Source organism: Phasianus colchicus, chromosome 2, assembly GCF_987193195.1.
Source record: "Phasianus colchicus chromosome 2, bPhaCol1.hap1.1, whole genome shotgun sequence".
NCBI classification, from domain to species: Eukaryota; Metazoa; Chordata; class Aves; order Galliformes; family Phasianidae; genus Phasianus; species Phasianus colchicus.
The window spans coordinates 28,953,067-30,106,499 of NC_143437.1; the positions used below are offsets into that span (position 1 = coordinate 28,953,067).

Here is a 1,153,433-nt window from a genome sequence, read left to right on the forward strand (position 1 = left end):
TGTTCAAAGAAGTTTCTTCCAGAAGAAACAGTCCTGAAATTCATCCTTCATCAGAAGTTTGAGGACAACAGGATCAGCCAAGGTATCTTTAAACCACTGAATTACTTTATAAACAGCTTGTTTGTGTCTGTGTAAATTATTCTCCTATTTATCACAATGGTATATTTTCTAGCCTTTGAAACAAAGTGAGCTCTTTTAGGCCTATTTATGTTCATTATCTGTTCATGTTTAGGAACTTTTAGGGACTGTAACAATAGGTGAAGAAACTGGAGAACCCTGAATCCTTTGATTTGCTACATATAAACCACATAAGGTGATTTGTGACCTTGATTGCAGGCCAGGGTGTAATTTTGGTCCTTTCCAGGTGGCTCAGATTTTTTCTGGAGAAAATCTACTGGATCAGTCATATATTACATCAGAGCTGAGGGAGGAGATCATAACTAAAGGAATAATCTTGGAGGTCACATTCAGATCTGTATTCAAAATACATTTTGTGAGAATTCATTCCTTAGATTTGAAACTAAATGCACTCTTGTTTTGATGTTGGCTGGGAGCACAGGAACTATAGGGCCTCGGAGTAGCAGTCAGTTTCCAAGTTTAGCTACTCTTAAGAGTAGTTTTTTTCCTTTGAGATTTCTTATTTCTAAATTTTGTGAACTCAGGTTTTACTTATTTTCATAATCAGAAGAACATTAAAAAAAAAAAAAGAAGAAGAAGAAGGTAGATCAGACACTGAGTTTTGTCATTCTGTCATTAAAAGGGATTAACCTGCTAGCATTGTTATTTTGGCATACTGAAGATACCTTATCATATATTGCCTGTGTCTCCCAAAGTTCTCTTCAGCTTTTTATTTCCCATTAATTGATTTTTGGTTGCTTTTTTTTTTTTTTTTTTTTCAAATAATAGTCATTGTAAAGATGATAACACCTCTGAAAGGTATTTAGAAATCATTTCACTCAGCTAAACAAACAGGATACATTACTAACATTACAATACTTTAAGTAGGAATACCTGAAGTATAGAAGTAAGCACAGCCTGACAATTCTAGTGTATCCATTTTCAAAACATTCAGAAAAATAGAATCCTAAATTTAAGTCTAAATTGACACTTTTTCCTTAAGGCACAATATTTCCAGCTAAGTGCCTCAGCTAGAATGCCTTGTTAAACTGAACAGAAAGAGCAGACGGGGATGTCAAGAAGATTCAGTGCTTTATTTGTTCATTGATAACTTAATAGTTTAGTACCTTTAGAAATATATTTCAACTGTGAGAATCTGTCTTAGACCAGCTATGTGCATACGTTTGCATCCATTCCTGAAAACCAGAAGCCATTCTCTTGGACTGGTAGAAGTTGGTCTTATAAACTGTAACACAGCAAATATCTGGCTCTCTCAACAGAGAGCCCTGCTAGTGTTACAGGCTGTTGTGCAACCTCTCAGGCTCACCTACCCATAATGTTTCTCAAGGAATAGAACAAGTTGTATCTTTTAATTATGGAAGACAGCACATAGTTCTTGGTGGATACTCCTAAAGTCATTTTCAGTCACCCTCAGTGCCAATTATGAGAAGGTCTTCCACCAGTAATAAATAGATTGGACATCTCTGTTACTTCAAAGCAGTTTGGTTCATAATGTTAGTACATATCAATGCCACTCTAGCTTCTAGTTACCACATTTCATTTCATCTAAGAGAAACCGTGCAAAGCACCAAGGCTTTGAGTCCTTGTGTATTGTACATCTATTCTAACTTCTTTCTGTTCTCTAGCCACAGCAACAGAATGGTCCTGAACAAATTAAAAGATCTTCTGGGAGTTGTCCAACATACCCTTCGCTGTTCACAGTGACGAGAGGCCTTCTGTTGCCAATCAGTCTTTCTCTTTTGGGTGGGATGTGGCTAAAAACTCAGTTCAGATGAATGCTACAGGGGATTTCCCAGAAGATAAGAAGGGAAACATTCTTTTCAGTTATTTCCTCTGAGCATTATGTCTTGCTCAAAGGCAGGTAAAAAACAATCCTGATCACAAAGTAAGGATATCTGCATTCAGAACATTTTTATGGGAAGGGAGCTTTACAGAATTGCAGTCCTAGCCACATGGCCTTCTCATCGTGAGCGTGTGTGTATGTGTTTTCTTTCAGAAGCAGTTTGGCATGGATGATTCTAGCTTTAAGGATCTTCCTACAAAAAATACGCTAGCTCAGCTAATTTTCAGAGCATGACAATCATTAAAGCTCCCATGAGTGAGCCTCCAATACTTTTTTAGCTAATGATTAACATGAGCCCCTTCCCCCCTTCCATATGTGGATAAAAATGGGAAATACAGAGACTGAAAGCAGCAAGCATGAGCGGTTCCTTTCCTAACTCCATGGACTAACAGGTGTTCAAGTGTGGAATCTGACAGAGTTCAGGACTTTCAGGCAAGGGAGTGAGGGGGCTGATCTTTTTAGGGTAAAAAAAGAAAGAGAAACTGTTCTGTGACCAAGCTGAATTCAGGATGTTTATGAACTTCATCACCCTACTTTCACTGCTACCAGCAATGTTTGTGTGGTACAGATAACTGCAATTGAATGTTTCATTTATTCAGCTTCATAGTCTTCTTAGTTCTGGAGATTCTGTTGTAACCAGAGAGTTTATAGTGTTTTCTTGTACAGAAGTCTAGCGTTTAGAGTAAGGCTTTATTTGTCAATACTCTCAGAGTCTTTTCATAGCTCTACATTCATCTCATTTAATGGGTAAGTCATTAAGCCAATTTTATTTCAGCTTCCCAGCCTGGAAGACAGTATCTGATATAGAGGGGTTGTGTCCAGATTCATTTGTTTGACTGAGATCTCTGGATAAAATTATTTTCATTAGAGGAAGATACTATGATTCACATACTTATTAAGTCATAAATATTCTCTATTCTGGATAGAGAAAAGATGAGGAAGGGTAAAAATTGCCTGTTAGTCTCATTTTTATGGGCATGCTACCCATATTTTCTGTTAAAAAGATCTCCAGCACAGTAGCTGGGAGCATTGCTGAATGATTTCTGGGTGGCCAGGGTAGTACATATCCTGTGAGCATAAACTAGTAAGTACTGAGCAGGGACTGGCAGCAGCAGCATGCCCTTCCTCACAGTGCCCAACTGGCAGATCAGCTGGACTCCACTGCTGGTGCTAGGGTATCTCTTTTACCTCCTCCTGGGTGCTATGGTGTTCCAGTTGCTGGAGAAGCAGGCAGAAACCCACTCTCGGGACCAGTTCCACCTGGAGAAGCTCAAGTTCCTGCAGAACTACACTTGCTTGGACAGGCAAGCCCTGGAGCAGTTCATACAGGTAAGAGGAACAGGCTTCCATCATTTTGGCTCAAGCATTATCTTTGTTAGAAGCGATGATACTATTTCGGCCAAGCATGTCATAAGTTGTTCTTCTGTCCACAATATTAGAGGACTAACTGTCCAGCAGAAAGGCAATGCTTTCTTAAGCCCTTTCATGTATCACTTTATTTTAGCATATTCATGAACACCCAAAAAATGAAAAACTTCTGATGAAACTTCATGTTACCTTACAATAATTTCAGCTTCATCGTTTGTAGCCCCCTCATTAATTATTGCATGGGAATATTGCATGGGTAGAAAAAGCTCACAAAAAGTAGGTTGTCCCTCTACGGTGCTTCTACCCAAACCTGTGCAAATTCTGCCCTTTCTTTCTACTTGAGATTGTCTATTGCCCATGAATCACACACCAGAAGCTGTGTGATTTGTCATTCACAGTAAGTGCGAAAGAGCTCTTAGCTCTTATTCAGTATAGGTTGTCAATTAATAGCATCTTCAATTACATTTTAATCTATTCCTCAAAACAGGATGGAGATGAATTGTAAGCCTTTACTTGGCATTATTATGGACAAATTCTCTTATTCTAGTATTATAAGAATTGGGCAAAAAATCCTTGAATTATCACTTTCTTCATGAAGAATAAATGGATTTGAGGAAACGGTGAACTTCCAATCAAAAAGGGATCAGAAGGCATCCGAACTCTGTCTACAAGGGCAATGATCTGATGACTAATACTCTGATATATTTCTTATGGAATATTTGGCTTTTTCCAAAAAAGGACTAGAGTTTTCAAGAACTTATATGCCTGAAAACATGCCTGTTTCTTTCCAGCTACATCAGTTGTTCATGTTATCTGTCCTTCCCTTCCCTCTCTGGTAATGACAGTAAAGAGGAAGACTCTGAATCTCACTCTAAACCACACTTGGATACTTTATAGAATTAAAAGGCTTAGTTAAATCTCTGCTACTGTAGAAACCTTAAGGAGAATTCACAGACGTCCAGATTCTCTTTCCTCCAGTGGAGCTTTCCTTAGCCCTGCCAGGCCACTCAGACTACCGCATTTTGCTGCATCTCAGCTGAATCAGATACATTTCACTTGTCAGCTGTTCCAGACAAAACCAGCTGAGGGCACCAAATTATCATACACAGTGCACCAAGCCTTAATGTATTCAGCACTTAACCTTCCGGTTAAAAGTGGAGGTGCCCTCTCACTATCATTTATAATCCCTCTTAGGAAAGTTGTCCAGCTCTTACTAATAGTATGGAATTGAATTCCTTCCAGATTATATCTCTAACTAATGCAGGGGAGCAAACCTTTCACTCTACATTTTAACTGTATGGTTAAGGAGACCTATCCATCAAGACAGGTTCCAGCCTAAAAAGTGAGTATTCATGCTGCGGTGAGACATTTGGCAAAGTTATGGAGTTTGTGATGTGGACTTTAAAAGTGACATCTAAGAAAAAAAGAGGTTCTTGAAATTCCAGCCCCTGTGCAGATGACAACCTGTTTCAATCAGAGAAATCCTCAGGGAGAACACAGGAACACATTAATCATTAAGGCAGCTAATAAGATGTCTGATACACAACCAGAAGCTAGATCTCTTTTGCACATAGCAGTTTGATCATCTGTTAAGAGCTATCTGGAACAGCTAATCTCCAGACCACAAGAATCTTGATATTGATTAAAAATTACTGGGAACTCATAGCCAGAAAGAGTAATTCATCTTCACTAGTATTTACATGGAAAAGATAAAAGAAGCATGCTCCTCATGCCCTTCACCACTGGTACAAGCACACATTTACACATGCCCAAGTTTAAATTTGGAATAAGATGACTACACCAGGGAAGGAAAGGAGCTATATGTATTTTTTTAAGGCATAACTTCACTTTATATTCCAAGTTTGATGACCCTAAGGACTCCCTTCATTCCTCTCCCCTTAGCCTTCGAGTAGTATGGAACTGATTCTACTTCAGTGGCCAGTTCCCTGTTGATAAGAGTTCAAGTTCTTGGCCAGCTCTATTTCAGAGTTTTGCCATATCAGCATAAGACCTCTCTCAGGTCATTTTACTTAAGCTCTGCCCTGTTATCTGCACTATTTACTACTCTGCTTGCTCAAGATGGAAAGTAATATCTACTTATCTGCTGTATTTTTTTCTGACATTTTTCCTGTTGATGTGTAATGTGTGGCTCATCTTTGCTCCCTTGACCTCTTCTGCCTCAGGTCCTCATGGAAGCATGGGAAAAAGGGGTCAACCCAGAATGGAACTCTACAAATCCCAGTAACTGGGACTTCAGCAATTCTTTCTTTTTTGCAGGAGCTGTTGTCACTACTATAGGTGAGGTACTCTCTCTTCTTATGAATTGGGGTTTCCCCCAGTTGTCCTTCAAATCCCTGAGAAAAATAAAATGAGTGTACAGAATACACCTACAAGATGATCTTGACTACTGCAAGCTATATTTTCTTACATATTTCAGACAATATCTATTCTTGTGTATTCATCATCTTTGGTATATGTGATATGACTGTGTATATGCACAGCAAATTCTGAGGTCGCTTTGGAGTACTCAGTTGCATTCACTACCAAATCAGACTTATAGGAAATCATGGTATTTGTTCAGAGTGGCGTTTTCCACATTAAATGTTCTCTTAGCAGTATTGAATGCATGGCTCTATCATAAGCTATAGCAATTTGTAGGCAGAATTCACCGTACAAAATCATAGGCCGATGGGTCCTTGGAGCTTAATGAAAGAACTTCCAAGCCCAAGAAATGATGGCCCGCAGACCAACTATGAAACCTTTTCTTGTAGCTCTTTTTTCTTCTGTTCCAGGCTATGGTAACCGGTCCCCCAGCACAGTGGCAGGACAGGTCTTCTGTGTGTTTTATGCCTTATTTGGAGTGCCACTCAACTTGGCCTTCCTTAACCAGTTGGGGAAAGGCCTCAACGCTCATTTGATTACTCTGGAAAGATGGGTGCAAAAGCCAGGCCATGACCAGGTACAGCATGAATCTATCATTTCTTTGCCACTAATAGAAACTATTTTCTCAGGGAGGTAGTGCAGCTGCTAGTTTGGATTTCCTTGAGTGTGTTTACATCTTTTTGATGTAAACATTGCCCTCTATATCAGAAAATTGATATGCTATATTTATCTATGATAGCTTTATAGTAATTTGCTTTTTCCTGAGGGACTCCAGATTTGCATTTTTAAATGCTGATTCAGCAAAACTGTTAAGCAAGCATAGCCTCAATTTTGGGAAGGGTCTTTAAGTTCTGCTGACTTTAGCAGAGCGTATTCATATACACACATTGCTGAATTAAGTTCTTATTATCTAGCCTATGCTAGTATCTGACCCAGAATCTAGGTCTACATTGTGCAAAGACAACTTACTTTTATTGGCCTGCTAATCTGGCTTGAATTACTTTCCCTGATTGTGCCAGTAATTTAGTACTTCCTTCCTTTTTTTTTTTTTAATGTAAATAAGCCATCCTTCTCTGTAGTTACAGTTTGTTAGTGAGTCACTGAATTAGTCCAGATGTATTGGAATACGGGAAACACTGATAATATGAAATATGTGAAGGTCATCTGTAACAAAGTTAGTGAACATTTCTGAGTAAAAGGTTCAACGCATTGACCCCTTTAGATACTGAAAAGGGAGATTAGGTATGTTAGATATTTTGAAACATTTCAGATTTGTCTCATGTATCTTTTTTTCCTCTTTCTCATTTGTATAAGCCACTGAATTACTGCATTCTTTACATACACAGGGAAAGATTTTCTGATATATAGGTACCATCAAATGCAGTTGATTTATACAAGCAAAACGTTTCTTAACTGCCTTATCTATGCCTGTTCCTCAGATACATGCAACTCTTCCACCACAAGTGGAATACTAGTATATCTGGATCTTTCCTGAGATTTTTACTGCAATTTAGGGATGTGATTTTTTTCTTTTTCAAAACTTGAGTTATCACTCAATTTTTGACAGAACTCCTATGATCAGATGAAGCTTTGGAGCTTTATCTGCTTCTTCATTATGAAGAGCTGCTACCAGGAAACCATTTCACCTCCTTATAAACACAATTTAGTTGTGCTTTCGGAAATCAGTTAAAATCAATTCTTCCTTCCTGACTTACTCTCCTCTACCTTGTATGTTGCTACTAGAGAATTCTTAAAAGCCAGGACAGTATGCAACATTGTGAATTTCAAAGCTTTATGCAATCTTCATTATCTAATTGAGTGCAATTACACTTCTGGAATAAGCTAAATGAGAGCAGAAATCAACTACAACATGCTGGTAAGTAATTCTCAAAATGCTTTGCGAATCAAGGTAAACGATTGCCATGAGTTTCCATCAGACTGTGCAGCACTAGTCAAAAGTTCACCAGAGCCACGACTGTGTTCCCTGGTAACCCACGAGTTCCTGGTCCTCACTCCTTAGACAAAACCACTGAGCCATTCCCCTGTCCATGACCCATCCGCAGACCATTCCGTGTGTCTATCCAGTACAGCCACATATGTTGTAACTTAGCAGGCCTTAACATCTCCCAAAAGACAGACGTTTGTAATGAGAGACACATATCTACTCTGTGCTGACAGAAAACAGCCCTGCTATGAATGCTTCTAAGTTTAAAATAAAAGCCGGCAAACTGACTTCATTCAAATTTCATCCAAACATATTTTTGGCTAAGCTCTTGCAAGCCACTTTATAAATCTTTGGAAGCAGTCACAGCAAAGAGAATCCTAATTTGTTCTTGCCAATCTTTGTATCATGAGCTTGGTGCTATTCCTGAAAGACTGGATCCAAGTGATTACAAGAGCATCTCCATTTAAATTGAAAAAGTAAAGTGAACATTTCACTCGAAAGGTTCCTATAGTAATTTTGAAAATATGACTCGAGCACACTTCAAAAGTCATTGCAAAAAGCTTTAAAACATCTTTCTTTTTTTCCCATTTTTGAGATATACACTTTTTAAATTCATGATTGGGTACAATATCTATGTGAAGGATAAACAGCAAGGTCAGCCTGTAGTTCACAGAAGCATTGGTTTATCCTTCTCTTTTTGGACACAGCTCTGAGCAGCAGTAGGTTTGTGCTTTAAGAGCAAAACAAACCCAGTAATGTCCACTAGACAGATAGTCACTGCTGTTTAGCTGATATCTTCCCTCTATCTTTCAGGTGTTTCAGAGACTGGCCGTGGCTGTCTTCCTTACTGCAGGGACCTTGCTTTTTCTAGTATTCCCACCACTGGTTTTCAGTTATGTAGAAGGTTGGAGCTATGGAGAAGGCTTTTACTTCACCTTCATCACCCTGAGCACCATTGGATTTGGGGACTATGTAGTAGGTAATAATGAGGATACACATGGTTAAATTTTATCTTTTTGCCCACATTCTCACCTAGTGGGAGGAACTTTGTTGATATTAGGTATTCTAGTGAAAGCCTAAGTACAGAGAGCAGAGATAACTATTGTCCTATAAATATGGTATGAGAGAGAGAGAGTGCTGATAATAATGAGGTAATACGTGTCATGGGCATTTTTTCTCTTAAGCAGCTAAGCTGAAAGTCACCATTTCATTTGATGTATGACACTGAATACTCATTCAACAGTGACCAAACTGGTATGATTGTGATCCATGGGTGACAGGTGGAATATGAGTGAAATCTCTGAAGTCTTTGAAACATGACATCCTCTCCTAACAGTTATTTGTTTCAGCAAGTGCCTACCATTCCCAATACAAAAACCTGTAAAATATGAAACTCTCAGTGCTGACAGTGGGAAGAATATTACAAACAACCCCCCGTGGAAATAAATGAACCCTTGTGAGAGTATGTAGTCTTCAAAGATCTAGGCTGAAACTTAACAATAGAAACATATGAGGTATCTTTCTATGCACTAAATGGATGGCTGTGGTGCTGTCCTGCATCCATATCAGCTGCACCGATTAGCCATTTTGTGTAAATACCAAACTAGGGGTTAAGATTTCCATAAGCACTTAAAATGGCTACATTTTTCAAAAAGTATACTCCAAATGATTTTGAATGCTGGCTAATGAAGTATGTCACAATACAAAAGGTAATGAGTATATCACTGTGGTAGAAAACGAAATATTTTAAAGTCAGATGAGAACTCGTGTGGGTTGCTTGAGTAAAATTTGGCTAATGTGGATTCAGCAGTAGATTTCTAGCATGGATTTTTCTTTGTCAGCAGTTGGAAACACTCAGCTTTGTTCTGTCCTGATTAACTTTAGATTTTTCTCTTTTTATTATATAGCCTTAGCTCCAGAGATTTTATGCCAACTTTTCAAAGCTAAACCTGAGATTCGGAACAAGAGGAAAAATAATAATAATGCCCCTAAATTACACAAACTTGTTAAGCTTATACATTTGTGTGGGGAAGGGAAGGTTATGACTGTGTGTGTTGTCTATCAGACCAAAGCAGTCAAGATTAACCAGTGAGGTTTCCTGGATTTTTCAGGCGCAAACCCCAACAAGCACTACATCCCACTCTACAGAAGTCTAACTGCAATTTGGATTGTTTTTGGCTTGGCCTGGCTGGCCTTGGTCTTCAACGTGGGAGCTGATTTGATGGAAAAATTCCTTCAGCTCAAGTGGCACAAGCCTGACTTAAGCTTGTCAGAAGGATCCCCAGCCAAACTGGAAGATGAACCTGAGCAGCCCAGGATCCACATACCTACCTGAGCAAAGTACACAGAGCAGTCTTGAGTGAGCACCTTTCATCTACATCTCCCACTAAGGAAGCTCTGTGGATGAAGGATAAAACTACATGTTGCAGACAGTTTCTGGAGGAAGAAACTTTTACACACACTGTCGAGGCATCAGCCAATTAAGACCTCCAGAGAAGTAAGCATACATGGTAAAGCAACTTTCTAAGATTCATTTTGTATTTCTCACTCAACAAAGACAACTTATCTCAAAGTAATCAATTACTATCCTTTCCCTTTTTGTATTGGAATCCTGTTCTTACGGTCATTCATATTCAAAAAATCCAAGGTGAGTGAGTGCCTCCCAACTCCCATGAGAAGTGATGTCACTAAGAATCACTGGTGGATAAAGTCAGGTTCAGAAGTCCTCTTTCATTTCCAATTAGAAAACAAAGGTAACCCCAGAGATAACAATGGCAATGACCACCTATTTAATGGCATCCATTCAGTTAAGATTTGTTTGATATCATCTAAAACTAGAGGTTTTCATGTAAAATGATAACATTTCTTTCATGCCTGAGCTAACATGCTTCTCTCTTAAATTGTATAGAACTTTTGTGTCTATCCAGCACCAGCTAAACTGTTACACTTCCATTTAGAGTTAAATGACAGGCCAGAGATGGTCCTTACCACAGTTCATTTCACAGGCACCTGAAAACAACATGTTAAACTAAATCTCAGTGCAAGCAAAATTCCTTATTTCCAGTCAGATCACTATTATTACAGCCTGACATTTCCTTGGGCTAGTTCAGTGAAGACTAGCATGCACAGTATAGGACTGATGCTGTCCATTTACCTCTAAAGAAGGCTGATAGGCTCTTGTGTTAAATCTGATCCTCAGTCACTCGTGTGGCATTGGCAGTGGAATAGACAAATTGGTTTTATCAGTTATCATAAGCCAAAAGTAACAGCAGCCATTTCCAAAGAGACAAAAAAGCCACAGAAGTTTGCCCAGGCAGCTCATAGCAGGCTTGCCACTGGGATATGAAACTGTAGTTATGCTTCATACTAAGTAAGCTGTGGAAACTTGATTAAGCAATTATGTGTTCACTCTGAGCATCATACTTGATTGTTTGTAATCATCACTAACACCTTCTGTGGATATGCTCATAATAATTTACATGCTGCTATTTGTTCATTTGTTCAATAAGTGTGCCTTATGAACCACCAGCAAATCCACTTAAAACTCATATTAAGTGGAACTGTAATGTAAAGTGTGACTGAAATATGACTGGGCATGCAAACTAGCCCCAAGGTAGCCTTTGACTGGCAGACTACAGTAACATCAGATGTCAACATTTCAGCAGATACTTTGGTATTTCATTTCAGGGAATTGTCCATAGATCACAGAATCACAGAATCACAGAATGGCCAGGGCTGGAAGGGACCTCAAGGATCATGAATCTCCAACCCCCCTGCCACACGCAGGGACACCAACCTCCACATTTAATGCTAGACCAGACTGCCACAGGCCCCATACAATCTGGCCTGGAACACCTCCAGGGACGGGGCATCCACAACCTCTCTGGGCAGCCTGTTCCATCACCTCACCACTCTCTCTGTAAAGAATTTCCCCCTGATGTCCAACCTAAATCTCCCCTCCCTCAACTTAAAACCATTTCCCCTCATCCTGCAGTTATCTACCCTTTCAAAGAGTTGATTCCCCTCCCCTCTGTAGGCTCCTTTTAGGTATTGAAATGCTGCAATGAGGTCACCCCACAGCCTTCTTTTCTCCAGGCTGAACAAGCCCAGCTCCCTCAACCTGTCTTCATAGGGGAGGTGCTCCAGTCCCCTGATCATTTTTGTGGCCCTCTTCTAGACTCTCTCCAACAGCTCCCTGTCTTTCTTGTACTGGGGGCTCCACACTTGGATGCAGTACTCCAGATGGGGTCTCACAGGAGCAGAGTAGAAGGGAACAATCACCTCCCTGTTCCTGCTGGCCACCCCTCTTTTGATGGAACCCAGGATAGCATTTGCCTTCCAAGCCGCAAGGGCACACTGCTGGCTCATGTTAAGTTTTTCATCTATCAAGACCCCCAGGTCCTTCTCCACTGGGCTGCTCTCACGGACCGCTCCTTCCAGTCTGTAGGGATGCCTGGGATTCCTCCAGCCCAAATGCAAAACTCTGCACTTCGCCATTTTGAACCTCATCAGGTTCACCTGGGTCCACCTTTCTAGCCTCTCGAGGTCCCTCACAAATCTCTTCTCGCATACTTGTTGTCCTAGACTTTCACTTCTGAGTAGAGTCCAGCAGGCTCTTGCATCTGGTTCGGTGCTTGTTTGCTTTCTTTCTGCAGTGCTAATTACTGACTCCTGCTCAGTGCAGCTTGGCTGTCAAATCTGAAATGCCAGCATGTTAGAATGCCATCTATAGCTTATTCATTTGATTTGAAAACTGAGCTCTCAAATGTTTATCCATCTGAGATTTCCTTCACATCTTACTACTTCTTACTTCACAGATTTTATCTCTGTCTCTGCATTGATCTTCCTCAACAGTTCCCACAAATTTGTGCAACAGTTTTCTTTGTAGCCTGGTAGCAGACAGTTTTGTCCTGTCTAGCTTTTTGTATCTTCACAAATCTCCTGAGAAACACACTTTCTTGATATTCTCTCTTCTTAGTAATGTTTGTGTAGGCACTTGATAGCATCATCACCATCATTATACCCTATACCTCTCTTGTGTCATAAGATACTTCTGGCCCACTTGTGTGAAAGACAAAGTTAAATTCTGCTGACCTTCATATCCGGTCAGTTTCTTTCACCTCTCCTTTTTCCATGCCACCTTGCTTTATCTAATCACAGCCAGCCATAAAACATGTGGTAGTCTAAAGGTGATGATATAAACTGTTTTATAACATGTTGCATGCCATAAAAAATGATAATGAGGTTTATCAGAGAAACAAAGCATGTGTGGACTACTTACTGGCAAAGAGTTTGTTAAAACCTTTCTTACCTGACTTCCAACAGCTCAGAGTTTGAGCTCATTTTACCTCACCCCCCAAATTGCTCCTATACTTCATACTGGTTTTGCAAAGCAGCAGCATGATGAGACTATCTTCTGAAATTTTTGCTTCTACTGCTTTTAGCAAGGCTGACAGTAGCTACAGTAGTTCACAAGCTGCCTGCCAGAAGACTCAATAAATGAAAAAATAAAACCAAAAACCCACCAGAGAAAAGAAAAAATAGCATATGGCCACACTGGGGGAAAAAAAGAGGGAGAGAGAAGTTACTGCATTATGCAAGTGACAGAAAATTCTTGCATGCTGTCAATTTTTTCAAGATCCTGAAATCCTAATGGTCATGCACATCCATAATCATGCTTCTTTGAGATACATACTGCTGGAAGCTTTAGCCCAGTTTTTGTGCATGGAGGATCAAGTGCTTTAATACCCATCCGCTAACAAAAAGATGGTCAACAAGCGTCATCTGAACAGCTAAGAGAGATAATCTGTGGAAGAACTATGTGGTTGTAAGGGCTTACCAAGAGCCAGAGGAGTGCTCAACAAGACTCTTGCTCCTTTAACAACTCACTTTACCCGTGGTGCAACCCTGCACAGAATGGAGCTTGCACAACCAGCAAGAGATGCTCAGCTCGACTGCATGAAGTCTTCTTCTGAAGCCTATTTGCTCAGCCTTGAAGCCTGTGGCAGAAGCAGTGCCCATATCCCATTGATGAAGTTGAGGAGCAGCACACTGTACTAAGCGACTATCACAAACAGAGCAGGGCAAGAATCAAACCTCCTTTCAGGCGTACACGTATCCTTTAACCCAAATCAGTAAGCCCTTCCTCATCCACCAATGCGTTGGAACCTTCCAGACAGCACCAAATCATCGTCTGCAGATATTTGTGCCAGTCTCTACGTAAAATAGAAGGCTAACACATGTGTATCCCTTCCAGATGTATGCAGGTCACTCCAAAAGTAATGCCTGCTATTTATTTCCATGGAAACTAGTTGATAGAGCAAATTCTCAGTTACAAAACGCTATTTTTCAACATAGTCACCACCAATAGCTATGCATTTTCACCAGCAATGAACAAAAACCTGCATGTGCAATCATAAGCTTCTGTGCCAGTAGAGGTGACCACCGCTGAAATGCACCACCCACTGCCTCACTACGCTCACATCCTCTGTTTGGTCTCCAGAAATGTTCATCAAGTATCAGAAGATGCCAATGGGTGCCATTTTTTCCACACTGAGGAATTCAGACGCACCTTTGCTTCATACATACTTCCATGTCAGATGCCTTTGTGTCAGACTGAGCCTCTGCTGCCATCTGTCACACAGCAACAGCATATTATGTTGTGGATATTGGTGGGAAGGTTCAACTTTTTCTGCCGTATTACCAACTTCTGTCTCTGATGTTGTGGGCCAACACAAAAAAATAGGAGGCATTACTTTTGGAGCAACCCATGCACAATACATTTACTAATTGCAAAGTGACATTGCTGAGAATACTCATGAAAATTAACCAGACATTTTGTTAAAATGTTATGTCATTCTTCCAAGATATATTGTGAATTTTAATCTCTTCCTCCCCAAATTCCTTCTAGCAAGCACATGCCCGATGCCCTGGGTTTTCATGCAGTCCTACAGCTGCAAACCCTGAGCCTCACCTGTAATTTGTTTTACTTTATTTGACTGTAAATATTAATCAGATATGTTCTACGTAGTAGTGTGCTTTATACAAACTGATTTTAATGTGGTTATAGTGTGAAAATGCTCTACTTCTGTATCTTGAATGAAAGAAAACAGTGTATCTGCTCTTCAGTTTCTTTCCATCTTTTCTTTCTCTGGTGTATTATTAGTGGGATTTTTTTTTTTTTTTTTTTTTTTTCAGTTTATGCATCATTCAGTAATGAAAACGTTGAAAAGGCAAAATTAAGCAGCAAGTATTTTGAATTTTCACTTGTTTGTTTTTCAGCTGTGTTGATGACATATCCTAAGCAGGAATTGGTACATCTTATGGTGTTCTACCAGTGAAACTTTGCCAGTCTTACACTGGCAGAACCTTGTATGTGCAATTCTGAATCTTGTCAGAAATACCATGAGCTTATGATAGACAGCCCAAAGCATGCCCCAGAAAACATCAGCACTTTAGCAGACCTGTCCCAGTGCTGCAGCACATGTTTGAGCACTGCCTGGGATTGTTCAGTCCTGAGAAGAGGAGGCTCAGGGGAGACCTTACCTCTCTTCAACAGCCTGAAAGGAGGTTGTGGTGAGGTGGGGATCAGCCTCTTAGGTAACTGTGATAGGACAAGAGGTAATGAACTTAAGTTGTGTTGAGGAAGTTCAGGCTGGGTATTAGGAAAAATGAGGAGCAGTGAGGTGCTGGTATGGGTTGCCCAGGGAGGTGATGCAGTCACCATCCCTGGAGGTTCAAGAGTCGTGTGGATGTGGAATGTAGGGACACGGTCAGTGGGCATGGTGGGCTGAGCTCAAGGCTGGACAAAATGATCTTAGAGGTCTTTTCCAACCGTAATGATTCTGTGTTTTTATGAAACACTACCGTGGCAATAAAATCATGGAGCAGTGTGAAAACTTTTCTGCTCAAAAGTTCAGCAGTTTTGTTCCACTTTATTCATTTTCTGCAATAAAATATGCAAATTACAAACTTTCTGTACACCCACGACAATTTGGTTGGTTGTCACTATCCATGCAAGAACTGAGTGGCTCTTTTGATGTTGTCCTTACAAGAAAATAAGGGCTCAAACAGAGGTGTACCCATATGAGGGTACTCAAAGGAAAGCAATGACAAGACTATCGCACGAAATCCTTCCTCTCCTGTTCACCTTTACATCTACACCGGTGCGTTTCCAATGGCTTATACGAAAGAGTCGTTATCGGAAATATCCATTTACTGCCTTTAAAACTGGCTCAGCAGCTGTGCCGAAGGATGACAGCGTACCCACAGCCGGCAGTACTGGAGCGGCGCAGCTACCGGCGGCAGAACCTGAGCAGCCGCATCCCTGCGGGCTCCGTGCGCCGCCGGGGGAGGGCGGGGGCCGGGGAGGGGCCGGCCGGGCTCTGCCTCCTTCCGCCCCGGCTTCTTCTGCCCCGCGGGCGACGGCGGCGGCGGTAGTCATGGGGGTGGTCGTGGGGCGGCGGAGACGCTGGGGGGTGCCGGTGCTGCTTTTGGCTTACCTAGGTTACGTGGGGCTGGGAGCCGGCGTGCTGCAGGCGCTGGAAAGGCCGGCCGAGGTGCGGGCAGCCCGGCGGCTCCTCCAGCAGCGCTGGGAGCTGCTCGCCAACCACACCTGTCTGCAGGGGCCCGCCCTGCAGCGGCTCATCCAGGTGAGCTCCGGGCTGCCCGAGCATCAGCTCGTACAAGGGCTTCTCCCCGTCGCCGCTGTTCTCGCAGGAGTTGCGGTGTTGCTGGTCTGTAGGTGGCGGGTCCTGCGGTGGGTACGTGGGATGAATGGCAGGGAGGTCTGGTTCGCTGTTGAATTAATCAAGTATGAATTATATGTAGCCTCTGGCATGTTACAAGTGAGAAATTCCAATGGCTTTGGCGTGCTATGTTTAACTCATTGTTGTAATTAGTTTTTGATATTTTTTTTCTTCTGATTTTCTGTTCCTTAACTAAGGGGAAATGGAAAAATCCTGATAAGGAGCCACCTGAGTCACATTAGAAAAGCTTCTGAGAACATGTGGAGGGAGGCTGCAGTACATAAAGGTGGACCAAATGCAATCTCACTGAAGTAGCTATATTTTATGATGCAGAAATGTATGAAATGGGATAGATGTTTTTTGCCACCTTCTATAAATAAGATTGAAGGGTGCTGGACATTTACACAAACCATTCCAGTTTTGGATGTGCTGGTGGTTGATTGTGTACTGCTTATTTTGGTCTCTCTCTACCTCAGATAGGAGCTGGTGGGAAGAAAAGATCGGGGGAGGGTGTGTGCTTGTTGGTGGCTGGAAACGTGGCTGGTCATCAGAGTTCGAAGGACCTAAAATCCTAAAATATAACTATTTACACTTTCCCCCCTCTCCTCCCAGTAGAGAGAAATTAAAAATAATAGAAAGCCATCCAGTAGATAACTTTGTTGGGAATTTCACTAATGCCCCAGCAAACAAAACTGTGCTGATACCTATGTCTCATCCCTTGACTTTCTGATTGGCAAATTCTCTCAAGCAGTCAGTTGGTCCTATGAAGTTGGTCCCTTGAAAGCTACCATGGTCTACTCCTATTGTTTGTATTGTGTGCTGTGTACAGCCCCAAGTGTGGGATGTAAATAATCTTTTGAAATACTTGTCAGAGAGAAGGGATAAATATATTAGAGCAGACCAGCCTGGCATTTCATAGAGGTGGCTGGAAGTTGAGTTTAGTTCAGTGCTGGCACACAGAACAGTGAGTGTGGGCCTGATCTGGGACCTCTGGGGGCTTCCCTTGGTGAATGGCAGCAACATGGTGATGGCAGTGGGCAGAAGGCAACTACAACTGAATAGGCAGCAATGTCCTTTTAATGGCGTTCTCATGGTGTTTCCCTGCAGGATGACCCCTACTAATTCTTGGTACTGTCTGGTAGTCACATGAGAAGGAGAACCAGCGAATCCCTTTAGATGATCTATTGCTTTAACATGTCAAGTCAGTATTTAATTATGACCTGAGCAATCTAGATGAGGAAGATAAAAGAAAGTTTGGTTTTATTTTAGCATCTGCGCATGCCTTTGTGTTTTGAGAAACCATACCCAGTTTGAATGGCTTCATGTGTTATTTTTAATAACTTTCACAGTGAGAGATTAATCTTAAACAGATAATCCACAGGATTGCCTATTTTCCTGCACTCTTTTCTCATTTCCTGCATGGCACTGTTTATTTACTTTAAGTGTGCTCAAAAAAATGAGATTTTTTTGTGTGCAGTGAATTGCTTAATGCAGAGTTTAATACAGGCAACATCATTACTAGCCCTCTTCAGATAACAAATGTATTTTTAGGTACACTGATGATTATTTGCCAATAGAGAAAGCCTATAAAGAGTGTGGAAGCATAAAGCACTGAGTAAAATTTAATAATGAACTGTCTGTAATGTCAAAGCAATTTTCTTTTAGCCTCCTGGATAATTCTGAAATCTAGGTTTACTTTAAAGTGCATAGGAGCCAATATAGAATAAAATCCCAGTTTGCCAAAGCAATGTGCAAATACAATTTTACAACCTGTTTATCGCTTAGATCCTAGTTACCATCCACAATTGGCAATCTACTCTTCTAGCCCTTGCCTAGACAGAGAGCTCCTGCTTTGGGGAGCTGACAGGAGAGTGTGCTGTGAGGATGGGCAGGAGGAAAGGTGAAGGAGACCAAAGCATGCAAGGAGAGCTGGACAGTGAGTTCTTGACCTGTGACCTCCATGGCTCACATCTTTCTGGGTCAGAAACAGTTGCCTAGTTAGGAAAACAAAAAAATGGGAAGAGTTGGAGATAGCAGACCAATAACAAACAGGGGGAAAATGTGTTGGCTCAGTGTGTGACTTTTGTAGTTGTGGGGCCCTGCTTCCCACAGCTGTTTTTCTGCATGACTCTTCCCCTGCTGGATTCTGTAGTTCTATGTAACAGAGGGTAGCACATGAATATGTTTCATATATAACCACACAAAAATGCGTGCTTGTGTGTTACTACCTGTGTGTAGGGAAAATTGATCTGCATTTTTCTTGGCTTTCATTATTTATGGCTGGAACAAAGGGACAACTGCTGTACATCCAGTAACTTAACATCTACTGAGGGAAGGCGTGTTGGGGTTTGCTGACCTGTCTGTCCCTTGGCCATTTTTGTGACACTTAAATGAAATCTATAGTATGAACACAAAGAAAAAGATCAGGAGCAAACAGCTCCTGAGAAGCTGCTAAGCAACATATAGAGTGGGTGGTATCTGGTTTGTTATAAATGTGATGATCTTTATTTTAAAGTGTGAGGTCACATCAAAGGAAGCTCTGAATTTTGCAGAAAGTGGAAACAAATGCCATGTGACAGATTTCAGGTGATCACTGTACTGAGGGTAACTGGACTCCATTGGGAGGGAAGGAAGTACTTAAGAGTCTTGGTCCAGGTAAAAGTGATGCTAGTTCCAGATGTGAGAACCTTCCAGAAGTGTCCAGTGAGTGAAGCTGTACGCAAAGAAGGCACTTTTTTTATGGTCACATCACTTATAGCTGAGGTGTGTGGGGTTGGTCCTAGACACAACACTCAGCTTGATGCACTTGGAGCCATAGAATCATTAAGATTGGAAAAGACCTCTAAGATCATCCAGTCCAACTGCACACCCACCACCACCATGCCCACTAACCATGTCTCCCAGTGCCACATTCACATGTTTCTTGAACATCTTCTATCCTATGAAGAAAGGTTGAGGAAACAGGGCTTGTTTAGCTTGGAAAAGAGAAGGCTTTGGGGAGACCTGATTGTGGCCTTCCAGTACTTGAAGGGAGCATGTAAACAGGAGGGAGAATGGCTGTTTACAAGGGTGGATAGAGATAGGACAAACAGGAATGGTTTTAAACTGAGACAGGGGAAGTTTAGGCTAGATATTAGGACGAAGTTTTTCACACAGAGGGTGGTGACGCACTGGAACAGGTTGCCCAAGGAGGTTGTGGATGCCCCATCCCTGGAGGCATTCAAGGCCAGGCTGGATGTGGCTCTGGGCAGCCTGGTCTGCTGGTTGGCGACTCTACCAGTGGAAGGGGGGTTGAAACTAGATCATCTTTGAGGTCATTTTCACCCCAGGCCGTTCTATGATTCTATAGTGACCCCTCCACCCCTTCTAGAATATAAGTCCCTGTTTTACTGCCTTGGTGAAGAATAAGTAGCTCTGGTGCAGCCGAGCTGTCCTCCAAACTTGGTGTTTTTGTCACTGGCTACAGATACAGATTTAGTTACAGTTGCTCTGCTTTTCAGCATTTCTTTAGTTGGAAGATTGTCCGTATGGCCAGACTTGCAGTGCTGCATTTTCTGTGTTGGGCTGTTACTGTGATGTCCTTTTTTGCAATCTTTTCTTTTTTTTCTATAACTAATCACTTAACAGCTGTTTCCAGTATTTATTATATTGTTCTATATGCTTTCTAACATTTTAGATGCAAAAAGTTACTTAAGCCATGTTATCTAAATAAACAGGGAAGAAGAAAATCAAAGCTAAGCTTAATGGAAATAAATACTTTTTCATCTAGCAAGATTTAAGGTGTAATGTAAAAGACCTAATACTAAAGGGCAGGTCATGAACTAAAAGCCTATAGGTGGGTATAGATACTGTTATCTCCAGAGTCAACAGCTGGAGCCACCAGGTTAATGACTACAAGAGAAGTAGTTCCCATGTGACTGAAAGATCCTCATCTATGCTTTGACTTGCACTGACATTGAACTGACAGAGATTTTTCCAGCTGTCAGGAAATACAGCCCTGCAAATGTAGTTTAATAAAGTCATCTTGCATACAGGTGATACAGCAGAAGTTGACTGTTAAGGGGTGAGCATCAGAGATCCCTGTTGGTGCTAAGAGACTTAATGCAACAGCACTGGCTGTGTTGTGGAGCAGTGATATATCTGTATAGGGCCCACTTCAGTCAGAATCTCCATCAGTGTGTTGCAGGTGAAATAGAGTTGATCAGCTATAATTGCTTTTTCTAACGTATTATCAATATGTATTATACTTAGGTTGAATTATAGCCAGCACACTTTTTTCCTCAGATCCATATCTGAGAGAAATTAACATACCCATGATTCTTTCTAATTAACAGTTACTAAGAGAATGTGCAGACCCAGCTGCAACAGTAAAAGTGCTTCTGCTGATAGAGCTAACTTAGTTCAGTGGAACTGACACCAATTACGTGAGCAAAACTGTGTGTATTTCTTTGAGATTTTTGTTGTTGTGTTGTTTGGGGGGAGTAATTATTTGACCAAATTTCAGGTTATCTGAAAGACATGAAGTTAAGGAAACTCAGAAATCCAGCATCCATAATGAATCTTGTGCCTGTTCTTCTGTTAGTCTGTGTTCAAGTAAGCTTCCACTCTGGGAAAGGAAAGGAAATCAGAGTTCATGCCTGGGAGTGGTGTAATCCATAATCTTTTATTAAATTATTTTGAAGTTAACTGACCCTTGTCCTCACAATCTGAGATCAAGATTAACATTGTTTTGTTCTGATTGCAGCTAGAATTCTATGAAATGTGAATGGTGTTTATATAGAAACGTTACATAGAATTTCCAGAGCACAAAGATTGTGAGATGATATTTCATCATTGCTCTGAATGGTAGTTTGGTGCCTTGGAAATACCTTCTTTAACTCATTGATAGACTGTGAAGGTGAGGAACTGTTTGCATTGTTTCAATTACAATTTTCGAGAGGCCGTATGCTCCCCGGAGAAGCTGGTTTGTATGAATGTGTAAGCTTCAGCTAGGCTTGGGGATGAAGTTTCACAGAATCACAGAATTGCCAGGGTTGGAAGGGACCTCAAGGATCATGAATCTCCAACTCCCCTGCCACATGCAGGGCCACCAACCATCCCACCTAATGCTAGACCAGGCTACCCAGGGCCCCATCCAATCTGGCCTTGAACACCTCCAGGGATGGGGCATCCACAACCTCTTACAGTTTCTTACACTGTATCTCATTTGCTGTGTAGTCTGGCCAAAATGCCATAGTTTAGAATCACAAGGGCAACTGCAGTGACTGGAACTGTGGTTTATAATAGGGTCATTCTCCTGACTTCTTTTGCAGTACTCTTCTTCAGTAAAAAGTGGTTTTTCTCTCTATTGTCCTGAAATAAGAGACAGTGCATGATTCAGGAGAAGCCTGGATCTTGTAGATATGCTTGGAATGGTCTTGATCTTCTGTGGCATCATGTTAGAATCATAAAATCCTTACTGTTAGAAGAGATCTTTAAAGGCCATCTGGTCCAACCCCCATGAAGTGAACAGGGGCACCAACAGCTCCATCAGGTGCTCAGAGTCCCGTTCAGCCTGACCTTGAGTGTCTCCAGGGATGGGGAATCCACCATTTCTCTGGGCAACCTGTGCCAGTGCCTCACCACCCTCACTGTAAAAGACTTTTTCCTTATATCCAACTGAAATCTACCTTCTTTAAGTTTGAAATCATTTCCCCTTGTCCTACCCCTATGTTCCCCTGTATTACTTTGTATCTTGTTATTAGAACAGAAGCAGATAAGTTCAAATTAATCTAATTAATCATTTATACAAACTTTCTTGCTCTAAATTTTGTGCTTGTTTGTTTTTTTTTGTTTTTCTGTGTAGAGATGAGAAATATAGTCTTCCAGAGAAAGTAAAAATTGCAAGGAAGACGGTGTTTCTGTTCACATATACACAGGAGCTCGTTCGTTGTTGCTGGCTTTAAATGCCTTTTCAGAAAGCTTTACCCAAGTTCACCTGTAGTTGTGACTTGGCACAGGGCTGAAGGATGAAGTTTACAGTTGGTGTTAAGAAGAGTAGAGTAAATAATGTTTCTCCCTTTGGCAGCACATGGTAATGAGAAGCCAAGCTGCAGCCATAAGCTGCTGCTGGTGGTAGAGCGGCTAACTTGTCATATGAGATTTTAGAAGAGAGAAGTACATCAGATGAGAAAGCTGGAAGTTGTCCCGAACTGATAACACAGCATACACTGTGAGCAACAGGGGGGTGGGAAACAACGACTTAGGGTGCAGCTGAAAGTAAGAATGACTCCACAGCAAATAGAAAAAGAATAAACCTACATTTCTCAAGGGAAGAAAAAGATGTAACACAGACACATCAAAAGAAAAGTGAATTCTAGACTGTGTGCATTGATCTTCTGGAGATACTTAAATAGGCTGTCTCATTCCTCACTTTCTTCCTTTTTTTTTTTTTTTTCTTTAAGAGCAGAAAAAGTTTTTAGAAGTGTAAATGATACAGATGGTTTAATTTTTGCTATGATTGTAGCTGTGTTGGGTTTGTTGAGACAAAGCTGTGCGGAATGGTTTCACAGGTGCAGTGAGACATTCATTGTCAATCATTTGTGGAAGTACAGTCCTGAAGCTGAATAGGGCTTGAAGGCAGTCAGGCTGCAGCAGTGGTTTTATTTTTATTTTAATTTGTGTTTATTTAACTGCAATAAGGAAATTGGAACACTATATTGTATTGGGATACTCCTTTAGAAAGAACCAGCAATGATTATTCTTACTGACAGTGGAGAAAAGGAAAGAAGGTTATTGCCATCCTAAAATAAGTTTGCTTTGTGGTAGAGAAATCCATATCTTCCTCATGGAGTTCCTAGTGAGACTGAATTAAAGGAGGAAATTTCTGGCAGAAGGACAGATAAAAATAGGCTTTGATTTGCAACAGGATGTAATGATCAATCTAACAAAAAGCATGCACTTGCAAGCATTAGTTCGTTATGTTTGTAAGTAAAAACTTCAGAGCTGAGCAAAACCAAGTGGGAGACTGCATGTAACTGTTCTGAACCATGTTTTATCACAGTTAGTCAGGCAGACAACTGCATTTAAGTGGACTACTGTAAATGGAAGTCATGGTTTTTTTTTTTTCTAACCATCAAATATGATAAGATTTGATGATAGAATTAGGCTTTGCATGGCACTGTCAAGAAACAGAGCAGCCTCACTGATAGAAAAAATGTAGCAGCTTCCAAATGAATTTTCATTGACTTATGAAGCCCTGTTAATCTAGAAGATCCTAATTTAAAGATCCCATAGCAATTAGCTCCATAGAGACTTCTATTGAAGGTTATATGCATTGTTAGCTGAATATTTGCAGTAGTCTCTGTTACCCATAAATTATTATGATTATTTTAGAGGAGAAAATAAGTACAGAGAAGTAAAATTCCTGTGTTATCTAGCTTTTCTGCCAGTAGAAACCAAAGCAGAACTGAGTCCTGAGAGTGGTTTTTTCCTGTTTTAACCACCTGCTGCTTCCTTCCTGCTCGTCTACTTCTGAACTAGACATGTGACATTTCAAGTTTCCGAAATAGCAAGCCCAGATTTCACAATTTCGATATTGTGGTGATATTACAGTTGAACAGTTGGTGATATTAACTGATGCATTAGATCAGACAGATATCCACTTTTGAAAAACTGGATTTGGGACTGTACCTTGGAATGCATCAAGTCTCATTAGGTTAATGATTTCTGTCATGTCTAATTAAGAGAAAACAGAAAACCTTTAGGATTCCCCCCTCTCCCTCCAAATCAATGTAAAGCAAAGTGAAAAATGTCTATAGTTCTCAAAGCCACACCAAAGGAACCAAGCAGACGTGACCTTATGAATATGTTTCAGTTCTTTAAGAAGTTTTGAACCCAGCAACCGGAACTTCTGTTTTCTTGTTTGCTTAAAAAAAAAAAAAAAAGCAACAGAAAGGAGTCGGTAATTTTTCAATAGGGAAACCAGAGAGGATTCAATTGCCCTGACTCTCTCTATTTATAGAGAGAGTGGTGAGGTGCTGAAACAGGCTGCCCAGGGAGGTTGTGGATGCCCCGTCCCTGGAGGTGTTCAAGGCCAGATTGGATGGGGCCCTGGGCAGCCTGGTCTAGTATTAGGTGGGATGGTTGGTGGCCCTGCGTGTGGCAGGGGGGTTGGAGATCCTTCATGATCCTTGAGGTCCCTTCCAACCCTGGCAATTCTGTGATTCTGTGACTGTTTATTAGCTGGGTTTCTCCAATGTGTTCTATCAAAATGATGAATCACTTCTAATTTTTCTTATGAAAAGAGCACTAACCAAAAGTAGATGTCTAGAGAAGCTTATTAAGTTATGGCAAGTACACACTGATATATTTCCCTGAATACTCTCTCATCCTCCACTAGTTTGTAGTCTGGTGACTTAGTGTGCCAGAAGTAATTTCTGTGTATTAACAGCCATTTATGGATTTCTTTCATGAATATGCCTCTATCAGCACACCTGTAGGAAGTCAAGCTCCATCAGTTTCACTTCTACTGTCCTCAGGAAAATTAATCTTTTAAATTTTGATCATTGTTGCTGTGCTTCTGACGCTGATTCTGGGTATTATAAGTATCCTTATTTCCACCCTTTAAGAATCCCTCCATTGAAAGGGTTGCATCAGTAGCTCTTTCTTTCTACGAGTGATGAACTTCAGGTTTCTGACAGGAGTGAGAGTTTATTCAGGTGGGTTTGAATTGTGTGAGTATTCAGACATTTCCATATCAGACTGTGACAAGCACAGTAATCCTCACAGCTAATCATGTCATCTGGGTGTTTGATAGCATGATCTAACAGGGAAAGGCAAAAGATATAGCCAGATGCTTACAGCTGAAGGCACCCTTGAAGACCTCCTGTAAATATGTGAGGTGTCTCATTCCCGGAAGCAGCAGGCACACAGAAAGCTCAGTGCCTGCACGTTGTCAGTGAATGAGTTGTGTTACCTTCCTGCTGAGCTGAGTGCGGGAATGTGGTGCCATTCTGTGCAAGCACTTGAGCCTTCCTGCAGCCTCTTAAGCTCTGTGTTTCCTGGTAGCAGCATCACCTCAGGGGAAGTTAACACAATGACCTGAAGATATTTCAAAACAGTGCAGTCAGGAAATGTGGCCCCCAGGAGTATAAAATAATTCTTGAAATGTCAAGGGAGACATTGGAATCTTCAATGGGTGACAAATCTGTTGTTTTCTCCCCACATGTACCCTCTACCCATGAAACTAGGGTATAAATTTAAAGATAAAAGGCCTGTTATTCTTTCACGTTTTCCTTGTGTGGCTTGTGATCTCAACAGTCCTATGTATGTTGTCTTGAAGACACATATTCCAGCATATATTCCTGCTCTCAGATAAACTTTAAAAAACCCTTTGCATACAGTGCATTTTCCATTCTCCTGCCTGATGTCCTATTGATATGAACTCAGCAGTTGACACCGTTACACAATATCCAGTTTTTAAAGCCATAACCTTAAGAACTAGAGAGATTAGTAAGAAACTGGCCAAATTTGCCCAAAGAAACAGAATTCTTGACACAGAAGACAGAAATCAGCAGGTCTTCTTGTAGGACATCATATCACAGGAAGTGGCAAGCCACAGGAGCCAAGGCATTAAATGCTTGATTTCACATCATTGTATCACTTTCATTCCCTATGATTTGGGAACAAGAAACTGGACACTTGTAATCACCCATGATCTTAGAGCTATTCCTTGCTTTCTGTGTGAGAACTGGTAACTCTGCAGAGAAAGAGATAATGGTCCGTGTAAAGACGCTGATTGGGCCTCTGTAAACTGCTTTTAATTCATAGCCATGTATAATTTCAGAAATCACTTATAGCTTAGTATGCCTTCACCAGTAAAGCCAATTTCTAATGCAAATCTAACCTGAGAATAATTCCATTATTATGATAATCAATGATAGTATCACTTATAGATGCTTTATCAGCAGTTTTATAGATGGTATAGGGATAGTGTTATTCAAAATCTGCATGTCTTCCTCAGAAGTGATGAATTTTATCTACTCCTAACTACACTTTGCATTTAAGGATAATCAGCTCTTAAGGATTTTCTTGGTCAGTGGGTGTGAAATGCTTAATGTACATGCTGTGACTAACTCCGTTGAATATCTTTGACTTTATTGGTATAAGAAAACATAATTAGGTGTGGGCACTGCTAAAATGTCTGATACCTTGCTTTACCTTAATTCTGTACATTTCACCATAGTGGAATCCTTCCCAGCTGGACTGAACAAATTTGGGCATTGTACTATTCCAGTCTAAATTTACTTTATTCATACTTACAGCCATGGGGTAGGGACAAGTCATCCAAAACTAGTAGACTGGTGACTTTGTATTGTTTCCATGTCACATCTTAAAACACGTATATTTCTCTGCAGTGTATGCAAAGGTTCTAATATGTACAGTTTGTGTGCATGTTTATTTACTGCTCTGGGGAATCTGCCGTCAGAACATCCCATCTGGAAACAGCTTGTTTTCCTATGAATATACTGTAGGGCAACTGGGCTTTCTGTAGGCATTCCTTGCCCTCCAGTCTCTTCCACATTCACCTATATGATCTACCACTTGCAACTTCCTGCTGTTCTGTAGTTGGTTTCTTTTCTTACAATCAGTACACTGTTTTTTGGCTTTCCAGAACTCAGAGCTCTTTGGTCTCTGAGACACGGGATATCTTCTAATAAAAGGGAAATGTTATAGTTCAAAGCAGTTGTATTTAGCCAGCGCTAGAAATGCCAGTCACGTGAAGTTGCCGTAAGGGAGTCTGTGGGATCTCATGTTATTGTCTCTTTGCAGGGTATCATCGAAGCCTACAAGAGTGGTGTAACCATCCAGGGAAACACCACTAGCCTGGGCAGGTGGGACTTCAGTGGGTCTTTCTTCTTCTCCATCTCTGCAATAACAACCATTGGTAAGAGTTTCTTGCCGATTGAACGGCCTTATAGGTGGAAGCGAGGCAAGAATGAGGACATGTACTATTAGACACTGTTCGGCTCTTGGGGACTTCATGTTGCTAGTCTATGTCATAGCACCATTCTCAATGGGTGAGCACATAAAAATTTATCTCAAGAAACAAGGAATGTTTTCTCAGTGCCAGTATAACTACCTCCATCTAGATGCAAGGATAATTAGCTCAGTACGTACCTCTATTAAGTTCCTCAGGTTTTTTGGGTTTGTTGTTGTTGTTGCAAAGTAGTATTGCTTCAAGGTGATGCAATACTCCCTATACCTCAGAATGGCAGGGACCTCTGGAGGTCACCCAGCTCAGCTCCTGCTCAAGCAGGGACGCATAGAGTGGGCTGCCCAGGGACATGACCAGGCAGTTTCTGAAGATCTTCGAGGAGGAGACTCAACAACCTCTTTCCTTGTACTTTCTCATCTCTTTCTCCAAGCTAGTTCTGTCTGAGAGGTACAAGGTGAATTGTGCATTTAAGTGAGCTTTCTCTCTCACAAAGAGAGAGAGAGAAGTATTTTGAAAAGCTTTTATTCTACTTGCATTGGATGAGAGCCTGTGTGTTTGGGTGGAAGTCCCACAGTTGGATAAATGAAACAGTTCAGTTAAGTTCCAGCCAATGAGTAATGCAAAGCTATGAAGAAATGATGGAAAGGGGAGAATGCAAACAATAAAATGGATTTATGCACAGTGTAACTTAATGCAGATACTATTAATTATTGTCAGTGCAATATCTCCAGTCCCCAAAACATTAATAACTTTCTCAGACATCTTTTCTCACTACGTAACTCAGCATTATAATAATTGGGGGGGGGGGAGGGGGGGAAGAGAATGTGGTGTGGGGAGAGAATCATTCAACATATGTTAAAAAACAAACAAAACCTAATGTATCTCTTGAGTTACATCACACCTGTCAGCTCTCTTCTGTTTCAAATGCGTTTTAGATTTGAAATTTTCTTTGTGCAACCAGGTGAAGCTTTATTTTGAATTTTCTCTGACAGTTCTTGAAGATGCATTGATTTCAGAACATTAAGTCTCAAAGCAAGAGCCGAGACAGAGATGGTCATGGGTTGTTTTTGGTGTTGTTTTTTTTTCCACTTAAAATTCCTGTGAACTAATTTCTGTCCAGGCCCCACCTAGACGCTTTCCTGTGCGACCTGCTGTAGGGAACCTGCTTTGGGAGGAGGATGGAACTCGATGATCTCCGGAGGTCCCTTCCAACCTTTACAGTCCTGTCATTCTGCGATCTGCTTTTTTGCACGTGTTTTGTTCTGTGTGATGCCTTACCACCAGGTACGGGCTGCACCAGATGATGGCAGTGGTGCGTCACCAAACGGGGCTGCACGGGCTGTGGCTTTTCCAGTGTGAAGCCGGGGCGCTTCGTTCCAGCCTCTGGCACAGAGCGATGTCCGATCAGAGCTGCTTTACTCCATCCTTAATCCCGATTCGTTTCTAAACTGTCAGAATTACTCTGTTTTACCACGTTTAAGTTAACATTCAGGAGAATCAAATTTGTCATGTTCAGATGTAAGGGTTTTTGTGATGCTGGCAGAGATCTAGACTAAACACCTGCTTATGTTTTACTGATGTAAAGCTGTGTTTTTAGGAGACTTGCTAATGACTTTGTGATTGCTCAAGTCACCTCTACAAAGAGAACTTGGAACTGTTAGGCCTTGGATTTTCTTGTTTAGGCTGTTATTGACAACAGGTTAGTACATTAACACTGTAGGTGATGATATGTTGTAGAAGTGAAAAGCACAGATTCTCAGAGCTTCACCTTGAATCTAAGTTAACTCTCTACTTTGCTCGTGCAAGTTTTTGAGGCAGTCACTAGTGCAACCTCACTGACTTGAACATCACTGCCTGGTGTGACTGTCCTTCTCAAAGAACTCAGTGAAGTTCAAAGGAGTGATGCTCCGTATGGAAGGCACAGCTATGATGGAAATAGCACGATGGAGTTGTTTTGATTTTATTTTATTATTTTATTTTTTTTGAGAAGGCTGTGCTGAGGCTTTCAGGCTACGTGTGGCAAGGATGAGCTTTTCCCAAGCTGCAGGTATGGAACCACTGAAAGCAGGTTCAGTTCTGCAGAATCAGTGGGTAGTAGTTCCAACAACTGTCTGACAAATGCTTTCTGGCAAATGGCTTCAGAAAGAATAAAGCTAAAATGGTAGTGGAGAAAAGAGATTTTGAAAACCTTAGGGAGGCAGAGTAAAGATTGTGGTGCAAAATCTGCAAGGTTCTACTCCATGTGTTCAAGTTGCTGCAGGTTTTGGTTGATTGGTGTTTTGGTTTTATTTTTGGGCAGCTTATTTTTCATGCTCTCTCTCTGCAACTGATGCTGTTTTTCATCCCTGGCCTCTTATGTAGTGTAATGTCTTTGAGGCTTTTACATCAGCTGTTTTTTGGTTTGTTTGTTTGTTTTCTTTAAACTTCTCAAATAGCCCTACCAAAGCCATTATCTTTTACCTTATTCCCTTTGCCTTGAGATGCTCTTTCCATTCTATCAGCTCCTGGTTCTGTTTCAAGCTCTTTGCCTCCTCCAGAAGGCTTGGTGTGTTTCTATGGAGTCCTCACCAGAACTTCTCTCTCAGCTACAGGAAGGGATGTTAGCTTCATGCTGGCTGGGGGTATCAGCTGCTTTCCTCACTGATACAGTCGATACCCTTGTCATTCACGATGCAGTCTCTTCTATGTTATCCCTTTGTTCCACTTAAATCAATCTCATCTATTTCCAATAGCAATTAAAAGCTGCCCATAAATTTTGCTTAGAAAAAAATGCAAGATTGTAACTTGCAGGCTGGACATGCTTGGTACTCTAATTCTGAAGACTCAAAGAAGAGATGTATGTACCAAAAGTTGTTGTTTAAAGGAAGGTTCTAAGTCCAGGTAATTATTGATCAATCTCATAAATTGAATGGAACTGCAACTCTGCCCATGGTAGGGAGTTGGAAATAGATAATATTTAAGGCCTCCTGTAACTTAAGCCGTTCTATGATTGTAATTTTTCATCACGTGGGATTGATAGTCCTGGCCTTCTGTCAGTTCCTTCTCACTGTTTTGGTATTCTTCATTGCCTCCTTCATTACTGTATTTACGTGTTATATCATCCCAAGTACTGTATGTTATCTCATTTTCAGTAGGAGATTTTTCTCTTTATCCTGAAGAATAACCTTGAGAGTAACAGTGAAAGTGATTAAGGAAAGAGAAGCTAATTTTCTGTTGGTTTTATCCCTCAAACATCCTTATCCTCTGCTTGCTCTCTTCCTGGTTATCTTGGACTACCAGTGCACAGAGGTCAAAGCAAGTTCAGAGTGGGGCACAAGATTAAAGTTTAACACCACAGGGTGGTGAGGTTGTTGTTGTTAGATGGAAGGGAAAGGACTTAAGATTGAGGTTGTTTGTGCTTGCATAAAAGAAGGAAGAATATTTTTCTCTCGTAGCCCAAGTATCTTCCATTATCTTTGGTGTGTGGATGCTGTTACATAGTGACTCTTCTGCTGGCAGTTTTTGTGAAAATGTATTTCTGTATTTTCCCTCAACTGCAATTTGGTGAGTTTGCAGATGTCTTTCGACTTGCAGAGGATGCTTTCACTCCCTCCTTTCCCTCCCCCCATTCTAAGTGCTTTTTGCTTAAGATACTATTTTATAGCTGAGCAGTGAGAACTGGGTCCAAGCAAGCCACCCATTGTCAGTAGCAAGAAGTAGCAGTTGCATTGTCCAAACTGGGGCACTGTCATTGGAATACTGTCATGGGAGTGAAGAGAGAGATTTTCACTAATTCTCTATTAATCACACCTCAATAACTTCCTCTTAACAAGTCCTTGGAACCTCTGAATCCCATATGAGATGAATGTGTACAAGTCCACAGGGCTGGGTGACATGCATCCCAGGGTCCTAAGGCTGATGTGGTTGCTGAGCTGCTGTCTGTCATATTTGAAAAGTTGTGTCTGTCAGGCAAAGTCCTTAGGGATTGGAAAAAGAGAAATATCACTTCTGTTTACAGGTAAGGGAGGAAGAATGATCTGGGGAACTACAGGCCAGTGAGCCTTACCTCTGTGCCTGGGAAGATCATGGAACAGATCCTCCTGGAAGGCATGTTAAGGTGTATAAGGGATGAGTGGGCGATCCAAGACAGCTAGCACAGCTTCACTAAGAAAATGTACCTGACCAATCTGGTGGCCTTCTATGAGGGTGTGACAGCATTGGTGGATTAAGCCAGCTGATGTCGTCTACCTGGACTTCTGCAGAGCCTTTTACATGGGCTCCCACCACATTCTTATCTCTAAATCAGAGAGAGATGGTTTTGAAGGGTGGGCTATTTGGCAGATAAGGAATTGATGGGAAGGTCACAGCTGGAGTGTTGTGGTCAGTGGCTCTATGTCCAGGTGAAGGTAGGTAATGGAGTCCATCTTGAATCTGGTACTCTGTAGCATCTTTATCAAAGACATAGATGATGGGATTGAGTGCACCCTCGTCAAGTTTGTTGATGATACCAAGCTGAGCAGTGCAGTTGATACAGCAGAAGAAAGGTGTGCTGTCTGGAGGGGCTTTGATAAACTTGAAAGGTAGGCCCTTTTGAGCACCAAAAGGTTTTGCACTTGGATCAAGGTAATCCCAGGTTTGTGTAAAAACTGGGAGACGAACTCCTTGAAAGTAGGGATTTGGGTTGATGAAAAACTTAATATTTGCCAGCAGTGTGTGCTTGCAGCTTGGAAGACCAATGGTATCCTGGGTTCCATCAGGTGAGAGATGGCCAGCATGGCAAGGGAGATGATTACTCCCTCTATTCTGCCTTCCTGAGGACCCACCCGGAGTACTGCGTCCAAGTCTGGGGCTCCCAACACAGGAAGGTTGAGGAGCTTTTGGAGAGGGTCCAGAGGAGGGCTGCAGAACCTCTCCTATGAAGATAGGCTGAAGGAGCTGGGCATGTTCAGCCTAGAAAAAAGAAAGCTGTGATGATACCTCATTGCAACTTCCCAATATTTAAAAGGAGTTTATAAACATGAGGGAAATCAACTTTTCACACAGATAGATAGTGATAGGGTAAGGGGGAGTGGTTTTAAACCACTGGGAGAAGGGAGATTAAGTTTAGATCACCAGGGAGAAGTTTTTTTACTGAGAGTGGTGAGATGCTGGAACAGACTGCCCTGAAAGATGGTGGATTCCACATCCCTAGAGGTATTCAAGGCCAGGTTGAATGAGCTTCTGGGCAACCTGTTCTAGTACCAGATCTGGAGGTTTGTGGCCCTGCCTGTGACAGGGAGGCCGGAACCTGTTGATTCTTGAGGTCCCTTCCAACCCAAGTCATTATATGATTCTACATACAGAAATGTAGAGGAAAGCTAAGCTGGGCTTACTGAAGCTGTGTAATAAAGCACACATGTGAACGTGGATCTGGTCATTTAGAAATGAAATCACTCATTTTGCATCTTCTAAGGACTGTAAGTTAGACTTCATTTCAAAATGAGCACACCTATACAGGATAATTCAGCTGCTTCTATGAAAATGCTTGTATCTTGACCTCTGTAGTTTTTGAGCATCCCAGTATATCCCTCGGGGCAGTCATGTACCAGGTGACATCTTAGTTTGTGAGGAATGTGACACTGCTGATGTTGTAGTTTGTTTTCATTTCTGAAGTTGATGCAGATCTTCTGATGTATAGCCTGCAGTAGTATCATTCAATTTACAGTAACTCTCATTTACCCATTCCTTTGTGAGGTGTCTAGGAAAAGAGATTCATACAGAATCATTGGATGACTTGGGTTGTAAGAATATGCAGTATATACGATGACGTGACATGAATACCTATTTTTCTAGGCCAAAGGCAAGGGTTGATCATTAGCCAGATATAAATTGCTCGCTATTTTACGGAGTCTAAATTTTCATGTGCTGCTCAATCAAACACTATATCCTGTATAAAAAGCTAATGGAATGTGGCATTTTTTAAATATATTTACAGCAGTTACTCACCAGATCTTTGAGAAATTGTCTTGAGCCACTGAGCCCAGGAGTGCCAGGAAAATCATATGCAAAGCAGGTCTGGTGTTGTGCTAGACATCTCAATACACATTGGACCTTCATATGTCATTGAATGTGCTGTTCTATATTAAATGTACAGCCTAACTGATGATGCTGTCCATTCAGCAGCACAGTGTGGGATCTCTAAAATCCTGAAGGCAGTTGTGCTTCACTGAGTGACTTCACTGAGCACCATTCTTCCTCTTTTTTCCTGATGTATTTTTTCCCTTTCTACAGAGATTAGATAGCCTGAAAGCTATGGTTAACAAACAAGCAAACAAATAAAACTGTCCAAGCCTTTCTATAGCTTTTCTTAAGTTGATATGGAAGGGAAAAAAGAAAAAGAAACTAAACCTGTGGAATGTCTGGCTGTAGTGTACGTGGCTTGTATTCAGACTTCAGCCTTACAGTAAATGTATCCCAGCTCTGTATCCTGGCTCTAGATGCATCTGAAAATCACCTTAAATAGCATGAAAGAGGAAAAATTGGAACCAATCCACTGAGATGTGGCACAGTCAGAGTGACACAAATCATGCACATTGCTCAAATTCACTTGCATGGCAACATGTAACAGATTTATTTGCCTGCATGTCTATCGTTTATCACACCTGGTAGTCTAGAAATGGTGAAAGCCAGCAGAAGTGACTCAGTAATTACATATAGTGGAGGGAAAAAGTGTATAAGCTTGTAGAGCTGCTCATAAGTGAAGAACTCTGTATTGGAGTTAAAGCTGCTCTACAGTCTTAATTTAGCCCCTTTGTTTGACTGTATTTCAAAACAACCCTTATTTATGTAACAGCATCCCATTCTTTCCCAGGGGCTCTGCACCTTCCCAAGCACAGACTGTTGGAGGCATTGCTTTGGAGATGCATTATGTGATAAGATGTATGTTAAAATCCAAGTCCCATAAATCATTCAAGCCTAAAAGTATTAGAGATGAAGCCATCCAGATTGGAGAAGAAAAAAAAAGTAGAATTTGTGGAGGTAGAAAGGAGGTGAAAATATTTACTGTAAGACAGTTTACTGCCAGACTCTTTTCTGGTTTGGTTTTGTTTATTTAGTGTATGTGCATAATTAACTGTTTGTGAAGTCATCTCTAGTGGGGTTTTTTTTGTCAGCATAGAGCTTGGTGCATTATGTCATCTGTTCACGATAGCATGTCGTTCTATGTAGCTGGTTGGTGATTTACTGCAGTCAGCATGGGGTGGAGATTAGTGAAAGAATGGGAACCCCATGCTTCCAACAGTGGATTTTTGTACCCACTTCTTTCCTGTGGGGAGCCCAGCCTCTGGACTTCTTCCTTCTTTTATCCTAGGGTTGCACCACTTCCAAGCACGGTAGCAATGTGTTACTGTGGGGAGCACCTCCAGGATTGTACTAAGCCAAAAAATTATGTGTGGCTGGGAGGATGTATTCATGGCAAAAATAGAAGTTTGGCCTTGTATATAGAGATACACAAATTATTAATGAGTAACAGTGATTTTTGTAATCTAGTGAAAGCTATAGGTCTCTAAGTAGCTAAGTCAGTATTGAAGTTTGCATCACATGCTGGTCCTTTCTCTGAATTAAAAACACTCTCTGAAAGAAACTGAAGTTAGATTTGATTTGCTTGTCGCATAAACCACTTGAAGTTATGTAAGTGTAGGTTTGCAAGTTTACGGGATATTTTAAAAATCAAGTATGGAGAAAAAAACAAATATTGCAGCAGTGCTGCTGAAAATATGATGATCTGAGCAATGATACAAGTAAGGTTCTGCTTGGTGGGCAGCATCTTTTTTAGACCAATTGATGCTTTAAAAAAAAAAAAAGGAGGGGGGGGGCAAACTTTCAAATGTGCTTCTTTCTTCTTTATGTTTGAAACTGAAGAATTTTACTTGAGCTAAATATATAATTTTTTAAAATTTATTGACTCATGGCAAACAACTTGACAATAAGGAGTATTTGATGCTTGTGGAACAGGAGTATAGGCAAGGAGGCAGTGGTAAGTTCACTAGTCCAGTGGGACAAAGGTAATATTACTAAAACATTATTGTTTTGATTCAGAGACCTTCTGACAACGATACAGGATCATTTACCAGCAAACTTGATGCCAACAATGATTACAAAAATTGAACTAAACGGATGTTTTGCATTTACGTCAAATCCTAGCCAGGGCAGTGGGTAGGGAAGAGGAAATTCACTGGTAAATGGGAAAGGAACTAAGTAAAGTTGGCAGGGGACGAAATGTTATTTTCCAATCTACAATAGGATATGACAAACAATAGATGTAGTTTACAGTTATTTATAAAAACAAAAAAAAAAAGATCCTTTTGGAACAGTAACCTTCTCTAACTTTAGTAGAAGATGGAGGTTCATTCTTCTAGAGGAGGAGAGCAAGCAAGGAGAATGTTTCAGATTTAACTCCTGATTCCTCCCTATCCAGGCTATGGGAACCTAAGCCCCAGCACTACAGCTGGTCGAATTTTCTGCATCTTGTTTGCACTCTTTGGGATCCCCTTGAACCTTGTCCTCATGAATGAAATTGGACAGCTGATGTTGTTAGGGGTTCAGCGTAGTGCCCATCACCTAGAGGAGATGTTTCACTGGAAGGTAAGCAATGGGGCTAGGCATACTGCACTCTTAAATTCGGGGAGAGAAAGAATACTGTCTAGTATTTTTGATCCTCTGACTAACAAGGACATACCTTCTTGGCCAAAAATGCAATAATGCTCAGGAATAACGGGAAATGAATAAATTTGGTTATGACAGTCCTATGAGGTGTCAGATAAGGTAATTTATTAGCTGATGGAACTTCTGTGATTAATGGCTTCCCTTCCAGCAAGAGAATGGCCAGAGCCTTAGAGCCATTAACAATCTGAGGATAGCTAGTTTGCTTATCAGTCATGGTTGGAATTACTTATTTAAGTTGCATGGGAGCATTTGTGAAATAAGCTCTAAAATGTATGATTTTTGGACTCAGAAAAGGATGGCCAATTTGTGTTGACTGAGAGAGCCACACGGTTTATTTTAGTGTAATGCTGTGACTATTTGTGTTCTTACGGAGCTTGATATCACCTTCAACTAGAAAATGAGCTTTGCTTTCCATGACATCTTTCCTGCAGTTCTTTGTGTTGTTGCTGTTGTTTTGTTTTACTAGATAAAAGCTGCCCTGCTGATGAAGACCTGTGCACTAGTAATGGGGTTGTTATTGTTCCTCCTGCTACCTCCCTTGTTGTTCTCTAACAAAGAAGGATGGACTTATGAAGAAAGTTTCTACTATTCCTTCATTACTCTCAGCACTATAGGATTTGGAGATTATGTGATTGGTGAGTAAATGTAATTGCTTTTACCTACTCAACATCAAAGCCAAAAATGCAGCATATGAAGTTCTCACCTTGGTAGTCTTACAGCACCAATAATCCACAAGTGTAATGACAAATCTGTTGTAGTAGGTGTTGTATAGATTGGAGAAGGCACTATTTCTGAGATAGGAATGCCATGTGTGGAAAAACAAAGCAATCATTTCTGTGTCAATGAGTAATCTTTCAACATTTGGGTGATCTATCTGTTGAGTGAGTGCGACACTGGACTGGAGTGCTGTTTTTTAATCACAGCAGTCACTGATCACTTGGCACACACCACTGCACTAGCAATGTTTAGTTTTAAAGATGCTACTCTGCATTACCATTAACAGAAAGTGAGCATTTCTCAGTTGAAACCCCAAATAAAACTTTCTAGAAGCAACTTTTGTCACTTAAACATAGACTATTAGGCACCAAGCACCATCTAGTTTTGGTTGCCAAAGCATTTTGTCAGAGGAAATGGGTTTGGACCTATGCCTAATGAATTTGCTGAAACACAGGACACACCTTTTTGATAAAGACATTAACTTTAAATTGATTATAGAAACACATGCACGCCTGGATGCCAGAAAGACAGACTAAAACATCTTAATAATGATTCTTTATTTTCATCTCTTTGTAGTGCTTGCTTGATGCTTGAACAGCTTAAAGGTGGTTAGCTGGTCTATAGTGCATCAAGTCCTGACTAGAGCTTGTCTAGATACACTTAAACTAGCTTGAATCATGTTAGCTTGGGCAAGGGTATCCAAATGGAGCTTAACAAAAGCTAGTCACTTCATTCTATAGATGTTTCTGAACTCTGCTGCAGCAAATTTCACTCCATTTCTGATTAATTTTGAAGCTCCTCTTTAGTATACTCTCTCACTTCCAGATATGCCTTCACCTATGCGGTAGCTTTGTACTACCATAAATGCATTGGTTCATATGGGAATAAGTGAATACATATCAGTGACCTGTAGTATGTAAAGACCAGACAATTTTGGCCTTACAATCTTCTTTGTAGTTTGTGACTCCGTATAAAACTAAGTGAAGCCAGGGCATGCATTCATGCTATATTTTGTGACTGCCACACCGTCTCCCCAATTAATGCGATCCCTGGCACTATTCTGGACCAGGTACAATTTGGGGAGTATCACATGTTGGCAGTAATGCTCATCGTCCCCTTCTGCTGCTCTGTCTTTGGTGAAATAAAAGCCAGACAATAGCACCTCAATTTGGAGTTATAAAACTGGCTGTAGAACACATTAATTAGTAATATTGATGTAGCTTCCCCTACTGGCTCTGAAATCCATTAATGTACAGTCAGTAAGCCCCTCTATTAGAAGCATTTTACTGTGTAGGTCCTAAACTGCTTCTCAATTTCTCCTCCCCAAGACTGCACCTATCAGATGATCTTCTAGGAAGACCAAATAGTCATTTTCTCTTATTTTCACATATTATTTAGAAGGTAAGAATTTTTATACCTTTTGAACCTGGCATTGGTGAAAGATGCTTGTTTGCAGGTTGAATATAATACTCTCTATGACACATTTCACCTTGTAATAGAAAGCCAGGCCAAAGAGCAGTTAGGACATAAGTGCTTGGTAAAGTCCAAGCATTTTTCAGCTACTAGTGGTAATCTCAGAATGCCTTGCAATCCCATTATATTGAAAATAAAATAAAACATTATGTATTAAAAACTATGATAATACAAAATCAGTGGGTGCAGTGTAGCTCCACTAACCAGTTACTACTTCCATAATCTTATAGACCCTAACAGTTCAAGGACCACAGTTTGGGACTCACCAGTCTTGGCAGGTGAGTCTAATTCTACGACAGCATAGAATTAGTACATACAACTGGTCACAGATGATAAACACCTAAATACCTGCCTCTGTGGATGTCCCTTATCAACCTAGTCCTATGTATAAGTTTCACTGAGACTCAGTTACAGGGTGTGAGCTCCAGGCTTATGGAGGCACTGTGTCATATATGTTACCTCCTCACACCCTGTCCCCAGAAAATCATGTGCTCTATAATATCTGTCATGCTGCAGGTATTCACTTGCAGATTTACAAACTTTTTTACAGTAAGGAAAATTAATAATGAGAACTGATAAGCAGTAGAGAAGAATCCATGCAGAGACTGCTGCAACTGGTTTGTACTTTGTGACTCTCTTGAGGTTTTTGATCATCCCATCCTGCTCTACAAACACAGCCCAGTCACTTCATAAGACTAAGCTCATTACTTTATTTTTGCCTGTATTATTATTTTTAGTATTGCTAAAGACATCATCCTAGCCTATAGAAGCCACTTAGCACTAAACACTGTGGGAATGCAAACCAAAATGTGACTCTGCTCCAAAGGGATCACTGACTTTAACTGAGCAATCAGACAACATGAACAGATAACATAATATAAAGCTGTCTTTAAAGAGAATTTACAAGCAGGAGGTGGACCCAATTTTTTACAGTTTGACAGTGACAGAACAAGGGGAAGTGGCTTTAAACTAAAAAAGGGAGGTTTAGGTAAGATGTTAGGAAGAAATTCTTTATTCAGGAGGTGGTGAGGCATAGACTGCCTGGAGGTGTTGTGGATGTCCCATCTCTGAGTTATTCAAAGCCAGGCTGGATGGGGCTCTGGGCAGCCTGATCTGATGGTTGGCAGTCCTGCCTGTGGCAGGGAGTTGGAACTGGATGATCTGTAAGGTCCCCTCCAACCTAAGACATTCTATGATTCTAAGGTTTGGCTGTAGTCAGAAGTTTTTGGACTGCTTTGTGTCCCTTCCCTCACTTATGCCAGGCTCTGCTTGCAGGAAACCCCTGTTAGATACTAATACAATATTGTAAAGCTGAGCAAGTGATGCATGGAAAAAAAAAGAAACTGTACTCAAAAATGAACTTATAAACAGCTCTGATTTGGGGTTTATTTTTTTTTTTATTATCTTAATAGTTCTTGGTCCTGCGTAGGTAGGAATTGCTAATATTACATCATATTTATCTTCTTTCTCTCTGCTTTACTTGAAATGCCTTCTTTGAGGCAGTCTTCAGTCAATGTCAAAATGTTTGTGATGATTCTTTTGTAGGGATGAACCCAGACCGCACCTATCCAAGCTGGTACAAGAATGTAATCTCTCTTTGGATCCTCTTTGGGATGGCCTGGCTTGCACTGATTATCAAATGTTGCATCAACTTACTGGAGAGCTCCAGTGACTTCTGTCAGTGCAACAGGAAGAGCATAGAGTTGTTAGAAGATGTAATGGATGATGACAAAAAGAATATGACAGGACTTCACAGTGTGGAGACCTGCAATGGCAAAGACACAAAAGCAGGAGGACCAGGTGGATGTCACACCCACACAGATTCTACGGAAGCACTTTAGAGGAGAAACATACCTTTGGTGTCTCTCACATTCCAATACACCAGAGATCACTGCTTAGAAATGTGGGAATGGAGCTGCCCTGATGTTCACACTGGGATGCAAACCTGCTTGTTGAGTGTGAAATGCTTCTATTCTGAATTGAAAATGGCAGCAAAGTATCTCATTTGTAGCACCACCAAGAATTACCAAGAAGACTCTTGACCAACCAAAAGTAGATTTTTTCAGAGATAATACCTACATTCCCACCTCAATATGAGGTAAACTTTGATATCTGCACCAGCACTGCCCACTGTCTCTTTCTTTGCAAACAAAGTTTGTGTAGCCTCCAACTGTATATATGGTATTTTGCAAATACCACAACTGGAAAAGGAAGCATAATTTTATGCAGAAAGAAAATTGTATGTTGCCAAAAGGCTCAGTGGAAAAATATTCTTTTAAACAAGCTGGCAGTGACTACAAATGAGCACCATCACTATGTGTTTGTGCTTGCCAAAGGTGGTAATATATTTTTGCTATCAGATCATTTGTACATGAATAGCAATAAGGCAGAGATTGTAGAGGTGCTTAATAGAAATTGAATGTTTGGTTTTGTTAGGGAAATTTCTACTTCAGAGGTCCACTAATATTAAAAAAGATAGTAGGCAGTTGGTTGTTTTTTTTTTTTATTCCAAAACTTATGCAGGATCATTCTTTGAAAGTATTATGTAGACTAGATATCATCTAAATGCAACATTTCACTTGGATGCATTTTTTTTCTTTTTCACATTTTGGAAGTTGGAAAAGGAAGAAGAGGCAAGAGCTGCTTTAATCAAAAAACAAACTTAAGTGCCTTCAACGTGATCAGGAGAGATGCTCTTATCAGGAGCTTCAGATGACATAAATGAATACTGTATTTGCTTGTATAGGTATTTTTATAAGCACAACTGTAATGCAAAGCCTGATCATTTGGCACTTCTGTCAATCATGAACTGAAAAGTTTTTAAAATTTCCTTAAGTTCTCAGAAATTTTGAAAAATTATGCCATTTTAAGAGGCCCAACAGCGTCTAACTCCTGCTGCCATTCATATACCGATATCTGTCTTGTTTTCTTATTCCTGTTATGGTATTTGCATTTGAGAGCAAGTAGCATGACTAACTTCGAAGGCTTGACCACAGGAGTAAACCAGAAGGAAGCATTTGGGTGAGCCTAAGCTTCTGCATTGGTCCAAGATCTTCACATAGAGAGAAGAAAGTGGACAGAAAGCATAAGCTGTTGGATCATGATACCCATGAATTAGGAATATACACAACTGGGCTTCCAGCAATGCAGTGAGTGAAAACTTTGGTCTTCGGGAAGACAAGTTCTGGAAAAGTTATCATGAGAAAAATAGTTTCCCAAGTATGCCAGTCTGAGCTTCAGTATGTTGTGGAATTGATTGTAAAAGAAAATGCAAGAAAGGAATCTGCAAGATCAAACTAAGACTGTCAGCCTTTTTGTCATCAGCTTTTTACCAACTCTGTAGTGATAAATGTTCTCTCAAGTACTTTTTCAATAGACAGCAAGAGGTAAGAAAGGAAGTTAGCTGAAATTTGAAGTTGTAGTTGGGAAATTGATGCACAATAAATAAAACTGATTTTTTTAAAAAAAACATTGGATAATTCCTTAACAGCTTTCTGCGAAATCTTTTCTGCTCTCCTATGTTTGTTCTCCTGTGTTTTGTTTTGTTTATTTTCACTGTTGGATGTGTACAATTTAGTTTTTACTAATGTTCATAATGGGTTAGCCCACAGTAAGGCTGAAGTACAGTTTTTAAACCTAAGTGAGTCACAATTGTACAACATAAAATGTGATACTCTTTTGCATCACCTTCCAGGTGCAAAACTCAGCAAATATTTCATTTCATAAAAGCCAGATGTCCAGGGGATAATAGGAGTTTCTGCTGTCAAGGATGAGGATGGCTGTGCTAAATCTATTTAAGGTTTAATTTGGAATGTCACAGCTCTGGGGATTTTTACCAACTCTGCTCTTGCATTAAAAGACTTAGCTTGAGAAGAGTTTCCTCTATTCAATTTAAATGTCTATTATATTAATCCCATGTATTTCAAAACTATGGTGTGTTTATAGAGTGTGAGTGAGGTGTTCTAAAGTTCTCTAGAGATTTGGGCACCCCATGCCTACTGAAGTTTAAACAGCTGCATGCCTTAGGACAGCTAATATCGCTTCTGAGAGCTGAAAGGAGAAAGAACTTCAGAAGTAGTCCTGAAAAAGGAAAAAACATTCTTCATAGATCTTAGTGCTTCCACTGTATGTTAGGGTTCATCAACAAACCTAAGTATGGGGCTGAGTCTCAACATGATTCAATATCTGTACCAGCAAACCTTACTGATTCACTTCCTTCCTCAGCTGTACTGATCTATTACCCAACAGCTTCCCCATGAGCGTAGTCCTGCCACAAACTCTCTGATACAGCATACCTAGTGGGAGGAGGCTTACCTGAACTGCTAATTGATCTTCCAGAGCTCCAAGCTGCCTGCTTGTGTCCTAGACCACATAAAAATATGAAATAAATTGGCCAAACAACACCCTGCCTGAGTTCTCTGGTGGCCCAGTAGCATGTTGTCATTTATAAGTAACCTTTCATTGACAGTTAATTGGCTGGATTATTCCCTCTTATTCCCCACAAACTGCTGTGCCTCTCCCCTTTCTGTTCTTTATGAAACTGTGCTGTGGTTAAATGACATGGATGAATTTGTTTCCAGAGGGGTGAGGAGAAAATGGAATCTTGCAACATCACAAAAACATCATCACCAATGTGTCTACTCTACCAAAATATGAAAGGTTATCTACTCAAGGGTAAAACAAAGAAAACAAAAGCATGGTGCTGTTATCATTCTTGTCATGGTGAACCTTCAGTCTCCCGTAATCTCCATTGGAAAATTACCAACGCTTCTTGATTATTATTTTTATAACATCTCTTCCTGTTGAAATAAAAATGCAATTTCCATTAGTGATTTCAGGCTAGGCTTTCACTTTCACAGTTATTCAGTAGTGAATTCTTCCCTGTTATTCTGTGTTTTTCTTATAGAAGAAGAGGAGATGGAAACAGGTTTGATTAGTAATAGTAGTTATAAATATTTATGTAACATCAATATCCAAAGATTTTTTCACAATCACAAAGAGCATAATGCCCTTCTGACCTTTGTACAGTTTCCCAGGAAATGGGCACTTTTAAGAAACACCTTTAGCTGCTCCCCCTTCCCTACCCACCCCCCACCCCCCCCTTCAAAGAACAAATCCTGGTTTCAGCCTCTTTTTCATGCTGGCTCTTTCAGTTGGTCCAAATTAGGTGTTTACCCTCGGGGAGAGTTATGTCCAGAAATATGTACTAAGATGCTACAGCAATATAGTAAGACTGATCAGAACTGTGTTTCTAATAATCTAGTTGACTACAGTATTTTAAGATCCTTATATTAAAACAAAAAGCAGAGCTCTTTTTCTATGCTAATCTCTGGGTTAAAAAAAGAAAACAATCTAAGATGTTATTTTTCTCTCCATTGTGGGCTGATGAGATCTTATCTTACAACTGATATCTTATCTTAGAGCTGATATCCAGCTCAGGTTAGAGCTAAGACTGTCTGTCCTGGAAAAGAAAAAGCTCAGGGATGTCTAATCAATGTCTACATGTTTCAGAAGAGAAGGTGCCAAGCAGATGGAGCCAAGCACTTTTCAAAGGTGCCTGGTGCCAGGACAAGAGGCAATGGGCACAGACTGGAATGCAGGAGGTGCCAATTGAACATCAGGAAGCACCTTTTTACTGTGAGGATTATCAAGCCTTGGCACAGGTTGTCCAGAGAGGTTGTGGAGTCTCCCTCCTTGGAGATGCTTGTAAGTCATATAGATGTGGTATTGGACAATTGGCTGTTGTGACCCTGCTTGAGCAGGGGTTGGTCCGGATGAGCTCCAGAAGTTCCTCCACCTCAGCTGTTCTGCATTCAAGTTCAATCCATCCTGCTGCTCATAGTCCATGACTGTTACTGGTTTGCAGCATCTCTTTAAACATACAGCTCGCACTCACAGTAGAGTGAGCATTTAGTTTGTTCCACAAATAAATATTCTAGCTGATAGAAGAGGGGAATACAAAGAAAAACATATTTTTCAATATATTTATGTTGTGGCTCAGAGAACATGTGCTTGGTAGTATCTCTCCTTGAATTAATCTTGTGTGAAATGTATGACTCCAAACCTATTGCTAGAAAATAAGGTTATTTCTCATGATTTCTTGTTCAGCCTTCTTTCTAGTCTTATTTCTGCCTGATTGCTCTAGCTCCTGAGGGAGTTCCTTCACCATTCCCAGGCTAAAATCAGCCCTGCTCCTCTTGCTTTTCTTCTGTGTGCTCAGACTCTTCTGTGCTACACAGAAGGAAATATGTCCTGCAGTCCTCTTCTGTGCTGTATCATGACCAGCATAGAATTAAAGGCAAAGAGAAGGAGAGAAGCAGAGGATCTGCAGGATTTTCTGCTCCAACACTCTTAATGAAATGAACTTTGGGATCCTGACTCTGGAGAGTGTTGAGATCTTCCCATTTTCTGCATGAGCTTTGAGCTTCTGCTCTTCTCCACAAGAGGAGCCAAACAACCTCAGATATCCTGGTTTTAAAGTCTTCGTAATTTGCTGGAAAGCTACAGCTTTTTGTCAGATATGCTCCAAGATCCTTTAGTCTCTGGAAAACCTAAAAGAATTAGCAATACTTAAAGGCTTCAGTTAAAGCCTGAAGAAAGGTTGTAGTGATGGATTCACACACGTTTGTCTTCCTTCTGAGACAGCATTAGCTACAGTAATCCGGGAAGTACTGTACTGCAAGCAGTGATCTGGGAAACTGAGAAAGAATTAGTCTTTTCCTGGGGACCTCTCTGGAAATCCTGCATCTCTGGATGTTTTATCTGGCTTTTGTGTTATTTTTGTTTTTTGGTTTTTGGGTTTTTTTTTTTTTTTTTGTCAATGATACTGTTACCTCTTGCATTCAAAACTGAATTTTTCAGCTGAATAGCAATATTAAGGCTTGTCCCCAAATCCCAGGTGAGCACTTTCTGAGTAGCTAGTAGCAATTTTAAGAAGGTCTGTAGTCCATTAATAGGGAATGTGTCACCTGTGGACATATTGCCACTGGAGGGCCCTAATGATGCCAGCTGCAGTACAGGACTGTGGAGTGTGGTTGAGCTCTGCTGCATTCGGTTCAGTTATGTTAGACATGAATGATCTGTTTTAAAGAGTGAAGCTCTACATACAGATGGAACTGTGAAATGTCATTACACAAATAAATGACGCACAGAAAAAGAAGTCAAGCTGTGCAGTCTCTGGGTAGGTGAGCAGGTTTTGCACCTATAATCTTGCACACTGCTTGCTTCACAATGAGAGGGAGCTGTCAGGGACTGCCAATAGGAGCCGTGCTCCCAGCCTTGCCCTGCCTTATCACATTTCTAAGCAAAAACAGCTGATTAAGCAGGGTCTGGTGGACTGACCTGACATCTAGTTTCAGATCTGCTTAGAATGGGATCATTTGTTGATTCATGCTCAGTAACAAATACAGGCGCTAGCTTTCAAGTCTGCAGCCCCGGACCCCTTTGCTCAGATGGGCACTGGTTTTGTTTAACAGTATGCTAATTCTGTGGGTCACAGCACTTCTAATCTGAGCAATGAGAGATGTGGAAACTGCATACAAGGAGACGCATGCAGTAAAGTAGGAGCAGGTTTTTCAGTGCAGTCAGTTACGTGTATGGGAAACAGTGAAGCTGAATGAGGGCAATATATGATCATATTGTAGGAACATGCTGCTGGACTAATTCAAACCTTATCTGCACAAGGAAGTGTTTGCCTGTTCACTTCAATTGGTATCATTATACCAGGAAACCCTCCTATCAAGTATAATGCTCATACTACTTTTCCCAGGGAAATACAGGCTTATCTTATTGGAATAACTCCTGCATTCACTCTCTGCACCAGCACAGTTAGGCTGGCAAAACGTGGCAGAAGACTAAATTCTCTCTTCAGCCTTTTATCTCTATAACTCAGCTTTGACACTCTTAAGACAGAATTAATTTTCCCTATCCTGTAGCTCCCAGAAATACCGGCAGAAGTCACTGCTTAAGATTTGTACAATTTTTTCAGAAATAAGACTGCATAGATCACACAAGGCAACTCCAGCCTTGCCTTATCCCATCAATTTCTAAATCTTCCTTTCTGTTAAAACGCTTTTGTTTAACTTGAAAAGACTTTATAATGCTGCAGATTTATTTATGTTAATGATCAGGCAAAGAATTCATCTCATCTGATATTATGCATCTATATATAATTTGATCAAAGGCACCTTAAAGGTATGATTCATCCAACCCACCTTTAAGATAAGACAAATTTCACCTGAACAATGTATATAACTTTCAGGCATTTCTATAGGCAGCCTTGGCATCATGCACATTTAGGAGATGGATGAGTCACATTCAAGAGATCTTTACTCACCCTGCATCTAAGCCACCAGTTATTCTTCTTCCATGTTGATGGAAATAGCGCAATCACTTTTGCTTTTATTTTAGGTCACTTTCACATTTTGATGTTCAGGCACTTGGCAGCTGTGTGATGTTTGATTTGCAAAAACTCTCAGAGGAAAGCTCAGCTCAAGCCAATCATTTTCTTTACAAAAATACTAAGACAAACTTTTTTTTTTTTTAACCTTTATCTTTTATTTCCTTTTTTGCTTTTTTTCTACTTTTTCACCCCAAAATGTAAGCTCTGGGCTCAAACTACGTATCCCTATACCTTTATAAGTTTGAAAATCTTCTCTTTCCACACTGGCATTTTTATGTGGTTCTGTGCCTGATTTTGTTGGAGGTGGAAGTTTTCTAAAACACTTCTTTAACAACGCAATCATTTGGGAAGCTGGAAAACACATGATCATGTCTATGCCATGCAATACAGGTGTATGGACTAAAGCTGACCTTTTCCTTCCCAGCTTGCCATGCACATAAACACTTTGGAGAAACTAGATTTGGCTTAAAAGCAGTAGGGCTGTTTGGAAAGACCCTTCTTCCTATTTGCTCTGCACTCTGGCTATCATGCTTGTGCTGCTAGCTGCAATACTGCTGGTGTAGGCATCTTTGCACCCAGGATGCACTGTGTGCTGCAGACACTGTAGCGTGCATCACTTGAAACTGCTGTCACCCCCATTCATTAGCATGCAACGGAGAGTTCTGATCTTAAGAGCCTTCATGTGCTCCTAATGTTCTTTATGAGGTACCACAGGGAAGGTTTAACGTCTGCACTGACTAAATTGATTAAAAAAGCCACATGTCACTTCAACCACTTTCCCACTGAGAAGTTCCCAGTTAAACTGTGGCTATCTCAGAGGATGTTTGCCGACCCAATCTGTATACTTCCTCCCTCCCTCATAAAATCTACAGATTAAGATAATGGAAGGACACGAAATACACACCGGATTCCTGATGGGATAACTGAGCAGATTATAAGTATCTTTGGACAATGTAAACTTCTACAGTCTTATGCTAGCCAAGAATGTAGGCTTACAATCACATTTTCAATTGCATTGGAAGTTAACTCATAAATGTATGAGATTTAGATATCAGGGAAGTCACAGCTGTTGTCTTTCTCAAGCAGGAGTCTTGGTAGGAGCTCTGGATTCCTCCCATGTAAGCCCCAAATTGAGAATAGTGTTGTCTTACATGTTCCTGGTAGATGAGGGGCACATCTGTTTTTCACTCGTGTCCATGTTTTCTTCTCCTTTGTGGATGCAGCTGCTGCAGCCCTTGAAGCAAAAGTAGCCCCCTGCAACACAAAGCAGGCACCAGATCTGGACAAGACCACCAACCTGTTTGAAATAGTTCAGTAGTTCCTTGCTGTTTTTGTTCAAGGAATGTGTCACATGGGATGTGTGCATTCTTATTTGCACCATATGACCTAAATCACAAGGGTGCTTGTAGGCAGCCAATGAGCCAGTTACAACCCATTGACAAATTCATCTGTACTCCGAGTAGTTTATCTTTTATTTTAATCAATTTTTTTAAAAGGTGTATTCATATATATATTTTTTAAGTGTGTTTATAATTTATATATATGAAAACATTTTAAAATATGTATTTATTTATAATACAGTATTCAGCTGTTAAAAATGGGACAAATCTGATTTATAAACTTAGTTTTCCCAGTTATTTTGAAGACAGAGATAAAAACAAAGTTTCAAGAATACTTGAAATACTTGATTCTTTCCTGGTTTTCTATGTTCCATGCAGAGACTAATGAAAGGTTTTACTGTCCAGTATCTTTTGAGTCTGGATTTGTCCTGCATAGGATAATCAAGACATGGTAAAAGTCATAGTAATTTTAGCACCAGCAAGGATGAAGGAAACAGGTGAGAAGCAGTCATCTTGGAGATAGCACCATCAGACACCAAAAGAAAATAGCGTCATCGCTGGGGGCTGTTGTTTTGTTTTTTTTTCTTTTCTTTTTTAAATAGATGCATTAAATGCTTTAGTCTCTTCTGTTTGTTTGTTTGTTTCAGCTAAAAGGTTTTCCATCTTTAAAGATAATTTTCTTCACAGTGTTTGAGGTTACAGAAGTCTGGTTGGGCTGGTTTGTCACTGCACTAAACTGTCAATAATAACAATAGAACACTGTAATTCATGGAAAGTGCCAATTTAATTGGAAATATCAAATTTTCCATTTCCTGTATCTGTGAAATGTGATTTTAAATATAAATGAGTGTCATACCCAAGGGGATGATCCAGATTGATTCATTTAAATTAACATTGCCATCTAAGTGAATGCCCTTGTGCCATTTTCTAAGTGATTTTTAAGGTGGATTCATAGGGGAGCGGACGGATGAATGAGCAAGCTCAGGTGAGACCTGAGCATAATGGAAGGGTCAGGATTGCCTGACCAGAAGAGAGAACAAAAGGACCGAGCTGCTGGATGAGTATAATCTCACTGGACATCATTCACTGGAGATGCTAGTGATTGCTTACAGTGTTGTGATGGGGATAGTAAAAATCTGTAGCAAAATGCATGGATGGCAATTAAACAACGATGGCAGTGACATTTTTAGATCCAACTCCTTACTTTTTATCAGCTCACGAAAATACAAGAGATCCTTCTGGGACTTGAAATCAGTTCCTGTCCTTCTGAGACCGTGGCTAATAGAACTGCTGAAGGCTCCTTCCTGACAACTCCTCTGCTTCCAGGGCCTCTCCCTCAGGGCAGAGCACGTATTACAAAGCCCACACTTGACATCTCAGTATCTACTGTTTTCCCAACCAAGGATGCTTTGTATAGCTGGAGTCTGGTGATTGCTGTATAGCGAGGCAAGTAATACCAGTGGCAAAGTGCATTAAAGTTGATGAGGCAGTGGTGAAACCTAGCTCACCTTGACTTCTTGCATGGTTTATAAAGTAAGTCTGAAGGCAGGGTGTGTGGCGCACACTTTATACAGCTTCAAGCAATGTAGATTACCCAGGCTGTAAAAACCATAGGTTTCCTTTGAATGGCTTCCATGCAACAGCCATAAACATAGGCCTCTTTCCACACTATTCCATTTATTGTGGTCAGGTTTAGGCCTGCTGTTTTCGCACTGCTTATTGTTATTGGTTTCAGAGGTGGTAAAACAAGGACAAAACATGCCGTTATTTACAGCACACCTTCAGTATAGCTTCCTTTTTCTTCTTTTTATACATAATCTTCTACAGTCTTGCAACAGAAAAGTTACCTTATCCAGGCCTTTTCTGTCTCTTGTAGGAATTTTCTGATTGTCTGGGAGGAGGAGGTGTTTCTGATGATACCAGATAGACATTTGAAACTTTCTAAAGAGGAAAACATATGTAATGGAAACAACAACCTTCCCTTGGAAAGAAAAGAGTATTGTCTTATTTAATCAACACAGAATCACAGAATCATTGAGTAGTTAAGTTGGGAAAGACCTCTAAGATCATGCAGTCCAATCATCGACCCATCCCCACCATGCTCACAAACCCTTGTCCCTAAGTGCCACATCTGCACATTTCTTGAACACCACCAGGGACAGTGACTCCACTACCTTCCTGGGCAGCCCGTTCCAGTGCCTCACTACTCTTTCTGAGAAGGAATTTTCCCTAATATTTAACCTGAACCTCTTCTGGTGCAACTTAAAGACATTAACTCTCATCCTATCACAGCCGCCTGGGAGACAAGGTCAACCCTCCCCTGTCCTCAACCTCCTCTCAGGCAGTTGTAGAGAGCGATAAGTCTCCCCTGAGCACCCTCTTCTTCAAACTGAACAATCCTAGTTCCCTCAATCACTTCTCATAAGACTTGTGCTCCTGATCCTTCACAGCTTTGTTTTCCTTCTCTGGACACACTCCAGGGCTTCAGTGTCTTTCTTGCAATGAGGAGCCCAGAACTGAACAAGTATTCAAGGTGTGGTCTTACTAGTGCCAAGTACAGAGGGATGACCATCTTCCTGCTCTAGCTGACTGCATTATTTCTGATACAAGCTTGGGTGCCACTGGCCTTCTTGGCCATCTGAGCACTCTGCTGGCTCATGTTCAGGTGGCTGACTAATACACCCACATGCTCCATGCAGCTTTCCATGAATTATTTGATCAAGTACTGTTTATACTGAAGCAGAATGTCTCAGGTGGCTTGTGGCTATATATGAAGAAAAGGAGTAAGGGCACTCCATTACAAATGACCATCAAGGGTCATGTAAGACTCCTATACAACCCCATGCAAGTGCAGATGGCCAGGGGAAGTAGCCAAAAGAAGATGGATGGTTTGTGTTCATGATTTTTTAACCTGAAGAATATGTAGGTAGTAGGTGTTTCTTCTGTATGAGATAGGCAAAGTGAATTTATTGCATAAATATTGTGAAGGAACTTGCATTGTTATGCTTGATTTTTGGAAAATTCCACTGGCACAGAGGCATGAATAAAAAGCAGTAACTCTCCAGTACGTGTGGGAATTTTCTCATTGCACACTGAGTAACTTCATGGACACCAACGAGAGTATGGAACTTTACAAGCTCTGTTGCTCTTCTTAGGCAAGTCATATGTACTAAATATTCAGGGTTATTACCTTTAGGTGATCTGTGAATGCTGGGTTATTTGGACACTTTTGTTGTTACAGAACTGCCCTCAAGAACTGGCTGTACAAAGGTTTTTATTGTAATTGTATGTTCATGAACACTGATTTACCCATGGTTTAGTTTATCATTCCTGGGTCACTTATGAATGCTCACACATGCTCACGAACATAAACCAGCTATCTGCTTGGAACATACTTTTCTGTTGTAAAAGCTTGCATGCCTATTTGTGAAAGTCTGGCAAAAAAAAAAAAAAAAAAAAAAAAAAAAAGATCTACATTCATACACCCTGCCCCTGCTTCTTTGCCTGGATTACTCGAAGCAGAATGTGTCTTCCGGTAACTTCAAAGGGGAGTTGCAGGAGGAAAGGTGCAAACCGGTGAAGTGGAAGATTGACTGGTAGTTTAAAGGTCTGGATTCTGTTCTCCATTTTCAGTTTGACCTTCTGCCTGACCCTGGGTCCTCTCTTTGTCCATCTCGTCTGTTCAGATAGATGGCTTTCACTCATTGCCTGTTGCTGGATGTAAGTACTCAGTTAACAGAATCACAGTTTTAGAGCACGTCTACACTGCAGTCTTTAATCGTACTCCTGCCTTTGCATTTGTTTAAATCCCCTGCCGGGCATGCAAAAATCTCACTTGCATGGCTTGGATTAAGTGATAAAGCTCGAGCTATTCCCGGTTGCTAATCGGTGAATTCCTGAGAATGGCTTTTGTTGTGCATTCTTCGGTTGACAAAAGCCATCCGTGACTGGTGATTTGAATCTCTTTTCTAGTCAAGGCAATAGAGGAGTTACTTTTCTTAAAGCTCCAACAATATTTAAGATAATAAGATTCATCGCTTTCTGTTTGTAACATTATGCTATTTTTTATCGATAAACAATTATTACTGAGTAATATTAAGAATTTCACATCCACAAATTAACACTTCTGCTGCCCCTAATTCCTCAGCTGGTGTAAGAAGTCACTGGCTTTGCCTGTTCCAAAGCTGGCTCAGCCGATGCCAATTCCGCTAATGAGTCGAGAGGTAGGAACACCCACCTGAAACCCTTTATCTGGCCACAAATGTTGCTGTTTCCTGACACCATTAAGTAGGCATTTCAGAAACTCAAGATATCGATCTGACCAGTGTTGTGTTCTGTCCGTGAAATAAACATCAGTTATTTAACGCAGTGAATGAATCACTCTTTTCAAAGTCATTTGGCCCTGGATTATAATTCAACCCTTATCCGGAGCGTGAACCAGGAACGCGACTGATGACCAGTGTTAAAGAAAGTAAGTGGTGTTTCCTCATTCCTCTCAAGCTGCTACGGTAAAAACTGATGTTGTAGATTTTGTTCAATTTGTATTCTCGTGAGCTCCCTTTTCTTACAAACCAGAGGCTGAGTGCTGTTACTAACATCATTAGAAATTATGTAAACCGAGAATGATCCCTTCCACAGAACAGGGTGGAGAGCCCAAATTTGCAGGTAGTTGGCTCTTGAATGGTGGGTTCCCAGGTCATGTTAGCTAGGGCTCTCCTTATATCAGTGAAACTGGAATTTCGGCTGTTGTTTGTTGTCTTTGTCTATGTTCTAGGCTCTTTTATGGCTATGATAATTAAGTCTCGGATTAGTTCTTGGAATTGTTTCTCACCACGGTTTTGCACTGAGCCTGAGATGTTTGTTAAGCTAATTTTCAAGGTGCTGAAAACTCATCATATTTCCTTATTGTATCTGCTGCAAATAGACGTTATTTCCTGAAAGACTGGCTGATAATAAGTCATCTGAAGAAGGCCGCAAATTCAATGCACAAGGAGGAATAAAACTCAGAATTCCTGTTTCTATTGCAGCTTTGTAACTCTTAGAATAATTTGCTATTATCTTCCTTGTCATAACTTAAGTTCTACAGTCATTTTTCATGCTGCAATGAAAAGCTAAGGCAACTTTTTTTTTTTTTTTCAAATATGCAAGGTCTCCTTTTATTCTGTTTTGTATGTCAGATCAATTCCAATATTCAGATAATCTTGTACTGGGAAAAATCCATGATTAACTTCAATCTAGATTAGATTTTTAGTTATGACTAAATCAATGCAAACTAAATTATAAGCTGATGATGTTACAGACACCTGGCAAGTGGAGTCACATGGGTGAGATTCACCAACTAATGTAGACTCCTATTTCTGAATAAGTCCTCCTGATAATTAATGGAGAGAAAAAGGAAGACGAGGCTAAGGCATGATGCATTTCATTCCTAGACTGCTGATGAAAAGACTGCAGATAGATCTCACTTTAAAAGTATCTATTTCCATTAGCTATGAAGTAAGCTTAGTGTGACTACCTCGGATAGCAATTTACATGATAAACATCCCAAGTTGAAGGAGTTACTACACAAAAGGTGAGTACATGTGTGGAGGTCACATTGTGTAGTGAACACTATAGTGTCAGACAGTTTAGAAGGCATGATGTTTGCAGGACTGTGGATATTGCCCTCTTGCATGACCACAGCCAGAAGCTCTGATGCCTATGGGAAGCTTACATTTGCCAATAACAATATTTGCAAGATACCTGCCAGGACAGTAAGGCATGGTATTGACTGAAGGAGGTCTGGTTATTCACTAAGAAAGTTAATTGAAGAACAAATGTCAGCAGCATAATGTGATGCAGAAACTCAGAAAACAAAGTCCTTTAGTCAGACTTTGCATGTTTATAGGATTAAGGCACTCTGCCTGTAAATGCCTCTATGTCAATGGTGTTCCCCCACCATATGTGAGCACTCACATATGAAAGAACTTGATTTTATTTTTCCCCCCATTGACATGTTTCATTTGCTGAACACAGAATGAGCTAGTCTTATTCCAAAGGTGATGGAATTGCCTGAGTGGTATTTTGATTCTTCCAGTGATTTCCATCTATCTCCTCTGTACTCTTCTTCAGCCTCTGCTCCAAACAGCATTTTTTTCATCCTAAAATAAATCATTGGTTAGCAAATGCTTAATCTGCAAGGAAGCTGTGGACTTTCACTCTGGAGAACAGAAAACCCCATCTGTATTCACCATAGCTATCGCAGGCAGCAATAGCTGTTAACATTGTGAAGCTAGATATGTGCTACTGTGGCTAGCTTGTGCTGAGCTCTTTAACGCTGATGATACCAAGACTAATACCTGCCAATGCTCATGCTAATAAGTCTGAAGTTAGTTTGAGCACTGCCACATGAGTTTCTGAAACCACAGCTCAGGCACTTGCTAAGGTTCCTGCCTATATGTTTTTAGATATTTTTAGGTACTGACTTGTTCTAGTCAAACAGGTGAAGGCAAAGGAACAAAACAAGCTCTACCCATGAAGCACAGCTCTGCTGCTAGAACTGCATTGACATGAGAGATGTTGGCTGGCATGTCTGCCTGGTTCAGGGACTGCTGCTCTTGAGGCCTTGCCTAGGCAGATATTCAGGGCTGAGATCTGATAATCATCTGTAGTTCTTCAACAATCTAAATCTTGTGCAATATCTTAATTACCAGTATGATCTGATTTCCTCTGATCATCTAGAGCACCTTTTACATATACCCATCTAAGGACAAGCTAGTTAACAGACTAGAAAAGATCTAAGCCAGTAGTTACCAAATTATGCATTTGTGGGCTAAGCAATGAAAATGAGACTTGTGATAGTGTCCATCACACAACCAGAGGAGTATCTGCTGCAACTACTCTCATGGTGAAAGATGGACATGGCAGTGAGCCCACAATGTGGCTTGTGAGCCAGCTGCAGAACATGCATTGGGATCCCAACCAGCAGTTTTGGATGTTACTTTGGAACACCTACACAATGATTGGTATCAGGAGCTTGTAGCCCTCACTCCAGTTTTAGCTCTGCTGTATAAACCTTACTTAAGCAAAGGAAAAAGAAAGGGAGGGGGGGGGGGGGAAAGCAGCCAATCAAAACCCACATGTATTCCATAAGAACCATTACTTTAGTGAGGGTCTATTAATGCTATTAGAGACTTCCTGAGAGTGCAGAGATTTGTCTGTTAACAATAACTTTATGAAATGTTCATTATCACCACCTACCTACCAAGGGAGCTAGCAATTTCACCGTCTTTATTCTTAGCTGCACATTATACCTTCTTAACAACATTTCAGAAATAACCGCAGGAAGAACTGAATCACACATAATTTGAACAATTAGAAGTGACAAGTTGTTTTCTCATCTAGTAAAATATGTCCATTTGGCATACTTTGCTGTCTAGCAGAGTTCTTTTATTCACACCACTCTGTCAGTCTCTAAGGAAGACAAGCTATTATTATGATTGCATTGAAGAAATGGACATCTCTGCTTTCAACAAAATTAATATATTGAACACACAGCAGTCATTATATAGAACCTGAATTTATTATCATAAAGCAAACCTACGAAACTGAAGACACGAGGCTCAGCCAGGTGAGTCCCTGTGAAAGACCTCCCTCCTTGGTCCACAGAGTTAGCCAGTCAAAATGAACCAGCTCTCCTCCATGAAGCATCTCCTGCTTATAAACTGGACCTTGTAACAATGTTTGTTCCCCTCAGTCTACACTTACTGAACACTTAGGTACTTTGAGTAGAACGCTCCATGTCAGAGATGGCCCAGACGAAACAGTCCCTGAGTCACAGATGCTATGCGGACTTATACCAGCCATGTTTTTTCTTTCCATCTATGAACAGTCAAGCTTAAGTTTCTTACTACTACCTTGCTCAATCCACTGTGGAAGCTGAAAGCAAGTTGGACCTATAAAGCTTTTGTGAAGCAGAGCTCCTATGAGTCTTCTGTGTGAGGAACTACCATATTTAAGATTCTATATTGCTTTTAGAAATGAACTAATGCCTCATTTGTAAAGGTACATATGTGCCTGAAAAGGCACATAAGTGGTTAGTAGATATTTCCAAAATCCTTTACTATCTAACTTCTACTGAATCAAATATCAGCCAGATCATTGAACGTTTTGAGAAACCCAAGATATAGATTTCAGTAGCTGCATAAATTTACTTTCTTGGCCTTCATTATCCCAGAGATGAAATAGAAGCTATCAGTACTGTCTATTTCCTTGGGGATCACAAGATTCTGCTAGAGTATAAACTGAACTGGAGTATGAGCATAGCTAAAGAAATATTAGAAGATCTGAGGGTGCTGAAAACATCCTAGTTTCTCATGTCTCTTGTCATAGGGAAAAGAGGAGCGTTTCTTTTTACAAAGATTTTTTTTCTAATTCTTACATACTAGTAGTTTCCTGCCTTCACCCATCTATCTCTGATTACCTTTGCTCTGCTCCTCCCACCTACCACATACACAGTTTATCTCATCCCATCCTCTTGGATGGTAATGGAAGTTAATTAGGAGTTAGGAGACAGTATGGCTCCTTTCTCCTAATTCCCTGGGCACTGGTACAGTGCTTGTAATTACCATATCTTCAAATTGCATGCTGGATTATTTTAGGAGGTGAAAAAATGTTGTTTATTTGATATCAGCAAATCCCATTCTTTTCTGCTTGATCCAAATACCTTTTTTTTTTCCCCCCACATTTTCCTATTTTCTAGGTGCAAATCAAACAAGCTCTCATTGCATTCTCTCTTAACAGAAAAGCAGCGTGTAATTACTGAAAATGTAGTGGTACTTTATTGTCCCCTTCTGTCCTGGGAACGTAAGCTCAGAAGAAATCAATAAGTAATAGGTATCCACTTGCTGGTGTGTCAAATCTGGATGAAGCACATAAATATAGATAGATTCACTTCCATGGTCCCAAAGGGAGAAAATTTTGTGCACTGTTATGCTTCCTTGCACAAAATGTAGTGGCTACAGTGTGAAAGATCTGCCTGGTAACCAGAGTTTCTCCCTTTCCACAGATTGTTAATCATATTAATCATAATTCTTCGCAGATGAAATCTTTGGTCAGTAGTCCAGCAAGTAATTTTGCTAGTACTTTGATTCTGTAATGTAACATTGTTGAACCCATGGAACCACCATCCTTCATTTTCATGAGAGGCGATGGGTATTGATAGACCAAATAGTTTTCTAGATCGGACTGAAGAGAATTCACCCCAACAAACGTAATTTGTCCCCTCAGCAGCAAGCGTTCTTTCATTGTTGTTATTAAACAGGATTGTAGCCTATTCAAGTTATGCAAAAAAAACCCCAATGTATTTAGATGTCTATGAATTTGAATTGGCATTAGGTTACATATGTGGATTGGGAAGGGTGGGATGAGAGGTTACAGGCTTTGCAGCCAGAAGGAATTGGATGAAGGAATAGGAAATTATAGGAGCTTACATGACGTTACCTGCTGCCATGGAATCCAGGGATTTGGAAAACAATCCTTTGGAAAGCAGTGAGATTCTCAGTCTGGTCACTGGATGCACATACAAAGCAATCTAATTTTAGGCAGGCACAGTCACTAGATGTGCTTACCCACTGTCCTACAAGGAATGATCAAGACAATTTAACATTATCCTTCTGGATAATACCAGCCTTCTTGCTTTCTCTTTTCTTGAGGCAAGTCATAATTTACAGTTATACCAACAATGGTCACTGCAGCCCTGTGGCAGTTGGATTACAACTCTGAAAAATACATAAGGTATTAAGCAAAAACTACACCCCTTCTCTACCACATATATTCTGAAAATGGTTTAAATTGCTAAAAGTCCCTAGGATTTCCCCATATCAGATTTCTAATCTGGAAAGCCTACATAAGACTGTGAATTTTGTCTATCACTTATATAGTTGTAAATGACTTACATTTTTGTGTGATAACCTAAAAATCAAAAGCTATGATACAAATTAAATCTGATTCACTCCTTACTGAATCCTAAAAGCTTTTGCTGGTGGGTGTCATCTTTACTTCCTTACATACTAGTAGTTTCCTGCCTTCACCCATCTCTGATTACCTTTGCTCTGCTCCTCCCACCTACCACATACACAGTTTATCTCATCCCATCCTCTTGGATGGTAATGGAAGTTAATTATGAAGTAAGAGCTGCAGTACAGCCAAAGCTGTGTTAAGAACATTGTAAGTAGGAGGCATTACTTTTGGAGTACCCCTTACATTAATGTATGTAAGTGATTTTTTTTTTTTTTAATGGTAAACATTTACCGTTAGCTGAGGAATAATCTGACTGGTGGCAGATTTCAGTTCCTCCTTTTCTCAGTCTTTACTGTCAGAGTCTGTATGCCTCATGGCAAAGTTTGAAGGAAATGAACAATGCTAAGGGTAGAAGAAGATTAAGTAAGAGATTGCGTAAAGAAATGCATCAGCATAAGCAAGGGACAAATGCAAGTCCTTGGAACAGAATGGCATGGATCCAAGGGTTAGGAGGGAGCTGGTTGATATCATTGCAAGGCTATGTTTTATCATATTTGAAAGATTATGTCAATTGGATGAGGTCCCCAATGACAAAAAGAAAGGCAAATGTCCCACCCACCTCCAAGAAAGGCAAGAAGGAGGGCTTTTCTTAGCAAGAACCTTGCCAGCAGTTATTCTATTTAATATTCATGAGACTGCATTTGGGGAACTGTTAGGGGAGGGAGTCCAGCAGAGCGCTGAAAAGATGATTGAGGCTGGGGCATGTGATGTGAGAGGAGATACTGAGACAGAAATGTTGACTGAAAAGAGAATGGGAAGGAGAAAACTAACTGCCACCTTTCCATACAGAGAAGGGATCTATAGGTAAGACAGATCTTTCTCTCAGATTTTCTGGGTAAGGTGTAAGAGAAAATGAACAGTTTACAGTAAGGCAAGCTCTGACTGAATATAAGGAAAGAAAACTCAGTGGTGAAGATGAACAGGCACCAAGAAGCATTGGAATCTAAGCCCAATTTTCATAACTTATCTGAAAAAGGCCTGGAGCAACCTCACCCAGCCTAGAAGCTTTCCTTGCTACAAGCAGGCAGTCAGGTCAGGTAGCCCCTGGGTGCCATGCAGCCTGATTTAGTCTGTAATTCTGTAACTGTTCAACTTTTAATGGGCTCATACCCATGTGTACTTTCAGAGAGTAAAAAAGAACAATCAGGAAAGTATCCTTAACCATTAAGTAACAAATTAGTTCCCTTTGCCATATTAAATCAAACAAGAAAATTAAAATACTTATTACTTAAAGAGACCAGCTATATTTTGTGCTCAGCTTACTGTTGCTTGGGGGATTATGATTCTACATTAAGAACTCTCACAGTATCACTTAATGTGAGAATATCTTGTGAGGCACCTTTTGGCTTTTTAGCAATAGTCTAAGTTTATTTATGATGACTGGAACTTCTCCCACTGTGTCTGAGTGCTTTCAAATGTACAGAAGTCCGAAGTAAAGCTGGTGATGGCTCAGTGAGGAGATGATGATTTCTGTTGTGTGGAATGCAGTATCATTAGTCACATCTGTGTGCTGGCCTTCAGCTGGGATCTTCTTTTCCTGCAATTCCAACATTACACTGCATCATCAGTCAAAGCTGTTCACTTTTAACTTCAGAATTAACAAGTGTCCAAAGTCTCCAAATCCACATAAAAGATGTGAACCTCTAAGGATTTTTCTGACATCTTCTTTTGAAAGCTCATCAGCTCATTCATTTTAGAATTTTTCCATTATGGCAGTGAATATGCTAAGGAGAATGAAATCAACACAGCAGACATTCGAAGTTATTGATTAAAAACACTGCTCCCTAATATATCATGGTATGGGCATTTACCAGCAAGTGTAATTTTACTAATATATTGAGGCCAGTCTATAGCAAAGTCTCATAGGAAAACCATCTGGTTGCACATCTCCATGACTTTCATGCAGCAGAATAATTTCATCACTTTCAATTCCACTTTCAAATTTCCGTTCTGCAAGTTTCTGTAGGAACATCTTGTATGCACTCACCACCCACACAAATGCATACATATGCACAGCATAAAATAATCCATTAATGGTTGCTATCCATATGCTGTTTGGTTTCACATTTACATTCACAGACTTTCAAGCTAAGCTGACCAGCCTAGCTAACTCTTGTGTTGTTCCCAAAGGTTTTGAATGCCGTGTCACTCTTGGCTAGCACAGTAAAGGCCTTAGAGGACCCTTCTCTGATAGGACAGATCTGAGTGATGAGCCAGGACCAGTCTGTCTCCTGTACCTGCAGAGCTGTGCTACAGAGGCCCTGAAACAGCCTTAGTTTCTCAATGTTATCTGAACACCTTCCTACTTGTGAGCCTGTTTCCTCCCAAATTCATGTTTGCTGTTGGCCCAAATCCAAATTCAGACCTCTCTGATCAGCCTCAGCTCCCACAGCTTCCAATAAAAAGGTTTGCTTCCATAATATTAAATCATTATTCTTTATTGAGTGAAGGGTTGCTCCCATGCTCTACCGTTACACACTCTAACCTATTCTTTGATTCACCCTGTTTCACCAGTGTGTCTATTGCTATGACATCCTGTACTCCACCTTATATTAATACCCACGAAGCCTGCCCTAGGCTTGGAGTCCAGAAAAGCCCCTTCAGCAGCCTCATGGAGTAGTATTGAATCACCTCTCTGTTAAAAAGTTAATTCAATTTTTTCTTCTTATCTCTCAGTCCAGAAATTAGTTACAGACATTTTTTTTTTGTACACAAAGCTGCAAAATCCCAGCTGTCTTACAAAAGAGCAGCTGCTGAGGACTTTGTCCTTAGCTGGCTGGCAGTGCAATGCTATTGCCCAGTTTTCTCCCCTCCTGGCTGCAGCATAACTTTGATTACACAGACCCTTGAACCTGTGAAGGGTCATGGCAGTGAGCTCTCTGCTTTGGCTCTATTTGGGTCATCAAAATTTTGGTGACATCATTGTCATTCACCTAATCTGGGGTTAGCCTGCAGCCCCAAGAAGAAAGCCTTTAAAGGGGAATCTTTGCATGGGGGTACCTCTGCCAACAAAACAGTTTCTTCTTCAGTTTTAGAACAGGGGCTCCATTCTGTAATTAACTTTGTAGTATAAACAAGAGCTATCAGTTCACTTGTAATATCCTCAGCATCTCTGATGATTGCCTTGGTATTGTATGTTCTGTAGCTTATAGTTGTTGTTAAGTTGTTGATTTTACTTAATTGTTATTTTATTGTGGAATTTTTTTATGTTGTCTGTTTGGTTTTTTTCCTCTTATAAATATGTACCTTGTTTATTCTTCCCTCTTCTTCCCCACACATCTTATTCATGCTACTCTTTGGTATTTATCAGTATCAAAGCCTTATCCTGTGCATTACTAGAAAACAGCTTCTATACTTGGGAGTCTGAGTGCAGGTAACACCGGTGTTTGTGAGTGCTGGTGCTTTGGCTGACAGCTTGCACTGCATGTGGCAATATCTTTAGCCCTATGCTTCTTTTTCAGCCAGAGGAGTGAATGATTCTCTCTCCTACACTACCGTATGGTTTAATTAAAAAGAAGTAGGACACCTATATCTGTGCTCTCAGCTACATAACTGAAAGCGACATTAAAAGCAAATATTAATATTTTAAGAATCAGAAGTAATAACTTATGTAGCATTTTCTTCTGTGTGTTCAATGGAATTGTTGATCTGGGATCCCTTACAGATTGAACATATTATATTAAAGTTATTTGATTACTGTAAGAGCTGTCTGTGCAAAAATCTACTATTTCCTTATCAGCATAATTACATAGTGTGGTAACTGCTCATGTTCTGTGCAGACATCCTTGGGATGTAACAAGGCCACAGCCAAAGAGAGCTGTGCCGGACACACTGTGCCTGTATTCCTTACACAAATCTGTGAGCACTTGCGCTCATAGTGAACTTTTGTTTCTTAAAAATATCTTCAGACTATCTTAAAAAACAAAACAACAACAAAAAAAACCAAACAAACAAAAAAGCCACAGTAGCATCAGATCTTGTGTATCGTCCTGCTAAGCTCTCCCCCGTTTTCTTATCATTATTTGCTGTTCTTGGTACCACTATGGGCACTCTTTGTAACAATCTCTTCTCAAGGACTCTCACTGCACACTAGCACTGTCAGCAAGCTGCCTCAACCTGACGGAGTCTACAGCCTTGGAGGGATCCAAATGTAATATGCACGCATCGTCTGTCAGGACTGGAGTGCAAGTAACAGATGGGACCTTTGAACACTTCTATGATATGTTCCTTTTGAGGCACCATGCTCTACGAATTCATTTTAGCAAGAAGTAGGGATGAAGCTGTTAGTCTGTGTAGAAATAAGTAGAACTCAAAAGAAATTGCTTGATAGGAAAGAAAGAAGGAAAAGATGAAACGGGAGTCATCAAGGTGTGAGATGGCAATAGCCCAGAAGAGAACTCAGCTGCATAGGTGAAGACGTTTGTATGAAGCTGCAAGATACAGGCTCAATTAGTTTACAAACATAAATAATCCCATTGAATATGATGTCCAAGTCTATGTGAGAAAAAGATATATTAGATCTTTTGCCTTAATTTCTTACAATAATAGTTACAATTAAATAAGTCTAAAATAGTGGCTGGACAAGCAGAAGAGAAGTTTGAAAAGAAAATAAATTTATGGGAATGCAATAGGTTTCAAAGTCCTCTACTCTCTGGTGGTCACTTCTAGGTAGGCAATGAGTGTCTGCAGCAGCTTTGCACGGTGATTCAATGGCTCATCTCTCTGGGAGAAATCTGGATGTAATTCAGAACTAAATAAAAGGGGATGATCATAGAGTCATGGAATTGTTTGAGTTGGAAAGGATTCTTAAAGGCCATCTTGCCCAATTCCTCTGTAATGAACAGGGACCCCTACAGCTACATCATGTGCTCAGAACCCTGTCCAACCTGGCCTTGAGCATCACTGCGAACGTCGCATCTACAACCTCTCTGGTCAACCTGTTCCAGAGTCTCACCAATTTTGCTGTAAAATCTTTTTCTTTATATGAAATCTAAATCACCCCTTTTATAGTTTGAAATCATTTTCTCTTGTCCTGTCAAACTGGACGTTTCTTTTGTGCTTATGCTTTTGTGAATAGATCTGCCTTTTCTTCCTACTTGTACCTTAAAAAAAAAAAAAAAAGCCAACCAATGTTAGAGGATGTTTCTACACTTCTGCATGAAGGATTCCCACAAATTGTGAATGGCTTTTTCTGGGTCTAGACAAATGCCCACAGAGAATGTTCTCTCTGCCAATTTGTTTGCAGTGCCAGTGGTGCTGTATGCATTTGCTCTAGCTTATTCTTCAGCCAGATAAATAGAAAGCCAGCTGTTGAATAGAAACAACTCTATCTGGCTTGCTGTGCTTCTATATCTGCTGGTGAAGGGTGGTTGACTAGTTGCAGCAAGGTGCAGGTGTGTGCTTCTTCCATAGGCATGATCCAGTCTGGTGTGCAGGTTCCTGCTCAAGTGATGCAGAGCACAAAGGCAACTCCTGTTCACCCTTTTTTCCCCAGTTTCCACAAGGATTTGACCACATCTCTGCATAAAACTGTCTTGAGGTAAGAACTGGCACCTGGAACATACCTATTTATCTAGTGACTGTCTCAAGCAGCAGAAAATGTGCCTATCTCAATATCCTTTCCAAAGACCTCCAGTCTTCCTCCAGTCATAGCACTTTACATCTATATTTTGTGGCTACTGAATTGTAGGCTAACTTGAAGGGAAATAACTTTGTTGTCTAAAACTTTACCTCTGAAGATTGTGCTCTTTCCTATTCAGAGAGTAAAAACTTCTAAGTTGGAGCTTTTGTAGTGGGATGTTTGGGGTCCACCATGAATCTCAGACCATCACGCTCCTTTTTCTGACAGACTCTACAAAAATTACTTCTGGAGTTTTCTCGGAACATGACTGCATAGTTGTTTTTGTTGATTCACACCACTCTGATGCACTTTCCAGCACGTTACATGTTTGTAGTTAAAAGGATGGATGATTTTGATTTCTTTGCCTTGTGTACCAGTGTGCAAGTCTGAAGGGACTTTTCTATAACTGGTATAACAACCCTCATAAAAATCAAAAGGACTTTCATTACTTGTAAGAAGCATCCCTTTTCTTTTGCCCCCAAGCAACAGATGTCTTCATGCAGAATGGTGTTATGATATGGGCTGACAATCAGCAGTTACAGAGTCAAGTCACATCACAGGAAAGCTCTGTCATGAGGCAGCCAGCAGAATTTGGCTCCCACTTCCTCTGAATTCTGTTATCAGCAGATCTGGCATTGTAGATACTACAGTCTTCTAGAACTTTTGAGCTTGCTTGAACTTTGTGACTGATCTCATAGCCTCCTCCTCCCAGCAGCTCTTCCTATGAACTGGAAAGTTGCAGAAGTGCTATTGCTCTGGTTTGGTATGGGAAGAAGAAGCTCTTAGACAAATGTCTGCCCAAGGCCACAGATCAGTGTAGGGACTGCAATTGCTCAGCTTATTAGTTAGTATTTACCTTGACTCACAACAGATACCTGTAGATTCCACAGCAGTTGCTAGAGGATCTTGCTCCCACAGCACTGTGCAGGAGCACCCTGCTGTTCCCATATCAGTTTCTGGGTGGAAGTAAGAAGGTTTTGGCTTTCTTTCCTATGTCCACACACAGACTAGGAAAGAAAGGAGCTAGTGCATGCTCAAGCTTTATCATGCAAAGAGTCTTGGACACAGCTGGGATGTGCCCTAGGAATATAAACATGTTTTCCAGAAGCAGAAGTGCAGATTAAGGTGCTATGTGACATAACTGCCTGCAGCCCGTGTTGTTGTATATTTCCACTGCCCCCTTGTCCTGCCCTAACAAGGGTGCACCAGCTGTGTCAGTGCAGCTACTTGAGGGGCCACTCCGGAACCAGATTGAAATAGTCCCTCCGAAACATGATTTTCTTTTTGTTATTTTCTCTCTCAAGTGGTTGCGCAAAGTTGTTTTCAATGCAGCTGCACAGCTGGAGGGGTAGCGTGCCACTGGATGGGGTGTAAATGAGCAAAGAAATCCATGGGGAGGGAGGGGTTTGTAAAGAGAGGAAGGAGATGATGCTTTAAACCAGAATAGCTGTGAAACTCTTTGTAATGTAAAACTGCAGCCGAAGTCAGTTAACTCATCGTCGGCCCTCTCTGTTGTCACTTAAGGAGAGATAATCTCTTTCAAAGTGATTGGAGAGCAGGAGCTCCTGTCTCTCGACACTGATTATAGAGGGACCCTCTAGGGGGTGGAGGGCTAAACCTTACATGACATGAAAACCTCCAAAGCAAGCTGTGACTTAAAGCCAAATCTCCACCATTTCAGGCACTTGTCCTCATACTAAGGAAATAACTTTCATTCTTGTGCCAAGAGCTTGCCAAAACAGCTGAACCACACTCCTGAGCACGAAATGTTTTTGCATTTCTGATCAGCCAACAAACTTGAAATCAAGTAGCTATCATGATCAGCTCTGACAATATCCTTTCCATTCTTTTCTTCAGAAATATACAATTTTAGAAATGATACAAGGTTTAAAATAGACACCTATCTCTGTACCTACCTTAAAAAGAAAATCAGACAATCTTTAAAGTCTGTCTTGAGATATTTTTTTTTCCTTTTGGTGAGATTTTTAGTCTGTGAAGCCACATCTCATCTTTAAGGTGCTACAAGCTATAGTTTGCCTACCCATCTCCTGCTCTGTCCTGAATATTGCTGCAAGATAGTCCTCTATTAATTTAGATACAAATTGAAAAGTGTGAGCTACAGTGGAGGGGAAACTGCGCTCTGCCATCTTCTAGCTTAGCTGAAACAATGGGACTGCAGGTTTCTGATAGGGTTCTGTGCTCTGCAGGGTTTCATGGCAGTGCATGTTTGTTACGGACAAGTTGCAAGGACAGAATGCAATTTCTAGCTGATTCTTTGAGGGGATTCTTTGAGGACTCACCTGATGAGTTACTGTTTCAAAATATTTTTTAACAACTTTGAGCCAGCAAAGACAGCGCATTCAAAGCCTCGTGTCCTGAGACAATGTTTTTCTAGTGCATGACTATGCGCCCTGAAAGAGGAATTCTCATCTCAAGGAAACCCAGTCTGAGAAATGTCTGCCAGTAAAGCAAGCACTCCATATTTTCTGTTATGAGACACTCTGATCCAGCCATATCAGACTGTGCAGTGTCTATTTATATACTTTTAAAAAGGGCCACCCAGCCATTCTGACCACAGAGCTGTCAGCAGCCATCATCCAAACAAAGTGATTTTGCTTGTTTATTGCTGTGACTTTATGGCTTGTTTTGCTTTGTCCATTTGTTTTCCTTGTGAATTGCATACCAAAGAAACTCACCGTACTGTAGGTCCGATTTCTGACGTTTTTTAGCTGATAAACATGCAAGTCAATACACACACTGCATGAGAACTAGTTGTAGTACAATCAGACCAGATTTATTTTGCCTGTTTTCCAAAGCTGTTCTATAGATGCATATTTCACCATGGCTTGACTGAGATATAAGTACTTGGCTAAAAGGTATTTCATAAAAATTTGGATGAAGTTATGTCCCAGCAATATCAAGAACTAATCAGATCCCACAAGAAGATACAGTTATCTGACATACATGAAAATTAAAGGGTTTCCTCTATTTAAATTATTGTGTTGGTATTACATGTAGTTTTAGTTTATGTCTAAATTCTGTGGCATACATCCAGTGTAAACACAATGTAAGCCAATGTCAGAATGTCCTTATGCAGAATTGCACTGTTTAACTAAATCTGTGCAGCATCTACTCTTTGTTGAATTGATATACCTTTCTATTTGGAGCTGCCTATTCTCTTCCGCTGTCACACTCAGATAAGTTTAATTAACTTTTATTTTGTTCTTCTTCAGCCCTTATTTAATGAAACTCTCCACATAACAAACCTATGAGCTAAGACATTCGTTCATCTCTTAATGAAGTGCAAGATTATCCTTAGCCTGGAAATGGAGTTGAGGCTATTTATATTCAAACAAAAAGAAGTAATTAACAATACGTCACAGTTCTTTGACAACTCCTCCTCTTTCTTACAAATTGGTACTTGCTGACAAGATGACCATTACAAATTTCCTTCTTCCCCTTCCTTTCACACATGAAAGAAACAGGAGTGCAGAGTGAGGCTGTCATTCAGCAGTCTGAGAGCTTTGGCTTCAGCTGAAGATGGACCTGTGGTGATGTGAGGAGCCATATCTCCACAGTCTGGTCCCTCACGTACGTGGTTCATGAGGTCTTGCCACAAGCTACTTAAAGTTGGGTTGTAAATAGGTGTCTTGCTCCTTTCCCCTTCCCCAAAAGAGCTATTTTTGTTGAGGTTCATGTCAGTGTTGTGGTGACAACAGTTGGAAGGGCTAGTATGAAGGAGCTCCTGAAGATGGATGGGATAGGGGACAGATGGGTTCATTACTAAAATCCCCGTGTCATGGCTGTGCAGCCTGAGCAGAGAGTGCTGATGAACCAACACCCATTTCTAGCTGAGGGTGAGGTCTGGCAGGGTCAGTGTGGAATTGCTGACTAGCAGTGCTGACTCAGGAGAGATAAGGGGAAGATGTGGGCTATCCCTGTGATAGCGAGGTGATCTATCAGGCAAAGGTCTTGAAGGAAAAAGTGACTTGTTTGAAGGGCTGTACCATGATACAGTTGTGTTACCAAAACACAAGCAGTGGAATGTCATTTTATCAAACAGCTGTAAGCAGAGAATAAGACAAGACCTATTTCAAGTGCACTAAGTATCAGGAGATGATGGGAAACAGTATATTTTTCTCTAATTCTATTCATACTTCAGAAGGGTGAACTAGTTCCTGAAGATTTAAATGTAATAGTTTGGCTTTTCCATTTCAGAACTTTCCCTGTCTCTATGATTTGGCTGGGGGCAGTCCCTACCTTCTACTGACAACCCCTAATTTGGTCAGCTGGCCATTGACATGCACTGTTACTCCTAGCAATGCCAGCACTTGAAAAACCAAATGCCACCAGCTTGGAATTAAAGTCTATTAATTACCACATGTGGGGTCTAGAAGAAACTTTCCCTCAGTTCAGCTTGCCAGTAACTATTTTCTTCATCCATCTGTCCATCTATCCATCCAGTCTCTGTAACGTAGGGCCACACTCCTAAATCTTCAGTGTATATATATTCTTTCTTTAATTTAATACATATTTTCTATCGCAATAATGCAGGGCATTAGTAACATCCTTTGATGCCCTGATGTCTTCCAATGCACGGTTTTTGCTGTGGCCTTGCCTACAGAAGTTTGTTGTGACTGGGAGGTCCTTGGTAGGGTGTGGCACAAATGTCTTTTGGAGTCTTGGAGGAAATCTATCTTATACGATTTCCCACAGCTGTAGAAACCCTGAACTGAGTTTCTCAGCTATCAACCAGCCTTTCTCTCTCTTTTTTTTCATGTGAAAGGGAACGATAGAGCATTTCAACATTTCCCCTTCCAGTTTCTCTCTTCCAGTCACACAATCCTACCCTTTCACAGGCACAGCTATGAGGAATATCTTAGGTCCCTGAAACATTACTGCTGCTTTATGTTTCAGAGTGACAAAGAACCTTTTATAATCAGTATTACTTCCTGTCTACAATGATCCTTTTCTTCAGAACCTCCATTAAAATCTACTGGCACTCATAAAACTCACTGTGAAACTCTGTCTTCCACACTTCAATCTTCTGACAGTAGGACCCACATGACTGGCTCACGGGTTGGTGTGCACTTTATCTCCCCCACCACTTCTTTTCCATAATCATTAACGTGAGGTTTGGAGTAAAACTCTCTCCACCTTCCAACAACAAACATCACTGTTAGCCTTTCCACGTCTCTCCAAAACTGAATCTTTTGATAATATTGATGAAAATGCAGCACAGTCTCAGTTCAGTGCAAACATCCACACATCTGCTAACCTCACGATCTCTCCTGGCTGCCAGATCCAAACCAGAAGCTGTGCAATCGTGTTAGCATAGTGCTGTGCTCGAATGAGCAGCCACACTGAGGCAGGGGCTCTGAGCTCAGATATAAATGCCACTCTAAAGCTGTTGCTTCTGTACCAGAACTGGCACATGTCCAGGTAGCTTGGAGAGCAAGCAGACCTGCCCTGGGGCTGCCTGCACCCATCCGTTTAAGCCGCCCTCATCAGTGCTAGCAGGGAAGGGCCGAATTACAAAGCAGAATGAGATTTCACTTTGTGGCCTCTACTGTCCATCTGCCCTGATGCTAAGAGCAGCTCCCTGACTTATGTCCCCCAGTCCAATGCAAACAGAGAGCAGAGCAAGGAAAAACACATTACTTAAGAGAACCACAACCTGACAAAAAGAAATCTGTTCTATACAATAAATGGCGTAGAAAGGAATACAGTCTAGCTGTGGATCTTGTCTTAAAGCTAACCCCTGAAGTCAGATCAGCCCTGCTAAAAATGCTCAGACTTCAAATGCATTAATTACTGTAGTGCACTTATGCAGCAAACTTTCTCTGTGGATCTAGAATCAATACATGAGTTTTATTCTCTACCTGTGCGTTTTGGCAGTGGTTGGAGCATCAGTGGTGAAATAGTTGCTTACTTAGGTGGAAAATTATTAGCATAGTTTTCTAGTTACCTAACAGCAGTCTGAATTCCTGAAAGGGATAAAGGAAGAAGATCATCTTCATTCTTTCCAGCTGCACCAAATAAACAGCATTCCTCTTCCATGTTTGTTATTGCTTAGAGAACAGGCAGAGACCCATTTCTTTTGCTAGCTTTGATGCTCATGAAAACTGGAAAGTCTAGGGACACTCCCTGCAGTTGCCTTCAGCCAGCAAAGGGTTAATTGTAATAGCCCCTCCACTTGGCACTAAAGAGCAGAATGATAAAGCTTTGTCTATACCTAAGGAAGAAAAAATCTCTACAGCATAGTAAGTGTTGCTTTGAGGAAAAGTTCAAAGAGCAAAAGCTGCTTGGTTCTAGGGAGTTTAGTGGAATTTTGCCGTACTTGTATCATTAAAGCAAGCAAGCTTTCTGCAAACTTTATCACAAATACAATTATATAGGTGCTGCAGAGTTCATTTTGGCTGGAGGAGCAATGTAATATACATTAGTGTAGGTATTTTTTATCTAGGGCTTCTACTAAAATGAATATTTATCTAGTTAAAAAACTTCTGATTAATATATGTATAATCTGTTCAGAGGGGACTAGGATTTGTAAATTTGAACCTAGAAATTTGCTAGCATGATCCACACTGGTGTCGTTTTGTTTCTATGCTTGCATAATCCATTGATAACTAGAATATGTACATTGCCTTAAGTACATTTGATGAACAAAGCCATTAGAAGATTGAAATCCAGATCTGAGTTAAATTTCAAGCATGCAGTCAGGTGCCCTGGTTTTGAATATTTAGGCTTCATTTTCTGTCAATTGCAAATTTATGGAAACAAACACTGAATTGAAATCAACACAAATGGCATTGTTTCCTTACAAATTATTCCTTATAGATGTAATAATCTGAAGTGAATCCAAGTAATCTTTGTATTTGCTCGCCCAGATGAGTGAAAATTCACTGCACGATCCCTCCTGTCATTTTGGCTCATCATTTCTTTGAGCCTTTTTGAAGTGGTAATGCTCCTATGGGGCCTGTGTCTTCAGAAGCCAAAGCACTGTACAAACACCAATAACTTAACTCCTAACACTCCAGACAGCCAAGAAAAGATAATCAGAGTCTGTTTCATAGGTTTTAGCTATTCAGGATTAACTGGGATAAGATGAGTGTGAGCTGAAGAGGTAGGGAGAATTCTCATCTCCTACTGAAATGTTATCTGTCAAATACAGCCGTTCTCAAATTTTCCAGTGAATGGCTCACTTTTTCCTGTCTTTCTGTCAGAACTGCTTTATTCTTTTTGCAGTCATATAACATTTCTATGGTGTACTTTTGAGGACCAGTATAGGGAAGACATTTTATGTATTTTCACTAAGGGCCGTTAAAAAAACCCTGTGATTTAAAATGTGACAGGAACATATAAAAATTGAGCTAAGTTAGGTTTCTTTGGCTGCTTATGCTCTTATATGATAAAAGCAGACCTGAGTAGTAGAGGAAAAATGTCCTTTGGCTTTGCGTTTTGAACTGCAATTGATTTTGTCATTGAATACAATCATACTATGTTAGCTGTATCAACAACCTTCCTAATGGGAGACTTATCTTCTGGTTGTAAATTAATTAATTGAATTAAATAAACCAGGTGACCCAAAGAATTTCTTTTCCCTGCTTTTTCTTACTCTGCTTTAACTGCATCTGAGTATAGATGTGATTTTTATTCTTCATTCTTCTGTATTTGCATCCTTTCTATTTTGTTTCTAATGAAAATTCTCACCAGCAGATTTTGAGAGGAGTAAAATAAATAAAGTGGATTTGCAGTAAATATCGGATATGTAAATATACATACCCACATATATAACTTGAAAATGCAACTCCTCTTCCCAAAATAATGACAGACCCCAGGGACTGAAATAAAAACTTATCAAATAATCGCAAGGCTTCAGTGAAATTGGTTTGAAAAGTTGCAGCCAGGTACCTGTAAAACACACTTCAGCTGGGGATTACAAAGTAATGGTCATTGTACACCAGGGCTGGATCACAGTGTGGGCTACATTAGCATCACTTCATCTGATCACTGGGCACAGAGTGACTTTCCCAGTGGCATTTGCTCTTGGAGAAATGGGGGATAGAATAAAGTTAGATGCTGGAAATACGAATCTTGTGTTAAAGCTAAGCAATGCAGTCTTTATGCTCTGAAAGCTTGCTACCTTATTGCCATCCCTTCATAAAAAAATCAGTGTGGTTTGTTAACGGATGGATCACCATGTCTTAAGGAAGGACAGTTCTACTGCTATATCCTCACTAGGAGGTGGTATGGTACATGGATATCTTATGCCCTAGAAAAATAAAACCCAAGAGACCACTTTTCCAGAATCAGGCAGAAGGTGGAACTCATGTAAATCTCCTTTGCTATGGAAAGTAGAAGGCTCTTACCTCTGCCCCATCCATTGGGCTGACATAGGAACTGCCCCTGCTCAGTTTGTTCTACTGAAAAAAAGGTTTTGTTTCCTTCTCGGTCAGCCTAGCTGACTGCATGCATATGTAAGGACTGACAGCAGCTCACTGAAAGGGACAGAAATGCAAGAAATGCAGTATTAAATCAAATAAAGATAAGCAGGGAAGAGTATTTTATATATAATTTTATAATGCTGATCAGTGGATGAATATGAACAAATTCCTTTCTGTTCACAACAACTATGATGCAGAAAGACAAAAATGTGTCAGGTGGTGTTTACATCAATGAATTGTTTCAGTTCTAGTTAAGAGGCTGCTCATATACAGAACAAGAGAGGAGTGATAAGACACATTAACCCTTGAATTAGTGAACAGAATGTTTCAATTTTAGTTTGGTTGGAGCAGAAACAGAAATGCTTCAGCTGCCATATTTTTTTGAACACAACCCAAGATGTGGGCGGTAACAAAGCATGAAAAAGGTTGCAATTGATTTGGAGCATATGGCAAAACTCTTTGTCAAGGAAAAGGATGGAAAAAGTTGTTTTGTTTGCTGGAAGAAAAATAAATGAGAAGACCAAAGCAATTCAATCTGCTGAGTGTGAAATGCATTAGGAGGATAGGAGTGTTGCACAGCTGAACACTGAGCTGTCACTGCCAGACACTTCACTGCTGGCTCTGTATCCTAGGGCTCTGAAGAAGGCCTGGCGGCAGCTCCAGCCCCAACTCAGCTGCAGCCACCACACCAGGCCTGGGACAGAAGCATAGCTGAGGGAGACTTTTTGTAGGTGTTTTGAAACAGAAGAAAAAGCAGCTTTTTAAATATTTTGAAAGAGAAATGCAGGGATGTACTGATACTTAGATACAAATGGCATTCACATTTAGAAACTGCACATCTGCAGTAAAAAAGGCAAAGTTTTTCCCATATGCCCAGATTCCTACACAACTAATACCACCTCTGCCTCTGCAGGCTTCTTAGCAATCCTCCTCCCCATATGCTGCCATCAGTTCAGATATCAAGTTGACCTCGGTACAAAATGAGGATTCACTTTGCTAACCCTTCTAATTACTAGAGAATACCTAGTTTAATCTTAGGCTCTGTCTTGCTTCTAGGGAAAGAAGATAACTGCCCTCCTTTCTCCTTTTTTGTAAGAGAAGGAATTGAAATTTATCTAAAACTGAAGTTTTCTGCAAAGCTTTCTAAAACTAGTATATGCAATTTGCACTACTATTAAGAAACTGCTGTGCTTTGTGAGGCAAGTCATAATTTGTTAGCAAGTGAAGCCACAGACACAAAAAACACTGCAGAAGCCAAAGCAAAGCTACCGGTTTTACTGCTCCTGATGGGCTTCTTTGAACTCAATAAGAATGAACAGAGACCATAGTTATTCTTCCAAGAGACAGACTTTGTGATCTTTGACCAAACATGCTAGGAATGGAAAGGGCACTGGTCATGTTCCTTCTGCCCTTTGTTCAGTTAAAAAAAAAAAAAAAAGAAGAAGAAAAAAAAGTATATATCTCTCTATATAATAGATATAGTTAATAATAATAAATATATGTTGTTTATACAGTAAATAATAACAAAATAGATATAATTAATTTGTATATCCTTGCATTTGCATTTGGTAATTCACAGAGAAAGTGTTGATCCAAGTGCCATGAATGGTAGGCCATAGCTTGGAAATCAGTGTATGGCCTCGTATTGTAGCACAGGAGAAAATCTGGAGGAGAGATGTCAGCAACAACAGAGTTTGTAAATGGATACCATTGTGAGAAGCTAGGAGGCCTAAATTTATTCTCTTTTCAATCATTCCTGAAGATTTTGAGTTCTAGCTACTGTGCTAGAAAATTATTTCTGTGGATATCTTTCTGCCTCAATCTCTTTACTCATTTTGCTCATAAAAGGCTTGGATTTAAATTGTTGCTGCTGGGAAGTATTAGACTCTTTTGAGGAATCCATGTTTATAAATTAAAAGATAATGACGGCAGAAGAGATTTCAACAATTCCTTTCTTCTGTAAAATCCAGCTAAAGGATTACATCTTAGTTCAACCAATTTATTTCCTACTTAAGCTTACACTGTTCTTTCTGAACCGTAGTAACACAAGATGCTGGCACACAGCTTCTGAAAAGAGAAGTTTAAATTCTGTAGTGAATTATTTCTGCAGGACTTTACCTCTGCAGCTTAGCTCAGGAACAAAGAGGAAAAGGGATATTATAATGAAAAGCAGACAAAATGTTGACTTTTTTTTTCCACTTCTTTTTCCTCCCAGTTCAAACATAAAAGAAGAAATTTACATTGATTCAATTTTCAGAAAAAGTAACCATGCTTTCACCTTTGCCTGATATGTAGATACACACCAAAATCTCAGATAAAAAGCTTACAGCAACTAGTCTCTAATTGTGCCCCAGTTACCATGAAAAGATCTAGGAAATCAGCTTTTCGGTTCTGGTTCTGGCTGTAGGGTCATTAAAATGAAATCCGTAATGAACTATTATGATATTAAAATGTATTTTACACAGTTAATATGCAATTAGAACTCAGTCATTTGAAGTATGTCAGTCATTGACTATATGCAGTTCTTTAAAATGTGATTCTACTTTCAAACACTATGAATAGGAAAGAAATCACAAATGCTGATAAATCTGCAATGTGGTCAATGTCACCTTGGGATGATCTTAGTACCGACTGTGTTATGTTTTTTGTTTCTTTGTTGAGTTGAGGAGGAAATGGGCAAAAAAGCTGAACAAAGTTATGAGCATGCCGACGTGTTGCTTGTCTAATAATACACTGCATTTGTCTCATCTTCTTCTTCAGATAATTTTGTATTTAGACAAATCAGGACTAACATATTCTGCAGCTCTGAGATGCACCTTCAGTGGCTGAAGAGATAAACACAGGGTTCTGCTTCCAGAAGCTCACCCTGGGAGGCTGGCAAGGGGTTTTGCCCAAGGATGCCGATTAGTAGCAGACCAGATAAGATGTAGGAAGAGATCTACCTCTTGATGCTTTGTTTTTTTGTGTTTTTTTTTTCTAACCTCAAGCATACATTTACTGAAAAGTTGTTCAGCTTACGTCAATAGCAATTTCCATATGATCGTCATAGTTTTCCTCCTGCTTTTCATTCGGTGCTCAAAACGGCTGGAAATCAAATATCAGCTCCTGAATATTTTATGTTCAGATGAAGAAATGAAATATCAGGATAACAGATTGACAGGGGCATTGCCATCATCTGGCAGATTTAGCTTTAAAAAGACACTGCTGGTTAGTGCCCTTTAATGGTACGTACTTCTCAATATTACCTGCACATTTGATGGATAGAAATAAATAGAAGCCATTTCTAAACTTAGTTGATAACTCAATTGTTTAAGAGACTGACATCTACTTTAGTAAATTAGACCACAAGAAAAACATCATTGCTGTTTGCATTTATGTATTTATAGAGCACATACCTCAGAGGTATGCAAATATTTGGTTGCATCACATTGCCTATAAATTCATTTATAACTTCCATTGTTCATTACACACAGCCTGAGCTCTGGTAGATAATCCAGCTGAGCAAACTGTCCTGAGCACAGTGACTCATAAGAAAGAGGCCTCCAGCAAGCAGCCAGGTGATGGAAGGGCAGATGCCGAGCAAGAGGCTATTTTTATTGTTCTGAACAGTTGGTTTCACTTGTATATATTAAAAAAAAAAATAAAAATAAAAAGAAAAAGGCAGGAAAAGAATCTTTCTGACCTCAAACCATATTATTTAACATCAGTGTGAACTTCTAGTTCTGATTAGAGTAATTTCCAATTACTCTAATCTTTAAACCACATGGATTTGGCCTTGATGATTTAGCATCAACTTTCTGCCTCATTTTAGTACTCATAGAGGGAAGGCATGATCCATGTCCAGCTCTCACCTCAGGAAGTTCATAAATTCATTGACAGATCTTATGTGCAAAGAGAGCAAGCATCACTCATGCAAAGTTAAAGATGTCCACTGATATTTCATGCCCTTCAAGCACACTTCAGGTCTAAATCTTCTAGCTATTTTCCCTGCATGTGATGTGATTAGCTAGGTTTTGCCACAGCCCTTCAACACAGTTGTGACGTGTTAAAAGGTTATCCAAATGGACCATTCCTGCCTGTAAGTGGGGGCACAAATTCCTTGACAGGATCCTCATCTGATCAAAAGAAGGCTTAGTGTGTCTTCAAGAGGTCCTAAACATCTTGGTATTATGATGTCAGCAACTAGCCAGTAGCTGTCTGTGCATGGCAAGTTTAATGACAGGTGAATGTAGGGTTAGACTGTGTCAAGTGCATAAAGACAGACTACAAAAAAGAGGAGAAGGCCTTATCAAATGTAAGAGATCTGGTGTTCTTGAGGCAAGGAGCGCCAGGAATTTGGCTGCAGGGTGAGTGCAACCACATCCCCCTGCATGGTTCAAAGGCATCCGAGGGGAACGTGAGCTATTTGCATGGCTGGGGCTGTGCAAGCCAGGTTGCCTGAACATGCATTTCCATTCTTCATTTTTAGTTTTCGTAAGCAGAGGTTTTTTTTCTGAGTTAAAGACTTTCTAAAAAGGTATGAGGCATCATCAGATAATCATAGCTATGCTCCAAGAAAATTCTTTGAAGCTTGGTTTCCTACTTCTATTACTTTTCTCCAGGCAGTAAGAAAAACACAATTGACAGAGGTTAGAGATCCATCAGGCAGCTGTAGATGTCACAGTTTTACAATCAAGATGCTATGACAACTAGTTAAATATAAAGGAAGATATTTAATCTCCAAATGATTCTTTTGTTATTTATCTGAGTGAGGGGCTGACATCTTTGGAATTGCTGGTATTGTTGTTATTTATCTGAGTGAGGGGCTGACATCTTTGGAATTGCTGGTATTGTTTCCCTTAAAGGCAAGTGATACATGCTAGCTGGGATAACTACTGTATGACTTGGAAACTTCGAGCTACACCCTGTAGCTAAGCCTGCTCAAACGCACCCCTAGTTCAAATAGGGTTAAGCTGATGACTGTAGGTTTCCCAGATCTGCTGTTTATGTCTGGGTTTCAGGACTCTTGTCAGGAACAGGCAAAACTAACCAGGGTTTCCACCTAGGTATGTATCAAACAAGCCTGGGCTGTCTACCAGTAGTTCAGATGAAGAATTCAAGTCTGAACATTTTTAGAGAACAGGCCAATCCATGATATTCCCATATACTTAATCCTAGACTTCTCTTTCATCATGCATTTCCTTAATGCCTTTCAAGTGCCCTAACACTTTCTGTTACTTTGTACACATAAATGTTTTTAAATAATAGACTTTTTCCTGTGCAATCCCATCTTTCTGTACTGGCTAACTAGAGTTAAACTGCATGCAAAATCAGATTGTACAGCATAGCATACCTCTTTTGGATGCATTACAGAAATTTTCCCTTGTATGTTTTCTAGTGGGCACTCAGCATGTTGCTGCTTTACTGCTGCTGCAATAACAAGATTGAGCACCTTATTTTTATAGGACTTCAATGCTAAATGTTCTGATTTTGTGGTGGCAGAAAAGGAGGATATTTAAGACAAATCATAAGGGATATTAAAAATGCTGCTTCAAAAGAGCTTAAATGAAATGACAACATAGACTTTTACATAACAAATGGATAAATAATATTTGAGGATCACTTAAGACCAACTTCAGAGTAACAAGTGATACAAGGCCTATTAGATCATGCAGTTAATTTTTTCAGTGACCTTTACCCAGTTGAATCTTTGAAGAGAATACTTGATTGTGCCAAGGTTCATTAAAGTTAGTTAATTATCTTCTAGTATGTTTGCAGCATATGATAAGCATGTGAATTTAAGACAGCCTTATAAAGTGGATGACTGCAGTTTCTGTAGTTTCCTCTAAATGAAGAGCAAGGACCAGCCAGTAGTCGGCATGCTGCAAATGGAAGTCTCTGCTGATCTCACCTTTGTGTTTTCTTTTCCACCACCCCCATGAAACACCTCCCCTTCTCCCTACTTACTAAGACTGTAGTTTCTCCTTCCAGACCTCACCCAGAATCTTGTTTCTGTCACGTTACCTACCAAATACAAGCTTTTAAAATGGAAGAAAAGTACTTACATTTTCACATTCTGTAGTAGATGAAAAAAAATCACCTTGATCCTAGCTCTCCCCTCCTTCCATTTACTTTATTTATTTCACTGATTGTCTGAGGTCTAGTATTTAGGCTATAAACCTTCTCAGACACATGGCTGCACTTGACCTGTTCTGATAAGCATCAACACATGTACTGAATGATGAGGGTTATTTCTAATAATGAACAAACAATCAAATTACACTTACACCTTAATGTTAAGATACGTGGAATCATGGCCTTAATAAGGGTGGAAAATAAACACTCATGGAGATCCTATTGTTTTGTCGATCAACGTTTTCACATTGCATGTGAAATGGTTCTACCTTGTTTCTGCTCCAGAGACACTGGATGTGGAAGCAACCTAGTGGTATTGTGTCTTCATAGGTAAAACTACAGTTCTGACTCACGTGTTGTTTCTGGGACAGAGAGAGCAGCAGATGATGAAGACAGTCAGAAAGGAAAGGGTCAGGCAGGCACAGCTCCAGACTGGGGATCCTTACCCTCTACATAACTCAAAGAATCTACTACTGATTTTGCCAAGCATGTTTCCAGAAGCAGATAACTACTGCAGCATGATAATGCTTGGAAAAATTAAGAAATCTCTTGCAAGGTGAGGCCTGTTCACAGTAATTTTTCCCTGTTCACGTGAGTAGTACTTGTAACTTGAATTATAATTACTCAGACTACTGCTTTCTGCCTTTGACCTTTGTCTCCATACTTCTCCACATCTCACGTTTCATCCTCACAGCATGTTTGTAGGACATGCCAGTAGTTTTCCACCTCTTAAAGAAGAGCTGAGGCACCAAGACATAATTTGCCTATCTGTAGCTTTACTGTGTAAGAAATAATAAGGAATTAAAGTCTTCTGAGTCCAGCTTTTTCTTCCACAGTTTTCTTGCTTCTCCTGATGATCAAAGTGCTACATCCTCTCTGTGTATTAAAGTCCTTCCTAGATGAACTAAATAAAAGCAAGATTTTAAATCTAAGGACTAAGAGAAGTTTTAGTTTAATTCAGCAATGGATGTAAGTGCTTTTGTGAGACAGAACCTGAAACTGTTTCTTGACATTCAACAGCTCAGTCATGCCCTCGAGCACAGAAAGATGAGGAAAAAGAACAGTCTGTTCCAGCAGATACCTCTTGCACAGTCACTTTTTGGCCCTCTTCAGCCTTGTGGCCATTGAACCCAGGGACCCATTTCTGCAGGACAGCCAGCTGGTAGGTACAGACCATTCCTGGCATATGCCTCTTGCCCTCCTTTTGAGAATTAGCACCAAATAATTTATGTGGCCAGGAAGGACAGGGTATGAAGAACTCAGTACACAGCAATGCATTTGGGGGTTTGAGAAGGATGGAAGAAGTGTGTGTCTCCTAGACTAGATACTAGGTTGGATAGATATTTTTCACAGCTGAAAGAAAAAAAGTGAAAATGGTGTCTCAAATCCAAGTTGAGTGTCTTAGTCCCTCAGCAGTTTGCGTAAGTTTTGAGTCCTTTGCCTCATATAGTTAGGAAATTATCTCAAATTGCTCCTTATGTGGATAAATGCTGTTTTAGATCACATCATAAAATACTGTAATTGCAAAATCATTATTTACTAAGTTGGAGATCTGTTTTTTTATTTTATTTTATTTTATTATTATTTTTTTTTCCTTTGCCACAGATTTCTTGACAATCAGATCAGTTCAGATCAAATAACAGTGAACTCAGTGCTGTTGTCACTAGCTATCACAAGAAAATGGCATATATCTGCACCCAGTTTATGGTGTCCATTTCATATAAATATCAAGCAGATAGGTTTCTCTGCTTCCCTCTCTGTTTCCCTTTTCCCATTTCCCTCTTCCTTTCTCTTTTCCTTTCTTTTCTTTCAGTTCTGACAACACTGCCTGGTTTATCCTGGAGTTAAACTCAGACTCTAACATTTTAATACATTATAGGAAAACAAATAATGTTGGCAAAGCAGTCTGAAATTCTCAGACACATCAAATTGTGTATAAATGTACATGACTTAATGCACAGACCTTAGCTAGTATTTAGAATCTTATGAAGCTTCACAAAAATCTATCAGTCTGTGATATAGATGCAACTTTAGGACTGTGAACCTCAGAATACAATGCCTATCTCTGTTCCTGTTCCAGATCTAGGGTAGCCATGACTTTGGATAAAAGTTCTGACTATGGAAATGCCTTTATATCATCTCTGTGAGGAGCCAAAGAGTAATAGACAATGCCACCACTTAGGACATAGCAATGTATCAACAATATAATTAATGATTAATGTACTATTTATATTGTGGTAACATTTGCAAACCACAGTCATAAAGCAAGACCCAATTCAGCTGTACAAACACATACAAACATGATTTCTGCCCCAAAGATTAAAATCTAAATGAGGAAATAAGAGTTTTCTGGACCTGGAGAAGGAAAAAAATTATAATATCAATAAAAGGCCATGCAAATAATCTACATTGCAAGATAAAATGCATGGTCTGTTTTCAAGTGAAAGCTTGAAATGTATATTCAGATGTGTATATATTCATATAACTTGATGAGATTTTATACTAATGTAAAAGGTTATGTAAATAAACCTATTTAATAATATTAATCTCTAATTTATGTACAGATAAGGATTTGTCTAAGTATTTTCCTACACAGCGTATTCTTCTCCATTATTTTTGTATAATGTGATATTGACATGTTAGATTATGCTCCAGGGTTTCTTACCAATACTATATCAGATGATCATGCACTTCATGAAAAAAAACCATATTTCGGTTGAAAAGAAAAAAAGGTAGCTCTCCCTAAATTGATAAGGTTCATGAGCAGTACGTATTCTTGTAGAGTCAAAGCATCTCTTTGGTTTTCATTAAGTTAAATGATTCAAAGCACCCAAAGCTAAACTGGAGAGAATACACGTCAGAATAACTGTTTAGATGGAGATTATGTCTCTTATTGTGGAGGAGATTAAAAAAAAATCTTTTCTCCTCAGAATTTCTGAGAACAGTTATATGTTGCCAGGCATCATGGTTTTCTTCCTACTGAACAAAGCAGTCAAAAACATAGTCAATCACTGGAATGATAACCTTGAACTACTGTGGTGAGTTTTGCCAGAGCTCATCTGTCAAAGCTGTAGTGGCAGTGTCTGCATCAGTTTCTCCATACTGTTTTAAACGTGCTTTAAGTAAGCCTGTGTGAAGTACTTAAGTTACTACTAGTTATATTAGGACAGCTTTTTCAAGCTGTCCTTATGCCGTCATATGAAGACCACTACTGTTTGAAGGATGAAACCACTACGGTCATGTAGTACATAGGAAGCACACAGACCTTTTTGAAACAGGCACAAAATCAGGTGTCCTCAGCTCACCCTCAAATTAATATTGTGAATTCAGATGAATTGAGAGGATGTGAAGACCAGAGCTCCGGCAGCTGTCCAGACAGGATATCACAGCAGAGCCAGGGGGCAGCTCCAGCTTGGCAGGAACTGCCCAGATGCTGGCACACCATTAAAGGCTCTGCATTTCTTGCAGGTAAACAACATGTACCTAGCAGATGGCCAGCTGAATGCAGATGGGCTGCAGCTAAGGGGACAAAAATGGTGAGGGGGTTATGATTTGAGCACATAGTATTAAATCCTGTTTCAGATGTCTGCAGTGAGGCTGCTGGTTTTCATACAGCTTTTTGGGAGTCATATACATGGCAGATGGCCCTGAGCTGTGAGAGAAACCTGAGCTGTTGTTACTTGTGGCTGTTTGAAGGCACTCAGATACAGTAGGCATTTACAGCTGCTGAAATTCTGGATGCAAGAGCTCTCTCTCTTTAGAATGTGTCAGACTCCAGTCCTCAATAACCTCTTCCACCACATCCTCATGGGTCTCACATTCCTACAGCTTACTTCCACCATCAGGATCCAGCAGCTCCACCTTCCTATCATCAGCTTGTTCACCTGAGTTTGCTGAGATCCTTCTTGCTAGACTTCTGAACCTGAGAAAGTATCTTCAGCATCTGTCCTCCACACAGAGCCATCTGGATGCATTAAATTAGGAACCACTGTACTGTTTCCCAGTATTTAATGTAGATGTACCTTAAGATACACAAAATTAGAATGTGCCTTGCAGAACCCAAGGCACAGACATAATCATTCTAATTGGACAAGTATTTACAGGGATCTGAGAGTGTCTTTCCTCAAAAGTACTGTATATTTCAGCTAGAGGAAATCTAGTCTTTATTAAGTGCACTTCCCTGAGAAACAGGGAGTAGAAAATTTGCAGATATTTTGCACTGTTCCAGATTTGTATAGAGATTGATTATAGTTGTAGTTATATGTTAGAAATTGCATATTCTTGTCTGTGCTACTTAAGTCCTGTGTATTTTATCACTACCCACACATTCAGTGATTTTCAATAGCTAGGGATCTTTATCACATTTGAATCAATCTGTTAGTAATTTTCCACAAAAAGAACTCAAGCATCAGGTCTCAAACTCTACATATGATGTAAGAAAATACCTTTGCTATATACATAACCCAAGATCGCACAAATAAGAGGATGATAAATTTCTTCTTGCCCATTTGAACATTAGGAATGGCGTGGCTGGAATTGCATTTAGTAATTGTATTTTCTTGCTGCCCAGCTATGCTGAACATCCTGTCCTTGAGTTCACCTTCAAAAATGCATACCTATTTTTTAGGGCTTCCAAAAGTAATTGCACTTCAGATTTAGCATGAAAGGAAAAACTACAACAAAATCTGAGACCAGACTTTCAGAAAACTTCACATGTCAAAGATTATCTGTGGAAAATGACTAGGTACAAAACAGAGCAGTGGAGGATACGTGTAGTTAGAGCTATGCTTATAGCTTCAGGGTCTCAAACCCCGGGTGAAAATGGTTTACATTACTGGTTGGATCCGAAGCTAGACCCCTCAAGTCAGTGGGTTCACACAAGTAACATCTCCTTACATGTAAGCAAGAATAAGAACAGGCAGACTGCAACAGAAATATTCTCAAACATGTTATGAAAGAAAAGAGAGTGCTCAGGAACACAGAATTAGCAGAGAGGCAGGTGTAGGGACGTACTCAAAGTTGTACCTGCTTTTGTTTATTGCCACTGGAATAATGCTTTGCATCTGTTCCTTGCATCAAGGAATACACTCAAATCAGAGTATCCAACAAAGTCTTTCATACACATATAATTTTTGTGTTGCATGATGTCAGCTCTGGTTTTCTGTTACTTTTTAAAATATAATTTACCTGACTGATGTAGACCTGATATGTGACTAGTGGAAGTGGGAAATGAGATGATGTCATTCGGCAGGGTAAAGAAGGTTACCACATGATATAGGATGTTCTATTGATAGTCAATGAACCAATGAAAAAACTTGAGATCCTATGTTCAAAGTCACATATTTTGTAGGGTCTAGTCCATGCCTATATTTTCTGGAAACTTTGGCAAATGAGTAGAAATAAATATCAATTTCAGATGCACACACCACTGAAACAGGAATGGTTTCTTTTTCTTTTCAGGAAATGTTTTTCTTTTCTGCAATACTTCCACATAGCATACCTAAATAGAAATTCTTATTAGGAAAAGGAAAAAGAAATAAAACAGTGCAGTGCTGTTATAAAATTTCATGCATGAAGATGTCCTGGATATTTGGCACACTTGGTGTGTAGCTATGAACCTATGAGTTTAGGCATCTTTTTTAAAAACAAGTGAAGATTTTCTTTGTATTTGTATGCAGCTTGAATGCTTATTGCATAGCATGAAGCTGAAAGAGAAATGACAGCACAACTAAGGCAGTGGCTTGGGTATCAGATCTAGTTTCTGCGTCTGGCACTGCCAAGGCTTTTTTAAATGAGCTGCATCATTTTCCTGCTTCATTCTTTCCCATCTGCAGAACAAAGAAAACAAATTTCAGTTTACATTGGTGTTGCGAAGATTAATTCATTACTGCCTCTAAACGAGATCAATAAGCTGATAAAAGGTGCAAGAGGCACAGCATTTCCATTAGACAACATTTAAAATGGGAATACTGTCAAGGTCTGCCTTGGCTAAAATGAAAGCTCCTATTATCAACTGCAGATCCTCTGGGAACTGGCTGGTCTTTGCTTATTTGACATGATTTTTAAAATCTGATCAGAGCAGGAATAATATTTAACACTTGTAAGGAGTTTCTTTAAATTTTCTATTTCTCAGTGACACAGAGCAATCTCGTATCCAGTTTGTCATGGCTGTATTTGAGCAGCAAAGAAAATGTTTCATCTCTGCTTTATATTCCTGCTGGCTTCTGTCAGTAAAAGTACATCAAGGTACTCAAAGGCTCACGAGTCAAGGTCACGAGGTCAATCAGAGTTCAGTAGCCCCTTTTATTTCTTACTATGAAGTCCCATAAAGTTCTTGTGAGAGTCATTAGGTCTTTATGATGTTATGGAAACCATCATAAAAAGAGCATTTAGGGAATAGATCTCAGCAAAGCAAATCAGAAGAGAAACTTTATATCCAATACTCAACATAGTGAGCATCAACACAGGACACAAGTGCACAAGCCAAGGGTTAGTAATAATAAAGGGTTTGTTTCACAGAAATAAAATATCAAACTCTTGGACTGCAACTAGTTATCTATGCTTCAGACAAATATGAATCTTAGTGTACTTCTGATCCATATCAAACATACCCTGTATAAGACTAAAAATATATCAAATGCTTCTTTCTCTCCCTTGTATTTGCAAGAACATAAACTTAAAGACAAAATTTCTGATGTGTTTTAGTCTGGTGGATAAAAGCAATAATAGGTATGAGAATATGAACAGAGTATTCCTTTACTGAGAGGTGCCATTAGCAGGGTTGGCTTCTGTCCATTATCAGATAGCCTTTCGAGCCCTGCAGCAATCTTACCTTACTGATAGGTTCTTCAATGCCATGAACCTTATTTCCAGAGTGAATTCCCTTTTGACATTCACAACATTTTTTAACAATTCCAGGCCTCAGGCTACAAAGGCTGTTTAAACACCTCAGAGAGAACTGCCTCTTGAGCAGTTTTTCCATCTGAATGCATTTTCTAAAAAATAAGTCTCTTCCATTTTTTTCTTGGTTTTATTGTTGTTTTTTGGAAACATAATGATACTTGGAGGGCTTCTGTCAGAAATCAAGCAAGTCAACTGACTAACAGTGTAACTGCCTGATGGGATCTCATCCTAGCTAGCTTCTTTGAAAACTGGCCAACTTCTTGGTTTCCTTGCTCATAGCTGAGCAGGTATTTTGGCTGATAAATGTGCTGTTTTTTCCGTTTCCTGGAAACTGTGAGCACTGTCATTTTGTTCTAAGTATTATGTTAACAACCTGGAATTATACAGAAAGCAGAAGATGGCATGGTTGCTTTTGTGTTTGGTTGGTTGTTTTTTTTTTTTGGTTTTTTTTTTTCTGTTTTTTTTTTTTTGCTTTTCCATTACTGATCACTTGGAACGTACAGCACATAGCTGTGTTCTGATTCTAAAGCTGTTGCATCCCAATAGAAAGGTCTTTATGCCACTTTTGACCAGAGTTTGTCTTTCAGTCTGTGGCTAAGGATGGTGGCAGAAGACTGCAGATGTTTCCAGTGTGGTCTAAAATACTTCTTTTTTGATTCTGGAGAAAGTAAAAATAGATGATAGCCACTGTGTGCCCCCCTTTTACCTCCTTAATTTGTGATCTGTCAACATATTTTAAAAAGTCTCCTGGATTAGGTTCTTGACATAATAAAGCATTAGATTTTTTTTCCTGATAGCCACTACACGTGAATGCATGTGATGATTTCGTCTATATTTTGTCTACGTAACAAAACATCAGTGCCCCAGAGGCACTGGTCATTCATCTTCTTATGCCAGCACTCTTGACACTGTTTTAATTTCTTCCAGGCAGTTTGTGCATCAGCAGCAACACATGAGACAGCATGCCTTCTTAGATCTTTTTCCAGTGACCACTTAAAAATTTCCTCTACTTGTCTTCTCGGAGTAGTTTATTCAATCTGATCTTACTAATTGCATGATAAGAATGCAGAGTTGTTATATTTCTGAGATAGGATTACTGTATTTCCAGCAAACTTTTGTGATTTTTTTTTTGGGGGGGAAGATATTACTGTGTGTAAAAATGGCTAATATCAGTCAGTTTAATAGAAATTTTACATTTACTTTGTCTTCCCTGGCCCAGGAATGTACTTTATATATAATTCATGTCACAGTCAGATTTTCATGCAGGTTATCATATAATGTACATATTCCATGCAGTTAAAACAAAAACTTTTTGTCTACAATCCATCTCCTTAGATCCTCTGAGCTTTCTTATTCCAGAAAATGTATCTGGCAGGCACTCTTTCCCCAAGAGTTTGCAAAGAAATTACTGGAGCCAGACAAACATTCAGTAAAGCGTGTTTGGAATACTTAAACTAATGTTATTTACGAATTTGGTTTGAAATCATTAGGTACATTGGCCAGAACCTGATCCTCCTCCTCTTTTACCACAAAGATAAAGAAGAATGTAACAAACATTGCATTTATCTGACAGTTTGGAATTAGAAGATCTATCCAGGCCCTGAGAAACTCAGGATTAGCACCGCAACTCCTTTTTGCATAAAGTGTTACTACAAAAAGACAACCACAAAAAAGTGCTCAGAAATGTACTTTTACCTGGTGCATAATACACTTCTTGGAAGGCTGAAGCTCCAATTTTTGCTCCTGCAAGTGCATCAGTGCATAACAAGAGAGTTACTCTTTAACCACATGTGCTGACTAGTCCACTCTTTTGGGAGGTAAGCAATGGAGACCAAGGAAAGTGTTCAATCTGGATCACATATGTTCTACGTAAGTGGGACTGTTCTTGAGATAATGATTAAAGGGGCAACTGTTTCCCCATCAGTAATTCCGAGAAGTATTCCCTTTCTCCATATTTCTGCTTCTGTAGAAATTCTTCAAATGAAATGTTTTGTGCCAATTGAAACATTGACATTAAAACAATTTCTAATTTTTGTTTAGCAAGAAGATTCAAATTCTGTTTGACCCCAGCTGAATTTCCCCCTGTATTTTTATTTAACTGCCAAGCCACAAAATCAATTATTTGAACATTCATCTAGTAGATGTCTGATTAAACTGCTCAGAAAAAAAAAAATTACTGAAAAAAACCATACTGTTTATCTGTGTTTCTGTGAGTAGAACCTCATTGCCAAATATTTTTAATGACTCACCTTCACTTTGGTTCCCACATTCCTTAAGTTTTCAAGGACAACCAAAATATCCAAACAATGCTTATCCCTTTCTGGTGGGATTTCCGTTCTCATGTGGTACCCTCACAAGACTTAGAGAACAGTCCGTGTCACTCTGGATGTTTTTAAAAACAGGATGTATTCTCTCATTATATTTCTTGCACAGCCGAGGAGCCAGATATGTGCTATCACTTTCTTTTGTAAATACAGTGAATGACATAGCAGGATTGCTGGCTTGAGCCTAGCCAGGCAAATCCTGAAGAAGCAGTAAGTGTGTATAATCAGATGTTCTCTCATCTTCAGTAAATGTAAGAAGTTATCAGCTCTCAAAGGCTAATTCCAACCCACTTCAGCTAAGATTCAGTAGCTGAATGTAGGCATAGTAGATGTCATAGCAGTGCAAACTAAGCCAAGACATTTAAACATCTTCTAGAAGGGGTCTAGAGAATTCTGCACTCAAATAATGTCACTGAGTTTCTTTTTTCAGCTGAAGGGGCAGCAAGCTTTGGGATTGTAGTTGGAAGCTGAGCAGTGCAATTGTTCTATGAATTTATGTACCCCAGCATTTGGCCTTACTAGCAGCATAAATTGACACGGTAATGTTATAAGACACACTACCTGAGAACTGTTGCAACAGCTCTAATAATCCAATAACTGCAAGATAAGTAAGTAAATCAAGCTTACACTGGAATTATACCTACTTCCTCAAACCTCTAGTGCTCTACCTGAATTGCAAAGCTAACCATCTGTCCAATCCCTTTGTTTAAAAGACTGTCCTCTGGAGTTGTTCCGGATAGTTACACAGATTAACAGAGCAGATGGTTTTAGATAAACATCCACCCAAGTGGTTAACGTGCTAATCAAACCAGTAGAGCTAACAATCATGTGCCTGCATCTTTTCCTATCCAGAGTGGCTAGAGGTCTGTTCTTAGCAGTTGTGCAACTTCTACAGTGTCCAAAACAGGTACCAACATAACCTCTGGTTTAGCAAGTAATTTAAATACGTTTAAATATCACTGCAAGAAACAGATTTGAACTTTGAGTGAAGAGACTTGTTCAATTAGAAGAACAGAGGAGTTTCTGTAAGAAATCAGATTGAACTTCTGGCTAGTCCAAGCCCACCTGAGACAGTGGTCAGATCAGCAGCTACAATGCAAGCAGAAGATTGTAGTAGACAGATGGAAATCCATCTGCTCCAGAGTGGCTTTAATTCTGGAGTAGAAGGCACTCTTGTGCTTTTAGTTTATCTTTTAGCCTCCCTTTCCCAAATAACTTGCCTCATTACACATACCTTTCTCTTGTACAATTCATTTGCCTTCAATCTGCAAAAATAGCAGTCTTTCCAATGTCTCTAGTTGTGACAGGTTTTGACCCTTTTTATCATGCTCTTCTGTGCTGGGACAACTTGCTTGGTGTCTGGCACAACAGAGTGCCTCCTAATTTTGTGTTCCTGCTGGTAAGCAGAGAGGTCAAGTAGAGAGGTGAAATTTCCTGGCTTCTTTTTGGCACGTCATCTTGTTGCTGCAAGCTTTGACCCTGAAAACAGATACAGAAAGAGTTTTTGAGTAAAATGTTCATTAGTGACAGATGTAACTTGAAGGGTGGAGGGCCCCTGGGAAATGAATTAGGTTTGACTTCTCTGATCTAACTATTAAAACTAAAGACAGATCAACTCAATATGCTTGTGCAGTTTCAGCTCATTTTTCATTGTCTTCCCTCCTTCTTCCTTGTGCTGGAACTACCATATATATGTCTCTATTAGGATCTGGTTTGTGAGATGATCTGTTTCAAAGATAATTTTTTTCTTTTTTTTTGGAACTGCCAGTGCTGCTCACATGCCTATAGGCTATTTGCATCTTTTCCAGTGATGCTTGCTGCACATAAATACTGCATATGTTTAGAATTCACCAGCCACAGAAGGATGTATCTCATTTCTTCTACTCAGCTGTGGGAAGATTTCACCTCCTAAGATTCCTTGTTCTGCTTTGTGGTATATCTAATTAATTTTCTCTTAGAAAATATTTAGAGTTGCACTGCTTCTGCAGAGCAAACTGTAAAAACCCAAATCAGACCATACTTTTGTTGAGAGACCACTAGAGTGGGAGAAGAAACAAACATATTTATAATAAGCATTTTATTCATTGGAATAATGTTAACAGACAAATTACCATAACCCGACTGAACCAGATCAGCTCTCCTGCAAGTTAAAACCCAGATTGTATTGGGAGTGTTTGTTTTGTAATTTTTAAAATAAATTAAGAAATCGATGGTGTATTCATAGCATGCAGCAGAGCAAGTAGTCAACTTAGATGGACAGCCCCAGACCCATTAATGCTGGCACTAAGTGAATGCAGTTCTGACTGGTATCAATATTAATCCTAATTGGGTAAACATAGTTTGTGACTGTCACAAACTTGAGCTGTGTCAGTTGCCATGCTTTAATCTACTAGTTTCAGGAATGTGTTTTCTGCACTAGATCCATCTGGAAATTACCGCAAGACAGACTGCTTGTCAGGATCTCCTTAGGGCTTGTTTTCAGTGCTATTTCTATCTTTGTGTTTTAAACCTTGGGTTAATTGATGTACATCAAGTATCCTAAGATAAAAGGAAAGGTAAAGAATACCTGCAGTCACAAGAACTGTGGCAGTGGGACAGGGGAGTGATGCAGGATGTGGGGTAAGGCCTTAGTGCACTAGAACTTTGTAATTTTAGGAAAAACCGGAAGCTTTCTCCTTTGTCATCTCATTCATGCTGGCATGTATGCTGAGCAAATGAGACTGGGGAGTAAAGACTGTACAGTGTGCACAAGAACAAGCAAATTTTTTTATTCATGATTTTAGAGGCCAGACCTCCAATTTTAACTGTAAAAACAAAGTCAGTACTGTACCTTTCACAGTTTCACACAGTAGTCTTTGTTTTCATCTCTATTAGGAGGTGGTCATTTTATTTGTGTGTTTGGTCATTTTATTGTATGAAGGTCCTTGCTATTGCCAGAGAGGCACGTTGTTAATATTTTCAAGGCAGTGTACTGGGGAGAAACATTGGCTGGAGCAGCATTGCCAGCTGTCCCAGATCTTTGAACAGAATCCCAAAACTATGTTTTGCACATATAAAAGGCTGGTGTGATCAGGCCACTGGGCCCATCAGCAAGCTCCAAAACATGTGGTCGTGTTCCACCAGTAAGACACAAAATTACGACATCCTGTGAGTGTCTTAAGTACAGATTTGGTTATTATTCTGTTTGGATAATCCTCTGTCTCTTGGCAAACACAAACTTTCCAGAAATCTAGGATTAATACTAATTTTTTTGTTACTCACGAGGCAAGGTTTTAAAGTTTAGCTGAGAATGTACGATGATGATGTACCTTCGTGTCTGAGATTTTGAACTGATACTATCATGTCCAAGGGAGGTAGAAATGAAGGTATTAAATCTCCCTGGTTACATTAAATTAATCAAATAAGTGTGTAAGGCAGGGAACCCAAGTTTTGCTGGTAAGGCTCTCTTAAGTGATTTTGCTTTCATAGTGTACTGACAGTGTCAGAAGACATCTCTGAATTCCTGACTTTTCCCAAGTCTCCACATTAAAGAATAGATTGACAGATGACTTTTCAGCATGCGTGTTTGCAGATCTTTCTTTGACTTCAATTTGACTTTGCATGACATCATTCACTCTTCCACACCCTGCTTTTTGCCCTCAACAAGAGATGCAAATACCAGATAACTGACAGAGTAAGAACTTGTGATCACCACTGGCTTTCATGTTTGGACACTGTTATTAAAAGAGACCTTAGAAATCTTCAGGCATGGAAAATGTATAGTATGCACGGAGTTCAGAGCTTTACGTACATCTTATGCCTGGAGACCTGAGATTGCCTTAATGATAAAGTTCCTGTCGCTTCTGGCTGTGAAGGCAACATTGACGTGGTCACTACTCCTAACCTGCAGCTGGGCAAGTTTCAACAGTCATAGTCAGAAGTGTGAATTCTCTCTCTGATCTCTCTGAACAGTTAATTATTTATCCTCAATTAAATATTTGCTTTGGACTTGTTTTCTAATCTAGGGCTCAATGCTGCACACTGCAGGTGCAGATTCCTGCCATTTTAAGTTTGCAATAGTGTTTTCTAGATAAGCATAAGTTTTAGTGTCTTGCAAATAGACAGAAGTTGCTAGACATGCAAGCTGTTTATAAAAAGAGTCTTGGGCTTCTAAATCCCAGAGGTACATTTGAAGACTTAAACTCTTTTCAGAAAAGAAAATGATTAAACATAACACACCCTGATATGTAAGAAGTTAAGAGCAGCTTTAAGGATTTGGCTGAAGCCAGTAGGTAATTAACTGAGGCTAAATCAATATAGAGAATGCTATGTCCACTCAGATTACATCAGTTTAACACCAATTTCTATGCTAACACAAGACTTACTTGCCTAAACCCCTACAGCTGTGTGTAGCTTTACATAAGGAAGTGCTCTGAGAAGTGAGAACACTTCTTTCAGTGACATCAGCCCATAGATTGTCATAGCTATAATGTCATACTGCACCCCAAGCGAAACTATTAGAGTTAGGACAAAGGAACACACAGAATCTGATTTCTGTGAACATTAGATGCTGAATTATTTGTGCTGTTTTGGAAAACAAGATTACTTTTAGACACAGATCACAAATGCCTTACTGAAATGAGAAAGCTCAGTCTTAAATCTTTGTTTTGCCAGACTTCAACTCTTTTTCACGTGGTTTTGGAGAGGGAGCTTGGATACGCCTAGATAATTGCAGTAGCATACACAGACTGTCTACAAATATTGAGCATTTGCCACTTTAAACATAGGTGGTATCTATACCTATAGTTTACAGCTAAGTGGTCCTGGATGGTTTCTTTGATCAAATTTCTTTTTATCATGTCTTAGCTGACAGTGGCAGCAACAGCTTGCTCTGATAACCACATATTTGATTCCACTGGCACACCATCTGGGCTAAAAGATGAAAAAATTGCACTTTAGCTTTGATTGAAGTGGTTTCTCTGCATCTAGGAACAAATATTTGGTCTTTTTGTCATATTCACATAGTTTGTCCTGGTATTTCATTTAATGCTGCTACTTCTTGAAGATCACCTAAATACTTTTTTTTTTTTTTTTGCAAGGGAGGGGGATTATCAAAAATTAAAGGTAACCTTCAGAAAGATTCTCATCTTTCTCTTCCTCTGATGTCTGGGTAGATAAAATTATCTTTTATGTATTAATGATGCTCTTCCCTTCAGTATCAGCTCATCTCCCCAAGATTTTATGGTTAATACATACATATTATTTTCCTTTCCATGGTTCTTGTTATCCGTTTGTCCTTGGACCATTGACTTCCCAGTACAAGGGTACTCCTTGTCTAATTCTGTCTAATATACCCCAGACTGGGATACTATCATACATCTTCTATTTTACATGTATGGTATCATTTAATGTATTTTCTGTTTAAAAATAAATAGATAAATAAGTGCCACAATCATTCTACTGAATCATCATTAGTTCTTGAGCCTGAGAATATACAGTCTAAAAGAAGAACTTAGAAAAGCATGTAAGGATTCATTAAGTCATTGGCTTCTGACTCAACAGAAGCCTAATCTAAATTGCTATGCAGTAAAGCACTTAATCTTAAATTAACGCAGGGTTTCGAATTCTTTTTTTGTAAGACAGCACTTAAATCAAATTTTGCTCATAATAGAACTGAATTACAATTCTGCATCCACTAGGATTGCCAGTTGGGTATAAAAGAAATCATAAAATGGTCATTTGGGACATGTTTTCACCTAGAAATTCTACTGCTCCTACTTTCTAAATTGTGGATGAAATTATAAGTGTAGTGAAGCATTTATATCAAAGTATTTCAATGCCATAGGAAAAGCAGAACATATTATAACATAGTATTTGTGTTTTTTTCTTTTTTCTTTTTTTCAGTTGCATTCTTCCTGTAGATTTCAGACATGTAGTTGTACTGATATAAGTCATGCCTCTGACCATAATATCATACTAACACTAAGTAGTCTGCATTGGACATGACAGAGTAATGAATAACTTCATCTGTCAAAGACATCACGATGTTATGAAGATAGAGTTGAATAGAAAAATACCTGCTCTGCCTGTAAAGAACATTCCTATGTACTTAGTAAACCAAAGGGTTCCCAAAAGTTTAAGCTCTTTGGGAGTAAACACAAGTATAGTACATTGCAGACAAAATAAAATAAATAAGCGGATGGTACGGGCCGAAGTAAGAGAATCAAAGAAGGTATAGATTTACAGCTTTATCAATGTTATCAGCGCCATTCATGTTCTGGTTTCTGTTTCCATCCACGTAATGCAAATGGCATAAATATTATACTGTAGCCAAATAAAGGAAACAAGAGCACACCATTAGGAAGCAGCACTACAACACAGCAAGTTCCTATGATAAAGTTATATTCTAGCAGTAGTTAAAAACAATGGCAGCTAGCAGCAGCCAAAAACCAGAAAAGGACAGAGAACAGAGCATCTCTTCTGCAATAACCAGTGGGCAGGATTAATATTCTTTTTGATACTTCCTTATTTAAGGTTGAAAATTTCAGTAAAGTAGCAAATTATGACTATAAAGTGATATAAAAAAGGAAAAAAAAAAGTTTTCCAGTTTTTGGAAGGTTCTGGAGCTGAGTGGAATTGTCAACGTGAATTTTTTAAGACTGATTTATCTACAGGCCTCTTCAGAAATCTTGGATGTTTTATGGAGAGTTTTTCCTTTTTCTGTTTATTTGAATTACTCTCATCAGTATTTTATTAAATAACAGGAGAGAATGGAGGGAAAGGAGACATAAAGTCTTTAGGAAAGACTAAATCTTTCTAGATTTCTTCTTCTATTAGAATTATAAATTAGCAAACCAGAAACAGAGTTCCAAGGAGGCAGAAAGAGTCCCTATGACATCAGTTAATCTGAGTTCATTTTCCTAGTCGGTTAATCTGGTATACCATGTCTGTTCATTGGTATAATACTATTTTCTAAATTTTATCATTTTTAAATTTCTGTTGTTATTGAGAGGAAAAAAAAAAAAGGAAAAAGAAGGGAAAAGAAGTGAAAAAAAGGAAAAAAAATGGAAAAAAAGAAATAGAGACAGACAGATTCCATGAATTTTAGGTTATACTTTAGCACTCTTTTTCAAAAAAGAATGATTTCTGAAATCTTTTTGTGCTTATGATTGAAGGTCTTCCTGTAGGTCTTTTTTTCCCCTAGCATTTGCTGATAATCTTTGAGATTAAGATTTTAAAAGTCATGTGATAATAGAACTTGAAGAAAATACATTTTACTTAATCCAAGACCAATACTTGGTAGATGCCATTGGAGAATTAGTCAAGTAGTTTGATCAATTACTAACATTTTATTTTGACTAATGCTCTTTTATCTGATGGGTAAAATTTAAATATGTAAACCGATAAGCCTATAACAAAAGCCCATGCCTACAGGCATGTAGGCAGACAACATCCACAGCTCCTAGGAGGAGCTCTGTGGTTCCAAAGAATCAGGAATTTGAAAAGCCTAGGTGAACTTTTACCACTAACCAAATTTCAGTCTGGTCACTAAACGTGAAAGGTGACTTCTAAAAATACCTTTCTTGGAATTCTCAGCAGTGAAAACTGCAAATCACACTGGGGAACTGCTTTGTAAACAGGAATTGCAATTTGAGCATCTGACTATAGGGAAGATATTTCTGTTTCCATGAGACATCAATGACAGTTGAATTCTTTAAGGCTAAGTGAATTGCTGTCTGTGGTAACCACCCAATTTTACCCTGGCCCAACCATACAAAAATACTTTCATTTGTGATTACACTGCAGCAACTGATAGTACTGACAGAGACTTGGCAGTTTCAAACCTTAAGACACGCATTTGGCTGCAAAACTCAGAATACTGTGTTTGTCTGTTCTGTAAAAAAAAGTCATTTAAAAAAATGATGCCAGAAACTCAGCACTCATGCAAACTTTTGGTAACACGTGTACCATTAAGTGGCCAGTGGAACTAGTGACACATTTTGCTACTATGCACTGACAACACTAAATGTGAATAGTGCATTTCGTAACCTGAACATTCATATTTTTAAAAAATAGAGTAAAAGAGCGATGATGCAAATGAAATGCAAACACTTGAAGTGTGAAATAGACCATTCCCACAGGCCAGAAGAGTTTGAAAAAAATTACCAGTCTTGCTGTTCCACCCAGTTTCCCAAAAAGGACAAGCAAAGACTGTCTTATGCATATGTCCACTGTTCTGTTCTCAATTGGCTAAGCACTGCTACAGGTCTAGAAGTAAAGTGAGCACAGCCAACTAAAATTTGTGATTGTATAAATACATAATTTTATAATTTAATATGATAAAATTTTGTCAGGTGAAATGAGTGCAATAGAGGACTTTTCAGATTCCCTTCTTAACTCTCTGTAATAAACATGCATTCATCAATGAATGCAAAATTCATTTGTATATGTTAATTGTATTGTATAACTGATTGAACAGTTATTAGATTCATGTGCTCAGATGGGAGTCCATTATAATATATTCCTCAAATACTGTGAATGCAAGGTAGGTGTTCTCCTGAGTTTATGACTAATATACTTCAGGGGTGAGCTATGAAAGGGAGAAAATAATCTGTCAAGAATTTAGTAAACTTGATTAGTTTGAGTCTAAACATTTGAGTAGCCTTTGAACCTAAGCCAAAACCGTTTCAAGAATCTTCTCCAAGAGAAGTGCCCTGAGCTCTGACTGCAGGTTGAAGACCAGCAACTCTTCCCCACCAAAGAAGCACAATATACAAGTGTGTTGAATGTGGAAAGTATGCAGAAACAGTGTGTTCAGGTGCTTTACTATATGCACTACTTTCAGACAGTATTGTATATTTATATTTAGGGCATTACCCTGACTGAGGAGGCAATGTATGGCAGGGTTCTTAGTTTTTCAGTTCCATTGCTTTTCTGTTCTATTCACTTCTGTCAACTCAAATTATTTCTTTTTTTAACACATCCCTGGACTGTATGCTTCTTCTTAAGAGATTGTAGAGAGTCCATCCCTATGTGATGAAAGGACAAATCTTTTTTTTAAGTGTTGTTTCTCCTCATATGCTGGACCTTGAGAGGGGAATGTACCTTCAGAAGTGACCAGCGCCCTTCAAATTCTTATCTAAAGGAATCCCACTGGAAACCTTGGAGCTCTTACAAAACTTTGGACTGTCTGTTACTTATCAGATTTACAAGGACATTAGTCTTTGGCTATCAAACCATATCTGAGCCACCAACTGTCCTCACTCATTCTCCTTTCTTTTAACAGTAGAGGTAAACACTCATTTAGTTTGCTTCGTGATATTGGTCTATAGCACTTTAAAAAAAAAAGTTAACAATAAATGCTGGCAAAATCTTAGCTCAGCTTGAAACCCTGACATCAACAGCTGATTATGTCAAGTTACAGGCTCACTAGCCTCTGACAACAAATATTTGGATTTAGCCTCAATTGGGTAGGGAAATTAAGAGATCTTTCTCAGAATAGCTTGCTATCATTTCCCTGATATGTCAGTCAGAGCTTTTAATGGTGACTCATCTCTTAACATCTCCTTAGTTATAAAGTTCTCTTTACTATTTTTTCTCCCATATGAAAAAATCCATATGATTCCTATATGAAAGTTTCTTGTGATAAGACAGAAACTGAAGTAACCTCTCTTGAGTCAGAATTCAGAAGCTTACTATGAAATTTCTTTCTAAATAATTTTTCACGTGTCATTGTGCAATTTTTTACATGTGTATGATTACAAACATCCAACAATTGGGAAAATTAAAAGGGATGGCTTGACAGTCTATTCTAATATCTAAGCAGCAACTGTAAATGAGTTCAGAACTATTCCTAGAGCATGATAATAGAACTTGGGCTTCTCTGAGGGGAGGCATTAATATCACCCTGAGTGAACCTGGTGAGCATTTAAAAAGAAGGCAACTAACAATCTAAAAAAAGAAATTGTGTAAAGCCATGACAATATGTAACCTGACATCATGCTGATGAGGTAAGTTAGTGAGAATGATAGTGACAGAGAATACTGTTCAGCAGAAACAGGAGGTGAAACACTCATGCTCCAGTCTCAATGGATTCCTGGCTTTTTTCTCAGACTCCTTCTGTTGCCTCCCCTTTCCTCGCCACTTTTGTTGTATTGATTTTTTTTCTTTTTCTAAATCTTTTATCAAGGATAATTCACATGACCATATCAGAGCCACCTGGGAAAATACACTCCCACAGCACAAAGCTGTAGTTAGTGTTAAGTAATTTTTATAAATTAATTTAGGATCATTAGAGAAAAAGTTATAAAGATATAAAAGTATTGCATTTATATTATTATATCCCTTCAAAGAATTTACAATTATGTATTTTTGGGCAAATTTTGCTCTATTTGCAACTCAGAGCAAAGTAGAAGTTTTTTTAGTCCGTGATCATTTTGTACTCCTTTTGGTTTGCTGAAATACTTCCTGTCTGCAGCTGAAGAGTTCCTGACACCCTGTTTTAACCTCTTTAACATGAGTGCTCGAGTTTATGACACAGTTATGTGTACAAATGTGCAGAGCTATATGGATAAAGCCCACAGGTACTTGTCCAAAGCTTTCTTAACCATGTAATTTAAAGTGTTGTAAGTCATAACTTAATGATCCTTGTGGGTCCCTTCCAACTCAGAACATCCCACTGTTACATAATTTCTACCTTGAGCGATATCTTGCTTACACTGCTCTTTGATAAATAGTCCATAACAGAGCCTAAGTTAGTTGAAAACAGAAGAGGGTCTGTTTTAGAATTCCAGTTCAGAATGTACCTGGACTTAAGCAAGTTCAAAGCAACATGAGGGGCAATTAAATTCAGCCCTTTCTTAAGTTATTTTTCTGACTTCAGCTTTTCCTTTGATATGTATACATATATACATATTGTGGCATACATTACTCCTCTCCTTGGATATCTGCATCCACTTCTCCAAAAAATTTCAAACTGAAGCTGAGGCTGGGAGGGCATCCTGCAAACAGAAACTGAGCTGTTGGTTCCTCTTTCTCTCTGGTGGATAAAGCACTGTTCATTTCACTGCCTCTTTTTATTTTGGCTGGCTCCAACAGATTTCCTCTTCCTTTCCAATCTTCTGCAATTGCTGACATCTTTTTGAGAGCACAGAGAGTCACAGTTTTTTGTGTTTGAATCTGAAGAGAAGGGCTCTTCAGTACTTTGGCTCTGCCACACAGAAATCCGAAGTATTTGGATTCTCTGAGTATGTACATTTTTTCTTCCTCAATGTACAATAAACCCTTGACAAATTTCAATGTTTTTCTAGGGAAATGGAGAGAATACTCACTGTGAGGAAGCGACAGTGAACTTAGTAATCTTTATGGTAACAGATTCTCATGAAGACACTTCTCTTTCCTAGCACAGACTAGCCTGTCAGCAGTAAGACACAAGATATAGCATAGGCAGGGGATTAGAGAAGGCTTTGTGTTGATCTGGTAACAAGAAACTGAACATTGAGAAGTTACAGCCATTGGCAAGCAAAATAACATCCAAAACGTGGTTCAGTCAAGAGCAAATGAAATCTCTATGTTTTTTAAAGGAACTGACAACCTCAGACATTATTTCTGTGGTTTTGACATGAGTGACCTGATCTCTTGGTAGATGCCAGCAGGTGTTTTATGTAAAATTTGCTCTTCTGCTTCTCCTCTGCCATGCTCATTATTTCTGGTGGCACCCCAGTGGGTAGGACAAGCTTAGGGCCGAGGCAGGTGGAGGAGACCTCACCAAGGCTCATCCTCAAAGCAACCCTGCTAAGCAGCACACATCTGCCAGCAGCAGTGTGGCTTGTGCATCTCCTCCATGCATGATCTAACATGTTCAGTGCCAGATTCCATATAGGAGCATGCGGGCATGCATTCTCAAGTGATGACTCCCTCCAACCTCCTCCCTGCTCACGTGATGCAATTATTGGGGCGTCTCACAGTTCCAGACTTTTGACAGTTCAGAGGCCTGCAAAGGGCTGAAACAGTTTTGCTTTGCATCATGGACAAAATGTGTCTGAAAAGACAATACGACACCTGTCTGTCTATAAGGTCTGGAGGATTTTAGAGTTACGGAAGGCTTGTACCCATCCTCTATATAAACAGAATTCCTTCCAATACAGAAAATAAGTTCCTCTGTGGGCTATAATAATAATAATAATAATAAAAGAATTATAGGCAATTTGGTTTTTTAGATACTTGTTGCTTTTTTTTTTTTTGCTGAGGCACTATTTTTGGAGAAATAAATTTGGCTCAGCAAGTGCACTCGGGTGCCTTGAGCCACGTCATTGCAGCCATTGTACTAGCTGAGCCTTTTCGTGGCAGGTTGGAAAGGGAAAACAATGCACCATGCCAGGCACTAAAAATGACAAATGTTCTGTTAGTTACTGCTGCACATAGCAAATTCTCAAGGAGGAACATTTCTGAATAGAAACTGCAGTGTCCAAGCAGGAGCAATGTATGGAGGTGAACCACTCAAACAAGACGGAGGAGTGATGTAAAAATTTTCCCCTACTGTAGTAGTTGCAACTTCCATTCTTTGTCTTCATAGTTCAATAAGCACAAGCACTTCTCATAGTTCAGTAGGCATGAGGGTACTTTCCAACAGGAAGAAAAAATAAAGATCTCTGCTCCCCCAGAATAATTTTTAATAATAATTCTTAGTCAAGATCCTCTTGTGTGCAGAAGTGTAATGCAAGAGTTATTTGTTACCTACAGCCAAACTGAGGATTAAATAGGATTCAAGTACTGTATAAATTTTATCCTGGCCCTGCACACAGCATTGAACTTCACTTGGTGTTATGCCATGTGCAGCCTGGCAGTGAGAATGGACATATAGTTTTCATCCTATATATCTGTCTCCACTATCTTCTCTGTTGTCCCAGCAAGTGTTGAGATTACAGCAGAGGCAGTTCATCCAGCTAGAAGATGAGCTGGCCGTAGAACTGCCCACAGGGAGGCTATGCTGAGAAGAAAACTGTAACACAGGAAGTTCCATACTAAGGCAAGGAGGAACTTATTTACTGTCATATGACAAAGCACAGGAACAGGCTGCCAGAAAGGTTGTAGAGTATCTTTCTCTGGAGATATTCAAGATCTGCCTGGATGCCTACCTGTGTGACCTGCTGTAGGAAACCTGCTTTAGCACTTGATGATCTCTAGAGGTCCCTTCCAACCCCTACATTTCTGTAATTTTGTGACAAAGAATATGAGAAACTTTCAGAGATCAAGAGGAATAAGTTGTATATCCAATCTCACCCTTGAAGTACAATACAGCTCTATAATTTGTAGAACTGTAGAAGACTTTATAGCTCAGCTTTATGAGCGTGTTTGTTTCAGCTGATGGTTTTGCACTTTTCAGGTCGTCGGTGTCAGTTTCAGTAGATTTTTGCACATTCTTTAAAAGACAACATCTGAGTTCTGATATATTGCCTGGAAGAAGCCTCCCACATCTTAGATAATACTTAGTATTATGAAAAGATGTGATCTCTTGTGTCCTGCATTCCTGTTCATGTGTAATCTTCCATTCTCATATCATTGGGATAATCTTAAGAAATGCAAGTGTTCTGGGAGCAGGAAGAGTTCTACTGATTTTTTTTTCCTCTGAGACTACACAGTGTCTGTCTTCCTGTGGAGTTCAGCTTAAAACTTGAATCAGGTGTGCTGGAATCTCTTATCCTATTCAATCTTGTTAAAAACTGTTTAAAAATAGGCGTAAATGGTGTAAAGACACTGACCAAAAAAGGCAGAGAACTGGATACGCAGCTTTCAAGCAAGTTCAGCTGAATAGTCATTCTTTCCATTGTTATTTGAATGCTCTCATTACTGCATGGAACGGTATATTCTTTGGAAAAGGAGTGCATATGGGGGAACAGATTGGACAGTGTTATAGTCTAAAATTATTTGCTATTCACTCTACAAGGTACAACTGAAAACATAATTCAATGCAGTGACTGACTGAAGGGTGCATACTACTTCTGTATACATTGGCAAACTACCAAGCTGCTCGTGTGAGCTCTTGCTTACCCCTGTACAATCCTTCCTGTAGGCTCCAGTGCCATCCTTCACAGCCTGCAGTAGCACACTTCCCACTCTGCCTTGCCAATTAAAGACTGTATTGGCTTTTCCTACCTTTCTCTGTTAGAAATGTTGGGTATCAAAATCTTCTCTTTGACTGTGAGTCTCAGTAATGTCATTCCCACACTGCTCTATTAAGAATACTAGATTTCTACACATTATCATGATAGCGGGCATTCAAATTTTTATCTTTCCACACTACTCTCCAAGTAGATTTTGATGTGAACATTGCAGCATGTCACTATAAAGAAGGTCTACAGAATTTAATCTCTGTAGATTTATGAGGCATCTGAACACTCCACTAGAGAGCTGCAAAATACCTCACTTCCCACTGGTGAGAACAATTATTTGTTAGTTAATGTATAATTGTGTAACTGGGGCCTTTCCCAGCATTACAAGGAAATTTGAGAAGCAGGTCTTCAGCTGATATATACGGGTTTAATGATCTTGTCCCAAGTGCTTGTAAAATACTGTTGAGACAAGCCCAAAACTAAATGAGGCCTTGTTTAATAAGCTAGGCTGCTGTATTTGTACTGGGCAGCCCAGTAGAGGAAAGGCATTTCTGACAGTTCTTTTATTCAACCAACTGAGGCATTGCATGTTTGTTATGTTTTAATAGCTCTGTGTCAATTATCAGTTCCTTTAGTCAGAATGAAAGTTGTATTGCCATCTGTTTATAATACACACAAACTGAAATAACATACAACACAGTTAACGTCAACTATCAGGTTCTGGCCACTTCTGTTTAGTGAAAGCAGCACAGTTTCTTCACTGCAGAAAGAAAACAATGTTTTCAGTAAGGTAGAGGCAGCAGTTGCGTGGTCTGTTGTACAGGTAGTACAGTAACTTCAGCAACGCAGCCCAAACCTGTCCACATGCTTGTGACACAATGTCAGTAATGCAAATCTGAAAGCTTTAGACTACAGTTAGACTTACCTTGGAAGCAGCATTGATGTTGTGGTTTCTGCAGAACACATTTCTGTACTCAAATATGGGCTGCTCTAATCAGATTTCTCCTATGAAAGTTAAGTGCTTCAGGCTTCTTGATACAACTTTATTTTGGGCAACCTTAATTTGGGCAAAATGTTCTGTTCTTCCTTCCCTGAAAATTTCATCACTAAAGATGATGATGCAAATTGTTTTATAGGATCAAAGACACACCTTCTGTTAACTCTCATTGTCACTGAATTGCAAAAGATTGGCAGGGAGTGAAGCAAGGTGAGAAGCTAAGGCAGACTGAAGGGGCAGCCTGAGGAATCTTTATTATTGCAAGGCTTCTTTGTCAGCACGAGTTCTTGAGCAAAGACTACAAACCTGTGCAAGTATTTGCAGATTGGTCCCATTGTTCTTATGGCTCAGTTGTTCAAAAAAAAATTTTAACACATGCTAGGAAAGCACTCAATTTTCTGTTCTGATTGAAGTAGTGCCATCTACAGAGTTCACCCATCTCCTTACTGAGATCCCACCCATCTCTTTTTTAAATAACTGAACAGCTCCATGTAGTCTTTATTTCTTCCTCTTCTGTTTTTCTGCTTCTCTATCCAGCAAAATAAATAATTAATATTCAGAGGAAATGAGTTATGAAATCTCTAACAGCCTGCTAACCATTAGGTTCTATAACCCTTGTTGGGAATGCAAAACACACAGGAGACTTCTGTCTGGCCCTCATGGTCCTCTTAAGTGAAAGAAGCAGATACAGGTGTTTCTCTCCATTTGGATGCCCTTACAGAGAACCACCTCATTTCATCTTGATAGGGTCACAGTCTCCTTCAGCACCATTCTCTTTTCCACCTTCCCCACCAGCTTCCATGAAGATGTTCACAAATTCAGCAGATTTTCAGGTTGCCTATTCACATGTTCTCTTTGTGCCCTCAACTCTAATTCCTGTGCAGCCTCCCACACCTTGTTGCTCCTGTTTTTGTTCTAATTTGAGTCACCAGGAATTCCCCATGAGCTCCTGAAGGGAACACTGCTGTCACACAACACCAATGTGGCCAGCTTTAATCTGCTCTGATTCTTTCCACTGCTTTTCCAGTTTGCTTGGACTTTGTCCTGCTCTGAGACCAACAAGTCACTAGACAGAAAGAAGAGAATAGTGCTAAACTGCTACAAAATTAGGAAAACCTCCAGCATCTAACTTGCCTTACTACTTCAGTCATGGATTATCTAGTAATTGACTGTGATCCCCAAAGTACATTCCTGCAAAGCCACTAAGAGGCAAGAGCATGACGCTCACCTTAATACCAGGCCCAGCATAATTTAGAGCTTGCAGGCAGCTTTTATACTTACAGAACTGACAACAATTTGGTTGTTGACTAAAGAACTAAAATCAGGTGGAGGTCACTCTGCTGTTCTAATTCAGGCATTCTTGTGCCATGCTGCCTCCCTAGAGTCATCTCTGCTGGTGACCTGGATTTCTCGCTACTTCTGTGCTGGGTCTTTGTGCCACTGGAAGGCAACACTGAAATCCATGTTCGCTCCAAACATTCTAATATCTCTCCTGGTAATGGTCTGGGAGGGTATAAACAGTAAGTTAAACAACTGGTAAGAACTTCTTATGCAGGACAGCTATATGTCTCAGGCTTTGCTGCCTTCTTTTTTCACACATGATAGAGGAAGGATCGCAAAGAGGCTGCAGAAGTAGACTGTGGCTTCTTCTCAAAGGAAGAAGCACATGCCTGGAGACAGCATGGGTCATTACACTTCTTTCGTTCCAGAACATCCATACAGAAAAATTCTCAAATATATACTTATTTAACAGCACACAACTGACCCTCTCACTTATTCATTCAAAGGCTGTTGTTTTGTTTTTTTTTCCCCAACTAACACCTAGATTCACCTAACAAAATGTTGCTGCAGGATTTTGACCAACATCATAAATTATAAGAATGTGCTCCTTTCAATGCTTTTGGAGTGTATATCTATTCTTATTTGTTATCTCCAAGAGAGATTTAAAAAAAAAGAAAAGCCATCAGCCACTCTTCCTTTCTTCTGCTAGAATTCATGTGGTAACGTTGTTTCTATAATAGGAAGAAGTAGGTGGGAACAGCTTATTAAAGTAGGTTGTAAGGTAGACTAACAAAACATGAGGTAGGCATGGAAGGGAGCCCGATGTGGATGCAGAAACTGCCTGATCCCATATAAGGGCCCCCGTTGCACACAGAGGTGCTGCTACACAACCCTACTTGGAGATAGGGGGAGGCTGGCAGCTCCTTGAATTCTCTTCTCTGGTGTCTTACTGTCACCTCTCCATAGCACTGGAGAAGCTCTTTTGTGCCGTGACATAAGACTGATGCAAGTTAATTTAAACTGGTTTGGCATGCAAATCTCAGTGAAATGCGTAGACATTCACACATATTACTGTACACAAATAGAATTTAACTCTTTCTTAATCACACCAAAATAAGACTCAGCAGCAATGTTTTACATAACAACATAACAGATTGTTGGATTATTCATGGATGATTCTGTTGCCATGGTACTAAAACAGCCTCCAGCACACCATCTAGAATACTAATGTGCTGCAGGTGTCATGAAGATAAACCCAGTTCAGGGCCAGTATTGTCCAAGCTGTACTTTTTTTGGGCAGCTGTATTCTGAACTGTCCAGATCACATGCACAAATGTCAAAGTCAAGGTCTATAGTAAGTACTCGGAACTACCAGCATTCAGCTGCAGGATTCAGGTCATGGTGAAGTAAAAAGTGAAGGCTAGAGTCTTTCTTTGTAAAATACTTTGAAGGAAATAGGGTTTCATCATTCAGTTACAAAGATCCCAAAACTGTTGTAGATGGCTGAAAAACATGGCAGTTAAGAAAATATTTAAAAAAAAAAAAAAAGTTGAACTATTTCGACTTCATTTATGAAGACATTTATTTTGAGCACTGTGGATACCTCTGCAAAAAAAAAAAAGAAAAGGTGGTCCAAATGTGTAAACTTCATTGAACACATTATAGCTATTCTACACAGGTATTGTACACATCACCAGTTATTCATTAAGCGGTATGACTAACATCTGTCATGTGGTGTTTGTTCACTCATTATCTGACCATGGGTGAAGAAGTCTGTTGCGGTGGTATGTGCATTATTTTGGTACAGTTTTTATTCTGTTTCTGATTTAGAATATATTACTATACATTCATGGTACAACACACATGGACACAAAATGTGCTACGTATAAACATTTAGGCCAAAAGGTGTGAATGAGCACATGGAAAAAATTTGAACTTTCTACAAATGTCTCATATAAAGTTCTGCATCATCTGCAGACCAGCCTTACCCTTTCTGTGCATAAACAACTTTTCCAAAGAAGCAGAACTGCTAGTCAAGATAGTACACACCTCAGCTTACTTAAAACTATGGCTAGATGTATAATGCTTGAAAACAATATTGAAGGTGCCTAAGTTGTGATGGATAAAGAAAACAGAATGATGTAGAATTGACAGGTATCATACAGAACAGAGCAATCGATCAGCCAAAAATAAACTTCCAAGCAAAAAATAGCACAAACTTGAAGAAGCCTAAGTGTTTTTCCTTGTTCATACTCAATTCAATATGCGGACTTTGCCATTACATGACAGGTTTCCTTCGCCAAAATAATGTCTTTTATTTGCTCCATCTAAAATATTTTCTGACATTTATTCATTTCAGGCTGTTCTAGGAAACATCTGTACAGCAAATGTGTCTTAGACATACAGCTTGAATGAAAGAGATTTCCTTTTGGACTGGACAGCCTGAATAATGACCTCTGCAAATAAAACAAATGATTGATACTTGTGGTATTACTCACCACAGTACTATCTGTTGTTTCTCCCCTGATTTTTTAATGAGATTTAAAAGCATTTGAGTGAATAACCCCAGCCTTTTCATTAATTTAGCTAGCATGAAAAGCTGTGGGGCCTATGTGGCAGGTGCTGTGTGTTAACAATGGGAGTACTGTTTAATCCAAGGGAAACAGAGTTTAAAACGGCCATGAATAAAAGAATATGGGACATTTCATGAGGTCAGGAGAAGCATTTTAAATCAGGAGGTGCAAAGAGAGACCAGCTATAGAAACATTCTTTCTTGTCACACTCACTTGGACATGAGAAAATGCCTTATAATTTGCTCTGCAGAAGATAAAGAAATCAAAGTGGAATATGTAAATACAAGAAGTTTGTTGGTACACAGAGGATCACTTCTAACTTGCAGGAGCAGTTGGCTACTGTTCATCGGGGAATGGGCTATTCTTCTAGACGATATTCCTTACCAGGCTTATCTCTTTGAAATTCAGAGAAACACAAGGAGACAGTCTAGCAAGTGCAATAGCATTTCAACATAGGGAAAAATGGTATGTGATTTGCAGGTTTGTTTGTTTTCAAACACTGACTGACTCAGTTACTGAGAGCACTAATTAAGCAATCAGTGATTGCGAGTTTAGAGCAGAGAGCAGAAATGTTGAATCAAAATCACAAACAAACTTTCTATAAAATACCTGAAAGTGGTTTTGTTCTCATCCACATTATACAATTGCAGTAGGTCCAGGGTCATTTGTGCCACTCCTCATCCCTTTAGGATAGAGTTTCAATGATATAAATGGGACTTTAGAGACTTGGAGACAGATGGAGAAGAGTACAGTTTCAAAATTGAATTAAATACCTTCCAGTTATGAAGCACAGATGTTCAGGGTCAGGAACACACAAGTGTAACACTGCTATAATGTGTCAGACTTCTGTTCCTGCTGTTGGAATATCCTAACCATTTGCAGGTGATTCAGAAGAAGGTGTGGGAACGCCAAAAGGAGAATTACATTATAGTTTGTACTATTGGAGAGCTCTCACTGTAAGTTTTTACATACCTTACAATTTTTTACTTTAAATTTAAATCATTAAGTAATGCAATGATGGATGCTCATGTCATTCATTTATATGGCCAATGGTTTTTCAAGTCTTGCAAAGGTCTTGGGCCAAGTGATAACACATAGGAATAATTTTCACACAGTAACCATGAAACCTTTTTTTTTGTGTGTGTGTGTGTGTGATTAAGAGTTCTACCTCCCAACGTCATGAAATGTCCCCTGTTTTTGCTTAAAATAAATTACTTTAGTTCCCCTATGTCATTATTTTAAAAATGTTCTTAATGTCATCTTCTACTTCATCTCTCCTCTGGTACCTAATTCCCATTTTGATTTTTTACTACTACAGTTCAGAACTCCTTTTGTCTTCTTAATGTTGCCTTTACATAACTGGGGAATCCCATGCGAACACAGCGATGCTGATCACGTAACATGCTTGTGGATTTTGTGGTTTCTCCAATCCTGCTTTTAGGCTGCCAGGAGCCTCTTGCAGATGTATTTTCACAAAGCACTATACCAGCTAGTAGGTAGTAATGCTTACGGGCCACGTAAATTTCTGTGGGCAGTCTCACACGAGCATCCATTTGGCACGAGTCAAAGTTTTAGAGATAGATGTCTATGGATACCTCCCAACTGGGGCAGTTTCTTTGCTCTCCACATGCTCTCCTTTTACTTTTCTCATACTTTGTGTATTTTCTCCTTGTTTCCTCCCTCTTCCCAAACTCTCTATTCTCCCTTCTCTTATTTCAGTCAGGTTTATGTGAGAAATTTCAGCTGGCTTTTGTAGCGTGAGCTTCAGCTGATATCCCAAGCATCCTGAAGTCCTATGAACACCTCAATTTTCTTTATTATTTTCTTCCAGTTTGGGGGGAAAGGGGCTGAAGGAGTGAGAGCCCTTTGTCATGTCATTTAACAACACAATGCTACATTCTGTCACTGACATGCTACTTCAGGACAAAAAGGGGGCCACAAGGATGATCAAAGGGCTAGAGCACCTCTCCTATGATGAAAGGTTGAAAGAGTTGGGTTTGCTTAGCTTGGAGAAGAGAAGGATGTGGAGAGACCTCATTGCAGCAGGAGGGGGACCAAATTGTTCCACAGTCCGATACTGATATGACAAGGGAAAATGGCTTTAAACTAAAAGAGGGGAGATTGAGGTGGGATGTCAGAAACAAATTATTTACTCAGAAGGTAGTGAACAGCAGGTTGCTCAGAGAAGCTATAAATGGTGGGTGCATCCCTGGAGGTGTCAAGGCCAGGTTGGGTGAGGCCCTAGGCAGCCTGAGCTGGTGCACGGCAATCCTGCCCATGGCAAGGGGTTGGAGGGTTGGAACTGTGGAGGCTTTGAGTTCCCCCCCAAGGTAAGCCATTCTGTGATTCCTTCCCCCACTTTTAAAATCCCATTTCCAAACCTATTCACAAAAAAACAGGCAAGCCACGTTCCATGTAACCACGGAGCCTGTGAGCAATGCCCGAGAATGATTCCACCAGTAGAGAAAGCTGGTGAACTTTACCATCAAAGGGTTTGAACCACTCGCACAGAATTATAGAATCGTTTGACTTGAATGGGACCCTTTCTAAAGACCATCTCGTACAACTCCCTGCAATGAACAGGGATAGCCACAGCTAGATCAGGTACTCAGAGCCCCATCCAGCCTGGCCTTGAGTGTCTCTAGGGATGGGACATCCTATTCTCTGAGTAGGTTGTTCCCATACCTCACCACGCTTATTGTAAAAAGCTTTTTCATTAAATTTGGTCTAAATCCTCCCCTCTTTTAGTTTGAAACCATCTCTCTTTGTCCTCTCGCAGCCCGCCCTGCTAAAGAGTCCCCTTCTTTCTAAAAGCCCACCTTTAGACACTGAAAGGTTGCTATCAGGTCTCTCCAGTTAGCTAGGGAGTCACTTCTAGGGTCTCACCCTTGCTGCCAAACTCACAACACCCACACACAGGAACAATGCAGAAAGGTATGATTTATTGAGCGTACAATAGGCACGAAGGAAGAGATGCTGTTCCTGCTTTGAAAGGTCTCTAGTGCCCTGGGTCACTGTCAGGTTGAAGCCTGCCTGCTGCTCTTTCCATCCTCCTCAGAGCTCTCGACGACTTTGCTCCAGCACTTTGTCAGAGGTCTCGTTTCACGACCTCTGACAATCCCCCAAACACGAGCCCCCAAATAATAATAAAAACACGTCGCGGAGGGATGTCGCCCCTTCTTTCCTCGAAGAATGGAAAAGCGCCCAGGGCAGCGCGGCCACAGGGCCTCACCTCGGCGGCCCCCACGCCCTCTCCCAACAGCAGCGGGGGAGGGGAAAGGAGGGGGGGTCGCACGTCCCCCTCTCCCCCTGGCGGGCCCCAGCGGCCGCCCCTCGCCGCGGCCGCGGGGCGGGGAGCGCCTCGCGGCGGGGCCGGCGGCACCTCGGGGCGCACCGGCGGCGGCCTCGCATGCGCGCAGCTGGGCGGGCGGCGGGGGAGGAAGCGGGAGGGCACCAAATTCAAATCGTTGCTGAGAAGGGAGGGGAAAATACACGGGGGAAGGAGGCAAGCCAGGGGGAACGGAGAGGAGCGGAGGAGGAGAGAGGGAGGAGGAGAGTGGGAGGGGAGTGTGGAAGGCTCTAAGGGAAAGCGGCAGAGGCCGGAGAGGAGGCACGGCGGACGGCAGGGAAGGCAGAGGTGTCAGGGGAAGGACAGGGCGGTTTCGGGCACCCTCTGCCGCAGCGTGGGGCAGCCGCCCGCCCATCCGCCCTCCCCGCCCGCGCGCCGCGGCACCATGGTGGACAGGGGCCCCTTGCTGACCTCGGCCATCATCTTCTACCTGTCCATCGGGGCGGCGATCTTCGAGGTGCTTGAGGAGCCGCACTGGCGCTCGGCTACCGACGACTACAAACGGCAGAAGACGGAGCTACTCAAGCAGTTCCCCTGCCTGGGCCAGGAGGGGCTGGACAAGATCCTGCAGGTACGGTGGGGACGGGGGTGCCGGGCAGGGCGGCAGGTGCCGGCGGGCGCCCGGGGCGGAACGCAGCGGGGCAGAGCTGGGCTGCCCGCGGGGAAGCCGGCGGCCGTGTCCTCTTCGCAAAGCCCAGCGGATCCCTGAAACTGTCCCGGGAGTGCGGGGAACGATCTCCGCCCGCCTACGCGGCTTAATGGCAGAGCGATTAGGTAGGAACCCGCTCCTCATCCCCGCGATGAAAGAGCCTGGGGTGCCTCGGGGTAGGCGCTCCTCGCGCGTGGGGATGAGGAGGTGGCCGAGTGGGTGCTCTCGCTCCTGCCCGGCGTGTTGGTTGTCAATGCAGCTCTTGTTTCAGCACCCAGAGTGGTTTCTCCTGCCTCAATGGACGTTGTGTGTGAGGAAGAGTAGGTGAAGCCAAGACTTGATCCTTTTCAGTTTGGTCTGGATTCGTATTTATTTTTTCTCGCCTTCTTTTTTTTTTTTTCCGTAGTGAATGCTCTCGTTGTGAGGAAAACGTGTGTGGGGGGTCTGAGCAGAGGTCCGCGAGGTCAGTCAGGCTACAAGCCTGAAGGAGAGGTGCAGGCAGGTCAGAAATGAACGCCTTGTACGCAGGGATGCTCGCAGTCCTTGCGCTGAGATTCCACTTTGGGCGAGTGACTTGTTTCTGAGACATAAGGAGCTGATAATTGCCTCATTTCCTATCTGGCAGAATGCCTCTTCAAAACTGATCATTAATCGATATCATATAGTAAGTGTCGGAGTAGTATAAACTTAGCGCCTTTTGATGGATGTGGTGTCAATTGAAACGTAGTGGCGAGCAGAGGTGAGCCATGGAAAATAGGCTGCCCAGATACGTGGGACTCTGGTGGTGAAAAGGAGTCCCTCAGGACTTTATTTCAGAAATGTTTATATTGACTAGATCTTATGGTCATCATGCTTTGGGCTTTTTTTTTTCCTTCTTAATTTTATTCTTAAAATTTACTAAAAGTCTACTAAAATACTAGGAAAATGACTCATTCATTCTGTTGGCATGATCAGTTCTGTGCGAGCTTTGAAGAGATATGGTTCTTGATGCTACAAGTTTGTGGTTTAACACTTATTCCTTCAGCCAGTGACTGCATCGTGTCTGCTTCAGATAGAGCTTTTTTTTGGTAGTGTCCTCACCGTTTCTGTCTTAGTGCTTTCTGTTAATTACGGTTTTGTAGTATGCAGTGAAGCAGTGAATAGAGGCTTGAAATTATGAAGGGATGCTGGAAAATGAAAGACATGCGTGTTTTGCTGCACTACAGTCTTACTGAAATCTTACTCTAGGTTATCTATTCCCAGGGGAAGAACCTCATCTGGATTAGGGTGTGCCTTAAGCCTGCCGTGTTTAACTTGCTGCTGATATAATTCAGAATCTAGATTCTGGCTCAGTTTAGGATAAAATTCACGCTGGTATGAGGGAATTATTTAGCTAGTGTTTTTCTTTGACCCTTACCACAATTAATCCTGTAGCAGCAGAAAGGTTTTTTTCTAAAACAAAAAATGACTAGGAAAAGAAATTCTAGGGCAGATGGACCATATGAGATAGTGTATTGTAGAGTGCGGATGGATGCAGAGTTGATGAGAAGAAAAGCAGTATGAGGCAAACTATAGGCAGATCAAAGTAATTGGTTTGAGTACCTCTGCACACCACAAAGTGGAGGAGGGACTTCCCTCCTCAGTGTGTTGGCTCCTGGTGATATTCTTGTATTCCTGTTTTGCCTCTGTACTACTTCCAATTATACCTTAACTTTCCCTGTCCAATCTTGCTGGTCTGATGATCCCTTGTAGATATTCTGCTGTCATCTTCAGCCCAGTTTAGCTAAAATTTTTGCTTGCTCTTTCACGCTTACTGGTGTCTGGGAACTTCACTATTTGCTTTATTCTGGATTTGTAGTTTTGTTGCTGTTCTTATTCAGTGTGAGAAGTGATTGGAAGGAGAGAAGTAGCATTTCCTACAGAGGAGGGTGACAGGGTGAAATTTAGTCCAGCTGAAACTAAGAGGGGGAAAATAAACAAGAAGTCATAGAAGGTAATAATGGTTTCATCTTGAATAAGCTGTAAAGTATACTGCAAATGGTATTTGTAACGGTCATTTGTTGACTGCTATCTATGCTTTTTCTGTTAGGTTTTGATGATTCTTTAAAACATCACAAATTTCTGTTTTCTTTTGGCAAATCCTGGCCATCTTGCACTCATACAAAGCCTCCAAATAAAGTATTTTACAATTTGTCATCACTGACTTTAAAATACACGTTTTTTTTTCTTTACTCACACTTTTCTTTTGCTCCTCTGAGCCACTTCCATGGACTCCTTGAATTAGTTCTTAGAATTTTGCATGACTTGACTTATTTCCCAGCTTTTGTTTTCAGTTTCACAGCCTCCAGATCATCTTAGAGCTTTTCCTCTCGCTCTGCTTGTGGTCCCCGCTGATGCTCATGTGACTCTTCACAGCCACACTGAACTCTTCTAATTACTTGTCTGATATTCTCTTCAATATCTGCATTTAAAACAAATAGGATAAAGTTTTTCAGCAAATATAACCAGATATAAAAAGTTAAATGGTTGTTAAAATGCAAAGATGCCAATAAATATTTAAGTTGAACTAACAATACCAATTTTGTTTGCAGGAGCCAGCTGAAAGGTGACAAGGACTGACTTAATCAGAGACAGATCTCTCTGCTGCCCTTGTTCCCCACCCAGATTAGCTTGTGTGTTACCTCAGCCTAATGTTAGCTGTAAGTGAAATGGAAGTTCTGTATGGAATGGATGCAAAGTTAAATGTGTAGGGTGATCTTAACTGTATAAAAAAAATGATGAGGTTATCAGCACAGATTTTCAATTCATATAGAGACTGGCATGTTTGTACCTACAACTTCAGTGATTCTTCAGGGGGTTGTATTTTGTCAAATACTCTCTAGGGCTTGTATTCTGTAATAGAAGATTTCACAACACTTGATTACTGTAGAAATACACTGCAATGAACTTTATTGAAATACATAACAAACACTTTCACAAATCTTGTAAGATGAGTGTTTTAGGGTAGCTAGGAGGTGTTTCTTCCCTAATCCTAAATACCTAAGAATAAGCTTAAAAACAGCACCTAGCAGTCTTATGTGAAGAATCTATTTGCTATCAAGTATTATAAATGCCATGAAAGTATTTCCTAAACTCTTATTGGAGTAATGCTACTTAGACCCTTATAATATAAGTGTTTGATTTTGAACTGTGTGTAGGCTGTTGTATAGATATCTACAGCTTTGCCTTGCCTTGCTGCTATGGCTCAGAGTCCTGGGACTCTTTAGGAGGAGGAAGAGAGAGAAGGCTGTGAGACCCACAGTGATGGCACCTTTTCTTACCCTGCTGTACAAATGAGTTTTGGACACAAAAGCAAATGAAGTGTAATGCGATCGTTTCCCTCTTCTCTAGTTCCTTACTTTTACTCTTTATTGCTCCATCCTGATTGTGAAACATCAGCTTAATGATAAAGGAGCTATTCATGCAAGGAGGAGTTCTCTTGACCCTCATACCACTATATGAGCAAAGGTTTGCAACACTGAACTACATCTTGTTTACTAGGAAATCTGTTTTGGTGGCCCACCATGGTCATCAAGGAATTAAATGCTTTCCACTGATAAACCTCAAGGCTAGTGAAAAGAAAGGGAATAATTTAAAGGTAAGTGAAAATGGTTACTTTCAAAACAAAGTAATAAAATGAGAAGAGAAACGAGCTAAGTTCAGGAAAAGCAGGCAAACTTACAAGAGCAAATAACTGAGGTCTTTATTTGAAAAGCATGCAGGACTGTAAACTGGCCTGACAAAGAGCTTTAGAAACTTGAATGTTTAGACTTAAAGCCCAGTGCTGTGAACAAATATTTAGAAGATTCTTAAGGAGAGCTTCAGCTAAGATATACTTGGCACACAGGAGGATTATTCTAAAGGAAATAACCTCAAGTGGCTTAATAGTGGTTTCTCCTCTGACTTTTTTTATTTTTTATTTTCTCAAGCCAGGATGTCTTCTCCATTTACAAATACTGACAGGTGCACTTCTGAATTCAAATTTTCTAAAACCTTGTGTTGAGTTTTAAATGCCTTTCATGAGTTCAACATTCAATTAAGAGACTGTACCTTTTCCTTTTTGTTAGTAGAGTGAGTTGCACTCCAATGAAAAGTTAGTGTAGGCTATTTTTTTTTTCCCCAATAATCTTTACTTTCCCACATTCATGAGGAGGTGAATAAATACAATATGGAAGATTGTAGACTACTGGGTCTTGTTTGGTAGTCTGTTTACTTCCTGATTCCTTCTACCTAACGTGTTGAAGGTAGAGGAGACTTAATTGGAGACTGAATTCCATAGCTTAAATGCCAGACAGTCTGTCCTTTTGCGTGATCTGAAGAACGTAAAAATGAGCAACAACCATACAAGGACAAAGCAAATGATTAACAGCAAAGACATTAACAGCAATACCTAATACTTCCCACCTAACAATTTGACAGCACACATAAGGCTCATGCCTGAGAAATCGCTATTGATAGATGTTTTCAAATGTGTAACTTCAGTTCTGTGTAACTTTAGTTCTGCACTCTCTTTCAGCAGAGACAAATGGAGATCAAAATGTAGGTGCCTCTGTGGCATCTCAGCCTATGGGTTATAGATACTGCTATGGCAGCATTAGATGAGGGAACTTGAGGACAGGCAGTGCTGCTTTATACCATAGCTTTTCTCTGTGTGCACCTTCAGGCAAAGTCATTTGTAACCAGATATACTTTCCTGTCGCATTTCATCTGTCCCTGCCCCCTTTTCCCTGTTTAACCATTATATTGTTTAAACTTTCTTGGAACATAGTTAAACAAAGCTGATAGTGCACATGTAGCAACTCTCAGCTGATGGAGCAATAACAGTTCATCAGATGTTCTAATTTTCCTGCTATGGGCTTAATCCTTGAATGCTTGTAGTATATTGTCCTGTTACTTTGGGACAGAATGTTTCTACTGCCTGACATGTTACCTTCTACTATTAGGTGTGTTTTCTGGCAAGCTCTGCTCCAGAGATAATAGTACATGCATGTAGACCTGCAGATTATCAATAGCCTGTTGTCTTAAAAGATCATAAAACCCCTGTATATATTGTTATTGCAATACACCTTCTGTAGCCAGAGAAAATAGAGTTTAATTATGACTTTGTGTATATTTCCATTTTAAAACAAATTGTTGCTTTTCTTATTAATATTAATTAAACAAAATGAATTGTTTTGGATAGTGTTGACCTTTAAAACAATTGCATTTCATACTGGTACTGCGAATAGACATTAACATTAACTTGCAGACAGAAGCAAGCTGGATTGCAAGTGGCAGTCAATTGTTTGATTAGCAGGGAAGCTATAACCAGGAATGTGGACATTCATATCTTATTTTTATCTTACCTGTGTTCTGTGTTCAGATCTCATGATAGCTATCTTGAAAACAGGATAGTATTGTGATAACTGTTTCCCAGACTGAAAATGAAATTTTCCTTTTTTGGTTCCCCCTAATAATGGCTTAAAAGAAAAGTTGTGGGTTGTTTTTTTTTGTTTGTTTGTTTGTTTTTGAGACAAAGTTTGTCATAAGTTCCATTGGTACATTTGTCTGGTAGTAAACTGGCATTACAATCTTATTGGGGCTGATGAAACATGATAATATCTATCTTTTTTTAAACTACTGGGATAATCTTTTTGTTCTCATTATTCTCATTATGTTCCCCTGTTAAAATTGGGAACAAAGTGCTCTAAAACTATGTCTACATTAGCAGGTAGTGCAGGCCAATAGGAATAGATCTAGAGAATAAAACTGCTGGTGTTAAGGATGTGATGATCACTGTATTTGCAGGAATCTTTACTTTCTGCTGACTCTCATGTGATCCTATGGACTTAATGCCCATGAGCAAGTAGCTTGTGTGTTAGGTTTCTTCACTGAAGACATCTTTAGGTTTAGCTTAGTACAGAATGAGTTCAGCTCATAAGCTCTGAGTCTGCTCCCTAGAGGGAAACAAGATACATTAATAGGGGACAACTGGGAGAGTTGGACTTTTGTGTACTCTTCATCTAAATTAAAATACCCATAGTAATATGGTATCTTTTCTCCAAAACACTTTAGCATGGAACCTCTGACTTGCAGCTTGTGTTCTGTTTCTATCCTTCTCACTTTATCACATCTCTGTATTAGAAGCTTTAGATATTACAGTAATAATTATGTACTTACCAACATTTTAATTGTAGGCAGGAGAGATCCCTCCTAGGCATGGCTTACCCTAGCAGCTCTATTTACAGTCAAATCAGTAAGGAAATTACCTTTTGTTCTTGTGTTATGTGAATTCCAGTGGATCAAAGGAACTATTGGGTGTGAAGTAGCTTCTGAAATGTTTTAGGCTTCAACTTCATACATCCTTTTCTTAAGAGGAAGAAACATGAGCACTGAAAAGGGATTAAGAAACCTAGTAATAAGTATTATGGTACATTATAGCCTCTGCTGAGTCTGAAGTTACTTTCCTTTTCTACTGTGTGCATCTGCAGTGCTTCTCATGATTGACTTGTTTCTAACTCTTAGTGTGAGATTGGTTGTTGCTGTTGCCTCTCTGTGGGACTACATTTCTGCCTTAGCCAAATGGTAGAAGCAGATTGTGATTGAGCAAACTGACGAATAGTAAACTGACTTTCCGTGCCAGCATCTTGCAGATGTTGTGTAAGCAAGTTCCAGCTGCTCAGAAACAAAACCTGTGTGACACTTTCAGGTTGCAACAGGTACAAAAAGAAAGTCTCAACTGAACCTGTAATGGATGTCTGAATTCTGATCCTTCTTATCATGGAGGATGTCAATTCCTTAGTTTGGATTCTAGAGTAAGGCATGAGGTTGTAAGATGATGCTGGCTATCAAGTGATGTATCTAACAGAACTTGGAAGTAATATTGCAAAGGGCTGTCAAGGTCCTGAGGTGGAAAATACAGTCATCTGGTTTGGTTTTGTTGTTGTTTTAGGGTTGGTTGGTTGGTTTACTTGTTCTGGTGGCTTGGCTAAAATGTCAGATTCAGTGATGACTTCTGTGCATGACTTCTAGTACTCATATTGCTGCTCCTCTTTTCTACTCCCAACCTACTCCAAGCGAGTAGGAAAATCTTTGAAGGAAAGTCACTAAGAATCATGTGTGGTCTCCTACCAGAGAAACAGCAGCTCTAAATATTTTCTCTGGCGTTTGAGAGAAGTGAGGCTGATGAGTCTCCTCCAGGTACCCAAGGAACAGAGGAGGTATTTGGAGCCAAGCAGCTGCATGAGGAAAAGGGATTTAATCAAACTTGGTTTCTCCTTTAGCAGTCCGGCTGCAATATCCTACTGCAGATGCAGCTGTTACAGTTTTTGCTAAGTACCTTTACAGACCGTAATGCAAATATGCTAAAATCAAGTTAAGTAGTTGGACTATGATAACGTGCCAGGTAAGTTAGAATTTCAACCTCCAGGCCCGTGTAAGTGGTGTGTACGTGACTGCAGAATCATAGAGGGCAATTCTGTAATCAAAGTTTGCCTTGTTGGCACAAGGGTTTTTGAAGGGCATTGGAGTTCATGTTTAGAAAATCATTCTTTCTCATTGGTATCAGTGCAGTCTGAAAACTGTGTTGAGTGATCACTGTCAGTTTGCCCTTTTAGAGTACTCTGTGTTTCCAACCTCTCCCCTCCCCCAGAATTTTGAGGTGGAGGGCAAGAGGAGGATAAGAAGAAAAATTTGAAATTACTTCTATCACAGCAGTATGGCAGTAGTGAATTTTATTGTGTTGCCATGTAATTTGCTGTGGTAGCACTAGTATCTTTGCTGGTTGTAGCTGCAGTATGACCACAGTTTTTTATTAAGTTGCTATGTAGTCTTTGAAAGGTCTTAAAGCCATCAGCTTGACTGGTGAAATGAACACAGATATGTTACATTTAAGGAGTAAAATGAAGAGAATTCACACTTTGAGAGTGCCTTGGCTTTATTTGGGTGGATTTTAAGAATGCTTCTTCAGCTACTACAGTATAGGCAGTTGATAGTTTGGACAGATGTCACGTCAGCTGTGGTTTTGTTTCCTGCTGAGAATAGCTTCACACTGGTTGTTGAATAGATTCTTACAGCTGAATCCTGTGTATCTTTCCGATGAAAACTGTCTCATTTATTTGAGGTAACTGAAGATTTTCTGTGGTTTTGATGACTTTCTGAGTATTTTAGATGCCAGGCAGCTTTTAAGCCACAGGTTTCTCTACTTAGCAAAGTGCAAGAGCCTCCTCTGTCTCCAGCTTCTAAGGAAAAGGTAATAGATGCCTGCTAAACAGTTAGAGGTGACAGCTGCAGGAAATCAAAGATAGAAAAGTAAGCAGTGTAATGAACAGAAGGCAGCAATGATAGTGCTTCTGCCAGCTGAGCCTTCTTCCTATTATACAGCAGCAAGATGATAGCAGGGAGTTTTGGCTTTCCTGCCACCCCAGGAGTGGGGCAGTTAAGAAGTGGCAGGGCACAGACTATTAATTACCTCCCACGTGTCAGTGCTTATTTTTTGCCTTCAGTTACAGTGTGTTTCATGTTAAATGTTTAGGAGTGACCTGCAAATATGTGGGAAGTTTTATGAACCTGGAAGTGTGCAGTTTGATAGTTTTATAATGGGGGGCATGGTGGGTGTGAGGAAGGGTTGGAATTGTGCCAAATAAACTGGGTTCTTCTATGCAGTAATTCCACTGAACCTGAGTGACTAATGAGTCAAGCTTGTTATGCTGTAAAATACAGTAACTGAAGTAGGTGTCCTTATGCATTCCAGAGTCGCTGGTGCCTTGTGTAGCTATAATATTTGAAGTTGGGCTTTGTTGACTCCCCTACCTTCTTGATTCTCTTGCATCATATGAAATAATTTTCTCTGTGTTTTCAGTGGGAAAATTCCCAATTTTGTAGTTGTTAAAGCATTTCCATTCTTCCTTATCATATCAGTAGTAAGATATAGAACAACATCATAATGACATCAGACGTGGCAAACATCCTTATCATAGTTAATGAACTCGCTTGTGTGATGCTATCATTGCAAAATCTAAACAAAGCTAGTTTGATATTCAAGTGACTGAGAGTGAAAAACTGTAAAATCAGCAATGGAAAAGATTTGCACTGCTGCAGCTCAGTTTGAAGACTAATTAACCAGTGACTTCTCATTCAGTATTACAGGAAAAACAGTTCTAGGGCAAAGTTGAAAGCTAAACTCAAGCTGTGAAATAAGTTTGCTAGAAGTTTTTTTTCAGGTGAATAGCCTTTTTTGTTTGTTTACTCAAAACACTTTCTACAGGATATATGCAGTGTTTTGTTTGTTTGTTTTTTGAACCGACATTTTTTGCTCAGGGACTAAATGTGATAGTACTTCAGTGATTTTTGATAGTATTTCCAGTTCCATATCTGCTCTTTTTTGTTGTTTTTGTTTTTGGTCCAAGTCACAGATTGGAAGCTTTTCATGGGAAGAAGGCCTCTTGTGTCTATGTGATAATGTAAGACTGAACATAACAAAATAGCAGAAGATTGTTCCAGTGTGTTCTTGTTACTGTTATACTGTTCATGCAGTATTGGGTTTAGTTATGTCAGCATACATACAGTGTTTAAGAAAGATTATAATGCTTAGGCAACTCTTACCAACAAAATAATGTTATTCATTCAAATTCAGGCTCTTATCATATGGAAGTGATGCTATTACAGATCTGAGTGTGTCTAGATAAGGCTCTTCTTCTGCACAGTTAACTTAGTTACTCATCACAATTCTTCATATCCTGTCATAACTGTGTTGGCACATCTCTCTATATTTGAAAATATTTGTCCAGAGTAGCTGCTTCTGCTAAATGCTAGGTTAGCTCAAGGCTGATTTTTGAGGGGATTTCTAACACACAACATAATACTGTTTCAAGTTTAGTCATGGATAAAGCTAAACAGTCCATAAGAGAAGTTTCAAAACAAATAGTGTTTCTTGGCAGTTTTCTTCCCCTTGGTGCTTCTCTTTAACATAAAGCCATCACCTTGCTACTCTTACAAAACATCCTGTCCAAGTTGTTGAAAGCCTGCATTGCCTTGCCTCCTCCTCCTGCAGTCTGATGGAAGATACAGACAGAGACTAGTGTGGTGAGGTTATCTGAAGTTTTTAGTTGACTAAAAATACCCTGAAGACTTATTTGTTTTGTCTTAGAAGGTGAGTTAGTAAAGGTTCTGCCCCAAAGATTTAATAGCTTACAGTATTACACAGTATAGAAGTCTGCTTGATAAATAATGTAATTGTACTGACAGCTCTGCTCCACCGAAGTCATGACCACTTTTAGTTCTGTTTCATTAAGCTGATGCTGTTGAGAAAAATAAGTTTTTTTTATTTCACCATGTATAAGCTCACTTAAGTGTCAGACCAGTAACAACTGTTTTATTGACTTCCTTGTGGTTTTTTTTAGCTTCCTTTTCTTTAAGACAGGCTGTTAAGTAGGAGATGCATGATGTTTCCAACACTTCAGCAGCACCTTCTATTTTGTCTTCAAAGAAGCAAGGCCTTTAATTTGCATTAAAATTTGGGGATGAAATCCAAAAGCCTGTAATATTTTATTCCTATCTAGGAAGAACACTTTATATACTGTGAGATTCTTAATCAGATGCATGGTTTTATGTGTGGCTATCAATCGTAGAAGCATAATCAGCTTCTTAACGCAGTGTTATTTTATGCTTGCAGTTCCTTCAATGAGTTGAAAATTTTCTTTAGACTTCTGAAAGCAAAGTTGTCCAGCTTGGATCACCTGTCAATTTTCATGTCCTGATGAAATGTTCCTATCCACTGAAAACATGATGGAGATGAAGCCTCACTCTAAATTTAACTTCCCTTTTTACTTTTCTTGCTCAGTACCAAAGCTTTTCTATTTAAATTTTTCAGTTTGTACTATTTTATAGATGGGTGGAATTCTGCAAAGATTGATTAGGTTGCTGATTGTTTCTACTGGGGGGGAAGCAACATTACAAAGATATGATCCAACCTCTCCCCATATAGTAAATTAAACTCAGTAAACTTTTTAAGATTGACTTTAGGATTACTGTTTCGGTTTAATTTAAATCAGCATAAATTAATTTCAGCTAAACAAAAATGCATTATTCTGAAAAGGCTGTGTGCGTTAGCATCTGTTTATGTAATTGGTAACAACCCTGTTGGCAATACACCACCACATTTACTTGAGGCGGTTCTAACCCTGCTTTACATAGTTCACCAACTGGTGTGAGTGCTTGATTAAACTTCTCACTCTTCTGTTTCCATTTTCTTATCTGTAAAATGGGGACTGCAGCATTCTCCAAAGCCCTTGTAAAGGGGAGTTGGCTACATTAGTTACGATGTATGTATTCAGATAGGCAGGAAGTCTAATCTACTGTTACTGCTTTCCAGCTTCTTAATTCAGCTGATGCAATGTAAGAGTTTAAATTCCTTTTTTTTTTTTTTCTAGACAAGGAATTGGTTGGAAAATCCTCAAAGTTAAGCTGTATTAATGAAAGCTATGAAATCCTCTGATATGTTTTAATTCTGAATGAGAATAATCTTCTGAGACTGAGGAAAAGTTGTGGCACTCAGCATCTGTGGAACAGCTGCAGTAACCTTTAGTTAATTTGTCTTCAAAACATGTCTATGTAGAACTTAAAGTGAAGAGGAAACAGTTCTATAATTGTAATAATAGCAAATTCAAGGGATTGCTGGTAAAGTAATGAATATGCTTTACATTAAAATAGTTTGTTAACTAGTTTAATTAAACTGGAATCTAATTCTGAATTTAATAGTGTTGGAAAAATCCATATGTAATGTCAAACTTTGTAGTCATGATCCGATTGCCTTTTCAGAATGTTCGTGTTTAAGTCCATTGCATGTCAGTGAAAAGGGGAAAACAAAAGTTAAGCAGCACTTAGTTAATACAAGTATAAGATCAGCAAGTATCACAAATAGGTAAGCTTCAGCATTCAGTTCTGTAGTCATTCCATTTTGCTGAATTATGAGTTTCGCTTATTATTTAATTCTGCAGAAAGCCATGAAAGGAAATAACCTTGTTGATCTCTTTCCATTTATATCCCTCACATTGTTTGTCCTATGAATTATGACTTATAGGAAAATTAACTGTCCATGCTGTACATCCATCATACACAAGCAAGTCTTAGACAGCATGTGCTATGAAAATATTGACATGCCTCCAAGAGGTTAATATCCCTACAGATTAGAACTTTTTTTCCAGAGGAAGCAGTAACACCTATTAGTACTGTGGAATGGAAGTAGAGCTCCATTTGTTAATTTTTTTTTTCTTCTTACAGGCTAAGTGTCTACATATCAATAGGACTTAGCTCTATATTTTATCCTAAAATAGAAAATGTTACAAGAATAGGGTGTTTATTGCAGGGGAATTAATTCTCTCCCTCATTACAATACTTTGCCCGAAGTTGCCATCTTTTCACATCTGTGCAGGGATGTCACTAATCAAGAGCACTGCTGCCTGGTTGTTATGGAAAAAAGAAGAGTAACAGCAGGACAGTAATGTCAGAGCAGAAAGACCTGTGTATGAAAGCTGTCTTTTCTACCAGTTCCACTGGACTGGCAAATGATGTCATTTGGACTACTTAAAAGTTATAAGGATCTGAGTTCCTACAGTGCTGTGACTGAGAGTGTTTGATGGTGAGGGAGAACTTAAATTGTTCAACTATAGCTGTTCAATTTCTCCCCCTCAAAAAAAAAAAACAAAAAAAAAAACCACCCTGTTGCAGCTTTCAACTACCTGGTTTCTAACCAAATAGTGGCTTTAAGTTCTTCTGTGCTTTCTTAGAGACTTGATCACATGATTTAATTTACAAATGAAAATTGCTAGTGTAGCTATGAGAAACTTTACTATTACACACTTGCAGCACAGAAATTGCAACAAATAATTCCAAAGAACTGACTACTCGCAGCTTTTCTGTAAAGTCACACAAGCAATGCTTGTTTGGCCTCACTCTCCTTGGTAATGAAGGAGGGAGGGGCTTGTGCTTTAGACCAGTCTTGTTTGGGCTGAACTTCCTTTTGTGGCCCCATTATGAGTTTACTGAGTGAAAACTGAAGCCTTGGGCTTGGCATTCCTTTCAGTAGAGATAGTTTGGGAATATAACTGGGAGTTTCCATGAGCATAGAGGAAAAGACAGAACACAGAAGTTATTGCAGACTGTGAAATCTATAACCATTATCCAAATCAATGGTAGGCCAAGTATCATAGGTTACCACAAAGATATGTTCACAAAATGAAGATTTCTTAGAAAATGCTCATGTTTTTTGATTGAAAATTTCTTAAGGTGTCCGGTGTTTTTTTTGTTTGTTTTTTAATAATATGTTGTAAAGTAGTGACTTATAAATGAAAGTTGCAGTGGTAAATGAAACTGTTGTTTTGCTTTTTACAAAACAAAAGGATGAAGATCTACACTTCTCCCCCCTTCTTCTTCCCCCTCTGAGTTGTGTAGTATTTCCACTGCAGCTCTTGATTAGGGTTCTGTTTCCATTATCAGCTGGAGTATTTTCATGCAAAATGTGCTTAATCTGAAGAGAACAGCTCTTGTGTTATGTCTGATAGCAGTAGACCAAACAGCCAACTGTAAACCTTCAGCAAAGCAGCGCTTTGTGAAAGTAATGAGTGCAAATTAGAACTCCAAAATCAGTAAATTTAGCATGTACATCTAAAATGTAGTCTTAAGATGAGGCTTTACAAAATCAGGAGGTGTTGTTTCCATGGTGTTGAACAGCTAGTGTACCCGCTACAGGAAATGACATCTGCTTGATGATGTTTGGACCACATTTTAAGGATTTTTTTTTTTAGAGCTTATTAGAAGTCTTCCTCAAAAAAAATATAAATCATGCTAGTGCTGCTAGTTTTGTTATTCTGTTTATCACTGCAGTTGTTTCTTTCCAAGTAACCTGTTTTAGTCTGCAGCTTTTATCTTCGCCTGCCCTGCCCCATGCCAATGAACGGTGCTACAGAATTCCAGCATGCCTTTGAAAGGTGCTACAGAAAGCACTGAAATTGTTTACTCTTTTTCATAACCTTTGTCTGAAGTACTCTTAGCTTTCTTACTAAGAAGATATTGCTGTAGAACAATACCTAATGCATTAGAATTGCAGTAAAGATTTCAGATCTGAAATCTTACCATAACACCACATCATAGAAATATTTTCATTAAACTTAACCAATCACTATTAAGCTGCAGCTTGATGTAGATGGGGAGGTTTATCTATGCTGCCGTGCTTAATGGATTGAATAAAAACTATTGCTTAGGTTGAGAATTTGTTTTAATTTACGGCTAAGTTTTGTTTGTGCTCAGTTTTTGTTCTTATACCAACGCTGTTTTTTTCATTTAAATGGCTTTTGCATTTGTTGTCTTGTATTCCTGTTTCTGATTTAGTACAAAATGCAGCACTGCCATCCCTTCTCAGCCCTTATTTTTTAGTAGTCCAAATTGCTTTGGCTAGCCCTTAAGATTCCCCTCATTCTTCTTGTCCCTGTATGCTTCTGTTCCCATTTCTTGAAGGCAGATGACTAGAAGACTGCAAATGATGCCAGATGAATTTCACCACTGCTTTGTAGAATGACAGCAATACATCAGTGAAAAGGATTTCAGACATCCAGCTCTTCTTTTTTTTGTTTTTGTTGATGTGCTTCTGTTGTTGAAAAGCCTAAAATGTACGACTGGATGCCGTGATATAGTGAAAAGCATGTATATCTTCTGCATTTGCTGCTTGTGGGTTCAAAAGCACTGCATATGTCAGGGAGTGGGAGAGACAGAACAAATTGTGATGGCTGCCTAGAACATCTTAAATATAGTCTTTAAAATACCACATTTTTAAACTTTGTTCTTCATTAAGGTATTTTGTTCTTGAAACTAAAGCAATAATACAATTTACAGTTGGTCAGAATTGTTTTCAGGCCTGTCCAGTCAGCTATGCAAGAAATGTTTGAAAAAGATATTTATGTATTGAAGGCATGACAGTCTATAAGGTTTCCTGATTTACAGTGTCTGAGTCCATGGGTAATATGATTTAATGGTCTTATGCCATCTTTACTAATGACTGAAATGATGCCAGTAAACAACTCTAGAAACTGCATCCGGTCTGACAGTTGACTGCTCCATCATTACTTCTATGCTTAAAGTACTGCAAGTGATTTATTTAGCCAACGTGCTTTCTGTATGAGACTTTATCTTCTGTGAATAAAACTGATGACAAAACCTATATTGCTTTCAAGGGCAATAAAATACAACTTGAAGTTACAGAATTATTTGAATATTCCTCTTACTTTAGGTTAATTGAAGGAGTGACTGTCTACAGTGTAGACTGGAAAAGGAAGTTATCTAGTTGGCATAGATGTTAAGACAGCAGTCTGGCAAAATGCAGCTTTTGTGGGATGCTAAGATGTTATATAATTCAACCTAAATCAGTGATTCTTTTCTAAAGGCCAGTTGTTATACTATATATGTTTTTGTTGTCAAATCAACACCTTTTCCTGGAACTACTACTTTTCTTTTGCAGGTATTGCAGAAGTTGGCGGGAGGGTTAAGTGGTACATTTGTTCTCCATTCACTTGTTTGTCCCACAAGAGACAATCTCTTATCGTGTTAGTGAAGATTATTTCCTGGGATGTTTTCAATTTCTTTTAAAACTCTTAACCCTTGTTCCTCATGCCAAGGAATAAAAATTAAAACAAACATCTTGTCAAGCATCCTGTCCTCAGGCAAGCTTTCTCAGTTATGTTTATTACTGAGTTGTCACTTTCCAAGCATAGCTGAAAATATCAGTATTCTATGAAGCTTGTGTTACCCTAGTGAGAATAACGAGGAGATGATGCTAGTTGCTGACGTGGAAGAGAAAGCTGATGTTTGGCCAGCTACATAAGGCTAATTGAACAGGTAATCTTGTAGTACATTTCAGAACACTTAAATTCTTTCTCTGGAAGCAAACACAAAGACTGGCTGTAAGTAGGGTAGAATTCATTGCAGAGATTAGCATTTACATCTCTATTAACTACTGAAATGGTCAGTGCATGAGCATCTGGCTTTAATTTACAGGTGGGCAGGAGGAGAGAGGAGTATTGAGTATATTTAATGTCGGCACTGTTGAAATGCCCAAGATTTCTCGTGTTTGCTGTGACCGGGATGAAATTCACAGAATACACTTTATCTGATTTTGATAATCTTTTCAAGTAGGGAGTTGCTGGCACAATTGCTTACTTTCCCTATACCCAAGCAAAAATATGGAATTAATTTGATTATAGACTCAAATTGTTTCCAGCAGACTGTGTCCTGAGGCCTCTGGACTCATAAATATTAGCTACAATTAAATTTTTTTAATGAGTCTTTCAGGTTCAAGCAAGTACAAAGATAGTTCTTATGTCTCCTCTAAATTCTTGATTTATTGCATGACCTTCTGATAACAAGCTGACATCAGTCTAAATCATATTTTCTAATTTTGCATGTGAAAACCTTTTCCCACCTCATTGTGTTTGGCTAATAAGTTGAGATTGGCTTGAAGAGCGTGACTTGTTCTGCACAGTATGAGTCAATCAACTCATTGCCTTTTTAAAGAATAGCATAATCTGGTTAAATTGCAAGGTAACAAGAAGAAAATGAATGAGTGCTTAGAAATAACAAGCGTTCCTATCTGTGACGAATAAGCATTCTCTACCCTGTTTTTTTTTTTGCCAGCTAGGTAGGATGTGAAGTAAAATGCTTGCACCTGCAGTACTGTCTTCAGTAAGAAATGTCCTTTGCAGCCTAAGCAAGTGATTTCCTCTCTCCTCCAATTCAGTGTTTTATATTAAGAAATCTTGATTAGTGGTCTCCATTTACACATTTTAGATTATTTATTTTATGATGTTCCTCCACAACATATACTTGCAGAAAGGTAAAACAAAATCCAGTGCCCATATGTAAGTTTGTGTCTTGTTCCTTTTGAGACTCAATCTACCTAAGAATTTCCTTCATTGTTTAACAAGTGTAACTGATGGTGTGTTTATAATAATGATGCCAGCAGGGGAGGAATAGCTTCCATCAGTACTTGGGGAGGAGAGCGAGGACAGCTCCTTTTTATTTCGTAGGATAATTGGAAAGAAGATGCCTTCTGCAAGGGCAGAATGGCTTTTTAAGATATTAGCCTAATAAAGGTATGCACCTGTAACATCATTATCTCTTAAGTTTTATTTATGTTGCTTACAAGGACAGGTGCTTTTGAAAAACTCCACACCCTATATTCTTGAAAGTCTGTACACAGTGATTTTCTACCAGTAGCAAGAATGTTCATTTTAAAATCCTTTCTATGCATACAGGTTATTCTAGGAGTGGGTATTGTGAATTTTAAAAAGAACAGCTAACCCATTGTAATTTCAGGTGCAAATAGGAATGAATTAGCTTGTCCAGTGAACTGTTGCTTTCTCATACATCTTAATGTATTTTGTTCAGCAACCTTGGTTTGCTTTGAGATATTTCTGTATTCTTCCTCAGTTCTGAACACCTAAATAAACCTCATGTTAAGCTTCCTGAGAACTACAACAAATAGCAATATCTTCCAAGAGAAAAATATATAAGGATTAGATTGGAGTGCTTTCTGGTCTTCAAGTCCAGTCATGTCTTTGGAGGATATACATGGGGTTTCCTTACAGCAATGCAGTCCCTTATATGAAAGTGTTTTCCCTCTTCTAAAGACCATTTGTTTTGTATTATCTTGTATTCTTAAATGTTTTAAGCACCATAGTCTTCAAGTGCTCTCACTGGACACCCTGTTCTGCTTACTTGGCTAGTCAATAAATGTAAAGGAATCAACAACTCTAATCTGTGGCCAGCTTCATGACGTGAACTTAATTACTCTCATTGGAGTTTGTCTGATTTCAAAGTCCAGCTCATGACAGTGTAACCCACTCTGTTCTTTCTCCATCTAATAAAACCAGCAAGTCTGATTTAAAACAACAACAAAAACCAATTGCTGTTAGACACACAAAAGTCTAAGAACAGGAGTTTCCCCACTATGCATTTATTCCTTCAAAAAAATCGGTAAAGAGTTATGACAAAACAAACACATTAGTAAATCAAGAGGGCCCTCTGGGTGTGTTGTATTCTAAATGAACAGATGCAAACACAGTTTGGTTTTATAACAAAACTATGCAAAATGAAGACCAGGCATGTATTTACATGCATTCTTTAAATATCAGGCTTAGATGTAGGGACAGCACTGTATGAAGTGGCATGTGCTGGAGGCTCTATTAGGTAAGAAGAGGTATGCTTAGATGGAAGTCCAAGTTGCTGACAGACCAAAGTTAAGCATAATGAAGGGAAAGTAATAACAACTGTAGAGTGTCTTGGATCTGCAATTAATATGTACATGGGAAGCACTGTTGCATAAATAGCATGAAACACTGAGAAGCTGCCTGTGTAAAGAAGAATCAACAAGATTAGTTAAACTTTTTCCAAAGAGCAAGTTCAGTCTTGTTTTACAATCTTCTTGGCTAAAACATGGTATCTACAGTACGTTTGACTGATATATGTATCTTTCCATTTTGTATGCTAATATCAGTGGATCATTTAAATTCACCTTCAGTAAATTTAAATAACGAGGCAATTATAAAAGTTTTTTAAAAATCCACTGATATATTCAAGTGGGTAAGAGAAAGAGCTAAGAAGAGCTTATAGTTTATGGAAAATTGAGAATATAGCATTGTTTTGCTGTGTCGGTAGGTGTATGAAAACCCAATCTTGTTCAGGGTTAAATTTTGGCATTGCTGGAAAGAAAATCCTCCATGGAAGTATGTAAACTCATATTTTGCCAGGACTTCTCTTTTTTCCAAGTTGTAATTTTCAAAGGTTTGCCCTTTGATGGGAACTGTATTATAAGATTAACTGTTGATTTAAAAAATGCAAAAAAAAAAAAAAAAAAAAAAAAAATTACTTGCAGTAATACTTAATAAAGCATTTTTAAAGGCAGTATATGACAGCAAGGAGAAAAACTGTGTCTCATGCTATTTGTAGTTGTTCTATATACAAATGTAAACACTGAGACTAACACTTGCTTTCCAGGGTTTGATTTTGGCTATGAATTCAGCTAGAACAAAAACAAGAGGGGAAAGAATCCTGTGTGTCACTATTGATCTCTTTAGTTTTCAGGTAATATTAATGTATGTGGTTGCTTAGGTTTATTATTTACATCTGTCAACGCCAAATGTCAGAGTTGTGGTTTTCATTCTTCTAGAAGTAATCTAACATTATTCCTTCAATTACTACTTCTGATTTCTTGCTTGAATTTCAATTTTTGTTTTGTGATAGATGACTGCTGTTGTTAAAGCTTTCCATTTAACTTTGAGTCTTACATTCATTAAAATAGATTACACAAATGCTAGGATGTGCATGAGAGCAGAGAACCTGGCAACTCTTAGTAGGAAGAAATGCCATGCACAGCAGTTGAATTAACTGAAGATTCACATGCATATGCTCAGTTCATCCAGACTTGGGCTTGTGCAGTTATCTGATGTTCTCTTTAATAAACATAGAATTTTTCTTGTTTGATTCATTCTCACCATCCTTTTCTGATGCAGGTGCTGCTGACTCATATCCTGCACCTTCTAACTTTACTCCCTGCATAGGTCAGTAAAGGACAGTAAAACTTTCACAGGTTAGCAAGACACAAGGGTGTTGCCTGTTAGATCGAGACAATATGGTTCACTTGTCTTATTTTTCTTTCTACAAAAAAGGTCGCAAACCATTCCCCACAGAAGTGAAGTAGGAAATCCAGGACTCAGCTAAAAGTCGTCTTTTCACATCTGGCACGATTCTTGTCCTGACAAACATAAAATTCATATTGCAGATGCAGATAACGCTGAGAAGGAAATGAAAGGTCAATCATCCCAAGCCTACTGGTTACCATGGTCCTGCAGAGACTGTCAAGTGGCTAAGGCAGCACGAAAGGCTTGTTCACTTGGACCTCTGTGTTGGCTCTGGTCATGTGCCAGCTTGTTTTGGTCTGCCGGGAACTAGGAATTCAAGTGAGCTATCAAGATAAGCCTGTCATTACAGTATTGGTAGGGGTGGAATAAATGGATGGCAGAAGCCATGAGTCCGTGCTTTTGTGCTGACTTAAAGCTATTCTGTAGGGGGGAACATTTACAACCGTAATTTGCTGCATACACCTGATCTGAGTGGATGACATACAGAATGTGCCAAATGCTGAATAGCTGGCAGAAATGTTCCTGTCCAAACGGAGTGCTGCTGCTTTGTATTCTGGGTGATGCACTTTGGTTCCCTCAAAGAATTTCTTCTGTCTTCCAGAATTGATGAGCTCTGATTTCACTGTACACAGCAACTGTCCTAAAGATCAGAATAGCTGCCATTTGTGCTACCTAGATCAGGTTGTTTAACCTCATGCTTATTCTCCAGTCTTTCTGCAGCTCTGCCATGTTGTGTCTCTGACTACCTTTAGTAGTGCAACTATTTTTGAAAGTGAAAGCTAGCATGAAACATTTTAGTTTCAAGAATACATAGGTTAATATGAAGATTTCAGAGAACTTGAACTGAAAATTTCCAAAAATCATTACTTGGATATATCCAGACAGGAAAAATGACTGAGGAGAAACACTGCTCTGAATTGTACACATTGGTAAAACCATTAGTTGCATAGTTGGCTTAACTTTCCCTTTCCTTAACCAAACCCCTTGCTGCCAAGATACTTTATTAAGGAAAGTATTTTCTCTGATGTGCAGCATCCTCCATTCAATCAGGACACATCAGCATGGGGGAGGAGGGAAGTGGAGGCAGTTGGCTTAAATCTATTTTTTTTTCTTCTTTCTTTTCCCCCCTTCTTTAACTAATGTAGCTTAAAATAAGAGATCGTGACATTTTCTGCTTCAAATCAATAATTTAAAAAATCTTTGCTGGCTGCTTTAAAACTGGAGCCATGAACTAGAGCTATAGAGAAGCAGCGATAGCTGCCAGTTGGGGCATATTCCTAGTTTGGCTGTTAACATACTAATTTTGGTCTAGCTGTAAATTACCTACAAATTCAGGCTGTGCTCTTGAAATTGCTTCTGCTGCTTTTAATATGCAAGCGTGTGTCCAAGTGCAATAAGCCAAAAGAGCAGGACGTTTCTGGCCATGGTGACTGTATTGTCTGTTTAACCAAGGAGTCCAAGGAAGTTCTGTCAGTCTAGATGTGACCACACACAAATGTTTCCTTTTTTCTTGAAAAGGAATGACAGAGAGCACTTCTTTTCTCTATTTACGTGTAATCTTAAAACAATATTATCTACATCAGCAAGATCTTGTAATATAGATCTGTCTTGACTCATTTTTTATTATTGTTATTGCAAAGATAAGCATTAACAATTAAATATGTTTTGATTGCATAAAATCTGATTATTCTAAACAGCTGACTGCTACTGTAACTTTATAGCTGTAGCTATGTAACTGCAAAAACCACAGGGGACAAATAGAAAGGATGTACATTTTGCTTGGCATGGATGTATTCATTCATTTTTGAGAGATTCAAAGCACTTTCTTTTTTTTGCAGGCCATGAAAAATGTTCATACAACTTCTTGTACCACTTTACCTATTTGTTTTCAGGTGCTGGGTGTAGTCACAAGAAGTTATTTTGTCTACGCATATACTCTGAACGTCACTCATACTTCTGAGAATTCAAGCCTCTCCATTGGTATTACCTGGCATTTAAATGGACTTCTTGGAGGCTGACGGATGATCAGTTTCCTTATGAATCCTGGTTTGTTGAGTTGTGCCTTTATACTTCATTGCACGTTTCAGATCCTTCTTTGCAAAGGCTTTACCAGCACAGAAGTTTTTTGGTTTACTTTTTTTGTTTGTTTGTTTTCTTTAAACAAAACAAAACCCACGACCAGAGTTGTTGAGTATCGTGTTTTGGGAATCACATCACAGCTGTAGCCTCCTCAAACACTGTGGAAAGAATCTACGTATAAAGAGATGTAGCTTTAACTTTGGTCTATATCTGACCAGCAGAAGAGAAGAGATCATGCTTCTGCTGAAATGCCCTGTGTGAAATCAAAGTCAGTACAGCAACGCTGTAATTGCCGGGGCTCCTATCCTGTTATTCTGTTATAAAAATAACAGTATGGATTTTCATATGACCATTATGAATCCAACCCCTATGACTCTGGACAATTTTATTATACTTGCTGAGTTGTCGGTATTATACGTACCTATGATTTGATGACTACCTTACTGCTTTTGGTCCGCTACAAATTACATAAGGGATATGGATGTCATTACAGAAGAATAAGATTGCTGCTGAAGCTCCATGTTTTGTAGGAAGATCTGCGTGGTAGGTTAATAGTTCTCAATGTTTCTCTGTGTGTCAAGAGTTTACACCGTAGGTTAAAGAAATAAAATGATTTCACGTTCTTTTGGAGTTGGAAGTGGGACAAAGCTCAGGAGACCTGAACAGACACATCAGTTACTGCTTTTATGGGGTCTGCTCTAGGATGCACCAGCTCTTCATGTAGGGAAGTCATGATAAAGCTCTTGAGAGTAGAATGAACCATTTCAGACTTAGTGGTTCAATTACTTCTTGTTGCTTATGATGAAACAATTAGTGTGTGTAAAAGAAAATCATTCATGCCACTGGGAGAACTTGTAAGCCACCAGTAAGCTTGTGTGTCAGATCTCTAGGGAATACTTTGAATAACACAGGAGGCTTCAGCTTCTTCAAAGGAGACTTGGCACTGAGTGGTGTCTGGCTATTCTTTTTGTGCTTAATAAGGTGTCTATGGGGCAGGATCAATTGCTCAAGTTCATATAGCCTTTTTTATTTTTCCTGTCTATTTAATTCATCTGACCACAAGTACCTCAGTAGTCCTCTGTTTTCCTATTGCTTATCTTTTTGGATCTGGACAACCTTTTATACAGTATGAAATGATGCCTACTTAAAGTGTGAAACCTGTAGGCTTTCTCTAGCAAACTTTGGCACAGGCCAGTAAGAAAAAAACTATTTGAAGAAGTATCTTAGTATGTGTCTTCCCAGTTTGGGAAGACCTTATCGTTCTGGGCTTGCCCTTAAGTAGCCAACAGAGAAGTACAGCTAAGAGAGGTGGGAACATATCCATATATTTGGGGTCAAGGCTTCTCTCTATTTTACAGTTGTTTTTGAGAACTTCTCAGCCATACCATTACTTGCGTGGAGGGGCTGCAAATGGCATGTTCCCAAAGAATCTCAGGTAAACTCCTTTGTTCAAGTTATAGGAGATTTAACAAAGTAGTCCAAGTGATCCCTGGTAAATCTTGAGTCAACTTGATCATTACAGAATCTGTAAAAATGTAAAGTTTTTATAAAGCTCAGATAGCTTGCCATCTCTGTCCCAAAATGCTTACAGGCTGGATGTGAAGGGCAGCTAATCATTCCAGCAGCTTTCTCCCTTGAGCCCTCTTCCCAACTCTAGACCTCAAGTACTGGCAGATCTTAAAGTAGCTGTACGTGCGTAGTGAGAAACTGAACTCATGATCTGAAGGTGGAGTAGTGCAATGAGATAATGGCCCAGTGACAATGGAAACAGATACCTCAGTGTGTCTCTTATGAGATCAGTTGCTCTGTGAGAAAATAATAATAAAATCCAAGTGAGCTAATAGCATAGGAAAATAACTGGAGAAATCGTGTTTGATATAACATATTGCGGAGGTCTGCTGGATAGTGGAAGAAGTCAAGGCCTCTTATAAGGAATGATAGGTCTATCAGGTGTTTTGAATGTTCTGGGGACTTTCAGGTAATTCGTTTGCAAACCACAGGAATTAATGAAGCTACTTTGGTCTCTGCTAGCTGAACTCTTGTGATCTCTCATAGCTGACTCAAATATTTTTGGAAGAGGGTGGCTCACTTTTTCTGCTCTCAAACAAGTCTGTTTTAGGGCTGTTTCTTCAGCACTGCTTTCTTATGACAAATGACTTCATTAGTGAGAATTCTGTCTGCATCCTTTTCTGTCCAAAGCCTGCTGGCTACGGAAAGACTGCAGGCAGCTTTACATGCACGTTCAATTTCCCAGCAGAAAGGTCTAATTCTGTACCTTTATTCACTTTCAATGCTCATCCTTTTATCTTCTATAATAGCTTGTATGTTGAAAGTGCATTTTTAATTAAATTGTTTGCATCTTGTATGTGTACAGTATGTTCACTTTGAGGGCATTTTTATTACAGTGGAAGGGTGGTGAAATGTAATAAGTCTCGAGAATAATTAAAACCTGTGTTAACTTGTATATGTTTCTAGTAGCAATTGAACTTTGTTTTGAGTCTCTTCTGGGTCCAAGATTAGATCTTAATCAAGTAGGAAGGAAGGAAGGGGTAAATAAAGAAAGGAAGGGTTGTTTGTACATACCTGTATAAATTCTTACCAGTTTAAGGTAAATCTCACCTGTTATGTTAAAAGGTATTTAGCTTGAGAAAGTTTCTGTGTTCAATGCTTATCAAGGGAGAGAGGTGAGAAGTGGAATAATATTCTAAATCAGCTGTTTGGGCTTTTTCTTTTTAACCTGTCTGTATGTAACAGACATTGGTTTGGCCACCTCAATTTACACTGGAGGGAAGAAAGCAGAGCAACCTGGAAGGGCTTTAACAGCAGCACAACGTGACAGAGGAAATATAAAAATAACCTGAGATTTTTTAAGAGAATGTAATAAACTGACGCTCTCAGTTCAGGAAGCTAGAATGTCTAAATCAGAAAGATGTGAGATTTTGATTTAAGCTTTGACTTTCTGTACTAAATCATCAGGTTCTTGTATCAGAGCATTTTGTGTAGTCAAGTTCTGGAAAGCCAAGGGAGGCTGCAACTTCCAAGTCTCTTCTTACAGAAGGGGCAGACATTTAATAATTTTTCAGCACCTGAAGACTTGAACGCATGTTGAAAAACCACCCTTGCTAAATCAGTGAAAATGCCAATAACATCACTTTCTTCCCCAAAACACTGTAAACAAATCTTTGCAGATACAAAGATGAGATGAAAAAGGGCTGAATTCAAAGACAATTAGAGTTCTCTTGCATGAAATACTTTGGAAAAGTGTTAATTTGTCTTTTTTCACTGAAAAATGCATTTACATTGACTTCTAGATTATCTGACTTTGCCAAGGACAGCAGGTGAGGTAACATTACTTACGCAGTCTTTATCAAGATCTATATCAATGATATCTTGTTTATATCCAGGTCTTATGGGACTTAGGTAACAGTTTTGAAAAGGATAGTAGTTCTGAAGATGTCTCAAATATTAAGCCAAATTCAGGGACTACGCTAAATGTTAAATGCTGGATCAGTCTGGAGGATTGTTGAATTTCTGGGAGAGATCCATTTAGGTTAAACTAGAGCTAATTTCTAATTAAAGCCCCTTTTTAAATGTCAGAGTATTAAATCTTGCTAGCTGAAGCTAATTTTTAATATTACATAAAATTATATTTAGTGAATATACTAGGCAGGCCTTCACAAAAAAAAACAAAAACCAAAAAAAAACCCTAAAACAAAAACCAAGGACTTATGTGATCATTCTTCAAGTACGAATAAAGGGAAAAGATCTCCAAGGGACGGATACATTTCTGTTTCAGGCTGCCAGGATTTCCCAAGAATGACTGTAAAGAGTTGCTTATTGTTTATTTTTCAGGTTGTATCACATGCTGCTGATCAGGGAGTTGCCATCACTGGGAACAATACTTTTAACAACTGGAACTGGCCTAATGCTGTGATCTTTGCTGCTACTGTAATCACTACAATCGGTAAGTATGAACTTTGCTAACTGTTTTCCTTATGTTCCAGTGTGTCTGTACTCTTCCATTTCTGTATCAAGCTAATCACTGGATTATCTTGATATTGCTGGAGTTCCATAGAGTACATGTGTTCATAGGCAGGTTTGTAGAGGAAAAATGTCTTTTGGCGCTTATGCTTTTTCTGTACCCATGAGTAGTCTCTCTAATAAGTAAGATTCAAGAGCTGTTGGAGTTGACTGCTGTCATTGCAGTTTCATTCATAAATATGCTTAAATTAACAAATCATAAAACCCTTAACAAAACTGTTATAAAACTTTCTGTTAACTTAAAGCATGTGCATATCAGATTTTTTGCATAACTATCCTATTGCTCACATGAATCTTTATATGCTATTGAATTAGCAGTATTCTTGGCTTTCAGAACAACCTAGACTGTTTTTAATCCACCTCTTAAAGGAAGCAAGGAACAAGGACTGTGTCTTGTGCTTATAAAATCCTCTGCATTTGACATACAGATTTTCAGAGCTGAAAATCATCTGCCATCTGCTTCTACAGAATTTTTTTTTTTTTTTTTTTTTGCTAGAAGTTATTGCTACACCCTGCCTACACCTACAATGTTAAAGAAATAAAAATAAAAATAAATCCAGGAATGCAAATTCTCCAGAGAGAGGAGTCTGGAGGTTTGTGTAAATGGAAGTCTTACTTCTAGGTCACATACAGCACTGTGTTTTAACTTATTACTTGAAGCTCTCAATATCCAGCTTATAACTTAACTTATGACACAAAGCTGAAGTCAGGAGCACAGCTAAACAAGAAAACTCTGGCAGAAGTTCATAAACTAGGTTCCTGATTTTAGAGCCTGAGTTTGAACAAAATTCAGTTGGACTACTTTGCAGTGTCATGACACACATCTCACTTAACACAAACCCTTACCTTGGGAAGGCACCAAGCCACAATGTAAATGTGCTGAATGCATCTTTCACGTGAAAGCTTACTTCGGGGTGAATTTCATTTCGTAATGTTGATTCAAACTCAACCTTAAATGCTGCCTAAGGTTGGGAAATCTTATTAGAGGTTTTGGGATGAGTTTTTTTCTCATGTTTATCTCATGTTGTCAAGAAAAAGATGCATGCTATCCAGGGAGCACTTAAAATGTAGTACTTCTCTCAGCCTACTCTAATGGGATACACATTTTCTGGAGTAATGTTGGAAGGCATCCAAATTCAAAAAATCAGCAGCTGGAGTCGACTAATGTTGTTGTATATGATGAAGTAAGGAGCATCTGATACAGCAGAAGCCCACACAGTGTTGTTTAATGTATAGGTAGAATTGCCTTGAATTCTCCAACAAGAACAGGCCATGCACATACTTATCTCTTTCAGGTTACGGAAATGTTTCTCCAAAGACACCCTCTGGGCGTCTCTTTTGCATATTTTATGGGCTCTTTGGAGTTCCTCTGTGCTTGACGTGGATCAGTGCTCTGGGGAAGTTCTTTGGAGGACGTGCCAAGAGGCTAGGCCAATTTCTGACAAAAAGAGGAGTAAGCCTGGTAAGATCCTCTGCTTGTTTATCTTCCTGCTGTTTATTTTTGACTCACAAATCAAGCTTACAATACTTAATTTACCTGTTCTTGTGGTAATAAACAGACACTGTTACGAATATGAATTTCCCAAATGTTGCTGTGTAAAAATAATTGAAGAGGGCTAGATCCTATATGTTAATTCTGCCAGAACTTTTAGCAAATGATATCTTGTGGAAACATTTAATACTAAATATAAATACTATAACTTCTATGAAGACATGCATCTCCCTACATGAGAATCCTATAGAATCAATTAGACGAGGCTTTAGTTTCACAAACGTTCATTGCAAGCTCCTGTAGTATGGAAATAAGTTGTCCTGCTTTGCTTCTACCTTTGATTGTTATGCTAGCATGAGCATTTTACTGTTATGCAGTGAACCAGCTGAAAAACATTTTGTTCTCAATTATTCTTTCTTTTTGTTTGTTTTTCATGTTGGATGAGTTTTATCTCATTTCTAATAACCGCACAGAAATGGGAGGGAATACAAGAACTGAGCTTCTGGAGGAGGGTGGGATTGGTTTAGGCCTTAGTTTCAGAAACAGCCAGAATTTTCTAGGTTTAGCATCTGAGAAACTATGTGTATGATGGTGAGATGAATGTGTGTACCCAGCTTTGTGAAGCAGGCTTTTTGCAGAGGTTAAATGAGTGGCAAATGGTAGGAAGTGTAAATAGGAGAAAGGCAGCACAAACAGTTCTGATCTTCTATATGCACTGTTGTAGAACATCACAGAATCGCAGAATCACCAAGGTTGGAAAAGACCTTCAAGATCATCCAGTCCAACCATCCACCTATCACCAATAGTACTCACTAAAATATAATTGTGCTCACAGCAGTGACCTTTAGTGATTACTTATAAACTTTTAGCACAAAATCTGAAATGGCTGGTACTGTTTTATGATGCTCAGTGCCATGAATGGAAAATAAGATTTGTTTGTATGACTCTTCCCTCTTTCTTTACAGAGAAAAGCACAAATTACATGCACAGCTATTTTCATTGTTTGGGGTGTCTTGGTCCATCTGGTTATTCCTCCTTTCGTCTTTATGGTGACTGAAGGATGGGATTACATTGAAGGTCTCTATTACTCATTTATTACTATCACTACCATAGGATTTGGAGATTTTGTTGCTGGTAAGTAATTATATTTCACGTATTGTTTCACTACATGCACAGTGTGGCAATTCTGCTTCTAAACTCATATTCTAAAAAAGCTTTTCTGAACACTTTTTTCTGAATAAAAGATTCAATAAAAACTATGTACTGCTCCAATTGGCCTTTCCATCTTGGGTTAGGTACATAAGGCCTTTACTGGGCTTAGTCTGAAGCCAAGCTCTGGAGTTTGTAGTCCTTTCAGCTTCCCCAGGTTCTTATTTCAGGCATGAAGCTTTCCTATCTACTACAACAGTTAATCACCTTTAAAGGGGCATATCAGTGCTAAGTGATAATTTCTGAGCAGCTGTCTAGAACTAGTTAAACAGAAAATGCTGAATCCTTTTTTCAAGCCAAGTGCCTATATCCATATTTTAAAGTCTGGGGGAATGCTTATAATTTTCCAAACACATGGAGTGTGTGCTGCCATTTGACATTGTACTCAGTGGTTAGATTACATGCAGCTAAGAAGTGGAAGACCTAGAATCAACTTTGTCAGAGGGTTTCAGATCCCTGGTTAACCCCTCACAAAGCAGTGTTTTAAGAAGTAGGTTCTGCTAGAGTGGAATGGAGTATTTCTCAGGGTAATAACTCGGCTGCAAATCCGCTTGTAACGTTCTTGTTTTTTAATTCTTTCTAGGTGTAAATCCAGATGCAAACTATCATGCCCTTTACAGATACTTTGTGGAATTGTGGATCTATCTGGGACTAGCTTGGCTTTCACTCTTTGTCAACTGGAAGGTCAGTATGTTTGTAGAAGTCCACAAAGCAATCAAGAAACGGAGAAAAAAAAGAAAGGAGTCATTTGACAACCATCCTCGGTCTAAAAAACCCCTTCAAATGGGTACCTCAAAGGATGTGAACATTTTCAGCTTCCTTTCAAAAAAGGAAGAGACATACAATGATCTTATTAAGCAAATTGGAAAGAAGGCCCTGAAGACAAACAATGACAAGATGATTAAAGTAGAAAATACCAAACAAAATATGCAGAATGCCATTAAAGATGCTCAGGTGATTTACACAAAGTCAGAGTCATTTGAATATGATGAGTCTTCCCTGGACATTCAGAACGGTCATGTTTTGAGACATCTGCATGATAAACGTATTGGAGACAGTCCTATTGAAGGAACCATGTTTGTAAACCAGCTGGACAGGATAAGTGAAGAAGAAGGTGAAGTATGGGATTCCAGAGACTATCGACCCTTAATATTTGAGAATGCCAATATAACATTTGTAAATGAGGATGATGATGAAGAGGAAGATATCTCAGATGATGAGGAAACTTCAAAATCCTCAATGGATGATAATATTGTAGAGGAACCTGAAATTGCAAAAAACCTAGTAAAATTTCCATCGTCTGATGAATCTACCTTTACCAACAATGAGCTAGAACTTTCTGTGCCTTATGAACAACTGATGAATGAATATAATACAGTAAGCAATGCGAAGGCTGCAACGTGAAGTGAGCTTGGTAGGGGTTTTCTGAAAATCATCAATGCATATCGAAGAAATTAACAGAGCAAGGAGAAAAGCTTGTTTTTGCAGCTTCTCCTGTCTCTTTGAAAACAAAAGCAAGTCCCACACTAATAACCTCCAGTGTTCTTTTCCCTATCTTAAGTTGGCTTCTGAGCAATGTTTATCTGAAAAGACTTGTAAAATACCAGTTGAATTAGGAGTCCTACTCCTTCTTGGAATTTTATGGTTCTCAAACAAAGTAGACAAAAAAAGACTAGTTAATACACTGGACCTGCTCTGCGTTTATGCATTTCATTGAGGAATTAGTTTGGGAGTGTAACTACACAGTTGCAAAGAGTTTGTTTCAGGCATCAAATGTGTTCGGTTACTTCATTAGCTCTTCACCTCTGAAAACCTGGATTTAAGTAACGCTTTGATCAGAAATGGAAGCAAGAGGTTTGCTTTTTAAAAAAGGTACTCGTTATTACCACAAAAAATGGTGAAACCACAAGTTCTTGATGAGAAACTTTGAATGGAACACTAGAGAAAAACAGATCTGAGCTGAGGTGTGCTGGCAGACTGAGGAGGAAGCTTTAAAACATCTGTCTAGAATATGTCTGTGCTTGCCAAGTTATAATGAATTGTAATTTTGTGAATATAATATTAATATTTAAAATTCCATGGAATGGATTGAGAAGGAGCTCTCTAACAAGGAAGAAATATCTGGGATGAAGCTTACCAGTTGGGCTGCTAAACTGCAACTCGGCCCCAGAACTGTTGAAGAGTAAGGAGACTGGAGGATCTACTGATCAAAGCATGTAGGAGCACAAACAAGATGCAACTTTTTAATGTTGAAAGTGTCCTTCCACTGTCCATTTCCTAGAGGAAATACTTGAATGAACTTTATACAGTATCTATGTATGTGCAGTTGAAGTTTCAGTGATGCTGTTCATCTGAGGGTAAAAAAAATTGCCTTTGGAGACATAGATATTCTCCAAATGCCCTAATGCCTGTCAGAATAGACCTGTAGCACTACTGCTGACCTGTGCAGTGTGTTAGTCAGTATTGTTATTTGATGTTCCTCCCAGCCTTGGTACTTCAGACTAGACTTGAATGAGAGATGATTTTTGAAACAGTTCATTATAATTTGCTTATTTGATTTGTTTTAAAGCTTGACCTATGTGCATATGCAATGGTTATTCTATCCTACTTTCAAGAAGGCTGAACAACATCAAATCCTGTGCAAAACTGTGATATCATCCAGTGACTTAAGAACTTAAGTCACTTTTTAAAAGGGACTTTGGCTTTATACTCCTGAAAGTATTTGGGTTGGAAATGGGCTTTTAACTGAGAAGGAGCTATCTCTTTTAATAATGTTTAAGCCCAAATTATTTTGGCTACAAAGAAAATTATACCGTGGTTTTTATTTTTCTTTCTTTTTCTGTACCGTGCATTAACCCTGACAGCTCTCACAAACATGGTTCTTGATTGCATGCTGGCAAAAAGAACTGACTATGGTTATATCTGATATACTTGGAACAGAAAATAGCCAAGGCCTTTGAACCTTAATATGTCAAGTTCTGTTAGTTTGTATAGTTTCACTGTATTTATGTCATTGCTGTGTGTCCTAAAGTTTTCAAAGTTCAGTGAACAGTTAAAGGATGTCTCATTCTCATTTTCAGTGTAATGCTGGCAGACTTGCTAGCTTTGTAAGAAAAGCATATGGAATCTTGCAGTGCTAATCTTTAATTACTAGACTTTTCTAATAACTGTGGATATTGGCTGCATCTTCAAGCGCTGGCCTCTCCTTTGGAAACTGGCACTCTGGATATCCCGTTGACAAGAAGTTTTGAAGTCGTGACTGTGAAACAAGGGACTGTCTTTATTCTTTTTTTTTTTTTTTCCAGAATCTTCCATGTATATGAGATTTCTCAAAAGAAAGTGATCTGTCTTGCTGACAAAAATGTGGAATCGGTGTAGTTGGAGTCAGCTGTTAATGTGTATTTGACTGGTGAAGGGAGATTGTGATTTCAAATCCAACTGTATTATGTTATTGCCATTTGGAGCAGGGGTGGCTGGATGAATTTGACTTGTGCTATCAAGAAGATTCTGGTTTAATTCTAATTGACTCCCCCATCACATACACACCTCTTCATTGTTTTTAAATGACTACAAACCCTCCTTCAACTTCTTTTATATCTGAAGGAGCGTGGTTGACAGCTGTACTTTGTAGCTGTAAGAAATGTTAGGTAAGAAGGCATACCTGGTACAGCAGCAAGTCTAGCCTTTTTTTTTCTTCTTTTTTTTTCTTTTTTTTAAAGAAAATTAGAAAGCACTCCATATAGCTTTTTTGTTCTCCAACTTGTCTTCCATTATTGATGCAAAGATTGAAGTTTTAGCAACAATTAGTAAGCTCACGACAATAAGGAGAGAAGAAGCTTGCTGAAATTGTATGAAATGGAAAAGCATAGTCAAGGTTTGATCTTCATTTCAAGAAGTAAATGAATAAATTTCTGTTCAGTACAGAAATAATACAACAATATTTGGCTGGGCTTTGATTGGGAGGGATGTTGCATACTGAAGCACAAACTCTCCATTCTCTGTTGCAAAGTGCTGCACTTGTATGCCGGAGCTGAGAGTGGCTGGTATCTGTTTCGTATTATCAAGCTAGATTGTGGATCTTTGGCCTTTCCAAGTGTAGTCAATGTAGACTGTGTGTATATATAGTGGGATTTAAAGTAATGGTTTAAATTTATTTTTAAAAGAACAAAATTCCCACTTTTTTGGGGAAACACGATCACACCTCACAAAACTGTTCTCAAGACATCCCATCACGTGCCTTAATGAGTCCTGCTACTGGGAGAAAAACAAATCGTTTTTACTCAGGAGCCAACACAATTGGTCTTGTTAAGCCCTGCTTATTTTCAGTGTTTTGGGGAGTTTTGTTTGGCACACAGCTTTCATGCTGGCTCTCTCCAAAAATTTGAACCATTTCCCAGGGTTTTAAAAATTATGGTGCCAACTCAGAAGTACTGAAGTGCTATGCCAGACAGTTTTTTGTCTGCCTGTCTTCCATGTCTTGAGAAAAGTGACGTAGAGGAGTGTTCAGGCTGGATTTTGAGCTGTTCAGCTTCCCAAGTGCCTCTGGTTAATTTGAATGAACTCCCCAATGCTACTTCATATAATTTTGTAGTTATTTTATTTATCTGGTCAATCTGGAAACATTTTCTTTGAAAGCCACATAAGATTTCATTTGACTAACTAGCTGATCTCTTCATGCAATGTAATTATTTTTTATAGGTGAGGTAGATCTCCTACTGGAAAGAAGAATTAATTTAAAAAAACAGAATACATAAAAGCAATATAGAAAACAAATGGAATAGAAGTGAAAACTCTTCTTGAATGGTATAGATAGATACCATACCATAGATGGTATTTTCAGTTGCATCATGTGAGGCATGGGTCTACTTCCACAACAGTAACTTGCTAATTTTACCAAGATAAGCCAGTTCATTAATAAATAAATAAAATCTGGAAACATGACAACAAAAGTTTGTTCCTACAAAGGTCCTCTTTAACATTATAGACTAGCTGACTTCATTCTTCATGACATTGTGACACTTCTTGCATTTGTCCTATGCTATTGAAGCCTGTTTTTAGCAAAAGGGTGGCTTTTTCAGATATAAATCTCACAACAGGCAATCTGACATATCTGATGACACTGGTACGAAATTGCTAAGGAAATACAAGAAGTGGTGTGTTACTTTTTTTCTGAACTAATGCTTTTTGAATCTGTTGCTGGCAATGGATTTCAGAAAACATAAAGAAGTAAAACCATAGACTGATAACAGAGCCATGGTGACACAGTTGTGTATTGTGTATATTTTTCTCCAGTTGAACTGAGAGAGTAAAGTAGAAACAGACAAGCATTGCTGATGAGGAGAGCAAAAAGCAATATACAAGTCAGTTGACCTGAACAGAAAACCAAGAATTCTGTTGTAGACTTGTAATTTTTGTGCCTCATGAGATTCATTCCATTTGTGATGGACTTATGTTTAAAAAAAAATAAGCTTGTCTTTCATATGGCTTTTGAAGTTTGTACAGTTCTTTCTTTATCACTCCATAATATGCCTGTCTGTTCTTTGTTGCTGATTGTCACTGGAATCACACTGTATGTAAATATTTGCTAAGTCTTTTAAAATGTAATTTATTTTAATATTTTGCAATAAAAATTTTAACATTTACCTTCTCTGACATGGGGTGAATGGCAGTCAAGAAATGAAGTTTCTTCTTATACGTCTCTGTATTTGTAATGCACCTCACAGATAAGACTGGTGCTGTTCCAAAGAGCTTGAAGGCGTACGGAGCTGATAAAGCAAGGAATATTGGTGACCAGTTCAGTAGCATCTAGTCTGCAATTTGATACAGATACAGCTCAGCAAAATATAATACAAGCATTTTGGGCAGCTATTGAATAAGGTAGGAAAGTTTATTCTGTGGCACTGTTTTTCACAAGGCTGTTTATTTTCACAGAAGGTATACTGAGACAGGAAGTTTTCCTTGATTAATACTGTGATAAAGTAGGAGTGACAGCTGTCTGCATCTCATCCCAGAGTCATTGAAATATCTGAGTGTCAGTTAATGAATTTTCATGAGGATTCTAGCAACTGTTCATATTCTGTGGGTCTGAAAGTATTTACACTGTTTCAAATCAGCAGTTGCCTTAAAATGCCTTAGAAAATAGATGACCTTTTGCCTTAATGTGTCACAAAATGTGACTCAGTGATGCACATGATAGAGATGGAGATACCTGCAGAAACTGGGCCAACCTCAGCCTGAGGGAGTAAAGACAGCTTTTGGGCAATGGGGTGAAAGGAGTGAGACGTGAGCTGGGACCAGTGGGAGATGCATAAGTACAGGAGAGAAAGGTGGATGCTGTCATGATTTGAGTAAGGGTAATCAACCTCTCCATTTTCTCCCTATCCTCAGAAAAGCTCACTGAGCAGAGAAGAAATAGCAGAGGAAGAAGAGGTGCCGGACTGGTGGCTGATGCCTGTAAGAACCAAAAAAAAAGGAGGTGGGGATTCTCTCATGATGCCCATGGTAGAACATAGCATGGTCTGATGTGTACTTGATAATATTTCTATCAGATCTCAGCAGGCTGGAGTTCACAGACAGCTCTCAGGATTTTAGTAGAGAGTTAGTAATTTCAAGGAGATAGGGTAGCAAGAAGTAGGAAAACAGGATAAACCTGTATTTGTTATGTGCCTGTTCTTACAGTCCATGGCTGGCTGTGGGTTCCTCTGAACGTAATAGCTTAATAGATATAATCACAGACCAGCTGACACTTAGAAAAAAATTGAATTTGAACACATATCATAGGTCTTTATAATGTGTGGTGCAATGTGACACCAGCAATCTTTAGTTCATGGAAATTCAGAACTCACGCCTTTAATTCTGGAAGGTGAAAACAGTGATATAGCAGGCAGAGAGCTACTGGTTGGGGCTCTTTTACACAAGGGAATGCTACCTCAGTTTCTTTAGGACAATTTCCTGAAGCTGGATGAAAATTCAGAAGAGCCTGTTGAATCTCTCTTGACAATTATACAAAGATCTGAAAGGCAGATGCGGGCTCCTGCCCTACAGCTTGATCTGGGAGAGTTGCCTTATGTTTATGTTTTACACTTTGTGCCTTTCAGCATGGAGTTTTCCGTGTGTGTTTTTTTTAAACTTTAGCTTCAAGCTTTCCCTGGTAAGGTTATTAATACTGTATTATCTAGGAATAATGGCTTGGGCAGAGCACAGCGTTCATTAGGTTTTCGCTTCTTCCTGTTTCAAGAAAAATCCCACAGAGAATGCTTCTGACCAGCAAGCAGACTACAGGCCTCCTCCTCATACCCTGCTTAGCTTTGCAGTGGACCTCGGCTTTATCTCCTCTTTATTCATCTTCCTCTTTTGTTCCTCTGTTCCTGAGGAACAAGGGGGAGCAATGGGTGGCTGGGAGGAAGCCATGCTGCAGCACATGTCGCATCCACCCTCCCTGTGGTCAATTTCCAGGCTGCCCTATCATATGCAAGTCATGGTGAGGAGGATTCTTGCCTCTTCCCAGCGCCCCTCACAGACACACTGAAGCAAGCACTCAGTCTTGCCTTTTCCTTGCAAACCCATACCAGGTTTACCCCTCTGCTCAGTTATGTTTATTACCTATTGGTCTTGTATAGCATGAGATACTTACAGGGCTTCCTAAAGGATTGCTTTTGACTTTCACATTGGCAAATACCTTGTACTGCAGTGCGGCCAATGCAGCATCTGCTGCAGGCAAGGGGTCAGGGATGTGTTAGCAACCTTGATTGACATGATTTTTGACTCAGTTCCCAAGAAAACCAGACTGTTAGGGTGTGAATTTGGATGATGTTTTGTGGGAACACAAGTGTCAAAACAGGGGTTCTATGACTTGAAATGAAACCAAATTCAAGTAGTAATTTTCTTGGATGATATAGTCATCCTAACATAGATACAGTGCCGGAACTGAGAGGAACACAGAGGTCCAAAATGAAACACACACAATACTTCAGCTCAGTGGCCAGGGAAATCTGCTGCTGCAAATCAGAAGGTTTAGTCTGGTAGTCTGGAAGAGGAGAGTTGAGGTGGGATGGAATGTACTGTCCTGTAGTCTCTGTCAGGTAGCATGTGCTAGCAAGAAGGACTCCTGATGTCCCAGTTTCCAATTACAGCCCACGGCAAGAACTCCTTCTAATTAAGTAATTATCTGTGCGTGCATATATGAGAAATTTATTCATATATGAGAAGTATTCCAGTGGAATACTTGTAAATTCAAAGTGTTGGGTTTTTTGTTTGTTTGTTTTTTAAGTTGAACTGGAGCAGCTATGTATAAAACACACACAGGTTTTTATTTTTAGAATTATTTTTATGAAGAGTTGGGAGTTGCCTCTCTATTGTCTCTCCTAACTGCTCATTGGAAGGTGTAGAAAAGATGGTGACAACGCACTCCATGTATTTTGTTGGTTATGTTGTTTTCTGCATGAAGAAGATTGTGGAAAATAGGCCTTATCCACCTTTTATTCAAATTAGTGTGGAACTGGGAATGATAGAGATAGCAGAACAAAAACTCTGAATATGTGAATTCTGAAACTGGAGTGAAAGTCTTAAAACTTATCTGAAGTCAATGTGAATTTTTATCCTATATTTGTTTTTTAATTTACTGTGATAAATTTTAGGAAAATTCTTTTGGATGCTTCCCTAAATACATTGAACAGAAGCACGCATGTTTTCAAATTAGATCTATGCATTACTTTTTCAGGGGGAAAAAAAATACTTAAAGACTTTCACACACTTTTAATCTTATTTGAATGTGACAGTGATGTGTGGCACCATGAGATGCCTTTTAATTGTAAGGAGAATGACCACACAGTATGAATGAATATGGTCCTGCTCTGAGAAGAAAAATCCTGTTCAAGGGCTGTCAACAGCTTTGCACTGTTTTATGGACATATGGCTTAGGGCACTCACTGATCACATTTCTGTTTATCATCTAGTTAAGTTTCTGGGTGTATAAGGAAGTATCATAATTAATTCCTAATGCTGTTAAGATCAGAGACAAAAATCCTTTTGTGTGCTTATTTGTGGGTTGGGCCCTGCTTACGCTGATCAAAATAAACGGAGTGCAGAGGAGCACTTGTTTCTACATACTCCTGGTTGCTGGGCATAACTTAAAAATACGTGCATCCTTGAATGTGAAATTCATCCATGCTCAGGTTGCAGTAGAAACTGCAAGTGTCTGAAGCTGGAGGATAAGAGTTTATTCACAAAGCTGTGTTGTCCTTTCCTGGCAGCCTTCATATTTGCTTCTTATCTGTGGTACACTGGCAGTTAGTGAAAAGTAAAGGAACAAATCAAGACTTGAGCCACAGACAACCTCTTGATATTTTCTATTCCTCTGAGCCTGGGAATTTTGCCAATCCCATCTCTAACCCGACTGGAAAGGAAGGAAAAATAGTAAGTTAATTGGTATGCTTTTTAATTGCTGATTAAAATGGGAAAAGAACACAAGAGCAAGAGTGAGCAGCATGCCTTGGACAGTTGAGGGAGGGACACTGCCCTCTTCGACAGGTTTTGCGGCTGTCGCTTTTTAATAAAAGATGGAAAATTGTTGGCTTAGTTGAAAGGAATACAAGGAGGACTTAAGGAAGGCAAGCTAGGCTTTAAGATTCTTCTGTGCTGTATTTCTTCAGAAAGTTAACAATTTCTGTCTTAAATTAACGTGAAATACCATGCTAGAAACTGAGATAGGTATCAAATAAACGCAAGATAAAGTAAATACCTATTTTTAAATTGCAGGTTGAAAGTTCTCTTGTAGTTCTGTGGTGCAAGTTCTTCCTGCACAGGAGTTTAAATGGAGGAGAGAGTCTGACTAACATTCAGCACCCACACTGATAATTCTAGCACGTCATTCAAGCAAAATTAAAAGGAGGGTGTTGAATAGGGAATAATTTGTTTAAGGCAAGAGGCAAAATTCATGTCAAGAACAAGAAGAATTCAGAGATCCATAACTCTCTCTGTATCTGAGAAATCCAATATTTGATGGGAGATTTGTTCTAAAACATTAGGAAATCAACTTTCTGGAAAATAATTTTAAGCACTTTTCTGAAGATATTTTCCACCTAAGTGATACTGACTTTTCTGAGAGAGTTTAATTCTATGCTGTTTATCACTAACTAAAAACTATAATGTTAGGGGGGCACAAGTACTTGAAAGCTGCAAAAGCTGTGAGAAAGAACTGGCAGCCTGTTAAAATGTGTAGGCTTGAAGTGAACATGCAATAAAAAATAAGGTGGAAAGGCACTGAAACTCAAACGTCAGTTTTGACGTTTTATTTAGAAGTTTCTGACCTCATGTATTCTTGTGCTTTCAAACATTATGTGGTTTTGGAAATGCTTGGGAGAAACTTAGCTTCCTCTGGCACAGACAGGGAGGAAAAGGCTTTGAGGTTATCACAGTTTATTTACTGCAAAGTGACCGTGCTTTAAAACAACAGCAACAAGATTCAGGATGAATCTTCTACTCAGACCTAAGCAGTAATGACCCAACTCATTTTTTTTATGTAAGGATAGAACCTCCATGTCTTTTGTCTGTCTCCTTTGGCTCCCACCACTTTCCTCCTTGCATACATGTCTTCATTTTCCCTTTCCTCTGTTCCTTTTAATCTATCCTTTAACAATTCCCGTGTCCCCTTAGAGCATCATGGCTGCCTACAGGGAGGGTATGGAAGTCACCTGGCATTCAGTCTGACAGCCAGGAAGTAGAACTTATTTCCCCAGCTCAAAGAACAGCAGAGCCCAGGCTGCTCATGTTAGAGGAGACAGCCAGCGACTTACAAATCCGTGCACGCAGCTGAGTGCTCACAGCATGGTTCAGCAAAGAAGTTCGTGCATTTGTACATTTTCAGCTGTGCTTTTTATATCATCAGCTGTGGATTTAGTCTCACAGTGATGTGGACCAGAAAGATCAGGCATAGATCTTCACTGCAGAGCTCTGACTGGACCACAGAGTGGGCTAAGCGAGCCCTGTCTAAATACTTGTGGAAACTTGTTAACGAGGCTGGGGTTCAAAACAGCTTTTGAATGAGTGTGTGTCTAAGGTGAGCTGTTACACCCTTTTCGGCTCCATGTCACCTCTCTCCCCCTTCGCCTTGTCTCCCTGTTACCAAAGCTCCCCAGTCCCACTTCACAACCACAATTGTCTTTACCTCTCCAGTTTCTTTACTGCAAGCCTCCGCACAAGAAAAGCTTAGTTCTCACTCTCCCAGAGGCTTTCAAAGCCTTAAAAACACTTCACTTTGTTGTTGTGTGTTCAGATTACTCGACATGACTGCTTTTGTCGTGTAGATGTGACCTAAAACTTATGTTCAGGTAGCACTAAGTAAGCAGCAAAGTTATCACCTGTTTAAATAAACCCTTGGCTCCTAATCAACAATTCAACAGAAGAAAAGAAATGGAATAGAACAAAATATGTTTGATTGTTTACTAAAGACATAATGGCCTAGAGACTGAAAACAAAGAGTGGGACTGAGCCAGATGGCAACCAATATAACCTAGACAACCCACGTTTTGAGTCTCTAGGGTACAGAAAACTCCCACGGTGGAATTTTTTTAAACACTAGAGAAATCCGTATGTGCTACTTTTCCAATTACAGTTATTCCCAATAAATGCTGAAACTTTGAGTTTAGAAATATCATAGGTTAATATCAGGAAATGTTTGCGTATTTCATAACACTTGAATGGAACTGGTCCGTGAACAAGAGTAGGAGAGCAGGAATGGGGTCTCATGTCACATCCACACAGAAGCCTCCATCAATAGATTTACCATCTGTTTATTAAGGAATTTATAGAAAATTAAGTCATGCATGAAAGCACAAGTTCATAGCATGGGTGTAGCTGGAATCTTGTGCCATAGTTTATTTCAAGTGTATTGTGGTGCCATGAAGCATAAAGAGAAAGTTTTGGATGGGGCCAATCAACTGACTACAGATGAAGAAGAAATCATGAATAGTGGGAGTCGCTCATGAGTGTTTCTGGGAAGAGTTACCACTGGCATTTGCATGTTTGTATTCCTCTTGACTGACTTGTCAGGAACTGAAGCAGGGGACCGGTTTTTAAGTACCAGGGATAGACAATATCACCAAAGTCATTTGTATTTGTACACAAAATTGCAGCCTTGGGAATGAGAAAAAGGGCTAGACGTGCCGTTCATCATCTAAAGCTTTGGGAAAGATGTGAGTTCTACTCAACTCTTGTAAGACTCCACTTCCAGTGCTGCATCCAGATCTGGGTCCCCCAGCATAAGCAGGAAATGGATCATTTGGCCCAGAGAAGTGCCATGAAAATGATCAGAGGCCTAGAACACCTCTTCTATGAAGAAAGGCTGAAGGTAGCTAAGCTTGTTCAGCTTGTAAAGAAGTCTCTGATAAGATATTATAGTGACATTCCAGTACCTAAAAGAGAATTGCGGGCAAGCTGGAGAGGGACTTGTTACAAAGACACATAGTGGTAGAAAAGGGGTAATGGCTTTAAGTTAAGAGAGATTTCAATTAGACATTTGGAAGAAAGTCTTCACTCAGAGGGTGCTGAGGCATATATGCACAGGCTGTCCAGAGAAGCTGTGGGTGCCTCGTCCTTGGGGTTTTCAAGGCCAGGTTATAAGGGGCTTTGGGTAACCTGGTCTTTGTGGAAAATGTTCCTGCACACAGCGCAGGGAGATTGGAACTAGATGATCTTTATAGTGCCTTCCAACCCAAATTATGCCATGATTCCGAGATTCTGTGACAGGGGGGTGACCCTCATTGTTAAGCATCTGTACACTATAGGTACCACACACAAGGAGGAATAAGAAGCCTTGCTAAGTTTGAATGAATGTCTTATACATACTTTCCAGACTGAAACAATTGTCCTGCTAAACAAACCTTTGCTTTGGCTTATGCTTAGGTATGGCTGATATTTAAGTAGAAAAAGGAACAACATGGGTTAGGGTGAAATGTGATAGCTTTAAGATGCTTTCTCTTGTTTCTCCTGTTGGAGATGAAGGCCCTCTCTTCAGTTATGGCTGTGTACTGAGTCTCTGAGATGTGTCATATTGCCTAAAGACACATCTTCAAGGAAGGAGGGCTGACACATGTTGTCATATGCCAGCTGGTGGGTAAGAAGTTTGGAGAAGCAAAAATAAGTACATACATACTAGCAGCAAATGGTAGAGAGGGAGATTTCCTCTTCTACTGAATTAGCACAGTGATCTTTAAGGACCTAAACCTACATCTTCTGACTGAAGGCCTTCTCCATGTGAAATTTAAACACGAACTGATATGGATACTCTTCATAAGAAGTGTACAACATTTTCTTGCAGAGAAAGCTGTCTTCAGGAGGGCCAGTTAGAATTACTGAGCTTGCTCCAGACTATAAGGCATTTGATCTGTTGTTGCTGCTTCTCCATTCACCCACCTTCTCATGTGTCCCACCAGAACCTAGGCAGGATCCCTAACACAAGCTTCGGTTTTCCTTTACCTATTTAATGCTATTTGTAGCCTTGGAGGGCAAAAGAGCATGGATAGATCTCTTTCCTCTGTAACTTACATCTCTTTGCACAGCCATGTGCTGCCACTGAGGAGCCAGCTAGCCTTAGCCCTGGAGAGATCTACTAGTGGTGCTTCTACCACCCACCTTGGCAGATTTATTTCCCAGGTAGTGTAATTATTCTTATGTGTAATATGCAACTCTCTGAAGTCTAATTTCACGATCATTTTATTTCCTCATTAGCTAGTAAAAATAATTAGTTCCTGTTCTCATCTTAATTTTAATTTTTTGCTGCCCTGGGTGCTAAGGCCTCTGGGCAGCAAAATAGGAAGAAACTAAAAACAGAATTAATCAGAAAAATAGGAAGAAACTAAAAACCGGACTAATCAGGAAAAAAAAAATAAAAGAAAAACAAAAACAGCATGAGTCATTATATAACCCCAATCTGGAAATTCTTAAAATCTCAGTCTCCTACCTCAAGAAAGTCATCCCATATTCATTAGAGATATTTAAAATCAAGTCAAAGGTGTGGAATAACTGGGTCAGAAGTACTAGTATGGGGAAGGACCTGGGAGGTCCAACACCAAACAAAGTTTCCAAAAGGATGAGACCTATCCTAGGACTTATAAGCAGAAGTAGCATATGGAAGAAATGGGATCAAGTTACCAGATTTTAAAGAAAATTTACATACAGTGAGAGAAATTCATATCACAGCAACAAGAAGAACAATGTTTGAAGAAAGCATGAGCTTTGAGAAAAGCATTAGAAAAGGCTGAAAATGTTCATTCAGACTTGAAAAGGAAAAGAAAATGGTAGTGTGCATAATTTTTCTGAAAAGTAAAAGTCTGTTGAAGCATGCTGAGAGGGCTCTAAGTTGTTTCCTGAAGACCCCAGAAAAAGACAAAATAAGGAATTAGTCCACATTGCAGTAAACAGGACTAAGCTGAGTACTACGGAATATTTTCAAACTGCAACAGCAATAAAATTCTCTAGATGTAGACCTCAAACTTGTGGAGGATTTGAGTCTGTTTAAGGCATGCAGCTCTCAGGGATGGTCTTGCTACATTTACCAACCCCAGTACAGAAGGACAGATTCAGTAATCTCTTGACATCCCTTTCAGTTTTACATTTCTGCATTTTGGTTCAATTTCTAAGATCTAATACACTCTTATCTTTCTGCAACATTATTTTTATGTTCTATAATTAGGATTAGTCAGTATACTGACTGTCTGCAATCCTTCATGTGCACCTTAGAAATTAAGCGCTGTTGTCCACCTACTAAAATTACCTGGCTGTTCTAATGTGGTTCAAATGTATTAGCATAAAAAAAGAAAGAAACCTTGAAAATAATGTAGGAAAAACAACAACAACAACAACAACAACAAAAAAAAAAAAAAAAAAAAAAGGAAAGATTTTACACCGTTACAGTTCTGCTCCCTGAGCAACGTTTATTGCGGAGGCCACTGGAAAGCAAAGTTGTGTGGAATTTTCTGGTTCGTTATCCCTTTCTCCTTTCCATCAATGAATTTTTGGATATCATAGTGTTAGGGCAGATTTTGCTGTGTCCAAATCAGTGCTTTCCAACTGCTTTTCTTCTTGAAAACAAGCATGGATTTCTCTCTTTGTACAGCTTCTCCTTGAACAATCTGTCATCCTTTCCTACCTTTCCCTCCCACTCTTTATTCACTTTCCATCATTTTTCAACTGCATGCTTGTATTTTTGTGAGTCAGATGACATTTTTGTACTGTGCATTTAGTTATGCATTTATGAATGCCGTGTCTTGATTACACTCCTCTGGATTCTGAATTTGGTAACATTTCACTTCTGTGTATCAAATCCCTACTCATTTACCCTGCTGTTTAATAGAGGAGAAGAAAAAAGAGGGAAATTCTGGGAAAGGCTGTGTTTCTAATGAAGCACAGATGCTCCGCACCACTACAGATAAAAAGTAGCAACTGGTATCTCAAAAGTATATTATTTGTTTTGTTTGTGAGAAAACTGATAAAGCCTCTGACTGTTGGGAAGTTTTATAAGAACAGTCCTCTGGGGCAAAAGAACAAGAAGTTATTTACCACTCACTGCCAATTTTATCCCTGATTTTTTTTTATTTTTATTTTTTTATTTTAGTGAAATGTCTACAGATTTCTACAATTCTGCAAAAAGATGAGCTGTATCTGTTTCTGAAGCAGAAGAATAAATGGTCCTCTTGAAAACCTAGGATGTGATTGCATATAAATTGTTTAAATATATAATATATATTAATATATTGTTTAAAACTACATTTGAAAGGGGAGGGGAATAAAACCAGGCCCACTAGAGATGAGCCTGGGGGAGTGGTAATGGATTAGGGGTAAGGCACGGGCTGGAGTGCATCTACACCAATGCACGCAGCCTGGGCAACAAACAAGAAGAGTTGGAAGCCATTGTGTGGCAGGCTAACTATGACCTAGTTGCCATTATGGAAACATAGCGAGACTGCTCCCATGACTGGAGTGCTGCAATAGATGGTTACAAACTCTTCAGGAAGGATAGGCAAGGAAGGAGAGGTGGTGACGTGGCTCTCTCTATTAGAGAGTGCTTTGATGTCACTGACCTTGTGGCTGGGGATGAAAAGGTTGAATCCCTGTGGGTAAAGATCAGGGGAAGGGCTGACAGACAGACATCCCAGTGGGCATCTGCTATAGACCATTGAACCAGGATGAAGAGATAGATGAGGTGTTCTACGAGCAGCAGGCAGAAGCTGCGTGATCACCAGCCCTTGTCCTCATGGGGGACTTCAACTTCCCTGACATATGCTAGCAATACAACACAGTGCAGAAGAAGCAGTCTAGGAGGTTTCTGGAGTGTATGGAGGATAACTTTCTGATGCAGCTGATTAGAGAGCCTATGAGAGGAGCTGCCCCACTTGACCTGCTGTTCACAAACAGAGAAGGTCTGGTGGGAGATGTGGAGGTTGGGGGCTGTCTTGGACAGAGTAACCATGAAATGGTAGAGTTCTCGATTCTTGGTGGAGTGAGGAGAGGGAGCAGCAGAACTGCTGTCTTGGACTTCCATAGGGTGGAATTTGAATTGTTCAAAAGACTAGTAGGGGGAGTCCCCTGGGATTCAGTCTTAGAGAGTAAAGGGGTTCAAGATGGCTGGTCACTTTTCAAGAAGGAAGTCTTAAAAGTGCAGGAGATGGCTGTCCCCCTGAGCCGCTAAATGAGCCAGCAGGGAAGAAGTCTGGCGTGGATGAATAGGGAGCTATTCTTGAGGCTCCAGGAGAAAAAGAGAATCTACTTTTTCCTGTGGAAAAAGGGACAGACGACTCAGAAAAAGTACAGAGAAGTTGTTAAGATGTGTAGAGAGAAAATCAGAAAGGCAAAAGCCCAGCTTGAACTCAACCTGCCACTGGGGTAAAAAAGAACAAGAAACTCTTTTACAAATACATCAACAGTAAGAGGAAGACTAAGGAGAATCTCCATTCTTTACTGGATAAGGTTGCAAATGTGACCACTGAGGATAAGGAAAAGGCAGGGGTTCTGAATGCCTTCTTTATGTCTGTCTTTAAAGGTCAGACCAGTTATCCTCAGGGCACTCCACTCTTTGACCTGGTAGTCTAAGCTAGGGAGCAGACTAAATCCCCCATGATTCAGGAGGACACAGTCAGAGACCTACTATTCCAACTGAACTGTCATAAGTTTATGGGGCCGGATGAGATTCACCCAAGAGTGCTGAGGGAACTGGCGGAGGTGATAGCCGAGCCACTTTCCATTATTTATCAGCGCTCCTTGTTGACCGGTGAGGTCCCAGAAGACTGTCATTATGACTCCCATCTACAAGAAGGGTTGTAAGGAAGACTCAGGGAACTACAGGCCTGTTAGCATGACCTCAGTGCCAGGGAAGGTTATGGAGCAGATTGTCTTGAGGGAGATCACGCGGCATGTACAGGACAACAGGGGGATCAGGCCTAGCCAGCATGGATTCACGAAGGGCAGGACCTGCTTGACCAACCTGATCTCCTTCTATGATCTAGTGACCCATCTGTTGGATGAGTGATAGGCTGTTGATATAGTCTACCTAGGCTTTAGCAAAGTCTTTGACACTGTCTCCCACAGTATTCTCTTGCAGAAGTTTGCAACCCGTGGCTTGGACAGGTACACTCTTGGCTGGGTAAGGAACTATCGGGAGGGCTGGGCCCTGAGAGTGGTAGTGAATGGAGCTAAATCCAGCAGGCAACTTGGCACGAGTGGTGTTTCCCAGGGGTTGGTGCTGGTGCCTGTCTTCTTCAATATCTTTATTGATGAGCTGGATGAGGGCATTGAGTGCACCCTCAGTAAGTTTGCAGATGACATCAAGTTGGCTGGAAATGTCGATCTGCCTGGGGGCAGCGAGGCCCTACAGAGTGATCTGGATAGCTGGGCTGAAGCCAATGGGATGAGGTTCAATAAGGCCAAATGCCTGGTCCTGCCACAGCTTTGGCCACAACAACCCCAGGCAACACTACAGACTTGGGGCAGAGTGGCTGGAAGACTGTGTAGAGGAAATGGACTTGGTGGTATTGATTGATGCTTGGCTGAACATGGAGCCAGCAGTGTGCCCAGATGGCCAAGAAGGCCAACAGCATCCTGGTTTGCATCAGAAACAGTGTTGCCAGAAGAAACAGGAAGGGTGATAGTCCTGCTGTACTCAGCTCTGGTGAGGCTGCACCTCGAGTACTGTGTCCAGTATTGGGCCCCTCACTGCAAGAAAGACTTTGAGACTCTGGAGTGGGTTCAAAGAAGGGCAACAGGGTTGCTGAGAGGTCTGTTGCACAGGCCTTATGAGGAGCAGCTGAAGGAGCTGGGATTGTTCAGTCTGGAGAAGAGGAGGCTCAAGGGAGACTTTATTGCTCTCTGTAACTACCTTTATACGGAGGTTGTAGTGAGCTGGAGGTTGGCCTCTTCTCTCGTGTAACTGGTGATAGGACTATAGGGAATGGCTTCAAGCTGCACCGGGGGAGATTTAGGCGGGACATTAGCAAATACTACTTCTCTGAAAGAGTAGAATGGGCTGCCCAGGGAGGTAATGGATTCACTGACCCTGGAGGTGTTCAAGGATCGTTTGGACGTTGTGTTGAGTGACAAGGTTTAGCGAGAACTATGAGTGATGGATGGATGGTTGGACTGGGCGATCTTGTAGGTCTTTTCCAACCTTGGTGTTTCTGTGATTCTGTGATAAGAGTAGTATGTTATAATGAACTGATGAACCATCTGGGCATGTGACTTGAAATTTCAGTGAGAAGAGAGAAAAAGATGTTTTTCTAAGAGAGACAACATCTGAAATATTTCATGACTTATGTCACGTTTTATTCATTCAGGGAAAGGATTCAAATAAGATCTACATCTTTTGAGTCTTATTTTTTTGGGTTATTTGGATCACAACGCCTTTAAAGATTGTTTATGTTATAGCAAATTACAATTTTCAGACTAGAGCCAAAATACTTACTTATTGAAGCATTTCATCTTTCTCATGAAAGAAAAGGGAAGGGGGTATTGCACTTAGCTGCCACAAGCCACCACATGACACTGCTGAAAGACCCTTCCTTGTAGCCTGTCTTAAGCAATCCTTTCAGGAAAGAGGCAAAAAAAAAAAGCCAATGGAGAAATGAGAGCTGGACCAGTGCAACAGAGTGGTCTCTGTTCTTCACAGAGACAGAAGCAAGGTCTGTTCCATTCATAGACATGGAAGCTGAGGACAGAGGGGCTCTTCTGGGTTTGGTGCTGATAGCCCTTGGGTTCTTCCATGCTCTCATCAGCCCCTTTCCATGACTTACAGTGAGGCTCGAGCCCAGGCTGTAGAGCACTTCCTTGTGTCAATTAGAAACATGTGGGAATATAACAGGATAAAGAGCTGAAGAACAAGTCCTGGGACACATTTTTTCTCCCTTAAACTCAACTTATATTTTCATTTTCCCCCAACTCATGCAAGGTTTTTTGGCTCTAAATGGCAATGTGTTATTCCTCACTAATGCCTGAAGTTATCTTTGCCCTCTACTGGCATTCTGTAGAAATACAGGAACACATCAGGCAATAGCTCTGTCACTTCAGTTATTCAAATTCACCAGACAGAAAAGGAGAGTACCCAGAGATGATATGCAGCCAGTGGTAGGACAATGCTCTTGGAGTGGGAGCAGCAAACCTTGTGTGAAAGCTCAGCATTTTCCCTCTACTTCTGTTGTTTACAGCCATAAGTTAACTTGAAAAGTTCAAAAACGTCTCTCAACACCTCAGAGATCTTGAGTAGCCTTCAGTTTGGGCTGTTGGCAACTAGTTGAGGTGCTTATATGATCCTGAGACAGAGAGAGAGGCATTGAGGTTCCATGGGAATCAACTGAATCAACTTGTTTTTCTGCTTAGCCTGGGAGAATGTCTCAACTTCAGTGCAACCATTTGTCTTGAAACTACCTGGTATATCATTTGACATTGCAGTTTCATTGTATTCTCTAACCCTTCCCTTCATCTTGCTGCTTAGATTTGTGTCCAAGTCTGCTGTGATCAGAACTTCACGCAGTCCTACCAGCAAATAAAACAAAGCTCTATTCCCACTTTCTTGGAAACCCTTTCAGTCTATACAGCGATATCTTTATTTGGGACATGAGCCATGATGTTTTGTGTCCTGACCATCATTCTTCACTGACTTTTCTTTTGGGTTCTCTAATGATTCACAGGAGTTCCACATACATCAAGAGCTTGTTGCTTTTCCATCACTGATTTTCCATCTGCAGATCGTAATTTGTGAAACTGAATTACTACCAAAATTAATCCATTACAGTCCTTCACCTTGTAGATGTGCATATCTTTCTGAACTAAAAATACAAATATGAGTGTGTGAGATACTCCATTCAGTTGTCCAAAAGGCCATGTCTTACTTATACAGGCCATCACAAGTACCAGGGAACATGCAAATACTCCATACAGCAAAGAGCCATGGATATAGGATGTAGGTATTCAGCTACTTACATCATTTGCTTTGTCTTGATCCTTATCTCCTTATCTCCTTATCTAACTTGAGTCTCCAATTCTTTTAAAGTTTGAGACCTTTCTTTCAAGATCCTGCTGCAATGGGATATTTATCTGCTCCTGGCTCCTCTGCAGTATTGAAGTAGTAGGGATATGAATGTTCACATTAGCATCAAGCTTCACCAAAGAAAAGACCTAAGTATTTTGGTAAGCTTGCACTAATTACTAGAACTTCCATGGGAAAGGCAGCTCCCTGGCTGACAAATTACATAGTGACGTAGTCTAAAAGAGATACTAAAATGAGTCACAATATCATCTTATGTATCAAAGAAAAGTCTCCTGGATTGTTTTTTGCTAGTCTGTAATATGCTCCAAATGTACCCTCCTTCCATTTGATCTAAGAAATGACGTCTTAGGTAACTTAATTCAATTTTAATAACAGCTGGGAAGCTGAAAAGTTTTATTTCTGTTTTTATACAAAGTAACAATTTCTTTCAAATTGACCCTTTAGTCAACGATTTATTCAATTACAAGGGAAGAAAACTATTTTTTCCTCCGCAATTCACAAATGAGGTTTTTATTCACCAGTAGCAAGAGTTCCTGAGATGAAAACAAAAGAAGCATCTGGTCTATTCAAGTCACCAGCAGAGCTCCCATTGCCTGCAGCGTTGTCAGAATTTCACACTAAGGATTAGCCATATCTTAATCTATCGCGATCTTTTATGCAAAAGACCAGTAAAACGGCATTTAAAGTTTTATCAGATTAGAAACACATGTATTTAACAAGGCCTTTTAAAGATGAATTGTGTGCCATTAGAAAGCCTGACTCATGATTTTTGAATGTTTGGAGGTTGTTAATTCTGCTGAGAGGGATACCTTGTTCAGGCTAATGATCTCATCAGAGCCAGTGCCTGGGGAATCGTGTTGGCAGTAGAGAAATGGAAAAGGCAATTTACCTTAATAGTCTGATGTAGCAAAGGTTTGGCAGGACAGATTCATCATCGACTCTTCTGCCATTCAGATCCACCAGCTCCCATTAAAATTATGCATTTTGTTCCCTCTCAGTTGTTGCTACCCAGGCTTAATAGAGAAAACGCTTATACTCCAACAAATTAATTTCCTTTTTCCAACTGATAGGTGTAAAGCAGTACTGTTTTGGAGGAGCACATCAAGGTCATTTTCCAAGCAAGTAGGCTTCTCCTTTTTATCCTTTCTGTTGTGGGAGCGCATTCTCTATTTCTCCCGTTTGGGAACAAAATATAACATGGAGAGAAACAGCTTTATTCTTGGATACTTCTTACCTATTTTTATTGAGCTAACATTGTCTGTTAGCTTAAGTACTCTCTTCCTTTCCTTATGTTATGTCCCACAGTGTTTACCTACAGTAATTGTATCCCTGCTGCACTAATTTATCCTTATTTTGCTAGACTAAACAAGCCAATGTCCTTTATCTTCTTAGCTAGCATAGCTGCCTTTTTTTGTATTCCTCTCCTGTGTGCACAGGAGTGGCTAGATATACAGATACTTTGAAAGACTGAATCTCTCCCAAGCCTCGTCAACTTTAAAATTCCCTTTTCATTTCAAGAAATAAAAGAAGGGAAAAATGTGTCTATAAACTCTTAATACTACTGCTATTGATATTATTGCTGTTATATCAATAGCAATGAACTATACAGTATCTCCTGTTCCTACTGTAATCAATGGATGCATTTAGTTCTTTCCTTGCAATGTATCCTGAAAGTAGATCTAGGCTGTCATATTGTGAGGCCGCAGCACTTGTGGCTACAGAAGTCTTGAAGCAGACAGTTGATCTAGCAATGAGGTGTCATTTTTCTCCTATGGCTTATATGCCCAGAGAGGTGGTGGAGGCCCATCCCCGGGGTCATTCAAGGTCAGACTGAACTGGGCTCTGAGCACCTGTAGATGTCCCTGTTCATTGCAGGGGAGTTGGACCAGATGGCCTTTAAGGGTCCCTTCCAAATCAAATGATTCCATGATTCTATAGAAATAATGGACAGGAAATCGAGTAGAGCTGTATCAGCAATGAACTTAAGTGTTGTGCCTTCTCTTGTGAATGCAAGGCACTGATAAATCCACAAATCTGGAGAAAAGCCCTAAAAAGAGTAGCAATACCTGGGACTACAGCAGGAGCCGTGGACCAAAGGCAGGCTCAGAAAGTTATTATTTGACCTCACCTAGTGCATGGACTTTAAGGAAATTCATAGAACTCCACAGTGAAAAGTTTCAAAAGCACCAGAAACTCCTTCTCCCCACCAAAGTCTTCTCTTTAACGTCTGTAAATATCTTTAAATGCTTTATATATATATATATATATATGACTATGTTATTATTCGACTTCCTTACAAAATCAAAACAAATGAAAATAATTGGAAGTATTTGTGCAAAAGGGAGAAGAGTGAGAAAAGAACACCAACCAGTAACAAAAAATTAACCATGACAGAAGACCTTCTGTTCTTCCAATGACTTCCCGTAGCTTGAAGTGGCATTGAGAGGCTTACTTTTCTTCTGACAAAGCAGATTCTTTGTAACACCTAGGACAATGGCAAGCAGACTCTTGATGTTAGCCCACACTGAATCAACCTGGTATATATATTTTTTTCTCCTGGGAACAGATGTTTTTGATTATGACAAGTCCTTTTTTTCTATGTAGTATTTGAGGACTGAGGCAGACTTTTCAGAAGCAAGTATTCAGATCTGTATTTCTTTAAAGAACAGCTGAACATCCATCATGAAGACATTCATCAGGCATTCCACCACTTTGCATCCCCGTTTCAGATGAGATTAGCTGGCACTGGCTCCTGGCATGTGTCTAATCTGGACTTTACCTGCAGGTTAGTTTTACTCTGGTGAGAGTATTAGAGCCTATTTTACCAAATCCTTGGCTTACTCAGAGATGTCAGTGTAACTGACAGAGACAGTAAATTTAGAGCCCTGGATTTAACCTGAACTTGCTGGTTCTTGCCGTCTGCAGGAACGTGACCTGAACCCCAAGTGATTTAGGACAGTGCTCTGAACAATCAAAGGAATAGTGCGTACCCCAAAGGTTATATTATACTGATGAGTATGATTAATGAATTGACCTGTTATTTCCCGCAGCATTAGCTAGAGCAATTATCTACCTTCTTAGATTATATTTATGGAAGTGTAACAGGTCAGAGTGACTTGATGCATGGCTGTGGCAAGAAAAGACCTTTTTGCAGTCAGAGTGGCTGGCAAGAATCTTTCCTCCTTTAAAGCTCAAATGTGATATTGTCACTCGTCTCCTGCAACCATGAGAAATCCAGGTAATTGGTGGCTGCCAGTCACCCACACTCATAGAAGGATTATGGCAGGCAAATTATCTGCAACACCCAACAGAAGTCTACTCAGAAATGCCCCTGAGAGGATCTCTTTGGGTCTCTGATGATAAAGCATTGGTACCCAGTTTCACACAAGCAGAGATTTTGACCTGCAGAGGTTGAGTGATATCTTAAAGAAATTTGAAACCATATGTCAGAAAAATTTGCTGCCATCCATCTAAGTAATGATTTTTTGATACAGGTAGTATAGAAATGTGGGTATGTATAAAACGATTCATATTTTTTATACAATTCAGAAACAGGAATGAAAGTTAATCTGAGGACTGTAACATACTATAGGCAACTGCCAGCTTCTGTTCCCACATAGCTAAAATCAATCAAATGCATAATCTTTCAGATGGCAGCCAACTGCAAGCCCATCTTTTGGCACTCAATACCACTTTTCCTGATTTGCTATAAAGTCTACAGAAAATCCCCAATAGTCTTACCAAGTTCAGAGTCAAGCTTTCAACACACTGCTCCAGTGCCCTGCTATGGACCCAGCTCTGCCCCAGCCAGGCTCACAGATACAGGTAACAAGAGTAAACCTCACCTGAGTAAACTTGCTAGTGTGATTACCTTTACTTAAACAGTTTAATGTAGTGGTAATTTTTTTTTTTTTTTCATCAGTTCCCTATTTGTCTTGCAAGCAGGAGGTAGGAAAAGCATTCTCCACTCTCAGACATAAGCCATTTTTGTGAGTGTGAGTTGTAAATATTTTGAAATTTTGTATTATGACTAACTCTCTGGGGCCCCAGACGTGTTCCAGTACAACAGACCTATTCCAGCAAATTCCTAATATGCCACTCAGCACCTCCCATGCTTTCCTTCAGCTCCTCCTCCCTTCTCTCTGCCTGCCCAGTGCGGAGGGAGGATTATAGTAGCTATGGGGCAGAAATGAGGAGCTAGCAGAATCTCATTTCTGTCTAAGCTCTGGCCCTGAACCCTACCCCTTCCTCTCCTTCCTTCCTCCCTCCTTCTTTTTATCCTGAAGCATAAGAAAGTGGCATCCAGCTGCATAGCCTTGCTTGACCTTCTCTACAGTAGGATAACCCAGCTCCTCATGGTCTAAGCCTGTACACTAGTACAGAGCAGGCAGTGTCTTCACCCTCCCCTCCTGCTCCTCCCCTCCACTGTCAGGTTCATAGTGAGCACACTGCCACTGTCAGGGAAATTACCCTAATATCACTGTAACTCCCTAACCTTATAAAAAGTAAGATCCAATGGCTGCACAGAAGGATGCCATCACTGGAAAGCAAGGCAAAGCACAGATAGCATGGCTGGGGGAAAAAAAAGAAAACAAGAAATGATTCTCTTCCCTTGCTAAAGCTGAGATCTGTGGGATATTCTGGCAAAGTCTGCAGCACCACCTGCACTGAAGCTCCTTCCCTCTCTCCATGACTGCACAGAGGAAAAAAAAAGTAAAAAATAAAAGAGACATTGCAACTGCTACTGTCATCATAGTAGTGAAATGACAACAGCTTACCAGCTTGTATGCCTCCTTTTCAGTGTCTCTTCAATACAAAATATCCGCTTCGAAGTGCGGAGTATTACTGAGAATTTGGGATTGAGAGCACCACTCCCTTTGTAAGAAATACACTATCTCCACCCAAATGGAAAGAAAGGGCGATTGTTCCATGGGGAGACTGACTCAGAGTTTGGTGGCAATACAATGTGCCTTTTGATCACTATGTAAAACAAACAGAGACTACAACTGAGAATGCCAATAGCTATTACTGCATGAGAGGACGGTTAACACACTGTTGCCAAACACTTGCACAACATTTTTGACTGACAGATGCCCAAGTGCTGCATTGGAATGAGACTGAAGGAAATGCTCATAATCATTAGCAAATCTTTGCTGCATCCATTTATTATTAACCCAGTTTCACTCGGTGTTATGCAGAGGTATGGAAAATCAAGGAACTGCCCCTGCAATGCACAGCAGTTCAGTAACAGAACCACAAATAAACACCACATAAACACCTAGTCCTCTGATGCAAAGCCTAGACACCATAAATGGTGCAAACAGTCATCTATGATATACCTCTGCTGACTTCTGTAGTGTTGAACAAATGGAATTGAAGTGAAATTTTGCGGAGTTAACATGTTATTCGACAGAAACAAACAAATTTGTATCAGCCCATCTGCAGTAATGGTTACATATCTTGTTAGGAAGAAAAGTAATTTCAATCTCAAGTAATAAATATGTTGTTAGAAGCTTTATTGACAGGGAAACTTATAAAAAAAAAAAAAAAGAGCAAATCTACAGTTAGAGGAGAGAGAATTTTCCTTGTCTCTATAATGCCACCTCCCAAAATTACAGCCTCAAATTATAATGAAATGAAGACAACATAAAAATGCTTCCACAATGGCGTATGTCTTCAAAAATCTTTTGACAAAGTGATTTAGTGACAATAGACTTAGATATCACAAATTGGAATGATCAGGAGAGACTATAGGAGTTATATGGAAAATAAAGTTTAATGGAGAAAAAAATTAGCCTGTGTGAAAGAAATCAGAGATTTTGAACATGTGAAAAAGCTGTTGTAAAGATAAAACTAATAAATCGTTTTCTATGATGTCCTTTATGGGCATGGGCAGGATATAAAGGTGAGGACCTCCACGCCAGTCTGGAAGAACTTTCTAAGTTCTGGAATGAACTACGTCGCAGGTTTTAGACATACATATACACATATACACCCAAGCAGCTGAGATATACCAGGGAATGCCTAGGTACAGTAGTTCTTATCTGGATCAAACAAGCTGTTGGCAGTATCTTGATATCCGTTTAGATTTTAAGTTCTGCGATTCAAAGATACCCTCCTGAAATTCAGGTTTTTGTACGTTTGCCAGATTCTGACAATTGTTTTCTGCAAAAATAATATATATATATTTTTAAAAAGCTATTTTAAATGCACTTCTATTGTCCTCGTGTTGACTTGGCATGAGAGAAGCATAGAAAATATCACTGAAAGATTTCCTCATCATCAGGAAGTGAGTTTAGGTTGGTTGTGGTTGCCATGTGGGTTGAAGGCTACAGAGGCCTCCAGCAAGTGCAGCTGGGCGGCTGATCATCAGCAGGAGTCACTCCAGCTGCTCTTTTTACTGGGTTCCGCCTGGAACTCCTGTTAGTGTACAACCTAATATTTAGTCTAGTCATCACAGCCGGAAGAAACAACATGTCCAAAAAGTGCTCAAAATAAATGGCTTGAAACCAAGGAAGTTTTTAAAACCCACAGAGAACAGTTGCAAGAAATCCTTTTTTAGTTTCAAAACTTGAGGCAATTGTCTAAATGACTTTAAAACCTAGTAGTATTAAATCTACTGAAGATGAGCTAACTGTCATCATCAAATAACAGTGAAAGGTTAAATTGCCTTGCTTGTTAAATTTGTTCCAATCTACCAAAAATAACAGACTTCTCAAAATTCCTGCTTCATAGACTTCACAACCACACACAGATCTCAAAAATGTTTTTGAAGGAGCCTCAGTGCTCCAGCTGAAAGCTCTAAAGAAATGGGATTATATGGTGTGTTGACCTGAATCTGCACCATATCCTCCCAGGCCAGGCCTGTGAACACCCATTGTGAAGCTGAGGGGGATAGAGGGAGGAGTAAAACTCACCAGTCAGCATTGTGGTCCAGGAAGGGGCCCAATCATTAGGGATTTGACTGAGGAGAAGTAATACTTGGTCAGAATTTGGTTGGATAAGGCTGTCTGGGTCAAATCCTATGTGAGGAAGGGTGCATCATACCATGAGCTTGTATTGTTCTCACTCTTGGAGATGCTGTTGCCGGTATTCATACAAAGCCTAGGAGAGAAAGACAGGTTGCTTAATTTCTGATGGCTCACAGAGCTGACGACATGGCTCAAACAGCCCACTATGTTTTGGTATTAGGAGCTGATGTAGAGATTTGTCCAGCATACTGTGAATTCTCCTGAAGCATCCATCCCTGAGAAATGCTTCCAGCTTGCCACTTCTGGCAACAGCAGGCCAGGGACAAACTGTTAGCAATGCAGTTCCCATCAGTGAGTGAAGCTTGGAGCAGAAATGGCCAAAGATTTGGCTTTCAGAGCTATGTACAGTGGCTAGGGCTGAACCAATAATTGCTGTCTTTTCCCCATGTTGTTCTACATGCATCAGTGGTGAGACCACAGAGAAGTTGGAAAAGAATCTAGGAATTATTCATTGCTGAGTCACAGTATTGAAACAGCATGGACATAAGCAAGAGCCCAGGCATGTAATATTGTGGTTATATAGTATGTTCATGTTGAATGCAAGAGTTAATTAATATCAATTCATTACATTTATATAGCTATGATTTGCTACCATCATGTGACAGATTTTAAGCTTTTTCTTCAGATTTGGGCAGTCTTAGGCTTTACAAAACATTCAAGGGCAACAAAACTGTTGTGTGCTACCTTGGTTCTTTGTGGACCCACTCACCCACTCACTGCCATTTAAATTATGAAAACCCTGGGTAGGCTGTTTCAATTTCCTTATGGCTTGTCAGCTCAGTATGTTGGTAACTAAAAATGCTGGACATGCTTTGGGCCTGACTTTATCCCTGGGGTCAGGGAGCAAATGCAGAGGGGGCAATGTGGCAGCTGCTCTGCTCCTGGAATATGGAAATTCTCTGAGTTCATTGCAGCCTTTGTAGCCTGAATCACCAGAGCTGGATTTGGATGAAGAGAAAGGACCCTGCACTTGTGTCTTAACTGACCACTCACACAATAACAAATATTGTAATGTAAAAAAAAAAAAAAAAAAAAAATAAAAGGTTTAATTATAGTAAAGAAAATAGTGTAGCACAAATGTTTTGCATAGTTTCAAATGTCTCCTCCCGACTTTCATATCAGAATTGTCAGAAATGTATTGTCTACTCTTTCTGAAGGATGTTCAGATGAGACCCATCTTCTTTCCATAAATGCTTCAGTATTTTCAAGGCACATTGCACACAGTCTGCAAGCTTTTTTTTTTTTCTCCCAGAATCTTTAATACTCTTGGTCCAGGAATTGTGTTTTCTTCTTCATTTGCTTTATTCATCATATGATACTTTACTTTAGTAAATCATGTTTCCACAGTTTTCTAATTCCTTCTTCATAGGAATTTGAAGGGATTCTTCCAATCCACCACCAAGTTGTGACTTTCTGCGTAGTAATGACAAGGTATTACTGTGATGTCCTTTCAGAAATGAGAGCATGTGTTATTCATTGGCTAATAGTGGTAAGTTATTTATTAGAAGGCTGCAGTTAGTGATTGATCCTCAAACTGTAAGTAGTTAATATTTAAGAAAGCTGAATGAAATCTCTCTGTGTTGTACATGATAAAAACGTTAACTAAGGAATGAGGAAAAAAACCTAAGCCACTGAGTTAGACAGAGGTGTTTTATGACTAAAACCAGCTCTTTATATTGACTTTGGCTTCAGCTCTTAAGTGTACCAGACAAAAGAAACTTTTTTTCCATTTGGTGTTTACCTGCTCTTCTCATGCATGTTTCAGTGCAATTTGCAGTACTTGAGCATTTAAAGGTCCCAGTCCAGTGAGTTTCATGCCTTGTTCTATCCTTATCATGGGCAGAGAGGTTTATCTGATCTCATTACCTCCCAAAATAAGTTGCATCACAGTGATACAAGTTCCTTAACCATGTACAAGGTTTTGGTAAGAGCAGTGCCCCTCAGGACAAGAAGGCTTAAAATCCAGAATCAGGTCCACCCCTGGGGATTCAACTGCCTGAGTACAATTTCCTGATATTGTGCATTGCACACCCTCACATTTTTGCAGGGGCTTTTCCCTCTGTTGAAATACTGGCAGCTTCATTTCAGAGAAAAACAAACAAGCAAACAAACAAACAAAAATCCTCCCAAACAAACAAAATCCTTGTTCCTCTCCATTGCTTTACAAGAACACAAGGTGTGAAATACAGCATGTTTTAGAACCCAGGCACTAATACTGCAAGTCTCACACACAGCCAGCTTGAAAGTGCTAGCATGCCCAGTCTGTTTTGCTCATAGAAAATCTGTAGTTTTAAAAAAAGTTAAAGCTTTTATCATCAAGTCTTTGAACAGAGGAATTTAGCATTAGTTTACAATTCCTAAGTAGTCTGATGCTCTAAACCATTTAATACTAGTTCCTCTCTGATTCCAGTTCCCAGTAAGTGTATCCAAGTTTGGAGGTGAGAGGAGAAATGGAAACATTATGGTTTTCATAGCTGCCCTTAAGGGAATCACAGGGCAACAAGAAATGTATTTCAGTGCCCCATACCTCTACCTCATACGGCCCATTCACCATAGCAGCACCATGCCTCCTCATTCTGCAGGGTGTTCTATGTCCAAGGTGCTCAATCCAGCACCTCCGATCATCAAAGTGGTTCCTTAAAAGCTGTTGTGAAGAGGTTTAACAAATAAAATGTATACATACGTACAGATTAAATCTTAAGTTTTTACTTCGTGGTGTAGACAGAAGAGGTGCCACCAATTAAAAAACTTGTGGCTGTCAAGATTTTCCTTGATGAGTAGGTGTAGGATTTTTGGGAAGGTATGCAGGTCAAGTCACAATTTGTTTTGTAAGTTTTGTGGGCTGGGTAGAGGAAATGGCCAGTCTGAGAGCCTTAAGAGGCATTTGTGAAAAGTCTTTAAATATCCCCAATATACAGGTTTAGTGTCAGAGGGCAGAGACAGGAGCTGGTAGAAGTAAAGACAGTGCAAAGAATCATAATTTTTTTTTTATATCTTTATATTCTTTTGTATATAAACTCAGAGAATCTTCTTTGGGTCTAAACCTTCTAGTAGTTTCAGAATTTTGTCTGTAGGTTTCAACAAACCCATGCCCAGCTACCCAAGCATTTCCTCCAGCAGAAGGCTTTACCAGCAGATTAACTCTTCTGAACACCTCCTGCCTCATACAGCAGAATGGGGTAGACCCCTAAAGCAGCCCAAGAACTGAAGTTTTTGGTGGTGGTGGTAAAACACAGCACCCCAGGATACACACACAACAAAATTATTTTTAAATCCAAGTGACTGAGAAATAATACAGAGGATATTTCTCTCTAATAGACTATTTATAAAGGGATGGAATCTGAATGTCTTTGGGACCATGAAGGCTTTGCCAAGATCCTCCTCTTCCAGTTGCACTGCTACAATTTTTCCCATTTTGAACACGAATGCATAAAGGAATCTGCAGTGTTTGTGAGGAGCTTTTCCCTCTCTGTTTTTCTTTTCACATGACGAATCTATACCATCTTAAGTGACACATGGCCTATGCAGTCTCTGCCACACTAACACATAGGAGAGAAGAATGCTAGCCAACGGTCACATATCTTTCCAATAGATAATATTAAATAAACTGATAGAGAAATCTGTATTATTTAAATTCATGACTCAAATACATGCATCTTATCTCTTCAAAGAGATAGATAAGCCCTCACTTATTTCACTGTACGACTCAGAAAATATGAAGAGTTCAAGAGAAAAACATGAATCGAGGGTAAAAAAATTACCTGTGTATGGGTGATCTGTTTTTGGTTTTTAATGTTTACAGACAAATTCAAAGAGAAACATGATGCATTTCTCTAAAGCTGCTGAAATTACCTAATACTGGGAACAAATGATAAAAACAATCTCACAGATTATTTATGACAATAGTGAAGTAAGACAATACACATGTATGAAGACTTCAGGCCATTGGAGCAGACAGTTCATAAGTGAAATATCTGGACAGTGCAGAGTATCTGAGATAAGATGCGGGTTGGCTCACGTACACCCTCTGATCCTGCTAGGGATAGAAGGGGATAAACCATGAATATGATCAGGTGAGACAGGCTGGAAGTATTGTTAGCATCTTTAGGGACACACAGAAATGCAGAGTAGCTTTACTCCAGTCCAGCAGAATCTAGCTTTGGAAAGAAAATGGACAACCAGGTTTGTAAATAGATGAGAATGAAACCTGGTCAACAGAAAGGACCATTTGCAGATTAAAATTGTTTTGTGGCACTGGGCCACTCACAAACAAGATTGCCTGGATGCATTGCAAAATCAGACCTCTGTGTCCTTTCATATAGCCACCCAGATCAAACACAGAAGATAAGGTATTTTCCCAGCACACAGAGAAGCTTGAGCTTCATCTAGTTAAAATATTTCTCCCAACTTCAGACCATCTATAAAATTTTGTAGTTTGAATAAACAAGTTTTTCCTTGTCTGCTTCTCATGTGGGAGATAAAGACCCTTTGACTGCTTGTTTGAAATGTAAGTAGAGTTGCGAATACGCCTCTTTCTGATACAGACCAAAACATTCTTTTGCATTCTTCATACTGTGGCCAAACTCATTCGCATGGACCTCCTCAGCAATGTTAACACTGAGAATGGCGCAGAAATTCATTTCACTATGAAGTGTTTTTGAGGAGGACAAATTCATTTTCACTGGAAGTTTTACAGTGTCTCTGCCCACACAAGCAGCCTGAATGGGCACAGACATAATTATTATTATTCTTCTCTAATGAGCAAGGCTAATCTCTCCTGTGCTGCTGTTTGTATATATGCTGTCATGGCTGGTTTGGTCATTCCCAGAAGGGCCTGAACAAGGGATGCTGAGCTCACAGCAACTTTTACAGCTTGGCTTAAGGCTGTGTGTCTGATACCTGAAGATAGAAGGCCAGGCTCCACAGGCTTAGGGGTGCTGTGTCTTGATTCCTGATGATTGTACATTTGCTTACATACTCATGATTGCAGCCAGGTTTCAAACCAGTGTTTTTTCAAAGAAACAAGTAAATTGCTCTACAAATCATCATGCTTTCTTGTCAGTGGTGGAGTACTTTTTTCTTCTCAGACCAAATTTTTAGTACCAGATGTACACAAGAAAGTCTGCTTTTCTTGCTTTAGTGTTTTATATTAGTACTTGATTTTGTTTGATGGTGAACTGCAGGAGTTGCAGTGATAGATCAAAGAGACCAAGTTTCAGTTATGTCTAATTGGATTTCACTGACTAAAAAGATTCCCAAGACCAATAAAACAGTGCTGAAAGTGCCTATTTATCCATGCTTTTTGCTACAGCTGATCTAGAGTGCAAAAAAAAGCTGGTATTCTCCTTTCAGAAATGTGAGACATGAAAGTGCCTACAAACATGACAGGAAACATTTCCTTGGATGCATTGGTCATCTCTGTAAACCACATTTTCCTACTGGTGCTGTGCAGATAGGGTAGAATTCATCCTTGTTGAGTCTGTTTTGCAAAACTGGCTCTTCTCTCATATGAGAACTTGGAAGAGGAACGAGCTTTTCAGGTCCTGTTTGTCGGGGCAGGTTGGGACAGGAAAGGTTGCACAAAGGCAGATTCAGGCCCTGCTGGTCTCAGCATGGAGCCCTTCTGCTACCGGAGCAGCTCTTTGGGCACAGGAGCATCAGTGTTACAGGTTCTTCTGTGTTATGCCCCTGTACGAGTGGGAAGAAATGGACTTGCTTCTTTTGAGGACTACAGAGATAGCAGCAGCCCTCACCTTGCTTTTAGGAGCGTCTGACAAAAAGACAACAGGGTGACAAGGATGAATGATGTGCTTGTTCCTTTACTTGTTGTTGTTTACTTTCATTTCAGATTGTTGAGCTGGTCACTGTGTTACCAGGTTCATCTGCTCCTGCTCTCAGACCCAGGCTTGTGCAACCAGAGAGTATGTGGGAGTCTGCACAGTCAGGAGCTGTGCTGCAGCAGTTTGAGGTGAGGGAGTCTTGAGTGAGAGCAGCAGCTCAGTGCCAGGATTGTGCCTTATATGGCTGCTCAACGCCTGCGGTGCATCTCTTGGTATACAGCTTATGGTAAAAGCCTTCAGGTGCTGTGTTCTTCCACAGCTGTATATCAGCCGCTGTTTTTTGGGCTTTGCGCACTGAGCTGTGCTGAGCGTGGGCCAAAAAGAAGTTGCTTGCTGGGAGTCACAGCTATTGAACAGCCAGCCTCAGACATGCAAAATGCTGCCAAAATCCCTCCTGCGTCAGCGACTGCCTGAGGTGGCCAGTGCTAGCCAGGAGGCCTCCTCCAGTGGCTGGCTGCAGGTCCCCATGCAGGTGGCCAGTCTCTGCCATTTGGGAGCAAGGAGGGCAGAGCACTCACAAGATGTGGTTCCCCATGAAGATTACATGTTGCCAAGGTCAGGCTGCATCTTATATCAGGCCCCTTACATCAGGTCGCTTTGACTGAGAACATGCTCTTGTTTGCAGGGAGAAAACTTAATCTGTATCTGGACTGTGGTGTAACGCTGAGTGCCAGGCTGTGAATGCTGCCAGTGTGCTGTTTGTTTTAAACACCACCTATTTTTGTTTTCAGGGCTCCTTTTTTGACCTTTCCAGAAAATGTTGCTGTCGCCACCATCCACTATTCTGCTTCTTTGGGGGCTCACCTACAGTGAATCACTCTCAGAGAATGGCCCTGTGTTTAACTGCTGGACACTGCTTTTCTGCAAGAAGGGATCTGTAAACTGCAAATATTTGCACCTCTCCAAACTCACAAAAATAATGTTTGTCAGTGCTCTAGCGATCAGTGTTTAAACCAAACAGTCTAGTGCAATCAGAAGGATGTTTTTGTTTATTAGTAATATATTTTAAAAGTAAACAAATTAATTTATAGGTATTTATATAATTACACTCACACATACACGGATGTATACACATATGAGAGGCAATTACAGATGTAAATATGTTAGGCAACTCCAGTACAATTAAGTTATGTCTTAAAAAAAATACATTTTACAGTTGTGATTGTATGAGATTCTCATTGAATATTACTATAAGCAGACATTTTTATAAATAATGTTTGAGGCCTCAAGTAAAACTTCTTTATTTCCTGCCTCAAGTGTCTGCCAAATTATTTTTGATTCTTGGGAGACTAGAAAAGTGGAAAGTTTTCTCCAACCCTTTGGTTATACTGCTACCAGATTGTGCAGTTGGATTTGTTGCTGCTTGGTTCTCACTCTTATTTGAGAGTGCTTCTTTCTCATCTATTCTTGAGCTCTGTTCATGCACGAACAGTGAGTATTCCTACATTTTTGTTACTACTGTAAGTTTTGCTATAAATTGCCCCTTGAAAATATCATTGCTCTTTCAACATTGCTTTTGTTACACGGTAGAACCTGAGCTGTTTTTGTTTTGTTTGGAGCCACAAGATCTTTTGAAGCAGATATTGCAGTTTCTAGCCTTTCTGTGCTTGTTAAAATATAAATGTGTGTTATGAGACCATCTTAAGGAAAAAAAGAGGCTGTTAAGTGATACATACAGAAATGAAGCCACCTAGGGATACGTAATGAGCATCAAGGCTTGTGTGCTCATGGCCAGTTACTTCGACTTTGAAGTTGGGGTAACAAAGCAATGAAAGTATGCTCAAATTAGTTGTTAAATTGTTAAGCTAAAAGGAGAATAATTAAAACATCATAAAACAATGCTCTTGGAAAGGAAATGGAGAAGGCACTGGCTTCTTGTTTTTACAGCAAATATAGTACGGTGAGTCTGTGATGAAGAGTTCGACCACAGCAAATTCCTGGAGGTAAACATTACAACAGCAAAACATAGAAACAAGGGATTTTCTAGTCTGCATTTTACAGTAGCCTTCAGAGGTTTATAGTCATGTTTAAATCAGATGCTAGCAAAAACTTGCTAAATATTATATGTGTGAATGTATAGGCTTGTCTGGAAATTGTTCAAGAAAAATGGATGCTCTGTGGGGTGAAATACATCATCACCATGTCTTCTTCATTTTTAATATTTTTTTTACTTTTGAGGGAATCTATTGATGCTTTAGTAAGTGCTCCTCTAAAACACTGTGTGATGTTCTCTAGCTGGAGGTGGGATGGGCTGCTGTAACAAGTAGGAATCATCTAAGCTCAAGTTATAATCTAAAATGTTTCTTTTGTATTTTACTTGCTGCTGTCTCCTGTTCTTCAGAATGAAAGCAATTTTATGCAATATCTCCACTTCTAAGTTATTGCAGGGGAGACTTAGGTAAAACACAGTGTAGGACTTACTCTTTATTAACAGCAATTTTAAAAGTACTTTGGCCAGAAATATTATGTGTCTCTGCAGAGACACTGAAGAGTGGAGTAGAAACAAGCCACCCCAACAATTCTGACTTCATTTTCTGTTTTATAATATTTGTGATAGTTAATTGCAGGCTGTATTTAAAATAATGTATAAAGGGATAAGAGAAATCTCCATATATCCCAAAATTAAGCTGTACTTGCAGTTGCACTGCAGGTGCAACTGGTTATGCTCAGTGCCAAACTGTTTTGGTTTGTTGTACCCCCAGAAGGGTGCAAAGAAACAGAAAATAGGGTAAAGGCAACTGTTTCAGTCTATCTGCACGTTTCTCATAAGAGAAACTTCTGTTCTGCCAGAAAAAAATCAGCTGCTGGAATTATTTTAATCTCTTGTGCTGAACTTTTACACTTTATTTTGAATTTTCCACTGTTGCTGCCTTGAACATGGCATATCTTTCACATTTCTTGTCCCCATTTGCTCTCTCTGCGTGTGCAGCCAGCTTATACGTAATTCCACGTTTCTCTCAGTCAGCTTTCAAAGAGATGGTGAGAAATGACCTGATGCAGTCTAGAGGCAGTAAAAATATTTTTATTCACTGATTCTCATAGATTGTTCTGAGAGCTCTGGCCAATGGGTGATATGGAAACACCTAGGATTTATAGATTATTATTCCTAGCAGATTTTTGGAATATGAATATCCTTTTTAAAATAAACTCACAGCCATGCACGTATGCCTTTAAGTGTAGAACAGAGCAAGATAACCTTGCACTGCGTATCTGCGTCACCCTGCTCTTACATTTGAATTCTTTTGTTATAATCAGTTACTTCTCACAGTCATCATGAGGATTCATTTTTTAATGTCATTCATTAATAAGTATTAATTATGTGTGATACCCTGAGAATAAGCAATCTCATCCTTTTTGAATCTCTTTGCTTTCTTCTGGTGTTGAGTTTAGCAATTGCAAGTGACATTCAAAGTTTATAGAACAGTTCTTGGTTTTACAGGAACAAAACGTCATGGAAATACCACCTCTCAACTCCATCCCTGGTAGCAATAGTAAATATTTGATCAGAGTGTACTTTCCATTCAGCATCTCTGGGCTGTTTTTTTTTGGAAAAGTCTTGCATTAGCAATAGTGTGATCACACACTGATAAAGTGGACCTTCCCAAAGTACTTCAGTAAGCTGTTGTAGAAAGAAAAAAGAGAGGAAGATGTGGAAAGACTTTAATAAGATGCATGAAACCATGAGGTCTTCTTGTCTCTATATATCTTTAAGGCAGATAACAAAATGAGGCAAGTCATCCTTGTTTTGTCTGATTTTTCCTCTGGATTTGTACTGGACTTCTTATGAAAGTTACAGAAGTACCATGTTCTGAATCTTACTGTTCTTTATGATTTAAAATCATTATGTCTTAGGAGGAATCAAACTATGGCTCTTAAGCAATTTGTTGTTCCCACATTAGCATCTGACTAGCAAAGGCACTCTAGTAGGCAACTGTGAGTTTTGCAGATCCTCAGCTGTGAAGTATAGCACAGCAGGAACCACTGGGCTTGATTGACATTGCTCATTTGCTCTTTAACACAGCTGCCTGCTAATCCCACCAGGAAATGTCTCTGAACCATAACAGATTCAGTTGCTGTATACCTGTGATATACTCTGGGATCTCCTCTGCTAGCTCTTACTCCTGAATAATGCAGGTATGTGCCTTGTAGCCAAAATCTGTTTGGTTCCATGACTTCTGGCTGGGAAACCTGGTGCACCTCAAGGGGAGGCCAAGTTGTATGCTTGTGTCCTAAGAGCTGTGGATGGAATAGAATAGGAAGGGGGAAAAATAGGCTGAAGAGCCTCAGTGCTAATTCATGCTGCAGAGGGAGGCATTCTGTAGGTTTTCTGTATGGTCTTCTTGCCAGGGAGCTGAAGGAAACCAAAGTATAGCTGAGAATTGGGCTGGTTGCCTTTCACCAGGTCAAATATGGACAAAAACTATACAGGAGCAGCTACATAATGTGCTGTTTTTCTCAGAGGAGTAGAAAAAGACTTATTCTTTTAAATCTGTGTAGAGAAATTGCATTCCAGGGAAAAAGCACTGATAACAATCCACTATAAAACCAAGATTACAGTCCAGACAAATAAGACTGGCTTTTGTTCTCTAAACAAGAAATTATCCCACACAACCCATTCAATAGAGCATCTGACCAGGTAATTAGAGTCCAAATTTCAGCTTTCAAGGTTTTGCCATGTATTACTCTCTCTTTGTTGTTTATTGCACAAGCTCAGGCACTCAGTGATAAACTGTTTGCTCTGTGGCCTTGCTGTGGTACATGAAAAACTTTCCATGACTGTACTGCTGAGGAACAGAAATAGCTAGGCATGTTCCAGGCAGCTTTTGGAACTCAGTTTGGATCCTGATGAAAAGAGGGATTGTTCAGAGGCTCATCAATATCCTGTACATCTTGTTTGTTTCTCTTTAAATCTGTTATATGGAAGAGCATGAAATGCTGGGAAGAGATCTTATTTCATATCCTCCTGGTAGCTTTTAGAGTCGTACACTGCCATGCAGTTCGTGAACAAACTTTCTTCCAGGGTTATGCAGCAGAGTGGATTTGTTGCTTTTATTACTATTATTATTACTTAATTCTTTTACTTCACTTGCGCTGTGTTGAAGGATAAAGCCATCATTTTTTTTTTTTTTTTTTTTTTTTCCAAGCAGTAAAATCTTGTTTTTATATTAACCCTATGTTAACATATTGGGAAATGTAGTGTTTAACAATTTTTCCTTCTGGAGTTTTCTATATGCAAAATTCTCTTTCAGTATATAGTAAGATCTGGTGCTGATAATTCAGATACAGAGAGCTGAGAGGAAAATGATCACTATTTTTTCTACTTTAACCTGTCTGTTGAAATCAGAGCTGAATTAATTCCCCCTTTATCTGCCCAAAATTTCTTAGGCGAATTCTTGTCAGCTTCCTGACTGCTTCATATTCCTTTTACTTCTTTGAAGGAGACCTTCAATTCCCCCATCTCCATCTTCTTTTTGTTTCCTTGGGGCATAAACCATAGGACCAAAAGAAGTGGCTACAGCATGTGGATATAGAGATGTATCAGATTTACCTGAAACTGTATTAGGTTACTCCTTGTTCTCCAGGCACATACAGTTGGCACTAAAAAACTGGTCTTGTGACTTTTATCTTTAAGAAATAGTGCTTTGTAGTTTATATGCCAAGAGTTAGAGTGCTCATTGCTTAACTTTTATTTCTCAGATAGTATTTTGCATCTTAACAGTGTTTAATAGTCTTTCTGGTTAAGCTGATTAATCCTGGATGGATTTACTAATCTGGGGAGGAAAAACTGCCAAAGATGCATAGCAGAGTATTTCCTAACTTCTTTTGTGTGAAGACTGTGATTATTTCTTTTCTCCTTCACAGGCATATCTTGAGTGAGCTTTGAGAAAATACTTATCTCGTAAATGAACTGTAGTCAGCTGAAGGGATTGAAGGAAACCAAGCCATTCTGTTGTTGACAAAGAGACATGGGCTTTTGTATGGGTATAAATCTACTGCTGGATTTGGGCTTCCACATTAGCTGGATGCTAGTTCTACTAGTAGAGTCATCGTCTCTATTAGCAGTTTCAATTAATGGTTTCATTATAGAAGAGAATATTTAGACAACTGATGCTAGACAGACTAAACTTCCTTTTCTGCTGAAGTACTTGTAGGAAGTGGTACTTCTAAAGTGTGTGCACTTTTGTTGAAGTTTATCCATCTTCTGGAAAACCTGGAGGCTAGAGGCTGTAGGTCTATTTAAACCACTATTCTACCACTGTTCTTGTCTGTAAACTTGCAAAGATGCAAGAATGTTGAAATCCATCGGTCAAATAGGAAAAGGTTGAATGTTAGATTTCTCGATAAGGGTTCTCTTCCATGCACCTGTTTGTGTGGTCACATTGTTTGCCTTGATGATAAAATCTTTTAAACATAGTATGTATTTTAGAAGATCTTCTCCTCATGTATCCCGGATCTGTTGCTTGATCTTAAGTTCATAAATCATGCTCTGCCACAAGCAGTTACCAACCATGTCACACATCATTCATGGTCCATGCTTTCCTGTCACCAGAATTGTAGTGTTTCTGTATTTCATGTGCTTCCATAGCTTGTAAAGAACCCATGGCATGGCAGCATGGCAAAGTAACCCTGCCTCCAGGGTAGACAGTACTGTACTACAGCTTTTCGTACTCTTTCCATATGCAGCACCATCACAGCTGAGATTTCCAGGAGAAACCTTATCTAGCTTAACATCAATCCTATTCTCAGTGAACCACAGAAAGCAGAACCTTAAGCTAAATACACTTAGGAGGAAAAATACTTCAGCACTTCAGATCTTTTTGAATTGGAAACTTGGAGGTCTTGTTATGATGGATTCAAGATTTCCAGCTGTGACACCGTGACCTGCTGTTTCATTTTGGTGATATCACTTCATAGAATATAAGCAACTTAAAGTTTCCCAGGACATCATAATGCTGTTTAATAAACAAATAAACTAGGTCTTACATTGTAACTCTGGACTCAGATCGGTTAAAACAGATCAGTTAAAATGCTTCTGAATGTGTATATGTCCTGGCGCGTTCAGGTTCTGTGAGCCAGTCAGCTTTGATATGGGAAAACATCAGGACACTTCTGAGTTACCTTCCTCCTAATTCACACTAGAGGACTGAAGAAGGCCCCATCTGATTGTTCAAACATAATAGTGATGTTTAAAGCAGATTTGGGGAAACTGGGGAAAGAAGTGTTGGGGGATACAAGGCATCTGTGAGGATGAGAAGCTTCACTGAACAGGCTCCAGAAGGTTATCTGCTTTTGGTAAATACTTTCCCTATGTGGAGCTGCAGCAAAAAGTCCCCTCTCTGAACCTGTTTGTGCCAGATGAGGAAAAATAAAGTAGGACAGGAGATGTCGTGAATTTAAGATTACAAATAAGCATTGTGTTTAGTTGTAGTCCTTTCCCAGAAATGTCACATGTAGTTTTGTGGAACGGAGACATTCCTATGAAATTCAAGCTAGTTATGTCTCTGTGTTTACTTGGTGGTGTCAGTGCCCTAAACAGCCAGCCTCCCTTGTGAGATTCTGCAGGTGCTTTGCAGGCACGTCGAATTATTATAAACTGCACAGGTAAAAGGTCAGTTATGTACCTGAGCATCATGCTGTTGGGACAGTGTTTAAGCTGGGGACCTGGCACTAGGTTTGAACTAATGTAATCCGTCTTCACATCTAGGAAGAGTGTGGCTGCTTATACTATTTCTTATTTAAGCAGAAGATCCCTGCAGGGTGAGAGGGAATGCGATGGAAAAAGCCAGTGGCATCAGGATGGATGGGAAAGAATGAGCTGAAATGAGGTTTTTCTGGTTTGCTTTCTTAATAATAAGTTGCATTTCTGGAGGCTCTTGTGGGGTGTGAAAGGCAAGCATAGGAAGGAGGGGGCTGTATGGAGGCTATAACATTTTTTCCCCCTTCCCCAAGGAGGACAGTCTCAGATTTCTCATGTGGTGTTTATTCTGGCTTTTTTTTTTTTTTTTTTTTAACTGCACTCACTTGTTTAAACGTCCTATATTTTCCTTTTGTCCTCTACATATAACGAAAAGCAAAGAGCAGTGATTTCTTGAGAATTCAGGTGAATGTGAAAGAATGTCTATCAAAAAAAGGGGCAATCCGAGTGAAGAGATTTATTTTTATAACTTATTTCCTTGGGACAAATTGAACAAGAAGTTAGCAGGCTCTACCTTCTGAAATTGTTATACTTTCTCTAAAGATTTTTTTCAAGCATGCTGTATCATGAAGAAATGGATTTGCAGTGTTAGAAAATCCTGAGCCGTGTAACTGAGACACCTGAGAAACATCATAGTGTATGCATTGCATAGACAGTGGAAAATCACCAGCGTGTTCCTGAGCAGCCCCACACCTCCAGAGCAAGTCCAGGGTCTGTGGCGGGGGGAGCTGGGGGCTGCAAGTTAACCTTGGCTGAAATTGTAACTGGATGTTCTGGAGACTTTCTGCAACAGAAACTGATTGTATCTTGTGGATAGATAAAAGTGGATGGACAGAAATATTTCTCTTCCAGCGAAGTTTTGCCCAGAGCTGTAATTTACTGCAAATCAGGGGAGTAACTTTTTCCCCTGAAGATTAGACCGTTACAAGAAATATAGAGGTGCTTTTATAGTAGGATGACTTTTCAGGGCTGTAACCATGGAGTAGCACACTCTGATGCTGATGCAATTAACCTCCTCACTGCTGTAAGAAAGCACGCGCAGTCTGACAATTTCTTCTGAAAATATTCCCCTTTTCTGGCATTGTTACTTTGGTTGTCTATCTCATTCATACTCTGACATCCAGCTGGATCAGGAAAATGCTTTGCATGAGGGGTTTTTAAGTCCTGCTGTGGGCACTGGAATATTTTCGTACTTCACCTCTTTACAGCCTTCAGTGGAAAGGAAAAGAGGTACCAGAGAGGTACGATAAATAATGCTAACTTCAGTTTGGAGAGGGTGGTAGGCACCATACTGCAGGATTTACCTCAATTTCTGGCAGCTAGAAGTTGGATTAAGACTCAAAGTATGTGGGACAGAGAAGGTGATGCTCTCACACATTTTCCTTCAGAGATTTTCATTAAATGTTTGTTAATTTATATGTTAATCCCTTTGAAGTAGGAAGATTTTCTCTTCAAACCCCTTAAGATGCCTTTTGATTATCTCCACTAAATTCAGAGACACAGACAGTGCTTTTGTTAATCCAATTTAAAGACTAGCTCTGCCTTTTAAATTCAGGAAAATTATAGATGTGAGATGGATACAGCCCTGTCTAAATGTGAACAAAACTTGGTGCATAGGCTGCACTTGTTTTCAGATGCGTGTACTGTGAGGTACCATTCATGCATGGTTACACATCAACCAGCAGGCAGATGTGCTCCTTTCAGGTTGTGTCTCAGTGAATGACACTGCATTCTTGCTTACCAAGCTCGCTTGCAGGAGTTGCTGTGAAAGGGTCACTAAAAGGAAAAAAAGAGAATTACCCAGACATTGTTTACTGCCAGCTGATACAATACAGTTCATTGCATCCCAGGCTATTAAATTCCTGAAGAAACATTGCTACGAACAAGTTCTGACCAAAATGTTTTCTCATCTCATTTAAGCTTTTATAAAACTCTATTCAAAGGACATTCTGATGGAAATAAAGCATTAAGACTTAATCTCTAGTGGAAGTTACCCAAGCAAAGCATCAAATAGAGGCAGACATTTCAAACTGCTTTCACTGATGTGCCAAGATCAGAGGAACTCTTCAGGATTTCAGTACTACTTCACCCTGGGAATGACACTTTTGGCTATTTTAAATGAACTGCACTACAATTAAAAAAAAAAAAAATCCACCAAAAAAATTAGAAACACTCCAAGAAGAGGAAATCCTTTTTCCTCTCTAATACTACTTCTGAGTACATTCACCTGTGTTTTCCTTCCTTTCTTTCACATAGATTGAGGGATCTTCTTCCTATTATCAACTTTTGCTGCACGGTTATGCAGCAACAAGTACTAAGCTGAAAGAGGCACACAGAGTGGAAGAGAATCCATTTTGACCACCTCAGTGACCATTTTATCAAACCTGCTTGGTAAACTTGAACAACATGGCCCTGAAATTGCAGAAGCATTCTGTTGATGAAGTTGTTACAATATCTCCTGACTCCTGATGAGTAATGCAGGAAAGAAAAGGAAACTGAGGTAGCTTATGGTTAGTTTAGGTTTTACCTGCATATCTGTAGGGTTTCTTGAATATACTTTTTTTTTTTTTTTTAAATAATACTTCTCTAAAAATCAAGGACAGAACAGTCTAAAGAGATATTTCTTATTCAAACTTGCACATAAAATTAGTTTGTGCATAAAAATAAATCTCATTCTATTGCCAGAGGTTAATCCTGATGCTGTATGCCCACCAGTCATTCCATTCCAAAAATGCATCTTGTCTTTCCTTTGAACTCAAGTTCTGGGTAACTATTTTTTCTTGGCCCTTGAAGCTGACCCTCACATAACAACATACCATCATCTTGCAATGTATCATGCTGTAGAGAGCTTGGGATGGAGTTAAATGTTATGTTGGCCAGTGAATAAACCAAGATTTTCCCAACAATTATTTTTTTCTCTGATAATCACCAGTGACTTTGAAAAAACAAACTGTTCTTGGATTCAAAAGACCATCTCTCAGAGGAGTTAATGTAATGGCTGTGATGCAGAGTTGGCTGAGTGTTCTTTCTTAGTTTAGTCCTTGCTTAACTGCTTTCTTCAAAGTCGAATACGCTTGGATGTATTCTTTGGCATTTGAATGTTAGGAAATGGAAAATTAAAAATAATAATGTAGGAAATTCCCATCTGGGAAATCTGTTGTGTATTCAAAGCACCTTAAATTGCAATCTTGCGCTCTGTGGCCTTGACACATATTGTACCTAAAGATCAAGCCTGTATTTGAGCTTTCCCAAGGCTTTTGAGGGGGTGGAAGGCCTCAAAGGGGATGAATTGAGCCCTGCTTAACTCCATTGGTCTCAATAGTTCTGGCATCTTGTCCTTGTGCAGATCTTCCTTTCCGAAGGGACAGAAACATAGAATATTCCTTGACTCTAGTTTCATGTCCACTATCATGTTTGCCCCTTTAACTCCTGTGCAGAAAATAATCACAGCAGTGAGAAAAGGTGCAAAACAGATCAACTTAGCCTTGCCTTTTAGATGGTCATCAGAAATGGTCTGTGACTTGTGGAAAGATACAAAAGCAACCTGTGGAAAAATCAGTATTGGGAGCATTGAGAATACTGGGAGAGAAACTCTCACAGTAGATGAAAGTTATTCAGCTCTCTTCCAGAATAGATGAAAATACAAGCATTGCTATCCAAAGTGTAGATCTCACAGAAATCTCAGTGATGATGTTAGCTGTGTGAGCATTTTATGAGCAGCTGAATGAAAACAAAGCCAACATTCCCCTTCCTAGGGAAGTATAAGTCTGGGAGAGCAGCAGCCAAGGAAAGCCTGCAGAAATATCATGCAAACTTACTTGAAGTTGAAGCTGGGAGGGAGAACGAGTTCCCAGGGTTCAGCTGGAAGGAGGCTTGGCCGCAAAGGTGGTGCTTCCTCTTACTGCTCTGCTTAAGTATTCTGACTCAATAAATGGGGAGGTCAGAAAGAGAGGAAGCTAGTGGTAGTATATAGGATCTATACAGGGGTAGAGTAGCAGAAAATCCTTCTCTCTGGATAATTGATAGGAAAGATATTAGGGTGCATTTGTGGGATATTCCTCACATGAGACAGGTATCCAGGAATGAATTCTGCTTTCATGGTCTCCTAGATGAGTAGTGCCATAGCCTGTGCTATAACTAAATGTATCTCTGGTTATACCAAATTACTTATCAACATTGCTTGTCTGCAGGTTACCAAGAGCATTTGAAAGCAATGTAAATTTTTTTTCTTAGTGGTGCCATGAGATCCAGAAATAAGCAATATTCTGGTTTAAGAAGAAGCTAAAATCTTAACTCTGTCTCTTCTCAACTTTCAGTTCATTTTTTTTTTAAATAATTCCTTGCTGTATTTTTGATCCACTGCAGGGTAAAAAGTTAGGCTTTCCCCTGAGTTTGGGCACATGAAGTTAATTAAACAGTTTTACAGGAAATTGTTTCTTCAGTTTTACATATTTGAATACTTAGCAAATTAAAAAAAAAAAAATCAAAAAGTTGTGAATTTAATCTTGCTCTTCTGCACTGTTAGTCATGGCTAAGAGCTTTCTGGTGCTATCCAGCATCTGTGAAGTACGTGGGCAGTGCAGTTGGCAGACTGGTTTTCAAAACAGTGACTTTTTAATTTGTCATTCACTCATGTTGAATTCAGCAGTTTTAGACTTCTTTTCTAAAGACGTCATTAGACTTCAGCCTTCACATTTCTGTAGGTTATTATGACCTTCAGTTTTTCTTCTTCTCCTGCTTTTTGTGTCTTCTCCCTAATCAGATGCTTGTATCACCTGTGGCTTCACATCCCCGTGGGTCTCAAAGAAGATTATAAGATTTCTGAGGTTAGATACTTTGCATTTCACCTTCTTTGCAATCCTTGAAAATGGACTCGAGCTTTCTCCTTGAGCCTTTCAAGCCACGAACCATATCCTGCGTTAGAACAAACTGATACAACTTTACCAAAATAAATGCTTCATCTGACGCAAAGCGGTGCTGATTTTATTTTATCCATTCCTGAAATTATCTTGCAGGGCTCCTCTTGGGGATCTTGGGCTTTTGTGAGGGAGCTTTTTGGTTTTGCAGTCTGTTGGTTTTTGCCAGTTGTACATTTCCAATGATGCTGTTCCCTCCTTCAGCCCTGATCACCACCACAGGCCTGCCAAACCTCAGGCAGAGATATCAAATGTCAGTCAAATGCCACAGCAGAAAGCTTGGTTTTCTGTTGTTGAGGTTAGGGTTGTTTTTCTTCTGGGCTGGGGTGTTTTTGGAGCTGGAGTAAATATGTTCCTTTAATACCAGTAAAAACATGCCTTTGTTTCTTGAGACCTATCTCTTTTTGAAAATTTTGTATTAAACACAGTGAGAACTCTTGAGGTTGGCCCAGAAAAGGTACTGATTTGTTACTTCAGCTTACAAAGGCCCTAATTCTTCCATGGAAGAGGTTTGGGGTGAGCTCTCTACCAGTGCCACGCTGCTGGGGCGGCAGACTGTCAAAGCATTTAGCTGTATTCTGATAGTGTGGTTTTTTTGTTTTTTTTTTTTTAATTATTGCTTGATTTTGTTTTCAAATCTATAAGCAAGTATCCTCCTGTAGTTCAATAAATTACTTATCTGTAAGTAGAAGTACTTCTGGCAGTTCTTTGCTGCTTTCCCTCACATACAACCACAAGTATCTGTTGGAGAAATAATGAGAAAGTTAATCCTTTACCGCAGGGGAGTATTGTACTCCTACAATACCTAAATCTTGTGAAATAAACTGTGTGCCGAGCATGATAATCCCACCGCTTGATTTAAGAAAGTGGCACAGAATTTAACATGCAACTCAGCCCTGCAACCTAGCAAGAAGCATCAAAGCCTCTGTGCCCTGCAGTGAACTGCCTCGCTTTTCTTGCTGTTGGATCTTTGAAATAAGGAATGTAGGAAAACAGAGAGGAGAATATGATGGCTAACCAAAATTTTGGATGCCCCTGAGGAACCAATGTGAAGCAGCAGTGAAAAGACTAATGTGCTTTTAGGGCATGCTAAACAAAGTATTTTTAGAAGATAGGGAAGTATCCAAGCCATTAGATGTGGCAAGGATAAAGTTTCAAATGTACAGTTGAGAACACTTAGCTTGACAAAAAGCTTAATTTGAATTCAGTCAGCTGTAGACAAGGATTAGCACGCTGCTTGGAAGAAAGGAGTGGATTGAACATTTTCCTGTCACTCCTTACTAAGAGATAAAAAAGATCTTGATAAGTTTAGCCTGGCGGGCAGAAGCTTAAAAGAGGATAGGACAACTGTTTGTAAATGGATTGAAGGGTTACATATCAAAGACGGAAAAATCCTATGCAAGAAGATAGTATTAGCCCCAGATCAAGTGTTTATTATCTAATCATGAATACATTTAGGCTGGAAACTGGAAGGTTCCTAAAGACTTCCAGAGAGCTGCTTCAGGCAGTACCAGAGGGAGCGAGAAGCCCAAATCACTGGAAGATCGAGCAAGATATGCTTATGGAAGGGATTGTGCAACTAATTTAGAGAATTCCCAGAGATAAGAATCCATGTATCTCTGCCAGGTTCAAAAGAAAACTAGATCATTGCTTACACTGTATTTATCTTTTGGTAATCCCATGCTTAGACTACTGCACCTTTCTTGTAGGGATCAGCAGAGATTTGTTCCCCTCAAACTGTTCCACAAACTCTGTTTAAAGACTTTCATGCTTATTACAGGGATCTAACACACCAGTCTATCTACTGCTCCCTGCAGTATACAACTGTGTTATATCTATGGTGACCAATACTGGGCAGGCAGCATGTGGGAGGCTGTACCTGGGCATCCATTGCCTGCTGTCCTGGGATTGTAGGATGGTTGTTCATTCCTGCAAAAATGGAAATGCTGGTCTTTATTTTTCTTCAAAAAGGTGTTGGTCATCCGGTAGTGCTCCCCCACCCTCTGTTTATACAGACAGCTTATGTCTTTAAAAGCTATTTATTTTGTTGTTTTGAACATTTCACAAGACACATCACTGTTTACTCAGGCAAAGGCCTAGAGTACAACTTAGTCCTTGTCATGTTGTACTGAGTCCAAATATATTTTGTCTCAGTTATTCTTCCTTTCCGGTGTATTTAAAAAAAAAAAAAAAAAAAAAGATACCATGGGAGAGGAGCACTCTCTGGATTCTTTCAATGTTCATTGTGTCCCAGTCATGGCAGAGCTGTGTGAGGAGGGACCCACTTCCTCAGAATATACAAGCAAGGAGCAGAGCTGGTTACTTTTCTTCTCTGGTGGCTTTTGGACTTTGACTTTTGTCCAGGCGAAGTAGCTATGAAACCTGGACAAGTCATACTTTTATCTACAAGTTTATAGTGCATAGTTAATTCCTTTTTTTTATGTGGAGTTTGTTTGTTGTTTAAAATCACTTGCTGTGTAGCCAGCTGCTGTGCACGCTTTGAGCTGAGGGACGAATCAATCATAGAGTTGTAGAATGACTTGGCTTGGAAGGGACCTTAAAGATCATCTAGTTCCAACCCCCTGCCATTTGCAGGGTTGCCAACTACTAAATCAGACATTAGATGAAAACCTTCTGCCAACTACAAAGTCTCATTGCTGTACTTTTCCTTGCAACCTTTCATACAGTCATGCTGTTGTTGTTGTACAGAGAATCCAGCAAGGTTATAATCACCATTAAAGAGGGTGTTTGGTTTATGTTTAGTTTGGGTTTCACTATTTTAGGTCAGATAGGAAAATATTTATGTCAGTTTTTTTAGGACAGGAATCATCTTTTCTGTTTATATTTGTGGAGTGAACACAACCAGGTCCCTGTAGTGCCTGGTGCTGGTACACCAGCACACAAGTATTTGCTTCCTTACTTTTCTCATCCCTTGTTATGTTGGTAAGCAGGTAAGCAGATTTCATCTGACTGAGCCCTGATTCAGCAGAGAGCTGTTTGTCCCCTCTTGCCTCAATCTGATCCTTTGCCTCAAAGGAAGAAGGTTTTTGCTGGGATCTCCTATCTTTATGTAGATTGCCTGCACCACTGTAGGAATCTGGGATTGCCTCAATCTGAACATGGCTAAAACTGCTGCTGTGGTTGGAAGCCATTAGGAAATGCAAAGCTGGGTATATATACAACACTGTTTCATCATCAAAGCACCTGAAGAAGAGTGTATTTCCACATGTAATACAGAGACCTATGTCTATTCCTAGACCTTTCCTCTGAGGATGAACTACTACTTGCGTTCTGCAAACAGATGCTTGGAGGGAACAAGGAGGGAAGGGGGGGATATTTGTGTCATCACAAGGCAGGTAACAGTGTCATAGTACACCTGGGTGCTGTTGACCTTGTTTCTCATGCAAGTGCTGATGAAATATTTCTGATTTTTGTTTTAAAAAAAACAAAAAACAAAAAACAAAAAACAAAAAGTTGGCGGTCCAGTATCCGAAGGGTTTCAAAACTTTATTGTACGAGCCAAATATTTCCAGCTGTTGTTGCCTTCAACTCATTTCCCACAGCATCTTGGCCTGGGTCTGCTAATGATCTTTCGTTGTTGATGGCATGAGATATTAGCTGAGCCAGTGTTTATGCTCTTCAGAAGGATATCCCTCTAGCCTTACTTCATTAATGATTTTAAAGCTTGTTAACCTGTTTATCTTCAAAGGATGGAAGCTTTTAACGCTAAATATCTTGGGCAGAATTTATATAGATTTGGATAATGAGTACAAATGTATATCAGTCTCCAGCTTGTGTTATAAACTGGGAAATACTGCGCATAGAGTTCAGTTGCTGCATACTGAGATGAGTAAGGTTAGAGAATGTACATGGGTGTTTTAAGCAGCATCACATCTGCTTACTCCAACCCACTGAGTGTTTCCATCTTCAAAGGAAGCGATTGCTAAGATACTTGATAGTAGGAGATTTCGTGATTGTTTAATGTATTTTCTGTGATCATCTGTGTGTTGCCTTGTGGCACAGTGTAACTTATTGAGTGGTTTAATTTAAATGCAAAGCAACAGGAAATATCTTTGCAGTTGTGGGATCAGCTGCTTTCTCTTGTGAGACTTTATAAAACTGTATATGCAAAGCAGTTGCAAAGTTTAGATGCATAATTTCTTGTATATCATTCTAAAGTTCTGTCTTAAAGAGTTGATGTCAAGTTGTTCAAAACCGCAGACTGGCTGTTGTTTTGTTATTATTCTGGATTTCAAAGAAGATCTTTAGAGATCTTAAAAGTGAAAGGGGTTTTGTTTTAATTTTATTTTCTACCATTCATGCTGGTTGTGCTTGCATTTTAAATTTCCTTTTGTTCTGGATATGAAAACATCATCACCCAAACCTGGTTGTTAATTGTTGTAAACATTTACTTAGGGCTTTGCAGTTACTAGTGAATTAATTTTCTTAATGCTTGGGAGTGTTATGCGTATCTTAGAGCTCAGAGGTGTTGATGAGACATACCTAAGGCCATAAAGTGTGTCAGCAGTGTAGATGAGGATTTAATTTGAGAGCTTTCCTTGACTCACTGCAGTTAATGTGCTTGTGTCAGTCTGTGGGCTTTGCACGTGAGCCAGAATTTGCAATGCTGTAGAGATTACATCTTTTTTCTTTTATTGTTCTAAAACAGCTCTTTCAGGCTGTGTTCATTTTCCTTTGAGAAGTGGATATTTTTAAAAGGTTGCTTCTAGATAACCAATATGGTAATTTTGCTTGAAAGGAAGCCTGATTTACAGCTAGAACAAAGCATTAACTATTCCAGTAGCAGCCATACAAGTTAAGACTCCAAGAGATGAAAGTCTTCTCCCACAGACCAGGTGACCTGTTTTCATTTCCACTTTCCTGCCTGAAGAGAATCCCAGGAGCAGTTTGTGCTGCTGAATCCTGGGGATGCTTAGCAGATGCCATAAGTCAGAGCCAAGGAGGCAACCAACATCTTGGCGGGTGTGTGTGAATGCAGCTACAGAACTAACAGATTCATTACTTTAATGAGTTTCTAATGATCCTTTTGGAGCCAGCACAGGCAGCACAGCCAAGAGGCCTGCTGGCACTCTAGCTCCCAAATGCAGTGCCCTACTCCTTCTTGAAAGACGAGGAACAAATCCTTCCTTTAATTCTAAAAATGACTTAAACAAAAATTCCAACTCAAGAAATTGTCACTTGCCTTGTCATCAGTAGTTCATAGCTGGCAATCAGAACAGAATAAGGCATTGCATTGAAATGTGATAGAAGTAGCTCACTGGGATATATAAGATACTTCTGCTTCATATTTGCATTCATCAGCTGTGTTTCTGCTTTTAAAGGTTGCTGACTTGGGAATACCACTGGCTCTGCATTCACAGCCTGGACTTATCCTTAGGTGCATGTCTTTATGGCTATGATGATCTTTTTGTTTGCTTTGACAAGTTCACTTGGGTTTGCTTTGGTCTCTGCTTCAGAACATTACACAAAACTAAAAATTTGTTAGAAGAGAAATATGGTATGGATGGGGAAGTGATTTTCCAATCCTTCCAATCCAATAATTTTTTTTGCTGTATCTCTCAGCAGCTTTCTCAGATGTTGCTGAATGAGATCTGCAGAGCTCGATTTTGTAGGTGAACATGTTGTTTTAAGGCTATTTGCTTGAGTGAGGTAATACTGCCAACTAGTGGAATGATTCCTCGCAGGGATGAGAAGGTATCCAGACCAAAAAAAACCACAAAAACAATTTAATAAAAATACATGGAAATCATAACAGCTGTTACAACAATCTCACTAGTATTTTTCCTGACAGGGAAAAGATTGTGTTTGTGAAATAAGGCATTTCAATTGGTGGTACGAAAAGCGTATCATTAGATTAATGACAGGGTGATCTTTGTGCACTAGATCACTATTAGGCTTTTTCTTTTTTACATATTAATTAATCTCACTCATAGTCTTACCATTTGTGCTAGTGGTTTCAAATTGGGATAAAACAGGACATATTATATACCTATCTCATTTTCGCAGTAATATTTTGGGATTCCTTTCCTAAAACCATACATTTGCAGTGAGACTTGAACAACTCGCTCTGGTTCCTGTTTAAAAGTGAAGACTTATTCTATAACAATGAGGTATGTTCTTCCAAAAGAGCACAGAAAGCTTTTTTTCTCCTCCCTCACACTCAATCTTAATTTTACATGTATGTCACCTACTGGAGTTCATGAGATGTTGTGCAACAAGTTTCTTTCAGATAGTATGCTTCAAATATTCACTTATTTCAAAAAACTCACATGCCAATTAACAACTCGATATCATTAGGTTATATACGAAATGTCCCACATTAGGAAGGCAGCTTTCAAACAGTGCCACAAACTGGTTAGAATTAGGGTAACAACTTTCACTGTGTGTCAGACGGGCATTTTCAGAGTTGGTCATCTATACTCTTTCTTCCAAACCTACTGCTTTCTTCATGCACTCTGTTCCCAGCAGCACCCTGATGTTGGGGTACTTTATTCTTTTGGTGTGCTCAGCTATGAGAAATATTCCTGTATTTTTCTGAGCAACTGGCTTGACTGCCTGCCTGCCTAACATTTGAAAAGCAAGCTCTCCATGTCTTATCAGTGTTTATAATTATTAATTTTGTGTTCTTAACAATTTTGACCCTATCTATATTATTCATCATGTTTTATGGCTTCTGCAAATAATAGTGACCTTATATGTTATGTGAAGTCAGCTAATTTGCCTATGCCTCTTATTCCTCGGAAATACAGCACAGTTATCTGTATTTTATTGCATCCAAAGGCTAGCCCAGCTTATTGCTCTGTTGCTTAATGAACTTTGGATCAGCTCTGTGATCTCCTGCATTTAGCTGTGATGCTGAGGTTAGAAGCTCAAATTCTCTTAGCCGTAGAAAAATGTGTATCAAGCCTAAAGAAAATATTTGGGGGGCTAGTTTTGTTTTGCAGTAAAGCTCCAAATCTGTAAACTCTGTAACCACAGCTTGTTTATTTATTTATACATTCACCTGTGACTGATTCGAAGATCATACGCAAACAACCTTCACAGAAATATCTTTCTAGAATTAGTGCTGAATTTGGAAATCCTCTATGTTGCTTGTTTCTTGCCCTTCTTCAGACTTGTTTTTTGCTTCTAGACTCTCAGCTTCCTGATTTGCATATTGCTTTCATTATTCACTTCTCTTTACTTTTTAGTTTTTATTTTTAGCTCAGAGACGTCAAGTACTGACTGCATTTGTGGATGAGGTGTACTCTCTGCATACTTGCCTTTTGTAGCCTAAAGGCAGCATAACTTCATCATTAAGCCTTAGGTAAAATGTAGAAAGAAAACTGTTCCATGATCTCAGCAGCACTAACCATTAACTATGCGAATGTTTATTTTTAAGTAAGAAGGAAGGTGGAAAATAACTAACATCTTTTTCTCACCTGTACTGATACATAGCTTTTATGGAGGCAGGAGGACAGAGGAGAGAAAGATGTACTATTGCTTTCTGTGATCTTTTCCACCTCTAGTCCCAAGGAGTGGAATTCAGAACAAGTCTCTCTCCATCGCAGTTTTTGTCTTTCTCCCCTCTCTCATGACCTTACATTACATTACATTAAAAAAGAAAGAGGGAGTAGAAGCTGTTCTCAGTTGACCATTCTTCTCCCCACTGTAGCCTTTCTTCTTTGCTTCCTGGCAGAAGAATGCTGCTTTCTTGCTTTTGGGGTTTCTCAGTTGCTAGGAATTCAAAATATTTGTGGCTTTAAAAAAATAATTTTGGAAATTGCATCAGTGCTGAGGCCCTGGGGCTGGAAATGCCAAGCGTTACCTAAGTGGAATACTTGGCAGCCAAGCTCAGCATCGTGTGTTGGGAGACAAACCTGGGGCAAGAGGAGCCAAGCTCCAAGGGTAGAAGGGCCCTCAGCATTTTCTGAGTCAGAGTTAGGCCTTCACGAAAAGCAGCCCACACACAGATTCTGGTGACAGACGGAAACCAAAGATAACATGGATAGGTGAGCAGAGTAACATTTGTTTGGTAGAAAGAAAAGATACTCTTGAAGAACGACTAAAGCTGTGGGAGGAATTGTCCCCTCCTCACATGGGCATAAAGTGCATTGTTGAGGGATGCACAAACTAAGGGAATCTTGCCATCTTTAGGGAAGGCTTAAGATGTTAATACTCCTGTTTTCTTCGGCATGTAAAGGAAATATTGTTTGTTGTCTTAAAATTGATACTTCAGTAATGCCAACAGAAGAAATTACAAATCATGTATATTGATGAGGAAAGTAGTCTATGTATGTGACATCTACGAGAGAATCTGAAGTAGTCAAGTGCATCCTAGCTATTGCTGTATATGTTGTAAATTCATGTGTTTTTGAGAGATTTTGATTTTTGATATTTTTGATCAAAGTAACTGTACCCAGTTTGCAGTTCCCTGTGTGCTTGCTGTGCAGCAGGTTTGCAAGCTGAAAGGTATCATAAAGGTATCATATCACCAAAAGGTGTTCAAAAGACTCCCATTAAACAGCTCTCTATCTGTGCATTTATGTAGCTGCTCTAAACTAGCCAACCCCAACTCCCTGATACCTTCAAAAATGGTAGCATGTATGGTACACATTGCATACATGGTTATTTCTATGTGCACTGGGAACAGTATATTTTAAAAAGATGAGTTACAGTGCAGATAATGGTTCTTAATTACTGTTGTTCTCATTGAAAACTCTGATTGAGCTTTCTGTAAAGGGCTAGCAATGCCTGGATTTGAACACAAGCTTGGAATTTTCTAAAGGGTTATAGTATTCAGGCATTGAAAGTTTCCTGCTTTTGCTTTCTTTAGCTGAAGAGACAAGCAAGGAATCAGGAGGAAGAGGTTGAGGAATAACAGAGGAGGGATTTTTTTTTTTTTTTTTTTTTAAAGAAGAATACAGCAGAATAAGATCTTTTAAAATAGTTCTTCCAATGAAACAGGCCTGTCCCTGCTACAAATGACTCCATCATACATTGATAATATACTCCAGCATACCTTACTACCACACATTACACCCACACTTGAAAGCTATGCTTAAAGCACTGCACTGCAGTATAAGTCTACACAAGCAACAAAAACTGAGCAGTGCTCTGGTATCCAAATAATCATTTGCAACATCTACATTGACTTGCTTGTTAAAGTAGTAAAGTAGTGCTCCTGTCAGTATGTTGACAAACAAATTGCTTTGTTCTTCCTTCAGAATTTGGATGGTTGCTAATAAAAATCACACTTCTTCAGCCATTCTGACTACTTCCTGTTTTCTCTGGCAAAAGAATTTTACATTATCAAGAAATCTTATTCAAACTGGAAAGAAATTGGGTACTGGCCTCTCATGCTGTCCTTGCTAACTGCCACATGGCAGTTTATGCAATGGATCCTCTGCACTTACTGAGAAGGTTTGGCTAGAACTGCACAGGATTAGTCACTGTCAGTGATGGAAAAATGTTCAAGGATATATTCATAAATATTGCTCAGTGCCATTTTGCAACAATATATGTGAAAGAATTTTCCTGTTACTATCATAATGTCTTGCAAATAACACCAGCCTGCTGCAGTGCAGTTGTTCATACACAGCTCTGGGGAAAATTTTATTGCCAGTTTTGCAATCTTCTCAAAATCCAAACCAGGAATTTCCCCTGTTGGTTCTGCTAGGTCTCTGATGGCTTGCCTCATGCTGTTCCCAAGAACCTGAGGTTCCAGGGCACCATTTCTTGCTGTCTAGAGATGGAGCACAATTGTGGCATGTGTGCTTCTCCAGATGTTTAGGAGAATGCAAGTGTAATGCAGACCTGTAACATAAGTTCTGCTCTGATGCCTTTCCATCCTTCTGGGATTGGTTAAGGGAAATACTGATCTCCAAAGTTTTCTGTTGCTCTTCTACCTCTAGATGAATTCTTTTTTCCACTGTCTACTTCTATATGATGAATTAGGGCAAATACCTACAAAGTATTTTCTTGATAAGTATGACTATCCTCTTTCTCACCTCACTGTTTTCTTTTGAATACCATTTTGTTCTTGTTGGGGTCTGATAAGTGCAGGCTGAGCTTTTGAAATCATGGTTAAATGAAGAGGTCTTAGCCCTTCCTTTTGTCCTGAAAGTCAGTCAAGAAAGGCTTTAGCTGACCACCCAGCTATTGAGGAAGAACATAGCAGAGATGGGCACATCACCAAAGCTGAGCAAGAAGATCTAAAACGCTGCAGTGGGTTGGTGGCCTGAGGCAGGGATGCAGGAGGGAGAGGAGTTGCAGATAAGGGTGTGCACATGTATGGGGTGAGGTGAGCTGGAAAAGAATTTGGGAGCAGGATAGAAAATTGAGGGTGGAGGGAAGAGTGAGAACATAGTGGTATGAGTTTCCACAGTGGATTGTGGGATCAGGAGGAAGAATTTGAAACAAGAGGATCTTATGGGGAGAGGCTCTTGAATGGGAGAGTCTGCATTCTGTGGTTAACGTATGGAACAGGTGAGAGGAGGGAACATGGAGTCTTGAAAAGGAGTGCTGAGAAGGGATTTGGGATAGGAGGAAAGCTAGAAGGAAAGGAAGTGATTAAGACAAAGGCAGAAGTTGTAGAGTGGAAGTAATTAGGACATTCTAGCTTACAGTGGCTCACTGCATGTAGGTAGGTGAGGAATATGACTGGGACAGAAGAAGGAATGGACTGGTAACCTGTAGTGTGGGTCAGAGGCAGGACAAATTAAGAGGATGCTCAAAGCTGCAGGGGCCTATGACTTGGGAGTGACTATGTTTACCAGCAGTCAATTCTTGTCCCTATTCATCCTTCCTTCTCATTCAGAAACCTTGGAGCAGAACTCAGGAAAAAGAAACATCTAGACTCACTTCCTTGCTTCTCTCCTGCCCCTTCCACTTGCTCAGAGTATCAGGAGTGTCCTGAGAAGCCCTTTTGCCACCCTTCTTCTCTCACGCTGTGAAGGAGGCACACCAAGCAACACAGCAGAAACTCAAACTCACAAAGTCCAAAGTTCTTGCTGCTTCCCATTCCCTGTAAGGGAATATTTGATCTTTGGTTGACTGCTTCCTTTAGATAAACTTGGGCTTTGTACACATGTTCAAACATGCAGAGCACAGTTCTGAGTTATGACAATAACCTTCATCATGATTTTTTGTTTCTAAATATAAACCATGGTAGCAAGAGATAAGAACAATTTCATCCAGGTTTCTGTACACTCCCATTTTGTCATTACTGCAGGTGCAAAAATACACCAAAAAGCATTACACTTCTACTTTCAGATAATATGCTTCTTGCTAGCAAAGTCTGAATGGGCTTTCATGAGTCTGTAGGATTAATTTTACAGAAATTACTAAACTCTGTATGAATTCCAGTAATTGCAAATGTGGCCTTCTAATATGCTGTTGGGTCATGTGAGAGCAAGATTATGGCCTTGCAAAACCTACTAACAGCAGATACTTCTCTTTCAAAAATTATGTGTCCGTCAAAGCCAGATATTATATTTTGTTTCAATTCCAGCTGTACTCTTTTTCAGTAGGGTAGTATGTTAGAAACACTTGCTAAAAAACAGGTTAGGAAGAAATGTCTGTGTATATGCATGCTCCAGCAAGTTTAAACTGCTCTTAAAAAACAATGTACTTCTCTGGTCAGAGGACCAGGCAGTTCACAGGTAGGCTGCGCCTACAGACATTGATGTGACTGTAGGAGGAGGCTTTCTTCTTTATCATTTGGCAATTTTTTTCCCAGTTATGTTTCACATTTCAATACTGGTGATTTTAAATAGACTGTTTGTAAAAGCAGAGCAAGAAAGTAAGCAAAACAGCAAATCTTTTATCAGAGAAGCTTAGGCTGTGAATGTACTCTGCAAGTAAGCAATTCTGCTGTTGTCATTGCTGTGTGAGGCTCCTGGGCAGAATGTTGATGAAAAAATTACTGAAATACATGTCTGTGACCTCAGCAAAGCACACCTGCAGGTAAAATAATACAAAAAAAGTATTGCAGACACTTTTTTTCCAGGGCCCAGAGCACAAAAATCAAAGGTTCGCCTTCAGATGGTATGTGATTACCTGGGTATGGAGTAAGAAACTCCACTGGGATGCAATTAATACAGCAGCCTGAGGCCTATCTTACTGATCTTACAATATTTTCCTAACTGTTGAGATTCTCATATCCTCTTGACTTTTATTACTTGCCCTAACTGGTGAGCTGTTAAATAAAATAACATCTACCATTGGGAAAAAAAAAGAAAAGAAAAGAAAAACAAAACAAAAAAGAAACTTGCAGGTGTTACTGTATTCATAACCATGACACACAAGATGTGGTGGATGCCCCATCCCTGGAGATGCTCAAGGTCAGGCTGAACCAGGCTCTGAGCACCCTGAACTAGCTGTAGATATCTCTGCTCATTGCAGAGGAGTTGGACTAGGTGACCTTTAAGAGTCCCTTCCAACTCAAATGATTCTGATATAACTAATTTAAACAAGACATCTACTGGTTTCTTATTTTGCTTTTGACTAAAGAGCAAAACTATGAATGTTTCATTGCTTAGAATTGAAAATTTATCTACTCAGTGCAATGGCAATTAAAAATAACAATATAAAACAATTTCACCTGAAGATGAATTTCAGTACTTGCTTGTCTCTCTTCAGTGAGTGTTGTCCTGTCTACTGTGAATATATTTCTATGCAGCAGATTAATGTTTTTTAGACCAGGGTACTAATATATTTGCATGGTGATAAACCATATCATCCTATTTTTTTTTCTATTTATGACTAGGCAGTAGAAGCTATTACTATTTTTATGTGCTCAAAACTGATAATTGCTCTCGCTTGAAGACAAAGCTTTGCAGTAGAAGCTTAGGTTACTCTGAGAGGCAAAATGACCGATTTTGTTCAGTGAGCTAATTTTCTAACAGGCTTATAGCACTGTGGTTTCTGCATTTTTTTTTGTGAGTAGGAGAAAAGTTTTGACTCAGTGGCATCTATGGCTGTATTCAAGTTTACAGTTTGTATTAAATCCATGTGTTACATTAAGCCCAGTGTTTATATGATAACACAATGCTAATTGATCGTTTTTTGTTCTTTTATAGAATCTGGCAGAATATTACAGTCTTTTATATTACTATAGCAGTCTTTTGTATTTCTGGCGTTTCGAGTGCCTCACAGTAAGCTGTTGTTACAATACAGAACAAGGGACAGAAGCTCTTGATTCAAAACTGTTCTATAGTAAAAATGCTGAAGGCTTACATGTAGGTATCTACCCAAACACAAATTTCTCCCTTTAACTTCCAACAAAGCTCAGGTTTCCATGTAGCTGAATGATCAAATGAACCCAGGAAATGCTCACACGTCCTGTTCCTGTAAGAAATACCTAGCTGGAGCCTTCAGGATAGTGAATACAATGAATATGCACATCAATAAAGTAATGGAATAGATAGAATTTGGGCATACAAAAAGGGAAGCTTTTCTTCTGCTTATATGCCATCTTTTCCAGGTGTGCAAAAATGTATATATTAGAAGCAATGGTAACAAGCCCTTTCTTGCTGATGAGTGAAAGCAAAGGTACTAACACTTCAGCTAACATGGGCAGTGCAGTTCATGCTTCTGGTCAGAGTAAATGTTATCTTAACACTCAATTAAGTCTTACACTTAAGAAACTTAAATCTGCAAACAACTTCAACGCATGACTTAATGCATGGCTTTATTTCGTAACTGATTTAGTCTTCCTTTAGTTTCTGACTATTAACTCTTGGTTAGCAAGGCCGAGCTCAAAAGAAAGGGACAAATTGCTTCCGTCTATGCTTTGTAAAAATCTTTTCCCTGGAAATTACATCAAGATACTTCACCTCTTGTAATCTACGTTGCTGCTCTTTGACACTTGTTTGGCAACTGAGACAGACAGGATTCAAAACATTATCTTAGAGGTGAAAGGCTACATATCCTGTTAGTGGGAAAACTTTCATCTACAAAAAGCCGTGGTATTTGTCTGGAGACTAAGGAAAATCTGACATCAGGAAAAGCCTTTGTGAAATCCACTACAGTAACAGAGGTATTCACCTTGATTTAAAGCATTATTTTATGGTGAAATCTAAAAATGGAGCAAGATTGGGCTATAACTTAAATGCAGGAACTAAGACAAATAACAATTTCTGTGAGGAAACGGAAGTGCCACAGGGATTGGGTTCCAAAGCAAACTTGTCTTATGAAAAGGATATGAAGTGAAGTAATGGAAAACAAACCAAGGATTTAAAAAAATATTTTCTGTCAGAAACGATAATAAAAAATGAAAAAGATAAATAGTAGAATTACACAACTGCCTGACATTCAGGAAGGAAAGTGTGCTTTTGATTAATATACTCAAGAAATTGCTAAAAAATTTATCCTAGTGGAATTAGTACCTCTAGGATGTTGCAAAGGTCAGAAAAAATGTGCAGTATTGATTACTTTGCCTGTGAATCAATCCTGCAGTAATGCCACAATGAAGATCTAATACAGTTGGTCCTGTTTGTCTTAGGACATTTTCTGGATTTTTGCTCTTGAAACAATTCTCTTTAATGAAGAGTTACTGGTTTTGGGTTTTTTTTTTTTTTGTTTTCCCTGCTTTGCTCTTCTGTTGTGGAGGAATAAGAACTCAACTCAGTTGCAGTTTAGCAAGAATTAAACATGGAGGAACTAGAGAGGGAAGAAAATAAATAAATTGCACCCTTCCCAGTGCTACTTGGTTGGAACCAAATGACAGCACAGTCATTCTGCCATGCTTTCTACTGGTTTCCATCAGTAGCTGGGATGTACGTGCACAAGGGGAGGTCAGGCAGTTTGCTGAGCATTGCCTTTTTTACTCTGAAATCGTGACCTTCCTGCTCCACTGAACAAAGATGGTCAGGAGTTCCTGGAGCAATTTTCCAAATAAAAGATACTTTTTTTGTAATCCAAATTTCTTAAAGGAATGTTTCAACAGAAGATTTTCCAGTAGCCTGCTAATTCAGATCTGTAGGCTGAGAGAGACCAGAGCAAAGGCTGGATAGAGAGACAGAAATACTGCTTCACAGTGTGCCATGATGTGACCCACTAGCACTGATGTAGAGATCAGAGTCCCTGGTAAAGCAGCCTACTGAAGTCAAGAACCCGCTCCCCCAGTATTCTCCTAATTAGTTCAGGGCAATTTTTTTTTTTTTTCTTAATTTGTATTTTATTTTATTTTTTCCCACCAAATGATCAACAAAAAACACTCCTAATTCAAAAATACTGAGTTTGACCGTATGTGGAAAAAACTTCTATGGAATTGGGCTTTTAAGACTATCTGTATTATAGATGCAGAACAGAAAGAAGTCAGTATTTGAATCTTTAAGCTTTTGCCTGTATCTCCTTTCCAGCAGATAGTTAATTTATTAATTGCCAGTATTTTTTAAATGAACTAATGATGCCATCAGAGCACCATGAATTGCTTTTACTTTGCTATTGTCTTTGGTTTTCTCCAGATATAACCTTACCATACGTAGATATCCTGGAGAAATGAGCTGAGTATGGAAACCTTTACTTGACAGTCTGTTTGTTGAACAGCACTGTTGGAGGAATATGGCACCAGAGCATTTCTCTGCAAGTTCAGAGGATGTTCTCATTGAGAAAGTCCCTAAAAGTGTCCTGTTCCCTATTTTTTAGCTCTGAAAAAACAAAATGTTTACTAAAACTTGCCTTCCTAAAGCAGTTGGTCTTCAGTAAGCATCTAGTCCTGGATCTGTACAACTGAAGATCTTCAGGCTCCCTTTTGCCTACCTCACACCAGCTCCATGTCTCCATGTCTGCTTTGCAGATACTTTGGTGAACCGGTGAAGGGTACGGGGTTGGAGAGAGGAACGCAGGAAAGCTTAATGTCTCAACAATGCCTTTTTGCTACCATCTAGTGGTGATAGACAGGTGTCATAATACAAGTGCTTGCAGAGAGGTGGATTTTAGCAACAAGGAAAAAAGATGGAGAACTGCATACCAAATGCAGAATGTCTTTGCTGGAAGATTTTGCTTTGCAGTCCCCTGGTGCAGTCTATGGTGCAGTGCAGAGAGGCCAAGGCAGGGCTGTGCTCTTGTCTGGGATCCAGCCTGCCTTGATACTACAAGTCTTTCTTTTGCTGTTCCCAGATGATTGATGCTTGCCTGCTTTGGGGTGCTGCAAGATGTTAGACTGCCTGAGATCACGTAATATCTATGATGCTGAAGGAAAGGCCACAGTTGTCTTTACCCTGCAATGAGTTTCATCAAGAGAGCAGAGGAGACTTTACTAAATATCCTGGATCATGTCGTAAGGGACACAACACATCAGCAATAACAAGGCATGGTAACAATACGTCTGAGGGCTACAAAGATGTAAGTCAAGTCCAGAACTTTCTATTACGTGTTGTGATAGGTGGCCCCAGCCTAAAAACATTGCCACCTACCAAAATGGGAGACTATTTTCCTCGTAGATTAGATGTATATGCCAAAAATGGAGTGCTTGTTTTAAAGAGTACAGGAGAATCTCCCCTAGAACTTAAATTTAAATATTGATACTGAACGTTTAAAGGAAAAAAAAAAGAAAGAAAGAAGAGGAAAGAAAACAAATGTCCTCTGAAAAGGGAAAGCAATAGATGGAAAACCTGAAATCAAATTCTGAAAGCAATTTAGTGGAAGAGACATTAAATATAGAGGCCCATTTTTGGCTCAGTGCACCACAAAAAGTTCCTAAAGAAAATGACTTACTTTATATTGGCACAGAGCTCCCTTTTCAGTATCCCACATTCTGAAGACAGATATTTTGTGTAGATCACAGTAATACAAATCCAGAATATTTCACTCGTTCGTACACGAGTGAATTAAAGGAAAAACAAATTAATATCTATTTTGGTTGAGATCAATTCTACAGCAAGTAAATACATTTCCACAGATACATGATGGAAAAGTCTCTGTATATGTGATTTTCCTTTTGCTTAAAATTCACTTACCCTAGAATCACAAATATATGTCCACCCAGAAAGAAAACAGAAAAGAGAGAGAGTAATCACCTAATGTAAATTATATTTCAGTCCCTAATCCTGGATTTAAATCCCTTCAGGCCTCTGCAGTCAACCCACAAATATGTCTTCAGAAGATCAGACTTAGAATTGGATGCCTCAGTAACAGGAAAGAGGTGCAATCTAAACTTTACCGTGCAGCTTTTCAGTGTTAGCGGTATGAATTAGTGAAGATTAAAGCTGTCTAACTCTTGGCTTTGACAAGCTGAAGTTAGGTTTTAGAAAATACGTGTTGAAATTCAGTGTGCATGTGATAAAAACCACAATTATTGAACAAACTGGTATATTTTGAAAGGTGAATCTTATCTCACACAAACAGATGACATGGATTTAAATTTTCAGTTCTATTTAGATCCCAAATGATAGACTAATCCTGACTGTGGAATATTTCAGTCACTTAGAAAATAGTAAAAGAGAAATAAATTACAAGGCAGCTGTAGTTCTAACATGACCAAAAAAATAATGATCCATATACTCTGTCTGCTTTTCTGTAGGTGATGTAAAACTGAGTTTAATACAGAAATCTTCAAAGTAATCATATCAAATGACAGCAGAGGGAGCTATCATTTCTCCTCAGTTTATGGTGTCCTCACTAAATCCATTGCTCTCTTACGCCTTGTGTAGTGACCCTCAAGAATCTTGAAAAATACAAATTCTGAAATGTGGTGGAACTTTTCCAAAACTTTTCCAAAAGGGAGTTAGAGACTAACATGGAAGAAAGAAAATACACGTTAATATGCAATGTAAGGCCGGAAATCATCTTCTAAACATAAAGGCTCTGCAACAAGCACTTTGTTTTTACAGAAGTAAAATGTAACCAATGTTTGGCTTGTCTGGTTAAATTTATTTTTCTAGAGAAAAGGTAAATGACAGACTTGTTAATCTGTAAGTGTTTATCCCTCATGAATTTACAATTTATCTGCTACCTTTTGCTGTCCTTACTGAAGCACTCACACAGAACTGACAGGGTAACACTTGCTAAAAGTGTGCAGTGTTCTGCCCATGGAAGCCACACGGAAGCCACTCATTCATCCATTGAAAGAAATGACAAATGAACATACTGCATCCTGTGCTGCCCTGTGTTCCCCCCCTTTCTCCCCCCCTTTTCCCCCTCCTTATCTTCCCCCTTCTGTCTGGAAACTCAACAGACAGATACGAAGTATGGATCCCTTGGATTTCTTTTTTTTTCTTTCCTTTTTGGGTTTGACTGATGAAAGCGTGGCCTAGGTGGCCCCAATAAGTGAAGTACTGAAACTCTGGTCCACTTGGATTATAACGAACAGACAGGTGAGGTGTGAAGTTACATGCTGAACTGGCTGCTGCAAATGCAATGCTGAATGTCTTTTAGGATAAGCCCCAAAATACTGAAACACAGCCCAAGATTTGTTTCTAGACACACTAGAAGCAGAATGAATGCCCCACATCCTCACACCAGAAGCAGCTAGAACAATGTCTGAGCTCTGCTTGTTACCAATCTAGAGGCTTGGCTAAGGCCCTTCCCTCTCCCAGCAGGCAGCGCTGGGCCTGATGAACCCAGAGTATGGTTTGCTCTTTGGGCTGCCAGGGCATGCTGCTGACTCATATTCAACTTGCTGCCAAACAGAACCCCCAAATCCCTTTCTGCAGGGCAGCTCTCCTGCCTCTTGTCCCCCAGGGCAGAATATCCATACATAAATACATAGATCAAGGGCTGCCCCTTTATCTTATTAAAATCCTGTGTATAAGATACAAGATTTGTGAGGAATACCTGGAATACAACAGAGTAAATTGACTGCATCTGTAACGGTAAAAGCAGAAGTTGCAAGTATTTTTATTATTATTATTTTTATTCTTTTTTAGGGAAATAACACCAAACAAGTTTGTGTGGTGCCAGCAAGTCTCACCATGCAGACAGTGAGATATGAATTTAGTTGCATCTGTCACGGGATGTAGTTCTAATCTCAATGTAATCCTGGCAAAGTTCCCACTGACTTTGATAGAATTGAGATGGCACTTCACAGGGCCTCATCAATTCAGGAAAGCTCAGGGTCTGGTTTGGCGTCTCCATTTCTCTCAAACCCACTGCAGTGTCTCATTCTTGCCTCTGCTGTTCCCACAGGCATTCGCTTATGCTTCCCTCCTGTCTGCGTGTTCACTTAGACCACCTTGCCTGGCTTTCCAACTGGCATTTTATGTCCTGATCATTGATCAGTGGAGACTGCTCAATTTGTTCATTATGGTTCTGCAGATAACTATATTGTTCCCTGGGACAACTGTACATCTATCCATTGGAAATCAGTGGCATGCTGAGGATTTTCCATTTTTGAAGATGTTGGAGGTAGGCTACAGTATTACAGATCAGATTTTGGAGTACTGCATAGACTTTTTTGCAAAGCAAGTTTGGCAGCATTTGATTCAAAGAGTTATTGATTTGTATCCATAGCCAAAGTTGCCTTTCACTAGCTCTCTGCCATTAGTAAAGGCTGCACTTCTTGTCCTTTATGGATGTAAGACTTGTTTAGGTCTTGGTTCTCTTTTGCTATTTTATGTCAAACAGGTCTGCTTCTAGACCTTTTTTTCCATTTATTAGAAAAAACACTGGCAGGAAAAGTACTATGCCTGTGAATAACACTCCATTAAGTTTAACTTACCAAGTTGAGTGAGTTAACCCAGATTCTCACATTTCTAAGAGCTCTGTCAAAATCCAGTGCAGATGTTGCAGCTAAGGGATGACAATAAGTAGAAATTTGAACAAATGAGTAAATTGTTGGTATTTTCACACAATCTGGTATTTTTTCAGAAGTAATGATTTGGATCTATGTCTCGTAGATATTGTAAAGATATACACCTACAAAGATTTTTTGTTAAGTAAGCTCATTTCTGTTTCAAGCCATAGAGGGATGGGTTTGCTATGATGTCTCCCTCCTTCATCTTGTCTTGCACTGAATAGTTTGTGGGAATTAAGAAAAAGCATTTAGCCCCAGTGCCTGGCATACCTTGGGGTGCTGCCTCACGTGCATTTGGATTGCTTACAGGCAAGTCTATCAGTATGAGCCTAAGGCTCCAAGCAGCTGACTGGAATGTGTATTGCCAGATATGGTGATTTACAGTCCTTTGAATGTTGATTACTTGCCCTATCATACAGGGCAGCGATGTGAAGGTATGAGAAATGGTTGTTGCATAAACATTCTGTTCCTCTGACAATCAAATCTGTCAGTACTCTGCTGCCCATTGTGTTTTCATTGAAATGGTTGTATACATAAAGTAGTCAATGTAACCACTGACATCTACTGTGCATTTGTAATGAAAGACTTCTGGACACAGAATTACCTCCCTATGTGTATAGGGAGGTAATGCACTACATTTTTTGCCTTCCTCAGTCTTTATTTAAATCTTGCTGTTACATTTATTGTTATATGATAAAAACAAACAAACAAGCAAAAGGCATAATTCTGGTCTTTTGAATCTGAAAACAGTTTTGAAAGCTTTGAATTCTGAATCAGATCAAAGTTGTGAATATAACGAGGTAGTCTTTGCTAGAATTCTCATTGGCTGCAATCTTCTAAATGTAATAAAACAAATGAAGTTGATCTCCCTTTCCTGTTTTAATTATGTCACAAAATAGCTGCAATCTCCAGCTGACACTGTAATAGTAAGGGGAACTTACTGTGTTTTTTTCCCGAAATGGAAGTTTCTCATGAAATCCTAAAGAACATTTCAGATAGCTGTGATGGAAACAATAATTCTGCTTAGCTCACATTTGATTGTGTTTAAATACGGAGCATTTTGGCATACAAAACAGTATTGCAAGGGCCAATATCTCAGCTCTGTTTAGCATGCATTGTTGAATAACAAACATGCACATCTTGAAATCACACAAATGTGAAAATCTGCAATTCAGAATCTAAATTGCTTCGATAAAAAGACAGACAAAATATTTCCTTTAAATCTAAATGCAAAGTACCTTCATGCTGCTATTTTAGGAAGCAAAATTAGTAACTATTTTTTTTTTTTTTACAAAGGAAGCATCTCTCCTCTGTACTTTAGTACTGATTAGTAAATGGATATGCGGAAAGCTCTGTATGAAATTAGACAAGCATGAATCTGTGCACTCCAATCTATTTAATACATGTTCCCTAAGACTTGAACAACTAAAACTAATGCTCCCTCAGCTCCATTGAACTAATTAAGTTAGGTCGTTATGTTAATAATGGGCTGCCCTTCTGCCTGCATTTATAGCACTTAGCAAGTCAGTGTGTGTGTGGATGCTTACTGCATGAAGGACAAAGCTTCTGTCAGTGAATTAGATTAATCCATCAAGAGAATTAATGTGACATGATTACTGTTGATATATGTGAAGAAGCAGGCATGTACGAACTTGACACAAAGAGATATCTGCAGCTGTAGGAAGTAAGAAATACTTCAAAACATTAGGCAAGGGCTATGAGCCTGTACAGTTGAATAAATGGGCTGCTCATGCCAAGATGTGCTGATGATAGGCTGCTGATATGACAAATGCACAGGGTGCCATGGGATCCTAATGCTGCTATCAAGCATATAGTTTAACTCAGTTGTGTTGATGTTTTGCTACAGAGTTCTAATAACACCTGTTTTGTAAAATATTTCCCCAGATTAGTTTTCAGTTCTTTTGCTTTCTGAAGGAGAAGAGATGCTTGAAAATCAATTTAGGAAAAAAAAAAAAAAAGATCAGCTGCACTTTGGACATTATTTTGGTTGTTATCTAGTTTTGCCAATTATTTCATCAGCCACTTCATCTCCCTCTGTTCTACTGACTGTGTGCCATGTCCAAGGTTGCTAATGGTTTGGAAGTTCCCAACTACTGAAATGTGGCCCCTTAAGCCAGTGATAGCTGGCTGAGAAGAAAATGCTGGATTGGCAAATATTCTTTTGTGTCATAAGTATTAAAACATAATGAAGAGTTGATAGCTGGGATAAAGGAAAAAGCAGAATTGCTGCAGTGAAAATTTATAAGAATAACAAACTTTCTTCCTGACAGAGAGAAATATGCATGTGGGCTTCTTTGTATGACAGATGCAACCATTAGAATGTAGCATAAAACCAAGCCAAAATAATTGCAAGTTTTTGAAATGATCTTAATGCTGCTTTCTGTAGAAGGTGGTGGGTAGTATTAGAATTTCAGTTATCAAGAACAAAGTGGTAGAGAACTACCAATAGCACCTGACAATTTAGATTAATCATTTACTTAGCTGCAGCTCACAGAAGCAAGCCTTGTCTTGTAGTACCATGTGTAATTTATTTTTCTTATACATAGTGAGAAAGGTACTAAGATACTCAAGAGTCCTGAAGAAACGTTCTCTAATTCACAATGCGCTCTCCTGCACTTCCAACCACTGGCTGAGGCTGCAGAGATAGGGATTATTGTGTTGAGAACACTTGTAAGCATCGGAGTCAAGAGCAAATCACCCAGATGGTTTGTTAAGCAAACAAATGAACTCCCCTCCCCCCACCCTCCCCAAGTATCTATTCAATGAAGCTGTTCATTTAAAAACAGGATATATTGATGCCATTAAAGATCTTACATATAAAATTACTTTAGGTGTTTGTCTGCAGCGTAGCGTTCATTTACAGATGAGGTTACTGTAGTGCACTCAGACTTCAGAGGCATGATTCATGGTATTCATTTGTGTTTCCTAACACGTTGCAATATACATTGCCCAACCCAGCTGTAAAATAGCTATTTGCATGCTAGCAGATACATATTAGACCCAGTACATTTTGAATACAATTTGATAGCATGTGAATAGCTGGATATAGCTGGCAAAGAATGGCATTAATGTCAGCCATAAGTATCAGTTTTGCTATGGACACCTATAGGGGATAAATACTGCAAGTACCTATCACTTCTTGGATGTATTGCTTTTATAAACAGTAGTGCAAGAGGGTAAAAAAAAAAAAAAGTCAAATAATGTCCTGTGAAGGACATTTTAAAACATTTTGGACTGTGATTTCAAAATCAAATTTCCACAAGTAAAGAGAAAAATATCATTCACTGTGGCACTTTTTGCAAAGTCTGAAGGTTGAAAGAAAGTTATTTTGTAACCAAGCACAAAATAAGCATTTGAAAAATTATTTAGCTGGCAAAAAAACACAATTTTTTTCCACATTAAGATAACTTAAGAACACCCAAATTGTTTTTTATTAGGCTTCTCCTATTTACTTCTTGGCTGACACATGCATGAGATATTCAGCCCTAAAGGTCACTTCTGAGAAAGCAATAAGTGACTGGAAACAACACTGCAGGACAAAATGATGTCTCATTATTGATAGAGAGTGATAAATATTTTACTCCAGAGGCTACAAGCCAGCTCCTGTAAATAAATTTCTATTTCTCAGCTGTAGTGACAGCTGAAAGATGGATAACAGAGTGGCTCTTCCTTAGTTTAATATTTTGGTTAAAGAGAGGATGGTATGGAGTGTCCTGGATGTGTCACCTCATTGCCCACAGCAAGGCCTGAGGGCTGCCTCTGTGGGGCCCTGGCTGCCTGGCCGTGATGTGTTCCTCCATGGCCAGAAGAGAGTGGACAGCCCCAGTGCTTCTCAGCCCTGAGAGCAGCAGCAACAAATGAATGGGGCCTGCATACAGTGCCCAACACACACAGCTGCCATGTCATCCCTTCTTCTCTGGACCAGTGCTGTCCTTTAGGCTGTTCAAGCATCAACACAACGCTGCAGTCACCACAGCTGCTAACATCTCATTTTCCCTTGTGTGCGCTTTGGTTGTTTGATGGTTTACTTTTCCCCTTTTCTATTTGGTGTTGACATTCATCCTTAAAGTTTAATCATAGGGTAAAAAAGGACAGGAAGAGGAGAGGGGAAAAAAAAGAGAAAGGAAGGGAAGGAGAGGAGAGAAGGAAGGAAAGGAAGCCTTCCAGATGTTTTCCAAAGCTAGGGTGTGGGCGCTGCTACCCCTTCTGGAAAGGCAAAGTGGAAGTAGCTGTCTGTTGTGCTGCTCTGTGTTGAGGCCTACACCTCCTACATTCAGGCTTCGCAGCCCGAGGCACCTCCTACACCTGCCCACCACCACCTCCACTCCCACCATCCCCCGCCGGCCCGCAGGGCGGCGCCCTTCCCTGCAGCCACCGCCCGGGGGTGTGGCCACACATCGCCCCGCCCGCCCGACGGGGCGCCACAGGCGCGGCTCGGCCCTTTCCCCGCCCTCGCGCAGGCGCGGCCCGGCCATGTCCGCCGTGGAGCGGCGCCTGGCCCAATTTCGGGCCGCCCGCGGCAGCGCCGCTGCCGTCCCCCTGTGCCCCGCGGAGCCGCCGGGAAAGGCCGCGGCTCCGGAGCCCGCTGAGAGCCCGGATGGCGGCGGGCAGGTGAGCGCCGCGCGGTGCGGGTGGGGGCCGTGAGGCGGCGGCGGCGGGGCCGACGTCTGAAGGCACGTCTCGCTGCTGCCTCCGCAGGCCCGTCCCGGCGGGGCGCCGGCGCCGGTGTGGGCGCGGCCGCTGCTGCTGAAGGTGCTGCTGTGGGCCGTGCTGCTGGCGCTGTTCGCCGAGCTGGAGCTGGGGCTGCCCTACTTCGTCCTCTCCCTCCTCTACTGGATGTACGCCGGCACACGCGGCCCCGCCGAGCGGCGGCAGGGCGAGCTGAGCGCTTACTCCGTGTTCAACCCCGACTGCACCGCCATCGCCGGGACGCTGACGGCCGAGCAGCTGGAGCGGGAGCTGCATTACCGGCCCGCCGCCGGGACGTAGCGGAGCTGGGGCCGGGCTGGGGAGGAGGGGCGGCGGCTGTGCTCCGCGCTACGCCGCCCGTGCCTGACTCCTTCCCCGCCGCTTCCGAATAAAGCCGTAACAAAGCGCCATCGGCTTGTCGTGACTTTCTGCTTACGACGGGAGGCCGGTGATGGACTACGCTTGTAAGAGAGTGCCCCGCTGCTTTCCCGCCCGGCTCTGTATACGCCCAAGACGAGGCACGAGGCGGTATCGGTACAACTGAAGCCAGCTGCTGCTTCTGATCACGCCCGTGTTTCATCCAGTACATCAAATTTTGGTGCAGGTTTCCCGATCGCTTCATGTTACAAAGTTGACTATCTGCAGTGTAAGGCGAAAATATTATTACTCCTGACAAGTGACACGTGTGGTTTTAAACATCATTTTGGAAAAATAACTTACCTTAGGGACAATGAGCAGCAAATACAGAACTGCAAGAAGCTCTTAGATGAAAGAGTACTTGCTTGTTGCTGGACTCGGTCCTTTTTTACCACCACACAGCTGGTGATGCTTCTCACCATCATCCCATGTGCAGCCAGGTGCACTTTTCTTTATGAGCCACTGAGGTTTTTTTATGACCTATTGGTATTTCTAATATATAAATGATTCCATGAAAATAAATCATTGATATTAAGTTGTAGTGAAGAGCAGTTAGTTGAGTTTACACCTATTTTGTTGAGAACAAAAGTCGCAACCTTGGTCTTTCAAATTCTGTTTGTGTCTTTTCTGTTTTAGCTGTGATTTATAGTTACCACAAGTTCCATCTTTTGTTGGATAAACAAATGGAAGTGTTTGTTAATTAGACTGGAAAGAATAATAGGTTAGGGCACAAGTAATACCTTACTGTATTAGCAGCGTTTTTCAGTATCTCTCTGCAACACTGTCAACTTCTACTACCGCTCTGTTGTATAAATTCTAAATGTTACTAAAGCCAACCACAGAATTTTCTCACTTCTTTCACCATCTTCTGGCTGAGATGTACAAACCAGCTGAGTTCTCGCTGTTCTTTTCACTGTTTTCATCTAACTTCATATGGATAATGTGCTCCATTTTGTTTTTGACTAACAAAGCCTCTGCAGGTTCAGAGCCCTCTTTGTAGTGGACACAGAAGTGGAAATAGAAATCTTTACTTTCATGGAAGAACCATGAATTAGGAGTCTCAACAATCTTAGGAAGTATTCTGCTAACGATGGAGTAATAAATAGGTGATAATTTAGGAAAAGGTAAGTACACCAGTAAGTGACAGCATTTTGTGAGTTGAAACTTTATTCACGAGGAATAAAATAAACATGTTCAGGGGAAGCTGACAATTTGACACCTTTCACAGATCCCGTCGGTGTTTTAAGCAAGGAAAGACATGCAAATAAATATTAAGGTTACATCCATGAAACAATAGAACTTTATAGCAGCAATAATGGAAATAAAGGCTTAATTTGCTTTAAACTCTAGTTACATAATGTCAGGGTGAATTTGTAGACTATTCCGTTTAATACTTTATGAAACAAATTACTGCGCTAAATGAGAATGAAGCTGAAAGGCACAAGAAATAAAAATTCATGCAGTTCATCTGTTCCAGTGCTTTCTGTTACTTTTCTTATTTCATGCTACTCAAATAAATGCACAGTATAAATTCTGAAATAGAGATGGCAAGAATAACAACATGGGCTTGTAAAAGATTTTACTGAAGTAGATATGAAGTAGATAGGAAGTATTATACAGAAATCATTTTTTAGGCCTTTCTCAAAGTATGGTACTACTGTAGTTCTGCTTTGATGGCAATTCCCTTCACTTAGTTTTACCAGTTCTTAAGGGAGATAAAGAAGTGAGAGCTTAATTGAAGAGGAAGAAAAACACACCAAAGCTGTTTGTCTGAGATCATCACTCTTTTGTTTTTTTTTTCTTCACTTATATTCTAACAAGCCAGAACTTAAAAAGCTAAATTTGACAACTGGTGCTGCAGATATTCCTATGGGCCCAAAGCCCTCAGTTCTTAAGTGACTGAAAAGACCAAAAAGAGTTCAAAAGCATGTCAAACTGTAGAAGGAAACTTTGTGACAGAAACTAAATACAGCTTTCTTAGCACACACAAATGTCTATCCTCGTTCACTGTGTGTATTTTTTCCAGCATAATAGTGTGTAACGCATATCTATAGCTTCCTATTGCCACAGCAGAACAAATTTTGCTAACAGCTGCACAAGTGGCAGAAACTTTTTTTCTGGGTTTGCACACAATCAAGCAGGGCCCTAGAAAATTAGCACCCATCTTGAATATTAACGAATGAAATTATTCCCTCCAGTGTGTATTATCATATAGATTAAGATTTCACCTGTAGCTGGTACCTTTTCACCTACTAGTGATTCTCATGTTGCTGCTTTTCCTATACAAAGCAATCAAATGTAGATGCTAAGTGGAAAAATGATGCATACTCTGCATACAGGAAGCTAATTAATTATATTTCAGAACAGTGACTAATGTACATATGTAGTAGTCAGATATTGTATTGAGGGTGATGCAATGTAGAAACTAGGTATTAAATTTACAGAAGAGCCTGAGGTGCTTCATTCCAAGGTCAGCTCTGCAACCAAAGTTATAAAGGCACAGCCTGGGAATGGCCTGTATATAAGCCAGTGTGCTAGGCATATGCAAGCCAGCCTGAGAACTGTGGTGGATTTCTACAAATGTGTCTTGACTTTTCCCTGGAGCTCAATTATAAGCATTATAGCAGAAGAAGGTAACCTATCTTCTCTAATTTAATTCTAATCTGCTGATTACAAAATTAATCCAACTTGTTGGCAATTTGAATTCTAATACAATGATTAAATTATTCCATGCAAAGCAATCTAGCTTCAGGCAGGAAAGATGCTGAATTATATCCAGTCCCCTTTCTTGGCAACAAGAGATGTGGATTTAAGTGCAAAGAGGGACTTGAAAATATCTCTGCTGAGCAGTATACCTGTTAGGCTATGGAAGCCACTCTTATTACAAGAAGGCTATGGGCAGGAATGTTCTCAGACCTAGTCTCCAGCATCTCTCAGCTGTAAAGTGGGGGTGTATATCTAAGCTGAGTATCTATATAACACTTGTTATTAAGTGAGGCAATGGGCCAAGATCTGCTTATAAAAGTGCCTCATGTTTTCCCCAGCAACTCTTGTAAACATCAGCAAGGGTAACATAATTAGCAGCGTAGATGCATTCTCTACAAGAGCCATTGTAGTTTTAAACAAACAAAAGCCCGTTGAGTTGAGGATGCAGTGATGTGGGGTATTTTTTGAACCCAGCTGAAGGCAGGCCCTGGAGCATGTGGACAGCCCAAGGCCCTGGGCACAGCCGGGAGCTGTCCGCCGTGCTGACAATTCAGCCTTCCACTACCCCGAGTAGAACCTTGCGGGTATCTCAGGTGCCTGGAGAAAACGTACAAGGCTAGAGAAGAGATAAAAGTGAGCCCACACTGTAAATACCGAATCACTTCCAAGTCAGTGAAGTCTGGTAAGACCAATTGTAACTGCAGGTTGACTTCTTTGTGTTTGCACCCACAGAAAGTAGAGTACAGCTTTGAAGGAAAATGTTTTGAAGCAAAAGTCATTATCCTGTCTGTGTTCATACCTATTCATACCTATTCATACCTATGGAGAGGCGGAGTACCATATAAAAGCGGAAGGGCTCTGCATTTGCTGGTAATTCCCATTGTTGTCAGTAGAGATGACACACATCTATTAATATCAGAATAGATCCCCTAATAGATAGTAATTTTGGTTTGTTTCTTTCAAGCAAACTCTAAAAAGAACATTCAGGAATATATACCATGCTACTTGCTGCAGTTACAGACTTTCAAGATGCTGTTCTTCACCTTTCTGGTAAACAGGTAAATATATTCTGAACTTCAGATCTGGGAAACTTTTTCCAAAGCTGGTTCTTACTTAAAGCCCATGCTGCTTCCCACCAAGTTTTTTCTAAAATGTGATAGCACCTTACCCTATCCTCATAAAAGTCAACATGTGTTTGTTGTCAGTAATCATATTCTGTTTCCTTGTAATTTAATCAGTCGATCACTCAGCTCACCCACTCAACAATAATAAGCCATTGACCCTGTGGTTTCAGACTGGATCAATGCTATGCTAAGTTTTGGACACCTGGAGGCCTTGTGTGCAAATAGGAAGAAACTTTTAACTTACTTTAGACATGATCAATTTTTGCTCTGATGTGTTGATTACATTAGCAGATTTCTCTCCCTAGAAACCTTTGTCCAACAGCCTGCAGGCAATGAGCAGCATATACTCAAGTTTCTTGCTGGAGATGACACGTTTAAGCCACTTGCTTGGGTATTTAAGGGTTTTCAGGTACATTATACAGTTCATTGTTCTCAATCTGGTTCACCTGCAGAAATCTTAGCTGAATGTAGCCTGGCAAGTGGCAGCGTAAACACTACTGCCTACCGTGCCTCCACTACTGATGCTGTTGGCTGGACACTTCAGAGGTTTCATGCTGCTGTCTCTCTGGACATACAAATGTTCCAATCTCCAGCGCTCCCAACTTTTCCGAAACTCCATCTGAACCTAACAGAAGCAAAACAAGAAAACAAAAGGAATGAATATAGAAGCAATCAGATCTTTAAATGATTCTGTTAGAAAAGGGCAAGTTAATAAACATACTATTCTACTGAGGAAAGATGACAATGCTCTAAACCTCCATTATTACTGCTTCAGATTATCTAATTACCTCATTAGTCTATCATAGGGTATTTCATATTTAAAATAATGATGGTTTGCACTTTCACTTGTATAAATAAAGCTCTTTATGCTACACGCAACAGGATTTTTTCAGTATTTTTTTCTAAATAGTATTCATTTGCAATACAGCATGTACTCCATGCCCCACTACTATTAAGTTGATTTTACTTATCAACTATTAAATGAGCAAAAAGATCGACTTCCTGTTCAGTACTGTCACCACAGGCATTCTTAAAGTTCTGCTTCTGATTTCATTTAATCAGTATTATTCTTTGGCTGATTTTTGTTTGTGGAATATTTACTTTCCTAGTTCCACACAAAAGATATTTATTCAGAATTGATACATCAACAAACTAGCATATTAAAGACTAATTGTTTTCTAAAAGGGAGAAAGAAAGTATAAAGTATCTCTTTGCAGATATTTTTTAAAAAGTTGTAGTAATTATACAAGGCTTATATCCAGTCACTGGTTCTGGGTTAAACTGTGTAACTACTGTATCCATTTGGGAGTTTATCAAGGGTTTTGAAACTGTGTCATGGTTTGGGGTTTTTATTCTCCAGCAAGAACAGAATTTTGAGTCTACCTGTTCCATGGGCAAAGTTCTTGCCACTTGACTGAAGTAAGAAGTCCCATTAGCTTTTAATGCATAAGGAAGAGGACATAAAATTGAAGCTTTTTTACTCTATTTAGAAAAAGGCAGGAGAGCAACTACAGTGATGAACTCATTGGGGTGTGTACTTCTGCCTGGAAGTAAGTGCGCTATGGTAGGTTATTCAAGTGAGCCTTCTCTCGAGAGTTCCTTTTTATTTCCTCTTAGGGTCTGGTAGTGAACACCAAGAAACTAAATAGACAAATGGTAGTTCCAGCACAGGTTCGTTATCCTGTCCAAGCTGCTGAAATCTTCATTCTCTGAAGGAAACTTTCTAGGGAACCAGCTACTTTTTGTCTTTCTTCTCTACTCGTTTATTTTCAAATACCAAACCTGAGAAAAAAACCCTAAAAAAGGAGCAAAGTATGCACAGCCAATTGTTTTCCTTTACTAGTTACCTCTAGCACTGCTTGCCAACTCAGAGCTACAGCCCTTGTACTGAGTACCGTCCTGGCACAAGCACATGAGAGCCAACTGCATTTCTGTGTTACTGTCTGTGGAATCTGTCCCTCTGGTATCACAATCAAATAGGGAACAAGGAAAGGTGCTAAGATAAAATAGTATATTTTACTATGATTCTGGGTGGCTGTTGTGTCAAAAGCCACACAAGGGCACAAGAAAAAAGACAGCATTCTGAGATACTTTGCCATATAAGAATGAGGAAGAATAACTTGATAAAGACAGAAAATGAAACTGAAATACAAGCACCACACTGTCTGCAGAATAAGAACGGATCATACTATCATTCCTATAATTGGTAACTTTTGTGGGAATGGAGAAATGCTGTTTTGTTAGGTAGCATTGGGAATAAGCAATTTTAGATACTGACAGGAAGATCCTGAAAGAGTACATGAATGTATTTATTGACAGAATAAGTCAATGAGCAATAGAAGCAGGTATTTAGAATCAGGCAGAGGGATGAAATGTTTTCCGTCTGGCTGGACGTGACAGGCAGTATCCTAGAGCTATGACACAAATAGCCTGCAAGATTGAGATGAAGTGATTGGGAAGATCTGAACAAAAGACCATAACAGAAATGATGCTTTAGGAATAAATCTGGATGACAGAATATTAGTTTTCACTCCAAAGGTTAAGGAAAAGGGTAAAGAGCAACTCTGCTTTCAATGGTGAATTAATTTTTTTTTGCCTAGATGGCTATGAAGACATGACTGAAGTTATAGTTCAAGATTTATTTTGCAGATCTTGAGCACAGAAGCTGATGTACAGAACTTTCAGCAAAATAATTAGCCTAGCAGCATCCATTCATGGATGAGATTCCTCATAAATAGGCTGTATAGGGAGAAGAGAGCCAAGAAAAAAGTTCCCATGAAAAAGGGGAAGAAGAAAATTTTCATAGACAGAGGTAAGAAGTATGCAGAACCTAAAAAAGATGGTCATGGATGTTAAAAATGGAGAAGGTATCTCACAGAGAACAGCTGATAGAGCCTAATGCAGGTTGCAGGCAAGGGTATTGAGAATGTGGCAATTAGTCTGAAATCTGATTACAGAGAAGTTAAACTTTGGCAAAAACTATGTCATTCAATCACAGTGATAGGAAAGTAGATCTGAAATGACATAGAATGGAGCTGGTGGAGCAGTTCAAGAAACAGTCTTTATAGAGAATACAGAGTAAAAAGAGAAAATGAAGGTTGAGCAGTAATGAAAAAAAAAAAAAAGGCAAGGAATCCTGGAGTTAGGACGGATTCTTTTAAGGTGAAAGAGGGCAAAATGTATTTCCACAGAGATAGGAAGGAGGCAAAAAAAGAGAAGGAAAACTATACAGAAAGCAGCCTGAATTAGCTTAAACTAATTCTGATGGAAAAAGGTAGCATCTCTCTGGTTAGAATATTTCTTACAGAAGGCTACACTGCAGAAAAAATGGATCACATTAAACCCATCCCAGTCTTTAAAGAAAATTGGTGATTACACCAATCTGATGAGACCCTGTAATTTGCTTCAGAGCAATACTAGAGGAATTATTTCAGGTGAAATACTAACATATTTTAATGTTCTTCTATAAGTAAATTCTACAAAAGGAAATAATAACTTCTATCTTTATTTCTGTCCTTGATCTGGCTCCAACACTTGCAAAAAACACTGAGAAGTATGGTTAAGGTAAAAGAAAAGAAGTCACTGAGTCACAGACAAAAAATACAGACCATACTGCATACAAGTATAGGCTTCAGGAACAGTGTCAGATGAAAAACAGTTTAAAAACTAAGATATGGATTTATTTTAAGTAAGTACATTGGTGAATGAGCTTGACAAAATTTTTTTCCCTTCTTTTAATAAGCATTGGAACAAGTTAAATAATTCAATCTAGATTGTCAGATTTCTATGAAACTGAATACATTAGGATTAGACACTGGGAATTACAATACAAAAGCAAAAGAGCTGTAACAACATGAGATGTCACAGAACATTCTGTCAAAAGAAGCAACTCTTTTTTCAGAGTTTGTGATGAATGTGACTTTGTTCTTGTATCGCATGGAGGAAACTATTGGACATTATGCACTGGGGGCCTGGCTGCAGCTGCACAGGGGATGTATGAGCAGAGGCCAAAGTGAATCAGAATAAATGATACAGCAGCAGATGGTTCTTAATTTCAGGATTTACACCTGTAAAAGTGTACAAAGGATTTTAAATAAGTATTTTCCAATTCATGCTTGAGCAAAGCCTGCTGCTACCCACCTCTAGCTTTCATAAGTGGTGCAATTAACACATTCACTTAAATATAATCTTACCAACAGCTACAAAAGTGAACAGTCTCCTGCAGGGCGTAATTCAGCATGCCTGCTGCTTTTTTGTTAACTCCAGCTTAGCCATAATGACATAATTAGAACATTTTTTCCATTGGTTTCAATTCCTTGATGAGGTCTATCTCTCAACAGCTGATCTTGGATCACTGTGTTATATTTAAAAGTAGAGTTAGTGCTAATGCAAAACACATTGACTTGCATTATACTTAATAATGTGCTGCCAAATCAGTAGTGTTTTTGCTTCCCTTGCAAGCCTGACTGCTGAATGAATAAATAATAATGACCATTTAGAAGATAACACAAAAGGTTTATGCAGTACAGAAACAGAACAATACTCTCCTCTAACAGGTCTGGAGTTCAGCAGATGCCCTAGAAGATGGTACTTGTATTCAAATTATCTCAAAGTTCTGAGGTCAGAGCTTTTGGGTGAACTAGCTAATCCCTGAAGTTCAGTGCTATATTTTAATGAGAAAGTGATGATATTTTCAGTAGCAGGGATGCATGGAAATGAGGTTGAACTAAACCATACAAGACATTAGTCACGAATACTCTACAATCTCATCAATGAGCTGCTGGAAGTTGTAGAATAAAAAGGGCTCTACTTCAATATTAATCAAAGCAAGCACATTAGAAACACTGTGGGATAGATTAAGAGGAGCAACTGTCTCAATAAAAGGAAAGTTCAATCACTGAAAACTGTACAGTTGTAAGCAAGAAAACTTACAAGATTTCATGCCTACAAATAATACTCTTGAAGTATACTGCCTGGATTCCTTCCAACAAGAATTGTCTGAAAAGTTATCCTGTGTGGCTGTAAAGAGGATAGTCTGTAGAAAAAGTAGATTTAAAAAAAAAAAAAAAAAAGTCCTCAGTAGGACTTTCAGCAGTTCAAGACCATTTAGCAATTCAAAATCACTTTCAATTTCCTTTTTCTACAGTGGCTGCTTATACTGCAAGCTGGAACAATTTGTAGTGTCTCTCTTACCTCATTATTGATGAAGCAATAGAGAATTGCAACCATCAGCCCCTGAAATCAACAAAAAACAGAAGAGGAGTGAGAAGAAAGAGCAGAGCAGAGGACAGAGCTCCATGCTGGCATCTTCCATGGTGAGAGAAAAACAAGAATGAATGATGGAGACAAAGGGTGGTCTCTGACAGCCCTGATGGCAGAAAAGTTTGATCAAACTATGGCTCAGAGCACACGATCTTAGGAAAAATAAGCTATTGTGTTCTTCAACCTCTGTCATTTTTTCCTAACACCTCTTTCCCTCTGCTTTTTCCTTACCTGGCTTCTGGCCATAAGCACTTAATATAAACAATTCACAATGAGCTTAAATACAGCTCTGTGCTTGATAAACAGGGAATGAGTGGGCGAGCAGGTAAACTGGAAGAATAATGATTCCCTTAGACAAGGAGATTATTTTAAAAATGGCTTTACCTAAGGCAACAGATAAATAAAAATCACAGTAAATCTACATTTGCCTCACATGCAGTTTCAGCCGTAGACAACTACTTCTCACAGCATAGATTTTCAAGAGTATCAAAAACGAAAGAGAAGGCACAAAATTTGCTTTCAGCAACACCATTATACAATTACAGGAAATCACAGACAATTTCATTATTGTCTTGAGGCACCCCATAGGGAGTAGAACTTAATACATGGATGGGAATGCCAGCTTACTGTGAGAAATGTAAGACTTATTGAAAATAGAGTGACATTAACATCTAAACTAACTATTAAAAATGACTTATCATATCACTGTCATAAACATGCAATATCCACTGCTAAATTGAGAAATACAATGAACAAGAATGAGAGTGTGAGCAGGACACCAAACAGCAATTAGAAAATATCCAACGTGCCCAGAATGAATGCTACCTGGAAAGAAGCAAAGGAGAGCTCAGTAAAAAGCTTCACAAAGCGCAGCATCCCTCTGGCGTGTTCATCAGTAATAAAGGCAAAGATGACTTCATGGGTTCCCAGCAGAGGGATCAATGTCAAGGTAGACTTGGCCAGCCTAAGATCACAAAGAAAGAAAGAAACAATGCCACTGAATAGCTCCTTGTTCTGCTTCTGTGAACCAAAAAAGAATAAATAAATAAAAAATAAATAAAGGAAAAGTAGCCGCAAAAGTAACCATGGTATGTTTCAACATGTTTTAAGTGCTACTCCACATCACCCCTGCTGTCAGCAATGCTATCTATTCAGCTCCTGGCTGTATTTTGCCTAGAAGGCCTTTCAAATTTAGGAGCAGGTCACATGCTTTCTTGTACCCCAAGATGTTTCCCTGTGTACACCTTTCCCCATTTGTAAATGGGAAATACAATCAAAACTTACCTTGTTACCTTGTTAATAACCTGAAATAAACAGTCTACCAGGGACTAGAATCTTTTAAAAATATACATTGGCATGTGAAGGATTACTTGTTTCTTCCCATCTCCATGGTGTGTTAAATCTTCAAAACACTGTACTGTATAAGACTTCATAAAAGCAGTTAAACTGTCTTAAAGTGACTGATGACTCTGTGATTTAAATGGCAAGTTCAAAGACACAACTAGCAAAAAAAAAAAAAGAAAAAAAAAGAAGACACCAATATGAAATAAAGCATTTTTTGCCCGTGGGAGAGAAAGCAGTGCTCAGGGTTACAACTACAGGGAGCCATTCACAAGAATAGTCCTTAGCCACTTAACAGGATAATGGAAGGTGCCTGAACCTCACAGAGGAGCTTACAGTACTATCCTGGGCTACAGAACCAGTCAACACTACCAGTGTCTCCTGACAGTCTGCCATGGGACACTTTGGTGGGTATAGAATCACTTGACTGGCAGGCTGACAGTACTTAGAATATCTTGTGCACTCTATGGCTTTCAGCTGATATTCTGAGTCACATTCAAGTTGAAAGGAATCTCTGGAAGTCCCTTGCTTGATTCAGCAGGTTTGCTCACGTCTGCGTCCCACCAAGTTTTAAATATCTTCGTGTCAGATTTTGCACAGCCCCGATAGGCCCCTTTTCCCACATCAGACAACTCTTTTTTGTTCTTTTTTTTCCCCCACCTCTGACATACAGCTCTTGCAATAACTTGTGCCCCTTGTCCTTTCACCATGTACCTCTGTAAGAAGTCCAGCTCCATTTTCTCTATAATCACTGTTAGGTAGCTGAAGACTGCAATAGAATCCTTGCTTAGCCTTCTGTTCTCCAGGCTGAATAAACCTAGTTCTCAGCAACTCTGTCTACATCACTTACTCCATCTCCTCACTTACACTGGTGGAAAAACTGAGGTGAGATCCATGGATTACAGGAGGTCAGAACACAATGACTTTCTTGAACTGGACACCAGAAGTAGTTTCATAGCTGCTGAATGGAATGGGTCTGTCACTTCCCTTGATCTGGCTACACTCTTACTAATGTACCACAGTCAGCCTACAATGCCACAAGGGCACACTGCTGAATTATGTTTCAGCCTGCTGTCCTCCAGCATTCTTGGGTCATCCATAAAGTTGCTTCGTATCCAGTCAGTGCCCATTCCATGTTGCTGGATGGAGTTGTTCTACACTAAGCACTGGGCTCCTGTCAGCCCATCCACTACTCTGCCAATGTCATTGGTGCAGAAGGCAAGAAGGCAAGAACGAGAGATACTGTATCTAAGGAGCCATTGAAATTAAACAGTTTACAGTCAAACAGACATGCAGATTTTTAGTGGATGTAGGCATGCTGCTGCACTGGAGGAGGGGAGGGAACTTGCAGGCTCTGCTTCACCACCACCTCCCTGAGACAGAGGTAGAAGCAGGAGGCTGACTGAATCAGCTCTTACAGCACGGCCTGGGTAAAGAAAGAGAGTTGAGTAGGTGTACAGCAATCTCCTAGTTTGTTTAATGAATGCTAATTAGCCTAGATGGGATACTTAGAGAGCTTTATCTTAAACAGAAAGCTATGAAAAGTCCTATGAAAATGCTTCCTGGGTAGTTAAGATCTCCCTGAAGAAAATCCCCTACCTAAGCAAAAGGAAGCTTCCTCACAGCTCCAGTCCTTACACAGAGAAAAGGGATTTGTTGCTGTGCTAAACAATGAGCACTATCTGGGCAACACAAGAGAGCAGATGGAAAAATTTCTTTGAAAGCAAAAGACTTCTCCTCTACATTTAAGTTAGTGACTTTCTAGGGCACCTACACTGGTCTTGTTTAAGAGAATAAATTTCACAGTGGCAGTTCCATCTTCCATCCACACAAGTCTTTTCCAGTATCTCTGAGCAGAAAAGAAGGGGTAAAAATATTCTCATACAGCTATCTATGTCCTCTGGTCTTGTTATCATCAGAGACCTACCAATGAACTGAACTCTTCTGGGTAAAGAAGACTTCTTCAACTTGACTATACCTACCAACCAAAAGAAGGACTACCAAGATCTTAGTCTTCATCAGTAAAGAAGGTTCTGCTGCTGGGTAAATTCCTTCTTGATAAAGCCTCCCTGTTTACTAGCAGATTTTTGAACATACAACATGAATAATTGAATGAACTTGCACTTCTGGTTCAGCTATATCAAACCTTCCTTCTAAATACAGAAGTCATAAGGGCAAGGGCTTTCTCCTTGATAGCATAATTTTACAGTCAGACTTTCAAATGCCTCCAAGTAGCGAAAATGCCTGCCTCCCACTACGCCCTGCAAATTTTACCCTGGGAAGAAAAGGTCATGTTTATTCAGAACGAATGAAAGTTAAGCGTGCAGCACATTAGGAGTCCTTTTCTCTGCTTTGAACTTCAATCATGCATAAGGATTTCCAAAATTTCACAAAGCTCTGAAGGTAGGTAACATCAAGACAACTCTGTACTCTGATAAGATGACACAAAAATACGTGCTGTGTCTACTATAGAAGTCTAGCAAAGTCAAATAACCATAGCTGAACAGCACATAGCTCCACACTCATTAATTTACCCTATAGCAGACTTGTTCCTCCTATACTATTTTTCAGACTGTAATACAGAAATGTACTTCAAGATGTAGACATAAATGATGCAACTACGAATCTTATCAAGGTGATAAAATAACAGGCATAACACAGACACAGACAGGGCAATGACTGCAAAATAAATATTGAACATTTCAGTGGGTATCTCTCTTGAAACATCATATATATGCCTAGTAAATTCAAGATTGATAGTTTTTCCTAATAAAAATTGGCAATAAGAACAAGCAACAGTACTCAAAATAACCCCTCACCATCTCCATTGAAGTTATAGATTTTATTTCTCTCACTCATTTTCTTCCAAATTACGTAAGTATTTGCATATGCTGCAAGTATGCAAAAAAATATCTGCTTACTTAATATTCTTCCAGTGTTGTGGAAGAGTGTAAACTGATGAGCTCAGAGATCAAGTCTTCTCTTTATCTCTTACGCAGATGCAACACTTGTCCTGGCTTCACCAGGAGGTTTCACTGGTGACTGACTGCCCAAGAAGTCACAGCACTATGCAACACAAGCTATGCATTTACTCAGGGTCAGTGATCTTTAACCATCTTTGTTAATCCACTTCTTTGTTAATTCCACTATCTCTTTGTCTGCTTCTATTTTGATAGGTGATAAGTGTCAGACCATCAAACAACATACCTGCATTTTATGTCAGTTTTGCACATCAAATTGGCTTGTAGCTTGGAGATGATGATACATATAACTCTGATAAAGATCAAGAAATTTACCTGGAAAGATTAAAGAAGAATTAATACAGTCATCAAGAAATATGTATGCGTAAGCATTAAGTTGGGTTGTGTATGCATTTCTAGGTCCTTGGGCATCCTGCTATTCTGCAGCTGAAGAATTTACCACAGGATTCAACTTCTTGCTATGTTCTAAAACACATCCTCTCTGCTACCTGCTGCAGCTTCCCCAAGCAGAGGAGTTAGCTGTATTGATGTGGCATGCTATTTAGTTATCATGCACTGCCAATAAACAAGAAGACAGCATGAAATAAACGTCATGCTCGTCAGAAATTCAAGTAACAGAAACCAATTTGATTTCACAGAATCTCATTTCTGAATGAAAATGTCAGTGCCCTCAAAGGTTATTAGCCTTTGGACATGCACAATAGCCATATGCACTACCACTCTTTGTAGTACATGATGTAGTACTGAGTGCTCTCCATACTCACCCCAATGGCAATTAGAATGGGCAGTCTGATGATCAACCAGTAATTCATGTTATAGTTCCTGCTCCAGCAGCTGGGCAGATGGCAAAAAGACAAGAAAAAAGTTTCAGTACATTAATAAAGTCTCCCATTTCTCATTCTCTTAGAGTAGTGCAGATGGAAAACAATATTGAGGACTAGGTACCAGGAAAGTCCATCATGCTGACATGGAAACAGATGCATTTGCTGGGTTCTTAGAAACACTGAATGCTTTATACAATTGCAGCTGTCATAATTTAGCTGGATACTACTTGTCTGCCTTTCCTGTCCACTAATGGCTAGCTCTCCTCCAACACTTGATGTCAATTATCATCAATAAATTTTGGAGATTTGCTCCATTAAAACCAAGGCCATCTGGCTGCAAGGGGAGAGGTATCGATTTGAGTCAAATATTTCTTCTGTGGTTCCTGTCCTACACTTCTTGTGTACTTTCTGCCCAGAAAGTAACATGCTGCAGGCACTATAATACTTTATTCTTCCCATAAGCCTCATTTTCTTTTTTAAAATTCTTTGTACATCTTGTTCTTTTGTCGCTGTCCCCAGCCAGCCAGCCCCATCAGGTCATGTGCGTGCACAGTGGCTCAGGTGGCCCAGCAGTGCTCATGTCCACTTCACTGGCTGCAGCAGCAACGGCTTACTTAATATTTGCATGAAACAGCTTCGTTAGCCTCTTGTCATATTGTTGAGCATTACTCAACAGCAACTTTCATCAGTAAACCCATCAGGTTTCTGAGCCACGCAGGCTGTGAAACAAACTATGAAACAGCACTATAGAAAATACAGGTTGTTTCACAGAACAAATTTCTTCTCCAGATTTCATCTAAACTTGTGTGCGCTCAGTTTTTCCCTAAGTTTTCTTAATACACCTATGAAACTAGGGCACTACTGGCAGAGAGTAAGCACCTAACCTTGTCATGGGACAGTCAACTTGAGAGAAAATAGAAAACTGTGTAGTGCATAGTAGGAGTCCATGCCACAGTGTCTACACAAATCCTACAGAGGAAAGTGAAGCAGTTTCGCTGTGGCAGTTCCATATTCCCTTGGTGGTAATGGAGGCCCAAAAAGGCTAGGAATTTCATTTTTCTTTCAACTTGAGTTTAATACATACAGCCAGATCTGCCTGCATTATCCAATTGCATTAAATTGTATTTTAGATACTGAGAAAGAAGGTTTATGTATTGTGTGCAGTGTACCTGAGCTGGAATCTCAGTAACAGAACTTCTTAATTGCTATGGGTGACTGGAATCTGGCTTCATGCATTTTTTAAATTAATTTTATTTGAACCCCTCAAGGCAGGTAGGATAACAGGCATGGCTGGGAGTGGAGTTCTAATTTTCTGACTAGCTACAGTAGAAGCAGAGGCAATTTTAAAATTTCCTGATAATGACAGAGACAGAGAAATGGTTTAACATTAGCTCTGCTACATTTCTGTGTGTATTAATTTGCTTCCTGTGGCACAGAGCAGTTTTAGCTACTTTTAAATTTATACAAATATGTGCAATAAAAACACCATTAGAGTCCAATTAAAGTGCCACAGCTATTAAAGTGTCCAGAAAATGAAATTGATAGATCTGTACATTATTTTTTCTCCATTTGTGCTTTCTGGGACTTTCATACTGATAAATATGCTAGCAGCTATTCTGATTGGAATCTACCCCTGCAGTTTTTTCAGGACCACTTAAAAGATGCTCGGCAGATAATAGCATCAAAACTGTAAATGGGAAATTAATCCAGTGAGACAGATGCTACTGGAAAGTTTCTGCCTTTGCTTAACAATCTAGAAGTCTATGAATGAAAACACTGATCTTTTACCTTAAAGACATACAGATTAATGGCTCCATTTTTAAAAATACTGAAGACTGGCTGTCTTCCTCCCATAGTTAAATGAAGGCAGAAACAAAGAACACAGAATCATCACAGAATGGCTTGGGTTGGAAGGGACCTTAAAGGTCATCCAGTTCCAACCACCCTGCTCTATCAGCTCTTTAGGTACAGTGTAATGATTAAGCAGCTTGTCTTCACTTTTATTTGTAATCTATACAAAGTGTTTTTAAATACCTCACTTTTTAAAACAGCAACTGATTTCATAAAGGAGTTCACACCTGTTCACACCTGTAAGGAAAGAAGGAACCAGTGCACAAGTAGATCTTGCAGGTTCTAATCCTTTATTCAAACAGCAGGATTGCCTGGAACTTCCAACCCTGGCCACATCTACTTCCAGTTATTCCTCATAACCAGGTAAGTAGTTGAGTCACAAATGAAATATACAGCCTGCCGTACATCCATGGTGACAGTGCTACAACAAACAGCATGAAAAATATCCCTGTCTGCTCCAACAAATGTCAGCCCAAGGCACAGAAATCATGCCTTTCAGAGAGGCTGCTGCATGTGGTTATTTACTGTTGTATTTTACAAATATTTATACAAGATTTAGAAAATTCAATAAGGTGCAAAATTGTCCCCTTTAGGGTCCGCTGAAGGCAGCGAATGACAGTTTTCCATAATAGAAAGTATAAATCAGCTCTGAACATCACATTACGTAGGAGGCTCAGTGTGAGTACTTTGAATACATTTTCTACATCGATGGCAAGATACGGCCATGGAATACTGCCTTTCAGATGCTACATGCTCTCTACACCTATTTTGATAATTTCATCAAAACTAGCAATATATCAGAATGGCCATGATCTTGTTATGGTACATTACCAAGTCAACCTTGGCAAGGAAAGAATAATCCTAGTATTGCTTAAGCCAGAAGAGACAACTTGACAGAGCTGTTTCAGTATTACGAAAGACACTGAAAAAAACCCTAATCTTAATACTCATGAATACCAGAAAACAGTCTGAGAGCAGCTCTGACTACATGGAATTTTCACACCACAGCATCTCTCCAACAAGGACTGTACTTGAAAAAAACACCTCATAATGACTACAAAGTGTTGGCTGGGTTGCTTGGATACTAAATAAGAAGATCCAATAAATAGATCATCTAGGAAAAAAACTAATGAAATGGCATGAAGTTATACACATAATCACAAAGAAAGCTACTCAATATTTTCAGGCAGTCACTGTCACCAAGAAGACAAAGCTACTTTCCTCTCTCTTGCTTAAAAAACAAAAACAAGTCAACAACAAACAAACTAACTAAGCTATAATGCTATCTGGTACATAGAGCATTAAAAAGACCTTTTTGTTTTTTTTTTCCCCCCAAACAGTCACTATGGGAAAAGCAGACAAAATGTATTTTGTGTTTTTCAACAGTTTTAATAGTGGTACACTTGACTTCAGAAAGACTAACACAATCAGACACAGAATGCATTTTCATTTTATGAAGACCAAAACAATGGAAGCTTAAACAAGAGCAGGCAATCACATCTCTGCTGCAAGGCATAAGCTAACCACTACAAATTGCAGGCAAAATTCTGTGGGACATTTTTGCCTTCATCTGAGGCATAACTGTAAAGGCTACTGCCAAAGGCACTATGTCAGGAGAGGTCTTGGTTGGGTATGATGACTTCTATTGCTGTTACTGGAACTACAGAAAAACAAAACATGCCTCTCCTTGACCTGCAAAAGGATAGATTCATTCAGACATGCAGAAAATTGGGATCAGAAAGAAACATACAGTCCATCCTGAAATGTCATGCAAGACCTTCAGACAAAACAGAAGCAATTTTATGAGGTTTCAGCACATTGCCAAAGCAAACTACACTACACTACAAACAGAAAGCAAACAATGGCCTGCCAGTGCACACACGCAGCACAAATGAGATAACTAGAAAATCAGAACTAAACCAACCCCTCATCTTCATAAAGGTACTTGACAGTTCCCCAGAGGATAACAAACAGCATTGGTACACCTGGGAAGAGAGGAGACAAGGTTGACACTGACATTAAAGGACAGGGAAAAGCAGAGAGGACACAACCCCCCCATACAGTGATGTACAACTTAATTCTTTGCCAGGAGGGTTACATCTCCTGAACAGTGCAGTTGGCTGTCAATAGTGGGAAGAGGAATCTAACCTGCAAGTAATTAGCGTGTATAACTTCTTTTGCCTACGCCTCTGTCTAGTTTCCAGCAGGCATGAACAATGAACAACAGACCATTACCCCCATATTTGGCATATACCAGCTTTTCCACGAAAATTATCATGGAGAGGCCAAGGGAACTAAATTTCTGGAATATCTGCTGGCCGCTATGCAATTTAGAGAGGAAGAACGCAGAGTTCTCTGACCCAAACCTTCTGCATCCACACTTCTGTTTGCAGGTCTGTTGTGTTGCATTAAGGTAGCACACCAAGCTCAGGCTACCTATTGGCCTTGGGGCTGGAGTACACTCAGTTCTATGGACCATGATGATAATGAAAGCATGCACACAATCTGTGGAGCAAGTGTGCTCAGGTCTCCCCAGAAAAGACCCAAATCTGGGCTATGGTATTTGAGCAGATGCTTCTCTTCTTGAGAAGAATCTTAGTCCTATGCTTACCTACAGTGTATGTGTTAGATATGTTCAAGTTTATCTGGGGTGCAAGGGGAAGACACAAAAGCCAAATAAGCCGGCAGTTATAATTTGCTTTACAATGTCAAAGTCTTTCAACAAAATTTTAAAGTGCATTACATTCTTAAAAATGAGAATGGTAACAGATGTTAGAACTTTGTGTGCAGCACTGTGCATTGCACAGTGCAGAAGTGCAGTTTCTGACAACAGAAGCCACAGGGAAATCAGTGATCTCTTGCAGACTGAAAAACTTCAAGCAATATCTGCACTGAGCATACAATATCAGTAAAAACCTACTCTTTCATTGCACTGTATTCCCTCTCTACAATCATAACAGCTAAATACTGCAGAAATAGCTCAAATGATAAATTATTCTCCATCAGTAAACAAAGGGAAATGAAAAGAGAAAAAATGAAGAGCAGCAAGAAAAAAAATCACAGAAAACCAATAGTTATAATAATAATAAATATATAAATTGAGTAGAGATACTAGGCAGGTGGTTGAATCACATTCCACATACATACCTTATACTGAGAGTGTATTTTTGGAACAAAGTTACTGAGAAATCAGTCCTACTTTGATACTGGCATAGGAGATTAAGAACAGACTCATTGCAAATCACTTCCAAACAAAAGAGCCTTCGATTCATAGAAACTAATTATAGTTTGAATTACTCCTTTCTTAACTTTGCTGAGAATTAAGACACCTCAATATGAAATTCACAGATTAAGGCACAAACACTATGAGCACAAAGGCTGTGTGTCAGTGGAGGGAACAGATGCACTGAGTGATAATGGTAATCATTTGTGGATACCTCCATCTTCTGGATACACCAGAAATCTCTCCAAATAAATTGCTTTACTTGACATTTGAATTAAGTGAGAAACTCTTATTAATACTGTATATTAAATGGGCCTGCCTGGAGAAGGGCTCGTATTACTGAACTGCATCAGTATCATGCTATGTAAATTTTATACAAGTTAATAGGTAGCATAGTGGCACAACATCCTCTGTCCCTGTCACTTCTGACACAGGTCTGCAGTGCCTTTGTGTTGCAACAACATCAGTCACATATGGTCCTTTCTAGCAAGGTATATTTTAGCATGAGACACCAATACTTAGCAATACAATTCATATTCATGAGCTTTGAATATCAATGCAAATTCTACATGGATATCATCTGTCATCTTACCAAATTCACGAAGACTTGTCCTAAGAAAAAGGTGGCTCTGAAAACTATCTGGAGAACAACTTTGGCAGATGGGACTACATCTAGTTTCCCAAGGTCCTAATCAAGATCTGAACAGGAGACTGCCACAACCTTCCCTAATCCAGCTCAAATCTACAGAATATATTCAAACAGCAAACGAGAAAGTTTACAGCATCTCTACAATAATTGTAGCTTGCAAGGATTACTGAGGTTCTCCATAGATTACTTTGTAATCTTGACACCTAATTAACCTCAGTTAACAGGCAGAAAAGTAAATGTCATTCTAGCTACTTTGCTCAGGGGAAATTCGCCAGGCTTCAGCAAGCATTAGAAGCAAATTCTATAAAGCGCTTTGAATAAAATCTAGAGATAAATATTATTTATGAACTGAATCAATATAGTATTCTCATCCTGGGCTCACAACACACAGCACTTTCAGTACATTTGAATTTTGGTCTTGTGCTTCTTTCTCATGCAGCTATTCAAAGAATACCAGATATCTGAGAAGAAACTTCCCTCATTTGTAGGGTGCTTGTTCTTGGTGCTTGTTCTCAGACAAAAAGCCCTGAGATCTTTGGGCAATTTCCCCAGGTTAACTGAGAAAAAAAAAGGTATCTGAATTCAGGAAACTGTAGCATCTGCTTCTGTCTGTATTGAATCACATCTGAAGATACCAGAGACTGCAAAAGTATTTTCATAACAGACTCAGCCACATTAATGCTTACAGATTAACTAACTGAAAGTCTCTGAATACTGCATTGTGATTATGAAACCTGTCACAGATACCATATAATAAGCACACTGAGAGCTCAGCTAAAAAAAATAAACTTAGATGACAGAGTACGGGGCTTCTGAATAATAGTCTACAAAAATTACACATATTATAGATGATGAGAAAGTAATGGATCTGACAAATCAATACCCCACTGCATAAATAAGTATCTGGATGTACTTATTTTCCTGCTAGCTTACAGTATTCTGCACCTGCTCAGGTATCTACACAGCTTACAGAAAAAAAGAAAAACAAAAAAGGTAGGTAAACCAGTCAGACATTATCCAGGCCAAAACCCAACAGTTTTAGACAGTACAATAATAGAATGGAGCAGGTAAGAGAAGAAAGTTGTGAGAAGTTCTATTTGAGGATTTACCATTTGGATGATGTTTTCCTAATGCTCCACAGTCCCAACTGAGCAGAGAGGAGAACCATTAGCAGAGCTGCTAATGAAAGCTTCTATATCCTGTGTGTAACTGCATGCTGAAATCAGTCTCTCCCTTTAACAGGTCTGTGACATTTTGGAACAGAACGGACAAGCTCAGACAGTTTTGAACACCACAAAAGATGTCACCAGGTATGTTCCATGCATTTTTCCTTCCCATACCTTGATGTGCAATTAAGTTCTCATTCTAGCAGGCCATTGCTAGGTTTGCATTGTACCTCATTTTCTGTGAAGGTGATTTCAGAAGAGGAAGATGTGTGAGGAGCAAGAGAGACTCTCCTCATCCTCACGTAGTGATTAGAGATTCTTCTTGATGGAAATCTGCCTTCATAGGTCCAAAGTATTGCCATCCTGCTGGGACCCATAAAAAAGGACATATACTGCATACAGCATTTTAGGAAGGATGAATTTATTTATAAACTAGTGTTTCAGATCAGTGGTTCCCATGTGGTCAGAAGTTTGGCCTCTGAGATAATCAGGCACGCAAACTGGAGGAACACGGCTGCTGTCAAAAGAAATCCAGTTTCTCATCTTTCTCTAAAGAAACTATTCAGGACAGTCTGACTTCATCAACTACAAGAAATATGTGATGAGGAACTAAAATTAGTGATAAATAAATACAACCAGATGAAGAAAGGGTACCAGTATGGAAGTGAAAAGAAAATATGTAATGTTTTTATCTGTTTAAAAAAAAAAAAAAAAAAAAAAAAAAAGGAAAAGTCAAAAGGAAAAGACTGAGAGCAAAGAGAAATAAGAGAAAGTCCAGAGTGATTTGTTTCTTTCTTTCTTATCAAGCTCAGTCTGGATACAAAATCAATTTTCATATCCTTGTCTGAAAGAGTTTTCACTGAAAATAGATAAGAAATGGTTAGTGTAATGAGTGCATCCTCTTGCTACATTGAGCTCATACTGGATTTGAGAAGGAAGATATCTTACTGGCTCTGCTCCAGTCAGATCATCCTTGCAATTGGGATGTAGATTTTGACACCCTAGCCAGGCTTCTTGCCTTTAACAACGTCATTCCTTCAGTGTATTCATCCTTAGAGCAAGTTTTGATTACCAAGAGTTGGAAGGAGCGGAGTTATTTATTTTTTATAGCAGTTTCCCTGCTGCATGCGCAGCTGGGTGTAAAATTGCCACAGAAGTTAAGAGAATGTTTAGCTTTTTTATTAACATTTTTGTCTTCGTTTTTAGTGCTGAAAATTGCCTCCTCCTGTCTTTCTTCCTGCCTGGCTGTCATGCACAGTCACTGTGGGATGTTTCCATTGTTTTCCCATTCATCTCTCCTCCCCAGCTCTGAATGCAAGGAGGTCCTGTTTCCAGTTGCTGCTGAAAGATGCACACAGCAGTGTTACAGCAGTACTGCTCTTCTCCAAGGACTATTTTATATTGCCCTGACACATTTACTTGATGTCAGGATAAGGCTCAGTGACTCTCTCCTTGGGCTCAAGCATGACAAAAAATGTGCTGGTGTCCCAGACATCCTGATTAAGACCAGCTTGCACATCCCTTTCCTTATTTTGAATTGAGATAAAATCTTCATGTTAGATGTAAAATGAGAGTACTTTTTCAGTTACGTAGCTACACAGATTTTTTTCCACTGTTAATGACAAAGCATAGCACTATTCAGTGTAACAACTGAAACTCTTGGAGAGAAATACACACTAGGAAATTTCTACCTACTGGTTCCTTACATTATGGTTTTGTTTGGGCTTACCCAATGAATTGATTTGCTCTAGCTTCTTGCTTGTTCTGAGACTGATTGTTCACTGAAAGAAGTACAGCAAGGAAAATACCATGGCTGAGTGTACATGCAAATGCTCAAGTGGAAAAAACCCTTGAAGAGAATACCATTCCATTCATGCATTAGACAGGAGTACGAGCACAACCATATGCGATCACACTGGGGACTACCAAAGCAGAAACAGTACCATATGGTCTGTAACTGATCAAAAAGTTCAGTTCTCATTAGAAAAAATAAGGACATGATATGAGTAACACCCACTACGTTTATGTACAATACACCCACAAAATTTTAACACAAATATTCATCAAAAGATGAGTAATGACATTAAAAAATCATCCTGTAAAACTCTTCATTAACAGGATAAAGGGTCAGGGCATCAAATCAGCTCTGACACAATCAGGTATTTTTTGATCCAGCTTTTTTTTTTTTTTTTTTTTTTTTTTTTTTTTTTTTTTACAGTTGATCAACTATTTCAAAGAGTGAGATGCTCTCAGCTCAAAGAGCAACCTCACCTTCTGGCTCTTTGAAGCACAGCCTGAAGCATTATGCTGAGGCTATTATATAGCTCAAAATGAAACTGAGCATTCATAACAGAAAGGGATCTGGTGAGGAACTTGAGCACCCAAAAACTGGAAACACCACTGAAGCAAGAAAATGAGTTAAAAACATCTTCATCTGTTCTCAGAAGCTGTTCAAGACCACACTGTTTCCTGCTAGAACTGATCTGGGAGCACTGAGGGCTTCATTGGACTGCAGTAGCAGATATCTGCATCTGAAGACAGAGAATTATTGGCAAGGTTTGCACAAACAGCCGTGGCTGGGGAATAGCAAGAAACTGTAAAGATGAGGATTGAATGGCACTGGTGAAGCTTTTCTAGGAAGTTTGGATGAAGCTTATATATTTAGTGCCAAGTTCTGGCACTGCCACTCATTTTCACAAAAATAAAATAATGTCTTCTGTTTTTGCACTCCGCTTTTGCAGATATAATTTTGCTTTTTTTTTCCTAATTTTTTTCCATTTCCTCTCATGACTTCAGTGCTTCAAAGATGGCTCCCCCCCACCTTCCTTAATAATAAAAAATTAAAAAATCAAAGGTAAAATGATTACAACCTATGTTAATAAAAGTGGCCTACAAAAACTCTGGGAGGAACTCTTTACGATGGAGCACAGTGATAGGACAAGGGTTGATGCTTTTAAATGAAAAGAGGGGAGATTTTGATTAGATGTTAGGAGGAAATTATTTACTCAGAGACACTTGTACAGACTGCCCAGAGAAACTGTGGTCCCCCCAACCCTGGAGGCATTCGAGACTAGGTTGAATGGGGCCTTGGGCAGCCTGAGCTGGTGGGTGGCAGACCTGCCCACGACAGGGATTTGGAACTGTGTGGGCTTTAAGGTCCCTTCCAACCCAAGCCATTCTGTGATTCTATGATTCATTCTATGATTCTATGCTTATATAAAATGCTTTTGCTGCATGGTCTACGTAAAACAATAACAGACGACAAATACCTTCTTAACTAAAACTCTCACCATGAAATTGCTATTCCTTGTATTTATTTATACCAGAAAGCCTTTATTTTCCATATATTACTGTTCAGTAAAACTGGTCGAGCAATTCACACTGAGTCATTTATACATATTTTATCAGTGAATTAATTTACTAGAATATTCACAGTTGGTAAATCCATAGAAAGAGAAAGACAGTCAAAGCAATTTAAATGTTAGAAGTAGTATCTGTGAAAGCATTTGCAGTATTTACTTGGATTTACTTTCAGCTTTCCAATAATCACTCAAGTTCCACAAGGATGGGAGGGAGGAAAAGAGGAATGAAGAGAAGGCAATAAAGACACAAAAGAGATACTTCAAGAATTAAGATCAGTCCTGAATAGTAATAGAATTCATGCTAACTCGAGAGTGAAAGAATCAAAGTTTTAGAATTCTCATAGAAGGCAGTTCTGACTAAAGTAATTGATTTTAACTCATCACAGTACTTAAGCTCAAGCACACACACATCCCTGGCATATGCACCCTGACCAATCTTTCACCTGACATTTGTCACTTGGCCTGCTCTGCCCACAAAACCAATCTGAATGCTACCTGCTAGCAGCCCCTTATTTGTCATCCCTGTTGCATTCCTCCACTCACACTGCAATCATGTCTCTATCTTTACTCCTGATTAGGTGTGAAATACACCATTATTTTAAACCAAAAGTATGAATGTAATGAGAAACTGTCAGGGTATGGTAATTCAGAACACCCTTTGCTCACCTGAAATCAGCCACATATCTTTTGTGTTAGGAAGTTGATGTCTTGCTAGAAAAGTACCACATGCTTGTCACTGCTCTGGGGAGTTTCTGTAGTGATGTCCAGCCCCTGCATTATGAACCCACAGCCTCTGTGCTGAAAGCCTCCAGGAGCCACACTGGCCCAGCTCAAACAAGATCAGGGATCAGGTATAAAAAGAGAATAGAATGCAGGACTTGAACGGGGCAGCTACAGGTAGATGTAAGGAAAGATCAACTTACCCCAGCCAATGCAGAGATACAGCCGAAAAATTCTCTGCTCAGAAAAGACAGACAGTACCAGCAGCGTGTACAGGTACATGCCTTCCACCAGCAACCAGTAGTAGTTTGCAGCCACACAGTACTGCATCATCACAAACACCAAACGGCAGCTAAGGGATTCCTGTGATGGAAGAAAGCACAGCCCAAATGAATATAACAGTGGTGACAGAAAAAAAAAAACAGACTAAAACGAAAGACTGTTTTTCTCTATCCTACTTGTATTTCCTTCTCAAAACAACACCTTGCATTTGAGTACTGAAAGGACAGAGACCAGTGCTATGTGCTACACACAGCAGGTACACAACATTCCTACTTTCAAAAAACCAAAATTATTTGTATTGAATTTTCCTTGTAAGCACTGGACTATAATTTGAAAAGCAGCACAGAAAGATGAAAATGAAAAGTAGTGCCCCTAACACGTGTAAATCTGAATTTTTTCACTTCTCCAAATATTCCATTTGGCAGCTGAGAATTTCACTATTCAAGAGCAAATGGCAGAAACCATAATATTTACCATTTTCCAAAGCAAAAGATTTTTGATAGAAGCACAGTATTGTTCAGTGCATTACATTTAAGTGCAAAAAATCACTCAGCTGACAAATTACATAGAGTGGGCAGCAGATTAATGTATCCATCAGATCTGATGAAACCACTATTGGATAAGCCGTATCTGAAAACACAAAAACTACTTTTTCTTTCTTTTCTTTTCTATCTTTTTTTTTTTTTTTTTTTAAAGAAATGAACGACTGACAATTCGTTGTGAACATTCCCAAATCCTTCATTTAATGTAAGCATTACAATCTTACTTTCTAACAACCAACATATTCTCAATGCAAAGAAATTAACTATCCTATGATATTCACTTGTGGTATTAACAATTAAGCCCTAGGCAGAGTGTCAAAAAAAGATGGGTACTAATCATGTATTATGTCTCTTTATGACCTCCAATCCAGTATTTCAGTAGCAAATGCTGTACCCATGTTCTAGAATCACAGGAGCGATATAAATAATGAGAATACATTTCTATAAAGATTCAATTATGTTTTGTTTCCCAAATATGAAGAGGAAAGGCATGCTTTCATCATATTCACAAGAGCTACAGATCATCCTTAATTGATTAGAAGTATTTAATTAGTTTGTTCCTCCAAAGCTTTTCTAAATGCTTTTAAATTTGCATTTCAATTTGATGCTTCAATTTTTCTATCATTAAAAGATTATGAAAATTTCCAAGAATGACCAACTAATTTGATCACTATACCGGAGGGACAATCCTAACACAGGACGTGCTGGCTTAGTAAAATGAATTTCCTCTTGCTACTTCCAGAAGAACTGAATCTGCAGCTCAAGAGGAGGAAAGAGTCATTTATACACATGCAAAAAATCCACTTGGACATGTTTGTTCCATTTAGAAAGGCAAGACTACGAGAGGACAAGAAAATATGCCATGGCATCAACTGTTTGTCTGCAATAAGCTCTGACTGGCACAACCACAACCGCATACGTTGTGCTGTAAGGTTCAGAGAAATTACAGACTGCAGAAAGCATCATTTTGGACAAGCCTAGGTGTACAAACTGAAATTACCTGCTGTGATGCAGACACACCACCATGATGACTCCAAAATCCTCATAACCACCACAGTGTCTGCCCCTACCTGGAAGGAGATAAGTCCTTCCCACTGGTGCTCTTGTGTGGCTGTGCTGTACATCCACTTCACCACTGAGTCTTTAATGAAGACGGATATAGCACGGAGGATAAAAGAGGTGAAGAGGTTCAGATGAATATAATTCCTTGTGCAATGAAGATGTCTGTAAAAATGGAAGAATCAGTCATGATCCACTAATAGTGTAAAAGCTTCAATATGATAGATAGGACTGAGGTCAGGCATAACGAGCCCTGTTGAAAATCATGAGGAACCAGAGGAAATCCTGTAACTTGAGAATGGCTGGGGGCATTATAAACTGTTTTTGGGAAGAAATCACTGTCACAGAGGAAAATATATTCAAAAGAGCAGCTATGAAGGTGAATGTCTGAGGGAAGGGAGCAATGGGAACGTAAGAAAAATCAATTTAAAATGTTTTAAAAGTGTAAAAATGAAATCATTTTCATAAGTAAAATTCGAAAGGACTAAAAAACCATTCTAATTTCAAATCTTGCTGTACCTGATCTGACAGTGACAACTGATCCCAGTGTCACTGAATAGGTTTACTTTGGCTCAGGAACTGCTGTACAGTACAGCTTCTGGGCTGTGTTCAAGCATCCCTTCCCCAGTGAAAAGAAAATCCACCTGTAAATTATCAATTTGACAAGAGAAAAAGCTGTATTCAAATTGCCTCCAAGAGGAATTAAACTCCTGCGTAACAAAAAGGAACATGATTTCCTCCTCTGCATTCAGAATTGAAAAAAAAAAAAGAAAAGAAAAGAAAATATCCTCTTGAATTGCAGCAGTCACAGCTGTAAAGACAACAAAATTGCTACTTATTGAAAAGAGCATGTTAAAGGATAGCAAAGGAAACTGCAGTCATGTAAATGGCAACCAACTGCAGAGTGCTGCTAGTGCTTTACCAGTCTCACCCACAAATTTTTTTCTTCCAGAATTGCGAGGGTACATATTCTGCTTCAAAGGAAGCTACACTAGGTAGAATTCTCTCTTTGAAGCTAAACAAAAAAAAAAACAAAAAAAAGAAAACAAACAAAAAACAAAACAAACAGACAACCTGGTCTTGAATACTATCAGTTTTAAAATTAAGAAGATTTTTATTTAAAAATATATAATTCAATAAGAATTGCTTGTATCACTTTTAGGTCACTGCCTATTGCAAAACTTACATATGATTAATATTTATTTTTGTTTAAATCAAAATTTATTTGTTGTTACACTTCAGAATTGCTATATATTTAAATTCAATTGACAAATGTATGTAAACTAGTCAAATGAAGATAATGAAGCAGTTACTATTTCTGCTGCAGTCAATGCAAGCCAATCAGATTGCCTAATTCATGAAGTTTTGGGCCTGGTTCAGCTTCCATCACTGAAATTCCAGATTTTTCTTTCATTTCAGAAGATGGAAAACTGGACATTAGAGATACATTACTCTCTTGAATCATTACAAAAAGCAAATACAAGGGTTATTCTGTAGCGTAAGAACTTACTACTTCCTATTACAGAAGTGGTGAATATCAGCATTTCGATGCCAATGAATTCAATTTCAATCCTCATCTGATAAGATCACACAACCAATGGAGATGAGCCACATTCCAATCAGTGTCCAGAATCCAGTAATTGCCATCACAGAGGAGGAGCATCTTATGTTTTTTATGAGATAGAGGAAGAAGTTGTCTTCAAACAGTCGATCCAGACATAAAAACAAAAAATAGGTTGATGGCACTCCTTAATATCTCTGAAACTTTATTTGCAAAGCCGGAAACAGACACTCATGCACGCTTCTCCAGTCACTGCTTCACAGTTGAAGGAAGAAGTGCTAAATAATCTCTCCACAAAAATCAAGGCATCAGCATTTCCTTTCTCCTACTAGTCATCTGCGGCAAGGTTGCTCCTTGTGATGTGCCAAAGCCATGTGCATCCTTCCTTCAGTAAGTACATGGTTATGTTTCTGTGACTTTTACATCAGGGCTGCTAAGATTACTCAAAAAATGTCACTGATGGGTGTAGCAAGAAGAAAGCTCTCATTCTGGTAGACATTCGGAGAATTCAAGACCATCTGGTGTTTTGTTGGATGAGTCCGATGTTGCACAGCCACAACATGTACAAATCACAGTTACCATTACATGGGACTCAGAGCGTGAGCATGTCTACATTTCTGCTGCCATTTTAAATCTTTGAGAAGGAGAAGGGATAACACCATGCTGGAAGGCATTGCATGGTAGTATAAGGCTTGGGTTATCTTCGCTTTGGGGATTAGAAGCTGAAGGCATGACTGATGTTTTCAAATGCAACAAGGTATATAAATAAGTAGGAGAGAGGACTGGTGAGGGACTGCCTCGCTGACAGAGTGCTGCCTTCAGAACAAACAATCATTAACTGGCAATGAGAATTATTTACTAGAGAAGAAAATTTCTTAAGGATCAGAGCACAGGACTCGGAGACAGGAAAATACAATTCAGAGGGAGCCTCATCAACATGTAATCAGGATGATGAGATCCAGATGTATACAGCATCCAGGAGCAAGACCACATTGCAGAGGGAATTCCCTCCCATGCCAGAGTAGGCTTATGTCTTTGTGCTTTCTAACACCCTGTGCTCAGCATTCCTATACCACAGGAAAATCTGTCTGGAATCAGTGAGATACCTATTGTACTCAGGGAGAGAAAAAAAAGATTGTTTTGTTGGAAGCTGAAGGCTTTATTTTTTTATTTTAATCTAACCTACACAATGTATCATTAACGTGTATCCAGTTCAGGAAGGTTGTGCGACCAGGAGTCTCCTAATTTTGAGGTACTTTGTGCAATGTGTTGGTGCATTACTGGACGAAGCCAGTCTGCTAATGTGAACAAGTGACAGCAGTGTAATTCACAAAAACTTTACAAATATAAATTTCAATTAATTTATCTTCCACATAGCAAAATAAATGAGATTTTCTGAAAGATCTCCAATAAGAGATTGTGGCAGAAGTCCTCTGCATTGAAATGCACCCCACACAAACCACATCTGGAATACTGTGTTCAGTTCTGGGCTCCTCAGTTCAAAAAAAAACAGGAATCTCTAAGAAAAAGTCCAGCAGCAGGTCACAAAGATCAATGAATCATAGAATGGTTTTAGTTGGAAGATGATAAAGGGCCCGAAATCATCTCCTAAACAATGAGAAGCTGAGAGAGCTGGGTATGATCAGTATGGAGAACAGAAGGCTGAGGGGCATCTCACTGCTGTTTATAAGTATCCGAAGTATGGAAGTCAAGTTGACTGTGACAGACTCTTCAGTGGTGAACAACAGAACAAGGAGCAACAGGCAGAAGCTGGAGCATAGCAAGTTCCATACGAAAACAAAGAACTCCTTTACTATCAAAGTGATGAAGCACTGGAACAGGCAACTTGGAGAAGTGGAATCTCCTTCTCTAGAGATATTCAAGACCAATCTGGATGCCTTCCTGCAAGACCTACTGTAGGGAACCTGCATTAGCAGGGGGACTAGATGATCCCTAGGGTTCTGTGATCTTGTAATTCTGTGACTAGGAAATGGGCAAGACTGAAGTTTATATACAACTCCGTGCAAGGCAGAATGAAAACTCCTCTGCTAAATGTCCACTTGCATCCCAGATCCCCCATCACCAAGGCAACAACATGAGAGAATGTTTAAATCTCTCTTTTTTCATCTCTTTTAGTGGAAACTTCATTGAAATAAAAAATATAAAAACAAAATATTTCTACTAATAAAAAGTGTATTCATACATGCCAGTCATATAATAGAAGCTTAGGAATTTTGCTTGCATTTTGAGAAGAAATGAATGCAAGAAAGAACACAAAGGCAACTGAGAAATAAGGTGATAGAAGAAGGGTAAAATCAAATTTTTATGTCAGCCTGATACAATCATACAAAAAAACATTTCTCCATTCTCCAGAGCTTCACCAGTTACCTGAATCCAAGAAGAATGGCAGTTGCAATTATAAGGGCAGAGAAGGAAAGAGCATATCCAATGGTGTATATGATGGACAAATTCAGGAGCTGTTCTTCTGGTGCATCCTGAGAGCACATAAAGGAGAAAAGAAAAAAAAGAGAGGGAGGAAGGGATAAACAGAGCTAATGGGCTTCAGTTCTTTTTACCGAGTTGCTTTTTAACTTTTCTTAATGATATACAGAAGTCATTCCCCTATTTTTAAGTTTAAATGCATTCATTGAATCACTCTTCCACTTTCCTACGTTTTAAAGAAATAAAAATTTTAATCTTAATTCCCCAGCTGCTCTCAGGTGTTCAGTCAAAGAGTTGGACTTCACAGCCAGGCTAGAAAATAGATAATGCAGCATTATTTGATAATCGAGTTGGAGAGGCATAAATTACCACACGGGCAGGTATTAAACAGATGACAGAAAGAACAGACAACTTAATTCTGCAGTAAAAATGGTAAAGCTTATGTTTTCAGACTTGCACTCTTAGAGTCTATCACCTTAATGCTGTAATAAGGATGTTCCTTTGGTAATGTTTATGTTTAGAAATAAAACAAGCCAGGTCTTATTTGCTGGCTCTAAGGTAAAGCATGCCTTACACTCATGTAATTAAACTCCTTCCTGTCCCTGAATAGTGCCTCTTTCACCTCAACTACACTGTCTGCTGGCAACAGGCTGCAGACCAGCTCATAGCATGAACTATGAGTTACAGCACTGCCTGGAAGGGAACGAGGTGATGTAGCAGCAGGGACGCTCATACCTTCCTGATAACTTCTCTCTCTCTTCAGATATCCTGTTGAAGACACATCCATTTAGACTCTTGCTTAAAAGTGCTGGACAAAATCTTTAGGAAGAGAACTGTCTGAAAAGCTACATGTGGGTCTGAAATACAGTACAGGCTTTGTTGCTTGGGCTCCAAGGCACATTCATGTTCTCTTTTACTTCCCTACTTCAAGCTGCTGATTATGCAGCAGACTCCCAAGACCTGTGGTGTACAAAGGAATATACTTGTACTTCAGAAATAAGTATAGCTATTCAGATGTATTTTGTGAAGCCAGGAGGATTTAATGTGAGCATACAGGCTGTTCCTCAGGGATTTGCTAGCTTAATTTTAAAAGGAATGACACGGACGCTACTTTATGAAGAGAAAAATAAAATCTCTTTAGGATCAAAGGACAGGCAAGCTACTGAGACCTAACAACTTAGAACACCTACACAGATCAAACCCACAACTCATACCTAAGGAAAATAATGTCATTTTATAAGGTATCACTTGCAAACTCTTGGGACTGTGTTTAACAACAGTTGTGACATAGTATACAGTAAGCTCATAAAAACAACCTCCTGTCTTCGTGCACAAGATGCATAGATCACACAGTGTAAGATTACCAGGGGCTCTGTACACATTAGCTAGAAAAGCAAACATGGTCATTCACATTCTGGGGTCTCACACTATTTGGGAAGGTTTTCAAAATCCAAACTAGCTCATGGAAACCTGGAGGTAGGTGCCAAATGACCATGTGTTGCCACTAGCTATCTCTTTTCTTGGCATGTTCCAGCACAGGTCTGGAAGGAACAGATAAACAAAGGCAAACAGGGAAAAGTGATCAAAATTATACTGGGTGGTACACTAAAGTGCTGTGCTGAGATACCCAGATATGGAAGAAGAAAATTATAGGGAAATGTTAAATAAAATACATAATAAGGAAATGTTAAATTTTACACAGCTGGAGAACTAAAAATTCTCTCTTTTTGCATTTCCTTCTAGTTTGCAGCCATTTATTCCTTCTAAAGAGGTACTGAGTTCCAGGAACTCAGGAGGCACTCTGCCTGTGGAACTAAGGAATTTCATACACTAGAACTGTTCTGGCTAGGTATGTATTAGTTTCCAACATGCTGGGACAGAGAGCAAACTCAATTTATATAAGCAAAAAGATCACCCTTGGAGGCTCACAGCTGTGATGGCATTACATCATGGGTACGCACATAGTGCACTAGCTGACGCCAGTGGCTGACCAAAATCCCTTGGAAACTTCTCCACTCTTCTTTATTTGGTGCCAGGTATCTCAGCTCCCTGCAGAGTATAAAGTACTAGGGCAAGAAAATAAACTGACAAGCCTAATTCTACAGTTCTTGTCAAATTTAGCTTAAAAACAAACAAACAAATCCCACAAACAGACAGAAAGCAGAAACTACCCTTTGCCCAAAGCTGAAAAACAAGTGCCTTTCAGGTCAGTTAATTTTAATATCTACTTATGAGATAGAGAATGCAAACTAATTTTATCCCAGCAATATTCTACCAAGGGAACGAAAGGAAAATGGATAATATTAGATTACTTCTGTAATGACAGTTTATCCTGCTGTAAATAAGACCACTGACTCCCTCAGGAATGTCCTGCACCACAGCCAAGATCCTCCAGTTTACTTCTCCCAGTTGTCTCACCTACGTTAACCCTAGGCTCATCTGCCTCACTTTGTTAAAGGGGAGATACCTCATATCCCATATTGTTAGACTCATCAAAGTGAGGCACTCAGGATGAGTTGAAAATGATTACTTTGACAGGGCAAAAATGCATTTGCATCAATGATTAGTACTGTCCTCTGTTTGATCCTAAACAACAGAAGCAGCCAGAGACGCTCTTACCTGGTCAGAGGCCTCACACTCTGTCAGGTTCCTCCAGGGCAGAGTCGAGTTCTCCTTCAGCAGCCAGGTACCCTCAGAGGTGCAGAACCGGTACACCTGCCCATGCAGCACTGCCAGAAACAAGAGAGGACACAGGGTCAGCTGGAGTAGAGCATGCATGCTGGGAGGCAAGGCTGCGACCTTCCCTCTTCACCAACAGCTTTCTCAGTTGAAAAGAACACAGCAGCACAGCTGCAGGAGCACTTTGCCTGCTCCCTGCCCATCAGCACTGCTGCTGCCTGGCCTCAGGGCTACAGCCTCCAATATTCACGGGGAAAAGAACATGAGAAAGGTGTGCATGCTCTTTCTATGCTGAAATCATGCAGACCAGTGAACAGAGAAACCTCAGAACAAGTATGTTAATACAATCTCCCTAGAATGCAGCTATCTAGGCAAACATCTGCACTACAAAACAAAACCATAAATCTCTGCTTAAAGTACCCATATGGTCTTTTTATTCCTTCTGTGTACATGTTTGGATAACAAATAAATAAAATATCTTTTAAAAGCAGTTAGCAACTTGATCTTGTAAAAGCAGGCACGATGAAATGGCTTACAATAAAATTACATCAGACAGCAGCACTAAAACAGGAGTACAAAGGGTAAGGACAACTGAACTTTAGCATACAAAAGAATCTAAAGTCTAAAAATTCTAAATCCTAATGCAGAAGTAGTCAGTGCAGGAACCAGACATTTCTGCATTCAAAAAAAGTCTTAAGCAAAAAGAATTAAATAAAAAATCCAGATGAAACTATGTAATGTGAATGGAAGAACTATGTATGTCAGTGGGAGAAGCATATGAACGTCTTGTTTCAGGAATCATTTATCACCCAAAATATTTATGGTGGTGCAGAACTGATATACTAAAGGCAATCTGACACTCTCAGGGACAGGAGATCAAGTCTCGACCCTGTGGAGTATTTTCATCTGTGTATGAAAGACATCTAACTTATATAACATCAGCATAGGCTTACTACAAGGGCCCTGAAGGTTTTGGTGTTGGATTCATACCACACACACAACACCTTTCATCCTCTGCATCTGGTCACGTTGAAAACCAGCACTGTGCAAGACATGGGAGGCAAACTCAATCCCTAGGATTCTTAGTCACGTCTGAATCCTGTTGTGACTCAGGCCCTCTTACTTTTCAAGCAGTGCAAATACCAAATGTACAACAACCAGCTCCAGTTTGAGTAGATTAAAATGATGAACAAACTTTCCAGAAGATGTGAGTAGTTGCTGCCTCCTCACTATCATACAATATCCTTCTCCTGTATCATAATGCTTTTTGTTACCATACAGTCAGTGTCTCAACTGACACCAATTATTACATCCAATAATTGAATATCACACTCTAAAATGAAAATAAATAAAAACTACTTCCAGCATATGGGGAATCTGATTTTATTTAACTTGTAAATTAATGCATTAGCTGAGAAAGTTGCACAACTTTTAGAATGGAATCTTAAAGAAGCCAATTTGTAAACTGTCAATCACACCTCATTAGAATTACATGTTAAAATGTGGATTGATGTCCAAAGCTCAAATGCTCTGTAGACCGATAAAAGGCAGAGAGGAGAGGCCAAGAGTTAACACTGAAGTTAATACCATCATCTATAATGTTTTCTGATGAGCCTGTAAATCAAAACAAATGCTGTGGCCAGCTAAACAATTTTACTTAAGAGGAAAATGTTATCACATGGCAGAATGCTCACAAACACTTCCTTACCAGCCTTCTTTTATTAGAAATAGAAACAAATTAAATGATCTATCGGCTTAAAACAACCTGATCTGCCTTTTACAACAGCACTGTGTCAAGGTCAGTGTGAGATTACTCACCTAACAGTCCCTCAGGATAAACTGAAACATTATTCACTGTAAAAACAAATTACAGCATGTTCTATTCAATCACTTGTATTCAGGCAGAGAGATGAGAGAGTGAGGAAAAAGGACAAGAGACCAAGAGTTTTGTCTAGCTGCTGTGGGTCAAGTATTATAGAACTTTGTTAATGTATCTTCTCTATTTCAAGCAGAGGTAAATGTTTTGGAAAAGGTAACAATTTTGTCCATTAAAAAAAGAGACTCTGTAGTATATGGGCATCACAACAGATTTCCAGCAGACTAGTTTATTCCTGAAGTGAGAATAATGCCCTTTGATGGGGACCTTGGGAGTCTACACCTCCTAACAGTTCTGTTATCAGTTGGTGTGACCTGTCCACTGCTCACTTGGAGCCACTGTTGGCTGTAAAAGCTGTCACAGAAACATCATTTAGCCCCCATTCTGGCTTCTCATACAGCAAACATCCTAAACCCAAGACCTGTAAGCCTGCAGCTGGCAATATGGCAACAGGGTGCAACCTGGACAGGGAGCAGGAGGAGCTCTAGCCTGTGCTACTGTCCAAGAAACACATTTATCTAAATGTGTGTTTATGCTGGGCTCGCTGCCACATCATCTGAAATTATATTACCTCAACAGGCAATTTAACTACAAGTACTTTATTTAGTACCCCTTCCCACTGTTCCTCCTCCTTCTGTATATTAGTCATTCCAGCTCCTTATTCTTACTGATGATAAAACAACAACAAAACTATGCCTTGCATTTTGTTTTGAAGGCAGAAAAGCTGACTATCACTTCAAGTTTTGGCAGCAGGAAGAAATTCATTTTCAATTATATCCTACAGTCTGTGTGAGAGGTGGGGAAACAGATCTGAATGCACATACTGAGAGCTCCCATCATGCTGCAGAATGATAAGAGAGAGTCGTGTACCCACTGTCCTACAAGAAAAGATGGATGCGAGTTTACACACAACTAATATCTACTTTAGAGTGCAAGGGGAGATGCAACTGAGCAAGTGTTGTCTATGATACAGACGGTAAAAACTCATCTTGCATGCCCTGAAGTCCTCAGAGCCTGTATCCCATGCTTTACTATCAAAAGTTAAAAAAACAGAGACTTTACTCATGGAGGTGATGTACTGCAGAGATTTTGCATGTAAATACATTCTTATTTAAAAACAATCAATTTGGAATTATACTAATGCTAAAAAATTAACACTCAAGATTTAAGAATTGCTAAGCTAAAGCCACTTATGTGGTTTTTAATTCCATCCAATAAAACCATTTTAACTTATGCAGTTACACATTTTACATTTTTGTCATTAGAATCCATTGTTGGGTTTGTTTTTTTCTTGTGGAAGGGGAAGGAGGGAGTTCCTCAGGGTGAAGAATAGGGGGATGTCATTTAATGGAAAATTATCAAGCTATCAAGTCATATTTAAGCATACTGAATCAAATTGACAACAAACTCAATGTTTTCTTAGACCACCAATTCAGCTTCCCAATGAACATTAAGCACTACTGTCTCCTATTTGTTCACAGATGTTCCAAAAATGAACAGTGTATTCTAATCACATATTAAAGCCAGATTTATACAACAGAGAAAATTATGCAGCCACAATATTTATTCTACATGGACATTCACTTTTCTTAGTGCAGAGATCATCATTTCTGACTCTGCAGTATTTTCCCTCACACAGTACAAGTCCCCACAGTTAATGAGGCAATGATCCTGCAGAGAGGAGTTTGAGCTTTACTACTTGACTAACAAGAAGACCCATTCTGTGTAGTGTAGGAGTAAGATCTGTGGAAAAGTGATAGAATATAGCTTCATAATTAAAAACTACTTGCACACTAGTTGCCAAGAAAAGTTGTGAGAGCAAAGTAGACCGCAGTAAATCAAAGCACTCATTAAGTTGTAACATCGTATATCACTAGGTAAGAGTTAGTATCTCAGAACAAACAAGCCAAAAAACCCACAACAAATCAACCAAAACAAAAACTCACCAAAAAGAAAAAAAACAACAACAAAAGTCCCACCACATCATACTGAAAAACAAGATTATTATGCTAAAAGGAGTTATACTCTCTAAGCATTTCAGCTGAATAACTTGTATTGAGAAAAAGCTGCATTGATTATGCTAGACCACACTGAAACCTAACATAACCTTTTGAAATGTACTTTAAAAAACAAGTCAAAAACGTGTGCATGTTTATGTGTATTCATTTTAATAAATGAATAATGGAGAGTGTTTATGAACTATAAAAGATACGTGAATTAACATAATAAAAGAAGGCTGTTTATGAAATACAAGTATTTATGCTAATGGTACAGCTTTGTGAAGGTTTGGTAAGATACCAAGAGGCACTATTAAAAGTTTTATTCAGAATAAATATAAGTGAATTGGAATAAATTTATTGCACGAACAAACATGATTGAAAGTTCAATATATATGTAAAAACACTGCTAAGAGGTTCTGTGTTTTTAAGTTATTGGATGAGTAAGTTAATGTAATTAATAGAAGACATCTCATTAAAAGCATGTTACAATAAAGTGGAAAAAAAAAAGATGCAATAAAAAGTTTTCTTGAAAGGTAAGAAGAGACACAGCTGAAGACTTCCTAAAGCAGTGGAAGGGGCCCATTTAACTACGCCCATGATTCAAGAACTTTAAAAAAAAAGAAAACATGCATACAGTGAAAGAAAAATAAGCTAAAAGAAAAGAATGACTAGACAAATCATCAGCATGATGCTTGGTGAGCTAAAGCAAAGGAAAAAAGAAAAAACAACAGATAACTGCTATGTTAAATATGTATAGCCAGGAGGCAGAGGTAAGTAAGCATGCAAATGAACTCATTATTTGATGAAGCTTCTGAGCAAAACAAGAAGGTCCAGAAGATGTAGTTAAAACCCAGTGTCAGGTGCCACAAATAAACTGCCAATCCTTGGCAGAAAAGTCTTGGTTATTTAGTTATCCTCAAAGACAACAGTATAAATTAGAATAATTGAATCATTGGTTTTCACCTCTCACTGGACAGCGATAAAGATAAGCCAAAAATGCAGAACTGTTGGCAGGTTTTGGGGCAGGCAACTTCAAAACATATCATAAGAAGGAATCCAATCATCAAAACTTCATTGAGAGACAAATAATTCTGTAAGTATTATCTGCTACATTCCAAAAGTAAAAGAGTTGGGTACTTCAAAGCGGAACAGATAAAATGAAGGATCTCTATTTCAGAGTGAAGACACACATTTTTATCGAACAAATCGTGCACTCTGGCACTGGTTAAAAGCTTATTACTTCTGCAAAAGGAAGCCTGAAGCTGCAAAGGAAAATTGTATCAACCGGTAAAGGCTTTTCCTATGGAGATAGTTCTTATAATCTCTGCAGACTTGGAATTATTTTTCCAGTACTTTGAAGAGGAAAAAAAAAAACCAAACAAAATAAAACAAAAAAAGACCCCACCCAGCAACAACAAAACAAAACCCAAACAGCTTGTTCACATACATTAAGAAATGTAGCCTTTGATATTACTGCTCAGGACACAGCCCTATGCCACATCCATATATTCATGTGCTTTGTCAGTGGATTTCTCTGTTACACAGCATGGGGATATTGATGTTGAGTCTCAAATACTGTAGAGGTGTAGTCTAACATTTTTTGTCTTTCTGCCCCAACATCTTCCTCTTCTTTCTGCCTCCTTTGCCCAACTCCTTTTAGTTGCTGCGCTCCAAAGCCACTGGAGATGAATAAAAAAACACCCTGATTTCAGCTTCTATCCTCTTAACATGTCTCCTTTCTCATCGTGTTCCTCAGACATTCTCTGCACACCCAAGAAGTTTCTGCTCTGGTCAAGCAGTGAAGAGAGGGGAATTCAGTGGGAGAAAATGCAAGAAATTCACCACGAGGAATAGAAAGTGAAATGTCTCCACTGCCCTAGGAGTCCCATTCATCCTCCTTACTCACATGCTTAACTTTCAGCTTTAAACCAGCCTTCTATTGCATTGAATCACATTCAACCAAAGCTTTGCAAGCCTATAAGCTACTAAAATCAAGCTCCTAAAGAAAAAATAAAAAACAAACTATCAAATGATTTAATCATGGAAACCAGCATCTTTCCTGCCAATAGTTACTGGTGGCAGTAATGTCTAGATTGACCCTCCCATTAAAAGATGAATCTTTACAACAATATCTCTGAGACTTACTTCTAATCTAAAAATTGGGGATTCTTGCACCATCCTATTAGTAAACTGCCCTAATTTCGCTATTTCATCTTCATTTCTACTCTACTTTCATTGCTTCAAAAGTATTTGCATGGACATACAATCCTTTTGACTTAAACTTTTCTTTTCCTGCCAAGGTGCAATTCTTTCTTGAAGTATTCACTGCCAATGTTACCTCACATTTTTAAAAGCTTAGAGGAGCTCACTGACATTCATCATCCACACAAACTCAATATTTTCCACATTTTTAGCCATGCTTTAGTTCTGTTTAAACAAGATTGTTGATACTCTGCTTCATTAAGCTCCAGGACAATCATCAGCCAGGTTTTGTGTGTGGAAATCAAGCTTCTTTTATTTTTTTTTAAACTTTCAGAAGAAATATGCTGATGAGCGCTTGATCCTTTTCTTGCCTAATTCACTTCTGCTTTTTCCAATTTTCAGAAAGTAAATTAGTTTCAGAAAGGTCAAATGAATCTGGCCAGCCACCAGCCACCACTATCATTATTATTGTCATTGAACTATTCAAGTACCGAGGTTCTTTCATAAACACCCTGCCCAGAGAACTTTCATTCTTATTCACGGAAAATTTAAAGTGATGTATGGGAGTGCTAACAGGTACCATTTGCAGTACGTTTAGGAGGATTTGGTGTACTTTCAAAATACATAGCAAGGACCTGGGTCTCTCAGGGGAAGTGCAGTCTACTACTGAAAACTCTCAAGGGGAAATTTAACAACAAAACATACAAATGGAAAACGGTTATATAGCAAATAAAGCTGTGTACATGATGAATAAGTACAATCATCATGTAGCTTAGAACATTTTCAAGGTAAAGTTGCATTTGTGGAGAGTGAAGTGGAGGATGTTCTATAATTAAACTACTTACAGGTACCTTTTAAGTCAGTCCACATTTTTTGCATGACCACTTTGCCAAATGAAAATATTATTAAAAAAATCAAAGCAAACATAGAGCTACTAACTTACTTCAGCAGGCAGACAGCATGATTCTTCTCCAGATTAGGTATTTACATCTATACAGGCAAGCTGAGTTCCATACAGGCAAGCTGAGTTCCATACATACTGTTACCTGAGTTCTGTGGATCTCAGGAAAAGCAAGCAATCCTTCAAGTTCACTATGATACCAGAAATGTGTTTATTACATGAGAAAATACATACAGATTGGATACAAGGGGAACATTTGCCATCACTCAAAGGTGAAGTGGCAGAAATCACAGAACAAGCAGGGAAGAAGTGGACTCTAGGTTACACAGCTCACCCAGCAAGCTGTTCTTTACCCATGCAGTTAAGGTCAAGCATTCACAGTTTATTCTATCTTGGTGGCTTGGAAAAAATAAAAATAAAAAAAGAATCAATGTTCTAACTGATGATTAACAACACTTAAGTGAGCCAGAAAGATAATGACCTGTTCTTAGCACAACATTTAATTATGTAGCATACATTATGTACTATGTTTATTCAGATCATGAACTATTCCAGTTTACTCTTTGCCTACTATATTTAAAAGCTGTAAGTTCTCAAGCGTAAAATCATTACAATTTTAAAGAGTAATATGAAGAAGGATTTGAGGTCTTTCCCTTTAATAGAACCGTGAATAAATAAAGATACTACATATTTCAGTTACACAAGACACTGAAACAGGTTGCCCAGAGAGGCTGTGGATGCCCCCTCCCTGGAGGCAACCAAGGCCAGGCTGGATGGGGCTGTGAGCAGCCTGGTCTAGAGGGAGGTGTCCCTGTCTGTAGCAAGGGGGTTGGAACTACATGATCTTAAGGGATCATTCCAACCCAAATCATTCTATGATTCTAAAATAATAATTCTATGATTCTAAAATAATAACAGTATGGATGAAGCTTAAAGAAATTGATAAGCTTAAACCTACCCGCTTAAGTTAAGCTATTTGTTAGGTCAGCGTGGTCAAAACACAGAGGTACCCTGTCAGCTTCCTTGCAGCCAGGTGTGATGATTAATTCGCTCTTAAAATAACCTTACTATTAAACAGCTGGGGGACGACTTCTCAAGAAGATGCAGAATGAAGTTTGGCTATGAATAGATATGCCTTGATATCCTTGATACATCCCAAGGAATTACTTAAATAGAACAAAAACATTATACAGTTATAAGCAAGAGCATTGGAAAACATTCCAACTTTTCTACCTTCCACAGATGCAGTCACACCAGACCAATATCCTACAACAAAGGCATCCACCTTTTATGTTATGTTCAGCAATGCAGAAGGGCACATTCTTCCTAGAGGACTTCAGGAGACCAGATTTGTACTTATCACGCATACACCATGAAGTCGTCCCCATCTTCCAACAGGTGCACTTCAACATTCAGCCACATGTGTTCCCATTGCACAATTGAGGAGAGGTTCACGTGCTTTGGTTGTGGCAGTTCCTTAAGGAAGTCACATAACTCACCCCAGATGGAAGTTCATAGACCACTGCTCTACCCCATGCTCCTCAGTCTGACACTAACCAGCAATTTATTTAAAAATACATTTCATATTGTTAAACAAAATGGAGAATGGCATTGCCACACAGTACCCAGCAGATATATCTGTTAAAGATTTTTTAAAATTATTTATTCTGACAGAGTCTCAATCTATCTTTGAGATGAGCAGCAAATGTTCTAGATTTTTCTCGTTTACAACCAGATGGAGGCTAATAAATGGAAACAGAGGTGAACTTGAAAGACTGTTTTGTTTTTTATTTAGCAAACAGAGATTGCCAATTAGCTTAAGACAGCTTTCACTGCAAGGAAGGAAGTATAAATTTTGAATTGCTTAAAGGTTAGCAAACGCAAAGCAGGACCTCTTTCACCGAAAAAAGGTCACACCCCTTTCCAGTATTATGGAGAGCTTTCTGGAAACTCAGTTTTATTGGAGCAAAGAAAGGAAGAAATGTAATAAAATGTCTAATCATCTTGGCTGTAGCCAATACTTGAAGTAAAATTTATTTCCTTCTACATTTAAAGACAAACAGGCAGTTTAGCAACAAGCTCACGTAGCCATACAACAACATCTCTTTTAAAATAAAGAGATTTTGAACCATGAAACGGAATGATTGAAGAAAAAGCAGTGGAGATCAAACCAGACATGGCTTACACAGGTTCCTTAAACTAAACTTTCAAACCAGACATATAGTGCAAAACTTTCTGAAGGAAATCTCACACACACTGCTGCTTCCTAATTATACTGCTTTCTGTAGATTCCTCTGCAATGTATATTGCTTCCTTTGGGCTGTCTCACATGGATGGTGTCACTGCCCCAGTGTGAGGTCTCAGGAACACACACACACAAAAAAAAAAAAAACAAACACCTTTAATTCTGCTTTTTGGGTGAGGCACTATGGCACTCAAACACCAACTTCACTCCTCTCCTAAAGAGATGACAAGAAAAGCTGTTCTGTGACCAGAAAGAGAATGGTGAGCACTGAAAAATGGACCTTAAGCTATTACAAGAGAGTAATGGGAAGAGAAATGGGAAAGAGCTGACCTGGATGTGTCCTTGCAACTAAAGGTACTCAAAGCAGCAAGCCAGCCTCTGGTCTCCTATGCAAGGCACGTGAGAAATTTCTTCCTTTCTCTGGCACAACAAGTGTTCAGAATTTAATGAAAGTTTGGTACTTTGAAAGTCTTCCTGTGGTTTCTGTAAGGTCACATTGGTGGACTTTGTACAGATAAATCATTAGGTCATATGTCCCCATTCAGGATTGAGGTGCATCCAACGGGTACCTGAGGCACTGTTTCTGTATTAGTTTTCTCCAAAAAACACCTCCCACATCTGATCAAACTGAACTTGCTCACAAAAAATACAGCCATCAGAGAGTTGCTTTAAAACTCATTTGTGCCAGACCAAAATACCAATGCAAACACACCTCAACAGTCAAGCCAGTTCAGGTGTCAGACATGTCAAGCCTACAGATAGGTTTGATCTGGTAGGATCTGTTTTTTTTTCAGTTTAGGACCTAAAAGATGAAAAGATTTTGAGCAGAGTTCTCAATAACATTTGTTAGCACATTTTATTTATGGGTATTAATCACCTGAATTTATACCAATTCATACTGAGAGTATTTCTAACACTGCACTTCAATGTAGAGTACCTGAAGCTTGAATTTTCTTATAGTCAAAACCCACACATACATTTGCTACCTTATTTATCCAAATAAAGATGATTTAGTAAAATCTGCTACTACTATGGTACTACTATGGTTTACATAATTTGTCTGAAACTGGAACCCCTGGAAGGTTTTTTTTTTTAATTAAAAGGGATTTAGTACTATTAAACAATAAAATATCAGAATCACAAAGGAGACATAATCGTAAAATGAATTGTGCAGCTCTGAGGTTTCCAAATCCACATGGTGTTATGGCCAGTTAGTCTTCAATTGTAAAAAGGTAATAAGAAGAAGCACATAGCCACTGGCAGCAAGGTGAGGTACTATCCATCCTTTAATGGAATACCGATCCCCTTTGAGATCTGAACTTTGGCACAGCCACTGCCCAAGTATAACTGCAGTGTGGATAGTACAACGTGCAAATTTTACCTGCTGTAACAACAGTGCTGTCAAAAACTGAGCAGCCTTTCAGGCTTTCACTAAAGACAGGCTTTGTTCCTTAACCTATGCATATATGACAGACCAAAAGTTCTGACTTGGGCAGCCAGAAGCGTGTGAAACTTAGCTTCAACAAGCACTGGACAAAGTCAAAAATCTGTGCTGGAAATCTCAAAGAACAAATGTTTTCAGCAATAACATCCCACTCTTACTTCAGCATCTCCCTGTGAAGATCTGCCCAACAGTGAGAGTTGCATAAGCACAAATAGAAGCAAAACAAAGAGCTGGAGTCAAACTGCCCATATAGGTATGAAATTGCTGTGAAGCCTACTGTTTCAAAGATATATTAGCAGGCTATGAGAAGCGCAAATACAAACATCTTACTGGTGATGGAGGAGGAACATGATATGTAACAGAAATACATATGAGTCTCTTGATAATTCAGATATTTTCATTTGATCTTTTCAGAGCATTTCAAAACACCACGTTGGAATATACGTCTTCTCAAAGAGAAAGCCTATCAATTTCTGAATGAATCCAGAGATCTGAACGGAATACTGTTTGTGTGAAATTCACTTCTCTCCCTCCCTCTGTTACCCTCAATTTTTTTTATTGTTCCAGAGGGCTTCTTTGTTACATACACAAAGCTATTTTATATGGCACTAGAGAGACAAATGACTGGAGAATCCCTACTATCAGGTACTCACAGTCCATCATTAACTGAGCTCCTCATTTACTATACCATGAAAATCCTGTACTGTGCTGTGAGAAACACGAACCAGTAACAAAGTTGCTCTAAATATTATTAGCTCCAGTGACAGTGGATTAACCCGCACTGAAGCAGAGACTACTCTAAACCTCGGCTCAGCTTCAGTGCAATATTGAGTATCTGGACAACTTTAATATCCTTATCTCACAATTTCCTGGTGAGTTAGGGCAATGTTCTAAATGATCAATCCATGTGAAGTAGATAAATTTTAATACAGTTGCAATCACTGCTATCAGGAAACTGACGTGCATGGAAAAATAATGACTCAAAGAATCAGGGGAAAAAAATCCACCACATTTCATTCAGCTAAAATTCCCAATCTGATTTGCTGCACAGCCATACAGAATAGAAGAATATGTTTAGCAACTAGATATACAAAATGCTGTAGTTAAATGTCACTGAAGAAACATGTAGTTCGTGCAAGCCATATCCTAGAAGTATATCAACAACAACTCAGTATTTCAGTGGAGATACAAAATAAAATTCCTCTAAGGACAAAGCAAGTCCATAGCAGTACAGGGATACGAGGGTTCAAGCATAAAATCTTGGTCTAATTTCAATACCTTTCTACTTGATCTTTCTACTATCCAGCTATCACAAACACATTCTCTGCAGACAATCCTTGAAGGCAGTATGCCAGTACTGAATTTGGCAAGGATACTGACCAACACCAGGTACCAAAATAAGAAAAACGTTCAGCACTTCTAAAGAGATGTGACATGCAAGTGGGACAGTATTGATTTTCTTTACTGTACTTTATAGTCTATCTTTGTACACAACACTTTTCAAAAAAGGTAGAAGACAAAAGTTGCAATTATAAGGTAAGTGATGTTGCGAGACAAAACCTTGCAGCTTCAGACATTGCTTAGCATGACAGAAGTGCAGACTCATTCTCCATAGACTTGTCTTGTGAAAGAGATCAGTCAGGAGTCTCTGTATGCATGCAAGTCTGAATTGACATAGAGGTCTGAGAATATCTGCAGCAAGTAGAAATTGAAATCAGTTACTGTCATGTAGGGCTGGATTACCTAGCATAGCTACTAAGCAGAAAAAAATCCCCAAATAATTTTCAGCTTACCATTCTACAGCCAATCTGCTGAGCTGCATCTGCTGTTGGGGGTTGCAGAAGGGTAGTCTGAAGACTGATAGTCACTAACACAAGATGAGGAGTGATACAGGAACAAGAATAAAAGCTGTTTTGCAGACAAAGCCTGCAAAATTTGTAGTTGATCAAGGAGAGCTCTAGCATTACAAACACTTTTCATGCGAATTCTTCTTCCCACCTCCTTTTCTGGTTCACACCACTGAAAATTTATAATACTCAACAGTAAAAAGGCTCAGAATCACACCAACTTAAACAATTCAACAAAGAGAATCACAGAACATTTAGGGTGGAACGGACTTCCAGAGATCTCCCAGAATGACCCCTTACCACAGGATGAACTAGAACAGATTGCTCAGGGCTATGTCCAGACAGACTTAGGCCATTTCCAAAATTTCTGTTTCAGAGTTTGATCACCTTCACAGTAAAATAATTATATTTAAAGGAAGCTTCCTGTATTTCAAGTACGTGGGCTCATATGTATCAGTAAGATTTCTGCACACACATTCCAGAACTTTCTCTTCTCCTGGTTGAAGAATCCCAGCTCTCTCAACCTGTACTCACAAGAGATATTTCAACCCTTAATCACCATCGCATCCAATTGCTGGATGCTGGACTAACTTCAGTACATAGTTTGTATGCAGAACCCAGAACAAGACTACACACTCCAGTCAGGTTCCACTCCCTAGAGCTAAGTGACAGGACATTCCCATAGAACTGCCCAGTACACCCCAGGAAGCTGCTGATCCTCTTTGTCTCAAGGGCACATTACTGGCTTACATTCAATTACGTTCACACTTCATCATTTTATCAAAGAGAATGTTACAGGAGTCAGTGCCAAAAGACTTACCAAAGTTAAGATAAACAACATCTACTGTTCTCCCCTCACATACTGAGCTGGTCACCTTATCATAGAATGCTCAGGTTTGTCAAGCACGATTTCACCTTCATAAATCCATGCTGACTATTTCTAATCACCTTGTCTTTTATGCGACTGGAAGCAGTTTCCAGGATTATCTGCTCCATCAACTTCCCAGTGATTGATGTGAAGTTGACCATATCTCCCCACATTCTTATTCTTCTTGAAAAGAGGAGACAGTTGCTTTCTACCAGTCCTCAGGAGCCACACCCCCGACTTCCACAACTCTTCTAAAGATAATTAAGATTAACCTCATGATGACACCGTCTAATTTGTTCAGCACTTGCTGGTACAACCCATAGAATTGCGTACATCCAATTTAAGCCTGATTTTCCTCTACGAAGGGCAAGTCTTCCTTGCTCCAGACTTTACTACGGATCCCAGTGGCCTTGGATTGCTTCAGGCAAGCCTTATCTGTAGTGACCATTGTGAAGAAGGCAAGGAGTATTTCATCCATTTCCATGTCCTCTTCCACAAGATCCCTTACTACATACAGCAGTGGATTCAATTTTTCTCTCACTGGCCCTTTGGTTTTGATATTACCTCAGAAGATTTATTATTATTATTATTTTAAATCACCCTTAACTTGACAGATTCTGGATAGACTTTGGCTGTCTTAACCCCCATTCCTGAATGCTCACTGTCTCTATATTCCTCTTAGGTCATCTATCACTGCTTCCAGCTCTCTTACACTTTTAATGGAAACTGCCAGGTAACTCTCAACGCTTCCTCCATTCCCATACTCATAAACAGCAGTCAGTTTACTCCCCAGGGGATTTCTAGGCAGTATGGTTCTACAGCAAACTTTCCATGCATTTTAAAAACTGGCTCCTAATCAAAGAACAGTAGTCTTAAACAAAGCAAGATTAGCAGAAGCCCTTCGTGCTTAATGATCTTCACTGAACATATTCTGAAGGTACTTTATAAACAAGGTCTTATCTTTCCCTTTTCTTGATTTTAAGCATATAAAGACATCTTAGCACTACAGGGCTTCCATCTATTTTAGGTTTTAAGTAGTGAGCTATGCAAGAATAAGTAATAAACATGCTTTTGTGATTACTGTAAGTCACAGGGCATCCAATTTCCTATTGTTACAGATCTTGCATTATAAAGGAGTTACCTCCCCATTGTGGCAGTCCATTAGCATTTGCTTTGAACATGACTCCACAAGACATCATGAAAATGAGTCAGGACACAGTAATTCAGACCCCTAAATTAGGCATCACACACTAATAGCAGCCTCTTGTGTTTTGTATTAGACGATAAAAATACTTCCTCATTCCATTCTTATTTTTCATTGATAACACATATTGAGGTATATTCACAGTATGAACATGAGAACAAATCCAGATATATTTTCTGAAGTACTTTTGCAATCCTCCCTAGCATGCTCTATGATTTTTCAAAATGATGCTAGTCTTTTCACTGAAACACACACAGTTTTCAGGATAATTAATTTTACTAGTTTCCAAGAGTATCAAAGATACTGCACATCCAAAAATTTATTAATCTGCAGTATTGTTTAAAATCTTGATTCTCACCAGCAGCGATGTTTGAAAAGCAATTGAAAGTCAAACAACTGTGTCTAGTATCTCAAAGATTGCAAGTAAGCAAGTTTAGAGGAAAGGAGTTGAATCCTGTAAAAAGTTTTAAATATCCAGAAGTATTAGGTATCCAGAAGTATTAGGTTTATTGGAAGTTCTGCAGCATCATACACATCTATCTCAATTAATTGCTAGGTAAATATTAATTCCACACATTTATAAAAACTTGTTTATCCATTCTAAAGTTGCAGTATCTTAATGACTGATCTGAGAAGGGTAGGGAAACACCATTTTAACATTAGAGGTTATAAAATTAGCAGTTACTACCAATACAGAAAGATACTCAGAAGATAGAAATATGAGGTAACATCATATTCATAATATCCACCTGGGAAAACCAAGAAATGAATCTAGAAAAAAAAAAATCACTCTGACACATGTTCAATATAAACAAGACAGCAGTAAGACTGTCTATGCATAATACAAGTCATTTCAGAAAGCAAGCTGGACAGGAGTAACCAAAAGGCTGTAGGAATCCCAGAGTACAGGAGCCAAGAGAATGGAAGAGATCACCTCTTCCCACATCACAAGGTCCCTAACCATTAAGCATGTTGATAATGCTGGACTTCAGAGTAAGACATGGGAACCTAATAGAAAAGCTACAGCAATTGAAAATGAAAATAGCAATGCAGACTCAATTTTGTTTTAAAGTCTTATTTCTAAGACAAGCTTGAAGTTCAACAGTAAATTTAAGGGTTACAATAGTTGACTTGTCACCTCCCAAACTGTACGAAACAACCCTGTGAACATCAAGGTTGATAATACTAAAGGGAAGAGTTGCTCCAGACACCAAAGCAGATATTCCCATGTGGCCTATGAAAAAATCCATATGGATGTGCTAAGTTGACCTTGGCTGGCTGCCAGACAGGAATCACACTGCACTTTTGTTGTAGTAAAGCAGTGATGGGATGAGGGGTGGAGGTATGTGGGGTATGATGTTATTTTGATGTCAGAATTTTTCACTCACCTTCAAGGTAACAACAGTTCAATAAGAAAAGCAAAAGCTTTTCACACAAGTAAAGCAAAATAAGCAGTTTATTCACTTCTTCACATTGGCAGGCAGATGTCCAGCCACTTCCTGGAAAGCAGGGCTTCAAGCACAAGGAACAGTTACTTGGAAACACTAATGCCACAGCTATGAGTATTCCCCCCCCCTCCCTCTTTCCCTGAGCATTTTTTGGCTGAACATGCTTCCATATGGCATGGAATGTCCCTTTGATCACATCAGGTCAGCTGACTTGGCTATGTCATCTTCCAAACTCTTCCTCCCCAACAAGGCCAGTAAATGTGTTGGAGAGAAAGCCTTGATGCTGTGCAAGCCCTGTTAAATAGCAGTCAAATCACTGGCATGCTATCAATGCTGTTTAAGCCACAGGTGCAAAGAACAGCATGATAGAATTTACCTCCAACTAGTCAGACAGTGCAATTCCTATTCCTTATTCCACAGGAGTTTCATCACTCCCAGGTGTCAAGTTACATTAAAGTATCCTTTGACTGTCCTATTTCTCATTTCCAAAATCTCCTTATTAAGGCCTACAATTCATACTATACACTTAAACTATCTTTACCTTCAACAGCCAGGCTTACATAGCCTCATTAACAGCATGCCGTCCCTTACCATGGGCCAAGTTCAATCCACCACACAAGATAGCCCATTTACACTTCAAAACTTAGATCTTCATAAAGAAGTTGCACAAGTTACTGAATTCAGGGACAGATACTGAATGAAGAAATCCACATGAATTGCCTTCAAGTGGTATCAGATGAATGTATACATAAGGATGTAAAGAATATCACCTTCAAAGATTTATCTGTCAGAGAACAAAAAAGAAGTCTCTGCATCCACCAGTACTTTCACCTTGTGGTATTCTAACAAACAATTTTTTCCAGGAAGGTACACAACACTTTTCACTTCAGATCATTTTTCTATATCTACTACAGGAGGACCTCCTGTAGCAGCTTTGCTATTATTATCTCTGCTTTCAAACTGTACCATTACTACTACTACTGTTAGCTCATCTTCACCAAAAAATATCACAGTACTGTTTCATTAATAGTCACTACTATTCAAACAGCAAAAGCAGATCAGAGCACAAAAATCCAAACTAAGTTCAATCCTTAGAAAGTCTTTTCTCTCATCTTCTCCTGATAGGTGGAAATAAATACTATACTAATTCCCATTCCTGCCTTTCTATTACAGAGAACTGAATGCACTCATGACTCTTAAAGCCAATATCATCCTTTCAAATGCTGTGCAAGTAAAACAGGGTTGGTTTAAAGCTATTCTTACAAGCAAGGACTCTTACCTGTGTTAGCCCAAGGTAAATACCAGGGGCAGCTGACATTCACATAGGTGCCAGGCAGTCCATCAGGCCAGCAGGCATAGTTGTCAAATGTTCTGTTGCAGAACTTGCCTTCTGCAAAGAGATGGAAGAAAGGGCATGCTGCTGTCTTGTATTAACGTTAATGAGGAAAAGACTGAAGAACAAAAGATAAAATACAATATGTGCATTTAAGCCATAATAGTATTATGCATTCAAACTCTGGAGTTCAAGTTTTTTGGGCAAAGCAAGTCTTATTTATCCCTATGAAACAGGGATGGGAAAAAATTGGGAATATGTTGGGAAAAAAAAAGTCAGTTAATCAAGGAAGAAGAAAGGCACATCAATATTAAACCATTTTTATCTTTTCCACACCCTCATATGTCTCAGTTGAATTTAAAATAATTTTTGCCGTGAATACTTTAGATAATCACTGCTGAGATTTGGCTCAAAGTCATGTGGTTGGAAGTCTAATCTAATATACAGAGATCCATCAACAAAATACACACAAACCATAACTTTGCATTACGGCTTAATCAACATGAGAGTACTTCAACTTCAGATTTATTAAACTGTCATTCTTAGAGGGCAGCACTCAACCACTCAATAGGATAATGGAACAGAGAGAAATGAATGTTTTGCAGCCATTGTTGTCATCACCTACTGTTCTCACTCCGCCATAATAACGTGGTTAAGAGAAGGAAAACTGACAGTTTTGATTCAGATTTTAATTATTATTCAGATACAGCTTTAGACACATTTCATCTTTTTTGGTGTGCCACAACAGCACTGAAGCACAGCAGTGCCCATATTGTATCCAGTTCTGAGCGTCACTGACAAGTCACCAGTGTCCTCTAAGCACCACAATGCTGGCACACTGGAGCTGTTCTCAGCACATTGGAGCAGCTCAACTGCTAAGATAAACCACATTCTCATTTGCAGTTGGCACTTTTTCTGCACGTGTTTCTGTGCGTGTTTTATTTTAAATGCTATTTCAGCATTTTACAATGCTCAAAATAATTTCTACTATTAGATTAATGTAAACAAAAAAGTATGGTCCTAGACTTCCTAATATCTGTACTCTCTCAACCCTTATCTCTAAAATAAATTTCAGGAGCGCTATATTAGCAACCTACTTTGATGAACTACAGCCCCCACAAGACACTGGATCTGAAGATGAAAATCTTTACAAAGGAATTCCTCCTTAAATTTTTCCTCTCAGCAGAGGGAAGAGTCCCATATAGAGCAGGTTGAAGGAAATGAAACAAAGAAGAGATGGACTGGATAATAAGCTGGAGAAGTTCGTAATTGCTCCCTTGTGACTGTTATTTTGCATTTTAACAATACTTTGTATCCCTACCAAGCAAGCTTACCTGCTGCAATAGGAGGTGCCTCATACAAGTATTTCAGGCATTGGAGCTGGTACTCCTTCCACTTCTGTACAACGCCAGAAAGGGATCCATCTGTACTCTGAAAGAGAAATCACGAGTGTCAGACACTGAATTCAAGCCACATTTTCCATGCAGCCTAAATAGGAGGATGTGAAGAAGTCTTGACAACCTCATTTCTTTCCATGACCAGGTGATCCACCTGATGTGCCCAGGCAGCCAAGAATGCCAATGGCATACTGGCTTATATCAGAAATAGAGCAGACAAAAGGACCAGGGTGGCGATCATCCTTCTGTATGCAGCTCTGGTGAGGCTGTACCTTGAGTACTGTGTTCAGTCCTGGGCCCCTCGCTACAAGAAAGAGGCTGAGGCCCTGTAGTGTGTCCAGAGGACAAAAAAGCTGTGAGGGGTCTGGAACACAAGTCTTACAGGGAGTGGCTGAGGGAACTGAGATTATTTAGTCTGGAGGAGGCTCAGGGAGATTTTATTGCTCTCTACAGCTCCTTGAAAGGAGGTAGTGGTGAGGCGGGAGTTGGCCTCGTGTCTTGGGTACCAGTGAAAGGACAAGAAGGAATGATGTCAAGTTGTGCAAAGGAAGGTTCAGGTTCAATATTAGGAAATAATTATTCTCCAGAAGAGCAGTGAGGCAGTGGCACAGGCTGCCCAGAGAGGTGATGGAGTCACCATCCCTGGAGGTATTTAAGGAAAGGGTAGATGTAATACTTTAAGACATGGCTTAGTGAGCAATATTGACAGTAGGTGGATAGTTAGACTAGATGATATTAGAGGTCTTTTCAAACCTTAATGACCCTATGAAGTCAAAGCAACACTAATAAACATTGCAAGATGGTACTATGTGGTTAACTGCAACTGAAGAAACCTTTTTCTGTTGGTATTGTGAAGGAAAAAAAAACCAACAACTAAGCTGTGCTCTCAATGAAACCCAAGCTAAGTTAGCTTTGCTGTCTCAAATCACAGAGGGGTTTGAACTGGAAGGGACCTTTCAGACCATCCAGTTCCAATCCTCTTCCATGTGCAGGGACATTTTCTACTAGACCAGGTTGCCCAAAAACTCCATCCAACCTGGCCTTGAACGCTTCCAGGGATGGAAAATTTTTCCTGAGGCCACAGAAAGAGCAGGGACTTCTTTTCAGCACAATATGACAGGATACAGTATCACCTTTTCCAAGTACCAAGGGGCAGGGTGGGAACTACATACAGACTCTGCACAGGCAATCAGATGTTATTAAACTATAGAACTCAGTGCTGGCTGTTCACTCAACCCTAACCAAAGCCTCACCGTGCTCACAGAGGCCCAGCTTACTCACTGCAATTAAGTACAGAGGCAACAATTCTCACTTCATATTCATATAAACTGAATTACAAACTTAAGGACTACCACGCTCTAGGTAATTGATAACACAGCTAATTCAGCATTCTTTTCCTAGAATAAAGCCCATGTCATAAAAACCTAACAGCATGAACTCTGCAGCGCAACCCTAATAGAGGAGAAAAAGTCATTTAACCCCAGCTGTTGATCAGTTTATGAAGTGAAGCGAGAGGGTTAACAACCCTCGTAATTTAACTCTCACAACTTCAACTGCAAATTTTTGCTTTGTATTTCAGTTTCTAAACTTTTTTTAGATGGTTAGAAAAAAAATATAGCAGGACTTGGGAAGGTTTGTTTAAAACCACATAGCTATTTTAAATTTCCGGTTGTATTTCCAGAAAGGCAACCTGGATGCTATTCATTACAAATAGTGCACTTTTAAAGATGGTTGTGTAATCACTCTGGTAAAAAAGAAGTGGCATTTTTGGACTACAGACCTCAAATCCCTTCTTTGCTCTTGAATGCTCCAATGATTAAAAATATAGTTTTAGGGAAGAAATAAGCAATCAGAAATACCACCACATTCACTGTGCTCCTGTCTGGATAAAGACATAACATCGAATTACAAGGATGCATTTCAACATATGATGAGAAATACAACATTTAGTAGTTATCTGTTTTGTTTAAAGAAAGGTAGCTCCCTGTATTTACAAGCAACTCTTAACTGTAGCTAGGGCCTCATGGTCATAATTTTAAAAGAATTTGGCCAACTCCCACTGAAGTCAAAACAAGTACAAGCCTGTGGATCTTTCCAACTCTGACCCCTGTCTTCCTGATTTAAATCATCCTGGTCACATTTCACTTATGCCAATAAATGCTGCCAAAGTCTGTCTGGGCTCAAGTCACCAGCATAAAAATTAATGTACTGTACTGAATGTTAACCCTGCATGCATACGGTAACACAGAAACCTGTAGGATTGAGGTCCCTTCCAACCCTGCAATACTGTGATTCTGTGAAAATATTATTGCCTAAATTAGAGTGTGGAGAAACACGCGGCCAGGGGCTCCAGAATGTCATCTACAGATGTCTGTAGACTGAATAAAGAATAAATGACCAGTATGGGGAGAGGGAAGATCTTTCAAACCTAAGTTTCTCCCTGATGGTCTTCAGAAGTAAACTTTCAGGTTACACATTAAATGATGTCTTTATCTTACAAGGGTAGCTACTAAAGATATACAGGACTGTTTTACCTCTCTTGTCACCATGTTAATACTTCAATGCATAAATTAAAAGGAACATTCACCAGACAAACTCTGAAGTTCCGATTCAGAATAATTTTTGAAACTACTCACTGTTCCACGTCTTCCCAAAAAGTAACTGTTGATTTTGCATGCAAATGAATGCATCAAGTTGATCCAAATCCAGACTTGCAGATTATTATGTATACAGAGTTCCATTTAGAAGTGGAAGACTACATTATAAACTATCACCATAAACCTAAAACTGTTTGCACTGAGCAAAATAGCTTGTTGGAGGCAGAGATGCTTTGAAACAAAATACTCTCTTTTAAATCAAGTTTTCATTTATTGTCTTCATGAATACAGGAATCGCCAGTTGTAATTAAAAATTAGAAAAAAAGGCAAGCCTCTATTCCGCTATTTAATGAAAAAGTAGAAATATTCTAATCTATAGTGGTTTCTCGTGATATGAGATGACAACTAACAATGAGATTATTTTACTCTTAAAATTTGCTAATTAGAAACGCCTTTTTATGAAGACTGATTTAGTAGGTTTCTATTATCTATAGTCACTTGTATTAAGACAATCAAATATAAAACCCAGGACTACATACTTTATTCTCTCTATTAAACAGGTCACTCTGCTTCAGCAGTGTTACCAAAGGTAGCTTAAATTTGATTTTACTACATGCTATCTGTTGCAGCTTCTATAGGACCCATGTATGTACAAACAGTAACAGCTGATATTCAAATAAGAGATACAATTTTTTTTTTTTTTTAGGAGTGATTTAATTTCTTCAGCAGTATCAAAGCACTAAGAATGCTTATATGAAGACAAAGCTCCTGGGTCAGTACTCAGAATTTGGAATAAATTCAAGAGTATTATTAATTATAGGGCTGCCTTTCATTGCTAAAAGCATCAGTTCATTTTGCAGTTCATTTTGTTTTTGTTGAGGTTTGCCTCCTTCCATTTATTCTCAGCCACAGGAGTGAGAACATCAGCAGTAGTTTTGCTGGATGAAGATATATCAAAGATAGTGGAGAAGAGGATGGAAGCATAGCTGACTAGTTAAAACGGAAGAATGAAAAGGCAAGAATGGGTGAAGGACATTAAGGAGGTGAGTAATGGTGAAGCTTAAGTAGCGTAAATTGGAGGCAGGATAATTAAGACAGACAAAAGCACACAGACTGGGGGCCTTTCAGTGTAGGTACCTAATTAAGTGTAATTAATCTCTAGTGATAAATTAGCTCATTCAGTAGTCTGAAGACAGAATGCTTTATAAAACCTCAACATCTTTACAGGAAACCCTCTTTCTGTAGCCACCATTTATCTTCATAGACCCTACTGTAAAAGGAAGCATTTCAATCACTTTCCAACATCTCTGAAACTATTTGAGGAAAGGCTGAGTGATTTGCGTCTGTTCAGTCTGGAGGAAAAAAAAAGAGAAGACTGAGAAGGGATCCCATCAATTTTTAGAAATATCTAATAGGCAGAAAACAAATGGATGGGGCTGGATTCTTTTCAGGGGTATGCAGTGACACGATAGAGGCCAACAGACAAAAACTGGATCTCAGGAAGTTCCATATAGGTAACTGAAATAACTTCTTTACTGTGAGAGTAACAGAGCACTGGAACAGCTGCCCAGAGAGGTTGTGACTCAATGATCTCTAGAGGTCCCTTCCAACCTTTAGGATTCCATGATTATATTGCTGCTCTTAGAAAAAAAACAGCATCCATAGATATACAAGGTGAGCTGTGCACAAAGGCTCTGCTCTAATATAGTGAAATTGGAGCACAGAATACGAACGTTGAAGGGGCTGACTCTGGACAAAATACACCATGAGACTTCAGAGAGGAAAGAAAATTTCTCAGAGCTTCAGCTGGTGATTCCCGGGATTACCATCTTTCCTCTTCCCCCAGTCATTATATTAGAGATCTTACATGCGAAAGAAAGTGAAAAAACTCCTGTAAGATTTCTACTTTCTGCTAAGGGCTCATATTTTATGTTACAATCACTAGCACCTCCAAAATACTAATTTTAATCTTCAAAACTAAATGCTAGAAAACCTAACACTGAAGCACACTTCAATATGGCCTTGGTATTCTTGCTTCAGGTAGGAAAAGTGACATCAAACTTCTCAGAGGATAATCCAGATTAAATTTACAGCCTTTCATCTTGGTAATATTAACTTTTTTCCCCTCAAAAAAGACCAATAAAAATCCAATGTAACACATTATTTCAAGGTTATGCTGTTCAGAATCAGTACAACAGAGACTGAGGTAGGTAAAGATTGTACGCTATTATCTTTAAGTTCATTCAACATTCTTTCCTCTATAATAAGAATCTTATTAAATTGTTCTGTGCAAATGAATCTGCACCAATTAAAGCACTGTTTTATTTATAACATGGATTTACATTTACACAGGTTTTGTCCTCATTTCACACCCCAAATTGGGCAGAGCACAACAACAATGCAATGTTGTGACCCATAACCACCTTCCATTCTCTGAGATGAGAATTTCCCTATTAGAAAGAACTTACATGTTTCAAATGTTTCAAGGTGGCATAAAGCATAAGGCTCATTTACAGCTTCTTGAAAATACTTTCCCACCTAGCAAATGCCTTGCTACAACAGTACCTCTGGGAGCAGAAGAGGCTGTACCACAGCAAAACTCTACAGCAAGGTTATTTGTCCATAGAACAGTGTTATTCCTCCCTGCAATTTGCAATCATGTATCTCCATTTCTAATTTGGAGTGAATACGAAAGCATATGAATAGCAGGATGCCTCCACTAGTTCATTAAAACAATCTTAACCATCAGTCAAGACTTGATTTCTCAGCAGTTACTATACATCTGTCAGAGAAGCCCTGCAGATGTTGGTGCTCTAACTCCCAACAGTCCTTCTTCAGCTGATATTCTGGCTGAAAAACAACAACAAAAAAGACAACAACACTGTCAGTTCAATCCCTTTACATACAGGTTATGTCAAAGGGAAAGGAGGTACATTTAAAAAAAAAAAAAAGGTTGTGCTACCTCTCTCTATTAGACACAGTTCCAGAGAACTATCACTGGAGATACTTGCACAACAGCTTTTCTGAAGATAACGAGACCACACTTTAGGACATCTGACATCCCCTGGATTTCCACATTGTCACCCTTCCCAAATTACATCACCTACTTGTGACTTCAATATAATCAACTGACATTATGGAAGTCTAAGTGACCCTTTTGAGGTCAAGTTACTGTACTTAGCTCCTTCTTTAGAGCTGCTTGACTGATCAGATAATATAATATTAATTATGCTTCAAGTCATATTTTACAAGATACTTCATCAGCAGTTGGACAAATCCTTCACTTCTCAGGAAAAAAAAAGAAAAAAAAAGCAGTGGATCAAAATATCTTTCCTTCTGGAGAAGCACCTATTACCAGCTTCTAGGAGATTTTCCTGTAAACACTTCTGTTCCTTGGTTACTAATTGAACCTATGACTTCAGTAGCTCAAGAGCACCATAAAAAGAAGTATCCTTCCAGCACCTTCTCTGACAGCAAAAAGCAGAAAATTACATAGGTCTCTCCAAAAGTAATGCCTCCTTTTTTCTTCCAATGAAACTACAATAGATACAAAGAGTACAATAACACTATTAGATGGAGCATGTCCTCAGTTACAAAATATTATTTGCCAACATGGTCACCACCATTTGCTATGCATTTCAAACAGCAACGAGCACTAGTCCACATGCCATGCTCTTAAAAATCTGCATGGCCATCCAGAATAAGACTTGTCTTTCACATCACTGCCACCACTGCTGAAATATAATCTGGAAATAGTAGAAGTACTCTGTATATTGAACAGATCATGTTTCTTATTCTTTACAAATCATATAACGTAAGCAATCTGTCAGATGATTTAAAATTGCTGTATAGAACAGCTGGAGCAGAGGAACAAGGCATCACTTTTATTTTCACTGATAACGAAATAAAGGACATTTTTGGAATACGTTAATAATCTGCTATCTTTAGCAGAGATAAGGATCTCATTATCATAATGTATGTAGGTCACTCCAAAAGTAATGCCTTGTATTTATTTCCACGGAAACTACAACAGGTACAAAAAGCACAATAGCACCTTTTGATAGAGCAAATTCTCAGCAACAAAATGCTATTTTTCATCAGGGTCACATCCATTAACTATGCATTTTCATCAGCAGAAGTTACCCCCAGTCACTGTCACCACTGCAGAAATGTACAACCTACCACCTCACTGTGCTCATATGCACTGTTTGATTCCCATAAACGTTCAGAAAGCATCAATGAGTGTCAGTGGTAGCCATTTCCTCCACATGGAGGAATTCAATAAAGCACCTTTGTTCCATACACACTTCCATGTCTGATGCCATTTTGTCAGGCTGTCCCTCTGCTGCCATCTGTCACACAGCAACAACATGAAATGAAATATTTTTTGAAACGTTCAACATTTACTGCCATAGATCCTCCTCTGATGTGTGGGCAAACAAAATAGGAATCATCACTTTTGGAGCAGGCCTCGTATGAGCTCCCCACTAAAGGTGCTACTGAATTCAGCAAGGAGCTACCTGGCCATATGTGCCAGCTGAGTTTCTTCTCAAGTTGCAACATCTTAGGACTTGCAATGAGATCTTCAAGAAGGAAAGTCTTAGACTTGGATAAGCAGAAGTTTCAGACACAGCGTTCAGTAGCTGTCCAACACTGGAGACCCTTCTTTTCTGTCCCTCTAGAGTTTAAGACGGGTTTTATGACATTAAGCTTTTGAACCCAAAGCAGCAAAAGCTAACTCATCTAGCACTCAAACCCAATCAATGCACAGGAAGGATCCTGCTTTGCTTTTTCCTTGGAGTTGCTGAGCAGCCAGCATACTGCCAGTCCTGAGCAGTAACACCAGGCTTTCAACATCTTCCCAAAACACACAAAAGACTGTCCACATTTCATTCCATTTCTTCCTCTGCCCAAGTAACTTCAAAACAGCATTTCGGACAATCCAAAGACCAGAAAGCAAATATCACCTCAGTCAAGGACCAGAATATCTATTATTTATTTATTTTAAATCAAAGGCTGAATCTCAGGATTCATTCCTCCTAGTTGAAACTAGCCACTGCACCACATGGTCCCTCATCCTCGCCTGCCCTTCTGTCCTTTTTCACATCTGCACAGCTTCAAAAGGAAGGGCTGAACGTGCTCAATCACATGTGAAACTATAAACAAGACAGCACAGAGCACTAATCAGCTGTCCTCTCCCTGTTATCCTCCCTCCACTTCCCCTTTCTTAAAGACAATTTTTGCTATATTAGAAAGAAGGATAAACATGTGTACCTCTCAAAAGCAGCTTGGAACTGCAGGTCTCCAAACATAAAACATGTGTGTGGAGGCTTCAGTAAGGCAATTCAAAGAACTAACAAAGTTGACATGAGAGATTCTTGCTTTCAGTACTGCAAAGCAGAGGCAGCTCTCAGTTCAGCAGGACTTAATTTCATAAATTCTCCCAAAAACATAAGCAGTTTGAGCAGGTGTAAGGATTCAGCCCTGACCACAAGGGTTTCCACTTTATGATCAACATCTCAGGTTTGTCCTGTAATGCTTCAATCATGCTTTGAAATCAATTACTCCTCTCTTCCTCTCCACAAGTTTTGTTTCAAGAAGGCACATTTCCGTGAGAATAATGTCTCCTGGCCCCTATCATTTTCTGGATCAAAGCAAAGCGTTTGGCATTCAAAGACACAGATGTCAAAGCAAACTGCTTTAATATCTAAATCAACTTCCACAGCATACTGTACTAAAAATCAAGTGAAAAAAGCACACTATTTCAGCTTCCTAAAAATTAAGGATCATCTCCAGGAGAACAAAACTTAACTCCTGCAGACCAGGTAGGGTAGCCTGAAAATTTGCTACAAAACTACAATTAAGAGGTCATTATATTGTTTCTGCCTTCAATGATAGACATACTGGGGATACCAGTAAAGGTCTTTATCCCATGAAGATCTTTTCCCAGTCTAGGTAGAGGTTTCCTCTTTACTCACTCTAGGACCCACAAATCAGTATGCTTACAGTTGAAACATAGACATTCAGTTTGATGATAATTGCTTTCTGAATACATTATTTTCATTACATTTTCTTCCATCTGTTCCATTAAATGTTGCTACCAAGGACTTACTATATGAGCCAAACTTCTAAGCAACTATACAGAGAGACAGAAGAAATGCAAAAATTGCAAAGGAACTAACTACTAAACTCTTGGACAGCAGAAAACAATCCCAAAATTTTAGTTGGAGGTACTGTGCGTCAACACAAGAATTAAATCATCACAGGAATTGTGTACAAAGAGTTTACTACACATTGCAAAACTAAGTATATGTTTTGTGGAGTGTTCTTCAGAAGAGGACATTTATTGATGCAGTTATACAACAGAAGTATCAAAAGAGTAGAGAGTTTAAATTTCATTTACAGTCTGTTACAAGTGTGCAGCACTTGGAACATTACAGAAGGAACAATGAAAGTCAAACAGTGTTGTGGGAGTAGGGGAAGCTACAAAGAAGAAAACAAGAGTTCTTCAATCTACCCACCAACCCCCAGCTGTAGAGACGAAGTATAGCCCACACTATTGGAAGAATAACTCTGTCTTTCAGTAAAAACATTATGGTAACATACTATCACAGTAGAGTAGATGTGCAGCAAGGAACATTAAGAATTGAAAAATTAAGGAGAAATCTAGGGTTGAATTCAGATACTTAATCATGGGCACTGGCCAATCTCCTCTTAATATACACAATTGTCTTGCATTACCTCCTGTAGAAGCTGCAGAAGTGCATGTTTCCCTGTAATTCACATTACATTTGCTTCTCCCACACATGCTCTTTAATATTGTAGGACGTCTGCAGAGCACTAAACACCTGCATTTGGTAACTGACTCATCCTGAGTATCTTTTTGCCACTCAAGCAAAACAAAGAACATCTGTCAAAGCCAGACTCTTACGGCAGTTCAAAACACAATGTGCTAAGCTGGTTCTTTATGACATACTGAACCAAGCGCATTTTAAAGAGATCTGTTTTCTAATTTTATAACTGTCTGGTTTCTCTGCAAATACTAACAATGGGCTAGAAACACTAAGTATTTCCACCTTCCACACTGAATTATCATAGAATCATAGAGTGGCCTGCCTTGAAAAGGACCTCAAAGATCGTCTAGTTTGAACCCCTCTACCACAGACAGTCACCAACCACTAGATCAGGCTGCCCAGAGCCACATCCAGCCTGCCCTTGAATGCATCCAGGGACAGATGAATCCCATAGCAGTTAAGCTTACTCCAGTTTTTCAAATGACTGTTTACCAGGTACTCTCATTTTCAGAACTGTCATGTGAGATCAGAAGGCAAGGTGTAGAGAAGTTGCAATTTCTCCCCAGAATCAGCAATATACAGCAATGTAAGCTTGGTCACCAGCTTGTTGGTCGATCACTAGGACTCCTGAGATAAGTTCTCAATAGCAAGGGAGGAAAAAAAAAACAAAAACAAAACATCAAAAAAAAACAAAGCAGACCTCTGAATACTGAATGCATTTTCTTAAGTAACATTAAAAAAAAAAAAAAAAACACAAAACTTAGTTCTCTAAGAAATAAAGGATTTGATACAAAAATTATCTCAGCACAAAGCTATTAAAAACAAGATATAAGCTCCATATTTAATATTATGGGTTCTGTACTGTTGTTTAGTGACTGCTAAAGAGGAATGCAATAAAATCTGCATGGCTTTCAGCTCTAATTGCAGACAGCAGCTTATTTTGGTTTTAACTAATGCCAAGTTAACTCCCTCAGCAGTTCATTGTCACAGAGGCTCAACTGTCCATCAGCCAATTATCTGCCATACTGCTCCTTCCCGCCTACCCATCCCTTTGCCAAGACAATTATCTGTAGTGGCTTTACAGATTGCTAGCATTTTCATCAACAGTACCATCACATCTGAAATCAGATCATACAAGAGAATTTCTGCCAGTGGGGCTTGTTCTCCAGATATCATCTGTCTTCCTTCCAAATGTTATGGAAGAGATAATGCAGAGGTATACTTCTGTCTAACACAATGACATGGTCTATGATTCTATGATCTAAATGGGACAGAACCCCTACAACAGTATTGCTGTGGTACCAGAGCATATACAACAGAGTTCTCATTTACTTGGACAGATACAGCATAATGTTTTACAGGCAGCACTTATTTTTTTCTAACAATTTTCAGCATTCACCATACACTGCTGCCAAGTGTTACATTCCTCAGTCTTGATTTGTCAAAAATAAGACAGAAGCAACACTGCAAAATGACTAGAGCATTAATCAAATCTGGAGAAACAGTGAAGCAGAGAAAAAAAGTCATAAGACAGATGCTGCCCAGGAACTGCACTCTGACCACACAGAAGTAACACAGGTCCACAAGCAAGAACAAAAGCAGCATGTTTGAAGTTAGTCAGATGATCTTCATGTTAGATGGTAATGGACTACAGTTCTTAGGCACCAGAATCAAGGGATGATACAAACTAGAAGAACAACAGGACTGCAGCACCATCCTCACAGCCATGTTCCCAGTTAGGGGGAGCCAGGTGATGTTACCATTTCCAGAGACAACCCAGCATGAAAGCTGCAGTCCTGCTTTCAGTCCACCTCTCACAGCCTCTTCCCTCTATTTCCTTTTTAACCAGAAGACAGTGAAGTTCAGCATCCCTACACAGGGAATTTTTTTTGCTGCACTCTCAAAAGCCCTCACATTAATTTAATTCTTAAAATTCTCTCACAAGAGAGAATTTAAAGGATCACCTTAATGTGACAACAGTATAATTTGCAAGATCTTAGTAGAATGGTAGCATTGCCTTCCTACAGTTGAAGGTAAGAGCTATTTTGATTTTAATTCTGTGCCATCTTACCTTCTCTTTTATTTGCAGAGGACAATTCAGCTTCTTTGAAGGCAAAAATAAAACAGCTCAAATCCTGTGCTTTTTCCCCCCCCTCCATGTTCTCTGTGAACAGTTGCTACCATCTTTCTTCAACAATATTTAGGATTACCATCGGTCTCCATCTAGCTAAAGAACAAAGGAATGAAGTCTATTTTAAGCAGCTTTCATTAACCCATTAGTTTTTAACCACTTCTCCTGTTTCTCTGTTTCTTTAATACAAGGTTGATGCTTTTAAAGCTTTGCATGGGACTACATAAGTTTAAGACTTTGGAATTCTCTTAATTTCAAACAGTGCTGAGCAAGCTAGTCAGTACTCTGCTGTAACAAGTTACCACCTTTAACTCAAATGATTCAGAAGGATCAAAGCTACTCCTCCACTGAGGTAAAAGTATCTGTCAGATTCATTCAGAATGGGTTTACTTTCAGGTTTTTTTTGTTTGTATTTCCTACAGTCCCACTTTGACAGGGAGGTACAGGAATACATGCAAGTCAAGCTAAATCAGCTTTTTTCCTATGTTAGGGCTGCAAAGCAAGTTATGAACCACTCTATTACTATAGGACTTTTCCTCAGATTTGAATCAGTCTACCACAAAACTACTTTCAAAAAGAGAACTGTGGTGCATTTATTTTGGAGGCACAGTGCAATAAAAGCATTAAGGGAGTAGCCAAGTGTTATAGTAAGCAAATAGCTGAGCAAAACACAAAGACTCCAAGAGTTCTGGTCCTGGACCCGATGGAGACAATAATACCAGCTCTGAAGTTACTAATAGTACAGCAGCATGTGTAGATGATACAGAATTCAAAAAGTTAAATTTAAAATCCTTCTCGTGCTTAATCCTGAGGTATTTCTTCAGAAATCCCCTTCCTTGAGCTCAGAGGGTTTTGCAAGTTCAAGTTTCAATGTAAACAAATACTTCAGCATTTCTGTCAAGAGTCAATGTTGGGCCAGTTTATCAAACATTCTTCACCGCAACTCTCTCAAATAGCAGTTTTCTAAAATCCCTCTATGAAAATGTTGATAACAAAATGAATTTGTAGCCTGCAATCCAGTTAAACTTGTATACATAATGTTCAGTTTCTAATAATCCATTCCCAATCTGCCGAAGAGAACCTGGTGCTGAGCATACCACCAGAATCAACAGCAGAAGCCCTGTGCATTACATGCCTGCAAAAGTCACATATGCTATCATGCTCCTAACTCCCAGAAAGTAACACAGAGGAAGGCAGACGCAAGATGCAATCTTCAGTTCAGTACAAGTTACCCCTACCCCCAACCATAGATGATTTCTGGCAGGTTCTCATCTTTCAGACTCTCATCAGATTGAGTTTCACAACATTGTTTCCCTGATATGAGGAAAACTGTCAGATTCTTCTCACATAGACTCCCTATGAGTCCCAGTGCAGGACTGTACTTTATTATTAACTTTATTTTACTCCTGGCAGGTATCACAGCCTTCAGCTGTGCAGGTCTGCTTAAGAGACATAGCTGTATCTTCAGAAATGAGCCTGCCTCCCCCCTTGTTCTTCTTTCCTAGCCATGCCCTGGTAGGTACGTATGGAGCTAAAGATGTTTGTGACTTAAGCCACAGAAGCAAACCATAATTGTGTTGTTGTTAGAACTGAATGGACAGACACTTCTCCCCGCCTTCTCTGAGGAGACCTTTGAAAGGAAGCAAAAGGTCAGACAAAGACTGCTGCTCAGGCAGGAAGCGCTGCTTTGCAGAAAGCAAGAGATGCGATTAAGCCCAAGAGCAGGGTGAAAACTTCACAAGCCACGTGAAGAAAAATGTGCAGAGAGCTTCAAGAAAACTGTCCAGCCTGAAAAAATGTAAACATAGAAGAAAGAGCTGTCTCTTGGGTCAAGTCCCAAAGCTTTGCCAGAATGAAGTTCAACTTGCACAGAAAGCTTCCCCCCCCCTCCATCTCCAGTTTTCAGAGCACCAAGGGAAGCAGCGACCGTGCAGTAATACCCATGCACAGCTGAAAACAGATAGGTCGCTTAAGGGAATTAAAATCATTCAATTAGTTCCATGTTAGTAGTTTCACAGCCACATATTTCCTGTCTGACATTAATCTTAAATCAAGCAGCACTCATAGAAACAGAAAAGATTCCCTGAGAAGAGGCTAGAGAAAACACTAGGGAACTTAAATGGCAGCAGCTTTATGTGACTTTGTCTTTTCCGAGACAGTTTGTTCTCTGAACTAACTCTGCAAAGGATTCTTGTTTCACATCTCAGTGCATCCTTAAGACATACTTCTGGAGCACAGAATCTTCTTACAGCATAATTCCATTATCATTTAAAGCAGCGTAAAGCAACACGGCTGTTGAAAGGTGCAGCCATGATTTCTTCCCTCCTTCACTCCTCTCTTCTCCTTGTGCCAGCATAAGTGTTCATGCCATTGCACTGAGCTAAAAAGGCAGACTCTCCAGGGAAAAATTAAACAGGCAGAATGTTCAAGACTATACAGGTTGCCATGAAGCAGAGGCCAGCACCAGCAGCGTAGCTCATGGGGATGCGTAAGAATAACCTTATTCACTGTCTCAGAACTAAGAAGAGTCTAAAACAAAGCCTGTTCCCTGTATAAAAGCTATTAAGCTAGATGTCAAGTATTTATTATCAATAAAAAAGCAAAGACTTGAGTACTTCAGGTCTCTCTATCAATATCTATTGCTAGACCACTCAAGATTTTTTACCTTTTCTCACTAGAAGTGGTAATTGGCAACCACAGAGACCTCAAGACCTGAAGGAACCATGATGAACATTTTAACAGCTTCCCATGTAATACCTTTCAGAGCCTTAATGTGAATGCTTAACAAGCAGGTACTGTTCAGACCCACATCTAACCTTAGTTCAAAGACTTGAAGTGATAGAGAGTTCACTTCACCCTGAGGCAATTTGCTACCATGGTTAATTATACTCAATATTGAATTTGGTGCCTTTTTATGGTCAGAGTTGACTTAATCATGCAAATAAGCTTCCTTAGAGGAATTACCTTACAAAACAAAGTATATCATAACAGTTTTGTATAACAGAAAAGGGTTAATGTTAGGAAAGTTGGCCAATTCAATTTTTCTTAAAAAATACAGTTGATTAGCATTAGTTATGTTAGATCATTTTATCAGCCTTTTCACAACAGTACTGGATGAGTATCAGATTAGTGAAAACAAGGAAAAAAAAAAGTTTTTAATGATATTGCCACTATACAGTACCATGCCAACACTGCCCTAGCATAATGAGGAAGGGAAGCTGGATTTCTCCTTTCCACCACTACTAAGACAACTGACTCCTTTGTTAGAAACCAGCTAAGTTCTTAGTTCCGCTACCCACAGACTTCCCAGGCACTTCAATCTCCATTAGCATTTTTTAAACTGTTGATTTGTACTGGCTGCTGTCAGCTTCTTTACCTCTTTGTTATCAGTCACTGACAGATATTTTAGATGACACTTCTATTTCTTACAAGAATAGTTTAAAGTTTCTACGGAAGTCAACTACACAGCTAGCAGTACTGGGGACATTATCAGTATCTTTAGACTTGATGTTAGGAAGAAATTCTTTATTGTAAGGGTGGTGAGGCACTGGTGAGGTTGCTCAGTGAGGTTGTTGATGCCCCCTCCCTGGAGGTGTTCTCAAAGCCAGGCTGGACGGGGCTGTGAGCAGCCTGGTCTAGAGGGAGGTGTCCCTGCCTGCAGCAGGGGAGTTGAAACTACATGATCTTAAAGGTTCCTTCCTATGATTCTATGGTCTTGAACACCTCAAACTCAGCAGTATTCATGCTTTTATACAATAATTTTCTCACATAATCTTTTAGCTTTACTCTTTCAAGCATCGTGCTTCAGATGGTAGCTACATTTCATTGTATTTTTTCCAGTTAGAAGACTGGATAGAATGGGTAAATGTGTAAAAACCTGCCAATGGAAGTGCTGCAGTACAAAGTAGCACACTTTGTACATAGAACAGATAGCAATCCCTCTTCCATCTCTGGTATCTTCTTGCCTTAGTAATAGACATTTTGTGGTCAGGAAGCTTACCTGTATAAGTTTAAAATAAATAGATTAGCCACCATATTTTATAATTCTACTCAAACACCACACCAGCCATTTGCATGCATGTGTGTACACAGATTGCTGTTACACCTTTCCAGAGCACCCAGAGAGGACAGCACTAGAAGTCCCGTGAATTATTTTTCTTCCTTGCTGTGTTTTGCACTCTGTCTTGAGGATACGTGGAGTCTCAGAAAACAAGACTCTCAGTGCAAGACTTCGATACACAGATTTAAAGTGTTAATAGTCTCCATTCCCTCTCCAGCTTTAATTATTGGGTTCTACCCAGATTTGTCATCCTCTGTTCAAACATACACACACACACCCCTAATACCAAAATCATTTTTACATGGTATCTTATGGAAATGAAACCATTCTCAGCCTTAAGATCAATATCTCTGAAGATGGCTGAGGTACTCTTGCAATTCTATTAGCAGCACTCCTTTTAGAAGAAACTCACTGCCGCAGTTTCTCCCTCCACATCACATACAGCTCTCAACAGACTGAAAGCAGCCATCCATACCTCTTTAGAGCAAAACACACAATGTTATTTTTCAGTAAGTAGTAGAATTGCTAATTTATTCTGTGTGAAGGCCTCACCAGTAGGACAGAGATATCTCTAAGACTGACATGAAACATACAGATCCTTTAGCAATTACGATTTGACTCATATGAGGTAAACTTGATTCTACATGAGCAGAAAGTCCATTGCTAAAAATCAGCATAGAATCAGCAGGTACAGGAAAATCTGCTCCAACTACCTGCACTTTCAGGTTATTGTTAGGTACATCCTCCTCTATTTTTATGGCAACCAGGATTTATTCAGGAAGATTTGCATGCATAAAGGTTTATTCTTACATTCTTAGAACACAATTTCAAATTATTCATGAATTCATTGAAGTTTCATACTTCACACCTTTTTTCAAGATGAAGAGCCCTTTAGCTTTATAGAATTGAAAAAGACCTTCTTATTGGCTTTACAAAAGCAGAAGAAACGCAGACAATAATCACCTAACCTGAGCAAGTCCCTGTTTGAGTACAGGAACCTACTAAATTAACTATCGTGTAAAACAAACACTTCAAGCTCCACAAAAAGGAAACCCTAAAAAGCCACAATAAAAGCAGGAGTTGTTAAGAAGGGTTCATTCTACGGAGATTAAGTAGAGAAACAACACAATCAAAGAAAGCAGTAACTCACTGTATAGAGGACAGCAAAACAACTCTGGCCAGATCCGGGACACGCTCTCTGGAGGAACCTGTTAGAGAGGAGCAGCCTGGGCAGCGGGACAAATACATAGCAGACAGGCCAGCTTGTCTGCTTTATTTCTACAAAACTTTCACGGAGAGAACCCACAGAACATTTCCCTTGTCAGATTACTTGGACTAGAAATGGTGAAAATATTTAAGGCAGCGCCAGGATGAAGGAAATGACAGCTGAGGGAAAAGATGCCTAAAGAGAAAGATTTAGTTGAGGGTGAAGTGGGCTGGCACTTTCCATTTTTAACTGTTCAAATAGATTCTTTCCCAGTTTGCATCATAAAACTAAGTGAAAGACAAGTGTTGCAAAACAAGCACAAAACAGCCCGCAATGGTGCTGAAGCCAAGTATTTCCATGTCAGCTGCCTGTCAGTCCATACTCAACAGCATTACAAGTTTGCTGCAGACTTGCTATGAAATGATCTCCTAATTTCCCTGTGACAATGTGCTGTGCATGCTGCCTTTCAATAAACACTTTTCTCCTTTGCTGATCCCAGCTGTCCATCGAACAGGATACAGACACTTTGAACAATGTAGTTAATCTGTTTATTTGGAGCAAGATCAAACCTCAGAAATATTTCCAGCATGACAAAAATAGGGGAAGAGTAAAGAGTTAGAACAGCTATAAATTAAAACCAAAACAACAACAAAAAGCAGAGGATGTGAAGTAGCATCAGCATAAAGATTGCTGTCTTAGATGTAATGTGTGGACAAGAGAAAGCTTTTGGAATTCAGGATTTTTATGCAAGTTCTCAGTGCAGAAACTTGAAATCTATTTTTTCTTGGTTAACTGTACACAGAGATTCTCTCTCCTCTGAAGCACACTTTTATTCATGAAATGCTTGAAAGTATGACTTTTCTTTAAAGTCTATTTTAAGCACCATGGTAAGCAGTTAGGCAAAAATCATGGTCACATAGGACTGTAAGTTCATCTGTTGAAGGTAAGCAATAAGTATTTTCAGAAACAGGGTATAGGACACTGCAAAGATCAAAGGTACGCTGTAAAAAACAAGTTTCGGAACCTTAAAAAGCAATCTTGCAAGGGACAGATGTGAAGGAAAATAATTATTGGAGGCGTGAACAAGTAGAAAGCTAATCCCATGAACTATAAAAGATGTTTACATTAGTTTTGTTCTCTAAATATGTCAGCATTTAAGCTCACTAAGTAGTATGTGTGGCAATGACAAGGCAGTTCATTATGGAGCTCCCTGTTGTAAAAAGCATACTATTTAATAGTACAAATATTCTCATTTATCAATTTGTTCATTATACAAATGTAAATCTTCCTCTCCTCTCCCATCCCCCAAATCAATTACATAGGAACAAAGAAACATTTTCAGAAAAGCACAGCCCTTCAATCCTTATTCTACAAGAGGGAACTCAGTACCCAACTGATTCCTACAGCCATTACAGATATTTCCAAGGCACCTACCACATTAGTATCCAAGCACCCAGACTTGTTAATTTAAGTGTACACAGAAGAAAGCTACTTACCAACACTCCTTCTCCAAAACAGGTATTTGGAAAGGAACCGTTTTATTGAATGGATTATAGCAATATGCACATATACATATGGTTTGAAACTTTGAAACTTCAGACATTCTAGTTCAAGATAGCTGGAAAATAAACAACAACAAAAAAAAAACACAACAAAAAAGCAGACACACACAAGCCCTAAACTGGATTTTCTTTGGATGCATCTCTATAGTCCCTATACAACAAATCTTCAGCTACCTGTTTCTGCTCTCATCCAGCTATGCCATCCTATATTCCTAGCAGAAAGCTTTTATTTGCAAGAGCACACTGAGCTAAAATGAAGAACACAAGGTGCTTAGTGGGTCACAAATACCAGATTGGGTAGATCTCTTGCCACCAGAGATAACTGTCACAGCTAGCATACCTCCTTTGATTAGTTAGACCAATCATGAATACTACAGCAACACTGTGGACAATGTAACCCCATCATCTCCTCATTTCTTTCCCATGTTCAGAAGTCAGGGCCTTGTTCCCAAATAGGACCTCAACTGCCCTTTGTAACTGAAGAGAGGTTCTTCCCACTCGTTCTCACACAAAAGCATCATTACTACTGTTGAAAACAAACTTTATGCTGAACAGATCAGGATAGTGTTTGTCCACAATACACGCTTCTCTTGCTAAAGAAAGAATATCTAAGAAAAGCACGATAAAGGTTCAAACGTGAGACCTTTGTTCCTATTTGGACACATGTGGTGCACAAAAGAAAAAGCAAAGTAGCTAAAGCTGCACCAACTTAATGTTTCTTTTACAGAAAACTAACAATCTACAACTGTAACAACTTCCTCAAGAATTAATATGGAGAGGAAGAGATTAATCTGAGTAATTGTTTGCCCATTGTTTCCTCTCTACTGCGATCACATGAAACGCCCAAGTGATTATAAATAATTTGTCAGGAGATACATAAAAATTTGAATCTCAACAAAAAGCAGTGAATGATGAAATGCATTATCTAAACACAGCTTCAGAGTTAAGTATGTAGGGTGATGGAGTGGGGAAGAACATAGGAGTGAGGAGAAAGATGAAAGCTTTTGTGCATTGTTATTTCCCATCACTTGATTACTATAAGCAGCAAGAAAGGGGGAAGATGGAAAAAAAAATGCAATATATATATATCTGTATCTCTTTGGCTGCTCAATGACCCATCCACATGGATGCTATCTTATCATACAGGAAAATAAATAAACCTTTGGTACATTCCAGCCCTGACACACGATGTAACACCAAAGCAAATAAGAATTCAGTTTGAAACTACAGTTTAGTTTCTTATGATTTACAACCATGTCTACTACTGCAGACATTAAGAGTTCAGATTATAAAGCTAACATTCTTTCATCCTTCCATTTCATTAGTAAAAGAATCAGTTTTATCGTGGAGAGCTTTAACAGCATTATTCATTACCAGCAGGTGTCTTAATCCCCAGAGAGCAATGAACAAACTCAGAGCATACTGAGTTATTCTTCAGATAGTTCCAATCTTATGGAAGTTCATCCATTAACTAATGTTAACTGGCCCTGGAAGTCCATTGGGAACCAGCTGGATACAATTAAAAACATTCCTGTGTCAACTGTTAGCTAGATTCAAGTAATAAATAACACAGAGGCCCTGAGATGTAAACTTAAAGTACATCCATCTCAATACTAAATGTGTTGGAAGTTTTCTATAGTACTGTTGGAACAAGAGGTTTCTGACCACCTTTATGACTGAATGCCTTCTGTACCATTTCTGTGATGTTAAATATTTCCTCTACAGAGGTTATGTGTAGGAAGCATTTTGAAAGAAGTCCACTACAAATACAACCTCGTTATTTGATGTGCAACTTATCGTGTCTTGTAAACAGCACAGTAACTTCACGTCAATCTTCTCTTTTCCAGAGAGCACCGTTTGCTGTGTCACTGAGTTTAAAAGGACTTGGATCTTGTTATCCTTAGAACAGTACATTTCAAACAGTACCCAATGAATCCTTAATTAAGAAATTGTAAACAAAGAGGGCAATAAATTAGAATACCATAGCCGTCTGACAGAAGTCGAGACCAGCAGCTATAACAAATAATTCAGTTCAAATGTTCCACCTTCAGTTTTCCCATCTCAAGGGAAAAAGCCTCATCCATTGTGAATAACTAGCACTGTACAGCAGAATGTTTTTATTTGGGAGAAATAGGGCTAAAGAAAGATGATGAAGATTGACCTGAGTGTCAGTGATTAAGTTACATAGAGAGGTGCCTGCTATTTGTTACCTCTGTACAGCTGTACCAATATCCACAGTGTTTCTACAGATGAAGTATTTGGAACTTGTCAGTTTTTAAGGGTCTGACTTTTTCCACAACAGCAGCAGCAACCCCCAGTTATACTGGAGCATACAAGGTCAGCTGATCCATTAAAGACTTGCACTTCCTCCTCACTTCATCCACCGAAGCAGAAAGGAAAAATAAATCAAGAGTTGAAACCCAGATCCTCCCTCCACCCAAGAGAGGGCAGAACATGGACTTTGAGGATGTAAATCACCCCCAACATAATGATCACCCTGTAGATGAGGCACAGCCAGCTAGAAAGGCAACAGGCTTCTGGACTTCCCAAACCAGGCAGGTACCTCACCCAGCCACTCCACCTCCGCTCCCACATGGCTCACCGTAACAGACTCCAAACACCACAAACAGAATCAGAAGTACAATTAATTTATTTCAGGAACTTCAACAGGGTATTCCATAACACATATACCAAGTTTCTTTGAAGGCTTTCTGCTTTTCATGAAATAAGTCCTGACATTTTAGAGAACTTGTCAGTGCTTCAGTACACCCAACAGTTTTGTAGGTCAGATCTCTTAAAGCAACTCTCCAGCAGTTTCTGAGGCTCCTCTCTCTCACTAGAGAGGTCAGAGGAGCAAAGTTACCAGTTTGCCCCTAAAAGAAAATCTGTAGAGAGGCTACTGCGTTGCCAGGAGTCTCTGTACATCAGGGAGCTAACTTTAGGATCGAAGCCCTCAAATGTCAGACATATCAGTCTCTCTCCCAGGAGTTTCAAAAAGCAATAGCTATTATTACTTATTCACACCTCAGCTTTATAGTTACTTTAGCCCCATGCTCCAGGATTTCTACCAAGCACCTGCAAAAGCTGGCATCAGGTCCAGGAATGCCCCTCAAAGGCAGAAGAGCTTCTGTAATTCCTTTACCTGCTACAACTCTGAATTCAAGTCTCATTTCCAGGAGTGAACAGTCTGCTGGCATGTTGAAAGCACAGATCCTGGACACAGCACACCATGTATTTGTCATTCAGCAACAACCACAACAATATCAAAGAAAAAGCTGATTACTGCAGAAGGATGTCAAGACAAAAGGCAAAAGGAACGCCAGATTAATGCCTCCAACCCCTTCCCACAGATCTGGTTTTAGAGATCAACTGTAGTATGGAACACAGTCTTTAGCAACACCCACCAAGGCACATGCTAACACACAACTCATGCAACAACCATCTTCAGGTATGCTTTGTGCACACCTGGCTTCAGAGGCAGCAACTAGGTTAAGAAGAGGACATCCACATTTGGTTGAGCACAAACTCTTAGTCCTTTCTTCTCTGTGTTAAAAAGTATGTCATCTTGACAAGGAAAAGATTCAGTGATGAGACCTCTGTAAGTGCAGGGACATATCATATCCAGACACCCAACATACCACACAGTTACAGCAGATTTAAAAGAAAACAAACGTTCTACAATGCTATGGAAGTTGAGTTTTGTTTTAGCATAGTATTTTTGAAGAGGTGGGAGGCTGGGCTCAACACCCATCAAGGTAACAAGATAATCCTCCAACTTACTTGCTCCAGGAGAGTCTTAGAGGACTGAGCCATGCTTGCAGCAGCTATGGGAAGACCTCTACTCACCACCCCTCACTGTAGCTCCCCCAGTCTGACTGTGTAGTCACATGCTCCAGTTAGACCTGTTTTCAGATACCACCGCAGACATGCATTTATCTATTGTCTTCCCTTAGTTCTGAGGAAGTTAGCTTTTAACACATCCAGAATGAGTTAGTTCCTTGCAACCTGGTTGTGGAGAGTTGAGCTGCCATGAAACAACCAGCATTTGCTTTGATCAGGAGAAACATTTTTTCAGCCTTAATAATGGAAGAGTACATAAGGAAGAACACTGCATTTAGGAGACTGCAGTCAGTGCCATGAGCAGTGCTGATACCTACAGAGCAAAAAGGGGAGAGAAATATTAGGAAAAAGTTGTTTCCTATGGGAAAGAAATGTGTACAAGTTTGATGCTAGCAGAATTCAAAGGTAAAGACTGATGCTACATGTCTCAAGTGTGCTTTTAGGAGGTACAGCTCCCATACACTTTTGGAAGGAGCTCTGTACGTCTCCCTTGATTATTGCAGCTCAGTAGACAGAGTGATAAACTTATTATGGTGTCTGCTGAAAATCTGCAGCTTGCCTCAATACATGCTCAAATGCCACCCAATCACAAGCAGAGCACTCAGAAAGCAGCTTCTCTAGTAATTTAGCTTCTTTCTGTCTGTATTTGGCTTGTCCACAAGCAAAAACAAGTCAGAGTCTAAACCGCTTGCGCTACCATGAAAACATGGTCTGCTGAGGACAATGAGTACTGTTCCCATGAGCTTCTCCCAAACATCAGAGATGTACTCCATACAAAAAGTCTCAGTGACTACTTAGGATCATCACAAGTGTTTTGATTTCCCTGAAGCTAGGCTTTTCAGCATGGCTTCATTTTCTGTTACGCTGAGCAGCACTAGAACTATGTATGTCAGAAAGGAGATCAAAATGTCACATCTACACATCTTAACCAGAGCAGGATTTCAGAGATTGTACACGTGCAAACAAAGACTGTCCCATGCAGATATGTCCACGCACATATCTGTTCCATTTATCCTGAAGACATTGAGTCTAACAAATCAGTAGAAACAGTACTACATGGAAAGAATAAAAATAAGGCAGCACAGTTTGACACAGCAGGCAGAAGGAAAAAAGAATCAGTCTGAAGAATGGAAGAGATCTGAGCGGGTAAGCAGAAAACATGCCTTAAGCTGTGGGTGTCCAACCTTTTGGCTTGCCTGGGCAGCAATGAGTGGAATTGTCTTGGGCAGAATAAGTTACTCCAAAAGTAATGCATCCTATTTATTTTGATGGAAACTAACCAATACAGAGAGCCCAGTAACACTATTTGATAGAGCAAATTCTCTGCCACAAAACACAATTCTCCAACAAATCTCCAATCAGTAGGGTAACTTTCATGAACTTCTCTCCTTGCGCAGAAAGGAGCATAGGAGCAGCAACAGAGCAAGGAAAAGGACAGCAGCAAACAGCAGCAAGAACTACACACCAAGTAGTGCAAAAATGCATGTTTTGAAAGCAGTCTTTAAGACCTTAAAGACAGATTCAACTGAGAGGTTGGGAGGGCAAATGCATAAGTGAGACAAAGCAAGAACTGAAAGGAGAACATAGACACTCATGACTCAAAGAACAAGAGACAAAATTAAGGGAATTGGGAAAGCTATCTTAAAACAGTTAAGGAAAAAAGATGGCAAGAGATTGAGTTAGCAATGAAAAGTAATCAATTCTGAGAAAAATAGTAGTCGATACCAGACAGCACTCTCAGATGGCAATCCATTAACAAGTCAATTACAGTGAAACAGCAATAAGATATATAAGATAGAAACAGAAATAGATCTAGTACAGTGACTAGTTGAAGGAACTATTCTTCTATGCGGGTGACCATAGGCCAGCATGATTGAAGTTCGTAAGTAACAGTTTCTAACATCAAACCAAATAGCAAAGAAAATATTCAGCCACCAGCAACAAATCTATGTGAAAAACTCATAATTTCAAGTTTTGCAAGTATTTTCTATGCAGTATAGATATCTTTGTGGGCTACCTTCCATTTGGCAGACTGGAGATGCTTAGACACTGTTTACCCTGGCTCTCTTTGGATAGGAAGCATTGTACGCAAACATTACATTTGTTATTTTCTGTGGTAGTTCAGTTTGGAAGATTTGCTTTAATTAAAGGAGCTCCTGCCCAAAGCTTTAATTCAGCACCACAGGAAAATAACATTGTAGAGCTTAAATAGAAGGTCTCTTATCTACTGACAACTTTTTCTATAGCAAAGACGTGTCTGCTATTGTGTAAAGTTTCTTTTGTTAAGATACAAACCAACAGAACTGACACCGTGCGACAAGGAAATCTGAGCAGCCTTGGCTAATAGTACATGTACTGGTTTACCACGGAGAAAGAAATACAAAAGCCTTTAATAAAAGAAGCTGAACACTAAGAATTTCACTACAACTGCAGAAGGAAGCAATCAGTTTTCCAACAGTCCTCTCCAAGATATAAACTTGTGAAGGCCCCATGATGTCAGAGATAACAGCTCCTGCCGGTACATTCACTCAAGTCATTGAGAATCAATCAACACAACAAATTAAAGCTCAATTTAGTGTGACAGGCCTACGGAAACTGGCTATGATACAACGCATTAGAAAGTCTGTTTGACAACCAGCAGACAACCATTTATATTTTGCATACCAGGCCCAGTTTCACTGAATTCTATTGTAGATATACAGCTGCAGCTTTTGGAAGGCAGGAGTTTTAGTTACTCATACCACTGCTTCTGTCACTTCTAAAGTATGGTTTTCTTCTCACAGAAGAGAAAACACATCCTGCCATACCCAGTTGTATTTTACCTACCTTTCCCCTCAAATACCTTTGTCCCAGTTGTTTCAGACTGCTGTCCAGTTGAGTGGAAAGTGCAGTAACAGCACCAGACATGAGGGGAAAGGCCAAAAGATTTGACAGCTCTTTCAACAACTTCAACTTGCATGGACCAGACATCAGACCTTCACAATAAATGCGAAGAATCAATACATTGTTGTGCTACATTAATGCAGTCCTTCCCTTAATTTCCTAGAGTCCCTAAGCCTGTAATGGTTTTTGTTTGTTTGTTTGCCCCCCTTCATAACAGAGGAGCAACATTAAAAGCATCTTCATAGCTTATATAATCAGATTTGCTGTACTACAGCATTAGGTTTCATTATACATGATGACAGTGGCTTTATGGAGTTTCCGAAAAAATTAGAGTTGTTTCTGGAAAACCAGCACATTACTTCCTGAATAGACAACCACTGTTTTATTCAGCCATCATTTGGGACACTGATTTAGACTGCATTCATTTAGATGGCAGCACTATTAAGCAATTTAAAGTTTCACACCATATTAATATAGGCATGAATTTAAGTGGCCCACACATATAAAGTTTTTGAAAAATCTGGCCACGTTCCCAGAAAAGGAGTTCATAAGCTAGAAGCTGTCCAAGCGTCCTTCGGTAACAGCTACAGCAAGGTGGCACAGTGTCAGACTTTGTTCGATCACCCTTTTCTCAATTGCTTTCCTTTCCACTGCCAGAATGTGCTGCTAGTAATGGGCAGAGACTCATCTAGAACATTTTGATCTTGAGAGTGCAGGCAACAAGGCAAACTAGCACTACACAAGCTCTGGGGAGCAGGAAAACAATAACAACAACACAACCCTAATTTGCGGTCAGTGTAAATACGGAGGGGTTGTTGCCCAGGAGAAGACTCAACTAGTAAGACTCACCTCAACTCTCCATGCTAGCTTGTGAAGAGCATTTCTCCACCTGTTTCTCAGCCAAGCTCTATAGCCATTCTTCTCATCATAATGACTCATAAGGAACAAGTCTATAGGACAGCATTAATCAGGAGCCTCAGCTCAGTTCTCTCAGCATTGGGGTATGTAAAAGAAAATAAGCCAAACAGTCATTGCTCTGCAAACCATGTTGGGACCTCAGTGCTGCTCAGGCCAGCATCTAGAAGGCCAACAAGATACAAGAAACCATCCCCAAGCTGCATCCTTTCATCAGGGCTGATCAAGACTCAAAGCTGAAACTTCGGAGAGAAGAAAGCTGTGTGTAAAGAAGTGGAGGCTGCAGAGCTCAAGGCAGCTGTGACAGTCTTCCTAAGGGTGAGAAAGTAGAGAGGACTACACAAGCATTTAATGCCTGCAACCTAATGGTGACTGTTGGAGAGCAGATTAGTGACTGTAACTGAACAAGCCCAAACAACCCGATGGGAATAGAGTGCCAATAACATGCACATTCACAAACATCCCATCTCATTAACATAAGTATTCATCTCAATATCAACACTTATCTATTTCTAAAGGAAAGCACTTCAGAAATAACAGCTGAGGACAGCAAGAGATCTGTAATCCTTCTGCTGAATTTAACTGTACTTCCAAGGAGCCTTTGCTAATCACATTTTAGCATGAGGAACAAAAGCACCGCAAGTAGTTTGAAGAACAGAACCGCCAGTCAAGAACTGTGGCACAACTCCTGTCTGTGCTTCACTGATATTTAAATTGCTTTCTTCAAGAATATCTAACAAAGCTTTGAACGTAAGTACTGAATAGAGAATTGGGATCTGAAATCCAGCCCCAGGGTACAGCCAGACGGTGGGGAACCAGCAAGAGGCTGTGTCAGCTCTGCCAGCAGCAGGACACCGCTGCTCAGTGGTGAGAAAGGGGAGGACACAACCCTTGTCATGAGGAATAATATCCTGCAGTGCAGCGGTGTGCTACCAGCTCTTGATCATTTTACTGCCTTCAATGCAGTAAATCAAGGAATATCTAGACACTTATTAAGCAATTTCCAGTCATCCCCCATTTAATACAATAGCAAGTTTCCAGAACAAATTTGAAATCCAGGCTTCAATTTTTTTCTTATTTTATATACATCTTTAGCTTGTCATCTCCCTTTCCCATCTTGCTTTCTCCCTTCTCAGCTGTTTGAGGGGCTGTGGAGGGAGGGAGAAGTTCCACATAAAACAGAAGTCAACAGCACCAATAAAATGTTTTCTACCCAACTCCCTGTGAAGTTATTCTACCTTCGTCTCACATCTGTCACATCCCTTTAAACTAGAAAACTCACAGCCAGCAGCAAAATTTAAGTGATAACAATCTGCTCCTGCCTAAGCAGTGCAATTTACAGTTTAGATATTCCCTTTAACACCATTCTGAACGGAACCTGGAAAAAAAAAAAAAAAAAAAAAGACAGCTGGAAGCAGAAGTGCCATGCTTCTGTACACTTAGCACTGAGCATAGTGTTTTGCACATTTTCTCAGCATACATCAGGCACAATCGCTGCTCTAGACAAGTTGTCAGATAAGACCCTCTAGTGTCAGAAGAGGATATAAAAGCACACGGTGCATTGTGAGAATGAAGTCAGAGGGCAAATGTAGCGTTGAGACCAGAGGAACTCCTCTCCTCTCCCCTTCCCCCAGCCCTACACCTAGCCAGAGGAGGGCTCCTTTGCTAGCACAGCCTGGAAGGTAACAGACATTCCTACTACAGGTGCTACTGATCACCATCCCCAACATCATCCCAAGGTAATCAGGGTGGAAGGGAGTTCAGGAAGTCATCTGGTTCAGCCAGTTCCAAGCCATGACAGACAGCAGCTCGAACTGAGAAAACTCTTTCAAGGACAGGGGTTCCCCAACCCCTCTTGGCTCCTGTTTCAGTGTTGGGTCATCTTCATGGCGAAGAGCATTTCCTGACTGTAATTTTCTCAGATGTAATTCGTGCCTGTTGATCCTCTAACAAGGCCCTAACATCAGGAAGGAAGAAGGCACGAGACAACCAAAAAACCCAGAAATCAATACCCACAACAACCCTGCTGACTTCGGCATAGCTGGGAACTAAATGGATTGCTTTTCGTGGTGTTCTGTATAAATCTGTAGTCTCAAACTTTCAGCAGCTGGGAAATCTGCACAGCCCACGGCTCCGTCAGCCTCACCAACTCCTCCATCCCCGCATCCCACCGCCCGCCTCTCTCCTTCCCCAACCCCACAGTCACAGCTCCTCCAGGGAGCAGCCCGGCACCCACGGAGCAAAGGCAGACCCAACAGCCTCGGTTGTTTCACGTGGATTCTGCTAAAGAAAACACGAGAAACACTTGACCAGTGCTTCAGACAGGCAGCACGCAGACCTAGGAAAATTAAGCCATCAAGGAAGGGGTTTCCCCACACACGCCAGCCGCATCCATTCCCTTTGCAGCACGCTCAAGAGCTCACCTCCACGACCGCGCTCCGCGCCTGCGGCTGTTAGATTTTGTTGGCAACACACACGAGCGCGCTATTCCCCGCGGCCGAAAGGAAGAGTTACCTTGAGGATCGCCACACGGCAGCAGCGAGCGGCGCCCTCGCTTCCCTCCTCCTTCCGAGCACAGCCCCCCAGCAGACCCCCGCGCAGACCCCTCCCTCCGCACACGAGCGCGGAGCCGGCTCCGCGGAGCCGCCCGTACCGGAGCACCCGCGCCTCCCGATAACCCGGGACACCCGCGGCCCCGGGCACTCACCCGCCTGGCGGGAGCGGCTCTGCCCGCGGCTGCCAGCAGCAGGACGAAGGGCACGGCCGGAGCGACGGGCATAGCCTGGGCAGGCCCCGTCCGCGGGGCCCGGCGGAGCGAGCAGCCCGCTCCCGGCGGAGCCCCGGCGGCCGCTTTTGTAGCCGCGGCGGAGGCGGGACCGGGGTCGGCCCAGCCCAGGTACGGCCCGGGGCGCCTCGGGGAAGGAACGGAGCGGGTAAAGCGCCTTCGCCAGCCCCGTCCCCACCTGTCAACTCCGCTTTGGAGAATCGGATTTCGTCTAAGATCGGGTAGCGAGGTGGTCCTCGTGCTGTTCGCAGCGTGAAGTTTGATTACTTTTTAGTGACAGTAGATGCCGTTACCCGTTTATATCAGGAATTTTGAGAATCATAGAATCATTAGAGTTGGAAAAGACCCCTAAAATCATTTCATCTATCTGATCCAACCACCATCCCACCCCCACCATGCCCACTGTGTCCCTCAATGCCACATCCACACGGCTCTTGAACACCTGCAGGGACGGTGACTGCACCACCTCCCAGTGCCTCACCGTTCTTTCCAAGATGTTTTTCCCAATATCAGAGCTAGGTTTCTAAATCGAAGCCAAGCTACAGATCAGCCCCATTCAGCAGCAGGATGTGCAACTCAGCAAACGGGCTCTTTTGATTTTCACTCTTCCAGATTCAAGTCGTTATCCTTGCATACTCACTTTGTGCTGACACATACAGCTAAACCTATGCTAACTCACTGTCTGTTGAGATTATGCACAGGCATCAGGAAGAAGAAAGCATACAGAGCCTCCCCAGTTTAGCAGGGAATCTCAATTGAACTCAGAACAGGGGTAAAGATTTCAGATTGTTCTGTTAGATACTACTGAAATAGAAATTAGTTATTAATGATGTACATTAATTTCAAATGCATCACGGCCAGACTGATGCTTTGGGAATGTAACTGATCACAGCATCGATGCTGTGAGATCATGAAATTACTTAGCATATGAATTGCCAGCACAGCAGGTACGCTTCAGCAGCCAAGTCCAGGCAGAACTTGTCATTTGTTGCCTAAAGCCTAAAGGAGATTTCTTTCAACTGTTCAAAAGTGAGAGAAAACAAAAACCAGGGAAACAAACAAACAAACAAACAAGCAAATAATAAAAAAAAAAAAAACACTCCTAAAGAGGAGAGAAAGAACATACCTCATATTAGGTGAAACTCCTGGTGTCTGCCTCAGACAATGGGTTTAATATTATTTGTTGAGATTAATGTTTCACTGTGCCAGTAAAAGAGATGCTCTGTTAGTATCAGAATAGCATCTCAGACATTGCTTAAGAATTAGGGAACAACGAGGAATGAACAACTAAGATTAATTGTGACCAAGACTCTGTGATTTTATGGAAATCCGTGATCCCCTGGATATAAAAGGCTCAAGCCCTTACCTAATGTTTGCCTCAAAGGGATGAAGATAATGAGGCAGGAAAAACTCACCTATTTTGTCTCAGCTCAAACATATTACACATAGATATGAGAAACTTCTGAAGAAATCTACTTTACTGTTACCTGCAGTTATCACACCCTCAAAAGAAGCAAATAGAGAGAAAATCAGCAATACCAAACTGCTGAAAAACACAACTAGAAAAACAAAGCATTCGCTACAATTTTTGGTGGTTTTACTTCCCTGAAAGGCCAAGAGAAAACCCTGGCCCAAGTCAGTATCTGACCTGAAGTCCAACACCTGACTCAATTTGGAGGCACTTACTGGTCTTGCCTTCTGGCACCTGAAGACGATGCTTGTTGCAGCTGCTTTCAGTAAACCAACAAAAACACCAGGCAACTGAGCAAGATATTCTCTAGCTTTGTTAAGACCGGGCAATTTAGTTGTTCTTAGAGCCCAATTCCTCTTCTAGAGGGGGGTGAAGTGAAAAAGGGATTGTGATAGAAGAAATGTTGACTGATTTTACTCAAGAGGTTTTTCTATAAACAGTGAACTCTAAGCAGGTATGTTTTTATTATGCCCATTAGGACACTATTATCTCATTTCAGAAGACTGAAAAAAACCTATTGACTTAAATCACTGTGATAAAAGAAAGGTTATTTTCTTTGAGATAGAAGGGTATTTGTCCAACAAATTCAAGTCGTCTTGGGAGGAGTGAATAATGATGAAAGTTGTCTCTAAAACCAAGCTCTATTGGACTTTTGTTAAATTTATTAGTGTTTTTTTCAATACTAAAATCTAACTTAATCTTCTATCCGTGTTAATGTTAGAGAAAAGTAATCTCAAAATAGGGAGCTAAGAGAAACATTAAAATGATGCTATCTAAAACTGAAAGAAGCTGAGATTTTTTCAGTTTGAAAAATACAGCACAACGAGTTGAGAAAGCTTTGTCCAGCACCTTTTTGTTGGTTTTCTTTTGCTTATTTTGTAGAACTGCAAACACTACTTGACATATACGACTTCTGTAACTTCTTTTTCCTTCCATTAATTCCTTCTACCTTATGTATACTGGAAGTTGTAGGGTATGAAGTTGCTGAGACATGGAGAATTAGGTGTTTTACCTGAGATCTGGATTTACACGAAGAACGGAGGGAAATGCTGCTCTGTACAGCATTTAATGCAATGTAAGCATTGACTGTGCATCTGAGAGGCTGCAAGCTGCTTAGTCCTGTGGTTTGTAACTGTAGTGTGTAGCAGCAAGGAGGTGTCTGGGTTCATTCTTTTTCTTGCTAGGAGGAATTGTCAGTATAGGTCTTTGCATCCATACTTTGCACTCAATAAAAGCTAAAACATCTGAAGTGAGGATCAATTTTGTCTGGAAATTACCCCTTTCAGTATTTTCTCAGCAAGGGGAAAACTATGATACAGAGATACTGTATGTTTTGATATGTGTTTTGTATGATACTCATAATGCTGATTTTTTCTAAAGAGGTAGGGAGGATGTCTGCCTTCTCAGCTGCTAGATGATGAGCAGAGAGGACCTGGATTTCAACAGAAAAAGGTTGCCCAAATGCTGAGACAAGCATTTAGTAGCTTGTCTGCAACATCTGATGGATTTTTGGAGACAAAAAATCCTTTCCAAAGTGTGCAGGATATATCTGTTGAGAAAGAGTGGTGATCTCTTACAGACTAGCAGTTTTGATTTAAAAATATTCCCAGGATGAATGAATGAGATGGGAAATTGATTTTTATGGGTTTCCTATGTACTATCACGGCTACTGTAAGTACTTCTATGTAGTAAATATACAGGCTAAAATCTTTCTCTGGAAAGAATAGCCATTTACACTGATATATCTATTCTTTTCACTTGAATTTTATGTTTTGTTCTCACTTGTCCAGTAAGGAGAACAGAGACTGTTAACCACAGTGTTTTTTGAGGCTATAACTTTTCACATAATAAACATCCCCAATAAAAAGTGATCCTAACTCTTGTTCAATTCCATCACTACACAGCAGGTTCTCACCAGTCCTGAAGATACAGGGAAGGACAGTTATCTGGGCATCTGTTGGGTAAATATTCATTCTACATTTCAGTATCTGTTCACAGATATTTTGCATTGGTGATTAGGTAGCTGCTTCAAAAACTTAAAATTTAGAGAAGTTTTAATTAGCTGACCTCTTGAACAACTACTTAATTAATCTGAATATCAAATATAAATAGTTATAGGAGGAATTACTGATTAGTCAATATCATAGAATCACTTGAGTTGGAAAGGACCATTGAAGGGCATTTGGTCCAACTCCGTGCAAAGAACAGGGATACCTACAGCTCCATCAGGTGCTCAGAGCCCCATCCAGCCTGACCTTGAATGTCTCCAGGGATGGGGTACCCACCACCTCTCTGTTCAACCTGTTCCAGTGCCTCATAGCCCTTATTGTAAAAAACTTCTTCCTTATGCCCAATCTAAATCTCTCCTCTTCTCTTATAGTTTGAAACTATTTCCCCTTGCTATATCACAACAAAACCCTGCTAAAGAGTATGTCCCCTTCTTTCTTATAGCTCCCCCTTCTCCCCCCCCTTTCAGCCCCCCCCCTTAGATACTGAAAGGATGTAACTGGGTCTCGTCAGAGCCTTCTCCTCCCCTTTCTTAAATATTCAATAGACTAAATCAGAAACTACAGATATCCCCAAGGAATTCACTAGCATTTCTACAGTAAATTAGAAATTTTAATACAAATAGAGGCAGAAAAGTATATTGCACACATTACCAGTTGTTTTTCACCATTCTAACCTCTGCTATGTAAAGACTCGTGGTATTTCTATTTCTGAAGTTTGTTTCTGGATTTGACCTTTATAGTGGACTGTTGCAAAATTTTTAAAAAAACCAAACCTACACTGATGTATTCAGAGCTGATCTCTGCACGTATCTCTTGTATTCTGAAAGCAGTATTAATCTCTAGGAAAGCCATCTCTTTTGGCTTTTATACAACCGGAGTTGCCTCAGGAATACCCTGTCTATGTGGTGCAGATACATGTACAACATCTTAAAATGCCTGTTTCTGGCTGCATGATGTCTGCCCCTGGAGCCAATATCAGTGGCTTCTGAAAAAGAAGTTGATCCAGAGACTTATCATAATCATCCAATTATATTCCAATATTAAAATCGAAGAAGCGAAAAACAACAACAAACCAGCAGAAACAACAGTATACTTAAAACTGCAGTGTTCAAATTCTATACACTTGATTTTTTATTATTTTACTACATGAATTAATGGACTTAAATATTACTGGTAAATGTTCTTCCAGACTACCCAAAAATAATACTGAATTCAGCAGTAAGAATAGATGTAATCAGCGTGAAATGAAATTACTGAACATATCAAGAAAATCCTAGGTCTTTCCATAAAATATTTCACCCTGTAAGTGAACATTCTGAATCTTTGAACAAATTTTAGTTACAAGCAACCAGAATCTTAAGGCAGAAATGGAAGAAAAATGTTTCTTTGAAAATAATAAATCTTTTAAATGAAGTTTAGCTGAAATGTTATCCTATCGGAACAAGCTCATGTCCAATCAGTGGTTTTGTGAGATATAGCAGGATTTCTCAAAGTAAACATCTGGAATACAAGTCTTATGAGGAGCAGCTGGGATTGTTAAGTCTAAAGAGGAGGCTCTGGCTCTCTCCAACTCCCTGAAAGGAGGTTGCAGTGAGGTGAGCTCTTCTCCCAGGTAGCAGTGATAGGACAAGAGGTGATGGCCTTAAGATGGACCAGAGGAGGTTCGGGTTGGATATTAGTAAGAATTTCTGCGCAGAAAGAGCCGTGATGCACTGGAATGGGCTGTCTAGGAAGGTGGTGGAGTCACTGTCCCTGGAGATGTTTAAGAAAAGGGTAGTTGTGGCACTGAGGGACATAGTCAGTGGGTAATATTGGTGATAGGTGGACAGCTGGACAAGATGATCTTAGAAGTCTTTTCCAACCTTAATTATTCTGTGATCTCTCTCTCCTTTTCCCTCAATTTTCAAATTATATTCCATAGTTTTCAGTAATTTTACCTACTTTTGTATAAAAGCTTACCATATGGCCTTGTTTCAGACCTCTTTTGAGCACTTCTGTGAAAAATGATCTTGACGTACATGGCAGATCAAAAGACACTCGTTAACTTTTCCACTCTAAAGTAATGGGAAGTAGTAAAGCCATACCTTGTCTCACCTGTTTTAAATTTACCTCTGAAAATCAGAGGGAAAAGCTTTCTGCAAAACAGCGCCAAAGAACAAAGAAAGGATCTGATTAAGACAATGGACATGCCCTCTAAACTAATTCTTGAGTAATTTTTCTATTCATTCTCACTCATATATTCATCAGTTAGGCCCTTTTTGCGTCTCTGTGTGGTGATGATTGGTTTTGGTGGTTTTTTTGTTGTTGTTTGGTTTGTGGTTTTTTTTTTTTTCCTTTTTGTTTTAATCTTCTGTTAAATATTTATATTTTGCTGATGGGGTGTTCTTGACTTTGTTGATTCAGGCAGCATAATACCATTTCACTGCAGAAACAGAAGTATCTTGAATAGCAAATGCACATTAAAAAAAGATCAGGAAATAACTTGAGGATAAAACTTGTCAAGGTTAATTTAGGAATTTTAAAGCTTGTTCTGTACGTACAGAGCATTTCTGGGAGTGAAAGGTCATCTACTGAGATCTTGAATTCCCACAGATTATGTCAACTGTGAAAAATGTATCGATAGAACAAAACACCAGACAGGATCACAGAATATGGGCAAGGGTGAATGGAATCAGACAAACAGCTGTCAAGAACCTAATGCAATATATGAATTAATCAAGAGCAGCAATACATTATTTACCTCTATCTTGATATTATACAGATTGGAGAATGAAATCCTCTGCTGTTACATAACTTGGGACATTATTTACTTACACATTTGCCTATATTTTCCTGTATAGACTTTCAGGTATAAACGTGGCAATGCACACCTTCCACGTGCGGCAATGGTTGCACAGTTACACATAGTTTCCATATTGTAATGAAGCTGAGAGACCAGACTAGGAAAGGCATTTTAGGAATGAATCAACTAAGTTGTTGTGATGGTTCTGGATAGGAGCTAAAATATTCTGTACTCCAAACAAGAATTTCTGTCTTTTCCTCCAGCATGAAGTCCATTGCCAATTAAACGGAGCAGGTCCAAAGAAGGCTGGTCTGAACAAGGGCAACAAGGCTCATGAAGGGCTTGGAGAATATGACCTACAAGGAGAGACTGAAGGAACTGGGGCTCTTTAGTCTGGGGGAAAGGAGGCTAAGGGGAGACTTTATTGCTCTCTTCCAATATCTGAAAGGTGCTTACAGCAAGAGTGGGGTAAGTCTCTTCTCACTGGTGATAGGATGAGGGAAAATGGCCTCAAGTTGCACCAGGATAAGTTTAGGTTGGATATCAGGAAAAACTTCTTTAAAGAAAGGGTTGTTAAGCACTGGAATAGGCTCCCTAGGGAGGTGGTTGAGTCACCATCCCTGGATGTGTTTGGATGGGGTGCTCAAGGACATGATTTAGCGGAGGGTTGTTAGAGTTGGGTAGGACTTGATGATCTTTAAGGTCTTTAAGGTCTTTTCCAACCCGAGTGATTCTATCATTTTAAATACTTGCAAACAATAATAAATGAGTTGGGGTAAGGAAGCTTTTAGAAAGATCAGGTGTCATTGAAAACCCTTTCCTTTAAGAGCCAATATATTTGCACTGTTTCCACGACAGCCTTCCTGAAATGCAGCTCCTTTCAGGGCTTTAGCAGTGCCGCCTGCTGAACAGAATTTTCAGGTCAGTGTTGAGGAGCTAGGTCAGTGTGAACAGCATTTGCTAGTGCTAAGATTGCCTAGTGACCTGTAACAAAAATCGAGGCCTCTCATCTTTTTTAAGGACAGTGGTTTGAATCACTACTACTTTGGACCGCTCAGCATATATCAGGTGGGCAGGCTCTTTGCTCAGGATGGCAGCTGAGCTAATTGATATTTGGGACTTTCAATTTGGGCTCCTCAATATTTCAGCATTTGCAAAGGCAACTCAGAATTCAGGAAATAAATTTGGGAATGTGCCAAAAGGGGTCCAAAAATACACCCCGACAGTACCCTGGGGTGTACCAGGCCCAAGACTGACAGTCAAGAGAAGGGAAAGGATTGTTCCTCTCTGTTATGTGCTGTGCAATCTCACCTTGAGTATAGTTACATTTGGGTATGAGCAAGTCTATAGAGGAGAGAAAGGGAAGGAACTTTTTACTGAAATGCATTTGAAGATCTTCATTTTGATCATTTTGACATCTGTGTATTGTATCTTCCAGAGGATATCCTGGAATGGTGACTTGTAACAAGCAACAGAACGCCAGCTCAAGGAAGAGCTTTTACCATCCCACCAGATGCCCAAGGACTTCATCAAGTAGCAGTAGCTGCACTTTTCCACATCACGTTGTTTTGATCATTCCTAAACTGCAAAATGCAGATCGTAGTCCAGTCATGTAAGTGAAAAACTGTTGCCAAATAGAGGAATCTGAAGGAAGAAAAAATCTGATACAGATTATTAAAGAGACTGTAGACTGCATATCTTGTTTACTATTATGTGCAAATAATTAATGTAGTATTAATTATCCGTGGATAATTCATGTACGCTTATCAGATTTATCAGGAAATAATGCTGTGATAGCCACTCCCAGGATTCCAGCCAATGTTTCAGAGTAAAGGTGAAATACAGAAAAATTATTGTAGTTATATATAAATTGCTCCATTATTCCAACTGGAAAAGCATCTATATTAACTAGCTGGCACTGTTCTACTTCTGTAGCTATGTTCCTACTCTGCTTAATTGAACTTAGAAGTTCTTGTGTCCTGTCAAACAGCTTGGAAAAAACATTCTTGGTGTAATAACCTTGGTTTGCATAATCTATATAGTTTAACAGGAACAAGTGAACTCTGAAAAACCACAAGCAAAAAAATACGGAGCAAATACAGTCTTTTATCTTTGCTTCCCACACAGTCAAACAGAATCATGCATTTATCAGGCTGAGTCCAGGAGAACTGGAAGTTCAGAGAAGTTAAATTTTATTATGCCTTACACTGTCTTTTGTTGTCATTATGTCTTACTGAAACACAAACTAAAAGCTGCATATAAGAAAATGAAAAAAAGTTTTCTCTTTTTCAAGATTAATGTTTTTTTTTTCATTAATTGTATCATTTAAGGTTTTTTATTTTTTAAGTAATATAATGGAAACATCAAAGACTACATACAATCAGTTAATTTGGTTTTAAGGTAAAGTTTTCAACATATCACTAAAGAGAAAAAAATTCATAAGCCAACTCTGAAAGCTTTATTGTATTATAACAGATGGCCCCCAACTAAAAAGCAGAAGAATTACAGATGTAACTGGTTATATATTCTAAATATAACTATATGCTTTTTTTAGTTTGTTTCTGCTATGAAAAACATTTTACTTGATGTCACATAAGAGAGCCACTCCTCTCAATATCCAATGGTCTGGAGGCACTACTGTCCTTAAATAGATCACTGTAATATAGTTCAGATCTGTTCTGCTGGGCTTCTTGTAAATGGGGCAAACATAGAGCTTGGGATCTTTTGGAGCAGTTGTATTAACAGCAAATATATGTATTACTGGCAGCTGGACAAAAAGCATCTTCGGTGTAGATTCAGTGAGTTTACTGTTTCTTCTGTCCCAACCTGCTCCTTCCAAGTACAGCCCATGAATATATACGCCATCCTGTATGGACAGTAAGTGGGTATACATCACACAAAAGAAAACATCTGCTTTGTAAAATGAATAATTTGAATAAGGTACCAAAAGGAATAGTTTTATAAGAAGAATATCTGACATTGAATCTTTCTAACCTATAAAATTAAAGTATAATATCCTCCCTTTTCATAAGATAATGCTACTGAAAATGATGGCAGTAGAAGTGCAATTTTACTTGAACTTTATTATATGTTCATTAAATACACATCTTATCCTTTGGCTGAAGATCATTTAAGAGAAATAGCTTTTTTTTTTTTTTGAAGTAAATGGCTTTTAAATAGTATTTTTATAAATGCAAAAAATATAGAAAATATTTATTATTGTTGGTTATCTTCTAGGTTGAAAACAAACAGTGAGGTGAAGAGGTTAGTAACTTTCCCCTTTAGCAATCCCAAATTAGTGAGTTATACAAATTACATACTGAAATGTGTAATAAAATATCTTTGCATGTCATACTTACAGAAGGAGGTGCTGTGATTTCTTCTTTGTTTTGTTTTAGCACTTCATTATGTATTGTAACTGTATCTAAAGCCCAGCCTTTATGTGCTCGAGTAGCTTCCTGTCTCATTGCTGTTAGGAATCCTTGAAAAATTAAGCCATAGATTTAGTACATGTCCCGCATGGCAAAGAAATTTTGCTTATAATGTGTATGGTTCTAAACTCAATGTCATAGGCAGACATTCAAAGTTCTAAAGAAACCAAGCACCTTCACTTATGAAAACAAACTAATTTGCCACCTTTTTGTTCCATTTTGGCCCTGTAGAAGTCATTGCAGGGATAAACATTTTTAAATGGCACACAATACAGTTCTTGTAGGCTGAACAATTCAGTAGCTGAAAAGAATGTTTCCTCAGGAAACTGACTTGCTTATTATCTTTATGTTATCCACTACAAGATCCACGGTAGTTTTGTTCTTCAAGAAGTAATGTGAGGATAGGTGAGCATATACTGATGTAAAGACAACTTATGAAAAAGTTTTTAGTTTTTTTGTTTGTTTGCTTTTTAAATGGACAATGTAAAAGGTATAATAAATTTTAAAAATGCAGAATTTCAATGATGGGAAACCAAAAGTGAGTCTGAAGTGATAGTACAAATGACTATATGCAAGGAGAATCTAAACAAGTCGGTATTTATAAAGGATTATTATTATTATTTTGTTAGTGAAGAAAAGGAAGAAATAAAGGTAGAGGATGACATAAGCAGTGAGGTGATTTTCAGAGTCTTGTTTAGAGTAGGCTTTGCAGAGATTTGCAATGTAAAGAGTTTGAGAGGTGAAGGGATGAATAGACAAGATGATAAATAATTGTGCAAGAGGGAACTTTGGATGTGTTATAATAGAAAAAGCTACGGAAGTGAAACATGTATAAACAGCCAGGTATTTACTGCAGGTGTCTCAGAATATGGTAGCCACCAAAATAAAACAATAGGTACTATTTTCTGCTGGCAGATGATGTACTACTTGGAGTTGTCAAAACAAGACTGAAGAAAATGGAGAAAAGTTAACAGAGAGAACTACACACTTGAGAGTGATTACTATAAAGTCTTAAAGATTAAATGGCGTCAGTTCCTATTTGATGGGGCATAAAGAAAAGAAAGGTTAGCATTTTGGATGCTGTTGAGCGCATAAAAGGAGAAACCACTGAAAGAAATACTGACAAGCCAGGAAGGAAAGCATGACAGTACAATCATGAAGTGGAAGGCAGCAATTCCAGATGTAAGAAGTGGTTTAACACACTAATTAGGAAAAGTTCAACTAGAAGGTGAGTCACATCTGAAATACTCATATGTGTTGCAAACATTATGTAGTACCTGAAAATGAACATATAATAATTCCCTCAAATACTATCTATTCTAATACAAATGAACAGCTTGATTTAAGTTTCTAAATTTCACTAAAACTAATAATATCTGTAATAATATACAAAAAATTATCTTCTGTGAATTATCACTTGTTGAAGTGCAGTGTTTACTTAATGGAATGCTTACTGCATTACCACAGACATTCACTCTCCCATAATAATTATAATTTATAGATGACAAACGCTGATACTTGCCAAAACATCACAACAGATTTTAAACGCAATTATTGGTGAGACTTTATAATTTTATACAGAGACTTTTCCTATAAACTGATAAAATATACTCCTCTTATTTTAACATTATAATGTATTTGCCAATACCACAATCAATTTAGAGCTTGATTCCCCATTGCAATCAGTCTGTGTTTACTTGCAATGCCACTACAAGGTAGTCCAATTGCTGAATTGGCTCACTGCAGTCAATTTTTTATTTTTAATTTGTGATTTGATTTACTCAGTTTCCTGATGAGCTGTATTATTAACACAGTAACTATACCATGCTCTTATCCCATAGTGCACCATCTATGCTTAGCAGACTACTTTCTCAGTTTCCAGTACTAGTATTTTGGAACAAAGAAACTTCAGCAATCATCAGCTTCAAGTCTCTGTGCTGAGGTTAGCTCTTAGGCTAAGTATTTTCTTTAATCAAAAGAATCTGTTCCATTATCATCATTTATACCATCATCATCATATATATGCTCTTGTGTGCTCATTGGAGATCAGTGCTCTCATCAGCTATGCTATTTATGATATAAATATAAAACTCTCCAGGCACCTTAAATGTTTCTTAGTGCAACTCTTAAAAAGACTTGTATTTTACAGTCGTAGTCATAAAGAGGTCAGTAAGAACAGAAGCATTACAACTCATAAGATGGTCAGGATTTCATAGATTAATCCTAATGAAAAAAAAAAATGTAGCTGTTACATGTAAGAAATTTTCCATGGGCATTTTGTATGGATAATTGTGTAGGCTAAAATATATTATTCTCAAACATTCATCTAATAAGGTAACATTTTTTGTTAACTATGAAGATGGTTATAATTGTTTTTTTGCTCCTCTCAATAAATATATCAAGCTGAAACAGGGAACGATAGATAATGTTTACTTGTACTTTGCAGAATATCCTCAATGAATTTGAACAAACTGTACATTAATGAGAAACGCTGGGAAAATGACAGTGAAAGATGACAGTGGAAGGTAGATAGTTCTGTTTGAGTTGTATGTTGCTACTGTACAATGTAAATAGCTCTAGACTCTTCCATACTTGCAACTTGCACTTTGGAAATGGACAAAGAGTTTGAAGCCACAGGAAAAGCAGGAAAAATACATTTTCTACAGAAGTTCTATCATTCCTTGCTACAATATGGCAACAAGATGAAGCACTACACTTGTTAGTTGTGCTTTTATTCTTTTAATGTAAAAACTGTGACTGTGGGTCAGACCAGACGGCCATCTGTACCAGCATCCTGTCTCTGACTATAGAAAAAAGGAAGATGCTTACTAACATTAGAACAGGCAAAATGACACATAAATCCTTTCCCTTCTGTGTTCTTCTAAATTCTGATAGTGTGGAACTTGGGAATCTCCCAACTTAAAGGTTAAGTTTAGACAATCATGTTCATAGCTGCCTTTGAACTGAGTTTCCCATGACTTTGGCTAATATCTTTTTTTGAATTTATTTATAACTTCCTCTTCTACGATGTATTCTGACAATAATGGAAAAAAAAAATCCTTTCTAGGTGTAATATTAAATTAGACATATACTAAAACCCATGAAATTATGGTAAATACGTTATTAGTCAAATCCTTTCAGTACTCTACCTTGTGGGTTAAAGAATCCAGTCATCCAAAACACATTTGGTCTTCCTTCATATATCCAAGTAGAGAATTGAGTATTTCTTTCCAGAAATTCAGTAAACCAGAAGCCCAGTGTTGAAGAATCCCAAGATACTCTTTTCCATACTTGAGGAATTCGAGCATCATACATATTATCCAGTGCATCTCTCAAATTCTGAAGGAGTGAAATGATAACATATGATCAAGGTGGTAGCTTAAATAGAATAACCCATTCATAGTAAATGGATTTATACTTGCCTCACTCATAATAATAGTCCCTTCTATGGCTAATTTAAGATCATTCAAACTGTTGCGGACTACTGTGATAACTTTTTGCATTCTGTCAATTTCTTGCCGAAGAAAAATATTCATAGAGTTGAGTTGTCCCATTTTAATTAAACGAGCTTTTACCTAAAATACAGATGCACAGAAGAATGAATTTAGTTAAATATGAAATGTTAACATACTGTGAAATACTGTTGACTTATACAACAATATAACTCTTTGAGAAAGACAAACCGTAGATTTGTACTTTGAATTATTCAACTAAAAGTTCCCACCTTAAACCATTGCAGGTTTTTTTTTGTTTGGTTGTTGTTTTTTGGTGTGTGTGTCTGATACTACCTAATCAGTCATGCACTAGACCAAACAACTCGGAAGGACCTGGAGACTGCTGTCACAAAAAGTAAAGATTGGGTTTTTTGTTGTTGTTTTCACATCTAGTTGTGGAAAGCAGTCTCCAGACACATCTCCATCATCTTTTTGCAATGATAGAGATAAAAGTGTTGATTCCTTACTTGAATCTGCTTGAATATGATATTGAAAGAATTTAACAAGTTTTTTGTGGTTTTTTTTTAGGGGGAAGGGGAAGGTGTAGGGAGAAGTTCGGGTCTCATATGTGAAAATTCAACAGAGAAAGAATAGTATGAAAACTACTAAAGAGAGCTTGCCTCATGAGGTATATAATCTGGAGGAAGTTTCTCTAGCATATCTTCAGCTAAACGATAAACAATTGCTTCACGAGTTTCTCCAGATCCTGCACCACTTTCTTTAGGCTGAATATTGGTAATAGTATCTAGAACATCAGCTGCTGTGTTACTTTGGTATCTATAAGGATAAGAAATGTGTTATAAATTACAGAGGGTTTTTTTTTAATAGATAAAAAATATACTTGGTAGAACACAAAATTTGAAAGTGTGGAAAAAACATACTGTGTCACCAGGTTAATTTGAAACTCTCAATGCAAATTGTTTTCCTGCCCCGAGCTGAACACACTCTTTGTGAACAATTTTTAGCTTTGTGTGACTGTAAAGAATCTGGTCTGCCATCTACACATCCTGTTACACACTTGTTTGTCTAATTCAGAGCCAAGAAAAAGAGAGTGTTCCAGAGGTTACTTCTTAACCTCTGAGAAAATGAGACTGCAGAAAAACTTATCATATGATTTCTAGGGATTCTACTTTTGTTACAAGAAAGAATATTTATTTATTTAAGATACTACTTAAAAGTGAAATGCAGATGAAGGAAAAGGTGGAGGCATAACTCTGCACACTGCCTCTTCATTAATTAAAACATTCATTCTTCCTTGAGGCATTATTTCAGGATTAATTACAAAAAAGCTGCTAGATTTATAACACTGGAGATTAAAACCTTCTATTTAATAGTACAGCATGGGCAATGCTAACGTAAATTTATGTTCTTAATCAATGCAAAAAAAGCAAAGCATTAATGGTAAAACATAGTAGACCACGTCAGTTCTTCAGCACAAGAAGCAGCACAGAAGTACTTTTGTTATAATGCTATCATGTGGCATAGCTTTCTCTCAGGCTGTAAGAAAGCAAGCATAAAGTCAATCTGTTCTTATTTCAGTGGTGGCATTGTCTACCTTTATCTTATAGCATAACATATGTGAGGAACATACAGCCTTGGTCTGACTCAGAACATAAATTTATTACAATTCAAAGCATAATTTTACATGCCAGTTTTACTTTTCAACCTTCATCTGACATCCATCCCTCTTATTACTTTGTCATACATAATTATATAAGAAATGAAATTCCACAGGCTAGAACATATGAACTCATAAAGAAAGTGTCTAAGATTGAAGATAGTGTCATAAGACTACAGAAGCTAGATACTGTGCATTTCAACATAAACTTTTTTGAATTCAATTATAAGACTATAAATCAGAAAAAATAGAAGACATTCTACGGTACTTTGCCTCTCAGAGGATATAATTTCTGCTTATGAATGTAAGAATGGTGGGGCTTTCATGGTTTTTAATAACGTTTGACTTCAGATTCAAAACTCACAAGCTGTTTTCCATTTATGCCCCTTCATTTAAAAAATGATATATTTATTCAAGACTACATACTATCATAGAAGTTGGATAAAATAAGATTTCTTTTGGACTCGTGATTTTGTTCCTAATTTTGGTACCATATTGTTGCTTTTAACCCCTTCTCTGTGACTCAATGACCACACATCTACTGGCAGAATAGCTATGAAACTTTTCCTCATACTGCAAGTCCCATGATCATTATGTTAATTAAAAACTAAAATATAAAAATGTTTGTTCTTTCTCTGTGTCTAAACAAAAATAGAAACTATCTTAGAAGGAAGCAATATGCAAACTTTAGGGAAAAGTTGATAATAAGGAGCAGTTTTTGAAAGATATTCTCAAAGTAGGAGACTCAAAGGGAAGTAATACTCCTTTCTCTAATGACATTAGGTTGAAATCTGGAAAGAAGGAAAAATGACCTGAATCATCTGAAGAATCTGTTTTTCAGAGACAGAGCTTGATCTTAACAGACTATCAAAATAGCTGGAATCTATGCCTTTAGAAATTTTCTGTACTGGAAATTGAATCTCAGAAAAAATATAGTTTGAAAGAAACATTACCTCAAATTTGTGTAGAAAACAACAATATCAATTGCAACATAATACTAAAAAGCTTACATTCACCAATGAAGGGAGAATGGGAGATTGTACTGTTTTCAGATAGCAGATTACAGCTTGCAGTAATTCATTTAGATTTAAGACTTCAGGTGTTAAACTCAAGAGGATGAAAATACTGACATTCAGTGAAATCTTAGAGTTGGAACACTTGGATCAAACTTTTGACTGATCTTAAAAACTGTTCCGCTAACCAGAGATAGATAGGTCATTATCATCTTTGGTAATCATAACACAGAAATGTCTTGGCTGCCTCAGTGTTCCAATGCTCAGTTAGCTTTCTGCATAGAATCATAGAATGGTTTGGGTTGGAAGGGATCCCAAGGACCACCAGGCTTCAAACCTCTGCCAAAAGCAGGGCCACAGATTTCCAGAACTGGTGCTAGACCTGGTTGCCCAGGGTCCCATCCAACCTGGTCTTGAATACCTCCAGGGATGGAGCATCCACAGCCTCTCTGGGCAGCCTGTTCCAACACCTCACTACTCTGTGAAGAACTTCCCCCTGACAGTCAATCTAAACCTTCCCTCCTTGAACTTAAAACGATTCCCCTTTGTCCTACAACTGTCTATCTTGGTAAAAAGTTGATTCCCCTTCTGTTTAGAATCCCCTTTTAAATACTGGAAGGCTGCAATAAGGTCTCCTCATAGCCTTCTCTTCTCCAGGATGAACAAGCCCAGTTCTTTCAGCCCATCTTCTTATGGGAAGTACTCCAGACTTCTGATCATCTTTGTGGCCCTCCTCTGGACTCCCTCCAACAGCTCCACATCTTTCCTGTACTGGGGGCCCCAGACCAAGATGCAGTACTCCAGTTGGGGCCTCACGAGGTAGAGTAGAGAGGGACAATTACCTTCCTGTCCCTGCTAGCCAGTCCTCTTCTGATGGAGCCCAGTATACCAGTGGCTTTCCAAACATAAGGCATTTAAGGAGAATTTGAATGCAGCTTTTTATTTTGTATAGAATACAGATCATTCAGGCTGTGTATAAAAAACAAAATTCAGCCAGGCATGCACATGTACAGTGTTGCCTATAACATTCTGTGCCAAGACATGGAGAAAAGCATAAAACTATTGTTAAATCTTCCCCTAACTCTAGAGGAATATGTAGAAAAGAAATCTAAAAAAAAAAAAACACAAAAGGATTGTAGTATCAGGAATAAGATGATGTGCCAAGTGGGAAGAAGAAAGAAATCAGTACTAGAGACAAACAAAAAAACTTTTCCTACTCACTAAAGCTTCCCCAGTATTATTAGTTTCAAGTTTTACTCCTCTCCTAATAAGCCTGATTTCAGGGCCAAATTTTATATCTTCTTAGAACTTTGTTTAGTTCCAAATTAAATCTTGGATTTTCTTTAACCAGTTATGGAAGGGAGATCTTGCAAGTATAAAAGAATGACTTTAAACAGAAAGAAATACAGTAAATTGGCTCTTTGATTACTTTCCTCAGAAATACACATTTACAATGATAGGTACTAGATGGAGGTAACAATAAAATTGTGTATTGTTCTCACAGTATCTTCATGAATTTGATATTTTTATATATCAGCATCTCAAATCTGAGGCTGAAAAATCCTGGGAAGTTATTGTTTTGTCCAAAAATGTTAGAAAATATTAGGTTTCTACAATAGTCAGGCACTTAACTAATATTTCCCATGCTTTAAAAAGTTATATTAAGAAACAGTGAATGAGAACATGTTGAAAATGCAATTATTCATGGCAGAATTAAGAAGTTCAGTGAAAGTGAAAAATGATTCATAATCTTTTGTAGGGTATATAACACTATAAGAGAACAAAAGCCAGGTGTTACAAATATTATTAAAGATTAAAAAAACGAATTAAGTCAAAGATAAAATTTTAAATTGAATTAATATTTGGTGAGATTGAAAAGTCTCTTTTAAATAATGAGAAAGACAGGAATGATGGCAGTAAAAAATTGTAGTTGCATGCAGAGGCATGCTGTAAACCAAATGACAGTCCAGAGAATCATTTAACAATAGTGTACACTAAAAACAATGGAACAGCACAGGGCAAACATTGGAAAATTTCTATAGTTGAAGTGTACGAATATTATATTGAATTTCAATAGAGATGTTTCATAATGCTTTCATATTTAAAGTATAAAAAAGCACTTTAAAAAAAAAAAAACAACACTAATAAATGAGTAAATTCTGACTACTTTAAAATAATATGTAAAATGTACCTGAAGATACTACATTCATAGTCATGTTCATGCATATGAAGTGTTCTACCTCAATAGTGAAATTCACATGAATTCTAGATATCTCTTGAATAATAGATTTTTCACAGAGATTTTGTTTCTTAATACTAAATAAGAGTCACTGGTTTCAATCAATATATTGAGTGCCACTTACGTAATATCAGCATTAGGATGGAGACCAAAGACCTTTGGGCTATCCACAGCAGGGAGTGACTGGATGTATTCAAAATACTGGTCCACAGTTTTGCACACTGGAATTTTATATCCAGTATAAAAACAGAAAGCACTGTCAAACATCTTCTCACTAAACCACACCTGTGCAAAATCCAGAGGAAAGAAGCACATTATTCTGCTCCTTAGAGTTTTTAATCTCAGTTTTAGAGAATAAAAGTTCTTGTTTTAGATAATACATCCTTTTTTTTTTTTCATTGAATATATAAGTAAATCATTACGAGTTATATCTAAGTTTGACTTCTAGTTATGTTGTACTTTTTAAATAATTTCTGCTTCTGACTAAAGAGAAATCAAGAGCAAGAACCTCCCTGACAAAGAACAATGTTATGAAAAATTCATTTTACTTTGAAGGGTCTTACAAGCTGGTGAAGAAGATCATATGCAGTAGAAAGCTGAGGTTTTGATTTCTGCATAGCAACAACCAATAAAAATGACAAATAGCTGTATTTTCAAAGATTCTCACCCTTGCAAAGCAATTAAGAAGACGCTTATCAAAGTCATCAGTGACTCGGCCTCCATATTGCACTTCTCCAATCATGTAACGTACTGTGTTCCATGATATTCCCTGCATGTAAGTAAAGCAAATCAAAGACTGTAGTTAAAACAGGTAAGAATAGTAATTCAGATATAATCTGAAGCTCATCAGTTTCTAAAATGTAAACTGAAAAGATTACACTTGGAGCAAAAAATAATATTGAATTCTAATGTTTTTTCTAAGCCTCACTCTGTAATTTTAAACTGGAATTGGGCTTAATATTGTTTCAAGACACACATCTCATTATTTCTTGTGTGACTTGGGATCACTCTCAGATGCTACTGCCTCTTTTCCCTGTTTTTCCTCAGCAGTTTCTCATATTTCTTAGTCAGCAAACTGCTACTTTGCAAGGAATGGCTATTCTACATTATCACTGTGAAGCAGCAGAAGCCCAGCTGGCAGCCACAAAACAGTCTGATTGAATGTGTCAAATCCTGAAAAAATATTTGAGTTCCCTTTTCAAAACAGATATTGTATAGACTCATTAATATTTTGCCTATGGTACTGAGAAAACAAGATCAAGTTCTGAAGTTCTTAACTATTAAATTTTTTAACATGGAGAATAGTATAAAAAAAATTGAACTTTGATGATTATTAGCTGTGCTGAAGGAATAAAGATTACTAGAAACAAGATGAAAAGCAATTAGAAGTACTGCATAAAGCAATTAAGTATACCATATGTAAATTGTAATATTCACCTTCTTGATGTCACATTCATCTAGATGATTTTGTATAAACTGAACGCTGGCTGTAAAGTCTGCTGTGTTAAATTCATATGGAATATTCCAACCCAAAGGTCCAAACTTTCGTCGTTCCTTAAGAATGCAATTAAAAACAGATATGTTAATGAGAAATGCATCATTTTGTTTCATTATTCAAGTTAAATTCAAGTTAAAAAAAAAAATAATGTAAGTAACAGCTATGTGCCACAAACATATCAGTAGTTAACAACATGGTATTGAGCCCCAACATGGGGATAAAAATTTATAGAAAAAATCAACAGAATCATATATTTACTTTCAATGCAAATTACTTTTATTAATCAGTGTATGAGTCATAGCTTTTATATGTCTCAGGTCTATGTGGATGATCAGCTTGTTCCATGAAGAATTACTTTGCTGAATAATGCTATTGTTTAATAAATGAATAAACAGTGTAATACTGATGTTCTAAAATTAACTAAAGTTATAGTACATTTATTAGACTTCAAATAACTAGATGAAAAATGACTTAGAATTATTGACATCACTAAGCAGAATTTAGCTGCCTTATCTACAATATTTGAAAACGACTAGAATGAGAAAGAAAATACATATATACATATATATATATATAAACAACACGTAGACCTTTTACTTATCCTATTTTCCCAAAGCATATATTGTTTATTATAGATGAGACAGCACTAACCAATAATACCCACAGAAACATAAAATGATTTTTCTGCCAAATTCTCTGAATTACTTCTCAAGCTATATTTATCATGGCAATCTTGTCAAGAAAAGATATTTTATACTGGTCAGTTTAAAGCAAAAGAAATGTATATATTGCAGTAAGTTTTCTGAGCAGATGAAGAACACAATATTTTTTGAAAGTACGGATGACTGAACAGACTTAGATCTTCTGCCTCTATATGAACATAATCAGTAGACAGTATACATGACAACTTTCTCACTGTTTATAATGGGTAGAAGGAGAAAAATAATTCAGAATGCAGTATATTAATGGGGACCTCCTACAAAAAGCCTCTCTCTTTCACCGTATTTGCTGCACTGAAAATACAAGAAGCTCAACAAAGCATGAAGTTTTAATAGAGTTATAAAACTATTTTGAGACTCTTGCTTAAAAGAAGGTATATTCAGAGAAGCCAAATTCTTGACAGATATTGTGATCTCAAACATTATATACATCATTAATGTACCAAATAACGTACCATCTTGCTGCATTGATATTAGTATAGAAAACATCACATAAGATAAAAACAAGACACTAAGTGATAGAATTTTATTTGATATTAGCCACCTAGAAAGTAGACAGCTACTCTAAACTAGGAATATGAATTACCTTTAAAATTAATGGGAAAAAATTCTGATACCTCTCCAGAAAATTATTTACACTTTTACAGTGAGCTGCCTGATAGATAAACTGACTGGATGTTTTGGGGTGCTTATCTATGTCTGTTATTGACAGAGAGAGAGTTTAAATGTCACCCTTTCTGTGACTAACTTGGACAGCTAAAATTGGATGAAAAAATCCTCATTCTAAATACCGACAGCATGAAAATTATATATTATTTATTAAAAGAAGAAAGTATACTGAAACAGAGATGATAGAAATTAAAACTCCAGCTCTGCAACATGATGCTATAGTAAGTATCAGAATGTGTGTTTTCTATTAGGAAACACTGTTAAAGCAACTACATTTTATCAGGACTTAATTTTCAAACCTTATAAGAAATACCTGAACAGTAGAATGCAGAAATGCTACAGTGTAAAGCAAAGGTTTCCACATAGGCATATTGCTAACATCTAACAGATCCTGATTAATTCCAGAAAATGTTCTTTTTAAACCAGCACGTACACCTTGGGGAGGTTCATTTGTGAACTTCAGAGAAACCTGTAATGTAAAAAGATAAAGGAATTGTACTTATGTGCTGAAACAGAAGCAACATACAGAAATGTCACAGATATTAGTTATAAATGAAATATATAGTGTCAGTAGTTGAATCACTGTAGATTCAGAATTGATACTGCTTTATTCTGCAAAAGGAGTATACATGATATTAGACTGCAAAACCCTATGACATGCATTACTTTAAGATTCTGAGCATGGATTTTCTGTTTATTTTGGTGAGAGCCATCACTGACAAAAGTCCACAGACATAAGAATTTTCACCAACAACTTGCAAGTAGTCGCCATGCTTTTCCTGAAGGATCATCCCAGTTCAAGGCCTGAATGAATAGAACTATACAGAGTAGGTGGTAACTCTGTTACATTTTTGTTCCCAAGACTTCACAGTAAATACAAGGTAACCTCACCTCTCCTCAGTTCAGGTCTTAATGCTCACAGAAGCTACTGTGGACACTGTTGCTGTGTCTGCAACAGTAAATTAGGAGATCGCCCATGAAAGTTCCTAGGCACTCCAGTTAGCAGGCCTGGAAGCCAAACCTGTGGCAGTAAAATGCCTAAGTTTTTGGCAACAGTCCCTAGGTTTTATGCAAACTGCCTAATGGAAATGGTTTCTAGAAAATTTTAATTCTCAAACCATAACTGCAAGTTATTTAAAAGTGTGCTAGTTACAACGAGTTTCCATGTCAGAGAATGTTACAACTACTTACTCCTCTGGACTATTGCATTCTGCTGGTTAACGTTCATGGGCACACTAGAATCTATTAGTTCAGACACAGACTGGCTTTACCAGAATCTGATATATATTCCATAAGACACTTTCAAATGCTGGAAGGACTCAAATGAAAACAAAGCATTTTTCTGCTCCAGCAGTACGTACCTGTTATACAAGCCAGCCAGACATCACAGCATGCACTGAAGGCATACTGAATAGGGCTGAATGCAAGCATGGTTGTGAACTGCTCCTACCTCTGAGAGAACTTTAAAGGACTATATTAATGAATAGGTACTTCTAGCAGTTTTACTATGCCCATGTTTGTAATAAGGATCTTCAGTTATTTTTAAGGAATGACTTGTCAACTTAGACTCACAAATTCATACCTCTGGACTGCAGAGCCCAGGCAAGCTGTCTCAGAGACATGAGTTCTAGACCTATCTACACAAGAACACACTGAAGTTTTGGACTGAATGGAAACACTTGCTAACCAGTATTTCCATATTTTAAGGGTTAGCCTACTCGGTTAGTGAGTTTGTTTGTTTGTTTGTTTGTTTTAAAGCAAATGACTCTCTCCTTTCTTCCAAAAATGAGATAACCTTTGATTTGTCAGTTACTCATTTTCTGGTATCCTTGCATATGATAATATTTTAACAGGTAATGTGCCACTACAAACTGAAAAATCACAGATTTGAGGTAAATGCAGTGAAAATTAATCTAGAAATCCTTACAGTTCTCTATTCTGAAATTTAGCAAATTATATATTTACATACCCTACTACTCATAAACTCAAACATTTAGGATCTCCTCTTCTGTTAAAAGTTATCTTCTATATACATGGCGACACACATTTCTTACTGAAAGCTCTCTCCTAAATTCATTCCAGAAAGGAATTTCCTCCTCCCTTCTCCACACTGCCTGAAATCATATATACATAGGCTAATGCTTCCCTTTATATCCTAAGAATCAACAATGCTATCTTTTTTTATTTGTAGAAAATGGAAACTACTAAGATGACTGCCACTCCTTTAAAGAGGAAAGAGGTCTTTGAACACCGAAGAGTCAGCACACATCTATTACACTAAATATTAACCAGAATTATGACCTGGTGCAGAAGTACTGACAAAAAAAAACCAAAAAAACAAAACAGTGACTTAAATGCACTTTGTTAGAGGTTAGGCCATTTTCCTGGTACTGACGAAAAATGTCTCTTTAGGATCTACAGAACAACCATTTATGGTTTAGCCAAAAAAGTCCAGATTACTTCTTGGTAGATAATGTTCTTTGAGCTGTGCTGTTCTTATGTGTTCTCTTTATGTTTTATTCCAGTTAGAGAAACCTAAAAGAGTCTAAGAGCAGTCATGGGCATTACTCTATGCTCAAGGCACGTGGGTAAAAAAGGATACAAGTAAAGCCTGATATTTTTGATTCAACTGTGTGTGTACTGACTTAGTGTGAATTCATACGCACATAATGCATCTTTAATTGAGAGAACTCCCAGTTACTGGTAGGAAACCTTCTGTTTAGTGTCATTTAGATTTTAACATTCATTTTTTTCATGCCCCTCTGCTCTCTATCTATTCAATTTCATTTTACACACCTAAACTGAACAAATTAAATGGCATGAAGTGCCTGAACTAAACATTTGAACAAACCTGTAGCAGTGTAATTGGGAACTTAGGGTGTGGTTCAGTAGTTATCCAAACTCGAAAAGACTCATCCTGTATCTCAGCAGTAAGAAGTGTCTCCAGTAGTTCATCCATGAAATCCAGCCCAAGATGACAATTTTGTAGTAACACCCAGCCACCCTTAATAGGAAAACTAACTATTACTATATAAAATTAAGACTGAGTTATTCATAACATTAAAAACAACCATCTACATCAAATTTGGTCTTGTATGTAATTTTTGAGTAAATTTACTTTTGATCTGTTTCTAAATATGTATTATCATTTGATTTGACATTGGCATAATTAAAACAAATAGAAAAAGTTAGTGTAAAACTTAACTTCACATTCTATAAATTCATAATGAAAATAACATAACTAGAGTCAAATGTTCTAAGTAAAGTATCAGTGCTACCTAGTGGCAAAAAGAAATAATTTCTGTCCTCTTCTGGCAAAAGACCAGTGAAAAGCAATTCTACCATCAGATCCAACAGGACACAAATGAAAAATTAACAGCTAAAATCTAAAACATATATCTTAAACCCCCTCCCCCCCACACACACAAAAAAAAAAACACCCTGTATTTTTAATGATAGTTAGCATAGAGAGGTTGCATCAATACTCCAAAACTTTCTAACTTCAATTAGGCTACCTGCAGTAAGTACATTTTTATGAAATTCAACTTGCTGCGAAATTAATTTTGTTCTTATTCAGCTCTCAATTGCATCAAAGCTGTATTTTGATTATTTTCTCTCCGCACTTCTGCTTATGGATTTAAATTCAATCAGCTTTTCTAGCATTACTTTAGAAGTCTGGTGCATCTGAAGCCTGATATTAAAATTGGAAATTATTTAATCAGTTCTAAAAAGTGATGTGTGGATTTCACTACAGCTTGTAATTTCATATTGGTGATTTTGTTTTAATCTATTTAGAAAGAGAGAAATAACATTTTCTACTGAATATTATTAAAATATTTATGGTAAACTAATGACTATTAAAACAAAAAAAAACAAAAACAAAAACAAGTAAAAACATAAAAAAAAACTACAAAAGAAAAAAGAGGCCTTATGAAGGCTTTCTTTCTTTCTTTCATGAAGATAGAAGGGTTTTTTTGCTTGTTTGTTTTTAGGAAGATCTTTGATCAGTGCCATTTCCAAATGAATGAGACTCAGTTCTTCAAAACTATCTACATATAACACAGCACAGCAGTTTTAATCATATTATAGACACTTGGACAGTGGCAGAAAAAACAAGAGATGTTTGTCGCCATATTTCCTGCCTTTTTATTTTTCCTTTCATATTTGGAGTTCAGACATTCCTTCCTCTCTAAAATGTGTTTACCACCAAGGGATTTGGTTCAGAAATTGATACTAATAGTTGTACTGGAGTATTGTTTTGAATATCCTTGTGCTTTCAACAGTCAGCAAGGCGCAGTTGCCCAGTTTCTCACCATTTGAAGAAGTTGATGGCTGGAGACAGGGAGCCAAGGAATCTAATGGATGGCATATATTGTGGAAGATAAACTTTAAATCTCAGATCTTAATGGATTTATCTTGAACTTTTTAACTAACTTTTCACAAACATTCCCACCGTAAGTTTTAAAGAATATAACAGATAGGTAATATGGCATGAATCAAACCTTTTACTGAACACAAGTCAGTTCAGAATTCTTTAGGTGAATATTACAGGTGCTATCTTCGTGGTTCAGAAGGGATGAATAGTTGGTTATGGTCAGATCAAAGCTATTTCATTTATCAATACAGTTCTTTCAATCTTCGATTAGTAAGTAACTTCTTCACTTTTCTATTAGTATTCTAATCCTTTAAAATTCCTGCTATTTTGGGTTTACAGGCAACTATGGGTACATATCTTCAGCTATAACTCTGTCCACAATTCCTGTGTTCCAGCTCTAGTGTTCAGCTGACTGTGCTACCTTTACACTATAACTTTCATGTTGTATCCAGAGTTTCAGTTACCATCTCTTCAGAGCTGCTCTCAAGTTTTTACTGTTTGAGAATATCATTTACCTATAAAAAAAACTATAAATAAATTTAAAAAAATACAAAAAAAAAACCCAACACTGCAACATGTCTCAGGGACATCAGAAAGGTTTTCTCTGAAGTCCCTGAGACTCAGAGCTACAATGATTGACAAATAGAGAAAGAAAGAACCAAAAACAAGTGCTGTGGAACAAGGGGCCCTGCCAATAGCACATATCCAAGGAAGAAAATGTGAGGAGCCTCAGCCTTCTGCATCTGCAACTTTAATCTGTGTTTGCTTTGGACTTGCCATTTTGTCCTGTAGAATTTTTGCAACTTCTATGTAGCTCTCATAAAAAAGGAAAACAAAAACCAAACACAACTCCAGACACCAACCAACAACAGAACAAAACAAAACAAACAACAACAGCAAAACTCCTTAAAAGAAGAGGATTCTGCAAGCCTTGCAGGATAGAACTAGGATGTTATGTTCTTTCTGCTCTTGGATGACAGTGCAGCAAAAAGAAGGGAATGGGCTGCTCCTGAAATGTTGCTCAACAATACTGCTGGACTCCACAGGTATGGGAATATCCCCCAGAGAAATGCTTTCAAGGCTCTGGTTCTCAGAGGCTTGCTTACCCTGAAATAAATCTGTTACTAGGTGAAAAAAAAGAAAGATTGTATGCAAAATATATATTGCAATGTTTTTTTTCACCTGTTGCATTGACATTTGTATGAGTTTACGTGCGTGGTATTCTTGTCCTTGACCCATAGAGATGGTCCTACATTCTGCAACAAATTTGACAATGATTAATGAACCACAATTCTTGAAAAAGAATTCCAATTCAGTAAAAAAAAGAAGTGATATAAATACAACACAATTAAGTATGCTTACAAGAAAAAAAATACAAGTAGAATCCTTTCACTAGCTATAAGTTTTTTTAACGCTGAAATACTGAAACATTTACATTAAAACATTCCATAATGTTTACAGTGTTTACTGAAGTGAAATACTGTGCCTAACGTTATTGTCAGTAAGAATTCAAGCTAAACTGTAATTGAGTCACAGCTTACTTTGAAATATGAACCGAGATTTTTCTTTCTTTCTTTTTTTTTTTTTTTTTGTAGGTGATGAAGCCTCGTGAATTAACAATATCCATAATTCTAAATTTAAATTATGAGCATCTTAGTGTGGCCAGTATCACAAATGTATATATCTATATCTAGCTCAATTTGTACACACAAGTATCAAAATTTCCATACAATGTAAATACAAAGTCCAGAATATTCAAATGCAAATAATGCGTTTTTTTTTTTTTTAACAAACTAATCTTTTACAAAATAATCTTTTAACTGCTCTTGATATTTAAAATAAGAAGGCAGTACTGTCATCATGCCTGAATTAGTAAAAAGTAAATATTGTCTTACAGTTACAGGTTAAAGAACATAATCAATTGGATGTTAACAGTTTACAAAAGAACAAAAGAAAACACTGTTTTCCAACTGCATACAGAATAGTTCTCAACATACTATATTTTATTTAATATTACATTATCTCTAAGACAACAGTTCAGGAAGAGTAATGGTGGTACAGATGAATTTTAAAAATACTTTTCAGAAAGAAATGTGAAGTTCTTTATATTATTCTTCTCTATATTAAAAGACTCAACATAATGATTAATTATTTTCCTACCCAATTTAAGCTTCCTAGCCAAGGAATCAATTTGAATAGTTGGATCAGATCCCATAGACAAGAAACAGATCAGAGGTGTTCGTGTGTCACTTTCCGCCCAAGTTTTTTCTAAATTCAGAATGACAGGTTCTGTATATTTCTCATCCAAGGAACTTGCAATGTATTTCCTGGCTTGGGAAAGAGTCCGATCTGGACACCAAGATCTAAAAATACAATATAAATGCATGAAAATACAAATTCAGTTCCTCTTTTTGTTGCAGAGAAATTCTATTTTAATCAAGTAGACATTTTTGCTTCATAATATACACATTCATATGTATATCTTTCTGTCTCTACAATTATAATAATAGATAGAGGTGGTAGTCTTCCCAGTTTTTTTGACCGGTCAGTATTTTGCAGTTGCTTACATTTTTGCAACAAGTAAATCATTTGCTCTGGAAATCTGTTCTGGGTATCTTTATCAGATGTGGACACACTTCATTTTAAATAGAGCTTTTGTACAGAGAACACAAGTAGGGAAATATAAAATTGGTTTCATTCCTCAGTAGAATTCTACAGATGTTTCACTGGGTCTGTTAGTCTTTCAAGACTTGTCTCTTGCAACGGATTGTCTTGGTGTTTGGGATGAGTCCTTATTGTTGCCAGGGGGAAAAGAAAACAAACCACCACTTCTTTTAGATCTAATAATATGACTTCTCTGCAAAACATCAATTTATAGTCTTCTTATTTATAGATACCACTCCATCTTCTGGGTATATAGTATGTATCAGAATAGCATTTCTTCCATTATATTCAGGTCTTTTATACTGAACAGGCTGAATCCACTCCAAATGCATTTCATGGTCTAGTAATTAATGTTTTATGCAGAGCATCTGATTTATTTCTTGCAGAATTTGGAAACTATATAATGAATGCAAAAGGAAATGAGAAATGTACACAGGATCTCATGTATAAGGCAACTAAAATCTGCTTTGGTGAAATCCATTCCATCCCAAGTACAACCACAGTGATCTTAGGCAATGCAATAAAATCTTCTAAACCACATTTTACACATGGGACTTTAGAATATCTGCTTTGAATTTTCACAATCATACGTATATACACATCTTAATGTTCTTAATTACATAAGATATTTAGAGCAGCTCATTTTAAGAGAAGTGAGAAAAGGTTGTTTCAAAAACTCTCTGAATGATCCTACTATTCCATCGGCTTTCTGAAGAAGGCTGCAATGTGATTGCCTGTTTCCTTTTATCAAGTCATTAAAAAAGGCCAGCAAGCTGTTTTTTAGAAAAAAATATTTTTCAACTCTTCAGAGGATAGCTCTGAAATGAGTAAATTTAATAATATGACATATCAGTGAATTAATAATATCTAATATCATGTACAAAATAATTACAATTATGCTATTATGACAATAGCATATCAATTTTCTGAGACACGTGCTGCAACAATGTCTGTCATTTCCCAAATTTTCTGAAGATGCTTACCTGATAAGTAAAAGCCTGTGGAAGGTGTCAAGTGAATCATATCCATCAGGAATAATTTCTTCCTCAGGAGCATCTTTATCATACCAATTTTTCCATCCCTTTTCATTATTGGTTATCTAAATTTATTACATTAATATACATAAATACATTTCATCTGTAGTAAAATCACCTTGGAAATGTATATATAAATGAAATTTTCTTATTATATTACAATATATTACAAGCAACATTAACAGACTGTAGCACTTAAGACACACACCAGAATTACGATATTACAATTAGAAATGCGAGTATTATGGTGCAGCTATTTAAAAATCAGTAATTAGCAGAAGGATTCTATACTAGAAGAGAAATGCACCACAATATTTTCTCTTAATACATGAATTCATGCATTCATGATCCTTGAGGTCCCTCCCAACCTGGGCCATTCTGTGATTCTGTAATACAGAGTACTAAGGGAAAAAACCTTCCTGTCCCAGTACAGTGTAGATAGCCAAAAAATCACAAATTAAAGAGAACAGGATCCTATTTGAAACTATGTCTGCCAACAAGGCAGAAAACCATTACCAACTACAAACTAAAAAGAAAAGATTTTAACTGATAAACAATTGACTAAATTTAAACATCTCAGCAATGTGCACACTGTCATGCTTTTTAGATTCTAGCTCCCTAACAGCTCAGAGCAGAGACCTGACTACGTTCCTCCAGCTTGCTCCAGAGTCAATGTACTGTTTTAGTACCCCCAGGAACCAAAATCTGGAGAAAAACGAGAGGTGAGTATCCCAATCTTTCCTTGTTACAGAGCTGGAAAACAGTCAGGACCACTTCCAGATACACCACTCAGGTGAAGATTCTGCAGACCTTCAGGGCACTAAATACCGTTACAAAATCGACTCATTTGACCACTGCTGTAACAGCAACAGCAAGAAGGCCTCAGTGATCAGACCAAAAGTCTGACTAACATTGCTTGGCAAGAAAAGAAAGAGAAAGGCTTAGGGAGGATTATAGCTACAGTAATAATAATAAAAGATAAATTTAGCAAATAAATTAATAAACACCACAATCTTATATGTGTAGAAGTTCACGTATATCTCAATAACAGAAATAGTATTTTTATAGCTAACTTATCATAACTGAGTAATATTTTGATCTTTGATCAGAAATTATTATTTAGAAAGACAGCAAGTAGTTTATTTGTAAAATCTAACAGATTCAAGGCAAACTAAAAAAACCTGAAACTCATAGATAAACATTCTGAGACTTTTTATATCTCTACTTTTTTTTTCCTCTCTGACTTCTTTTGATTTATAGGTTCTTTGTCCCTGTTCTCATTCTACCTCAATTATAATAACAAAAAAAAAGCAGGTAAAGAAAAAATGTACAGCAAATAAATATACCCTGTTTCCCACTACCTAACTGTTCATTTCAGTGCCTTTATTCTACACTCTCTTTGGCTTTGTTCTTAACTACATTTTTCATGTGCATTTCTAATGTGAAGTATGTTAGCAAAATTATGATTGGAAACTGGTGATTAACATAATTAATAAGTATCACCTGATTCAAAATTTTTGCAAACTCTGGAAGTTTACTCAATTCCACTAAGTTTAGCCACATCATGTCAAGAATCCAGCGGAATGGTTTAGGTGGGCAAGCCTTTAGATCCAGTGCTGCACCTCCTGCAGGTAGAAACATTAGCATAAAACATACAGACATTCCAAAGATTTCTTGACAGTACTTATTAAATTACGATTTAAATTATGTTTTCTGGACCATGTCATTTTCACTGATATACTTCATGCATTCTACATGCACAGATTATTTTAAATATCAAGTATAAATCATTTTAAATTGTAGAGATAAAGTGAGATAGCCAGTAGGTCATACACATTTTACATACTCCAATATGCAGCTGAAGACAATACTCGGGAATAAGACTGAAATCCAATTTTAGACTGACTAAAAGAAATATAAAAACTCTAAGTAAGCTTCTAAGTAAGCTTTTTTTTTTTGTCATAGTTTTCTTCAAGTTGTAGCTGCATCCTTTCTGGTCCTCTGCAAATTAACTAAAGCCACTTTGCAGGAAAACTGGCTGGTATTATTCCAGAGTTCTCAGAAATAAGAACGTTTCTTTGTTTAGGTCAGTGGTATAATGAATTCCATCAATTCGTTACAACAGACTGAAAAAAACATATCTTGGAAAAAATTATCATTATTTTTAAGAGTTATGTTTATGTGAATGCTTGTATAGATAACCTATACACATAAGCTGTAATTATTTAAATACTTTTTAGTTATACACACATACTCATCAAAATACATATGTAAGTATATATTCCCTTTCAATTCAAATATTCATATTTTTACAAACTGTTTGTAATCATTCTACAGTTCATGAAGCAATTTTAACAAGATTTTTTTTTTTATTCTGCATCCACTTCATCCCAAAATTCTCCATGAAAGGGATACGGAGAAAGTTAATCATAAAAGCATGAAAGAGAAGACCAGAAAATCTGTTATCACTGTGGTGTCATTTTGTGCACCGAAACAATTTCTCGTTATCAAATCAATTGTGGTGAACATAGACAGGAAATAGCTTTTTTTATTCCAGATTAAAAAAAATTGTTAAATTATTCCTGTATTTTGTTACAGATTCTAATAAATAAAAAAGGGATAAGCATCCAATTTCTGCTTCAGGTGCCAAGCAAAACAAGAATCCATGAACTGAGAAGCCACAAAATATGGTTCCTTACGTAAAGCTTTACGAGAGCTGACAGTTCAGAGTGTAAAAGCATTTCTAAGCATCCCCTGCCTGACATCAGTGGTAAAGCAGCGACTGGACACTACTACTCTCAGAAGATAAAGTCACTATGACAAATTGGAAAGCAAAACAGAATATGAATGCAATCATTTTTCCTATCTATTTTATTCAGTAAGGGCAAATACTTATATATATATATGTCAAAGCAGTGAAGATATATATATATATCTTCACTGCTTTGACACTAGACATTTGCGAAATTCATTTGAACATTATAAGATTCAAGCAGGTTTTTTACGGATCCCTGCATAAGCAATTGTGGTCAAGTTTTTCAGCAGTCATAAATTCACGGAGACAGTGCCTGATCCCACAGAACTATTGGCAGAAAACATGCAACAACAACAAAAAAAAATATAATTTGAAATGGTATAAGAGCTTTAAGGATTGAAATTACCTCTACATAACACATAATTTTTTAAACCCACCTCTAATGAATGCGTGGAATTCTGTGTTTTTCACATGTTCTCTCTCAAGATCGATTTTCAGTGTCAGGAGAAGGGTAAAAAGAAACTTGTGGTTTTCATATAAGCCTCTAACAGAATATGTGTAAATTTCATAGGTAAGGTACTCAATAATATTTGAGATTCTTTTATGGGATACAGGAGACTTCTCAGATCTGAATCATGAAAACAAAAGAACAAGAAAAGCATTTTAATAACAAACACATGGGAAAGACACACGCTGGAATGGTAGAAAGATCCATATTTTCCCACCTGGCCATGGATTGATCAAATAACTTCAAGAACTGAGCCAGTGAAGTCTGATACATATTATTGACCATGCTCATTTCTGTAATAAGAAAATAAAGAATGCTCCCACGTGTAGCAGCAGGTCGATAATCCTCCTGAGCAGAGTTAATCTTCACTTCAGTTTCTGCTGCCACGGACAACTTTTTAGTTACATCGGCAGCTGTTTGTTTAGTTGTTTGCAGAACTCCAATTAGGGATTCATCATCTACTAGTGAGCCTAAAAGGTGAAGTATCAGATATTTAGGACAGTTTTATCACTTTTTAAAAAACTTCATAATTGCCAAAATCAAAATGAATTATTCACACCAAATAGAAATGATCTTCTGAATTGCAGAAAACATTTTAAAACACAGACAAAACAGGATAGGTAATATTAAAAAATATTTTTAAATTCAGAGCACTAAACAAATGCATTCAATTTGTGTCAATTTGAATGTATCTGTACAGAGAGCTTCGCAGCATGTACTGGAGATATCAAATCTCTATGGCACTTAAAATACAGTATTCACGCACTGTTACTTAATTATTTTTAAAATTTGTTGATTGTTCACTCAGAAAGACTTAGAATCTTAAAAGCGATGGTTACATAATAGCATTCAAAAGCGTTTCCATTTACTTGAAGTTACCAACTTTTTTTCTTTTTTTTTCTTTTTTTTTTTTCTATATAAAACAAAATGATCATGTGCAGGCACATGATGCAAATGATTTTGTATCAGTAACGTTTTTTTCTAGCCCATTTAACTCAGCATTTTCAATGGCTTAGGATTTTGCTATGATCAGATTCTGGATCTCATCTGAAGAAATTGGTTTATTTTGCAAAACTTGTTTAGGTGCTTAAACACACTTAGTATCTGGAATCAATATATATCGGTATGCTATCATACCAAGTTTCACATACTTCAGATCTGTCATTTTATGTTCATTCATTACATTTTGGTTGGACAAATTGGTTTCTGTATGGTAAAGTTCTATTGTTCAGAAGCTTAATTAACCTTATAAAATTCCTTATTTTACAGTTTGATACAGAACCTCTGGTTGCACTCAGTTTATATAGAAGATTGTCTTCCAGTTCTTTCATCTTTCTTTTATTAAAAGTTACATCTTCCATGAGTTTAATTCGTTCTGCCTCGAGTTCCTATTATTAACAAAAAAACAAAACAAGAAAAAGGCATGACACTTGATGGACTGTAGAGGTGAGCCACACTCGAAATCCAAGTACTGATTTTTCAAGTTCATGGAATATGCATTTTATTTTTTCTGCTGTATGGAATATGTTATTGTAAATTTTAGGTCATACTGACAACCTTTGAAGAAAATCACCTGTGCTTTTTTTTTTTTTTTTTTTTTTTTTTTTTTTTTTTTGCATTTAGAAATTTCTATATTGGATCTCAAATTTTTGATTTTTTTTTTCATTTATTTTCACTTAAACGTTTCTTTTTCCTATATACTAACACAGTTAAACAAAAATTAAGCAGCACTATGCTGCACCTCCAGGTTACCTGCTTTTCAGTAAGAATTACTCTTCTCAGTAACTGATTCTCAAGTCCTTTCATTGTAACAGTAAAATCAATAATTGACGTTTTTGCATTAATTTCAGGTGTGAAAGCAGGATTGGATAGCTTTGTGGTAATGTACAGTCTAAAGGAACTCATTACTTCCACTTCCTTATCACCAACTTTCACCTGTGAAATAAGTCAGAATCATATTGACAAAATCAATAAGTTTATCAATTATCATCTGCAACTTTTTCTACAATCCGTCATATGTCATACAGTTAAAAAAGATAGTTTGGAAAAAAAAATATATAGCACAATATATATGTACAGTAATTTTATTTCAGAACATATGAAAGGACAATGCTTTTAGAATTTGATTTATTTCTCTAAATGAAGGTCAGAAACTGCATGGTTTTTCAAGGTTGGGAGTATATTTAATACTATTAATAAGCTTCAAATTTGGGGCTGGTTTCTTTAGAAAATATTTCTTTTCCTGATAACATATTCTGTTGTCTGTTTTCGCTACCACCAATGCTCCACACTCAGAACTGAGACAGCTTTTCAAACCTATATAATTCTATTACATGGTATAAAGTGAAATTGCTTGAAAATGAATAGTAAGTATTGTAAGCATTCATAAACCTAACTGGTTCTAGCTTGGAAACTTCAGAATTATCTGCAGTAGTTAAATTCTAGATTCATTAGTTGATTACTCAGCCGAGGCTCTGTCTATTTTATTAGTTTAGTTTGATTCTTCAACATTACCCTCCTGAATACAAAGTTTACCTGATTCAGCAGAGATTTGCAATAAATAGAAAAAATATAATTCATCACAAAATTAACTTATACCACCTCTTTTATTCAATTACTAACCTTAAAAGAAGTTCCAGATTTAATGAAATTCTTTTCTAGTATATTATCAAGTACTGGATCCAACTCTTCGCCTATATCTTCAATCACAAGTGATCGTCCCAGTGAAAGACTGTCTTCTAGATGTGTCCGGAAATACTTGTGATTCAATGTTGTTACCTTAAAAAGTAAATTATAAACTGACATAAGGACATTTATTCAAAGATGTACATGAAAACCGTAGATCTCATTAGAAAAACTGTTTTAACTGTTTTTGTACTTGAATTTTAAAGGCAGTAACAAATGTTGGCTTTGCTGCAATTTATGCAAAAAGAAATACATCTTGTGTGCACAAATCAAAGTACCATAAAAATGTGAAGTGAAAGATTGGATCTAATAGAATCTTCAAAACTTCACTATCAAAGCAGAAGTCCAATTGGCACAGCTTACTGTGAGATCAAAATATTATGTGTATTTTTGAAATCAGAGATGCTTAACCTTTTATTTTCTATTCAATGTTCTTAGAAAATATTTAATAATCTTTTTAGTGTTGAGCAACTCTTACTCACTGGTAGAATATTAGAACTCAGATGTTTGAAGTAACACAAAAATGGACTTATAACATATGAAATCATAAAAAAAGAAAAAACTAATTTAAAAAACACACTACTTCTGTATTGCTTTCTACATTTTAGTTTTCACTATGGCTATGAAATAGAGCAACAGCTTTGTGTAAAAAGACCCAGAAGTCCTGATGGATGAGATGGGCACAAACAAGTAATCTCCTTTTGCAGCAAAGGCCAACGGCATTCTGATCTGCGTTAGGAAGAGTCTAACCAGTGGGTTGAGCAAAGTGATCCTTCATTACTGAACACACAAATCAGGGAAGCCCAGATGTAGTCAGTAATATTTAAAGAAAGAGCATTACATTTTCAAAACACTGCTCACCTGTAATTCATTATCCTGTTCTTTCTTTTTAATCCATGTTTTCCCTTGAGTTTGTGGGTCTATCAAAAGGGGATATCTAGTTGCCTTAGTGACAATTATACCATTCTGAATTGAGAGGTCATCTCCAGGCAGACCTTGAAGATTCCACTCACTAATCTACAGAATATTAAAAAACAAAAAACAAACAAACAAACAAAAAAAAAAGTAGTTTGGAATAAAATCTCACTCAAACTATTATCCTTCAGATAAGATTATTCTGAATGATAAAAATACGTCTTGAAAGTCTAAAAAAATGATAAGTCAACCTGGCAGCCAAGTTAATCATTGGGATCAATTTAGGGAAAACTAGACAAAGATTTTTTGGGTTTACTATTTGCTGAAGAGTACTTAGAGACATCGTTTACAGTTTGATTTCAGTGAAAATATTTCATACATTCTTTGTTAAACATTCACTTTAATATAAAATTTGTTTTTCTAACTAGATCCAGAAAAAACTCAGAACTAAAAACTAGCAACAAGCAACATTGTTTTAGTAGATATGAATTTTGTAAATCTGGTGACAGATTCTCAAATCAATATACTTAAAAGTGCACTGTCTTACTGGCAACTATATTGCATAATATATAACTTGTTTATCTGCTTGTGTCTGAACACTCCTCATTACTTAGGTTTGTAGTGGAAATTGCCACAAAAATTTGTTGGAAAACAACAAAACTACACTGCATGGCAATATCAGGGAATTATCATCCTGTTCCAGCTAAGCATAATGATAGCTAACCAAAAGAACATGCTCATTGAGGTTCCCCTCTGAAATGGTATCTTAATTGGAGTTTAATGGAAGGAAAAAACAGTAATACAACCAGCAAAGTGCATTTTAAACAGAACATGCAAGGTATATTCAAAAGATTATAATTTAAACCTCTGTGTCATATCTAACAAGTACCTAGGAATACTGCAAATATACATGTATTAAAAAAAATGAAGTCCACTGATCACCAAGAACTTACAGTTGGTGGATCTACCAGCATAGAAATCAAGTTCAAGCTTTCAGAAAAGGGGATTTTATGGGCTCTCATCTCTGCTTCCCATAAATCTTTAAGTAAAAGATTCCTGAAATTTTGATTAAAAGGTCCACAGTATGAAAGGAAACCTGTGCAAAGCAGTACATCTCCCACAAGTCTAGGAAAAAGAAAAAAAAAAAAGGTGATGCACAATTTCATTTTCTTTTTATTTACATAAACAACTTTTGAAACATACTAATAAGAAGATTTCTGTTCCAAATGCTTACTTAAGGAAAGAATTAGTGGTCTTTGAGAACAAATGGTTCATTTGTGTTCTGATAAAATCTTCATCACAAAACTTAAGAGCAGAACTGTGCCAAAACATTATATTTATTCCTACAAAGAAAAAGAGGCCAGAACTATTCCTTTTTTTCATAGATGAAGCAAGAAATTAATTTATTTCTTAAAAATATGTCTGCAATATATTATTTATAAAAAATTAATACTTAATTCTCTTGGTATGAACAGACCGTCATAAAAAATGTCCAATTTTCTCATTCACAGAAATTCACAGAAACAGAAGCATTTCACAGAAAACGAATCCAAACTTTCAAGCTGTTTACTTTTAGCAGCCAATCTGACAGGTTTCCTGTTTTCTAGACAGCTAGTACCTTTGGCTCATGGGTTGCTCAACATTTTGTCATTTGGTGCGGTACATGGTATGGACTCCAAGTTTCCTAGTTTCTTAAAACAAGGCCTACTGTGCTACATGTTTTTCAACGCATGGAGTATAGGAGAAAGGCTAATGTTTGGTTTCCGTAACTCCCTCTTTCATTCAAATATGCCATAAGTTAATATCAAATAGGGAAATTTCTTTTTCTTTCTTATTCCTTCTCAGAGTCAGCCTTAGATCACCCAACTTTCTGCCTATATTACTTTCCCAGTAATAGTGGCACAGGGAACAATATCAGAGCAGAGGCAGCTGTAACACAAGCACATAACCTCTTCTGAAATACATTCAAAAACATGAGGCATCGTTCTAAGTTTAAACATACAAGCACTCAGTTACTCACAATTAATTATAAGAGGAAAATTCAAATTTCAGGACAGTTCACTTGATTGTGTAATCATATTAAGGTGTTTTAGGAGAAAAATGAAGCATAACTAATAAAGTTCTTAAGTTGTTTGCTAACTCTACATTTTTTACAGGTAATTCGTTGCTTTTTTTTTTCTTCTGATAAATTCATACCTGTTAATCTGAGATTTAAATTCTTTTCTTTTCTCAGTCCACCTAGTTTTCTCTCCACTCAGTCCCTGTATAAGTGCAGAGGCTGCTTGCATCTTTCTTCTGCATGTTTCTGCATCATTCATTAAGTCCTAAAAATGAAACAATATCCTGTTTCATTGTTTCATTTAGTAATAAAATGGAATAATCTTAAGTAGTTATTGTGTATGTGTATACACACACACACACACACACACACACACACACTCATCCTCTCATTATGGTTAAGTCAAATATTTAGAAGCCATTCTGGAGAGCTGCATGTGCAACTGTTGTCCGATATGTTCCTATTCACAGGAAGAAGGAAATACAAGAAAGCATAGATTTAAATCTCTTTTTTTTTTTTTTTTTTTAATACATGAACCTCATCCATGTAATTCAAGGTAGTAGGCCCTAAATGAATGTCTGTATCAATTCCTTTTTGCATAAGTTTTCAAGTAAGCAATTTCATAATGGAAATACTTGTATCTCACCATTTTCTCCTTCATTGCTGCATCAAACTTTGCCTGTACTTTATCCAGTTCAGCTTGCTTTTCATCCAATTGCTCTTGAGCATTTGCTAATTCTGCATTAGCTACTTTTAGACGGCCTTCCTGTTTTGCCAAGTTAGCCTGCAAAGAGAAGGAATATTAAAACAGTAGTAGGAAAATTGAATGTACTTTGATGAATTATTTTCAACCTGCTTAATTGGAAATCAGCAGTCAATAATATACTGAAATAATTTTATATTAATATTTATACAAATACTATTTCCTGTGTCATACGAACTCAAGGTCCTTACTTCTGATAAAAAGTTTCTGTTCAAATGTTTATGAACATGTGAAAGAAAATGCATGCTAAAGTAAAAATGACTCCTAAAATATTTTACTGTTTGGTTCCCACTACTGGAACTTAACTCCTTTATTGATGTAAGCCCTAAATCTCTTTAAAATGCTAACAGGCAAGATATCAGTTGTTTCTTTCTGTTCTTATCATCCTTAGCCACAACATTCTACAGGTAATTAAGTCTGAATCTATTCATTTATATATACATAGTAAGTATATATATGTATATTAAATCCTACTACCATTAAAGTAAATGAAGTTAATTTACACAGAAAGCAAAATAATGAGTGGTGAATTACCTTAAGAGGTAAGACATCCCTGTTAACACCATAAAATACTGCCATGGCTTGTGTCCAAGAGAGGAGTCCTGCCACATTGCCACACACTTTTTTACCACTCTCTAGTGTATAGTCCTCCATGTTAAAGTAAGGCTGGAGTAATTCTACAGTCTCTTCATTGATCGTATCCTTAGGAAATTGCTGTAAACTCTGCAGAAATGGGCCACTCATAAGCTACAGTAAAAAAAAAAAAAAAAAAAAGCAAAGGGATATTTGTCAACTCCTTACTCTTTACTACATACTCCATGTCTAAAAGGCTGTTCATTAGTGAGTATGTTTAAAAAAATTTAAAATTTAAAGAATTGCAGAAGACATGGAAAAAAAAGAGCATTCTGAGAGAATTCCAAAGACTTTCCCAAGGACTTGGGCCAAGAATACTGAAATACAGTATAGGAAAAAACCTATTATCTCTTATTACATAGCTTTTCAAAGTCTTGTAGCCTAGGGAAAAAAAAAAAAAAAAAAAAAACAGAAAAAAAAAAGCAGAAAAAAAAAAGCAAAAAAACCTGTCTAAGAGTAAACCAGCAAAGAGAACGAGTGATGTTTAAGAATTCTCATAGTTTATGTATGGCAACATACATAGAACAAGAGACAATCAGATCTTAAGGAAATAAATCTTCCATCGAGAATTCTTTTTCAGGTACATCACATGGAACTGGACCAGCAAAACTCTCTGAGAAATTCACCTACAACCTGTAGTAGCCTTTGTATACTATATGAATCTCAAAACCATGCTTACATTTTCACAAACTACTTTGAGCAAACAGCATTATAAATTCTCTGTTATTCAAGCTGCTATTTCTAACTTTTCTAACATTTCTAACTTTTTCTAAAATTTTTAAAAAACTCGACTTACTTTTAATGATTCTCCCCATGATGGTTTGCAGCAAGGCTTTTCTGGATCCATGGTAACTGGATCTAATTGCTTTTGGAATAGTATCAGACAACAGTCCATGATCCTCATAATTAGATGAGGAGGTTTTGCCAGTTTTCTAACAGTAGCAATATCCACTGGTTTGATTGTCTGTTTAAAAAAAATAATAAACTTAACACACTGCTGTTTCATTATCATCATTCTATTTTCCTATTCAATATCTTGATTTTAATGTTTGTTTGACATACTTTACTCTAAGCCAAGATGTATAGAGAACACGCACACAAAAAATGACTCACTGGGTTTACTTTATTAAATTTCATAGTTTCATGACACTAATAATAAACATCAGACAGAAACATTTTCTCAATTCTAAAGACAGCACTCAAAACTTAAATTTAAATAGATAGAACATCAGCATTAACTTAATTTGACAATCAAAGTGACTGAACAAAAGTATACTGCAAAATTACAGAGGATGTAATTAAAAGCAGTTTACGTAGAATGACAGTATTTTGGATTTTTAAGGATTAAGTGACACAACTTATTCTGAGATAAATTTGATGTTTTGTTGCTTTCTAAGTTGTTATAGGTATGAGATTTTTTAAACTTCATTTCCTAGTAGCATTACTGACACAATGCTTAGCTTAATAATGAGTTATATGATAATTCCAAATGACTCCAAACTTCAAAGATAACAAAGTAATTTATGTCTGAAAAATATAAGCATGTCACTATCTATCTGGAAAATGTATTTACAGACTCAATACAGAATTCACAGGACAGTGCAAGACTCCCAAGTCCCTTAGACATAACAGATTTTTGGTGAACTATAACAGCCTTTCACTCCTCTTGAAGAGGAGCAAGGTATGATAACTTTTGGAAAGATTTATGCCTGCAACTTTCTAATGATCAAGTAATAGCAAATACTATAAAATATTCTCAGTGTTTTTAGAAGCATATTGCGAGTTCCATAGATACTTATCAGATATATGACCACCATGATAACACTGATAAGTTAGTGTCAGCAGTCAAAACCAACAAACCAACTACATATTTGTGGCAATAGATTTTCCTTCAGTGGTGACTCAAATAGTACTAAACTAAAAAAAAAAAAAAGGTAAGAAATTGACTAAAGATATTTAAACTAATAAAAATGTAAGAAATTTATTCACATTCAGTGCAGCTTCTGCTTCTTCTAAGGCTGGTTTTGCTGCCTCTAGTTTACTTTCTGCTTTCATTTTTTCTAAATCAATTTCATCCACAATTTTTTGTGCTTTATCCTTCACAGCTTGGACTTCGTTTTTTACTTTAGATGCAGCTTCAGCACTTACTTTGACTTCTGCTAGTACCTGGGATTGATAGTAAACACATAAAAAGCAGACAAAAGATGGTGGAACAAGTAATTAAACAACCTGACACGAGAGAAAACAAATAGATAAGGGCCTGTTACAGATACATATATGAAGCTGACCCTACCTATGGAATCAAATCTATCATTTACAGAATCCCCCCAGAGAAATACTGGAGAAGTTTTCCAGCAGGAGTTGGATAGTCGAATTACTTTAATAATAGATAGAAGGCTCTTCAGTGTCTTTTAAAGCTATGGTGTTTTATCTTCTTTGAAACTGCTTTTTCAATGCAAACAGTTCTTTTTTTTTTTTTTACCATAATTCTGCAGATAAAGATAAAAATAATACAGCTAATTGAACTAGTAGAGGATGGCAAACCAACTTGATGAACAGTGAGCCTCCTATCTTTTATTCTAGTCCAATATAACTAATTGTGAACCTGTGTAATTAAGTTATCCACTTGTGCATTTGTTTCCTCAGTGCACAAGTATTTAGTTCTATTTTATGCACAACACACAGTTGATGTCAGAATATTTTTTTATCTGGATTAGCTATAGGGTCAAGACTAGCACTCTGAATGCGTTTACAAAAACAAACTGTGTTCTTAAATACCTATGAGAAGAAGTGATAGATAAAAACAAATGACTTTTGTTTTGTTTTATCTATCCAATTCTGAATCCTGGAGGGCTCAGTATTAAGTGGAAAGAAAGTTAGAGAATATAAATAATATCACATTTTTCTGTTCTTTTATGGTTGGTCTGCAAATCTTCTACACCGTCAGTTTCATAAGCAGTATCCTACTGCATAGCTGACAATCCAGAGGCTATGTAAACAATTATTCTAAGACAGTTCTTTCAAAATATAAATCAAATACAAATATTAAAAAAAGTGAGCCCTACCAGCATATCTATCATACTCCTGAAATCTAAGCTGTGTCAATTCATTCAATTCTGTCATTATTTTCTTTTACATGAGTAAAGGCCTTGAGGACAAGGAGTTCTTTAGCCATTGCTGGCCAAAGGTTTGCTCCCAAGTGCATACTATACATGCGCTGTCAGAGTATTATGGAATCTTTCTGAAAACAGAATACCTATAGTAATATTCAATTTACATTAGACCACCAGTCTCATGAACACATAAATATTTTGCTAATATGAAAATAGAATATGAAACTAAAGGTGGATGAATTTTTAAAAGCAATTCTCGAATACTAAAGTGCTCTTACCATCTGTTAACTTCTTATCCACAAATAAGCGCTCTTGTAACAATTCTATCATTTAATTACAATTTAACAAAATTTTATATGCTAATAAACTTCAAACACACACAAAAAAGCCCATGAAACAAACAAAAATGATATCTGATGCTTACAGTGTGGAAAGAAATGGGAGAAAAACAGGAAAGGCACTCAATATCTGAATATGTTCATGATCTTCCACCCAGTCAGTATAATCCCAACTTCTGCTGCAGTCTTAAAGTGCCTCGCATTCAGAAGCACATGCTTTATCAACACAAGGTGAAATCCTTTTAGACACATGCTTTTACTTCAGTATACAATGTGAAGTTATCCACTGCCTCTTGCTATTTAACACTTGAGTACTTACTTCATCTGCCTTTACAGATGCCACAGCAAGTTCCTTTTCCTTAACAGCCAGTTCCTTAGAGAGCTTAGCAACAGATTCACTGGCTTCCATCAACTTAGACAGACCTATTAAATAAAAGACAAAAATAAGAAAAATGAGAACTATTAGTTTTTCTAATTACATAATATAGTCTAGCTCTGGATCCCAAATGCCTTTTTGCTCTCCTTTAGATTTGTGTGTAAGGGATAGAAAGTGAATGTAAGTGATCATACTAACATGATTTTGCCTTGTATTCATTTTTCATAGATACAAACAATTTCAAAATGTACAAAATGATTGCAAATATTGTTAAGACTTCAAAAAAATCAAAAATTTTATGTTTGATTTGTTACAGCTGTATACAGTATTTAAAAGTGGTATATTGAGGATATATTGTGTCAAAAAAAAAAAACCAACCAACAACCATGATGCAGATAGATGCATTTCTAACATTTTATTGCGAAATGACATCAGTATTCAGATCCATAATTGCCTTCTAACTTCCAGAAAGAAGTGAGGTTTCATGGATTCCATGATCAGCTATCTCTGTTTTTCCTTATCTGTGTTAAAAGACTGTCCACCCAAAGTGATAAAGCAGAAGAGATTTCTTATGTCTTTTAAAATGTTTTACTTGTACTGACAGTACACATTCACTGCGATCAAACCAGAGCACTTTCTGAAAAGCAGTACCAATCATGTAATTTTGTCACAATTTTGCTGCTTTACAAGTATTTTTAATTGCCCTAAACACCATAGCATACAGACAAAAGACGTCTCCTAAATCTTTTAATATTAAGTGATGTGAGACTAAGGATATGGACATGTGAGATAGTAGATAAATAACTGATAGTTTTTGAGATCATTCTGTAGGATGCAGTAAACTGGAACATGTTTGATGTTCCACGGATGACAAAGTGTTTTTGTGATCTTGTAATAAACCTTTCCTATGCAAATGAAAATATTCCGAATTTTCTCTAACTGGTATGAGTAGTGCCCATAAACTGATAGATATGATTGTCTGGGCATCAATAATGTGAGATGCTGCACAGAAGACAAAGATGGTCGTCTGAACAAGGTCCTTTTGTTTTGAAGACTACATAAGGAATTTTTACATATGTATACATATACACACAAATTAACAACAACAAAAAAAAACACAAAAAAAAACCGAACTCAAATCATGGGGGCTCCCAGACTAAAATCCCATTAGCAGGACTCATAATGTGTCTTATGATTTCTAAACTGATCTGTGTAGGGAAATCTGCATTATGTCAAAATGTTGTGGAACACTTACTTGTCTATAGACCATTCTGATTCAGCAGTCTGTGAATAAAATACCCACACATGCTTATTCTATTCTTCATGCTGCATGCTTGTCAAAAACTATATTTGTTTGTTTGTAAGAAAAATTTTACAACGTACATGCTTTCTCTGTTCTGATAAATCAAAATAGAGAACCTTTTTCTATCAAGTTGTCTAAACTTTTCCATTGTAGAATTACAAAAATATGTCTGAATACAAACAGTAGAAAACTGGAACTGTACTATGAGCCGAGTAAGTACTATTATAAGTGGAAAATTAGATCACTTCAAACAGATATTCAAAATTAGGATATCATGTAAGTCACACTTTCCTGTATTTCAGATCTGTATTTATAAAATGACCACACATAACAGCTGCTCACTGCGCAGTAGAAATCTTAAATAAATCAACCACGAAGCAATCAGATTGTATAGAAAGGATTTCATAGACAAGTTGAGATCTGGACTAGATGATCTTTGAGGGTTCCTTCCAAATTCAATGATTCTATGAAGACCAGAAATAAATTAATAATAGCCTCTCTACTAGAGGAAATAATGTGCTCAAGAGAGGCCATTTCATGTCCTATTTTCTATTAAAAATGGTAAAGTGGAAGTACTAAAGTTTAATATAATGCTGTGATGGATGATTACATCAACAACTTCTTTAAGGCATTCTTTTAAGGGAGTTATTGTGGATCTGTGATATTCGAAGGACTCAGAAGTGGTTCTCACTGGCTACTAGTTCAGGACTAGTAGTGATTAACAGAAATGATTCATTGATTAAGATGCTTAATATTAAAAACACAGATCATTTGACACAAAACATGGAAATACACCTTCATTTATCTTACCAATTTGCATACGTTCAGCTTGTTCATTAATACTTGCTAACTTTTCGGCATAAACGTCTTTGTAGCCATTGATGAAAGAGAGATAAGATTTAGGTGTTACATGAGCTCTTCTTCGATACCTAAAATATGGTATATTGGCAGCATGAACTTCATACATATTTTTGATATATACAGCAATTTGATTAATTGCAATGAAAAAGAATACTACATAAAACAAGCATTTAGTTCAGTCAAGTTTCTTCATAATATAAAAAGTCCTATTTCCGATTATATTGTTTTTATCCACAAACAACATTAAGGACTGATAGTAGGAATGAAGATAATGAATCTGCAACATAATAGTACTTGTCATGGTCTTTTCATATATTGATTTAGAGGATTCATTTTAATATTGGCCTTAAAATACAGTTATTGAATCTTACAATACAATGAGTTACAAAACAATATCAGTAGCAGTACATTTGAGATTGATCTTCACATTTGTTTAAAACATTACCTTTGGAAATAATTTTCACAGCTTTCTGAAACTATATCATGAAAGAGACCCATGGTTTCTACTACTTGTGTTTTAACTGATTCAGAGCAGACCATATTAAATTCTGAAAGAAAATAACTGGCTACAGCTACAAGAGCCTCCTTGGGCCATCGACTGAACCAATCCATGGTGCACCCTGAGATGAGACCAGGAAATTTCAAAGAACGTGCACGGAACTTCTCACCAACCTATGGAGAATAACACTGTCAGTTTATGATACAATATCTAAATTAGGTTGATCAAAATGCTTGATGCATATGAACAACTAAATAGACTATATTTTTTCATGCTAATTTCCACATTGTTGTTTTTTCTTTTAGATATTTTGTTACATTTGCAACATTCAGTATTTTACAAAATTTGAAGATGATGACAAATATGAATACGTCTTAATATTTCAAAATTTCAATTAACATATTTTAATTTCCTTGAAACTGAGTAAGTAGTAAAAATTTCATAAAGTTGCATACATTGATCAGTAATGGAAAAGAATATGTCGGGAGGGAAAAATGAAGATCAATTTAACATGTAAAAAATGACTGAATTTTCACATATTTGTTTTTAAGTTCTGAAAACTGCACTATTATTTCTAATGTATCAGCAATTATAATCCAGACTTCACTAATTTTATCATGTGTCTTTAAATCTCCCTAAAAATATAAACCTTGAATAATCCTGTCATAACTTCCAGGATATTTTACTAATGGAAATAAAGACAGATATAAAGAAAATACTTACAGGAGAAAAGCAGAGGACAACGTGCAAGTTCTTCTTTGCCCGAGTTAAAAAATACTCATAAAGGTTATCAAAGGTAGGAGGACACCGAGGCATCTCTTTTTTCATCACTGGTATTAATTCTTGGGTGATTTCATCCAACTCATCCCGAGCAAATAAATTAGAAATCTTCATATAAAATTAAAAGTGATAATAAAAGAAATAGCACTGATTTAGTTTTTTTCTCTTTACATCTGCATATCTCTCTATGCATATACACAGTGTAGATGTACAAAAAAATTCATTCAACTCCATTAACAATGACAAATTCTAACTCAAAAAGTGCTACGATTTAACCCAGCAGGCAGCTCAGCAACAAACAGCTGTTTACTCACTCACTGCCTTCCCACGGGGATGGGGAAGAGATATGGAGGATAAAAAGGAAGAACTCATAGATTAAAACAAAAACTAAGACAAAAAATGGGAAAAAAAAAAAAAAAAAAGTAATAGTAATGATAATATTTACAAAAGCTGCAGGAAAAGGTATATATATACATACATACACACATGTACACTCTCTCTATATTACATATATATAGAGACAGATTGTACATTATATATATATATACACACACACACACACTCTCATACATATATACATACATATGAGAGTAGATCCACAAGTAATGTCTCCTATTTTATTATGGTGGGTCATGATATCAGTGGCAGGTGGTGGTGGTACAACAGTAGAGGTTGAAGCTACTCAACCATATTCCTTTACACATTATTGCTGTGTGACAGATGGCAGCAGAGGGGCAGTCTGACAGAATGGCATCTGACACGGAAGTGCTTTTGAAGCAATGATGTGTTAGTAAATTCCTCTGTGTAGAAAAAATTGCACCCACTGGCATTCACTGACACTTGCTGAACATTTACGGAGACCAAACAGTGGATGTGAGCACAATGAAGCTGTGAGTGGTACGTTTCACCAGTGGTGATAGTGACAGGGGTCATCTCTGCTAGCAAATAGGTACTATTTTACTATTTACTATTTAATGGTGGTAACTGTGTTGAAAAATAGTGTTTTGTAGCTGAGAATTTGCTCTATCAAAATCATTATGCTCTTTGTTGTAGTTTCCATGGAAATAAATATAGGCACTACTTTTGGAGCAACCCACATTTTCACAATGATTCTCCTTACCTCTCCTGAAGACAGAAGATTATTAATGTATTCCAAAAATGCCTCCTCTTTAATTTCATTATCAGTGAAAATAAAAGTGATGCCTTGCCCCTCTGCTCCAGCTGTTCTATACAGCAATTTTAAATCTTCTGACAGATTGCTTACATTATATGATCTATAACGAATAAGAAACATGATCTGTTAGTTCAAAACAGAGAATACTGCTATTTCCAGATTATTACAGTGTTTTATAAATGATATTGCAAACACCTTTTGTATAAAAATATGCATATTTTGGTTCAGGAATAGGTAACACATAGAACAGATTTTGAGCTCAAAACTTTGTTCAATATTGCGTATAAACTATATATATATATATATATATATATATATAAAATATACACACGTATATTTTTTAATTTTCATTTTTGGTTGGTCACAAAATGGAAAAGATAAGCTCTTAAAAACATACAGTTATGACTATTGTAAAGAGAACAAATAGCATAAATTGCATCTATATATATTTCTTGCATGTCTTACCTGGTTAAAGTAATCTGAAATATTTTATAGCCAGCAATATAGGAAGCCAACCTTGAAAGACTTTGTTTTCCAGAACCACCAACTCCAACTAGTAAAGCATTTCCATATGCGGTTCGAATTATCCGGGAAATCTGTATAGGAAAAAAGAATGGTGCTCAGAAAAAAACCCAAACATGAATTTGAAAAACTGTTATACAATACAATTCATTTAGTAGAATACAATGTAAAGATTATTAAGAGGACTGTGAGTTTTGAGAAAATTTTTCCTCTCAGAAGAACAATTGTGCATTCTTTAGGAATTTTGTGGAACTAAAATGACAGAGTGTTCACATAATACGACAGGATGGCTATAATTAGAGGTACACAGAGGATTAAAATACATAATGTAGACACTTTAAGCTCTGTCCTATGTTGACTGAACTGTACTTAAAAATATAAATAATGGAGGAATGAAAACTACATTAATTTTAAGAGTTTGAAATGCTTTGATGTTTTTGCTGGAGAAAATAATTTGATCATGACCATCTATTTTACCTATTTTCTATATACATATATATTTTAAGTTATTTCCACAACAATTTTCTCAGATACAAAACTTCCTGTTCTATTGTGGGGTTGTTTTTGTTTCTTTGTTTTTTTTCTTGCGAGTTTCTTTTTTCTTCTGAGAACTTGTCTGTATACATCACATCTTTCTTGGATTTGTTATATGGTAGTGAACTATCACTCTTGGATACTACAGTGTGCGTCATGGATTATATCGAGCTTTTGAATTCTATTGATTTGTTCCTTAAAAGAATTTTTAGTTTTGTACGCAGTTCCCTCTGAGTTTATCCACGTTTAGACTTCTATTTTAATATCATTATGAGTGTAACAAAAATCTATTGCCACTATAATCACAAAAGTGCCTTTCTACTGCACACATGCATATCCTATATATTCTGGTTAAAACTTGCCAATGAAAATGGAGATTCGGAGACTTTCAACATCTTCTGAAATTTACCTAACACCACATTAAAAGAATCTAAAAGTAAGATGTTTTTCTTCTACTCAAATTCAAAGATAAAGAACTTATTTAATTCTCTGGACATTAACTAGAGAAGACTAAAACTTCTCTTTTTCTGTTTTGGTTTCAAAGTTGCTTCCACATTTACTTTGGCAAATATATCACCAAGTTCACACATTTCTGAAGCAACACAACTCCTTAACCCCTTAAACCAGAGGCACACAAATACACACTAAGCCTTTTTTTTTTTTCCCCTCATCTGAGACTTTCCTCTATCCCACAACTATCTACTGCAGCTCATATTTACGCCTCTTATCTTGTTTCTCATCCAATCAGACTCTACCTCACATTGTTTTCATCATATGTCAGGTACATATCCCCTTGAAGTGCCTTCTGAATCCATAAAGATTAAAGAAAACTCTAGTTAAGCTAGTAAAAAAGTAAAAAATCCCAAACCTTAATAATATGCGTCATTGCATCCTTAAAAAACACCAAGTCAAGAAATGATCCTCTAATGTAATCATTGTATTGTCTTTGATACATTTGCAATTTTTCACAAAGAAACTCAAAGCTTGGAATCTGAAAGATTAAAAATAAGTTTTTTAAAGAAATCAGTAACAACATTAGCAAACCACATTAGCAAATAATATTAGCACATCCCTTCAGAATTTAAAACCCTGCTGGCATTTTCATGCACTAACATGAGCTCATGTTTTAGTCACACATAATAAAATTACCCTTTTAATGCATGTACCTGTGTGTAAGCAGAATTCTTCACACACTGTAAAAAAATAGGGGGGAAAGGAGTGTAGGAATGAATAGGCTACCTTTTATGGTAGGTATAGACAAATGTGCTGCAGATATTCAACAAAACTTTCTGTATGATATGAATTTGGCAACATAACATACTTTAAAAGAAAACTACAGTCCTGAATATTTTGGTGTAAAATGAAATACCTCCTCATAAATTTTTGGTGCTTCAAACACAAAATCTTCTGGTTCATCACCAGTTGGTTCAGGTACATCCCGCAGAAAATCAACAAAATATGGCTCTGCTTGAGGAACTGATACACCTGTACCCACATATTCTTCTATTGCTTTTGTAATAGTTTTATCAAACCAGGCTATATCCTCGGGGGTAATAAATCTAAAAGTAATAGATTAGCCTAATTAAAAAAAAACTCAAGTAAGGAGAAAAGCAGATAATTAAATACTAAAAAACAAACAAACAAACTCACTAAAACTTTGTAACATTTCACTGGAAAATACCTAGTAGGCAATAGCTATCAAAATGATAAGGCAGTATTCACAGAAATTAAATACTTTCACGTTCCACAGGTATCACAGTCAATCTTTAGAATAGAGGAAAACAATTCTCTCCATTTTACCAAGAACTACGTAAAGACAAACCACTTAATTTCTCAGATGGAAAAGGTTGAATTGTTCCAAAATAACCACGGATAAGATTCCCTTAATTCTTTTGACAAGCAGCAGAATAGCATAATTTATGTTATTAGTGATGTCAATGAAACTGCAATGAAACAAAGAATAGTGAAAGTCAGCTGAAAACTCTCAATTTCATTTTTATATTCTTGAGAAACGATGGATAAGATTTCCTTTTAGATTTCTCACATGCATTTGAAGAACTCAGTATTTATATATAAGGAGAGAAAGTAAGCAGGGTTTCCAAAGTAGAGCTCCTCAAGGATATTTGAGCTCATCATAAACAGCAATAACTTCAGTTTGTGAATGCATCCTTCTGCAAAAAATAAGAAAGCATCTGCAAAATGATTCGGAGTTTCCATGAAAGAAGAAGTGGGATTTTAGAGGATACAGGAAAGGATGGTAATTAAAACTGGTTGACTGCAGTCTGTGTCCTGCCTGAAACCGTTCCTAGCATTTACCTAGAAAGGTAAGGACAGTTCTTTCTTATGCCAGTTTCAAGTGTGTGATTTCAAAGATTTACTTATCTTCCTTGTTTTATTTCTGCTTCAAATTGAGTACATGTTGAAGTCCATATACCAAAGTATAATTAGGAGGATTTTACCTCATCTCTCTTATAAGCAGCTCTGTCTCTGTTTTCTTAAGACACTTAGTTTATATCATTGCTCTTTCCTTGAAAGGTTACTGAGTAACAGTTATTAAGGCTGACTGTGCTTGAATACCATGCCATCATTACGTTATTTGCCTGCTACAGCACCGAATCATTTGCATCAGACTGCACATACTTGACATTTTAAAATAAACTCAATTTTAGACTTCTACAACTGTACTTAACATTGAAAAAATTCACTGAAAAAAGTCACAGGAGTAATTGTTAAGTACTTGCCATTTCATGGTCTTCAGGTTTAATTTAAAGCAAAGTCAGCATAACATGCTCTTTTGTGTCTTGCTTTCATTATATAAAGTAAATTCAGTGCAATAAAATAGTTGATAGGTATATCAAAGAGTAAACGTTTAACTTCAATATTTTAATTAGAAAGCATGCATTTTATAAAAAACATGAAAGCTGTTCCTCAGGCTATCAGAAAGTGAAATAATTAGGTTACTTAAAATCAACAGTAGTTGTGGATATACGTTGCTTTTTACATGCAGCTACCTTACCTCTGAAATTTCACAGGAAATTGAGAAATTGTAGAAAAAAATATTACTGAATCTTTAAAACACAGTGCTGATAACTATCTGTTTCATGAATCATTTAAAGAAGTTTTTGATGAGAATGACTATTTTTCAATCAGAAAATCAGAGGCTTGTGATGATTACTTTTTCCAATGAAGAGATCAAAGCAATTTCATATTATCGTCTGTGGGCCACCGTGTACAATCCTCTTTTTTTTTTTTTTTTTAAACAGAGACTGAATGATAATGTATTAGCAGAGAACATGACATCTATTGGGATTACACCATATAATAGAGTCTATGTGCAAAATAAGACAACATTTTCCATATTTGCCTAATTATATTTACCTTGTTAAACAATCGTAGGGGTATGAGCATAAAATGAAGTGAAAGGAAAATGAAAATGAAACCTACTAAATATAAAATGATACAGTTATGATACCTGTCAGCAATTACTCTAGTACATTCATGTTTAAAAAGTGCTAGAAGGATAGTTGTGTTCGTGCATTCTTCTGCCCTTATAGTTAACATCCCTTGCCAAATTCTAGAAAGGTCTCGAAGGTTGAAGATATAGTGGAATTTAGATGGTGTAGGCAGCATCTTTGTCTAAAAAAAAAGTATTGTTAATATTCAAAATCAGTAACATTTAGAATAAAATGAGAATAGCATAAATTATACATTTATAAATAATTATATACTTACTAAAATAACAAAAACACTAATTTTCTTATGTAATACTCTGGGCAAACTGTTTCTAAGAAGTCATCTAAAAATATCTGATCTGTTTGGAAGCAGGATCTAGCAATCTTAGAAAGTGTGATTATCTCATATGTTGCTTTGGACTTTAGAAATTAAAAATGATAAATAATAAAGAATTTCACACTCTGTTCCCAAGTTATAGTGATTAAAGCTTTGGATAACATGAATAAAGAATGAATGAAATGATACAGTCATTCATCTGTAATATATACTTAAATCTGATATTTTCCAGATTCTTTCTCCAACAATTATTCTTAAGGGGTATAAGCTTAGGTGAGATAAATAGAATCGTAGACTGGTTTGATTTGGAAGAGACCTTGAAGACCATCTAGCTCCAACCCCTTACTATGGGCAGGGGCACCTTCCTGCAGACCAGATGGGCACACTGATGATGATAAAATTTTTTCTATAATTCATACCTTTGTCCACTGCCACAATATTCTACCTGTTGGGATCAATTTTTTCACCATATCACACACTTCAGAACTAAAGTTTCTACATGAATGAAAATACCCACATCCAATAACACCTGAAAAGATGAAATGGAATACATAATTAATCTCAAGGTGCAGGATGTAATGATTTAAGTTGTAAGCAATATTTAAAAAACAAATTTTAAATTAATTTGCTTTTAAATTATGGATGAAATAATGTTGTCTCTCTTATCCATGGCTCTTCTGAACTGGTGTACAATTGTAGTCACATGTACTGCCAAAGTTAAAAGAATTTTAGGAACAGAAGTTTGTTCAGACAATGCATATGTATTACATATTAACAGCAGTGCTCATAATCTTTCAGAAAATCACAATTATTTTCTTATCAACTATTTTTTATGTCTAAAATCAGAAAGGTAAGCGTTAAGAGGGATTAATGTCTGTTCCAAGGCAGTATTTTGTTGAAATACATCTTCAGTTGTTTCAATGGAAGTACTCTATATTTGCATGATATGAAAATAGACAACGTACTTTAGCACACTTTGAAGAAATTATTAAAAAAACAAACAAACAACAAGCAAAAAGAAGAGAAAGAAGTACCAAAGATTTTGTCTATAGATGCATTGGATGGCAATGTACAATTGAATATACAAAACTGTCTTTTTAAACGCTGTGGAATATCATTACGGCCTCCTCCTGGATGTATCATTGCTGCTATTATCTGTACATCTACAATAGTAGTGAAGTCTCCAGGTTTATCTAAGTTGTACATTCCTTTCATTTCCATCATTTGACGAACAATTTCATTTGTTATCTGTAAGTTTATGTAACACACAAATTAGAAATTCAAGCCAAAACATATAATGGGATAATTAAATTTCTTCTTGTAATGTTACCTTGAATACCTACAGAGACTTAGTCCAAACTCAGATTAAATTATTAAATAGCATTACCAATAACTTAAATTTATTAAAATTTTGAGAAGTCCCCTGATCTCCTTATACATGGAAAAAAATATCATCAGTTTAGAATAGATTCTACTTTTTAAAAACATACCTGATCTCCCCATTCATTGACAACTGGCATATTGATATCATCAATAAAAACAGTCATTTTCCTGCCTCCAGGAGGTCCATAAGTATTTCCAACACGTTTATCCACATAACTCTCTATTGTCCTCTAAAAATTAAAGAAAACTCTTGTTTTTTTTATCTAAAGCACAATGTATATAATATATTAAAAATATTTAATTTTTGTTTTTTTTAAAGTCTAGCTTTCTTCAACAACACTTTACTTAACCAACAATTTCCTCTTCTTTTTAGTAGCCTGAGCTTTGATAATGAAGGAACTCTATTCAGCTACTGCAGTTCTCCAGACTTAGGACGATAATACCCAACTCTAGCTACCAGAGAAGTTTTCTTAAAAATGACAAAACTAAAATGTCATTTATTTTAGTATGTTGCATTATTTCTACAGGAAATGTAACATCTTCTGTGAAGTCTTCTACAGTCTTCAAACACATCAAGATTAATGCAAGAAGAGGAACTGCAAATATATAAAAAATATATAAAAAAAGGAAAGGAGGAGATTGGAAGTTGTTGTGAACTTTTTGCATATTTTTTTTCTCATGCTCCACAAACAAGAAAGAAAGAGTGGGACACAATCTGAGAAACAGAAGATTAACCAAATTTATAATTAATTATGAGTAAACTAGAAAATCAGCAAGCAGAAATAGTATTTTCATTATCTACAGCATATTTTTTAAATAAATATTGGATTTGCTATGAAATGAACTCAGAGTCTTCCTTCCAAAGCTTGGTTCTGGAGAGAAATGGAATTCAACTTTGTTATGTAGCATCTGAAGATTGCGATTGCTTTGGATTTCCCTAGCTAAACTCAGTTGTTCTCTATTTGCAGTACAGCAAGCGGAACATATAAAGTCAACTTAGGTTATTATTAAAGTGATATCCCAGACATTTCGTAAGCTAAGTTGTGCAGTATTTTAACATTTTGGTGGAAAAAGCTGCAGACTGAATAATAAGTAGTATGCAATAGACAAATAAGACCTTGATATTTAATCAGAATGCATCTTCAAAGTAATACAGCTTAACAGTCATTCCAAAGGTACTTGGACTTATAGAAACAAGTGCAGTAAAAATACCTCAAAAGATAGTAGGAAATGTTTTCCTTAAACAACTAAAATTTTTGTTTGTCCTTCTATCATTCTATCTGTGAAAGCCACTGAGACAAACGATACTGACTATTCAGTTAATCTTTCATGTGTGAAGGGATACCTGTCATATTCTGTCTCATAGCTTGATATACACCATGAATAGAGATCTTCCACATATCAGAAAAGCTCTGCAGTTATTTTATGAGTTTTGAATTATAAATAATAACGGAGGTTTAAGTTACGACTTCTCACAACTTTCTTTATACCATTTTGAATTACTTTTTTAAAAACAGATACTAGATTCTGGGATAGAATTTATAAGACCTGCTCTCTGAGCAGGCTTTTCAATCAAGAAATCTTCACAGGTGATTACTTCATCCTATTAGAGGATTCTCACCATGAATTCATTTGAAGAGGTAATGAAGTCAATTCAACATTCAGGATCACATCTTAGCAAAGTACTAATATTGAATCACTGTGCTGTGATATAAATCATACTTTCTATCATTTAAAAAGGTATCTGTAGTATTTGTTTCTATTGGTATAGATTTTCTGCCATTGTTTCGGAAAAGGGAAATCTGTACAAAGTTTCACTGCCAGAGGACCTCAATGACTAGATTTTTGTTGTACTCATCTTTTCTGAGCTAAGAAAAAATCAAATCTAGAATTTAAAATCTACTTTTTATTTAAATATATATATATTGCTACAGAGAAATATACATATATAGAAACTGCATAATCAGGCCAAATTGATTAAGCAAAAAATATCATTAATTGAACAAGAAGTGAAGGGTCTTTAGAGAAAAAAATTCTTAAAATTCCATAGTGAAAAAGCACACAGTAATCACAAATATATGTTTCCCTATATGAGAGAATATATTTCACTCTTGTCTGCAAAAAAACAATTATTTTATGGAATTTTCTGAAGACTTTAAGTGACCTAGGCAAAAAAAAGTTCCTTTAAACTATATTTCTATCTCACTTTTCCTCAGAATTAATTACATTTAAGTAATATATTCAAGAATTGATTAAATGGTATATTTTTACCTGAAACATAAATGGTTCTGTGGCAGATGAAAAGTTTAAACATTTTGACAAATGTTCTTCTGGATTATATTTCTTCACGTATGCCTTAATCATGACTGTCTTTGCAGTTCCCTGTTCTCCTATGAGCAAAACTGCCTGCAATAGACATTTAAATTCCATTAGTAGTATCAGAACTGTTAACTAAATATGCATAACAGAGTTATTTTAGACAAAGGGATTTTTCCTCTAATACTTTGGTCTAATATTAGATGGTATATTGTTCTGATAGTTTTCTCTGTGTGTCCATATGCAATGACACAGTATGTGTTTTTCATACCACCCCCATTTTTTAAGACAAATTACTTACTGAGTCAAAAAATAAAGTATAAAGAGAGAATGTTCTAGAGATGGTTTGTGGGTATTTTTGTTTGCTTGTTTTTTTAAAACCAGTTCCTTAACTTTTCAATTTTCTAACACATTCACTGCAGTAGTTATTCGCAGCAGGTGACCTTAAGCAGGGTTTTATTTATAATGAAAAGTGGTCTCAAACATCTAATTTGAATGTTGTTTCAAGTTGTTTTCTTAGAAGGTATCTTACTCTTGCCTTCACTTTTAATATCTCATTTCCTGGTTAATCAATAGTTAAAAGTGTCATTTTCGTGTAAAAAAACCCCTAATAAATACATCAAGAAAAAGAAAGTTTTTCTGGTTTCCTTCTTGTATTGGTAAAATCTGAGTTAAAATCAGAATGAAGCTGAAGTAAAAGATTAATGCTGTAGTGGTACTTTTTTCCTTTCTTTTAAAACTCCTATAGAAATCTCCCATTTCATTTCTTGAAAGGGAACTAAACAGGAACCTTGCTTTTTCTTCAGACATAAGAGTCCTTCATGTTTTCTTTCTGGATTAGATTTTCATCCTACTTCTATGTTTGACAGATGCCATTCTCTTCATTGTTATATCCACTGCATGAAACAAATTTAATCAGTTCAAAGAGGGGTGTATTTATTTGTGATTGGGGTCACTAAACTTGATAACGCAGGAGATCCCTGACAATATTGTATTTGAAATTATTTGTTCAAATATTTGTCACTCTCTTCTACTTTAAATTAATGTTCTCCAACAGATTACCATAATGATCCTGTATGATCCCTCATTCCTTATCCAATTTCTTGAATATCCAAGAGATCAATTGACCACACTAACACAGATAGTAACAAACTTTGGAGAATCAACAAGTCAGACTTGTAAAACATCAATTTGTTTATATCTAGTTCCTGTAATTCAGCTGTAGCTGGAAAGAAAGTTCATGCTGTTATGATATGATTCAGGAAAGAAAATAATAAATTTATTCCTCATATCAAAATTCATTGCCTTACAAAATAGGAATGCTTGAAAATAAAGCACACTGACTGCTATCTTAGATGGGAGAATTTGGCTCAACCAAGACGCAGACACTAGTTCCATGATACACCAAATTCTGAAGTAGAAAGGTGGGTAAAACCATACATTTCAGGAGCGCTGAACTGTGAAAAAGAGTATGGTTCAGAAACTGTCTTTAGAATATTTCAGTATTCGTTACGTGCACTGTAATGATTGCACACAAATGTACCTGGAAATATTACAAATATCTCCCAAGGCATTGACATAGAAAGATTAATCATTTGTTCTCAAATATCAAGATTTTGTATGTTTTTATAATCTGTGTCAGATACATGAAAGAGACAGCCACATTATGATCTCAGGAACAGTTCATCAAGTCCAAGTAAATGGTTTTGTTCTAAATCCCAGAATTTCACAGAAAAGCCAAGTTCCATCACTGGATCATGCACTTTTGGTATTTCTAATACTGGCTCCAGATTCCAAGAAAGGAGTACTCTGAACTGAACTGTGCTGTGAATCCAGCACAGGTTTCCACACTGAGTTGCTGGGGCTGTTAATAACATTGTGCTAAAGCAACTGTGGCTTTTTCTTGTTTGTTAGTTTTTTTCCAGAGCATCAACTGTGCAAATAGGACTGTACATATTTACATTGTAAATAACTATTTTTGATGGCCTTTTGGCCATGATGGCAGAGTGGATCTTACTGGTTAAATCAATGTATAAAGTATTTTATCCTTTTCTACAGTCAGGGATAATGCTATTGAATACAGCTTTCCTACTGAAAGAAAAAAATGCAGTAAAGGCTAGTGTTCATGTTTATAATGAATTGACATGTGAAGCTCATTATCCTTATTTCTCTATTCAAAAAGCATAAATCAGAATGAGGACTATGATGTAAATACTAGGAACAAGGTTTTAAGTCTTTTCTCTAAGAAAGATGATATGTTGTTGGGTTTAAGTTTTAAGAGAATAAATATTTTATTAAGATATTCTAAACCTCCTTGGGGGACATAAATAACTATAGAGGATTCAAGTTAAGGAAATAAAAACAGAGCAATATGTAAATAATGGTGCAGCTGGAAAGCTAGAGGCTGCTAGTGGCAGAGAATGCCTGCAACCCTCAGTTAGTATATATGGAAGTTTCTGTTTTTCTACACTTAAAATAATAATTTTGTACTTACTTTGTGTTGTTTTGCAATTGTGTTTATCAAAAACTGAGTTCTGACATTGTCAACATTTGGAACCAGAATAGATGCATAGTCTGGGACATTATCTGTTGGATACACATATTCCTGAACATTTTTACTCCAATGTTCCCAATCACCTGAAATTACAAAAATATTTTGCTGGTAAAAAAAAAAAAAAAAAAAAAATCCTATAAAATATAAAAATATATAAAAATAATATGTACTATTTAAATATACATATAGCTACCTAAATAAGAAAGTCAAAATAATGGTTACCTGAAAACTTGTTCTTATTCTATAACTTTTCACTATCAGAATATGAAAATATCGGTGGTGTGTATAAACTAAATCAATAATTGCTGGCAGGAAAATAACTGAATTTGGATAAATTAGAAATAGATGCATTCCCATGAGACCATCATGTGAAAGATCAGTAAATTCTTAGTGAAATTGACATGCCTGCATTAGTTAACCTATAAATTCTCCGTGGAAAATAATATACTATTTGAGATCTTATGAATTCTAGGATTTACTACAGATTATCAAATATGGATAAACAGTGATTAAAAGTGGAATTTAAATCAGATTATATGTTTAACCAAAATAATAGCTGTGAGGAAATTAAATACAAATGTAAAATTAATTTAATCTAGAACAGACTGGAAATTATTCTAAAACATAGACTAGTTAAAGACAATTAACAGAAAAAAAACTGTAAAAATGAAATTAAAAGAAAAAAAAAAAAGAAAATATTACCAATGAGAACTCTATCCCTGGTTTCCAACTTCTTATCTTGACAGAGTAGATTCATACTGAATATGAGCTACTACTATACTTCCAAAATCTTTGCTCATACAACCAAGGAGTAAGTAGTAACTTTAAATTTCTAGTGAGCTACACTCAGTTACAAAACACCAGTAAAGTAGCAGTCTTTTTTTATTATTGAGATTATTCTTACCATAATCAGTGACATAAAACTCATACATGGTTTGATTGGTGCCAGGGAGAATTTCTGGTAAATCTAATTTGTTATCATGAGCTCTGATGAAGGCTTCAAGTTTATCTCTGCTGTCCAACTCCAAAAGGGCGCCTAAACTCCACATTATTCCAAAGCAGAACAATTTATGCAGGTGAGATGTAGACGATAAACCACCTTCTTCCTTCGATGGGATCAAACCTTCCAGAAGATTAATGGACTGAAAATATTTTAAAATATAATGCATTAAGAAAGCATTAGATAATCACTTTTTAATTTTATATCCCCATATACGTATTTACATAAATTATTCATATGTATTCAAACTTTAAATTATAATTGAAAACAGATACAGATTACAAAAGAATAACATAAATTCCAGGAATTCAAGAAATAACATAACATTCAGAACTGTAAACACAAGAGAATAGATTAAAGGTATCCGTGTAAATCTGCACATTTTCAAAACTACATCAGTATTTTCACAGTCAAATATTCTTTTAAAATACATCTACTGAATAATGTCACTTACAAGCTAGAGTAATTGAGCAATATTTTAGGAGTATTTATATATCTACTGGGATATTCATAATTCCTAACCCAAATACCCAACATTAAACATTATAATTTATGTACCTCCTCACCTCTGAAAAGTCCTTAAAGCATAATTTTCTATCTTTAAGCATAGAAGAATTTTCAGTTGCTGTTTAATGTTTTTATCTCAATTACAGTCAAATATTGAATATATAATATCAACTTCTATTTTGTGTTAAAAAGGAAATAAATCTTTGAAGTATCCATTTTTATGGTTGCTTCCCTCTCTAAGGAACTAGATTCCAGAAATCTAGTACCTCACTATTTATTATGTCACTCTCAAGCCTGATGTTTATTTTGATTGTCTTAAATAATATCACTTAAGACTTTTTTACACATAGCAGTATCAAAGACATTGGTTCAAAATACATCTTTCTAACTGAGAATCAGATTTTCAGTCAGCACCTGGAATTAGTTCTTTAATAAATTATTTCTGCTGTCTTAGATTTCATAATCTCATATACTTCCTACTCACAAGTAGTAAGTAATGTAGTACCATATATAAACACACCCCTACATTTGTATAAATACATGTAATATTATCTATATGAAAAAATATATAATACAGCCTAGGGACCTAAATAGTTTAAATACTTTTAATTGCTTTAAAAATCAGTTTTAAAAAGATGATTAACCACTATTAATTATAGTTAAGACTGTTAAGATAACACCACTAATTTTCTTCTGAAGACTATCTAATTATTTCAGAAACAGGCTGTATCTGTTTATCTGAATAAAATCTGTTCATCCCCTCAAACATAAGACCACTTTAAATTTTTCCCATGATGCACTGGCTTATAAAAGTATTCTGCAACAAGTTTTTGGAGAAAGAAAACTGACAGAAACAAATAGCTTCAAAAATACACAAATGGTTCTAAAAAGTCAGATGACAACACTTTTCCCCAGCATCTCATCTGTAACAGTGACCAAAAGTGAATGCTATCTGAAAAGTAAAAACAAAGGAAAGCTATGACAAATCCTATTGGTACTCTCTTGGCTTGCAGTGGTACTGGCAGTGTTACTTCCTGTACTCTGACCAGTGTATGGCTTTCAAAACCAAATAGACTTTCCTTGGGTTTAGTAACCATTTACAGATTTTTCAACCATGAAAATTTCAGGACTGGCCCTGAATGTACATAAACTTTTATTATCCATAACACCTTTCAGCAAGATGTTCCATAGATCTGCTACATACAGCACGGTACAGCTTGTTTTTTGCCTGTGTGAACCTCTCCATGAATTTCATTTGCCATTTCATTACCTATTTATTCAGTCTCATAAGGTCTGTCTATAGTTCTTCATGGTTAGCTGTTTTGTCCTCAACACCTTGAACAATTCAGCCATCAGTAAGCTTCTTCAGCTACAACTTTTCCTAGTTGCTTAATAATATTTTGAGCGGCACCAGCCTGTTACCTCAGGATCAGTTCTATCCTCTCCACTTTGTAAAAATTGCTACCTTATTTCAATCATTCGTTTCCTATCTTGTAATCAATTATTTACCTAGAAATTTATCACTTGACTTTTGCTATTATTGCTCAGGTTCCATGTAAATCTGTGGTAAAGAACTTCATTGAACACTTTTATTTCTTCATGAAGACCACGTCTAATAGGAAGCTGATTTTTCATATATACTTACAAGGTAGGATAGCCCTAAGTAAAGTTTTTGACTCTTCTCAAACAAATTTTACTTGTCTATCTAATGGGGTTGTCCAGAGGAAGGTAAACAGCTAAAACACAAATACAAAAATAAAAATGGCAGAAAAAAAGATAATCTAGAAACATTGATAGAATATATACAGTTAGAAAATCAGTGGTATAAGGAAGGCAGGCAGTGGTGACACTACTATTACAAAAATAATAAAATTAAAAAAAAATATATATATATATAGCTGTCATGAGTGGGGGAAAATAAAACAATAAATAACAAACAGATTTAACTGTGTATGTCCACAAACAACAGATAATTGAGTACATGAATATGTGTGGGTAAATATCCAAAATTGAACACAAGAACACTTAAGAACACATCTGCTATCTGCAACTAGTTTGGTACACAGATTTGGGTAACACCTGGACTAAATGCCAGTTGCAGACCCATACCCTGAAATTAACAAAGAGACATGAGATAGAACCACCAGTTGGGAGGCTAATCAGGTACAGTGCTTCTGCACATAGACATTTATGGAAAAGGTGTGATAATGTCTTTTAAAGAAGAGGTGGTGCAGAAATAAAGGGTTTCCAGAAATAATTGAAAAAGGAGGTAAAGATCATGGTTGAGAGAAAGATCTTGGAAGTAAAGCAAGATCCCATAGATCAGAATGATGCAGACAAATGCTGGATGATGCAAACGGTCATTGGTCTGACTGGTAACTGCAAGAGGTTGCACAGCATAGAACCAACAAGGCATATTGCCTGAACTTCTCATATCAAATGTAAAATCTCTGCCTGGATAAGAAAGTGAACTAGAGTGGGGAAGCAAAGTGAGTAAATGAATATATAAAGTGATTAAGTAGAATAAAGGTCTGATCTCATTGGATCATAGATAAACACTAGCATGAATATACGCTAAGGGTTTTACTGTTACATCTGTGATAGAAACGCACTACAGAGTTACATTAAAGGAAGAAATATTCAATGCAGGTTTAATCAGGGAAATCTTTTACTAGTAAAATAATACGAGTAGAACACTGACTTGCTCACATTTTCTGAAAAAAACTAATAAAAAACAGCATAGAAATATAGTTAATTTTGTACCATCTGTTGTGGCTATTCATCTGCAGCAAAATACTTCCAACTACTGAAAATCTGAAGCTAAATCCCTAGTGTACAGGAAAGAGATATCACGTTTAGTAGTTAGCTAGTTTAATATTAATTGTGGTGTTAGCAAAAATCTTGTCTATTCTGTTATTCTGACTTTATGACACTAGCAATACAAAGCATTAAAGAGACAAATACAGAGACTAGAGACTCAGAATCAGCATGTCACAACTGATTCATAAACAAAACAGCTGGAGACATGCAGTATAGGATTGGCAATCATAGTAGATCTGTGAAGTAAAAAATTTTTATTATTAAAAAATCACTGATTGGCTCCCACTTGAAGAAAAATTGTGACTGGCAGAAAGAGGAAAGCAAAAGTAACTATGTTGACCTTGGAAGCATTGACTGAGAGAAATCACATCTGGAGATAAAAACAGAATTATTCTCTGTTGAAAGTACCAGTAGGTTTGGTTTGACCTCTACTGCGATTTGTTTGGTGTTTATGGAATTGGAATGAAACCACTAGCTTATTAACCGTATGCTTATGAAAACCAAATAAAGACTTCAACTTCTTTTCAACTCAAGACCAGTTCAAATATGAAGCAAAAAGGAGAAGTTCATTCTGCACATCTCTAACTCCTGTATTCTAAGAAACTAATATTAAGGCTGTGGTTTTCTTCATCACAAAACAATCTTTTCAAATGAAACGTTATTGCTATTATGTCGTTCAATTTTGCCAATTTACAATATCAATTCATGCAAGATTACACACTGTTTTACCTGCATAATGTAGTTACATTCCAGAAGCTCCATTTTTGGATTAAGGTTTAGTTTCATGTATGTATATGCTGGTTCAAAGATTCTGTCATACAAACTTTGCAGAATTTCAGCTTCTTGAGCAGAACGTTTTTTCAGCCATGCCTGAAAAACATCCACAATGTTATTCTGTATAAACATATAGCTAAATAAAATTGGAGTAGCTAGCAATGATAATCTTACTTGTAATATTGGTCTCCAGCTAAGGGCAGAAGAGCTGATGTAGACCATACCCATTCGAGAAACTGTTGCTGGAGAAGCATTCTCAATGTTGTGGACTTCAAATAACAGCTTACAAGTAGGAGACATGGGAATTCGATCTCCATTTGCTAGAGTGAGAGTCTTGTTATCATCCAAAACCGAATTTAGATTCTCAATCCAGATTGCATCTACAGGACCATCTAAAACCAGGAACACATTTTCACCTGAGGAAAAAACAAAACAAAACCCAACAGTGAAAAGAGTTATAGTTCACATAAAGAACAAGCTTACTGTAAATTCTACTGTCTTCACAGATATTCATTACTGTATGAATAGCACAGCTAGTAAAGGCATCATCTCTGAACGAAACAAATGACTATCTTTATAACATACATTTGCAAAGACATTACTTATGCTATCTGCATAGAATCAGATCACCACTCTCCCATTCTCCCTCCTCAGCAGGAAAAGAGGAGAAATTATGAAGAAAATGCTCATGGCTTAAGGCAAAGACAGAAAGATTGTTTACTAGATACTGTCATGCAAAATAGATTTGACTTGAAAAAATAATTTAATTTATATAAAAGATATTTATAGAAAGGATGTTAAGATACTTGAATTTTTACAGAGGAGAACAACCAACCAAGTAAAAGGCCTGGGGGGCATGTCCTATGAGGAGAGGTGGAAGTCGCTTTGTCTAATTTGGATAAAGGGTGGCAGAGAGAAGACTTCACTGCTCTTTACAACTTCCTGAGTGAAAGTGGAGAGAGAGGTACTGATCTCTTTTCCATGGTAATCAATGATAGGACACACAGGAATGGCACAAAGCTTCTCCAGGGGAGGTTCAGATTGGTGGCATTGGGAAAAATCTCTTTACGGTAGAGTAAGGAGTGAGGTAGGGAGCCTTGGCATCTTGGATCTCTGCCCTGTTGGCCCCTGTTCCCCTTTTTAATCCCCTTTTTTCAAAAAAAAAAGAGAACCACCTTCTAGGAAGGTATCCTAGACGAATTCCCTTTCAATAATACAAATATTTTTATTCTTTCAGATGCAAATGAATATTTCCGTGAAAAGGAATTTCAGTACACTGCAATATAAATATGTCAATACAAGAAAAACAGAAAAAAATTAAAGCTAGTGCAGTAAGTACAAGTAAGTCTTCACTGTAATTTATCAGCCTCCAAGTAATACATCTGCACTGCAGAACCGAAGTGGCAAGGGAACAAACAATTTAATTATTGTTTTTATTGTTTAATGTTAATATTGAAACAATTGAAACAGTAAGTTTTTAAACACTTCCTCTTTCTTGTGAAGAGATGTGAAATATCATTTATAGTTGTTTTCAGAAGGGAGCTTCATAATATTTTCACTTAGGATTCTTTTCAACACATCATTCGTTTTCATGATAACTCAAATATAGTGTTTACATACCCTTTTTAGCTTTCAATGTTTTCCTCCACAGTGTTGAAAATATTCCATCTGTCCAATCATTAGTTGCAGCATCTAGTTTTCCAAACATCTGAGGAGCTGTAATAGCTTTGGGATTCATTCGCATTTCTCTATGAGGTTGTCCACATTCTGTCAGTGCTCTCATTAATATAGTTATGACCATTGTTTTTCCAGATCCACTGGGTCCAAGTGTCATCAGCCCATGACGTACTAGAGAAGTTTCATACAACTATTAAAAAGAAAAATATTTTGAGAAATCTGCTTTTGGAAGATTTTTGCTTATACTTACATATGTTTAATAGTCACAGATTATAAATACATTAGACATTCAAGATCAGGAACTCAGAAATCAGTTTGTATTTCCTTATTTGTAGCATTTTGTGGAACTGCACATACTTTCATATCCTTATCTAATAAACACCAAACAAGTTTACTATAAAGTGGCTTACAGAACTAAATCTAGCCTTTTTCTGTATTACTCAAAAGGAAAAATATGAATAGTAGCAAAACATTCAACACAAGAATGTATAATAATGAAAGTGCTAAAGCATCTTAAGAACATGAATTAAACAGACACAACACTTCCAACGGTATTTTGTAAGTTAAGACCACACAGCTGATTAACAAATCTAACACTTCCTTGAAGAACTTCCTTGAAGTATTTATGTACAAATTACTACAGTTCAAAATTGTAGTTTAACCATTAAATCACAAATTTACTAAACATCACGTCTTCCAAATGTTCCCAAGACAAAATAAGTAATTTCTTGGAACAGCTTACAAGATTTGTGCCTTTTGCTCTTCAGTTACAATGTAGCTTAAGTCTAAAGAGCATGCAATATAAAGCAAATGAAACTTTCTACACTACTACAGTCCAAGCAACCTGGTAACGCATAGGGTCTATCTTTCAATTCCTCAAATGCGAAGAACAAAATATTATGTCAAAATCATACAACTTTTTTGTTGTTTGTAGGCAAGATTGTTTACCAACAACTATAAAGCATCTCCCATTCAGATTCTAAAGTTTTCTTACTCATTTTGCTAGTGATGCTGCATTCAGGTAACAGGGATACATACAGCACATAGTTGTGGTCTTTCCACAACATTTACCTAGCTAATGTACTTCAGAAAAAGCTAGCTTTGAACACTACAGACACAAATTAACAGTAGTCAGGCTGGTTCACATTCTTTGATGTCTAGAAAACCTCCAAGTCTCTTCATAGCTTTAACCACTCAGCCACTTATGTAATTGAAAGAAACAGTTCATTCATATTTGCACCTTTGGTTCTTCCCTTTTATAGTACTTCCAGCATGTTCGCTTGCATAATTAACCTTGTCATAGGTTTACATAAGGTTGTAATAGCATACACTAACACTGTCTGAGGCCTCTACACATCCTTACACTTGATCTCTTTAAATCCAATATATATAAACTGGATAATTACTCAACCAGAATATAGGTTCTTAACACTTATGTGAGAAAAGATTCATTACTACAATATCTGCTCAAATATACAAATGCATACCTCTTACATTTTTCTTTCCCTATGATAGCTCTTCTAGCTCTTACCCTCTGTGCTGTAGAAGTTATAACCTGGCTATTTTTGTTACACTTTATTTAGTGCCTAGGCCTTCAAAATGCATTCTTATGCCCTACTGCCCCTGCGCTAGCATACAAAACTCATGTTTAGAAAGCTAAGTACAGACTTTCCTTTTTCATTCAAATAACTCAGATGCACTAAAATATATGAGAAAGGCTGAGTTAGCAGCATTCTTTAAGATTTTTTTTTTCTTTTTCTGGATATAAATAAATAATAGATTAGTCTTCCTAGTGTGGCTTACATATAGTCTGTTTTATTCTTATACTAGCAGCACAAGTCTTTGAACGAGACAGCGATTTAACCACTAACATGGTGTTCCGACTTGCATTTGCTAAGAAGATATTAGAATTTTTTTTTTACCTGAACAAGCTTAAGATTCCACGGTGGATGATTAGTCAATCCTGCTTCTTCAACCTGATTAGCTACTGCAGCCTGAAGCTCAATATATTTATTACTGTCCAACTGCAACCCCGGAAACAGATCATTGATAAGACTCAGAAACAAGGGCTCATCTTCATCTATCTGAAAAAGTTATTCAGTGTTAAAGCCCAGTTATCCACAGTTCTTAAACCCAAATTGATATCTACTGTAAAATATTAAACAATAAGAATGTACTTTTTAAACAGAAGTGCTTGTGTTCATAAGCACAGTCAGCCAACAGGACAAATCACTAAGCTGGCAGCATTTTCATAATGTCATCTGTATGTCATGTGAAAAATAAATTTGAAATTTATTTTATTTCTCACTCGGTACACACTGAATCTATATTTATAAAATGTATGATCATTCAATTCTAATGCTTAAAGAGCACCTATAAAAACTTCTAAAAATATGTGAAAGATAGATTTCTCAGCCCTGCTGGATATCATACCCTACAGATTTGGTACATACACTGGATTTATGGTACATAAATTTAATTCATATTCAAATTATTCCATTTATTGATAGTAATCAGTCTATACCCATTAGTAAAACATCTTACCCCAGAAAAACCACTATTAGATTAGCTAATTAATATTAGATTCTTACCAGCTTTGAAAGATTCATATCTCTTAGCCCCCTCATAACAATGCTTAATTCACTTTCATTTGGTCTGGCCCTTTTTTGAGTTCCGAGAGTCCTAAGTACTGAAAGGATATTCCTCAGACCAAAGTCATAATGAACCTAGTAGAAAGTGAAAATACAGCTTAAGCATCAATAACAAGTTCTCTATCTTTATTTCATTAGAATAGTAAATCTTACTTCTCCGTTCTATAGTATAGTCACATTGACTGGAAAAGTTAACTTAATTTGGAATTGTTGCTGCTCTTTAGGAATTATTCTATGAAAATAAACAACAGATAAGAGGTTTATTTTCAGGAAGGAGAGTATCAACTTTCTAGTTTGGATTTCATTGATTTTGCCATTTATGAATTGATATAGCAACTATTTTGTAGCTCTCTACATCAGTAGTTTTTTTTAAAAAAAACAATATTTGCATTCTACCCTGTATGGTCCCAACTAAGGCAGCTTAAACCCAAAGCTTCAGATCAAAGCAGTGCTGTGAAATTCAAAGCAGTGCTGTAACTTAAATCAAACTTAAGACATTCCTCCTCTGTAGCAGAAAGCTACAGATGCTTTATCTTGACTTCACTAAGCATTTCAGAAAAATGAGACACAAGGTTAATTTTCCCTGCCTACCACATTTAGGCAGAGAACTTCATACATGGGCAACTGCAAGTTATATTTTTTTAAGAATTAGATGAATGTGTGTATTTAACTACACATACATGAACTTACATGGTTCAAAAATGTTAATAGAAAAATGCTTGAATTATATTTCAACCATTTCAATATTTTGTTAAAAGCATAGAAGTGATTGTTCAAAAACAACCTGCACAAATGAAAACTAAAGGGTTGCATTGCATAAATATGAAGACAAAGGGGAAGAGAATGCATAACATTACCTGCTTAGTGAGCTGCTCCTCACAGAGTTTATAAAGAACGAAGAACTTTTGAGACAAAACCACATTATCAATAAATCCATAACTTGCAAGCTTAACTCTTATAATTATCTGAAACAGAATGTTTTCCTCTTAGAAAAAGGATGTTGGGTTTTTTGTTTTTTGTTTGTTTTTTAATAGATAAGCAAATTAAAATATTCAAATAACAATGTACATTTTTTTTCTTTAAGTTCAGTCATTAATTGTACCTGTCTATCTGGAACCATCATCGACACAGTTCTAAACAGAATTTTGAGATTTTCTGGTAGCTCTTGGCGTCCAGCATATCCAGGGTTCTATACAAGAAAACAAATTGCGTAATTATTTGCATCAGTCAAATAATATTCTTTTTAATTTTTGAGAAAAGCAAATTTATACATAAATGCTTAGATCTGTTGAGTTACATCTTTTCTCCACTAATGATTAAAATATGAAGAAACTTCAACCAAACTATGAACTTAAGAATTACATAAAATTGCATTATAACTGAAATTGTTTATCATAATAAGCCAGTAATCATAATTTAGAATTTTTGTGGAATAAAATCTACTTGGTTCATTGCTTCTAGTGTATTCCCAGAGCTCTGAGATTTCAGCAAGGTAAGTATAATTAAATGACAGTTCATCGTTTTCTTTACAGTAACTAAAGAGTACATAGTTGATACTAGCTTAACTGATACTGATCAAATGTTATGCATTTGGGGAAGAGAATTTCCTAAATATTGTTTAGAAGAGGTATGTCTTAAAGATTCGATGACTAGCAAGAGCCAACAAAATAATAACCAGTCTATGGTAAAGAAATACGAAGAAGTTCTCTGTATTTCTCATATTTAAAAGTTTATATTCTCAATTTCAACATTTAATAATTTACATGTGGATCCCATCTGCTGAAGAAATCAAAAAAATCTAAGAAATTATAACACTTTCAGTGATTGCACTGAGTTAAACTATGGTTTAAAAATACAAAAAGCATATTTTGTAACTTGTTAATTTTGTAAAATTAACAGTCAAAAAAACTAAAACATGAAAACTTTATGACAAATCATATGGAATACAGTTTTAATGACTTCACTAACTTTAATAGTCAACTTTAACAAGTTAACTATTACTTAACTTTAACTGAGGATTCCCCGAAGCTTGCTGCAAACAGGTTGAACAACTGATATCAAACAGGTCACATTTAAAAGATTAAAAGTGATCAAATCAAATTTTAAGCACCTCAACTTTTAATCTACACTTGAACATGTGGATGTGTACTTTAATTTCCCATAAGGTCATCCTGGATTGCCATCTGCCTCAGCATTAGGAAACATACGCTATAAAATTCCCGAACCATGAGATTACAGGAATCAGTCCTGCAATGCTTCAGAAATCCCACAGTGACAAGACATCATATTCTGAAAGTTCTTATTCTAAAACCAGGAGTTTGTGCTTCTACCTTCGGGAAATGGTTGGTAATAGCCCATCTAAAATTATAAATAAATAAATAAATAAATAAATACATATTTTAATTTTTTATTTTGCACAGATTATCCATTCATTTGTGGAACTTATCTTTGATGTATATATACTGCAGGAATTTTTCACGTGTTGCCATTTTATGAAAGCCTCCCATAAATGTCACCCATAAAAATCTCATGATGGAAGACACATTTTTTCATAATACCTGTGCTAAATCCAGGATTGGGGCACACAGTAGAGCAGATCCCTTTGCCACAGAAGACAAAACTAGACAACTAGTGTTGTGTTTAAGTAAGCACATCTACATGCAAGAATATGATAATTTTTGTTTTGAAAGACCTGTTGTCATGAACATATGAGGATCATCATACTGATCCTCTGTAAATCAGCTTTATTTTTTTTTTATCCAATATAGAGTATCCAGTAGACAAGACACATCTACTTGAAAATTGTCTTTCCTGGAAAGAAACCTTCAGGTTTAGGAAAAGGGTCTCTTTTTTTTTTTTTTTTTTTTTTTTTTTCCCTTTCTTTTCTTTCTTTCTTTTTTCCCCCTCCTCCAGTAGTTTTTTCACTAATAATGTTAAAGCATTTCAGGTTAAGGTAGTTAAGTATGTTACTGTTTTGGTCCTCTCAGCAAGCACAGAGAATTCTGAAAGTTTGGCCAAACTTCTAGGTAGATGAGATAATGAAATGCAGTACAGTAATGAGGGGGCACAATGCACCGAACCTCAGGAATAATCTTAAAGTAAAAACTAAGGCATGCAATTCACAGAGAATTATTTATGTGTTTCTCTAGTTTAGTCTACTTCTTAGCAACAGCTCCAACTAATTAATCAAGTAATTTCCTTTCACCTTGTCATGCCATTTATGTCATACGGCATAATTTGTCACTTCTAGGGAATTATTGCTATATTTACCATTGTTAGGAAAATTCCAAACTCTGGATTTAAATCTACACAGTCTCCATCAGAAAAAATGAACTGTTTTTTTCTTTCTTTTCTTGCTGTTAAGATAATATAAATTTGTTGTGCTGCTACTGACAAGACAGGCAACTCAATCCGGTTGAATTCATCAAAACATCCCCAAGATCCAGACTGTGCAAGACCTAAAAAAAAAAAAGGGGGATATAAAAATGTGTAATCTGCTTTTTCTTCAGGTATATTTGAGATACTTGAACTATATGTTTGTCTTTTTCTTCAAATAACTACATAAAATTTGGCTTTATTTATTGCCCTGGAGCTAAGGTCAAACTTCCTCCAAACCACCTGAGTGTTTTCGTATCAAGAGTCAGTTTTCTACAAAATGCATGTTAATGAATCAAAATCAGAAACATTTTTTGTTATCTCAGGGCATTCAGCAGATTTTGGTACTGATATTACCATGAATGGAACCTTTAATGTGGTAATTTGATTATTTTGCAAAAAGCAATGGTTCATCTAAAAAATAAAAAAGGAGTAAATTAAAACTTCAAAAAATTAGCCCTAAAATGTTGCAGAAAAAGTCCTGCTTTTTAACTTTTATTTGTGTTTTCAACTTTCAAAGATTAAAAATTATTTCTTTGATAAAATAACAAAAATCTAAATAATTTCACCCTTTGCTCCTCAGTACAGACAATACTATAACTTTGAAAAATCAACTGTCAAAAAGTCCAACAAGTCATTTATCTGGGAGACAATAACTCCATGCAGCAGTCCAGGTTTGGTCCTGACTGGCTAGAAAGCAGTTTTGCAGAAAAGGATGTGGTGTTATCCTTAACAACTGAGCATGAATCAGAAGTACACCCTTGCAGCAAAGGTACCCAGTTGCTTATTTTCCAAATGTTTAAGGAAAATCACTATTCACCTTTACCTTGCACTTGTGAGATAGCAGTTGTAAGTAGCATATACAGTCTGAGGCTTTCCAGTAAAGGAAAGACATTGGCTTACTGAACAAGCCCAGCAGGTGGCTGCCACAATTAACAGGGTATGGAGGACATGATTCAAAAGGGGGGCTGAGAGAATACAGGTTCTTCAGCCTGAAGAGAAAGCTGATTGAAAAGAGTATTGCTGTTTATTGGAGTTGAAAGCTGGGAAGTTGGAGCCAGATTCTTCTCAGATGTGAACATTGGAAGAAAAGCCAATGGACACAAGTTGCAATATGGGAATAGAGTTACCAAAAAATTTACTATGAGGTTGGTCAAACACTTGAACAGTGGCCCTGAAGTGTTCTAGGTATCCCTGGAGATATTTAAAACCAATAGGAATAAGGTCCTGGGCAACCTGCTCTAATTGCATCTGCTCTGAGTACGAGGGGGGTATGTGCGACCTGTGGAGGTCCCTTCAATCCTACATGATTATATGAAATCTTACCTTTGAAAATTCTACCCAAACCTCTGAAATCCATTTGATCAGAACAGTTGAAGACTACTACATATTTTCCCAGAGCCTTTCCCATGTCTTTCGTTGTTTCCGTTTTACCAGTTCCAGCTGGTCCAGCTGGAGCTCCTCCCATGTTCATTCCCAAAGCCTGAGCTAAAGTTATATAGCACCTAAAAATGTTAAATCATATACATTCATTAAACAATGAAGATATGTTTAATTAAATACAAAAATGAGTCATGTGATATATTCTTGTGTTAAAGCATCAAATCTTCATAATCAATTCCATTAATTTCACTTAAATACAGAAATTCCAGAGTGGCAAAATCATAAAATGCAGAATTTAAGCATTTCTAATAAAGATCACATTACTTTTTCTTGTTTTATCTAGTACATTAAAAGCTGTTAATATTAGATAAACGTTAATGAACAACACAAAGGAATTTAATTGTCATTAATTATTTTTGAAGCTAAAACAAGACAATTCTGATGTTAAATGATACCATTTTATATTCGGTAATACCTTAATCTCTGTACCATTCACCAAGTTAGGTTACTGTCGTCTAAATCTTGAAGTCTGAAGGAATAAGGATACATGGCCCTCACCGTAATTATGGATTAAATCTTTGAATCACCAATTCATTTTTTTTTCAGTCCTGAAGAGTCTTGACCGCCATTTTAGTTATATGTGATCCTAATGATTTTCACACAGTTAAGTGGCATTGAGTGGTTAATACTAAAATTAAAATAACCAAGTTTCTATACAATTGAGGAGGTATCTTCACTGTCAAATCAGCTTTAAATAACTAACATTGCTAAAAAGTATTTATTCAGAACTTTTAATTTACCTAATTCCTATGGATTAGATAGAATCATTGTGGTTTTATGTCAAATTTGCACTACAAGGTTCTTGACGCTTATTATCTGACTCTGTTAACTAATAAAAAACATAAACCTGTAGGTTTTACTTCTATGGGTCCATTGGGGTAGAGACAAATTTGGAGTAGAAATTAAGTTTTTTGTCCGAAAATATTTGATTGCTGAATGATGTACAATATACTGCAGAAAAGAACTGAGCTTTCCATACTGTCACAATAGCAGTCCTACCTATACTGGAGAAATAAAGATGTTCTAAAAAGCTGTACAGACCCATATTCCACATAAATAGCAAAATTAATAGTGGTATCATGGAAGTTATTGCAAAATACTGAGTGGAATTTTTGGCAAGTAAATATTTTTTGGCAGCCTAGTTTCCCATTTGGCCAGAAGTGACACCTCAAGAAAGGAATAAATTGAAGAACAAGCCATGGAACTCCAAAGGAAAAAAAAAAAGCAAAAAACCCAACATGAATCCACATTTGAAACAAAGTTAATGGTTATTTCCCAGTACTAATAATTGGTTATCTTAGACGTTCAAAGACATTGGGGTAGTAAGGGTACTGCTTGACATAAAGGATAGCAACAAAATCCTTATAGAATCCTTCATTACAGAGCTTGAAACATTTGATCCACTCTCTCTTTTCAGAATAGAATCTCTGCAAAAATACACACTAGTGTGTAATTACTCAGTTCTACTAGTAGATCTCTTAAGACCGTGGAATGACAAAACTGTTATAAGAATGACTAAGTGTACAAAATAGTGGGAATGTATTTTACTTCTTATTTTCCTTCTTTTTTTTTTTTCTTTTCTTTTCTTTTTTTTTTTTTAAGGATACAGTTTAGCAAATGTATGAGAAGACTTTTGATCATGACCTAGAACACATAGAGCTTAATTCAGAATATTTCTCCTTGAAGATACTGTGTTAAGTAAACACTATATATAAAAATGTTTATTACATATGATCATGTTTCTAACCTGTCTGTAAGAGGTGTTATAACCAGACGTTCAGTGCAACCCAGAAATTCATTTTGGTAAATAAAATCAACATCTGTAATGGATACAAAAACTTGATCGAGATCCTCCTTGAAATAAAATCTAGACTGCTTTAGCCACTCAAAATCAGTTGGTGATTTGATGTGCATTTTTACCTTGAAAAAAAGTAAACATATCTATGTTTAACACTCATTATATTTGATAACTGCAATAAAATCTTAATTTGCAAATAATTAGAATAATGAGTGATTTCTTAAGTTAGAATTCCTAAGAAGTAAAGTGAAGTAAATATAAACCTCACATAATATTTACAGATCTATTTTAAGCTGACTAACAAATGATCTGATCATTTCAACTGACTGCAATCAAACGAAGCTTAAATTGCTTTTTTGGTTGTGCATCTAATCCTCCAAGTGAAATTAGCAATCCACATTATGTGAATTCCCCAAACACACAGTAACAAAGGGCATGGTGCAGGAAGGATTTAATGGAGACATAGAATATAAAATCTGTATATTCTAGTATGTTCATATCATGAGCAGTAAAAACATTGAGGAATAGGTAGCATTTATCAGAGAATAAATGAACATAAAGAATTTAGCAGACTCTAAGAAGTTCAAATCAAATGACAGATTTTAGGATTTTTTTCATTTGTTTTTCTTCTGCATATACCCTTTAGAAACCATAAAGAAAATCCCAGTAGCCTGCTCTCTGAAGAGCAGAAGAGACAAAGAATAAATTAGATGTTATGGAAGACAGCAATCAATTGTCAGAAATCAAAACCTGTGGTTTACCAGATCATCAAAAATATCACGCTGGTGTACATGTATGGTAATAAGTGTTTCAAACTTCCCCCTGTCGAACTTGGAAAGATCATGTGTGGTCTGGCTAATCAACATATTCAAAATATCCAGAAATCTCCCATTGGTCGCTTGCATGATTTTTTTGTCCTCTTTCGCATTCTTTAGAGCTTCTTCAGAATCACGCGTCCACAACATTTGAATTCCCAGTAATCCAACCTACAGATTTAATATGTGAATGAATACAAAATAATAACTTGTTCAATACTATTCCTTTCTTAAATGCTTTGGGCATAATGTGAAAATAAATTACAGCATCAAGAGTGCCAAATGATCACTAACTCCCATTATGATAATACCTCACCATAATGCTCTGCTTGAGTTAGTTGGTTCTGTTACATGATTTCAAACTCCTAAAAAACACATTTTTTTTAAGTTACAAAAAATTATCATACACTGAGATATGCACAAATTAAGCACAGCCTCAGTTTCACTTATAATCTAGTCTAAGTGTACTCCAGCATCAGAAACAAACAGATCTTAAACTGTGGGGAGACATTCTGCTGAAATTTTTTCTCTGACAGTTCAGATCTAATTAAAGAACATTTTTTAAAAAAATGTGTTCGTTTTCTACTGAACATGGGATGCATTACTATATTGATTACTGGTTGTCCTCATTAGAGCACTCTGAACTAGAAAGTATTTTTGGTTCCAAATAAATCTGGGACATTGAGTGTAAACTGCAGTCTCAGATTTTGGTTTCCACATTTCCATGTAAATGACATATGATTTCCATGAATCCAATTGATATCCATGGCAAAACATGATAGAAGAGAATTCTATCAGTACCTTTCTTTCCCACACTGTTAAATTTACAGAGCACCAAGAGCTAACACTTTGACATCCACTTTCTACTTTTTGTCTCCAATATCTGTAACAAGTTCAAGGCTACAGAGATTGTGAAGCAGGAAGTATCTCCATATTTTACAATAATCTGACTACCAAAAATCAAAATTATTTTAGAATGACAGCTAAGTTTGAGGGGAAAAAACACCTTTGGATGCAACTTTTTTCAAGCTATCTGAAACAGAAGCAACTGAGACAGTAAATAGGTAATTCAAAGGAATGAAAATATATCAAATATTTTTAAATATTTTGCCTAATTTATTCTCTGTCCTATAACAAAGCATTTATTTCTCTGTACTTTACATTTCTTGACTAAAGACCATTTTCTTCTCTCCTTGCTTCTCCCACCCTCTTCATTACTTTTAACACAATTAATTTGTGCAGTCTTAACAATCATAACATTTAGATTGGGAAACAAGATTTTCCAGGTGAAAATAAAGCCACCTCAAAATGTCTGACATGTAGGCAAAATAGGCAGTACACCATTCTTTTTTTCTTAAAGTAATAGACATCTTAAATTCTGCTAAGATAAAAGCAATTGTCATAAACACAACTTTAAAATAATTCTGTTCAAAATCTAAATGTCCTGACCAATTTTTGAAATTAGGAATGTAGTGGCCGGTTTTAATATTTGAATAGATTCTATAAAATAATTATGCCTACTGCTGTAATGATTAACAAATGACTGAGTCAGAATACAGAAAGGCTGAGAAACAGTTCATTATTTGCTAATGAAATTTATGATCAATCACTAAGATGGAGAAGTCTCTATGCAAACTGCAATCTTCAAAGATAAGCTTCTACTAGGTGTGTATTATAATGACAAATACATGAATTATGAAGTCCCATAAATCTTCATAAGATGAGATAACCATAATAATAGCCCTTGCAAACATAAATTATAAGAGAGAAATCAATCTGCACAATAAATATTCGTTGCGTATCAAAGAGGTTCAGTAGCCAACACAGAAGATGTAAGCTCTACTTTGTATTTTATATGAGAAGACAAAATTATTTTAATGTGGATTACAAGAAAAATATTACGCTATGCATTGTGTACCAAAATTGAGGTTGTTAAAAGCTGCCTCCTACTGGGTAGATTTATATCCTTGTTTTCTCTTTAGAAAATTCCTCATATAGACAGTCCATTAGTCTAAATGTTGTTTATTTCCCAGGCTCCCCAGTACACAGTCTAGACTGTACATACAAACTCATGTTCTGTATTCTTACCTGTGCTGGAAAGTGATTGAGAAAATTCAGCAAATCATATCCCGTGTCACTAATTTGGTAATATGCTGCCCTAATTATACCATGCAATGAAATCTGCTGCACATGTAATAAATTCTGCAACCAAAGCTCTACTGGTCCTTTTGCAATCACTGGAGTGTCCAACTGAGAAATAAATAAAAGGGAGAAAATAAGACATAGTTAACAAACTTCTGTTCAACATTGTTAGTTAATAGATAGTTACTAAAGATCTTTGCACAAATTATAAATTTAAATACTAGAAATACTGCAAAAAGTAACAATTTTATTACACTGATGATTGAAACATTTATTGGTAATTAACAGTAATTCAACTTAATATATATTGATATGTTGGATAATAGAATGATTTATCTATTACAAGATTTCTGTAGGGGGGATTGGGGGGGGAAAAAATCAGCACATTACTGGTATTTTTTCTCCTTCTCTTGATATGACTGCCAGTATGCGATCATAATCCTTTTGGTGAAATTCTACTTCATTTATATTGTCAGATATGGAAAGCAGATGTGACTGTAAGGATAATTCAAAAGTCATTCAAGTTATTCAATAACATTAACATTAAATAACATTAGCATAGAAAAAAAACAAAATTTAAGGTTAGGTTATCTTAAATTTATAAGTTATAAGGTTTTCTCTGAACTTATGGATGAACTTCAAGCCAAAGATAATAACCGTAGAAATATTTGTGTAGGATTTTGTCTCAATCTGTTATTTGTGTTATGGTTTTACAGTTTCTACAGGTGATCAAGCAGAATAAAGATCAATTATTACATTAGATCTATTATCTTATCTCAGCTCTCAGCTACGATCGAGAGTAGCCAGACTGATTTAGCACTATGCTGAGCAACCAGGTCTGATGGGGTCTCTTTTATTAAAGGACCCTCCAGCAAATCTTAAAAGGAGACCATATTCTAGTGTTCTGGATTCTGAATATAAATATTTTTAATATCAGATATTAAATTTTTTTATAACAGATATTAAAATTTAATATCTGTTCCCTATTTTGTTGAAGACTAATGAGCAAGAAACAAACAAACAGAAATCTCCAGAATTTGCAAGATTTGCAAGAAAATGTTAATGTTCTAATCTATTAACTATTTTTCCATATTTGAATTTCCTTTTTGTTTTAAGCAGAAAAAAAATCACTAGGGTTATACCTGAATTGTATGAGAATCACTTGCTTGTCCGAGAATTTCAAGAAGGACAGGATCAGAAACAAAAAAGAATCTAGGAAACAGTAGCCTCTTCTTCTCTAAGTATCTTTAAAATTGAATAAGACTTCCATTAGAATCTTTCACCTTATATTTTTTCCCCTCGTTAAGTAGGACTGAAATATAAATACTTCATTTTCTGTAGATTTAATTCAAAAAAGAAGACTTGGGTTCACGCCAAAGTAAATCTCATTTCAGAACATTTTTAAAAGTTTTTAAAATAGAAAATGCTTTTTGAAAAGAGTAACAAATTGAAATATTTTTCATAATAACAGAAAATTATGTGTTTGTACACACACCAAGAATGTTTGCTCACCACCTTTCTCACTGGCAACAGTACTTTCTTAATATATTCCAGATCATACCATCATTACAGATCATAATCCCTTGGTGTAAATGTTCTTTACTCAGTGCCTGACCTGATATCTGCTGATGGGTCTCACCTGGGGAGAAATGGGGAAATGGATCCTACCCAAAAGCTGGCAGAGCTTATTGAGAAGGCTTTAAACTAAATTTGAAGGGAGAACGGGATAAAACCAAGGCCTGCTAGAGATGAGCCTAGAGGAACAATGACAGGACTGGGGATGAGGAAGGGGCTCAGCTAAAGCACATCTACACCAGTGCGCACCGCATGGGCAACATGGAGGAGCTGGAAGATACAGTGCAGCAGCCAACTATGACTTATTTGCCACTACAGAAACATGGTGGGATGGCTCCCATGACTGCAATGGATGACTAAAATCTCTTCAGAAGGGAAAGACAAGGAAGGAGGGGCGGTGGTGAGGCTCTCCATGTTAGAGAGTGTTTTGATGTTGTTGAACTTGGGGCTGGGAATGATAAGGTTGAATCTCTATGGTTAGGATCAGGGAGATGGCCAACAAGGCAGACATCCTGGTGGGGGTTTGTTATAGACCACCTAACCAGGATTAAGAGACAGGTGAGATGTTCTACAAGCAGCTGTCAGAAGTTGCTCAATCACCATCCCTTGTTCTCATGGGGGATTTCAGCTTCCCTGATATATAATGGAAATACAATACAGTGCAGAAGGAGGAGTCTGAAAGGTTTCTAGAGTGTATGAAAGATAATTTCCCGATACAGCTGGTAAGAGAACCTGTCAGAGGAGGCATCCCTCTAAACCTGCTGTTCATAAACAGCAGGTTTAGAGCTCCCAAAAGACGGGTGGGAGATGTGAAAGCTGGGAGCTGTTTTGGACAGAGTGATCATGAAATGGTAGAGTTCTCAATTCTGGGTGAAGTCAGGAGGGGGTGCAGCAAAACTGCTACCGTGGACTTCCAGAGGCAGATTTTGAACTGTTTAGGATGTTAGTAGGAATCGTACCTTGGGATTTGGTCCTTTTCTCCAGAAAGGCTGGTCACTCCTCAAGAAGGAAGACTTAAAGGTGCAGAAGCAGGCTATCCTCCTGTGCTGCAAGAAGAGCCTGTGGGGAAGATGACCAGTGTGGATGAATAGGGAGCTTTTCCTGAAGCTCCAAGAGAAAAAGAGAATCCACTTCTTGTGGAAGAAAAGACAGACCACTTCGGGAGAGTACAAAGAAGTTGTTAGGGATATGCTCAGAGAAAATTAGAAATGGAAAAGCCTAGCTTGAACTCAGGCTGGTCACTGGGGTAAAAGGGAACAAAAAACCTTTTTTACAAATACATTAACAGTAAGAGGAGGGCTCTGTTCTTTACTGGATGCAGTGGAGAACTTGACCACTGAGGATAAGGAAAAGGCTGTGGTTCTCAATGCCTTTTTAAAATCTGTCTTTTTAAGTCAGACCATCTATCCTCATCTACCCCTTGACCTGGAGGTCTTGGATGAGGATCAAAATAAACGCCTCACAATTCAGGTGAAAATAGAGACTGGCTACTACCCCTAGACTGCCACAAGTCCACGGGGCCAGATGGGATCCACATGAGGGATATGGTGGAGGCAATAGCCATGCTGCTTTCAATCAGCTATCGGTGCTCCTGGTCAACTGGAGAGACACCAGAGGACTGAAGGCTTATCAGTGTGACTCCCATCTACAAGAACAGTCATGCAGAGAACCCAAGGAACTATAGGCCTATCAGCTTGACCTTGAGTGCCAGGAAAGGTTATAGAGCAGATCATTTTTAAGGAGATCACATGGCATGTGTGGGACAACTAGGGGATAAGGCCTTGTCAGCATGGGTTCATGAAAGGCAGGTCCTGCTTGACCAACCTGATCTCCTTCTATGATCAAGTGACCTGCCTGGCGGGTGAAGGAAAGGCTGTTGACGTAGTCTACCTAGACTTCTGACACTATCTCCCACAGTATTCTCCCAGAGAAGAAAGGCACCTCATGTCTTAGACAAATACACTCTTTGCTGAGTAAAGAACTGGCTGGATGGCTGGACCCAAAGAGTAGCAGTGAATGGAGTTAAATCCAGCTGGCAATCGTCAAGAGCAATATTCCCCAGGGCTTGGTACTGGGGCCTGTCCTGTTCAATATCTTTATTGATGGCCTGGATGAGGGCATTGAGTGCACTCTCAGTAAGTCTGCAGATGGCACCAAATTGACAAGAAGTGTCAATCTACTTGGGATAGGAAAACTCTACAGAAGGATCTAGTTAGGGCTGGATAGCTGAGTTAAAGCCAGTAGAATGAAGTTCAAGAAGACCAAGTGCTAGCTCCTGCACTTTAGCCACAACAACCCCCTGCAATGCCACAGGCCTGGGACAGAGTGGTTGGAAGACTGTGTAAGGGAAACGGACCTGGGGGTAATGGTTGACTCTCAGCTGAACATAAACAAGTAGTGTGCTAACGTGGTCAAGAAGGCCAATGGCATCCTGGCTTGTATCAGAAATAGTGCAGCCATCAGAAGTAGGGAAGTGATCATCCCTGTGTACTCAGCAGTGGTGGAGCTGCATCTCAAGTACTCTGTTCAATTTTGAGTCCCCTAACTACAAGAAAAACACTGAAGCACTGAAGCATGTTCAGAGAAGGGCAACAAAGCTGGTGAGGGGTCTGGAGCCCAATTCTTAAAAGGAGCAGCTGAGGGAACTGGGATTGTTCAGTCTGGAGGAGTCTCAAAGGGGATCTTATTGCTCCTTACAACTACCTGAAGGGAGATTGTAGTGACATGAGGTTGGCCTCTTCTTCCTTGGAACTAACAATAGGACTAGAGGGAATGGCCTCAAGTTGTGTCAGGGATATTCAGGTTGAACGTTAGGAAACACTTCTTCCCAGAAAGAGTGATCAGGCACTGGAACAGACTGCCCACAGAGGTGGTGGAGTCGCAGACGCTGGAGGTGTTCACAAAACATTTAGATGTTTTACTAGTGAACATGATTTAGTGGGAGCTATTGATGATATGTAGGTGGTTGGAATGGATGATCTTGGAGGTCTTTTCCAACCTTGATGATTCTATGATTCTCTCACAGCTGAATTTAGAAATACGCAGAATGCTAGAACACTAAACAAGGGAATCAGCCTTCCCACCACAAATGTATAGCAGACTAGTAATTAGATCTGTACATCTGTAATTAGCAGATTATGATTTAGCAGATACTGTTTGCTTTGTCCTCAGGTCCTTTTAGTCTGCTAGATCTGTGTTCAATGGTCCAAAGAAAATAAACTGAAAATTTACTGTTTGATTTTATGTAAATAAAACTCCTAAAGCTGCAATTAATCCTTACAAGTATTATCAACATAAATTTTCATTCAAGAGAGATCATCTTTAGCAGTTACCTATGCAGTTTTGAAGAAACTTAATTACAAAAAGTTTGGAAGGCTTCTCTTGCTAGACACTAAAATACGCAGATTAGAAGTAAGCAGAAACTGTAGCTATAATGTAGAAAAAGTAGATCTAGTCTTCAGATTTGCTCTTAGAAAATCCTTAAATATTTAGTTTGGAACTAAAATTAAACTGAATTTACATGAACTATTTTCAAAATACAAACATATTTAATATATATATGTATGTATATGTGTAATCAAAGAATTCATACCCTGTAAGTGACTTCTGACATACTTCCAGTTGTTCATGCAAGTGAGGCAGAAGTTGCTCCATAGTCTCATCTCCAACACAGCAGGCAATTACATTTGAATTTTCATGGGCTCGTTGCATTATTCTTACCCATGACTTATCAATATTCTGAAAACGCTTTGCTTCCTATATAAAAAAATAAGTGCTTTCATAGCATCCTCTGTTGGAAATTAGTACACAGATAGCTATTAATATGTAATAGTCAAAACATTGCAAGTTTACCTGCGGTAACTGTTTTGCAATATCTCCTCCTACAAAAACTGCTTCAAGATAAACCCAGAGATTTTGTACAACCAACCATTCTTCAATTATGTCTGTAGAGCCACTTAGTTTAGAAATCCAACTCTGAATATCTTTTTTAAATGGTGCATTGTATCTGAAATAAAGGATGAAAGACAGAAATTTAATTCTCAAGGAAGCTATTGTTAAACAGGAAACTAAAATATGATGGCTAAGAGAGAACTTAGAGAGCAAGACAAATCTCCTGAACAGTTCCTAACAACTTTATTATACTCAAATATATTGAGAAAATGACTTGCTACTAATATATCAATGTCTGCCAGTAGAGGAAGTTTTTAAACCAGAAATTTTAATTTTTATTCTTTTTTTTTTCATTAACAAATAGCTTTCAATTCAAATTCACTGTTGATTTATTCTAATAATAGTAGAGTTACTGAAAACACCATGCAAAATCATTTTAAAAGTACCTATTGCTCAGTAAAGAGCCAAGAATCATTAAACTGTCCTCCATCAAAGTTATGATTTCTGCTGATTCAGATCCCTTTAACAGTAACTCTCCTCTTCCTTTGAATGGCGAAAAGCTCAGAAATTGGTTTCCCCAGATGTCAGCTATTTGAGATAGTTTGGCTTCTATATCCTTTTCCTTTGTAGCAGAAATACATATATCCTGAACAGAAAAGAAAGAGTTTTTAGAATCTTTGTTGTCCATAAGCGAAACCATTCCGAGTGTTAATCTTCTAATAATGGTCTATTTAAAATCAGTGTATGAAATTTTGTAAGATAATATGGCTGTATCACAAATGCAAAAATCACTGTACTAATTTTGCTGAAATCTCTCTGAAATGAAGTATATAGATAAGTGAAAAATATTCAAATGGAAATATATTAGTATCCCATTTCTGTGGCTTCATATTTTGTTATTTCTGCATTACAAGATTTATGAATCATCATTTCTATACGGTTTTGAGTAATGACATAAATATATGTTATCAACTCTTAATCCTGTCTCAGTTCAATTTATAGAATCACAGCATCTCAGATGGAAAGAATCTCTGGAGATCATCAAATACAATATCCCATTCAAATCAGAATTGAATTTAAAATTAAACAGATCAACCTGTAATGCTTCCATTAAAAAAATCAAATAAAGTACGAATACAATAATATCATCTGCATCTGTATTTAAGCTATAACACTCTCAAACTCCACTGAGAGTTCTTTTCAGGTTATTTGTGGGAAACTTTCAAAATTTTATGGTTTAGAAGACTCTATAAAAGTCCAGAAAGGTATTCGTGTTAAGTGGAGAATCATGGAGGTTTTCTCTGTAAAATATCTCATTCATTTACAAATCTTTAAAGAAATGAGACAATAAAAATGTAGGTGAATGTGATCATTTGAAGTTTATTTTCTGTTAAATAAGGGCTAGAAAATCAGGTCAAGGAAGAAGAGATTATCGACAAATGTGTGTCCAAAGATTCCAGTTACCATTTCTGCTTTTCTTCATACAAATGAGATTTCTAAACATAGTATTAATTAATTTAAACTAGTGTGGTCTGCTTGACAGACAAGACCCTTAACAATATAAAAAATAGTTTTAAAAGTTAGGTGAACATAATTTTTAATATTCCTTGTTAATATCATCAAACGAACGGCAAAAAAGGCATTTACATACCTCAATATCATCTTTATTTTGAAGAATTGGGGCTTCCATGATGTTTCGAAGGCAAAATGAATCAGATTCTACATCAAATTGATGTCCTGTTGTTTCAGCTATACGGTTCCAGTGCCTTGGCTTCATTGCTTTGTCAGTCATCAATTCCAACAAAGGACAAGACTCACTAAAATCATCAATTTTTTTCTTTAGATCTAAAAATGCTTGCCAGGTTTGGAGTCCTTTAGGTAGTCTACGACACCTGCAATTGAGTTACGTTGGTGCAGTAGTAAATGGCCTTTTATAGATACAGGAAATCTTAAAAACATTCTAAAAACAGATAGGAGTTGCAAATTAGCTGCCATCCAAATCAACATTTTCTATGTAAAACCATCAAATTAGTCACCTTTTTAGAAAAAAAAACTTGTGTAAACATCCTCCCTAACAATAATATTTAACATTTTTTAGCAAATAAACGGAAACTTTTCAGTTTGCATTAAAGTATAAGTCCATTAACTGCTTTTCCTTACAAATGTTTATTAATTAAAAAAAAAACAGATTTGTTAACTTCATATGTGTAAATCTTGCAGAAATCAATAATACACAACACACATTATCATATCACTTCGGAGATAAATACAGAAATTGGAAATTTAATAACATTATCTTCTCTGGTTAGAGGTGCATAAAATATTAGCTAAAAAAAATGAAAACTAAATATTTCTAATGGGGGCAGGGCAAAAGAATAATTAATTATTTACAGAGCCTTCCCAATAGGATGGAGCTTGTCATAATGCAGGACTGCATCATGTACCAGGTTAGTGGTGGACTGAACTTAAAGAAGTAATTCTGTTGCAAAATAATTCTCGTCCTACTGTTATTTCTTCCAATAATAATACAGATACTCCTTAATAAGGTTGGAAAATATTGCTGAAGCAGTCTAATAAAATAAAATACTTCTGAAGGAATTTAATAAAATAAACTTTCTTCCTAGCAGTTGGCATGGTTCTCTGCTTTGGATTTAGGGTGAAAATGATGTTGATAATGCACCAATGTTTCAGCTGTTGCTGAGAAGTGCTTCTACTAAATCAAGGAATTTTCAGCTTCTTATGCTACCCTGCCAATGAGGAAGTATGGGCTTCACAAGAAGCTGGGAGGAGAGAGAACCAGGACAGGTGACCCAAACTGACAAATGGGATATTCCCATACCATATGACATAATGCAGAACTATAAAACTTGGGGGACAAGGCTAGTGCTGGGAAGCTGTGCTTGACAACAAACCAGGCACTGGTCAGTGGGTGGTGAATAACTGTGTTGTGAATCATTTGTTCTGAATATTCTTTTATTATTATTACCACTATTCCTTCATTTTCTGTCCTGTTAAACCATCTTTATTTCCACCCTTGGGTTTTACGTTTTTGGGTTTTTTTTCCAGTTCTCTCCCTAATCCCACTGTAGGGGTGTGAGTGAATTGGCTGTGTGATGCTTAGCTGCCTGATGGGTTAAACCACGACATCTGTTATCAAAACCACAGGTAAAAGGCTGGTTAAATGAGAGTACAGCATTATCCTGCTCTCTTTGGCAAGCCTGATCACCTTAAGATAAACCTTATTTGTATAAGTTTTATATGTAAATGTAGCAAAAAACTCTTCTGAAGTCACCTGAATCTTAATGCATTTAACATAAGTTACAGTTCATGTTATGATCACACCTGTTCTGAAAATCCAGAAGCTCAGCATTAATTTTTTCAATATCTACATCTGTCCAAAGTATCTCGTAATAACCATTTATGCTGTTTATTACAGTATCATACAATCCATACAGTTTCTGAAGAAAGGCTAACTCCTTTCTGGAAGAAAAAAATCATATTAAAAAAATTAAACCAGCTATTTGGATATTTATCAGTACTTAAATACATAGTCTCTCTACACAGTATCTCTACTATAGTATCTCTACTATTACTACCAAAATTTGAAATAGATCGGTTAGATTACATTTTTTTAATCCAGAAAGTAACAGTTCATTATTAAAAGCCGCATGCACAAAAAGTAGACTATACTGAATACCTATTTTCCACACCAAACTTACATGGAGGAGGTTTTGCTTTGGTTTAGTTCAAAACAACTCCAGTTCACCTAAAAGAAGTGAGCATTCCCCTATAGTTAGCATCAACAGCCTCACCTCAAGTACTAGATGCAGTTCTGGGATATAAATATAAGAACATAAAACTAATAGAATGTCTCCAAAGGAGGTCAACAATGATGAAGAAAGTACAAGAGGGCGTGACCTTCAAGGAGTGGCTGAAGATACTTGCAGAGGGGTGATGTCATTGCTCTCTGCAACTTTCTCAAGATAAGGTGCATAGAGCAAGGCACTAATCTCTTTTCTCTGGTGACTGGTGATAGGACATAAGGGAACAGCTTAAACCTGAGTCATGGCAAGTTCAGGTTGAATATAAAGAAAACATTCTTTACTGCGAGGGTGGTCAAGAACGGGAACAAGCTCCCCAGGAAAGGATCAATGTACTAAAGCCTGTTGGTATTCAACAGACATATGCACAACGCTCTTAGACATACAGTTTAACCTTTATGGTTCTCTGTGCTCAGTCTGGAGATGGACTCTGATCCTCCTGGGTTGCTTTCAACTATGGATATTTTATGATTCTACCCACCTCGAGCTGGCACTGTTGGGCAAAGCAGAGCATGCCATGGCAAGTGGTGAAAATTACTCAATTTACTTCAGAAGCACTCTCTGAATCTGAACTTAAATGCTAATACAGAAAGGGTCAGATCCTCATCTGTATGAATCATCACCAATCACTAAAATGGCTGGTGTAGATCCTTTAGTATTTGATTTTCATTAGTACAGCTACTCAAAAAATTTAGACTTCATAAACCTCTAATGATATAAAGCCATATATTATTACACACTGATTTTTCCTTGTCTTTTTCTTCTTATTATTTTTATCTTATCACTATAATACAATACTATACTTATATGTGTATGTGGGTATTTTTAGGACATGGCATTCTGCTTCTTTATGTAGCATGATACCTGTATTAAAACAATCTGGTGTGATTCTGTAATAAATAATAATAATAAATAAGTAATAAAATTACTTTTTATTAGCAAATTCTTCAGAATTCTAATTTTTTTGTTAATATTTTCTGAAATTAAAGTAGTGGAAACATTCCGCATGTTAATATTTCCCTCCTTGATGTACCCTCTGCCTTTCTAATATAATTAATAAACACTTAAGACAGCTGTATTTCAATAGTTACCTGACTTTATGCAAAACTTCATAGTCTGTGACAGGCAATCCAAACAACTGTTCTCCAGAAGAGTATGTGATAAACTTTCTCCAAAGCTCATCAAAATTACTCTGAATAAATTAGGATTCATACAGACAAAATAAAAAAATACTTTACATTTTAAATTATCTAATAAGAAATCATTAAACTTCTAAATTTGTCTTTAAAAACTTCTATTAGAAGCATGTTTAAATGTCTGAAAAATAATTTTCATATAAAATTTTTAAATGATTCTCATGTAAAGCAATACTCAAATCCATATATTGAATTAGTGAAAATATATGAGTGGCTCTGAAAGTAATGCCTCCTATTTTGTCATGCTGGGCCACAAAGTCAGAAGCAGATGTTGGTGGTATGGCAGTAGAGGTTGAACCATTCGACCAATTTGTTGCCATCTGACAAATGCCATTGTGTCAGAATGCCCCTCTGCTGCCATCTGACATGGAAGTGCATATGAAGAAAAGGTGGTGGCTGAATTCCTCCACATGGAAAAAATGGCAGCCATTAACATTCACTGATGCTTGCTGATTGTTTATGGAGACCAAACAGTTGATGTAACCACAAGACATCACATCAAGGAGGTGATAGCCTTCAGTAGTGGCAACAGAGACAGAGGTCATCTGGTTTGTGCAAGCATGGAATGCAGGCTCATAGGAGTGACCTGTATATATGAGAAGCAATAATTTGAAGAAATATTTTACAAACATTGGATGTGAAATTAATTCCTCATCCTCCAGACAGAAGAGAAAATAATTGTATTAGTTGGTAAATTGTTCAGTGTGGATAAAAACATTGGAGAATGCCAACACAGTTATTTTCAGGAAAAGTGTAACTGCTTTCTAAAGTATTGGACCAACATGGGAAAGTGGAAAGAAGAATGATTTTAGTAATAAGTAGTACAAAGCATTCTTTTAGCAAAATAAATGTATCTAAAAACAATGTATCTGAAAAGCAAATTAATTTGAAGTCTCTCAATTTTCTGTTTATGTTAGAGACGTGTTGGGATTTTAGTACTTTTTTCTACTTTGTCAGTGCTTTTCAAGAATGTTGAGTTCATTTTTTACATAGTCACATACAATACGTAAGTGACTGAGAAAAGTCCAAAAAAAAAAAAAAAGTAATCAATTTATTACTACTTGCAAAGAAAAGTATTAAAAATTGAATAAAGCCAACTGGAGATCCATGAACTAAGGCCCATAACAAACAAAAATCAAGCTGAAAGGCAAATATCTAATGGAAGATGTAATGTTTACAGGAGAAAATACTGTCTCATGTGACTGATACATAACTTGCCTTTTTCTCAGCCATTTTCAAGCCTTGATATTTGTTTTTTGTTGTTGTTGTTTTTTAAATACTGTTTCAAGTAGATAATTTCTGCTCATGAAACATGAAGCAAGTCTACACATCAGCCAATCAATTCCTCCACATTAAGGAACATAGTGCCTGATAAAACTATAGTTAACAGAATTCTACAGAGAATATTAGCGAAGACTTCAGTCTTTTGTAAATTTATCTTCCTAGACTTACACTGAAAAGCAAACTGGATCTAATTTTAATTCTTTCAAAAATTAACTGTTTATTTGCTTACCTGAAAGATCTGTAGCCTATTACTAGCTTCCTGAGGTGGAATATTTGGAACCATAGGACCTTCCTTTTAAATAAGCAATAAACAGAAAGTGTTTTAATTCCTAAAGTGACTGAAATCCAAACTACATAATCTTTTGACAGTCAAGTCCCAATCAACTTATGTCTGTTGGTGATGTAATACTTACACTTGTAAATCTAATAAAAGATAACATTCACTCATTGGGTTAATTGAATTGAATAGTACTAGACTCTCATATTCTCGTTTTTGTTAAAATTAAGCAAAATCAGTGAATGGCCCAGCAACATCTTCTTGTGGTATACATCAACATCATCATATTGTGGTATAATAAAAGATATCATAATGTGCTGCAATTTCTAAACTCATTTCTAAATATATATCTCATGGAAAGAATCCCCACCACGTTTGTTTTCACTTGTAGAGCTGTTTGCACTGCTAGTACTCCAGACTAAAAATGCTGACCTATAACAATGCCTTTTTAGGAACCATGACATCAGTAGCTCAACCATACATTCAGTAGCTCAACAGAATAATACTCTGACATCTACATGATGCAAATCAGAAATACTGAAAAACTAAGTACAAACTGTACACATAACCAAAAAGTTCAATTAGTTACCATTTCATATGATGTTTCAAAGTTTGACACATCCTCCCGAAAAACTGCAACTGATTCCAGTAAACTGCTTTTAAATTTGGGCTGAACTCGAGTCAACTCATCTTGAATACTGATCTGACAGACAGAAGGTTAATAATGAACATTATTTAAAAAAAAAAAAAGAAAAAGAAAAAGGAAAAAAGGAACAGGTATCCAGAGCTACATATAAACAAAAAATTATACACAAAAATATTAAACTTCTGAAGTACAGAAATGAATGATCTGAAGCTAAACAGGTATTATTTTTCTTTACAGTGCTACATGATCTATTTTTTTTTAATAAAAAGTGGAAAAAATAAAATAAATTCTCCCTTCACTTATAAATAAACGTATTTCATTATGAAGAAGTGTGAGAAGGGAACAAGAGGGTACTTTCTTCTTTCCAAACAGGTCTCTAAATCCAAAATATTACATTCCTCTTCTTCAGTGACTGTTCAGCATTTAACAACTTCCAGTAACTAAAGGAGGCCTACGAGAAAGATGGAGAGGGACTCTTTATCAGAGAGTGTAATGATAGGACAAGAGTCTAGTTTTAGATTAGATATTATGAAGAAATTTTTCAACTCAGACAGTGGTGAGGCACTGGAATAAGTTGTCTAGAGAAGTTATGGATGCCCCATTCCTGGAAATGTTGTTGAAGGTGAAGCTGGATGGGGTTTTGAGCAATCTAGTCTAGTGGAAAGTGTCCCTGCCCACAGGAAGGGAGTTGCAAATAGAGGATCTTTCCAATGATCCTTTCAAAGGTCCTTTCCAATGCAAAACATTTTTTGATTATTTGTTCAAAAGCTTGAGAGAAATAATCAAGAACTGCATGAAATGGAAATGAAAAAAAATACCACCTGACCTCTTGAATCCTTTCTAGAATTATTAATATGTGTGGCAAGATTTGTTTATTGCAATAAAATATTTATATATTTCCACGTAAAAAAATTTACACTTCAGGACAACATCCAATACACGTTGAGCTTTGATGGATATAAGTCTGTCCTAAACAATAAAGGTAAGTGTGAAATCATCACTTAAGGGTAAGGGCAAGGGTAAGTGACAGAGTATGCACTTATTGAACTCTTGTAACCTAAGTGCAGTAATCTTCCTGATCAGATCTAAGAATGAAGCAAAAACAGGAAACGGCAGCAGTGGAATGAATGAAGAAAAGTAATAAATTCCTTATTTTCTTGCAGGTTTTAAACCTCCAAGAGCTGCAATAATATTTAAATAGTAAAGAACTGCTTTATAAAATAAAATTAGAAAAAGAACATCATATTCAATGGTAAAGATAGACACTAGTGTGCATTAGAGACAAGGAATGAGAAAACAGGATGGAGTTACAATTGGTCCCACACCACCTTTTATACACTGAAAAACATAGAAACATAGTTTTATACACTTACAGCTTTAGCTTGTAATTTATTAAAAGAATATCTGAGTGTATCAACTCCTTCTGATTCCTCTTTTGTAACCTCAATTTCAAATGTGTTTAAAATGGCATAGGCTTCCTAGATTAAAAACAAAACAACTTAGCAATGATCCATTTTTAATTCATTTGCAGAAACACAGTTCCCGTGTTTATGTATATCTCAAATAAAATCTCATCATATAATTTAAGCATAAAATATTGATTCTTTTCTTTTAAAAATAAGGTTAGAGAATGAATAAGAATGAGGTCAAAACATAAAAAAGAACATTTATTTGAAAAAAAAAAAAACTTGTGAGTGATGAAATATTAGAAAAATACACAGAAGAAATTGAATATCATATCAGAAGATTTATTCTCTCAATGCTTTCTGTATTCTAGTACCTCAACTTAGATTTTAATGATTTTTCTGAACACTGAATAATTATCCACACTAAACTAGTTAGTTATGAAATATTTTGCCATTTATAAAATTTTTATTACTGTATGTTTTTCAAACTATCACATGCTTGTATATGTATCATTACATAATGAATCTATCTTTTTTTCTCTTTTGCAAGTTATTTGCATTCATGTAGTTTGAATACCCTCTTCATTTACTCTCTTTCTACAGACAGGGCACAAATTATTAAAAAATAAGAAAGTTTTCTTATGTAGTTTTCTTAAATAGTGCTGAACTCATTTTCTCTTGTTTATTTTATTTAATACTTCTGCATTTGATGATCATTTCTGTATCTTTGGCCTGAAAAGTAGCCTGCAGACACTCAGCCTAAGAAAGAATATTCAGAACACACTTTCTTAACATAAAGTTATCAAAAATGACAACAATCCGCTGAAAGTCCTTTCTGGTATCATGTAAATAGATGACTTTCAGAATGAAAACGTTGGTATTCAACAGTACAATTTCTTCTGCAGAAGTTAGATGAAAATGTAAAATAAATATGTTACATTAAATTCACTGCTTCTGAGTATGATAAAAAATTCCAAGTATATATAAAGCTTAATGAGCTTCTTTTATCAAGTGATATCAGGAAAACATGAAGAATGCTGCCAATTTCTGGCAGCATACAGTGATGTATGACTTCATAAATGTATTCTGGTTATATTTGAAGGGATTATATGATCAAAATCTTTGCTTATAGATATAAAGGAATCATAAGGAGGATTAATTCTAATGGAGGCATACAGAAAAAGAGAGATTATTATTACCTTCTCTTGTGTTTTCATTTGCTTATTTCTGTGTATATTTCTTCCTATATTGTATTTAAATTGTAGTTTAATAGAGAATCTGTTTTTTTGTTCTGTATTTATACTAGATCAAGCAATGTATGTAATATTGATTCATAATTTTTAATAAGAATAGCAATAAATATTATTTTGTTCTTTATCTTCTGCCTGGATCCTTCATGTTGTTTTGTTCTCAGTTTATGACTCCTACTATATAATACTGCATTGATAAAAACAAAAAATTATAAGTCATCTTACTTCAATAGGTCCCAGAGTCATATCCATTTCTATTTTATTATCACGTATGATAGATAAAGCTTCCATTGCAAGCCTGACATCATCTAGGTCATTCAGAGGTCGAGACAATTTCTTTAAATATGTGGTTATGAATGATGTCATGTCTGTCATTTTCTTTTTATATTCCTCATTTAAATAACGACAAAGGAGTAACTTCCAGGCTTTGGCTTCAACAGATAAAGCTGTTTTCAATGGTCCTGATTTAGAAACAAAAGCAAACAAACAACAAATTCACACAACACACATAGTTCTGTAGCGCAATTAGGAAGAATGTCAGCAGAAGTGCAATCCAATTACTGTATTTTAACAGTTTCTAGAATAGTGAAATACATTTCTTGTTTTGTATGGCATATCCATAAAACACAAAGGCAAGCTTATACAGTAGAACATACAAAGATGAATGAGAAAGAAAAACGTCTGCTTATAAATTTAAATCCTTAGTGATTATATTTAATTAATATATATTAACCAAGCCTACAAAGAATAGTGATATTTAAATGGCTTTTATCTGTATTCTAAATGGTATCTTGGGATTTCAGTACTTTGACTTGGAATACTTCACAAGTAAAACTGCAAGGCATCTTGCAGCAGTATGAAAATAAAACTCCTTTGTAATTTTTATTCATATCTGTAAACATTTTATTTCAAAGAATAAACAAAGTAACATGACTATTTTTTTTTATTACCTTAGTATGTACAAAGAAAAGAAAATGTCATACCTGTGTGCAATTCAATTGGACCAAGCAGAAGAGTGGGTTTCAGATCTTCCATCTCTTGCTCAAACATAGCATAATGAAGTATTTCTTCTCTAATTTCAGTCAGAGAGGGACAACTAGCCAAAAATTTCTATGTGAAGGTTAAAAAAAAAAATGCCGTTTTTCACCTTTTTGGTAAAGCAGGTGGCAATGGTTATTCAGGAATTATTAAAAATTTATATTAATACTATACTTGAACTTAGCCTTCCACTCACTTACTAAATTACTAATATGCATGTGATTAGGCATGAAAATATTTTCAATAATCTGTCCATAATTCTCAATCTTATTGACAAATTCCAATCAAGTTTAACAGAGAAACAGACATCCCAAACATATTGGTTGCCTATTTGTCAAAACAGGTGATCTTAACACAGATTAAAAAAGAACACATGCTTGCACATACATAAAAGTCACACCACCAGTATAATGTAAAACAACCACAGTAAAACAAATTTTGTAAGCAACTCCATGAGCAGAAGTCAAGAGTACAATGGTTTTGTCATTCTGAAAAGCTGCATTTTGAAAATGTTACTCAAAAGCTGTATTCGATATGTCTATATTTCATGGGTAAGCAATAAATGCTAAAAGATGTTTCATACTTCTCTTGTCTGAGAACACCCACACAGGCTGAAGAAAGGAGGGGCACGTGTGCATAAACAGTAAACGTCCAATTATTGAGGCTTCTTTTGTAACAATATTCTTTTCTTAAGCATTATCTAGATCAAAGTTACAATATTTATTTGGCTAGACATAAAATTCAATTAGACTAACAGTACAGTTCTTGCATCTGCATATAATGCATATTTCTTAGTACAAGCCGCAGTGTGCCAGCCAAGAGACAAGTACTCAATCAGTAAACAAGGTGATGTAACACTTGCTGATGTATCTACAAATGCAATATACAGTATCTTTCTATTAAATAGAAAACTAAATTAAAATGAGGTTAAATAAAGGAGATGTGGCAGACAATTTCCTTCTACTGAATTTTAATTAAAATGCTGTTGTAGAGTAATGTGAATATTCTGAAGAGGAATCCCCAAAAACTTATAATTACTGGAAACAGTATTTTTCTTTCTGTAGTAGGTGCTACGTTTTTCTACCACTTCTGAGGATTCAACTTAGAGAAGTCACCCTCTTAACAAAAACCAGGATTCTATAATTGAAACAAGGAAGGGAATAGAGAATTATCTGCTGAATAGAGATTGAAGAATTCATCCACTAAAAATAAAGAGTGGTGAATAAAAATAAGCATTCAGCTCAGAATAAGAGCCTTAAATACTTCCCATACTTCTTCATTTTTCTGTAATCAGTACTGAAGCTATAACAAGTTCTATGAGTTGTTGTATGTTATCATGCAAGACTAACATATTCTTATGGCCCTAAATCCAGAGACACACAAAGAAAAAGTTAACAAATTAAAAAATTAAGACCACTTTATCAGCACCTGTAAAGGCATAGAAACAGAAAAACCCTGCCCTCAACCTAAAAGTAGGCAGTGTGCAATCCCTTCTGCTTAGGAAATATACTATCACTCCTACCACTATTGATATCAAAAATTAAAATTTGAGCTGTTAGCTTTCTTTTCTATGCTCTTTTCCTTCATATTTTTTTTTTTCTTAATGTTTTCTAATTTTAAATTATGAAAAGATGATTGACAAACAGTCCTGCAGGAGATTAACATTAAACTCGCCTGAATTTTGGCATCTCTATCTTCTGTCCAAAGCACTTTATATTTCTGGAAATCCTGCAGAGCTTCACTAACTATTTCTCTTATAGAATTCATAGAAGAAGAGAGAAGCACAACTAATTTAGAAACATCTTCACTTTCAGCAACACCTGAGTAAAAATTTCGTAGTTTTCTTCTCATCACATCTTCAGCTCTTTCTGCAAAATAAAATGTAAATGTAAAAGTTGTTAAAAGTCCAGTTAGTGATAGTTTTCCTCTAAACAGCAACTGTGCTGTTTGGTAAGGCTGAACAACCTTCTCTGCATATCTAACTGCTTAATATATAGGTACCAGGTCAGGTGCAAGTTCAGGTCTGGCTCTATAGAGTTAGGCCATATTCAGACTGGAGTTAACGTTTCCAAACAGAAAGAAAAGAGTCTTCTATACTCACAATTATAACTTTACTTTGTCTAGTTTAATTGCAACTAGAACATGACAAGGTAAAGTCCAGTAAATATTATGTGCTTTTTCCTTTTAAATTCATATAATGTTTTAAATTATTTAAACCCCTTAAAATAGTGTAAATTTCTAGAACTGTAAGATATCTCAATAAATAGTTTTTTGTTGGTCTTTAGAGATTAAAAAAACAAACAAACACAAACATAAAACTTTGCCAATCCACAACTTTTATGAGTGCAAAATCAGTTTGTGTTATGAGCCTGCACTTATCTAACTGTTGGTATCTAAGTCTTTTCAGTCGTAACTGAAAAGTTTAAACACTGACAGCTCCAGTTAACACTGTTCACACTGAAACAGCAGCTCTGTCTCCTTTAAGATTTAAAAGTAAACTCACATAGAAGGAAAATAAAATGCAGTCTATCATGTCCCTAAATATTCAATGAACTTTTGATACAATCAGAATCATTCCAGACATTGACAGTTGTGAGATCTAATTAACCCTGTCATGACAAGTGTCTGAGCATTTTGAAGCAGATTTAACAGAATGTAGGAGGAAAATTCACTCTTCCTGACACTCACACTGTTTAACCAGAGCATTTTATTTTAGCATGAAGACCATCACAGGGATCTGGGCACTAAAAACAATGTCTCAGATTGACTCATCCACACCAACACACTCCATAGATCTCCTTGACCAAACAATAATTTATCATTCTTTCATCCCTTCCTCCCTGACCATTGCTGATGATTGGCTTGATGGCGATGAAAATGGTTACTTGCTAATGTTGTATTTTAACAAAGCAGAGAAAAGGGCTATCATGAAGACTGTCTTCTGCCACTTCTGTTCTTCCATCAATTTTAAAGTCCCAATACTGGACTATCAAAGAAAAATTTTCCTAGATTTTAACAATTTTCCAAAAGAATCATAACAAGAATATGGCATTTTTATTAGGATTCAAAGTTGAAATAATTTAAAAAAAAAATCAAAAGAATTCAACTTACTTTCCTCCTTTTGGGCTGATTTTCCTACTCCTGTTGCAGATGCTAATCCTGTTTTTAAACTAGATTTTAGCAAATGCTTCTGTCCCCACTGAGCAACTCCACGACTTACATCCAGAATCAGTTGAATCATACGATTGACAGCTTGCTGCATATCATCTAAACTGGGAACCATAACCTATTCAAAACAGTTGGAACACTGTTGGAAAAAATGCAACTGACTGTCATTCTCTAAGATCTCAGTTTTACATTGTGCACAGTGAATTGGAAAACATGCCCCAGAAAAGGATCCAGAAAACGTAACTCTTAGAGTATGTCTGCCTCAGAATTGCCTCTAAAGAAAAGAAACATACTGTACTGATCTGCCACCTATTTGTAGAGTTACACTGCAGACAAACTGTCATCCAAGTATTAGCAGCTTTTTTTTTTAATTTGTTTTTACAGTTCCAAAAATGTTTTCTGTAATCTGCAAGACATGTTACAAGGTTTTTTCCCCTGCAACCTAGAATTATAAAGCATTAGAAACACCAGACCAAGATCTTCCTCTCTGTTTCTCTTAACCTCTAGATCTTAAATTCTATGAGAGAGAATTGTAAGAGGGTTGGTCATAAATGTGCATATGGATGCTCATCTTAAAGAATATTTAAAACTATATAACCTCTCCTTCTAAGTGCTTTCACTAAGTGTTTTCACACCATGCAATTTAAGGAAGACAACAATCACCTATATCACAGTGACAAAGGTTCTACTTGAATAAGTACTGATCTACTTTTTTTCTCCCCAAAGCAGTCTTGCTTCAAAAACTTTATAAAAAGCACAGAAAATGAATGGAACTCCATGCATTAGCCCTAATCTCAACTTATATTTTCACAATGTAGTCCTTAGAAAATTACCTTATAAGCTTTTTCAAGTGTAAGCCATTATTCTGAAATGATTAAATTATCCCACAGGAGTACTCAGAACTTGTATACAAACTGCTAAAAAAGAGACTGTAATGTTTTACAAATCAATTTAACAGACTGATCAGTTGTTGCATTAGAACAAGGAACTCGAAAAATCCTATTTGTTAAAATAAGGTTCTGTTTCTGAATTGGTGCTGGTTCAGTAGAAGTATACCTACATCCTGTGCTGGAACAAATGCAGAGACATTATAAGATAGTGTATTTTACCTTACCTATGAGACATGTCTTACCGCATTAGGTATAGCAAGGTGCACTTCTGCTTTTAGAAAAGAAACATTCTCTTCAGATTTGCTTGGCTGATCGGAAAACATTGGTCTCCTAAATGCAGTTTTGCTGAAAATAATTTTGAAACATGTTATACATACTTCACTACGGAACACATTCAAATTATCTTAGAAATATCAGCTGAGCTACCATTTCAGTAGAAACCTTCATGGAGAGTTTTTACATTATTAGGGTATTAGCTATTTGGCAAGTTTTATGTTTTAAGGATAAAAAAAATAGCCACAAGTCCATCATTCAGACAAAGGTTATTTTAGATATAGACATTGTTTTCTGAACATTTTACCCAGAATATTTTCTGATTCTGGATTTCAATCTCTTAATTTAAGAATGACAGTGATTTCCCAGTGTTTTGAGTAGGGCATGAAAGTGTTTCACTGACCATTTTGTGCAACAATCTACAACACTAAGAGTTGCCTCATGGAAGTTTAGATAAATATACAACTGGACAGTTTCAAAGATGATAAGCTAGTACAAAATGTCAAATACATAACCTGAAGCCCCTCAAAACTAAAATTAAAGACGGAGTGCAAAGAACAGTTTCTGAATGCTACCACTTGACTGAATGACACAAAAAAAGTGAGCATTCAACAGTAGGATATTGTAGACAAATTCAAAGATGAAAACATTTTTAATCGTTGCAACTGTATTGTATCCAATAAAATTCCCACTTATTTCAGTAAGATGAGAATTTGAATAAATTTTATGTGAAAGACATCTTCATAAAAAGAAAAAAAGTAATACAAACTTCAACATGTAATGATGATAAAATACTGTCAACTTTATCTACTTAAAATAAACCATCTTAACAGAAATCTAAATAGGCTAGCGTTTCAATAGATAATATATTATATGGAAGAAATTCTGTCTATATGTGTCATTCATCACAGAGAACTCTATAGAAATAATACTACAATACAGCTGAAGAAATTTAAAAAACACATTACAACTGTATAGATTTTGTCGTAGTCACACAGAATTTATAAAGAATTCACTGATGATCTTCAACCTATAGGAAACAATCCAGAGTGAACAGATATGCTTGCACAAATAATCTGAAGTAAAATGAACAGATGGTCACACTGCCACGAATGACATAGAAAGGTCACTTAAGTTCTAGTTATTCACACTGGAAAATAAATTGTATAGCATTTTGCAAGCAATTCCAAGGAAAATATAGAAGAACAAAATCAAAAGGGTGCAGGCCAAGGGGAAATAAATGTAGGGGACAAAAAAAGCATAGGATATAACTAACAACCTAAAGACATAAAGCATAAAGGTATGAGCCTGAAGCATCACTGCTGCGGAGTGATGGCTCTCCTGGTTCTTCTTGATCTGCAAAAGGTCAGGAGCTGTTTGACTAATGACACAGGCACTCAGTGTGGATATATATGTACAATTATACATAAAAATAATAATGATCTTGATTTGGTACTGCTACAGAAGAAATCTTGCATTTGCAACTCACTTTGAAACATATATTCGTTTTTTAAGACTATCCAAAGACAGTCGAGTAGCTTTCTGGAGACTATCTAGCAGCTGATGACTGAAATAGGCAACCATCTCTTTACATTTCTGTAATGAGAAAAATATACATCATTTAGTATTGTACTCAGACAGGAAGCTGAAGGTTATTTCAAAATATATTGGCCAAATGTAATAGTTCTAGTCTAAGGAAATTTATGATCTAAGCCACATGAGAAACACAAGGGGAGATGTTAGGTGGGAAACCACCTTGTAAGTAAAATAAGTAAGTGAAAACTGTATGAAAAAATATACAAGGGCATCTCCAACAATAATGCCTCCTTTTTGATCATGTTGGGCCACAAAGTTAGAGGCTGATGTTGCTGTTACGGGAGTAGAGGTTGAACCATTCCAACAATTTGTTGCCATGTGACAGATGGCAGCAGAGGGACATTCTGACACAATGGCATCTGACATGAAAGTGCATGAGAAAAAAGCATGTCACTGAATTTCTCCATGTGGAAAAAATGGCACCCATTGACATTCATTGATGCTGATTGTCTATGGAGACCAAACAGTGGATGTGACCACAGTGAGGCACTGGGTGGTGCATTTTAGCAGTGGCAACAGCAACAACTGGTCACCACCACTGCTACAGATGTTTATTAGCATGGTATGCAGGCTCTTCTTTGTTGCTGATGAAAAAACATAGCTAATAGTGGTGACTATGTTGAAAAACAGTGTTTTGTAGCTGAGAACCTGCTCTATCAAATAGTGTTATTATGCTCTTTGTTGTAGTTTCCATGGACATAAAACAGGAAGTATTACTTTCAGAACAACCTACATAAAGTATAATATCTGAGAAATCTCAATTTGTCTTTTTTGGAAGACTGAGCTGGCTGAAGTCACATATGCATTCAGAAAAGCATAGCTCAGCTCTTCACATAAGCATAAAACAAAAAAGAGCCCAGCACTGCCCCATGTCAGATCAGAGCCAGTTCCTACAAAAAGAGACCCATTGCTGGCCAGAGTTGAGGCACTGAGTGACACTGACTGTGCTTCAAGGAGAGCAGATTTAAGAAAGAGAAAAAAACTGCTGTGCAACACAGAAGCTAGAAGAGTGAGAAACGTGAGAAAAACAGCCCTACAGATACCAAGGTCAGTGCAGAAAGAAGTGCTGGAGGTGCTCCAGGCACAGAGCAGATGTTCCCTGCAGTCCAGAGGAGGCCAATGGTGAGCAAGCTGTCGCTCTGCAGCCAATGGACACCATGCAAAGCAAATCTCCACGTGCTGCCTTTGGAGGTGCCCACAGTACTGTAGAGCTGGTGGCAGAGCACTTCGCTCCTGAAGGATGCACCCCATAGCATAAATGTTGGAGCAGTGCATGGAAAGCTATAGCCTTTAGGAAGTCCACGTAGGATCAGTTCAGGACTTATTTATATCAATTTTATCCTCAAGATATTAAATTATACTAATTTGATCAGTCTTAAAAATAAATAAACCTCTTCTTATCACAAAATACCTCTCTAAACTCATCTTCTTTATCTTTTCCCTTCCTATCATCACCATGTAGAGCTGCAGTATCTCTGCCTTCATCTTCAATACCTTCAAACATTATATGTTTTCCTTTTCCTGTAAAATACATATATACAAATGCATTTTTTTTTTTAACTGAAATATTTGTCCTACTTTGACACACACAGTCCCCCCACCTCTTTAAAGTCAAAGCAATATTGCTATCAATTTTAGTAGTAACTGGATCAGCTAACTGGATGTCTTTCATATAATTTTATAGGACCTGGTTAAGAGGTCAGCTTACAAGCTTCACGCTAACAAATGTCATACAGTACAAATGTGTGTGTAAAGACAGGTAGAAGAACATGAATATATCAGCTGGAAGAGGCCAAAAATCAATATAAACTATTTAGCAACGTACAGAGGAGCCTCTTTTCATCAGATTTTTTGTCCCAGTTATATGATTTTTAACTACCTGGAGTGCTAACCCACGCCTCTATACCTGAAAGAAACTGAACACAGAAGGAAAAAATCCTGGCTAAAAAAAAAGGAGGTCCCTTACTGATTAAACTTCAAAATACATATTGTTGTTGAAAAAAAACCTACAAATGCAATGCTACAGGACCTCTAAAAATCTTTGCAGCACACCCCAGAGCAGTGTGTTCCAGATACATGGATCAACAGTGAGCCTTGTACTAAAAACTAATGGTCAGTTGACTGCACTAATTAAATTGACTAGCCAGTAGAAATTGTTTTTTGTATAGGGTGCAGTGATATTATGATAAAATACCACTGTGACAGAAAAGTTGCTAAGAGATAGGCAGTAATAAGTGTAGCTGAAAAGACAACAATATATTTCACTTAAAGAAAATAAGAAGTTTGAAAAAAGCTGAACAAAATGTAGAAAAGAAAAGAACAAGTAGGAGAAAAGGAACTGTAAAGTTACAAGAACAGCAGAATACTAAAAGAGTATCTTGGTAAACCTAAACAGGACCGAGTTTAATTCTAGAAACTCCACCAATAACGAATTGCATGTATATTTCATAAACTAGTGACTTAACATAGGAGCCATTAATGAATGCAGAAGGGTGACCTAGGTGAAACCATGGCCAAAAGAAGAAAACACAAGAAAATTAACTAAAACAATTCCATTTTGATATGTACTAGTTAAATCTACAGGAAAAAAATAAATCAAACAATCATAATTACCTACCTGGTTGTGCCTGCTTTTTGGGGGCTTTCTTAGAATGCTTAATTTCATAATTATTTTCAAATACAGAGATTAGGTCATGAACAGCATCTTCAATATTCATACTTTTGTGGTTCAATAATTCAGCACATTTTTTAGTATAGGTCTGTTAAGCAAAAATATAAAGGAATTATCTTAGTACCACTAATAATATTTTCATTGTTCCCTTTCAGGAAATTATTTGGTTCTCCATGAATATTACAACCTTCAGACAGAAACTACATCAAGGAAAGAATTCATTTCAACGAAAGAGCAACATTTTGAGGAAAAAAACAAACAAACGGAGAAACCTGAGAAACTAAAACCAAAATCCTTATTGTATTTGCAAAACTTTCAACTATATTATATTTTAATGATTTTTTTTTCCAAAATTTTAAAAATGTGATGGCATTTTTAAAGGCTGGAAGAAATCACTGAATACTGAAGGAAGGTCAAAATCTGAATCTGGTGTATTTCAAATAAACCCTTTTGACTAATCTTTATGATTTTATTTACCTGCATTAAAAGTTAAAAAGTCTCATTTGAAGTCAAGAGCACTTTCAAATTCTCAAACATACTTTTTGGAAAGTATTTTTAACCTTCTCAAAAAAAAAAAAAAAAAGAAGCAACAGTTTGGAAAAAAAAGTAAAAATTAAAAAAGTCCACATATACGTCCAAATATCTTCATACAAAATAAAAAAAAAAAACATAACAACTATATAAAGCAGTTAAATAAATAAAATCATATGTGCAATAAAATTATATAAGCAATAGTACAGTGTAAGTACCTCCAATACCTAAGTATCAATTTACTAAGGCACTGCTTCTAACAGAATCAAGAATTTTTGTTCATGTATATAGAGCACCACATACCTCATTAGAGGTCAACATATCCTCTACTTTGACAGGACCATTTACTGGTAACAAAATTAAAAGAGTATTTGATATTTCTTTTAATATTAAGTCAATCCGTACTTCACATATATCATTTACCTAGAAGGAGAAGATCACATTAGTACCATACATCTATGTGCTAAACATAATCTGTTCCTCTAGGGAGTTCTAACAGATAATACTGCAATATAATATTTTGCAGAGATTAAAAAATTCTCTCTCTCTACCATTTAAAAATTAAGAAAATCTCTGAGAAAGTGCATGATAGCAGGAAAAAAAAAAAAACAATTAAAAAACAGCTGAAGTAAAAGTGCAAACTTTGTCTTAAGACAAAAGAAACATGTTTAAAAAAGGAAGCAAAACAATGCCCCCCGAGTTATGGCAGTTTAAGGAATATTTACAGTGGCTAAATATAGTCTTTAAAAAAAAAAAACAAAACAAAACAAAAAAAAACCTGTGAATTATCTTCTATAATTATAAGGGGAAATTAGTAAGAATGTATATATTTACATCTTGTACAGTATGATAAAACAACTTTAAAAAAAATTATTACTGTGCAGAGTTTTGTTTTAGACAGCTTGCTAAAAACAACATCTTGTAGTTTATACACATCTGTCTAGGAATGGTGGGAATGTTGCATGTTGGAAAACTGAGACATACGAATGCTGGAGAGAGTGAAATCTTTACAGTAATCTGGTGCTTTCATCTGTTTCTTCACAGATTTCTGGTCATTAGCATTATATTTTGAAATTCATCTTGAGATTACTTCTACACTACAACAGCAATGATTTAATTTCTGAATGATTTTCTGTTGCTAGTTTTTTCAGCTGATAAGTCTTGGAGAGGAGATGAATGAGTAACACCAGAAAGAACTACCTCCTATGCTTTGATAACCTTATCAGAACGTGGTCCCATTACTTCAGAGTAACTTCTTTATTTAAATTTATTTATTTATTTATAATAAATTTATTTTATTCTACTAGAATAAAAGAGAAGTCTTATTCCATTATGTTACCTATACTGGACTTACAGAGGAACACAAGATTCCCAAACTAGCAATCTTCTATAACAGAAAATACAATTTGCAATGCTATGAAGAGATATCATAGCCATACAGTTCACCAGCTAAGCCAGAAATACCATCTAATCACCAAGTAGAAGAAGCATTAATACAGGTCTTCAAGTATGTTAGAAGAAATTAAAAATTCTTTGTCAGTCACTAAGGAAAAAAAAACATAGATTCATCACACAGAGAAATGTAAAGGGAAAGTATGCTTCCTTCCATTATCTTGTGAACTGCACAAGACAGTTTCATAGCATGTCTACTATGAATGCTGTTAACACTACTGTTCCTTTACTGGTCAGCCTTTGCATAGAGGTATCTTCTCTGCAGCTGCACTCATGAACAAACGCTCAAAAAAAAAGTATTTTAAAATTATCGTAACAGTCAGAATTTGAAGACAAGAAGTGGAAATACACTGTACTGAAAGAACAGAAGAAAAGATCGTGCATATGAGAGTAATTGTGGGAGAGAATCATTGAGTCCAAAAAAACCACAAAACATACTTTTAAAACAAAAAAAAATTACAATGTTTCAAGTGGTAAACCTACATTAATATGCAATATGAGGAGCAGTCTACTTGGAATAAATTCTCTAAAACAGCATTTCAATCAGGTAGTGATCAAAAGCATACCTTTTTCAAAAATTGTTTAAACATACACAGAACTTCATCAGCTTCTTGAAAGAAACTGTCCAGTGTCACTGATGACCAAGTCAACATAGTAAGTCCTTGCCTCAGCACAGCTTCCATCTAAGCATAAAAACATATTTAATGGGTTATTTTAAAATGAGAAATATAAAACAAATACTATTATTATTAGAATCACTAATGTCACTGATGAGGTAAAGAGCTGTGTAAGTTTTGTAGAGAAGCTTACAAATTTTCAATGAGAGAAGGATAGCACATACTACAGCCTCTGTTCACAACTGGTAAATGCACATGCCTAGCAAAGATCTTCTTCTTTCTGTTCTCCTGGATAGGATCTTCTGGTGGTTGTCACAAGTTAAAAAAAAATATATGTGTATTTCTCTGGATCTTCTTTTTTTCCCATCTTGAAAGTGGGATTAATGTTTAATGTTTCTACTTTTCCAGTCAGTGGGAAGTTCACAAGACTACCATGACCTTTCAAATATGATGTATAGCAGTTTCACAACTTAATCAGCCAATTCCCTCAGGAACTGTGGAAGGATCACATGGGTTCCTGTGGATTTGTGTACCTTCAGGTTCTTTAGATTGTCTCAAACCTGATCTTCACTTACAGTGGGCTTACCTTCCCAATTCTTACCTTTGCTTTTCACAACTTTGGTAGTTTGGCTAGAGCCCTTGCCAGTGAAGACACAGGCAAAGTCGTCACTGAGTACCTCAGCTTTCTCCATGGCACTCGCAACCAGGTCCCCAGTTTCCTTCTGGAGATGGCCCACATCTTCCCTGGCCTTCCTTTGATCACAGATATACCTGTAGAATAATTTCTTCTTGTTCTCCTTTATTTCCCTGGATAGATTTAATGCTGTATGGGTTCTAGCTTTCCTAACCTGACCTCTGGCTGCTCAGACAACTTCTTCATAGTCCTCCAAGGTAACCCATTCCTGCTTCCACTCCCTATATGCTTTTCTTGCACCAAAATAAGTTCAGGAGCTCTTTGTTTATCCACAGAGATCCCCTGGCATCCTTGCCTGCCTTCCTTTTTCTTGGGGTGCATTGTTTCTGGGCTTGGAGGAGATGGTCCTTTAATACTGATCAGCTTTCTTGGACTCCTCTTCCCTTCAGGGCTTTATCCCTGCCAAGCAGTTCCCTGCAGAGGTCAATCAAAGTCTGTTCTCCTGAAGTCCAGAGCAGCAAACTTGCTGCACACCCTCTTGGATGCCCTAAGAATCTTCAAATCCACTATTTCGTAGCTACTGTTGCTGAGGCCATCCTTGAGTTCCTGTACCAGGAACCACTTTGATTGTTGGTGATCTGCTGTGTTTTACTTCCAACAGATATCAGGGTGGTTGAAGTCCCCTCTGAGGGCCGAGATTATTTGCTTTCCAATCTCACACTTAATCTAAAGACATCTTCCATTCTTGCCATTTAGAATTTTGTTTTTCCACTCCAAACTTTAGAAAAATATAGATTAGTTCAGTTGAAATGGACCTTGAAATGTCATCTATTCCAACCACCTGACCTCTTTAGGCTAATGAAAAGTTATAGCATATTAATGAACGCACTGTCCAAATGCCTCTTGAACACTGACAGACATAGATCATGAACCACCTCTCTAGGAAGCTATTCCAGAGTTAGACTACACTCCTGGTAGACACAAGTTTCCTAATGTCCAGTCTGAATCTCTTTTGGTACAGCTTTGTGCCACTGTCACGCACTTCAGACTCCTTTTCTCCAAACTAAACAAAATAAGTATTCAGTCTCATCTCATCAGACATGCCTTCCAGAGCTTTTACCAGTTTTGTTCTCCTTCTCTAAACATTTTCAATTACCTTAATATCATTTTATATTGTGGTGCCCAGCACTTCACACAGTATTCAAGGTGAGGCCACACGAACATTAAATACAGCAGGAAAATTATCTCTTTTGAACAGCTGGCTGTGTTTAATGCATCCCAAAATGCAGTTTGTCATCCTGGGTAGCAGGGCACACTCTTGCTGAGCCAGTTGCCAAACCTTTTATTATAGACTCATCGACATTTAAAAAACAAAACAAAAACAAATAAACAAAAAAAAAAACACCACTACACACATTTCTCTTCCTTATCATTTCCCTTGCTAAATTCTTGGTTTCCTATGGTCTGTTTCTTCTGTACTTGTCACCTCCAAAATGTTCAGCATACAGCTGAAATCAGTTCCTTTTCCTGTCACTGAGATACATGAAGGTCCTTTATTTTTATCCTGGAACATCTATGGAGATGAAACTCTGAGGAAAAGAAGTTCTATATGATCTCCAAACCTTGAAAATCAACCTTTTCAGCCTCTTCCGTAGAGCCCTCCTGAAACTTTTGCTTATTATTTCAAAACTTCTCATTGATGCTGTGGTGTAAAGCCACCACAATTTAAAATTTTGTCATCTCCATAATCTCTGAAGTGACAAAAATTTTGTTTTGCTTATATTACTGAAAAATTTGGAGTTAGTTTCACTCATGGTTAATTTCGAATAGTCATCTATCATGCCTACTCTTTCAGCTTGACATTTATGAAGTAGGACTCTACACATTCCATTCTAATGCTTCTTTTTGTCAATCAAAATCACAGACTGAAAACACAATTCAACTTGTACAGACACACAGCTATCTGCAAATAAAGCTTTTTCTATCATCCAAATGGATTTGAATTTTAGTGTTTGGTTTTTTTGTTTTGTTTTTTGGTTTTTTTTTAGTGCTTTTGTGCAAAGTATTTAACTCCACAATGTGGGGATGATGCTATTATTGATAATCAACTTAGCCCATCTAAAAAAAGTTTAGACTTGCTCATTTCAGTTTTGGATTAGTTCTTTTTTTTACACCTTTGTAAGCAGTGAAGACTTCTGTCTCCAAAAACATTTTTGCCTTCTATTGTTTGTACAGTAGTGGTCATTCTCTTTTCCCAAGTTTTCCCTTAAATACATACATAAGTATATGATTCCTTCCACAGTATAATCATATTTCCCATGGTCTCAATTTTTCTATATCAGTGAATTGAATGACTCGATGCACAAGGCTAATAATTATCTCCAAAGATCACAACATTTAGTATTTCAGCTAAATGAAATATATGAAAGGAGTGATAATGTATCTCCATGTCAAAGACAGACTTGCATAGACAAATATACCCACAAAGTCTGTATTCTTTGTTCTATTGGTTTATATCTCAAAGACATTGAGATTATTCTCAATACATATTAAAATACATAGTATTTGAGCATTATTGTCTGAGGGATACAAAGAGCAAATTTTTGGTCTTGAAGGTTTCAGCAAAATTCATGAGTATTCGACCTACAGATCACTCTAAATATTTTTAAATTGTAAACCATTATTACGTTACTCTAAATTCTTCTGAAGTGTCCTGAAGTGCATTTAGGGATACCAACCTTTTGCATTTTTGGTGCCATTAGATTTACGAAAATGGTTCGTGTGTCTTGACATAAATCTTCATAATATTGGAGAAGACCCTGTAAATTATTAGGAAAGGGTAGCATCAAAAGGAACATTTTAAGTGCTTTCTTCAGTGATGTAAACAACTTGTTTTGTAATCAAATCATCAAGGAAAAAAAATCAAAAAGTAAACAAACCAAGCAAAAGAACCCCCAAAATAACAAGGAAGACAGTGTAGGGCTATTCTTGAAAAAAAAAATAGTAGTATTTTTTACTGGCATTCCATAGCTATGTACACCATATCTGTAAGGTAATAAAACTGACTGCACAAAGTATGATCTTTCTCTAAAGCTAAAGACCGTTTGAAGTGTAGTGATCACAACTTGCAATACCCTCTTGAAACTGAGTATTACATGTGGTAAATACTGAAAAAGATAGAAGACACTTGACTTCTCTCACAGATAGTCTGTAAAGTTCTTCACGTTATGATATGATATGCTCATCATATCTTCCAAATACAGTGTTCCAAACTTCAATTCTGCTGCACTGCTTTTCAAAGATTTTCAAAGAGTGAATGCATTTTGGATAGGTTTAATTGCTTCATCACCAGAATACATTTAACGCACCACAAGGTACAATAAATATCAAATAGCACACAGTGCAGGTATTTAAAATGAAATCCTCTACGTCCACCTGCACATTCCACTGATTTACCTCATTTCCAGTTTTCACATTCTTCTCTGCAGACAAGTTTTGTTGTTGCCGCTTTGTTGTTTAGTTTTGGAGGTTTTTTGTTTGTTTTACAAATACTTGAGATTAAGTTATTTGCTAAATTATTGTCTAAATCTGCATATAGCTAAACACTAGTGACGATTTAAGGAAAACGTACAGTTATTGAACTGATTCATTTTAATCTATCCTGATAAATAAATTTTACTTTTTACCAAAGGATAATAAGGATCAAAATGATTAACCTTAGAAAAACTGATACTTGTTTTTCTCCAAAAGTAAAAACAATTTTTAAAATTACCTCTAAATGCAACTTGTTTGACTTCAGTTTACTTTCTACTTTTGCTATCTTTTTGGCTTGTTCTGGCACTTCCAAACCCAACTTTATCATACATTTGGTCTCTCGAACTATCTCTGGAATCTGGGGATCAAAATTAACCAGGAACTGTCCAGTTTGAGGATGACGTACAAGCACTGTGGTTTGTAAGGCTGTAAAGACATTTTTATATCAGTTTCTAAGACAAAAAAATGTTTCAGTTATTACCAAACACAAATTTCTAACATTACTACAGAGTGATTAAATATATGTGGTTATTTGTGAAGTAGCTTTACACAACTTTCAGATGAGAATATGTGCAAACAACACACCATATTCAGTTTTCGCTATATAAACTCCATATCATCATGAACAAAGCAAGCATCAGAGATAGTATTATTTGTGGTATTTTTTTTTCTTGGTTTGAGTTTTTTATTATGAACATACAGTTTTCTAAAGAAATGGAAAACTTTTAGGAGACGCTCAGTATCTTACAGGAATTTGTTCATTCAAAACATAAATACTCAGATAATAATATTTCAAACATCTCAAATTAAAAGTATAAATATCTGTTAAGTGTGGGATTCCACAAAATTAATACTTTATTCTTATAGATCTTTTTGTAGATTTGAAGCCACGAAGTGTCTACAATTTACATGCAAAAATGTACTAAAGAAGCCAACACTTACTTCATCATAAAATATTTTTCTCCCAGTCATAAAGCTATACTTGTCCTGAGAGGGACTGTGATACTTCAAATATATAAGTTACTACAGTGGAAATGAAATATAAGGATTTCTTAAACAGTATACACAGAGAATATGAACACAGAAATAAAGCGTTGTGGACATTAAATTTGTTTCAGTACATTTCTTCGAGTTATCTGTCAAAAAGTGTACCAAATTTGCAATCCACTGGGTCAAAATAAGGAATACTAATTTGCTTTATTGGACCAACATATTGGATCATCGTTAATTTGCATATTTTAAGAGTGAATGAAATTTAAAAATAATTTGATTTACATTACTTAGAATTCAATAACGATTAAAAGAAGCCAATTACAATTTCAATTACTTACGATATTGTAATTCTGAAATTTCCTTCATCCACGCACTGTGATAGACTACCTCAAATTGCACCAAGACATACGCAACTCTATTGTATAATCGAACAACTGCTTTACCCTCTGGACTTGTCAAGATATTTGAATTTTTCTATTAAAACAGGGAACATTCAAATTAAAATTGTACCAAAAGACATTCAACCTATTTGAGTTTTTCTCAATTTAACTGACCACACCTCATTTAAGTTACTACAGATTATAATTACAGAGTTCCTAAAAATTGTACTTATGACTCAATTTTGCAGGACAGTGAAGTCAATATGAACTTGTAGAGTAATTATATATTATATGTAAAAGTTACACATCTGTAATTTCAAGTGAAATGGATGCTCGGTTCTACTTAAAACAGAATGGTAAATAATTTTTCTTTTTTTTTAATCTTCTTCATTGATCAGTGATTTTTACTGATTAAAATGTCTTACATCTGATGTGATGCTTAAGTTTTCTTTTCTTTGGAATATATTTAGGCAATCACTTTTCTTATATGAAGGAAACAAGAAAAAAAATCCCTCACTTAGAATTTAACAGCAGACCCTAGAAACTTTGTAGGAGAATCTTTCAAACGTTTCATGAAATATAACAGATCTTAATGTAGCAAGATTCTGACTATTCCAACAGAAGACAGAAAAAAATCTGCTAGGATTAAAAATGTCAAGAATTATTTTGCCAGTACAAACCTTCAATTGTATATGAAGTTCTACAGAAAATGTAGAGTTGAGTAGATAAGTAATAGAGTTCTTTGTTCCTGGACTAGTACAGAGACTACCTGCAGTGGAACTTGTGATCAGATTACCAGTACAATACTGCAGTCATTGTGAAGATGCGCATAATAAATTCCTTGAGTGGTACCAGGATACATACACCAGACAACTCCAGGATGTCCAGCAGACCGCACTTATGCCTTAAGCTACTCCTAGTTACTTACTTAGGCTTAGTAAATAGACATTACTCTCCATAGAAAACCTCATGACTAGAAGAACAGAAAAAGTGAGTTTTCAATTAAAGTACAAAATGTATGCCAACTTTATGGGCCTCAGACTGCCATTATAAACAGAAGCAGAAAAACAGCACTGGCTGAAATGGTGTAATATGACTTTGGGTGAACAAAGTTGCATCAACAAATCAGTGTGTATTTCCAGCTTGGTGTGCTAGTCAAGATGCAAGTCAAACAAACACTACAGCTTGGATTCACAACAGTAGTTATTGTGGAGAATATACTTTTAATAGCAATTCATATACAAATAAACTATGGTTATCTAGTATATGAGAAGTCTTTACATCATAGCCAGAAACTATACGGTCCCTCTATTGAAGTAAGGTCACTGTTAATAATAACATTTGATTTTTCTTCACATCAACTTACATGGAAATAGTTGATTGGCTCATTTATCCTCCTGAAGAGCTGTCTCACCCACAGTATCTTTCCTGCAACAGGTGGCATGTTTCGTGCAAGAGGGGGGTCATCTTTATGAATTTGGTAAATCTGCAATATCGTTAGATAAATGAATTAGAAAGAAAAAAAAAAAAACAAAAAGCCTTTTGAAATGTTAAACTGTTTTTCCTCCACTACCGCAGTTATCTTCTTACAAGCAAATTAAATTTGTACGAAGTGACATGATAGCGCGCAGAGAAAAATTCACTGGCTTACAACATGATACATGAGTAGAAAGGGAATATGGACATCGAGTTCAGATACAAGTGTTGCCTTTGCAGACATATAAAATGATGATAAAGGAATTCTCCTTCAAATGTTTAAATTAAATGATGCAAACAGTCTCACATATACTCTGTTATAATTGTATACTACGTAACCAATGCAAAATTACAAAAATATGATTTACCACATTTTGTAACTAGTTACACTATCATAGCATCAGATAATACACATAGATAAATGAGAATTAACTTAAGAGGCCTCATAAAATAACAAAATAAAAGGTATGTTCAGACATACTTTTTTCGGTACATATATAATTTTTTATTTACTTGAAGTAATAAAAGCAAAGGTTTTGCTTCAAAATTTAAATTTGTGTTATGATACATTTGCTAGGAAGAGCAATGTATCTATCATATTTTTCTATGTACTCAGGCCTCTTTTCTGTAATAGAAAAAAAGAAGTCTTGTTAGTTAAGCACTGGAAGTCAGTTATTGAAATAGAAAGAATAAATACAAATTATGTATAGTAAAGTATTTGTTCTTATTTTAAAATATTTGAAATTTACTGCAAAGAAATAAAGTACCTTTTTAATAACTTCAAGTTCTGCTACATAATGTTGAAGAATACAAGCAACTGTATGTATTACTTCTTCTTGAAGGCATGGCATTCTCAGATTCTGAAATCTGTATTAAAAATATATATTATAAAAATATTTATAGAACACTATTTTCTTCTATTTTTCTTCTTTCCATTTTGAGATACATAAATATTAAGTAAAATGAAAGAAGTGCAGATCTAGGAATTGTGCAATTTTTTGGCTGTTGTCCTGGGCAAGTTTGAGCAACATGAAAAGTTCTGCTCTAGCTTTACTTATTTACGTACATTTTCCTTTGTTTTGTTTTATTAACTTGTACATGCAAAAGACATTGTAATGAAATGAAGAAACAGAAGTATATATCGATTTGTATTAGAAATCTAAAATACAACTTTCTCGTAAATAAATCATTTATAACATGATTTATAACAGCAAAAAAGAAAAAAATTTCATTAGGTCCTTTGTTACAAAATTAATCATGCTATTTAAATTGACCTAATCAGTAATTTCATGTTGCTTTAAGATCTTTTAAAACATATTTGCCAATACCTTTGAAGTAACTGGAGTGCATGTTGTGAAGACAAAATTCTTCCAAAACAAGTTCGCATAAATGTTTGTATTTGTACCTAAGAGACATATAATTTAGTACAGTTTTTCTAGTCATATTGTAATATTTTGATGTCTGATAATGACTTAATGTAGTACTATTCAGACAGTAGTGATGAAATCCTCCACCAATTAAGTCATAAATTGCAATACTGTTTACCTCTAAACCTTCAATTTTTGCCATGAAGTCCACAAAATCCACCTCAAATTCCGTTTTTCTTGGATCAAGGATGTCGTATTGTTTCTTTTGTACATTTTGGTAGATATTTCTGAATTTTATTGCCATAATGTCTATACCTTCAATGGTAGACATACTCAGTGCACGAAAGGTTTGCACTACATTTATCATCTCTGTAATCTGAAATATAAAGGTTATAATCATGCTCATAATAAATATTTTGTTTACTCCTTTATTAACTAAAACCTGAGGGAAATAATCTAAATGATAGCTAGCCCTCTCAAATTAACTAGTGCATTCAGAAATGCTTGACTGTTAGGTTAAGTAGAGTCATACAGATTTCAAACATGACGTGTACAGAGAACATGTATTCAGAACATGATGTATACCCCACTACTCTATTACTACTGGTATCACTCTATTCTGCATCCAGAAACACCTATTATCTGTTCCGTGCAAACCCTGTAGATGTTAAAGTCCTTTCATTAGGTTAGCAAGATAAATGTTAAGATTGCAGCAAGCAGCAGAATCATCTGAAGAACTGCTTAGCATTAACAGGAGTTTTTAATGACTTAGGTCACTGTTCACATAATAAAAGTTTGGTATTCTTCATGTTACTCTAAACCTCCAAAAATAGCAATGTATATCTAGATTAATGGAGATAATTCACCTAGTTAACACAGAAAAATTGACAAATTTAGTAGAACATTGCAAGGTAATTGTCTAAAATATTCAGCTTACTTACTCTGTGGAAGTGACAAACTTCTCTCAAAAGAAAAGTTAAAATCTCTTCCACACTTCTATTAAGAGCATGTAAAGTTCAGTCTGCTTTGTCAACTGTTCTCTGGAGGAGTCCTACTTCTGTACTGACAATAAAAACACATAATTTACTCACTTTTTCTAATCTCCTACAAAAAGCTTCAGATTTCCCAAAAATGTACATTTCAGATACTTCAAATGATTTTTCTCCTAAATTTTCCAGAATTTCTTGCTTTGTTTCTTGAAAGCATCTCTGATACTCTTTCAGTAGGAAAATGCAGTCCTAAAAAGGGAAGAAATAAATATCACATTCTTTAAGCTACACTCATATGTAAAAAATAAGAGAATCAAAATTCACTGTTATTCCAAAGTGGTTAATTATCACTGAGTCTAGTTTCAGTCACCATGCAGTAATGGCTTACATACAATTGTTTTGTTTTAGTATTCCTAGCAAGTATTTGCAGTATATAATCATACGGCTGTACAGTCCAGTGAAAGACACAACAATGGGAAATGAGTCATCAAAAATACAACAGGAAAGCTTTAGGTGAAGTGAAAAATAAAGAGCGCTTTAGAGGACAGTAACATTAATTTATTGCCAATTAATAATGGAGAAGAGCAATGAGAAGTAAAAGCAAACTTTAAAAAAAAAAATACAATTCTCCTACACCTCTTCTTTCCTGGCTCAATTTCAATTTTACTTGTTCTACCCACTCTCCATCAAGTAGCACAGGGAGATGGAGTCCATTTGGTCAGCAGTGGTCTGCTTATAATAGTTTGTCTTGTCTGCTCCTTCCTCCTTGCACTCTTCCTCTGCTCTTCCACCATGGAGGCCTTTCCACATGACGCAGTCCTTCACAAACTGATCCAGTGTGGACTTCCCACTGGCTGCAGTTCAAGAACTCTTCAGCATGGGACCTTTCTACAAAGTTCAGGAAAACCTGCATAGGGTCTCCATGGGAAGCAGCTTTATTTGGGCAACAACCACCGGCTCCACTATGGCTCTCCACAGGCTGCAGGGAAACCACCTCTGTCACCAGAGTCTTTTCCACTGACTACAGTCAGTAGCCTATACTGGTACCTGGAGCATCTCCTCTCTCTCCTTCTTCACTGGCCTTGGTGCCTGCAGAGCAATCTCTCATTTTTTCTTATCTCCTCCCTCTCTCACAGCTGTTGCACAGCATTTTTGTTATCCTTTCTTAAATAGCACAGAGGCACAACCAGAATCACTCATTGGCTCAGGTTTGACTAGCAGGTCAGCTGAAATTGGCTCTATCCAAGATGGGGCAGCTTCTGGTGTCTTCTCACTGTAGCCACTCCTTAATCCTTTTGAAACTACCCATAACTTTGCCATATAAAGCCAATACATATGCATTTCTGGGTAAGGTAGCAAGTCAATAGCTGAGGTCCGTTATAGATGGTGGAAATAGAATCTATAATGGAAATCAGTACCCCTCAGCTTTTGTCATGGCACACTGAATGTGCTTAATTTGGTCTTACTATGCCACCATCACCTGAGGAAGATGAAAACTCTATTACCATTGAACCTTCATGGGCAAGGAAGTCTGGAATTGGAAGGAGTTACTGTAACACAGGGAAGCCTGTTCAAATGCAGTTTCCTATTGCAGAGGAAGATGGCACCATATCCGAGATTGTCAGCAGGGAAGAACATGGGTCACACAGGATCATAAGATTTCTTGTTCACAGATATGGTGAAGATGCCAATTCCAAAGTCAGTGATGGAAAAAGCTGATGAAAATGAAGCTATTCTAATTTCAACAAATACTAGTGGGTTAAGAAATGAGAAAACAATCAAAGCAGCATGAAATAAATTAGCAGAGGGGTAAAGTACTTGATACAAATTGATATGAACTTCCTCATGCACATCAATAAGTAATCAATAGGTTTAATAGAAAAATAACAGAAATACCAAAATACAAACCTTAATTTTTTCAATAATTATTGGTGTCTCTTGGTCCCATACATGAGATAAGCCACCATCGGTAATGTATGCTCTACACGTCGCAACCATTTGATTTGTAACCTATTGTAGACAGATGAAACAATTAGGTTTCAACCTCAGAAGAAAATTTGCCTTTTCCACAGAATGTGTAAAAATTCCCACTTGCATGTATTAGTACTATCAGAGTTTGAATGAATTTTACTTGTGGGAATAATAATGGCAGAACAATACATGCAGCATAAAAGAAAAACGCTTTATAGAATGTCTTAAAACATCCCCAGAAGCTCAAGTCACAAGAAGTACTTATGTACATAGAATTCATAAGAATAGCAATATATATGCATAAAAACCAGAATGTCACTAAACACATGAACAAAGACAATTCAATAACAAAGTAACCTTCATCCTAATTATTCTTCACTTACATAAGTGCTAAGGCTATAGGCAGGATCTCCAGTATCTCCTCTGATGATCTTTAAATGGAAGCATTCAGTAAGGGATGAACACTTGAGCTTTGATGAAAAAAGCTTAGATTGGAATAGAATTTCTCCTTGTTGTTTCATAGCTTCACATAACTAGTCTGTCTGTAAACTAGCCTCTGTAGTGAAATACTTAATCCCTTAGATCATTAATAGACACTAACGAGTGTCAATACACAAAAATCTAAAAACCAATTATTGACCAGTCAAATGTAAATGTTGTTCCATAATCCATATCTAACAACTGAAGTATAAAAAACAGCTCAAGTAATAGACAGAGATAGCCTCAGAAAAGGCTTTCTTAATCTTCTAGTTCAAATCAAATTGAAAAGTCTATATTATATCCTGGGTTGTTTTTGCTTTTAAAGAAAGTTATGCATTGAGGTCCACTATCAATGTCTCCTACACGCTTACTGGAAACAATAGCTAACAGAAAAACCACACCTGCTGGCAACAAAAGAAATAGGCTGCCAGAGAGCCAAAGGTCTTACCAATTATAGACATGGGGAGAGGGTTCAAATCTCACTAGCATTCCAAGTTCTTGAAGAAGTACACAAATAAAAATGCTAGCTGAATGCTCAGCTGAATTATGACATTTGCCCATATGTTTTCAGCTGTTTTCAAAGCTCTTAGTGACAGCAAATTCATAGTGAACTTGGAAATGAGGTGGCATCTGATACAATCATGTCTCCCCAAGGGAGAGAATGAATTTACCCCCTGCAAAAGCAAATACTTTCTTCTCATCCTGCAGTTCATTCCCACAGAAATTAACTTTTGTCTTCTACATAATTCGTACCTTACAATTCATATTTGCATATCTATATCAGAACTGTGCAATTAAGCAATGAATTGGAAAACTGCAGCAAGTTTTACATTGTAAAAATAGTCATCTCAAGGTGAAAATGTAAGATCTATAGAAACCTCTAAGAATTTTAAGCAGTAATATAACATCACAGATGAAGCATTAACTTCTCATTTTCATTTAGCAAGCAACAGATGAGATTAATTCAGATCCTGACAATTAAGAAGAAAAATTCAGTTTTGCTGAACCAAGAATAATAAAGTTCATTCCAAAAGATGTTTCTACTCTAAATTCAAACAGCTCTTGATCAAAAGGCTTCCCTTCCTTCGCCTTACATACACCTACTATTTGTCACCCATTTTTAACAACTGTCCTTCTAATTTAAACAAATCAAGTATCTCATATTTTTCAGCAAAAAAACCTCATAGATTTTACACTGAACATTATTAAGCTTAATATATTTACCTTTATAAACAAAGATGTCATTCTTTCAGATGTATTGTAATATCTTGAAACACTGTGAATCATTCGAATAGCATTTATCAAGTTTGGTATTCCATTTCTCATTGACACCTTAAAGCAGAGTTTTGAGAAGAAACTTTATTTTCTATTGCTAGCAAATCTATTTTTATTATATTGACAATATCTAAATTAAATTTTTGCCTAAATCACATTAAGCAATCTTTAAAATGTCATTGAATCATACAAAAAAGTTTCTTGTCAAAAAATCTAATCACACTCAACACATTTTCAGAGGAATCTCAACTAATACAAAGTAAAACTCTCAGATTATTTGGTCAGAGAAAGAGATCCCTATGAATATTTTTAATGTTATTTTGATGTCCATAACTGAACACTGAATCCAGAAGTACAGGTTGCATTTTTTGGCACAAAAGAAAGTATTCTTCTGGCAGCTGACAGTGGTTGTTCATGATTAATGTTTTTGTTTTTCTTCAAGTACAGCTGTTAAATGTATTCTACACACTTACACTGTAAAAATAATCATCGCATAAAATGTTTCATTCAGAGATTCCACAAAAGTCATAATTGTCACAGTATTAATTTTATTAATGAGTGTTAGTCATATAAAAGATCAAAATCCTATACACATTTCACAAAATCACTGTTCATATCATTAAAACTAGTGACCACGTTACTGCTGTTCAGTCACTGAACCACTTCCAAAATACTTTGTTCAAAGAAAAAAAAAAAAAGGGCAAAAGAAATCTATTCATAAATAATATCCAGACACTACTGAAAAATAGTAATTACTTAGCAAATATCAAATAGGCCCAGGCTTCTCTTACAAATGTAACACAAGTCATATCACATGTGACACTGTCTTCTAGGGAAGGTTACAGGATAGGACTTTCTCATTTGTCAACTAAGCACTAGTAAAAGGGTTCTGTTAGAAAAAAGTTACTTAACTATAAGCACGGGAAGCATGCAAAACATATATGACCACTGGAGGAATACTATCTACTTAATGAGAAAAATATTTATTTATTTGATGTCTATAACATTCTTTACTCATGAGTCACAGCTAGCAGCAAATTATTTGTACTTCCTTCATGGAGATATGAAATTCAATAGCACAGCAACACTGAAAAAAATTACCCAAACGAGCAGTTTAAAAAGTTCATCTGTTGTGATTTAACCCAGCAACCAGCTAAGCAGCACTAAGCTCCTCACTAAGCCCTTCCCACAGTAGGGAGAGAACAGAAGTTCAGATTTATGCAAAGTGTTCCTGATTAAATAAAGAACGAAGCTAATTCTCTCATGTTAGTAAACTAACAAACTCTTTAATGGGCCCTACTCACAAATGTATTTAAGTTAGATTATTTTAGTAACTCCTACGAAACAGTTTAAGTCTGATACACGCGTGATTATGTCTTTTATTCCCTGGTACCTGGCACCCTCTAGCGATAGACGGAAGGACTGAGGAAGATAAGCTGCTTAATCCCCTTTTCTGCCCTTCTACACTTTTGTTGTTTTGTTTTCGTGTTTGTTTGGTGGGGTTGCTGTTTGTTTTTGCTTCCCCTCAGTTAAAACTTGAATTAGGATACTAAGTTGCCAGAACTTATGAAAAATATGCAACACTTTCTGGTGGAGGACAGGAATCATGTAGGATCAAAACGGAGAGGACTAGAAAAAAGAATGGAAGAAACACCTCTTCCCTAGGCTATTTCTTCTTTCCACCTTATCCTGCAACAGCCCTTACAAATATGTACTTACTATAATAATTAATGGTAAAAATTAAATTTAATATCTTTTACTTAATTAGCACAACACGAACAACCTAACATTTAAGTTCTGCCTAACTGTAATTTCTATAAATAGAAGCAGCTAACAAAATTTTCAGTATCAAAATATGATTTTACCCTGCAAGAAGCATTTAGGGCCTCATTAGGTTTCCATTATTTTTTATATAACTGAAATTCTGGCACTTTGGTTACATTTGTGTAATATTAATCGGCATATGGAATTTTCAGTGAAATAGGTATTTTGAGATTCTTGCACTGTAAATCAGTATTTTTGGCTCATTTTAAAATAATATTGACAGATGACTAACTAGGCAATCACATGTATTTGCTTATTGATAAAACATTTATAAATATATTTCTAATAAAATAATGTTTTACTTTGGTTATAAGTTTAGCTAGACAGATGTTTAAAGAAAATAAATACATGTAAACAAACACAAAGAAGATTCCTTTTATCCTGATTTTTTTTAATGGACATTTTAAATAAATAACTGAACTTTGCTTAGCGAATAATGAAAGGTATACTTACAATTTCATAGTCATAAAGAGGCTGACAAACTTTTTCAAGCGTGCATAAATATTTCACGTTATCTTTTGATTCATTTGCAGCATCTGTGATTCTGGCATCTAGCTCTTGCCACATCTAGACAAAAAAGTTTACTGTGAAAAGACTTCATGGATAACAAACTATTTCTTTTAACTTGCACTGACGTGCTTCGAAGCAAATCTTGGAAAACTGTTTTTTAAAGGCACCATCAAAACAAGTAATGCAAGTTGATTACAACTAGGATTTTTAAAAAATTATTTTGTTGGCCAGTATCTATAATATCTTCTTCTCTTTCTACATCAAGCACGCTAGCAACATATCTAAATTTTCCCCTCCTAATTCTCCTCAGAAAATCTCTCATATATATAAATATATAAATTTATATATAAAGTTTTGTCTACTAAAAAGGGAAAAAAAAAAAAATTACCTTTAGTAGGTTAGAATGTCCAATATTCAGAATATTAATGACAGTTCTGCAGTCTGATCCTTTGATCTGCTCAATAATGGAATTAAATTTAGCAGACATACATTTCCAGTGCTCTAATTCAGTCAGTGGACCAGAATTATCAGCTTCCTTCCTCATCTGCTGACTCTCAATCAGAACCTGCAATCAAATTGGAAAAAGAAAATAAAAAACTGTTTTAGCTTTGAATAGACAAATTGTTATGAAGAAGAAATATTCTGAGGATACTAACTTAAAATGAACAAGCTTGTTTTTATTGACACTTGAAAACTGTTCTGATTTGGAAAAGAATCCTAATTCAGAATGGTGATTAATGGTATTCTTATACTGAAGTCAAGGTAACCAATGTATATGTTCACCCGTTGTTAAAATTCGGTGGATCTCAGCACGTTTTTTATTTAATAAGAATTTGAAATACACTCACTTTTGGAGGAAAAAAAAATGGTAAAAATGGAACAGTTATTTAATAAGTGCAATAAACACCAGATGTAAATGCATAAACGTACTCACCTGCATGTACATATTCATATAGCCAGATATTTCTACAATTCCTTGACATTTTTGTTCTGGTGAGTTGCATACAATGAACATAATATGCACTTCTATGTCCCAATTTACACCGATTCTATATTATAACAAAGAGTTCTGTGCTTTATCTTGGAAACATTAGACAGCAATTTCTTGGATAACAGAGATGTTACCATCTAAGGTTTGCATAGGAGCACCAGATCAAATATGCTATACTTGGCCAAGTCAAACATCTTTCTAACAATGATACCTCTCTTATAACTTGACAATTAGCAGAAACATAGCACCTAATTCATACACCATGAGTGTGTATACAGTATATGTGTATATACCATCATTATTACTCCTGCATCCTTCATCCTCTCCTTCTTACTACTTGCATATTAACAGTTCAGAAACTTGTATTCTTACCAGACTGCAAGATCAGACCAACAGAGTGCCATCTTATCTTTGCTTGTCTGGAGAAGCAATTGGCAGGCATACTCAGACACAAATCTAAATGTAACCTTAAAATAACTTCAGGCAAGTCTCATATATCATTTATAAGTATCTAATTCATATTGGATAGATAAGTTAAAACAACTTACTCTTTCAATTTGTCTATGCCAGATCATAAGTACTTCTTCTAACTGGTGAATCATATCAGGATTATCTGCTGCTGCTGTTACTTCTTCAAAGGACTGGAGTTTAGAAAAATTGATGTGATCTATTTTTTTCAACTCAACAGTTCCTTCAATACTTATTATAGTCCCTGAATAATAACAAATTTTAGAAAAAGAAAAAGAAGGAAAGAAAGCAGGAAAGAAAGAAAGCAATTACAATACAGAACCAGTTAAGACTTGAAAATTTGTTTCTACCAGTATAAGCAATTTACATTTTGGAATACATATCTGTAAACCGTAATGTTTCGATATAATAGGCATTTTACTGAAGTTACATAAAACATAAAGTTCTTCTTTTAAATCCCATGTGTTCCTCCTTAGAAGTAATCTATCACTAGATAATTTTCTCAATCAGTAATCTCCCATATGTTTATTAGGCAAGCTTTTGATAATTTCATTTTTCCTTGAAGACTTAGGTACATTGCTTACCTGTGTCCTACTGTGCTTAAAAGAAAATTCTTAAATAGTATTCCTCTAATTTGATTGCATTCTAAATGCAAAGCTTACCTTCAAGAAATGAAAGGTATCTCCTAATACTTTCCACAAAATTCTGTTTGTCTTTTGTATCCTGTTTGTTCTGACTTAAAACACCCCAGTTCTTTGTTGCAAGGATAGCTGGGATAAAAATCTTTTCTAACATGTTCTTAACACCACGTAAGAGCCCTTCAGTGGCATCCAAAACACAAAAGAATATATCCTGCATTGTAACAGAATAATTGTTAGTGATGTAGTAGCTTAGAATGGAAACAGTATTACAAATTCAGCCCCTTTTTTTTTTTTTAATTAAAAGCATTCTGATTTTGCACGTGAAAATCTTAACATAACGAGAAGTGCGCTGTTGATTGATAAGAATCAACTCCACACATATCTAATAATTTGTCTCATATAGTTCTACAGCAGAAAATCTCACGCTACATAACTTCCTTAAGATAAACGTGCATTTCACACATTCAAAGATACAAGAGAGAGAAATAAACTTTTTCTCTGCTGTAATTTGCTATGTATAAAGTCTTCTAGGCAAATGTGAGTCCTTCTATCTTAGGGTTTCGTCAGACCCAAAATGTACTTAGTGGCTTTACCTTCTAAAAAAAAAAAAATAATAAAAAAAAAAATGGTTGATTGAGAGAATGATAAACTAATCCAAATGCTGCCTGCTTCCTTAATAACTGCCCTGCAAGACAGAATTCACCACATATCCTGAGTACCTGCTGAAGTAATACAGCTCTTCGTTGTCTCCCCAAAGATAAGAGCATGGTGCAATACAACTTAACATTCAAAAATATGGAATTACCAGTAAATTTAGTAACATAACAATAGTGAATAAAATAACGAAACAAAACTATCTGCTTTTAAAGTTCTTTGTTTTTAAAATTGTATGAGAGAATACCTCATGTATACTTTTTGCCTTTATATGGCTGTCATTCTTAAGACGAACGAAAAACAAGCATAGTCCTACTAATTTGTCCAGTGTGTTGTTCACATAAAATCGCATCATTTTACTTCCTTTTGTAACTCCTGGAATTGTCCGACCACATTCTGAAAAGAATTTCATAGATGTCACTTTTTTTTTTTTTTTTTTTTAAGTTATTTATTACAAAATGCTTGAAATACAGTGAAATAGAATGCAACACAAAAATCACTTACCTTCATCTTCTGTGTGTAAGGTTAAAAAAAAAAAAAAAAAAAAAGGAATAATCCATGGCTGAACTTACTCACAGAATGTATGCCTTACAAAGCAATTTCAGTGTATTGCACTGCATTGAAGAGGGAATTTGCTCAGGTCCATCATCTTATAATTTCCTGATAGCTAAGATATATTATATGCTGATTCTCATTCACCCTATCAAAGATATTATGCTCAAGAAAACAACAGGGAAACAAGTAAAGAATTAGTAAGGAATTAGATAGGAGTGAGGCAGGAAGAAGGAAAAGTAGAAAAAGCAGGGTATGGAAAACAGGCAAATGGTGGGATAAAGTAAGGCAGTATTATAGGAGTGTTCAAATATATATATATATGCACTCAAAGAAAATGAATTACATTTATTCTGGTAAACTGAATTTTATTTTTTCGTCATTTTGCATGCTTTCCTCATATTGCATTACTTTCACTATTAACCCTACCATGTGATAATCTATTGATATAAGTTTCATCTTCTGAAATGAAAACAAGTTTTTATTCTGGCTAACAGTAAATTTAACAGTAGATGATATTACTACATCTGCCTGTATTAATGTTAAAAAGTTACCTATTCCTGGTACATCTCCTTCTTGATAGAAAATTTTCAATGCTTTACTTCCTCCCTTGGCAAAAAATGAATCAAATTCTTCAAACTGTTAAATTAAAACAAATTTAAAAAAATGTAAACACTTGTTACTCAAATCACTATTTTCTATGAGAAAAACAACAAAAACAACAAAAAAAAGCAACACACATCATCCCAAGGGTTCTTATGTGTCTGAGTTAATCAAACTTAGTACAGAACAGCAATTTGACATGAAGTAAGGATGACCTAAAACTATATTCCACTTATAAACAGCAAAGAAACAAAATGTCAGTTAACCAACAAAACTTAAAGTACCTCAATGTTGTGTAAGCATAATAGAAAAGATTATATCTGTTTTATGATGTGTAAATATCAATAAAGAAACAGTGAACAATAATTTTGTGAATATATATTCAGCTTTATCAGAAGAACTGAACTTGATGACACAACACATCTAATCACAGTTGATGACGTCTGGTTAAATTTTCAAGGCTAAGTCTAATCTCTAACCAACAAAAACGTCATGCAGTCAGAGATGACAAGGGCTGTATTTTACAAACATAGATGCTCAGTTTTGACACTAAAAGAACAGTTTAGCCGATTGCTCCTGTTTGTTCAAGCACTGTGAAACATCTTTGAACATCTACAAATAACTGAAGACCTCAAAACTGGAAATTATATAAAAGGCCTTTCCAAATGTAACAACATTAGTGAAATGGATTCTTCTCATTTTTTACTAAAAAACATTCTTTTTTTTTTTTTTTTTTTTTCCTCAAACATTTCTGTGAAGTTTTGCTTATTTTTGCACTATCTTTGACATTTCAATCAGGACTTGCTTTACAAACAAAAATGATTATTTTTAGAATATAATAATGCTAGGCTGAAAAGAACGAAACTTGGTGGAGATGACTAGAATCCACTAGGTCAAAATAATAGCAATAATTAAGCTCTTCTTGAAGTAAGAAATAAGAAAAAGTTGCTATAAAGAACCAAGGGAATACCTGAAAATCTTCCAGGAAACTAAGCTGAATTATTTAGTCAGATATCATTCCAAATGAACTGCATGCCTTATTAATCACATTTTTTGGTAGAAGTGATCTAAATGATGGTTAACATTTCATATCAAAGGGATAACCTGCTACATACTTTGACTAATAATTGAAATTCAACAGATTCACGCACTCACCGAAGGGACATCCAAAATCAATTCTTCCACAGTTGTTAAGTCTAGACCTAGCCTGATGCTAAGAACTTCAAATATGTATTTATATAAAGCATCAATTTTTGTTCTTCGGTTTTCTCTTGCTTCTCTGTAACGAGCCTAAAACATTAAATATCTTTCAAGCAGAAAATACACAAATTGATCATAACTGTATCCTGCTGCTTCACTTACAACTAAGGTTGAATGTCTTGTATTATAGGTACATAATGCTTTACTCTTTAAAAGCATGTGTACTTTCAGAGGCTACCCAAAGAGCAAATTACTATGGATTATTATAAAACATGAAGTAAACAGAGGATATGGCAAGGGGAAACAAATGTTAAATATACTACAGTAGATCTTAACATATTTGTGTGCCATATTAACTAGTTTTTCACAAAAATATTTTGAATTATTAAATTAATTAATTAATTAATGTTCCTTAAATTAATATACTGATCTCTATTGCTAAACCAGCCTATATCAGTAATAATATCAAGCTAAAACATCTACAGACAATAAATATTTTCAGGAATCAAGCTGGGTACAGCTTTCCTTCAGTGTAAATTATTCAATGAATATCTTTGGCCACCTTCCACTACAACTTTAAAACAAAATCTTAAAATATTGAAAACATTACAAACAGATACACACATCATTTTCTATCTGAAATAAGAAAACTGAATATAATTTAAAAAGAAAGAGAGAAAGAAAGAGAGAAAGAGAATGAAAAAGTAAAAAAAAAAAAAAAAAGGAAATGGAAACAGAAAAGGAAAAGACAAACAATTCCTTTAAACTGAATTTAATTATCTGAGAAAGAACCTAATATTGAATACTAAACCTGTTTTTCTTTTAAAATTTCTTGCATGGATAGAACTCCAGCAGAGCTCCGGTAAAGCCTAGACATTCTTCGGGTTACAGGAATAAAAGATTCCTGGGAAGGGAAAGAGTTTACTACTTGTGGAGCATGGTGAACAGATTTGTCTTCAGCATCCCCTGGTGCAACAGGGCCAGACACAGAATTCTCTGTAGTGAGATTTTGCTCAGTACTATCTGCTGCCACATGACTGGACCCAGAATCTTCTCCAGTGTTGGAATTTTCATTATTATCTTCTTGTACATTCTCCATTCTGAAATTTGTAAAAAAAAATAAAATAAAAAAAAATAGTGTTTTTATATAGATAGTGAACTTTATACAGAACGCCCCACCATACATGATACCCTAAACACACACAAGTTCAGATAAAATGTAGGGTGGAGGATGTTGGATAGTATTTCTTCAGTGGAAGTATTTAATTTCTACACTGTTACTATGTCACTACTTAATACGTTTTATTTTCATTTAAATTAATACAAAAATCAGATCTTCATCATTAAAAGCATGTTGTTGATATGGTAAGAATTAACAGACAAGATTGCACCCTAAAATTCATACAGACTGAACTCTTTGCATGAAGTGATTTATGAAGTCTTATACAGTATATTAAAAGTTCCTAGATGTTGAGCACATCAAGACTTCTTCACCACAGTATAAAAAAGTCAGACTTTCCTCTTAATTCTGTGAGTAACCTAAGATGGCTAGAATACTAGCAAAGTAATAATTCCCAGGTGAGGATTTCTTAAATAGACAAAACAAGGTATATTCATGATTGCTAAGCAGTTGGCTGTTAAGGAAAAGTAACCCTGCTGTTTTCTTCCCCTGTCTATTTCACTATCTCAAAAGCCCAAGAAAGGTTTGGTTTGTGAATTCCAAGCCTGTAATTCAGGGTCATAAAGAATCATATAAATACCCTCTCCCTTTCTTTGTACTGGGAGGCATATTTATCCACTAGCATTTGCTAGCTGCCATCAGTCCCACTCAGTAGATCATAACGCTCTTGAATATACAGATAATTAAATGCTTCATTCAGTTTTCTCATTCTACACACAGACTGAACAACTATCTTTAAGGCACTGTCACCATCATTATATCTATATCTGAAATCTTTAGCTTGTGTTTAATGTTATCCTCTAAAAATAGCTTGTTCAGTTACACAGGAACGTTAGAATGGGTAAATATGTGCATAACCTATATAAATATGCAGAGTAACAGATAAAAATGTTGAAAATGCCATTGTAACTCAGAGTACTACTACCACAAAGATTAAAACAAATATCACAGATTACACAGCAGTTCTCACGAGGCCTTAAGGCAGCCAACCACAGATAAAGCCAGCATACTATATGGATGTAAGGATGTATGGTAGAAGATCATGCCAGTCAGGTCAGAGCATGAGCTCCAGCTGGCTGCTTACCCTGATTTCCATCACGCCCTTGGACATACGCTTCAAACATAGCATAAAATAACAAAATCATTCAACTTTCCCCTCCTAACTCAAATTCAAGGTTTATTCTACATCACTCCTAACAACTGTTACCTCAGTCACCAGCACCCCCAGTCCGTTGACAAGTGTACGACTCTCTCAGCTTTGCCCCTGACCCTTTTAGAGCAGCAGCAACGTGGCAGGAGGACTAGAAGGAGAGAAGGACGAGAAAAATAAGTCTCGGTGTTACTCAGTAGCTGCAGCGCCTTCCCCGACCGGCCGTTACCAGCCCGTCTGCCTCCGGGACGGGGCGGCACGGCGCGGTGCTGCGCTGCTGGCCGTTATAGCGCGCCCGTAACGGCTGCGGCGCTGCTCGCGCGGGGCTCGGCTCGGCGCTGCCCGGTCGAAGAAGGTGTAAAAGCGGAGGGGCAACCGTCTGCTATGTCCCGTCCCGCTTTTCTTAACGAAAGTGTAATTGTTATTATTAATGATAATAATAATTGTTGGAAATATCCAAATAATTTTCCACGTTTTCTCTGATACAGCAAATTTTATTCACAGTGCCCGTAGCGGGCCTCATGCAAGCAGAAGAACACAGAGAAAACAGTGTTACATCTTTTATCCCCTGCTGCCCGACGCTTCTCTCTTTCTCCCCTGGTTCCTCATTGGCTGAGTACTGCAGGTTCACACTCTTTCACGACGCTTCACTAATCATACAAATACCAAGTAAACACAAAGCTTTGCCTCCCAAAAACAAATATCTTAATTGGTTAATTGCCTTCTAACAATTGCTTTCTTAACAAACATTTGGTCATAACTTTCAGATGTCTGTTTTACAACACAAACATAAACGTAGCCTCTTAATTGTTTAATTACCCCCCTAACATTTGTCCCCCATTTACACAGAGTCATTGTTCTGGTCATTCATCTGTCCTTGCATAGAGATAAGCTGGGAAGGAGGATAGAGGGGAGTATCTTGGAGCCTGCCTATGGCATCCTAACATTCACACAGCTCTGCTTTGTGTAAAGGCCCTGACTCCTTGAAAGTTTGTTAAATTATTTCACTTCTGCTGGTCTAATGAACAACCTTATAGTACGTTTCCTACTTCAGAATACTACACCCACATTGTTTAGAACATTTAAAATCTATTGCAGCTGTGTGAGAAAGAATTCGTTAGGTAATTTGGTAACTATGTTTCTAAAATGTGTTACTAATATGCATATGGTATTCTTACTTTCCGCATCAGCTATTTCTAAGGATATGTTACATCTTAATTCTTTAGATCAATTGCCCTTTTTCAATGTTCAATGCAGAAACAACACTTTCACTTTCCACAATAATGATGATAATAATATTTTGCTGAGTATTCAAGACAGGTGCAAACCGACATCTCTAATTCCCCAAAGGAATAAGCCACACGTTGGGTGTGTTTTTAGACTTATGAAGGTATAACACCGGGCTGTGAAAACGCCTTAAAGTGCTGTCAGCTGGAAAGAAGCGCTAAGCGAAGCAGTGTTTCATTTAAGCGCTAGCCAGCCGCCTAGATGCGCAGGACGCGTTGCACGCAACTGAGCAGCTGCGGGGCGGAGCAGCGCCTTTGCGCTGCCCTCTGCTCCCAACATGGCGGAACCGAGCGGCTTGAGCGATGAGGCTGCTTATGGTGCCTGCTCGGAGCCGGATCCCAGCACGAAGGTGGGCTGGGTGGGGACGAGCAGGGCGCCTTAAGGCTGCGGGCGGCGCAGGCTGTGGCGACACCGCCAGCACCGCCGCCCCTTTGGCGTGCGGACGTGCGGTGGCCGGGGGGCGGTATGGGGCCGGCCGGGTGCGGGCGACTCGGGTGGTACTGGGTCCTGTAGCTGCGATGGGGTACAGGCACCCAACGTAGTAGTCATGGCACCAGGCTGCTGGAGTTCAAGAGGCATGTGGACGGTGCTCTCAGCCACGTGGTGTGATTTTTGGGTGGTGCTGCAGTTGGACTTGGTGATCCTTTGGGACCCTTCCAACTTGGAATATTCTAAAATAAAATGTTATTTACGTTGTATGTAGTACTGTATTTGTTACCTCTAGACTTGCTGGGTTTGATTTTTGTTATAAACTGATATCTTTGTTGACACACAACTAAATTCTGTTTGATGTATATTAAATATGTATATATTTTTCTTTTTTCCCCCCTCCAGGATTTTATATTTCAGCAGACAATGTTAAGAGTAAAGGACCCTAAGAAATCACTGGATTTCTATACAAGAGTTCTTGGAATGACGTGAGTGGAAGCTGTATGCCACAATAACTTTGGGTGTTTCTTCATTTTTATGAAAAGTTTTTTTGTCCTGTTGATGTAGTTATACTTATCTGTTAATGCCAAGTTGGATTGCCTGCCAATCTCTGAGAACTTCACAGCACATTGAATGCCTAAATTGCAAATGAATGAAAAGTGGCTTTGTCTAGAATTCTTTTCTCCTCTTTTAAGTAGGTCATTAATTATCAGTGTACAACTTGTACAGCTTTTACCTCACTGATTCTACTCTCAACTGGTAACTTTTGTGATAATGCTTTTAAATAGGAATCACTTCTGTAAACCTGGAAGTTAAATTATCTCCTAGTCCTTCCTGAGTAAATCTGTACAAGTAACAAAATGGCAGCTTCAGACTTGAACCTTTGTTCTGGTTTTGCAGTTCAGTTACTGATTGCCTATAAGCATCTGATTCTTCTAGCTTTTATAGGTTTATAATGTGTGCTGGAATGTTTCTATTTGAGAATTCAAAATGTAGCTATTTTAAGATGTGGAATCAGATAAAAATCACAGCTGTAATTCTCCACAGGGGAAACAACTTGTATTTTCAGGCTGTGTGGTTATCTTTTCTAGTTACTGTTTCGAAATAATTTTTGCCATGTAGACTGCTTCAAAAATTTGACTTTCCTCCTATGAAGTTCTCACTGTATTTCCTGGGTTATGAAGATAAAAACGATATCCCAAAAGATAAAGCTGAGAGAACATCTTGGACCTTCTCCAGAAAAGCTACACTTGAACTGACACAGTAAGTACTAATACAATAAGAGATGACAACAGCATATGAAGGAAGCAGATGAGTTTTCATCTCATTGAATTGAAAAGAAATGTAGTAATTTCTGTAGAAACATCTTTACTGTTATACAATAAGCCTTAAAATATGGCTGAGATCTTAGATACTTGGCAAGTTTCTCTTTCCAGAGCTACTACAAAGTGAACAGTATTATATAAATACCAAATTGTGTTTGCTCTGGGTAGGGAATCAATGGGATTGAGGCAAAAGTGATGTAGTTAAAACTACTTCTGTATCCTCTGAAGTTGCCTCTGAAGTAATGGATTAACTATTGCTTTTGATATCTTCCCTAAAGAGGTATTAAGTCAAAACACTTCATATGAACTGGACAATCTTATTAATACTAATGATTATAGTTAAGTGTGGAGATAGAGATACTCTCACAAATACCATGCTATCGTGCTTAGCTTTCTTCACTGTTCTGCATCTAGATTAATATGTAAACTGACTCATGCATCACAGCCATCCTTCCAATCTGGATGAGGTAGGAGCGTTTCTCAGACTTATTCAAATAAGGAACATGAGTACTAAAGTAGGGTATGAATTTGACCTAATTAGTCTTCAAAGCAGACATCAGGGCTATTTTCAGGACCTGTGTTAAGGGAAAGTTTTGATAGTTTAATGAATGTAGTCAACAATTGAAGTTCTCTGGTTTTTAGAACAAACAAATTGCCTTCTGAGGAAGCTAAACACTAAGGAATTGATTTTGATGTTTTTCTTCAATGTGTAATGATTATTTCTCACAGCAACTGGGGCACTGAAAATGATGAAAAGCAGTCCTATCATAATGGCAATTCAGATCCCCGAGGATTTGGTAGGTTTTTTGTTTAGTGCATGTTGTTCTTACGTTTTGTTTTACTGTGCGTTGATTACAATTTTACTCGTGTATTAGGAAAAATGGAGACTCAGTTTTCTCTTTATAAACATCTGTATGAAATCAATGCAAAGGTTAAGTATGTTGTAGGCTTTATTTTATGGGGGCTTTGTAAACTTTTAAAACTTGTGTAGATGAAAAGACCTTTCTAATAAGTTACTTGAAGTATAAGTACTACTAGCGTCTTTATTTTACTTCGTCCCATGTATGCATGGAAGATCATGACAATAGGTAAACGTGTTTCGGAGTAAAGAACCACAGTTACACTTGTTATAAACCTAATTTTTTAATTTAACACATTTTAATACTAACCACTCAGTGAAGTTCAATAATTGCTCTTGCATATTGATTATAATGATACTCAGATTGATTTTTAAATTCCTATTTTATAATGCACCGGTTACCGCTTTTGAATTAGAAGGAGAATTTATCTGTAGCACCAAGGATAGCATTCAAGTGGCTCAACTGGATATTTTGAGTGCCTGAAAGGTCACTTGTATGTGAAATAAGTCTCGTACTCAATATAGCCACTTGACATATAAAACTGAAGTTATCTGTAAGTTCAGGCCTTGCATGGTGCTGCTGTTAGTATCTACAAATACAGCATTAATAATAAATGCTGTGTACTGTTGAACTAAGCAAATGCAACAAAATCCTGTTATGTAGATGTGTCTTTAGAAAGGCAACATGGATAAAATAGTTTGAGTAACTTATCTGGAGTAGGAAGAAATAATCTTCTCATCCAAATAACATGAGCTATTGTAACTGTAAAATTCCTGTTTTAAAATCATTATTAAAAAGCCAATTTTGTCAAGGAGGATACTGTTAAGATCTGAAATGCTTTTCTTTCTGTAAGAAATAATTTTCTTGAGTTTGTCATGTCTCTTGTACAAATATGTGAACTTATTGCACAAGATGAAATGCTGAGCAAACTTTTTTTCTCAAATGCATAGAAATACTTAGCATACCATACTGTTTTTACCCTGTTTTGCAGGACACATTGGAATTGCTGTCCCTGATGTCAATAAAGCTTGTAAGAGGTTCGAAGAACTAGGAGTGAAATTTGTGAAGAAACCAGATGATGGTAAGTCTTAGACAGAAATGCAAGTCTTTTTTTTTTTGTCTTTTTCTGTTTTTTGTTTGTTTTTAATATATTGTGCCTGGTAGATTTTTGTACTGGACAGGTCAGTGATACATTTCTATAGTTGTCATTCCTTAGGATGTGAACCTACTAACCTCACTCCCTCTTACAAAACTGACAATGCAGAATCGTCTTGTCTGTTTATAGCAAAAGAAAAAAAAAAAACAACAAAACAAAACAAAAAAAACCGTGAAAGCTGTTTTTAACATCAGGAATTTAAACTGATGCAGCAAATGTTAAATCCAGAACCTCATCATCTTTGACATCTATTGTTAGTGGAGCTGGATGACAAAGTTCATGGTATTTTTTTTTTTCCATGCATTACTGAATCACAGCTGCTGTTCTCTCAGAAGTTTTTATAACTAAAATATAATAATAATTAACATTTTTCTGTTACAGTAAACAGGTAATAGGGCAAGTAAAATTGAAACTGTGTGGCTCTCTAATATAAAATGTTAAGCTGTGCTGTCATGATTCACTGTTGAAGAATATTTTGGGGGACTCTATTTTTGCAAAGAATATTTTTTCCAACAGTTTAAAACATTCCTGCACTGCACTTCTATCTCAAACAGTAATGCAAATGTGTACTGTAAACCAGATTGGGAGTGGGGAACAACCAAATAAAAACTAGTAAAGCATGAAACTTCACTGTGTAGGCAGAAATGAACAGGACTGAGGAACAAAGAACTTTATACTGACAGAACAGTTTAGCAAAACATGCCAAAACATCCTGGAACACAAAAATACTTTTCCAAAACTAAGGGATGAACACTTGCAGGGCTTAAAAAAAAATAATTAAATCAACAAAAGACAGGATTTCACAATGACTTTAAATACAGCTTTAAGTATCAGGTTAACAATTTAGCACACAAACGCCTAGTTGTGATCAGACACTAATTTGGATGTTTTCAGAAGTAGCTGCCTAACGCTGAATTAATACTCATACAAAAGGAAAAAAAAAATTGAAAGTAATTGCATTTGATGTTAAGATTTAGTCATATGGCCTTACCTTTATCCTTGTGTTCATCATTTCTTTTTTTTTCCTAATAGGTAAAATGAAAGGACTTGCATTTGTTCAGGATCCTGATGGCTACTGGATTGAAATTTTGAATCCTAACCATATGGTGACTCTTACTTAGATCAAAGGAAATATACTATATAAGAGATACAAACTTTTAGTTCCTTGGAGAAAATCTATAACAGTACTTGTGAAATTCTTGCTTAATGGAGAGGAATCAATTATGTTCAGATTTTCTTCTAAAATTGTCCTGAGGTCTCCTGTTCTCCTGTAATGCCACTGCAGTTTGTTCCCAGTTAGGAATCCTCACCCATCTTTTTAAGAGCACAAGTACGTACTCCGCTCTTAAACAGACTCTGCCTTTAGTTTCACTAAACTCGCTAAGATATATGACCAGAAGTTTATTTCATCTCACACTACTTAGATCCTGCATTATTGCTGATGAACTTCAGCAAGGAGCATATATAATGTATATTTTTTTTTTATGAAGTCAGAGGATATCCTGAAGGCTTTGTGCACTTCCCTGTATACTAGAAAATAAAATATCAGACTTCTTACTTGAGTAGCAGCGTATTTGTGAAAGTCTTACTTACATTATGCCAAGCAAAACCCCTTATTGACCAGACTTAAAAAGCTTTGCCCAGAATAAGAAACCTCGGAGAGGCAGTAAATTAGTCCAGCAGGAAGAATTCAGTATTTAAACTTTTGGCTGCTGATTGCCAGACAACATAAGAGATCTCATAGATTTGAACTGACAGTGGCCCTTCTTGTCTCTTCCAACACTAGAAGGAACTTGTTCATAATTTATGTTTTGAAGCAGGTCTGGGCTGCATTCCACTTACAGGCTCCATACAACTTTGTTTTAGGAATGTAATGAAAAAGAATATCTAAAATAGCTTCCTACTAGTAGGCATTTTGATCTGCCCCTTCAAAGTCAGTAATGGTTACTGAAATTATACTTGTATATTTGTATGAAGAGTGGAAAACTTGTTGAGTTTTGGTTAACAAAACCAAAGCAAATTTTTCTCTGCACTGTTTTGTTGTGATCTTTCCTAGTAGCACGTAACTCCTGTTGAGTTCAGTTATGTGACTATTGGATAGTGAGATGGCATTGCAATCCACTTTGAAATAAAGCATTGATGAAAAGTCATTTTTAAAGCAGTATGACATGTATCTTTGCTAATTCTTGAATCCTAGGTAAACAAAACACTTTGTTTTGGTTCATGGATTTTTTTTTTTCTTGGGAAGTAACCTGGTCATGCAGGATATAATATTTATTGGGAATCCAGAAGTGAAGATAGCTTGATTAGCAGGATGCTTAATGATAATGTGCAGAGTTTTCATTAACTTGTTCAGTAACTCCCTAGCTATTCAGTTAAAAGAAGTGTAGAAAGTATTGGATTTAATTTCTACTGTGCTAATGTAGATACTAATGACAAATATTAAGTATTATTGTCCTGTCTCCTTGTACAGAATTAAGGATTTTCCAGACACCTCAGCTTAACAACAGACCTTTTAAATTGAGTAATTTTACAAAGTTCCATTTAAAGAATCAATAAAGTTAAAGCAAGATATTGTTTCCATTTGGAAATAAATAAAACATGCTACGTGCTTCCACTGAGCTTGTACAGGTGTGGAAAAGCAGTGTGAAAATGAAATCAATTGCCCGATTAAAGCCCCCTACAGATGTACAGACAACCATGGATTTATTGGAAGGTACAAGCAGTAACTCAGAAGATCATCTGTTTTTGATTTATGAAGCAACTCTTCATAAAAGCAACTACATACTTCAAATTAAATTTTGTGTATTATTTTCTGGGTGGTCTCTACTTAAACATGTACTGTCCTGTAGATGTGCCTTATAGGTGTAATGCATATACAGTCTTGTCTTTCAATTTCTAACACCGTGCTGTTTTCTGTAACTAGCTCATGTTTGCATTCTGTGTGCCATTCTATATTTCTAGAATACCTAGTCTATCCTCTGTCTTGTCTCCGTGTAGTTGATGATTCCCTTGTATGCTAGGTCATTATGATAGGGAGGATGTAGTTACAGCTGTTTATAGCAAGATCTGAGAAACTGAGCAGTTTTAACAGCTGCACTACACAATCTCAGCCAACTTCCTCCTAGATGTGGCACTTCTAATGTTGTCTAGCCCTTGGCAGTCTACTTTAACTCAAAAAATTGATGGTTCTTAAATGCTGAGTCAGCTTTATGCCAGGTTTGTTAAGCAGAAATTAAGGATTTCAAGGCTTCTCAGTTTCCCGAACAAGTAAATAAGACTGATCCCTTTAGTGGATGTTCAGCTCAGGTGACTTAGGAAACCTCACCTTACTTCAAAAAAGACATACACGATATTTCATGCTATCTTAAAGCAGCAATTAAGAAAATTCTAAACTGAAGACTATTGTTGTATAGCTTTAGTGTGATATCTTTCGAAGTTAGGCGCTCCTTGGATGTGAGTAGAGCCAAGAAGGAGAGCTATAGCAATGAAATGAGACAGAGCTCTTGTTTGCAGCTTACATAATAAACTGTATCCCTTCTAATGCTCTTGTTCTGAAATAAGGAACTTAAAATGAAGTAAAACTCAGCTGAAGCACAAGTGCTGACTGTGTTTGCTTACCATCCAGAATCTTGCAGTAGATTGTGAGTAGAGATTGTTTAGGCTAATGCAAGTCTGAGTGAATTTATCTAAAACTATTTGATAAATATAGATGCAACATCTAAAGCTTTATAATGCATTTCTTGGCAAGGAAAATCTCAACATTTTACAAGCATGTAAATTAGTAAAGTAGTCTCTTAGAATGGCTTAGGTTGCAAGGGACCTCAAGGATCATCAAGCTCCAGCCCTCCTACATGCAGGGCCGCCAGCCTCCATATCTAATACTAGACTGGGCTGCCCAGGGCCCCATCCAACCTGGCTTGGAACACCTCCAGGGACGGGGCTTCCACAACCTCTCTGGGCAGCCTGTTTCAGCACCTCACCAATCTTTTGGTAAAGAACTTCCCCCTGATATTCAATCTAAATCTTCCCTCCTTCAACACTGTTTCTCCTTGTCCTGCCATCATCTACCTTCATAAAGAGGTGAGCAGTTTGTATTTAATCTACATACAGTATTTTACTCAGATGTGTTTCATGATACTTCAAAGCACAGGTGTGACTGGAAACGCTATTGACACAATTATATGGAATCCAGTAATTAAGAGGAATAGTTTGTAAACTGCACGTGGGTATGTCTAAGGGTGTGTGTGTGTAGTTCAGTGGATAGCTACACAAGAAGCAGTAGCCCTAACTGAATGTTCTCTGCTTAGAATTAATATGGGAGATCTTGTGAAATTTACAGTTTGTGTTGATTTTAGGCAATCCTAATTTTGCATCTTCCAAGGTAATGCATTTTTTTTTTTCCTCTGGCTAAATAAAGCACTGAATTAAATGGCAGTAGTGCTTTTCCAGTGGGAGTAGGGACAAATTTGCATTCTCCTTTTAGACAGAGGTTCTACTAATTAAGAAGCAGAACGTAGAATCACAGAACGATTAAGGTTGGAAAAGACCTCTAAGACCCTCTGGTCCAACCACCAGCCCTGCCCACTGGCCGTGTCCCTCAGTGCCACATCCACACGGCTCCTGAACACCTCCAGGGACGGTGACTGCACCACCTCCCCGTGCAGCTGTGCCACTGCCTCACCGCGATGTGCGGACATACAAGCTGATTTGCAGCAGCCTGGCAGGCACAAGTTGAGCAGCGTGTACGCAGAATTACGGCAGAAGAGAACGAGGGGAATGTGAGCAGCACTTCCTATTTTAGGGGCTCTGTCGGAACGAAGACCCGGTTCCTGAGGCACGCCGTACTCCGCCCGCCCTCCATAGACCCGGCCCGCTGCGTAACGTCAGCACGCAGGAGGACGGCGGCTGTTGCTGATGGCGTCATCACGGCGGCTGACGTTACGGCGGCGCCGGGTTGAGAAGGTTGGAGGCCCGCTCGTCGTCGAGGCTGGTGAGTGGAGCGGATGATTGCGGTCGGGTGTCTGGGGGCGTTGTGGCCGCGCTCTCGCCTAAGCAGTGCCTGCGGTGGCCGGGCGGCTCTTGGGGCTTTCCCTGCGGCGGGCGGCCGCTTCAGCGGCCGTGCCGAGCCGTACCCGCCGGTGTCGGCCGCCCGGGCCCGGCGGCAGCGCAGCGCTCTGTGGCACCGGGTGCGCAGAGGGAGCGGCCAGCGCGGGGTTCTGCACGGAAGTGGGAGCCGAGCTGTCAGCCGAGCGGCGTTTGCGCGGGCGCGGGGTGGCTGCCGGCTGCGCGGCCTCAGAGAGCCCTCAGTGAGGAACCGCGGCTCCGGGCTCGCTTTGTCCTGAGTTGCTCCGGGTGTGACCTTGGCAGATGCTCAGCCTGCGTTCCGCAGTGCCTGCCCGCAGTGCTTATCCGTGCTGTGCTCTAGCTTTCTTCTGAAGTTAGCTCAACGTGATGATGGCACGTAGTGTTTTATCAGGCTCTACTGGGTTCATAGGACAAGTACTACTGCAGGTTATGCCCTGCTATGATTCATTCAAATAGCTATTGACTTAAATCATTGTGTTATCAAATAATAAACAAGCTGGACTGTTAAATTGTTCTCAGTGCAGCAGTAATTATACTTTCCCAGAAATGCCCCTTGCTTGCTTGTTTTTAAAGCACATCTCGCAGACCTGTTCCAAAAATCCTGTGCTGCTGTCACTGAATTTTTTGTTTGTGTTTTAAGATTTTAGGTGAGCATTCTCTCTAAAACGTTGGTCTCACTCTTGTTTATAAGCTTCCTTCAGTACTGGAAGACTGCAGTGAGGTTTTCCCAGAGCCCCGTCTTCTCCAAGCTAAACAAGCTCAACTTTTTCAGCCTTTCTTCATAGGAGAGGTGCTTTAGTCCTTTTATCATCTCTCTGGCCTTCCTCTGGACCCTCCAACAGCTCCACATCTTTCTTGTGCTGAGAGCCCCAGACCTGGATGCAGTACTCCAGATGGGGCTTCACAAGGGCAGAGCAGAGGGGGGCAGTCGCCTCCTTCTCCCTTCTGGCTGCCTCTTTTTTAAAGCAGCTCATGATACAGTTGGCCTTCCAGGCTGCAGGAACACACTGCTAGCTCATGTCCAGCTTTTTGTCCATTAGGACCCTCAAGTCCTTTCTAGCAGAGCTGCTCCAAAGGAATTCTTCTCCCAGTCTTTAGACAAATGTGGGATTGCCCTAACCCAAGTGCAACATCTCATTAGGTTTTTGTGGGCCCACTTTTTGAGTCTGTCTGGGTCCCTCTGGATGACATCCGTACCTTAACCCCAAGACCTCAAACCCCACTACCAAACAAAAAACAGCACTACTCACCCACCACTTTGGACTAGACGAGGCCAATTACGGGGATTTGGATGTTTGGGGAATAATGTCCATATGATAGGCTTTGCATAGATGTGGTTTAATTAAGAGACTCATATGGAGAAACAATGTGATCACTGTTTTTGTGCCTTATAATGAGAAAATGAATTATGATATATTATTGCTTTTTTGGTAAAAAAAAAAAAAAAAAAAAAATGTATTGTCAAAATTAAATGCTTTAAAAAAAAAAAAAAAAAAAGACTTCTAATGTTATGGTATAATGATACTTAAAGATTTCCCATAGAACGCTGAAGGATTCTTAACATTTACTGCTACATGCATATATTTCATGCATTGTTTCAGGAATATGGTACAGTTGCTACTATGCAGCTGGATGTTGCTGACTGATGTTTCTATGAGCTTGCTGTTCCACCTGTCAGTTGTTCAGAATGGCAAAAAACCCTAATTTTCAGGAAGTTGGTCACCTGCCCACAGGCTACGTCCATTGTAGACCTTCAGAGAGCTTTACTGGTAAGTAGACCAATATATTTTCCTGAGAAACTTAAGAATGTAACTATATGCTATTTTAACCATGTCACATCAAGTGCATTAATATTTATTTCACAGGAGTTTTAATAAATCTTACTGAATTGTTCTTGGTATGTAGCTGAATTTATTCCTGCTGTCCTATCAGAGAAATATCTCGCTAAACAGAATGCAAAACAGTAGCACATCTATGCTTGGGAACTGGAAGGTATGGTAGAGTGTAACTGTCCATGTGTTTGAAGTAAAAATGTTTTTGGTACTGATGCTGTCATTGAAAGGCATGGTAAATAGAGTTAACATCCAGTTTTCTTTTAATTATTTCCCCACAGAAGGCTTGGAGATTCCTTAAAAGTTATGGGAATTCCATTTATTTGGCTTTTCACGTTCTGAATATCTGAATTCATACTGTGTGGATTATGTTATTATCAGGTATTGGATAAGTAAGGCCAGTTAGTTCCTTGGATGTGCACAGGTAGTTATTAATATGATAAGTTAGTCTGTTAGTATGATATCAAGATTTTAATTAAAGTTAGAATTTATTTATTTTTTTTTAATTATTATGTGCATTGTGGAGATCTCATACAGATTAATTCCAATAATACCATGAGTATTATACTTGTTTAGTTAGCTTTTGAATGAGGTGTCACTGTGAGTTGTTCATATATAAGTCAATGTAATTTAAAATGTCGTGGTGTTGTGGGTAACTTTGTTCTGTAGCGTTGTGACTTACGTATGAGACATAATTTCTCTAAATACCATAATGATATGTTAATGAAATGGGAAAAGTTGAGGACATGTTTAATCAATGGTGTTCCAAAATGCAGGATGCTTTCTGCTTAAGGATTATCTTGATTAAAACATTTTCTTCCTGGTGTTTGAATCTGTGCTTTTGTTTGGGTTTGTGTGTTTGTCAAGTTAGGGGGGCATTAATATAAATACAGCGTCTTTTTCCATTTCCTTTCTAAGGGCCCTTTTAACTCTTGTTTTCTGGTGCTTCGTAGCGTAGGGTAGCTTGATTCTCTGGGTGACATTGTGAATAACCTCAGAACTGTACAGAACAAAGGCTGGAAATATTATATCAAAGTAAAAGGATGAGAGAATTAATGATAGAAGGATACTTTTTTTCCTCAGAAGTATTACTTGACTTGTGCTTCAGTGCTTAATTACATTTTTCCTGACATTGATGTTACAGAGTAAATTAATGACATTTGCAACCAAATTCTAAATATCACATCTATCAATAACACATCAATCCTTTCTCCTGTTGTGAACCTAAAAGAAACAGTGAAAAGCCATAGAACTACTTGACTGCTTGTTTTACTCCCAATGCTTATGAAAGCTTTGCATTTGTAAACTGAAATTCTTTGCAACCTGAATGTACTTCAACGTGAACAATTTCTCTTTTGGAACGTGTGTGTTATTTTTTGGTTGGTTTTTCTCCTTGATACAGTTTTCACTCTGCCTGTGAATATTGTTACTGTTACTCAGAAGTCCAAAGGAGCTTCTGTGGTTCTGACAGAATCAAAGTACTTATGTTTTTTTCTGTACACATTGAAATATTTATCAAATCCAGAGATGTTATTTTATTGTACCAGAACTTAAGAGAATAATAATATTTTTGTATAAATAGCATTTAAGTGAATTCTCTGTGCAATTCTAACAAGAGCTGTATTATTGTGATATAACCAGATGATAATGCAATTGTTTCAGGGAGATGAAATTTTAGCTCCGTGTTTATAATCTGGACTTATTTCCCAAAGTTTTTAATTCTGTCATTTGTCTGTTTACTTGCTAATTTATTTTTTTTCATATAACTATTTTTAAACTTCCAATAGTTTGTTGCTTGGCTTTTTTTTTTTTTTAATTCAAAGAAAAAGAAATTTCGACATATTCATGGACAATTTCTTATATCCTTTTTTCTGCGTAGTATAAAAGCATTTATTTCCCTTTTTCAGTGAAACAATGCTGTTTTTCAGAGGGCTGTCTTTAATGATAGCCCAAATGGGGTAGGGGAGGTGACATCGTGTTGGTCTTTGTTGCAGTTCTGGTTCAAGAGTAATTTAGTCAAGAAGTCATTGTCGTTTTTGTTGCTGTGTTTTGTAGATCACAGTATTGCATGCTGTGATGTGTTAAAGATTGTTTATTAAAAAGGGAATATAGCAAGCTGGAAACTGACGTCGTATTTTTTTTTTCTAACCTTGACATGCTGTATAATATTGCATGTTATGTTATGCAGTAAGTACTGGGCCACATTTTTTGCATCTTTACTAGTAAGATGGCCACCAGGACGTGGGTCTTCTGTTTCGATTCTGGATAGAAGAGATTTGTAGATTTTTCTGACATCATAGGTGGAGTTTAAAATAATTTCAATGTTAATAGCTCCTCAAATTTACTGAGAAGATCGTGGTACTTAACCTATATCTGTGGCATGAACAAAGCTGCAGCAGCTGACTTCTGGAGCACCTGATTAGCTGCTAATAGCTCCTGGAAATTAGGTTATGGTGCTAGTAAGAGGTTTATAAATGGCTTGGCCTTTCATCTGCAGTTTGTTAAATGTTCTTCTCCGACCACAAGGAAGAGCAAAGGCGTGGATCTGAATGGAATGTCAGTGATTACAGAAGATGCTGGAGAGTTCATCATAAAGGATTTTGCTGAGCTCCAGGCAGCTTCTTTCTTTTTACCGTATTTAAACTTTGAGTTACAACCAGGAGTGCTGGTTGTAAAGTTTAGCTACACAGGTAAACTCATAGCAACTTGCCTCAACTAAACCAATATATTACTATTCACTTCCTCAAACAAGAAATGTGCAGGTCTCTTCAAAGGCTGACTGTATGAACATCTCTAAATAATCCAGTCTGGGAGGATCTAAGGCCATGTATTATTTGGTTCTACATTTCAAAGACAAGACTGCTCTCATACAGTGCTGCTTTGTGTGGAATGCTGATGGAACTGGCATTAGAAATGTGTAGTACATGGGTAAATAAATTTGAGTTCTTCTTCATTATACAGGTATTACCCATGGAAAGTATATAAAGCATGTGCATAGTTCTCATAGACTTGTATGTTTTCAACCCTCTGCATCATCAAGCATTTGAAAGGCTGCTCATCCAGGGCTCACAGCTATTCTTTGTATCCCATAGTTCTGGTGATCCGTTTGAAACTAGTAATCTAGAATAATGCATCATCCCAGTAGTGTGGGGAGCACTAAACATCTATGAAACAAACTTAGTTTGCATCTGACATGAAAGGACTTTGAAATTTCTACTTTCATCACCTGGGTTAGTCCAGGATGTTGATATCAGACTGTCATTATCAGCTTATTAGCAAGAGCCCCCAGCTCAGACTTTGTGCTTGTTTAGAGGTAGGTTTATGTACCCTTAGCAGGGAAGTGTTATTTTGATTCTATTTCTTTCTTTATTCATTTATGTGAAATGGAAACGATTTTCCCTTTGACCCTTTGCCCTGTTGGCATATGACAAAATCTACAGCAGCAGCAAACAAAACGAGCATGCAGCCAATGGCTTTTCCTTATGTCAGCACTTCCATTGTCTCCGGTTTTCTTCAAGCAGTGTCTATTCCCAATTTTACAGAAAAATAAAACAAACCTGAATGAACAAAAAAGTATAATGTAGAGAAAAAGGAAGTAAAACAGATTTTAAAACCAAAACGTGCCTATACTAATAATGCTTGTAGCATCTTAAATGAAATTCTCTAATTAATGATAAGTGGAACTAGTGGAAGAGAGAGAGTACATTTTGTTTGATAATATGCATGTAATTTGTATGTAATTGGGTTGCCTGGCTATTGTGCATAACAATGAACATCAACAGCAGACTTAAAAGATATGGAAGGTATGAAGGAATATGGATGTTTTTGATTTGCAACTGAATAAGAAACTCAGCCTTTTGTTTGCTCCTTTAGTGTAATAAAAGGTTTTACATTTTGAGGTCATTTCAATTTCACTGTTGTCTATGCATTCTCAAGTAATTATGCTGTGTTAAATACTGTTGCTTGTTGTATCTTGATTGATGCGAATTAAGTTAATCTTGCTTGATACAAAGCAAATGTTACTAGAATTGGATCTGTTGCATAGATCTGCTCAGTGCAGTGCTTTACATAAGTGTAAATTAACCAGTGCAAATGGAGGAAACGTTCTGTTACGGAAAAACAACAACATAAAAATAATTTATTCTTATGTCGAGGTAGAAGAATAACTTCATACAGCGTTCTGTGTTACGTCTAGACTGCCCTAAGTTCCTTGGCCACTATTGCTTGTTCCACATTGAAATGCCTCTGTGGGCATACAGCTTCTAATTCAGATGGCAGAGAAAGCCTGAGGAAAGTTGGGTTCTGCTCCCACTTGTATTGTGATCTGTCATCAATTTGCTATGCTATCTTTTTCTCCAATCTGATTTGCTGTACTACTTTTTCTAGTTTAGTTTAAAGTTATTCAAAATGGTGTTTCTGTGATACCTTGATTTTGTTTTAAGAGTTTCCAGGTGTTTTGAAGCACATATAATTCTTTACCCCCTATCCATGTGTTTTCCTTTCTTTGTTCTGTAAAAATGCCTGGAAACATGGAGACATGCATTTTCTGATTATACTTCAAAATATGGCTAAAAATGCATTCATGTCATGAGTATTTCATGTAGAAGATTAATGTGTTAGCTGTATGCAGTATATGGTTTCATTTTTCTGTACACACCATCTTACTTTAGCACTAAGAATGTGTCCATTTAGAAACGTGATCCATCCTTATAGCACAGGAGGTGACACTGAAAATACAGGTGATTATTATGTGAGGGAGCTGACATTTTTTGTTGAAAAGTAAACTGAATGTTGACAAGAGAACCTGATTTAAGACTGAAATAGTTCTCTGGATGCTCTTGCCACTGAGACTTAGACTGTTAAAGCATCGGGCATAACTTTAAACAGTTATGTTCTTCCTGTTCTGGAAAACTGATTGGAATTCTTCAAGGATGGATTACAAACACTGTTGGTTTTACTCATTGCTGATTTTAGTAGAGGCTTCAGAGTTGAGGTTAAGTTAAGTTGGTCAGCTCACTTTTTTCTCTGTAATTATTTGCGTTTTAATTCAGACAAAAAATATTGTTTATAATGGTGATTGTAATTGAAATTGTTTAATTTTTATTCATTTTAAGTTTTTTTAAGTAAATGGATTGATGGAGGAGCGAGATGATGGAAGTCTCTGAAAAATTTTTGACTAGAGTTGTTGATGCAAGCTGCCCTGAGTCCTGTTATAAATTACCTTTATAAGAAAACCTCTTTGTTTCGTTTTCCTCGTAATATATGAGAGAATCAGAGAGAGAGCTTACACTGGTTCCTTTTTTTTTTTTTTCATAATTGCATTTTTCATCATTGCTATTTCTAAATGTGCCCTTTACAGTAGTTATTTTCTTTCTCTCTGTAGGCTATCAATATCACCATCCTTCCAAGATGAGTAACAGCCATCCGCTTCGTCCTTACACAGCTGTTGGTGAGATTGACCATGTTCACATTCTGTCAGAGCATATTGGTGCTCTGATGAATGGGGAAGAATACAGTGATGTTACCTTCATCGTGGAAAAGAAACGTTTTCCAGCACACAGAGTGATCCTGGCTGCGAGGTGCCATTATTTCAGGTGAAGCATAGCTTTTGTCGGGCTCACTGCAAATTTTCATGCAGATAAGATAAACATTGTTTCTCTATGAACTTTTCAGTGTGTAATCATCATTGAGTGTGACCTTTTCTGTGTGAATGTTTCCCAGCACATCAAGTCATTGTCCAGATATAAGAAGATAAATACCATGTCATGATGTTATTCTTTTGACCTTCATTAAATTGGACTTTGAAGTTATTTTCATAAATTCAGGAGAAAAATAAAAGTTCTGCTGTAAAATTTTGTGATTTCTCAGAGCATGGATAGTGTGCTTCTGTGGACTGTATTAATCAGAAGTTTACTTTTGACGTGTTGAAATTAAGCATTTGAAAAGATCTGTTTGATTCAGGTTAGAATATTTTAAAACACAGAATAATACTAATGCATCTCATTTTGAAGATCTGGGACTTCTCACTCTAAGTAGAATCACTTTTCTGGAAAATGATTATTATGAATTTAGGTTCTAATTTAGTTACTAACATGCTCCTCTGACAAAACTGCAGTATAAGAACAAATTGTGTTCAAACACTTTAAAAACAAAACAAAATCCAACAGATTATGGGTGTATTTAGTTCTTTTTTTTCCTTCTAAAGATTCAGGACATCTTTAGGCTTGTCTCATGTTGGGTTTAGCAAATCCCAGGATTCTTGATCTTTTATTCCTTACTTTAATCCACCACTGCTGTTATGGTGATGAACTAGTTGTTTCACTTGTTTTCTGCCATTTTTTTCTTTTTTCTTTCTTCCTCACTGTTAACACTATTTAAAAACAAAAACAAATCAGTAACAACAGAAAACCCAACTGAGTTTCTGCTTTGCAATTATTGCTCAAAGTAGAGATGGAGCAATTGTTCCATAGAATAAAAGCGTGATGCATTAGGATATTATTCTTTCCTGTGCACTGTTTTCAGTGGCCAACTGTACTTTAAATAATGTGTAGGCTTTTTTCTTTTGTAGCTGCAGGGAAATGCATCCCCTTTGCATCACCTGTATTGTTACTTGTCATTTTGTTTCTCTACCTTTTGTATGTTGTTTTTGTTTGTTTGTTTGTTTTTGTTAATAAAGCAGATATTTCTAGGTTGTAAGTTTCTCAAATTTTATCAAATTTTATCTGCTTTGTAGAGCATTACTGTATGGTGGAATGAGAGAATCTCAGCCTGAAGCAGAAATTCCTCTTCAGGACACAACTGCAGAAGCTTTTACCATGCTGATGAAATATATTTACACTGGTCGTGCCACACTACGAGATGAGAAGGAGGAGGTCCTCCTAGACTTCCTAAGCCTGGCACATAAGTATGGATTTCCAGAACTGGAGGATTCCACATCTGATTATCTTTGCACCATACTTAATATTCAGAATGTTTGTATGACATTTGACGTTGCCAGTCTTTATTCCCTTCCCAAATTAACTTGTATGTGCTGTATGTTCATGGATAGAAATGCTCAGGAGGTACTCTCCAGTGAAGGCTTCTTGTCACTTTCTAAGGTATAGTTTTTGTTTGCATTTTTCCTTGGGATTATTAATTATTTTTTTTTGCATACATTCCATGATTAAATACTAATGGTGTAAAATACAAGCTTATAAGTTTGTTAACAGTTATCTCTTGGTACTCACGGGACTGAGACAATTGGAAGTATTCAGACCAAGATGAAGTAAAAACCTTGATGATCCATTCTGAATTTTTTAGAAATTTAGTTCTGACCACTCACTTTAGCTAAAAACGGGAATATTCTGGTAACTGGGTACAGGCAACTTAATTCTACCTTGTATTTTTTTTATCTGTCCTTGGAGTAGTATTACTTGGTTTTTGAATGTTGCCCAGTAGTTGTAAAGATAGAAGGTACTCCATTTTATTAATTTCTTGATATAGGCAATCTCTGTTCATAGGCAGTTTTCCACAGTGTGGGCTGCAGTATCCTGAGGCTTGATGTGATTTATATTGCTGATTATTTGTGAGGTCTGAAATCATGTAATATGATGGTATTGCAGGGTGTATTTCTTTAATTTTGTTTTAATATATTTGTTGTTGTTAGATGCATAAATATTTGTGTAAGATTCAGGCAATTCTGTGCTGTTGAATTATTCCACATTTTCTGGAATGGTCTTTGAGCTGGGCATAATAGTGGTTTAATGTTTTCAAGTAGCATTCAAGTGAAGCAGCAAAGTATCTTGAATGAAAGATAGCTTAATTATACTTGAAAAAATAAAGAAAAAAGTGTTAAAAGTGTTAGTGGAAAAACTGTGATGGATCAGTTCCTTGAATAAGTAGAAGATATTTCTGCTTTGCTGACTAACTTGCTAGCTGTGTAGGGAAAGGATGTTTTTTCCCTATGGTAGTCTGTCATAATCAGCTTATTAAATCTGAGTTCTGAAGGCATATACTTTCTGAAATCTTTGTTGTAACCAATTCTGGCATATAAAAGAGATTTGTGCCTTTCTAAGGCAGACTTCTAATTATTTTGCTTGCTAAATGAGAGTCAGAATCCATTCAGTTCTTTTTGTTCTCATTTTGCTATCTGTGGATTATTTGCGTGAGTAGGAGTCACTGAGGGTTTTACCTGCTGATACCAAGTTTGTCCCAAAAGAAAGAGAAAAGGGATAAAAAATGCCCAAGTAATTAGAATGGGTTTGAAAAGGTAATTCCAACCCTCCGTTGACATTTTCGTATCAGTCATCTTATGTCACTCTAAGTTTAAAGGAATGTTTTGAATTGTATTACTACATCTCCAAATTAGTTCTTCTATTGTTTATTACCTTAAATTTACTTATGCAATTTAATAACTTGGAATAAAATTGATTTTTTTCCCACATTTCCATTCCATCTTATTTCTCATAGTGGATTAATAATATGGTTTAATATTTATCCTAGAGATTTATTGAATCTTCAGTAAGAAACTAAAAAAAGGCATAAAAACAGTACTTAAACTGAAGATTGTCTTGTTGAGCAATACTCTTAGTACAGGTACTGTAGACGAATGTGGATTTTTTTGTTATTTCTTAATCAGAGAAACTAAATTGGATATCAAGAATCTTAAGAGGACTTTAGCTTCTACTATGTGCTGTTTCTAGTAGTCATTCTTTTGAAGTTTAACAACTACAAGTTGTCTAAAAGAAAGAAACAAAAAAACCTTTTTTTTTTTTCTTCCCCTTTTATTTATTTATTTTTTTTACGTTTTTCCAGGCTGCTCTTCTAAGTATCGTACTGAGGGACTCTTTTGCAGCTCCTGAGAAGGACATTTTTCAAGCCTTGATGAATTGGTGTAAACATAACCCTAAGGAAAACCACGCTGAAATCATGCAAGCAGTGCGTTTGCCACTAATGAGTCTAACAGAACTGCTGAATGTTGTAAGACCTTCCGGGTTGTTGTCACCTGATGCCATCCTAGACGCCATTAAGATTCGTTCTGAGAGTCGGGACATGGATCTCAACTACAGGGGCATGTTAAGTAAGCATTTTTATGCTTTTTCCCTCCTTTTGTGACTGCTGTGCTGTAGCTGTCTGGAAGGTATGGTTAACTTGTTGAGTTTTTATTCCTCAGGTGGGAAATAACGTTAGTCAGCATATTTTCTAGGTTTGTGTCTCAGGAATTGCTCAAATATGTACTTTGTTTTAAGAACGTATTTTCCTTGAGGAACTGTTATTTTAGTAAAAAATCTTTTGGAGGAATGTTTTATTGTGTGCTAAATGGAATTTCAATGGTTTTACATTGATGCTGATTTGTTTATGACATATCCATCTTTTCTCCAGTATTTTTGATTTTTTGTTACTGTTGACATGTTTGCCCAAATAGCATAAACAGATTTTCCAAATTGCATAATGGGAACAACTTGAAAAAGAAAAATAAAGCATGAAAAGCCTTTTGTTTGCTTTCTCTTATTTCTGCTCGCTGTTAATTCAACAAGAATATCTAATGCTGAGCTTTTTGAAGATACTGTTGCTTTGTATATAGTATACGATGTAGAGACTATTTGCCCCACAGCAAAAAGTAAAGTTTTCTTTGGCAGTTTGCCCCGTAGTCTGTCAGTCACGCAGAATAAGCCTTGAAAAAGATGACAGATTTCCTAGAATTGCATCTCCCATTTGTTTTTCTTTAGAAGTTAATATATAACTTAATATTTAAAAATCTGAGTTAATACTTTGATACTGTAAAAATAAATACAAGACATTCTGTTGACTGTCCAGAAAATACATTTTTCAAAGTGGAATGGTACCTTCTGACTCCTTTTCCTGCCACCTTACATTGCAATAACAAGATATTTGTAATCTCAGAATTTCTATCCTTGCCAAAATCACAGCTTTCTAAAAATTTGATTTTCTATGTTGTTTTAGTACTAGTTCAGACGCTTGGGTTTTTCTCTGTAGAAACACTGATGACCACTTGCAATTTCATAGTTGTGCATTGCCGCTTTTATAATGTTTGTGTAGAAATATTACAATACAGTATGGTTAAATTTTTACCTTTAAATGTTGCATGTTCAAGTGTACAACTGAATGTTCTTTAGATACACAAATTAGGTTAGTTAATATTCTGTTAAATTTCATACTTCTCTTGCCGACGTATTTGAAGAGTTCGGGGTGGACTTTTTTAATACTGTCATGTTTTCCAGGTTCTCTCCTCAAAGAAGACTGTTAAAAATGTCTTTTTAACAGAGTAGTTGGTCAGTGTATTGCTTTGTAGCTAGCTATCATTATCACTGGTTTTCTTGGTGGGAGATTTGTTCCTAGGTTACACAGATTGATTACTTTGAAATGGTGACAAAGGAGGCTTATTTTACTGGTTTCTTTAGATTTAAGTCAACATATTAAAAAGTTTTCCGTTAACTTCATAGTCTTTTACTCAGGTTAATTTAGCTTTCATGTCTTGAGCATTTTACATGGTTTTAGTTTCCTTCTACTTCAAAATAAAAATAACTTTAAAAAATTGAATTTAAGGCAAAAAGTCAGGAAGAAAGGCCCCAAAACGATGAGAGAGATTGTGAGAGACTGATTGCAAGGAGAGACTAACTAGTCCAAAAATTTCTATTCGGGTGGAAAATGACAATTGAATAAGGAAGGTACATTAGAATTCCATAAAATCATGAAACACCTTAAGAATATAGATACAGTATAGTAGTCAATCATCGCTACTTTCATCGTGTGAGATCTAGGTGGCATCAAAAGAAATGGAAGAAGCAGAATTTCTAAAATCCATTTTCAAAATGCATAATTACTTTGTGGTCATAATCGTATATTATGGAATTATAAAATAGCTTTTATTAAAACAGTGAAAATAATTTCTAAAATTTACATCTCTGTATTAAACAGCAAAGAACAGTATCTTCTGGTTTAGAAAATGGAACTGTGGATTGCTGGAAACAATGGGTTTACAGAGGAGGTATTGCTCTGCACTCACTCTCCTTTTGTAATTCTTTCTTTGAGCGTCTGTTTGCAACCAGTATTGGAGAAATGATAATGGCAATCAATCTTCATTTTAACTGTATACAGTTAATGTTCAGAACATCTAACATGCGTGATGTGAGTATAAATGTTAAACTGTTATTTCCTTTTCTTCTTAGTACCAGGGGAAAATATTGCAACAATGAAGTATGGAGCCCAGGTTGTAAAAGGGGAACTCAAGTCTGCTTTATTAGATGGGGATACTCAAAACTATGACTTGGATCATGGCTTCTCTCGACACCCAATTGATGATGACTGCCGTTCTGGTATCGAAATCAAACTAGGCCAACCATCAATAATCAACCACATACGAATTCTCCTTTGGGACAGAGACAGTAGGTAGGTGCCAAGTTGACTTAAAGAGGGAAGGTAATGCATTTTTTACTTGCGGTAACGCATAAATGCAGAATGTTCATGAAGATTTCATTAAAACAGCATGGTACCATGTTGGGAATGACAATGACAACTTTTATTTGAAAACACTGTTTTTTAAATAAAATTGTTGTTACATATGTGCAAGACCTCATTAAGTGCTATTAAAATATCAATTGATATGTCAGGCTTATTTTTTATTTTAATTAAATATATTTTTATTGAAAGCTTACATAATTTAAATACTTTTAGTTGTTTTGTTTTCTATTTGCAATTTAATTTCCAACTATTAATATAAAATTGGGTATTCTAGTTCTTATGCAGATATATCCATCCCAGAAATTGGAAGAATGTTTGTTTAGAGTTTTTCAACGTATCAAAAGGTCAAGAGATAAAATCTCTGACAGTAATTCAGAGACTAAAAATTTATTTGGAATAGAATCATAGAATTGCTCAGGTTGGAAAAGACCATAAAGATCATTGAGTCCAACCACAACCTAAGCATACTACCCAACTCTAACAACCCTCCACTAAATCATGTCCTTGAGCACCACATCCAAACAGTTTTCAAACACATCCAGGGATGACGACTCAACCACCTCCCTGGGATGTCTGTTCCAGTGTTTACTAACCCCTTCAGTAAAGAAGTGTTTCCTGATATCCAGCCTAAACTTATCCTGGCACAACTTGAGGCCATTTCCCCTCGTCCAGTCACCAGTGAGAAGAGACCAGCCCTGCTCTCACTGTAAGAGCCTTAAATGTCATCACAAAAGTTTTTTAATTTAGAAAATAGCTAATGCAGGTATTCATAAGCAATATTCTTTCAAAAAGAACATGCTATTTATACTCTAACACATCATTATCTTTCTTATCTTATATTTTTTGTACTTGTAGGCTAACAAATGAGAATTGCAAAAGTTTTGTTTTCTTGAGCAAGCTGTGTTATTTTAGAACAGAAAACATTGATGTTCTACTGATTTTTGTTTTTGTAAATTAAAATTTATTTAAAATATCAGTTACAGTTATCATTCAAAACAAGTTTGTTTGTTTTTTTAGCTATTTAGTTATTTGAAGTGAGTTCAGCTGAAGTTTATGCTTCTCTTTTCTTTTGGGAAAGATTGAAAAGTAAAATTTCAAAAGGTGCAATAAACAACTTTTTACGATATTAAACTATTTGTCACAGATCAACCAAGTAAACCCAGTGTCCAATGAAATTTTGAAAAGTATTGGAGGTGAAAATACTGAGTAGTTCTCTTGAATTTTTTTAGAGACCTAATAGCTTCTAATTTGCCTCTCATCTACAAGATGTAAATCAATTAGCAGTTGATGAAGCTGGGAGTGGAGATTGTGGAAAACATTCTCCTTAGCACAGTTTAGTCAAGAATATTCTGCTGCTAACTGTCATGCATCTTTCCTCTGAACTTAAGTAGAACAAGCCATCATTGGCAGCAGAATCAGAGAGGGTGAACTTCTTCACAGAATCACAGAAACACCAAGCTTGGAAAAGACCTACAAGATCATCCAGTCCAACCATCCATCTATCACCAGTAGTTCTCACTAAAACACTTCTTGTGTTCACAAGACATAGATATTATGGTGGTTTTGTGGTTTAGTATTTAGTTTCTGTGCCACCCCAGCTTTCTTTTTTTTTTTCTTTTTTTTTTCTTTTTTTTTCTTTTTTTTTTCCTTTTTTTTTCTTTTTCTTTTCTTTTTTTTTTTCCTTTTTTTTTCTTTTTTTTTTTCTTTTTTTTTCTTTTTTTTTTTCTGTGGGAGATGTTTTATGATTATTATTATTGATGTGGCAATAGTAATATCTTCATCACTGGTAGTTTAGATTTATTTCATGCAGATGGAATACAAATTATTATTTTATGGCTAAATATCACTGAATTTGAAAGTTGTCATTGCTTTTTCTGAGGTGATAGTCTCACCTGATTACTGCAGATTGTATGTTAGGATGTTTCAAGTCATTCTGAAAATGTCTCTTAACGAAACTGCATGTGAATTTGTAATCAAAGCTAATTTAGAATAGGGATCTCTTTTACATTATTTTAGATATAGGACTGTGTAAGGAGAAAATAACTTTCTTTTCAGCATGATTGAAATTCAGAAGAAGTTGAAGAAGTTCACATCCAAGGTGTGACTGTTTGTATTCTAACCCATCCTTTATTTTAAAATCCAAAGGTCTTACTCCTACTACATTGAGGTGTCTATGGATGAATTAGACTGGATTCGAGTTATCGATCACTCTAAATACCTCTGTCGGTCCTGGCAGAACCTGTATTTTCCTGCCCGAGTTTGCAGGTTAGTGCATGAATGCAGTGTTGCACGACTATCATTAAATAATGCAGATACCAGAAAAATTGCTGGGTTTTGCTACTATATTACATCTTTCTCGTAATGTATGGTATATATAACTTTCATCAGCCATATTCAAACAAAAGAAAATGTCACGTTTGCATTTTGATATAACTACATTTGATAAATTTCAGATATCCTGTTTTGAAATCTCTGGTACTTCTCTCTCTCTTTTTTTTTTTTTTAATGATTTTTAAAATTCTGCTATCTTTTTTTTGCGTAGAAGTAAACATCATTCCTAGTCAAAAACTTTTAAATGCTTTTAAATATTTGCTTTATAGCTTGGAAATGTATTTTCATATACATTCACGTATTTTCTATCTTCTGTTGTTGCATTGAAAAAGTATTTTTCACAGTTGTGGAAGATAGAAAGGAGAGAATTAAGATGTGGGAGGTTTGAGTAATGTTATGTGAAGCTCAAAGCAGCTGGATGAGCTTATTCACTCTTGAGCTGATAGTGTCATTTTAAGGTGCTGGGAGTTCTGGAAGACACTGTGATCACACTAAACTGGCCCAAGCAAAATCTATATTAATCTTTTTGATAGAGAAATGAATATCTCTGTATATTCCAATGAGACTGTTGTCCTAATGCTTTGCCTTACAAAGGAAATGCCCTATGTATAGGGCATGCGTGTAGTAATTACTATGTAGACAGACTTCTCAATCACTCAGCAATTACTGGAATCTTCAACAAAGGGAAGCACTGTTGTTTTTTTCCCCTCAAAGAATGATTTCTTACTCTGATGGTCACTGCTTTATAGGAAATTGTAGAAAACAGTTGTCTATGTCGAAAAAATATGGTGGGTTACTTGTGAGCCATTTCAGAAATAACTTCTCAGATCCTGTCATTTTTGTCATCCATTCCGAGTGTAATTGGTTCGAGATTTATTTTTCATGATGCAGACAAATGCATTTTCACCTTTTCCCTGTAAGTTCTGTGTTTCTGATGTTACTATTTTCTCTTTCTGAAATGATTGCAGCCATCTGCTTAAAGGTATCTCTGTTAAATAATCTAGCAATTAAGAAACACCTCATGGAGTTTATAGGCACTTGTTTTTTTGTTTGGTTTGCTTTTTTTTATTTTTTTGATTTTTGTTTCTGATTTGGTTGTTTTTTTTTTGTTTTTTTTTTTAGTTGTTTTGGTTGTTTTTTTTCACTTTAACTTGGTAGAAAATAGACAGGTTGTTACTAAGCCTTTTTTTTTTTTTAATTCCCTCCTGTAAGCAAGAAGATTTGAAAAGATCTAGGGCGTTAGAGTGGGACTTCTCTTAATCTTCCTTCAAAAGGACAGCAATTCTATGGCCTTATCCAATGACTTGTCCCAAATTGATTTTCTATTTCAACGTCAATTTGTCTGCTTGTCATAAAGCAAAGTGCTTTGTGGTAACACTGTATTGGATGACTGAGGAGTAATGGTGAATTGGAGAGGTTATTGACTGTGATTTTATTTTACACACCATTTTCAAAACAAGAGTGTAGAATGTGCCAGATTGAAGGTCAGCCTGTTTGTCTAATACACTAGAGCAATTGTTGAAATGTATATTATAAAGAGATAATTAGACCTGAAACATTAGGCAAGGATAGTTGCCTTCTTGAGTTGTCTTTTACGCTCTTTAAATCTTTTCAGTTTTCTCTTGAATTAACTCTTTGAGTCACTACCCATTTTAAAAACCAAATTCAGTGTCTCTTTCACACAAGCTGGGTGAAAAGGATGCAACTTTTTGACAGTTGTTGAGTAAAATGCGTGTAACGTATATGCAATGAATTAAGGCCAGCCCAGTGCTCTTGCTTAGTCATTTATTGCATCGTGTCTATTATAACCTTTACTGTGACTTTGATTTTTTTTTAATGTATGGAGCATTGTGAATTATCCACAATAGATATAGAATTAAGGACATTACTGTACATCCCTCGTAGGAAGAGCTTGTGGGACACTGGGACCTCAGCAAGTGAATGTTAAAAATTCCAAACAGGCAGTGCTCTTTTGTATTTTATCCTTTTCACTTTTTTGTGCTTTCATTTTTGTTTTGCAGTTTCATCTTCGTGCTTTATCTTAGTTCACAAGTCTTAAAAATCTATTTAAGGCTGTTAGAAAAAATTGAAAATTTTGAGTGGTCTCAAATCAAATGTAACCACAAGGTGTCACTGTAACAAAAGTCTGAGACAGACTTACTGTGTTTTTATTAAGCAGCAATGATATCAGGTGCTTTTTTTGTTCTGTGCCTCAAGAGTTTTTGATACTAGCGATTACACCATTTATAATCCTCTACCTGAGTGCAGACAAATTAAATTCTAGACCCTGCTTCTCCTGAGCTTTTGGAGGGCAAAGAAAGAAGACAAAATTTAAAAAAGATTCAATAGGAACATAGTCCTAAATATTCCTTAGTTTATAATGTTGGTAATTGTAGGTAGTGGCAGACAAAGAGATGTTGTTTTAACATATAGGTTAGACAAGTTCTTTTTTCCTTAATTTACCTCAGTTGGACAGCTTCAGACATACGTGTTTACTAATAGTGGTGGCACAGTTGCTTTACTTTTCTTTCCTCTTGTATGAAGCTAGTATCCTCTTATATTGAAGTTAGTAAGTGATTAAGCAGAAGTCTTTCACTTTCAGCCTTACCAGTAGATGTCTGAAAACCTTATCTGTAGTAGGTATCCAGTGTTCCTGTGCTTAGCAGAAATGCAGTAACTTGCCAAATGGCATTTGGAATATGGTTCAATCTGAGAACATGTTGAAACAAGTGAGGAGTTAACTCTTCAGGAAAAAGCAATTGAAACACTTTACCTGGTACTTCAAATAGAAAACTGTGTCTGCAACTCTAATTCAGCACTTGTGTTTTTTGAAACAAGCAATTCTATTTCCAATCCTCGTGCCCCTGTAGAATAGTGTTTAGTGAAAGCACATAGACATCGAAAAGGGGATTTTGAAAGTTGTTTTCACTTAAAATCCATCTCTGTTACATCACTGATATAACTGAAGAACACAGACAGGGAATTGTTGGCAGGAGCACTGGTAAGGCCTTCAGAAGTTCCAAAAAGCATCGGAGAGGGGGGAAGACTGTCATTATAAAAATGACTTCTTTTAAATGTATTGATTAACATTGTGCAACTGAGACATCCTTTCCTTACTTATTGTCCAGGGAGAATATGAATGGTTATGTAGGCAGCATGTTAATTTGACTAGCTTGTGTAGCATGCTTCAGGAGGCATTTACTGCTGTGAAAATATTTTATTCCTAACTGTGCAGCTATGCTGACATTTCAGAGTTTAGAAAAAATATCTTCCTGGAAAAGACAATTTTTTTATCTCTGGATAACTAAAAGCTTAAAATCTTTAGCTAATTAAATATTGTATACAATACAGCGATAATGTAATGTCAAGAGATAATTTAAAAAATATCATGGCTTGTTTTTGTAGGAACATGCTATTAGATGAAAACAATTTTGAAATGTTATTCCAAACCTTTAAAGTCTTCACTGATGTTATTTTGACAAACCGGTTTTCACTTCAGGCACACAGTTTTGTTGTGGTTGGGTTTTTGTGTGTTTGTGTGTGTGTGGTTTTGTTGGTTTGTTTATTTATTTACTTACGTTTTGAGGAGGGGGAGAAGAGGCTACTCATTCTTTCTAGGACAAGGTGATTGCATTAAGGATTTTTTTTTTTGGCGTGTTTCCTGACCCTTGCCTTTTAAACTTCTGAAATGCATGGAAATGATTTTCTGAACTCTCTATTTTAGTAGTTAGGTGCTGCTTGCTTATCTTCCTCTTTCTTTGTGTTTTTTCATTTTTTTTTCAGCATTGTTCTTTCCAGTATGTATTCAGTCTTAAGGTTTTGTTTTTCCTTTTCCTTAGATAAGGAGATGGTCTCAGATTTTTAAAATGGTGTAAATCTTCTGTGGAAGATGAAGAAGGCTATTGCCTGCCTGTGGCAGAATGTTTATTGATTTAAAAGATCCTCCTTTCATCTTAGTTCATGTGTACTTTTGATCCTAAGTGTGCACTTCTGAGTCTGGCTGCAAATGTCTTCTTTTTGTAGCCATATTGAAGCTGATTTCTCTGCAGGCGGAATCAATAACATTTTTCATCAAGAACTTTATCAAGACAGCTTTTTTCTTAATTCTTTCCTTTGTCTCTGCCATAATAATTTCACTTATCGTAACTTAAAGAACCCAACTCATCTTTGATGAAAAAGCAGAAAATGTAGTGTGAATTTAAGCTGTTGACAACCTGCCAGACAGCTCATCTTCTGAAAAAGTGTTTGTGAACAAGTGTGTGTAGAGGAGTTAATATAGCTTGTATGGAACTATGTGAAAAAAAAACCTGCCCATCCAGTTTGTTGGCTATAAATTGCAAATATATTTATATATCCTGCAAATATATGACTTGTCTTGTTCTTTGGTTTATGGTTTAGAAGAAACAATCAACTTCAAGTGATCCAGATTACACATTCTTGATGTTTGATATGTGCTACTGTAATTTGTTTTAAAAGAGTATATATTCAGAACTTCTATGTGTTCATTATGAATTTAGAAACAGCGAATTGTTTTTAGGTCTGTTTTTAAGTGATTACATCTCTTGAGAAAACCAACATAATTGAAAATTATTAGTAGCTATTCAGCTTTACATAAAGATAACCTAAACACTGAATTATAAAATTGTACATAATAATTTTACAGCAAGATCAGTCTTAAAGTTATTGCTGCATAAGACAAATTTGTGTTTAGAAAATATCTTCAACCTTTTATTGCTTTCCAAAAGCTAGAATTAGCTATGAAAGTGTACATGCTTACAAAGACAGACTTTTACACGAGGAGATTTTCTTTTGCCAAGTTTGTAAGAATTCTCATTTATTTTAGTTTGTTTATCAATCATGGCCATCTGTGGAATTTGTTTGATGTCATTGTATAAAGCATTTATCTTTCTCCCCATTTCTAAGCACATAACGGTCATGGTTTGTTGATGTGCCTAAAACACTGTACTACACTTAAAATCACACATTATTAGTATTCAAATTGTATATGGGAAACCTAATAATATGCTTGTGTATATTGTCTTCTCAGTTTCTAAGTTTATAAAGTGATCTGTCGAACAGTGCTGGGCCAAACACAGCTGTGGAATAATTTGGATGACGTTAAGAATGTTCTAGTAAAGCAAACATGTCTGTAGTTTAACTTGCTTCTCTGTTCAGAAACTGCTGATTATCTTCTAGGTAGCTGTTTTTAAAGGTATAAACCAGTGTATGAATGATAAAGCTCTGAAGTACATTGCTTTATTTGCATTGCTCTTTTAAGAAGTGGTTGTAGAACCTGTGATAGACTGGAACTTGTTGAATTTGTACTGTGCTTTCTCATCCCAGTTTCAGCTAGGCTGAGAAGATAGGACACCAACAGTTGAAAATTAAAAAGTCAAGCTGGAAAGACCTAAAAGCAAAACTGAACAAATTCAAATAAATAGACTATTTATATAAAGTTGCATAAGCATCAGCAGTGGACAGAAATGAGTAAAGGAAAGAAAGCAAGAGCAGAGAAAGAGGTCGCAAAATACACAGCATGTTTTAAAAAAATCTCAAAGTGAGGTGAAGAGTATTTTAAAATGAACTGTTTTCTACTGTGGCGATAATAGGAAAAAAACACATGATTTATCATTTTTTAGGCTAATCCTATGATTCTGTGATTCCATGCCTTTTTGTCCGTTCGGTTTGGAGTTACTTGGCATCAGCGCAGCATTTGACTGCTCCAAAAAAGAAAGAAAAAACTTGCTGCTGCACTGATGAGAACATTCCTAGGCTGCTTAGAAGCAAGATAATAGCTTTCATGTGTTGTCTTTGCCTCATATTGACAGTATTTTGCAAATTAAAAAAACCTAAAACTTATTTCACTTTCAGAATTCATTGTCCAACAGGGGGGTATAATCTAGTTACATCACACCCTCCCTTCGGGGAAAGAGGGATATGAGCATTTTCCTTAGTTAATGAGTGCAATTGCAGTCTTTTGAAATAAGTGATACATTCTGGGGTTAAAATCAGTATTTTCTTTCAAGTTCTCCTATATAGTTGAGGGGGAAATTTAATTGTTTTGCTGGCTAAGAATTGGAAAAATCTTGAAAAGCTCTTATGAATAAATAGCTTGAGACTTCTTCAACTTCGAGAGAGTTGACTCTTCAAATGTGTAGGACTTGTGGAGGGAAGTATGTGATGTCAAATCACACAGAGTTATAAGTTTATTTTTGCGTTGGCTTTTCAGACACCCTTTTTTTTTAAAGTGCCAAAATTTGGATGATGGGAAGAGATGAAAATAATTATTTAAAAAAAATATTCAAGAGACAGTAATATAATGCTGTTTCTGTAACAAACTTTTTAGAGTCTGGAAATTAAAGAGTTGAAATGTCACTTGCTTGAACATTTAAAGAAAAAGAAAGTAAATTTTGAGCACCTTGTATTAAAGAATGTGATTTATCTTAACTGTGCCTTACAGCGTGTACATCCAGCAGTTACGTCATTTAGTGCATATTAGTAATCTTGCTATGTATAAAATTCACTTTTTAAGAACTACGAACTAAAGAACTAAAAATATACTTTTTATTTTGTAGTTTTTACTTTAATGAAAGAATAAGTAGGAGGGCAATTTACTGTGTAAAATGATTATCTCAGAAACATAGAGTGGTTTCGATTGGAAAGCTCATGTCCAAGACCCCTGCCATGGACAGAAATACCTTTGAATAGATCTAGCTGTCCACAGCCCCATCGAACCTGGCCTTGAATGCCTCCAGCTGTGGGGCATTCACAACTTCTCTGGACAACCTCCTGCACTGCTTCACCGCTGTCCACTGTCATACTGAAGAATTTCTTCCTTATATTTAATGTAAATCCACATTTTTTTGTTTGTTTTCTTTTGTTTTGCTAGAAATAATGATTTACTTAAGGTTTGTTGTTCTTTAAGAAAGGCATCAGAGTATTCTTAATTCTGATTTAATATGTAGGAAAACTAAAGATAGGTGGAACACTGCATATGTACATGCACAGATATCCTTCCCATTCAGGTTGTATTTTATCCCCTGCTTCTTTTTTTTTTTTTTTTTTCCTTTAAGGATTTATTGTATATTTAGATGAAAACTGATTTTAAAACTTCAGTAGATCGAAACAGAATGAAGGGCTAGAAGACATTATCACTGATTATTCCAGCTTTTACTAAATTATAAAGCATATATAACAGCTGCAAAGAGAGATTGCTTCCTAGGTCATATTTTATCTTGCCATAGTAGGTAAGCGTGTAAATGAAAGGGAAACAAATTGTTTCAATATAGGAAATCGATATTATTTCTTTTGAGTGAAACTGAATGAAATTGAAATAATTCACTCTTGTGTGAAGCTGGAAACTATAAATGTATTTTATCCTCTTGCAGCAAATTGACATTCTGCAGATTAGTAACAAGACAACGTTCCTCGTAACAACGGTGGTCGAATACATTCATGTGTTGAGAAATACGTTATGGTTGAGAAAGAGAGATTCACTGTAATTTCATGTGATTTACATAGAAGAGCATGTAATTCGTCATTTTAATAGAAGATGGTATTAATTTCAAGGCCTGGCTGATGTGGCTGTGGGAAGCCTGGTCTGGTGGTTGGTGACCCTGTCCATGTCAGGGGGAGTTGAAACCACATGATCATTGTGGTCCTTTTCAACCCAAGCCATTCTATGATTCTGTGATTGTTAGAAAACCTGTATTTTCAGACATCAACCCTTTTTATTCTTTGCACTGTGGAAAGTTTGTAGTTACCTCTGAGTTCCTAAGTGTCATCTGATTTGTGGGAAGATACTATATGCTCTGTGTAGACTTACAATTAGTAGTTCCCATGCATTGGCACTTTCACATTACTTCCTAACTGGTCTTTGCCATAGGTGTCTGGAATTTAATCAGATTTGGAGTCAGCATATCTAGAATACTTCATTTCCGTAAATAATGTGCAGTCTCTTGGAATTTTGTAGAGAATGAGACCTTAAAGGTGCACATATGCAAGTGAGTTTGTGGAGTTTGTAGTAATCATGTACAAGCAAAGTGTAAGGAAAAGTATTTACAGCCACCAGAAATCTTGATTTCCTGTAATCTTTATGATGACAGAGGTAATCAAAGCAAACTGTCGTAATCATGCAAAAGACAACATCTTTCTGATTTGATGATGGTCATGGCAGAATAGCTAGAAAATGACTATCGTCTAGACACTGTACTTATAAGTATTTCTCAATCCAAACATTCATGGATTGGTTTACAGATTAATAGTATGCCAAAATACTTGCTAATAGTTTATTCTTCTTTGCCAAAAACTGATTCCCTTATGCTATTCATAACTGATTTGTTATTAGGAATTCTTATGTTGCTAGAATTTCAATAAAAATTAGGAGAGTGTTTTTAAGCCAATTTTCCATGTGTATTGGGTTGTTATTTTCTCAGCAGTACAAATGCTAGAGATTGAGGTTGCTAGCTTTAGTTTTCATGTGACAAGATGCTCTGCTGAAAGATATGCAGCTAGATATATACTTTTCTGGTATATAAGAATTGTTTGAAGGTCATTACTCTCATATATCAAAGCGCAGATTCATATAATTTTTCACAGATACAACGTGACAAGGATAAAGGTTGGGTGACTTCCTAGCAACATAATTCTGGATACCGACTTAAGGTAAAACATTGTTGCAGGAAACTATTTTTGCTACCTTGCATGTTTATGTAACAAAGAGCAGAGAAACTATCCTGAAACTTGATACAGAACTGGAACATAAATAGTATTTTGAGGCCTTTTAGAGGATCCTTTTTTTTTATTGGCAGTGTTGTGGAACCTCTGATGACTCCTTTTTACAGAGTAGCTTTCCCAGTTGTGGCTAAATGATGTGAATAATTACTCTTTCATTTGGGAAGTGTTTTCTGGTATGAGCATTCATGTTATGAAGTAGAGATATGTGATGGAAGAGAGTAATACTGCTTCTTTGGAGAAATGTTAGTTGTGTCTAAAATAATGCAAAAAGGCATTCAGCAGATGAGGATTTGACTGAATGTTTTATTCTGTATTACAGACTTGTTTAGCATGTGTTCCTTCAAAAAATTTTTGTTAAAGAATCTTCCAAATCAACTGATAAGAAATATTGCTTCAAGTAATGCACAAAATGCAGACTGTGTCTGCCTATCATATTTATCTGTATCCTCTATTAGCTTTGGATCTACTGGTTCTACTGTGAGGCAACTCCGTTTAAAATGTTACTGAATAATGCATTCATTGCTTTGCGTATTTCAGGATGATTGTATTTAAATGTGGTGTTTGGTGGGTGTTGGTGTTTGTTTTTTTCTGATGAGAGATAGGAGAACTAAGAGGCAGTGCAGTTTTTGACCAGCCTCTTGGGCTTTTTTGAGGACTTCACAGGTGTATTGTTTATAAGTATTTTAAAATTAGCCATCTGACTCGAAAGTATCTCTTCTCTGAATATTTATTTCAGTTAAACTCACATTTTGTTTTTCACTTTGTACTGGATGATGAGTGTTTGAGCTGTTCAGAAATGAACCACCAAATTTGTTTGCTACATTAAAAAAATTTTTGCATGGGCAAAGGATTTATCGAGGCATTGAAAAGCATTTGTTACCTCATTTTATTTGGAAGTCCTGCAGTATATTGTTTAAAATTGTCATCTTGGCTAAATACATAATCTCATCTTTATGTAGCTTCATATCTTGCATTGTATGCAACTACTGTGATGAAATTGATAAAGTTAAATGCATTAGTTCTCTTCTGTGTTACATAAAAAGGAAATGTTGCAGTATGGAAATTGTATGGTCGTTACATCAATTTCTAAAGTGCAGGTGGGAGGAATGACTATTGATCTAATAGATTTAATAGTTCACATTCAAAATCTATGGAATAGAAGTAATATTTTGCAGCTGAATAGCTGCAGAGTAATCTTTCAGACAGAATTCTGAAAGCAGCTGTACAACTGGAAAACGATATTCTTTTATTTTTCAGGTATTCTGGGGGCCTTGAATTCATTTTCAGAATTCATTTTCATATTGCATCCGAATACGCATATTATTGAAATCATTCAGATAAGAATTTGTTTAGGGTATTAAAATTAGGAACCATGTAAGTGGTTGCCACGGAAATAACTTGAGGTACTTACAGTACTTAAGAGAAAACAGAGGTCACTGCAGGAACCACAAACAATGGAGAGTGCTTTTTTAGAATGCTTGTCATATCAGGCTGATAGATGAGATTGAACTTTTTGGTTATCTCTGCTGTCTCTTTCCTATTTCTGCTGATTTCTTTTTAAGGAGAAAAAGGTTGCATACTGTTTTGTGTTTTATTTCTGGGGTTCTCTAAATGTCTGATGTTTTTCTTCTCACGCTTTACTGCTTTTCCTTGTAGCTCCTGGTTTTCAGAATCATTCAGCTACACTAACTAGCAGAAATGACCGAACAGTAATATAAAGTGTTCCAGGCCAGGGCTGAATTAAAAATGATTCATTCTGGATCAGAAAAATAAATGTTAAGACAGCCGTTTTCTTGCTCTAATTACTGAAACACAGTTCTTCATGTTCCTTCAGAAGGCCTTACTGGATTTAACAGTGGTTCCCACTGGTCATCTGCTGTCCTCTGCTCAAGGTTGCTCAGAGTAGGGATTTTCGAGGCTGAGCTACTAATTCTTCCTCTCCTTTTGACCTCTTAAGCTTGGACGGAGAGTTTGTTCTCCCATGCTAAGCTTGAGGGAAATTCTGACAGCCTCCTTTTGGAGAAAGACAGAATCTGCTGAGTTAAATATGAGCAGGAGCTCCAAGGATCAAGCTTAATGCTCCTTTTTCTCTTTCTGCCACTTCCTGTCCAGTGGTGGAGTTGGATGCAGTCATCAAATGCTAGCTTCCATGTATCTTCTACTAGCAAGTGAAGTGGCACATGTATAACCAGGTAGTCAAGATTATTTATAACACATTTTTGAGCATCTGTGCATAATATAATTGGATCAATGCAAATGCAGGATAATGCAGTTCTTTCAGTGTCACTGTTGTATTCTATAAGTTCCTATCAGAAAATCAGCCTGATAATTACTGTATTTAAAGGGAAATGAATACTACACACTTTTCTTTCTTGATCTCAATTATATGGTTCTTATTTGAAATAACAAAGCAGCTATTTCATCCTGTAAAAGGCAGCTGGCTTTCTCCAAACTGTCTTCAAAAATACGGTATTAGCATGATCAGGGGGATTAAATAAGATCTGAAGAATTTTGTAGCAATTTCTTCTCTCAGAAGAGATTGGAGAGGTTTAAAATGTCTCAACAGAAGAGGGGAATAGAAGAGGATAAGCTTTCAAAGTAAAGAAGGTATTTTAAACTGAGGGTTTAGCCAAGGAGTGAAGCAAGCTGTATACAGAAGACAGGCTGATCTGGGGTGTTATGTGTTAAATGTAGACATATTTGCATGCAAGTGTGCAAGAACAGTGCAAGACAAGGCCTAAGAGTGCTTAGGGATGTTAGAAGAACTTCGACAATGTATTGTTCTACCTAGAAAGTATGTTTGCTTCTAGTAACTGTTGTAATAGGGTTTTGAAACCTTTCCAAGTGGCCTACAACCATATCTAAAGTGATGAACCGAATAGTCCCAAGGCCCATTCTTTAGTCCTCAAATAAGCTGTGTCACAAATATCACAATTTGGCAACATTTGTCGAATTAAACTCTTTCAGCTTCCAGAATGGATTAACTGTTCCCACTGCCTGTGGCAAGGAGTAGCTTCTGGGCTATGCAGACTCTCAAGCACTGCTTTAGAGTGGAGAGCCACTTGGTCTAGGCTGAAATTAAGCCTACATAGTTCTAACACTTCAGCAGCATAGACAGTATGTCAGCTTCCATTTTCAGATGACTTTAAAGATGAGTAGTGAAGCTAGAATAATCTCAAGACTGTATTACAGAGGAGAGGTTTTGCTGTGCTTTCATGCACAATCACTACTGTACAGAGTGAGGGAACAGTTTGAGACAGTGACTTAAGATGATGCTATGAACTTCATCAAATGCATGGCTATAGTTTGCTTGAACAGTGTTTTAAAGAGTGTGAAAGTTCTGTGAGTGAGGCTCAATTTGTTAAATGATTGATTTGCAGAACTTTGGCAGTCATTTTTCTGACATGCCAAAAGCATCTCAGTATAAGCTGTTCAATAACACAACAGTTAAATGTGTGAGCTGTGTAGATATTTTTGTTTTCTGTTTTGATGATAGAGTGAAGCAGCAAAGGATGTCACTCATGTTTTCTGTAGGTTTCATAGAGTAGACAAATAATACTTTTTGATATAATCTTTTAAAAATTTCCTCTTACTTGAAGTTATTGTCCTTTTGCAGATGAAGAAAATATAGCTAAACTGTACTCACTAATTTGCTTTTGTTTGCAGAACAAACTTAAACCAGAAAGTCTTGTTTTTATTGCTGGAATGAAAGGCTCCAATCCTTTATATTATATAGATGCATCCAGTATTGCTGGATTTTTAATATGATGTAAGATGCATAAGTGGGTGAAGCAGGATATGCGTTCAGCAGTTGCCAAATTCATGATTGTTTTGTTTTGCTGCCTTTGGGGAATAAGAAGTACGGTGCCAGTTATTCGTGTGTAGAAAGTTTATCATCTGACCCAGACTGAGATTTGATATTTTAAAATCTTTTCTGTTTTGATGTTTAAACCATTTTGTTAATTCCAATTATTTGTAATCTCTTGACTGCTTTTAGGAGAACAGAGTGACTGATGAACCTGCAGAGATCTAATATCCTCTTAGGGGAATAGTCAGACGTGAGAGTTACTACTTTTGTACAATAAGAAACCTGTTGGCAGCATATTGCAGTGATAGAGTTAAAATTCAGTTAAATAAAAGTGGAAGAATAGCAATAGTGCAAGGGAAAGAGTGAGAAATTAAGTGGTATCTTTTTAGAAGTCTGCCTTATTGCTGCCTGCATTGCTCCTCTGGGATTTTTGTATTGAGAGCAAGAAAATCAGCAAGCTCTTGAAAAACACAAGGTAAAATTACTGCCATAATTTTATTTTATTTTTTTTTATTGTATGGTGTAAAGCTGTAATTTAGGTGGGGAGGGTTTATTACTGGCATTTTCTTTGGCATGGCTAAGTTCAATTAATTTCTGTTGACAAGCTCTAGGGTTTTCTTCCTCTCCCCTCTCACAGCCCCCGCTTCCCGATATGTGGAAAGCACAATTTGTTATCAGTTTGTCTTGGACTCTGGAGACCTCATTAAGGGCCCAGAAAGAAGTTTCTGTCTCTGCTGTTGGATGCCTTTCTGTTTTCTGTTGAACTGGAGCCATTTGCATTCATACTTGCGAAGGAGTGTAGGGGCTGGAGGATGAAAACTTGTGTGGATATTGCTTTCCTGTTGATTTAAAATAAAAATAAAATAAAATGAAAATTTAAAAGGATTAAAAAATAAAAAATAATTAAAAGACTGCCTCTCTTTGGGCCGTAGTTATGTTAAAATTTGCTGTGCAAAGACAGATCAGCTTTGAGATGTAAGCAGGAAATCTCAGTTCATATAGAATATTCATTGATTTGGCAGTAAGGAAAGATGCCAGCAAAATATTACGTTTTGTCACAGTTTAAGCCATCGTGCTCTCATTTCAAAGTTCTTCTTCCAATCAAAATGCTTTTATAGCACTTTTTGGAAGAGACTGAGTCTTTCAGTCTGCAGAGTAGTTCGTTACATAGTATTGGAGCAGTATGTATATTAGAATTATCATATAGGCACAGTGTATTTTCACAGCAAAAGCCAATATGCTTGAGAGAAATCACTTATTAAATTGCTGTAAAATAATGTTTAACATGAAATATACACAGTCACATTTTTCATTAGCAAGCAAAACTGTGTATCATGTATTTAACCCCATATAGGTGCTAAATTCTAACTGAAAGCTTTTTGAGTGAAGTAGAATACAGTAGTTCAATAAAACTTACTTTCTTATGATATAAGCTGCAGATTTCCTCTTTTCTTTGGTGTTATCTTCCAACTAAAAAAAATGTAACAATTGTAGACATGATTGTGCCTTTCAGCAATATTTTCTACACCTACTCACACACATTTGTGTGTATACCCATGCGTGAACACACAACTGTATTTTAAGGATTTTAAGGCTACTCTCAGGAGGATTGAGCAAAGGTACTTTACAAATGTAATCTGTGATTCTTTTAAATCCACAGTGTATGCTCAAGTAATATTCTGCTTATTCATAAATGTAATATTTAATTTGAAAAGTCACTTACAGTCAAGGTCAAGCTGGGAATGATTATTTAGCTTGCTGAGTAATAACACAATTTTTTTTTTTTTAAATCTGAATTTATAATGCTTATGAAAATTGTTCTTTTGATTTAGAAGGCTATGTATTTGAGAACTATTAATTATTGGTTATTCTGAACTTCTTATTACATTTTTCATTAAACTACTGATGGATTTCCTTTCCTTGCTTCTCACTTCTTGAAACAACTGCATATTTGTCGTTACATACTCCGTGAATTGAATTCAATTTAAAGATCTAAAATGTTCCAGAAAATCTTTTAATTTAGAATAAATGTACTGTAGTCTGATAGAGCAAGCTTCAGTGAAATTTTGAAAAAGATCGGCATGAATTTTTATAGCGTTAAAACCTCTGCTTTTTTCCAGCTGGAATCTCCCATTGTACAATTATTTTCTTAAAGTGAAAACTAAACAGTACAAACTGTTCTAGCAGAGGCTTTCTACATGGGAGGAAAAGTTCTTTGACAGAAAGTGCTTCTTACTTCGAACTTGCAAGTTGACAGTGATGTGTGTTTTATCTTGCACCCTTATTAAAGTTTCCAGAAGATGCTGCAGTTTATAGTACAGTGCTCATTAAAGCGGTAAACGGTGAAGTCCAACGCTGTCATGAGCTATCAGTTCATAAGGCAGTCTTGATGCTTTTTCAGGATAGTTCTCTGGCATTCTAGCTGCTTACTAGAAACCTATTAAAAACTCTAGGGTTTACTTTGTTTCTCTTTAGAGAGAGCAGTCTTCTAGTTAATTGCTAGGTAATAAAATTGGCTGGAAAGAGATATCAGAACCAATAATACTCCGGAAGTTACAGATGTAAATTTTATGCAAGAAGAAAAATTAATCCCACTAAGGTGTTTCTATAAGTTTTACATTTTTCCAGCACTAAATGATCCTTTGAATGCAAAGTTTTTGGATTGCTTTCCAAGGCTGATTTTGGGTGTTTGCTTTGGTCAGAGCCTATACAGCTGTTGCTGTCATTTTTTCTTCCAACAATGTCTTTGTTCTCTGGTGACCGACAGGAAAGTTTGTGTTGATGTATATACAAAACTAATATTCATCATAAAAATTACTTGCTTTTAAAAATTCAAGTTGACCTTTTACTTTATACTGCAAGTCATTGACAGACAGTCTTATGGAGATTGTCTTTGTATGCATTAGGTATGTTTATTACATATAAAATACATAATTAGATGTAGATCACTCTGAAAGTAATGCCTCCTATTTATTTCCATGGAAACTACAGCAGATACGAAGGGCACTATAACACTATTTGATAGAGCAAATTCTCAGCTGCAAAACACTACTTTTCAGTTAGTCGCCACCATTAGCTATGCATTTTCACCAGTGACAAGCAATAGTCTGCATGCTGTACTTGTAAAAATGTGTACTAGCAGAGGAGACCTGCTTTCACCACTCTTGAAATGCACCACCCACCACCTCACTGTGCCCCTGTCTGCTGTTTGGTCTCTGTAAACATTCAGCAAGCATCTGTGAATGTCAGTGGGTGCCATTTTTTCCACTCTGAGGAACTCAGTGACACATCTTTGCCTCATACGCACTTCCATGTCAGACGCTGTTTTGTCAGACTGCCCCTCTTCTGCCATCTGTCACACAGCAACAGCATGCAATGGAATATTGGTGGGAAGGGTCACCTTCTACTGCTGTACCACCAACATTTGCCTCTGACATCGTGGACCAATATAATATAACAGGAGGCATTACTTTCAGAACAGCCCTCATATATAAAATGGGTATCTAAATCTTCATTCATAAGCTGTAAGTGTTGTCAGCCTCATGGAAATCTATGTCAAAAAGAAATACACAGGCAGACTGTATTAAGTATTTCCACACATTTCAAGCGGAGAGTGTAAATAAATGGTAATGCAAATGCTGTCTGTTTTGTTGCTTGTGAAATATCCCCCAAAGATAGGAGTTAAGACATTATTTAAAGAGTTTTAAAGATGATTAGATTTCAGCATCGGTAGCCTTCATAAAAATATGTGATATACTGCAGAGAAGAGTTGTGTGTGACAGATTGTAAGTGCTGAGAAAAATAAAAAACAAGACCAAAAATACCCACAGCATAGATCCTTTTCCAAATTACCCTTGTTTCAAATTACCATATTTTCAGTCATCTAAAATTATTGCATAACTTAATTGATAAATTCCTTAGACTTATTGCGAATACTGAGCTGAATAAGATAACTTTTGCCACTAGAGAGTGCTATGCAGTCACTACATTTTTCTCTCTCCAGAAAAAAAAAAAATTACATTTTTCCATCTTCACATAAAATGGGTAAACAATTGATATTCTTCAAATTCTTCAAATCCCAAATCGTTTTGTATTTAACACGCAGGCTCTAAGTGTAGAAATATGGTTGAATGACAGTAATTGTTTCATTGCGAGCTATTTAAAATTTTAATGTTACAATTTACTCAGATGTACATATTTTTTTGAGTAGATCAAAGTAAGATGCTACTGACATTATTTTAGCTTTTTTTTAATTGCATCTCTTAAATAAAAAAAAAATAAAAACTTAAAACCAAAAAAATGCTCCAAAGCACTAAAATAAAACTTTCTTATTGTGCATTCAGGTTCATGAGAAGTTATTCAGAAGGATATTTTGAAGCTAAACCTATTTTTGAACATTTTTTAAATGAGTTCTCAAATCTTCAATTAATCTATGATTTTCTCTCTTCAGTTTTATAATGTTTTTAGAATTCCTTCTCTGGTTTTGTTTAAGTTGACTTACAGCTAATAGTAAAATTGTGTTGATTAAATCTAGTTGCCATTTCCACTGAATCTTGAATGTTTAGACACTGTATCAGCTTTTTTTTCATCTCTGTTATTCACCCGTTGATCAGAAGTGAATGCTGTGTTTGTTGAAATATCGAATTTAGAGTGATTGCCAATCAAGGGAGTAAAATGTTGGCCTTCCTGATGGCAGTAGTGATAGCATTTCTATCTCCCACTGCTAAAGTTAAAACCTCAGTATACAAGCCTAGAGTTCTCTTCAGCAATGTTTTTTGTTCTTGCTATAAATTCAGATAGTAAAAGGGTACAAAAGCACTTTATTGTGCAGTTTTAGAAAGTTAGAATGTACTGAAATTAAACAGCTGCTAGAACGTTGTAAAAATCATGGCTGCTTTTTTTGTTTGAAATTCAATAGTTAGTGTGTCAGCACTCACTGATACAGTATTTTGTTACCAGAATTCCATAGCTATAGCAGATTCCTCACTTAAGATTCCTCACTAGGGATGTCTACAAATTAGAATGCAAATTAGTTACCTGGTTGACTGAAATGAAAATTTCATATATAACTACAGAAGGTCAGCCAAAATTCTCGCTGTTTTCCCCAGTTTAAACATTTCTGTGAGAGATCAAATATTTAGCTATGACATATCCTTTTGTAACTTTTCCAGCTGGATCATCAGACTGACCTTAGTCTTATTATTGTTTTGTTTGTTGTAATTTAAGTACTGGTATCAGTCTTTGCATAAGGTCTATTATTTCAGTGTTATTTACCTTCAAAGTTGCAGCAAACAACCAAGATTATTTCAAATTCCCTCAACCTAACCTCCTTTCTTAGGTAAGGAACAACAGTGTTGGTACAGCTACCAGATCCAGTTTTCCAGCTGCGTGGGGCACTTCATCATGCCTCTTTTTTGCTGTCACATCAAGAAACTATATTTAAAAAAGCTCAAAACTGAACAAGCCATGAAAGTGGGATGAATGCTGCATATGTATTCCCATAAATAGGTGTATAGTATAAAGCTCAGAGCAACCAATCATGATTATGTATTGAAAGCTTTCTTAATTTTGCTATTATCTGAAATAACTGTGAAGTTATTGTAGGGTAAATATTCATGCAAGGTTATAGATGACATGTAGGTTGTTTGATAAGAAATGCAGCATTATCACAGTTTGACAGATAAGCTGTAAATTGCTGTATAATGTTGTCTTAACATTTCCTAAAGAGATTTCATATCTTAACCCAGACCTGAAATGGCGTAGGATGAATAGAAAAAGTAGTTTCTAGGGGAAAGAACTAATGAGTATTGCTAGTAAATTCTCTTAGTGATATATCACATAAATTATTTTACTAAAGAGACATGTGTTTCGTTACTTTGGATACATTATGTTGCAGTTTGTTTTACACTCATATGTTAGTAATTTTGGAAGGAAATTCCTTCTTTTTTCCCTTTTGAAAGAAAATGAAAGGGACATTTAAAATGTATTCTAGTCAAAGCATTGCTTTTCAGATTTTGATTTTTAGTCGTATTTTATAGAGTCATAAGTAGTTTTATAACGTTCCAGTAGTTAGGATCATGTGGACTCAACTTCAGCTATTCCTACACCTTCTTACAGGGTAGCATGCAACCTGCATGCAATTTTCCTTCTAGTTCTGTTATCTGCAGCTTAGTGTGACCTGGTGACCCGATGTAGGTGTTTCTAAAAGTGTCGGTAACAAAACCAGCACATTTAGTGCAAGCTATAGTAATACATTCCCTACCTATGTCATGTTGTTGCATCTGTTAGATCTATTGATGACACTTTGCCCTCATATTAATTAGAAAGATGTCAGGGTATTTTGCTTAAAGAACTAACATAGGAGTTGTTAGTCTCTACTTTGCTTTAGTTTTTCTAGGGAGTTTCAAGTATGTAATTTATTGTTTGGGTATTGTTTCAATACACCTTGTTTACCATATGAATTCCGCTCATTCCCTACTTCAAAGCTGTGCAGTGAGAACAAGTGTTCATAGTTGGTGATAGCTGAATAGCATCTGCCTATTTAATTTCTTGAAATACTCCATTTTACAGTATTTCTTCTGATTTTTAAGGAGCTTTTTGTTTCCTACTACTTTGAAGGTATTTAGGAGGTGAAACAGTACGTAAGCTAGGTTAGTTTTAAGTGCAAGTAAAATCCTTGGGTGAACGTTGGGAAGGTTTCCCCCATTCTTGGAGAATGTAGTCACTTCTGTCTGTTGTGCTGGCTCTGACATCTGGCCTCTTTATGAACAGTTTCTACTCACTGATCCACAACAGTGTAGTTTTTTACTTCCTAATGAATTGAATTGGTTTAGGAAATAAGCACCAGGGGTAGCATAAGGAAGGAGGTGGAAAAGTCAGACATAGAGTGAGACCTTTTGGTCATTAGAAAAGTTGTTAGATCAATTTGACTGTCTCCAGTAATTTTATTTTGAGACTAGCAGCTGAGCTGAGGTTATGGAAATTCCCAAGTTTATTCAAAATGTCACCAATAAAAAGTGGAGTTAGGTAAATATAATTCTCACAAATAGTCATGTTATGAGAATTTGAATGTTAGGAAAATAAAATGCCTATGAATCTAACATGCTTGATTGAACAAGTATTCATCTTCAGTATGCTCAATTAAATAATTTCTGTGTGATGTTTTGTAACACTATTCTGAAAAAATATTTTAATTTCTCAATAGAATCACCAGATTGTAGGGGTCCATGTTCCTGGACCTTACTTTGTCAAAGTTCAGTGCCAAATGTGCTTTGTTAGAAATCTAAGAAAGTTTTAGATGATGAAAAGATGCTAGGCAGATTATTTTTCTGATGTGTGTGATGCCTGTAAGATATCACTAATTTTTTTTACATTTAAAATGATACAAATATGTGTTATTTGTGTCTGACACAATTTCTTGAATTCCAGAATAGGGCAAAACTAATGAATAGTACTAATGCAATGGCCTAAAACTTGGACATCAGAAGTTCCATACAGACATGCAGAAGAATTTCTTTATATTAAGGGTGATAGGGCACTGGAACAGGCTGCCCAGAGAGGTTGTGGAGTCTCCTTCTATGGAGATGTTCATGACCCCTCTGGATGCCCACCTGTGTGACTTATTATAGGGTACCTGCTTTAGCAGAGGGGTGAACTCTATCTCTTAGGTCCCTGCCAGCCCCTGCAATTCTGTGGTTCTATCATTAACAACAGTGTTCGTTAAAAAGTGATCTTGGTTAATCTAGAATAATGACACATTGCATGTTAAAAGTTTGTTTTTTATCCTGTACCATGATACCTTGTATGAAAATCCTGAACCAACCTCTCTGAAATGGAGACTTGTGTCACTGTACTGATACACTGCACCTTTTGGTTTTTCTGCAGAGTGTAGTTAGCTGGGCTACAACAGCTGTAGATACAGGACCTAATTTAATATTACAGCATTGCACTTGACCTCACAGAAATAATCTCACTTGTAGTAAACTCAGGAGTCTTTGATCAAGTTTGCATTGTAACATGTAGTCAGAACAGTGTTAATGTCTGGGTTCAGGGTATGCCTTTAGACTATGCTTTCCTAGGCTGCTGGAATCAAGGATTGCAATAAAGTGTTAACAGATAGCCACAACCTTTTTGTAAAGAAAGGCAGCAATTTCAAAGCTTTCCAGTGGGGAAGGCCCTCACTATTAAAGAACTGAACTGGGAGACTTTCCTCGGGGAGCAGCTTCCTCAGGCAAATGATTGTGTGTGTGTTACTGTAATTAAGAGGATTCTAAATTAAATACTCAAGGCTTCAGTAAGTAGAAGTTTTAACCTTAACTTTTGGTTGGTTCTGTAGGCATTTAGTTAGGTATTTTATCTTAGATAGATACCTACAAGATTTTAAACCCCTCAACTGATATCTGACTACCTTTTCCTAAACAAGGCACTTAATTAAAAGGGATAAAGCTCTGCTTTAATTATTTTCTAAGTTTCAGTAGCACTGAAGTGTGTAACTTTTTTTCTTCTTGTCATAAAGCTTTTTTGAAAAACATAAAAAATTAGCAGAACAAATTATAGATAGGTTTTCCAATTTGCTGCCTTATTCATTTCATATTGAAGCAGCAGCAATGAATCATAACTAAATATGACTTTAATGTCTTTTCACTGTGGGCTTCAAATTGTTGCCCAATGACATTTTAGCTGATCTCTCAGAGCTAAAGCTGTAGCTATAAATGCTTTTTAAAACTGAAAGAAATGAGCGACTTATGCCAGTACAGTAAGATGCTAATATTAGCTTAGCTTTGGCTATGCTACTGAAATTTCTTCCTCTGAGTTGCTCATATTTGTCTCTGGTTCTTGGATTAATCTGCAAAAACTTGAACACAAGATTAAAAAAAAACAATAAAACTCTGTTGTTATATTCTCTGATTGATAGTCTAGAACACACACTATCTTCTATTATTTTTCAAGGGGAAGTCGCATGCAGATGTAGTGGAGAAGGATAGAAAACTGTTGAGGAATCTATCCACACATATGAAGAACCTAAGTATTGTGTAATGTCAGTGATCTGAAATGCTCAGTAGAGGCAGTCTTGAATTTTTGTATTTGATATGTTTAAATGATTCTATGATATATGTATGTATGTGTCCATATAGAATGTACATTTTTAGTATATACACCTTTTCTACCTGTGGCAGGTAATATGGGTGATCTCATTAAAGTAAAAAGAATGGTTCTGCTTTAAATATCAGTTGTGAATTTTTCGAGCATTGTCCATTAAGGAACAGTAACTGAAGATTGCATTGAAATAGTTTTCAGTATGAAAAATTAATCATGGTATATTTATCTTAATTGGCAGATGTTAAAATTAAAATTTCCTTTCCAATCCCCGCAATTCTGTGACATTTGTGATGTTTCTTTAATTAGATGCATTCCAATTCAGTCACTTTTCATGATAAATCCAGTCATTTCCAGAATTGCAACCACCTGCTTAGATGATGATGGCAAAAGCTTATGGATATTTTTGTTTGTTTTTGTTTTTACTATTTACAAACTGTAGGGAGAGTGAAAGACTTTCTATGTGACAGGTCTGCTTAGCACATCTGCCATGTTTAGAAATCTCATAAAGTTTATGACTTTAAGAAATTGTTGGTGGCTGCTAATTGCACAGAGCAGTGTAATATTACCCCTTGTTTTAATTTTTACTATGTCTGTTGGGAAAGTGAAAGGACAACAAATGCAGAGGGAAGGATGGGGGTGAACTCAGAGCTCTGGCCTTGGAGTATTGCAGTATTTGTTTAAGCAGAGAAGCAAATGTTTGGAAGAACACAGGTTATCTGTCCTGAGAACGGCATTCAGAAGAAGTGGAAACACATGAGAGTTCATGGATGAAGGTGGTTGAGTAACTCAGAGATGGCAGGAGTGAGGAATTAAGGGAGATGTAGCCCTTCAGACATGAAACGTAGGGAGGAGTGTGAGTTGAGTACCTTGAGGTGTGTTGGGGATCCGATGAATGTCAGTCTTTCAGTTTAAAGTGCAGCATTTCCAGGATTTGTGCGTGGAATGCAGTGATTTAATGCTTTTATTCACCTTTATCTACATACTAAGGTGGCACTAAGGATAAGAGTAGTTACTTTTTCACAGCTTTAGAGCAGACTTATGCACAATTTGCATAACAAAGTGATTGACTGCTAATTTATCATGGCTTGAACTAACTTTCATAGAATAGAGCATATTGGAAAGCCCACTGGGCATCTGTTGAGCTAGAAGAAGCTGCAAAAAAAAATGACTTAACATTGCTAATACATGTGGTATTCATTATTTAAATCTTAACATGAATGACAGGAGAACATGAGTAGTGTATTAGAAATAGAAGGTTTGACTGTCACCAACTCTTCAGAATTTGAGTTAAGCGACAGTGAGCTGTTGCCATTAATTTAATTGGAGATAAATTTTTCTTTCAGGAATATAGTTAAAATTCCTAGGAGTTTTGTTTGTTTGTTTGTTCTTGTTACCTGTTAGAAATTCATCAGTACTAATCTACTGTAGTAGAGTTGATTTCTGGTACAGGCTTTGTGCGTTATAAGGCAGGATGCTTTGTGGGACATGACATAATAAAGTAGCCACTATGAGGGGTGTAAACTATTCCTGCTCAGGTTGCACATACGTAGCAATTGCCCAGGAGAACTACAGAGTGAAATGCTTTAAGTGTGAGAGAGTGGTATATGTTAGTTAAGGATCTTAAATCACAGTGGTGATTTTGTTACAGAAGTAAAGCCATTGTTTAATCCTTCAAGTAAATATCAATGGCTTGTTTGTGTCTTAAAAGAGTTTTCAATGTAATTTATCAGGAGATAGCATAAGTCCTTAAGAAAGACAAATCAATTTTATGAAGTCCTGCCTTTTCTCTGAAAAATAGGTTAAGGGTTTTTTGTTTGCTTTTTTTTTGTTTGTTTGTTTTGTTTTGTTTTTAATTGGAATTGATAATTTCAGAATCAAACATATTTCATGAAAGATATTCTTTGCATGTGTTTTTTTCTAGTGTTGGCAACAGTGGTGGTGAATAGAAAGCTTATCTACAAATAGACCATAGACCACTTTAGCTTAAAAATAAAACTGATTTTTCTGTTTGAAGAGTTAGAAATTTACACTTAGCATACAATTTTGCTTTTCTGAGTATGGTAGTGATTGCTGTGTTCTTTGTTTCTTGTGTAATTTTCTTTTTGATTTTTAACACCTTCATCTTTTTCTGAGAGACCCGTCTATTTGAATCATTGCTATTCCTGTAATTCAGTAGCATTTGAGGCAGCTACAGCCTCTTCTTTTATGTCATCAGCAACACTGACCCCTGCAGCTGTGGACTGTAAAATAAGGAAGAGGAGGTATGTGAGATGGTTGCTTTGGACTCTTACCTCTTTGAGATAAAATGAACATATTGAAAGAGGGAATGACAGTGTGCCATTTATTGACCTTGGAAGCCACATTGTGTTCACTCTGGAAGTACATTACATGTATCAAGGTTTTTCTTAATACTGAAAAATAAATTTGATTGGAAAAATTCCCTGTCCAGCTGTTATGGGAAGCTGCAGAATGAGTTTGTTACCTCTGGTTTTATTCTTGTATCCATATTAACTGTAAGACAATATTGGAATGGGCTGAATAAATAAATCTTTGGGATAGACAAAGGTTGAACAGGTTGCTTGTTATGTAGTCTCATAACAAAACCAGACTGTTTCAAACAGAAGGACAATATTATTACTAGCAAAGCTAAATGGAATCTACTGCTGATGTCTTTTTTACAACCCCTTAATGGTTGAGGGGCAAGGAAAATGATCAATAGATAAAATCTATTCTATTCTATCTCAGTGTTAAAAACAAATGAAACCAGTTCTCAGGCTCATTTCGTGGATTTATTATAATTATTATTTTCAAAAGTGAAATCTGTTGATGTTAACTGAAAGTACAAAATGTCATAGTTGCAGAGCTGAAATTCTCAAAATATTTTTCTCATGCATTTTATTTGAAAATGTCTAAGGTTTGTATTTGTTGTTCAATATTTATTTCCAAACAATTTATGTGACATATTTTGTGTATTTTGATTTGAGATGTTAAATTAATATAATTAACTCTGAACTGTGAAAGATTTGTTTTGAGAACTTCAAGTATGTGCCTATGTACATGTTTTCAGAGGGCAACTTCTGTTTGCCATCTCTTGTTCATTCATCAAACAAAAACAGCAGTGTAATAGAGGAATATCTTAGTTGACTTTTCACAGCAGTTTTTATTCTTATAATTTTGTATACTCTTAGCTCTTTTTTTGGTCTATTAGTTTTGTTTTGTTTCCAAATTAATTTTAGCAAATTATCTAGGGTCACTGTGGTTTTGATGGTCAGGACCCTTTTGTAATGTCCAGAGCACTTGGAATATTCAGTTAGGTGACTTCCATCTAGGCACTCTCACATTTCAACTCAACAGTTAGACTGTCAGCTAGTAATCTGTGATCAAAGGAAAGTGCATCTTACTTTATAGAGAAGACAGCAAGCTATTGGTAGAAAATTGTTGGGATCTCAGTCTTTCTCTGAGCTATCCAAGATGTAGCATTCATTTCTAACCCGTAAATACGTACATTAATAAGATAACAAAGTACATCCTAATGTACTTAATTTATACTACAATTCAAAGTCCATAGCTTACATATTTTTCCAATTTTACAAATGCTTTGTGTATCTGGGAAATTGATCTCATACCACACTGGTGACAATACATCAGATCTGTCTTACTTGAGCAGTTTATTTTCTAATTGGGCAATGATCCACAGCATGAACATGAAAATGCTGAGTGCTGCACCTGGGAGGGAGCAGTGCAGGATACAAGCTCAGGCAGGGGTACAAGTGTTTGGAGAGCTCAGCAGAAGGGGATCAGGAGGTTCTTGTCAACAGCAGGCTCAGCAAGAGTTGGCAGCATGCTCTGTCTGCCAAGGGGACAAACTGCATTTTGAGTTGCATCAAGCACGGCACAGCCAACTGCTCAAAAGAGGTAATTCTCCTGCTATATTTAGTGTTGGTACTTGAATGCCTCCAGAGGAGTGCAGTAATGCTGGTAACAGGGTTGGAAGGCATGTCCTGTGAGGAGATGATGGGGACACGTGATTTGTCTAGGATGGAGAAGAGGAGCCTCAGAGGTGATCTCATTGAGCTCTGTAGCTCCCTGAGGAGGGGAAGCACAGAGGGAGGTGCTGGGTTCTTCCCCCTGGTCATTATTGAAAGGACGCTTAGGAATGGCACAAAACTGCATTAGGGGAGGTTCAGGCTGGACAGTTGGAGAAATTTATTTACCACAGTAGTGGTCAAACGCTATACCAGGCTCCTTGGTGAGGTGGTTGATGCCCCGCACCTGTGAACATTCAGGAGGCATTTGGACAATGCCATCAACAACATGCTCTAGCTTTTGGTTAGCCCTGATGCTGAACTTAGCAGCTGAACTTGATTATCTTTGTAGTTTTCTTCCAACTGAACTTCTTAAAAAAAAATTCTAATTTATTGTGGTATTTCAGGGAAGTTCCATATTTCATAGTCCTAGCATATGTGTTTTCAATAATGGGATGCTAAGAGCATTTTATTTTCTTGTTCCTACTCAGAGAAATTTCTAGTAGAAAAATAAATCTTTAAGTTTTGTTTATGACTTGATTCTCTCCATTTGATCTTGGACTGAGACAAGTTTCTTATTCCTGTTGATGATCAGAGCATTTTTTCAGATTCCTGAAACAATATAGCAATTTGAATGTTTATTATACTTCACACTTGTTTAGAGTGGTGGTGACATGCAGTTCTGATTTTATAGTGTACTGTATAAAAATAATGTATTGATTGTATTAGTATGTATTAAAAATAAAGAATAAGATGTTAACAGAATGATAAGGTAAGCAAGTGAATATAGCAATATTTTAGCTGAACTCATAGTGAAGAAATTTGCTACAAAACTAAGTATTATCCAAGGGTGAAAATTAACTGCAAATAGTTTCTTGAGTTTCATTTCAGTGTTCTTCTCCGTAAAGACATGAAAAATAGATTCCATAAAATCCACAATGGGGTACTGCTATTTTCAGTCTGGTACCTGAACCATGATTTGCTGTTGCACAGTTGAGTAATAAAGGAGAAAATGTTTAATATTAGAATATTTTTCTGTGACTTTCATAGACATTTATGGAAATTCCTGGATATGGCTACTTTTGAAATAATTGATATTCAAAAATACTGAGATACTTGAAGATTTTTTTTTTAAAAGACTTAGTTTAATGCTTGTTCAGTAGTTACAGTACCAAATTTCATTTATAAAGAACTTTTATTGATACTCAAGACTATACATTTCATTTGAATAGAATAGGAAGCTATTCCTCTATCTTCTGTCTTGTTTGAAAACCTCATGCTATTATCCTATTGCTGTTTCTCACCTGACATCCTTCCTAATTAGGTGGATTTGAATACCTCAAGAAAAAAATACTAAGAAATTTCACAATGGTAGGCCCATCATTGCTCAGTGTGAAGAGAAAAACTGCAGGTATCTTTGAGGTCATCAGATTGGAAGACACAAGACTTTTGCCCAAAGTTTTAATTTTATCTGCTTTTACATTCAATTTTTTTTTCAGACTGCTAATTTTTGAAATAATACTTTTAAATGATGGTATGCAGTGTTGGTTTCTTTTAAGGTTTTTTGTTTCACATGGAGGAAAAGGGATTGGAAATTAACATCTGCGTAACAGAAGTGATAATTAATTTGTCATGTAGAATTCTGCTCATTCCTCCGTTATCTGATCTCGGCCACAAAAGAGTGATGTAACAGTACTGAAAATTAAATTCATTGAAGCACTCAGCTTTTTCCTGAAGTATCTTAATCCTTGTATTTTATGTGGTGTCTTGCTAGATTTGTGAGGCTCTTCATGTCAGTAAATACCTTGTCAGTATTGTGTGTCCAAAGGAACAAACAGCTTTTCATTGAAACATAGGTTTCTGTGGTAATGTGCTAAACATACTTTATCATCTCAGTCTTATCAAACTAGCTTCTGATCTCCGCTGTAAATCTCTGATCTTGTTCTTTCTTAATTCCTCGTCTAATGGAGGGTGTGTTTCTCTACTGAGATGAATGCAGCTCTGTATGAACAGACTGCAACTTCTGAGTGTAGCACAGTAACTTCAACACTCAATATAAGTATCAGAGTAATCAGAGTATAGATGTTCAGTAGTATGAGGGTAAGAATTTGTCTTGCAGGTTTCAGTGTTTTGCTTTTCAACACAGAGGTTACTACATATAAACAATCCAAGAATGCTGTTTTATATTACAGACATAGCAGGGTGGTGTTCTGGAAGCAGTTGCTCAATCTAATTTTTTTTTTTTTTTTTTTTTGGCACTTATTTAAAGTGGGAAGGCTGTTTTCAGCTGTCTGTTGGAAAGCATAATAAGAATTGTTATTGACATAATTGAATTTCTATTTACACACTTATTTTAGGTCTCTGAATTTTGAAACAATATATTTGCATGAAACAAAGACAGTATATTACCCCCTTTGTTTTACTTCCCATTTAATTGTGTTATAAAACATAGTTATCTCAAATAAGTAAAAACTGTCTCCACGTTGTGTATTTTAATATCCTTGTTTTTTTACTTAGAGGAAGAACAAGTCATAGCTAATTGGATTCCTTTTGTTTATGCTTTTCACTACCCAATTTATATTTAGGAAAAAGAATGCAAATACTTCACTACTTAATTTTATTTTAACCTCCATATATGGTGCTATGAGGCAGATTTGAAAAAACAGTTCTCTATTGCTCTATAACAAAGTTTTTGTAGAGAGCTAATTCTTCTTTTAAGTTGTATAATCTTTTCTGATACTCTGTAGATCCAGCAGATACCAGCATATGGCATATCATGCTTTTCGTTATTTCAGACATTTATTTAAAAACAAGTTGAGTGTATTTTTGAAAATTGATACCATCGTGATGTCATGATCAGTAGTTTCTGAAGATTGGAATCCTCAAGAAGTCCACAAGCTGTGGAATTTTTCATTGTTGTTTTCTTAATGTAAACAACAAAGAGACCTGTATCTTTCTGTGTCTAAGTTCTTTCTGTAGGAAGGTTAGGTTAGAAATATCTCAATTTCCCCCATTTTCAGCCTTCTGTTGGAGGTCTATAAACGGTCCTTAGCCTTGTGTAATAAAGAATGTTATTTCATCATGTTAGAACAGAGCTTGCTGGTACAGAGCTTGTGCTCACTCTTTTTTATTAGAGCTGAATATTCCCACCCAAATGCTTTCTTTTAAACTACCTTTCGAACAGTTATCTACAAATATGTATTTATAAGATTATAGCCATTTGTTTACCTTTTTTTACATGTTCTCATTTTGTATCACTTAGAGAATCGTATTTAAGGCATATTTCTCCTCTTCTGAAGGTTGCTTTCTTTGATGCTGCATATGTGTATAGATCATCATAACTTCATAATACATAGAAGTTAATTCAAAAATTTTGTATTCATTTCACTATTGAAATGTATGTAGAAATTATCATGTTAGGGACATGGAAGTTCTTGTTCTGTAACTCTTAAAATTTACTGCAAATTTAGAAACATGACAAGATGATCTCTAACTATCAGATGCCCTTGAAAATTTGCAATATGTAAGTCTCCCATCTCCTGGCAATAATAGTAGCAACTAACAATTAGTATAAGTAAAATCAGAAATAAAACTCTTGTGCTATTACTTATAGTCCTAATTTGTCTAGTTATTTAAATATACGACTTTCATTCTAAAACCCAGACAACAGCATTAGAGCCAGTAGGTATAATTTATATCCATTAGCATAGAAAAGTTACTGATTTAAATTTTTAAATTTTAACTCATGAAAAGTAGGTAATGGGCACCAAGTTTGTTATTTTCCCGTCTTTAAAAGCGATAAGAGGAAAGAGTTGGGGAATTACATCATAGACCACCAGATCAGTTCCCAGAAAAAACATTGAAGCAATTGACTGAACCAAATTGTAAGCACAAGAAGATAAGGAAATTACTATCAGATAAATTAGATTTGTCAAAAACAGTCAGTTTACTTACCTTCTGAGGTAAAAAAAAAATCAGGGCATGGAAAAGAAACTAATCAGTATGTGTTGTATTTCTTCTTTGGTACAGTTTTTGACAGTAACATTATCATGTTTCTGTATACATATCATTCTCTTGCTTGTATATTGTACTTTCTATATGCAAGCAAGAGAAACGGTCTAGATGAAAATGTTAATAAAGTAGATACAAAACTAGAGCTCCACCTGTAAGCATAGTCATATGGAAATGGAAAACAAAGATACAAGAATGGGGATTTTTTTAATGCAGTCTTTCCTGTGTTCCATACTACTCAATATATGGTTAATTCTTTGAAAAAAGAAACATTTTCTTAAATTAGGGAGTAGCATGAAATGAAGAGGGCATTCGGTTATGTGAAAGGACAAAATCAAAATTAAAAGGATCTTGACAAATTGTAGTCATGGACTGAGATGAATAGAATGCAGTTTTCAAAGAATAAATGCAAGAATTTGTGCTTGTGCAGGTAAAGGAATGATTTAAAAAACACAGATTGAGGAACAAATAGCTGTATTGTACTTCAGCATAAAACCAACTAAATGAAACCAAACAAAACCAAAAATCTAATTGAATATATAAGTAGAAACATAGCTTGTAAGATGAATTGGCATCAGTCTTTCAATTAAGTCTTATCTGAATTGCTAATTTCAGACTGCTGAGGTACTTGAAGAAATGTGGAAATTGTCTTGAAGGTAATGCTAAGAGCCAGCATAGTTTGACCTACAAGAAGAGGTAGAAAAACTTGTGTTGGATTGGTTCAGAGAAGAGAGGTCTGAGAGCCTTTGAAGAGTTAAAAAAAAAAACAACAAAAACAAAACAACACTTCACCTCTCAAAGTTAAAAAACAAAAAAAAACACCACATCAAGAAAAGATGCATAAACCAAGAGATAAACGTATCCTTGTCTTCACAAGGAATTAGACAGGAAATAATAGACAAAATATAGCAAGAAGAGGTTGGATTTGACACTAAGAAAACTTAAAATAGCAAAGTGAAGGTTGTGAAAGCTTCCTAACTGGGAAATTTTAACAATGTATTAGACATTTATCTTTCTGGAAAGATATTAATGTATCTTGATCTTTCTTTGTGACAGAGTGACAAGAGGCATGGGCTACATGACCTCTTAAATTCTCTTTTAAACCTTTTTTTTTTTTCTGTGACTTCTGGTCTATGATTTCTAGATTGTACAAAACTCAAATTAGTAGTTCAGTTGAAAGCAGCATGAAAATAACCATAGGATCAATACTATATTATTTCTTAAAACCTGGTGTTTCTTCTGATTTCCTGTCGTCTGCACTTGTATCATGAGTTTGGAGGTGATATACCAAAACTAAAAGCATCTAATCTCTGATTTATTGATTACTGGTTATGAGGACATAGTGAATAGTATCGTGAAACATGTTTCCTTTGTAGTGATTTTTTTCTTTTGTAGCATTCTCACAAATCTACTGGAATATATGTTTATCATTAGGAGTCATTTCTGAGTGGTTATGTGAAAGATTCTTAAGCTGCTTCATTGTACTTCAGTTTTAAAATAATTGTTTAACGTGTCCATATTTCTTTTTTATCATTTCTGTATGATTATTTGTTTCTGAATAGTAAGCCATACTCAGCAATCACAAATGGTGTAATCACCCAGTTCCTGTCTGATTTAGCATGTGGATAGGTGGGTGTGTTAGGGAGAGAGATTCAGTGGTAAAGGATAAGCAATACAAATCTGGGAAGCTTGAATCAACCTCCAGAGCTATATTGCTTAAATAGAATCAAATTGTTAATTTAGGTCATACGTACAGTACACATGACTGTTTATAGTGTTTACTATATTGATAAATTGAGACTGTGCTCCTGAATAGCAATATCATCTTTTCAAAAATCAAAGCTTTAGAATGACACAGGAATAAAGGATACAGCAATAAAAAGCAAGCTGATTCTGTGTGTTACTGGTATTTGTGCTTGTGTGTGGACATTTATTTCCTTTTTCATGATAGAAATACTCCTTATGATCTTTCACAGTAAATACTATATAATCAGAAGGAAATAAATTTTAGCAAGAGAATTAGATAAGTTCTTTGTCCGTGGTAATTTCATTTTACTGCATAATTGAAAGCTATAATAGCAATTTGGGATAAATAGCATATGATTGATAATATTTATCCCAACTGAAATGACTTACCCTGTTCACATCATGTTTTTATTACACAAATTGGGCTTCTTTAGTCTGCAGAAGAGGATGCTTGGATGAGACTTTACCATTCTCTACAACTACCAAAATGGAGGTTGTGGTGAGGTGAGGGTCAGCCTCCTCTCTCAGATAGTGAGATAGAACAAGAGGCAATGACCTTAAGTTGTGCCAGGGGAGGTTCAAGTTGGATCACATGAAAAATTCCTTCTCAGAAAGAGCGGTGAGGTGGTGGCACAGGGAGGTGGTGCAGTCACTGTCCTGGGAGGTGTTCAAGAGCCATGTGGATGTGGCACTGAGGGCCTTGGTTTAGTGGGCATGTAGGAGTGCATTGAGGTTTGGACTAGATGATCTTAGATGTGTTTTGCAGCCTTAGGTGACTGTATGAAAATCAACTTCTTTTTTTCCTTGCATGATTCCATGAGATTCAATCAATCACTTCCATAGGTTTCTTCTTAACAATAATCTAAACATTTTCTCCATATACAGGGATTAAAATAAAATAAATTTGAGAGAGGGTCTATTTGTTATTTGAGACAATAGAGAGAACTCAGAGAGAAATGGCTATTTTGATAATGTGCACATAGAAGAATTACACTGCTGTGTTCTGTTGCCCTTTAAAATTTTTTCTAATTCATTGGACCATAAAGTGATGTGTTGGTTCTTTCTCTTTTTCAACTCTCTCTCCTAGAAGTGCCACATTTTTTTTTCCAGTAAGTTTGTAATGTAAAAAAAAGAAATTAAAAAAATTCTTGAGAAACTGTCAAAAACTTGAATTTTTAAATATAGTTGAAAGGATTGTCTTTTTTAAATCTCCTTTCTTCAGAAACATCTTGAAAAATACTGCAATTTTTATTTCACTACAGATGACTTTTCACAAAAACCTTTACCAAATACTCAAAATAAGTATCTTCATTCCCCTTCCCCAGATTATGTGATTGTCTATCAGTGCACTGTTGCAGGGCTTTGTTTCTGTGCAGGAATTACAGGTCACTTGTTCACCAAGATTGGAGGCACAGTTCTGTAATTTGGCTTCAGTGTCGGAAGTATTATTGTTTAAATGTCTTGCAAGCATTATTAAATAAATAAAAGGAAGGCGTTTCATTTTTTCCATATTTTAAGAGTCACTTTTTCCAGCTTTCCTGTCTTGTAATTGTGACCATAACTATTTGCCCTATCTGAGTTTTGCTGGAGTACAGAATTAAAATTGCACTAGAAGCTTAGAAGCCCTAAATCGCTTGGTTTCATGTTGAGCTCTCTGGGGGGCTTTTGTTTGTTCTTCTTTTTTTTTTTCACCTCCTCTCCAAGATATGTTTCCTATTGCTTTACTTTCTTGCACCAGAATGCGATTTCCAGGCTCCGTATTCAGTTCAAGCCCCCAGCAGGTTTTTTGTTTGTGTTTTTTTACCATTTGTCCCACAAATTCCCACTGTGCCTGGGCTTAGCAAATAGCTTTTAAGGAGTTGCTTCTGCTTTTCTTATGAGCTCCCAGTGAGGTTTTGGTTTTGATTAGATAGAACATGATGTGAAAAGAGATGGTCTTCTTATGGAAAAGACATATTACAAACACTTTAATCCATTTCTCCTTTTGTTGACCTCATCATCTTCTCCATCTCCTTGTTCCTAACCACTGAAGATTTTGCAGACTAGTAGCTTTCATTTTCTTTTACTGGAATTGTCTTTGTCCTAATCAAAGCACAACTGTTCTTCTTTGTTTCCTCACCTAATTTGTTTGTCTACTGTTTTTCCTTTATTCTTTCCTTGTTTCCACTGTTCTCTTTTTAAATCTCTTGAGGACTTTTTCACTTTTTTTTTTTTTTTTAATTCCTAATGTGTTGGGTTTTTTTCCCTGCTTATATATTTATTGCTTTATCTTTTTGGTTTCTTCTCATGAATTGCCTCAGTGGAAGTATTTTGAGCTGACAGTAATGTGAAATAAGAAACCTTTTCAATGACTGAAACATAAGGACAAGGCTTGTTCTACAGAATGTACATTTGGAGAAAGAAGAAAATAAAGAGTATCAGAGTAGACTGCGAGCTTGTAAAAGTGTCATTACAGATAACATTTCAGGAAGAATAATGGAAGAGTGATTTGAACGATTAGTAGTTTTTGACAAATGATGTAAAGGGTTTCTATTGCAGTTGTATGGGCAAATGAGGAGCAGTGAGTAGCTTGATAGTATGGGGCTATTAGAGATGGGAAATATAAGCATTGTTCAAATATTTTAAAAGGTGAAATAATAGGAAGAAATGATGAACATTCACTGAATTTTGAGTTAAGTCAACTACAGACTACAGAAATACAGGAGAGAATGAGCTGTATGCTGGGACTGGGGTGCTGTGTGATATTTCTCCTTGTTGCAGTCTCCCTCTCTCTCCGTCCTTAGAGGTCTTCACAATAAGAAATGTTTAAAATTAGGACACAGCATGGATTTCTGTCTTGGCAAGTAACTAACCCGCATTTTATTTTAGATTTAAGATTTAGACTAGAACTTCATGAGAGGTATAACATTTCAGTTTTCTTTTCTCTTGAACATCAGTTCAAAAACTGTATGGGCTCTAAAGCCTCTACAGATAGATACCTCAGATATTCTTTACTTTAGTGATCTGTTAAAATTATTCAATGTCAGAACTTATGAATAGTTTTTGCGGGTTCTGAACAGGTTTCTGATCGATTGGTTGCTGGTTAATGAGGGAGAAGAAGGGCAGGAGAAGCTGAAGTCCAGCTGTCTGTGTGAGAGCACACCTGCCTTTCTCTTCACTTCATTTTCTCTGTAATGAAGGAACCAATTGGTTTAGAGCGATCAATGCTGACCTATTAGGATCAGACACTATTCTGGCATTGCCAAGGCAATTAAATTCAGCAGAGCAAGGATTACAGAGGAAAAAAAAAAAAAAAAGGAGGTCTGAGACTTTGAATTGGAAACAAGCTGTACTGATGTATTAAGCTTGCAACAAAACCCAAACTCAATATCATTGAAAAAAATCAAATCATTATCACGTTCTCCTTTTGTGGGACGGGGAATGGTGAGATCATTGTCGTTTGTCCTTTAAGTTAAACTCTGGTCCTGCTTCTGTGAAGAGATCTGTTTTGAAATTTCATATTGATACTTGAAGATCTCTAGTCTTGATGACCATTATATTCTGTACTGTTAAACTCGTAATTTATGTCATTTCATAAAATGATTCTTTCCTACCAAGAGGAATAAAAAACTCTTAATAAATAACTGCAGTATGAGATGCTTCTCTAGTGGTAGATTTTGAATGTTTGTCATATATTTTTAGATTTGAATAAGGTGATTCTTTGTGATTCTGGCAAATCTTCTATTATCTGCTGTGGATATCTTTAGACAAAATGAATTTGATTCCTACAGCAGTCTCTGTGTTGTCAAAACCAATATATTTGACAAGTTGGAATTAACTTACATAAACTGTTAGATGTTTTCCTGCTCCGTATTTTAACCTACAGATTTATTAAATGTGGACATTTACTAGCCACACTGATTATTGATGTTAAATTAAATGCAAGGTTCATTCTGTGCCTCTTTCCTGCTTGAAAGAGGCTAATGCTTTATTTTGTAAGGTTCATCCATTCTGTGTTTAGGTGTTCCTATAAAACTAAAACAGAGAAAAACAACAACAAAAAACAAATACTCTTCAGGCAAACCAAAAATATTTAGAAATATTTCTCAGGTGTAAAATCAAAACTGTAATATCCAAGTATGATGTCTGTGCTGCAAGAAGGTAAGATTTATCTTTTTATCTGATATCCTTAGTATTATTTTTTTATTTACCCACATGTCTATGGAAACTAACTTTGCTCCCTTTTTACCTCAGAAAATTTTATAAAGCTATATAAGAGCACTTTTCTAAATGTATACAAAGTTCCTTTAATTATCACTTGCTCCCTGTCTTTTTAAATTTCATGATATGAAAATCCTTTTTTTGTGTGTGTCCTTTAGCAGATGAAGGAGCATAGAACTGTTCTTCAAGCTTTTAAACACAGTTTTGATTGGATCTTTATAACTGTTACGACAAGTTTCACTTCATTTTGATATTCAGTGCTCATAACCTCCTATTTAATGTCCATTTTAGCTGTTAAGTGTGGTTTTATGCTGATTTCTGTAGTGTTTTTTGGCACATGCATATACATGCATGTTTGCATTTTGCATATGTATTCTTATTTAATTTTCATTGAGGAAATCCATTGAATATAATCATACATTCTAAAAAGGGTTGAGGAGGTGTAAAATGTTATGAGCTGAGGTGAGCTATGGTTATGATGCAGCTGTGCCCTCTTCAGGGCTCACCATTACTTAGTTTTCAGATGGAGTTTCTACAACCACATGCTTGGATGCTTTGATCTCTGAAAATATCAAATATGGGATTTTAGAGGTCGCTATTGGAACTGGCATGTTTCTGCCCAGGAATTTGTATAGGGTGTTAGGTGTTGGTGACTAGCATTAGTAACTTCTGTTCTGAACGAGTTCTCTTTTAGCACATGTCATCATTCTGATCTCCACTGTCACAAAGTATTTTTTTACTCACTACACACTGATATGGCATGGAGATAATTTTCAGACTGGATTTATTATAGATTAAAACCAGTTAGTTTAAGCTTTTATTGATTATCAGTAATATTGTTTACTCTCTATACTGCTGAGAGTACTGATGTTAAACAGGTCTTAAACAAATCCTTAAAAGATAAAAATAATAATAAAAAAAAATAGACAAAGAGTGTTAATCCATTGATGGTAAAAGAATCGGCCTTGCTTGTCCTCATCTACTGGAGCAGTGTTTAATCATGATCCTATGGCACAAACTGTGCATGGAATGAAATTGGTAACAGAATATTTCCAGCAAGGTTTTTAAAAAGAAAGGAGTAAGTCAGCTACATATGAATTCATCCACAAAACTAACTAAACTGTGTTTCTTCAGAATCGAGGCAGTTATTTCCAGGCCAAAGAATTCACTGGCTTGTCAGTTTCAGTCTTGCTTCAAATAAAATTCTGTCTGTAGCCCAAATCTGTTATTGAAATGCAAGTCTGAAATTTCACTTTTCAGAAAGGATATCACAGCATAAAATTTAGGTAATGCCTCTAAAAATGTTTTTTTTATGATGATAAGTTAATATTTCAAAAGTCATGAAGGTTTAACTTTGAGTTTTAATTTAAATGTAACTCAGGCCATTGGGATTAATTTTTATGAGAATGAGAGTCATTTCAAGGTTGAATTTTTTGGTGTAGAATAAACATGTTCTTAGAAGACCACTGGCACAAAACAAAAAACATGGCTGGAGTACAGATTCAGTTACAGTACTCTCCATTTGTGCTGTAACAAAACGTCATTTCATATTTAATTTATTTATTGTGGGTGTCCTTTTCTTTGTATGTATGTGCATTATTAATACCTTGAAGCAGAGTTGAAAAAACGAAGCTGTTGGTATGGTACTAAATGCATTTACTGATATTCTGTAACAAAAATATATTAATTTGCAATAAAAGCAGTGTTTGAAATGTTTACAAATTACATTGTCAAAACAGTCCTGACGAGATATTTTCAAAATTATTCTGATTCTGTGCAAGACAACAAAGCCTTGTATAACGAGAAACTAGAAAAACTCAGTGCTCTTTTACAGCTTACAAAAATAGCATGATGCTGAACATAAGTGATCCAACCAGATAAACTCTCACGTTAGGTCACGCTGAGAAAGGTGAACACAAATTCTGCTAAAAGATCTTTCCTTCACAAAACATGGTGGATATTTTGAAGTCTGAATCTGTTAACAATTATCACAATGAAATCAGATCTCAGTTTGTGAGGTGAGAATATTTGCTATTTTTTACTATGAGATTAAAATATTCTCTTTTAGGAGAATTTTCAGCTCATTTAAAGGGATGGTTTGGATTCAGTAGTATCTACTTGTAAAGTTTTCAGATAGTGGACATTATGTGAACTTTATCGTTACATATAAAAAGAGATTTAAACATTGAACAAACATATTTTAGTATTCCAGCTATTTAAGCTTACTGAAGCTGAAATTTGTTCAGGTCTTATCACTACATTTTTGTTTTACTTCCTCATGTTTGGAAAATTAGCAAATACAGAAGAATTTCTAATTATAAGTGATTATTACAAATGTATTTTGGTTATATAGAAATCATATTTCTATGGTTTGTGTATATAACAAAATGAAAATGTGATCCTAGCATGAACTAGGCATGCAAGTTTTAAGTCTAATCTGGTCAGCGTGGATAATGACAGCAGGTAAATTGCACCTTCCATCTATTTAGATTCTGAGGTTTCTTATAGAACTTACCTATACTTGAATCCAAATTGTACAGTGTAATACCAATGAGGTTGTGTCATTCAAATGGCATTTTTAGCATGCCATCTTGTTTCATTCATTTGGTTCAGTCACATTTGCTAAGTAAGCATGCTCTTGGATTCTGTTCCCCGATATCAGTTTAAAATGTTTCTATAAAGATTTCCCTAATATTTTAGAGTAGCTGAATTCTTTGGTTTATCTGTTTTTTTCCTGACCTGACACTAAGAATCTGAAAGTGAATGAACGCTAATTGGTGGCTGGAGAAGATTTTTTAATACTTTGCTATCTCCTCTGATAATTATATTTACCCCTAAAGTAGTTATGATTTACATCTCAAGGAAAAATTGCCACAGAAAATAAGTCTAGAAGAGTTTAATTTCTCTTGTGATAAAGGAATTGAGATTTTATTTTATTTTATTTTATTTTTGAGGGATCTCTCCCCCAAGAAGAACAAGAGACTGATCAAGTACTGCTTTTCTTTGGACAATATCATAGCCATTTCACAACTTGACAAATTTATAACCATATTTTAAATTATTAGTAGAGGGGAAAAAAAAAAAAAAGGAAAAGAAAAATCAACCACCTTTTTTTCTGAAGTGTGACCTAGTAAGGAAATCAGAAACACTGATACTGCAGTGAGTGGTGAGGGAAAGTGGGCATAAGCTGGGAGGAGTACATACAATGAGACTTCTGAAAATGAAGTGTGAAAATTTGAGCAGGAGGAAATGTGAGGGAGGGAATGGGTAAAGTTAGTTCTGATGTTCAAAGGCTAGTTCTGAATTTCAGATGTTCCACTGTGTCAGGGACAAAACTAAGGTACTGTTCTGTATTCCCTGTACATCTCTAGTTAAAGAAAATACAGTAATAAATAATAGTGGCTGCTACTATTTCCTAACATAGATTTATTTCATTATACACAGAATAATATTATTATGGGAAAAAAAGATAGTCTTAGCATGATAATAGTCTCCTAGTCATAACTGACATCAGTTGCAGTCAGGAATAAAATGCTAAATAACAATGAAGAGCTGCTTTCTGAAACGTGTTTTCACTATGTTAATATATATGAAGACAATCTATAAACTATTTCTCTTTCCAAAATAATGGAAATTATGCAGTGCAGTGCTGAGTTAAAATTACCAACTTAATGAAGTGAAGTGGATGGTGTAAAAGGTGTTACATCACATTCCAGTGAATTGAATTAATATACTAATGAAGTATGTCTATAGAATCAAGATTAATATAACTATATAGAATCAAGATTAATATAACTATATGGTAAGATTCATTTAGATGCTCTTAACCACAGAGTTCTGCTGTCACTTCTGAAGCAAAAATCATGTTGCTTAGAGGAGAAACTGTTCTTGAATAAGGTACGATACCAGCTAATGCCCTTCATTGGCAGCTATTGAAAGGAGATGTTTGTAGTTTGAAATTGTAGTTTGAAAATTCTGTATGTTCACAGTCATTTAGGGAAGGCCAAGTAAAAAGTAAAAAGCAAGCTATCAGATATCAGGACAGGTATGGTTAAACAAGCATATGAAAATACCATCTCAGCACTTTTTTTTTCAGACACCAGCTTGTACGTGCAGGTTTCTGATAGGCCATTCAGTTGTTCATTGCACAGCCCTAAGTGTACAACTGTTAGAGCTAATAACCTAAATCATGTATTTCATCTTTCCTGTCTCATTGCTGTGTGCAGGATAGGAAGTATTGAAAAGATTATAACTGTTAGGTTGTACAAAAGATTGTATTCTGCATGAAGATTTTCATTTGTCTGTTGGTTTTGTTTTTGTTTTTTTTTTAACTCCTCATTTTGGTTCAAATATAATGTCTGATCTCTTCATTGAGTAGGCACGTTTTAAAATGTTCTCAGCTACATCAGTTCAGCAATGCTCAACGGCAGGCAAAAGAAAAAGAAAACAATTTCCTCTCAAATTTCATGCCTTTGTTTTAGGAGCTCTGTTTTGTCGGTGATAAGGATGTGGTGTATGGGCAGAATTCTTGTTCTAGCTGCTATCAAGGTGAAAAAATAGATGTGGGACACCAGTTTAAAAGTGTTATCAGGGATACTGAATGTGCTAAAAGTTTAGATTGTGTCATAGCACTTAGGTCTCTTTCACATTTTCTTTTCTTAAGATGATTTTTAAAGCTACTTTTGAGTGGTTTTCATCATGAACATAGTACTGCAGGTAATGACAGAGAAAAATATCAAAAGGCTTATGTGAACTGGGGCTTTCAGAAGTTAAGGTGTATTTCAGTGATGTCATTAAGCTAGGAAAAAGTTTATCCTTTCTACATAGTACATCTTTCTGTACTAAACAAGGCGGAGTCATATGGAGAAGTAAGTTTATTACATTATAGGATCCAAAGTGGATCATTACATTTGCTTAAGGAGCCTTTATTTCACCATAACTTGACTTTAAGTGTATCCATTTGCAACTTCACAACATTTACAAAACAACTTGTATATAGAGAGTTGGCTTTTTTTTTTGAAACAGGTGATGAAGCACCTCTCTGACACTTGATAATATATGGATGGCTAAAAGATCATGGCTTAATGTATTCTGCCTTTAAGTAGCTATCCAGACAAAGCTCTGATTGATTCTCAAATAAAAGATGTGAAGTAAATCTCAACGTGTTTTTCAAATTGCCCTTCAACTATCCCACGCTTATTGCAGGTTATCTCACACAGGGATTTAGAGACAACTTCATCTCAGTAATTAACATTTTCCTGCCTGGTACTGAAATCCTGTTTTTTCTTTAACAAGTGATCTTATGTAGCTGGAGATACCTTTTTTTTGAATTTCTGTATTTGTAGTGAAGGAGATCATTATGCTTGTGTTATTCCATGGCCATAAAATTAATTTCACCGCAGGAGTAGTCATCCTACAACTATTAGAAATTTGTACGCAAGCAGATATTGACATTTTTCTTGTCCTTTCAATGTTCTGTGTGATCTGTTATTAAGTATTTGAAATGTATTACTAAGGGAGATCAAGGAAGATTCATTGTTACTGATAAAAGAAAAAAAAAGCGTGATTCTATTCATCAAGACTCAGCTATTTTCATAAAATGCTCCCCATTGTAGTGTTCATAATGATAATACACTTCACTGCAGTGCAGAGTGATTATATTGTGTTTTTGTGTCCTATTAATGTCAAGCTATGCTAACCTGAAGGCACTGTGTAAATGACAAATTGCTACATTTGCCCCAGTGAGATCTTTCTTCTACCAGTGATATAAATGATAATGTGTGGCCACCTGTAACTTTTCAGTTTTCCTGGAAAAATCCAGTAAGTGAAACACTATGTGAATGTAACCTAACCCTAACTTCTACATTTTTCAGGGGAAATATGTTTTTTAACAGAGACAAAATGAAACACAGTTCCTTCATTCAGCTCTTTTTTTCCTAGGTGCTTGTGGCACTTGTACTTGTATGGGTTGGGCTGCATACATTGACAGAATAGTGAAAGGGTTTTGGTAAATTAGAAGTTACCTTAATATTATTAGGGTAATTATATGCAACATTTTGATTTATTGCAACATGACTTCACTGCATTTATTGGTAAAGATGTTAATTCTTCTTTATAGTTGGGATTAACAAGCTAATATTCCAGTGCAGATTGTGATTAGCGATAAGGTGTCAATCACAGACAACTGGTTCCTAGAAATGTAATGATTTTTGTAATTTTATCAAAACCGTAGCAACTTTAGCTCTTAGGCTTAAAGTATGTTTGAATAGAACAAAACTTCATGGCTAATTTTCAAGCATTAGTTATGATGGATAAATATCACCTAGAAGAAGCTATCTGCAGCTCATTCCATGTTGAGAAAACTTTTGACAAGGAGGTTCCACTCTATAGCTGAAACAGAGGAGCAGCTAGAGCAAGATACACTTAGGTTCAGGTAGTTGTCTGCCTTAAATGCTCTGAGGAATGCTTTGAAATAAAATAATTCCACTCTTGTCACAGGTGCTTGAATTTTCTGAGATGTATTTTCAGGTATTGGAAGTCATTATCTTTCTCTTCCTCTATCTCATTGCTGCTGATCTGATTGTGCAAGTTGATACAGACCTACTCATAGTCCATATTTATGATCATCTTTTTACATGTTATTTTTTTGCAGTAAAATAGAATTTGATTTTTAAAATACCTAGAACTGTAAAGCTTACCAGGTTGAATATACTGAACTGTCCATATCTGTTGAACACTCCCATAAATAATATTTAATTTGTCCTTAGTTTGCTCAGTTCAAACTTACAGTAGTTAACATTTAGATCTCAGATATACTGGAAAGTGTAAGCAATGCAGGTTATGTACACTGATTAATGGAGTTAGCATTCAAATATTTATAGCAAGTGATATTGCTAATTGATACCATAATGGATTTTTCTCATAAAACTCCCAACATCTTAGTTCTAGGAATAATTGGTTGATGCTTTCAGTGATCTGTCTCACAAGAGACTTTCATTTCCCTGATCTGAAAAAAGTGTCTTATAATTTCTAGTGAGACTTCTTGTTCATTTTGCAGTATCTGATACGTATGCCAATGTGAATATCAGTCTTAATAAATTATTTCTAAAATGTCTGTAAAAAATGATCACAGTTAAGAGTTCGATAAGCTGTGTGGTGATAGGAGCAAATGGTGTTAAACATTTCAGTTATGCTAGGAAAAAAGAATTTAGAAGGGGATGTTCTGTAAAGAAGATAGAATTGTAGTATGTTAAATTTGAATCTTAATCTAATTTCACAGAATCATAGAATGGCCTGGGTTGAAAAGGACCACAGTGATCATCTAGTTTCAACCCCCCTGCTATGTGCAGGGTTGCCAACCAGCAGACCAGGCTGCCCAGAGCCACATCCAGCCTGGCCTTGAATGCCTCCAGGGATGGGGCATCCACAACCTCCTTGGGCAACCTGTTCCAGTGTGTCACCACCCTCTGAGTGAAAAACTTCTTCCTAATATCTAACCTAAATCTCCCTTGTCTCAGTTTAAGACCATTCCCCCTTGTCCTGTCCTATCCACCCTCGTAAACAGCCGTTGCCCCTCCTGTTTACATGCTCCCTTCAAATATTGGAAGGCCACAGTGAGGTCTCCCCAGAGCCTTTTTTCAAAGCTAAATGAGCCCAGTTCCCTCAACCTTTCTTAATAGGAGTGGTGCTACAGCCCTCTGATCATCTTAGTGGTACTCCTCTGGACTTGTTCCAAGAGCTCTGCATCTTTCTTGTGCTGGGGGCCCCAGGCCTGGACTCAGTAGTCCAGATGGGGCTTCACAAGAGCTGAACAGAGGGGGACAATCACCTCCCTCTCCCTGCTGGCTACTCCTCTTGTAATGCAGCCAGAGTATAGCTGACCTTCTGGACTGCAAGTGCACACTGCTGGCTCACGATAAAAGAAGCTGGATAGCTTCTCATCTACCAGGATCCCCAAGTCCTTTTCCACAGGGCTGCTCTCAAGGACTTCTTTGTCCAGTCTATATAAACACCTGAGATTGCCCTGACCCGAGTGCAGTACCTTGCACTTGGCCTTGTTGGACCTCATTAGGTTCACATAGGCCCACTTCTCCAGCCTGTCCAGGTCCCTCTGGATGGTTTCCCTTCCCTCAAATGTATCGACTGCAACACTCAGCATGGTGTCATCTGTGCAAACTTGCTGAGGGTGCACTCGATGCCATCATCTGTGTCATTGATGAAGATATTGAAGTGTACTGGTCCCAAGACTGACCCCTGAGGGACACCACTTGTGACCAGCATCCACCCTGACATAGAACCATTTTGCACAGCACAAGTACATTATAAAAGAAAAAAATGTCCTCATGTAGACAAAAAAGTTACTATCGACATGTCCTGTTAATTTTTGCTTTGTGTAAAAGTTTGTATTTGTGACTTTTTATTTGTTTTGCACCATTGGGCATCCTAAGTGAAAACGCGTATAGCAGGAATTGGTAACAATGTGCTGAATGCCTTGCACATAAAATTTTTAATTGTAAAATTCTGAGTAGTGTAACTACTTAGCCTTTTGTGTGAATGAAATTTGAACAAGTATACACACAGCGGGTATTCCCATGAGGTATAACCTGGCAAAAGCTATGCTCTTATGTAAAGTTTTATTCTATTGTGCCAGTTTTATGTGCAGCTCTGTATGCATTTTGCACCTCTTACGTACAACAGAGAAGGTTTCCATGCAATATCTGACAGAGGAAATCCTCTGTTAGTAGCTTCATTTAGGATGTACATAGTTTGTCATCCATTACCTAAAACTTGAAAAGTTAAGTTTTTGTATTTAATATAACAGACTTTTTTTTAAGGAAGCACTCACTGAAGTTAATGTATATTCATTGTGCTTAGAGCACTTTAACAAAGCACGGAAATGAAAAGTTAAGCCAAGTAATGAAGTTCTTACACCTTCGTGCTTTCAGAGGCACTTTGTCTTTAGGTTAGAGTCCACAATAAAGTCTGTTATAATGCTTCTATTAAAATATATAAATAATAAATCATAATTTATCAGACAAGTGTGTGTGCAGGTGGGGTTAAGATTCAAGCTTGTTGCAGTTCTTCCATACAAGAAAGGCATAGGAAGCAGGATCTTGCAGTGTGATGTGGGAGAAGGATTGATCTGACATTCTACTGGTTTAAATAGGGCATTAACCATTGTGTGTTAGGGGTGTGCTCCTACAAACATAAGATCTTTCCTGATGAAGAATTTGTGCTGATGTTTCTTTCAAATGTAATGATTGCTGTTGGCTCCTCCGTCTGTGAATCACTGGACAGTACAATGGTGCTCATACATGACCATTTCTTTAATGATTATATCTTGAGTCAAGGAACTAATTAACAAAGCCATACGTGCCTCAGATCTGAACAACTCGATTATTAGTACTAAATGTTTTATGATAAATGTTTAAAATAAGTAAGGCAAACTCAGCATAAAATAATGAATTATGCCGTATTTCAGCTTTCTGAAACTGTTTGAGCAGCAAATTACAAACTGAGACAGTGTTAGTTGGCCTTTTCTGATATTCTCCAAGTACAAAGAGTTCTACTGTTAGGTATGATTTTGAAATAGTAAAAATAACGAAGAAAAAGATGTATCCAGTCATTTTTCTTACCAGTACTTAGCTGTTTCTGGTAGAGCTTTGTTTAGAATTTCTAGTGTAATTTTAACATAGGTGAATCTCCTCATCTCTATCATTGGCTATATTTCTCAGTAGGCAAAACATTTTACTGACATTTGGGCTAGCTTTGCTTTTTAATGTTACAAGTTTCATGTACAATTATGACACCTCCCCCTGCTTTGAGAGTCTTGGAAGTCTTCACTTATTCTTCTTAGCTTATGTGCTCAAATACTTGGAGTTGCTATACTTCTATTTATCCAAATTGCTCATCCAAACAACTCTTTGATAGAAAGAGTTTTCAGTGATTGCCATATTTACTTAAAGAAGGAAAAAATCATTTTCATTCTCTTTTGAAAGTCTTCTTTGCCACCATCTTTCTGATATTGAGATGCCAGATCTAAATACAATTTTCCTTATGTACCTTCACTACCATCTTATAGAATAAATCCTAAATTTCTTGCTTGTGTAAACACAGGTCAAAAACAAAACTATTTCTTTGTTGAGTTACCATAATGCAAGTTGAGATCTCATTTTTTTATCTGCTTAGTTGTAGATTGCTTTGCTCTAATATTTTCTAAGTATTTCTTTTTGTCATATCTTATCTAGATATCTAGACAGCTATTGCTGAGGTGCTCTTGGAGCAAGAAATGATCATTGCATGTGAAATTCATAGGCTGATGGAACATGAGAAGCTGGGGAAAATTGAAAATGTTCACAGATTTCAACACAAAGAATTTTCCCGAATTTTATTGCATTACATTCAATACATACAAAATGTGGAGGCTTCAACATATCTGCATAATAACGCATCAGCTAAATTGGCCCAAAGCCCCAAAGCTATTAGTATAGCTGTTTTTAAGAAAATAAGTCCTGATAAACATTTTGTGCTTTTTGGAAAGAATATGGCTTTGTGTTGCACCAGCCTGAAAGTGATGCGGAGTGGGTTCCCGCATCTCTGCTCCGGATTCCATGTGCAGATGATTTTAGAACCAGACTTCAGAAGACTAGTGCTTTCTTCTGTATTAAAAAAAAAAAAAAAAGTAATGTTCTCCATTAGATTGAGTTTATGAGTCCTTTTTAACGTACTCAGCAGAGGTAGCACAAAGACAAACAAAGGTGGTGTTTACATTAGGTTTGGCTGCAATGTTGAATCAGGGGTAAGACTTGGTTACAGAGCATCAGAAGCTCATTATATTCTCCTAACAGACTTCAAATTTATATGATGAATGAAAGACTCTTGAGAGGTAATGGGAAACTGTAGATATCCATATTCATGCGAGTTCTGGGAAATGCAACTATTTTGGATTGAGATCTGACCTGAAACAAACCCTGCGGAGATACATGCTCAGAAATGGACTGTCACTAGAGATGCACACAGTGTTAAGGTTCAGTCAGGGTCATCTTAGATTCCAGGGCTTGTTTGGTTTGTTTTGCTGAAACTAAAACTAGAAACAAGTAGTGAAAAAAGTACTCTCTTGTGTGCTCACTATTCTTTACATGTGGAAAGCAAAATGTTACTTATGTTAGTGTTAAGTTGATCAAATATGCCCAGACCAAAAATGTTGGCTGAGGTTCTTGGTTGATGTGCTGCTTATATATAGTGCACAGTTATATATCCTTTATAGTTATCACATAGCAGTATTTTTTTCCATTTAAATCTGTGCTGTAGAATATCTAGATAAACATTTTTGAAAACACATTTCTCCTTGTAATTTGCTAACTGCTACATTGTTGCTTGTTTTACAGCAACTCTGTAGTGCAAGTGAGTGTTATGCATGCTAGAGTTTGGTAACGTTCTTTTGTTTAAGCATTTGATTCTTCTCCATAGCTTTGTATATTTGCAGTGGGGATTTCCTTTGGTATAAAATAGATTCTATTAGGCTTTCTTTCTAAGTGCAGGAATACTCGTCAAAAAACAGGAATGCTTTCCACGTTTCTTCTGACCTAATTCTTTATTTTTATGTTTTTAATTTATGCACACTGTTTTTTCACATGATTTAATTCTGGCAAGAGATTTTTTTTTAATCCCTTCTGCCAGGAGTCTGTTGATTCAGCTGTGTGGGTCTGAAGGATTGTAGATTTTACAGAGTTGTCAATAAATGATGTTTAGATGGCTATGAATAGCACTGTTTCCTTTTCCACCGAAAGACAAACATAATGTCTTCTAACACCCTTGTGTGCTGGGCAATGTCTCATACATCACTGAGGCAGTGATTAGAATGCAAATATTAATGTTTTCTAGGCAGTTAAAGTATATATGAAGTGTTAGCATTAGTATCTCAGACACAGTGTTCCAAAAATGAAAATAAAATGTCAAATTCTTAAGAGCTAGCTTTGTACATATTGAGTCTAGTTATTTATTTTAGTTCCCTATTGCTGTTCTGCGTTGCCATGATAGCAACTAAGAATGGGATATCAGTGCAAAGTATCTGTTAATTTTCTTTATCTCTCTTAACTTGGTTTTTTGTTTTAGTTTTCTTAAGGGTTTAGAATCTGTGCTTAATATGTTCCAGACTTTGTCTGTACCTTAGTGGTGCTATTGCAGTGAAGGATTAAAAAGGATCCTAGAGCATACATATTTTTATGCTTTGGCACACATGCCCCAAGTACTGCTAGGATGCAGGCAGCTGAGCTTTGGTATTGGTAATCCCCTCAGGGTATCCATAGCTGAATCAGTAGTGTGCTCAGCAGCAGCTGTTGCCTGAATTAAATGTGTCAGCTGCACAAATGAAAAGAGCAGAAGTAAAACATAATGTAGTTGTTCAGAAATACGAGTGTTTGTATTTTGCAACAAACTGCCCAAGTCATAGTTTCAAGTAAAAGTGAAGAATTGCTCTGGGGTGGGTGAGGGCTGCCTGTTTTATCAACCCAGGTCATTCATTCAATTTTTTATAGCTTAAGATTCTACCAAGATCCAGCAGAGCACACTGTTTCTCTCTACTTAAAATAATTTTCTTATTAATGCAATGATAAATATTGAGAACAGATTCTTCTGTTATTCCTGTCATGGGTATCTCAAGGCCAAGTGTAGCATGACTATACTAGTCACACTAAGTGACTAGAGAAGTCTGACATATGGATGAAATTCCTAAAGCATCTCAATGCTATCGATATCCATTTTTCTCAAACATTAATCAAAAACATCAGTGCCTTATCAGCACTGTGTAGGTTGCAGATCCAAAACATGTCACCATGTGAGCTAGTTAACTCTGTCCCAGACAAAATCAGTATGTATGCAAATATAAATTATAATTACCTCTTTCCTAATAAGTTTACTGTTTCTACTGATTTTTTTTTTTTTTTTTAAGAAATTCTTCATTAAAATTTATGGTATGCAATATAACCTTAGTTTTGACCACGATACCATCAACCAAGATGAGCAGTGTAACTAGAACAGAGAATTCCTTCATTTTGTTGCACTGCAGATTGAGGCTGTGTATCGTATGAACACCATTTTTCTTTAAGCTATTGTCAGTACAGGAATTCCTAAGTTTCTATGAGATGCTTTAACTATGATTTCAACTGAGTTCCCTTGTTTTTGATCGAATCTATTGTGGAGAACCACACCCAGGTTTTGCAGTACTTTATTACCAGGCTGTTCTTTTTTCAGTTAGGAGAATATGATATTGGGAATGGATGTAAGATAACTGAGGTACACTTGTTTTCTTCAGTGTAAAGGAATTGTGTCTCGTGTGTCATATTGGCATTAAATTTCATTTTCAACTCGTGTTGTATAATTTTGTTCAGCTCTTTATGAATAATGTGAACATAAATAAAGAGAAAAACAGCTAATATTCGTATGATTTCTAAGGCTTGCAATAAGCAGTAGAAGTCAGTGGTAAAGTCTTTGAAGATTGTGGAAATATAGCTAACAAAAGGAAAGATGGAAGCTTTTGTTTTCAAGGTCAGTGCATACTCCATAACCTACACATCACTTCAATGAAAAATCTCGATTTCAAACTCCTTTTGTACTTGTGATGGTGATGATGGTAACGGTAATGTACTCTGTGCTGATATTGAAACTGTCCTTTAAAAGTGATCACTTAGCTCACATTCTGTGCATTTTAAGCATTTGTAAATGTGCACTTGCTAAATAATTGTACTTACTAATGCTGTTACCTGTAATCTTGTATTTCATCTAATGAATTGCTCCAACAAAATGATGAGATGGTACATATGCTCTGATTGCATGAAGGATGCTTTTACTTTTAATCGTCCTTCAGTTGCATTTCCTTCTGTCAGAGAAGTGCTTAGGAAAATCTACATTTTCAAGCATAGAATGAACTATAATAGACATTTGATTTTTCTGAAATCTATATCCTTTAAACTAGAACTTTACTGTTCATTTTGACATAGGTAACATTGCAGTTTCTTATCAGCATCATGCTTCGAGCCAACTCTATTTTGAATCTATTGTCTAGTGTTATTCTCATGTGCTTTGTGAGTAGAAACCATAGGGTCTCTCACACTGCAGTGAATTAGGTGGTTCTTGCTTCTGGTTCTCTGTCGTGATTTTGCTGTTGCTGTGGCTGACTGTGCACTACGAATTACCCTCAGTGTGTTAAGAAAAACTGATGCTGGTATCAATTTTTGCCACCTTATTGCAAAGTATAGCATTCATATATCAGCTAACAGCAGCTGGCTCACTTCCATGAACATGTCTGGGGAAGAACTGCTGTTTCCCTGACTGTGAATCAACATTCCTGCCGTGTTCTTTGCAGGCACTTGTAATTACATGGCAAAAGCTAAGTTCTGCATCGTTCTTAATTGTGATAATTGACCTACAAGTTGAATAGGGAATAACGTACCTGTCTGTTTTGTTTCAAGCAATTATAATATAAATCATTTTTTAAATTAATTGCAAAGTTGAGCATTTGTATATAAATTTTGTAAATGGAAAAAGATATGTAATGGATGAGCTTTGTTTTTCAATGAACTCGTTACATTATCTAAAAGGATCAGAGGTCAGTAACTCTCACAGAACTGAAATCTGCATTTCTTTAAAACTTAATATGATGAACACAAGCCTGAATTATTCTGTTGGTGAGCAGCCATTACTCTGGAACTTTAGTGGTACTGAATAAGCAAAAGATTGTATTATATAGCAGACAAGTGATATTGCTAAAGATCCGTACATTCTGGTGGTTCTTAATTGAAATGAGTCCATTTAACACAAACGCTTCGTGTATTGTAGGTAACCCGTTCTGTGGGATGATGGTACTTGTTCAAGATAGTTTTCTATGCTGTTTGTTCAATGTTTATTGAAATAGAGTACAATATTCCATTTATATGAAAAATTTATGGTAGGAACTGTTGGATCTTTTCTGAAAATGAAGGATTCAGACTGAGTCAAGATTAATGACTTTATAGAATGTGTAGCCTCCAGGGTAATATAAAAGTGAATAGTTATGATGTTCAAGAGAAGCTCTATTTGATTTTGAATTAGAGTCTAAAAGTACAACTTATACAGACAGGAATGAAACCCAGAGCTAGCTTTGTTTCACAAAATTTTTCTGTTCAGATATTTAGTATGATTAATAAAAAATACAACAACAAAGACATTGATATATTTTACTTGTGGACTATGACAATTCTTCTTCAATGAGTGTGGCCCAGAAAACCAAAAGGTTGGACACCCATGCTTTTAAGTCTCTTTGAGTATACATTTGTGCTAACTGTCTATTCCAGTTTTTCTGGGCATATTACTCTGGAAAGATTTTGATACATTTCTCAGCTCTTTTTCTCTTGGCACCCTACCAAGTTTTGCTGTGAAATTTCTCTCTTTTTTATTCCTTTTTAATTATTTTTAGCAATTACTTGATTCTGTGCAAGTGAATCCCACTCGTACAGTTTGGCACAATACAGTCCCACTGAAACATTTTGGTTTTTTTCCCCCTTCCATAGGTACATTCGCATCGTTGGAACCCACAACACAGTGAACAAAGTTTTCCATATTGTGGCATTTGAATGCATGTTTACCAACAAAACCTTTGCTCTGGAGAAGGGTCTGATAGGTAAGAAATGCAACTGCTTCCATTTTCATGAACTGTTGGGTACATTTGCCTTTTAAGACTGGCTATGACTTCACACTTGCTGTACTTCCCTTTCCACACAGAAATCTTTAACTTGAGTTATATGATGCTGTATGTTTAGAATTAGTTGGCTAGACCTTGTGGCTGCTTTGAAATTCCAGTGCTATGGATCAATTAGTAATGCTGCAGGAACGTGAAAGTTCAAATTAAATTAACTGCTGCTGACAAAACCACTAGTAATTGAGTCTCTGTGTGCTCCTAATATGATTTTTCCTTCCATGTGATAGTGTGGTTGCTATTGCCTCCAGGTAGGTTTGTTTTTACTTCCTAACTGGGATGGAGTAACCAGAGCTATTTCTTGCAGTGAAGATGAATTTGGGCACTTACTGCCTCTTATGCAGCCTGCTTTCAACTGCTAGAAGTAAACTCTATATTGATTTTTCCCTGGAGAGTTCTAGGCACATCTATCCATGGCAGAACATTATATTGACTACCATTATTCCCAGAACGCCATGCTGATGGAACTCTGTTACTTCTGGTGCTCAAAACAGATTACTTAATACTAATTTAATTACGACTGTGTAATACTGCATTACTTAAGATAGAAGTCCCAGACAGGTATGGTTCACTAAACCATATCAAAGTAAGTAAACTATGTCCAAGTAAGTTTTGGTATAGGTTTCTTAGTTCAACTATGGCGATCACTGAGCTTTCTTTCCTATAAACTCAGATAAGTGAGTTCTTGAAATTCACTGGAAAAATAATTAGTTTTGTATACTTGTAGGAGTGATTTCTGCCATCTGTGGTTTCACTGAAACTCACAATCCTTCTAGTTCATGTTTTTTTCAGACCACCTATTACTGCTGCGTGTGATACAGTATCACAAATTGTTGCTTATCCTCAGGAGTTCAACATTTTAATTCTTAAGCATTCACCTATGGTAGGTGGAAGAGAAAACAGTTCACAAAAAAGAATCAGAGGGAAGATTTTTAGTGAGGCATACTTTCAACTTTTTTCCTAAGGAAAACAATAATATCTGACTGAAAAACTGGGTCCCAATTCCTTCAGCCCTTTTGCCATGCATTGCACAAAGGCATAGCGTCATTAAACCTGATCTCATGAGATCTGCTGTGGAATTTCGTGATGTCTTTATAGAATTGTAGAATAAATAAATCACTTGACAAATCACATTTTGCTGATTTTTGCTTCTTACAGCATGGGAAGCGTAAAGGCAGATTGATAAAACACCTTTGAGCTAAGTTTCACAAATAGCGCTACTAGCTATGATTTTTAAACAGTTTCATGCAAAATTTGAATTATTTTATCAGTAATGCATATATCTTTCTACATTTTAAGATTATCAATTGCATTTAGTTATAATGTAGGACACAAATAATATATTTACCTTTATTTTTTTGCTTGTTAAATAATTTGAACATTGTTTTGTCATAACAATATAGTGAATCTGTATATGGTTATGGGTATGTACTTGTACCAACTATCTGACACTCAGAGAGCTTTTTTGTAAGGGGAACTATTCCATCTTTTTCAGTGTTGCATGTTAGTGGGTTCCAAATTCAAGCCATAAATTTTAAAATTAATCTGAGAGATGGAGACTCTATTTGACCTTATTAAAACTTACTGGTCTATGACAGATGTTTTATTGTAGTTACATATTTTGTGCTTTGAAGAATGATCATATGTTGCTTTCCATCCAATATCAGTTGTGTATTATAAATGCTTATGTAAATCGTAGAATGTAGGTTATGATTATTAGAGCCAAGTCACTTTGTTGCTAGATTGTCAATATGTCTGTATTCCATGATCAAATTTCCACAGTATTCTTGCCAACATATGCCATGTGCATATCACCTTGCCATTTCTTGTTTCAATGCTTCATGACTTTTGTGCATCTGTCTATTAAATTGTGGAGATGTTTGTAGGTTTCCAGTTCTAACTGCTACCTTTACAGAAAAGGACGTATGGGCTCCGATCCCATATAAAAATGTTCCATGCCTCCTAGCACTACAGAGAACATCTATTATTTTTGCTTTTCTTTTCACAACAGATCTTACTATCAGAGATAAATATGTGCTGATAATGTGGTAATGCAGATGCATACAAAGTCACTGAACAACAGAAATTCTATTCCTTGTTCAGAACAGGCTGCCCTCCTAAAATGCAACTGGAAGTGCAGTGTATGTGTAACAAAGTGCATTGTGAAGTACTTCTGTTGACATTTGAAAGTGTGAATTAATGAGAAAATTGCTGACTAATGACAGAGTATCTTGCTACGCATCTGGGAATGTTAACAGTGAAGAGGAAATTGGAACCAAGTAGAGGATGAAAAACACAATATGCATTAATATATGGTAAACTAGGATCACTACTTACTAGGTGAAACTCACTGAGCTCTGAGCAGCCAGCGATGTAGAGTTTGTAAGGATAGCTGTTAACTTACACACTTCTCTTGAGCCAGTGCGGGATTACAAATTTGACATTCAGCAAAATTACATGGAATGATGCATATGCTGTTTAGAATCTATTAGTTATCAAAAGGTGGTGGTGAAACCTATGCTGTGGTTATAGTTCTCTTCATCCATGGGCTATCAAGTTTTGAAACCATCTCCTGATAGTTGTTAAGATTTGGAAGGGTCATTTCTTGGTAGTGATATGAAAAACCTACTTCAATCAAGAGAAGTTCTGTACCACATCATGACATACTTCTTGCATTTTTCTATTAGAAAACATGTAGTGGGACTTGGACGCATGGAATATTAGAACCACTTGTGGACAGGCCAGTTGTGAATCTGTGCAGGAACACTGACTGTTCCGTCAGAAATTGTCTGTTTCCTCTTTAGAAATACTCTCAACAGCTTTGATCCAGCAAAATGACTTATATCCATTTAGTGCTTGGTTTTCCATACCTCTAATGGTTACTGTTAAGGCAGCATGCTATCTGACTCACTGTATCAAGCAGTCTGTCCCAGTTCCATAAAAAATTTTGTGTAACTACCAATAGCATAGTTGGCATAGTTGGCAAAGGTCTGTCTTAATGCTCTAATGTGATTCATGATGTTGTAATTTCTATTTTTCCCATGACTGGATAGATTGAAGTGAATTGAAAGCAGTTGGGAAAGCTCCAGGAAATGTATGAAAGTGCAATAATCAGAATAGGTTGCTTCTAAGTTTCACTGAGCATAGAAACTTCATTCTTAACCCTTAAAGAAGTGGTATTGGGTCAAGTTATTGACTTCATTGTTTATGTAGTGTGAGATTAAATGTGTCTGTTCTAACCTAATTTAATACCATAACTGCTCTTTCTATAACCTGTTTAATTAAGAAAAGGAAATGTTACTCATTCTTTGAAAGTCATACGGTCATATTTCTGAAAGCCTTTGTGACCCTAACTTCTACCAAACAGCACTGAAGATAACTATTCGAGGACTTTCTCATTTCAGATCTCATTCCAGAATATTAAGACCACAGAGGTTTTTGTTTAGGGATCCTATAGATTTAGAAGTAATTACTGAATTTTCATTAAACCTATTCAACTTGATCAGAAAGCTGTATATAAAAATAGGGTAATTTATCAGACACATTATTACTGATATGTTGTATCAGTACATTTAATGGCTGTCACTGTAAAGTGAAGATTAGAAGACTGGTAAACATATAATAAAAATGAAGTGTCATGATAATAGCAGTTTTATGTTGCTGTGTTTTTGGACACCAAGATTTCATTGCAAATGATTAACTCGACACGTTACATTTAAAAGATTGTATGCAAGATGATTTAGACAGTTTTAGTACACAATACTGGACGTGGTACTGATAACACCCATTGACAATTAACTAACAGTTTTGAGGTAAAGTAGCAGGAAATGCTTTTTCTAGCACCATCTTGCTGTTTTAGTGTTGGTATAGACTTTGTTGTCTTGTTAAATGAGGTAAGTGATGGAAATTAATTCAATCATATGAAATTATTCCCTAATGCAGATGTTAGAGTGAAAATATAATTTTCCTTTTGGCATATTATCTCTAAATGCATATGCACATTAGCAGTTTTGTGTATTGGATTCACACTAGATTGACTTAACTGTTTTGTTTAACAGGGGTGCAAATTTTTTAAAATCTCAAAAGCATAGTGTTTGTTTTTAATGAATGTGAGCTGCTGAAATTTGAATGGTCTTTAGTCATTAATATTTAATATGAAATCCAAAACAAATTAAAGTTTTTACAAACAGGAGGCATAGTCTGCTGAATGCAGATGCAGTACCCAGTATGATGTGATGCTTGGTAATGGCTTCTAACCTACCCAATGGCAAGAGACTACAGTAATGTCTAAGGGGCTTCTCATACATATATTTCCCCTGAATATATAGGAATTTTTTTTTTTTATCTGCTGCAAAGGGAGAAAAATAATCATTTCTTTTATAGTCCCATGGTTAAAAAACCTTTAATCAGTGAGGTGCAATTAAGGATTGTGTAGCACACAGGTTTGCCTACCCCCCATCCTACTTTGAGCTTGGTTAAGGTCATAGACAGTGCAACGTGGAAGGCTTTTACATGAAATTGTGTTTATCTGTGATCTGTCTCAGTCTATGAGACTGTTTTTAAACTGGTGCATTACATATGAAAGAGGGAAGAATGAATAATGACCAAAGAGCAAGAGATAGATATAAAACAATGGAATGTCCTTGTTCACCCTCTGGGGAATGCTGTTCAGTACTTATGAATCATTGCGAACATCTACTTATGCACTACTCAGTGCCTTAAGAGTACTTCTAAAGGAAAAAATGAAGAAAAAATCATTCCTCTTTTGCTCACTGACAGTCATTAAAAAAGAAAAGCAAACAAAAAACAACAGCAAAAAGTCACATTTAAATGTATAGCAGACTGAAAACAGTTGTATTGGTTTCTAGTATGTGGTTCAACATTCATTCTGCTGACTCTCTCCAAGGAAGCCACAAGAGGTGCTGTTTTCATGTCTAGTTTAATGTTAACTACACACAGAGGTATTTCATTTTGTATCTTCTCTTCTTAAAGGTTAGTGTTCTTTCAAAGCCATGCAAGTTTCCCCAGCTGTGTAAGTCATCTCTTCTGCAACCATAGCCCTAGGAAATTGTTAAAATTTTAAGACCATCTAAATACTGCAAGAAACCCTCTTTTTTCCCTCTTACAACAGAAAAGGGCAGTCGTGGTCAGTTTAGTAGCTGCTACGCAAACTTCAATAAAGATCTGCTCGTATGGTTCCAGTTTTTTTTGGTTCCATCTTTTCTTCTTGTTTCCAGTGCTACAACAAAGGCTTATTTCCTAGGACTTTTCTGAAATGGCTGTTGTCATTCCTTTCTTCAGACAACTTTCAGTGTTCAGTGAAACAGCTCTGTAGGTAGATAATTGTTTGCCAATTATGTAAAAGTATGCCTAATTCTAATGCCTTATATGCTTTTGATATGCTTTTGGGGATCAGAAAATCACAAGCCTCAGCACCTGAAAAATCAGTCTTCTATGTAATTATTTTAATCCAAACTGACAATTGCACGTTGAAAAATATTATTAGTGGGATTTTCTTTTAAAATCCTTCAAAATTGTAATTCTTTTTGTAATTCTTTCTCTCTTCCAAGCTGTAGTCATGACTGTTCTAGTCTTCAGATTCCAATGTAATGCTTGTGGTATGCATTACTGTGTATCTTTCAGCAATTGCAGTATCTATGGCATAGATTGGTGTTTATAATTTAGTAGAAGAGTACTTTATAAATCAGATTATTTCTGAGATATTTTGGAAGCATTTATACTATGAGAACAGATTAAAAAGCGTCCAAGTTTTTTAAGATAATATTACTATAATTAAATATACTGCCAAGCAGTTCAGTGCTCCGCACTGCAGCTTAAGACCAGGGAACAAAGTAAGTTTTAATAACTGTTTTGATGCTGTCATACTGTAACTTCAATCACCTCCTGTTGTTTGCTTACAGAATGTGTATGCTTTGCTAGCAAACATCTTTTCCATTCCCTAAAAGCAAATTCAATTTGTGAGAATATAAACAGTGGGGAAAAAAAAAATCCATATTTGTAATCTCTTCTTTTGTTTTCTTTAACAAAGTTGGTTACTGTAATAACTGGATGCTTGGTGAATTAAAAAAAGAAAATAGAAACAAGACTGTTGTTTTTTGGCAGTACATGCTTGTAAACAAGTGACCCGAATTTAAACAGAAATTCTAATGGGAGAAAGGAAGAAAACCAGAAGAACTGAAAATATAGCACAGATCAGAGTCCCCACCAGATGGTGTTTTTAATAAATGTATCAAGTAGATATAAAAGAAGATAATAAACATTCAAAATAGGGAGTGGCAGACTCCCCTAGAGAGAAGAAGCAGTATGACACCTTCTGCATGCTACAATTAGTTAGAATCACATTCTAATTAACTGTTGTAGAAAAAAAGGCACTAAATGTACACTAATACAGTTTCTGTATGGCTATTAAGGAGTTAGGCTAATCAGGGTAACATCTTGTGAGTCTGGAGAAGTACAGAAATATAAATGTGAAAAGGAGCAGGGTGAAGCTTAGAGGGCACGCAGGTAAAATATTTTATGAACTGAGTTGTATTGTGTTCAATTAATGACTTATGTAGCTCACAGAGTGTCTGGAATATTCCACAGAGCGTTGGCATGAAAATTCATTTTGACATTTTATCTTGTACATGTTTTTATAACCTAGTAGCTTCTGTTTCCTACAAAAAGCAGCACTGTATAGAAGATGCTTTAATGCCTATGTAAAATGGGTACTCAAAAAGTTCTCCTACTGACAGGGAAGAGGGGAAGAAAAGAAAACCAAGGCAAATTCCATTTTGATGCCTGTGGACATAGTTTGCATTGTTGATCTTTGCTTTATTCAGATAATTTCTAGTGAAGTACACCTTATGTCTGCTTCTTTCTTCCCCATAGGAACTGGAGAATTTCTGAATGTCTCTGTTTAATAATACCAAATCAAGACATTTCTAGAATAAGAATGCACTGGTTTTACTAGTTTTTGATGAGCACACAGTGATGTTATCAAGTTTGATAGTGCAGTAGATTTGGGGAAAACTGTTGGTTTTTTTTGCTACCTTGAATTATTACTTGGCTTGTAATGAGCCAATGAGCTTGCACATTTTTTTCTCATTTAAGATTCTGTTCCCAGCACCATTAGCACACTTAAAACACAGAATTGTGTGATCACAGTATGGTTTGGGTTGGAAAGGACCTTAAAGATCATTTTGTTCCAACTCCCTATAGTGGGCAGGAGCACCTTCCACTAGACCAGACTGCCCAAAGCCCCATCCAACCTGGCTTTGAACATCTCCAGAGAGGGAGCATTTCCAACTTCTATGGGCAACCTGTTCTGTGGCACCATCAGTCTCACAGTAAAGAATTTCCTCCAAACATCTAATCTAAATCTGCCCTCTTTCAGTTGAAAGCCACTTGTCCTATTATTACACACCCTTATAAAAAGCCCTTCTCCATCTTCTCTGTATGCCCCCTTTAGGTACTGGAATCCTAACTCCTCAGAGAAAATTAGCTCTTTTTTGGCTACTGGAGACTTCAAAATTTGTTCTGAGATTTCATGTAGCTGTATTTCAGCAATTTTCAGATGATATAGCAGTTTTAATATATATTTTAGAGAAAATCACTGTCTGTTATTAAATTTTCACTCTGAAGTGGATTTAAGATGTTGCATAAATCCAATTTCATCTATACTATACATTATTGTTTCCCTATGTGAAAATTCAAACAATCTTGGATTTTAGTTGTCAGTATTTCAAATTTTTTTTACATTTCATCTTTTGGCTTATTAGTTCTTTTTCTGATTTTCTGGTTTGTTTGGCATGAGATTTTGGAAATTCTGTTGAATTGATCGTTGTCCTTCGTGTGACTATAATAATTTCATGTCATTTCTTCCACTCTTGTTTGTTGTGTTACCATACATATATTGGCCATTCTCCATCGAAGCTGACAGTCTCAGCTTTTTTTTCAAAGAATATTTATTATCCTTTAGCTAAGACGGTATTTTCAATGTTATTTACCACATAAAAGGATAAACAGCCTTGATTTTTGCATGTTCAGAGAACATCATTTTGCAACCTTGTTAATCTGAATCTTTTTCTAGAGAGTTTAAAAAGAAAAAAGAGTGAGACATGGATATCTCGTATGAATAGGGCGTCTTAAATAGCTTTTGTATGTCCAGTCATCATCTTACTGAATGATGAGATTCAAAAAGCTTGGGAGTCTCTCTCAATTATAGACAGAGTTCTGTATTGGTTTCAATGTAAACAAAGGTAATTAGAGAATTAGGTGAATATGTAATTCCAAAAATAAATGTTGAAGCACTTGTATAACAGAACTTCATAGTTTATGTTAAGCAAGAATTAATGTTTCCTTGTGTTGGTCATACTTTGATAGTTCAGTTTTTGGGGTTTTTTTTTCCAGTTTTTTTTTGCCTGGAATGAATATCATTACTGTCTGAATTGTTCTCTGACTGTATCACTGTGTGTATCTTCCTTGTGTTTTACTTTGCAGTTCCTGCTGAAAACGTTGCAACAATTGCAGATTGTGCCAGTGTGATTGAGGGTGTCAGTAGAAGTCGCAATGCCTTGTTGAATGGAGACACAAAAAACTATGATTGGGATTCTGGGTACACGTGCCATCAGCTTGGGAGTGGAGCTATTGTAGTACAACTAGCACAGCCCTACATGATTGGCTCTATACGGTAAGAGGATTTGTTTTTCTCTAAGTTAAAGGCAACAGTGAGACTTTTGCTGAATACAAGTTATTTTCTTTAGAATAAAGAATGTTTGGAAATTATGCTAGTGAGGTGTCTGGTTTAGTAATTGTCCTTTGACATTTTTATTTCAGTATAATGGTTATGTTAAAAATTAAATACATGAATTGTGTGTCAAGATACAGCAATTCAATTCCAGAAAATATTATATTTCAAAGGCATAATAATAGTAATAGTCAAATTGTAAGATTAAAGATGTATATTTATAGTAGAGTAGAAATTCAATTGCAGCCTCACTTGTGATCACAGTATGAGCAGTTCTTCATATGCATCTCATTGTGAAAATGGAAACATTTATTGAGGAGAGCCATCATATCAGAGTCAGCTAGGTTTCCTTTTCACTATACAATTATTACAAGGTCTTAACTTGAATATGAAGTATATAATAAGGGCACAGTGAACTGAATATTGCTTTACAGTGTTGGATTAATTATGTTATTTAGATCTCGATTGAAATACATTGGTCTGTTCTCACAGTGGGTATGTTTGTGGATATGATGAACCAGCTTTTGGGTAACGTAAGAGCTTTTTGCATAGATTGGAGAGCAGGACTGTAAACAGGTGAAGAAGAAAATAGTCTTTCCAACTTCAGATTCAGAATGTAAATTATTTTGTTTAACAAAATAAGGCATTCAAAGCTTGTCTTGATGTCCATTTGTTCTCTGTAAATTCAGAGTGTGTTATCAGGAACTTAATTTAATTCTCTGTGATAATGAAAAAAAGAAAGGGCTTTCTGAAGCTGAAGTGCTAGTGAGTGAATGTAGAAACTGCAGGTTAGGTCCTTGTTAGCATTAGAGGCCCAATATAGGTATATATTGCTAGGATCTGTGCCATCTGCCTCTCAGTTGTCTCTTTGGACTAGTTGATTAGTGAGTGAGATGTGACATTTCATAATTGCCGTAAGTTTTGTTTTCCAGCAATGGAAAAAAAGAAGTCTAAAACTGTTTAGGCTGAAGGAGATAATCAGCAGAGAGGTGTAAGAAAATGCCTGAGACTGGTTAGTTTTCTTGGGTCCTCTTCTCTGTCTACTCACTGTACATTTGTATTTTGAAAAAGCAGACTTTCTAACTGAGTTCAGAGGAAAAAAAAAAAAAGTACAAAATTCCAATATCCCTGAATCATGAAAATAAATGGTTCCTTTCTTCCAAAGCTATGTCTTTTGTTTTCAGCTTGTAGCATCACTGTGATGATTATAAACATGAAAGTCTAAAGCCTGAAATCCAGACTCTGTCCATTTCAAATGTACTGATTTGTCTGTTTTCTTGCTACACAAGTTATGCATACTGTGAGTACAGCATTGTTCTCACCGTGTGCAACAAGTTGAATAAATAAGCATAGTTGGCAGCTTTCCACAGCGAATATTTTATGGTTTTGAGTTTGATGTTTTTATTGTTAAATTAAGTATTGCATCTCAAGTAGAAAACTAAAAAGATACAGTACTTGGATATCTTAAAAGAGGTAATTGAAAATGTAATTACAACATTTTCATGCCACTTTGAGCTTAAATTTTAAGTAGCAGCAGAGACTTGCACATGTGAAGGAATAAGAGAAGAATATATTAACTAAAATGTATTGTTTTCATTTCATAGTCCCTCTGTCTCCCAGCCTTAGAATTTTCTGCTATCTTTAAATTGATAAATACTGTCACTTCAAGTTAATGCAGTAGTTTGGCTTTCCTGTATTAAATGTAATGCTAGCATTTATTCTTCTTGAGCAAGAGTTTTGGGTTTTTTTGTTTGTTTTGGTTTTTTTGTTTGTTTGTTTTTGTTTTTTTTATTATTTTGTTTTTAATAAAACTTAATATTTAATGATGGATTAGATGAACTAGATTTTTGGTTGTCAGGAAATAATTGCACAATTGGAAAGTATATAGAGCAAAATAAGAACCATTTTTATTAGATATTTTTAAGTGAATAGGTATTTAGTTGTTTATGTGCTATATATCAGTCTCATCTTTTTTTGATGGCTTTTTCTGCATATACGATACAAGCAAGATGAACAGCTTTCCTTAAAAAATGACAATAATAAGCATCATCAGCATCAGGATCTGAGAGACAAGATGACCTGCCTTGCCTGGAGAGAGAGATGTTAGCACTATGTCATCCTTTCATTTTCATGTTCTGCCTAGAAAAAACAAGTGTTTTAAGCTAATGTCTGTGTCAGATGATAGGGAGATGTAGGAAGGATGCCCCTTAGAATGGAGAAAGGCAGTTTTACTACATAGCAGCTGCTGCTTTGGCGTGAGTCTGTAACATGTCTTCTACTCTGCAATATGGAAGACAGTGACAAAGATCTCTAACACTGGAAAAGCTATGGCTGGAACAAAGATCAAGTAATACACAGACACAAAGCAGGAAGTCTTACTATTTCATCTCAATGCAAGTGGAAGAGTTATTTATTTATTCTTTTTAGCAGGTCTTCCAGACCTGATTAAATTGTATTAATTGCCTCTTTTCCTATTATGCTTACTTGAAAAATTCCTCAATCTCATTCTTCCACTAGGGTAACATTTCCAGGAGCACTTCCTTTAGGCTAGCCGCACTACAGAATGTCATGAATTGTTCTTCCCCCAGAGACTGAGTCATTGGGTTTAGATTCTAAAGGAAGAATTAGAAATTAAAGTCTACATCTTTTACATTTGGAGACATCAGCGTGCCATTAAATATGTTTGTATCAGAGATACTAAATATATAAACTTTTTTTACTTAAAAAAAAAAAAAAAATAGAAGGGTAGTAGATGCTTTTAGTTTTTAGAAATCAGAATTCCACTGAAGAGAGCCTCAAAGTCAAAATGTGTTACTATGGCAACTAAACTCTGAGTATTGAGAAAAGCAGGGCTATTGGTACTCAAATATGCATTAGAAATGTACAGAGAGCTGAACGATTCTTGAGTATATGTTGTCTGCATGTTTTTTGCAAGATCTGTCAATTTATTTTAGTATCTTTGAATCATTCATGTTGGAAGGGACTTGAGAAAGTGATCTTGTCCAGCCTTTTCATCAAAATAGCATTACCAGGAACAAACTAAGACCATCTTATGCAAGGCTTTATGCCTTCAAGAAGAGAGATCCACAACTTTTCTGGGTATCTTATTCCAATATTTACTTTTCCACACCGCCCATTTTTTCTCTTTAATGTGATTCCTGTTTTCCTGTGGCTTTAGGCCATCTGGACCTTCTGCTTCAATTTATGAACATTGTCTTATATTTCTCCCATTGTGCACCTGAGAAAAGAGCCTGACATTCTTTTTGATAACCTGCTTTCAGGTATTGAAAAATGCTGTAGAGTTCCTCCACCATTTCAAGCTCTCTCTTAGACTGAGCAAGGCATTTTCTTTGGTCTCTCTGTGCACCTGTTCCAATTTCTAGAGCATCTTGGTGGTCCTTTGCTAGATTTGCATAGATTTATCAGTGTTGTATTGAGATACAAAATTGGATACAGTATACCAGTAGGGGTCTAATGAGTGTCAAATAAGAGAGAATAGTCTCTATCCCTTTTTCTGCTGATTCAGTTCCTGTTGATGCAACTCAATATGCTGTTGGTGGCCTTAATTGCTTAGAAAGCACATTGGCAACGAATCTTTAGTTTTCTGTTCACTGTGGCTCCCTTTTTTTTTTTTTTGTCCTTTTTAATACAGCCAGTTAGACTGTAGCAATTACTACTGCAGTGAGTTAGTCTATATTCAGTATAGGGTCTTGCTTTTGACCTTGAATTTCATAGGGTTAATTTTTTTGCACATGCCTCTAGTCATCCCAGAGGCTAGCAATCAGTCCTGAATGGCAGCTGCACCTTGATATTGATTGCACCCCAGAACATGCTGTCATACTCAAACTTGATAAGAGCTTGTTCTGTCTCCTTATCTGGATGCTTGATAAAGATTTTAAACAGGTTAGGTCACAGAATGAACTCTGGTGGAAATTTTGTAACCAGACTCCAGGAGGATATTGAACTGTTAACCTTTGGCATAGAGCTAAACTGTCCAACCAGTTGTCACAGATTTTGTAGTTTAAACATCTCAGCTAGGATACAGGGATGCCATGGGAGACCATGTTGAAACCTTGTTAATACTAAATATGTCTTTAGATATTTTTATATAAATTTCTAGTTCTCATCTTCCACATCAAAGTTTACTTAGAAATTCGGAAACAAAGTTAATAATAGTCATAGAATTATAGAATCACTAAGGTTGGAAAAGACCCCTGAGATCATAACTGTCCACCCACCACCAGTAAACTGTGTCCCTTAGTATAACATCTAAACATACATCTCCAGGGATAGTGACTCAACCACCTCCCTTTGCAGCCCATTCCAGTGCCTGATCGCTCTTTCAGAGAAGAAGTTCTTCCTAATGTCCAACCTGAATCTCCCTGGCACAACTTGAGGCCATTCTTCTAGTCCTAACAGTAGTTACCCAGAAGAGGCCAACCCCCACCTCGCCACAACCTCCTTTCAGGAAGTTATAAAGAGCAATAAGGTCTCCCCTGAGCCTCCTCTTCTCCAGACTGAACAATCCCAGTTCCCTCAGCTGCTCCTTTTAAGACTTGTGCTCCAGACCCATCACAGCTTCATTGTCCTTTTCTGGACACACTCCAGTGCCTCAGTGTCTTTCTTACAGGGAGGGGCCCAAAACTGAATACAGTACTTGAGTTGCAGCCTCACCAGTGCTGAATACATCATCTCTCTGCTCCTGCTGGCAACATAATATCTGATACAGGGCAGGATGCTATTAGCCTTCTTGGCCACCTGGGCACACTGCTGGCTCCGCCAAGAGTCAACCAACACACCCATGGCCATTTCATCCACACTGTCTTCCAGCCACTCTGCCCCAAGCCTGCAGTGTTGATTGAGGTTGTTGTGGTCAAAGTGCAGCACCTGGCACTTGTTCTCATTGAACTTTATCCCAGCTACCCAACTTGTCCAGATCCCTCTGTAGGGCCTTTCTACCCCTAGGCAGATCAACACTTCCTCCCAGTTGGTTTCACCTGGAAACTTAGTTAGGATGTACTCAATCCCTTCATCCAGGTCATCAGTAAAGATATTGTATAGGAAAGACCCCAAGTGGTTCCCCTGGGGAACACCACTCGTGACTGCTCACCAGCTGGATTTCACTCCATTCACCATCACTTTCTGGACCTGGCCCTGCAGCCAGTCTTTACCCAGCAAAGAGTGTACCCGTCCAAGCCAGTAACTGCCAGCTTCTCTAGGAGGATACTGTGGAAGACAGTGTCAAAGGCTTTGCTGAAGTCGAGGAAGACTACATCAACAGCCTTTCCCTCACCCCCAAGATGGGTCATTCAATCATACAAGGAGATGAGGTTGATCAAGAAGCACCTGCCTTTTGTGAACCCATGCTGACTGGGCCTTATCCCCCAGTTGTCCCCCACATGCCGTGTGATCTTCTTCAAGATGACCTGCTCCATAACCTTTCCTGGTACCTTGGTCAGGCTGACAGGTCTGTAGTTCCCTGGATCCTATTTATGACCCTTTAGTCTGTGATCAGTAAAAAATTCTGCTAGAAAAGAACTGGAAAAGCTTTTGTTTAAAAGTAATTATAAATAAATAATGTCTTTAGATTAAGTCATAAATATATTTTTAAAATTTCTGTAATATAATGACTTCCTTGCTACAGCTCATGAGATATTTGAAACAGTCAACAGAGAAAATACATACTTCTGCTGTTTTTTTCTGTATCATTGTCTGTCTGGACAGAAAATAACCTCACTGTTTTTCCTCTCTGAAAAGGCACTTATAAATGACAGAAAAAAATATTAAATGTAACTAGATGCAGAAAGACAGCAATTGGCATCTTCAACATGATAGACATGATATAATTCCCTTTTATTTAACTTTTAAATGGCTAAAACCCTAATATTGAAATGGCTGCCATATCACAATAGCTTTAACTCCCCCTACGTTTATCTTGTACAGAAAACTAATGCTATTACACTGCAATTTTGACTGATAGCTTTATATTTTTTCTATGAATTTCCAAAATAGAATGAAGAACAGGACTTGCTGTAATAACATGTAGCAGAGAGAGACAGAATTCTTCTGTACCATAGTGGCTTTCAGAGTAAAGTAAATACAAATGTATTGCATCTCTGTAAAAGTAGATTAAACATTTATCCCTGTTTAATCTCTTTGAATACTTTATTATTAATATGCATACTTTATGGTTAACTCTTTTGTTTTTCATATTCAGATTAATTCTTAAGCTAATAAGTGATACCAGGAAGCTTTAATGTAGTTTTTGTTTGCTTATATCATCATCCTGTACAGCTCTTACACTTTCTAATATTCAATACCACTTTCTCCTTACAAAATTTTCTCTTTCTTTACTGCTCATTTTCTATTCTTGCCTGAACTGAGCATGAGATCATGACTCAGAATAAACGATCACATTAAGCACATGGAAAATGTGCAGGAGTTTGACTCCTTTGGAGTATCCTGAAAAAAATGATTAACTTTCTGCTGCAGAAAATGTAAGGAGATTATAGGCAACCAGAGGCAAAAACATGATTATAATTTTATTAAAAAAAACCTCATTCCATGAGCTTGCTTTTCTTTTTCCCCATTTTTGAACAAATGTCATTACCTCATGCTTTAGTTTTCTATTGTCTTTTGGATTTCTGTAAGCATGCAAATTGTTTATGAGCATAATATTATGAAATATTTATGCTGTATTTGATAAATACTGACTTTATAGTATTTAGTGAATGTCATCCTGTAAGTTTACCACTATTGTTTGGTATTCTGCTATCACCTTTTGTTTAAATAGTTATATAGCAGCCTGAAATAAACAGTGACAATCTTTTGGGGGATTCTGATAGTAAAAAGCAAGCAGAGACAACACAGAATACTCATACAAGCACAGAATAATCAATCACAGGGGAACCCAGGACATTCAGGGAAGTACTGCTGAGAAAGTGCAGCAGCTTCTTTTGATGTAGCAGACAATACAGTCAGTTTCCCATACCTATAACGTGAAATTTTCTTTTTATTTGAAAACTCTTATTATGTAAAATGAGGCATCTTCAGCATGTGATGGAAAAAATAGTATCATATTAAATGATTACTGGCTTACACTTAAATGCCCAAGGAAGTGGCATATTAGCCATATGTTTAAACTCATGATCTTCCAGGGAATGAGCTGGATAAAGCTTTGTTCAGCTTTTCCTTCTTCATCTTGAGGGCACAGGTTACTAACAAAAGCTAATCTAACTTTTTATTCTAATATAGAGAGTTCTAGGGTCGCAGGGAATTTTACTTTGAAGAGCTGCCTTTCCAGTGTAAGTTCTGACATTTTCATTGAAGTGAATTAATATCAATCATAGCAAAACACAGTTCCTCTACAAAAGTTTAACCTGGTAACTTGCCTGGGATATGTTTGAAAAATTATTGTACCTGGCATAAAAAGTGATCCTCGTGCCCAATGTGCAGTGGTGAATATTCATTTTATCAAACAGAAACTTCTTTTCTGCTTGTCCAGAAAGGCATTTCATGCAGAAATAAATTTGAACTAGACTTTATGGTGAAGTCTTCTTCCTGTCTCTTTCTTAGAAAAGATACTGCAGAGAGGTGAAGTAAGAATTTTTTTTTTCTTTCACAAGTCCCATAGAAAGATAAAGCTACATTAAGCATTCATGCTGAGTTATTTTGGGAAAGATTCTTCCCACTTTTCATTCACTGTTAGTTTGTTTTGTAATAATCCCAGGTCATATGCTTTTTCAAGCTTTTTAACTTGTTTTGGGAAAGAGCAATTGTATGCATTCTTAAAAGGAGTACATGTTACACATATTTCCAGTTAGCCTTTTACTCTAAATCCAAGCCAGTTTTGATTACAGTATTGTTAATTGTAACTACATTCACTAGCATGCTTCTGATACTCAAACTCTTTGAAAACCTCGATCAAAGAAACAGGACTGAGCTTCCATGATGAAAAGGATCCTATTGAAAACCATAATTAGCTGCATTTCAGCAACCATTTAGAAGAAAACAAATTTATGTATTTTTTTTCTTTTATGTCTTTCTAACATTTGGAAGAGTTCATCTAAACATAGATATTCAATCAATTCAGCATCTATTATTAGTAGTTAACAGATCGAGGATTTTAACTCATCAACTTTTTGTTTGTTTGTTTTTTAAAACAGAAAGTGTGCTTCATTCAGTTTTAGTATTTGGACACCTTCTAGTGTAGAAAAGCAGAATGGGGAAGATTTGATGAGGCCCCAGGGGTTGGATTTTCTTTCTTTCTTTTGTTTTTTTAGTTTAGTTTTAAATGTTGCTGTGGACAACTATTTTTTCTGTCAGCTCTGAATTTTTTCATTTACAGAGTATTCAAATGTACAAAAAGTCTTCTGTTAAGTATTTTGCTTGAGCTTCTTACAGCTACTTTTGTTGGCTCATTATTTTTGATAATATTAATGAGCTGGGCTTAGCTGGGGGCATTGAGGGAGTTTGTTTAAAATCTGCCTGTTCTGTAGGCCTAATTCCACTTTGAATGCTAGGATTCCAAAATGGAAAATAAAGAACTAAACCAGATTGCACTAAACAGAAGGAAATAGCACTGTTTTTAAGGCAACAATACAGTCACACAAGTCCTTAATAAGCCAATTCTGAAGAGTCCAGCTACTGTTTTGGACAACATTTCTCTGTAAGAGAAAGGATTCTGTGTTCAGCAAATGGTGAGGTCATTTTCCCCCTCTGGCTGTCTTGTTTTTCAATGTTAGAAGTGAGCAATAATGTTTGCAGTTAATGTTTCTTCCAGCAGAAGTAGCAGCTAAAAGCAAGAAAGATTTTCTCGACAAGAAGTGAATTCATAATATAAAACTTGAACACTCTTCTGAAATATGATTAAAGAGAGACAGCTTGAAACTTTGCCTGGGAAAATCTGTAGAGTGGCACAATTTGCTTTTCTTTTCAAATGTCTCAGCTATTTTCATTACTGGATCCTTGTCTATTATACTTTGAAAAGTGTGGATCTGCGTAGCTATTCCACTCAGCTAAAGAATGAACCCAGATTGTCTGTATTACCTGGCTTTCACAGTTCTCTGTACGTGGCTGTAGTTACTCTGATTTAAGTCATCAGTGCAGTTGTAGCCATTTTGGATGGTTAGCTGCTCTTTGTTTATTTGTCTACAGCAGGTTCATTGACTAACTAGCAATTCCCAGGGTAAATCAAATCCAACAATTTCTTGCTCTAGGAATTGTTAGCTGGCACTGGAGACAGAACCTGATAATCAAGAGATAGCAACAACTGGTAATTGCCAGTATGTTGCAGTATGGCATATATTCTCCATATAAGTATTGTGTTAGGGTTCAGAGAACAAGGGTTTTAATAACAACAAAATCAGCAAAGCATATTTTTACATAGTAGATACAATGTGGACTGTGCACTTCAGAATATTGCAATTTCAAAATTTTGTGTAGTTTGAAGAGCATTATCATCATCATGCTGATTTTGCATCTAGTCATCTCTAACTGAAACAGAAAAAAGATACCAGCCTGTCAATCTCAAGTCAGTGCATGGCAAAATTATGGAGAAGCTTATTCTGGAAGTTATTGAAAAACACATAAAAGACGATTCAGTCATTGGTCACAGACAGCATGGGTTAATAAGGGGGAAGTCCTGTTCAATGAACTTAATTTCCTTTTATGACAGGGTTACCCAAACTTCACAAGGGAATAATCGATATAATCTTTTTGGATTTCATCAAAGCTTTCGATAACTGTTTCTTATAGTATCCTTCTGAACAAAGTATTAGTGTACAGTTAAACAAATACATTACTTGATGGGTGAGCAATTGGCTGACAGGTCCAGCTCAAAGGACAAAAGCAAATGGGGTTTCATCAGGATGGTGACCAGTCACTTGTGGGTTTTTGTAGGACTCCATTTTAGGGACAGTTCTCTTTAATATTTTCATTGATGACTTGGAGACAGGACAGGACAGGACTTGAAGGTATGGCTGTTGCCTTCCTCAAGTGTAGAGAGACATTTGAGAGAGATGTTAATAACCTGGGGGGGGCTTGGCAGTCACCAACAGCATGAAGTTTAACTTCAGTCCAAGAAGTTCCAGATTCTGCACCTGTAATTGGGCAATCTTGGATGTGCTTACGAACTTGGGAATGAGAGGCTGAAAAGGATCTGGGGATTCTGTTGGTTGCAAGTTGAACACGAGTCAGCAGTGTGCCCTGGCAGCCTCAGCGGACATCCATACCCTGGGGTGCTCAGGCCCAGCACTGCCACCAAGTGAGGGCAGGGGTTGTCCCTCTCTGCTCTGCACTGTGTGGCCTCTCCTCCAGCACTGGGTGCAGGTTTCTGTGCCATGATGTAAGAAGGACATAAACTTGTTAGAGAGCATCCAAGGGAGGGCTATGAAGATGCTGAAAGTTCTGGGAGGGCAAGGAGTGTGAGGAGCGGCTGAGTTGCCTTGGTTTGTTCAGGCCAGAGCTGAGGAGGCTGAGGGGAGGCCTCACAGCAGCTGCAGCTCCTCACAAGGGGTGCAGAAGGGCAGCACTGAGATCTGCTCTCTGGTGACAGTGACAGGACCTGAGGGAACAGCATGGAGCTGTGTCAGGGAGGGTCAGGTTGGGCGTTAGGAAAGGGTTCTTCACCAGAGGGTGATCGGGCCCTTGAATAGGCTGCTCAGGTCAGTGGTTGTGGTCCCAAGCTTCTGGAGTTCAAGGAGTGTTTAGACAACACTTTCAGACATTGGGTTTGAATGTTGGGTCGTGCAATCTGAAGCCAGGAGTTGGACTCTGTGATCTTTGTGAATCTTTTCCAACTTGGGATATTCTGTGATCTGTTACAAGAGAGAGAATTCCCAAGTACGGGGAAGGAGTGAGAGGATACATTTGTCATGTGTTTTTTTGTGTGTGTGTTTTTTGAAAATGATATGCTTAGGTTAAATCACATTCCTGATGCTTTTGATCTTCTTCTTTGGGAGATAAGGATGGAACTTGAAGGCTGTTGGCTGTAACATTTAGCACATTTCCTGAAGAGGTGCACATTTGTGAGGATGCATATGGAATGAGTCCTTTGGGGCCTCTTTCTTTTTTCTTTCTCCTTTTTCTTTAGCAATTTTCTCAAGAATTCCATGCCTCCTTCCTTATATTATGATAAATTAGAACTGAGACTTCCCATTTTTCTTACTTGCCTTTTTTAAAAAAACATTCTTATATATTTACAAAAAAAAAGAAAAAGAAAAATCCAGTTAAGAAGACAGAGTAATCCTCTTAGTCAGCAGTATCTTTTTATCTTTCCCATTTTAAATGACCTTTGAAAAAAGATCCTTGACTAAGGTTTAAAGGAGGCAATGCCACTTGCCAAATAGATTAGTTCATTTACTGACTTTCAAATAAATTAGAAGTAATTGGGTGAATGTCATAGAATTGTGTTAGTAAGATGGCCATTCTAAGTCAGTTACTGGCCTTAGGATAACGAGTATAGAGATAACATTGAGATGACAGTAACAGTAAAGACCTTCCTGAGCATTGGAGACACATTCCAGAAGAAACAGGTAAATATTAAAAAGGGTAAAGAGGCAGAAGTACAGGACTAGGAAACATAAGTAAGCATCTTGGTTTGGCATTTGTTTTACTTATCACTTACCTGCTTCTTCGTACTTAGGTTACTGCTCTGGGACTGTGATGATCGAAGCTACAGCTACTACATAGAGGTCTCAACAAATCAGCAGCAATGGACCATGGTGGCTGATCGCACAAAAATTTCCTGCAAGTGAGTTTAATTTTTTCCCATGTATTTGCACAAAGCAGAACTGAAAAATGGTTTTCCTTTTTTCTTTTTTTTTTTTTTTTCTATCTTTACGTATATGACATCTCAAATGTGAAAGGAATGGTCGTTATATAGCCCATGGATAACTAATTCCAGACATTTCAAATACAACATCATAAAGTTATAGCATAATATCTGGCTAAATATCTAGACTTTCAAACCAGAATCTGCGAAGAGACAGATGAATACTGTGCATTTTGCCCCAACCAAAGCACACAAATGCTTTGTACAGAGTTGAAAGGAGTGGAAGAAATGAGAGTAGGGCCCAACCCATAACAAGTCAATCACTGAATTCATTTATCTAATCTTAACTTTTTCTCTGTGGTGATCAGTGCCTATAGGACAGAACCTCTGCTTTTGAACAGGACCCTTCCATAGGAAAAGAAACTGTGCTTCTTAAAAAGATAAAAACAAAGAAAAACTGACAACAAAGCCCTTTCGTTTTTATTTGTATACTTCAATCAGAAGAATTCGAGTATGAATGCTCTCCAGATGTATACTCTCCATTGGCCTTTCTCTAATTATTGAGTCCACTGATAAAAATCTAATGTGGAAAAATCATTCGGTATTGATAGCCACCCTAAACAATTTGATATTTCTAATTCCAGCTGGAATTGAAAGATAGGCTGCAAAATTATCCATGCTACATATCCAGAAGTCAGGCATTCTCAGCATTCAGTGAATGTTGATAGTTTATGATCTCCTGGATGATTTTTATGATGAACCTTAGGGAGGTTCAGACTTTGGAAAAACTTATTTCCTTTCTTTTTTCCCCTCTTGTGTGGTTTTCCAGAAGACACACTTTCTCTTGTTGGTGTAGCAAAACTAAAGTTAGTAGTTAATATGGGAACAGCTCCCACCCATCCTGGACTTGTGCCAAGTTGCAACACTGCTGATACACAATTGCTAAAATTTATGTTCCATCCAGTTACAATGTAGTGTTGGGGTTGTTGGTGAAGAAGAAATTGACACATGCTTTCACTGCCTCTAAAGGAGCGGTGGTATTGGTGGGCAGAAATCCTGGCTGGAGAAAGAATTGTAATCATGCTCAAAGGCATCTCAGTTTAATGGAAGAAACATCATCATCCTGTTTGCCCCAGCACTGGTAGTACTGGGAAGCCGAAACCAGAAAAAAGAGTCACAGTGCTTTGTGCTATTCTTTTATGTTTTGATACTAATAGTCTAGGACAATCAAAAGAAGCATTTGGACAGTGCGGGTTAAATTGCTGGCTGACATCCTAGTTCAAGTATCTTTTCACTGTGTTCAAACCATGTTTTTGAAACCCTTAACCTTGGACAAAAATCAGTGCACTCCTGAACTAAAGGTGGCTGTCCTTCATGATATATTTCAAAGTATTGACTCAAAACATAACTGCTCTGGAAGTTCTCAAAGCTTCAGGAACTATTACCATGTGAATTAGAAAATTGCATTTTCGCTAGCTTACTCTGACAGACATATATCCAGCTTACAAAATAACAATCTTAAATTTAAAGTCAACAGATTTATAGTGTTCTAATGCTGCCTGTATCTGTTCTCAAAAAATACAAAGACCTGGTTCTATAGCTTACAAAAACAAACACTTGATAAACTCCAGAACAATTCAATTTAGCAAGGACTAGAAAATTGTAAAGAAAGTTGATCGAGTTGAAAAATTGACATGAATAATTTTCATTTGTAAAATCTTTCTTTTTGAAAGTTTTGATCCTTTGTAGTTATATTTAAATCCTATGTCACTTGTAACTGTCGTATGTTAAAAGGTTTGTAGGCTGTCCCACAGCACCATCCTTCAATTTGCAAGTGATTTCTTTACATTTGAGAGGATTTTTCATATTCAATTTAAATCCTTTGCCCTATCATCAGCAAATCACATTTGCAAGTATCTCACCACAGAAGAGAACACTCTTTAAATACAGTTAATTTTCTTTTAAAGTAGAGTTTTAAAAAATACTGGAGTTATTTAATATCAAAAATTATTCTGATTTTAAGAGCAGATTGATGTGTCTAAATACTATACTCCCTCTACTGATATTCACATGTTAACACATGAAACATACTTAAAAAGACACATACATACACAAAATAATGTTTACGTACTCATACATTATATATATATATATATATTATATATATATAACATAAATTTAAGAAGTATATGAATGTTTTTGTATATATATGAATCTGTAACATAAATGCCAAAGCCTACACACATTAAGATGTTGTTGTGAAGAACAGAGGTTCATAACTGCTCACAGTCAGAGCTGGACTGCTGTCATTTTCTTGAAAAATGTTGAAAATTGGCACCTGTGACCAAAGAAGTTCAAGAGTATTTGAATGTAGAACAGAAGACTTACAAGTCAGTGTCTCATGCACTGAATCAAGTCCCTCACTTGTTGGGCAAGGTTTCAGTACAGTGAGAGAAACATTTTAATGATAAGAGAAAATTGAACCAGTCTCTTATAGGAATGTGTATGGATCTGTGTTTTTAATTTTGTTTCTGTAGTTGGGAGTTAAAACAAGTAAAAATAAATCCTGAAGCAAGTTGAAAATGAGAAAATTAAGTGATGCTACAGTAAGGCAGAGATAGTGCAGTTTGTCTGGTTTACTATTATCAGGTAATGGAGAAGATACTCCTGATGTATGAAAAAATAATTTTTTTCTCTAGAGCAGAGTTTTAAACTTCTTATCTAAGCTACTTTGTCGAATGTGTTCTACACTGAGATTTTGTATGAAATGTTCTATAGCTTGGTGAGCAGAGTACAAGTATCTTATTTCATATAGGACTTTTAGATCCAGTGTGCTGTTCTTTCTGTCTTTGTCCTTCCTTTACTATAAGTATTTTATGCAAACAGCACAGCTCCAAAAGAGAGAATTTTTCCTCAAAATGTCTTTTACTCAAGCAATTCAGGAATTTCCCAAGGATAGGTGAGAGCCAAACTTGTATGCAGTGCTTGACTCACCCTAGGGTTTAGGCAGCCAGTTAAAATTCCCACATTTAGCAATTTGCCTTAATTAGACTACAGCATAATAGGATGGAATTAACAATACCCTCATCTCTTCAGTCCACATATATTTATGAATGCAGCATCTGTCTATCCTGGAAGAAACAAAGTCTATTCAGGTTGTAACAGTGGTTTGTCTCAGCCAAATCTTACTTTTTTGATGAAAACTGGAGCATCCCAGCCCTTAAAAGTATAAAAATTGTAATTACTTATGCTTCTGCAACTTCGCTTTAAAAAAAAAAAAAAAAGAAAGAAAGACATCCAAGAGGTGAGTCCTTGTGTGGGACTTAAACTGTCTGCTTGACTGCTTTGCAGAGCAACAGGTCAGCTGTTACAAAATAACATTGTATATGTATTTTTTGTGAGACTGAAATGCAAACACCTTCCAAAAAGTATACCTCAAATCATCTGTTTCTTTTATAGATTTTAGGTATGTGAGGGAATTCTAGGTAAGTGATGGTGCCCTGAAATCCCACGCTTACTCTTCCTTGCATTACATCTGTGTTAAATATCCTTCAGCATGCTCTAAACAAATAACTTGCTACTGCTGCAGTAGCAAATGAAAGTGGATAGAGTTAAAACTTCAGACTGAATTTCACAGGGGCCCACATTCAAAGAGATGGAATACATGCAGTGAAAAAAATTATTTTATATATTCTCTATTCGCTCTTTCTCTCTTCAGAGGCACGTGGATAAGAGCTGTTTGCTTTGCTCTTTGCCGCCTGGCTTTGTCTGCGTAATCTTTCTGTGGAGTTAAAATCTTTTGCTGAAGTTGTTCATTAGTGTGCAACCTTGCAAGTATTTTGTGAGATCGCCAAATCATTTTGCTGGCATCTCTGGCACAAGGGTGACAGGTAACAGGAGAAGGGGAAATGGCCTCAAGTTGTGCCAGGGTAAGTTTAAGTTGGATATCAGGAAAAACTTCTTTACAGAAAGGGTTGTTAGGCACTGGAATAGGCTCCCCAGGGAGGTGCTTGAGTCACCATCCCTGGATGTGTTTAAAAACCATTTGGATGTGGTGCTCAGGGACATGATTTAGCAGAGTGTTGTTAGGGTAGTATGGTTAGGTTGTGGTTGGACTTGATGATCTTTAAGGTCTTTTCCAACCTGAGCGATTCTAAGGGGTTGGATGTCTCATAAAGGCTCAGACTTCAGTGCACATCTTTGATGATCAGCACATGGCAAACAAAACAATGAGAAAATTAAATTGAATTCAGCTTAAAAAGCATGTATTGATTTTGGCAGTCTTCTGAACTATGAAGGTTCCTTTTAAACTCTCAGTGTGCCACTTTGTGTTGTTTTAATAGTATTTTTAATGTAGTATTTTGTGTAAATTAATAGTTCAGTGCTCAAAGGTAGAATCTGACAGAGTATTCCTAACCTCCTCATCTCTCACAGTTATAAAAGGCTGAAGACAGAAGCTGTATGTTTGCCATCTTCACAGGGAAGCTTGCTTACCTCCCCTAAGTGAGTGCCAGTTAATGCATACTGGCTGTGTAATTGTCAGTTTTAAAATTCTCAATGTAGATGTTTTCTTTTTTTGATTTCCACAATAAACTGCTTTTCTCAACCCACTATGACAGCAATGAAAAACAGTCATGTTTCATTCTACTTTTTAAAACACGTATGATAAGCTGGCTTGAGCATGTTAGTGTTGGACAGTAGACATGCACTTGTTAGAAAAATTTGCTGACAAAAAGGCGGAAAGTCAAATGAAAAACAAGATCTAAAGGCCACTGGATGTCAGGCCTCAAAGTTAATGATTCTTTTGATAAAAGAAGCCTTGTAAAGACAAATATGCAACAGGATGTCATGAAGGTTATCGACTGAGTATCGTTGTGAATGTTCTCATGTATATTTACTGTGAAATGGACCTGATTCATGATAGCAGATGTGTTATGTTCAGTTGCCCAGTAGGAGAAAAAGAAATCTAATACTCTAATATTGTTTATTTATAGCAGTTCTATAGCAATTGATACTAACTGTCTATATGGTAGTTTAGAGACAGATTTATCATTTTCTTTGTGGAAGGCATGACTTTATTTTCAGAAGTTTTATAACATACTGCATTATGTCTTTTTTTTTTTCTCCTGAACTCGTTTGCTATTTGATATGCAAAGTATACTGTTGTTATGATAGATGTTTAAAAGCTTCCAAACTTAATTCCATATTTCCATTGTTTATTGTCTTATGTAATAAGCATTCCATTTCTAAATTCTGAGTTCAGTTCCCCTCAATTTTTTTTTATACTTTCTATGTGGAATACTTCCATGTGATGCCCCTTTGAGGCGTGGATGCAAGATTCATTAACAGATTTATTTTTCTTTAACTATCCTCAAGGATTTTTTCAAGAATAATTTTCAACTTTGTCCAGTGTTTCAGATTTTTGTCACATCAATGTCCTTTAAGCGTCTCCAGTTTTCAGACACTGCTTATTTCCTTTGATAACAAATTGCAGCTGGAGAACACACTGGAGAGATCTTATGCTAAAAGCACCCTTTGAATTTAACTGTTCTATACAGCTTTTTGAATGCATAATAGAGAGTTTTCCATGTTGTTTAAGAGCACAAACTAAGAAAACAGTTCTGGTTTGCAGAATATTAGTGGCAAACTCAGTTTTGCTCATTCTTTTTTTCCTGTGTGTACATTTGTGAAATCTTTGTAATATCTATTATGATGTAAACATTTCTTTTGCTGTAGAGGTAATATTTGAAGAGTGTGAATACCCTTGTTCATAACTGCACATAGCATGTGTTACATACTCACAGCTCGATGATCCTTGAGGTTCCTTCCAACCCAAGCCATTCTATGATTCTGTATTTTAAGTAGTTCCTCATACTTGAGCACAAGCAGCAGGTTTTAACTCCTGTTCTCCTCCGATTCCTAAGTGCAGTCTATGATCCCCTCTGCAGCATTTTCTTGCATCCACTTTCAACCACTGTTTTATTCTTAACCACTTTTATATGACTATTTTGTCCCGTAATAAAACCTCTGGAGCATTTCTCAGCTGTTTTGCCTTTCTAGCTCTCCATATGCTAAGTTTTTTTTCTGTTGTTTCCCATTAGTCTGTCATACATGTATTATCCTGTCATACCTAAACTGAGGAAAAAAAAAAAAAAAAGTCTCATTTTTGTATAATCCTTCATTCTGTCTCACACCTGAACTGCCAAGTAGCAGAGTGGAACAGGATGAAAAGAGATGTTCTTGTACCTGCTACGTTAACAATGTATTTCAACCACAGCTCATCCTATTTTATGTGGAGTTAATTTCATAGTAAAAATGTTCTTGTACCTCTTATGTCAAACAGAATATACTTCAAACACACTTCATTGTATTTTACGTGATGCTAATTTCACAGCAACTCTAGGTAATCCAAATGTCTTCTCCAGAGTTGCAGAACTTCGTGCAAACATGTATGATACAAAGATGAAGTATAGTTAAGCAGGATGTCTAGGAAATTGCTACATTGTTAAGCTCAATTTCAAGTTGCACTTCGCAGAAATGAACTGAGGGTTCTCATTAATCTGTTCATTATGCTGCTAGTAATGCCTGCTGAAGCAAGTCAGACAGATATAAAGGGTCATTTTGTGTAATTATTGAGCCAATCAAGGCATTAAGTACATATTTTACTTGGTGTTTATATGCTCGTATTTTGAAAGATCCTCATAAAGCAAAAGAAAAAATAAGACTTGCCTTATTAAGCATAAAAAATAAGATTTCACAGACAGAAACCAGAGTTGTATACCATTTCAGAACATAGGAGGCACTCCAAGGTGTATAAATTCTGCTTCTAGCATTTAATTTGTTGGCCTTTGTTTTAGCTGAGTCTAGTCTGATTAAGAAAGGTCTAGCTTTTTTTAAGTTATGTTTCTTAACAGAGATCCAGGATCACAAGAAGGTTTTCAGATTGTTAAATAAGCCTTGAAAAGAGTAGCAAGGTGGTGCTAACTGCAGCATATGTCTCTTTTGAATGCTTTACCATATGCTTCTTTTGCTGCAGCTCTGCATGCGCTCCATACATTTAAGATTGTATGGCTTTTTTTTCTTTGCTCTGCTATTCTATGTGACTGCCATGTTCTCAGCACATTACTGTGAGGGCAGTGAAGAAAACATCACAATATCACTGACATCAGTTTGGATGTTAGCTCAGTTCTGCCTGAGGGAATACAACCGATACCCAATAATACCCATAGTATCAGCAGAGCCTGTTTTTTTCTCCTATAGGAGGATCCTTCCATATGCACTGTGGCAGTACATTGGATTGTACTCACTGAGGCAGAAAATATTCTCTCTTTTGAAAATGTCTACGTTTGTGTGCTTATAGCTGAATGCATGCATGCGCATGCACACTCTCAGCACCTTTATGAATAAATATTACTACAAAAAGTCACGCAAGTAATAGATCTCCTATGAAACTGGCCCATTTTTCTGCTTGAGATTGACAAAGAATGTCTAATACTTAAATGTTTTGCAGATGCGTTTGTTTACTTCAGTATTGATTATTGCATAAGGTCATCTAACAACCCAATAAACAGAAGATGCCCAAAAGTTCATGAATGAGATGCTGAATTACTATTCTGTCTGCAGTCTCCCTTTCTTGCAGGCAAAGTCATTAAATATAACAAGTGCTGACATCTCCCTGCATAGTCAGGGGGCCAGACAGATGTCATTGCATCTTATGCTAAATGTGACATTCTGCTTTTATTTCTAAGGATTTGCCCTAATTAGATTGTTGATATTTGGATCTAATTTCATTAATACTTGGAAAAGTCAACATTTTCTTATGGTGGACAAAACAAGTGTAGTCTTAAGCATTACAAGTATCCTGTGTAAAGATTTATGCAGTTTTAAGCCATTGATTTATTCGCAGAAGTATTTTTACCAGGGCAAATTATATCCATGAATCACAAAATGGAAAAACTATTGTATCTTTGGGTTCATCCTTTGGGAATTTCTGTACTTTGTGGATATGGTGTGCTTTGTAGGATAACACTCCATCTGTTTGATTCCCTTCTGCACTTTGCTTTTCTATTACACTGAGTTCCCACAGTGAGAATGTTCTTTTTCTCGATGCCACTGCTGAACGTTGTGTTACCTAATTTCATCCCATTATTTTGCTTGTATCTCTGTAAACTAATTTTTTTTTTGCTTAATGAGTTTTAATACACATCAGCTATATTTATGAAGCCATTCTGCCTGTTTCCTGTAACTTTGTATGCTATTTCAACAATTTTGCCTGACTTTATTTCATGCTCTTTCATCATTTATTCTGTTTTTAAAATGATGCTTGTTAATTTTACTCAATTTATCCTACTCTGTCTCTATATACTTCAGTATTAAGGTACTGAGTTGAGAACAAAATGCTAAATTTGGTTTTATCAGAATCAGAAAGGAGGGCAGTTACATTGTCTCTGTTCTACAACACAATAACAGAAACAAAAGTTGCATTTGCTGTTTTTGTCTGTCATAATTCAGTTTCATCTCTAAAATTATTGCAGTCTTGGATGTATTTACATTTTTTTCCTAGGCAGCCCACAGAAGTTTGAGTCTGAAGTCAGCAGGCTTTGTTTTCTGACCATGAGGTTAATAGATAATTCAGTCTGGTAGGATAAGGGCTATAGTTTTCCTGCCTTCCATTAGCAAACCTCAGTATATTTGTACTGCTGTTATGAGAAGGCACTGATGCTAATTTACTTTTTTCACTGTTTCATTCTTGTTAGAGGCTGTGGTTCAATTTACTGCATTCCATGGAGGTTTGACATGTCAATTAGATGTTATCGACAATAATAGAAGGGCAGTTGCTGTAAATGTGAAGTTTTTATGAGTGGTCCATGAAGTGGTGCCCAAGGGGATGCAGGAAAGAAGAGCGATAAATACAGCGTTACGTTATAAGCTACAAAGGAACTGATTAATGGAGAGTGTGATTCTGTCTTCTATCCCTAAAAATATTTCTATGTGTTTGCTGTTAATCAGCTATTCCATTTGTGTGAAGAGCTGTGTAATAGCAGTAGCTTACAAACTGTTCTAGGATTACAGGGTAAGAAGTCCTTCCAGTTAAAAACAGCCCACTAGTTGTATTACTGGGTATGTTCATGTGTTAGGTGGCTGTTCATTATCTTTGCTATCTAAATGAACATCAGAAGCAATAAATATTGGTAATGAGTGAACACAACGAAAGCAGTTCAACCTCTAGGACTGTGCATGCTTGTCTTCTGCTTGTGCTATGATGTACAGGAAAGTTTGTAAATAAAATGAACTTGTAGGTCAAGATGCTGAAGTCCACAGCCTCAGGGTGTAGGTGTTGATAACACCTGCCCCGTTCTTGATGCACCATAGAATTTTGGGTTGTGGCATTCTGTCAGACATTTGACAGCAATTTGCTAATAATTTCCTTTTCTGTAAGATTTTAGAATATAAATTATATTTCTAGAAATACAGAAAAACATCCTACTAAAATGTCCAAAATGTCCAACCAAGCTAAATTAGTGAGTACCCCGCCTGTGCAATACAGAAGTGTAATTGGATGCCTGTATTGGTGTGGGGATATATTTGAAAAGTAGTACCTACTTTTAGCTTTTCTGTTGCTTAATTTCACTATTTTTAATGTCATTTAATAATATTTTTTCTAAGATAGCAGGTTGTAAGCATTGAAGCTGCAAAAGCAGAGCTATAAGCAGTCTCGTACTAGGAGTTTGTTAAAGAATTCAGAATTATAGACTTCAATAAATATATTTTACATCAGAATTTTTAATCTGCTTTATAAAGCTTGCACTTTCTACAATAAATCATATATAATAAAAGGTTTTTAGTACTTTAGTAAAGAGTTATTACAGGTAGAAGATCTACAACTATACACAGGTATTTTGTCAGAATTCGTCATAGCAGTGGGAAGGACCAGTCGTAACTACAGAAATATCTACACATTTTCTTCAGATTATTTCCAAATTATGTCTCTTCTTATAGGAATTATATTTAGAATAAAAACTTCTGAGAGAAGTTTTACCAAGGGAGGTGGCATTATATGTATTAAATATATAAAGCAATCGTGTAACAAGCACTGTGACAGATATTTAGTTTTTAATATTCTTGCATTTATTCTGGGTTCATTATATTTCCCTTAGGCATTTTCATTACTTCTGCCATTAGTACTGCCAGTCCTTGGGTGTTTTGTATTTTTTCCTTACTAGACTGAATAAGATATGTTTGCTATCCCTTCAGTGGACTATAACATAAGTAGAAGTGGTGCATTATTATTTGGTAAGTTTTGGCCCTGTTTCTAAGAGAGCTGCAGAAGACAAGCTGTTACTTCAAGCTTCTACCTTGATCCTTAGTTTGTGAGTGTGCTGTCATGATGGAATACATGGAAACCCAGTTTTAGGTCTCAGGTTTTAGTTGACAAAGATAATAGGTAGAAGTGCACTTACTTTGTGTGTAAGTTAAAAACTAAAATGCAGAGGACCTTTCAGTCTTCACAGTGCATTTCTTCTACTTTCTCTCTCCCTGTTAGTGACTTGGGAAACAGAATGAAAAGGAAGTGGCTGAGCCAGATACCAAGTGTGACTGACTTCTGTGATTTATGGTTTTGGCACTCTGAATTAATATGCTGTTAAATGGCAGCTTTAGAAGGAACAGTTTTATTTTGCTTTATTGTTTAGTACTGTTATAATGGAAAACATGTTTTTTTATTGGCAGTTTATGAGGTGGCTGTAGATCTTGTTTTATAAAGATAAGTCTGTATCGCAATAATGTTATAGCACTTCTAGAGCATTTACCTGTACTGTTAGATAACTCCACAGCAGAAGCAAATATATTATTTGTTAATAGAGCAGGAAATGTAATACTTACCATGCAGTATGTACTACAGTGCTTTTCCTGTCTCTATTGGTTGCTTACTTGTGTACACAGCTTTTTATTTGGCAGCTTCATGTGGTAGTTGCTTGCTGTCTTGTTTTCAGTGCAGTCATCAGTCTGATCTATGGAAAGTCAACACAAGTACTCTTTCCTTTTCCTTTCATCTCCTTTTACAAATGTCTCCGCATTCATCACAATGAATAGTGGATTTCAGTTAAAAGTTGTAGTCATCACTGAAATATTCCACATCCAAATAACCTGAGGCATGTTTTGTCACTTACAGAATTAGACACGTGTGGGCAAGTATTAGAAAGCAAAATGGAGGTTTCTTGTTGACAGTTGAAATTTTTCAACAGTTGTTTGTTTCTGCTTTTTTTTCAACTCTTTTGCTTATTTTTGGAGGGAGGAACAAAAAATGGAGGTGTATGACACTTTGGAAAAGGAAAAGCTGCAGCATGCACTCACAAAACTCACATAGTTAGCCTAAGGCAAGCCAGGAAATGAATATGATATGGTTATTACATCTTGATGAATTTTGGTTACAAGTAATATCTTTCTCTTTGCTCTTATGTCTTTGGCCTGAACTTGGTTTCAGCTATAATCAGTGCTGCTCTGGTGATCCCACAGTGCGGTAGTATTTTTTGTAATGCCAGTGGATCATTAGAAAATCTCAATAAAAGATAAGCTTCCACTTCTTTCTTAATTTGTTCCTTCTGGAAGAGGAGAAAATAAATGGGATGAGTCACTATTTATATCCCATCCTATATAATAAATCTCTAGGAAGATATCAGTTTTTCATGGAGATAACTAGGCAAGAATTTTAAATGCTGAGAAAAGCCATTAAATTCTTGAAGAGGTGAATTGCAATTTTAAAGCTATAGATAGCTTAAGCAATGGCAAGCTATTATTATAATTTACACGGACATCAGTTTTTCTTGCATTCTTCTTGCAATAGGCTAATAAAGAGAAAGGAAAAAAAAAACATGAAAGTAGAGAGGTTTCTAATGATTTTCTTCTTGCTGAGAATAGAATATAGTGAATAGGTTGCACAGAGCCATCGAGTTTTCAGTGACAGCTGTTGGAGAGATGAAAGCATTTTGCCCAAGAGTCTGTTTATATCTTTGAGCAGAGAAAGTGATTTTCATTGCAAGGAGTTCTAAGTAAGACGGGCAGAGTCAGAGAATAAGAGAGCAAAAGATAATTATCTAAATTATGTTCAGTCTATTATAGAAGACGAATATAGTTAAAAGGTAATTAAATATGACAGGCTCACAGGATGCAAGCATGGCTTAGGAATGCTAATCATCAATTACTGCATCTCCTTAGGGGAGTCAGGCAGAACAAGAGAGTTAGAAGCTGGGTGGCAGAGGTGAGATGTAGAGTGTTAAATAAAACACCGTAGGGCTGTAGCAAGGCTAATTTCTTTTGGAAAATTGAGCTACTTTATCAGGAGACCTTTGCTGGCCAAACCACAGTGATGCATTTCATCTTGAGGACCCTGGTACGAGTCTGAGTACACTCATAGTTCCTAGTGTTATCTTAGAGGTGATGACCAAGACTGCTGTATATTGAGGTGCAAATCCCAAAAGAATCAGCCACCAAGGTGGGTATGAAAGCAGAAAAAAAGAAGCCATCTACACTCCTCCCTGAATATTTAAAAAATCTAAACACTGAAAAAATCACTAATCATTAATAAAGAATACACAAATACAGGAAGTCCAAAGGTGACAATGTCAGTTAATAGGAAAGAAAGCACTGTCATTAGCTTGAAAGGTTTGTTTCCTTAGCAGAGGGGAGCCAAGGTGTAGAACTGACTCTTATTTTACAGAAGTATTTAATCCCAGACCAAAAATAGTGATGTTTTAGAAAAGGTTTAATGCTGCTGTTCCTTGAATACAGTGACATATGAATGCATCAACACTGGAGATATTCATTGAATTTGCTGGCAATTTTTATAAAAGGAATTATGATAATAGAAGTATTATTTCTCATGAGGAAAGGAAATAAGCAAATATTCATGGCTTGACTAAACATTTGCAAAGTAAAAATTCTATGGAGAAACTGAAATTATGTTAAAAGCGTAACTTGCAATAAAATAAGAAAATTAAAAAGAAACTGAAGGTTTGCTAAGAATGTCTTTTGTTTAATTGAGAATGCCACTGAAGATGGTTGTTATGGCTTCATACATAAATAGAAGTCTGACTGAATTTATTTTATCAGCAGAAAGTATAAAAAGAGAGCACACACAAGTCATGATATTTTTTTCAGTTATCTGTCTTCCCATATGGGTATAGTTACACTGTATAAATTGTCTTTCTACTGCATAATTATACTTGTTCTGGAGAGATATTCCCTCGTATATATCAATGTTACCTGAGGAAATGGCCACAAGAGGAGATTTAGGTTAGACTTAAGGAAGAACTTTTTCTCTCAGAGTGGTCAGGCACTGGAATGGCTGCCCAGGGAGGTGGTGGAGTCGCCGTCCCTGGCAGTGTTCAAGAGGTGTCTGGATGAGGAGCTGTGAGATATGGTTTAGTGCTTGTGGTAGCAGTGGTAATGGGAGGACGGTTGGACTAGATGATTTTGCAGGTCATTTCCAACCTTGTGATTCTATGATTCTTTGTGATTCTATGATGTTCTCAAGTGTTCTGTTATAGTCAAAATTGTTGCAGCATTTTAGTGATGACGGTTTATCTTCCTTATTTCCAAATTGACTTTTTCCAAATCAGTTTTTTCTTGTTTTCTACTATGCTTTTTTCTTTTTGCTAAAGAAATAAATCAAGAGACCTGATGCTCTTATTATCTCATCAAGTGCTAATTCTCTGGTGGCAGTATTCTTGAATCTTAATAACTCTTCTGCAAGCGGTGTACAGTTTTAAAATTTCAGGTTTTTTTCTTCCCCCAGTGGGAAGGGAACAAAATGGACATAATAAAATAGTAAATATTTTTAGGACCAAATTTACTGAAAACTCTATCTCAATTCAAATCTCACATTCTTTTTCAAAAATTCTTCAGTTTTTTTATATTTTATAACATGTTTTGGAATTACTGAAAAATTATTGAAAGGGTAATTATAATTGAATCCAAATAACAGCAGTATAGGAGAAAGGAAGGGAAGTGGAAGAACTTAATGCTGATCTAGATGAGCATTCTCAAAGGATCTTTCTCTCAATCCTTCTTGCTATCATCTGGCAGTCTTTTTTTTTTTTTTTTTTTGGGGGGGGGGGTCACAGGAAACAAACTCTATCTTAAAAGCTAGGAAAGCATAGGCTGTTCTCAAGAACTTTCCTGTGGTTCTGAACCCTTTTTGTATAGAACAGTTACTAATATTTTACAAATCACTGAATGGAGAGATCTGATTTTTAACATCATCACTTTTCTTATTAAAGTTCACATCAATAAATATGAAAGCATATGCATTGTACTAACTGTGGGAATACTTTGTTAAGAGAAATAATGTTGCGATTGACTAATTGTCACGTCTACACTTGGCAGTGAAGGTTAGCTGACTGGCTGTAGTAGATTAAAATGAGAAGAAAACTCAAGTAAAATCTCCTGTTAAGGGGAAAAAAATTCTTAGATCATGGCAACTTTTCAGATCTTGGAATAGTCAACAGAAGTGGGGGAGGTTTACATTAGAACAAGTGAGGAATTTTTTCACACAGAGGGTGATGAAGTACTGGAACAAGTTGCCCAAGGAGGTTGTGGATGCCCCATCCGTGGAGGCATTCAAGGCCAGGCTGGATGTGGCTCTGGGCAGCCTGGTCTGGTGGTTGGCAACCCTGCACTTAGCAGGGGTGTTGAAATTGATTATCATTGTGGTCCTTTTCAACCCAGGCCATTCTATGATTCTATGATAACACTTCATTTGCATTTTATATTTTATTTAGGGCTTGAAGAAACAGCTTGAAGGAGAACATAGCCACTTAAGGGTTATAAATAAATTGTGAAATGCAGATAGGTAATAGCTCTACCTCCAGGGCCTGATTCAGACCTCACGTTTCTATTACTACAAGCAGCTCTAATCACATCCATTACTTCATGCAGTAATACCAGTAAACTACATGAAATTAGGTCTTAATCAGGCTCACAATCTTCTTTAAGCAAATACTAAATCAGACCCAGAAATGCCATGTTTGTGTCAATGAGATGATAGCTTTCTGCCAGGGTAAGTTTCCAGTGCACAACATATACTGAGCAACAAAGCTGTTAATGCTGCATGCCTTTGTGCACTCTACTTACTGATGGTGAGCAGTGTTTTGTTGCAGTTTTGTTATGAGTCCTTTATTTCTTGTGTGAGCATTTCTGAAGGTATTTTGGACACTTTCAGTATAATTTCATCCAATCCTTATCCTGTTTGGTGAGTTAATCTGGTTATTCTTAATGACATTTTATCTCTAAAGCCTTCTATGGTGGAGTCTAGTTTTGCTGAAAAGTTGATTCTGTATCTACCTTTCATGTTTTGTGAATAAAAAGGTAATATAAATTCTATTGTGAAAAAGCACTCATCGGCCGCAATGGAAGACTGGCATAGGAGCCTCTAACTCCTGTGACCTTTTTAATTGTTCTGTTTTACTGTCAGTGTGTTCTGTGAGCACAAAGGTGTGATTGGCAGTGGTGTCCTTTGCCAGCCATTCATGAAGCTCCTTGTAATGTACCTTGCCCAAATCAGAAGAGTACAAATGAAGCAAGAAGGTTATAGTGATCCCAATCAAGCTTTTAGATACAAAGCTACACTCTAGCTCTGGGAGGGTGAGGTGGAGAAATCCTCACAATCTGAACTGAAAAGAATGCATTATGTCACTTGGAAGACTGGGCTCCCTTCTCTGCCTCCACTGCTCCACTTACAGAATGAGTTGGGGTGGTTGGTTGTTTTTCCTACAGCTATAATTTTCTTTAACTGAGCTTTGATGATTGAAATTTCTCATGAGTAGTTAACAGAGGCATCTACTTTTATTTATCTTCTCTCTTGTTTGTAGTACTGTGAATATTATTTCTGCATGGAGGTTGTAGTAATATAAACTGCCTATGAATACATAGAAGCAGAGACAAGTCACTTAAAAATAAGAATGAACAAATAGTGTTGGAAATTCAGGTGCTGCAAAGTGTTTCTTTGTTTGTCCTTTTAAGTGATTATGTACTGTCATTTGGATGAACTCCCTCTGTATTTCACTGCAAGCTGTGGTGACCATATGTAATATTTGTATGTCTTTCTGAATTATTTTTTTTTTTTTTTTGTAGGTCCTGGCAAACAATCACTTTTGATAAACAGCCTGCATCTTTTATCAGAATAGTTGGAACTCAGAACACAGCTAATGAGGTAAGGATTTGCTAATACAACTTATATTCTTGAATATTTAACTATACAATTTTTGTTGTCTTACAATGAAATTAATAATACCCTCTAAAGAGAACTTTTTTTTTTCTTTCTTGATTTTGCTCTGGAAATCTAGCAGAATGAGAATGAGTGCTTTCTGTATTTAAATATTAGTGAATGGTGTTATCATATTTCTGCACTCTACAGACTTGAAAGGTTGTTGCTAGAGTGGAAGATAATTTTGGTTTGATGTGTTTTACAGACAAAGTACCATCAGTGTGTTTCAGGTTTTGACCTGTACACTGCAAACAAGCATTTCTGTCAGGTTTGGTTAATATTTAAATCATTTCTCATTTTGATGACTGATAAAAACAGCATTGTAGTGAACTAGAGAAAGGTGTATAGTTTCTGATTACTTGGTTTTATTGCTTTTGTATTATCTTCTTAATGAATCAAAAGCAAGAAAAATGTCATTCTTCATAAGAAAATCTTATTTATATAAGTTTCTCTTATAACTAGCTTTCATATTTGGTAAATCAGTTAGCCAACAGTGGCTGAAGGGATTTCTTCAATTCATCTTACACAGAAAAAATGTCTTGTGACAACCAACCAAGTGCAATATCATTCTCTTTCTGTTTACTTGTGCCTCTGTCTTTAATCATTGTTGTTTAATGTCTCAAAGGACAGTTGACTTCAGTGAAACAATTTACTGTATGTAAATTTAAGAACATGTGTATGTCTTTGCAACATCAGGACCTTATGTAACAAAACAGAGGCACTGATAGCTCCTTCTGTGTCCTTCTGCATACTACACCCACAGAACACTGTACTTTCACCCTTTATAGTGAACCGTAGGTCATGGTGTTAGAGCTTGTCAGTTCTACCCTTATTAGTGATTTGTGATTATTAGTGATTACTGATGAGGATTGGATCAGATGACCTCCAGGGATCCCTTCCACCCTTAACCATTCTGATATTTATTGTAAGGGGATGCTAGTTCTGAGCATTGAATGAGCTGTCAGATAGCATTGTTTGTACAATGAGATGTCAACATTAGCTTTCAGCAGACAATTGGAAAGAAGCTGACCATTAAATTGAACCAAAAATATTAGTTATATTTTAATTTTCCTAAGGACTGCCTCTTGTGGAGGACAGTTCAGTCTTCATCAGTGAGTACTCAGAAATACAGAATGAGAAACTGCCTCCGGGGTTGTTATATGTGCACGAAAAAGGCCTTTTCCATTACTGATCAGTATAGGCAGTCCTATTTGCTTGCATGCCGATCTCTGTAATTTCTTAATCTTCATTAAAAGAGAATATGAGACATGCTGATTAAACTTAGAAAATCAGCCTACAAGAAACACTGCTTCCAACTTTTAATTCTTAAAGATAGCCCTGAAAAGTAATGGGCATATGGACTTCTAAACATAATTCTAATTACAAATCAGTTTACGTTTACAAGACATTTAATATCTTGTTTAGTTACTGATAGATGGAGCTCTGCATAACTACACTGAAGATCAGCATGCGGAAGTTGAGGTTATGCCTATTCATGTAAAGGTTTGGTGAAACTATAAATACATTGCCATTCTATGTCCTTCTGTCTTTTGTCTTTAAGAACAGTGCCCCATGCTAATTTATTTTAATTTTTACTCAGTTTATTGATGCTAAAGCTTCTAAAAAGAACATTATTAGCTTTCACAGCCTACCGTATTATACTCCTTTGATATATGTATGAAGCAAATAATGTATAATATTTTGTCATAAAGTTTTATTATCTGAAGTATGTAGCAAGATATTTTTCATAAATCCAGTTTAAATAACAGCATTGTAACAAAAGTTTCAGTTTGTTCTGGAGTTGATAGTTTTGCTAGTCACTTCCATAGGAATGTAAGCATTTCTGGAATTGTTTGCCCACAGCAAGTGGTATGTTATGTCACACCATTTTCACTTTAAACAAAAGATGTTAATGGCAGCATGTTCTCATCACAAGTTTAACTGTAGCAGGTAGGAGAGTATTACCTACTTGTGCTGTCAAAACACTGCCACAGCATACCTCTTAACTTTGAATCACAATCTGGTTTTTGTAGCTACCAAAAAAGCAAGCACAGAAAACCCACAGAATTTCTCAGTTTTGTAAATGTTTTCATCTTTTAAACTCATCTTTCATTCACCATATTTTCTATGTGTTGAAAGATAGGATGCTCATAGATTTACTCAACCTAGTAAATTTCTTTTGTATTTTACAACATGATAAAAATGTAACTATTTTTCTTGAGCTTACCACCTTCATAAATAAAATATTTTTTTCTTGGCCTTTTTTTTATCATTTGTCAGGCAGGTCATCTGATGCTTCTAACTGACTATATAAGCTTTCTATTGTTATTCCTTTCGAGTAGCACTGACCTGGAAATAGCATCTAATTGCTAATGGGAAAGCCTTATCTAACAAATTACTGCACCGGAGTGTATGTACTTGCTTTGTATGTCAAACCTTCCTTCAAATCTCCAGGTGAACTTAACATGCTACTAATTAGAGAAAGATACTGAAGTGTGATCTCAGCTTTTATAGAGAAAATCATACCAGATTTTTTGTTACAAGAGTACCTGGCTTAAATACATAATTCCAATACTGAAGTATATGAGGTCTATCTGATTCTTTCACAAGCTGTGTTCTGCATATGTTAAAGTGGCAGAGTAACTGAAAATGATGTTGTGAATTCTCGGACTTGTTAACATTTGCCAGATGCTGAGAATTTACTGTGAAAGAGTGGTAACAAGGAAAGTTGAAATTCAAGAATTAGTTACTTCCGATTTTATAGACTAGTATCAGCTAGATTTGCGTGCTAAGTGTACTATGTTTTAACATCCTATAGGAAGTGAAACTTCAGGTGAGAAACCTCATTGGTGTAAGATACAGTTGAGATAAGGAATTTCTAACTCAGATATCCATTCCTTTCTTTAGAGTGTACTGCCTTTCAAGGAAAGCTATGTATTAAAGAGATACAACGATGAGATATATTGTTCTCTTCTAAAAATACTGATACTGATGAGTATGGCTGGAAAACTGTCAATAGCTGTTACATTAAAAAGCAAAGGAGAGCAATGAATGTAAAATTGGCTTCTCAAGAAATGGAACTGAACACAAAAATTGGCTTCTTAAGAATGGTAGCAGATGGAGGGAACTCATGCCACTGTAGAAATTAGTTTGACTTTAGAAAAAAAAACCACCAGAAGAAATGCAGAGAAAAAGCCATTTTTCCATTCTTTGCACATGTGGCAATGGTGCAGATAGAGAGGTGGCACTGCACCTTTATGTGAACATGCGTACATATATATGGAAATATGAACATACATCATAGTGTATCTATATAAAATCTGAAGGAATTTCTACATTGAAAGGTACAAGAAAATATAACGGGGATTAAAAAAAAAAAAGGGCAGTGAACTGTGAGTGTTTTTTGGCATTTGCTTTTTTATTCATTTCATTCATGCTGTTAGAATTTGAATTAACTAGCTACCTTCTCAGAAAAGACCCAGGGGCTATTGCAGACGTCATTGCAGATGTCTGCTCAATATGCACTTGTTAAGGATGGTCAAAAAGAGTAATAGGATTTTCAGTTGTATTAAAGAAAGGATAAAAAAATATAATACTGTGTATTCCTCTATGAATATGTAGTGTACCTATGTTTTGTTTATGGTATTTGATTTTGTCCATTTTAACTTGACAAGGCCTGGGAAAGGGCAGTTAGGATTAGAAGCTATTCCACTTCTTTGTGAGAAGAGCTTTAAAGACATCAGCTACATGTAAGATCGATGATAGTGGTCCAGGTATTGTTCGAAGCCTCCGAAACTGATCACTGTAATAAAGGGCACATTCCATCTGCTTCAATAGCAGTTTCCTTGAACAGTCTTGAATGCATTTCTACGTAACTCCAGAAAACATCTGTAGAGCTACCATTGTTGTTACAGAAGTGGGCAATCTTGAAATAGGATCATATTGGTAATGATTTAAATTCCATTTCTAGTGTGTGTGAATAGCAGTCTTTTGGAGATGTACTTAAATCACATTAGATGTATAAAACAATTAATGTAATTGTTGTTGTTTTCCAATAGCATGTATTAAATATTTATGCTGTTTGGCAAAGGAAAAATCACAACTATCTCTGTCTGCCATAGAACCATCTTTCTGATTTTCAGTGTCATATGTAAAAGTTTGTATAATTTGTAGGCCTTCTCTTGCTCCACTCTTATAACTTGTATCACTTTGTAATATTTCTGTCACACGGAATAATGGTTGTGAGCTCACATTGAGGCATTCTTATTTGACCAAGTGCTTTTGCACTGATCTGGCCTGCATGCTTGCATATGGATTTCATCTTACTTTGATCATGCTTTTGCCAGCATTTAATTGTTTATCTTCCTTTTTTGTTCTCTCCAGGTGTTTCACTGTGTGCATTTTGAGTGCCCTGCACAAAGTGGTACCCACAAGGATGAGGGTTGTAAGGAAGTAGCAACGACAGAGTTGGGGACTGGTGAACAACAGCTTGTTTCTCGTCCTGTTCGAGCTGCAAGCGCTAGTTCTTTGCATTCCTCTCCTGGATCCACCTTGCGTTCGCATGCTCACCAACCATAAAGGAGATTGAAAGGGAGCTTTTGCTGCCCCACTGACATTATATAAAATTATTCAGAACCTTCTTGTGCTGGCACCTTTTCTTTCTTCTTCACTGTGAAGAAAGGGGACCATGTCTTGAAATGCTGAAATGGCAAAGGCTTTTCCCAAGGACATGAAGAGACTGCTTCACTCTTCTCAATTTGTTCAAATTAGGCTGGTCTCCAAAGGGGAGAAAATAGGTCTTCAATCTTCATCAAGTACCCCATTAACACCCTACCTCTCTAATCTAACCAAGGCAAGGAGAACAGAAGAAAATAAAAGGCAGAGCTACAATGAAAATCTAAGATGACTTGAGCAGAATGGAAGGCATATGAAATAACTATTTGTTCCCTGAAGGCTTCCATTAGCGAAGAAAATGTTTATGGAACACATCAGTACAGAATATGTGTTATTTTTGAAAGTTATTCTTCATTCATATTCCTTTGTAACTAGTAATCTCTTTTAAAAATTGTTTTAACTCTGCATCCTGCTTTCTCTCTTATTTTTGGCTGCAGCAAATGCTGTGCAGTAGATTAAGGAAATATCAAACATGTTTACCTGCTGAGATGCAAATTCCCTCATTCATCAGTGGGATGTCAAGAAAAGCCTTTATGATATCAACAAACTAATTAATGGATGCTGTATTAATCTTGACCCGAGTCGGCTTATTTGAAGCACAGAATTGTCATTTCTTATAGTCAAAAGGAAAATTTTGAAATCAAACTTCTATCTTGAGAAAAGCTTATTTTTCACTCATGAAGGTGATAACTTAAATTTTACTCATATTTCTAAGACAACTTGCAACAGATCATCAAAAATTTTTTGTCTAGAAAGTGAAAATTCATCTGGTCACTGACAAGCAGTTGTTCAGAATACAAAAGAAAGAATATACAGAAAGCTATTTTTAGCCAAGAAATTATGCTTTACAGCCTGGATCTAAAAAATTAAGGGTCACACAAACTTTCTCATAGTCTTCATAGTGTTATGCTTTTACACTGTATTGTAAGGGATCTGGCTCTCGTTTTACATCACAGAATTAATTATCCATCATGTCTGGATTAAATTGCTTATTACTTCACTTACTCTATGTATTTACACATTAATGAGAATGCAACCTTTTGCTTTCCAGATCCAGATGACTTAGGAAGAGCTCCTTGCTGGTCTTTCAGTATGTGAAGAAGTGTTTTTGTATTATGACAAACACTGATGTAATTGGCAAAATTGATTAGGAGGATTGTTATTCCTCTCAAAGCATATGCTGGAAATGTCAGCCATCCAGTTTTATGAACATGGAATTTCCTGTGGTGACAAATAGCCTTGTCAGAAGAAAACAAAACTAGTATAGGATAAATATGGTTTTCCTTTGCATTACCATAGTGATAAAATGAGCTACATATCAATATAGCAAATAGTATGCTAATTTATCACAATACGTAATTTGAAAGAATTTCCCTGCTGTGTGCTGGTTGTGCTTAAAACTGGAAGAAATACAACAAATGGAAGCAATGAATCAGTAGAAACTTCATAGGAGAAATGCTTTCTCTTTGTTGTTTCCAATAAAATTCACCAAGCTTCATCAAGAATATTACAGTATTTTTCATTGCCAAATTACTTCTGAGTACTGACATTTGCATGCTGTCCCATCCCTTCTCACTGTTGTCATCTGTCTTGTGATGTCTGTCAGTGAAGATGCATGCAACTTCATTATCTATCATTTTTAATACATGCCATGGCTGCCTCGTGCAGCCTTGAGTTTGGAGGCAGGATCTTGCTTATGAGCCAGCGCCCAGTCTTGGTTGCCAATTATCTTATGGCTTAGAAGCCTTTGGAGCATGAAAGAATTGAGACTAGCTACTGGGGATGCAATTGTTTTGTGTAAGTATAGGTCCAAAAAGTTGGATTTTTTTTTTTTCTTTGAAAAGTAAAAACAAAAAGATCTATTCTAGTTGTAGTCTATGCCAGAACTTACTGAGATGAATGGAGCATGTCTTGTCTTTGATAGTTAAGACCTTTCGTGTCAGTGATGATATTTCTCTGCAGTTTGATCAAACAAATGTACTTTTTCAAGTTGTGGACATGCAAGGGGTGTAACCTAGCTGTTAGTCACTGTTATAGAAAATATTTAATTTAAAAAAAAAAAAAAGAACAAGAACAAGAAGTTTGTGCCAGATGTTCTGAGTTTAGGTGCTCAGAGAAAGAACAGGATTTTCAGTTTGTAATCTTTGATGTGCACAATTAATTTTTTGGATACTAATAAGCCTTACAGACCATATGCAATTGCAGATTCTTTTTGAACTTGCTCTATGACTCACTGTTGAAGAAAAAGGTCTATTTATTTCCCATGACATTAGTGCTCTGCCAAGAATCTGAATGAAAAGATAAGAGAGAATCTCAAAGCAAAAAGAATCAGGTTCTATAGAAATTCCAATTCCCACCCCCCCCCAAAAATCATTCAAAACAAAAGCCAGTATAGCATTGTCCTTTCTTACAGTCTTTATCCTTTCCACAACTTAACAATTTCTACCTTTTTATTCAAAGAAATAGTATCTAAGGGACCTGAACTCTGCTTGTTCTTCTAACATTATCCACCCTCAAACACCCCCAAAATCTTTGTGGCCTAGAATAGGTCTCTGCCTTAAACACAGTGCCAGCAAAATATTACTACTGGCAAAAGATGATATCACACAGGACTGACCTGTGCTTTTGTGTGAGTATTCTCATGCTTGCTAAGTATTCTCTGCATTTATTAACTCCTAATATGAGATGTAGCTCTTGAATGTTCTTCTGAAATCTAGGGTTTTTTTCTTGCAGTGGAAATAAATTGTGCTGTTATGGCTTAATATCAGGCCACTTATAAGCATCAGGGTTTAATTTAGTCATGAGATACTATAATTATTCAGAACTGCGCGATCACTTTCTTTTAATTGCAGCAGAGGTTGAGCAGAACTGACCAGCTGTTCATTGCATTCTTGTCAGAAACTATAAGATAGACCTGTTGTCAGCTTTCTAGACAATAGAATTAGCTATATTGCCAACACTGAACCATTTTGTCTAGTTAGTACTTCAGCTGTAGTTATGATTATCTTTAAATTCCATTGTCTTCTTTTTCTCTTATTTTTCTTCTACTGATTGAATTCAGACTTAGGGCCAACTCATATGTAGCTTCTAAATTCTCTTTATTTAATGAACTAATCCCAAGTGAATTTTAAAGATTTTTATTCACAGAAATCTGTGGCCAAAAATTAACTTCAGCAAGAGTAAATTCAGTATTTGTAAAACTGATTTATATGTGAAAATGAATTTCTAAAGTGAGCAAAATTGTGCAGCTCTGCTTTCAAACAAGCTCTCAAACAAGTTTGAATGACAACGGGAATGGCAATGAGAGAAAATAATCCAAGAATTACATAAAAGACAGGAGAGAGGAAGAATCGGCCAGTGTTCTTAGGAAAGAAACTGTTTTTCATTGCACTTTCCTTCCTTTGCAGCTCCATTTAATCCTTTTTCCATGCAAATCTATTTTGCTTGTTCAATATGACAGTTCATGGTGGAGCTCTGTGTTTTTCATCATTGCTGAAAAGTTGAAATGAACTTAATGCTTCTTTATCTTTACTAATCATAACAACTCAGAGTGTCTTCAGTTTATTACCTAACTTGATTTCCATGAGAGAAAAGACAGGAAATGATATCAGTAGTTTTTTCACTTTAAGTAAATTAAGTTTCCTAGCCAAATGCATATGAGTATCTACTCACATGCTTTGTACATCTGAAGTCAGTGTGAGATCAGAAGGCAAATTAGTGTCATTTTTGTCTGATTGTTCCATGATCGTTCTGCTTATACACTGTCACCCACTCAGAGACCCTTGATATGGAATCAGAATTCAGCTGTGATTTCAGAGGAAGCAGAAAAGCTATACATTGCTTTTCCCCTAGGAAAATGTTTGTTGGTTTCTATTTTGAGAGATGATGACTTACCATCAAATTGGCAAATGAAAGCATTAGTAATTTGTTGTTGTGGCTGGAGCAGTCAGCAAATACCAGAGCCAGTAGTATTTAATGCAGTATTTAAGAGTAGACATTTAGGCTTGTATGTTATTGTAACAGTTGCTAGAGGATAAAACTCCTTAGAAGATAGTATTTTGTGGATCCCAGAATTCTTGAGGCCTGGCTCCCTTTCCCTTCTCTTAATCGATGATGTGTTTAGGTTAGAATCCTCAGCTGTCTCTAAACTGGTTCCCAGCAGTTGTACTAGTTAAATTACCTGTAAAAGCTCCACAGGTTTTGTACAGGATATGGGTAATAATAAAAGTACTGGGTCAAATTTTTAATGGAATACCGTATTCATATCCCATATACTAATTTTAATTGGAGTACCATATTCGTATATGTGTTAAATGGAGCTTAGTAGCTTATCATTTAGCTTGAACTTAGAACAGGTTCCTAAAACTCCTAAGCTGAGAAAAACTGGGAGAAATGTTAATACTCTGTGGTATGGCAGGATGTGAAATCACTGTTACAGTTGCTTAAAATGTGCAGATGTCTAAGTAAGGTATGGATGAGCAGGTCCAAAGCTGGTTTGGCCAAAGTAGATAGAAATTGGTGATTTGGCTGTAGTGAATGAAAGAGAGCAAATCAAATGCTCATCTCAAAGACATTTATGCAGTCCAGTGAACACAGACATGTTGCTCTTAGGTGCCTTGCATGTGACTTGTGCTCTTTACAGAGTGCGCCTCCAATATGAATTTTGCTAACTGCTCAAAACCACCTATAGACTTCTCAAAGACCATTCAGAAGCTCTATTGCAGTGTTGACTGAGGTATTGTAGAAGTCACACCAAGAGTCCATGACAGAATTTGAGTCAGTTTGTCTTTGGAAATGGTTTTTTTACAGAAACAAAGCCCAGATTAACATAATGTAGTATAACATGAGGAAAATGCAAGTATCTGGTACTTACACATAGATTGACTAGATTTTCTAATACAGTATGTATTTAATTACTATGATATACATACAAATGGTGGAAGTAAGTGAACAGCCAGCACTACACTTAAGTAATACGCTCTTGGTAGTAGATACTATCAGCCCATCAGGAAATCAGAGTTTTTCTTTTCCCGTTCCTTCCAGCCAAATAGAATAGCATAAGTAAATGTTCAGAAATAAAAAAAAAATAATCAATTTGTTACATAAATATCATGGGAGTTTAGAATTATCATAGCTAAAAATCTGAAGGAGTGGTGACTTCTGTCTGCTTAGATATAAATCTGCCTCCCCAGTGCCTCCTGCTGCTGAAGGCCCTGAGCTTTTGTAGTGGATGGAGAGCTAAACTGTTACTGCAGTGTAAGTGCATTTCTTTGTCAGAACTTTTACTCATCTCTTTTGTGTTTAGCATCTTGGCACATCCATTCTGTTAGAAGAAGGTAAGCTGGTTTCTCACAGCTTTCAGAGTTGCTCATTGACTACTGCAGGCTGGCTGATACATCTCCACAGCTGTCTGTATTAAGCAGTTTGCAAAACTGTTTTACAACAAATGCTTTATGTCCAAACAGTACCAGCTGACCTTGAAATATCTTAAGTTGGGCTGTATTATTGTTGAGATGAGGGTTTGTACCTCTAAAACTCTGTGCCATGCAATCCAAGTGAACAGTAGTGGCTGCAGATTCTTTCTGGAGAGAAAGTAGGGAATTTGCACATGTACCAGAAATAATTCATTTTCTTTGTGTTGTTTTTGTTCTACATACCATATCTCTGTATTCCTGAGCTACCATTGCTAGGTGGCTTATGATTAATACCTAGAATCCAATAAATAAGTTTAACAGTTGACATCAAGAACTTTTGTCTTTAAATGAAAAGTTTTATATTGTGCTTTTGAAGCATGATTTGTCACCAGAATTGTTTATCAGCATCTTCTATAGCTGGAGTTGTGAGGAGAAAGGCTGTTATGTAGTTGCATGCATGCATCTGTTTCACAAGTTGAAGTGACTTGGCAAAAAAGTGTTTTTACATGCCTTTTTTTTTTTTTTTTTTTTTTTGGTGTAGTGAATTTTGGCAAGAAATCTATAGTTTAACTGAATGTGGATGATGAACTGAGGAAGAGAATGTAATGCGGGCAGCAATTTTATTTATTTTAATGGGAAGAGCAACATGAAGGTCCAATTCCTGTAGTCTGAGCTACTTCTGCTTGTCTCCTGTCCTCACAGCTCTTACTTTTTCCTACAGGATTCCCCCAGTCTGCTTGTTTTTCCTTTTTTTTTTTTTTCTCCCTATCTGGAATCTTATTGCTGTTGCTGCACTGTTCCCTGGAACTTTCCTCTAATCTGGGATATATTAAGTATTTAAATTCATTTGATTTAAATTTACACTTTTTTTTGTTATATGCAGAATTCAGTAGCCTAGTCCCAGTTCATTCACATCAGATTTAAAAGTCAATTACTGCTAAGCTGTTAAGAGATAGTGAGTTTTAATTTGACTGTCTGTGGATATGGAAAATACTAGCTGTTTTCAAGTTTCTACTTTCATGATCTGAACTCTGTTTTCCTTAAGAGAAAAATCAGTTGAGAGATTTTCTGTTGATTTAAGTAGTAGGTCAGGCTTTGTGTGGGCTTATCTAATTTAAATCAAATATAATTGTGTTTCTTGTTCATTGTGATGTTCATATATGTTCAATTTGTTAGTTGTTCATTGCTCAATGTTCCAGTTGTATATAAGTGTTGTTTTCTCAATAAACTGCATCATCAAAAGTGAACCTTGCAAGAATCTGCAACTTTTCAGAATACTTGTTTTGGCTGCTTGTAGATTCAAATGTTCCACTGAGCATGTGGGCTCCTTGTGAGAAATACAGCAGTGCTTCACAATTCAGTGCCCATGTCTATTAACCTTGTCTCTAATATTGCAAAATTTTCTTTCCTTTCTGCTTTGCTCAATTTCATTAATATTGGTTTTCTTTGTGGAGTGATGGTTGATATTGTTCCTTCAAATATTGTAAGTTAAATATTAAGAGACCAAACAGAAGTTCCATTTTAATGAACTTTTTCCACTCATTCCTATCAGTGCTCCTCTTTCTCAGCTGGTGGTAGTTTATAACTCTATGATTATGTTCGCCTTCTCTGTAGCAATTACCATTTTATCTTGATAGTCTTGTGCATTAAATCCCTTCCCTTGTTTCTCATGTTTCCTAAGCATCCATTTCCCATAGCCTGGTTCTAAACTACCTCAGACCTTGCTGTGAACAGATATGAGATTCATTTAAAATGAATACTTTATCGTAGTCCTTTAGATGTTAAGTGCACGTACATGGAGCTTAATCAGCCTGCCAGACAGCAATTGCATTGTGAGGAGCACAGTCTCTGGAGTAAGGCACTTAACTGGCATGAATTCACAGGCACATCCACTGGGGCTCCTACTCAGCATTCTTTCATGAAAAACATTTAAGGAGCATGATTTTTGATATGGGAAATGCTACACCTTTGTGGTCTCAGTTCTTTGAAGGAACATGATATTGGCCTGCACTGGACTGTTCTAACCTGTTTTTTATTGTGACAACCATTGGAAAACTTGCGGCATCAGACCTTCACTGCTGGTTGTTAGGAGCTGCACTACTCTATTGGATTGTGCTTATCAGGTGCAAATAATCCCCCACACAGCGTTGTTTGCATGACCTTGGTAACATTTTATACTGCAGTGGATATGCATTGCCAACCATGTGGGCTAATTAGGTTTCAGGGAGAATGCTGGTTGCAGATTGTGCTGCAGTGATCTGATCGGTAACTTTGGGAACTGCCTGATTTGGTACGTTAACCACTCAGCAGCCTGGTAAGCCTTGTTAGTACTGATTTACCAGAAGATATTCACATCATCATTTTCTACGAACTTGTAGAAAAAGAAGCATCCCAGTTCTTCTCTGTAACAACCAACATGTGTTTGTAATGCAAGTTACAGAGTTATTAAACAAGCATAATCCATTCTGTCCATTCTCTAGCACTGTATTAACAGTTTGCATGAATAACTGATAACCAGAGGCTTCTGACAGCAAGGAAGGCTAGCTCTGGATTTCTTATTTAAGAGTTTCAAAGCGCAGCCAAACTCTCCACAGTGAATACAGGACCAGACAATGCTGAAATCAAAACATCAAGTGAGACTCTTGTGCTTTGTATTCTTTTCTTTAGGGATTCTTCTTTTAAGTATTTAACTTCATAGAAAAATATAGGATATATTTAAAATAGTGATGATCAGAAATGCGCCTTTTCAAGAATGAGAGGGATGTAATTTGAGAAATAAAGTGATCTTTTATGTTCAAACACTTATCTGCAGTTTTGTTAAAGTAATGGTAGAGCCTTTCTAGTGCTGTTCACGTATTGCATTTAAGACTTTGAGACTTCTGGTAGAATTGGACTTAGGTCCTAGCACAGCAAGGCCTCTATTGATGTGGAACTCATAATGCAGCTGCTTTAAAATCAGCATAAGGAACACTGGGCACTTGCATGCCAATGGGCTTACTTGAAGTTTTGAAAATGCTTGAAGCTTTGAAAATGCTGAAGTCAACAGCTGCAGTAGGCTACTACCAGCATGTGCCACTATACTCTTAGGAAGAAGAAATTATGAATACACAATGTTTGTTACGTGGTAAGTGGAGAGACCAAACTCAAAGGTCAGAAATATAATGCCAAATTGTAAGTTCAAACTGAGATGCCATAGTAACCATAAAAAAAAAAAAGGCATAATATAATTAGATCTGATTACCTCTGTGCATTTATTAGCTGTAAAATTGTTAATGAGTTTGACAGTTGTTAGGTTTGGAGACTAAGAGCTCAGTGATTTGAAGTGTCATATCCTGCTGTTCCTTTTAAAAAATGGATGTATACATTTTTGAGCATAAGCTGCCAGTCACCTCATTTACTAAATTTAGACATTTTTAACATATGGGATTAGTGATGCAAGGAAGACTTGTTTTTGAAATAGAGTTTGCCTAATACAGTACAGGCAGAATGTAAGCCAGAAAGTTGTATAATCCAGTCAGTGAAAAACAATGTATTCTGAAACCATCTGCGTTCTCAGGCCATGTGTCCATGTTATAAAGCAGGTGAACACTTTTTGTTCTATCTTGATGAATCAAAGGCTTCTTGAAGGCTCTGAGAAATTTTCATTGCAGCCCTCGGGCAAAATGTTGGTTATGTCCAAGATAATGCAATTCCTAGCATCGTGCTGGTGTATTATACTAGGAAAAAAAAAAAAAAAAAAAAAAAACAGAAAAAAAAAAAACTTACAAAACATAGAGAGGAGAGACAAGTTGGATGAGAGCAAAATGTGGAAGAAATATTCTTTCTCATTGCTCTGGTAAGGATCTAGTTTATATTTGTGCTTAGGCTAGTAAAATGATTGTGAATAGGTTCGGAACATGAGGGGGTGCAGACTGAAGTGGAAATGCAGACACCTTTCCAAACAGAAGTGGAGTGCAGGGGCAGTTGGTTGCCACAGTCCAGGAACTTTTTTCCAAGTTACTTCTAATTCTAGAGGATGGATTCACTTGTTAACAAGTAGTGGCAATCTAAGATCAGACATTGTGACATCATCATCTAAGTTGGAAAGACCAGATACATACCAATCATTTTATTTTCACTATATGAAGCAAAATGCACATAAATGGGACATTTTTGTTAATCATTTTGTCCTCTACTGACTGCTACTTGTATACCCTTGCAGGCTGTGCTAAACAGATCTCCTTGTAGTTTAAGGTAAAAAAGAATTAATCATGTAAGATCTCACTTGAGTCTCTCTACTCCTGTGCTTTCCCATTCGTTCCCTTTTTCTTTTCAAAACATTTACCCATATATGTTATTCTGTAGCAGGAAAAGGGTGGGGGTTTGCTTGATTGGTTTTGTTTGTTTGTTTTTGTCTCTTAAGCATCAGAAAAGCAAAGGTATATAGGAAAAAAATGTATCCCATTTAATAAGAACGAGTTAATCTCAAAATTATCTCTTATTGCAGCAGAGTCATTGGGAAATAGCATGTGTCTAGTCCATGCAGTGCCAACTTTAGTCCCATTTATGTACAACTGTTCTTTGCTATCTGTCTTGAAGATATTAAGCTTGGAAGCTGAAGCTTAAATTTTTAAGCTTCTATTTTTTAAAGGCTGCATGACTCAGGGAGAAAAAGAAATAACCATAAATCTTCACTCCTATCAGCAACAAACAGCCTGCCAGCTGCACAGGTTCCCTCCTGGCTTGCAGAAAGGACACGGGCCAGTTATTATCAGTGCATTCATGGAAATGCTAGTTTCTCTCATTCTGTTTGATCAAACAAGCGTGGTTTTTGAATGTTAAGATTCATGGCATGTGTCTATGGGATATAGTGGGATCGCTTAGCACTGAAATATCACCATCTCTAGGACACAATCAAACAGGCAAGAGGAGGTATTTTTAGAATGTGAAAGGTATATTTGGCTTCTTATTTTTTGAGCAGTTATTCTTTAAGAGAGGACATTCTGTATCCTGACAGCTCAGTTTCCTTAAGCCTTTGGAGAGAGATACGGTCTCCTTTTTCAAGCATCCCTCCTCTGACAGTAGTCCATAGCAGAGTAAGATTCATAAAGAACCTTATGAAAAGCTTTTTGGAAACCTACATATAATATACCAAATTGATCACTTGTACCATTGTGCTCACTGACTTCTTCAAGGCTCTTAACATATTTATAAGGTAATTATTTTCTCTGCAAAAGCCATCCCATGAGTGTTCCCATTTTGTTTACCAAAGAGAAAATGAAGAGACAAGCCATGCTTCTGTGTACTGTGAAACAGTTTTTACCCTTTCCTATCTGCTCTGGGTCATACGCTCTTACCCATCCCCTATCTCATTTGGACTCCAGTACTGCGTTTAATGTGATATTGGAAGATGGGAGTCACTGCTCAGGGTGTGTGTTGTGTATTGCTAATCAACCCACACCCAGCCAAGGAAGCACAGTTATGGAATAGCTGAGGAACTTGGTTGTCGTGAAGCGCTACCAACTGCTTTCCCATGTGCCTCCTTCCCTGTTTAACTGTGGCTATTATCTTGTGCCGTGGTTATTCTCAAACAGTGTGACCTTCTGCATAGAGCTCATGCACAGGGCAGCAATATAGGCTGAGATACAGCTGTGTTTATTTCATCTAAAGAAAGTCTGTAGGCCATGCTCGTATCTCTGTGTACGCAATGGATGCAAACTGATACAGGCAAATCAGCTGTGGGCATGCACATACTTGGCCAATGAGAGATTCCTAATTTGAATTGTAGAATTCGTGAGCTTTGAAAATGTGGGCTGTTGTATTCTTTGTTAATAAGCTTTGTTGATAATTCCAGGATTGCTGCTGAAAACATATAAAAGTAACAGGGATTCTAAGAACAGCTAATAATTGCCCGTGCCCTGGAGCCTGTGCATGAGACCAAATCACAGCCGTATTTGGAGCTATTTATTTTGTGATAAAAAGTTTTTTTTGCAGCCTGGTTTCATGATGTACTTAGGCACAACGTGTATGAAGAAATCATATACAAACAAGTGTACTTGAATATATCAATGTGGGGCTTAATAAAAGAGTATTAAAAAGGTTGGGGTTTGTCTGTGGCTCCCTAGTGCAGTTCTACAAGTCTGCTTTGTTCAGCAAGGCAATTTGCTATTAGTCTGCTATTGCAATGAATTAAACAGATGCCACTGTAAGGATCTCAAAGGTCTTGCTTTCTATCATTCCCATGAAACGTACACTTAAAATGTGTATTTTTAAGAAATGAGAATGTGGAACAAATAGGTGATTTGACAAGTGTGTTTTTTATGCTGAGTGCCCTTTGCAGGACCACTGCATAAATATCCTTGTTGTTTTAATTCAGACATGGCATTATCACATTCTGTTATCAGCTGCTGGTTGAAAAGATATTTTTACTAAAATGCTGACACAGTGTAGTTTTATTGTTGCTTGCACTGTCCAGATTTCAGCATCGTGTAATGGAGGTGATACTTTCTCTTACAGAAGTACTTTTAAGCTAATAGTATTGCTATTAATAAATAGGATTTTATTAATATAAATGGAAAATATGCCATGATACTTTTAGCCATGCTCTAAGCCAAATGGCACCAGTACAAGTTTGCTGCAAATGCATAAACTTACATTACGGTAACATTTTGATTTCTCATGTTATTAATGATAATATGAGACAGAAACAACTACCTTTCTAAGTGATCAGAACAAGGAAAGGAATTAACCTATAGTTTAGCTGCTGCCATAATAATGTCTAGGTTAAAACCTATTAGGATGATCATAAGGGAAAAAAGCTCTGCTTTGTGACTGAGGGTATTACAAGACGTGTTTTTCAGAAAAGCACAGGAAGAGATAACAATTGATATGTACACTTCACTCTCTCCTATATGTTTAATGGTACTCTTTCTTTCCTCCTCTTTGTGCTGCAGTAACTCCAGTGCAGACGGGTTTCTATCAGTGACAGTGAAGTCCTCTGAAGTTCAGTCTATTGTGAGGAAAATGGAGCATGTCCTTATTATACAAACACTTTCTTTGTTCGTGTTCTTATTAGAACTGATGAAAATATTTATTTAAATGCAAATAAATGCTCCTTTATCAAAAGTATTTGCTCCAATTGCAGACCTGGAGAATTATTTGGGCAGAACACTGAATGCAGCATTGGTAATTTCAAAGTCTTAAAAACTAACTGGGGAAAGTTTTGCCTCAGCTTTAGTTTAGCCTCTGGTTAGAAAAGTCAATTAGCTTCTGTATTCTTTCCACCTTTCTGGAAGTGGGAGCGTTAGTATGAACATGAATGTTATCCTGCACACTTTATTATATCCTAATTCCTCATTAAATTGACCTTTCTTTTTGTTTCAAACCAGACTAGGACAGCAAGAAATCCTATAGTCTTTTGGCATTTGCAAGACTCAGGTATGACTGATGGAGTGTTTAACAGCTCCTGCGGCCCATTACAGTTGCACATAATCTTTCTGGGTGATGGGCCAGCATTTGGACATTAGGGTATATGACTAGGATGATTAAAGCTTCTCCTCAAAGAGTATACTATTACACCTTTCATGCTGTTATTCATACCAGTGACCTCAAAAACACCAACTGCGTGTTTATTAATATCACAGAGTATTTTTTTTCTTGTTTTTCCAAGTATAAACTTCGAAAACAGTGGTAGCTGCTTAGGGAAATGACTTTCTCGACTACTTAAATGTAACAGTTTCTAAGTTTAGCTGTTAAAGGTCAGATTCCCTCTCAGCAAGATAAGGAAAGGGGATTCATCTTCAGGAAATAATTCTTTGGCCAGACATGAAGGAGCTCATGAAAAGGCCTGTCCCTTTTCTTTAAAGCTATTGTGATCCATAGTCAAGGAAGTGCTCCTGTAATGGTTGCAAGGATTTTGAGTTGTGTGAAGATGAGAGAGAAAGTAGCAGATGAAACATGAATATTTGGGGCCATATCAACCAAATGACCTGCAAGTAAGGTTGGTGTTCATAACATCTACTTTCCAAAGCTGCCAAATCCTGACTGTCTATGCAGTCAGTGAGAAGTAGACTGGATACTGAAGCTAATAGGTATCTACATTATGTGGACTAAATCTGATCTATAATTCTTTCCACTGATTGCAGTATGAAACAGGTCACATCAGCCATGATGTCACGGGTTGAGGCATAGCAGTAGGCACATAAATCTAAAATAACACAGAGGGACACTGCATCATATTTAATGGTTTGCTTTTACTGAGTTGGAGACGCTTGTGTCATATCTAAATTCAAAATATCAAATGTTTTCAACTCGATTACATGTTTGTAGTAAAGTAACTACAGTACAGTCTCCATCACAAATGTCACTTGCAGCACTTCCCCTTTTTTAATGAACATTAAGGATGACATAAGATTACAGTTGCACTCGTGATGTAACTGAAGACACTATTCTGTGCTAGGTGCTATGCCAATGTGTATTTCAGGTTTAGTTTGAAAGTGTCACCTGATCCAAGGAAGATACTAATGCATTCCGTTTCCCTGAAAACATTGTAGAAGTGACTAGCTGACAGCAATAGTATAAATTTTACTCCTGAGAATGCAAAGTAGCAATTTGCTTTATCATTTTCTTCCACAAATATAAACAAAATTGCCAAGTTTTTTTTGGAGTAATTTTAATTTTGATGTTTTTAGGCAACTTTATTTTTCTCAAGATTAATAGTTTTCCTTACATGTCATTCTCCCTATCATTTTTTCTTTTCCATCCCTCTTCAGAGCCACATTACTGAAGCACAGCAGATGCTGACAAACAAAAAGAACTTTGTACATTTTATTTATCATGAAAGTGCTAAAAGTCTAGCTTTTTAGCTCACTTAATCATTTTGACAAGATGACAATACGATGTATCATCACCAGACAGATGACACTAGACAGATGACAATACTAATCCTGCAGTAGGTTCTCAAGGGAGATTTTTATTGTAAAAATTGACATATATTGTATCAAGGTGAACATAATACATTTAGGAAAACAGCAATTTGCTACTTTGTGCTGTTCAGTCTATCTCTAGGTCTTTATCAGCTTTAAGTCGGAGTTTCTGCTCATCTCAGCTGCCTCAGACTTTGGGCTCCGCTGAAACTGGCTGGTCCTTCACGTCAGCCCCCACTTCTGGAGCTGTTGGGATGCTGATGGATAGGACGTGCACAGATGTTTGCTTAATGGTCGTTTCCTCAGAGGCTCCTGTCAGAGCTGTTGGCAGGGTAACAGAGGAATTACCTGGGAAATTGCTAACTCACTTTCACTGAACAATAGACCATTTTATTGCAAACCATGTTTGACCAGTTTCTGAATGTATGAATTGCTTTCAGAGAGGAAACTGTTCCTTGCATAGATGATGTCACCCAACAGCTGCTTTATAAAATCCATAATTTTGTCTTGGCTGGGACTGATGTCTGAAGCTTCTAATGGGATAGAAGTTCTTTAAAATGTATCTGCCCTGTTTAGCAGTGCTGGATAGAAGAAGATAGGCAGCAATCTCTAAGGAATGAGGGGGAAAAAAAAACCTAGAGTGTAATTTTTGTTTTGAAAGGAAAATTCTAACTCCTCCTAAAATTCTAATCCCTTCTGGTAATGACTATCTGTCCTGAAATACGAGGTCTGATTACTTTTTTTTTTTTTTTCCCCAATGTAAATACCAGTAGGAAGAAGAGCAGGCTGCAGGGTGGGGGAATGGACTTTGCTCTACTCCCGTGGTTGCAAATCAGGTGTTAGAAGCATTCGCTTCCAATATGTTATGCTGCTCTTTTTGCTGCACAGATTACTTGCTGTGCCCACATGTTGAGCTGCTTTTAACTCATGTGCAAACTTTGATCTTTCTTTCCTTTTTTTCCTGGCATTAGCATTTGTTCTGTGACCTGTGCAAGAGACACACAGCTCAAGCTGAGACTGTTTAAGCCTTGCTTATGCCTGCCATATGTTGACTTATCCTGAGATACATTTTTCTTGATTTCTCTGATATATTCAACGCCACAATCCCCATATGGTTACTACTTCATTGTGTATTCTGGTGGGAGTTTATTTTCTGCTTTTCAAAGGTTTGTCACAGAGGCTATCTTTAGTGGAACTCATTGTGTGCCTGGTTCATCTAATTATTCTCCCTAGTTAGAGATGCATCAGGCGCTCTGAGTTAAATTGGAGAAGGCTTTTAAAGTTGAATATCTGAACATTGGAAGCTGTAGAAACAAAGAGTGAAAAGAAGGCATCGTATATTGAACAGCAACATTCTAAGATGGGAGGCAACTTGAGTTCCTACCTCCTGCAGCTGACTGTGCCTCAATTTCTGCTGAAAAATGAGGGGAATCAGCAAAGAAACCCCCCTCCTCACTGCCCCCTCAGTGACCAGCTGGGCGAGAGCAAGTGCCCTGGCTTGCTTAAGGCTCCTCTTCCAAAGGACAACAGGAGTCAGTGAAGCCAGCAAAGTCCCACTGGCAACTCATCCTAAGGCAGTCTAAAGAAATCAGACTAAGTGAGATTCTTTGAAATATTTTTGCCATACTTATTGCCATGTTTTCCAGCACTGAAGAAGAACCAATTCAGATCATTGCTGAAGAAAAGTAAATGAAGATGCTGCCTTTTCCAGTTAGGAATAGCACAGCATACTACAGTCTACGATACCAAATGTTTATCCTTCAGATATCTATCAAATTTTTTCTATTCCTACCCATATTCACAAAGGAATTTCACATAATGTCCTGCTACAATTTCATCAGGTGTTGAAAAGCAAGACTAAAGGATGTCACTGATTTTGAGAGGCAACAGTATATACATATCATTAACAAGGATGAATTAATAGCAGCAAACAACACTGGTGTGAAATAACGTATTATTTTAAATTACTTTTGCTTTGTCTTCCTTTTGATTTCAAACAGAAAATACACGAACAATTGTCATTTTCTGCCCAACAACCTGAAGGTTCCTTCTTCTAATTTCTTTCTCCCTCTTAGTCAAACTCAGGTAGATTGGTGATACCCAAAGGCTGTGAATCAGGAAAAGACATATTCTAAGATCTGCAGCACATGCAGTATTTATAGTTACTGCCTACATTGCTACCTCATACCTCTAAAGTATCAGATATATGGTATCATGAATGTAAAAAAATAGGAATAGTAGACTAATAAAAAAAAATAAAGAAAAAACCAAAAACTTATCAGACTTTCTTCTGAGAAATAATCAATTGGTTATAGATATTGCTTGTACAACTGCTACTGCACAAGCCTAACAGTAACTCTTCACCCACATTGCTAGATAAATAATGCTATAGATGTATGAATATATGCTCACAGGTATAAAAAAATAAGCACACGCACAAGAGCTTTGTTTGATCCAGCTCCCCAAGTCTCTCACTTAACTGGCTAATGCATATAAAAAAAATGAAACAAAGCAGGCATAAGAAGCAAAGACCATGTGTTATATTTACCATGCTTTCTACTCTCCCAGTTCTACTTCATACAAATCACAGTATTTGGCAATGGTCTCGCACAGTCAACTGCTATAAATTCCAGACTTTTGTATTATAGTTACACAGTAAGCAGCACTGTTTTACACACTAAATCAAGGAGTTTTACCCAAGAAGCTATAATATCAGCTGCTTTCCTGCATTGTTTGTATTTATGGGGAGTGTTCATCACTGATAGATAACGTCCATTTGTGCTGCTGTTGTTGCTGTCCGAGACTGAGAATGCAATGATTTCTCAGAAATCCTTTCTATTTCTTGCTGTCCTGTGTCACCCAGAAAATTAACTCTGGCAAAAGCAATAAGAAGAGTGAAACAGACAGTGTGAATTCAAAGCATATTTGAGGGAGACTTTTGATTGCACAGTTGTCTGGTTACTACTCTATTTACTCTTTATGAAACCTGCAGTGCAATTTTTTGCCTAGGCACTCAGATATTAAAGAAATGAGTATTGGATGTAATAATGAATTAGAAGGGTAACATTAAAGTTTGTAGCTAAATCAACATTTGTTTCTATAATGTAGAATTACAAAAAAACATTTGAAATAAAACCCAGTGTAAAAACATGAGAAAATAGCCATGTCCCAGCAATGGCAGAATTGGTTGTCCACAGAAACATGCATGGCTTGAAGGCAACCTCTTTTCCTAAAGAGCTGCTGTTTTCCTAAGATGAAGGAGCCTTTAAATACTCAAGAAAAATTTGTCTGATATGGGTCTGAGCCTACTAGCAGATCTCTGTAACTAACATTTTGTGCAAACATTGTGCTTGTAGTCTTCACTCACAGTTCACCCACTTGCAGCCTTTAATTCAAACCTAACCCAGAATCCGTTGTATGGGAAGTAAATGCTGTAAATGCTGGTAGAGACACACATTAAGGAGTACCACTGAATGTCAGAATCGTCACCATGTTATGTTTTTTTCCTTATTATATGTTTTTAAGTCACTTGCTCTAATATAGTCTAACCACCCCTACAATGTAAAACAGGTTATGAGGTCACTGTCTCGAGGAACTTGAAATCTAATTTCAAGCAAAATAAAAGGTAATGTAGAAAAACAATTGCCAGAGGCTATGGAAAGGTCTGTGGAAAAGCAGAAAGACTGTGCAAGCAAATGAAAAAATTGTTGATTTTTATGTACCACAGACTGGAGTGTGGATTTAAAGTGACTTGCCCAAATGTCTATTACATTAAAATGGAAACCACAGAGAATTGGTCTCTCTCACTAGAAAACAGCATACTATTTTCATTGTGGTTTTAAAACTACAGAAAGCAGTCAGTATATTCTGTCCTGCTATGGCCTTTAATAAAGATCCACTGTACTCTCTGACAAGAAAAGAAAGGTAACTTAGGGTGTTGGTTTTCTTCATTCATATCTAGAGGCAAAAGAGATTGTAACAGCTGTCTCTCTAATAATACATCTGTATTTCAAAACACAAAATCTATTTTGTCTAAATTTCCCTTTAACGGGGTTTGGATTGCGAACCAAGACTTGTGGCTTCACTAAAGGAAAAAAATTGAGACGTTTACAGAAGTCTATGTATTTGTACTGATGCTCAGTCTGGTATGCTTCCACTAAACAGCTCAACTATGTTCAGCCTGGGAAGTAAGTTTTATAATTTATGAAGCTAGGAGGGAACATCTAGGTTAAGGTGGAAAAAGTGCTGAGACAGGGAAGAAAAACCAACAAGCAAACAGGGAAACTTAGATGAATAAATTCAAAGCTCTGCACGTTACTCTCTGCTCTTTCCTGGTCCTGCTACCATTCTTCTGGACAATCATTTAATGGCATGCATTTGCTACAAGCACCCCTTTGGCACTAGGATATGTCAAGGAAGTGACTACCCTAAATATAACCAGCCAGGATCAATGTGATTTCTCAGCTTGGTGACAAACTGTTTTTCCATTGAAGGGAGTTGCTAAAACGTATCCAATAAACTTAGCTGAAAGGCTGTCAGGGCTGAGCCTTGGGCTTCATGAGAATCTTTTTGCTTGACAAGTTCACTAATTCATGATTAAAGGAAATGAGGAGGTTCAGCACATGAAACAGATTGGGAAGAAACTGCTGGCATGATTAACAGCTGATAAAAATATGAACTTGAAATAATTACACTGTTCCCCATCTTCACGGCCTCTTTGTACTCATGCCATGCTCTTTTGATGACAAAAGGCAAAGAGGCTAACTAACCCACCAGCTGAGACCTGTAGAAATTAATTTTGTGGACTCTGATCAAGAGAAAGCCCTCTCTAATGGGTATAGCAAGGAAATAGCAAACCAGCATCCAGGTCAGGGATTTACTATCTGTAGCTGTAGGACTTTTTAAGCTCTCAGTACAGTAGATGCTCAAAAGCAATAAACTTAGGACAACAAGAACAATAAGAGGTTTGGGAGACTAGGATAAATAAAAAACAAAGCACAGATCCTTAGGAAAGAGGCGGAAGAGACATTAAAAAGAAAAACAGCCAGTAGAATTTCCATGAAGAAAACTGAATTATTTTCTGCTTCCTTCAAAAACTGGAACTTTTATAGGCACCATTGCTCAAAAGCGTAGATATTGTCTGTCAGCCAAAAAAGAGAGAAAACTGAGAAGCTGTGGCAAAAAAGACCAAAACAAACAAATAAAAAAAAAACAGATGTGGGAAGCCAAAAATTCTGAAGAAGCTTAGTTTTGGAGACACTGGTATGAAACGAAATTTACATGCAAATATGATTTTCATTAAATCAGTTTCAAGGAAATCATGCACACAACTTAGTCACAAAAGACAACTGTTGACAGTCTTGGTAATAAAGCTAGAAGTGGAGAAATAGTAGCCCTGATCAGCTAGTTTAAAATTATTTATCATTATTTCCCTCCAAATTACTGCTTTTTCTGAACATGAAAGGCACAAAGTCTACTAAATACATTGCAAAAACTGCAGTTAATTAATTTAGCACCCCTGCTAGAGAAACCAGTCCATTTTTCTCAGTGTCAGGTGGGCTCTCCAGTACCTTCCCCATCTTGGCATTCTGCCTGGTCCCTCCCCAACCCCCTGGAAAGGCGAGATAGCACTACTCCAGGTTTAATCTGTCTTATGTCTGCAAATAACTAAAGCATCAGGGAGAACAAATGAGCTAAGAACAAAGCTGTGTTTGATCAAGTCCTATATGTAAGGTTTTTTGTCTTTAGAATCTTGTGCAAAATACATGCAACTAAGAATGGAAAAGTGCATGCTGAGATGCTGCAGTTACACAGTTTGGAAAATTGCAGATCTAATCTGTAATACCTGTTCTTTCATGCCACATGCATAAATCCTGTTGGATAGAAGACAAGAGTGAGATCCTATAGGAAAACATCCATTATCAAAGGCACCAGGGAAACATGTGAGATGAGAAGCCTAGATCATACAGATGCTGCTGGATGCACCTGAGAGCACACTGTGATGTACTCAATATCTGTGCCAAATGTAGGTCTGAATTCTGTCAAGCTTGTTATTTCTGGTCATGCCAGAGACAGGTTGCTGAGTCACTTGGCTGTACCCAAGTCTTCCAGAGAGAGGATTCATTAATCCAGCACAGTGCTAGCCCTGACCTAAGTCTGCAGCTACGTCATGGCTCAAAACGGTTAGCTCAGATCCAGTGTGAGCAGAGCTCATGTTCACGGCTGTTTTCTGGCTTACTCCTCATAGCTCTGGCAATTGTCCCTGCATGCTATCCTGCCTACCCATGTGATCCTGCCAATGTGGCACACATGCTGAGATGCTTTGAATCTGCCACGGTTTATAGCTGGGGCTCCTTGTCACATACAACAGCTCTATGATTTACAGGCCTGCAAGCAGTATGTCCATGTTCTCCACCACTGCACCTCAGCTATAAAGTAAAGTGTACCAGAGCTGACTACCTCTGTATCTATAGTGTAGGGTAAACCACTATTAGGATAATTTAATCCTAGAAAATATAGAGTTGCTTGAAGAGTAATGTGCAGAGCAATTCTGCAAATTATAGCTCTGCAAGGCTAGGCTGACCATGAACTGGGGATGCAGGAGAGGAAAACAGATTGCAAAGATCTCATGAGCTGAGTATGGAAAAATGCTTGTCTTCCACAGTGTCATGCTACATCGGATACATGACCATCAGTATTTTCAGCAGAAAAATAGGATGTGCTTCTTAGGTCAGCTGAACCGTATATGCTGAGGGAAAGGCAGCTAAATAGAAAATTCTTGAAGGAAGTCTCATGTACTCAAATATTTAGAGAGAACCAAAGCAGGTTTCTCTTGTCCTCTGCATACCTTAACCTCCTGGAAGAACTGCAAGGGACAGCACTAACTGGAAATGTTCCCCTTCTTGGTTAACTGTTGGGGAAGGAAAGATCCTTTACAATGAGTATGTAAGCAACCACTAAATTCAGCTGCCTTGTCATTCTAAAAACGACAGAGAGCTGTACTTTCACTATAACAGTAAGACTCCTGAATCTTTAACGACTAAAGGAAAATTGAACATCAGAACGCCTCCCCAAAGACTTACTTAAGTTTTTCATGCTTTTCATCTATCCTCAAAACAGGAACAAACTATGATTTTAGTGAGTGATAAAAAAAAATGGTAGCTTTCAGACAAAGCAAGCAACCCAAAATATTATGGATTTCAATATGTAGACGTGGAAAAACATAGAAGCCTTATCTAGAAGGCATCAAGGATAAATCACAGCAACAGCTCTGAGTTCAGCACACAGCTGCAGTCATAAATTCCTTAAAATGTTGTGGCTGTGATGGTGCCTCTAATTAAAAAAAAAAAAAAAAAGAAGCAGGTACTGCACTTGTCTAGAACCTGAATGGCAGAGCTATAGCTTTTCCATATGAAGAACTCTCACAGTTCAGGAGTCTCTGGAGAGTATCAGAAAATGACATCAAGAAAGCTGTAGGAAGAAAGCACCTCCTGTCCTCTTAAAGCTAGTACTGCTAGTACAGCTAGCAGTATCAGATACATGCAGCAAGTAAGGAAAGAGATGAAGTGTTCAATAAAGGAGATTAGTGTATGCCTTGAGAATTATGAATCCTGGAATGTTCTGATTTGCCCACTGGTGGCAAGTGCTAATGTGGGGCCAACACCAGTAAGACATGCAGGTTCATTGCTTAGAAGTTCAGTGAGAGTGGGGACCTATCCTTCACCAACTAGTTTGCTCTGTTGAGAAATTCCATATTTTTAAGATCTCTTCCTGATGCAATACTGTGTGAATCATAGCCTTCCACCGGGCCTCAGTTTTCTCATATTTATGACTCCAGCCTATCTTTACTGGAGTTTCTAAGGCTGAATTAGCATTTATGAAGTATTGTGAGACCTCTGAAGAGCTGGCAGAGCATAGTATAATCATCAGTTTTCATGTTTTTAAATACTGAATAGGGTAACACAGTATGTCCTGCCATCCTCCTTCAGAGAGAAAAAAAGGCAGAAAGGTGAGTCACATAGGGTAGAAAATCTTCTTTATTACCATATAATGAAAGATAAAGGCTTTTTTTTTTTTTTTTTTTTTTTGGCACTTTCTTCTGGTGCACACATTCTAACACACTTGTGGGCTACAGACTAGGATTTTGATTGATACCTCTGTGCAGTATTTCTGTTCCGTGAAGAATCAATTGTTCTACTTAAGCAGTAAATAATATGAGCCCTTTCTCCCCTTGATATCTCACCTTTGTGAGTAAAGTGAATATTAATAGGAAAGTCCTGGTTTAAAGTCCCTGGCTTCAGTGAATAACCATTTGATAACCATTTGTTCTGACAACATAAAGATGATTCAGGAGCTGGTGGAAGCGTGTGAGTCTTCCTTGGAGGGTGCAAAAGCCAAGTGTACTCCAATGGCTGGTAGGAGTGGATCAGGGATGCCTATGGCAAGATTCCTACCGATTCAGTATCTATCTTGTTTTCCTGTTAAGTCTGCTGGAAGCCTTGGGTTTTCTGCAGTCTTCAGATTAAGTTACTATCCTCTTCTGGGAGAGCCACTAACCGTCCCCGCTGGGTAGCTGACTGCCTTTGCAGCAAGGACCTGTGCACTGGGATCATAGCCTGGCATGGTCAGCATGAAACTGGTTAGGAAGTAACCTTAACCAAGGTTATGAAGTGCAGAAAGCAGGAGGCTAATCATGTGTCTTTAACAATAAAAGCACTATGTTGTACCCAGTCCCACTGCAGGTTTCTTCAGTTTTCTTCTGCTTTGAGGCTTCAGCATCTTACAAAAGTGTGGAAGAATAAATCATATCTTTACTACCATCTCCTGTGACAGTAATGCTGTTAGAAATGTAGACCTGCAACTTCTGTGATTTATATATATTCCCCTTTGTCCCACAACCTCCTCAAGCCCCCTCCTCAGAGTGAAACAAGTCATATTCCACCCCCTCTGGACACACAGCCATAAGCCGGCCAGAATAAGGGCATTCTTATGTGTCAGTCTCTGATTCTGACACTATTGTGTCTTGCAGCAAATATTTCACGTTCCCAAGTCACCCTGAGTTTTGATAAGCTGTATGTAAAGTAACTCACCAGCATCAAAATCCTTGTTATTATTTCAGCTGTGCCTCCGAGATAAGGCAGGTTGTAAACAGATCCAGTTGGACAGCAGATTTGCCTGGAATACGTGTGCTTGTTCTTTTGGAAATTTCAGAGAATGCTTGCTTGACTTGCCCTTTAGAAAATCTTTGCTATATTAGAGCTTCTTCTTTCCTGCTCACAGATTCATGTTGTCTACTGGAAGCAGCTGACAAAAACATCACATTCACTTTTTCCATACAGAAAATGTTTGATGTTCTGTTTCTCCATTACGTTGATCTGCAGCACATAACCTTAGAAGTGCTTTTTGTGGGTACAGAGAACAATGTCGGCATGCCCAGCCTGCTACAGTCTATCTACCCAAGCTGTCTGCAGCAAATTATTTATCCACTGAGCTTGAATTTTGTTTCTGAACAGATAACAGCTTCTGTAAGTGAATCTCACATCCAGAACTACTCATTGAGTGTTTTGTGTGAAGAAATTTTAGCAGAGGGATTGCACTCATACTCCTCGCTGTTTGGCACTGTAATATTTGCAATCTAATATCAGATTGATATGGGACTGTTCCATGAAGTCGTATGTTGGAAAATAGATGCTGCCCAGTATCATCAGCTCTCCTAAGCTTATCATTAACAAATAATGTAGGCATGATTTAACTATCCACCCGAAGTGCAGAATGCTCTTTGTTCCTCAGATATGTAATCTAGGTCAAAACATACACATTGTCCATCAGCTGCCATGTGTCAGATGGCTTTGCAATGTGGCATTTTGGAGGCAGTTACTTTACTATGCTTTCATCTAAAAGGGCCATCCTGTAGTGAGAGAAGAGACACTGATTTGGTTTCATATGGTAGAAAGAGTTTCATGAGTGGTTGCACCCCAGTACTGCTCAGCAGAGATTAAGACACTCTTCTGCCAGTTTTGTTGCTAACACCATTCCTGACAGGCCTTGGAGACTGGAGGTAGTGTGTTTTCAAAGCTTCTTTTCCCAGTGTGAGAGCAATACTTTATAACATACTCTTTATTTTTGTGCTTCTGATGCTCTTTCATGTTGGGAATGGAGCTGAAAGCAACAGAAGCTTTTGTTTCCTGATTCAGTCTCTAACTAGACTTAACACTTGGCAAATAAACGCTCCCAACATTGATACTTGGATGGAGATTTCTGAAAGATGGGATTGTTCGTAAATAAAGAAAGATTTCCATTTTTTTTTCTGATATTGTAAAGTATTTTCAATGTTTTGGGTGCATTTCAAAACATTTTCTGTTCTAGTTCTGTATTTAGCACTGTTGTATTCATAACCTCCTGCACAGTATTAATCATAGTTATCAGATTCAACACTACTGTAATATGTAGCCAGAAAAGGTTTGGGAGCCATTCCTCCTCCTTATATAGAGTAACACCCGAAAGTAGGATGACTAAAGACCAGCAAAGCTTGCTGTTCATCTAATAACTGCAGTGGGAAAGAGTATTCCCAAGAGGCTTGAGAATAAATTTCTAAAAGCATCACCGCAGAGACTTAGTCTGCTTTGGCAGCAAAGCTTTACTGCTTGCCCATTGTATTTCACCCGTGTATTTTACTTGACCAACAGGGGCTTCCTCCTCTCACCCTGCTGTTCACAGGATCCAGCTGTGGTGAGAAGACGGAGGACTGAGGCTGATCACCTGGGGTTTGCACTGAGCCACTAAAAAGACACCTACTGCAAAAAGTTTAGGAGCCAGCAAACGCTTGTTTCTCAGAAACATCTGTGTTTGAAAAATGAATGAGTTAGATAAAAGAGAGGCTATTACCTCTTCTAAGTAAATTATTTAAACTTCAACCTGTTTATATCTTTTTCCATATGAAAAATTAATATACCGCAGGCCCTTTGCATTTTCATGGTAAACAAATGTATTTATAGTTTTTTTCTCACCTTAGAAACAGAGAAAAGGGATTTCCACTGCCAGGGTCAGAAATTTTAGGCATCAATCCTGCTGCTACCTTACCTCTGTCCCATTGGGGACAACTCAATTAATGAGTATCTAAATATTAATAGAGCAGACCCATGAATCTCCAGAGCACAGTATGCTACTGAGAAAGAGGAGCTGAGTCAAAATTGCTGCTCTTAACATTTGTGCAGGATGAAATGAGGATTTTCTTCATGTGCCACTAGGGCACTTGGCCTTAGACTGATATTTGATAAAAATAATGGTCAATCTTCAACCCGGGTGTATAAGCTAGACCTTTCTTTCTTTTTTTCTTTCTTTCTTTCCTTCTTTTTTTTTTTTTCCCACATGAATGCACCGCCTAAGCAAAACCACCCTAATTTTCAGCAGTGCTGAGCAAATGCCCCTCTGATTCATTTCACTGGCAGTTTAAAAATCTTGCCACCTCTGAAAATCAAATACTGCTTAAATTTACAGCTCCTCTATTTCAAAGTATCTCCTCCAGTCTCCATCCATTTAAATGGAGAAATGAGAAGCCAAGGGCACACAGTGATGTGTGGGTAGTTAATAATGTTTTTGGCAACATAACGAATCAATGAAACGCTTGGGAATAATGGCATCAACTCGGATTTAACAGTTTCACAACAGTGTCACTTTCCAACAAACGAATGTTGGGATTTTTCCTCATGCATTTCTTTATGTACCAGTTGTGGCAGATCACAGTCGCGTTCCCTCCTCCACCTCCATTTTAATTTCTGTTATACTTCTGAGCAGGCAAGCAGCCTGGGCACGTTACCCCTGTTTTCAAAGGTGTAGAAATCCTACCTCATATCTCAGATTTGCTGGACATGTGGCACCAGTGATTGTTGCCCTTCTTGCCTTGGAGAAAGGAAGGAGATCAATTCCAGATTTGCTTGAATGGGCCACATCATCATTACCACATGATGCCAAGTGTTTTTAGTGAATGGAAACTGCAGACTACCTAATCCCTCTGGAACAGTCACACTGAGCTTATCACTGTAAGTAGGAACAGATTCTCCTTTCCCTTGTGACCTCCAATTAGCATCTCTCTGACTACTCCTATGTATTTCTAGCCCTGGGAGTGACTATGCCTGTGTTTGGAGCCTTCCCACACCTGCCCTGAGAAATGGCAGCTTTGTCTTCCATGTCCTCTGTGCAGGGTGGGTGTCTGGCAGCAAAGTTTTATTATTTGCCCATTTGTGAGACTGCTGTCTTGGGCATTTCAGCATCTTTATGGGCCTGTCTTTCAGGACCTTCTGCTTCCTCTCGTTACTTATTTATTGCATTTAGCTGCTTATTTGGCTGACAGTGCACTGTCCGTCCTTGTATACCTTATACCTTCCGATGCGCCCCATACATTTTAAAGACAATTTTATTAAAAAAATAAAAGCAGGTGTGTTAAATAACTATTTCTGGCCAAGACCTCAAAGGAAGATTTAGCTGAGCTACCGTATGAGCTTGATGCTGTTATGGAAGCTGAGGCAGTATTTAGTTTTCCTTCTGCAACGTAATTTGTTGCAGCATACCCAAACAATTGCCACTGAGATGCTGGGTTAGCAAACAATGAAGGAAAAACAATCCACAAACAATTTAACACTTTCTGATCTCCATACACTCATCCAGGTACGTAATGCTGGCATATTGCTTGACACCATGAGCTTAATGCAAGCACGTATTTAAGAGGTCACTGTTTTGTTCTTCAGTGAAACACAGCTGAAATAACACATAGGGACTTCTGGGCTGCCAGAAGCTTTACACAGAACCGACTGCAGTCCTTTTCCTCTGGAGATGGATGATCTACAATGACTATCTATTTCTTTCCCTGGTATTAGTAATGTGAAGTGTATATTGAGTATTGCTTTGTGAGAAATCCTTTGATACTTTTGTTAAACATTGTCCTTTGCTAAAGCTTTATCTTTAGCAACAAATCTGGTGTGTTTTGTACAGACAAAATAAGCGATAAAACAGCTTATTCTGTTAAAGGAGACCATTCACATTTAAAATGAGATTATTCTTTACAAGAAACGCAGCTTATCTGTCCTAGGGAGAGGTTCCTTACTCTCATCAGATATCACCCTGAAAGGCACAACAAAGAAGCATCTCTTTGGAGATCTTCCTAAGGCAGCGGCTACCAAACCATACGAAATTCCCCAGAACGGCCATCTCAGTGCTTCTCACAGCTGCACCATCAGTGCCAGGTGCCCAGAAAAGCCTCATCACCTTGGGCGTGCAGTCCTGAGTCAGGGCCGGGCCCGGGTGAGAGGTGTTAACAGAAAAGTCTCCAGAATGGTGGGTATTATCCATTATTGCTTCTTTGGCAGCAAGGTACAAAAAGTTCAGGGAATTTCAGGGATGACAGGCTAAAGGGCTGGGGCACAGGCAGTGTCTTCCCCTTCCCTTCCATCAGCAGAGAACAACGCTGAAAGGCGCAGCCTGAACGGTCAGCGGCTCAGAGGCTGCCGCCACGGGATGGGCCTTCACAACCCCCGGCCTGCCGGCTGCGACCCTTCCCGGAGGGCAGTGCGAGCCCGCAGCGGCTCGAGCCGCACCGCCACGGCGGCGGAGGGGCGGCCCGGCCGCGTGAGGCTCGCCCGTGTGGCGGCAGTTCCAGAGCCGGAGGAACGGTTCGGCCCCGCCAGAGGGAGCCGGAGACCGCCGGCCCGCGGCTGAGGTAAGGAGAGACCGCCGTGCGGAGGAGCCGGCGGCGGAGCCCCGAGCGCTGGCAGCCCGTCCCTGCGGGCTGCCGTGGTGTTCCGGGGTCCGTAATGAAGCTGCGACGGCCGGTTCAAGCTGCTGCTCTGCGGCTCGCGATCTGCAATTTGTATAATTCGATTTGACAGTAATTCCGTAGTCGTTATGCTTATTTACGAGATGCCCTGCGAGGCGCTGAGTCCCCGCTCGGCCGTTTTCCCGGCTCGCCCAGTCGCGTTGCGGTAACTCGCTGCGTAATTCCTGGGCTCGGCGCTGTGCCGGAGCTCCTGAGGTGCTCTCGTTTGGGCCAGGACAGAGTGGGGCCTTGCCTCTGCACCCGCACTGCAGCCCTACCTGACCTCTCCCCTGGGAGGGGAGATTTAGGTTGGACGTCAGGGGAAAATTCTTTACTATGAGAGTGGGGAGGTGCTGGGACAGGCATCCACAGAGGTTGTGGATGCCCCATCCCTGGAGGTGTTCCAGGCCAGGTTGGATGGGGCCCTGGGCAGCCCGGTCTAGAATTAAATGAGGAGGTTGGTGGCCCTGCATGTGATGAGGGGGTTGGAGATTCATGATCCTTGAGGTCCCTTTCAACCCTGGCCATTCTGTGATTCTGTGACATCTCCTCAGAGGTTCTAATGCCACAGGTGTTTGCTGCTTCTGTTCTAAGATTGCAACATTTTCTTTTTAATTGCTGTGTTTACCTTCAGGTGCTTGTTAATTTCTGAGGAAGGCCAGTGCAGCTTCATTATGTTGGTTTCTGAGAGCTAGATACCAAAAACAACTTGACAAAATAAAGTGTGGCACTGTTAAATGTCAGAAAACATTAATTGCAGCTGTCCTTGGAGCTGCGTCTGAAGCCTGGATCAAACCCAGCTTGCACTTGATTGAGGTGTAGGAAGAGCTAGGTGTGTCAGCAGGACTGCCAGGCAGAGTTCTGAGCATGGCACAGACTCTAGGAGGTCACATTTCTTCTCTGAAAGGGGTAGTGAGATGTTGGAACAGGCTGCCCAGGGAGGTTGTGCAGTCACTGTCCCTGGAGGTGTTCAAGATCCATGTGAACGTGGCACTGAGGGACAGTGGGCATGGCGGGGATGGGTTGGTGGTTGGACCAGATCATCTTAGAGGCCTTTTCCAGCCTTAATGATTCTATGAAAGGTATGTCATCCATCCTCACTGGAGTTTTGAGTGTTTAATTCAGAAAGTTGCCTCCACACTCCTGGGATACAGACTGGATGAAATTCCTTGTTGAGCAGACATGCCTACAAACAAAAGTGAGCTCTTATTCCTTCCGTTACATATCCTCATCACAGGAGAGGAGATGGAGGTGTCACCTTGGTAGATAACACCTTGCTAGAGAAACTGTGTAGAAGGTGAGTGATTGCTTGCTTTGCAATGTTGTGACTTCCAAAGTCACATCTCTTCTCTCCTTTCCTAGAAAAAAGCCTGCAGCTTACTGGGAGAGAGCTGGAGTGCTTGTTACCTCTGTCACTATGCAGAAAATAACATGTGGGAAAAGGAAATTTGGCTCCCGCATGAGCAGCTTCAATCGCTTGTGAGCCCGGAGCTCTGATCCCTGCCTCAGAGACTACGCAGTTGTTATAGCCATTAGTAATGGTCCTTTGGGAAATGCTCAGAACCAAATGCTGCCTTCCCCAGGTGCATGTTTCAAATCTTCAGGTGTTCTATTAAAGGAGACTGTTAAATCAACAGGCAACAGCTGAGTGAAGGCTTTTCCTATTTGGGATCTCATCTTTACTGATGCCTAAGACTGCTCCTTTAAAAAAAAAAAAAAAAAATCATAAATTATGATGTGATCCTCTTTTTCTATATTTTCTATGAATTTAAATATTTCTGTATACATCTAAATGGCATGAATAATATATGTATGTATATCTAGTCAGAAACATAAATGACTGCTCTGGAAATAAGCAAAAGAAAACCAGTGTTTTAGTGTCTAAATTCACACCAGTGTGTGTAAGTACTGTGAAAATGTCAGGATGGAGATTTCAAAGCTAATAAAAAAACTATGTCAGCACACGCATGTACTAGGCCTGCAGATGAAAGGTACAGAAAGAGCTTGTGAAGTGGAATTTACATACATTAGCTTTGTAATTGTATGCACAACAGGCAATTACACAAGAGTTAATAAAATAGTAGTAATGATTTGTACCAGGTAATTGAAATTTATGAAGCAGTTTTGGTGTCTCTAATAAAGCTGTGATGGTCTCAAATAGAGATAATGAGTATGACAGAAGTGACTAGCATGAATAAACTCAATTAGTGCTGCATTTGTCAAACAGAAATAGTAAAATATTTTTTTAAGTGTCTGAATATTAGTATCATCATGATATAAATGGGAAACTGAGGTGGGAATGTAAATCATACTTCAGTTTGCTTTGCAACTGAATACAAAAGACAGAAGTGGGATGCTGCAGTCTTCCATGGCAACACTCTTTCTCCTACTTAGTAAAGTGTTGGCTGTTACTACAAATAATGTGTAAAGTGACTTGAAAACCTAATGCACATTTCTTCAGGGGCTGCTGGTGTGTTTCAGCATTACTTCTACACTGGCGCTGTGTGTTCCCCAAACTGCTGTTGTGTTTTGCAATTTGAATTCTTTCCCTGTGTTTGCACTGCTTCAACCGTAACTATTATTTTAGTGTTGAGTTTGGTCTGTAGCTGTTAGCACAAAGCAAGCTCATGCTCTGGGATGCTGGCATCTCTGTCTGTGCCTTTGAGGTGTGTGATGAAAGGAAGAAGGGGGATGTCTGAATGTAACAGTGTGTTTGAGCAGGGCTTGCTTTTCTAAGTCCTGTTTCTATGCATAGGGTTTACATTAAGGCTAATTTTGTGTTTTGTATGCCACTGGATATATTTCCAAGGTGACAGGCAAGTGCTTTTCCTTAGCAGAAAGTTCTGTGTAATTTACAAATAAGGTAATTGCCATCCAATTGGAAAGGTCTTTGCTTTCTGTGTTCTGTGGGGCTTTCAGCTGGACAGAACATTGAGACCTTTGTGCTGGGAAGGCCTCACTTCTCTTTATGTTCTTGTTGTATTGCAATGTTGATCTTTTGAAGAAAGTGTGTTTGCTTTAGGGTAGAATGAAACAGCGTGGAATAGGTTCTTTCAGCACTGCCACCGGTCACACAGCTTTCTTGTGCTTCAGAAAAGCTCTGGATTGTAGTGGTCTGGATGCTAGCAGCCAGAATTGTTGGTGTAGAGTTATTTGGAAGGATGCAATTAGGAGGGATGGGAAAATTCCAGGAGTAAGACAGTAGAAGTAGTGGCAAACAAGTCAATTTGGTCAGTGTCAAGTAAGGACTGTGGGCGGCACAGAGGTCAGAAGGAGTGAAGTGCTGGTGAGAAGGCATGAGGAAGGGGAAAGGCTTGCAGAAACAAAAGTGTTTTTGCACGGGCACAAGCAATTATGGTCTCTTCCCGCTTGTTTTGCTTTTAATAAACATCCTGATCCCTGCACTGTATGCTCTCTGGACAGCATGTCACTTAATTATTTTTCATTGGATGGAAAAGCTGTAATTCCACTAAATTAAAAATAGAGCTGTAAATGGGCTTGGTTTGATCTCTGTGGCATCTGTAGCGGAGGAACAAGATTAATTTCGGCAATTAGATGTTAATTGATGTCTGAACATGTCTATTCCTAGAAACAGCAAGACCGCATATAGCATAACTAGCACCATTAAAACAGCATCGTCTCCCCTCTGTGCTTTGCAAGAACAGAGCTGGAGGGGGGAACTTGCCAGGGACGCTGGTAAATAGAGCGTTGGGAATGCTGCGAAAGGAACAGGCGCTCATGATGGGGAAGAGGGAGGGCAGCCTCTCTGAATGGTTAAGAGCTGGTGGTTAAATGCACGGAGTGTTACAGAAGATCTGTGCTTTTGTTTGTTAAACATAAATCCACTTTATTTTCATTTCATTGCTGGTCAAGTCTGCTGTAAGGCTCACATCATAAGCAACTACAAAGGTTTATTACCTTTGATGAAATACCCGATGAAGAGAAAAAATATATATATAGTTTTTCAAAGGCCAAAAAAATATACTAACAATTTTGATTAAATGGAATAAGAGGTCACTGAATCTGGTCTTTAACCTACTGTGTGTAACAGCTTCAGCTACATCCATTTCAATAATGAGATTCTGTTTCTGTGCTGCCTGTGCCTTATATATGAAGCACCATGCACTGTATATATTTCATTTTGTTTCCATTTTACAATACAGTAAAAATCTTTTTCAACCAGAATAGATGCTAGCCTTGGATACTGAAGTGCTGAATAGAACAATAAATCCTGTGCATCAGTGGCCTGACTTTCATCCAGTAGTCTCAAAGAGCTTTATAAACATCAAGTAAGCTTTCCAGCATGCCGAACGCAACTGGGGAGAGTATTACTGCTGTTCTGCAGCTATTATTATTAATTTGTATCACCACATCAGATTCAAGACTTTACTATGTACATAGTGAAAAGCTAAGCCCCTTCCCAAAGACCTTTTGAACAGTTGTAAAGACAGAAAAATAGGATTGAGATGCAGGAGACTGGAGGAACACAGGATAACGGGAGAAAGAAAATTAAATATATATGAAAGTGACCAGTGTTGGAACAGCGTGGTCTGCCCAGCCGTTGTCATCTATCTTCTGGGCAATGCAGCAGAGATAAGATCTGAGGAAATGTGTGCCTAAGGCGCTCTCGGAAAGGTTGTGTCAATATTAGAAGGAAAAAAATTGTAGGCTGGAGGTAACTGAACTGTGGAGGAATGAGGACCATTGCTTAATGCATGGTAGGAATGAAAATGGAACCAGTGGATTGAGGAAAAGGGGAGGAAGAGTGGTCAGCTCCTTGCCTGTACAGAAACGTCAGCAGAGTGAACACGGATAGTGGGTGTTACAACAGAATTTGCTCTATCTGTGTTTTTGGGTAATCTCAGTCTGGTATTCCTTTTCCCAGATATCAGGATGTTTGATTTTCTTTGGGTTCTTTGGAGAAGAAGAAGGGAAGTAGTGAGATTGCACCACTGTGTGTGGAGCCCCGCATGCAGCCTGATCACCTGAGGTTGGACAGTAAGTTGCAGCATGTGCGGAGAGTGCAGTTCTGGTGGTTCAGCAACTGAAGAGGCAGTTTTAGGAAGCAATGTCTGGCAGGTTTAGTGCAGTAATTGTTAAGTCTGCTGTGTCACTCAGGCTCACCCTTTCATTCTTTGTGGAGTCTGGAAAGCAGAACACTGCTGTTCCTGTTAGAGGGATGGTCTCGCTTCTGGGATTCCCTTCCCAGCCCAGCAGCAGTTAACACCTGGGACAGCAGGGTGTGCTTAGCTCAGAGCACCTCCTCTACTGACAGTTAATTAGTGCCAGAGGGCTGGGACGCCTCAGGCCAAGGGTGCTCAGTGCCTCTGTGCCACCTATGCTCTGCAAGAGCTCAGTGTCCATCAAGCTGACAAACAACTGGAACTTCTCTCATTTTACAGCTCCTCTTTAGAGTCAGACTGCAGACCTAACTGTGGAAATGCTTTCTAGCTTGGGTATCTCAAGATGCAAACACTGAGGGGAAGAATCTGCAACAAAGCTATTTGCTGTACCCTGGAATTCGTTCTCCAACTTCTGAGATGCACGTGCTCCTGTCTAACTTTTAAAAGGCACCTTCATTGCTTGCAGCTGCTGAGTGTAGAAAGCACTTTGCAGAGGAGAGTGTTTGTGACTCCTTCATGCAGCTTCTAGTGGATTAGAACGTCCGTTGTCTGGTTCTACACTGTCACGCCATTTTTGTGCTTCTTGTTTTTCCTCCAGTCTCCTGGTTGCTTTTGGTAAAGCTGAAACAGGATTTCTTTTTTGTCCAAGTCAAGACAGCGGTCTGCCTTTTGAGTAGATGACTTCTAGTGCCCAGCTTTTGTCAGCAGTGTGGGCAGGGCCAGGTCATTCCTGATGTGAGAACCATCTTGGGTTAGAAGGGATCTTAAAGCCCAACCAGTTCCAACCCCTGCAGTGGGCAGGGCTGCCACCACCAGCTCGGGTTGCCCAAGGCCCCATCCAATCTGGCCTTGAGTGCCTCCAGGAATGGGGCAACACGGCTTCTCTGGGCAGCTGTGCCAGTGCCTCACTGCCCTCTGAGTAAAGAATTTCTTCCTAACATCTAACCTAAAGCTATTCTTTTTATTTTAAGCCTCTTGCTGCTGAAGCTTGCTTCTGTGGCTGGAGCCTGTGAGCTGGCAGAACAAACCTGATCAAATCTCTGTGCATGTGCAGGTCCAGCTCCTTATGCGCTTCCTTAGCATCCCCAGTGGGCTGTGTGAGGTGATTGTTGTGTCGGGGAGTTGTGATTTGTGGTCTGTGATTCTCTGCATGTATTCATACAAAATGGCTGTGCCTATCAAATTCCTTCTGTGAAGACTGTGTTCCTTGTGTTCTGCCACACTGGTCCTGGCTTTTATCTAGAATCTTTTGCATTTCCTATTTGTGCATTCCAGTTCATGCTTCCATGTTACGCTGTAGTATCTGCATCTCTTCTGTTGCAGTCAGACTTCACAGCCATTTTGGTGCTGGTCTGTTGTGGTCATCAATGCAATCCTTGTAGCTCTTGGTCTCCCTGATGATGTCACTGAAGCTGAGAATCCAGCTCAGAGGCAATCAGCCAAGTTTATGGGGGGGGAATAAAAACAACCAGAAGAACACAAGACTGTGCAGGTCAGAGCAGTGTTTTCCTTTGCCTGCTGTCAAGCTGCTGTAATTCTCCTAACTTTGGTGAGGGAACAGAAGTTCAAGCTTGGTCACTTCGTAGGTGGAAGACTGCTCAGGAAATTCAGGTGCTGCAAGGAGCATTTTGTCATTGTTGTTGTTGGCAGAGGAGGTGGCATTCCTCTCTTCAAGGGCGGCCTCAATACTTTGGTGTGATAGCAGGGGACATTGTCCTTCTGGAACTGCCATCATTCATGCACGACATGAAGATTGCATCCAGTTTATACTGCAGTTTAAAACATCCCAAGGCACCAGGATTCTTATTCTGCATGGCCTCTTCACATTTCCATGTAAACAGCTTCAGTGCTGCCTCCCTAAATCTACGTCCATATGATAACAAGCGTTTGAGGCACTGTGTGTGAAGGACTATATTTGCAAGAGAAGAGGAGCGCGTCTCAAGTTTTACTGAAGTGCTGGTGATAAATGGTAACTTAGAATACGAGGTTTGAGCTTGAACCAAAATGAAAATGGAGTTACTTTGTGGTGGGTTAAAGGCACCCGTGGCCTTGGCTGCTGCTGCTCAGTTGACAAGCTGCACGCCCTGGTAACTCCATCACTTACAGCCATACATCTCTGTAAAGAGACATCAGTCTCATTTGGACATGATCTGTTCTTTCCCACGTGAATGAAATATGCAGTGTTGCCAGCGTGCTTGGGAGGGTGGTGATTAACCTGTGTTTAATCCAGATTGTTCAGTGTGAAAATGGTTGGGCTTTGTTTGCTTCAGGGTAGGATACTCAAGGGAGGGAAGGCACTCTTTGTATTCAAGGTTTTCTTTCTTTAGGAACAAATTCTTCACAATCAGGCTGTGTAGTTAGAACTGCTATTGAGGCGAGGTCTAGCAGTAACATTTTGTAGAGAACACTTGGATTTTTGTAGCACAAAGGATAACGAGCAGTCCTGCTGCCTGGTGGCACCTCAGAAGCACAGCTCTCAGGCACTCATGGTGTTCCAAATGCTGTGTGAAGCACTTCAGTTCTCTGCCCTGGAAGTGCTGGGTACCAATGTTTTGCATTGGATTAGAAGTGTTAGAAAGCCTTCTACGTTACATTTAAAATTGTGACTGCTGTAGAGACTCGTACCAAACGTTCCTGACGATGGCTTAGCTTTTTTCTGCTTTTTAAAATCTAAGATGAAAAAGAATGTAAATGAGCTGCCTTATCTGTGTCATTCTTACTCTTCTCACATATGAGAGGAACTGCTTTCTTTTCCTTTTCTTTTGCTACTAATTAATTTGATCTTCTCCTTATGTTGCTTGAGGTAAGATACTGCCATGGGCTTGAATGAGGAGGAAAACGTCATAAACAATGTAAGACAGTTCAGCTACCACTGTGAACCATGCATTAATTGCATTAATTTCTCACCTTGTTCTAGCGTGACGAAATGACTTGGGCATTGAGCAGCAGTTGATTTCTAAGTGCCTTCATACTTGATGTAACCTCTGGTCCACACAAGGCCATCTGTGTGTTGCATGGGAAGATTTGGTCACTTGAAAGTGGATTCCTGCTATTTGAGCAGGGGTTTTGAGAATCTCATGGCTCTTAACTGTGGAGTTCAGGTATCCTGCCCAATTAGTTCGTTATCTTCGCACACGTGATAGCTGTTTGTTAGCAGAATGCATGTTGGAGTTACAGTATTGTGTGCATGGGTCTGTGTGCACTTAAAAGAGTCAACCTGTTGGATCTTAAACGTGCTTCCTTAGAGCTTCTCCTTTTGTGTAAACAAGGCTGAAAGGAAGTCTGAATTTGCATTGTTACAGATGTTAGGACCAAACAACCTCTCTTACTTTCCTCTCAAGATACGCAATGATCATGAAGGTAATGCAGCTTTAATAGTAACCCCTACACTAACAGGTAATTCTGTTTCCTTTGGAGATTTAAGCTTTTGCTGCTGGAACAGATGATCTTCTTGCCCTGGAGCATACTGTAGGCATGTGTACAGCAGAACTTTGAGGCTTTTCGATATTTTGCCTCGTGAATGTTTTCAGGCTTCCATAGCTCCCCAGCTTGTAAAACCTGCACAGTATGGGACTGTTCTCTATTTTATAATCATTGTTTAATTTGGTTATTGCAATAAAACAGTGAAAACCAATTAATTTCCAGCTACTTAAGACATTTCCATGGATGCAGCTTCTTGCGGCAAACACGTGACTGATGCACGTGGACTGGTCTGAAGTGATGAAATGTTGAGGGGTGGAGGGTGGAGGTCCCAGATTAACAGCTATAACCTATTCTGCCTTTGCATAGGAAGCCTCCTGGGTAATTGTTTTAACTGTTGAGTAAATCAAAGTCAGCAAAATGTTTCCCAATGAGAGAAAAGCAGCTTAGCCAAAATACACTGTCTTGGATAGTAGGGCAGTGAGCTTTTGGAGAGGGTCCAGAGGAGAGCCACAAAGGTGATCAGAGGGCTGGAGCACCTCCCCTGCAAGGAGAGGCTGAGGGAGCTGGACCTGTTCAGCCTGGAGAAAAGAAGGCTGTGGAGTGACCTCATTGCGGCCTTTCAGTACCTAAAGGGAGCCTATAAACAGGAGGGAATCAACTCTTTGAAAGGGTAGATAACAGCAGGACAAGTGGAAATAGTTTTAAGGTGAAGGAGGGAAGATTTCAGTTGGATGTCAGGGGGAAGTTCTTTACAGAGAGAGTGGTGAGGTGCTGGAACAGGCAGCCCAGAGAGGCTGTGGATGCCCCATCCCTGGAGGTGTTCAAGGCCATTTTGGATGGAGCCCTGGGCAGTCTGGTCTAGTATTAAATGGGGAGGCTGGTGGCTCTGCATGTGATGAGGGGATTGGAGCTTCATGATCCTTGAGGTCCCTTCCAACCTGAGCCATTCTGTGATTCTGTGAGATAGAGGGAGCACAGTATAACTGTAATTAACAACAACAACAACAAAAAAAACCAATAACCCTATTTTCATTGTTCAGGAGGCATTTCTTACAGTTGAACCTGCAGGGTTCAGTCTCTGATGGCATTGATAGGCTTGCAAAGTCTGTTTCTTGTATTCCGATATTCTAGAGGAAGTGTACTGGAGGAGACACAGGGGGAGCAAATGAGGCACCAGAGCCATGCTGTCTAAATGGATGTATCTACAAACAGTGAACAACCCCAGCACTGCAGTCATGAAAATTCTCAAAGCTTAGATCTAAACCATGTTGGCAGCTGGAAAAGGAAGCTGCAAAAAGGGAGAACTCCTTAAAAACATTTTGATTACAAATTCATACATCCCATTGAAAAAACAAAACAAAGAAACCTGAAGCTGTAACACAAAGCATCTTCCTCTGATTCCCACACAGCTTACTGAGTGCATGGGGCACACATCCCACTGCCCAGAGAGAGCACAGCCCCTGTGTGTGTTTGCAGGCCGTGGGGCACACAGTGTTCAGCTGTCCATCACTTGGGGCCCAATGCTCCCACTAGGCTCATGAAGACTGCCAGGAGCTTGCTTCCTCTATAATTGTCATTTGTTGACAGCAAGAACTAGGGGTTATAGAGGATGTTATTTCTGGGACTAAACCAAATGCTGCTTTATTGGCAGCTGCCTTCTGTTGAGTTGCTTCTTTGTAAAGAGAAGAGGAATGTTGTCTTTGTAGCTCTTCGTGGCTTATGTTTCAGCTGCGCATCGGATCTGACAACAAAAACACCAGTTTAACGTTCTTTGATTTGAATGCAGGTAGCCCGTTGTCCCCTGGTCTTCCATTCATGCTCAATGACTTTTTACTTAGCCTTGGCTGCAGGAAATTAATTGTCTTGGGTGTGCTGTGGTAAGGCAGATTCAGGACATGTCACTTGAGCTATGCTAGGAAGTTCTTTTTTCCTTTTCTGATGAGAGGTACCAGGTGGATGGTCTTTGTAACCAAGGGTAGAGCTGCTTGGTTTGCTCTGGTTGTTTGAAGCGCTGCGTGTTGTAGCAGAGAGGGAGAGCTGCCTGTTTATCTTCTTGTAGCTATTGTGGAAGGAAGAGAACCTTGCACCTTCTGTCAGAAAAAGATAATATTTTCAGTTAGGGAAGCCTTGCAGAGGGAAAGAGCAGAGACGTGGGTAGGGGGTCTCCAGCAGAAGAGACAGAGTCCCTCTCCCTTTCCATAAGGACAAAGTGATGAGGGGAAAAAGGATTTGCTTTAAATTTTGCTACTGACTGCTTTCCCAAGCACAGCTCAGGTTTTTGTCTCTGTTTAAGGAGGGGGCTCATTTTAGAACCTGATAAACTAAAACATATTTTGGTTTGGTTTCTTGGTGTATTCTGATATGCTCTGAAGCACTGTGACACAGTTGCATAATGCTATGCATTTAATTTGTCTACGGAATTGTTATTAGCAGCATCACACTAAAAGTTTTTTGGAGAGTGTCATCTGCAATCTGTAGCAATTCTAGCAAACTCATTTTCACGGCATTGAAGTGTTTGTTGTTTCTTTCTTGAGGTTTTCACTAGCAGCCCAAACATTTGCAAGCCTGTGTGTTTCTCTGATGTTGCAGCATTTCCAGAGACACTCTTTTAAATGCCAGTGGAAAGGGGAGGAATCTCAGTGGTCAAAATGAAGGAGCTGCTAGTTTATCTAGGAACAAGTTTCACTGCAGTCAGATACCAGGAGTTTTTATGTTATGTATTTGATACATCTCTTACTTCTCAGCTTCTCAGCTCTAAATGCTGCAGTTCAATACATTTCATCCATCAATCATTAGATAAATCTAGATGTGAAACTAGTCTGCTACCGAGGGCCTGGGCTATGAAAGGGGAAGCCATGGAAGCTGGAGGAGAATTTCTGCTTTCAAGGCTGCTAGAACTTAAATGAAAGAAAAGTCCTTTAAACCCTGACCTTGAGCTCTTGGATTTCCTTTGTTTGTGTTCTCTTCTAGGAGCCACATACTGGCTTTATTTATACTCAGTAAAATAAATCAATGTGTGATGCTGTCTCCTACACGCAGGCAGATGCTAATTTCTGGTAGAAATGTTTTTTTGTGTGTGTATTATTCTGCAATTAATACTTAATACAATTAAGAAGGCCTCTTAACAGTCTGTATTTATTTAATGCTTTTTAAAGTATTTTGGTGCTTTACAAACATACTTGCATGCTTTGATTCCATTCCCAAAGGACAGATGCCTTGGGAGGAAATACAGCCACATTTCGTAGAATCATTGAATGGCCAGGGCTGAAAAGGACCACAATGATCATTCTAGTTTCAACTCCCCTGCCACAAGCAGGGTGGCCAGCCAGTAGACCAGGCTGCTCAGAGACGCATCCAGCCTGGCCCAAACCACCTCAGTGTGAGAAGGAGAACAGCACTTCAGCTAATCTTAGGGGGAAAAAAAAAAAAAAAGGCTTGGAGATGTTGGTCTGATGTACCCTGTCTAGTGACCTGTCCTTTTAGAAATCATACGCATCTATTTTCCATGTCTTGTGAATATCAAATACTGAGCCAAAGCATTAGTTCAGTGTGGAGGCAGATAAGTTGCATCACATCTTGGCACTGGGCACTCACTGATGCAGGGCCCATCCTATGCTTGACTTGGATTAGCAGGGTGTAACCTATGAAATAGTGTGGCTCAGGGCTCCTATTGAGCAGGAAGAGACTAAAACTGTGGTAAAGAGATCTGCTGTTTCTGTTCATGGAGAACAGGTTTATCTTCATGCACCTACAGGTTGGGTCACTAATTAAAGCTGGCTTCTTCAGGAAGCTCTGCATCCCAGATGAAAAAATGGATGTTGTCAGTTCACTGAATCAATGGAGTTCAGCTGTGTTCTGCCCACAGCCTGGCTTCTTGCAGGGGCTGATCAGCATCATCCTAAAAAGCAGCCAAGCATTGCCTTTGTTAGATGCCAGGAGGATGTCCCACCCAAGTCATCATCCCTTCCGCCCACACCAAGTCTCCCAGTGCCATGGAACACATGGCCAAGTTGGCATGCTGGATAAGAGGTGGTGGTGTGTATGAAGGAGGTTTGTGTGGGACACGTGTGTCCCTTTGCTAAACTTTGCTTGCCAACTGTTTAGGCCCCAGTTGGGAAGGGGGACAGTTTTGGCACAGACCTGAGCAGCCTAACGTGGCCTGGGGAGTCCTACACTTCTCCCTTCTCTTTTACAGCTTTTGACCTGGAATTTGCCACAGTGCTGATCTGCTGCTTGTCTAGAGGGATGAACTGGGCGGATGGTACTGCAAAGGAGGGAGAAGCTGGTCTGAAGCCTTGGAGGAAAGGGCCTGCAGAGTAAAGGCAGATAGTGGCCAGGTGGTACAGAGGGAGAGCACAAAATTAATTTAGGAGATGCCTTGCTATCTCCAGCATTACACACTGTGCTGTTAGCATAGTGCACATCACTGCCCTAGTCTCCTGTGTGTCTGGCATGTTCAGTATGTACAGATGCACAAAGGAGCGTGATTCCTCTTCATGGGTGGGTTTGGGCTGTGACTCCTTCTGAGAGGCAGCTTCCACACTCCAGTAAGTTGGGGATACATGCATACTTTAGAGCTAAATATGACTTCTCTATCCTTGCCAAATTATACTAACAAATTGCTGAACTGCCTGCAGGTGAAGGTTGCATGGTCTGTCATCTCTGGAATTAGTAACACCTGTGGGAGTGAGACTATCCTGTGAGTTTCCTTCTCCTGTTGCAGCTCTGGGAAGACCAGCTTCCACATCCTCAAGGTAGGTTTTTTTTTTTTCCTGTTTGTATAAGTCTTAGTTTGTCGGGCTCCTCACCAACACAAGATGTTATGCTTTCTCTGCAATACCTGCACACCACCAGAGAGATGTCACACAACGCCTGGTTAGAGTAGTTTGTGCTGTTCAATGTATCTGCTGTGAACCTTTCAAGTTCTGCTGCCTTCATCACTCTGGGAGTTGGCATGCAGTGAACTGTTTCTGCCCAGTTATGCTGGCACAGGTAGGGACCCAGTAGTCATGAGCAGCAGACAGAATTATTTGCAAGCAAAGAGACACATAGCAAGAAGTACGTGCTTCTGTCTGAAATGAGCAAATAATTTTTTAATCTTTTCAAAATGCAGACTATTTACCTGATAGCTTGAAGTTAACATGCTGGTGGAGTGTGTGCAGGAAAGTTTACACAGGCTCAATGACAGAAATTGCTTCTTATTTCTCCATTTTTCTCTGTATGTAGAGATTCAATTTCCTATTTACATGCTTTCAAATAGAGGACAAAAATTAGCTGTTTTAAGACTAATATTATCATTTTTCTTATATGCTTTGGAAGCAGTACTCTAGTGTTGTCTGTCCAAAAGCAGTTCACAGTTAAGCCCTCTAAAGCAGAAAATTGCACCAAGAAATCCATAAACAATAAGAATAGCAAAGGTCAGGCTGTCTTACTGTGAAGAATTACATGGTGCAGGATGTCTAGTCACCTTTTGTTCCTTTTCCTGTTGATGCCTCAGTCTCAGCTCCCTGTGTGCTTTCTGTGAAATCAAAAGGGTTGTATTCAAAATACATTTCAGTATTGGAATTATATTTTGCTGCATTCTACAAAAACTTATGTAATCTGACAGGTTTTCAGGCTGCTCTCAAAATAAGAGCTCCTCCTTACTCCAGAAAGGTGCTAGAAGTTGGCTATGGAAATCCAGTCGGTGGTGATGTCAAGTGACTGAATCAGGGCTGGTATGAAACAAATGGTGCACCAAGCTTTCTGCCTTGCTGGATGTATGCAAATTGTACTGGGCTAACAAGTTTCAGTGCCTGTGAACTGGTACAAGTTCCATAGGCTGTTTAAGTTCTTCCCTTTGCTCTCTGCCTTTTGCTGATGCAAAACCCCTCCCAGAACGCACAGTTCAATCACAGACCAGCACTGTCATCTTTAATATGTTGCAACTCTTTATAAACAGCTTTATTGTTTCACACAACAAAAGTGATTAGAAAGAGCAGGTACAATATACAACTTGGTCGCTTTGGGATGTGTGGGTGATGCGTCCTGTGAATCCTGAGATGTTCCAGGGTTTGGGGTATGGGCACAGAGCACTGACTGCTGCAGCCGTGGAGCAAGAAGGCGAGTCCTGCATGTGTGCAGCTGAGGCAGTGGAATTGGCTTTACCTTCATCATCATCCAGACCAAAAACAGCAAAGGCAAGGAACTGGTTCTGAGTGACAGAGTATGTTTGCTTTGGGTCCATGTGACCCATGGTGTCCGTGTCAATCAGTAGTTATTCAGTAGTTGTGACAGTTGAGAATTGCTTTCATGAAGCTCAACGTAAAGAAACCAAACAAACACGCAGTATCATGTTGTGATGATATTACCTAGCAAATGAGTGATAACTTATTATTCTGTAGGTAACATAAACATTAGGATAACTGACAGAAGAAATAACTAAAGGTAGAACAGACAAAAAAATGCATCCTTGGATGCTTGATCTATATGGATGTCCAGTACCTGCAGGGGTGCCTCCAAACACTGCCTGCGTGTCTCTGGTGACTGTAGCATCAAACTAGCCTTTGGGTTCCTTGTACTGACCACAGAGAAAGGTAAGAGCACTGAGGAAGGGGTTTACACTGGAAATACAACTCAGCCTTACAGTGCACTAAGACACAGCTCTAGGAATTTTGTATAGTATGCAGCAGCAGTCGTTTAACACTTAAAAAATAACCTCTTCTTTGCAGACAGAAACAGCTACTGGCAATACACATGTCAGTAACCTTAGACGTGATCATCTCTGCTTTTCTGTTGTCTTTGCGTGGACTCTGAACAGGACAGTTTGGGGTGGTGGGAGGGAGTAGTTGGGCAGTGTAGTTGGTGAGGGAGTTTCTGCACAGAAATCAGAACAAGCTCAGAAGCCAGGGAGTAGAGGAATGAAGGCCTGCACATGTGCTAGAACAGAGGCTGACAGAGGTGTCTGAATTCAGCTGGAGCTGCTGCCTCAGACTGAGGTGGAATATTTCTATCAAGGTAACAGCTGGAATAAAATCAACAATGCCTATTTATCTGATCCCATATCTACCTACATATACACGCACAGGAAACTCCTCCTTACACACATCTATACACACAAACATACCCTCATGCTAGGAAGAGCAGAAGAATTGCAATTGGAAAATAATAGTAACCCAGCGGTGCTCGCAATTCCACAGCTCTTAGCATGCCCTCAACCTCCTCTGTTGTTTGGGGGTGGGGAGAGTGTTAATGGAATTGTGAGTGAGCAAATGGTGCTTCCAGGGCTAAGTCTGTAATTATTGATAATCATGTTGAAACTCCAGCAAATTCAGATAGTGGTACGTGCTGCGTTTCCAGAGAAGGACTGATGAAAGGCACATAGGTGTGTTTGATCCCCAAAATATAATTTGATTTGCCAGCAGATTTGTGTGCACGCGGCATATGAAAATACCTGTTTGGAACTATGATCGTTGGCAAGACCTGAGGCTGGAAATCAAAACCAGAGAACCATGAGCGAGCAGAGGACTTAAAGACAACTACAGAATTCACGAGTAATTGCTGCTTAACTGACAAGTACCTTCATTTATATAAACATGGAGGGTAATGAAGGAGAAGCTCTGCATGCAGCCGCAGTGAACATAACACCTCTGGCTATCATGCACACCAGGCAGACTAGCCAAAGAAGCATGACTTAAGTCTGATACAGGCTGCTCAGTTCAAACACTTGAACCACCTATCGTTTTAAACTTTAATGCAGACAAGAACAGTTGTGCTCGTCAACAGATGATAACTTAATATTCAGCTTATTCCTGAAGCTCATCATCTTCAGATCATGCTGCTGCTGCCAACTGCAGTATGCTGCAGCTGGTCTCCAGAAACGGGTCTGCTTAAAGCTTAGAGGAATCTAAGGTGTAGTTTGAATGCTGCAGAAGAAAAAAAAGTAAAAGACATGCTATTGCTGGAGTTAAGAATAAAGCGAAGGGCTCAGACATTCTCTTCTGCCTCATCCAAGAAAGTCTTGCACTTGCTCCTTGGAAAAGTAGAGATGATATGAAGCGTTTCAAGAATGCTTCAACAATGAACCTTTTTGTTAGGTTTTTAATGCAGAAATGCTGATCATGCAGACTTTGCTTTCAGAAGATGATAAAATGCCATAGCTTGTTTGTTTGAAAGGATTGCTTCTTTACTTCAAACAGATCCCAAGTACTTTAAGAGGAATACAAACAAGATTTCAAATGTTCTGAGAACCCAGAAGAGATGTCCTGGTGCTGCATTTCAGATAGAGAGGAATGCTTTGCTTTCACAGAGACCAACGTGTTTCACGTTCTAGTCAGTGCCATTGCTGTGCTTCCTGGGCACAGCTGAGGGGGGAAGGAAGGAGTCTTCTGCAACTCAAAAAAGAATAAAAGGGATGAAAGGAAACAGTGAACACCATCTTCTGTTCTCTTGTGTAAAGGGAGAGGCGATGGACAAGAATCAATCTCTGTACTGTTATTCTCATTACTTACAGTCGCTGCGCTGAGCTACGAATTATTAACTCAGCATCCTATTGCATGTTATAAGCTTTGCACAATCATAGCAGAAAGCAGTAGTCTGCTTATGGTTAAACGACTGCTGTGAATGCTTGCTACTATCTGAAGAACAAAAGCCTTTTGTTAGAGGGCACAGTCACTTTTAAAAACTATCTGTAATTTCAGTAATCTTCTCTCTTCAGATGCACATACTGAATCTGAAATTGTTTACTGTTAGTCTTATAAGGTTCTGCTCGCTTTTCTTTCCAAGAAAATAGCAGCATATTGCAAAACAGGAATGTCCTGTAGCAAAATATCCCCGTTTCATTGCTTTGCATATAATGTCTATTTCAGAATTGACACAGATGAATTATAAACAGCTATATTCACAAAGTCTGAACAAAACAGTTTTCTGTAGTATCAAGTTAAGAAAGTTGGTTCTGTTTGGCAAGTAATCATTTGCCTTTTTACCGCTGTGTGCTCTGAGCTGACTTGAAGGAGGTGGCAATCAGTACACACTTCTCAATGTGCAGCCTCTGCCTCCTGCTTTCATGCCTTCTTTACTCCTGACTCAACTTCACATTGCAGGATGAAGCACAGAGAGTTTATGGGAAACTGTATATGAACAATATAATACAACTATGATTTGGACTATGATGGTTTTTTTCCCTTCAAAGGTTTCAGAAATAGCCTAACATCCAGAACAAGTGTCTGCAGTCATGTCTGCATTCAGCTTCAGTTAGTGACAAAACAGCCTGTCGCTGCAGTAAAAGCACAAGGAGGTTACCACTTTTACAGCCCAGCCTTTGAGTCTCCTTAAAGTAAAGTGTGGGTGCTTCCAAAGGAACAAAGCTAGTGCCTTCTTTTCTGTGGCGTGTACTGAGAACCCAAGAAGAAACACACTCAAGCTGAACTACTTGACCAGCTGCACACACTGATGCCTCAATGAAAAGGGAAAATGAATAAAGGAGACAGAAAAACGTATCCTTGTGACTGCTGGCTTCAAGAACTGTTATTGAAGAGTGGCTCTTTGCAGCACCATTACAGTTTGTTTTCTTTGAAAAGCTGCTACCGGGGACATGTAAACCCACTGCTGCACTGTGAATATTTTTTGAGTTTAATCTTATTCACTATCTTTTTCAGTGTGATTCTTCAGAAAGTATACACAGAGGCACTCTTGTAAGGTTACGAGGTGCTCACACTAGAACTGTACCTTCATATAGCAGTTCTGCCAAAGCAGCTTTTGTGTTGAGCACTGCTTAATGCTTATGTTACTTTTGTTTCGTGAGGAGTATTATAGTCAGGTATTTGAGTGATGAAATAAACATCTGGTGTTCATTTTAAATAGTGTTGTCTAAAAACATTTCCATTTGTTTTCTACGTTTAGAAGTACCCAGGAGCATACAAAATTATTTCCAGCACAAATTGGCTACCGTCTCATTGTGACATTAAGGGATTACTTCATTTAGACCCTCTCTTTGCTGCTCTGCTGACAACTGATTGCAGTAACTACAATATGACAAGGAGATTATCAGTTCATTTGTCTGGGCACTTCTAACTGTGTGCATCATGCAGGCAACACTCACTGGTACAATTCTTAAGGCTCTGGTATAAAACCTCTATTTTTAATGACACTGTTAATACCAGTTTTCTTCCTTGGTGAGTTTTTGTACTGATATACTGTAAGTTAAAAAATATGTTCTTACAGCTCAGAGATTTTTAAACAGGTTGTAGCATAGTCACAGAAGGAACTGCTATGACTGCAACATGAACAGTGCAACACAATGAGTTGAATATAAACAGGCTGTTGCATTCAAGAGGCCAACGGATTGCAGATGTGCCAAAAGAAGAAGGTCGTGGAAGATTTGAACCTAATCATCACATTCCATGGAGTAGATAAAAGTACTTTTAGTATTTCTTTTGGACTGCTGTAATTGTACCAGGGCTCTTTTAGGGTGCTGCCTGTGCGCTACTGAAGGGCAGCTCAAGTTCTCTCATTTAACAGCTACATCACTTCTCACTCAACACATGAAACCAATTCAAAACAGACATCAGGTGCCATTAAGGACAGGCTCTGTTGTCACAACCAAAATTGTCACAAGGCAATTCTTACTTTTCTTGAAAGCCGCAGCTTGCACCCAGCTATAGGTCTGGCACTTAAAAACAGGGAAGAGCTGTTTTCCCAAGTAACCCAACTTACCTTTACTATAGCACAGCCATGTTGTTCAAGAATCACACAGTTTGCTAACTGAAAGTACCACAATCATTTTTGAGGAAATAACAGGTGTGCATGCTCCAGAAATGAGGCACAATTTCAATTCCAAGCAATGTTCAAAGTTGTTTTAAATAATCACCTTGCTGTTCTCTCCTCCTCTTCAATACATGTTTATTAGCTTTGTGCTTCTAGCTTCTAAACGATTAAGAATCTATAGCTCTTCCTCCAGTCATCCATGAGGCATACATCGACTGCAGGTGCAGAAGTCATTCAAATAGATGAAAGAACAATGAGGACATTTTAAAACTTCCACGGCAATGGCAGAGTGCACAGTCCACACCTGACCTGTGTAGCAGCACAAACAACCTGGTCTTCTGATCTAACTTCAAAATTAAACTGACCAATACTCAGGCTACAGGAGATTGGGCCAGATTTGCATACAAACAAAATCTCTAAGAAGTTGGAATGAAGCAAAAATACAATTCTCCCCTTTCAAAATGGCAGAAAATACCATTCGCCTTCCACCAACCATAAATGCAGCTCTAAGTTACTGGCTTAACGTTGAAATTTTCCCCACTAATATATTTCTTACATGAGCTTGCAGCAGATTCATAGTGCAAAATAGCCAGACCTGTTGGAATAGGCAGAAAGGAATTCAAACTTTAATCTGATTGGTTTAATTTTTTTAGCAGGAGGAAAAAGAATAAAGTTACAAGATTCTTTTAATATTTTCACAATGTTAAACTAAAACTGAGCTCTAGGCTACATGTGTAAGTAAATCTAGAACACAAAAGGGTTAAATAAGATCTTCTTTTAAGATACAAGAACTTAAGCTTTCTTTACGCTTAACAAACTTCACAGAACAGATACTGCAAAGGAACAACCCCGTCCCCAACTTCTTTGTTTAAAGTGAACATTGTCCATAATTCACATGAACTTTTAAGTAGCGTTCTTGCGAGAGCCACCTTGAAACCATCTGTGCACTTGCAATGAGTTTAAAGAGAACATTAAGGAGGAACAAAATAGCATCTTCAGTATTAATGCAGAGAAGTCTCGTGTGTCATTCAGAATGCCCATCAAATGCTATGAATAGGGTTTTGTAGGAAAAGAAAGTGCGTATCACAGCAGCAGCTGAAATCCAAGCTTTTAGAAATTCTTCATGGCAAATGTAAATCACATCCTCGGACGGTCCCTTTCAGCAGGACCGCTTCCTGAAAATGCAGCGCACTACTGAAGATTTTGCTGCTGGCTTCATATTCTTGAATAATAACTATAATAATAATAATAATAATAAAAAAATCACTTGCCGTTTGGATAGCTTGCATTTTAAACTGATGGGACACTTCTGATTTGCTTCATGGCTAACTTATGCTAATACAGTCAGATGCTGAACACGTGTGTGGAGATATGTTTAATTTTTATTTTTATATTAGTTATCTCCTTGTTAAATGCTTCTACCGGAGTAACGACACGAGTTGGCCTATGAGGAGTTAGTTACCTGTACCAAGTGGAATGGAGGATGACTCATCCAAGCGTTTTCCCACAACGCTGGGGTTTTCCAAGTGACCAAGTGACTTCACCCCTCTGATGTTTTCTACCTGCCCAGTATTTGAAAATGAGACAAAATCTTTCCCTCCCTCAGCTTTTCTTACACATGTACCTGATCGTTACCCTCCGCTTGGGATTAAGCTGGGTCACTCCAGTACAAATCCTTTTTACTCACGTAAGCCCTGTGTGCAGCCGGAGACGTGCTGAATATTCTTTTTGCTTTTTGTTCACAAACTGACGAGACCGGTGCCATTCAGTTCAGCTCAGTGTGACATACCGTAATACAGACCCATGGGTCTAAACAGAGCCCAAGCATTCTACTCCTTGTAATGCTTTTCATATTCACTTTCTATACCGTCTTTGCAATAGATTCGGGCAGAGATGTTTGTGAGAGCGTTCAGCTGCATAGAAACAGGGCCGGCGTAACCCATGTGATTATCTCATTGACGTTCTGATGTGAGGAATACAAACTCAATCTGATACAGGGTGTTTCACTGGTTGTTCCCCAATACTGTTACTGAATTCCGTTTGCTACAAAATGTCCTTTTTTTTCCCCAATATATAAGTCTAGCTACAGAAAGTCAGTCTGTAGAATCCAGCCATGGCTACTGTGCTGTGAATTAGCCTTATTTGATCAATTATCAGATACCTGCACTTAGCAAAAGGCAAACAAGAGCCAATCAGGTTTCTGCCGGTGGGAATGGCTGCACTGCTCAAGTGTCTGTGGAATCTTCACACGACCCTCAGAATCTCTGTGGATGCCACATAAAATGTATGCACCATTTACTGCTCTGGGATGGAATTGGCTTTAAAGTGTGATCGTAATTTAACTGAGGAGGAAAAACAAAACAAAACAAAAAAAAACAAACAAAAAACCCTGATAGGTTCCTTATAGTAAGATAGATATAAAAAATTTTTCATAAGAATCTCTGTCCCCCTTTCTTTTTGGCTTCCTGGGAAGAACCAGAAAGATGTTCCTACCCCAACAGAATCCCTGATGCTGGTGACACTGCCTAACTCAAAAGCCACACGCGATGAAGGCACGAGTGACCAGTCAGGTCTTCTGGGCTTAAGCAGCTGCAGTTGCTGCTCGTGGTAGTATTTCACCTCCTCAGGAATAACCAGGCATGAAGAAGTGAAAGGCTGCACATTAAACAGTTTGTCTGAAAGCCACGTGCATAGCAGACTTTTACACCAGCTTCTATAGAACTATTCGTGTTAACTCTGCAGCTGGAAAGTTCCCAGCGTAAGGCTTTTAGAGTGACTCCAGCAATAACAGAAGCCTTTGGATTTTTCTCGTTTTGATTAAATCCACTAGCCATGCTCAAAAATAATGTTTCTTCATGTTTTAATTTTTATACGGTGGCTAGCAGGCACCTTAGTAACCAGCCAGAAATCAATTTCACCCACCATCATCCCCTAAACTACAGTACCAGGACGGTTGGCTAAAGAAAGGAAACTGATTGGCTGTAGTCTGAAACTTGCCTAGTACAAGGTGTCTGGCTGACTTTGTCCTAAATAAGGCTAACATTAGTGAACTAAGAGAACAGCATTTGGTTGCAGTCTTGCACTCAGGAACATCCTTCGCCGATGCGTTGGCAAGATCTTCCTACTTTCCGATCCAGTTTCACCATTTTCATAATGGCTTCTTCACGTCCACGTCCCATGTGGTCAAATGTGCAGTCATGCTGTTCAGGAAGGCGATGTAGCATACAGAACACATAACCTACCATGGAAAGGGAGAGAGGGGGAAAAAAAAATACGGAAAGTTAAGGATTTGATTAAAGTAGCAGAATCTTACCTGAATCACAAGTGAAGTAGTGCCTACTAAGGAATTGATCAGCTGCCAAAAATCAGTGCTGGCTTCAAGCTTCTACTTACCTTCCTTACGTGGCATTAATAAGTATCTGATATTTATGGTATTTCTTGCACATTTATCAACACAGTGTCAAAGCTCAAGTCACACGAGTGGTTTTTTGCCATCCTCTCACCTTACAGGAGAACTCCCTCAAATAGTCTAAACCTGGCATGCCCAGATGATAACAAAGCTAATGGTTTTGCTTTTTTTTGAAGAAAAGCACACTCCTCACCTTCACTGAGCTCCTTTCTACTTTACGTGGAATGTCAGTTATGACACGCATGCCTACAGCAGCCCAGGTTTGGCTCCCTGCAGACATTCAAGTCAGGACTGTCAGTACTGACCGAGAGAGAGATCACTGCCTGAACGCATTCCTGTTTTCAGGAGCTTATTGTCATGGACTGTTCCAACACTAACAGCAAACGGGTATTTGATGCAGGACCACATCATCGTGTTCTGTAGATAAAAAATGTGGGTTATCATCTCTTTGTTTAAAGCTCATGTTTCTCAGCAATCCAGGAGGGCATCTCCAGCAGCCACCTCCTCCTCCTAGTCCACCAGGAAAATCAGCTTTTTGACTTACTTGGCCCTAACACTGTATAGCAGTGCAGACATTGCCTCAATTTTCCTATCTTTAAAATGAATGTGATATTGTGATAAGTAATACTGGAATGATACAGCAGTAAAAAGAGTTACACAGCCATAGGGTTCACATAGTCCACCATATATGAAATGAGGGATGCTACTGCCTGAGCTGCAACATTTTTTCTGAATAATGGTACAAAGAGTATCACTTTGTCTCTCACAGAATGCTTTATGTTGCTGCCAGTCCTTGAATGCTCAAGAGATTCAAACTACAAAATGGTGACATTTGACAGATGATAACAGATAAAACTGAGTGAATGATCAAGAGTATGTGCACGTGTGTGTGTTTGTGTGCATGTGTGTGTGGTTCAAGTATTTCAAGCTCCTGAACCATAAGACATAATAGTAGGAGAGAACAACAGGCTACTTTTATGTTAATGTGACTGTTATGAAAACAGAAAAGGAAAAAGTACCACACATAGAATTGTTCTTAAATTCAAGAAAATTGACTTATCTTTGCTTACTGTTTAAATAGCACCAACTAGGAAAATACATGTCTGTTATCTGTAGCTGGCTTTGAAACCCAGTAAAGGAACAGAGCAGGAAGTTTTCTGCACTGGCACATGGAATTCAGGAATACAGAAATGATCCAGACTGAACTGAGATATAACATCTCTCCCCTTGTGATCCCTGCCTCTACTTCAATCTCAATCTGGTCACACAACACTGAGATGTGATGAATATCTTCCTCAAGGTGCCAAAAATTCAAGGTTTGATTGTTAAAATGAGAACAACCTTGGAGCACAGTTTTAATGCTGAATTGGCATTTTCATTCCATTCTTTCTTACAGAAAGCAAGGACTGAAGTTTTCCCTTCTTCATTTCTTGAAATAAGAGTTCAAGTTATGGAACCAATGTCACTGTAAACACAAGGATACATAAATAGCTGATGAGATCAGCCAAAAAATAACATCAGTCAAAGTCCATCAACTTATTTGCAATGGAAGTAACAGAAGCAGATGCAAGAAACCCTGCTTCAGCAGACTGTGCTGAAGTCCTTTCAGTTCCTAGTTAGGTAAAGACTGGTTTTAAGTCCTAACAGTTTTACTGACTCTGTCCACATGGTTAATAAGTCTATGTAGAAATGCTATCTCACATGATCTAAAAGAGATACTGAGTATGTACACAATCTTCTGCACAGTTTCAACAAATACCCTTTGGTTTGATAAAGTTTGATAAATCTAATGAAGAAATACATTTAAAAGATGATTTATCACTTTTGAACATGACCTTTGATTTGCACCATCTCTTCTCCTTCTACAAAGCCTCTTGCCTTTTGTAGACAAGTATAACTTCATGGTGTTCCTTTCTACTTCGTTCTCCCCAAGAAAATACAATCCATTCTGTACTTTGTCATATCTTTATCAAACACGCTTTAGTTCTTTTTAGAGCAACTGTTTTCATGTAAGGCAAACGGTACTGTATACTGTATTCATTCCAGATGAAACACACACTTTATTTCTTCTGTTCAACAACTATTTCCTTATTCTTGAACTGAACTTCTATTAACCGTCCACAAAAAATGATAGTGATTCTCATTTTTTAATCCTCCTTATTTACAGTCTGCAAAAGTGCTTCTAATTGCAGGAACTGAAAGATCTAAACCTGTTGTTCATGTATCTATTTAAATTTGAATTGCTAACTAAAATTGATTAAGTGAAAGAATACCCCCACGTTTTGAACACTGCTAAGGACTGGTTTGCATATATTAGCTGTTCTTATTTGAGGGGGTTTCTTCTTTTCAAAAAGCAATAAGAGTCATGTAAGTCTTATTTCTGAACCAGATTTCAGAACTTCAGTCCCATTACTCCAAATGATTAAGTCTCTTAAAAGACTGGAACTTTTGTTTCGTTCCTTCGTTTAAGGTTTTATTTAGAATTTAAAGGACTTGAATAACATTACATGGCAGCTCGCTGAGTAACAGCAGTTCCAAAATTTTTTGTCATTAGTTCAGAGCAGATTTCTTCAGCTAAATTATAACTGCAGTACTCACTCTTCTCTGGTCTGGACATCAGGGGTCATTCTGCAGTCTCTATGCACACTAATGTTTGATGTAGTTTTGGTACCATCAGCTTCTATAGCAGTTAAATTAACTGACTTGTACTGGGACATATGGCCATTACATATACTTCCATTCAGGTCCTTAAAACCAATTCAGATTTAGAGATGAAACTTTGTCTGCTGAGTAGTTCAGTTGTTATGGCTATAAAGCACAGTTGGATAAATGTGCTCTTTTGGTGTATTTACTGTTCATTACTGGAACATATCAAATATAAGTTGTTTCCTTTAAAGGATTTTACTGCAGAAACACTTCTTTTAGCACATTACAGCTAAAAGGCAAAATAAATAAACCCACTGCTACAGAAAAGAGCATTGGAAAAAGGAATCCATCTTCCAACTGAAATGAGTCTACTGTGGTCATCAACCAAAAATAGTTCAGACTTCCACTTTGAGCATAAAAGATGTAGATCTAGTAAACACAATCATACGTCTCAAAGCACTGCAGTTGTTTTCTGATGTTAGAAGTAACCCGTGAATCACCTATTCCTCACACCTCTAATGCAAACATTATTTACTGAATCAAAACCTTACAGCTCCTTTAAGTAGCCCAGAAACTACTTAATCAATCAAAAATTCATTTCCATTTCATCACCAGAGCATCAGTGGCTAAAGCCATGACTGTGCTATGGCTCTGCCTTACTTGTACCCATACAGGTGACTCTTCTGCTCAGGACATGCTAAAACAACAACATTCAAAGAAGTCTACAATTGCACACAAGCAACTGTGAAGTTGATTTTATCATTCCTGAGGAAACTGCTGAAGAAAGGTAATGTGAGATGGAAGACAACATAATGAGCTTCTATTCAAGACCAGAGAATAGAGCAGACCTAGTTCACTGTATGTATAATGAAAAATGACTGCATTTTCCTGCATTCAACAGCAGTGACTGAACTGAAGTATGGAGTGATGGTGAGAAAAATATTTAAACAGAAAATATTTTTTAATTTTTAAACTTTGCCTTCAAATTCTCAAAGTTACTACTCCAAAATTATCAGCAAAATACATGAAGCATCAGAAATAATTCAAAATAAATGGCATAATAATTCATGACACAAAAGCCAAATTGTAACTGGGGGAGGGGCCCTTGATTTTGTTCAATATTTTCTCTATGTTAACTCAACACAATGCAGTCAGGCTTTCTAGAATGTGGCATAAATGCCCACTATGCAGATTAGTGCTAACCACCACCACAGTGGCACAGTGCACTGCTGGGATCACTCAGGTGGGGGTATTTGGTCAGGCACTGTGTTTTTAAATGCTGCTGGAGAACATCACACTCTTACATAAAATATAGGTAATACAATGATTCCTGTTACTCAAGATTCCTGTTACTCAAACAGTGTCATAACAGAAAGGAAATTTCTTGCCTCTTCCCCCCTAAATTCTGGGCGTGATCTCATTGATGAAACATTCAGAAACCTGCTAAAGGAAAACTGTTCTTTTCCTTGTTTGCAAGAACGTTTTGAAAAGTGGTGGAAGTGCCAAGCAAGGTTATTACATATTTATACAGCTTACATATTTACAGAGTGGCTTAAAAACATTTCACAGTGTCTCTATTTGAAAGATCCTGCTGTATATTACTTAAGTAATTGCGTGTTCCCACAATAACCTTTTAATAACTGCCTGCTATTCATATTCTTGTTCGTGTAAGAATAGCATACAGCATGTGTTGTGCTTAATACAACAGATCCATCTACTGAAGAAAACTGAACCCCATTTATGTAGAGGTACGTTCCTGCATTCCTAAATACATATACATGCAGATTTCTATAAGTCTGTGTACCACACCAAGTGCAAGAACAGATTTTAACATATCTTTAAAAGGTAAACATACCTTCAGGATACATTATAACATGGCTAAGCCACACAGAGAAGATAAGCTCATGCAGTGATACATGCTGCTCCGGCACTGCTCAGAATAATTGGACATCATTCTCCAGTAGAGTGCAGTCATATCCACAATAACATTTATGCATCTCCCCTCTCCACTCCAACTGGAAAGGAAGCTTAGCTTGTTGCAAACTGCACTAGCAAAAAAAGCTGAGCAAAAAAAGCTGTTTTTAAAAACACAGAAGGGAAATACTTGTTTTTCAACACTTGAAATTGGTAAGAAAAAAAAATGTGCAAGTACAGCCACTGGCTACGAAGACAGAGTCAAGACCCTGAAGACTTGTGCAATGAATACCTGAGAAAACCCCAGCTCTCTGGATCTCAGGGTAGTGCAGTTTATCCCCCCAGTATTTTGGTGGCTGTTTAAAAGAGCATTCAGCAAGAGAAGAAAGTAAAGCTGTACTACAGTCTAGCCTAGTAAAACTTCCAGCACTGCTTGTATGCACTGCTATTTTGTATCTCAAAAACATCCTAGCCTGCTGAGATCCCTCTACACAATTCGTTCTTGCACATACTCCAAATATCTTTTTTTTTTTTTTTTTTTTTGCTTCTGTGGGGAATGCTCTGCATCAGCAACATCAGCTTACATTACACAATTCAAGGAACATTCTCCTTTCTTGACATTTTCTATAAAAAGCAAGCAGACCCAACCCCAATAAGCTGAACAACACACTTTTGGAATTAAGCAAGCTAAACTCTTCTCATGCTTCCTTTTCCCCAACATACCATGGACCTCAAGTCACAATAAGTTGGCTAGGAACACTGTCCTTCTTTCCTGTGGGGAAAGAGCAGTACCTCTTACTGTGGTGAAGGTTTTTAACAAAATAAATGTATTTAGTAAAACTCCACAAAACATAATTTGATGCATTCCTTTCTACCCTTTCCATTCCAAGAAGATTTCCATTCCAAGATACGATAGGAACTTCAACTGCTAAGTGCTCAAAGTGACAAGTTTCCAAATATTAACACACACAGTGCCTTAAAATGGATCTCTCAAGGCATTTCAGTTCCATGTTCCTTAGCAAATCTTCTGTGGTCACTGCAACCTGCCTTTCACTATCTTCTGGTTTACACATTTCATCTATAGATGATGTGTTGGGCTGATGGTTGGTCTCGATGATCTTAGAGATCTTTTCCAACCTCAATGATGCTCTGATTCCCTGACTATCAAAATGATCAGTAACTGAATCAAACACAGGAAAAGAACCAAGGTGATAAGATACCTTAAAATGTTCCCCAGTCTGCCAATCCATCCATGGTACTGGAAGTACACCTGGGACTTGAATATGTTACTCTGTGCTGAAGTCATTATCTCAGGTTTCATGCTTAGAAGCACACCAATCTGTGACATCTGTGATGCTAAATAAACTTTTATCGCTGAGACTCGGGATGCTTATGAGGTACTGCAAATTAATTCTGTATTTCTGCTATGGAGTTTATGCTTAGGAAATATTTGTTCCCCTTTTTCTTTTCCTTCATGCTCTGTTTTCTGTCTACCACAAAGAGGATAAAGCAGTATGTATGGGCATACATTAGAGACAAGAAAGCTATAAACAAACTGCCAAGGGAAGACACTGTATACAAAAGAAAGGTGATGTCAGTCCTGTGGAAACCACTGGACAGGTACAGCTGAAGATTCTCCAAGAACTCCTTAGATTCCAAGGCAAAGGCCTTTTATTTCCAAGTTTAGTCACATATAACCTGTATTTCAAAGTGTATTCTGTCTCTTTTTAGACCATCATAAGCCTGGGAAGCTGCTTCAGAGAGCACAAGAGATGCAGATTTGCAGTGTGCAAACTGCAAACAAACTACCTTTTAACCCAATTTGTGCTCATTTCAAATTCAGTATCCTATTTATCGTACTTCTTTACGTCAGCAGATAGATGGCCATTTTTACCTGATACAAATTTTGAACAGAGAATTTCTATCACTTGAAGACAGAGCATATACTATTCATTTTTATTATTAACAATTTAAAAAGAGATTTTATGTAAGACATTAAGCTACTCCTTGACTCTAACTACAAGAAGATCTCAAAGAAATGGTTTGCTCTTATTTCTTTGAAGATGGTTTACTTAGAGGGGAAAAAATAAGGTATGCTCTCCTAGATTCAAGTGCTGCTTCTGCACTGGTGGATACCAACTCCACAGAAGTCAGGAGCTTCTTCATGATGAGAACTGAGGCTTCTCAGGAAATTATTTCTGAATTTCAAGGGGTCCTCAATGACTTTATATGCCAAATAGAGCATTCCTGCTTCATAACAGTACACTACCATTAAAAAAGTTTGCTGCAGGCCTGGTCCATCCAGGCTGGATGGGGCTTTGAGCAACCTGGCCCAGAGGGAGGTGTCCCTACCTGTAGCAGGAGGGTTGGAACTCCATGATCCTAAAGGTCCCTTCCAACCCAAACCATTCTATGATTCTGTGATTCAGGTCATAATAAATGCTGCAGGTCTCACTCAGGACTGTACCTCTGTTCCAGTGTGTGCCAATAGTGGTGGTTAATAGAACAATAGATCTGTTCTATGGAACACAAGCACATTAGAGTAACTACATTTACATCAGAACTTCTTCAGCCCACTAAGGATTTGTTAAGGTCATCATCTGTTAGAGACAGACTAACTGAGAAACTTAGATTCATGGTAATTCCCACTGATACAATATGCAGTATTTGCTTCTGGACTACTTTATACTAAAACAACAACAACAAAACAAAAACAAAAAACCAAAACAATCTGCCTACTCATTTCATCTTATGGGTTTATGGGTCTCCCTCCAACCTTTTCCACCATCCAAGTTGCAATCCAGAGCAGCCAGGCACAGTAGCTGTGACCCCACAAGCTGATGTAGCAGCTAGCATAAATGGCAGGTTGCTGATGTTGTGAAATGGGTTAAGAATTGGATCCCAGTTCACTACAGTGCAACTTGATAAAAATTATAATTATAATCATATTATTTCTCAGTGCAACCAGACGAAATATTTTTCTCTAAGAGACTTTGCCAATTGTTGAAGCTAAAAAATTGGTTTAATTTAACAAGACAACTTTCAAATAAAAGATTTTGCTCCCAACAGCAGAGCCAAACAGTTAACACCACTGTACAACTAACCTAAGGGAGAGGGGAGTTTCATACATAATTAAAAGGTTAATCTTATGTAGGCGAAGAGCATTTCCCTTTTTTTGAATAACTGTGTGACAATAATCCTGCAATGATATGTTCTGGAGGACGTAACACCACCACTGTGCTCATGAAAGGAGCACTCAGTTCCATGCCCACGTGCCCAAGAACAAAGTGAACACAGACCCTCCCCTATCATTCCTAATTTCACAACATCCTGTAGGATGCGGGACAATGATTCCAAAAATCAGAGCAGAGGCTGGGAGATACGCAGTAAGAAGGCAGAACTGTGCCAGAAAGGAATCTCACTGCCCAAGATTAGACACCTCATAAAACTGAGGTAAACCATCTAAATAGGTGCCACTATTGTAAGTGGGAGTACTCTTATAAAACATTAATTCCATAGGCTGTACTAGCATATATGCAAATATGTTTCCCATCCAGAATAATGTCAGATCTTGGAGAGGAAACAAAAAAAGAAAAAAGAAAAAAGGAAAAAAAAAAAAGTGATTACTGAAAAAGGACCAACAAGTAGAGCTACCTTAACACTGTAACGGGGCCTTGTGTATAGGGTTTGACATTTTCATATGAGATAGATCAGTAGTAATACTTGCAGAAGTCTGTACGCCAAGCCCATCAGAGCTAATGCGCTCATCCCAGAAACTACGGATTTAATTAAGAGCCAAAGTGTACCCAGTAATTTAATTATAATAGCAAGCAATACTGGTGATTTAATAATGTATGTGTATCATTTTGCTTAGCTCAATGAAAATGCAAAAAAGACAGAGCTACTAATAAAGAACTGGAATAAATAATGAATGGTTCTGTACTAACATACTGTACGTGTTGTATTAACTAAATCTTCTCCTGGATCCTTGACATATTTTGACTTCACATCATCACATGCTGGTTATGATTCCAGATTTGAATTTTAGCATACTTCCTGAATGATATTATTTATGCCTTGGGCTGAAACAGCTCTCTAGAGGTTGCACCATATTGATCCAGTTTGACTGCTGGACTTGTCCAAATCACTGGAGAGAAGCAGCTCTCTTGTTTTAAAACCTAGATTAAATTTATTTTAGGCCTTTATCTACCCACTAACATTTTACTTCCAGCGCCCCTTAGACTACCCCTCCTGTTCCACGTAGGTCTTCTATTCCTGTACCCTCTTACAGCCTGTACTGAGAGTAATTCTTCTCAAAGAAAAACAGAGCTCCATTCAGAAGCTGTATTTATACCACAGAGGAATACACAGACTTGGATGGATGCACATTTCCCCTTCCTCACATCCTCTGTTTCTTCACTCTTTTTTGAGAACACTTGAACAGGAATTCCTGCTCCTGCCTGTTCAGAGTCCAGCAGGCTGCCCCATGCCCCATATATTCAACTATTTGGGCAACTCTTCAGAAAGTCTGAAACATTTAATGACTGTGAACAGCTCTGTAGGTGAACATTTTCATTTCATTTTGATACAAATATAGAAACGATTACATAAACGTATTACTTTTTTTAAAAAACTCCCTACAGAAAATTCTACACCGTAAAGATTATACTGCTCATAAACAGTTTTTCACCTCTAAAAACTTTTCCTCAGGGCCAGAAATATTTGATATTGAGAACTCTGACACAGACTGGTATTATTTTTTACTTTTGGGAAAACCTCTATACAGTGATCTTTATCCCACAGCAACCTCCACAGTTAAGAACTCTTGTAGAGAATTACATAGTCCCAATATTTGGCTATAACTTTCTTATATCTTATAAAGGTGAAAGGAGATCAGTGAGATGTTTTCTTCCCCACTTCCTTCTAAGAATTTAACAAAAAGAATCTGTGGGGCATCATTCCTTTGTATCTGCTGCATATGCTTCTTTCTTCTTTGTATGGGTACTGATAGAAGAAGAAACCTAACACAGCACAGCAACAAAACGCTTACTGTCCCTCACACTGTAACACCTCTGCCAGAGCTCCCTGAAAGCAATAAACTGAAAAACTCGCTGTATGAAATGCATTAAAATAAAACCTCACATTTTAAAAAGGTGGGCTTAAAAGCTCAACTGACCCATCTCAGTCACATTTACTGATTAGGACTGTAGGAAGGTAACCAACAAGCTCATTAAACACTACTAAATCAGAAGAATCATAGAATCACTCGGGTTGGAAAAGACCTTAAAGACCAACCACAACCTAACCATACTACCCTAACTCTAACAACCCTCCACTAAATCTTGTCCTTGAGCACCACATCCAAATGGTTTTTAAACACATCCAGGAATGGTGACTCAACCACCTCCCTGGGGGGCCTATTCCAGTGCTTAACAACCCTTTCAGTAAAGAAGAGTTTCCTAATATCCAACCTAAACTTACCCAGTGCAACTTGAGGCCATTTTCCCTCGTCCTGTCACCTGTCACTTGTGAGAAGAGTTACCAGTTGTAGATCTTTAGGCAGCACGATGGGAGAAATCAGTACGCACTGTAACACAGCCCCCATTGGTTGGGTACACTGGAGGAATGCACTGCATACAATTTGAAAATTGTATCTACCTTATGAGCCTGTTACAAAGCAGACCATGAGCCCCATTTACAACTGTAAATCTACAGACAGCTTTTCTGAAACATACACTGAAACCTTATTTCTGAGTCCTGTCCTTGGAACCCAGTCAGTCAGTTTCTTGCAACTGTTCCATCTGTAGTATTTTCAGAATAGATATTACTCAGATCCATAATAGTTAACAGCTCCTCTTCTTTATCATTTCAATTACAGTCTTGGGATAACATCATAGTAAAATAAAACAAAAGCCCTTTTGTTGAGTTTGAATTTTCTTGGTGGTGGCATTTTTGTTTGTTTTTTTAAGCTAAGATGCTGGGCATTGCTGGAATGGGTGAAGCAAAAGTACTCTTTTGGAAACAAATACCCAAGGTGCACAGTTCACAAAAAACAGCCAATTATGGTACATCTTAAGTCATAGCAGCAAGTCTTGCCAGAATTACATGATGTCACCAGTTCCTAATAAGATTTGTTTTTCCTTTAGTACTAGTTATTATTGAATTGGTTGACTCAGTCTCCAGAAGCACTGTATGTATTTAATTTTCATCAGTGGAAGTACATCTGTTCTACCAATACGTTATCATGTTTGGAGCCATTCTGCTTTGTTCCAGATAAACCTTACCCTTCTGGAAAGTGAAATGACCAGTACCATTACAAATTCTGCTGCATTCAAACAGGTTCCATAGAAACAGAACCAAACTTAATATTTTACCTAGTTATGAGAGAAGCATTGTTTTCATTTTGTTTTGGGCTGTTTTCAAGCAGTTGTCAGAGCTTTTTCTTTTTGCTTATCTATACACGTTTCTGTTCTTCTTCCTGTTCTTTTGAAGATAATTTCTAAATTAAGTGAGTAAATCAAATCATTCCAAATTTATTCTGGCACAATCCAAACAAGTGCCTCATCTCCTGTGTTTATGAACAAGCTGCTCTGTTACACAAGTTAAGAATCTGCAGCTGTTTGTCTTCCATTTGCTTTACTGTTGCATCACAGTGAGTCTTGCTGCTATACTACCTATAACAACCATTGAGTCTCTTCTCCATGAACACATTTTGCTTCTGATGGCCAACAGAAATGCTCAGTGTTTGACTTGAGCCTGTTTGTTCCCATCATCCTCCTACCCCTCTGCTTAGCAGAAAAGCAAACAGAAGTGAAGCAAAAGACACTTAAACTGTCTCAAGAAAAGAATTCTACCAGGCCATCGGACAGCTGCACTGAGCTAAATTAAGAACAAGGATGTGGAAAAATAAGCATATCTACAAACCAGAATGTTCTTTCATATACCTATTACCTGTGCACACATGTACGCATGTGTCTATGCATACAGGCATGCATTTATATACATGAGACGAGCCAAATACCAAATTACCAAAGACTTTAAAAAAAGAAAAAACGGGTAATACAAACCCACCGGGAGTTTTGTTTCCTGACCCTACCAGGATTACAGATTTACAACATTTCAAATGCCTTCTTATGGTAGTTGGATCTCTTTTTAAAACATTAATGAGTAAATGCAAATTAAGACCTTTGCATCGTTAATAAACTGTATATTTTTGAATGTTAGCAACTGGCAAATTATCCTTAGCAGACGTTTAGGATGAAGGATGTTCTGTAACAGACACAAGGAGAGTTTGTTTTTAACACTGCTCTTGTGCAAGATAACCATGTTCCCCACTGGTTTCATCCCTCCCTGACCTCATGGTCAGCTTTCCTTTCAGCTATTTGCTGCAAATGAAAGTTTGTAATTACCAAGTTCGTAATTCTGCTCTTCTGAGTAATCTCCCTCATGATCACTGCTCACATACAAAGGAATGTGGTGCATCAATATCCATGTGGACATAAATTTTAAAACCTGACATGGATTTTAGCTTCTCTTTTATCTCTTTATTTTTCTGTATGAATGAATTTGTCATTTTAGCTGACTGCTTAATGAAACACGTACACCTTGTAGCACTGTGGCCTCCTTTCTTCTCCTACATTACTGTCCCTTTCACTCATCTAAGAAAAACGCACAGTTTTCAGTGTTTGTATGCAGTAACCTTATATGAAACAAGTAACAAATTCTTCTGGTACAAATTGAGTTATAAACTATTCAAGCGTCTTTTGATTTTCTGTGTCGCTAAGCTGTAGCTGCAGCGATCACCTCGCTATTAAACATGTTAGAACTAGAAACCATTTTAGAAAGGCAATCTTATCCACTTTGATCACATTCTGATGAGACATTTCACCAACTTCTAATAAAACTTTAATATGGAATGTATTCAGGTTGCATTAAAGTCACATTCCTTGCCATCTCTGACAATCCTGGCACATCTCATACCGCAAAGATTCAAACAGGCTCCCAAAAACATGCACAAGAACAACAGATATTCCTATCAGAGATGCACACAGTCGTATCAGCAGCATCTCTCAAAGGCTACCAGAAGACAGATGCACTTACTTTCCAGGGTGCATTATCTTGGCCAATCCATTGACTGCAAGAAGACAAAAGTAAACCCAGTTCTGCATAGGTGGTGTCTGACTTACAGCCTGTTAGGACGTGGCCTGTAAACAGTAAATCATTCTATACAAACCCACTGGTACACTGTATTAATTTTTCTTTAATTGGTTAATTGCTGACCAGGACTGGATCTAACACGACACATGTGAAACTCCTTTAATGAGCTCCTAGAACACCCTTGTATGTCTCATGCAATTCCACCACTATCAAAGATCACTACAGACTCCCATGTTTTGGCTTTAAATAGCAAGTGATACCAGAACTGGTTTTTGCAGCACTTTCTGCTCAAATAATTTCCATGGCTCTTAATTCTACAACTCAGAATATTTTAAAAATGTATACAGCATTATTTAGAAGCAATACAGATCTGGAAATTAAGATAATGCCCATAAATTCATAGTGCAATCTGCAAACAAAAAAAACTTGCTTTTCCCAAACTAAATTTCCAGGAATGTGTTGGATAGCTACCTTTAGCAGCAATTTTGCTAGCTTCAAAGCAAGTCTGTGATGAACACTTCCTTATCACACTGCTGAACTGATGACTCAATTTAGCAATCAAGGATTAGATGGTTGATTTCAAACTGCCTACGTTCCCAATAGAAATGCTATAATAGAATACAAGTGTAAGAATACGCTCCTTTTAGTTTCTTAATGAAAAAAATTGCCCACTAAAGCTAATATTAAATACATACATCATCTCAATACAATCTTTATAAATGATAAGACTCTGAACTATCAAGAATCCAACCAAAACTAGAGAATATGGCTGTCTGGAAAGCACTCCTAGTGTAACTGTCATCCAGAAACAATTCATATGGAACAGTTTTTGTTCTGGTAGTGTTGATTTAAAGGTTACCCAGTCAGAGAGACACAAAATGAGTATTCATTTTAAAATCTCTTTCTCACTGAAGCTTGCAAAGTGCATCAGCAATTAACAATTCCTATCACTTCTCCTAGTTCCCTATGTGAAAAGGCTCAGAACTCGTCTTACAAATTGCTCTTTTGAAGATCAAAGGGAAGCTGAATTTGTCTATGTGTGCTCTAGATGAGGTGGTAATTTACTGGAACTTTCAGAGGAAGGCTTGGCAGCACGCTCGTTTGACAGCTCCAGGGCACAGGATTCAGGGGAGCTCTGTGACTCTTCCCTTCTGAGTTCCTTCCTTGCCTTTAATTGGCACCTCATTAGAAATTAATGAAAATGACATCCTCTGTTCTTCCTGCTCTAGGCACAGAACACTACAAAAAGGCCTATCACAATTCATAACACATTCAATTTATATAGCAATAGCTCTTAAGCATTATTTATGAGATGTGAATTTCTTGTCAGCAGTTAATAACTTGTACAAAGTGGACGCAGAATGAAAAGAGTTCTTCCAAGTATGCGTGCATGAAAATAAACAAATTTTTCTACAGTTGAAAAATGTTGAGTTTGAATTTAAAGTACCCTTATTGGAACATCCTTCTCAGTGGTAAATTGTTTTTCTTCAAGGCAAAGCCCTGCAGCACTGTCAAATCTGTCTAAAATTTCATGTAGTGTCAAGGGAACAAGTTGAACAGTATCAGCTCTCTCTGGACAGATCTTACAAGAGATGATAGAATCAACACTGCAGCTTCCCAAAGATCTCAGAACCAGGTGTAAAGCTGTAGGTGTACACTCTCTCTGCCACATTTCTAAAAGTTTGTGCCGTGTTGGACAGGACAAGGCAGGTCTTATTTTATAAGGATTAAAAGCAATGGATGTACTTTTAGAAGTTGCTTTTAACCTCGGTGCTCTTACATAGCTCCAGTTTTAGAATGAAGGCAAAATTAATGATATGACATGTAAAATAATATAAGTCATCTTATTGCCAGCTCTTCCGAAACTCGCAAAACTCTCTTGCTTCCAACATTAGGGGAGATTTTTCCATCTGCCAAAAGGTACCTGCAAGCACCCTCATTCATTTGGATATGTGACAGGAGTAGACGAAGGGTAGAAACTCCCTAAGACAGAAAGCAGAAAGAACCATACCAAACTGTCACTGATAGTGCTGAATTTCTTCAATTGGATAAATATATACCTTACTGGATACTTCAAAGTACCCCAACACATTATTTCCATAATAAAAATTTCATTATAGCCACTGATTTCACGTTTGGTGGCTTCAGAGATAACGTGTTACGTTCTACAGCAGTGCTCCAATATTTGAAATGAAGCCTGTCTCATGTTCAGAAGAGTATACAGCAGATACTGAAGAACAAAGGATGACATGGAATTTTTTCAGTTTTCTATTATCTCATTTGTTATTACTTATTCAAAACACAGTTCGTTATTTCAGTCTTTGTAACCAGCTTAACCAATCCTTTCTTTTCTCACTGCAGCTCAGATGGAATTGCTTTTTAATACAATAAATATTCTACACATTGCAAATGGAATTGTAGCTGCCTACGCAAATCCTTTGGCAAGTGTCTCCTTGCAGAGCCATGATAAAGCAACTACAAACTCTGCAAGTGTCTCAATACAAACATGGACAGAGAGTAAAATAGCAAGCTTTCAATCAATACACGGAGAAGAGAGGAAAAAAAAAAGCAGCAAGTAAAACCACTATGTGCATTATCAAAGGTTATGATAATCAGTTACCAACAATTGTTGCATGAAGGAGAGACGATCTCCTCTAGAACCGAGTCACATTTGCTGTTATTACTTTGCAGATAACATGAAGCCACACATTAGCTGCCTGCATGAGATCATCAACCTCAGCTCAGTTAGCTGAACAACACCATCAACTTTGGAAAAATCAGGTTGGACACTATTCAGTGCATAATCAACAGCAATTCCCCCTTCCCTCCCCATCCCTTCTGATTGTCAGAAGAAAAACCATTTTCAATTAGATGGTGTTTTTTCTTGCTTTTGTTTCATCTTTTTAATAACAACCTCATCATGAAATGCAGAATGCAGTGCTGACCTATGCTTAAACTCTGTAAAAAAAAAAAACTTGTCATCTTTGCATATTCTCTGATGTGCTTTGTGTTTCTTCTGTCAAGTGAGCATAGCACCCTCCCACCTTACACAGACTTCTGAAGCTAAATCCATTAATATCTAAGGATCTCTTCAGACAAGACAGTATATTGGGGGCATAGTTTTAAAGGGAAAATTAGACAGACAGGAACTAATTACAACTTTTTGCCACCAGTGGAAGACGTAGCTTCTGTTTAAAGTATGCCTGAAAGCTACAAAGTGCAAGTGTTCTCCATACTTCCACCTGTGACACGGATCTGAGCACTGCTGTGGTAGAAAGCCGGACGTTACTGACAGACAGTACTCACCACAGCGACATGATCCCAGTTCCTGCTGTACTAGCTCCAGTTTTGTTTGGCACTGGAAGCATCGACGTCTACTCTTCTGTTTGGATCGACTGGTTTCTTCAGGCCTGTCATTACTGTCATCCAGTAGCCGTGGCCGTTTCACAGGAGAAGCCTCACTCTCCGACTGTGAATCTGTTGTATTCACAACAAATATTTTAGGAAAAACATTAGAACCTCCTTGCTGAGGCAACCCTTTGGGCAGATTGAAGGTATATTGCTTTCAGCTGGGGTCACCACCAGGCAGCTCGATACTTCCCATTCTATTTTATATATACATTTTCTTAACAATCACAATCAAGTAAGAGACAAATTATCTTTGTTCTCTGTAAAATCCTCTCCCTACTGACAATACTCAGCAGAAAGCAAACTGATTAACTTCCTCCCAGCCACAGCCAGGTTGTGTACAGATGCACAAAGAATACGCGCCATCCTGAACAATTGCAAGCTTCATTTGTAATCTCATTTAGTTTCTCCTACGTGTCTTTGTTCTCCTTGCACAAACAAACTGAACTAGGCTTCTCATGAAAAACAATCGAAAGTAGATCTGACCTATTTCCTCCCTGGGCAGAAGGAAGATTCTTAAGGCACAGCGTGTAAACTGCCTCTTATGACTGAAGACATTACATGAAAGCACCATGCCGTGCTTCCCTCCTTCCACATGGATAACAATTTAAATGCAAATTAGTAGACACCAACAACGCTAACTACGCCCAACCTGTACAAGCATGCTATAAATCCAAAGTGCTCAGCTATTTAAAAAGAATCAGTCTGAACACCATTTGCATTAACACCTTTATCTATATAATTTTCTGCTTCTTTCTGGAAAGCATACTTCACTCAGAAGATGATGCTTTAATTAAGAACAAGCGAATCAGTGAGATGCTGGATATTCTGTTGTGGGCTGGAGTTGTCACACAGGTGCTACAGAAGAGATCAAGGTAAGTTGCTACCACTTTCTTCTTTTAACCTACAAAAAGCCCTTTAAAAACAAGTTTCCTTACAAAGTAAGTTTCAGAAAGAGTTTACTGCAGGCAACATGGCACTTTTTTTTTTCTTTAATAATGAAGAGAATTTTGTTGGGACTCTGCAATGCCCAAGTCTTATCCTTGTGGCATATCAGAGGAAGCAGACTTCACCCAATCTGCTGCTCTGCAGCCCGAATCAGGTCAGGTCAGACGGGCATCCTCTCTCCCAAGGTTGGGCATAGTTGAATCAAATCTGTATTTCTTTTAAATAGAAGAAGAAAAAACCAATCTCAAGCCTATAAAGAATTACATCGTTCATAGCAATGTTCCAAGGAGACCAGCTGCAGAAAGCCATTACTGCAGTGAGTCAGTAAGACAGTGACCAAGGAAAAATACAAGTATTAGTTCATTTAGCCCATTTTTAAAAGGATAAATAATAAGATAACTTTATCTTTCTGGCAGGGCTCTACTCTGTCAAACATCTTTTGGCCTTTATATCAAAAGTGAAATGGAAAACACGACTATTTATTGTCAGCTGTCCTGGCTTATCCCAGAAAAGTTTTTAAATACTTTCCTTAAGGCTAACTTGAATACCTTACATGAAGTATGTTCTAGTGCAGCAGCTGAAAAGGAGTAATTTTTCATGTAGCATTCTGCAGAGATAATGCTTTGGCCAGACCACTGTCCATATCCTTGTTATTCCAACTATTTCATCTGATCTGCTGCTTAACTGTATCAAGCCTTTCCCTGCCAAACATATAACTCAACTGAACCAGTAACACCTGCTAGCCTCTCCAAGGCACACTCCAGTAACTTTCCCTGCTTTCTCACATGCAGTAGAAATTAACCCACTTTTCTTACCCATGTTTTAGATCTTGTCTCACTGTTTATACAGCAGCTGGATTCTAATATCACAGCCATTATAAATATGCAACCTTCCTCACTTAGTTGTTCTTCTTTCTTTCTGTCATATCACTAAGATATGCTGAAAATGTGCTTGGTTTTTCAATACAGACAAACTCCCCACATCTCACAGAAAAGTGAACAGCTTCCTGCACAGTACACAGATGATAAGTTTTTATTAAGCTGCAATAATTCTATTTGATGTGTGTCTCAATACAGCTTTTTTCATCAGTGTTGTAGATTACAACTTACATCTTACAAAATATATCTATGAGGACTAAGCTAACATTCAGTATGCAATTATTCTATCCCTGCATGCCTGGCAGTGCAGGAACATTGACAATGAAAAGTAGAGTCTAATAAATTGACACATTTATGGAACAAGTCGTCCTGCCTTAAATTAAATCTCTGCAGAAGATGATCTCAGAGAGATACCCTCAGACCAGACTGCAGATTCCAGCTCTCACTCCCAGACAACCACCCTATCACACATGCACTGATTTTCACAGCGCCCAGAGGAGTAGGCCAGCCTTCACTGTGGTAGGGTGCACCCAGCAACACACACCTTGTACCCTCTCACTGCACTCATGTAGATTTCAGTACAAATCTGTTACAGCCCACCTCCTTGCCAAGGATGGGGAACTACACAGTTTGCAATTATTCACTACTCAGAGAAACAGATTGGCTGCTATTATGAAATAGCCGCCTCCCACACACCTCAGCTTTTAGAAACACAAGCCATTCTGCTACTTCTCAAAAGCATATTTTGTGTCCTACATGGAAAACAGTGATCTGCTTATTATTAAGCCCAAATAAGGAATTCAAAGTGTATGAGCCATCCAGTGTCTACTCAGTTCATGAAGCAACATGCCTTAATGAGAAAAACAGCTACTCCAAGTCAGGCCAGTAGTAATTTAATTAAACATTCAATGATACATTTCCTATTAATTGGTAACGGCTAACTGAATAAGAACATAAGCTGACTAATAGGATAGAAATGAAAGTTACATACCTAATTTTTTAAGCTCGTATCTTTTTGCCATAAATTAAACAGTGTTAACACTGAGCTAACAGCCTAACTGGGAGAGACAGTTCCAGCTATCCCATTACTGACTGCAAAATGCCCTGAGCAGACAAGCTCAAGCTAATAGTTGTTACAGTAAGGACCAACAGTACATGTGCTTACATTTTCTTAGAGGTAGGTACAAGGAATAGTGAGAAAGCATAGATCTGAGTGTAAACTCTCATTATAAGCTACTTAATTATCAAAAACAGCTAGCGAAGAGTCTCACTGTTACATCTTGCCTTAGAAGGATGAATTTTGCAACAAGAATTTCTTCTTTCTAGAATGAGATGAGGAAATTCACAGATTTCTCAGCTAGAGATAACTCTACTGTTGTTAATAAGGATTCTTCTAACTTACTTCTAAAGGTGCAGGTTCTTCTAATTGTGGCATCTTATCAAGCTCCCATTTGAAATGAGAGAACGAAGCAATGCAGCAAGCAGAGCAAGATTTAAGCAGGAGGCTTGACTGAAACAACAAGTACTGCTCGTAGAAATTCTGTTGTGCCTCAGACAGAAACTCACATTTGCTCCTCACTGTCACTGTACTTGTCTTCATTACTCTTTCTCCCCTCAATATTTTCCAAATAAATTGTGTTAAGACTGTCAGAGTCCAATCCCAGTCTCTCTCAATCTCTTGTCATGACTGTCAGACTGGCATCCGCATGGCTTCACTAACAATCATGGTGGCTCTTTCATGGCATTTTGGGAAGCAGGTGAGGAGCTGTAAACCCAGCAGAGATGTGTGCTGAGAAAAAATAACAGGAGGAAGAAGGGATGGGAGACTTGTACGGGAAGAAGCAGCCCTCCTCTGTTGCTGCCTGCTTCAAGAATGAGATGAATCCGTTTAATCTCTGGTTTGATGACAGCTTTTGAGGCACTCAATCAGTTTTTTTCTTTTTCATAAAGAACTCATCCCACTGACAGACTGACATTTACGATCTCAACTGCCTGTCCAAACACCAGTAACAGTAATAATTAATGAACCCTCAAACTTCACTGCCATCTACTCCAAAACCATTTTAAAAGCAGCATGAGCTGTTAAAACCTCTGTCCGTGAAGAGCCTCACACAGGTACAGACAGTACCTACGTAACAAGGATTAACTCCAGTTTGAGCAATGCTCTGTCACCAGCTTCTAGGGCTGTTTCTCCCATTTTTCCTCATTATTCCATTTTTAGATGAGGGATTACTTAATTCCCTGGCATGTTGACTATGCATTATAAACATCTAGAGGAAACTGCTTCTTTACAAATCTTTCCCATTACATTTACCAGAATCATTATTTAAAATCATCTCCTCTACTTCAACTGAACCTAAAATTAACACAGTTATACCACAGTTACATGCTTGTCGACTACTAATGAAGAGTGAAAAGTTCAAGATTAACATCTTAGAAGCTGAGTTTGACAGCTAGGACTACAATTCTTCCCTGCTGCTGTTCAATGCTGTGAAAACCTTTATTTTCAATCTCTGGTATTTGCATTGAGATGAGCATCTTAATCCCAAGTGTAATCAAAACTGCACGTTAAGACTGTCAGAAACCTGAGCGCACATCTCTCTGGAAGCACTTAAATTTATTTTGGAAATCCACTTCAGATTTTCTTAAAACACTACAGATGTCTCAAATTCTTAGACAAAGCCTTAACAATTGTGTGGTAACAACCACACAATCTCTTTTCTACTATCGCTGCAGTGTCCTTAGCATCACCGTTTCATTCATTTATTTCCCCTCTTCATATAGTTTTAAAGTGATGGGGATGCAGTAATGCAGCCTCACTGTTGAGAGGCTATTGAAACAGCCCCTACAAAAGTCAAGTCCTGTCAGTCCCTTCTTTGCTTCAGAAAGCTTCTAATGAAATCACCACAGAGACTACAAGTAACCCCAAGAAGCAGTGTTACAGAAATGATTTCCGTACCAATTCACAAAACCACAGCAGTTGTTTCCTGCAGCTCTTGTAAGTAAAAACAAAAATGAACAAATTGTAGCCTAGTTGTTTGGGATACACACAATGGGAAGAGTTACTCTAAGATATTCCAACTGTAAAACATCACAAGTGAGCCAGTAAAACTCACCGCCTCCCCTTTGCCAATCTATTACCATTAGCATACACTTTCAGGAGAACAGAGGAATGTGATCACTTAAACAATTTCATTAGGTATTTAATTTATACATTAGAAAGCACTTTAAAAAAATTTTTTTTTACTTTGATTTTTTTTTTACTTTTTTTCAAACTGTAGGTGACGTCCAGCACTAAGACAAGTTGCCCAGAGGGGTTGTGAGGCTCCATTCTGAGGGTACCCAAAATCTGACTGGATAAGATCATCTCCATAGGACCCTCCCACCCTCTGCTATTCTGTGATGATATGATTTCTAAATGGGAGAATGTGTCTATATATATGAAATATATATTGCACCAATATATAAATATAAGCACTAGCTCCTTCTTACCTCTCTTACATTTCCTCCTCTAAGCCTGTATTGTTGGTACTATTATCAGTCAAAAGGAAGCATGCTGTACTGCAGTGTAACTTAATGAGCCCGTTAACTGCCATCTCTAATGAAACGGAAGAGGCTCATCCAGAACCAGCAACATAAATGAATGAAATGCAAGTTGAAAATAGTACGACTAACAGGGATAACACAGGATACTGCATGCATTTTATGTAAGTTATAATTAGAGTGTGAAAATGCATATTATTCCTTCCTGTCAAGAAATTTCATAATTGCTAAATTAAGCAAATAGTGAACTAGTTTTCATCTCATATGTAGGCTTCAGTACTATGTCTGTTTCATGGTTAAATTCTTGCATTACTCCCTTCCTCGTACATCTTTGATGTCAGGATGTCTTCAGTTAATGGAAATATTAATTTATTTCTTAAACATTTTTACTTATACACCAATTCAAACAAGTACGTATTTAAATGTACTCAGGCACTCGTACTGTCCAGTTCCTTGTTTGTTTAAAAGCTGAAGCCAGAGAGGGTCATTCCCTGACTCACATCAAAGCGTGATGCCTCTACGTTTCCGGAGCCCTCAACAACTGATTGGTTTGCAAAGGCAGAGGAAGCTGGCTAGTGCTGCTGAGCTGTCAGCCTAGTGCTTGCTGCCCATCTCTTGTTGGGGGCGTGAACAGCTGAATGAAATATTTGTACGTTATGCTTTTTAGAAATTATACCTTAGCAACTTTGGGTTAGAGTTGGAGAAAGGATAAAGGCAGATTCAGTTCAACACTGAATCATAAGAACAAGATTATTAAGTGAAGGAATAATGCACAAATATCAAGAGCTAAGTGGAAAAACAGAACCACAAAAAGGAAGGAAAAAACCACAACACAGAAATATGTATGATGAAAGAAAGATGAAGGTCAAATGCAGACATCTCTGCCATTCCACAGCACCTGAAGACTACGCGCCAGTATTCAAATATAGAATCACAGAATCATAGAATCACAGAATCAAAGTTGGAAACGACCTGCAAGATCATCTAGTCCAACTGTCTTTATATTACCACTGCTACCACAAGCACTAAACCATATCTCGCAGCTCCTCATCCAGACACCTCTTGAACACTGCCAGGGACGGCGACTCCACCACCTCCCTGGGCAGCCATTCCAGTGCCTGACCACTCTGAGAGAAAAAGTTTTTCCTTACATCTAACCTAAACCTCCTCTGGTACAACTTGCAGCCATTTCCTCGGGTCCTGTTTGTTGCCTGGGAGAAGAGGCCAAACCCCTCCTCACCACAACCTCCCTTCAGGAAGTTGCAGAGTGCAATGCGGTCTCCCCTGAGCCTCCTCTTCTCCAGACTAAACAATCCCAGCTCCCTCAGCCACTCCTCATAGGATTTTTGCTCCAGACCCCTCACCAGTTTCGTTGCCCTTCTCTGGACACGCTCCAGGGCCTCAATGTCTTTCCTGTAGTGAGGGGCCCAAAACTGAACACAGTACTCGACGTGAGGCCTCATCAGTGCTGAGTACAGGGGGATGATCACCTCCCTGCTCCTGCTGGCCACACTATTTCTAATGCAGGCCAGGATGCCATTGGCACTCTTGGCCACCTGGGCACACTGTCAGCTCATGTTCAGCCGAGCATCAGCCAACACCCCCAGGTCCCTTTCCTCTTCACAGTCATCCAGCCACTCATCCCCAAGCCTGTAACGCTGCATGGGGTTATTGTGGCCAAAGTGCAGGACCTGGCACTTGGCCTTGTTGAACCTCATCCTATTCACCTCAGCCCAGCGATCCAGCTTATCTAGATCCCTCTGAAGGGCCTCCCTACCCTCAGGCAGATCCACACCACCTCCCAACTTGGTGTTATCTGCAAACTTACTGAGGGTACACTCAATCCCCTCATCAAGGTCATCAATAAAGATATTCAACAAGATGGGCCCCAGTACTGACCCCTGGAGGACACTACTTGAAACAGGTTGCCAGCTGTACTTAACTCCATTAACCACTACCCCTTGGGCACGGCCCTCTAGCCAGTTTCTTACCCAAAGGAGTGTGTACTTGTCCAGGCCACGGGCAGCCAGTTTCCCCAGATGCAGCCTGTGAGAGACCATGTCAAAGGCTTTAATGAAGTCTAGTAGACTACATCAACAACCCTTCCCTCATCTACCAGTCTGGACATCCAGTCATAGGAGGAGATGAGATTGGTCAAGCATGACCTGCCTTTCATGAAGCCGTGCTGGCTGGGCTCGATCCCCTGGACACCACACACGTGCTTGTGCAATCTCACCTAAGATGATTTGCTCCATTACTTTTCTCGGAACCAAGGTCAGGCTAACAGGCCTATAGTTTCCCGGATCCTCCTTTCAGCCCTTCTTGAAGATGGGAGCCATATCAGCAAGACTCCAATCCTCTGGGATCTCTCTAGTTAACCAGGAGTGCTGATAAATGGCCGAGAGCGGCTCGGCAATCACCCCCGCCAGCTCCCTCAGCACCCGAGGGTGTAGGCCATCAGGTCCCATGGACCTGTGACAGTCCAGATGGAAGAGGAGCTCTCTGACTGTCTCCACCTGAATCGCTGGGGGTATATTCTGAGTAGCGTCCCAGACTTACAGATCAGGGCATAAAATGCCCAGAAGATAACTGGTCTGGCTATTAAAGGCAGATGTAAATAAGGTGTTGAGGACCTCAGCCTTCTCCTTGTCCTCAGTGGCCACATTCCCTGCTGCATCAAATATAGGATGAAAATTATTCTTGGTTCTTCGTTTGCCATTGATATATTTATAAAAGGATTTTGTACTGTCTTTTACTGCAGTGGCCAATCTGAGTTCAAGTTGGGCTTTTGCCTTCCTAACTTCCTCCCTGCATACCTTAGCTACTCCCTTGTAATCTCTCCAAGTAGCCTGTTCCTTCTTCAAGAGGATGTAGACTCTCTTTTTCTCCCTGAGCCTCAACAGTAGTTCCCAGCTCATCCACACAAGTCGTCTACCCCTGCGGCTCGCCTTATGGCACTCAGGGACAGCCTGTTCTTGTGCCTTTAAGATTTCCATCTTGAGGAGCGTCCAGGCTTCCTGGACCCCTTTACCCTAAAGAAGCAACTCCCAAGGGACCTGTTCTACAAGCACCCTGAACAGATCAAAGTCTGCCCTCTGGAAGTTCAAGAAAGTAGTTTTGCTGGTCACTTTTGACACCTCCAAGAATAGAGAATTCTACAATTCCATGGTCACTCTGCCCAAGATGGTCCCCAGCCTTCACTTCTCCCACCAGTCCTCCTCTGTTAGCAAAGACCAGGTCAAGCAGGGCACCACCCCTGGTAGACTCTCCTACCAGTTGCATACTGCTTCTTCCTCTGTGCTGTATTATATTTCCAACATATATCAGGGAAGTTGAAGTCTCCCATGAGAACAAGTGATGGCGATTGCGTGACTTCTGTGAGCTGCTCATAGAATGCTTCATCCAAATCTTCATCCTGGTTAGGTGATCTATAACAGACCCCCACCAAGATGTTGCCCCTACAGGCCTTCCCCCTGATCCTTACCCACAGACATATGGGTACATATACATATTCATATATATGAATACATCCATGCAAACATGTGCAAATAGATACTGGATCAGGTAAAAATGGGAAATTCAAAAGCATTCACCCAGATCATAACTTTTGTTTTTGCTGGCTTTAATTGAGAGCCCTCGTACTCTTTGTGGAGCTCTCTAAAATTGGATTAATATTAATAGATAACACTATAAATACTGCAGATTTGCTACTCAATTCAAGACTGTGTAAGTAAGCAGCGCTGCTCTGCTTCAAAATCCTAGTAGTATACTCTAACTATGTCCTCATCAATCAAATGGTACACAGTATTCAGGAAGGCAATTCTTCAAACGAATAGCCCAGAAACTAGTTCTGTATAAAAACTCCTTGCTCTGTTATTTTTCATTCACAAGCATACCCTTCCCCCATCGGCATAACGAGGATTTTCCAAGGCTAAAACACAGATTCAGAAGAGGAATTGTAAAGAGCTCCTGCCTGCCAGTTGTGAAAAAAAATACATATTTCTAATATTTGTCTTTCAAAAAATCTTATTTGTCATTAACTGTAGAACCTGAGTGATGCCATTAGCAACAGAAACTTTGCAATGAGATACTATTGTTCCAAGGTCTGGATCTGATTAATGTTTAGAGAAATACCTAAGAGCTCTTGTGTTTTGATTAAGAAAAAAGATACCGAATGCATTAAATGCAGGTTCTGAAATGTACAGCTAATCTACTTCCAAATTCATTTTCAATTCAAGCATTTTACATAAAACTTAAAGATCAGTTTATATTTTGATTGTGTTAGTTTCTTCGAGCAATTTCATGGGAAAAATGCAACCGTCCTGGCACAGAATACAATTTCTGCAGACCTTATTGCTGACTGCAAGATACCAGAACTCAGGCTGTTTTAGTGGAAAGCTCTTACTGTTTTGAAAGGGGATATTTAGGAAGCATCTCAACTAACTTGAACGGAAGACCACATTTCCACTAGGAAAGTAGAACAGACCATAGAAAATAAGTTGCAACAGTAATACATAAGACAGTGTATGTACATCTAGTTTGTTTTGAACCTTCTTTTGTTCCAAGATACTGGTCTCATTAGTTATTTCCTGCAGTTTACTTTATGGATAATTACTTGGAAATTAAATAGGAAAAAAAGTAACTTCTTTGCATAACAATTACTTAACAGAATTCTAAGGAAATTCTCATTATTTTCCCCCTGTTCATGCTCAGCACCCTTCAAAGAGACTCTAAAATTACTTCTATGTATTTTAAAGTCCTCCTGAAACTTAACTTCTAAATAGAAAATAGGGAACACTTATACTGAAGCGCTCTGATGCTCACTGAAATTGTCAGTTAGTAAATATGAGTGGCTGTGCATTTTTAAATGTGTTTGAGGATAAATAATTAAAACTAAACTGGTTCAACAAGCCTCCAGTGCAATAAAATGCCAAGTAAAAAAAGATAAAAGCTGTATTTCTCATTTCTAAAGCCCATCTTTAACAAAATCATCTTCCTGATCTGAATAGGTCAGGATGTTGGATTTGTGAACTTCAGTATTTGACTGGATGAACTGACAAGGTGGGACAGATCCCAAATAGCTGTGACAGCGGCCAGGAGACCTTTTGGTCACTTCCACATTAAAAATAGTATTGTTCTTAAATTCTAGTTCATCAAAGTGCTTTCTTCCTCTCCTTGTGGGTGAGAAAAAACTTGTTTCTCACAAGCTAAAGATACCCCAACAGCCAAAATCTACTGAAATTGGTACACATTTCTGCTGCTTAAACCAGATAACACTTCAGAATATCCTTTTCTGCACAAAGTAGCTGAATACAGCTATGCTGATCTACCACACTACAAGGAACGAGCAGTCTTATTTCTAAAGTTTTCCTGTTGTCATCAGAAAGTATACATCAGTAATGTATAGGGATATCATATCTGACTGTCTCACGTGCACTTAAAAGCATTAACCTGTTCTGATACAATTACCAACAACACAATGTCATAAAATGGTAAACAATATTAAGTATATGAATTACCATATTCATCTACTAATCCTGTTCCATAACAGTGACTTTACATTTTAAGGCCTGCAGTAGCCTGTCATAAATTGCTCTGTCAGACCGATTAGACAAAAGGATTATTCCCAAAGTCGGAATTGTTAGCTCACACAGACTCAAGACACGTGTTGTCCTACTGGCCACTAGAACTGTCTGGCTTCCTCACTTTATACACAGCACATAGGAAAACAGGAACACAAAGAACCAGCAGGTATGAAAGTCAATTTCAAATGAATGCCTACCGTGAACAGAATGAGCTTCCATTTGTCTTACTGTAGTGTAGTTTGACATAAGTAGTTATAAATATTCCCATCCTAAAATCTTCAGAAAATTTAAAAACATATCTATTTATTTTATCCCGTTTGTACTGAGTAGCTGAGGCTGGAAACCAGTGTTTTCACATGCTGTCATGCTGCTGCAAACCTTTTCATTTCTAAATGTAGTATTTTTTCCAATACTCCAGCAGAAAATTCCATTCAGAAGTACATGGCATTAACGTATGAACTATGAAGATTCTTGCAAAACTTCTCTTTAGATTAAAGGAAGTACAGGCTAAATTTCAAGGCATTTTTTCTCCATGGCTTTGTAAAGAGATGATTTAGATGTCTGGTACAGAAGTGTGCTAGACACTGTGATAGATGAAAGATCGTGACAGACCTTTCTGTGAATATTACCAATTACTGTGTGCTAACAAGCTCTTAAAAACCTTCCCAGGAACAGCTGAAGTTTTTGTAACTCATAGGCAAGGATCATCACAGCTACAGCTGACTTTTAACAAACTTTTTGATATATTGACCCCAAATTCACCCCTTCAGATTCTCCAGCCACACCGGTTATGACCCATTTAATCTAAAAACGCATGTGAGATGTTTAGTGTAAAAGACAACCATACCCATATTATTAATGAATGAGGGGCATTTTTTAAAAATTGAGTAAGGTGATACTGAGAATAAATCTTACAATTGCAGCAAATCTTTAACGCTGTTTAGTGATGCAACTATTACGATCCTTACCATTAGATGGATTTTAATGTACAATAATTGTAACAATTTGAGAAGGCTCTTAGATAACCAATACTGGAAACTGATGTAAAGTATATGTACAAAAGCCATCAAGTTTCTTCGAACAGCAGGGGAATCGGATCTGTCTATCCAGATGCATATGGAAGCACAGAACAGACATTACAACACATCACAGAAATAGGCAATAAGATGAAACAGTAAAAACCCATCAACATACATCATCTGATCACAGTACAGTGTCATCTCCCAGCCTCTATTAGCTCTTGCTGCATCGGTGCAAGTCCCAGATACTTTATCCTGTTTATAATTGCTGATGAGCAATAATAAGGCCTCCATGCCTCAGCTCCTGTCCGTTCCACTTCAGAGCTCACCTATTAGGTTATAACTTTTATTTACAGCCTTGCTTGATGTGCTGCTCTATTAGAGTACAGCTGGAAACTGAGCAGGGGAAAAAAAAAAAAAGAGTATCTCTAATGGACACTATTATTGCCAGGGCTGTGTGATTTATAGTGCTTCTTGAAGGCTGTTCTATCATCGCTTTTCTTTTGGTGAGAGAGCTCAAAGAAGGTTGGATTTCTAACACAGTGCCCTCCAAAAGTCAAACACTGAAGAATATCTTAGAATACCTTAGAAGTCCCTTGAAACAACAACAGTAAAATATCTCCAAATTGTTTTAATGGTATCAACTCTCTTCACTAAGCTTTTGTACAGCCTTTACTCAGGCATTTAGCACTTCAGATGAATAAAAGAAGTCTAATTAGTGGTGGACCAGGTCTTTTTGTACTTACTCAACTCATACCAATTGATTAAAAAAAGAAAGAACTAATGGCTTTTTGGAGATGCCTGTTGTTGAAAATGTGTAATATCCATACTTTCACAGCCTGTCCTTTCTATAACTCCAAAAAGACTGTTGTGGTGATAGCTGAGGTTCAGTCTCAAAGTATTATTATAAGACATCAATAAACCCAAATCTTCAAAAAAGGACCGTGCATCTGCATGACTGTTAATGCAATCTTTGCATCTTCTAGACTCAAATCTCATACTAGAAAAGACACAGAGCATACAAGATACTGTGATCTGGCACAAGACAGATACCACCACAGCCATCTAGGACAGATACCCTAATAAAATGTGAGTTTGCTGCCCATATACCTGCACAGAGTACTAAAGATGTTTCATGAGCCGTAAGTGAGAAACCGTGTACCTGAAAACTCCCCAACTTTAGGGATACAATCTACAAATTGACTTTATTATTTCAATAGTCTGCTTCGACTCGTCTCTCTACCATACAATTTAAAATAGTTTGAGCACACTGCAATGGCTCCACTGATTTTCTTCAGTTTTCTTTAAGCTGTGTGATATTGTTTTAAAATCTGGCTGTTTTGAATTGCACATAAAATCATCTTTAGGTTCCACAGCAGAAAAAGAAGAGCAACATGCTACTTAGTGCTCGCTTTCACAACACAGGAACCCAATACAAATGGAATCTGGATGCCCTTTCAACTAAAGCAAGCCTCAGAGAACCTGCCATCAATCATAATAATATTTAGCCATTAAGAAACAAGTCAAAACACAAGAAAAGCTGTACATCAGGCCACGGTCCCATCTTTATTTCCTACAAAACCTTCAGACTACTGACTCTCCAAAACCTTCAAGGCACCATCCAAACTAATAACTGCAAGTCTTTACTCATTCTTTTCATTATAATCCTTGTCTTATGGGCACACTTTGGAATATAAATACTTTTTACCACAGCAGTGATTCTGGCAAAGAGGAAGGAAAAAGAACAAAAGCAGACACCGCTATTTGGTGTCATAACACCATTTTTTATCTGCAGAGCTCCTTCAGCACACAAGCTGACAACTGCATGAGGTAAAAACTGTTTTTTCGTAAGGGAACTTTCCCCATGTCTTGACAGATTTATTGTTTTGATCTTTCTTCAGTGGTTACATTAATGCTAATAAAATATGAAAGGTTTATGCCTTCCTTAATATCCTCCTGACGGGAACCTGCATGCAACATATGTAGGTCAGATTTCTAATTTTCCGTCTCAAATGCTGATATATGGCAGACTTTAGGGAAAAACTATGCTTGAAGGGAAAAAGAATCACACAAATGAATTCCACCAAAACATTCTTCCTTCAAAGTGCTCCAGAGCAGAAGAAATGTTGAATTCTTACTGAAGAGAGGTTTATATGCAATATGTGGTATTGAAATACATTGCTTGTATTCACCTAAATAATGTCCTACGAAGGGAGACTAAATGGAACTGAATGTAGTGTGAAACATCCATCCACACAGTCTGCTTCCCACGTCTGAAGATGTCATATCACTTCTGGCAAACATATTGTACCCAGTGGTTTCTCTCAATTCCCACATTCCTACCTAGACTCCTAAAAGCAGACTTAGAAAAGATTTTTATTTCTTTTCTAGATGGCACTGAAAAGTAGACTGAAAAGACAAGCTCTGTAGCAAAGTGTAACTCCTGGTAACAGGTTTATTAATGTAAGGGATAACAAACAAGATATGCAGATTACTGAGCATTTAATGAAGGAAAACAAAGCAATATAGAGCCATTAGCATTAGTTGACTGAAATCTGTGGCATCAGATTAAGATATCCTTATTTCTCGTTAAACACAAAATCAAATGATTAACACACAGACATACAAAATGCCAAACACTGGCATAAACTAATAATAAGAAATCTACTGAGAAAAGTTAGCCAACCACTTCATGGATATTTTCCAACATATCTAGTAACTTCAATGGCTTTGTTCTAAGAAGCTCTTACTGCTCCCATACGGCACTGCAAATAAAGGACTGATTTGCCTTTTTGCTAATCATATGTGCATTTATTTTATTAATATTCATTCAGTCCTCTGTTTTCAATATGTATGACATCACAGAAAGCTTTTTAATTACCCTGCAATGAAAACTGGTGTTAAATTTTACAATAATTAACATACAAAGAAAATACAATTTAGTAATACCATGACTGAAGCAGAGTAGTTTGCAAGGAAAATAGAAGCAAACACTTGTGTTTATTTAGACATGCTTCCACATAAGGGAAACCCAGTCTTCATACTCTGGAGAAACTATATCCAGCACCTTCCAATGCCAAACTTAAAAAGTTCTTGGGCAAACAATATTCACAACAATGGCACAGCTTACCATACATCATCTGAGAGCTCTGAGTCTGCAGGATAACATAGCTTTTCTTAAATTGAATCCACTGCATACTGAGCCAGTTAATAACATGCACACATGGAATAATCATACTTCAGCCAAATATATGATAGCTAGAAAGACTTTTTGAAAGAATGACCTCTGAGGAAATTTATCTTACACTTCTAAAGAATTAGAGCCCTTTATCAAGACAACCCTTCCCTTCTGCATCCAATACAGCTAAATTAATATATAAATGTAAATGCAGGCAATATCTATTTTGGAAGTAGACCCAGCTAGAATTCCTAGCTAGGAAGTAGACCTAGCTAGAATGTAACTACTATATAGATGCCTTTCATTGCCTCTCCACAGGAGGTTAAGGCTTTCCACAACAGTGCTAGTGGAAAGGGTTGCATGAGCTCTCCTTACACACTGCAAAACCAAAGCCTGAAAAATGTCTGAGCCAACACAGATAGCTTGGATGCCTGCCTGAGCAAGCACTGGTATGATTCTTTATGACGGATCTGTTGCAGATGCAGCAACTTCAGCCTGGCAGTGACCTACCACATCACTAACAGTAGCTCTGTGACAGATTATCTAATCTATATCCTCCATGTAGAATTAAAATCACTGTTAAGAACCCAAAGCAGGAAAAATTTAGTCTTGATCAGAGAAAACATCAGCTTTCTGTACTGCATTTTCAACCAGAAAACTCCCAACAGCTTTATATTTGATATTTCAAATTCAAAGGGGAGAATTTCCAGAATAATACAGTATTTGCTACACTTAAACTAGCTACTTCTGTATTTCTAAGGCAGCCAAAGCTAACTGAAAACATACTATGTTTAATGACTTACACTTAACAGGGCTCTGCCACACAACTACTTTATATAAAATGACAGCAAATCAACAATGTTTATTTTCAATTTGGCATTCTCTAGATATAGTTACTAGCTTTGATCATTAAGCTATAATCATACAGCTACATATTATACAAAACCCTACTCCTTAATCCCCCAGAAACACATACCTGAGTCACAAGATCTTTTGGTAGGTGTGGTTAATGAGGCATGAGCTGTACCTGTGCATGGCCCACCTGCAAACAGAGAACATTTTAAGTCTCAAAATGCCATTTAATGCCATTTATATTTAACACTTAAAACCACATCAAGATTATACTTAGAAATATAAATTAAGCTGACAAACAGTTGTCTTCAGAAGAACAAATGAAAGTATCTACTACTCTCAGTATTTCCTTCCTAGTGAAATCCGAATGTCTTCTACTGAAAGAACAGATAAGAAGCTGGAGCAAAGAGATAAGCTGTATTATACGTCAATATTTTAAGAGAGTTTTAAGAAAATATCACTGTAATTGTGATTTTTCTATTGTTGACAAAGGTGCTATTTATGTTGGAATAAAGCTAGAAATTTAGCTAAACAATCTAAAACTAACACACAGGAAGAACTGAGCACTTCCTTGATGTCAACAGAAACCCTGACACTGACTCTAGTAAGATAATGACTTTGCTTCTTATCTTGTTCTCATTATGTTTTCAAAGTGCAGCACAGGCATACATTAATAAACTCTTTCCATGGTTAAGTTTTTTTTTGAGCTCTGGACTGTTCCCATTCATTTGGTGTCTGCTTGGTAGTAAATTACTTTCTGGCTTTTTTCTCAACATGCATCATCGCTGAAGAGTTCTCCAGAGATCTTGTTAAAATAGCAACCAATTCAGTGCATTCAGCAACTGGCAGGAATAATAAATAAAAATAAAACCTACACCGTGAAGCCAAGACAACCGACAGTAGCATTACCACTGGTAATGACATATCATAGCTTTGATAATTGGATATTATAAATTGGATGATGCTAGTTGGACTAGATGACCTTTAAAGGTTCCCTTCTGACTCAAACGACTCCATGATTCTATGGTCTAGTAGAGGTTTGGCTATCAAGATACCAATAATCAAGTTTGCATTGAATTTCTTCAATGTAAGTAATAGCATGCTGTCAATACAGCAGAGCTGAGTACAGTGGCAGGATAAGCTCTAATCTAAGTCTTCAACTGCCAAGAAATGCTTATTCCCTTTTTTATTTCCCTTCAGTTTTTGTAGATTTTGTTAGAAACACTGTGTATTTTGGAATACGTTTTTTTAATTATTTTTAAATTTGACCTGGTTGTAAACTGTTTGTTTCTTTTTATCTTTTCCCGAGATGCTCTGCCTTCAAGTTTTTCTTTTATTTCAACATATTTCTCCAATATTCCTCCAAGCAAAAGGCCTTGGTTACCAATCTACACTGTAAAACCCATGGTATCGTAGCACCATGAAAAGAAAGGAAAAGTAGGCAACAGGGAGGGAAAGACATAAGGGAATTATTGGGGTGCATTTGATTTAACTTCAATGCATTTGAAAGCAAAGATCTCACAGTTTTTAGAAGTTTTTCAGTGAAGGGCTTGAGTTTCCTGATCTCTCCAAAAAATCCACCTCGTAACATTTCTTAACAGTGCAATAGGTAATCTTTAATGTGATGGCAAGCTAAAGACAAGCTGGCAGTGGCTTGGCCTGCAAGCAAATGGCTAGACCCTGCTGGGACCATTCTAAAAATCACCATGTCAAAATTACCAGAAAATATTTACATTTGTTTGTATTTCAGCATCCAACTAAACATAAGATCTTTACTTGCCACTCTCAATACAATAGGCTAGTATCTATTCCGCATTTCCCTGTATTAGTTTTTCTTTCACTTAATCTTCTTTCATTAGGCATTACCTTCATATATCTTCAATTTGTATAGCCCAGTATTAGTTTCAACACAGAATATGTGGGGATTTGAATGCATACATGCTTAATAATTACAGGCACGCACAGTGCCTAATAAACAGTGAAGGCTCCCTGTCCTTTGCAGTGCTTCCTTCTGCTACTGTTTTTGTTGCATCATTAAAAATGTCATGCATAATTCAATGCTATGTAGTATGGGCTTGACTGTGCAATTCTGTGTGGAAGTCATTATATTGAATCTTTTAGTATACATAACACCCAGTACAGATACCTTAATACTATTTGAAATAAGGGAGTGCATTTTTCATAGTTTTGATAAAAATTCTGCATGAGAGCAAAGCAAAGTCAGCTACAGCAGAGCACCAGTGTTTTTTGGCTATACTCGAAAGTAGCTTACGACTTTGAGTGTTTCAGGATAGATCTGTACCTTTGTTCTGAAAAATAACTTTTTCAAGGGAATTTGACTCTGATACACAAAACACTTCAATGCACAGCGAAAGGCCACACGTCTAGCTTCTAACATAACACCCACAGGGCTGTAGATTTATTTTTTTCAGTATAACCAAGAGATTAAAATGGAAGAATAAAGATATCTTTCTATTCTATATCCAACTAACAGATTAAACAGTAGCTTCTGTTCCTATTTTTTCCAGTAGGTGCCTTCTGACATTTGCAACTCCTCTTCCAAACAAAAGCAGCTGCTGCTGAGCAATAATGCAGTTCTGAGAGTAGATGATTAAAAATGCAAAAATACTAAAAGCCACTGAAGAAATAATTGTGACAGTCACTGAATCTGCAAATTCAAACACTATTAAGAAAGGACAAAACAAAATCCTTTAACCTGAACACTATACAACATAGAATTGGTCTTGTTAATGCAGCTGCTATGTTTTTGGCTTCTCATACAACTAACTTTCTGTTAGATACTGTTAACAGTGCATCGATTGGGAAAAACAGGTCGTCAAATTACTAAGAACTATACAACTCAATGAATAAGCAAGCATTTAAAAACAAGTTTTCTCAGGAAAATCTCTGAAGTAGTAAGATTTATGTATTAACTGTATTTCAACATCTTTTATTAACTATTATAGTCTATTCTTATTTATTTATCCATGTTTATATGGACCTTCAGAATGCCTTTCCACATTGCTTACCTATCCTCCTAAAAGACTAACAATTGTCAAGCAGCACCCATCTTGCAGGACATGCTCTGAATGGGCATAGCCTGTTAAAGAACCTTCAGAATTGGGGAAGTAAAGCGAAGTGATTCAGACTTTCCTGTGCATGAAAAGAAGCAAAATACTACGGCAAACTCTCCTTGAACCCACCATATTTGAGCCAGGTGTACAGTACTTCGAAGCACAGCACTTTGAATGGTATCTATTGACCAGAGGAAAACTGCAGAATGGAGTGAAACCATGCTTATGTAAGAGCACAATAATACACTGAAACAATTACAGATAATACAAAATCAGTAAGCCAGATAATGAACAAACATGAAAATTAAGTTAAGGAGCATGAAGCTTTGTAAGGTTTGTTCCTCTCTGAGCACATCCGAATGCTGCTTTGAGCTTTCAGCACTGCGATGGTTCCTCCTCTCCAGAAAAAGACCAGCTCTGCCTATGCAACAGGCAGGAAGTGGGTGATCATAAAAGAGCAGAATATTCTTGAAAGGCAGCGTTGTTGCAAGGACAAGGAGAATTTTATTGCTATTTGCAATACAAGAAGAAAACATCTTTGAAAATCTGTCAAAACCAGTAATCTAGTAATGTACATTTGCTGAATCGGTAGAAATCTAATCTAATCTAATTAATCTCTACAATTGAGTTTGAAAACAGTCATTGATTACGAACACAAATACATAAACAAATGGGGATATAAATCTCTAAATTCAGTCTCCAGACAGACAGGATAGTCTCTATCAAAATAAAAACAAGACATTTTAGAGCACTTCACTACTTATCTGCTGCAGAACATGTAATTTATGTCACATCATTACCAAGCTGATAAGAGGATTATGTCACATACAAACATATACTTCTAAAAATTTAGTTGTACAAACGTGCCATTATTTATTCTTTGGATTTTTATCTATGTGCAGAAGGAAGCTTTTGCAGAAGGAAATGAAAACTGTAGTGCTTTGCTGCTGTTGGTGTATTTAACAACAGAAACAAAGGAAACAGCCACGATTCAGATTCCATTTGACAGTTGTCAGGCTCCATTAGTTGCTTTTCCTCAGTTTCCCCGTTTGTAAAGTAGACATGATACTTCCCTCCTTCATGGATAACATTTCAAGTGTAAAAATGTGCTTTTGAAATTGGTAATGAAATTATATTATTAGAAATACTTGTATATAACCTTGATAAGTGGGCAGTTCTAAACCCGCATTTGTATTATTTGGCTGAGTTTCTGTTTCATGTTCCAAGAAGTCCTTTCACTTAAATAAATGGGATCCTAGGATGCACTGTCTACTCTGCAATGTGAAGTGACTATAGATCAGAGAGAACAATTAACAGTGGTCTTATTCTGCTGATTTTCATTATATTTTGGAATTATCATGCCACAGACAAGGAAAGAAGTGTTCATTTCATCAATCTGTGGGCCAAATCTTTCTAGCTTATATGTTAAGAAATGTTTTTCAGGTGACACTGGGACTGTAAGGGTCAGTAAGGGTCAGATTAAAACTTAGAGAAAGATCCTCAAATAATGCTAAAGGCAACTCTTCTACTACACATAGTGTATTTTTTCTTATCAAATTTCTAACTCCCAAATGTTCTGCATTGGCACCAAATTTTAAGCAGCATTTCTCAGAAGGCAACTCCAATAGCATCCATTTCAGAACAGTTCTGTATTTTGAAGAATTGTTGTAGATCTCCAGACAAAATGTGCTTTAAAAAAATATAAAAACATCTTTTGTGATAAATGTTCAAGAAAAACCCACATTTAAAAAATGAAATGAAAAACTGAATTACTGTTAATTTAACATTAAACAGTAACAAAAGGCCCTTTTTGTACAGAGTACCTTTAAAGAAAATAAAGCTAAAAATAATCTCATAAGATGAAAAACATCTCCTACTGTTACCTAACTTAACAATAATATAAAAAAGCTGAGAGAACAGTTAGTTCTTGTGACATATAGATCCAAAGATGACTGTAACATCAAACAACAACCAGATGCATTTTCTGTACTGGAGGAGTATGTTCTCTTTTTTCCTGATACAAGAAAAAATTGAGTAGAAGAAGAAAGAATCTGTAGATCTAGTGAATTTGTAAGGAAAATCAGAATTACTCCTCATGGCAATTATCTAGCTAGCTATGACAAAGCTCTGTAGCTTTGTTAGTTATGTGAGTTTAATTGCAATATTAAATCACGTGGGTCAAGTAGGCTAGTTTTGTAGTCTAGAGCAACTTCAGCTGTTACTGCACTCTTTCAGATAGAAGGAAACACCTACTAATTGGTATCAGAAAAAACAGGTCAGCAGCAAAGCAAATTAATTTCTACAGCCATCTCTAACAAGCAAAACAAAAACAAATTCTAGCTTGGTTTGTTTATATATTTAATATATTATAAAAGCAGGTACATACGTAACATTCAATCAAAGATGAGCCAGAAGAACATCCCCATAGCCAGAACTATAAAAATGACAGGATATACAAAACTGAGTTGTATGGCAATGAACAGGTCATTTCTCAATTATTTCCAGAGCGTGCATAGGAAAGCTGACCTTTCTGACTCCCGTGACAAGCCCAAGCAAAACACAAAACCTGAAGTAGTTTGAAGCTGGTAGAAATCTTTCACATGTTGCCAGAGAAAAGGCTATTTAACAAAGAAAAAGAAAAGATGTGCTTGTTTATCCACTTTTGATGAGGTTATGTTGAAAAAAACTGACAACTGTTGTGGTTTTTTTTTTTCATTATTACTACTCAGAAGACCAAAACAAAAAAATTATTATGTTCCTAGTACTGTAGTCTGTATTGCTTTTTACAGTCATGCCTCAATAAGCCATGAAATTTAGTCGATAAACATTCAAAAGCTGCAGCAGAAAAAAACCCCAATCTCTCACCTTTCTGCCAGAGATCTCTCATGGGAGCCTGCTGCATCTGTGTGCCAGCTGGAGTGCCCCTTATGTACAAAAAGCAAGTTCACCAAAATAACTTCATAATTGGTTGCAACTCAGTGTTTGCAGCACATGCAAACATTTAATAAAAGAAACAATGTTTTAAAGCTTTCTTTAAACTTGTCTTGCAAATCATATGTTAAACCATTTGAAATAAATTGATGAAAATGTTTAAGCTCGATATGCAACAGTTCAAATCTCGGAAGCTATACAATAACTAGAGAAAATTTACAGGCATTCAGCCCTGACAATCACATTTAGGCTTCAGAAACTCAGCACAGAATTAAGGTGTGGACAGTGACTGTCACCCTTTCCGTGCTGAAATCCCAACGTATTTTGTGACATTTACAGCAATACCTCAGGTCTTTGTGTATCTTCTTACAAAGTCTTCACTGCAGAAATGCAGAGCATTTAACAGCTCTGAAACATCAGATATTCCTTCTGTCCTTTTTCAATTGTGATCTTTGCTAATTTGAGGAGGCCAGGAAGAGTTAAGCACATAATTAAAATAAAATAATGTCAACTGAAGCTAAGAACTACTGAAATATCAAATCTGATCCAGCTGCCAGAATTCGAGTTGTTCACGCTGACATTTCTCCTGTCACGTAACAACACAGTTAGTTTTAAACCTGCACAGTGTCAACTTCAGGTCTACCCACACAGTGACAGAAAAATAATGTGACAGCCCCTGAGAAAGCAATGAAGACTTGAAACTAAGCAAAATTATTCCATATTCAGTGTGACCTTTTCCTTACCAAAATACATAAAACCTTCCTTAACAAGCTTTTTTTTTTTTAATCCTTTTTAAAAGTGTGGGTAGTTTAAGGTGGAGCAAGGGGCAGAAAGAAGCAGAAGGCCTTTCACAAATTCCTTCTTCCTCTGTTAGAAATAAACAACTCTCCCTCCCAATGAAAAAGGAAACCACTGCCAAAGCAGCCAGTTGATATGGTGACTAACACTAAAGTAACTTCTGCCTTGACTTCCTAAATGAAAAGAGCCAAAGTAAAAGATAAGAATACATTAAAGAGAACTTCAACACGCAGAAACTTATTTGCATGTAAAAATGCAGAGGAACAACAATTAGACTGATTTAACAATCTGCTAAGAAACAGATCATTAAAATCCAAGGAAATCTAGACTTAGTAAAGCAGTACTAGCATCAATACATTCCTTATCTGCAAAAACTCATTTCAAAAAACTTACTGCCACTGACAATATAATAGACAGAAAAATTTGAGATGGAAAAAGGCAACTGGAGTAGTATACATGGAAAATAAAACAAACAAAATCATCCTAGAAGTCTTTCCCCCTAAAGCTCCTAATTTCCCTAAAAGCATTTAAAAATCAATCATACAAACCATGATATGCAATACTTCATAAAACCAAAACATAAGTGAGGGGGGGAAAAACATCCTGAAACTTGCACCACCATCTCTTGGCATAAATTCTTAATGCATTTTTGTGGACCGCAACTGTAATACTGAGAACTGCCTTCCATGTACAAGATTCATCAGCAAAGCTGCCATTGCTCAGAACTGAGGGCTTGGGAAACTCTAACCTGGGCATGTATATGAGAAGCTCAGTAATTGTCACACTGAAGTGCAAAATTCAGTGCAAGGAACATTTCCTCTCCATCACTCACTGAGTGTTTAAAAAGGAAATGACTACGAGAAATAACAAATAAAAAAAACCCTACAGTCTTTCCAATACAGAATATAAATCTTACCATATGAGCTTTCTATGGTTCTCTTTAGTTGTCATAACATGAGTGGAATTTCTTAACTGCCTAAACGACCTGCTACAATTTTGTCCAAACTCTTTACTGTGGGGACTGAACTGCTATAGCAAATGCCTGGATGTGAGATTCTTCTCAGAAGCATGACAGGGAGGAGAGAGAAACGGGGTACATCATGAAAATCTTTCCTGAGCACTCTCATCTTTCCATTCTCTGATGGGGATTACCTTAATAACCCAATATATTGATTTCTGGTGCATTACTGCAATTCTGTTCTGAACAGAACACAGCTGTACATCATCACTCAGCGCTGCAAAGTATCAGTCTTTAAAGGACACAGCTACAATGAGAGCAGTGTGTGCCTTACAGAACTTGTTGAAAAATAAATATTGCACAGAAAAGGATGCCCTTAAATTAAAATCAAGAAGACATTTAAAGTTTTTGCATTCTTCATTACAGGAAAGCCTCTTCCACTCTGAGACCATTACCCATCAGAAAAGCTCCATCTGTGCATAATTATTTCTGATAAATGGTATTAAGCTTCATTAAAGAGGTAGTGAAGATGTGAGAAGACAGAAAGAGCTCCAGCTCTAAATAAATCTCTCCACTGTATTTCACTTAAAATCACCCCAGCAGGAAGTCATAAAGAATTTTTTATAGGTAATATTTTCAAATGCTCTGCAGGCCATACTGCCTAATATCCATCACCTTGAGTGTATGTTCACAAGCACACAGCGATCCAGGGTGAAGGACATGATTTAATTTTCCTCCCTTCTTTCCCTCTCTGTAATCACCTTCCCACATACCCCCAAGTGCTTCTCAGCCACAAGAGAAACACTTTAACACAATTTAATTCGTCACTGAACACAATTCATGAAACCTGACCCAATAAGCACCAGAAAAGCACCCTGTAATGCCAGATAGTAGATCTCTGCTAATAAGCCACCAGAGGTGCTGAATCCCACTGCCCTGCGAATGCCCAAATGTGATGCTACAGCACAACATTTCACTGGAAGGGTGTTTTAAAGCTTTGTTTTTTATTTGTACATGATACTACAGGTTTCCCCTGGACAAATGCTGGACAGAAGGAAGAGATGGGTGTTCTGCAGCAACTGTGTGTGTGAAGGAGCAACAAGTTACACAGCAAGTTTACCCTTATTACTGATATCACAAGTTCAAGTTTAAAGAATAGGAAGTACCTATTAATTCTTGCTGTATTTCTGAAAATATTCCCATATATAGGTAGAAAAGTTAATTTTAAATTAAGCATTTTATTTTAGTCTAATAAGCTACTACAATCCCACAACAGCAATTACTGCTTTGTCCATAGCCGTTCTGAATAAATAAGAAGAACTTAAATGCAAAATCTAACTACCCGTAAAAAGAATAAAATACTTTTGAAACTCAGTAAAAATAATCCTACGCAAACATTGAATACAACTGAAAGCAATCGTGCCATATCAAAGATCTCTCAATCCTTGTGCTTTTTTGGTATTCTTATTTTCAGCAGAAAAATAAGTGCTGCTCTAGGAGATTCTCCACCTGAATAAGTGAGTTTTTCTTGCTACATGTACATCAGTCTACTACACAAGACACATAGGTGAACATAGCTCAAGAGGGATTCTCTCTACAGAGAGAACCTTCTAAAATAAAGCTATGGTTTGAGCAACATGAAACTATAAATTATTCATTTAAGGTTAACTTAAAGAATGCAGATTTTTAAACTCAATATACAGACAGTGTGAACTTGTAAAGAGGCTTAGAGTGAAGCTCTATATCACAACACACTTCTACTAATTTTAAATTCTTTAGCCTAGCTTAAGGAAAAAAAATTGCCTGATATTTCAAGAGAGAGTATGAAATAAAGAGGCAGGTTACCATGTGAAGCTTAGTTTATCCAAGTGACCTAGCAGGAATTCAAACAAACACGCATTACAGACAATACTACGTGCAACTGTAATGATTAAAAATCAAATAAGAATATATATTAACTTACTATCAACCTGAGAAAAATTCTCAAAATAAAAGTGCCTCAAGATTTATATAATTAAATTATTTAAATAATAAAATTAAATGATTAAATTGCATGCTGCATTTCAGCCAGCTATAAAGTTAACCAGAAACTCCTGTGACCCCTTTTCCTTTGCTCTTTGGTTAAAATCATCAATTTGCATTTCCTGGGTAACTTCTAATGATTACCATCAAAAAGCATTGCCTTTCCTTCCAAAAAGAAGTCAGTAGAACATAACATTGCAAATGAAGAGAAACATATTTGTTTCCTTTGCTCTCACTTAGGACTTGTGCACTTACATTCCTCTTTGCTCGGTGAAGTTACATTCAGTTCTGTCAAAAGTTGCTGGTTGGAGTTAGCGGCCTGCGTGGTTAGAGAGGTATTGCTGTTGTCACTGTTTGTTTCTCCAGAGAACAAATCTGACTGGCTGTTGCTTGTGCTGGGAGTTGAGTCATCATCTGGCTGCTTCTTCTGGAAATCTATCAAAATCAAGGTTCCATATGTCATCTCATTTGTTTAATTTAATACATTTTACTCAAATACCAGAATAACGAAAATCACCCCAAATACTGGCAAAGGTATCACCATTCTGACTGTTCCTAATCTCAAACACCACAAACATTGCAAAGTCTGGTTTTTTTTTGTTAAATTGTGCACCAGGTTATCTGAAATTGAAAATTCTTTGTTAATGTTTATAGCTTCCATTAAAATAAGTAAAGATTTCTTAGTGTGGGAAAAGCCATAATTTTTAATTTTTCAGTTCGTCATATTTGCCTTTAGTACTAAATGCAGTTATTTATGAAAAGCAGCTCCCTCCCCCATACTTCTTAACTTCAAGCTAGAACCTAAAATGAAATAATACTTCACACTCCAGTTAAGCAATGGAATACATTATTATCAGTACATTATGACTTAATGAAAGAGAAAGAACAGAGTACTATTGCACAAAATTAGATCTCAAAATAGTGTAGGAGTGGGTTCACGAAAACATAGCAATCCATACCAACTACAGCACAAACTCCTTCCCAGGTTCCCACTCAAGCCACAGCTTCTTCACAAAGGGAATTCCTTCTATTTTCATCCAACTTACCCATGTGTTGCCTCTCTGCGCTTAAGTCCTCCAGGGCTACCTGTGCTATGCTCCTCCTTTTGTGCCTACACTGTCTTACATTCTTTTCTCATGCCTGGGCTGAACTGAATCTAGAAATCTTTAAGCAATCCTATCCCCTTCTCTTTTCTCATTCTGTACCTCCCAAGACATAGCCTGCTCAATGGTTAAAAAAAAAACACACACAAACAAACAAACAAAAACAACAGATGAGTACTTTGCAACAATTAAGCCAGGCACATCCAACCCATGGCCCAGCACAACCTGCAATGTGGCCACCTCTGCCCCACACCATCATGGCACCCGGCCCCATCGCTCAACAACAGCTGAAACACTGGTGCCCTATTAACACTGTCTGCATTGTAACCAAAAAAAGCAGAGGGCTCAGTGCAGAGCTAGCACAAGTTAGGGCAAATAATTTCACGCATTTTGATACATTGGCTAAACACAATCCTGCGAGCAGAGAAAAATACAAAGCCATGCTTTCCGTTCTGATAAAGAAATTTGAGAATACTTTCAAGATTGCAAAAAAAATCATCAATTTCTTTGCACATCAGTGATTCTATTCAGTTGGCCATAAATAAACTATCATTCAACTCAAAAATCTGATTGTGTCTGTCTCTTTATCAGATTTTTAAGCCCAGAGAAAAATATCCCTTGCTTCACTATCACACCTTATTCACATCACTGATTTTTTGGCAGTATGTATATTTGTAAACAACTATTTTCAAGGATGAAGTGCAGAAACAGTACGCTTACAGCACAAATCTCAGAGGAACATCTTGAGACTTCACTTAGAATTGCAGCTACTGCCATCAAACCGGCCTGGTGCGGCCCAAGTAAGCCCAAAGGTTGGACAGCCACAATCTAAGCTAATGCATGTTCTGCAGCATTGTTTATTATCTATTTGTAAATAAGACTTTTCTGGGCTAGGAGAAGGAATATATTTATACCAGTTTCCAGACACTGATTTAGCAGTTTAAAACGCATTTCAAATGTGCCAGCCAACACGGCTTCTTCCATCAGCCGGATCAGACAGGTAATTCTAGGAGCCCTGCGACATGGGAGACAAGACCTTTACTACAACAGTTGAACACAAGTGTTAGCAGCAGTACTTCTCCAGCTGGCTGAGGCAGCTGCCTCTCCACTTTCCAAATCCCTTCTCCTTCAGCACACGACAGAGAGAGGAGAACTAAGCTGGGGAAGGCAGATGCTGAACCAGACCACAAAATAAGATTGCCTTAGAAGACAAAAAAAAAAAAGAAGAAAAAAAGAAAAAAAAGCCAGTCAGTGCACCTACGAAGGCATCAATGCAACCAATAGTATGAGATCTGCTAGCTAGCTAGCTGAATACAATTGCCTGCTCCAGCACCAGCATTCCAAGCTGCTCACTGATCTATGACAGTTAGGTTAGACAAGGGGAGTAAATCACTATGGTACGTTAAAGCTATGTACAACATTATAGCTATGCCCCCACAGTCCAAACTCCATATCTTGGATAGGTCCCATTCTCAGGCTTACCTCACCTCCAAAACAGATTCAGGTGAAATCTTTTCAAGTGCAAAGCCCCTCTTGAGGGCTCTCCAAAACCCATGGTCTTGATAGTGGATCAGCCATAGCATTGTCTCAATTCCTACCAGCCATACCACTAATTTCAGCCTGGCATCCTCAGACACCCCCCAAGAACACCCCTCTCCCAGCCAAGTGGATTTTGGTTTGCTTAGCATCCAGTTATTCCCACAATGCAAAGCATTTCCTCCTAGTAAGGACAGCTGAGGATGAGCTGCTTTCACCTCCTGACATTCTTAAATACATTAAAAGAAAATACAACAAAACACCACCACCACCACCAAGGCAGAATGAATTCATTTTGCAAACATAATACACGTATAAATAAGTGAAGGTTGCTTGTTATGACAGAGAGAAAAACAGTGCAGTCTATAAATATTTGCAGACAATGATGCATCAGAAACACAGGTCGCCAACATGACGCATTGGGACTGGGAAGCACTGCAGTTGAACAGTCCCTAATTGCTGATTTTGGATTCAAAAGTAAATTGCCAGAAAAATTAAGCTGTAACTTCTGCTGCGGAAGCCTCAGCCAGAAGTTCAGCTTGGATAAGCACAAGCTCAAAGCCAGGGAAGAGTAGGTGGCAGCAGACAGGAATTCATCTGCGTCGACAACAGCCTGGTGGAAAGCTCTTTGGGTAACAGACCTACTCGGGCCTCACTAGTCATCAACACAGTTTCATGTAAGTTTGGCTCCTGATCATTATTAGCTTGCTTGTAAAAGTCAAGAAAGCTTTGAGTTCTTGGGATTCTGCACCAGCTATAATCCAATAGGTGCAGCAATGAGACCTGGAACCATCAGTTTAGAAGCTCCCCAGTTCTTCACACCTACACTGAGACAACAGTTCTGGCAGGAGAGCTCACAGCTGGAGACACTTTGGGAACTACTGGTCGACAAATAACAGCTGAGAAAATAAGAGAAAACTGTACAACTTGCCTATAAGGCTGACTGCAGAGGCAAAGTGTTTTATATGAGATTGCATCCAACGCAGTGCACAAAAGCAAAGCTGCACTGTGCATGTATATGAGAAATGGGAATACCTTCATTTTCAAGGAGTGGACAAAAAAAACCTTAAGCTCAATATTACACATCATGAGGAACGCACAAAATCCATCAAAAAGTGAGTGCAGAGTTACAGAACCAGCAATAGGTACTATGGAGTTTATTAAAGTTTGGTAAGCCAAAAATTCACAGGCTATTTTTTTTCCTAGATAGATGCAAATGCGTAGGTAGGACTAGCTCAGTGCCCTCCACTAAGGGCATTTACAGATGAATGCAGAACATCTTTTAAGTAAATGGCCTAAATAACAGAAGTCCTGATAGTCTTTTAAAGACAGTGCAGTAGATACCAGTGCTACAGTTGTGTCCCCTAAAGCTCTATTTTTAATAAGCACATAAACGGACTTTATATTTTTTCTGAAGCACTATTCACTTTATCAACCTGTGGATAAATTCACCAATTTAAAAGAACATAAAAGGCTGTCAAAAATCATCATGCTGTGACTGCATTTCCCAACAAGCTTCCAAGTAACATAATTTGAGTGGCAACATGGCAGCAAAATCCACCATGGCACTTAAATGCCTTTTACCTTTCCCTCTCCGGGACTTTGTATTCAGAACTAATTTTTACCCAGTCTGCAGATCAATTAAGTTTCAAAAATGTTTCAACCTGAACAGTTGGGTGGAACCCGAGGACACCTCCCAATCCTTCTTTTTAAATACTTTTTCATTGCAGGCAAGATACTTGAGGAAAACATCGAAGCTGCTGTTCTTAAATGCCTGAGACACAACAGCTGTACCATTTACATAGTGAATTATTACTAAATATTGCTGAGTTACCATAAATTACTGAAAGTTGCCTTAGTAATTTTGACAGCAATACATGACCTATTCAGAAATATAATCTATGTTACAACTTTGATTTACATTTTCAACTAATTTCTGAAATACTGCTTTACAATTTGAGGTCCAGCATTTTACTGCTGCAAATAGGTAACTTATGACATGTTGTATTAGCTGCGTTACACTTTCCTGAGTAAGAGCAGACTGCATTTGGCTTCTTTTAACCAAAAACCTCTTAGTACAGCTAACTGGCAGACCACCTTCATCTTCCTAAAAGGCAGTAAGAGTTGGCAACAATTGCAGCAGCAATTGTGCCTGAATGAAACCAGTTAAGCCTTAACTGCTTAACAAATAAAACAAAACAAAAATATGAACACAATAACAGGCAAGATCCTGGCAAGATCTGAAGGGGAGGTTTTACTCAGATTAAGATCAGAATGTAAACTCTACTGAGAGAACAATGACCTCCCGTAACAGCCTCAGTGGGAAAGAAACCAAAGCAGAACAAGAGTTGGCACGTAATTTATCATTTCCAGAAGTTTTTATTTAACCACAGACACATGCAAAACACCTTCATTAACTTGTCTTCTTTTTACTGAGGCTTTCACTATGCTAGCAAAACCAATGCCAAAATGCACAACGACTGACCAAAAATACAAGAAATTACTCAACACTCCGCTTTCCTAGTTAACAAAATGCAATGCTACGACTTTACACAGCCTTCTACTGGCACACAGGCTAGGAAGGTTTCTCCATTTGTCAAAAAGTGTTTACTCCTATTGCTGGCTTTATTAGTTACCAGGTGGAACCCACACCCAAATGCAACTTGACAATTAGCTGCTTCTCACGTGGGGGATTAGCAGTCAAAAAGAGTTCTCAGGACAACACATGAAATCAATCCAGGAAGATTTTACTCCATTGGATTGAGAAGCTGCTAGTAGCAAGCAGCAACACTGCCAGTTTTTGAGCTCTAAAATCCTACCTTGTTGTGTTTAAGGGCTGCCCCCAGCATCCCAACTCGCAGAGGCAGAAACCTCAGGCAGAGTTCTGATGCACTGGATGTTAATGGTAAGTAGCAAAACAAAAACAACGCTCTTAGCATTTGTTTGCAAACAGCACAATGACTATATGCATACACAGATATGATACAAACATTTCATGGTTTCTTTATACAGTACACTCAAATAGTTTAGATTGAAAGAAAAGGAAGAAACCAGGTATGTTCAGAGACATCTGAAGAATAAATTCCTTTGTAGAGCAATCTTTTGCCTTTTTGTAATTTTATAATAATACTGATAATGAAAACCATCTATTTATAGCTTCTGATATTAAAACCATCAATATCTGACAAAATATCTAAGATAATAATGAGTTCTTGACTTTTTCTGAAGTGTAAGGGGTCTGAAACTATACTGGGAAGAACCCTTTAGCTCCTGATAAGTAAATCTTGTAACAACAGTCAGTAGAAACTTGAGGTTCAACCAAATATGAGCCATATAAATGTATCATTAAACATTTAATTCTGAAAAAGACAAATTCGCCAGAACACTACACAAAATGACTTAATACTAAGCCTGAGCTTTTTTCCCCATTTGCATTGATGCTGTGGCATAATAATCATACAATTTATGACATTTACAAGTGGTCTTAAAACTGAGCTCTTTTCTCAGCTTATTTCAAGGATCAAAGTTACAAACACTTCTTTTTCTCTGGTCTAAAACAGATGTTGTCATCAATAAAGAATGGGTTCATTCAAATAAATGATGGATGTTGCAAGAAGTGTCAGAGTAAACAGAATGCTAAGAGGAAAAAATTAGAGTCTTTAAAGTAATTTTTGTTGACAGGCTATAATACACCTCTTTGTCACTCTCCAGCCCTACAGCTCCCATAACTTAGCAGTGTAAAATAGCAAAAATGGTGTTTGGAGAGTGTTTGCTTCTTACACTGCATTAAATGCGCAGGCTGCACATTCTTCTAACGAGAGCATCTTGTTCTTTTACAGAATATAAATTAACATGGCAGTGTTAAATTGGATGTTCAGTAGAATCACAACACTGCACACAAGAGACTTTTACCTTACTCTGACCAGAACACAGCTTCACACTTCAGAGAAAGTGCTTTTTTGAGAGTATTCTGTGAGAAGTAACACAAATATTATGACACCGGAAGCATTACAGTGAACTGATTGTTCTGAGTTATTGTATCATTCTTATTCTTCATGTGACTGCTTATACATGACAACCATGGCATATTTCTGCAAGATTTTATTTACCTTTTTTTTTCTTTTTTTTTTTTCTCATTTGAACTCTTCACTGGACTTTTCTGGTTCACAGCCTACTGCAGGCATTACAAGCCCCATTCCTTTATACCTACATTTTGCACAATAAATTAGTGTGAAATGGGTAAAACCTTTCCCTTAAGTTGAGATCTGAATGAAATCTACAGCTCTGACAACAGACTAAACTAAATTCCATGGAAGAGAAGATTTTTTTCTTTTAGGTAACAAAGATGCAGTAGCCCACTCACAGACAGAGACCCTGCCCTAAGGGGAATACACAACAGAACTGAAACAAGCATTTGTATTGCAGAAGGCAACCAAAACCACGACACACAATCAGAGCTAAGAGCTGTACAAATCTATATCTGTAAATAAATATAATGCACGCACATTCAGAAAAATATTTCTTAATAAGTACCTAATAGCAATAATATGTAATGAACTGAGAAATAGTCTGGAGATAAGAAATAGCTTGTGTAAAAATACACGAATGATCAGCAAAGCTCATCGCTCTCACAATCAAACACGAAGTACAGTGAGAGCTCACAAACTATCAAAACTACTGAAAAGATTATATTCTCTGCAACTGAACTTCAGAGTTGTGAGCACCTTTAAAAAGAGCAACACATTATTAAGAGGAGTTTCAGAAAATGTGATTTGCATGTTACAGAATCTGGGCTTTTCATATACACCTCATTTTCTTTTTCAATAAGCAGAAATTCAATAAGAGAAAGGGTAAAATAAATGGAAAAAAAAAAAAGCGATGATTCTACAAAGGCAGGAAGCAGACAGATCACAGCAGCAATTGCCTGTATTTATCATTCAGAAACCTGAATCAGGTTACATACAACCTTCGTACTGAAGAGCTGTTAGGATACTTAACACGATCTATTTCCAATTATTTGTTTTTTAATTAAACCTGATAGACATTGTGTTTTCACTTAAGTCCCACCTCAAAAGAGGTGAACCACTGCTTAAAGGTGACACCACAGAGGAGGCCATCCTTCTCCCTTCAGAAGGACTCCCTACCACACTTACGTAGGAAGTCTGGATTTGATCACCAAACTTTGCCTGTTATCTAGCAAGAAAATTCAAAAGGAATTAATAAACAAAGACCAGTAAGACAACAAGCATAACATTATTATAAGTGATCTACAATTCAGAATCCAAGTTGTTAATGAATACATGTGCTTACATCTTTTAAGAGAAACGCAGTTTTGTATTGGAGTAGCAGAATGTACAGCAACTCAACCAGGCTCACAACACCTTCCAGGACATTATGGAAAAACCCACCATTTCCACAGCAGATGACCTCGCTATCCCCAAAATAGCTGTGAAATACAGAACTGATGAAAAAGGAATTTCATTACCATCTTTCCTCTGGGTGCAGCTTCTCTACAGAACACACACTCCTTGCTCTGTCTGACCTAACAGTTTGCCTACTGGAGCTACTTCAGTGCTGGACAGTAACAAAGTCATTGAAACACCCACAAAACCCTTGTGTCACATTCCCTACTGTTACTTTAAGTAGCATGCTTACCTTACTTCATATAAAATTTCATTATTTCATAAAACTTGCCAATAATAAAGAACAAATATTATTGCCTACCATTACAAGATCCAAAGTACTGAAGCTATAAGAGAGTAAAGGATTATTTTAACAATCCTCTCTTAGGTTTCCTATTACAGAATCCCTCACATCTGTGGTTAGCATTTGTACTCTAATCCAGTACAGAGCACGGACAGTGAGAAAGTACTAAATAAAGACAGCACTGCATTGCAAAAAGTGTAGCTAATGGAGGGCAGCTATGTAGCACCTGCACCTGACAGTGTAACCAGGAGATTAAGAAAATTTATTACCTGATTAATTGAAACTGCATGGATTCTCGAGCTTGTGTCAAAGGATATCTGTACTAACTCAACCCACAGTGAAAGTATGAGCTTTAAATAGACTGTGGAAACATAAAGCAACCACTCCTCGATCATGACCATGAGAAATACTTTATTTTTCAATGATAGTAGAGAGCATGCATTAATCTGGATGAACATCTACCAAAACTGACTGCCCAGAGGGCAGCCTGCCATGGAGCCCTGCGCACTGCCACTGCAAAAACTGGCAATGATGGCACACTGAGCACCTCTTGGGAGAAACAGCGTGAGAAAGCCTGGTACCCTGCAGCCAGGACAACTAAATAGATATCAAGTTACTGATTGACCCTGTAAAACTGCATGGATGCAGTTATTTGAGGGATCCATGTGCTGCTTAAGGAGGACGAGCATTTAATGCGATCTGAGGGTAATACAACATTGGGGATTAAATATAAGAGTCTGAAAAAAGGTACCTGGGGAAAACATCTAAGAAGCTCAGATCTGCAGAACTTATTCCCAAAGCAGACTTGGAAAATCTGCAACATGAACATTTAACAACAGACAAAACAGAATTCTAGAAAAGACATGCAAGTTTTGAACTGCCTAAGAGAACATAAGTAACACAACAGTGCAGCTCTGCAATTGCCCTGAACTTCTGCATCTTTATCACTTGAATTTTTAGCAGTAGAACCTCTTCTTGAAATTGATCAAATTAGTAAGAAATGTTTCACTTCAAATTAAATTCAGATTGATGGTACAATAAAATCTATGAGGCTCATATAGAGGGAGAAATGTTCTCTTTGATTAGAATCTGATAAGTAAACCCATAAAACAAGTAAACTAATGAAGTGAACTTCTTGAGGCATTTTTATTATAAATGAGAGATCTTGAAAACATGACTGTTAACTGATAGAAATAGATTTTAATTCCCATTCACATTTATTTTGGACACTTCATTTACAAGACATGTAGAAATTAATATTCTTTTAATAAAAGAAATGTTTCAATTAGCTTCTCTTGTACTGGAGCTATCTCTGTAACACATTTTATTGTGCCCTTTCCAACACCTAGAGAGAGCCCTCCAATTTCAAAACACGTCTATTATTTTTTAATTAATTCGTTTAGTCCACATTATGTGGTTCCAATCAAACTGTGTATGTGTCTCATTTTCTGTCAATAACAGTCACTTGTACAGCTGAAACATTCTCAAGAATTCACCTACAAGTTGCCAAGATTTTCACCAGGGATGAAAGGCTTTTTACAGCAAATTAAATCTTTCTAGCACAAACCTATGGTCCGTCCCTCATAAGTCCCCTTTTCCCTCATCTCTGCTTAAGGCATCTTAAAAACTACCATCAACAAAACTCTCAAAACAATCCTAAGAATTACTCATTTCTTGGATGCTTTTCCCCAGTAATTGCTGGGAAACTGTTCTGGAAAAGCTCTTCCCAGAACAACAAGAACAGGGGCTCTCACTCCCTTGTCTCATTTCCATCCCACTAACTCATCCACATCCTGAGCAGCGCAGAGCTGAAGGCTTCAAAATGCCATCACAGTCACTACATGATGGAAAATCAGGCAGACCTCATCTTATATTTTACAACCCTTTCTCTCTCTCCCCCTTTTTGAAACATCCATCTGAGAAAATGATTTAATATTTTATCACTATTTAGGTTTAACCACCAAACCTGTAAATTGCAAGGTAAAGCATCAGGAGTTTCTTTTTACTCTTACAAATCTCAGTAGAATCTGACGCTTCTCATTGCAATAAATACGTGTCTTTCACAAACAGCAGTGGAGAACAGTGCAAAAAGAGAGAAATACTTGAGAAGTGACAGCCTTCAGCGTGGCAGCATAAACCTTGTTAGGGTTGGAGCCCACATGAGCAGCCTGTGACGCAATACTCTATTGTTTAAAACCATAGGTGTTTAACCACAACCTGAGAAAGCTCTGCATTTTTAATGCTTCCCAAAGCAGTTTGGAAGCTTAAAGAAGTAGCTGGAGCCTCCCCACTCATAGAAGGGACCTTTATGATCATGTAGTTCCAACCCCCTGCTACCGGCAGGGACACCACCCTCTAGACCAGGCTGCTCACAGCCCCATCCTGCCTGGCCTTGAGAACATCTCCAGGGAGGGGGCATCTACAACTCCTCTGGGCAACCTGTTTCAGTGTCTCACCAGCCTCACAGTAAAGAATTTCTTCCTAATATTTAGTCTAAATCTACCTTCTTCCGCTTTAAAGCCATTTCCCCTCATGCTGTCACAATATACCCATAGAAAAAGTCCCTCCCTAGGTTTCCTGTAGGCCCCCCGTGGGTACCCCTTCATCATCCTCTCCATCTTATCATGTAATCTTACAGAAATGCATGAGAGCAGCATTCAATCCGACAACAAAAAGAGCCAAAAGGAGACTGTTCAAGATGCAAGGAAAGGAAAAGCCATCTAGATTTACGAATCCAAAAGGTCAAACAAAGCAAACTTTCACTAGATGCACTTGCTACAACCTGCCCTGTAATCATTAAATTCTGAATGTGGAACACAGCAGCTCAGGAATACAACACCAAGTTCCCTTTGCATATTTTCACTATGTACTTGAAGTTCATGTATTTCCCTTTGCAGTCTTTCACAGAAAAATGTATGAATATGCAGATATCAGACAACTGCTTTCATAAAGTAAACACTGTTTAGGCTTTTCTGTGAGTAACAAAACACGACTGTTTTGAATTAATGAAAACAATTCTATTTATTCCTACTTATTAAAGTTGGAAAATTGGAATTAAAGAAGAATGCAGAAATGCTGTATTAAAGCACATGGCAACAGGCATTTTCATTATTAGCCGGTTAATCCCAAAGAACATAGCTGGAACACATCTCAAAATATGGAATTAGTATAAGCTGGCTGCAAAGACCAGTCATCTAATGTCTAATATCAAAAGCTTAGGAATTTTTCTCCATTTATTTTTCCTTACTAATGCTGATTATTTCAATATTTAGACACTTCCCTGGTTTCTATACATCCAAAGAAGTGCAGAAAAGGAAGATGAATGAAAAAGACTGCTGTCTTTAGTATGATATGGTCCCCCCAGTGGAAAAGATAGATAAGTACACTTATTTTTATACAGCAAATATATGTGAACTTAAAGCATCTCTTGCCACGATGAAGTCATCCTTCTAGGTCTCAGTGTCAGAGGACCATTGCTGAAACTGGCTAAAACAATCTCATCTATGACCTAATAGAGAAATAATGTGCAATGAACAAAGGATAATAAAAAAAACAAGAATAATTCTTTCACTTCCTAAATCCAGGATATGTGATTTCTGACTTTTTGTGCCTCCACTGGCGAATTACTTGACTTGAGAATTAGTCTTTTGCCAGCACTGTTTCCAGAGGCTGAGCTGCAGGAGATTATTAGACTCCAAAGTTAAAACAGAAAACAAAAGTCTACATCACAGCAGTGCTATTTAGACCTTAAACAACATTAATTAAATGCTGGTAATAATAAGATCCCGAAAATGAAAATGGATTCTGCAGCCAGTCCTCCATGTTCCAAGACTTGCTTCAAGGAGTTCAACAACTGGGACTCCTCCTCCCATAAAGGCTCCAGCTGTTTTGCTTTCTCTAGATGAGAGCCTTAGAGAAAATTTACAGGACTACACAAGTTCTTCTATTAATAACACGCAAGACAGAGAAAAATATATTTTGAGTGTTCAGCTAGGGGCAAGGGTGAAGAAAGAGCAATATTCGTTATGCTCAGGAGGAAGAACAGAAAAAAAGAATGCCAAAAGTCCTACCAAAAAAAAGGAAAGCAAGGACAAAAATGCTATTCTCACATACTCAGCTAGTTTGCTCACTTTTGGAGTGCAATACTCAAGAAAAGCAAGGAACTAAAATGTGCTTTCAAGAAGGGTTTGAAAGCATTCTTTCAAGAGTTCTTTGTTACGCCTCAACAGAGCTAGAAATAACAATTACACAGTATAGCTTCTTCAGGTGCTCAAACTGTACAGAAATGGCATATGATTGACAGATTGAACCTACACTGAGGAGCTTGTAGAGAAAATATCTAATTTTTCTGCTTTGTGGTGTTAGTAAACTAGAGGATAAACGGTTAACAGTAATGTGCTGCTCCAGTTAGGGTGGCCAGTTGTGCTTCAAGAGCAAGTAATTACAGACATTACTTTGGAAACTAATTGAGGATGAGCACGTAAAATTCAGTTCAAATAAGTAAGTATGAATAAACTAAATGATGCATACATTTTCAGGAAGAGATGAATGATTACTACAAGCTAATAACTGTTTTTTGCATGCTGTTCTGATTACCTGATTAAAGTACAAATGTCCAAGAGCCTATCTTCAGTAGGCAAGCAAGAACAGCAAAATGCAATCAATTCCAGCAGCAAGAGAATAAGTAGAAGAAAAATCTACTTAACTGACAAGCTTGGAATAAACCTGGGACAGGCAGCCCAACCTCCTGCCATTGTACTCAAAGAGTCAGAACAGTGAAAAACCTCATATGCAACCTAATACTCTTTTACAAGGCTCAACTTGGTCTTCAGGAGCAGTCTAAGAGATATCTCCCACTATGAAGTCGAAAGTGTAACACTGCACATTAAACAATGTGAAGTCTACCAGCAGAGGGAGGTGTTCTACTAGATTGCATTTTCCAAAAAACTAACTTCCCTGCACACTAATTTCAAAATTATTCAGTCATCATCAATAGGGAGCAAGCTTCCCTCTTTCTTTAAACATACTTTCAAGTGTCTCTTGTCATGCATATCCACTTCAGACTAATTACTGCTATGGCAAATTTGATTTTTGACGTAACAGAAGCAACTTCCATCTCAAGTAAACTATCAGCTGAAAACCCCACCCTTCATCCTCTCTTTCTGACCCATTATGTGAATACAAAAGAAATTCTCATCTTCCGTATGATCAGGATACATTAGAGATTTTTTCCAAAACAGAAACTACTTCAGCTTTCATCAGTGGGGAAGAAAAAATAAAGTGGCATCACCCTGCTCTCTTGCCTGATCACTTCAGCAAACCACCAAGCTTAAAATACACATAAATTAAAAAAGGGAGAGAGAGAGAGTTGCAGTAGCAATAGTAATGCCTTTCATCTTTGCTGAATTTTGCTGTAAAAATTGGTGGGAATTATTAGTACTAGTATTAGTTTTCTAGAAGACAAAGGAGTGGTGAGAACAATGCCTAATATTTAATTTGTGCGTGACTGTGAGCAGACAGACAGCTCTGGGAAAAGATTCAGAGTACAAACATTAGGAGAAAAATTGCTGCAATATTAGGTATCTAAATCACTCTCTTGAAATGCCTCTGCTGACTATACTGGGCAACTCAGTAATGCATGGGAAAAAAATTCCACAAGCATTCCACAATTCCATTCTGCAAAGGCAAGGAATAAAAACAATCCCTGTGTTTGAGAAAAGAGTTACAGGCTTCCTGCAGTTGATATTTGCAAGACTAAACAACAGTAAATGGAAGTATTTAAAAACAGAGGAGTAACAGTGTTTTCTGTTTGTTTTTTATATGTATCACTATAAAAATAGGGTGCACCAACTCCATTTTTCAGGAAAAAAACACAACTGCGTCATCTACTGCACTGGCTATTTCTAACTGAAGTCTAATTTCTTCAATGTAAGAACTTTAAGAGGTATATTTTAATGTTAAATGCTCCTGTGCTCTGATCTTGCTGAAAAGGCAGAAATGTATTTCAGAAAAAAAGGTGCTCCCTATTAAACGTGTTTTGCCTGAAAACAGCAGAAGTAAATCTAACAGGTAACACTCTGTGGATGACTTTCCACAGTCCTCCCTCATCTAAAATGCTCTAAGCTACCATTTTGACGCTGTCAAATTGTCTTCACATTGAAATCTCTTTGAGGCAAGCAACTTCAGAAGATCTTCTAAAGGATGGACCCTATTCTCATAATCACTTTAGGACCATTGTGGCAGGTGTGGTACTAAATGCATTACATATTTATGCCTATGTATGAAATAAAACATAGGCATGTTTAACAAAATAAGTCTATTTAATGCAGGCTATGTTGGAAGAAAAGCATTTTTTTTCTGTATTAGAAAAAAACACCAGAACTAATTTCTTTTTCATACTATAGGCTTCCATTATCTCTAGAAAAATTACTTCCACAAAAACAAAACGAAACAAAACAAAAAAAAACCTCAGCACTGTTTATTAAAAGAAAATTGGGAAACCACTAAATATTTTATATGTCAGCTTTAAGATTTTCTCTCTTATCGTCCAACGTTTATACAGAATTTTACAGTTAATATGGAAGATTCTCCTCATAACAGTGGCAGCTCAACTGAAAACTGGTTTAAAATGAAGATATTCCAGCTGATAGATCTGTTTTCCAAGATTTTAACTAAGAAATTAATTTTTAAACTTCTGTATTAGCCGTGCTGATATTCCACAGATATTCCACATTCAAATGTATCTGAATATGAAAATTTGAATATTAAATTTTGTTTCTAAAAGGCAAGTCTACTTCAAGTCTCCTACATCCAATTTCACAGAGACCCAAGAGTGTCCCCAGTTAATTCTTATCTTCTTCCTGCCAAATTCAACAATGACTAAGAACACATCAGCTCTACAAACAGTCTGATATGAAACCCATGCATTTAATTCCATCAGCATACTCCCTTGCTAATTAATTTGTGACCTCTGCAACACGCAGTGGGACATCTATCTACAGTCTCTTCTAGTTCCCAGCTCAGAACATAATTCAATCTGGGCTGCAATGCTGGTCTGACTTCCTGCTTATTCCTTCATTTCCAAGTTCCTCAGGCTATATTAGGACTTGTCAGCTACATCTGGGATAAACAGAGAAATTACAGAAGCCCAGCGTTCAATTACGAGATTTCTCTACTTCATACTTAATATTAGGAAGAACACTTTTTATTTTGCAGACATTTACACTCACAGCTACGCTAATGCTGTCTGGTCTGTCCTGAGGTGAATTCTGCATTATTAAATCACCACTAAATACAGTCCTGTTTGTGATGCTTCGTGCTTGAAACGACAGATTCCAATTTGCACATTTAAAAGAAGTTCTGAAAAACAAAGATAAATCAATGACTCGAAAGAGACCATGGTGACAGAGGCGGTGGATGAAATCCAAGCTTCTGTAGTATGTTCAACTGGAATATTTCAAGCTGTTTTATACTGAACTGTACACCATTTAGAGTGCAAAATGTCTCATGTAATCTATGTCTAAAGGTAAAGCTCTGTTTACTGTCGAGTTATCTTTATGGTATTTGCAAATAGACTTTGAATACTGTTAGTTACATTTTCATAACCATTTTGTAAGGGTGCCCAACTGTCTTTAGAGATAGGAAAAAGCTATGTATGAAGAAAATTAAACCACTTGTCCAATTTCATGCTGGAGAGATGCATGACGAAGTCAGGAAGCCTACATTCATTTCAAATTTGGGAAGCTTTTTTTTGTGTGTGTGTTCAAGTATTTTTAGAAGCTGTGAGAACAGTTTGCCCTGCTTTCTTACAGTCTTGCACTCTTAGCCATTACTGGATATAGGATGCTGCTCCGTCAGAGCTTTGGCTGGCCAAAAGAACAGACGTTCTTTTACTCAGCTTCATGAATTACTTAGAAATTGTTCACTTGTGCACAAGAAACAGCTTGAGGACATCAAGGAAGAATGGAGAGAGAACGGAACTGAAGAAAGAAGAGAAGAAAAAAAAATCAGCAAATAATACAGTAATCTGTGTGAAGAACTTAATGCCACATATCAATTAACATCAGTACTCTGATAGCAGCCATTTTGCTTGCAGATTGTAAGGTTTGCCACTTGCATCTTGCTAAATCACACTGACCCTTCTAATCAAAACTTATTTTCTAAGACAGTCTTCGAAAAACAAATCATCCAGTCTTCTAGAAAACAAACAGAACTTAAGAGAATACTTAAGAAGCCTGTTATTTTGCTTACAGCAGTTTTTCAGTCCTTGGCTTTTTCTGTTTGTTTTTTTTTTTTTTCCAGAAGATTCCATCATCAGGAGTGCAAAAATTATCACTCTCTTATGCTTCCTTATGAAATCTTAAGTCCCCTTCTTTTTCCATATTCCCTCAAAAAACAGCGGTTTCAGAAACAACTTTAAATGATTTAATCCATACCATGCATTCCTCAAACTTGCTTTACAAGAAAACTGCAAAATGACAGCAATTTGCAATACCATGAGAATAACTGCACGAGTCTGAAAATTCACAGCAATCCCTCATGTTGAGAACAGGGCACTACTCTGAAGGGTTTTCAGAGTGGTTTCCACATCAAAAGTAAGTAGCAGAAAAGTAATGATTTTTTAAAAAGCATTACAGTCACAAGGATTGTGCTACGAACAGACTGGTGTGTCAAATTCACTGTAACGCTAGACCCTCTGAAGCTTTTTGTTTAATTCATGCTACAGATTGAGGCAGGCACAGGTCAGCGGACAGTGGTGATTGTACGTCCCCAAATGATGGAACACCATCTTCTAGGCTGAAGATTCATGTTTATGATTTTCTGCACTGCCTACCTGCCAGACCGCTTCTGTCGGTCTGTGCAAGGTATAATACTCCTAGCTGCATGTGTATTGTCTTCTCATCAAAACATAACTCTACTCTCTTTTTCTTCTTGCTTCTGCCTTCAAGCACAAGGGGAAAAAAAAAAAAAAACAAGGCTAGAAGCAAGTAAAAACAACTTTACTCTTAATATGCTGTGTTGACAAAGTATATTAGAACTGGGTAAATGGAAAGCAGTCCCAATGCACCTGAATGCTGTCAAAAGCAGATGATGTTGACAGTAACATGTTAAGAAGATGTGAAAGTTAGGAAAGGTACAGTTATCCCCTCTGCTATTCTGAAATCATCTCTATGGTATCTTTAAAAATCAAACATGGAAACAAATCACAATCTGCTCTTCTGATGCTGAAAAAGTGGAGTTTCTATTATCATCGCTTCCTGCTCAATGACAGTTGACTGAAAGGCTTTCATCAAATCTCATGTGATGAAGAGCAGAAAGCTGCAGCTTTTCACCTGGATGTCTGATTAGCACTAAAATATCTTCAAAAACATCATCTGTTAAAAATAGAAGTTAGAAGCACAACTCTCTAACACAAAATGACTAATTGAAGTTCAAATGAAACCGATCCAAAACTACGAACTTACAGCTACTTTGCAAAATTCTGCCTCGTTGACAAGCTACAAGTTATTTTTACATTGCAGTTTTTCACAAGAAGAGTAGAACTGTCTGCAGCAGGTTCATGGACATACTGCTGCTGCCTAGAGTTCCTCCAAGCTCCTGCATTCGGTGCCTCCACTGCTCAGTCCTCCAGAATGGGTTGGAGCAATGAACAGGAAGTAGGAAATCCACAGCTGAGAATTTCTGACATTTTTTAACTGAGGTTACATGCCTTTTTTAGGCAAAAGATAACATCCGTTCTGTACACAACTGCAAACAACAGATGCGAACAAAAACATCTGCACAAGAGATTTTTGGAGGCACTATCTCAAGCACATAACTAAAGATCACATCAGAAAAGTGAAGAACACTACAATGCACATACACCTACTTGAGAACACTTGCTGTAATTCAAATATTCATCCAGAACAAATCTGTGGATACAACTTACATCCTGCTTTTATTATTTAGAAAACAATCATTCGACATCTTTAAGAAAGCATTAAAAAGTGCTAGGTTAAGTAAGATTGAAAATCGTGAGAACAGCGTGCCCTTTAAGCATTCATTAAACTATCCCTCCTTCCAAAAAAACACATTTAATTTGGTTAGATAACAAAATTGAATCAATAAATCTCTCAACTTTCATTAAGATTATGCATATCTATTGCTCTCCTAAAGAATGACCTGGCAAGCAAAAATTTTTTGTATGAAGAGATCCAGTTGGTTCTTACTCTTTTGTTTTCCCTGTAGAGATTTAAAGCCAGCTGGAACAGCTCTGTTTGCCTATAGTCTACCCATAGTCCCTCTTTTCAAATGGGAAGGGTGCCTTGGGAACAGAACTACTACTTAACAATGTCACTTTCCTGCTTAATCCCCTTAATGTTTTTCACGTGCCAGAATTTGGTCACAATGGCAAAAAATTTTCTGTTGTGACACACTATTACCTTTGTCTTCCATAGTTCACAATCTCTTTTCCTCCACTGTTCACCCTAATGAAGGCCTTACTAAACAAGAAAGTAACAGTTCCTGAGTTCTCCAGCCAGTGTATCATTGCTTCCTCTAATCAACACATCAAAAGACAAACAAAATAAAACAACCAAGCTATTTTAATCCAGGACTGAGACAGGCAGTTGTTGTCAGAGATTGCAATGCACAGTATGCTTCCAAGCCATACTCTCAGTAACCACACAAAGTACAACTAACAAGAGATGCTACTCTGTTCTTTTTTAAATCCACCTTCATATTCAAATGAAAATCTCAAACTCCCCCATATAAGTGATAAGAAGCTGAGCAATAATAAAGAAAAAAACATGCAAAAGAGTAGCAACTTCTGTTTGGATCCAGAAAGCTCTACTACTTGAGCTAGCTTCATGAAATCTTACTTTCAGTGATTAAGAACCTTTTCCCTCAGCTATCCATACCAGTTAGATAGTCTCCACTGAGAACAGCAGCGTTTTGTATAAATATTAATGTTGTATATCCACAAAGGCAGCCAGCTGTGATGAACGGTTTTTCTTCAAAACTTTGTTTTGATTTTCAGTGGCTCCACCCAATATTAAATAAATTGGGTTATAGCTTCAAGATTCTGCCGAGACTTTAATCTTTATGTTCAATTACATTTAAATACTTAACAGTAAGGATAAAAATACACATTTTTACATATGTAAAATGCACTTTAGGAGACAATGGCAAAGAACTTTGCATTGACAATTCAAGATATAGAGGAAAACCATGTCTCTCTAAAGTTATTTTTTTCCTGTTGTTACTTCACCAGGCTCTCAAAAGAGCAACAAAGTCACACACAGAATCACAGAATGGCCAGGGTTGGAAGGGACCTCAAGGATCATGAAGCTCCAACCCCGCTGCCACATGCAGGGCCACCAGCCTCCCCATTTAATACTAGACCAGGTTGCCCAGGGCCCCATCCAATCTGGTCTTGAACACCTTCAGAGACGGGGCATCCACAGCCTCTCTGGGCAGCCTGTTCCAACACCTCACCACTCTCACAGAAAAGAACTTCCCCTGACATCCAACATAAATCTTCCCTCTTTCACCTTAAAACCATTTCCCTTTGTCCTGCTGTTATCTACCCTTCCAAAGAGTTCATTCCCCTCCTGTTTACAGGCTCCCTTTAGGTACTGAAAGGCTGCAATGAGGTCACCCCGCAGCCTTCTTTTCTCCAGGCTGAACAAGCCCAGCTCTTTCAGCCTGTCCTCATAGGGGAGGTGCTCCAGCCCCCGATCATCTTTTGGCTCTCCTCTGGACCCTCTCCAACTGTCACTTCCGGGATGTCATTCATTCTTTTATGATTTACAACGTTCACTTCCAGGTATCTGAAATTTAAGAATAACTTCACTATTCAGAACCATCTCCCAGTGCTTACAATTAGCATAGCTGTAACATGTTCACAGTGCTTAGCGAGTTACGGTCTGCTGGAAAAGAAGCAAAATAGAAGAAAACACAATTTGGACAATATGTAAACAGTGATTATACTGACAGAACCCTCTGAACTGACAGAGTGCACAATGCATCCAACCCACTCCGAGCCAATACTTTGCTTTAAGATCTGACATCATCTTCCAAGTTTTGATCAGCAACCTGACGGATCTGTACTGGAATCAGTTCAGCATTCAGACCACTGCTGTTCAAGCACCTAAACAAAGGCAGGCTCAGCTTGAGTTAGTACATCAGAACTTCACAATCAATCACTGTACTCATGAAGTAGCTTGCTTCCTTGTGCTTGAGTCTCAAGAATCTCTGATTAGCATGTTTGTAATGTGATGGCTTATTAATGCTTACAGCTTCCAGAGGTCTAAAATGTTCTTCGAGCCTCAATGGCATTTGAAAAAATGATGTAATCTCCACATAGCTGAGAACATATATATCAAATTCAAGTCCATTTATGGGAAATTCCACTCTAATCCTACATCTACAAATCTCTTTCCTACTCACATTTCTTCCTTCTACTACAGTGAATTTAACATCACTGTAAAGATTTAAGTGCTTTGATCATGTCCTAATTAGTGAGTACACATGCACACATCTTCACATCACATCAAAAGTAAAAAAAATAAATAAATAAATCAGAATTGGAGAACCCAAATGACTATAAAACCACAGCCCAGCTTCTCTAATGCAAAAAAAAATCTTGAGTCATTTCTAAAAATGTGATTTTTCAGTTCTAAATTGACAATTTGACTGCACTTTAGAGAGCTCTACTTTCATCACCAAGAGATCTCAACAAGAAACAACAGTTAATATTGCTTTAATTTTCTACTGGATAGCAGACTTTGTCCAACCTTGGCAGAAAACAGTCTTGGTTGTGATTCTACATTCACTCAGCACTGGATATCCCTCTCTCCAACAACTGCCCTTTGTCCCCTCTTCCCTCCTGCATATGTCTTAATAATAAAAATCAGATATGTGAAATGGAAGGTGAAAATTGGGGCCAAAATCTGCAATTAATTCCTTCAAAAACTCTGAACTTTCAGCAGTTCATTTCATTCGGCTACATACACAAAGTATCTTCTTTATCATTTCAATAAGAAGTAATACACATACATAACCCACCGTGTGCCCAGCACTGTGCTGTACCTTCCTCAAACAGAAGTCAAAGTCACTTCCACTTCCTGCACGATTTTACTCCCCCAAAAATGACAAGGAAACAGCAAGCACAGGATGGTAAAGAAGTCTGTGTAAAATAAATTGTCATACAAACATGCTTTACAGCTCATTTAATTGTAACTAGCAAAACAAAGTAGGCACACAAAGACTGATGCAATATAAATCATTTACAAGTTTGTACACTATCAGTTCTTAAAGGTATTTTCATTTTTTAACTGTATGGGAATAGAAACCACAATTTTTAAGCAAGTCCAACAAAATCTATAAATTTAAGTAGATTTTTTTTTTTTTTGCTATATCAAAAACCAAGTGCATAACATTCATAAGATGCTCAAATTGATGCATCTGCAAAAACATTTTTCTTCATTACCTATCACATTTCACCCACAGTACCAAGAAAATTATTAAAAAAACCCAGGAGAGAATATTTATTTTCTCTTAACGGAACACGTCCCACTAGAATGGGGAGAATTGATGGGATGGTGCAGAAGGAAGGAGGAGAGACTAGATATTTTTAGAAGGCATGATGTTTAAAAGGCAGGGTATTTTTTTTTCTCTGTGAATCTTAAATGTACCTAACAATGCAGCACTGAGGTCAACTGTGGGAATCTTCATCTAAACTCTGTGTAAGACTACCAAGGAACAGAAAGGAAATCAAAATACCTAAGTCTGATGATGAACATGGTTTTAAATTGGCATACCCTAGAGGCTTTGAAACTGCTGAGAACAGAACACACCTGGTGACAAAGCTGATTTTATTCCTACACCGAGATTAAGTCTATATTTCCATAGTTGCAAGCAGCATGAAGACACTGGGTAGATATAAATACAGCATTGGGATAAAACACAAAAATGATCAAGAATAAGTATTAAAGATATTTACGATCTTTAAAAATTGCTTATTACATCAATGTACTGAAAAGCAACACAGCAGAGCCCTCAGAAGACCAATTTGGTGACACTTGGAGTGGAAAACAAAGAACACAGATTCTGAAGTGAACATGTCTGGGTGAAAAATTCATGGTCCTACAGAGTGTGGGAAAGCAGAGAAAGCAGAATAAGCAGAAGATTGAAGAGAAGAATGTTGATTGCAGTTGTTTTCACAAGACTGCACTGCTCAGCACACAGGCTACGGATTTGTGTCGGAGCACTCAAGACCTGTTCTGCTCTCCAACACTTTCTGGGTGATGTCACACAAGTCACTTCAGCTGAATTCCTTTCCACTTCTTCCACTTGCTGGTCTTGTCAAATTAAGAGTTTGAAATCACTGAGCATAAAGCTAAGTATAGTAAAGCCTTACATAAATTTCTCATCCAGAGATACCAGATCTTTAGATTCAACTTCAAACCTCCAGTTAATACACATACAGCTTTCCCATGTCGTGTGCTGGCCTTCTATGCGTACACACCAGCAGATTTACAAACACTATTTAATAAAAGCCAGGATATAAAAAAAATTACTGCTTCATTATTTATTAATTATTTCTTTTACTGCTTGAAGTAACACTAAAGAAATTTTTTTCCAAAAAGCTCGTCTAAAGAATTAGAACCAGAATTTCCTATTCTGCACAAACATACAATATTAATATTTAAATAAAGGACTGGCAAACTAGCTGTAGCCCAACAAATCAACCCAGCACTCCTCTATTTTAGTACTTGTCTGGGAAAGCCTTTCACCAACAACCCTGCTCTTGTCTGCCTTTCATGGATCCTCCCCAATCCTCCCCACATTGCTCATTGCAGCTAGGATAACGTTTGATCTAATTCTGGCAGATTTTCATTTCAGAACCAATTGTAAATCTCAGCATGGGATTACATACAACTTCAATGAGACAGTCTCATCTGTGCATCACAGACGTGCACTTGTTTATATTTGTAGTATTTTTCTTACTGGGGTGGGAGCACAAGGAGAAAGGTTAGTTGAAAAAAAGAACATTAAAAAAAATGACACTTCTTTACTGTTAATCATATTGATACAAAATCTGACTTAAGTGCTCACAGCATTTCTATTTACCTTCAGGAAGTTCAAAGAATGCTCTGTCTACCCTCCTTATAGGTGCTTTTCACTGCATGTAGTGAGTTGCAGCAATTAATGCAAAGCAAGAAAGCTGCTCTGCAAACCCGCTGACAGCTGTTTAATGAGAGAGGTGGAAAGCAGTGGACATGTCCTGGCGCTTAATGGATACACAAACACCCCCAGTCATCAGCCCAAAGTAATACTGGCAGACAATTAACTGAGATACAAAGCTCGTTTAACAAAGAGACCCACAGCAATCTGGACAAAATAAGACTGTGTAAAGGTTGGGAGAGGGGAAATGAGAAGATGCATTTCTTCAAGGAGATGGCAGCCTTTAATTCCACAAGTCATTTTATTTAGCCTTACTGCTTCAGTGCACAAACCCTTGCCTCCACTTTGCAAAGCAAATGCTTTTGTACGGATCTGTAAGCTCTCTAGATAGAGCATGTCACAAGCTTGCTTGAGTCTAAAGGAGATTTTCACGTTAATAACACCACCACCATACCATGTTTTCTTCAGACACTTCAGAACGTGGCTGTAATTTAAATGATGGTCCCTCTCACATTCAAAATCAAAATTTCAACCACTGTCAGACCTGCTGCATGACGTTACCGACAGAACAGCAAACTGATACCTGCTGGCGGCAGTGGGAAACTACAGGAAAACCTGTCAATAATAATAATAAAGATCCTTACTTCATTCACATTTAAGAGAATAACACATTTATTTATTTATTCATACTGCAGCAAAACACAGCAGCAGCCCGAATGGGGCTACAGAATAAGGTACAGTGTAAACAAAGGAGAACACGCAGAGACAAGACACAAAAAGTGTGTGTGGGTTATTACAGCATAATTCAAATATTGTCAGGAAATCACAAAGGCCCAAGCCTTCAAAAAACTTCTGCAGGATTCCATTGTTGCAGTGACTAAGTCAAAAGACCAGATTATGTTATTTTATGATTGAATAAAAGCAGTCAGTGCATTTTGAAGCATCTTTCTGTGCGTGGCACCATGAGCACACTTTTCATTAACGAGTAATAAAATTTCAAGCCCATGAATTCTTTGCAATAATCAAAATGAGGGAAATGCCAAGCTGTCTGTTTTCTGGAATCTGACATTTCCCACCACAGAACACAAACACCTGAAGTGACGTGTAAATCTACCACATGCTCTCCTCCTCCAGATTCCCTCTTTGAAGTAGCTGTGTATCAAGAGTTAGAAAAAGTATGTACAACCACAAATATTATAATGGTATATAAAGACAGCATTTTGCCAAATTTTCAAACTATGCACCCATACTTTCTTCCAACATCTTATGAAACACAAAAAAAAACGTTTTCCATGCTGCAGTAATGAAAAATGTTTTTCAACCTTAGCAAAAATAAAACTCCCTTCACTTTTTTTTTTTAAATCATTTTTTCAAATACAGTTCTTCTGACCTCTAGCTGAGGATGATCTTATTCCAAAAGCTGGATAAAAGAACCCTCAACCTATTCCATTCAATTGCTTCCACAAGCCAAAAGTCTGAAGTACTGTCCAATGCAAAAATAACCTAAACCCTTTCCAACTAGAACGTATCCAAAACAAGATGACTGCATCATTGAAAAATCTCATGCTGAAGGCAGGAACGCACCACAGTTGAGATAACATTTCTTCTAACAGCTGTGACAGTTTAAGCAGCTTTTGCTGCCTGTTCCTCAGTCGACCAGCCTACACTGTGACTTAGCTGTGCCAATCAATGGTGTGATGAGCCACACCAAATAACTGGGCTGAATATATACAACACCCCCTCTCATTCAAAAGAACCTCATACATCAGGGTAAACACAGCTTTGCTGTCAAACTGACACCCATGAGCAGCACAGAGTTCCAGACCAAATGCACACCAGAACTGAGGGGCAATAGCAATGTGGGAGCTAGCAATGAGCCCTCAGGACAGCATCCATTGCACAAGTGGACCCAAGACCCACACTTTAGTTGCAGATATCCTAGAATGAGCACTGCCCGTTTTCACAGCAGTCACATTCTGAACATTTGATGACGTCTGCAAAATCCAGTAACTCTGTTACCTTTGTTTTAACACCTTTATGAAAAAGCTTTCGTTCTATAGACTCTTCCTATAAAGGCACACAAATTTTATTATCTTTGAATGTGCTGTACTTTGAAATAATACATCAATACCTTTCACACTTATCCTCTCCCCCCCCCATCTCTAGGCAGCTCTATCAGCTTTCTAATACCAAAACTTCAGAATCCACTCACGTTTTGACACATCTTAATGTCTCAATATGCTTTTAGAGGTAACTACAAAACACGCGTAAGTATTCCTCTCTGAGAGAGTTAAGTATTTGCAACAACCATTCTAAAAGCAGGCACACACCTTCCACAAATATCCCTTCTTCCATTTTTTAACTAAAGCACAAAATTCCTTTCTTGGTAACCATGCATGTCTTTGCCAGAAGTATCAAGAGAACCAAAGTTTTAGAAAGATTTAAAAGCAGCAACGCTGGCATTGCTTCTAAGAGAATAAATAAATTACAAATGCAAGCCTGCTGCTCCAGAGGGAAATCAGCTGCCAGCAAGGGTCAAAAAATAAGCCTTCCTTCGCTATCAGTTATTAGATGGTTGTCCATCCATTTGTGTCATTTTCTTTACTCCTTTTCTTATGGAAAGGACATCTACTACTCCAGACAAGATAACAAATGCAGTCTGATGCAGTACAGTAATGTCCATGACATTCCCAAATTTATCTTAGCAATAATGAATTCTCTTCATTAATTTGTTTTTATTTTCTTTCTTTCACCCCTTAGGTACCTCTAAGCATCACTCTGTCCAAAACAACATTTTAGTGCATGTTATCAATATGGATTCCGTTCTTCTGGAATATGGAGATCACAAAAATTAAGACATCTCTAGATACTCCTGATTTGACTTCCAGACTTCTCAACAATACATCATTAGTTTGCTACTGGTTTATTAATTTCCACTACCCTTCCAGTACAATCCATGCACGACTGTCCCTCCCTTGCACCACCTCACAACTAGTGCTGTGACAATGATACAGTGACCCAGAGAACCCATCCAGGTGTCTGTGTTAGATGGATTACATTGTGGCTTATTTCCACCTGACATATTACTGGCAGAACACTGAAGAGAAACTTAGATTTTGAGTTAGGTTTGAGCTAGCTTAAGCTTTCTATGTTGAGATGACCAAAATTAATTCATGTATCAGCACAGACATTGGATGAAACTTCCCAATGCTTAGCCTGTATCTTGCAACCTGGGGGTGAGGGATGGGGGCAGCTGGGGAAGAAGGAAAGACTGGTCCAAAAGCTTAAGGCACGGTTATTAGTTGATCAGTAAAAAATGGTAAAAGAGCAACGGAATTAGTAAGATCTAATGAAGTAATCTGTCTAGTTCTTCATGAAAAAATGATGCCTAGAATTAGAAGTTCACAAAAATTCAGTATAGAGTGGAAAAATATTAGATAAAAGCAACTATTAAACCTGGAAACAGTTTAAGCTTTCTGAAAGTGAATTTTAGGAAAAGCAGTAACCTGAAAGATAATGTTATACCTTGAGGGAATGGTTTTATCTTTAAGACAAAATAAAAAAATTGAACACATCATAGCATCGCCTCACTGTCAGCTGAAAAATCTGTCTCACCATCTGTCCAACACAAAGGACAATGGCAGGAGAAATCTGAGCAGTGAATTCCACAGCTTATGCAACTTAGTTCTTCCCTGTAGGTTAAGCTGTAAATATGAAGACGTGGAATTTTGTTTTGGTCTTATTGCTTCTAGAAAATAGAAAAAGCTTTAAATAGAAATACGTATTTTGGAATTTATCCTGATTCCTTGTACGCACAAAGTGAAGAGAGACAGTTAAATATTTTCAAAAACAGGAACATTGATGTAGTGGAACTAAGCAGATCAAGCTTTCAGACTATATTTTAAAAGCACTAAATACACGGTTGACTGGGCACACTAATAGCCAACTTCAAATACTAGCTGAAGGAGCTTTATAATGGAAAGACAGCCTAACTAAATAAATGCCAAGCAGGAAAAACAGCTTATTTTTCCATTACTCCTTGTTTACAAACCCCACAACAGAAGTCTCTCCTCTTTGCCTTCTACCTAATTTGTCATATTGAAAACTTATATACACAAACTTTCTGTAATTGGAAGACAGAATTATTCAGAGTACAAGGCTAATGACTTAGGTTATGTATCTCAAAGAGTACTCTAGCACTGCACTGTTTTGGTTGCTTTAGAAAGCGTTGTTACCCACCGTTTCAAAAACAAAGTCATATCCAGGCTGTAGCAACCTCGTCCTCGTTGAGTTTACAACCTCCAGCAATATGGGCCTGGCAAAGAGCAGAGTCAAGTCCCTGTACTTCAGGAGAGCAAACTTCCAGCTATTTAAGGAATTATTGAGTGAGATCTCCTGGGAACCTGCCATTTTGGACAGGAACGTAACAGAGTTGGCAACTCTTTAAGGACACCATTCTGAGAGCGTATCTCCTTAGCATAAGAAATCATGCAGAGGAGTCAGGAAACTGGCCTGGCTGAACAAGGACCTACTGGTCAAACTGAGGGAAAAGAAGGAAAAGTACAAGCAGTGAAAGCAGAGATGGGTGGCCTGGGAAAACACTGGGATGCCATGTGGACATGCAGGGATAGGATTAGGAAAGACAAGGTACAGATGGAACTGAATTTGGCAAGGAATGTGAAAGATGGGGTTTTACAAGTACACTGATCAAAAGAGACAAAAGAAAGCACACCCATCTGATAAATAAAGATGGGAGAAATGGACAGAGAAAGCTGAGGTACTCAATGAGTTCTTTGCCTCAGTCTTCACTGGCAGTCAGGCCTCTCGTGTCTCTGAACCTCAAGATGGGGGAGCAAAATCCTCCCACTGTAAGCAAAGAACAAGACCACCTGATGAGACTGAAAGTATACAAGTCTATGGGGCCAAATAGCATCCATCCCAGCATCCTGAAGGAAATGGCTTGACAAGTTGCCAAGCCACTTTCCAGCATATTCAGAAAGCAATGGCTGTCAGGTGAAGTCCCCAGTGACTGGAAAAGGAGAAATCATTCCCATTTTTAAGAAAGAGAGAAAGGAAGACCCATAGAACTAGAGGCTGGTGGAGTCTCACCTCTGAGCCTGGGAAGATCATGAAACAAATGGAGCAGGCTACCCAGCTGTTGGATGTCCCATCCCTTGCATTCAAAGCCAAGTTACGTGGGACGCTGGGCAGCCTGATCTAGTGTGTGGCAGCCCTGCTCATGGCAGGTGAGTTGGAACTAGATAATATTTAAGGTTACTTCTAACCTAAGCCATTCTGTGAACTAAACCTGGTTAAGACACATTTCTTTAAATTTAGGAGTGCTATAGTAAAAATTTGCTTTTTATTCTCCCTGTATCTGAAAAGGTCAAAATGTCCTTTCTCTGGTGTTTCCATGTTCACATGGGTCATCAATCACAGATGCAGTCTTGAATTTAATAGTCTGAATAACAGCCTGGGATATATCTGCATCGCAGCGTGTTCTCACTAGGTTCAGTGCGGTGAGTCCACCACTCCAGCCAGTTGTCAGTCTGAGTCAATTACACAATCCTGACTGCATTGCATGACAAAAAATCAGAAACAATTGAACCCCACATTCCAACTATCAAGTCTGTATCTGTATCAGGAAAAAGCATTTTCAAACAACTATGGCAGAGTAGCAGGAATTAAGGGATGTAATATTGTGTAGACTGCAGCAGAACCCTAGACATGTCTCAGCTCCTTAACACTCCTTGCTCTCAAAAAATGCATAATGCCTAAGAGCAAGGGGCAGCCATGAGAAGGCATATGAGAAGAAAGAGAGAAAATTAGCAGCTAGCAGAGAAAACAACAGGATAATCCCTTGAACATGTCCATACTAATTAGAATTCTGGACCAAAGTGCAACACTGGCTGTAACTCAAATTTGAAAGTACATTTTCCAGGAGAAAATTTGGGGTTCAGAAGCATACAGTGTTCTTAAGCAGTGACAGGAATTCTAGGATTTGTTATTATACGTAATTGGTGAAACGTATTGGCACTCAGCAAAATGTGAAATTAAAAATTTATGTAAGGAAAGCAGTATGAGTTACAAGTTTTTGTTAACCATTCAAGTGTTTATTGCATTAGTAGTACAAAGAATGATGACAGATGAGAAAGCTGGGGTTTCCAAAATGGAATTAGAAGCTTACAGGACACTAACGACCACAACGGAGGCCTCAAAGCATAGAAAACTGTTTTGGCAGGCAGCTGTAAAACTAACAGATGTAAAATAGAGATTTATAAATGTTATATTGCTTCACTCGCTTCTACATTTTGTAGTATACCTGAGCTGGGAGATGCATACTGTTCTCAACAGATGCATGGCTGCATTTTGGAAGGGATACTGCCCCACAGAAATGGATTGGGAAATGTCATCTGCAACTAACAAATTCTAGTGTGTGCAAGGGAGAGTAGAGTATACAAGTCTTTGCTTCTGTCATTTACACACTAGGTATAGGTAAATATTTTCCCTATTTTGTATAATATTAAAGACATTGAAATAAACAATAAGAATTCTCATACCATTGATGGGAGCTCACTGGTTGTTTTGTTTCAGAAGATACAGATGCAGCTGCTTCCTGTTCATTCTGGTGTTATGACATTACGTGCATTAACAGCAAAACTTTGGACAGGTTTGAAACAATCAACAGTAATTTGCTTTAAGGAGTTGATAATCTTTGCTCTAGTAACTCTAATAAACCAAGTACAATAAGCATTGTTTCATTGTTGAAAAAAGCCTTAAAAGGCAGCCTCTGAACCACCTAAATGTCCTTTATAAGGTCGGGAAAAAAAATGGAGACACCTGAGAATTTATTTATATCACTTTGCAGAAAAGGAGTATTCAAAATAAGGGGTTGGAAGCTATTAAACAAGCCTCTTGTTTTTCTGTTGTTCAGATACAGGAAGTCCAATAAATTCAAGATGCTTTTGTACTGTAGTTCTGATCAGTCAGAAGACAATACAGGTAAACAAACAAATGCATCATCAGAGTACAACTTAAGAAATGCAGCACAGACTTCCCTTCTTGCAGCACTCTGCACATTCTTGGAATCAGCAGAAATGATCCCTGTTCCTTCTTCATGAGGGAGCTGACTGCATTACATGTGACTAACACAAATATCAGCTTCTCTGACAAATGACCAACACAACTTCAGCTTGCCTTCAGACAAAACAACACTAGCACTTCACACCACTCGTGACCAGTGGCTATTTGGTGGCACTATTATCCTGCACTGCCTGAAGTGCTTCTAGTATGCAAGGCAGCCAGGATTTAATGCTTTTAAGCTTTGAACCAAGGTAGCAACAGACTGACTTCTGCTTGCTCCTTTGGTGGACAGGCTGCTAAGGTGGGGGATGAGAGAAGCAGCAAGGAAAAAACGTTGATCGAAACACATGCCCTAATCAGCATCCTTAAATGAAGGGTAGCTTTATTTTGTTCATCCAAAAAAAAAAAAAACCAACCAACCAACACTTGCTTTAAAATTATTTACTTCCAGCAGTATCAGCGTTTCTGAACCAAATACTGATGACATTTAACTCACTTGGGTGCAGTTTTCTGTATCATACAGACAATTTAATAATTATCTTACCAACTGAACAAATACATTGAAATAGTTTATAAAAGTTAATACGTCAATCAAGAATATGGGCTTTGGTTGTTCTTTTCTTTTCTCCCTAGACCCTGATTCCATGACACATTCTCACTTCCTAATAAAACACCTTTTTCTCAGTTACAAATCTGACCCTGAAGTAACTTTGATTTTAAAAATTGTTCTTGCATTGCAGTTTGCAGTCACCTCAAGAAGGCTCTTGTCTGTGGTGTATGACTTCATTCGGGATATTTTTCAAATTATGTGACACTGAAACACTACAAGTTCTCACAATGAGGATGTGTTATTTATTCTGCTAGCATCTGGAGCACCCTTTCTGCTGCCCACTGAGAAACACAGGAATTATTAAGGGATGGTACCATCTTCTAATTATTTAAAGTCTCCATAATGGACATATTCATAACAGTTCTTTGTACATGGACAAAATTATTCAGAATTTTTATTCCTGTTGCCTTCTTTCTCAGAGTCTCTCGTTGCCATGTAACCTCAAACTCTGGTCCAGAAATCCCATTTAAAGGCAAATTATAGAGATTTAAAAAAAAAAAACAACAAACCCTCTACATGTGATGCAATTATCCCATGCAAAACAATCCAGGACAAGCTGTAATGTGCTATTCAGTGCAAACTGGTCAAGAAAAGAGAGAGAAGTTCCAAACTAACAGAAGGAAGAGCCTACTGTCAGAGTGACAGAGCACTAGAACAGGTTGACAGAGAGGTTGTGGAGTTTCCTTCTCTGGACATATTCAAGACCAGCTTGGACACCTACCTGCGAAATCTGCTGTAGGGAAATGCTTTAGCAGGGGATTGGACACGATCTCTAGACGTCCATTCCAAACCCTACAATTCTGTGCTGTGATACTGTGAAGCAGCTCAGTAAGCACCTCAAAGGCACCACTTGCAATGAAGTCCTGTTTCAACAGCAGATAGAAAGTTGCATGCAGTCCTTACATTGCTTATCATTGAAGAGAAGTGAATGTATTAAGGCAATTAGTTTGAATAAAACTCTGGGTTTCCATTTTATTCACAAGGGGTATTTTCTTAATTGCAAGATCCTTTCCATGCTCTGCATGAAAAAGAAACAATTAGAACAACCTGAAACAAAACGAGTGTGAAATTCTTCTACCACCTCACATGCCACTGCAGCAAGTGCATGAACATGTAACAGATGGTCAATTTAACTCACACTCTCAGTTATTAAACATTACCTGCAGCTCCATTAAACTGCCTTTCTACTGGAAACACTATATAAATTACACAGTACCCACCAATGCAGAGGATTAACTTGACCTTTCTCTAGGGCATGATGTATTCCTGCTCAAAGCCATTCAAATACAAAGTTTAAAGGATATTAGCTGTTCTTCTAGTGTCAAATTTTACAGTTACATCTTTAGTAGGTGAGCTGGCGAGTGTCAGTCATTCACCTCATTGTTTCTTTATTACAATCACCATGAAGTTAATGGACACTAGAGAGAAGAGGAAAAAAAAGCTGACTGACAGATTAAGGTATTATAAAGTAGTCATGTGATACGAAGAAAAAAACCTCAGACATACTATTTTACACTGCTGCCATAAGGAACTGCTGCATGCAATTCACATGACATCTTTCACCTGTTCTTCTAAATATAGTTCAACAGCATACAAAACAGGGCCACTGTTTCTAATCCTCTGCCTGGAAAAATCTAAAGACTGAGAACTTTCTCAAACACAGATTTTTCCAAAAATTAATTAAGTACATTACAATAATTGTAAGAAAATTAAAACAACTTTTCAAATTCAACATTGCAGCTAGACCGATTATTTAATATATTTAGATCTCCATAAAGTATGGGGGCTGAGAGACTATTCATTATTATTAAAAACTCAAGTAAAAATGCTCCTGGTGTCACTGACTGCTTTCTGAAAGATATGAATAAAACTTCTCCTATGCTTACTATTAGATGCCCTCTAGCACCTGAAATCTCAAGAAATTACTTACTTTCCATCAACTAGGAGCTCCATTCTTCTTGACTGAGCTCCAAGAGAAAGAAAATTAGGAGAAAAGAAAAACTGCCATACAGCAGAGAAAAAAGATTCAGGGTATTTGGTTGGTATACCTCTATTCATTTAGATATATGAGCACATGAAAACAAACAGAATTTCGATATACTTATGCTCTTTCCGCATAATGACTTTAAAACTTAACAGCCCAAGGAAACAATATACATTCCTTAAAGCAATCCTGAACAATTAAGAATTATATTTTTTCTCCTTTGCAAATACTTGGCTTGGAATAACAGGGATATTCACATAGGCCACTTCCCCATTCTCCTCCTTCACAACAACCATGTTTCTCCAAACACAAACTGAAGCAACAGATGCTCCAGACAAACATCAGGAAATACTTTTTCACCACGAGGGTGATGGAGCACTGGCACAATAAAGTTCAGAGTGATGACTGAGTATTTCCATCCTTAGCAGATGATCTACATCCTTGGAGATACTTAAAGGCCATCTGGATGTGGTTTGAATATGGTTCTGGGCAACTGGCAAAAGGCAAGACAAGTTGATCCCTACAGACCCCTTCCAACCTCAACCACTCTGAGATTTCATGAAAATGTGGTCTGACAAAGAACAAAGAATTATGGATGGCCTCATCATCAGCTTAAAGACGATGTGATCTGTATGCCTACAACTACAGGTAAATATCATCTCTAAGAAACAGCTGCAAGGAGAAGCTGCATACCACCTGTTGGTGGGATCCGGACTCAACTACATTCAGTTTTGTCATATTCTGATGCACTACAGCAATGCTGAAAGTGAAAACCCTCAAGGAATTACAGTTGTCATCATACTGGAAACAACACAGAGTAACTGTCCATAGCTCTATCCTGGCTTCTCAGAGACAAAAATTCACGCGAGATCTCATACCTTACCTTTGTGAATGGGAGTTATCTGCCAATGTGGTACTAGGAAGCATCTAAAGAGAACCCTGTATGGCTGCATAATCAATTCCTACTGAAATGAAAACCACTGCAAATATCACCTTTTCCAAGGGAAAGGTATTCTTTTGTGATCTGGCTGCTAATAATAAGTATAGAACGGTAATGTATTTAATAACAACCCTACAGAATCTAATTCAGGGAAAGGAAGAATGAAATACTTTTAACAGACGTTAATTGTGTTGCTTAATTAATTTCAAGCATTACAATTAGGAGAAGTCTATGTGAAACAAAAACCAAGACCAAGGAGAAAAATTTATATGAAAAGTGCCTCATTAGAGCCAACAAAGTTAGCAGGTCTGGGCAGACAAGTAGCTACACAGGAATATGATATCCTCCAGAAGATCATTCAAAGCCACAGAGATTTAAGATAGAACCTGTGGTCTTGCTGGGTAGAACGTTAGCGTGAATGACTGCCAGCAGTTTGGAAGCATTATTCTGTAGGTATTTAAATACACACACTCAAACACTTCAGGGAAGAGTATTATAATTCTTAGAATACTTCATCATAAATAAAAATAGTATTAAAAAAAAAAAAAAGAATCCAAATGCTTCAGTACTGAGAAGCAGAGTTCATTTTAAAGAATGAATCTGGAATACTCTCAAAGACTCAACATTGTACTGTTTAATTTTTCTCATTATAAATCTGAAATTGTTGTTCTCCTTTGGTTTATGCTCTCTTGTTAAAATAGGATTTTATGTATCTTTTTACTTTGTTTAACTCCCATTTTTGTAATGATGACAATAACTAAAAGCATATGGACTATGAGAGTTAAGAATTGAAAGGCTTTATCAAAAGCCAACAAGACATTCTATCCCATATTCCACATTTAATAATAGGGTATGGCAACTGAAAAACTGAACCAAAACTAAAACTGTTTAAGAATCTCTGGTCTTCCTAATGGGGAAGAACTTTTGTTTTCTTCTACTCTTCACTGTAGCACAGAAATTTTATGGATATACATAATATAAATCACACATTATTTTGTTCAACACATAGCAAGACTCAGCACTTCGTTACTCTTTATAGCTGCCATCTTGCTTTATGAGTTTCTGCATTTGTGGTGACGATTGATGCCATCTTCTCCAACCACTACTTTCATATTTCACTTTTAGAATGATGATTTTTTGGCTTTTTAGCAATTTTAATCTGCTAACATTTTTGTATTGTTCATCTAGTATAAGAAAGACAAGAGCTACATATGAATAATAAACGATGATTTGGATTAGAAATCAGTAAAAGGAAGGTGCAAAACCAAATGCACGCTATATGTATGAGACTTTAAGAAATAAAATAGATTAAAATGCTATGAAAGTTGGATAAGCTCTTTCTTTAAATGTGTAACTCAAAATCAGAAGTCAAATGCACAGCTTAAACCATATCATCATCTCTGGAAAAACAGCTTTGAACTGTGCATATTGCTATGTCTGTAGTTTTCATTAAGGAGTATGAAAGTACAACTTATCATACTGTAACATAATATTGTATGTTTCTTATACAAATAAAATGGTATTTTGCTTGTCTTTACTATCTCACTAAACAATTCTGATAGATTAAAGAATTTTGACAGATATGTTTTTCTGCATTTTGCATCTGAATCACGACTTCCAGAAGAGAAAACCTGCTAGCAGTTAGGACCTACATTTATGCACAGCAGACTAAATAGATGGTAGAGACAGCACCAATGAGAATTCACTGAAGAAATTTTTAGCTTGATTCGCCTAATGCAGCTAAAATAGACATTTTATTTCCAAGAACTTGAACAAAAACTCTGAATAAAGCATCTGATATAAATTAATTTTCTTACACCAACTCAACAGAGGCAAAGGGAAAGGTCTACACCAGGTTAATAAATTAAATTTCCACTGAGAAGCTTCTTAAATTGAGCAAAATCTGGCTAATGGAATCTGCACAAGAGTCAATAGCTTCCTCTATGGCCCTGATACAGCACAGTACATCAATAGGACTAATATTCTTTTAAAAATATCTCCATATGATACTTATGATACTGTCACCTTCCCTTTGCTGTTTTCACCTTTCACTCTCCCAGTCATTCACTGTTACATTCAATATAGCTGATCAGTTCTTATTTCCCTAGCAACATGAGAAACTTTTCACTTGGAACAACAATACTTATTTCAGGCTGTGCCCAGTGCATTTTTCCCTCTCTTTTTAAATAATTATATGATACGCTATGTTTGAGGACGTTTTGCCAGGGGCAAAATACATATTTTTCTTATACACATACATATATATACACACACACACACGCATATATATATAAGCCTTTCACTGCCTCAGGCAGTGAATTATTCCCCATCATCACCTATGCTGAGTTGAGCATTTCCATTTATCTGACAATTTCTTGTTTCAGTCCATGCAAAAGAATTCAAACACATACTAAAGGGCACAATGTTCAGAACACAAGCATTAAGATATAGTTTTTTAAAGCATCTTCCTTCAAAGAATCCAAAATACATCATACATGGCAATCTTATTGTTAAGAAAGCACGCTGACTGAAGTAGACAAATTACAAAAAGCCAATTGCTGAAATGGTCTAAAAAAAATCCACAATGAAATTCCACTAAGATCATTGTTATTGTAAAATTAAATTGAAGTTAAATTGCAATTAGCATACAGCTTTTATTTACTGTAGATTATCTAAAAGATTTATTACAGTGACTAAAGCATTAGGGAGTAAAGTAGCCACGAATTTTTTCAAGCTTGCTAATAAGTTTTTCATCACTGGTACCACATGGAACAACCATTGTGCAGATTCTATTATTTTAGAATTTACTGATTACAGAATAGCTTTGATGGGTTCCAAAAAAGCAGTGATTTCCCCAACACAGCTGACAACTGCATGTAAGCAAGTGCAGCACTACTGTTAAGTGCTTTCAAGAAATCTGATAGGAGAGGCATGGCTTACTGCCATGTTGAAAATAAACAGCAACTCAGACTTGTGTTCAGATTTTTAGACTGAAGCCTGAGGAGATGCAATATAAATTCTCAAAACTCATATCTTTCCTTTACACAAACACTGATCATTTCTTCTTCCCAACGGATGGAGCTCCACATATCCACTTCACTGGCTACCACATGCAGATGAGAAGCTTCTGCTGTGATCCCCCAACTGCACAGGGGAGTCAGACAGTTCTCCTAATAGAAGGGAGAACTAAAAGCAAACAGTTTCCCTATGGATTCCCTTCCACTTAGCTATCATGTCACATCTTGTCTGCCACTATAAAGTAACCTAACCTTATTCTGAATTTTTAATCACGGAAGCGTCCAAAAATGTGCCAAGTTAGCTAAGATTTATTTTCAGTTCCTTTGAAAAGGTAATAAGCATATATATAGAAAAATGCTTACTCATAATCCAGTACACTTCAAGTATGAGCATATTTGAAAACCTTGATCACAAACTAAACAGTTTTGAAACCTCATTATAAGAGCAAAAAGGAAAGGCCCAATCAATTTAAACACCAAACAGCACGGATGGAGAAAATGGCTTCAAAATGTAGCACACATTTACTATTTATATCTATACTAGAGATGATGACAGAAGGAAGAGAGAAAGCATCATCACAAATGACTGTATGTTGACAAAGAATAAAACATGTTAATGTTTCACTTATTTTTTCTCAGTGAAAGACACCCAGGAGCACGCTGTTTAACACTTTTAATATGCATCTCCTTCTTAGAGAAGCTTCATAATATTGGTTTTACAGTTCTTCAACACTTTGGATTTGATTTCAGGAATATAAAAAGGTTGCCCCAGAACACCTGCCTGGTAAAGAACACTTACTGCTGATAAAACAAGACAGACAACGAAGCACACCCTAGGGATTAGAGCTGCTTCTCAAAAAGCTGTAACAGATACAGACGCTTCCCTTTAACACTCTTGTACTTTCTGTAAGGTACTGCAACACAGACAGATGCATATCTATCACTCATCTTCTGAATCAATCTGAGGGGGGGGAGGGGGAAAAAAGAGAAAAAAATGTCAGAGCACTCTCTACTAAGAGGAAGCCATTTCCAGCAAACACCTGTGGACCCAGCAAGTGGCAGCACAAATCACTGGCATCTGGAACGCAGATAGAACCAACATGGTCCCTCATCATCCAAAGCTCTTCTCAAACAAGGAGGCAAGGAAGAAGATTCTTACTATGCAGATACTCTTCATACTGAGTCTTGTAGTATGCTTTAAACCAAAAGCTAATTTTATTCAGTTCCTGTCTTTCACTGCTAAAGACAGTCCAAAGAAATAGTATAAAAAGTATACAACCCAATCTGCAGATAAGGTATTTTTCTTCATAGTTGCTTAAAAAGCAAGAGCCATGACAATTTATAATCTGGTTTGACCTCAAACAAATTATAGAGATGTTACGGTATTATCAAAACCCCAAATGCCAAGTTCAAGTGTATCTAAATTATCCCAACAAATGTACCATGTCACATACTAAAGATAGTCAACTATTATGACTAATTTCAAGCAACGTAAGCATGCAATTTCTGTTCATATAGATGGTAAAAAAAAAAACAAAGCATTCCCCCACATTCTTCTGTGCACTTCTGTAGATCAAGTGTGTTATCTGAATTTTCACCAAAACCTTAAACAACAACAATAAAATAATATTAATAAATAATTCATTTTGAGTTGGCTGCAATCACAAGGACTGTCTGCCTAAGGCTGTAACCGAAGCTTACAATGCACTACTAGAAATGCTAGGCCTGAGAGCACTGCCAGGATGCATGAAGAAATGCAGCTCCAAAGCGATAAACACCTATGAGATGAGATATGAGGCCTCACATCTGCTCGTGGCCAAACTACAACTGACATCCTGTGACAGCCTCATTTCTCAGGAGAACAAGCAGACGAAAGGAAATCAGCATTATCTTCACTTAATTCCTGCCTTGCACCTTTTTTTGGTAATCTAACATACACACAAACCTCATGGCTTTACTTCATGAACTCCCTAGAAACCCTTAGGATCAAATTTAGCTCAAGCGTAAAGACATTATGACATCTGAGGTGCTGAGAAATAGAAGAGAAAAAATGTTATTTACTTGAAGAATGATGAAGTACATGTGTTTCGGTTCTTCTTGGCACCTCTTTTGGTGCAAAATGAGTATTTTTCCCTTGTTCCTTGCAAAAATAAAGCAATTCCATTAACTTACTCGCCTTTTATGCTGAAAGCAGTTTCTGTGGCCCACGTTAAACACTAGAAGTAAATCAGAAAATCAGGATCATCTGCAGATGGAACTAGGTGATCAAACTGGTTTTACATCACCAGCTTACAGCTACTGACAGGCCAAAGCTTTCTTTTTCCCATAAATATAATCACCAGAAGAGTCAGTCCTACCCGGCAGGATGCACAACTCATACTTTCAGTAGAAAGATGTCCAGTTATCCCTTTACCAATCTAAATTCAGCAACTTGAGTCAAAAGAAGCCGATTTTCTCATGTATAGCCTCATTTCTGGTAATGCAGATTGCACCAATTTGAGATATGGCAGACTGGCACAAAAATCTCCTTTAGACTGGCTTCATTTTTGCACATGAGACAGATGAATGTTATTTGAAGACAATAACTTTATCCTAATAGGTTAAAAGCATATGTCTCACATGGTTCTACTGCCAGCCTATATTACAGGAGGTAATAGAGAAGACACTAGAAAAAAATCAGGAAGAATACAACTATCTCCCTGAAAAAACTGAGCATGACTTTACTCGTCACTTTACTGGCCATCCCCCCCAAAAGAAAAATAAAATAATTAAAATAAATCATTACTCGCCTACTGAATGTAACAGGTTCTAAATTGATAAGTCTAAGAAATGCCTCTTAGAAAAATCAAGCTCTTTTGTCTAGATCTGCTAATTACTTAGTTATTTTGCTTTTTTTTTTTTTCCTCCCCAGCATGTGAAAGTGTTGAGTCATGCCTCTTGGCAGAAGTCTGTGCTCCACTTCTATAAAATACCAGGTTACCTACATTCATGCCTCAGCTTTATCTGAAGGACATAAGTCTCCAAATAGGGCACGGAAATTACTTTTAAAGCAAAACAAAGAATTTCCTTCCACATTTCCCCTGCCTCTTATTGGTTTTGTTGACCACTCCATCTCAGTAGATCTATCTCTTTCCAAAGGTTAGAAGCAAATGTTTCCTCTGGAGTATTCTGAAACTTCTGATCAAATTATTAAGTAGAAACTGAATTATAAAGCCAATTTGTCTTCCACAGGAAAAACAGTGATTCCTCATCAGAAATTTCTAGTAAGGGCTGATGCAACCTGAAACAGATTAAATAGCTGTAATGAAAGCACTTGAACAACATCAGTTACAAAGCTGCATCCAGTTTTGCAAAAAAGCTGCTTTTAAAGAAAAAAAAACAACTTGCAAAGAGGGCTGGCATTTAGTTTGAAAAATCCTTCCCATCTCTTAGTGTGCCATGTAAAATTCACATCACCACAGGGAAAACAGTCTCACAATGCAGTTTTTGAAAAAGCATTATAATGCTCATTAAAGGGGCAAAAAAGGGTTATAAACTCTTCAACACCACCACAGATGGACATTCTTTTCTTCTGCAGTTTGCACTTTCTCATCATTTTTTCTTATCTTTACCTCCCTTGTTCTCCTGATGCCCTGACAGCACTTCTTCCATACATGAAAGCAAACAGAAAGCAGACTGATATTTACATCATCATCTTTCTAGGAGAATTCTACTTCAAGCAAGATACTGCTTATCAAACAATTAATTTTAATAAGCGGTAAGATTTTTTCCTTTATCTTCTAATCAGAAGACAAGAACAAATCTAGTAATAGAATGTCAATGCTAATTTAAGAGAAGATGAAAAATGAGTTTATAATATTGCAGCACAATCATGTTCTACAGTAGTTCACGAAGGCATAAAATTCTCAACAAATTCATTCTCATTTCACTGTGTTTTTTTATTGGTAACAGATCAGGACAACTGAAGGTCTTAGCAGATCTTGCTGTACAAACTCATATCAAGTTACAGAGATGCTGAAGTTGGCTTTTAGCATCCCAGTTTTTCTAATCAGTGGTTAAACAGGGAGAAAAGGCAGCAAGTCTTCTATTTGCTTTGTTTTAAGCAAAAGGCAGAAACAGAGTGCAAACTCATCTCTACATTAAAAAGCTATCTAATAAATGATACTAAACACTACTATACACTATACAAGTACTATACGGTTTTAGCAGGTTTAGAGGTTTTAGCAAATAAATTCGTAACTAGAAAAGCCAGAAGAGCACAAAGCAAAAAAACCTTATAACAGTACCTTCTTCCTGGCTTCACTCAACCACCCAATAACTGGAAGCTGCAGCTCAGCCTGGCAACTTTCACTTTGTTAATGCAGTTATGCACAAAGTTAGTATCTTTGAGGTACCCAGCCTTTTGCACTATACAATATAAAGGGAAGAAGAGCTTTCTAATTCTGTGTAACGGACCCAATAAACTTCATGCCTCTGTAACCTCTTCCCCTATCCAAACCTCACCACATCTGAGAATAGGGAAGATGACAGAATGTGCCCCAGACTGCCCAAAGCTATATGTTCAAGAGATGTTGTCCAAAGTTTGAAAGCTGAAAATCCTCAACCCCTTTCAGCTAAACAAACAGGAAGATTAAGTAGAGAACACTGAAGCCCTCAACCCCTGAAGTTTGATGTTTACACAGACTGCACAGCCATTTGGCCTAAGACTGCAGAAAGCAGAGTGAACAAAACAGCTCAATACCACAACATCAAAATAGTTCATGCTTCTCCTCCGTATTATGGTCCTGAATTCCTTAATATTCCACAGAAAAAGGAAAAATGGTTTAAAAAAAAAAATCACTTCTAACCTGGCAGCTCCAGCAAGAATTGTGAGATTTTAAATTTAGTAGATGTTATTCTAATCCTGTTTCACAAAAGATAGATTAAAAGTAAAATGCTTTAAAAATTAGAGGTCAAAGTTTAAAGGTTGATTTCTAGTCACTGTTTGCATTTAAACGCCTACTTGCAAGAAAAACTGGTTTTATATGAAGGTTAGTACTTCTTTCTGTTAACCAAGAAACTAAAGGATACATGCATTCACAGAGTAATTCACCTCAGTATTTGTCCTGTTTTCTTGGACATTCCTTTGTTTGTTAGGTTATTTGTCTAGCTGCAATTTAGGAATACGTTTGAATGTAAACTGGAACTCAGTAGAAAATTCAGAAAGAGGAAATTAAAATTGATTTCTTGATCCCTTCCTAAAACACCTATTCACAGGGAGCTATTTTTGTTTTCGTTTTTTTCTGTTTCAGAATTTCAAGTTTGCCATTAAAATAATGAAACAAACCAAAATTAATAAAACACTTCCTCCATACCTCCAGAAGAGGTTACTATGACAAGAGGTAGCTTAGCATTTCCATGCAAGAGCTAAGCAGAGACTTCTACATAAAGCGCCCTCACACCAGTAAGACCACCAGCTTAACTTTTTTAAATAGCCAGACTCTCTTTTAAATACCTCTGCAAGCATAGCTACAGAAAAAGATGCCATAATATTACATAAGGCTTGAGGTTTTGTCTTTTGCTGAAGTTTTCAAGAAAGAGGTACAGTTTCAAGTACTGCTGATAACATCTTCAGAAGCCAAATGGAGCTAGCCGCAAGTTTTCCCTCCCTGTAGGTTAAAGTATGGTTCATTTCTAAGGCTCAAGTACATGTGTGGTGGGAATCACAACTGACTGTTCATCTGCCTGCTATGGAGATCTGGTCATTGCAGCTTGCTTTTGAAAGAGAAAATGGTTTCAAGTTAAAAACAAAACAATTATTTCTGTTCTCCTGTAAACAGACACACTGTACTTTGCTATGCTGCCCACAGAAAAGGCCCCAATAAATACCTTAAAATCCCATTTTCTAGAGCATGGTCAGCATAACACAGAGCTGCTCACATCAGCCATTTATGCAGTACTAACTCACAGTAAATATCTTATAAATCACAAGCAAAATAGCTTTCCTTCTGTCAGAAAGAGCTCAAGAGAACAAATACATGAAATCTGACCTTTACATCAAAAAAGGTCTTGGGTTACCACAAAAAAAAAAAACCAAACAGGTTCTGTTACAAAAGCTTCCAGGAACTCTACATTTCTAAAGCCATTTGATGCATCTTCCTATGTATTTTTGCCTCATCTGAGACCCAGCGACCCAACGAGAACTTTCTGAACGGAAAAAAAAAAAAAAAAAAAAAAGGACAACACTGAAACGTACCAGAGACCTATTGTTATCCAAGGCTACCAGCTTTATTGATTTGGAAAACAGTGCTTACCATCTTTGTTTTGGATTTAGAGATGACCTTTATTTCAGTTGCTCATGGATTCGAGAACCCAATTTAAAAGAACAGGTTATTAATCCTGGTACCTATCCAGTCACCTATGATGAGCAATCACGCACTAGGCTCTGATTTTCTCACATGCTGATTATCAAAAAAGCTGCTAATATCAACTTAAATATTTACAGTTAGAACAGTTCTGTTATTTTAAAATAGTAATTACAAATAATAACACTGAGCAACAACGCATGTTTGAATATTTCTAAACACTATATTTGTCAACTGGATAGATGTAAACACCCATTAAAGCCTTCCGCATTTCTGGGAGTATTTATACATATCTACGTACTAGTTACTAGTAAGTCCCATTACAAAGAAAAAAAAAAAAAACAAAAAATCCACAGTTGTCAAAATATAGCTGTAAATTGCTGCTCAAAGCTTTTCAGTAGAAAGTTCCACCGAGGGCTTGAAGTGATGCACAGAATTTGCTGAAACATAGAAAATGTCATTGTGAAACAGTGCATCCACCTATGCTGAGATCAACTTCCTATCTCCTCATATATTACAGGCAGGACACACAAACAAAGGTGAACAATAGCTCATCTATTAAGGCCTATAAAACTATACTAAACATAGCTAAAACAAAATGGGAGATAACACCAGTATATTTCAATTTCAGCCTATAAATGCATGAGACACTCAGACTCATCTCCGAGGACACCTTCTAAAGGACTGGAGTTTGTTGATTTCTGTAGTTTTGAGGGTTTGTTTGTTTCATTTTTAATTTTATGGGAGTAAAAGACGGGCAAAACAAACCCAGGCCTTGTTTAGAAGAACTAAGCCAATAATGTACACAGTTACCAACGGAGAAGTACATCTTCTATTGCTGGTTTAGTTTACTGAAAATAACATTTACCTGAGATCAAGAGAATTCAACTGGAAGCAAGTGAACACCAGAAGTACTCGAGACACTCTTTTAAAACAAGCGTACTTTCAGTCTTCTGTAATGCTTATACTTTCAGTCACCTACAGGCTGCATATCAGGACAAACTTCTTTACAGAAAGACTCGTTAAGCACTGGAATAGGCTCCCCAGGGAAGTGGTTGAGTCACCATCCCTGGATGTGTTTAAAAACCGTTTGGATGTGGTGCTCAGGAACATGATTTAGCAGAGATTTGTTAGAGTTAGGATAGTATGGTTAGGTTGTGGTTGGACCTGATGATCTTTAAGGTCTTTTCCAACCTGAGCAATTTTATGATTCTATGATCTACTGGCTGCTTGTAATTCACTATGACTTTCCCCCAGAGCTAAGCATAAATGCCTCAACCCCAAAAGGAAAATCTCATGCTATCTGGGAACTGAGATCAAGTGGCTTTGCTACTAATTTTGCTGAGCTGCTAACATATGTGAAATATGCATAAATAGATAAAGTTTAGAAATCTCCAAGGTTTTCTCCTCTTACACCAAGTTCGAGAAACTTGTTAATTTCATTTGCTGGTTTATTCGAATAAGCTAGAGCGGTGCTGTGGTTAAAATTACACAAACAACTGCTTCCCTCACTATTTGTCCCAGTTTGTAAAAATGGAATTTTTAATGCAAGGAAGAGAGAAAAATTCTGTACTATGCACTGAAGAACATTTGAAGAACATTTTCTTGCTGGACTCTGTAAACAAAGATGCCACTGGACTGCTCACTCTGTGCTTCAGCTGGTCTTCTGACTTCTGCTGGTCACCACAGAGACAGCATATTTAGGTCAAAATTGTGACCTGGTCGCATCAGAGCAGCTCAGAATCAACACTCTTGACAAATGATTTTCATGGTTCTGTACTTCGTGGGATACGTGGGTATTCTAGAGCCAGATTTCAGGCATTATGAATACTCTTTTTTTTTTTTTTTGTCTTTGAGCCTGAATCAACATAAACATTAGCATGAAAATCAACCAACTCTGTCTTTCATAAACAAATTTCTTAAGAGGTATCATTTAACCATGCATGTGGTTACAAATGTTTTCTTTTCCAGAAAATGAAAGCAACACAATTTATACTGAGGCACTCTGAAATTTTTCACATAGAATAAAAGCCTGCTCACAGATTTAATATGGTTGGACTTGATTATCTTAAGTGTCTTTTCTAACCTAAATAATTCTGTGATTATGCTTTTTACATTACATATACTATTAAGTAGAAACTCACGCATAGACAATATTTATTCTTTTTAAAGCAAGGTTATTGCTGTATTATATATGTATAACTTCATGAGCAGTTTTCCCTCTGATGACTAACTCTTTGAGAAAATACAAGATTTGTAATAGATATATAAAGACTGGCATGAATTAAGAATGAGTAGAAATGAAGAATGAGTACTTAAAGCTCCAGATGAAACAGCTTTACAAGAGTTAAAAGAAAAAGTATGTATTAATTCTAACAGTGCTACATCATTTCACAAATAAAGAAGAGAAAAAAATACTGAATAAAAAGCGTCAAGAAGATGAAGATCAGAACTGCAACCACACAGAATCACAGAATAGCCAGGGTTGGAAGGGACCTTAAGGATCATGAACCTCCAACCCCCTTATCACAGGCAGGGCCACCAACCTCCCCATTTAATACTAGACCAGGCTGCCCAGGGCCCGATCCAACCTGGCCTGGAACACCTCCAGGGACGGGGCATCCACAACCTCTCTGGGCAGCCTGTTCCAACACCTCACCACTCTCACAGTAAAGAACTTCCCCCTGATACCATGCACACGGTGGCCTTTGAAGGGAAGGAAAAGAACAGAAGTTCCAGAATTTTCACAGACTCACAGAATGACTTGAGTTGGTTGGAAGGAACCTTCAAGATTACTCATTTCTAACCTTGACACTGTGGGCAGGGCTGCCACCCACTAGATCAGGCTGTCCATCCCATCCAGCCTGGCCTGGATGACCTCCAGGGATGGGGAATCCATGCAACTTGCCCCAACCCAGTGCCTCAACAGCCTTTTACACATTAAGACAAAATAATGAAGCTAAAGATCCCACACAGCATCCATTCCTTAAAGGTATTAACTTCAATCTGTCATCACAGTGAGGATTCAACAGCCATAACACCTTACTCATCATGTAGTGCATAGCTTATTTTTGCCAGACTACCTGGATACGAATCTTGGGGCCTGTATGTGGATGTGAAAGCATAAATAGACCAAATCAATCTAATTACAGACTTTGTGCAATCAAATTGCCTTTCTGTTCCGTAACTTCTGACACAGAGTTCTGTTACACTAATCTCCTGCATTACACTCAGTGTTAAGATGTAGAGCGGCAGAGCAGGAATGAAGGATCGAGCTTCTCTTTCAGTCTGAGCAATTTAATCAGTGTGAGAGGCCTGACTAACTTTGAAGACAGCCAGTTTTCAGTTTAATACGTACTAATGGCATGCTTACTTCAAGCCAACTTGGAAGAGGAAAATAAAAATATTGTTCCTCAAAATGACTTGTAACTTCCTAAGATGAAGCTCTAGATAAACCTTAGATGAACACTGCTAATGTATCAAACACTAGACTTTTTTTTTTTTAATCTTCACAACCATTTCAGTAAAGCAATGAAATATCACCATCTCTCAGTAACTAATGAGGAACAGAGTAACAGAAGTGGAAGGAAAAAAAAAAAAGGACTTGCCTACTATCACAAAGAAATGCTCATTGGCTGTGAAAAGGAAATCAGATCTCATGCTCTTGGCTAGCTGTCTAGCTGCTGGATCATTCCTTTCATATAAATTGGATAGACAATTTAGAAGTCATCAGTTACATACTGTTCTATTACCCAGATCACATTTGTCCTGTATGTCTGCTTACCTAACAGCTTAAATCACCTTTACAAGTAGCTGTGCTTCCCCTTACACCTAGCTGCTGAGCCAGAAGGTTTTCACAAGGGAAGTTTTTCTTGGTCTTGCCTTGCTTGTGTATGCAATGTCTGCTAAAATGATGTCTGAGTCAACCACCATGACTGCTCACCTAAATTTTTTTCTCAGTGTCCTTAGCTGAAGGTTGTTGCTGAACAGCAACTTCTTTCTTCCAAGGTGTACAAGCACAAAGGATGTGTCAGTTCAAGTGAAGATAGAGCAATGAAAATGTTGGGATGGAATGCATGAAAGAAGAGTATTTAAAAATAAAATGAACTCACACAATATTTGTTGCTTTTAGCTTGAACTCACCAAGTTTTGTATAAAGAACAATCGAATCCTGGATAATTTCCACAAGTTACAAACGTTAATATTGATGGTCTTAGTAGTATCCCTTCCCACAGTACCCTGGAATGGTAGAACACTGAACCCTCCCTTATGGTCACCTAGCCTAGCACATAACCTTAGTATGCATATTTAGTAAATGCTACTTTAGTCTTCTTCATTTGTAAAACCCATTTTAAAACTAGCACTTTTACCACCTGGCAGTTTTCCTGCAAAACCTCAGCCTGCTGAGTAGCAGTACAAGGGGAAATAGAAGGGTTAGCTGTGAGCATTGTATTATTTTCTTGCAGCACTAATGATTACACTCTTAGAAAACATGCAGTAAACTCAACAGCTGTCCTTGTGCATTTTTAAATACTCTGTATGCATTACTGCATAACACCGTCTCCAGTGACAAATTATATTTTATTTGACAGACAAAACATGAATCTGGATCATTCTTCTCAGATGAATGAGTTGAACATTTCTAAGATGTGCTTACTGATACTTCTCTTCTCAGAGAGAAAGAGTTAAATAGCTTCCCTTATTCCCCAAAGGCTGCTGGTCTCATGCAGCAGTGCCATGTTTTATTTAAAACATGCACTCTCTCAGCAACCACTTGTTCTAATTGGCAAGGCAAGGCTGGGTCCCCAAAGCACATAGCTCGTTACATTCAGTTTGGATTACAAAAACACGATGAAACAAACTGCATCGAAATGTACAAATTAACAGCTCAAGAGTGCACGACACAGACATGGAATTAGATTGTAATATGAACAAACTCCACAGGGAGGCTGGGGAACAAATCACTAGTGTCTCTATAAACTACAGAAGGTTTCCAAATGAGCAAATGAACAAAACAGCACACAGACTTTTCTATAACTCAAATAAATTGCTAAATGTGAAAAAAAAAAAGGGAAAAAAAGAAAAACATTCTCCTATAAATGCATGCATAATATACAAGAGGGAATGGAATTACACAAGTTTAATAAATGAAACCTGTAGGTTGCATAGTCTGAATAGGTAACTCTGTTTTCATGCCGACAATGTGTGAACATCATGGCACTTAAGTCATATCTAATTTTTTTTATTTTTTATTTTTTATTAAATCAGAGAACCTATACACATGGGACTACATTACAGCTGTTTTTTCAACAAGTCATTTGGAAAGGTTATGAGTTAGAAGATGAACAAGATATTGAAGAAACAGAAAGAAACCAGTTTTACCATAAAGAGAAAAATACATTAAACAGAAAACAGAACTACAAAGCAAACTAAAAATAACAGAAGTTCAAGAAAAATAATGGACTGAGCTGTTCTGTCTTCTTATCAGTCTATGCAATGGGTCTGGCAACCTTTTGAGATAAGGAAAATACCAATGATATCTAGTCAAATTAGAGAAAAAAATTTAATTAGGTAAATTTGGCAGACTTTTCAGGTAGCCAGCACTGAGATGTTGCATTTTTGAGTGTAATCCATATATATATATAAAAATAGATATATATTTTAAAATAAATGAACCCCAGATTACTGGGCTATGAATTTACCAAGATGCAATCCAATGGAACAGCCCCTAATCTCCTACAGGATAGTCTACTGACAGGATTCACTGTAAAACACTGAAATTCTTAATTAAAATGCATTCAATTTTCCTAGCTACATGGTGAAAACACTTTCAAATGTCACTGGAAAAAGCCCTACTAACTTGACATTAGTAGTAGCCTGAAAGAAGAAAAAGTTGAACTATCTCAAGAAACAATTTGAGTATCAGATGCAAAAAAAATTCCCTTTCATCCACTAACCATTAACAGAAACGCTTCACAGGTCTGCCCTCCATCAGCGTTAACTCTCCCACTACTTTATATGGGGGAAGATGAAAGAGGAAAAGCAAGGAAAAAATAATTGAGGAAATCAAACCAGCAGCTGAAGCACTGGCCCTATTGACAACCTACATTGTACACAACATCTTCACATAGGCAAGTGCTGGGCAGATGAGGCAGCATCTTCCACATGGCACCTTTAAGGTCCTTCCATAGAATGCCTAGCAAAATTGACAAAATATTGACACAAGACAACACAGAAGCCTTGCACTCTGAAACTTCCCTGCCACGTCAATACAGATGGAAATGAAATATGCTTCTCATTGGGTGGATCCCTCTGAATTAGTATACTTATATGGCATATACACAGAAAACATACTGATTCTGTAACTCAAAATTTAATCTCTATTTACACTTAAAAGCACAGCAAGTTTAGACAGCTTCAGAAATTCATCTTTCCCACATTTCTAATTTATACATATTATTTACTAGAAGCACATAGCATAATTATGCTGGATGATTTGGTTGATGGGACCATATCTGACAGAACTAAAACAATTATTCCTAAACCTAATATAACTATACTTGAACAAACTCATTTTCCCCTATTAATTCATATTTATCCACCAAAACTTTTTATCCAAGACAGGTTCAGGGAAGAGACAAAAACCAAAATCCTTTCCTACTCCTTGATGAAAATATTGCCCTGTACTAACAACCCAACCACAGTTATTACTCAGATCTTCACACTTCTTAAAACTGCAGAATAATGCAGTAGAAATAATCTTTGGGGTCAGCAATGTAAATCAAGCTTATAAATATGTGAAACCCAACTGAAGACTGAAGTCATTCATCCAATTATTTTCTTAATTCCATTTCATGTTTGTTTTTTCTTTTTTCAAAAGTTCAAAAGCATACATCTGACTTTGTCAAGTTTACTAATTATGTTAAGACATCTTTTCCCTACCAGTCTTCTGCCTCTTAAGAATTCCTTGGGCACAGAGTAAGGGAAATTAAGTACATGCCAAACATCATCTATGTTTGTATCTGGAATGCTACAGTTCTTTACCAGCAGGTGCTCTAGAAATTAGCAGTGTCTTTATTGCCACTTCAAACAGCAATACAATTTTCCAAAGAATTGTTCAGCTTCAAGTCTGAGCACACAATAAAATTCAGAGATGCATCTTTCCCAGTCTCAAGCGCCAGTCAGTGAGTGCTACTGTTTGTAACAAGCAGTCTCTGTACTTCAAAATACAAAGCCAGAAATGACTACAGCAACAAATTCTAGCCTAATGAAGCAACAAATTGAGGCACCAGCTTCCATTAGGAACCAGCAAAGGTAAAAAAAAAAATAAAAATAAAAAATAAAAATCTGCTGCCTTTCTGAAAAAGGATGCATTTTGTATACAGGTAAAGAGAACTACTGTTTGGTGCTTTCTTGTTTGTTTTAAGCTTTTGAAAATGCTTGCTCTTTTTCCAACAATAAAGTACTACATGATTGCACAAGGATATGGAAAATGTAAGCAGGACAGATTAATTATTCATTTAGGAACAAAAAATTAACAAAGAGAACAGCTGAATGAGTATAATTTATCATGCAGGGGGATCAACGTGAAGAAGCAACATACAACATGCAAGCTATGAAAAGGTTTTCAGTACCCTGAAAGCTTGACTGATGGACAAGCTAGCAGCTCATTAAAAGTAAAATGTATTTAGGCAGGAATGTTTAGGATTTTTTTTTTTTTTTGCCAGATCATCCTTACAGTAGGTGTTGTTACCACCACATAATGCAGCATTCTAAATCGTTCCCAGGATTTACAGACAGTGAAAAGAGGAAACTCCATTATTCAAGTGACTCTGAGTCACAGAAAATAAACAAGATTTTGTAAGCTCTGAAAATTGTGTATAACTTGAGTGTGACAAAATAAATAGTTGCTGAGGGTTAAATAAAAACATACAGTAACTCCTCATTCTGAGTAAGCTCAGGATACAGGGAGATTAGCAAATCTGCTACTTCTAGGAATCAGATGACACATAGGAGATATTAGTATCCATTTTTACTCCTTCCATTAGATCTCCAAACACAAGAAAAAAATAAAATACACCATTCAAGTTACAAAACTTGATAACCTGGCATGGAGACAAGCGTATGGCTGATTACCAGCAATATCGATTCATTCCTTGATGAAGGAAGATTAAAATTCTTTAATTTTACCAACCAAGTCCTTCACAGAACATAAACAACTCACAGCTGGATTAAGACAGACATGAACATACACTTCTGGAAAGTCTCAATCACATAAAAATAGAAATGCTATGAAACTGATTCACAAATCCATGAATACCTTTATCACCATTTCATGATCTCCCAGTTTTACAAGCATGTCTCCCCATCAAGCCATCCAGTGCTGCACTTACCTTCAGCTTCACACGTTACTGAACAACCCGAAATCCACTTCTTGCATCCCCCTGGCCAATGCTGAATGCACCATCACAAAAGCTAAACTTTCCAGACTCCCAATGGATCAAATGGATTAAAGTCAGAGCACAGGTTTGCTGTTTCTTTTCAAGCTACTGAAGTAGAAAGTCTAGTTTTATAGTTTTCTGTATTTAAATATTTATTCTTTCTCTGTAATAGTTTATTCTGTGACCATTCCCACAGGCTCCAATTAAAATTGAGTTCTTGTAGCACCAGGTGTTGTTTTTGTGAATGTTTGTAGAATTCCTACCTGAAAGCAGGTAGGCTTCATAGAAGTGGCTTTTCACAAGCACTCTAAGTCCCTATCTGATGTTGATACTACAACTTCCCTAAGCACAACAGGAATAAAACTAGATTAATCAAGAACACTTCCAAAAAATTTCACTCGTTGCTGTTCTGCATTTCAATAGTTCAGATTTAGCAGTCTGTATTGAAAATATGGAGGTAGTGCTATTAGGCCAAAAACGTGTCACTAAAGCAGATGCTCTGGCTGTAATTTGCATTTTTTCCACTTACCAACTTATATTCTGGTTAAGTAAAACCTACACTTTACTGTGTTTGTATTTGGAACGTGCAAGAAGTCTGAGACAACTATGTCTCAACCATCTGAAGAGCAAATTTATTTAAAGCAATTTAGTATGCAAGATTACACTTGCACTGTACCTGGAGACTTTGAAACACTGATAGCATGTGTTCAGCACAGAACTCAAGGCAGAATGTTGTACTTTGCAGAAGTACAATTAACTTGAAACGATATAAGAAAAGCTCTTGAACACTTCAGAGTCTGCTACTTTTCCACTGGGCTTAAACTAAACAAATCAGCTATTCCTTCTTGGAACAGACAAATGGAGTGAAGGAAACAAAGAGGGTTGAAGAGGACAGTTAAGTTCAATCTCTTCTTCAGTATTTAACTATCTTTATGCACCAGCCAATTTAGTATGAGGAACAGCAGATTTGTCCTCGTACAAAAGAGCAAGATGCCCCTTTAAGATCTAAACCAATAAATTGGTGTATTCTGGACAAAGGGTTTTATGTATTTGAAATAACCAACTCACTCTTGTCACTGAGAGTTCAACAACTTAATCACCATAATAACATCTTAAAAGTATTCTCCTGTTTCATTTAAGATGTACAAATACTTGAAACAAAGAGTTTCAGTCCCTGTGCTACTTCTAGTGAATTCATCTTGATTAGAATGGAGACACTACCAGTACTTGGTCAAACAAGAAGGTGCACTGACAGCCCATGACTACCCTTTGCTCTGCTTCGGAAGGTCTGAGAAAACAGTAAAAATACGAAGGTTCCGTGTAATAACTTCTACTGCAATATAAACCCAACATTGTTTTCACTCCGTGCTGATCTGTTGACCTTTTCCCATAAGTTATGTAAGAACATAAAGCTTATGCAAATGCAAAGGGCTTTACTGCTGCATATGTCCTAAATTAATTAAAACAAACCAACAAACTAGATTAGATCCTTTCCCTGCAACAGGAAAGAAAAAAAGTCAGTTAGAGAAGTTACTAACCTTTTTCATTGTGTGGATTTCTTTTTTCTAAAACAAAAGAGAAAGGAAACAATGGTTAGGAGAAATAATAATTCCCAATTTTACCCTGCACACAAATATACCACAATATATTTGAATGAGTAAACTATCATATTAAAAGGAAAAAAAAAAACAGATTTCTTTTCCACATCATATTTTTGGAGTGCCTGGAATGGTTCAAAACATATTTCAACAGCTTTCTTGCCTAAATTCTTGCTATCTGTGGTGTTTCAGTTTACAGAAACAACAGTATGTGTCATTATTTCAATACCATGGTTGGAAACTCAGTAAAAATATGCTAAAAATATTTTCAGTATAAACACGCTAAAATAAATGCAAATAAAACCATGAAGAACTTAAGAATTTTTTTTCCTAAATCCCTCATGTTTAGATATCACCTCATATTTTTACAGCAGAAAATGAATTTGATTAGAGGGAACAGCTTTTCTTGAGAATTACAGAATAGAAGCCAAAAAAGGGAACAAAAATTTATTCTCAAAAAACAAATGAAGAGCCATAAAACAAAAATCTTTTGTTTAATGATTGGCCTAATGGTTGTAAAGTTTTGGGTACACTGATAAACCCAAAATATTAAATATTGGCCATTCTGCTATCTCAGATTCAGCAAATCCACATTTTCGAGTTATGTAAACAAGTTATTTTCCAGTGCTGCTAAGAACACAACAGTACTGACTCAAATCAAAGACCTAGTAGTTTGTATCTCTTTATGGTGTGTAGGGAAAGAGTATATGAAAAGCCTTGTACTTTTTGCACAGTTTCCTTCCAGTGATCTATGGCCTCAGAACAGCCAGAGGAATTTACACCATATTTTGTTGAACAATCTTCGACAATCTTCCTAATTCCATGTTTTTGTCTGAGGAAGTAATGTTGAATCCAAGATTTGAAATGCACAAGTCAAAATACACTTTTGTAAAAGTTTTGTAAAAAACTTCTGTAAAAGCAGTTTTTATTTTGGCAGAGGGATGAGAGTAGGAAGGAGTAGGGCATGGGCAGTGCCCCTTAAATTTCAAAGATTCTGTCACTTTTGCATTGGAACCAATGACTTTTAAAAAAATAAACTCAAAAAATGTGTAAGCTCAATATTAAGACCAACTTAAGTTCTAAAAGCAAATATTTCATAGACAAGCCAATGGCAGTTTCAAAATTTTTTTTTTCATCTTCTTAATATTGTGCCTGTTTCCCCAAGAGAAATTAAAATCATGAACAATGATACCACTTTAATTACAATTTAAAGCAAGCTTGCAATACTAAACAATAGCACAAAAAATTCAGGAAGAGAAATCCAGCAGATGCTAACAGAAAAAGGTCAATAGCAATTCCTAACACTTTAGATGATAGCAATAAAAGAAAACGATATGTAGCAATGGTAAGTAGCCTACTAATGAGCTATGGATAATTTAATTTTCAAAGGCTACAAATTAAAAAAAAAAAAGTGAAATGAGTTTTTCTATAGCAACTTTTTGCTTCTCATCTATATCACATTTCAGAGGATATTACAAAATAAGTTCTACAAAATTCTAAATTGCAATTCAGATATGCATTTTTGAGAGTGGTATTGTCCATATAGCTGCTGTGCTAACAGAAGAACTGGAGTTCAAGGCTATTCCTGACTTCCATAACCTTCAAGAGCAAGGTCTGATTGGTTCATCTACACAAGAGGATCTTGATTGGCAAATAAATGAAGAACCAAAGTAAGGAAAATCCAATTACGCATATACAGCTACAGCAGAGGAAGAAAAACCCATGCAAAGACCCCGCAGGAGATGCCAACAGTGTGGTTTCAATAACCCAACAAAAAACATAAAGCCTTTTATTGCACTTACCAGCAAAGCATTTGGAACAGAGATTCATAGTCTTGCTGGACCTGGGGCAAAAAAAAAAAAAAAAAAATTGAGCTAAAATATTCATTATCATTTGAATCAATACAGAGAATTTCAGACAGGGTAAGAACTTACACAGCTAGGAATCAAAAATAACAATAGGCTAGAGGTAGCCAAACTAGGAACAGGGATGAAGAGGAGATTACATCTGACAACCTCTTTCCAATTTATAGAGCTTTTAAAACACAATTTTCACATTTATTTACCTCATATTTGAGAATAAGTTTACCTTTTAAGGCAGACACTGTACACTTATCAGACCTATCTATTGCTGTATGACAACAATGACAGACAAGAAGAACAGATACATTCTGCTTTAATATTAAAGCTCTCCTTGGCAACAGCATTTGCAGTCCTGACAAATCTTGGATACAGTATTGCAGTAGAGAGATTAAAATATTGCACTTATAAGGACATAGACAGATGTGCTCTTGGAATGCTAGCTGGAATGGTTGCAGGAGTTATTACCTCAAGCTGTTCATTACTACCCACAGCCGCATCCAGCAGTAATTTAAAATAACCAGGCTAACTTTGCACTGACATGGACTAGGATAGTTCATATGATCTGTTAGTGTGGCTCAACTTTCAGGGCAGTAACCTTCAGCTGAGAGAAAAACAGCAACATCTTAAGTCTCCCAGATGTCTCCAAAGCATTCACACAATTATGCCACAAGCGTTCAACCTCAGAGAAAGTCAGCAGGCTCACAAACAAACAAAGTTAATGCTATAGCCCTCCGGGACAACAACAAAATCACACAAAGTTTCCCGCAGCTTACAAAATATTCTAATACCACATCTCCCTTACAAAGTGACCTGGAGAATACACTCACAGTCTATAAGCACTCAAACATCTTTAGGTAAGTACAACCCATTTTCTGTGCACACTGCCCAATATCTGATTCATTCAACATTCCCTGAATGCCACTGGAAGCATTAGCACCATCCTGAACAGGCCTGAAAGTGCATATTGGAAGGTAAGGTTGTACCAAAGCCATCCATGCTCAGAAGGCCTTTTTACCCTCCTCGGGGCAGCCTCTTACTAGGAAGATCTCATTTAGGCAAATTAACTGCATATTTATCTATAGAAATATGTATAAACAACTGAGGCTACCTAAACAGTTTTCTAATTCCAACCAACATGGACAGAATTTTGAGATGAGATCTGCACTGAACAATATAAAACTTTAAGAATCAAGACTCAAACCAAAAGTCTTGATTTTTTTTTTTTCTCCAAAGCAAATAAATCACAAAAGATTACACCTATTAGAACTATATACTTTTTCCCCCTGAGCTTGCAAATGAATATTTTGAATGACTTCCCAGTTCAGAAGTAAATCCAGACTTAATCAACCAGATCTTAGCATTAGTCACATGAAAACATTACAGATGCTTTTCAATTCATGCACATTTGAAAGCTGGTTTACATCAGGCTCAAGAGTTCTAGGAGAACACAGTTCACTGCAGATATGAGACATAAGCATTTGCCAGCTATAGCAAGAGCCACAGACACATGAAAGCTGGTTTTAAACACATGAAAGCTAGTATGTGCACAGGAGAAAAGTTAATTCCCAGGAAAACCAGAACAGCATTTGTAGCCATACAAATACATATCATATTGGTCTGCACAGATTTTCTACCTTCAAAAGAACTGCAATTAAGAACAGCATGGTGAGTCAACACCTACAGCATTAGTGTACTGCAGTTCAGTACTCACTGCTTATGGATTAGACCTTCTGGAGCAGCTCAATATGCCAGGCAGGAGCTTCTCTGCAAAGCCATTAAACCCCAGGGGCAGCAAAGAGAAAGAAAGGTAGAGTTCAGATGGTTCATACTGATGACATCGGAAGGGGCAATGACATGTTTCCACCAACCACCTCAGCTGTTAAATATCAATCTAAATCCTCATATTATATTTACTTAACAACACACCAACAATGAAAAGCACACACAAATGCACAAATATAACATACAGCCATGTGAAAAAAAGAAAAAGGGCTGCCATTTACTCTTAACAAAAAAAAAAAGGTGTTTTGTTTTGTTTTTAAGACAGTTCTATTGGATAAGCAAAACAAATTCAGCTCACTGTTACTCTTTCAAGACTCACTTTCAGATGCCTTTATATGCTTTTTAAGGCATACAAGATAGTCAGAGGCCGCAACACTGGATGAGAATCTTGACTGCTTTTCTTGTTCCTTGACATGTTTCATTTTTTTGTTTCTTTTTGTTAGTTTCTTCTACATACAGGTCACTGCAGATAAACCAATACTAAGACAGTAACAGTGCTGATTAACCACCACCCCTTGTGAAAAGTGCAATATTTAATTAAGGCCAAAGTTTTACAACAAAAATATTAAGCAGTGTAGATATGTCAATTTTAGGAGGTATTTTTTAGGAGGTATTAGCTGAGAAACCTAATAATATCTGACAAGTAAAAGAGACATTTAATGGTGTTCTGTTACACTGTAAATCTCTTCCCCTCTTACACAGGATTTCCTCTTTCTTCTCACTCGCCCCTTAAAACTGAGCAAACCTGCATGTGCTATTTCTTCTCATGTAAAGCTTCCTAGCCTTGTTGCTGATTTATATTAATAGTATTTATTTCTTTACTTCTATGTTCCTGACAGTCTTTTCAAATATACACCTGGAATACAGGTTATTTCTCAAGGTAATTTCATTAGAAATGCTCTTATCAGAAAAGGGTCATGACATAAGGTGGTCGTGGTACAGCCCTCTTCATTTCCATTTCACGGTCACAGAGGGCAACCCAGAAGCAGATGATTTCTAGGAAATGCAGTACATATTGGATTTCTAGGAAAATTCATTAGAACAATGAGAGTAAAGGTAAATAAGGCATAGAGAACTGAAAGCCCAAGTTAACCCTGGCAAGGAGAACAGACTGCAAGCCCTCAGGCTGGTAGCCAACGCTTTCACACCCTTCTCTTACAGTCAGGTTGGGGATACTCAACATGCTTATGAATTAGTCGTCAAATGACTGGTTTTAATGGGAGATATTAAGGTAATTCCCAGATTTCCCTCATAAAAGTCAGTTCTGTGCTTAACAGCATCTAGTTCAGAGCTACTGCGGTATATATTTTAGACCTACAGTGTCCCTACAAGTCAGTTTTGTATTAGTAATCTACCGTCTCCACCTGCACATAATTTAAGCTGGTATTCAGACAGACATTCATATTTATGGACAAATCAAGTCAAATAGAATTGCATTATCTTAGAGGCAGAATATAAACTTACTTGCAGGTACTTCCATCTGCCAAAAAGAAACCATTTAACTAAAGGGTGATAAAAATTATGTAGATTTGGAAACCACAAGGTGAAGCAATGCTTGGAAGGTCAAGTGGCAGAGCAAATTAGAGGCAGGGGAACTTCAAACCAGCTGGAAAATCCCAGAGGCCTCAGAAGTATTGCATGCAACTATTTGATAAAACTTGGTCCGAAAAAATCTCAGCTATTTAAAAGGTTTCCACTTCCAAGAAGCAAAACAACAACAGAAAAATCTCCCTTAAAAACAAAGCCTTGAAAGCAGTAACAATGAATGACACAGGCTTTGAAAAGAAAAAAATTGCAGAAATAGGTCATCCCAGAATTCATAGTATATTTATACTTCAAGCGAAAAATCATATGTAAAGGTAAAAATAAAAAACCTCATTTTGGAATATTCATATCATCCCTCACATGGATTATTGTACATACAAGTTTCCTAAGCAAATGAAACTCTCTGAATCAATAGACACACACAGAGACCACTGCCACGGCTTAACTTCAGCGAGATCAAAACTGCACCTAAAATTAAATGCACACAACGGAAAGAGGGAGGAACTGAGTACCAGAACTAACATTTGTCCCCTCCTGTAGATTGATATACTGTAACTAATCAGCAAAATGAAAAGAACTAAGATTCTTATTCAGCCACTCTGCTTCCCTTTTCATATATCACTTTCATTACAATCTCATGAAGGCATGGCCTCACCTATTCCATTAGAAGTACTGAAAATTATTTACTTGAATTATATATCCTACTCTACTTATTATTCCTTTTAATTTTTGCCATCTGGCAGTATACAACTGAGAGGTACTGTCCAAAACAGTGTGCATTCTACTCTTCTGTCTCCACTGAAGTCCTTTCTTTCTCCCATCCCCCAGTAAATAACTTTATCAAAATAAAGCCACAGCTAGAGAATGAAGATAGAGTTTCACCCCAAAATCTCAAAGACTGATAGGTGTATCACACTTGATTCTAATAGGCAGAATGTAAAAGAGAACCTCAGTCTGAAGGTTCTAGAATAAAAATACATGCTGAAACTCACAGCACTGGGACAGAGTTTAAAAGCATTATACAAAAATCCATTTCTTCTCAGCATCCTCAGACTTCCTAATGAAAGCAATTTTCTGCCAAGAAACTTGGATAGGCTTACCTAATAAATACCAAAGGTTTTGTAACAAAACCTTACATTTTCCAGCAGCCAGGCACTTCCCAGCTTCCCCATTCGCATTTTAAAGAAGAAAGATGAAAAAACAAACCAGAAATGCTAAAAACTAATACTTCACACAAGTGCTGAAGGACAACACAAAATGCTCCGTTTGGTCTATAGTACGAAAACTCCTGCACGTTTTAAATAGCGAATTCCTACTGCTAATGTCCACCAATGGGCAGATTCATACAGCTGCACTACAGTAAAAATGAAGTAATAATTCTGGCATAGGTGTATATTCTTAATGCCTATAAAAGAAGGAAAAAAAACAGAACAACAGTAATTTCTGGAAATAATTTTTCTTCGGTTGTGTTTTAGGACTGGGACAATTAGGAATTTGGAGAAAAAGCTTTTACATAAGACACGTATTAGACGTTTCATTTTAAATGTAGTTTGTATTTGTGGCTTAAGTAAGTATGATTTTGCATTTTTACTGGTAACAAGCCATTCCAGCATACCTAGCATATCTTTCTGATTTAGAAGTTCTTATGATTTGGCAGCAGGAAAACGTATCTGCTTCAGTAGCACTATAACTGTATTGGTGATTAAACACATCATGTCCTTCTTGGTCCTCTTCCAGTACAGCACTCAGAGCAGGATGTCAGCGTTACCACAGTCAAATCTTGCTTAGTCCCTGAATGATACCTGCCTGGCATGTTGTGGGCCATGTGCCTGACAAACATTAACATATCATTAATTAGTTAAAACTACACAGAAGCCTCCTCCCTGAATTTCCTGCACATGCTGTTTTTTCATGTGTTCGACAACTTAGGACAACTGTAACATATGTTAAAGTAATGCATTTATACTACCATAGTTAATGGTCTGTCACCGTTTCCATTATAAAGCAATTTTCAAAGGTTTATAACTCTGCTGAAGAATTCACTCTGAGCTAAATCCTGGCACACAGTATAAGCAGAACCACAGGTCCACATGTGTTTACTTTTGCCTAAACAGACTAGAAGGGTTATTTATCATTAAAAGAAAATTGATTCAATTCGGTACTTTCCTTACACTTTTCATCATTTCTCAGAGCATGCAACACCTCACCTTGTACAGAAAGGAGGTTAATTAGACTGAGTTAATAAGACCTTCAATCATCCTCTTGAAATTTCTGTATATCCTCTAGCTTCTCATGAAAGCCATTTCATTGTTCTAAATCTGATGCCAATTCACAGATTAAATATACGCCGTATATTTGATATTTTGGTTCCTCCTTCATTTATAATCTTGCTAATAGGATACAGACAAGATTTTTTTGGACAGTTTAAACAATTATTCATGTTTTTAGACTGAGGCAGGTCAGTAATTTTTCAAGAGTTATATATGTCAAATTCTTTTCACATAAAGGAGCAGAAGTGAAGCATGTCAAATGCAGATGAACTTGCAGCGAACCTGGCAAATGAATGTCCACAAAGACTCAAACTGTTTTTTTACTCAACTAAAATCTGAAGTCAAATGTCTCACAAAGGCAGCCAATGTCCCTTCTTCCTGAGCTGTTCTACACCCCTACACCTGGGGTATTTACTTGTAAGAATTCCAGCTCAGTTAGGAAGTGTTATTTGTAAGATTTTGTTGCTATTACTATTATTGTAAAAGTTTTACTAGCACGGAAAATACATTAATATTCTGCCTTTGATTCCTGGATTCCTCATTTTCACCATAAACAACACAACATTCCTTACCATTGCTAGATTTTTGGTAAGCAGCAGAAAGTTGAGTCACATGCCAGTACAGACCTCATCATCCTACTTCAATTTGAAATGAAACTGAGAAGAAACTTTATGCACAGCACAGAATATTAGAGTTGCCCTTCTGGCAACTTTCCACCGTCAAAAGATACACCAGTGCATTCCAATAAAGTAGCTGAACTCTGATTTATTATTTTTCCAATGGCTAAGCTAAAGTATTCTTCTAAAACTCTATGGCTGAAGCACTTTTTATATGTTAAATATAAAGGGACACTGAAATGCTTTGTTTACAATAATGCCAGAGCACAGCACAAACGCACAACAGGGAAAACAGGGAAAACACTGCAACAAAGCAGCTCCTTATTCTTACAAAATGTATCTTGGGCTCTGACAAAAGCACTGATGGAGTTTCAATTTACAGCCTTATCCAAACAATTCATACAAGAAACTGCAAAGAATCTAATGCATTTAAACTAGGTAAGAAGGGTTGGAACAACTCAGAACAGATTCATTTCAGTTTCTAGCTCAGTGTACACAGTTGTTGCTCTCCAGTCAAAGATAAATGCACCATAAATACGAGTTTCTACACTGCTTAAAAAAAATAAAGAATAAAAAGAAACCTTAGCAGCAAAACCTATTCCAAACATTCCCCTAGAAATTCTCTGAATCTTTTTCACAAAGATGCACGATCTACTGTTCAAAGGACAGTATAAAGGTTGAAAAACTAAGTGGTGCTCAGCAACCAGGACAAAGGCCAATGGTACAAACCAGAGTTCCATATGAACATGAGCAACTATTTCTTCACTTCAGCAGTGACAGTACTGGAAGAGGTTGTCCAGAGAGGTAGTGGAGTCTCCTTCTCTGGAGATATTCAAAACCTGCCTGGAAACCCACCTGTGAGACCTGCTGTAGGAAACTGCTTTAGTAAGAGGCCGGACTAAATCATCTCCAGCGGTCCCTTCCAGCCCCTACCATTCTGTGATCCTGTATTAACCAACTCTAAGAGGCTTTTAACAGGAAAAGCAGGAATAAAATCAGAATGTTCTGATCCACCTATTTTCCACCAATTCCTCAATAACATCACTATTTATATGCATTGCAGGTAATAAATAATTTGCCTTACGACAACACAAGCACATTCTTCAGATTTTACAATATTAAGTTGTATTAAGTATGTCTTTTTCTTCAGATCAGACTATTCCAATGCTCTACTGATAAGCAGAACTCAAAAACCTAAATCACAGGATCAGTAATAAATATCAGAACTTTCTTAGAAAAAAAAAAAAATCAGTTGGAAAAGACATCAATAAAGCAACTATTTCATCTCCTGACTTAAAGGCATGACACCAATACATCAAACGTCCCCAAGACACTTATTTCAACCACTCTGCAACTCCAACAACTCTATTTAGATCAAGAAAAATCTAAAAACTTCCCTTGTTCAGTTTAAGGGTACAATGTCTTTTCAGCACGCAAAGCTATGAAACAGACTTGAAGGCTCAGGTCATCCACAAGGCCAAAACAATGACAGTTATGTCAGTCATCCTTAAAAGATCACATTGTTTTAACACCCTGACCATTTTTAAGCTTTTCTACATTTCTCCCCATTCACATCCATTCCTTGTCCAACTACAATGGTCTTACTCAACCAGAAACCGTAACAGCAGCTTTAACAAAGCTGAGGATAACCGAAAGCTTAACACAAGTGTGCCTAGCAGTATTCTTAGCTATAAATCAAAATTATACCTCTATAATCAAGGTTTTATCTATCGTTGATATTGGGCTTTGGAGAAGGAAGACGACTACTAGCAGAAAGTAAAGAAGGAGTCATTACTTAGTTCTGTTTTTCAGTTTTGATTTTGGGATTCTCTTTTTTTTTTTTTTTTTTAGTCAAGCTAATATAATGGTTTATATTCATCTATCTCTCTCTCTCTATTTTAACTTCCATATCTGTTTCTTGAGAGCTGCCATCTAGTCAGCTCTTTTCCAGAACTTATGTAGTTGAATAGTCTGTGGAAATTACCATAATTTAAACAAGGCCTTGCTTTTAAACCATCTCATTCACCTTAGCTATGATATATAAGCTTGAGATTAATCGCATTAAGCAAAAAGCATGATACTAGCTAGATTTTTGAAACAGTGAAGAAAGTTACTTACCAAGTTAAAGTTAAGCATGGAATACAAGACAAAACAAACCATAAACCTTAAGCAACAAAAGCCAACCCATCCTCCCAAAAAAAAAAACAACCCAACATAGAAAACTAGTTCAGGTTCAACCCTTCATTGGTCATTAGACAGCAGCATAATACAGGGGATGTGGAGCCACTGCAGAGGAAGATAAAAGATGAAAGCAAGAGCATAGAAGAAAGGGATCTTCACATGTAAGAGGTTTTTTAGTTACTGTATGTTTACACCAAAATTATTTTTTTGACTAAAGACAACTGAAAATGCTGAGCAGTATTATCATGCCCTAGAATTAGTAGATTTTAACATTTAAAACAATTTTGTTGTTTTAAACAACAAAAAGATGCCTTGCAAAGTATTTCAAAAGCCTTGATTTTTTGTATGTATGCATGTCAAACAACATTTACAAAGACAGCTTATTTAAACTAGTTAAAAATGTTGTTGCATAGTATTAGGCCAGAATTCATAAACACATTTTACATTAACACTACTATTGCACTGATACCTTTAATGTTTAACATTACACAGGCAAAAAAACATTTGAAATGTTGATCATCCCAAGTACACAGAGAGAAAACAAAGGTTCGCTATACATAAAAGACACGACAAGAAGAGTCAGAACACCAAGAATTATTTTGGTGATTTATTTCTACAAGTTAAAAGGAAAAAGCACAGAAAGCAAGGTATCCTGCTCAATGATAAATGCAATGTAGCTCCTACCAGTACTGGAAAATGAATGCTTTCTTGCTTTGTTCAAGAAATACTCTTCCCTATTCTGTCTGTTAAGTTTCGAAATCTGGATTTACACATTAGGGCAGAATTGAAGCACTCCTTGAAAAGCACATGAATGATTTTGATGAGGTGCTTGAAATCCTATCTTATTACTGTTCATAAACCATCTAAAAGAAGACTCAAGTATGCAAGCTCGCAGGCATGTTCCTCCTCCCCTTTTAAATCGGGTTTTAGTGAAATCTTCAAAAGGTTAGCTGAGAGAAACTCGCATTCTTCCATCCCAGCAAGCCTTGTTCCCAATCATCAGCCAGGAAGCAACACAGCTCTTATTTAGATCAGTGCTCCCTCTGTACCTGAATGGCAGCCATTTTTGGTTGTCACCTGGGAAAATGTAGCTGTCATGAGGCTGTCCTACAGAACAAGAGAATTTCTTTCAGTAGAAATTCAAAATTGCATCAATGTCTGCACTTTGCACAACTGATCTTCCAGTTAACTGTTTAAACAAAACTTTCAGAAATAAAACAAACCACTGGTGAGTCATAATAACCAATGCTAAACAACAAAAAAACCAAGGTCCTTTTGCTGCTGGTAGCAGATATACGCCTCTAAGCTCATTCCAATCACCCAGAAGTTTTGATTAAATTTCTAATAGCTTGCAGGTAAGTTTTGTGTCAGATTTTTCATGTCTCAGAATGTGAACAGAGATTCCTAGCCTCAAAAAAACAACCTGGAGTAAAGAAACAGAGTTCCACTTGCTAGCTATACTGCAGCAATAGAGTAACATAATACCCATGCTGAACACCTTATGCAAAGTCTTAGCCCAGATGAACACTTTGGATATTTTAACTTGAGGAGAGGTCAAACTTCTGGTTTGTTGGGCTTTTTTTTCTTTTAATACCACAAAGCCAGAGTTTAGTGTAATTCAAAGGAACACAGCATTTCTAACCAGAAGAAAACTGCATACAAACATAGCCCTTATAATGTTTGTGCTAAACGTTCAACTTCTGACATTTCTGAAAAACCAAATAAATCAGGTAAAACTCATAACAACAAAGAGTTCAAGGAACAAACTAATATAAACATAAATCTTTGGCAACACCACTTAAAAAAGCAAATAAGCCCTGAAGAAAATAAAAGAAACACTATGAGCAAGAGTTAGGCTGACGGTGATAAACAGAAAGCCTTATGCAAAGCAAGATATTGAACTACTCCTAGGACTTGAGATTTTTTCATAAATGTGCAGCCAGGCATAATCACAAGTTGTCCACTACAGATCAACTGATAGTAGAAAGGAGCAGCAACTTCTTTTAAGAGAAACACCCTATTCAGTGTTCCCTTCCCTGGTGTTTCTTTGACAGTGGATGATGGTCATGACTACTGCTACCCCTCAAACCATTCACTTGCATGAGATGCATGGCTCTATAAACCTTCCCAAACCATCCCGTTGAAGACAAATGCCAAAAGCGAAAAACAAAAATATAAGTCTGCACAGTTAAGAAATACTAAATGTTCTTTCAAGCACTTCCATTTCAAGCAGCGAAGAGAACATTGCAACCACATACGTTTGGAATGCTTCACACAAGAGAGCACACAGTCCATCACTATGCTTGTTTTCTCCCTGCTAACCCCAGGAGGAATCGCTGCCTCCCCTGTCACTTCTGATCCACACACTCAGCACAGCCTCCCCCCATAACACCTAACTACTATTTTTTATGTAGGTTTTCGCTGTTCTCGGTTGGTTGTGCCTCTTTTTCTTTAACACATTAAGTTTACTTTAAAAAGCGCAAAACTTCCACAGTAATCATTCTGAGATTAAACTGCTTTAATGTCCAGAATTCATGTGACCTAAAACAGGAAACACCTTTAGAACAACTCAGTGCTTCATGGTGTCAAAGTAATTTTTTAAAGTGTTCTAGATGCAAATGCAATAGCTCCAAGAACAAACGCAATAGAAGATGCAGTAATTAACTACTTTCAGAAAGAACGACTACATTAGATGTCCCAATCCTAGGAAAAAAAAACTTTTAAAATATGCATTCATAATCTGTCCCTCCCCAATCTGAGAGCAAATAAGAACTTATCCTCAGTCTCCTCATCACTATAGCTAGCCAGAGATCTAGCTACTTGTCCTTGTCTACTTGTAATAATACAACTGAGTTCAAATACAGAAGACTTAAAGAATAGTAATGCTGCTCCAAAAACGAGATGGAAAGCACCCTACACATTCTTTTAAAACACAGCATTCTGGTTCTTTGGCACCTTATTTTCTTACAAGTCAATGCAAGACAGCATGTGTCTTGATTTATTGAACACTAATGGCATATTAGCAATTCAATTAAGAATTTTTTTCCATAGAGAAAACAAACTCTTGGAAAAATAATAAGCCCATGTGATAAAAGAACAGCTTTCAGTAATGTGAAAGCTGACTACATGGATGTCTGCATAATTTACATGTAAATAACAAAACAAAGCGAAAGGATAAAGTTAAATGAAAGTATTTTGAGTTATAATATATAAATGTCATTAACAATAATCCAGATGCTTTTCCTTTTTGCTCTTCTACATAGAGGGACAAAATCTTTCCAGGCCATATTTCTCTGAGTTTCAAACTTCATTCTTCCTAGTCTAGAAAGTCAGCAACACCCAAGACATCAATTTCTTAGTTCCTTATTAAGTGCATGCTTACTAACACTGCATGGACCAACAAGTGCACAGTAGGAGATCATCTTCCACTGACACTCTCACAGACTGAGCATGGTACACAAAAATCAGCTCAGACCAAATACACCCAACGCTGAATTAGATCCAACATGTTTGCTCTTCATGGAGCTGCATTGGCATTTACACATTAGTCTTAAAGCATCCGCATTGTCTGATTTTTTCCCCTCATCTTTCATGCTGCCTTTACCTCCTCAAAACATGTGTATAACAGTCTATTTCTCAAAACACGTAAAGGAAACAGCAACAACTCATTCCCAAACATTCAAGATGGGGTAGTTACCATAGCTAATCTAGCAACCCCAATAAAACATTCTTAGTTCAAGTGTCCAGAGAGCTGTGCCATGGCAAAAATTCCAGCTGTTCTGATTGTGATATAAGAGCTGTTCTCTCTTCTGCATGTTCAACTGCAGCGTGCAGGAAAACTAATGCTCCACATTTTCAGTATCAGTATGAGTTCCTAGAGAAGAGTAGAAAAGAGCAGAGAAAACAAACCAACCCAAGATATCTTTCCCCTCACTGCCTGTCTTCTGCATGATAGCAATCAGAATCAGGAATGTTCTCTTCTAGTGCTTTTCACTTACAGGTCTTACTACCAGAAAAGAAGATAAGACAAAATATTAAACAAGATTCAAAATAAAGATTTATCCAAGTCCATTTTGGACAATTTTTTAGCTAACTGACTGGGAAGGGCGAGAAGGACACAAATCTTAAACATGGACAACTATAGACAAGCACTCCCGTTTTGTTTTTAACACCCTCATCATGACTACAGGAAGGATTCCGTCCTCAATCTAAACCAGACTTGCTTCTTAAATTTGGTATGCAACTAGTCCATCACATGAAACTGTTCAGAAGTTGCTTTCACCTATCCAACATGCTTGTGTAGGTGGATGATGACAGCAGAGGCAGGGCAAACCCAATGCTACAAGCTGAAGGTTGAGAGACTGCAAAATAAGCAATTACAAGGAACTGAATGTGCTACCACACCAGATTGCATAGCTCCCAAATTATTTACTAACAAATGAGATCACACAAACTGAAGCATTTAGTAGATCATGACTAACACTGGGATACTCACTTTTCCATTCAAGTTTTATACATGATCTTCTAAGCAGGGCATATAAAAGTTAGAAACTATGGACACTAAAAAACAAAATCACAGAAGTGAAGAGTTGCCATTTTAGTGTGTTATCTCAAAGCCTTAAAAGATTCCCCATTTGAAAATAATTTTATCTCATGCTCATCACAGTAAAAGCTTTTATGCCGCTACTATTATCTTTGGCAAGGACCGAAACACTGTACACAATTCCTTATTTAGACCATTCACCTACAAGCTGGAGTTGATACAGGAGAGTATTTGACAGTCAGTATTCCACCTACTTCTTTTCCAGAGTGCATCCTGTGAAGAACTGGCACCTCATTCCATTGTCTAACTGATGAGCTCAGTTCTGCTCAACACATTTCAGTTTAGCTCTGCACATAAAAATAGTCTGCAGAACTTTTTAAAAAAATTAAAAAGTAAAAAAAAATAAATACAATAGACATGGCAACAGGAAAATGGGAAAGGAAGTCAGGAAGAGATTGCTTGTCTTGTATAAAGTATCCCATCAGCTCTCATACACAGCCAAAGTCTACACACGTACAAAGCCAAACTAAATTGATTATTTATTCAATAAGAACTCTTATATAGATACCTTATATGTATGCCTTAAAGCATACCACAGATAGAACCAATTAATAGGCTCTGCCCAAGACCACTAAGATGATGAGACATAACAGAACAGTACCAGCACAGGACAGAGGTTTGTAGCATGCTGCCTTTTTACAGTACTACTGAACCTGCACTCTGCGGGTCTCTGCCAGTTTGCACTGAACATTTGTGACTCTCTAGGTACTCTCACATCTGCAAAGCATAAGGCTTCCTGCTGCTCTTAACACCAAATCAGCTCAACTAGTAGCAGCACTGGTGAGAATTTACTACGTAAAGGAAATGTTTGATAGGAACACATTACCACACTTCAGTATCAGTGGATGAATCACATTAAGTCTTGCCTCATATTCAGAAGACCATCCCTGAACTCTGCAAAATTTGAATCACAGCCTGCTTACATTTGTATTGCAAGGCCACAGTGAAATTCAATTGCGGTGGGCTCTGCTAATCACCATCCATCCTGTGAGATCTGAAAATAAATCTACAGGGAACATAAATTACTCTCGAAAAACATGAAATGTATGACTGACATCATACATTTATCACATATCACATCAGTCATATGCAACAACCAGAGTTATTGATGCAAGGGTCTTGTCTTATTTACACAAGGGGAAATGCTGACTGCTATGATACCAGAAATAAGATAAGTCTTATCTTATTCAGTACCATATGTGAAAAATAACCCAGAATACTTCCAGAGAAAATAAAGGAAAAGTAATGAAAAGGAAAATGTGTTTGTTTGCCTCCTTTTTACACTACAGGAATTCTGTGTTCTTTTCTGCTTCTCTTTTCAGCATAAGAATGAGTAATTTACAGGACAAGAGAATGAACACATTGGGAAATATTATTATAAAAAAAACTAACTCAGGAAATCAAAGGCAACATGAATATTTAATCTATTTAAACAAATAAGAGAGGCATTCTCAAAACACTTGAGCAAAGCTAAAACGAACAATATTGTGTATTTCAACTCACTTCCTGATCCCTCAATAAAGGCTGGAAAGAGCTTTCACTTCTTGAGACTTTATTAAATTCAGCCAAAGCCAAGCAGTGGCCTGACAGTCCCCACAGATCTATTGACAAAACAAATTTTGAAGCTTGTAAGTTCCTCTGTAAAGGTTAAAACAGCAACAGGAAAAAGCAGAGAAAAGATTTATTATTCTACAAGTCCCCTTCTTAACTTAAGTGAAGACCTCAGACTTTCAATGAGCTGCAACTTCACACTTCAGAATTAAGCTTTCCTCAAAAGGAAGTTGTACATTAGCTGAGAAGCAGAATTACCAGGACCGCTGAACACCAATTCAAGCTTTCATTTTCTATGCATCACACGTGAAATGATCAAACTTTGCTACCCTCTCTAAATTCTGAAGCTTAGCAAAGAACGCGTTATCTTTTTTCAAGTCAATTATACAAATTAATTGATTGAATTGATAAAAAAAAATAAAAAGCTAAGGCTCACTGCTTCAATATAAGTGCAATAAAAACGGAGACTGGTATAATCTTCAATTTAAGGCTTCTGAAACAAGCTGTCTGAAAGCCCCCATCGCAACAGGAGTGGCACAAGAGACCAGACACTCTGCAACCATTAAACTCACACAGTCAGCTCTTGGCTTTGCACAAAATATAAATGAAAGATACACCACTCCACAGTCAATGTGCTCTGGACAGCATTCTAAACATAAAAAAGAAGATGGAGCTTTTAAAACCCTCACATTGAAATTAAATGCCTTAGCATTGTAAAATAGGCTTTTTTAACGTAAGAACACTATACCTTGGGAAGAAAAAAAAAAATATGGAGAAAATCATAAAACCTCCTATGTCCCCAATCCTCTCACACTACTTTTAAGACTACATTTTCTCACTCATTGTCTATGTGACCAACACTTTCCTTGCACCTTCTCATCAAGCACAATTCTAACTTTAAGTAACTCACCTTAGTTCTCCAGTCAACTACAGCAACACAACCACCTTTTTGTTAACAGTTTCAAAGGAATGAAGGATATATTCCTTCTTGTATTCTTTTTGCTAGCATATAGGAAACTTTTGAATACACTCTGTTCCTTTGGTTTTTTGTTTTTGGTTGTTTTTTTTTTGAGTTTTTTGGGGGGGTTTTTTGTTTTTTTTTTTTTTTTTTGCAACATAAATATAATAAAAGTGTTCACACTATGAGGGCAGGGTTTGTTTCTGTAACACACTAGGAACATTTTATTCCACAGCCAGAAAAGCCCAAAAGCCTTCTCAACAGCAGGAACAGAACAGTCTATGGGAAGAAGAAGAGTTTCTGAACAAACCTCTCTCTTCTCAGCTCCAATGGGAGACCATCATATCTGTCCTTCCTTGTACCGTTTCTACTTCCTTAAAGGTAAATATTTTGAGTCATAGATTCTTATTTGGAACAAATGTACCTTAAAAAACAGCCTAGCAGTTGGCTAACCAGATAAATACTCCAGTCTTTACTGATGTACAAAGCAGTGCCCTTTATGCATCAGGACAAAGAGCTTTGAAAAAATATTTTATCTTGCCAATACGCAGCTGAAGGTCAGTGTCTGTAGCTGGATTTCTGCCATTTATAGCATGTAATATAAAAAAAGCTGTGCCATTTAATAAAAAAAAATAATTAAAGGCTAGTTAGGGGAAAGCAGAATCTCTAAGAACATGAGCCTTCTCTGTACAAGCTACGTTGTGTGAAGGCTTTACATCGTACTGACACTGCATGTAACATAAAAGCAGAATTTATGTGGATGGAATAACTCATTTTTCATTACTGACTCATCATCCAAGTCACTGATGCTGCTGAAACTGTCCTGTACCAAATATCACGCCCTGGAATTTGAGAGCTTACAGCCTGTTCTGGACTAAGGGATTGCTTTTTCCTATAGACTGCACACATCCAGATTGCACTGAAACCAAAGCTCTTTTTGGTGCGAGAACAACTGTTTATCATGGCAAAGACTGGTGGCAAAAGGACCAATACTGCAATTTCAAGTTCAAGTGCTAAATGTTAAACATCCATACCAATGATGGCTGTTGCTCTGCCAAGTTCATCTGAATTTAAAAGGAAAGTATTGGAATCTGAGAGTTGTGCTGACTCAGGGCACCCAAACTTCAGTTTTATTTTAAATATCACTCCCACCCCCACATTACCACAGTTAAATTGCTCCCCGCAGCCCTGCCAGTGTGCTCAGTAATCCTATCTCATTCCCTACTTAAAGCAATAGACCTGATTACTCTATTCAGGGAAAATCCTATTGCCACCAAAGCTCCCAACACACAGATACAGCATACATCCTGAGGCACATGAAAAGGAGCTAAGGGCAGGAGAAAGTTAAACACTGCACAACAGAACTGTACAGAAACAGGAGAACACATGGATTACAGTCCTTTAAGAGCCAGGATTTCCCAGTTTTTCCTTACACTTGTAAATCACTGTGCGAGCTCTAAAAATCTTTGTGCAAGAAGTCTGCCTCTTACACAAAATAACGATGCCACCTTTGTGAAGCACAAGAAATACCTGCAAGCAGTTGTTTCCAACTGAAAGCTATTTGGAAGTAGGTCACAAGAAATTCAGATATATGGCTACAGAATCCAAATAGCCACAAATGCTGCGCCAATGTAATTCTGAGAACATATTTTCCCAAAACAGACTGTGCACAGGAACAATAATAATTTAATGTGAAGTGATCCATCTTACCAAGGAGGAAATCTAATTTTGTTTAAATAGAAAATAATTTCTGCCAGTAATTAAACAGACAAAAGAGTTACCAATAAGAAGCCAAAACTACTGCACTATGGCATTGTATTCATTGTAGATGCACAATGATAATAGTTACATTTCTGTCCACAGCCACAGACAAGCATTTCACACTGATATTTAGAATGCTAATAAATGACCACGTGTTTATGAGCCATTTTCCCATTTGTGAACTACAGACCAAGCTAAGGTTAGTTATTCATCCCGTTTTATGGCGTCTTCTCATTGCAATGCTCTGAAATTTTACTACAACACTGAAAGCTAACTACTGATTAAATAAAGAGCAGTTTGTTCTGTTATCCTGCCAGCTGGTGAAAATATTTGAATGTACAACTGTTCAACATTCATTCCAACTCATCTCAAAGTTGATATAAACTGTTGCACTGTTAAATGTGTATATGCTTTATAGAAGAAAAAAAACTACGCAATTGCATCTGAAATGCAGTTGAGTGAAGTCAGCACACACAACCCTATCACATGCTGACTAAGCAATAACCCCACTAAGATACAATATTTCTGCTTTTGATTCAGTCCTACAGACCCCCAAACACCATTTGATTGTATTACGTAAGAATGGTTGGCAACATAATGTTTTCAAACACTCAATGGGATCTGATACAGAAGTCATTTAAATGCTTTGAAATCATTTACTATATTTGGACTTTCAGCGAAGGACAGTCGATTACAGGAACTGTGCCTGCCTTGTTACATGAATGATAAAAAGAGTTCTTTTTGTTTTTAACCCAATCATGTAACTTCCAGGCCCTGCCAGTGAACAAATCAGAACTCCACTTTCACAAAGAAATATATTCCATCCAATGTTACTGGATGATCATTCAGATGGTTTGAATTAAATCCCAAGCTTTTCAACATTTGAAAGTCTACAAGTAGTCTAAACAAACCTGTCAGTGAATGAAATCTGGGAAGCTGGGACTATAAATACTCCCTAGCTTGAGAATGTCTATCAATGCATGACCTTTTTTTCTAAAACAGTAAACCAGCAAGAAAAAACAAACTTTTATGCTGTAAGGTACAGAACATCATTTTTGCTGTTTTTCCTCACAAATTTCTTTCAGCCTCCTGCGCTTCAGTATCATCCTCACTCCTGTTGATGGCATACAAGTGATAAAGAAAGGTCCAAGTCCTTTCCGACTGTTTGCACCCATAAAGCTGGAGTTTGCCTGCACCCATCTGCTGCCACAAAGAGTTGTCCTGCAATTCCCCAGAGATTGGTTCCAGCGAGTAACACATGGGTCACACAGCACACAAGTAACCCTTGCCCAGCGCTCTGACCCAGTCACCACTCAAAACTTCCTCCTGTAAACAGCAAGTGGCACAACCAGCAGCGAGCATTCAGCATTGTCCATACACACCTTTCAGTCATAAATCTCTATGTCTGCTATAAGATAACAAAGCACTCGGTTTTCAATCTTCTGCTCATTCTCCCCAACAACATAAGCAGGCTCTTGTGGCTGAACTTATCTGTAACCTCTCCTAGCATCAGCTGTTTCCTGGTCTACACACCATGTCACATTTCTTCTCTTTTAGAAAAAGAAATTCCATTTGGGGATTTTAAATAATTCTAGCACTGAATATCCTGAATTAACAGGTGACAGCTCTACATAATGTCAACATCTAGGGGGCATTTTGCATCTGTAAGATACAAATTAATATTTTAATGCAATTGCTGTTCCAAGTGTAAGCTTGAATTTAAAGTGTATTTATCTTATGCTTCATTCTGTGGCAGCTTTGTAAAGCAGGCTGTACAAGCTAGCACTAACAAATAACAGAATGAGTAAAGCTCAAAGAAATTAGTGGAAGCCTTTAAAAGAAAACCATTAAAACTTTAGCAGTGCAGGAATACAAGAAAGCATTACACAATAATCTGATGAAACAAAAGCCACTCATCTCTCCTCTCAGCATCTAACTAATGATAAATGCAACTAGGTAACCAACATGCATGCTACAACACAGGGAGATTAGTTAAGAGTTTAGCTTTATAACCAAACAAGCTACTAACAGCCATAAACCTTGCTTGGATACAAGTTTGGCAGAACTAATCCATGGGGGTAATCAGCAATTTGGTAGTCTCAACTCCCAAATTTAGCTACCTGCATTTGTAAGCCCTGTTTTGCATTTTAAATATGAAATTTATTTTAATTCCTACAACTAATTCAAGACAAGCATTAGCCTATTCTTCTCTACTATATGAAGTCAATTAGCAGCCTACCTTAGGAAAATAAATTATCAGGACCTCACAAAAAACTTAAGTATTGCCCCCAATATGCTACCTGCTCCCTCAAGTCCAAACACTCTGTCATAATACAACTACATTTATGCAGTGAGATTTTTTTTTTTTAAAGCAGTATGTGGAGAAGTTTGCAGTGTCTATATAATTAATAAGAGAGATGAAATGTTGTACCTGGCCACTTGACATTTTCCTTATAAATTTAAAACTAAAGCCTTTATGCAAGTACAGCAGATGTAAAAACGGCTGGAGGACAGAGAGAACAAGGTCATCTTAAAATAGTAAGTTTTTATTCTCTGAAAAAAAATAATAAAAATACCTACTATTTCTCTCTACTGGTGAGCACTTAAGAGAAATGGTGACGAGGAAACTAAATGAATAATCAAAATGTGAATATACTTTGAAGGAGGTGAGAAGAGGGGAGGTAAAGTTTTCACAGAATCACAGAATGGCCAGGGTTGGAGTGGACCTCAAGGATCATGAAGCTCCAATCCCCCTGCCACAGGTAGAGCCACCAACCTTCCCATTTAATACTAGACCAGGCTGCCCAGGGCCCCATCCAACCTGGCCTGAAACACCTCCAGGGATGGGGCATCCCCAACCTCTTTAGGCAGCCTGTCCCAGCATCTCACCACTCTCATAGCAAAGAACTTCTGAGTTTATCACAGCCTCCCTCAATTAATTCCCTCGGGTATGTGTTCCCAACCACCTCTCTCATGCCTGGCCTTGAAAGCCCTCTGTAAGGAACTCTCACCCTACTGCAGCTGCACTGGCAGTCCCCTGAGGCTGCGACTCCTGCAGCAGGCAGTGTGGGCCTGCTGAACACTCTGCCCCACTAACTCAGTGTTGGCTACAGAGCATGAATCGGTGCCACATGCCAGCATGCTAGCCATGAGAAATGAGCTGCTGCGCACGCCAGGCGATGGATGACAGGGCAGGGAACGGCGCTCTCCAGAATGGGTGCCAGATGTAAAGTTGGAATGAGACCCCCAACTCAATGCATTGCGCCTTGCTCATATTTCACACAGCACACTTCCCACTTCTCAGGCAATTGCATTTCAATTACCAGCATAGAAAGAATTCAGCGCACACGTTCTGCTCTAAAGTTCAGGGGTTTTAAACACCGAGTGAAAAAACAATCCTTCATCCTGTGACAGGAGAAGGAAACCTTTACGCAGATTGGTATTTTGGCTTTTCCATCTTCAGTGATCCAGATTAATGCAAACACAAACTGTAATCTTCGCAGTTGTCATTTTCACAAGGTAGCTTTTACTTTCTAAGGGTTTAAAGCAGACAGCATATACTTATTTACATGAGCAAAAATGAGAGTAGTGCAGCACTCAGACACCATCATGTAATCCTCATCATTTTCCTGTTTTGAAATAACATGGAGAAAACGTGGGAAAAAGCTGCGACTTCCTAGTATTTTCCTTTGCTAATTGGTACCGAAGGAAAAAAAATCACAATCAGCACACTTACTGCATCTAATTCAGGCTGTGGGAAATCAAAGCCAAGTTAAATATTTCATTCACATGCATGCAGAGCAAACAGCAAAGGCCCTTTCGTGCAATCAGCTATTCATGCTCTTCTGGAGGTAATCTCGGGCAAAGGCACAACAACCAAGCACTGAGCGGTCATTAACAGCAGGTAATAAAAAAGAGCCCCATAACATTACCTCATCCTGAACACTCATCCAATCTTTGTGTAACTTGGTCAGTACACAACGAGAAGACACGAGTTTTAACCACCTAACCACTGTGACACTGCTGTACACTGCAAGCACACAGAATCACAGAATGGCCAGAGTTGGAAGGGACCTCAAGGATCATGAAGCTCCAACCCCCCGCCACAGGCAGGGCCACCAACCTCCCCATTTAATACTAGACCAGGCTGCCCAGGGCCCCATCCAATCTGGCCTGGAACACCTCCAGGAACGGCGCATCCACAACCTCTCTGGGCAGCCTGTCTCAGCACCTCACCATTCTCATAGTAAGGAACTTCCCCCTGACACTCAGCCTAAATCTTCGCTCCTTCAACGTAAAACCTTTCCCCTTGTCCTGCTATTATCACCCTTTCAAAGAAATAACTACTGCTTCATCAACTGTCATACCATATTCAGCACTTGCTACATGACTTTAGCAGAAACAACAGTTTCTGAACCATACCTACAACTAAACAGCAGAAAACCAACATACAAACGTTAATCAGGGTCATCTGTCCAGACAGATGGTAGAAGACAGACATCTTCTACTATCATTCCTGCTAGCCATAAGGAGATAAGCATACACACAGAACTGATTTTGGAGACAGAGGGAATACCTAGATATATACTTAGAAAAAGCAGAGAAGTTTCCCTGTACATTGAAGGAAAGGCTGTGCATCCAAAAGCTGGCCTACTTTTTCCAAGCTAAGCGTTCAGTAGATCAAATAAAAATGCACAATCTGCCTTCAGAGTCATCCTGCACAGATGATGAGGGACAAGAATGCTACACAGGAGAAGGCAAGGCACTGTATTCATTAATCAGATAACAATAAAACCCAAGAGGAAGATCATCTACACCATTCCCCCTACCTTCTTCACCATCTGCCCTCACAGCCACCCAGACAACACAGGCTTTTAGAGCAACCCTGTCTGCATCACCACCTTACAGAAACCTTAGCAGCTCAAATGTGTATGGAGTATAAATTCACTGTGTTAGTTACTGGTTGAGTGGCCTTCATTTTGCCCACAAATAACTAAAACAACTCTCAAAGCTCCACTTATAATGTTTATGCTATTCATATCAGGAAAACATATTATTAGAATAGGTATTCAAAGCTGTGTTCAAAAGGAACTTATTCTAGAGCTATTTTCATCCTCAAAATTGATAGATGCACCTCAGCAGTATTTTGTGTTTTAGCAGCACTTCTGCATTAAAGTGTGCAACGAACACTAACAGAAGCCAGAAACTCATCACCAACTCAGATAATGGAAATAATGACAGAAATAAGGTGGACAAAAGATCAACTAAATCACTATTTGTCTCAAAGGCATCTAGAACTTAGCGATGTGCTGGCAAACTGATCTGAGGACACACACCAAGAAAAAATAACAATTACAGCAACATCTGTTATGCTGTCTGAAAGGTGTAGGCTCACATTTCTTACAGCCTCGGACTAACGCTATTTAGAGTTTCCAATTACAGTAGTTTGAAAAGCAACCAGTATTACAGTTATCTGCATTTTGGACGCATGTCAGAGGACATGTTAACTCAGGCAACTGAATTCTGATCTGTAATACTAAAGCTCTTGTTACACCAGTAAGTGATGAAATTCCCAGTATTTTACTTTACTTTGAAAGAATGATGAAACACATTTGTTAATTTATTATACAATTCTATATACTGTGCAATGATATATATATTGTGTTTTTACCACTTGAATCTGAATTTACAAACTGCTTGAGCAGGACAGGAAGTGTTCATTATTCACCAGAAAGATTTCTGGTCTTGTTTGAATTAGTCACAGGAGAACATTAATAATAAAAGGAAATACTGCATCGCAGAATAATGGATAATAATGGGCTCCTATCTTCATCAAGAGAGTGCTACAAAACCACCTGAGACTTCCAGATGTGTAATGCAGGCGGTTCTTGCTCTGTTAATTGCATAGCAACCCTCATGATTGAAAGAAACTTCCTCCACCCACCACAAGCACTTCCTTCAACATGAATATCCTTGGAAACAACATGTCAATGGCTCAACACTGTTCTACAGCAAGTTCTGATTTAAAACAAACATCTGTCCATGAAGAACAGAGCTTGGGAACCTGCAAACACTCCTTGCTGTCAGGTCTTGCATTCAAGAATCTTAAACAACCATGGAATTAAATAGAACAATACGGTTCATTAAATGATGAAAAAGATCCAGGTAAGAAAGCATGGTCCAACTGAGATTGTCACATATGCTCACAGAGCTAACAATAAACCTCTTACAAACTTGAACGCAAATAGAACACACACTGTATTAAAAAAAAAGGGGGGGGAAATGTTAAAAAATGGAACAGTATTCAGCAAAAGGGACACAATATCTATGTATTTGGAGTCACCATACCCAAGCAGAAAGTTAAAATAGCAGTATGTCCAGTGCCTAAAATAACGCCAACTACCCTGTTACACTAGCAAACCACAGGCAAAAGAAGAGGGTACACAGCAATATTCCACTCTCATTTATAGTATCTAATCTAGAGAAGAAATATACTCTAAAATACGTACAAGTCCCACAAATACTCCATGCACTTGACAGCATTAGGAGTTATGAGCAGAATCAGTCATTTCCTTAAATCAAATGAGGAGTCAATTTGCTCCATCTTCAGTTAATTATTATTTGCAAGGCAACTTTAATTTCAATTACTTTGCAATGAAGTATTAATCCCAAAGACCCAGCGCCAAGAAGAGACATCTGAAGTGTTCAGATACTATTGTTAATTGCTTTTTTTTTGAAAGCTCAGAAATGAATTAACACCTAGGTTAGTTAGGTAAGTTATGGGTATATGTGGATTATTCCTGAAAGCACTTTTATCAATTACGGCACAATTGATGGCTCATTTCGTGACACTATTTTCAATTTTTTAACATTTTGAGCATTTTTAAAAAATGAAATCACACTGCTTTTCACAATAATGTTGCTATTAAACGTTAAATTAGGCTTACACGCTTATAAAATTAAAACTGGAGAGAACCTTAATTATTGAATCACACAATATTAAAAATAAGTTTCATTCCTTCAAAGACACACGCAGTCAAAAGCTGATTTTAAAAATAGAAATTATTAGATTTCTAATTTCTTACTATGTTAGCAATTCAAGAGAACACTAGAAACCTACCTGCATGAATAAGCAAACATCTGACAACACTTAGTATCAGAAGTCACTAATATCTACTAGTTTACTGGGAGATTTGAGAAAAAAAATAACACTAGGATATGAAACAGGCAAGCATTACTGCAAGCATCTGTCATCATTAGCTGTTCTTGTACACATTGTCAGCAATACCTGACCTAAAATTTACCTTTCTCCAGCTAAAAATGTATTTTATAGAGCAGTACCAGATATTTGTAAAGAAAAATTTTGTAGTAAATGAGTTACCAACAATCTAGACTAGTACTGATAGCATCTGAGACCGAAAACAATCTGACCTACAGCTGGAAGGACAATACAGCTTCCAGTGCTGAAAGGTCCTTTCTAAAAAGCAGCATTTTACCTACCTTATATACGCAACTTCCTCTGAGACACCTCCAACAACATATAATTAGAGATCAACATGCTGCTGTTCTGGTGACAGGGCTGATTTCAGACACAACCAAAGAAAGTCCATGAGGACATGGCTTTGGATTCTGCTTTCCAAAGAAGTTAGGAAGCTATCATGCGGGGAAAAGAAAAAAGAAAAAAAAACCAACACCAGCACTGCTTCTAATCTGGTATTTTGTTTCCTTCTTCTCCCTATCTCTTAAGTGTTTGGGAATTAAATAGAACTTCTACATTCAAACAAACAGAAGTTAAATATATACATTACAGAACTAGGCCCTCAAATTAAACAACTCACCCAGTAGTATGTAATGCACACACTGAAGCTAAGAACTAAAGATGGTAATCATCACACAACCTCCTTTTCTCACCGTTTGTCTGAGTGCTTATTAAAATTTTAGAAAACCAGTTTTTATCTCCTGCCAAAATTTTTCATTACTTAGTTACTCCCTAAACTGCACCAAATAAACACTGTAAATCTAACACTAGCCAAAGTATATTTATTAAATAACATAACGTCAGTAGAAGTCATTTTAAAAATAAATTTCCCTAAAACACAAATAAAAATTTTACGTCATTAAGAAACTGAAATTCGTCTTCCTCACACTGACCTACGAGGTTGAAGTTCACAGCATCTGTATGATGGGCAGACTGAGCAGCAGGAAGCAAACAGGACACCTCTGATCCTGTCACAAGACATACAGCAAAGTGGTCCCTGCTGTACATATCTGTGAGACCCCAGACAGCAAACCAGATGTAAAAACTCATCAATTATTTCCTAACACTTCTCTGTACAGGTATTGCCTCAACTGCCACAGCGCTACTTCTCAGATGCTATCAGAAGAGAAACTGAAGTGCAGTTATCCGAATGATTTTAATATTCCATGGATTGCAGATCCAATACATTTTCCTGAGTATCGGTAAAGAAAAAAGTAGTTTATATCCCAGTTTAAACCTAAGTTGCTTCACAAATCTCGCATCTAAAAAAGCAAATTCATGCTGCAAATGTGCCTGATTTTTAATTCAAAGAAGAAGAAGGGACTCCATGCTGGTGAACTCGGCCAACACTGAACAGCCAGGAACAGCTTCAAATATCAAGTGCCATTTGAGCAAAAGGGGAGGAAGAACACATTGATCTGATTTGCCCACTAAACTGGGCATCCATCTCTGAAATCCAAATAAGTGTTTCACCATAGTCAAGATCAAATACTGTCCACAACAAGGACTTAAAGATCTCAGGCAGGCAGGGGGGTTGGAGTTTCATAATCCTTGAGGTCCCTTCCAACCCTGGCCATTCTGCGATTCTGTGATTCCAAGCGTGCCACTAAAGGTGGTCTATTTGAGGAGACACTGAAGAACACTGTGACATTTTAAACTTCAAAGAATATAAGCACTGTTTTGCTATGAAAACACATCACGTTGATAATGTCCACCAACTGCCTCTAAAGAAGCCTACGCTTATGGCCAAACTCCTATCTTAAAATAATTTAAAAATCCACTAATAATTGGCATAGCACATTAATGAAAATATGTAGTGACCCACTGGAATACGTTGTGGATGCCCCATCCCTGGAAGCACTCAAGGCCAGGCTGGATGTGGCTCTGGGCAACCTGTTCTAGTGGTTGGTCACCCTGCACATAGCAGGGCTGTTGAAACCACATGATCACTGTGGTCCTTTTCAACCCAGCACATGCTATGATTCTATGAATATATCCATTATGGAGTTAATGCTTTGCCTCACTGTGATTTCAACATCCTAAAGGAAGTACTGAGTTATAATGCTTCCATCACCTTGAGACTTCAGTGTTACACATAAGGCCCACAGATCAACAACATTAATGTTTCTGTGGAAGCCTGATGTTGAAATGGTTGAAACGCAATTAAAATCAATAGCAGTAGATCATTAAAACTGACACCTCTGTTATACCTTTTTAACATACAAGACGTACTGGAAACTTAGGAGGACCCAAAGCACTTTTTCAGTATAACACAGCAGTACACAAAATGCACTGCATCTGTGCTGCAGCACAACAGTTGAATACTTCAGTAGTCTGAGAGCTATTCTGGAGCACTAACTGGAATAATCATTAGCAGTGACCAAACTGCAATACCTTCTCTAATCACAGTTTACAAACGAAATGCAGAGGTACTGACAGACAAGAAGACAGAAGGAAACCTGGGTGGTGACCCACACACGTCACTTTTTACTCAACTCCTGCAAGCTTCAAAAAGCAGCAAGCAACATCCATTCCGTTCTTCTTAGTTCCCCAGTAGGAGCAGCCATGAAACTGCATTTCATTCTGATCAGTATGGAACTTACAGTTAGATTAAAAGGTGCTGGGTACAGCTGCCTATAATTAGCGCTGCATCTGTCTATAATTAGAAAGTATTTCTACAATATTTTATATGAAGATTTTGGATCAATTCACGGGTTTAAGCGAGTGTTTGTTTTCCCAAATTCTGGCTTCCCCGCAGAAGTAAACAGTTAGCTTTAATCAAGCAGGCCTATTTTTGGATCTTCTTAAACAAAACACCCTCACACACCAGCTGCTTGAATTTATTCATTCCTTAAAATTATCACACTGCAAGATTAAAGGAAACAAAACCAATTTTTTTTTCATAAGCAGCATGGCTAAATTACGGAACCACTTGTTGCGGGATGTTGCGAGGGTCAAGTGTGCATATGGATTCAATAAATCATTATGCAAATCCATAAAAAAATAATTAAGATCTGCTAAGCCATAAATCCATAAAGCAGAAGACAACCTTATGTCTGATTGCCAGAAGCAAAAGAGGTATATGGAGATAAGCAGCGCTGCATGCTCGCTGTGTTCCTCCACTTACTCCCTTAGCACTGCTTATCACGCAAATCAAAGACAGGGCTGAATGCATCCCTGGAATGATCTAGAACAGCCGTTTTTTATTAAATAACAAAACCTCCTTTCTGTCTTGCCTACTCTATTAAGTACCACAAAAGAAAGCATTGTTTTTACATTCCTAGAAAAGAGTTTATTACTGTTAAAATATTAAATCCAATTCATCTGCTTTTACTCCAAGTGCCAATAACCCCTATTCCTAAAGGTCAGCTTCTGCAGCAAATAGAAAGCTTAGCCCTGATCCCAAATGCAATACCTTCCTTGCAACTGTGCAACCCTCCTTGCTCACCGTATAGACAGGTTCAGAAACAAAAGAAGTCTACTTTTTGATTGTAGTTGAGAAACACTGCTGCTTGTATTATGACTGAGGGAAATCCCAAGAACCTCCCAGTTTATTTTTCTTTATTCTGCATATTCTTATCCAAGCAGCAAACACAAAGCCCTATTTCTCTCCCCCCTCCTTTCTCAGATGGAATCTACTCCATGTCTCACAACTCCCAGAATCTTCCAGAATTTAAATCCAAGGAAAGAATTCCAATGACTCTCCAATTCTCTTGTAATCCTCCATAGCATTTCCCAGGGAAACCTGGGAGTAAATCAATCTACTGTTAGGCTTTTTGTTTCTGCCGATTAATTAATTTCTCCTTCCTACTTCTGCAGTACAGCTACCTCACAGCAGCTAATGATGGCTTTTGCTACAAGCTGCTTCATGCTCTTTTACCCATGGATTTAACAGAACATTAAATAAGTTTGTGCTAGTATATCAATAATAAAATATTCAAGTATTTTAGTCTTAGCCTAAAACCAAAACACAAAATAAGGATCACAACAGGCAAATTTACTTCTTGATTTAAACCCACTAGACTTTACTGGAAGAGGTGACCTATAAACATCTGTGTAATTCTATGACAGTTAGTTTTATTGTATTACAGCAAATTTGAAAGTAACAAAAGCAATGAAGTTTTTGTACTTAAAAATGTTTTGTGTCTTGTACAGCACCGTAAGAATTACCCTTCTCAAAACATAAGCATCATTACCTTATTGATTTAAATCAAAGTAGAAGTTGCAGGGGGAAAAAATGGGATGGTTGGTCTGGATGATGTGGTAGGTCTTTTCCAACCTTGGTGTTTCTGTGAAAACCTGACATTTGTTGCCATCAACACCTGACATTTCTTGCCCCTCCCTCACACAGCACTATCCCAAGGCACCTTATTTCAACCTCATCGCATCTCACTATTCACTCAAGGTCCTCGCTGAACACCGAAGTCTAATCCACAAAAACCCACTTGGTAGCAAATATATTGTCTTGCATAAACTGACAATTTCACTGCTTCTTCTAAAACCTGCTCCAAAGCTCCTGTAAGTGAAACTCCAGCTAAGTAAGTGCACGATGCTAGCAAAGCAGACAACTAATTCTCAGAGGGAAAGGTATTCTGTGTATTTCTACAGTGTTCTCAAGCTTCTTTGGAGATGTTGCTTAGGAACATCCAAGTATTGTTTCAACAGCAAAATTAGATTTATGAAGGCATTATTCATTCAGGACAGTACACATGGCCTATGAGAATATAAAGTGTTTATTACACAGGCAGACACTGACAGTTCATATGGAACAACCAGCTGCAATCACCAAGAAGACGACTAGCCAAAGAAGAGGCTTGCTAATAGCACAAAGATATTAGTCATTATTTGTTTACAAGCTAGAAGCAAGCTTTGGTGATATACAGTCACAAACTAATCGCACTTGCATTAAATGATTCACCATTTGATCAAGTGTATAATTTTAGTAAACAAAACTGAGGGAAGAGTCAGATTGGCATGGCAGGGACCTGGTGATACATAAGTAACTGGAAAATCCAGACTCAGAAATAAACTCAGGATTAGGCCAGTACTCAGTGCTTGAGGCACCATGTCTCACCACGTTTGTGATGTATGCAGTGTCAGAGAAAGGCAGAACAAATGGCATCACCCTGCAAAACCCTGCTGGCATGTTCTCAAACAATACTGCCATCAGTTTTAGCTGACGACAGTACCTTAGAGTTGCCAGAAATAAGATGAGATGAAACTAATCATACTGTGTTTTCAATCAACTTCCTGCTGGCTGCCACCATTTCAAGACTGGAATTCATTTGTTTTTATGTCCATTAACATATTTCTTTTTTTTTTTTTTAGGTCTAAGTCACTGAAGGCAATGGTTGCTATCAGTCTGGGCTATTAAAAACAAAAACAAAAAAAGAAAACCATAAACAAAAAGCATTCACTAGCACTAGCAGAAGTTACCCTTCTCCGACTTACCCCTCCACAGTCTACCAGCCAAGGAGTATTTTACCTTACCACTCTCACCTACGCATATAACTGTGTAATAGTAAAACCTCAGCCCTTTCATGAGCTGTACGCAAGTGAAACCTTTGTGGAGTGCTCCAAAAGCCAGTGGGGAACTGCCAAGATGAAGTTCATTAAAGGATTATGCCTCATCTCTAATAAGCAAAGTGGCTTAACTGGAATACATGCTTACTGCAATATTTTCATGTTTTTATTAACTTAGAGCTGAAGATTTTATATATGCCATAAAGTAAAATGGGTTTCTGAAATCCACTCATCTAAGAAAAAAAAAAAATTACATGGTCTGTTAATCAGGAAAGAAGATCTTTTTCTAGATCATAAGAATGACAAGCACAGCACATAAACTCTAAATGAAGTAACCTAAAATAACAGCTTGCATACTGCACCCTTTCCAACCTTTGTACACTAAGACTATTCCAATAAAAACTGAGATAGTTGCAAGTGACTGAAGTTTAAAACACAAAAATAAAAAGAGAGGGGATGGGGTGAGGAATAAAGTATTTCCACACGGTAAGTTCCGTGAATTTCTCATAAATAAATCAATATCTGTGAAAGAAGTTTTTGTAAAATGTAGAGATCCAGTGCTCCATTTGAACTCGACTAGAGCAGAAACGGCAGGCTGGACATTCTGAAGAGAAAGGGAAGTCTGCAGAAGTTTAAAGATGGCTTCTATGATCTCCCACAAAAGGTAAGAAAACGTTAGTTGTTGACCTTAAGGAGATGTTTCTGAAGTTCTGAACAGTTTCACTCAAGTCCCTTCTTTCAGTTGTTCATTTTTCAGTCTCTCAGATCTTGAAACATCAAGAGTTTAGTAGTTTTCCAGTCACTAGAGATTCCTGCAACTGACAGAGTCTGAATTTCTAATACAAACCTCAGCATTTTAAGAGAAGAATCCCTCCAACTTTAATGCAATAGTACATACAGTCCTCTCTTGTAAACTCTTTGAACTCCAGCACTATAGCAGCTGCATTTCAGGAGCTACGTTATGACTACGCACCAGTAGGTAAATTTCAGCCCACAGATTCACAGCTTACTTCAATTTTAATGTTTCGCTTGGTATCTACCAGAATGCTGTCTATTATTGTGTATTACTGCACAAAGTATTCATCTCACTGCAAATGGTGCCTCTAAGCTTTAAAAAAAAAAAAATCAAGCCAAAATAAACAAACAAAAAACAATAACAAACCCCAAGATTATCTTTTATAGCTGGCCAAGTCCTACTGGGTATAACCCAGGCCTTTCTGTTTGACCCAGTGACAAAGAACTCTTCTGAGGCCTACATGGTTCAGGGAACTCAAGAGCAGGCATTCAAGAACTCCCAATCACTGCACTGATACATAAAGAAAAGCTATTCCTCTATATACCTTTAAATTTCATACAAATTACTACATTACATTACTGGTTTCTGAACTTGAATGTTATAAGCCTGAAGATAAAGGGCAAATACAGCCTCTAAGCTGTGAAAGCAAAACAGAAGTCACTAAGAAAACTATATCCTCTGTAAGACACACTGCTGGCATAACCCTAACTGACATTTAGGGCAGAATTCCAGCTTTGCATGCACACCAATCTTTCTCCTAGCACTTTTTGCTTTCTTCAGAAAGCTGCTATAAGACCATGATTCCATGAGAACTCATGCCAGGGCAGCTTCACTACAAGGACATGTCGATGCACATTTACCTGCAGATCTCTTCAAGCACTGGCAGGACCCAAGTAAGTCATGACAAGACAACACTTTAGTTTCTCTAGGACAGAGAAACACAACAAGCCCTCGGACTGTGGAAGCTGACAGTGCACTTTTTTTATTTTGATGGTTGTTTGCACAAGGAAATGTATGTTCTGTGGAAGAAGTGGAGTCTTTAAAGACAGAGGGTTTTTCGGAGCGCCTCCTGTCACCACGAAGCACATCCTCAAACACAAGGCACCAGCTTTCCTTTTCATTAGCACAACATGCTGAACCAGCCAAAAAGTTCAGCCCAGAGAAAAAGTTCTCTTTCAGTGCTTTGTGACTTTCATGTCAGTGTCACATTACACAGCCAGTGCACTGCCTTACAGATAACAGCAACTTGTTTGCCACTGTGTTGTGGGAAGCAACAGGACCAAATATGGGAGCCTAACAAAACAAAAATCAGCAAAAAGACTTACTGTATACTGGTACTATATTTTGCTTAATCACTCCCAACAGTGCCACTGCACATATTGCAGTTCAGGTTTCCACCATAACTCAAAAATGGGTTTTCGTTTAAAACCCTGCCACTCAATAAAACACACCAATGTTCAGGAACATCAATCTCTGTTATTGCATCTCCTTCCGCTCAGCCTCCACTCCCCCAGGGCACCGTAAGCTGTGTGACACCAATATCTCAAGAAGGTACCGTCTCAGACAACGCAGAGCTCAGGTGGACCCTCACAAGCCTACTGACTCGCACATTCTTGGAACATCTCATAAACACGAAGGTTGGGAACCGATTTTTTTTGCGATATACATTGCAGGCGTTCTGTGATCACGTGTGTCTGCCAGCACACCATCTGCCATGATACATCTGATTCTTGAGAAAAGGAAATCCAGTCAGCAGACACAACCCTGGGGATGACATGAGTTCAGCAGGGGATGGGCCGATTTCCCCCTCCCTCCCCCCCCCCAAACACAGACCTTTCAGCAAGCGGGGATGACCCCACTCCCTAATCTCCAGAAGAGGCTCAGCCAAAAGCGAGGACCTCATCCAGCGCCACCCCCACCCCACAAGGTGACAAAAGCACCATTTTCTCTCCGCGCGCTCCCTGACCCGCACGGAGCCGCCCGCCCGAGGCACAGCGGGAGGTCCCGCCACCCCCACCCCGCTCCGGGACGCGCCCCCTGCGCCGCTCCCCCGCGGAGCCGAAGGCCCGGAGCGCGGCGTTCGGCCCCGGCAACCGGCTCGGGGGGGCCCCGCGCTCGGGGTGGCGGCCGGGCCTGCCCCGCTGAGCCCAAGGGAGGCCCAGGCCGTGAGGCCCCCCGCACCCCCGCTCCCCGGGGGAGAACGACGCAACCCCAGCGCCGCCGCCGCCTCCCCCCCCGACCGGCCGCGGGGACGGGGCCACCCTTCTCCCCCAAGGGCAGCGCCAGGCCCGGGCCCTGCCCCCGGCCCCCGCCGCCTCGCCCCCCGCAGCCCGGTCCCCTCCCGCCCGAGGGCCCCGCTTACCCCCAGAAGCCGCAGGGGCAGCGCGGCGGCAGGCTTGGCGCCTTGCTGCGCTCGCTGCCGGCGTCTCCCATGGCGGGGCCGGGGCGCGGGGCGGCGGCGGCTGCGGGCGGGGGCGCGGGCGGGGGGGGGGCGCGGGGCTTCGAGCCGGGATTCCAGGCCGGTCAGCTGGAGCCGGGCGCGACCACCGGGACGGCGGCGGAGGGGAGGCCGCGGCAGGGGGGACGGCCGCGCCCTACCGGCCGGGCCCGCTCCGAGGCGGCGCTCTCTGCGGCGGCCCCTCCCGCCCGCCGGCTCCCGTGCCGACCCCGCTGAGGCGGCGAGGCGCGCCCGCCCTCCCGTGCCGCTCGGCCTGTGTGACTCAACAATGCGCCCCCCCGCTGCGCCGGCACCTCGCCTCCCCCCGTCCTGAGCGGGATGGTTTCACCGAGCCGCCGGATCAGCTGGGAGCGGCCCGTACCACAGCCCAGCGGCGGGGGGGGGGACACGGGATTGAGAAGGGGCTGGAACTCGGAGAGAAACAAGTTTAGGAGGCGCCTACAGACTCGAGAAGGTAACGAGTAACGCTGCGGAGAGGCGGCAGGATGCCCGGGGTCCGGCAGAGCCAGCTGCGCCCGCCGCCCTCGTTCGCCTCTACCCGCGAGTTACACGCGGGTTGGTACCGCCGCGGGACAGCCGGCGGAGGGTGGTTGTCGGCTGTGGCGACGCATGCGCGGTAGGCTGCGGACGCGGAAGTGGGTCGGCGGCGGAGGGCTTCCCCTGGGATCTCCTCGCGCCGCCCCGCCGGGTCCTGCTGGGACGGGTCGGCCTTCTGTGGGCCTTGCCGGCTGGTTCCGTGACGGACCTCCGCTGGGAACGGGCTTGGAGGCCGCTGCGAGCAGCGCTGTTCCTTTCCTGCTTGTTTTATAGGCGTTGGTCTTCTGCCTTCTTCAGTACGAAATAAAATCGGTTATTTTTCTGAAATACGCTGGGTTTCCTTTTCTTCTTCGGGGCGTTATGTCTGTGCTGAGCACCACTCGCTGCCTGAGGAAGCGGCGCTGAGGGCGGGCTGAGGCCCGTGCCTCACGTTTTGAACCCTGGAGAAGGGGACATGTAAGGATTCGGATCTGGTGAGCAGAGAGGCCTGCAGCAGGGCTCTCACGCAGGCCCAAAGGCCGCTGCCTTTTAGACAGGGAATTTCCAGCGTCTTGCCTCGAGAGCTGAGCAATGGGGATTGTGCTTCTGCTGTGGGTTTGGCGAATGGCCCTCAGCCAGTTTAACAGGCGTGCTTACTGTACCTCGGCTTCGTCTGCGAAGTGAGAGTACTGAGCCCCTGCTAGAAAGTGCTTTCTGATATCTGAGTGAAAAATGGCATGTGGAAAAATGCGGTGTGGCAATGAGGATAGGCGGAGTTGGAGCAGGTTCTTGAGGTGCTGTTACATATATGGAGTGGGCTTTGATGTTCATCTTTCAGAATGAACATTGAAAGCCGATGGTGATGTGGTAATTCACTTCAAAGTTAAACAACGTTATCCCCAGACTATGCTTTTTTTTATTACAAGAAGTCCACGCATATTTAACATGGTATTGAAGGCATCTGAATAACTTCAGCTCTGCTCAGTACTGATGACCTATGGAGGAATAATCTGAAGGAGAGAAAATCTTTAGAATTCAACTGTACTTGAATTCTATGGGTGGAAGGAGCATGGATGAGAAGACGGTAATTCTTCTCAATGAGGAGCTAGTGATCCTGCAGCTTTTCTCTGGGCATCTTTTACAGAAAAATCAGAAGGAATCCAGAGGAGAGCAACATACAGTCTGCAGAGAATGAAAACCTTTGAAAGTGTAATGCTTATAGTTTGGCAAGTGAACAATTGCATTTGGGAAGAGGCATAACCATTTATTCATATTTAAAATTATAAACAAAAGTGAGAGGTGTTTTCCAGCAAGATGTTGAGTTTAGTTAAAGACATAAGAGAGATGTTTCTAAGGAAAATGACACAAGTCAAATAAGGAAAATGTTCCCACAGTGCAATCTGATTTTTTACCTCTCACTGAGGTGCTTCATGCTCATTCTCAGCAGGGCCACACTGCAGGATTAGATGAGGTAACTTCAGAAGATTGAGAGGCAAAATCCTACCAGATTTAGAAGTGACAATTAAGCACCATTGTTTTTCAAGTGTTCTCTTTCTTCATGTATACTAAAAAGAGTTGTACCTGTGTATAATCAGAACATTTTGGGTTGTATATTTTGTTATAAACATGATTGGCCGATTGAAATACACGTGCACAACCATAAAGTGGAGCAGGTGGAGAATGTCACAAGTGTTGTACATCTTCCTTCTCATCTTGAGGTCTAAATTACCATAAAATGATAAAAGTGACTCATGTGGTGCCAATCTGTTAGAGAGACTCTTCAGTTGATTGAAATAATCACCCCTTTTTATTCCTCTCCAGTAGGTTGATCTTTTTCGTAGTTAAATTTTTTCATTTGTAAGATGATTCTTGTTAAACTCCCTATTGAGATTCAGAAATAAAATGGGTGTATGGAAGAGGGCAGTGGAGAGGACATCTGAGCTGCAGTCATATCTATCTATAAAGGTTAAAAGATATGATAGCCTCCTGTAGCCTAGGAGCATAGGCTGTAGTCTTTGAAGAAACTAACCTGCAGCAAGACAGCATCACAGGTGGGATCCCAGAAAAAGGCAACTGAACCCTGCACAAGACTGGCACACGTTTTTCTCACTGAGTGAGAATCAGGGCTGTCAGCCTTTCAAATGCCTGCTCCTCAGTGCTTAGTTCACCTCATTTTCTACATTTGAAAATCATATCTTGGTTCTTTGTGTGCAGCTGGCATAGCAAAGTGTGATAGAGCTGAATGCCTCAAGATTTGCTTATTCATTTAGTTTGAGTTAGGTGTCAGTACAAGCAGTCTGTAGGCAGAAATGCCCACGCCCTATCCTCAGGCATGGGCTTCAAGGAATCTGACTCTGGGTTTCTTTGGTGCTCCAAAGGCCTCCAAATTAAGGAAGGCAAGCTGAGTTCATCTTGGCTCTTGATACTGGTTGTGTTGACAAAGCAGAAGGAATAGAATCATCTGTGAATTATCAACTTATGAGTAATGTAGATTAGAATCTTTTCATTGGCACATCTTTTTAAAACATACGACAAAGATTTAAACACTACAGGAGAAGTGTAAATAGTTGTAAAACGGAGTTTCGAGTCAAGACTTTGACATTCTTTTCAGATGTTTTAAATCTCTCCACGACTCAGTTTTGCTTTCTGGAATGGAAACACTTGTACATTTCATGGGCAGCCTGGAAATAGAATCTTTATTGGGTGGCATTTTTAGAAATGAGAAACTGCTGTTGTTATTATCACTGTAACTAAAAGAGTGGCATTTCTTCGCAAGTAATGGCTGGATGGAGGGTCCAAGTTGAAAGCGATAACTCTTAACACAGCCAGTTGCACTTTGCAAGGATATGACTAACCCAGAGGCAATTATTATTAATAATACTTTTATTTATTTCACATTGTGTGTTACTTCCACTTCCTGCCCTTTATGTAATCTAGGGTACTCTGAGAAAAGCACAAATACAAAAACAACAGTGCTGTTAAACAAAACTTTCTAGGCTAATCCAAAAAATGCCAGACAAAATATTAAAAACTAAACAATAAAAACATTTGGCATCACTTAATAAAGGGAGAGGGGATGCCTATGACAAAAATGGAATTGTAACCCCACACAGATGTGACAGTGACTAAAACTGAAACCATTCACAGAAAAATAAATCTGCAGATGTTCTGTATAAGCTATTTTTTTTATATGATTATAAACTGTGAGACTCTGTGAATGTGTAACGATGATCACATAGTGCTAGGCATTTCCTGGTGATGGACAGCAGACTCAGCAAAGGCCATTCTTAGTCTTTGAGAGCTCCTTTTAGCAAATGATCTCCAAGCATTTTTTTAAAAAGGTAAGCATAGTCACAGCAGTTTTACCAGGAGGAAAGCAGCCTTGGAAAGTGAAACAAACTGTGTGGGGTCACGCAAGAAGTCACCTGCAGATCTAGTAATAGCAATCACATCACTGAGCTCCCAGTGTAGCAGCTCATGTGGGGTCTAAGTCTTCTTTCAGAGCTTGTGTCACGGGTGCTCCCTTTGCAGTCCCACGACCTCCTTCCTCTGCTCTGAGTACAGGGTCATATAGAAATGGCATCCCAAACCATCTCCTTGATTTATAAATTAAAGGGTTAAAAACACTATAAACATCCTTCCATTTTAAAATGGAGCTGAAGGTAAAAGAATATAATTAAACGGAAAAGTGAAAGATTCATGATATTTATATATTTCGTTTCCTTTACCTGGCTTCTCTCCAGCATTCTCATAACACCAGACCAAAGGGTCCTAGTCAGCACTGAGGTCTTCTAGGTCCAATGCTAGCAGAGACAAACAAGCATAATAAAGCATATAGATCAACCCAGTCTTCATTAAATGGAAGGTGCCTGCCCCTGGCAATCTATTTGGAGATGAGCTGTCTCTGCTCTTTCCTCAGCTACTCTGAAGATGTTGGATGGGGGAATCTGCAACTGAACGCATTTCCAGGCACCTCAGTGGGTTTATCAGTTCTCTGACTCCTGACCCGCTGCTTTCTGAGCACAGCTGAGGCGCGCAGTAATTCCCTCATAAACTCCGCAGTGTCAGGGAGGCTTAATTGCTTAGCGGCATGAGAAAGTGCTCGCTAGTTCAATGACAAAAGGTCAGAGGAAAATGAGGACCGGGAGCCTACTGCTCTCCCTTTCTGCCCCTGCTTGCTCCCCTCCACAACATGTTCAACATTTAGCTTTTTTGGAGCCGTGGCACCAACATTAGCTGAGAAAATCCTGATCTTGTCATTTCTGGTGTCCATGTGAGCACAGCAAGAACGGTAGTTAGAAGTCATAAGTGCAGCCTGGGTAATTTTGTAAACAACAGCAGCACCAATTTCTTTTATAGCAAGTTAAAAAAAACAGACCGCCTCTGGAAATGAATAGCATATAGAGCAGCTGTTTCAAATTTGTTTGACTCTGTTATAAAACAACTTTAAAGTGTTAACAGTTGTACCCATGACAGAGCTTCCTCTGCTGTGTTCATGCTTAAAGCTTTCCCTTATGTCATATGACCAAGCAGCCACATTTGTGCTCAGCCCTCTTGTCCTTTGGGTCACCTCCAAGGAACATCCAAGCAGATGCTGGCTGCAAACAGCTGGGCAGGCTATGGGCACTCCCGAAGGCTGCCATGGGCAGAGGCTGAAGAGGGAGCATGAGGACAGGCTGAGAGCTGGGGCTGTTCTGCCTGGAGAAGACCTAAGAGTAGCCTTTCAGTATCTAGAGGGGGGCTATAAGAAGGAAGCGGACACGCTCTTTAGCAGGGTCTGTTGTGATAGGACAGAGGAAATGGTTTCAAACTGAAAAAGGGGAGATTTAGGCTGGAGATAAGGAAGAAGTCCTTTACAATAGGCAAGGGCAATTGTAAAAGGGCAGTGAGTCATTGGCAAGGGTTGTCCAGAGAAGTGGTGGAAACCCCATCCCCAGAGACATTCAAGGTCCAGCTGAACATGTCTGAGCACTCAGACGTTTCTGTAGCTGTCCCTGTTCATTGCAGGGAAGTTGGACCGGCTGACCTTTAGGGTCTCCTCCAACTCAAAAAATTCCATGATTTTGTGATTCTATTGTCAGCTCCAGCAAGTGAAGGGATTGTTTATAAGCAAATGGAAGAGAAAGTGGCTGTAAGTGATTGCACATGGGTAGGGAATATAAAGGTACTGGAGCGAGAGAGGAGGCAGAAATGGACTCTGCGAATTCTTAACGTCTCCTGCTGAACATGCACTCAACCTTCTGGCTTCCCAAGCTATTCTTTGGCTTCAGCCAAAGTGACTTCTTTGACTTCAGGCCAGTGACTCCAGGCTGTGTGGACTACAGATGTTTAGATTCATAGGACAGATGAGATGTGAGGAGAGTAAGGCTTTACATTTGGCCAGGAGACTGGTGAAAATACCCTCAATTAGATCTGGAGCTGAGGGCTGGCACAGGAATGAGAAATTGAAAGGTTATTTATGTGTGTCTAGCAGGGAACATGAGTCACTGCTTGGGTAGGCTAGTGGGTTTCAAGAGAGGTTTCTGGTATTTTACAGGCAGCTTTTAAACAGAGGGACGGGTTACAAGGTAAATCTTGAAGAGAGGAGACAGGAGGAGGTGCGCCATAGGGACAGGTCAGTGGTTAACAAGCTGAAAACGGTTTGGTGAAATACCACAGGGAGAAACCACAGCAATGCAGAAGAGTCACAGGAGGATAGGAGAAGAAGAGATACAGGAGAAGAGGAGATATCATTGAGGGCTTGGTAAGCAATGCAGAAATTGAGAGACTTCTGAGCAGGGATCCTCAAGCCCTTGCTGTTGCAATTAGCCTCCTGATGCTGATCTGCGCGTCTAGGACTGTCACACTGCCTGCTGCTGTGTTTACTCATTCTTTTATTAACCCCCCTCAGAAGGGTTAGCAGGGATGTGAGAGGCACAGGGAGGCCAAGGGAAAAGCTGGAACAGTGGCTTTGTCTGTAATAGCGTGTATTTCTGAACCAGTGCAACAGTTTCTCTTTAACACCCTGAGATGGGATTTGGGTCAAACAGCTTCATTTTCCTTTTCTATTGCCTATTTCTAATCAGTTTTCCAGCAAGCAAGAAAGTACTCTGCTTTCTTAGTTTTAAAGAGAACTTAAAAAACCCTAGCCAGGAATTTATGCTGGCTTTTGGAGGACATTTATAGACAATAGCACTGAGGCAGACCCAACTGTGCTAATTAGTAAAGTGCTATCATTACCTGCAATTAATAGAAGGGTCTCCTTGCCTTGAGCTCATTCATTTCCCTGATCAGGAGGTCAGACAAGTCCTTCAGATTTTGAGTAGGCCATGATAGCCCTTACAGTGCTCAGCAGTGGGCACATCACCTGCCTCCTTTGGGCTGTGCTGCTGTGGTTCAAGAGGTTTAACTCTGACATCAAGGCACTCAGGAGAAGTCAGAGCATATGTGCTGGGCCAGCACTGATGCACACATCTGGTGCACTGAAGGCATGGCCGTGCTGCCTGCAGAGCCTGCTGCATGCAGCCCATGTTTGCTGCTGCACACTGCATCTGTGCAACATCTGTGAGGAGATCAGGAGAGCCCTCCAGCAAGCGGCTCAGAACCCTGCTGGTTTGCACACATGCGTGTGATACTGAAAATCTTTAAATCTGACAGTAAGTAGTGTGAACACCCACGAAAAAGAGCAGAAGAGTTCTCCTGGTGTGAAAGCCTCTGTGACACTAAGTGGTGTTTCACTGAGCTTGCAGGGTGGCTGGCAGAGCCTGCTCCTGTGGTGGAAGAGGGTGACAGGGCACTGAGTGAGGACTTCTGCCTGCTTGAGGTGACAAGTCCTATCAAAAACACTGAGAGGACATACTATTTTTTGTCTGAAGAAATAATGAATGCCCTATTTTAAGTCCTACAGCATGGATCGGATACTATTTTGTGTTTCTGCCTGCTAGGCATGCCTTCATTTAATTGCTTAGCCTGTTCAAAAGATACTAGTAACCTAGTTACATATATGCTACTGTCATGGTTACAAATGGTTTCCTTAAAAAATTTAGGAAAACCAGAAAGAGAAGCAGCTGGAAATAAGATGTAAGGCTCATTATCACTGCTTCTCCAATGCTTCTCCAGTCTAGGGAAACGCTACAGGTTTTCAAGGCCAGGTTGAATGGGGCCTTGGGCAGCCTTATCTGGTGATTGGCAGCCCTGCCCATGATAGGGGGTTGGAACTGGGTGGGCTTAAAATCCTGTCCAACTGCAATTCTATGACTTATCTTGGGCATTTGACAGAAAACCACCTACTTATTCCAGAGGGAGATTTTGGCACCTGTTGAGTGAATGAACTGGGAGAGCTTGCTGGCAGCTGCTTGGGCTTTTTTCTGCTTATGAATATCATAGCTTGCAGCAAATCTCTTCTCTGCAAAATAAAAAATTTAAAAAAAAAATCTGAAGCATCCATTCAGGAATAGGGAAAAACTGGCATGAATGTCCAGATGGCGTTGAGCTGATATACCAGAAGATGGTTACGAAATTAAGTCTTCTCCAACTTCCTGCATTATTCCCAAACTGTGAGGCTATGAACAAATAAGCTCTAGAGACCAGTATTTCTGTCAGCGATTTCATGGAGTATAGCTGTGGGACTTATAACAGCCTGAGTGGGACAGCATTACACCACTGCTATTGGCACATCTGTCTTAACAGTGCATTGACCTGTTAAAAACAAATGTCCCCATGTAGACCCCAGCTCACTGTTTCCTTCTCCATACTAACAAATGTGGCTATAGCTATTTATGTAGCTACAGATCTAGCCCTGCTGCTGCTTCTATTCTAAGCCCATTCCCCAGGAGATCTTTAAAATACAATTATCTGCAGCTCCACTTAATCACACAATCTGTCCCTAGGTCTGTTCCTGCTTTTTTGGTTCCCCTGTTGCCAAGGTCTCTCTCAAGGTAGTCTGCTTTCTCCTGTCTTTGATCCCATACCAGCACCTGACTGTACCCCTTGCCAACCTCTTGCTGTGGGACAGCCCGGTGCTCTCTCTCATTGCTACAAAAGCGGATAGTGGGGTAGTCTTACTGTATTTAACCTATTCCATGTGGTACATCCATCCGCTGGGACTTTCCTTTTGCCAGCCTCCCGTTGCTGATTTTGTGCAGGTGTCACAGCACTTCCCCAGCCATGCTATTTCCCCTTCTCCCACCAGTCGGTTGTCCAGAGCTGAGCACTCAGCCTATAGCAAGCAACCCATTCAGGCCCATCCTTCTAGGCTGTTGTGGAGAGCTGAGCAGTGAAGAAATGGAGCAGGTTATGATACTTTGGGTCAAAGAAGAGCCCAAACTAGAAACTAGCAGGTGGCTTCTAGTGTGCAGAAGCAGTGCCCATAGAGAGATGGGAAAATAAAGGCTTAGGAGCCTGTGTGGTGGCACTGAAGGATGACTGAAATTAAACACTGCTCTCTGAATTTCAGCTGTGTCCAGTTTGAGTTCAGCTAATTTATACTCCTGAAAAACGTCTCAGTTTTTTCATGAGGATGAGAACAAATTGGAAGCAAAATGTCTAAGGACTACAGTCATAGGTGAGGCAGTAGAAAAAAGGGTGAGAGACAAACTCTCAGTAGGCAGCTCTAGCTTCATCCAAAGTTATTTACTGCAGAATTTCTCACACCCATGTTTGCCTCATGTAGTCTATTTCTGGAGACAGGCTGCCAGATGCTAGTTAAGCAGGTGGTTTGCTGATGACTCCCACGTTATATATTGATCTGTTCTGTGCTCCCTGTTCCTGGCTGGTAACTTTATCAAGGCAGAACTGCCTTGGTGTTTTATGTTTTGACAGCGCTCAGCAGTACTGGGCTGCTGAATGAAGCACACACAATCCTCTACGTGTATAAAGCCATCAAAGAAAAAAGAATAAAGCACCCACTTATTAAACTCATCCTTCCTGCTCTTCCCCTCCCATGCCATGCTAGCCACAGAAAAACCTTAACAAAAAGCTCAGCTCTTCCCCAGGGAAGCAGTGAGTATCCCTCTTGCTCTCTCAAGGTCCAAAAGCTGCTTCTCAGTCCTCTGCTGAGCCACCTGCCCTAAGGCCAGCATCACTCGGGAAAGGCAAGCCAACCAGACATGTTACTCCAATGCAATACGTATGAGTTTTCTTTGTCTCTTACGCCATCTGATCCCTTTGGTTGTCTGCAATCCATTCCAGATTGATTTCCTCCTTTGCTGATGTCATCACCAGCTGCTCTCAATGACTGCTCCACCTTTGAATGTGGTGGTGACAGAAAGAACAGTCTGCAGCTTCTGGCTGTTTCCTGGATCATGCAGGTTGATGCATGAACCAAGGGAGCTCTGCGATGCGGTGTGCCTCATGTTTTGTGCTGCACCTCTGTGGTGCTGAGGCATTCAGAGAAACACGTCCCATCATCATTTTCTTGTCTGAATGCTGGAAAGAATTAACACTAACACATTCTACTTTGTGTCCATTTAGCTCAGAGAAGTACTTTCTTCTTTGAACAGCACTGATAGTACTGTATTTTCTTGAAGTGAGGATGACTGATCACAGAATCAGAGAATCATAGAATGGCTTGGGTTGGAAGGAACCTCAAAAATCATCTCCTTCCAATTCAAAGGTCTAGGTGTGGGTCCTTGATTACCATCACCTGATACCCAGCTGGATTTCCTGACACCAAACAACTGTAGCAGAGCCCAAGGGCACCTATTCTGCATTTTGCTTTCTAGAGTCGGACATTCTCCAGGTGAAAGGAAGTCATACTGTAGATTTGTGCATAAGGTGCAGGGTACTAACTGGTTCCTAGCCAGACAGCTCAGTCAGAGCTATGTTGTTCCTCACAAGAACTACTAAGTGGCTGAAAAAAGGATTGTGAATGGGTTTCTGAGGAGACTGAAGAAGACAATGACCTTGATGAAGGGTGAAGTTTATCTATTTGGTGAAAAGAACAATTTGAATCTGCAGAACAGTTGTTTTTTGCACTTGAGTTTAGTTATAAACTTTCAGAGAAAAGATCTTTTTGCCTTTCCTGTGCATGCTTTGTGCTCAATCATACCCTTTCCTTCCAGTAACTTATTTTACATGTCACCTTTTGCCTGGCAGCAAAATATCTGAAAATGGTTTGAAAATCAAGGAGGGCAATCTTACAGCAGAGAAATAAAAATGCCTTTTTCCAAGCTCAGTTCTGCATACTATCTATAAGTTGCAGTTACTTATGCTGCCTGAATCAAAATCATTTATTGCCATTATAAAATACGTATATTTTAGGAGTTTCAAATGGGAAGTTGTAGCTTGATGCACAGATTGGTGCTCACAGATTTATTAGACATGTGATAAGCAGCTTGAGAATAAGATAGCTGTAATCATTTGGAGATGCATTTAACTTTTAAAAATAGGGAACCAAAAGGTATATATTCACTGTAATGTTCAGAAAGCATATGCCCTATTTCCCATTGGAAAGGGTAACATGTCTTAAACTTTGCAGCCATAGTTGAGAAGCAGCTTTCATCAGCTCATGCAGATAGCTAGGAAATAGATTGCCTATTCCATTGAAAAGGGTAAAATCTCTTACCAGGATTTGTTAAATTATTTTCATAAATGCTCCAAATGTTTCAACATCCTATTATGTTCTTGTTTCAGGTAGTCTGCAAGATATTTCCAACATTTTTTAATTTATTGCTGAAGGATCACGCAGATCAGGGAAGCACAATTTTTGATCCTTCTGCTTCTTTGGCTTTAAAACCACAAGATTCTAGTGATGAAAGTATGAACCTTATTTTACACCATTATTTATGTTATAATAGCCTCAACAGAACCTTTCCTATGATTGGGATCAAAGTGAAAGAGAAGTCATGCATGTGTCACTTTCGCCTCTTGGAGTTTCAGAAAGCTTTATCATCTAATGGGCAGTTAAGGAAATAGAACCAGAGCTCCCACGTTTTCACTAATGGTACTGCTATGAATTAATTTGCACAAATCATTTGGTCTTTATCTGTCTTGGTTTTCAATAGCTATAATTCTTTTGCTACCAGAGGACCATAACCTCTCTGCTGTAGAACGCTTCCATGACATGGAAGGTATTGCATGAAAGCTGAAAATGACATACAATGAGGACAGCTTCAGATTCTTGTCACTTGTCTCTGCTGATCCTACTCTGGTTCCTCCCTTGCAATCCATTCCACCGGTGATGAATTCTCTTCTTGAAATTAGTAATGGCAAGCTTGTCAATATTTTAAAACCCAAAGTTAATTTTGTTCTCTTGAGCCTCGCATTTGGCTCATGAAAGCAGGAGCTTTAAACTCTATTATTTGAGAAGTCTACTGGGATGCCTTGGTGTGGCAGTTGCTATATACGTTTAGTGACGCATTGCTATTAAAGTCCATTAAGAAGGATCTTTCTGGGGCTGTCAGCACACTGCAGATTAAAACCAGAAAAATAAAGGCACACTCAACAAATGCTGCTGTAATGGTTCAGATAACTGCAGAGAGAGGACTCATCTTTGGCTTGCCATCAGTTTACTCCTAGGTTCAATGGAAAGGTTGTTTGGCATCCTGTGTAAGCTCTGGAAAAAAAAAAAAAATCAATGTGAGGATGCTTGGATGAAAGCCAGAGTTGCTGCAGTCAATCCAGAATATAGAAAGCTTTCACTATTTCTGTATTCTGCTCCATACAGTCTCTTTATATTCTAGTGAGAACTAAGCTTTGCTATCATGACTCCAGCAATGCTGCAGAGTTATGGGATGTGAACAAATTGTCAGATTTTTATTTGGATGTTTAAAAATACATTTCAAAACCCCTACCATGACACTATTAAAAAAGCAAGGTATGTGAAAGGTGAAAGGAGGAGCCGTCAGACACCTTCAAAAGAGCTGGAAGCGAAGCGTAGGAACGAGTGATCAGTTTTTAAATTGGCAATGATTCACAGCAGGACACCTTCTGAATCCCTGCTGCGGCCACTGCTTAACTGGTTTGGAAAGGGGAGGGGAACATGAGGTGTGAGAGATGGATCTGGCACTACTACTGGGCTTCTTCCACCTTGGAGGGAATGGAGGAGTGGCAGAGGCAGCCCCAGGAGCAATCAATGATGGTGAGCAGTTCCCACACCGGCAGGCATGAGGCAGTGCCTCCAGGATGGGTTGTAGAAACCACCCAGGCATGCCACTGAGTTTTGCTTGAGCTGTAATGCCATAGGGAGCAAATTGACAGTATGGAAAGCTTAGCGAATTCACTTGCCCGGGGCATAATGGTGTGATCAGATATATGAATAAAGTAAATATAGAGCATGGGGCAAGCCAGAGTGTGATCATGGTAACACTCTTGCTGAAGTCAATGGTGAAATCATCTTGTCCTGCTTTTTTTTTCCTGTTTCAGTAAGTATACTGAAGAAAGCTCTCAGATAGAAGGGGCAGAGATTGCTAAGGGATGAGAATGAATGCAGCGTTTGGATGGGGAAGGTCAGAAAACGCTGAATGTTGTAAATCAGGAAGTTGGTTCCAGTTGAGATGTGGAAAATGTAGGTGGTAGAAATAAAGAAACACAGACACTCCCAAAATACAAGGATGAGGAAATAAAAGGCAGCGCATATAAAACCGTTAAAAGGAAATACATTTTATACAATGCCTAATTAGCTCATTCCCATAAGATAACATTAAGCCTAAGAGATTAGTAGGATTCAAAAAAAGGATTAGACATTTGTGCGGATAATGTAATTGGGGATGTTCTTATTAAATAGAATACATATTTTCTTTTGTTATGAAAGGATATAAACCCTCTGGCTTCAGGGCCTAGGCCAGTTACTAACTGATAAGAATTAGAAAGAAACTTCCCCTCCTGGCAAATCATTCCCTACTCATCCTCTGCTGCTTTTCGTATGTTTAATATGAACAATTCCACAGGGCACTTTCACAGAGGAATTATTTAACTGTATGGGCCATTTGTTTGGTACGTCAAGGCAATTCTGTTTCTTCATAACCAGACGTCCCACTGTGACAGATCGCAAAAGTCTCAGCAGTCTGCAACAGAATGCTTTCTTTTGTTGCTAGCTCTACAGGAGAGTTGACCTCGGAGTACCCACCTATTAAGCATTACCAAATAGTCACTAACAAATCTCACATATCTATACTACCTATGACACAGTCAAACTCTCCTACAAGGTTTACATGAGATCAGTTAGAGGAGGTGGCTGGACATCAAAGACTCCACAGCCTACAGATTTTGAGAATGTATCCTTCTCCCACACACGTGACTGGGATTATCCCATGGATGCTACAGGCTGTCAGGTATGAAACAAAACTTATTCATATAAAAATAAAACAGTCATAATCAGAAGAAAAAAAAATTCAAAACTCTGCCTTCAACTTCCAGGCAAGATAGGAAAAACTCTGGCAGTAGCCTAATCATCCTGTTGAAATGCATCAGAAGGCCTTATCTAACCTGGGTAAAACTAAACTGTCTTGCATCTTGATTACTGAAACATTCTTCTCTTTGTTCTTGCCAAGTGCAGTTTCAGTCTGTGCACATCCCTGCAAAAAATACTGCTGTAAAGATCATCCTCCTAATCCATCAGCTCGAGGATTTTACACATTCTTCGTTCTTCTACTACATTCCTCTTCTTTACCCAGTCAAACACAACCTATTTATCTTTCCTGTCAAAGCACTTCCCATCCTGCCAAAGAGCTCTCCTTTGCTATGACAGTGTCGTTTCCCTTCTCATCATTCTGTCAGTGTCTATTTCTCACTTGTTAACATTTTTATAGAAACACTTCTGTGCTCTAGTCCTTGGTGCTATTGGCAGGAATCTTGGTAAAGAGCTGTGAAATCCCCTCATTATCTCTTTCCAAACCTCTGCTAAAGCCCTATCTTTACCACACTGCCGATGAAGTGCTTGGCAGTGGTTTGGCCACTCCTCATCATGCTGACAAACAAGAGTCCCTTCTTCCTTTCCACTTCCATGTCTGCCCAGACTCATCCATCGCTCCTTCGATTCTTGCATCAAGAGGGTCAGGAATGTGTTTTGGTTCTGACAAATGTCGATACAACAGCTTCATCACTGACTAGGATTCCCAAGAGTCACTGCAAAACAAAAATTGATATTTCTCGTTCATTTTGTATCTGTTTTCACTTGAGTATTCCTGAGTACTGTTGCTGTTGTGCTAGTGAAATACCAAAGTTAGCAACTGCTTTTATACAGGTCACAGAAGGCGCTTTATGTGGAAGGTCATATGTATGTAGAGGTCTCATCCAAAGATGGCTGCATTGCAAACTGGACTTCAGAATGAAAGCTTTCGACTTAGCTCTGTTCTTGGCAATTTTTCTTTTCTCTCATCTTTTAATGACTCTTGCAGTCCAAGGGGGTGTCTTTTGTGTACTAAAATGCTGCCATTATTTACAAAGCACTCTTGTTGAATATGCTTAAAGGCAGTCCTGCAGGACAGTTTCAATCAAATCCAGTTCAATTTATTCTGTCTGAATAAATCTGACATGTAAATAAAATTAAATTAATGGTGCTTTATTTGTATCCTGTTACAAATGCAATAAGCTTAAAGTAATGCTGACTGTAAAATCAACTGAAGACTGTAGCATAAAACAAACCACTAGAAAACATCGCAAAATTTGATATCTGGCTTGCAAGAGCAATCAAGGGTACATTTAATCCAGTGGGTCTTTTTAATCATATTTGTTCACACTGCTTCTCTGCTTCAGTATAATAAAAGGTGAGAATAATTCGGTCTCCTGTAGTGGTTGTATTTGGTTTAACAAGCATGCAAAATACCTTATATCTGCTCCCAGCTCACTGTTCTGGGATTTGAAATGATATTGTTATTAATAATAATCTTACGTTTATAGGACACCTTTAATCCCAAAGCGCATTATAAATCGTAGCTGAGGCCCAAAGTGCTTACTTAGGACTGTCAAAATATGTGTGATTTCTAATTATGCTGGAAGAGACTCCAGATGCGGTCCTAGAAATTGTAAATATTGATATATGCGTTGCACAGCATCTTATCTATTGAACACCTTCCCAGGAAACGTATTCCCCAGAAGGTCTAAGATTCCTGCCAATTAGATTTTTGGATCATTTCTGGTGCAAACATTACCCAAAAACACTGGGAAAAGCCCAGCCTTCACCAAGAGTACTACAAAATGTATTGCAGGCATACAAACTAGGCAGTCTTGGGATCTGAAGGTCTTATCTGGACCATTAGGTACAGGAAGATATGTGGACTGCAGTAAAGCAACTGGGAACAAGTAGCTGTATTGGCCCTATGAGGACTCAAACCTCTGGCTCTGGGGAGTCTGAGCATTCTGAACACTGCCATTTGTTTGCATGCAAGCTGCTCTGCTTCAAGCTCCCAGCCCAGGGAGTAGTTAGGGGCCTTTCCAGTCTCTTGCATACTCATTCTGCATAATTTACAGCAATGCCAGGGGCTTTGTCGTATATACGGAAAGAGGATTCAGCAGACTCGGGGAAGGGATGCACAGATATCTGGGGCAGCATATGGGGAAGGAAGAGGGAAGTGCGGCTAGGATTCTACCAAGACTACATTCAGTCCAAAGGGTCCAGCACAGAGTGGGCTGATTGAGCTATCCTGAGTACATCATCCAAGAATCATGGAGGTCCTTCAGTAACCTTTTATTTTGATTTAAAAAACAAGCGTTCGGTGGGTTAAATAAATTTGTAAAAGGAATAAGCTCTAGCATTTTTTTTCTGATCCTGCTTTCTCCCTAATCCTTTGTTGCATGGTTATCTTGGATGTGCTGCTCATATGCTCTCTTCAGTTATTCACAGGCACATGACAAATGCTACCTAATGGCCAGTTTATCCTATTTATGCTTTTGTACTACTCTTCTTACAAGCCTGAAGCACTTTGATTTCTCACAGTGAACTACAGAAAGTCAATGTTCATTTTTCATAGATTGGATTCAATGACAAAATGGCTTATGTGAAAATCTTTGAGTTATCTACAGAGTATTAAGGTCTGTGTGGATATATCTATACTTTGAACCCTTTTGTATGGCATCTTGCAGATGTCTCATATGATACTGATTCATACTAAAGCTGATTCATCTGCTTACCTGTAGGGTCTCTCCAGATCAAGGGTGAAGCTAATGGGGTTCAGCTAATGGTATGTGTACCCAAAAGCAGGCTATGAATGTATACTCTTACATATTGTATTGTGACTTACACTCTCACTGCCCAACATACATGAAGTACTGTCTAGAAGTCGTAGGTCATCCTGCTTAGACTTGCCTTAATCTTAATCCTTGTGATCTGGAAATATAGGAGTATATACTAAAATGAATGAGTGGAGAAAAATCCCCTTAAGATATAGCTCATTGCAACAATAAAGGAACAAAACTAAATGAGAGAAAAACCTCAAGGCTATATACAAGGTCTCTGGCAATGCTCCATATACTAATTCCTTCTCCAAGGCTTTGGATCTGATATTTGGTACTGAATGGGATGTGTGAGCTGTGGCCTGTGCTCATGGTAAAGGCGAAAATTGTTATAACGAGGCCAGGGCAGACCTAGACAAAGTGGTATTCCATGAATACAACATAAACTTGCAATACCAGCGGAGAGAAAGAGTTCCCAAGAATGTGGTAGCAGGCACTGTGCGAGGGTGCATTTTGAAAATATAGACAGATGACAGAAGGCACTTAAATGCCTTCTGCAAGCCCTGAAGTTGATGTCATTTTAGATCAACAAGTGTCAGGAAGTTTCTTCAATCTGTTTTGCTTGTATCTCCAGTTTTGTTACTATATTTGCTGCACACAATGGAAATTTTTGTTTGGTGATGATTGTTCCCTTGAAATTTGCATAGTAATTGTGCACCATCTCCATTCTCCCAGCCTTTTTCATTTTTTGCTATCCAAGTCAATCACCACATCACATGCCTCCACCCCAATTAAACTAATGACTGTGCAGCACTTGCAGATAAATGCTTAAGAGAAGCATCCAAGTCTACTGATACTTCAGTTAGGGTGATTTGGGCAATAAAGAACACACTTTGCAATTTGATGGGCTTTATCAGCTTTCAGCTCCCACAGCGTTTTATAAGATATGTTTCCCAAAACAAGATATGTGAAAATGGAAGGAGAAATGCCCCCTGGCTGGTCACAGTCACACTCTTGCTATCATCAGAGCTTATGTCTAACAAGGCTGTTGCAGCACCCTGCTTGGCACTGTGCTTTGAACACGTCCCCTTGTACAATAAGGGAGAGCAGCAAGCCAAGGCAGTGCTGCTGCATCTCACCAGGGGCACAAGATGAAGCGTTGCCGGGAAGGTTGTTGGTACAGTGGTGCTACACATATGGGGAAGGCTGTTCTGCCAAATGAAGTCACCACATCTCCCTCACCTGTCCTGTTTTTTGAGTAGATCCCTTCTCTGCCCTTCAGGACCTTTCATGCCAGAGTGAACTCCTCCAGCATAAGGACAACCTGCTTTAATGCACACTCTTCTTCCAGCTTCTTCTTTACTTCACAGGTTTCTCCTACCTAACTTCCCAATGCCTCTCATCCCCTTCACCTTTCCATCCTTTTAGGATTCCTTTGCAAAAGGAAGCAACGTACAAAGAATTTAATTACCAGTAAGACTGGAGAAGAGACTTGGAGGTCGCATTCCAGAATTATCTTGGAAATGTCATCACAGCTGCTGCAGAGATCCCAACTGACATAGTAATGACTTAGTTCTTCAGCCTTTCTTGCTGCTGCATCACAGTTCCCAAGAATGGAGAGACTATCAACTGCCAGATTAATCTCCTAAGTACGAAGAGATGGGGAAGAGATCCAGTGTTCACATCCTCTTGACAATTTTGTAGAGGATGAACAAAAGAAAAGGGAAAGAAGCAGAGGGAAGCTCTCTGAGCAGAAATATAACACTTTTTTTTTTTTTTTCTTACTTGAAAGATGGGGAAGACAGAAACAAACATCAGAAAATTAAAAGCAACAACAACAACAATGAAACAATCCTGCAGAAGAGGCCTCTGGAGTGGAGACAGAAACAGAGAGCCGGAGGAGGATGTGCCTGTAGCTCCTTCCTGTGCAGTACACCAGCCCAGCCCTATTATGTTCTAGAGTCCATAGGGACAAGCTCTTATTGAGAGCAGCAGTACCCTTCCCAAAATGTAAGCCAGAAGCTTTTTTCTTCCTCCTGCAAAGGCTATAGAGACAAAACCAGCCAATGCGCTGTGACTCCAATGATTCTATTCAGGCAAAGACATGAGATAGAGCTGCCACATCTTGAAGAAGTGCTTGAGCACCCACCTGGAAGCCTCACAGCATTGCTGGGTGCACCCAGCAACTATTCCAGTGATTGGCAGTACAGGTTTTGCCGACAGTATTTTGCAGTCTGTTCTGTGGATGAGTTCGTGGCTTGGCTGGTGGAAATTTTTCCTGGATTTGTCTGGTAGGAGTTTTCACTATTTGCATTATTTGATTTTCAGTAAAGGCTATTTTTGACAAAAGTATTAAAGCTCTATAAATTTATATTCTCTCATAAACATGGTAAAATGCCTTTTTGACAAATCTAATAAACATAACAAAATACCCTGTCAATAAAATCACTGAAATCCTGCCAGGCTGTATAATAACACCGCATTTCAGCACTGCCTTTAAAGAAGGAACACAAAACCGCCCTCCCCTTTGAGCCATGATCTGTTGCAGTTTGCTGACCTTAACACATTCAAAGACCCTGCTCTTCTCCTTTCTACCAGTCTCTGAGTCTTCAGGGCAAGAATTAGCTATGGGGCAAAGATTCCTATTTCACAGGAGCAGATATTGCTCCGGAGCCTCCAGGTTTGTCAGCCTCCCATGTCTATATATTTTGTACTCATTCATTCCATTCTTGGTAGAATGGAATGGATCTCATAGAAGTGCCCAGGAAAAAATGGAATGAGCTGGGCGAGATGGTGGGAAGATCGTTTTCCCGGGACAGAAGAAATACAACACATCCTCACTGTCAAAGTGTTGTTGGAGTATAAGCTACATTTCTCATTTGATGAAACAGGCCTAGCTTTCTAGAGCAACACAAGTGCTTGTCTGAGTCCTACCTCCTACCTACAGATGCTCTGCTCTCTGTGATGTGGTTCAGCTCTTTGTTAAGGGACATTTGGCAGTGGTACTCAAAGGCTCTGGGATACTGTTAGTAGCACTGTTCTGTTATTTCCATTTTCTTTACTGGTCTGATGAACTTGGTGCAGTACATCTGTGGTGGAGATGAGCAACACCCTTGAGCTCACTGAATTGTGCTCCTTCCTAATCAAGCCAATAAGTTCTTCTTAACCTTAACCTAATCTTCCAAAACTATTATCTTCTCAGCCTTCTTCCACAAATACTTGCAGAATGGTCATAGAAATCATTTGAAGTTATTTCTTGCTCTGACACATAAACTGCCAAGTGTGAAATGTCTCTCTACTGGTGGTGTTTATTAAGATCCTTCTGGAAAAGACATGCATCTTGTAGTGGGCTCTGGTTTGGCAGCTGATAGCTGAATGTAAATGGGAACTCCTGCTTGCAAAGTGAGAGATAAACAGCAGGAAATTACAAAGTATGTCTCTGTCCCAAGAGTGAAGTGACATTCTTTAGCATTCTCTTCTGCTTTCTCTAATTTCATGGAATGTATTTAATTAATTTCTATTATAAAAAAAAACCTAAATTAGAGAAATGTGCTCAGAAAACCTTCCTTTCATTGCACAGCTATATTAACTTTATGATGTCACAAATGTCGAATAAAACATTTATATTCTTCTCTTTATTGGCTAAATTTGTCTGTGATTGTAAATCCACAGAATTCAATTAGATTACATCAGTTAGCAATTTCATCTTGTTTGTATAAGTTCTGAGGTGGAAATATTTACTAGTGGCTCTAATTCTCTTATTTCCAGAGTTTGATATCAAATTCACTTATTTGTTAGTCTGCCTTCACTGCCATGAGAGCTGTTACCAAAAATGGAGCCAGAGGACAGCCAGATTTATGTATGAAAGATTTTCCATGGTGAGGAACAGGTTGCCCAGGAGGTGGTGGAGTCACCATCCCTGGAGGCGTTGAAGAAGCATGTGGATGTGGCACTGAGTAACATGGTCTAGAGCAGTCACAGGCATAGGTTGGTGGTTGGACTAGATGGTCTTGATGGTCTTTCCAACCTTAATGATTCTATGATTCCATGATTCCTTTCCATACCAGGTGTTGTGGAAATGCATAACTTTTGCCTGGCCTCCATCTGACCTAGATTCCCTCTCAGACTGGGTGTCTGAATGTGTTTCTTTGAATTTTGTTTCTGATGGGTCAGGCTATGTATCCATTGTCTGGAGATTTGTCACCCACCTCATACTTCATGTGAAGCACTAGCAGTGGGATTATTCTGAGATTAGGACTTTACTTACGAAGTGTGGCTCTTTGAGAGTCCTTGACATTTATTTAGAACTCTTTTTGAAGCTGTTGGCTGGGTGGTCACTTGATGCTGATCTTGTCAAGAGCTTCAGCCTGAGCTGTGTAGGCCCCAAGCAGAGCAAGGTTGCAAATGCCAATTTGGAAATCTTTAATTAATAAGCTTCCACGCAGCAAAGGAGAGTCAAAGTGTTTCACTGAAACCTCTAAACTGGATCCCTCACAGAGTCCTTAGGGATGAAAGGTGCTACAGAAATGTAAGACATTATTGCCATTGACTGCATCAATATGGCTCAGTACCATGAGGTGAAGCATCCTTCAGAATAACAATGCAGAGGGCATTCTTTGCTTCACCTTCACCAGAAAAGTCAGGCTTGTTCTGTAGCTTTTATGCACATCTAGAGAGGTGATGAGAATGCTGACTCTGGTTGCTTGTTACTTTCTCTTTCCAAATGAAATGGACATAAGCTATATGATAATATCAATATAAATCTGCAGTACTATAACTGAATATGTGAAAACAGTTTATGCTACTGAAAATCTGCAGCAAGCTGAAGGAATTCTGTGTATTTATTCGAGATTTATAGTCACCAGGACCATAATATATCCTAATTGTTATTCACTGACTAGTAGAGTCAAATGTCTCCTTTGTCAGTGGGATTCTGCATTTATAGGTAAATCTCTGCAACTGAGGTGTTAGCACTGTATCACTGGTGTAACTATGAGAGATGAACATCATTAAGCTGGAGTGCTCCAAAAACACCAGTTGTAGAAGATGTCATTATAATAAATTGCATCCCTTGTCAAGTTATGTCTCTTTTGACTTAGACTTCCCAAGTACAAAAAAACAACTTCTGAGTTCACCTGAGATTTGTTTTCCCATGCAGGCCATGATCATTTGATAGGGTGTGTCAATGAGTTTCTTTTGGACCCTTCAGAGATCTCCTTTTCTCTGGCATCTATAGTCTTCATCAGTTTTACTTTGTCTAGCCTGGAAGATAATTGCACCCATCCTTACACCTGTTTGTACATAGATAGTGAATAATGGCTGAAGAATGAACAAAGTTTTAGGAGAAATTTCATAATCTGTTTATCCATTTGCTATTTACATGCTCCTTATTTACATAATTCAGCTTTTTCTCCAGAAGGAGGCTGAGAAAAGACTGGGTAAAAACTGAGTTATGACCTCAGAAATTTGCGCAGCACTAAATGCTCTGTTTGTTCATTTACACATAATGCTGTCACGTAGGTATAGTGCTGACACCAAGGAAAAATAAGGCGAGAAAGTGACATCAAGAGATTTGAGCAATATAGTAGTCAGGCTTTGCAGTGAATTCCAACACTGTTATGGACTGCAGATCAGTCCCAGAAGAGTGCTTCCTCTATTAGTTTCTGGATATCATAATCTTGTGCTATTTGTGTTATTGCTGATCAGTATCTTTAAGGTGGTTTTTTTCTCCTCTCCTCTCCTCTCCTCTCCTCTCCTCTCCTCTCCTCTCCTCTCCTCTCCTCTCCTCTCCTCTCCTCTCCTCTCCTCTCCTCTCCTCTCCTCTCCTCTCCTCTCCTCTCCTCTCCTCTCCTCTCCTCTCCTCTCCTCTCCTCTCCTCTCCTCTCCTCTCCTCTCCTCTCCTCTCCTCTCCTTTTCCCTCACCTCCACCTCCCCTCCCCTCTACCTCCCCTCCTTCTCCTTCTCCTTCTCCTTCTCCTTCTCCTTCTCCTTCTCCTTCTCCTTCTCCTTCTCCTTCTCCTTCTCCTTCTCCTTCTCCTTCTCCTTCTCCTTCTCCTTCTCCTTCTCCCTCTCCTTCTCTTTCTCCCTCTCCTTCTCCTTCTCCTCTCTTCCCTTCCCCTTCCCCTTTTTCCTCTTGAGAAAAAAGAGGGCAAAAAGAAGAAGAAAAAAAAAAGAGAAAGGCAAAAATATCCATACTGGAATATAAGTGGTTTGTTCCAGCACCATCAAACTTCTTCCTAGAAGAGCTGGCCTTTCTGGTCTTCTCTCCCATGCTGAACATTTTCCACAGTTCCTCATTCCTAAATATCCGAAGAAGAAGAAAGGACATTCTCAAACTGAGCAAGGAAGCCACAGGAGGTTGTTTAATTCAAATATCCCCAAAATATAAGTGTGCCCTACATGAGTGAAAAAAACTTTGGAAGTTCTCAATCACCTTCTCATCAGGTGCTCAGGACAGTGAGAGGCAATCCTTCACATACCTTTTTCCTTCCATTACAAGAAGGAATCTACAGGAGACATCACCTGTCTTCTAAACTCTCAGATCAGTAACTAGTTGAATCTGTATGTTTTCATCCTGAAATAGCATGCTTCTTTGCTTCTTCTCCTTCTTTACTTCTTCCTCATAGGGTCATGTCAAAAATGTCATTCTTTATGAAAGCTGTGAGGAAAGGCCAGTGTCAGTGTGTGATGTGTAAGGATTGTGACAGGGAGAAGCCATAGATACAGATCTAATGTCACTAATAATACATAAGGCAGTATAAGAGGAGGTTTTTGAGAAGAAAAGCAGTACTTGAGAGATTCTGGACAGTCCTCCTTTGGGGGTTAATTCTAACAATTGTCCCAATTTATCCCGATATATCACTTCTTTTGATATACTAGGCCATTTCAAACATTTAACCTTGAAAGGGCTGCTGCTGTTGCTGTTCTTGTATGGCCCTGCCTAATAAACCTAGATTAGGGTTGGTCAGCTTGGAGTCTCAGGCTTCTGAGTCTTGTAGGGATGCTGTTTTTACTGCCACAGCAGATTTTCAGCAAAACACTGTCTGGAGAAGCTCAGTAATGACTCCAATACTGCAAATTTTAAGATATTCTGGTTTCTGTCTCAATATTACCTTAAGATCTCGTTCTCTCAATCACCAATTACTTTACTGGGAATACCAGTTGTGGACAATGCTCTTCCCTATAACATTTAGGCATTTTGGGGTACAGTTGTGGAAGAAAAGAGATTGTGTTATGACCCCTGCCAGCCAGATCCACTTCTTACCCATCACACAAGCACAACTGCTGGAGAGAACACAAAGATAGTAGAATGGTATCTTTTGACTCCTTTTCTCAAGCGGATACTCCAAGAGGACTTTTACCCAAGGACTTACTCACCATCTTGTCTAAGCACTGTACAAATATTGGTAACTAATTTGTATTCTGTGCTACTCTGATATAGCAAACAAGTAATTTTATTTATACACTGAAGGCCCTTTCCCTACTTCATTATATTAAATTAAAGTTTGGACCAAGATCATCTGATATTCTTTAAATTAGAGGGAAAATATGTATGTCGCATTCATGATTGAATGGGTACAAGAAATCCATGATTGTATTTCTGTCAGTGAGATTATATTAAATTACTGGCTTTATTTTTAGACTACATGAAGTCTCACATGCTGTGGGACTCTCAGACACAGTTGTCAAGACAGCCAGATAGGTCACTATGGGGTCTTTTGCTATGATGGTACGGGACTCCTGTCAGACAGTCAGCATGATCCACAGCCTCCTTGTACCTCCCAGAGAAAAACAGCATGAGTATCTCTATCCTGGTGCTTTTTCCCTCTTCGGTACTCTTTCTTCCCACCATTGTTCCTAGTTCACTGCATACCACCAGCAGGGCTCATGTCTCACCCCAGATCCTTGTGAGTGTCCTGGAATTTTTCCTGAAATACCACTGTAGCTGCTATGGGAGACTTTGGATTTTGGGGGGTGAAAATGCCTATTGCACAGAGCTGAAAAGGCAGAGGGCAGTGTTCAGCCTTCCTCTGGCTATATCACATTCAGCTCCACCAGGCATGACTTTGCTTAGGACTTTCATTTTATTCAGGCAAGAACCAAGATGTACTGATTGTATCCCATTGCAATCAACATCAGGCACTTAAAGGCAGCTCCAACATTGGGCATCTGAGCAGGAAATCCCTGATTAACACGGAGAAGGCACAGGGCAGCATGCAGCAGGAGGATGGCTCTCAGCTCCGCTTGCTGCAAAACTGGCACGGTTTTGTTTAGCTCTTGGTAGCCTTGGAGTTAGGCGCTTATCACCAGTCGCAGCTCCCTCTGCATAGCACTAGCCTTGGAGTAGGCACTCAACAAATCACAGCTCTCATCTGCATGGCTCCCGCTGGCTTGGTATCTCTGTTCCCAGAACCTCATGAGGAACAACAACAGTTCCCACAGCATTCTCTGGGGACACCTTGGCAGGCAAGCTGAGTAGTTGGCAGTCCCATTGGCAAAGCTATGGGGACATGCAGATGTGGCGTAACAAAAAAGAAGGGTGGGCTTCTACTCTGTGCCCACAGCAGGCCACACGCTTTGCTGTTTGGTGGAACAACCCTCACTGTTCATTAGGAGGTCACTCCCCCTGTCCCCACTGGTGCATGAAACTTCCCATGCCCAGTGCTCAGTGCAGTGGCAGCTTCCCTGAAGGCAGAGTGACTGTCACTTGCTGCAGCTGGAAAGCCCTTCATGACACAGATCCCTGCAATACTCCAGTCTTGCTTTCCTCAAGCTTAATGTGACTGTGCACGAGTGCCCAGACACAGCTCATCTTTTAAAGTTAGTCTTTGTCAGAAAGGGCTTTGGCACTGGGGGCTCACCCCACTGTCAGGTCAGTGCTAAATCCATCTAAAACACACTTTTCTCTTGGTGTGCTTTGAAACTAAGCCATTGTAACCACACACTTATTCCTTTCTGACATCTCCATTTCTCTGCCTCTTAGGAACTCAGCATGCTTTGTTTGAATTATAAGATGATTTTAATATGATGTTTGTATCGTGCTCTGAATTGTTTCTATTGTTGTTCTACAGTGCCCCAAGTGTCCTGGCTGCAAAGTGCTGCGAGTACAATTGGATTATTACTTTGCATAGGTAAACACTGGAAAGTAGGTTTACTAGTATTGCTAAATGGATAGGAGTAAGCCTCAAGTATGCATATAAACACATACGCCAGAATTCACATAAAAAATCAGCAGATATATATATGCAAATCTATACATGCATCACAGAATTACACTTATGCATGTAAACTGCCGACAGGCATCAAGGAAACATGCTGAAAAGATCACCTTGAATTTCTCTCATTTTGATGATGGCAGGTTAAGTTTGAATGCAAATCTGGGCTCATTCACTCTAGCTTCTGTTTTCTATAAAAGCTTGTCTTACTTTTATGTGGCTGCCCCAAACCAAAGAACATCTCATCCTTGTTCATTGCAGCAGTTGGACTAGATGACCTGTAAGGGTCCCCTCCAACTCAAGTGATTCTATGATTCTATGATTGATCTCTGTATGTATGATCTCCTAACTGTACCCACAATGACAGGCTTGTGGAAAATCTTAAACCAAATAGATTTTCTAGCCTTCTGAGACAAACTTTGAGGCGAAATGCTCCTCAGCTTCTGGCAGCAATCATACAAAAGACAAATTAAACATGTTCTGAAGTGTTGTCGGCACTTTCCCACTTCCTCTTGAAGGTCTGTCCCTGTGGGGCAGGAAAGGCAAATGACAGCAAAGTCACAGTATGCCTTGCATGTGAATGTACGTGGAAAGGCACCAAAACGACACTTCTTCCAGCACATACAAAGAGGCCAACTTGATGAAGACAGTATCAGACTTTGTCCTGTGCTGGTGGTTGCTCATGTAGTTGCAATAATTGAGCACAGAATATGGAGGGTGCTCGAAGCCTTCGCCTTTCCACAACCAGATGATGCTGTGAGCTTCCAGCTCAGTGGAGGAATGGGGAGAAGAGTGGGTATGTTTGAAGAAAGCCAAATTCTGATTCAACCTTATTTTTTTGCTCTTGGTCTTTTTTTTTTCCTTTTTTTTCTTTCCTTTTTTTTTTTTTTTCTTTTTTTTCCAGACATACAGCGCTTGTTCTGTTTTCTCAGAAACCTTGGAGTTGTGTCTCTCTGCAATGCTTTTGTCTGATTTGACTAGGAAGAAAAGCACTGAATCAAGATGATCAATATCAAGAAAACCTGAATATTTGAGGTTTTCAGGCCTTGCTCTTGGCTTTTATTTTGTCCTGACTATTGTTATATATGGCTGTGCCTGAAAAAAATTCAATAGGAATTAGAGAGACATGCCAAGGATCCCAGTCTCATCCTTTACTGAATATTCTTGCACCTGGGGCAGAAGGAAAAGAGGAAGGAAGGGTCTGGAGCACGAACTGTGAGAGGAGGATGTGGCAAGGTTTGGGTTGGCCTCCTGTCCCACGTAACTAGTGATAGGATGAAAGGTGATAGCCTCAAGTTGCACCAGAGGAGATTCAATTTGGATATTAGGAAGAATTTCTTCTCAGAAAGTAAGTGGTGAGGCATTGGAACAGGCTGCCTGGGAAGATGGTGCAGTCACTGTCCCTGGAGGTGTTCAATGTGTGGATGTGGCATTGAGGGACATGGTCAGTGGGCATGGTGGGGGTGGGCTGGTGGTTAGACCAGATGATCTTAGAGGTTTTTTCTAACCATAATGATTATGATTCTATAATCCTGTTGTTTATTATCCCTGATGTAAAATACTAGTCCAATTCAGCAGAAACCCATGCTTTCTCTCTAAAGCTTCCAACAGTACAGTCCTGGCTGCTGACTTGCACTGTAATATCACCCAAAATTGATTTGTGAGGGCCTAAACAGTGTGGCAATAGGACATCAGCAGCACTGCTGCTCTATGATAGCCCTGCCACTGCTGATGCAATTAGAAGGATTGCAGAGGTGACAGCAGTGAAGGACATTTTTAAAAAAATAAAGATCATTGAAGCTCTGTGAATATATTGGTCCATATGGACCCTCACTTGTGAAAGGCAGAGTATTGGTTTAGATTTGCAGATTGGATTAAGTGGAAGCAACAGTGTGCCTTGCCATTCCTCTGATTAGAAGAGGTTTATATGCCTGCTCTCTTTCTTAAAAGCTAAATTTATCATTAGCTGTCTTGGCAAGGGAAATTGGAATGAAATTTCAAGCTATTAACTTTTAACAGATAAATTTACTTATTGACCCCTTCCATAAAGAGGAACAGAGGAGACAGCCACACTGCATCAGATCACAAGTCTGCTCAGCCCAGCAGCTGGTAGCAGAGTGGCAGTGGTGAATGCTCCAGTGTAAATGTCAGAACAGAGTGTCCATGCCTTGCCTGGTTCTCCTCCCCAGCCTCTGGCAATCAGTGCCTGAAAAGCTTCCTGTTTTGCTAATCTAGGATTTATTTCTAAGACTGAACCTTCCAGCGAAAGCTGCAGAATGAGGAAGATTTTCAACAATGTGTAACACTGTGAGAAGTAGAGAAAATGGGAGCATCTGAGCAATGTCTTGTTTATATCAGGGAGGGCAGGAAGGCTGCTTGCTGCTGCACTACCAACTGACTGGCCTTGGCCCCTTCTTTTTCTCTGCCACAGCAAATTCCAAGCAATGAAGTCCTGGAGATTTCCAGTCCCAGCTGTACAAGTAGTCAATCTCGTCAGCTGGTGGAGAAGGGATCCATTTACCTTCATGACAATTAGAAAAAATACATGCAAGTGAAGAAAGACAAATTTATTTCTAAGGTAGAGGAGCATCAAAAGTTTGAAGGTGGTATCCAGTGCTGAAGTGTTCCTGCAGCTCCAAGCAGAAAGTTGCAAAGGTCACTGTTGGTGTTGGTGCTCTTACCTTATATTTCTGAAATCTTTTTCCACTGTGGTCAGAAAACCAGCTATTTTCACTAACACTTTGTGATAAATAGGCTAGCAGAGGAAAGAGTGGGTGAGGGCAATAAATATTACAGATTTCGTTCTTGTTATCCTCACTAGAACTCCCTCTGAAACCTTACCTCTCTTTGTCTTATGAACAATGCCTATGTCCGCAGTGTACAAGCTCTCCCCTCCTACCATCCTTTAGTAACTCAACATCTGTAGACTGGAGCTGAGGATTCACCAGCAAATAGATAGCGAAGCTAAAAATGAGCACAAAGGTGATCAGAACTAAATCTTTCAAAGCTTTCAGGCCACGGTGCTTTGATTAGCTAGCAGACAAGAAAGCTCTGTACCCTCACAACCTCATCCTGTAACTAGCTGCTCTTCTAGGCCAGGAGTCTTACATGAGCAGAAACTGGTAAGATTGTTATCCCTTATCTCTCATCAAACTTTGTCATCAGTTTTCAATGTGACATTTAGTAATGTAGCAACAGTAGAGCATAAAGGAAATAAAAAAAAGGAAAAGAGGAAAAACCCTCTCAGACTCCACATAAGAATAGCTGCTGCCATTTGCCTTTTGTATCCACTGCTGAGGTATTTGAAAAGAGCAGGAGATAAGTAGCCTTATGACTACGACAGATCAGCAGGCTCTGAGGTACCAAACACGGATTGCTGCTGCTGGGAGTATAATGGCTATTGAAATTCATATTTACACAGACGTTTCCACGGTGGCACTGCAAAGAGGGGACTGTAGAGTAGGCTATGGACCATAAATGCTGCAACCATGCTAAGTAACACCAAGAGCAAAAACCCTGTCACTGCTAAGTGGCACTGACCAGTTCCTGCCATTTGAAGATCCTCTCTGACTTCAGATTGTGTATCTTCCTCAGAGACAAAGGACATGCTTCAGCTTGGGAAATTCCTGCCAGAGGCATTCTGCAGAGAAGTGAATGGATGTTCCTGATGTGCAACAGAGTGACAAACTGCCACAAGGTGTCTGCTACGCTGCCAGGTTCTCCAAGGCAGCTCAAAGGCCACCTCTGCTTGGTGAGCCAGTGGAGGGAGCTCAGGGACACAAAGGTAAGATGGAGTTTTTGGTTTCTCTTAAAGCCTTTGGTTTTGCTTTTGATTTGTTTTGCAAAGCTCATTGAACAAGGATGGGGCTTCGTGCTACGTGCTGTGGCTTAGTGTAGCTACAGAGACATGTTGTGTGATTGCCCTCAACATATGGGCTACAATGTGTTGTGTCATCCAAGATGTGTTTCAGAGAGTGCATCAGGTCTGCACAGGGGTGGTTAAGGCAATAATGACTTCTGCTTTCCTTGCTTTAGCTCTGGAATGTGAGAGCCTCAGAAACAGCTGCATCAGGGTTGCATGAGGACAAGGGCATTACTAATTCTCAGACACAATCTGTGATGAAAATCATGAAGCATTCTGCAGGTGAAATCAGTTCTCCCGATTACCGGACTTGTAAGGTCAGTATTACTGTTCCCATATCATAACTGGGGAAATGAACAGGGTCACCTAGCAGATCAAGGACAGACCTAGGAAAATAATGCAGGTACCTTTTCTTCAAGTCTCCTGGTCTAACCCATTTGCAATTTCCTTGCTATTTTCTGATAAAGACACATATCAGTTCTTTTTTCATGTCAATATATTGTACAAAGTCTACATCCACAGCCCCTGAACACCTTCCCAAGCATTTGGAGCACTATCTTTCCAGAACCCCCATGAAGGAAATACTAGAAAGTCTCTTTAGCACTTAAGGAACAGCAGTGCAAGGGGTTAAGGTGTGTGCCATTGCCTTTGGTTTGAAGAAATCCAAGATTACAGAGAAAGCTGAACTAGAATAAATAAGGATGCACAAGGCCTGAAAGAAAGCACTGTTATAACTCGATATTGGATATTTAGATGCAGAAACCTTATTTCATCCTCTGCCAGGGAAGGGAGGCAAAGTACCCACCCAACTTTCATGTTTGCACCTCTCTGGAGAATAGAATTTGCACACAGTTGTTAAATCTCAGTTAAATCCACACGTTTCTCTCCAGCTGCTGCTGTTACTCAGCAGAAAGGTGGGATGTTTCTTTTCATCTCTTATGTGCTTTTGATTAACTGATCTCCAAGGAAAAGAGGGATATCCATATCTAGAGGATTCCAAGGGTATGTCCTGGATGGGGCTGATCATCCCCTCCCATCCTGTGGATTTCCATCATCAAAGTAGAGGGACATTTCCAAGCAAAGACAAATAACTCTCACTTGTGTGATGGGTTTGTGATATAGTTATCCCATCAGAAAAATTTGCTTTCTGGATGGCACAGTTAGCTCGGTGCTCTAATAGTAGGGGGTGTAGGTTATGACCGAGACGCATCAGCAAAGATGTGTGGGGGCAGAATCTGAGCACCAGTGTGACCTGAAGGTCAGAAGTGAGGGCTGCTAACAGATTTTGGTTTGTGTCAGATTTTGATCCAAATGCCTTAATAAAAGAAGCATGTCCTTCCTGCACTGGACTCACCAATACTCAGGGTAACTTCATTGTGTCAGAAAAGCTAAAGTTTCTTCCAGAATTGCTAAAACTCATTATCAAAAAATTAAGGTTAAAAGTGACTCCACATCCATGTCTATTCCTCTCTCTAGGTAAATGTTTACTTTCTTTGTTTCTATGTCAGTGGCATTGGCCAAGTAAACTCTGAGTTGCAGCAGGATGGAAAGAGTTATTGCTGGAGCCCCCAGGGTCATACAGAGCACACGGACGTAATGCAAGAAGCACATAACTTATTTTTACTGCGGGAAGAATACAGAAATGATCTCCAGGTCTACGAATAGAAGTAGCCAGTCCCATAACCGTTAAGGCCACCAGGCTGTCTTATTAAGGTCAGATGCAGTGTGTCGTGTTGAACGCAATTATTCCACCGCTTATAATTTCAGTACATTTGATTCTGAATATAAAATGAGACAATTTTCTTCCTGGGGATAAGAGAAATGCGTGCCTTTGCAGAGCAGGAGACACAATCACTCTTAGACAGGCCAGCTTTATTTCTTCTTGATGAGGCACGGACTCCCCAGGGAATGAGTCTGAAACAGAATCTTCAGCAGAGAGGGCAAAATAGAAAGAAGAAAGTTTTTCCTCTGCTCATGGGGCTGTTTGCTTGGATGGTGGCCTGTTGCTAAGTGGCCCCATGGGAACAATTCCCAAAAGGATCATAGTTCTGTGGCCGGAGATTTCATTCCCTTTAGACCTCTTTCATCTCTTCATTCAAATCCTAATACTGAGATTGACCCTGTAAGCTATTAGTTGCCCTCAGCTGCCATTCTTCCTGTTTTAAAAGCAGGGCTGACAGGGACATTAAAGAAAGGGACTTGTCAGACCCAGCAAATTTTGTCATTAGGTAAGTGCAAAATACTCTTTTCACTTATTTATTTATTTATTTATTTCCTCTTTTTGAAGTGAATGGGATTGGATTCTTTGTTTTCTTGCACTTTATGCTGAAATGTATGGTTGTGCCAAATGCTTAAAACGTGCTGCCAAATCCAGAGAGCAGCATTTTGTATGTTCTTTGTTCAGGCATGAATGCCTGTGCAAGGTGCAAAGTAAGACTAGCTCAAATACCACAATAGTCCCAATCAGAGAATGTTACTAGGAAATGCTAAAACAGGGCAGCACATTTCCTTGGCTCTTCTGCCTCTTGTCTGAAAACAGGATCACTGAATCTGGGCGTAATCCTCACCCTATAAAGCTGGCACAAATTCAGAATACTAAGTACAAAACCGCACTACCTGCTGTCTTGCTCACTTGCAAACTCGAAATAAAATTATTTTTTTTAAAGCTGGGCTCATGGGAATTATAGCATTGCCAGTTTGTTCCTTCAATAGCTTTCAGGTGTCCTGTGATCACCTGTAACTGCAGCACAAAATGGACAGCAAATGATGCACTTATCATTAAAATACCCTCTACAACCAATTCACTTCATGCCCAAAAGGGAACTAAGGGTTTTGGTTATTCTCTAGTCCCATTAGATTTTTCTCCTGACCGGCTGATAGCCTTCTGGGTGATGGCAGTGCTGACAACAGTGTTCCCTCCCTTAAGAACTGCTTTCACGGTGAGCGCTCTTTGTTACAGCAGCACAGGGGCTGGGCTCAGGCTACAAAGAAGAACCCTTGGAATGAGTGCGTCTCCTCCTTCTGCAAGTGAGGTGATCTCCCTCTGGTGTCCTCGGAGGGACAAGTACACTCTGCCTGCCAGTACAAGTTTAAAGTTCTTGATATCACAGGTTCTTGAATCAGTTGGTGTCCTGGGTCATCGTCCTTAGGAAAATGAGTGTGATCTTTGTGAGCCCTTAGGAAGAAAGACTTCACCTGCACAAAGACACAGCTGGTGCTAATAGCCCCCAGAGCTTTATTGGATGAGCCCTGGTCAGCTGTGGTTAATTATTCCCCATAGTTTTGGTAGTGGCTATTGGGGATGTTAACTCATTTTTCTTTCAGCTCCTCCTAGCAGAGGCAGCCAGAAGGCAGCTCTTCAGGAAGGTAAAATAAAGGGAAGTTCTTGCCCTCATCTCTTCTTTGAGTGAGCAGAAATAAACGCTAGTGGAGCAGTTGTTCTCTGCTCCTCCTTGAAAAAGAGAAGCTTTCTTATCAAGCTTGTCCACACAACAGCAAAGCTGGAGTCTGACACCTTCTTCTTTGTCTGCTGATATCAAAGAGTGAAAGAGTATGGATTTTAACTGTAAGTTCAAGAATTAACTTTTTATAGTTTTATTTTTTTTTCCCCCACTCCAATGTGGGGAAAGGTTCTAGCTTTGCACTGAGAAATAATGAATTTGGATGGAGGCAGTCTGAGGGTGAGTCTGAGAGTTTAGAGAATCTGTCTCAGCTCAAGATGCTGGGCTGGGATCCTGTGACTTGTGTAAAAATGCAGTGTTGAACTACCACTAAACACATGAATAAGTAGTGAGTGGTTCACTGAGAGCATCAGTATCTACTAGAGGAGCTTGCTGTGCCTGGCTCAGCCTGTAGCCTCCCTGGGGATCAGCTGGCATTTAATTTTGATCACTGCAGAAGAGGGAGGCTGAGTTTGAAACAGCACTGACTTAGCTGATGTGTGTGAGTGTTATTAAAATGGGAAAATGTCTCTTCAAATGGGTTTTGCTTTGCTGTTTAAAAATCCCATGTAAATGATACACAAAGGATTTGAAGTGGGGGGGAAACAATCAGAGATAATAATGAACTATTAATAGGAACTAGTCAAGTTTCACTCAGAGGGATTAAGACTCAGTCATGTCTCATTTAGGAGTGCAGCATTAAGTCGTCCTTCAATATGACAAGGTTTATATTTTTGCTGAGTTGTTTCCAAATGAGGAAGGAAATATCAATTAATTCAAATTTTTGCCTGTTGTCAGTCATGCCTCCCTATGTTAGCTCTCATATTGAGAGTCCAGCCTGATATCTGATGTATCCAGCTGTAGCAGCAATGGATTTAGGTCTGTCATTGACAAGGAGCAGTTGAGCAGTAAGTACCAAAACCAGATGTTCAGCATTGGAAGCATTGCCTAATGAAGGGACACTGGCAGGTGGGGGGATACATCCCCCCCCTGTTTACTGGGAATCCCTAATTTTGCCATAGAGAAGGAATTTGAAATGGTTAATTGCTTCATTCTGAGAAAAACAAGTTTATTTTTCATTCATGCTGGCTTCTAGAAACAAAATCACAGCTGTATGTGGAAAAGACCAGCTCAGCATCCTTCCAGCCACCTCTGTGCAGAGCAGCTATCAAACTCAGTGCCTGTACCTCAAGAAATGTGGTTCCTACTCCTTTTTTTGTGATTCTGTCCCTTGGCAGATCTCATTGTTAGAAGCTCTTTCTTTCCCGATACCTCATTTTACGTATCCTCTGTAGGATTTTCATACTTTAGTTTTACAGCCCATCTAAGCAGCTGAGTCAGGGAGCTCATCCGTAAAGCTTCTAGAACATATGGCACGCATGAGTCCTCGTTGGGTCACAACTGGATTCATCAACTTATTTGGCTTAGCACAACACACATATATTATATTTAGGTACCTTTTATACTGTCCCTTTTCAACTATGCTATAAATGATCTTCAAATACATGCAGACAGTTATTTTGGTCTCCTTCAGTATCATTTAAAAAAAACCTCAACATCAGCAGGGTTGTGGCCACTTGCTGAAATATCTCTATTGATGTAACTATCCCAGATAGCATATCATCCAGAGATTTATTGCTTTAGGTGAAGGGGATCTGATTATTCTTCTCTTGTACAAGAGAAATGTACAAACTAAACTCAAGGTAGTTGTATCACAATAACTCCAGTCATTACTGCAGGAGCAAAATCAACAGTTTAAGGGATTCCTTTAATCAACTTCCTGTCAACTTTTGTAGTTTCAAATCAGTTTACTGGGATTGTCTTTGCTCTAGAATGTCTCTTTGGGTATCTAAAACATCTATCTGAAATGTCTCCCATTTCAAGAGATGTCACTCACTGTAAGCTCAAACATCTGCTCTCCTCTCAAGTGTACTCTTCATTTTGATTTCCCTAGTCCTTAGCTGTGCTGTTTGAGAGCACTTCCTCAGTACAGGACTTGGTTGTCATTGTTCTTCCCATGTTCTCCTGAGGGAAGTTGGAAGCAGCAGTTCCTAGGAGCACATGTGAAGAAAGCTTGGTGAAGAGAAGAATTTCCTTGGATATATTTTACCAACAACTTTTACTGCTGTGTGAATATTCTAAAGAGTATGAATTTTGAATTTGTAATAGAATTAGACTTTGAAAGCCTGCATTCGCAGCTAACAAGGGGCAGGAATTAGGGGTAGGCAAGAATATTAAGACCTTTAGAAATCTAAGTGAAGCCAGCACAATCTCAGCTGCAGAATTCTTGCAACAATTTGTGAATGAACTACGAATCATTTGAATTAATTAAAAGGTTTCCAGATACAATTTCAAATGATGAATTAATTAAAAAGAATCTCAAATCAGTGAACAGTGAACACGCTTCATAGAGAATAAATAGACTAAGAGATAAACCTAATTCAGGAAGTTTTGTACAATAAATGATTTGGCTGTCTACTTTTTTTTTCTTCCTAACTCCATGCACTCACGTACACACACACACCATTCACTCACTCTGGACAATTCAAGTCTTGTGACATCTTGTCATTAGCCATAATCACCATTGTAATGGTCATTTTGCTGGTCAAGTTCCTCCTCCCTCATCTTTTCTGATTCTGTATTGTGTGCTACTGTGATTTCTCTCTGTCTTGTGGAATTGAGTTTAAACAAGGAGACTTACGTGCTTCAGTCTTTAGATGGCACCAAAACTGAATGCACTAATTAGGGAGGCTTTATGATTTCTATTATTTGCCAGTTGCAAATAGGCTTATTGTTTCAGGGATTGCAGAAGTTCACGCACTCTGATTTTCTATGAGTTCTACATACGTGCTGTCTGTAATGCTAAATCTTATGTTAATTAAAGAGCATCATCTAAATAGCAACAATTGCACTAGCTGCTTTGAAGTGCGCTGTATGTCGGGAAAAATTGTACTGAATCAAACTACAAGGGACAACAACATATAATCAGACTCTTAAAATATAACATTAACTGGTGAGCTTGTCTGATGTTGGTAGAGATCCTTTCAATTCCTTCCTATTCAAGCGTATGAAGCAGTGAAATATTTTCTTTTCATCTCAGGGCATTATTATCTTTAAGGAGTTTGTGCACTGACTTCAAGCTGTCTAGGTGATATTGACTGAAACAAAGCAATGCATACAATTGCATTTCTAAAGAACCAGTGCAAAATGATATGAAATTAAAATAGATGGAGACATTAAGTGCTCCCCAAGGGCAATAACACTGGTACTTAATGGTCAGAGATGTACAAGAGACAAAACTAGGAGTTATTTACTACATAAATCCTAACAGACAGGCTTCTTGTAACTGGAGTTGTGGTGGAAGAGGGTTTGAAATTGCTGCTTTCTTTCAGTACTAATGCTGAAATGCTCATAGCTCCCCAAAATGGATCGCTTCCCCTCAGTCCTTCCCATATCCCAATGTCTTTTGCTAAACTATTTGTTTCTTTAACTGCAGTTGTTAAAGCGTGGACGGAAGACAAGAGTCTTGGAAAGCTGAAAGATTTTAAAAAGAAAAATTCTCTTCAGGTTCATTTTTCTTGAGCTGAAATTGAATTGCTTGCATTACCATTTATTTATTTATACTGCATTTCTGAGCAGAGCACTTTTGTGTCTAATGATCAAGTGACCTAGAAGAATTGAATTTTAAAAAGCAAGAGCGTTACTGCTGAAACATGGAATCTTAGGCTTGGTTGGTGCTAGAATTACTAAGACAAAAGAAAACTCCAGTGTGTGCAAGGGTGCTATTCTGTCTAATCACTCTGGCTCAAGTCACTGTTTCAGTTAGATCAAAAGAGTGAATCATGTTCATTTAAAAAATATATTCTAAACATGCATTCTGTAGCAATGTTCATTGCCAATCCAAGTAGTCTGCTGTAGTGTTGGTCTAAAGCAACAGCTAAAGTTTGATTTCATTAGAAAAGCAACAAGCTCTTTGTTATCTCAGGTGTTACTGCATTGACAAAGAAAAGACGTGTACTGCAGCTTCTTAGAAAAATTCCTGTTTTCCCCAGGCATTTAAAGGTCTGCTGCAGCCTGTGCCCTCTCTCCTTGCATTCCACAGAGAGTGCCTGATGTTCTCTGTATGGAAGCTGACTGCCTCCTTGGTTGTATTGTGGCCCTGAACCTCTCAGTAAAATCCTGACAAGATACCGAGGGAGATGCTGGGAAATCTTCGTGCTTTTCATTGGCGAAGTGAGTGTGTGTGTGATGCTGTAAGAGTAACAGAAAATTCCATAGCATCAGGAAAATGGGAATAAAGAAATCCCCAAATCCTCTTGGCTTTGAGGTGCAGTGTGGCCAGTCCCCAGTGAGGGATGCTCTGGGAAGTGTCAGACTCGCAATGCGAATTTGGTTAAAGATCTTTTTCTCCCAGTACCAGCATTTGGTGAGCAGTACAGGCTGACTAATAATTCCCTGGAGCTGTCATCCTGGGCATTCTGCAGTTGAACAGGGGCTTGAAATAACACATTACTGGCTTCTTTTTAGGCCTCAGTTTTCTTGGGTAAATGCTGAGCTGCAAGCAAATACTGATAACACCCAGCCTACTTTCAGTGTTTTGCCTTGCTGGAACATGTGTACACAGAAGCCGGGCCATCTCCATCTGTGGAGGCTTTCAGAACTCTTATAGATGAGCCCCTGAATGACATAGTCTACTTCTGAAGCTGACTTTGACCTTGTGCACAGATTAGATTGGCTTTTGAAATGCCTCCAACCTGAATTTTTCTAAATCTTGGAACGTATTTTCTGTTTTGATTATTTTGACTCATCAGCTCCTTTTATTTCTTCTCTGAGTGATGTAAAAAAAAATGCATCCCCTTAAATATATATTTTTTGAGTGTAGAGAAGATAATAAGATCTACAGAAGAACACAGATGACCCAAGTGGAAATTTTAGTAGTACTATTACATCAGAGAAGGGCTTTAATTAGTACACCTGAAGTAAAGATAATCAATTCTGCCTGTATCTGTTACAGACACATGAGAGGGATACTAAGCAGATAGAGACCATCATTTGTTAAAGTAAAAGGTGTCTTCTTTAACCTTGCAGAGATCTCTGCTGCAATGCTTTGCTTCATTTTTTGAGCAGCTTAGCAGGGCTATGAAGGGAAGAAAGAAAAGTACTTTTTTCTTGGACATAGGATGGAAGAAGGAAGAATTCAAAGAAGGAGAAACTGAGAAAGCAAGAAACTAATACTAAATATGTGATGTTTTAATATTTACTTTGCTGGTGAGTTCATTCTCAGGAACTGTGCAGATCTTTCTTTGCCAGTAATGAAGAACTTCACTAGTGAATTCAGCTAGGATCAATGACACTGAGCTTTGCTCTTATGCAGAGGGGACAGAGGATGAGGAGGTTGGGCTGCAAATTTACTTCTCACCTGAAAGATGTTTCTTTTCCAAGGATACTATCCTGTGGGCTGCATAGTGTGACTTGGGATCTTCGTTGCCTCACAGTAAGTTTTCTCCTGATAGGAGGTTTCTCTGTGAAGGTCTCCAGCCTGCATACTGCACAACCAGTATGGCAAGCCCACCACAAGGATGAGAATTCAGTAGAGAATGGTTTTACCTGTCCTCGTTGTCACCAGCCTTCCTGGGAACAACCTCCTTCCAACAGACTTGAAAAAGAGCCTTTGTCCCCACCAAGTGCTCCCATGTTCACGGATGCAAGAGGGAGCAGCCTGAAGTTGAGCAGTAATTGCTGTGTCTGGTTTGAAAATACAAAACTGGAGCCAATACAAAGAAAGTGACCTTGGATTATCAGATATTTATGAATCTCTGCTTTCTAAATACTCTACAATTTTGGATTTCTTTGAGTACGAAAGAAGCCTCAAAGAGACTTAGAAAAATGTGAAGCAAGTGAGGAGAAAATGAAAGAGAAAGGCAATCACTGTAATAGAGATGGGAGCCAATTTTCTTAAATGTCTAAGGATCTTATGAAATCAACTCTCTTGTAGGTTGAAGACACTTGGGGTGATTCTCAAAATTTACCCAATTTATCAGGAAAAAAAAAAAAAGAAACACAACACTTTATAAAAAGCTTGGCACTCATTTGGCTGTAGGCAAAACAGCCCTTATTTAGAAGGTCTCTTGCTAAACTGTGTATGTCCTTTTCAGGGTGGTGGATCCCTGGGGAATTCCCCCTCTCACACATTCCTTCTCAGCTGGCAGAGAGCAGCTAATATGCAAGAATGCCTGGAAGGAGTAGCTCATCACTGTGTTTGAGTGACAGCATGTAAACCATTCAGTCTCCAGTAGAAAGGCTGTCTGCTGGTATTTCAGCTCTCTGATTGGGATTCTGCTTCCCCTCCAGTCTGGCCTCTTCTTGTCTGTTTGTTTTGCTATCATTTGTACGGAGATCATCAGATGCAAGTACATTTGACATATGGAGATAACAGTCAGGAAAGGAAACAACATATGGCAGACAACTCATATCCATCAAGATCTGTCATAAAACCATTTTTAGCAATAGAAAAAGAAGGGTGGAAAAAGATAGCAACTTTGAATTTAAAATAACCATGATACTCTAACAAAGAGTAGGGCCTAGGGCTTGCTTTGCTAGATGACACCCCTGTTTCACTGAAGCCAGCAGCAGTTCACACTCTGTGCTTCAACAATAAGCTAAAATCTTCTGCAGTGCATTGGCCAATTACTTTTTGACCATCATGGCTGATTATCGACTTGTTTCAAAGCCCTGATGGAAGCTTGACAGAAGTCTTGACTGTTTAGCCTATTGACTTGTTACCCTGGAGTACTGCTGAGGTAATCCAGGTGTTTATTCTGGGGCTGTAGGAGTGAGGGAGAAAGGCAACATGGCATGTGTGCTAAAGGGTGAGTAGTCCTGGAGAACCTATTGTGGTCCTGCTGTTCTCATGTATCTCTTTTGCCCTGTGACAGTGTCACATAAGGGACTAGGCAGATGGGATGGTCCAAGTCCTTCCCAGCAGGTCACTAACATTGCCTACTAGAAGGGCAGCTAGCATTTGTATGTAGCATGAGTTCAGGCTGTAGTCAAATGATGTGCAAGAGCGTTTAACTATGTAACACTAGGTCTCAGGAATACTCCTGGGATCAGGATGCTTACCTGCGGTAAGTTGTGGATGTATCCTACTAGAAACATGTCACTCAATTTCTTTACTAAAAAAAAGTTGATACTTTAGTTTGACTGAATTGAAATGAAAGCCCTTTTTGGCTGGAGAGGAGTGTTCTGATGCGCTCTGCCTGTTTGAAACACGGTTGTATTTGGGTTAATGGATTCTCATATACTGAAAAATTTTGAAGGAATGATGACTCTTCCAGGGTCACTAATATATATCATATTTAATAGTAATAAATGGCATCTATTCAGTAAGCCACAACCATTTTTTCACCAGGGGAACATGGCCTTTTACCAAAGAAAGTGGCCTTTTACTTTTGTTTGGTTTCAGTCATGGCATCTCCAGTTTGCTGAGAGGAAAGAGCAACCTAAAGCTCCTTCTCATGAAACCAAAATCTGAAAAATAGAAGAAAAATAGCCACAATATAGTGAGATACTTTCAGAGAAGTTGTGCTCGCAGTCCTTTCTTCCTGATGATCTTTCACATAATTTTCAGTGTGACCAACCCCTGTTCTCCTCTGTGAATTGCTTTCCCATCTGATATTTACTCTGCTCCAGGTGAAGAACAGTTGAGCTGTGACAATGGGGCTTGGTGGTATGACATCTCTGGAAGTGAAGTGATAGCTAATTTTGTTGGAGGAAGAAATGAAAGCTCTCTAAGATGGAAAAGGCCTGTTGGATGATTTAGGAAATCTAGCTACGAATGGAATTTTTCAACCTTATCCATGGGTTAAATGTGCTTTACTGAGCAGAGTTACAAGAGAGCAAAGCTAGGCCGAGTGTATCTTCCATTCCTATCTGGGGAGGATGAAGCCATTACCTGGTCTAATAGGGTGTCAAAGCCCAGCCCTACCCAGAGCCTTGTCACAGAATCAGAATAAGGTTTTGTTGTTGCTGGGCGTGGTAATTCTTTACAGGTGCCAACTGGAAGGGTTTAAAATGCAAAATGGCATTTCAATGTTTAAGAATAGCAAGTAATTTGATGGCTGTAATAGAAAAGCTTCCAGTCCTTTAGCGATGTGTTCCAGAGCTGCATAACACTGCTGATAAAATTGCCTTTGGATTCCTTGTCTAATATTCCAGCCTTTCTCTCTCTCAGCAAAACACAATAGCTTGCACTAAGCCTCCCTGGGAGGGCAGCTAACAGCACATTTACTAGACACTTCAAACATTTGATCATATTTCTCCTGAGTGTATTTAATATCTGTTAATGTCAGCAGCCCCAGCCTGATCGAAATACCTGCATTGCTGGGAAAAATGTTTAATATAAAAGATGACACGAGTAAGCAATCACTTACTGATGTCTTTTGGAAATGGATAGGTGACAACCTAACCCCCCCCTACCTCACTCCCCTCCCCACTCTGTTACCACCCTGCTGCTGTGTGCTTCTCTGAATGCATTAGAGTGGCTATTCTGAGCATGCAGGAGATGCCAGGAATAGTTTCATGTTTCCTGCCTCATCAAACCAAATTCAATCTGTAAAAAATTAATACACCCAGAAGGAACAGTTAAAAGCATCTCCAATCAATTAATGTTAAAATGGGAGCTAGGAGGCTGATTTGTTAAAGGAAACCCAATCCAGCTCAGTGCTTGAGAGGCTGCTGGGGCAAGAGTACAGTCAGTGAGTTAAGTCATAATGTTTCCAAGGGGGGAAGCAAATAAGGTTTAGGCTAAAGCTATCAATGCGTCATTGCAACTGTTCACTGCTTCAGGCTTGGGAACCCTAGAAAGATGCACTGTTTTGGGCTGGGCAAGAAGCATCAGCAGAGTGAGCCTTCCATAAGGATGTGATGTGGATGGCACATGCCCACCTCTCTGCACTGGACATCTGTGTTTTCTCTTTCCTCCCAGAAGGAGCTGCAATGGGAAATGCAAGGATGCAGGCAACATCCTTGAGATCTGAATACTTACAGTAGCTTTGTGTGAGTCAAGATGAAAAGTTGGTATGCCATCCCTTTGGCCTGTGGACTTAAGAACTGGAAGTCAAAAAAGATGAAAGAGGGTTTTGGAGTTGTTTGTTGTTGTTTTCCCTGATTTCTGAGCCTCTCTTACATTCAACATTCTCACTACGACAAGGGCCAGGCTAGTTTGTGATGGAAGAAAAAACTCATACCATCTCTTGACTGCAGGGCTTGGAGCTTTAAGCTGCAGTTTGAAAGGTACATGGGGAAAGTTGCAAGAACTGGCAACAAAGGTTCTCATCGTGAAATTAAACAGAAATCCCAGTAATTTTCACAGAGGAGGATTAAATCTGCAACTCTTTGCTGTCCCCTATCTGAAAGGCCAGTCCTCATAAAAGTGATAACTGAATTCTAGTACTTTTTTTTTTTTTAACCTCAAATGCTGTCAGATTGTTTCCAAAGTGTAGAAGAGTTCCAAATTATGTCTGAATTCAAATTCAAATGAAACATTTAAGCATTTTTTCTTGCTATGTGGCCTCTTAGAGGAAAAAAAGGTTTTTTTTTTTTTAAAAAGCTAGGTACACAACCTGCTGAAGCCTATTGTTATTTTACCTCTGATTAATGTAGGTCACACTTTTCTTCCTTGCAGCTATTAAGTATTTAGGTCCATTTATACTTTAATCCCTTGTCTTTTTCCTGTTTCTTTGTTGCTGTGTTACATCCTCACAGTCAGACAGCATTGAGATAAGTGGTAGAAAAATGGGAAGAGGGAGTTAACGCAGTAATCCAGCTTTGAAATAATAAAAAAAAAAATTGGCCTGAGGTAAGTGCTTGAATGCAGAGAGCTTACTGAAAGCAGAAGAAAGAGGGGGGGGAAATAAATGGGCTAGGAGAAACTGAGGCATAAAGAGAATAGAGATACTGTGCAAAAGAAAAAGGACCTGAGTGAATATCAGGGTGCTGTATTTGAATGCTGTTCTTGTGAGAAAGATTTAATGGAACTGCATTTCCCTGAGTGTTGACCAGATGAGCCTGGGCTAGGAGTAAAGGAGGTCTACTGAAAGCTGTGATAGTGTTGCTTGGGTGTAAGTAAGTAGTTCAGCTGGTGCTGGAGTTATGCTGTTCATTGGACAACTGTGCTCAGGAGGAGCTCCCACATTACCCTCTGTCCCTCTGAACAGGACCCTTGTACCTGAGAAATGCATCCAATCCATTCACAGATCTTTGCTTCTGAGGTTTAGAGCACGTTGTGGGCTGGATCTTTTCTGAGCACGATGTTCTTTGAAGGAAATGACCTCATCCAAGCTCACTTTTTCTGCAAAACTTTGGACATGATGAACTTTTGAGGCCTCTTCCAACCTGGGCTGTTCTGTGATTCTGTGGAAGTTGCAGACACTAGCACCAGCTCTGATTGAAGAGAGGAAGAATCTGTCTGGTAATTGAATTTAAACTGTCACCTTTTCTATTCTCTTCTTTATTTTAGGTAGAAGGTAACAGCAACCTTCCCTCCAGTTAAATCAGAGGAAACCATAGCTAGAGAACTTGGGTAAAACCAATTGAGATATTTTTATGTTCTCTGTAAGAAGTTTATAGAGAAATACAATTATTGCTCTCCTCTGTCAATAACTGACTCCATAGTGCCCTAGGTTACGCTTCTGGTTCTTTGCTGTTTGAAAGCCAAAATCAATTTCCCCATGAAATTTTGAAAACTAAAATACAAATTTAAGGAGACTTCTTGGACCTCGTGTTTTCTTTGCCACGGCAGATATAAACTGGATTTTGCTGAACAGAAAGCATTTTTACTTCCTTTATCGGGGTCTGGGCAAGAGGAATGATGTTGCTGCAGCCAGGGTCTAAGAGACTGCATGACTCAGCTGTGTCCTACACTGAGATACAATAAAACACAGCATGGTGCAGCTTTAATTTTAATTCAAAATAAATATTTCCGTAGCCTACAGAATTCCTCTAATACACTTATCTGGGAGAACACAAAGATTAAAGAAATCCCGCTAATTCCTTTATCTTTCAGATACAGGGCTGAAAACAAAGACGTTCAAACCTTGAGCTAAATAGAAGAGGAAGAAGCCAAAATCTGTGCCAGAGGTTTGACTGCTGGGTTTACTCATAGCTTCAGGTAAGCTTCTTTCCCCAGATTGCTTAGCATTTCAGAGGCCCTCTGTGCTCCTCAAGGAGAGCTGTGGATTACAGGCATAAAACCTCTGCATAGCTCACAGCCCAGGCAGAGGGAGAACAAACAAGCTAATCCAGGGTGCCTTCCAGTCCGGCATCCTGCCTGTGACCCTGGCCGGCACCACCTGCTTCAGAGGAAGATGTAAGAACCTCGCAGCAGGCAGATGCAGGGTAATCAATCCTTTCAGCCTTGTTCTCAAGCCCCATTAGATCTCATCCTGATCCTTAAATAGTTCGAGCTTGGATTAAGCCTTGCAGTATGGTATTTAATACACTCTGAAAATTGGTGTTATCATTAACTCCCATGACTCTGGAAACTAATGTTATTCCCACACAAACACATTTTCATTTTGAATCTTTCTGTGTCCTTGGTCTGCTACAGCAATGCATACGTAGGCTTAAATACCTGTTTGCAGAAAGTATTTAATGTTCCTTTATATCTGTGGTTATTTCCCTGTGATTATTCTTTGCTGTGTGTCCCTATTACAAACCTTTTGAAGAAAGGAGTAGGAATAAACAATATACTTTAAAGATGACACATTTCTTCATCACAGTGTGGAAAGAAACGTCTCAAGGATATGTTCTTTCAGCAGCCTAACATCACTTTGTTATCTTAAAAACAGAGAGAGGCTTTGCACCACTCCCGACCCAAACCCTACCCCAGACCTTAATCCAGGCTGCAGACCTCAGCTGCTTTGGTCCCAGCTTTTCTAGTCATAGTTAGGATGAGCAAGCGCTCACAGCAGAGCTATTTTTGTGGTCTGTCCCTCGGCAGCCTCTTCCCAGCACCCATCCAACTGGAGCAGTAGTTCTTGCCTCTCTCCCAACACCTAACCCTTCTACTTGCCCTGTTTGTTAGCACAGCCTCCCCAAAGACATTTTTGACATGTAAAGATTATCAGTGGAAAATGCATTTGCAGCCTCCCTCTTTGTTTGGCACCTCTTTTGGCTCCCCTTTATCTATAAATCTTCTATTGTTAGCTGAAACCCTGGCCGTTATCCTCATCTCCTGCTCTTTTCCTAGAATGCCTTCTTATTATCTTCCTTGAATATGATTTTTTTTTTTGCTAGTCATAACCCTATTTATCTCATGCAGTAACTCTAAGGAACATTTTAGGAACACTTTAGAGACTATGAAGAGATGTTGTGTGTGTGTCAGTTCAACTTGGTCTGCAGTGCTTACATAGAATAGCTCAAACATTGTTTGGTTTTTTTATTTCTAACTTAGTTTGGCTCTCCACTATCATTTGTGCACATAGTGTACATGAATATATCTATGGTGATGTCCTCAACTATGTCGTAATGTTACCTACATTATACTTCCATACCACCTGCTATATAGCATCCTTTCCCTCGTCTCATCTGTTTACCACTTCTCCTCCTTGATCTATGTCCTTTCTTCTTCTTCTTATAAAATTGCAATCTTTCTCTTTCCTCCTATACCCTCTTTTCTTCTCTTGGTGCTCTGGGCTGGGACAGGGGCTAAGGAGCACCCAAGAGACCTGTGTGTATATGTGTGGAATGCAGAGGAGGACCTCCCAGCATGAACCCGCACTGTGAGCCATGGGGAGGAGGGAGGTGGGCAGGAGAGATGTTTGCCCTGCTGTAGGGGCACTATGGTGGCATTCTGCACCAGAGACACTAGGAACGTCCTGCTGTGGAGATGAGCTGTACAACAGTTTAGGAGCACTGACTGTGAGATGCCTTTCACAGGTACAGGAGGAGCATGCTGTAGGGCTGAGGCCAAAGCAGATACACCATAACGCACAGCCCTTTGACGGTATCTGAAAATCCCATCTCTCACCCCGTGTTTCAGCATTGCTGTTTTGCACTGGCCAGTCATCTCTTTGTCTAAGATCTTCCTGAACTCACCCATCTACAGAATTGTCTGGTGCTGTTTTTGTTACTTCAGCTTAATCCCTTTTGAGACCATTCACAAACACAAATAAATTAAACAGTGTGGGATTCAGGGTGGAGCCTTGAGACTTATGATGTTTGCTAAGGTGAAAATTAGGCTGTTTAATAATACATTTCTTTGGACTTTCCTCTTCTCTAAAGGCTCATCCAAAATATATTTTACCCCTTCTCTAGCGATGTCTTAATTTCTGTAGTTTCTCTGTGCCACGTTTGCTCAAAAGCATTTTATCAGTCTGAACAAGTCATGACTTTCCTCTTAACACGGCAAATTCTGAGAGATCAGTGAAACAATTTTGCTTTCTGTGGGCATCATGCTAAACTCTATTTTCTTCCTGTTCTTAATGTTATTTTCAGGGAAGAATGGCTAATATATTCTGACCAGAGGTAGCTCTGCACACTCCAAAAACCTATTCCTATTACAGTGCTGATCACGCCATCCCTTAGCACTACCAGGCTTTTAAATGAGATCGGTAGTAATTGAAAGAACATGAGAAAGGGCAGATTTCAAGAGCTTAGGGGCTGATTTGCCAAACAGATCAGTACTCGTACCTGGGAGTAGAGGCACACAGACCTGTTTGGAAATCTGACCCAGGTCTGTGCAGTGACACCTCTTAACAAGCTGGTGAGTCTTCATGGCACAGTGTGGCTCTATGTAGATAACACTCAGCTCCCAGAGATCCGATAGATCTTTCTGGGCCCAGCAAATTAGCCCTGCTGCAGAGCAGGGCAGCTTCACTGCTATTCTCCTTGCAGTCTGGGGGATAGCTGGAACGGAATTAACTGCATAATCTTTGCCCTGTTCGTGGTTTCATGAAGCAGGTAACTTTATGCTTTATGTCTATTTCTGCCATCTAGAAGCTCAGAGAAAGTGCTTTTGGGGGTGTACAGGCTCACCCCCAATATCAGACAATGAGAAGCCTTCTTTCTGCAACCTCTTCTGCATGGAATAAATCCCCAAATGGGTAGCCTTCCCTTGTCAGCCGACAGAGGTGCTGAATGCCCCAGGCACTCATCAAAATTCCTCCTGCCTCTCACAGCTTCTGTCACCTTCAGGAATGTGAGACCTCTCAGATCAGGCCATTAATCCTGCTTCTCCCAGTAGAGTATGGAGTGTCTGGTGGAATGTGTTTCATTGCAACTGGTTCTTCAGGCTGTTGTGACTGACAAAGCAGACTTTGGCTGCACATGTGGATAGCTGGGATCCTGCTACTACCTAACTCTATTGATCTGTTATTGAGCTCAGTACTAACTGCTGGTGTAACTCTGAAGAAGCTCGGCCTCTGCAGGCAGCTGGGAAGAAAGGCAGACTCAGAAAGGAAATAGATGCTCCACCTCATCATAGAATAACAGAATATTCCAAGTTGGAAGGGTCCCACAAGTATCATTGAGTCCAACTTTAGGCTTCACAGAGCACCACCCAAAAGTGATGACCTAGCCTATTCAATGGGAAGAATTCCTGCAGGAGAAAAAACAAACCAAAACAAACAAACCCAACAAACCTGCACCTGGAAAATGCTGCTCCGTATAGCCCTGCTTCTAAGAGGAGTCATGTGGCTGTTTCAGAGACGTGCCCCAAAACAGTGTTATTAGGAGAGCCAGGGTTTGTTCAGGAGGCTGTGGGATGCAGCCGTTCCTTGGGCACTACAGATATATTTACAGTATTAAAAGGTCAAACAATCCCTTCATTCCCTGTTTGCTTCAGAGAGTTTTGTTGAACATTCTCATTATTCGTTGTGGTATTTCTTTGGTTTAAGAGGATTTCTCTGCACAACCATAGTTATTAGAATGCAGTGTGTGTGCAGTGAATGTGTTATTACTATAACAAGCTTCTCCTCATAGTACGTATTTATTCTGAGTGTGAGGCTTTTAGTTCAGTTGTGTGTGTGGCAACACAGACAAGATGGGGCAGGTAATGTGGGAAAAAAGATGGAGTAAAATGAGGAAAATACACAAAATTTGTAGTTTAGAGACATGACTTCTGCCCCTACCTTTGTTACGGGCTCTGTGCCAACTCTTGCCTTCCTTTTCACAAAAAGGTCAGGAAAATGAGTACTGTACAACAGGCTGGGGACTTTTAGGAGGGGAACAAATTTTATTCCTCATGCAATTTTCCCCTAATAGCAGGCAGTGCTTTTGGCCCTGTTAACCTTTAGGTGAATTATGGGAAAGCCTCCAAATCTCTAGGTAGTTATTAGGAGACCCGGATCCTCCTCCAGGACCTGAGAAAATGGCCACAAGTTTTACCAGAGAAGGTTTAGGTTAGACATAAGGAAGAACTTTTTTTTCTCAGAGTGGTCAGGCACTGGAATGGCTGCCCAGGGAGGTGGTGGAGTCGCCGTCCCTGGCAGTGTTCAAGAGGTGTCTGGATGAGGAGCTGCGAGATATGGATTAGTAGCTTGTAGTAGCTTGGGAGGATGATTGGACTCGATGATCTTGTAGGTCCTTTCCAACCTTGTGATTCTATGATTCTATTACGTGCTTTGTGCTCCTTGTCCCCTACGCAGATGAAAAGGGATTGCTGGAGAGGGTGACAGTAAAACACAGCATAGAAATGCAAGATAAGTAAAGGCAATGAGGGCTTTCCATAGGCTTGGGAACAGTAGGAACTCTGGCTTTATCAGGTAGTAATAATTAAAGATATTATAATGAAGCCAGGGAATCAAGAGCATTATGTCATGATTTCCACTCTGTATTTTAAAAGCTACAGCATATGGACCTGGATAAGGGTCATTACTTCCATGAAGAGTTAACTAAAGAGTCTGTTAAACATCATCTATTAGGATAACATAAACCTAAGAGTCTTAAGAGAGTTGGCTCAGGAAACGTCTGGCTTTAATGAACCTGGAATTGCTGGTGTTACTACAGAGGACCACAAAGATCTTAGATTTTGCCAGTATTACAGAAGGGTGTGACAGTTTTTAGGATAATTATATGCTGAGCAACTTGATGTCAATGCCTGTTAAAATAATGCACAGGAGAGTATGAGACTTGATTGCTAGCTAGAAATATAATTAATACCAGGTAACATAGCTCTCAAGGAGGTAGGGCTTACTTAAAAGAACAACTTCATTTTTTTCTATTTACAAATTTGATTATCAACAGTGACTGCTGAGAGGTAATATGCTTTTGCAATATGTTCAGCATAGCCCAGCACAACATATTGGCTTGAGTCAAAAGAGGGAGAGCATGCTGACTGATGGGAGCAAGGTTTTTATAAAATAGCCTGTGTCCAGTGTTATTTCAATTTCTCTAACCATGATCTGGAAATAAATATAAAATTGCTGCTGATAGAATCTGAGAATGACACACAAACTCATGGAGTAGTGAATAAAGATGGGAACAGAGTGGTTGCACAGAGTGATAGGATGGCACAGTGCCTGTTTCAGTAAAACACTTTTTAATGTTTAATTGCCAAATGCCAAGTCGTCTACCTGAATTCCAGGAACAAGGAGATGTTCTTAAATGGACAACTCTTATTCATTACAACCCTAACATAACTTTTTATTTTCTTTTTTTTTCCTTTGAAATATCTGTTACATGAGGGTGATACATTTGGATCTTACCAGGGATAGTTTTGCAAGTGGTCTTTGCCAGGACAGGTTGTTTTCACTGGGTGAGTATGTCAGTGCTGGTCTCTTACAGATGAGGCTGATAGTGTCATACCAGTGAATCAGACTTAATGGGGGTGTAGGTGACTGTTGAGACCTACTGTATGCTCATCATTTGTCACTCTGCTACTGATACCCTTTTCCTTATGTGCTTTTTCTGCCCAGGGGCAAGTTAATCTAAGTGACTTATATCTTCACCAAGCTCTGCTCGTGACTAAAGATTCATGTTTTGGCTGATAAATTACACGTACTCAAATGTGCGGTTGAAGTTTCTTGAAGTACTTTCTTGGACAACTGCCCTTCCCAGTTCATTATTTGGGCATTCTTACACCATCTGTCCAAACGACAAGTCCAGCTTACTGCAGCTGGGTCTTCATTAATAGACTCTCAGGAGTCCATCTTCATGCTGTGAGGTTTGAAGGATGATTAGCATCTCATACCCTCTTGGCCAGAGGGAGAGAAAGACATAGTATCAGAATTTCTCCAGCAGGTGTTAGTTCTGCAGTATCAAAGACACAATAGAAGGGGAATCTGTTGAATACTAGGAATACCTTGATTTTCCAAAGGAAGAAAAATAACCACAAAAACTGTTAAGGGAGAAGTTGTACATTTGGAGATTGGATCCATTGATAGAATGCTCAGTTTTAGTAGGGATTTATTTATTTTTTTTTCCCATTATAAACAAACAGCACTTATCCAGACAAGCCTTATGGAATCTTTTATGGGCACAGATTTTTAGGACATTGTTTTCACATCTATTTTGATGGATGACTGTACCAGGCAAATATCGCTCAGGTGCTGGGCTCCAGTCCTGGTTTGCAGGACGAGGCACTTTTCCTCCATCACTATAAGGTTCTTCCTAACACATGAATACATTGACAAAGCTCTGGCCCTTGGGTTTTTGTCAGCTGGTGAGACTGCAGCCTAAGAAAGCAGTTAGCTTTATTAAAATAAAGATTGAGAATCAAACCAATTTCTGAAATTTGTTAATGCATTTGAATTTCTTTATAATGCATAGATGTTGCACAGGCTTTGAGAAAGCAACCAATGTGTATGTGAATTGTTGTCTGTTTCCTTCCAGGAAACTGCTTCAAATTGCATACTGTGATATAAATATCGTAGTGGTTGTTGATTTTTTTTTTTTTTGCCTGTGGTAATCTTGTATTGAAAGGAATGAAGTACTGTTAAGTGTACTAGTTGTATGTCTTTTAGAACTTATTTGGTGGATTATGAACTGCTTCCTACTTCTAAGTAATTAGTGATATCCATGTACCAGCATTTGGATTTTTAGCTGTCTGAACCAGCAGCCTGGGAGGGACTGTGACCATTCCCATGGGATAGGTAAGAGTGGAGGAAGCAATTGTATTTTCTCCTGTGTTTCCTCAGAGAGCAGTGACTCAGGACTGTGTGACAGATATCATACCTAAGTCTGACTGCAACACCAGAAGTAAAAGCAGTGGTGTAAATCTACGTGGTAGTGACAAAAGAGTTAAAGTCACTCTGTCTAAAAGTGCTCAGCATGTGGTTGTTGTGCCAGATCTTTTTACAGGAGAACTGATGAGTATGAAAAGAATCAGGAGGGAAACATGAACCTGCTTCATGCTGTGATGCAGTGAAAAAATAGATCCCTCTGGAGACCTGAATCTGAACTGCCATCCCAAGGTTAGGGGGTTTCCATTCTGCTGCTGTCTTCACCAGCCTGTAGGAAGGCAACAGGTACAGGTCTCCTTTAGCAAAAAGTACCTTGCAAGACACAGGTCAGTCTTCCCAGGCTCTTGATTCTCCTCCCTTTTCTATTATTTTATTTTATTTTTTGTAGCAGATGCCATACATAGCCAATCTGATCATCAGCTAACTGATCACCAGCTGAATGTATTGTGGATGACTCCCTGTGTTTTCTAACAGTTTTGGGGTAAAATTGCCTGAGCTGCTACTTGGGTCTCCTCTGGAGGTGCCTCTTGGGCACAATGAGCCCATCCTGCCACCTCTAGCAACCATCAGCAAGGCAGGAGTCACTGGGTTGTTTCTTCTTGACAGGGATCTTGTGCAGGCTGGTCCCGATATCCAGACTGGGCACACAGTGCTTCCACACCCTGAGGGGCTACTTTGTCTCTCCATGTTGATGAAACCTCAACATCTATAAATATTTCTGTCCTCTAGAGAAGACATTGTTCGTGTTGCACTACCTATGAAAAATGTTTGCCCCAAAGCTTATTTGTGGCTCCATTAACCTAAAGAACTTGTCTGAATGCTCCATTTGCCTTTTAAATAAAGAACAAATTATTGTTGAGGACTTGCATCCCTATCATTTCATGTTGCTTTCCTCATTATGAAAAGAACATAAGGGTCCCTGATCATTATTTCTGACTCTGTCATTAGCAAAGGTCTGGAAAGTATGTTTTCACTCCATTAGCCTTCAGAAATGAAAAGAATGATTGCATAAATCAAGAATAATTATTTCAACCAGATTTTTTCATGCTTTGCTGTGGAACAGGCTGGGCCCTAAACTTGGTCTGACAAATTAATTTCTATTATTTGAGTTTTCTAGAAAAAAATACACCATGTTCAGGATTCAGTTAGTAATGCAAATGACTTAGTGGTTTTATGTGCTTCTCTGGCCACGTATGACAAACAACAAGGTGCTTTTAGTTTCCCTCATGAAATCTGCCAATGCTCCTGTGATTTACGCCTGGAGCAGTGTAAAAGACATTCCTAGATCTGTCATAGCTCTTTTGCTTCACAGAGGCGTGTGGACACTTGTGTTAAACAGGGTCACCTCCCCTAATTGTATCCTTCTGTAATGATGTTGAAGTTCACTCTTACCTGCCTGTATGATGGCATGTCAGTCAGACTGTCTGAACAGTCCTTTTCATGTTCGGAGCAATTTCTTTAGTGTAAAGAAAGGATGGAATGAGTCTACCAATATTCCTGATTTTCCTGTTGGTAAAGCAAAATGCAGCTGTTTTTCTTCTGGTTACAACATTAATTCTTGCTAGGCCCCTGATGAGATCTGGAAAATTGCCACAAAATGGGTTTGCAGTGCATGACCTCTTCATGGTGTCTTCAGGTGAGACAGTGAGTGAGTGTGCAGGAATGGGAAGCAAGTGGGGCCAGTGAGGTGGAGTCTGACTGCCCCACCACAGTTTCTTATCAGCGGATACAAGCTGCTCAGCAGCACCTTCAATCAGCTCTTCCAATTCCAAAAGGAAAGCAAGAGCTACTAGGATGCTATGAGAAATAATTCAGGGTTATTAGCAGTCTCAGACAGAAAAAGTATTATTTCTTATTTTGACAAAAGATGCCCTTTGATTGCTGGAGATAGTAAAGGTAATTACAAAGCAGCTGAGAGCTTGGAGTGAAACTGGGTTGAAGAAGACTATTTACTTCCCTTTTTCAACTGCAATAGCCTTTAAAACCCCTACTTTGAAGTGACTAATGAGCCATTTGACATGAAGGAGTGTGCCTCCTATAGTTCAGTGCAACTCCTTTTACAGCAAGTAGAGTTGTTTAACTGGAGATTTTGGATGAAGTGAGATAGATCGCATTTTTCTTGCCAGTGAAAAAGCTGAGTTGAAAACGTTTTTTGCTTGTTTGTTTGTTGGCTTTGTTCTTGTTGCTGTTTTTAACTGGTCCGTGTTTGCTGAATGAGATGCGGATTACAGCTTGACAACATAGTTCTGTGCACATAAGCATTCAATAAGAAACAGAGGTGATGAGGACAAAAGAAAACCCGGGTGATACTGTGAATCATGATATTGTGCCAGAATTTTATGTTAATTGCATGCCTTGTTTTTCTCACCTCTGAGAGTGCTAGTTCCTAGGAGAGGAAAGAGTTCAAAAGCTTGACTCCAGCAAACTCTCAGAAAGCCTGCAGTCATTCACTCTCAACTATTAAACCAAACCATAAGCTGAAAGACAGAGGGAGATGTCCTCTACCTGACAGTGCTGTAAAACAATGAATATGCTCCCTACATCCTCTGGACAATCTTAATGGAAACCAGGCAAGAGAATCTAAGACAGAAGAGGCCTCTGACCATCAGGGTCAAAAGGACAGCATCAATCCTGAGACAAAGGAATTCTTCTTAGCCTTGAGATTGACCTGAACCTTGAAGAATCTGAGCCAAGGTCTGTGGAAAATAAGAAGTGATCCATGTTGTGTTAGTTCTTAAAAGCAGGCACTAGGAAGATTGGCTATACTGTCACTTTTGCTGAAGGATTCATGGTAGAGGCAAAGGCCTTGACAAAATAGCTCAGAGGAACTCTGGGTATGCTTATGGAGCTGTGAGATTTGGACCTAACCTGCAAACCTAAATGAGACAGGGACTCAACCAGCTCCAGTTCTTTGAAATGTTTGGATGATAAGCACCAGGAGCTCACAACAGACATCAAAGCTAGAATCATCACAAAACAAAGCAGAGTGGAAGTAGAGTTGGAAGAAGAGATAAGAAACATTTTGTTAAGGGCTTCTAGAAGGTCATACTGCACTGTTTAGTAGGTTTTTCTGGCCTTGGATTCCACACGTTGGTGCAGGGCTTTTCCACCCTCTGCTTTGCAAAGTGAAATGTTTGAAGGTAAATTTGGAGATTTTTTCTTGTAGTGGACCACTGGTAAGGTCCAGAACCATGAGAAACTTATTTGTGTTCCGATTTGAACACTCACATGCCCATCTTCAGTTTGAAGGGCACTTCTTCATGAGCTTCCTCTGCTGGGAGATTCACGTGTGGGTTGCTGAAGCAGCCTTGCTGAAATGTGTCTGCATTGTAATTAATAAATACATTAATGGACTTTTCATTGCATTATTAGGACATTTCAAAATTTGCTCTGGGAAACCTTTCAACTCGATTAAATCCACCTTTGTCACAAGATAAAATGCTCTTCATAATGAGCTCATTAACATTCAGACTGCAATTCAACCCCATCCATTAACATCTGGCAGGCAGGAGTTTCCAAAAAGACCCTAAAAAGCATTATCTCTGACCAGGGGCTGGTTTCCTAAATGTGTCTGTTAGTCCCATGCTAGTACCCATTTAAATGGCACCCATTTAAAAGTACTGCCAAGACCAGCTATGATCAGGCAGGGATCTGGAATAGTCTACCAGGAGTTCCCACCCCACCCTGGGGTGTTTGTTTGAAATGAAAGCTGCCCTGAGCAGAAGATGCCAGACCCGTGTGGCAATTTCCTCCTCTCTCCCACTTGTCCAACTTTCACTTAGAGCCCAAGTGTCAGCTGCTCCAATGAAGTGTGTTAGAGCCGGGCGTGACGATTAACTGCAAATGATAACAACGGTGTTTCAGTGATAGCTAATAGGCTTCCAAGCTTAAGCTCTCTCACTCTTACTGAGATAAAGAATAGACAATTCTTCCATTGCAATGATTGCATACTGAAGTTTGTATTTCCTCCATGCTGACGAGCCACGAAGCCTGGTTTCACCCAGCAGCACTTCAGAGGCCCCAGAGCCAGGGTGCTGCCAGCTCAGGATATCACTGGATCTCTGTCAACCTGCAGGTGTGTCTTCTGAAGCCAGGTGATTACAAGGAATTAATGCCTTTAGACTTTTGTTCTGTCTAAAAAAGCAAATCTCTGGTCAACTACTTGTAGGGAGGTAGGGTTTGAGGCAAATTGAAACCATCCCAAAGTAGTCTATTTGAGTTTTCAACTTTTGGACAAAACTCAGGACTCTGGGGCAGCATTTATTGAATTTGAATACTGAGAACTGTCGGTTATGAGTCTGGCACAGGGATAAGAACTATAAAATTGTCAACCAGCTATGAAGCTCAGCAGAGAGGCTGAAGACTGGGCTGGGATGATGACTTTCTAAGCACTGAGAGCAGCTTTTCTGGATGGGATGAAAGCCTGTCAGTGATCAGGGTAAATGAAAAGCTCGACCTGAAGATTTGAGGCTTCAAGCAGCTGCTTTTTAGCATCCCAAATACTGGGGTGCCAGGGCTTAGTAGTCCATGCAAGAATGGGCTCAGTGAGTAGCTGAACTTTGGTGAAACGTGCATTAGTCTTCACTGGAAGAGGAGGTTGAGGGGAGGCCTCATGGCAGGGTACAGCTCCTCACAAGGGGAGCAGAAGGGCAGTGTTCAGCTCTGCTCTGTGTGACAGAGGCACAGGACCCAGGGAACAGCATGGAGCTTGTCAGGGGAGGATCAGGCAGGGTTAGGGACAGGGTCTGCACCAGAGGGTGGTGAGGCATGGAACAGGCTGCCCAGGGCAGAAGGCATGGCCCCCAACTGCTGGAGTTCAGGGAGCATTTGGACAATGCTCTCAGACACTGGGTTTGGATGGAGTTGGTCTCAGTGATCCTTGTAGGTCCCTATCAACTCGGGATATGATACTATGCTTCTGTGAACAAAGCAAGTTGAGTTCAATAGGGAGAAATTCCTTGTAAATGAAACCTGGGCACCCTGCTTGGCTTCAGGACAGTGCCAGCCATTACCACAGCCCTCCTTCCCATCGCACCGTGACGTGCCAAGCAGTAACCTATGGGGAAAGTGCTGCATCACTGGGATGGATGAGAGTCCTATAGCTGCATATTTCAGGAGTCGCCCTTAGCTTCCTGAATTCTAACAAAAGAAAAACTGTTCCTTTTTCACCTCAGCTCAAGTCTTGCTGAACTGCCTCGTAGGAGGTCAGATCTTTCAGAGATGCTTCTTACATCCTTTTTGACCGGCCCTAAATACATGGTCTAGAACAAGATGTGTACAATGCTAGTGGCTCATTCAGTGAGAAAATACTGATTTTGAGGACAGGCATGAGAGTAAAGCAGAATATACATCCCACTGTAATGTGATTTAATGGACAAACAGCCATACATTATAGTTAGGTTTTTACAGCTGCTAAAGAGGAACATGTTAGTCCTTAAACATTTGATGGGATTATAAGCCTTACTTCTTTTAAAATGCTGAGCTTCAGAAGAAAGCTATTTTCTTACAGCATCTAGCATCACGGCTAGAGGGTGTGGGATATTATTTTTAAAAATGTCAAAGCAGAGTTCATCCTTGATGCATTCAGCTTCATTCTATTTCAATTTTTGCATTTTCTCCTGCACAGAATTCCTGCTCCCTTCCACTCTGCCCCCGGTATCCCAGCTGTTCACAGTTCCTTGGCTTCAGCTTTATGAAATGAAGCCAAGAAACAAATTTCAGCAAAGCCAAGAGAATTTGCAATTTGCTCTACCTTTTCCAGGGAGAACCTTATATCTGTGTCTCAAAATTTACTTTGTCATAGCAGCATTCCTCTAATCATGCCTTATCAATTTGTTGAGCCTGCATCTTTATATCAACAGGACCCCTACAGATCTCCTATGGAGGAAACAAAAAATGCTCATTATATTCACAGCTGGGCTGTCCTGAACCTCTCTTTGAAAATCAAAGCAGTTCAATTATTCTTTTTATTCTTCTCTTTTGCTCACTTCTGCATTGCTGTTTTTATCAGGGAAATGAGATGGGCACCCAAATACAGGTCAAGGTTAGGATTTATTCAAGGTCTGTTTCTAGCAAAATACTGAACTATCTTACTGGGTTTGGGCATAGCTTTGGCAACCCTCTGGAGAAAGACTTTTTTTATTTCTTGCCTTACCAGTTTCATACCTTGAGTGGCCTTAAATCCCCAAGATAGCAGAAAAACAACCCAGAAAATTGGATCATATCCTGCTGGGTGAATGATTCGCATAGTTCACTGTAGGATTTGTTGAGCTATAGGAATTATCTCAAGGGAAAAGAGAGGCCCACATGGCTGGGAGAAGGGGAGAGAGAAACAAATACAAATTGGGTAAGGGATAATCAGAAACAACTGTGTTGCCTGAGCTGTACCAAGCCTTGAACTTGCCCACAGTGGAGCAAATTCAGCAGCCGTCCCAAACACATGGTTCATTTAGGAAGTGGAAAAGATATTTTATCTATTTCTGACAAGTTTGTAGAGACAAACAGCGGTCCTCCCTGCAGACACTTCTTTCTCTACTCCCTCACTCTCCTTCCCTTTGCACAGCTGCAGGCTGTTCCTTTTCATGGGTGGCATAAGAGAGAGGCTCTGAGTTTAGAGCCAGCTTAGCACATACAACTGGAAAGACTTTTCTTCATTCTAATTGACCCGCAATTCTTTTTGATGTAACCGAGGAGGTAAAAAGCCTCTACCTCAATAAAACTCCACTTTCAGCATTTTGTTCTCCAAGGTTTAAATTTATCATGTGTACATTTCTTCTGCTCAGGCTTTTCCTCCAGGCTCCATGTTGTCTATTACTGTGTTTAAAAATGATCTGTGTTGACACAGGACCGAGTGGGCACTTTGTATTATCAGCTCCAGCACTTGCCCATGTCCTTTATTTCAAGCAACAAAAATGTATTTCACAGCAAGACGTTTTCTTGAAAGGTTTTCCACTGACAATTTGTCTAAAAAGAGATGCTGCTGAAGAAGGCAGAAGGCAGAAGGCAGGGTTTCTCCAACTCGTTTGGTGGAGTTATTGAGGAAATTACTTGGGGCTTCGAGGCTGCTGCCATGGACCTACGTGCATGCAGAGGAGCTTGCTGTGCACTGCTCTCTCTTCTTCAACAGCAGGCTCTTTCTTTCCACTGCTGTTGGTAGAACTGTCTTTAATTATCCTCTTTGGACTTTGCACAATAATCAGTAGTTAATTACAAACAATTAAACAAATTGATGTTCTAGGGTAATAGAGAAGGGTGACAAAGAGAAGAGAGCTAGAGCTGATTCAAGCAACAGACAGTGCTGATGATGGGGCTGCTAGGGCTATAGGGCATTCAATGGGAGAGGGCTGTGGTGACAGCCGACGTCTCTTTTCTTTCCTTTGTTGGTAAAGCATTTGCAATTTGCTTTCGCATTGCCACCTCTGCTGTAAGACAACACAGCTCAGTTTTGCAGGCAATTCTGTTAATTTCCTGTAGTCTGTTGGGAAAATGGCTCACTGGAGAATGGCAGATTCAAAGGCATTGCTGCTGCTTGCCCTGGAGTCACGCAGGTTTTCCAAGGTATCTCAGAAAAGAGCTGTCAGGCTTGGGAGGTTCGGGTTGAATATTGGGATTTTTTTTTTTTTATCAGAAAGTGTAGTAAAGCATTGGAACAGGCTGCCCAGGGAAGTGGGGGAGTCATTGTCCTTGGAGGTGTTCAAGAACCATGTGGATGTAGCCCCGAGGGATATGGTTAGTGGTAAAGATGGTTGGATGAAGTGATCTTAGAGATCTTTTCCAATCTTAGTGATTCTACAATTTCACTGGGGAGGTGAAGGCTTCAAGTGGCCCAAGTGTGTGGCAGAGCTTCTTCCCAGGAGCATCAGAAACATACAGGAGGGAAATCTTGAGCCTGAGGTGTTTGTTTTATGCCCCATGCACAAAGGATGGCACATCTTAAATTGTACACTTGTTTATAGTTTGATGCTAACACTGGCAAAGGGAATTAAGGTGCTGTCTCTGGAATTTTTTGTTATTTTCTCGTTGCCATAGTCTCAGGTGGGGGGGTGGAAATTTCTTTCATTAGCGAGAGAGAGCAATCTTGTTTTGAATTATTACTTCCTAATGATGCTCGCTCAGTATCCTAAAGGCACGTGGGGGAAGAGGAGCTGCTTACATCCCCCCACCCGCGTGCAGCCCCACTCGCGTGTATTTGCCCACGGCCATCGGGCCTCCGATGTGGCCAAGCCCTGCCCACGGGGCCCACGGCGTTGGAAGCGGGAGCCGCGGCTCCGAACCGGGCCGGCAGGGGGCAGCGCTGCTCCGGGCACTCGAGCCGAGCCGAGCCGAGCCGAACCGAACTGGGTCGAATCGAGCCGTGCAGAGCCGGGCAGTGCCTGGGACTCATCCTGATCCATCACTAAGAACTGATTTTCCGTGGCCGTGCTCCAGGCGCTGTGTAAATTATAGCGCTCCTCCTGCCATGCGCCTTCGCGGTATTTTCCTTGGGGTCTAAAATATTAATTAAAAAAAAAGCCCTTTTACAATGCACCACTATATTAAACTTATAACGCTGTAAATCGGCGCCGTAAAACTGTAACTCAAGGGCTGGGTGTTAGACAATCCTGACATGCTGCTGTGGAAGCGGCGAAGATCTTAACAAATTGCATCATATACAAGTTTCTGCAATGAACATAAAACTTCCCATTTTGTACCCCCATTAGTTGGTTTTTACAGTATTTTCAGGGGCAAAACCATAAAAGTGGCAAACAATACAAACAAGCAAATCAATTCTGAAAAATAAAAGTTGATGTGAACTGGCATCCAGAAACTGAGTGACGGTTCAGCTTTCCTCTGCTTGTTTGTGTATTAGGAATGGTTTGAGAAAGCTGAGTTAATTTAAAAGTATTTTCCCTTTAAAAATATTTTCCCTTCAGCTTCTTTGCCTCCCACACACACATCAGGATGGGTACTTCTATAAAAAGTATGGCAAAATTGGTCATTTTTTACGTTATTTTCAGTCTTATCTCCAGATTTCTACCCCTCAAATGAAAACTGTGTTTTGATCCCTATTGCTTTTTGTGGCTCACAGACGCTCTCAAGGGGCTTATGTCCCCTCAGCAAACACTGCCTTAGTCTGCCCATTTTGTTTTGACCTTCAAAGTACTGCCCTGCCTGTTTTCTCCTCGCTCTCGGAACCTTGGCAAGAAATTTTGCAATCATAAATAGAGGTGTCATTACAAAGTAATAACACGGGCTGTAGCTCTCCCTCTCCCTGAGAGGTGGGCAAGGGTACACAGCTTGTTACGTCTCCCTTTCTGTTTGAGTTCAGTGCGTTCTGAAGTTTCATGAGACATCACAGATCAGGTCCTCTGGCAAAGAGGGGAAGCAAACACTGAATATTCTGAAGCAAGTTAACTTGTCCACAGTGAAGAAAATCCTTTAATGTGAGCATGGTGTAGGTAATGCAGTATTTATTTACCGCAAAGAAATTGTAAAGAGCACAGCATTGATTTCTTGGGTTTTATTTTTCAGGTCATTTTCACAGGGCTTGGTCTGCTGGGGGGATTTTCTAAGAAGCATCTGAATTGCTGAATAGCTTCAGTGCTGACCCCCCGACCCGAGTAAGGTTTGCTGCTCGCAGTATTCCTGGAATGACACAGGGGCTCCTGCTGGAGTCAGGCCAGGACATTAAACGAAGCTGGTTTTGAGGGCAAGAGGACAGATCTTCTGCAAAGAGATACTGATCACTCTGCAGCATTTGACTCTCTTGACCGTGAATCCTTGCTGTGCCCCGTGAGGAGAGGGGCTGCCATCTGGGATGAATGATTTGGTGGGACATACCTGGTTTGGAACGATGGGAACATATGCCCAAAGGCTAATTGTGGTGCTGTCCCACACGGACCAATGCTTTTCCCTTTTCTGCTGACCCAGCTGGACACAAAGTCGCTGTCACTGGACGTGTTCAAGAGCTGTGTGAATGTGGCACTGAAGGACGTGGTTAGTGGCCATGGAGGGGGTGGATTGATGGTTGGATGAGAAGATCTTAGAGGTCTTTTCCAATCTTAATGATTCTGTGATTCTAAGGTGTGGGAAACAGTGATTTCCCCCAACCACTTCAAGAACATAATCTCATTGTACCATACCCTCTCCTCAAGCTTTAAGAGGACACATAGTCAAATTCAAATTTCCAGTCTGTGAAAGTCTTAGTAGTCTTGACCAAAGCATCTTTAAGACATCACCTTATCAGCACTGTCTGAATTATGAGAGAGTCTTTCCATGTCCCACTGCAGCAAAAGGTAAGATGGGGAAAAGGCAACTCTGGTATCCTTCTCCAGCACCCGGTGTAAGCATTGGTCAGCTGCAATCTAAAGTGTGCAAAAAAGACTCCTCATCTGGGATAGCTAGAACTTGCCTTTCAGAGATGCCCAGCATCTTCAAATTGCTTTGTACCTCTCAGGAGCGGGGGATGTTCAGTGCCTCTGGAAAATAGGTCCCTCGTGACTGGAGTAAGGTAGCACCGTGTTTCACCTGCTGTGTTACAACTGGCCTTATGGGTTTTCACCCTTCACATCCCACATGCTGGCCTCAGAGTAGCTGGCAGGATGGTGTGGTTACTGATGCAGTATATAATCTTTCTCTTCTCCCCCCCTCTATGTAATTCTTATATTTAATGTTATGTATGTTTAAGCCAAACACTTCTAAAAAGGAGTGTTAAAAAACTCAACTAAATTCAGAATAGAGAGATGAAAAGAAGCATTCTGTGACTTTGGCAAAGCTGGCAGTACTAAGGGGAGAGACAATCCCAGGCATTCTTTGCTATTGAAGTTAATTGCAGGCATCTAGGGTTTAAAGACCTTGTATTATTGATGGGGGTGTGTTAGCAACAGGAGGGATTGACTCTAACATTAGACTGGAATTTAGCATGTACAGTACATTGTCGAGAGAAAGAAATAAGAACAAATGAGACTGTTATTATCTTTTATTATTATCTTTTAATTCCCCCCATTTTCCTTCTGTATGCTCACTCTCTCAGCCCTCTCTCTTTCAATAATTACAATAATCAACTTACAATGATAACAGAAATAATCTCCTGCAAGATAGCTAAACAAACCACATGTTATCTGTACTCAACTGTGCTCACTTACAATAGGTATATCACTTATGGAAAAGCCAATAAAGTTTTAATTAAAAAAGCATGTAGGTTGTCAGTTAAGATGCAAAAGAGTGTGCAAATAAATGCAAAGTGGCCTATAAATTGCGTGGTATTTGAGAGAACGGGTAGGAGGGCAAAACCACCCCAAACAAAACCAAACCAAATGAAACCCTCCAGGTCTGAGGAACTCTATTTATGTTGCTCTATACAGAGCACTAATTGCCTGGGAATTCAAAAGAAGGGGGAGGGGAGAATCCTCCCTTAAGCGACAATCACATCCACCCACCTCCATCAGCACTGGTAGCAAGCACGGAAAAGTTAATTAAAGATTTTGCATCTCACAACCGCAGTGCTGGATTGATAGCTCTGGAACCTGAGATAAACTAAAGCTCTCCCACACTGTATCACCAATACGCCTCCAACCTTACCCTGGAGGCACCACCTTTGGGGATTAGATGTTTGGTTTCCCTGGTATATTCAGGGCCTGGCCTCTGCTAAGGCTGAAAGAGGACTGACAGATGCAAATTGATATCTAGGTGTTCATCTCACAAGTGCAGGTCTGTAGTAATTCCTGTGGCAGAAGTCATGGTGGCCTGAGAAGGCTTCAGTATTTCTGTGCTGGTTGTTCTAAACGTGCCAAAAGAGTGTCACATGAAGGCTATTTGGCACAGAAACCACAGAAAGAAAGAATTGGTGCACAGGTACTGTGAATGTGAAACAGTTCTTCAGCTGACCAAAGCGGAAGGCCTGCCGGAGCCTATTGCAAAATGAAGAAAGATCTCAAATTGTTTTGTGTCCTGATTTGCTATCCCTGTGCTACTCTGTTGTAAGCCAGTGGTCGTTCAGAGGTGAAAAGGCTGCTCTGCGCTGCATTTCTGTACAACCTCTGTGACCTCCAGCTCCTTGCAGGGAGGAGGTGGCTGGGGATACTCATTGCTCTCTGGGGGCTGCAATGGGGGAATGACAGAAGCCACTGAAGGAAGGTGGACTGCAGGAAGAAGGCTGGGTAGAGGTTGAGAGGATGTAGTATGTCAGTGGCACATGTGATAGCCTCTGGGCAGTGTGGCCATATGTTTGGGGGACTTTGGGATGTGAGGGGTGTCTGGAAATACTGCAGGGGGTCCTTGCAGGGAGGAGGCTGCAGTGTCTGAGGTGGGTAGGAACTCTTTGAGGAGGACTGGGAACAGAATCTGGACAAAGGGAGAATAAAAGGTCATACTTGTTGGCTTTCTTCAGAAGGAGCATTTCTGCCCCCACATTTTTACACCAGGCACTGAAGGAGAAGCTGGCTGCGGCCATTGGGCTGAGTCCAGGCCAAGACCCCTTGGGACCAGCAAAGAGGAGGCTAGTACTTAGGAACCTGATTGAGTGCCCTCGCACTAGGCTGGGTGATTATCCTGGGAGAGCTGCCAGAAGCAAAGTGGCTTTGACATTCTTGCCATAGTAAACCACTCACAAAAGTGTCCCAAAATGAAAATTCAGAGGCATGATCCCTCAGAAACCAGGAAGGAGAGGGCCACTATTGGCAACCACTGTGGACAGCCAGGGGCTCACATCCAAGTCCAGATGGGGGTTCCCACTTTGCCTCTTCTATGCCATATCCACCAGCAGTGGAAAAGCTCTGCTTATAGCAGGGGCAATTTCCTCTACAAATGCTTGTGAATAGCAGATATGACTTCTTTTCCCCTCTTGTTCTGATTAGGGAACTGCTCTGTTATTCTAGCAAGTCTGAAATTAGATACAGGTGCAAATTAACCGAGTCACAAGTATATTACATTTGGTAATTTTTCTGTCAAGAGTCATGTTGAAAGGTTGCAGAGAATAACAAGAGCAGCTGAGAACCAAGTGTCTGGTCCAGGTGTGCCCTGCTGCCCGGTGCAACCCTGAGGAAGCAAGGTCTGTCTTCACATCCCATTCTGTGAATTCACTCCTTTCCTGTTAATTTTCTGCCTCTGGTTTTGTTGCCATCCCCCATGGCTGGCCACAGCTGTCTCCTAGTCCTCAGGGCGGTGATTGCAGAGCAGCAGTTGTCATGGTTATGTCACTACCCTGGAATTTCACAAAGCGTGGATCCTCCTCCTTGCGTGGTGTGGGCCCTGTGTATTTTCCAGCTGAACAGAGAAGGTCTGTTATCTACCAGTCCACCCAGCGATTACATGTAGATGAGAGGATCCAGCTCCATCCACCAGCAGGTGGATCTATGGATCTCCCACTCCTCCTCGAGCCTACCGCTGCCTCTCAGAGCAGCTGGGAAGAGAGCAGTTTCTGTGGGGGTAGCTCCCTAGTACCAAGGTAAGTCCAATTGGTTCAACTGTCACAGTGCACCATCAGATGCCTTGTCTGTCTTCCCCATCTCTAAGGAGGTGCGAGAATCTTGTGTAGAGCATGGTATAAATAGTTTCAGAGAGGTGGGTGGCATAGGACAGTAAGACAGTGGGAGAATGTGTGAAGGTATTGTTCTGCTGGGGCTGCTCACAACTGTGTAATGCTCATTCTGTAGAGGGGACGTTTCTGGCTTCCTGTGACAAGTTGCTCATCAATTTAATTCTGACGATCTTGAAATTCAAGTGCAGTAACTGCAGTGAGGCTTGGTTCCAGCCACCCTCGTTGCAGACTTTCTGCCCTTACATGCACTAATTGGCCCAAGAGATTACGAGGTGCTTGAGCCATGGAACTGAGCTCCTGCCTCAAAGTCCTCAGATGAAGCTGTGCGTATATCTGTCAAATCAACATTGCAGTGTGTTGGCAGGGCAGCGTGTGGATAAAGCTCGTCCTCCTGCTGTCTCACAGATAAGCAGAGGGCTTCATTCACCAAGCAGTTAATCTGGAGCGCTTTCACCAGCGCTAAATCCATACTATTTATTTAAAGATTAAATTAATGGTTCTATGCAAATTTGCAAATTAGTTAATGACATAATTGCATCAAATGATAAGTATGGTGCTGCACAAAGCTAGGCAGGGAGATCATTTCAGGCCTGGGTTTCCTCTTGCTGTGCCATTCAGACAGCTTGTCACCCAAGTGGAGCTGGGCTCAGTGCCTTCGCTGGAATGCATGCATGGCTGAGACAGGGCTCCATGCCCTCTCCCCTCACCTGAGCATTGCTGCAGCACAAAGACTATTGCTCACAGCTGTGCAGAGTGTACTGGAAATGCCTTCCCAGTTTGGGTTCTTATTTTGAGATAAGGGAAAATGATTGCCAATTGGTCACATTTCTTCAAAAAATTCACGTGTTCTATACCTGAAAAAGTAGGTCAGAAGTTGCAAGCCTGATTTCAGCAATATTTTCTTGGAAGAGCCAAAGGTAAATGCACTTTCAGAGAGCAGTCACTGTGAGCTGCTCATTATATTTCATATTGGGCTGAGGTATTTTCTTTCCAGCTCCTGTAGTCAGAACTGTCTTGTAGGAACACAACCATCTAAACAGCTGCTCTGAGTGGGACTTCACTCAGAATCCAGTATCTGGCACCAGCTGATGCCTGGAGAAGAGTATCAGAAATAAGCAGTCAGGTGGTGATTCTTCCTTGGTGCTCTGTCCTCAGCTGGCTCTGTTCTACAGTTACGGGACCTCCTGAGACAGAGGTGGCCCAGAGGAGCAGTGACAAACTGGCTCTCGTGGCATATGCTGTGCCCTATTTGTCTCCTAAAAATAGCTTTATTTTCTTCCTGAAACCTTCCTCATAGATTGTTATGGGTTTATGGAGTATTCCCTATTCTTTTTGCTTGGGGTTAAATCTATCCGTAAAACATTTTAATTGTGGCATATAAGAGTTACAGAAACCTTTTGAGGATTAGATGTGAGCAGTGTAGGCAGTAGACAGGCAGGCCTTTGACACTGAGAACAACTCGTAACTCCCTGACACAACAAGGAGTCGTTTGTTTTGGAAATGAGAATGATAAAGTGGTTGGAAAAGTGGTTTTGTATGTGAGGACGAAACGGAGAAGGGGCAAGTGACAGGGAGAGACCGATACAAATGCAGAGTAAAGAAATAATAGCAATAACCTTCATTGTAATAACCTACTAACACCTTGCATGTCAATCCCCTTCCCAGCTTCAGCTCTGCTTTTGGATCAGCTTTACTGCCTCCCTCCCCATCCCCTGGCACCTGTTTATTTACACAGGAACACCTCTGAGCAAACTAACCTTATTTGCTAGCCAATGTCCTGGGTCCTGTCATCAAAGCTGCAGCATTTCTAATCTGTTTTCACTTACGTTGCTGATTATGTCATGGCTGCTGGCTAATCACACAAACTATTTTGTAACCTTGTCAACTCTGTACAGGCTGGTAGTGTTGCAGCCCTCACTTACCCATAGCCACTTCTAATGCCAAAGCTTATATTTGAGCTCTGCTGTCCAGCACTGAAAGGTTAATCCTCCAAACCCTCCAGCACTCAGATCTCCTCTCGAGAAACACTTTTTCAGATCATTCTTCAGTGTACTATCATGGTGCTGGGAAGAATGTAGAAAGATGCCCTTTTAAGATAATGACATTAAACCTTAGGTCTAAATTCACTTTACATGACACAGATTTTGTTACTTTTCCAGCAGATTTTCTTATTGATTTCTCCTGAGCCTTTCAAGGCACACTCACATCTTCAGGTTTCAAACAGATTTCAGAACAGAGAAGAGTGGAAAGCTTTCTTGACCTTTCTGACCATCGCTCTCCTCTGGACATGCTCTCTCTAGGTAACAAGTAACTAGGAAAAACTCATCTGGATAAAAGGTCACTTAAGTTGTGTACTCCTTTAGTGCTGTTCATTGATTGTACTTCATTTGGGGACATCATCTGCTGGAACAGGAGTTTAATATTTGGGTCACTGGCCTTTGTCACAAGTCGACAATCTCAATTTCCAAAAAGAGGTGTCTTGGAGGTGAAGTGAATGGATGATAATCTTACGATGCATCAATTATACAAACTTCTAAATGACCTCTTATTCTCAAAAGACAAACATTAATATTAACTACCTATCCATCCCATTTTTATTGGAATGGTTTTACAATTTTAATACAGCATCAATTCCACGAAACTGTTCCTTGGATGGAGGCCAATAACAAACTAGGTATGTGTATGCAAGAATATTAAAAATCCTAAGCTCTGCCTGTCTAAAGATTGATATAGCACAGTATCTTTTCTCTGTCAAGAAACAAAAATTGGGCCTTTCAGGAAGAACATAAAATCAGTGTAAGCAGCTAGTGATATTTCCCTTCAACTCCTCCAGTCTCCTGTGGCTCAACATTTCTAGTACCAGATGTGGTTTCCATATTTTAGGCAAACTGCATTAAGTGATGCTCTCATTTCAAAAAGAACTCTAAAATCTTTTGTAAGAAACGTACTGGCTCTTATGACTTCCCTCCCTCAACTGTCTGGAGTGTGTCATTGATTTTTGTGATACAGAATGTTATTTATTTTCCATAACCAGAGGCAGGGAAGAGAAGGCAGGGTTGGGAATTTAACGTGCTGTTGTGGGTGGTCTTGATGTTCATCTGTAGGTCATCTCTATGACAAAGAATTTAAAAAGCAGTCCTGGAAATTAGCTACTCACCTTTGCTGTTAAAAGAGTCATGGTCATCTGTGCCATGAAAAGAGATCTGGCAGAATCTTCAGAAGCCATGTACAAAGTAGAGCTAGGATTGACTTTTTCCATTTCCAAAGATGTTACAGGACAGAAACTAGAGGTCTGAAAGTTCTGATGGGGATAAAAGCACGGAATGTATTGAATCACAGGCTCTGAAAAGAAAAGCTCAACAAGTGCCCTTCTTATTCTCTTGCTTTTGGGAACAGAGCATGAGCATCAAGTGGACTAAGAGAGTGACCCGTCGTCCTGCAAAACTGAGTATCTGTGCATGTGTGACTAAAAGCATTTTGAAAATATGTATTTTCCCTTTGAAATGTTGATACACCCCAGAGTACTGGGCCACGGGTCTGTTCCAGTACATCAGTTTCCATGTTTCTCTTCCTTCTATTTGCCCGTGGTCATGTTCTTTTGGATCTTCTCAGACTAAAGCAAGCTGCCTTTAAAGTCTCTGTAGTTAGTATTTCTCCACAGCACCGTAAGTTTCACTTTATACAGAAGAGATGCAGGTTGCCTCTTCAAGCAGAATAAAGCTGTTGCATCCTTAATCTCATGTTGCACAGAAGCTCATATCAAAATAAAGACCAGTTTCTCTCTGTTCCTCCTTTTTCAACTTGTAGTACAACAGGCCAACAGCAAGATTAGATCTCACAGAACTCTGAAAGCCACCGTTTCCCTGGAGAGGGCCCCTGGATTTACAATCTCCAGGATTCACACAGTGACTGTTTAATTTCTGAAGTGTTAACTGAAATTTACTACAAATGCAATTTTATGCCAACACATTTGTTGTTGTTGTTGTTACTAAGGTAGCTATTCCATAGTTACTATTTTTGTTCCCATGACGACTGCATTGCTACCAGAGCTTGAGACGATAAAATTGCTATGTTGACAGAATCTGATTGACTGTTGCTACTAGTTGGCAGCAGAAAGGAAGCCTTTCCATTAGGTTATTATGTATATTTTCAGGAAGAAAACAAAAAGGCACAAATTAGTTTTTGCTACAGTTAAATTTTACTAGCAGCAGAAATGAATGTTCGTAATCAAAGAACCGGAGGCTCTTAGAAAGGGAGGAAGGGGGTGGACAGTGGATATCTGAATTTCCAGGGGTCTCTACACCTTGTTGGCCATTGTCCATTTTAGAGAAGAGGTTGTTGTCAGTAGTCAAAGCATTGCCTTTCTAAAACAGCTGCTCTGTGCACCTTCCTGGAATAGATGGTGGAGGTATGGATCCAGCTGAATTGTGCAGGAGACCACAGCACTTTGAAGGATGACCTACTACCTACTTCCTACACTTAGGGAGTGTTCTGAATACTGGGGTTTTGTAAGAAAGGCAGCCATAGGCAGAGTAATGGAGGAATATGAATGTTGATTAGCAACCAGAGCATAAGCTGGAGCAAGAGATCTTGGAAATGGAAAGGAAATGGATCTTGAGTGGGAGGCTGAAAAGCTGCAGTAGGGTAGGGTAGGGTAGGGTAGGGTAGGGTAGGGTAGGGTAGGGTAGGGTAGGGTAGGGTAGGGTAGGATAGGATAGGATAGGATAGGATAGGATAGGATAGGATAGGATAGGATAGGATAGGATAGGATAGGATAGGATAGGATAGGATAGGATAGGATAGGATAGGATAGTGGTGTCTGCCACATCTCCTTTTGGTCTTGGGCCTCACCAGTGCTTTGTGCCAGATTAGTCCTTGCTTCATTGGTCTCTTGAATTGATGCAGATGCTACACAAGTGAGTTGATGGAGTCTTTTATCTCTGGCATTTGTGGCGAGAAAATTCTGGCAATATTTTGGTGCACATATTCATTTTGGGAGCTCTGAGAAGGTTTGCAGTGGGGACGCTCATAGTTCCTTCTTAGTTAGGAATGGTCCTACAGTGGAGTCATCTGTCTAGCATCTTGCAAAAAACTCTCCAGGCACAATTTTTGTCACAAATCTTAGGATTTGCAAGTGCCTCAGATGACTTTTTCTGTAAAACATCCTGGATTGTGGGTTTTTCTTCTCTAAGTGTGGTTATGGAAAAGTACTTATTGTCAACATTACACTAGCCAAATGGGGAAGAGAGAGTTGGGCTGTGAACTTGGTTAGAAGAAGCTGAAGTGTGCTCTGTGAGATGTGGCTTACATTTAGGGAACCTGTTCCCCATTTTATCCTTAAAAATACCTGATAATCCCCAAAACCAGAACCAGGCACACAGAGGACCTGCCTCTGAGCTGTGATTACTGGGCTATTAAATAACTCTCATACTCACAGCAACACCAGTGATGAGGCTGGAGAAAGGTCAGTGCCATCATTTTAACAGTGAAAAGTAGAAGGATGGAAAGAATGCACAGAAAAAGAGGAAAAGAAAGCAAGGTGAAGTAGGCAGCTGTCTATCTGAAGAACATCTCATGTGTACAGTGCAGCTGAGGTTCTGGTTCTTGCCTGGCACTCCTGGGTGCTACCACATTAAAAAAAAAAAAAGAGAGAGAGAGAAAAAAAAGGTCAGGAAATAAGTAGTCTCTTTGTAGCTGTTCCTCACATTTCTCAGGCATGGCTACTGCTGGCCTGTCACTTGGTTACTCAGAGAATTTGCCCACTTTTGATCTCAGTATCTAGCAGCATTTCTCAGAGTATGGAAATAACCCTAAGCCAACATACGTAATACAGCGTTGGGCTTTCTTTTTTCCTTAAAAAGAAGAGGTTTGATTATTTTGGTTTTTTTTTTTTTTTTTTTTTTTTTTTTTTTTTAATTCTACAGTGCTTTACTGCTTGCCACTTCTAATCTCCTTGTAACCTCCCTGGAATCTCCTTGGCAGTGACTGTAATTTACTGTGAATTAACCCAGTCACCAGGGAGCTCCTAATGGCCATTCTACAGGTTCGCAGATTATCTTAAGCAACTGATATTTAGTGCAGAAAGAGGGAAAACTTCTAAAAGATTTAGTAAATGTCATGAAAAGTCTATTACAGAGCTTGGGGCTTTTTTTTCCTCTTTTTTTTTTTTTTTCCCGGGCACTGCTTGGCTTTCCCAGCTTCAGGTAGAAGCCAGCCTAGTTACCTATTAAATCCTTGAAGAGAAAGGAGAGAAGACAAAGGGAAGCAAACGGGCCAGAGTGGAGGGGATGTCAATTCCTCTCCTGCAAAGTGTAGCAGCACAAGAGGAGGTATATGCTGCCTGCTGAGGCTCCCCCTGCACGGAGATGTCTTGTTGTTCTTTATCTCGCTCATGTTACTTAACAGCAGGGCTGGTTTGTACAAGCCCAGATTAGAGCAGATAAGAAAATGAAGCTCTGAATTATTCAGCAGTGGAGGAAGTGGCTGGAGTTTCTGGATAAAGCTACTGCCTCCAATGGAGCTGCAGGTCCTTTGGGTTTTATATCTGAATCTATTTGCTCTGTTTAAGCTTTTTTTCTGGTTATGGAAGAAATAAGGTGAGAAAATTTTTTTCTTCACAAAGAGGCCCCTTCCACAGCAGTAGAAAAATATGGGGTTAAAAAGACCTCACGAGATCTGCTGATCCAGCTTCCTACTGCAGCAGAGGTAGCAGTTGTTCTCTCCTGGAAGACACATGCCCAATGCATTCAAGCCCATCCACAGCACAAACACTCCTAGCCAAGTAAGCTGTGCCACCGTGTCCCTTCGGAGCATCCCTTCTGATGCTCCTGGCCCTGAACCCTTTGCCAAAGCTTCCTTAAGTCCTTTTCTGATGTACCTTCTGAGCTCTGCGGCTGTTTTGCGACCTTCTCTGGTTCAGAGCGAACACCTGTTGCTCATCCCTTCTTCCAGATAGCTTGAAGACTGCTTGTTTGGCCAATCTCAGCATTGGGTTTGACAAGACAGCAGGAAACACAGGGGAATTCAACCCAATTTGCCTGAAAAAGGGCTCTTACGCTTCTTTGTGTGTCTCTGCAGGAGCTTCAGAAAGAGAAAGCCAAGCGAGTAGGCTGTGGGTTTCTCGTCTTTGCTTTGTTGCCATTTGCTCCCTGCCCAGCCAGTGTGGGATAATCATTGTTGTGGTGCCAAACCATAGTGCTCTCTGCAGTAGCTTGTTCCCAGCACTGCTGCTTGCAACAAGTGCTACTGTTCTACAAGCCTTCCCAAGGATTAAGTACAACTTTTTCCATCTCCATGCTAGTTAGGCAACACAGTGACTGTAGGTGTCCTGACCTTTTGTTCCTACTGGCAACATCATCTACAAGGCACGTATTGCCATGGCAGACAAAGCTTTCATCTCTGTGGCTGTTTTGTATGGAGTAGTTGGGATTGCCTGGATTCCTTTTACTTATAACTACACCCACTGAAGGATTAACAGAAACCTGGAGGCACCAAGACCTGCTGCTACTGCGCTTACTGACAGAGCGTAATCATGCAATAGTTTTCCTTTGCTTAAAACGCAGACTTAGGAAATTCCTGCCCTCATACCACATCTTGAAGGCCATTCGTTTGTCCTGTTACCACCGCTTGTAGGGCTGTGCTTTGTGTTATGAAGCCATTTCTGAAAGGGTTATTTTTAACCACTGTCTTTCTGTTTGCTGCTGCACACGCCATATCATGTAACTGCCCCTTTCAGTTGAAAGGGGCTCAATGCTTTATTAAAGTAGGCCACTCTTCGTGTGCAAGATGCTGGGCAGGCACAAATGCTGAGCCAGGGGAGGATTCTGATCACAAACCCCTCGGTTTTCCACTGCCTGTGCACAAAAGCAGATCTCGCCCACCTCAACCCCATCTGTTCTTTCCAACCACTGAATAACTGACCTGGCAGAAATCTGACTAGGAAACCCATCCATGGAAATTTGAGGTTTTCTGACAAGAAATCATGCTTCTCATGCAACTTAGGGTGTTCTCTGAGGGATGTGATTAAACGTTACCTAAGTGCCTTGCTTTCTGACTCCTGATCCTTTCTTTAAATGGAGGGACCAGTCCCACCTTCCAGACCCAGCCCTGCATGCAGTCCTGTCTGACACTGCTGGGACTGGATCCTCCAGGAGTACCTATCTGTCCATTCTCAATGCAGCAAACCCTGTGCCCAAATCTGTCAAGGTCTCTTTAGGATCAGAGGTGTTTACAGTGTCTGAAACTTGTTATTACATAGAAAGCCCCCAGCAAAGCCTGATATTCCTCACTCCTTCCAGTTCAAAGTTTACAGCGTGGCCTCCAAATTCTTATGTGAGGAAACTGTGTTCTCAGCACCATCATCCATCTCCTTTTTGACATTGGAAGTCAGGCCAGGATTTAATGGCTTGAAACACAACTCCTGTTCTCCAGCATCAGCTCTTCATGGCCTGTTAGAGCCCTCAATCCACACATTGGAAAAGCATTGGCTTTCACTGCTTTTTTTTTTCTTCCTCATCAGACACAAATTAATGACCTTCAAACGGTATTCTGATACCGCCCCAAGCCCTCTGCTCAGCCAGCCTGCTTTGCTCTCAGGTACAAAGCGCATCTGATACGAACACTTACAAGGTTCCAGGGGGGTATTGTGTTTTCCAGAAGCCAAGCTCTGAGCTCTCTGGCTGCATTACCACATTGATTAGTAGTACAACTTGTGGTGTCTCATTCCTTGCAAATAGGAGCTTGAGCCTCCGCCATTTAACAGGGGCGTGGGATATGTGAAAAGCTGAAATGTCAGCGCGTCGCAGCGGCCATTAATCATAAAGCTGCTTTAAAAAAGTAGGGAAACAAGAAAAAGGGATTTATCAGAAATATCAAGGAACCAATTTAATTGTGGCAAATACATGCTTGGTGGCTGCTTTTTAATTTTGCCACGTCTCAATTAGACAGGGTTGGAGTTCTCTTTGTTTCTGCTTTTGGAAAGCCTAAAACTGCAGGTTTGATCAATGGCGAGGGACAGAGAGGAAATGAGCAGAAGACGAAAAGGCTGAGTTTCCCTAGAAGCTGTCATGGTAATTTATGGCCCTGGCTGATAAAACTTTTAGCTAGTCAAATATGAGCTAGGAAACAGTGAGAACAAAGCAAGCCTTGGAGGAGTGTTCCCATCCAGAGAAGTCCTCTGGGAAGAGCAACCTGACATGAGCAGCTCTGTGCCTAGGAGCTCAAGAAGAGTTCTTCCTGACTATTGCTCATCTCTTGCATGGCTGTGGACAGGTCTTGCTCTGGAAGAAACCAGTGCTGTGATTTATTTTTGTCTCATCTACTGCAGCTGGCAACAGCAGTCTCCCTGCTTGGGGTATGTAGGCTACGGCTGCTGGAGGGAGATGTGACCGATCTCAGCAGGAAGAAGGTAGAGGAAGAGGCCAAGGACATGGCATAATTCAGAGCTCTGCTTCTGGCCTGTCCTACAAAGGAATCAATAGCAATCTCTGTTAGAATTCCACTATGGGAAACAGCTGCTGCAGGTAATGGCACTGGCATTTTGGCATGTTTGCAATTGCGGGAAACAGTTCTCTCTGCCCTTCGAATCCACACTAAACAAAATCGTCAGCAAGATCTGGAGAAATTGCACAGTTAGTGATTTTTTTAACCCCTGGCAAATGCCATAGCCTTTCTCCCTACAACAGAGGGTACCAACGTCCTAGACCAATTCTAACCCACCTGCTTCACTTAGCTGTTATTACATTTTCTGTCTGGAAATTATGCTGTTCTCGAACAGCGGCTTAACTACATTTTTGAAGGGCAATGTGTGATAGCGAGGAGCAGTGAGTGTTTGCAGAATGGGACAACCAACAGCAGAATACAAGGGGCTGCTTTCAATGACTGGTGCCTGAAGCCAATGGTCAGCTTGTTTTGAAGCAGGAATTCAGGAGAGGAGAGAGTTCTTCTGGTTCCACACTACTGACATTCATGTGAATCTTTCTTTCAGCTCAAATGTTGTGTCACTCAGTCACACTGTGGTGACAGTATACCATCACAAAGTAGGAGCCAGTGTGTTTGCAGGCTGCATATCTCTTAAATGCAGTGAAGACCTTAGACAAAACCTTCTTTTGCCTGGAAGCTCCCTCCTGTAAACCTTGTGTTCTTTCACCTGGGTTGGGAAACTCCCTTCTTTCCTCCTCCTTTCAGCAACCCAGAAATCCTTACCTAACTTTCACCTGCTGCTCCATTGCAGAAGCAGTTTAGTAAAAGCTGATTCTCCTTTGCCCACCTGATTTTCCCAGGGATCTCAGCGGGCAGGAAGTGCCAAACACAGAGAAAAGGTAGAAAGGCCAGGGAGGTGGTCCTGTCTTCACTCCTGCAGCCCCTTGAGCATATCTGTAGGGTTCTTGGGACATGCCAGCATTCTGTCACTGGTCTGGTCCAGACCCCAGAGCTTTATGCAACACAAGTTCTTCAAGATGGAAAGTGTCTCTTGAGCTCAGTGCTGGTCCAAGTGTTGGGGCACTGCTGTCCTTCTTTCTGTGTACCAACTCCTTAGGAGGTTAAATGCATTGAGAGTCTTGGGAACCTTTGTGGATCTTGGTCATAAAAACAAAGTGCTTCCTAGCTGTGCCAGTCCATCCATGAGAGGTGAGAGAAGCAGCAGACCCCTGAAAGGTGGGGTATTTGTTGGGTTTTTGTTTTGTTTTGTTTTGTTTTGAGTCTGACAGTTACAGATACCTGTTGCTGAGCAGTTGAGGCTCTCTGACTATAGGCAAGTGTGCTACCTCCCCATCCAAGACTGGCAGTCACAGCTGTCACTTTGCACCCCCATGACTGGCAGAGGTCAGAGAGAAGTGCTATCCATGGTGGTGGCTACACCGGTGTAACTTGGTTATGCACCAAAACCACAGTCATCTTCCCACGTTTTACAGGGGAGGTGATCAGGCTTCTCCCTGAAGCGTTTGTCAGGAGTTAAAAAAGTGCAGCTACAGCATTGCTCACAGTCCTGTTCATCTTCCAGCACATTCACTTTTCAGTTGGAAGAACACTGGCATCCCCTCAAATTATCCAACATTTGAGCTGACGTTTGATCCAACACTGTTAATACATAAATCCTAGCATAACTGGCAGCTACAGATGAGTGAACCAAGAAATTGCTTGATATATTTGCTTACACTGCATATGAAACTGGTTATCATGTACAGGAAGGATAACTCTAAATTATCAGTAATCCACTGGATCTCTGCAGCCTTTGAAACAAATTTGAAAGGATTTGCCCACACTGGAGGTTATCCATGCATTGATTTATACATATACACATATATGGTGTAATAGAAGGTGTTACCTGCATGCTGCTTGTTTTAGGCACATTCCAATCCACTTCTATCTGGCCTCTTTAAAACACTGAAATCCTTCCCTTTCCCAGTGCCTTGCTCAAAGCCTTGGAGGGGCCAGCACCAGTCTGTGCCATGGAGGAACATTTTGGACTTGATTTTCATTTACACTGCTACAACAAATTTTACAGTGCTTTGGTAATGGAAAGAAGCGATGAGATGAATATAGATCACTCAAATTTAACGTTCCTTTATACTATATAAGGGAACACCATGAAAATGGAAATTGTGTCCCCTATTTTAAAGGCTCTCAGCAGGTGTCTATAAAACAGGAAAGTTTGTTTTACTGTCTGGGCAATGGGAAATTACACATTTTTCTGGGCTAGTTGATGGTGTGTTCACGTCTGTTGCACTGTTGGCTGAGTGAAGAAGTACAGTGCCCCCAGAGAAGCATCTGAGTTGTAAATTGCAGAGCAAGCCTGGATGCTACCTATGAGTAGCTGCCTGTAAGAGAATGTTGCTGGGCTCAGTCATGATAGGAAAGGCAATCATAGCAGCCACATACAAGGCCTCTGTTTGTCCAGTCCCCAAAGGCAACGAGGACTAGACCAAGGCACGATCTGATTCCCTGTTACAATTCATCACCTCCTGGGGTTCTGATCCTCCGCCCCTTCCCCACTGACTACCATGCAGCATGTGATGCCAGAGGCCAAGGCTGCTCAGAGATAGAACATCTCCATTGAGCACCCCTGAGACCAGTTGCAATCCCTGGTGACTGACATGCTTGCTGATGCTCGGTGGTGTGGTGGCTGTGCAGTCAGCCCTGCTCTGCAGGCTCACTGCAGGAGCCTGAATATTATCTAGGAATACTGCTCCCCTCACTGGGGGACTGAGATTCGTTCTGCTCTTCATTTCTCAGACATGATTCCAGCAGCTCCAGCCTTCAGGGCATGATTTGTGTAAACTGGGAGAACTGGTAGGGACAAAAGGTCTCTATCTCCATCAGTGCTGCTCCCATAGGCTGCTGTGAGTCTGCATACGTGGGGATATCTCAGGGACATAGTGGTTTATGCAGACCTATTCACAGAGAGAGCTGAAAGAGGATGTGACAAACAGAGATACGGAAGATAGGAAACTGCTAACCTGAACAAAGCCAATAATCTCTTTCCTAAAGATTTCCTAAAGATGCTACTGTTGTCATGAATGAGGAGTGGGGAGAGATCGTTTAGGCCATTCAATGTCATTGCTGTCTTCACTTCAGGGAAGAAAAAAGTGAGCTTTCCAGTACAGAGAGCTCCTTGAAAACCCTCTAGCATGTGGGAAGATGGTAAGGCAATACAAAGAACAGCTGGAAATGTGATGAACAAATATGCGGTAATTTGGTAATATTGTTAGCCTTTACCTTCAATTCTGTTCTCAGTTTTGGAGGTCTATCCAGGAGAGGTGCAAGAGAAGTAAAAGTGGTTCAGGAACTGATAACCAGCCAGAAAGGACTTCAGAAGGGTGTGGAAAATACTGCATGTCTTTATCAAACAAGGCAGGTAAATAACGGGACAAGGTTGTCAAGTGTAAGACAATAGATGGGTTAGAGAAGTTATACTGGATCCTCCTAATTACTTTCTTTCATGGAGATGAGACATTAAATTGAAAAACTGCACATAAAAAGCTAGGAAACTGTTTTTATGCAATACATACTTACAGGTCTGTGGGACTCCTTGCTGTCAGAAATTAACCAGAATGGAGTCAGGATAAAAAATTAGGCATGAATATGGATAATGGAAATTCCCTCAAATTTATACAATGAACTATAAATCCCCACACTTCCAGGCAGAAGCCAGTATCTATGAGATGAGTAGTGAAGAAAACTTCCCCAAGGGACACATGCTTTTATAAATGTACACTGCAGAGATTTTCTCCTTGTCCTCTGGAAGTCTCAGTAAGGGTGTCACCACAGGACCAGTTCTAGGTCTTGCCCAGCCCCATGTTTCAAGCCAGAAGCCTAAGTGTGAGTCTGCATAGCTTGCTCTTTAACACCACATAGTGTCTTTTCTCCATGGTGACTGTCATGTCAAGTGTCTATCAAGTGTTTTTCCTTGGTCTGTTACAGTGACAGATGAGGAGAACAGTGGCTTTTCATTCTTTCCTTTGGATTTCCTCTGTTCCAGAGGGACAGAGGACTCTGCACACGCTGTGCAAACAGAAGCAGTTGTCACCTGGTCATGCTGACAAACAACCACAGGTGCAAACACTTTAGTACCTCCACGCTCATGTCTCTACTATTAACGAGGTAATTACTCCTCACTCCACCACCCGTAACTGGTGGGCTGCACAAAGCAGGATTTGGCCTGAATAATGTGCATTTTATTCCTCTGGTTTTGAGTTTTGCATAGCCCTCGTGGGGGCTACCCTAGGGGGGGAGCACAGTGCCCTTTCTGTTATGCTGAAGCTGTCAAGAATGCACTCGAGCAATTTACTCAAGTTTATTGGAAAATCAGTGGAGGAGATCAGCTTGCGGGTCTTCTTGAAAGGTGGATAAGACTCATCCTTCTTCTCTCTCTTCTACTGCTGGAAACTGGCAGAACTGGTGGCCGAGGTAATGGTCCATTTCACAAGCCTGTCCTTGCTTCCTTCTGTTGGGCTTCCCATCTGTGGAGCAGAGATATTTACTCACCAGTGAGTGCAACTCCCAAGCAAAAAAATGCTACTGAGCAGTAGTGTGAGCAAGCAGGTGGCAGCTGCCCAGTAAACTCATAGAGACCATTTGAAATGGCCCAGCCATGCCACCTGGACCATCTGCAGGCTGAAGCCCACTCAGCACTCACATGGCTATTAGGTGAGCCAAATTGCTGGCTAGACCAGGACCACCGTTTTTCATAGTGCCTTCCAAACCTCCAGGGTTCCTTCTGGGAAAGACCAGCACCGCCTAGTGCCCTGTGGAGCCACGGCTGTGTGCTTTGGGGATGCACCACCATCCCCCAGGCAGGGCAGCTGGCCACATCCAAGTTCAGAGTCCTACATCTCAGCCCTGAGCGATGCACAGCTGTTATTATGGCATCACCTGCACGGCACCAGCTCCATGGCTCATTAGCAGGTTGGATATATTAGTAACTGTCAAGCAATTGGAGAGCTACCTTGTTGGGTGAATGGATGAAAACACATTAACTCCCACAAAAGGGGGAGAGGCGGTGATTAGCTTGTGAGATGACAATATGAAATGTCAGAGGCACAGACAGTAAGCACAACTGTTCATTATTATATTAACAGCTTTAATTTTCTGCCTTTAAACACCAGTTTCCTGTCAGTTCAATTAGATTGTGTGTGTGTGTTTAATTTAGATCAATATACTGCTGCGTCTGGAGTTTTTTTCACACATCCTCTGCAAGGCGAGAAGCGGAGCAGCCTGTAGGAGTATCTCCTTTTATTGTCCTTGAGGGGAAAGGCAGTTTGTGGACAGGGTATTTAGGTGATGCATATCCCTATGTTTGGGGGCTGCAGCCTGCAGCGATTTGAGAGATTCCTACAGAGGTGGGAAGTGAGGCTGGGGAAGAGGCAAAGGCACAGGAAGGTCTTGAAGAAGCAGCCAGAAGTAAATTGCAAATTGCATTATTTTCAGCAAGTGATATTACAGACCACAGAAACTATAGGGAGGAAGAGTGGAAAAGAAACAGTCTTGTGCCAGGAGTGACTGATTTTGATCTGATTTTGAGGCCTGATTTTGATCCTGGTGATGGTGAAATACTGCTCTAAGCCTGAGGTTGCTCAGATGATGGTGATGCTGCCAGTGAAAGTAAAGTCAGGATTTGGGCTGGATGCTCAGTGCCAGTGAGCAGCTCATTTAGGAAATAGAATTTCCGTGGTTTCTCCTATACAGATAAATAAGAGTATAACTGAACTCTGCTGGGTTAGATGGATGGAAGCCCAAGAAAGCACAGGGCTTCCCATGCCAATTTCAGCCTGAATTTGACCAGTACCAAGGAAACGTCACTTTGCCTGGTGCCAAATCCCTGCATCTCTCTCATACTCATCCTTCCTGCTATTCAGGCAGAAGGGTGCCCCTTCTGGGCTGGGAGGAAATGCAGTTTTCACCATTGTTTAAATCTTAGTGAGCACTCATGACAGGGAGACACTAAAACAGAGAACCCTGTGCATCTACTCTCTCTTTCAGCTTTGGCCCTGTTACTGGATTCCCATACATAGTGGCTCTGTTCTTTACTTATGGTATTTTTTTTCCTACTGGAATCAATAGACTAGCATGACTCAAGAACCAGTATTTTTAGCTGCTAGTCACATTCTTTGGCATTATTATTCTTTATAGCTCTGATCTCTGCAAGATCTTCCCTCGTTCTCCTGATACTCTGGATCATCAGGTTCTCTCTGTGAGTTCAGGTGTTTTACATTGGCTGCTCACCAACATTAGTCCCCACACCTGGAAGCTCCACTACCCTGTTCTCATCTCCAGGGCAGGGAGATGACTGTCTGCCATAGGGACAATCCAGCTTCTGTAGAGAGGGGGGCAAAGGTCTGATAAGGGTTTCTTCTCCTTCTTTGTAATCCTATTAGAAGAGGCTACTAGAAGTAAGGGATCAGCTATGAATCTCCAGCAAACCCAATGTGAATCCAAACAAGGGGTCCCAGACAAAGAGGGTGGAATGGGGTGGCCTACTACCGTTGCCAGGAAACATTCCTGGCACACAGCACATACAAGGGGATGTCAGAAATTCTGCCATGGAGGTGGGCAGAAATAGAAGTGCTGGGAAGGGCGCTTGCACAGCATCAAGGATTGCAAGTGCATCAAGGATTGTTAGCAGCAGCCCCTGTGCTTGAAGCTGGGAGTCAAAACCCGAATTTTGAGACAAATGTGGAAGCCTGAGATCTCTAGAAGTTTAATAGTCACTGTGCATTACGCAGCACAGGAACTGTCATGTTAGATTAAACGATTGGTTTTTTAGCTCAATGTTGTGTCCCTGGCAATGGCCAGCAGCACAAATTCAGTCTGTAGAAACAACTGAAGCAAAGTGCTCGACTGCAATCCATAGCCAGGCAATGATCTGATTTTCAGTTTCTGAACATTTGGTCAATATTCTGATGTAGTACGTTATGTAAAAAGCCCTTCACTACTCCCACCTCCAGGATCTCCTTCTCCATTACTCTGAGCTATGGAGAAATACCAGTGCCTTCATCAGAAAGAAGAGCCAAGTGGTCAGCAGCACCTTCTGCACAGGGAACAGTGTTTGGTGATAGCTTTTGGGAACTTGACTCTTGATGGAATCAGGTTCCTTACCACTTAGGGAAATCTAGTTGCAGGGTTTAATATCTCATCTCTATTTCTCATGGTACACAAGCTCAGAGGTAAAAGATTTCCCTGGATCATAGGCATTCCTCCTGACTTGCTCTGGAGTCCTATTTGGACAGTTATTCCTACAATGATCTACTTCTTCAAAGTTAACAAAGTACCAGTGCCTGTACATGTGTTAAGTTTCCATCGGGAGCATGACTCTTTCTGCTTTCTGGGCCGGAGTATAAACATTACAAATGAAATCTCCAATGGGTAAAGAATGAACAATCACTTTCTTAATTTTTTTTTAAGGGCACTTTAGGGCTTTTATCAGAAAAGCATCGTGTCCATTAAGAAACAAATTAAGTCATTCTGCAGGCAAGCTAAGTGCTGTTCCCATGCCAGAATTAATACTGCCTCTTTCCACTGGGGATGTTTATGGGTCCCTCCCCCATGCCCTGGGATTACAGCTACTTTTAGTTCATAGAGAGAGCATTAATCAGTAGAGCGCCTTTGCAGAGCTCCTGAAATAGAAATCACAAATCAGGGAGACTGGGAAGGAGCCTGGGAAGTGACAAATATGAAATGATGTTGCACTTTGTTTGGCGTCTGTGCAGGGAAGATGGCTGTGGTGGCTCAGAGGTGCAGCTCATTGCTGCAGGAGGAGACCTGGAGTCTGGGAGATGGAAAAGCAGGACAGGGGGGGTGGAGGGATGGCTGTCGACTACAGCATCGAAACAAGGATTTGTGAGACTTGGAGGGGCTGTCTGTATGACTGAACAGTCAAATGCAGTAGCTGAACCCCTCACGTTTTGCTCTACTGTCAGGAGCAGAGATTCTGATCCTAGTGCGACACCAGAAGCTGTAACTTCCAGTTTTGGGGCTTTGTTGTTGCAAGGTCAGAAACCAAACTTTTCTAGAAATCGCAGAATGGCTGAAAGGGACCTTAAAGATCATCAAGCTCCAACCCCTCCATCTTGTCCTCAAATCCATAGATTTTGATTCTCAGTCCATTCCACTGCACGTAACTTACACCAGACTGTAAGATATTCTCTCGTTAGTATTGCCTGCCTACGTTTGGATCCATTTAACTTTGTCAGAAGGGTCTCAGCATTTCATCCCCTGTCCATCCTCTGGCGATATTGCAGCTGTCCAGATGGTAATACAGGTGTGCAGAGTTGGAAGAATTAATGCAGTTCATTTTCGTGTAAGCGGTGCCATTAGGAGTCCCTTTATATCAGTTAAAGTGTGACTGTGGAGGAGAAGGGAATACTACTTTAATTACATTGGCTTTGAAGCTAATATAGTTAAGTCAATATGAAAAATTATGCGTAGACTATCCCTAGAGGTATAAATTGAAACAATTCCTATTGAAGAAAAAGTCCAATAGAGAAAACAATTGACAAAATGGTTTGAAAAGGGATAAACCTCCCATTTTCTCATTTGGAACATTTTGCCCAGCTAAGACTGCTGTATATGGCTGAAGAGTGGGGCTGAGAGTCTCAGCTGAGCTGGAGGGAAGACAGCCTGACAGAGCCTATCTGGGAACTTTATTTCAGTTCCCCCGGGGTATTACTTAGAGCAGAATGAAGAGGCAGCCTGACCCCTAAAAGAAAAGAGGCGCTGCTGCTTTACAAAGATGCCTGAGGTTGCTATTCTGGATTCAGGACGCTGTCAAGAAAATCACTCTGTTGCTGCTCGTGATCCTTACCTGACCATGTGTGCAGCTCCAGCGTTTGTGCTGTGTGCAGTTTGCTTTTGGGTTTCCCCACAAATGTATAAACTTAATGCAGAAAGATCTAAAAAATACATATTTAGTTCTTGTTATTTTCAATGGAAAGTATGGGAAAAAAAATCTGTAGGAATTGCTCTCAGTTTGTAATAATCTCAATTACTTGTATCATCAAATGCATTAATTTAAAAGTACACCCTTCCAAAAAGTAAGCCTAAGTAAGTGGATTCAAAAAACCTTGATTAACCACTGAGGGGAGGAATCTCTGTTGTCTCTGGTTTCTTCTCCACTTTCCCATGAGTTGCTGAGGCATTTTCACACCTTTTGAGCACTCTTTTCCCAGGCTGAGGTGTGGGCTTGGGTGGCCCCACCTGGCTGGCTGAGGGCCAGGGATTTTTTTTTAAATGCCTGCCTTCCCCAGGGATGATCAGTGCAAGGAATAAAACCACCTCCAGGCATATGTGCTGATGGTCAGACCCACCCCGGGTCAAGTGCAGGAGGGAGCAGATGCTCTCCTCACACTTTGCTCTAAGGAGACTGCAGATATCCCAGTGTGCTCTGTGAGCTGCATGACCCACATCACTGCAGCTGAACAGGTCAGCATGGAAAGCCATAGCATGGAGAACTGCAATATTCCCTGTCACCTCCCCTCACCTGCAAACTCCAATGGAAGTTTACCTAGCAAAATCTTCAGCTATGCATCTCCTCCCCTATACCTCAACAAATTTACAAAGTCACAGGCATATGTGATCCCAGAAATATCTTCTCTTGTACAAAATACGTTGCACAGATAAAAAAGCTTCATTATTTTCTTTGCACTGTCTCTTAGGCAGCTGAGTTTTTTTCTGCTGTGCACATTCAGGCTGGTGTCCTCTGCACACTGCTCCAGGGAGACCTGTGTGCATCGTATCCTAGAGCTGCCCTGCTTTTGGCCATTATCTCCTTGCTGCAAGAGATGCTATTCTGACAGTGGAGCATCAGAAAATGCTTCCCTCATCTCTGAAGCAGTCAGATAGGAGGACAGGAGGGAAAAGCTCTCATTCCAGCCCTTGTGTGATGTTATTAATCAAGGAGCTGGTCCCTTTCCACCAAATCTGCACAACCATCCTCTTACACTTCTTGTTAGACAGCTGTCATCTAACTCAGACCCCAAGTATCCATCTCATTTCTGAGGTGACATTCTTAAAACACTGTGTCATTGAGCCCTGAGCACTAGGGAAAATGACCATGCACTGCAAGTCAGACGCCAAGCTCCATCACTCCAGCAAGCCAACACAGCATTTGACCTTTGATGATGTGCTGCCCCTCTTCTGTGCATCTGGAGATGTGGAGGAAGGGGTGAAAAGGCAGAGGGGGGGAGGGGGCAAGGAGCTTCACTGGAGTTCATCTCAGTGTGATCTGATTCATCCTCCCTGTGGATCTGCTCTTCTTTAGGAGCCCTGGAGAGTGGCTTTCACTGCATCTCACATTTATTCATTGGCAGAGCCTACCCTTAATAAAGGGAGGAACAGCACATCTTTTTCTTTTTTTTTCTTTCCTTTTTTCCCTGTCTAACTGAAAGAAGAGAGAAAAAAAAAAAAAAGAAACCTGATATGATGTTTTCTTTTTAAGAGGGTGGTGTCTGGGAAGGCCCACTGGGGGAATCTAACAAGAAAAATGAAAAATTCCAAGTGGGAGTCATAGCGTACAGAGAGAGTATACATACAGGAGGAAAAACTGATGGTTTATATGGTAAGAAGGTTTGGGGAGGGGAAAGGAGCTGGTTGTAGTTGTAGTTGCACAGTGTTTTCTACAGTTGATCATAGAATCATAGAATATCCTGATTTGGAAGGGACCTATAAAGATCATCGAGTCCAACTCCTGGATTATGATTATGAGCAGACATTATCAAGATCCCCAGCTGAGCCTCAGTCACTGCCTTTGCCACTGTGTGCAAAAAAGGAAGGGACTGCACAGAAAGGAGAAAGCTCCACCTCCCCAGCATGCAGCCCCATGTGAAAGCAAGGGCAGCAGTGACCCAGTGGCTGGCAACTGTCATGGATAAATGGTTGCAGAGCATATTGCTGCCATACTTCGGGGACCAAGCTAAGAGCTGTCCAGCTCTTTGCAGAGTGCTCTCCAAACCTTTTCACAGAACTACAGACTCTTAACCAACTTGACCACTGAATGGTGCATTGTAGATGAGGGCTTGGAAACATTTCCCTTTTCTGACTCTGCTTTCTGATGAGTTTGTTTCTCTCCTTTTCTTCCTCCAACTCCTCTCTGTATTTCTCTTCACAATGCTGTGGGGAGCTGCTGCGGGTGGAGAGCTTTTGAAAGTTGTTGCAGTTCCCACTTAGCAGGGCAGAGAGGATGACGGTGATGGTTTGACAGTTGGACTTGATGATCTTAATGGTCTTTTCCAACCTTTATGATTCTATGATCCTAACAGAGAAGGGAAATAGCATCTTGTCTACTCCTCACACTCAGCAGTGATGCGTACCTGGAAGAGCTAGGCGTGTTTATTACCTGCTGCGTGCACAGTCTGGGTGATTTGTGCTGTGGCACAAATCAGCACATCAGCACACCCAGCACATCAGAAAACATTGGAGTCAGGCCCAAGAGCATGGGAACTGTGATGTATGGATGCACGCCCGGCTGCTGGGATTCGAGATGCCTCGTCCTCTGCAACTTTAAGCGGAGAGTTCAAAAGCAGAGATATGTGAGACACTAAAGCAGTCATCTTACAGAGCAATTGAGTTCAACTTGGCTACCCTGCGGGCAGTTAAGGAGCCTCATATTGAAAAGGGCCAGGACAAAGGACCTGGTCTGGCTTGACCCCCAGTAGAGTGCACTGGTTGTAGTAAAAGGACTATTTTAATTTTTATAATACTATAAATATACATGATGCTATGCTATTTAAAATGTGGTGGAAGTTTTACAGAGTTGAAACAAAGGTTTCCTGACAGAGCAAGTGCAAGTTGTGCGCAATGTCTTCCCACTAGGGAACCATAGACAACAGACAGTGGCCTCAGGAGCCAGCTATATTGGTATGGAGCAGTGGGTTCAGGGACTGCACTTCTTAAGAAAATACCAGTGATTTTAAGGAAGCTTTTACCTGAAGACCAGATGTACTTTAGATTTCAGAGGGAAAAAATGCAACATAGCAGCTGCAGGCTCGGGGAAGCAGTGTAGACTTCAGTAGGACTTTTAGGCCCAAACCCCAACCTGCTGCTGGTGATGGCCCCACTGGAGGGCTGCGTGGCTCAGACACCCAGATCAGCTCCCCCCTCCTCACAAGATCTTTGCTAAGTAAATGGACCTCACTAGCCCATTTTGCTGTTACATTGCTTGTTTCCATTTCAAGATCGCTGATGACTATATTAAATAATATGATCTCCTGGCACTAAATCTTGTTGTAACTCACTAACGGTGCTTTACTGTAATGAAAATAGGTCATTTGTTCCTCTTCGTTTTCTTTTGCTCTAATTTATGATGTTGCTTTGCCTCTGGCTACTTAGTTTATGCATTTCTATCTTCAGGCAGACTTTGTCAAAAGTTGTGTAGGAATCCAGTAACCTATAGCAACCATTTCTCTACTGCCTCTTTATCCAAAGAAGTCCAATAGACCAATGAAACATGATTTTGCTGTGTTGAAAAATTGCCTGTTACATTATCTCAATCAGTGATGCTGCAATTATGTTTTAAATTTTCATTAGAAAATTTGGTTATCAGTGTAATATGTATTGATTTGTATTTCCTGGGGTGACTAACCCTAGCGCCTCTGAACATGATACACTTGGTATTTGCTATCTTGCAGATGTCTAATTTTATCGTGAGATTATGTATTTTCTGTCAAAGTTTCTTTCTTAAGCATCTTCAGAATTTTTTAACCCGGGCCATCAGAGACTGGTGATTTACAACACTTTAATATAATCCATTTATTCTAGCATCTTTTCTTTGATACATCAATTTCTGACCCTGTCTTATCTTATTCTGCAGGTTGTTAGCCTCACCTACAGTTAACATTGTCCACCATTTCCCATCATAAGATCTTGGATTTAGTTATGTAAGACTGTTCCTGGGCATAAATTTTTCATGATTGATCAGTCTTTCTTTTGGGAGTACGTGCATTTGTGTCTGTTTCAACCAAAACATAGCAGTTTTCAAGAATGAAGACAGAAAGAAAAAAAAAGCACATTTGACCATGTTAAAAATAAAGGTGACCTTTTACTATAAATGTTGTGTATCCTATGTGCTGTGGAAATAAGACTTGAAATTGAGCACTTGAGTAGTTAATGAGTTAGGAACACATCATATGTCTCCCCATGAACCTGGCCTGAAACTGTCCTCCAAAAATAGCAATTTGCACATGCCTATTAGAAATCACTTTGATTGTACAAGTGGTGTTCTCCCAGCAGTCTGCCTGTCCTGGGCATGTTTGATGCTCTCAGCTGGGCAGAATTTCCTGCATGAGGAGGATTGCAGGCTGTAGTTGTGTGGAATCAGCTTTTCACTGGTGCTGGGGGAGCAGATTTGCGTAGAAGCCTGACAGGGATTGAAGCTTTACCTGGGACGTAGTGAGAGCAAGAGAGAGAAGGGGCTGGGATGTGGAGAAAGGTGAAAGAGTGAAGTCTGGGATATGGTGAGCAAAGACTCTTGGCTTGGTAAATGGCTTGAGTGAGAGAAGGGGAATGTGGGAATGGGACATGGACTCTGGAGATAAAGGAGCAGCATCTTGGTGATGGTGTGATCTCCCTCTCCTGGCCACCACTGTGACATTCATCTTGCATAGCTTCATATTCTCTGTTTCCATTTACAGTCAGTGGCAGTCATGAGGAACAATTCAGCTGACCTATATTAAGTGTCTGTTTAGGATGAATCATGCCCCAGGACTGCTGATTTCTCTGCCTTGACTACAAAAGCTCATCAGATGATGAGCTCAGATGGACACCTCTGTAGGATCAGATGGGGCCCTGCCTCACAGCCTGCAGAGGGACATCAGCTGACAAATCCCCTGGGTATTTTCAGCCTTCGGAAGCTGATGAGAACTGGGCATCTGCCTGCATCACAGAGTCCTAGTGCCACGATAGCACGCAAACTCCCTAAAGGACATCTTTCCATGTCACATTCTTAACCCCCAACCACTGGACCTATTGCGATTCCTCATTCCTTACCCCCATCTCTTCCTGTGAGCTTGATCATAGCTGGCTGGGTCCTCAGTCCTGAGATTAGGTGCACAGGGAGATAATGGTGGGACCTTATGGGGACAGAGACACCTTGGGTGTGTGTCAAGGACTGGGGAGATCAGTGGGGTGACTGGAAGAGAGGGGACGAGATGGATGTAGGGAAGCTGAGACTAACAGGACAGAGTGCTTGGAGGTGCTAATGAGAAGTGGAAACACGACTTGGAGGTGAGTCTCAGGAATGGAGCCAGCAAGAGACAGGAAGCCTGGCTGGGAGCACAGGCACCAGCAAAGGTGGAGAGGGGCAGAGGAGGCAAGAAACCCAAGCAGACAGGCAGCAGAACAAGCACCATGGAGAGAGGAAATACATTCTATATATTAAATTAGTGCTGCCTACCTTGTGCAATGAATAAAGCAGGGCCCTGCAGGGGAAACACTGCAGCCACGTAGTTAATGCATATGGGAGCAAATAAATGATTGCCTGAAGGTGCCTGTGGTTTCCTAATTTTTCAGTACTTGACTTTGTACTGTCATTTTAATAAGTTTTGTTATGTATCAGATGTACATACCATGCTATAATGTTTCTGAGATGAGTGATGTGCATCTTCATTTTCTCCCTGTTGCATTTCACATTGTTCCTGCGTTTAGTGCTTGGTCCAAAAAGCAACATATCCCTCCAGCCCTTTGCTTTTGCCCTACCAGGAGGTGTGAGCCTGAAGGAAAATCTGAACTGCTGACCTTCCTGCCTAGGGGTAAAAGCATTGCCCACTGAACTGCACTGTCACCTAATGCCTTAGCCTGAATGTAAATGCTCACGTGGTTTACAGAGCACACGGTGGAGCAATAGAACACAAGCAATGAAATCAAAGGCATATCTCTACTCTGTTTTTTGTATTACTGGTCATGTTTAATGCAGTGCATTTAAAATGCCTCTAGAATACATTAGAGTGTTTTTGATGGTAAATTTAACTGCCAAACTGTTGCCTGCCTCACTGGGATCCCTTCTCAACTTCACATCCATGCATTCTGTGTCTCACTTCACCACTTAGGAGAGAAGGGAGAAATGCACCACCAGCCCAGACAGAGCAAAGCCTGAGGAGTTTGGAATCATTTCTGGACTGTTCAATATCACCCGGGAGATGAGGCTGATGCCTAAGCAGCAAACATCACCAGGTCAGTGCCGAAGGACCAATGCTGACCTACTATTTTCTTCTTTTGGCACACCTCTCTGAGTCACACAGTGCAGACGTCTTGGTTCATCTGGCAATTGGAGAGCTAGCTGCCCTGACACCTAGCAGGGCTGGCCAGAAATAGAGACAGGAGGCTGTCAATACCTGCTCTTCTCTTATGCGCACAGGAAGCCTGTGATGAGCATTTTAGATTCATGTAACTATTGCCCAGAGGCTACCATTTTAAGGGAAGCACCAAGTCTGAGCCCCAGTACAGCTTCTTCTGGAAATAAGCCTGTCCACAAGATATCAAAGACCAATAAAATCATTGCACAGCAATTCATCTAAGAATTAAAAACAACAACAACAAAAACTGTGAAAGAAATACTGCTAAAAACAAGAAAAAAAAAAACCTTCTTGTGTGCCTTGCAACACACATTACCCTGCTAGTGCAGAAAATTTAGAAAGTAGACTTGACTAGAAACTGAAATGAAAGCCACGTATCTGTTTTCATTGTCCAACAGAGAGAAATGTCAAGGAATAAGAAAAACAGCAGAAAGTGAAAAGCAAGTAAGATTCTGAAAATCCTTGCAAGAATAAGCAGTTGAGGTATCCTCTATAAACCAAAATATGCAATGTTTAGCATGCCAGCATCCATTCAATTTAATTACAACTGACCACTAGACTAAAGTCTTGTGCAATCAGCTGTGTGATTAACCAAAAGTCCCAACAGATAAGCAAGTGGCATCCATAAAATCATGGGAGAAAAATGTAAATGTGGAAGCAATGGGATTTGGTAGCACTTGAACATTCACGGAGAAAAGTGATGACATCTGCACATACTAGGTTTGCAGGATCAGGCTCCTAGGGATCCCAGAGACAGAACTCTTCTGAGCAAACAAGCTCTCAGACTAGACACTTTAGTCTGAGCTACATTTTACTAGCAAGTGCCTCAGGAATTGCAAATAAAAGCTTTTCTACCTTGTTTAAAACAGATCTGAGAGTGGCAGAGAGGATGGTGAAATTACATAGGTAGTCACAAGAAATTCTCTACAGTAAAAGTGGTGAAGCACTGGAACATACTGCCCAGAAAAGCTGTGGATGCCTGGTCCCTGGAGATGTTCAAGGCCAGGTGTAATGGGGCTTTGAGCAACCCGATCTAGTGGAAGGTGTCCTTGTCTACAGCGGGAGGGTTTGAACTAGGTGATTGTTACAGTCTCTTCTAACTGTTCTTGATTCTGTGACTACAAATTAAGTTCCCTCTAAGAGTTGCAGAGAGCTGTGCTGTAGCCGGGCTGGGAACCAGGTCTGCAGAATGGTAACTGGGACTGCTGGTTGGAGATCCACAGTAACTGGCTGGGCCTATTATGAGAGGGGTATTTTAGGTGGAAATCACATTTTAAAAAAAAAAAAAAAAAAAAGATCTTCAAGAGCAATTCAGTTATAGCTAGATTTGGGGAATGGAATAGCATCTAAAGAAAGTGATTCCTTGCAGCAAACAGAGTTTTAATCACCCTGGAAGAGGGATGGACAAAAGGACTGGATAGCTCAAGGAAATGGTCTGAATGGAGTCAAGCTCAGCAGTGATTAAAAGCTGCTATCACTTCGTGGCTGTCCAGGGGATATTTGAGACGAGCTGATAGATCTCAGACCACAGGCATCAACATCTTCGCGGCACCACCTAATTGGATCCCATGTTGGCAGTCTCAGCAGTGATACCATAGTTTAAAGGAGTTGTGGGGAGTAAATCCACTGCTCTGGGTGGGGAGCAACCTGCGGTGCATTGTCAGAGTGAGGGACAGAGGCTTAGGCATGTTTGTAATGCCAGTGGCTTTATTTTTCTTGCTCTGAGGAGAAATAAAAGCTCCCAGCAATTCTAGCTGTCAGCCAAGTCCTGCTCAGAGAACTGAGATCTTTCCAATAAAGAAAGCCAACAGCAAGGCAAGAATTTGTAGCCCTGCTTCTCTAATTGCAAGGCTCTTCCCTAGCCCCATTAATTTCCCGTGAAACTGAGAAGTTTAGTCAGCATTAAATCTGGGAGTGTTGCCTTCCACTGGGGCTCTCTGTTATGCAGCAGACAGGCATACATTTTTGCTGTGACAAATATTTTATTGACATTGATACAATATATACATTGCAAAAGAGCATTCTGAATAAAGTATTCCTCTATTTCAGAGGAGAGACATGTATGCTATACAGATGGCTGGAATAAATCTGGCCTTACAATTAAAATCTGTTTAGAGTTTGTAGCAAAGTGACTGATGGATTAGGCTCAGTGCTCCATCAATCCCCCCCCCCCCCCCTTTCCCCATTCCTCTCTGTAGTACAACATTGATGGCAGGTCATAAATAGCCATTTGTACAGAGTACAGGAACTCTTTAAGTATCATTTTATAGCTAATATATATATTCCAAGTGGCTGGCAAAATGCAAAGTGCCTGGGGTCTTTAACAATGGCAATAGGTCATGAGAGGCAAGCAGTACCTATGCATTTGAATCAAGGATGCTACATTACATAGGAATGGTAATATTGTTGATATTCTGGAAACTCTTCTTTGGAGCACATGGAAAAAGTTGTTTCCTGAAGAGAGTGAGGGTCTAAACTGGGTTTTCTGGCCAGATTTCTGCCTGGTGAGTTACAGTCTTTAATTCTCCTTAGTGCTTCTGATAAGTGCAGGTTTTCACTTTGCTTTTTGTCCTATATTTTTGCAAAATTTTACAGGACACCACTAAAACATCCACTTTGTTCTTCTCCAGAGGTTATTCATCTCAAGGCTGGAGGAAAATTATGTCTTACATCAAGAGAACCAGGAGTCTACCAGAAAATTATTTCACTGGTGCTTAACACAACTCTGAAAGGGGCCCGTTGCTCATCAAACAACATTAAAACTAGAAGCAGAAGAGAAATGTGGAATTTTAAAGTAAAAGCATAGCCTCAACTGTAGGCACATGCCATGGTAAAGGAGGGCTGGCAGAATGGAGCAGAGTCCAAGTGCAGTCCCTTATCTCAGGTAAGGAGAGGAGCACCCTTACCAGCCCCTTGCAGGGAGAGAGAGCCTGGAAATGACCTTTGCTGTGTTCATACGGGCTTCCTTCTAGCTTGACTTGCTTCTGCTTGAGATATAAAGCCAGAAGCAAACTGTGATTCAGAAACAGAATCACAACCCAGTGAGCTTTTCAAAAGCACCTACAAAGGAAGCAAACTTATTGGGTTGCAGGTACCAGCAATTCCTGCTGCACCTAGCTGTGGCTTTTCAGGATGGAGAGCTTTACAAGGAGGTTGTGGTTCAGATCCCATGGATTTACTGAGGCAATGACTTTCTATTGAACACCATCTCCCAGGTTCTTCCACACGAAAACCTATATGGATTTAGCTCACAATTTCAGTGCTTCCAGCATGTTGTCCCTGGATTTGCACTTAAAGCTAAGCATGACCTCTACAGCTTCCCAGTGGGGGAACCTCCCTGATGTCTCAGATGGGAGAAAGCTATAAGGAAGATCTGCATCTCTGCACTTTCTGGCTTGAAATTTTCCACTGTTTTGAAGAGTCACAGGGAGACTGCAGTCACTCCTAGTTAAGGGCAGAGATTACTAAAAACTAGTGCAAATTATAGAGAAGAAGGACAAATCCTTTTCTCACTCTGGAGTGCTGTTATTAATTAATTTTCTGTGATAGTGAGAAATATTTTATTTGAGAACTGCACAGAGAGCAGTTCTCCTCCTTGACCTGTTGTGGCCTGACAACAGAAGAGAAGCTTAACTGAGGAACAAACAAGGAATTATTTATTTGTTCTTGGCTCAATTAATTCCTGGCTTGGAAACTTAATGCAGAAATCAGGCTATTTTCACATGTGCACTGTAGTAAAACGGTGTTAGGCTGAGCCATGCCTGGCATTTCCTCGTGCCTGAGAATTAGCAGGGAACCATTATATTTGGAAATAGATAGAATCCTGTTAGGATACTGGGAAATATATTCTCTTCACAACAGGATGCAGTAGCCTACAACAGCCAAAAGCCCAGGGAACCCAGTGCCAGGAAAACCCATCTGCTTTCCTGGGATGCCAGTCCAAGGCATATTCATGCTTAGTGTTAAAATGTATCTGCAGAAAAACACAGAAACTGAGATTTAGGCCCTGTCACTTAATACAAGCTGAGCTCAGCTTCTCAGGAGCACCTTAGAATCTGTTTCCAACAAGCGTACCTTTTGAACTATTAATACACCTGCCAATAATGTTTATAAAAGGAGCACTTTTTCAGCTGTAAGATGAACAATTCAAACACCGGCCTGGCTCAACACACACTTACACACTTTGTCACAGAAAGGGCTGTAGAGGTGACACATGACATACATGCAAATGTATGCTGGCAAATACCCATCTTGCAGGGAGGACGATAGGGAGTGGAGGGCTCCAAGACTCTGGCAATGGGTTTCAGTTGCAGGCACACTTGCACCAAGCATTTGCATTTACTTGACGTGAGAATGGAAATAATCAGGTTATTGTGCAGACACAAAATGTAGCTGATTTCCCATCCTAGCAGAGGCAGCTAATTCTAACAAATTCCATCTGTAACAAAAGGAATGAATAAGAAAGAAAGGAGGCAGGGCCTGAGGAAACTGGATATGTAGAAGGACTTGCACAAGGACAGATTGAGAGGCCTTCCAACCAAAAACTCACATGAATAGGGTACTGCGCATTCATCCACTGCTTTGGCTAACAGACAGAGACCATTTTGACAGCCTTTAATTCTGCTCCAAAACTACACAGTGCAGAAAAGCCTGTGTGACACTGACCTTATGGCTACCACTGTTGTAGAGAGCTGAGTTGATGGGACCTGGTAGCCAAATGGTCTCAAATGCAACAACGGGCTTCGAAAGTTCCAATGCTACACATAACACACAAATATCCTATATAGTCACGTCCAGCTTTGTTAACCAGCACATTAACAATGCTGGCAGCTATCTGGATGAACCTCATCACTTCCTGTTGCTACCACTGAAGGAGCCAAAGCAGTTTAGTTGGACATTTGGACCAGGAAGGCCTTGGACTCTACTTGACATCAGGTATGTCGGTTCATTTTTTTCAGTTGATTGACACTAGGGGGAATAGAGCAAAGCTCATAATGGCATGTTGCTGCTGCTGCTGCTGCTCATTTTGGCCTATTAGCGTGAACAGAAACAGCCATTCCATGCTGATACCACAAGATTTTCAGCCATCTGTATCATTTAAACTCTTCTCTATCCACTTTGAAAAACAGCTTGGGAAAGATAGGTAGGGGAACAAATCCTTCAGCTCCACTTAGCAGCTAGAAGAAGATGATAAGACATGGAAGGAGGAGTTGCACATGCTTCTCTCTTTTTTAATGCTTCATTTCTATGAAACCACTGAGGCAGAAATCCAACTGAAAATCTGTACTACCGCTGTAGTTGATAGTAAAATGTGATCTTCCCAGCTTGCCAAGGCCCGAGAGCCAGAGCTCCAATGGAGGAAGGACTCTTTGCCTGCTCAGGTATAAGAGAAAATGACTCCTTGGCTGCATAGGTTACCTACCTACATAGGTTACCTAACTGGCTTTGTGTGACACAGCAATAATTACTATAACATGATTTGGATTTTGGATTTATAAGATTAAAAATAATTTCAGTTTCAGAAATCATTCTTGTTTGGCACCAATGAATTAACTGTCCACTCCTCATGTCTCCCTGGATGCAGGTAAAGAGACGGCACTGCTTCTAAGTTGGAGCATATTTTGTTTACTCATGTCTTGCTGCTCACCTGGGAGTACCAAACACTACATTTCATTGATCTTGGTCCTTGCTTTGCTAAGCGCTTTCAGCTTTCATCCTGTAAGGATTTGCTGCAGAATATATAAATCAAGGTATTCAGGGAGCCGACAAAGACTGAAAGCTTGGCAGCGACAGCTGTTGGGGAAGACTTTGGGGTGAAAGATGATGGTCAGGATGTTGTTAGAGCAGAAAGGCCTCTGATGAGTCCTCCCTGTATGCATGCTAATTGAAGTGAATAATTAGCTGTAGTAAGAGACAGAATGCAGGTGCTTCTGTGGGAGTTAGAGGCAGATCTGCAAAGGAATACCTGAAGTGATATATCTAGCCATGAGGGGAGTTTTGTAGATGGGTGTTCAGAAACTGTTGCTCATAAGATGTCCTCATCAGTGAGTGAGAAAGGAATGTAATGGGTTGAATGTCATCAGGGCTCCTGGGAAATTGGGATTTAACTCTTTGCTGTCACTACTATTCTATATATTCCTCTGTTTACGTGAGTATTCTCCAATAAGTTTTCCTTCCTCACACAGCTATTGCTTAGGGCAAATACGTTTAGCTTTATGATCATAAGGATTGCAGTGAATATTGTCTTCTTTTGCAGGTACAGATTCTTTACCAGCAGGAGGAGGAGGGCCTGGTGCCAGGCAAAAGCTGGCTGACAGCAATGGTCTCGTCCTCATAGCAAAAGGTCCCAGAAGGTGTGACATGAGAATTTTCTGTCAGGCCTCCAGGGCTGAAATTTCTGGCCAGTCTCCCAAGACTTGAAATTTCAGGAGGTCAGAAAACATTACTGAAAATGTAGGAAATCTTGCTTTTTATTATCCAGCTGTTTTCAGGGATAACTATGTAGTTAGACAGAGACATATGGTTTATGGTAGAATATCCATCTCCATAGATTTATTTTACATGATTATTTATCGTATTTGTCTTTCTTTAGCAGCACAACCATCAATTATACACAGTGTAAAGGAGAAAGTAATAAAATGCCAAGTGCTGTGCAGTAGTTCTCTTGTCTTGACAGCAGCAGGACTGCTGATGGGAACATCTGGCTCCAGGGCCAGATGGCCCAAGAGAGGATGGCAGCATTTGCACCGCAAGCCCTTCAGGCCCACACATACTACAGAAGATGTTAAGGATCCTCATCTGACTCTCAGTGATTTCATCACAGTGTCTCTTAAGATTGGTATCCACCATGTTGCTGGTAGTCCACAGAGACTGTGCCCTCAAAATTCTTGAGGCAAGGTACCACACAATCAGCTCAGCTTTTCCATCTTCTACTCATGAGTGGTATTTCCATTCTGTTTGCTAAAAGAACACTCAGCTCTTCTGGTTCTCTTTCAACAGTGTCTAAATCTTGCTTCACTGAAGAGTCCTCGGTCAGTCTTCCCAAACTGGTCTGATCAGCAGAAAAGCTTCACCATTCCCCACCCTGATCCCCACCTCTTCTCAGTTTTCTTGATCTCGGAAATGGAGAGAATCAGCCAATAAAACTCTGTTTCTCTTTGGCCTTCTCAAAAGACCCTGGCTGTATGGCTCATTGAGTTCTATAGACAAACATTCTTTGGCTTCTTGGTGAAAAATAATAACATTTCTGGGAACCTCCTTTTTACAGAGCAAAATGAAGGGAGAAGGAATATATCAGGCTCTGTATGGTACAGAGAGGTTAATGATATTTCAGCATCTAAAGTGACACCAGGGCTGACCAAAACTAACAAAAAATAAAGTCTTATGCCCTGTTTTAGGTTTTCTTAATTTTTCTACTATTCTTCTGGGTATCTTGAGAACAACACGTAGATGCATTGTGATCCTGGTGACCCACTCTTCTTGTTACCATCAACATCTGTTATAGTGCTGTTTGTGTCCATACCTACACCTTCTTATTCGTTCTCCTTTGATACTACTCTTAATGCTTCTGTTACAGTTCTGTACATAGCAACCTCCACACAGTTGTCCTTCAACATTACCAGGTGCCTTCCCTGTTATTCTTGTCCTGGGGCAATCTCAGGCAGTGTACCAGTTCCTTCTACTCCATGCTGTGACTTACAGACTTTTCTGCAGAGACATCCTTGCAACTGACAGTCCCATTTTTCTGCTGTTCAGCCCTGAATCTTTCCAAAGCAGAAATTGCTATCATGATGATATTCTGGTGCCTGTTAATAGTTGCCAAGATGAGAATCTACCAAACTCATTTTATTGGCAGCTGTAGCCAGGATCCATGTGTGCAGAGGTGAAAAGCGTTAACCTCCTGGCCAGGTACTAGATCTCGTTTCAAGCTTGGTTAGAGATGCTCCCTATCACCGAGTGGACTCTCAGATTGCTTCCCAGGGAGAAACAGCCAACAGAATTTTTTTCCCCAGTTACAATCTGCTGCTTATTTGGAAGGACAGAAGGAACCAATAAACTGGCTATATGAGAACAGGCAAAAGACCAAAACACTGTACAGTCTGCATGAAACTAAAATTCCAGGTGGTTGAACTGGACTCTGAGAGAAACAAGAGAATAACATGAAAAAAGAAAACCTGTTTTCAAGGAGCATAGAAGACTGTAGGAGTATTTAAATAAGGAGAAAAAAAAATGTTGAAAGTGGGAAGGAAAGGGAAAGAGATCACAATCTCTGAAACTCCTGAAGATAGGGCTTGCTTTTCCTATGCATGCACAGTGATTTCTCAGCTTTCATTCTAAACATCTCATTTTGTGTACTCTGTGGACCATCAGATGTAAGACCAAGGAGAACATCTGAGCATAGTTCTGGTCATGGTAACACAAGCATTAGAGGGAGAGTATGTCCACCAAATCTTGGAGTATTAATATGGCTTCATATCCATACAAATAAGAGTAAAATCTTTCAGACAGAGACTTTGTATTACCAATGATTCTAAATTAAACTGTGAGTCAGATGCTAAGCAGGAGGCAGGTGTGACATACATTTGTGGCAGACAGCCAGTCCAGAGGGAGGGGGCTTATCTGCCAGGAAATCTAAAAGCCCAAGGGAAGGGAGAAGACAGGAGTCCATTTTAGATTTCAAATAAATGTCTTCTTCAGCTAAAGTGGAAGAGGTTTCTGAGAACACAGATGGGTTGGAGTAAGATACAATCCAGAGTCTGAGAATGGAGTAAGATACAATTCAGAGTCTGAGAATAAGGAGGAAGAAAACCCTATAAAGAGAAGTGAGGGAGTTTCTGAGGCTACAAAATAATAATTTCGTGATATTTTATTTACCCTCACTGCCCAAATCTAGCAGAAAAGCAATTTGTTTTGATGTTTCTCTCACAAGAGTGCCCTTGTTCTTTGCCTTCCAAACAGCGCTGATATTTATCCAGGTCTAGGTTTTCGTCAACTTCAAGGACATTCAGCTGACAAAGTTTGATTTGGCTTGAGATGCAGAGAACAGAGGAAGACATTCAACACTGTACCTCTTGCTCTGGTTTTTGGGGAATGCAATGGAGTACTGGAGGCTTGGCTGCTAACAAACTGGTGCCCTTTTTATTGTCTAGGAAAACCTTGTTTGACAACACTAGTAGGAGGAATCCACTCTTGACTAGAAGTGGGCTTTCCTTCAGGGTAGTAACATGAGTTGTTTATTAGCTGGAATTTCTGTCTTCCCCTGGCTGAGAACAACTTCTCTTCTATGCAATGCTGGTATGGAAGGAAGCTGTTTTGTCATTTAAAAGAAAGAAACAGATGGAATATGTGGCAGTGTTAAAAAGCTCCAGCTTGTTGCTACGGTAACTGAGGGAGATATATTTTTTAATTATTATTTTAAATTCTTCATTGTCTTCATTAAAGGTAACAATGATAGCAGAGAATAAACAAAGTGATGCCCCGCTGTGCAAATCAGTCCCTCAATAAATAAAATTAAAGGAGTGCTCTGCATTGCAAATGCTGATACAGTCTCCAGAAGAGTGGAAGGACTACAGGTTATCTGAGGATGATGAATTATGCATGCTGGCAAGCTAAGGACAAGGCAGGGTCATTCAGCACCTCTGCCCCATACCTTCAGTTGAGTGGGTTAGGACAGACCTGAACGGGGAACGCTGGACAAAGATCCAGCCCACATGAATCAGGGAGCTGATGGATAAGCCTTAGAGGTCAGGAGAGAATACTTCCAAACCTCCACCACAAAGGGCATTGGCCCAGAAAGCAGGTGCAGTCGCTGTTGGCTCCTTGAGTGCCTTTAAACAGAGGTAGTCTGGAATGGAGCATCCTGAAACGATTGCATAAACGTTATGCCTAAGTAAGAGATGAGTGAGTGTCTTTCACCAAGATTTCTAGCACCCAAGATGTTTAACAAACTTCATCAGCTTCTTGTGCTTCTTGCATACTGTAATCACTCTGCCCAGCACTGAAATGCCACTATCCCTGCTGTGAACTACAATAGTCATTTTCCTGTTCATAGCTACATTCCCATTGAGAGCACAAAATGAGGAGGCATTCCCGACCATCTGGAGCTATATGGTAAATCTAGGATGGATGGTAACTCTTCTGGCTTGGAATTTGTCCTGGGTATAGAAGTAACAAGAGTGCTAATAGCAAACAGATATAGCTATGGTTTTGTTAGGCATCTCATGTCAATTAAAACATCCCAAGCTGTTTTGACTTTACTTGTTGGGTGAGCTGGAGTTAGGCAGGTGTGGTTAGGCATAGATAGACTAATATGGTAGTTACAAGGAGAAAGTGTCTAGCTGGCTGAGCCAAGAGCTGGCTGCCTTTGGAAGGAAATGTTTTTCTCTTGATGAGTCCAAGGTCAGCGAAGAGAATGTCTGAACACAGTTCTAATTTGATCGAGAGATTACATTTTGTGATAACGAGTTCACACACAGCAAAATTCCTGTTACTATTTCTCCTGTCTGTGTTTGTTATTGCTGATGGAACAGGCAGATTAAAAATACAGCCAAATCTGAAGAGATTCTCCCTGGGGATGAGAGTACGTAGCAGTCCTTCAGCTTTCCTATCTCTGCCCCTAGCCCTATTCTTTTCCCAGAATTTCTTCATGCCCAAGCATCCAAGCATGAGAGAGATCAGATGTGGGATTCAGGGCATAGGCAGCTGCTCCCCTCTTCCCTCAGCAGAAGCTAATGTGATCTAAATTTAAGACTGCTGTTGCTTCCTGCATTTCCAGTGAAGTCTCCAGGGGTTGTGGAGTTGCCACCAGCACGGCTGGGACAGCAACCCTAGCTCTTCTTGGCTTGGGAGCCCTGGGTTTGCTTGGCAGCTCCAGGCAAATTTTCTTAGTTAAATAAATAGATGACAGTCCATTATTCTGTCCTTTGTGAAGCCTCACTGTGGGGAGAGTGAGTAAACATCAGTAAATGATCATCTCTTTTCCCTCTCCTAGGTAAAGGTATCTTTATATAGCCAGGACCAGGTCAATTATCAAGGCAGGAACAATCTTTTGAAGACAAAAGGTATTTCTGGAATCATATAAGCAGAAAAATGAAACTCAAAATTTGCACTAGCTATACTAATAAGTGACCTGGCTCTTTCAAGTACAGCAATGAAGAGTTATCTAAGTGTCTGCTCCAGGACCTAGGTACTATTTTATTTTCCTTTCCAGGTGGCCATTTCATGCTAAACAGACAAAAAGAAGCACTAAACGTCTCTCCTTTCTTCAGAGTGAGAAATATGGAGGTATCTGTCTTCTTGATTTCTCGTGACTACAAATGCACTGGCCAGCTAGACCATATCACTCTGGGAGCCTTCCTGATGCAAGGAGAATAGCATTATCCATTCTGATAGCTGTTCACATGTCATTTAATCCTGACTCTTTCTTTCAGTAGGCCTAAGTGTAGTATTAAGCAGAAGATAAAGTAGGAAATATTATACAATAATCGTTAGAGTTAGAATACAATAGGAGAATAGGTGGTCATTTTGCACGTATGAGTACCCATTACCAAGACAGTTTTTGTCAGCTCAGCATTAGGTAGGCTAAGTGGAAGTTAAGCATCCAGGAAATATTGGAGGTGTAAGACAAATGACTTGAGGCTTTCCACGGGCAAAAGGTCAGAAGAAATGGCCTTGCTGCCAAGAAGACAGTAGACTTCTACTTAAGTTACAACATAACTGGGAACATAACTTAGATAAAGATAAGGTGTTTTGATCATAATTGTATTGCATTGTTCCTGATTTACTTGCAGTATCACATTGTAAGGTTGATAAAAACATTTCTTTGTGTAAATTACAGGAAATCTTATTCTCATAGGCGTGATTGCTTCAGCTCTTTCCCAGCTAATGTCTGTGGGGTCACATGGCATAGCTGGGTCCAGTTCTTCTGAGCAATGCAGTGTATGTCTTCACAAATAAATGTACTGCCTCTCTCTTCACCTTTAATCTTAAAATCCCTTTCATTTCTACCTGACACACATTCTTTTTCAGTGTTCTGATTTTCTGAGAGCTGGCTCAAGGAGGAGATTCTACTTGTATCTAGGAGAGGATGCGTGAGTAGCTCTCTATCCAGCTCATCCTTGCTGTGATCAACCAGATAGCAGAGGGGATGCTTTCTTCATCTCCTGTACATATCTTCTCTTCTAGCAAAAATGGCAGCAGGTTGTGCTCTGTTTACTTAGGCAGTGCTAACACACACAGGAAGGATCATTAGTTTCTCATGGCTGTTTTTGATAGCTAACAGTGACTGATAAAAGCCAATAATAGACTTTTGCCAGATAAACATAAAGGAACCTATGGGGCCCTGAGCAGCCTGGTCTAGCATTGGGTGGGAAGGTTGGTGGCCCTGCATGTGGCAGGGGGGTTGGAGATTCATGATCCTTGAGGCCGCTTCCAATCCTGGCAATTCTGTGATTCTGTGTACCTAGGGAAAATACCTTCTGTATTCTTGACTTGTTTTTTTTGACGTGATAATCAAATTACAGCTGCTGATGAGGTCATTTCATGTGTTACATTTTCTGGGATCGGGTGGTGTGGTGGAAATGGGAAATGATGGCTTGAACCAATTATTGAGCACCTGGCGGAAAGGCAGGGCCAACCTAGGGAAGCTCAGGTGAATGCAATGTACCTGAGTGACCAGAAGGGGTGTAGCCAGGATCCACCTCTTCCCAGACCTCATTTAAGGGTTGGCAGAGGAGGCAGGGTACCTTGCTGGAGGTCCCTGCATACCTTAGGTCTTTTGAAGGTAAGCAGTTTTTCCTTTGTTTTTGTGTTCGTGGCTGTTGCATTTGAATGTACCCTCACTTGCTTTGGATCTTGCTGCTCTGCTGTCATTGTAATGCTTTCCATTGCATTGCAAATGGTTCAGGTAGGTTGTAAGGAAGTGGCATCCCATCCTCAGGGCATTTTTAGGATTACAGAAACATTCCCTTCTCCCTGTGGGGAGGGAGGGGGGGAGCAAGGACTTTCGATCTGCCTTGTTTATTTTTGGTGAGTAATGAAAGACCACAGGCTGACCCTCAGAACAACTAATGTGGGGAATTACAACACTGACCTTTGGATGAGTAAAACTGGGATTCAGGTTTTCCAGACGCAAGTGGAGAGGCCATGGTTTTTAAGGTCAGAACTTGCTATTGAGCACTACCTCTTGATGAGCATTCTAAGCCCTGCATACATTCACTTGTAATGTTTCCTCTCATGTTTCTCTTAGTAATAGCATCCAGAAGCCACAGAGATTGTTCCTGAGACACTTCATGCTGTGACTGGGATTATACTTTAAAGAGTTTCAGTTTTTTCTGAATTAATAACTTGCTGTGGAAAAAAAAAATAATAATTCAGAGTTGAAAACCTCTGAGTTGATGATTATCTCTAGTGAGTACTAACACTGCTTTGGGAGTTGGATTTACTTCTGTGGTAAAGACAATGCCACATCCATTTCTTATTAACAATTTTTCTAACAATTTCTTGTGTATGCATGTGTATAGACTGTTTTGTGTCTATGTATTTATAAACATATATAAACAGAAAGTATACTCTGAGCTTACCCTTCCCTGTGGTCACCACCTGGTCCCTCAATTTCAGCATTCCCCTGAAGCAATGAAAATAGCTCCAAGAAAGGAGACAGGTAGGGATTTGTGTAAATGTTTCTCTGGTCCTCATTCCCTGAAAGGCTGATCCTATGCCTCTATCTGCCCCATGAACTAGAAATCTTCCATGTGGACTCCTTTCCTAGGTCATTCCAGGGTGGTACTAATGGTGAATTGCAACTGAGTGAGCTGAGAGAAGAGGGTGCACTTTTAATTCTCTTTCTTTCCCTAGCTAGCATCAATAAGGAGCAGGTTTTGGAGGGTGGAGCATCTGACCTGTCTAATTTTATCGGTATGGATGCAGATCCATCTTATCAGAGTCACTTTGAAAACAGCTTTGAAAACAGGACTGCTTACAGATAGGACTGCAATGATTATTCAGAGCATTAATCAGAGGAAAATTTATGCCAGTTACTGATTAACTAATTACTGCAATCAAATATTCACTCCTTTCTTTGGAACGATGGGCATAGCACTGGGAGAAGAAGACAACAAAAACAACAAACCCAGAAAACAAAAAATAGTTGCTTTAATATTTTGTGAACTGGGATAGGGCTCCAAATTGGGGAGGCTGGAGGCTCTGAAGGAGAGCGGAGGGCTCCAGCTGTGTCCCCTCTCCCTGTTTTCAATCCAGTGCATCTTTGCTTGTTCCAGCTTACGATTTAATGAAACACTAGGAAGGAACAGCCAGTGTTTCATTAAAGGAGAAGCATTTGAAAGTGACCCTTGCTAATGGTGGAGAAGGAGAGATTCAATAATGCCACTCAGCTTCCCTGATTCTGCTCTCTGCAAACCTCAGCAGATGCTGTCCCTATAGCTACCAAGGGAAATCCAGCCCTTGCAAGGGGAAAAATAAGCTTTCTCTGTCCCAATCCACCACTGCCAGGCTGTGACTTGCAGAGGCAATGTGGAGTCAAGTGGGAAGAAAGGGAGAGGGGCAACCAGAGCCTTAAATTAACACCTTGAGGTTACTGAATGTAACTCAGCTTGCTTTGAGGGAGGTTTGAAAAGCATGCATGAAGACAACATATAAAACACTGCCAAGGGATGATAAAATGACAACGTACTTGGCTATCTCCACAACTATCTGGAAGGATGTTGTAGTGAAGTCTTTTTTTTTTCCTGGTGACAAGTGACAGGACATGAGGGTGTAGCATCATGTTGCACCGGGGAGGTTTAGATTAGGTGTCAGGAAGAGATTCTTCACAGAAGGGTAGGTAGGTGTTGCATAGGCTGCCCAGGAAAGTGGTAGAGTTCCTATCTTTGGAGGTGTTTAAAAGACATGTAGATATGGCACTTAAGGACATAGTTTAGTGATGGACTGGATAATAGACGGTGGTTTGTCTTGATAATCTTGAAGGTCTTTTCCAACATAAATGAATCTATTCTAAACTGCATTACTCAGTCTAAAGGCAAACCCCGAGCATCTATGTGACTGTAGAACAGTCTCCCAAGAAAAGAAATGGAAGATCCTCTATGGTTTTGAAACAGGCAGCACACAGCCTTTCTACTTGTACTACTACTTTCTTAGTAAGTTAAAATGCTTCAGGATCAGGTGGCTTGTTGTACTGCTGCTTCTCTGCAAGCAAAACTTATATCAGTCTTTCAGCAACAGCACTTTCTATTAAATAGGGGTTAATACAGAAGTATTTTGTCTACTGGAAGCTTTCATAACTGACTGAACACCAGTCCTTCTGCTGCTCTGCAGCTGGTGTATCTGTCTGTATACATCACTGCAGTGGTTTTCAATCTCTGCAGGTTCCTGGGGGTTCATAGATATCTTTCACACATATTGTCCATAACTAAGAAATGGAAGTGTTGTTGGCTGTCTTACACTTGTTCTTTAGGTAATAATTCTTTCACTGGAATTTTAAGTGCTTGATAAACTGAATATAAGGGGTCATGTATTGGTGAAGGGAAGATGAACCATCTACAAGTTTTTTCCTAGTTGTAGATGCTAGACATAACTGGGGACAGATTTGACCTAAACAGGCTCAAGTGGTGGGCACAGGTGAATCTCATGATGTTCAGTAAATCCAAACTCAAAGTCTTGCATGTGTGTTGAGGCAAATCCTTGTTATTGCTACAGGCTGGGGGATGTAAAGATAAAACAGCTCTACTGGAAAGGACTTTGGAGTAGTGGTGGATGGCAAGCTGGATATGAGCCAGTAGTGTGCGCTCATAGCCCAGGAAGCCAACTGTATTCTGGGCTACATTAAAAGAAGTGTGGCCAGCAAGGCAGGGAGGTGATCCTGCCCCTCTGCTCTGTGCTGTTGAGGCCTCACCTGAAGTACTGCATCTGGATGTGCAGTCCTCAGTACAGGAGAGATCTAGACTTGCTGGAGCGCATCCAGAGGAGGCCACAAAAATAATCCAAGGGATGGAATGCCTCTCCTACAAGGATGGGCTGAGAGAGCTGGTGCTCTTCAGACTGGAGAAGAGAAGACTCCAAGGTGACTTGACAATGGCCTTTAAGCTTCTGAAAGGGAGCTACAAGAAAGAAGAGGATACACTCTTTAGCAGGGTCTGTTGTAGGATGAGGGGAAACTTTCAAACAAGAAGAGGGGACACTTAGATTGAATAGAAGGAGGACATTTCTTTACAATAAAGGTGGTGAGGTGCTGGAACTTGTTGCCCATAGAGGTGGTGGAGGCCCCAACCTTGGAGCTGTTCAAAGTCAGGCTGGACAAGGCTCTGAGAAACCTGCATGTAGGTCTAAAAGGGTTTTTCCATGAAAGGATATGGTACCATCTGAGAATTGTGTTTGTCTTATTTAGTAACTACACTGTCATTGGCTTTCAATTTCTTATCTTCTACAGTATCCCTGGAGGGGCAGCCTGAGCTTCAGCTCTGCGTGCCCCATCTCCACACTGCATTTCCACAAGTGGAGGTGAACATGGGGACCTTCCACAACTGCTATTTCAAGCACAAGTGGGAGACTAAGATTATGCACTTGTATCACTAGCAGTGAATATGTATTACAGTAGAACATGGTCTGTGAATCTCTGTGTTATCATATGAGTTAAGGTGAAAAGTCCAAGACTAGTAGGGAGAGTCTAGAAGAAGCTATAACACAAAATAACTGAAGTCAGCAAGAGATTTGCAGGCATCTTGTACTGCAATAGATGACAGCTCCAAAATGGTCTGTATGTGTCAGTTCAGGAAGATACAGTGAAATCTCAAAATTGAACAACACGCTTTGGTCATTTTTTTTTTGCCATTAGTGGTGAATTAGGGGTCTTGACATTCTCTTCTATGGTGTTTGAATAATAGAACAGCTTAAGTTTGTCTGTTAGCCAGGAGTTTAAAAAAAAAAAAAGAGGAAGAAGAAATAGAAAAGCCTTAGATGTTAATTGCTATTTATTCAAAATGTAATAACTGCAGAGTCTGAAATTCATACCACATTCAGAAATGAGATCATGCTTCATAATTGCTATTTCATACTGTTAGCTCCTTAATGTTTTTTTATTTCAAAAATATCAAAAACTCTTTCTAGTGCCACTGACACCCACTCAGCCACCTACTTGCTTATATCCCACATGTGTTCACACACACAATATGCCCTAAAATGTATCTGAACACTTCAAGTTTCTTCCCTCTTAGTAATTTTTAAACATTAATTCAAATGTTTTCGGGGTTCTTTTAGTATAAAAGGAAACTTGCCTGATGCTCACTAGCAAACCCCTGTTCTTCTGATGTGCAGTGCATAGTGCAGAACTGTGAAGGACACATTCAGGATGTTGATTGATTAAGGGCAGATCTGGAGAGCTGATCAGATGCCAGACACAGGGAAGTGATTAGTCCTCTCTATTTGCACTCATGAGGACGTAGCTGCTCCTCAAAATCCAGTATGGATTTTCCTAGTGGGAAAAAAAGCTTGACAAACTGGAAAGAGTCGAGTACAGGGTCACCAAGGTGGCTGGGAGCTGCTCTACATGATGTAGAAGGAGGGGCTGAGGGGGAAGTGAGGTTTTTCAGTCTTTAGTAAGGAAGGCAAAGGAAGATTTGTTTCTTTTTCTATTGCCTAAAAGATGTTCTTCTCAGAGGTGAAAGGATAAGAGGAAATCATTGTGAGCTGCAGCACTGGAAATTGTCCAACTGAACAGAAAGGAGAACTTTTGCTATTGTGGAGGTGCCCAGCGATGTTCTGGTATCTCCATCACTGAATATCTTCAAAACAGCAGCGCAATACTCTGAGTAACTTAACTTGATTTGATGTTAGCTATGCTACGAGCAGGAATTAGAAGGGCTTTTCCACCCTGGGTTATTCAGTAATTCATTATTTGGGTTCCTTTCTTCTCCCAGGATTGCTGCTGTGTAGTGTGGTACTCGTGGTTATGTGAAAGCTGCTGAGGGACAAGGCCTTTCTGAGATCTGTCTGTCTTTTGGGTTGTGGAAATTAAGATGTTAAAAAAAATGAAAAACACTAAGAACACCTTGGAAAGTGAGTGCTTTCTTCATATGTTAACTTTTGCAGAATATTGCAAAAGGATTTATAATCCACAGTGTTTCTGGAGGGAATGTGGTAGAACAGCCTCTTTGCTCAAAACTCAGAAAGATGATATCAGCCCTGATTAACCTAATAGGCCCCAGAGTGAGACTTTTATCTAGATCTGTTTTTTTTGCCACTGGGGCTTCTCTTCACTCCAGTATACTCATGAGCTCTGAGGTACAAGGATGCAGCCAGTTGTAGCAATTCTCCCTCCCTACACTGTTTGCAATTAGTCTTTAATTATTAAGAAGAAAACAACTAGAATAAGTTTGTACTTATAGATGATAGAAGAATGTAGATATCATGCGGGTGGCTTTTTCCCTGCCAGGTACTTGAGTCCTTTTTTGCATAGATATAACAAGCAACACTCATGGTGTTGGCAGGCAGTGTTGGCAGGCTCTTTTTTTTTTCCACATACACAGACAAAATACACCCACTTGCATGTATCCCAGGCACAGGATCCTGAGCTTCCCAATGTGCATGTGGCCTCTCTTCCTTTCTTTCTCTGGTTAGGGAAACCCACAGGCAAAGAAACTGCTTGGGGGACAGGGACATTTTACAGGAGTCTTATGGACAGCAGATCTTCTCTATGCATGCAGAGCACTTTCTTCTGATCCTCACAGTGTTTAAGTCCCTCAGATGAAAGGGTACATGGACTTTGCAAAACAAATGAGAAAAAGCAACCCAAATCAAGTAATTGAGTTTTGCTTAATTTTAAACAGGGTATTACGCATCCATAATCTCTGCATGATCCCGTGGAGTCAAAGAGGGAGTAAGAGCAGGAACCATGGCTAATTCTTAGGCAGAAAACATGCTTCTGACTGGTTTCCATGGGTTACAGACGTGGCTGCCTCATGCCATGGCTGCAGCTGCATACTTACTGTCTCATTGGCAGAAGTGGGGGATCCTTTGCCTGAGATGGTTTTGTACTTGGCCTTTATGCTCTTCTTCCTCCTGGAAGGCACTGTAGAAATATTAGGGATTATTAAAGAGGATGAAGCTGCATGACAGAGTATTAAATATTTATTCCCTTGTATTCTTCATTTGGATTATTTGAAAATCCTTTCCTTAATTGTCTTGTTCTCCTCCCAAAGTAGAGCCGTGGTGCTGGCTGTAGCTCCCACTCTTCATTGTTATTCTTACTTATCTCTTCTCTAGAGCGAGGCCCTGGTCAGAACTGATTGCGCAGGAGACCCTATAGAAACAAATAAGATGTTCCTTGTGCTGCTGCAAATACATAGACCATAAGAACAAACAGAGCATAGCAAAAGAGGTCACAACAATCAAAATGATCAGGGTTGTTGCTAGGAGTCACAAAGACAGCATAATTATGGGCTTTATTTTTTAATGATTTCCTTTTTTCTTCCTTTTCTGAAGATGTATGTCCTTTGCTCACTGTTTGTAAGGCTCATTTATATTGCTCAGAAATGGAGAAAGATGTGGAGGGACGTGGGGGAAGAAGGGAGAAGATAGGGATGGCAAGGGGAGTGTTCCAGTATTGATCAGGATACAGTAACTAACAATCCAAGCAGAACCATAGAGGAAAAACAAGATGTTCAGTCTGCTGAAATAAGTAAAGGAGCCAAGGGGATCTTGTTGGCCTCACAAAAGGCTGAGGATGGCTATTGGAGTCAGTCCCTCTGATTGACTGCAAGGATCTGGAGTCTCCATTTTATGGCTCAAAGCTGTTATTGACCAGCAAAGAGCACCAATCTGCACATCTTCTACAGGGCAAGTACATACACACATCACTCCATGTGATTGCTGGTCCAAAACTACCATGCATGGATGGCAGAGACCCCAAGATGAGGAGCAGCCTTGACTGCCTTTGTGTGTGCAAGAGCAGCAGGGACTGTTAAGCACAGCCTCCTGCATGGGGCCAGCGCAGCTCTGGGGAGTGCTAAGGCAGAGCTCTGGAGACCAAACAGAAGATTAACTTGAGTGAGAGTCTGACCTGAGGAGGAAAAAATATGGGGATATATTACACTGGAGTAAATGGGAAGGCCCTGCTCCCTCATCCTGGCTGGGAAAGGTGTTAGGACTGCTGGTGGGGAAGTGTGAGCTGAGGAGGCAGAGGCTTCTAGCAGTAATAAAGAGGGAAACGACAGATGAAAAATAAAGCCCTAGAGAGGGATGAAACAAGTTCTTTAACTAATCAGCTTGTCTAGCTGAGCAGTAGGGTTAATCCAGCTGTGACAGAGGGAAAAGATGAAACACATGGCAGGACCAGGATGGCAGGAGAAACACCATGCAGTCCTGCTCTGGGTGGGAAAAGGTGGGGAAGCAAATGCGGGGACTAAGCAAAGCTGCAAATGGCTCAGACCCAGAATTTTGGGTGATTCCCATGCTCTCTGAGGGGTGTGCAGCTGTGTGTTCCCTGGTGTGATTGTCACCCTGCATGCTGAGCAGCAGGCAGAGCATCCCTTTCCTTCTCCAGGACTCAGCTGCGGTGAGACATCTGTGTTTGTTTTTGGGCAAAGTAGAAGGTTTTGGACTCTGTAGTAGCTGGACTCAATCCTAAGGGAGTTGAATGCATGCTGAGCTGTTTCCCCAGCTGCTCCTACAGACATTTCTGCCCCTAGGACATGTAGCTCAACAGAGTAGAGGAAAGATGGGCAGTTAGTAGTGGTTATCATAGATAATGACAGGTTTATTTTGGTTAATATCTTTTCCAGAGTTCCCCCTTAGTTCCCCAGGGTTCCTTCAAGCCACGTAAGTCCTGTTCCCCCATCCAGTGGTAACACTATTTCAGATACTCTGGACAGAGTGGGCTGTGCTCAGAATTAGCTACTTTTGCCAAGCAGGATGAAAAATGATGATGAAGATACGGGAAGGAGCAGTCTCCAAAGCCAGAAAGGAATAGGGAGAGGTCACTATCTTTGGGGGGGTCAGTTGCCAAAGAAGAAAAGTGACAAGCAGTCAATCTACTGTTTCTCTGGCTCTGCAACAACTAACATAGCAGAAAACCTCTGGCAGGGAAGGAGGGAAGAAACAGTTATCGTTTTGTTGTGTGTGGGTTTTTCCTTTGCAAACCCCTTGTCAGTTGTGCTGAGAAGGCAAAACTTACAACCTTGATTTAGGTCTCTGATTATACGTAAAGCTGAAGGGTAGGATACAGGAGAAGTATTACTTGTATTATTTTGTGTTTGCTGCAAGAGTTGTGTTTGACTAGGAGACTGATGTCTGAATTCTGCTGTCACATAGCCTGTAACGTGTCTATTAGTCCTTAGTAATACTACTAATACTGCCTATTTGCACAAGTACAACTGTGAGCATAAGGAACCCTGCAGTACATGGTGTTATTGCTATTCTGCAGCAGGCAGCACCATGGTCTACAGCATAGCCTACAGCAGCTTGAACCAAAGTGCCAGATCTTGGTAACCAAAGGCTGTACCAACCTGGGTGTACAGAGGATGATGCCCTGTGGATGACTTTTAATGCACAGGTCACTCACAGGTGGATAATGCCGTTCTCTAATAATGGAGTCAGCAGCTATGCACAAGAAGTGTTTATTGAGCACAATAGTGTGCTTCTGTGCTTGGAGTCCAGGAGACATGAAGCTGTGAATTAGGATGAGAACTTCAGCAGGAAATTCTTGCTCTGGGAGGCAAGTTACAAGAGGGTATTCCTTTTATTGCTGTTATTACTGATACTGAGAGGTTGTCAGACCTTCTCCATCATCCTGCCAGAAAGGATGGGTGCCTGACAACTGAGGAGCTCTCTGTACTCAGATGGTGCAGTTTTCAGGGATTAGGCCAACATCAGTCCCTAGCTGATCCCAGCACCGTGGGTGTGAGGGCTATCATGGACTCGTAGAATGGCCTGGATTGAAAAGGACCACAATGATCATGTGGTTTCAACTTCCCTGCCATTGACAGGGTTGCCAGTCACTAGACCAGGCTGCCCAGAGCCACAGCCAGCCTGGCCTTGAATGCCTCCAGGGACGGGGCATCCACATCTTCCTTGGGCAACCTGTTCCAGTGTGTCACCGCCCTCTGTGTGAAAATCTTCCTCCTAATATCTAACCTAAATCTCCCCTGGCTTAGTTTAAAACCATTCCCCCTTGTCCTAAAGTCTATGGGAGAAGTCAGGAAATCATGCTATACTGTCACCACCCTTCACAGAAAATAAACTTTTGAGGACTACCTAAGCTTGCTATTTGTTGATCCCCAGGTTTTCTCTTCTCCACCCAAGAATCGCACCTGATGAAATATTAGTTAGATAAATAGTCTGTTATAACTATTACTTTCTCTCTCTGAGTTATCAGAGCAAAGCTCTGGAACACCTGCAAATCTGGGTCAATGTTTCATCTGTCCTTCTTCCCAGAGTACTGCAGAGATGTATAAGCGATGTCATTCTTTTCTTGCAAAGGGAAAAACAAATGGCACGCACTGTGTGTTTTTCCTTGAGATCAGTTGGTAAGTTGGTAGCAGGACCACAAAATTTGTCTCCTGTCACAACTTCACAGTCCTCATGACATTGCCCCTGCATTTTAATTAGAGGTGGAAGGCAGCAAATAGGATGGAGTGAATCAGCAATGAGAGCTACAGGGATTTAAAAGGAAAACTGCCCATCTTTGTGTTTGGTTTTCAAGAATGTTTTAACAGTGTAGAACAACTGCCTGGGTCAAAATGCCTGGGTGAACCTGGTGGGACTGCACAGCAGGAAAATCTGTTATCTTTGCGGTTGTAAAGGACTGTTGATTCAAACTCCTGTTACATTATACAAAGTTCCAGAAAGAGCTTGGCAAACCTGTACCTCCATAGTATGATATTGCCATTGCTGGTAACAGGTCTCAGGCTTTGTACAAAGTCTGTGCAACCTCAAATTGAAGCTTGTCAGGCCTGCTCTGTCTGAAGTTGACCTTGCTGCACTTTTGTTTTACTTGGTTTAGCTATAACAACAACTTTGCTAATTAATCAGGTAGCTATGGCTAATTTGTTTTGCTTTTGTTGACCTCTATGCACTATATCTGTATTTATGACTCTAACATCATGATGTAACACAGAAATATGTCTGTTTTGATAACAAATGCCTTGAAAACTGGTGGCGTAAGATGTGGTTTAGGGATGGAATGGGATGGGACAGCAAGTGAGGGGGCACAGGGTGGCACTGGATGTCACGTGGCTATAAACTACTCAGCAACAGTCAGATGGAGAAATGCAGACCTGGAGCTGGACAAAAACCACTTTCGTGGGCAGTGAGGAAACAAGTAAAGAACAAATACCAGATGTACGTAAGCTACACCCTACTTACTAAATGTAATATGGGGCTGCAGACCAGCGATTAAAGAGGTGTAAAACTGTGTTGTGTTACCAAACATAAGAATGACCCTATGGGGATTCTATATCATCACTTTCATCCTATTGAAGGATTCCAGTGGGTGATGACAGATCCTGATGTGCCCACTCCCTCCCTTCAGAAAGAAGTCACCAACATCAAGACCAAGAAAAGCTGAGGAAGAATGGAAACTGGGAAGTGTGTGTATAATTATTTTAACTGCATTATTACTGCTATTGAGAATTTTCTCACACAGAAAATTCTTCCTTTTTCTTTTATGGTCAGATCTGTAGTATTATGAGTTAGATTACACTGTTATTTTAGTTACACTAGCAATGGATTCTTGGCTTTATACATATATGCATGTTTCCTCTTTCTCAATAAATGAGATATTGAGCATAACATTTGATCCCAACTTCCTGAAGATAGCATGTTATTCTGGAATTTAAATGCTGTGCTTCTGCTGCTGACTAAGTAGTGCATTCAGATCACAGGAAAAATCCAAAGAGGTGTTACATCACTAAGAGAAGAAAGCAGGAAAATGAAAAATGTTTAAAAGGTAAACCTTAACCATTCACTTTCTTTTCTGAAAAGAATTGAGTAGAAAGACTTTTTCAGATGGTGACCCTTGAACTTCTGCTGAACAGACGTGGTTATTTCTAGGTGAACTGGAGCAAAAATTATCTGCATAAGAGCTTAAATGGAATAGTCCTCAGCCTCATGCAAATTGAAACATATGTCATTTAGCCAAGATAAATTCCCTAATACTCCTTAGTTATTTTGACACTTAAATCCTCTGTCACATGCTTATGAGGGTCCTTCTGTTTAGTGCTGGGATGAATTCAAGGACACTTGTACAACGTATGCTAGGCTTTGCAGTAGGGTCTCCAGGATAAGAGTGACCTATAAAGAACTTGTCTTAGTGCACCTCAGTGAATGAGGGAGGGGGAGTTTCCAACAAAGAAAGCATAACTACAGATGCTTCCAACACACAGTGGTTCACTTGAGACTGTTATTCTGAATAACCTAGGGACTGGGGACATTCCTGCTGCCTTGTAGCAGGCTACTTCATAGCCTAACAGCTCTCAATGCAAAGCTGTGTGGTTGCTGAAGTCTGGTGGGATTTCATTGGCTGCAGTGACTCTGAGCTGATGTGCTCTTTCTTGTTTTGTTTTTTTTCCCCCAAACACCCTCCCTCTTCCTTGAACCAGCTTCCAAAGAAGAGAAGGGTGGGGGGTTGCTAGGTTTTTTTTCCCCACTGTCAGTCCTCTGCTCTCCTTGCCCTTTCCTTGGTGCTGCCAGTGATGTCAGGAAGTCGCATGGTGGGGCATGCAGACTGCAGTACGTGCTGGGTGCCCTCTCTGCTGCTCCCCACTTGCTCCTGGAAGCAGTGAGCCAGATGGCTGAGCCTCTCTGCCTCGTGCACAGCCACTGGAGCATCTGAACCATGCACCCTGTCACTGTGTATGTAAGCAGAGAGAAGGCAGGAGACATAAGGTTTGAGCTTATCAGAGGAACTCCTTTGGATAGGAGCTGAAATAGGCAGCATTTGTGCACAGAAAGAGCATGCACATGCTATGCCACATGAATTAACCATGAGGCGGGAAGCAGGAGGATCCCAGTTGATACTAAATCTCAGCTCGCTCAGCTGGAGCACTGCTCTGCCTCGTCCTCTTGAAGTGTGTGATGGAAAGCTGTGGTGTCCTGTGCCCAGCACAGCTGGGCACCGATCAGGAGGGCAGGATTCTGTCCTTGATTCTGCTGCTAGTTTGCTCGGTGAATTTGGGTATACCTAGGGGAAAAAAAAAATTATCTGGATACTTCATTTCAGGCGCTGGCCATGTAGGACCCCAGATGTCTTTTCTTTGGTAATGGAAAGCTTCTGCAGCAAAATCTGTACAATTAGGAGACGTTTTCCTTGTGCCACCACACACCACTTGTCAGCCGTCATGAGAGAGAGAGTACTTGTCAGCACACTGTGCCTCCCTGGCAGCCAGTGTGTATGTGTGTGTTGTACATGTGCCAGGTGGCAGCTTATGCTTTTCAAAACAAAAGTCCTGTGCTATCTCAGAAAGGTCTCCTTAAATCTCTAGGTAAATAAAGATTCTCATGTCTGTTATCTGACTTCACAGCCTTTCAGTTTCATTAAGTTAATAGCCTTCATCAAGGGCCCAGGCCGGATGCTTGCAGTTGATTTAAAACCTGTGAATTCATCAATCTTAAATTGTACTTCAAGCAAAGTGAGTACAGTGCACCCTGGGGACTCATTGATACCCTGATGCTCAGTGCAGGACTTTGCTGCTAACACTACAGGAAACAGGTAATCGGGGCCCTTTGTTCAATCTTTAACTGGACTTGTCCAGCTGAGAGCTGCCCTCACCATGCTGGTGGCCCCGTGTTCCCCTGGTACACGTTGGGGTGGTTTACCTTTGTAGTAAATGTGCTAAACAGTCTATCACTTGGGGGCTGTTTTTGCAGACAAGTGGGATGCGTGAGCAGAGGTGGACAGCTCTGGAAGATGGGTTTCAGGGCACCATTTTCTGTGCTGATTTCTTAGTTAAGTTCTGTTCAAATTAGCTTCCGCTTTTTGCAAAGACCGTACTAACTACTCTTTCATCACCATCTAAATAAGGTAAAGAAATCTTTGCTGTTCTTTAGAGGCTTCTGGGATTCTTCTTTGTCACTAAACTTCTGTAGAGTTTCAATCCTGGGCTCAGGATCAAACAAGATCCAAGAGAAACCTGGGACAGTGCCAAGTATACCAACAACATAAACTGCATGGTTTTTGATTGGATTCAGGCCCTTGTGCTGTCACATCTGGGTCAGCAGATGAGGTCTCAGCATGCTTGTACTGACCCATAGGCATTGATGTTGCATTCCCAGTCAAGGCACTATGGCAGTATCAGTCCATCTCATAGTGCACTGGGAAGACTGTTAGAAGAGAAATAAAGCTTATCTATGGATGTATGGAGGCAAAAAAAAAACCAAAAAAAAACATTCTAATTCATGTGTTTATTTATTTCAGTCCAAATCAAGAGGGTGTGCTTCTGCTGATGAGCTCTGCCCTAATTTGACTGAGAGCAATCGTTTCTGACTTCTTGAGTTCTGCAAGTTCCTATGACTAACTGGATCACTGAGAGAGCTCACTTCTTGCAGCCCAGCAAAGTCCCTCCTGCCAACTGAGCCAGTTCAGTACAGAAGCTTGAACTGCCACTAACAATAATAGGAGTATTAAAGAAAACATTCTCTTTTCTTAAGCCATACCCAATTTTGTAATTCTCCACCTTCAGTCTACACCATGTGGAATCAGGGGCACAGTCTTGGTTTCTGGGTGTACCGCAGAAAAAAACTGAAGACAGAAGTGTTTCTGTAAATTGACTCTGGAGTGACTTCAGTCTTTAATCTCCAGGGCTGTTAGTGTTGCATCTTTCGGCAGCAATAAAGAAATTAAAACTAAATCAGAAGGAGACAGAGAGAGAGGCAGCTGACTCCACATCCATACATGCGCCAAGCTTCTTAAGTGAGCTCCAGACAGTTTCTGAAAGTGTCCAGAGAGAAGAGGAAGAATGATGTCTGTCTGTGTTTTTATCCCAGCTTTCTCATTTACAGTTTGTAATATCTTATTTTTTATTCTTAGATGCTTTTCCTCCTTGCTGAGTCCTTGCTGCTGCCTGCATCTCATACATAGCAAGGTCCTCATCACATCAAGAATTCATAATCATCCAAAAATATTCAATAGGAATATAAAATATTTACATGTGAAAGACTGTCAGACAGAATGAGTCACTTGTGTTACTCTGCTGGAAACTGTTCCCATACAGAGGGCGTGAATTGTGCCATGGTGCAGCATTGTGTGCTCCTAGATGAGTGCAGTGGGCAGAGAGTGGGTGAGATCCCAGGTGGTCCCCACAGCCCCTGTCCTCAGCTGCTCTGTGGTGTGTGCAGGTGTCTGGGAGCCAGGTTCCAGGAATGGCAGGGTCCTGTGTTGTTGCACAGCCAGCCCTTGTTTTGCTAAATGCCAAGTAACGACATTGGACAGAAGGAGGCCAGGCAGCCAGGCCTGGTCAGACATCTGACACAACTGGTAGTTACATCTTTAAGTGTCTTGCTAAATTGTTTTTAGCCTTTCCAGTATCTTCCATTTCTTTTCTGAATCTGGTCCATGCTCATACCTTTCTCCTGCAAAAGAATCCCCATCGAGGCTGTCCTTTGTCTCATAATACTTCCTAATCTCTGCTCATGCTCTGGCTTTCTTGAACCAGCCCTTCTCCTGCTCGAGCTCCTGGAGGTGGTCAGTCACACCCCCTTGTAATCACCTTCTTTTTCAATAAAAGCAGACAGATGCTGCCCAGTTGTCATTGCGTGAGCTGGGAGGAACCCAATGACTTTGGCAAGTGACCTGAGGGTATGTCCACATCGCACGGTGCCATGGTGCATTGCTGTGCTAGAGCACTGAGCAAACCTGACAGCAGGGTGCCACACGAAATTGTTAGCACAGGTCATGGAAGTGACATGGCAACACCAGCAGAGAGCTCCCAGCAGGACCAGTTCCCTGGAGCCAGCACCACACAGAGCAACGCTGTGCCTTCAAAACCACAGCTGAGTCATGCTGTGCAAACGTGGAACTTTCTGCATGAGCTGTAAAGTAGGATGGAGACGCACTGCCCAGTTTAACTGGGAGCAGAACACACCCCGTATTTTTGAAAAGACAGCCTAGGATATGGCCGTCCGCTCTGTCATAGCAATGAATAGATCAGTTGTAAATCCCCAACTAAGCACATGTGCTTACTGTTCACCGCCAACCAGCCAGCATTCTTCTATAAATGCAACACATATAATTAAGTGGCAGGAACTTAAATGCTGTATTATGACTGGGAGAGCAATCTTGGTCATTTCATGTAGTGATGTGACAATCCTTTGAAGATAAGGCCTATCAAGATACTTCTCTGTGGGAAGCTGCCTAGCCCAGGTCTGTCCTAGAACATGAACTGGTATCTGGAAGGAATCTGACAAGAAAGGGTGCCTGGTAATTGCTGCTGGAATGATTTATAAAAACAAGATTTCAGAAAAGAGATAAAATGCATCCTTTTAAACCGGTCATCCCTAGTGTAGCATCTGCTCCCATCCCTATTCATGTACTAAATAGCAACAGCTGTTGGAGCTCTTCTCATGAGGCAAAGCAGGCTTCAATTCTCTTCTGTATGTTGATTTAACTTTTACACAAAAGAAGAACCTATCCTGGAAGAAATACCATTAACTCACACTACTGGGGCTGTCTTCTGGCAATATGTTAGGGTAGGGAAAGGGGTGAAGAAGTTATCTAAATTCCCAGTAATCTGTACAATAAAGGATTTGGTTAGAACTTCGTGTTCTAGGGTCGAACCTTTTGAGGCTAGAGCTCTTCTGGGCCTGCTGCATTGGTATGAGATACCACCATTACATGGACAAAGATTCACTTACGGATAAGTTTTATTGAACCAGTCCCCACAAGACATCTCAGGGATAGAGCCAGAAGCTATGAACACAGCCGGACTCGTTTCACCCAATAGAAGCTCAGATAAGTCACTACATCCCTCTGTGCTCTGGTAAAAAGATGAGTCACCAAAAACTTTCCCAAAAAATACCAGTGAGATGTTTGCATTAGAACAAGGAAAAGAACATTGTTAGATCTGAAATCTCCTTCCAGGAGGCATCTCTGAGGAAAAGCACTAGCCCACAGAAATTACTATTTGCTAGTTTTTCAGTATCTTCCCTGCTGATTCCAAGTTCTCTTGTTGCCCCTTCTCTGCTGAATTCTTGGAGCCTGGAAGATGCAGACACTTATCTGCCTGCACACACACACACAGATGCGCATGCATGCGGGTTTTCTGCAGTGTCAGAGTGGAAGAGACTGTGAGGATCAGAGCTGTGCAGCGAAATGGAAAAGGCCTGGGGATTTAAATTTATGATTTAAGGTATGTGGGGGGGAAATCTCTCCAGAATATATTATAGAGAACAATCCTGTGTTGACAGAGGGATGAACTAAGTGACCTAATAAAAACTGTTGTTACACATTTTTTCCCTTCTGTCACATAATAGAGGACTTCATTCTCCAGAGCTGTCAATCCAACACCTTGCACTGGCAGAAGTATTCACTCAGAAATAATCTTTGTGAAAGGAGAGAACCCCACTTAACTGCTTGCCTGGGGCAGATAGAATGCAGCCAGGAGGCTTGTTTGGCAACTAATTATAAATGCACTTTTGCTGCCCAGGTGTAGGAAGCACAGCTTAAGCTCTTATTCATTAACATCATTAAAATTTCCATTTCAGCTGTCGTTCTGGCATTGGCAGTGCTTGCAAAATTGTGACCAGGTCAAGTTAAAACTGGCAGGCAGCCTGATGCTAGGTACCATAAGTTAAATTGCTTGAAAGAGCCAAAAAAACAGTGATAGAAATGTTAAATCACTCAGCAGTACCTCCATGCACTTTAGATGACAGGAAGGGTGGCCTTGAAAATAGAAAGAAGCCAAGGAGTAGAAGGTTCAAGGCAGAAGGAAATGCCACGTCTGATTTGGCCAATTATCCATTTGTTTGGTATTTGGTCTTTGATTCTGGTGAGCACCAGGGTCCACAAAGGAAAGATTGCAGAATCTCACATTGGACAGTTAAGAATAACCATTGCTTAGGGAAATAATGCTCCCTAGCACCCTCATTAGTGGTTGACTTACATGCTGCAGTGTAAAGCTTTTATATTCATCATTTGTATCTTAACTTCTCTTATTGAAAATTTAGAAAATTTCAATATCCACAAGTAGTGCCTTCTTATTTGAATCCTTCTACACTCTGCACCTCAGAGATATCTTGTAGCAGAGATTTCCACAGGTGAACGAGGATGCCTGAGGAAAAGTATTCCCTTTGATGGAATACTTTCCCTATCTCAGTTTAATGAGATGTGCCTTTGGTGCTGGAGTGTGAAAGACAAGGTAAATAGGAACACTGAATTTACTTTTCTGCATAATTTATTCTAACCGTTTTGAATGCCTATTCTATTCATATGATTTCTAAAATAAACACACCTGCCATTAAATTCTCTTCCTACATGGAAGTCATGCAATGCCTTGAAACAATTTTGTTGACTATTTCTGGACACCTTTGATTTCTGCTGTAATTTTATTTGAATATAGAACTGAACACAACATTCCAGCTCATGCTTACTGATCTCACACCATTTTTAGTATGAAATTCCACCTTAGCTCCTGTGCATGCCCCAGCAAATAAAGAGCACTGCGTGACCAGAAGACCATGGTTCCACAAGAAGGTTGATTGCAGTGTGACAGGACATGAACTTTTTCTCATATCAAGCTTCGCTTCAAATGGACACTTCAAATGAACCCTTGCAGTGTGTGTTCTGAGCAAGAAACTTTACTTTGTTATGTGGTTGACTTCTTACATCTTTCACTAGCTTTGACAAGAAGTATTTACTGTTTGCAGATCTTGCCATCTCACTGACTACTCATCTTTGCAGTATTGTCCACCAACCTACAAACCAACACTGACCTTCCTAGAACCTAAATGCATACTGATATTAATACTTTACTATGTTGGAAATTGAATCCTGATGCTAATTTTTTTTTTTTTCAGACCTTTAGCCAGTTTCTCTCTGTTTGCCATGGCAGGGTGTTCTCATTAACACACTACCCGACTGTCTACTCTCTTATATGTGTCCTGTTGAGAATGTTTTGAAAATCCAAGTGAAAAGAGGTGGACAGTTTTCATTTATCTCATATTTGCTGACCCACACAAACAAAGCTAATAGATCGAAGTGGTTTTGAAATGTCCTTCCAGAGTTCCTGTTATATCTGGGACTTCCAGATATTTTGTCATTTCAGTTCTGTTTTCATCACAAATAAGGAGCACACCCCACTCTGCTCTTCCAAACACTCATTTCAGAGGGCTGCCCCCGATACGCCTTAGAGCTGGTATCAGCTGGGCTGCATACTTTCTGTAGCATCTTAACAGCTTCATTCTTCAGTTCCTTCAGACCATCAGATGTACTACAAGACTTCTGTCAAATTGCTTAACTATTCTGTGTTGCTTTCCCAGCCTTTTTATAATAAGGTAATAGGAGTTATCTCCTTCAGAGTGGTTTGGGGAAACTTCATTCATTCATTTTTGTAAAGTCCTTTGAGTTCTTCAGAGGGAAGTTGCTACAAAAATGCAGAAGTGTTATTATTCAAGAACTCAAACAGTGTTCCTAAAAATGCATATTTAAGAAAATTTTAGTCTACCTTTAAAAGTGTGACTGAATTCTGTATGAAATGCTTCTGTGATTAGCCCTGTTCCTAATGTATTCCCACGATAATACATATAGGACAGAATTGCTTCTCTTTGGATGGATGCTCTAGATTAATTGTTTTATCCTATCTTTTCTCTGCATACATTCCTTACATATTAATATGTAATAATGAAAGGATTATGATGCCAGGCCAGTTGTAACCTCTGGTTTCAGGTTTTCTTCATGTAATCTCCTTCACATTTTTTTGTTTGTTACAATACCATTTTTAATGCCTTTCTTCTCCCCTTTTCTTCTTTTCTGCTTGCTGAATAGAATATGTGTTTTTTTCCCTTCTGAATTTCCAATGAAGCTGAAACTAGAATATTATTTTTTGCCTTTGCTTATTCCTATTTTCACAGCAGCATCCATGACAGAATCCCAGCTCTGGAAACAGAGCTTCCCCTGCCACTGCACACACTGCTTCTTGTCAAATAACCCTGTACCAAACAATCTCTCTTGCCCAGCATCTTCTCCTCACATTTTCTTTTTGTTCCTATGCTCCTAACTGCTCATTCCAGTAATCCCTCTTTTGCATTTATTCATTGCCAGGCAGCTACCTTTTGACCCCCAAAGTGTTTCTTTTTTTTTCCTGTTGTTATTTCAACCTCTCTGAAAATTGCTGTGGCAACTTTTTTCTGAGACACCTTCTTGTTGTGTGGTAGAGATACTGATGGCCATCAGGTCAGATCCATGAAACCAGAAATCCAGTTAAGCAGATGAATGGGCCTGTTGCCATTTTCTGAGCCTCAGACAGACATCAAGTCAGGACAGATGATTTTCCATCCAGCTCCACCCATCTCTGGGGCTTCTTCCAGGAGTCATGTCTGAAACGAAGGCTTTTAAAATTGGAAAATCAAAGGCTCATTTGCCCGAAGTCCACCCATTCTGCTTGGACTGTCTCCCCAGCAAGACACCTGGCTATCAGTGCCATATAAATATGTGTTTAACTGTGCTTAACAAACTGTATCTCCACTGCTTTGCTATACAGCATTGCCCAAGAGCAGATCAAGTTTTAAGGAGCTTGTACCATCCTCAGTATTTTTTTTGACCCTTGCTCCACCACAGCTCTGCATATTCACCTTCCTCAGTGCTTTGCAGCAACTTCCCAAGAGCCTATATTATTTAATATTGCTTCCTTTTGCTGGATAGGCAATGTAGAATCATAGAATAGAATCACAGAATTGTAAAGGTTGGAAAAGACCACTAGGATCTCATCCAACCACCAGCCCATCCCCACCATGCCCACTGACCATGTCCCTCAGTGCCACATTCACACGGTTTTTGAACACCACCAGGGAGGTGATACAGTCACCTCCCTGGTCAGCCCATTCAAAAACCTCACTGCTTTTTCAGATTAAATTCTTCCTACCTGATCCTTCTCACTACAACTTAAGGCCATCACCTCTCGTCCTATCACAGTTACCCAGGAGAAGAGGCTGATCCCTACCTCACCACAACCTCCTTTCAGGCAGCTGTGGAGAGTGACAAGGTCTCCCCTGAGCCTCTTCTTCTCCAGTTCTGAACAATCCTAGTTCCCTCAGCTGCTCCCCATAAGACTTGTGCTCCAGACACTACACAACTTTGTCACCCTTCTCTGGACACACAGGTCCCTCTGCAGGTTTATGATGCCCTCAGATGCTCCAGGTAGGCAGGCCAAGGACAGCATAGCAAAAGACCCCCTTCCAAGCATGATCCCGCTCACACCCAGCCAAGACGTGTAGTCCTAGGGGACTGACTAGCATTAGCTCAGCAGTTGCTTTTTATAGCTTCTCGTGGTAACTCAGTAATTGATGACACCATCCAGGCTTCTCAAAGAGGTGTTTTCTGCTGCATCTATCCCTCTAGCAAGAGAAATAGATGGGAGCAGGAAAAACCAGGTGTCTGCAGCACCAAAAGGCAATTTGTAAACTGTGGGCATTTTGTCTCTTTACTTGAAAGCACAAAATTTGTCACTTGTGTGAGTAATTTACTGCTAATTATGAGCTTACAATCTGCAGATAGAAAAATCAGAGCCAATGTGCATTTTCAGAGGAAAAGGAAAATTACCCCAACTACTATATAATTATGCACTTAGCTGTGACTTGCTCCCAAGCCTTTTGGAACACTGCTTTTCAACTTGAGCAAGTTTACATACAATTGCATTAGTGTGTATGTGGATAAGGGAGGGTAACATGTATGAGAGAGAGTGAAAACCTGGAGGACTAAAGGCAGAAAGAACAGGAGGATGAAACCCAAGGTTAAACAGTTAACATTTCCTTCCTAAAGCCCAGAAGAACGTTAACTGGCCAAAACTGTGCAACACCACCTCTTGGTTGTAAGTCCTGGTCTCCTGTCTTCTTCCTCTAGTCCACACCATAGCCTGTGTTTTCCCATACTAAGCTCACAAATGCACTTTGGTAAACTCAGACCCATATGTCATATTTAGTAAAGTGAACACAAACAATAGAAAGGAAAACTTCATTTTCATTTCTGACTTAATGTAGCATTGGAGCTGGGTCACCAGAGCTGCCAGGCAAGTGCGTGAAGTTCCTGGAGTGTACAACTGTATGCCCAGCAGCTGTGAGCAGAGATTTGCTAATGCAGTACTCTATACATCCTTTTGTCTCCTTTGTGAGGCCATGAAAACTGAAAATATTTCAGAGGATTAAGTCGCACAGTTAGTGAGTTAATGGCGTAAGGGCAAAGAAATGGGAACCAGAGAGGTAAGAGAGGATGTCAGCTGAGACCTGAAATGGGATGAAAAGTCAGTGAGGCGGGGAGCTGCAGGAAGGAAAATGTTAAATACTTAATTGAATTTGCATAAGTGATTTCTTAATGATAAACTAGGGATAGGTGAAGCAGAGAAATTAGAGATGAAAAAGACTTATTAGGTCATCTAACCCATAAAGCAGTTCAGATAAAACAACAGTCTTCTGCTCACCGGTCTTCTCTTTCTCATTCTTTCTTGCTCTTTCTCTTTTATGCATGTACATATTAACTCCCTTGATTTCACTTGCATCCCAAACCTAAAGTAAATATTTTCAGAAGCTTTTATTTTTTTTAATAAAAATTATTTCTCCTCCTTTGAATGAGGAGAAAATAGTGCAGAATTAATTACGCTCTGGGCATTCTTTTCTTGTTCTTGCTGCAGACAGAGCGGAGGTACTTTGCAGTTGTGTTGTCTTTGCTGATTGTCCCTTCTGCTGCCTAGCAGCCTTCTCGAGATATGGAGCATAAGATGGCTGTGGAAACTGAGCTGAGCCCTTAGGCTGCCTGCTCAGATCCCCAGCTTGGCAGGCACTCCAGCACCAAGCACAGCTTCTGTTTTCATTCCACAGGCATTCATCTACCTGGGAATGGGCAGGCACCCCAGAAAAAAAAGTCATTAGGCACAGGACTCTAACAGCTGTAAAACAATGACAATCAAGGCTTCCTACTGAATCAGTGGCAGGAATGGCTTCTGGGCACCCAAGCTGTGCTCTTATGCAGACATCCTCATCCCAAGATCAGCACCACCTCCTCTCACCAGAGAGGTTTACTTCTGCAGCTGGTTTAATCTAGGAGTCTGTGGGATGGGCTGTGCCAGTTCTGAGCATCTGCGATGAGTCAGTGTGTCTGGGAAGCTCTGGGGCTGTGGAGAAGAGCACGTATGTTTGGGCACTTAGTAGGATCTACAGGGATTATTTGTTTTGCACATGACAATAATCAGCCCCTGGATGGAGCTTCCTCTGTCAGGTTTCAGTGCAGAATTATGAATGAATTAGGTAGTTCTTCCCACTCATCAGAAGGTTGGTCTGGATCAGCGCCAGATTCACTGGGGACAGGCTAGTGCAATTAACTAATTTTTCATGAATAATGATCTGAAATTTTTTAATGACTCTGTTTCATCTATTTTCGCTCCCCTACTTTCTGCCCACAAAGGATGAGCAGGGTGAGCTGGTCAGTCTACCTGTGGAAGCAAAAATTTTAAGCAACTATTGCAGGAGAATGAGGAAATGTTAGATTAATTGCAGAAGGTATTGGAGGAGCTGATCTGAGATCAGAAACCCTCTGGGAGCTGACATCCCCATCCAAACCTGTTTCCTTTTTGCACAACGACTACTTGCAAGAAAGTGGCCACTAAAGGGGAGCCATGGACCAGATTTATTCCAGTGACTTCAGACTGTAAGTGCATTTGCAAAAAGAGCAATCTGAGCATTAATGGCCTGAAAGAAAGGAGAAATTAATCAAATAAATGATTGAAAATGAATAATTCTCCAAGTCCTTCAAATCTTCAAACACAGTGCAGGTCCCTTCTACCTAACCTCTTCATTGAATCTTCTCCCTTCTAAAAAGCTGTTGTATTATTTGCCTAAATTATTCATATGCTGAAATAAACGCATTGGCTATGGAGTTGTCCCATCTCCCTTTACTTTTGCTGAAAATGTTATTTAACTTAAAGTTGGCAGTTATATAATTTAATCTTGGTCTTCCATTATTGATGAATTTTAACATGAAATATGTAGGCATTTTTCCCTATTCTACTTTGTGGACTGTTGGCCATAATTATGTCAAATGGAATTTTTTTCTCCTTTTTTGAGGAAGTATTTATTAGAAACTGTCCTCTGTGGTGCTGACAGAGGAAGTTTAAATAGAAGAGTAATTTCTGCCTCCTTATTTTTAGTCTTCTCATAGGCCATTTTCAAAAATGGACCTTTCCAGTGCCTTGCAGGCTATTGGCTTGAATGCTGCGATGCTTTCTGGGTTGATGGATCTCTGCCCCTGCAAGTAATTCTGATAAAATCAACAGATACAGTTGCGAAAATAAGCTTGGCAAGACCCTTTTGTGAGTTTTCTTATGAATTTTCTCACTTGGGAGAGAGGTACAGTTTCAGTTATACATGTCTGGAAATGCAGACGGAGTGCAGGGAAATGACCATTCATGAAGTGACTCCTGGCCACAGTTTCTCCTTACCAGCTCCTCCTCTTCTCACAAAGCCAAAGTCCTCCAGGTGGCTGCCAGCCCCCCCAGCACCCAGCACAGCCCCTCTGGCAGCCACTCCAGTTCCCTGTGCCTGGACCCCAGAGCTGTCACTGTCTCTTCTGCTTTCTAGTGTGATTATTCTCACTCCTGTTTGCACACACAGATGGAGCTCAATGGATCCCTAATAGCATCCTTTTCTTAATTAACATGCAATTAGCTTAATGAATATTTTAACCTCATTATGTAGTTACTCATCTTTATCTGTTGTGGGTAAGTCTAGTGCCCAGCTCTGGCCTGTTATAAAGACAAGCCAAATTAGTCTAGTTCTTCAATTATATTCAAGAGGACTGTTCATAGTGTTCTTTCTCCCTCTCTTTATTTGGAGTGTCTACATTGTAGAGACTGAGCCTTATGAAGGCAGAAGATGTTTTTTAGCACATCTTCCACTGACATGATTTCCTTAAAGATGAGAGAGAGACAGGGGTGGTGATATTAAATCCTCATGGGTGTGTAGTCAGTGTATTCTGATCACTTTATCAGGATGAATGCTATTTTCTTATCCATGGTGCAGGATTTCAACAATATCTTGGCAGGAGCATCTCCCAGCTGTGGGTATTTTCCGCTTTCAGCCCTCCATACAATGTGGTGCTGTGGTCCGTGCACCATAGCATGATAAATGCCCTTCTCCTTCACACTCTTCATGTTTAGGACTTTTATCTCAGCAGAAGCAGTATCTATTTCTTGCAAGCTTGGGATGGTGGTCTCTCAAGTCACTGGCCAGCTTATGGATAACTTTCCTGAGAGCAGCGTTCAAGATTGACAAGTAAACAATAGTTCTTTGCACCAAAAAAAGAGAGAAGGTACACTCTGACCTAACAGTATGGTACTGTAAGGCCTTAGGTAAGGGCCTAAGGAAATGTGTCTGTTTGCCCTCAAGTGAGCCTCTTGGCAGATGTTACCCTTTTCAACTAGTCAGATATTTTAACAAAGCTTGTCAGGAGCCTGCCTTGATGTGAAGTTCCTGTTGCTTCCTTCTACAGGCAATTAATTTGTAAATGCAGGGTCAGGGAAAGCAAGTGTTGGGGGGTGAAGAAAATTTGCTTGAGTGAACTCCTGAGCAGACTGCAAAGCAGAATGAGAGACTTGTTCAGCCTTACTAGACCAGCAGAATGGTGGCCTAATAGAACTCATCTCGGCTCTCTGGTTGGGATGCACACGTCAGAGATCTCGCTCCCACCATGATCTGGGAAGAAAATCAACCACATCTCTGTGTTGACTTGTTTACTGCTGGCATCTAAGCAACCCCCTCACTGCCTCTTCCCTCTTGTTGTGACCCAGGGAAGGCAATCATGCTTCCTACCCCGTGCCTGGGGAAGCAAGCTGGTAAGAGCCATTCAGTCTCAATGGGAATCCACACAAAAAGAGTGGAACAGACATCAAAGATCTTGACAAAAATGAAATATCTCCTGTAAAATGCCATTGGAAAGTTAAGAAAGCAGTGAGCACTATTTCCTTCAGGCTATGCTTTTTGTTGTTTTGAGTCAGCAAGGTTAACCAGAGAAATAGAGCAGAAAGTTGAGATTATTGGGAACAGCTGAACTTGGGTTTTCAAAGCTTTCCTGCATACTTCAAAGGAAAACAACAAACTTTATTTACACAATTCATACTCCTGACTTCTCAATGCAGAGTTGAGAACTCAGTGAAGGAGAGAAGTGAAATACTGATGGGGTGTGAGCAAAGAGTAAATGTGGAAATAATGAGGGATACCTTAAAATATATGCCACCATCTCTGCAAAGCCAAGGGTCCTTCTTCAGGCTGTGCGTTTCTGATAAGCACAACTCCCTGCCAGGCCAGGCCCAGAGCTTTCCGTCAGCAATTTCCAGCTCTGACTTAGCATGTCACGTTCAGATTCTGTCGAGGTATCACCCAACTCCTGTCTTTACGGAGGAACAGCCATGTTCAATGAGGTAATGATCTGAGAAGATTTGTGGGTGTGCATATTACAGCTGGGTCAGCCCATGCAATCCGTGTAAAGAGCACTAAGTCTGCATTATTTGTCTTAATCTGGCACTCTTTCAGAAGCAGCTGTTACTGGGGCTGAATATTTATCGACAGGACAAATAAAGCTGGAGCAGCCATCCATCCCAAAGTCAAGTGGACATACTCATATCACTCAGTTCTGTGACTGCTGAAGCCTAAGGATCAGAATTAATATTAATTAATACTGATCCTTTGGCTTGGTTGAAGCAGCCTCATATGTCAGGGTAATCTATTGGTAGTTCACGCCCCATCCCATCCTGTAGTTTCTGTAAATAGTTCCTTGTGCTTCCTCAGCACTTGGAAGGGCCTTGCCCCTACTCAGGGTGGAAGAAAAGAACCTTTCCAGACTTAGAGGAGGCAACTGGGATCCATGGATTACAAAACCAAAAGACTATGATTTTTGATCATCACTGATTTCTACACAGGGCATCCCAAGAAATTTCTGCTAATGTTGGTGTAGATGAGCCCAGTAAAAAAAAAGGATAAAATTAAGTCAAGCCATTGACTCCAGTGGAGCTGAGCCACTCCAACTGTAGGCAGGTCTTTTTGCCTTGCCTTGACACAACACAAGGCACTCTATGACAATCAAAACAAGGACCCATGTGTTGCTGCTGGAGGCAGGGATATATCCAATTGGCAGTGTCTGTTTATGTACCAAGGAAAGCAAAGAACTCCACTTCTGTAGTTAAACAGGGCAAAAGCTTTCATGCTGGGTGTGCAGATCTCACAGTGTACACTTTCTTGTGATCCTTGGGTGTGACTTGAGAGCCCACTAGGCACTGGGATGTTCTGTGTGTGTAGAATGTATGTGAAGACAACCCAAGAGACTGGCTGATCTTTTTTAAAGGATTTTTGGTCGTCTTTGTATAAAGTTCACATGGATTCCATATTCAAAACTGTCCTTTTCATTAGCTGGCAGGTTTAGAAGAGGCCAAGGGCTGGCACCCTCACTTTTAGCCCTGGTTTAGGAATTATGGCATGGAAAGCTGTTTTTCTTGGGTTCCCTAGTTAGAAAGATGACTTTATTCACAAGGGTTGTCAATCCAAAACCTTTCAGCAGCAGCAATTCTGTTTAGAATAAAACAATAGACCCAAAGTTGATAATCAGATGCAAATTACACACCAGTATGCAGAAGACAAAGATAAGATTTGCATAAAATGTTTGCATGACAGCAGCTAAGTATCCCTATTTTTTTCCCAGAAGGTATCAGAGCACAATGAGTGATAAATCCTCCTCCAGGTCATCTCCCCTCTTCCAGCCCAGTCCTCAGCCCACAGGCTGGTTGGTGGGGCAGAGCAGCTCACCAGAGAGATGCCCCTTCTCCTATAGGTGCTGGGGCAGCAGCCTGCTGCTAGGGTCCCAGGGTGGGCTTGAGGGCAGAGAAAACTCTGCTTGTCTCTCCTTCCAGAAATCTCTTTCCCAGGAGAAAAAACTGTTAGCTAGGAAGGTGAGATGGATTTGCTGTTTCTCTTCTTCAACAGCAGAGCTTGTTCCGCAACTGCTCTGTATGGAGCTTAAAATAGTCTTATCAGGATAGGAAACTGCTCGCCTGCTTCAAACCAACAGCTACATCTTGTGTAAAAGAGAGCAACCCAGGGTGCCATCGCTGTCTTCGTTCCCCTTCTGCAAGAGCTGACAGTTTCTCCTGCAGTGGGATACACTGGATATGTGTTCACACCGAACTCCAATTTAAAATGCTATCTCCTTCCTCCGTCTGCTTGGATGGGGCCAGCATTGGTCAGTGGCTGTGATGTCTCCCAGAACCAGCACTATATGGCAGCGTGTAACCTGGAGTTTTAGGTGTCCTCACTGACTGCTTCCTCTCATCTGGGCATTGATTCGGCATCCGAGCGAGACACTTAGAAGATGCTAGTGGCACCATTGTTTGGAGACTGCAGGGGCCCATCCTGTGTGATCTATGGGATGCTCATAGGGGCTGGCCATGGCTCAGCTGCTTGGGAAAGATGCAGTGAGGAGGACAGAGTGCTCGTAGAGTGTAGGAGCTGAGCAACTTGCTTCAAACCCTGGAGCGGTGTGACATAAATGGATGGGGAAGAGGGGGTTCTCCAGAGACATCTGTGCAACACACGTGAGTCTGACTCAGCCCTGGCTGCCCAGAGGCCCTTATGTCAGATGGGAAAGAGCTGAGCTGTGGCAGTTGCGGCAGCGGCTGCAACAGCAGCAGTGCCCTGTCCTCTTAATACGCTGCCATCTGCTTCTCCCAGCTACAGTTTATAGCTATCTCCCGCCTCGCCCCCCCCCTACCCCCAACCCCGCCTCAGAAAGTAAAATAACCATGCCCTGGTTTTCATCTTCCGTGGAGTATTTTGTTTCTGATGGCTCTGGACTGATCTCAGCTGCCATTCAATGAGAGAATTGCGGAGCAGTCCCACCTTGCTCATCCCCAGCGCTGTGTATCAGCTATTTTCAGCAGCAGTCATTGAGATGTGAGGACGTGGTCTCTCTCTCTCTTTTTCTCCATCTTTCTCTCCCTCTGGATATGTGTTTGTACGTGAACCAGGACGAGAAACAAAAAAAAAACCTGATTCTTGGATGAGATTAGTTTGCATTACACAGCCGACAGACTTTCTTGGAGAAGGCAAGATGCTGGGAATTCAGCATTTCCCCTTCATCAGTGACTGATTGTTTCTGAGTCTTGGAGAGATTAGAATTCTGCATTTTCACTCTTGGCAAGTTCAAAAGTATCAGAAATGCACCTGTGACACAAAATCAGGCACAGGAAAACTCATTGTTTCTTTCATGGCTTGGTAAGTGTGCCTTTTTCCACCTCTGTTGTTGGCTACTTCATTTAAGCCATACAGAAGCTGAGGACTGTTTCATTCCAAAGCACTCAATAAAGTACTTTAAAAGAGGTAAATGCAATGTTTGCCTAGGCTGGACAGATGAGCAGAGATTAAATCCTGCACTCAAACGCCCAATACTACAAACATCCCATTAAATGTTGCCGTCTTCCAACAACTCTGCTGACAATGTTTCTGTGTTCTCTGTGCCATGCAAAATATTTTTCAGATTGCTACTAACCTCTCTGTGCTCATGTGGGTGGATGCATATGTGTGTGTATATTATTACCCTCAGTATGAACAATTGCAAAATGTACCTGCTTGATTCACTCTAAAAAACAAAACAAAACAGAAATTATTGAATACCAATATGCTTTGTGCTAAATACAGGATAGACTGTGCACCTATGAGGAGTGCCAGCTACAGGGAATGCATAATCTTTCATTCATGGCATTGCTTTTAAGAGGTAAGAATAAGGTTACAATCTATTTCTCTGTTAAAGACCCATTAAAGTTCCTTTACAACTTTGTCTTGAGAAATGTGTTTGACTTGAAAAAGACCAGAAAGTGTGTGAGTACAGCTGCAAACACGTGAAGAAAAGCACATCAAATGATTTTGGGGCAGCAGTTTATTAAAAATTTAACCCCTTGGACATCTGACATTTGTTTACTGTTCAGATCCCCCTAGCTCACAAATACGTTGTTTATCGCCCTTCAGATTTTCCATATCATTAATTCTGGCTGGAGGCTCCAGCAACAGCTATATTTGAAAAAAGCAGATCATAATTGAGAGAAATTTCTTAATGATTTTGTTGATGCCCTCTGCCTTTCTTATCGATTCCAGTGGAAATCATCAGCTTGCTCACATCACCACGGAGCACAAATGAGGGGCGTGTGTATGAATCTCAGGCTCCCCTGAAGTCCAGGTGTGGAAGCTCATGGCACAGGGGACTCTCTGTCTCAGTTTAGGATGGGTGAGCTGCCCTCACTCCCAGCACCCTGCCTGCTCAGCCTTTCCCCCAGGCTGTGCAGAAAATCGTGGACCTGGTAGAAAAGTGCATCCCAGGAGGCACCCACCCTGCTGCCACATGGCTGAATTTTGTCTGCCGGAGAATGAAGAAAAATTCCTTGGGCTGTGAAATTAAATTCCGCCTACTCTGCTGATAAACCTTGAGCCAACACTGGTGATAGAGGTTTCTTCCTGATAGGATGAGAGGTAATAGTTTTACATTGCACCAGTGGAGGTTCAGGTTGGATATTAAGGAAAAACAACTTCTCCTAAAGAGTGTTCAGGTGTTGGAATGTGCTGCCCAGGGAGGTGATGCAATCTCCATCCCTGGAGGTGTTCATGAACTGTGGATATGGCACTGAGGGATGTGATCAGTGGGCAATACTGGTGATGGGCTGGTTGGATTAGTTGATCTTAGAAGTCTTTCCAACCTTAATGGTTCTATAGTTAGATGAGTCACCTCCTTCTGTTTTGGTTACAAAGATTTTGTAGGCTGATTTTGATCCCTGTTAAGAAAAAAAATAAAGAGGGAAAAAGACAATAAAACTCCTCTCGCTTTCAAGATTTTAAATTTAAGTCTCACTGACAACATAATATTTTCTGAAAGTGTGAAGTTACTTGAGGAGGAATATTTTGAATCTGAAATCATTTACATTGCCTCCATTTCAATATGTTTGCAGCACGGTTGCTGTTTTTGTGACCCTCTCTGAGTTCAAAATAAATACATTATCCTGCAAAGACTTAAATAAAGGTAGGTTAGACACCGCTCCTGCAAGAGGTAATTTACCAAATCAGGGATGATAAATGTAGAACTGTGGTTTGAAAATGAAATGTGATTCTCCACTAAGACAAGCAAAGGGAAAAAAAAGTGCTAATATGAGACATTTCTATTGGTAATTTCTTGATCGGCCAATGCTCATTTTCCAAAGAGACAAGCATATCTTGTTTTCAGTTTTCAGTTTTATATTATTTCTCAGGCCTCTCCCATCAAAATGTCTGTTGCTCTCAGAGGCTCACAGGTCCTTCTCCCAGACATAGTAATTGAGGAAGCAAACTTAGTATGAGACAGCTCACACATGGTTTGGAGCAAGGTAAGCCACTTTTCTGTCCTCTCAGGTGGTCAAACTCTGTGCTGTCCACACGGACAATCATGCCTGGGGTTGTGGGTTGCTCTTTCTCTCTTGCTTTCCCATCAGAGCCTCCAGCTGATGGACAGGAGGGACAGGATGTGTCGGGGAGGCTGAACAGGGTGCTAGAGGTGGCATATTAAAATAGGGGCAGAGTGGGCAGAAAGAAGGGTCAGAGCTGCCAGGGCCCTAGGCACTGCCAGCAGTGCTAGCTGGGCTCCCTAACCCTGGGCTCCCTAACCCTGCCTGTGGCTCAGGATCCCATTTCAGCCTCTGGGGTTGTCATTCCCTGCCCTAGTGATGTGCCAGCAATGCAAGGTCACATCCTGGCTTTCTCCAAGTTTAATTTTTCCATCCTTTCCACCTCCAGAATCCTTCCTACAGCCCTGCTTCTTGACCTACGCTTTGTGCTGCTCCAGGATCCCCCTTCCATCTGCTCCAAGCCCACTTCCTATCCCTTCTTTTTCTACCTGCCCTTGTTCATTCCTGAGCCAAACCTCCCCCAGTGTCTCCCCAGCTTCTCCCTCTCTCCTGGTTCTTGATGTTCTCCCCATCCCTCCTGCAGCTGGGAGCAGAGGTGGCTTCTCAGTCCAAATGCTGTGACATGCCGTGGACCTTCCTGGCAAGTCAGATAGTGTGGTTTACCTGTAAATGCAAGAGCTACAGAATAACTGTAAATCCAATCCCCAAAGCATATTGTTCCTTCAGAATACAGGCTGTGCATCCTGATGAAATATGGAACTACTCTGTATGAAATACAAATGAATGGTTTATTATTGGCTTCTTAGAAATCAAGACTGGAGGTTGCTCCTCACAATGCTCTCTGATTAGAACAGATCAGACCACAGTAGTGTTTCCTTCTGTCTCTGTAACTTGTGAACAATTTGATCCATATAAAAATTATGTAATTTTCCACCAATTTTCCTGCTTCACTTTGCTAATAGGGAAGCCTGTTGCTGTTACTCAAAAACCTTACCTGCTTTTTCTGGTGGGTTTGTTTTTTGTTTTTTGTTTTGTTTTTGTTTTGGTTTTTTTTGGATGCAGGTGTCGGTCTGGCAATGAGAATGGCTCCATCCTGCACAGGAGTGCAGCCACCTTGAAAGCTGCATGGAGAAATGTCTTTGTGTGAGAGTGCAATGCTCAAAATGTGAGAAAAATGTATGAAAATATGCCAGTGTCTAATAAGCCCCTAATGGGAGGCTGCAACAGCTGGAACTGCATTTCCAAGCTTGGAAAAAAAGTGATTCCTATACAGTTTTTGGCTTTACCTCAGACTGGCACTGTTCTATTCCTCCTCCTCATCCTCATGGCACAGTGCAAGGTCACACATATCCTGCACATCACTCTGAAAGTGGTAGCAGCCACAGCCATAGCCATCAGCATCTCTGGCCCTAGCACCAAGCTAGCAAGATTAGCTCTTTTTCTCTTTCTTCTAGGGACTAAATGAATCCAAGAAATCAATCAAACTTCAGCCTCTGCCAGCCTATAAGGGGTGGAAGAGGTGGAGGATCCCAGCAGGTCACACGATCTGTCACTTCTTCTCTGGTCTGAAAGACAGAGAGATGAGAAATGTCTTTGCTTTGTGTTCCCACTAACTTTCTTGGCATGGTGAGCTATCCAGCTAATAAGCATGTAATTATACATAGGAATACACAGTTCAGTGGCAGTGTTTTCTGTCTGCCATTGCTCTTAGAAACGAGAGAAGGAAGCATTCCTTTCCAACTCTGTGCATCTCCCCTTGGCTGCCTGGAGCTGAGAGAGCTGCTCCTCACCCCTGCCTTCCTATAGTGCCAGCCCCAGCTTGCTTACAGCGATGAGTGCATCTCAAATGAGCAACAAGTGGATAAATGTGGTTGGTACCTCTGTAACTTCCTCCAACTAGATTTTTCCTGTTAATTTCTTGTATGCAGCATCTCATGTTATGTGATTGTACAGTAACAGTACTTCTAACTCTGGCTTGCTAGAGAATTGGGTTATAAATAGTTATGGTCAATAGAAACAGAGGCTTTTGTCATGGATTTTCTAAAATGGAACGGTCTATCAAGTTACAGATGGAAGACATCTGGATTTAAATCCATACTCTGAATTGATTACGATATTTTGACTGTAACAGGTGGCTTGTTAAAAATGTAGCCAGAGTGCACCATTGGATAGAGGGGAAAGGATAGGTGTGTATGGATGTTCACAGAGATTCATGCAAGAACAAAACTCACTGGATCCTTAAGTCAAGAGTATTCCAGCAGTGATCAACAGCATTTGAAGATGAAGAGGCAAGAGTAACGTGAAGGTAGGTAGGTTATGACCTGTGTATAGCACCCAACAAGAAAACTGCCTCTGTGCAAGTTACCCATACAGGCTTTGTTCTCATACTCACTTAGAGGAGCTGAGCCTTGCGGATTCCTTTTGCACTCTGTCTGGATTTGAGTCACAGGAGGACAGTGGCTTTAGGATTAAGTCAGATGGGCCACCTGCCCTAGGCTTTGCTTGCTCCACGTGGCTCTTGACATTCTGACTTCAGACCTCCAGGTTTTTCTGAAACTTTTTACATGCAAACCACAGATGCTCACCTTCCTGCAGTGACAGTGCCTCTGTTTGGGGTCAAAAAGGGACTGAGGAACATCTTGCGTGTAATTCTAAGTTAATGCATTGCAAACAGCTCAGTTCCCCTTGTAAAGATTCTCCCAAAAGAGTATGGTCAAACAAAGTGAGACGGTACCAGCTGGGGTGCTGTCTCACCAAGGAGTGGTCTTAGAGCATGTGAGACCACAGCCTTACCTGAGCGCTCCCATGCAAGAGACTTCAGGATGTCCTTCTCATCATGTCAGAGTATGGAAGATACAGCATGCTATCTGCAACCAAGGCCTTAATGGCACGGCCTCCACCAAGCCCTTAATGGCATGGCCCCATCCGAGGTTGTCCTCTGTAGATTGTACACTGGTTCCTGTCAACCCACCCCATGCTGCGAGTTGGGTTTAGAACATTCCATGGGAATTTGAATAGCACAGCCTTGTGGAGTACTGCTCAAATACAGGGCTTTGGCTGGCAGTGCCTTCACGAGCAGCTCCTTTACCCTGTTGCTATCAAGGGGCACAAATCACACACTTCACATTATCTGCCCAGCACTAAAAGACCAGCAATTGATGCACCCTTTGCTGGCGGTAGCAGCGAGCACCAGCAGGGGAGAATCATGACCCAAACCTTTGTATTTGCCTTTGTTGAAAAGCATCCCTTTCCAGTGCACTCTGAGAGATGCATGCTTGGAGATGGGGGCTCAGGCAATGAAAGGAAGTGTAAGAAAGGGGAACAAGCTCCTTTGACCAGCACCAGCTTGACATCTTTTCAGCTCACTTTTTATATATGAAAGGGAGGGTGGGCAATAAGAAGAAAGCATGAATGCAGGAGGAGAAGAAGGCAGAGAGAGGGGAAAAAAAAGATCAAGGCAAGGGTGAAAGAGGAAAAAGATGCTCCTGGTGATGCTGAGACACTCATCTGTACCCCTGCACCAGCCCCATTCTATCCTAAAGCACAAGAGCAAAAAAAGCCAGCAGGATCTCTGTCAAACTAGATGTATAGTCTAAAAGGCATAAAGATTGGTAGGAAATGTTGAGTTAAAAGCCTGTGGTTCCAATGCACAAGAAGTGGGATGTTATATATGTGTGTCAGCACTTGAGCTGAGGGAAGAAAAGTGGTCCCACATGGAGATCACAGAGGAAGGAACTGGGATGGGTTTTGGATAATCCTGCACCAGGAAATGGAAGTTTCTCAAAGTACAGCTGGCTAAAGGCAGGAAAAACAAAATCCATTACAATATCAACCAGCCACCAGAAATCCCAGCATGGCACAGGGACGGCTGCATCGCAAAGCATGGAGAGGGAGGGCAGTGAGACTCAGGCAGGATGAACGCCTCAGGTGAGAGATAGAGGGGGAGTTCCTCTTCATCACTCCTTCCATCTCCAACACCATGATGAGGAGAGCTAATCAAACAGCAGAGAATACACAGGAGGCTCAGATGTACTACTAATGCTGTAAAATGCATCTGGGAAGAAAGCAAACACAGCATAGGTGTATTCCCCAGAGTGGCATACACTGGAGAGCTGAGAACAGCAAAGCAGAGCCCTTGGGATTTATAGCCCTACCTCGGCATGCTTTATATGGGGAGCAGGTGATACCCAGGAGGATCCAGGGCAGAAGCAGCACCAGCCTAGTGTTAAGAATGGCAGAAAGCACCGCTCCAAGCTAGGAGATTTTTTCCCCAAAGAAATGCTGATTCCAGCACTTCAGGATGACAAAGTCACATTTTTTTATTGTCTTTTTTTTTTTTTTTTTTTTTTTTCCTACAGTTTTCCTGCGAAGGCCAATTAAACAGAGAGAAGACAGATGCTGACCAGTTTGCCTCCTGTTGTCATAGATCAGCCCATGCTTTCTCATCTCCCAGTAGTCCTTGCTTTGCAGTATGCTTGGTGCTCTTCCCCTAACACAACACCCTACACAGCACCCCACCAGCTCTCTCCTGCTGGCCCTGCTGTGCATCACACACCTCGCTTGCATGGTGTCAGTGCCCCAGCTGTGCAGCTCCCTGGTGCAAACCTGATCCGCAGCTACAGTTTCCTGGGTTTCCCATTTCCCTGCTAGCATCTCTGCTGCAGTGCTACAGAGTCCCCTGGCTTTCCCCTTCCCAACTCTCACCTCTTCCAAAGCATTTGCTTTACAGTGCCCTGATGCTTTCCTCTTCCCTTCTGACAGTCTATTTCTGCTCCCTTTTAGTAAGCTGTAGAAAGGGAATTGCTGCAGCAAAGCACCCAGCTGGGCTGCGCTCACGTCCATATGCGTGCTTAGGGAGGGAGAGAGGAGGAAGAGATCCCACTTGGAGGCATTCGTGGATGCGGGGCTGACAAGAAAATGAGCAGAAAGAAGTGACCGAAATATCAGACCATGAGCTCAAGAGATCAGCGGGAACCACAGATGGTTGCATCATCCCGGAGAAGAAATAAATGACTGAGTGCACCGGATTAGAGCAGGAAAACATTGACAACAAAGAGAATTAATGTCCTTGTAACAGGACTTTGGCCTCACGCACTGCTTCAGCCATCTCCTGCCTGGGGACATTGTGCTGTGTGTGATTTGCTCTCCTTGAAAACCAAATCTGTCCCAGAGGCTGCCTACCTCAATCTAGCAGTGAGATATAGGTGATGTAGGACGTAGAGATATTTCAGAGAGACAGGACCCATTTGACAAGCAGTGGCTTGAGAAGGGACCGGAGACAATGACTCCCAGCTGGAGAGATGGGACAAATGCATTCTACAGGAATGGCCTGTGGAGGGGAAAGCCATCCCTTATCTGTACTTCTTGACAGGCAGAATCACTACAGGGCACAGTTTCTTTATGACAAGTAGATTGCTTTCAAGTGTGATGGGAGTGCCAGCTTACTGGTGTCCATTGGAAACACCATAATTCTGAGCGTTATGATTTATTGGGACTCAACAACCTTATTTAGCAAATGCAACCATGTGCTGGGATTTTGGCAGCAGTTTTTCTCAGAATATCCACTGACAGGTGACAGTTCTTTCTCATTATTTATTATCCAGTTATTTTTTTGAGGGCGGTGAGGCGCTGGCACAGCTGCCCATAGAAGCTGTGGGTGCCCCATCCCTGGAGGCACTCAAGGCCAGGCTGGATGTGGCCCTGGGCAGTTGAGTGACAGCCCTGCCCACAGCAGGGGTTGGGGCTGGGCGGGCTTTGAGGTCCCTTCCAACCCAAACCGTTCAATGATTCTATTTACCATTCAATTTAATGGCCTGCTCACACTTATACACTTATTTCTTAACTGTTCCCTAACAGGATAAGTTCAAAGGTAACTGTGGCAACATGCTTTTATTTGCTAAGAGAAACTGGGTTGTTTCACATACTTGGGTACTTTACTTTGAAATTCAATTTCCACAAGCCTTTATGCCAGTAAAACATGAGCATGTGCGTTGAAAGTTAACACAAGAAATGGGTGCGAAGAACACATTTTCGGGATATTTTTTTTATAAGACTCATTATGTAGATCTGAAATTCATAGTCATGAAAACTCTGAGGCATCACTTCATAACCAAATGAGAATCCCAGAAAAAAAAAAAAAAAAAAAAGTACTAGAAAGGCTACAAAGTGCCCCATAAATATCACAAAATTAAGAGTAGAAAAAACAGGATTCGTATCTCACTGATTTTCTTTTTTATCACCACGGCTCTGCAAACATCTCCTGGCTTTGTTTCCTGTGCTGCTTTCAGCCTGCTTTGTGCAGATGCAGGCAGCCCTGCTTTGTCCCATCGCTGCCAGCTCCTGCCCGTGCCCGTGCAGAGGTGCTGCTCCGGGTGCTGCCTCTTCTTCTACCCACACGCCCTTCATCCACACTGCCACCACCCACCAGGGGAAGGATGCGAAGAAATCCTCCTCAATGAAGGGCTGACTGAAATCACAGTAATAAAAGGAAAAATAATTGTTCACATCAGACAACTCATAAGCGTCTTGCTCCGTGTCATCATCTTCGGAAAGGACACCTTGGAGCGTCTCATATGTTCCCTTAGATTGGTTATAGGGAAGACAAGAGCCGAGATGGGTCCGGGGGGAGCCCCGTGCCGCTGCTTGCAGTGCCGCTGCCCCATCCCCAGCGCTGTTTCCCTCCCGCTGAGCACCACTTACAATAGGAATAACCGCTTAATTAGCGGCGATATCTATTAACCGCTTGTTTGTTAGAGCGTGAATTACCAACCAGCCCGCTTTTCAAGCCTCACATCTACGTTCTTCTTCTTTAATTACATTTTTATCCAGGCGGTATCACGGTCGCACGGCGAGCGGATGTCTCCGGGGCTGTCCCTCCCCGCGGCGGTGCGGGGCCGGCAGCGCCCCGAGTCCGGCCCACGCGTGACCGCGGCGTGTGCGTGGGGGGGGGGGAGGGGGAGGGAAGACCAGAGCGGCGTTCCGGAACCGACCTGATGTCGGGCAGCCCCCGCCCCGCCCCGCCCCGCCGGGCTCGCCCCCACCCCGAGCGCAGGGTAGCTCCGCAGCCCGCATTGAGGGGGCAAAAACTTCGCAGCACTCCGGCAACCTGCTGTGCCTGCCCGCCTCCCAAAGCCCCGGGATAAGCCGAGCTTGTCGGGGGGGGTCCTGAGGATAGGGAAGGGGAGGGACCGCGAGCTAGCGGCTGATTCCTGAGCCCGGAGCGAGTCCCTTTTCCTATAGCCCTGCGGCGCTGCCCGTAATTGGGCCGGGCCGGGGGGAGGCTTGGAGAATTGGGCGGGAGGCAGGGCTCTGCCGAGCGCGGCCGCTTTAATTGGCTCCTTTTTTTCTTTTTTTTTCCTTCCCCATAACCGTAGGGGAATGAAATGGTGAAGAGGGGAGGGGGAAAACCTGGAAAGCCGAAGGGAAGGAAAAGACGGCACGTTCAGCAAAGCCAGCGGGCGGGGAGGGGTGAGCCGAGCCCGGGGCGCGCTGCCCCCGGACGCACCGTCGGGGGTTGGCGGAGCGCAGCGGAGCGCCGGGAGCTGCTCCGGGCAACTTTGTGCGGGCGCTCACCGGCGGCTGGGGGGAGCAAATCAACTTCCTCCGACTCCGTGACCCTCCTCGGCGGTTCCCTTTCAGCTGCAGCCCCCGCGGCAGCCGTCGAGGGGAGCGGCTCGGAGCCTTCTGCAGCTGCAAATCGTCTGCGCGGTGCGCGGAGGAGAAGACCCGGCAGAGTCCAGCGCGCAGCATCGGGGAAAGTTTGGAAGGGAGAAAGAGGCGGCGGGGAAAGCCGGGCTGAGCCTCGGGGTGCGCGGTGGGGCTGCTCCTCGCCCTCTGTTCCCTTCAGGCTGGCTGGAGCGATGCTGTACAGATGGGAGAGCTCTTGGAAGACGCTTTAAAAAAATAAAATAAAATAAAAAAAGAAGGAGGAAAAAAAAAAAAAGGAAAAAATAAACAAAACAACCAACCCTTCCTGGATTTGATTAATTACAACAATCCTCTCCCCAGAAGATTTGGAGAAGACAATACCTATCCCTCCCTCCCTCTTTCAGCAGCTGGCTCCTAGCCCCCCCTCTTTGCTCCCCCTCCTTTTTTCCCTCCACCTCCTCTTCCCCCCGTTCGCTCCTGGGGCTGCGGCCAGAGCCTCGTCGGGAGGAGGAGGGCGGGCGAGGCTCTCCCAAGTTGGCCCCAGTTGGCAGCACTCGGGGCAGCCCGGGACTCCGGCGGCTCCAGCTGAACAAAGGAATCCCCCTTCTGGGAACGGCGCTGTGCCGGCCCGGCTCCTGCTTCTGCTCTGCCCCTCCGGACCGGCCTCTCCCGTGCCCTGGGCATCGTTTTCCTGGACATCCTCGAGCAACCTGGCAAGGGAAAGAGAGAAGCAGCGCTCCGCTTTCCAGCTCTCCCCGCTGCCTTCCCTCGTTCTCTTCTCCCTCTCCTTTTTATTTTATTTTTCCCCCCTTTTTTTGCTGTTATTTTTAAATTCCCTCCCGGCGGCCCCGCTGGGGGGGGGTGGGGGGTCCTTTCCTCCGCCCGAGGGGCGCCGGTGCCCGGCGGAGCGGGCGCATGGGGCGGCGTTCCGGGAGGCTCTCGCCCGCTCCCCCGCCGGATGCTGCCGGGGCTGCTTTGGCTGCTGTTCTTCGCCGGCGATGAAGGCGCTGCCTTGAAGATGGAGATGATCTGTGTTTTATTCCTCTCTCTGGTGCCGGCGTACAGCAGGGGACAAGGGGTTTACGGTAAGAGACGCGGCGGCGGCTGCTCGGAAAGGAGGGGGGAGGCGAGGGCGCGGACGGCTGCGATGGGATCAAAGTTAAAAAGCACCTGCAGCGGAAAGTAAATGATGCCGGCGGAGCTCGCCGCAGCTCGAGCGGAGAGACTGATGCAGCAATAGGGTTCCCGGAGCCTGGAGCTACTTCGTAATTCCTCGCCGTAACCCCTGGCCGCCAAGGATTGACGAGCCCACCGGGATGCTCGCCCCCAAGCGCTGCCACCGAGCGGAGCGGGGCGAGCGCTGCCGCAGGGATCGGGTCCGCCCGGCCCGACCTCTCCCGCCGCCGTGGGGCCGCCCCGAGTGAGAGACGCTGCGACCCGAGGTGCGCTTCTTCGGGGGGAGGACGGAGGCGGCCCGGGCCCGAGCCCCGCCATACCCACGGCGCGCTCCCGGGAGGCGAGGGGTGATGCTGCCTGTGCACCCTATGGAACTTCGATGCTGCCTGTTTTCATCCCGAGGCGGGGGTGGTGGTGGTCTGTAGCAGAGCTGGCGGCGAGCTTTTCCATTTATTATTATTATTATTATTATTATTATTATTATTATTATTATTATTATTATTATTATTATTATTATTTGGACAGTGGTGGTGCTTATTTTCTCCCCACGTTGGTGGTCTGTGTGGCAAAACCCGAGATCCTTCAGCCCCTCAGCCTCCCGGGGCAGCGCACCCGAGCCCCCGCCGAGCGCCAACCCTGGGGGACAGCCGGGCTGCGCACCCCGGCCCTCTCCCCGCCCCTTCCCCTCTCCCGGCACTCTCTCAGTTCTCGCTTTACAAGCTCTGCATTTCCAATACACTGGAAAAAAAAAAAAAAAAAAAAAAAAAATGAAGAAAAGCAGCCCACAAGCCTTGCCTCTCACAACAAGCCGGCTTTATCTTGGCTTACAACTCAGTTGCGCGCTGCTGTAAAGTCCTTCTGGGAGGCACGGCGCTGCCTCTAACAAGCCCGGCTCTCTGCGCGCTGAAGAGAGACCCCAGTGAGAGCAGCCAGCCCCCTCCTCCCCCTTTTAGCAGTTCCTTGTGTGAGCCCTGGCAGAGCTTGGTTCAGTCTCACTGACTATGGGTATGTCTTTGTAGGTCACTTTTTAATGATGTATTTCTTCAATGGAAACAATTCCTCCTTTCTCCTTGAGGGCCGGGATGTTAATTTGAGCGTAGGTCTGGTTTGTAAAATAACCATCTTAAATAAAGGATGGATTGCTTCCTTTTTTTTTTTTTTTAATTTTTTTTTTTTTCCCCTCTCTTTCATCCTTCCACTTTGTAAGTCCGGAGGAAAATTGCAGGGAAATGAAGAGTGGAATGGGATTGTGGTGCAGAAGCCTGATTCGGGTGGGCTGTTTGATTCTTTAAGCAGGCAGAGTGCTCCCAGCTGAACTTTCTTGATTTTGTTTCCATGTGTTTGCTGCTGGGTCACAGAGTGGCCTCTCAGTGAGAGGGACAGAGCGTACACCTGCTCCTGCTTAATCGTGCCTGAAGAGGCTGTGTGTTCCTTCAGCACAGTAAACCCGCATTTCTTGGAGTTGTTGCCGAGTTACATCTCCAGAACAACTTACTCATGGCTTTGTCTTCTTCGCTCAGAAAGAGAACAGAGAAGCTGCTTGCAAATAAAACTCAGATAGTCTGGCGCTGAGATGAGCATCATCATTTTGAGTCAAAATGGTACTTCTGTCTGTTCTCATCCTTAGCTCCACAAAAGAGGAATCCGCTCCCTTTCCTCCTCTCCCCTCCCCATGTCTCCATCTACCTCTGATGCTGGGAGTGGCCCCGACCATTGCCAGGACAGCTAAAGCGGGATTAGGGAGTGGTGCTGCTGCCCCTCTGCTCTTTGTGCCCCAAATGCGTGCCTCTCACCAGAGGGTTGGCTGCCATTGGCCGTGCTGTGTTGTGAGCAATGCTCTGACTGTGGCAATTTTGGGAACTCAGGTGTTGTGTCTCAGGTCCATTTTTCTCCTTTTGAGTGTTTTATACCGATGGGGACGTGGAGAGGCGTGTGTATTGGTCTATAAATATATTTTGCTTCAGTAAATCTGCTAAGATTAAATCAGATTAAAGCAGATAAAGTATCCATGTGATGTACTCTTTAAATAATACACCCACGTGGATGCACACAAAAGACTTCTGTCTGAGAGAGCGGAGTTGTTGGAGAGCTTTATTGAGGGGAATGGCATAAATAAAGCATGTGTAAAGGGGCTGCTGGGAAAGGAGCGATGGCACTGGAGGTGCGATTTAATTAGGAGTCAAGGTGCTGTCAGCTGCTACCTGAAGAGGTTGTTGTACAAATTGGCATTTGTTGTAATGACTGAAGAGTGTCTGAAGCCCTCTTCTCATTAGCTGATCCCACCTCTCCTGCCTTCTTGGTTGGAGCAGGACGGGCCGGCCTGGTGCACAGAGGGCAGCTCGCAGGCTGCTGAGGGGCAACTTCTGTAAGGCTTTTGCTGTGCCCTGTTCCCAAACAGTGCTGTCCTGTTAGTGCTGCTGTCAGCATGAGGTGCGAGCTGTGACGTATGTATGGGAAATGCCACCGTTTGCACAAAGAGAGGAAGAGACAGCAGGGAAAGGCTGCTGCCCTCACATGCTTGAAGTTAACTGTGCTTCAACACTGAGCATTAGTGGAAGGGGAGGAAAGGAGGGCTTCCGAGGGGATGAGTGTCCTCCTCTTGCAGCCTTCAGAACTTGCATAGCTCTGATGCAGTGTGTGCAGGGCTGTGGCTTTGCTTCCTGCATGTGTAGCATATAGCTAACGTAGCTGGGTGCCCGGCAGCCAGCACAGCCTGGCTGAGCAGCAGCAAGGCAAAAGAGAGTGGGGTGCTCTGCCCCTGCCTGCTGTAACTCACCTGCTGAAGGGTGCATGAAAAATCCTTTAGAATGGCTCCCACCAGGCCTTCCTGGAGCTCTGAGTGCAACATTGCCCAAGCTGGATGTCTCAGTTCATACATGTGTCTTTGCTGCTTGCTCTGGGGGAACAGACACTAATGTCACCTGGAGCTTGCTGTCCCAGACCGTCCATGTCCCCTGCTGCCAGTCACTGCTTTGCCAGCAGGAGTGGGGCTGCAAGCAAGAAGCTCTCAGCTTCCTTGGTGTTAGCCTCATGCCTCCCATGCACTCTGAGATGGGGCAGCAGGTCGCTGGGTAAGGCAGCAGTGGGCTGGCTGGCTGTCGCCTCTCGGCTGGTCCCTCTTGGGAAAGGGGTGTGTGAGCAGGAGGATAGGGATGGCTGTTCCCCAGGCTGTTATATAGCTGTGTCATATACATGTGCATCCTTTTCTTTGTGCTCAGCCATTTCTCCTTGTTGTCCAAATCTTTGTTGACTCAGCTGTACCCTTCGGTTCCAGGCATTTTGTAACTGGAGGGCTACACCCAAGGATTGGGCTGGTCCAAAGCTTGCATGCTTCTCCAGAAGCTCTGTGGAGTCAGGGCATTAAGTCTGTCCACCTCATGCTCCCCCTCACTGCGGCACTCTCCAGATGCAGTGTATCAGCCTCGCCCTTCTGTGCCACCAGAGCCTGTGTTTGGAGGTCAGGTCAGCAGCTTCACACACCTGATAAACCCTCAATTGACTTTAATATGCAGCACTGAAGAAACGACATTATCCTTTTGACAGGTTGTTTGCAACTTGCTGGTAGGAGTCAAAATATTTCAGTATAGGTGTCACCAGAAACCACCATCCTATGCTAATTTTGGTGGGAACATGAAGACAGATGTTGGATAATTTGACATGAGCAGCGCAGCTTTTGAAATTATCACCGTGTCAGGTTTGCACTGGATTTATCTTTTTCTTTTTCTTTTTCTTTTTTTTTTATTATTATACGTATAAATTTCACATGATTTTAAGAGATGGGGTGGAAGATGTAGTAAGCTCTCTATAAGCAGCTGAGGGTAGCCTTGGAGGTTTACCAGTCAGACAGCAATTCAGCAGTGGCAGTGAGGGATGCTGTGCTGCTGGGACTGCTGTTCTTATTTTAAATAAGAAGACAAAGGGACTGGAGACTAGAGATGGTGTGAGGCTTCCCTCCAGCCAGAAGCCTGGGTGTTTTCCCAGATTTGGGCTGGAGTTAATGTTTTATTCTGCTCTTGATTGGTGAGGTCTCGGTTTTCCAGTCCCTCCCTCCACCCATACTGTGTTCTTTAGCTTCGTTAACCATAATTTATGCCAAAGAAATTTGCCTGCACAACTACAGCTCATGGAAATGTTGAGGAGTGCGGTTAATGCCCTTTTCACAGGCTGGACCAGGCTCTGAGCAACCCGATCTACCTTAGGTGCCCTTGTTCATTGCAGGACTGGATGGCCTTTAGGGGTTCCTTCCAATTCAAACAATTCCATGGTCCCACCCAACCTCCAGTCTCCACCTGCTGGCTTTAATTCGGGCTGGGAAAATGTGTCAGTATCCCCCAGGCTTGTGGAAGACAGGAGGGGGCCCTGTTGTGCAGGGCCGTGGGATGCACCAGGGGAGAAGGGAGCGTGTGTATTTTGTGTCTCTATGCTTATGTTTAAGCAGTGAGATTTCTCTGCTCTCGGGATTCAGAGTGCTTGCTTTGAAAGGAAAAGAGCTTTCATCTGCCTTTTGTGGAGGGGAAGGGGCTGGAGGAACAACAGAGGTTTATTTATATAGCCAAGCGCCTGCTTAGTGTTCAAAAGAAGAAATTAAATGTGAAATGCCCCGTAGAGATGGTGATTAAAAGAAAAAAAAAAAAATTAAAAAACCGACATGGTGTTAAAGATCTAGGAAAGAAATAGAGAATAGGAGCCAAAAAAGAGAAACCCGGACATCTCTGATCTCGGCTCAACAAAAGTCGAGGCAAAGAAGGGCTCGGCCGGGCCAAGACCTGTTTGGAGGCAGAGTGCCGAGACCGACATCGCGTCTTCACTCGGAGCAGCGGCTCCAGCTCTGCCCGGCTGCCGGGGGAAGTCGCCCTGCCTTCGGGCTCCAGCCCAGCTGCGGCACATCTGGGCCCGGGGCCGCGCCGCTCCGCCGCTGCCCGGCAGGGGGGGCTGTTGCAGCGCCCCGGGGCCGGGGGAGCCGCGGGGCGGGCGGGGCGGGCGGGGCGGGGCGGGGGTCCCATCCCCAACGGAGTAAGGGAGAGATGCCCGCACGGACACACGTGGGGGGCGGATGGGCAGAGAGCTGCTGGCACCCGGGCTTGGGGAAGCGCAGTGCGAGCTTCTGTCAGGCCCCAAGCGGCTCTACTGGCCGCCTGCCGGCTTGGTTGGTCTGGTTTTGTTTTGGGTCTGAAGCTGTCACGCACTACCCAAGCAGTGATGATCCTGTTTTCTTCTTATTATTTTTTTCTTTCCGGGAGTTGTCCATTTCCCATAAAAGATCATGTAATGAAGCAAGTGTAGGCATTGTAAATCCTGATTTGATTTTCAACCATGCTCTCATTTTTTTTTTTTCCTCCCTTCATACACCTATTTGACTATGAGTTGATCATACAACCATAGAATCATAGAATGGCCTTGGTTGAAAAAGACCACAATGATCATGTGGTTTCAACCCCCCTGCCATTGGCAGGGTCACCAGCCACTAGATCAGGCTGCCTAGAGCCACATCCAGCCTGGCCTTGAATGCCTTCAGGGATGGGGCATCCATGTTGTATATTGGGGTTTTTTTTTCTGTTTTTCAAAAAAAAAAAAAAAAAAACAAAAAAACAGAGGAGGGAAAGTAGGGTTAAAGGAATCTGAACAGAATGGCATCCAGGTGGCAGCTGGCCAGCACCATCTCTCCTGGGCCCCAGTGAGCGCATAGGTGCTGCCATGCACCTCTGGGTGCTGCCCTGCATCTCCCAGCTCCGTGAGGCAGCAGAGCTGAGGTGTCAGCGATGGTGGTGCTTTGGCTCTTGGGAAACTGTGGCTCAGGGGCCGTGGCTCAGTGCAGCACTGTCTTCTCAGCATTGTAGTTGCTTACTGGGAGATCTTGATGCTCCACTGCATTGACTGCACTGTTTCCCGGATCAGCTTCTGATCATTAATACCAGAAGCTTTAATCCCTAAATACTCTGGTCTGTGGCCAGTGAGGGGAGAAGTAAACAGAGAACTGTTGAAATACCGCTGGATATAAATGATTATTTCTTTAAATTTTCTACTTGTTTTTCCAAACTAGACAATCTGGCCACACCAGCGTGTGCTTCTATCACTGTACTTTCAAAATCTACAGAAAGCTTTGTAGTCTAGTCGTGTTTAAACTCCTCTGTAGAGGATGTTCCCTCTGTCTGTTCCATGAAGCACGCTGTGTTCTTAGCATTGTGCTCATCATGAAGAGCAGTGCAGAGGCAGTTCAATGTTTCAGCAGTTGCAAATAAGGCAGGACAGAAGTGATGGAGTGGCCTGGCAGTAAGGGGTCACCACTGCTGTCATGGGAGCAGCTGGGCTTCAGGGACACTGACAGTAGGTATCTAGGTGGCTCTCTGTAGCTTATCTCTTTCCTGTCACTCTTCTTGCCCATGCTGTGGGTTACTCACAGACTGTTGGCTGCTGTCCCTCTGCTTGGCCTTGCCCAAGGGAGAAAGAAGAGGTAGACTCTTTAGCAGGATCTGTTGTGCTAGGGCAAGGGGAAATGGTTTCAAACTAAAAGAGGGGAGATATAGATTGGATACAATAAGGGAAGTGAGGCACTGGCACAGGTTGTCCGGAGAGGTGGTGGAAGCCTCATCCTGGAGACACCCAAGGTCAGGATGGAAGGGGCCCTGAGCACCTGATGGAGCTGTAGGTGTCCCTCTTCACTGTGGGGGAGTTGGACCACACAGACCTTCCAGCTTGAGACATTCTATGATCTTACAGATGTAACAGAAATCCGTCTGGCTGTGATGTGTTGGCTTGTGGCTGCTCTCCGCTGTGAGCCATGGTGTAGGATAAATGGCATGCGGGCACTTTTGCTGGGTTTTGTGTAAATGGAAACGGTGGCATGGTGAGGATAGCAATTTGCAGAGGTGCAGTAAGGACTGTAATTTCCAAACAAATATTAGCACACGTTGCATAAAGAAGAGCTGGCACAAGACTGAAAGCTAAAGTCAAGCTGTGAGGAAGGCTTTAGGTTGTCCGCAGGTGGACATTTAATGTGAGAGGAACTGCTTGATGTCACTGCTCCTGTTTCAGGAAGAGATGGTCCTTCACTAATTGACATAAATTGTTTTAAGATAAATGTGGATGGGAATCTTGTGTATCTCTTGCGTCCCTCCATGATGGAATAAAAAGAAAAAATGAAGGTGTGATTCACACTGATCTTTGAGAAACACAGCAAAACACCTTTTGCTTACAGATGACTTGCATGTTGGAAGAGTCATTGGTAGAATTACATGGTGAAGAGTGACTGTCTCTTGCTAAGTTTAGCACCTGGATCATTCCAGCTCAGAACATCACTTGAAACAGTGGGGTTGTGAGAAATGGAGGCTCACAAAGTAATTTGACTTCAGCTGGGGATGGGTGGCGGAGCTCCCCTGCCAGTCGACTGCATGTCTGATGTGTTCTCTCAGCTGATCTGGAGCATTTACACCACAGTTGTTAGACCCTGAAAATCCTCTTGGGGTACACAAGTAGGGTTCCTTGTGGGTTTAGGGGGTTTCCCATCACTATAATATATAGGAGTATACAGCCTACAGTCATTCCACTCTGCCTGAGAGAAAGTGAGATGGAGACAGAGTGATTCACCCTGTACAGAACGGAGAATTGAACATCACTGAAGTTTTAACCATTCTTTTCTACCTGGTAGAGTGCAGTTGGTATTGAGTGCAATCCCTGCAGCTGACAGGTGCAAGATAAATACATCCGTTAGAAGGAATAAGTTTGTATATTAGGTAACATTTCTTCTCACGAGGAGTGGTGAGGTGTTGGAATGGCTGCCCAGGGAGGTGATGCAGTCACCATCTCTGGAGGTGTTCAAGAGCCGTGTGGATGTGGGACTGAGGGACATGGTCAGTGGGCATGGTGGGAATGGACTGGTGGTTGGATGAGATGATCTTAGAGGTCTTTTCCAACTTTAATGATTCCATGATTCTAATCTACCGAGAACAGATTCTTGTCCAGAGATCTCTGACTCATTATTATTTAACCATAGAAACTGCTTTCATCAATGAAGGAGGTTAAATGATTTTTTATGGCATCCAAGGAAGGACAATAAATAATACTGAGTTGCCTATGAACGAGCAGATATTTGGGATGAGGAGAAAAAGCAGGCACCGATATCATAGGTGTGCTACTGGGCATCTGGGCCAGAGGAGAAATGATAGCAATGAGGTTGGAGCTGTGGCTCTTGCAGTGAGACTGGATGCCAGAGTGGAGCATAGCTTTTGAAGAAGGGATGTCTGAATATTCCAACAAGTTTTGTTCTTTTAATTACGTGCTAAGTTTGTATTCTTATGTTTATTGCAAATGCAAAGATAGGACAAAGAAATCTTCAGCTCTTGTTTCACAAATGCTCACAATGGCTAAAAGCAATTAATAATACTTATTTTTCTTTTGAAAAAAATGTTTTTCCTATTATATTTAGAGCAATTAAAATTTGCAGGTGAGTTTGTGAGAAGGGGTAATCTTCATCTGTGATTAAAAAGAACTGCTGAATAAGAACACTTTCTTATCACTGGATACAGAATCAGAAGAGGGCAGTGGTGATAGCTGCTGCACATCGGGAAGAACCCCATGTTAAGGTGCAGTGAGAGACAACACCTTGCCTTTACAGGAGAGAAATGCTTGGATATTGGATGAGAATAGGGGCTTCCCAGTGTCATGAGACAGTGGGATCAGGGGAATGTCTTTGCAAACCAGTTGACTTGAGGTGCACGTACACTATGCCTGCACAGGGTGGGAATGTAACCTGTGCGTGCTCCTGAGCCAGCTTTCAGCTGTTGTGAAAGCAATGCTGTGGACAGCAGGTCTAAAATTAATCTTTCATTTTGCATTTTGACTCGAAAAGCTCTTCTTGAACAGCTTCCTGCAAAGATGAACCCTGCATTTAACTGCCACTGAGTTTTTAAATTGTTTTTTTCCAAATGGGGTAGTCAAGCTCCCAGAGCACACAGCCGCATCTGAGACGTTACCCATAGAAACTAAGCTCCGGTTTTGGTTAAAATAGCACAATAATAGTTTGTTTTCTGGTCAGTCGAATGATACAGCAGATCAGGACTTTCATCCTCATTCCTGCAGAAAAAGGCAAGAGACGGTAGAGAATGGCTGTTTACTATGATGTGCATGATTAATACCATAAATCTTTCATGTGGGGCTGCCGGGTGAAATGAACGAGTGTTATCACAACAAATTGGAAGGAGCGGGTGGCTGCATGCTCATGTTTGGTAATCAGGAAACACAAAGTAAAAGGAGAAATTAGCCGAAGGTAGCGGTGGTTATCAAAGCTCTCTGTGCCATTTGCTAAGCCTTGGCAGAGCTGACGTGCTGCTTTTTGCAGATCACAATGAGCATATGTACCTACTTGTGGCTGATGGTAGTTCCAAGTGGCCAGCAGCAGTGCGTGTGCTACTTGACAAACAGTTCTGCTTCTCGGATTATTGTGGAGACATCCCCAAGTATGTTTGCAGCATATGGCTTGCTTAAGGAGATCGCTTTGGATAAGAGACACCCGATAAGACACAGCAGATCAGCTGCATATCGCTCAGCTCCCGGGGGTCAGCAGGGTGTGCAATACAGGCACAGAAAAGAACAGTGGAGGGAAATGGGGAGCGAGCCCCGCAACGCAGCATTGCAGTCTTCCTTGTGTTGCGTGGGTCAGCAGCACCAGAGACGTGTGGGAAAGCTCCAGCATAGCTAATTGTAAATGGTGTTTTAATTTAGGAATCGCACTTGATTATTTCAGGGCAAGTTTAGAAGAAGCGAGTGAGGAGGTGGGGGAAGGAAACCTCAGCGCGAGCTCTTTGTTGGTTAGGCCTAAATAAAAGCTTTGCAGAAAGAGAAAGCAGAGGAAGGTGCTAAAAAGTACTATGATCTGCAATGTGCTTGGACATATAGGCAGGGAAATGAGAAGGAAATGTGTCTAGCTATTGTTAGATTTAAAAAGAGAGAAAAGAAATTGATGCTGTTGACGGTGTGTAAATTCTAGGAGTGAGCATATTTCTCTCTTTCATTGCCCTCCTGGTAATACCAGTGACATTGTTGCTGTTGGAAATGAGGGATTGACGAGTGAGAGAGAAGCACCATCCTTGACAGGTGGGAACCGTGTTGGAATGGAATCATACATGTCCCACAGGACAAGAGCTGGAGCTGTAGGGCATGGAAAGCGGGATGCTCTTAGCACCCCTTTGCAAGAAACAGGAGAATCTGATGCACTTCTTGCATGTATATTCCTATACCATTTTTTTTCAAGTTTCATGAGGAAGAATTGTTTTTGCCTGTAGAAAACATAGTAACACTGAGGCTGGAGCCCAAATCCCAGGATGCTATAGAATGGGCACTGGCTTGCGATTAAGGGGCTCTCTTGCTGAACTAACACTTTGGATTTTTATTTTTTTTCCTTTACCATGTTGTCTGATCTAGTTTAAGACATTCTAATTAGTTGTTGCAGTATATTTGGCTGATCGCATTTTTGTTGATACAAGGTGTAGTGGAAATGCTAAGTCACAGCTTGAACCACTGATGGAGCACCTGGTGGGAAGGCAGCACCTGGTGGGAAGGCAGGACCAATCCAGGGGAGCTCAGGTGCATGCAATGTACCTGAGTGACCAGAAGGGGTTAAGCCAGGATCCTCCCCTTCCCAGAGCTCATTTAAGAGTTGGCTGTGGAGATAAGGGTATTTTGCTGGAGATCCTTGTGTACCTGAGGCTTTCTGAAGGTAAGCACCTTCTTTTCTTTATTTCTGTGGCTATTGTAGTTGAGCAAATCCTCACTTGCTGTAGCCTGGGACCTTGCTGCTCTATTGTCTTTGCTGTGCTTTCCATTGCATTGAGCAAGGTCTTATTTTTGGATGTTTTGTCCTACCTCCTTGCCTTACTGGTATTGATGGCTTTCTATCCATTAGCCCAGAAGGAAATAATGCAGCCAAGGGGGAACAAGCAGGCAGCCACTGTGCCTGAACTGAGGAACGCTGTGCAGGAGTCTGAGGAACTGATGGCCAAACTTACTCCAGTCTGTCACTGCTTGGCTGGGAGGAATGGTGGTGTTTCTTCAGCTCCTCTGTGAAAGCAAAAGTTAGAAGGAAAAATAAAATCTTGGAGGATCTATTGATATCTTTGGTGGCTACAGTTTTTGGTTCTGCTGTATTACTCATGTAGCTGGTATTTCAGTTCTCAGTGAAAGAAGCTTAATGTGGATGAGCTGTTGCTCTGGTGAAAATGCTGGCCTGAACTGATGCACGTAATAACTTGTCTCTGTCAGTCTTTGTGTGTTTTTTTTTGTTGTTGTTGTCTTTTTCCGATTTTATTTGAAGATTTCACTAGAAGACAAGTATGTTAAAATAAATACAACAAACATTAAAACAAAACACAAGATGTCATGTCTGTTAGTGTGAATGGGAGGTGGTGCGATGTGTTTGCCTCAGATGTCTTGAAGGTGATTTCAGTGAAGACACAGACAAGCAATTTCAGTTTCTATGCAGCGTCCTATCTTAGTAGTTCAGAGGTTTCTAGGGATGTGACTTTATTTTTTATTTTTGCCTTCCCATCAGCATTACATTTTTACTTGAGTTTTTTGCAGTAATGTGGCAGCTTCCACTTGGATGCATTGGTGAGCATCACTTCTTGATGGCTGGCTGCTGTGGTTACCAGGCTGCTGCTACTCCCAAGTAGTACCTGAGCTACCTACAGCAAGGTGCTGCTGAAAAGCCCATGTGTGAATCTGCTTTGTAAAGCAGTAGGATGCTTGCTTTGTGCAAATGGAGTGCAATGCCTCAGGACCTGGGCTAACTACATGCAATGCTTCTGCCGAGCCAAGCGCTATAGTCAGGATTTTCTGGATCTGATGGTTTCTCTAAAGGAATTCCTTGTTCTTCTGGTCTTGAAGTGTCTGGACACTTTGATTTCAAAACCCACTACTCTGAAGGACTTGGATTGTGCTTATGGTTACTCCAGAGTGTGCTAACTTGACCTGTAACTCCACTCTCAGTGAGTTATGCTTCTGCTTTCATTGGTTGATTTTGGAATGATGGGAAAAACAATCTTTCCTTTCCTTCTCTTTTCTTTTTTTGACCGTTTCCTATAGTAGCTGATATTAAAGTATCCTTTCCAACAGGCTGCAGACTTATCACTCTTGTGACTTGCTGTCTCTGAGTGAATTGAGAGCAGCTGGCAACAGTAAATTTTTCTACCCTTCGCTCTGGGAAAGGAGGAATTTTTCTTTTCCATGGCTTAATTGCATTATACTTGGCTGAGGCTATTTTTGCTTGTCTTTGTCACCTGTGTTTTTACCTAGCTCTTCTGCTGGCCTCGAAAAGTGACATAAGTAGAAGACATAAATAGAAGTAGTGTTCAGGATATCATTCAGCTTTGGAGATGCGTGCCTCGTAGTGGGGAGTCTGTGTTCCTTTGTTCCTGCTGTCTTTTCCTCTGCCTTTGGGCTTTCCTTGGTTTCTGGTGTTCCACCTTCAGAATCCTAGCTGTATTCACTTTGCCTAAAATATTTGTTTGAATAGTAAAAGCTATATTAAAAGGACACATTATCAGCTTAGTTTAAATACACATGTTGGCTCTGTGAGAGTGCTTTGCAAAGAAAGTCTGACTGTATGCTTTTGCACATAGAATGAACATGCAATTAAAAGGTCTTCAACAGAAGAAAGCCCTTTTCTCCTGCTTCCTGGCATGCAAATGCTGGCATGCTTCTGCATTAGGATTTGTTGCAAGGGAAAACCAAACAGAGTGAAATCATGCTGGCATTGCCATTATATAGAGCCAAAGGACCAATGGCAAACAGCAGCTGGAAGCCTGGTTTGATCTTTCCGTGTGATAAAGTTGCAGGTATGGTGCTGGTGAGAAGGTACTTTCCTGAGCCCCTTTCACAAAGGATTTGAGCATTTTTGAAGAAACTGTTCTCCATCTCTGGTGTTTATGGCAGTCCTTCAAGACTGGCACTCTGGTGGGTTGCTGTGGTACAGTGTTTTCAGGAGGGCATCAGGCTGCTTGGCATTGTAGGTTCTTCCCCTGCCTCTGCTTCTTTCTTTGGTCTTTATTTTCAGAACACCTTGTGTGCTGTGGAAGCTGCCTCCAGGCCTCTGAAGTTGCTGTGGGTCTAGGCTGTTTCTACCAAGTGTACACATTACATTTGTTACTCTAGGAGAAATATCTGAGAAGAATCCAGGCATAATATGTTTTGGTTCTACTGCTAAATACTTCAGAGAAGATGGACTTTTCCCCTGTGTCAGTTTTTTTCCTTTCTTTCCTGTTAATCTCACTATACATGTTTGAAATTACATTACATTGAAATTACACTATACATGTTTTCAAACATGTCATACATGTTTGAAATTAAATGAATCGTCTTGCTGTGGTGAGAACTTTGCCTGGTGGTCAGCAGGGAGCTCAAGGGGCAGCTCCTGGGTATCTCAGAGGCTATGTGAGACTTGACTGTTGGACTAGGTGATCTTAATAGTCTTTTCCAACCTTAATGATTCTGTAATTCTATTATGTAAAGTGAGGTAGGGTTGACAGTCTCCAAGGCTGCTTCTGTAGCCGCACTAATGTTCTCTGCTCTTGCATTTTCTCTGCTGGTTGGAAGGGACCTCTAGAGTAATCTAGTCCAACTGTCTGCTGCAAGCAGGGCTTAGCCTGAGATTAGATGCAACTATGAAGCTAAGACAGGTTGCTTGGCTTATTCTACAACTAAATTTTGAGCATACCTAAGGATAGGGGGTTCCATGAGCTGTTTGTTCCCCCCTGCTGATGTTTGACAAACCACAGGATGAAACTTTTTTTTTTTTATGGCTAGGCTAATGGGAGTTTCCTGTATTTCTAAAGTGCTTTGATTAACCCTGCTGTAATTAGCACAGTCCTGGTATAGCCTGTCACAAAGACAGACAGAGAAATGGGAGATGCACTGGTAGACATTTCTACACTTTCCATTTAATATTCAGTATACTCATAGAATCATTAATGTTGGAAAGGATCTCTAGATCACCTAGTTGAACTTATCAGCCCATCCCCACCATGTCCTCTAACCATCTCCCTCAGTGCACATCCACGGGTTCTTGGACTCGTGGTGACTCCTCCACCTCCCTGGGCAGCCTGTTCCAATGCCTCACCACTCTTTCTGAGAAGCTTTTCCTAATATCCAACCTGATCTCCAGTAATGGCCATAATTAGTATTCTTCTGTGACAGAAAAGATTAAACAAGCATGGGATTAGAGATTGTGCAAAATATCAGAAAACCTGCTGCCCACATAGGACAGGGAGAAGCCCCTTTGTGTGTTTATAATTAGATGTGTTCATATGTAATATGAATGTGTATATTATACACACAAATACATTTTGCAGCAAGTTGATTGAGGTACCCAGTTCCAGTTTTCTTGATAGGAAAGCGGGGAGTGTCCAGCAGGCATTCTGCATTGTGCAACTTGTCAGCATGAGCTGGTTGCATCCCCGGGGCATAGCAACAAATGACTGGGTAGGAAGAAAGATGCATGGTTTATCAGAATGCTTTGTAAAGGGAACTTCAGGTCCTGTTCAGACTGTTTAGTTCAAAAACACTTGTGGTGTGCTAATGTGACAAGGGGACCTCATCTCACGTTGGATGCCCCGGGGTTTCTTTACACTTTGAGGTCTCCACGGGTGCCCAGTTGGCAGCCTTGCTTCACAGCATGAAATACTGGAGCAGGAAGCTGAAGATCTGGTTTTGCTTTCTCTCTTCATTTGACACAATTGTAGGTGGCATGGAGAGTGGGAAGCTAGGGTAGGAAGTAGGTTTTATTTTACTCCCACTGAATTTTATCTGGGCAATGTGCCCTATCTGAACAGTTGGCTTGGTAGCATTTTTATTTTCCTAATGTGCTTAGTATCTGTTCTTTGTCTCTGTCCCTCCCTCTCTTGTAGAGCCATTTCCAGATTAGAATGAATAGGCATGTGAAAAGGGACTGGGGAGATGGGAAGGCCTGTGTGACCCAGTGTCAAAAACACAGCTCTGACTCGGTGTGAAAGGCATCCACTTTACTGGTTGCTTGCTGGTGAAGTCTTTCAAAGAAGAAAGGAGACTTCCAGCGCCTGTCTCACCCTCATTGCATCTGATATCTGGCCCAAGTGGTGATACACATCTCTCGCTGCAAACAGCTGAAGAAAATAACTCTGCTCCAGTTCTATTATTATTTTTGTTGTCACTTTTAAATTTCCAATGTGGAAACCTCGCTGCTGACCTCCTGGGTTTTCTGAAGAGGTGTGCAGTGCATAGCCAGTCCATGCTCATGCTTTGCAGATCCCCTAAATGCATATGGGTTTTTTTTGAGAGTGTAGGGGAAATGTGTATATGTATGTGCAAATCTTAGTGCTGCTCCTGAGCTGTCTCCTCTGAGGGAGTGGCAGTGCTGCAGCTTCAGTAGAAAATATTAATGCATGTAAACATTTTTCTAAAGGCATTACATCTTCTTGCACGTACTTTATTATTTTCCCACAAATCTGACTAGATGTGATAGATAGGTAACCAGGGAGCAAGGCTGGAGAAGCGTGCTAGAGAGGGAAGGAGGGAAACGGGAGTGAAATAAACACAAGCCTGCTGTAATTCAAAACAAGGCAAAATCAGATTGTGTGCTTTGGCTAATTTTCTTATTCAGGTATTGATCCAATGGCTGCTCCAGAGTCTATTAGCAGTCAGCCAGTGAAAATATTTCCCATCGGGGGCTCTGACCTGAGACGGGGGTGAATCTATAGCAATTTGTTCAAACAGAGGAAAGCTTTTTCCTCTGATTTGTATTCCAATTTGCACAATATACAGAGGGGGGCCCTGTTGTGGGGGTTTGCGGGTTGGTGCTTGTCAAGTGGGAATCAAGCTTGAGCCAGGCAACTTGGCTGAACAAAATGCCTGATTAAACTCTGGGCTGGGCACCCTCTGTCTGTCTCTTTGGGTTATGTGAGAGCTTTGCAGGCTGGCATGTCAAGGGGAGTGAGACAGCTCTTTGCATCCCCTTGGTAGGGAGGTGTTCTTGTGCCATTATGATATATTTATTTGTACATGCGTTCTGCTCTGTAGGTTACTGGATTTTTATGGTTTTCAGTATGGACCAACTGGGCTTACAGCTGGCTCGACCATCATATCCCCTGCTGGAGGAGAACCATGTGGATGTTGCAACTCTCAAGTGATGAGTCCACTGCAGGAGTTCCTTGGATCCCAGTGCTTTATTGGGGTTTGACAGAAGTTGCCTGATAACGAGCTTTGGGACCCAGCTTCCACCCAAAGGTTCCATCTCCCTGAAGACATAGAGCTCACCTTCTTACTCCTCTCCCCATTGGTTTCCTGTTATTGTTGTTGTTTCAGCAGTTATCCAGACAAGAAAACCACTTTGGGATCCCTTAAATCAGTGCTTGCATCTATCAAGAGCTACTGAAAGTTTCAATAGCAATAGAAAAACCTGACAAGATTAGCAAGGCTCGTGGTTTCCACTGTTTGTTAAGTCACCAGCAGATCTAATGCCAATTGCTTTCCGATGGTCCCTGTGTCAACCTGAAGACTTCCAGGTCTGGGGTTTAGCCCACCTGTCCTGGTAATGGTACAGCTGTAAAGTTGTGGTTGGAGAGGTGGGGAGCTAATTTGGAAAGCCCTGATTTACACAGACTATGCATTCTGTATCTGAGGGACTGGAAAAATACATGCTTGACTTGACACACATCATTCTGAAACTTGTAAGAATTGGAGGAGGTCTCTAAACATTATATATATATATATATATAATATATATATATGGCATATGTTGGGCTTGCATACTAGTCTGTGATACCATGCTGCCTGTTTTCTAGTACTTGCCTGAATACAGGAGTCTAACATGGAAGAATTCTTCATGCAAAGAGGCAGGAGAGAAAAACCTTCCTTCACAAATCAAAGAATAGGGAGAGTCATGGGGTGAGTTTATTCTCTGTATGCTGTTTTTAGCCTTTGAAATTGGCTGGAATTCTCCTCAGCCTTGTTACACTTGCTTTAATTTAGTGATGGTCATAGGAACTCTATAAGGGAGAGAGAGGATAGGAACGAATAAATAAATTAGCACCTTAAATTTTAAGTCTGTTCAGTTTTTAGACCACAAGCTTATTTTTGACTTGGCCATAACTTTCAGGGAGCAGGCCTGAATCCTGAGGAGAGCACTAACTCCAGCGTTGGGAAAGAGTGCAAAACTTTATGGGATTTTTTTAAAGCAGCCAAGCAGAGGTCCCTGCAGTCAATAGCATGAGTGGAGTGTGTGTGGGAATGATGACAACAGCATTCTGTAATATTTAGGAGAGTATTTAATGGTATCAGGGCTGTGGAGCATGCTGTTGCTGCTTTTATGGTTAGCAGAGGTCTTGTTAAGGTGCTGGAGGGAGGCACAGCACAGGGCAGGCTCCTCTGTTGGGGCACTGGCTGCTGGGGAAGGGGTTCCTCAGTGCCGTGCCCATTTCCTTCCTGAGAGAAGCCCCGTTCCTTCAGCTTGCAGCATCGCTTCTAGACAGCAGAGCAAGTCCTGTGCCAGGCTGCCAGAGCAAAGCAGGCTAGAGGGGGAGCAATTAAAATCCAAGGTGTCACTTCCTTGATATGCATCATTGATTGGCTCCCATCGGGTGATGGATTTTTAAGCCTTCCGCACCAGCTAATTGGTCCAATTCCTGCCTTAAGAGTGAACAGTTCCCAGGGCTTCAGCAGAAAGAAGAATGACTCGTGCAGTGGAGTTGCCAAGCTGTGGGTCCTTCATGTTGGTTTGGATGTGCTGCCCTTTCATTCTGCTACCTTCTCCTGGGGCTGTGGCTGTAGGAGGGAGCTGAACTGTTCCTGTTATGACTTTAACACTTCTGCCTGTCCTCTGCAGAGCTGGGTCCTGCAGCAAAGAAGACAAGCTTCTGTGCTGAAACAGATCTATGCTGGTGTTGAGCTGTGTGCTGCTCCCATGGGGATGCTGTGCACATCACCATGCAGCAGCCTGGCAAGAGGAGACTGCTGGAGCAAGGGCACACAGGAGGGCTATTAGTGCTGCTTTGGCTTGCTTTTGGGAGAGAATGCTATGGGTGATGGTCCCACCCAGGGAAGTGGATGGGAGGGACTGAAGCAAGCTGTTTCCTTCAATTGATGTTTAAAGCTTTATAACACAGTTGTAGAGAAACAGCTTGGAAAATGATACTGAGAAAGTACACAAGATATCTGTTGAAACCCAGCATGTCCCTGATGCACAGCAGTCTGTGACAGGTCCCAGAACCACAGCCTACTGTGCTGTTAAGCAAGATTGGTACAGTATGTTTCTCCCAGTGATTGTACCAGGCTCCTGTCTGATTCAGGACTCTGGAAAAACAGCACCCGTTTCTCTCCACCATCTCTGTTGATGTGCATTGTTATGTTCCCCTTAGCATCTTGCAAAGTCTTTTTCTTTCTCTTTTTTTTTTGTGAGGTAAGTATGCTGGCAGGGTTAGTTCCTTGATGTGAATTCAATCCCTTGCAGAGCTCACACACATCTGCCTATGTGTGTGACTCCTGCCCACATTGCTGGGGCTCATTGTGACTCAGGAGGGGAGGAACTGCTCCATTCAGCATCCTCTCCAGCTGTGAATCTCATGCTTCACAAGCCTATGAGCATGGGCAAGCTCCAGGGGCTGCATCTCCCCCTAATCTGAGGCTGATGCTGTGAAGAAGCAGCAGCTCTCTCAGCTGGCCCTCACTGCTGCCCCATTCCAAGTTAAGGATGTGTATGCGTGCAGTGGAGGAGACCAATGAGAGCAGCTTTGCTGGGCAAGTGAGCACTGTCTGAGACAGCAGCAGAGTACGCAGTGCTGTCTTGCTGGTACATTGCAAAGGACTGAAGCTTTTGGGCTCTCAGCTTTGCTGCTTCCTCATTCTTCACAGCTTTGTACCACCAGCCCTTCCTCACAGTTGCAGAAAATCTGCCTGCTGGGGTCTCTAACTCATACATTTTAGTGGGAACCAGTGTAACCATATTTACCTAGAAGCACTGTTGCCACTGTGACATATGCAAGGATGCTGTGAGCCCTCTACCGTTTACTGCTACTTTCTACCCTGGTGAAGTAGGGCTGTAAGCATACTAAGCAGTGCTGTGGGACTGAAGCACAGGATACAGCAGTTGATCCCTGGTTTGGGAAAAGATGGAAGCATCTCTCAGTGCTCGAGTTGCATTGATGGAGGTAAATGGCAAAATGCTGTCTTGCTTGCTGCACTGGTGTGAATGCTTGGTATTGTGGTTCTTTTTTGACTTGGCTTGTTACCCAGAGACCACCCCCTCCCCCTCCAAAAGAAACATACCATGGGCTTGTTGTTCTGTTCTGAGTTTTATGTTTGCAGGAGGGTTTTAGTGTCTCGTGTGAGATCATAATTAATGTTCCTCTTTCTCCTGCCCTGTTCAAGTGATGTTCAATGCTGTAATGCACCATTAAACTGGTACCAGGCTCTGTCCCCACATGAATGCGTTTCTGTGGCAGACTGACTGTGGGAGAGACAGACCGTGAAACAGCCTACATGTGCTTAGTTTTATGAGGAAGGAAGGAGCCTGCGAAAGGAGAAGAGGTGAATAGTAACCTCTGCTGTGAAGGTTCTAGCTCAAGGAATGAGTAGGAGGTTAACACAGCAGGTTGCGTGTTCTGTAGCCTGATACCTGCTATTGGAGAGGTTATGTAGCAGGCCCTGTGCCTTCCCTGTTGCAGGATCCACCTACCACATTCTGCCCTGCTGGGATAATGGGAGGGTGGTGCTGGCAGCCACTGTGGTGCAAAGCCTCCCCAGCTGGCTTTCATGGCTATGCTGGCTCCAGGTCTGTCATTCAGGATTTGCTCTGCTGCTGTGTCAGCCATGTCCTACACCTCTAGATTCCCCTTGTTTTCTTCAGGAGACTGAGGGGCTCCACATATTGGACAGTTTTGGACTTGCAGTTGGTGAAGGCAGTGACATTCATGAGCGCTCCCAGTGCAAGAGGAGAACAGAAGCTGTGTCCTGCAAAGGAAACAGGTTTTATATGACAACATCTCGTTTGAATGCTCTTAGTTCATCTGTAGGACTCTGGGTTGGCTTTTGGGTCTGCTGTGGGCTGGCACTGCCAACATGGTGAGAATTCTCATGCTGCTGGAAAGGTATGAGGCTCTGGGAGAAAAGGTGTCAATGCTTGTCCTCCTGTCTCAGGACTTTGTCCTCTCTTCTCCATCAAACTCTCCCAGCTGCCAGGCACCTGCTTAGTCAAGCACAGCCCCTTGCCCTCAGAAGCTCAGCAAGAACATAAAGGAGAGTAAAGCCAAAGGAAGACAGGAGCATCCCTGCTTCCCAGGGATGCTTAGATCGAGGTGCCAAGACCTACTAGTGAGATACGTATCTGTGACCTTCTGTTGCTCCTGTCAGGCACTTCACAGTCCTCAATGTGACACCGACTAAGTTACAAAGCCGTATCTCAGCAGGCAACAGCTGCTCCTGCTGTCTTTCTCACTCTTTCTGTCTGGCAACAGGATCTCCTTAAATACATCATTGCATTTGCACTCTGACAAGCAAAGCTTGCAGGGTAAAGTCAAACAGCTTGATGTGAAGCTTGGGTTCAACCCTTAGATGGGGATTGTAGTGCTGTGTACACATCGTTCTCTTTGCATTTTGCCCAGGAGCAATGGAGTAGCAATAAAAATATCCCTTAGGTAGCAATTCTTATGGCATTAGTCTCTAGCTTGGCTAGAAATGTCCTGATCTGCAATGTTTCTGGCCCAAGGTAATTTAGCAAGAGCTCATGATTGCATTGAGCTGTAGCCACCTCCAAGCTTTGCTCAGTAAGGGAGTGTTTGTGGAATCTCAAAGACTTCATTATCTTGGAGTTTGCAGGATTTTTATCTAAAGTTATGTGGGCTGGAAATCTTGCATGCCCAGACACCTGAGATCACAAAATCAATTCTGCCGTCTATTAAATAGGTGTAATTCCCATCGACTGCACTGAATGTTACAGTTTTGCAGCGGAAGGTGGAATTGGATCCATATGTATTAGAGACAGAAAACCCATCACCAGTTTCCTCTTTTTCCAAGGTCAGTGCAAGACTCTTCCTAGGTGTTTGTGACCAGCACTTCCCCCACTCTGTGGTGGACTGGAAATAACTATCTCCCACCACACTGTTTTACCATTAAGAATGGACGTGTGACAGAGGGTGTAAAGCCAAGCCTGCTGCAACTGTTTCCTATTTTTGTGCGTGTTTTTAAATATTTTAGTCTGTGACACTTTTATTTTTGTGAAGACTTGGGGATTTTTTAAATTGGATTATAATAAGCACTAAAAACAATGAAATGAATTCCTCCTGGCAGACTTCCTCATTGCTTTGTTGCTGTTTTCTGGGCAGGCTGGAGCAGAAGGGCAGCAGCCTTGTGTTTATTTGTTCGCAGGTGCTTGCTAGGTTGGAGGCGGAAAAGGGCCAGCCTGGCATTGCTGGCAGCATTCTATGAGCGATGTTTTAGCCATGACTTGTTCCCCATATGGACGTTGTGTGAGCTGCAGGCAGCTGTGTGGTGTTTCAGACCCAAGTGGGAGTCAGGCTGTCCTTTAATGCAAACCAGATTTGGCTTGGCTGCTTCTCACAGCTTGTGAAATGCTAGGGAAGCTTCAGCACAACAGTGTGCCAGAGCAAGTGAGATGAAAGGCTTTTACTGCTTTGGTAATTCACATTTTCTTTCCTGGTCTCTTGTTGCTGTGACGGCAGGCCTGCTAGGAATCATACTGACACACAGTTTGAGGATGTAGCGTTTTGGACAGAAAGCCACAAAGGCTTGAGCCTGTTTGTTTCCAGCTGCCTGATCCCAAACACAGTGCTGGTGCTCTTGGGATGTGACCCAGCTGTTACTGGGAAGGGACCCAAGCCCTGTGCTCTCCTCCAGGCAGAGATGGGACTCTGTCTACTGCCCTAACCTACCCAGCACCTGCAGCGAAGGAGGTATAGAAGTTGGTCCTGAGTAGCCATGCTGGCATGCAGAGGAGCTGGTGAAGAACCTTACTTGGCTCAGTGGAGTTAGATCAAGCCCTTTGCCACTGCCTGAGACAGGAGGACTGGAACTGTGCAGCAAGCCTGCTGTTCTTCCATGGGTGATTTGTGAAGGGTTCTTGAGATGGCACATATGGAATATACTGAAACGCATTTGGACAGCAGTCTATACTTCATTGAGGATCTACTATGGAGATTCTAAAAATTTGGTGAAGTTCAAGGACTGAAAACCTGCATATTCCAAAATCAGAGGTCATCTACATGATGTGAGACATTATGACCTCTTCAGCGCCTTACTGCAATGTAGTTGACAGCTACATTGCTGTAAATCCTGTGTCTTCCTTTCCTCAAAACTGCTTCTCAAAGAACAATGATTACTGTGAGTGAGATCAAATGCACACCTGTACGCCTTGGAAAGGCACAGAAAACTCAGTTGCTGGTTGCTTGTGACCATTAAAGTACACAACTTTTTTCTTCCCTTCCATGAGCTCTGTCTAAATTCCAACTTGGGTAATTATATTCTGCTTCCCTAATTCCCTCTGAAGCTGCAAATCAGTTTAGATTGCTTTTTCCTTTCTAGCCTGAGCCCTGTTAACCAGCTATGTTCCCCCACTGAGGAAGATACACTTCATTCCTTATAGAAGCAGCCCATTCCATCACTTGGGTATTTATAAAGTGTTTTTGATGTGACAAATGACTGTGAGATGTGAGAAGTGACTTCTTACAGCTGGGGTGTCTGACATCCCCCTGCTGAGGGCAAGCTGCAGAAGGTGCTGAATTCACCCCTTGTTCTGCAGCACCTGTAGCTGCCCTGGACACTTTGAGAGCAGCATGCTGGACAGCAGTGCAGATTGGAAAGGAATGGTGCTCATCTTTCAGTGGTGGAAATGCCACTTAGAGTAACAAGCTGCAGAGGAGATGAGATAAAGACTGTACTGCGAAGGTGAGTGTGGTGGGCATGACATGGAAAATTGTGAATGAGTGCCTGTCTTGCAGCAGGCTTGATTTGCTTTTGTTTGTGACTTGAGAGTTCAGACTCCCTTGCTGTGTACCTTCAAGTCACAAACAAATGTAAACCAAGCCTGCTGCAAGACAGGCACTTTAGGTGCTGCTTTTCCACTCTGTCTTAACCTCCATGTTTGTGGGTACAACTGGGATGCTTGTCAAGCAAGCTTCTTGATTCAAAAATGCTTCCCTTTTTAAAGGAAATCATATTAAAGATTGATCAGGCTCAATACTGTGGGCTGTAGAGAAGACTTGAATACGACCTGGCAGATACTGCAGGACTCCTGTCTGTAGTGTGTGTGGTTGCTGGAATTCTTTCTGTAGCTCTTCCAAGTTTTGCTGCTGATCCATTTTCCTTTGGAAAGCGTATGCACACATGCAGGGTAAAACCAGTAACACTTCTATCTCTTTGCAGTAAACCAAGCACCATGAGAAGCCATGTGGACAAATGCACAGAGTACAGTCTGATTAACAGTTTTCCAAAATGTCTGTTTCTGTTGACAGCTGGCAACATCCTGTTGATTTCTGTGTGCGTGAAGGCAGGATAGCCTTGTGTCTCTGCCACCCAGTACTGGGGCATGTGTCTGGGAACACAGATATACAATGCATCTGGAGGGCTTTTCTTGTTTGTTCAGTGAACTAGGAGGTGGTATCTGTGTATTTGCTGTGATGGGCAGAAGACTGGTACTCAAGAACCTAAAGCAACTGCTTGCAGTTTCCCTTCTTTGATCATAATTGTTATTCAAGAAACTCTATGTAGGCCTCTCCATCTCTGTTTCCCATGGAAGGAGCTGCACTGCAAAACACTAATGTAGCCACATTTATGTGATTTCTCAGAAAGCTGGACTGGTTCCAGTGTTGCAGAATGAATGTGGCTGTTTGGAGGGGGGGGGAGGGGGGGGGTCTGTCATTGCTTTGTAATTACCACATACTTGGTGTTTTCCAGCCCAGTTCTTGGGTATACTTTTGCTCTTTGTCCCTCATTTATTTGCTTGAAGAGATGCTGAGCGCTCATTCAGCCTTCAGCTTCCCCACTCAGACTATCCTTAAATGAAGCATCATCCATCCTGTTATGATGAATACCATGTTCTTCAGCTTACAGTGCATAAGCAGTGGCCCTATAGTGTTTCCTAAAGAGTGGTAGATTTGATGGCTATTGGCCTGGGAGCTGTTCAAGCATTAGACCTTGAGTGATGGACTTCTTATCACAGTCACAGAGGCAGTATGCAACCTGGACCTGGGTTGGGAACAAAACGTACTCATTTTTGGACTTCTGTATCATTCAGTTACTGTCATTGGTTCTGTAACTTATTAGTTGATTGAAGGATAACTGATCCCATCTTGAGCTGGAAGGCTGTAGTGGTCAGGACAGCTCTGGAAAAACAAAGCAATAGTGTGCTTTCAAGGACTTAGAGGAAGGGAAAAAGCACAGCTGATCCTATGGGAGGTTTGGGGGCTTGAGCAACCAACAGGAGACTTGGGCTGCTGTGGCAGACAATAGACTCGATCATTTTCATATGAAAGAAATATAATGCAGTTGGCATCTATCTCACAGAGCCATTGAGCTACTGGTTTTTGGTGTGTAGGGTGTGTAGGATCAGTAGCTGCCTGTGCACTGGAGGGCCTTGAATCTGAACACACTGAGCACATGTGAAGGAGCTACTGCTTTATCCGAAGGAATTAAGAGATACTTTACTCCTTCAAGCTAGTAAATGGAGAGCCAGGACTTGGGATATTTGGGGCTGGGGCCCTGTGTGTGAGTTTACAGAGTGGTTGTTCTGTTGTTTTTTTTTTTTTTCTTTTCCCTAATCTATTTTTCTACCTGATTGTGGAGTCCTTAAAAATGAGTGCACCCAATTTCTCTCTATCCAGTGAATTCCTAAGGCACCAGTTGCTGTTGAAAGGGTTGTGGGGCTCAGAGCCATTCTGCTTCAGATGTTTGGTATTGCATTTAAGAATACCAAACATGAGATTTTCTGGGGTGCTTGAAAGTATTAGTTACCCCAAATCAGCTTTAATGTTAATGCACAGTTATCACAAAGAAAAGGAAAATACTTGGCATTCTCTTCTAGACTGATGGTATTTGGTTTAATTAACAGAGAGCAGGCTGTCCCCACATGCATCCAGCTCCACCTCCTCATCCTTCCTATCAGTATCAGCCTAGATTTGTTTTTAATTACATTTTATTAAGTGTTGCACAGAACAGTAAAACTGACATCAGATTACTGAGGATATTAATCCTCTGCACTTCTGTAGCACATTCCGTCCAATGACACCGGATTGTTTCACAAACATCAATTACGAAGCTTCATAACCCCCCTGTGAGGAAGGTAATAGCCACAATAATACTTAGCACTTATACTGTGCCTTGCATCTTCAAAAAGCTGTGTAAACAAGCTTTAAAGTACCCTGCATGGCAAAGTAGAATAATCAGTCAAATGACAGAGAGGGAGAGAAAGGTGTACCTAGAGGACAACGTGCTTGCCTAGGGTCTCTCATCAAAGCAAATACTGGCTGAAATAAATTCTCAGTTTCTGTGGGTGCAAGGCAGGGCTTCTCTCTTCCCTTCTGACTGGAGAGTTCAGCTTTCCCCTATGGAAACCAAGGGACTGCTTTGTTCTCCATCGGGTGGGCTGCCAAAGGCCTGGGAGTACTTTAAATAAAACTACATTTCTTAGTTAAGTCAAGAGAACATCAAGTAAAGCTGAGGATAAGTGATTTTAAAATATGCTGAGGTCTTAGCCTGCTGCATCTTCGCCTAAATAGGCCAAAGCCTTTTCTCTTGCAGAAGAGTGTCTGAGAACAAAAGTCTTTCAAGAGCTTTCCTTTTCAGACACACGTCCTCTTGGAGGCTGATGTCTGTCAGCATTTCAGTCTCTCGGAGCTTTATTTCCTTGGTGTCAAAGATCATCTTGCTTCCTTTGCAAGGCTGTCAGCAAGACCCCGGCTGCTTTGATACGGTTGTGTTCATCCCTGAATTCCCTGTTGTACAAGCGCTCAACAATGTTTGCACAAATGCAGGATCTCAGGCAGGGAATTAATCTCTGTCCTTACCCCCCGTGCAGCCAGCCAGTCAGTTGGGAAATTATTTTAAATACTATCCCATGTGCATTGGTGCTGCTTCATTTCCCTCTGCAAATCTCTGGTGTTTCAGATGATCTTTTGACTTTGCACAGATGTGAAGTAATCAATTCATAACCCCACATTGTGGAATTCCTGCTCCAAAGTTCACTGCTATCAGTCTCTCACCAGGGAACTGCTATGCCAGCATCAGCCTGCCTTGCTTCTCCTTGCCCGTAGTTGGATTTTAATTTTTTTGCTGAATTCTTTGCTAGTCAGTTTTCCATCTAATCCCTTCTTTTTTTAATCACCCCTTGCAAAGAGATGCTGTTTGAGGGGGTGTGTGCCAGGAGGTGGCAATGCCAGAGCTACTCTCATTTTGCAAGGGCTGGGGAATGCTCCTGAGACCAACAGCTGGCACTTGTGGTCAAGGAGAGCACATCCCCTTCCCAGGAACTGTGTTAGACAACCTTGGGCACATCCATAGAGCACCCTGTCTGTGCAGGGAACAGCTGCAGGTGCAAAGGGGATGACAGAAGGTGACAGCAGACAACTGCATGCCGAAGAAACTTAATTTTATTGTTTCTGAGCATTTCTGGAAATATGCTACCCATCTGTGGGGCCTCTATTCCTCCATCAGCTCTGATGTCCCTTGAGGAGCAACATGCAGAACACTGGGCTGAGGAGTGTCTGCCTTGGAGAAGCAACGTGGCCAGATGTGCTGCACAGCTGGAAAGGAGCGGATGGGTAATCCATTAAAGGGAAACAGTGCAAACTGTTTGTTGCAGTGTCAAGAATATTTCAGCATGTGGCAGATGTGGAGTGACAGAAAATGTTCCCTGCGTGCAGAGAGCCTGGCAGAAAGGGGGGGAGAGGTTCCTCCCCGTTCTGCCAAAGCAATGGCAGGGGATGCCCCGAGTGAGAGACTCTCTTCTAGCACTTGCGTGTGAGGGGAGTAGCAGTTCCTATGTCAAAAGTTCTGCGCTTTAAAATCAGTCACAAAAGTGCCTTGGGCTGACTCTGCTCCGTGCACCACTGCCCTCTCCTGTGTGCATGGGGGGATGCTGGCTGTGCAGAAGTCTGTGCCGCACACCTCTGTCCCCTCTGGGCAGGGTGACCAGCATTCTGCCCCTCCCATGGCTCTGGTGTCCCCAGGTGCAGGTGGGACACCCCTCACTACTGTTTTTCAGGAAGCAGTTCTGCTGCTGAGGACAAACACAACTTTATACACGTGTTAGGAATTTGATCTCAGTTCTGTGTGAAAAATGCTTCTTAACCTTTACAGAATTGCAGCACTTAGTCCTTATTGGAAATACGAATTTGCAAGTCAATTGGTCTGAAGTAAGATGATTTTTTTCCAAGTGTCCTCTGTAAGGAATTTAGCTTTTGTTAGTCTTTTTATTTGTCAAGAATTAACTAAATAATGTAGAGCGCATGCTCTTCAAACATGGCAGGTAATTGAAATTCATTGGCAACTTATGCCTGGGCTAAATTTGAAGAAAATAGGTTCTGATTAAACTAAGTTATTAACGGTTACTAGATCTAATTATTGTGACTATGTGGTTCTGCTCTAGGTCAGGTGGGACATCATTATCTCAAACTCAAACAAATTCACTACTTAAAATGAGAGCTAATCAAGAGGAGAGATCTGAGCACTTAAAGCACCCTAAATAGTACCAATTCTTTCTGTGGTGATGCCATTAAACAGCATCGTTATGACTAAGACGTATTATTTTCATTGGCTAAAGATGAGACGGAGCGGAGGCTTAAAAATATCATGGATTTTTCCTCTCATTCTCAACCCTTGGCATAATGAAGAGAGGAGAAAAATAAGTGTGGAAACCTTTATTTCACTGGTATAATCTTCAATGAATTTTCTGGGTTAGAACTTTTGCCTCGAGGAGTAATTGCCAGATTTCTATGCTGTCTGTATCTCTTCAATTCACAGTATGTGTTTCTTTCATTTAACTATGTTTTCACCTGGCTGTGGGTCTTGTAGTGGCACATCTGAATACTTCTACATGTGTCTGCACTTTGTTACCCAGCATGTTGCCGCCGGTAGTGGTATTTATAGGAAAGTGCCTTCTATCCCCCCTTTCTTTCCCTTCTGCCTTTATCACCAGAAAGGGGACAAAACAAAGGACTAACTAAGATAAATTCATTTTACTAATCAAATTCTCCAAAACACTGCTATGGGTTGGTTACTTTCCAGTGAGAGTGGGAGAAATTTTCCCTGAAATACTCTTTCCCATTCCCTAGAAAAAATGCCAAAGAACTTGGACAAGAGCATTTTAAATGGCATCTCTCTAGGACTCCTTTGTTGCCTATTTTGCTGCATCTAATTAAAAGAGAAAAGTCTTTTAATATTTAAGCACCATTAACTCGGCTGAATTATTAAATGCCAATTTGCATTATGTGCATAAACGAATCAATAAGCAAAGAGAATAAAACAATGGAGGTGGCTGGGGTTAGAGAGATGTCAGCTCCTCTTATCAGAACCAGTGGGAATTGCTGGCTTATCTGCCAGGTTGTGGTTATTAATTATTGGTACTTGAGAGAGAAAGAACCAGGGACTTTCTAGTCCTCTTCACACTAAAGGTGCTGCAGGGATGTGGAGGATGCTGTCAAGATAAAACATTGCTGGGCTTGATTTCCAGGGTGTCATGTAGCCCAAGTTGACTCAGCTTTGCTGAAAATCTGCTGGTGTTTCCTTTCTGTGCTCACTGTCTTCCTTGAGTGTGGAGCTGAGCTACCACACTTGCTTTCCCCCTCTCTCCAGGTTGTTTTGCATGCTGGCAGTAGTCTCTGGCCTTGAGTTTCCTGTGCTGACAAGAAGGGATATGGGGAAAAAAATCCAGTGGAAAGCAGTTTTTCTTGAACAAGCTCTTCTGAGTTGCATGAGAGGTTTCCTTCCTCCTCTTCCTGCAAGCGTGGACTTAGTGCTGTGCTAGGCAACCATGGAGGCTACAGGCTGGTGTTGGCCTCACAAGGTGCCAGACTGGAAATAGGGATGCAACTGATGGGTGCCAAGTTTTGACCTTCCTCTGGGGCCCTGGCATCACTGTCAAGACAGAGCTGGGCTCTGTATGCGGCTGCCCATCCCCATGGGGAGGACTTTGCTTCTGATAGCCTGGGAAGACTGTGTGCCTCTATTGCTCAGTGCAGAGCTTCAAGCAGAGATAAGGCCTTACTGCATACCACTTTTCCATAGCGAAATTGGATTTTTTTTAGATACCTGAACTACAGTTAGCCTTTGTATGTCCAGCTCTTCCTAACTATGGGGAAGAACAAAGCTGTCTCTCAGTGAAACTGTATTTCATTGTCTCTCCAGATGCTCTTATCACCCTCTCATTCCTGCAGTGATTTCCCCCAGCCCTGCTATGTTCATTCTGCTTTCCATGGAGCAAAGCAGCAGGTAAACATGGCCATTTGTTGAATCTTTCCTCTCCCATATAGAGTCAATGTTTGCATTGTTGTCACGATGTGATTGCCCTCATGTCCTCAGCTCCCAGTGAGCAAGCTCACTGGGCTCTGGAGCAGCTCAGCCATGGCAGGTGAGGATTTAGCACAGACTCAGGGCCTGAGTATTTACTCAGCTCCTCAGACAGGCTTTATGGTCTGCACCAAGCTCTATGCCTTGGCAGAAGCTTTTCTGATAAAGGTGGAGCTGGTTCTGTTGTCAGCGAAGCCTGCAGGAGAGCCTGGGCCCTTTCTTAGGGCCTGGCTCTGCTTCACCCCACTGCCTTGTGCCTATCTGCTGGGGTCAGCGGTCCCCAGTGTGAGATGGCCCCTATGGCTTTCCATATAGCAAGGAATCTTCTCCTCAAACAGCTCTCCTCTGCCTGCCCTTCTGATGCTCGCCCTATCCGAGTTTCCACCTCATCATTGTCTCTCACTTTTCTGGTTCGAGAGCCACAGCTGTTGTCTGCCTGATGCTTTTTTTTTCTTCTGATATGAAAAGTAGTTACTCATTGATTAGAGGTCATGAACCTTTGCTCCCAATGTAGTTGATAGATTAGCAAATTGACATATCTTAGCCCTTTGGAAGAGATGAAGAGTCTGTATTGTGCTCTCCTTTCATCTCCTGTGTTAAATGGTCCAGTAATTAAACTACAGCTGAGTTTCAAAGTATGCTGGTTTATAGATCTGTGTATGTGAATCTCTATTGAAAAGTCACTGTTGTACCGAAGTGACTTAAAATATAAAAAGGGAAAGGATGTAGAGTAAGCAGTGTCAGTGGTGATTTTGGGAACTAGTTGATCTTGATTTTAGGGAAAAGAGGAGAGGATCTAAATCCATTTGATTGCAAAGGTTCTTACCAGCAGATCCTGGGGATATCACCCCAGGACTGTGAAGCTGCAGCATCTCTATGGCAGGCATTTTTCTAGTTGGAATGTGAATATGTAGCTTCAGAGCATAGGAAAAGAGAAATGAGAATAAGGAGCAGAAAGCACAAGATGTATGGAGAACAGCTGACTCCTGTCTGTATCCAGTCCGATCTCAGCTCTCCTGTTGGCTGGGTGCTCAGAAGCTGCCTGGAACACAGAGGTGAGAGGTGTACTGGAAGCTGAGAGTACGAGGGCTATCTCTATTTCTGCAGCCCTCTGTTTTCTGATGAGACTGCCTCATTTTTTGAGTATTTTACCAGCGGACAAACAAGTGTGCGGTCCCTAGAAGAGAGAATGCTTGATTTCTCCTCCGAGCTGCTTGCCTCTTCTGTTTTACCCTAAAATGCTTATGAGAATAAAGTAGCAACCCGACAAGAAATGAGTTCTGAAAGTGCAATGCTTTGAGCACTCAGCCTGCCATGATCACCTTGCCTCTGTGGCTCTGTGGCTCATTGGGTTTTGCAGCAAGATTTAAAAAATACGGCACAGGCTTTGAAGCTGGTACCGTGGGAAGTGGGTTGGGGAAAATAGTCTCTTTTATGACTGTCATGAGGCATGCTTATTTTATAAATTTCCTGACCAAAGCCGGAATCTCCCAGGATAGTATTACTCAGGTACAGCACAGGCTCTGATTGCTTCCATATCTGGAGCCCCAAACGGTTTGAAGGCAACCTGCCTCATATTGCTGACACTAAGTCATCTGTACAAATTCCCTTCAGGCTCAAGTTAGGCAGTGATGCAGAGTCCATGCTGGTGTAATGTTGTGTGTATAACATCTATCACTTGATACCTATCAAACAAAACACTTTGATTTTTGCTCTGCAGCTCAATACTTTGCAGATAGGTGGATCTGTGTAAGAAAGTTTAGGGAACACCATCGAGAATTAATGATCTGTTACAGGCAGGGGAATTGGGAATGAAGGAGTTACTGATGATCTAGTGGCTCTGATGCTTCAATAAAATACACAATATGCTCCTTCATTTTAGATCGAACAAAGACCTCAGAGTATCTCCTGCAGTCACTGGGGGGTGTACCTGTTGTTCATATTATCTCACATGGTTTTGTTGCTGATGTTTTTCTAAAAGAAACAAAATTATATAAATGTTTCAAGAAAGCGGCATTGATTTAGGAGAAAGTTATTTTAAGACCATGCAAATCATCTGGCTGAGCTTTACTAAAGGGAACTCTGTTTTTGGATATGCAATCAGCCAGAGTTGTAAAGACTGTCTTGGCCAAGTTTCATGCTCTATGAATGTTTTCCCAAACTCTGTGATTTCTCTGTTCTTCCCCTTAAAAATTATATTCTTCCCTTTACACTCAAGAGTGCGGTGAATTGTTCCATAGGGTTAGGCATGGTTGCTTTGCATATCTCAGAAGTGGTTGTGTTTTTGTTGTGGGTGGATTGATGTTTGTGTTCTAATCACGGTAAGGAGCCAGGCACTTTGCTGCTGAAAATATGACAGGTTCCCTGCTGCAAATTTAGGCCAAGAGTCCAGCAAGCAGATTTTTTATTTTTAAGTATGTATGCTTTGCACTGCCACGAGAATACTGATACACAGGTAGCAAGAGAATCTCAGTGAAGATCTGTCTTGCTTGGGGCTGTAATCCTTAGTGTCAGCATGACATTAGGGCTTCCTGGAGGTTTTTGCTTTAGGATAGCCTTTGGTATGGCTGAGTCACCTGGGCAGCAAGCTATGTTAGCAGAGCTGGCAGGAGGAGCTTCAAGGGAGATGCATTAAGCTTATGGAGGCCATGTGCTGAAGGCAGTGCTGGAGGTGTGAGAGAAGACTTGGAGCAAGGAGTGGGAGACCTGAGAGCATGGGTATGCTTTGCTCCTTGTAGTTACCCTAAGGGCTTCTGTTCCAGCCTCCCAGGGCAGGCTGCGTGGAGACATCAAGTACCTGAGCTCCTTCACACCTGTCTGCTGTTACTGCTTCTCCCTCTGCCACTGTGCTGGCCTGAACTGCTGATAGGTATGGGCAGTCTTTCTTCAACCATTAATATGCTATTGATCCACAGCCCTCATGACAGTGTTAATGGACACTGATTGTGTATTATTATTTCCATAATCAGCCTCAAGCTGGAGTGAATTTTCCTTTTCAAACATCGATATCATGCCCAGCATTGTGGGCTGGAGCAGGCCTGGTTAATTTGTATTGTTGGAAGTTTTGGCAAAGCCTGTGGTCTTCATCCACAGTGGAGCAATCAATGAGACCAGCTGAATAGCAATGGATATTCACAGAATTCCAGAATCCATACAACAATCCAGATGCCAACCCTTCCCTGAGCAGGCATAGGCAGGATGTTCTGTCTGAATCTCAGGATTCTTGCATACCCTTACCATCCTCACTCCTGTGGGGGAAAATCTCGACCTCCTCCATACTCCAATCCATTCCTCCATATCATTCAACAAGACCTGGACAGACTGGAGAGTTGTGCAGGTAGGAACCTGGCAAGGTTTAATAAGAACAAGTGTGGAGTCTTGCACCTGGGGAGGAATAACCAGATGCATCAGTACAGATAAGGGGGTGACCTGCTGGAGATGAGTTGTGCGGAGAAGGACTTTGGTGCCCTGGTGGACAACAGGTTGGCCGTAAGTCAGCAATGTGCCCTTATGGCCGAGCTGGCCAGAGGTATTCTGGGGTGCATTAAAAACAGAGTGACCATCAAGTTGAGGAAGTCTCCCTCTAATCTGCACTGGTGAGGCCATATTTAGAAAACTGTGTCCTGTTCTGGGTTCCTCAGTTCAAAAAAGACAGGGATCTCCTAGAAGAAGTCCAGCAGAGGACCACAAAGATGATAAAGGGCCTGGAGCATTCTGCGTGAGGACAGGCTGAGTAACCTAGGGCTGTTCAGCCTGGGGAAAAGATGGCTGAGAGGGGATCTGATTAATGTTTATAAATATCTAAAAGGAGGTGGGAGGCAAATGGATGAGGCCAGGCTCTTCTCTGTGGTGTGTAGCAGTAGGACAAGGAGTAATGGTCTCAAACTTGAACATAAGATGTTCCATACTAACACATATATGAACTTTATGGTAAGGTTGATGGGGCACTGGAACAGATTGTTCAGAGAGGTTGTGGAGTCTCCTTCTTTGGAAATGTTCAAGACCCATCTGGATGCCTACCTGTAGGGTATCTGTTTTAGCAGGGGGCTCGGACATTGTGATTTCTTGAGGTTCCTTCCAACCACTGTGATTCTGTGATTCTCAGAGGCCTTTGTTTGCATCTGCCTCCTCTTTGAGCAGAATTGTGCAGTGAATAAACAGAATGGATAAAACACTGAAGCAGTGACTTTGAGGCCTGAGACACACTCCCTTTGCACTGTAGCACCTGTAACAGTGCCATGGGGCAGTGCCACCTGTGAGTGCTCCTATTGAGAGTGGCTATTCAGCCACTAATGGCTGAGGGAGATTTGTATTCAATTCCATGTGCTCCATAAACACCTTTTACCCCTTCCCAGAAACTCCCTTCAAGATGCACCTCTTACATGCCACTTGTTTGGGACTGGAAAGGTGAGTGAAGATGCCAGAAGGTTCTTGAGGGTTTTCAGCAGCAGATTAGCAATCAGTGCCTCCCAGCTGTGCCCCCTCATAGCTGAGAAATGGAAGTCCATGGCTTCTTTGCCTAGAGCTTGCTTGGGCTTAGCTGGATTCTGTGAAACCTTGCCTGGAGGCAGCCAGGGGATTGCATTCCTGTGCAGATGAAGGCACTGATGGAAGGCACAGCCTTCTGGTGTAGCTGCCTAGAGGGTTTGGCTACAGGAAACGTGACTGCGGAAAGTCTGCAACGCTGGTAGACTGTCTGGGAAGAGAGTAAGGACTGAAGCAGGAATTTGGCTATTCCTCTTTGTTCTGCTGCAGCAGATCTGTTCTCAAGGGACACTCCTCTAATTTCTCCCTAAAATTTAGAATATGTAATAAACTGATAGAGACCTAAGAATGCCATTGCCTATTTGTCTTCTTGCTTTCTCCCTTTCTCTCTGCTCTCCTTGAGCTATAGATTTTCATTTGGCTCCTGGCAATGCAGTATCTGTCTCTTACCCTCTCTGTGAAGGACTTCTCATTGTTACCATCACAGAGATAGGGGATTTCAGGTTCGGAAAGATGAAGTGGCTAGACCTGTGAATCAAATGCACTTACTCAGTCCTCTCCAAAAAACAGTTCTTTCCTTTTCTACTTTTTAATGATATTAGCAACCTCTAAGCACCAAGAGTGTCATAAACTTTCCAGATTATAGTAATAATAACATTGTACAGTACATTGCACTGGGAATAAAATTATTTTACCCACTCCAATTTCCTTTTGTTTTAATGCGTGAATACATCAAATGAAAGCGTAATAGGAAGTCTTGATGCAGGGGCCAAATGTGCTGCAAGCCAGCTCTTTCGGAAGGAAGAACTTAATGCTGCAGGTTCAGAGCTTGAATTTTACATTGTAAAGTGTCTGGCTTTGAATATTTGGTTGGCTCAGTTTCTCTGGAGCGCTTTGTGCAGTTCTGTTCCTAAAACGTTTAGTCTTGCAGATACAGCCTATCCTACTCATTCCTTGTGGGGCTCCTCTAAGAATGGCCTGAGATTATTTCTCCATCTCCAGCACTTGCCTGATGCTCTAACCTTTCTTTTCACTCCCAAGGGCCTTCTTGAAACTGTTTCCTTTGAGAAACAGGTCCTGTGTGTTGCCAGGACAAGATGGCAAACTGTCATCATCCTGAAATCCTCTAGGAGACGTGGGATGATGTTGAACAATGTATTCTTTCTGTTCAAACACATTAGAAGTACAATTAATCCTCACCATCTCTCTGTCTATCTGTGGTATGGAATGAGGTGGCTTTCCCAGCCTTTGTGTACTGAGCTGAGCTTGGAACCAAGACTTCTGGAATCCCATCCTATGATTTAACACAATCCTTTGGGAGCTGGATTCATCCCTTGCTCAGCCCCACACCTTCGCTCCTATCAGATTGTATCTAAGGCTGTTTTCTCAGCTTCCCATGCCATTTCCTTGAGCGCTTTTCTTTCCAAGACAGCCCTAGGCTTTTTGGTCTCACTTTTGAGAGATATGGGTTCATACGAGGTTTAAAACATGGCAAAATGATTGTTGGTCTTGCAGGAGACCTGGTGCTGTGATTGTAAGAGAGATGTTACAGCTTGAATAGTAGTGATTCAATTAAAGTGATGTCCCTTTCCACTAAATGGAACTTAAGGTATTCCTAATGGTAGCACAAAGCTGAATGTTCACCCCCATGTTCCTAAGCTTTGTGACAGCCCAAGTGGACCCAGGGGAGATTGGGGAGAGAAGAATTAAACTGACACAATGTTTATCTCCAGCATTCTCATTTTGCTGTAGCTTAGTGCTATATGTTGCTTTACACTGCAAAGTAAGGATTAGTTTATATAATATTCTATCAAACTCAGGTAACGATGATGACAAAGTATTTTGGTACTGCAGCGATTGCACAAAAACCCTCTTGTACAGTACAACTGTACTTAATGTTTTGCTGTGGAAATTCCCTATGTAGAAATGCCTTTAGGCAGGTGAGATGGAGGTTACAGAAAGCAGGTAAAAGTATGGCAGTGGGATGGCCGAAGGGAGAAGCATGCAAGTTGGAAGGCTTGAGGCTAAAGAGATTGTGCACCATTTGGGGCACAGCCGAGCAACTTGAGGCAACATTTAACTGGGAGCAAGAGCTTCAGATAAATATTCTAATTCTCCACGGGGTGGCTGGCAATTAGTTTTCACAGCAAGGTCATGTTTGCAAAGGGAGAACAGAGCCACCAGCCGGCAAACATAGCCCAGAGAATGAGAAGAGAGATTTCAATAGCTTTGCTGCTGTAGGGTGTCAGGACCCCACTGAAACAGGGGTGGCATAGGTTGGGAGAGGAGTGTGCTACAGGATAGGAAGGGACAGGGTTTTTCTCTTTTAATCATAGAGCAGGGAGTCTTCAGCATCACAGAGTACGTCTTGGCATTGTGAGCAATGTTCTGCAGTGCATGTGGGTAGAGGTGTTATGACATGTCTGCAGAGGGCTGGAGCAGAGCGATAAGAGGCAGTGTTTTGGATTTGAAGTGTACTGGCAAAGGTTACATGGGCATCTGAATTGCTGCTCTGCCATTGTTCACTTGACAAGCAATCATGCAGTCTCTTACTGATAAGTCACTATTTTACTTAAAAAGCATATACGTGTGTTCATATGTATATATGCACGTAAGTTTCTGCTTTCTCCTTCCTCCTGTGTTCAACAAGAATTTTCTGCCATCTAGGCAGGGGAAGATCGCTCATCTGCTCAGTTGTATTAGTGGAGCTTTGACTGTTGGTTTCAGAGATGACAGGCAAGTTCCTACAAGTCCTGCAGATGAAAAAGATTAAGGGATTTGTCCATGTTTATGCCATCATACTGTTCAAATAAACATATTGCTTCTCTTAGTCAATAGCTTGGATAGTAATGAGCCCATCATGATTTTGCCAACCAAATAACGTCAAACTGGAAGGGCAGTGAGACACTGGCATGGGTTGCCCAGAGAGGTGGTGGATGCCCCATCCCTGAAGCCACTCAAGGTCAGGCTGGACAAGGCTCTGAGCACTCTGGTGTAGCTGTAGGTGTCTCTGTTCGTTGCAGGGGAGTTGGACTCTGCAGCTGACCTTTTAGGGTCCTTTCCAACTCAAACAATTGTGATTCTAAAAAGAGAATAGCTTGCTGCCTGAGTGCCGCGTGACCGTGCCATGATGGAGAGCCCAGCAGCAAGAGCAGCTGTCTGCCCACGGTCCTGTGGCCACTCTTGTGTCATAGCTGCTCAGGGATCAGTGCTTTGTGGTGACACCAGTTTTACAGGCTGACCTCAAAGGCAGAGTCTGTGCTGCTGGTGAATGAAATCAGCATAAATCTGAGCACTTCTGTTTGCCATGTGGTTGGGGTTAGAGCATTTTGGTCATGCCTGGAGCAGAGTAAGAAATCACTTAAAATAAATAAATAAATAAATCCACGAAAGAAAATAGTAGTTCAGCTAACCTTGAGGAAAAAGTGGGTGCTCAGTTCAGCTGTAACAGGTTGTACAAATCAGTGTTTGTTTCAGAAGGCTCACTCAGGCTCTTTGCTTTAAACACCTGGATCACCTGTCTTGTCATTGTCTTGTTAGTCTGCATTGTATTTCACTAATAGCAGCTGGAGCTGTGACTCTGGAGTCACCTGGAAGTGTTGCAGCAAGACAGGGCAGTGCATCCCAGGGGCACTCTCACTGAGGTAGTGGTTCTTAGACACGTGTGGGTTTCTCTGTTCCTTGAAGTGTGACTGGAGTTTTCCCCTCGAACAAGCACAGGTGTCTCGTTGGGCTGCACAGTCACTTTCAATACATCTCAGCCACTTCAGTGATCACACAGATGCTTTTGGAGTAGGGAACCAAGGGCTGCTCATACAGACCTCTAGAGTTAAGGTGATTTTGTTATTAGGTCCTGTTTTCTTGCTGTTTCTCTCTCCCTGCTGTTGATTAGAGCTACAGTGGATCAGCTGGTTGGGGATGTGCAGTTTTTAAACTCGGCTCTGGGAACTTTCTTTCCATGAATTTTTCCCTTGCACAACTCTTTTGTTCTCCTGGCTGGACTGGTAGTCACTGGTCTACTCCTAAAGTCCTGGGAAGAGTGAGGGAGCCCTAGAGGTAATGCATTTTCTGGTCCCACGGAGATGTTCCCTCTGGCACAGAGTTGCAGTGGTTGCTGTGTAATGTGGGAAAGACTTGTTTTTCCTGTAGCATGTACTATGCATGTTCTAGGGACATACTGAAAGCCATATGGAGCATCAAGGCCCTTTCTGACTCCACTCAGCAGTTATCCTAGCCCCCTGCATAGTAAATTATAGTCATTAGGCCCATTTTAGACAGGCATAGAGCAGCCGTGATTTGACCAGATCCCTGCTTTAACCTCTTGTGTATGCTCATTTCTGGAGGAGCAGGGAGTTCTTGGTCCTCAGCCCATTCAGAAAGGTCTTAAAAAATACTCCATATTTTCTTTTCAGTGCCTAGAGCTGCACCTAAGAACTTTAAGTAGAAGGTGATACCAGGCTCCCAGGAAATAAGGATAATTACTCAATTCTCCATCTTCTCAGTCTTTTGTGTCTCGTACCCAGCACTGTCTGGCTCTTCCCTTCTGTGGTTCGAGAGGTGGCTCTTCCACCCTGCTGTGGACACAGCTGTCATGGGTAGTGGAGTCAAGGGGATGGAGTGCTGCTTGTTTCCTTTGTTACCTCTTCTTTCTTCTCTGCAGCTCCTGCTCAGGCCCAAATTATCCATGCTGGGCAGGCATGTGTGGTGAAGGAGGACAACATCAGTGAACGTGTTTACACGATTCGGGAAGGGGACACGCTGGTCCTGCAGTGTCTGGTCACAGGACACCCCCGGCCACAGGTAAGGCTTCAGTCTCACCAGTCAGCAGGATGCTCAGCTTTCTCCTGCATGTTGGAGCCAGGTAGTGTCCTATAGCACAAATATTAACTGTTCAAACTGCGAAGAAGCCTTGTTTCCAAAGAATATAGTCCAAACTGCTTTTCAGGAGCCTACCCAAAACATCTAGTGGTATTCAGTATCTGAAGTTTCTCTCAAAATAGAAGAGCAGCCCATTGTACAATCCACCCTCAAACCTTTGACCCCACTTTCTACAAAACCCTGAACTGGGTAGAGGAGGTTTGCCCCACATGCTGACCACAGAAGTAGGTCCTTCATGGCTCATCTCTCTCTCTGATTCTCTGGATGTGCAGTCAAGGGGGAACTTGCTTGGGGGAGTTCAGAAAGTTGTTTGTGGTGCACTCTGCAGAGCTCCACAAAGCTCCACTGGTCCTTGCTTTAGAGCCACCAACCAGAGGCAGATTCAGACCTGCAGTGCTGGAGATGTTCATGCTGTAGTCAGCCTCAGCTCAGTGAGGAGGCTTGAGAGTGAATATGGCTAACTGCTGCTTTCCTTCCTCAGGGTTCCCGGAGGGCTGCATAGCCTCAAGTCCTGTGCAACCCCTCTGCACCTTTCAGATACTCAGAGCAGGCTGTTTCAATATCAGTGTGAATGGTGTCTATAAAGATGCTCAGTCAAGAGCACGGTCTGCCTGCTCTTGGACAATGCGGGAAGCATGGCAGCTGGTGTGTGCTGGGAGGCAGGATGTGCCAGAATACGCTCAAGGGATCCAAGTATGATACGTGCACCTTCTTAGCCCTCTTTCTCAGTCTTTCCAGTCAAAGACATTTGTGCTGAGCAGTATACATTTAGCGTATGTCAATCAAGCCCTCCACGAACTTGCTTGTGAAGAGATGGTTTACTGAGAAGAGACAACAGGAGAAGGAGGGAGACTCAGCAGGATTTGAAATGGATTGTCCATCAAAGCATATCCTGGAAGCAATTAAAATATAAATAAATCTGAACCAAGCCAGCAAGAATGATCAGCCTAGACTTGTGAAAGTGCTAGGTGGGTGATAGCTGTGTACATCAGAAGTGAGGAGGATGGTGGGGCTGGCTCTACCTAATGGTGTTGAACATGTGAGAAGATGCTGGTTGGTTGTGAAGGTTTGAGCCTGAGAAGACAGATTTCTGTAGTAGAGCTTGATGCAGACAGCATGCTTGTGGGCAACACTGAGGTGTGATATTGCCCAGATGCGCACAAGGGACACTGTGTAATGCAGAACCAGGCATGACGAGGGAGGCTGGGACTTGTGTGCATTAAACATGGCGTGTGTCCTATTTCTGCCCTCTCTCTTCACAGATAGATTTCTTTCCCAGCTAAGCTCTTTTCCTAACCTTTGTTTAATCTTTTCCTTCTTATCAGCCAGTCATTAAAGTATGAAAATGTGGCCAAAATACTTAAATTAGATTGAAATTGGAAAGATTAAAGAGCTGGCTGAAGTATTTTTGCAAACAGGAGACTTGATGCCCTCAGACAATTTCATAATAAGCCTACAAAGGCTAAATAAATCCTTGATCATTAGCTCCAAAAGTCTGCTCAGTCTGGTGCTCTGAGACTGTGATTTAAACATGCCTGTCATTTCTAGAGCGCCAGCATCAATCAGGTGGTGGCAGTGAGCTTTAGGGAAAGCCTTGGGGTAGGGGGTCAAGGAATCTGGTCCTTCCCATCCATTGCCAAAGTTGAATGAATGTCTGTATCCTTTCTGTTGGCAGATCCTGTTGGATCCCAGCCCCAGAGACTAGATGGCGCAGGTGTGGGAACCATCAGTGTCATCAGCCTTTAGAAGGGTGGTTTGTGATATAGGCAGTCAGTGGGCTGAAGCAAGCCATCTCTCCCTTCTATCATCTGGGCTGTAGAAAATGAGGGCAAGCTTGTACCAATGCTGCTTAGACTGCACCTCGTTACAGACATTAAAATAACCTTTCAGTCTTTAGAAGTGTTGTCTTCTTGCCACTGTTCATTGTGAAATACTGTGTTGCTATGTTGCCCCCATCGGTCAGGACCCTAAGACATGTAACATATGGTCAGAAATCCAAGATACCCTGAAATCTGAAGGGATTCTTGTTTCTTTTCTTTTTCTGTTGTTTTAAAATCAAAGTAAAAGTTTGTATACTGCAGAAGGATGATGTATAAAAATAACATACGTGGGGTTCCCTGTAGGAAGGAGGCGAGAGCCAGATAGTAACAGCGGTTTCAACTGTTGGAAAAGCAAACAGCAGAAATAACCTTGCTGTCCAGAGAAAGATGAAAGGGTGCTGACTGCAATAAAAGCTCTGTAGCTGTAAGCTGATGTCTTCTACAGCTTCATGGCCTGCTAGCCACGTGGGATCCTGAGGCTTAATGCTGAAAGTCCTGTGCTGCTCATACAGTGATATTACTCTAAGCAAGTTAGAGGACTAGAGCAGGAGTGATGAGTATGCTGTGTGTGTCTGTGTGATCTGAAGGATTATCCCAGGTGCTAGGACATGGGAATTGGTGATGGCTAAGAATTAGCAGCTAGCCTGCAGAGATGTACTGAGATCAGCAGTTGAGCTTTGGTAGTCTGGTGGTGCTTCAGGGCCCATTTCTATAAATGACTGGGGAGGGGGGAAAAGGGAGTCCTGCTGTCCCCTGGGATCTCTGGTTTCTGTCACTGGTAGATTGTGTTTCTCTTTCTTGTACAGGTGAGATGGACCAAAACAGCTGGCAGCGCGTCGGACAAATTCCAAGAGACGTCAGTGCTTAACGAGACCCTTCGGATTGAGAAGATCCAAAGGCTGCAGGGGGGCCGCTATTACTGTAAAGCAGAAAATGGGGTTGGGGTCCCTGCCATCAAGTCCATTCGAGTAGATGTGCAGTGTAAGTCGTTTAGTGGCAACCCAGATCTTCCCACAGTTCTACTGTGTGTCTCTGTCTTGCTGCGGGGCTGGTAGGGAGCTGCATTGCCCTAGGACTGTGTGCACATAATTCAGTGGCAAAGGGACTATTATGCTGTTTTTCCCTAGAGATCAGATCCATCTGGGAAAAAGATGGCTCTGCCTGTCCATGCCAACACTCTTTTCAAGATATTATGATGTCTGCCACTAGAAGTCCTAGCACTGTTGTGGGATGTAGCATTGTAGATGGCTTCTGCTGTCTTTGTCTTCATTTTGAAGCTAGCTTGGTTCTTGAAATCAGTACTTCTTTAGATGTCTGGAGCATTTCTGAAACCCCACATCTCAAACTGCAGTGTGGTGGAAACAGAGCAAAAGATTCTGGGATGCATCTGGAGAAGCTGAGCTGTGAAAGGATAGATGCGAAGGAAACTACTGAGGATCCCTTGGTTTCAGAAGTGACTTAGTATTTCTCTGGCTGTTTGCAATGCCTGTCTGTCTTGTGTTCTGGCAATGCTATTAGGAGCTCTCCACCTTTGAAGGTTCTCATGCTGATTCTTGGGCATTCTTTTATTTATTCTTGGGCTATTGTGGCCAGAAGAGGAGATTAGGCTTGTCCTATACTTCCCAGATAGGAGGAATTGGAGATTTAAGGTCCTGGCAACTTTTGAAGAGGTTTACCCTCTAGGATTAAGATTCTACTCATTGCTCTTGGCTATCCGCTGTTCCAGATTCCTCCGACCCTATTAACACCACATCCCTCTCCTCACATCATCTGAGAAGGTCTAACCAGCAATGGACTGATGCAAAAGTTGCAAATGATTATAAAGTCCTTCTAGCAAGGTGGCCTTTTGTGCTGATGTAACAGTTGTCAGTGGAGCAGCCTTCAGGCTTAAAAACCCCAGGACGTGGTTAAAGTCTGGGCAGAGACTTTGCTTGCAGGAAACACTGCCCGGTTGCATCCTTTTACCTCTATTATCCAGTCTTGAAATGAGAGCTAGCGTGTTTAAGCGCTGTGCTACATTCTGTTTAGATTTTGTGTCTGTACATGAAAATCCTTATGCTTGGGTTACCTCATGATCCACATTTGTGTTATCTAGCTTGGAGTGGTTTTCATCTCCCTTCCTTCCTTTCCCTACCCTGTACTGGTGGTAGTAGAGCATGACCACCATCCCACAGGTTTGCAGTATATGCATGTGTCCAACCTTTTGACTTGCCTGGGCCACACTGAGTGACGAGGAATTGTCTTGAGTCACGTGTAAAATACATAATATAGTTAGAGCATGTAAGTATCAAAACCTGTTTTTTTTTATTTTTACTTTTTACTATTTTTTATTAAATCGTTTTTAAAAAAGGGCAAAAAAGTCATAGAACTAGCAGATTGGACATGTATGGCAGATCGCTTCATCTGAGCCTCTTGCCACTTTGAATAGGATGAACATTACTTCATGGGCATTGCGTAGCTTTGTTGGAGAAGTCCTGACACCCACCAAGCTCTGCTTGGCTTCTCTGACCATTTTCTCTCTTGCATACAATAACTCTACATATTAAGAGTCTTGCTTTTCTCAGTACTCGGTATGGCAACTTGTCAGAGTCTTTGACTCTAGGAATTGGGCTGTCGCATGAGTCTCTCTTCATGGGCTATGGGAATTCCCTTTACTTCTGAGATGCAGACTGGAACTAGAGTGATGTAGCATCCTGTGGTCCTTCATGCAGCTCTGACCTGTAGAACTGTGGGGCTAATGGGATGGCCAAGGGCTTTCTCATACTAACATCTACTCTGAAGATGGACTTGGTAAAGCACCTCTGTTCTGCTCACTCTGTTTTGGGGCAGGAGAATCTATTTTCTGCTAGTAATTGCAGTAGGTATAAGGGAACACATAGGAACAGCCACAGTTTTTGTTGAACGCTCAACCAGGCAACCTTCATCTGAATGAACCAGAATTTGAAAACACAACCCTCTTTTCCCCACATCCCTATTTTTAGTTAGAGGTAAGTAATCACTCTCATTTGGACCTCGGTGTCTTTGACAGCCAGTGCTAGTCTTCACTCATAGTATTAGACAGAAAGGTTGTGTGAAGAGCACCGTTGGTACCAAGAGGATATCAAACTGGAAGCACTAACCTGTGTAGCAAGTTATTCCTTTGCCCCAAGTGTGTGTTGAGTGCGACTTTAAAGTGTTGTTCAGATGCTGGCAGAGAGGCAGCTTCAGTGTGGAGTATTTTTATGTGCAAGAGAGGGAAAGGAAAGAAAAGAAAGAATAGATGTTTACAAGCTTATATTGCGTATGAGACATCCCATGTGATCTTCTCCATGAGCCGCCTTGGGCCAAATTTATCATTCGTGCAGCTCGCTGACATCAGTGGCTTTACTCGTACATCAAGCACATGTGTATCGTCGTAGGTCTTATTTCAGCTTTTCTCAGGAGGACTAGACTTACAGCCTACTGCTATTAAAGAAGGATGGAAGATTTGAAGGAAGAAAGGTCTAGCAAGAAAAAGGAAGGTAATATTTTCTATTTGGGGAGTAGCTGGGAATCAGCAGACTTGAATGGGGAGTGTCGTCTTTGATGGATAAGGGAAGTATTTTGCCATGCATCCTGCAGAGAAATGGGGCCTCAGAGGAGTGGTAGTTACTGAGTTATTCATATAAAGGGTGAACAAATAAAGGGGGATTAAGAAATGCAGAAGAAGAAAAAACAGTGCCCGAAGTCCAGATCCAAGAGAATTTAGTGTAAAATTTAGTCGTGGCCACATGGAGAAAGCACTTCATGGACAGGGGCTGTTTATCTCCACTTGTGTATGTTTTTCTACAGTCTTGGATGGTTTTTGTGTGTTTTGATTTTGTTTTCTCCTGCCTTGTCCACAGCTCTACTCATCTCTCTGAGCTATGTTATGGTCAAGCCAACAAGCATACATCTTACAAATATATGCAAATCCAACAGTTAACACTTGTGATTCAGCAGAGAACATACGTTATTTGGATGACTCGTTAGCAGAAACTCATCTCTCCTCCCCCACTTCCTTCCTGGGAGCCAGACTTCCAAACTTGCAAATCTCTAAAATAATGTATCTTGAAAATTAGGTGACACAGAAGAGCTGGAGGTGATGGGCACATGTCCTCTTCCTTTCTGCTGTTATGTGCAGAAGACAGTGCTGGCTACAGAAGGGCATTCTGGATGTGTGTGCTTCAGTTGTTTTTCAGTTGAAAATGGGTTCATAAAGCTTCTGAAAATACAGAAGTGCTTCAGTGAGCTCAACGGACTACTTTGAAGACATGCTTAATGTCATGGGGCACATTTCAGTTTTAGAGTGCAAAGTTGTCCCAGCTTTTCAAATGGGATTTTTACATTTAATCCTACTCAATATCGAAGTGGTTCTGGAAGGCAAAACATCCATGTCCTCCGAGGTTTTCCCTTTCTCCATGCTTCCTTGACTCCTTGATGTTCAGACATAAATGTCTGATGGAAAAAAAAAAAAAAAAAGAAAAAGAAAAAGAAAAAATCTAGCAAGGTAACTATCTCCTTTTTAGCAGGAAGGCAGCCAGTAGGCAGCAGTGTGATCTGGATGGAAGTAGAAAGTACCCTCCAAGTACCCTCCCTCCAGGGCTATTCCTTGTGTCCTTGCAAGTGAAGTTATTGATAACCACTGAATCAATGACAACAGTTGTGTGATGTGGATATGGTGAAGGAAGATTTGGAAGGACTAATTTCTGTAAAGGGAGAAAAGAATCTGATCAGTTTAGAAGTGAGTGATAAAGATGCATTGAGTAAATGTTAGTGAAGAGTCAGCACAAACACTGTGAAGGAGAAAGTATAGACAATACTTAAACTGGGCATAAGAGGGAAGTTATACACACCTATCACTGTGTTTTGCCTCTCGTATTCTAGTGGCACTCCATGAAGACTTGCTGCAGTCTAGGACATTGATCTTGTCCTGGTTTCTATCCTCACCCCTTGACTTGTCAGCCATGGGCTTAGCCCTGTGATTTCAGAAGGGGACTGGAAGGTGGGAGCAGAGGAAATGAGGATGTGGTAGAGTTTCCTGGGATCCTTCCAGCTTCTCGCTGAAGCTGATAATGGTGATTTTGGGTGTGAGGTGTCGTCGGTGGTCAGATGACCAGCCCATTGGTCGGACAGGTGTGTAGCAAACAGACAGTTTACTGGAGGACCACATGGAATCTGCAAACCGGAGGGTGCTTTCTATTCTCTGAACGTTGTGTGGTGAGCGGGAGAATTCTGGCTTCTCCTGTCTGTTCCCTTTAGATGCTATCAGTATTACCTGTCCTCAGATCAGTTCTGAATTCGGCAGTTGTCCTTAGCTAAATGTATGGGAGCTTCCCCTCCCCCTACAGCCCCTGGAGCATCATCTGCTCTGCAGGCTGTACATGCAGACAGTGCTTCACTAACAACTGCTGCGGCCCTCCTTGCCTTCCTTCCAGATCTAGATGAACCCGTCCTCACTGTTCACCAGACCATCAGTGATGTACGTGGCAGCTTCTACCAGGAGAAGACTGTCTTCCTCCGTTGCACCGTCAACTCCAACCCACCAGCTCGCTTCATATGGAAACGGGGAGCTGAGACGCTTTCTCACAGTCAGGACAATGGCGTGGACATCTACGAACCCCTCTACACACAGGTGAAAAAAAAAACAAACCTCCATCAGCTTGTGATGAACATCTTAGTGTGATGTAGTGGCCTCTGTAGTGGATGGTGTTTCTCTCTCTGTAGGTTACAATGGTGGGGTGAGGGTGGTGGGCACTGCAAGGAGCGCTGGCTTCAAAAGGGCTGGTAGTGCGTTCTTCTGTTTGCAGGTCCTCAGGGAGAAAGAGAAGCAGGAGAGCAAGAGGGAACATGACAGCCTAGTGTCCTATGCTTGGCATTGCTTCCCCTTTTGGTACTGTCCTTGAGTGCAGGACACAATTTCCCTAATAAGTTTTACATGGTTGTGGGGTGGCTGAGTCTGTTCTCCAAGCAAAAAATCTCAAGATGGGGTCTCTAATTCTGTGCTGCTTTTTTCTTAAACAAGCACCCAAGTTTGATAAATAGGAGAAGGGGATTCCTATTTAGCAGCGTGAGAGAATGGCAAGGATTGCAGTGGGCTTGGTGAGGAAAATCATAGAATTGTTTGCGTTGGAAGGGACCCTAAAAGGCCATCTAGTCCAAGTTCCCTGCAATGAACAGGGACACCTACAGCTAGATCAGGGCACTTAGAGAGCAGGCCAGCCTCACCTTGAGTGTCTCCAAAAGATGAACATATTTTCCTAATGGCCACAAGCAACAGAGGCTAGGCACTTTCTGACCATCATCTTATGACAAGGTTCCACATTGTCTCTGTTCCCCTTGCTTGCCCGTGCTGGATTTGCCCCTGCACAGCCATGTTATCCCCCTGAATGCCACTTTCTTCACAGTCACTTTGCTGATGGCTCATTGGGTGACTGAAGGAGTAGCTCTGAACGTACTTCAGATGTCAGTCAGCACTAGAACTTATGGAGGATGACTAGGATGGGTAGGAAGGGAGGGCTTGGAGAGCAGTTCCCGAGGGCACCCATTTCATCCCACATCCAGTTCTGCTCTCGGGCACTCCCAAAGCTGGGCCCTGAGCACATTGTGACTGAGTTTGATTTTTGAGCATGCCCCAGGCAACCTTTCAGTTAATGCAGTCGTGTTCATATTTTATTGAAATGCTATTTCTGCAAGTTGTGGAAATGGGCAGCCAAATGGAAACACATAGGGAGATTAGGAGAGAGCACAGTGCTTTGGGTTCCCATGCAGATTGCAGAAATGCTGTAGGTCAGTGCTGCTTTGGTCCTGAAGAGAGCTTTGTCTCGTCTGGTGCTCTGTGGCATCCAACCAGGAACATCCCTGGCCTCAGAGGAAGCCACTACGGGCTCATCTAGCTTTCATTAAGCTCTCTATGGCTAACAGGATACATTGCTTAGCAATGTCCTAGGACTTGAGATGTTTTCTCCAGCTAAATAAAGTGTTCAGTGGAACCTGCCGTGCCAGGTTAACATGTAAATGACCCCAGCCCCTGCAGCTCCAGTCAGGCAGTGTTCCTGCCCTGATGAGCCTTTGGGTTGAGAAGAGTTGAAGTTAGGTGAAGCACATGTGAAAAGTAAAACCTTCCTTGAGCTCAAATAAATTGTGCTTAACAAAGCACTCTTCACAGGGCTCGTAGAATTGTCTGAGACAGGCCAGATAAACTGCTATCAGAGCCAGGTTCAGGTAGCCCTTTGCACTAGAAAGGACAGGAAGATTTTGCTGTTTAAGCTTTTAAAAACTTATTTACACTGAAGGTTTATACACATTTACCCAACATTTACTAATCAATAAACTGGATACATATGACTGTATAAGTCACTAGCTGACAAGCACGTTGTAAATGCCATCATTTGTGCAGCATAGCAACAAATCTTAGGGGACAGGAGTTCCGTAGGGTTATTGGTCTCCTAGGTATTTATCTTCCTAATTTACTCAGTTCAAATCCTTGTTCTATGCATATTAGCATGCCTGAGCTCATCGTCCAGTCCCTTGAGGTTGCCTCAAGAGGATTTGTCATGCTGACACCTTCTCACATTTACAGGCAATTACGGAATGGTTTCTCCAAAAGAGATTTAGACAAGCACAAGGAGCACAGCAGCGACAAGCTGTCGTGAGAAGACGTATGAGTTGCAGGGTGTGCAAACCACAGGATGCATCTTTGAGCTTTCTGCATTCCATAAATAAAAATTTATGGAACACATCTATTGTTAATTTAACAACTTTATTCTGCTTTTATAACATGATGGAGTGTCAGCAAGTGATTCTTGTGTTTGTCTGTTGCCATAGTATGAGAAAAGGCTATCAAATTCAGTGCAGACACTCTGGATTTATGCCAGCATAAATGAGATTAGAATCTGGAGAAAAGAGATCAAAAGGGTTGGGGGGGGGGATATTTGAGTATTTCTCTGAATTACCTTTTTTTTTCTGTACTGCAATATTTTGTGGGTTTTTTTTTTTTTTTTTTTTTGTGGCTTCCCTGGTTTACTTTGTTTTTGCAATGTTGAGACCCCACTGACTTTATTTAGGCTCCCACTGACATCTCAGCATGAGCTCAGGGGCTGTCTTCGGACATTTAAGGCTTTTTTCCTTCCGTGAGATGACTGTGACAAGAGCTGACAAGAAATTAAGCTCAGACCCATTCGGCACTGCTTCCAGGTTTTGTGACATTTGCTGGGTGTTTTGAGAAATTCTGGAGGTGGAGCAGTCCCTGCAAATGCTCTGTGTCTCCTTTGTGTATAGCTAGGAGGGTTTGGAGTCTGCACAGCTTCCTGAGGTTTGAATGGTTATTACTTGTAAGCTTTGGGCCCGGTGATGGACTTGCAGCAATGAGCTGTACTTTGTGCACATACATCTTTCTTCTCCTTTCTCCCTGACTCCCAGGGTGAAACCAAAGTCCTGAAGCTGAAGAACCTGCGGCCCCAGGATTATGCCAGCTATACGTGCCAGGTGTCTGTCCGCAATGTCTGCAGCATCCCTGACAAATCGATCACCTTCCAGCTCACAAACACCACAGGTAATGCAGCAGACTGCTGAGCAGCCATGGCCTCTCCAGGCCTACAGCCTTTAGAAAACCACCTCCATTTCACACATGTGGCTGACTGTTGTAAATCCTTAAGGCAGGACCTCTGTGGTCAGGGATGCTTTAATTTCTTGCAGCCAGTGTCTCGACCAGGCCTGCTGTGTGATCATTAAAGCAGACTATACGTAGGTGTTGAGGCACAACGGAGTTTTTAATCCAGACGCTGTTTTATTTATTTATAATTCTAAGTGATTTTAAAAATAAATTTCATACAGTCTGGAGCAAAGCAGCTGCTGCAGAAATCCTTACAAATAATTCATCCACGTGTGACTGTGTGCTGCTCTGCAGTGCTGCACTCAAAGCACTCCCAGTCCCAGTGTCCCACGAGTACAGATGTTTTTGGAAGGCAAATATCTCTGGTGCCCTCCCAATAAATAAATCCTAAAACTGCACACGCACACTGATATCCAAGCTGGCAGGGTCTGTGGTGTGCACCTCCAGTTGCAAACAGAATCAATTTGGTACCTCTTGCTTGACATGCAACAGCTGAAATCATGTACCAAATGCATTGCAAAGACCTGACTGCAACCAGTCCATTTAACAAGAGGAATAAAAACACCATTACAGAGTCCCCACTTGTCTTGAATATTTTCAAATAATAAGTAAATGTCAGAAAATTGCTTCCAGCTCTGGGGTATTCCATGATCAGAAAGGAAGGCAATGTAGGTGTTTGAATTATTCACCTCTCTCTTATGTAGCACAAAGTAGTTTGTATCCCTGGTGTCATCTTTGTGCAGTGGAAACAGAACGCTTTTGATGCTGACAACTGTTGATGGGATATTGTTGATACAGTATAAATTATGTTTATTGATCTGACTGAGCCCAGGGTGCCGAACAACAGTTGCTTCATTTTATTTAGAAAGAAAAAAAAAAAGTGAACTATAGCTCACGTTGGTATAAAAATATTCCCCTCTGGTAAGATCTCTGTGAGATCTCAGGCAACTCATGTCACTTCCTGAGCTTGTCTCAGAATGAAACTGCAGAGAGTGCAGGAATATTCCCTTTAAAAACCTGTGCTCATAGTAAGGAAAGGGATCTCGGCCATCTGCTGTTTCCTGGTGTGGCTTTGTAAAGTTTAAAAAAAATCATATTTCTCTTCATGCCCCTCCCTTCTGCCAACCCAGCCCTTCATTTCAGCCCAGCCCTTTTACTGAGTGATAGGGAAAATGTATTTTCAAGTTGTTGCCAGATCAGAAGCCAGCATACATCTGAATTCATAGAAACATTAAGGTAGGAAAAGATCTCTCAGATCATCTAGACCAGCCACTGACCAACCCTGCCATGCCCACTGACCGTGCCCCTCAGTGATACATCCACACAGCTCTTGAACACCTCCAGAGATGGTGACTGCACCACCTTCCTGGGCAGCCTGTGCTACTGCATCACCACTCCTTAAGAGAATAAATTTTTACTAATATCCAACCTGGACCACTCCTGGCATACGTTAGAGCCATTACCTCTTGTCCTATTAAACACCAGCTTATTAGGTACTTACCAAAACTCTGAACTTGGTTCGTATATCTTATACATCTAGTGATCTTTGCTTTAGTTGTAAATGCATGTTTATACATGGTTATAAAGGAGCCTGACACCACAAGCTCAAAGACTATGGATAATGTGTTCCCATTAAATTGTTTCAAAAGCTAAACGTGAAAATGAAGCTGGCATTGCACTAAAAGTAGGGTTTGTATTAAATAGCATGAGAATATTTATCATTAAATATTATCTGGCTTACTTACAATGTTGTGCACAGGTAAGAAAATACTGTAAAAAGAAATTGTAATTCTCTCCTTGTTTTGCATAGATCTCTTTTCCACTTGTGTTCATGCAGCGGCAACCTCCATAGCCTCCTTCCCTCAGGATGCCCTTTGCAGCTGAAAAGGGTCCAAAGGATGAGAGGTGCATGGAAATCAATCTCTTAAACATTTATAGACCAGCTGCAATTGACTTTGAGAGGAACTAGTGGAACAAGGGAATCCGCTCTTCTCAGTCTGTTTGCTCCTCAGATAGTTCACTTGGGCTCCCTGGCTAGTTGCCTGTAGGCAGACCACAGTGTCCAGCATGGAGTTGTGCTTCTCCCCAGCCCAGTGTCAAAGGCTTGGCCCTCACAGCAGGCAGAGAGCTCTCAGTCTGCAGCCTCAGCAGGAAGGAGGCTTTCCTTGCTGCTGTCCTGTGGCTCTAGAGCAGCAGGTTGGATCCAGCAGAACCACGAGGCTGTCACTGCCTGCTCCAGCAGGGTAGGGATGATGTTTTCTCTTTCCTTGATTTCTGCAAAATTAAGCAGCCCAGCTGGTTAATTCTCCTGCAGTTTTACTGCAGCAAATTGGACTTCAAAGGGAATTGAAAGCGACTCTTTGTTTTTAATGGTCCCCTTGCTTCTCTGCAGACTCTGCCAGCAGGTTTTCTGAGCCAAGAACAAAAGGAATTGCCACAGGTTACAAATAAATGAGATTCATCTCATGCATAACAATGTCTGCAGCTTGTTAACCCCTATCTACTGATAGGAGTGGGAGTGGAATCCCATGCAGACTGCCACAGCCAGGGCTCCATTTTGGGACTATGGAGGCTCTCTGCCTCAAGCTGTGTGTGGGTGGCAGCTTTGCAGCTTTTCTTCCTCCAATCTTACATGCACACACAACCTGCCCCAAGGCAGTGCTTGCCCAACACATCACTTCTTTTCCATCCTTCCTTGCCCAGAACATGTTACAGTTTTGTAAGATAAGTGTTGGTCCTATCTGCATATCAAGCAACACAGAATCTCAAAATCTTAACCAAAGGCTGCAGGAGTTCTGGTTCATGCTCACCAACTGACATAATCCTTCTGAGTGTAAGCAGGATTCAACCTTTCTCTAGCTCTGATGTAGATGTAAGAATGGTCCCAGGCAAGATGCTGCATTTATCAGCTTGTCTGTGCCCTTGACTGAGACCTGTTTAGTGTCAGAGGGCAGGAACAGCTATGTGGTATCAGCTGTATTCCTTCTTGCCACAGGAAAGCGCCTTGCCTAGGCCAGTCTGTTGAGTTATTTTGTATCTGGGTTTCACCAAGTTTCATGAGGTCATCTGGAGCCCAGAGAGGACAAATCCTTGCTTTGTCACTTAATGAGCCTTTGGGCATGCGCTTCTCTCCTGGAATGCTGGAAGCAATCATAGGTCCTGAGTGCAGGCTGTGGCCTCTCAAAATTCAAGGGCTCCAACCACAGGCTTCAAAATGGCCAGGAGTGCAGGAGGCAGAGGAGTAGCCCTCATCCTTAAGCATAGCTGTCCACATCTGGTGCAAAAAGCACATACCACGGCCAGGGAGAGGGCGTTGGATTTGGTGTGCTAACACAGTATTCCAGCATAGCAGTAGTTGTACTGCTAAATTATGGTGCAGGTGCTGAGAAGGGAGCACTCCTCCTTGCCTTGTTTGTACGAGCTGTAATTCAGAGATCCAACACCAACCCAGCACAGCTCATTAACACAGGGTCCAGGGAGAGGGAGGCTGAAATAATGATGCTGTTAAATCAAGCTTCATGAATATGGAACAATGTCTTATTTTGCATTATTATGGCAGTTACTTAAAGCATACTCCCAGCCTTTGTGCTGTGGACTGCTACTTTCTCAGCTCTGTCTGGATGGAGCCAGCAGTGATGCTGACAAGGGCTTTAAAAAGCTTGTCTTGGGATGAGGCAGAGAATGCAAAGGGAGGATACAATGAAACTGAGAATACAAGGGGAGGAGTTTGGGATCAGTTTGGGGAGAGAGGTGTAGTGAGAAGAGTGCAGAAATAAAATAAGCCAAACCACGTGGTAGGTTATTCAAAGGATAAGTTGTCTAGACATTTTGAATCATTCCCAATTGTTCAGCTGTGCATGAAAGAGCATCCCAGGACTTGGTTTATAGTCTGCAGGCCAATAGGGAAATCTATTTGACACTTGTGTGATGGGTGCAAAGTTGCTATTCGTGGTCTGGTTTTCCAGACCATGGATTTTTCATTGCCAAATTATGTCTTATTATCTTTCCTATCTGTGCAAGGAGAGTTTGTCAGGCTTTTCTCCTGAACTGAGTCCTAAGCCTAAAGAACTTGCAGTGAACAATCTTAAAATACTATACTTAGCTGTGTCCCTTTTCTGTGCAATGGCTGTGGGGTGTTTTAAGTATGGCCTCTGGTCTGGGTTGTCTGGAGGCCCTGCTTGCAGTTTTCTAACCGTAGAAGAGAAGGGTGCTTTAACTCAAAAAGGTGTGTTAGCAGTAATGCTTTTTATCTGTAATGAATTAACGGGTCCCTACAGCTCTCCTTTCTCAAACCAGCTAACTTCAGAAAGAAATCCTAGAAAGAATGAAGCTGTTCACAGGTGAGCGGGCAGGTCTTTTTCAAGCTTAGAAGTGTCCCTCTTTGTCCTCTTCCAGCCCCACCTGCTCTGAAACTGTCAGTCAATGAAACATTGGTGGTCAACCCTGGTGACAACATCACTATGCAGTGCTCTCTGACAGGCGGTGACCCACAGCCAGAGGTGCTTTGGTCTCATTCTCCCGGCCTGCTGCCTCCCAACAGCTTTGTGCAAGGAGGCAACCTCACCATCTGGAGGATCCGCGTGGAGGACTCAGGATACTACAACTGCACAGCCATAAACAACGTGGGGAACCCAGCAAAGAAGACGGTGAACCTACTGGTGCGGTGTAAGTTGCTCTTTTTCTCAGAGGAGGAGTTAGATTTGCATTTCCCCTGAGTGTTATTGTACAACTATGGGTTGACTGGGATGCTCAGTAGAAATCAGTACTCTGAAGAAGCTATTGTGCAAGCTTCAGCGCTCCCAGATCAAGAGCTGTGCTTTGGCTGCTTACAGCCTCATCCTAGGCTGCATCACTGTCCTGGGCTAGACAGGGATCCCAGTCTTCCAGGTGTGAGGCCTTGGGGATCTCTTGTGGGAGCTTAGCTAGGGAAGGTCTTGGGACATATATATTGCACAGAGATGCTGCCCTCCAAAGGAGTAAAGGGCTGTTGTCTTGTGCCATGTGAGGCTCTTTGCTGTCCCTAAATGGTTTTGCACTTGTGTTCATCCCAGCCATGAAGAATGCCACGTTCCAAATCACCCCTGATGTGATCAAAGAGAGTGAGACCATCCAGTTAGGGCAGGACTTGAAACTCTCATGCCACGTGGATGCTGTGCCCCAGGAGAAGGTTATCTACTCCTGGTACAAGAATGGGAAACCAGCCAGGTTCTCAGACCGGTTACTCATCACCAGGAATGACCCTGAGCTCCCGCCTGTGACCTGCAGCTTGGAGATTATTGACCTGAGATTTAGTGACTACGGCACCTACCTGTGTGTGGCCACCTTCCAGGGAGCACCCATTCCTGACCTAAGCGTGGAGGTGAACATCTCCTCAGAGACAGGTGAGCCTTTCTGTGACTTCTGGGGACCTTCTGGATATCACATCCTCCATCTCAATTCCACAGTTTCAGAGTAAGACTGTTCAAAGAAGGCACCAGATTGTGCAGGAAGAAAGAGGAAATGGTATTTCACCAAATTTCAGAAGTCCTTTTGCTTAGACGGGAGTAAAAGAAAAAAATAAAGCTGTTCTTTGCTTTCTTTGGCATAGCTTATGAGGAATATTTTCAAAGCTATGATCAGAAGATTGGTATCATCTGTTATAGCAAATTCTGTGAAAAGATTTAATGTTTACTAGATTGCAGTTTCAATCTGTCTTGGGCACTCTCTGCAGGACTCCATGTGTTATAAATGCCCCTCAACTTTAAAATCAGGGTCAAAACCTCACCCCATGGCTTGGTGAGGACAGCCTAAGATATAGGTGAGTTTGAGAGTCTCCCTGGGGACTAAAATTCAGAGTCTCAGAGCTGCATCTTTGCTTCTGGAAAAGCTGGTGGATCCAGATCTACCCTCCAACACATCCATGTCATCCTGCTGTCTTTCCAGGACCTTGAGAGTATGGCACAATGCAAGTAATATGGCGAGGGCAGCCAGCTGCTCATAGAACCTTCGTAAGAAGTTTATTCTCAGTCTCTGGTTGTGCTGAACCCACTATTCGGGCTGGTCCCAATGCCATTTCTGGACCTGTATTGCTTCAGCACCCCAGCAAAAAGCATTGTTGTACTGCTTCTGCTGATTCAGGAATCTGTCTCAGCAGAAATGTTGGGACCAGTCTGCTCCTAGTGGGACTTAACTCACATTCACCAGCAGCCTGGAGACTGAACCCTCACCTTGCCGTGGACCTGAAAGACACATTGGCTGCTGCTTCCTCTCTGCTAGCAACCTCTTTGTTCTGTAGATCTTGTGTGGGGGTCGCCGCCACTGAGAGTAATTCTTTTTGCCCAAGAGCAGTGGATGGCAAAGTGCAGTTGTGTTTAAAGATACAAAAGGTGGGAGGCAGCAAAGAGCTGGAAGACCCTGGATGATCCCGCCAAAAAGCTGGGCAGCGTCTGTTGGCACAGGGGTTGGCTCAGGTTCCCAAAGGAGGTGTCTGCAGCAGCTGCTCTGTGCTGGTGGAGAGTGAGAGCCATACGCTCACACTGGTGCTGGTGGAGAAGGTCATCCTGGGGCATTCTGAAGCCTCACTTCAGCAGCTTGGTCCAGCAAAGCCCCTTTTGTAACTGAGGGAGTGAACACTGCTGTCCTTGCTAGAGCAGCCCTCCATATAGCATGAGCCCAACAGCAACCAAACCACATCCAACACATGGTTCCTGCATGAAATCTTGGTGGGTTTTCTTCTGAGTGCAGGATCTGTGCAGAAGAGCAGCAGTGGCAGTTCCACGTTTCCCAACAAGAAAGGCCTGAGCTTGCCAAGGTGGCTGCTTCCACTGAGTGGCTCTGAGGAGACAGTTTTAATTAAAAAAATCTCCAAATGCAATTTTCAGCTTTTCCCCATGGAGAAAATTACCTCTCGCCAGGTGAGTGGCTGCTGGCACTGTTGGCGCTGAGAGTGCTGTCGTCCATCGCACTGCACAGGACAGGGTGTGATGAGGTTTCCCCAGTCCATGGGAGACTTGCAAATTGAAAATGCGGCCTCCTTGTTGCATTGGGAGGTCAATGCTAAGGGAGATGGGGCTGGAGCCATCCTAAATCTGCTTTAAAGCAGCTGTAGGCTGTAATGTGTGCAATTAGTTTAGCACACTCTTCCTTGCTGGAACTGAATTGAGCTAATATTGGTCAGGCCAGCTTGTTACAGCCTCCACAGTCCTAAACTTTGCTTTAAATGGAAATGAATTACATTGCCCTTGTGGTTATGGAAGTGTCAATCTAAGTGTCACCATTGTCAGCTGGAAGGGCTGAAAGAGGAGCTTTCAGAAAACGATTGCTGCCCTTCCAACTCAAATGATTCTATGATTCTATATTTACTTCAGTTGAACAGTTAACTCAGAAGCCTAATACAAATTAAATGTCAAATTACATGGGTTTTAGCATGAGCTTTCCCTTCCTGGGCCTTTGGTGAATGTGGTGATGTGAACAACAAACTTTCCCCAAAACTTCTCCTCCCTTCAGCTTCGACTTCTTTTGAGCAGTTTGTCAACAGTTTTGTTTGCTGTCTGAGAGCTGAGTTTTCCTTGAGCATTGCAGTGCTATTAGCTCCAGCTAAGCAGCAGTTCTGCTGTGTGAGCTTGTGATGCACAGAAGTGATATTTGCTGAGACCCCTTTCTCTGGAGTGAGCCAGAGATCTCTAGCACGCTGTGAATCTCAGAGTAGAGTAAACAAAGACACTTAACAGAGATGGCTCCTTACTGTGGTTTAGCAGCAAACGGAAGTCCTGGGTGTCTTACAAGGCTGGAGGTTTACTAAGCACTAATCCTATAAATCTCTGTTTCTGTCTAACCTCTATAAGAGGACTAGATGCCTTTGCACAGACATCTTCTATTTCTTGGTCAAAAGTTTGCAGTTCGATTTAGGAAATTTACTGACCAGAAATAGAGAAATAGATCAAAGAGGCTTTTGCAGTAAGAGGTGGGAGCTGGCAAAATGTTCCAGGAGAGCTGGCAGTTGCCATTGACACTGGGGTAGATTTTTGGAGAACCTGGGATCTTCCTTGGTACCATGCAGCTCCAGACTCTGTAAGATGGTTTACATGGGCAGTGTGTTCTTGTAGGGGTTGCAGTAATACTATCAGTGTCAAGTTGAGTTCAAGGCTGCTGGTGTGATGCAGGCATAAGCACCTTGGGAATGTTTCTTGCTTACTGGAAACCAAGTGCAAAACCAGTCCATTTTTATCTCCCTTTTAGTGCCACCAACCATCAGTGTCCCCAAGGGTCAGTCTACCATCACCGTCCGGGAGGGCTCCAGGGCTGAGCTGCAGTGTGAGGTTCGAGGGAAGCCTAAGCCACCCATCATCTGGTCCCGAGTAGATAAGGAAATCCCCATGCCTTCAGGGACAATGACGGTGGAGACATATGATGGGAAGCTGCGCCTGGAGAGCGTCAGCCGAGAAATGAGCGGGACCTATAAGTGCCAGACAGCCAGGTACAATGGCTTTAACATCAGACCACGGGAAGCCCTGGTGCAGCTCAACGTGCAGTGTGAGTATAACATATAAGCGGAATATTGGTCTGAACGCCTGTGTGAATGCAAGCCTGTGGGCGAAGCATCTCTGTCATACTGAGTGCTGCTTTCGGGCAGGGCTGGCCATTCTTACTGGGCTGAGATGACATATCTCTTTTATCTGAAGACCTTTGAACAGTTTGTATTTAATTGGCCTGGCTGCAGAGACAAGGGTAGAATACTATATGGGCAGCGTGTTGTAAGTGAAAGAGAAGGGTGTTGTCTGTGTTTGTATACAATATTTTTCCATTCCCCTATCGGTTGACTATTGCAAAACAGCTGCTTTGCAAAATGTGCATTCAGGGCATATTAAAAAGGTTGTGAAGTCAAAATTGTTCAGAAGATAGCAAATGAATGTCAGTTATGGCATTTCTACCTCATTAACCCTTTCTGCATCTTAGTTTCCCCAGCCTGAACCATTTTGCCTGGAAAGCAGCACCAGGCAGACCCTCACATGGACAGCATAATTTCAAACAGTTTCCACGCAGAGCGTGTAAGCAACAGAAAACTGATTCTTAGCATGTGGTGTATTGAGTGATTTCAGTGATGGGCAGTGTTCCCAGCCTTGCTTTGACCAGTATATCTGTGCATAAAGGTGAGTGCTGCCTCACTCCTCCCTGGCTCACTCTCCAGGGAAAGGAGAAGCAGGACTGGAGCAGATAACCTGGCTGAAGCCAAGCAGGCATACTGCTGACAGATGCAAGCTGTTGGGAGCACAGCAGTAACAAAAGTGTGCCATATTCTTCAGGCATATTGGAGTATTCTAAGATTCCCCTTTAAAAACAGTCTGTCTGTCCATTTGTGAGCACGTCAGCAATTGAATTATGGGATGGGGATGGGGAAATGTGTGCAGATTTTCATGAAGTAGACGTGTGTGGAGAAGATTCCATGCAGGGTGGTTATGGGTGCCTTGATTTAAGCTGTTTTGGAAGGCAGCTGGGACAGCATATGGTGCATGGGAGGACACAGCAGGGAGAGTGATCCTCACCCCAAGAATGGATGGAGATACAGTAAAGTCTCACTCTGGAGCAAAGAACAATCAGATCTGCTAGAGTCTCCAGTTCTTTGCTGGTGTTTGAAAGTGATGCTGTCCCCACTGTATGGCACTGCAGAGGGAGAGGCACTGCCCAGCCTGGGATGATCAGGCTTGATAGGTAGTTTGGAGGGGAATCACAGCCGTATGTTTTGAGTTGGAGTGGATAGACACAATTCTCCATGCAACAGATGGTAGGCAGAAGCCTGAAGTTGTTGCAGGGTAAGGCCTGTAGTGGGATTGACCCACAAGAGGGAAAAAATTTGAACTTCTGTATAAAGAGTAACTCAACATACTCTTCCTATAACTTTTCCTGAAGCCAAACAATGTTTTGTTGTGATCTGGCCCAAGTAACAAGAGCATGGTCCATGCATGATAAACAAACCGTGAAACAGGAAAGTAGGGCAAGAATTGCCCCTATTGCTTTTATATCCCCTTAAAAAATGGGAGGGAAAAAAGCCAACAGCAAACAGCACAGTCCCTGTTTATGCCTCTCGTCCTTGTTTGAGCAGCTGGAAGGAGGTGGGTGCAGTGGCGGGGCCGCAGTGGTTAATTGAAACGTTGCTCTGCAGTGTGAGGAGCTCATTAGTCCGGTCGCTTGCTCTGGAATTCTCATCATATCGGAAATGGGGATCGTGTGGCTTCTGCAGCCTCCGTGATGAGTGCTTCCCACCGGAGAGCCTGGTTAGGTGATATGCATCCACAGAGCCGCGTGTGCCCGCCCGCGCGTGTGTGTGTGCATGCAGACGTGCCTCTCTGTGTGTCTGGGTGAGCTCCTTTTGAACCGGCTCGCTCAAGGGAAGAGCGAATTCTGAGTGATAATGTGGCTGTTTCTCTGATTTGCTCCAAAGCTAAAGTTGCAAAATCAATACAGCAGATCTGATTAGATGTCAGAACCTGTTTCTGTGTTTCTTTTTTCTTTTCCTTTTCTCCCCTCTCCCTCATGCATATAGTTACGTATTGTAGCAAACCAGCCCAGAAATAGGCTTTGCCAACTGCACTGCAGTATTGGAAAAGAGAGCAAGAAGACAAAAAGAACAAGTCAGCTGTCACAAAAAATTGTTCTTATTATTTTTTACATTTTGCAAGCAGAAAAAGATGTTCTTTTATCTTATGAGCAGTAATTGTCTATCATCAACTCTCTGACAGGCTGGCTAGTCTGCTCCCTGGACTTCTTGGTATGAACTGTAGGGGGTTGGAAGATTAATAAGTTCATGAAAGTCCTTGCAGCCTCATAGGTCTGTGGTTAGGATCAAGAAATGTTATATACTGGTTAGAGGGAGAGACTGGGCTCTGCAGAACTCCTGCGGATCTAGCTACCACTCAGTGTGACAATTTCTCGTCTTTTCCTATTTCTTTAAATCAGGAATAAAACTGCTCTGTCTCTTCAAGGATTTGTGAGGCATAATAAACATAGCACTTTGAAATCTTGGAATAAAAATAGTCATGGAAGGGCAGAATGCTGTTGTTAATAATATCAACGCTATTGTTAATGCTGTTGTCAAGCCTTTTTCTAGGATTAGGTACTCAAGAAAATCCTGGCAGAAAAATGAATCCTCTGCAGAGGTGGGTTTGAATTGAGGTCTGGGTCACTCTGCGTAGATGAGATCAGCATAAGGCTGTAAAACACCCTCTGGACTTGAAAATGTACAGCTCTCTGTGCATTTTGGATTAGAAAGTATAATTTGAGCCAACACGTATGAAAAGAGGAAAGAAAGTCTCTGTGTGGATCAGTGAAAAGGATGTTACCTAGATGCAAATTTAGCAAGTACATAATGTAAAAGAAAAAAAGTAATAATAAAAATCTGTGCATTCTGCAAGCCTGGTCAAAATAGCATTTCCATAAATTGCAAAGAGCAGGAGTAATGCAAAACTCTAGCTATTCCAAGAGCTGGTCTTTGCAACAACTTTCTCTTATTGTGGTGATATTACATTTGTTCTGTTAGAGTCTCACATAATAGCATAGTGCAAATTACAATCCCAGTACACTGTTCTGCTTGCATGATTACATGCCAGCCCTAATGCTTTGTCAGCGCTGACCTCATGTTACATACTTCTGGACAGCTTTGTCAAAGTCCAGCTCAGCCCTACCGCCCTCATCACACCTATTCCTTGATACATCTCCTTCAGGGAGTATTTATGTAGTTCAGTCTGAACAATGACGCTGTTTCTCATTTTTGAGTTGCACTGCAGATGATGTCTAGGCAGAACAAAACACTAGAGAATGAATAAGATGGCCTGAGAACTTGACCCCCTCTAGAGCCAAAATAGTAGTCCACAATCATCTGGGATTGGTCTCCAAAGAATTAGACTAACTGTCCTTAGGTAGAGTTTTGCACTCTATGATGGGGAACAGATGGATTGTTGTGTTTCATCTTCAAAGCACAGTTAACGTTAGGTGCAATCAGGAAAGTAACCTGACATTCTCTTTGGAGGGGCATCCACCCCCATAGTTAACAGGACTTCAGGAGATATGTGTAGTTCTAGCAATAGGCATGGCTACAAGGCCAGTGACAAGGATAGTGATAGGATGAGAGGCAATGGCCTTAAGTTGCATCAGGATAGGTTCTAGTTGGATATTAGGAAAAATTTATTCTCAGAAAGTGGTAATGCATTGGAACGGGCTGCCTAGTGAGGTGGTGGAGTCACCATTCTCAGAGATATTCAAGAAACATTTAAAAGTGGCACGAGGTACATGATTAGAGGGCATAACAGTGATGAGTTTATGGCTGGACCAGGTGATCTTAGAGGTCTTTTCCTACCTTTATGGTTCTATGATTCTACGATAAGCAGACCTGGCTCTGCCCCCATCTGAAAGGCAGCCAGAATACATCCTGGGGGGGCATCTGTTGCCCTTGTTACTTAAAGAAATATTCAGGTGCAAAAGGATATGCTTTCCCATCCAAGCCCACATGCTATTCACTCATTTCTCTTTAAAATTCTCCTGAACCTATTGGCAGTGCTGTACATTAGGTGGGCAATAGTCAGCATCAGTTCTCCCTGTTATCTATGTAGCAAACAGAAGAACAGGGAGGAGAGGAGGGAGTGATTCTGTCAATACATAAGACGTATCACTGCACTAAATGGTTTCAATCAATGTCAGTGCTCTATGCGGGTATCCCACCTGCTCTGAAACATAAACATGGATATTAAGTACTTTATTAAAAGTGCTCTTGAGAAATGCTCCTGACGTGGAGATGGTTCTTCAGAGTGGTTATGATGGGGCTTTTGGCTCCTCAGAGCTCCCTGCAGCTCTCCTTGCTTATGTGAAGGGAGTCTAAGAGAAATGAGACTGTCCCTGGCCACTGCTGGTTCATATCTGTGACTGAGCTGCTTTATCCATCTTGCTGCTTGGGCCATGTGAGCTGGAGTGTGGAGCCATCTGCTAAGAATTTTAGACTTGGCTGGTTTAATTTGTGAATTTATTAATAGTAGCTGTTGTATTTTTTTAATTATGATTTTAATCAGTGAAGCCTAGTCTGACACTCTACTTCAAGCTGAGGAATGCAGTTCAGAAGCTTTATTGGGAGCAGGAGGTAATTTTTCTACTCTTACAGCGGCTGGAGCTTTTCTGTCCTTCCATTCATGTTCAGTATTGTGCTACATCCCACAGCTCTTGTTCCTAGGAGAGTGAAATCTGGCCTCTTGTAATAACCAGAGCTCTGGGGTGCTCAGGGTGATCTTAAGAATTAACTGAGGTTCTTCTGGAAAAGGTGTGTCTGCATTCAAAGTCATGGGTAAACTCTGCCTTCTATGAATTCAGTGTTTGCCAACCTGGGCACCTTCATTAGTGAGAAGAAAATTATTTGCAGCCACAGGCATTACCTCAACCCACCAGTATGAATGGACAAAGCCTGACTCTGTCATCTGGTCCCACTTCAATCAAAATCCTCCTTGTTTCCTTTCTAATTTGTTACACCAAGGTTTGTGTGACTAAGCTGAAAGCATACATTATTTCTGTTTTTCTATCAACACACAGAACCCTCCTCGTTAAGAGCTGGGAGTTTTGTTCCTGTTTGTCAACACGCTTTCAGCTAGCAGCTCTGTCTGGGATTACGTTGCTGAGTTTGTGTTTGTGCATACAGCTCTGTCCTCAGTGCTACAGCGTGAGGATTGCTCACTCGGCTGCCCAGTGCCTGGGCTGCTAACAGCTAATTAGAGTTGTCAGTCTAAGGACGAGCTGAAGAAGGAATCCATTTCATTCCGTCATGGCTGTAAACCCAAATGGCCATGGTTCAGAGCACAGTAACAACCACAAAGGATTAGCTGGCCTTGGATTTGTTTTAACAATTACCATTTCTTGGTCCCAGGACCCTGGCAGACAAACTGTGACATCGCTTACATTGTCCTCAGATTGAATCTTAAGATGGGGCTGTATCAAATGCGGCCAAAGAAAGGATGGCTCCTGTTTGTCTAGGACCTGTTGGCCCTATGCTCCTGCCAGCCTCATGGCATTGAAGGGCAGCTAGTCTGACATGCCAAAGGGTGTTTGGCCAAAACTGACTTCTTTGTGACTGCCTTTGTAGTCTTTATCTTCATGGATCAAAGCCTCAGGACACCCGGAGTTGAATTTTTGTGGCATTTGGTATATGCAGCTTTGGAGGAAAAAAAAAAGTCTTTCACAGAGTAAAGCTGCTGTATGTATTTTGACCTGCCGGAATTTTTTTCCCTTCAGCACATGGAATTTGTTCCACAGGACCCTGGTCTACACTTGCTGCCTGATGGGGAAGATTCTTGTGTGCTGCCACTCACTGAGATTTTCTTGGGCAGTCTCCCTTGTATCCTGAGAGCTTTTCAGATCTACCTCTTTGATTTAAAATGGTTTGACAGAGCATGTCTGCATGCTGTGATGACCAGGAAATGTATGAGATTTGAGATGTAAAGCAAAAGGTCCATATGATGGGGAGAATTCACTGGAGAAACATGGAAAACACCATGAGGCATCGTGGGGAAATGGCCATGAGAGAAAAGAAGGTAACATCCAGACATATGCCTCAGGAAAGGGGAAGCTCTAGGTATGCTGCCTGGATTGCAGCCTGCTTGTGCAGCCATTTGGCCTTTCAGCGGCCCATTGCTCATCCCTGAGCACCTCCATAGTTGTAATGATAGGTTGAAGTAAAAGCCTATGTGAGAGCTCCTTGTCTAGAGAAATGAATTTGTTTGTTCAGAAGAGAACTGGTTTAAATCAGCTAATCTATTTCTCAGTTCTTGTTAAGGGAAACAAATACCCATTCCATAAGCTGCTGTTATCCCTTTTTGGCCAGACTCTCCAGGAAGAGCAACTTAATTTTATCAAGTCAGAGAGATGTCCACACTATACAATTTTGGCAGGAAAGGAGAGACAAGACCTGCACACACACAGAGGATGGCAGACAGACTTGGTCATCTCTCTTTGTATAATTGCTCACCTACTGTGGCCCTCCTGGAGCTGAACACCACATCTAGTGCTGCTCAAATTCAGATACTCCTTTTAAGATTTTCTTGCTCTGGCAGCCATTTTCCCTTTCAAACCTAGCTCTATATCAGCTTGTTAGGTTAAAAAAATCTCCAGAATCCTCTGCAGTACTTTGTGCTGGGTCTCCTGCAAGGCTGCAAATGTGCATGTCTGGTCTGGTTGTGTCCTTGTCTTTAAGCCATGGGAGTATACATCCCCAAGTTGTTTCTTTGGTTTTGAGCCCTGTTGTTGATTTTAGGCCATGAGTTAAAACCATCTGTATCAGAGATCCCCAAACTGTGATGCAGCTGGTGATAGCCAGACAATATTGAGGCAGCCTGGCTGGTAGGAGAGGATATCTTGCTTCTGCTCTGGTTTACACAGGGATATAATGCAACTTCCTTCTCTGACAGTGTATTTACTTCTGCCACGTGCTTACCACCAGTCAAGATTTATCTCTTGGTCTGCACAGCACCATAGGCATATGGATGAGTTAGGATATGGGCAATTGGCCTATAGACAAGACAGTAAACCAAGAGCCATGAATCCTGAAATGTGGGTTGGAGGGATATTCTCTGCCAGAGAGGACCAGGGGTACCTGTTTGTGTGAATTGAGTGTCACAACTACACTTGGAGGAGAAAAGTCTTAAATGTGGGGACCTAGACTAGGGTTATAGGAGCTAAGAGGATGGGAAGGCTTGCTAGCAGTAGCTCTATTTTGTTAGAATATATGTACACCTGAGCAAAATAGATTTGCGGAGGCATGTGCTATACTGTGAGCTGTGTGGTACCACTGTCAACAGGAGACATGGGGCAAGGGAGGTGGTAGATAAAGGGAGTTAGTTAGAAAACTGCAATCAGCTCTCATTTTAAGGCTGGAATCACAAGATAGGAAAGGAGGGAATATCTTGTTCCTATCAAATCCTGCCTCTTGGTGACCAGGAAACAAACATGTTGAGCACCCAGTGGGGAGAGAGATACCATGGAGCAGGGCTCACTGGGGGAATCAGGAAGACACTGAACAGACAAAATAAGCATCTCATTTTCTTGTAATAACTCTCAGCCTCTGCAAAAGCATCTGAGGCACGGAGAGAGGTGAAAACAGCTGTCCACGCTTGCGAGGGAGCATATAACATCAAACCTAACACAGAGCCTATGCCAGGGGAGCTGGGACATGCTGTCCCCAGCCTCTTTGACAGGGAGAAACAATGTGGTGCCATGGCAGCGTGCCAGTGGCTTTGCTTTTCTCCCATGATTTTTTGTCCATAAACCACTTCAGGCAGCACCAGCGAGGGTACTATCCCTCATCTCCTCTCAGTGCAGAGCTATTTCCTTCTAGCTTACTGGAGGACTGCAGCAGGCATATGGAGACAATGCGCAGAACAGTGATGCCACGTTGAAGGAGGGATGTTGTGCAGGGAAACCCCCCTGAGACACCCATGGTATGAACAGAAACCATAACAGGAAACTGAGCATCCCAGGGAGGGGTCTAAATTTTAATTAGCTGTGACCATACTGACCCTGAGCTCTGAAACAGCACCAATTACAGTCACTCCTACAGGGAAACTGTTTGCATGTAAATTACATTACAGAGGTTCTCAGACTTTCCTGCAGCTTAATAGGTCTTTCTGCCACCAGTTTTGTGCTGGGACACTGAGGGTCACTCAGTGGGAGGCTGAGGGCTCCATTTTTAGGAAGAGTGTAAGACTTTTCGGAGACACCTGTGGGGAAAAAAAATGTTCAGTTACTAGTTTATGCTTTTTCACTTGGTTCTATCTCTGAGAAAGAAACTATGTTTTCTTTGAAGCTAGAAAACTGTTTTCTCATTGCACAAAGATCGGATTTCCAACGTGCACTTCTCACCTTATTTCACTTCATATAGTTTCTGATTTCCATCCCTCTTTGCCTCTTTATTGCAAACACAAATAAGTGCGTGCGTGCACACGCTCCTACCTTACCTCAGCTTTCACTTGTGATTCAAACTTAATTGGTCTCTAGGACTGAGATAAAACAGTCAGTTTTCTTTTATGAACCCAGTGATGAATGTGTGAAACCCTTATGGTCCCAGGAATTTACAGATGTGGTTAAATTTCCCAGTTGCATGCAGACTTGTTGCATTTTGCATGATTTTGGAGTCCTTGTTTCTGGGGTCATATGCAATCACAGGAAACCATGGGAATTTTTCATTACTGTTGACTGTGAGGAAGCTGACTTCTGAGTGTTCACTTGCTTGCCAAGCTACAAGGGGATGAATGGAAAGTAGAAGAGACTGAAAATTACAGTTTCTGCAGGGAAGAGGCATCTGGGATAGATCCCTGCTGGTAAAGAAAGAATGAAAATTGAAGGCCAGTCTAGCTCATCCTTTGTAGGCTCTTGATCTGTTGTGACCCACTCTCATGACTGGAAATCTCATCCATTGCAAATGTGCCGCAATTCTAGGCAAAACTCAGCCATGCATTTGATGGGAGGGATTGGTTGGCATGTCAGAACTTACAGGTTCCTGACAGTGGCTAAGATTGAGGTCAAGAGAACAGTAAATAATGGTGGCATTTGCACGGAGCCGGGATTTTCCTTACCAAGTGCTGATTGCGAAAAGATATTTTACTGCCCTAATCATAAGCTAGAATGTGGTAGCTCATAACAACTTAATGCAATATAGATGGGCTTAATAGTGCTAGCTCTGCTGGGATTTTCTTAGCAGTTCATATCATATGCATAGAACAGACCCTTCAGCCAATATCATGCTATGCTGTAAAACGGGGAACTGGGGCTTAAGGGAAAGGGAGCAGTGCTCCATGTAAGGTAGATTGCTGGAAAGAATATAAAGTCTATAAAGCCATGTTGGCTGTCGGCTATTAACTTCTCGTTTTCCATGTGCTTCAGTGTAGTTTTCAGGAGAATCTGCTCTGTGACCTCAGTGGGTGCAGAGGTGAGAGTGACTGGCCTGCAGTTCTCCAGGTCTTCCTCTTCTCCATTTTAAAAAATGGGAATTATGTTTCCTCTTTTCCAGTCACTGAGAACTTCCCCAGACTGACACAACTTCTCAAATATGATGGATAGTGGGTTAGCAACTTAAGTCAACTTAGTCCCTCAGTAAGTTGTTTCCCTCAGGAAGTTGTTCCAATGAATTTTTACTGCCACGGTTCAGTTGTCATGACTTAATGTAAGCTGGTCTCTTTTCAGTTTCCAGATACAAGCTCTGTTTATGCCTTTGTCTTCTGACATAAAGAGCTATTTGTTATTAGCGGCTTCTTTCTTGTGTAGTCTGAGATACCAGAACTAGTCATCTCTTAGCCTTTTTTTCAGTATGCAGTCCAGAGTCTTCTCTGCCATTCACCACAACGCATATTTTCCAGTCCTTTTAATCATTTTTATAGTCCTTATTTTTTTTTCAACATCATTCTGGAAGCATGTCACCCCTATTAAACAGATTTTTTTAAATGATCTCACTGATGCAGATACAGCAGTGATGCCCATTTCACAATACTTTCAGTTATTCTTGACTTAATCATACCAAGATTTTGACACCTTTGAACTACAGAATGATGCTGAAAGTTGACGTGGTTATATTGACTCAGGCTCCTCCTGGAGTCACTGTCTCTTTTTTGACAAGAGTGAAACATTCTCTCCTCAACAGCTTTTTTCCCCAAGTCTTTATGTTTTCCAAGGCAAACTGAGCGTTCTTACCATAAGCTCATTCCATCAAGCAAACCAAGCTCTCCTGTATGAGGCATCTCTCAAATATTTTATTTACTACTGTGTATTTTCTGGGCTGGATGGGACTGTGAGCAACTTGGTTGAGAGAGAGGTGTCCCTGCCTGTAGCAGGGGGGTTGGAATTGGATGATCTTAAAGGTCCCTTCCAACCCAAACTATGCTATGATTCTAGGATTTTACATTATCCACAGATGTTAGTATCTTATCGTGAACAGGTGCTTAAGGATGGTGATTCTGTTACTGCATGTTGAACTGCTATATTTCTGTGGAAGGGAAGGAAGCAAAATCCAAGACATCCCAGAGCTGTGCCAAAATCTGCACACAGCCACCCCAACTGCAGATGGGTGCAAGGTCATTTAGACACCAGAAATTGTTATATATGATACTGGATATGCAGCCAGATCTGAGAAGTTTGTAATTGATATTCTATAGTGATGCTAACCTGCTTGCTAGCTTTTTGACCTTGATGGTGATGTGAAATAGCTTCAGCGTAAGAGGTTCATGTGGGATCTCACCAGGGATGTCTTCCTAGGGAAGGTCTTTCCTTTCACTACAGAGACCTCAGTGGTGCGTGCACCAATTTAAAATTTCTTTTTGAACTCTTTCAGTGAATGTGTTTTTAATCTGTTTAATGTGGACTACATTTGAATAGTATTACATCTTCAATTAGTCTGTCATGTGGAAGCAAGCCAGAATCCTTCCAACGCCTGAGGATGTTATGACAAGATAGTTACTTTTCTTGTTGCCTTCTCAAACACTACCCAGTTTGTCTGCCAAGGACCCAGAAAACCATATTAATCACCATTCATTTTTTAATTTGTATAGTTGCATCCCACATTCATCTTCCATAAGTTCTTTTTCTGAAATCAATGAGGAATAAAAAGGTTTATTGCTGTGTTTTTTCTGAGTTTTTCTCTGCTTATATTGACCCAATGAGCTCACATCTGCACTCTTATAAAGAACACAATGGTTGATACAGAATACTTTTATTTCCTCTGGTGTTTGGAGGTTGCTATCACATACTTCCCCTCGAAGGCTTGGCTAGATACCCTTTTTTTCCCATATTTTCCTACTTTCTATGTCATTTTGGAGGTTTTGCAATCAATTGTTAGTCTGTAATCCTACCATTTTTGCATAGATGATTCAGATCTGGGTTTGCAGATCCAGCTACAATCTCACAGAGAGAAGCCTGTCTTTCCTTCATCTCTGACTTTAGTAAAAAATCTAGCTACCAGATTTGAGTCTGTGCAGATTCTTCCCAGGGCTGTACACAGAATTATACTCTTCCTCTGCCCACCACAGTGGGATGGCTCAGCAACCAATGTTGAAAATTGTTTAAAATGTCTTTTTGCTCTGGTTCTGAAAGGTGGTATCTAGCTACCACAGGGAGGGTGGAAGGAGCAGAATGACATGTTGCAGCGTATGCTGTCTCAGTTCCTCAGGCAGAAAACTGCTGATGGACCAACTCAGGCAACAGTATCCAGTTTAAACTCTTGATGCAATGGATGTGAATGAGGAAGACAATGGCCTTACTTTTTGTGCCCCAAAAAAGCTGGGAATGGGAATGAAGGAAACTGTATGGAATAGATTTCAAGGCATGTATCTGTTGGACCAAAATCTACTCTGACCTGAGGGCTCCCAGACGATCTGCAGGACATCTTCATTACTATCAAAGTTCTCATCAGTCAACATGAAAAAGTAACTGTGAGATAGGCACATGCCCATAGTGCAGGGGTGCTGATTCTCCAAATGTTTCCACTGGTGCTGGCCCAGAAGCAGCCTGGAAAATCAAGTGTCAGAGGAGGTTTATCCAGGGAGTGGGCTTGCTAATGAACTTCCTTCTCTTGCTCCAAGTCCGGAGGAGATAAAACAGAGCTGATGGGGAGGTCAGGGAATCAGGCCATGTCTTTGAATGATTGCCAGTGTGTTAATGGCCTCCTTCCTATGCTCTCTGCTGCAAGAGGAGACCCTGAACCCTGGAGAGTGATTTCTGGGAGGGCCACCATGCCTAGAGCCCTCAGGAGTGACAGTGCTCATCCTAATGCAAGGGAAGACGAGAGCTGCTGGGCTGTGTGCGCTTCTGTAGTAAGGTCGGTGTGCTGCTGGTCTGGAAAGATGGTAGCAACTTAGAGAGGACAAGAGGTTTCCAGCAGAAGAGTGACTCCTCTGTAGCTCGGTCCTGGGCCCTTCCCTGATTTTGCACTCTCTTTGCAATAGATACTTGGCTAGCAGCAGAAGCAGATCTCTCTGTAGTTCAGCGTCTCTTGCTGTTAATGGTATGAGGTTATTAAGAATGTATACACCAGGCTCAGCATGTGAAACTATAAGGCTAAATTATTGAAACAGCTGAGAAATAATTCTAAAATGTGAGACTAGATGGCTTGCAGCCCACTTTCCTTAATCCATTTATGGCTGGGGCCTGTTTGAGGCCCAGAATCTTCCACTGTCCTGCCATTCGTATTATCCTAACTTGGAGGCAGAAAGCTGCCTTCACAGGGATACATGTCATCACCAGTTTTGGAAACAAGGTGCAGAGAGATGATTTTCTGTGATCAGCAATCTACTAAAGATGCATTTTTGAGAAGTATGATGGTTACTGGTATGACAGAAAAAGCGTTGGTTTTGGTGGTTTTTTTTTTTTCCATTAGAACTGTTTAATAGAGGAGGAGTTGGACACATGGACTCATGAAATTCACACTTTTAAAGGCATGCAGGCAACAGTGTGAAGGACAGAGGGTGAATACAAAACTCTTAGATGGCAGAGAGTGGTTATTTCGCAGCTGATGTTTTGGAGCCAGTCCCTGTTCTGAAAGACCCCAGCTATTTTCTCTGATGGACTGCCTGAACTTATCTCCATTTTTCCAGCCTTCATCCTTGATTGATCTGATCAATCCTGATTCATCTGAAGATGATGATGACAGTGATGAACAGGTAACCGTCCAAAGAGAGAGACAGTAAAAATGCTAATAGTTAAAAATGTTCTCGCCTTTCCTTTCTCTATTCTACCTCTGCTGACCCTGTGTTTTTAAATTGTGTGCATTTCCTAAGTTCCTCTATGCACCACCCGCCTTGTTATATTAACTCTTGTGGGGAAAATTGCTTTAATATCTGTTGACCTTGGCTGCTTCATCTATGAGACTGAATGTCCGACATAAATCTTCTCATTTGAGCATCCTTTAGCCTCCTTCTGAATGGTTACGTTTTCATTGTCGTCATCTTCCTCAGATGAATCAAGATCAATCAAGGGTGAAGGATGGAAAAATGGGATAATGATGACAGTTAGCAGAGCAGGATATTAAACAACTGGCAGCAGAACTCAGAAGCAGCAGATAGAGAAGTGATGGAGAACTGGGTGTTTCCTCTACGCTGATTTCTTCCCCCTTGCTTCAAATTTCTTACTAGGCCTGATGTCTGAGGAAGAGTGGTTTGTGTAGGCAGCTTCTCCACTTTATAGATAAGAACCACTGCATTAACTTCTCCTAGTCTAGCTTTGCCCCATGCATCCTTTTTTCTTAATAGTACAGGCAGAAAATCTGAAGTAAACATTGAGGAGTGCTGGTTAATATTTGATTATCTTAATTGCCTTTGGTGGCCCTCCTTCCCTACCAGGCTCTTTCTGGCTTGGATCTTTTCCCCGTCCAGCTCTGACGCCACCTTTGCATTAAAGGACGTCTGATTTTTTAATCAACACTTTTGCTCTTGGCTACGCTGCCTCTTACTGTACCTGCCTGTTTTGAAAGCAGCTGTGGAGGGATCATCTAGCGCTCCCAATTCAGCTTTCAAACTGAAAACAGAAGGTGAGGTAAGGCTTGTAGCCCAACTCTGAGCAGAAGGCTCTGACCACCTGTGGCTCTGACAATCACTGAATTTCTAAAGAAGGAACTCTCCTCCCTTTTGACAGGAGTGTCATTCTCAGAGGCATTTTCTCCTGCAGCCTCCCTGCCTCTAACTTTCCAAACATATGGAGGTGACTGAATTGCTCCAGCAGCTGGTGATGGAATAAGAACCTGTTGCTACTGGGCTGCTGCTTGGAGCCAGCAGTCACCTCTGCCTGGTAGCTCTTCTGGGTGTGCGTAAGATCTTCCCTGAGAGACAGGGGGAAACAGACAATTCCTTGCAGGCAGCTGCATATTCTGGACATGAGCCCTAGCAGTGGCACTAATTGGATGCTGTCTGGAGTCCAAAGATTTATCGCTTGATTTGCTATAGGGAAAGTGCTGTCTGGTGTCTGTTTTGCTTTCCAGAGTAGCTCCGCTGTGGCACAAAGCAGCTGAAGCACAGGAGGTGGCACCTGTCCAACAGCAGGACATGCTGCCCAAGTTTCAGATGCATGTTATGACTCAGTTTATGGATGAACTTATTAAATGAAGCACTGAGAGTTCACGGAGAGGTTCACGTAGAGGGAAGGCACTGGACACAGCAGAGATGTGAGGGTTGTGGGCACCTTAGGCTTCCTGAGCAGCCATGCAGGAGGGAGGTAATGTCAAATAGGGATTCCTAGTCCTGAATTGCCTTCTGGAGATGTACCTCACACTTGTTGGTTTTGGGGGAGGTGGCCTTCATGAAGAGGTGATGTTCACCTTGAGCGCTTCAACAAAGAGCCTGAAATTAGATGAGTTGAATTTGGCCTTTAAAGTCCTGTTCTAGCTAGCTCCAAGTCTACTGTCTTAACTGCAGGATGATCAGTCCTTTTTTCAGTTTTTCCAATCCTCAGGAATGTGGAGGACATGTCCTAGGACTATGAACACCACAGATAGGCTGTTTTTCTTCTATTTTCACTTCCTTATATTCTGGATGGAAGAATAGGGAATGCGTTCTGCTGCAATGGGCCAAGAAGCTCTGTTTCTGCTCACATGGTTTTAAATGGTACCAATTGCTCTCTGCCCTATTATAGTTCCTTATGCCCTGCTTGTTTTTGCCAGGCATGTGAGGAGAGTTAGAGCTGTATATTTAGTTTTCTCTTATACTTTTTTCCTTCCCAGAACTGTTTGTATGTGATTCCTCTGGCATTTAAAATTCTCAGGCAGTGTTTCTGCCCAAAGAAAACAGAAATCTAACAAGAAACTAAAGCTGTGCTCCTGTCACCTGAAGAGCAGAGGATGGAGAGAAGGGAAAGCTTGTAGACATGTATATGTATCAAATGCCAACACCATTTGTTAAGGACTCCAGAAGAGGAGAATTCAGTCAAAATTTCTCTCATTTTGGTTCAGGTTGGGAACTACTGGGATAGGACATAGCTGATTACTAGAATGTAAGCAGCTTTGGGGACAGCTTGCAGTAGGCTTAAACTGCAGCAAGGGAGTGAGGTTAGATGGTAACAAAAACTAGTAACTAACCGCTGACATAGGAAAAAAGATGTGAATTTCACATTCTGGAGGAAGAATTTTGTTTGGTTCTTTGTGGTTTGTTTTTGCTTCTTTTTCTTTTCCCTTTCTTTAGTTTGTACTGGCAACGAGTTTCTTTATTCCCAGAACTACCCAGTTGAGTAGCTCACCTATGAATTATTGAGTAGTAAGATAACTGGTCTTCTGCCAAAAGTTAATGCATATGGGATGCTTTTGGGGAGAGAGTATCATTGGCTGACTGTTAGTGAATGTTTGCATCTAAACTATTTATATGCTCTTGGGAGCAGGATGTCACTCCCAGCCCAATTTGTTAAACAGAAGCATGTATTAATGGATGCATGCGTATGAGCCAGCATCTCGTTATCTTTTAGGAGACAGAAGTATAAACCTGAGTGAAGAGTTGGTGGTCTGGCAGTGCTCCAAATGGGAGGACTTCCCTCTTATGGGTATGTGGGTGGGCAGGAGAAAAACAAATCTGGCATAGCTGTCATCCTGCTTCACCATGCTACAACCAGCAAAATTGCATGTGAATTAAAGGCAATATTTTCCAGCATCTCTATAGTAAAAGACTAGATATGGGTTATGCCACTGGCTGGACAGTAATTGAAGGCAGCTGTGAAACAAGCATGCTCACTGTCTTACCCTCTTTACTTGTTTTGTGAATAACTTTTCTAATTGGGTGGTATGTGGGTGGGGGGAGAGTTAACAGCATGCATTTCAGACAAATATGTATGTGCTCTCTGTGCATACACCAGCCTTTTCTACTTGGTCTTTCTTAATTAGGGGAGCACACTGTTTTGAAAGCAGGCACTCAAAGGTAAGCAAGGCATGGGAACGCTTGTCTTTGTAGTGTTCTGTTAGCACGAATTAATTGGGCTGTGAGTCTGAGTGGAATTCCAGCATGTCTGGGGCAGTTCTTTTTTATGGAGACATATATGTGAGGCAGAAGGTCTGGAAATTCCCATCCAGGATGGACTTTCTTGAAACTGCTTTATAAAGTGAGCAAGGGAGGTCTCATGTATTAATCATCACAGCTCATCATGCAGGAGAGGAAATTCTTTAGCAAATCCTTCTTTATTAAAACAAGGTGAAGATGAGTTGAGCTAATTGGCTTGAAAAGTTCAGAGAAGAAGAAAGCAGAAAAGATGGTTGTGAATATATTTTGTTTGCTCTTCTTTTAAAACCAGTCAACCAGCACACAGCTAAGCCTGCTCCGCTCAGAGCTCTGGTCTTCTGGTCCCTCCACCCACTCCTCTAGCAGAAAATGTACTCAAAGAAATTTGTATTGTTTGAAATAACAATACTTGCAAGTTGGCTTTCAAGCATTTTGCAGAAATAAATATTTTATCTCCTTATACATGAGGATGCTGAAGTGCAAAGACAAAAGGCATAGAAGAAGGAAAGATATTCTGGCTTCTAGCTCAGATTGGTTGAGCAAGCTTTTCTCCATTTCCCCTCTTCTATCTCAGAAAGGAACAGAGGAAACTGAACTTGCAAATGTTAGTTGGATATTTGTCTCCAAATGGAAAACTGCTTGGTTGTTGCCCAACATGCGTTATTGGAGTATGGATTATGGATGCTATTTTAGAGAACAGAATTGCTCAACTGTGATTTCATGGCCTTGTGACAAAGGAAGAGCTTCCTTCTTGCTTGAAGGGAGAGCTGTGGTCTCTCCTGGAACTCAATGCATGGAGTTTTCTAGTTTCCATGGAGGCAGGATTGTGACATATTTAACATCGCAGATTATGGGTCAAGGAGTTGCATAAAGAAGGCACCCTCTGCTGGTGTCTAGACAAGTCTGGTATGACTTCAGGAGGGTATCCATCAAAATTTAAATGGATATTGGAGTTGTATAAATCTCATAAGGCCTTGACACAGCCCATGCTCATTTCCAGAGACAAATTGCTGACTGATATCTCTAGCCACTTTGGATAACAAAATGTAGTTAATAATTGTGACTAAACGGAAAGCACAGTCTTTCATACCAGATTTTCTGTATGTTCTTTGCAGTTTTAATCCTGTAAATGAGCGGTCAGTTATCAGCTCACACACACACAGGGTGAGGTGAAGCCTATGAGCAAGAGTCCCACTGATGCTGTAATTGCATGGCTTGGCTTGAAGGGAGTCATTCAGTGGAGTAGGCTGGAAGGTGCAGAAAATAAAGCCACTTTCTAACCTAGCAAGACTCGGTATTGTTGCTGCTTCTGTTACATGCTGCACTTTCCACATTTAAGTGAGAAATGTAAATTTTTGTTTAATTAGACTGGTGTTGGAGGACAGAGTAGAGCTTGTTTGTTCTCAGTTCATTGCTGCCAGTCTGAGGTGCTCTGACTTCATCCTTGGTCAAGGAAACACACCCAACATCAATAGATGCATTCTGGAGGCATCTGAGCTTGACAGGAATGTACAGCACTCAGTTGGCATCAAAGGGATCACAGAATAGCCCTCCCTGAGCTGTGTGTGAGCATATTGACACCTCACTGTAACACTGCATGGAGATTGTGGTCTCTCCAGCAAGTACTTTGGATCTGGTAAGGAAGAACTAACCTCCCTTCCTCGAGGCTAAGATAAGAACAGGCTTTTTCAACAAGTATTTGCAAGCTTGGCCACAGCCCAACAGCCAGTGCTTTTCTCTCTCATCTGACAGGACAGTGCACTTCAGTTCTAGTTATTCCCAATGAAACCAAGAAAATGAGAGGTTATCGGAGCACAAAGTAACACCCCCTGACACTTGACATTTCTTTGTTGTGCTTCCCTCGCTCCTGCCCTTCATCATTGTGAACACCATGCTAGTTTAGCAGCCCCGTCAGTGCAGAGCATCTGCTTTGGCTCACAGCAAGGGAACTGCTTGCAGCCTGGCTTTACTTTAGGGTGCCTGGCATGCTGGAGTAGGTTGCCTGTGTTGGGCTGATTTGATTTGTTCCTAACGAGCAGGTGAATGATTATGTTTTCTTCCGTTGCACAATAATTCTGCTGTGAAGGCAGGCTGCCCTGCCTGTTGTCTCACAGCAGCCGCATCTTAACAAGGTTGTTGGAGGAGCCTTGCTCCTTCAGCGCTGCCTGCAGCAGCAGTGTGCTGCTCTCTTCACCCCCTTCATTGCTCCTCCTGCTGGCTGGCTCTTCTAGTGCTAAACTGAGTGCTGAGAGAAAACAACAGTCGTCTGTATTTGTTTGCCCTGTTGTTTGCGGGGGAATCCTGGTGCCCTGTGTATGCAGAATTTGGTTGGTTTTTTGCCTTCCCCTTGAAGCATAGCAGCCAGCCTCCTGGAATGTAACTGCTGTTTAACAGAGCACTGAAGATCAGGGAAACGTGGGAAGGCTTTGGAGAAACCTCTGTGCAAGGACCCTCCTTTGGAACCAGGGCAAAAACTGAGGCTGAGGCTGATTCCCAGGCTCCCAGAAGAGCACTATGACAGCCAGATACTGCTGTGTGGAGCAGATATCTCCCTCACAGCCAGGATCATGTTGTAGGTTTCTCCTCGCAGACGGTCAGAGTGCCAGCTCGTTTAAACAAGCTCTCTTTTGTGCTTAAGCTGGAGATGATAAAAGACCATTTGTTAATCTGCTAGGATGTGCAGTCTGGATCCCTGCCTTGGTGGTGGGTAGCCTACTCACAGAAGTGTGGGCACCCCAGCAGGTGTTGGAGGCCAGAACTGATATCTGGCACTGAAATTTCTGTTGACTTTTCTTTCCTACCCATCCATCAGCACTGTCCCTTGCCATGGTGCTGCATCCATTGTGCTGATAGGATGACCTGCTTCAGCTCTCTCTACTGAGAATTCAGGAGCTTCAGTGCCATCAGCACAGTTCGTGTTTGTTGGCTGTTACCTCGTGCCAGAGGCGAGAAAATGTAATCAGTGTTTACTGTATAGGCACTTTCAGACATTCCCTTCACAAGGTGATAGCATAGCAGCATAGGTCCTGAGCCTGTCTCAGTGCAAATCAAGTAAATCCCATTTCCCAGCAGAGGAAGATTAAATATTTTCTGCATCCTTGGCTGCTGAGCTACTTCTGTGACCCAAGGAAGCAACTGGACTGTCTCCGCCCCAAGCCCTCCCACGGTGGAGCTCAGGGCATATCCTTCTGAGGAACACTTCGTCCTCTTTCAGACTCTTTTCTTCTGTCCCAGTTCCGCGCATGGGTGCTGTTCTCCCATTCCCCTCTTTTCCTCTCATGATATGGGTCATTTTGAATACAACCAGAACTGTTGTGCCATAGTTTTTTGTTGTTGTTTTGTTTTAAGCCTTCCTTTCTCTTTTGTCTCCCCTCCCCCCCCCCGTTTTTTTTTCCTCCCCTCTGTCACCACCAGCTGGCTTTGATTATAATGTGAGACCCCACCATCTTCAATTAAGGAACAGATGTGACCCAAGAAATGGGATAGCAGCTAGGGATAGAGATGACACATTCATGGCATTAGGTATAATCAAACAACTTCTCACATAATTCTCACTGTGAGGTGGGAGACGTGTGAGCCAAAGGCAAGTCAGTGCTTGGAGCACCTGCTGAGACACACTGCTAGCAAAACCATCTGTAATGAGCTGACCACGCCACTCAGCACGGCAACGTGAGTTCAGTCAAGGGTTGCTTTTAATCCACTTAAGCACAGTAAAGGGCCCAGAGGCTGAGAGCTGAGAACAGGTATCTAGAAAATAATCAGCCACTGTTGACCAGGGCTGCCAGGTAGAGGGGGTGTTTCTATGCTCCATACTCACAGATTTGACAGCGTTTGTAGGAGGGAGGACACTGCACAGCAGAGCTATGGGGTGGCTGTGGTGAGGATGGAGAAATCACTTTTATTATAGAGCTGTAGGAGAGTCTTGTTGAGGTCAGGCTAGGGGAGAGGATGGGCTGCTGCACTGCAGCCTTCCAGGCATGTCTATATCTGGGCTGAAAGGGTGCTGTAAAACCTGCATGCAGCTGTGTCTGTGGCACAGTGGGTGCTGTGTGCTGCAAGTCTGGAGACCTGGCTGTGCTTTGCAACACTTTGGATGCTTAGAAGAGTCAGGTGTTTTTGTAGACCTATACTGCAAGGAAGTTATCAGTGGAAGAGCAGGTACTTTGAACCCAGAGGTAAGTTGTGACAGTGCTGGCGCTGCTATAAACCTGCTCTCCCTCCTTTTTCCATTCGGGCTAACAGCTGTTTTGTTTTCAGGAAGCCTTCCTCATTTTAGAGAGAGAGTTTCTGGTTATTCCCTTGTGTCAGTGTTTTAATTAAGAGTTTATTGCAAGTGAAACGTGTCCGTCAGATATCTGCTGAGATTGAAGTCTTCTGCTATTGCATTAAATAAGGGGTTGACCCAAGCAATACTAATTCAGACTTTCTCCTTACTTCACCTCAACCATGCCCAAACTGTGAGATTCCTATAAATTTTTGTAAGTGACAAAGAACAAGACTTAACCTCCTTTGCTAAGGAGGTGTTCACATATCATTCTAGTGCTACTGGCAGGGAAGCTGACATGGAGAGAAATGACTTACCTCACAATGTCAGGGCATTGGTGGCAGAGATGAGAATAGGACCCAGGGTCCCTTTAGCCAGTCTCTGGTGTATTGTATTGATGTATTTGATGCATTTGGGAGAGGTACTCTGACATCCCAGGGTGGTGGAGTCACTTTCCCTAGAGGTGTTCAAGAAATGTGTAGATGCAGCACTGAGGGACATAGTTTACGGGGCATAGTAGTGGTAGGTGGATGGTTGGACTAGATGATTCTAGTGGCCTTTTCAAATCTTAATGATTCTGTGATTTTATGATCCCTTGAGTTCTGTGCTGTATGAGGACAGGCAATGTGCGTTTCTCCATTTGAACATGGTGTCTCTGTTTGATAGGCCTGTTAGTTGAGTGTGAGTGTAATTGCTTGGGAGCATACCTGCATGCTCAAGGAGTGCAAATTATGCTGGATGTGAGGAATGAGGACTATGGTTATTTTGACTAGGATCCCAGTGTTGAAGCTAAGCTGTGGAGAGTGTTGCACTTCTCACGTGGTAGATCATTGCTTAGTAGCTCTCCCAAGTAGTGTCTCACTGTAGGATGAGTACTTGGAAAAGCCACCCCTACCCAGTAAATGGGAAGGAGGGAGTAGGTGGGTCCAGCCCAGTCAGAAGGTGATGCCTGATGGTTATTCCTGCATTTTGTTTGGCAAAGTCTGTCTCCTGCTAGATAATAAATATCTTCTCAGAAGCAATAGATCTCTTCAGAGACAGCACCGTGGTGCCAGTGCTGAGCATTGTCAGCTCTTCCTGATGACGTCGCTGTCTGTCTCTGTTTGGTCCCCAGTTCCACCGGTGGTGGAGCCAGCCTTCCAGGATGTGCGGCAGGGCATGGGGCGCAGCGTCACCCTGCGCTGCACCATGCTGAAGGGCAGCCCCATGAAGGTGGCCACCTCTGTCTGGCGCTTCAATGGGACCCTGCTGGCGCAGCCCCCTGCAGAGCAGCAGGACTACTCGGAGCTAAAAGTGGACAGCGTGAGCCGGGAGACCAGTGGCAGCTACGAGTGCAGCATCTCCAATGATGTGGGGGTCTCCACCTGCCTCTTCCAGGTGTCTGGTAAGTCACAGAGCACTCAGGGGAGTGAGCTTTAGATGGCATCATGGAAGTGGGTTCAAATGGTACGGCCTTCTGTAAGCCAGCAGGACATCTGTCTCTATCACCCAGGCAGACCTTTAAGGCCATATGAGTGGGGGCAGCTAGTGCAGCCTCTGCTGTATTTTAGCAATATTTAGATGCTTGCCTGAAAGATGTGGGACTAAAACTCAAGGCTGTCATAAGCTTTCCGGCTTATGACCAAACTATTTGTAGGTAAGTACTAACCAAAGAGGATAGAAAGGCTCTATGTACCCCAGCAGTCTCCAAAAACATCCATTTTTCCCTTTCAAACAAACCAACCGACCACACCGTGTATTCCTATGCCTTCCCTACATCTCCAGGCAGACTTTGTATTACGATGCCTGAAAAGATAAACACAGTTTGAATTGGATACTAGTACTAGTAGATTTGCTGCTCAGTTTTCTTTTTCCAGCATGCAGCGGCACTGGTTCCTAGCACCTGCATCTGCAGAGAAGAGCAGCAGAGTTGTAGCAACTAAAACCACACATCTGCTCTAGCCTCTCTGGCTGATCATTAAATCTATTTTTCCCATGACCCCAGAATCGACTTTGGCACTAGATTCTAAACAAACTCTCAGATGAGGTTCCCTTAATAAACTAAAAAATCAGTAAAAATTTTTTTTTTTCAGCCTGGGGCCAATTTATAATACATGTCAAGAAGGGGCTGGAAAAAAAAAGAAAGAAAGGGAAAAAAAAAGAGAGAGAATAATTTGCAAAGAAGCCAGATTTTGAAGTTTTCCCAGAGTATGGAAAAACTCAGCTATGCTATAATTCCAAGATGCTCTCAGGAATGAGGAAATGCAAATCATTTCCACACTTTGGGCCCTTCTTCAGGATTTTGCTCTCACCCTTTGGGATTTCCTGGATTTTGTCTGGTAGTTGATTTGGCTTTTAGAGCTTTTTCTCTCTCTACTATTTCTTCAAATGATTGTAAGTTTCATCTCGCTAACTCAGTGGTGGCAAACTATATCCCATAATGAGCCGTCCACCATGACAAGCTTTGTTCTTAGCAAATTTGGGAATACTTCCAGGATCTGAATTTTGCTGGAAAAATAAGTAGTACATAATGCCATCCTGTGTGCCTGGTCGTGCCCCATGTGAAAAGATCTCCTTAACAGAAAGCACTGGTCCTCTCTACAGAGCCCTTGCCTGGAAAGCTGCGAGCATTTGTTTTTCTGCATCTCTCTTCTCCTTCCAAGGCATTGATAGCCGATGCTGGCTTTTCAGCTCCAGACATCTATGCCTGGGCAGCTGCAAATCAATGAGACCTTCTGAACCTGTAAAGTAACCAGAAAAATAACTCGATGGCTAGGCTACAGTACTTGGGCTCAGGACTGCTGGAGTTTTAATTCACATCTGCTACAACCTTCCTCTGTAAGCAGGAGGAACAGCATTGTTTCTTTTTGTTTCTGTTTCTTTCTTGTGAAAGATGGACCGTAAACCTTCCTAGCTGATGGGCAGGCAGTGACTCACCTGTGACCATGAGATGTTCAGATGTACTGGAAGCAGAATACAAAACCATGCTCGAGATGGAAAGATCTGTGTTGTGGGATTAGTGTATGGGAGATTAGCTTTTCTGTGATATTTTGGAAGGATGGCGAACCATCCAATCCACATCCAGACCCTCTCCATACCGCTCATCACCTGCTCCCCACCATCTACCAGCACAAAAAAAGCCCTGAAAGACTGAGTGAATAACCTTTAGCTCTTTCTGTCAGCTGGAGGAGAAAGGCAAACTTTCTGTCAATGGTAAAAGTTGCCAGAAAGGAAGTTCCGAAAGTATCTTGATGTGCTTCCTTTCTATTAAAAGGATTTTTTTTAGCTTCTATTTCTATTTTAGAGTCCATTAATAAGGAATTAATATCATGCAAGATTATGATTATAATCAGTTCTGATTTTATTTCTGAATCCATTATGAAGCCTGACTTCCACAGTCAATACAGGTTGAATAAGCAGCAATTAGTCTCTGAGGTGGTTCTGAACTTCTTGCTTGTGCAAAAATTCAAGTCAATAAAAATAATAAGGAAAAAAAGACTTGGAAATACACATCAATATTATCCATCTGAGTTCATAAAAAATAAAATGCTGAATCCTTTTGAGCCTAATTATAACCATCGTGAATGGCGGTGCCCAGGATTCAAGAAGCAAGGTGCAGCACAGTACTTAGGAAGATAGTAGCGGGGCTTCTCTGCTCTCCTGCACCCCTCCCTGCCCATGTATGTGCAGGCCTAGATTAGACCTGGACTGGAAATAAGCATGCCCTGTGCATTAGTCTACCAGCTTTCAAGTTACTGGTTCAGGCCAGCAGTGGCTGGTGAAATGACAGGAAAACCCTTGTTCTCTGAACCATCCAATTTCTCCCGATCCCTGGAGGTGTTAAAGGCCAGGTTGGACTGGGCCCTGGGTAGCCTGACCTAGTGGTTGACAATCCTGTCCAAGGCAAGGAGCTTGAAGATCTTTAAGGTCCCTTCCAACATAAGCCATGCTACAATTCTATTATTCTCTGTAGTACATCTTTTCTTCTGTGTTTCTTTTCCTCCTGCTTCCTTCTGGTTTTTTAGAGACGTGGGTTTAGAAAACTCTGTCCCTGCAAAAGCTCTTGCTGTTTTCACCCTGGATGAGGTCAACATTCCCTTTGCTGCAGAGTTGACAGCCGTGCTACAAAGAGGCTGGAGCACTGTGTTTTCAAGGCAGGGGAGATGCAGAAGGAACAAGGTCTCCTTTTGAGTGCCATGGTCCCCTGTGTGATAAATAGCACTTTTCCTATGACCTACTGGCCAAATGATCTTTCCTCGGGGATTGTTAGCAGGAGAGTCTGTAAAGCTGCAGATGAAACAGAAGAAATGCCAGTTTAAAGTTACCTCAACCTAAGCTACAAAAAGCGAGACACAAAAGATTTAGAGCTGGTTCCAGCTGGAGAACCGAAGCTGTTTCCACCTTTTCTGGTGTCAGTCATGCCCCACTGGTGCTGCAGGTCTGTGAACCCTCCCAGTAGGTTAGGCTGTGAAAGCAGAAGCAGACCACAGAAAAAAGATGCCATGAACTGTTTAACATGTCAGTGCAACAGCAGCTGGAATATTGAAGGAATCTCTCATGCCAAAGGCAGATGATAAGTTGGGTGAGAAGAGCTCTTTCACTCACCAGATATCTTTGTAATTTATATTCCCCTTCCATCCCACTCTTTACTTTCCTCCTTTTTGTTTTTTTCTTCAGCAAAAGCTTACAGCCCAGAGTTTTACTATGACACTCCAAACCCCACCCTGAGCCAGAAGCAATCCAAGAATTACTCTTACATCTTGCAGTGGACACAGAAGGAACCTGATGCTGTGGATCCTATCCTCAAGTATCGCCTGGAAGTCAGGCAGGTAAGGTCTGCTTCCCTGGTTCATGCTTTTGAGGAGAGGATCTTGGGGCAGTTACATCAATGTCTCCCTGATGATTAAGAGCTGTAGTTGGTCTTGTGCCTTCCTGGCTGAATCGGTGACATGGGCTGAGTACACAGCTCGGTGTTCATTAAGTTAGGTGCTGGGTACAGTTGGGAGCTTTCAGAGCATTGCTGCCTCCCATCAGATTGCTAGTGCTCAGTATTCTGAAGGGAGGTTAATATGAACAAAAGTCCACAGTCATTAGTAGATTTTAGAGATTTCATAGGCCAAAGATTCAAGTAAGTAGGCTTCTACCCTCAACACTCATGTGAAATAAAGGGAATAAGCTGAAGAGCTCTCCAGGCAGGAACTGCAGGAAAGTCAGTGTCTGTTTGTGTTGCAAAAGGGCTTTCATACTGTCACAGTAATGAAGCTATTGGGACTACATAAACTCTGCAGGGAAAGAGAAGTGTGTTTCAAGGCTTGCTGAATCTGAAGAGAAATCACACCAGAGTATGGAAATCGGGCTGAGAGGAGAACTGAGGAAAATCTGAAGGTTGCGCTGGTTGGAGGAGGGCGAGTAAAAGTCTGATATTTTTGAAGAGCACATTAACCAGTAAGGATTGCCAGATAATTTCATCCAAGCTCAGCAAACTGCCTGCATTCAACACATTTTAAAAATGGGGATGCTTAAAATTGGTATTTCTTGCCACTCAGTGGTAGCTTGGAAGCAAATGTGTTTTATAAGGAGAAGTTTGTTTACTGCAGATAGGAAATAAAATAATTTAAACGATCCAAGTTTCTCTCTCCTCTAGTTCTGCACAGTAGGCTTCAGTTTTATGTCTCCGTTTGCTTGTAAGCTCTCTGGGGTGGGACAGCCTTTGTTTGTTCCTCATGCAGCGCAGAACGCATTGTCAGTGCTTAATAATAATACAGGACACAGGGGAGCCTCTAATAATGAAAGCAGTTTGTCACAGTACCCCTTCCCTGTTAGCCAAGTTTTGCTATTACCAGCACTGCAACTCCACAAACTAATTTGTGATTTTTATCTTTCTCCAGTGATGTTGAGTTTTTTTTCCTTTTGCACAGTGTCTAAAAGTAGTCTTGGTTCTTGTCCTTGTTGTGCTTCTAGCAAAAGGGTTTAAGTGAAAGAAAAGCCATATTTCTGCTTTAAGTTCTGATGTAAAGGAAGCTGAGTGCCTGTGAAAGCCTAACCTTCTGTTTTTTTTTCCATATCCCATTGGTTACTGCTGCTAATGTTTCTTGTGCAGCATCACTACATAGTACTGACTGGTAAGAGGTGTGTTTTGGAGGAGTCATTGTACCATGACCCTGTTGTATCCCAATGTGATGTATGATCAGGCTCTTAGATATCTCTACAGGTCCCACCTTAGTGGCCCAGGTCTGAATAACAAGGAGGAGCAAGGAGGCAGCAGGGGAGCATTGTTCCCATTCTGTTGAGCACAAGGAGGAAAGTCTGGAAAGGATCTTACCAGTATTGCCTGGCCCTCCTCCTGCAAAGCCACTTGCATCATATGGTGAGGTCTCCACACCTCCATGTGCTGAGGTTTCACTGAGTTCTCTGCTGTACTGCTGTTTTCTCTGATGTTTTCCTTGTGACATCGCCATTAGACTTTTATAGCACTCTTGTGGGTCCTTCTGCTCTTCTCCTCTTTCCCCTGCACCGTACCCCTCTTCCATGTCCTGCAGTCTTTGCTCCTTCGTCACGTTCTTCCCCATACCGGGGCGTGTGAGCTGAGCTTTGTGTCCTGCTGATCAATTGTCAAACTGCAGAACATGGTGACGTTAATGAATATAACTGTAAAAAGCTCAAAAGCTTAAAAGCGTTGGCGTTTGAAGAGCTCTTAAGAAAGGGGATTTGCCTGACTGAATGAAGAGCCAATGGTTGCCTGGGTACCCTCTTCACAGGATGCACTGGCTTCCAGACTTCAGTTGAGGTGGCACAAAAGCCCTCCTAGAGAGCTGGTGTTGAAGTGGGATATTCTCCTCAAATTTAAAAAAAAAAACACAACAGGCTTTACATGTGGTCAGTCATGATTGATTTATTGCCAGCATCAAACGGATGAGAGCTTACCCAGTCAGCCAGCCTACCTCTTCCAGCCCTGGGAGCTCCCCAGCCTCCACGGCCAAATGCTCTTCAGCATTGTAAGGACAAATGTAAGCAGGACAGCATGCCACCTCAGTGTCTGCTGGATGGTGAGGGGCTGTTTTTGTTTAGGTGGAGTCCAAAAGGCAACCAGCTGGAATGTCCGCTGGTTGTAACATGCTTTGCTGGTTTTCCTCTTGCTCTCCCCAGTTTGCTTGAAGAGCTCTTAGCATATGTAATGTGAAGATCCCTAAGTAGAAGGATGCTTTTCAAAGCACCTGGGAACCCTTGAATCCAATTTACTTGCTGCAGCTGCTGAAAATGGGGCTGAGTGAGGGTAAAAGTGCTGCTTATTAATTGGCTGGTGCTATGGCTCTTCCAGTTCTCCCCCTTCGATGGCTTCCGAGGGCTGGTTGGGAATTCCTGCGGGGATTGCAAACAGCCTGGGGGAATTTGTTTTCCTAAGCAATGCATGGGCTCCCAGCAAGACAGGCAGGTGCATTTCCGTAGAAGCTGATTGTTCCCAGCCCTGCAGCAGAGGCTGAATAGCACAGCAGACGTACCAGTTCCAGTAGAATAAGAATTAACCTTAAATTAAAACCCAATAAACAGCCTGACAGCTTGGAGTCACTGACCCAGGCAAAGCACATATACTAGCATTGTAGAGCAAATTTCTTGTAAAGCCTTTGTCTTTGCAAACAGGCTGTTACTTCCTGGAGCGTGTCAGCCAGGTGGGCTAGGCAGCAGCATTGCACTGAGTACTAATTCAGTGGGGAGCTTCACTGATGTCTATTTTGGAGGTTTGGGAGGTTTTCCCTTTCTTGCTCCAAGGCGACTGACCTAAACGCCAATCGTCTTACCTCACTGCAGCCAGTGATCTTAATGAGTTTGCAGCCTTAGGTCATTTGGTTCTGGGCAGATCCAGCAGGCTTTGGAGTGTTCATTTGGTCAGCTTTTTTCTTTTGTGTGCTCTCGCAGTATAGAAAGGCACTGAGGCACTGTGCTCCAACTAAAAATGTTTTTCATTGCTTGGGGATTCAAAGCAGCCTCCCCGAGCCAGATCTTTGCTTAAAAAATAAAAAGCCTTTTAAGTTGCTTATTTCTCTCTGTGTATTTTATCCCTTCCCAGTGCTCTGCTCTAACATTAAAGAGAAATGAGAAGCCATCTAATATTGCAAGCAGGTCGCATCCTGGAGGAAAGATCTGAGCTGGGCTGGTGGTTACGGTTGCAGAGGATAGTGGCAGAATTACTGTGCACGTAATGAGTTGGAACCCATCTGTGACCTGAGGCTGCAGGAGAAAGAGGAAGGAGAAGGTATTGGTGCAGAAGGGGAGTGTAATCTTTGTTGTACCCCTCAAGGAGACTCGAGGCTGCCATTGCCTCCGTGCCTTCTGGTACGTGGACTCAGGCAGAGCAGGCCCAGCTTCACGCCTTCCTGCCTTCCCCTCGGCAGAGCAGACCCAGCCCCACCTGGCAGACAGGGCCCCACAATTTGCACCAGGCCAAGCCCCAGACCCATTTGCTAATTTAGCTCACTGAGTTGTCATTTCAGATTAATTCCTGTCAGGGAGACTGTCTTTAATGAGAGTGGCCCTGTGCGATGCCTGAGTAATTGTGCGGCCTCTCTTTGTTTGTACTTTCATCCCCCCCATGTTGGATAAACATCCCCTGCTGTCTACAAACCTCATCTGGGCTGCAGAGCCGGCTGCCACTCGCCTCATCAGCCAGCCAGAGCAGCGTTAATGAGAGCCGCGGCCGTGGGGAGCCGGCTCACCGTGCGGGGAGGTGGCAGATAACAGAGCTGTTTGGACACACAGAGGACAGGGACTTTAGCAGGGATTTAATGATTGTGATTAGAGCAGAAGGATAACTCCACTGACGGCCATCGCAACCCAGTGGGAGAGTTTTTACACCGAGGCCCACCGTCTGTGGATCCATATCGCTTCCTTTCTGCCTCTGCGTTATTCATTTGCTCTGCTCTTGAGAGGAGAGCACACAGAGCTGCACACCTCTCCAGGGCCACATAGAGTGGGACAGGGCATCCTCACACTCCTTCCTCATGCACCAAGCAGGGATGGTGTGACTTAGAATGGAGAAGTGAGTTATATGCCTGACTGTATTCTCCTACATCAATCTCTATATCAGAATAGTTAGCCCACACCACTGTCTTGACCTGTTCATGAACCACCACAGCTTGATGAACACGGGTGCATGGCTCTTGGCATATCGGGACCCAACCTAATGAACCTAGATGGATCTTCCAGTGCCTGCGAGCAACACTGTGATCTTATAAACCACTAGTGTGTGCAGCTAGGGTAGAACAAGCTTCCAGAGCAAGGTCATCCTTCCTGTCTTGTGTTCATGAGAACACAAGAACATCCAATGTGGGGCAGACCAAAAGGCTGTCTCTTCCTGTCTCCAGTGCCTGGAGAAAAATATAGCACGTAGAGAATTGCTTTATCTGCATTATAAGCCCCAAGTCAGGAAAGGTTCTGAAGATGGCAAATGCACTCCTTGTGGCAGCCCAGCCCTGTGCTGTGGGACGGGAATGAAAACCCTCATCTTCTGCTGATGCAGCCATGGCTTCAGGTGAAGCTGCTTGAGAGACAGAGCAGCCGGCACCTCGGGGGATTGCCTGAGGGCTACAGAGGAAGGAAACTCTGCGTAAAGCAGGCAGGGGTGACCGAACTCATTTTACAAACAAATGGGCTAGCGTTTTGCCAGCTCCCGGGAATTGCACAGTCTGGGCAATGCTGCCATCACCACGGTAACCACAGAAGATGGGGCTGCGAATAGGCCTGTGCCCACAGCCTGCATCCTGAGGCCTGCTGTGCCCTGTGCTCCCACGGTCTTCATGGCCTATCCTGCATGTCCCCCCACTAGTGCTAAGGGGGAGTTTTCAGTTGGGGGACGCAATCAGAGGTGATGCAGTGAGATTTCAGGACAGCTGAGCTAAATTGCTCCTCAGGCGGTCCTTGTGGTTCCTTTTCATTCTAGAAGATGAGAAGAATAAAGGATGGAATTGTGGTTTGCAAACTGGGAAGGGTCCCATACTGCTCTGCATAAATTGTGACCTGTGCAGCACTCACCTGGTGTCACCTGGAGGATGAGAAGGGCTTGCAGTGCATGGACAGGGGCACAGACAGGTAATGTGGAAAAGGGACGTCAGCCCCTTTTTCTTTCCTCCTCCCTGCTACAGCATGGCAGTCTCAGCTTGAGGGAGAGGAGTGTGGCTTCTCATGACGCAGCAGATGGTGCCGCTGGCTGCTTGTGAGATGCTGCACGGATCAAAAGACTTGTGGGGTGGGACACAGAGCACATCCCTTTTCTGTTAATCATGTCACTTGATACGGGTTGTGCTGGTCCCATCTCACTGGTGTTAGGACTGTGAACTGCAATGACTTGGCCTTGCAGTGTTTGTGCAGGACTGAATTTCAAAGCAGATCTTCTGTTGTGGGATGGCTTATAAGTCATGCCTGCTGGAAAGCTTCTGTAGTCCTCTTTTCTTTTTTGCCTGCCCTGGCTGCCAGTTTGATGTCTGATCACAGGCTGCTGTCATATGGGACAAAGTCAAATCAGCACAATTCCACCTACCTGCTGAGCTGTCCTCTGTAGCAGGAGGAGGCTCAAACTCTCCTCTCTCCCCATCTGATGCAGGGTTTTTTTCAACTTTTGTTCCGGCAGGAGGAATAGGCAGATTGCATACATGCTCTCATGTCAGTTGCCTTCAGTTATGCTAGTGGCGTGTGTGATGCTGTGCAGAACAGCCCTGAGGGGAGTGGAAAGGGATACAGAACAAGTGTGTCTGGGAGGTGTGTTTAGCAGATGGATCAAACAGTCATTAAGATGCAAAGCCAGAGAAAGCAAGGGGAGGGAGAGGTAATGCTGCCTTTACAGGCTGTGAGAGGGAGAGGTTTGGGATGTGTGGTGGGATTGAGTGGCAGCCACGTGCTGGTGAAAGTTGATCAATAGCGTTTGATGAACGAGCTCTGCTTGAAGCTTAATTAGATTGTTGGGGAGGGCTTAGGGGGTAAAGCAGTAACTGTACGACAGGCATCTGGGAGCAGAGAGGGCAGGATCCTGCTTCAGCTGTGCTTCCTCCTGCCTGAAAATGGGACTAAGCATCCGTCCCTGCAGCCTACAGCAGGTTGAGCCAACTCTCTTTCTGTCCCCAGCAATACACCATGGGGAGATAGTGTGTCCATGAGACCAGCTACTAAGGCAAGGTCTTCTCTGTCTGTGCTGCAAAGAAGGTTCCAGACCAGATGGATGTTTGGTGGGGGTGGGAACTGAAGAGCTTTTTCCTGATTTTCTGTATGTATTCTTTATTGACGAAGTCAGTGACAGTAGAATTTCCACTGGATGCAAATGAAGCATGTTTCCTCCTGACCCTTGCTTGCTGCAGGTAGAAGTGTCTGCCCGGCCACGAGTGTTGTTAGCTTTTCAGCCAAAGATCTGAGTGGTTCTTGCAGGGTGTAACTAGCACAAATGGGTCAGGCGAGTTCAGAGGAATTGCCCAGAGCAGTGGGATGAGGTTTCCCCTAGGACTGCCTAGTATCTTCCAGTTCTGTTATCGAGACGTCCCTTAGCCTACAGGATTTTAGCAAACGATGCCTAACTAATGAATTAGCCTGACTAACTCTGTCTTACTGCATTCACACATTCCTCCTCAGTATGGTTCATGGTTTTCTTGAGCTGTTTATCCTTGGTCCAGATATCAGTTGCAATCAGTTAATTGAGAAAATTAGCAATATGAAGAGTGGCAGGTTAATCATGCTTCAGACTCTTGCTATCATTTCTCTTCTCTGGTTATCCCAAGTAAAGTAACCTGCCCAAAACAGGATAGCTGAAGGCTTTACAACATGGCTCACCCTTTAGAAGGATGAGATTACACCTTAACATTCAATTTTCATAAACACTACTCTTAATGCAATTCAAGCATTTGACTGAGATAGAGAGAAAGTAGGATATTGTTTAGCTTCCCTAGTACAAGGGAATAATTATAAACAGTTTTCGCACTCTTAGCTATGCTTGGAATAGTCACAGTGCCCGAGAAAAGCAGTACAAATAATCTTGCTAGAAAGGCTCATATGCTCTTAAAACACATCCAGTAAGAAAATCTCATCTATCTCTAGCTCCTAACACCACCGTTCAGTGCTCATTCAGAGTAAGGCGAATGTGAGAGAAGAGATAATCACATTCCCCCAACCAATATACCCCTCATATCAGCCCTGCAGGCTTGAGATGTTGTTTTCACACCCTTGTGCTTGTTCGTATCCAGCAGGCTGTTGGCTTGTGTTTTACAAAGCTGAGCACAGGATGAAAAATGCTTGCCAGGTCTCAAAGATAAAAGTGAGTTCTTTATGTGCATCTCTTATCCACACTTCTCCAGTGGCTTCAAGGGGTACATGTCAGTTATTGAGTCTTTCTGAGATTCCGTATCGATGGGCTGTGATGTAGCTTCCTGCCTTTTACTCTGCTCATCTGTTGTTTTCAGTAGTCAGATCCAAGTTCCTGCTACTGCTTTTGGAGTGAGTCTTTTCTTTGTTAATCTTCTTCCCTTTCCATTCCCCCCTCTCTATTTTCCTTTTCATTCTTTTGTTTCTGTTTCCTTTTTTGGTTTTGTTTCCCTTGCTCTTGCTTCCAGAACATGTGTATGAAGGAGGAAGGATTTAGAAGGAAGACATAGTCTCTCCTGTAGCTGGTGACAAATGGGCAGGAGTAGGCTCTAGGAAGATGTTTTGACTGTTTCATAAAAGAATGAAGCTTATGCAGTCTTGCTGCCAGCACAGGCAGCATGGAGAAATAGGAAGGATTTTATGGCTCTCCCTGTACATGCTGTGCTGTCTGTCCCTTCTTTTTTAGAAGTAGGACTGCAAGTGAGGTGGATTCAGAGATGGCCCTTAGACTCTTGGGTGATAGAGATCTTCACTACGTGTACCAGACTGGGAAGTCCAGAGACCCACACAAACCAAGGAATTCCAGTGAGCCCTATCCTTTATCAACTGTCGTTTTTAAAGGTAAAGCTGCCCTAACTGCATACTCTGCCAGAGTCTAAAAGGAGCCTGAGGAAAGGGGCCTAGGAGGTGACAATTTCTGTTGGTGGCACAGTCTCATTTACCAAGTTTCAATCATATTTTAGACAAAATGATTCAGAGCTCAAGCAAACTGAAGCTGGAAAATGTGGGCTGTGCAGAGCTGGACTACATTTTCTTCTTGAGCCAGAATGGTGCACTAACACATATGTTGGTCTTGCTGAACATTGGATCTGGTGCAAGGAGATGGGAAGAGGCACCTGCACTCACCAAGCTTAGGAAGGGTATAAAGTTGGATCCAGAAAGGTTCTGAGTCGTGCCAGTTTTCATACGTGGGTTCAAAATTCATGGGAAGCGTTGCTCTGGGAAGGAGGAAGCAGTATGAGGAATGTTGTCCTTTTCTGATTTTATGCCCATCATGCAGACAAAGAGGTGATTCCAAACTCTGCATTGCATAGAAGAGTGCAGATAGGATCTTGCAGCAGCAGTGTAGAGCTCCATTCTAAACAGAAGGATCCGTGTGCCTTCAGGATTGAAGGTATGGCTATGAAGACAGTAGGAGAGAAATAAGCATAGCTAGACATACATATAGCCCATCTAACTCAGTACAAACCACAGTGACACCAACACAGACTCCTCACACAGACTGGGGGGAAGTACCTGGCTCTCCTTTCCTTCCTACCCATCACCAAATTCAGGTTCTGTTTTTCTCCTTTCCTTCTCTACTGCTGGGCGCTTCCTCCACAGGACGCGCAGCATTGCAGTACCCCACTAAGCCGTGGCTCATGAAGTTGCCAGTCATGCTGTGCCTCAGTTAAGGCTTTTGCTTGACTGTCTCCCTGACAGAGTGAAGATTAGATCTGTTCTAAGACCAGGGAACATATGCTAATAAAATACATATTGCTTTCTGATCAGCCCCTAATGAAAGACATTATTGAAGAGTGTGGAACAAGCACTTACAGTAATTCATGACAGCACCAATTTGGCTTCTCTAGGAAGCTGTAAACTGCTGCTCTCGGTACCTAATGAGGATGGGCAGCTGATTGCATGTGTGTGTGAGAGAGAGGCGCTCTCCTGGCTCCAGCTGTCCTCTGTAGCTACTGAAGGTCACAGTTGTTTCTCTCTTTAGAGATGGGGATGTCTCATCCCAAAAAGGGAGCCTCCTGCTATGGACAATTGAAGAGGAAAACCTTCCAGGACTCCTCATTTAGACTGAATAATGGATTTGCTTTGACCGCTCATGCTTGCTTAACCTCAGGATCTGAACAAATGTGCTTGATTGATGAACAATGCAGGCATGAATTTCAGTTTGCTGGTTTGCTTGTCTGGCAGATGACAATTTTATGTTTCCGATGTGATTATTTGCTCTGAAAACCCCTAATAAGCAGTGGTCATCAAACAAGGAAAAGGAAATGAATCCACCTAGTGCTTTAATTGATGCAGTTAATGTTTGACATCATTTCCATTCAAGGTGATGATAAAGTATAAACCCAGGAACATGTTGCAATTCAATCTGACAGGCACAGGAAGTTTGATGAGAAATTATAGAGAAATGTCCCAACTACTGTCTGTCTTCATATCCAAGGCAAATTTCTTTGCTACCCAAAACTTATCCAAATGGCTTTTGCAGATAGCAGCTACACTGCTGAGTGGAAAGGCACCTTTATCGAGGCCTGACAACTTGTGATCAGATCAGAATCCCCTCTCAGGAGGATTCTTCTCAGAAAGAGTAATGAGGCAGTGGCACGGGCTGCCCGGGGAGGTGGTGCAGTCACCATCCCTGGAGGTGTTCAAGAGCCGTGTGGATGTGGGACTGAGGGACACGGTCAGTGGGCATGGTGGGGGTGGGCTGGTGGTTGGACGAGATGATCTTAGAGGTATTTCCTCTAAATAATGATTCTGTGGGTGTGCTGCTGAATTGAGAAGACAATGCCATTACAGTGAAGGATAGGGATACTGTAAAGAAGATCCCAAGGACTGAAAACTGCTTCAGTGGGTCAAGTAGGATGAAATGCAGCAGTACTAATGAAAGGTCGTGAGTACAGGGAGTGCTGACAGAGGAATCTGCTACAAGCTAGGAGCTCGTAAGAGGGAAATGACCGGACTGGAGGCATGATGTGGGTGAAAAAGTTGACTTCAGGGAGCTGCTGGTAAGAGGTAGGTGTGAGAAAGGGCAAATGTACTCTTAAGTGAAGCCTGAAGTACTTCCAGGGAAGGTGGAGAGGACCTGCTACATCCTGTATGCCAACTCCAGCAAGTGAGATCATGCAGGAAAGGATTATGAAATAAATAGGGAAAGTGATAGTGTGTTACATGAGGAGGCACAGAATGCTCAGCTTGCTTAGCCTAGCAAAGCAAAGGCTGAAGGGGATGTGATTGCTATCTATAAAAACAATGGGGGGTCAAGCAGCAGGGAGGGAAAAGTTAAAGGATAATACTGGCATGAGATCAAGTGGGTGCAAGCTGCTTGTGAATAAATTCAGGCTGGAAATGAGAACATTAGGGTGGTTAGGTTCCAGAACAGCTGTCCAGTGGGAGGAGCAGGCCAAATGGGAATGACTTTTAAGATGAGATATGATACATCCATAAAACAAATGAGCAGAAATAGCCCCTGCGGTGTCAAGGGACTGGGATCTGTGAGGCAAAGCTGTACCTCTCCTGATTTGTCCCTGGAGGCAGTCGTGCTGTCTCTGTTCTAAACTCCTGGTAGATAGCAGGTTGTTTCCAGTGTGCAGAGGGGTTTTATGCCTGTCCCAAAAATACAGAGAACAAGAATCGAATCTGTGGTGTCCAGGTGTGACATCAAAGAAAAACCCATCTTCCTCTGCTCTGTCCTGTGGACCCAAGGTGACATCAAGGACCAGAATCTCAGTCCACTGCTGTGTACAAGAAAGAGGATGGGGAGAAGTGGGAGAGAAAGGTCAATGGAAAATACTGCAGCTTCATATGTTTAGGAGATGTTCTTAAAATTCCGTATCCCCACCTTCCTCTTGCCTCTCTTTCTGAGCATTTTTTAATTTTCCCCCAAAGAAGTTGCTATCATCTTATTTTCAGTCATCTTCTGGACTCATTCTCCAGTAGCAGCCAGTGGAGGATTAAATGCCTAAGAAACCTCAGCAAAACTACAAGTAGTGTGAACAGCTCAATCCTGGCACCAGCAGAAATCAGTGGAAGCCCTGTGGCAGGGGTCAGCTGTGCTTGGTGCCTACTGTGATGGCAAGGTGATTTGCATTGCAGAGCCTCACATTCATTCAAGAATTTGCCACTGGTGCCATAACAAAGCTCAGCACCTTCCAGTCCCAAGGATTGGGTGTTTGGGTACATCTTTCCTGGATGTCACCAGTTTAAGGCTACAGATGCTGCCAGTTTCTTCATGTTGAGGGCAGTGGTGTGATTGTTGAGGTCCTGGTTCCTTCAAGCAACAGCCCCTTTGGAATGGGGTAGCTCTATCTTAGCTGCATTTAGATTGGTTTCATTCATGGCAGTCTAAGCCACAGGGGAAATTCAGCATGAGATGATGCCTGCAGCCCCCTAGGACAGTGCTATATATTGTGCTCAAAACTCCTGGCAAACAGTCTGAATTGATAAAAATGGAAAGTTGTTTCACTTCTGAGTAGTATTACCTGTCAGAGGAAAAGTGCCCTTCTGCTGCTGTCACCTTCACCTGACCACTGGACCATGCTAAACTGGGATGTGTCTATGCCAGAAGATAAACTGGGTGGCTTGGCTGCAATTGGAGTGAGGCAGAGTGAAAAAGGGAGAGAGAGAGTAAATACATGTAGAAGGAATTTTTAGAGAAGATGCTGGAGAGCAGAGCTAATGCTTGGTGCCGAGCAGAGTTGTTGTTGAAATGGGACAAATAAGGGGAGACAGCAGCAGGAGTGAATAGCAATGCTGGGAAGCAGGATGCCCACCAAGTGGTTCCTTTGCTCTGATCAGCTTGCTGGAGAATCTGTGGGGCTTTAATATAATATTTTCTAGCTGGTGTTTGCACTGATTCCTGAGGCTCAGTACTGAAACAGGTTTTCATTCTGATTTCACTTTTTCCCTTAAGCATGTAGCTGTGCAGTGTGCAGCTGGTTGTGAGAGCCTGTGCATGGTTGCTCAGGTCACGCTGAGTCCCAGCACACACAGGTTATTGTGGTCTTTTGAATCCCTGGTGCAGGTTGCTATGCAGCACTGCAACAGTAAATATTGACAGATGTGTTTGTTAATAGGCTTTGGCTTTATTATATCTGATAGCTGATATATGCCTGCTTTCAACATAATTCAGCCTGCAAACAGCATCCTTTTCACATCTAACACACAAAAAGCTTGGACGTGTTGGTGTCATACATTGGTCCCTTTTGTGGAGACAGCATCCCAGCTGGGAATGAAACGTGGTGAGAGGTAGTGTGGCTCTTCTATCTGAGGCTGTGTCTTCCTGGGCCACAAGCCAGCTGAGGCTGGTCACACTGGCACAAGCACTCTGCGCGGACCACAAACCATTTTACGCAATAAGGTGTGGGACTGGGTGGACAAGACCTGCCAACAGGGTGTGATGGTGAGGAATGAGAAAGGGCAGACCTAGTTTGTAGTGCTGGGAGACTTTATGGTTCTCTCTCTTGGTCACTAATATTGCTTACAAGTGACAGAGAAAAGGGACAGCTTGCCTACTGTGCATGTGGATATATACATCCCACCTGGGGTGTTTTTGTCCTTTGTAAAGTCTTTCTAGAAAAACCATTCTGCAAGAGCATTCCCACCTCTGCATCCTGTGTGATATCCAAAGCCATCTGGTAGCAATAGTGTGAGTTTGTTTGTTTGTTTCTATTCCCATTCCCTGCCTCTCATTATTTGAAATGGAAGGAGGTGAAAGCAGAATGAGACTGCGCATTGCTCTGTGCTCTTGTTCTGGGACCACTGGCAGCATCCTGAGCCTGGTGATAAATGAGCTTAGTGCCTGAGATTCTCCATGGAGGCTTCAGCATCTTGAATAAGGTGGCCAGTGTTTCACTGTCCTCTGTGCCTGCCTCTGCTTTAGGAACTGCACCGCAGCAGTATTACGCTGGAGGACCATGCTAGCATGATCAGAAGGAAGGAGAAGGCTGAAGAGGAGGTAGAGGGGAGAAGGTACTGGGGTAGCATGGGAGAAGAGCATAAAGGCAGCAGCAGGAGACAGGAGCAAAGGATTAAAAACGAGTTCCTGCTGTACTGATGCGTGCAGCTCTGCACAAAGCTGCTACTGGCAGCCGGGAAGGCAAAGGATGCTTGGAGAGAGCAAGGCAGAGCCAGACGTTGGCTCTAATTTTGCTGTCTGCTGGACTTGTACTCATCACTGCAAGCCCACAGCAGCTGTGCACTCACAGGGTGAGCAGCTGGCTGGAGCCAGGCCTTGTTCTCCCTTGCACTCATGTCACACCTTCTAAACTGTGCTGAACTCCAGTCTGTTCTCTCTCTTCCTCAGCCTTCACAAAACTTTCTACCTATGCTGCACGAGGAAGTATGTCCAGGGTACTCGCTGTGCCTTGCCCATTGCCTAGTGATACAAGTTCCACCTAGAAGCAGGACAGTTGTGGTCCATAGGGACAACTGTGGTCCATAGGGACAGCTGTTATTCTTTTCTTATTTATAGACAAACTGAGATAGCATCCAAGTATTTATTTGGTTAAGCTGACATGCCCCTGTGGATAGACTTGACTGGCACATCAGGAGTTTTGCAGTCTGGACTGGAGGCTGATTTCTTGTCCTGACTTAGATGATGTGGAAGAATACGTAATTTCACGTTATTCCCAGAGGCTTTAGATACCCAAATTCCACACAGCTCTCAGATGAGGTGGAATTTGCACTGTCTGAACCTCACCTTCAGGCTTCTCTTCGATTCTCCATTTTGTTTCTCTTCTAAAGGTTATGTCTAGACAAGGGAAATGGCTCCTGACCCCCTTCTGTTTGCTGGCTACCTTCCCATTGCCCAGGCTCTGAGGCAGCCTGTAAGGAGGAGCTGCCACCAGCCCCCTGGCCAAGCTCTACTTCCCAAAAAGCCCCATGCCAGAGGCAGTGCCACCCCCAATCCCCTGCCTATGGCTTGTGCCTCCTCCTCTCCTTCCCAGTAAATGATGGTCTGGTGCTAATGATCCCAGGTGAGATCACTGCCACCAGGATCTGGTTCCACTCTTGGCATAACAGTCGTGCTGCAGGCTGGCAGATGGAAGGGCTGAGCAGCAGGCATGCCAATTGGACCTGCACCCAGCTTGCATGCATGCATGCAGACAGAGTGTGTGTACGGAACCTGACAGCAGCCCAGAGCCGACTTCATGCTTGATTCCCAGAGGTACTGCCCTGTTTCTACCCACTGAGGCTATTCCCTGGGAGGTACAGGGATAGGGGAAGGCACTGGAGCCTTCCCAGTCCTCTGACCCCTCTTACCTGGGGACGAGGAGGGTGCCAGTTCCTCAAGCAAGTTGCGGCCTGATCTGTTTAAGGCAGCTACAAAGCTTGTTGTTGGCTGTGAAAACAACAGCTCTGTGGGGGACTCAGCACAGTACCATGGCAGGGTCTGGTCCAGTCCTGCCCTTTGTGTGGGAGCTCCATACAACCTGTGGGTAGGTTGGCTCAGTTGAGGAGATGGGTCCTGGCCATGCTGAAAAAGAATGGGGCTCTGGCATTGGGAACTCTCCTGTGGCAGCCATTACTTCTCAGCTGAAGCTTAGAATCGTGTATGTTAGGGTAGGTGGGGATCAGAAGAATTGCATGTGCTTGCATTGCTCAGGTGCTCTGATGCATCCCTCCCTTGCCCTGCCTCTGCTTCTGCCATACCCTCACTCTGCGCTCTTGCCCCACAGTCTCCACACTGATGGATTTGCTGAAAACTTTCCTCCCTGCATCTCTCTTTCAGTCCTGTTACTGCAGAATTCATGATGATCACTGAGCCCAGCAATCAGGAGAATTTCTTTGCAATGAAACTTGTCAACCTAGAGAATCTTATCAAGGGGAGGCTAGTGTCTGGGACAGTGAATGAGAGGCCACAGAAAGCTCTGCCGAAGGCTTTATTACCAGGACCAGCATCCCCAATAACATATCAGGACCAAACCTTGCCGCGGGGATCCAGGCACTGCACAGCAATAGAGATTGTGTCTTTACTGTATAATCCTTGTTCTTGTCCTTCCCCTGCCAAGAAAGCATGACTGTGGCAGGGAAGTTTCACTGACACATAATTCATCATTTTTAGTGGTGGTGATTTTGACAACGATATTTTTCCAATTGTTTTCTTGAAGCTTCCCTGCTGCCTTAGTATATGAAACTCTGTTCAGCTGGTATGGTTCAGGTAGTATGGTTCGCATCTTCAGTGGGATTTAGAGAAAGAGGGAGCCTATGGGTGACTGTAGAGGATCACTGACTTAAGCAAGACACCTTACCCCGGACTGAAGCGGTAGTAATGGCTAGGCTTGAAGGGCAGATCCCATGGAAGGGTGCTGAGAAAGCATGGCAGGTAGGTAAGTTCCAGCAAGGCACCAAATGAAATGCCACAGGATATAGACAGCAGATGAATTAATTTTGCAGCAGTGATTGTGAACTCAAGGGGATCTTGGCAAAATGCCATGCTCCAATGAGCACAGGACCTTGGTGCACTGATGCAGGTCAATCAGATTTATTTCTCCCATCTTGGAGCCACTGGTCTCAACATGGAATTGCTCCAGGTCCATATTTCAAGTCGTCCCCCCTAACCAGGAGGACCTGAAAGCTTTTTTTCAGTGAAAGCTCAGGCTCCTAATCACTGTTCTGTGGCAGAGAAGGGAATTTTTAGCCAGTTCTACATGACAATGTCACTGACAAAGCAGGCATACTTGCCTATGTAGGAAGGGAAAAAGCAAGGTGTTAGATAGTGAATAGGATCTCTCTGGTTTCTAATTCCAGGATTTTCATGACACTGTGGATTCTCTTTTCATGCAGCTGGCTCAGCGAAACATCATCCAAACCTTCATTCCTGTACAGAAAATGGAGAAAGGCCTGTTGCTGGAGCACATCCTGCCCAACCTGAAGGTGCCTCAGAGCTACGAAGTTCGCTTGACACCTATCACCAGCTTTGGGGCTGGCGATATGGCTGCCCGCATCATCCGGTACATGGAACGTAGGTGTCTCCACCTCTGTCCTGGCTATGAGAGCAGGTCCGAGCTGCCAGCTATGGGTCAGGCCAATGGTCACGGGCATGTGTAGACATTGTCTCCTGCAAACATTGGGTGTATCTCTCAGCTGCGTAGAGTTTTGATGGCATTGTACTGTCACATTTGGCCATTTTTTGGCTGCTACCATCAATACAAAACATTACACAGAGACCTACCAGGGTCAGTCTCAACTCATTCTTTACTCAGCAGCTCCAACACACTCTCCTCTCTGTGGGAGACCCAAACCCCAATGCTACCTGTGGCTCAGTGACATATTTCAGAGAACAGCCAGTGAATTCTGCGTATTAGCCACATGCCCATAAAAGCAAGAGGATTTCAAGGGACTTCATTGTTTCCAGAGCTGAATGCACAGTTCCTTTCCCAACTAGCCACAATAAACCTGTAGCTCTACCCAACACCCTGAATCCCAGATCATCCTATTGACAGACGTTGACTATGCTTCTTGTTCCAGCATCCAGCATTCCAATCTTGTGATTCTTTCACTCCCATCAGGAGTCTGGACCCTGCATTTTAGCATAAAGTACAGAGCTTCTTCCACCTGTGTTTGCATGATCTCACACAACTTTCTTGACCTGAAAAGTGACACTGATGCCCCTCTTAGATACCAAGCTGTATCTCCCAGTGACTGCTTTCAGAAAGAAACTGCTCAGAAAGCCCAAAGGGATTCCCTGTGCAGTTCCAGGATCACCCATTATTAAGATCTGTTGCTGTTTGGATCAGTGAGTCAGCAGCTTGTTCTATCACCAAGGCAAACACTGAGCTGTGCTGTTTTGCAGGGATGCTGCTAGGAGATTCGTACAACTCTGACCTTTCTTGATGTGCTTGTTTTATTTTCAGACTTTGATTATGATTTGTGATTTGGCGGAGCGCTAGCTGTTCTGATGTGTTGTTTTTCTATTTCCTTTTCCAGCAATCAACTATCCCAGCCCAACAGGTAAGCAACAAGACCTTTGTATTTATGTTTTGATTGTAATGCTTGTTAGTCAAGTGCTCCAGGAGATCAGGCAAACTGGAAAACAGCACTAACTTAACAAAATATTTTCCCCCAAAGAGCTTGAGATTGCATAGACTCATAATAATTTCATTAAGTAATGCCATTTTTTGTACCTTGAGTTATCACCAGGAGGTATATGCCAGAGATGTGCCTCCCACTTACACCTGATATCTCTGTGACTGAGTAGGTTATGACTATTGAGCCCACCTTCCCTCTACTATTAGCAATTTGCATCTACTAAGCAGATTATTAAAAGTTCTCCAAAATATCTCTATTTAAGGAATGTATAACCCCTGTATTCTTCTTGACACCTCTACATGTGGTGTGGAACAATCTCTAGCTCAGATCTGGTTCCACTTGCAAATTCCATAAGCACAGTTCCTTTCTTCTTCCCCTCTGGTGTCATCACTATTTGCTTTCTCATTTATCTTCCAGTCATTCCTGCTAATGCATCCTAACATCTAGATGTAGACCCATCTTTTCTGAGCACCCAGAGTTCCTCTTGATTTTGAGATCACAATACACAGCGTCCCACAATGATGTTCTTAGTCAAGAACATGATCATGTCCATAAAAGAGGATTTCTAGCATGCTAATCTCCAAGCTATGAAACAAAGTCCCTTTGCTTCAGTTGCTGGATAGGAGCCCAGGCAAAGCTCTTGGGCAGAGATCAGCAAACTGCTTGCTGGTGATCCACAAAGAGCAGGCTGCTTCCATGTAGATGTTTCTTTTTTCCTGTTTTCAACTGCTAAGTAAAAATCAAAAAAGCTGAAACACCATTCAGTCTTCTTAGGTAGCACTCTGCATGTGGGCAGGCAAGTGTTCCTGCTGCACTGCAGGATACCAGTGGGAAGGAGAAGCCAGGACTGGGCAACAAGCAGGAACTGGAGCACAGGGTTATCTTGGTAAGGCAGCCATCAAGCATTCATTTGTGCAAATTCACACTCGAGGATGATTAGGTTTATCGTGTTTTATCTGGTAACAGGAGTTTCTCAGAGAGGCAGTGGGATTTTGTATCTATGACTCCTGATTCCTTGTTCTTTCATCTTCCCCACTTTTTGATCCTTTTTAAACATTCTCCAAAGAGAACTCACTGGTACATTGGGCTGATTTCCACCAGGAAACAATGAACATATTGCCAGGAACCCACTCCAGGATGCATCCCCTCCCTTGCTGGAGGAGGTGAGCATTCTGGCTCACAGGGGAAAGTGATAAAATCTGGCCTTTTGCCACTTGCTTTTACACCACATGTATCTCTGGTAATGACAAGGCAACTTCAGTCTTAATTGTGTCAGTCTCCTCGGAGTCTTTATAAGCTGAGCCTTCAGAGTGCTCACCTGGGATTGCTTTGGCAGCTTGACTGAGACCAGAATGAAATTTGCCTACATCAGAGAACTCAGCCACGCCTGTATTTTCATGCAGTAAACCCACCACTTGAGTTCTCCTTGTTATGATTCATCCAGACTGTGCTGAAAATTGGAACCGCTGAGCCAGCCATCAGGGTCCTGCCTCTGAGTTCACGCCTTGAGATTGACTACCATGTAACTTCAGCCATCTCTCTTGCTTTCAGAGATCTCCCTTCCTTTCAGGCTTGCTGCCATTGCAAATACAAGCCCTTTGCAAACATGAGCCCAAAGCCTCATAGCTCTGTCTCTGGGCCACAACTTGCTTCCGAGCCTCTCAGTTCAGCAGCATGGAAATCCCTATTCCTACCTCTTTTTACCCCCACTTCTCTTGCTATCACCACCTCCAGAAAATAAGTGTTGTGATTGCAAAGGTATCCTCACGCTAGGCTGCCCAGCCAAATTCTGGGAGCAAACATTGAGAGCTCTCAAGTGAAAGGCAAAGATTGGATGATTAATGCCTCTGGCAGCCTGATCCAAGGGCATGCACAATGGTGATTAATTTACAAACTCTGAGAGTCACTTAATACAATTATTGCTTCATGCATTTTCTCTCCCAGCCTAATAAGATGTTAATGACATTGGGGCAGGCATGCATGTGCTATGGTTACTGAGCCAGGTGCTGAGATTATAAGGTGAAAGGAAACTGAAAGCACAGGGAGGGAGTGAACAAAAGATATTGAATATTTCACTTATTTAGAAATTAGCAGTAAGGCTGACTCTTAAAAATCAGTTAATCTTATCCTGGAAACCAGAATTTATCTTAAAAGGCTCTCTTTGAGTAGTATTGATTCTAAGGTAAAATTTTAAATATCTCCTAGGACAACTGATCATCTTAATGTTATGATTGAACTCCAGGGGAATCTGTTCTGTCCTTCTTACTTTTACTCTGTGATTTCATTTGGATATGACATTCACTTTCCAACCCAAACCCTGAGTGTTGCTCCCAAAACTTTTCCATCTTATTCGCAGTGTGTGGTTTGGTTTCCCTGGTTCTAGCAGATGTAGCCTTGCAACCTCAGTGATAAGAGAATTAAAAAACATATGAGATTGCTATTTTTTTCCTCGCTTGTGCAATGTGTCTTGCCTGTCCAGAGCAGGAACATTATCCCTTATGTATCCACAATCTGGCTGTGATGGAGCTAAAATGTTTTTTGATGGTGGACATGTGCAGTGGGTGGTGATCAGGTGCAGGTTGTTGTAGGTTAACCTGGCTTATTGCTCATCATCCAGTGCTTGTGTGTCCCGTCTCTCTCAATGTCTCATAGTACAGAGGGATCTGAACTTGCTGACTCAGCATGAACATATGGGAACGGGATGTGATCCCAGTGTTTAGAATTGGATTCCTAGAATCTGTGCCCATCCCTCAGGCATGTGTGTAATGCAGATCTTAAAGCAGGTGACTGCCACTAATTCCTCATGACAGGATGGAAAATATGATTGGGCCATATTATCCCAGTATGATAGATGGGGATATTAAAGCAGATGGTGCTCCAGTATGACCCAACCAGTTAGTGTATTGTAAAGCTTTCTTCCATTATTGGTTAGAAATGTAGAAACGCTTTAGAAACGTGTGGAAAAATTTGTTACGTGTTTCTTAAATCCCAGAGTATTCTGAGGTCACAATCCAGTTTGCATTTTCTTCATCTTCTAGGTGGGGAAAGTGATCTCTAGTGATGGGCTGTGGGTCACGCTGCGGGTCGGATCAGGGTCCTTTGTGCTCCAAACCAGTTTCAGCTTCCACAGCACAGCTAAATGACGAAGGCAATTTTATTTGAATGTGCTTCCATCTGCTATTCACCCGTAGTCTGCAGCTAGGATCATCTTATTATTTTTTGTATGCATTCATTTGGCAGCTAGAATTTCAAGGCCAGGGATTGCTTACCCCTAAGGACTTGAGATGAAAACCTCCATTATGTTTCTCAAAGAGGTGAAGCAACAAGAAATGCTAATAGGCATGGCTGAGGGTCTCACCCCTGGGAATGCAGGGAGGTGTCTATAACCAGGAGCAAACATCTCTGCACTTTGAGCTGCTGCCACTGCAAAGCCTGCCAAGGAAATCTGTTTGGTGAAGACAGCACTAACTCCAGCCTTTGAGGAACCAGCTCCCCTGCTACTTCCACCTCGCCTCTAACAATCTAGAGAACAACTTCTGTGTTCAATATTTAAAGCCGCTGTTTAATTTTTAATCAGGAAGGTTCCTTTGCTCCACAGTGCTGAGCCAGGATCCCTGGCAGATGGTGCGAGTCTGAAAGAAGGTTTGCTTCACACAGCCGAGGTCAGCAGTCAGATCGCTGCTGTGGCCTGTGAGACTTAGTGGGTCACTTAAAGGTTTGCTTTGCAGCTGGATCAGATAGGTTTCTCTCAGTCAGCCTGATGATAATCACGCAGAGGTGACATGCTGGCTGTTTCCCAACGCTCTGAATATATCTGAGTTATCGTGGGCACCTCCACTTCCAGCTCAGAGGAGCAGCAGAGCTTCTGCCTTCCTGTGGTTTGCTTTAAACCAAGCTACCAGCAGTCAGAACACCAGGGTTCTACTTCCATCTTTGACACTGCCTGCTGTGACCTTAGATGTGTCTGACTGTATTTTAGTGCATCTGTTTCACCGTGAGTAATGCAGAAGATGTACAAAGTGCTGATGCTTCATGGAGATATTATAAAGCCTTGTTCATTAGTTGTCACAAAGTGCCTTGAGATCCCAAGCTAGGCAGAAGCAGCATGCTGTAGATTGCTCTCGCATGGCGAGTGGTGTTACGTGTAAGCCTGGTCCTGTTGTGCTGTGCCCAGGAACCTCCTCCATTTTTTGCTCTCTGCTAGGAGCTCTGTCTTCTGGAATTGGCTGCATCTGAGTGAGAGGTGAAGACAGAGGCATGGCCCTTTTCTGGCATGCAAAGAGCTGGGAGTCTGCAGCACCTCATGCCTTGTGCTCTAGCTGTAAGAGCAGCCCCTTCCTACCACCTTAAAGCTCTCAGGTCCTGTTCCCAAGGGTGTGAGGGACTTCTCATGCAGCAGTTGTCAGCCACCAGGGCTGGGCCTCAGCTGTAAGCCAGGAATACTGTCCTCTTGTCTTGCATAGCTCCCTGTTTTCCTCTATCCCTGCACTGACCTTCTCTCTGGTCTCCACCCGAGCTTGGGCTTTCTCCTCAGCCTCCTTATTCTTTGGTTTCTGTGCCATTTTCTCCAGGGATTTGCTCGCTTTCAGTCAGTTGCCTAGCAGGCCTCTGTGCTACAGTTTTCAGCTGTTTTTGTCTGATATTCCTAGTTAAGGGAATTTTGTGCTGAGGAAAAATGCGAGCTTTCTCCTCCAAAGGTCCACAAGCACAATAGGGCCAGAGATGCAAATCCTTCCTGTCCTGATTGTTCCCTATGATTGCAAAAGGATCTTATGCTGAGCTGGCAGACCCCCTAGCCGATGCCCAGCCTCAGACCCTACAGGTGTCTGCCCTATCTGCTCCTGCCACCTCCTCCAGCTCCCTGTGCTCAGCACTGCACTGTGTAGCAGTGGCTAATTTGGATTAGGATGCTAATTAGAAATGAGCGGATTGAACGGAAAGCACTTAGCCAGGGTTAATCAGCAGTTAAGTGGCCAGCCCAGTCGAGCTCCCTATGGCTGTGCTCAGCTCACAGAAGCAGTGTTTCCTGCTGAGCTAAAAGAAAAGCCAGCTGCCCTTCTCCACAAACCAAACCCTTGGCTTGCAGCGTAGTGTCCAGCCATTCTGTGGGCTGTGGAGGAGGCTACATTCTTTTTCCTGAATGCTTTGGTGTAAGAACCACATAAGAAGGGAGAATAACAGCACAGAGCGCCCGTGTCCCTGCTGCATGGGGCTGCAGGCTGTTGTGTCTGACTGTGTGGCAGACAGCAGTTTCCTTTCCCAAATGGGAGGAGGTGATGCAGGCTATAGCTGGAAGATAGGTGCAGCATCTCAGAGACAAAATGCTGCTCGTTTATCATAGAATCATTAAGGTTAGAGAAGACCCACCTCCACCATGCCCACTAAGTGTCCCTCAGTGCCACACACACAGGGTTTTTGAACACCTCCAGGGGTGGTGACTGCACCACCTCCTTGGGCAGCTGTGCCACTACCTCACTACTCTTTTGAATAAGAAATTTTTCCTAATATCCAACTTGAACCTCCCATGGCACAATGCAGAAGCCGAGGTAGGCGTTCAGGCTGTTCCTCATCTGTCCGTGATAGCAGGAATTGTGGTGGGGGGTAAACCACAAATAACTGAGTTTGGCATGCCATGGATGAGTTTCTAACACATTCTAAAACCTGAGCAAGAATATGTTTTTCTTTTCTGTGTATTCTTCCATGAATTTAATTACTTTATTGTTCAGTTTCATAGCGTACCCCCCTGGCTCTAATGTAAAGACAGAAGGTAAAGAGATCTGCTTGCTGTGTCTGCACCAGTTGAGAGCTCTGAGATCCCGCTCTCATCTCATTCTCCAGCTCTGCTTTCATCCCTGGGATCTTTTGAAAAAACAAAGTAATTTTATAGCCAATCTTGGACTTGTATTTTCTTTCTTTTCTGTCCATTCTTTCTCTTCTTTTCCAACTATATCAGCAGTGAAAGGCTTTGGTTTTGAGGCTCAGAAACTAGCTTTCACCACAAAGGTTCGACAAAAGACCATCTTAATTCTGGTTAAGTTTGATTTGCTCCATTCTATGCAGGTCCATATTGGGTTGTGTCTATATGCAAGATTTTTCACCCATCTCATATTGCTGTAGACTGTGATTGTCTTGTGGTAGTAGCATAAGCAAACTCTTTTGCACATGTAGTTGATGCTACAGGAAAATCCTTTGCCAGTGAAATGTATTTTGTAAAGAGAACCCGCATAAGCTGCAATAGCAGATATACCTCTGAGCTGGTATAAATTGAATATGCTCTAGCTAAATGACACATTTATAGCACTGAGCTGACCTCTACTCACAGCTGATTTTTTCATGTGTGCCATAGTTTAATTTAATATGTAGACCAGAGTGGGGTTTACCTGCTGGCACTTTCTCCTCTTTCCTGGGAAGATTATTCTACCATCAGGCTAGTCTGGTTTAAAAGCTTGCCTTCATCACCCTGTTACTCTTTTTATCATCCTCTATATCAGCTCCCTTAGTTCTCCCAGCAGAATCTCTTTTAAGTCCTGTTAGCTGTATTTTATTTTGTCAGATAATTGCATCCATCAGCCTGGATTAACCCTTCTTTAATTGTTGCCATCATGAAAATATACCTTTTCAGCCTCCTCCTGAGGCTGGGGGCTGCTCACCTGTGCTGAATACCCTCCTCAAGCAGCAAGGCAGCCCCAGGAGGAGGTCTGAAAAGCAGCAGTCCCTGTCCTTCCCTGCAGATAACACCTGTCGCTTTGAGGATGAGAAGATCTGCGGCTTCGTGCAAGACAAGATGGACAACTTTGACTGGACACGGCAGAACGCCCTGACCCAGAACCCCAAGCGTACTGTCAACACAGGGCCACCCACGGACATCAGCGGTACGCCAGAGGGTAGGCACACTTCTGGGTTTCTTCTGGCTCAGTTCTGGAGGGGAGATGCAAGCCACAAGGCATCAGGGTTCTGCGGCTGTGGGAGATGGCGGAGCGTTGATCTGCTTTCCGCACACACACTTCTCCTCCGCACAGGGTGCAGGGAGCAGGCAGTTAATTTGCATGTTACTGATTGGCATTAAACACACAATTAAAACACCCACGACTTTGTTTAAGGGAATAGTGTGAGCATTAGTTCTTGTTACCAGCTAATTGCCTGCTGCCTAATGTCCTTGTCCCATTTGATGCTTGTTTTGAAGTCAAAAAAAGGATAAACAAGTAAGAGAATGCCTCCAACACCTGGAAATGTCCCTGCTGAGTTTAAACAGCTGCTTCCTCATAGAAGATCTCCGTGGGGCAGTTCTCCTCCATACCAAGCAACAGCAGGAGGGATGAGGCTGGGGGAGTGCCAGTGGGAGCCCCAAGCCGGACTGGAGGAGGCTGTTGTTGTGTATTTCTCCTCCTAGCTGCGCGTGGGGCACTCAGACCAGATTTAGCTGGATATTGCTTTCCCCTTTCTCTAATGAGGAAAATAAATTCATATGCAAGCATAACTCTGAACTCAGAAAAAAATTTAAAAGAAAATGGGAAATACCTGAAGGCCAGCTAAGGGAGTGGTTTTTCCCATTATTGTTGAGTACACCAGCCAGACCTAGCACCAAAAACAGTGTCAACAAATAGTTAATCTGTTCCTCCTTGGGTTGTTAGCAACTACTTTGGCATTGTTCTCTTTAGATCAAAACAACATTGCTTAGGCCAGATACACTGAATCCTTTCTGCAATCCGCTTTCTGCACATGTTTCTGGATGGGATCCAGTGGGATGAGAAGAGCAAGGCCATGTCTCATGCAGGAGGAGGAGTCTCCCAGCCCCAAGCATCCCATTACTTGCAGGGCAGAAGATGCAATGGCTTTCCCTACCTTTTTCTCTCCTTGTGTAGGTTATTACATGTTCATCGAGGCCTCTCGGCCCCGGGTGACAGGAGACAAAGCCCGGCTGATCAGCCCACTGTACAACATCACGGCCAAGTACTACTGTGTCTCCTTCTACTACCACATGTACGGCAAGCACATCGGTGAGTACTGTCTGGGGATGGGTACCCCTGGCCTAGTGCGGGGTGTAGGGGAAGACCTCCAGCATTAGCTCCACCAGCTGTGACTGCAGCCAGCAATCTGAGTGGCTTAGAGACTCACTCAGTACTCAAAGCGCCAGGATGGTCCTCACAGAGCTGTCCTTTGCCTGCACCCAGCATGTTGTGAGGCTGTCCTTGGAATGGTATCTTGAAGCCAGCCATCACTTCTTGCCATGTTTCCTCTAGAACATGGCTCCTTACCCTCCACAAGAAAAAACACCACAGCTATGTTCACGTGTTTCTCCTTGTTGTGACCACAGCCACCTTGCTCTAGGTAGTGTGACATCAGAGAGGAGATGGAGGTACTTTGTGGGACTCTGTGGTGGGTGCAGCTACTTTGGCTGCAGTTGTGTGTGCCAGAGCAGAGCTGTGACAAGGGGCGCTCAGCTCTGCCTGACTCCCTCCTCTCCAGCCATACTCATACTGGTACAGCAAGTGCCACAGCAGCGCCCAGCGCACTAATGAGTTTCCATATCCAGTCAAGGAGCAATTGCTAATTCGTCACCTCTTGATTATAATTTCATTAATTTGAATAATAGATGCACTCTTTCCACAGCACGCTAGGTTATTAATCACCTGCTGGACTGGAGCCTGACTGAAAAAGCAGGGCCCAGGCAGGAATGTGTCCACCCTTCAATAAACGAGGTTAATTAACAGCTCTCTGCCTCAGCACCATTGATGTCATTGGAAGGAAACATGCTCCTGAGTCCAGCTACCACATCTCTGTGCACATGTGGCACAGCAGAGAGGTTAAGCTGCAAAATCTGAGACCTTTTCTCAGTGGGGGTTAGGCTGAAAGCCTGACACCATGGATGCCGGTTGGAGTAGTTGGGAAGTGGTTCACAGTGCAGGTCTCCTCCTCTGTCTTTGCTGTGAGGACTCAGGTTTGCTTTCTGCACTAAGTCCAGCTAGGTCAGAGGTGTTTCCATACACCTGTATCTCTCCTGAAGATGAGCTGCTCCGTGATGTCTTCACACTGGCAGTGACAGAAAACTGTTGGAACCGGTTGACACCAGGTTTGAAAGGGATTAGATCTTTTGTGATTGCAATCAAGGGTGGCACAGACCAGCAGGGAAACGTGGGAGACTGCCAGGGAAAGAAGATGTGAAGAGAGGAGCACAAAGCAATCTCCTCTTTCTTTGTCTCCTTTAAGAATGCAGCTGTGCCCTATTTCCAAGTTCATTTCACTGGGAAAGTAAAAGCCCCTTAGCTTTTGCTCTGTATTGGAAGACAGCTGTTTGACAGCATTCCTGTGGTTTCTCAAGAGGTGGTGTAGACTGGATGTGCTGGGGAATCAATTCATTTCAGATTTTTGGCTTTTAGTATTTTAACTCTTTATTCATTTGCTTCACCCACAAATTACCCTGAGCAAAAGATACAGTTAAGCCGAAGACCTAGGAAAGCCACTGAGTGTCGTTTTATATTCATCAGCATCAGGTGCCTTTTATAACAGTTGATTGTTCCCTTTTACTCAATGCCATTGTTCCTGCCTGGTCCCCATTTCCCCCATGTTGCATAAAGGGGCTGTTAAATTTTTGTGCGGTAAATAGGCTGTTTAACACCATTAGATGATTTTCCAGAATGGCTAAGGCTGAGCTGAGAGTGAATAAATTATTTAAAAATTAGACTGAATAGATAGAGTCAGAGAAAGAGAGAAAAAGAAATGAGAAGTTCTTTTCTCTTGGGCTTTGAAGATGTGGATTGGTCTAGGAAACCCACAGTATATCCATCTGCAATTTGAAATTCAGTCCCTCATATCTGCTCTCTGCTCTGTAGTTTCCTTCAGGGCCAGTCATGATATTCTGTAATTATTTTGGATTCTTTTTGATATTTTGGGGCAGTCTTGATGTCCATGCTGGCTGAAGGCCCCTGAGAGTCTTGTGTGGAAGTGGCAGACTGCCTGATGGCAAAGCAAGCTTCTTCAGCTTGTGGCCACGTTTCTTTTTAGTCCCCACTTGAACAAGAGGGGAGTTGGCCCTCATATAGAGGCTTCCTTGCTAGGACTCCTCCTGCCGAATGAAGAGACAGACCCTGGCCTCCTACCTGCATCACATCTGTGACAATATGAAGGTAAAGATGAGTGTTTACCAGCCTGGGCTGTGACCATGTCATTTCCCATATTGCCACCTGTCCATGTGCATATGCACACAGCTCTTACCCCTGGCTCACCTAGTGTCAGCCTGGTCCTACCAAGCCAGATGCCAGCACTACTGAATCAGCCATAGCATATCAGATGTCTTCTGTTGGCAAGCAGTGCCAGTAAGAGGATCTCTCTTAGCTTCTCCTAGAAGCTCCAGCTCCATCGTGGAGCCAACAGAAGCTCTGTCACTATGAAAGGAAGCCATATAAAACCCCGACATTTATTTATTTTTTTAATAACCCTTTTATTACCTTTTCCCCTCTCTACAGAACTTGAAAGCTGGTTTACTCTCACAATTTGACTATAAAATATCCACAGCCATCCAGGCAAATCTTCCCTGGGAGAGTTCCCAGACACTACTCGTTTATAATAGATATGACGAAAGAGAGAAACTGAATACAAATGGAGCATTTGTAGCCATGGTATAAAATATTCAGCAACTAGCAGAGCAGGATGATGTTGAATCTCTCTCAGCTGATGAGAGAGCAGGGTGAAGGGGAGCTCCCTGGAGGCAATTCCCATTCTTCTGGAGTTATTTGGTCATCAGTTTTTCTTCTTTTACCCCCCTCTGGAGCAAGTGTTTATATTGTCCTACAATTCTGCCAACCCAAACAAAAAAATCAGGAGGAGGAGTAGGAAAGAAATACAGTTTCCAGCAGACATTCAAGAACTAGAGTGTCTTGTCTGTGACAGACACAGATACATCAAAGCAGGAATTGCTCACCATATGTCCTCCTTCAGGAGAAGAGCTAGCCACAGCACATAGGGACCTGTTGTTGAGTGCAACTCCTTGTCAGGTTGGCCTGTTGAGTTTCAGCATTCAGCTGGGAGCAGATCCCCAGATCCCCGTTTCCACTGTCAGATTCCTCTTCCTCTCTTCCCAGAGGTTTCCTGAGAAGGGGATGCTGTGAGGGACCAACTTGCTGGGAATACCTATATGCAAGCAGTGACTCTGAATGTACCCAAACAGCTGCTTTTTAGCCTCCTTCCCATATGTGATCACACCGGCAGACCCTTTTTTTTTGCTTTTTTTTTAATACAACTCATCACTGCATATGGGCTTAGGACTGCATTCTGCCTCATAAAGGGGAGATGGCAGAGAGCTCTTCTCACCCTAGGGTATCTCCTAGGTTGGAAGTGTACAGCTGCTTCCTGTAGGATGTCTGGCAGGTCCTAGGCAACAGGAGATGAGCCTGGTTGAAGATCCTATTCTTGGCTTGCAGTTTTATATTTCAAGCCTCCTTTCTGCTCTGGTAGTGTCACAGTCTTACCTTGGCCAGTCCCTCTTCCAGAAGTCAGAGAACGGGCTTATTTTCTGGTGTGTGTCCAGCATCAGTAAATATCTTGGAGAATTGAAGGTGGTACTGTTCCAGCTTAGTGCTGACACAGACCTTATCTGATCACACCAGCTATGTCTGGCCTATGTATAATCAGGATGGGAGGCTTTCAATGAAATCATAAAATACTGTGAGGAACCATGCTTGGTACTGATTAAGAGGGATTTTACATCTAAGTCAGTGAGCCTTAATCACGCACATCGCTTGCCAGAGCACCCAAGTCCAAGAAACCCATAAGCTGTTATACAGAAGTAATTGGCTTCTAAGCAATCTACTTACACTGGTAGTGTCACCATTGACACCCTCTTCCTGATTAGGAAACATAGACCAGGAAGGCCTGGCATAACAAATTGCTGTTTTAGTTCTTCAATTCAAATTATGCAGGTGGTACAAAGGTGTGTCTGAGACATTGTGGTGGATGATCACAATAAGAGCCAATGTTTGCAGAGGTGCCATAGTTGCATCTTGTTTCTGACAAGTGACAGAAGTAAGAGCTATCAGGTCATGCTGATCGGCAGGTATTAGCTATGCCAATGTCAAAGTGATCTGAACCATGAAGAAGACCTTTTTGTAATATTTGACATCTTAGCACCCTCTTTCCCACCCAAACCTTGTGGATATATGTATTCTGTTGGTTCAAGTGCTATTGCATGCAGTTACACAGCTGCCGTCCTGGAGGTAGCTGCCTTGTGTTGGAGATATAACTTTTGCTTGATGTACAAATGCATAGTTCATTTAATCCATGCCACTGTGACCAGTGCAATAATTCTACAGAACAGATTACCTCACTGGATTGATTGAGGGGAGGCTGATTTTCCTAATGAGTGTGATTCACTTCCCTCTAGGCTTTTGAAAACAAGTTGCTGCTAGAGCTAAGTTTGTAATGAAAAAATGCATTCTATTTGTGTGTGGTGTGTGTGTATGTATATATATATATATGTATGTATGTATGTATGTATCCTTTCTTTTTCCACTTATTTAGATGGGTTCTTGGCTTTACACATTCATCCATCAATAGATGCGTATTTAACTAATGTTCTGTGTAGATGTCAAGCAGTTTGCTGCGGGCTGTGGTATGGGGCCTTGGATAAACTGTAGTCTCTTCTAATAGTATCTGCTTGGTTCTCCTGGAAGTTAGTCAAATACCATGATCATGAGCAAGGATTATAAATACCTGGCAAGATAACTATATATTCATAAAGTGTCATTCAAACTCTGTAAGTTCAATAGAGTGGCTCTGAACCAAAGGCTATTGAATGACTTCAGTAGAAGTCATTGCTTTTCTGAAGACTCCAGTGAGCTTTGGATTCTAGCCAGATGGGACCAATACATTATCTAATCAAAGTTTCTGAATAACAAGAGGCAGAGAACTCCCTTCAGTTACTCTTCCTGAAACTCAGTAAATAATAGGTGTCTACAGTTTGATTGGATGTTGGTTCACAAACAGCACCACAGCATGCTTGGCACAGCTTGCAATTGTGGGACTGAATTGTCTTAACCCAAAGAGCTTGGTTGAAGACTGCTATAAAAGCTGAAGAAGACATGAAGAGGAAGAAAAAGGATTCACATATGAGTTGGCTATATGTCTTTTCTGTTCTATGAATAATATGTCTTCATGTCGATGCAGGCATTCTGTTATTATCTTCAGTTCTGGAACACTGATCCTTACCTTTTCTTGCTCCTACATAATAGTGTGCCACTCAATCAAGTTCCTACTGCAGATAGATAGCTACTGAAATGTTATCTTCTTTAAAAATCCTCTTCTTCTGTTTTACAAATCATGATCTGACCATGTTACTGCTGCAGAATTTGTTGGAAAGGATGGCAGGCACAGATTGCTGACACAGATGCCCTGAATGCCCACAGACAATTTTTACTTCTACTCACCTAATTTGAGTCACTGCTATTTGTCCTGCAGGAAGATACAACTACTACAACCCCTTCCCTTCCTCCCAGCTCTGAGCAAAAGATGTTTCCATTCAGACCTGGCTTATGACACAGCCTTCTGCAAAGCTGAATGTCAGTCAGGATATACTGCAACCTGATCAACTCCTGGGACACTGGGTGCTGCATCAATTATTCAGTCCCTGAAATCACTAGACACAAAACTTAACAGACAGTTAAGAGGAAATGCTTAAGCTCTAAGTGCCTATTTGGATTTTTCTTTAGCACTCATGGGTCACTCTTCTGTTCTCCTCATGGAGCAGTTTCATAATTGTGCAAGTGGAGATTAAAATTGGTGTACCTCCAGAGACCCCCCCCCAGGTGCTCTGACAGGATTGTTGTGAGGCAGAGGATACAACTTGCACTACTTGTGCAAACATTCCAACCTTTCTTTGAATTTCAGCAAGACGTGATTTTGCAACACGTATTGAAATGCTTCCCAGAAAACTCAAAAATTCCCAGTCATCACCATTGCTTCTAGGAGTGACTACCTCTCCCAAAGAGAGGCATCCTAGCACCTGAACCACTGGAGTTTGCACATCCTGGCTGGGAGTCCTACTGTCTCAGCTAGTCCTCTGGAAGTTTCTTAGAGTAAGCACAGTAAGATAGGAAATGGTATGGAAGTCTCTAGTAACAATCCATCCCATCTCAAAGCTGGGAACACAGCAAGCTCTAACAGCTTCCCTACTGTGCATGAAGAGGCCATCATCCTCCCCAGTTCCCAGGTTGGATATTAGGAAAAACATCCTATCCAAAAGAGTGGTGAGGCAGTGGCTCAGGCTGCCCAGGGATGTGGTGGAGGTCACTGTCCCTGGAGGTATTCAAGAACTGTGTGGATATGGCACTGAGGGACATGGTCAGTGGGCATGGTGGGGATGGGTTGGCAGTTGGACCAGATGATTTTAGAGGTCTTTTCCAATCTTAATTCACCTCTCTTTGGGTCAGGCGGAGGAGAAGGTCAGAGACCAGATTTTGAGCAGTGTCTTCAGTTAACAGGAAGAATGCATGATCTCAGCTGCTCATTCCTGCTGTCTTGCCTGCATCGGCATTGCACTAAAACAGCCCATCTGCTCCAAGCCCTGCAGCTGTGCAGCTGCCCTGTGCTTGGCTCCTGGGGCTGGGTGAGGATGGGGAAATAGGCTGTTAGTAGGGATAGAGACAGTGTAAGTACATCTACTTCTGCAGGGTTTTTGTCAGCCTCCTCCTGACACCACTTCTATCCAGGGGGCTCTGCAAGTCTGCTTCCCCTCTGACCGAGGTCTTTGCAAAGACTGCCCTCAGAAGAGATGCAGGCAGGCTCACCCTGCCTGCCTGTTGTGCTCTTTTAAACCTGGCAGTATGTGTGAAGCAGACCTCTGTTTCCACTCGTCTGAGAGCAGAGCACAGTGCGTGCTCTCAGTCTGAGAACTGAGAACAAGAACTGCTCAAAGGACCCAGCTGTCTCTGGTGGCAAAGATGAAAGGGTCAGCTATCAAAGCTGGGAGAAGATAGAATGTTTGCCTCGAGGCATCCGGGCATGTCACAAAACAGAGGGTGAATGAGGAGCACGCAGACCTCATAGTAACTGTGCTTCACTCTGCTCCTTGAATCTGCAAAATTGGTGGGAACAGTTACTTCCACATGATCTCCTTCTTGCTCTGCTCCTTGCATTCCCATTCTCCACTGTGTCCAGCTGAGTGGCAAACTGAGACAGTGGTAGGCACTGTCCTGTACTCCTCTGCCTATGGAGCGCAGGAGTTCTCCAGGAGAACCCCGTGGCTGAGTGTCTGGATTGAAGGCAATGGGGGTCTTGGTGCAGTGGCAACCTTGGCAGAGGGAGGACACTGAGCCTGATCCCATCGATGCCGTAGCCAAACTGTCCTGTGGGGAAGGATATAGCCTGTCCACATTGTCCCCTGCAAAACATTTAAGTACTGGAAAGAGGTGTGATTAAGCAAGCTGGCATAATGAATCAGATGTGGAGTTGGCGAAAAGCCTGAGGACTCCTGCTTCTTCTCTTTTTAAATGCCAGACTGTTCTCTCCCTCTGCTCTGTTCTGGCTGCATATCTGATGGGCCTTTGTTCTTCTGAGATGGCATTAATTTAACATTATGGAATGTGGGTGGGTTTTTTTGTTTGTTTTGCTTTTGAATTTCTTAAACCATATCCTGTTGTCCACAGGCAGGAAAGCCTGTCACTGGTCAGAGAGAACCTCTGAGGGAATTTTCCCTGAAAAGAGGTGGCAGGATTTTACTTTGTACACGCAGCATCAAAAATGGATGTCTTGTATCGTTCATCTCTGTATGCCAACACTTTCTCTAATTAGACCACGGATCAAATGAGCAAAGGAGCTCAAGCATAGCTCCACTGTAAGTCTGCTCCTACCATATCACCATCTGCTCTCCATGTACACAGACAGGTGGGTATGTCCTAGAGAGAAGGAGCTGTAGCTGTAGTCTGCCTGCTTCCCTCCTGTTAGCACTTCCATTTCTCATCACTTAAGTAAGGCATGATGATGCCACTGCATTTACCCCACTGGCCACATGACCCAGGTCTCCCCCCAGCATGTCACCCCAAGTTGCCAGCCATCTGTCCACCTTGCCTCTTCACAGTTTTCTCCCTGCTGGCCCATTCCTTCCATCCCAACACTCATATACATGCCAGACAGGTCACATAGTGATGGATCATAGATTGGTCTGTGCAATTGGCTTTGTTGTGTCAGGGGATATTTCTTCAAACCCATCCTCATCTGATGGTGGTTTGAATGGTCAGGGATGAAAATGCATTTTTTTCTAATTTTTTAAATCCCCAGTAAAATCCAAGATAGTTCCAAGCAGCAAGATTTAAATGATTTTCACAGGTTTGCTACAGGGGAAACATTGGCAAGCGAAACTTACCACATTGCTGTTTATTCTCAGAAAGTCCCAGCCACAGTAGGGAACTAGAGACTTTGATTCCCCCGATCCCTTCTATCAGTCTCTGCAGTGTAACACAGCTGAAAGAGAATCCCCTAGCAATTAGCAGCCTGTGACATGGCACTGAACATGCTTAATGTCTCTCTGAAGCCAAAGGGAATGCCTTATAAGTGGAGCTGGGATAGCTGCACTTTCCAAACTCTGACCAAGACTCTGTTTCCTCGGTATTAATGAGCTGTCTGAACTCTCCTGCTTTGATTTTGCTGAAGCAGTGGAAGGGATCTGGGTAGTGAACATGTGAGAGTCACAGAGGACCCTGCCCACCAAGCTGGGATCAGTTAAAGACACATTGAGGCAAAGTTTCTGTGCTGCCAGGAGTGTAAAGCAGCCAAAGGGCTTTAATTGCCTTATTCCACATATATTAATGTATGAAGCATCATTAGGTACTGTGGAAGAATAAATATATCCTATCATGGCACAAAGACAAGACATTCTTGAAAATTATGACTCAGTAACAAGCTGATATTATTTCTCCGTCTCAATCAGTGCCACAATTGTTTTTCTGCTCTCTGCTTCCCAGCTCTCAGAGCAGTAACTTTTCCCCACAGCACTGTAACTGAGAACACCAGCCTGATACTGACTGCTCTTCATTAGCATCCATTTAAATGAGAGAGAGAGAAGGAGAGACCGGTATTTGTTCCGGGGATTATGAGCAGTAATAGATTCTTTCTGGGGACTTTCTTTTGCTTCTGGGATTTGCCTGCACTAAGCTTTGGGCTTGTAGTTTGTGATCAGTGGTGTTACACTAAACCACACTTAAGGAAGTGCTCAAAGTCCCTGTGAGAAAGATAAGAGCTCTTTTCTCCTTGGCCTGGCTTTAGCCCTGACATTAGGTCTGCAAATGACTCTGTCAGGCTATATAAGGGCTGAGTTGTCTCTGCCTTGGGCACTTCCTGCCACAAATCAGTTTCTTCTTATCTCAATTTATCTTGCTTACAGCTGTAATGCCCTGAGGACTCTCTGCTCTGGATTCCCCTCTCTGGCTGGCTTCAGCTGGGTGCCAAACCCAAACTGTTGCACCAGCCAGAGCTCCATAGGTAGCTGATCCCCTGGGATAGCCCCATCCCACAGCAGGAACACTGCAGTGGGGAGCCATGGTGGGATCAGCCTGAGCCTGCAGCCACCCCAACTCCCAGCTGTGAATCCTGGCAGCCTTTCCAATGCAGCACACAGAGCTCTGCCGTGCCTGGCACAGCACTCTGTCTCCTGGTGCTCAGCATTGTCCTCCCTTCGCTTTCTGGCTGTTCTCTTCCTGGCTTCCACCCAGAATGAGCTGTGCGCCCACCCGTGCACACAGTAGCTTGTCCCCATCCCGCTTTCACCCTCCCAGATGCCCTACAGAGAGCCCTTGAAGCGTGCTCTGCCATCCCACACGGACTGTGCCCATGGTGTTGCCCTTGCAGACCCTGCTTCCCTCCCAGTGCCGCCTGTGCTGGTTCCATCCACGCTGCTTTTCAGCATGACAGTGAAATCTCCATCCCACAAAAAATGAGAGGAGACCTTTTCTTCTCGAGAGAAGGTAACATTTAAAGGCATCCCTTGGGCTACTCTATCTGGCAGCCCAGCTGGTGCTCTTTTGTGTGAGTGCCACTCTTGAAATGCCAGCTTTGGTCTTAAAGGCAGTCAGCAGAAGGCAGGGCTTGCTCCCACTGTAATTGATTCCTCACTGGCCTTTATTCTCTCTTTTGTTTGGGAAGAAGGAATAATACAGATTGCAAGAGAAATGTGAATATTGTCTTGTTTGGGGAGAGGTAACAATAGGATTGTCAGTATCCTGGAATTTTTCTTGTATTTGTCTGTCTCTGGTCAGCTGGAGAGATTCAGCAGCAGATACGTGGCCTGCCTTTGTGTGTGCCTCGCCACCAGGTGCCATTAGGAAATGCCAGACACATCTGATGGAAGAGATGGGGAAAGAGCAATGACTAAACAAATAGGTAACAAAACTGCCAGCTGGCTTCGGACTCTAATACAGGAAACTGGGCGTGATAGTAGTACAAAACCAGATGGAGCTGAAGCTTCATCCATATTTAGTTTGAAGAGCTGACGTCTTTGCTATGCTTCTGGGAGGAAGCATTCTCATGATGAGAATGTTCCTAGAGAAGGGGGGTTTTGTGGTCCTTTCCCAGCCTTGGAGAGGCTTTGTAACTTAGCTGGGATTGCATGTAGGCTGTGAGCAGCAGATCTGACCCTCCTTTGCAACTCTGATTTGTAAGGCAGTCGTGGACACATTGCTTGGCTCTTTTGACCCTCAGTTTTCCAGGTGTAGACAGGTATGGTGAAACATGGCATGTTGTGGGCAGACAAAGAAGCTTCCTTTCCAATTTCAAACGGCTTGAATAACACCTGCGTGTGTTCAGTATTGTTCTGCTGGAGAATTTGGGGGCCAAAAGGTTGAATGCTTCAAGGACAGCAGGCTGTCAGTGAGGACACGCTTAGGCTCAGTTTGGGTTCAGGCCAGGTATTCACAGCCAGTGCTTTGGGAGCACTAATTTGCATTCCGGATGCTTGTATGAGTACCTTTCTATCTCACCGTCTCTTTTATCCTGCGGCATAGCAGAGTTCATTTGCTGCTTGATTTGTCTCAATGCTGGCTGCTCAGCCAGGCTCTGGAGTGGTAGATCCTAGCTGCCATCCCTAAGTGAGGCTGGAATGGACAGCAGTTGACTTTAATCCTTGCTTGCTGGCAGCTCCATATCAGTACTTAATTTAGTCTCAGTCCCTCAACTCACCAGCTCTGACTGCTGTAATTAGCTGCTCTGAACACGCTCATATTGACATTGATCTATGGGATTATGTAGATCCTGTGTGGGCTATCAGTTTGGCTAAGGGCTCCAGTGAGGACTAGGTATTCTTCCTAGTGAGGCTTCCCTCATAAGTTGTTTCTGAGGGTAGGGTGGGCACCAAGAAGCCAGAGGCTCAAAACTGGTTTTGCCAGGGGCTCCCATGGTGACCCGTGCTTCCAGGAGGCAGATCCCACTTGCTTACTTCTGCCTGAGGTTGTGCAGTGGCAGCTGACCAAAAGAGGAACAAAGTCATGTTATTCCTCATTCGAAGTGGGAAACTCAGAATCATTGGGGAAGTAGTTTGATATATTCACTATCCTAATATTTCCAGACAGAAAGATGTTTTGCCATCCTTCTCTTATTCATCTTTGAGTCACAGGAATTTGAGGGGAGGTATTAGCTCTGCAGGCTGGCCAGAATGCATCCCAGGTGGTGGGACATCCCCTCCCTTCCTGCTGTCTTGCCCTCTCCCTGTTTGTTCAGGTCTTCATCTATTTATCTCAGCCAGCCTTAATGTTAGTGCTTCAGAATATTTCCAGTCAATAACCATGTCCGTCTTTTCTCAGTTCACTAAATTATACACATACTTCATTCTTTTAACCTTTTCTTGTAAGTCAGCCACTCAGAATCTAAACATTTCATCATCTTTATTATGCATCTCTGAACTGCTTGTGATGTATCTTGCTCTCTGTCAGCAAGGCACTCAGCAGGAGTACTTCCAGGTCCCTGTCCTTCACACAGTACCCCTAGGGCTGACATGCCAAGAAGGAAGGATTTCAAGATACTGTATAGGAAGGAGATTATCTAAGAAAGTCTCTCTCCCTATTGCTTTCCCTGAGCTCTCGCTGCTCCCAGAAAGCCAGACCCAGGCAAGAAGGCAGCATCCCAAGTGCAGATAGACAATGGACGTTTAAGTAAGGGTTGTTATTGCCTCTCTGCTCTCAGGGGTAATATGTCTGTGTATCAGAAACACTGATGAGCAAGAGAGTGACTAGATTCCTGATTAATTTTTTGGTTCATCAGCTGAATTGAAAAAAAGAAAGTGTTTCAGTTCAGCCCTGAATGAGTGTTTAAAAATGTGTTTTTATTGAAACAAAAAAGGGAAAAAAAGTCAATTGGGGAGGATTACTAAAAAGATATAGTAGGTAGACAGTTTCATTTGTGGGTAGAGGGGGTATGTGACACTTTTCAAATGAAAACTGGAAATGCTTTCAGATTTGTTGGCTTTGTTTTTGTTTTAGTGGCAGACAAAACCTTTTGGGAATTGTTTGATGGAAAGGGCTTAAAGCCAGTGCTGATTCAGAGTGTGATTTTGTGTCCCTCTGAAAATGTGGGAGCAGGCATGAGAGGCAGTGCTGCAGAACACCAGCAAAACACGCTTGTGTGCTTCAGGGCAAGTAAGTAACCAGGACAAGTGGCTGCTGAGGACACAGGTGATATTTCTAAGGACCAGGGTCAGGAAAAACTGTAGACTAAATATGCCACGTGACAGTGGTGGAAGAGGAGAGGGGAATGTGTATCCTAGGACTCTCAGTTCAAGTGGGATGTGGACCAACTGGTGTGGATCCAACACACAGTCATCAGGATGGAACAGGAGCAGAAATGCTAGGGAAGAGAGGTTGAGGGAGCTGGGCTTGCTCTGTCAGTCTAAGAGGAGGCTGCTATCAGCCCACGACCACTGTTTGAAAGGCAATTATAAAGGTCACGAATCCAAACTCTTTTCATAGGATCACAGAATCATAGAATGCCTGGTTTGAAGAGGACCACAATGATCATCTAGTTTCAACCTCCCTGCCATTGACAGGGTCGCCAACCAACCAGCAGACCATGCTGCCCAGAGCCACATCCAGCCTGGCCTTGAATGCCTCCAAGAATGGGGCATCCACAACCTCCTTGGACAACCTGTTCCAGTGTGTCATCACCATCTGTGTGAAAATCTTCCTCCTAATATCTAACCTAAATCTCCCGTCTTAGTTTAAAACCATTCCCCCTTGTCCTATCACCACCAACCCATGTAAACAGTCGTTCCCCCTCCTGTTTATATGCTCCCTTCAAGTACTGGAAGGATCAGTAGTATTACATAACATAACAGGGAATAGCAGCCTCCAATGCCATCACTGAAGGTCTGTGCTGGACTTGGCCAGACAAAGCCTGACAATGCTGTCCTGATCTAGAACTGGAAACATCTTCAGGCAAGAGGTTGGACAGGACACCTGTTTAGGTTCCTTACAACTAGCCTATCTGCCACCCACTTCTTGTGCAAGGCCATACAGCCATGCTACAGACTGCTACTTCTTCATTTCCTCTGTCCTCATCTGGGTATGTATCCTCCTTTGAAGAGCCCAGGTAGATGAAATACTGCCAGTGAGATGTGTTTGTCAACTCAGGAGAAGGAGCTATGCCAAGGGTCAGCCCAGCAGATTGGGTTTCCTGCATGCCCCATGTCACCAGCACCCAATTTCTCTCCTGCAGGCTCCTTGAATCTGCTGGTTCGTGTGAGGAACAAGCGGGCCATCGACACCCAGGTGTGGTCACTGAGCGGGAACCGGGGGAACATGTGGCAGCAAGCACATGTGCCCATCAACCCGCCTGGGCCCTTCCAGGTAAGTCAGGGCACAGCCGAGGAGCTGCGTACCACCCACCCCATCCATGTGCTATGGGAGCTCTGCACCCCATGGTCACTGAGGCAAGGCAAGAGCTTAGTGCAAGCACAGAGGTCAGAAGTGACTTTGATTGCTGGATGCTTCTCAGAGCATGTTCTACAAGAGCCCACCCTCACTATCCCTCTGGTTTAGGACTGTAGGGTGGATATGAACTGGGCATGATGTATCTGCTTGATGAGTTATTTATGAGTACCAGGAAGGTGTGTGGCTTTGTTATCGGATGTTTTACTGCAGGTGCTTTTGCCCAGCAGGCTACTTGGCTGTTGTAGGCTTGTTTGTGAGATCTGGGGCTATGCAGGCTGGTACAATGTGATACTGTGGCAAAATGCCCAGCGTGCTTTTGGGTACTATAAAATAATAAATAAGGATTTAGTTACTCTTGCGAGTGCTGTTCAATGTTGGTTTTGCTAGTGCAAAGTACTTAATAAAACAGAACTCTACATGCTCATTTATTACACTGCAGACAGTACACAGAGGTTGATTCTCTACTCTGTGGGTCTCAGCACTCCAAATCCTGTGTGTGCTGGAAAAACAGGGAGAAGTCATTCACGGGGCATCTTGGTAAGAGCTGTTTTGCTCTTTGCATGGGAAGGAAGCAAGTCCTCCACAGCTTCACTCTGGGCTCTGCCCCATGCTCTGATTGCAGATCATCTTCGAAGGTGTCCGGGGCACGAGCTATGAGGGAGACATTGCCATCGATGATGTCACTCTGAAAAAGGGGGACTGTCCAAGGAAGCCAATTGGACCGAATAAGGGTAAGAGTGCGAATGCCCCAGAGGAAAATGAGCCAACGGGAGTGCACATATGCATGGTGTGTAGGAACATTCCCCTAATTTCAGTGCACACTGATGTATTTACGGGGCTCAACAAAACAGGCTCCATCACCAGAAGTTAGGAGAGGGCCTATCAGACTTCTAACTTGTTCTTTATAGTCATGAGTCAGCAAAAGCTGAGAGGAACAACTGGATACTGTAGGGGCTGTGCTGCCAGACACCAGTATGCTGAAGACCATGTCAATGAGCTGGTCTGGGGGGTCACCTTCAGGTAGCTGAAAGCATTCCAGAAAATGAGAACTTCATTCTCACTGAGGTGGAAGCCATAGCAAAGTGCATGAGCAGTATGCAAGTATTAAGTCTTTGGGTGGGAGCCACTGGTGTCCCTTGTGCCTTAGTCCTGCCTATGTCTTGCCTGTGTCCTCAATAACCTGTCCAGGTGAGCAGGAGGAAAAAAAATGGTTGAGAAAGAGTTCCTGTCAACAATTTTCATAATTTCAATGGTGAAAGGGAAAACAAAACATCAAAATAGTCAAAATACCCTAATTTTTTTCAAATTTTCAGTGTAGTTAAAGGTCCTCAAATGGCCAAACTTTAATCAAACCACAAAGAGAACTTTTTCTATAGCTGAAGTTGAATTATCTGGGGAAGAAAGGAAGGTTGAATTGCAAAAGTAACAAAGATTCAGCATTTTGGCCCTGGAAATGAAATAATCTGGGGAAACCTTGAAAATCCAGGGAAGAGTAGAAAGACCTTTCATTATATCTGGGATGTGCTTCATGGTTTGGGGTGTGAGGAGAGACAGTGACACTGCTGTGCGCTGACTTGTTTGATGAGATCTGCATCTTTCCCATCACTAATTCTCTCTCTCTCTCTCTCCTTGGCTGGCAGCGGTTGCTCTTCCAGGAAGTGGGGTTCCAGCCCAGCATGGCCCTTGTCTTTGTGGCCCATTGACTTTCTTCCTTTACGTGCTGCTCAGATGATGGCAAGTGAGCGCTCCTGTCTTCGGACCGAGACATTCCTGCTCCTTTCCTACTCAGCCACCTCTGCTCCTCTTCCTCCCCTCCTCACTGGCACACCAAAGTGTCCATATGTTACCAAAGACTGACAGGCATGACCACGCAAAGGGATCTGGTTCAGAACTGGAGCACTCCTTGAGAAAGTCATAATGTCTAAGACAAAATTAAAAAATAAAGACAATGTTTTTTAAAAAGCACGTGCACAAGAGAGTGAGAGAGAGAGGAAGGAAGGAAAGAAACAGAAGCGCAGGAAAGAAGGAATTAAAGAAAAAAAAATAAGAGTGAAGAAATGTGAAGAGCAAATGAAGGAGGAAAAATCTACCCCTATATTTCCTTGGGAATGTCGGACAGGGCTTCCTCAGGGAAGTGGGAACTTGTTTTAAACAAACAAAGAAAAATATATTAAAGCACAAATTTCTACCAGAACAGTTACCTTCTTTACCACAGAGCCTGCAGCTTAGTGGACAATATTTCACAGCCTTCTCCTCAGTCCACCATGCTCTCTCACTGGCTGGGGCGGCCCTGCAGTGATGCAGCAGCTGCCCCACAGGCCAGTGGCCAGAGCACCCCGCCTCATCCGCATGTGCTTCAGTGTCTCCATCCATCCACCCTCCAGGCTCTCATGTATTTAACTGCCCCCTGTGCAGTTTGCTTTGGCCCGCGCTGCTATCCTCTCCCCCACCTTTTTGTGCTTCTCACCCACCAGCCTGAAGAAGATGGAACAGGAGTGGACCCATCCCTTGGATCCCGCTGAATGGTGGAGGAGTCCCAACTGGATTCAGCTGCAGTGCAGGCCCCCACATGCCTCCTCTCTTTCAGCAATTCTTGCTGAGTGGAGAAACTATGAGAGCAGATCTGAGCTGCAGGCAGAAAGGTCTCTCAGTGGGTTGGGGTGGGAAGGGAAGGGGGGAGCAATTACATGTTGGCTTCCCGCTATTTTTGTTGGGATGAGATCTGTCTCAGCCCTAAACCCAGCATTGCTTCTCTGTCTCTTTTTCATTATTTATTTATTCTAGTACTTAACTCCATTGTTTAACTTCCCTCAGCTCGAGCATTTTGAATGATGGAAAGAGTCAGGCATGTCGGCCTGATATTGCCACCTCACTTCTCAGGCCTTTAGCTGCAGAGAGGGGGAAATGTGGCACAGCACCACTGCTCAAGGGAGAAGTGGCTGAATTCCGTCAGTACGTGCAGCCTTGCAGACCCCAGGAGAAGGGTCTGCCTGCACTGGCCAAGCAGGAGCCATGATATCCTTGCTGCAAATGGAAGCAGCAATGGGCATGACTTAACTCCCAGCACAGGGCAGAGTTAGCCCCACGTTACAGTGCACTGGGGGTTACTTTCTCCACTAGCCTCCTAGCTGAGTGGGACTCTTCCCCTTAGGGACTCCCCATGAGCTCTGTATCTGGAGCACCACAGGTGTGCAATGAGCACATAACACAATGAATATATCAGCTTCTCTGAGACAACTGGGTTTGTCCAAAATCACCTGAATGTATTAGCTGCCTCTTGCCATTGCTCAGCTTCTGGAATCAGCTGGCGCCTTCTTTCCTCCAGTGATGGAGGGGGAAAGCTTTTATTTAACACCCAAGAGATCCAGTTTGAATTCCTGAACAACAGCTCTCTTTGCTCCTTGGTGGGAGTTCTGCATTAAAACTCCCAGCCAGCATCAGAGAGAGAAAAGACATCAGCTCTGAGGGTTGAGGGGCCTCCTCCATGCAGACCCTTACAAGACATGAGAAAGGGGATGAAAAAGCTCTCCCTTGTTCCTATTGCTTTTCTCCACTTCCTAGAAAGAGCCCTATCAGTCTTCTGTCTCTGCAGGGTCTTCCTTCCTCCAGAGTGTGGACCTTGATCACACTGTCTATTTGACCAGGAGACCTGCAGCTGTTTCGCTGGGCCAGGCAGTGCTGTGGGAGCTTGGAGCAATTCTGCTTCTTGCTGTTTGTTGCCATTTTGACAGACAGTCAGTGCCCTCAGCATGTTTGAACTATGCTCTTTCAGCCCAATGGTCCGCTCTTCTTTTTCACCTATGTTTGTTGGAGGATAGCAGTCATCACCCTGATACGAGTCTGTTTTCAGTCCTAGCAGAGAGGTGATGCTTTCCAGGAGCCTTTGGGTGCTACCTGGTGTCTCCTGACCTGTTAGCAGTGTTCTCTTGCTGACTCCAGGGGTCTTCCACTGGGCAGAGTAGGAAATGGGAGCACTTTCCTATCAGGAAGAGATAGCCCAGGGTAGTCATCTCACCTTCTTCTGGGCTTTGAGGCAGGGATCCTCGTGGCCTTGCTTTCCACGGGCTGCTCAGGTCCTTGGGAGGAGGTTGCACAAATGCATTTTGCTGATGCTCAGTGGGCAGCAGGGCTGCTGAGGGGTTGGGGAGGTGGAGCCCAAAAGTTCAGGCCCACGGACAGAGCAACATCTGTATGGGAAGTGTCCATTCCCTGCTGCCAGCCCTGAGCCCACCAGGAGGAATGTAAGTGCCTCACAAGCCGACCCAGGGCTCAGGAAGCCCATCTGCAGCCATGGGCTCAAGGCAGAGCAAGCAGTCAGCAGTGAGGCCTTTTCCTCCTTGCTGTCAGGTGCCCACGTGCCGCTTTGTTGGCCCTGCAACTCTGGTAAAAGTCTCAGGGAGCCCCTTCCAGCCTAGAGCTCTGCTCCTTTATCTCTGGCTTGAACACGGCTGGTGCTGAGTCTGGTGGAAAGCCCTTAACCCAAGTGCCTCAGCTCGTCAGAAGCACCAAGGGTCTCATTCCCCTGACAGGTGTGCAAGGGGAGCATGGCAGAGGGAAGAGGCAATTCAGCAGTGGGGAGCTGTGCAGTGATGGAAGCTGCTGTTTGTGTGTGTGTGCGTGTATGTGTGCACGCAGCGGTGGACAAGAGGCTCTGTCCCCCCTTCCCAAGAGCAGCAGTGTTTGGGGTTTGCTGCCCCATCCCTGTGCTTGAGGGGGCAGTTCTCCTTGAGGAGGTAATGCATCCCGGTGAGATGTAAAGCCATGCTCCTCAGCCCTTGCAATTAAAGACCCCCCTCACACTTTTCACAGCGTTCTGGCTAAATTACCGTCCTTCAACTTAATTACAGACTGTCGTCTTAAATATCTGTTGCAGTCCCAACCCGATACATTATGTTCCTCTTCTTGATGTTTTATGTTGCTCCGTGCTTATCGAGTAGCTGCTTTATTCCACTCCAGAAGTGGCTGCATTTCAGTGATGGTGGAGATTATTCTGTACATAGAATGAAAGTCCCTGCAGAAGAAAAGTGCAATATAAATTTAAGAGACTGCTTTTATTTACAAGGAGACCTCTGCTTGGTAGTTGTAGAAATACATTAGGAAGAATGCTGTGTGGGTGTTAGCCGATATATACTCAATTTCTTCTTCTTTTTTTTTTTTTTTTCGGGGTATAAAACAGAAAATATGTGAGTGTGCAGGCTCCTGGGTATAAGCTGTAGATATTAGAAGCAGTGACTGCTACTGTGTAGTTACAAGTGGGGCTTACAAAGAAACTTTCATTTGAAACCTCTTTTTGTAGTTGTTCATTGTATTCTGAAAAAAAATATATACATTTTTGTATTATAATTTTCCACGTTTGGATGAAAGTCCCAATAATAGGACATCAACAGGACATTAATCCATAGCTTTTAACAACACAAATGTCAATTCCTACCCCGGCTTTGAAAAGCAGCTCCTGGCTGGTAACAGTAATAGCCTGTTTTCCTCCATGTAAATCAGCCGCTGGAAAACGACGGAGCTAATGTGTTTCATTTGATGTGAAGTTAAGTAATTTGGAATGCCTGAGCGCAGCTCTTCCCAGCCACGCAGGAGCGAAAAATGTTTCATCTCTGTGACAAATCACAGTGCAGCATGCCAGCGGCTGGGGAGCTCCTGAGCTACGTGGCTGGGAGCAGTATGGGTCTGCCCTGCACAGCATGCCACATGAGAGCAGCCCTAGCAGGAACCCTGCTTCTGGAAGCAGTGCTGTTCTGGGAGAAGGTAGGGCAGCAATCAGGGGAAAAGTGGGGGGCTGGGGGAGGTCAAATGTTTAGGTGTTTCCTTCAAGGATAATTGTGGATGTATGAATGAGCGTAGTAAACACCATACAAATTGTATTCTACTCTCTACTGCTGTTCAAAGCATGGAAATCTAATTTCTCTCTATACAAAGTCCTGTGGGAACACTGCTTCAGAACAGCATGAAAATGCATCAGCTCCAGAGACAACCAGGGTGCTCCCTCTGCAGCCTGCCTGTACCACTCCACACCAGGAGAGCTATCTTCTGTTGGCATCTTTGTGCATTGCAGCTGGGCGGGGATGGTCACCAGGAGCAGACATCAGTGCTGCTGGGAGAAGCACTGCTCCATCACACCATCACAGAGGCACCAGGTGTTATTAAAAGGGAGACCTGCAGGAAGGGTGTCCGGGCATGCAGACAAGGCAGGAGCACAACCCAGTACAGGATGCTGGGGAAGCCGGGAGCTGCCTCTGTTTGTGTTTTACTTTGGCTCCTCTGTTAACTGCTCGTCCCACTCGGCCTGGGAAGGCGTTTAATGCAGACAAAAGGCATTTGCAGAAAAACAAGTCCTGGAGAGCTCTGGAAATTGCATTTTAACAGGACCCAATTTACACTCTGTGGTAATAACTGGCAGCTGGTGGTTTCCAGCCGGGAGCTGAATAACCCCAGTACACTCAGCATCCCAATTGATAGCTGTGATAGATATGTGTTTTTCAGCAGTCGCCCCTTTGGAGTAAGACATGTGCCAGTTTGTTTGACAACCTGCCACCACCTGGCACACTACAGGAGATTTTGGACCCTTCTGATGGCTACTCATAGTCTGATGTGGTCACATTAGATCAGGGACAGCCATTTGTGTGCGGGAGGCCATGAACATCCCCAGGAGCACTGCAGAAAGGTGTGACCCTGGGCTGGGTGTAAGCTCTGCCACCAAGCGTCCTTCCTCCAATGGAGGCAGCTCTCTAGGGGGCCTGCAACAGGTCAGCAGGGCTGACTGAGTCTCAGTAGGCACAAGGGCATACATCCCATTCATAACTGCCTCTGGCAGGTCCTGGGGGGGTGGTGGAGTTCTCGAGTGCTGATGATGGAGCTGGAAGACAGGAGCACTTCAAGACATGTGTTGGCTCCACCAGGGACTTCCTGTGACACAAGAGGGCTCAAGACAAACTCCATGGGCAGCTGAGAGGATGGACACGATGGCATGATGCTGGCATTGTTCTTGGAAGAAAAGAAGGCTGCACTCTGTGCTGCATTGCCCTTCATCTCACAGGTGGAAGGCAGTGGGCTCTGCCCTGCAGCTGCTTGAATGCTGGGTGATGGAGAATAATAAAAAGCCATTAGACCTATAAACCATTTGCTTGTATGAAAGGAGGCAGTTTTGTGCTTCCAGTAAGTCTTGTCCTAAAGGGCGATTTAGCTATGAACGCTTGGCTTACAGTGAGATATTTTACCCCCAGGGTAGACTCAGCACAGCAGAACACAGCTGGACAGCCCTCGCTCGACGCCAATAACCATGTCAGAGCTGGTGCCCAGACCTCATTGTTGGCTGTGTTTGAGGCTATAATGGCCAACCCTGGATCGAAGCACTAAGCCAACTGACGGGTAACTGGCTGCACTGCCACCCTGTGTGTGTATTTCTATGTTCCTCTTGCATACTTGCCAGCCCTGCAGGAAGACACTGAGCCTGCTGCTGCTGTAGCCTACAGACATCTCCCTCAGCTGAAGGGGCTGGGCTCTGGTCCTGCCATTTTGGCAGCAGGGAGGCTTTCAGCTGCATAAAACCCAGATGTTATAGTGAATATTTATTCCTGGATGGTCAAAACTTGCATAACTATAGCATCAGATAATCTGTTTAGGCAGGGCATGGATAAGAGCTGAAATATGCCAGGCACTGGCAGGGAAAGTGAGCAGCAACTGCTCTGCCCTCAGCGTTACAGCTGCTCTGGGCAGTCACTGAGCCCAAACCAGCTCGAAGGGAATGCTGCCACACTTCCCTGTTTGTTCATATCTTGTCTCACTGGGTCTTGATCTCAGGAGCTGGTCACTAGTGTCGATAAACACAGAACAACAACCAGCAGAAGCTGGGTGGCATGGTCAACTCAGACAGCTCTTAACTTGTGGTGGGAGGAGAACATCAATATCTTGCTGTCTTTGAAATGCCATCAGCACTGACCAGGGCAGTATGTTAGGCTCTTTGTAGGGGTGGCAGCATGCACCTCCCAGAGGCTGAGCAGCCAGGGAGCCCTGAGCACTGGGAAAAGGGGAGCAACGGAACTTTTCTGTGAATTTATTTGATTGTTTCCTAGGGAACCCTGCTGTAATATCCTGGGATGAGAAGACATGCTCTGAGTTTGCTGCTATTGCTCTTATCAAACCTTGCTATTTGTCCCCTGTTCCTCAACCCTAGCTTTCCAGTGTATTGATGTAACTGGTGGCATCAACTCTGGGTAAAGTGACCTGGCATCAGTGCTTTCAAATAGATGATCTTGGCCTGTTTTCACAGCTCTTGGGACTGTCTGGATTTACCATCGCACTCTGGAGGGCTCTACAGCATGCGTTCAACTCTTGGGACAATTCCAAAATGCTGGAGATGCTACAGACAAATGGCTCTCCTTTGTGTTTTTGGCCATAGCCCTTGTCTAACATCATGGAGACAGTCTCCAATGTCTACGTGGGGAGGAAAAACTGGTACGAGGATGGTTTCACTTGGGTCTTTTTTTCACAGCCAAAACCATCCTGCCTGTATTGCACTGTGCCTAGTGGATGAAAGGAGCTGTCACTCAGTATGCAGCTATCTCATAGGGCAGCAACTGGGGTATCTCCTGCCTTTGGCCAGAGGTGAGCATCAGGTTCCACACTCTTCCTCACTCCATCACTCTGCCCCATATTCATCCTCATTGGGCATTTCATTCTCAGCCTGGAGAGATCAGCAGTAGAACATCCCTGGATCCCATGGAAGGGGATCACACAAAATCCCTCTCTTGGCTTGCAAGGGGCAGGGAGAATCAGCTCAGGCGCAATGGTGAGCCACTTCAGTGGGATCCAGCACCAGCGGGACGTCGTCAGCCTCATGCTTCCAGGGTGCCAAGGCCAGTAGACAGTACACGTTGACCTGATGGAAGCACTCAGAAACATCCGGAGCTACAGGGATACTGTGAAGGGCAGGAGAGTTCTCTGATGTCTCCTGTTTCCTTTTGCATTGGTATCCTGGGTGGGCACCCTTGGGCAAAGCCCACCCACCTCCGTCATCACCACCATGTCTTGTCACGTCCTGCTCCACATCTCATAGGGCGTCATCACGGTCGTCGAGCGGAGCTGGGACCCTCTCACCCCGTCATCCACGATGTTAAAAGCACAAAACACCAAGGGACTGAACTGAACCTTTTGAACAGGGTGAGATGTTTTATAAGCATTGCCTCATCCACCCCCTAACCCTGACGCACCTGACATGTAACGTATAGACTCTCAACATGGATTGTTTCATACAAATAAAGCTGCAATACTCAAGTGGGTCAGCCTGTGTGTCCCTCTGTGCTGGGTTGGGATGACAACTAGGATGCAGCTTGCAATATGGGCTGGAGCAGGGAGAAGCTGCGATGGCAGCCTAACTCTGAGGGGCACACCAATGTGTGAACGTTGGCACTTCCCAAGTCTGGTTAAGTCACTATGGAAGGCTGCTCATTCTTGCCCAAACCCCACATGATTGGAGACAGCATGGGAGAGACTCAGAGCAAGGCAAAAGTGTCCTCCAAGTGTCCAGTTGCTTTGTACTTCATTCATTAGCTAACCACCTGTTCTATATGTCCTAACAATGGGGTTTTGCAGAAGCACTCCTGACTTTCAGTGCATTGTCTGGTATAAAATGATACACACTTCTTTAAAAGCAGGGTTCCTGGCTCTCTCAAACAGGGAACCACCACTTAGAATTAGTTCTGATAACCCAGACTTCTTGCTCTAACTTCTGTCCAGGCCTTTACAACACCCTTTCTGCAGCCATCCTCACAACCTCCATTCTAACTTACACTGTTGCAATCCTTCTTTATGAGAGGAGGATGTGCTGCTATTTAGAAGCTAGGTTGAGGTCCAGGCTGCTCCTGCAAGGTGCTCTGCACTATTGATTGCAGAACTGCTACAGCTCAGCTCCTCCTGCATATGCTGGAGACAATATCATCTCCAAAGGTAAAAACGATGCTAATTTAGTTAAAGTTTGCAATCACTGGGAATGCCCACTGCAAAAGGCCACAAGGGAATGAGACTGTTTTGTTTTGGCTTGGGGATTCAGTGGTGAGCAATAAATAAAACCTGGAGACAGTGAGTGATGAAGATCAAGACGAGTATTGACTGCATGCTCAAGTGAGTACAGTCCTCCACGTGAAGCCTGCAGACACAGGTTGCACAGTCATTAAGAAGAGGATAGTAATGCGGGCACACAGGGATGATTGGCTGCACTTTAGGCTGCCAGCTGGCTGAGCATGGGAGCACTGGCTGTGCACTAGCTTGATTTTTGCACACAACTCACCGGCAGCCCCTGTGCCAGGCAGGGCTCCCCACGTGCCTGGTCCCCACTGTGCCAACACACAAATCCAGGCTCTCACCCCAAACCACACTGCACTGGTAGTATCCCAGAGAGGAACAGAATATTTATTTGTGAGCCAAAACAACAGAAAATGCAAGAATCTGGACTTTAAACATTCTGACCCTGCTATTTTAAAAAAAGACCAGAGGAAAAAAAAAATAAATGATGCTGACTGGAGAGAAAGATTTATGGCTTGCATAACAGGGTCAGGATTTATAAGCAGAACAAAGTGACCTAAAAAGACGAGAAGATTTAGAGATGCAGGCTATAGCTACAGCCCACCGCAGCAGAATTGTGCCAGCTCTGTCAGCCCCAGAGCAGTCACTGCCTGGACAGCCCTGTCCATCAGGTTGTGTGCAGGCAAAGTGAAGGCAAACTGGATTAGCACTGCCTGCTGCTGTGCCTCCATGTGGCAGAGCTGGAACTCCCTTGCTGAGGGGAGACAATGGAGATTAATTAGCTAATGACTGTTCATCGCCTTGGGGAGAGCTGGGATAGCTTTGTGCCTGATATCTCACAGCGGAGGGGAGCATCAGAAAGTGTTCTGCATCTCCCAGGAGGAGGGCTCCTAGCCCATGCCTGGTGGCTATGTTGCAGCCCCTGGCCAAGCTCCTGCCACATGCCAGCCTTGGTGCCAGCTCATCTTCCTGATGTGCCAGGGCCAGATTTTGTCTTTCCAGGCTGCACTCAACTTTGTCTGCCTCTGGAAAGAGCTGGACTGCCGAGGGGCCTCCACCTGTAGCGAGATTTAGCCATGGGTCTGACAGATGTCAAATCTGCTATGAAAATGTCCAGGCTGTGCAGTGAGGTTAACCAGCCCTTTCACAGAATCCCAGAATAACAGGATGAGTGAGACTGACAAGGACATCTGGAGGCCAAGCAGAGACACCCATGGCAGGTTGACCAGGACCGCGTCCAGGTGGCATTTGAAGGTCTCCAAGGAGGGAGAATCCACAATCTCTTTCCTCACTGAAGAGGTGACATCAGAGCACCAAGGAAGGCACTAGGACAAGGATCCCGGTTTCCTCCCCTGAATTCCACGCCTAGTTTCCTGCTGCCTCATGGATTCAGCTGGACAGTTGTCCTTCACATACTCTGAGTCTATGGCACTACAAATTCCTCTCCTCTGCTGTGCTCCAAGGACACTGTGGGGAGAAGAAAATGGTGACATGGACCTCCATTGGGCATCTCTAGACTGCAAGTGGCAAAGACATTTCCTCCAGTGGAGAACCAAACACTGCCTTCTTCTTTTGGCAGTCAGAGCAGTCCCAGCCACTGTCCCAGCCATTCCCTTCCACAAAGACAACCTCCCCCCGGTATTCCAGTACCCAGCCCAGCCCCATCCCTACCTCTCACTCCTGCTCTGCACCACTGCAGATGCCACCATCCCCCTCCCCAGCCCCAGCTCTTACTTGTGAGCAACTTGGCATTCATGCCTGGGTCTGCAAGAAAGCAGGGAGCCTGAAATCACTTGGTTCCATCTTCTGAGAAAACTGACAACACTGCCATAAAAAATGAAAAATTCCTAAAATAACATGCAGCGTGGAGAAGTCATGTGCTTCTGATGCCCACCACCTCTCCCTCCCAGCATTCCTGGCTGCGTGTGCCTGCCTCATCAGCCTTCCCTGTGTCTGTCTCCATGATTTATGTTCTTAATAACTGAGCCCGAATCCAGCTGCCCCCCCAGGGGCTCATAACCAGCCGCCACTCACACTCGTCGCTTGGTATATTTTGGTGCAGTCCAGAGCATATCCTCATAAGAACCCCATCGCTTGCTCCTCTGCTCAGGAGTAGGCACTTTTCCTGCAGGAGTCCTCTGGACAGACCTCTGGACATTCCTTCACCTTTTGCCGGAAGTCACCATCAGACTCCTGAAGCAGCAGAGGGGGTCATACAGCATTTTATTGGACTCTGGGGCCAAGTGGAGGAAATGAATGAAGGAGCAGTATCCTGAGGACACAGGTATGGAGGCTCTGGAGGTGCCAGTATAGAGTCTGGGAGCTCCATGCCAGCACTGTCCTGGCCCATGAGGGTCTGCTCCCCACTGCAGAGCATCTGCAGCCCATTTATCTGCCAGATTTCTTTTTCTATTACATGTTGCTATCCAAGGCACTGGTAAGGCCCCACAGACTCCCAGTGTCTGGCAAAGTAAGTGCCTCTTGTCCTGCTTGCACTCCAGAGCAAATAATTCATAAGCAGCTAAAAGGAGGTAAAAGACCCCAATTAGTCTCCAAAGAGTCTGCGTGTGGTTTTCAGAGCTGCTCCAAGGTCACCTGGCTCCTTGGAGGTATGGCTAACCTCTTGGACTAATTGACAGCAAGGGAGAAGCACAACCCAGTTTCCAACCTCTAATTCCCTGAAACACCACACTTTAGCCCTGCAACGGCAGCTCGGCAGCTGGTGCCCATCCTGCCCTCCTTTCTGCCGATTAATGACTCTCTAATTGCTCCTTAGCTCCCACTGACAAGGTGGGGAGGGTTGCCAGCCTTCACTGTCACAGGGGAGAGGGAGCAGTGTGGGGGCATCCCAGAGGATCAGAGCTAATGATCCAACAGACTAGAGCATGTGCTTTGTGTGTAATACCTGTTAACAGGCAGCGCCCCTAGGGCTGGCTGGGGAGCGAGCTCCACAAGGAGGGGGGAGGAACAGTGGCATGGGAGTCAAGACAGAAGAGCTCTTGATTTGGAGCACATCTTATTTGCACAAAAACCAGGTGCCCACCTAACTGTGCATGGTTGAGCAGCAGAAACAGAAATACCCCAACCACGGTGGGGGTTGGGGGGAGAAGAAAAGGGCAGGTAGGAAGGGATGCTCCATTGAGGAGCACGCTCTGGCTGCAGCTGGGAGGCAGCCAGCCAGCTCGAAAGAGTTAACAGCTCTCTTCAGCCACAGCACAGTGATGGATGAGCCCTACCCCGTGGAAATGTCACCGTCTGAGCAGAGCGTGAGCTCATTCCCCTCCACCTCCCATCTCAGTCAGGGGGGCAAGCAGCCCCCATAGCAGGCACTGCAAGGGAGGCCTGGCCTGGCCTCGCGCCTTTTCGTGACAACGTCCAGACGTGAGCAGCAAAGAGAGCCGTGAGCCCATGGGGTGTGACCCTGCTACCCCAAAGCCTGTTGATTAATGTAAAAAGGGCTCCCCTCCTTTGCCAAGGAGAGGAGGAAATGTAAACGGATGAGGGATGATCTGGTCAGGCCTTCAACCTTGTTATCTAATTTGAAAAATGGGCAAATGAGATAATTATGGTGAGGTATCGATTCATAGCAACATGCTCCATAAATGCCATAGCAATAACTCTCTGCTCTGCCATGCACAACCCCAGCCCCTCCTCAGCTGCAGAAGGCAAGCACGCATTCTTTGATTCAGCCTGTATGTGTGCCTGAGGGATGGAGCCAGTCAGAGATGGAGCTGAGTGTGCCCTTGTGGTTTCTGCCTTTCTGTCTGCCCCATGTGGCAGTGGCCTCGGGAAAGTGCAACAGGTACCCCCTCCATGCTCCTTGCAGTATCAAAGGCTTTTTCCTGCAGCTGAGGCAGCGTTTTCCCTCCTGACCAATGACTGGGGAAATTGATGCTGTCGGAGGAGCACAGACACAGCTCCATTCACACAGCTCAGCCACTTACCCTCGGTTTCACCGCGTGTAAAGTGGGTGATCATTATAATCCCCTGCCTCCCAGGGGACATCAAGAGTCGATGAATAAGTCATAAAAAGAAGTGCTTTGAGATCCTTGTGTAGAAAATATTCTAGGACTGTTACTGTTATTGGTAATGGCACATACTTATTCCACTTATTGGCACTTCAAGCTACATTAAAGTCATTCCCTAGATGCAGGAGACTTCACAAAAAATATATGACCTTCTGTTCCAAAAACACAGACACCTGCCTGTTGTAGTGAAACAAATGCTGCCACTTGGCTGTCTGCTTCCTCACAATCACTGCCTTGTGTACCCATTTGCAGCAGCATCTCAGCTCCCTGCTTCACTTCCAAAGGGTCCTGCCCCCCATCGCCATGGCAAAACCTGAAAGCCTTTCCCCTTTCCCCATCCTCCCAGCTTTATCCACTGCATCCAGTGCTGTTACACCCCCTTTCTCCAGAAGGTGTTTCCTCAGCTTTTGCCTTGAATATGTGTATTCCATCTTTTCTGCTTCCTCAATAGCTCCTTCAGTATGTATATCTATATCCTGGCCCCTACTCCTTCCTTTTGTGGAGAGTCTGTAAGTCTGAGATAGTTCATGACTCACTTTCCCCACTCTTTGGTTCTGCTATCCCACTGGATGCAAGGGGGGATTCCTTTCCTGAGATGATAAGTGGGAACATCCCTCAGGACATGTTATCACAGGCATAGCATTATCTTAGAGCTCCAACAGAAGACCATCATACAGATCATTAACTTCAAATAACTGCCTGAAGGAGGGGAAAGACGCAGGATATGGGAAGATAGTATGACTGGTGCCTAGAGGCAATCTAAGCTGCCTGGGGAATGCAACTGCATGCAGTTTATGCTTTGCTGCTCTGAAATTCTTTACAACCTCATCAAACTGCTTCATAAAGAATACCTGATTTCCTACTCACAATCTCTTGACACCAAGAGATGCTTTCATTTTCCTATCCCACATGAACATGTAGCATGTTGGAATAGTTGTGGTCCCCGTCCCTTACATCCTCCTCAGCATGCAAGTCCTACCTTCATGGTCCCTGTGTTTCTCTCTCAAGAAGTCTGCACTTCTCTGGATGGACAGCAAAACTTGTCCCCTTCGGGTTCTTTCAGTCCATCATCACCAGGAGAGCCAGTGAGTTAGACTCAGTGATCCTTATGGGTCCCTTCCTACTTGGGATATTCTATCATTCTATCATTCATTCTCCCTAATAGCTTTCCTATGGACCATTTTCTGCTTTCTGTGCAGATCACCTTTTCCTCCTCTGGCCGTGGCAGGAATGCAAGGAACCAGTCTAGCTTCTGGACAGCTGCTGCAAGTATGGAGTCCACCTTGGGTGTCCAGCAAACCTCCTGCAAATGCAGAATGCAAAGTGCTTCCACCAGATAGATAAACCATAAAAGGGAAAAGGTTGGGAGCTGGTACCCAGCAGATTCCAGGTTATACACAAATGTCTCTTCAGGCTCTCCAGGCACTGGCTGATGTCTTCTACGTGAAGTGTTAAACCTTCAGACACTGTCTAAAAACTACCCACTGACAGAGAAAATATTTTGCTAGTTTACTCTAAGTTTATTAGATGGTAGACCTAATTAAAAGTTCCAGTGCGTGGTAAATGCTTCTTTAATTACAGTGAAACAGGAACATTAGAATTGTGGTTTTGTAGAGAAAGTACATCTAATTAGGCTGGTATATTTTAGGGTATTATTTCCATCCATTCGAAATACACTGCACTTCATGTTGCTTATTCCAATCAGAGCTTTACAGAAATGTGTTCCAAACAAAAAAAAAAAAAAAAAAGAAAAAAGAAAAAAACTTTTTTTTTAATTTCCTCCTCCACTTTTTTTTTTAATGTTTAATTTATTCTTAATGAAAGAAACTAGACTGAGAGTCCCCAGAGGATGCACTCTCTTGTTTGCGCACAGAACAGATAACCAGCACTGCGTGGATCAGTAGTGGGATCTTTGTTAAGAGCAATTGGGGAGCTACAAAGCTGTTGTTCAGTCCTCCATCTTACCATGTACAATAGCAACAGTGAAGTCATGTTTTTATGACACGGACACTCGTTCAGTGAGACGAAGACAATCTCACTCACTCAATTTATCCCACTAAATGCTTTTCTACATAGTTGCATTGCCAGAGGCACAATCCTGCTCTTCTCCCATATACTTCCCTGACTAGCAAGGTACCTAAGCTCAAAGCTAATAGACAACTTTGCTCTCAGATACATGAGACCCAAGCTTTATTTCAGACACTCTGCATAAGAACAACCTTTGCTTCTGTGGCTTCCCTGCCCCACAGCAATCTTCGAAGAGCAGCCATGCAGAACTGCTCCTTTTGTTCATGACTGGCAGAAATGGATAGCTAATTGAGGTGACTGTAGTGGAAATGCTGTCATAGCCTGAACCAATGATTGAGCACCTGGTGAGAAGGCAAGGCCAACCCAAGGGAGCTCAGGTGTGTGCAATGAACCTGAGTGACTGGAAGGGTGGAGTCAGGATCCACCTCTTCCCAGGCTTCATTTAAGGGTTGGCAGTGGAGGTATGAAGGCATCTCTTGATGGAGATCCTTAGCTACCTGAGGCCTTCTAAAGGTAGGCAGCTTTTTTTCCTTTGTTTTTGTAGCTGCTGCACTTGGGCTTGTTCTCATTTGTTACAGCTGAAGACAAACCTTGCTATCATTGCAGTACTTTCTATCCCATTATAGTGTTACAGTGACTATATTGAAAAGAAAACAGTGTTTTGTAGCTGAGAATTTGCTCTAATGAATATTGTTGTCGTGTTCTTTGTGTCTGTTGTAGTTTCCATGGAAATAAATTGGAGGTATTACTTTCAGAGCAACCTATGTATGTGTATATACAATTGCATATGTGTGAATATATGCCTTATGAGTATTTGTAAATATGAAACAATTGAGATAAAAGTGCAAGGGGGGAAAAAAAAAATCTCTGCAGGCTGCTGGATTCTGTGTTGGCTACTTGACATTTAAAGGGGAAGAACATAAGCATACACATCATCTGCAAATAGGCCTGGTCCCCATCTATGCACCTGGCACTTGGACACAGTTGCTCCAAACCAAGTGCTGGAAATCACAAAGCAAAACCAAACTAGGACCAGCCCAGGGAAGGATAGTATCTGTCATCCTAGAACTGCATATACAAAAGCAGAGTGCTGTGCTGCCTGAATGTCCAGTACAAGCACAGGGATAGCCAATGGAGCTGGAGTGTTGCAGAGGAATTGCTCTGGGTGCTGTCTCTTTATAAGAACACTGCTATCTTTCTGTGAAGAGATTTATGCATGCTAGTTCTGCAAGTAGACCTTACAGACTGTTGTCTTTAGACTTCTGAAGGACTCAGGCTAATGTTGCACTCTACCAAGTGGCTCAGCAGTTGTCAGTCAGTCTTAAATGTTTGCCATCTGCTTCTGGCATCCTTGCACAAAATTCTTTCCTGCTATTCTTTAATTTTGCTCTGTGCAGAACAGAGGCAGCAGGCTCAATGCAATAATACCAATACCTGCAAATGCTGGTAGAGACCTTCCAGCTGGGCCTTATAGCATTATTGTACATTCTACACTATCTACAGCAGCAGTGGATCACCTGGTTTGTTCTTCACACTTCTGTTAACCCATCCCAAACAAGCCAGTGATTGACAGCTGTTAAGCCTGCCTAGAAAGAAAACTGTCTTGCCCCTACCTCAAGCTGCAGTTGTCTGTAGGAGCACAGTGATCAGGGATGTAACCTCTATGCTTACCAGCAGGGTGGAAGAGACCAGAGCACAGCCTGGATGTAGCTCTGGGAAGGAAAGTGGCTGGGCTCACAGGTCACATGGGTGAAAGTCCTTCTGGCTGCAACATCAGCCAGAGCAAAGCTGACATAGCCCTGAGTCTCCTCATTTCCATGTGTAGGCTGATCTGCAAATGGGCTCTGGCAGGAAGAGCCCCCTGGGGGGTACTATCACACCGATGCCCAGATGTGTTATGAAGATTGTTTTTGCAGCTTTCTCTCAAGCATCTGATAGCAGCCACTGTCAAGGTTGAGATAAGGGCCTAAAGGGACGTTCATCTGGTCTGCTACAGCATTTCCTGTGTTTACAGTGGCCTCCTTTTCTCCCATTCTTCATGCATGCATGTGTGTGTATATATACATCTCTCGGCTTCATGACTCCCATGTGTTCCCAAGTGACTGTCTCTCTGTGTGCAGCTGGGCAGGGTTGAGCACATCGATTCCATTACTGCCATACAAATGGCAGTGCTCTGCCCCTCCTCCTGACACAGCCCTCCCCATCCCACAGCTGCCCCATGCCAAGCTCACCAGCCCCATGCAGAAGATGGCAGCTGTCCCGCTTGTCCCTGCAGGACTGTGCAGACTTTCCTACATCCCCCTGCTGCCTTGTGCCCTATGTCTTTCAACACCTGCAGCTCCTTTTTACCCACAGCATCTTCCTCTCAGATTTAATTCCCCAGCAGCACAGCTTCCCACACAAGGTCCAAGCTGTCTCTTCTTACATGCCAGCGCAGTGGCATCACATCCCCTATCACAGTCCTTGGTGGCTCTGACCAAATGCTACTGCACCACTGCCTTGCCTTCCCCAACTACTTGTACTAAATGCTGCAGATCAAAAAACCTCAGAAACGTGAGGTCCAAAATTCTCCAGTGGATTGCCAAAATACCATTGGCTGGAAGTTTATTCAGCATGGTCTGAGGGTCACTCTGTGAGCTGACTTCTCGTCTCTGCTCACCTTCCAGTGAGAGTGCTTGGTCTCCTCATTATGGTCATTCTTCCTGTATAAGACACACAACCCCCCTTCACCTGGCAAGCTGCTCATTCTCTGAGAGTTATCATTTATTTTAAAGATAAGGCACTAAATGGATGATGCCTAGTTTTGACAGTGGGCTCAGGAATTCAGTGTGTGCTATGAAACATTCAGCACTTTCAATAGCTGCCTGTCTACTCAGCAGCACCTCAGGGCCTCCTTGGCTCAGGGATTCTCTGCCCTACCCCACCTCCCCCTGGGCTTTGGAGGTCAGGGTGGCTTACAGGGAGTGAGGAATAAAGCATCCAGAACCCCCCAGGGGGATGCTGAGCCCAGGATATTGTGCAAAGTGTGACCTCCCTCATCACCCCCACCCAGATAAGACCTATAGAGCTTGGAGGAAGCCTTGCTCCTGCTTCAGCTACATCTGCCTGGGGAAGTCTTAGCCAGCCACATGCCTCCTCTTATGACTCATTAAGGAGTGAAGGGACTCAGAATCATAGAATTGTTGAGGCTGGAAATGACTAAGATAGTTTAGTCCAACTGTCAACCCATCAACACCATGCTTACTAACCATGTCCCTTAGTGCCACATCTAACTATTCTTCTCTTGAAAACCTCCAGAAGCTTTCCTGGAAGCTGTGCTTAACTGAGTGCTTGCAAACCCCTGCCAGACAGCTGACAGAGCATAGATGGTAAGTGTCGTCCTGGCTCCTACACATCTGTATGAGCTACACAGAACTCAGTTGTCAGATAACTTCCCAGGTAAGTGGCGACAGGATGAGAAGCAATGGCTTTAAGTTGTGCCAGGATAGGTTCAGGTTGGATATGAGGAGAAATTTCATCTTGCAAAGTGGTGATGCAGTGGCACAGCTGCCCAGGGAGGTGGTGCAGTCACCGTCCTTGGAGGTGTTCAAGAACTGTGTGGATGTGGCACTGAGGGACACGGCCAGTGGGGATGGGTTGGCAGTTGGACCAGATGATCTTAGAGGTCTTTTCCAACCTTAACGATTCTATGATTCACCAGGCAGACAAGATGGAGGGAGGCCTGGGTAGCATGACACAAGCTGGTGGTTCAGCTCTTCCTCTGGAACAGGTGCACAAAGCCTTTGCAAAGCTGTCAGCGCGGAGCAGCTCTCAGGACTTACAGTCCCTTCCTCCCCTACCAGCTGTCATGTCTCAGCTCTCCCTCGTCCCTTGTCCATCAAAAGCACAAACACTGAGGTCACCCCACGCTTGAGCTGAAGGAGCAGACCTAACTTACTCCAAGCAAAGCATCAGGACTGGAAGGAGATCAGAGAGAGAAAGCCCACACACCTGATGCAGCTGGGCTGTCATACCAGGTGTTTCTTTACATGTTCAATGCATTTACCAAGCCTGCTTACTGATTTTCATTCCTCCAACCAGGCAAAAAGAGGCAGGAACAGGTGAGTGGCAGCAGCAGAGCTGCTGGTGAGCGAGGGGAGGAGGAGAGCTCCTGCACAGGAGTGACCCGCTCACAGGGGAAAGAGAGAAAGGATAAAGCACATCCATTTGGCTGGGGAAAAGAGGGGATCCTGCTGGCTTGGGAAAACTGCCCCCCTAAGCTGGATGAGTGAACATCTGGAAAAAAATGTCAGCTTACTGATCATAATAGGGGCTGAAATTTATAATCTGCTGTGTAGCCTAATGGTGTCTGTTAAATCTGCAGACAAAGCATTTGCTGAGATTGTGGGAAATCTACAAAATCACCTATCCTCGGGGTCACTGGCAATGGTAGAGCATTTCTGTTTTTATAAAAAGAACGTGAAAGAAAATGAACATTTCTGAATACGTGGCTGGAATAGAGAAATGTCCAGAGATTTCCCAGGGTGTAGGGAATATAAATGATGCATGAAGGAACTGGGTACTCTGTGTTCAGGGAAATAAAACAACCCCCAGCCAATGATTATAGAGCAAGGCTGATTTGACCCCACACCTGCTTTAAAAATTGGAATATCACTGGAAACAAGTACGGAGGATGCCAAGATTTGTGACAGCACTGTATGATCCACACAACACATTAATCAAGATTATCACAAAAAGAATAGCGTGGACAACTGTTACATAGAGCTCTCATAGCAAGAATTGATGCCACAATGGAAGCATTGTCAGCTCTTTCAGGAACAGCTAGGGTCCATGTCCAGGTAAGTACAGCGAGGATGAGGTGATGGAAGTAATTGGCTCTGATTACAGATCTCTGCAGTCAAGCATCAGCCCAGGCACGTGGCAGCTCCTCATGGCAGCAGTTTGGTTATAGGGAAGGGAAACGTTCCTGGCTTCTCACTACTGAAACCCCGAGCCTGACGGTGGTACTGGGAGAAAACAGGTGGCTTCTGGAACTGGCAGCTGTGCTTAGTGAATAGGAATGAAGCAGTCAGGCAATCCTCCTGTGGAGACAACTGGACCTAGGAGGTGCCAGGCAAAAGGAAGGAAGCTGGAGTGGGTACTGCTGGACGAGATCATGTCCTTGCACTGATGACAGCCCTTGTCTGTCTGTGTTTGAAAATAACAGTTAAGCACACATCAAGGTTGCCCAGTACACGGTGCCAGAGCATGGCACTCAGCAATACTGAGTATCTGTGGGAAGATACCAGCCAGGAGTTTGGTGTGATGGCCAGAGACCGGTGCATAAATGGAGGAGGAACACTACTGGGATCTGGGTTATCAACATAGTCCCCAGGCAGGCTGCACTGCACCTTGTGCATGACCTGATCCACACCAGCCCATCCGCCAAGGCTGTGCTAGAGATTTCCAGCACATAATGTTCCTTGCTGCTGCTGGGTAGCAGGAAGCTGCCTGAGCTCCAGCAGCATGAGGATCTGCAGGAACATGGATTTCTTAGCGTGTTTTCATTAATAAAAGAGACAGGCTCCGTCTCCTAGCAGATGACAATAATAACATCAAGGAAAGGATAAGTTCAGTAGGATGCACCCCATAAGGACAGTGCTGGCTGATGACAACCATCCCTCCTTAGCAGAGGTGCTGTAATGAGCCAGACAGAGATTCGGCTTAGCACGCACATCTTCTGGTTTGCTACAGAGAGCAGCAGACACCATTGCTATCAGAGAGAAGCTTCCTTTCTGCCCACAGCAGTCTTTTTTGGAAACCCTTTCTCCTGGTTCCAGAGTCCTGTTCTCTGGTGAGGAAAGCAGTCAGCATGGCACAGTTCCCACCCACTCATCCAAAAACCTCTTTTCCTGAAACAGGATGGCCTCATCCATGCAGTTCCTAGGCCCTTGATTTGAGCACAGTTCTAACTCAATGTCTCCTGTCCAATAACGCAGAAGAGATAATATCCAGGAGATATTTGGGCTTAAGAAGCCAGAGAGAAGGGAAAGCAGTGCCTGGAGCTGACGTTGCTTTTGGAATCCAACCAGCCTTGAGAGTTTTATTCAATTAAAGACACTGTTATTTAATAAGAGGCATTTGCACTCAGGCTGCATACAGACACAAACATATGGCAGAGGGAGAGCAGATGGTCTCTAGCAGTGGCCTTTCTCATGCCACCACCAACACACCGTGACAGCACCTCCACCCCTAGGGACTCAGATGTGCAGCAAGGTCCCTTACTGCTATAATGCAGCTGCATTTGGCTGGGATGTGGCATGAGGCAGCCTGGGGGAAAGCAGGCAGGGAGCAAGAAACATTGACCCTACCTGCACCAGGCAGCCCAGCACAGCCTTTGCACTGTGAGATCCCCCCAATGAATGGTACTCTTAAGAGGACCTTTGGAGATGCTCTGAAGCTTTCTTTGCTTCTTGCTTCAGAAGCTGGAATCTCTTGAGTCAAAACAGGTATCAGAAATCACTGCTCTGCTTCCCCCAGCCAAGATATACCACCATTAAGGTGGGAAGTGGGCAGAAGATCCGGATGATGACTTATCTCTAAGATTTAGTCCTGTAACCAGCTGCTAGCTGTGAAGCAGGCTGCAGGAGTTGGTTTGAGGTCCCCACGAGGGCACATTTTTGTGTTCCTTCTGGGCCCCAAACTTTTGTTCTAAGTGGCTTAAATAGCTGGCTTACCTGAAAGGAGCTCAGCTGATGAATAAGCCTGCAGGAAACTCACACCACTGGGAACACAGCACAGCTGGCACTAATATAGTGGAATAACACAATGACAAATGAATTTTCCTTTATTGTTACTGCTTAGGTTCTGTGATCAAGAACCATATCCTCATTTAGAAAATATAACTAAGGTAACTAATAAGCCAGCACACAGACATCCAGAGGGACTTTATCCAGAAGCACTTTGTTCAGTGCACATGAACAAAGAAGAGCAGGCTCAGGGTTTTCAAATCCTTTGACCCGCAGGAAGAAGGGCATCAGGCCAAAAAAAAAATAAAAAAAAAAATCACCAAAAACACATGGTCCCTAATGGTCCAAACCCAGATCTGCCACCTGGCAAAGAGGGCTGCTAATAGGTAGGAGCCATTTGGGAAAACACAACCTAAAGTATCTGAGTCCTACAGAAAACTGTTAAATAAGTCTCTGTATTATCAGGCTCAGGGCTGATCTGTTCAGTTTAAAATGGGGCAGGTAGCTGGGCTCCTACCTTGCACTTCCATGTCCTGGTAAGACATAGGGAGCTGGGCTGCCATGCAGCCACCCTAGCAGGAAAGCATTTCCACATCAGGCTGTACAGCACAGAGCTCAGCAGCACACACGAGGCTTTCATTACCTAGCTGTAACTTGGCCTCTGCATTCTGGGCTCCACCAACACTGTTTTTTATATTTTTCCAACACAGTATGAAATTTGCTAGTGTTGCTCATGCACCCTTCATTCCATGCACTGTTTCAAGGCTATCTCCACTCCCAGTCTCATCTCGCAATTCTATGGATTTTAAAAACCTTAATGTAGCATCAGAAAAAAGATTTCTTTCTAATTCCCGTGGCTGCTGTGGTATTCAGTCCCCATTGTTCCCCACTGCCCTTGAGAAATGATTCAGGCTCATTGTGAACTCCCATTCTCCGAACAGACTCCTGAGCTCTCTCCTGGTGTGTGCCTACTTAAAAGCAAAACAAACACCAGTCCACAAAAGCTTTCTGTGTACCTTGCTACCTAGAAAGCAATTCAACCCATTATATCTCCTCCAGTGGTTTTAACACACAGCGTCTCGGGGGTTGGTGCAATGAATGTTAGTCATAAGCTAATCAGAAATGGAGGTGCTTAAATAATTCATTGGCTTCCTTTCTTCCTGCAGAACCTCAGCGCACAGCCCTGTCGTGCCATCCACACAGTGCTACCAGAAGGCAGCTCACTTCACAGAGGATGTCAGACAGCTCAGAGACAACGGGAGCAATTGCTGAGAAGCTGCACTCCAGGAGCCATGGAGCATCCTGCTTAGGAGAGCACTTCTGGATCCTGGAGGAGCAAGAGGAAGGCTCTGCTGTACCTCTGCTCCTCCAAGTACTTGAATAGCTTTCTGAAATGCAAAAAACAAACAAACAAAAAAAACAGAGCAAAAAGTCTTCAGAGAAGTACCAAGCTTAGGACCATCCAGGGTCTGCAAGGTTTCTTTGAAGCTTGAGAAATGAGAAGAGACAAAGAGTTCAGACAGCACACCCCAGGGCTGCGCATGGAGCTACTCTGGGAGCACAACTGCAGAGCAGGGAGAAGGGAACTGCAGGCAGCCAGGAGTGCAGCACTGGGCCCAGCACAGATCCATTGTGAGCTCTGCCGTGCCAACCTAATGACCCTGAATCACGGCATCCCTGCTGCCTGATGAAGGCTGCTTTGTACAGAGAAGGCTGGCTTGCATGACTGCAACATATCGGCATGCTGCCAAGGGAGTAATTTCTCTGACAGGGCAGGGACTCTGCTGACCTTCTGCAAAGAGTAGCTGTGATACTAAAATTAGAGGCTGAGTTCAAACAGAGTGGGGCTGCCTGTGACTTGCAAATGGTAGTCTAATGCTAATGGGTGCTTCTGGGACTGTGTAAATGGAGGGAGCCGAGTGCCTCTTCCAGAAAAGGCATCTAATGAGTGGTCAGGACACAAGGCAGGGACACAAATGATGCACTGCGGAGGGGCAGGAGCCCAGCTCACACCAGGAGCCACAGTGATATCACCATGAAAGAAGCAGGAAGCAATCTGTGGCCATTTGCTCCCAGCAGGTGGGCAACATTCGAGAAGCACACAGGTTGGGCTGAGGAGCTGGGATGGAGAAGGGCAGTCTCCCAGCAGAAGAGCAAGGCATGCTTTTGGCTGTCAGCACTTCCTCAGGTCATAAATTCTCCCAGGGGACAGTTGGGCTGAGTAAGAGACCTGAACTGCAAGACAGATTTACTGCTACTCTCTGGGTAGGGAAATGCATGGACTCCTGTTACCTACATCTACACAAGCCCAGTTCTCTGGCTCAGGGTGCATCACTCAACCAGCATCCCACAGATGAAACATTTGCCACCTCTCTCTACTCCCCTCTTACAAAAAATGAGTGCAAGCAGAAACATACCTATAGCAAAGCAGCATTTGTTCAGCACCCTGAAAATAGCAAGGAAAGGCCTTCAAGGCTAATAACCAGAAGAGAAGCTCCTTATGGCATGGATCACAAGACTGTATTTCTGTATATACTGCTTTGTATAACCACATGTCATCAAGCTTCGCCTAGTTATCTTCACCATTAGCAGGATGATTCCTTGTGGCAAGGAGTCCCACAGCTTAGCACGTGCTGTGCAATCAGTACAGCTTAGTTTTCAGTATTGCATTGCCTCGAGGATTTGAACTTGCTTCGATTCACACTGCAAATTCTCCTTGCTCTCAAGAAGCTGGGAATAAAGGAGGCTGTGAGACATCCATTAGTCCACAAACCTTGTTGGGCATTCCATTTAATCCCCTCAGATCCATTTCCTTTCCAGTGCATGCAGAGCACAGACAGCAAAGGATTTTTGCAGGCCTGTAAATTTGTCTCTCCTTACCTGAGGGTGCTACGTGCAGCTAGATAAAAGCCTCCACTCTAAACACCTCACTCCAAGCTAATCACTCAAGACAGACAGTATTTCCCCTCAGTCCAGCCAGTAAAAAGCACCTTTCAGGTTTTAGGCTTCTGTGGATTCCTCTATAAATAACGCCTCCCCTTTCATTGGACATTCATGCCTGAGCACAGTCCCCAGCTTTTCCTACAAGAGAGCCATGTACATCTCTTTCCCAATACCAGCACAAAGGTGGAGAAGCTGAGCAACCCCATCCCTACCTGCTCACAGTTGAGTTTGAGGAATCACCCAAGTTGGGAGGGACCCATAAGGATCATCAAGTCCAGCTCTTTATAGGAAGCTCTCACTCTCCCTTGCCCATCCCAGCAGCAGAACAAACCCTCACCTCCTCATTACAGCAGTCTCTCAGGATTCCTGTTTCCTCTCTGCCATGTATCAGAACCAGATTCATATTTCAATATCCACACCACCTCTAATGGACTGTGGTAAAAAAAAAAAAAAAAAAAAAAAATCAATATGCTTTCCCTTATTTCCTCACATCCACCTGCTTAATGGAGGAAATAGCTGCTACCCAAGACCTTGAAATTCAGTGGGTCTTTTTTGCTTTACACAGATGTACTTGACCATGACTTAAAAAAAAAAAAAAAAAAAAAAAACACAAATGTAAAACAGTTTCAAAATGAAACTGGTCCTTTTCTTTCTGTTTTTCAAAGGGAAAATGAATGGTCTAAGTGTCTGGTAGAGCAAGAGTGGGGAGCTTAATTGGGGTAAATCCAGGAGGATCACAAAAGGGTTTTCTTCAGAAGCCATCAAGAAATCAACCTGCAGCTCCCCAAGGATTTCAGAGAAGAACCATGAGCTCAACAGTGCAGAGCAGTTCACCATTTGTCTCCTCTTTTCCCACCCATCTCAGTGATGGGTGAGTGGAGAAAGGTTCTTCCCCTCTTATTCAGTAGCATAGGAGAGAAGCGTTCATAGGGATGGAAAAGAAGATAGTTTCATAGCCCTGTCACTTTCTTACTTCTTATCGTCCACAACTTAATGACTAGGATGGTGATAGAGATCCCTTTTCCCCTTTGCAAAATTACAGCTCAGTGCCAATAACTGTCAAGAGTGAAGATATGAGAGCAAACCAAAGGCCAAGAACATTTGTCACTGCACTGTGCTTTGCTGGAATGGTCTTATATTAAACTGAGGGGATCTGGGATGGAATAGGGTACTGGCAGATCACACATAGAGATAGAAGCAAGTTCCCAAACACATGGAAAATTCAAGGGAAATCCATAGAGGGCAAATGCTTGGCCAACATGCTGGGCCACATAGCAGGAGGTACAGCAGACAATACAAAAACAGCAGCCAGGACAATGTCAGCGCTGTGTGCTCCTGTATTCCCACAGCATCTGCACTTTCCATGCCTTCTCTTCATCACCCACAGTGTGCCCTCTCTTACCGTCCCCTTTCTAGGACGAGAAATGCTTTATTTATCCAGGGCCAATTGATGCACTCATCCTCTTAAATTCAGTTTCCCTCTATTCCCTTGCACTTCAGATTCCCATTAATACAGGTTTGAGGCAGAACACCAGCTCTTACAGCCCTCTACTAGGCTGTTCACTGCAGCATCTCTCTGAAGAGAGAGAAACTGTAGCCCTGGTGTCAACTCCCATTTTAACTATACAATCAGTTAGCAGCCCATTACCATAATAAGGAGATTAAAAATGCTGAGAAATACACCACTTGCTTGTGACTGGGAACTTCACTGCTGCCTTCCTGAGGCCCCCCTGTCATTTTCCTGCAAGTGATAGACACAAGGAAGCAGGTGATTCCTCGTCCCACAGTCTCTCAGAGGAACTGAATCAAGCCAGGTCACTTGTTAGTCACCTGCACCAAAGGCAAATGCCTCACTAAATGGAAAGCAATAGCTGCAGAGATTCCAAATTTATTCACAGGACACCATCAAAAAAACCTTCTGCCACTACACTGAAGCCTAAGTGTTCTACAAAAACAATTATTTAACCATCAGAATGTTACTGTTCTGTGTTAGATCAGTAAAAGCTGGGTTTGACTTCTCCCCTCAGGCTCTCTGGTTTATTTTCTGATCAGCTGCTGTCTTTTACTGCTGCCTCCCAGACTTATTGCCATGACTTCAGCTCCTGTCTTGGGGAGGCAGGGAGCCCTCACCTCAGGGCTGATGCAGTACAGATGGTCAGATTTCCACTGTCTGAGCTGCAAACTGCTCAGCTCCCCATCCATGCCAGCCAGGCGAGCAGGCAGCAAAGGTGCTGTAAGCTGTGGTCCTACTTCTACCTCTTGGGTGTCCCCAGACCAGGCAGCAGTCTGGGATGGGCACAGAGTGAGATGCTGTGGTTTGCTGCTCCAGCTGCCCTCATCCCAAAGCCCTCAAATTCATTTCTTGGGGACCTAAAGCAGGCTGCAAGAACACAAGAAATACCTCATTTTCCAAGCCCTGTTTTCTGTTAGCACCCTCTGAGCTAGAGAATAGAAGCTGAGGCTAGGGGAGCAGTTAGGAGAGGAGAACACATTTACCAACACCCACATGCCTGTAACTAAAGCACTAGGACAATGCTAAGACCAAAGGAGGAAATACCTCCTCCATATTTACCTTGTGTCTTGGACCTCCTGCATCCCACAGACCCAGGATACACTTACCTCCTTCAGCCTGAGAAGGAGCACAGTCACCACAGGGTCCAGGTCCTGAGCTAGAACAGGAAACTGGCTTTGAATTGCAAAGATGAATGGAAGCTTTTTAATACAGGTTGTTTACTGGCAGCATTCTAACAGTGCTCTGCTACAGAAGAGACACAAAGCTCTGGCTGTAGGTGATCATTAAATCTCTCTCCCCAGTATTCCGTTTCCCCTCCTTCCCCACACCTGTTGCCCTGTCCTCACTCAGTCGTTCCCCCACCTGTGCTCCCCCAGAAACTTCCAGCATTACTTACTGCAGTGTGACCCTGTAAGCACTGATCCTACTATGCCCTTCTATGCTCTCAGCAGTAACAGCAGCAGGACCCTCTTACACTACAGCAGGTGTCCCAAGAGCTGGGTATGACCCAGGAAAGGCTGCATGGGAAGCAGAGCTGTGCCCAGCAAGGCAGCAGGCATGCAAGCAGCTGGTAGTGTCACCTTGAACACAGGGCTTCACCATTTTGGGCTGTGTTCCTTTGAAACTAACACTCGTTCTACTTGCCCCCAGCGATGCTTGTCTTCCACTACATGAGTGAATGCAGTTTCCTCCCCAAAATATCCCACAATGATTTGGGGTTTGAGTGCAAATCTATGAGTGCAAATGCCACCTGAAGGCAATGGGAAGGAGAACCACCCTGGTGAGATGAGCAAGCGCAGGGTCTGCCCGAACTGCTGATGGCTGCGCATATAATTGAGATGAGACAGCAACAAGTCAGAGGGAGGGGGAATGCTCACTGGGGTCCCTGAAGAATGCAACATCTGCTGCATGTCTGCTTCACTCTGGATGAGCACTGCCTCTCCCCGTGGACGCTGGGAGCTGGGCTGTGGGTAGGGATGGTGCTTCCGGGGGGTCCTCCCGTGGCACCTCTCCATGGAGGTCTCAGGAGCGAGATTTGTCACTCAGCCATCTGGTATAGGTGATCACAGGAGGCTGCTGCTCCTCAGTCTGTCACACTCTTAAACTGAGCTAATGTCATTCAGATGTTTCACAAAGCAGCCCTGACAAGCAGGCATGAAATTAAGATGTTTCTGGAGGTGCCCAAGTGGGAAATGACAAGGGGGCAGCGGAGAAAGCAAGAGGGGGGGCACATCCAGAGGCAGGAGGCTGCACTGGGGAATACTCTTTCCACTGACTCCCGTGGCTGTACCACAGCCCAGAACAGCTCAGACGGCAGAGCTGAAACAGCAGCTCTTCCAGGCCAGGAAAAACTGGGCCTCCTCTTGCCCAAAACCAATACTGGATCCACGACAACCCCTCGTGTTCTTGCTGGGCAGAGGTCCAGACATTCATCCCAGGTGGGAAAGGGCTGGAAGGTGTGGCACCTGCCTACACCCCAAGGACCCCACGTAGCCACCATGGTCCTGGCACAGGGACAAAGTGCTGAGGGCAGCGGGCTCCCTTGATGCTGTGGTTTCATCAGTGGGGAGCAGACATGGGGCTTTAAAACCCTTCCTAATTAAGGAGATGGCCAGCCTGCACAGCAATTAGTTTTGATGCATCCCCTGTTTGAAAAAGGCTGTGTTGGAAAATATCCCGAGTTCCAGCAATTAAATAACCTCCTTCCCACTCCTCCCAGCTTTCCCACTTGTAGAAATGCCCTTTGTGCACAGCTTTTATCCAGTGTGCCAGTACCCTGTGCTGGCACTGAGATGGAGCAGGTGTGGGGCACTCACACTGCATGAAGCAGAGGGAGAGCATGGGGCCATTCAGGCTGGAAGGATGCAGATCTTTGTAGGGTGACTAGCCACAGCCACCAAGTTTAACACAGCTCCTTCCCATCTCCCCACCCTCAGGGGAGGCCTCAGTTTCCCCTGCTGCAAAATAGTAGTGAAGCAGCAGGAGTGAGGATGCTGTCCTATGGCTATTCAGAATCACCAAATCATTAAGATTGGAAAAGGCCTCTAAGATCATCTAGAATTTATTGGAACAGTCTTTTTTCCTTTTCCTCTGCAACCACAAAAAAAAAAAAAAAAAAAAAAAAAAAAATCACTTTCTTCAAAATAATCCATGAAAATATTTCAGGCATTCAGACACATCATTTTCTATTTTTCCCTTTATATCTCACATGGAAAAAAAGAAAGAAAAGAAAGCGTATTGTTGTTGTACATATTTGTTATTTTCTTTCCATCTACTAAACATTACACTTGACAGAAACAACAATCTGCTACCCTAAAAAAGTGCCTAGGGAAGAGGCTTTATTCTCAAACCAGCAAGTATTTCCAAAGAAGTAAGCCAACCATTTCCAATAGGAAGTTGCTGGGAGCAAAGCCTGTGTCGTGCATTTGTCCTTCTGCCATGAGCTGCAGCACTTTTGTTCTGCATCTTCCTGTTCTGCAATGCCCTTGCTATGGGCATCCCCCTCCCACAGAGACAACTCAGAGCTCCTCGGGGCTTCTTCCACCATCACAAACCACCTCCCTTTCCCATGCTTTCCTTTCTCCCCTCTTCTTTTCTGTCTGTCTTCCCCTCAGATACTGTCACCTATTTCCATCCCATTTTGCCCACACCTTCCTTCAGTCCTTCCTTTCTTCCTTGCTCCCACCTCTCCCACTGCCTCACCCTCCTTCTCCCCCTCCATCCCTCCAACTCCCCAAGGAGCTCTCTAATGACTTAAACATAACACCAGCCTCCTTTATCTTCAGTAGCCCTCCTTGTTGGATCCCCAGGAGGACTCAGCCATGCACAGCAATTAGGAAACCAGTGCCTTGGACTGCTGCATTTGTGATGTCAGCATGGAGATCCTCCCTGCCCTCTACAAAACGGAGGAGAAGCTCTCCATAAGGTCAGCAGCACCACCAATACTCTGACAGAGGCTACCAGAAACCATCCCTGGGTCCCTCAACACAACTTCTGGATTTCCACGAATCTCAGAGAGTGCAGCCCTTCCTTCTGGTGCTCTCTCCAAAACCTCAGCTTTTCCTCTCCTCTCTTCTTTCACCAAAGCATTCCAGACACAGCCAAAGCCTTCCTTGTGTGCTGATGAAAAGCTTCATTTTGAAGGGCCTCTTGGGAAATGCTTCCCATTACAGCTAATTCTGTTGTTCTTTAACACTAGCTGCCCCTCGCCTCTGCTTTGTCTTTGTTAGCCCTTATTTGTGGGAAAGCAAGATCTCAGAATGGGATTCATTTCACTGCTTTTTTTCTCTATCTGAGTAAGTCACCCTAGGGTCTCTGCTTAGTCAGTGAAGAAAACAGCCTCCTCCATGACGTAATTTCTCTCATGCTGCAGTCAATGTCTAAACCAAGCCAGACAAACCTAGCCTTCTGAGCACCCCGTGCTCTCACTGTGGCTGAGAGAGCAGGAGCTCATTGGGTGGGAAGTGTTCAGATGGGTGATGAGCTGGTGGTTTGTGGTGGCAGGGTGGGATGAGGCAGCGGCATCACACAGGGAGAGTCCCAAATCTGAGGAGGAGAAAAGGTGCCTCTTTTTGCCCTAAATCTCAGCTCTTCCAGCTCACAGGGGGCTTCTGCACTGAGATAGGGAAGACAGCACTGCTTTCACTCAAGCTACAAAGAGAGAAAGACTCTCACAAGGCACCATCTGGTTTTTAATTCTTTTTTTTTTTCTTTTTCTTTTTCTTTTGTCACTGAGGGGTCATTTCTAACTGATCACAGGCTTTGGAAACCCTCTTTACAGCAGTGTTTTATCTCACACACCCTGATGCACAGAGGCAGCAGGCTCATTGCGTGCCGGCCATTCCCGAGCAGCTCAGGGATAGAGCTGGAGGAGGGCAGAGAGGGAATGAAATCCCAATTTCAGATGCTCATTGCAGGGTAATTATCAAAAGGCAACAGTAGGCTGGGATGCTTGCTAATTAGGCCACATTCTTCATGACTTGTTATTCTAAGATGTCATTTGACAGACTGGGGTAGGGGGTGGGGGGTAGAATGTGCACATAAAGTTGTTTTTAATTACATTTGGTATGCTAATTTCTGATATAAAATAAATATTTACCAGGAGCAATATTTCTTCATTTCACGCTGGCTGCACTGTGGCATTTATCGAGGGTTACAAACAGGCTGCTATCACCCAGCCCTGCCTGCTGCTGTGTCGTCCCCTCTCCCCTCCCTCCAGAGGGCCAGATTCAGTTGCAAGGCAGGACAGGAACGCGACTGAGAAGAAACTGCAGCATCTTTCCCCATGCCTGGTGGCAATGTGCCATTTTCCATCCAAACACCCTGTGGAAGGAGGTGAAGCCCTTGGCCAGCAGCTGCAGGGCTGCAGGGCTGATCACTCCCGAGCCTGCTCCTATTCTCCATGGAGATGGAAGGCATTGCTGTAGATCTCTGTCCTGCTTTCAGTGTTATATCTGTGCTATATGTCTGCTTCTAATGATCCATCAAGGGAGAAGCTGGATTTCTTTGCGGATCTGAGACTTACCAAATTACCAGGTTACCAAAGGATGTGGATTACCTCCATCCAAGCCTCATCCTTGGAGACACTCAAGGTCAGGCTGGATGGGATTCTGAGCACCTGATGTAGCTGTAGATGTCCCTGTTCATTGCAGAGGAGTTGAACCAGATGGCTTTTAGAGATCCCTTCCAACTCAAAAGATTCTATGATTCTATGACAGTAGAACTACCCTATACTAACCAAACCATTCTTCTCTTTCTGTGTATCTGAAACTCATGTCCCTTTTCATGTAATAGTATTTGAAGTTAAGGCACTCAATTACTCGCCAGGGCAATGGAAAGAGTTTTGGGGACTGAGAAAACAACCTATGAGGGAACAGAAACAGAAGGAAAGAGCCCACGTGAGGAATAGAACTCTGGGGATGGCTTTGCCTCTTGCTGCGTACACACACATATAATCCACTCTGTTGTTGTGACTACCGTTTTGCAGATAATACTTGGTAGTTAACTGTTTTTACACCCAAGCTGAAATTTCTCAGGACTGCCAAATGGTTGTATGCTTCTTAATATTTAACACATACTACTCCTCCCCTCAGGAGCAAGTTGCATTCAGAACGCCAGTGCAAGCAGACTGCTCTTAGTCTAACACCTGAGGTATGGGTGCCCAGGGAGGTCAGCAGCATGGTGACATTGTCTCTGACCTTGGTTGGATCCTTCTGCTCATGGTAAATTCCACCCTCTGATTTCTTTGCTGTTGATGTTCTGGGTATCATTCAGCACACAAGATAGAAGGCGTTCAACACGATTCTGTTTTATCCATATCTTCCCAAGTGCTCCATATCATATTTGCTGTGTTTCAGCTAAACCCTGATAGGTTTCCTCAAAGCCTTTTCTAAGCTTTGCTCATGATAACATTTGAGTGCCACAGGTATTAATAAATTGTTCATCAGCAGCTTCCCAGCTGAATTAGGTGTTTTTATTATCTTCATAACTGAGGAACTGAGGGACAGAAACAAAGCCAAATTTATTCAAAATCCTCATTAATTTGGCAAGCTAGGTTTGCAATGATTTTAAAGTCTGATTTTTCAGGGTTTACATGGGATTTTATGTGTCCATATCACCAGTTCATCTGGGTATAAGGGATAGCACAAATAAGGCTTGTTCCTCGGAAGAGGAAAAATGAGTTGCTCCCAGTGAGCACCTTACCTCACACAGCCTGCCCACTGACACCAAAGAGCTCTTTCCCATTCTTCCCTGTGTGCAACACTCAGAAAGGGAGCAACGTCCCACCGAGGGCAGAGATATTTTAGCAATAGTGCTCCCGAGTGCTTTGTGAGCTAAAAACTCCATCGTGTTATGGCAGTGTAAGAGTTGCACAAAAGTTCCTCTCTGTAGATGCTGGAAACAATGCCAGACTGGATTGTAGGAGCCGTGGGATGATGGAGCAGTCACGTTGCAGATGGTCTCTACAGAATATACATGGGATGGGGAACTTTCCAAAGTGCATATGTTTTCAGTGGGGCAGCTTTAGCTAGGCGAGGTGGTATTTTACAAACACTGAATCCTCTCTCCAAGACATAAGCTTGCACTTCCCAGACACTCATCTGTCAGAATTTTGTTCTGCATGGTCAAAACAGTGGTGTTTATTCTTCCCCTAATCTTCTCTTCAGAAATGAATGGCCCACTTTAGTTGAAACATTAAAACAGCCTAAGGCATATTTCCAGCTTTGAATACCCCAGCTTGCACAGTTAACATATGGATCAACTTTGGAGCAGGCACAGAGGAATCAAGGTTTGGAAACTAATGGCTCTAGTGCAGCAATGAGAACAGGTTTAAGCAGAGTCAGGCTGGCAGTCAAGCTATAAGCTTTCTGGCTTCATTCTATTTTGGGTCTCATAAAAGTGACGTTGTGCTGCTGCTGGAAAGCCCAGAGATGACACCAGACCTGTACTGAACCAGTAGGCTTTGCTGATATAGCACAAGGATCCCCAAACAATATTCCCTTAATTCCTCTCTCTCCCAAGGCTAAGGCAGGCTCAATCACTCCTGTACTTCATTTCCAGACTAGCTTTTATTTCTTCCTTTTGGAGAAGATTTGAACATGTGGAAGAGACCTTACCCAGCAGACTTCTGTGCTCACTGGGAATCACAGCTCTGCCACCTGCCTTACAGGTTGGGAGGACAAAGGAAATCTAATCCCACAGACAGCTTTCTTTGTGCTCCAGGGATGGTTTCCCTTCGTCTGGAGGTTCTCCACACGCCCCTACCTTCTTCAATTCAGTTTCTGCCAAGTCTCACTCCATTTGAATTCACTTTAAAGGCACTCTGTAAAGCCTCTCACAAAGGGTTTCATAATGCGTTCCAACAGGAGCCATCAAAAAAAAAAAATCCCCTCCTTTATTATCCCAGCTGGAAAAAGCTCTGTTTCAGTGCTCTATAAAATGGTTGTGTATCATGCCCAGAGGGTCTTTGCTGTGCATTAAAGCCCAGGGTGGGTGAAATGTCAGCTACAGTTCAGCCAAGATGGGGTCCCTTAGGCTTTGAAATGCAGTCAGAGGCTCCCTTAATGTCACCCTGTCCTCCTAATGGGTATAAAAAGGACACAGGGGGCACCAAATGATGAGAAATTAACATAGAGACTATGTTCATTCTTCCTCAGCCTGGAATGTCATTGTTCCTAAAGCGTTACAAACTGGCAGGCAAGCCAGATACAGGGGCCAGCTCTGTTAGTAGAAGCCTGGAAAGCACATGGAGAGGACACGTATCATTGCCCCCACGTCTGCTGAAGCTCGTTTATTAGGAAATCTCAGAGGAATTTACAAGCATAAGCTGTTATACCCAATGGTTGATGACTGGGATCAAATCCTGCTGCAGTCCCCCTAACCACAGACCTCAGCCACTCCACTTCCCAAGCAGGATTGTTCTCTAAGGACCACGTAGAGAACACAAAGTACAGTGAAAGAAGATAACTCCTCCGGACAGCCAACAGCAAAGAAGAAATGCCAGGACTGACAAGAGCTGAGTTCTTGTTCTCATTGCTCAAACTGTGGCCAAATCAGAGCCCAGGATCCCAGTCCCCTGAGTCTGGCCCTGACACCACCCTGTGCAAAGCCTTGTCCAGTGCATTGCCTTGGACATGTGCCTGGTTAATGGATGAGACCCTCCTTCCTCTGATGACAGGAGACAGATTTGAGAGATGAACCTCACATGGCTAATCCTCTACCTTTCATGCGAGCAAAAAGCTCTGTCAACAGTCCTCAAACAAAAGGAAAAAAGAAAAGGATGGTTTATATTTAGCTGATGCTGTGTAACCTGCGGGCTGCATGCTAATTAGCTGGGGAAAGTAACGAGCTCAACCTGAAGCATGAGGAAGAAAAGTGTCTAAAAACAAAGATTTTATCCTAATTGTTGAGACTGTAGGAAATTATTTCTGCTGGGATGTTTGTTTGTTTTCTTGTTTTTATGAAGCAAATCATATGGGGAACTCAAATGGATAATGTCAGTCTGGTAAATATCCAGTCTCCAAAGAGATGCATTTAACACTCAGTGTTCCTGTCTGGTACTGCTGAAGCAACTAGGGCATGAACCAGCGCTACAGACTGTGACCCATGGAACTCCATATCAAGGTCTACTGAAAACATCTTTCTCCCTTTAATTAGGAAGGACAGAGGGACAGAAAGACATCTGACTCCAGTAGGGGTCAGTGAGGAGTTTTAAAGGATGTTACCCAGAGGGATGGGAAATTGATTTTCAGTCTTTGGTCCCATCCAAAATGTCATTCAAGTTTCAGGTGTTAGCTTTTCTCTTCTAAGTTTTTTTCTCAAAGCATCCAAAGTAGTGGATAATCTTTGTCAATTCATCTCTGACAACGTTCTTTCATTTCTCCTCTCCTCCACTTCTCCTAGCCCATGGGGTGCAGTCTACCCTCATCCATTTGAAGAAGATGAGAAGCAAGTGAATCCTAATCAAGTCTCTTAGGACTTCAAGTTTTCTGCCGTGCTTTGGGGTGCTTCTGTTAGCTTTTCCAGGGCTATCAAGCCCTCTGCTAAAATATAGCGACCCTAAAAGTTCCAAGAGTTTCATCAGTTGGAACCACTTGGGCATTTCAAGTTGTCAGGGTTCAAGAAATCCCAGTTGTTCCACTTGGCCTTTAAAGCTCCTGCCAGAAAGAACAGCTAGGCCAGTACTTTGCAGCAGAGGATCTGAAAGGGCTGCTGTTGCTCAAATCTGGGGAACCAGAAAAAGGAAGGCTGGGAGTTGTGGGCGTGGGAAATGCTGTCTTTATAGCCTTTCCTTTTCCAGTTTGATGTTGTTGATGGGTGTTGAGTCTTCACAGATTTCAATGAAGGAGATGGTTTCAAGTGGTTCATTTTATCTGCTTATGCAATCTTTTTTTTTTTTTTTGTCTTGGATGTTGGGTGGCAAGCTGCTAGGAAAGTATAACACAATATCTTTGAATCATGGGTCTGTATCCTGGTGTTCAGAATGAATTTCAAGAAACAGAAACACTTATTTTCCAAACATGCTATGTAGCATGTGGGTGCTCAAATACACCAGCTTAAGGACTCAGATAGCTTTAAAGTTCACAAAGCTACTATTTGTACTGTGTGAATGTGTGCCACATCAAACATGCTGGATTGCAGCGACCTTGCGGGCCATGAGACCAGAGCCCCATCTCAATTTGAGATGTTCTGGCACTTTGTCCGCTGGACCAAAGGAAAGGGAATTGCCATATAATTGAATCCCATTCCAAGTGGGATGCTGCTTAAAAAGGGGGTAGGCAAAGGAAGTTCTGACAGCAGAAGTATAAATAAGAACAGCAAGGCAAAGTGACCTGTTGCTACTCCAGACAACAAAGGGGTAAGGAATAGAAGATGCAGGAATAATGCTGTAAAAGTTAATGTAAACAGGATGCTGCCTTGAACAATTAGCCCAGTTAAAACCAAATGAGCAGCTCTAGAAATCTCCATGATGCTGAACTGAGAGGCACTCATTTCAGTGGTGCAGAAGAGGCTGATGAGCAGGCTGGATTGTGCTCCCCCTGGTGCTGTAATCTCTGCTGGATGCTCTGCAGATGAAGGGATGGGTACACAGCCAGAGCTTTGGGGTTGCCCCCAGAAGACACTATAATACATGGGCCAAAGAGGGAGTGCTAAACCCATCAGGCAAGTGTACTGAGTCCAGCCATATCATGAGGGCCTTCTGCAGCACGGCAAGGGTGAGGGGCAAGGAGCTGGGATAACTGTCAGTGGGACTGGCAGACATCTCACTGTCAGTGCAAAGAACTGAGGTGTGAATGGAGTGGTTTGGGAGAGACAAGGGGCAAGGACATTTGGGATGGGGGCTGCATTCATGAGACACAGGATCCACCCTGATGCCATCTCTGGTTCCTGCAATCTCAAAGTCTCCTTCCCAGTCATCCTGGGCCAGTAGGACCCAGAGGGGCATTTTGTCATAGCAGATCTTGTCTGAAACAGTGCCTGACCCTGGGGAGCTGCATTTGGCCTGTGAATGTCCCCGCGGCCCTCCTCCTTCCCTCCACACTGCTTCTCCAGTCAGCACTCCCTGCCTTGCTCCTTTCCTGAACAAATCATTTTCTTGAGCAAACACAATTTACGGGGGAGGCAAGGGGGGGCTGCGGAAGGGAAGGCTATTACTGCTCTCTCTGGGTAAAGTGGGGCTCATTATGAGCTCTCTCCATGGCTGGTCAATACTGTTTCCCCAGAGGGTGAGGGACATTTCATTATTCTTCACATTACCTTGTTCATCTCTTCCACATTTCAGGGGGTATTTATCGAACGCTTTGCATAAGAAGCTTTGGAGCAGAACAGCACAAGGAAAGCACGGAAAGAAAACACTGTTGACTAACATTCAGCACCAGTGGGTTCTCCCAGTCCCAGGCCCCCCATCAGTAGCCACCTCCTCCTGCTGCAGTGCCACCATCCTTCTGAGACATCACTGGGGGAACTGGAGGCCTCATTCCTCTGCCCCAGCGCAGTGCACGGAGACAAAGGTGGCAGTGAGGGTGAGGGAGTGCAATCTGCTTCTGGCTTCACTCCCAGTTGCAGAAATAGTGTTTTGTCTATGCTATAGGCAGTGCACCACAAGTCCCGAGATGGAGCCAAACACAAACTCATAAAGCAACTTCTGGTCAAATTACAATAAAATGTGTTAAAGTGCTGCTCACCGTGATTATTTTCCAATTACGTTCAGTTTAGCTCAATTACTTTCCCAATGCTGCTCAGTGAATCTTCTCCATTTTTTCCTCCTAAACAACTGCCGCATGGGTTTCCCTCCCCGAGGCCAGCCTCAGCTCTCTGACGGGGTAGCAGATACCCCTCCCACACAGTCCATGGCTCTTCAGAGGCACCTGGGTGCGATGCAGACAGCCTTCCTGGGGAGGGAGTTTCCTTTATTCACCCCCATACAGACTCTAAGACCCTATTCTGTGTCCCTCTTTTACCCTGGCTTTGCACCCATTTGGGTGGTTCTTCATCCCAAGAGGGTCCAAACAGCCCTTCCCCTCACAGTGCAGCAACAGAGCTCAAGGGATATTAACCCCTCATTCCTTCTGTTTATTATCCTTCACTTCTGGCCCTGCATTTGCACAGGCCTGAGAGACACAGGGATCTCTCTTTGTTTTAGATGCATCCCTTTTCAGGAGGTTAATTATGAACACTGTTATTCTATGGCCCTCCTAATGTTAAATGGAACAAAGGTTAATTGATGTGATTACGGCTCATGAGCTGAACTGCAGTCCTTAGTGGGATGGATGATTTCAGGCATATGGGCTGCAATTATTTCTCCCACTTGGCTCATCTAGATTTTGTGAAACCCATAGCAGGGACCTAATGATACTTAATGGCATGAAGATAAAGCAGTTAATAGTTACGGAACTCTGTAAAGTTTAGTGTTCCTAAAACTGAACTGACTGCCAAAGGATGTATTTTGAGCAGTGGACATGAACATGCATTAATGGCCACACAGGGTAAGAAAGAGGCTCATCTATTTGAACAGCCTGCCTCCAAACAGCAGCACAGAACAGGGCAGGCACACTGAGGGAATCCTTCAGGTTACTCTCCCAGTCACATTTGCCTTAGAGATGTCCTGGGTTACACATGATATTCCCATGTTTCATGCTTCATGATGGAGTCTTCTCCCGAGTTGTCTGGTTGCATTCAGGTCCTACAGGCTTTCACAGCTCTGCTGCGTCCCTGGGTGTGGAACCACCTCCTCTGCTCTCCTCAGGACCTCCAGTCCCAGTGCCAGGAAAGAAGAGTCATTCCTTATTCTCCTTCTTCACAGCACTCATGATTCCATAAGTTCAGCACCTCAGCTGTTTCTTCCAGACAGGAAAGTACACCCTCCAAAAGTCATTTTGCAAATTCAAGCCACCCTGCACCTCTGGCCATCCTTGCTATCCTGCTCAGAGCCATTTCAGCTCTACTATATAAAATGCACTTGAGCTGGAGATGCCAGAATTGTGTACCCTACTCAGAACACAGGTGGTAGCATAACGATGTGCTGTGCTTTGTTTTCCTTCATGTGAGCTTCCTTCACCTCCCAGTCATCCCACTGAACTGCCTTGCAACAGGCTCAGAAGATCACGAGTTTGTGGCAGATATACAGCCTGCTGGGCCTGAGGCATGGATGAAGAGCTTCAAGAAACCTAACAGACCCTCCAAGTACTCAGAGATGAAAAGACACTCCTGCACTCAGGACTTCCAAGTCACTTAATAGTGTCCTCACAAACAGCTCATTCGTTACTGTCAGGTCTCCATAAGCGCTACAAAAGAGCTTGAATTAGAACAAAATACTCCTGACTAGTGCTGAGTTTCGCCTGCATGTCATTCTTACCACGTACATAAAGCATGGTTGCAGAAAAACCTACAGATTTTCCTCGGTCCCTTCCTCCTCACTTTAGAAGTCCTCTCTGAGCAGAGAACAAGCACAGGGACTGGGAGCCACAGAGGGAGAACTAGGAACAATTAAACAGCTGTACTTTCACAGTGGGAATCCTCTGGCCTTACAGCGGCAGTCAGTGATCCTTCTGCTAAAGGAACCCATGTACTCATTCTGGATATACAAGTATTGAAATTCCACACCACATTTCCCTGGGTTGCTGGAAAGACCGTTCCCTCCAGCCACGCACTAGGATTTCAAATGTGTTCTCTGAATTTCAATGGTGACCATGCAGATGAACAAAATAATGCACATTTTTGATGGCACATTTGGCTAAGATGACATTAAATTTACAAGAATAAATTCAATTAGGAGAACCATTCATGCCCCAACATTTAACTTATTTACACTGAATAAACACATCAGACAAACCCCTCTCCAGAGATTATTCACAAATGCTTGGCAATGGGAACGTACTCCTTGGTGCATGTGAGTATAATAAAAGGAAATGAATAATTGCTGCAAAATAATAATTATTTTGCATTTATATCAAACGTTCTACGTGACGATCTCAAAGCACTTAGGTGAAGATTGATATGATGCTGCCTTTTTTAATATTAAGCATTTATCTATATCAATTTACATGTACAGCATCACTGTGCTATCAATCATACCGTGGGCATTGGGATATCTTCTCTGGATCCAACCCACTGCCCAAGCAAAGGCACTGCATAACTGCAGATGCCACTGAAAGAGCAAGAGGACCTGAAGGCACATACTGGATCTCTGCTAGAGGCTTTGTACAATGAAATGGAACTGACGGAACTCATTTCACAAATGGCTGTGACAGGGTGGCTGACTGTTCTATGGGGAGGAGCCACTCAGCACAGGGCAGCTTTTCCCTCACTGTTCTCCACCACAGCTCCTTTGTTTTCAGTATCACAGGCCTCCACTCCGCTTCCAGCTAAACGCTCCTGCAGCAAGTCGAGGCTGCTTTAAAGTACAGCTCTGCAGCAGCAGAGAGAGGATGGGGAGAGACAGAAGAGAGGACAAGGAAGGAAGGAGGAGATCAGCAGAGAGATGGTGAAGAGAGATGGAAGGGTGAGATAGATTCAAGATGGATATTAGGAAAACATTCTCAGAAAGAGCAGTGATGAATTGGCACAGGCTACCCAGGAAGGTGGTGGAGTCAGCATCCCTGGATGTGTTCAAGATCTGTATGGATGTGGCACTGAGGGACGTGGTCTAGGGTGGTCAGGCATGGATTGATGGTTGGACTAGATGATCTTAGTGATCTTTCCAACCATAATGATTCTATGATTCGATGATGGAAAGACTGTTGTAGGCTGGTAACAGCATAGTCTGAGCGTATCTTCCTCAGCATGCTCACCCACACCAGGACTTTGCCATCTCTACTACGAGCAGAAGAGGAGCTTTAGTCCCATAGGCCAGACAAGGGGAGCCTCTCACACAGAAGCCCTTCTCATTCCTGCCAGAAAGATGCCAACTCATCTGTGCTCTGGCCTCCCGAATGAGGACTCCCTTCCTCCTCCTCCCAATTCTCTGCCTGCATGCCCAGCCCACTACAGGGGGTGCCTGTGAGGATACCTGCTCCCCAGTAGGGCCTTGCTTAATGGGAAAGATGTGCAAGCCTCCGCTTCCTTGGATACCAGCAGCATTTGGAGGGAGGATGGCCAACACAGAGCAAATCCCTGGCCTTTTCTGTTCTCTGTCTGAAGGTTCATTTGCTCAATCAAGCCTTGGCCACGGCTCAGCAGAGATGCTCAGGGTCACTTCATCTTGCCTGTTTGTTTGGGCAGCCAGTCAAGCAGCTAGCAGCAGAAACAATGGGATTTTCTCTTTTGTGCGTGCAGGCAAAATTAAATGTGATTTGAACTCACTGTTGGCTCTGCACCAAATGAACCCCGCAGGGCACAAGTTGTCAGGCAGCTGAGGCAAGGCAGCACTTCCCAGCACAGTGAGAAGTTTTCCCTGCCACAGCAATGTGGGGAACATGGGCAGGAGCTTGCCCTGCACTTTGAGATCACCCACTGGTGGGAAGATGGAGGCCAGAGCTAAGGCTGGCTGCCTCTTTCCCACTGCTCCTCTACCTGCAGCCACTGCAGGAAGCACAAATGCCCACCTCCAGGTGCTCAGGGATGCATCTCCAATAAGTGTGCCCAAGTGTCCTCCCCAAAACTCACTAGACTTAGATGTTTTCTGTGATCTATTTTGGGCGGCTCCCAGCAGCAAGAAGGTATCCTTGGTGCTCTCCATCATTGTCTTTGGACAATAACATTCACCCTTCAAAGAGGCTGGTGGTGGCTTCCAGGACTCTGAAGCTCATCTTTCACAAGCTGCCCTGGGAAATCCAGTCCCTAGCTGTCTCAGCAGACAGCTGATGCCTTGCACCTTGAAATCTGCAGCAAATGGAGGTGACTAAATACAGACGTTTCATACTCCAGTGGGGTCATTCTGGTCTTTCCAGGTGCTCAGGACTCACTTAGCCTGCTGCTTTCCCCCACTGCTGTCCTTCCTATCCATCCACGTTCCTGCCAAGGCTGCTGAACAGTACCATGAGGATAATGAGATCTGGTCCAGCTGTTAAAATCACTGCCTGCACACAGATTTCCTGTTCAAAATGTCACCAGCAGGTACCAGAGCTTGCCCTTTCCAAGTCAGGCTTGGTCCAGCAAGCAATCACTCCTCATTCCCCTCCTCCTTGCTCTGTTGGCTCAGACACAGAAGCCTGGGACTAACATCCACAGGACCAGGCTCACCATTTGCAGATGAAGACTGCAGGCAGGAGCCGCTCTGAGCTCTCAGCTGAGGGTTATTCCCTTACTTTGGTAGCAGGAGTATCTTACGGTCAAGTAACAACACAGATCTGCTGCATCCATTCCTCCAGGAAACACTTGCTCCATTACCCCAGTCTCATGGTTGTCCCATGCCCATAGGGCTGCCAAAATCCTGCACCAATTGCTGGCCCCGAGGCCACCTCAGTCTCTGGAAGTGCTGACCAGAAGTCAAAGACTGGCCAACTTGACAGCTTGGCAGGGAGAGGAGTGTGCATAACCAGCTCCTCACCCAGAGAAGCATTCCCATCCCCATGGCCAAGAAGGACCCCATCGAGGTGGCTTTGGGCCCCGAGGTCCTTCCCTCCTCCCAGAGCCATCCAGAGGAAGGGTTTGTGGGGGAGCAGCACTTTGCAGAGGGAGAGAGGCAGCTAGAGAGCTCATTAGGAGAGAAAATCAAAGCTGAGTGTATGCTAAAGGGACGATTAGGTGAGGAAGGCAGCATCCCAGGAAGCCGGGACGCCCTTCCTGCCGGTCCCTGGGGTGTTCATTATACACTGGTATTTGCGAGGCTGCACAGCCAACCCATCAGGTGTCACTCCCCACCACCCTTCTCATCGACGAATCCCCTCCCGCGGGAGCCCAGCTAATTTGCTCGCCGTCTATTGATCCCCGTGGCAAGTCACCATTAGCGGCAGCTCCGCCTGCCTCCTCCTCCTCACCCGCACCCAGGAGCGAGCGGAGCAGCAGGCTCATTACTGGCGTTATGGGCAACCAGAGATGAAAGGTGCCCAACACTCTCTGCGCCCGCTCCACATCCGCAGAGGGACCCTCCTTAGCTACCAGGCTGTCAGCGTCCTCCTGATTAGTGAATGCTTTCAGGCGCCTTCTCCCCCGCACTAGCATATTGATTAGCCTTTGTTTGCTGCTTTATGAACCTGTGCATTAATGGGATGGGAGCTTGTAAACGAGCATTGGATTTCCTTTTAAATCTGCCCGAATGAAGGAAGTGCAGAGTGCTTGCAAGGAGGAGGGTTCCCCTGCCCCATTCCCACCACTGGTGCTAGGAGAAAGCTTCCATGCGGAAGGCAGATGGGAGTCCTCCTGGATGGCAGGCAGAAAGCATTTGCTGCAAGGCAGGTACTTAACATGAGCTGGCAGTGCTACGCTCCCCTGGGCACAGTGGAAGAAGTTCTGGGGGAATGCTGGAGCCTGGCCACAGACATGGCAGATCAGATCCTTGCGTTTGATCCTTTTGCTATCACTTCCAAAAAAAATGCTTATCTCTGTTTTCTAAGCCACTCCTATTATTCTGAATGCGAAATGGATTTGGTGAAATGGCAGATGTCTGGCATTCTCCCCAGGAGGAAAAGAGGTTGAATTGCATGAGATATATGGGACACTCAGTCCTATTTGCTCAGCTGTAGATCTGCCTTCCTTAGGCCATCGATCATCCCGCTATCAGACACAGCCAGGACACATCCCTTACTCCTACAAGATGGACAGACCTGACACCCATGTGAAGGCCCAAGGTGCTCCTTCCATTGGCTCAACCTCCCAATTTCAGCTCTACATTCTCCTCTTGCTTTCCTACCACAGTTTGATGTATGAAGCTGTGAGGTTTCATTTCAATGTCACTGAGCAGGATGTTTTGGGGTCATTTTGTTTGCAGGTTTCCAGTGGAAGGTACACATGGGAGTGTCCTCACGAAGCTCACAGCAGCTGCTGGTGTTGGGAAGAACATCCTTACCCGAAGATACACCTCTGTTGTTCCACCTAAGAGTCATTCTTTCAGCAGAAAGTCAGGAGAAAGCTATTAAAGTCTCTGGAGCTGACTATTACAGGGAAATATTACTGCTTGTACTAAACTAATGAATTGCTTTTCCTTGCAATACTCTAATGTATTGCTTTTGCTTGCAGCTTGCTGGGGCTTCCCAGGGAGCTGTGAGCCTAAAGTAACACTCCAAATACACCTTCTCTGATGCCCAAAGCCTGTTAAGAGTCCCAGCTCACACTGAAATCCAACAGGAAAATCTGACTTCAAGAGACTTTGTTGACTGGCAGAAAATTAAGTCTTGAGGAGGCATTCTGCTGGACCAGCAGTGAGCAAGAGCACATCATGAAGACTGATTTTCCAAAGATAGACCTTTGGAGCTGGAAACCTCACTGAAGGATTTTTCATTTTCCCATCTGGACAGATAACAATAGAGTGGAGAATCCCAATGCCAATTAATATAAAGCTGGGACAGAAATTGCCAGTTATCTGTACCAGACTTGAAGACATGCAGAGGAAGAAAGAGAACAGACTGGCAGCTCTCACCAGTGAAGTGTTCCTGTGCTTTTCTGACATGAGAAGTCCAGAAATCATAAAAGCAGCTGCCACCCACATTTTCCTTCTCAGTGAATAAGACATGAGGAAGGGGCATATTTGTGCATATAGTCCACAGATAACCCAAAGCTTCCTATGGTGCTTTTCATGGGGTTTCTGGCTAGAACCCAAATGCATCTCTAAAACAGGACACTTCACCTCCTGAGACTTTATAAACTTGCTGTATTCCCTCAAGGGTAACTCCTTCCCTTGAAACAGCAGCAAGGTTTCTGGAATGAGCTCCATCAAAGAAACACTGTTATTTGTCAGTGTCTTCCTTCCTGTTCGTAGCCCGTCCTGCTGCAGCATCCTAATCCATCCACCCACATATCTAGACACAGCAAGGCAGTAAAAAAATTACACTAGTTCAGGGGACCTTTGGAGATGACTTTCTGAGAAAATAACTTCTTTTTATTATTATTATTATTGTTGTTCTTGTTGTTGTTGTTATCTATTTCTTTGTCTGCTGCAGAGTTTTTCCCCTTCCTGCAGTAAATCTGTCAGCGGCCTCAATATTGTGTACTTGTTATCTGTGCAGTGACACAGGCAGACCTCGGATGAAAGCCAGGACTTCAGTGCTCTGTGCTATACCTACAGGAGGCATAGGGATACAGCTTGGTGCAGCCCTTCCCACAACACTCTCTGCCTCTGACTCTGGCAGCTAGTTTTAGTACTCCAAGCCTGTCTATGCCATCACATTCAATCCAGGAACAGCCAAGGAGATAAGGAGTAGCAAAGAGGTAGGTGAAGAGGATCAGAGCAGAGCACAAGTCAGACCGAGGTAACAGAGGCACTCTGGGCGCTGCAACACACTGCAGGTGGGAAGGCAGCCACATAAATGCAGCGGCAGCAAGGAAATCAAAGTCAGGCACTAATGCTTGTGATCTTTTTTAATCTATTGATTAACTCAGTGATTCTTTCCAGCCCTAAACACTGCTAATCTGTTACTCTGGGAATAAACTGGGAACAGGGAAGAAAGAAGTCTTCCTCTCAGGAACACTTCTCAAGTCTTTAATGTCTTTATTATGATGAAGCAATCTTTTGAGCTTTCTCATAAAGGAGAAAAAAAATGAGAGAAAAAAAAAAAGAAAAACCCATGGAGAATGTGTCACTCCTCTAATAGCCATGAGATTCAAGTACGTAAGGGGAACAGCATGCACCAGGTTTCAAATCCCTGAATCTGATGGGTCAGAAATCTCCACCTGGTGATGTATTACTGAGGCAGACTTAACTTATGGGGACAACTTTGACGTATCACCTCATACTCTGTGTGCAGCTGCCACTACACGGTGGCTGCCAGGAGGATTTGTCACCTATTACAATGACGCTTCATACTCAGCCCACATATCAGGGGCACTGGTCACCCTCCCAGCAGCAGGAGATGCAAGTACGGGGCTGCAGAGGACCATACCCAGCCTGAATGGCCTCTCTTACCCACTCAGACCCATCATAACATCTGCACATCAGGAGGAAAGAGACTGGAGTCAGCTAGGAGTGATGCTGGGACCCTGAGTGCCCATTCCCACTGGGTTTGCCCTTCTGGGTATCATCACTGCTGGCCATGCCCCTATAACACAAAATACATGCAGGAGCTCTTCAGCCCCAACAGTCACTTTCTGCTTCCTCATTCCCTCTGAATCCCCCCTCCAGATACCCAGGTTTCCTCTCTCCTCCTCCTCCTTGCTCTCTTTGAAGTCTCCAGTCGCCCCAGCTTCCTTCTTCCCCTCATGCCAGGGCCAATTTATAGTGTTAATTAGTGATGAATTAGCAGCACAAATCCCATTCGAAGCCCCAGACCCACTACGATGAATTCCTGTGAGGGACCTGACAAATCTTATGTTAATATCTTCCTTTTCTTCATCAAACAATTACTTCTCACTTCATTTGCCTGCAAAGGCTGAGCCCACACCCTCAGCTCACGTGCAGGAATGTGTGGTTTGACTTTGTCAATTAATTATTGAATGGCTTATATCATGCTGTTAGACTATTAAAAAAAAACACACCACACATGTGGAAGTAGCTCCTTAATTATTAAATTTCAACACATGGGGCATTAAAATTCTCAGGGGGAATGCTGACACCAACTTTTCTGTTCCTAAAACTTCCTGCCATCCCCACATCTGCTGAGTCTCTGTCTGCTTAATCATGGTGACACTGCATCTTGACATGAGGAATCATAGAATCATTATGGTTGGAAAAGACCCCAAAAGTCATCTCATCCAACCACCAGCCCACCCCCACCATGCCCACTGACCATCTCCCTCAGTGCCAATCCACACACATCCTGAACAGCTCCAGATATGGGGACTGAACCACCTCCACGGGCAGCCAGTTCCAACACCTCACCACTCTTTCTGAGAAGTTTTTCCTAATACCCAACTTGAACCTCCCCTGTGCAACCTGAGGCCATTACTTCTCATCCTATCGCTGTTACATGAAGAGGCCAACCCCCACTTCACCACAACCTGCTTTCAGGCAGTTGTAGAGAGCAGTAAGGTCTCTCTCTGATCCTCCTCTTCAGACTGAACAATCCCAGTTCCCTCAGCCACACCCCATAAGACTTGTGCTCCAGACCCGTCACAGCTTCATTGCTCTTCTCTGGACACACTCCAAGGCCTTGGTGTCTTCTTGTATTGGGAGGCCCAGAACACAGCACTCGAGGTACGGCCTCACCAGTGCCGAGTTCAGAGGGACGATCACCTCCCTAGATCCAAAGCTTTCTGAAGTCAAGGGAAAGATTTATATTGCTTTCTGTGGGACTTGAGTTCTTCCAAGGACTGTTGCACCATTAAGACATGGGTGCTTTTGGGATCTACTGGTTTTAGAATAAAAAAACTTCAGGAGACAAACTAACACAATGGAGACCAAAGATCTTCCTGCCACGAGGGTGATGGATAGAGTTTCAGGACAGAAGAAACAGCCATTTATCATTGCCCTTTCTCATATCGTGGCTTGCCAAGCTGCAGTCAGCAACCCATAACCTAGCATATACACCAGCTTTGATAATCAAAGAGCTGCATCCCAACCTCAGTGCTACTAATTGTCCATATCCAAAGGGAAACCACTTTTCTTCTCTGCCTCTCCCAAGCGGTGCCTCTCCCAGGCAGAGAACTCTTGGTTCCATCTCCAAAGGAACCAGTCCATATCTGCAGCTCACAGCAATGGTCTCCTGTCCTGTGCCCTTCTTTCCTATCTTTCTGGGGTCAGCAAGGAAGATCTCTTGGTGCTTTGGTGGCTTTAGGAGCAGCCTATGTACTGATGTCAGGGTGTTTTCTGATGCATCAGAACATCCCTCAGGAGGGCAGGCCTTTGAGGGCACCTTCAGCTACTCATCGTCATGAGCACTCAGAGTGAAGCTGAGCTCAAAGCCTTCAACCCAGCATCACCTGCCCGGCCCCACACCATGCATCGTAGAATCATAGAATCCTTAGAGTTGGAAGGGACTTTAAAGGTCATCTAGTCCAGCTCCCCTGCAATTAACAGGGACACGCACAGCTAGATCAGATTGCCCAGGGCTTAATCCAGTCTCACCCTGCAAGTCTCCAGGGATGGGGTATCAACCACATCTCTGGGCAACCTGTCCAGTCCCTCACCGGTCTCACAGTGATAAGACTTTTTCCTTATATCCAACTTAAATCTACCCGCAGGGTGAGGAAAACAGTCACAGGGCTCAGGCCTGGGAGAAGTGGTCTGGAATGAAGCAAAAGCAGTCTCAGGTTCAGAAATACCCCTTTTTCTTTCTTCAAAGAATTAAGAACTCTAGAGCTGGCTGCCCTGTAGGAAAGGAGTACCCATCACAGGTACCTAAAGACTGCAGGGCCCACTTTGGCTGCAATGTATGGAGCTCGAGGAGCCTTTTCTTCCACTCACTTCCAGTCTGGAGTTAAAAAATGCCCCTCTGTTCTCTGCAGCTGACTTCCAAACCACAGCCTGGCATGTCAGAGAGAAGCAAGCAATTAAAGAGACAAAGTGCTGAAAAATACATAACAAAAGCCCTGCAAATAGATACTGGGAGCCTGGAGAACAAAGGCAATGCTCGTTAATGACGAACATGGTTTAGTTAATTTTTAATAGCCCATAACAGAAGAGAGGGATGGGAGAAGCACGCTGGTGTCAGGCAGGAAACTCTCCTCCCTGTGACTGAACAGGGCTCCAAGCGCTCACTCTGTAAACTTGTGAAGCTGCTCTTTCCACACTAAATCCCCAGGTGAAAATCCCAGATAAGCTGAAGCAAACCATATCCTACACACCTAAACCCTCACCCCCAGCAGCACCCAATGCCACCAGGCCCTGCTGCAGTGCACAGAGAATACAAATTTGCTCTGTGTGCACGCACCATGCTGGTTCGGGCATCCCAGAGAGCCATGAAATTCAGGATCATCACAGAGCAATCAATAGCATCGCAGCAATTGCAGGGTTTGTCAGGGGGCAAAGCAATCACACAGCACTAAAACAGCACCAAGCACACCTCACTCCTGTCCCCAGTGCTCCAAAGTGCCACAAAAGTAGAGCAGTCTCCATTCCACCCCCCTGGCCTGGCCTCCAACTCTGCAGCAGGGAAGTGGGCAGCGCAGGTCCCAGCCAAGGGGATGGCAGAGGGAGGGAACAGTTTCTCCCAGGAGCTGCAGATTGCTGAGAAGCCAGAGAAAGAACTGTCAAAAACTAATTTAAAAATGTAGCGTTCCACTTGATTTCATGTCTCAACATGTTGCTTAACAGCAATTTAGTCGTCCCCCCCCCTCCTTTCTCAGAGACACTGACACTTTTTTAATAAAAAAGCGTAGAGGAGCTTCAGGCACTTTATTAAGTGCACAGCAAGGTGCCGGCACCCATGCCTCTGTCCCGTGCTCCCTATTAGTGTAACGAGGACTTCAGGAGCGTGGCAGTCAGCAGAACCCCCTCCCCGCCTCCAGCCTATCTGATTTCCCACAGCACATGCTTGGCTTCCTCTGGAAATCGCATCTGCATCTGGTGCCCAGAGGTGGGCCTGCCTGGGTGAGAGGCATTCAGCACACCAGATCTGCCAGCAAGCTTAGAGAATTATTAGAATTTCTAATTTTTCACCCTTTTTTTTTTTTCTTCTTCCTTTTTCTTTTTTTTTTTTTTTGGTCCTTTTCCTTTTTCTCGTGTCCCCAAGCCACACTGTGATACAGGAGCTGCTGCTGCCATGGTTACAATCCCAGCTCTCAGCCACAGCTTCCGGAGGGTGCGGAGCCCTCGGAGCTGTGTGCCACACTGACCGCATACAGGAGGATGCGCTGCCTGCCAGTGTCTCCAGCTGGCCAATTCCCCAGCCACCCCTGTGTTGAGTCTCCCTTTCTCAAACTTCATGGCTTGGAGCTTCACAGGGCATTTTTGCAGCAAGGCACCAAGCACACTGTGGTGCTGGTGGGAGAGCTGATCTGTGACATCTCAGTGGTGGGCCCAAAGCATAGTTAGAGTCTGGCTGCTTGCTTTGGGACTGGAAACCTCAAGAGCACACAGAAAATCCATACAGCAAGGTGGGCGAACAGCCTTTGGGATCCTCCAAGCAGCTCCTCCCATGGCCTTAAGGAGATTTGAGCCCAGTTCCCAACTGGACTCGGAGCAGCCAATCATCCTGGAAATCCCAATCTGGGATCCCCCATACAAATCTCAAGGGAGGCCCTGTTTTCTCACAAGCATCCCAGTCCTGTATCTGCACTACAAGCAGCCCCGCCAAGCCTGCTGCCAACCTCTGGATTCTCCTGCAGCTTTGCCCATCCCTCAGCACAACCCCAGCCTCTGCAAAGGCTGCAGGCTGTGAAGCTGCACATCCCAGGCTCCGGCTGTGGGGAGGCAGGGATGCTCCCCTCGCCCAGATGAGGCCAGCAGCAGCTACCTGTGCTCAGTGGCAGAGCAACATCTCCTCCGGGCAAGGATGTGAATAGCTATAGTAACTGGCTCAAGCTGTCTCCCAGCTGTGTGTTTGCCTTGCCTTGATGATGCTTGTGTTCATCTTCAGTGCTCCTTTTGTGGCTCGCTCTGTCTTTCTCCCGATGAAAGGTGGAAAGCACGGTTTTGCAACAGCGAGACTGCTCAGGAAGTGCAGCGCAAGGGCTCACGGCTGCCCCCTGGCACACACCGGTGAGCCACTCGGTTGTTTCCAGAGCCATCTAATAATAAAGCAGCGCAGGCACCACGCTTAATCTCCGGATAACTTCCTTCCTCACCCATGCAGTCAGGAGACTGCAATTCCCCCGGCACCTTTTACAGAGTTCATCCAACCCTTCGGGGCACAGCGTCTGCTCAGTGCTGCAGCACCGGCCACGAAACAGCCCTGCTCCCCCCAGCTGTGCCTGCTCAGGTAACGCGTTTCAAAAGCATCCAGATGACTCAGACACTGATGATCGGATTGGGGAAGCACTTCTGAGAAGGGATCTTGGGCTCTTGACACTTTTGAAATGTTCCAAGCAATAATTTAAGAATGTCTGAACTACCAATTATGGCTTGATTAACAGTGGTAAATAGGAGCCCTGTGTTCTGCCATCCTTCTTTCTGCCTCAGCTAATAATGACAACTGCACCACGGGCTGCCAGGGGAAGCATTTAATATTGGAAGCCATGGTTTATTTATTTATTTTTTCCTTTTGTGCTTTACAAACAAGATGATGACACTTCTTTCTCTCTGGTTTTGGCGTTGTCATGCCAAGTGGCATGTCTGACACCAGCTGAAAACACCTGGAATGGTTCTGATAGGAGCAGAGCCAGCCGCCTTTTCCTATTTCTCCAGGACTGGGAGCTGTATATCAGATGTGAGTGTCTCTCCTCACTAATAATGTCATCTGAATAAATAACCGGTGGTGGCTCTGACCTGGCTCAAGTGTTTGCTCTCTGCCTTCTTTTGCAGGATTTGGTTTACAGGGTCTTCCCTTGCTTCACATTGATTCTAATTTTACTTTAGCCTTTTATTTACTCGATCATTTCTTTTCTTCTCCCCCTCTCCCTTCCCTCCCCTAGCCGGGCATTCAATCACAGCTGCTGGTGAGGAGGCTGCAGCTTAGCTTTTCACCTGCTTGCACTGGAAGCAGAGGAAAACTGAGAAGCAATGATGAACATTTAAAAATCTGCATGCCCAGATCCCACCTCACCCTTACTGTGCTCTGGGAGAGGTGGAAAGTGAAGTAGCACCATGCAGGAGATGTTTTGGGCTGGGTGATGGTGAGATGTGATGTATTGATCCCAGGCCCTCCTGACTCCATCTCTCAAGGTCTCCCAGCCCAGCCCCCTTCCTCTCTCAAGTCACACTTCTGTCCCATGATGAAGGTTACGGCTGTGTCACAAGCAGATGGTAGCAATGGATCCCTTTTCTTGAGGCACCAAGCGTGCTGCAGAGCTATGGCAGCACCCATCTCCATTGGGCCATCACAGAGGCCCTCCATCGTCTCCTCATTGTCAGTGAGGGGAGAGCACACCTTGGAATGCCAAGGGCGTTCCTGGCAGCAGCCATGAGGAGAGCGAGCTGTGTGACAGTGATGAAATGTGAAAGCAGCTGCTTTTAAGGCCTTTCATCCATCATCCTTGTGAGCCCGCAACAGTGACAACGAGAGGGCGGGTGGGACAGAGGGGGAACTGAGAAAGATGCATAGAGTGGGGAGTTGGCTCTGAAGGCTTGGCACAGATTAAAAACAAACAGCTCTTCCCTCTGCTTATGCATTTCAGCATCCCTCCTGCCTGCACAAATAACCTGTCTTCGGCTGGCGGCAGGGCCTGCTGCTGGTGACTGCCAGAGAGGTGACTGTGGGTCCATCCCTGCCTCCAATCCAGGCCTCCACCCCACAGACAGCAACACAACACAGCAGAATGAAGCCCATACCGCACCTGCTGGGAAGCAGGGCCTGATGACAGTGCAGACCAGGAGCTCTGAGGGCCACGGTGGCTCGGGTGGCTCCTCAGCCCCAGCAGCCTCTGCAGGGTTTGGCTGGGTGCACTGTGGCAGTGACATTTTGGAAGAGGAGCTGGTTTCTGTTGCACTAAGCATGCTTCACAGAAGTGGGGTGTTCATCTCCAATCAATTGCTTTTTTCTGATTGTTGTTAGGAAATACAGGTAAATCAGGTTCTGCTTTTCTTTCACAGCTTTGCAACGCAGCCACTCTCAAGCTTCTTCCAATTGCTTGGAAATGGGAATCTGCTGTGGAAGAACTTATCTGCTCCCAAGTGCCACGTAGAGAGAACTGCCATGGGAAGGAAGCATCACACAGCAGCTAAGAGTGCTGGGGCAGCCAGTGATGTGCATGGGTCATTGGCTGAGATCACCTTCGGTGCCCCTTAATGAGCTTTTGCTGGAAGGACTGGAAGAGCAGAAGCTTGAGAGCAGAAGATATTTTCTTCACTCACCAGAAAGCAGGGAACAGACAGGCAAGGGGCAGCCCACTAGATCCTAGTAAAGGGCTGTGGATGAAAAGCAAGAGCAGAGTTGTCGTGCAACTGTTTGCATTATTTTGGGCTCAGATGTTTGCAAATACAGGCTGCTCAAAATTGATCTCTCTTTTTTTTTTTTTTTTTCCTTAGACAGCGTGTGATAAATGTGTTAATTTTGCATTCAGCTCTGGGAGCAGAGAGGGGGCTGAGAGGAAGAGCAGCAGGGAGAAGTGACTCGCTCTGTTAGCGCGGAACGGGTGAGCAAAGCACCCAGCTCCCCATGAGCGTGGGGGTGTGTGCAAGTGACTAATCCACACCTCACTGTCCCCAGGGTCTTCCCACTTGCATCTCTGCACTCCTGGCAGACACTAATGAATTCAGACCTGCAACCCCCAAGGAGATGGGCTACTCTCTGTAATCCACTCACAGAAGACGGAACCAAGGCACAGATGGAGGAAATCACTTTCCCAAGGATGCATGACCCATCTGCGGCACAGTGTAAGGAAAACTTGCTCTGCTCTGTCTCATTTTCCCATGCTGAGCAGGGCTCAGTGTTCACCCTGTGGAGCTGGGGTGAAAATTTCCCTTGCTCATTTGCCACTGCTCAGTGGATCTCCACATCCACAAAACCCTACAGGCGTCTGGAACAACTCTCTTCAAGCAGCCATCCTGATGGCCTCTTCAGCTATGGGGTCCAGATGTGGAGTCCTCAGTACAGGAGAGACATTGACCTGGAGCACATCCATAGAAGGGCCACAGAAATGATCCATGGAATGGAACACCTCTCCTATGAGGACAGGCTGAGAGAGCTGGGGCTGTTCTGCCTGGAGAAGGGAAGGCTGCGAGGAGACCTGAGAGCGGCCTTTCAGTACGTAAAGGGGAGCTACAGAAAGAAGGGGACAGACTCTTTAGCAGGGTCTGTGGTGACAGAACAAGAGGAAAAGGTTTCAAGCTCAAAGAGGATAGATTTAGGCTGGATATAAGGAAAAAATCTTCTACAGTGAGGGTGGTGAGGCACTGGAACAGGTTGTCCAGTGATGTGGTTGATGCTCCGTCCCTGGAGACATTCAAGGCGAGGCCCTGGGCAATCTGATCTAGATGTGGTGTCTCTGTTCATTGCAGGAGAGTTGGACTAGATGGCCTTTAAAGGTCCCTTCCAGCTCTAAAGATTCTATAATTCTATGATTCTATGACCTCAGGCCAGATGATACACATGCTATAATCCCTCTTGAGCAACACTGTGCTCCTCAGGGTTTCCACAGCTCTTGCTGTTCTTGCTTTTTTTGCAGTGTCACTTTCCATGCCAGAAAGTCAATGACCATGGCAAGGGTTGGGCTCCTCATGGGGGTGTGGACAGCTGAAAGCGTTTCTGAATTCCCAATCACTTCAGAAGCAAAGCCAGAAAGACCCTTGAGGAGAAGGCAGACAACAAATGAGGCAGACAACCTCATTTTTTTTTTTCAGAAGACCTTCATCCATGGAAGCTCAGGGATGAGCTGGAGAGCTCATTGGTGGCAAGGGCAGCATTGCAGCTGCAGCAGTTGAAAATCAGAGTGGCAGGAGAAGGAGTGCATTTTGGGAGTGGTCCTGAGCAGGAGAAGGAGACAATTTTCAGGGTCACTGTCTTTCATTGAAATATCCATTCTGGGTTGACCAAACTGAGTCTTTGAACACTGAAAATCAGCAAATTATTTCAGCTGAGGGGAAAAAACGGAGAATTTCAAAAGCTCTATTTCAACATTTTCTGAATTACCTGTTTCAAGTTTTCTTGCTGAAATAACCATTTATTTTTACAGATCTCTTATAGTCCATTAGACTTTTTATTTTTAAATCCCTAAGCAGAACATTTGCTTTCAAACTAAGTCATTTACTCAACACAAGATGATTTTTCTGCTTTTCATTTCAGCAGGAAACTGAAAAATAATGAATTTCACAATGACCCCCAGTTTTTCTTTTTGTTGTCTTTTTTCTTTTTTTTTTGAATGCTGCTATTCCTGTAGCAAACCAAAGGAGTGCTTATTTGCACAGCCATAGTCAAATGTCACTTTCCTCAAATTCTCTATTGACTAGCTAAGGGCAAAAGGCTATGCAGCTGCTTAGGAAAGCATATGGCATGCTCTCCTGACAAACACAGAAACCCAGGCTACTCATTGTCTTAGCTCATTGCCAGGTGGAAGACTGTTGCAGATATTTTGTTAGTAGTTTTGGAGCGGGGTAAGTTTTGCAGCGAGGACATCGTTCCCTAAATAATGGACATTTGCACGGGGTCATCCAGCAACCCTGGATTTTGTCCCCACAGTGGCCAAAGTAGAATAGGGCAAGCATACAAAACCTGCTTTTAATCCCCTTCCTCTCCAATCATTTTCAGCACAGGGACTTCCCGAAACAGAGGTAATTTCTCTGTGTTTAGTAACTACCAGTGGGTTTTCCTCTTTTAGACTTAATGGAAACTTTAGCATAATGTCCTGAAGCAAAGAGTGTAGCAGAGTAATTACCTTTCCCAGGAAGAGGAATGTCTTTTTGCTTCTTTCAGGCCCAGCTGTTGCTATATTTGTTTGATGGCTTTTGAATTTGAAAAACAAGCCAAAATCTGATGGCACTGTCATCCTTAAGGCATTTTGGAGAACTCTGTGACCTGATTCCCAGATCTGCAAAGTTCCTTCTGAGACACCAAGTTGGAAAAAGGGAGTTCTTACTTGCAGTGAAGCAAGGTGTGGGGTGAATGATAGAATCACAGAATCATTATGGTTGGAAAAGACCTCTATGATCATCTTGTCCGACCACCAGCCCATCCCCACCATGCACACTGACCATGTCCCTTAGTGCCACATCTAACACGGCTCTTGAACACCTCCAGGGACAGTGACTGCACCACCTCCCTGGACAGCCTGTGCCACTGCCTCACTGTCCTTTCTGAGAAGTTCTTCCTAATACTCAAACTGAATTTCTCCTGGTGCAACTCGAGGCCATAACTTCTTGTCCTATCACTAGTGCATTCAGGAGACCAACATTTAGGCAGGAGCCTAAGAACAATTCTGCTCCATCTTTTTGTGATGACTCTTTTGACAACTGAAGTCTCCTTGCTTCTTCAGACTCCCCTCACAAACCATGTCCCCATCCTACAGCTATCTCAGCATCCCTCATCTTGGCTTATTGAAATTGGTTTGTGTTTCTCCCCAGCCTGACCCAGTACTCTAGATGCAGATTCACAGGTGCCAAGAGCACTGACTGGAGACTGTGCAACTTCCCTGGGTTTGCAAATTTTATCTTTGCTCTTACATGAACTTTCCGCTGTAGTTATTGAAGGTATCAGCACAAGCTTTGCCTGGCAGCTCTATACTTGTTCTGCCCATCCATCTCCTGAGCTCTACACAAGCCAGCTCTAATCCAAAAGCTGAGTAGCTAGGTTGACAATGTGTGAGACTGAAATCACCAAGATGTGCTGAGGAGATGGGGGTACGACAGCTGAAGCTCAGTGCTAACAGTAGAGATTTAGCACATGTGCAACCAGAGGGGAGAACTGAAAGCATGGGCTCACATCCATTTGCAAGAAACTGCATAAAGCCCCCTGTCCTGTGGGTGTGCAGTGGGATAAAGATCTCATCCTGCCTTGCTCAGGGCCTTTCACCCTCTCAGAGTTGGAGATCAGAACATAATGCAAGAATGGAGCTATTGACAGGGGAACCGGGTATTTTAATGAGTCACTTGAGATGCAGAGCCATGGATGTCCAGGCATTCCTGGAGATGTTTTAATAAATAACAATGAAGATAACAATTTAAACACTGTGAGCAGGAAATGCATTATTGAACATGCATAACACAGTACAAACTCAGAGCCTATTCAAAACCTTCAGAAAGCAGCCAAGCAAAATTCAAATAAACAGAAGCAGGCGGGCACATCTGTGCTTTAAAGGCTGTCTGTGGGTTCCAGAAAATGAGCACTGCAACCTTTACCTGCAGCAACCTATTATATCCATGTGCCTGCCTTCTCTCCCCATCTTTCTGCTGGAGCTGACTTGCTCCCAGCAGGGCGGAAAACAGGGACATGTATGCATGGAGTTCCTGGTGTCTGTGGGTCTGTACTGCTCTCCAGGCTGCAGCCTCTGAGCCAACAGAGGTGCTCTCCCACAGCTCTTCACTGCTTTGGGTCTGCTTTGAGAAATGATTTTTTCCTATTCTTCCTGACATTGTAGGATCTCTGCACCTCAGATGGGTGTTCCTGAGTCCTTCTCAAAAAGAAGGAAGGTTTGATATAAAAATTCAGGAAGGTTGGAGGATTATTAACAGCGTACAAACATCTATGGGGCATACTAGTTCTGAAGAGTGTCCCTTGGATTGTCTGGCCTCCTAGGAGAGAAAAGGATCCAACGAATGGTGTTCAAAAGAGCTGCGGCCAAAGCAGAGAGCTCTGCCGCTCCTATAGCCAGTGTAGGATTACAGGGAGAATTCGAGGATTGCAAAGAGTGCCAAAGGAGCCACATTACTGTGCAACAGCCATGCCAAATTAGAGCATGATCCTTAGCTTAAGGTCTCAGTTTTAACATCCAAAGATCAGAGCAAAGTGCAGAGCGAGATAATTAAAATTTTACAGTAATGCAAAGGGAGGGGAAATCTTGAAAATGTCTTTAGATGTATCTCTCTTTTTTTTTTTTTTTTTTTTGAAATGACTATAAAGCATGACCCGAGTGATTTAACTCAATACCTGTTGTCGGCTTAAAGCTAAAGGCATTAACAAAACTAAGCCAGGCACATGATCTTTGCAGCTTTTCTTGTTTGCATCGGCTATGACAGGAACAAACGCATTTCCTTCCAGCCTTCGACTTTTGATCCCATCACACTGCTCCCTGCCCAGAAGGGACGGAGCAGAGAAGGGACGGTGTCTCCCAGGAGGAGCAGTGGCTGATGGAGTTTGGAGGTGAGGGACAAGCCAGCGGCTGGGTGATTGCAGGACGTGGGAAGCAGATGTTGGTAGCCTCAAGACAGAAATGAACAACAGGGTTTTCCAGCAACAGCACAGTGTGCACAAGGCATTGCTCACAAGCCTGCCCAATGTTTGAAGCACAGCACTGCTGGGTTTCTCAGATATCTGCTGAATAGCTGAGGAAGTTTTTATTTAAACTTGGTTTCTATTGCCAAAGGCCCCGCTGTCTGGGTTGACAGAGAGTATTCCTCAAGTAGCTACTGAAGCAGCAATCTCCGACATGCTCCCAAGACCTTATCTGTGCCAATTCTGTTTAGATGGGGCTTGATTTTCCTCTCACTTACACCTGCTTCACAGCAGGGTAACTCCACTAAAAAGCCTCCTCATTTACGCCTGCAAGAGGAAGAGTCAAGGCCATCCCCTGCAGGAAGCATGCACACAAAATACCGAATGCACAATGTGCTATAAAAAACAATCCCTCAACTGCTTCCACCATCTCAGCACAGAAGCTCCTCTCTCCAATGCTGTTTTTAATAAAAATCTTGTGGAGAGGAAACTGCCTTCCTGAGCCATCACGCACAGAGACTCATGAGAACTGTTGGGTTGGATCATGACAGTATAAACTGGTTTATTGCCAGAATAAGCAACAGATGCCAGCAGTGTGACACGGAGCGAGTATTTGGCAGTTTGTTCAAATACTCTGACAGCGGCAGGCATTTTAGACTCCGACAGATAAGAAATTGGCCAGCAAAATGCATTGATTGAGTATGTGGGCTGCGGAGCCAGCCCTGCCACCTCCCTGAAATAATGCAGGACTGGTTCCAGGAGTGTGTGCAGCTCCTGCAGGGCAGACCTACTGCTGGATGCTGTACAGCCTGTAACTTTGCTTTTGGCCATTTGTTTAGAGAGACAGCATTTGTTGTGGGCTTCTTTGGGGGCTTTCAGAGAGAGCAAATGGTTTGCTGCCATATTTCACTGTCTGAGCCTTTTTTTTTTTTTTTTTGCAGAAAGACAATGCCTTTTCTGCGATGACTGCCACCACCTAGAGAGGGAGATGTCACCATCATGTAGTGTAATGGGGCATTTCTCTGCTAGAGAGATGGATGAAATGGTGCAAGTGTAGAGTAAGAAAGGCTGGAATGATAGGTAGGTAGATAGGTAAGTAGACAGACAGGCAGATAGGTAGGTAGATAGACAGGCAGATAGGTAGGTAGGTAGGTATGTAGGTAGGTAGACAGAGAGGCAGATAGGTAGGTAGATAGGTAGGTGAGTAGATAGATAGGTAGGTAGGTTGGTAGGTAGGTAGGCAGCTAGGCAGGTACATAGATAGATAGATAAATAGATAGGTATACAGCCATGGTGGTTGGCCAGCACCTTAGTAGCATCCATCTCATTTTCACAGCTGGGTACCTACCAGCAGGGCCAGGGGATGGCTCATTCTCACTCTTCTAATTTGAGTCTGTGCTTCTCTGTGAATAGAGAGCCGTGTGGGGTTTGTAGGCGAGGCTTCAGATCCCCTCTGAGAGGCTGAATCCCCTCCACCTGTGGGTTGCAGGATCTCATGGGGACACAAGGATTGGGCAATACCCATCTGGGGTGCTGGATCATAGAATCATGGAATCCTTTCAGTTGGAACGGACATCTACAGCTAGATCAGGGTGCTCAGAGTCCTGTCCAGCCTGACCTTGAATATCTTCAGGATCATTAGAGGAGAACAAGGAGAGTAGTTATTGAAGTACATCTTCACAGAGCAAGGAAGTTGAGTGGAAAAATACAATATCCTGCTGAACAGAACTATACTGGGGAGGGAGAGTAAACAGGAAGAGAGAGAAGAGCTCCCTTCTGCCTCCAGCCATGGATATGATTAATGATACTCATGGAGCAGGGCACTCCAGGAGGGAGGTTTGGGTGCTGCTGGGGAAGAAGTGTAGCTGCCATGACACAGGGCTACAGCTGAGGGCACAAGAAAAGACCAAAGTCAGTGTGCATGACACAGGTATCATGTGGAACCATTCTGGATGGGGATACGATGCCTGCATCACCCACCTCCTGCCAGTGCCATCACCCTCTCACTATCACCACCACCTGCCCCAGCCCCTGTAGGAGCCACATGTCACATTTGCCATGTGGGGGTTTCCATTTCAGACACTGTGATTCAACTTTTTGGATAAAGTTATTAAGGCAAATTTGATCACAATGACACATGGATTACAGTGCGTGTTGCAGACTCTAATCCTGTTTACTGTTCTGGGGGAATGGGCAATTATTACAAAAGCTGGGACAGAGTGTTTTTAATAACATTTCTTGTTAAGATTTAATTACAGGAAATTGTATTTTCTTAATCACTGAAAACTCAACTGCCTGGGAAAATTTTTTATATAATTTCGTTTGCAGTTTATTAAATCCTTAGGTTATTTCTTTTCTGAGGCTTTGTTTTAGTCACTCACTAAATGCTCCTTAACATGTGTAGGAGCAGATTGCTCAGAAGCACAAAGAAATGGAAGGAAGCAGAGTCTGGAAGGGTGGGCTGGCCTTTGACAAAGCAGATTTCTGAGCAGCATTTAAAGGGCCTAAAGTGTTCTTTAAAACAAAATCCAATTTAACCACTGTTCTGCCCAATCTCTGCCTACTCTGCAGCCCAACACGTTGCCTGGGATGCACCTCAGCCTCCTCCTCACCTCACCAGCTGGGCTGTCCCTTCCTAGAGTATTCATTTCCCTACAGAAAGCATCTCTGTCCTGCTGGGCAGCTATCTCATCCTGTCCGTGCTCGTGGATGTTCCACCTCTCTGCTACGAATGAGTTCACCCATCTGTCTCCCTTTCTCCAACTGTGCTTTAGGGTGCTGATTTTCTAAATCTTTGAGGTACAGAAGAGACAGTTGAGCATTTCTCCTCTGCTCTTTGATATGCTCTTCTGGTGGCCTTTGTTTTCTATTCCCAAGCAGAAGTAACCCAACTAGAGAGGCAGGGATGTGGAGAGTGCTGAATGCACCATGCCCTGGCCCCAGCCCAGCTCACATCCAAGCCGCTGCAATGCTGCTAGACTAACACAGGAACAAACTGAGAAATGTCTGCCCAGCATTCTGGGGAAGAAGAGCACATAACTGTCAAGGTCGCCTCTCTGTGAATGATGAAGCTGTAGGTGATGTTTGTGTCCAGAAACCTGCAAATCCTAGAAGGCAATGCACATCCCACATGCTGAACATGGTATCCCCTGGCACCTGTCTCGATGCACTCTGAGCACCATTATCTCAACACTCACAGCTCCGTCCCTGCTCCATGGCAATGACAAGCAGTGATGTGACAGCTTTCCCAGAGCACTGTACTCTGAATTTCAGGACATAAATGTTGAAAAGCAGCACCACATACAAACATGCAAGTCGAACCTTTATGCTAAGCCTCTCTTGTAATGTTGTTCTGCTCCAGCAGATCCCAGTGCACTCTGTTCTTCCAGCTCTGGCTATGTGGATTTCAGTCAGGGTTCTTTCTTCCAATTCATCGTCACCTTTGTTTGTCTAGTTTTTTAAATCAGAGCAAGTAATTTCCCTCATGAGAAACTTCTGTGTTCACAGATCAGGGGCTCATATTAATTAAACAAGGTGGGCTTATGTGGGAAGAGCATGGGGAAAGGAGGAGGTAGAACCCCTATTCCTACTGCTTGCTGCAGGTGATTGGAGGAGAGAACAGCTGTCAGCAGAACAGATCCTCACCCTCATCTCATTGCCCATGTCCTTCCTGTCCATCCCATGGATCTGAGAAGCCCAATGATACATGGCATAGGGAGCTGATGCAGGAGCTTCTCCAGTGGGTGTGTGTGAGCCTGGCACAGGTCGTATCTCAGGTGATTGCCTTTGGAGGATCCTTGCTGCTGAAGTCTTTGCATCTGTCACAAGGAGTACTTCCCATCTGCTGGGATTTATTCCAGGTTCTCCTGGACCCAGCTGATTCCTGCCTACCCTCCCTGAATCAAGAGCAGTCACATCAATCTCTAACCTGGCTTCCAGCGATATCCGCAGGGCAGGACCTGGCAGTGGGAGCGCGTGGGCTTGCACACCATGAATTTCAGATGGGAACTTGGCCGATTACTTTGCAGAGCTTCAGCAGTCTGGGTCAGAGGTATTCCCTCTCATGTCACCCAGGAGTACACACAGTGCTGGCCCCAGGGCTCACCCCTAAGGTGCACTCTTCCCTAGATGCTCTGGACTTGCAGGCTTCCCTCTGCGAAAGCTGCACTGGGAGACTGCAGGCATGCAGCAACATCTACAGAAAATCAGGGTGTACTGCAGGCCTGAAAGAGGAGCAGAGCCAGCAGGAGCTAGGAGCCAATCGGTGCTCTTCTAATATACATCAGCCTTCCACATCACCACCTTCCCATGGCAGCCAGAAATGTGAGAGACACATCTCAAGCGCCAAGCAGTAATTAGAAAAGGCGAAACGCGAGCTTGTTTCCATATCTTGAGTATCACAGCTTTGAAGTGAGGGAGGCTGTGGTGCAATGAGTCTGGAAATGTTCCCTGCAGTCTCCTGAGCCCCAGGAAGCAGCAGCTTTGCCTGCTTCCACAACAGAGAAGGACACAGCGGGCTTGGTGTGACCTGTCTTTGGCACTGCCCAGTCCCAGAGTGTTCCAAGGGAGACAGAAAGATAGCCAAAGGCATAACCTCCTCCAGGGGAAGCTTCCCCCATCCCAGAACAGACAGTGGGCCAGCCCAGAGCCACTTGAGGCTGCAGTTAAGCAAGGGCACAGTCAATCTCCACACTCCCAGCTACCAGGCCCACTGAAAGGTGATGCCCCTGCACGTGAGCAGCTCGGCCACCATCCCTGATATTGCTCTGCTGTGGGGTGCACTGCCCTTTCTGGCTCTGGGTGCTCCCACCAGCACTGCTAGGCTGAGCCAAGGCCAACATCTCAGGCTGGCTGAGTGCCTATTAGAGCAAGGAAAGCCAACGCATTCAGTATATTCATGGAAAGAACAGCTTTGAGTAATAGCCACAAGTGCAATGGCATCATTACTCTAAGCTGCAGCCTCGGGGCTGCTGCTGCGGTGGCTCTTTGTTCAGCTGGGGAGATGCACTGTGACATTGCTGTTTATCTATGATGCAGAGAGCAGAGGAGCACAGATTCCCCAGCATGCCAGGGATTTTTGTCTCTTAGCACAAACATCATTCTGTTGTTCTTTTACTGCTGAAACTATCAATAAAATACACACCTCTGTACCAAAGAAAAAAAATAAGAAAGAAATGACACTTCTCATTGGACATATACATCAGTGTTTTGTTGTTCCCTTTCGCTTGTGATTAACTGTATGCCACAGCTCCTCCATTAACTCAAAATGAGATGTAATGGTGACCAGCATGGGCACGCTGGGCTGAGCATCTTGCCTTGGATGAAGGCACCTGAACTTCCTCTGCCTCCATCCTGTGTCCATACACTTCCAGCAGTGAGAGCTGGACAGTAGTGACTGGTCCAGAGCTCACAGCAGAGTTTGGGGTGGGTATGTCCAGTCCTCACATGGACCACTTTCTCAGTCAGAAACCTCAGCTTTGCAGAGGCACAGCCAGGAGAAGGAGGAACACATCCTGCTCCTCAGGCTAGAGGCAGCTCCAGGAGAGCAGAGTAAGACTGAAGCAGAGCAACGTACAGTGTGAGCCACCATGCCTAAGCCAGAAAGCTCAGAGGGAACACGAATATTTCCTGGTCCAGTATGAAGAGTGGGGGGCTTTGGTCCACTGTCCGTGCCATCAGAGGGCTGTATTTCTCAGCTGTTTGCCCAGAGGTGTGTAACTGCCAAATGGAGAGTTTTTCCCAGAGAGCACAGTTAAAGATATTTGGTGTATTATGGGGAAAGATAACTCTCCAACAGTAGGAAATACTGCACAAATCCCCAGCAGTGAGAAGAGAGCATCAGAGAGGCAGCCCAGGCCAATTATAGTGACACATTTGATTTCCTGGAACCTAGATTTACAGCAACTTAGAAAAGTAGGGAAGATTGTATTGTAAGTCTGCTATGCCTGTGCTTCTTTTCCAATTTGGGAAGCCAATGAGAAAAAGTGAACTTTCAGCAAGGGCTTAAAAATGATGATTTAGAAAAAGAAAGGATATAAAACAGAAGAGTGACTTGCTAATACCAAGAGGCCCTCTCTGAATCTTGGGGTTTGGAGAAATACCCTAAAAGCTGGATTTATCCTTGGCAGTTTAACAATACAGGACTGCAACTGAAACACCTGAGCCCAAACCCCTGCTGCTTCTGGCAAGCAAATGACCATGTCCTATCACATGTTGACAAGCTCCTTCTTAAATCCCACTAGAGTTTCTTCTCTCTGTTACATCCACTGGGAAACTACTGCAGAACCTCACAGTTTTCTGATGCTTACAAAGCTTTTCCAGCCCTCCTTCCAATGGCAGTAGCAGTTCCCAGTCTTTGCTGGAAATACCTGATTTGAAAGGACTGGCATTTGATGTTCTCCTGGCTGACTCATTTGCACAGAGAAACACAAGAAGCCTGAGGCTGGCAGGGACCTCTGGTCCATTGAGCCCAGCCCCTGCTGCAACAAGGACCCCAGAGCAGGGAGCCCAGGGCCATGCCCAGGAGGCGTCTGAAGATCTCCAAGGTGAAATTTCCACAGCCTCTGGGCAGCTTGTGCCAGTGCTCCATCAGCCACACAGTGCAGAAGTGCTTCTTGGTGTTCTCTCTGAATGCCTCCAATGTAGCAGTTTAGCCCATAGCCTCTTGTACAGGCACTGGATACCGTTGAGAAGGGCCTGGCTCCAACCTCTCGGTATCATCCCTACAGGTTTCTGTACACACTGCTGAGAAATCAATCCTTAACTTTCCAGCCAACACGTAGAACCCCCAGGTTCTCCCTCTTTCTGATCATTTCAAAGACACCGACACCCAGATTATAGCTGAGCTTTTCATAAGCAGTTCCTAAGTATCAGACTTTACTACCACCATACTATCCCACTCATCAGAATGATCCAGTTCATTCTGCGTGATATTCTGATCCTCTTGTGTCCTTGCTGATGTCTCCTGCCTTTGTGTGAATACCAAACTCCATCAGAGGACAGCTACACTTTCATTAATGAAAATACTAGATCAGTCTTCAAATTCATCCCTAAGAAACATCACTAGACCTTTAAGCCTTGTCAGTACACTCCTGTGAAACACACTCTGCTGTCATATCTCTCTCAAGACAGTTTTTTTTTACTCCACTTGTCATCTCTGCTGATCTCAAAATCCTTCAGCTCCACTGATTTCTCAGTGGCACCCCATCAAAAACATATTTGAAGTGTACAAAGATCTTCCACATCCCTTTTGTCTAGAAAATCAGCTGCCTTCTCAAAGAAAGATATCAAATTGCTCTGCCATCATCTGCCCAGGACAAAACCAATGCTTCATCATATGACCTTTTCCATTTACCTCTGCTAATTTGTCCATCCTTCACAAGTTGCTCAAAAGCTTTAAATATTGCTGAGGTCAGACACGGGCACATACATGCCCAGAGCACATTTACTGCTTTTATTAACTAGAGATACTACCTGTGCTAATCTCTAATCACGTATTATTCACAGTTTGAAAGATGTATCAGAGCTCCATGCCTGCTGCTTGCCATTTGCATGCAAGTCCTCCCAACATCTGGAAATGCCGATTACCTGTGCCTCCCAAACCGACTGCATCCAGCACTTGAAGTTAGCTTCCACCTTGGATGTGATCTGGTACCTGATGCTCTCAGCTGGCCATCAAAGGGAGAAAACATGCTGATAATTTCACACAACTGCCTCCAGCCAAAAAGCAAATTGAGAAGGTAGCAGCATTGGTAGCTTGTGACTGATGGGTGCAGGAGGCTCAAGGGTTCTTATGGGTGTCACTGGGACTGCTTCTCCACAGGCATCATCCCCAGACTCCGTCTAGGGCTAAGGGGAGCTCCAGAACAGAAGGAGATGTTTCATTTTATGCCCTGCTTTAAGAAAGGCTGTTCAGCTGGCAGATGGGTAACTGTTGTGTTGAAAGGTTGTGTCAGAAATTAAGTAGGTTAGGAGTAGCAGATCAAATTAAGAGAAAAGCATGCTAGTAACTTGGCTGAGGAACAAATGAGGACAGCATGTAGCATCGACAGTTAAAATTAAACATGCTGTCCTCATTTGTCCCTTAGCTAACTAGGCAAGGGCTTTGTAAATGTTGCTGTTGGATTATCATCCGTGCACGCATAGAAAGAAAGTCCAGAAAGTATCTGTGTGATGGTCCAACTCTCCAGAAGCTCTGCCATCAGTATATTTCCTCAAGAGTGGCTTTGTGTAGGCATTAGGTAAGTGGGTATAAAAACAGGTGTCGGGCTCCATACTGGGGATGTCAGAACATGTCTTTATGTCTATTTTTTCCCCTCTCTTCCTCTACTAGAAATCCCATTGGGCAAAGAAGCAGTCTCTTCCGCATATTCGTGCAATTGCCATTCCTAATGATACCTATAAGGACTCTCATTTTTAAGTTTGAGAGCTCTTTACAATTGTTTTAAAAATTTTTCTCTCTCTGCACTTAAACTAAATAGGTATCATGCAGCAGAATGAAGGTGTTCAGACACCATTGCCTGAGTTCACACCCTGAGATCATAGTAGTGCTTTCTACTTTCTGCTGGCTGCCTTGACTCCATCCCTTCTGCCTGTTGTAGGAAGACTGGAGCCTGGCTCAGCATTGAATGTTTGGTGCCTCCCATCCCAAACTATGGACAATCCAAGCTGGACAAGCTGGGAACTTCTGTGGAGTACAGCACATATCATGAAATCATCTTAGCCCCATCTCTAGACAGGTTTGGACACAAAGGTATGTATGATGCTGCTGATGAACAGGGAGTTATTAGGTGTGATTAGCTATTATAGATTATCGAGTGCCAGCAAGACAGAGTATATGTTTAAGTGCAGTACTCAGATCCATATATTAAAGTTCCTAAGTGTGACATTAACAGGAAAAAATAGGAGAGAATTCTGCTGGGGGTTATGAGAGTCGCAGTTAAGAAACCACCATTGGATTTCTGAAATAGCAGCTTACGGGTATGGAGAAGGCTGCTGAAAGGCAGATACATACACATATAAAATCAGTATATTAAGAGGCAAAAGACTCATTTGACAGATAGCAAGCTTGAGAAAATGAAAAGGAAATGGGATGCTAAAATATTTTACGTTACATACTCATCACAGAGAAGGGGAGTTGTGTTTTTAATGAGCAAAGATGTATCATTTCACTTTCCGAGCCTTCCAGCTGATGATAAAGATACTTGCTTTAGAGCAGCAGGATTAAACAAGGTGCAGATATGGATTATAAATTGCTATGTACCGAATGTGAACAGATTGCCCTTAAATGTCATTCTTATGCAGATAAATCAATCCTAGTTGAGAAGAGCAATTCAGCATGGGAGGAGGTGAAGGAAAAGACAATGTACCTCTTATATCTCATGCAGGATCCAGTTTAACTCAGAAGTCTGCTGCAGGCTTTATCCACCCATGAGGTCACTCTTAAGGCCCTGACGTGTGTGTTGCCATCTCTACGGTACAGAAGGAACCTGGACAATAAGAGGCTCTTGTGCTAGCCCCCTGCACAGACCACACTAAGCTTTGTCAGCCTCCTACACCTAAGCTTGAACCACACACCATGCACTAGACAAGATGGCAGCAGCCTGCATACCCTGAAAGCAATTTCACATGGTTTACCCAGTTCACACAGAGCTCCTCATGTTTGAAATGTAGGTCTTCCCTAGGCATCTAGGCAACCTGGGTGGCAGGGGAGCATGAGAAGGCAGCTTGCTCTTTTCAGGAAAATGGTGATATGATTTTAAAGGGCTGAGAGAACAAGTGCAGGAACAACCTCATGAGTTCACAGATCAGGAAGGGGAGCCTCAGTGGCTTATGCAGGTCTTCTAATTCTTATGATATTTCATTAATATAAGCAACTGTACTGAAGGAGGATTAGAGGGCAGTAAAAGCATATCTATCTTTAAAATTGGCATTAGTGGTGATCCAGGGAATTACAGACCAATGAGTTTTATTCTGAACAAGGCAAATTAGCTGAGAAGATAATTAAAGTGCAAAGAATAAAACATCTAGATGACAGTGATGATATAACAGGAACAAACCAACACCACTTCAGCAAAGTATTCACGCCTCACATGTGTAATAGGATGCTTTGTGCACGTCAGCAAAACAGCAGATAAAGGGAGAGTGAGGTGGTGGATTATTTGCATGTTCAGAAAGCCTCCATCTACACTCCTTCCTCTGACTCACACTGTTTGAAAGCAAAGCAGTCAAAAGTAAGATGTAAGCAGCTATTGAAGATCAAAATCAGGTTCAAAGAAGTGCTAAAACACAATCAGTGGTCAATCTGGTGAGGGATTTCAAATGCACCAGCACCTGTATGGGTAATAGAATTAACAAATGATCAAAGTGGAAAGAGTTGAGCAATCTCTTCTTCCTGCTGCTTTAATATGAGAGCACCTCTGTCAGCTCTTTAGATTGCACAAGTGATCTGTCTTGGAGAAATGTGTTATCCATGGACTTTACCTGTTTCTTCCATAGACTTTATGCTACTCAACAGATAGGAAAATGGGAGTCTCAAATCGTCACCTCCTGGAGGTGCATTATTTCATGAATATCTCGACTTGTTTTGCCCCTATCAATTTTCAAACCACTTGGTTAGGAAAAAAAAAAAAAAAAGTTAAAAGGAATCTCAATCCAAAAAAAAAGTCTTAACAGCAATATGACTTCAGGGACAAGTTTACTTTGGAATTGCCTCCTAACTTACATGTTAGAGGATTGTAGCCCTGTAAGAATAGGGCACACAGAGCAGGTCCTAATGAAGCAAGCAATGCTGATGGGCAGAGCACCATCCCTTGCTAGATGTGGCATCTCAAAAGGTGTCCATAAGGCCAATGCCACCCAGGTTGTGTGCCAGCAATATCAGTGCAGTGTCTGGATTCATAAAGGATGGAATTAAAAAAAAACAAACAACAAAAAAAACCTTATAATGGCCATTCCTTTATCATGTCAGTCAACTCTGTCTGACCCTGCAGGACTGACGCCTAGGACAGGATGAGTTTCATCATCTGGGTTTGACTATGACCCAGTCAGAATGCCACAGTAGAATTAAAGTAGGTAGGAAAACAATTATGACCTCCTGAACGGGGGGAGAGAGAGATTGAGGCAGAGTGACATAGAGAAGGATGGATAAAAGTGATGTGAAAACCAGGTACGAAATACCTGGAAGGGCAGAAGTAAATCATTCCCTCACATAGACTGTCCAATAATACAAGAACAGAGGACACACAATTAGAGCAAAAGGCACTGCATTTCAAACTGATAAAAGGAGAGTCTATTTTTACACAATGAATAATTAACCTGTGAAGTTCACTACCACAGGATTTTACCGAGGACAGAAGCTTAGCAGCATTCAGAACAGGAAAAACCATTGATATGAATAATGAAAATATCCACCATTACACTTGACAGAATAAAATCTCTCTGTAAGGGGTTTTAACTCATCCTGGCCCAGTGTAAGCCCTCCGCTGCCTGACTGGCAGGAGAGAGAGTAGATGTCTGCTGGGTGCTGATGCAGGCTGCCACGTCCACCCCTGCAGCTTTTGGTTCTGGCAGGAGAAAGGGGATAGAAACCAGGCAGGGGAAGAGCAGAACTGCTCTCATATGGTAATTCTAATGCACTGGTAGAAGGGATTTCAGTTGCTTTTCATTTCTGTCTCTGCTTTGTTCAGCCATCTGCTTGTTCCTGCAGCCTGAGAAGCCTAAGGTCTCTGGAGGAAAAGAGACTGCAGCCTGCTACCTGCCAGATGAGGCTGTTGCTTTATCTCTTGCAAATTTGACCAAAGCCTTCCCCTTCAACAGAAGAGTTGGCCAATTTTCAGCTAATCGTCCTGACCTCATCTGTGCTTCTTAGAGTTTTCAAAGGAAAACCAAAGTTAGAAAATACTTCGTTTATCTGAAGATAGAGAGCAAAATGGTGCAAATGACTATATAATGGATTTACAGAGGAGACTGGATTTGTTTCTATGCCATTCTGCATCCAGCTTTTACCCTTTTTCATGAGAGCTTGGCTTTATACCACCATTCAGCAAAGATGGCTCCCAGTGAGATGGAGGTACGTTTTCCCTCCTGTCCAGGACAGAGCATGTCAGAGGGATGTGGCCCATCTGTCCCAAAGAAGAGAGCCACTATGGATTTTATAGGCCTTCATGCAAAGGCCACAACTCCCTGTCAATAAAACCTCAGCTTTTGCCTCTGTAGATCATCTTCCACCCTAAGAACACAAAACATTTCATTAAGATTACCTAGGCAGCACAACATGCTGAGGAAGCAGGTGGGTGAATACCATCTCCATTTAGAACTGAAAAATTAACCATGTGAATTAAGCAGCATGGGTGAACACAAAATACACATCCTTAAAACATCCCTACAGAGCCTGCAGGCTGCAGTTTCTGCTTCATAAGCTGCTAAAAGCATTGCAATACATAAACCAGGCATCCCTCCTCCTGCATCCTTTTCCCTCCAAGGCCTCTTCAGCACATACTGCCAAAGCACAGCTGGGCAAATGGTGCTGCTACCCCACAGTGCCATAGCTCAGCAGGTAACAGGTGCAGCCCAGCTGTTGTTTCTGCCCCAGCAGAAGGACTGGGGAATGGCCTACTGTCACCAGCTCTGGTGTTCTGCTTGGTGACTCCAGTGAGATGTAGGCTTGACTCCAGGGAGCTCAACTTGTTTCCCTCAGCTGAGGTGCATGAGCTGCATCCTGACACCTTTGCCTCCAGACATATTTCCCCCCAGGTATTGCAGAGGGATATACCATGTCATATCATAGGGTCACCTGGAATATCAAGCCTACATGGTGCTAGGGAGTAAAAACAGGCAGTGCTAAAAGTGTAATGTAAAGCAAATGAAAAACAACTGTTTGCAACAGAGTGTTATTATAATATTGGAAGAGGTGCTGAACTTTGCCTCAAAGAACTGTGCAGTATGTATGTGGCACAGGGAATAGTCCAGCACCCACAGGGGTTGTGATAAACCCAGGAAATTATTTGTTTAAAGAAGAAGGAAGAAAGAGATAAAAACATTTTTCCTACAGAGGATAAAGTGGATTTCTATAACTCAAGTAGCAAGGTATCAGTGCTGTTTTTGTGGATTACTACAGGAGATTATGTACAAGGCTAAGAAGGATGAAGTCAGACAAGGGTTGATTGTCTTCTGGGAAGATGTGAATTAAAGAGATTTTGGAAGATGAACAAAGAACTCCAGATAAGTCTCTAATGGATCAGAAAAGACCACAGCCATGCCGTTGCTACTTTAGGGTAAGAGCTACCTGGGGGAAGCTTTTCATCAGCAATTAACCCTTTTGTAAGTAAACCTCTCTAAAATGAGTTGCAAAGTGCATGGTGCTATTGCACTGCCTACAGATTTCCCCTTGCAGTGCCTCATCTCATGTTTTTTTGTGTTGTGCAGACAAAGGTAGCCAGCTGACACTTCAAGGAAGGCCATGATTTGTCCTCAAGAAAGCTGGGGAAGAGCGCAGCTGGTGTCCCACCCTCTGCCTTGCTTTGAATTGGAACTGGCCTCAGGTTTTAGTGTTCTAGCTCTCAAAGGATGCTGAATTCCTTGCTGGCCACAACCAGAAAAGAGATAAATTCTTGTTTTTTGATACCTGTACCTATATCCTGGGATGTGAACTGAGGCCTTACTTAGGCTGACTTCACACAGGAGCTGCCATGCATTTGCCATGCCTAGATAACATCTGCTGACAACAATTTGGTTATATAGAAAACTGTCTTTTTCAATAGAAGCTAGAAGATCTGAATCTCTTCTTATCTGAATACAGCAGGGGACAATTACTATTTTTTTTTGCATGAAAAGTTTCCTTTACTGAACTTCAAGAGGATGGGAAAAAGCTAAAGTAAATAACCTTCAGGCTTCCTGCTGTGACCAAAACCCCTGCCCTTTGCAGCAGGTCTTGGCCAGGTCTCAGACTGGCTATCTGTGCAGGGTCCCTGGGTAACAGATCCTAAGGAATTCGTACTTCAAGAATGTACAAGAATGTCCATTCTTGTGGAGGTGAGGACACTGAGAACCAAAGGCAAGGAACATTTCTGCAAGAGAGACAAAGCCTCCTGCTCAGTGATGGGGAACTGAGCTCAGAGAGGGGAAGGGAGCTGATGCATATGACTGCCCCCTCAGTTGGGAACAGCATGAAGTCCTACAGCTTGTTTTATGCAGGCAGGATGAGCTAACATTTTGTCTAGCTCACAAATCACTGCCTGTGCCTGCAAGTCTCTGAAAGAGCCATCTTTAGAGTGACTACAGAAAAGTTATCATCTGCCTCCCATGCACACGTCCCTGTCCTAGCCAGGCTGGAGCATGACAGGGGTCACATCCAGCCTGGGCACACTCCAGCCTCCTGTGATGACCAGTGCCTGGTCACCTGCAGAGCACAATCCTTCTGCCAACACAATCCTTCTGCCAACACTCTGACAATTAGAAGCACCAATATCACCAAGAGTAGTGTGGTGCATCACAGAGGTAGTAGGAAATGCATTGAGCTTGTGCCTCAGTTTCCCTAGGCACAAGAGACCAATTTTTTTGCCATGTTTCCCAAGCAGTTGCAACCCATTACTAATTAGTGTCTGCAAAATGCTATCAAGCTCCTCAAAGGGAAGGTGCAAAAGAAGGACTAAATATCATTAACAGCTTTATTTTACACGCAGCAGAAATTTAATGAGGTGTTTGCTCCTTGTGAACTGCAACTCCTGCACTGCTGAGAAAATTCTGCTTTCATAGCAGGTATGGCCTGTATCTCTGTTCCTGGAGAGGTATTGTTTGAGATGTTATCCTGCAAATGGAACCACACTAGCTCCTGCCAAGGCTGTGCAGCTGCCATTCACAGCTCTCCTGTTCATTTCTCTGGAGTTCCTGGGGTGCTAGTGACAGGAGATGGAAACTGGAAGGGAAGAGAGCCAAGAGATATTTCAAAGGAGGTGAGGTGTCTGCTTCCAGGCTCCTAATAATAAACTGCAATGGGTGTCAGAAATCAGCTAGTATCAGTGTCTGAATTGAATGGCTCTGAAGACTTCTCCAAGCAGATCATCCAGACTGTTTCTGTTGCCAGTCCTCTCTTGCCAGAGCTTTCAAATGGCAGCTTTGTGTCCCTGCTGCTTGCAAGTGCTGGCAGCCATTCAGGTCTGCAAGAAAAGTCATTAAAAAAAAAATAGCTCTTGATAATTTAAAAGTCAAGTCTCCTGTTGAACACCTTTGGAGCTGGAAGGAGACTTGCCTCAGTGCACACAGTTCACAGAGTGGGTCTTACCTCTGCTGGCATACTTGCTGCCTTCAAATGCCAAACACATGCCTGTTGGGGACAAGGACACAGTCGGTACTAACCAGTCCCCAGGCCATTCCAGGGCTATGCATCCAGGGCTGGGTTTGGGGGTCTATTCCTGCAGCTATGCTACACCCTCTGTACCTCAGCGCCTCCCTATCCTCTTCTTTTACCCCGAGGCTGCAGCTGCCACACAATGGACTCTCAATCACGTCATCTTTTCTTGCCTAGACACGGGGCATCATTGGAAGCAGAGGGCTTAGACAAAGCAGCCAAAGATGCTTGAAGCCAGGGCAGTCTATGCAGGAAAGTATTGCCTTTGCTGCACCCCAGTGAACATGCATATGGAAAATCCCAGCAGAATTAGGATCACTCTCTGGGTCCTTGTTTCTAATCCATTGTGAGTTTTGCTACTGGCAGTGAGGCTCCAGAGGCTTCAGAGGCATGCTTTTTCAGGGAAGGAACTAAATGACATCCATCTGTAAATTTCCCTACATCACAAAAGCAATGTGGCAGGAGGGTGTCTCTGTCTGGACGTGCTCCAAGAAAAAGATCCAGACTGGGTCCTCCTTTAAAAGGTGTTACAGCAACCTTAATGCATCAGAGATTGGTGCTCTGGGCCAAGGTCTCAAGATGTTTCAGTGACATACAAGTCATTTTATTTAGGAAGCCCTCAAGAGAGCATCTGTCAATGCAGATGAGGTCAGTAAGGTATGATGTTGGCCAGGCTGCATGTGAACCAAGAGAAAGCAATCCCCTTTGAAATAAACCACAGAGACAAATGCATGGAAAACACTCAAGAGCTCTCCACCTGAGAGCAAAATATGGCTAAGTCGTGTTTGTCAGTCTTAGCAGCAGCTGGTACACAAAAGGGCTCTGTCAAATTGCTTCCTTTCTCAGTGCGTTCCCCTGTTTTGTGGCACTTCTCCAGTCTCTCCCAAGCCCCTGACAATGTTTCTGAAGCAGTATGCTTGATGTTATTTCAAGGACTAGGCATTGGAGGTTGCAGTTAAGTACTCTGGCTTATTTCCTTCTTCCTCCAGGTTGTGAAACCTGGGAACAGTTGAGTCCTTTTGTAAAGTCATCAAAATGCATTTAAATCCCACCAGCATGTGCCACACACGCTTCAAATCCCAAATTAGAAGAGAAAATGCATGCCTCATGATGCAGACACCTTCCCCTACTGCTTCCCTTCATGCCGTGATCTCTCTCCCTCCTGCCAGTGCTGCTCCCACAGCCAAGGAACTGGCTGTGAGACACAGCCCAGGGCAGCGCAGCACACGCTGGTATCTGGCTTTGTCCTAAAGATGTGCATTCTGCCCCAGTTTTACAGCCATCAGAGGAGCACGGAGCAGCCATATTATTCCTGGGAGAGAAATGAGCTGGCCAGGGTAGCTGCTCTATCCCTAATTTGTGAGGCAAGAGAATTGCTTTTCCTGATGCTCTAGCTGTTCTATTTGGAAAAGACAGATGAACTTTTGGGTGTTTAAACCCTTTCTCAGATCTGAGATACATGTAGAGAGAACATCAGGCAGAGGATGGAACAGAGAAAATGGTACTGATTTTTAACTTCTTTCATTAATCACCCAGATAATCTGAGAGGAAAAGGCAGTGAGGCTATTAGCTTGCCTCACACAGCCACTGCCTCTGCTGTCCACAGAAGGAAAACTTAGTAGAAAAGAGAACTCCCCTTTCACACCAGCATCCTGACAGCTGAGATTCCACCCCTGAAATAAGCCAGGGGTCCATCAAACTGTGCGTGAAGCACCTCCCAGCTGAGCTAAAAAGTGGCTCAGACTGTATTCACACTGCTCTGTCAGAGCAGCCTCCAAAACGTGCAATAAAAGGGAAAGGTAATTCCTGCACCCAACCAGCGCAGCTTGTACACAAGGCTGTCAATGCTCAAGTAACGCTGAGAGACTGGCTACAGGGGTGAGCTGGAATGAGTTCTCAGCAAGCACAGAGAACCTGCAAGCATTGCATCTGAGCTGGGTTCAATTCCTGCTCCCTCAGTCAGGGCTGTTCTGGATCAAGGAACGGCACCATTGTCACAGTGCAGTACACAGCTCCTCCAAAGGAACAGGATTATTGTTGATGCTTTTTGTGTCAAGAAACACAGTCTTTGGGCTCACACACAGCTGCTACACCTGAGCAGGAGAGGAAAAACACTCGGTTCTTAGCACTGACTTTAAGAAGATGCATGTCTTGGGAGGCACATCCAGCAGTCTTGCTTAGAGGAGAGAACTAGAGGTGGTTGACCATGGGTTCCTCTGACATTTTCTGTTAGGGACCTGCAAAAGCTGAGGAGGTGCAAAGCATCTGTATGGTAACTGTTGATCGTGGCCTGAACCTCTGACTGACCACCTGAGGCAAGCAATGAGTCAGCCACAGGAGCACAGGTGAAGGCAATTCACCTGTGCTATCGGAAGGGGTGGAGCCTGGCTTCACCTCTCCTAGACCCCATTTAAGAGCTGACTGCCACTAAGGAAGGATCTGCTTCTGGAGATTGCTCCTCGTGGAATTTACTGTGAGCCTATGATACCAGTGGACATTTCTATTTATTTTGATTATCTTTCCATCGTGATAATCTTATGAAGCCTAACCTTTGTACACCTATTGATTATACAGCATCTCTGAAATGAGGACAATGTCACATTGCCGGCAGGCGGAAGGAAGTGGAAACACAGCCCTATCTTGCTGGCAATTTGACAAGAAGTATGCTCATGCTGTGCCGGAAGAATCCCAGCGGCAATTGACAGAGAGGATTTCAATCAGAAATCCATCTCCTATAAGGACTGCTCTTGGGGCCAAATGGAGAAAGCAACCTGCAATCTACTTTGTATTGCTAAGCAATAATGGGGCTGGCTTAGATGGAAAGCGCAGCTCAGAGAAAGTGAAGATGGCTCCCCGACACTGGGGAGAGTGGATACCATCAGAGCACTGACTGCAGTAATATAGGCCAATGCCTCTTCAACTAACTCTGCAATAATCAGAGCCTAGCTCTCTCCCCCCTCTACACTTGCATTGTGACATTCACTAGTGAGAAAACATTTTCCTGACCACAGACTAGATTTAAAACTACTTTGGTTGCATTTTATCCCAACAAAAAGAAACAGAGTTGGTCTGAGTGTGTGACTTGGCTCTGCACTGCCAGCAGACAGCTCAGTGCAGAGCAGCTTCTGATCTTAGCGGAATTAGCACCCAGCAAACTCACAACATGATGATGAGGTGCTGCCTGACCATTGCTCTGTGTGGTTCCTAAACCACAGGGGGGCTTCTGGCCAAACCAACAGGGACACAGACCCATTTAAGACTGTGCTATGCATCACCTGGGAGGAAGAACCACCCTGCTCTCCTCACCCTTCCTTCTCCATCTCCATTAGGCATGGTGCTTACCACAGCATCCCCTCGAAGCCAAGGTATGGTCAGAATGGACTCCCAGTCTGCCTCAGGACTTCTGTTCTTCCCAAGGAGCCTTGGTAGCCCCAGTTACACCTCTGTATGGGTAGATAAAGTCTCTGAAAGTTTTATATAACAGTGGAACCATTTCCCAGGAAGTGGTATTTGTGTCATCTTTTTATATTTCAAGCCTGTTCCAGCTCTCTTATCTTCTTCTTCTTTCTTTCTTTCTTTTTTTTTTTTCCCAACACTAGCAGCAGCAGTGTACTTAGCCTGGTAAATAATGCATACTGCTCTGGCTGCTATGCAGACAGACAAAGGCAGGTAGTGTATCAAAGAATAAAATTGTACAGCGAATTGCAGTGTAATAGCTGTAATTTAGTGCCCTGTGGGTGATCAGAGATTCAGAAAGTATCAGAGACCCATGCTCTGCGCTGACTGGCAAGGTGACTGGAGATACAGCACGGTGTTTGACCCCTGGATTGTTTCCAGCCTAAGTGAAGCCATAAAAAATTCAGGAGACCATGCTGTCTCCCAGCAAAATGGTTTGTGGGGTGGATAAATAGATGGATTTTGTGTGTACGCACACACAGTATTTTTATATGGGCGCACAGAGATAATCAAAGAAATACTGATCAAGACCCAGACTTACTTATATAACAGAAATGCCTGGGGATGCTGGGGGTGTATCTGGGTTGGTTTATATTTTCTGCTTACAAGAACGAAGGGAAGTCTTCATTAGCGCGCCAGCTGGATCCCAGATCAGGAAATCTCAATTCATTTCACATACAGCTAGTGGCTAATGATGTATGTGTGTGTCCCTCTCTCATTTCGGCTCTTTGGCCATCTCAGTCTTGGGGGCATCCAGATTTTTTTCCAGGTTCCAATTTCTCGAGCATTTGTCTCCACCAATCACCTAAGAAGTCATATGAGGAAGCAGAAATGATGGCAGGAGACATAATGCTATTTTCAGACTCACTAGTTGCCCTTGATCAGAGGCAATGAGCCGCACGTTCCTTTGGAGCTCAGCAGATACCTGGAAGGATGTAATCATCTCCTTCTACCTGAAGAAATGACAAGAATTCAGGGATGCAAAATGCTGTCACCCCCTATTTGCAGACATCTCTGCATAGGAGCAAATTTCTTCCTTGTGTCTGTTTGGAGCACCTCTGTCTTCACAAGTCTGTCCCGTTGCCCAGGGGAATCAAAAAGCAAGGGATCGGCACATCCTCCTAGAAGGACAAAGTCTGCTCACAAGTAGTGAGCACCAAGCTGAGCAACGGGGCTACAAGGCAGGACCATGGGCAGCAGTTAGTACAGTTACCATGCCCTTTCTTTTCAAACATCCATCCTGAAAACCACAGAATACATTACAGGGCAAGTCTCTCATCAGTCCTGCAGGTGAGAACGGACTCAGCCTTACTTATGCTCAGCAGGTGGCTGAGCCAGAGAATACATCCTACATAGTTGTCCTCTCTCATAACAAGTGACAGTTCTGTTTGCATCAGCCGTGGCGCTCAGCAGCCTTTTCAACACATGACAGGCTCTCAGAAGGGACCATGTATTAAGAGGCACAGATTTGGCTTCTCCTGCCTCTGACAGCAATGCTACAAAATCCTTGGGCATTCTGCTACTCAGGACACAGGACCTGGAATCTCATAGGACAAATTTCCCATAGGACTCAAACAGAATGGTGCTGTTGATGAACAGCTGATGTGGTTCAGCTTCCTCATGCCTTTCACAGCATCGTCAACAAAAAGGTAGGGCAGGTGAAAATGGGGTGATGGGAGCCAAGAATGGAGGTTGTGGACACCAGATCACTGAGCTAGAAACTAGCTGTCCAAGACCAGAAATGTCGTTGCTGCTTTTGTTGCTGAGACACATGTGAGCTCCACCTCACCAGGCCAGGCTCAGCAGCCAATGCCACTGCAGCCTATTTGCCTAATAAATATTTTTTTATTTTCTTGAACCCTTTCAAGAGAACAAATCTCCAAGAAAAGCTCAGGCTCTTGTGCAGGATCCCCACTGAAAACCACAGCTATAAAGTCAGCCACCCAATTCTGAACTGGTATGGATGCCATCAGGTGTTTCCTCAAATGACCCTCCAAGCTTCCACACACATCAGAAACAAACTCATCCTGAGGAGCTGTGACAGTCACGTTTTTCCTCATCTGATGCTTGCCAAATGTTAAAAGCAGGGCAGGCTGTTCCACTCAGCCATGCTCTGATTCAGAAATACACAGCTCCCCATGACTTCCTGGGCAATCAGTGAGGCCCTGTACTGTCTCTGCACCATGGCCCGTGTCTCTGTGATGGATGCATCTCTGCTGGCTGCAGAATAAACTCAAGTCACAGGGTTGTGGCCCCAATAACACAGTACTTCATAAAGCTGCTTTGGTCTCTCTCTCTGTTCTCAGATATTTATAAGGAACCCATCCCCACAATATATCTAATCACCTCACAGTCTATCAGATATTTCTTCCTGTAACTGTGCACTTATCCATGCTCAATAGATAGGAACTATGCCTGCACGGCTTTTCAAACTCATGAGGTGCTGCAGCATGTTCACAGGAGGACAGCATTGCTTTCACAGAACAAATAAGCGAAGCCACAAGTGGCTGGGGCAGGCTCAGAAAAATGCCTGCAAACTAGCACCTGGCATAAGAAAACTAGGGCTGATATGTCCTGGGTGAACAGACAGACTAAAGGGCATCTCCAATTTTCAGTAATACATTCGGGCAAATCAGTACCCCAGTTCCCAGGTTTGCAGAATGGGACCCACCAAATGGACCCCATGAATCCCTCTTGGATCACATCTCTAATGGCCATTGTTCCAGCTCTCCTGTATTCTCCAGACTAACACAGCATGACTTGGAGTTCAGCTTCATTCAGTGTCAAACTGAGATCTATGATTACATGCTGTCTCTGGCTCTGCAAAAAGCAGGACTCCATCTGTTCCCTGCTGCAATTACTGCACTGCGTGGATAGTCAAGATCTTGCATGAGGCGCACAACTCCTCAGAGCTCCGCATGTTTGACCGAGGCATGTAGGACACGGGATTTCATCCAAACAGAATCTATTGATGAGGGCAGACATCATCTCTGGCTACAGAATCCCTTCTTGGCTCAACCCTGTATTTCACCAATGCTACTTCTGTCTCAGGGTAGGTTGTTTTGATTAATTTCATTTAATTATTTCCATAATCTCAAGCTGTTCCCAGAATCTGTGTGGAGCTCATCAAGGTGGAAGCAGAGAATATGATGCACACAAATGAAAGATACACTCCACTGGTTTCTCTATATATATCTTCCAAGAGGGAAAAAACACTCCACATTACAGGAACATCTTTCAGCCTGCAGAAGCCTAACAGTGCTATCTGTCACTCTTCTGTTACCCGGTGGCACTTAATTCTGCTGTTGTCCCCACAAGGGGCAGACATTTCTGCACTGGAATTCAGCACCTGGTCATCATTAGAGAACTGACATTTCATCCCTGCTTATAGGAAAGGAAGGGGAATATATGAGTTGGTCATATAGGAGAGAGATGAGAGAAAAGCAAAGCCCTTGTTGACACAGGCATCTCTAAAGACAGGGTATTTGTCCAGTTTCAGCTCAGCATGTCTTAGTGGCCGTTCATCAGCTATTCCCAAGCTCTTCATCATCCTGCTCAGATCCAGCTCACAGCATCTCTGTTTGCTTTCTCTCTCCTGATCACACAGCCCTTCCTTCTTCCAGAAGGTCAACGCACATCTCTATTTCAGTCCTGGTGACATTTTCAGCCAATTCCTTTGTCATGGGTATCCTGTCCCAGTGACCAGCTGCATTTAACACAGCAAGGCTGGGATGGGAGAGGAGTGAAGACACTGGACTAGGCACCTGATAGGTTAGAAAAATCTGTTCTCAGAAGTTTCATGGGGTTCCCTCCAGTTCCACAATTCACAAGGCACTGCCTGACAAGATGGAAAAGGAGATGCCGGGGGAATGGAGGAATGCTCTCCATAGTATAGTCAAAGATAAGAGCCCAGGCCCCCTAACTCAGCACCAGCACAGCTACTTATTTGCTGTAAAGAATGGGCCAGATATTGTCTCACTCTTCACATCCTTAAAGTTAGGTGTCGGCCTCAGCTTCCTCTCACACTTGTCAGAGGACTGATTCATTTGTGCCTAGAGAGCACAATGAATCTTGCAGATGGAGAAGGCAAAAAGAGGTAGGAAGATCGTAAATCAGGAGTGCCCAGGAACATTCTCCTAGACGCACCCTGAAAACTAACACTGAATGGCTCACATCCATATTATTAAATCCCTTCACCTCTGAAACAGTGACCTCATACAAAAGCCTACTGGGAATGGTGCTTTGCCTGTGATAACATCCAAATCATGCCTGAATGCTGTTTCGGACAGTCCTAGGGGGAGTAAGCCAAATCATGCTGAGGGTGTGCAGACACTTAACACAGATGATTGAGTTTGTATTCTGGGAACATTGCTTGACGTTATTTGATTTACTAGTAAAGTCTTAATTAGTAGTGAAGACTTAATGTCTGTTCTATTAAATTACCCTCAAAGTCAGCACTGCCCTGATAAAAATCAAGCATCCCTAAACTTTCATGAAAATATTGCTTCTTCAGCTCTCAGTCATTACTTTTCCATCTTCTGAATGAATGTGGAACAAATTATTAAATAACCAAGGGATTAAAAAAAAAAGGCAGCTGAGTGAAAACCAAGAACAAACCATGTCAAACTAGTTAACTTTCTTTCTTTGTTGCAGTAGCTGGAATAGTGGATATAGCAGAAGCAGCACTGAAAGCTACTTTCATGCATAGTAAGGCTTTCTGAAACAATCCAGTATGATATTTGTTATGGGTATGAACTCTGAAAGCAGTTACCAGTATTTTACAGTTAGAACAAGAGGACTTACTGAGATCAGTTCTGGAGATGCCACACCAGAACAATTGAGTATTTTCTTCAATAACTCAGATAATGAAATACAGAGGTGTACCAATCCCATGTCTGGAAGAGCTTGCAAGATTCAGCATTGCAAACCAAAAGATCTTGAAAAACTGGAGAAACATCTCACAGTCAGGCAGCTAAAATTCTGTAAGAGTGGTATAAAACACTGCATTGAGATGTATGAAAATTAAATGCACCAGTAAAAAAAAAAGAAGGGGAGAAGAGGTGAATAGATCACAGCACTGAGAAAAAGGATCAAGGAGTTACAGAGATCAAGAACTGAACACCATCACTGTGAAGATGTTGCATAAGCAGGCAAATTTCATTCTTGGGTATATTAGTAAGGCATACTTTATAAAAAACAAGGGAGTAATCTTTTTTAATTTTTTTTTTTTACCTTTTCAATACCAGCAAGGTCTCAGAGAGGCTTAGTGCAGATCGGGAGACGAAGAAGGTAACAAACACTGATGAATTGTTCCTCGTCTCCTGAAAACAGGTCGAGATGCAACAAGCTCAATTATGTTGTAAACAGGAGGGAAGCCTTCCTGGCCAAATAGCAGTAGAATGGTTATCAAAACAGTGGTAGCGTCTCTGGTGTGTAGTAAGGGAAGGTAAAACAAGCATTCACTTGGGGGGCATCAATACATCTGATCCTACCTCTTCGTGCATAGATGGAATGCCCAGTGAATGTTCCTTTCAAAAGCTGACTGAAAACTATTTCATTCTTTTACTTCTCTTGCAGCAAGCATGCTCCATAATCTGATTGCACTCACAGCCAGAAACTTCTGATTTCCAGTTTAAATATGCATGTGGCTTGTCAGCAGCCACTTGATACAGAATCATTCAAATTCACACTCATATGTGTATATGAAAAGGAAAGGAAGGGAAAGGGAAAGGGAAAGGGAAAGGGAAAGGGAAAGGGAAAAGGAAAGGGAAAGGGAAAGGGAAAGGGAAAGGGAAAGGGAAAGGGAAAGGGAAAGGGAAAGGGAAAGGGAAAGATTATTGCATGTGAAAAGCTTCCAGAACTGTTTGTTAGGTTTCAAGAAGGAAAATATTAAAAAATTGCTGAGGAAGTTTCTTTCTTTCTTGTGTTAATGTGTAGATGACCTGAATGATATTAAAAAGGAAATGAAGATGTAACACGGGAAAAGGCTGAAGAGGGAGTGCCTGCTCGGGGCAGAACAAGGAGATCCAACACCATGAGAGTGGCATAATGAAATTATCAGCCTGATGGATTCAGAAGGACCAGGAGGAACAAGACATGAATGAAATCTACAGTTTGTTCACGAAGAAGGAACCGCTTTCTCCCTTCTATCTTCCCTAAAGATGTGACAACATATCTTTTGTGGTCACACTCATCTGCACGCAAAATGGGATGTGTGTATTTGTGGAGAAGCGTGCATGTGAGAATTGACAGACCTCCTGTGAATCAATAGTCACCTTTGTAAAGGAGAAAATGCTTTCCGTTGAACTGATGGGTATTTCATCCCATTGCAAACCATAACAGATGAGTTTTCTTCAAGCCTCTATGCATTTTAAGATTGTATTTACACTCACTAAGCAACTATTCTGTCTAAGAGGAGAAAAAATGACAGACTCCTGCTTCTTCATTTTTTCCCTGCCCCAGTGCTTTTCTTTTCCTAGGGCTGCTCGCCTAGTCCTGCTCAGGTTCTTTACTTCCTTCTGACTTTCTTCTGTGTCTCTCCTGAAGGTGGAAGTTCAGGCTCCTTTGGGCTCACAACACTGCCAAGCACCTGAGTGGGAAGCTGAGAAAAGCACAGATGCTCTTACATTAGTTTCTACAGAGAGAAAATTAGACTGTTACTGACACATGCCCAGCTAGAGCTGAATGTGCAACATGAGTGCTCAAAGAAAGACCACTGATGGCTCATATCAGTGGAAAACCGTCTTATCAGTCCAGACTTGCCCTCCGACAAGCCCAGAGGCTGTGTCCAGCCACACAGGACATCGGTGACTACTGCCAAAGCCCTGCCATGAGGGACTAGGCGTCTCTGAGGGGTGGGGGGGAGGACCAGGCCCAGCACAAGAAACTCCATCACAGCTTCACTGCTTGCTGGTCCTTCCCCACTCACACCTCACAGGACTAGCTCTGGGGAACTGCCGGGACTGTTGTGGGCCACCCTGCTGTACGTCCTCCGCTGTTTCCCCCGTCCTCACGTACACCCAAAGAGCGGAAAATCCAATTTAGTGGGACACCACCACAGCCCCCAGGCGCGGCCATCTCTGAACTAACGGGCCATGAGGCGGCTAAGCAACGCCCTCACAAAGATGGCGGCCGCCTCACAGCGCGGCGCCTCACCAAGATGGCGCCGGCCGTGCGGACGTGGCCGCGCTCGGGCGGTGGAGCGTGGCGGCGCTCTGCGCATGCGCGTCTGCGGACGGGCCCGGGACCATGGGCAAGAAGCGAGAGGGGCTGAGCGTGGCCTGGGAGGTGAGGGCGGGCGGCGGCGCGGGGCGGCTGGGCCCGGGCAGTGCTGGGCGGTGTGTGCCTGCAGGGCGGTGTGTGCCTGCAGGGCTCGTCTCTGCTGTACCCGCGGGGTGTAGGTACGGGGTGGAAAATAAAATCCCTTCAAATCAGAGAAAGCGAAGCTTGTGTTTCATTACTGACATCATAATTTCAGCTTTCCGTCCGGTGTTACCTCCTGAGCTGCTGCGGTCGATAGAGCTTTCTGAGCGAGTCTGCAGGGGATGTGATCCCGTCTGAGCGCTGCCCTGCAGGGCTGCTGGGCTGATGAGGGCGGGCTCGCGAACTGCACAGACTCGAGGCTGAATGAAGGAGGAGACCCAGGGTAGCTTTTAGTGGGATCCAGCCCTTTCTCCTCTCCCAGCACAGGAAGCTGATCTGCTGGATCTATTTTAGACTGTAGTGCGTTTCCTGGTATGTACTTTTTAGCCTGCTGTGGGTACAGCGTTTGTTTTGCCATGAAATGAATTGCGCTAAAAGTGCGGTGGGAATGGGTGTACGTCCATGAACCACGAGTTAGCATTGAAATGTAAACGGTTCAAAAAAGTAATCTCTGCTGGACCTGCTTTCATAACATAACCTAATTTGTAGCTGTAAGAACCACTAATTCCTCTGTGAAAGGAGCTGCTCGAGTGTGCTGGCAGGTGACAAGGCGTAAGCAGGCTGCTCGGGGAAGGTCTTTCTTCCTTGCCCCCACCTCTTCGTTTGCCTTTGATCTGTTTTATGAGGGTCAGAAGACGAAAACCTCATTACCAAACACTGCTGGATGTCAACGTATGTGTGATATGGCTCTTTGCCAGTGTCTTAATTAGGGAATTCATAAAAGCAGAGGGTGGATGCCAGTTCTTGAGAAGTGCTTTTAGCCTTTCTGCTGGAAAGAAAGCTTTTATTAATTCATTACAAATAGTATGAAAAGGGATCTAGCTCAACTCTGTAAGCAAAGCTGCTACCCTCTCTATTCTCGTCTGCCTTTATGCAAGACGTTTTGGGCTCCCTGCCCAACATGGTTCTGACAAATGAGATTTGTAATAAGGGTGTAAGTCAGTTTGGATTGAAGTGCAGTCTGGGTTCCTCTGTTTTAAGGTCTCCACATTACAAGTAAGCATTGCCACAATTCAGTGAATTCAGAGGCCCTGAGCCTCGTCATATCTTTTGTAGTGAGGGAGGCAGCAGGCCTGAGATGGTTGTATACATGTGAAACTGCTGGGACTCGACTTTCCATGGGGAGAGGAAGGGCAGCTCTGTGTCTCACCTTATTTTGCAAGCAGGGAAACTGAGGCACTGTGAATACATGACATCTTAGGATCCTCACTTGCAACCTTCCTTCCAACCCCTAATGCCCCAGACCAGCCTGAAGAAAAGAAACAGCAGGATTTCAGAGGAAAAAAAAAAAAATTTGTTCATTCAGCAATCTATTCCTCCTTCTTTGTCTTTCTTTCATTGTTATTATTTTCTGTCCCTTGTGTCCCTAGCTCAGCAAAGCTGATGGTGCAGTTCAATGGCAAGTGGTTTATTAGCAAATTATTGTTCTCCAGCAGGGGAGCCAAACTTTGGGTTTGATTTAAGAGCAATAAAAACAGTTGCATCTTTTAAAGCACTGTGTGGAATCTGGAGATTTTTAGTCAGCAGAAAGTAAGAGCGCTGACAGAATTGGGCAGAATATCCTTTTGTTATGTCTCATGAAATGATGAACCAATGGACAGATAGTGTTCTATTGAGAGTGACTGCAGACTGAGCAGGAAGAATAGTTTTGGTGGAGAGGATGGAGAAGACAGTGGCATGGATAATTTAACAGTGGGGCTAGTAGCTTGCTAACCAAAGCTCTTGTTAAATTGTATTAACATGATTTTTAAGCACTGGTTTCAGAGAAGGCATGGTGTACTGTAATATGTTTACTGTCTAAGCTGCATCCAGGTGACATAATGCAGAACCTCTTGCTGGATGTTTATGAGGGTTTCCAGCAGAAGCACCTTTTCCTTCTGAATGGAGATAGAATCATTCTAGCTGGGAGATGAAATGACAGTGACTGATGTGTTTTCCAGATTGATGAACTGGAGGAAAAGCTGTCACTTTGCAGACAGAGCATGGAGGAAGTAGATCTCAAACTGCGCAGGGAGAAGCTCAGCCATGAAGGAAGGTATGAATGACCACTTCCATTCACAGCTGTGGCTGCACACTTCAGTTAGCTTTCATCCTGCTGTGGCGCTGAGCAAGAATGGGAATGCATGCTTCCCCTTTACAAGACTGTCTCCTCCCATCTTGGAGAACTTGCCAATGTGAGAAATTCAGTGATACACGGAGAGTGCTTTATCTTACAGCTTCCCTCTGAAACCTGCATTGCACTCAGCCAAGCAGTGCCCAAAACTTACCTGTTCATTAGCAAAGCAGGGTCCTGTCCTGCTGGGAAACATCTGTGTATGAAAGGCAGAACACACTGCACATTGCTACTCAAGCCTAACTGAAGATGCCTGAGTTCAGCTGTGGGAGATGTGCAGCAACTACTGATGGCCCCAACCAGTTGTGGTGCAACTGGAAAAGGGGCTGAGGGAAATTACTCTAGTTGTGCCAGTGTTGCAAATATGTCTGGATATAGGGATGCAGTGACACACTGACTTTTCTTGGGGAAAGATAGAAGGACAAGTGCTGTGAAATCTGTTACTGACATAAAAGAGGCAGCTGTAGGCTTTTAAAACAGGAACTCAGGAGAAGACTTTCACCTGGATTTTATAGTAGGCAGAGCCTGATCTTTCTCCAGTGTTAAGCAAGAGATGGTAGATCTTCCACGTGATTCTCAGATTTGTGTGTCTGTGAACGTTTTTCCAGCACCCTATTGCTCTGCTCCTGTCAGAAACGCTGGTAAGTTCAATTGCAGGCCAAAGAAGGGAAATTTCCTGTCGTCTGTTTAGTTGTATGGAGCCCAGTTACAAATTATCCTTGCAGTGACAGCGTTTTCACACCCTGATATTTACCACCCTCAGCTTGTATTCTTTGTTCTTCCTTTCTACTCAGTTGCCTTGCTCTGCACATTCATTAAGCCAGACTGGTTTTTTTCCCCTCCTTAATTGGAGTGTCATATCCTTCATTTGTATTTTGACAGGGTCCTGTGTCACCCTTTCACTCATCTGTAGCTCCCCATTTCACCAATCTGTTATCTAGGCCTATTTTTTTTTTTTTTTAATGCTTATTGTCTGCAATCATCTGCTACTGAAGTGGCCAACAAACCAACCTATAGTTGTGGTAAATTGACAAGATGGGATATATCTGTATGAGTTCTCCTTGAAACATAAGAGCAAAGAATTAAGATAAGGGAATTCTGGGGCCTTTTCTGAATTGTACAACTTGTATGGAGTTGGAAGTGGAAATTCTGTTGCCCTAATCCAGACCATTCACAAACCATGTCAGAAGGTACCACGATCAAAATTCCTGACGCAGCACGTAGTTTGTGAAGGAGAGCTCTGCTTTCCCACTTTGAAGTTCAGTTACCCATGTTTTCTTCCTGTCTCATTCTCAAATCAGCTTTCTTGACTGTTTACAAAGAAAGTTTCTAAGCAGCAGCTCAGCCTTGTTGGCAAATGTCTTCTCACTTCTTCCTGGGTGCACTCTGCATTTCCTTTCCTGACTGCATGTAAAAGCACTTTATTCTCCAGATGCTGATGAAGCCTGCTTTCTTGCTGTCTCTCACTTAAGAAGATGTACACAGGTATGGAATCTGTTTCTACAACAGCTTCTTGCTCTGCTCCAAGGGGAACAACAGACTATTATGCTTACTGCCTTTTCTGTCTTCTCTGAACCAGGAGATGATTTGTTGGTGCATGTTTGTTTATATGCACACAATCTGAAAGGAGTGGCCACGTCCTCACTGCTATAATGGGAATGCTGCTGCTCCTAGGCAATTTGTTTTGCTTTTATGTTTTAAACTGTGTATTAATTAATCATATTGTGCAAGAGCTGGTAGGCCTGAATTGCTTTTTATTAGTAGTACCCTGGGACTTCAGTCTACAACAGGTTGTTCAGCTGGTTGTTATGGGCTTGGATTCAGCTTGTTTCTGGGTTGACCAAGTTGTATAAATTGGATACACTGACAAAGGGATCCCAGCTTCAATCAGTGAAAAGAATTGGCATTCCAGCACTGAGATGTACCAGAGGGCCGGATTCCATAGAGAGCATGTGTGGATGCTGCCCCATCTTGAAGCCATGGCAGAACTTATCCCACCTGGAGGAACAGGGAGAACACACTGTTGGACAAACATTCCTGTCCTGCTGACCTGTAATGACACTGTCCTGAAAGAGACACAAAAATATCTTGAAAAAAGTAAAAAGTCTTCTAAAACTGTCTTATCTCTTCTCTTGCTCAGTTGGGAGATTCTAAATTGTCACCTATCCCCAGTGAAGGCAGTGATAAGCTCATTCTTTTAGTAAATATTCCTGCTAGTGGGACAGTCTCTCTTCCATCATATAAGCAAAGAAATAGGCTGTGTTGTGCCTCACGGGTAATGAACTTTTCTTCTCATTACAGAAAGTTACTGGAGAGAGAGAGAAACCTACTAATGACCAAAGCTGACAACTATGGTAAGAGCTTCATTAAAAATGGTCCCTCTGGGCTGAATGGCATCAGTGCTGCAGCTTAGCTTCTTCTTCAAGCTCCTGCTCTCTCTTAACTTCTGCCTTTGAATTTAGGCTCAACCAAAGGGAGCAAGACCGGGGGAAATCTTGTTAGCCTATTTTGCATCTAGATCCTCCCACTTGAGCCATGCTATCATAAGGGAGAAAAAAAATTAGGTATCAGCTGATGAAGGAGGTAAAAAATCCCTTTCACATACCCCAAGCTACCAATATTTATAAAGTCTTAACTGACAGATTGGCTCGAGAGGCTTTTAACAACTTCTACCCTTTATTTAAAAAAAAAATTAAAAAAAATAGAGGTTTGCTGAGCAATCTTTTATATGCTGACTGGAGTACAGCCAGGTGTACTTTCCTTGGGGAAGCTTCTCCCCACTTTGGTCTCTGGGGGCTATGCTACGCATTAGCATAAAAGTTCACATTGAATTGCTGCCTAGAATATCAGAGCACCAGGGTCGTTCCCTACTACAGACAGTTAAAACAAGAGTCCCTCTGAGCTCCTGCATGTTTGACAGTATTTTCCTGCTGTTGGGGATGCTGCCTCGCATGTTGTCATGCTCCTGTTGTTTACAGCCCAGATTTCCTAAGTGAGTATCAGAGCAAAACTGCAGTTGCCCAGCACCCTACTGTGTGCACTTGGAGTGAAGGACACCATTGGACTCTCTTCCCCGGGTACTCAGCCCACAGCACATATGTTTATAAGGGAAGATGAGGGTTCTGCCTCTTCACAGGATAGGAACTGGAAAACTTAGGCTCCATCTAGGCTGCTCAAGGGCAGAAGCTAGGTGAAGGGGATCTGGTTGGTATCAGCATCTGTGAAGGAGCCCAAAATAGACCAGATACAGCAAAATGTGTACTTCCACAATGGTCAGAACCCATCTATGTTGAGGCTGCTCTGACAGGGAAGTACATTCATGTATTAAGCTAGAGGAAATTTAATCGCCTCCTGGCTCGGCTCACCGCACAGATCCACTCTGCAGTGGTGCAAACACCAAAGCTCACCCAAGGGAGGGAAGCACAAGTGTTCTTTAAGGCTCAGAGAGTTGAAAGTCAAGGTATGGCCACTGAATTTGAATTTAAAATTTTAATTGATGTTAAAGGACTGCTTCCAGAAGAACAATTATTTTAAACACATTCAAACCTGTTCCCTAAGGGCCTAACACTAGAGAAGAGAGGGGCTGTGGCTGCAGCCTGCATACCAGCAGTCGACCATCACTGCAGCCATCAACAGAGCAATCGAACAGGTTGCTCAGACAGCAGCAACAGCCTCACCTAATGGTGATGGCTGCCCCTCCTGGAACAGAATAGACAGTGCCTCTGCACACAGTCTTTTTAGGTCATCACTCTGGCCTCTAATTAAATCCATGCTTGTTCCAGCTGACATACTTGAGGCTCTGATTACAGCGGCTGGGTGAGTGTACAAACGTGTATCAGGCAAAGAACAGGGGCAGAAAGAACAGCTAAAAGCCTCTTTTGATAGCAGTGCTAGTTTGTTGTATTTTAAGTTAGTTAAAGCACTGAGAAAAGACTGGTTTGAGAATTCTGAAATTACATCTAGAAGAGGGTAAAAATAACACTCTGCCCTCTCTGTCCTGTTCTTCCTTCCCTAAAGGAGCAAACAGTTGTTCTAAAGAACAAGCCTATCCTTAGTACAGTCCTAGAACAAGGTCATTTGCAAATAGGAACTGGATGGGACTAAAGCAATCCTAAACACAGCTACTGAGATTGACAGGATGTATTAGCAAATGAAAGCTCCTGCTCACCTCCTTCCTGCCCAGGATATTTTATAATTAGCAGACTCAAGAGCTGTCCCTTGGCTAAGGTAGCATTGTGCTTGTAGTACAATTTTTAAAGGAGATGCAGCAGCAAAACACAAAACAGCATTCACAGACAAGGGTTTTGTTTTGGGGTTGTTTTTCTTCTTTTACAGAGAAAGAACTGAGTGTGCTTCGTAAAGAAAATCGCAAGAATGCTGCCCTTGCTGTGGCCATGGTGTTGTTGATTGCTCTTATTTACACCTGCTGGACAATGTGATTGCACTCAAGAATTCTCCCTGCTGACCAAATGATTCTACTGCGAGGAGCTCTTCCTTCTCACCACTGCACCTTTCCTGAGGGTGAGGATCAGCATTTCAGACTGCTGTTCTTGTTTATTTTCTCAAAGCCTCACCTTAGGGAAGCTAAAATTTTCTCAGAGAACTGAGGAAGCAAACTAGAAATCACATCGCACTCACATTGGGAAAACAAGTTGAGCAGAACTCAAGCTGGAACTCTTACCCAACTTGCAGTCAAGACCCTCAGGCCTGATGTAGGAATATAGAATGTTCTCCCTTTTGAAGAGGATCTCTCTGGTTGCAGACAAGTGCTCTCTGCCCAAGCTAGTCAGAACACATGCCACCTCCTTGGTTGTTGTGTCTCAACCCTAAATTGAAGGGACACCAAGCTCTTTGAATCAGAGTAACCTTGTGTATTGTGACATGGACACCACGTGTCTCCAGAGCTGAGATAAACAAAGATGGTTCTTCTTACATTTCAACATAAGAGAACCAAAACCACCCTACCTCTATAAAAACAAATGGGAGGTAGGTGTCTTTTATGCAGGCACATAGCAGACAACTTGAGATCTTCAGACTTGGACTTTGAAAATATCTATATACCTCTCTTGTGCGTCGGAGTTTGCTAACTATTTTGTGCCTCAGTCAACATATGCAGAAGAGATTTTATTGTCAACTCCCAGGGATGGAAGTGCCTTTGTAGGACTTTAAATAAAGTCATTTGACATTGTAGCTTTCAGCTTTTCCTTCCCCTTTTTGTTACACCTCCAGTTTTGCAGCAGGCCTCCTCTCAGGCCCCTGATTAAGATCCTATCATCCTGCAGTCTCCTCTCTTTCTGTTCCAGTAACATACCTCAGGTAGCCCTGAGGGAGCACTTGTCAGGAAAGCTCTAGGGCACTACCTTCAAAATTTTAAACTCTGCAGGGTGTTTCCTATTGCCACGCTAATACAGGCTGCTAGCCCAAATTTTGTGGGAAATAAAGTAAACAAGCAGTGAGGTGAACTAAAGGGGCTGTATTGGTAATAGAGACAACAAAAGCAGAGAAATCAACACAAAATGATACACAGCCTAATAACAATACATTGTGCAATTCACATACATAAACATTCCCTTCAGCAAGATGTTCTTCAGCTTCCATTGCCAACATAATCCCTCTGTATTTACCCTGCACCAAGGAAGCAAGTAGCATGTTGCCTTACGTTTACCTTCTTGAATTGGGATTCAGAATCAAGGTTCAGTGCATTAAAAATAAAAATAAAAGCAAATTAAAAGTGGGAGGAACTGGAGGCAACAGGGCAAATAGGAAATACCTGCAAAAGCCAGCCTGCAGCTCATCAGCTTTCTTTTGCACCCTCAGAAGCCTACAAGCTCTACAGTAGACTTCCTAGTCACCCTTCTGCCTGCTGGCCCAGAGAAGAGACAGAAACCCTGAGTGGAGGACATAATACTTACCAACGCAGCCTGGCAAAGGGAGTGGCATGCTTTGCTGGCATTACAACAGCCTCAAGGCAGTCTGCAAGTGCCAGAACTCAAATTACTCACTTATAAAGCCAACTGCTCACAGGCCTGGAAACCACACAGTTGGAGGTGCATTTTTGCCCACTAGGAGAGAGTCCTCTTCAACCCCTGTGGAAGTGCTTTTGCCAGCAAAAATTACCAGTTATAGAGCTCTTGTTCTTGGGGGGGGGAAGGAAGCCTGCCATTTCTCTCATATATGTATTAGCTATACTTGAAAATAGAGGGCGGATCGTCATCCACAGGATGCAGTAACAACATGCAGTTCATCAACTGTTCCAGTAGACCTGTATCTAGGCATTAATGACCACAAACATGGGAAAAGGTCCTTTTATCCACTTCCATCACTTTAGGTTGGAGCTTGAGAGAAGAGAATAGCTCCCTTGCACAGTATTCAGGGCAATCTATTACCAACCCAGCCTCCTATCCACTCCCCGAGTATTGCTTCCACTTTTCATTCACCAACAGACTGTGCCAGCTTCTGGGCTGCTCCCCTAGCCAGGAGGTGTGGTTCTGCAGTGACTGAGCCTGCATCTAAACTTGTCTGGTGCAAGGACTTGTATCTGTTATTTATACCAAACTGATAAAAAGAAAAGAAAAAAAAACAAAACAGAAGCCATGGTTTTATGGAGATGATGCATTTCTAAAGACATGGAAATGCTTTAAGCTCAGAGAGCACAGCCACCTAGCAGGATGACGTTAACTACGTGCTGATGCTGAGGACAAAACTCATGCAGGATGCTGGACCTTAGAGGGTGGATGAAAACAGGACTTCTACAACACGCGCACCTTGTTATGGCCTCTTTGGGAGTGATGCAGGACACCCATCCTATCTATAGAACCGTGAGTGAAAATTTCCATGTCTTACTACATAAAGCTCGTTAAAATACTACATACAGATTTGGGGAGAAAAATAAGAATCTAAGGAACTGCTATAGTTCCAAGGAGACCTATAGCTTTCTTTAAGGCACAGTTCAGACTATCCCTAAATCAGTTTCCTCCCTATTGTCAATCTATGTTTAAAAACAAACAAACAAAAAAAGCAATTTGCTGCTTGGCTGAAAGCAGTCAACTGTGTGTTAGCTTCTGATTTAAGTGGAAGACCTGGCCAAAAGCCCCACGGAAGCCAGAACCGAAGGTACATCATGCAACAGAAGAATACTTTTGAGCTCAGCACAAAATAACGTTGAGAAGTCTGTTGAAATAAGTTTCATGCTGAGTGTCACAGCACTGTCTTCACCCTCTTCACCCCAGTGTAGCTCCAGGGCCAGATGAGACATGAAGAGTGTCAAAGCTCACTCTGACATTTAAAAAGGAAAGTCTGATAACCTTTCCAGTGGGCACAGTCAGGGGAGAGGATTTCTTCTAATTAACCAACATGGTCAAAGTCAAGATCTCTCTTCACTGAAGCCTTGGGTCTTTTAACAAAAATCAAACGTACCCATAATTTCCTCTAAACACTTCTAGCATCCCCAATTTCCTATGTCTTCACTCTCACATCCGCTTTCCTTCTGGAAGATTTGAGTAATGGCGTAAAGTACTAAGAACCAAAGCACCTTGGTCTCAGAATTACCATGAGGCATAAACACTTTCATGAATTAACTGCAGGCTGCTGGTTCAGGATCAGTCACTGACCTGCAAAGGAGGAATCCTTGAAACAGCAGCTTGTAGACATCTGTGAAAATCCTGGCACTGAAACATCAAATTTATGCCAGGAAGTCTACTCATCACCTGTGTTGGCTTCTGTCCAACAGGATACCATCACATAGGAATTGCCATTGGCAAGCCAAGTGCCTTGAAAGCTGATGTGTTGGAAACACTAAAAAGAGTTCATGTTTGCACCCCAATGCTAGCATTCCCCAGTGAATTAATAGCCTCCACTAGGCAGCGAAGGCCTTTAACTAAAGGCCAAGGAGACATACAGCTGCCAGGTATGATGCAGGGTTGCATCGATGTGCTATTGCCCAGCACTGCCACTTTCATCTGCTCCTTCCCACTGCTAAGGAAGCACAAGCCTGGAGAGTCCTACACACAGAGCTCCACAAACCTTGCTGAATATTTTAACAGGAGCAAAGAAAGCTTCTAGCCCCTTGGCCTTATGCATGCAGTAGGTCAGGACAAAAGGGCATTAGGCCTTCACTCCAGGAGCCACCATAGGTATTCCAGCAGCAGGCACTACCTGGGTCATACTCTTATATACACTGCCAAGTTCAGAATCTTGTCCTATGTCTTCTGCATGTCATTTCCAAGTTAGATCACCTCCAAGGAATCAGCTCTGGAAAAGGCTAGGACAGTTGTGGAGTCTCCCAGTGTTGTCAGTCCCTGAAGAATCCGAGCTGGGCTCAGCCTCTTCCCAGCATCCTTCAAGAGAGCTGGGGCTAGGGGTAGTGTGCTTGGATGAAAGATAGGACATTCTCCTTTGATAGCTTCTCTGGATCTTGCCTTTTCTGAGAGTCATGCACTTTCACACCATCACCCCACTCCCAGAAGAGACGGCTGTAATGACATACACTGTGGACAGAGAGGAAAGTGAGATTAATATGGTAAGAGAGTGGAAGAACACTCATCATAGCCTGAGAGTGCAATACAGAGAGCTTCTCTTACACTGGGAGTCACACAAAGGTACTGTAGATCTAAAGAGTGCCTTAGAAAAAGACCAATGCTTTCGTTCATTCACCTTACAAACTCTATGGCCCATAAAGTACAGAAATTTCCAAGCCTAAGATATTTCCATGGAAACAAACTTATTAATTTCTAGCTTCACTCAAGATTCAGTTCCAGTATTTGCTGGAAGGAGACAGATCATTAGGGAAAACATACTTTCCCCCCACAAGTTTTTCAGAAAATATCAATGCAGGCAATAGAAAGGCCTTAATAAAGAATTTAGAAAGTCTGCCAGCAGCAGCAATCTAATCACTCACCACAAACCTACTAGAATCAGTAATAGCTGTCCTACGGATCTTTGCAAATGAACAGCTCTTTGTGCTGTACGAAAACAACTAGGATCATTCCTCCTCCTGCATGAAATAACCAAGCTCCATCAGCAGCTGAGAGTTCTGATCCTACAATGCCATCTCTCACTCCACCCATCAAGCATAGCCCTCCCTCACTGCACTGACACAGTCCCAGCCATAATGAAAACAGAGCTGCTAATTACTGCTGACACAGCAGCCTTGAGTTTTGTACAATTACTGACAAAATATTCATAGCTTATTTAGTGCTACTGTTCTAACAAAGCGATACCAACACAGTGACAAGAGCACATGTCAATGGCTAATTACAGACACATTAGTATTCACTAACCACAATATAGCACAACTCTTCCTACGCAGGCACTCCAAGTCCTCAGCCATTCCTACAGGTTAATACTAGCCTATTTTTGAGTGCACAGGCCAAACAACTCCACCTTGAGGCATGAAAGGAAAAAGCACCACCTGCCTCTGCTTTTGCAGTTTTAAGCCCTTTCTTCTATTTAGCTGGTTAAGGGAAACTTAAGAACCCTATTTTCAGAGGCAAAGTCCTTGGTAGTGGCAGGCATCTCCTGAGACCACCTCAAAGCAAAGAATGAGGAACATCTCCACCTATGAGCCCTGATATGCTAGACAGACTCAAAATTTGCTGTACTCAAGAAACTGTCTTAGCATAGTACTCAATTGGATACCAATGGTATTCAGCAGCCACAGTGCTGACTGCCCAGTGACAACTCTTTCCCAAGGAGACACTGCTTTTCTCCCTCATTAAACAACTCCCAGTAACCTACAACTTATACCTGAGTTTGGCTAAATCAACCGAGGCTGACTTTTCAATTAACAACTTCCAACCAACTATCATAACATACAGAAATGTAACAGATTACAGTTACTGGACTCAGCCTCCATTTCCTAGGGTGCCAAGAGGTTCAGTCACTTGCGTTCTGCTGCAGATAGAGGGAGGAAGTTGTGAGAAGATGTGTTACTCATAACAAAATCCACAGATCCAGATCAGCAGCTTCGTAAAACTCTGAGGTGTTGGTCTGTGCAGCACGCTCTGCTGGTGTCCAATCTGTGCTTACAGTGCAAACCCAGATGGCAGCTCTCATTCCTTAGTCTCAGCTCTGGCAATTGCCAGAGCTTGTACTCACTGAAAAGGTGCGATGGATTCAGATGGGAGGTCAAATGTTGATTCGTTGGTCATCTTGTTGAAGAAGAATTTCCTCTTGAAGTTTTTGCTGTATGCCATAGTCCAGGGATCTAGCAGAAAAGTGTCACAGATTAGACAGAAAATGGAATAGGGAAAAGGGCATGGTTATAAATGCACATATAGTGCAAGCAGGGACAAGGAATCTATAAGGATGGTGATTCTCCTCTTCTTTTCCCTTTCCTCCTTCAAAATCACCTACTTCCCAAACTATTTGCATTTACTGAAAACTATTCTCTCTGCATTTAAAAGCTGACATTCCAAATAGGATATTTTCATGTACTGTTATATATTCTTAGGGAAGAATTATGATATTTAAAAAAAAAAAGTGAATCATGTAAATAAGTGAAACTACCCACACAATAGCTAATCCAACTAACACAGAAAAAGCTATCATAAAAACACCCTGAACCTTGTCCCAGTCCAAGCTAAGTTCACTACGAATGGTTAATCTCTAGCCACTGGAATACCACCATGAAATTTTTACTAAGTTATAGAAGGAGTAAGCTTCTTCAATTATTTTTTTACTTGAAGATGCATTGAAAAGCAAGAGACTCTCTCTTCCTACCATTCACAGTCCGTACAATGTAGAGTCCTGTGGGTACGAAGTGCCGGTCATCTCTGCCTGTGTAGGATAGCCGGGGTATTCCCCCTGAACCCTTGATGACTTTCATCTCTAACCTGAACATTGAGAAAAGAATATAACAGAGTGATGCCAAACACAGCATCTCCTGTTTCTTCCTTTACAGTCATCTTGCACACAACATGCCATCTGCACACTCTTTCCAGAGCATCACAGTGAAAATACAACGGGATCAACCATCACGTCCCTGGAGCATTCAGTCTCTTGCCTCCCCTGTGTGGCTAGGGAAAACAGCCAGAGCTGTATGTATATGTCAGGTAGCAAATCCAGCACTGCAATGTGGGATCTGTGATAATCTACCATACTTAATCCAAATGGGATTCCCATTTCAGGTTTGAACTCTTAAACTTTCAAGCCACTGACAGTTCTGCACAAATACCAAAGTGCAGTTGCTACTTCTACTACTGCAAAACACATTGGCTGCGTCTGTGGTATTACAACTCAGCAGTAAGATTCTCTGAACCAAAAACAGCAGCTATTAGCTACAAGAGCTGTACAAGCTCTTTCTCCAGGACTCCTCAAGCACATCTCTCACCTATGATGTCCATAGGCTCTGTAGTGCTTCATTTTTGCTGGTCACTTACCTCACAAAAATCTTCTCCATCTCCTCCAGTCTGTACACTTCTTTCACTCTGGGGGGAAAGCAGAAGCAAGACAAAAATGTGTTGTAAACAAAACAAAACAAAAATATATATATATATATACACTTTTTAAGAATCATCTTTTTTTTTTTTTTTTAAAGAGTCATCGTTTTCTGTCTCAGTTGTAGGGAGCAGTCAAGCAGTTCATTTTGTATAGCACAAGGTGGCCAAGCATGACTAGAGTCAACCTTTCTCCTCAGCCTAATGCCTTATTTCCACTGGCTTGAGAAAATGTGACATCTGTATGCTCACTGCCTTTCTTACACTATGAGCAGACAAGGATGTAGAAGACATTGCAAGGATAACACTAACTGAGCACTAGATCTACTACAACAAACACCTGAGACCTGCACCAACAAGTCCACCTATGATGAAAGCATGAACACCTGATAAGTGAAAGGAGGGTACAACTTCTCCACTATCAACTTTGTTTTAGATATTTAAAGAGCTCCCAGCCTTTTTCCAGTGAAGGTAACAGAACTATGCATTTCAGTTTGAAATTTAATTCTTTCAGCTCCTGATCTTCATCCTCCAACACAGTGAAACCAAAACATGCAAGGCTGAAAAAGAGAAGGCACTCACCGGATCGGGTTCATATCTGGTCGGCTAGGTTTGGAAACCGCTTTGACAAACTTCTCTGCCAGCTGAATCCTGATCAAAAACAGAAAGAGAATCCTACAGTCTAGCTAGATCTTTGGCACACACTGAAGGTAACAACTTGATTAGACATTTCAATACTTCCACACCGTTCCCACCACTAAGCCAAATAGGTACTGAGCAACAGGATTTTTTTTTCACCTCACTCTCCCGGTTCAGTGCCCAGTGATACTGGATGCTATCCATTAGGAATGGGTCTCTATTGCCTGCTCTACAAGCCCATGTGCTGCTGAACTCATTGACACACACACAGGAAAACAAGATAAGTGGAGACATCATGCTAAGGAAGGAAACAGGGGAGCTCTTTCTTTCTCTCTAAGCCACCTATCAGCTGTGCTATACATGCTCCCAAGATGTTCTGTTTATCCATATTGTGCCTCACCCCAGACTAAGAAAAGAACTAGACCTGACCTCAATACACAGGGACAGTATACACACCAAAAAAAAAGCTCTACCTACTTCACTTCTGAGAGGGTTCGTTCACAGTGCATCTTTACAGAAGTGGTTCAGCCAAACGCTCTCATCTGCCTGTGCTCAGTTCTCTTCCATTAGTGTGAACAAATGTTTCCCAGTCACTCTTACTCATGTAGGAGAAAGAAGCTTCTACATAGATTACATACCTCTGGTTGAAATGCTGGTTTCGGACATCATTGCCATTGAGTACCAAGACATCAAGTATGTGGATAGCACTGATTTTTCGCTGGGCTTTCCCCTGTAGAAAGGAATAGACTTACCACTCAGATTGTAGTCTGTTGCTATTTCAGTTTTGGTTTATAGCCTGTTTGTTGTTTTTTGGGGTTGTTTTTGTCAGCATATCACTATTTTCTAGCAAGAGAGCAACTTTCCAGATACTAGAAGCAAGCAAATTCTCTGCAGCCCACTGTACATTAACTTGCCATCATCCAAGAACTGTTGTATGTCAACTACACACTTGTCTCAACGGAAGGAAAGACAGAGAGCAGTACCACAGCTATCATCCTTAGCTCTCTGGTGCAATACTGCCTCATGAGGGAGCCCAGTGTACCACAGCGTCCTCATTTGAGATGCCAGAAGAGAAGTAAACTCCCAGGTAGCAACAGTTTACATTGTGAATATATCTCAAGGATGTTCTTCCAAGGCCTGCAATCGCTACTGTGTAGTTATGTACACAAACAGAAACAGATCACTTTAAGACTTAGTGGTAACATCGTCATCTGCTGCATGTAGACCAACAGCATGTCAAGTACAAAGGAATTTCAAAACTGTTAAAAGCTCATCTCTCTGATGCTGGTCAGAAAGAAGGAACTTAATCCAAAATCGTTTCTCTAAATAACAAATGCAAAAGACTCTCACATGTCACATATGGAACATTTATTCTGCAGTATTTTGAAGAGAATAAGTGAAATTGCACATTATATTTGCAGTCACTCTGTAAGAGAGAATAGCTTCCTACCTCTCCTTTCAGCTCATGAACAATCTCCACAGACAGAAGGGTATCTCGTGGCAGCTCAGTTTTCAAATCCAGTTTTGTCCAGCGATCTGACTGGCGACCATCCCAGGTGTAGATCTGTGATTTCTGTGTATAGAAGGCAGTCAGATTCACCCAAGGCTTCATGAAGAGATGTGTGGAAGAGAGACCTCTGACTAACTCCAGAGCACCCCTCAGAGAATCTTTTCATTCTAGGCTGTCACAAGCAATTTCTTTGTTGAAAATTTTAAGGAAGAATCAATCTCTACAGCAAATGAACAAAAACACTGATTCTAATCTGTCGGTGTCTTTTCATATCTACACAATGAACGAAAAATAGAACACCTTTAAAAGGACAGCAAAGATAATTAGAGATACTAGCAAGAGTACAGGTCTCTGCGTAGGCTGGAATTACAAAAACGGGGTTAATTACTGCGAACAGCACTGAAGTCAGGAGGAAAAAAATCATACAATAACTAGCAGTGTTCAGCGCTGTCAGTGAGGATTCTTCCTGACCCCTGAGGTCAGAAAAGAATGGGATGAATCTACAAGGCAAAACAGTACCACTAAAATGAACCAGCAGAACTCCTAGATGCAAAGTCTGACTGTTCTCAGGCCTTACCCCCAGCCCCAGAAGGAACTTCTGCTCACTTCCAGACACCATACATCGGTAATCAAACACCTGGCGGATTTTCTCCAGCGTACTGGAATTCAGAGGAGTGGGTTTGTAACTGAAGGTATCAATGTCTGTGCCCTAAAGATCAACATATAGAAAGGCAAGTTAGACAATATACATCAACAGGTAGGTACGTGCAATTTTTGCACAAAACAATAATCCAGGACTGAAATTCTTCATCTTTTAATTACTGCTGGAAAAAGATCTATTTGCATGACAGAACTCAGAAGAAACTTCCAGGTAAGGTCTTACCTGAATCAGTTCAAAGAACTTGGACTTGGGATCTGAAGATGAGGGAGCAACACGAGCCTGATCAGGAATCTGGAAAAAAAATTCAAACAATTGATAATAAGGGTTATTCATTTGCACGTTCACACCTTTCTGGTTTCAATATGTGGCAGACCATCCTGCCTCCTGAAACTACTGGTCTTGGGACTCCAGGTACTGGAGAAGTTACCTAGCAAACAAAGTCTCACATTTTTCTCAAATTTAATATAGGCATGCCACATTTCATAGGAAACAATGGGCAGCTTCCAAAAGTTTCAGGCTAAATCTTTAATTCCATCCACATTTCAGTGAAACACTATCATATGTATGACTGTGTCATCATACATATGTCATCATATGTATGACTGCAGTCAAAGGCTCAGGAAAGAGACTCTTTGGATAGCTCTACCACCTGGAAACCACTAGGTGATGTTAATTCAGTATTCTATAAAATCTTCTCAATTGCAGCAAAGCAAAGCAATTAGAAGCCCGCTCAGTTAAGTCATACACCAAATTCACAAGCACCATCCCCTTTGTTTACATGAATAGCTTTAAATAATCCTTGACTTTTCTGAAGGGCAGTGTATTAAACCTCTGGCTAGAAAGTTTCATCTGCACAGCAGCTCCATTCTTGTTTCATTACAGCAAGGAAGTCTTCATTATCTCTCTGCTTTGCAGCTTACTTACCCCCCATAGTTGGAGACACTCCTTCCGGATTTCAGCCTGTCGTGGCTCAATCAGTGTCCTCAAGAGAAAAGCAGCAGACTATTAAAACAGCAAAGTGTCTTCCTTGTTCTTGCAGCATTAACATATCCCAGCCCTATCAAACTTGCATCTTTCAGTATCTGGCTTAGGAATGATAAGCAAGCAGTGCTCCTCAAAAGATTATTCTCAAATTGAGGATCTTGCTTCCCTCTCCACACATTCCCAACACCTTTGTTTAGTTTTGCTTCAGTATACATCACTGATACTCAGCCTCTATCTGAAAGCATCATTAGGCATCAGTATTTTCAAGAAGTGAAGTGTTAGTATGAATTTATCTTTATCTCCAAGAGCTGAACCTACTAGCCCTATTTATGAAGAGCAATAAAGACAAAAAAACAGTGTTATGATTAGGATTAACTCTTATGACAATATCTGGCTTTCAGGCTCACTCAGCTTTCTATTATGTATTTTCTCTGAACAACACCCAAACTTAAAAGCCACGACAGGGAAACAGGTATACATTGCAATGGCTTTAGTTTTATACGAAAGACATTTTTCTCACGTGCTTTAGTTAGTTCTAGTTCATGCTACTTCGGTATACTGAGTCATCCTTGAAAAATTAAGAACTATGGACCACAATGATGTTAGGTGTAGAATTGAACATATCAGCAAGGATGGTATTGCTCACATTTTCAGCTCAAAGTCCCTCTAAGAAGCAAACCCAGTTCAGGTACTCAGAAAACATGCAACACATGGAAACCACTTCAGTAAGGGCGATAACAAACCATCAGCTTTCAGGATTCCAGCTACCCACACTTTTTCCTCAAGGAGCTCAGGCAGAGACACAAACAGAGCTACCTAAAAGCACTATTAATTTTCCTGGCTCTAAAGGCCAACCAATGTACCAGCTCAAATTAAGAACACATTAAAGAAGGGCAAAACAATTTGTTTACAGTAGGTTAATTCAATACCCACCAAAAGCCAAAGGAATATACTCACGTGTCTTGAACAAAAGCACGAATTTTAGCTAGTGCCTTTATCTGAATTTTGCAGTGGCTGAAAGAGAAGAAAGTTATAGTAGGACAGCAAGCTGATTACTGCCATCAACATCATTCTACATGGAAGACTGATGGAACAACTGAAGGAAATCTGCCTGACCCTCAAAGGAGTGACTGATCATCATCAACATAAATTAAAGTGATAAAGGTGGCCACTGGAAAAAAAAAATAGGTGGTAGCTTCCTTTTTGCTCAGTATAGGAGGACAGCATTCAGAGGTCAAACATTCACTAATAGCATAAAGTATTTCTCTATGCAGTATCCCCTTGCTCTGCTAAGCCCCTCAGGCAGCAAAAGCAGAGCAGCGTAAGCAGCATCAACAAGCACCTCCATGAGTGCAAGCAGCTGCAACTGAAAGCCAGCCATTTTGGCTGATCTGCCTAAAGCAAGCAGCCCTCACTGCTCACAGGCACTCACTTTTCATTGGACTGGACAATATAATCGTAGAAATCCTGGTCATCTTTGATCACATTCAATGGGACGACTAGATTCACATCCACATCGGAGTTGCGCAACTGGTTGAGTCTGATGTTCACCATGAAGAGATATTCTCGCACGTCGTCAATCCCTACCTTTAATCCTTTGCATACCACGTACCTGCACAGAATGCCAGAGAGACAATTTAGGTTCAGGTTTTTTGACACCGTCAACTTTCCTGCCACTCTCTTGCTGTCAAGACAGTATTCCAAATCCCAGGAATTCTGCCCACCCAAGGATCCCCAAGAAGGTGAAGTCTAACCAATCACATCATTACATATCACTTTCTACTCTCTGAAAAGGTAGGGAAATTCAACCCTATTAAGAAAACATCACAGAACTCCCTAAAATACTAAATTAATTGTGCTAAACTTGACAGGTATAAAAATACACATAATAATTTCTGGCTTCAATGGAAGCCTAATTGCTACATGCAGATCAGAATTTATTACGTACTTAGTTCCACTGTTTTCTCTACAGATGAAGCTCAGTATAGGCAGGAAAAAGCAAGCATACTTTGGCAAATACTTTCTTTACCTTTTCAGAAATCATAATTTGCTAGCCATCTAAAATGTTTCCTGCTACAAGACAGTTGACAACTGGGTGAAATCACAGACTTTCCATTAAACCAAAAGCAACTGTCATTGTAATGAGAGATCAAGCTTTGTTTAGCAGTCCCTCTTGCTCAAGAATCTCACCTCTCCGAGTTAGCAGGGCGGCTTGTCACAGGTTTAAAGATACACACACGCTCAAAGCAGCAATACAGCAGATAAACAAGCCCCACGCTGAATGGAGTAAACAGGTCAAAGGTTTTGCAGACAAAATGTCCTCCTGGATCAAAGAGAAGAAACACACCAACATCAGAAGACTATAAAGACACAATGACATATCAGGCATCTCCATAACCTTATCTTCCACAGGAAAAAAAAAAAAAAAAGGTGGTTTTGTACAATAAAACAGCAACTAAAACACTTTCATGAAGCAGGCCAGCAGGAACCATCTATCCCATATCTGTTCAGCAAAGGGACAAGAATTTCTCTGACCATGCTCAAATCAACATGCATTCTGCCTCGAGACCAAACTTTCCACCCACTCTACGCCATTCCCTTCTCAGGCCCAAACTGTATCCTATGGTATTGCAGCATACTATAAAAAGCCTTTGCAGACAAAGAGCTCTGACATGGGACCACGAAGCTTCACACCGGAGGAAAAAACTAACAGATACCACCAAAATAGAATAGAAACAAAAATGTCTATGCCACCCTTAGCCCTCAAACAAGTTTCCTCACTATCCTAAGCAAAAAGCAATCAATTTTACAAAGTTGTATCTACACAGAGAATAAAGACTTCAAAAAAGTTGTTCCTTTCACCATATTATGCTCATGCAGATACTACTAAGCAGATCATTGGCTCAGGTATATCTGAACACAAGGCACGGGACAAATGATAATGTGATAATTATTTTTTATCTTCTGCTCTTGCATGTATCAGTGCCAAATGCTAACTAAAGTCTGCAGAAAAGAGGAACCATCAAAACCAGATACAACCATAAAAATCCATCACTTGGCAACAATATCTAAGACAGCATGAGACATCAGCTGGTGTTAGAGACAGCAGATTTAAAGGAGAAAAGCCACAAACTAAAGAGAAAATGAACTGAATTGCTACTGCTCTGCTCCAACCAGCCTGTCAGAATATTCATAAAGCAGCCGGTCCAGCTGATAGCATAAAGCTCAGACATACCGTCCAGCAATTACACTAGTGACTTTAGCCCAAGACAGCTACATGATCTACTGTTAAAATGCATTTTTACCTCAGAACTTTTACCTCCTGCTTGTAAAGAAAACAAAATAGACAGTCTTATTTTTCTGCCCCAGTTCATTTAGGTTTGTGACAACAATATTGGAATGAATGCATATACATTCAATCTTGTGCAACCTAGCCTCACAGCACAGCAGATGTTATGGTATATTAATAAAAGTCTACAGCACCCTTCTGCAATACCATTTGTGCCTTAAAGAAGAGGAATAAGATTGATGGATAAAACATACCTGTTCGGACAATGGACAGTGCCATAAGAAACTGACAAAGCATCAGCTGTTTGCTTAGGATTTCTTGCAAGTTCTCCTGACCCTCCACAGAGAAGCCCTACAAAAAATATAGCATATAATTAGCATTTTTCTTTCGCTCAAGCAAACAATTCTGTACGGCTGACTCATGAAATCACAATTTCTTTACAACACAAAACACTGTCACCAGAAATTTTAATGGCAAGCCTTAACATCCCATTGATAATACAAACACATGTCAAGTATCTTAACACACACAGTCTGAAGTACTAGTTTTGGTCATGAGTACAGAAAGAAAAAGGAAGGGACCAACCCCATCAGCCATTAAGAAATGCACTCCTTTGTGATCAGTATTGTCCAAAACAAAGTTCCGGAAAGCAGTAATGTTCTCAGGGCGAGTGATATCTCCATCCCCATCAATCCCTCCTTCTCCTGGGGGGAAGGAGGAGACAATTACTAACATGTTCGCAAAGTAGACTAAAAGATCAGTACATACAGGTGATCTGTTGTATTCAATCAGTATTTAGTCAGAAGCTACAAAGACCTTGATAGGTGAGTAAGCATAAATACATACAAAGCCATATGATAACCAAGCTCAAAATACAACTTGTATGTTAGCTGCAGCAAATGACAAATCCCTCACTGCCCTCCTCTGGGTCAAGAACTGCATTACAACATAAAATTCTCAACCAAGGAGAAATGGCAAATAGCTGAATCTACTGAACAGCTCACCTGTTACTAACATGTTTTGTGTTTTTTTGTTTGTTTGTTTTTTGTTTTTTTAACAAGCAAGGCAAAATTATTCATATGGTGCACTGGTAACCTTCAACTAAGAATTAGCATCAATCCAAAGAAACCTATTATCTACATCCAAACACAATCTAACCTAGAATTTTAAAAAACAGCCTCAAAAAAACATTCATATATAAACAAGTTTGTAAAGGAAGTAGGAAAATAGAAATATGGCTTATTTGCATGAATACAAAGCTTTTCCATATGGCTTTTTAAAGAAAGAGATACACTGTCCCCTAGGCTGGCATTGTAGAAAGCTAACACAAGGCATATTCTAGAGGTTACCAATTTTCACTTTGAAGAAGCCTGAACTTCTAGTTGGCGTTAATCCCTACAAATCTTCTACAGCTATAGTTCCTATTAACTGAAGAACTGCAAGACTAGGAAGCAGAAAGATCAGGATGCACGACTGTGCTTTGATGACTAAATTCCTCATCAATCATGCTGTCACTAAGCAAAGTGACACTAGAATTTGTTACCATTCTTTACAACACAAATATCACGGCAGTCTACTTTCTTCCCATCACTTGGAAGAGAGTTTTTACACATCTCACCAGACTTTGCAGCATAGCAGACAGAAACGGAATCAAGAAAATGCATCAAAGTCATTGGGCTACTCATTTCTCCATGTATCATCCTTCCCTCATAAAAACACCAGTCTGCAGTGAGTTATGAAAATCCAAACAGTGCAACCATTAGAACAATGCATTTTTCTGCCTTGCTACCCTTGCCATGAACCTTTTCTTTAACTGATCTAATCTTGAAGCACTAGCTATTCTCTAAGAGTTCATGGTCAGATGTCACAAGTGGCAAATTGGCTTTTACCCTTTTCTCTGTAGAACAAACACATTTGAGTTTCCTTCACATAGTCTGAAATAAGCAGCAAGACTATCAATCCTTGTATTTCCCTTCCTACTCCAAGAGGCTATGAAGAAAGGGGGCACATGTGTATCATACAATGTAACAGGCTACTACACACAAGATGCAGTAATTGTGTACACACAGTCTATCTCAAAGACAGAGTAACATCTTTAGATATTATCACAGTTACTCTTTAGATTACACAGGTCATTTAGTCACAGTGATTCAGATACAGCTTCTAGCTTTAATTTGCTTTATTTATCTTTACTGAATGTCCACAATAAATTAGCAAAGTAGACTTACAGAGGTCTGATACAGAAGCATACTGCCAGTCAGGCAAGTAAGGCTTCTATCTCTGGCCTTGCTAATAGTCTTTGGGCAAGTCATCTCACTCTTCACATTTCAGAATTGCATAAGTCAAGTGAGAAAAATCATTGTCAAACAAGCATGCACTCTGCAGCTTTCAGGTGAGCTCAAGCAGAAACTATTACATCAGGACACGTTTTCTTGGCAGAATGGAAAAAAGCATAGAAACGTGACTTGATGGGCAAGTTCACCAATCTCAACTCCCTTCTCAAAGGACAACCCCTTCCTACCTTGCAAAGTGATTCTCTAGAAACAAGCTTCTCTCAAATCCCCATGCTGGTATCAGTACCAGTTGCACTCCTGATACAGAAGTCAGAGCACGAGCGAAGACGTCAGACAACATTTATGCATGCATTACGTACCATAGTAAGGTTCAAAGAGCTCACTGGAAGCAGAATAGAAGTCCTCAAGTTTAAAATCGTTTGGTCCTTTCAAGGTCATGCCAAATCCTTTTGCATGCCACTTCCTCCTCCACAAGACATACTCAGAGAAGCCCCCAGGACCAGCACACACATCAGCAAAGTAGAGCAGTTCTGCATCTCGCTCCTTTATCAAGGGCCTCTACAAAAGGAAACTGAAGAAATTCTACTCGCCCAGTAACAGCTTCCATCAGTCAAACCTATCAACTGCATTGCTCAGCCAGAAATGTCTTTCAAAAACTTGTTTTTCCAGCTAGTGCTCAAAGGATTCTCCTTTCTCCCCAGTTTCTCCACTCTAAGAAAGCACTGCTTTGAAAATTAAAGAGAGGTCCTCACCCCCTGGAAGTCCTTAGGATTTGTAAACATGTAGTCAAAGACATGGTCCATATTTGCCATCTTCATTGCAGCTCTGTGAACACATAAATAGGGATCTATGAGTTTCAACTTTGGCTTCCACAACTGAAAGTGGACATAATAAGAAGACGACCTACATAATCACAAGTGCTACTGACCTGTTCAGAAAAAAGACTCCACGGATCATCTCATAGGGGTTAGATCTTGTTCGGGCTCTGCGCATTTCTTCTCCATCCAGCTCATCAAATACACTCTGTGCAAACAGAAACCAAATTAACCTGAATTTGCCAAAGCTTTAAAGGACAGATATTGAACATAAGGAGAGACAAGCATGAAGGTAAATAGGATGCTCAGCATTCTGTGCTACTGATTCACCAATATAGAATGTTTTTCTGTCACATAATGATATAGAATCATAGAATCCTTAGAGTTGGAAGGGACTTCTGAGGGCCATCTAGTCCAACTCCCCTTAAATGAACAGGGACACCTTACCCAATTCTGACTCAAATTTAATGACACTGAAGAGTTCTGTAAAGACAGCTCCCAAGCCTGGCAATACGGTAGCCACTTTAAATGTAGTCACAGGTGAAGGTATTTCTCTCACACATACATACACACACACTGAAATTCATAAGGGCACGATCAAATCTAAAAGGAAAAATGGAACACGCAAGAAAAGAAAGGAAATTTATTTCCTTAGCTCATTCAAGCCTACAACCTTTCAACTGAACTGACTAAAAAACGGCCACTGTTTTCATTCATCTCCTTGAAGGCAGAGGTATAAAACAGGGGCAGAACAGACAGTAGCAGCCAAAACTCCAGGTCACGCCAATGGCACAGATGCGAGAGAGGATGTGCAGAGCTCTTGCTGATCACCTACATAAATTCAATTATTTATTTCACTTGCTTCCACAAAACTTCAATTCCTCTCCAAGAAAGGGGACTTACCTTGCACCGCAAGACATTATGTAAAAGCTCTTCATTGCAGAACTCCGTTTCATCTTCAATCACCATCTTCCTCTGGAGCAGGATGAGAACACGTAACAATTAACAAATATGCTATGAGTCATTTCAGAATGCAACATGAACTTGTGATGGATGAAGCCTGTCAACCACATACTAGGTGTTATTAGCAAGAGCATAACCAGCAGGCTGAGGCACTGTTCTCTCCTATCTGGCATCTTACAACCACACTTGAAATATTGCATCCAGTCTAGCACTCCCCAGTACAAGACAGACACTGACATACTATAGTAAGCCCACCAAATGGGCCATCAAGATGACAAGGGTGTAGTAGTATCTAGTGTGTAAGAGACTGAGGGAACAGTTTGCTCAGAATAGATAAAAAAAAAAAAGGGAGATTCTATTCCTGTCGACAGCTACCTAAAGTTAGGAAAGAAAAAAATGACCTAGGCTCTTCCCAGAGATGCACAGTGCTAAGATAAGAAACAATGGATGCAGGCTTCAACACAAAAAATGCTGATTAATGAATAATTTTGCCAATTGCATTATCTGACCCAATTGTGTAGTAGATGTCCAAACAGGCTGCGAGACTTTCATTCTTGGAGATATTCAGAACTCAAGCAAACAAGGCCCTAAGCAACCTGATCTAGCAGGATCTGCTTCAAGTGGGAAGTTACAGTAGCAGCTTACAGAGTTTCCCTCCAGCCTAGATTATTCGATGACTCTTTGACAAGGCAATTGGTTCAGGCTGAGTATTCATTCCTGTGTCTTCTTAAACTAAGTACTAAGGATCTAAAAAAACTACCTTGCCCACAGTCATCCACTCCTTCAGCTCCTGGGCATCAGGGATTTCTGTGGTACACTCAAGGCACCAATCCACCTCCTCATAGGCACTAGGCTGCAAACACAAGACATAGGAAGAGTCAAGAAAATTTCTGCTAGCAAAATGTAACAACCAATTGTTCCTACCATAAGGGGTGAAACCATGACTTATGGGCCAACTTTCTAGGTTTTTTTCCCCCTTGCCTAAGACATGCTTCATTTCTTTGGATAAATGAAAAACAAAACAAACTAAAAAATGACCACACACCACTTTCCTCTCACCTGATACTTATCAATAAAGCTATAGCCTAGCACTCTCAAGGTACATTTTAGAGACAGTGCAGAGACATTTAAAAGAAAATATTCTCGCAGAGCTTCACATATCTGTTTTTCCAATTCTTTCTCAAAGTCTCCTCCAATTCCTTGACTTCAATTCAAGGATTAAATATTTTGAATAACCTAGGGAAGGAATTGTTTTGGCAGTAGAGTTCATATCAATGTCAATTCATCACAAAGGCAGGCTGTTAACATCTGCTCACCTTCTTATGTTAGTTACAACATCATCATCCACAAGGGCAAAAAAATAACACCTAATTGCTGTAGGATGCAGAAACATGGTGAAGAATGACCCTCAAAGCAATGAGCCTACAGAGCGCATTTCAAATTCCTCATTCTAAAGGAACAATCTCTAATATTATTTCTAATTACTGAAAACAACTCAAAGAAACAGAGGGAAGTACAATCAAGTGCAGCATAAATAACTTGACAGCACTGCTGCCCTTGACTCACAATGGCTGGGGCCTTTTGGCTTGCCCTCCAGCTGACCAGAGCCCTAGGATTCTGTGCTGTGCTTTTATTTTTTTGGCTTGTTTGTTCTTTAAATACAAACATATAGCAACCATTTAACATTGAATAGTGTCAGAATGAGGCTTTGCTTTCCAGACAGAACCTATTTCAATTTTCTTCCCTGTTGAGGAGCTTGGCAAGATACAGGAATAGGACATCTCATTTTTTTTAGGATTATCATACAGACACAGAATACGATACTTAAAAAACATCACCTATTTGAGTATGAAAAATGATGACATACAAAATAAAACAAAACAGCTTGGTAAGTTTTCCATCACGTTCACTGCTACAAATTCAGGAACAAATCATACAGATCACAGCAACAATCCATCTGAAACTGACTTGGTGCCATAAAATACACTATTCCTGAACAAAATAGAGTCTGGGTCTATCCAGCTGAGCCACTTGACAGAAGTAGTATGTCAGCACTAGAAAAACATTCCCAGTGGGCAAATCCTGAACACAGCAATGGAAAGGTACTCAAAACAGTAAATACTTACCTCTGGCTCATCCTGCCAATCAATATTCAGCTCCCCATCAAACCCTTTGAGGGTTAGCCCAAAGCCTCTCCTTCCCTTCTGATTGGATGCTTCAACAATATCCTTCCTACCTTGGCCATATTTTCCCAAACCTTCTCCTTCCCGGAAGCCCATCTTGGCCTACAAAAACAGAAAAGGGAGCACAATGAGGCGAGTAGATTTAAGACTACATACTGTAACTGGAATCAAAGACTAGCCCAGAAGAAGAGCCATCACACTGGACTGGTTTGGAGTCACGGCCATCAAAAACAAACAACAGAAAAAGCAAGATGCAAAGAATGACATTTGGAAATAAAACAAATTAGGGAAGGAACAGTGTGCTCCAACAGACAGAGACATTCATCACTGTGTTCAGTGGGTTTATAAACCAAGACACTGGCACAAGAACAAATTCATGTTGTGATATTGCTTGTTGTGAACATGCTGTCACATATATTACAAACATCAGTTAAAATTCACCTAATACTCAGAGAAGGAATGCAATTCTGAGGACAGAATTTTGAACGGAGTAAAGAACAATTTTCCTTTTACCTACCAACTAATCTAATCAGACATTCAATCTTTGTATTCAAATTTAAGAAACCTTAAAAAGAAAAGCCTTCTGAATTCAGAGAGAATCCTCCAAGAGAAAGACAGTCTTGTGCTAGAATCAGCAAACTGCAGCCCAGCTACAGAAACACGCATGGACAGATTCTGAATGATCAATAATCAGCTACAGAATTTATTCTCAGAGGAGCACATCAGCAGCCCCCAGCCTCTGGATCCCACTGAGTTTTGAATTCAGCAAAATTTGAAATTTCCTGCTTCATACAGATGTATGACACAGCTGCTAGCAGCAATTTGTTTCCTGGAAAGGCAATACCTTCCTGTTCCCACTTCTATTAAGAACTAACACTTCCCAGCTTCTAGCAGCAGACTCATCTTCCCACTTGGCAAAGGGCAGTACATGCTGGCATACCACTGTGCAGCTGACTCCTGCTCCTGAGAAAGCAGCACAAAACCCCAATTCAACCCCAAGAGAGACCCCCAATTCAGTCCTCCTTTGTGTCCTGGACTTCCTCTCACGTTTCAAGTAATACACAACTGTGTCTCACCATCCCCTGTTGCCCCAGGAATATAATTTTTATTTCTCTTATCACAAAAAGAAATTCTTTCAGGGTAATGGGGTATTCCCAATAGCACAGTGATGGAGTTTGCATAAGGAAACATGTAACAGCAAAGACACAGAGAAGCTTCACTTCTTTATGGCTTACCATCGCCTCTATAGTCAGAAAAAAAGTTATCAAATGTGAGACTAACATGAGAAACAGTCCATGATTTCCTTAGAATTTTCTAGAAAATTCTCTCCCCTGCACTGTCACTGTGTAATTAGGGGGCTGGTGATCATCCCTGAAGTTCGGCTGTTACTATTGTGCACAACTCCATGCATTTCCAAGAAACTTCTGGCCCTATATAAACTGGGGCAGCTCTACTTGAAATAAACACCTTAACTGTTAAGGTAATAATTCTACAAGGGTATGCCTGTCAGCTTCCAAGACCAAAATGAACTAATATCAACATGAGAATTTCTTAAAGTCTTTCTGACAGATGTTTGTTAACTTAAAAATAATTGCAGAATAACACAAGGTAGGACTCTTTTCCAGCTCAGCAAACTGCCTTATTCAAAGATCTCTTTCTTCACACTCATCATCCTGCTCAAGCACCTGGAACATGAATCAATTTTTTTTTTTTTTTTTAAACAAATTCCTCTCATCAAAACTGTCTCTACCTCCCCGAACTGCTTACTAGATGGATTAAAGAAGCAGAGAACCCTGCTACAAGGAGAACCAGAATCAGAATCTCAGAAAAGATTGGTCTTTTCAGTTTGCACTCGTGAGGTATTAATACTTTGGTTCAAAACTGTTTTTACCTACCATGAGCTTTTGGGAGACACTGTTATACATTGAGTAGCGGGACGAAGTACCCTCCACCAGAGAGTCTTGTTTGAACTCATTGTTGAAGACAAGTCTTTTTTCATCACTCTCACTCTCAGACCCACTGCTGCTACTGGAAGACTCTGAAAACAAGAAAAGTGAAAGAAGTGAACAGACACTAAAACAAAACAAAAAAATCACCACCAAGACACCTCAGTAATGCCATCAAGAACTACATGATATGACGCATCAGGTGAGTAGGGAGGGAGGCCCTGCAACCCACAGAGTACTTTCCCTTTTCCTGTGCTGTGATCATGATGAGGATGAAGCAATGGCACAAATTTCCTTCCAGAAATTTATCTAGCACCACAGCAGTCCTACTATAGTCTGTACTGGGGGGCAGGCCATAAAGACTACTGAAGCAGCAATGCACAAAGAGCATAGCCACACTCTTCATTAGACCTCTGCCCCTTGAGCATCCCTTGTTCAGTGACTACTAGAATTCATTCCATGCTTCTTTGCACAACTAGGTGTTGAACTGTAAAAGCTACCTCAAGATAATTGTTGTCAGCAGAGATTATCTTTCCTTGTTTATCACTTAAGAAGGAATTAGATAGCTGCACACAGGTATTAAAAAAAAAAGACAAAGTAGAAGAGATTGAACTTTTCTTAATTTTTTTCTAATTTAAAAAAAAAAATCTCTATTTCCCTGTTATGGATAACTGAACACCACTGAAATAGCAAGAAACAACTGGATAATTAGCAAAGAATTGTTATTACCAAGGTAAATTAGTAAAGGTCATTAGCCAAGAAAGTGAAAGACTCAACAGTGAAATATGTTGCTGTAGTTGTAACTGCTTCATCGTGTACAATCACTGCTGTTGAACTATCAGCCTTTAAGATGGCTATCATGCTGGAGCCTATGGAATTAACATTTGAGACTTTCAGCTCAAAACAAAGAAGGCTGTGACACAGCATGTTTGCAATGATATATTCCCATCTTACTTTTCAAGCATCTGTCACACAAGTAACGTTTCTCCTTCACAAAGTTCTTAGAGATTAACAGGATCAAAAAGATTTTACTTAGGTCCAGTTATTGCTTTTTGCTTCTCCAGTCCTCAGCTTCAATAATCTTTGCTACCTGCTTTTGAGCTGCATTTTATTTTCCAGGGCTCATGATGGGTTCTCAAAGACAATTCAGACTACATAATCTTAAGAAAGTTTCTTTGCAACTCTTCCTGCTTTTAACATTTGCAAGGACATGTACACACACCGTACTCTATCACTGCCACTACTCCCAAACCGAGCACTCACTTTTCATGCATTTTCCCTCCCACTTTCACTTCTTTCTATGTGGACACCCTTTCCTTACTAACACTTGACTACCACGGGAAATACCAAGACTGAGAAGTACGAAGAGCGTGAAGTAACATGAAGTACCATCCTGGAAGAGGGTCAGCAATTGTGTAGGGCACTCTCCTCATCTCTGGTATACTAGAAGTAAGAAAGTACTCTCCAGCTTGGGGAGGAGAGAAGGAAGGAAACAAAACACTAGGCAATTCATTTAGGTAACTCTGAAACATTACTCTTTCCGAAACCAAATAAACATGAACTTCCACAACTTACAAAAAAAAAACATTCACACTGATCCAATAAAAGAGACAGTACTGTGATGCAGGAGAACCTAATAACATCTAATGTCTTGTGTTTGTTTGTTTGTTTTAAAAAAAAGAAAGCAACACAAGATATTAGACATTACCATTATTATTATTGTTACTGCACAATCCTCACTACTGAAAGCTTCCAAAACAAAAATATCTCCTGAGACTGAAGAGAGTAATGCTGTCTACATATAAACAGAATTTTACAGCTTTTGGCCATGGACTTGTCTATTTACCAAGTCTGCATTCATGAAATCCCCAGACCAAAGTGTTTGTGAGATTTTTATTTTTAAAAGCTAAAAAAAAAAAATTGCCACCAAACAGATTTGTGAATTTAAAAGAAGACATCGTTTTTCTACTAAAGATAAAGCATGCTCTTGAAGTTCCGGCCATCAACCAGAGATGACAACTACGGTTTGGATTGGAAGGGACTTTAAAGGCCACCCAGTTTCAAACCCCTGCTGTAGACAAGGTTGCCAAACACCAGGATCAGGATGCTCTGAGGCCTTGAATGCCTGCAGAGGTAGGGCATCCGAAGCTTCTCTGGGCAGCCTGTGCCAGTGCCTCACCATCCTCTGAGTAAAAAATATCCAAAATCTTTTTTTTAGTTTAAAACCATTCTTTCTTGCCCTATCATTATCAGTCCATGTAAGACGTCTCCCTCCTGTTTATAAACTCCCCATAAGCAAGGGGAAGCTGCAATAAGGTCGCCCCAGAGCCCTCTTTTCTCTAAGCTAAACAAGCCCGCCTCCCTCAGCCTTTCTTCACAGGAGAGGTACTCCAGCCCCCTGATCATCCTCATGGCCCTGCAATTCCTACTTGTTAGTTCCTCACAGCAACACTTAAAACCTCCAACTGTACCTTGAGTAGTATGGTTACTAAGCTGAGCTTCATCATCTGAAGTAGAACTGAGAGTTAAACCCAAGTCTTCCACCTTCTTCTGCTTCTTTTGGGGACTACTAAATTCAGGCTCAGTTCTTCTCTTCATTTTTTCTGAAAGAAGAAGATTACACTTAGTAAACACCACACAAATTAACACTCTTCTTCACGCTGAAGGGTAAGGCACACAACTCATACTGGTAGCATGGCAGCACAGACCGTTTCATGCATTATTCTGTCATAGAATAATAGAATCACAAGGTTGGAAATGACCTGTAAAATTATCTAGTCAAACCGTCTTCTCATTACCACTGCTACCACAAGCACTAAACCATATCTTGCAGCTCCTCATCCAGACACCTCTTGAACACTGCCAGGGATGGCGACTCCACCACCTCCCTGGGCAGCCATTCCAGTGCCTGACCACTCTGAGAGAAAAAGTTCTTCCTCACATCTAACCTAAACCTCCTCTGGCACAACTTGCAGCCATTTCCTCGGGTCCTGTTTGTTGCCTGGGAGAAGAGGCCAAACCCCTCCTCACCACAACCTCACTTCAGGAAGTTGCAGAGTGCAATGAGGTCTCCTCTGAGCCTCCTCTTCTCCAGACTAAACAATCCCAGCTCCCACAGCCGCTCCTCATAGGATTTGTGCTCCAGCCCCATCACCAGTTTCGTTGCCCTTCTCTGGACACGCTCCAGGGCCTCAATGTCTTTCCTGTAGTGAGGGGCCCAAAACTGAACACAGTACTCGACGTGAGGCCTCATCAGTGCTGAGTACAGGGGGATGATCACCTCCCTGCCCCTGCTGGCCACACTATTTCTAATGCAGGCCGGGATGCCATTGGCACTCTTGGCCACCTGGGCACACTGTCGGCTCACGTTCAGCCGAGCATCAGCCAACACCCCCAGGTCCCTTTCCTCTTCACAGTCATCCAGCCACTCATCCCCAAGCCTGTAACGCTGCATGGGGTTGTTGTGGCCAAAGTGCAGGACCTGGTACTTGGCCTTGCTGAACTTCATCCCATTCACCTCAGCCCAGCGATCCAGCTTATCTAGATCCCTCTGAAGGGCCTCCCTACCCTCAGGCAGATCCACACCACCTCCCAGCTTGGTTCATCTGCAAACTTACTGAGGGTACACTCAATCCCCTCATCAAGGTCATCAATAAAGATATTCAACAAGATGGGCCCCAGTACTGACCCCTGGAGGACACCACTTGAAACAGGTTGCCAGCTGGACTTCACTCCATTAACCACTACCCCTTGGGCACGGCCCTCTAGCCAGTTTCTTACCCAAAGAAGTGTGTACTTGTCCAGGCCACGGGCAGCCAGTTTCCCCAGATGCAGCCTGTGAGAGACCATGTCAAAGGCTTTGCTGAAGTCTAGGCAGACAAGAGCCCTTCCCTCAAGATCAACAGCCCTTCCCTCATCTACCAATCTGGACACCCACTTCACAACCTGAGCTGTCTTCAGGTAAAACACCAGGTTTTGTGAACCTACCTAACAGCTAGTTTAAGTAAACGAACAAAATCTGTCCAGAAACTACAGCTTGGCATCCTTTCTACGAGCTACTTAAACGCTAGTCAATGAGAACAACCCAGATGCCAGCATGTAAATAAATTAAATAGACGACAATTAGCAATACTACCGTTTAATCCAAACACACGAGAAACGAGCAAATACTACCCTACAGAGGAACGCCGCAGCAGCACAGATGCCCCATGGCGCTGCTTCTAACCGCCCCCTATCAGGCTTATTTCCACAGGCGCACACAGCAGCCCAGCACCCGTCCCTTTCCTCACCCCCACCAACAGCACCCGCTGCACTACGGCAGAATCCAGAGGCTTTCCTCTCCCTCCCCTCCTGGCTCTCCCCGCACCACCGCTTCCCCCCGACGCCTCCCTCCGCCCGACCTCGCCGCTCCGCGCCCCTCTGCCCGCACGCACCCCAGAGGCCCGGCCGCGGCTCCGCGGCTCCGCAGCGCCCTTATCGGCGCCGCCCCCGCCGGTTTCGTTTCCCCGCTGCCCCCGCCCCGGCCCCTCCCGCCGGTCCTTTCCCGCCCGGCGGCGCGTGCCAGTGACGCAGCGGCCGGCCGTGCCGACACCGAGGGGCGGCGCTCCCGCAGGCGCGCAGCGGGCAGCTGCGGGGTCGGAAGTGGAGCTGCTCTCCCTTCCCGCCTCAGCGAGGCCCCCTCCGCGTTGCTGAGCAACGGCTGCGCGGGCTGGGCGCGACCGCCCGCCGCCTCGCCGCTTTCCCTGAGGGGAAGGGCGCATTTACAGTGTTTTCTGTGTATATAAAATACATACGTTATATGTAAGGATGTATACGGAGCGTTGGCGGTGTCGTTAAAGCACCCCGTTATTCAGTCTGGTGGCACTTAACGAGGGAAAGAGCCCTCCTGCTTATGGCAGGGCTCCGCCCAGCGGTACCGCAGCCTCGCACAGGGCTGCAGGCACGGACTCCTCAGAGCCTGCCTGGCGCCGCCGGGCATCTCCCCGTAAAACAGCCGCAGCTCAGTGCCAGAACTGGTTCTGTGAGGGCAGCAGTGCTGCAGCTTCTCGCAGCGCATAAAGCTAGTGCGTGCCCGTAGCAGCTCTGTCACGAGGACCTGAAGCACCAACGGAGTTGTCTTCTGCTTCCCACAAAGCCTGAAACCATGGGCACACTCCTCATCCTAAAATCAGCAGCAGCAGACAGGCATACTGCTCGCTATGAGGAAAGCGTGGTTTAACCAGCTGATACGTGCCTAAGTGCATGAAGTTACAAAAGGAAGAGCGAGCAGAAAGGAAAACACTGACTAGAGCAAATCTTTAGGAAAAACAAAACAAAAGAAACAAACAACAAACACTTAAGCTGGGGTGAGGGTTTGTGAAATGCAGGACTATTAAATTGGTTATTACCCGTTCTCCAAAGTTAAATGACAGTTGTTGCTGAGGCCCACCAAACACTGGATAGATTATATGCACAAGATGATATGAATAGATTATACACACAAGAGAAAAATGTTTGCCATCCTGATGTTGGAACCCACATAAATGCCATAGGAGTTTAGCAGTCCCAACGATATTCACATTCATAGAATCATAAAACAGTTTATGTTGGAAGGGACTTCAAGGTCATCAAGTTCCACCCCCTAGTCTCATGCTAGACCAGGTGGCCCAGGACCCCATCCAAACTGGCCTGCAACACCTCCAGGGTCGGAGCACCCACAGCCTGTCTGGACAGCCTGTTCCAGCACCTCATCACTTTCTCTGTAAAGAACTTCCTCCTGTCATCCAATCCAAACCTTCCCTCTTAGAGCTTAAAATCATTCCCCCTTTTCCTATCATTGTCTACCCTGGTAAAAAGTTGATTCCATTCCTGTTTATAATCTCCTTTTAAATACTGGAAGGCTGCAATGAGGTGTCCTCACAATCTTCTCTTCTCCAGACTGGACAAGCCCAGCTCCCTCAGCCTGTCTTTGTATGGAAGGTACTTGAGACTTCTGATCATCTTTGTGGCCCTCCTCTGGACCCACTCCAACAGCTCCACATCTTCCCTGTACTGAGGTCTCCAGAGCTGGTCGGTCATCTGTAGGAGCTCTTTCCCAGTTATTCCTGATGGCATAGATAGTATCTTCATCATCAAGCTACACGATGGCTCTCTCCCAAATCTAACAGCAAGTCTTGAACACAGCACCAAGGCTGCTGTGGATCAACTGTTACCACTTGTAACTCAAATTCTGTATGCAACACCGTAAGGAAGTGTTTGATGCTATGCCAAGATAGATAACAGTTCAAATCATGACATCCGTGAGACTCTCAAATAGGAGAATGAATGCAATGCCATCAGCCCAGTGTTGAAGACTATTGTTCATGCATACAAAGAAGAGTTCTTCATAGCGGGTTTATAACCCGCTGAAAAACAAAAAAAGCATCTCAGTTCTGTTATCCAGTCAAATAAGAGTAAGAAGTATTCTTAAACTGTTGGAATAAACAAAACATTGGTATCTCCCTAATAAGACAATTTATAGCAATTCGTTTTATTCTTCTCCAAATCTATGTAAAAGATAAAGATTTGATTTTGTAAGGAAAGAAATTGCACTAGGCTTGCACTGTACTAGAAATTCATACCAGTCACCTGATTTTCCAAAACATAGGTGAGCTATATACAAATGCAGCATTTTTTTCAGTTTATGAATCCCAGAACAGTTTCCAGTGGGAGTAAAGACACTACCTTTAGAAACTGTATAACTGAACTTTTCTGAAAGAACAAAAGCAGTAGTATTTAAACTATTACCGATTTTGTTGGAGGTGGAAGGGGAACAGATGGAAAAAAATCACTGATATAACAAAGGTGTGCTTGACCTGCACATAAAGGCTTTTTGTGTTGCTTTCTTGCGTTGCAGAAACTGTTTCTCCACAGTACTGCAGTATTTCATTATCTTTACTTGAAACACTGGGAGAAAACAAGTGCTACCAGAATCTTCTTATAGCGATTTAAAATAATCTCATTACTTTTTATGCTAGTCACTGTGAACCTGGAAACGCAAACTACTCACTCTTTGAAATAGCTTTTGATGCATTAGTTGCCTCAGCTTTTTTATTTTTTTCAGAGAGAAAGAGAACTGGAGTTTCTTAAATCATTTGCATGAGGTCACATTTCTTAGCCTTCATAATCTTTGTTTTTCCAACTGGTCCAAATCCATCTTGTAGTGCAGTCCCTATCAAGCATAGCACTACTATGCTGGGGTCTTGTAAGTGCTGAATAGATTAGGAAACACCTACTGGTGCATATGACTTTTCTAACTTAAATGTTTGGATACATATCTTTGCAGCAGCATATTGTCTGAGTAATACCTCCCTTGTTCCATTCTCTGTAACTGCTACCTGACAGATATTTTCTGTGCAAAAGTTGAAAATTTTATGCTTGATCATAGCCAACTAGATGGCCAAAAAGGGAAACGTCTGCACTTTAGATCTTTTTATCACTGAAAACTCCTTTATGAAAGGCACTGAGCTTGAACAAAACTTCAAATAGTCTCACTTATTTTACCTTTCCTTCTTTATAAAGCTTCTTTATAAAGCAGTATCAGAAAGCACACAAAAATTTAAGATACCAGTTTAACTTGTCCTCTATAAAACAAAACAAAACAACAGTGTTTTAGTATGTTTTCTTCCTGACAAACAGGAGAGTGGAGTACCTTCATCACAGCTCAGTAGTTGGAACTCACTTCCATACGTACAGTCAAAAGCTCCGGATCAGATAAGAGTTCTCCCAAAGAACTTACAGAACTGGGAGGAAGGGTCTGCTTTTGTCAATGATATGCTTTTGCCAGTGAACAACACTGCTGCTTAGCCTCTCTCCTTGAACCTTTAGGTACCTATTGATAAACAGAAAAAAGTTTATTACTCCATGTGTATCTTGGTACACCTATTGGTAACAGTTTAAAAGAGTAAATATTCCACTTTTAATCATAGTGTGTCCCCTCTCATTAGAATATGAAGAATATCTCTGTATTCTAATGAAAATAGCACACTCTCAAAGCATACCAAAGAAGAACTCTATTACCAGAAGAATCATCCTTTTCTAATATATGCATAAACACCAACATAGGAAAATAAATGTATTTAGCAAAGTGAAACAGGGAAAATAAAAATGAAGTAAAAAAGCAAAGCAACATGGAAGAGGTACACAGTACAAGAATTCACAGTCCTAGGCAACCAGAACATTCTCCTCTTCAACAGGAACTCCTGTTCCAGCATCAGGGTATTTCATTGCTGTTTTCTGCAGCCCTCTTCTCTCAAGACATTCTAGAGAGCATGAATGTACAAAGGAAATTTTCAAGAGCCCATCTTTTAGAACACTAAAAGGACATAGGGAAAATTCAAGATGTAATAGCTCCTTCACCAGAGAAACCTCACATTAAGACTTTAAGAAAGTTGCCTGGCCCACACATCAGATAAAACTTTCCCTTGTTTAAGTCTTACCACTCAAATCTGCCAGAGTGCACTACTTTCTTAAGAAAGCATTATCATTTATGCACCTTTTTAATGGCATCTATCTTTAGTAGGAGAAAATAAAAGATACAATTGCATATTCTAAATTACTGTAAGATAGGCACTGCTAACACAGGCTTGAAGAGTTAGGACATCTTTTATCAATTCCTGCATACAGTGTTTCAAATAATTTTAAAACAGTCAAACTACTTACAGCCATGAAAACGTTAAGCAAAGTCATTAAAAAGAAACAATCTGGGTTTTCTCAATAAATTCAACGATAACTAGGAGAAAGACATTTATCTCAGTGCTTGCATCAAGGAAGACTAATGCACAGATGAATTTATATTTTCCTTCTTCAGCAAAATAAACACAGGAACAAAGAAAGTACGTACAAACAGCCAAATAAATATTACAAATGAGGGCTTCCCTCATCCTCCTCCAACAGTGACGTAACAGGCCCATGTAAAAGCTAAGTCAAAAACATATGCCACTGAAAATGGAATTTCATAGACAATTTCATATTATTTCATAGATGTGATAGGATGAGGCAAGACTTGCTTTGTCTTGGAGATGAACTCTGAGGGTAGCAAAGCCACAGCTCAGTAGCAATGTTTTGTAAACAACAGAACTAAGCAGTTACTTGTGGTTGCCTACAGATGCTGCTTAACTACCCTGTCAATAGTACATTTCATTCATTCAGGTAGTAGCAGTACTTAACAGAGGCCAAGATTCCTCTCTGCTGCTGACAAGAACTGAAAGTATTTGTGAAGTCACCGCTAGTAACTTCTGGATTTGCTGTTTCGCAGTTCTAAAACTCTTTATGCAGGGAACAAACCAAAGATGCTGTATGAAAAGAGCACAAACTAAGGAATTCAGGAAGATTTAATCTTCTCTATCCCCATCCAACAGAAAATGAATAACATCAACTGAACAAACAAGCCAGCAGCTCACCTTATTTTATATTTAAGCACTTAAGGCTGACATGGTCCACAACCCACCCTTTAACTTAATGGCCAGAAAGCCCTAGGATTACTCCAGCTGACATGAAATCAAGAGGAAAACCCCATATTGGGATGCTTTCTAATATCTTTCTCCTGTTAGCTGGTGCAAATGTCCAAGTTCTCAAATACCTTTTGATATGTTCCCTGCTGGATGAAATAGGGAAAATTGGTATACACATTTAAACGTGTCATTCACTCAGAAAACAGCAGTGACGCATTCAAGTATTTACACCACACTGAGTATGTAGGAAGTGATCCTGGAAACCTAGGTTTTATATGTCAACCATCTAGCATAATAGCAGTTTGTTCTCCCACAGTCCCAGTCTTGTTTGAGAGATCAAGCTTCTGTACATTCTCTTAAAAAATACGGTCGTTCTTCCACATGTTGCTAATTCTCAGCTCCAGTTCCAGCTTCTTCACAGAATCTCTCCTTCCAGATGCCCAGTCCGCTCAATCAGCAGTAGTAAACCAAACTCCATTAGACTGTTTCCGGTCAGCACGCAGGCAAACCAGCCTGCAGTTACAGTTTAGATAACGCAGTAGCTTCCATTATAATAAGAATCCTCCTCAGAGTCCTCACTGTCACAACTGCTGATTGACAAGATGGAATAGATGGAAGGAATGATGCTGCTGTCATTGTCTGTGGCTGGGTTCACCAACACATTCCGTTTCTCTGCATTCAAAACAGATATAAAAATTAGTATTAGTCCCTGTACCCTCAAATGGTCCCCCAAAAAACTATTTTTCTTTGATTCTTCTAGCCTCCCACTAACAGTTTGTATTAAGTCCTTCAAGCTACAGGGCACAGGAATTTTTTTGCTTCAATTTTCAGCATTAAAAGAACATTGTTTGTTGTTTTAAGTTTCTTATACGCCTCTTCATGTTAAAATAGCACAGATGAGGAAGAGACATTCTGGATCCCTTCAGTGGCACATAGTTGACAAAAGGCAGTGGTTAGTTATTACAACACCCTGCCAGGTAAAAAAAGAGTACGCAACAAAATGTGGTAAGGAACAAGTAATGGCTGTTCAGGACTCAAGGCCACATCAAAATCTCCACACATTTAAGAGCACTCGCTGTTATACTGGTGTCCATTGTACTAAAATTTATTCTCTGGCTGGGCTTTCCAAGTGCTACTTCCATCATTATTTCAATTTCAACTTATTTCTTCTTAGGAGTTCATGCTGAATTAGACACGTGGCTATCTCCATCTAAATCACAACATTTTCATCACTGAATGAGGAGATCACACAGAAACAATTCTTCCTTTCTGAAGTGCACCATGGTGAAGCTATATGATTTCCTACTACTAATCATTTTAACTAATTATAGCCTACATTCACGTGATAGATACTATTAGCCTATTTCCTTTTTGACTGAGCAAGCATGAAGATCGTATTTTCCAACACATGAAACCCAAAGTTTCATTGGAGTGCTGCTCCAATAAAGGCAGCACTTCATCTAATCAGCATCAGATACCTGATGAGACACTTCAATATTGCTACAGCATATTCTGAAGCAGCATGTATTATGTAAGAGCAGTATTAGTTCTGCAAAAGTGAAAGCAAATCAAGAAGCCATGCTGGACAACTTCCAGGCAGCATAGATTTCCCAAGGGAATCAGACTGGCTTGGTTAAATAGGTGATGATTTCAGATTAGAAATAACACTGTTTAGCCATGTCATTCTATGTCACCATGCAGAATATGAAATATTTCAAAAGCAGCTTTCATTAGGAAGGATTTCAAAAAGGCTTGACACATTGCAAAACAAAGGATCATGCACTCACATCTATGAGGGGGATAGCAGGACAATTATTTAAGGGAACACAACAGAAACTTGTTAAGGGGTAGCAAGAAGTTGTACATTTCAGCACCTAGATACCAGAATCAATTGCTCTAGAAACAACATTGGAAGATGTAAGCAGAAGAGGAATACCTCCATATTGGAGTTTTACTCACAGCCCATATGGTCATGCACAGTCTTTTAGCTATAACAATTTTTTGTTTTAAAACCACACAGATAAATTCCTTAAGAATTATTATGGAACTGTCATTTCAGCCATGCATTCACTTACATGACATATTCCCCAAATTCCCTTCAGAGGTTTCTACACAAATCTAGCATGCCAAAAATAATTCAGAGTTTATCATTAGGCATTGCTCTGCTGAGTTTTTGCAATGATGTAGTTGACAATTCAATCAAAAAGGTCAATTTTTTAAGGCCCAGGTTTTGCTCTTCTTTAGTGAACTCTTTAAAATCTTTTGGTAAGACCATTAGTATGTTTAAGTCTTCCAGATGGACTGTGAAATTCATACTGAAGTCTTTTTCCAAAGTTTTTTTTATTTTACTATGCAGTAAAGCTGGTTACACAGCATATCTTAAGATCATTTTCCCGTCTCAATTTGCTGATTCTACCAATAATGAATATTGTCCAGTATATCTGCTGCATTTGCTGAGCATCTCCTTAGTATATAGGTGCCAAAGAACGCTGTACAAAATAGATGAAATGAGAGATTGTACTCATCATGCCACATCCACCCACCTCTCACCTTTCCGCTCTCTGATCAGGGTCAGGCGATGCTCTTTCATTTCCACATCCAGATTTTCTACCATCCTGTCAATGCAGTTATCCAGCACCAGAGAGCGTGTCTTTGACTTAATCTCCTGCCTGCAGATAGGGCACTCCACTTTGCGTTTTGTCCACTCATCTATACAGTAGGAGCAGAAGCTGTGTGCACAGTTCAGAGTGACTGCCTGCGGAATTTAAGGGAGCATGAGAGCATGCTCACACAAGCATTGTAAAGAAAAAAACCTCACCAAAATCAGAAAATGTTAATCGAATACTTCCTACAAGGGAAGGCTGGGGAAGAAGCCCAAAGGCCGTTTCTTTAGCCTTTGGAGGGGCTGCACCTAAAACAACTCTCCCATGCCAGAGTACAGACAAGTTTACACATTAGTGGATTCACCATAATCATAGCAACCCCACAGCTAAGTCAGAAAAACTGACAGAACAAATGAATTGCATTATAACATCCCCAGGTCAAATTACAGAGTAACTCAGATAATTTAAAATAATATTCTGCATCTGTAATAAGAAACTAAAATTCTAACCAACTCCTAGGTCATTTTAAGAAGATTAACAGGTTTCCTACAGTAGAAACAAACTGAATTAAACCGAAATTGCAGTAAAACATAAACAGATAGAACAGTCTACATTTCAGGCATCATCTGCCTATTGCTTCTCAAATCAGTTTCTCTCTCTCAACTTTATGTGAACTACATGAACGGCTTAGAACTTGACAAACACTGCACCTTCCTTCCCTTACTAGCCTGTTCTTACATCTAACACTGAAGCTGCCCAACTCCAGTCACCTTGAAGCAAGGTCTACCATAGAATGACTGAGCAGGCTGCCAGCAGCACCTCAAGAGCACCAGGGGAAATTCTTTACAGAAAGACTGGTGAGGTGCTGGAACAGGCTGCCCAGAGAGGTTGTGGATGCCCTGTCCCTAGAGGTGTTCAAGGCCAGATTGGATGGGGCCCTGGGCAGCCCGGTCTGGTATTAAATGGGAAGGTTGGTGGCCCTGCATGTGGCAGGGGGTTGGAGAGTCATGATCCTTGAGGTCCCTTCCAACCCTGGCCATTCTGTGATTCTGTGAGTTCGAACACTAATAGCTCCTGCAAGCCTGAATGCATCTTGGGATTAAGCATTCATACCTATGCAAGGAGAGACATTAAAGCCAAATTTGTTGCCCAGAAGAATTTTTAGAGCAGACAGAATGGGTTTCTGAACCAACCCTTGCAAGTCATCTGTTGGGTCTGCTAAGTTACAGAAGTAAAGAAAAGAAAGCTTGACTGTTGCTTTAGCAGAACTAGAGAAAGCTTTTCAAGTCTCTTCTTTATTGGCAAAGCCACACTGGCTTAAACATACCTCAATGAAGTGCTCAGAACAGATTGTGCACTGCAGCTCATTCTCTAACACATCATTCATCTGATTCAATACTTCTTCTTTTTGGGCTCTCACCTTTTCCTTCTCCACCTATCAGGAAAACAAACACGGTCAGTAATGAACAACAAAGCTTGATGCAATAATGGTGGAATTGAATATGTGGAGGAAGGTAATACAAGTAGAAAATCATGCAGCTTTAAGTTTTTCCATGTCAATTCTGTGTTTGTTATGTACCCAAATTTGTAACCTCCCTCCTTTTTGTAGTTGCAGCAGTATTGAGAACATTCCTGTCCACTACAGAGTACAGCTTGCAAGAAAGAACAGCCATTACTAAAGACCCTTTCAGCCTAAAGAAACTACAAACCAGATCAGTCTTCTCAAAATCTCTTATAACCTCTTTTCGGCCTGAGTTTGGATGAAGTTAACACAATGGTTTGATGTCTAATGTAAAGAGCAAAACAAAGTAACTCAAATATTAGAAAAGTAAATAGAAAAGTAAAAATAATTACTTGCGATTAACTGACCAATATATTTTGCTGTTTAGGGTTAAATTAGCCTTCTAGGCATCTGCTACATCTTCTAAGAAGAACTATTCTTAAAGCAACAGTTGCAAAGATGACAGAAGAAAACAAAGCAAATAGCCAAAGGTATGAAACATCATAATTTCCAAGTGTAGAACATAACACAAGATCCCTTTAATTATCTTCCATTCATCAACATGACAGAGGCAGGAATAAACATGGCTTATCTCATTCATTATTAAAATTTCATGTTGTTTCAATCCTGTGCTCCCTTGTTTGACTGCTGGAACACAATGCAGTTCCTCTCAAGTCCATGCAAACTGAAAATCAAGCACCCACTTTTCCCATACAGTTTTTTATTTTTAAAGAATGGAATGGGTCTGCTGCTCCTGCACAACATGTTGTTCAGATGTCCTGTGCTTTCTGTTCCACGGAGAAAGAACTCTTTAATGCTACTTCACAAACAGAGCAGAGTGTATCTACTGATGATCCCTACCCCTACCCCCCACTCTTTCATATTTCCATGCAAATTCTGGAAATCTGAATCAGCTGCCAAAATACAAGAGCTTTTCACCACAGAAGGCAACAGACAGTCAAAGCAAATGTTAAACCATTTATTCTGCCACAGCATATCGTATTTCAGTTATGGAGAACTTGGTTTCATTCCTTACCTTGGTTTCCTCCAGTTCTTTATTCTTGGCTCGAATTATCTCCTCAAAATCTTTTTTACTACGGCTCAGTTCTTCCATCAGAGCATGATGCTGTAATGATACCATCCCAAAAATAAGAGTGTTATTATAAGCTACTCTATTAAATATACATGGCTCTAGAGGTTCAGCATACTCATTTCTCCTGTCTTCTCCTGAAAGAGCAACTCCCGTCTATATGAGCCAGGGTGCTAAGGCAGTTCACCCTGAACTTATACTTGCAATGTAGTGTCAGTTATTTATTATCTTCCCAGCAGCATGACACTTTTTATTTCCTCTCCTAAGTTACTCATTCTCATCTATCATGAGACAACTCCCTTCTTGCAGTGACACAAAGGGCATGTAAAATCCTGTAGTTTTACCAGATAAAAGAAAGAAGCATTAAACAAGAAATACATGCCATACAATAATGAATGAGGAGAAAAAAAGCATAAAGTCTACAGCAAAACTCACTACAGGACACAGCAGTAAAAATTAAAATTTGATAGTAAGTGGCAGGTTGCCCAAGGAGGTTGTGGATGCCCCATCCCTGGAGGCATTCAAGGCCAGGCTGGATGTGGCCCTGGGCAGCCTGGTCTAGTGGTTGGCAACCCTGCCAATGGCAGGGGGGTTGAAACAACCTGATCACTGTAGTCCTTTTCAACCTAGGCCATTCTATGATTCTATGCCATTTCAGAATGAACCTGCACACCAGATGGTACAAAAGCAACTTCTCTGAACAGAGCTTACTCAAACTACTGAAGTTCCCTATGGACAACCAAAGCAGCTGTATCTTGCGTACTCTGACTCTAATTGGAGTTGGAGCTTACACAATATTGGGCTCTACCAGAAACGATAGGCAGGACTGTCATAGGACATGGATCAGACAAGAAGAAAGGTTGTTCACATAATTATTTTTAAATATGTCTAAAACTTATTCATAAGCTCCATATGACTTGGTGGAAAGCTGCAGAGAGGAAAATGCCCAAAAGTACCACCTCAAAGTTTTCAATAATTAGCTGGATTTCTCCTGATTTTTTCTAGCTATAGCACTGAGGAAAATCTGCAAAGTAGTAGCAAACTACTACTTCATAACCAAGAGAAATACCTGCACAAGCAGCCATCACTCAAAAGGCTTTGGACTATTATTACAGCTTATGAATGTTCCACCAGACACAGCACATTCCAGGAACCACTCCACAATCATAAAATTAATGACGGGACATACTGGATGCATGTGTTTTTACATCTTTGCTCATCTAACTTGATTGTAAACATTCAAAGCAAAGATTGAGCCTCTGATATGGTGTGCAGTAGCACAGAAGTTCATAAAGAAAACTCAACACTACTCCAGTCACCTTCCAGTAATGCTGGATAACTGACTGCATGATTTCATTCCACTTTCAAAGCCTCACTTAAGAGGCCACACCATTTTGAAAGGCATTTTAAAATTCAGCCTAATGACTCCAATGGTTTGGCAATATCTGCAATTTACTTTACATTTCAGTTTGGTTGTCTGTTCACTATCTTGAGCGCATCCGTCACATCTGAGTATCACGGAATGTTTGACACACAAGCGTCATGAAAGCCTGTCAACATATGCAGCAGGGCTGGTTGAATCTCTTTTTGGATTAGCCTTCCAAAAGGAAAGGCCTTTCAGATAGAAAGCCTAGGAAAACTAAGCATGTGACAATCTCTTTCAAAAACATTCCTAACCAAAACTGATTCTTTTTCCTGTGGTTTAAAACTACCAAGACAACTTTCCCAGAACAGATAACCAGAGGATAAACCTCACAAAAACGTCCACCAGAATGTTGACCAGATTCAAATCGAATCACTACAGCTACTTAATACTTTCTAAAAGCACAGATTCTCGTGTTATCTGCTGGCAAATAGCAACTCCTAGAAAAGGAGGCCTGTCACTTTCTAACCATAATTTGATCTGCAGAAGATGAAGACCACTCCAAATGCTCTTCAGGCACAGTCCTAGTCTTCCACCAAGAGTGGAAGCAGTGAGATTTAAGTACACGAGTTCAATAGTTAGACCAAGTAGACTTAATTACTTGCCTCTTGCAGAACCTGGGCTAACTGCTCCTTCAGATTCTCTTCCCCATCTTGCCATTTCACTCCCTGAAAAAAAATCAAACACCAAAACTAGACATTTTTGCAGTAAGAAAGTTATTGGAGGAAGAAAAGCAAATACTTGAAGATAACACAGGAATGAAAAGAACTGTTTTGCATGTTTAGAGGATATACTTTAAGCAACAATACTGATTTTCAGCAAAACCTGAAAAGCCCCACTCTAGCGATTCATGTGTACTACTGAAATTACAGCTCTCATTTACTGTGAAGAGCTAAAGTGAATGTATCATTTACAGTTCCATACTTGGAACAATTCCATGTTACTCTAGCTCTGAAGACACTGCAACGTTGACAGAAGCCAGGAAGCTGGCAATAGCTTACACATGAGAAAAAGCTGCAGCTCTATCTTGCAACACATTTAAATAGGTCAGACAGAGTTACAGCTTCAGATGAACTTCCTTTTATCCTAAGCACACAACTCCAAACCTCCTGCACTTCTGATACAGTATCCTGCTTTTAGGAGCAGATTTTAAAGGAAGTAACTGACAAGTCATGTAGGTAACTCCCTGAAGAATTCTTCTTACTTCCTTTAAACCAGATTTCAAATAAAGTCAATCAGAAAGATAAGACTTGTAGCTTCCTATCTAAAAAAAGTTATCAACATACACATACTGCTTGAAGGCATTTGCAGATAGCAAGAAGAGACTATTTTTTTCCTGTAAAAACAAACAAACAAACAATAAAACAAAAGCATCAACAACAAAACCCTCTTTCCTCAAGCTCTGAGTTAAGAGAAAAAGGAAAACACTGATGCACTTGTTTGAAAAGAAAATGGATTCCCAAATGAATTTAGCATTAATTCAGAAAAAGCTGTATACTAGAAAAAATTCCCACTTAAGGTTAACACTTTTTAACTTGTCCTCTTTGTAACCACAGAGGGTCAGAGTTTTAATTTCAAAACTGAAAAAAAAATTAATCTCAAAACACACAGATTAAAATGATTACCACCATTATACCTCTAGCTTCTGCTTCTCTTTAGAGAATGTCCTCTCCAGCTCTTCCACCTGCTGCTGATGCTGTACTTGTTCTGTGCACAGCTTGTCCTGCAATTCTTGCAGCTCCTTTTCCATTGCTAGGATTGTCTTCTGAGCAGCCTTCCTGCGCTTCTGCTTTGCATTCAGAACTGCAGTCTGTTTCTCCTGCACTTTGACTTTTAACTTCTTTATATCTATGAGAGTTTTCCTCAGCTTTTCCAGGTCAGTCCATGACTGAGAAAGAACAGAGTGTTTCTGGTCCTCGTGAGCAACAGCCACAGCTTTCTCAGAGCAATCAGGGCTACCACGTACTGGACCCCCATCGTCCTCACTTGACCCAGGAGAGGGCAGCTTGACATCCGTCTTGTCTGTCAACTGTTTTGTCTCTCCTACTCTTCTCAATAGATTACTCAAAGGTTCACCATCACATGACACTCTGTCCCTTTTGGATCTGGAATTTGAAGGGCCTTCTGATCCAGATGTCTCCGATTCTTCCGAAGTAAATTTACGTTTAGCTCTTGAGCTCCTAGCTTTCCCCAGGTCACTCCTTTGGGCTAAAAAGGGTCTGATTTTCTCCCACTCCTCTTTAATTACTTCATACTCATATTCAGCAGCCTCTCTGTTTTCCAAAGGCACTCCCAGCTGGATACGGTCTCCTTCTGCTAAAGGATAGGTTTTTGAAGGATCCAGGCGCTGTTTATTAAGCCAAACTCCATTTAGACTCTGAATATAAACAAAGAATCAGCAAGATTCAATATACGGTTACAAAGTCATCTGCAAGTTATTTCTGGCAACTGTAAACATATCCAGTCTCTGCAGTATTGCAGTCAGAACAAGCCACCTCTTCAAATAAACCCTGCAATATCCAACTTAATGGCTCAATGCCCCATTTATTACAGTCAATGCCTTATATTATTTACCTTGTATTATTACCACATTGCAGATTTTTGTGTACAAGAACAAAATTAATATATGCACTTCTGCAGATGGAAAAGAATTAAGTTTAAGGGAAAGAAACTACCCAAAAGCTTCAGGGGAAATAAGAACTATCCAACTGAAAAATTCTGCAATACATCATTGACAAGAACAAAGAACATTGCAGTAATTATTCTTGACAAAGTCACCTGAAATCCAAGAAGAAACTAGAAAAGAAAAATGACCATAGCTTACACTGTTTAATGAAAGAAAAGAAATGAGACAGTTCTCATAAATACAAAGAAAATATAAACAAGGGAAAGGTTCTTCAAGAGATGATCTTCTAACCAGAAAACCATGCGGGGTTTTTTTTGTTTGTTTGTATTTTTAATTAAGCACTAGCTCAAGAAACTGTTTTTAGAAACAGAGAAACAGAGCTGTGCTCAAGATGAACTGCAGAATCATGAGCAACTGACATATCTCAAAGAGATTCAACAAAACAACTTCACAAAAATGGTAGCAGTGATTACATTGAGGTATTAATAGCTAATCTACTATAGATATTTCCAATCATACACAGTAAAATTTCAAAATTATACAATTACTCCAGCACAGCCTTGTTTAAGAGTAATTTTAACAGCAGCCAATCCCTTCCTTTTTGGCTTATCTGTTGTTGACCTAAACATCCTTCAAGATTTTATGACGAACTGAATGTTTTTTTGCTGTGCTAGTGCTATTTTAAGCAAGTTACTGATTCCACGTGATTTCAGCACGACTGAGAAAGTGCAGAGTTCATGATTAAAAAAAGAAAACATCACCACTGAAAAAGACAGATCTAGCTGAAGACTCTGATCTCAACACTTTTTCTACATTCTAATCAGGACGACTTTAACTAGAATATATTTGAAGACAATGCAAAGCGTGCTTTTTTTTTCTGACAACAGATTCTCATTGTAGTTGGTTATAATCAAAGTAATTTTGTCACTGCAGCATCAGTGTATCTTTTTCCTAGCAGTACAAGAACATTTATCTTTTTGAATGCTACTAAATTATTTATTTTAAATTAGAGAACAAAGCAAGTTCGCAGGATGCAAAGTGCTCTGTGTAGGACTGTAATTGCCTGAAAATGCTAGACCAAGGGATAAATCCACATACAGAAAGCAATAAGGCCTGTATCCCAACTGCAGCAGACTGAAGCTTCCTGCTACAAGTGCACAACAGACATAATGTGCTTCCACGAACCTTCCGTCATATTTACACCATATTATAATCAAAGATCATACGTTGCTTCATGCCAATCAAGGCATTCTCTACAGTGAAACTAAGAGTAAAAGTCAGTCTCTGTACCTTATTATCCTTAACAGTCCACTGTCCTTCTGCATTTTGCTGGAAAACACAGTGCTTACGAGAAATCATCAAGGGACAGGTTTTTGACACCAGCTGGTACGTGAGATCTAATCCCCGGCCTACAGTTACCTAAAAATAAGGATGTTGAAACAAAAATCAGCAAGACAATAAATAGAAGTCATATGAGCTGAATATACACACAGCAGAAATCTATCTTGATTAGCATCTTATAGCTATTTCCCAATGGTTCAGGATGGTGTGTTGCTTTGTTAACTGGTCTTTTTTTGTTTGTTTGTTTTGCTTTAAATTCAAGAGTAACTAAAAAATGAAGTTTGAAGCACTCTCTCTCTCTGATAAAGATTTGATTGCTGCAAGACAGGTTACAGCCTCGGTCTCACAGAAAATTCTCTCAGCAGCAAAGCTGCTCAAAGTAGCTCTCACTCCATCCATGCCTTACCTCATTCATATCCTAACTAACCAGTATTTCTTCAAACCAGTGCAATACTGTAGGTCTCAAATTTATGTCTAACCCTCTTCTTTAGCTAACAGCATCTGTACAACTCTCTGTAAACAGGAAAGACACGGGACAAAAATAGCGCAGAAAACTCTCATTAAAAAAAAAAAAAAGCATATGCAATTGTTCCCTTAAAACATGATACCCAAGCTACGTGCTGCTTATAACCAGTCTGAAACTAAGCTAAGTAATCTGATCAGAATTCAACAGCATCTTCTGCAAGAAGCAGGCATAAGGGCATGGTACAGTTTCATAGCAGCTTATTAAATCCGATCTAATTGCAGGCTGCCGTTTAAAGCACAGCTCTATCCTCCCTCTCTCCTGTGAAAGATCACAGACAGCCGAGCGCTGCAGCAAAGACAGCTTCACCTCAGCGAGATTCTCCATGCAATTCACACAGCCTGTGCTGCAAGTCTGGCACATTCCATACTCAGCAACGTGCACATGTTGCTGAGCGTGTGTGCAACACCTCCCGGCTCCAAACCCACCCGAGAACGCTTTTCCCTACGTCCTGCTGAGATATGATGGAAGCAGATGCAAAGCATCACTTAAGTGACTGAGGCACAAAAATCTTACAGGCCGTACAGCGCTAACCCCGGTAAGCGAGGCCTTCTTCCCCTTACGCTACAGTACCACAAACAGCTTTTGTCAGATGCGAGGTGACGTTAAGGACCGTAACAGCGAGGTATGCAGGAATTTAAACTTCAGATCCCGATTTCCCCCCGCCTCCCACGTTACCCGCACTGAAAGCAGCCGGCCCGGCCCCGGCTTTTCCCTCGTTTCACCACCGGGCTCCACCACGCCCGCTCTAGACTCTAGAAGGCCTCCTCCCCGACCTCTCCACAGAAGGGCCGCCTCCCGCGCCCCGCTGACCTGCGTGCCGGCCTCCAGCAGCAGCCAGCCGCCGCCCGCCCCGACCCTCCGCAGGCACCAGGCCGGCCGCGATGCCCCGCACGCCGCCATGCCGCCCTCGGCCCGCAGCGGGTTGGGCTCCCGGCGCTCCTCCGCCGTCCCGTCGGCCCCCGCTTCTGCCGGAAGTCGCCGCGCCGACTTCCGCCCTCGGCCAACATGGCAGCGGCCGGTCCGCTGCGCCTCCCGCTGCTTGCGGTGCGGAGGTCCTGGCCCCGCTGCCCCCGTCGCGGTGCTGCCTGCCCGTCCGCGGGACAAGTCCGCGCCGCCTTCCTCCGCTTCTTTGAGGAGAAGCACGGCCACCGCTGCCTGCCCTCCGCCCCCGTGCGGCCCCGCGGCGACCCGACCCTCCTATTCGTCAACTCGGGCATGAATCAGGTGCGGACCCAGCCCTTCCCGGATTCTCTCCCCGCATGTGCTCCGCATGAGCGTGGGTAGCAGCCGGCGATAGCAGGTGTCTCTTTCCCATGCTCTCTAGTTCAAACCCGTTTTCCTGGGCACGGCACATCCCCGCAGCGAGCTGGCGCAGCAGCGGCGGGTGGTGAACAGCCAGAAATGCGTGCGTGCTGGGGGGAAGCACAACGACCTGGAGGACGTGGGCCGTGACACCTACCACCATACCTTCTTCGAGATGCTGGGGAACTGGTCCTTCGGGGATTACTTCAAGGTGAGGTGGCAAGAGCAAGTCCTCACCTGGGGGACGTGCAGGCCTTTTCTTAGAGCATCGCAGCTGTACTGTGATACCAACACTTCACTCTGTCATGGGTGCTACAGCTCCTAACTTTGTGGTGTGAAGCTGAGGGGGGTCAGGTGCTGTGCTGAATCACTGCAAGTGCTTACAGAGAGCTAGAGCTAAACTTGCTTCTTTGGTGCCTGTCATTTTGAAGAACCCCCTTTTCTCACTCCACTCTGTATTCTTATGCTTCCTCTGCGTCCCTGTCTGCTCAGGAGGAGGCATGTAGCATGGCCTGGGAGCTCCTGACAGAGGTCTACAAGATCCCAAAGGATCGTCTCTATGTCACATATTTTGGCGGAGACTCTTCACTGGGGCTGAGCGCAGATGAGGAGTGCAGGGACGTATGGCTCAGCTTGGGGTAAGCATGCTAAAGAAAGGGGCTCTGAGCAGCAGATACTGACATCCCAAGTCTCTATAGTCTCTCATTTGCTCTTTAATTGGTGGAAAACAGTCTTCGACTCATTTAGTTTTTTCTCCCTTTGGGTTACTAAAAGTTGGACTCTTCATTCTCTACGTCGTTTTACCTTTAAGCTGCTGCTCAGGTGCAGTTGGTCAGTGGCTGTGTGCCTCAGGCTTTCTAACCTGGATGCAGTGTGCTAAAGATGTCTGTGATCCTTTACTTCTTCTCCACAAGGAGTTGTGCAGTCTGCATTCTGCTAGCAATTACTGCTTTAATGTGAAGATAAAGCCACTGCAGTTCGAGAGTTTGTTATAGGTTGTTTGGGCCCAAGGCAGCCAGCTCACTGCTATTTGTAATGGTCAGTCTTGTTCCTCATGTCATGGCTCTGGTGCAATTCTTTCCAAGGAGAAAAGTGGCTCTGTGAACCTAGTGGCACATCTGTCTCCATCAGCAGGAGCCAGGCTGGTTTTGCTAGCAGTTCTTAGGACTGACTAGGGTCCTCTCTGTTTTGATACAGCTTTTTGCGAACAGAAGCAAACAAGTCCTAATGCATTTGAATTCTGAGTTTGTAGTAGTCAGGGTGGATCTATCCTTTTAATTTTCCTCATGATATAGTCTAATGTGTGCTTTGCATGCACGCACCAACATTGCCACTTCTGTTGTTTGCCTTTCCAGAGTGCCTGCCAGCCATGTGCTGCCTTTCCCAATGAAGGACAACTTCTGGGAGATGGGTGACACGGGTCCCTGCGGTCCTTGCACAGAGATTCACTATGACCATGTGGGTGGTGGTAGAAATGCTTCAGCACTGGTGAACCAGGGGAGCCCTGATGTAGTGGAGATATGGAACCTGGTCTTCATGCAGTATAGCAGGTACCAGGAATCTCCTCTGAACTCCAGTGCCTTTCTCTGTTACATGCTATCTGAATTATGCGTGTATACCTTTAGGTACCTCACTGCTTTCCAGGAGGTGGCAGTAGAGGAGCAAGAGAGAAGCTGGGAGGATGTGTCCACTGAGACTCGTCCTCCTTAGCTTTTATCCACTCCTCCTTTAAATTATTTTGTCTACCTCCCTCACTGCTGCATCCCAGAGATCAGGTCTGAGCAGTGCAGAGAAACTTGCAGGGTGAGAAGACTGCTGTTTAGAAAAACCCTTTTTCCATCCATTGCAAAATATCCTGATGATCTGATAACCAGAGCCTGGCTACCAGTCAGTGCTGAGGCAGGTTGCTGTTAGTCTTGTCCCTGAGTTATCATCTGTTGGATTACCTGCTGTTTCTATCCCTTGTCGCTCCCTTATCACACTCCCATCCTCTGCAACTCAAGTACATCTTGTCTTTGCCAAGAACTGACTGGTGCTTTTCTTCTGCCTTTTATTTTTCCTAACTTGCTGACAGAGAGGTGGAGGGGAATTTGCTTCCCTTGCCTCAGCACCATGTGGATACAGGAATGGGCTTAGAAAGGCTGGTGACGGTTCTGCAGAACAAACGATCCAACTATGACACAGATCTCTTCACTCCCATCTTGGATGCCATTCATAAGGTGATCCTGTTTAGAGTCACAGCTAAGTAAAAGCTCTTCTGGAGCAAGCTATTTGCCTCGTGCTATACTACAGCCTTGTCTTCTTTACACAGTATTGTGAGACAGAAGGTATGTCTGGCCAGACCCCAGACAGGGAAGCTCAGGGTAAATTCCACACTGGAAATCCACTAATATAGCAGCATTGATAATCCACTTTTAATTCAAAGTGTCTTAGATTTCTTAGGGCCAGGACATTGGCTGACCTGTCTTAGGTACAAAGCTTTTGGTCTCTAATGTTCTGGAAGGATTTAATCAATTTGTCTTAGATTCACAGAGTAGTTGAGAAGCATGATGTCAAGTGTAACTGGCTGCATGTTGCATTTGAACTTTTCCTTCTACAGCCTTTCCATTCTGCTGATCTGTGGTCTCCTCACTTTCTCTTTCAGGGCTGTGGGGGGCCCAGATACCAAGGTCTGGTTGGGAATGCTGATGTTGGGCATGTGGATATGGCCTACCGTGTGGTGGCAGATCACGTGCGGACATTGTGTGTGTGCATCACTGATGGCATCTATCCGGGCTTCTCTGGAGCGGAGTAAGGATATGTGGAAACAGCATAGTTTCCAATAGGGAAATTAGGTCCAGAAGGGAATGTGAGCCAGGGGAAAGATGCTAATGTGGACCAAAGATATAGAGAGATTCATGTGAGTGCCTGAAAGAGGTTCAGACCTGTATTTCATCCTTGGATTAAGTATAGAGTATGTGGAGCAGCCAACCTTTGGTAGTTAGGCCAGGCCAAAGAGGGATTGCACTGGATTGTGGGTGCTGGGCAGAGATGCTCACATGGTGTTTGGGGAATTCTGCCCTGCTTTCAGACTGGTGCTGCGTCGGATTCTGCGCAGGGCTATTCGCTTTTGTTCCGAAGTCCTTCATGCTCCACGTGGACTCTTGGCCTCCCTCGTGCCTACTGTAGTGGAAGTGCTGGTAAGTAAGAACTACCGCCTTAGGGAAGACATGTATCAGACATTCTCTTCAGCTCCATGTCTGTACCCTGTACACTGTCAGGAGACAACATTGGCCAGAACGGAGTACCAGGAAGGTGTATCTGGTACCATGCATTGCAACAGTAAACATCTCTTGTCTATGGATCATTTGTGATGAGGAACTGTGCTATTGTAACTAATGATACAGTCAGCCCAAATAAGCATAAATATATGCAAGTACGCACTTGTTTCCTGAGGGCGGCAGTTTCCAAGCTGTCACATCTGGTTAAAGCTTTCTGAGATTGGTCTCCGTGATTACTAACAACATCCTAAAGGACAGTGCTTTCTGCCCATTCTGAACCGATGTGTTTGCTGTGCAAGGGTTAGCTGAGTAGAGTTATGGGGAGATAGCCAGGAGACAGCAGTTGTAAGTATGGGTGTGACTCCCACTGTGATACTGTCTCTGAGGAACCGGGCTCCGTTCATTCTCAGCTTCATGAAAGACCTCTGTAATCTTTGTGACATTGTTTGAGATCCCCCAAGGAAGTTGCTGAGGTTGGTGTTATCTCTGATACTCACTCTACAGGGAGATGCCTATCCAGAGTTGAGGAAGAATGCAGACCAGGTAAGCAATGCAGAAGCCCTGGAAAAAAAACCTCCCTCTCTCATGGACTTTGTAAGGCACTATTCTCAGAGGCAGAAGCCAGCCCTTTCACAGATCTTAGCTGGAGGATTTTGCATAGCCTGCTCCATAGCGGGGTTCTCATGTATAGGCTGGGATGTGTTGGGATCATGTCTGCATTGTGGGCACTGCCTGGGCTTGAGAAGTATATCTAGTGGACTTTGCTGTGGGAGCTCTATTAGATCATTAACAGGGACTCCTTGTTCTGATAAAAGGCAGCTGTTGCTCTGAAAAAGCTAGGGCAGCTATTTTGTTGAATGCAAGTACAGTCTGTTCTAGCCTGAGTACCCTTTGTCCAAAGTGGCTTGGGGATTTAAGGCTAGTCCCTGCTTCCTTCTGCTGACAGCAGCTCTGAAAGGCAATTTCTCTGTCTGTTTCAGCCATGCAATTTTAATTGGGTCATAGATAACAAATGTGTAACAGGGAACATTTGTCAGCATCCATCTCATTCCAGGTGGATGGTAAGTATTATCAGGGATGATGATAGGAGAAACAATGACTTTAATAGTGCGTCAGAGACACAAAATAATGGGTGCTGGTTCAAGCAGACAGCACACATTAGACATCCACTTGATTGCTTTGAGCTGTCTCTAACAGTGAACCCAGAGGTGGCAGGGCTGAGCTGAGCTGGAGAGCTTCCTGTGATGTTATGGTTATCCCTTCTTCTGTTCTTTGGGTAGGTTATGGATATCATCAATGAGAATGAAGTTGCTTTTCTGTCCTCCCTTGAGCGTGGGAGGCGCATCATTGAGCGGACAGTGCAGCAGATGAAGCCTTCTGCAAGTTTCCCAGGTAAGCCTCCTACCTCAGCCAAGTTGCACTTAAAGATGGTTTGATCCAGGTCACTGCAAGGATTGTGGTCAAAACTGTAGCTACCCTCCTCTGTGTGCTTTTGATGACATTCCAGCCCTGGGCATTTCAGAACCAAATTTAAAAGCAGATATTGCTCCCTTCTCTAGACTGCAGTTGTTTCCTAGTACATCATTCCCACAACGAACCAGGCACTGGGAAAGTTAGAAACTCTCTTTGCTGCTTTATTTATTGATTAACTGGATTCTTTCAAGACACAGCTGAAAAGAGGTGCTCACTGCACAACCATAGGAGCTGCCTGCTTGGATGTGCTGCACTGAATATTGGCAGAGATGTGGCTATGCGGCTCTGTTTGTACTCAGTCCCATACTAAAAACTGTGTGGCTTCTCTGCCCTTTCTCATTATCAGTGCATTTGCACACAGCACACGTGAACCCAGTTACAAAGGCACACATCAGATTGGTCCCACTCAAGCAACTTTGGAGATGCCTTTACCTCCCATGTTCATGCATACTTCATATTCTTCATTTCTGCCCTGCAGCTGAAGTAGCCTGGTCTCTCTATGGGAATTTGGGGTTCCCCCTGGATCTGATTGACTTGATGCTTGAAGAAAAGGGAATCCGTTTGGATTTAGCTGCTTTTAATGAGTTTGTTCTAGAGGATGCTAAGGTAAGAGAGATGCTCTTCATGAGGATAATTCAGAGCCTAGCCTCTCCTGTGTGCCCAGAGTCAAAATTCCTGTCGCTACTGAGGCTTCTTAGATGCACCACAGGGTTATGCCCCTTTTCCCTGAAGGAGAAGTGAATCTGAAGCAGCAGTTGGGTCCCACTGCTCTTGCCTGTAGTTGTAGAACTGGGAAGTATTTGCTGGTGATTCTTTTCATGTGAGTATCAGTGTTTTACGATATTGGCTGGAATGGAGGTTGTCACAGAATTACATACGTTAGGGGCAACCTCTTGCAGTCATGCAGTTCAACACCCCCAAAGCAGAGCCAGCTTGGACTGCCCAAACAGCAAGTGATTTATGAAGAGTTTATATAACCCCCTCAAGTTCTGTAGTGCTGGAAGATTTGTACTGCCTGCCCTGTACAGTAATTAGATCAAGGCCTCACTGTTCTGAGCTTAAATGGCCTCGAAGTTTCACAGCTACACAGCAAGCTGTGCAGGTTGTGTTATGTTAGCTGTTGCTTATGGCTTGCCTCAAGGCTAGCAAAGAGTTGTATTGAGTGCTTGTTGGGCTGGAAGGGACAGGTTGGTTTAGCAGTAGCCTGCATCAGCACAGAACTATGTTAGCCTTTCCCAGGAAGATGGCAGAAGCTGCTTCTAGCCTTAAAGCTCCAATTACTCGTTTGTATTTCCCCAGCTACCTTGCATCTAACTTTGCCTTTACTCTGCTGCAGCGGAAGGCTCGTGGCCCACAAGAAGGACGACAGCTGGAAGGCACTGTTGTGCACCTCGATGTGCACTCTCTGGCTGAGCTACAGAAAGACAACATACCTGCTACTGATGACTCTCCAAAATACTCCTACAAGCTTGGGCAGCATGGGCAGTACGGTAAGTGTCAAGGTCCCGTGTGTTGGGCAAACCCTGCCTAAGGGAGCAGGAATCCCTCATGGCCCTGCTGTTACTATCTGTACGTGCAGGAGAATACATACTTCATAGTTCAAACCCATCCACCTTTCTGCTGTATTTTTTCTTGGCCCTTGTAACTTTTCTCAAAGTAGCTGCTGTTATTATTCCTGGGCTGGTAATAAGGCTGTGAGAAATGGGTTGGTCTTACCATGCAATGCTGAGTCAGTGACTGTTGATTTCTGCTAAAGATGAGTCCGTCCCCAGCAATCAGGCTTCTGGGTTGAGTGCTGTGAGAAATGAAGATTATGCAAGGTGTTTTGGTAGGTGCTTAAAGCTGTGCACTTGTTATTTGCGTGGCAGGCCACTAGATGCCAGTGCAGACTCTTTATCTTTTGGGATAACTGGGACTGCTGATGCTCCAGGGAAAGCATAAAGCTGAACCACAGAGAGTGAGAGGTGATGTGGCTGTCGAAGCAATTAGAGATAGCTGTGTACAGCCTGTTATCCAGTGTACTGATGACAACCCACATCAAGCAAAACGTGAGGTAGTTCATTCTATAAAGCAAGTGTGTAGCTCAAACTAGACAAACTACAGAGAGAGCACAGTGGAGGAAAAATGAAGACACTGGCTGAATTTACTAAGCTAGCACTATCTTGCTTCGTCAGTCACTGAATCATGGAATAATTCAGGGTGGAGGGAATCTCACAATGTCCAGTCTCTTGGTCTGAGGAGGATCGGCTTCACCCTCAGAACAGGTTGCTTGGGGTCTTCTTTGATTAGGCTTTCAGTATCTTTAAGGATGGAGATCCCACTGCTTCTCTGGTCCTTGTTCCATTTTTTTTTTAAATCACTCTTAGTGTGAAAGGTTTTTTCCTTATGTACAGTCAGAATTCCTTGCACTCTAGCTGTTGTCTCACAAATGCACATACAGCAGGTCAAGGAAAATGATTATTCACTTCTAACTGCGTGTTTGTACAGCCCAGCAGGTAGCAGTCTTCCTTTCCTGCTAGGGCACCCTACTGACTTGTGTTCAGTTTGCCCTTGAAAAGCCCAAGGTTGTTCTCAGTCCATTTCTTTTGACTGCCAAGATCTCTCTGAAAAGCATCCTTAGTATATCAGTCAGTCTCACCAATTGTTGCCAGACACAAGCAGAATAAGCATACATCCCATCCTATCATAGACAGTCATTAATGAACATGTTAAAAGGTGTTGGCCATAATTTCAGCCTCCGGGTAACTCTGCTAATATCAGTTGGACTTCAGAATATTGAGCAACTTTTTCTGGGGCCCAGCTGTCCAGCCAGTTATACACTTGCCTTATGGCCCACCTGCCCAGTCCATATCTCCTGAGTTTGATTTCAAGGATGCTATGAGAGAGTACCTTGTCTGATCAAGGAAGATGACCTCCCTGGTCCATCAAGCCAGTTTTCTCCTTGCAGAAGGCTGTCAGGTTGTCCAGGCATGCAGTATAACACAATGCAGGCATGTCCACCATTTCTTTCTCTCTTGAGCTCATGTGAACCTAGATTGGGTGTCCCTGAGTGGTTATCTGCTTTACAGTGGTAGAGTTAGGGATGACTTGATTCTGAATAGCAGATCCCTTGTCCTTTTGGCCAATAGTTGTTCCTCTCTGATTAAGTCAAAGGAAAGTGCTATCTTTCATTATAGACCGTACGTTGGCAGGGATGGCACAGAGAAATGGTGCCTCCTTTCATGGTGTGATCTGACAGGGTGCTCGCACTGATTGCTGCCGTCTTCTTCCCCTTGGCAGAGTTCAGCCCGTGCCAGGCCACCATCCTGATGCTGTACAGAGATCAGTCTCTTCAGAAGGAGGTCGGGGCAGGGCAGCACTGTGGCGTCATCTTGGACAGGACTAACTTTTATGCAGAGCAGGGTGGGCAAGACTCTGATCAAGGTTACCTCATACGCTTAGGACAGCAGGTGAGACACTTTGCTGGTGGAACCCAAGGTTTCCTAGATACTGAGGCCAGACAGAGTTCTCCAAGTGATGGGCCATTTTACTGTCTTAATTTGCAAGCTGCTAACTCTTGACAGTTTCCTTGTCCTTGCCTCGGGGTTGATGGGCTAGGGAAGAAACAGCAGTAATCTCACAGAAGTGGGTCTACTGCTCTGGTTGTCTCTCTCTCAGTTCTTTACAATTTCTTCTTGCTGTGAAAGTCTTGGAAGTATTCCTAGGTTTCCCTTCAATGTGTAGCACTCTGAACAGCTAGGGCAGCAATGCAAAGAGAATGCAATTAATAATCAGAGAGTCTGTGAGAAGAGTAACTGGTTTCTGGCCAGCCCTAGAGAACTGCAGGTAGTGCCCAACCGAAGACACATTAGAAAATCTGTTATTTCTCTGAAAAGCATTAGGGAGGAATCTACTTCTGAAGCAAGTTTGGTTGGTTTCTTTTACCCTGCCAGAGGAAGGGCTTTGGCCCTATTTATGTGGGATGCAGTATTTCTTCCCTCCTGCATTCCAGCTCTTAAGAATCACCTTTGGGCACTATTGCTGCCTTTTCAGCCTTACAGAATGCAATAAGCACATCTTCCTAAGCTGAAGGGGGGGATTGAGTTCCTCTTGCCAGCCTGATGAGGCAGAAGTGACACCTTGGATGTCTGGGACATTTGCCTTGGCAGCTGCTGTCCATTTTCTCTTGGGCAAACATCCCTGTTAGGAAAATTCATTAGCACAGTTGGTGTGGCTGCCTCTACACTGCAGACTGGCAGCCTCAATATGTGCAGTGATTGGATGGATGCAGGGAAGAGATGAGGCACTCTGGTTATGTTGGTTTGTCCCTGCTTTTCCCATCCTATTCCTGTCTCTTTGGAACTAATAAGAGTTATGTTTCCCAGTAGGATCAAACAGGCATCTAGCACAGGTTATTGGATGTTCTCTGTGTCCTAACTCACTTTTCTGTTTCTCTTTGCTCAGGACATACTCTTCCCTGTAGAGTCAGTTCGTCTCTGTGGTGGTTACGTGATCCATGAAGTCACTGCTGTAGAAACCCTGCGTGTTGGAGACCAAGTGCAGCTCTTTGTGGATGAGGTAATCTTAACCCTTTCCCAGCCTGACTTTGAGAATCTTGTGAAGTCATGAGTAAGCTATTCATATCAGAGCCTTGTCCCTTGTCTTGACTGTTCTTTATTAGAACATGCAGCAGGAGGGGGAACTTGCAAATGACTTTGTCTGTAGTGTATTATGAGCTGCAGGTCGGTCTGGAAGTATCCAGCCTAGCTTTTGCTGTTTTACAGAGGTCATGCCATGGGAAAAGAAGCTATATCTGCCCTGTAGCACAAATTCATCTGACAGCTGTGCTACTTGTCTTTTTTTTTTTTTTCCCACCATCATCTCCCATCCCTTCACATACAACCTTTATCTTATCTCTTTGTGCCATCATCTGCTCCCCAAAGATGTGGAGAACCAGTACTCCGTGCTAAATTGTCTGGTGCTTTCAGGTCCAGCGGCTGGCCTGCATGATAAACCACACTGCTACCCACTTGCTAAACTTTGCGCTCCGCCACGTTCTGGGTGACAGCACAGAGCAGCGAGGTTCCCATGTGACAGCAGAACAACTGCGCTTCGACTTTAACATCAAGGTGACTGGATTTGTTTCTTTGGTTCTCAGCAGTGCCAAAACCCCAGTACTAGCTTTCTCTTCAAGGATTTTTTCTCCTCTTCCTGTAGTCACTTGATGCTCACTATTCCCTTTTACAAGCAGGGAAGATGAGACATGGGAAAGCGATGTGTCCAAGCTCCTTTGTTCTCAGGAGGCTTCTCCTGAAGGCAGACTTACTTCCTCAGGGCCCTGTAACCGTGGAGCAGCTGCAGCAAGTGGAGCAGGTGGTCCAGGATGTGATCAAGCGAAATGAGGCTGTGTATATGGCTGAGGTCCCACTTGCACTGGCAAGAAGAGTTCAGGGACTCCGTGCTCTAGACGAGGTATGACAGGAGGGCAGGACGCTTCTTTCTGAGCCTTCTCTTTTAGCTGAAATTACTAGGGTCATAAAAGATATTGAAGCAGGAGGTTTCTGTAGGGAAACTGATTCCTAAAACTCAGGAGGATAAATGGGAGGGAGGTGAGCTACATTATGTGTGGAGCACATGTTATAACATGTGGAGACCCATGATGGCTTTCTACTCCTTCAGACTAACAGCTGTTGGCATCACCCAGTTGTTTTTCTCCCCATACTATTTATGGTGCCCAACTCTGAAATCACTCTTGAATAAGAAAAAAGTAAGGTGGGGTTCTGAAGCCATGTGGTTAGTCTGTAAGTGTCCCTGAAGGACTGTATGGTAACTGCTGATCCCTGTCTCCTTTGTCAGGGGTATCCAGATCCAGTGAGGATAGTGTCCTTGGGAATTCCCGTGGAGACTGTTCTAACCAGCAACTCTCAGGCTGCAATGCAAACCTCTGTGGAGCTCTGCTGTGGGACGTAAGTGTCCTTTACTAATAGTCCATAAAGGTGTGTTTGTGGGCAGACTCTGTCCTTGTGATTCTCAAGTTGTTTCCTACCCTGATGCCAGGTCCAGGCCTATGTGAGGATCTCTGTGAGGATCTTCCTTACAAGACCTCATATGGAAGCACTGGTGGCTGAGGTAGAGAGAGATGTTTCCAAGTTCCACACTCTGTTCCTGTGCAACTGGGTGTCTTTACCTGAAACAGGTCCCAGAGTAGGCTTATGGAGCTTTCAGAATGCCAGGGTGAGAAAACAGTAATGAAACAGAGCATTTTTCCTTGTTTCATAGTCTGAAATCCACTTGAAAGCTGCAAGGCTGCAACAGACTGTGAAACAGGATTTGTGTCCTATCACACTTGGTTTGGTTTGGGGCTTGCAGGAGGTCTCCAGACCCTGCAGAAGTCTCTAGGACAGTTACAAGAATTACTGTCCAGCCTGATTATTTTAATTTTTAGCCCTATTCTAGCACTAGAGTAGAAGAAGAGTTGATCAATCTTAGTATGATGCTGACATGGAAAAAAATGGAAACAAATTGGCTTTTGAGTAGATAAAGCTGGAAATGAGCAAGTTTCTAGTCACGTGGGAGGAGCAGGACAAGAAACTCATGGGAGTGGAGATGATCAATTCTAAGCTGTCTGAAATAATTGCTTGTGGTAACAGAGTCATTGAGACACCGTAGTATTCATATCCATTTTTGTATAGCCAAAGAAGAGAGGGAAGGTGATCAGTTCCCTATGTCTGCACAGCAGCAGTATGACTGCAGCCAGTGGCCTGTATGTGATGATCTGACAAGGGGGTGGAAGGGTTGGGGATGAAAAATGGCTTTCTACAAGGTTCAGTAGAAGGAAAAGATCCCAATCCAACCTAATGCTAGAGGAAAGGAGAACTTGGCTAATATATTTGTCAGTAATCTACTGGGAAGGTAGCACAAAGATTCTTCTGGAGTAGCCTCAGCTCTGCTGTCTCTTGCTTGACCAGGAGTTTAGGAATGAAAAAGGTTTGAAGCTATTGGGACTGAGACTGTCCTCCTGGAGATGTGGCTGAAATGAAAGCAGTCTTCCTGATTTCTGTTCCAAGAGAGCAGCTTGTTTCTTCCCTGTTCTCTATCAACTTTGCAGACACCTTCTACAGACAGGAGCAATGGAGGATCTGGCCATTGTCAGTGAACGTCAACTTGTTAAAGGGATTAGTCGTGTCATTGCAGTGACAGGGAGACAAGCCAAGCAGGTAAGAAACGATAAACTGAGATTTCAGCCAAATCAACTTTGTAGGCTCCTGTTTAGGCAATTAACTTCCCCTTGCTGCTATCTCATCTCACTTTCTCTTTTACCCCTGAACGCATTTCTGCTGCTTTCCCTCACTGTTCACATCCACTCCCCAGCTGCCCTAGACTACAGTCTCTCTGACCTTCATTCCTTCCCTCAGACCCCCTTTTCCAAGATAGACATTTGGCACAGAGTGCCAGGAGGCTTCTGGACTAGATATTTCAATCACTGGGCAGATATTTAAAGGTGTAATCCTTTGTGCTTTGGTTTTACCTCCTATCTATCACAGCTGGACGTGTGTTTTTATAACTAAAGGGCTCTGCCCTCATTCTTACAGACTTTTTTCTTCTCTCTTCAGTCTCTTTCTTGCCAAACTGTAGTTCTGATCTGATAGGGTCTGTATTAAAAAAGTAAGTAACCTTTTATTTTTCCTGTGAGATCCTTGTATATGCAGAAGTATCAGGGTCCCTGTGCTTTGACCATTTCCTTACAGGCTGCAGTCAGAATGATCCCCCCCCCCTCTACTGCCAGTAGAACTGGAAAGACTAGATGCAAAGCCCCCCCCTGCAAATCTATTGCTTTTTGGCTGGCTGTTCCCTGCACTGCTCTGTTCCTACTGTGTTCTTTCTTAATGCAGAGAAAGAAAAAGCTTTAGGGCACATCTACATACTTTGCTGGAAGTGTTGACCTGAAGAGACCCTGAAGAGACCCTGAAAAGTGTTAATTAGACAAGGAAGGCTGTAGGTGTGGGGGAGTAACCTGGAATATGGGATGTGTATCCAGCTAGGCAGAGCAGGTCTCTCTGTCCACAGCTTTTCCTATATACTCTCTGCAGTCCTGGTCTCCCAGGACCATTGTGGGCACAAAGATCTGTCAGGGAGTGAAAAAAGCTTGCATTAGCTTTTGTTGGTGAAAGCAATAAGAAATGCACCAAGACCAGCTGAACTCATCTTTAGGAAATGTCATTGTGAGGTTTCTTTAGTCTTAATGTTCTTTAGTTTCTTCAGTCATTAATTTCAATAACGCATTTGTTAATGCACTAGAAAGTAAAAGGACCTCCCAGTTTTTTTGTCATTGAAATCCTGATGAGGACTTCTTGCTGAAGAAACATAGCTACATGACAGCTTTGTCCCACAAGTGTGACCATCTAGCAATGGCTGTGGATCTAGAGAAGAGCTCTCTATTCCAGAGTCTCTTGGGGACAGTCATTCTTAAAGCCTGACTGTAGGTGTCTTCCCCCTGGATACTTAGCAGCACTTCAGTGCCACCTCCCTCTTTTTTTCCATCCCTGATTGTTCTTTCTCTTGCACTTGAAACATTTTCTCTCCCTCTCTCCAGGCCCGAGAAGTAGGTCAGTGCTTGGCTATGGAAGTGGACTCTGTCTCAATACGGATGAAGCAGACGAGGAGCACCTCTGTTCTTGAGATGCAGAACCTCTCCAAAGAAGTGGGGCAGTTAACCAAAGTAAGGATTACATTCCATACAGAAAGATCCCAGCATTGGCTGGCTCTTGAGTCAACATGACTTCCATAGGAGATTCACATATTACTATGGTCAGTAGAAAGAAGCTGCAACTTGCTGGTGCCTCTTTGTTCATAAAGATTTCAACTCATGTCTTGATGCCTCTGCTCCCAGAGGGAATATCAGAGGAGAGTTAAGCAGTAAAAAAAAAAAAAAAAAGGGGTTCCAGGCTTTTCCCCAGGTTTTAGATACCGAGTTGCAGTGAGTGACTGGCATGATCAGGTATGTGTATAGGAAAGTCTGGAAAGAGGACAGGCTCCTGTCTGGGCTTCCAGAGAACAAGCAGTTTATTTCTAGTTACAATTCAGTATCTTTACAAAGCAGACTGTCTTGCAGGTGGTGGCCAGCACTACAATGCCCCAGTGGCAGAGAAAAGAACTACAGAGCATCCTCAAATCGCTGCAGCGAACTGCCAACACAGCCATCAAGAAACTGGAGATGCAGCAGGTACTGTGACAGCAGCACACTCGCTGTAGCTTGCTAATAGCACTGTGATTTCCACCACTGAACCTCATATATTTGTCACAGTTCACTGCAATTCAGTGTCTGGAGTCTCATCAAAAGGCAGGGGAAAGTGGGTGCAATCGCACAGTGCACTGTAAGCCCTGTGTTGAGTTGATTTCACTGACAGGGTTGTTGTTCATAAAATGCAGTGACTTGACTGCATTTCTGGCATGTGCAAAATCCTGAAGTCTGTCTTATCTGTGAGGATAGGACTTCTTGCAAATACCAGTAGGTAGATAGGCATTGCCTACTTGTTAATGCATGGAGAAGATGACATTGCCCTGCAAATGGTCTTTACAGAATTGAGCAGTAGAGTGGCAGAAGAGCCTTTCTCCTGTTCATATGGATGTTTTTGTGATTTCCCACTGTATTTGTTACTAATTTACATGATTATATTAAAAATCCTTATGAAATTCTTATTGCAGACTTAATGTTCTACTTCACTTAAAATAGCAGTATCTTGTCAAAGGAACTTGCCTTGATACATGTGGCAGTGCAGAGGCCAAGGAGAGAGTCTGAGAACTGAACATGTCATTGTCCCTTTTGAAATCTCTGCTTGCTTTTGAGGCAGGAGGGTTGTACAGGTCTCCAGACCTCTGCTAACATAAATCTCCCCATTGTCGTACAGAACAGCACTTCCACTCCCTGTGGAAGCTCCAATGTGTTGCATGCTTATATACGCCTCCTGGTCACCCTGTGCCACCTGTAGCTCCTCAAGCGCTGTGTGTTTCTTCCTCCAGGCTGAAGAGAAGGCACAAAGGCTGCTAGCAAAACACTGCAACCAACCTGTCATTATTGATACTGTCCCAGCTGACTCCCTGTCTGTGAGTAAAGCACATTGCGTGTTGGTTCAGCAGTGCTTCAGATGCTGGCTGCAGTCAAAGGTAGCTGCACAGCATTCTCCTTTGCTGTAGCCTGACCCTGCCTTTTCCTTCCTCTCCTAGATTCTAATGAAGGTAGTGAACCAGCTTTGTGACAAGTCACCTGGCACATCAGTCCTGCTGCTCAGCCCTCAGGATTCTGGGGAAGTGCTCTGTGCCTGTCAGGTGTCCAAGGTAAGCAGAACCTTGGCAGAATCACAGGGAGCCTGTCTGCAGAGAAGGACTGGGTACACTGCTCAATAGGTCCCAGCTGATTTTTTTTCCTGGGTTTCTATCCAGTGTCGCTGATGAATTATGTTGAGGAATGACCAGAGATGACTGTACTGGGACCAGATAATCTTTCAGTTTTTGCTGGGCTCAGATATCCCTGGATCCTCCAGGGCATTTTTGCCCAGTAGCAGGACGGTAGCACTAATCCATAAGCTCAGTCACGTCTCCCCCAGGTAGATAAGATCCAGGCTGGGTGAGAAGAGAAAGGTGCTCCTTCTTTCAGACTGCAGAGTGCTTCACAGACCAAAGTGTGTGTCTCTTCCCCAGAATTGCCTCCCTGTGTTCTCTGCTGCTGACTGGGCCGTGGCTGTCTGTACACAGATGGAAGGCAAGGCAGGAGGTTCTCCTATCGTCGCTAAGGGCAGTGGAAATGCCAAGGGCATGCAGGGAGCCCTGACTACTGCACTGGAATTTGCTCAGAGTAAAATCTGAAATAACTGTGATGCTTTGGTAGCAGGAAAGCTGTAAGCTATGTGGATACTTGATGCAGAGCACACATTATACTGTGCTGATATGAAAGGTGTGGCAGCTCTCACAGTGAACATTGCTGCAACCACTGCATTGGAGCACTTGGCACCTGGCCATCAGGGCTGAGCAGAGAGTCTGTTCCTGATGCCACTAACAGAACGATGATGTCTGTCCTCAGCATGGGCATATGGGGATTGAGCCTCAGAAGGCACCAGCTTCTTCTGGAATAGTGCAGTTCTTGCCACAAGACCAGCACTGGGAGGTTCTAAGAGCATGACCGTCTTATCCTAAAGTTATTAAAGCATGGAGAGTGTTTGATCTCTCTGATGTTTTGTTGGGGTTTTTTCTCATATCTGCACCTTTTTTTTTTTTTCTGTTCCTGTAAACCCAGAAAGCAACATATGCTCTAGTCTAAGCAGTCCCATCCTGCTGAAGGACTCACCACACCCTTTGCTGATAAAAATGCTACTATAATTTAGAAATGGGAAAAGGAGTTCTCCTTGCCTGTGTGCATGACCTTCTGCATAGCCTATGCAATGGTTAGTACTGTAGTCAGTCCTTGGTACTAATGCACAAAGGGAAAAAAATCATCCTAACCTCCACCTCTTTGCTTTGAGTGCACATTCTTACACACTTCTTATTTCTGCTCCCTTTTAAATCCTTTCCTTTCACACTGCTTCCTCAGACTTCAGACTTCATTGTTAGAGTGATGCCTCAAGTTCTGCCTGGCCAGAATATTTTTGTGTTAGAAACCAGCCTAAATAGAGAGGTCACACATGGTAGCTGACTGGGAGGTACAACAGGATAGTGATGCAGAAAGGCTTCACACTGTGAGCAGGAGCAGCAACCTGACACAGATGAATTTCACCAGTAGATAGGGCTGCCTGGCGTGGTGGAATTAGAAGGAGGCAGTATCTATGTGCTTTAAGGGGTGGCGGGCTGGGAGTACAGTGATGTTAGTGGGTGAGAAGCAGAAAGAGGGTAGCAAGATCAAATGTTATCTTAGAATGTTTGATGCTGAGGAAGGGCACCCCCACAGTGGTGAGGATGATGAGCCAGGAAGTGATTTTTAGCAGCTTTGGTAGACTGATATAACGAGCTTCTGGTAGCTGAGAGCAGACTGCTAGGTGGCTGAGGTAGGCAGGGTTCTAACAGTGTTGCGTGGCTGGAACAGAACTGAGCTTCACATGCATGACCCAGCAGTAACCCTTTGGTCAGAGAGATACAGCAGTGCACTTGCACACAGCTGCTACTCTCAGCTTAGGTTTGTAGGGCAAGCTCGGCAGACTGATGTATTTGCCCATTGCTCAGTTGTCACATGAATAAGGCAAAGTAAAGAGGATATAGTGGGGAATGACTCTGTTTCCTGATTAGAGACATCTGCCACTTTTCCTAGCAGTCTGCATCTGCTGTGAGCAGAGCCTCCTCTCCTCAGTGAACAACAGTTCTCCTGGGGGAGAAAGGTGGTGGATTTAATTGTGTTTAGAGGATGAGCGATTTCCTTCCTCATTTCAGCAGCTGTCCGGTCCCAAATCTAAGACTTAGTGTCACTCCTACACATCTTAGTGCCAGAAAGGTGGCTGTCTAAAGAGCAGGAGCTTGCACTTGGTTAAGTGCCTGATATTGATATGAAGTCTTGGAGGCAGAAGGAATGGGGAGCAGCCTGCAGAGGTGTCTTGTGTTTCACCATAGCACTGACAGCTCCTACATCTGCACCAAGAAGACAGACCTTAGACCTCCTTCATTAAACATTACTTCCATTGAGGGAGCTTAAGGTAGAGCTTTTAGTAAAGGAGCCGGTGAGCCGAGGTTCCTGGGCATCAGGATGACCGGACAGTTCATGCCATCAGTTAAAAATACTGTTAATGTCTGTTGAACAGCTGATGTTTCATTCCAGCCACAGCAGTACCAGGTATGGGGAAGGGAAAGGAATGCTTTGTCTTACTGGGAAAATGCTTTTCCCATTTGCTTCTGCATTCATGTTACTATATTAATAGCTACTGCTAGAGATGATGTCTCCTCTTGGTATTGGAGAGTAGGTGTTGAAGAGGAGGAGAGGCTGAGCTGCTTCTGCATCATACTCCAAAAGCAGAGCCTGAGCTTGCCAATAGCAGCCTTACAGATTTAACCTTTTTTTTTTTTTCAATTTCAACTTTAAAGCTACTGGCACCTTGTAAATTTTTGCCTGGCCCCTTAATGTGCAGAGATCTGTGTGCTGACCTTCAAGGTAATGTCTCTGCAGCCAGAGAAGGCGCAACCAGTGTTCACCTGGCCAGCCAAAGGCGGCTGCAGCAGAGACTTCCAGAGCAGTGCTGGTGTCCTTGGGGGCTTTTTGAAGGACTCCTGTCTCCACTGCAGGATCCTGATGGGCTCTCAGCACTGGGGAAGGAGCCTGCCACGATGAGTGGGCGGCAGTGATCCAGCTGTATGATGTCCCAATTCTGCTATCCCCTTCCTGTATCCCATGGGAAAAGTGGATCCTCAGACACAGGGTGGCAGAGCCAACCCCACCATGAGAAATAAGCCCCAGGTGTCCTGAGCAGAGGCACAAAGGGAAAGTTTCCTCTTTCTGAGCCTGCAGGGATTTAAGTGGGTCATCAATGAGGTTGCAGCACAACCAAGTCATGCTTTTGATGCAGCTCTGTAACACAAAACCTGCCCTGTAACTGAAGGAAAGAAAGCATCTCATCCTACGAAACAGCAGTTGTGTGGAGGCACCAGGTTGGTAACATGGGCTGCTGCGGTAGAAATGCTGGTTTCTGAGATGTGGCTATGCTGGATCATCACTGAGCCTAGAACAACACATTTCATGCTGTTCTCCTGGCTAAATCCCAGTGTACAGAACTACATCCCCCTCCTCCCATTTTTATTCCACAGAAGGACAACACATATCCATCCCATGTTACAGACGTAGCTGCCACCTTTCTCTATTTCAGCAGTAGGTATAGCAGTGCTCAGCTGGGAGAGCTTGAGGGGATGAAACATGAATTTTAAATATAGTTCTCTCACCAAAATAGCAGCCTATATTCCCTTACTAGAGATCTAAGGTGCAAGCAGTTCTCTGTGCACACACTGCAACTCCAAACAGCACAGGCTGCATGCACACACACAGGACAGTGGGAAGCGGGAAACTAATTAAGAAGTGATGAGTTTTTTGCTGTGAACAGGTGCAGTCAAGTTGGCAACTGCTCTGTAAGTCCAGATGGACCCCCAAGGTCCCCGAAGGGCACACGCAATGCATGTGAGTGCCAGCCCAAATTCCAGGCAGCTACCTGACTTTGTGTAAAGCACCAACCACATTAAGCCTTGCCTAGCTGGAAGAGCTGCACAGATGGGATGAGAGCTGGGGTTCTGCAGGCTACATAACCCTCTAACCTAGCAACCATGGGTCCCTGTCCTGCTCTCTGACAGTGCAGCAGCTTCAGCACAGGGCTGGGGTTGAAGGGTAGGGAGCCCTAGATGGATTGGTATCTCCAAAGAGAGCCTGCTAGGGAAGGCATCAGGAGTACCTGAAAGGCAGCCTGCAGGGAGAAATGGTGGGACAAGTCACTGAGTTTGCTGAGAAGAGCTGGCAGCAGAACGGTGGGCACAGACCGGGTTTCTCCAGCTGCATGTGTAATCCCATGAGGGTCATCCCCAGCATGTGTCTCAGGAACATCCCCAAGACTCTTGGCATTGCTGCAGGCCTGTGTTTTGCACTGTTCATTGAGCCTACGGGAAGAGCCAAGCTGGATATGACCCATAAATGTCCAGCTGCCTTGGGGCCAGCAGAAGCTGAGGACCACTGTCACACTCAATAGCAAGATGGGTCACTCCTTATAAACCGCCTCAGTGACATCCCTTCCTAACAGCAGCTGGAAAAAATAGTGAAAATGTAGGGAGGAAAGCCTGCAGGGAACATCATGCTGCCTGCTGTGGATCAGAGCAGCCCCTGGCTCAAAGCACCTCTCCAACCCTGGCTCTGGTGGCCAAGCCCCAGGTGCATGGCTGGGCATGAGCCGAAGCAGCACAGGCATTTCATGGGGGATCCCAGGGCTCACCTGTGCTGCCTGCCCTTCACAGCCAGCCAGCTCGCTTTGTGAGGATGACCATGCTTTGTAGTCAGCTCTGGAGATTCAATTACAGCCCGTGTTTCTGCGCCACTTGCTGAGAGCAGCAATTGATAGGCTGCAACCTGAGCTCCTCTGGAAAGCATTGGGAAAACCCAGAAAGTAAGCACAGCTACAACCATGGGCCAGCTCCAGGTGCTGGGCTACTGCTGCCCACCACATGTAATGTCTCCCCTGAGACTGCAGAAGGGCTTCAGGGAGGCCTGTCCTGTTGTGTTGGGGCAGGCTGAGTGCAGCTCTGCACTGCACCCTGTGCCCCTGTATCTCTTGCAATCCCTCCTGTGGGAGTGCTCCAGAGTAAGCTGGGAAGTCCCATCACATGCAGGCATTCAGGGCTCCTATGGGGGCTGTCATCCTCCAGGCCCTGCTGCCATTTCAACCCCAAGCCCCACCTGTGCTCTCAGCTGGCCGTAACACTCCTGAGGCTGCACAGACGTGGGGTTGCTATTGTAGTCCTCGACACAGGTCCTGCTATCTCCATCTCACTCTGGTCCTCACCCAGCCTCCCCTTACACACTGCCCCGTTCCTTTGCACCAGAGGTTACATGGGTTACAGCTCCAGGAACAGGAAGATAAACCAGAAGCTACGCAGACCTTCTTTTCACATGGTGAGGAATTATTTACACTCGGGTTGGGATTTGCTGCTCTACTAATTTTGTTGTCTCCTTACTTGTCCCACATTGCAGCCAGCGTTCCCTGCCCGCTCCCTTCCCTCACTGCCCCCACTCTCATGCTGCTTCCCCTGGCCCAAGGAAGGTGAGTCCTCACCTCAAATATCACTGAGTTTTACAAAGAAAGAGGAAAGGAGATGCAAAACCTGACCTTTAAAACAGCCACGTTCTCACATTTCCTCCCCCATCTCAAAGCAGCTTTTTGCTCTGCTGTAACCTTCTCTTCCCTGTCCCAGCATTTATTTATAAGTGCAATCAATAATTAAGGAGCTGCCTGCCTTCCTCGGCTGCAGTGTTGACAGAGGCACCGCTGATGCTTCCTGGCTGCTCTGCTCACTCAGGCTTTTAATTCTCTCCACTGCCTTGCTGGAAACACAGCAGCAGCCCACCCGGAGATGGCAACAGCAAGGCCAGCCCTGCCACGACGAGCACTCCCTGTATGCAAAGAGAATCCAGGCGGCTTTCCCTGCAGAGAGGACAAGAGGGTATGAAGAGAGGGCTGGGGCTCTGCCACCCATCACTAGAGGGAGGGCGATGGCAGCTGGCAGCTCCTCAGCCCTTGGCACCAGGCCATGCAGCCCTAGCAGGGACGAGGTGCATGAGGGGGAAAGAGGGCACCGAAGGACAGCATCAGCTCTGCAGCCCTCGGCGGTCCCAGGCTGTCCTACCCCATCAGTGTCCTCCCGCCGTAGCAACCACGCTGACATTGTCCTCGCTGCGCTGGGCTTTGTTTTCCCACAAGGAGAAGGGGTACTGCCCTCAGCTGGAGCAGCCCCTGGGTTTCTGAGCTGCTTTCTGGCAGCCATGTGAGGGAAAAGGGCTGTGCTCACCATGTAAAACCACCTGGGCTGGCAGACTTGATCCCCCCCCGTGCTCCATGTCCCTGCATAGCACCTACCCCTGCTGCAAATACTTTGTATTGATCAAAACACAGCACAACAGGGAGAGGCTGGAATTAGGGCAGGAGAGGGAATGATATGCATCCACAAGCTGAAAGGCACATCATGGACTTCCCAAGCAACTCAAGAGACCATGCAAAGTGAAGGAAGTATCTCCATGGGGCTCTGGAAAACAGCCTCCCACCAGCTCTCATATTCAGCCAAGGAAGGGAAAAGCTTCACACCTGCTCTGAATGCTGCAAAGGCTGCAAGAAACACCACCAGGAATAGAAGGTGCTCACCAGATCCTGTCCCTCCTCCACGTGGAAGTCCCACCAGCATTGCTCCAGCAGCCACAGGGCTGTGGCACCAACCCCACAGGAACAGGGAGGGAGGCTGGCAAAAGTGTTTGGTGACCCTGGTGATCTTCCTTACAGCCCAACCTGCTGCAGCTAGCCCTATTTCTGAGCATTTCTCCTAGGTACTACTGAGAGGCTTGTCTTCCCCATCCCCATTCCCCAGCTGAGTGGCAGTGAGGGGACCTGTGCTGCAGGGAGAGGAGCTGAGGGGCCTGCTGCAACACAGAAGTGACAGTGGGAGACCCCAGAACTAACAGAGAGGCCCTGATGCCACAATGATGGCATTCCCTGAGTATCACTAAGAGCCAGCAGAAGGTGTCGAATTCCCTTGAAGAGAGAAGGGATTGCTCAAGGGGTCAGCAGGTGCTGAGCCAGCAGCAGCTGTGGCCACATCTTCAATTTTATCCATTAATTATAACAGCCTGGGAGTTGGGCACAGGGAGAGCAGGTCCTCTCTTCTCTGGCATCTCCCAGTCTGGAATTCTGCCAGCATCCCCCACCTCAATCCCACACAGCTGGGGCTGAAGCCCAGAGAAGCAGAAGAAAGTACGACAGCTTGAAGTCTGCATCCACTAGAGTAGTGTAGTTCTAGAGTTGTGTTGGTTCTTCACCATTTTTCTGTAGCTTAAAGGGTGGAGAGGAAGGGAGGGGGGCCTGGCACAGCTCCTGCTGGAGCTAGTTTGCCATCTGGCATTTGGATGAGATGCGAGGGGCTGAGTGGGAGTCAGCAGAGAGGCCTGAATCTTCTGGCCTGATGCTGGAGAGATCTCAGCAAGAGGAAAGGAGGGAGTGCTCCAGCAGCAAGGAGAGGGGCTGCAGACAGGAGCTGCTGGGTCCCTGGGCACAGCTCCTGCCCGCCTGGAGGTTTTCAAGATTCTGTCAAGAAAGCATATGATCTGAAAAACGCATGTGAAATATGAGACGAGCCAATTAAACTATCTAGCCTAGGGAGTTCCAGCACCAACATCAGAAAAACGCATCCACCCTGCCATGAGCAGCAAGCATCCTAGAAGGAAGGGGTTCCCCATGGTGGAATGCTGCCAGCTGCTGAGCCTCCCACCTGCCAGCATCCTCAGGCTCTTTACTAGGACTATTCCCCTGACCTCCTGCTTGGTTCCTGTGTCATAATGGAAAGGCCAGGGCAAAATGAGCTTCGCAGCTCCTGCTGCTCTCAGTACCCAGGAGTGAGCCTGCAGGACACACTGGGAGCTGAGCGCCGCTCCCCACCGTGCGGTGCAGGCAGCAGCTGGGCTGGCTCCTGTGAGCAGGGCAGGGGGCTGGAAGGTGGGAGGTGGAATCAAATCCAAGCTAATTAAGGGTAATTACTGCTCTTCCCAGGAAGCAGTAGGAGACAGAATCCACAATCAACCCCTCTATTAATAGCTGTCAGCAGCTGCACGGTTCCTGCTGGGACCCAGGGAGAGTGGAAAGCTTTGCGGGAGAAGCAGCACACATGCATGCAGTCCTCATCCCATCAGTGCTCCCCATTCCTTCAATGCTGGCTTTACAGGGAGCTATTTTCTTTCCTGTTCCTTTCACCACTTCCTCTAGGACTGCAGGAGACGTCAACTGCTTTTTAGCAGCATTTTTCAGCAGGAACCAACAGAAAGAAGCGTTGGAGACAGAGCTTTGGATCTTGTCTCCACCCCTCAGCATCTTCATTTTGTCCAGCCCCCATCAGTCTGGCAACTTTCTGTGCTTCCCATTGAAGCAGCACAAGCCACTTTGCAAGGAGAGTCCCTAGAAGCAAGGACAAACTTCACCAGCTCCTGCCCAGGCAAATCCCTTTTGTGCCAGGCACGTGTTGAGCAGCAAATGCCCTTCTCACAGTCTCCAGCCATACCCCAGGGGTGTGCACTACACAACAAACCATGCCTGACAGATTGGGGTGCCCCACTGCAGAAGCCACCCCATATGGCATAAACAACTTGGACAAAATTGTGTCCTAAACTGCAGTGAATTCTGACCATTCTGATGTGACATGAGGACAAAAGGGACTGCAGGAGATGCCCTAGCAGGGCTGGCTGGGAGGATTCATGCATGGATTTTTTCCCCTTCCACTGCTGTTCCCTCCAGATGCCACTACAAACACGCAGCCTGCCGCTTGCTGCAGGCAAGAGCCTTGCCAGATGCATTGTGCAGTCCCCGAGGAGGCAGCTGGTGCTCGTGTCATCCCATCAGGGAGAAACCCAGCAGCCCATTAGAGTCGAGGAGAGCTGCTATGCTGCAGGTTGCAGGAAAGAAAGCAACTGGGCAGCTCAGCCACCTCCTCTGCTCAGGCACACAACCACACACGCTGCCCCTTGGAAATGGCAGCAGTCCCTGCCCAGTGACACTGCCACAGGGCTGCTGCCAACACTGCAGGGCTGTCAGCAGTCCTTGTGCTGTGTGCTGCTGGGAGAGGACTCCCCATGGGCTCCGTGCCCACTCACAAAGCGTGAGATTTTGGTGCTGCAGAGATCATACTCAGTTATGAGCTTAACTCTGTGGCAGATCAGGCAAGGATTCTCCCTTCTCTCCTCAGAGTGATGTGGTGCTGCATCCGCCCTTCAAAGCTCGACTACCAGCAAGTCCTTACAAGGACACAAAGAAATCAGAGTGGGAGAAGCCAGGCAGGATAACACATTTCTAGTCTCATGCCTGGGACACCAAATAGGTTGTCACCATCCAGCCGTCAGCCCCAACAGCATCCCAGCCTCAGATGACCTGTGAGATGCGTTCCTCCCATCAGTGCACAGGCTCCACTCCTAGTTAGCTGTTGTAGTATTAGCTTCTAACAAAGTTATGCTGTTCTCTAGCTCATTTGAGGAGCAACAGTGCCTACAATTGCACACCCTGCTGGAACACATGCATGAGAATAAATGTTCAGGTAGTCAACAGAGGAAGAGTTAATGCAGCCATTTTGAATTTGCTGCTCCTTATTTTCAGTGACTCAAGATCCAGTTACATCCCACTCCACAACTGACTGCAGTACGTGGGCCATACTGCCTCTGGGATCCCATGGCTCTGTGCAGACACAGCCAGACCCCACTGGACCCCAAAGCCTTCAAAGCACAGCATCTGCATCTCGTTACCATGAGGTGGGCTGAAGCCTTTGCCATTGCAGGCTGCGTGAAGGCTCTGCTCAGTGCAAGAGAGAACATTTATGGTTATGTATTACCACCGGTTTTACTTTTCCAAGCTCTAGAAAGCCCCAAAGATGTTTAAACACCAGCCTGGCCCATAGGCTGCCTCACCTGTCCCCAGAGCTGGGGGACAGCAGTGTCACCCACCTACAGAAGGAAGCACATTGCTGCTGAGGTCCTGCTTCACACCGCTGAAAGTCACGCAGCACGCCTCAGGATCTTGATGTTTTTTTAGGTCTAAATGCCTGTTGTTTCGCTGTGCAGTCTTCAGGGTAATCTCAGGTCACATTCATCACATCCACACAACCAGGAGGTGTATTTTAAACGAAAGGCAGCGCAGCTTCCCAAAAATGCCAGCTATCTCGGGACTAGAGAGAGTATCATGAGAGCTGGCACCAGCATTGTGTGCACTCCCACAGGGCAGCAGCGGCTGAGACAGTGCTGTACCCACTGCCGACCCCGTCGGCGCTATGAAAGTCACATTTCAGTCGGAAAATCTGTGGGCAAACACCGAAACGTTTCCATCTGAGAAAGGGGAAAAATGCGATGCGCGCTTCAATCCCTTTGTTGACTCCACATATTGTGTGCAGTCCCTACACGTGCTGTCGACGTGTCCCCTAAGCCCTGCCTGCTCCCCGCCGGTGCCCAATTCGTTGTTGCCGGGCTGGGACCAGGGCCAGCCCTGCAGCCACCGCGTCCCCGGATACCGGCGGCCGCCCCGGCAACAGCCGCGTCCGCGACGGTGAGGGGCGGCGGGTGCGGGGCCGGGGGCGGCGGGAGACGGGAGGCTGGGAGAGAGAAGGGGAGGTGGGCTGTGTGTCTGACGGGCCGTGGGTGAGGGCAGCCCGCTGCTTTCCTTGCCATCCTGTGGACCTCCCCCCATCTCCCCTCCCCTGTTCCTAAAGAGCTTTCCTGCTCCTGAACCCCCCCCTGCAGCGACCCCCACCTCCGCTGGTGTCACCCAGGACCGTGCTGTGGCCCTCGGCGCTGGCTGGGTCGTAGTGGCTACATGAGCCCTATTCCCGAATGTCTGTCTGGCCTCATTCTTCCTGATATCCAGTTACAAATTCCATTATATTTGGAGCTAAGTAGATTCCTCGTCTGAGATGCATTTTTTCCCTTTACTTAAGGCCCATTGCGGAGACTCTTTAGGAGCTGCAATATGCTGTCTTAATGGATCCTTAGCATCAGCCGTTCTGCGCGAGTGCCAGGGAGCGCTGCAAGGCAGTGCTGCTGGCTGTGGGACTGCTGGCCCCTGTCTCCTCTCACCTGCACAGGGTGAGCACAGCACAGAGGCAGGGAGAGCTGCCAGCATGTCCAGGGTACTGCAGCCACGTCCTGAGAGCTTCATCTGGTTTTGAACTGTGATGGGAATGCTGCCTCAGCCGGGGGCATAGCCATACCCAAGGTGAATCAGAAAAGCCGATGTCCATTCCCGGAGTAAAGCAGGTGTGACTGGAAGGCTGCTTTGCTGTTTAAATGTGTGCTCACCATCTTCCAGCCCTTTTCTGACCACAGAAAAGCCATTCAGAAGCCCCATTTAGCTGTGACTGGCCTGGGGGACAGAGTGACACAGATGCTTTTTGAATAGGATGAAGGGCTGAGCAAGGAGAAAGCATTTTTCCCAGTAACCTCACCTCTGTCAGTGCCACCTCGCTGCCATCCGACTGTGCTGTGCCCTTCTGCAAAAGCCCAGCAAGCACCAGGAGCTCAGTTTTCAGCAGGGTTGTGCAGTCAGTTCTCTCCTCTTTCCTCTCAACAGCAGAGGCAGCAAGCTAGCAAAGCCCACTACAAAGCTTTCAGGGAAAGGGGTCATGCTGGCTGAGGCAGCACAAGCTGGGACAGCAGAGAAGGGATTGAATGGCTGCAGGGCTGAGGAATGCTGTGGGACACGATGCTGAGGGGCTGTTGGCTTCTATGTATGACATCATCCTTTTGACTTTGCCCTTTGCCCTGAGCCATCCTCTTGGTCTTATAGGAAGCTGCCCTCACTTCTGACACTGCCAGCCCACGTTCTGCCTGATGCTGCTTTTAGGTGCCTCTAACCCATACAGCCCAGTAAGGGTCAGCATGGCTCTGCACACCCTGACAGAGGATCAACGAGCCTGGGTATTCAAGAGGCAGGCTCATTGCTCGTACCCATCAGGGCTTCCAGACAATCACTGCACATGTGGATGTAACAGCTGAGGTTACAGCTCCTGAGGTTGGGGTGGGAAGCAGCAAATGGGAAAGTTTAGTCTGGGAAAGCTCTGCATACCTAATAGGACCGAGCATCCTGTCTTCTGCTCCAGGCTGGTTCTTTTAGCTCTTATCTGCTGATGCTCAGGGTGGGTCTGGACAGGTCTGAACCATTTCATCAGTTAATGGATGCTTGGAAGGAGTTCAGCAGCAGAGTAATTGAGCAAAGTATTAAAAAGTGCATGCACTTATAGTAAGCATCTGTCTGTAAATACAGGCAAACTGGATCAGACCAGAAGATGATCTGGCCCAGTATCCCCTTCTGGCAGTGTCTATAAGCAGGTGGAAAACCACGAGTATGTGTTCCTTTCCTCCAGTACTCTCCCCACCTCCAACCATCTTCAACTCAGACTGAGCCAGGTGTGGCTTCTGAGCATTGACTCATTCACAAGGGGTTTCTTTTCCTTGAATTTATCCTGCAGCCTCCACAGACTGTCAGCACCTGTAATGTCCTGCGGCAAGGCATTCCCCAGTGAAGAACCCCCTTTTTCTTTTGTTTTAAACACATTCTGACAGCTTTGCCTGTTTCTTTTCTGGAACAGACAGCGAGCAATCAATTCTTGTCCATTCTCTTCAACAACACTTGAATTAATACCACCTTATTATCTGTTCATTCCATGGTATCTAAAGACCTCTTTGTGCAAGGTACTGCATAAAGATAAGGCTAAATAACAGTTGCTTTGTTGCTGTGCTCCAGGTGCAAGCAGAGAAGCAGAAGGGCTGGCTGAAACTGTATGATGAAATAGCACAAGCAGAGCACCCTTACGGCCGGCCTCCATCTAAGGTTGCCTTTTTCTTAATCAGGCAGCCTGGCTGGAAAGCGCAGTGGTGTTTTCCTGATCCCGAGCCATTTTCCTCGTGCTTCTGCTGAAGGAGAAGCAGGTGCTGAGCAGGATGCCGCAGGCAGCAGGTGGCAGGGGCAGAGCCATCCCCTCTCTGCGTCCCTCCCAAAGCAGGTTCATGGCTGATTCATACTGCGTGCACCGCATCATCGAGGATCCCGAGTGGTGCCTCATCGCTGTCCCCCCGCTCACTGAGCTCTGCCTGCAGCACATCGTCCAGAATTTCACAAGTAAGCATGGTGAGGAGTGCTGGTTCTTTGGGGAGCAGAGGGGCAGCGAGGAAGGCAGAGGCAGCTGGAAGGCACGGTGTGGTACCCAACCCTGCCAAAGGAGCAGATGGGGAAAAATATCTCCTCAGGCAGCTAGTTAGACAAACTGCTTAGTTGCTAAGTATGTACTTGTACGCTACAGGGATGGCTTTCGTCTTCTGGGCTGCTATCCAGGACATGACTCTACCCTAACCTTGTCCTGTGGCTTCTTCTTCCTGCTGGACTCAGCTTGGCTGCAAGCAGGGCTCTGAAGTCGCTGGTTCCCACTCCTGGGTCACGCATTACAGCAGCAAACAAGAATGCAGCCCCATCGTGCCAAGTGCTTATAAAAGGATGCAGAAATACTCCCATCTCAGAATACATGTGCTCACAGCTTCAGGCTTCCTCCACAGCCCTTGGTGGGGATGTGACAAGTTCTATCCTTAGGCAGCAAATGTGCTTTTGAAGCAGGTGGGTAGATGAAGCATAGTATAATATAAAAAGCACGTCTCATCTGGAACTGACTGGGAGAGGGGAAAGAAAGTGGCAACCCATCAGTCAGTAGTGGAGCAGCAAAGATCAAAGACAGGACCAACAATTTGTCCATGCTGGGACTGTAACTACATACATGCACAAAAAAAAAAAAAAAAAGAGTAATTTTTTGCCAGCTTAGCTCCTTGCACCATCTGCCAGATATTGAGAGGTGAATCAGCATCAGCAGGGGGTCTAGGCAGAACTGTAGGGCCACCCCTGGTTCCTACAGCCCACACCAACCTCTCCTCCTCTCCATTCCCTCCAGACAACCCTGTTTTAGATCGTCTTCCACCTGAGGACCAAAGGAAGGTGCTGGCCAGGCTTCCCACAGGCCTTCCACTCACTGTCACTGCCAACCTAATAAGTGATGAGGACTACTGGAAGAGGTGCTGCACTGACCGCTGGCAAGTGTGTGATATCTCCAACCACGGAGGCAGCTGGAAGCGGATGTTCTTTGAACGTCACCTGGAGAACATCCTAAAATGCTTTGTCCCCAACACCACAGACCCTGACCAGGTCCTGGAGCTCATCCCACTCTGCAGAGGCTATGTGCGGAAACTGGAGGTTGATCAGTTCCTGCCACCGGTGAAGGAGGATCAAAAGGAGGAGAGAGATGACCTTTCCGATTCAGGGAGTGATTTGGAGTTTGGTGAGGTCTGCATTCATCACTATGACCTGAGAGCCCTCGTTCCTGCTCTCCCTCTCCTCGAAGAGCTTCATCTTACTTATGGTGTGAAGGATTGTGGCATGAACTTTGAGTGGAACCTCTTTAAGTTCACCTACCAGGACTGTTGCAACCTGGCTGCTGCCGTGAAGATGTGTCACAACTTGAAGGTAACATATCCCAAAATTAACCTGTCTTCCTCAACTCAATCTTGAAATTGCCTAGAGGAAGAAACCCAGGGGCCAGTTTTGGTTGCTGTCAGCATACTTACCTTTGTAAAGGGAGGTGAATCCTATCTCTCCTGATCTGGGGGCTTGAGTGGTTGTGCAAAGGCCAGCCCAAAGCATTGGTTGTTTTTCTGTCCTTTACCCTCACAGATTTTCAAGCTGACACGCAGCAACGTGGATGATGACAAGACCAGGCTGTTGGTCCGCAACTTGCTGGATCACCCCTCCTTGGTGGAGCTGGACTTATCCCACAACCTCATTGGGGACAAGGGGGCACGAGCCGTCAGCAAGCTGATCAACTGCAGCAAGTTAGAAATCCTCCATCTGTGTAACAACCAGATCAGTAATGAGGGTGCCCAGGCTCTGGCCCAAGCGCTGGCAAAAAACTGCACCCTGACCTCCCTGAATCTGCGCCTCAACCACATGGAGGACGAGGGTGGGGAGGCCGTGGGCCGTGCTCTGCTGACCAACACCACCCTGAAGTCCCTCCACCTGGGAGGCAACAGGCTGGCAGAGCCGACAGCTCTGGTTTTCTCCCAGGTCCTCACTCAGAACTCCACCCTGACATGTATCAACTTCTCGTGCAACCCCATCGGGCCGGTAAGAGAAGCACCTTCTCCAGGCAGCTTGGCATCCTGCATGGATGTATGGTTTGATGTCTGTCTGGGCAAGCTCATAGGGACCCTGCTTAAGCAAAGGGTTAGAGTGGGTGAGCTCCATAGGTCCTTACCAACCTCGCCCATCCTGAGATTCTGTTGCAAAGCCTGATCTGCCTCCAAGCCATGGGTCAAATGTATCCCTTGGTGTCTGTAGTCTTGCTGTGATAACAATCAGCTGCAAGGAGTAAATAGACAGGAGTAGACGGGAGGATGGAGGTCTTCCATGGTGACACATATTTCTATCACTCACAACGTGTTCTCACAGGGCTCTCAGGCAGAAGCTGGCTTTGGCTTCTGGGCAGAGAGGGGCTTTCCCCACAAGAGACTGAAATCCAGGCAGTGTACTTGGGAAAATCACAGTGTGTTTACCCACATGGGAGTAGATGAAAACAATAGGCGACACGAGATGAGCGCCTCATTTGTACCCTCTGTACTTTGAATCTGCTGTGCCCTCTGGCATGCAGCAGAGCACAGTTCCACCCTCCCCAGAATCTCTCCTGTCCATTACACACTCAGAGGAGATTGTTAGAAAATTGACTCTGTTGTTGAGCCCCTTTAATTCACCCCACAGCTCTGGAACAGTGCGGTAGCTCTGAAGTGACACATCTGGATGCTTGTATGTGGCTCCTGAGCCATAGGCTCACATTTTGCAGGCAGAGGAGCTGCTGCAGATCCTACTGCATCCCTAAGAGCTGCAGTGTGCACCATGCCCACAAACCAGACCATTGCTCTTCTGCTGATGAACTTCAGAAATCTGAAACTGGACAGCTAAATTCAATCATGCCGATTCTCAAACTTTCTGTGCTGCTTCAATTTTTCTCACTGTCACAATAAAGAGACAGCAAGACCAGCTGTCCCTGCTGGCAGGAATATCGGCATCATTATGTTTGACAATGGCTTTAAAAGGATTTGATGGCAGAAAACCTTTTGTGAGATCTCATTTTCTTTTGTTCTGGACATGGAAAACTGCTTGAGCGTAACGATACAAAGGGACATGGGATGGAAAGGATTAGAAGGGTTTTTGCTTAGTAAATAATAGTCTTTGTGGTTAGCATCTTCCATTTGATGAGCTTTTTCAGAACCCACTTGTGAAGTGTTTTTATCTTTATTTTATATATAGGGAAATGGAAATCTCTGCTAGGAATGCATCAAATTCTGACTTCTCTCTTCTTAGAGAGGCTTCTCTCTTTTCTCACGTTCTGTCCTTTTTAGCAAAAGGTCTAACAGTCAGTGTGCTGGGGAGAGGACTGCCTGCACAGGGGAGTTGGGGTCAGGACGTGTGTTGGGCACCTGAAAGAGAAGAGCTGTGGGAAAAAATGTCAGATTGTTGCATCCCTAAAGACAATGCTTCAGGCAAGGGAAGGAAATGCAAGGTGTGCTGCCTCTCTAAAGCTGTCTACACTGGAACAGTTTGGAACAGGCTGCCCAGAGAGGTTGTGAGTGCCCCATCCCTGGAGGCACTTAAGGCCAGGTTGGATGGGGCCCTGTGCTGGTGGGTGGCAGCCCTGCCCATGGCAGGGGTTGGAACTGGATAGGCTTCAAGGTCCCTTCCGACTCAAGCCATTTTATGATTTTATAATTCTGCATTGCATTGTCTGACCCATGCAGCATTAATTATATGAGATGTTCCCCCACAAAAACCAGCCCTGCCCAGGAAATGGCGCCCAAGGGAGATGAGAAGCAGTGCATCTAATCCCACTGCTGCCCATCCCCACCCAGCAGGGTGCTGGAGACTGAGGGGCAGGGCAACACAGACTCCTCACAGGTTATCCTCAGCCCATGCCATTATCCAGCCTGAGCTTGAGGACTCCTGACATGATACCCAGAGGGAGTCATTAGCATGTGTCATATCACTGTGCGCTGCATAAGGCTACACTCCTTCCACGTCCCTTTCTAGTGAGCTACATTTCAGGCTTGGGAGAAGCCTTAGGCATTTGTGTCACTGTCTGACGGGCTCTTTCTCACCTGCTGCAGGATGGTGGGAAGCAGCTGCTCGAAGGGCTCAGGTGTAACCAGATCCTGACTGAGTTTGACCTCCGCCTGGCAGAGGTGGACGAGGAGAGCGAGTACCTCATCAGCCAAATGTTGTGGGCCAACAGGGATGCTGCCCGCCTGCAGCCTCTGCTGCAGCAGCCTGCTGAGCCTCTCTGACCCGACAGCTGCAGCAAGCAAGGAGCTGCAGGTACCACTGACTGCTCATGTAGTGTCTGGGATAACCAACCTACCCCTGCACCCATGGTGGCAGGAGGCTTCCAGCACCCCAATCCAACCCCTGCCCTCAGGGCAACGCAAGGGCTTGGGTCTCTCTCAGCTCTGAGTGGCTCCCACACCCACAGACCCACTGCTGACAGCCGCTTCCATGAGTCATCTGAAACTTTTATTACACCGATTTGGTTTACAATCTTTGTACTTTGATATTTCCAACAAAAAAGGCAACATTGTGATATACTGTTTGTACATATATAGAGAGACGGACAGAGCTAGATCATATTGACATAGTTGAAAAGTAAAAACTGTTCCCAGTGCTCACAAAATAATTTGTTCACCATGTACCCGCTTGTGCCTTGCTCTGCCTGACGGACACAGGCCACCCGCTTGATGCCATCCATGGCCATATAGATCAGAAAGGATCGAGTGCGAGGCTGTCCCTGGTACCAGCAGCCACACAGAGGGGCCCTGCGGGTCACCCCAGAGCCCTTGCAGAGTATTGTAGTGCCTTTCTGAACCGTTCGTGGATGCTTCAGAGGCTACATCTGCAAGAAAATACAGCCAGGGGCAGCTGCTGCAAAACCTTCCCACCCGGGCTCCTCCAACTACTTGTTTTCCATCCTCGAAACCGAGGTATTGAATAGATTTGTTTTATTTGCACTTACAAAATATTTCCACTGAATGACACACCTGAATGAGATGAGAACTCGTGTTCAGAAACAGCAGAAAAGACGACCCAGGTCAGCTTCAGGCTGAAGGAGCAGCTCCAGCAGTGAAGGTGGGATGGGGGCTTAATGGGAATGTCTGGTCCTGGGAAAGCCTGCAGGTAGCTCCAGGTACAGGACCATGCTGGACAGCCAGTTGTG

At 40.5% G+C, this 1,153,433-nt stretch overlaps 15 protein-coding genes, 3 long non-coding RNA genes and 1 pseudogene across 41 annotated transcripts in view; 13 read left to right on the top strand and 6 right to left on the bottom strand.

Annotated features, from left to right (window-relative positions):
- Nucleotides 1–3,097: 3,097 nt before the first annotated feature.
- On the top strand, nucleotides 3,098–10,243 carry KCNK16 (potassium two pore domain channel subfamily K member 16). Its single transcript, XM_031594197.2, has 5 exons — nucleotides 3,098–3,310; nucleotides 5,533–5,647; nucleotides 6,142–6,308; nucleotides 8,490–8,655; nucleotides 9,788–10,243. The coding sequence occupies exons 1-5, from the start codon at nucleotides 3,098–3,100 to the stop codon at nucleotides 10,009–10,011; spliced, it is 885 nt and encodes a 294-aa protein (XP_031450057.1). The 3' UTR covers nucleotides 10,012–10,243.
- A 5,842-nt stretch (nucleotides 10,244–16,085) lies between these two features.
- KCNK17 (potassium two pore domain channel subfamily K member 17) lies at nucleotides 16,086–42,582 on the top strand. The gene is made up of 5 exons (XM_031594183.2): nucleotides 16,086–16,327; nucleotides 27,236–27,350; nucleotides 35,836–36,002; nucleotides 36,550–36,718; nucleotides 39,819–42,582. The coding sequence occupies exons 1-5, from the start codon at nucleotides 16,118–16,120 to the stop codon at nucleotides 40,112–40,114; spliced, it is 957 nt and encodes a 318-aa protein (XP_031450043.2). The 5' UTR covers nucleotides 16,086–16,117; the 3' UTR covers nucleotides 40,115–42,582.
- A 67,276-nt stretch (nucleotides 42,583–109,858) lies between these two features.
- KCNK5 (potassium two pore domain channel subfamily K member 5) lies at nucleotides 109,859–144,702 on the top strand. Its single transcript, XM_031594171.2, has 5 exons — nucleotides 109,859–110,342; nucleotides 136,034–136,145; nucleotides 137,518–137,684; nucleotides 138,680–138,848; nucleotides 139,507–144,702. The coding sequence occupies exons 1-5, from the start codon at nucleotides 110,157–110,159 to the stop codon at nucleotides 140,325–140,327; spliced, it is 1,455 nt and encodes a 484-aa protein (XP_031450031.1). The 5' UTR covers nucleotides 109,859–110,156; the 3' UTR covers nucleotides 140,328–144,702.
- A 31,667-nt stretch (nucleotides 144,703–176,369) lies between these two features.
- Nucleotides 176,370–205,437, top strand: LOC116232945 (uncharacterized). Its single transcript, XR_004167843.2, has 3 exons — nucleotides 176,370–176,458; nucleotides 201,062–201,286; nucleotides 204,068–205,437. It is a non-coding gene; the product is annotated as an uncharacterized LOC116232945 (long non-coding RNA).
- Nucleotides 205,438–209,147: 3,710 nt separating this feature from the next.
- Nucleotides 209,148–211,266, top strand: SAYSD1 (SAYSVFN motif domain containing 1). The gene is made up of 3 exons (XM_090135208.1): nucleotides 209,148–209,306; nucleotides 209,394–209,679; nucleotides 209,825–211,266. The coding sequence occupies exons 1-3, from the start codon at nucleotides 209,169–209,171 to the stop codon at nucleotides 209,926–209,928; spliced, it is 528 nt and encodes a 175-aa protein (XP_089991334.1). The 5' UTR covers nucleotides 209,148–209,168; the 3' UTR covers nucleotides 209,929–211,266.
- Nucleotides 211,267–211,670: 404 nt separating this feature from the next.
- Nucleotides 211,671–291,142, bottom strand: GLP1R (glucagon like peptide 1 receptor). The gene is made up of 13 exons (XM_031594145.2): nucleotides 291,037–291,142; nucleotides 262,278–262,374; nucleotides 260,890–261,000; nucleotides 243,516–243,625; nucleotides 240,843–240,949; nucleotides 236,905–237,058; nucleotides 235,214–235,373; nucleotides 227,815–227,875; nucleotides 223,980–224,049; nucleotides 223,442–223,530; nucleotides 219,719–219,857; nucleotides 218,825–218,866; nucleotides 211,671–214,256 (listed from the first exon to the last, which is right to left on the bottom strand). Exons 1-13 carry the CDS (start codon nucleotides 291,106–291,108, stop codon nucleotides 214,089–214,091), a joined length of 1,380 nt encoding a protein of 459 aa, XP_031450005.1. The 5' UTR covers nucleotides 291,109–291,142; the 3' UTR covers nucleotides 211,671–214,088.
- A 1,811-nt stretch (nucleotides 291,143–292,953) lies between these two features.
- Nucleotides 292,954–298,455, top strand: LOC149918920 (uncharacterized). The gene is made up of 3 exons (XR_016464658.1): nucleotides 292,954–293,039; nucleotides 294,490–294,546; nucleotides 297,640–298,455. It is a non-coding gene; the product is annotated as an uncharacterized LOC149918920 (long non-coding RNA).
- A 1,001-nt stretch (nucleotides 298,456–299,456) lies between these two features.
- Nucleotides 299,457–420,779, bottom strand: DNAH8 (dynein axonemal heavy chain 8). 3 transcript variants are annotated; one of them, XM_031594121.2, is made up of 94 exons: nucleotides 419,676–420,779; nucleotides 419,504–419,597; nucleotides 417,928–418,216; nucleotides 417,072–417,206; nucleotides 415,868–415,952; nucleotides 415,009–415,157; nucleotides 414,129–414,318; nucleotides 413,547–413,710; nucleotides 412,396–412,572; nucleotides 411,951–412,064; nucleotides 409,623–409,730; nucleotides 407,856–407,957; nucleotides 406,050–406,196; nucleotides 405,137–405,334; nucleotides 404,920–404,996; nucleotides 404,359–404,458; nucleotides 403,482–403,601; nucleotides 402,074–402,209; nucleotides 400,981–401,168; nucleotides 399,947–400,027; nucleotides 396,524–396,640; nucleotides 394,809–394,928; nucleotides 393,921–394,062; nucleotides 392,715–392,824; nucleotides 391,197–391,303; nucleotides 389,677–389,779; nucleotides 388,488–388,662; nucleotides 387,051–387,244; nucleotides 385,322–385,448; nucleotides 384,564–384,799; nucleotides 383,056–383,160; nucleotides 381,626–381,739; nucleotides 380,989–381,051; nucleotides 379,371–379,471; nucleotides 377,801–377,938; nucleotides 376,110–376,350; nucleotides 374,905–375,104; nucleotides 374,420–374,573; nucleotides 374,160–374,323; nucleotides 370,135–370,237; nucleotides 369,383–369,487; nucleotides 368,939–369,100; nucleotides 366,797–367,021; nucleotides 365,985–366,157; nucleotides 364,121–364,299; nucleotides 362,690–362,877; nucleotides 360,522–360,608; nucleotides 360,277–360,384; nucleotides 359,360–359,494; nucleotides 358,691–358,852; nucleotides 356,712–356,958; nucleotides 355,266–355,507; nucleotides 355,047–355,187; nucleotides 350,895–351,132; nucleotides 349,931–350,073; nucleotides 347,392–347,526; nucleotides 345,228–345,350; nucleotides 344,772–344,985; nucleotides 344,157–344,266; nucleotides 343,421–343,584; nucleotides 341,318–341,507; nucleotides 340,817–340,939; nucleotides 339,358–339,488; nucleotides 338,839–338,992; nucleotides 337,662–337,826; nucleotides 336,885–337,111; nucleotides 336,389–336,507; nucleotides 334,219–334,322; nucleotides 332,438–332,614; nucleotides 331,245–331,412; nucleotides 330,350–330,562; nucleotides 329,699–329,836; nucleotides 329,190–329,317; nucleotides 327,947–328,118; nucleotides 326,940–327,095; nucleotides 326,016–326,171; nucleotides 325,146–325,328; nucleotides 324,676–324,781; nucleotides 323,611–323,863; nucleotides 323,323–323,513; nucleotides 321,634–321,755; nucleotides 320,080–320,195; nucleotides 318,593–318,795; nucleotides 317,615–317,688; nucleotides 314,909–315,061; nucleotides 312,371–312,526; nucleotides 310,609–310,725; nucleotides 309,839–309,940; nucleotides 309,296–309,456; nucleotides 304,922–305,078; nucleotides 304,230–304,382; nucleotides 303,957–304,146; nucleotides 300,736–300,857; nucleotides 299,457–300,242 (listed from the first exon to the last, which is right to left on the bottom strand). In XM_031594121.2, the coding sequence occupies exons 3-94, from the start codon at nucleotides 418,213–418,215 to the stop codon at nucleotides 299,955–299,957; spliced, it is 14,022 nt and encodes a 4,673-aa protein (XP_031449981.2). In that variant the 5' UTR covers nucleotide 418,216; nucleotides 419,504–419,597; nucleotides 419,676–420,779; the 3' UTR covers nucleotides 299,457–299,954. The 3 variants fall into 3 exon arrangements, with proteins under 3 accessions (XP_031449981.2, XP_089991336.1, XP_089991335.1); XM_090135209.1 differs by lacking the exons at nucleotides 299,457–300,242; nucleotides 300,736–300,857; nucleotides 303,957–304,146; ... (7 more) ...; nucleotides 317,615–317,688; nucleotides 318,593–318,795 and adding an exon at nucleotides 319,046–319,492 and having other exon boundaries at nucleotides 419,504–420,779; XM_090135210.1 differs by lacking the exons at nucleotides 404,920–404,996; nucleotides 406,050–406,196; nucleotides 407,856–407,957; ... (9 more) ...; nucleotides 419,504–419,597; nucleotides 419,676–420,779 and having other exon boundaries at nucleotides 299,458–300,242; nucleotides 405,137–405,223.
- Nucleotides 420,780–420,907: 128 nt separating this feature from the next.
- GLO1 (glyoxalase I) lies at nucleotides 420,908–426,653 on the top strand. Its single transcript, XM_031594132.2, has 6 exons — nucleotides 420,908–421,082; nucleotides 421,568–421,650; nucleotides 422,285–422,425; nucleotides 423,217–423,284; nucleotides 424,339–424,428; nucleotides 425,536–426,653. Exons 1-6 carry the CDS (start codon nucleotides 421,011–421,013, stop codon nucleotides 425,622–425,624), a joined length of 543 nt encoding a protein of 180 aa, XP_031449992.1. The 5' UTR covers nucleotides 420,908–421,010; the 3' UTR covers nucleotides 425,625–426,653.
- Nucleotides 426,654–429,013: 2,360 nt separating this feature from the next.
- Nucleotides 429,014–630,744, top strand: BTBD9 (BTB domain containing 9). Of its 11 annotated transcripts, none has more exons than XR_016464097.1 (14): nucleotides 429,014–429,496; nucleotides 431,193–431,360; nucleotides 436,807–437,017; nucleotides 438,157–438,520; nucleotides 440,217–440,481; nucleotides 442,592–442,811; nucleotides 445,029–445,148; nucleotides 496,385–496,494; nucleotides 505,072–505,261; nucleotides 516,963–517,070; nucleotides 533,220–533,298; nucleotides 579,334–579,450; nucleotides 605,738–605,848; nucleotides 608,210–610,067. XR_016464097.1 is itself a non-coding variant. In XM_031594109.2 (12 exons), the coding sequence occupies exons 2-12, from the start codon at nucleotides 431,279–431,281 to the stop codon at nucleotides 537,928–537,930; spliced, it is 1,944 nt and encodes a 647-aa protein (XP_031449969.2). In that variant the 5' UTR covers nucleotides 429,020–429,496; nucleotides 431,193–431,278; the 3' UTR covers nucleotides 537,931–540,100. The 11 variants fall into 11 exon arrangements, 1 of the variants encoding a protein (XP_031449969.2); XR_016464099.1 differs by lacking the exons at nucleotides 605,738–605,848; nucleotides 608,210–610,067 and adding exons at nucleotides 592,169–592,281; nucleotides 604,257–604,865; XR_016464100.1 differs by lacking the exons at nucleotides 605,738–605,848; nucleotides 608,210–610,067 and adding exons at nucleotides 592,169–592,281; nucleotides 603,927–604,250.
- Nucleotides 588,283–719,469, bottom strand: ZFAND3 (zinc finger AN1-type containing 3). The gene is made up of 7 exons (XM_031594070.2): nucleotides 719,359–719,469; nucleotides 686,092–686,132; nucleotides 684,230–684,256; nucleotides 631,015–631,194; nucleotides 621,101–621,166; nucleotides 604,872–605,042; nucleotides 588,283–588,677 (listed from the first exon to the last, which is right to left on the bottom strand). Exons 1-7 carry the CDS (start codon nucleotides 719,427–719,429, stop codon nucleotides 588,523–588,525), a joined length of 711 nt encoding a protein of 236 aa, XP_031449930.1. The 5' UTR covers nucleotides 719,430–719,469; the 3' UTR covers nucleotides 588,283–588,522.
- Nucleotides 719,470–752,480: 33,011 nt separating this feature from the next.
- Nucleotides 752,481–767,361, top strand: LOC149918921 (uncharacterized). Its single transcript, XR_016464659.1, has 4 exons — nucleotides 752,481–752,701; nucleotides 763,096–763,158; nucleotides 763,642–763,746; nucleotides 766,757–767,361. It is a non-coding gene; the product is annotated as an uncharacterized LOC149918921 (long non-coding RNA).
- A 92,538-nt stretch (nucleotides 767,362–859,899) lies between these two features.
- On the bottom strand, nucleotides 859,900–861,106 carry LOC149918922 (uncharacterized; annotated as a pseudogene).
- Nucleotides 861,107–861,212: 106 nt separating this feature from the next.
- Nucleotides 861,213–986,229, top strand: MDGA1 (MAM domain containing glycosylphosphatidylinositol anchor 1). Of its 4 annotated transcripts, none has more exons than XM_090135213.1 (17): nucleotides 861,213–861,398; nucleotides 900,167–900,306; nucleotides 903,011–903,185; nucleotides 907,640–907,836; nucleotides 910,623–910,755; nucleotides 915,211–915,480; nucleotides 915,867–916,196; nucleotides 919,033–919,326; nucleotides 941,150–941,419; nucleotides 944,692–944,843; nucleotides 960,916–961,093; nucleotides 962,059–962,082; nucleotides 968,892–969,032; nucleotides 970,023–970,157; nucleotides 983,845–983,975; nucleotides 984,682–984,790; nucleotides 985,700–986,229. In XM_090135213.1, exons 1-17 carry the CDS (start codon nucleotides 861,272–861,274, stop codon nucleotides 985,789–985,791), a joined length of 2,898 nt encoding a protein of 965 aa, XP_089991339.1. In that variant the 5' UTR covers nucleotides 861,213–861,271; the 3' UTR covers nucleotides 985,792–986,229. The 4 variants fall into 4 exon arrangements, with proteins under 4 accessions (XP_089991339.1, XP_089991340.1, XP_089991338.1 ...); XM_090135214.1 differs by having other exon boundaries at nucleotides 915,295–915,480; nucleotides 968,892–969,044; XM_090135212.1 differs by having other exon boundaries at nucleotides 861,214–861,398; nucleotides 968,892–969,044.
- An 82,997-nt stretch (nucleotides 986,230–1,069,226) lies between these two features.
- On the top strand, nucleotides 1,069,227–1,076,255 carry CCDC167 (coiled-coil domain containing 167). Its single transcript, XM_031594057.2, has 4 exons — nucleotides 1,069,227–1,069,345; nucleotides 1,071,421–1,071,515; nucleotides 1,073,895–1,073,947; nucleotides 1,075,929–1,076,255. Exons 1-4 carry the CDS (start codon nucleotides 1,069,307–1,069,309, stop codon nucleotides 1,076,030–1,076,032), a joined length of 291 nt encoding a protein of 96 aa, XP_031449917.1. The 5' UTR covers nucleotides 1,069,227–1,069,306; the 3' UTR covers nucleotides 1,076,033–1,076,255.
- A 791-nt stretch (nucleotides 1,076,256–1,077,046) lies between these two features.
- On the bottom strand, nucleotides 1,077,047–1,102,834 carry CMTR1 (cap methyltransferase 1). Of its 2 annotated transcripts, XM_090135215.1 has the most exons (25): nucleotides 1,102,746–1,102,833; nucleotides 1,102,093–1,102,147; nucleotides 1,100,784–1,100,915; nucleotides 1,098,262–1,098,404; nucleotides 1,096,310–1,096,468; nucleotides 1,094,944–1,095,036; nucleotides 1,094,124–1,094,195; nucleotides 1,093,334–1,093,428; nucleotides 1,093,158–1,093,230; nucleotides 1,092,765–1,092,963; nucleotides 1,090,697–1,090,815; nucleotides 1,090,366–1,090,462; nucleotides 1,089,013–1,089,145; nucleotides 1,088,255–1,088,434; nucleotides 1,087,780–1,087,836; nucleotides 1,086,763–1,086,820; nucleotides 1,086,061–1,086,129; nucleotides 1,085,755–1,085,886; nucleotides 1,085,118–1,085,240; nucleotides 1,084,306–1,084,397; nucleotides 1,083,611–1,083,679; nucleotides 1,082,972–1,083,019; nucleotides 1,082,313–1,082,425; nucleotides 1,081,689–1,081,797; nucleotides 1,077,047–1,080,079 (listed from the first exon to the last, which is right to left on the bottom strand). In XM_090135215.1, exons 3-25 carry the CDS (start codon nucleotides 1,100,908–1,100,910, stop codon nucleotides 1,079,947–1,079,949), a joined length of 2,493 nt encoding a protein of 830 aa, XP_089991341.1. In that variant the 5' UTR covers nucleotides 1,100,911–1,100,915; nucleotides 1,102,093–1,102,147; nucleotides 1,102,746–1,102,833; the 3' UTR covers nucleotides 1,077,047–1,079,946. The 2 variants fall into 2 exon arrangements, with proteins under 2 accessions (XP_089991341.1, XP_031449894.2); XM_031594034.2 differs by lacking the exon at nucleotides 1,102,093–1,102,147 and having other exon boundaries at nucleotides 1,102,746–1,102,834.
- A 1,945-nt stretch (nucleotides 1,102,835–1,104,779) lies between these two features.
- RNF8 (ring finger protein 8) lies at nucleotides 1,104,780–1,119,862 on the bottom strand. Of its 2 annotated transcripts, none has more exons than XM_031593980.2 (8): nucleotides 1,119,703–1,119,862; nucleotides 1,118,316–1,118,444; nucleotides 1,116,036–1,116,776; nucleotides 1,115,005–1,115,067; nucleotides 1,112,923–1,113,012; nucleotides 1,111,713–1,111,820; nucleotides 1,110,326–1,110,537; nucleotides 1,104,780–1,108,454 (listed from the first exon to the last, which is right to left on the bottom strand). In XM_031593980.2, the coding sequence occupies exons 1-8, from the start codon at nucleotides 1,119,790–1,119,792 to the stop codon at nucleotides 1,108,415–1,108,417; spliced, it is 1,473 nt and encodes a 490-aa protein (XP_031449840.2). In that variant the 5' UTR covers nucleotides 1,119,793–1,119,862; the 3' UTR covers nucleotides 1,104,780–1,108,414. The 2 variants fall into 2 exon arrangements, with proteins under 2 accessions (XP_031449840.2, XP_031449850.2); XM_031593990.2 differs by having other exon boundaries at nucleotides 1,104,786–1,108,454; nucleotides 1,110,333–1,110,537; nucleotides 1,119,703–1,119,860.
- Nucleotides 1,119,861–1,136,407, top strand: AARS2 (alanyl-tRNA synthetase 2, mitochondrial). The gene is made up of 22 exons (XM_031593967.2): nucleotides 1,119,861–1,120,116; nucleotides 1,120,217–1,120,405; nucleotides 1,120,687–1,120,832; nucleotides 1,121,550–1,121,744; nucleotides 1,122,269–1,122,413; nucleotides 1,122,839–1,122,984; nucleotides 1,123,265–1,123,373; nucleotides 1,123,959–1,123,997; nucleotides 1,124,735–1,124,846; nucleotides 1,125,406–1,125,533; nucleotides 1,126,264–1,126,417; nucleotides 1,128,207–1,128,376; nucleotides 1,129,371–1,129,484; nucleotides 1,129,895–1,130,035; nucleotides 1,130,241–1,130,378; nucleotides 1,130,763–1,130,872; nucleotides 1,132,015–1,132,123; nucleotides 1,133,500–1,133,625; nucleotides 1,134,019–1,134,129; nucleotides 1,134,927–1,135,010; nucleotides 1,135,131–1,135,241; nucleotides 1,135,605–1,136,407. The coding sequence occupies exons 1-22, from the start codon at nucleotides 1,119,898–1,119,900 to the stop codon at nucleotides 1,135,767–1,135,769; spliced, it is 2,961 nt and encodes a 986-aa protein (XP_031449827.2). The 5' UTR covers nucleotides 1,119,861–1,119,897; the 3' UTR covers nucleotides 1,135,770–1,136,407.
- Nucleotides 1,136,408–1,145,473: 9,066 nt separating this feature from the next.
- The window catches only part of DRC5 (dynein regulatory complex subunit 5), an 8,334-nt gene continuing 374 nt past the window's right edge, over nucleotides 1,145,474–1,153,433 (top strand). The window contains exons 1-6 of one of the 7 annotated variants that reach the window (XM_090135219.1): nucleotides 1,145,696–1,145,754; nucleotides 1,146,078–1,146,396; nucleotides 1,147,990–1,148,257; nucleotides 1,149,075–1,149,643; nucleotides 1,149,851–1,150,300; nucleotides 1,152,334–1,152,541. In XM_090135219.1, coding sequence (XP_089991345.1) covers nucleotides 1,148,080–1,148,257; nucleotides 1,149,075–1,149,643; nucleotides 1,149,851–1,150,300; nucleotides 1,152,334–1,152,510 — 1,374 coding nt within the window. In that variant the 5' untranslated portion in view covers nucleotides 1,145,696–1,145,754; nucleotides 1,146,078–1,146,396; nucleotides 1,147,990–1,148,079 and the 3' untranslated portion in view covers nucleotides 1,152,511–1,152,541. The other 6 variants (XM_090135220.1, XM_090135221.1, XM_090135222.1 and 3 more) reach the window with 6 other exon arrangements.

Coding starts and splice junctions, on each gene's coding strand:
- GLO1 (XM_031594132.2), top strand. CDS start 421,011: ATGGCGGAACCGAGCGGCTTGAGCGATGAGGCTGCTTATGGTGCCTGC. Junction 421,083..421,567: donor AGCCGGATCCCAGCACGAAG/GTGGGCTGGGTG, acceptor TCCCCCCTCCAG/GATTTTATATTTCAGCAGAC. Junction 424,429..425,535: donor TGTGAAGAAACCAGATGATG/GTAAGTCTTAGA, acceptor TTTTCCTAATAG/GTAAAATGAAAGGACTTGCA.
- KCNK5 (XM_031594171.2), top strand. CDS start 110,157: ATGGTGGACAGGGGCCCCTTGCTGACCTCGGCCATCATCTTCTACCTG. Junction 136,146..137,517: donor TACTGTAATCACTACAATCG/GTAAGTATGAAC, acceptor TATCTCTTTCAG/GTTACGGAAATGTTTCTCCA. Junction 137,685..138,679: donor CAAAAAGAGGAGTAAGCCTG/GTAAGATCCTCT, acceptor CTTTCTTTACAG/AGAAAAGCACAAATTACATG.
- MDGA1 (XM_090135212.1), top strand. CDS start 861,272: ATGCTGCCGGGGCTGCTTTGGCTGCTGTTCTTCGCCGGCGATGAAGGC. Junction 941,420..944,691: donor CTGCCTCTTCCAGGTGTCTG/GTAAGTCACAGA, acceptor TTTTTTCTTCAG/CAAAAGCTTACAGCCCAGAG. Junction 970,158..983,844: donor CATGTACGGCAAGCACATCG/GTGAGTACTGTC, acceptor TCTCTCCTGCAG/GCTCCTTGAATCTGCTGGTT.
- ZFAND3 (XM_031594070.2), bottom strand. CDS start 719,429: ATGGGAGACGCCGGCAGCGAGCGCAGCAAGGCGCCAAGCCTGCCGCCG. Junction 684,257..686,091: donor CTGTTCCAAATGCTTTGCTG/GTAAGTGCAATA, acceptor CTTTTGTTTTAG/AAAAAAGAAATCCACACAAT. Junction 605,043..621,100: donor CAAAAGATCTTGTGACTCAG/GTATGTGTTTCT, acceptor TGAATACAACAG/ATTCACAGTCGGAGAGTGAG.
- BTBD9 (XM_031594109.2), top strand. CDS start 431,279: ATGGCAAAAAACCCTAATTTTCAGGAAGTTGGTCACCTGCCCACAGGC. Junction 445,149..496,384: donor TTTCCTGCCCGAGTTTGCAG/GTTAGTGCATGA, acceptor CCCCTTCCATAG/GTACATTCGCATCGTTGGAA. Junction 505,262..516,962: donor TACATGATTGGCTCTATACG/GTAAGAGGATTT, acceptor CTTCGTACTTAG/GTTACTGCTCTGGGACTGTG.
- SAYSD1 (XM_090135208.1), top strand. CDS start 209,169: ATGTCCGCCGTGGAGCGGCGCCTGGCCCAATTTCGGGCCGCCCGCGGC. Junction 209,307..209,393: donor GCCCGGATGGCGGCGGGCAG/GTGAGCGCCGCG, acceptor CTGCCTCCGCAG/GCCCGTCCCGGCGGGGCGCC. Junction 209,680..209,824: donor TTACCGGCCCGCCGCCGGGA/CGTAGCGGAGCT, acceptor CTGCTTACGACG/GGAGGCCGGTGATGGACTAC.
- KCNK16 (XM_031594197.2), top strand. CDS start 3,098: ATGCCCTTCCTCACAGTGCCCAACTGGCAGATCAGCTGGACTCCACTG. Junction 5,648..6,141: donor AGCTGTTGTCACTACTATAG/GTGAGGTACTCT, acceptor CTTCTGTTCCAG/GCTATGGTAACCGGTCCCCC. Junction 8,656..9,787: donor ATTTGGGGACTATGTAGTAG/GTAATAATGAGG, acceptor TGGATTTTTCAG/GCGCAAACCCCAACAAGCAC.
- AARS2 (XM_031593967.2), top strand. CDS start 1,119,898: ATGGCAGCGGCCGGTCCGCTGCGCCTCCCGCTGCTTGCGGTGCGGAGG. Junction 1,122,985..1,123,264: donor CCGGGCTTCTCTGGAGCGGA/GTAAGGATATGT, acceptor CCCTGCTTTCAG/ACTGGTGCTGCGTCGGATTC. Junction 1,126,418..1,128,206: donor TGGGCAGCATGGGCAGTACG/GTAAGTGTCAAG, acceptor TCCCCTTGGCAG/AGTTCAGCCCGTGCCAGGCC.
- DNAH8 (XM_031594121.2), bottom strand. CDS start 418,215: ATGGAGAATGTACAAGAAGATAATAATGAAAATTCCAACACTGGAGAA. Junction 404,459..404,919: donor GCACTCCAGTTACTTCAAAG/GTATTGGCAAAT, acceptor TTTTTAATACAG/ATTTCAGAATCTGAGAATGC. Junction 400,028..400,980: donor CAAACAAGTTGCATTTAGAG/GTAATTTTAAAA, acceptor AATAATTTACAG/GGTCTTCTCCAATATTATGA.
- GLP1R (XM_031594145.2), bottom strand. CDS start 291,108: ATGCCCGTCGCTCCGGCCGTGCCCTTCGTCCTGCTGCTGGCAGCCGCG. Junction 243,626..260,889: donor TTTACCTTGGGCTAACACAG/GTAAGAGTCCTT, acceptor TGTTTCTGGCAG/TGCTGCATGGGCAGGTGTAC. Junction 219,858..223,441: donor AAAACTGACATAAAATGCAG/GTATGTTGTTTG, acceptor TTGTGATCTTAG/GCTGGCCAAGTCTACCTTGA.
- CMTR1 (XM_031594034.2), bottom strand. CDS start 1,100,910: ATGAAGAGAAGAACTGAGCCTGAATTTAGTAGTCCCCAAAAGAAGCAG. Junction 1,093,231..1,093,333: donor GGAGTCTTTTTTCTGAACAG/GTCAGTAGCACT, acceptor ATGTGTTCACAG/AGCTGCAATGAAGATGGCAA. Junction 1,083,680..1,084,305: donor AACCAGCATTTCAACCAGAG/GTATGTAATCTA, acceptor GTTTTTGATCAG/GATTCAGCTGGCAGAGAAGT.
- CCDC167 (XM_031594057.2), top strand. CDS start 1,069,307: ATGGGCAAGAAGCGAGAGGGGCTGAGCGTGGCCTGGGAG. Junction 1,069,346..1,071,420: donor GGCTGAGCGTGGCCTGGGAG/GTGAGGGCGGGC, acceptor TGTGTTTTCCAG/ATTGATGAACTGGAGGAAAA. Junction 1,071,516..1,073,894: donor AAGCTCAGCCATGAAGGAAG/GTATGAATGACC, acceptor TTCTCATTACAG/AAAGTTACTGGAGAGAGAGA.
- KCNK17 (XM_031594183.2), top strand. CDS start 16,118: ATGGGGGTGGTCGTGGGGCGGCGGAGACGCTGGGGGGTGCCGGTGCTG. Junction 27,351..35,835: donor CTCTGCAATAACAACCATTG/GTAAGAGTTTCT, acceptor CTCCCTATCCAG/GCTATGGGAACCTAAGCCCC. Junction 36,003..36,549: donor AGGAGATGTTTCACTGGAAG/GTAAGCAATGGG, acceptor TTGTTTTACTAG/ATAAAAGCTGCCCTGCTGAT.
- RNF8 (XM_031593990.2), bottom strand. CDS start 1,119,792: ATGGCGGCGTGCGGGGCATCGCGGCCGGCCTGGTGCCTGCGGAGGGTC. Junction 1,113,013..1,115,004: donor TAGCCCAGGTTCTGCAAGAG/GCAAGTAATTAA, acceptor GTATCATTACAG/CATCATGCTCTGATGGAAGA. Junction 1,108,455..1,110,332: donor CCTGATCAGAGAGCGGAAAG/GTGAGAGGTGGG, acceptor TTTTGAATGCAG/AGAAACGGAATGTGTTGGTG.